Raw genomic sequence first — 1153433 nt, 5'->3', positions numbered from 1 at the left:
GTTTCCCCAGTAAAAGAAACAAAGTAAGAGGGGGATGTTGATGGCTCATCGATGATAGATCAGAGCATGGGATTAAGGCATTCGGAGCAGCAATGATAAGGAGTAGGGGTAGTGACGATATATTCGGACTCCACCTATGTGAAATCTACAGTACACTCAGGACTGTCACGGTGGAGAAGGAGGCGCTTCCATCAGGCAGAAGGTACACCAGTACAACATCCACCATTACTAGTAAGGTTACTAGATGCACTGACATATCTCACTTCAGCCACCATGCTGAAGTGTGCAGCTCATACAAGGGGCACAGATTTGGTTTCTCATGGCAACGAGGCAGTAGACCAGAAGCAAAAAAAAGCAGCATATTCTCGAAAAATAGCAGACATAGCAATTGCCCCACACAAAATGATGCTTTACATGGAAGTAAAGGAAGGCAATAATGCGTTATGATTGACACAAATAGTGGAGGTACAGGGATGTGCACCAAAGACAGAGCAGGATCTCTGGATAAAGTTGGGATGCTCATTATCCCCCTCACATCTGGTGTGGTAGCAGAATAGCACAGGGACACCTGTGATGCCACTGGAGTTACTTACAGTAACATTACAATAGCTGCACTACCCAGCACACACAACAAGAGACTTTGGTGCAGCAGATATTTCAGAACACTGGTTTGTCCCAAACCTGAATGAGGATGTTGTTAATTAGTTTTAATAGTACATGATTGGTGTGACCCGCTATGCCCATTTATATTGATGGATCCAAATTACTGCTGGTATATCATAAATGCTACAGATGAAACTTGTCTTCATATATTGTAATGCATTTAATGACTACAAAATAGAATGATGCCAACCGACATGTGTTTCGACAAAAGTCATTTTCAAAGCTCGCAAATTCATCCAAAAATTAAGATATTGTCACAAATGAAAATTTCGATTCATTTAATACAAAACCAGAAACAATTGAAACAAAAATCACAGAAAATGTGCATGTTATAGACAATGCATTATTATCAAATATAGTTGGCATAACAAAATGTTTACATACCTAAAAATAGTTTCAATCTTATGTGGAGCATTAGAGGAGGAAGGAAGAACAAAACAAGAAAACAACAAGACACAATTCCTAGACACATATCTTAGTTACTATCACTTAGTACTTGAGCATTCTATCAACTGGATCAGTGTACAGTAAGAGCACATTGTGATAGCTCAAAGAACATGGGCAACGGCATCCCAGATTTTTCAATCGCATAAACCACACGGTGAGATGTAGAATAGGTCCCAGTTATGATTTGATATGATAAGGCATTTATAACATGCCCATACACAAATGTTTCAAGCCTCAATATCTCATGAAAAAATGTGACAAGGTTCCATGTGCTCCCCATGTGGTCTATTTTTGTTGCATATTAACCTTCTGGCCAGACAAATGAACTCTGTATGAGTTGAAAACAACATTAATCTGCCCAGTGGCTACCGCGTTTGAGTACTTTAATTATTGCTTACCCGATGGTAATGAAAACTTGCAAGGGCTCGATCCCTGTAAGCGTACGTGTGTGAAGAGCGCGAGTGGTGGGAAACAATGATGGATATGGGTAATGGGGTGTGTGTGATGTGATGCACAGCTCTTCCTGCTGCAAGTCATGTCACACACACACACGCGCATGCCTGTGACAGTCCCCATGTCTCTGCATGCACCCAGACTTGCTGACGTGTGGTTGATCACCAGTGCAGAAATGAAAGTGAATGGTGGCAAGAGCCGTACACATATTCTAAACCTTGCGGACCCATTTTTGAACCTTAGATCCATAAAAATATTTTAATCTCCATGGAAGTTGCAGAATTAAATGCACCATGCTGATGTTAAATAATTAATATACACAAATAATTGCAAAGTTCACGTTGCACATACTAATATTAGTTTTGCAAAATTGAAATTCCAAATGGAATAAGAGAACAAAATGTAAATAGTAATGAAAGTCTAAGGGCCTCATTACGACTCAGGCGGTAAGGGGTTTACGGCAGCGTAAACAGCGCCGACCCTTACCGCCTGATTCCGAGGTCCCTTAGCGCCATGGCGGATTTAACAATTGCTTTTAGCAGGTGTTAAAATCCATGGCGCTAAGGGACCATGTTGTTAATTACGCCACCGTAATTTACGGTGGCGTAATTAACGCCTTCCCCACTCCCATTATGCCCTATGGGGCAAAAATGGGAATGGGGAAGGGTAAATGGGGATTGGGGACTTACCGCCCCGCCGACCTCGGAATGGGGCGATAAATCCACCTACCACCATGGCGTAAACGTAGTTTACGCCATGGTGGTAAAGGAACGACCCAGGCGGTAACTTACCGCCTGGGTCGTAATGAGGCCCTAAATGCACTTGAGTGCCGGTACGAGCAAATTGTACATTACAATGAGTAGATAAATCCTGAAAACTAAAACACTATTCATTGCCATCTGCCGGTTTGCAAGTCATTACCGGTGCCCATGAAGAGTGTATTAATCATACTGGAGGTATGTGCCTGGCCAGGTTAGTGCGATGGTGAGCCATTCAATTGATTACAATGCTAATGGGTGAAGGGATATGAGCAGGAAAGCCCATATAGATCAATGGTACCGCGGATGCCATATGGGTATCCACACTCAATGGGTATCAATCTCCGCAACTCAATGTACACTGTGCAATTATTACTCTCTACAATACTGCCAATTACACAACAAACAATGATGGCCAATCCTATTTTACATGATATTTAAATGTTCACATTGTCCCGAGTATGTTGTACACATTTCAGTTATATCTATTCACAGAATAATTCATAGAAAGACATACTTCTCATGGTCGGTGTTCAGACCAACCTTTGTACAACACAGATAGCAAATAGCAAATACATTTGGCTTCCATTTGCCTAAATCTGAGTTGGGTGTTGCCACCCCTTTTACCCTTCTTCACTGTCATCAAACCTATAAAGCGTAAATCAGCGTTGTCAGCTATCTGGTGTGTACGCTGCCATTGTACTGCAAGCAGGAGTTTAGGATCTTGACTAGTTAAACTGGAAATGTGTTCTCTGACCCTAACACGAAGTTGTCTAATCGTAGAACTGACATATATCTTGCCACATACACATATTATGGCATACACAACAAACGTGGTGCGACAATTAATGAAATCTTTTTATCCAAATTTTAAGTCCATTCTGGTCCATGAACTCAGTGCTGTCCTTGTATGCAAACCTGCACATAGAACAGTTATCACATCTGTGAAAACCAATCACTGGACTAAGCCATGTAGTCCCTTTTCCTTGTTTCTCATTCAGAGGCTCCAAAAATGATGTACTCACTTTGTCCCTGATTGTTTGTGCATGAGTGAAAACAAATTTTGGTTTATCCGCAATAAAAACTGTTATATCCTTGTCTAAAAGCAAAATGTTCCAATGCCTTTCAAGGAGTTTGTATAACCAGTGTGAATCCCGTGAAAATTTGTTAATGATATCTGTAGTTTTAACATGCTTAGTTGCTTTGTTAGATGGACGTGACGTGGTGGTTCTAACAACCGTTTTGTATCTAAGCAAACTGCTCTTGATATTGTCTCTGGTGTATCCTCTTTGGCTAAATCTTTCAGCCAGTAGATCACATTCCATAGCAAAATCTTGATCTGTACTACAATTTCGGCGGGCTCTGAAAAATTCCCCATCTGATATTTTGTGTATGGTTGATTTGCAATGGCAACTTGTAGCGTGTAGGGTTGAGTTATCTTCTGTGGATTTGTGGTAAGTCTTAGTGTTAATGTTACCATCTAATATATATGATATGATAGGATGTGATAATCTATTTATATAGCGCCTATACACAATGTGTTTCAAAGCGCTACAAGGCAAGGGAGGGAACAAGGGAAAATACAATGACATTCTTACAGGCCATGAACAGTATGGATGTGAAATTAACTATCGTACTGGGCCTGACGACATTTCAGATAGTGCAAGAGCCAAGACATTGATAAGGAAGGGAGGGGGAGAGTGGAAAGGAAATGGATATAGACAGGTGACTTCTGTACTAGGCCTGATGACATTTCTGGTAGAGCCGGAGAAAAAAAAAGGTGAGGGAGAGGGGTGCAGAAAGGGAGGGGGGAACAAAACAAGTGACTATCGTACTAGGCCTGATGACTTTTCAGATAGTGCTGGAGTTGGGCGGGACAATTAAGGGGAGGAGGGAGGAGGCAAGGCGAGGCTGCTATCATACTAGGTCTAGGGACAATTCTGATAGAGTAAGTGCATAGAAGACATAAGGGGAGGAGGGGAGGAGATAGGAAAAGGGAGAAAGGGAGAGGAGGAGAGAACAGAGGGTAAGCAGTCAAAAAGATTGGAGAAGTAAGAGGGGAGAGCTAAAACAATTGCAGAAGTCAGTAGTAACACATAATGTTGCAAGCCAGGATACAGGGCCACCAAGAGTACAGGATGCAGAAATAGGCTGGAGGAGGAGGGTAGGAGGGGGGCAGGGTGGAAAAATCAAGCAAAACAGACATCACCTGTGTGCGAGATGGGAGGGGGCAAAAGGGAACATCACAGGGGGAGGAGAGGGGGTGGGGATGGCCTGTGGGGACAGAGGGAGTGTACACATGTTGGTGCATGATTACCTGCTGTCTGAGCAGGCGGCCGGGCCTTGGGTCCTCCTGGTCCGAACAGGTCCAAACAGAAATTGCCCTTCACTTCGGATGCCTGGGCGAGAGACACCCTTGATCTAAGAGTTAAGAGCATGAAGGAAGAGGCAGGGCTAAGAAGTTGGGTGGTGTTTAGGGTAGGTGGCCTAGATCCACTTGCACCTGCTCCCCATCTGCAAAGGAAAAGAGGCTGTAGGGCTCCTTAAGTAGGGCAAAAGCGCGGCAACCAGGAAGGCACCAGGTGGCGGGGCTTGCTAAGCAGGGAAAAAGAGCGTCAACCTGGAAGTCACCACGTGGACGGGGCTTGCTAAGTGGGGAAAAAGAGCATCAACCTGCAAGGCACCAGGTGGGTGGGGTTTAGGCCAGGTGACCTAGATCCACTTGCACCTGCTCCCCATCTGCCCACATATTAAGCTCTAGCAAATCTATGTGTTTGTCATCACAGTATTTATTTATTTATTTATTACATTTATTGTGCACCCAAACCCTGAGGTATCATAGCGTAGTTACAGACATCTTGTTCATAATTTCTCTCTCTCTTTTTACTTTTCTATTCTCTTTTATGATGTAATATGTGTAAAGTTTGTACGTTTGTACTAAACTATATCACATTAATAAATTATAATTGGGTAGCATTCACAGTACATTCTTTTGCAAAGATAATTATACAAGAAATTACATATTTAAAAAGCATTAGTTATAGTTACATCACACATGATTAAATATTTACATATTCGGGTACAGGTCATCATATCATTGGTGTCTTTCTAGGGAGGAGGATGACCGACAGGTATTAGCTAGGTAGCAGCTAGCTAGAATTGGTTGAATAGCCAGGTCTTTAGTGCCTTTTGAAGCACTGGAAAGATACTTCATTTTTGATGGTGGTAGGGAGTGTGTTCCCAGTGTTTTGGGGCAATGACTGGGAATCTGCTTCCGCCTGCTTTGGAACATTTGTAGCTCGGACCACGAGGAGAGAGTTTTTGTTAGATTTAAGTGTTCTGTTAGATTCTTTTTTTGGCTATTGAGTTGTTGATATATATGGATGCTTTATTGGTGAGACATTTGTGGGTAACACATAGTGTTTTGAAGATGATTCTGGCTTTAATGGGTAGCCAGTGGGTCTCCCTCCTGATGTTGGACATGTGGTCTGATTTTTTTAGACCCTATGCTGCTTGTAATGCTTTATTTTGCATTAGTTGTAGTTTGGGCAGGTTGGTGTTAGAAGTGCCTAGCAGGAGTACATTGCAGTAGTCCAGCTCGCACAATATCAGAGCCCTGGCTAGGGTAGTGCAATTATTAGGTGTGAGGAACTTACGATTTAAGGCAATTCATTTGGAGGTGTAGGAGGTAGCTGAGGATAAGGCGCTTTCATGTTTAGTCATTGTTAGGTTTCCATCTAAGTGGACACCTAATGTTTTTACCTGTTTAAGTACTGGAATAGGGGTACCATCAATGCTGATTGATGTATAATCCGAGTGGCGAGCATCGATTTTGGTTGGGGAGCCCACAATGAGAATCTCTGATTTCTCTTTGTTGAGACAAAAGCTGTTAAGAGCCATCCAGTTTTGTATTATTGCGTACATTTTGTTGATGATTATAGTGTCCTGGTCGTAGTTCCCTGTGATCGGGATGAGGATCTGGGTGTCATCAGCGAAGTTGGTGTAGATGACACACATGGCATCCAATGTCGCAAATAGGAGCTTAGTGTACGCATTTTAAAGGGTGGGCGATACACATGATCCTTGTGGTAACCCTATGGGTACTGGGATGGGATCTGCTGCCTCTTTACCAATGGAGACTGTGGAAATACGATCAGCAGGAAAAGTTTTCATCCAGAGGGTGGACTCCCTTGAAAATCTGAAATCGTTGGCTATTGTGGCGCAGAGTTTGTCATGGTCCACTAGATCGAAAGCGGCAGACAAGTCTAGCAGCAAGGGAATGCATAGTTTGACTGCATCTCTTATGGCGTCCATCTGGATTTCAGGTCAAGAAGTGCTGTTTCAGTGCTGTGATTGGGCTGAAATCCAAATTGTCTAGCTCTAAGAGCTGGTTTTGTTCGAAATGGGATTGAATTTGGTTGTAAACTATTTTATTTTATAGATTATCTTCAGCAGGAACGGTACCATGGTTATTGGTTGGTAGTTTGTGAGAACTGTCGAGTCCGGGGTCACCCATGTTTCTTTTATATTGGCTGGGACCGTATTCATGTTGAACAAGGCGTTAAAGTTGGTAATGATGGGGGTGAGTGTGGGGGCACATAGTTTGACTAAGTGGGCTGGGAAATGATCCCCTTTGCAATTAGAGGCTTTTAGTTTAGATATAGTGTCTAACACTAGATCTTGTTTAACAGGAGTGAAATGGATTAGCACATTGACATTGCCATTGGTTATAAAAAGCTAGCAAAGTTTGTCCCCACAGGTAATGATCTTAGGGTGATGCAGTGTATAAATTACCTACACTCCCAACGTTTTGTCTGAACGTAAAAAGCACAAAAATTAGAGATCAGGGATCACTCCTCTCTGGATGTACTAATCAATGTTAACAGAAAGTGTCCTAATATTCTCTATATGTTCAAGATAACATCACATATACATAGAGGCCCAAAATGTAGAAAATTATCTGAGCCATTTTGGTCAGTTTTATCACTTCACTAAACATGAGGTCTAAAAACCTCAATAGTACTTTTCATTATTTATTACAAAACATATATCAATTCTTTGTACAAAAACTGACAAGCATTTTACAAAACATATAACAGTATTGTTTTAAAATAAACTTGATTTAAAATATTTTACAAAATGCAAACAAGAAAAAATCATCTGGATTAAACAAAAGCAGAAGTGTCAATAATAATTGGATATCAACAAGCAAAGCAGAAAAAGAAAAAAACAAAGAAAAAGAAAAAAGGAGCTTTCCAATAAGCAGGAAATTTTGCTAAATAGCACAAAGAATTTTTTGATGCATATCCTATCATACAAAGTGCTGTAAAATAACTATGTTTCAACTTAACTACAATTTTGAGAGTCAAAACAAATGCCCACAATATCAAACAAATAGTTCAATTGTTTTAGTTGTAGAACTTGGATTCTAGCTGGTAGAGATTGGTTCATATATGAACACTATCCCACTCTTTCTTACAGTTCTGCTATAGGTGGTTATGTCAACAGTAAGGGAGGTGTATTATTTTTGTCCTGAAGCTTTCCTTTTGTGGTGATTTTATTTTGTAGTAATTGAATTTTAGGGGCTAGCGCGTTCTGAATGGTGGTACACCAAGCTTTGCTAGGGTTAACCGGTGTGGTAGCTGGGATCTGTTTTTCCAATTCTCTGATGTTTGTGAACAGCTCTTTGGAGTTCAAGGCGGCATTGCTAATGCGAGTATTAAATGCATTAGCTCAATGAGTTATAATTGCTGCTTTGTATATTTTATTGGCTGCTAGGAATGCATTGGCCGAGTCTGTTGTAAGAGTTTTTTTGTGGCGGTGTTCTAATGATCTTTTTGTGCGCCTGAGTGATACTAGTTCATCATTGAACCAGAAACTTGAACATTACGTCTGCCCATCGTGTTTTGGTTGTAATGGGTGCAAGTGTGTCAATGGTAGTTGTAAGGCACTTGCGGTAAATGTCTGCAAGGTAACTAGGGTTGTCACTCGTTAAGGTGTTAGTTGAGGCTGCTTTTAGGATCGGGGAGAAGTTGTCTGCTGTTAGCTTCCAGATGTTTGTTGCGTCACAAGTGTCTACTATCTTGGGAGTGGGAAGGCATTTCTGATTATTGATTAGTGTAAAATTGATAATGTGGTGATCAGTCCAATCGAGAGGTACAATAGAGTCGATTGATATCTGGGAGTTTAGAGTGAGTATCCAATAAAGGGGGTAATTCATAGAATTCAGCGCACAAGTGGCGCACGCGGCTGGCGCACAGTGTGCGCGTGCGAATCCCTGCGCCAGCCGCGTGCGCCAAAATACATTTCCGCGCGCAGCGTATTCATGGATTCCAGCCACCAAAACCAGCCGTGGCGCACAGTGGCGCAGCGACTCTGCAGCAGCGCCAGTTACGCCCCCAAGAACGCCCCTTGCGCGGGGAAAAGCCATCAAAATCCCCAATCCAGCGCAAAGGGCTGCGCTAACCCTGTACCAGCACGGCAAGCGGGGTACGTGTATCACTGGGGTGCGCGGGAAGTTCCTCACGTTATTTCAGCTGGGTACGTGTATTTCAGGGGTGCGCGGGAAGTTCCACACGCAATTTCAGCTGGGTACGTGTATATCAAGGGTGCGCTGGAAGTTGCACACGCGAATGTCCTGGGTATGTGTATTTCGGTGTGCGGGGGAAGTTACACACGTGAATTCAGCAGGGTACGTGTATTTCAGGGGTGCACGGGAAGTTCCACATGCGAATGTCCTGGGTACGTGTATTTCGGGGTGCGCGGAAAGTTACACATGTGAATTCAGCATGCTACGTGTATTACTGGGGTGCGCGGAAAGTTCTACATGCGATTCCATCAGGGTACGTGTATATAAGGGGTGCGCTGGAAGTTCCACACGCGAATATCCTGGGTACGTATATTTCGGGGTGCACGGAAAGTTACACACGTGAATTCAGCAGGGTACGTGTATTACTGGGGTGCGCGGGAAGTTTCACACGCGATTGGCCCTGTGCGAGCGTGGTACGTGTATTACTGGGGTGCGCTGGAAGTTTTACACGCGAATTCAGCAGGGTACGTGTATTTCAGGGGTGCACGGGAAGTTTCACACGCGATTTCAGCTGAGTACATGTATATCAGGGGTGCGCTGGAAGTTCCACACGCGAATGTCCTGGGTACGTGTATTTCGGGGTGCGCGGAAATTCACACACATGAATTCAGCAGGGTACGTGTATTTCAGGGGTGCGCAGAAAGTTCTACACGCGATTCCATCAGGGTATGTGTATATCAGGGGTGCGCTGGAAGTTACACACGTGAATTCAGCAGGGTATGTGTATTTCAGGGGTGCGCTGGAAGTTCCACACGCGAATGTCCTGGATACGTGTATTTTGGGGTGTGCGGGAAGTTTCACACGTGATATCAGCAGGGTACGTGTATTTCAGGGGTTCCGTGGAGTACTACACGTGAATTGGCCGTGTGGGTCCTCCCAGGTGTTCGCTCCACATCCTCCACGGCCCCTGCAGGCAGCCCACACCACGGGGGACTACCCTGCACCCCCACTCATGTCCCCCAGCAACCCCACCCCCCAGCACTGTGGGGCACCTGCCAGCAGGCCCCCACTCATGTCCAACTCATGTCCCCCTGCACCCCCACCCCCCAGCACTGTGGGGCACCCTCCACCAGGCCCCCAACTCATGTCCCCCTGCCCCCCCACCCCCCAGCACTGTGGGGCACCCTCCACCAGGCCCCCACACATGTCCCCCTGCACCCGCACCCCCCAGCACTGTGGTGCACCTGCCAGCAGGCCCCCACTCATGTCCAACTCACGTCCCCCTGCACCCCCACGCCCCGGCACTGTGGGGCACCCTCCACCAGGCCCTGAACTCATGTCCCCCCTGCACCCCCACCCCCCAGCACTGTGGGGCACCCTCCACCAGGCCCCCACACATGTCCCCCAGCCAACATGTCATCACAATCTAGATCCCTGGCCCTTATGGTCAGCCTCCAAATGCCAAACACCCACCCGAGTATTGCATCCACCCACTTAGAAATGGCAATAACATGATAAAACCCCAATTGCAAGTTTGGAAATGAACACATGTCCCTCACATACACCCAATGGGTGTCAGTGAATCTCAAAACCCATATCATGATATGCATGAAACCAATGAGATGATACTACACATTGAAGTTTGAACAAAAAATATGTATTAAAAGAAACATAAATTGAATCAAAAATAAACAAACAAAAATGGGAATTTAAAAAAATAAAAACCAGCATGTCCGTGAAATAATGCAAAACCACAAATCATAATCCAAAGGAAAGGTGTCCAAAGTCACAGTCCACAAAAGTAAAGCCAATGGAAAATTAAAATTGAAAACCATTGCTCCATGGGTAAATCGTAAAAAAAAATCAAAATCCAACAGTCAGCTATATACAGATAAACAATCCAGGGTCCATGATCCCAACAGAAGAAATGAAACCTATCTAATAACACTACCTAATAAAAAAAAACTATATACAAAAATGTGGCCCATTGTCCAAAAGATCCAAAAAAAAATGCAAAACCAAAGGAAACCTAACACTAACTATAGAACTATTTACAAGGGCAGCGGGCTAGTCCGCCGACTCACTTTTGGATGTCCCGGGCCAGGACATCATCGAACTCCTGCTCAATGTCCCGGAGGCGGTCCTCCTCCATGGCCCCGAGGGTCCGCAGGGCCGTCGACGTGTCCACCTCCAACCCCCTGCGGATTGCCTCGAGGCACTCAGCCCGCCTCAGGGCCCTCCGCATGGACTTCTCCGCCCTGACCATCGTGAGCCGTGCCTCTTCCGCCCGCTGCCGCTCCGCATCTATGGCGTGGCCCAACCGCTGCCACACGGAAGACACTTCCCGTCCTGGGTTCTCCTGCCCTCCGGTCGATGCCTGCCCCTCCGATGTCGAAGGCCCCGAGTCATCATGGCTCCCACCACGTTGCTGCTGCTGCTGTGCCTCTGCCCATGCACTGCCTTCTGCTGCCTGCACATCCTCCGCTGGCTGGGGTGCAGTCGTTGATGTGGCCACCCCTGCTGGACGTCCGACTCCCGACTGTGGCAGGGATGCCTCCTCCACCAGCCTTGCCGCACCGTCAGAGGCAGCTCCACAGGGCACCCAGGTGACTGATGGGTGAGAAGATGAAACAGAGGACGACTGGCGCATAGGGGGTTCAGTTCAGGAGGGGGTCATAGCAAGCCCTATCAAACAGAGGAATGCGGCCTGGGTGACCTGTCCCAGTAGGCCGACGCGGTCAACGAGCCATTCGAGATGACGTGCAGTCTCCTCATGAAAAGACTGCAGGTCACCTCGCATGGCCCGTTGACGCAACACCACACCAGTCAGGACAGGCTCAACCTGGACCAGGATAGCCACGTCCGAAGGCAGAGGAAGGCCAGTTGTCGTGAGCTCATCCCCTGCCTGAAAACGGGTCTGGACGTAGGCATCCCTGCTGGTGCAAGATGATGCAGGGACAGGATCAGGGACAGGATTGCACACAGGCACCTCTGCGGCGGCCTGTGCTGCCTCCTGTCCCTAGTCCTGCACTGCACCACTAGCACCAGTGGAATCCCCACCTCTAGACCCCGTCTCTGTTGCTTGCATGGACTCCTCCTCCATCAAACCCCCCACCAACCTGGATGACTCCGTGCTATCTTCCCCCATTGGGCCTGTGGGGTCCCAGCTGCCCCTTCTGATGCCGAGGAGTCCAACTCCAACCTCCGCCTCTTGGACCTCCCCCCGGCAGCTGCAGCCTGGGACGCGGCACTGGACTCCTCACTCCCCGACGAGCTCACAACCTGGGAGGGGAGCCGGGCCTTGCGTCTCCGGCTGGTGGTTGGATCCCCGCCGCTGTGCTCCACAGCACCTTCTCCGCCCTCTTCATCAGTTGACGCTGCAGACAGGGAGAAATAAAACACAGGCATCAGGGCACTGTACAATGGACACATACACACATGACAGTTGTACATGAGTGGCATTGGCAAACCTCAGACATGCCATCACAATCCCCAACACACATGTCATTTCAACTCGCACACATGAGCCATACCACAGCCATTTCGCAACTGCCAGCACCATCCATACACATACAACAGCATGAGCAGGCAATGGTGAGCCAGACATCACATGCAACACAGGGAGTGCACTACACATGTACACACACCACCACACTTGCATGCATGTGTACACCTCTGCCAACTGTCGCAGTGTTCAGATTGGCATCCATGTCACATCTGCCAATCAGGCTTCCACATCCCGCTGTCACATGCATCCATTTTGCGTCACTGTTGCACCCTTGTCAAATACACACACATGCACATGTACACAGTGCTGATACATGCAGCTGAAAACAACATACATGCGTGACATCACGAACATTCCTACTTACATACACATTCATCCAAACATGTGTGCCCACACAACTGCATTTGGCATGCAAGCCTACACACACAAGCACCATCCATGTCTCACACATGACAGCCCTCGCATGTGTTAGCCTCACGGCCCTGTACACCCCCACCCATACTCGACTCCATACAAACAGATGTGCAACCTGCACACTACTGAAACATCACCACACGCACAGCTTACAATCAGGATGCATGTACACTTACCACTCGACTCCAGACGGGTCTGCCTCTCAAGGACCTGGACGTGGAGCGCTGGGGATATGCGTTCCAGGACCCTCATCTGATCCTCTGACAAGTGGCCCCGGCACCCCTTAGCATCCGCTGCCTTCAAGAGGCGCCGGGCCTTGTTGAGGGTCCTGGACCTGAATTCCTCCCAGCGCTTCTTGACATGTTGGAAGTCGCGGACTGCCACCCCCTCTGCGTTGATGACAGTCACGATGTCTGTCCAGATCCGAGTCCGTCCTTCCTTGTCGGTGCAGGAACTTCCGAAGAGGGCATCATACTGCCCCAGGACTTGCTCCACCAGGACACCAACTTCCCTGGCACTGAAGCTGGTGCCCCTCTGCCTCTCTGGCCGGGGGTTGTCAGTGGTGCCAGATGTTGCAGTGCCCGACATGACAACCCCAGAGGCAGGAGTGGGTGGGCAACTGGGTCCTGGGGCTGGGCTGTGGAGCGATGGAATCCCAGTCGGGAGTCTTCGGTTCCAGCAGGGGTCGTCACAGCAACAGCACCCCTGGCTGATGTGCAGGCAGCAAATGGCAGGGCATGTGGGCAGCAGGCAGTCAGGCAGCAGCAGATGGCAGGTGGGAGCATGCTCGGGGCTCTGGGGGGCAGTAATTTGGCATTCTGGGCAGGAGTGTGGTCTTCCGTGTGCTTACGCGGGGCCAGCTTGATACGGAGTGATTTGGCACGTGAAAATTCTGCACGTCAGCGTGTAATTCGAGGAAAGGCCCTTAGCGCGTAAGCACGTCTGCACGCATACGCAATTTCATTGGACAGAAGGCCCTTCAAGCGCAAGCGCCCCTGTGACGTGACGCCCGCAGGCGTGCATGGGCGTTTCAGCGTGCGTGAAAAACTGCACATCCGCGTGTAATCCGAGGAAAGGGCCCATGCGCGTAAGTGACGTGACGCGCGCGAGCGTTTCCCTCAGCACGGGTTAAAGGTGAGCGGGGCCAGCAGTTCGGTGTACGTGCCTTTCGTGGAGACCGACGTGTGTTGCTGCTTCCTGTTGTTTCGCGCGCCATCACAACTTCACAGCTATCAAGGACGTATCTCTTCTTTTGGCAGGGGTATTGGCTACGCGTGTTTTTCTGCATCGCGCTAGTCAGACGGTGAGTCGCACACGCTCTTTTTCCCACTGCGGGTGCCCCTGTGTATTGCACCCATTTTCGATGTCATAGTAGCCTGCGTGTCCCACGCGTACATGTTATTCGTGTTACTGGGTTCCACCGCGTACTGCGGGAGGTTGAATCCACGCACATAGGCTGCAGGGTTGCGTGCATGGTTTTACTGCAGTTTTGGGGTTCCTGAGCGTTGCGTGACCCGTCACTACATCACCGGGGTCACATACAGCCTTGCAGGTGCAGGGGGGCTGTTAACATCTTGCTTCCCACCCCCTTCACCCCAATTGCCCAGGTCAATTGTGGTATACACCTCCCATTGGCACTACTCCATCTGTGCCGGCACTACTACATCTGTGCCATGGTTGGGAGGACACCAAAGGTGAGGGGCGCCTCAGCTGGGCGTACTCCTCGTGGCGGGCGTGGTCGGGGACGTGGCCGTGGTGACCAGGGAGTAGGGGGACTCCAGGGTGTCCAGGGTGGCCACAGAGGAGGAAGAGGCAGGGGTGCGCCACTTGAGCACAATGTTGTGCCATGTGTCGGTGCAGTCATGCCACCACCCCCTGTGGTTCCGGGGGATGCAGCTTCTGCATCTGGCACTGGCGCCTGTGTGACCCGGCAGTCCGTTCCATCGACTGCCACGGGCCCAAGGGTAGTGGTAGCTGCAGTTGCAGCTGTGGACACAGCCATCCAGGCTCAGGGTCTGCCAGCGCAGGCTGCGTTGGCACTTGAGGAGCCCTTGGTAGATTTCCAACAGGCCAGGAGGGAAACCATAGGGGCAGGCCGGGCTGCTCAGACCAAGACACGTGTCCCTGGGGCAGTTATGTCATCTGCTGCCCCGAACAGCTGGGTTTTGGCAAGTGCAGGGGCAGATGCGCCCAACAACAGCCCGGTTGTAAGTCTGCCAACCAGGACCGTTGTGGTCAATGTCCCTGCCACAGCTGATGTTGCTGCGCAGGGTCCATTAGAGGGCACCCAGCTGCCACTGACACAAGTCAGGCCTTTGGTCGTCCCTCCACCTGCCACTCCCTTGGCTCAATCCACCAAACCCACTGGCCATACTGGTCAGGGCGGCATTAGCCAGCCAGGGTCTGCGCCACAGTCCAAGAGGAGGAAGGTTGCACCTGCAGCACAGGCTGGGACCCCACACACAGCCACGACCTCCTGCACATCGAGGAAGAAGCCTTTCTGCAAGCAGGAACTGGACTTCCTCGTGGGCTACGTGTGGGGCCACAGCCGTGACATGCTAGTGGGTGCCAATAGTCAGACTACGGCTGCCCAACGTGACACCCACTGGAAGCATGTTGCGGAACATGTCAGTTCATTCGGCCATGAGGTGCGCACGGCACAAGAATGCAAAAAGCGTTGGAATGACATCAAACGCAGCACTAAGGCTAAGTGTGCCTCTAATTACAACTTGACTCTGGTGACTGGCGGTGGGCCTGCACCAGAGGAGGAAGAGCTCACTCCACATGAGGCACTCGTTGCGGAGTTCATACCACCTGAATTGGTCTAAGGAGTGGGAGAGATGCTGGACTTTCATGCCCAGTCCAGTGAGTGTTGATGCGTGTTTGTTGAGGACGTGGGTGTTTCACTTGTGGGATGTGTTGTGCATGATTGCCACTACATGTGAAGTGTGCATGGTTCTGATGTGTAAGTAATGCAATGCTTCTGTGATGCATGTCTCCTCTGCCTGCATGCGGCGACTCCATGTAGGCATGCTCCCTTGCCCCTCCTCCGCCACTCTGCACCCCAGTTCCACCTTTGCACTGGTCTGCTTCAATCTTGCCAATGTGTACTTTCCTGTTCATGCGTCCTGTGTAGATGCTAACTTCCAGCGTAGAATCTGCCAGAAATATGCCGTGTGGTACAGCCTAAGTACTTGATGCAGGGTATCTCACTTGTACTGTGCATAGGTCAGATGTCCCGCAGGGACATGAGTGCCCATTCATGCTCCATGTGCATTGCACGCATGCCCCTATGTGTCCTTGACTGGATGATCACTGTAATACAAGTCCTTGGTTACATACATTGCATGGCATCTCATCAGCCTTCCCATGTCAACTGTGGCTCAGTACTGCGTTGCACACATGTTTAGGGTCTGACAATCTGTGTGGCTCACAGGCCTCAGCCTGTTCAATGGCCAATGACTCTGTCCAACTGTTGTTGTGTCTTCTTCACACGTGGGCGGCCTCCAGAGTTTTCATCATGTGTCCTGCTTACTGTCCCATCATCATTTGCAGTGTTGTCACTTGAATCACATTAAGCTGTTGATGCCAGTCAACACTGCCTGTCAATACACAGGTGTATGGTCAGCCTTTTGATACCATGCTAGGCATCCCTGCTTTGGTACTGGGGTGGAAGGGTGCTTGGCTTCTAAATATGGTACACATTGAATGCACAATGCACGTGATGCCTGAATTTGACCTTGCACTGCCTTCACACTTCCTGGCACACACCATGGAGTCCTTGTACATGTAGGTAGTGAGTGACGTACACATTTTCTGCACTGCATAGACCCACTTCCATGGAAACTGCCACCTTTCAACAGGTCTGATCACAGAAGCAATTCAAAGTTGACCCAGCATGCATGCCAGGTTATATGTTGTGTGTCACATGTCTGCCTGATGCGTTTGTTGTCGGTGTGTGTGTGTGTTGTGTGCTTCTGACATGTGTGGTGACCTTTTGTCTCTCTATTTTTCAGGTGATGACGCAATGGAGGCGGAGGATGGTGTTGTCATACCAGACACAGGGTTGTTACCACTACATCAACCCGGCACAAGTGGGGGTCGTGGGGTGGTAGGCCACGAAAACCCCCAAGTGCTACAGTCCATCTTGTCTCTGGCTGCCTATGAGTCCAGCCTTGATGACGACTCTGACGTCCATGTTGAGTTGGATGAGCATCAAGTCCATGTGTCAGGGGTGAGTGATTCTGATGTGGACACTCCTCTGTCTGCGACACCTGCACTGAGGGATCAGACAGTCTTGGTTCCTCCGCCCGTGGTGGATCGGGACGCAGGGTCACCCTCCACACCAGTCACTGATGTGCCTGGGACATCATGTCGACGGGGGCATGTAGTCGTGCAGCCGCGGGCGGTGCCAACACAGCGAGGACACCTGGTCCTTGGGTCCCGCAGGGGTCAAGCCCGGCAACGCGGTCGCCGCGCGCAACCGCAGTATACTGAGTGGGAGCAAGACATAACTGCCAATTCAGAACGGCAGGGGGCAGCAATGGAGAACATCGCTGAGAGCATGGAGCGTGTGGCCCGATCTGTGCTCCCCCCTGCTAGGCAGGCCCTTCTCCAGCAGCAGGCGGCACGGTCCATGGCCCGCTCGCTCAGGCTGGGCATGGCGGCCTCAGACAGGGCACGCCAGGCTGAAATGTCGTCTCTGCGTCAAGCAATTGCTGCTCACGCAGAGGCGCACATGGATGCCCTGAGGGAGGACCATGCTTCCCTCAAATCCACTCTGGGTGTCCTTATGATGTCCCAGAGGCAGCGGGCAGAGGAGAGGTTTGCACAGCTTGAGTGTACCATCTTGGCTGAGCTACAGGCTTGCCGGGAGGTGCAGCGGTTGTCCAGCCAGGCCTTGCAGGAGGAACTCCGTGTTACATGTGCTACCTTGCAAGAGGAAGCAGGTGTATCACGTGAGGTTCTGCATGCAGACCTGCGTCACATCGCCACACAGAACCAGGCTCACCCATCCGGCAGACTTGCTGCCGACGAGGGGCAAGCTGCGGCTAGGCATGGCCAGGCTACTGTGTCACGTCCTCCTTTCCAGGATGAGCCAGACTCGGACGACCATCTATCTCCCACATAGGTCGGGCTGTGCAGGCGTTGAGCCCATGGAGTTTTTTTTTTGGTTCAGCATCATCGCATGTGGGTGTTGACCAGCACCCTGTATCTCCCCCCTCCTGGGTGCCTCCCATCCCCCCCGAGTCGTATGTGGCCATTTTTGATTTTTCTTTTAGTTTAGTTAGTTAAGTTTCTGTTTGATAGTCAGTTTAATTAGGTAATGTAGGTTTTCCATAGTTAGTGTAATTAGTTAATATAGTTTAAAATTGCTTGTCTATTGTGCTTTCATGTGACGGTGCGGTGCTTTGTGGCTTTTGAAGGCATCCACTGTCTGTTCCAGCTGGGCCCTTCAGGCTTGTCTTGTGCATGTGTTTGCTGCTTGGGGTCCTTGACTCACATATGCCACTCCTGCCTCCCTTATCCATGGGCTCGCAAGGATGGTTCGGTGTGACAACCTATTACACAAGGGCTTTGGACTGTCATATCTGTGGCATGTCTGGTGCTGTGTGACTTGTGTTGACACCCCTAGTGGGGATGATTGCAGTGTTATTGTCCACTGTTCAGCTTTTGCTAGATGGGGTGTTTCATGATTAATGTGTACATTCATTGCTATGCATTGTGTAGTATGTTTCTTATCTTTACTGTACACGTGCTTGTTGCAATTCATGCCGTAGATAGTGTGTTCCACACTTTGGATGTGAAAGACGGACTGATGGTGTGATTTCTGATGTAAGTCTCTGACATGGTCAAGTAATGAGATGCCTGAAGAGACACACACAGATGGCTTTAAAGCATTAATCATGTGTTTCATGCCCTTTCTGCAGGGGGATGAGCCTCCAGAGCACCTTTGCCAGCAGACATGGCCCATTGGACGTCTGAATTCTGGACACGTTTGTTGGTGCCCACATGCACATGTGTGCACAAGCAGAGGCACAGGGATTGCAGACCTACATCCTAGAACTGCTGAAGTGTTCCAAGGAACTCCAGGCAAGATGAGCAGCACAGGGGGGCCACAACACAGCAAAGCTTGCACCAGGCGTGTTGCACATGCAGGCTTAGTCACAGCACTGAGGGTGAGCTTGGACAAATATTGGTGTTGAAGCACACAATGCAGCTCAGATGTGTTGGTGGACTGATGGCTGTTGATTGTAAGGTTGTCTGGGACACCTGCAGGGGCAGTGGCACATACCCTCCGGTACACCAAGGTCCATTGAGGCACTTGTACCAACCATGTAGCCTTCCGAGACATGGAAAGGGGCAGCTCACAGGGACTTACAGCAAGGGACATACTCGGGTGCAGTGCATTTCATTTCCATGTACATTTTGATACATGCACTGCCAACTTTGTTTCGGTCATGGCGGAACACAACTTGTTCTGAAGTCATGCCTTGCTATATGGGTCTGTCTGCTTACCCAGGGAACATTGCATGTTGTGTGAATTGTGACACATTGGTGTTCCATTTGCCACGCACCCACCGGCGGCTGACTTACTGCATTGACTGTGTATGACCCATCACAGGGGTAATGTTATATATGGGTACGAAGCATCTACACCAGATTGTCTGTTTGTAGAGTAGTTTGTTGCTATGGGGAATGTTTGGTGGTGTGTTTTTGTGTAATGGGCACGTACAGGTTATTGACTGTGGCTCTCATTGCAGTGCTCCTGTAACCGGACCTGAGAGTGCGCAGGCAGGAGGCCAGCACTCAAAACCAGAGCTAAGTGTCTTGTTGTTTTTCTTTCAAACTGCTCTGCATAGGCTTGCTGGGGGGTGCACTAATGCATGGATGAATGTGTAATTCAATTTTGTATGTTTTTTTTCCCCTAATCACCCGGAGTCCTATCCAATTTTAAACCCTGTACCCTCTACCCGGTGTTCCTGCTTCCCGTACCTATCCAAGCAACTTTCCCTAACCCTCTTTCCCCGCTGGGGTTGCGGATGCCTGTGTAAGCCCCAAACTTGCAGGCGCCAAAACCCTAGAGGGGGTGGTTGGTTTGTGCCGCTCCTAAGCCTGGACTACAGAAGGCCATGACAATGATGTCCAAGTTTGTTTGGATTGTGCATGTGTTCATGCAGGTAGTACATTTTCGTGCATTCCCTACTTTCATGTGTCATTCCTCCTCCCCTCTCCTGCCACTCATTCCAGTTATCAGGTGTGCCAACACCTGTCCCGACTGCATATCCCTGACCCTCCTTCCCCACCAGGGTCTCAGAGGCCTGTGTGAGTTTGACCTTGCAGGCACCCGGGACACGGTGGGGGTGGTTGTTTCGTGACACTCCCGCGCCTGTACACGGGACCTGTGACAGTACACATCCGTTCATGGTGCATCATTCTATGTTATGTACCACACATGGTTCACATCCTGTTGTGACATTGTTTTACTGTGCTACCTTGGTTGTTACATCATTGTGGTAGTACTTGGCCTTTGTGAGGTACTGCTACGTCAAGTCATTTACTGGAGGGTGTTCTGGTTCGTTTTTCTGGCTTGGATTTTTTGATTTTGCAAATGAGGGTGGACTCTGAGGGTGCAGGCACCTTTTTACACACAAGGTGGGAGATGGTGACGAAGGGAATGGTGATCCTGTGGCCAGGTGAAATTGAGGCTTCAAGGCTCCATGACCCAGGTGCAGTTGTTCAGTGGGTCATGGTCATTTGTGAGGGAGGGGGGGGTTGTTGTTGATAGTTGCCTTGCCCTGCAGTGTGATGGGAACCCTGACATTGTAATGGTGGTATCCTATGTACATGTTGTGTTCTGCTGATCAATGCCTGTTCATGTGTTGTGTTTACCTTTCAGGTATGAGGGGATAGTTGTGGTTTGACATGCTGGGGTGTACACATGGTGAATGTTCACATGTGATGTGTAGAGGGCACTGATGGTCACTTGATTGCACATGCATATGTTGAGTGCATGTCCTTACTGACCCACACACTTGCACTCTGATGCACTACATGTACAACCACCCTTGCATATCCACGTGTACACTGTTTGCCTTCTGGTGCCCACTGTGTCCCTGCAGCACATGATCTGTGACCAATTATGGATCCTGTACATGCCTAATTTTCTTTTTGATGTGGTCTGTCGCTTAGATGTGATGCTCAGGGTGTGCATCATACACAATGGCTGTTCACTGTGCTGTGCACTGAGCAGTGTGTTGCAGGAGTTGGACACAGCACACAGAAGCTGCAGTGTTGATTTTGCAATGCACAATGTGCATGTAGACAGGCATTCATTGTTATGTTACGTCTACAACTCTTGTAATGCATTTGGAAATGACTTATTTTGGGTGGGATGTTGTTGGTCAGTCATTTCATCTGATTCCATGTCAGGCATCATTGTCTGATGCCACTGTACATTTTTGACATGGCAATGTGTACCTTATTGTTACTGTGTTGGTGTATGGGTATTGCTTGCCATGTCATGTTGTGGTTTGGGAGGGTTTGAGTGACATAACAGTGATGGCCATGGACTGTTTTGCAGGTGTGTGTGATTCACACCTTGCATGTCAGGGTCATCCGCTTCTCAAAGCAACTAGCTGGGGGTAGATCTCTCTCCGCGGCAGGGGCCTCCCTCTTGAACAGCCTTCCTGCCTCACTGGAACTTGAGGAGAACCATCTCCGGTTCCGGAAGCACCTCAAGACCTTCCTCTTTGCTTCTGCTTTCTCTCTGCCTCTCCCTTGCAAAATTCTTCACTGGAACTGCACTGGATCTGCAACTGGGCCACTCTCACCGACCTCGGTCCCTGGCTCAGCCACTCTCCACTTGCACTGCCTCCTTGGCAACCCCTGCACTGCGGGGTTGTCTCTCTATCCCTACAGCCCCCCCTTCCCAGCACTTGTCTGCACTTTCCTTTGCAGTTGCCACCAGCTGGCCTATTTATTTGTTTTTTAGTCTACTTAACCTGTACTGCACTCCCCCCTCCCCGTCCCCTTGCACTTTTCCCTTCCCCCTACCCCTGCACTTGACCTATCTAAATGACACCTGGCCTAGTAGTATCGTTGTCTGTCTTCCCTTGTTCCCCCCCTCCCTGCCTCATCGCACCTTGAAATACTTGTGTATAGGCCATATCATGTCATGTCATATGTGTGCCTTTTGGTCACACAGGATAGCTTGTGTTTAAGTAGCTAGGGATACAGACAATGTGGCACTTCCATGGCAACTATCTCAGGGTGGTAGGGTTGTGACAGTTGACTGTCTCTTTGTCATCATCGATTGTCACCTGGTATGTGCCAGGCATGTGTGCACTCCGCAGGGGTGGGGGTTTAGGTGAAAAATGTGGCCACAAGCTGGTTCCGGGCTTCCTCGCCACGTGCCCTGTCCCCTCCCATGGGCAGCGCCTGTGCCTGTGGTTGGGGATGTGGGGGCACCACCATGTCCACCGGTACGCCCTGCCGTGTTGCAACATTGTGCAGGACACATGCTGCACAATGATCCTACACACTACTGGGGATGCATAGAGTAGCTACCCGCCAGAGCGGTCAAGGGAGCGGAAACGTGACTTGAGCACTCCGAATGTGCGCTCCACTATGGCTCTGGTTGCAATATGGGCGGCATTGTATCTTACCTGGGGTGGTGTGGTGGGGTTCCGGATTGGCGTCATCATGTGGTTGCTCAGAGGGTAGCCACTGTCCCCTGGGGAGATGTAAATGGTTGTGATTATTGGGGTTTGTGTATTTGTGTGTGTGTGTGTGACATGCATGCATGTGCAAGGGCATTTGTACTCACCTAGGAGCCAGGTGTCGCCATGCTGCCCAGCTTCCAGGGCCCGGCTCAGGGCGGACATTCTGTATATGAAACTGTCATGGGTGGAGCCAGGGTAGTTTGCATAGACAGAGGTGATGATTCCCTTTGCATCACATACCTCCTGTACATTGATGGAATGCCAGTGCTTGCGGTTTCGGTAGATGTGCTCAGTGGCCCTAGGTGGACGTAGGGCCACATGGGTGCAATCTATGGCACCGAACACTTTGGGGAAGTGTGCCACCCTGAAAAAATCCAGGACAACGGCCTGCCTTTCTGCGGGTGTTCTGGGCATGTATATGTGCCTGCGGACTGAGGGGCGCGTGTCATGATTGCCAGTACCTGGTGTAGGCAGCGTGACTGCGTGGCCTGTGAGACCCCCCCCCACTATGGCAGTAGTCCGCTGAAATGACCCAGTGGGCAAAAAATGCAGGACATTGAGCACCTTCTCCAAGTGGCTCAATGCTTGGGAGCAAAGGGTGGGGGATGTAAGGTCATCTTCTCACTCCCTGACCAGGTCTAGGATGATATGGGGTGGAAACCTATACCTGCCGTAGACCTGGTCGTCAGGCATCCCAAAAAGGCTTGTCCGTGGTGTGAAAATGCGTGCCCTGGCTATTCTCCTCCTGCGGTGTCCCACGATCAGTGCTGCGACAAATGGGGCATTCATCGTAGCTGTATATACGTGTTTGTTGTTTGCGTGCACTTTTATACTGTGCGCGGGGACGCTTCCGCCTGCCTTCGTGTGGCGGACGCATTGACGCCTGTGTGCGTCTTTTGCCGTGCGCGGGTTTCCCGTATTCGAATCCATGAATACGGGTTGTTGGCGTGCGTGTGGGCGTTCCGTGTAGTTCCCTGCAGTACTTCCCCAGTTAGGCCTTCTTTTTCACGCGTTATTCCCCATTCCGCATGTTACGCCCACTGTTCCGCACACTTTGGTTGTGTGCGCAGCGCTATGTGCACTTTTGCTGTGCGCGTAGGGCACGCCGTGTGTGCCCGCGTGCGCCATGGGAGGATTGGGCGCACGGACAGCGTGAAACACGCGCAGCGTCTTCCTTGAATCGCACTCGTGCTCGTGCGCTGCGTTTCTCACGCTTGCGCCACCTTGCGCCTGCTTGCGCTGGGATTTTCGGCGCACGTTTGCTTCATGAATCGTCCCCTGAGTATTCTGCCCTTGTTGTGGGTAGGAGCATTAACTGGTTGTGAGAAGTTCATGTCTTTGAGGGCAGAATGAAGGCATCTGCTTTGTGATCTTGCTCATCATTACATCCTAAATTGATGTCATCAAGGATGATGCATCTGGTATTGGGTTTAATGTAAGGAGTTAGGAGAAGAGGCATATCTAAATCCGGGAGGGTATTGTTATTGGGTGATCTGTAGATAACCAGAATGTTGGTTGTTGTTTTTGGGTTGGATGTAATTTTTCCCAGGCGAAGTTTGTATCCTTCTATTGTTTCGAGGGTTCAGGGCCTAATTTGTATGTTGGTTTTGGCTATTATGACACACCACCTCCTTGTGTATTGGGTCTATTGGGCCTAAGAATGTTTATTCTTGGTGGGATGGCCAAAGCCGGTAGGGGGCCCGATGCTTGGTGCTGCCAGGTTTCTATGACAACTAAAAGCTCCAGTTGTTGATCAATGATGAGATCATGGCTCTCGATGGCATGGGCTCCGAGTGAGTGAGCATTAACGAGAGTGCCTTTGATGCTAATAGGGGATTCTGGTGGAGGCGGGGGAGGGGGGGGCTGTAGTCAGGGCCTGTGTTACTTTAGTACCAAGATGTTGTTTGGCTGCAGCCTTAGGTGATGTCTTATGTTGTTGAGGCTTGTGGAGAGGGTTGGATTTATAAAGCTTTTGGCTGGTCATAGGCGGTTTAAAGCTAAAATGGAGATATGTTGTGCGTGACCTTAATCTTCTCAGCCTAGTGCTGCCCTGAGTGGAGTATGTGGGGTTGGGGTTATGCAAGATTGGGCTAGAGCCTGGTAATATGGCAGGAGTGTCCATATTATTGGGTGTATAAGCTCGGGTCATCTTGGGGGTGGTGGTGGTTGGGCCTCGGTTGTCAGTGATAAAGGTGCTTTGAGTACTTTTTTGATTCTGGGTAGGCAGGAAGGGTGGGCTGGTAGGTAGAAAGGGTGTGCGGCATGGGATGTGTTGGCGACGGTAAAAGCCAATTGTAGTGAGGCTTTTTCCCTGGGTAATGAAGGCGCCTCTGGTGCAAGGTAGGGAGTCCTTGATTATACAGCAGGGGTGCATGGTTGCAAATAAAAAGCCTAGCATGAATATGTACTAGGTGGGGGTGGAACTGAGTCAAAGCTGTGACACCCACAGGTCAGTAGAGGCACCTAGTTGTAGGACACGTTGCGCTTGAACAATGTGTACCCACCAGATGAAATCCTACATACTATTCTAGGGGTCTATACTAGACTAAGATTTGCGCTATGCGGGAAAGGCTAGAGAACTGCTAAGAGCGAGTCCTAATGACTTTTGATTACTTTGAGTAACGTGATAAGATCTATCAAAGCAGGAACAGTTATGTAGTAGGGTGAGCGTTATTTAGATTAGGCAGTTGCAACGACAGCCAATATGCTAGTAGGGAGCCACATATATTATGACAATGCAGATACAGCGGGCAGTGCCCTGAAAATGATATACCAAAAGAATTTTCATTGATAAGGGTCACAAATCTTTCAAAATCCTCCTTAGTTCCAGACCAGATCATCAAAACATCGTCAATGAAGCGTTTTCAAAGGATAATGTTATTGGAAAAGTCCTTGTTATTAGTGATATGGGTCACTTCAAACTGAGCCATGAACAAGTTGCCAAGCGATGGGGCATACATAGCACCTACAGCCACACCCTTGCTCTGGGCATAGTACACTTCATTAAATAGAAAGACATTGTTGTTAAGAGTGAATTTGAGGAACATCTTCAACATTTCAATATGTGTGCCATGTGATGCTGATTCATTATGATGAGTAAAGTCCACTGTAGCAATTGCAAGATCATGATTGATACTAGTATAAAGTGCTGTCACATCTAAAGACACTAGCAAGAAATGTTCCTGCCATTGTATGTTTGATAGAATCTGCAAAACATGCATGGTGTCTCCAATATACGATGGCATCATTAGTACATATCTCTTGAAAGCATTGTGCAGATAATGTGAGATTCCCTCTGTTGCCCAACCAATCCCACTTATTTTGGGTCGTACTTCTGTAAGAGTATCAAAGGCCTTGTGGATTTTGGGCAAGAAGTACATTGTGGGAGTGGTTGGCTCAGTGATTCACAAATATGTATTTTCTTCATTTGTCAGCTAACCCAAATTGTGCCATTCATTAATCATTGCCAACAAATCTCTGACAATGTTCTTGGTGGGATTGGACTGTAGGACTCTATAGCAATTGGGAGTAGCTAAATGTTTAGTACCCATGTTGATGTAGTCCTGTTTGTTGAGGATGACTATATTGCCTCCTTTGTCCGCTTCTTTGATGACGATGGTATTGTCATTGGCTAGTCGATTGCGGAAGATTTGTTCCTCCTTATTCAAATGAGAGGATTGCCTGTTTCTCTTGACAGTATTCTTGTCCATATGTGCATGAATATCTTGTATTACTGCCTGATGAAAGGTCTCAATTACATTAACTCTGCCCAAATAAGGAATACATTTTGATTTGGATTTAAGTTCATCTAGTTTCAACATCCTCTCATGAACACCTAGATCTTTGCATATTGTTAACTGGTCTGCAGGGGTGTCCACGTCAAGGGACAATAAAACACGAGTATCCTCAATATCCTGCATAGTGAGAGAGGTTAAGGAATTCAAAGGTGGTTTCGGAATATAGCTCTTGACTTGTGTCACAAATATTATTTTTATTTTAATTACCTAAAATATTTAAATAAGTCTATCTGGAAATCAACAAAGTTGGTGTTGGAGCTGGGTGCATAAGAGAGTCGTTTGTTAAAAACTGATAACTCTGATGTAGTCTTAACTACTAAATTGGTACTAGTTATCTCCCTGTTGTTTCTTGGAGTTCAATCGGGTCAGAATTCCTCTGTGTCCGATGTCTTCATCTTAGCTTCTGCCCCCCCTCCAGCTCCTGGTGTGGTGGATGGTGTTTTGATGATCTGGTCTGGAACTAGGGAGGATTTTGAGAGATTTGTGATGCAGGTCAATGAAAATTATTTTGGTGTAGCTTTTTCAGGGCACTGTGATGACAAACACATAGATTTCTGGATCATAATATTTATATATGAGTTGGTAACATTAACACTAAGACTTACCGCAAACCCACAGAAGCTAACTCAACTGCTACAAGTTGCCATCACAATTCAACCATACACAACATACCGGTTAGGGAATTTTTCAGGGCCTGCCAAAATTGTAGTAGAAATCTAGATTTTGCTACAGAATGTGATCTACAGGCTGAAAGATTCAGCCAAAGAGGATACACCAGAGACAATATCAAGAGCAGTATGCTCAGATACCTCAGATGAAAAACAATGGATAGAACCACCATGTTACTTCCATCTAACAAAGCAACTAAGCATGTCAAAACTACAGATATCATTACCACATTTTCACAGTATTCACACTGGATATACAAACTCCTTCAAAGGCATTGGAATATTTTGCTTTTAGACAAGGATATAACACCTTTTATTGCGGACAAACAAAAATTTGTTTTCACAAAAGCAAAAACAATCAGGCACAAGGTGAGTCCGTCATTTTTGGAGCCTGTGAATGAGAAACCAGGAAAAGGGACTAGATGGCTTAGTCCACCTATTGGTTTTCACAAATGTGGTAACTGTTCTATATGCAGGTTTGCACACAAGGACTGCACTGAATTCATGGACCAGAATGGACTTACAATCCAATAAAAAGATTTCATTAATTGTCGCACCACGTTTGTTGTGTATGACATAATATGTGCATGTGGCATGGTAAATGTCGGTTCTACGATTAGACAACTTTGTGTTAGGATCAGAGAACACATTTCCAGTTTAAATAGTCAAAATCCTAAACTCCCGCTTGCAGTACATTGAGAATGTACACACCAATTAGCTGACAAAGCTGATTTATGCTTTATAGGTTTGATGAGAGTGAAGAAGGATAAAAGGGGTGGCAACACCCAACTCAGATTAAGGCAAATGGAAGCCAAATGCATTTGCTATCTGTGTTGTACAAAGGTTGGCCTGAACACTGACCATGATATGTATGTCTTTCTATGAAATATTCTGTGAATAGATTGGTATAGCTAAAATGTTTACAACATACTGGTGACAATGTGAACATTTAAATATCATTTGAAATAGGATTGTCCATCTTTGTTCTTTTTGTAATTGGCAGTATTGTAGAGAGTAATAACTCTACAATACTGCATGTTGTCTACACACACATCTAATATTTGAAATTTGTATTGCACAGTGTACCTTGAGTTGCGCAGATTGATGCCCATTGAGCGTGGATACCCATCTGGCATCCGCGGTACCATTGATCTATATGAGCTTTCCTGCTCATATCCCTTCACCCATTAGCATCGTAATCAAGTGAATGGCTCACCATCACACTGACCTGGCAGGCACATACCTCCAGTATGAGTAATGCACCCTTCATGGGCACCGGTAATGACTTGCAAACTGGCAGATGACAATGAGTAGTGTTTTAGTTTTCAGGATTTATCTACGCATTGTAACGTGCAAAATGCTCGTACCGGCAATCCAATGTGTTTAGACTTTCATTACTATTTACATTTTGTTCTCTAATTCAATTTGGAATTTCAGTTTTGCAAAACTAATATTAGTATGTGCAATGTGAACTGTGCATTTATTTTTGTATATGAATTATTTAACATCGGCATGCAACCTCCATAGAGATTAAAATACTTTAATGGATGCTAGGTCCAATAATGGGTCAGCGAGGTTTAGAATATGTGCACGGCTCTTGCCGGCATTCACTTTTATTTTCGATTTGATCAACAACACGTCGGCGACTCTGGGTGCATGCGGAGACATGGGGACTGTCACTGGCATGTGCGTGTGTGTGACGTGACTAGCAGCAGGAAGAGCAACACATCACGTTACACGCACCCCATCACCCATATCCATCATTGTTTCTCACCTCTTCACACACGCACGCCTACAGGGATCGAGACCTTGCAAGTTTTCATAACTATTGGGTAAGCAATAATGAAAGTACTCGAACGCGGGAGCTATTAGGCAGATTAGTGTTGCTTTCCACTCATACTGAGTTCATTTGTCTGGCCAGCAGGTTAATATGCAATGAATACCTATCCGTCTATCTGGATTTTACTAACGAGAAGAAATCAAAGGAATAAATACCTCAACATCAGTGAGGGTGTTCACATTTAGAGGAATGGTGAGTCTTTGGATACTATCCCTCTGTACTCACCGATCTAGTATTTAATTTCTGCGTTTAAGAACTGTGCAAACTTTATTTACTATACACTTACAGAACCTCCTTAATATTGGAATAAACCATATGCAACATCATTGTCTCGATCATTTAACTAGGAAATAATTTGTATGTGAACGAACAAGCCTACCAATGCATATTGTACAGAGCTGGATGATTGGTGAGGTACCATACGCATGTGCCACACCTACTTATATAACTCCATTGCGGCACTTCCCCAGCCATGCTCTTTAGACAACTTGGGGTTCACATGTAACCTTGTCACTTTTTTTCATGAGAGATTAAGGCTAACTTGGATTTATTCTACATCTCACCCGGTGGTTTATGTGATTGAAAAATGTGGTATTCTGTTGGCCACGTTCTTTGGGCTATCACATTGTGCTCTTACTGTACACTGATCCAGTTTGATAGAATGCTCAAGTACTTAGTGACAGTAACTAACTTGTCTTTTTCTTTTCTTGTTTTGTTCTTCCTGCCTCCTCTAAGGCTCCACCTACGATTGAACAATTTTTGGGTATGTAAACGTTTTGTTATGCCAACTATATTTGATAATAATGCATTGTATATAATATGGACATTTTCTGAGATTTTGTTTGCAATTCTTTCTTGTTTTTGTATTATATGAATCATAATTTTCATGTGTGACAATATCTTAACTTTTGGATGAATTTGCCAGCCTTGATAACAACTTTTGTCGAAATATGTGTCGGTTGACATCCTTCTATTTTGAAGACATTGAATTAATTACAATATATGAAGACATGTTGCATCTGATATACCAGCAGTAATTTTTATCCATCAATATAATTGGGCAGAGCGCGTCATGCCAATCATGTACTGTTGAAACTGTATAACTTGTAGGTGCTTATGGGTGCACTCCATTCCTGATTTTGGCAACGCAGCCGGCCACAAACTAAGGTTCAATGGTCACAGCGCACACTTTAGGGACCATTACCTATACCTACACATTTACATGTTGTTAATTACATTGTTAACTGTGCCACGTGTCAGCAATATACTGCTCAACATACTCTGAGAAGGATTAGAGGAGCAATACTCCACCCTACAGCCCCATTTTGGCATTTGCACATCAACTATGTTGATATGATCCAACGTTATAATGGATACCAATATTTGATAGTGGTGGTGGGTCCTTTTTAATGCTCGATAGAAGCAGGAACATGTACCCATGAAGATCCCAAATCAGCTGCCAAATTCCTGATACGTGAGGTGTTTCCCCAATGGGGAGTGTACAAAGTGCTGTGGTCAAATAATGGACCACAATTTGTAAATGAGCTATTTTCTGAAGTGACATCCCTACTTGGCATTAAGCACAAGCTTTGTTCTGCCTGCCACCCACAGGCCAACTGCATTGTGGTATGCCTCAATGGCCTCTTAAAGGAACGTATTGCAAAATTGAAAGACATGTTGTACAAAAATGGATTGAATTGCCTTCCCCTCGCTCTTTTTTCCCTATGCAATCAGCCAGGCTCAGACCACCACCTCACACCCCATGACATTGTGATGAGAAGATGGATGCACATCCCCATGTCTCCTCCCAAGTATGCTCAATTGGATGCAGAGTTTGCTGCTACAGTGCTAGGTGATGAGATGCATGATTATTTAACTGCCCTGACTAAATACCTTAAATGAATTTCTCGACAGATAAAGGTACGGCTGGGGGGCAAGGAAGCAACCCATGATCACAGAGAGGGAATAGTGGATGTGAATGCTGTAATACCCTTGTCATTGTTCCCAGGAGACTTGATTTATGTGAAAATCGTTATCCGAAAGTGGCACAAAGACATGATTGACGGTTCCTTTACTGTCCAGTAGGCAACCCCCTCCGCAGTAAAGGTGCATGGCAAATATCATGGGTGTATAAAGGTGATGTTAAAAATTTGTAGGCATGGCCCCACTGTCTGATGAAGAGGAGCCAGACGAAGGAGAAGAAGAGGTGAGCCAACCCCAGGTGAGGGTGAGAATGAGGGCTGGCCAGCAATGTGAGATGTGACACTACACTACCAAGGATGCATTTCTCAAGAGCCAAAGACTCGATTTCCTTGATATCTCAGTATGTGAAGAGGAGATGTCTGGAAAAGGTTGACTACATTGCCATTATAATTGGTGCTTTTTTCTTTTCTTTTTGCTGTTTTTGGGTTGCTTATGAATTGGCAGCAATATTTTTGGTGATGACGGAAAAATCTGATGAGAATTGCTTACAACCACTAGAGATGTGATTTACTAGAAAGGCAGGAACCCATCCTGGTGGCCATCTTGAATTGAAAAGGGTATATGTTGAAGCCCACAGGCCCATCAAACCCATATAGGAAAAACCTGCCTCAACAAAGAGGTGTAACAACTAGATATGCATGTAGCCCTAGATTCACCTGAAAGATAACATAGCTTAAGAAATCAATCACCAGTGCTCAAAATGGCTGAGACCATGTCTAAACAAAAGTCTCAAAGTCGCTCCACAGGCATTGCTCATCTTGGGAGTAGTAGAGACCAGTTTAATTGCTTTTCTAGGCCTATATTGTGTGTGTCCAATCTGTGGATCCAGTGTTGTTCTCATCTGTAAAGTCTGTTAGGAACAGAAAAATTGTTTATGTCCATGCAAATGGTTTCGATGTTGAACCACTGTAGATCATTTTCCATGTGTGCACATTCTGCGAAGTGTTTGACCAGGGGTGCTTGCATGTGTGAGTTTCGTATCTTGGACTTATGCACAGCAATGCGTGTGGAAGTACTGCATCTGATCATGCCTATATACCAACTATCACAAGGACAGATAATGGGGTAGATCGTATTTTTGGTCTGGCACGTGGTGATGCTTTCCCATGTCCACTGGACCTGACTGTGTGTGAATTCTGTAATCTTTTTTGTAAAAGGAAATGACATGCAATGGCTGCATGAAAATGGCCCTTTGGTGCAGTGGTGCTGCAGACCAGTGCCCCAAGAATGTTAGGAGTTGGATAATTCTGATGTGCTACTTTCACTAGTTTATCTTTGAGGTTGCATCCTCGTTTCAGTGAGAAGAGCAGCTGAGACTCAGGTAATTTAGAAATATCCAGGGCAATCCAATACTTTCATGCAAGTTTTTTCAAATTCGAAAATCGAGAAAAGGTTGTCACACAGGCACATATATAGCTATTGCTGGTGGTTTTAGTGGAGTTTAAGGGTGTCTTTATTAGTGTCCCATAGCCTCTTAGCGGATCTTTTCAGCAGGTGCAAAGGGTACCCTCTCTCCTAGAATGTGTTAATCATATCGCTGGCTTGTTCCTGATAGTCTTGTTTATTAGAACAGTTGTGACAAATTAGCAAAAACTGACTATATGAGCACTTATCCCATAAATACTTTGTATGTTGATGAGAGTAATCCAAAAGAGTGTTTCTATCTGTTGGTTTCCTGAACAAGGTTGTGTATTAGACATCATTGAAGTGTTGGATTTTGAGATCAAGGAAAGACATTTGCTCATTACTCTAGTTGAATGTGAAGTTGAGATTAGGGGTAAGCACATTGAGCCATGTGAGACATGGATGCAAGATTTCATTGCTGCCATGCCAGATAAAGAGAAGTCAGCAAAAAAACAATCACCAGTGGCGGATATGTTGGCTATAGTTATGTGGCGCAAATATATATTTCTCCTCAAAAGCTGCCATATAAAGGTTGGCAATGCATGGGGCAAACACTGCTCTCATCACAGTGCCCTTCATGTGAAGATAATGCTTACTGCCAAACATGAAGAATTTGCAATTGAGATCAATGTTTAACAGCTGGATCAGAAAATCGATTGGAACTTGTGCGGCATGTCCTACGTGTTCAAAGATGACTCAGCTACTTCCAAGGCTTCATCTTGTGGAATATGTAGAGTAACCAACAGGTCGGTTGTGCTTGAAATTCACAATTCTCAATAAGCTTGATGGCCTCTCTAGTATTTTTAAGATACGTATGTACAAGTTTGGTAAGTTAATGGCTTAAGAAAAAAATTGACGTATTGACCCATAGGTTGTAAAATGGACCACACAGTGAGACTATTGGCTGCCCCGCTGGATGACTAACACTTTTGTGCACCTTGGAAAGTGCTTAAAAGCGTGGGGCTCTTACATCACAAGGTGTCAAAAATCTAACCTCTTTTTCAGACAAAAATTCCAATGCAATAGCTTATTTGCAGGAGCAACCCTTCTTTGGTGTACTCTGATTTAATGAAGTAATGCATATGCTGCACATGACAGTGTTTGCCTGTCCCCGCACTTTCTTAACCTCCAGCAAGCTGAAGTTCTTTCAGGCCCATGTTGGGGTGTGTACTGTCCGAGCTCGAGATGCCACCTACCTAGCCCCTTTGCAAGAGTATTCGAAGTTGCAGAGGCATCAGTCTCTTCCTCCTCTTGACACCTTTGCTGGAAGACTGCTGCTGTAACCTCCTCATCCTGCTCTTTTGTCTCCTACTGCACTACCACCCACACCCTCTCTCTCCTTCTCTTGCTGCACGGAGCCTATCACCCCTGCTTCACCCTCTACTTGCATTATCACCATCTTATTTCAACTCTAAATCTGGTTAAGGCATTGTCCAGCAACATCTTTTGTGTGTCTGCAACTACATTGCCTTGTTCTTGCATTAAGTCAAGCATTGCCTGTCACTCTTTTTCAAACATATCAAACACATAGTGCAGCCCTCCCCTAAGGCAATGCAAAATCATGCATCAGCCCTGTCTGTCTCCTCTTCGTGCAACACCTGCTCTTGCTGTGGGTGTTTGACACCTACATGGCCACAACAACAATAGGCACAGCTTGATGACATCCTCATCCCATGAGAAGTGAACCTTTTCTCACTCTCCCAAATCGCTACCTGGCTTCGTGGTTTAAATTGTCTTTTTCTATGGATGCACAGGAGTAGTGAGGACATAGAAAAGAAAGTGACTAACGTAGGAAGCAATGTAAAGTCTACACATAATTAGGAATAATGTTTAGTGTTCAAAAGAAGAGGAAATACTAAAGGGGACGGATCTGCATTGTTTCTTTTTTCTTTTTGGGGTTAAAGTCAATGAAAGGGAAAGAAATGGGATAGGTCGCACATGGCCAAGTAGGATGAACATACCAACAGTGGGGAATGGGGAATAGAAGGTGTTTTTTTCTAGCTTTTCTAAACTTTTTGAGGTGACTCAATGGGGAAAATGAACAGGAAAAAGAACAGGAAATATCTGTACCTCATAAAAGCACCAGTTGTGTTGTTTTATTTTATGAGGGAAAGCATTTAAATGGTAAAAATGAATTATGAACATGGAGGTTCTGAAAGCACATTAGCAAAACCAGGGGTGAAATGAGACCAAAAAGCACTCAAATCTAATGCCCTGGCAGGAAACATCCCCAAACTCCTTCCACATCGGCCAAAAACTCAGCTAAAACCCACACATTTTGGGCTTGTCCTGTGAATTGGTGCTCCTACAGCTTAACAAAACCCATGAAAGGAAAGTAGGAGTGATCTAGTTCTTTCATCTGGCCTCTGAACCTCACACAGCTGTGAGATATTTTTACCCATGCCGATGTGCCCCACTGCACCCCTTTACAAATGGAGAAAGAAACAGCCAAAAATGGATGCGCTAACCCCTGTGCGCGAAAAAAATCTGTAAAACTGTGCATGGGTCACAATCAGAAATGGCTGCACACCCCTGCCACACACAGTCAAAGTGGGGGGGGACAGAACTCACTGCAGGAGCATGCCAGTGGATCCTGTTACATTTAACATGAAGCAAGGCCACAGAATCGGCCTAAACAATGAAAATGCCTTTTAAAATGCAGCTTTTGCAACCTTCAAAGTGCTGTTTTGGTGCTAGATCCATTCATTTTTCAGTGAATCATTGAGAGTAAAAGAATTGCAAATCATCCAGTGTGGCCAGAGAAGCTGGGCCTCAATGACTGACAGCAGCTAAGAAATGTATCTCATGAAAAAGGCAGCCCAGCAACATTTCTTTCAGTTCCACAGGAAAAATGCGGCTAAAAATGGCAAAACATGTAACAGTTTCAGCTGTGCAGAGAAAACTCCAAGCAAAGGCTGGATACTTACTCCCAGACTGCAAACAAATCTCAGTACTTAAGAGAAGAAAAGGTGCTGAATAAAAAGTGTGTGCTGCAGAGGAAACCCTGATGTAAAGGATTCAGTTTAAATGTGCTTTTTCCATCAAGAAGTACAAAATAATCGCCTGTTTAAAAGCATGTTTTTGTGAAAGGCCTAATTCTCTAAATTTCAAAATCCCCTATAAATTGTGTTCATTTTTATATATTTTAAATGAAAAAATGTAGGTGAATCTTAAAGTCAAAACCCAATTTGGAGTTAAAATTTGTATTCTGAGTTGACAGTGCCCAGCCTCGGAAAGATTTATACTTCAGGTTGACACTCCACTGCTAGCAGGAAGGCTTAATTGTTGCTGGAGGTTATTGCATATTTAGAATAAAGAACTCATTAGACATTCGTCTGGGGCTCAGCAAGGACAATGGCAGGCTGAACACTGATACCTTCAGGGGAGGGGCAGGAAACTTCCCTCTGGACTCCCATCCTGATCTAAGGAATTTGACAGCTGTTGCCAGTTGAAAGGAAAGAAAAAAAACTGCTAAAAGACATTTGCTGTTTAAAATGCCTATTTGTGATTAAGTTTTGAAAATGTTTAACTTTGCCTCATGAAGGAGGACAAATCTAAAAAATGGTAGTTGTAAATCTAATGTTGTGCTCTTTCTGTGAAGTCGTGAGTGAACCCTGTACTACATAAAGAACAAAAGTTACACAAAAAGAATAATTGTGGCAAAGCTATTGAAGCTGTAAATATAATATTGTATACCCGTGGGCTAGGAGTAATTGCACAGATAACAGATATGTACTGAATTAGGAATTGTTAGGCCAAACCGTTATGATTAAAATTGACAAAATTCCACAGAACGACAAAGCCAGCTCTCACTGAGATGGGAGTTAAATGTCAGGATATCCCACAAAATATGAAATGTATGTGTCCGATTTTATTAGATGGCATAGTTATAGAAATGTGCATTTGTGCAAAAGTTAAATTGTGGTTCAAATCAATGTGGGAGTTCCCAGATCACATCATAAAATATGACAGCTCTTTCTGACTTCCAACCAGAAAAAGGCAAGTGCCTTTGACCTATCACAGCCGAGTGGGTGTGGTTTGAAATTCTGACCCTACCATAAACTTAGTGATGCCATTTGGTATGATAAATATAGGAACTTCACCACACACACACACTGATTCCTGACTACATCCTGATTTATGTGTGACACCCTGGTCCTAACTTCTTCATCTTGTTCCAGAATTCTTCATCTTTTCTTGTTCCAGATTTCTTTACCAAGCCAAGGCCTCAGCATTGGCTGAACTCTCTTCAGTTAGGCCCAAATCCTGAAACCATCCCAAAAAACTTCAGGGAAATAATTCTGATCCAGTCTGGCTTGCTACCATTCTGCTTGCCTGCTGAAACTCGCCATGCCACTAATCTACAGTGTCCAGTGACCAGGAGGGCCAATCCAATCCAATCCAGACTGAGTTGCAGTCCAATTGACCAGAACCGCCTAGCTGATCCAATTCCGCCAGAGGTGCCCTGCTGCCTGTAGACCTGATCCGTGATGACCAGATCTTGACTGTGAAAACAGAAAAAGAATATCGAGGCTGAGTACCCCAAAAGGAAATACACCAAACACGGGTTACAAAGGAACATACAAAGTACTTTATTTTATACTGAATCCAGTTACAAAATAGAGCAAAATCAGATAGCTATCGGCCCTCAGTACAACACAACGAACTCCAGCATGGTTCAGTGTGTTCAGTGAGAGACGCTGTACATTAGAATGCATTCGCTTTTTATCCATTTAGTGGGCGAGATGTCCAGCCCCACTTCGGGTTAATATTCCTTTTAATACATCACTGATCTAGGGTTCGTGCCAAGTCTCAAATAACTGCATATAACTGGTTTGCCTTTAATACATGTATCAACAAGCGTATGCAATAACTGTGTATTCTAAAGTTTTCCATGCAGGCCTTCTTAAACATTAATACAATGTAGTTTAAACAGATGTTCTTCGTTCAGTATTTGAATACATTCTCAACATATGCTCGTGGATTAGTGTCATTGCACGAGTAATCCTTCTACACGTAGGTCAATGAAGGACAAGGTCTCAGTTCATGACCTCAACAAGTGGCCTGCAGGCAAATTACACATTAGCTATGTACAGAGGTCAAGACGGCCATGTTGTATTCTGGAATGACATCGTCCACCATTTTATCTCACAGGGTGACTTTTACACAACAAATCCTAAAATGGCGGTTTGACCTAAAATGGCGGCTTACATGGATTTAAGGTCAGGACCTTGCAACACAGATTTTTTTTCGCAAGCGACTTTCGAGCAGCTTGGCGTAGGCCAATATTAATATATTTTTTACAATAGGAGGCACGATATACTTTCTATTTCGACATGACGGTACAATCTTAAATTACGAGTGCACTGTAAGTATCAACAGGAATCATAGTCACCATAGTATATTTGCCTTGTCCTATCCCAAACTCAACCTATCCCACCTTTAATTTAAGAACCTCTAATATTGTCAGATCCATTCTTGCAACCCTGTTTGTAATCCCTAGTGTTAGCGCTGATTTTCTTTCATTTGTTTTACAAGCCCATAAGCCATTAGTGATTTTGATTAAATAAAGTAATCCCATAAATGAAAAACAGAGTATCTGCCACGTGAAGGGTTACAATCCGCTGTGCGCAACTGTGGAGATTCACGTGTGGCATTCTCTTTTTCTTAGTCATTAATGTAGGTTAAATAAAACTAATCTGTCATTTTAAAACCAAATTTCTGCTTTTCTCTGTTCTATTTTTTCAAAACGCCTCTCATTCAAACTTGCATATCTTCTTCAATTTTATAGCTAGAGACTTAATTTCAACTCTCAGTTAAACCTAAGACCTGTAGCTATACCCACAACCAAAAACCGCATTGCGAAACAGTGTATTTGACCAATTTTTATTAAAAATTGCATAGTGAAATTTAGGCGCAAATTTGCATTTTTGCAAAAGTTTTACACTGTCTTTTCCCCTTCAAAGTGTTTCTTAACTCCCATTCTGATTTAACGTGTGTTCTGTTGCTCATCTTGTAGCTCATGTTGGTTAGAATCTGTTCAGTGTTGCTCGCATAGGAATTTACATCAATTTCAGGATTTCACACATTTTTTATTGTTTCACAAAGCCATTTTGAACTGTCATTTAAAAGTGTAAAATTTCACAAAACGCGTTTCTCTCTTGTTTGGGGAGCGAAGATTGCATTCAAACTCTATGCACTGTTCCTTTATTCCTGAATACCTTCTGCTTACTTACATCTGTGTAGAGTTGCTCATTTGTGAATTGAGAACATTACAGGGGGAATCTTAACTGAAACGCTATCTTTCACCAACCAAAACTGTTCTTTTTCCTGTGTCTTATCTTCTGTATTGCTATAAGTGAATTCAATTGCTTTACTTACTTTCCGAATTGTTTTGTCACCACATTGGTGATTGCTGTCCTATATATATATATATATATATATATATATATATATATATATATATATATATATTAAAATGTGTGTTTGATTTGAATTTTAAATAAATAGATACATATTTACCTTTACCAACCAGCCTGATTCCTGGTCCACTGTGACCTGGGGGGTATTTTGAGAAGGGTGTGATATGAGTGGTATATCACTCAGAATATTGAACCTATAGACACGCTAAATAAGTATTTCATCTGTGCATTACGTTAGGTGAGACCCGGGTGTATTGCCTGATTGAAATCCTTAACACAGAACACCAAAACTCACTGGGAGATTCAGTGACTCCAATTGCCCACCATGTGGGACAGGTTTGGGATCTAGTGGATGCTGCAGGATCCCAAAGGAACACTGATTCCTGAGGGGTATATTCAGTTCAAGCCATGGGAATGGCTGGGTGGAATTTTGCACGGCCTTCTCGGTAAGGCCTTCTCCTGATGTTGATTAAGTGAGTAGCATCGACTTGCGTTTCAGTAATACCTGTGGTGCACAGTGAAGAGGGGATGCAAGGCCGTAGTCACCAACAAGTAACCAGTGGCGTCACTAGGGGGTCTGGGTGAGCCTGGGCCCCTCCTCTGAAATCCTGGGCCTCCCTACCTCAGTTGGGCTACTGTCTCTGCACTGTCTGCAGTGCTGTCTCCCCCAGCACACACACAGGGCCGCAATCAATGCTGCCGCACATCAATGAAGAGCTGTTAAATCACCCTGCAGCCAAGAGCATCCCCTCCAATCAGAATGTAGCGTTCGCAACCGCTAATGGTGGGTTATTAGTGACTTAATGGTTTATTGCCTACATTCTGATGGGAGGGGAGGTGCTTCAAAGGGGTGTGGTAGTTGGTGTGCACAAAAGATTCTCAGCAGGAATGCTCTGACGTCACACATTGCCCTTTTATAGCTGTCACCCCTACTTTTGTCTGTGCCCCCCTCTGTGCCCCTCCTAAATTTGATTCCTGGGGACGCCACTGCAAGCAACATACCCATTCAATAACTGGATGTTTCCAAATGGTGCTGAGTCCATCATTAGCTTCCATAGACTGCCAAATGTTATAGCGCCGAGTGTCAAAATGTCCATCACGACGTTACTAATAATTATATATTTGTAAAGGTATTTATTACTTCGCGTTTCGTTGCACAACAAATTAATTTACTGTGTGAGACATGTCGGTACTCAGCAGGCTCCTTAGGTAGAACACACCCTGCACCTGTTTATCAATTCTAATTGGCACAGGAGTGACATAAGAAGAGAGTTTGGAAACCTCCTCAACTTCAAACACTTAAACATCAAATGATTTAATGATTAGATGCCATGCAGCAGTAATATGCTAACAAATGAAATAAATAAAATGCCATTTGTTTGTTAGGTATTCTGAGGTATGTGCTGTACCCAAGGCTGGTTACTGCTCACTGCCTATAACAAATGCAAACTGAAGGTCACAGATTGCAGACTGAGCAGCAGTCAGCAGTATGCTTCTGTGTGCAGAAAGCATCTCGGAAATAGCCCTGAACGGTAGTCTGAGCTGGTCAAAACGCCCCACCCAGTGCTCACAGGAATGTACTGCGGTTGTGCATACACATCTCACGCTGTGCACAAAAACAACCACCGCAGAAGTAAAATGAAGAAGACTTCAACTTTTCATGCTGGTGGCCTGTAAGGGAGGCACCGTGTTAAACGAAAATAAAGAGGACATTGCATGTTGTAATCGTCTATCGGGTTCAGTTATCTTAATACCTATATCTTCATTAAAACATTTTCCTGTATGATTGAAAAAATAAGTGGATGTATTAACACAATACAAGGGAACGTACTGGAACTCAATTCACATTCGTTTCTGCTCACTTCGACTTCTTGGCAGGAGGGCTAAACTGTGAAGCAAAAAAAACCTGGGAAAACATCTGATGTCAAAACAAGCTAAGGCGTGAGCATGCGCGGGTTTTGTCTTTTAATGACTAGCATTTTTTGTAAATTTTTAGGCCAAATGCATTTGAAAGCACACCTAATTTACATGTCAGCTTACAAAGGCACACAGTTAACTGGCAGTTCAATACTGGAACTAATTAAATAATGAGCATCTGCCACCATACCCATATGCAATGCTTCCATATAGCAAAACATCAGGTATGTGCATGACATCAGGTATGTGCACGACATCAGGTATATGCATGTAAGGGAATTGTGTGCCATATGTAAAAAGTGAATGCACTTAATTAAATAACAATCGTGTCGCCTGATAACTAACAGCAGTTTGACATGCTGTCCCAGAACCTGTTTATTTGCAGGGTTCTTCATTCAGAAGTTTCGTGAAGTGCCTCCAGCACGCCCCTCTCCATGCGATCCCTTTGGAGTTTTACATTAGTCATTGGAACATTGCATGTGGGATCTTACAATCCAACCCGTTGTGACCTGTGACCTCCTTTGTGGCATTCCTCATCCTTTGACCTCCTTAAAGTCTGTCCTCAGTCAGAAACCAGCGGAAAACCTCTGTTTAAAACTCAGACGCTGGGGTTCTGCTCGCAGTTCAGTAAATTCCAGAGTCTAAGGCACTAGAGTCCCCGGGAATTGCTTGCAAAGCGGCGTTCTTTTAACATCTGTTGGGGGATGAGAATGGGTTGGCCATGCCATCCGAGGCGGGTTGTGGAGGGGAATCTGTGGGGCTCATTGCGGATCCGGCGGTAGCCATGCCGGTAAAACTGGCAGGTTGCCGCCAGACCCGGAATGAATTACCAGGCACCTGACTTCCCGGTAACACCGGGGTATTACCACCCCAGCGGCCGGGAAGTCAGGCGCTGGTAATTTTGGAAGTCCCCATTCCCATGGAGTCCCATAGGACTCCAACGGCACCCGCCCGCATAGTCGTACTGTGCCGGTCTGTAACAAAGGTGCCAGTAGGCATACTGGCACCGTTGTTACTGGACCGCCACAGTTGTAATGAGGCCCAGTGTCTGCACATATATCCTGGGTCATTGCCCCAGTTCCAGGTCGTACAGTACCTTGAACTGAATTCTACACTCCACCAGGAGCCAATGGATGGATGTTAAGGATGTATATGATAGCTGCGCACTCCGAAATGCAGGATAGGAAAATACTGAATTTGAAAATGGAGGCGTGCAGTGATCAAATAGATCACTCTTTCCCGCTTCCCCCATCTCAGCCCCCTTTAATCATACTTGTCTGCTTCTTACATACCTCCTTTTCCACACCTCGACTTTCCTCTTTCTTTTCCCCACGTCAGTTCTGTAACCCTAAAGTGGGCGGGAACTTCCTCTGCTGCGTCCTTTTTCTTGTTATATTTTTAACTTTATTATCTCCCGCAATCCATTAAAGCAGAAGTCTTCAAACTGTGGGGCGCACACACCTAGAGGGTGCGGGGAATGAGAGCTCAGCATGAAATGAAAAAAAAAAAGATTTTTATTTTTTTAGATTGGAGGAAATGGGCAGGGGCGTCTCACATGGTCGGACTGGAGCATAAAACTGTCTCAGGCACCAATGAAAAGTGGCCCGCAGTTGCAAATGGATAGTCATTCCTTTTGTCAGAGACTGTTTGAATAGTACCCAAGGGGGTATTTTTTGTTAAAATGTAAGCAAATATTTATTCAGCAACAATGGTCAAAACGACTAGCTGCATAGTGAAGTAACTCATCAAACTGGCCCACATTGGTAAAAAAAATGGCCATTTTGACTGGCCTACATGAGCATTTTGCATTTTTGGTACTGGCATTGCCCTACTGCCCACATAGGCCAGTCCATGGCTCATCCGTAATGGGTGAGGGGGCATCCACCTAGTGGCACCCTCATCCATCAAAGTGGAGCAAAGGAGCCAGCCCAGTGAAACACTGAGCACTCCCTCAGCTGCTTTTTCCAGCTGAGGGAGTGCTCCTGGGCTGAACTGTCAAAGGGAAACAATGTTTCCCTTTGACAGTTCTGTTCAGTTCCCCAGCCCCACTGAGCCATGCAAGGCTGGGAGTGTTTTATTTCGCCAGCCTTGCATAGCTCATTGGCAATGCTGGTTAGGGCACTGCATGTCTGTATGTGTAAGGGGGAGTTCCTGCACCTACTTGCACATACAGACAGATCATCCTGGAGTGGCGTGTTTCAGCACCCACGCGCAGGCCCCTGCAAAAGTTACATTTATGTTCATTTATTTTCTTATTTAAATATGTGTATGGATGCGTGTTTGCTTGTGTTATGAGTGAGTGTATGGTGATGGGTGCTCGTGTGAATGATAGAGTGATTGGTGTGTGAATGTGTGTGTGTGTGTGTGTTTGGTCCATTGAGCTAATTTTGGCGAGTGGGGGGCAGAGGGAGGATGGAGGGTTGTACAACAAAGACATTTAAAAATGCCTTTCTTGCACAATCCCCCTACCCACCTGCCAAAATTAGATCTCCTTCCAAAGCACTGTGGAACCCAGGGGACAGGGATGGTATTTCTTAACTGGGCATCTATCATAGATGGCCAGTCAAAAATACCATTCTTTACCCTTGGCCCCAGATTAAGTGCCAGATTAAACCCTGTGGAGTCCCCTAGGCAGTCAAAATGTCGGGCCCCCCTTGCAAATTATCTCCTAATACTTTTTAAATTTTCTGCACCATTTATTTGTATCCGTTGTCGCGGGGCTCCTAAGAGAAGTGGGGTCTATAGGCTGGTGCCTACTTGGCTTTATGGATAATCTGTCACTGGACCTGATTACTGAACTCCTCCCTGCAGAGGTCGAAGTGGGAGGGAAGTAAATGGTACAACGTTCCTCTATTTTTCTGTAGAATCAGCCATCGTTTTTTAACTTATTTTCTACTCCAAGAAGATGGGAGAAAGACAGTTATTTTGTTTAATCCCCCTACCACACAGGGATGCAAACTAGTTTGAGGTGACCTACTAGTCTTATAACTCGCTGAGCCATCTTGCCGAACCAGCCAGTGCTCCACTGCATTGTCCTTCCCTTTTTGGACATGCTGCAACTCCCATCCCTGAGCGCCACACACGGGATTCATAGTCACCAGATGTCCCCAGGCTGTAAGATGAACTTCTCAGTTCAGAAGGTTATGACAATTGCTAAAAGATGGATGACCCATGGAGCTGCATGTGTTCTTTTGCATGCCTCTCAAGAGGTGACGATTGTGGGTGATTGGAAAGGGGAGGGATCAATAACACTCAATAATGATGTGGGAACAATGACTGAAAGGAATGGGGCTCTCAAGATGCATTTTCTTACAGTGTTAGTTGTAAACAGGTGTTAGGGGTGTGAATTAAGTCAAGGAGCAGAAGGATGTTATGTAGGAGGAAGCCGGTGGTTGGGCAATTGAGGTATGTTGGGATGGAGTTCAAGAGGGGCATAGTTCCACTACTTTGTTTGTACACTTCGAACACAGGATGTCTGTAACCGGCACCTCTGCCGCCTCTGTTTTCACCCCCCAAGAAACTGGAAGATTTGCAGGTGATCCAGCATGGCCTTGCCTGCCTTCCTTTGCGGTTGTCCATGAAATAACCGAAAATAAAAAAAAAAACAAAAGGAGACATTACTGCTTTTTTTTGATCGAAAAACAAATTTGCCTTTTGCAAGTTTTTTTTGGCTGATAATGCAGGGGAGACTCCTCGCACCACCCCTTCACCGCCTTCCCTCCCTTCCCTTAACTAATACCCTTACCCCACCCCCACCTATTATTTACTACTTAAAATATCTAATAATCCTAACGAAATTCGATTAAAACAAACTAATTTCTATGGATACCTTCCTTTACCACCATGCCAGCCCCCACATGAGTCTCTACTGCCTTAAGCAACCAGTGGAGAGGTGTTTGCTGCTGGCACTGCCTACTTTGCCTCCTCCAGGTGTCTACAAATCAGAGGAAGGTGAGGAAATGTGTCTGCTGCCACACCACTTCCCCCTCATTCCATGCTGTGCGAACCAACTGATATGTGGCGTCACGGACAGCACCACTTAACGTAAATCTTTTTTGCGTAGTGATAAAAAAAGCTGCTTATAAAATGTAAGAAATGTGGCTTACATGTTTAGGTAAGGCCATATAGGTTCAAGCTAGGTGTATAGCTAATGAGGGCTTGTTTCAATGTTTGATATATGTTATTGCATAACCGTCCTTGCCCTTACACACCTTACATTTCTCAGATAATGTTTGAAAAGCACAAGGCAGTGGCTGTTAAAACGGCCCTCGATGTAGCATTCTCACCGTATCTGACCTTTTCCCCTATGTATGTTTTGGGACATTTTCAAAATTCGCTTGCGAAATCCTGTTTCGAAATGAAGGAGTTTTTCTTCCTTTTCATAACAATGTATAAAGAATACTCGTTTCTGAATCGGCTCCAAGTGGCGCTCTACAGAACACGGATAATAAACACATAGTAAAAACGTGTCATATTTTCATTGCAATGGCTGCACACACACACATACATGGTAAGTGTAGAGAAAGATTACGAGCGAGTCTTGGCTGCCCATGCATTTGGATGAACTCTGAGAAAAATGTAATTGCTTTATATGCAACGTTCCCAGTAAAACATGATCTTGGTTTTAATCTTCCATTACAAGCCTATCAAGTACACCTGTCGGCGAACAATGGCATTCATAAGAAGTCCCGCTGCTGTTGGAGATATGTGCTATTTTTTTCTTTTTACATGTTGTGCTATTGATACCGCCCCAACCGCGAACAATCAAAGACACCGTTTCGGGAAGGTATCTTTCCCGCGTTTCTGAAGGAATAAATCTTCAAGGCCGTACGCACTTTCCCACGCTCTCCTTTCACAAATGAATAGATGCGTGGGCGGACGGCGGTTTCGATCGGCACACAGCAACCGCCGACATTGCTGGCATTCCTCAGAGCCAGGGGCGCGCTCCACAGGGCAAAGAGCGCGGCGGGCCTGCTCTGCGAACCCGGCCCTCTGCCTACAGAGGCCTTCCCTTCCAGGTCACAGGTTAGACCTATTTACTGCTCTAAAGCCCCTAGACCCGAGGGAGAAATGCGGCCCCCTCCCCCAAGAATTCCAAGGCGTGAGCTGTTGCAGGAATGTCCTCCGCAGTCTTGTGCAGTGGGTGGCCCCCTGCTCTCATGAGGTAACCGGAGGCCTGGATATCCGATCCCGCTTACTGAACAACACGAAGGTGCGGAAGGGTGCCTCGCCGGATTACTGAAGAAATGTCAACACTGTCCCGCAATTACAGAACAGCTACACCGCGATGTTCAGAATATGCCACTGTGAACAGAACCAAATGGGAGCTTTAAAGCATCGAAATGAAAAGTAGGTATGTACTGAAACAATTATAGGGAGCAGGCTGTCACGTTTCAGAGAAAGCAAGACGAGGGTGCAATAAAGCGGAGCAGGGAGATAATTGTTTGCTTTGTTGAAAATATATTGGGCCTGGTTTACAAAGTGTTTTTTCATTGAATTTCCCATTAAAAAACACGTTGTAAATCAAGCATATTGACTCTCTTTTAATATCTACATCATTTGCTTTCAGAATGTTTAAAAGACAAGTAATCACCATTACTTACAATCCACTCCTGCGACTCACAAGTCCTCGTCCCAGTACCCGGGCAAAAATGCGGCCCGCCCCCTAACTCAAAACGGAACCTCATTCCCCTAACTCAATGCAGAACCATGGTCCCCCTAACTCAAATTAGCACCGTGGCGAAACTGCGGCCTGTTACCCCCTAATTCAAAGCAGCACCCTCCCATAACTCAAAGCAGCAGCCACAGCGCCTCGTCACCCCAAACTCAAAGCAGCACCCTAGCAAACCTGCACCTCGTCCCCACAACTCAAAGCAGCATCCTGGTGAAACTGTCCCTCAAATCCTTTAACTCCAAGCAGCACCCCAGCTAAACTACAGCTCGTACCCCATAACTCAAAGTAAAAGCCTGGCAAAATGGTGCCTCATCCCCCTAACTCAAAGCAGAACCCAGGGGAAACTGCTGCCCCTACCGGCTAACTGAAAACACCACCCACAAACTGCAAACCTACGCATTAGCCCCTACACTAAAGCAGAACCCTCAAGTCCGCCCTCCTCCCAGTACCCCCACTGACCTCCACCCCAACCCCAGGCAGCACCCTTAAGTCTGTCCTCCTAGCACTACCCTGACTGCCACAACCCTCAACCTCTGGCAGCAAACTCAAGTCTGGTCCCCTCAGAGTACCCGCACTGACATCTGCCCCAACCCCAGTCAGCACCCTCAAGTCCGCTCCCCTCCCAGTACCCCCACTGACCTCCAACCCCAGGCAGCACACTGAAGTCTGCCCTCCTCCCACTACCCCCACTGCCCCAACCCCTCAACCACAGGCAGCACCCTCAAGTCTGCCCTTCTCCCACTACCCCCACTGCTTCAACTCCCGGCAGCACCCTCAATTCCACTCCCCTCCCAGTACCCCCACTGACCTCGGCTCTAACCCCAGGCAGCACCCTCATGGCCGCTCCACTCCCAGTACCCCCACTGACATCCGCCCCAACCCCAGACAGCACCCTCATGTCCACCTTTTTCCCATTACCCCCAATGCCCCAACCCGAGGCAGCACCCTCAAAACTGCTCCCCTCGCAATACCCCCACTAACCTTCACCTCAACCTGAGGCAGCACCCAAAGGACTGCTCCCCTCCCAGTACCCCTACTGAGCTCTGCCCCAACCCCAGGCAGCACCCTCATCTCCACCTTTTTCCCACTAACCCCACTGCCCCAACCCGAGGCAGCATACTCAAATTCGCTCTCCTCCCAATACCCCCACTGACCTTCGCCTCAACCTGAGGCAGCATCCAAAGGTCCGCTCCCCTCCCAGTACCTCCACTGACATCCTCCATAACCCCAGGCAGCACCCTCACGTCTGCCCTTCTTCCACTACCCCCACTGCTTCAACTCCCGGCAGCACCCTCAAGTCCACGCCCCTCCCAGTACCCCCACTGACCTCCACTTCAACCCCAATCAGCACCCTCAAGTCTGCTGCCCTCCCAGTACCACCACTGACCTCGGCTCTAACCCCAAGCAGCACCCTCATGTCCGCTCCCCTCCCAGTCCCCCCACAGACCTCCGCCCCAACCCCAGACAGCACCCTCATGTCCACCTTTTTCCCATTACCCCCAATGCCCCAACCCAAGGCGGCACCCGCAAATCCGCTCCCCTCGCAATACCCCCACTAACCTTCACCTCAACCTGAGGCAGCACCCAAAGGTCTGCTCCCCTCCCAGTACCCCTACTGACCTCTGCCCCAACCCCAGGCAGCACCATCAAGTCTGCTCTTCTCCTACTACCCCCACTGACCTCTGCCCCAACCCCAGGCAGCACCCTAATGTCCACCCTTTTCCCACTACCCCCACTGCCCCAACCCAAGGCAGCACCCTCAAATTGGCTCTCCTCCCAATACCCCTACTGACCTTCGCCTCAACCTGAGGCAGCATCCAAATGTCCGCTCCCCTCCCAGTACCTCCACTGACATCCTCCATAACCCCAGGCAGCAGCCTCAAGTCTGCCCTTCTACCACTACCCCCAATGACCTCCACCCCAACCTCAGGCAGCACCCTCAAGTCCACCCTTCTCCCGCTAGTCCAACTTCCCCAGGCAGTACCTGCTAGTCTGAAACTATACCAGTCCAATGTGGAGCAACAACCTACGTTAACTCCTCTGGCCTGCCTTCACCATAAAGTACGCCTGCCATATATCCTCCTCCAACATGAACATCTGGGAGCACTGCCATTGAATCCAGGATGGTAGCTTCTTCCATGGCTCCCTGGTAGACCACACAGCTGCACATCAGCAGGACACCATACTGTTGCACCAGCTACACTTTGACCACTCCATGTACATGTGACATAGTAATACAATGTGAAATTTGCATAGACCTTTGTGCCATTGCTATGGCCTCAAAGTGCTGTATGTAAATTCCCTTGGATGACACCGAAGTCTGAGGAATCAGAGATTGGTATGAGTGATTTAGAATGGTGTGTGCATTTTAGCATCTACAAAGGTAGGTAGTAGTGGCTGAGTCCTTGCTAAGTTACTTAAGTAGTACAGGCTTGTGGTTGGGTGATGTGAAGGCTGTCAGAGTGTGTGTGAGTCAAGGAGACTGATAATGTGTCCATCTAGACTGAATTATTAATCATGGGGCTCAGCTGCATTCCGGTGGCAGAGGTGATGCACGATATGAGAGCACGCAGTGGGTGATTGTAGATGTGTGTGGGTGAGCGTACCTTGGGAGGGATACAACAATCTACCATCAAGTGCACAAGGGATAGTAAGGCCACATCCCACCCCAACACCCACAACACCCACAATGCTAAATACCCATACCAGTGAATGAAGTGTATGCACATTCATATTAGCAAGCAAGTAACAAAGCAACACCTAAATGTCAGTGGACCAGAAAGGAACTCAGCGGACAATAAACTCAACCTCCAATAGCAAATGGGAAGAGATGAATGAGCTGATACAACATGTGGCACATGTGGCAACACACATGAACAACTGTAATTGTAATTGGTTATTTATAACGCGCTTAATACCCAGAGGTTTCTAAGCGCAGACCCGGAGATCGAACCTGTGTTGCTCTGTGTCATCTTGCTTCCAAGGCGAGCATGCTGCCCCCAAGCTATCCTCCCAAGACCCACAATACCCACTAAGATCAGAATAATATTTTTGATCCTACCATAAAGGCCTCAAAACATGGCTCTTTACTCAATAACTTTAATCCACCACAATTATACATCACAGCACTATGATCTATTATGTATGTAAAGCCTTCATGTATTTAAGTAATAGTATTGTCTGTACCATTGTATTACTGTAACCATAACCCAAATGCCCTCGGCTTCTTGGTGCGCTCTACAAATGACTTAATAAATAAATAAACAAGCGAGTACCCCTCCTCAATGAGAGACCCCAAACACCATTATGAAACATCTCACACATCACCACAACCAGACCTGTATGAACACCATTACACACACACCAAACAAGTGACACAAACAGCACTAACACAACAACACCAAACACGCAACCCATGCACAAGAAATGGAATCAGAAGAATAGCCCTTGCCACCTCCAGCCGTCTGAGGGTCCCCTCCTACATGTGAAACACACGTGTGCATGCCCAGGTCAATCAAAAGAATGCCATATAAAGCACTAACAACACAGAACATCACCAAACACACATGAACATATTCACCAATGAAGTACAAAGTCAACCACAGCATACAAGTCGCACACACACACATCCACACCATGTACACAATTGAACAACATGCCTGTATTGCAAAGCACACAAGTAGGCACGAACAGATGGGCATGACAAAGCTGTCAAAAACGTTAATCCCAAAGCATGTCGCCACCCCACATCTACAAGAGACCACCCATGTTTATTGAGCATGGATGCAACATCCATCACACATATGAAGCATGCACACATATCCCCCAACAAACATCACAGTAACAACATGACACACACAGTGATGCCCCAACCCATGTGACATGCATAGGACATATGCACTTGGAGAACCCGGGAAAAGTAATGAACATTTGTATTAAACAATGATACTTACACAAAAATAAGGGGAATGGTAGAAATGTCCATGGAGAAAACTAACAAAAAGTCCAAAATGGAACCTAATACTATAAAGCTATTTACAATGGCAGTCGGCCACTCTGTTGGGATGTCGGCTAGGGCTTCAACCATGGGCGATTCACACCTCCACCTCCTCACCCTGTAGGCGGGCCTCTGTTGCCTGCAGGGCTTGCAGGATGTCCATCAAATGCAAGTTTGCCTCCACCGCCGGCCTACAAGACTACACAGGATGCCAGTCCTCCCCTTCGTGAACCTCTCCTCCAACTTGGCCCTGTCCCTTAAAATAGCTGCATCTCCACCTCCTCCTGCCTGGCATAGTGTACCCTAGACGACAGCAGAGCATGTAGCCTCTAGCATGCCCCCTGCCTCATCTGTGTCACGTGTTGTCCACTTTGCCTTCTCCAGGTGGCTAAGCCCTGTAGTATTGGCCTCCTCACAGCCAACATCTGCTGCTGCCTGGTAGTGTGTGCCTATGAATGGACTCCTTCCGACTAGATGACACTCGTTGACAGGGAAGTACAGCACCTGCACTGTCCTCAAGTGCCTGATGTCCCTCCACTGCCTGGTTATGTGTGCATATCTTGGCATATTTTGAACTCTTTCATGAACGTCCCACTGTTCCAACACTCAGTCTAGAATAAATGATCATTGGTTTGCTTACATTCATGGAATTTTCAGGAGTGCGTTTATGCACATGTTAAAATAACGAGGTGCATGAGCTGATACCAAAGTACAGCTCAAGGTGTATGTAAGGATAAGCAGTTTTGGGGTGTATTTTGTTCTGTTTTATCTTATGTGTAGCAATACATTGATTATGGGTAATGCACAATTGGTGAGGGGCACGTTGGTTGTTTTTGTTTGTATTTTACCATATCCTGGTTCACACGGGCAACATCTATGTAAAAATAAAACTTGTTTTGTGCTTTTTTTTGGTATCTTTTAATCGTTTTTTGTACTTTCAGATGATGTCTAGTACTTACAGGGGCAGGAAGAGATTATATTTAGTGGTAGCAGCTCAGTGCACAATCTTCTTGTTCTGATACAAAGTATTAGTAGTGACTAGAAAATGTCTAAGAAATGTTTGGGGGAAGGGTATGATTATATTTCAAGACAGTAGCTCAGTTTGCCATCTTTTTTGTGATGAGACAAAATAGCTCTGTTTGAATACAGAGATCTGAGAAAAATGCCCGAGGTACTAGTACTGTTTCACTTGTTAAAAGGTGCATTACTGTGGATGTGAAATAGGGTGGGCAGTCATAATGTCGACAGTCAAAATGTCGACAGTCAAAATTTCGAAAAATAAATGTCGAAAAAAATAATGTCGACAAACAATAATGTCGACATTTTTTCGAAATTTTGTATTTATTGTATGAATAAATAAATACATATATATAACTAAGATGTATTGAGTATGAGGGGTGAGGGGTGTGGGGGGTGTCAGGGGGTCTTGGGTGAGAGGGGTTGGGGGGGACATCCCCATAGTGAATGATACTCTTTTTATTTATTTAATTATTGAATAAATAAATAAATAAATATATAATTACTATGTGTTGAGAATGAGGGTGAGAGGGTGGTTGGGGGGGGGTGTGGGGGGGGTGGCAGGGGGTTGTTGGGTGAGGGGGGGTTGGGGGGGACCCCCCCATAGTAAATTAAACTCTTTTTGGTTATTTATTTATTGAAAAAATAAATAAATAAATATATAATTAGAATGTGTTGAGTATGAGGGGTGAGAGGGTGGTTGGGGGGTGTGGGGGGGTGGCAGGGGGGTGTTGGGTGAGGGGGGGTTGGGGGGACCCCCCCCAATAGTAAGTGATACTCTTTTTGGTTATTTATTTATTGAAAAAATAAATAAATAAATATATAATTAGAATGTGTTGAGTATGAGGGGTGGGAGGGTGGTGGTGGGGGGTGTTTGGCAGGGGGGTGTTGGGTGAGGTGTTGATAGTTCTAAGTGACATTTTTTTGTCGACATTTTTTTTTCTAAAAAATGACTTTTTACATTATAAGTATAGGATGTCGACATTATTGTTTTCGAAAAAAAATTTTCGACATTTTTGTTTGTCGACATTTTTTTTTGACATTATGACTATAAACCGTGAAATAGAAGGGGAAGAACTCAAAACCAGAACAGTAATAGCACAAAAGCTAATAGCATCTCATAATGTTACAGTTGGTCAACACTGAGACTCAATCACTAGAGATGTGACACAACAGCAATATTTTCTGACGTGACAATAGGCTCTGATATAGTTACCAGCTACACATGAGGGGACTTCAGTAGAGGTCTTCCTGGGTCATCCCAGACCTGTGCATGGTGTCACATCATATGACACCACAAAGATGTGGACGTTTCTTGAGACCCATTTTTCTTGCACTGAGTGAAGATGCTGATATGCTGTCATCCTTGGTCCTGTATGAGGAATTTCCACATTTTGCATTTTCCTTTTGGGCCTTGAAGCCATGTTATGCTATGCTCAACTGGGAGCCCCTTTGCTTCTCACACAATTTGTAACCTTGGAAAACGTGAATACGGTAATGTTTTCTGAGTAACACTTTCAGATATTACTCGGCCTGCCTTCTCTTCTTGCTTCCAGTCCCATCGGCTAGATGATCAATTCCCAGACCAATGATCTAGAACATATGACTCAAAAAAAGAAAAAACTGGTGAGGACAGAATCTCATGGGCAGTTAATGTTAGAATATTTAAAAGCAGGTGTTATTCCTGAGGGACTGCAGGTACGTAACATAGCGAGGGTCTTTAATGGCAATCCTAAATTCAAGCCAATTTTAGCAGAGTAGGAAACAAATGCTGAAGAGACTGGGTAATATTGATCATCGAGACCGCTGAAGAAGAACAAAGAATCAAAAGGATGAATTAGACATCTTAGAAAAAAAGATGGAACAGGATAACATGATACAAGATTTCAAAATAAAACTAGAAAAAATCAATGAAGAAACTGGAAAATTCAAATAATTGACATTGGTTACGAACATTTGGAAACTCAAAATAGACATTGATAGTTACAAAGAAGAAACAACATATCCTTATCTTGTTGAAAATTATTAAGATGAACAAAACAAAATGTCTTTTAACAGAAATAGGTGTAACAATATGTCATATACCAAGAGGATGTTTGTGACTTTTCCACATACCGCCAATAGTTTGGTGGGTAGTGATTCTGATACAAACAGTGCAGGAGCTTCAACTTCAACGGTAGCCCCAACTGTACGCCAACCCCTTTTTTTTGTGGGATGAGGGAGATGAAGCAGAAACAGACAGCAGGGAGAATCGAGAATGCAGACTCGACAATAGAACAGCAGACAAAAACCAGAGTGGTGATACCCGTCTTTAACTTAACCAACCATGTTTTGACAGTACACAAAACAAATGTCCTTAGTAAAGGACATAGTTTCATCCCCACCACCAGGGAAGACACCTTGCAGACTGAAGGAGAGATAACACGTTTTTTCAGACTATTGCATCTTAAAAATATTTTCGCTGATCCTACCTCGGAAAGTCCTAGAGAAAGCAGTGCAACAGGGTTCAAACCACCCTCCACTTTCTTTCCCCTCAACCAATATGGTGAGCCCTGAAATGTTGGCTTTTGGAAATAAAATACTAGCAGAGACAAATGCATTATTTCTTTAAAAAAATAACCATCGAGACAATCTATGTAAGGAAGAAAGAACTGCTCTTAAGAACCAACAAGGCACCTCTACATTTATAGTCAAACCATCCGACAAAGGGGGCGGGGTTGTCTTATGGCCCCGGAAGACGTATAGAGAAGAGGTGTTTAAACACCTAAACAACACCTCATTTGATAGGAAATTAGAGAGGGATCCTACGCAGAGACTAAAGGAAGAAATCACCAGTTTGATTGGCCATGCCTTTTTAGAAGGGTGGATCAATCCTGATGAGCAAACTATTGCTACTAGGACTAATCCCACTATTCTGGCATTTTACATATTGCTGAAGATACACAAAAACAGCACTAGTCCTCCCGGCAGACCTATTATATCTGCAATAGGATCCATTCTGAGCTCCTGTCCATATATTCAGACTTATTTCTGAGATATTTTGTGAGGTAACATCGTAGCCGAAATGAACATTGATCAAGACGATTTACTTTTGTCCCAAGACGTGTCACAACCCGTATTTGGCAGCACCTCATCTGGAATAGATGCAGAAGGATTTGCTCGATCTTCCAGTCTCCTCCCAAGATGGTGCCTGGTGTTCAAAGTAATCGTCTAGTCTTCAGGCACCTTTGTGACTCCTTCCTGTTTCCTCCCATGACTGATACCGGCGGGGATTTATGCAGCTGCAGTCTGGACATCAGCGCGTCCCTACTCTCCTTTTTAGATGCTCTGTGAGTTCTTTTGCCTATTTCAAGTGCTAAACTCTATGGGCCTCATTACACGGAAGGCGGTAAGGGTTAACGGTCACCGGTAATGGTACCGGTGACCGTTAACCCTTACCGCCTTACTACGAGGTCCCTTTGCGGGTTGGTACTTTAACGCCTGCTTTTTAGAAGGCGTTAAAAACCAACCCGCAAAGGGACCAGGGTTCTATATTACGGTACCGCAATTTGCGGTACCGTAATTAGCACCTTCCCCATTCCCATTATGCCCTATGGGGCAAAAATGGGAATGGGGAAGGGCAATGGGGAAGGGGGAATTACTGCACCGCCAACCTTGGAATAGGGCGGTAATTCCCCTTTCCTCCAAGGCCGTGCCGGTATTTTACCGCATGGACCAAGGTGCTATTAGCTATTAGCACCTTGGTCCACCGCCTACCGTGTAATGAGGCCCTATGTCTTTTCTTCCACTCTAGCTTACACTGTCTATACTATCTCTATCAGATTGCAACGAAAAAGCCCCAGACTTGGCGTACATAAGGCCAACCCACTTTCGCTTCTCAATAAGGAGAATTCCTCACTGGTATGTAGTACTCCTGTACTCTTACCGATAGACACAGTTATGCGCATACCAGCCATTTTTAACCTTTCTCTTGTTACAAAGCAAGTTTTAGAAGGAAGTGATCAAACTTTATCTGTTAGTCCTGCCTCCTTTTCTGTTCCCGAGCCTTCCCCCACTAACTCTCCCAGCTCAGGCAATGCCTGTTGTGGTTGTGGGCATCTGATGCTCGCCCCCACAACATACAGAGACACATCATTTTCCTCTAAACCCTCCACGAGTTAATCAACTTACTCTTCTGTAAGTTAAACTCCTCTTTCCCCTTCACATCTACCTCCAAATACAATGCCGAACCCAAATGATCATTTGAACACCATTCCTAGTAAGGAAAAAACACTAGACAAAGACAAAAAAGCCAGTGACTAACTGGGGCAACCAAATGTATCCATACAAGATTCGCACAGACAATTGGAAAGGGTTTTTAGACACAAAAAGGCATGTGCCGAGAACAAAAGAAAGATTCTATAGTTTACACACAAATAGGAAGGTTTTTTAGGATTTACACAAATAATCAGGAATACAAAATGCAACAGTTTGTATTCCACGTGACCACGAGGAGTATGCAGGCATTGTGGTAAATCTGTCCTCCTACATACCCACACAGATCGAAATGAGACTACTTGAAAGGGGGATGGGTTTTGTGCATACAAATTTACACAATCCACTCAAATTCCGACTTCAATTTCATCAATTGATGAGAAAGATCCATTTACATCAATTCTTTCAGAATAATACCTGTAAAACAGAACCCTCTGAGTCAGGCCTCCAGAATAGATCTAATTTTTGTGCCCCCAGTTCCACACATAGTCCAGAGGCTAGAGTCTTTGAACATAGGGTCCTTAAAGACCTTGAGCAATTGGAACAAACCTATAAGAAAACTACGTTCCATAACATAAGCATGGCTGAGACTCGAGCAATGAATGATCGATTGAACAATCGAGGGATGGTTATCCGCAAAGCAGACAAGGGCGGTGCAATAGTCCTCCTAAATCGGGAGGACTATATACTGGAATGCAATCGACAGTTATTGGATCTCACATGTTATCAACCCCTTGAAGAAGATCCAACATCAAAATTGGCTAAGACCATCACGGACAAAATCATAAAAGCTGAAGAAAGAGGGTGGATAACCAGGAAAGAAGCAGATTTCCTGGTGAAAGATAAACCAATAATCCCCCAATTTTATGTGCTTCCTAAGATCCATAAATTCTTAATTCGACCTCCAGGAAGACCCATTGTGTCCGGTGTGAATTGAGTCTTAGAACCCCTGTCTCGCTTTGCAGATACATTTTTACAACCTCTAGTGAAGAACATGACCTCTAATGTTCAGGATACTACACAGATTATTGTGGAAGTAGAGGGTATGCCCTTTGATTCACAAATGGAACTTTTATTGAGTTTAGATGTGACAGCACTGTATACGAGTATACCACAACAGGCCTCACTTGAAATGTTGGAGGACAAATAGTTGAAGGACCACGTTACCGTTAAGACACCCATATCTTTCATTTTATGGTGCACCGAAATGGCCCTGACAGAGAATTATTTCCATTTCAACAGAAACTTCTTTAAACAAATACAGGGGACAGCAATGGGGGCCACACTAGCACCGAGTGTAGCTAATCTGTATATGGAGTTCTTCGAGACTGGAACGATCATGACAAACACCAATCCCTATCAGGATAATATTAGGCTTTGGCGACGTTACATTGACGACATCTTTGTTGTTTGGAGAGGTACGACAGCACAATTGGATGAGTTTCTGAACTGGCTGAATCTACAGAATGTGTTCTTAAAATTTACATCTTCATATAGTAATCAGGCGGTTGATTTTTTGGGCATTACCATCATATCTGATAACACCTTACAAAATCTTTTTGTAAAACCATTTACCAAACCAACTGATAAGAACTCTGTTCTGCATTATGATAGTTTTCATCCCAAGCACATACGGGACAACCTTCCTCTGGGACAATTCCTGAGATTAAAGAGGAACAGTTCAAGAAGAGGTGATTATAAAACAGAAGCCAACAACATGCAGACACGCCCCTTGAAGCGAGGCTATGCAAATAACATTGTGAATGCCGCTGGGAAGAGAGCCGAAAATAATAATAGAGAATCCCTTCTCCAATATAAAGAGCAGAGGAGCGATAAGATCAAAGATGACCGTCTAGTGTTTATTAATACATATAGCCACATGTCTAACACCATCAGACGTCTCATTTGCAAACATTGGGAGCTGTTGGAAAAGGGCTCCAATCTGATCGCTAGACCGATCATTGCCTTAAAGCGGAGTCGTAACATCAAAGAAGCAATAACCCGAAACGACATCAGACTGAGATCAACAACTCCCCCCACGTTAGCACAGCTTTGGGGTCTTCAGGCACCAAAGGGCCATCTTCCATGCAGATCTTGCACGTGTTGCACTTTCACGAAAAAAAAGTACATCTATAGATATTGGCCTTAAAACCCCCTGGTTACAGAAGACTTTAACGAACTGTAATACCAGTTGGGTAATTTACGTGATATGGTGCCTGTGCAACAAAATATATGTAGGGAAGACGGAGAGAAAAGTTAAGTTGTGCATAGGCGAACATCGAAGTTGCCTGAAAAACCGGAACAAAAATGCTCCATTGGTAGATCACTGGGTAGAGAGTATTCACCAGACACAGGATTTGTCATGGTCAGTGATCTACAAATTAAAACCCACTAATGATGTCAACCGGGACAGAATTGCATTGTCACAAAAAGAACGCAAATTCATTTACTTAACTAAAAATATGACGCACGGCCTCAATGAGAAATTTGATTGGGTAGCATAGACCGAGTGACAATCGTCGGGGAGCCACAATAAAAGAACTATGGGTCTAACGTCTTGTCTCCATCTACACACGTATTAACACCAATACATAAGTACCCAGACATATTTTTTATTAATCGGGGGTTCCGATTTGTTTTTACTCTCTGTGGCCGACATACGATTCTCGTTCAGCACGCACATCCTGGTTTTTTCATTTAGCATGCACACCTCGACTTTTTCTCCCACCTGATTTCGGATTGAGGACGCACTGTTTGAACCGATTCGGAATGCGGTGTGTGAACACGGTGCGGCGGCGATGTGGTTCTTTAAGAATGCTCATGTTAAATGATGCGGTCACGTGATCCTTTCGAGTCACGTATCATTAACAGGAACGCCAAAGGGCCGTTTTTAATTGGCCTTCACAACGGTACACGGAAGCATTTAAATGTGCTCCAGCACACGGCCAACATAGAGGCTGTCTCCGCATTCGGTGGAGACCGAAGTCTGATGTAACGCTACCTGCAGCACAGCAGTCCGGGATACAGATTCTGTCACAGATTTAATTGAAGGTAAGTGAAGCTCTCGCCATCGGGTTCAAGAGCTGCACAGAGTAGTTCACTCTGTGCATGAGCTCATGGGGTAGTCCAGTGTGAATCAAGGACATGTAGAAGATGCCGGTTTTTGGGAAGCTACTGCTAACGTGGGACGATTTTGTTGTAGTTGCCCGACTCCGTGTATACCTTAAAATACACACATATGAATGGACAGAATATACTTTTTAGGTCTCATTTGAATGACATCTAGGAACGGTACGTTTGTGTAATACTGTACTTTCTCCCCTTATAGCTTTGCATATGAAGGCACCCGGATGAGACGCGAGTAAGCTCGTGACAGCGTGAGCTTCACTCCATATTGGCGCACAAAATATTGCCGGACAAAACACGAGACAAAAGATTGCGGTCAACTTAAGGGATTTCTTTCTTACATGGTTGTGGGTAAGCTTTAACGCTTTACCATTTTCTCCAAACCGCGAGGCAGAGTTGTCATTTCACATTGTATTTGACTAATTAGAGCTCCTGACCGTAGAATTTTTGATTCATTGTTTTTAGAATTGAAATGTGCGGCCGAACAGATGCTCTATTCGAGTGAAAGGCGCTCCCGTATTTTGACCTGACCTTTTTTTGGAGCCACATGCAGAGAGTCGGAGAGTAAACCATTTAAAAGGTGTGCCCTTGACCACATTGGAATGTGAACTTTCCACCTGATTCTCTGGTGAGCCCATAAGAAGTGATATGAAAAATTGAAATTTTAAGATCTCACCCCCTTTGTGAAATAGTGGTTTTTCCCTAAATATTCTGATCTCGAGTCATCACAATTAGAATCCAGTGCAATATAGGCTGGACTATTAATTATAAGACTATTAATTTTCTAATCTTGATTTTCGGTTTCCTTTCCGATTTCTTTCCCTTGTTGTTCTTTTTTTTCCCTCTCTCTCTTTTGACTATGATTCTCACTTGTTGTTGATTCACTGTCTCCGTTTGGGCCCCTCCTACATTACTGCAATTTGGGGTCCAGTGACTGATTCTTCGATCTGTCTGTTTGACAATGAACTCCAAGGGTGCTAGAACCAGCCAATTCTCTGGCACTGTGAGATCTAGTGGGATGGGAACCTGAGCTATACGTGTCACTTTTTGAAACTGTTGTAAACAGAGCTAATTATAAGCTTTGTTATATCGGGCACAATAATTGTGATTTGCCCTTGATTCAAATGTATGATACATTATTATGAACAGAAATTGATATACTGTTCTCCTGTACCGCTTTCTTGTAGGAGAAGAGTTTGCTTGAAGTCCTCTATCTGGATTTTCCAGAAAACAAAGAATTGAAAATCCATCATACAAAGCATTTAAACTTTGAAGTGAAAAACCTAAACTGTGGCAACACAAGACTCTGGTCACTGCTATGATGCAATGATTCCACCTTTTTCGCCCCTTATGAATTTCTATGGAATTACCCGCTAAAAGGAAAGAAACATGTTGGGCTTGTTTTTATGATTGTCGGAATTTACTGATTGTGTATGAATGAATAATGATTCATGCATGAGCGTGTATGGTATGAATGAGGATGAGGGGGGTTAGGAAGTAAATGAATTTAATCATGGATTATCACTGTGTATAAGCTACTTAACCATCCAGGTCCCCATCTTTGGGACTTAAATGTGGAATTGTGTTGCAATGGTAGTGCACTTTAATGCTCTGTGTTCTATTTCTCATTGCTAACTCATAACATGCTAGTGTAGTTTATGAAAGGTTATCTACACCAATTTTTGTATTTAACATATCTATTGTATTTGTATTGAAGAATAGTTAAAGTATGCATTTTTTATATCTTTTGACCTCCTTTGTCTTCTATTACTGATGAGCATGGTGCTTATTGAGGACATGCACTAACTTTCTCTGACTCTCCAAGAAAGCGGTAGTTTTTGAGTCACAAGCTTTTTTGTTGTTGCCAAGGGTTCCACCCTTAATGTGAGGGTTTGCCTGTGATTCCAATTTTTTTTTGTGGTAAGGGCATTGCAGCCATGCCGCAAAAGGCCCCAAAAAGGCCCTTAACGGCATCATGTATAGCGCAGATTGCACTACCGGCACGAACCAATGCGGCATTAGCGGTCACCGCTATTAGCGGTGACCGCTAATAACGGTCACCGTAAATAAGCGGAATCGGAACTAGCGTCATCGCACAGGAACGGGAAGGAGCACGGCGGCCATCTTTAAAAACACAATCCATTGTCATACTCAGCAGCCAAGACCTGTATGATACTGCTGTTGGTGACATATCATACTCTACCATACAACAATGCCAAAGGCTGTTAAGAAGGGCTCCTCCCATCAGTGCAAGGAGTGCTTCAATGAAGATGAGCTGGCCATGCTAGCTGAGACCCTGCAGGAACATGCTGACATCGTCTTTGCCCAGAGGATGAAGAGGGAGGCCATTATCCGCAAGAAAGAGATGTGGGCACTTGTGGTGCAGAAAGTAAGTGCAGTCGGGAACACCCCACGCACTATAAAAGACTGCAGGAAGCGGTGGGACGACTTGCGGCTGCGAGTACGCAACATACTCTCTGCCAACAGGAGCCAGGCAATGGCAACTGGCGGAGGAGCTAGCTCCCCCATAAAGCTGGCCCAATGGGAGGACATCTGTGCTAGCCTGATTGGCATGGAGGGCATAGAAGGTGTCGGAGACATGGAGTGTGGCGCCACAACATCGGTGGATGGAGGCGAGTGTCCTAATAAAAAACTGTAATGCAGAGTCTGATGAAAGTCCACCAATATGTCTGTCCAAAGAGGCAAGTCATGGCCCAACACACACACATTCCCAGCAAATTTGTCGGACGCAGCACAGACACCAGCAGTTGCCTGCAGCAAGGCAATGCCGTACATGACACATACCACACAAAGATGCAAATGACATAAGTCACACTGCATGCAGGCCCCAACAAATATGCATGTCACATTACCATATGTGTGCCCCAACATGAGTGACCCCGACATATGCTTGCATCCCCCACCCATGTAGCAAGCAACGTGATCATCCAAACCCAAATGCCTATTTCCCTTGATTGTGTAGATGTTCAGTTGTGCAAATGTATGCATGATGCCTATCAAACCATCACTCGTGCCGTCCCTCTCTTCGACCCCCACAGGCTCAGACCATGACAGCGATGAGCAGGACTCACCCCCACAGCAAACCACACCCCAGAAGAGGGCCCGAGATGAGGCCAACAGGCCTTCCACCTCAAAGGGCTAATCGAAGGCCCACGGTGCACCACCAATCAAGCCACCTCAAGTTGCCAGGGCACCGGTGCTGCCAACGGCCGTTGAGAGTGAAGCGCCAAAACCTGTCGCACTGCCACACAAGACAGTTGAGGCTCCACACTCGGCAGAGTCCAGTTTGGTTGGGGAGGTGGCAGCCACAGAACCCCTGGCTGAGAAATAGGAACAGGAAGATGTGTGGGTGCCTGTGGAGGACAAATCCTCGGAACACCACTGCACTGCATGTTGCTGGATGGCGTTACGGAGGGTGAGGTCCACTGATGAGTGGTGCACGTGTTGTGGGATGTGGGGTGGTTTACTGATAGTCATGTAGTGATAGGTGTCGACCTTACTTCATTCCTATGGAACCTGGGTGTCATGTACCATTTGTGATGCTTTGGGGCACAGTGTTCGGTGATGTGCACATTGTGCAGTCACATCAACATTGACAACATGGTGGTGTGTGCATCTCTCCCCCCATTTCAATGCCATGTGCCAGTCATGCAACTTACCAAGCAGCCAGGCACGCCGTCCAGCATGTCGCTCCATGAAGCGTGGTAGCGTGGGGTTCCACAGGACCATAGAGCCATGAGTTGATCCGGATATTGGGCACAACAATATGTGATGATCTTGCTGGCGTTGCATACCATCTGCACATTGATGGAGTGGTATTGTTTGCAGTTGCGGTACACCACTTCCATGGCATGCGTGACCACCAACTCCACGTGGGTGCAGTTGAGGGCACCTACACAATTTGGCATGCCTGCCAGTGCATGGAAGCCACATTTTGCATCAAAAATCTCCTGGGGAGTCCATGGTAGGGATATGTAGTCCCTTGTGTGCTTGAGGAGGGCATCCAACACTTGGTTCAGAATGCAAGAAAATAAGGGTTGTGATATGCCATGCATGTGCCCCACTGTGTGCTGGTAGGTGCCTGTGGCAAGGAAGTGGAGCACAGACACTACCTTCAGTAGAGGGGGGATGGTGGTGCGTATTTCAATGAGGCTGACAATGTCGTCTTGTATCATGTCCACGATGGTGGTGATGGTGTCCCTGTCCAGACGGTACAGGGTGTGGATCTGCTCAGGGATTAGGTTGAAAAGACTGGCTCTGGTGCGAGGGATTGGGGGCTGCCTGCGTGGTAACGCTGGCTGCACTGGTGGGGCATGCTGGGCCTATCTCCCCCTCCTTCTCCTCCTGCGTCTCCTCTGTGGTGCCGGCTGTTGTTATTGTTGTTGCTGGTGTGGCAATGCAAGCATGGCCTCCAGCTCCAGTATTGCTACAACTATTGGAATCGTTGTGGTGTGGGAGTGGGTGTGGTGTGTGGGTGTGCTCCTTTTGTACTGGGCCAGACTCCATTCCCTCCACCTGTGCTGATTGTGTGCACCTGTGGCAGTTGGGAACACTGCACATAGCATTTTACGGTTGGTTTTCGATGCCGGTATTACCGGCATGCCGGTATCACCTATTAGCACCTTCATGATGCCAGTATTTGCTTGTCAGCCTACCTTGTGATTTGCTCGAATTTACGTCATGCCGGTTTTGCGGTATGATGGGCCGCGTGCCCGCGCCCATGCCGCTATTAGAGGTACCATTAATTACGGTACTGGTAATATCGGTGTACCAGGTCAGAATAGGCCGGAGGCGTGTGCGGTGCTGGTAATCCTTTACCAGCATCGTTTTTCCATTACCTCCAATGTCGGAATGACCCCCAAGGTCAAGAAAACAGATGGAATAAGCCACACACAACTTAGTCTGCCAAACTCACAGGTAAATGGGATTAGGAATAATAAAAGAAAACCTTTTTTTGTTGCTCTTGGAATGACATTAAGGGAAATATGAGTAAGGGAGAGGAAAAGGAACGATTCTTTGAGTTTGATTTTTATCAGGAGATTTCATGACTCTGGTTTGCCTACCGAAGGAAAACTCATACCAGCAAACTCCCTGAGGATTTGGGCATGGCTTTATGAGGCCACAAGTACCACAAGATTTAGTGGGTCAAACGAATCCCCGACCACATTTGGCTTTGCCCACCGGATAGACTGGGCTGAGGTTCTCCCAATCTTATTCTAGGCAATGAAAGTCCTTCCACATTGTTTAGGCCTGTTCTGTCATATCCATTGGAACAGTCTGTGGCCCTTTTAATCCAATATCATTCAGCGTACAGTCACAGTGGTTAGCTAGTTGCTTGGTCCTTTCCTTAAACATTTAGCACTCGAGATTGCTGTCGCAGAGGCCTGGAGGCTGAAAGCTGGAGTATGTGTGAGCTAGTCCTGAGAGAACAAAATCCCCACCTTAGGTACGGGGGGTTGCCAAAGACATCGGGCTACTTGGCAGGCTGGGGAAGGGGCTCTCCAGTTGCAGAGACCCATGGAACTACGATAGTGCCCTCTTCATTACGGTTATGGCCAGTGTTCTTGCGACTGTTCTTAGGGTATGCAGTTGAAATAGGCTAATATGTTGTCCCTCGCTTTCATTGTTGCTAAGGTTATTGGGTGCTGGAAGGAGCTGAACTGAGCTGCTTAATAAATGAATAAACAGCAGCTGCACATAGTGGTGCTGACTGCTGAGCTAGGCCCTTTGAGCCGACCACTCTTCAAAAGCTCATAATTTTAAACAGAAACTGCTACTCTTGGTTTCTGTCTCTTGCACACTACTGGTGAAGCTCCGACCTCTCACCGATGACAATGCTTATAATTTGAGAGCTCACAGAGTGTGTAAATTCGGAGAGCGCAAATAGGGCTGTTAGTTGTTCGCTGCTCGTTGCGAAGCACAAAGCACACTAGGAAAGGTACAGTGCTCTCTTTTTTGTGGATACTCTTTTGGGCACCTGACTTTACATTCTTAGCACTGAAACATCAAGTAGGACTTGCCGCTATGTGATCTAATTTTGTGGATATTTAGTAATTGTGCTCTAAATATTAAAAACCGTTGTAATTCTTTTGCTGTCTTCTGCTTGCTTGATTGGCACGGCAGCTTTGAGGCTCACCGCTACATTTTTGTTGCTGCATAGTGAAATTGACAACTACTACGACCATTGCACCCACCATGCCTAAAATAAAGGCTAAATCTAAATGGTATACTTTACGCGAGGGGAAGCCAATACTAGTGCAAAAAGAGCCCCCCTGGTACAGGATACAGAAGCTACTGATGCCCCTTATGCACCCGAGGGCAGCAACTCTAGGGGGCAAATGACTGCCTTTTTTCACACTGAACCGGATGAGCAGAGTCAGGAGGTGCAGTTGATACAAGGTTAGACACATTCTGGCAAGGCTGCTTCTTCTGTTGCAATGACCGAAGAACATGAGCACTCTAACTATATGGATGTTGATAACAACTCGTTACTGGAGTTATGCTATTCATTGCATTGCAACAAAGTGTAGCAGCCGCCGCTAAAGTGCCTGTTTGATCGTGCTCTGTCAATACTAATAATGCAGGTGAGTTCATTGGTGTCATAATAATAGATGATCTGACTCCTGTGAAGGCATCATGAAGTAAACACAGACAACAGAAATGAAGTTTGGGATACAAACTTCTATTCACCGTAAAAAGGATTGGAAAATACCTATCTTTCCCTACCTAACTGAAACTAAGGATAGTGTGTATCAGGAGGTCCAAAGTAAATGTTTGTCTGTGTCCAAAAACCAATACTTGCCCTTGCATCTACTTGTACATAAAATGTAGGGATGTCAGCGTCAAAATGAAAAGTGTTTACCTCCAAATTCAGAGCTTCTTCCAGCTCTGGGTTGGAAAAGGTATTCTCCCTTCCCCGAGATTCAAGACAGTCACAAAGCAAAAAGGGGTTCCCTTTCCCATGCTTCAAGGTCTCTCAATGTCGTCAATATTCAATTACCTGGGATACTTCCCAGTTCCTCTGGTTACTGTTCTTAAGGTTCACAAAATAAAAGTTATTTTCACTTGAAAAACAAAACTTCCAATATCTTTGATTGTCAGTTTCTTGTAACACAAAACTCCTTTTATATTCAATAGACACGTGTCCTCAGTCTAGGCGCAGTTGTTGGACCTCACGGTGCCCCCATTACAGGTCACAGAACAAATACACATTATTTGGTGCTCTTCATCAGTTTCTTTAAGAACATGATACCACTGCTTCCAGTCTACAGTGGAGTCTGGTTCACTCGCCTGCCAGGTTAAAGGATTTCTCCTATCCCAATTCCTCATGTAGTTTCTCCATAGGTGATTGGCCACCTTTCATCTGTTAAGGTTTTACTTTACCCACCATATTTGTATCAATGTTCATTTTCAACTTTCTCTCAATCTGGTCACTGTTTTGCGGTACGATTCATGTGTTGCTTTGGACCATATTTAGTCTTAAAGTTCAATGTCTTTCAAACACATTTGTCACATCAACTTTGTTCCTTGTCGAATTATCAATGTTTCAGGCTGGTATTAAAAAATTACTTAAAGTTCAACAATTCATATGGGCTCAACCACCCCCTCACCATGCCTGAGCCTCCTTCTCTAGGTGGACTCATCAGATTATGCGTGTGGCGGTTCTGCAAGTCTTCTGCCACAGCTCAACTTCTCTGTGCAGCGTCTCACATCTGTGGTGTGCTAGCGTTCGGTGGCTTTGCTTCTTCCACAAGCAGGCTGTCAGCGGGACAGGCAATTCCTCGTGGGTCCTCTGGCTATCTTCTGCTGTACTCCAGCAGTTCACCCTGGACCGTTGCCATGCACTGCATCCTCCTTCCGCTGCCTCAGCTCTGCTCTCCCCAGTACTCCTGCGAACCTCTCGCCTCTGCGCATGCCATTGGTTGTGGCTCTTGCTTTCCCAGCTGTTTTCAGCCACTCCGAATCCTTCTTTATGGTACCTGGGGATTTTAAAGTCCCTGCCAGACTGAATGGTCTTCTCACAACTAGATCGCTCACTGTCTTTGCTGAAGTCCCTTTTCCATGTTGTTGTTCCATTGTCTTCTTCCTCGTCCTAGTACCAAAGAGGTGTTTGGTACTCTTCTTTGCCCCATTATCAAAATGGTGCGTGTGTGAGTAAATGTCAATGGGAAATAGGTACAGGATTGGTAACACCTTATAAAGGCCTGGGAGATATATGATTCCTTATGAAAGGGCGATGTGGGATACCGCGTCTCATCCAAGGGTGCCTCCTCCCCACTCCCTAAGTCTCCACCACCCATGCAATTCTCCCTCACATATCCACCTCTAGGATCAGGATCCAAAAGCAATGGCTTTCCCTGGCCCCCTGGGAGGAGGATATATTGGGGAAGAGGTGAGGATGCCCTCACATTTCTCATACTCCCCTAATCTCTTTTCACAGTCTGTTTCTGTGGATAATCTGATAATTTGCAGGAGAACTATGAGTCCTTGGTAGAGTTACAGTCCTTCATGGTAACTATGCAATTTGCCATGAAAATCCTCCTAAAATTGTGTGGGAGGATACATGAAAGTGTTAAGGGTGGAGTGGCCTCGGCTCAGACCTTGTCCTCTAATATTGATTGTGATAACAAATCTTCCAATAAGGATCGCTCCAAAGCTAATAGCTTGCCACCAGCAAATGCTACAGCCAAAGTGACCAATACTTTGAATGTCAATTCACATGCTTTGGCTCAGCCTGAGGAAATTGACCCGTTGTCGCCTGTCTCTTCAGAGATTTATTTATCACGCAAGCAGAAACGATTGGCTCAGTGTCAGCTTTCACGTCACAATTTAGGGAAACAAAATCAAGTTGCTTTGGACAGAGTCAGTGGAGAAACATCATTATTCACATCTGAGAAAACATATAAAAAAGTAAGAAAGAGGGAGAATTAAAATAAAGAAAAAACTAAGAATTCCAGCACTTTGACAAGCTAGCTGATCAATGGAGAAAATCTGAGTCTAGTATTGTCCATGAAGAGGATTTAGTCAACCTTGCAAACGCAGAGGGTGACTTGGAAGGAAATGAACTCACTGGAGTGATAAACATCATGGCTGAGACCCACACCGTAGGTCATCCTATTGACATCCCTGTAAACAAAGAAGCCAACTTTAGGGTCAACAGTAAATCATTCACAATGAAATGGTTAAACCAAAGAAAGAGAGATAAGAGAGTTAATCGCTCTGATTTGCTACATGCATTAAAACAAATTCCCTTACTACGAGTCTTAAAGTCTGATGATTTTGATTTTATAGAACCATTAGATTGTATCAATCCCAACGTAACTCGTATCCATTGTTATAACTTTGAAACAGCTCCTATGATCTGTGATCATCATGAAAAGCTGTTAAGAATGCTTTACGAGTTAGACATTGACAAGGATTTACCCGATCTGAATCATGTTGAAACTGGTGAAACCTTCAAATCGGCAATAATGTCAATGGTAATACAATTTTTTGAGGAGCTTCACTTAACAATGCACAATATGTACGAAAGTGATTTATAGACTCACTTCTTGCTCCCTCGGCCAAGGGGCCTTAATGCCACTCGGTTCTGTCTTGGAATACCTGTGGCTATAGTCATCTCTTAGGCTCAAGTGATTCTTTTAATATATTGCTTGGGAATCAGATATTTTTACTTCAGGAGTGTTGGCTTTGCACTAGAGTACACATTGAAGGTTATCAGATCTTTCAAACTTTTGCAAAGAAAGGTGACTCTGGAAGACATTTTGGGGGCTTAGTAGTAGGTGTGAAACACTCTCTTTCTTCGTTTAGGGATGGTTGATGCCAAATTGATGATAATATACTGGCTGTTGAAATGGGTGCGGTAGGCCCCGGTGGTGGAAACAGAATGCTGCTAATTAACATCTCTGACTCCCTGGAGGTGCTGTTACTGATGTGAGTTTTGACACTATCTCTGAATTAATGGCTGGATGGATTAAGGGTGAAAATGGCAATCTAGTGCTCTGGGAGGCAACTTAAACACCCATTGTGTGTTCACTTAAGTGATTGTGGAGACTAAGAGTGTTCAGAGCAAAAGCAGTATGATGCACAAAGCTGCCAATAGACAAGGACGATTACGGTCTAGCTTCCCAAATAAATGGGACTTGTTTATGCTAAATGGCCCTACAGTTGGTGATTGTCCCAGCAATTGTACCTGGAAGCAGGGTAATAAGAGTGTTTTGTTTGACTATGCTTTTGTGAGTCCGGAGTTATTTCCATCAATTCAAGGTTTATCTATATGTTCCAACAGCTTTATTGATCATGCTGCTCTCTCCATCCTTCTTGCCTCCTATCCTGTAAGGTCTGGATTGGAGGGCATCAGTGATGTGAATGTTAATCATACTGGGAATTGCATCGCTTGGTCTAGTAGGAACATGGTACAAAATGGTATCAGTGCTAAAAGCGTGCAATACCACAGGTATATGGCAATTGCTTGGGGAAGCTAATGGACACAAGAATAAGCAGTTGATTAATCCCATCAATGAGGCTAAATGGCGGAGACAGATTGAGAAGAACTTGCAATATGAAGATTCTGTGAAGTCTATCCGTCATGTGGCTTCCAAATATAAACCTGTATTGAGGATGGATAGCAAAAATTGGTAAGCTAAAGCCATCTAAGGCACCTGAAACAAATGGCCTTGCTAGCGTGGTATTGAAAAAAGATGTAGAGTCCTGGGCTAGCATTTTAGAAATCCTGTTCAAGAAGGTTCTGAAACTTGGGGTTTTTCCCGAGTCATGGGGAAGAGCTATTTTAATTCCAATTTTTAAGAAGGGTGGGCATTGTGAGCCAAGAAATTATAGATTATTGTCCATGTTGGACATCACTTGGAAAGTTTTTGCTATGTTTTTAATAGATGAACATAGCAATGCTGTCTGAAGCCATGCAAATGCTTGATAATTTCAAAATGGGTTTTAGAGCTAGTTCTTCTACCACTCATAACTTGAGAATGGGGGCATGTTGACAGAAAGATCCAAAAATGCTCCTGTGTTATAGACTCTTTTTGTGGACTTCCAAGCCACATTTGATTCGGTCTGTATGGAGAGACTCAGAAACAAACTTGAGGCATATGGTTTTCCAAGGCACATTTTACATGTTTTGAGGTTTCTCAACAAGCGTGTAGATCAGGCTTGATAGTGGTGGAGCTTTAACTGACTCTGTCTGTACTTTTAGGAGGGTAAAGCAGGGGTGCAATTTTACACCCCTACTTTTTAATATATATCTAGATGATCTGCCCCCTTATCTGAGAAGGATTTCTAACTGTCTCCCCAAGGTTGACTCTGTACATGTTGCTTGTTTTTTGTATGCAGATAACTTAGTGGTTCTCGATCATACTTTCTCTGGTCTTGCGAGGCCAGCTAGAGAAATGTGGAAGTATGCTGAAGAGAACCACCTTTTCATCAATAGGAGTAAAACGCAGATCATGCTTTTTTCTCATGGAGCTATACATAAGCCTAAACGTGTGCTTCCCGCCGGAGCTATCGAATACACTAACTTCTGCAAATACCTGGGTGTTGAAATCAATGTTCGACATGGACACGATGATTGTATCACTTCACGGAAACGAAAGGCAGTCCGATTAATAATTTTTATTTGTAAATTTACAGAACGGATGGGAAGCTTTAGTTTGGAAGGCACCATCCAGTTGTATAAACAATGTTTTGGTCCAGCAATCCTATATAGCCTTGAGAGCCTGACTATGCGTGATCTTACTTGGCTACAGGCTATAGAGGGTCACTTTTGGAGGAGAGTTTTGGGATTACCTCAATGTGTTCCAACAGCGATCTTGAGATTAGAACTGGGTCTCCTCTCCTTTGAAGCTAGTGTATTGTTGAAGCTTGGGCTTCTCTATATTAAGACATTAAGTGCTCTGAGATGCCCATTGCTGTCCTCTTTAGGTGTGGAAATTAGGTCTCATGGGAGTGATGCTCATGCTGAATCTGTTGTAATGTTTTTTTAAGATGGTCGCCTTGCTCCCTTATTGGGACGTTGGTTTTTATGAATTAAAGAGATAACTTGTATTTAAAACAAACAGCAAAATGGGACTGGTGTCGGAATTTCGATCAGCTAGCTAAATTGAAACAATACACCCATGTTCCTCACATGCTTTATAACTATAAAAAGGCTCAACCCTATCTTTTATTATGTATTTTTACTGCACACTAATCGTCTCATTATTTGGTCCAGCACTCGATCTACCATCAGACAGGAGAGCCTGTCGCATTTGTAAAGTGAATAACATTATGGAGATGGCTGAACATGTGCTGACTGAATGCAATCAACTGAGCACCACTTACATGTGCCATCTGGGACCCTTTGTTCATAATATGGACTCCATTAAAGAACCAGTCTTCTGGTATTATTGCCTCAACTCTAAAAGCATTGCTGTGCACCTTGTGCCCAAATGCTGCCATAGTTAAAGAAACAATTAATTGATTTCAGTGAATTCTGAATGTTTTGCATTGTATATTATGTTGTATTTGCATTGTAATTGTATGTTATTTTTTATTTTATTTATTTATTTTGAATTTGTAAAGCGCACTACAGCCCGTGGGCATCGAGGCGCTGTTGCAGCAAATGACTTAGATACAGTTTCATGACGGTTCGCTCATAGGTTACAGAGAGCAGAACCTGGTCAAAATTGAGCATGAGACAGGTATTTTTATACAAGATAATACAGTGAGAAGCAAATTTTGTAGATGTTTTAACTTATTTATTGTAATTTGAGTTTTAATACGTGGAAAGTTGTTTGAACTATATCACATTAAATGTAATAAATAATAACAGTGACAAAGAAAACATGCTGTAGGAATGTATCCTGCGTTATCAAAAAATACTGACAATAAAACATTCTGTACAGTTAAAATGAATATGACGGAGGTAAGTACCATACACTTGGCAATAACAACAGTGATTGGATGCAGGAGCGAACCGCCATAAAGTGATATGTAAGAACGGGATATTATTATAATTATTTTGCAAATACATTGTACATTATGAAACAAGTCTCTTATTTCGGAAAACCTTTAGTTAAACATTAATTCTTGAACTTGAATCGTAAACCTGATTCATAATGTTCCTCACAAGATTGCAGACCGGTCAGTGAATTATGGCGCAGTAAATGGGTGTAAAACTTAACAGAGTGTGCTCTGACCTTTACACTACTGATTTGATCCTGCTGAAGTTTATGAATGGCTTTGATGTTTAATAGCACGCTGCTGTAAAGCAGAAAGAAGGACGCATCCATTGGTCAGAAACCAATTGCGTGGGGTGCATTTTCTTTGGCACCTCTCTCCTCCCACGCGCACGTAGACAGGCACAATCAGAAATACGGAACAGAGGAAAAATCCTGCTCCCAAACACGCACGTCTACAAAAGACGCGGCATCAACACATGAGTAAAAGGCATGCGATTCAAAAATGGTGACTCTGTCAATGCTTAAGATAATTGTATTGCCCCAGTAGCACATTTACTGCACAAGCCATTGACTCTCAGCCACTGTTTAAAAATACCACTAGCAGGCCAACGTTTGATATTGCTGCTTGATAGAGCTAGCACAAAGAGGGGCAGGCAGTAATGGCCATAGGGAATGGAAGGGCCATGGGCAGTCAAGGGGTGGGAAAATAAGCAAACAATAGCCACAAACCGTGTGTGCCTTTTGGCATGTCATCTCCGTGGCGCATAAGCATGAGCACCAATACTTGTGAGAGGAAACCCTCAGGGAAAATTCAGAGCATGGAGTAGTAATGTACTAAGACTAGCACTAGAAGCAGACTTTCACATACAAAAAAAACGAATGGCAATCGAGAATTACACATGACAGAAAGCACTCAGATTCATTCAACAAGGGTCATGCTACACAACCCAGGAAAGGTACCAGCTCTGCCAGCTCTGCCAGATATACCTAGCGCAGTACACGTAGCACTGCTCCAAAAATAAGAAAAGGCTTAGCAGCCAACTGGCAAAACGGGGAGACTCTCAGCACCCCACTTCACAGGCTTACCTAATGTGAGGTTGCTTTTACTTATCATATGATAACCGAGGTCACCTCTTGTATAGGCTTTGGGCCTGATTCATGGAATATTTGCCCGGTTCAAAGTGAATTTGCACTGCTGAAAGGTGACTTTGCACTGCCGACACAACCTCTGATTCATGGAACTGTGCAAAGTGTAATTTTGCAGTGGAACGTTTTTTGCACTGCAAAAATTACTATGCGCTGACTGCACAGACTTTGCACGTCAAAAATAGACTTTGCACTGTTCCATGAATCGGGCTCTGTGTGTTTGTTGATGCAACGCAGTGGAGGTGGTATAGTCCACTGCAGATTGGTTTAAATCCATTAGTGACCACATCCTTTTGGCATGGACACAGATTTTGTCGGAACCTTAGTGGTGTGATCGCTCTAGCATCCCCCTGGAGGTAAGCACCTGGGGTAATCGTAGAGTGTGGACCGACGCTAACATCAAGAAGATCACACTGTTGATTTGTGCGGGTTTATATGCACATGTAACAATGTTAACAACAAATAAGTGGGACATCAAAAACATAATGAAAGACTTTCTTGATGCGCTGAGGACTCACCAGACACAGTTCTGTCACCCCAAGGCCAACCCGAGGTTGTTTGATGAAGCAAAACATCAAAGGGAAAAGGAATATCGGAGTGCAGTTGCAGATGTAAAGAGATCTTGCAGGTCGACGAGAGTGGACAGGGACTCTGAAATAGCCCTAATCATCACTAACTATAAGAATTGGATAACACACACAAAGGTTTGGTGTACACTGCCAACTGGAAGCTCCTGTTCTGCCTGCTAAAGGGCAGCAACAGTAGAAACAAATGGCATGGATACAGGAGATGTCTAGCAGGGAATGCATCTATGGAATGCAATCCCATTTTTGGAGTCTGCCTAGATCAGTCATTTTAGTGAGCTTTATCATGATCCAACTATAGGTAGTACTGCTTTACACAACATTGATTTAACTGTGAATCCTATTGAGGGCTTAGAAGTTGAGGACGTTTTGGAGGTTATACACAAGCTTACGGCCTCCCGTGCACCAGACCCGGACACATTACCCAATTTCATTATAAAAGCCCACCCCCACCTCTAGGCTGCCCTGTTAAAACAGTGGTTTGACAGGATTTTCTTGCTGGAAGCCATTCTGCCTTGCGGGTCCCGGTACATTAAAAGGGAGACAGGATGGAACCCTCCATCTATCGGCTACTGGCCATGCTGGACTCCGGTGCTAAGATATTCTCCTCCCTCATAATAAGAAAGCTGAACAAAGGGGTGGAGGATAAGAATCTATTAAAAAAGTATGAAACAGGCTTTAGGCGTGGATACAGCACAGCACTCACCATATGTGCATTACACTGTGTAATGCAGGACATCCTATGACCGCCGAAGCACAAGCTCTACCTGTTCTTTATTGACTACTCTTTGACTGTGTCTCACAACCCACCTGGTGGAGCAAACATGTGGGGTCTAGAAGCTTGTTTGTTTCATATCATTAAGTTATTGCATACAAAGACTACAGTCGCCGTGCGGATGAGCGAAGAAGGTGCCATTGGTCAGCCCATAAAAACAAATCAGGGGTTTAAGCAGGGGTGCATATTGGCACCCCTGCTGTTTAACATATATGACTCTGATATGAAGGAAGTGATGTGATCTTGCCATGACATCACGCCCAAGCTTTGAAGGGACCTTATACCGTGGTGGGCATTGGCCGACGACACAGTATTACTTTACCTTGCCCCATAGGGCTGCAACATTCTATTAACACCCTAAATGACTTTGCTACTGCAAATTGTATGAAGATCAAGAAGTAAAATCCCTTTCACGTGGAAACTGGCAAACGCTTCCCTGGACATAGTAAACTGCGATGTATATCTTGGTCACCACATTACATTGCAACTGGCGATCCCCTATTATGGTGAATACATCACTCCCCTAGTCATATGGAAATAGCTCGTGATAAAGGCTTCCTTACTGTATACAAAAAGAGTACTCTTCCCGACCCTTTATATGGGCTGGAGGCTCTGCCAACCACAAATGCCACCTGGCTGGAAATGACAGAGGGCAAGTTGCTGAGATCCATTTAGGGTGCCCCCAACCCAGTGCCCATCGAGACTTTAAGGCTTGAGCTTGGTGTATCATCTGTTAGATCCTTATGGCTGCTACAGCATAGGCAGTTTTATTTAACTCTGTCTTTCACACCCCACCCAGGCTCCTTGCTGGGATTGATAGCTAAATATATATCAGCCGTGATCCAGAATGGGTTGGTTTTAAATCTGCAAAATGTAGTGTTGACTCACTTAAACGATATTGGTTTGTCCCTAGAGGAAGCCCTTACATAGCCCAGAGCCCATGTAGTCATAAGAAACAAAACCATGGACTGGGATCGCTTTGGCAACTTAATTAAACTCCACACCAATAAGATAAATGCAGAATATTGATCACAGGGTGTCGCATTGTACTCTCCATGCTCCTATGTGACGAAACGGTGTACTCCACAGTTACAGAGATGTATTTCTTATCTACGCTTTAACATACTCGCTACCTACGGGTATTTTGGGGCGGGAGACGGTGTAAACTCTGCCATATGGAAATTGAAATTAGTCACCATATCTTAACATCATGTCAAGTGCTTAGGGCGAAATATTTGAAGGATTATTTTCACTTTTTATCTCAAGAGGATAGTATCTTGTCTGACCAATTGTGGAGTACGATAATAGGGGCACATTCTTTGGTTATTACAGCTGCAGCCTTTCATATTTGGAAAGAGGTGCTAGCACCCCTCGAGGCTGCACCTTAGGTACAGGTGGGTAACTAAAGCTTCTTTTTGCTAACTGGGGCAATTGACCTACTGTCCGGATCTGTGCGGGTCCTTACACAAAAGTTAAATACCATACGAAGATTTGGGTATGTTTCTGCTGAACGGTTGCAGAATTAACTTCATTACTTTGCATGTGTAATAATCATGATGCATATTTGCATGTGTATTTTGGTGTTCTTTTATTATGTATTGGATGCACTGGATGTTTTGCTGTATTGTGCAAAAGGTTTATCTATTAACTAAACGCACGTAAATAAAAATAAAAAAACATGATCAGCAGTATTCGCAAAGCACAATGTTTTCTATTGCAATGGCTTGTTTCTGTGACAGAGAAGAGGGGTTGTTTCTTCAGGAGTAGGTTGGCCCGATGGAAGATTGCCTTTGGGGTTGAGGGCAGTTGTGCTAAATGCAAGACAACTCAGACCAGAGGCGTTGCTATGGGGGGGCTGAGGGGGCTATATCCCCAGATCATTTGGTGGTAGCCCCAGATAGAAGCTCAGGAGCTACAACCAAAAGGCTAGCTAACCCCCACTCCAGACAGCCTGGACATTAGCCTAGCCCCATATCTTTTCCAGACCTAGCAACACCCCTGACTCAGACTATGATGTCAGTAAATATTGGGATCAGGCGTGGCCCACAATGGAGGCTTTCAATGACATCTGGGTGTCAGTGTGTGTGTGTGTATTTGTGTGTGTGTGTTGAAACAATGCATTGTGGTGTCCTGCCTTAGGGAAACAATGCTGGCTGGGCTGCAAAGCATTGCTGGGTTTGCAGCAATTCTGTGCTGGAGGCTGCTTCAAATGAATGGGTGATTTGTGTTACTTCGTGTTGCTATAAGGCTGACAATTGTGTGTGTGTATATTTGCGGTATCCTGTAGGTTCGTGGGTAGTGTTATAAGTCACTCACTAGCTGTGCTGCTGCAAGATTGGGTGTATTGGATTTGTGTGTCAGTTGATGGGTGTTTATTGCGCAGCATTTGTTTGGCCGAAGGAAATTGACTAATTTGACAATGCAATGGAGGATCAACATAGGGATTTAACTGTACAGTTTTGTGTGTGTCTTATAAGATCATTCTATGTAATGCAAATAAAGGTGTCGGTTGAAGGTGCCATTATACAATTAAGTACACTTTATTAAATAGTGTGTCATTATTTATTTAATTCATTATTTTGTTTTGCCCTATTTATAGCTTTATGGATGACTCCAAATGATTACTCTCCTATTGTACAGTGTCATTTGGAATTCTAAGTCTTTGCTGCCTATCTCGTCTCATTGCCTGCTCTGCTGATGCCTGATGTCAGAAGGATTTTGAAGGAAAGTGAGTTAGCAGTGTTTCTTGATTAATGGGACCTGTCCTTTCTGCCGTGGCTGGGTTACAAGCTATGCTTTAGTTCGTCTGCCTGCAAACCTAGAAGAACTTGGACATAGGACCAGTGACAGTCCAAGCAAAAAGGGCAATATGGGTCCACTCCTTACCTCACCATGTGTTGCCCGGAGCTTGATGGCAGCTTATTTGTGAGGAAAAGGGCTGCTCTTGGCTCTAGAAAATGCCCAAGAGAAAGTAGAGTAAAATTCTATAATACTCAACCTCTGGGGCAGCCAAGAACTGTCAGGCTTTACTGGCAGGAAAAAAGGACTGGAGTACAGGCAAGTACAAATGAGAGGGGTCTTTGAATAGTGACTCCCCTCCGAGAAATCTCTTCAGCGAATGATTCCCATGGAAATATTTTCTATTTTTCTCTTACCTTTTCTTAATTTTATGCATACAAATGATATTTATACTAAAGGCTTTATTTCAGGTTTGGCGGAATTCTGGTGGTAAATCCTCCAGAATACCGGCAAATGGATTTACCGTTACTGCCACTTAGTCTGGCAGTATTCTGGCCGGCTCACAAGTGGTGGTATGGTGGTGTTAGTCCCCATTTATGGAGTCCATAACGGATTTCGGCAGAATTACTGCTGGTGGTAGTTCTGCTGATTTTTGGTGGTAAGCAGTGGATTTACGCCTATCTTTTTGCTGGAGGTGTTTCTTCTACGTCACCACCAAACCTATAGTACAGCTGTGCAGCAATACAGCGTTAAAGGAGTTACATCTCTTTTACCATCATTTGTTTACCGCACTGCCATACTTGTAATGAGGCCCTATATCCTTTATACCACCAACACAATGTGCCAAGGAAACTTTGATGAATTTGTAGGTTTCGTCCGCTGTTCATTGGGGGAGCCACCTCCTTTGAGACTAGGGAGGTGAACCCACTAAGCAAAACCCTCCGAAGGCGTTTGGGAAAGCGGGTCCTTACTGGGAGCGACTCCCCACCCAGGGTTCGGGATTCCCATACCAGTAAAGAACTCCCTACACCCTGTGGAGGGTTTTGACCCATGTGGAATCATTAGACGGGGTAAATGTGGGGATTAAGCTGTCGCTGCCCATCATTTTACCCCAGAACAAAAATAAATCATTGGAGTGGGTAAAGATGGGGATGCGCTGTCGCCGCCCATCATTTCATCCCAGAATCCCGGAGAGCTGCGCAGGTGTGCGCACACCAAAATGGGTTGCCAAAGGAAAAACAGTAGCGCCGGTTAGCTCAAAACAGCGCTTCAAAAACCACCCTGGTTTCCCTGAATGCAAGCTTCAAATGCCCATTTTAAACATTGCACATATGCAAAATGTTCACTGAACACCAGCAGACATTTGGCAGAAGGAATTTTGTGTGCATACTAAATCTGGGAAGATGAAGAGCCCAAAACAATGTTTATAACAAGACTGGCTGAGCTGTGGATTTCAGCAGTTTAAGTAAATGTGGACTGAAAGACACTAAAAATCTAAATGTTTAAAAGAAATGAGTGACCTATTTCTGAGTGTCACATAGGTTGCAATTGTTTAAATGTCATAGTTTTAAACTTAGAATCAGCATTCTAGCTGCATATGTAAAATTGTTAGTTGTATTTGAATGCAGAAAACTGGGGAACAGAAATGACATGTAGCTAAAAACTGGCTTAAAGAGATTCCAATTTTGCCTGGCAACTACCCCCCATCAGGAGTGAAACTTGAGTCACAGCTGTGTTCCCAGGCCTATCTGCCTTTTGCTGGCTACACTAAGGATACGCCATCTCTCTGATAATTGAATTAAGGGGAGCCCCCACAGAATACAGGAGCTCTGAACAAAGCCCTGTCCTGACTCAGGCAAATGTTTTATTGGCGGGAGTCGTAAATGGAGCTTCCTCCTGGAAGGACAGGGGAGGGGCACTGACTGTGAGAGCAAGCTGGCTTGGCAGAACTGGAAAAACCAGAAATTCAACCTTGTGCTGGGGGGAAACCACACCCCTTTGGGGCCAGAACATAACTCTAAAAAGATGGATCATTCATAGAGCGGACTTGTGAAAATTTTATAAATGATACCATAATTCCACCATAATAAGTTTTTAGAACCGGTGGCATGTTCAGGGGGGTTTGAGCGGAAAAGAGGATATTACTCAAAATGTGTGCATGTGAAAAATCTGACACTTCATCAACTAATGTCCATACTCCTTGCGCACATGTGTATAAATTTGGGGTAATGTCCGATATTGCGAAACCAGTTAAAAAGTGAAATATGTGCCATTTTTGAACCCAAGCCCCCAGGAAGAGCAGAGTTTGAACAGGGGATACCTCCTGTGATATGTGAGGGGTGCATGTAATTTTAAACAAATGTGTATCTGTGCAAATATGTTTTTTTTTATCAAATATAGATTATGTGCAATTTGACAAGGGAGTGTCCTCTCTGCAAGCCATAAAATGACATCGCTCTGACTCACAGTTCCTTCCCCAATCATGGGAGAGGGGAGAATTGGGCCAATGGCAAGTGGAGAGGGGTAGGGTCTAGTGATGCTGCACACACACCCATTTTAAAAACAGATAAAAGCAGACAGACCGGACAGATAGGGACATTCAATTCCATTTGCTGCAACGCGCTCTGCCGGACCATACCACATCCAGAGATCCAGACTTCAAATCCATCAATCTCCAGAATCCAGAGAGGCTAGAGAGAGAGCAGAGCTGACCCAGACCACTGTTAGCAGAACCAGAGAGCTGACCCAGATCACTGTGAAGTGCAGAGACCAGAGTCCAGTCTAAAACCTGACCAGATCCGTGGCGAGGCCCATTCTATTTCTAAATATATTGTGAGTACATAGTAGAACTGTGCAGAACCAATCTCTTAGTTAAAGTAATATAATTCAATCTATTTTAATCTAACCAGAACTGTCTCCTAGAAGTTGTACCTTGTCATTTTGCAAAACTGTCACTTGTCACTTTGAACTTTAAAATTTCAAATCTGAAAAACGACCTTTACAAAATCGCTCATATCTCGGCGACCGTTTGTCTTAGAGACTTGCAGTAACTTTCATCTGGAAGCTGAGATCCTAGGCCGTCCTAGGACCCCAAAACGATAGTGATAGTCCTTGTAGTTCCACTGTAATCGTGCCCGGCGCACTCGCGAATTTTACCGCGATTTGCCAATTTCTCCACGTGTAAAAATCTGCTGCTGCTTGCCTTCCGTTGCAAAAATTCGTTTGCAACCTGACAACCATTATAGAGCATTGCTAAGCTGATCCTGAACGTATTCAAAGCATATACCACTCACCCTAAACCTCTAGAGGGAATTAAAAGCATTTTAGCATATTTTTCACTTCATTGCCAGCACATATAAAAGCATTTTGGGCCTGTGTTTTAAACTTCTGTAGTCTAAGCTTGCTGGGGTGAACTGAATTACATTTGATTGCATTTCTGAGAACTGTGTGCTTTCCTTCCATTTCCTTGCATTGCATAAAGGGGGGAGGGGATTGCCAGAGAAAAGTGATTACATTGTTTTGTTGAACGCATATTGAGTATTTTCTGTATTGCATTTTCATTCAACATTGCATCCATTTGAACTCTATAAAGCATTCTCTACCACATTATTCTTCTGTCCCTATTTACCAGTGTGCTACCTTATCCATTTCATGTCAACTCCTTAGTGATTATAAAGAAGTGTGCTAGTGCCAGATTCTCTGTTGTTAATCTTTATCATATCAGATTAAGTGTGATATCCAATTATTAATTTATTATAAAGTGTGATATATATCTATATTGTTTAAATTCTCAAATAAACCTTTTAACTTGCAAAACAGAAATACTTCTTGGCTCAGTGGGGTCAGGGGGATTCCAAAAGAGGGGTGTTATATAGGGGTAGTCATCCAGAACGCATGAACTGGACATAAAGATATATCAATAAGGGTTTCCATTCAGTATCCCAGACTAGGCATTGACTTAGCTGTAGTGTTGAATTGAATCCTCTTACAAATTGGGGGCTCGTGCCGGACGTTTGGATTAGATCTATCACTTGTGCAGATTAATACAGCGTGCCAGCTGACCAGATACACATATCCGGTCGGAGCACACGCTGTGTTACGCTGTAAAGCACTCCTCAAAGGAACGCTCTAAGAAAAAGGTCTGTTTTGCAAAAATAAAATACTAATTTCTGTAAGTCAGGACAGAGACCAATCTCTAGAATGACGACCTTGGTAGATATGAAAATAGCCAGAGAGCACTTCTTACATAAGTTATTTGTGAGAGGTGAGTGGACTCACCAGGACCGCATGGTCTGGTTGCAGGCCATCACGCAACAGGTCACGGAAACAGGGTCAGATACATGGAGAGATCAGGGTCCCTTACATGTGGCCCTGAGTGAACTATACATGGCTCCTAAAGCTAAGGATGAACAAGACAAGATGGTTAGGATAGCGGCATACTTGTACCTATATATGGGAGACATGCAGGATAAATGTACTGAAAGCCAAGATCTGGCGAATAAGCGACAGATGGCGTTAGAGAAGGTCCAATCTGACCTGGTCTCTTCTGAGCAGAGGCTGCAGGGGAGCCAGGAGTCAGAAAATGAGAGTAGACAGCACATCATTAAAATAAAGAGGGACATGGACATCCTGCAACAGGAAAAGGCTGACCAGGATACCAGATTTCTGGCCTTGCAGAAGGAGTACCAAGAAGGTTTGGACTCCCTACTGCAGAGCCAGAAAAAGCTGGAGCAACAGTTAGACTTCAATAGGGCATGTGCTGAGCAGGTAGTCACCCTGCAAAGCCACCTAGATAGGGAGAAGGCAGAGAGCAATAAACTGATTTTGAAAGACCTGGATACTCAGGCAGAATTTGACCAGGAGCGCCAGAAAGCTGGTGCCTTCCAAAGGCAAAGGGACGACCTGGCGGCACAGATGCAGGCTCTTAGTCAGGAAAGGGATACCTTAGGCCAGGAAGTCTGCCACTTAAAAAGGAAAATGGAAGAAAATCACCTGGCCCTCCAGGGACTGGGTGACGTCCAAAAAGAACACCATAACTTGTTAGAGCACACCAGGAAGGTGGAGGATGCTCTGGCAAGAAAGGAGCAGGCCAAAAGGGACACAGCTCAGGAGGTAACCCTCCTGCAGCAAAGACTAGCCCAGTGCTCCAGGACCAATCAGGAAACGCAGAGAGAGAATGAGGCTCTCTGCCAGCACAATGATAGGCTCCAACAACAGGTAGCGATGCAAGGGAGACTGATAGAGTCTAGTAAGGCCTTAACTGAGGAATTGAAGGCACAGGCTCTTGCATTGCAACAGGGAGCAGGGGCGGATAGAGATGAGGTTCGCTGGGAAAGAGAAACTCCTGAGCATAACCCCAGGAACCCTAGTACCAGAGGCCTTTATTTCTCTCAGTCCCTGGACTCTGCCACCCCCATGTCCCCTGGCGCACATGAGCACAGGGCCACAGGGATGGCAGATTACTATCCAGCCAGAAGCATGGGACTCATAGGCCAGTACCACCCAGGAATGGATGGGCGGGCATCCGGGTATGGGCACCCAAGCACAGTGCAATTTGATGGGGAACCCCAGGTGAGTAGGCCCATTAAGGGCATCCTGAAAACCTCTGCCCAGTTAGGTCAGTGGGGGGGGGTGCCCATCAAATCCTGGCAGCAAGGAGGGATCTGAAGACTCCTCTGAGTGGTACAGGACACAGGAGACCAGGTCCCCACATTCTGCCAGCCATTCCCAGGCTCGCAGAATCCGGGAAAACCTGGAAGAACAGACGGGAACCTCTGGGAGCAGTGCCTCTGAGTCAGAAGATGAATGGACCAGGGTTACCCGAACCAAAAAGGCCAATAAGGCAAAAAGGGCCTTGCTTAAGGACCCATTGAAGCAAATAAAGGCAATAAGGAGTGTCATCACGCCTTATCACAAGAACGCCAAGTACTCTGTTTGGGAACACTTGGAGCTCTATGAGCAAATGATGGAGACTTTTCATTTGAAGGACAGCCAAAGCTGTATCCAATATGTAAAGTGGACATTCTCCCCAGAGTACTCCAGTTTCTTTGCAGGGCTGGAGGACCAAAATCATTCCAGGTGGTCCACCTATAGGGCGGCCATATTAAAACATTTTTCTGTTCACAGAAATCCCCAAGAGGCTCGCAAGGCAGCCTACGATTTACAATGTGGGGAGGATCAGGCCCCACAAGAGTTCGTGCAAGAGTTAAAGCGTGCTTTTGCACAGACCACAAGAAGGGTGTGCACCGACAGCAGAGAATTTATTAATACGTTTTTCGATGCCTTGCCCAAATACATAATGACCCAGCTCGTGAGGGATTTTCACGAGAAAAGATCTTTAGACTGGGTCATTGAACAGGCGACCCAGATCTATGAGGTGCAGAAACCGGTAGATAGCAAAAGTAATGCCCAGAAAAACCCCAAAGCCAACAGCACCCCTGCTGCTGCCAAGGTGGCAGAGGTAAAGGTCACCCCCGTTTTGGATTTGGAGATGGGGGGGCCTAAAAACCTACCTGCACCTAATAATCCTAAGCCCAGAAATCCCTCGGGCCAGTCACAGACCGGGGGCCAGGGAGGCAGCCCCACAAATGGGGTCCCTCGCTCTACTGATTATGTAAGCCCCCGGTACAAGGGAAACAGACCCATCCTGGGTTATGTGTGGACTCCTCCAGCTCAAGGGGGGGGATCCAGCCAAGCACCTAACCCAGAGAACTTCCCTCCCAACTTCTCACAGGAGGGCAGAAACTCACCAAACCCTGGGCAGAACTTCTTCCCCAGGTATCCACCCAACTTCCAGCTCCAAAATCATCCACCCTTCTTTCCCCAATTCCCTGAGCCCAGACAACCTAATCCGGGAGAGGGGAGACCAAGGGTGGAGGGGTATCCAAATCTTCCCAACCAGGGGTACTACCAAAGAAGGGATAGCTACCCGTCCCGGGATCAGCCCAGGGGAGAAAACAGGGCCCCATATCAGCCTGAGCGGGTTTCCCAGTTAGAGCGCCAGGTTCAAAACATGGCGCGGGATCTGGGTCACATACTGAGGGCTCAGCAGAACCCTCAGATGGGCATGCCGGCGCAGAACGCACCCAACTCTGGACCTGGTGCCCCAGAACAATGACGGGGGCAGCACCCCGATAACTCACCGGTTCCCAGGGAGGAGGCACAAAGGGAAGGGGGGTGTAAAGCCTTGGAGGAAGCTTCCTTCCTCACTTGTAAACAGCCCCTGGAAACCCAGGAACCGGAAACAAAATCTCTTGCCCCTGAAAGTCTGCCTCCTAAGGAGCAGAGGGGGGGTAGGAGAAACAAAAGACCCAAACAGACTCAGTTTGAGGAGGAGGTACAGATATTCCAATTTGAGGGAGAGGGATCCTCAGAGGATCCTGGGAAAAGGATCTTCTCCTTCAGAGAGGGGGGGACTCCTCCCAAAGAAAAATGGGTCCCTAGGGATGCAAATCCAGACTGGGGAGATGTGGAGACTGAGCTACCGCCGCCCACCATCTCATCCCAGAACCAACCGCAAGAAAATCCCCTGGTTCAAATCCATCCTGGTGACTGCCTCCAAAAAGGGGGGGGCAGCCCGGAACCGGAGCCAGGGGAACCCACAATGGCTCTGATCTCCAGTTGCCAACTTTTTCTTTCAGATTCCCAAGGCTCTCCACAGAAGTCTGCCCAAATTTCTTCTCTTGAAATGTCCAAGACCAGAAAGTTAGCCCACCAGTTGTCCAAAAATGTGCATTATCTGTGCCCCCTTGAGGAGAAGGAGGGAAGATACTATGCCCCGGTACAAGTACAGGGGCAGGGTACAATTTTAGCGCTGGTGGACATGGGATCTCAAGCTACCCTTCTGTCCAGAAGGGCGTTTGATGAACTGAATGCAGGAAGGGGAGAGAATTACCAAATTCCTCTCACCTCTCTTCCTGGACAACTGCAGAACTTTGACGGGAAGGAAATTCCCGTCGAGGGGAAGGCAGACTTGGACATTAAAATTGTGCGACACAAGTTGAAACACCCAGTCATAGTTGTGACTCCAGAGGGCACCCCTTGTTTACTGGGGAATGACCTCCTGAGAAGGTTATCACCCCTAATAGATTGTGTAAACAAGGTCCTCTGGACCCAGACTAGCTGACCTATAAAATTAAAACAGAGTGTCAACCATGTTAGTTTAAACGGCACCTGCCACATGGTTGAACATAAACCTGACCAAGTAGAATTTCACTTCCAGAATAGCCAAATTCCAGACGTGACAGTAATAGCAGTAGGACAACAGACTGGTGATGGAGGGTCCTCTCTATTTCTGAAAATCAACCTTCCTTCCAGTTTAAGGTGGTATTCCACGCTGGAAGGAAATACTCTGAACTTCTTTACTAATCCACAATCAGAAACTCCCACTCCTATAGTCCAGAAAGATGTGAAATCAGCTCAGAGCCTGGCTGATATTCAGCAAATTGGAGAGCAGTTGTTCATCCCTGTCCAATTAAATGATGGGAAGGACTCTGTTCTCGCTCGAGTGTGTGTGAACAATGGTAAGAGCTTCATCAGCGAAGCCATGTTCCGCCAACTCCCAAAAGATCCAGCCATTCCCACATTCAAACTGATAGACAAATGGGAAATGGACCTGGAAGCACCTAATTCCAAACATCTCCTGCCAAGCAGGTGTATGCTCAAAATCTCCATTGGCAACAAGAGCATAGTCCACAATTGTTGGGTCGTGCGAGACGTCCCTGCCGCCTTTTACTTAGGCAGTGACATTCTCAATCGCTTTGCCATTAGTTTGGACCTAATAAACTTCAAAGCTTGGTCCCGATTAGCGGATAATCCCATGGGCTTTGATGATCCAGAAAAAGCATTTAGGTCAGCTCAATTGATACCTTATGCAGTTGAAATTCAGATCAAAGAGGAAGTCACCATCCCAGAAAGGACCCGACAATTCTCCCTGGAAGTGAAAGTTAAAAGAGGACAATATTTGCAAAACCCTGATGCTTACATACATCTAAATGCTTCTCTCCAACAGCAAGGGTTAGGGGTAAACCCAACTCCATTAGTCAACATAGAACACGACACCATTCCAATAGAGGTGGATAACAGCGACTTAAAGAGTATTACTCTAACCGCAGGCACCATTATTGGAATGGCGGTTGATGACCGACATTTTTCCATAGATTTAGGTAATGAACTGTTAGGGCCAATCCCCAAGGACTGCTTTGACAGTGACAGTGATGACAATACAACACCAGACAGGATTTTTACCCGGCATGGGGGGAACTTCCTGGTGTACACTTCCTGCCCCTATGGTAAGGAAGATGTGACTTGTGACTTCAGGAGGGATGAGGTGATTTTTCAGGTCCATGAGGGCTGCCTGTCCCACCTGAAGCCTCCGGTCCAAATCAGCACTCTGACCAGGGACTTCTCCACCCAGCTGGAGGAGGCCGCGGAGATAGCCAAACCAGAAGTCTTTCCAGGCTTCAGGCAGATGTTGGAAGAGAGAGTCAACCTAGCTGATGCCTGTGTGACTCTGGAACAAAAGCAAAAGTTGAAACAAGTTTTCTTGGATTTCCAAGATCTCTTTGCGGTAGACTCATATGACTGCGGTCGCACTGACATCCACACAACAACAATCCCCACGGACCCTGGCATGACTCCAGTGTTTGTGAAGCAATATCGTTTGCCTCTCGCATCAATGGAGTCCCTTACTGAAATAATTAAGAACCTTGAGTCCCGGGGAATAATCCGTCCAGTCCACAGCACCTTCAATAATCCGGTGCTGGGAATATTGAAGCCAAACGGCCAGTGGAGACTCTGCGCTGACCTCAGGGAGCTCAACAAACGGTCCATACTTCCCGATGGCCTCTGCCCTACATTGACCAAGGGCTGGCCCAGATCCAGGGGTCACAGGTATTCACTGCAATAGACCTGACCAATGGATACTGGACCGTGCCTGTCAGCAGGGAGGACCAATACAAACTGGCTTTTACCTTTGGGGGCCAGCAATACACATGGACCCGGACTCCCTTCGGATACCTCAACTCCGGTAATGAGTTCAATATTTTCCTACATAAGGCCATGCCCGACCTGGGTGCGAGGGGTAACCTGGCTTATGTAGATGATGTCCTCATCAAAAGTTCATCTGTGGAGGAACACATAGCGGAGATCGGTTATGTTCTGACGCAGTTGAGGGCCGCCGGAGCAAAACTTTCCTTTCAGAAAGCACAGTGGTGTAGAACCCGTGTTAATTTCTTGGGGCATGAGATTACTCCCCAGGGTCTCTGTCCCCAGGAAAAGAAAGTGGAAGCACTTCAGAAACTGAAAGACCCCACAACTCTGCGGGAACTAAGGAGCCTCCTTGGACTGACTAATTACAGCAGAAAGTTCATTGAGGGCTACGCAGAGATCACCAGACCCCTGATTCATCTCCTGAAGGGGGGGGTCAAGTGGGAATGGGGTCCAGAACAAGCCGAGGCTGTAAGACAACTCAAAAGGAGCCTCTCACAAGCGCCCTGCCTAGCTTACCCTGTCAGAAACAAGGAGTTCTTCCTGGAGACGGGGTTCTCTAATACGTGCTTGACGGCAGTATTATACCAAAAGCATGACATGGTCAATAAAGTAATCTCCTATGCGAGCAAAACGTTATCCTCTGTGGAGGAAAAATTCAACGATTGTGAGAAGGCACTCCTGGCAACGGTGTGGGCATTGAAGAATTACCGCCCGTTTATCCAGGGGGAACACATCATAGTGGAGACTCCACACCAGCCTCTGCAATATCTCCAAAGTGACAGAATCCGGGCCGAAAATGTGAGTAATTCCCGAATTACTTCCTGGATTCTGTCAATGCAAGGCTTTCCTGTGGAGGTCAGATATGGCCAAAACAAGAAGAGTCCCCTCGCGCAAGGTCTGGCTGACTTGCATGATTGTGCCAGAGAAAACGGTCTCGAGGACGAAAGTCTGAAAATCAAGGACAACATGGAGGCATACCTTAATTCCCCCCACAAAGTCTTTGAAGAGGACAAGTGTGAGGGAATGCCCACTGTCTATGTGGATGGATGCTCGTACCATGTTGACAACAACGGGGAGAAAGAACTGGTGGCCGCCGTAGGGAATGCATGGGTGAATGAGTCCCCAGAACCCTCCGCTGGATACAAAATTGGTCCCCGAAGTAGTCAGGTGGCAGAATTGATGGCTGTGCATCAGGCCATCCTCACTGCTGTCCAGCATCAACTCCACGAACTGATCATAATCACAGATTCGGATTATGTACGGAACGGGTTCGTGGAGCACCTGGTTAATTGGAAAACCAGAGGCATGTTATGTGCTAACAACAAACCCTTGAAACATGGGAAGTTGATCCAAAACATTGATGATCTGGTCACCTCGAATGGGATGACCATCTACTGGAAAAAGATCAAGGGTCATTCCAAAGTCGAGGGACCAGACAAAACAGGAAATGACTTAGCTGATCAGCTGGCCAAAACCGGGGCCATCCAAGGGGATCTAATTGAGATTGAGTCCCTGTTGGGGGAAATCCAGGTCACTGCTATCCCTAGGTCCCAGACAAATGCTCACCATGATCTGTCAACTGCCCAATGGAGCAAGGAGACCCCTGATGCTGATTTAATTACAGCTCAGAAGGGGGATCCAATAATTGGTAAATTTTACCAGCACCTTGAGGACCCTGAGAACTTTCCCCTGACGGATACCGAAAACATTGGGAAAGAGGACCTAAGAGTGTTGATGAAATGTCCAAAAATGTTCTGAATCCAAGACGGTTTGTTGGTAAGGAAATCCAAAGCTGGCCATGACCAGTGGGTGGTTCCTACCTCATTCCAAAGCCTGATGTTAAGTCACGCCCATGATGCGGCCACCGCCGGTCATAGGGGGTTTCACACAACACTGGAAATCTTAAGAGAGGTTGCATACTGGCCACACATGGGGCAGGACCTCGACCAATATTTGAAGGGGTGTCTTGTGTGTGCACAATTTCAGCCATCATCCCTCACGCACCGTGCGCCTCTCCAAAAGAGGGGGATGACACTGCCATGGTCAGATTTACAAATCGACTTTGTAGGCCCCGTGATTCGCTCTGCTAGGAGGAATAAGTACATGTTGACTGTGACAGGCTTGTTTACCAAGTGGGTGGAATGTCTCCCAGCCCCAAATTGCAAGGCAGAAACTGCAGCTGCCCTGATGATTAACCACATCTTTTCCCGTTTCGGTCTACCTCAAAGGATTGAGTCAGACAGGGGTAGCCACTTCACCAGTGAAGTAATGACAAAGATGTGGGAGATACTGGGGGTTAAAAGGAAGTTGCATATTGCTTATAGACCAGCTTCTTCTGGGGCAGTAGAGAGATATAACCGAACCATTGTGAGCATATTAAAGAAGTTTGTGGCAGATTCTGGGCCAAATTGGGATATCCGATTACCTCTGGTCCTAATGGCCATCAGATCTACCCCTTCATCTGCAACCAAAATGTCACCATTCGAGTTGATGACTGGACGCAAGATGGTGCTTCCTCAGCATTTGCTCTACAGGACCCAAGAGCAGACACTGATAAATGCCTCCACAACTCATGAGTATGTGGAGAATTTAAGGAAACACCTTCAACATGATTTTGCTTATGCTCAGCGGAATCTAGAAAGATCGGCTGATAGCATGAAGACCCATTATGACCTGAAAACTTCCAGGAAGGAATATCAGGTGGGAGACCGGTCTATCTATACAACTTCCAAAGGAACCAGGCCAAGCAGCGCAAATTTTTGCCTACATGGAAGGGACCCTTTGAGATCATCGACAAGATCTCCCCTGTGGCCTACAAAATCCACATCCCCAAAGGTCCTTGGGCAGAGGGGGAAGACAAGTGGGTCCACATAAACCAGTTGAAATGTTGCCATCCCAGGCACACTCTGCAACAACTGGAGGAATCCTCTGGAATCCTAGCGGGTACTGTCTCAGACTAATTCAGTTCCAACCATACAACATACCACATCTAGTCTCTAAAATATTGTGATTTGCATGAAACTGTCTCTTAGTTATACTGTTTTTTTTTTCAAAATAAGAATGTAATGTTTCGTTATGATGAAATGCATATGCTGCCCCACTATGTCAACAGTGGTGGAAAAATGTCTATGAATAGGTATTGCCCCTCTTCCTTTGTCGTCCTAGGAGAAAGAAAACCTGGAGACCGGCCAAGGAGGATGATCCGGAGACTGGGAGGATGACGCAAGGGGGCCCAGGGTACCGCCCAATATTCCCATCAGGACCGGCGAGGAGAACCGATCGATCCGACCGGATGGAGAGGAAGATGCTGAACTGTGCCATCTACAGAATTGGAAGAAGATAATGTGGACATACCAGCGCCAGGGTTCAAAACCTCCCTTGCAACCGACTTCCCCTCGACTCAAGTCAAAGCGCAGTCGGGCGGGGGGGTTTGTGGAGGGTTTTGACCCATGTGGAATCATTAGACGGGGTAAATGTGGGGATTAAGCTGTCGCTGCCCATCATTTTACCCCAGAACAAAAATAAATCATTGGAGTGGGTAAAGATGGGGATGCGCTGTCGCCGCCCATCATTTCATCCCAGAATCCAGGAGAGCTGCGCAGTTGTGCTCACACCAAAATGGGTTGCCAAAGGAAAAACAGTAGCGCCGGTTAGCTCAAAACAGCGCTTCAAAAACCACCCTGGTTTCCCTGAATGCAAGCTTCAAATGCCCATTTTAAACATTGCACATATGCAAAATGTTCACTGAACACCAGCAGACATTTGGCAGAAGGAAATTTTGTGTGCATACTAAATCTGGGAAGATGAAGAGCCCAAAACAATGTTTATAACAAGACTGGCTGAGCTGTGGATTTCAGCAGTTTAAGTAAATGTGGACTGAAAGACACTAAAAATCTAAATGTTTAAAAGAAATGAGTGACCTATTTCTGAGTGTCACATAGGTTGCAATTGTTTAAATGTCATAGTTTTAAACTTAGAATCAGCATTCTAGCTGCATATGTAAAATTGTTAGTTGTATTTGAATGCAGAAAACTGGGGAACAGAAATGACATGTAGCTAAAAACTGGCTTAAAGAGATTCCAATTTTGCCTGGCAACTACCCCCCATCAGGAGTGAAACTTGAGTCACAGCTGTGTTCCCAGGCCTATCTGCCTTTTGCTGGCTACACTAAGGATATGCCATCTCTCTGATAATTGAATTAAGGGGAGCCCCCACAGGATACAGGAGCTCTGAACAAAGCCCTGTCCTGACTCAGGCAAATGTTTTATTGGCGGGAGTCGTAAATGGAGCTTCCTCCTGGAAGGACAGGGGAGGGGCACTGCCTGTGAGAGCAAGCTGGCTTGGCAGAACTGGAAAAACCAGAAATTCAACCTTGTGCTGGGGGGAAACCACACCCCTTTGGGGCCAGAACATAACTCTAAAAAGATGGATCATTCATAGAGCGGACTTGTGAAAATTTTATAAATGATACCATAATTCTTGTGATTTTTCTGCCCACATTTTAAGAGGTTTTTAGAACCGGTGGCATGTTCAGGGGGGTTTTAGCGGAAAAGAGGATATTACTCAAAATGTGTGCATGTGAAAAATCTGACACTTCATCAACTAATGTCCATACTCCTTGCGCACATGTGTATAAATTTGGGGTAATGTCCGATATTGCGAAACCAGTTAAAAAGTGAAATATGTGCCATTTTTGAACCCAAGCCCCCAGGAAGAGCAGAGTTTGAACAGGGAATACCTCCTGTGATATGTGAGGGGTGCATGTAATTTTAAACAAATGTGTATCTGTGCAAATATGTTTTTTTTTATCAAATATAGATTATGTGCAATTTGACAAGGGAGTGTCCTCTCTGCAAGCCATAAAATGACATCGCTCTGACTCACAGTTCCTTCCCCAATCATGGGAGAGGGGAGAATTGGGCCAATGGCAAGTGGAGAGGGGTAGGGTCTAGTGATGCTGCACACACACCCATTTTAAAAACAGATAAAAGCAGACAGACCGGACAGATAGGGACATTCAATTCCATTTGCTGCAACGCGCTCTGCCGGACCATACCACATCCAGAGATCCAGACTTCAAATCCATCAATCTCCAGAATCCAGAGAGGCTAGAGAGAGAGCAGAGCTGACCCAGACCACTGTTAGCAGAACCAGAGAGCTGACCCAGATCACTGTGAAGTGCAGAGACCAGAGTCCAGTCTAAAACCTGACCAGATCCGTGGCGAGGCCCATTCTATTTCTAAATATATTGTGAGTACATAGTAGAACTGTGCAGAACCAATCTCTTAGTTAAAGTAATATAATTCAATCTATTTTAATCTAACCAGAACTGTCTCCTAGAAGTTGTACCTTGTCATTTTGCAAAACTGTCACTTGTCACTTTGAACTTTAAAATTTCAAATCTGAAAAACGACCTTTACAAAATCGCTCATATCTCCGCGACCGTTTGTCTTAGAGACTTGCAGTAACTTTCATCTGGAAGCTGAGATCCTAGGCTGTCCTAGGACTCCAAAACGATAGTGATAGTCCTTGTAGTTCCTCTGTAATCGCGCCCGGCGCACTCGCGAATTTTACCGCGATTTGCCAATTTCTCCACGTGTAAAAATCTGCTGCTGCTTGCCTTCCGTTGCAAAAATTCGTTTGCAACCTGACAACCATTATAGAGCATTGCTAAGGTGATCCTGAACTTATTCAAAGCATATACCACTCACCCTAAACCTCTAGAGGGAATTAAAAGCATTTTAGCATAGTTTTCACTTCATTGCCAGCACATATAAAAGCATTTTGGGCCTGTGTTTTAAACTTCTGTAGTCTAAGCTTGCTGGGTTGAACTGAATTACATTTGATTGCATTTCTGAGAACTGTGTGCTTTCCTTCCATTTCCTTGCATTGCATAAAGGGGGGAGGGGATTGCCAGAGAAAAGTGATTACATTGTTGTGTTGAACGCATATTGAGTATTTTCTGTACTGCATTTTCATTCAACATTGCATCCATTTGAACTCTATAAAGCATTCTCTACCACATTATTCTTCTGTCCCTATTTACCAGTGTGCTACCTTATCCATTTCATGTCAACTCCTTAGTGATTATAAAGAAGTGTGCTAGTGCCAGATTCTCCATTGTTAATCTTGATCATATCAGATTAAGTGTAATATCCAATTATTAATTTATTATAAAGTGTGATATATATCTATATTGTTTAAATTCTCAAATAAACCTTTTAACTTGCAAAACAGAACTACTTCTTGGCTCAGTGGGGTCAGGGGGATTCCAAAAGAGGGGTGTTATATAGGGGTAGTCATCCAGAACGCATGAACTGGACATAAAGATATATCAATAAGGGTTTCCATTCAGTATCCCAGACTAGGCATTTACTTAGCTGTAGTGTTGAATTGAATCCTCTTACAACCCGAGGCATTGTTCGCAAATATGGGAATACCAGAGGTGGAACTAACTATCAGCAGTGGAAATCCACACAAGAGACTTGAACAGTTGGCTCAAGGCAATGCTGACCTTTCAATGGGCTTGGCACTTAAAAACTCCCCTTTCGATTCTGGTAGCAAGAATAAAAGGACTTTCTCCCTTGAACTGAGAAGTGATATGCAGAGGCGAGCCTCCAACGCACCACCGTCTTTGAGAGGCAGAGTCTCACTGCCAAGTGGAGCCATCTGTGGCACGCAGAATGACTCAGAAGGAGGTCCACAGAGAGACCCAGAGGGAAACTGGGAAAGACTCCAGAGAGAAGGGAAAACATGGCTGACAAGGCACAGGGATGTCCAGAGTTGGCGAGGACATGCAGAGCCAACCAAGAAGGATGGCATGACCACACGGATGATGTGGTGGCCCTGGAGCTCAACAAACAATGCCGGACCCGATGAGCGAGAGAGAAAAGAGTCCCCCATTTGTACTACATAGAACTGGAGAAAGAGCAATGCAGCAGTGAGCGAAGAAACCTTCCTGCTTGCATTCAGGAGAGGAGACTTGGAGCTGGAGCGTATGCCAGGGTCACCGGGTCGAAGCCACCTTACTGGAGCAGGACCTGCCACGAAGAAGGTATACGGGTTGCTCACGGTAGAGGGGAGCATAGAGACCAGACACTGAGAAAGGGAGAAAGAATAAAGAGATTAGATCCCAATGAGGCACAACCAGGCCCAGAGAGGGAGATGGACATTAATAATAAGAATGGTTATGGGAGCCATGAAAGCCCAAACCTTGGAACCAGCGAAACAGTTCAAAGACACCCTGAAAAAATAAGAGGAAAATATTCTGAGGAGATAGGCATACCCCTATGAATTAAGTTATAAAATGGGAATAAGAGAGCCACGGGAACCAGGAGAGCCTTTATAAAGCAAGTAAGGAATCATTCCAAGGAATGTAGAAACTAAATCCCTATGAGGGTTAGCCATGCCCAGAGAGGGAGGCAGACATAAATAACAAGAGTGGTTACAGAAGTCCTGAAAACCCAACCCTTGAGACCAACCAAAGTGTTCAAATCTACACTGAAAAATCAAGAGAAAGACATATTAAGAGGGGATACACAGATCCTTAAAAGTCAAGTGAGACTTATAGTAACAAGCGAATCAAGGGAGCCTAGAGAGCCTTACATAGCCAGTAAGAAATCATCACAAGGGGAACCTAGATTTAAACAAAACTGGAACCACATAGTTGGTGGAGTAAGGTTAAACAAATATTTGTGTATCTACAAGCTTGAGAGAGTTTACTTTTTGGGGAAATTTGAGAGTTTGACCTGAGGAGAACCTTTTCTTTATTTGGAATTTCAACAAGATGAACACAAACTGATAAGGCCATGGGACACGTATCCTATTGAATAAACTAAGAACTGACAGTAGGAGAGATTCCTGGAGATATTGAGACACTGCAAATTAATGAAAACGAATAGCAACCTGTATTGCCCTTTTCCCTTTTAAGTTGTTTTTCTAAGTGGAAGGGCAAGTTTAGAAGTTAGGATTTAATATTGACGAGCACCCTAAGTTTTAGTTTATTAGGGTGGCAACTTCTCTCAGAGAGGCATTTTCTTTAAGTTAAAAAAAGTCCTGTGGTACAAGTGTGTCCTCTGGTGCGAATCATTCTTCTAGTGTGCCATATATGGTGTCAGTCGTGGGATAGGAGTGACCCAATACAGAGTCAGACTCTCACCCAGGTTATATGGCCAACCCCATGGACCATCTTCCACCAATAGGACACTGGGGTATAAAGCCATCCTTGTGAGCAACCCCCAACCAACCCACATTAGAGAAACAAGGGCCTACACCCCTTTCCAGCCACCTTCAACTGATTCAGAGGACGAAGAAGAGCTTGAGTCCCCTCCCTCAGAAAAGTTTTCCGACAGAGCAATCCCTAAAAAAGGAATCAAAATGACATCGCTCGAGACAGTCCTGGACAGGATTATTGAAAATCAAGCCAGGGCCAACCAATGTCACCAGGAGAACCTTGATCTGATAGGGGTAGGCCAAAGTAATCGATTCCTCCCACACGGGGCCCTACAACCATACCACTAGTGAAAATACCTAGGTGCCTTTTTTACAAACTTTGAAACGCCAGCCACCCAGTTCCAGTGGGACAAGCGCCTTAAAGCTTGTTATGCTTAATGTTCTTATTTATATACGCATAGCCACATTGGCTTTGTATATACAAGGCACACAAGTAGACTTAATTACAAATGCATACAACAGCAAATGTATCTATGGTATAATTTTCAGTCTAAGCCAACAATTTCATCAACATTTCACCTCTCTGTATTACATACAAAATACATTTCCGCTCTCTGAACTAGAGGTGCAAGATTACACCAGTTAAAACACATCTTTAGAAGTCAAAAATTTAAATCATGATACATTCGAGGCCTAGAATATTCCAACAGATAATTCACACATAATCTCATTCCATTTCCAGTAAAATCTAGCCATATGAAAGGTAACATTTAGATAATTTCTATCAAGGAACATTTGCCACAGAATTTGCTTTTCCACACTGTGTATGGCATTGTTGTAAGCTTTAATGTGTTGACCCCTTAGCTGTTCTAAACTCTCACACTCGACCATGATGTGTTCTACAAACTCTATGTCATCACTGCCACATAGATGACATAAGCGGTTTTCTAGGGGTATTCTGGTGAGAGAGCCTTAAGTTTCAAGTACTTGACTAGCATTACATTTTAGCAGCAGATACTACAGTATCACACAACTATTTGGATAGGCCAAGATGTATTTAGGCACTCTTGTCCGTGTCATACGATAGCGAATATATTGTTTGCTCTTATTTATTATAGATAGTTGTATTAGATCAGTTTCATAGCTAAAATCTACCATTTTACGTTTTAGCCAGCTTTTAAATCTCGTCAGCGTCAAGCCATTTCGTCTTCTTTCAAAACCTTGTAACCATTTTGTGTGCAGCAACATAATCTTACCCAATATACCTACATCCATGGGTCGAGTTAGGCAAACTATTTGTTTTACATAATTGACCATAATGGTCTCATTATCGAGATGAATTACTCGTTCAAACCACAATACAACTTTACAAATTCAGCCCATATGCTTTAAAGGTCAAATTCTAATCTAATACCTTCTATCAATAGCATTTTAGGTATGCAAAACAGAAGTCGGCAGATTTTTGCTTCAAATTTGGACAACTCTGTTTTAAAATGATGTCCCCACACTTCCACTCCGTATGCCATCACCGTTATAATCTTAGCTGAATACAATAATACGATAGTTTTCACGGCGCATCCACCATTTGTCCCAATAAAGAAACTTATGGTATGCAACATCTTCATGCATTTGCTCTTAGTTAACTCCCAGTGTGCATTCCAATTTAATTTCTCATTAATTGTAATCCCCAAATACTTATAGTTCTTTACGCATTCAATGGATGCGCCATCGTATTTCCACACAGCACACATTCTATTTTCTTCCCATTGCCAGTGAATGCCATGATCTTTGTTTTGCTAATATTAACCTTAAGGCCATTCAAGGTTACATAGATGGAGAGAACATCTAGCATACTTTGGAGTACTCTGGGTGCATGGTCTAACAATAGTAAGTCATCCACATAGCCAAGTCAACTCATTTTCATTGTGCCTACTTTTACTGGATAATGATCCAAGCAATTGAAGGCAGCTCCCAAATCACTAAGATATAAGTTAAATAGCGTTGCTGCCACTATACATCCCTGTTTAAAACCTCTGTATGTGGGGATTGGTTCAGATAACCTTCTCCAATCATCCAGGCGTACCCTGAGGCTTGCTTTCTTGAAGAAGCAACATAATCATTTGAAACAGGCAGGCCACGAGGGGTATTCAAAGCAATGAGTTTGCTCCATAATCTGTTTCTCATTACAGTGTCGAAAGCTGTGCTAAAATCGATATAGGTCCAATACACATATGTTTGGCATCTCAAGCGGCCATATTCGACAGCAGATATCAAAATCACCAGGTTATGTGTCATCTTAGAGTTTGCACGAATCCCAATCTGATTAGGGGGTGAGATTTTATTATCGTCAATCCATTTAGTCAATTCGCAAAGCAAGATCTTTGTGAATATTTTACCAGGGATGTCTAGCATAGCTAGCATTCTGTAGTTTCAGGGAGTTGCCCAACAGCCCTTCTTGTGGATGGGGAGTATGTGGCTCTCACTCCACGATGAAAAGCTTGTTATTTGGACCACCCCTATTGAGGGGAGGATTACAGTTGTCATACCAAAACATCAACCCACAGGGGGCTACCTGCTTCCTAGAGATAAATACTGCCCTGTTAGAAAAGGTGGGACAAACTGAAACCTTCTACGGACTAAAATTTCAGAATACCTAACTACTTCCCAATGAAAGGCTGATGGAGTTAGCTGGACAGATAAAACATGTCCTTAGCCAATGGTTGGTGGAGAAAACAGCAGGAATATTGGAGGGTAGCTCACTGGAACAATGTATTAATGCCCTACCTCCGTCTCTCCAGAGGGCAGTACTCCAGCAACCCTAACCTTCCATGGACACAGCTATTCAGATAACCCAGGCTCACTCAGAGGCGTTGACATATTTAAGAGATGTAGGGAGATCAAGAGAACTAAGAAGAGAACCTAAAACATCCAACATAGCCCCTTCTGTAGAAGCCTATAGAAGATCCGAAAAGCCTTTCCCTATCAGACCAAACCCAAAGGAGGAAATTACCCAGAGACCATTGTCTCTCCCAGTGATAAAACAAAAGGGAACTCGAGGGGAAGACGTTGAAAGGGGTACATGTCTTCTATCCACCATGCCCACGTGTTTCTACTGTGGAGGAAAGGTTCATTTCGCCCAAACCTGTTCCAAAAATTGAGGAACCAATGGAGATAGGATGGGTAAAGGCAGAGGAATAGTCAAGAGAGGGAGAAGAAATGGAAGAATGTCCAGAAGAGGCAGAGATTTGTTACTGCACCACACAGCCCTTCCAAACTCACGCAACCATCCAAATTAATGACATCTGGGTGAGAGCTCTAATTGACTCAGGAAGCAAACAAACCGCCATACGATCAGACATAGTCTACCCTGAGGATTTCAAAAAGGAGGGGGCCATAAAAATAACCTGTGTGCATGGTGATGTAGATACCTATCTCAAAATTCCCCTTACCCTAGAAGTTAGAGGTTGTAGCACCAGCATAAGAGTGGCAGTGGTACTAGGCCTCCCGGAGGAAGTCAACATAGGTGCTGTCTTCCCTACCATTGCAGATTTCATAACCCATCCTCCCCAGGACACAACAAAGAAACACTCTCTCTTACCATCCTAGGAAACCTTTGTGGAAAAGGAGGACCAATCTGTTTGCGACTGGGAAAATGATGAACTCATAGGAAGAGCAGCCTCTCAAGAGGGGATCCCCCATTTAATTGGAGGGGTATGTGATGATTCTGGAGGTTTCATCCCTTCTGCCTGGGGAGAGCCACCCCCTTTGATGCTATGGAGGTGAGCCACCTAACCAAACCCCTCTTAAGGGTTCGGGAAATTGGGACATCACTGGGAGTGATTCCCCTACAACTGAGGCATTGTTCACATATATGGGAATACCAGAAGTGGATCTAACTGTCAGCGGCGGAACTCCAAACAATGTAGACAATACATTTGAACAGTTGGCTCAAGGCAATGCTGGCCTCTCAATGTGCTTGCCAGATAATTACACCCTTTTTGTATCTGGTAGCAAGAATCAAATGACTTCCCCCCTTGAATGGAGGAGATGTGATATGCAGAGACGAGCCTCAATGTAGCGCCATGATCGAGAGGCAGAACTGTGCGGCCTAGAGAAGCTGTCCTTGGCGGCAGAGAAGGACACGGAAGGAGGTTTGGAGAAAGAAAGCCTGAGAGAAGGAGAAACATGACTGACGAGACACTGGGTTGTGTGGAGTCGTAAAGGCCAAGCGAGGCTAGCCCAGAGTGAAGTCGTGACCACACGAAGGACGTGGTGGTCCTGCACCCCAAGAAACAATGGCAAACTAGACGAGCGAGAGAGGAACGAGTTCCCTGCTTTTGCTATGCAGAAACAGAGAGAAAGCACGTAGCGGCGAGCAAAGAAACCTTCCCCTTTGTATTCAGTAGACAATGCCAAGGAGCTGGAGGGAATGACAGTGTCACCGGGTCGAAGCCACCTCACTGGAGCAGGAACTGTCACAGTGAAAATACATAGGTGGCTAACAGTATAGGGGGGTAGAGACCAGACCATGAGAATGGCAGAAAGAACAAAGAGAATAGACCCCAATTTGGCTCAACCAGGCCCAGATAGGGAGGCAGGCATTAATAATAAGACTGGTTACAGGAGCCCTGAAAACCTGTACCTTGGAACCAGCAAAATGATTCAAAGCCACACTGAAAAACCAAGAAGAAAATATATTAATATAACCCTACGAATTAAGTGAGAAAGTGGGGGCAATAGAGCCTAGGAAACCAGGACGGCTCTATCCTATAAAGCAAATAAGGAATCATTCCACGGAAGGAAGAAACTAAACCCCTAGGAGGGGCAGCCAGGACCAGAGGAAGAGGAAGACATACATAATAAGAGTGGTTATGGGAACTCTCAAAACCCAAAACTTGGCAGAATTGGAAATTCACAGAACATTACAGAAACATTTTAGGATTCATCATGGGGCTAATGTGTTTACTGGGAACCAAAAAGCTTGATGTGTCTAGGAAATACATGCATTTCATTCTATGTGGCATGCACAAGATAAGAGATCACTTAAGCAACACATTTATCTGTTAGCTTTGTCCAGGTTGCTACACTGGTTTTCAAAACAATCTCCTTGATTTTCTTCACTGTGGTTACTTTTTCAGCATTGTTATTGCATTGAACATAACACATGGCTATCACTATTTTTAAAACATACACAGCAAAGCGCACAAGAAGCATACACACTATTTTAAGCAAGCACTGACATAATTATCTGTTAGAATGTGATTGGCTAACAGGGAAACAGTAATGTGACTTTACCTTTAAAAACAAACTGCAGCCTGAAGTAGTTCCTAAGATTTCTCTGAAGGCTGCACCATGCTGGACCACGAAGGAGCAGGGCCTAGAGGACACAGCAAGCCCACAAGATCTTTAACTGCCTGGGTAATAAAAACAAGTATATTTAATACGTAAGCCTACACTGGGCCTAAAACGTGCACTTTTACATTTTTCCCAAATTCTTATTTGTAATGCTTGCTTCAATAATTTGGATGAAAAACTAATTTACAAAGCTCAACTGCCTTACAAAGAAGCAACTTGTAGATGACTTTTCCTCGAGGCTGTTAATATGGCAAATAATTGTCACTTTACAAATCTTTCAAAATTCAATTTTTTGTACTGATCTAATATTTTGGTGTCTGGAATACGCCCCTTTTACCCATTTGTTCAACTTATATTTTTCTTTTGCATGATTGCACAATTAAGAGACACAATGATGTAATTTGTTAGGTTGGCCTTTCATCTTTCCCTGTACTGGTGAAACACTGAACTTAGCATGGTACGGGTTTTGGTACAGCATGCATATATAGCCTGTGTTTCCACTCATATGTCTTTGGCCAGGATAAAGGACACAAAACACAGAGGAAAGGAGAAGTGAATCCTTTGCAGGGGGGTTGAAATGATGTGTCTGTAAGAGTTTGTGACCATGGCTCTAGATCACTTTTAGGCTGTTCTTAGGTAACAACCCATAGAAGCCATGGACATTTTGACAGTTTTTAACCCTTTCCACCAAATGGGTTATTCAGGGGTTGGTCTGTATAACCTGACCTGTCTCCCGGCTTGCCAATCCACAGCATCAAAATAGATTTTAGGTTTTACTGGGCCACAATGGCTACAGACACATCTGTAATTGGTAGTAGTCTGTTGTTATCATTTTAAAAGAGTAAGATGCTGGGTATCTACTCCACTATTTTATTGCTAATATTTGGAACTGTATATTGCTTTACTAGTCTATTTGTAATGCTCATATATTAGCTCTACATGAGAATAAATGTACATAAATGCTAAGCAAGAGAGTGAGAGCATTTTTAATGTGTTTCTTTTTTTAATAAGACACTATATTGCAAGTGCAATCACTTGTGGGTTCAGTGATAAAACTGTGCAGGGAAGATATTGATAACATCTAAAATTGATGATATGTGCACAAGGGTAATAAGCATTGATACATATAGTCACCAAGAAGGTGGACACACACAAATATTGCTATCAAATAGTAAGCATGGCTGGCGCTAAGGGGTGATATTTTCTCTTGCACTAAAGCACAGAGACTCAACTTTCTCTAGAGCCTTGCTTCAGGTACAGCAACATTCTTTGCTGGAAAACCTGCCACAACCCCAGTTGGGCATTTACACTGCCTTTGGGGTGAAGATTAGACTCTGGAAAGCAGGGTATGTTGAAAATAATGACAAATCGCTTCAGCAGCCACTGTTAGGTGTATCCCTAACTGATTCTCCATTTGATCTGTAAATCACAGATCTGCATCAGTGATTCTCCTTATGCACCTACAAACTCTCAGAAAGAGAGTAAAAGGTCCTTTCCCGATGCTTACTCATGAACGCAGAATGCCTGTTTTGTCTCCATTCTGGATACATACCGCATGGTGGAGTAAACAAGGTCAATAGCTTTGTGTTCCTGTTCCTCTGCTGACAGGAATTTCAGTATCCTAACAGGGTCAGACAAATGGTTTTCTAGGGGGGCAGTTCCAGAAATGAGCTCTTACCAGTTGTCCACGGGAAGACTGCACTATCAGGATAACTCTACTGTCATCAGCATCTTAATGACTGTCTGGTTTTTGGGTCCGTCTGCCATGTGTCGAGATGTCTGTGAAGATACTCGGCAGGTAGTCCCAGACACAGACGATAATCAGTGGATATCGTGTGAAAAGTACACACATGTTTCACTGCGTTTAAGGCATGCCTTTGTACTACAGTTTGCAATGGTGATGTGTGTGCAGTCAATGAATGCTGTCCGTTTTGTGTAGAAAGCAATGTGGCAAAGCTCACAAATGAAAATATTGAACTCATAAGCAGCATAAAAAAACTCAATGTTATTTGTTCATCTGCTGTGACAATATCCTTTACATGCTATATAGCTAAAACACCAAAGTATCTCTGACGATTTTGGTGTATCCGGTGAGTCTTTGAAGAGATTTGGTTGTGTATTATTTAATGGCAAACATCAGTTTGAATTTCATGATTATGGCTTCTATTATTTCCCCTTGAACTGATACTTAATTCTCTAATTCCCTGTATTTGAAGGATGGTGTATTTGTATGCATTTCTGGTCATTTTGTGGTCTGGAATTGGGAATAGAGCAGTCTTGGATCATTAGAGTGCTGGGGGGTTCCTTCCACGCAATGCAGTTCATTTGTGACATTGCACACAACCTGGGTAGCAGTACACGTCTCTGGTACCAATGTATGTAGGTGCGTAACTGTCAGCAGCATGGAACATGCAGTAGACGACTACGCTGTGTCAGCAATTAATAGCGTGGCAACCGTACATTTAGTTTTGTGCAAGCACAGTGCATATTTCCATTGCGTTTTGGAAACCTGTCTTGGAGACCTCTGGGATGGGCATTTCTGCATGCTCCATTTTGCAACGTTATTTAGAAACGGCGTCGTGTGAAATATGCAGCTCTAAATAGGCAGCGCCTTATGGGAAGAACATAGATCAGTAGATGTGCCCCTAAGGACATCCAGAGAATGTAGAATGTTTACATTTCTGCAAATAAAGTATGGCAGCCTTTGAAGTAGCGCTTGGAATTCAAATTGAGTCACCTTATACATGGGGCAGCAGGCCCTTATGTCATGTCACAGAAGCAGGTACAGCAATGTTGCATGAAGAAAGAGCACATTTCTCGATGCAGGATACACCTTCTCAATGTATCACATGAGCAAGAAGTGAATATGTACCATTTTGACAGTGCAACCCTACTCTCATTGGTAGACTGTATCAGACAGTATTTGGAGCCCTCACGAAATATGTGCCATGCAATCTCCCCTCTTGGGAAACTACTATTGGTTGTGCACTTTGTTCAACAGGCTCTTTTCAATGAATAGTAGCGATGGCAGCTGGGCTATCCCAGCTATCATTTTTTTCAAGATTTTGAAGCAGTTTATGGATGCCATGTTTGAGCAAAATAGTTGCTATTTAAAGTTCCCTGAGAGTGAACCAGATCTCAGTGAGGCCAATGTTTCTTTTTACACACTATCATCCTTCCCCAAAGTTGTAGATGCTTTAGACTGCATACATGCGTGCATTGCCCCAGAGAGAGAGTGTGAAGAATTATTTTATGATCAAAACATTACTTACTGTATCAATGTGCTGGTGATCTATACATCTGATTTCACCACCACACGTGGTTGTGCAACTTGTCCAGGCTCAACACATGACAATATGATATTATGCTGCATTACCTTTCCAGCATTGATGACAACTTTACCTCATGAGGGAGGATGCCTTTTAGGTAGGTACTGTATGTGTAAATGTATTTAGGACACATACTAGCACACTTAATTTCTCTAAACGTCTGGAGTAATGTTTGTAAGGTTTTAGTTGTGTTCATCCCCTTTAAAATCCTATCTATTGACTCCTATACCGCTCCCGCATACAGCTGCATGCACAGTTGCAGAAGAAAGGTCCAACAAGGCACATATAAAACAAGAAATATCACTGAGCAAGACTTTGGCTTGCAGAAAAGTAGGTTTAGATGCCTACATGTATCCGGTTATGATTTAATGCACCCACCTGCTAAATATGTGTCGAAATGCATACTGAGGTGAATGTGGACAGTGCAGCAGGAAATGAAGGACATGCCACACTAAATGATCTTGTGAGCAATGTGTTTATTAATGGAAGCAGAACTGTTATGGGGGAGCCCGAGAGCCCCAAAGTGAAAGCTGCTGTAGGCAGAAACACAACGCGGTTGTGTTTACATGGCGCAGTGTTTAGAAATACAACGTTTTTGTATTTGTAAATGCTGCAGTATTTACAAATCTAAAAACGTTGTTATTCTGAATGTGGCAGCTTTCGCTTGGAGTCTCCTGGACTCCCTCAGGGTTGGGGGAGCCCAGGAGACTCCACGCGAAAGCTGCCGCTGTCAGAATAACAATGTTGTTGTATTTGTAATTGCTGTGGTTTTCCAACCACGGCAATCACAAATACAATGTTATATTTTAAATGGTGCGCATCAGCGCTTATTGCCTTCGTTTTACGTTTTCTGTGCTTCCCTGGGCTTGGGGAGCACAGAAAACGTAAAATTAAAGTGAAGGCAGCCTTCTCAGCTCTGCTCAGGCTGCAGTAAGCAAAAGCTCCCAGTAGGGGGCTTTTGCTGCTTGTTTACTGCCGCAAAGGCAGAGCCGAGGAGGCTGCCTGAAATCACAAAATGGATGCCCCCTAGTGCTTCCAATTTTAAAGTTTGAGCTTCATTTGCTCCAAACTTTCCATAGGGACTAAAAAAAATATATATTTTAGATATTTGTTTTATTATTGGCCATCTTTTCGGCCAATAATATTTCTGACCGAACCATTCCTTTAACATAACAATAAACAATTGCTTATTTCTCATAACTTTGTATTGTGACCACGGACAAGAGAGTCATTAAGATGCTTTATTTTCATTAATTCAACTTGGAAATGACCTCTACAAGATAGGCACATGTTTGTTTTGAATCAATAAGTTATTCTGCTTGTTGTGAAGTGGTCAGAAGTGGCCTGTCGGGCTGGAGAGAGAGAGTTTTTCCTCACTGTCTACCATTGCTGGATGTGCTGCTTGCACAGGAGGAAGCCCTGAGGACGTAAATTACTGAATTGTGTGCGAGACGTGGACGTGAAGTGGACAGAAGTGGTCTGTCAGGCTGCAGAGAGAGAGTCTTTCCTCACTTTCTACTGTTGCTGAGCACATAAATTACTGAATTGTCCGCGGACGTAAAGTGGACAGAAGTGGTCTGTCGGGCTGGAGAGAGAGAGTCTTTCGTCACTGTCTACCATTGCTGGATGTGGTGGTTGCACAGGAGGAAGCCCTGAGCACATCAATTACTGAATTGTGTGCAGAGGTTAAGTGGACAGAAGTGGTCTGTTGTGGTCCACTGTGGGTGGCGAGTAGCATTGCCTCTACCTGATCATCTTTAAGGTACAAACTGTGCCCTGCCTCGTGTTCCTTTTACCATCATGTGTTTGAACAATTGCTTCCACCTCATGTTGTAGGCATTTAGTAAGCCTAGTGTAATAAACATGCCCGGGAAATGCTCCTGTTGTTATACACATTTCTAATAATGGCTCTGATCCCTTACCACCACAGCAGCATATACCGATACAGGTGACTCAGAACATACTCAAAGGATGTCTGTAATACCTAGCCTGTATCCTGACTCTGAGGGGAGACAATGTGATGCTCTGTGCATTCCAATGTAAGCAAGGTATCGAATTTTATGAGTGGCAGCATAAATCTTAGTATTGTTGTGATGCAATTTGCTGTTAAGATATTATTAAAGCTGTGTGGCAGAATCCATGAGGATTTATAGATTTAGAGCGAGTGAGTATCACGGTTGGTGAAACTTGCTGAGCGTGAAATGGACTTGGAAACAGGAAATGGGGGCACAAATGGAGCCTGTGAGGCCCCTTCAGAACTAGCTCTTGAGGGAGTGTTAGCTGTGGGTTGTCAACGTGTGGAGCTGATAGCCTCCAAAGAAAATTCATTTTTGATAGAAAATGTCCAAATGCGCAAAAACAAAGACGTCTGCTTAAACACCAACAGCGACTCCTGAAAGCAACCACAGCTATGCAATCTGCTGCAAAGGCACCTTTAAATTCTACTGTTGTGTCCTCCACTAGGTCTAACTCTAAAAAATGAAGGAAACAAGAGACGCATCATAAAAAAGGATTCCAAAAACCACTGGAGCATTAACTAGTTGGCTATTGAAAAAAAATGAAGAGGACCACAGTGACCCCAGAGAAGACGTGGCTTTAAACTCCCCAACTTCTTTATTAAATTTGCAGACTCCTTCTGACCCCTATAAACAATCACAGAGACAAAGTTGTAAGGGGGATGGATTAAAAGCTCCTGAGGTTAATCGAAAGATGAGAGGGATGTCAATATACATTCTAAGCTTCCTTCATTTGATCCTAAGATTTTCTTGATTGGGGATCAATACTATGGATAATTTGAAGGGTCGAATCAACCACTAAGACTAATTGTCTCTACTCCAAATGGTCCCTACCTTGACAGTTTTAAATTCCAATGACTTTGACTTTGTGGAACCATTGGATTGCAATGGCGGGAAACTCTTGCATATCCATTGCTTCCTATCGGACACAGCATCTTTCATTTGTTCCCATAAATCTACTTTGGCTAAACTGGGTTACAATTTGGATCTGAATCCGAGTGCTATTGCCATTTCAGGTGTTAGGCAGAATCCTCTGTGGTACCCTTAGGGAACACTACAGGTGATTAAGTCTACAAGTGGCAGTAAAATGTCACCTTTGGTACAAGCCTGTATGACACACTTATAGTGGTAGCAGTAGCGGAGCAGCCAGACTCATCTCAAGATCAAATGAGCAGTAATAGGGATTACGCAAAGGACTACAATTACTGTGACTCAAGCAAACAATGACTCAAGGTTTCTGGTTAAAATATATAAGTACATTTATTATTAAACCATCTGCTCACAAAACACTTCACTTCTATTAAATAAAACAACACTCTAATTATACTATACACAACCAATTCCTTTGGTTTAGGACAATTCAAGGTAACTACACCAGGATTTGACAGACCGGTGTTGTGAAACAAAAGACGTTACTGTGGGTTTAAGCAGCGCTCACTTTTTGACAAAATGACAGTTTGGTCTCACGAAAGAAAAGCGTACTCGCGGGGAGAATTGTAACAGTAGTCAAACACACTTAGCACATTGAATAGAAACCAAGGCAAAGGGGATACAAATCATAGGCAATACTTTTGTCAAGGCACTAGCATCAGAGGACATGTTCTAAAATACAGATAAAGTCAATAGGCCTGAGCCAGTGTCAAATGGAGCAGGGCTCGGTTGCCCAGGATCACACGATAGAACTATTTAAGATCAACGTTGCCAGGAGTACTTAGATATTGTCAAAGGGAGGCAACATTTATAAGCGGGAAGTGTATGGGAGGATTTGTCCAAGAGACCCCCCTCCCCTGCTTCCCCTCCCCTTTGTGAAGTCCATGGCTCGTCGGGGGTTCCCCCTGCCACCAGGGCCCAGGTGGTGGGTGGACCACTGGATGAAGACATTGACCAAACATACTGTATTTAGCTAGGTCCTGTACACCATTTTGTGAAATCAAAATGGCTTGAGCCCTGTGCACCACAGCGCGGCCCCCGCCCCTGGAGAGTCTCACTTGTCCCTGTGGCCACAGCTCCCTGGCAGATCCGCTGAGAGCCCGTTCCCACGAACAGACGGACATGAGCTAGTGTTAGATGCCAACACTGTAACATTTTACCTTCCGCAGTGTATCGCTGTTCCCAGTATGACCCGGCCAGCAGGGCCGGGGTGGAAAAGAACTGTAAAATGGTCCCCTGACAAAAGCAGAGCCCCCAAAAACTAATGAGCAAACTACTTGTGATGAAACCCTTCTCTCCATGACCTTTCTGACTAAAAACCTGTAACTTCCATGAAGATGGCAGAATATGTGCTTATATGACATTCGGGGTGAAGTACCCACATCCCTGTAGCTATGCGCAAATGGTAAAAGTGTCCCGGGGTTTTCATGTTATATGTTTCGCCGAGAGGACTGCACCCCAAGGTCCCATGCCATAACTGAACTAATGCTGCTAGAGTGCAAAGGAAGACAAATACAGCCCTATTGGGAGCTCATGTAAGTGGTGCACGAAAATGCACAATATGTATGTCCAAGCTCACCATGTGTCACTGCCATGAGTCTTATTAGCGGGTTGTTCCTGCGTGCTCCACCAACCTTACTACTACCTCGCTTACCGCACATGTATAGAAATGTAACAAAATGTTGTGGTTGTTAAATACTTAGAATATAAGCTTGGCCATGTAAAAGGCACTAACAATGTCAAAAATATAAGCTTTGAAAAGACTCAATGAGTATTGTATATTATATAAATGTTTATGCCTCTTCCACTTAAATCCGCAACACACGAGGAAAATACCTTTGTGAGCATATGCAAGGCCATCCCCCCTCCCTCCCCATTGAAGCCTGCCAGACGAAAAAGCAGAGGCCTGTGTTGCTCTGCTCCACCTCCCCCAATTCGGCTGGAGCCGCTTCAAACATTCACATTCCCCCCCCCCCGCAGCACCCAAGGCCACGGCCTGCCACCTGAATTATTTACAACCCAGCAGTAAACCCTGGCCTTAAACACAGATCCGAAGGCGCCCTTTCTTAGGCTCCACGACCCACCGGCTCACCTTAGGTTAATGGCCCCTGTAAAATTAGGACACCCAATATTATAGCAACACTACAGGAACACATTCATAATGACTTCTAACGAGACATGATAACTCGGACAGCCCGTCCCTTGCCCTGAGACCCAACCTCACGACCTATGATACCCGGTCAACAGGACAATGGTAACCATGTATTGATGTATCACCAAAAGACCCCACTCTAGGTGCATTCCTCCTGTGTTGCATTAACCTGTAGAATAACCTATTGGAAGATTTATCGGGGAAGATAATATTGCAATGTTGAATGACTGCGGTGTGTGTGGCCTTAGGGCAGAAAGCCAGGGAAGACGTTCATCACTGACACTGGTCACGGCTGGCACATCAACACCATCCGGATGAACCCAGCTGACCTGCCGGGCCCAGCCCAACCTACGAGGGTAAACAGTGACGTCCACCGACCACGGCAAACCACATCGCAGCAGCACCTATAGTTAGTCGTCGCCACCCAATCCCCACGAACTTGTGCCCCCTATAGCATGTAGGTTCTTAGGACGTTTTTTCTAAATATATACGCCTGTCTTTGCTATTGTAAGACAGAGCGCTCTTAGAGTTTGCACAGTCCTTTGCATGCCCTATTCTGATTGATAAACTCCCATTTAAGCTCACCCGCACTTTGTCTTAGCCTTATTCCCATCTTGGGAGAGTCCATTATTGTCTCTCATTATGGGGAGGATCGTGCTATCTAGGGGATGCTCGCCTTCAGTGGTGACCCCGACAGCGTGATGATTATTTTCTCTTAATATATATATATAACCCTACCGTCTCCTTTGGCACGAAAATCACCGGTCCAAAAGGGATACGCACGGTGCGCCGGCTCCGGAAGGCTGCCCGCCAATGGCGACCAGTACGCTCAGAAGTGCGCACTCAACAGAGAGAGGGTACGGGATCCCGGTTGAAAAATCCCCTTTTAGTACCGCCCGCCGGAGCCAGGGCTGACCGTTGAGCATACGGCAACACTGCCTGGATGGACCCAGTTTCGGAGACTCTCGGTTCAAGACGGGCACGTGAGTATTAAGTGCGAGTGACCATAAAGGGAGTAGGGGAGGAAAAATAGGACAGGGAACGAGGTTGGTTGAAAGGGGACACTTTGGGACTACTAAGAACCACTCTAGACTTTCTTTACTTTTTCTTTGCATATGGCCATTAGGATCAAGAGGTGAAAAGAGATAAAGAGACGGGAAACTAGCTCCGCGAGGGGGTAGAAGGCGGCGCCGCATAGTGCTATCTTGACTAGTACTGGGAATATATGAAGAAGTGGAAAATGAGATAAAGGTGTCTGGTAAAGGAAGACACGGTGAATACATTAGTCACTGCTATTCTTTCTATTCTTCTCTCTGGGTTTACGGGAAAAAAAAAACAGGGTTAGTACAAAAAAAAAAAAAGATAATCTAAGTAGAAAGACGAGTTTATATCAAAACTACAAGAAAAATTCATATCAGATTAAGACGGAAAGGGACAGCTAGCAAGGGAGGAAAGGGATTACAAATTGGGCTGTGAATAGAGTGTTGCCTATGGGTGTGTAAGCATCATATGTGCCAGGACATATTTGTAAAAGTGGTCATAAGTGCATAATTATGGTGTGGTTATGGTAAGTGTGACCAGAAGAAATTTTACAAGGAATAGCGCAATGCAGTAAAGTGACTGTTTCTTTTTGATTTTTTGGGTACATTTGCTGAAGATATTGATGGTGTACAAAGGGTGGTTTGCTTTTGTATGTGCCCCCTAAAGTATACAGAATAGAGGCTGTGCGTGGCCATTCTTGTATTGTACAGGTGGCGGAAACACACGCAGGTCCCCATGCGCAGTGATACACAAATACTTAGATATATCTGGTGATACATCTATATAAAGATATATATAAGTATACATCAGTATCGAGCAACCACGAACTATGGGGGCAGAAACACCATTATCACATATTTGTAAGAATCTACCTGGGTACGCTGAACGCATTAAGAAATATCACGATCAGTGGATCACAGAGCTGAAGGGGGAAGGATTACCCCAAATATGGCCCGAAGGGGGATCATTTGACAAGAGTGTCCTAGATATGGTAGCTACATGCATTTGTTTGAAATACAATGGGAAGCAGCTACATAATAGGAGAGAAATATTAGACCTATGGAGATTGTTTGAAGAAGTACCCCCACCTAAGAAAAGGGAATTGGGTACTGATCTGCTATCTACCACTGACAATCCATTACTGATACCAAAAGACGACAAGGTGTTGCCAGAAGGGGAGCCACCGTTATAGATAACTAGGTTGTACCCAATACTAAATAAGCCAGTGCCCGCAGAAGGATACAGTGACCCAGCATATGTACCCCCAACAACCGTCACTACGACTCAAGGGCCAACAGCACCCCCACCATATGAGAGTCATAGAGAGCGAGACCAGGTAAGTACACCAATAGTGAACATAGAGAAACTAACAGAAGACCTAGAGTCCAGGCTCTCTATAGCAAAAGATGAGCTCTCGAGGATAAAAAGTATATGTGAACAGACTGCGATTAATACTGCTAGGTCAGAGCCCACATCAAGGGCGCAGAGTGAGAATAAAACCATTGAGGAGGGGTGGAAGAAGGGGGAAATATTGTTTAGGATACAAGAAGAACCGGCCCGAATAATTGAACTAGAGGTGAGGGAGGAGCGCACTGACGATGAGACAAGGACTACAGGAGGTAGAGAAGAGCTATTGTGTGATATAGGAGAAGACTTAGAGGAAAGTGAAAGACTAAGCATGGCAATGGGAGGCGGAAGTGAGGGGTTGGATGGTGCATGTTCAGGGAGAACCATGGAAGAAGAATGGGCAGGACGACTAAGGAATAGGTTGGGGAAAATGGCACCACTAGGAAAAAACGGAATGAAGGTGAGTGTAGACAAGACAACAAAGCGGATGTTACAACTCCCACTAATACACAGGGGAGGAGGGAGGCCAAATTACATACCTTGGGCTCAGATGGATAAGGCCAATTTGTTAAAGTTATTGCCCCCGCTATCAGGAGGGGCAAGCAAGTGGATATATGCATTCGAGAAACACACAGCCGGGGTACCTCTAGCAATAGGCGATGTGAAGAGTCTGCTAGTATCAGCAGTCGGGGATCAAGCTGACAGAGTATGGGTAAAGGCTGGCTTCCCGGGAGTAACTTTAGACTGCGATCGCCATGATGGCGCCTCTTTTAACACAGTACGTGCCAGGGTGTGGGAAGCCTTAAGAGAGATGTTCCCAGACACCCCAGATTTGCAGTCAGTAATGCAATGTACAATGAATGATGGGGAAGATGCTATGGATTACATTTTCCGGGTCCAGGAGATGTGGAGAGCAGAAACGGGCACGCCCTGGTATCAATCAACATCATTATTCTACTTCATAATAAAGAGGGGGCTCCCTAAAGAAGTACAAAAAGCACTTGACAAAATCGCAGGTATTGAAGCAAAAGGATGGCCTGAAATACAGAGCATAATAGTCCACCACTGTAAACGAATAAAAGAGAGGGAAAAGGAGATAGCGCAGAAAAGATTGGCAGATGAGGCAAAATTAGTACAAACGAAGCTGGTGAAGGTCGCTGCAGCAGTAGCCGCGCTCCCACACAACAGGGAGGGAGAAGAGGAGGAGGAGGGGCTGGTAGCAATATAGGGGAGGATGGCAACGAATTGGGCAGGAGCAGGGCAACGACAGTGGAACAAGCAGGAGCAGAGTGGAGGTCCGCAGTGGCAAGAGTGGGCCCCTCGAGGGGGGCGAGGTGGGTACAGGGGTCGAAGAGGGGGTGGACAAGGGTATGGGGGAATGGGAGGAAATAGATGGCAAGGTCCCAGAGGTGTGCAGGGAAGCTGTTGGAACTGCGGGAGGTGGGGGCACTTTTCCAGAGGGTGCAGGAGTAGAACAAACAACAGATTTCCAGAGATAGAACACTATGGCAACCCTCACCCGGGAAGCCGATATGGTCTCCCAATGGGGCAACAACAAAGGGAACAAGGGCAGGGGTACCCAGAGCAAAGGCAAGTGCATCACTACAGAACACAGAATCACCCACAAAACAACAACACTATGCACTACACCCCAGGCAACCCTTTTGCAACTAATGCAAATGGAGCCCCAGCACCAGCCCCCTATAGTGGTGTGTCAGTAGTTTCAGGAAGTGTGTTCAACCAGCATAGGACAGCCCACAGAGAACACTTGCGTGTCCTGTTCTATCTACAACCTATGATGCAGCGGAGGAACCATTGGTAGGGGCGCAGATAGGAGACAAGCAGTTCATATTCATGGTGGATTCGGGAGCGGAGAAATCATGTATTCGGGAGGGCCGGTTTCCGTTATCTAACCAGAAGTTAGAGACGCAGGGGTTCTCTGGGGCTGTAATTGAAGTTCCTTACACAGAAGATTTGGATGTGACAGTGGGGGGTAAAACGGTAAAGACACCCTTACTGTATTATGAACAATCGCCAATAAACCTGCTCGGAAGGGACCTTCTTAGCAAGCTTAACATGACAATGGGCCTCATTACACGTTGTGCGGTAATGGAATACCGTGACCGGTAATGATTTACCGGTACCGTTAATTCCCTAAGCAAATCACGACCCGGACCCACCGCTATCTGCGCACCCGTTAATTACGGTGCCACTAATAGCGGCAAGGCCGCGGGCGCGCGACCCACATGCCGGAATTAGCGCCATGGCGCTAATACCAGGCCATCACAAGCCATGCGGACATGGTATTAGCGGCATGTAAAACACCCAAAAACCCCTTACCGGCATGGCGCTAATAACGGCATCGAAAAGCACCCGTTAAGAGACCTGAGCAATGTACCCATCAACTACAGGTGGACACAATCAGCACAGGTGCATGCTATGGGGACAGGCAGCACAAAAGAGCACACCACACCCCTACCCACACCCCTTCCCACACCAAGATGGTCCCAATAGCAGCAGCATGACATGACAGCCTTGACTACATGATAGCAGTGCAGCACCTACAACAACAGCCAGCACCAGAGGTGAGCCGTAACAGGCACCCATTACCCACACCATACAGGCGAAGACAGCCATCCACTGAGGAGGTGGCTCCTAACCCCTGTACGGAACCCACAGAACCATCAGGAAGAGGACAACAATATTGTACATCCTTCCAATGACAATGCTCCGCTGCCTAAGCGGCCTGGGTGTGGCACTCCTGTACGGCCGTGTCAGAGTGGCAAAGACAACCATGGCATGTGTAGAGCATCACAAAATGTGCATATGATGGAATGTGCCTATGCCACTTGAAATTGACATGCAACCACCAGAAGAGTATGATGTGGCTGGGGATGAGTGCGGGTGGAATGCCCCAGCAGGACATGAAACAGGCAGTGCCAAGGAGGCACACGATGTACATCAGCATCTGATTCTGTAATCTCATCATGCACCAAGGTGAGATAGCATGGACGTAGATGGGAATTGTTGCCCTGGTGCATGTTTCGAGGCCCACAAAGGACCCTGTCCACAATGAATGACACATACACAATAATGGAGACCACGCTTGGGTTTCAAACTCTGAACAGTGTATATTGAACATATCGTGGTACTAAAGTGCATAACCCAAACTCCCAAAATACACCCTTACCCCCTCTCCCCTCAACACACCCAAATACACCCTTACCCCCTCCCCCCTCAACACACCCAAATACACCCTTACCCCCTCCCCCTCAACACACCCAAATACACCCTTACCCCCCGCAACACACCCAAACACACCCTTACCCCCCTCCCCCCTCAACACACCCAAACACACCCTTACCCCCCTCCCCCCTCAACACTCCCATGTGAGTCTCATGACGTGAATGTGTCCATTGCCACATGTGGCACACGAATCCTGGTGGCCCTATTTGCCAGTGCCTGCATCGTCATCTGGTGGCTGTGAAGCCGTGCGCCGCAGGTTCCGCATAGACCGGCGCAGGGGACTAGTCTGGCGTGAACTCCCAGACAAGGAGGGGCATGGTTCTTCCTGGGCCGGGAGTGGGCACCGACGCTCAATAGGTTCATGGCCTGCCGCAGTTGGGCCATTTCACTGCACATTCGGCTGGTGCATGCCTCCATGCCCTCCCTTGTCTGCTGTGCAAGTGTAGCAATGTCCTCCCTCAGACGGGCTGTCTCTGCCACATGTTGACCTACTAGGCCACTCATCTCGGTCTGCCTCTGGTAGATGGACGAGAGGTCATGTCGCATGGTGGGTGCTGGTGGGATGGCTGATGCACCTGGTCCCATTGCACTTGCATCAGGAGAGGATATCTGGGGGCTCCATATCCCTTCAGGGGTGGGTGAATCTCCATGACTACCCGGACCTGAGGAGTACCTCGGGCTTGCCAGTAAGGGGCTTGTTGGTCTGGGGCTCTGGCTATCAGCATCAATGGCAGGTGTGTCCTCCTCATCTGAAGGAGGGGCCGTGGCTGCTGCTTCACCCGTTGAGCTGGTGGCAGCAGAGTGCATCCCCTCGATGCTGCCCTCGCCTACTGGGAGACACACTTCCGTGGGTGCCACGACGGGAGCAGCCATGGCCTGTGGATGCGTGCAACTGGTGTTCCGGCTGCTTTTGTCCCTGTGGTCATGGACACTCGTCCTGGCTGCCCTTGTGGATGTGGCGGTGTCCCCTGTTGCATCCCTCCTTGCTTTTTTGCTGGATGTGAGAGCAGGTGTGGAAGTGCGTGCCTCCTCAGTGTCAGTGTGTGAACCTGCAAGGGTGAGAAATGTTGACAACCATCAGTAATGGGTCGACCTGCCTTGAGCAAAATGAATACCTCATGCCGTTCTATGCATTCCGGGCTCTTTAGTGTGGATGCAGGTAATGGGGATGTTGGGTGGGTCATGCATGAATGGGTCTGTGTTGTACCGGCATGTGGTGATGCATGCATGTCTGTTTGTGGCTGGAGCCACGGCATTCATATGGACACATGATTGGGGGGAACATCACACTTCACTGTGCATTGTTTGATGCATACACTCACCTCCATCGGACGAAACGGCCACGCCATGCTCCATTTGTCCAACTCCCTCAATGCATTCCACCCCGATGGTTGATGCACATGTCTCCTCCCACTCAGTGAGCTTGATTGGCGATTCACTGCCTCCTCCTGTGCCCGTAGCCATGTTGCGGTTCACGGATAGAATGTTCCGCACACGGAGCCGGAGGTCATCCCACCTCTTTCGGCAGTCTTTGACTGTGCGGGTTGTGGTGCCTACCGCGCTGACCTTGTGGGCTACCTCTTCCCAGATGGCCTTCTTCTTCACAATGGTCTCCCGACGCATGTCGTTGTTGAAGACAACATGAGCATTGTCTGCTAGTGTCTGCGTTAGCATGAGGAGCTCCTCCTTGCAATATTTCTCCTTGCGTTGCCGCTCAGACGATTTCTTAACGGCCTTGGGCATCTTCACGGTGTCCTTGGTGTTTTTCCCAACGTGGTTCCTGGTAAGGTGTCCTGGATAAGGAGGATGGCAATGGATTGTGTTTTTAAAGATGGCCGCCGTGCTCTTTCCCGTTCCGGTGCGATGACGCTATTTCCGGTTCCGCAATATTACGGAAACCGCTATTAGCGGTGACCGCTAATGGTGGTCACCGCTATTTGCGGGAACCGCTATTTGCATGTGGCGGCAGGTCGGAAGTGCTAACAGCGCTTTCGAGGATGCCGTTAAGGGACTTTTTGGGGAGTTTAGCGGCATGGCGGTAGGCTCATTACCGGCATGGCGGTAGGTTCGTGCCCGCGATCTCGTAATGGCATGCAATTTGCGGCCTCTTGCGAGGGCGGACACGCTAATTACGCCATGCCGGTAATTGCCGATTTTTACTGCCTACCGTGTAATGAGGCCCAATATCATTTACAGAAAGAGGGATAGTGTGCTCAACACCAGTAATATGCCCATTGCGCGTAATGCTGGTAGTGCAGGCTCGGACAACGGCACCGGAAATACGTGGCATGCCAGTGGACGAGAGAATGTTCATTGCAGGCTTAAAAACGCTGGCCCAAGTAGTCCCAGAGCTAAAAAAGTTGGAGTGGAAAATACCAGCAGAATTCATCTTCCGCCCAATAGTGCGCCCAGACATAGCACCAGGGTCAGTGGTATCCTTAGACCTGCATGCTGTCCAGGTGTCAGCAAAAAGGATTGCAGTGATTGGGATGGACAAAGATGGGTGTGAATGGCGCACTGTACTGTGCATCAACGCTAATATTGCCCTACGGGACTTATCTGATGAGGATCTCTTTTCTGATGCGGAAAATGATGGCGAGATAATAATGGAAATAGCAATGCCCTGTGACATTTTGATTCAGACTAGACAAATTCCCGTCCAGTTGATGGCAGTGGTGGGAATGCCACCGTCCTTTTTTGACGATGACATGCGACTGGTGCCAAACAATTTGTGGACAACAGGCCCCCATGATGTAGGTTTGTTGCATGGAGTGACACCAGTGGTAATAAAGCTCAAACAAGGGGCAATTGTGCCCCGAGTGAAACAATATCCATTGTCCCGTGAAGCTGAAGAAGGGATAAAAGAGACAATAAATGCATTGTTAGCACAGGGGATAATAGTGCCTTCAAACTCCCCATGTAACACCTGTATCTACCCGATCAAAAAAGCAAAGGGAGGGGCTTGGAGGATGATCCAGGATTTGCGCCCCCTAATGACGTCATACAGAAAGAGTTCCCCTTAGTCCCGAACCCTGCTTCAATATTATGCAGCATCCCAAAAACGGCATCACATTTCACAGTGGTTGATTTGAAAAATGCATTCTTCTCCATCCCCTTGGCAGAAGAAAGCAGATACCTGACAGCATTCACATTGGGGGAAAGAGATACAAGCATTGCAGATTACCTCAGGGATACTGTGAAAGTCCAAGCATATTCAACCGCATACTACACGAAGACCTGGGTAATTTGTCAGTTGAAAGCACGATCATTCAGTACGTGGACGATCTGCTCGTCTACGCACAGAGTGAAGAGACGTGTAGGAAAGACTCAGTAATACTTTTGACGCTGCTGGCGAATAAAGGGTACAAGGTGGACAAGGGAAAGCTACAATACTGTCAGACGGAGGTGCTGTACCTGGGACAGCTGATATCAAGAGACGGGAAAAGAATAATCCCTGCAGAGTGGAAGCAATAAGGTCAGTGAGAGAACCCACAACAGTGAAGGAGATGCAGAAATTCTTGGGAATGTGTAACTATTGTAGAGCATGGATATTAGATTATGCAGCCTACACCAGGCCATGACTGCAAGCACTCAAGGAGGCCCAGCAAGAGAACAGGAAAATAGAGTGGTCAGAAGAGATGAGTGACTCGTTTAAGTCACTAAAAGAGCTGATTTCGAGTGCTCCAGTACTCGCCAATCCTGATTATGAGCGCAAATTTTACTTGTTCTCACATTGTAAGGGAACCCTTATGACAGCTGTACTGACACAAAAGACTTCCCTAGGACACAAACCATTGGCTTACTATAGTGGCACATTGGATGTGGTGATGCAAGGCCACTTCGCGTGCGAGTAATCTCTCGCCGCCGCCGCGCTCGCGATTGAGAAAAGTGCCACAATAGTAATGGGGTGCCCTGTCACGTTGTTCGTGGAACACTCATTATTTGCGAACTTGAAAGATCAAAAAGTACACTGACCACACAGCGAGCAACTGCCTATGAAATAATATTGCCCACCGCCAATATTCACGTGGTACGGTGCAGGACAGTAAACCCGGCAACATTCGTCACAGAACCATGCACACTAGAGGACATGCAAGAACACAATTGTGCAACTTACACAGGAGAAACAGGGGAGTGCACGGTGGTATGCGAAAATGCCCTGAGCGAGGGGGAGGTGTACATTGTGGATGGGTCAGCGTCGATTGACATGGACACAGGAGAGAAACATGTGGGATTGGCAGTAGTGAGGCTAGAAGAAGGTGAGTATGAAGTACTAGTACAGTATCGCCTTCCATCACATTTCTCAGCACAAGCAGCAGAACTTATTGCCCTAATAGAAGCATTACATGCAGCTAAAGGATGTGCAGTAACAATATATACAGATTCAGCCTACATGACGACAACAGAACACGGAGGTCTAGCCCGATGGGGGCAGAGGGGGTTTCGTAGGGCAGATGGGACCCCAGTGCAACATGCAGAACTACTGAAAGAATTGATTGAGGCCCTAAAAGATCCAACAGTGGTAGCAATAGTGAAGTGCCAAGCACATACGTCCAACACAGACGTTGTATCTTTGGGGAACGCGGCAGCAGACGCTGCTGCCAAGGAAGCTTCATATTTTGAAAGACATGGAGCAGGTGAGTACCTATTACAGCACAAGACGAGCGAAGAGCTTCCAGAAGGATACAATGCCATGCCCATATCACAAATACTAGAGCTGCAGGAAGGGGCCAGTTGTGATGAAAAGATGGTGTGGGAAAAAAGAGGGAGCAGCCAATCGGCAACAGACTTACTATGGCGACAAAATAACTCAGGAAAAGTAGTAATGCCCATCAAACTGTTAGAGATAGCATTTCAACAATTACACTTTCCAGCGCACAACACTAAGCAACACATTGCAGCAGAGATACAAGAAGACTGGTTTGTGCCATGTCTCCAGGAGCACATATCTAGATTGACAATGGAGTGCACAATGTGCCAAATATATAACTCTGGAATGACGCTACGAACACTTAGGGGAACAATTCCAAAACATATAGGGCCCTTCAGAGAACTGCACATTGATTATGCAGACATGGGGGAAAGGTGTAATGGGGCACGCTACATGATAGTGGTTGTATGTCCATTTTCGAGGTGGGTGGAAGCAGGCCCATGTGCACGACCTGATGCTAAAAGCGCTGCAAAGTTCCTAGTAAGGGAAGTGTTCCCGCGTTGGGGAATTTGCGACGTAATTCGCTCAGACAACGGCACTCATTTTGTGAACAAGCTCTTCAACGAAGTGACCACGTTATTGGGAATAAAACATAAATTGTGCTCGATTTATCATCCTCAAAGTAATGGCGTTGTCGAAAAGATGAACTGACTATTAAATTGTGTTTCTCGCTGAAGAAAAACTGGATCTACTGCTTACCCCTTGCACTGTTTGAGCTGAGGAATCAGCCGAGCAAGGACCACCATCTGTCCCCGCACGAAATTGTGACAGGGAGACGAATGCACACTGCACATTCCCCACTACGCCAACATTCAGATGCACACAGAAGCGCCACGATATTGGGAGATGAGTTCACAGAATACCTGAAGAATCTAACTAGGGCAGCGCGTGCAATCTCAAAGCAGCTCTCACCACCATTCACAAGGGAAGAAGGAAACACGACGGTGTCCCATGCAGAACATGAAGTACAGGCACAATTAATGCCAGGAGAGTTCATTTATGTCCGGAGCTTTGTGCGCCGGTGGAATGCCCCAAGGTTCCATGGTCCGTATGAAGTGGTATTTTGTACCCCTACAGCTGTAAAAGTAAAGGGGCTCAAATATTGGATACATTTGACAGATGTGCGAAAGGCATATAATAGTGTACAGGAAGAGGTGGATGGGGAGGCACAGACAACAGCAAACAAAAGTAATGAAAATGATGAGTGAACATGAACAAGTGAATGGAGGAGTGTAAATGACAGACAAAAAAGTTAACGAAAGAAATTATGTTACAGGTTATCGATCGAGATAAATGATTCAAAAATAAACGTTCAAGTGTAAATAACGATGTGAAAAATATGTATATTGTCTGCTCCCTTCTCTGTACATTTCCCCCCTTCTCCCCTCCCCTACCCAACCCATCTCCCTTCCATGACCTCCTGGCACAAACAGTGCCAACAAAAATGTTTACATGCACGCACTTAATGCACTTTTATATCTCAAACAGGAACTACCATGGCAACTAACGGGCAGCCTGCAACGGATAGATTTGTTAGATATAGAGAAGTTTTAGCTGAAAGATGTAGATATTCGTATGAGTGTGGATTGTCTGTATGCATTACATTATTTTTTACAATTTTACAATACTGTTTGGCTTGGTTATGTATTGGTTTATAGCGTTCATCTCGATAGAGATGAACGAGGGGGGAGGGAGCAATGGGATTAATGCGACAAATGAATCAACAACTGCAAATACTAAAGAAGGTGATTGTTTGGTGTGGGACGGATCTAAACTTGTTTGGGGATATTACACGACACCGCCCAATGTTGGTATCTCGCCAAATGAAAGACTGCAGGAAAAAACGCAAAACAGCACAACTTCTCCACCAAAAGCATCTAATTACAATGCCCACAGTTTAAATGATCGCAACCCCTCTGTTATATCATGGTTATACAACACCCCCACCAGCGTGTCCACTCCCACAATAGAAAACACACTGCTAGATAGTATGAAGTAAGAGAATGAAAAGATGGCGGTGAGATACGAAGCATTATACAATGAATGGGGAAAGGGGGGCAAAGGGGAGAAAGGGGGGCCTACACTGTTCCTCACCCACAGAGCTGGGAGATATCGTAGAAATAACAGGAGGAAAAGGGAGGCGGGAAGGAGAAAATACGACGAGTATTACGGGTTGGGACTGGACAAAATGGAAGACCCACGACACCCCCACCAGACAAATAAATGGTATGCGGACATGAGTGCAACAGCTAAGCAAACAACAAATGAAAGCTGTTATGTCTGCTCGCTCATTCCCTATGCTTCAGGTACACCCAAAGTACAGCTGCCTAAAGAGTTGCCTATTGTCGATGCCCAATGTCTCCTTCATCTCACGTTGTGCAGAATTAAGAACACCTTCCAGGCACATGAGGTAACTTTTCAAATGCTGCAGAATGAGAAGACATGTTATCCGAAAGTGGAAGGAGTGATATGTTTGGAAGAACCATTCTTTATAATACAAGGGACACTATTTTCAGAAAATAAGTGGAAAGATGAAGAGATAATGTGCAAAGCTGAAGCGCTGCGAGATGTGGCACCAGAGAAACTGCAATGGATAGAAAAAACTTGCACACCAGTCTGGAAGGAGCACATCTCAAAATTGACCTGGGTAACGGCCATTGAAAAGCCCTTCAAGCTACAGAAAGAAATAAACTATGAACTGTGTTTCAAGAGAGACGGGTGAGTCTTCATGGGGGTAAACAAAAATTGCAACAAGACCCTCACCATCCCAGATATGAGGAAGGGGACAGCGGCCCTCATGGACACTTATTGGGTATGTGGCAACCAGCCATACGTGCACCTCCCACAATCCTGGGGTGGCAACTGCTCATTGGCCACCCTACACACCGCACTAATGGTGATACCGGAAAGCCACATTGATGGGAGCAATAAAATGCGAGAAAGACCTCAGCAGAATGAGGCCCAGCCAACTGCAGAGTCACAAGTATATGTCCTGTCTTCCGGTAACAAGAAGGAGGTGCTGTCACGAAACAAACGATCATCGAACTACATATCAAAAGCATCATCAGAGCTACTGGCACAGATCCGGGATAGATATCGATTATTCAGCTCTGCAGAAACTTTCTTTGCCTCACTCATCCCTAGCATCCAGGCACGGGCAAATGCTAAATGGCTCCAAATTACACGCTGGGAGTTGATCCAGCTGGCGAATGACACTGAAGAAGGATTCAACGTAATAAAGGTGGAACTGCAAGCACTGCGGCTAATGACCAGGCAAAATAGGTATGTCTTGGACCTGTTGACAGCAATGGATGGAGGTGTTTGCCGAAAAATTGGAAGTGCCTGCTGCACTTTCGTGCCTTCCGAAGATGCGGATAATGGTTCCTTGTCCCATGTGATCGAAGCCTTACATAACCTAGGAGAAAGAATGAAAATGGAAGGTGGAGCAGAAGAGAGCACATGGTTCGACAACATCTTCTCCTGGGTCTCATTATGGCTGGGAATGACTGTTAAATTTTTGATGCCGGCAGTAGTGTTCCTCCTTTTTATTTTTTGTATGTGCCAGCTGGGGTCTTCGATGTTGTGCTAACGCCGTACCAAATGGTGCAATGATGATGGTGACAATGGGCAACGCCCGAGTACGATACAAAACATGCAGGAAGTACAGGTACAAACAGGAAAAGATAACACGCCAAGATTCCAGATGGTGCCCATATACCACAGCGGGGATGTAGTAGATAGGCTATGGCACACTACAATTAAAGAGCCCCATGAACTTGAATGGTATGAGGAGGTGTGGGTGGACTTAGAAGGGGACAGTGGTTGTATATATCTGACCTGCACCCCGGACGAATATGCTAGAAGAGGAGAAAGCCTGCGAGGAGTGTGTAGGGCATGGATGCCCATAAAAGGCACCCCTGCATGGGATGAGGCTGTAGTTGAAGAGGAAGAATGCAAGAGGTTGGAGGATTGAAAGTATTCGTTGCTTAAGTAACGAAAGGGGGGAAGTGTATGGGAGGATTGGTCCAAGAGACCCCCCTCCCCTGCAGCCCTTCCCGCTTGTGAAGTCCATGGCTCGTCGGGGTTTCCCCCTGCCACCAGAGCCCAGGTGGTGGGTGGACCACTGGCTGAAGACATCGACCAAACATGCTGTATTTAGCTAGGCCCTGGAAACCATTTTGTGAAATCAAAATGGTTTGAGCCCTGTGCACCACAGCGTGGCCCCCAGCCCTGGAGAGTCTCACCTGTCCCTGTGGCCACAGCTCCCTGGAAGATCCGCTGAGAGCCCGTTCCCACGAACAGACGGACATGAGCTAGTGTTAGATGCCAACACTGTAACATTTTACCTTCCGCAGTGTATCGCTGTTCCCAGTATGACCCGGCCAGCAGGGCCGGGGTGGAAAAGAACTGTAAAATGGTCCCCTGACAAAAGCAGAGCCCCCAAAAACTAATGAGCAAACTATTTGTGATGAAACCCTTCTCTCCATGACCTTTCTGACTAAAAACCTGTAACCTACATGAAGATGGCAGAATATGTGCTTATATGACATTCGGGGTGAAGTACCCACATCCCCGTAGCTATGCGCAAATGGTAAAAGTGTCCCGGGGTTTTCATGTTATATGTTTCGCCGAGAAGACTGCACCCCAAGGTCCCATGCCATAACGGAACTAATGCTGCCAGAGTGCAAAGGAAGACAAATACAGCCCTATTAGGAGCTCATGTAAGTGGTGCACGAAAATGCACAATATGTATGTCCAAGCTCACCATGTGTCACTGCCATGAGTCTTATTAGCGGGTTGTTCCTACGTGTTACACCAACCTTACTACTACCTCGCTTACCGCACATGTATAGAAATGTAACAAAATGTTGTGGTTGTTAAATACTTAGAATATAAGCTTACGCAATTTGAAATGGCCATGTAAAAGGCACTAACAATGTCAAAAAATATAAGCTTTGAAAAGACTCAATGAGTATTGTATATTATATAAATGTTTATGCCTCTTCCACTTAAATCCGCAACACACGAGGAAAATACCTTTGTGAGCATATGCAAGGCTATCCCCCCTCACTCCCCATTGAAGCCTGCCGGACGAAAAAGCAGAGGCCTGTGTTGCTCTGCTCCACCTCCCCCAATTCGGCTGGAGCCGCTTCAAACATTCACTTTCCCCCCCGCAGCACCCAAGGCCACGGCCTGCCACCTGAATTATTTACAACCCAGCAGTAAACCCCGGCCTTAAACACAGATCCCAAGGCGCCCTTTCTTAGGCTCCACGACCCACCGGCTCACCTTAGGTTAATGGCCCCTGTAAAATTAGGACACCCAATATTATAGCAACACTACAGGAACACATTCATAATGACTTTTAACGAGACATGATAACTCGGACAGCCCGTCCCTTGCCCTGAGACCCAACCTCGCGACCTATGATACCCGGTCAACAGGACGATGGTAACCATGTATTGATGTATCACCAAAAGACCCCACTCTAGGTGCATTCCTCCTGTGTTGCAATAACCTGTAGAATAACGTATTGGAAGATTTATCGGGGAAGATAATATTGCAATGTTGAATGACTGCGGTGTGCGTTGCCTTAGGGCAGAAAGCCAGGGAAGACGTTCATCACTGACACTGGTCATGTCTGGCACAACAACACCGTCCGGATGAACCCAGCTGACCTGCCCGGCCCAGCCCAGCCCACGAGGGTAACCAGTGACGTCCACCAACCACGGCAAACCACATCGCAGCAGCACCTATAGTTAGTCATCGCCACCCAATCCCTACGAGCTTGTGCCCCCTATAGCATGTAGGTTCTTATGACGTTTTTTGTAAATATATATACGCCTGTCTTTGCTATTGTCAGACAGAGTGCTCTCGGAGTTTGCAGAGTCCTTTGCATGCCCTATTCTGATAGATAAACTCCCATTTAAGCTCACCCGCACTTTATCTTAGCCTTATTCCCATCTTGGTAGAGTCCATTATTGTCTCATATTATGGGGAGGATCGTGCTATCTGGGGGACGCTCGCCTTCAGAAGGAAGAAAGGACAAGCCTTCGGTAAGGAAAAAGGGTTCACTGCGATTCCTCAAGGTCGGATGTAGAGAACGACCAAAGGTGCACAGTACCTTATTCGAATGAAGGAAGCTGGTGCCACGGCAGTTGTTCCTGGTAGTTCCTCCAGACTCACGATTTCTGAAGCTTCAGTCATGGGGACAAGAAGGAGGACGTCTGGAGCAATCTGCACTACCCAGGGCTGAGGCCAGCAGCAGCAAAGCAACAGTGAATAAAAGGTGCGCTCCTTTAAAACAAGAGAGGGCTCTTATGATGGCTATCCAGACCACTACAGCTTTGTGCAGCGATTTCGACCCAGGAGAGGATTCTCTGGCTGTAGAAAGGTGAGTTGGTTGATACCACCAGGCTCAAGGGAAGAAGACTCCGGACTGGATCTTCTCTGTCGTCGAAGGGTAGATAGCTCAGGACTGCAGCATGGCTTCATTGGCACTCGTGGTTACAGCAGCCGTCTTCTTCTCCGCTTCTCTTCGGTTCTTGTAGTTCCAGTGGCAACTCTGACTTCCAGCCCAAGAGTCCTGCCTTTTATGCGAAAATCCCCCATTCACACAGCCTGGCTGTCAATCACACAGCAGGGGGCTTGTCCAGCCTGGACAACCACTCCAGCCAATGGACACAAAGTGCGACTTGGGTCTCCAAGGAGACCCTTTGCAGGGGGTTACTAAACCCCTCCTTCACGTTCAGCCCACCTAGGCAACCAGACACCAAAGGAGGGCTTCTTCGTAGAAACCCGCCAAAGGTCAGCGAACAAAGTTTGCCACGCAAAGTAAAACACAAGAAGGGTTTTAACAAAAACAAATGGCAATTAAACCCGATCGGTGCCAAAAGAAAAAGTATTTGGTCAAGCAGGTTTATGTTCGAGGCTAATACAATACCCTAAAACAGTACCATGTTTATATAGTATAATCGCGATAGAAAAGTTAGGGTAGATACCACTGCCACCAGCCAAGTCTAAATGTTAAGAGAGCAAACCAAAGCTCCAAGAGGCACAGACAAAAAGGGGTAGGAATTAACCCTTTCCAATACTCCTTGTAAGGTGGGGTGTACTGGATCTGTAGTTTAAAGTAACTATATAAAGTTAATGGCAACTTTACATGTTTCTGGGGGACAGTAGTCAGCCCCAGAAAATGGAGTCAGTGGGAAGTCTCAAAGACAACCCTGTGTCACTGCACTGAAGGTGCTGTGTAAAACACACAAGAAGTTGGGCTCATCGAGTGGTGTGGCTCCAGAGCCCAAGATCACACAAAAAGTAGAAATACACATGGCAAAACACATGTAAGAGTGGGAAAAAGGTTCACACTCTTACCAGGTGGACAAAAGAAACCCCTGAAATCCAGCAAAGCTGCTGAGGGACTCACTAGGTGAGGGAAATTAGCCATAAATGAGAATTCTCCCTAACACTAGGCTGTTGTGTTAAATGTTTAGGTTAACTAAAGCCTTCTTTAGAGAATGATAAGAAGACCGTACCTAGTAGTGCTGCTAGTTCTGGTAATTGGCAGGGCTGGAAGTGGTTGCTTGGTTATTTACCTGTGACACCTCCTATTAACCAATGATTATGTATATTAGGTTGCTGGAACACTCATGGATACTTACATTTTACTGTAAAAGAGGGAACCTTGGAGATGATATCGGGCCATGATTTCTTTTTTCTTCAAGACGCTTGGCAAACGACAGCTATACACATTGATGGATATCATTTATATCAAGCCAATGCAAATAAAGGACCTAGAGGCCGCCCTTATAATGGTCTGATAATTGGGGTGAAAAATGATCTGAAGAGTACTGATATCCTTCCTAAAGATAAGAAGGGCAATAAATGTGTTGGCTGTCAAAATTACGTTTAACTTGGGGAGAGAAGAAACATGTTTTCTATTGTTTAATATAAATGACCCGCCGTGTGCCACTCAGACTGAGGAGACCTTTGAATATATTGATCTGATTCTCACAGAGTGGTGTGAACCTTCTAAACATGAGATGATAGTACTAGGTGGGACCTAAATGCTCAATGCAAAGATAATGGGCCTCATTAGGAGGCTGGCAGTATGGGTTTAAAGGCGCCAGTAAAGGTGCCGGCGCTGTTAAACCCATACCGCCCTATTACGAGGTCCCCTTGCGAGACCCGCTCTGGACGTCTGGTCCTGCATGCTAACAATGGGCCCGTCATTAACAGGCCCGTTGTTAGCATGCTCCCCATTACCATTGAGCCCTATGGGTGCTCAAATGGGAATGGGGATGGTGTGGGTCCCTGTTCCCTGAATGGTGAAATACCAGGCCCTCCAAGTTTGGAATGGCCCGGTATTTCCCCATTCAAGGACCACGGACCCGGACCCGAGTTTGGAGGCAGCCATGCCCTTGTTAAGGGCATGGCTGCCTCCAAACTCCTAATGAGGTCCAATGACTCTTGTGCTATATTTGAGAATATTAGGGTGCATAGTGTTTTACCCCATTAAGGGGCAAATCAGCAGGGTACATTGTGGCTTGATTATATGAAGGAGTGGGAAATGGTACTATTAAATGGACGTACTAATGGTGATTGCCCTGAAAACTGGACTTGGGGAAATGGTTTGCGCCGGGCAGCGTTGAAATGTTTGTCAGTAATGTTTTACTGGAGCATTTTACAGAGCTTAACATTAATTTTAATGAGTACAGGGATCATTCAGTTCTATTGTTGAGTCTATCGATTGATGATGATAGAATGTTAAAAATGTGAAGCTGTTGTACAAACCATGCAGGTAATGGCCTAAAAGCGTCCCCTATGGCCATCACTAATGAAATGAATGCACAGCCCTATGATAGAGGGTTAAGAGACGCAAAGCGAGAAATGCGAAGAGAAGTCAGACATATCAAAAAGACATATCAGTCTCGGAGCAGTATGATTATATGTATTAAGAAAGTTACCAATAAATACTATAATTAGACAAGACTTTGGAAGTTTTCCGTCCATAATGCACAGTGGCAGCAGATGATAGCCCTGCTGAAGACTAGAAATACAAGATCAATTTTGGCAATTATTGACTATAGTGAAGGGTCCAAAAACAAATCCATTTCTTTATCCAGTAAGTGAGGAGGCATGTCTAAGGTACTAATAAGAGTTCATCCTTGTTGATTTTAATATCTCCATTTGCCCATATAGAGCATTGGCCAATTGATGTTTCACAAGAAAGAATTATGGAGGCCATTAGAAAACTAAACGATTCTACTGCTCCCGAACTGAATGGACTAGCACATGTGGTCCTCTAAGAAGATCCTGAGGGGTGGGCCAAGATACTTGAACTTTTATATGAAAAGGCTTGTTTGGAGGGTAAGATTCTGGTTTCATGGTAGCAGTCTAAATTAATACCAATTTATAAAAAGGGCATGAACATTTCTCGAGCCAATTATAGATTGCTGTCCATGATTGATGTGACCAGGATACTTTTCTCCTCATTTGTCTTAAAGGACCTTTGTAGCTGGGCTGAAACCAATCATATATTGATCCTTTTCAGATTGGGTTTCACTTTGATTCATCAGCAGTGCATAGCATAAGATTGTTTGACCGATTGATGAATGGAGCACGTTGTACAGGTGCTCCAGCTCCATATGTAACTTATATAGACTTCCGGGAAGCGTTTGACTGGGTAAACCGTACCTTGCTGTGGCAAAAAGTGGAACGGATAGGCTGCCCGGGAGGTCTGTTTCAGATTCTGAGGGCCGTACACTGTTAAACTAAGGCCCAGGTCTGACTGAATAATGAGGTGCTTTTATCCGTTCTGATACCTATTGATAGGGGGTCAGACAGGGCTGTGTGCTGGCTCCCCTGTTGTTTAATCTTCACCTAGCGGATTGGACAGCAGGCTGCGTGATGTAGCAACTTGCCCTCCTAAATTCGTAAATGGATGGATTGTCTGCATATTATATGCAGACGACCTCACGATTTTGGACCACACCTATGGGGTGATGAAACGGATGATAAGTGCATTGTGGAAATATATGGTCAAAAATGACATGTCAATAAATGTGTACAAAACTAAAGTAATGCTAGTAATGAGTAGGAAGATAAATAGACCCACAATGACCACCCCAGTAGGTAAGATTGCATATATTAATAATTATCCATACTTACGCTTGGATGTGAGTGTGCAAGTGGGCTGTGCTTAGATATTTACTACAAAAAGCAATAAAGCTGACAACTCTCACTCCTGTTTCAAAAGTGCAGGGCTATAGATGTTTCCACAGTTACTCATAAATATAAGGAAACGCAGTCATATCTAATTCAATGCACGAAACCTGCGGTGCGCAAACTGATTTCACCATTACGTATCAATCAACGTACACTCCTTATGGGCGCAACCAGACCTGGACTCCGTGCTCACTGTGCCCAGAGAGGCACAGCATCACCTCACTGATGAGGCCCGACAAGGCTGAAACACGTGTATGGGGTTGCTGTTGGTACTCTTGTTCAGAGAGGTATGGAAATAGCATTTTGGTGCTGGACTGCCCATGTGGGCATGACAAAGACTGATATGCAAATGGATATTTCCCATCTGTGAAAGGTACAGTGAGCAAAAAGCGTGTGCTGCAAACTCTCATCTCAGAATACGATATCATGCCATGTTCTTTCTGGAGAGGAGCCCCTGCCACCTTTTTTGAAATATTTGCAAGGAACTTGGGGTTGGTCACCCAGAGTTACCTGGGGGCAACCAGACGTGGACTCCTTGCTCACTGTGCCCACAGAGGCACAGCTTCACCTCACTGATGAGGCCCAAAAAGGCTGAAACACATGTATGGGGTTGCTGTTGGTACACTTGTTAAGAGAGGAATTGCCATGGCATTTCGGTGCTGGACTGCCCATGTGGGTAGGACAAAGACTGATATGCACATGGATATTTCCCATCTGTGAAAGGTACAGTGAGCAAAAAGCGTGTGCCACAAACTCTCATCTCAGATGCCATGTTCTTTCTGGAGAGGAGCGCCTGCTACCTTTTTTGAAATATGTCCACTCCTTATGGTTTGTGGCCCTCAATGAAATATACCTTCAGAGTTAAGGTTTTGTCAAATTTGTAGGTTTAGACACAAGATGGAGATGGCCAAGCATATTTTCACAGAGTGTAAGCAGCTTGGCTCCCTATAAATGTGTAATTTAGAACCTTTTGTTCAAAATTATGACATCATTGAGTATTGTGCATTTTGGAAGTACTGTCTTAACTGTGAAGCTACCTCATTGCATATTCCACTTTATCGAATCTGTTTGCACGTTAGTAAATTGCTGAATACATCTATTTTAATAGTGTTTTAAAAGAATATGTTTGTATTCATTGAATTATAAATGCGTATGATCAGTTGTATATATTTGATGTTGATGTATTAATGATAAATCTTTTGTATTTGTGAAAAGTTCGCAAGAACTCAGCACAATAAATAAATAAATATAAATAAATATTCTTCTTGTATGCAAACAGGATTTGAAGGTGTGGAAACAGTTGACAGTGACACTTGTAATACTATCAATGCACACAGTTTCCAGAACATAGCTTCAAGATTCAAATGTAACAAGCCAACATCTTAGGCAAGAATGGAAATAGGTCAAAACCATTTTAGACTGTCATACATGTTAGGCATCTTTATTATAACATATTAAGGTAGAGTGGTTCTGTGAGCACCCCAACACCCCCACCCCACTCCAATCATCGGGTCTTCTCATACTTATACCACAACAGTATTCATATACAGTATTCCATTTGCATATTCCAACTTCTCGGTTGAATGCCCCCTCTCCATAACATCACCCCATCTTTTCCTATCCCACACATGGATCCTCACATGTTCAATTCCAGTTGTGCAGATTATTCATCCGGGGTCTGCACCACCATTTCCGATTATCTAATTAAGAATTGTTTTTACAGATCACATATATCTTTAGGTCTAGCACATGGGTGAGGAACCCTCCCATATTCAGTTTCCATCTCATTACAATAAAGAATGATTTCTTTTCATTTTTCCTTCGTAGGACATTCTGCTCTCCCCCATACCATTGCAACCCTTCTTTTTGCCAGCAACTTTAACAACCCTGTAAACCAATTCACTGGACCTGTTATTCCTTTGGTATATCCCAATAGACCCACCAACGGTGTGGGATCTACTCGCTCCCCAATGGCATCAATTAATACCCGAAACACCTCCTCCCAGAAGTGAAGAATAGGGGAATGTCTCCATGCCACGCGAAGAAAGTCTGCTGGTCTGGCCGTACACCGAAAACATTAATCTGGGGTATCAGGGTAATAATGGTGTAGAATCGTAGGAGTATAGACAAATTTATGCAGAAACTTAAAATGTACCAGTTTAAACCTACTATTGAGAGCTATTGTCCCAGTTTGTGCACAGCAATACTGCCATACTTCATCAGGGAAAACCTCCCACAGTGCCTTCTCCCACTTTTCCCTGGACAATGCTGCCCACTCTTCCCGATTTTGCAATAAAGTTTGGACACCATCCTGCTATTGTCTACTAATCGTATCACTTCATCCAAGGTAGTGGCTGTCTCTGGCTCGGCCGGGAAAGCCAGAAACAAACCTTTCAAAAGTATAACAGATCAAGAGATTTGACATTCACCCTGCCCTTCCAGCCTTCTAGAGTCAAAAATGTCTCCTTCGGGAAAAGGTCTCAGAAACATGAAAAGCCCAGCTGTCCCATACAACATGCCTATACCCATTCCCAGGTCAGTGGTAAGCCTGGTATGTAAGTTACTGGTAATTTGGGAGAGTACAGAACCCCCCTTCCCTTTTCCCTTCAATATTAACCCACGCTCTACATGTCCACTCCACCATGTTCTTTGGCTTAGATGATCTAACAGGAGCTGTTAATATAATTGTTCACAATAGGGACTGTGCTGCAAGGGCCCTCTCTATCTCAACATGTCTCCTGTCAACAGCCTCTCCGTACCAACATAATAAAAACCCAGCTTGGGCAGCATCATAATATGCCTCTACATCAGGTAAGGCCAACCTACCTCTCTCCAATGGCGCAACTGATTTTTGCCAAGCTATACATGCTTGTTTGCCTGCCCAAATGAACTCTGATATCTCTGATTGCACCTCCCAAAAATAGGACTTCAGTACTGCCAGCGGTACATTTAGAAGCGCATACAAAAACCAGGGCAGTAAGCCCATTTCTACCAGTGAGATCCTCCCAAAAAGGTTGAGAAGGGGCCCCATCCACCTCCTCAAAACCATTTTAAGGTGTTCCAGCACCCTTCCATAATTGCGTCGATATAGAGTCTCGGGAGATCGAGCCACTGAATTCCCAAATATGTAGTATATTCCATTTGCCATTGAGTAAACTGCTCAGTGATTTCCGTGAGTGGGAAGAGCACCCACTCATAGGGTTTATTTTCAATCAAGAGAATACACCAAACTCCAGCGCATCTGCCATAATTGGTGACAAATGATCCTGTGGGTTCTTAACACAAATCACCATATAATTGGCATGAAGAGACACCACCACCTTGTGATTGTACAACTGTATTGCTCAGTGTACGTGACTGTCCCTCAGTAATTCAGCAAGTGGTTCTATCACCAGGGCAAACAACAAGGGTGAAAGAGGGCATCGCTGCCTCGTGCTGCCCTCCAGCAATACATTTGATGTAAGTTGTTCATTCACTCTAATCTTAGCAGACTATAGAGCAATGAGACCATGGATATAAACCCCTCTCCAAACCCCATTCTTCTCAAAACCGCAAATAGGAAGGGCCTTTCCACCGAGTCAAATGCCTTCGCGGTATCCAAAAATGTTGCTACCACGGAATCAGCCGGGCTCACCCTGACATCAAGCCATACATGCGATGCAGTCCACAGGAGGTAGAGCGTCCCTGAATAAAACCAGACTGATCCACTTTAAAACATTTTAGCATCAGGGCCGCTAACCTTGTAGCCAGCAGCATTCCCAAAATCTTGTTATCTAAGTTAATCAATGATATTAGGGTACAACGTCCTTTCATCGCGGGACGTTTTTATGCAGGTTCTTTTACCGCAAATTTTTTATCGAAAAAACCCACAGAATATTTTTTGGGAGGGTTAAAAAATTATATATATGAGATATGGGTTTTTGGTAACAGATATAAACTGAATGGGAATGGGGGTGGGGGAATTGAGGGTGAGGGAACCCCCAGAAAAAGACATTTAAAAAAATGTAGATGGGTTTTTTTCGATAAAAAATTCATGTTAAAAAAACCTGCGAAAAAACATCCCGCGATGAAATGACATGGAACCTGATATTAGGTGGTAGGACGAACAGTCATCTGCTGATTTCTCCAGCTTCAGTAATACTGTGACCACCACCTCCCTCATGGTAACCGGCAGAGCCCATCCCGCAATGCCTACTGATAGACCCCTACCAGGTGAGGGGCCAGCCACGATGCAAAAATCTTATAAAACTCAGCAGTAAAGCCATCTGGTCCAGAAGCTTTACCAGATGGCAGTGCCTTAATTGCTTGGAGAATATCCTATTACATAATGGGCCTCCCTAACCATTCTCTCTCCTCCTCCTCCCCACAACAGAGGCATAGACAGGGAAGGGCCTGCAAGGCCCACCCAAAATCTGTAAGTGCCCACTCATCAGTGCTGTGTGTTCATTTACTGATGTGAATGTCACTGCAGTGGCTCCAACTACATTACCTCCACGCCACACTTTTTAGACAATCATGGCTATGCCTCTGTCCCACACCAATAGATTGCTACCGGATCGATATATGCACTTAACTCTGATTGTGGTGTTTGAGTTCATGAAGAGTATAGCCTGGAACAGAAAGCATCAAACTCGTGAACAATTTTCCTATCTGCATAATGCAGAGTTCCCTGCCCATCCTTGATAGACATGATATGTGACCTGGGGTTGTCACCTCTAGACACCCACGTGAGCAGCTTTCCAGGGTGTTGACCTTCCCCATATTATCTGACAGCCAGTGGTCAAAGTGGGCGTGAGCAGTACTCCTATACTTTACAAAAAAGCTTTACTGTTCCTATCATTTTCCTTTACAAAAGAAACCCTTCCAGAATTGTTTACTTTTAAAATACTGAACTGCACTGAACATTCCTTTAAACAGAAGGCATGTTTGGAGTTTTGGATTGCACGTGGGAGGGGGCATGGTAATGGGGTTTGTGGGGAGAAGGCGAGCAGGGAACATAGTTCCACTACTACATTTCATACACTTCGAACAATGCTGACAGCTGCTTTCACTTGCAGGAACTTCACTTCCCTCTGAGCTGCTGCTCTAAATCTCTCCAATTCCTCTTGAACCGCGTTCTGTTTAGCGATATTGCTCTCAGAGCCCACCTCTGCTTGCAACTGCTGGATACATGCCTCACTGTCCGCCATTTCTCTTCGTAGTAGCTTCAATATCCCAGATTCACACAAAATGCACTCCCCCCTCACCACACACTTGAAGGCTTCCCAAAACACCGAATATGAAGCGACATGGCCCAGCTTCTCCATAAATAATTTGTCATTCACCTGTGTAATCTCCTTTGAAAATACTGCATCAGACAATCAGTGACTTTTAAACACCCAGGGCGTGCCAGAATACGAATCTCCTCTACCCATCCCACAACCTTATCAGATATCAAAAAGTAATCCACTTGTGATGCCGACTGGTGAACCATGGAGCAGTATGGATAGCCCCTGTCATCCCTGTGTCTAGTTTTCCAGATATAAGTTACTTCCAACTCGCAGCATAGGTCTCTTAGCATATTAGTCGACATTAGGGGAGGTCTCTGAATCCCCAGGTCTATCCCCCTCAGATTCCAACACTGTATTGAAATCTTCTGCCCACACAATCACACCAGGGGAATCCTGGTCTAAGTGCTGAGCTATCCATTCTAATGTTCTCACGTCATCCTTATTAGTAGTTAAGTAACATAATATCCTGCCCATGTATAACTCCCATAACTAACAGCGCCCTTCCCTCCTGATTTTTCGTCATGCGAAAACTAGCTGAGTTGTGTATCAAGATGCAAACCCCTCTAGTGTTGGATGAGTAAGAAGAGAAATAGCGATGACATCCCCAGTTCTGCCCGAATCGTGATTCCCCTGCTGGGGTCAAATACGTCTCCTGCAGAAATGCCCATCAACATGGTGGCGCTTCATATACAACAACATTTTACATGCCTTAGACGGACTATTCAAGGCCCTAATATTCCAACTCATACATTTGAACTCCCCCAACCGGACCAAGCAACCTTTCCATCCAGAGCCCCCATGTCTTCGGTGTACCCTATTGCAGAAACCTCACCATATAATTTACCCCCATCCCACCCTGACCCGCCTGTCATCACCTGTTGCACAGCCAAGAACTCTGGGTAGGGAACACCCAAGTATCAATGAGGGATGACTCCCCAAACCACTGCCCCTTCCAAAAAACAACCCAATCTCATTACTTCCTCTGTGTCTAGGCATTCTCGGGGGTGTCTCAACAAGAAAGGTGTTAGCTTCTTCAAGGTTTTGAAAAACATCAACCCTCCATCGTGTTCCACTGTGAGTTTAGCATAGTGTATCTCATGTCCCTCTCCCTGAGCCATTTCTTGACATCAACATATGTCCTCCTGGATGCTTGCACTTTATCTGAGAAATCCGGAAAGAGCCTGCTAGTGTCTCCTTTGTATATCAGAGTCCCTTTGTCCCTGGCTTTCCAGAGAGCAATGTCTCTATCCTATGATTGGACGGGCTGGTGCACCAGGAATCGATTTCCTGCCACTAGGTATTCTATGTACCCTCTCCACAATGAATACCACTACCACTACAAAAGCTTAACCTCACAGGGCTTCAATTAAAATCGATTCAACCAAGGCTTCCATGGCACGCTGATCTACTGATTCTGGAACGACCATATTCAAATGTAGAGACTGCCCCTCAACCTCATCCAGCCTCTATACATGCTTGTCCAAGCGGACCTGCATGTGCTACACCTTACAGGTCAGAGTATCCATTGGCCCGTCCAGCGATTGCATACTGGCTTGCATGTGATTAAACATTGTTTTGATATCATTAAACACTTCACTGGCGATGTAGGTTGTGGGCTCACTGCCACAGCTTCCTACATGTTTGTGTGACTTTTAACCTGTGTTGGCATCTCAAAATGTAGTTTGATTGTTGTTTTCCAGTCGTCCCAAATCTAGACATTGTGTTGTCAATCTGAGTTCCGCTTTCCAAGATGCCTACAGTACCTCTGGTGGTATGCAGTAATACTTGGCTGAGGCAAAACACAGCGCTCACAGCAGCTTATACAGTGTCGTCCCACGTCACCAGGGAGCTTCCCTCTGTTGATGAAACTACTCTCAACCAACAGAAGGGAGAGCAGATCCAAAGATCACAGTCCGGCAGCCCTGGCCATCCCCAGGTCCGACCACCGCACCTCAGGTTATTTGAAGCCATATTAAGCATGCTCATTGAATTTGTGCAATCTTTCTAGCAGTTTTGAGTATGTGTAATTAGGATTTAATGATTCATGTACTGTTTTTTGATTAATAGCAAGTGTTGTGAATTGGAATTGTACTGTTTTTTTGTGTTTTGCTAGGTGGATTGAGTTTAAATATCACAAGTGTGCAAATCCACCTAACAATCAATTGCAAATTCTGATTAGTGTTTGTCATGTGGTTTCTTAAACATTTGATTTCTTAAATATGACTTTTAAATAAAATGTACACTATTTTATATTAAGGTGGGTAAATCTAATTCCTTTCCCCTCTAGATGTGCTCTACTCATGATTCTCTGTAGTTCAAACTTACCTTAGGATCCGGTCCTTGTGTTAAGCTTTTTTGAAGTTAGAACCAGGGTTGACCAGTTTGCTACTTTCCCTGGAGTTCCCCATTTGTGTATTGCAACCACCACACCCCCATGCAGCACGTCCGGCAACTGCCACAGAGCATATCTCTTAACCAAGAAATGTAGGCGCTGAATACCCAGAAGGCACATAATCCAAAGCAAGCACCAAGTCACCTTCAGGATAGATTCACAAGGCACAGTCACAGAGGATAGTAACCTTTTGGAACACCCCACCCGCAGGGCAGCATTCATAGTTTCTCTGCGCTCCTAGTTAGCTGTCATACAAAAGAAGGTCTGATCACCCTGGGCACAGCTGTCCACACCCATACAGAATCACCACAGGTTGTTAGGAAGACCCTGGTGATCTGTGTGCTGTGTGGTCCCAGTCAGAGGCAACAAGCAATCTTGCCAATGCAGAGTACTACTACCTAGCACAGCTCAGGCCATCCCAGTATTTTCCAGATCCGAACAGTTTAACCCCTGAACCACTCAACAGAGAAGCCCAAGGGATCCACAAGCACCCAATTTAGCTGCAAATCTCACCCAACCTGCTGGCAGGACATGCCCAGTGACTTCCCCTGTTATCCACAAGCTTTGTCTCTTCAGCAAGTACCGACAATTCCAGCGTACATCCTCTTTTGAAATAACCACCTCGAACAGCCCAGCCACTGCATATCCGGTGATGTCTCCTCAGATGTTCCACTGTACCAAGCTCCTGGGCTCACGCCCTCCGAGTCCTCTCCCAGAATCACATCCACCACTGCAGAGCGCATCACAGTGAGGAGCACACTTCAGTCTCGGTGGGCAAGCCCACATTCCAATCAGGGCCCCGCTCTCCTCTTAGATCCTACGCACTGTGGTGCTCCAAGGTTCCCGATGTCCGGATCCATTCCCAACAACACCCCGTTGATGGGTGTGTGCAACGCCTACAGCCTCCAAACAGAGCCTTCTCTCACCTTCCACTATGGGCTCATACACACTTGTGGGAGCGACTGTAGTCCATAGAGCCCCCTCCCTGCAGCAGCATACAGCAGAGTTCTTCAATGCTGTCTGCGCCGGCCCTGCCTCCTCTCCACCACGCCGTCAGGATGCAGATCCTGCTCACGGTTGCCACAGATAATTCAGCCACGCTGCAGGTTGAAGACTCCGACCCTTAAACATGTCAGTGACAGAGTGCATGCAAATGCTTTCAGTTTTTTAACCAACCAGAACATGTGCTGCCTAAACTGAAAATGTTTGACTTGTCAATCCTGCTTTGTGTAGATCACTTTGTTAAGTTATGTTATGTTAAGCATGATTGTTTAGCGCAGGTCACTCACCAGAGGCATCTTGGCACTGAGGATACAACAGAAGAAGCTCAAAGCAGAAAGCCTAAAAGAGATTGGAGAATCCGGAAGAACTTAATGAGAATTAGTTTAAATGTGGCCCACACTGGGGAAATTCTGTGTAAAAGGAGCTTGGGGGGTCGGCCATTGCCCTGTGTAGAGTCTGCACGAACCCAGCCAACCAATCCCTCAAACATCTGGTGTTGGACTGTGAAGCCACCTGGCCTACCAGACGTTTATTATTTGGCAGGTTCGGGGTGGGTAATGAGAAACATCAGGAGGACATGTTCTGGGATAGACTTGTGGCGGGCCATCAAGTAGCTCTGACGATCGCAGTGGTTCAAGTTCTGGAGAAAATAAACATCGTAATCTAGGACTCCAATTGTTATGCATGGCGTCAAGAAGCAGCGTGCCCATTGGACATGGTAGAAAGCTCCTTAAAGGGGATTCCGAAAGTGTAACGTTTGTTGTATTTACAGCATTGTCACTTTATTCATTTCTCTTTTTTTATTCATTTGGACTAAGTTTTCTTTTTTGTATAACAGTGGGTTAGTTTCAGTAAAGAGATAAGTTCATTAAAGAGGTAAGTAGCTGAATTTTTAAGGGGGTGTCACATTGGTTTATGGGAAGAAGATTCCCAAACACCCCCCCTTTTTATTTTCTCTTCTGTTTTATTTTTCTTTTTTTGTTGTTTTTGTGACATATTTGTTAAAGTGTCTTTTTGGGCCTACCCCTTTGTGTATCATCATATTTAATTGTGTTCATGGTTTTTTTAGGTTGTACTTCTATTTAATTGTACAGGAACTAAGTTTGTGTGATTGTGGATTGTAAAAGGTTTTTTAACCATATACAATAAAAAAAAGATTGTTCTTCAGAGAACATCTGAACTGAAGATGATTTTCAGTAGCCCGAAGGAAAAGTGGTAAGGAGTTCCAGAGTTTTTCTGATGCGACAGAGAAAGACTGACCTCCCATCCTGGTTAACTGAAACCGAGGAACAGAACGCAAGCAAGCATCCTGGGAGCATAGTGAGCGCCCCGGGAGGTAAGGTAAACACTTAGCCATGTCTAGCTGGTTTTCAAGCTTTAGTATAATACACGCACTGATCTGACAGCTTGATCAGTGGTCTTTAGAGGGCCACGGACAGAACAGTTTATTGGAGGCAGGAGGTGGGCATGTTGCATCTAGTCAAGCACACGGGGAAACAGTAATAGTTTATATAAAAGTAGAATATCATACATTTTTGTCTTTCCCAATTCCACTAGGGCAGCGTCCAGCTCTAGCTCTTTTATTCTAGCAGCATACTGTATATTAAATGCACCCCACCGACCAGGCCAGTGCCATATAAGCATTTGAGAATGGCCAAACAGATCACTGATCATATGACAAAATGCCCCTGCTCAATGGCAAACTGGCAGTAACGTTTTGAGTCCCGTTATCATAATTCTTTGCTAAAAACCCTGGTTTTATGGGGTTTATAGGAATGGTCATTTACTGTTGGGACATTTTAATTCATCTTAACTTTCCGCTAAGGCCATACTAGAGTTTCACAACCAGGTTTATTTTGCACTGTGGACGGCATTAGACAATTTTGGGGCAAAGTAGTCTACCAGACAATGGCTGTGTGGATCAGCGGACAACCCAATGACTACATGGCCATCATTTCACATTGAGTAGCCATACTCCTTCAACCGGGAAAGAGGTGTCCTGGAGCTATCAAGAGCTACAGTAGGAGCAAATTGTTAGCCACTATGACAACCTTTGCATGCACGATTTGCACAGAAAATGTTCTATCAGAGCTTACCTACAGGGGAAGCTGGAAGAGGTGTTGGCACATTAGCAAAGCCCCCAAAAGTTACAACTGGGCTTTCTGAAAGCTAACAATGACTCTAATGTTCTTGCTGCTGTAATGATTGGACTAAGCATGTCACTTTCTTTACTCATGTCCTCCAGTTTTTATATCAGCATGATTGCCATGGCAACGATGACTGTCTTGCATGTCTGACTGGCTTACTCTGAAAGAAATGTGTTGCACAAAGTGAGGGTCTGACACATGTTTCCACAACACCAGCTGACATCAACAGGGCTGACCTACAGGAATTTCACACTGCACAAGCTGAAGTACGCAAGTTAGCAGTACAATTAGGTCAGTGACTCCTGCAACAGTCACTGCAGAACAAAGGATAAGCATTCTTCACACCACACTAGTCGAACATGCGGCCTAAAATCTGTTCTTTGCTACAAGCATTTGAGGTCTGAATGCATTGTCCCTCAGAGAGAGCAATGCCTGTTGTGCATTAGAAAGTGGGGATAGCACAGGGGCAATGCGTTTGTCTTGGAAGCAAGACTGCACAAAGCAGCACAGGTTCGAATCCTGGTTCTCTGTATTAAGTGTGTAATAAAAGATTAATTAATACATTTACTGTATTAAGTGTGTAATAAAAGATTAATTAATACATTTACTCCTCCCCACCCTTAACAATGTAGACAATATTACAGACCCGACCATACTTGTGGAAACCTATAATAGCACCATGACCAAGGCACTAGATCTGATCGTCCCCACCAAAATCCGTAAAGGCAAACAACTCTCCCACCTGAATAACTGGTTCACACCTCAACTGAAAGACCTTAGAACTCAAAAAAAGAAAACTGCGATCAATATGGCGACACTCGCCTACTGAGGAGAACAAAATCAAGTTAGCCACCCATGCCAAACGATATAAAAAGGAAATTATTAGCACAAAAAAACACTTACAACGACAGAATAGCTAAAGCCAAATCTGACACTAAGGAATTATTCTCCATCCTGCGTGAAATGGAATCACCCATACCGCAAACTGATAATACTCCCAAAAATAAGCTCTGGTACACTAATATACAAAATGCCCTTGCAGGAAAAATTTGCTCTCTTCAAACCAAAATTGCAATTAAAAAAGCTGCCTTGCTATTGCCAGCAGAGCTTACTCTCAAGGTACAGCCCTCCCTAAACCAGTCCAATAACACACCTCACCCCTTTAGCTTCAAACAAATAACCATAATAGAGACAGGAAAAATTATACTCTCCGTAAAGCCTTCTAATTGTAAAGGAGATAATTGCCCTCCTCAAATTATAAAAGATGCAGTGAGTGACCTAGCTCCCTTCATCTCTAAACTGATCAACGCCTCCTTTAAGACTAACCTAGTGCCCAATAACCTTAAACAGTCTTGGGTCCTACCTCTGCTAAAAACAAAAAAACTCTCGACCCTTCCATCCCGACAAATTACAGACCCATCACTACCGTCCCATTCCTACTCAAAATTATCGACAGGGTAGCCTACCTGCAAATCCAGGATTACCTTGAAACTAATAACCATCTAGGCTCACGACAATACGGCTTCCACCCCCTTGAAACAGCCCTGATTGATCTTAAGACTCAAATTGACGAGTTGAAGGATAATGGAAAGTCAGCTATGCTACTCCTCCTTGACCTTTCGGCAGCCTTTGACCTGGTAGATCATGCAATCACCTTGGCTCCCCGGCCCATTTTTCAAGCGATGCCATAACCTAGGTTCAATCCTTCCTTGCTAACCAGACTATGAGAGTCTTCTCCCCCCTAGAAGCTGCTGATCCCATACAAGTCTCCTGCGGTATCCCCCAGGGATCATGTGTATCTCCTACTATGTACAACATCTTTACCAAACCTTTGTTTGACAAGTTGGATAGACTAGGTGTCATCTAACTATGCAGATGACACTCAGATCCTCATCCCCCTTTCAGGTAACTTCTTGGAAGACTCAGCCTTGGTAAATAAGATATATCTCCTCATTCAGGCATGGATGGCATCCCATGGCCTCTGTCTGAATGACGACAAAACGGAGATACTAATCCTCGGCACAGAGACAGCGATTAAAAAACTTGACCCTAACTATGCCTCGTTTAACATTGACAACAATGTCATCAAAGTGATGCCTGCATTCAAAACCCTTGGGGTCTATCTGGACTCAGCACTCACTTTTAAGAAACAAATTAACTCCCTAGCTTCCTCCACAGCCTATACTTGTAAACTGATCCGAGCATGTAGACCATTCCTAATAGAGGCTAGCTGTATTACCTTAGCTAATGCACTTATCACATCCAGATTGGACTATTGCAATGCCCTATATGCAGGATCTAACAAGTATATCCTTAACAAAATCCAAACACTCCAAAATAACGCTCTTAGAGTAGCCTTAAACATTCCTAACAGAGCCCATGTCTCTACCGCCAGAAGGAATATCCACCGGCAAAAAATTAAAGACAGGATCACCCACAAAACTCTCTCGCTCACATTCAAATGCCCCAACAATATAGCTCCTCCCTATCTAGCAAACAATCAACAAGAGAATCTCAAACTGCCCCACAAGAATGATTAACGCTTATACCTTGATGGTGCCTAGATACAAAAAGAGTACAGCTGGAGGTGCTAGCTTTCCATTCATAGCTGCCCAAACCTGGAACAAACTCCCCTTAGAACTTAGAAAGGACCAACCTTACCTAAGTTTCAGGCGCAAGGTTCTTTTATGTATACGATCTAAATACATCTAATGTGATCACCCTCTTTTACTAGAACCTCTCGTCCTGAGTGACACCTCCCGACTATGCCCCTTGTTAACCTGTCCCCCCATAGGGACCTCCGACTACCACTGCTAGTATCTAGAAACTTCACTGGATCCTACTGGGACTACAAAACTGTGCTTGATTGTTACTTAGCTCTTTCTGCTTCCGACACCTGTTATTAACTGTATAAGTATATTCAGACTGTAATGTTGTTGAACTGTCCTAGTGCCTATTTCTTTATGCTTCCGACACCTGGCATTAACTGTATAAGTATATTCAGACTGTAATGTTGTTGAACTGTCCTACTGCCTATTTTGTGTGTGTCACTGTAGCTAAGTTCTCAAGTATCCTTGTAATGTTTGTGCCGGCTACCTGCAGGTTTGGTATTGCGCTATATTAAATAAACAAACAAACAAACAAACAAACATTGCTGTAATTGAACCGTAAAACATGGTGAGGTAACATGATTTGGCTTGGAGGTTAGGTACTGCAGAGCTGGTGAGAAACCCTCTCCCAACTTTTCATAGTCATGCATTATTGCAATGAAAGATAATGTACAATACCTCCTGGCATTGTTTCTCGACTCACCGTTCATGGAAAACAAAGCTATTTTTTAAAGCTGCATATTATGCACAACCTATCACCATGGAGAATGTTTTATTGAATGTTTTATTGTGTATGATCATTTGAGGTGTATGATTATTTCTTTATGTTGTTTCACCCTGTATTAAATTGGTTGATGTATTTTTAAGTGAATCAAGGGTCTGTTATTTTATAGGACTCTAGAGATTACCTGAAGTCCCAAAGGGGATGCATTGGAGACACACATTGTGATACCTTCCTTTCTGGTCATAGGAATGTTGTGATCTGACATTGCCTGCCTTTCCTCATCAACCAAGTAACGTTCAGTGACAACAAGCAGTTTAGCGCAGTGAGACACACCTCTCCAAAAATCAAGGTTTTATTACTGTGTCTGAGCCTACAACATACATTGTGCCAATGGCTGCAGAGATGATGGATTAGTGTCTGTTTGACTAAATACTGCTGGAAAGCTTTGACATTCCAGACAAAATTGGGTCCCTTAACGGTCCATGTGAACAACAACAGCCAATGACACCAAAGCTTCTAGTGCTGACAGGTCTTTTATTTAAGACCAAATGAGAAACCTCACTTTGCTTCCTGTTAAACAACTGGCATTTAATACCAATAAATGGATGGGCTCTACATTGTGGCAAACTATGGAAAGACACACCCACATCAGCCGTGAAAGAAGAGTAGTAGTCGTAACTCCAGCTCAATGGATGGTTACCGGTTTGTCCAGCAGGAGTAGGCTGCAGACAAGTGGAGTAGGTTGGAGGTGTGGTGGTAGTGAAATTGATAGCTGTAGCTTTGATGGTGGAGGATGACTGGTAATGAAGCATAAAAGCTGATGTTGACTTTACAATCACTTATATTGAGTTACACTACTATTACAAGAAAATAACCCCATTAACAGTTGTTATGACTCTCCTTCAAAGGAGAGTGACTGCCTGAAAAAGGGTGATTACTCACCTCTACAGGAATGGTCGATCCCTGGAAAATTGTTTTAGCTGTGCCTCACAAGATGGACACTCCCTAAAACTTGGTAATGGCTTTCAATCAGAAGAGAGTTGCTCGCAAAAAAATGCTATAACTCTCCCTCACCAGAAAGCTACTCTGTGTATCATTATTATGGTTTCCTACACAGGAAAGCTTCTCCCTGCACATGTCTTATCATTTTCCTTCAATGCAGACCCGGACCCTGAATTTAAAAGTTAGGACTCCCTTACAGGCAAGTTCAACCATGAATAATTATTATAGCTCTCACTCACAGAAAAGCTATTCCATGGGAAATTGCTATGGCTGTCGCTCAAAGGAGAGCTGTTTTCCCGCATTGTTTTATGACCCTTTCTCAAAGGACAACCATTCCTTCAAAAATGTGATGATGATGACATAGGAAAGTGCCACAGTGGAACATGCGTATTTCCCTTCCTCACCCTGACGACAGGCCGACACATCCAAAAGAACTTCAGCTGAATTCCTATTCTTCTGCAGCACATTAACACATTAACCTCTTGCCCCATATATGGGCAGAATTCCTTTTTGAGGCCTCTGCTGTCCCATTGTTTGGGCCACTAGACTTTACTGCTTTGTCCTGTTGGTTCTCCTGGTTCTTTGACCTTATGGTTGTCGTCAGAGAGCATTCTACTGAAGCTGCCCTATTACTCCAATCCCTTTTTAATGTCCTGCCCTATACTCTCCCATATGGTCCTATCACAGGCCCCCTATTTTAGCACTTAGGTGGTTATATCACCCTACACTAATGTTGTGGTGTAGGCTGGGGTCAGCTGAACTTCATTTCTGGCTCATCAGGGGTGTAGCCCAATGTAACAGTTTGGTAGTACTAAGGTACTTGTCTAAGTTCTGCCCCCCCTGCCATTTTGTTTCTGGGTTTTTCCCTTTTCTTGACAAACCATGAGACAGGCCTAGCAATACTGCTGTGCTCCCATATGCTGTGTCTGGTCCAGCAAAACCAGGAGTGATTCGGACTGGTTTAGACTGGTCACTAGTCCCATGCCAATACACACGTATATGGGCTGCCCTGGTTGTTTGGATTTTTTCAGGCAAACTTTATAGGCTGGCCACCAAAATCTTTGTTTCAGTGCTATTTTGTGTGATTGGAGGGCTGGCTCAGGCCAGCTTCTGAGTGAAAGGGTATTTCTAGTGGAGACCCTGTACATTCCTCAAGTAAATGTTGCTTGGGATTTCTGCAGATTTACCTGCATGCTGAAAGATGTTGCCACTTAGCTGCTGCAATTTTAGGACCAGGTCTGCCCATGCCAGTTGGGTCCCCAGTCCTCCCTCATAGCTCTGGTTTCTTGTCTTGGTTGTTGGAAATCTTTCATGGGCTGCCTTCATTCTACCCAGGGTCCACCTCACTGGATAGGCTGAAATCTCTGTGCTGGAACCGTGCCTGGGCTGTTTTCCCGATGTTTCCCCAAATTATTGCACTCAACATCCACCTTATGATAGGAAGCTGCTGTCATCCTGAAGGGTGGTGGGATGTTATTACCCACCTCTGCTGTTGAAATTGGCCATCCTGGGTTGCCTCTACCATTGCCTCCATCATGGCATCGTTTTCTGCTGGCTGCCCCATTTTACCACACCAAACTGGCCAAAAACACATTGTATGGATCCCTATACATTTGGGGTGTTGGGGTGGCATATCCAACACTGATTCTGCTCCTGACAGCATCAGCCGTATGGGTGCCATCACTCTCCTAGCAACATATCAGGCACAAAGAAACAACAGACAGGTATAGCATCCTTGTACATTTCAGTAGGCAGGAGTGGAATACATTGATTTGAAAGCCACAAGAACATCAGGAATACAAGCAAAACTGCTAGTACTTGGTAGTAAACTCCAGGAACGCTATCCATCTCCAAACTGTGACAAAGTGCCTAGGATAGGTCGGAGGGTAGGAGATTGGGCGCCCAACGGAGCTGGACCACAACAAGCTAAGTGATGTAGGAACTAGTGGGTGGGCTATCGGGAGGATCCCTTGGTCTATCACACCCTTTACCAGGTGCATGGCAGAGACTTGTAACTTCATAACATCAATGAGATCAGTCCCTTTCAGGGACCTGCCGATATGCAGTCAGACTCTGGCACAGCAGAGGGACATCAGAGAAACTGCTGCAGAGTGGTCTGTCTTGAGAGGAGAAGACAGGCAATGAAATGCTTGCAATGCCATTTTTCATGACCCTCATTTGCAGGAAACTATCTTTACGGGCACCAGCACTCGTGAACTCAAAGCTCACAAACCTGGTACTCGGCATGAATACAAAATCCACAATGGTGCTGGCTCCAGATATTGACTTCATTCATGGAGCCATGTAACCAAGGTGAGGAATCCACAATGCAAGAAAAGCCCCACCCATAAACTAAAAACAACCAGTGGAGAGACTAAGCCCCAATAAAACAGGCTGGGTTTTGCAGAACAGTGTGGTATAACAGAGAGAGGAGAGGTACAGAAAAGTAACTGTTTGAAGGAGAGAGGAGCAGATATAAAGTGATTAGGGGTAGAGAGGAGAAGGTGGTAAGGGGGTAGAGGATGAGGAAGACGTTTAAACAGCAGGTAAAAGAGGAGGTGGAGAAAATGAGCCGAAGTTGTTGACGTATCAAAAGGTGGTGGTGAAAGCACAGGAGCGGGTGGTGAGACAACAGGAGAAGATGAAGGAAAGCAATTCAGAGGGCCAGGCGAGAGAGAGCAGGAGAAAGTAGTGATACTACAGGAGACGAAGAAGGAAAGTTATCAAGGGTATGTGATAAACAACAGGCAGAGGATGTATGACAACAGGAGAAGGAGAAGAACATATATCCAGAGGCATTGGGGAGAGAACATGAGAAGATTTGAGAATACAGGAAGCAGAGAGGGAAGGATATTATGAAGAGGTGTAACAACAAAAAGAGGATTCAAGAACTGGAAACATTTGTGAGACAATATGGGGGATGGAGGAAAGATACCAGGAAGAGGTAATGGGAAAAACAGGTGCCAGTTGCAAGAGAAATATAGAAGGTGTTGTGACAATAGAACATGGTGGTCAGAGTAACGGAGATGATGGAAAGAGAACAGGCGGCGGTGATGACATTTTTACAAATGGAGTGTTAATACCACAGTGGAAAGAGGTAGTAAGATATCGAGAGAAGTAGGAACATGTGGTAGAGAGTAATCAGGAAGAGGAGGTAGAGGCATTGGTGGATCATGAGGACAGGAGGTACCGCCTGAGCAGGCTATGACAGAGAGGGAAGGTACCCCATGTATGAAAAACACTCAGTGGACCAGAGTGTTGACAGGAGGAGGTACAAGCCCACAGTGAGTTGATGAGGAAGTACACATATTTTAAACTGCAGAAACATAAAATATTGAACTAGAAGGGTAAACACGGGGTCCCCAAGGAATGAGCCAACATGAGATGTACAAGGAGAGTTGCCAAAGGGGGGACCGGGTATCAGCAAGACATTCCCTTGACCCGGTCTTCAAAAATAAATCTACCTTTAACCCAACCAAACAACCAAAGACTAGTAGGAGGCCTTGGGGATAGGGTAGGTGACCCCTAGGTTACTTCCAGTGGTTGTCCAGATCTGGATGGTGACAGCATGCAACCCCTGAAACAGTATCGCATGAGGAGGTTCAAAGGGGGAAGATAATAGCTAATTGTAAGGTTATTTAGCACTACTGCACAGGATCAATGTGTAGCATGTTTTTTTTTTGTTATGCAGTACCACTGCATGGGTTTGGTGCATTGCTATGATGCAATTGTTTCAAGCTATGTGTTGCCAGTGCAACATAGACATATAAGTGAGGGCAGGTTATTCAGTCAAAAACGATTTTACATATAAAATGCAAATCATATTTTTTTTCACAGTTAAAAGCACACATGTGTACATTCAAAATGCGCACTATTTTTCACCTGAAATGCCTATGTTGCAAGAGACACATTTGAAAATTAATAAACTAACATCATTAACAACTAACCTGATCATAACCCACTAATAGTAATGTGTTCTTCAGTGCGACATGGATGGAAAATGACAGGCTCTGAAAGTCATTATTTAAATGCACATTCATTTTTTTTTTCTCTCTTCCTTTTGCTCTGCTTTTCTGTCCACAGTAACTGCAGGAAGCAAAGACCTCGAATAAGCAGGAAATCAGTTTGGTTACAGTTGCAACTGTATAAGCCAAGCCATTGTGTGCAGAGGGTGGTTAGGGCATGATAGAATTTTATTGGTTAGGATCCTTTGGTAGGAGGGAACCAGAGTTTTTTGTTTAATCTCGAGGAAGGAGCAGAGGAGGGACATCTTGAGACAGCTCGAAGAAGGACTGGGTTGATAGCTGGGGATGCCTGATTACTAAAGCATATTCAACTTGGTTGCAGAGACTGAGATTTCCAGTCAACAAGTCCCAGTTTGAGTGACAGCAGATGCTTGTCCTTGCTGGGTGAACCCCTCCATAAGGCGAACAGCCAAAGAAGTTACATGCTGAATAAGCCTGGTAATTATCTCGCTGAGGTGTGGGGGCTGAGTGTGTACGAGAATATTCAGTCAGTGTAGGAAAGGAGATTCCTGTGCCTTACCCACGTGTTTAATGTTGAAAATTGAATTCTTGTCTCCGCCACTCTCTTTTCAGTGTATCACAAATAATGCTGTTACTGTGCTATTTCATTTATTTCTGTAAAGAGTGAGATCGTGTTTAAATGCAACTTTTATAATACACAAAAATATCTGAAAGCAGACGGGTGGTGTGTTTATTTTCTCTTTCATTTGTGCATTTATCAATACAGTGCTGATGATGTGGGGAGATGTTTAGACAGTGCAATTGTCATTTTTATGGTAGCTAAAAATAAGATTTGGCTGCAGCTGTGTGCACAATGTCATTCAGTATGAGCAATTATAACTAACTGTGTGTGTTGTAGTCTGCCGGAGGTCTATGAGTCGGCAGAAAGGGAGGCCCGGGACATAGTTCACTACCGTATATAAGTTAGTGAAAAATACCACATGATAGCTCGCTGCCGTAGATAAGACAGCGAGAAATTGCCCATGGTGGCACACTAAAAATGAAAATGTGGTGTTCCTGAAATGCAAGCTTAAGGTCTCTCTAGTGATTACACGAACAACCTAAACAAAAATAAGGGGTTCTGGATATTGGGGCCACAAATAAAACAAAGGAATTATGCTCACCAAAATACCACCAATCACGCATACCAACCACGCATACCAACCACGCATGTCTGTGTGCTGAAATAATGCATGTCCACTGTATTATTGTTGTACATGGCTCAATCTGAATACAAGGAGTGATTGTTGCTAAATTATTTTTCAGCGGTAAGAAAATACCACCAGGCCCCAAATCTACACAAAATACCCAACATATTTATGGTGCGTTGCAGGCCGGGAAAGTGATCATAGAGTACCTACTGGGCGGGGCAAGCGTGTCTCACACTGCCATTTGCACATTAAAGGGAACCCATTTTATAATAGCAGTGTGCCACTAAAAACGAATTTCAGAATGTCTCAAATGGAAGCCACATTCCCAGAGCTAGTGCAATATCTAGAGGCAAAGTTATTTGCACATGGGACGTGGTCGTCGAACAATGCCACAGAATGGCATGACCGCATTCATGGTGAAGTGCAGAAAGAAAAACTAGACAGTATTTTTGCAGCAGGCAGCATAATTCAGTTTTGCCTTTTGAGATTATTAAATGCAACTGACAAACATGCAGAGGAAGATTGTCTGGTATGACTTTGTGCCAAGATCTGGTTTATTTTGAATAGGTCCCTGCGAATGCAAGAAAATGACACGCAGCTAATTAACAGATTAAAGCCTGACCTAGATGGGGCAAATAAGAAAGAGGAAATCCTAAGAGCAGAATTGGATGTATGCCGAAAAGACATGCAGTTAAAATGCAGGGATTTTGATTCTCAATTGTGCAAAAGCAAGAAACAGTTTGAAGACAGTGAGCAATAATTGGTACATTTAAAAGCCTTAGTGGGCCACATTAGGCAAGATAAAGATGAGGTTGTTTCATAAATGCAGATTTTACAGAAAGAACATTGTGAAAAAGAATGTGATCTCAAGAGTGCAGAACAAGAAATGATTAAAATGACTCAAGAAAGAGACAAGAGAAATAAAGAGTTCAATGAATGCCAAATGCAAATGTGCGACATGCAGGAGGTGATTAATAAGATGAGTGATGAAAACAACTATTTGCAAAATGAAGCAAACAGACTCCTTAAAAAGTGTAAGGACTTATAACAGCAAATGTGCATTCCCAGGTCCCAGGATAAGTGGCAAGGCACCACCTTTAATGGAGTTGAGGTGAATTCTATTTCTACCCAAAGAGTTGGTGCCCCAGTGACTGGGCCGGTGAGTGGGCTTGGCTGCAGCACCCTTGGGGGATTTGATACACCCAGTGGGGGCAGCCACCAATCCCATATACCTGAAACCAGGATTGAATCACAAAGTGGTGCAATTCCTTGCATTACAATAAGTAGCCCCATAAAGATAATGACATCTATTAAAACTCTGATCAAACCATTTAAAAAGGGAGGGGAATGCTGCATTGAGGACCATTTAGAAGCGGTGCATGACATTTTTAAAGCACTCCAGATACCTAAGGAACAGTACAGGCAGTATTTTCATTTAACTTTAGATGCCCCGACGGCCAGTATCATAAGAGGATTGAATGAACAGCAGAGTATGGCATGGGCAGAGTTTGAAAAAGAAATCAGGCGTTATTTTTCTCCTTTCCAGTCATTGCAGGAGGCAAAGAAAGTTGCTTACACAATCACTGCTGGGCCTAATACATCCCCTCGCTAATTTTTACAGGACTTAAAAAGAGCATTTTCTGCTTTGATGTATCTTTTGACCCCAATTCTAATGAGCTTAAAACTGCATACTTCTATGGGCTGCAGAAAGACATCATATCACAATTGGTCCGTGAATTTGACCGTGATAAGTCCCTTGAATGGATTGTACATCAAAGCACAAAACTATATGAGGTACTCTATTGTCAGGGTAGAGAAGGTGATAAAATGAAAGATACTAGACCTAAATCTAAAGAACCCTCAGCCACAGTGATGGAAATCAGGTCAGCCAAAAAATGTCCCTTCAGTCTGCCCAAAGTCCAGGCAAAAATAATGTGACATCTGAACAAAGGGGTAATCAACAAAGATCGCCCTTTCCTGTCCCAATGTTCCAATCACATGATCCTAGCAATAGGGAGAGCTACATCAGCCCTAGGTATTTAGGGGATAGACCACGGGCAGGATATCGGCCTGATATGTCAGGTATGAATAATAACCAGAGACAAAACCAAGATCAAAGAAATGATGGTCCCTACCAGACATTGGGGAAACAGAGCAGATTTGATCCCAACACTATGATGTATGGTAATCAGGATAGACCCCGATATGTGGATCGGTTTACTGATAATGGGAATCAACATAGGGGCCAGTACTCACAATCTGAGAGACAGTACATGAGGCAGAACATGAACTACAATCCACGTCAGTACAATGATTCTCCACCAGGGGACTATAACCAAAGGATGGGCGCGCCCCGCTCCCCTCCACAAATGAATCAAGAGTTCAGGAACCATCCCAATAGTTTATAGGATGCCTCGAGGCCCCAGGGTGCCTCGAGGCCCAAGTGAAAATGTTAGCTGAGCAAATAGGAAAGCTATATACAGCGCAAAAACAGCCATCCAATGAGGAGGCTGATGGCCATAGCAATGACCGGGTGGCTTCTGAGAAGTGACTAAGTACCTATGATACCTGCAGTGCCAAAAAGACAGATTGCTCTGATGTAATTTTACATAATGACTCTGAGATGCCTAATGATTTAAAAGTGAAAGCACCAATAAATGAACATGTAACAGAAAATGCAAATACTTCTAAAAAAGAGGTACGGTTTAACCTGGAGCTAAATCAAACAGTGAAGATTTGTACAAATGAAAAATAAACATCAGGAATTCCAAAAGAACAAAGGGACAGATTTAAGAAAATGGCTCATGCATGGGGAATATCAGTGAACAGCGAGTAAGTGGGGATACTATAGCTCCTTCCCTGGGCAAGCAAAACAATGACCAAACACAGGCAGAAAAAGGAAATACTCAAAAGGAGGGTACAGGTCAATCACCTGAAGAATTCTTTAAACCACATATTTTTGAAGAGGCTGAAAGGGCTGGTTCCACACTAAATGATCACAAATGCACAGAATTAAACAATGACACATTGCTGGATGATGTTGTTACACATGTTCAGTTGTGGTCTCTGATGATACCTGGATGGATGGGCGAACAGTGGCCACACTCCAAAAAACCTCTAAAAATGGAGAAATGGATAAGGTATCTCGCACAGAAACGGGCAAAAAATGAGGAAAAAATGTCTTTTCATTTACCAATATGCTTAGCCAAAAGTGAAAAAGGCCTGAGAAAGGTGAGCCCTGAAATAAGTAATAATTCGCATTTCTTATGTGTGTTAGAGGAAGTTGAGGACAGGTATTATGCTCCCATCACTGTAGAAGAAAAATGCCAAACATTTGCAATGATTGACACTGGCGCACAGGCCACAATTATATCTAAAGAATTGGTAAAGAGTATCAATGAAGGGAGATCCCCACAGAAACAGGTCACAGTGAGGGAAAATCAAGGTCCAGTGCATAACTTTAATGGGGAGGAGGTGCCCATTGTAGGTGTCACTGAGTTTACATAAAAATAGGAAAGCACAGAATGAAACAAGAGGTATTGATCACATCTATTTGTGAAATTCCATTTTTGATGGGGACAGATTGCCTGAAAAGATTGTCTCCTCTCATAGATGGGGTAAATGGAGTACTGTGGTCTTTAACAAAAAAACCATTGAGGCCTAAGAAATTAAAATCTCAAAACAGCAACATAAATGAATCTCACACCGTTGCCAAAACAAATGATGCAGTGGAGGTATATCTCCAGAATAGTTGTATGCCTAGTGTCACTGTTATATTGATGTGTCAAGACAAAATGCAGAGCGACAATGAAAAACTACCTGTACAAATATACTTGGACCCAAGGAAAAATTGGCAGACTGCCATAGATGAGCACCCATTACGTTTTTATTTGAAAGAGAAAACATGCAAACAGAATATTGCTCCTAAAACAGATTCAGAAAAACACATTACCACTCTTACTGAAATACACATGGAGCATGAGCAACCATGGGTTCATATTGGTATAAATGACTGTTTGAAAACAATAAAAGCCACTTTAACGCTTGAACAGGAAAGGAGTTTCATTAATGAGAAATTATTGCAAAAAATGATGGAGAGGGAGGAGATCCCGAAATTTAGAATTAAGTACCAATATGTCTCTGGTTTGGACAGTCCAGACTTTGAAAACCGAATTGCAGGCAGATGCATGCTGAAAATTAACATTGGACAAAAAATAATTCACCATAATGTGTGGATAGTGAGCGGAGCACAAAATGACTTTTACATGGGCAACGACATCATGCATAGGATGTGCATGGTGTTAGATTTCCTTAATCAAAAGATCTGGTCACGCCTAGGTGGGCCTGCACCTGAATTTGAAGACAAAAGAAGAGCTTTTCATTGCGCGCAGCTGGTCCCATATGCAGTTGAATTACAGATGAGGTAGGATACTATTATTCCTGCATTCACCAAACAGGTTGCAATAACACTGAAGTGCAGAAATGGACAGCAGATGAAAGATTCTGATGCATTTGTGTGCCTGAATGAATCCATAATACAGCAGGGCCTGGATTATGAATACACTCCATTGGTAGATATTGGTGAAGGGTCTGTAAAAATTCTGTTGAATAACAAAGGTTGTCAAGACATTCTTTTAGAGGAAAACTCCCCATTAGGAATGGCTATACAAAAATCACATTATGCTGCAGATCTAAATAACATGGTGATTGGAAATATACCTGAAAGGTATGTAGATGCTAAGGGTGAGTTGCCAGAATACCTGAATTCTGAGCCCAAAGGAATATTTAAAATTCATTCTGTGTACCCTTATGATTCAAATGAGACAGTGTGCTGCCATCAAGAGGATTGCATAACATTTAATTTAAATGAAAATGAAACAAAATCAGCCCATTGAAGTGGAAGCTGATGTGCCAAAATATTTAAAAGTGGCAGCTTTACAAAAAGACACAGCCACACAGTTAGAGGAAAGCACCGAGATTCCCTTACCAGAAGATTTTCCAGAATTTTCCAAAATGGTAGAAGAGCAGATCTCCTTAGCGGATGCGTGTGACAGCGATGAGGATAGAAACAATCTGAGGGAGATATTTATGGAGTTTAAGGATGTATTTGCAAAAGATGCTTATGATTGTGTTTAACTGATTTACATGTGGCCACACTACCTGAAGGGTGTAGCAGAAGTCCAGTATTTGTACGTCAGTATAGACTACCGCTGGCATGTTTAGAATCATTAGCAGAGATTATAAAGAATTTAGAAGCTCGGGGAATCATCAGGCCCATTCATAGCACATCCAATACACCTATCTTAGGTGTGTTAAAGCCAAATGGTCAATGGCGGCTTTGTGCAGACTTGAGGGAGTTAAATAAAAGAGTGCCAGTATCCAGATGGCCACTACCTTTCATTGATCAGGGCTTAGCTCAGGTACATGGTTCAAAAGTGTTTACCACATTAGATCTCACCTCTGGATATTGGTGCGTGCCATTGGCAGAGGAGATACAGAATTTATTTTCCTTTACATTTGACAGGACTCAATACGCCTGGTTTAGAGCTCCGTTCGTGTACATCAATAGTGGGAGTGCATTTGGCATATTTTTGAGAAAGGCCATGCCAGATGCAGCGGAAAGAGGAACAATAGTTTATGTGGATGATGTCCTGATAAAAAATGAAAGCCTGAAAAGCCATTTTGATTAAATAAGACACGTGCTTGGCCAATTGCAGAAAGCAGGCGCCAAAGTGTCTTTACAAAAAGCACAATGGTGCAAGAAAAAATTGAACTTTGTAGGCCATGAAGTGACTTAACATGGGCTAAATCCACAAAAGAAAAAAATAGAGGCCATAAAAAAACTAAAGGACCCTAAAAATGTGAAAGAGGTAAAAAGTTTATTAGGGATGACAGGCTATAGCAGAAAGTTCATTGAAAATTATGCTGAAATTACTCAACCATTGACTAAACTGCTTAAACTGAATACACCCTGGATATGGGAAAAAGAGCAATCTGAGGCAGTAGCTAAATTGAAGGAATGTCTTGTAAAGGCACCATGTTTAGCATATCCCATAAAGGGTAGGGATTTCTTTGTAGAAATAGGGTTCTCTGAACATTGTATGTCAGCAGTGTTATCACAAAAACATGATGTGAATCACAAAACTATTGCATATGCAAGTAAAGCATTTTCCCAAGTTGAAATGAAATTCAATGAATGTGACAAGGCCCTATTAACCACTGTGTGGGCGCTACAACATTTCCTCCCCATTGTTCAGGGAGAAAAGGTGATTATTGAAACAGATCATCAACCTTTGCAGTTTTTAGAGAGTAAAAGAATTAGGTCAGGTAATCTAGCGCAGTCCAGAATCACTTCATGGACGCTGGCATTACAAGGTTTTCCTGTAGAAGTGAGATATGGACAAAATAAAAAGAGCCCAATTGCTCAAGGTTAGCTGACATACATGACCATGCAGCTGAACAACTATCAAACGAAATGGAAGTGGAACCTAGTTTGCAGGAATTTGAACAATCACCACACAAAGCTTTTGATGAAAAAACATGCAAGGATCTGCCAACTGTATATGTGGATGGTTGTGCTTTTCACATCGAAAATGACAGTAATAAACAATTAGTGTCAGGAATAGGGAATGTCTGGTTGAAATGTGAAGGCGTCCCCAGTGTAGGGATGAGGATTGGAGCTAGAAGCAGTCAAGTGGCGGAATTGGCGGCCATTTATAAAGCACTTGCTACTGCAGTTGATAATAAATTCAGTGAATTTGTCCTGGTGACTGATTCTGACTATGCACGAAATAGCTTTGTGGAGTATTTACCTGGCTGGAAAGCGAGAGGCATGGTTACATACAGCAAAAAGCCACTTAAACATGGAAAAATTATACAAGCTATAGACAAATTGGTGTCAGAAAATGATTTGACAATATACTGGAGAAAGATTCGTGGACATTTAAAAACACCAGGAGAGGATAAGGAGGGAAATGATAAGGCAGACCACCTGGCTAAAATTGGGGCTGTGATGGGAGAATTGCTACCTATTGATGATTTACTGGGTGAAATACAAATTGATGCAGTAACACGTTCTAAAGCACCAAAGGAGGTAGATCAACCAGTGGTGCAATGGGGCCATGACCCGCCAGACCAAGATTTGATTGAGGCACAAAAGAATGATCGAATTTTGGGAATCTATTATAATCATTTGATAGATCCTGAACAAAACCTTTTAACAGAAAATGATTGTATGGGAAAAGAAGAGTTGAGGGTACTATTAAAGAATAAAAAACGAATTAGATTACAAGATGGACTCATGATTAGAGAGTCCATAACAGGACAGATACAGTGGGTGGTACCCATTTCATTCAGAGGGCTAAGGCTACAACATGCACATGATGCAATAACTGCAGGCCACAGAGGTTCACAAAAAACATTGGAAATACTAAAAGATTATGCTCACTGGCCACATATGTCCCAAGATGTGGAAGTATATACTAGAGGGTGTCTAGTATGTGCCCAATTTAAACCTGCTTCACCAATGCATAGAGCCCCATTGATGAAAAGAGGCCTAACTCTCCCATGGTCAGATTTGCAAATAGACTATGTAGGCCCTTTAAAAAGGTCGAGCAGAGGACACTGTTACATTTTAAGTGTGATATGTTTGATGTCGAAGTGGATTGAATGTGTTCCTGCACCAGATTGTAGTGCGCAAACAGCAGCCACATTGCTGGTGAACCATGTGTTCTCAAGGTTTGGGTTGCCACAAAGAATTGAGTCAGACAGAGGAAGTCATTTCACAAGTACTCTAATGAGTAAGGTATGGCAAATACTGGGTGTGAAAAGGAAACTACATATCGCATATCGGGCAGCCTCTTCAGGTGTAGTTGAATGGAGCAATAGGTCTGTTGTGGATATTTTAAAGACATTCGTGGCAGAAGCAGGTTCCAGCTGGGATTTACGTTTACCGTTGGTTTTGATGACAATCAGATCAACTCCTGCCAAAGCAACAGGTGTTAGCCCCCATGAGGTCTTGACAGGTAGGAAAATGGTGTTACCACAACACCTACTATACAGAACACATGAGCAGACACTTGTGAGTGCATCCACAGTTCATGAGTACATTTGCTTTTGTGCAGAGAAATCTGGAAAGGGCTGATGACAGTGCTAAGACATACTATGATAAAAGAACATCAGTGAGAGAATACAGTGTAGGGGATCAGGTGTACAAGTTTCATTTTGGAAAAAGTAAACAGAAGAATTCTAAATTTCTAGCAGCCTGGCAGGGGCCATTTCGAATTATAGATAAGATCTCTCCTGTAGTGTATAAAATTTTGAAGAATGAAGGTGAAACAGCGATAGAGCAGTTTGTCCATGTAAATCAGATCAAGCCATGCCATCCCAGACACGAGATCAGGCGGCTTGAGCATGTAGTGTAAGAGGATTCAATTCAACACTACAGCTAAGTCAATGCCTAGTCTGGGATACTGAATGGAAACCCTTATTGATATATCTTTATGTCCAGTTCATGAGTTCTGGATGACTACCCCTATATAACACCCCTCTCTTAGAATCCCCCTGATCCCACTGAGCCAAGAAGTAGTTCTGTTTTGCAACTTTAAAAGGTTTATTTGCGAAATAAAACAAAATATAGATACCACGCTTTTTTAATAAATTAATAATCAATATCGCCCTTATAAATATAATGTTAATCAACAATGGGTAATCTGACACTAGCACACTTCTTCATAATCAATGAGGGGTTGGTGTAGGATGGATAAGGCAGCAAAAATAATTTTATGATTTCAAGGGAAAAGCAATGAGGAATAAAATGCAGTACAGAAATACTTGATATGATTTTAGCAAAAGATAAGATAATCACTTTTTCTCTGGCAATTCACCCCCTCCCCTATGCAATGTAAGAAATGGAAGGAGATGGAAAGAGGAGCACACAGTTCTCAGGAATGCAATCAAAGACAATACGAAATTCAATTCCCACCCCAGCAAGCTTAGAGAAAACAGGTATGAGTTTTAAAACACAGGCCCAAGTGCTTTGAATGTGGTGGCAATGAAGTGAGAAATATGCTGAAAATGCTTTTAATTCCCTTTAGGAGGTTCAGGGTGAGTGAGAGATACTTGGAATGAGCTCAGGGTCACTTTTGTAATGCTCTATGAGTTATTACCAAGTTGCAAATGGATTTTAACAAAAGAAAGAATGGAGCTGCTATTTTGACAAGTGGAGAAATTAAGCCAAAATCGCAAATCGTGGTAAATTTTGCGAGTGCGTGTCTCGCGATTGCGGAAAAAGTATAGGGATTAGGAAGTCGGTTCTAGGTTCGTTGCAAAGCCTAGATTCTAAGCTTTCAGATGAAAATTTCCTAGCCCAAACGGTTCCAGAGATACGGACGATTAAATAAAGGTAGTTTTTCGGATTTAAAGTAAACGAAAAATGACAGGTGACAGCTTGCAGCTGCAGAATTGACAGGTGACAGTTCTGCAGCTTTAAAAATGACAGATGACACAATTTCTAGGAGGCTGTTTACTTAGGTTAAAATAGTTTGGATTAGATTATTTTAACTAAGAGATTGGTTCTGCACAGTTCTGCTTGGTACTCACAGTATACATTTGAAATAGGCCTCGCCACGGATCTGGTCAGGTTTTGGACTGGACTCCGGTTCTGGTCTTGGCACTTCACAGTGATCTGGGTCAGCTCTCTGGTTCTGCTCACAGTGGTCTGGGTCACTCTGGATCTCTGCTCTGGTCTCTGGCAATTGTTCTTGGCAAAAGAATTCAAACAGCTCGCCCGGCTGTGGAAGAGTTTGCAAATGATTTTAAGGTTGCTGAGGCCTGCTGAGAAGAGTTCTCAGTTTGTGGGTTTAGGCCCTTGCTTTAAGTTCTGAAGTAAAGTTCTGGTCTTTGGAGATTGATGGATTTGAAGTCTGGATCTCTGGATGTGAAGTCGTCGGTCAGCATGCTCCGCAGCAAATGGAATTGAATGTCTCTACCTGTCCCAGCAGTCTCTTTTTATGTGTTTTGAAAATGGGTGTGTGCCTGGGCCTAGCTAAGCCTGCCCCTCTCTACTTGTCATTGGCCCAATTCTCCCCTCTCCCATGATTGGGGGAAGGAAATGGATTGTCAGCATGATGAAGTCTGTTTATGGGTCAGAGGATCCTCCCCTGGTCAGTTTGCCCACAAATCTATATTTGATTCAAATACATCCTTCCCAGATATACAATTTGTTGAATTTACATGTGCACATTATATATTCCTTATGGTCCATGCTTGTCCGTCTCTGATCTTCCTGGGGGCTTGCATTCAAAAATGACAACATTTTGCTCTTTTTAACTGGTTTTGCAATATCGGACATTTACCCAAAATTACACACATGTGCGCAAGGAGTATGGACATTAATTGATGAAGTGTCAGATTTTTAACATGCAGACATTTGGAGTGAGACCCTATTTTCCGCTAGCAACCCCCCAGAATACACCACAGGGTCCTAACGCCTCTCAAAATGTTCACAGAAAAATCACAAAAATAATGATATTACTTATATAATTCTGACAAGTCCGCACTATGAGTTATCTATCTTTTTATTAAGCCCTTGTCAAAAAGGGGTGTGGCTTCCCACATCACAGGGTGGAATAACTGGTTTATCCACTTCCCTCAAGCTCAGCTGCTAGCAGAGACACTGCCCCTCCCAGTTTCCCCTAAGAGGAAGCCACTTTACGGCCCCCCAATATAACATTTGACTGCGTCCAGGACAGGCCTTTGTTCAACTCCCTGTAGTCCCCAGCTGCTCCACCCTTAATCCAATCAGAGAGGTGACAACTCCTTTTGGCAAGGGGAGTGGCTGAACAGGTTTCAACTCCTGTCGGGGGTAGTTGTCAGGCAGAATCCAGTTTCATTAAGCCAGGTTTGAGCTAAATGTCACTTTTTGTTCCCAGTTTTCTACATTCAAATCAAACTGACAATTTTTACATATACATTAAATAATTACTTCCTTCAAGTCATTTCAGAATATAGTTTTACATTGTATCCTCCTCTTAGCAAGTCTTTCCTTGGTCTGGTTTTGTTTCATTTGTTCAGTTTTACACAAAAACCTGGTGGTTTTAAAACGCCGGCTTTCTGATAGTGGTGAGTACTGGTAATGCAACCATTTTTGGGATTAAGAAAATGAATTACCCACAGTTCTGAGTTACTTTTTTTTTGCAATCAGCATTGCCATTCCCAATGGTTTCAGGCTACTGTGTGTGTAGCCCACTGGTGGTTTTAGGCAGTGCCCTCCTGTGCTCACAACATAGGCAGAAATGGGTGGCAGCCTATTCTTCATGTTTTCCCTGTGCACTCTCTGGGGAGTTCTGGCCATCATGATGTTTTCCATGCCAGTACTGCACAGTTTTACTGTAGGGCTTGGATGCATGGGTAAAAACATCCCACAAGCCCCCCTCTTGCGATGGCCATTCTGCCCTTTCACTGATGGAACTCGCAAGATCTGGGATGTTCGCCTCCTCTTCTTCCAATTCCATAGGTGGCACAGTTCAGCATCTTTTCCTCCCTCCAGTCGATCAATCAGTTCTCCTTGCTGGTCCTGATGGGAGGATTGGGCGGTACCCCGGGCCCCTTGGGTCTCTGCTCCCGGTCTCCGGATCGTCCTCCTTGGCCAGTCTCCAGGTTTTCTTTCTCCTAGGACGACAAAGGAAAAGCGGCAATACCTATTCGTAGACATTTTTCCATCACTACTAATGGTGTGGCAGACATATACATTTTATACTTTAACATACCTAACATTTTACTTTTGAGATACAAGTTATCATTCAAAGACAGTGGCTTACAAGAGTACAATATTTTAGAGACTATATGTGGGATATTTTAGGGTTGGAACTGAATTAATCTGTAGCGGTCCCCTCTGGTATTGCAGAGGACACCTCCAGTTGCTGCAAAGTGTGCCTGGGATGGCAACACTTTAGCTGGTTAATATGGACCCACTTGTCTTCCCCTTCCACCAGACTGCCTTTGGGGATTCAGATCTTATAGGCAACAGGGGAGATCTTGTCTATAATTTCAAACGGTCCCTTCCATGTAGGCAAGAATTTTTGCTGTTTGGCCTGGTTCCTTTGGAAATTGTATAGATAGACCCGATCATCCACCTTATATTCCTTTCGGGTAGTTTTTAAATCATAGTGGGTCTTCATGCTCTCGGCTGATCTTTCTAGATTCCGCTGAGCATAGGCAAAAGCATGCTGAAGGTGTTTCCTTAAATTCTCCACATACTCATGAGTTGTGGAGGCATTTATCAACGTTTGCTCTTGGGTTCTGTAGAGCAAATGCTGGGGAAGCACCATCTTGCGTCCAGTCATCAACTCAAATGTCGACATTTTGGTTGCAGATGAAGGGGTATATCTGATGGCCATTAGGACCATAGGTAATCGGATATCCCAACTTGGCCCAGAATCTGCCACAAACGTTTTTAAGATGCTCACAATGGTTTGGTTATATCTCTCCACTGCTCCAGAAGAAGCTGGCCGGTAAGCAATATGTAGCTTTCTTTTGACCCCCAGTATCTCCCACATCTTTGTCATTACTTCACTGGTGAAGTGGCTACCCCTGTCTGACTCAATCCTTTGAGGTAGACCAAAACGGGAAAAGATGTGGTTAATCATCAGGGCAGCTGCTGTTTCTGCCTTGCAATTTGGGGCTGGGAGACATTCCACCCACTTGGTAAACAAGCATGTAACGGTCAATATGTACTTGTTTCCTCTAGACGAGCGAATCACAGGGCCTACAAAGTCGATTTGCAAATCTGACCATGGCAGTGTCATCCCCCTCTTTTGGAGAGGCACACGGTGTGTGAGGGATTATGGCTGAAATTGTGCACACACAAGACACCCCTTCAAGTATTGGTCGAGGTCCTGCCCCATGAGTGGCCAGTAAGCAAACTCTCTTAAGATTTCCAGTGTTGTGTGAAACCCCCTATGACCGGCGGTGGCCGCATCATGGGCGTGACTTAACATCAGGCTTCGGAATGAGGTAGGAACCACCCACTGATCATGGCCAGCTTGGGATTTCCTTACCAACAAACCATCTTGGATTCGGAACATTTTTGGACATTTCATCAACACTCTTAGGTCCTCTTTCCCAATGTAATCGGTATCCGTCAGGAGAAAGTTCTCAGGGTCCTCAAGGTGTTGGTAAAACTTACCAATAATTGTATCCCCCTTCTGAGCTGTAATTAAATCAGCATCAGGGGTCTCCTTACTCCATTGTGCAGTTGAAAGATCATTGTGAGCATTTGTCTGGGACCTAGTGATAGCGGTCACCTGGATTTCCCCCAACAGGGACTCTATTTCGATTAGATCCCCTTGGAGGGCCCCGATTTTGGCCAGCTGATCAGCTAAGTCATTTCCAGTTTTGTCTGGTCCCTCTACTTTGGAATGACCCTTGATCTTCTTGCAGTAGATGGTCATCCCATTCGAGGTGACCAGATCATCAATGTTTTGCATTAACTTCCCATGTTTCAGGGGTTTGTTATTAGCGCATAACATGCTTCTGGTTTTCCAGTTGACCAGGTGCTCCACGAACCCGTTCCGTACATAATCCGAATCTGTGATTATGACCAGTTCGTGGAGTTGATGCTGGACAGCAGTGAGGATGGCCTGATGCACAGCCATCAATTCTGCCACCTGACTACTTCGGGGACCAATTTTGTATCCAGCGGAGGGTTCTGGGAACTCCTTCACCCATGCATTCCCTACACCAGCCACCAGTTCTTTCTCCCCGTCGTTGTCAACATGGGAAGAGCATCCATCCACATAGACAGTGGGCATTCCCTCACACTTGTCTTCTTCAAAGACTTTGTGTGGGGAATTAAGGTATGCCTCCATGTTGTCCTTGATTTTTAGACTTTCGTCCTCGAGACAGTTTTCTCTGGCACAATCATGCAAGTCAGCCAGACCTTGTGCGAGGGGACTCTTCTTGTTTTGGCCATATCTGACCTCCACAGGAAAGCCTTGCATTGACAGAATCCAGGAAGTAATTTGGGAATTACTCACATTTCTGGCCCGGATTCTGTCACTTTGGAGATATTGCAGAGGCTGGTGTGGAGTCTCCACTATGATGTGTTCCCCATAGATAAACGGGCGGTAATTCTTCAGTGCCCACACCGTTGCCAGGAGTGCCTTCTCACGATCGTTGAATTTTTCCTCCACAGAGGATAAAGTTTTGCTCGCATAGGAGATTACTTTATTGACCTTGTCATGCTTTTGGTATAATACTGCCGTCAAGCACGTATTAGAGAACCCCATGTCCAGGAAGAACTCCTTGTTTCTGACAGGGTAAGCTAGGCAAGGCGCTTGTGAGAGGCTTCTTTTGAGTTGTCTTACCACCTCGGATTGTTCTGGACCCCATTCCCACTTGACCCCCCCCTTCAAGAGATGAATCAGGGGTCTAGTGATCTCTGCGTAGCCTTCAATGAACTTTCTGCTGTAATTAGTCAGTCCAAGGAGGCTCCTTAGTTCCCGTAGAGTTGTGGGGTCTTTCAGTTTCTGGAGTGCTTCCACTTTCTTTTCTTGGGGACAGAGACCCTGAGGAGTAATCTCATGCCCCAAGAAATTAACACAGGTTCTACACCACTGTGCTTCCTGAAAGGAAAGTTTTGCTCCGGCCGCCCTCAACTGTGTCAGAACATAACGGATCTCCGCTATGTGTTCCTCCACAGATGAACTTTTGATGAGGAAATCATCTACATAAGCCAGGTTACCCCTCGCACCCAGGTCGGGCATGGCCTTATGTAAGATAATGTTGAATTAATTGCCGGAGTTGAGGTATCCAAAGGGAGTCCGGGTCCATGTGTACTGCTGTCCCCCAAAGATAAAAGCCAGTTTGTATTGGTCCTCCCTACTGACAGGCACGGTCCAGTATCCATTGGTCAGGTCTATTGCTGTGAATACCTGTGACCCCTGAATCTGGGCCAGCCCTTGATCAATGTAGGGCAGAGGCCATCGGGAAGTATGGACCCGTTTGTTGAGCTCCCTAAGGTCGGCGCAGAGTCTCCACTGGCCGTTTGACTTCAATATTCCCAGCACCGGATCATTGAAAGTGCTGTGGACTGGATGGATTATTCCCCGAGACTCAAGGTTCTTAATTATTTCAGTAAGGGACTCCCTGGATGCGAGAGGCAAACGATATTGCTTCACAAACACTGGAGTCATTCCAGGGTCCGTGGGAATTGTTGTGGTGTGGATGTCGGTGCGACCACAGTCATATGAGTCTACCGCAAAGAGATCTTGGAAATCCAAGAAAACCTGTTTCAACTTTTGCTTCTGTTCCAGAGTCACACAGGCATCAGCTAGGTTGACTCTCTCTTCCGCCATCTGCCTGAAGCCTGGAAAGACTTCTGGTTTGGCTATCTCAGCGGCCTCCTCCAGCTGGGTGGAGAAGTCCCTGGTCAGAGTGCTGATTTGGACTGGAGGCTTCCGGTGGGAAAGGCAGCCCTCATGGACCTGGAAAATCACCTCATCCCTCCTGAAGTCACAAGTCACATCTTCCTTACCGTAAGGGCAAGAAGTGTACACAGGAAGTTCCCCCCATGCCGGGTGAAGATCCTGTCTGGTGTTGTTTTGTAATCACTGTCACTGTCAAAACAGTCCTTGGGGATTGGTCCTAACAGTTAATTTCCTAGATCAATGGAGAAATGTCGGTCATCAACCGCCATTCCAATAATGGTGCCTGCGGTTAGAGTAATACTCTTAAAGTCGCTGTTATCCACCTCTATTGGAATGGTGTCATGTTCTATGTTGACTAATGGATTTGGGTTTATCCCCAACCCTTGCTGTTGGAGAGAAGCATTTAGATGTATATAAGCATCAGGGTTTTGCAATTTTTGTCCTCTTTAAACTTTCACTTCCAGGGAGAATTGTCGGGTCCTTTCTGGGATGGTGACTTCCTCTTTGATCTGAATTTGAACTGCATAAGGTAGCAATTGAGCTGACCTAAATGCTTTTTCTGGATCATCAAAGCCAATGGGATTATCCGCTAATCGGGACCAAGCTTTGAAGTTTATTAGGTCCAAACTAATGGCAAAGCGATTGAGAATGTCACTGCCTAAGTAAAAGTCTCCAGTGACGTCTCGCACGACCCAACAATTATGGACTATGCTCTTGTTGCCAATGGAGATTTTGAGCATACACCTGCTTGGCAGGAGATGTTTGGAATTAGGTGCTTCCAGTTCCATTTCCCATTTGTCTATCAGTTTGAATGTGGGAATGGCTGGATCTTTTGGGAGTTGGCGGAACATGGCTTCGCTGATGAACCTCTTACCGTTGTTCACACACACTCGAGCGAGAACAGAGTCCTTCCCATCATTTAACTGGACAGGGATGACCAACTGCCCTCCAATTTGCTGAATATCAGCCAGGCTCTGAGCTAATTTCACATCTTTCTGGACTATAGGAGTGGGAGTTTCTGATTGTGGATTAGTAAAGAATTTCAGGGTGTTTCCTTCCAGTGTGGAATACCACCTTAAACTGGAAGGAAGGTTGATTTTCAGAACTCGAGAGGACCCCCCATCACCAGTCTGTTGTCCTACTGCTATTACTGTCACGTTTGGAATTTGGTTGTTCTGGAAGTGAAATTCTACTTGGTCAGATTTTTGTTCAACCATGTGGCAGGTGCCATTTAAACTAACATGGTTGACACTCTGTTTTAATTTTATTGGTCGGCTAGTCTGGGTCCAGAGGACCTTGTTTACGTAATCTATTAGGGGTGACAACCTTCTCAGGAGGTCATTCCCTAGTAAACAAGGGGTGCCCTCTGGAGTCACTACTATGACCGGGTGTTTCACCTTGTGTCGTCCAATTTTAATGTCCAAGTCTGCAGTCCCCTCAACGGGAATTTCCTTCCCGTCAAAGTTCTGCAGTTGTCCAGGAAGAGAGGTGAGAGGAATTCGGTAATTCTCCCCCCTTCCTGCATTTAGTTCCTCAAAGGCCCTTTTGGACAGAAGGGTAGCTTGGGATCCAGTGTCCACCAGTGCCAAAATTGTATCCTGCCCCTGTACTTGTACCGGGGCATAGTATCTTCCCTCCTTCTCCTCAAGGGGGCACAGATAATGCACATTTTTGGACAACTGGTGGGCTAACTTTCTGGTTTTGGACATTGCTAGCGAAGAGATTTGGGCAGAATTCTGTGGAGAGCCTGGGGAATCTGAAAGAAAAAGTTGGCAATTGGAAATGGTTTCGGGTTCAGGGCCACCCCTCCCTTTTTGGAGGCAGCCCTCAGGATGGGTTTGACCCACAGGATTTTGGTATTGTCGGTTCTGGGATGAGATGATGGGCAGCGATAGCTCAGTCTCCACATCTCCCCAGTCTGAATTGGCATCGCTTGGGACCCATTTTTCCTTGGGAGGTGTTCCCCCATCTCTGAAGGAGAAGATCCTTTTCCCAGGATCTTCTGAGGATCCCTCTCCCTCAAATTGGAAAACCTGTACCTCCTCCACAAAGTGGGTCTGTTTGGGTCCTTTGTTTCTCCTACCTCCTCTCTGCTCCTTGTGTGGCAGACTTTCAGGGGTAGGAGATTTTGTTTCCGGTTCCTGGTTTTCCAGGGGCTGTTTACAAGTTGGGAAGTAAGCTTCCTCCAAGGCTTTACACCCCCCTTCCCCTTGTGCCTCCTCCCTGGGAACCGGTGTGTTATCGGGGTGCTGCCCCTGTCATTGTTCTGGAGCACCAGGTCCAGTGTTTGGGGCATTCTGCAGTGGCATGCTCATCTGAGGGTTCTGTTGAGCCCTCAGTATGTGACCCAGATCCCGTGCCATATTTTGGACCTGGCGCTCTAACTGGGAAACCCGCTCAGTCTGATACGGGGCTCTATTTTCTCCCCTGGGCTGATCCCGGGAAGGGTAGCTATCCCTTCTCTGGTAGTACCCCTGGTTAGGAAGATTTTGGTACCCCTCCAACCTTGGCCTCCCCTCTCCCGGATTAGGTTGTCTGGGCTCAGGGAATTGGGGAAAGAAGGATGGATGATTTTGGGGCGGGAAATTTGGTGGATACCTGGGGAAAAGTTCTGCCCAGGATTTGGAGAATTTCTGCCCTCCTGTGGGAAGTTGGGAGGGAAGTTCCCTGGGTTAGGTGCTTGGCTGGATCCCCCCCCTTGGGCTGGAGGAGTCCACACATAACCCAGGATTGGTCGGTTTCCCTTATAGCGGGGACTTACATAGTCAGGGGAGTGGGGGACCCCATTTGTGGGACTACCTCCTCGACTCCCTGTCTGAAACTGGCCCGAGGGCCTTATAAGCTGTGAATTATTTGGTGCAGGCAGGTTTTTAGGCCCCCCATCTCCAAATCTGAAACAGGGGCAACCTTTACCTCTGCCATCTTGGCAGCAGCAGGGGTGCTGTTGATTTTGGGGTTTTTCGGCGCGTTATTTTTATTTTCGATAGGCTTCTGCACCTCATAGATCCGGGTAGCCTGTTCAATGACCCAGTCTAAAGATCTTTTCTCATGAAAATCTCTCACGAGCTGGGTCATTATGTATTTGGGTAAGGCATGGAAAAACATATTGATAAATTCTCTGCCATCCGTGCGTACCCTTCTGGTGGTCTGCGCAAAAGCACGCTTTAATTCTTGCACAAACTCTTGTGGGGCCTGATCCTCCCCACATTGCAAATTGTAGGCTGCCTTGCGAGCCTCTTGAGGATTTCTGTGCACAGAAAAATGTTTCAAGATGGCCGCCCTGTATGTGGACCACCTTGAATGGTTTTGATCCTCCAGCCCCGCAAAGAAACTGGAGTATTCTGGTGAGAAGGTCCACTTTACATATTGAATACAGCTTTGGCTGTCCTTCAAATGGAAAGTCTCCATCATTTACTCATAGAGCTCCAAGTGTTCCCAAACAGAATACTTGGTGTTCTTTTGATAAGGCGTGATGACACTCCTTATTGCCTTTATTTGTTTCAATGGGTCCTTAAGCAAGGCCCTTTTTGCCTTATTGGCCTTTTTGGTTCGAATAACCCTGGTCCATTCATCCTCCGACTCAGAAGCGCTGCTCCCTAAAGTGCCCGTCTGATCTTCCAGGTTTTCCCGGATTCTGCGAGCCTGGGAATGGCTGGCAGAATGTGGGGACCTGGTCTCCTGTGTCCTGTAATGCTCAGAGGAGTCTTCAGATCCCTCCTTGCTGCCAGGATTTGATGGGTACCCCCCCACTGACCTAACTGGGCAGAGGTTTTCAGGATGCCCTTAATGGGCCTACTCTCCTGGGGTTCCCCACTAAATTGCACTGTGCTTGGGTGCCCATACCCGGATGCCCGCCTATCCATTCCTGGGAGGTACTGGCCTATGAGCCCCTTACTTCTAGCTGGATAGTAATCTGCCATCTCCGTGGCCCTGGGCTCATGTGCACAAGGGGACATGGGGGTGGCAGAGTCCAGGGACTGGGAGAGATGAAGGCCTCTGGTACCAGGGCTCCTGAGGTTATGCTCAGGCGTTTCCCTTTCCCAGCGCACCTCGTCTCTATCAGCCCCTGCTCCCTGTTGCAATGCAAGAGCTTGCACTTTCAGTTCCTCAGTTAAGGCCTTACTAGACTCTATCAGTCTCTCCTGCATCGCTACCTGTTGCTGGAGCCTATCATTGTGCTGACAGAGAGCCTCATTTTCTCTCTGTGCTTCCTGATTGGTCCTGGAGTACTGGGCCAGTCTCTGCTGCAGGAGGGTTACCTCCTCAGTCCCATCCCTACTGGCCTGCTCCTTTCTTGCCAGAGCATCATCCACCCTCCTGGTGTGCTCTAACAAGTTCTGGTGTTCTTTTTGGAGGTCACCCAGTGTCTGGAGGGCCAGGTGATTTTCTTCCATTTTTCTTTTTAAGTGGCAGACTTCCTGACCTAAGGTATCCCTTTCCTGACTAAGAGCCTGCATCTGTGCCGCCAGGTCGTCCCTTTGCCTTTTGAAGGCACCAGCTTTCTGGCGCTCCTGGTCAAACTCTGCCTGAGTATCCAGGTCTTTCAAAATCAGTTTATTGCTCTCTGCCTTCTCCCTATCTAGGTGTCTTTGCAGGGTGACTACCTGCTCGGCACATCCCCTATTGAAATCTAATTGTTGCTCCAGCTTTTTCTGGCTCTGCAGTAGGGAGTCCAAACCTTCTTGGTACTCCTTCTGCAAGGCCAGAAATCTGGTATCCTGGTCCGCCTTTTCCTGTTGCAGCACATCCATATCCTCCTTTATTTTAGTGATGTACTGTCTGCTGTCCTTTTCTGACTCCTGGCTCCTGAGCAGCCTCTGCACAGAAGAGTCCAGATCAGATTGGGCCTTCTCTAACGCCATCTGTTGCCTCAATGCCAGATCTTGGCCTTCAGCACATTTGTCCTGCATGGATCCCATATATAGATACAAATATGCCGCTATCCTGGCAATCTTATTATGTTCATCTTTGGCTTCAGGGGCCATATATAGTTCACTCAGGGCCACATGTAGGGGACTCTGATCTCCCCATATATCTGACCCTGTTTCAGTGACCTGTTGCGCGATTGCCTGCAACCAGACCGTTTGGTCCTGATGAGTCCACTCACCTCTCACAAATAGCTTATGTAAGAAGTGCTCTCTGGCTATTTTCATATCTACCAAGGTCGTCATTCTGGAATTTGAGTTCCTTCCTGACTTACAGAAGTTTGTATTTTATTTTGCAAAAGAGACCGTTTCCTTAGAGCGTTCCTTTGAGGGGTGCTTTCACAGTGTAAAACAGCGTGGTGCTCTAACCGGATATGTGTATCTGGTCAGTTGGCACACTGTATTAATCTGCACAAATGGTAAATCTAACCCAGAATATCCCGGCTCGAGCCCCCACTTTGTAAGAGGATTCAATTCAACACTACAGCTAAGTCAATGCCTAGTCTGGGATACTGAATGGAAACCCTTATTGATATATCTTTATGTCCAGTTCATGAGTTCTGGATGACTACCCCTATACAACATCCCTCTCTTAGAATCCCCCTGACCCCACTGAGCCAAGAAGTAGTTCTGTTTTGCAAGTTTAAAAGGTTTATTTGCGAAATAAAACAAAATATAGATACCACGCTTTTATATTAAATTAATAATCGATATCGCCCTTATAAATATAATGTTAATCAACAATTGGTAATCTGACGCTAGCACACTTCTTTATAATCAATGAGGAGTTGGTGTAGGATGGATAAGGCAGCGAAAATACTTTTATGATTTCAAGGGAAAAGCAATGAGGAATAAAATGCAGTATAGAAATACTTGATATGATTTTAGCAAAAGATAAGATAATCACTTTTTCTCTGGCAATTCACCCCCTCCCCTATGCAATGTAAGAAATGGAAGGAGATGGAAAGAGGAGCACACAGTTCTCAGGAATGCAATCAAAGACAATACGAAATTCAATTCCCACCCCAGCAAGCTTAGAGAAAACAGGTATGAGTTTTAAAACACAGGTCCAAGTGCTTTGAATCTGGTGGCAATGAAGTGAGAAATATGCTGAAAATGCTTTTAATTCCCTTTAGGAGGTTCAGGGTGAGTGAGAAATACTTGGGATGAGCTCAGGCTCACTTCAGCAATGCTCTATGAGTTATTACCAAGTTGCAAACGGATTTTAACAAAAGCAAGAATGGATCTGCTATTTTGACAAGTGGAGAAATTGAGCCAAAATCGCAAATCGCTGTAAATTTCGCGAGTGCGTGTCTTGCGATTGTGGAAAAAGTATAGGTTTGTTGCAAAGCCTAGATTCCAAGCTTTCAGATGAAAGTTACATTTCGTTCCTAGCCCAAACGGTTCCAGAGATACGGACGATTAAATAAAGGTAGTTTTTCGGATATAAAGTAAACTCAAAATGACAGGTGACAGCTTGCAGCTGCAGAATTGACAGGTGACAGCCGTGCAGCTTTAAAAATGACAGATGACACGATTTCTAGGAAGCTGTTCTACTTAGGTTAAAATAGTTTGGATTAGATTATTTTAACTAAGAGATTGGTTCTGCACAGTTCTGCAAGATACTCACAATATAAATTTGAAATAGGCATCGCCACGGATCTGGTCAGGTTTTGGACTGGACTCCGGTTCTGGTCTTGGCACTTCACAGTGATCTGGGTCAGCTCTCTGGTTCTGCTCACAGCGGTCGGGGTCACTCTGGATCTCTGGTCTGGTCTCTGGCAATTGTTCTTGGCAAAAGAATTCAAACAGCTCGCCCGGCTGTGGAAGAGTTTGCAAATGATTTTAAGGTTGCTGAGGCCTGTTGAGAAGAGTTCTCAGTTTGTGGGTTTAGGCCCTTGCTTTAAGTTCTGAAGTAAAGTTCTGGTCTTTGGAGATTGATGGATTTGAAGTCTGGATCTCTGGATGTGAAGTCGTCGGTCAGCATGCTCTGCAGCAAATGGAATTGACTGTGTCTACCTGTCCCAGCAGTCTCTTTTTATGTGTTTTGGAAATGGGTGTGTGCCTGGGCCTAGCTAAGCCTGCCCCTCTCTACTTGTCATTGGCCCAATTCTCCCCTCTCCCATGATGGGGGGAAGGAAATGGATTGTCATCATGATGAGGTCTGTTTATGGGTCAGAAGATCCTCCCCTGGTCAGTTTGCCCACAAATCTATATTTGATTCAAATACATCTTTCCCAGATATACAATTTGTTGAAATTACATGTGCACATTATATATTCCTTATGGTCCATGTTTGTCCGCCTCTGATCTTCCTGGGGGCTTGCATTCAAAAATGACAACATTTTGCTCTTTTTAACTGGTTTTGCAATATCGGACATTTACCCAAAATTACACACATGTGCGCAAGGAGTATGGACATTAATTGATGAAGTGTCAGATTTTTAACATGCAGACATTTGGAGTGAGACCCTATTTTCCGCTAGCAACCCCCCAGAATACACCACAAGGTCCTAACGCCTCTCAAAATGTTCACAGAAAAATCACAAAAATAATGATATTACTTATATAATTCTGACAAGTCTGCACTATGAGTTATCTATTTAAAATTATGCCCTGGTCAAAAAGGGGTGTGGCTTCCCACATCACAGGGTGGAATAACTGGTTTATCCACTTCCCCCAAGCTCAGCTGCTAGCAGAGGCACTGCCCCTCCCAGTTTCCCCTAAGAGGAAGCCATTTTACGGCCCCCCAATATAACATTTGCCTGCGTCCAGGACAGGCCTTTGTTCAACTCCCTGTAGTCCCCAGCTGCTCCACCCCTAATCTAATCAGAGAGGTGACAACTCCTTTTGGCAAGGGGAGTGGCTGAACAGGTTTCAACTCCTTTCGGGGGTAGTTGTCAGGCAGAATCCAGTTTCATTAAGCCAGGTTTCAGCTAAATGTCACTTTTTGTTCCCAGTTTTCTACATTCAAATCAAACTGACACTTTTTACATATACATTAAATAATTACTTTCTTCAAGTCATTTCAGAATATAGTTTTACATTGTATCCACCTCTTAGCAAGTCTTTCCTTGGTCTGGTTTTGTTTCATTTGTTCAGTTTTACACAAATTCTGGTGGTTTTAAAACACCGGCTTTCTGATAGTGGTGAGTACTGGTAATGCAGCCATTTTTGGGATTAAGAAAATGAATTCCCCACAGCTCTGAGTTTCTTTTTTTTGCAATCAGCATTGCCATTCCCAATGGTTTCAGGCTACTGTGTGTGTAGCCCACTGGTGGTTTTAGGCAGTGCCCTCCTGTGCTCACAACATAGGGAAAAATGGGTGGCAGCCTATTCTTCATGTTTTCCCTGTGCACTCTCTGGGGAGTTCTGGCCATCATGATGTTTTCCATGCCAGTACTGCACAGTTTTATTGTAGGGCTTGGATGCATGGGTAAAAACATCCCACAGTAGAAACAGAAAGCCCTGGGGCTACTGCCCACTGATGCACACAATACAACAGAAAGTCCCTTGAACACAAAAAGATAAAATAAATTGGTACAGTCAGGAGGCAGTGACAGAGAAGTTAAAAAGTTGATTATTATAATGGCACATAAACACTATAATATATGTAAATAAATAAATAATATAAAAAGTAAAAAGAAAAATATATATAATGGAAGCTCATGGTCGGTGTACAGAATGAAAATGCATTGAATTTAAAATGTTGTTTCATGTATGCTTATTTTCTTTTTAACCTGTGTTTAATTTCAGAAAAAAAAATGTTTTATTTTTGGCAAAAGGGTGAAGTTAGTATTGTGCTATATACTTAATCTGTTTCTTTTCTATTTTGGTTTAGAACATTAACTATTTATACCAGAGGTCACGGGAGACGATGGAGTCCTGAAGCCCACGTGGACGGATTCCGGGAAAGCCCCGAGGGGGGGCAAAGACCAAGGCTGCAAAGCGATCAGCATTGAAGATGACACCAACAATATGTTTAATGATGATGATATTTGGAGGGATCTTCAAGAATTCAGAAGCACAGGTTGTCATTGAACCTGGACCAGCATCTGGTATCGCGGTGGAAGAGGCACCAGGATTCATCATGAGTGATAGAAGAATGATTTTCCAAAATATCTACATACCATTGAATCCTGAGATTTTGATTGAAAAACGTTTGAACAATACCGACATTAAAATTGAACAGACTAAAGAGTGGCTGGAAATAAGAAAAGAGGACGCTAAGCAGTCGATAAGAGATATATTGATGCAATTGGAGAAAACATTTGTCAATTCAGCAGACATTAAGAAGAGGAGAGGAAAGAGAGGTGCGGTGATGCTCGCGATATCATTGGTAATGTCAATAGTTGGAGCCATAATAGGTACCACAATATCAACAGCTAATGCTATTTCGGTAGGAACGCTGAGTACTAAAGCGCAACAATTGAGTATTGACCTAGAAATAATACAAAAAACATTAGATGGGATTAGAGGGGGACTGGATGAACAAGTAAGATTCATAAATGAAACTGCAATCATTCTAAATGAACAAGCGGATGTGAAGCAACGGGCAACAAAGCTAATTATTAAGCATGACAGAACTTTAAATGAAATATTAAACATAATGAGTCCTGTTGATAGACTATTAACGAATTATATGAAAGAAGTTCAAACTGCAGTTTCACAATTGATTCAAGGACATATCCCCTTGTATTTTGTTTTGCAGGATATTGTTCATCAAATGATAGAAAGAATGACCAGGAAGGAAATCGATGTTGTACAGGTAAAAATTGCATTTGAAATGGGTAATGCAATGCCATTATATGTGGACCTGGAAAGGTTGGAAATTGGATTTCTACTATGCATACCATATGTAGCTCCTGAACTTATTTATCAAACGAAGTGGGTACACAACGTAGGATTTTGGCAAGAGTACAAATTTATTAAGATTAAGACTCCAGAAGTGGTGGCATTTCAGTCACGGGAGCCTGAAGTTTATTTTATACCAAATTTGGAAACATGTGTCAAATTTAAAGAACAAAATGATATGTGTCCAGGTAAACCGTTTGTTCCTGATGCCACAGATGCTATTTGTGGTTTGAAATCTGACCCAAGTATATCAGAAGGATGTGAGGATTATTAGAAATATGGGGAGTGAAAAACTGGCACAGGCTAAAATGGTCAGAGGTAAATGGTTGTTCAGCACCTGCTTAAAGAACATGACAGTAGTACATTTGAACCATGGAACATACGTGGTTAAACAGGTGAAATATAATGTTTTTTATTTACAGGTTCCAAAGGATACAATTGTGTCAATTGGAGGGTTAACATTGTTTCATGTAACGAACGATATTTGGGAAAGCCAAGTGGAAAATATCGATTTTTTTCAAAGGGACACTTTTCCAATAGATCCGGATGTGGAGTTTTTATTGAATCACAAAGAAAAACATGTTATAAAAATGTATCTGAGAAAAAACAATATTATAGTCAGTAATCTGGGGATAATAGAAGTGGAAAGATTTAATTGGGGAACCTGGGGGGAATGCTCAATAGTGGGTTTGGCTGTGTTGGGTGTCCTGACCCACGTTTGAGCTATCATGCTGCAACATTTGGTGCTGTGGGCTTAGAAAATCCAAGATGGCCAAAAAGCCCACATGTGCGCCCGAATCTAGGAGAACCACGCAGTTTGCGCACACCAAAATGGTTGCCTAACCTGCCACCCACCAGTGCGAGCATGAGTGGAATGGGTGCCAAAGGAAAAACACCAGTGCCATGTGTTGAACCTGGAGAATATACTACCATGTAAGAACCATTCCTGTTTGGAATGCATTAATCCAAGAAAGATCCCAAAAATCGATGCAGTACCAACAAAATCCTCAAGGCGGCGCTAGCGGTCTAAACTCTGACAGGAGAACTGAGTGCAGTTGCTGACAAAGGAATTTGACTCAGCTGACTTCAAAGGCTGCATTTTAATCAAAAATTAGCCACCTGCTGTTCCCAGAGGCCAGAAGCCTGGAAAACCCTCTCACCTCAAGAGATTCACACCACAGCCCAGGATATCACATGGTCATAATAACCAAATGCAAAGTGACCCCCTGGTCTGCTGACCTTAGCCTCCTGGAGACCACACAATAGGCTCTTGCACTTGAATAGAATATGTTGATTTTGACTGTTTCCTGTCAACAAAGGCCTGCCTGCCAGCAGAGGCATGGTTTCTGACCCACCCAAGTCTTGGAGGCGGACTCCAACATTCTGAGAACTGAATTGAAAGCAAAAAATACAGTTTATAAAAATACTGATAACTCTTTGTAATCAAATGACAGGAATGTATAACTTTGAGAGCCTTAATTTAAAAAATGTACCTTCGATTCAAGCCCAAACTCCAATTTGTGTGATGTTCTGGGGCAAAACCCCGCTATTTATTGACACCACATACTCTGTGTTTAAGCTAGAGATATGGGAATTTACTGGAGTAGGTATGGACAGCCTGTGTATATGTGTATAACTTTTAATGAAGAACCAAGGTTGCATAACCCACTAAAATCGAAAATAAGTTGCCATTTTTGAATGCAAGCCCTCAGGAAGAGCAGATTTGGGACAGAGACTACCTCATGTGATAGGTAATATGTACATGCAATGACAAACCACTATGTATTTGAGAAATGTGTATTTTGATCAAATATAAATTTGTGTGCAATTTGACAGGGGAGTGTCCTTTCTGCAGGCCATATAATGACATCGCTCTGACACTCCACTTCTTTCCCCCAATCAAGAGAGAAAGGAAAGCTTAACCAATGATAAATGGAGAGAGGGGCTGGCTTAGTGATGCTGCGCACACACCCACTTTCAAAACACATAAAAGGAGACTGCTGGGACAGGTAGAGAATTCAAATCCAGTTGCTGCAACGCGCTCTGCCGGACCACACAACATCCAGAAGATACCAGATCCAACACTTAGACTTTAAAACTCCAAAGAACTTGATTCAGAACTCAAATCAGAGGCCTAAACCCACAAACTGAGGACTCTTCTCAGCAGGCCTCAGCATACAGCAAACCTAACAGCGGTAGCAGCATCCAGGAGCCGTGCAGATCAGCGCTGTGTCCAGAGAAAGCTGTGCAGAAAGATCCAGGAGCTGTGCAGAGACGCTGTACCCAGAGACCAGACTGTGCCGGAACTGGTGCCGGACAGAACCAGAGACCAGATTGCTGTGAAGTGCTGTGCGCAGAGACCGTCCGGGGCGAAACCAGAACCAAAGCCATCTTGACCCGATCCGTGAGACCTAGACCTTCCAAAACACATTGTGAGTACAGCTAGGACGCGGAGACACCAAATCTCTTAGTCTAATATAATATAATTCAATCTATTTAACCTAAGTAGAACTGTTACCTGTCATTTGTAAAGCTGCACCACTGTCATTTGTCAATTCTGCAGCTGCAAAGCTGTAACCTGTCGCTTTGAACTTTTAAAATTTCAAATCCGAAAAACAGCCTTCACAAAATCGTTCATAACTCCGTAACCGATTGTGCTAGGAACTTGATTTAACTTTCCTCTGAAAGCTTAGGATCCCAGCTTTTCGGGAAGCTTAGAACCTACCTGCTACCCCTTATACATTTCCCATAATAACGATTCACGCACTCGCAAAGTTTTGCCGCGATTTGCGATTTGGCCCGATTTCTTTACTGTAAAAATCAGCAGCTTTTGCCTGAACTGCTAAAATTTCGTTTGCCTCTTAAGAACCATCCCTTAATCATTGCTAGAGTGAGCCTGAACTCATATTAACTAGATACCACTCACCCTGAACTTCCTGAAGGGAATTAAAAGCATTTTCAGCATATTTCTCACTGCATTGTCACCATATTCAAAGCATTTTGCCTGTGTTTCAAAACTCCTATCTGTTGTATAAGCTGCTGATGGGGAATTGAACTGAATTCTATTTGATTACATTCCTGAGAACCGTGTGCTCTCATCTTCATCTCCTTACATTGCATAAAGGGGGGGGGGTGAATTGTCCAAGAAAGTGATTACATTGTCTTTTGCTGAAATCCTATCAAGTTATTTTCTGTACTGCATTTTCATTCCACATTGCATCTATTTGAAACCATAAAAGTATTGTTGCTATCTTATCCATCCTATACCCACTCATCATTGATTATAAAGAAGTGTGCTAGTGCCAGACTATCCATTATTGATTACTGCTCAGATTAAGTGTGATATTCAATTATTAATTCATTATAAAAGTGTGATATATATATATACTGTTTAATTAAATTCTCAAATAAACCTTTTAAACTTGCAAAACAGAACTACTTCTTGGCTCAGTGTGGTCAGGGGGATTCTAAGAGAGTGGTGTTATATAGGGGTAGTCATCCAGAACTCATGAACTGGACATAAAGATATATCAATAAGGGTTTCCATTCAGTATCCCAGACTAGGCATTGACTTAGCTGTAGTGTTGAATTGAATCCTCTTACAAATTGGGGGCTCGTCCGGAACGTCTGGGTTAGATCTATCACTTGTGCCGATGAATACAGTGTGCCAGCTGACCAGATACACATATCCAGTCGGATCACCACGCTGAGTTACGCTGTAAAGCACTCCTTAAAGGAACGCTCTAAGGAAAAGGTCTGTTTTGCAAAAATAAAATACAAACTTCTGTAAGTCAGGAAGGAACTCAAATTCCAGAATGACGACCTTGGTAGATATGAAAATAGCCAGAGAGCACTTCTTACATAAGCTATTTGTGAGAGGTGAGTGGACTCATCAGGACCAGACGGTCTGGTTGCAGGCAATCGCACCCCAGATCACTGAAACAGGGTCAGATAAATGGAGAGACCAGGGTCCCTTACATGTGGCCCTGAGTGAACTATATATGGCCCCTAAGGCCAAGGATGAGCACAACAAGATTGCCAGGGTAACGGCATATTTATATTTACATATGGGAGCCATGCAGGACAAATGTGCTGAAGGCCAAGATCTGGCGAGTAGGCAACTGCTGGCATTACAGAAGGTCCAATCTGATCTGGACTCTTCCGAGCAGAGGCTGCAGAGGAGCCAGGAGTCAGAAAATGATAGTAGGCAGTATATCATTAAAAAAAAGAGGACATGGATATACTGCAACAGGAAAAGACAGACCAGGATACCAGAATTCTGGCTTTGCAGAAGGAGCACCAAGACAGTTTGTACTCCTTGCTTCAGAGCAGGAAAAAACTGGAGCAACAGATCAATTTCAACAGGGCATGTACAGAGCAGGTAGCCACCCTGCAAATCCAACTAGACAGAGAGAAAGAGTAAAGCAACAAATTGATTTTGAAAGACCTGGATACCCAGGCAGAGTTTGATGAAGAACGCCAGAAAGCTAGTGCCTTTCAAAGGCAGAGGGACGACCTGGCGTCACAAATGCAGGCTCTTGGTCAGGAAAGGGATACCTTAGGCCAGGAAGTCTGCCACTTAAAAAGGAAAATGGAAGAAAATCACCTGGCCCTCCAGGGACTGGGTGACCTCCAAAAAGAACACAAGAACTTGTTAGAGCACACCAGGAGGGTGGAGGAGGCTCTGGCAAGACAGGAGCAGGCCAATAGGGAAACAGCTCAGGAGGTAACCCTCCTGCAGCAAAGACTGGCCCAGTGCTCCAGGACCAATCAGGAAACGCAGAGAGAGAATGAGGCTCTCTGCCAGCACAACGATAGGCTCCAACAACAGGTAGCGATGCAGGAGAGACTGATAGAGTCTAGTAAGGCCTTAACTGAGGAACTGAAGGCGCAGGCTCTTGCATTGCAACAGGGAGCAGGGGCAGATAGAGACCAGGTTCGCTGGCAAAGGGAAACTCCTGAGCATAACCTCAGGAGCCCTAATACCAGAGGCCTTTATCTCTCTCAGTCCCTGGACTCTGCCACCCCCATGTCCCCTGGCGCACATGAGCACTGGGCCACAGGGATGGCAGATTACCATCCAGCCAAAAGCATGGGGCTCATAGGCCAGTACCACCCAGGTATGGAGGGGCGGGAATCTGGGTATGGGCACCCAAGCACAGTGCAATTTAGTGGGGAATTTTAAGGGCATCCTGAAAACCTCTGCCCAGTTAGGTCAGTGGGGGGGTACCCATCAAATGCTGGCAGCGAGGAGGGATCTGAAGACTCCTCTGAGTGGTACAGGACACAGGAGACCAGGTCCCCACATTCTGCCAGCCACTCCCAGGCTCGCAGAATCCAGAAAAACCTGGAAGATCAGACAGGAACCTCTGGGAGCAGTACCTCTGAGTCAGAGGATGAATGGACCAGGGTTACCCAAACCAAAAAGGCCAATAAGGCAAAAAGGGCCTTGCTTAAGGACCCATTGAAACAGATTAAGGCAATCAGGAGTGTCATCACGCCTTATCATAAGAACGCAAGTATTCTGTTTGGGAACACTTGGAGCTCTATGAGCAAATGATGGAGACCTTTCATTTGAAGGACAGCCAAAGCTGTATTCAGTATGTAAAGTGGACATTCTCCCCAGAGTACACCAGTTTTTTTGCGGGGCTGGAGGACCAAAATCATTCAAGGTGGTCCACCTATAGGTCGGCCATCTTGAAACATTTTTCTGTGCACAGAAATCCCCAAGAGGCTCGTAAGGCAGCCTACAATTTGCAATGTTGGGAGGATCAGGCCCCACAAGAATTCGTGCAAGAACTGAAACGTGCCTTTGCGCAGACCACCAGAAGGGTGCGCACAGACAGCAGAGAATTTGTCAAAACATTTTTCCATGCCTTGCCCAAATACATAATGACCCAGCTCGTGAGAGATTTTCATGAGAAAAGATGTTTAGACTGGGTCATTGAACAGGCTACCCGGATCTGTGAGGTGCAGAAGCCTATCGAAAATAAAAATAACGCGCCAAAAAACCCCAAAACCAACAGCACCCCTGCTGCTGCCAAGATGGGAGAGGTAAAGGTCGCCCCGTTTTAGATTTGGAGATGGGGGGGCCTAAAAACCTGCCTGCACCAAATAATTCACAGCCCAGAAGGCCCTCGGGCCAGTCACAGACAGGGAGTCGAGGAGGTAGTCCCACAAATGGGGTCCCCCGCTCCCCTGACTATGTAAGTCCCCGCTACAAGGGAAACTGTCCAATCCTGGGTTATGTGTGGTCTCCTCCAGCCCAAGGGTGGGGATCCAGCCAAGCACCTGACCTGGGGAACTTCCCTACTTCCCTCCTAACTTGGTGGTTGATGACCGACATTTTTCCATTGATCTAGGAAATGAACTGTTAGGACCAATCACAAGGACTGTTTTGACAGTGACAGTGATGACGATACAACACCAGACAGGATTTTTACCCGGCATGGGGGGAACTTCCTGGTGTACACTTCCTGCCCTTATGGTAAGGAAGATGTGACTTGTGACTTCTGGAGGGATGAGGTGATTTTCCAGGTCCATGAGGGTTGCCTTTCCCATCTGAGGCCTCCAGTCCAAATCAGCACTCTGACCAGGGACTTCTCCACCCAGCTGGAGGAGGCCGCTGAGATAGCCAAAGCAGAAGTCTTTCCAAGTCTTTCCAGGCTTCAGGCAGATGGTGGAAGAGAGAGTCAACCTAGCTCATGCCTGTGTGACTCTGGAACAGAAGCAAAAGTTGAAACAAGTTTTCTTGGATTTCCAAGATCTCTTTGCGGTAGACTCATATGACTGTGGTCGCACCAACATCGACACCACCACAATTCCCACAGACCCTGGAATAACTCCAGTGTTTGTGAAGCAATATTGCTTGCCTCTCGCATCCATGGAGTCCCTTACTGAAATAATTAAGAACCTGGGAATAATCCGTCCAATACACAGCACCTTCAATAATCCGGTGCTGGGAATATTGAAGCCAAACGGCCAGTGGAGACTCTGCGCCGACCTCAGGGAGCTCAACAAACGGGTCCATACTTCCCGATGGCCTCTGCCCTACATTGACCAAGGGCTGGCCCAGATCCAGGGGTCACAGGGATTCACGGCAATAGACCTGACAAATGGATACTGGACTGTGCCTGTCAGTAGGGAGGACCAATACAAGCTGGGTTTTACCTTTGGGGGCCAGCAGTACACATGGACCCGGACTCCCTTCGGATACCTCAACTCCGGCAATTAATTCAACATTTTCCTACACAAGGCCATGCCCGACCTAGGTGCAAGGGGTAACCTGGCTTATGTAGATGATGTCCTCATCAAAAGTTCATCTGTGGAGGAACACATAGCGGAGATCCGTTATGTTCTGACCCAGTCGAGGGCCGCCGGAGCAAAACTTTCCTTTCAGAAAGCACAGTGGTGTAGAACCTGTGTTAATTTCTTGGGGCATGAGATTACTACTCAGGGCCTCTGTCCCCAAGAAAAGAAAGGGGAAGCACTTCAAAAGCTGAAAGACCCCACAACTCTGCGGGAACTAAGGAGCCTCCTTGGACTGACTAATTACAGCAGAAAGTTCATTGAGGGCTACGCAGAGATCACCAGACCCCTGATTCATCTCCTGAAGGGGGGGTCAAGTGGGAATGGGGTCCAGAACAAGCCAAGGCGGTAAAACAACTCAAAAGAAGCCTCTCACAAGCGCCTTGCCTAGCTTACCCTGACAGAAACAAGGAGTTCTTCCTGGAGACGGGGTTCTCTAATACGTGCTTGACGGCAGTATTATACCAAAAGCATGACAAGGTCAATAAAGTAATCTCCTATGCGAGCAAAAGTTTATCCTCTGTGGAGGAAAAATTCAACGATTGTGAGAAGGCACTCCTGGCAACGGTGTGGGCATTGAAGAATTACCGCCCGTTTATCCATGGGGAACACATCATAGTGGAGACTCCACACCAGCCTCTGCAATATCTCCAAAGTGACAGAATCCGGGCCGGAAATGTGAGTAATTCCCAAATTATTTCCTGGATTCTGTCAATGCAAGGCTTTCCTGTGGAGGTCAGATATGGCCAAAACAAGAAGAGTCCCTTTGCGCAAGGTCTGGCTGACTTGCATGATTGTGCCAGAGAAAACTGTCTCGAGGACGAAAGTCTAAAAATCAAGGACAACACGGAGGCATACCTTAATGCCCCACACAAAGTATTTGAAGAGGACAAGTGTGAGGGAATGCCCACTGTCTATGTGGATGGATGCTCTTACCATGTTGACAACGACGGGGAGAAAGAACTGGTGGCTGGCGTAGGGAATGCATGGGTGAAGGAGTTTCCAGAACCCTCCGCTGGATACAAAATTGGTCCCCGAAGTAGTCAGGTGGCAGAATTGTTGGCTGTGCATCAGGCCATCCTCACTGCTGTCCAGCATCAACTCCACGAACTGGTCATAAGCACAGATTTGGATTATGTACGGAACGGGTTCGTGGAGCACCTGGTTAATTGGAAAACCAGAGGCATGTTATGTGCTAATAACAAACCCTTGAAACATGGGAAGTTAATCCAAAACATTGATGATCTGGTCACATCGAATGGGATGACCATCTACTGGAAAAAGATCAAGGGTCATTCCAAAGTAGAGGGACCAGACAAAACTGGAAATGACTTAGCTGATCAGCTGGCCAAAACCGGGGCCATCCAAGGGGATCTAATCGAAATAGAGTCCCTGTTGGGGGAAATCCAGGTCACTGCTATCACTAGGTCCCAGACAAATGCTCACAATGATCTTTCAACTGCACAATGGAGTAAGGAGACCCCTGATGCTGATTTAATTACAGCTCAGAAAGGGGATCCAATTATTGGTAAGTTTTACCAACACCTTGAGGACCCTGAGAACTTTCCCCTGACGGATACCGATTACACTGGGAAAGAGGACCTAAGAGTGTTGATGAAATGTCCAAAAATGTTCCGAATCCAAGACGGTTTGCTGGTAAGGAAATCCAAAGCTGGCCACGATCAGTGGGTGGTTCCTACCTCATTCCGAAGCCTGATGTTAAGTCACGCCCATGATGCGGCCACCGCCGGTCATATGGGGTTTCACACAACACTGGAAATCTTAAGAGAGTTTGCATACTGGCCACACTTGGGGCAGGACCTCGACCAATACTTGAAGGGGTGTCTTGTGTGTGCACAATTTAAGCCATCATCTCTCACACACCGGGCATCTCTCCAAAAGAGGGGAATGACACTGCCATGGTCAGATTTGCAAATCGACTTTGAAGGCCCTGTGATTCGCTCCGCTAGGGGGAAGAAGTACATGTTGACTGTGACATGCTTGTTTACCAAGTGGGTGGAATATCTCCCAGCCCCAAATTGCAAGGCAGAAACTGCAGCTGCCCTGATGATTAACCACATCTTTTCCCGTTTTGGTCTACCTCAAAGGATTGAGTCAGACAGAGGTAGCCACTTCACCAGTGAAGTGATGACAAAGATGTGGGAGATACTGGGGGTCAAAAGAAAGCTACATATTGCTTACAGGCCAGCTTCTTCTGGAGCAGTAGAACGCTACAACCGGACAATTGTGAGCATCTTTAAAAAGTTTGTGGCAGATTCTGGGCCAAGTTGGGATATCCGATTACCTCTGGTCCTAATGGCCATCAGATCTACCCCTTCATCTGCAACCAAAATGTCACCATTTGAGTTGATGACTGGACGCAAGATGGTGCTTCCTCAGCATTTGATCTACAGAACCCAAGAGCAAATGTTGATAAATGCCTCCACAACTCATGAGTATGTGGAGAATTTAAGGAAACACCTTCAGCATGCTTTTGCCTATGCTCAGCGGAATCTAAAAAGATCAGCCGAGAGTATGAAGACCCACTATGACCTGAAAACTTCCAGGAAGGAATATCAGGTGGGGGACCGGGTCTATTTATACAACTTCCAAAGAAACCAGGCAAAGCAGCGAAAAGTTTTGCCTACATGGAAGGGACCCTATGAGATTATAGACAATATCTCCCTTGTGGCCTACAAGATCCACATCCCTAAAGGTCCTTTGGCAGAGGGGGAATACAAGTGGGTCCACATTAACCAGTTGAAGTGTTGCCATCCCAGGCACACTCTGCAACAACTGGAGGAATCCTCTGGAATCCTAGAGGGTACTGTCTCAGATTAATTCAGTTCTAACTTAAAATATCCTACATATCGCCTATCAAATTCTGAGTTTCTCAATGTGGGTGTTTTTGTTTTTGAATGCAAAAAGAAATGTGCATGTTCATGTGTTTTGACTATAAATTTATATGCCACCCCACTATATCAATGGTGGGGGAAAAATGTCTATGAATAGGTATTGCCACTCTTCCTTTGTCGCTCTAGGAGAAAGAAAACCTTGAGACTGGCCAGGGAGGACGATCCGGAGACCGGGAGCAAAGACCCAAGGGGCCCGGGGCACCGCCCAATATTCCCATCAGGACCGGCGAGGAGAACCGATCGATCAGTACCGGATGGAGGAAAAGATGCTGAACTGTGGCATTTGCAGAATTCGAAGAAGATTATGCGGACATACCAGTGCGTGGGTCATCACCTTCTGTGCACCCGACTCCCCATCGACTCAAATTCAAAGTGCAGTCGCGTGGGGTTGCTTTGTTGGGTGTCCTGACCCACGTTTGAGCTATCATGCTGCAACATTTGGTGCTGTGGGCTTAGAAAATCCAAGATGGCCAAAAAGCCCACATGTGCGCCCGAATCCAGGAGAACCACGCAGCTTGCGCACAACAAAATGGTTGCCTAACCTGCCACCCACCAGTGCGAGCATGAGTGGAATGGGTGCCAAAGGAAAAACACCAGTGCCATGTGTTGAACCTGGAGAATATACTACCATGTAAGAACCATTCATGTTTGGAATGCATTAATCCAAGAAAGATCCCAAAAATGGATGCAGTACCAACAAAATCCTCAAGGCGGCGCTAGCGGTCTAAACTCTGACAGGAGAACTGAGTGCAGTTGCTGACAAAGGAATTTGACTCAGCTGACTTCAAAGGCTGCATTTTAATCACAAATTAGCCACCTGCTGTTCCCAGAGGCCAGAAGCCTGGGAAACCCTCTCACCTCAAGAGATTCACACCACAGCCCAGGATATCACATGGTCATAATAACCAAATGCAAAGTGACCCCCTGGTCTGCTGACCTCAGCCTCCTGGAGACCACACAATAATCTCTTGCACTTGAATAGAATATGTTGATTTTGACTGTTTCCTGTCAACAAAGGCCTGCCTGCCAGCAGAGGCATGGTTTCTGACCCACCCAAGTCTTGGAGGCGGACTCCAACATTCTGAGAACTGAATTGAAAGCAAAAAATACAGTTTATAAAAATACTGATAACTCTTTGTAATCAAATTACAGGAATGTATAACTTTGAGAGCCTTAATTTAAAAAATGTACCTTCGATTCAAGCCCAAACTCCAATTTGTGTGATGTTCTGGGGCAAAACCCCGCTATTTATTGACACCACATACTCTGTGTTTAAGCTAGAGATATGGGAATTTACTGGAGTAGGTATGGACAGCTTGTGTATATGTGTATAACTTTTAATGAAGAACCAAAGTTGCATAACCCACTAAAATCGAAAATAAGTTGCCATTTTTGAATGCAAGCCCTCAGGAAGAGCAGATTTGGGACAGAGACTACCTCATGTGATAGGTAATATGTACATGCAATGACAAACCACTATGTATTTGAGAAATGTGTATTTTGATCAAATATAGATTTGTGTGCAATTTGACAGGTGAGTGTCCTTTCTGCAGGCCATATAATGACATCGCTCTGACACTCCACTTCGTTCCCCCAATCAAGAGAGAAAGGAAAGCTTGACCAATGATAAATGGAGAGAGGGGCTGGCTTAGTGATGCTGCGCACACACCCACTTTCAAAACACATAAAAAGAGACTGCTGGGACAGGTAGAGACATTCAAAACCAGTTGCTGCAACGCGCTCTGCCGGACCACACAACATCCAGAAGATACCAGATCCAACACTTAGACTTTAAAACTCCAAAGAACTTGATTCAGAACTCAAATCCGAGGCCTAAACCCACAAACTAAGGACTCTTCTCAGCCGGCCTCAGCATGCAGCAAACCTAACAGCGGTAGCAGCATCCAGGAGCCGTGCAGATCAGCGCTGTGTCCAGAGAAAGCTGTGCAGAAAGATCCAGGAGCTGTGCAGAGACGCTGTACCCAGAGACCAGACTGTGCCAGAACCGGTGCCGGACAGAACCAGAGACCAGATCGCTGTGAAGTGCTGTGCACAGAGACCGTCCGTGGCGAAACCACAACCGAAGCCATCTTGACCCAATCCGTGAGACCTAGACCTTCCAAAACACATTGTGAGTACAGCTAGGACGGGGTGAAACCAAATCTCTTAGTCTAATATAATATAATTCAATCTATTTAACCTAAGTAGAACTGTTACCTGTCATTTGTAAAGCTGCACGACTGTCATTTGTCAATTCTGCAGCTGCAAAGCTGTAACCTGTCGCTTTGAACTTTAAAAATTTCAAATCCGAAAAACAACCTTCACAAAATCGTTCATAACACCGTAATCGATTGTGCTAGGAACTTGATTTAACTTTCCTCAGAAATCTTAGAATCTCAGCTTTTCAACAAGCTTAGAACCGATTCAAGCACTCGCGAATTTTTGCGGCGATTTGCGATTTGGCTCGATTTCTTTACTGTAAAAATCAGCAGCTTTTGCCTGAACTGCTAAAATTTCCTTTGCCTCTTAAGAACCATCCCTGAATCATTGCTAGAGTGAACCTGAACTCATATTATCTAGATACCACTCACCCTGAACCTCCTGAAGGGAATTAAAAGCATTTTCAGCATATTTCTCACTGCATTGTCACCATATTCAAAGCATTTTGCCTGTGTTTCAAAACTCCTATCTGTTGTATAAGCTGCTGAGGGGGAATTGAACTGAATTCTATTTGATTACATTCCTAAGAACTGTGTGCTCTCATCTTCATCTCCTTACATTGCATAAAGGGGGGGGGGGTGAATTGTCCAAGAAAGTGATTACATTGTCTTTTGCTGAAATCCTATCAAGTTATTTTCTGTACTGCATTTTCATTCCACATTGCATCTATTTGAACCCATAAAAGTATTGTTGCTATCTTATCCATCCTATACCCACTCATCATTGATTATAAAGAAGTGTGCTAGTGCCAGACTATCCATTATTGATTACTGCGTTAATTAAGTGTGATATTCAATTATTAATTCATTATAAAAGTGTGATATATATATATACTGTTTAATTAAATTCTCAAATAAACCTTTTAAACTTGCAAAACAGAACTACTTCTTGGCTCAGTGGGGACAGGGGGATTCTAAGAGAGGGGTGTTATATAGGGGTAGTCATCCAGAACTCATGAACTGGACATAAAGATATATCAATAAGGGTTTCCATTCAGTATCCCAGACTAGGCATTGACTTAGCTGTAGTGTTGAATTGAATCCTCTTACAGCTGTCCTGGTGCTAATCATGGGTGGTTGGTTGATTGCGCTATCAGTAAAAATGAAAATGTTGCTGATTTTGGTAGCTACGTCAGGAAGAGAAAGATATCCCAATACACATGCATTTTAAAAGAAGGATGGGGAGCAAACTTGTTTTTTTTTTAAAATTGGCTTGGATCGTAGCAAAGTTCTTAAAAAAAGGAGGGTATGTAAGGGTATTTAGCGTGGTGCAACACAGAGTACAGCACTACTGCACAGGATCAATGTGTAGCATGTTTTTTTTTTTATGCAGTACCATTGCATGGGTTTGGTGCATTGCTATGATGCAATTGTTTCAAGCTATGTGTTGCCAGTGTAACATAGACATATAAGTGAGGGCAGGTTATTCAGTCAAAAACGTTTTTACATATAAAATGCAAATCATATTTTTTTTCACAGTTAAAGGAACACATGTGTACATTCAAAATGCGCACTATTTTTCACCTGAAATGCCTATGTTGCAAGAGACACATTTGAAAATTAATAAACTAACATCATTAACAACTAACCTGATCATAACCCACTAATAGTAATGTGTTCTTCAGTGCGACATGGATGGAAAATGACAGGCTCTGAAAGTCATTATTTAAATGCACATTCAGTTTTTTTTTCTCTTCCTTTTGCTCTGCTTTTCTGTCCACAGTAACTGCAGGAAGCAAAGACCTCGAATAAGCAGGAAATCAGTTTGGTTACAGGTGCAACTGTATAAGCCAAGCCATTGTGTGCAGAGGGTGGTTAGGGCATGATAGAATTTTATTGGTTAGGATCCTTTGGTAGGAGGGAACCAGAGTTTTTTGTTTAATCTCGAGGAAGGAGCTGAGGAGGGACATCTTGAGACAGCTCGAAGAAGGACTGGGTTGATAGCTGGGGATGCCTGATTCCTAAAGCAGATTCAACTTGGTTGCAGAGACTGAGATTTCCAGTCAACAAGTCCCAGTTTGAGTGACAGCAGATGCTTGTCCTTGCTGGGTGAACCCCTCCAGAAGGCGAACAGCCAAAGAAGTTACATGCTGAATAAGCCTGGTAATTATCTCGCTGAGGTGTGGGGGCTGAGAGTGTACGGGAATATTCAGTCAGTGTAGGAAAGGAGATTCCTGTGCCTTACCCACGTGTTTAACGTTGCAAATTGAATTCTTGTCTCCGCCACTCTCTTTTCAGTGTATCACAAATAATGCTGTTACTGTGCTATTTCATTTATTTCTGTAAAGAGTGAGATCGTGTTTAAATGCAACTTTTATAATACACAAAAATATCTGAAAGCAGACGGGTGGTGTGTTTATTTTCTCTTTCATTTGTGCATTTATCAATACAGTGCTGATGATGTGGGGAGATGTTTAGACAGTGCAATTGTCATTTTTAAGGTAGCTAAAAATAAGATTTGGCTGCAGCTGTGTGCACAATGTCATTCAGTATGAGCAATTATAACTAACTGTGTGTGTTGTAGTCTGCCGGAGGTCTATGAGTCGGCAGAAAGGGAGGCCCGGGACATAGTTCACTACCGTATATAAGTTAGTGAAAAATACCACATGATAGCTCGCTGCCGTAGATAAGACAGCGAGAAATTGCCCATGGTGGCACACTAAAAATGAAAATGTGGTGTTCCTGAAATGCAAGCCTGAGGACTCTCTAGTGATTACATGAAAAATCTAAACAAAAATAAGGAGTTCTGGATATTGGGGCCACAAATAAAACAAAGGAATTATGCTCACCAAAATACCACCAATCACGCATACCAACCACGTATACCAACCATGCATGTCTGTGTGCTGAAATAATGCATGTCCACTGTATTATTGTTGTACATGGCCCAATCTGAATACAAGGAGTGATTGTTGCTAAATTATTTTTCGGCAGTAAGAAAATACCACCAGGCCCCAAATCTACACAAAAATCCCAACATAATACACACCTGGAGAGAAGCACAGGGGCCACTTACACAGCTCAGGCTGTAAGTGGATGAAAATATTGCAAGTATTTCTGACAGCATGCCTATACTTTTGACGATCAGACACTTATAAGTAGTTTACTTTGTGGTGGTTACTCAAGAAGGAACTGTGTTTTGGGTTTGCTTATGCTGGAATTTGTGAGAAGTCATCCTTGTATTTTCTACTCCTGGAGTCCTTTTGAAGAAACTCTGTGAAAGGAGCTGTCTCAGAGGTAGAGCTTTTCTGAGTAGTCTTTATGTTTACCTTCCTCCTTCATTTATTATTTCTGCCCCATTGCTTGTAAAATTGTTTAAAAAAACAACCAACTGAGAACTGAAATCATACTGAGCTGTGCCTAGCTGATCCATAGCTTCTTGATACAACTTCCCCAAACACAAGTAAAATACAGACAATCGAAGGACAAATTCAAAAAAGTGATGGGATAGCTAATTGTAAGATAAAGGTTAGTGAATGGGAAAACCTAAGGGTGACGAATTGAAATACAATTAAAGGGGAATCAAAAAAGTAAGGATGCATGCAAAAATGTCAGAAAGAGATAGTGAAATATAATTAATCACCACTAACAAATCTCTTAAATATTTATTTTAAAGTTTGCATGGGACAACTGGTGAATCCAGTTTATGAAAGGAATATATTGGGAATAAAGCAAAACTGTGGAATACAAATGATGTGTGACACAAACTCATTAGTAAAGCATTATCAGGCATGGGAAGATTTTGGAAGTAGATCAAGAACTAAACAACATCTCATTTTCTTTAGGTGAACAAGCTGAAAGGGCTCCCTCTTTTCTTCATTTTTACTAATTTTCCAGAATACAATGTCCCTTCACTTCCCATTAGGAAGTGTTGATGATTTTCGAATTGGAATGTATGTATTCTATTATATGAGATTAATGCCCTCCTCTATGGTTCATGGATTCCACCCATAGTGCTGGTTGCATTTAATAGTGGGTGCCACATGAACGTGGATGTCTTGCATCAAACCCTTTTATATCTTTAGCACTTGTGCAGTTGGGGTCATGTCATTTGATAACATTTCACAGACGAAAAACTGCAAAGCTGTATGATGATGTTATTAGGCCTGCTGGGAGGCCTTCTTTACCAATTCTGTGCCGACACTGGCACATTACTTATGCCAATGCCCACTCACATGGCATTTATATTCCTGCTAGAGACAGTGGCTGGCCCTCCTTCTGGGACCCAGACCTTCTATGCAGGGTGGCCGCCCTGTTCTGCGACCGCAGCAATGGGGCTATGCTATTCCAACTGTCATCACAATGGAGGGACCAGTACTGGCTTTCCGCACAAGTGCGGAGCCCGCCCTCTATGCGTCCCCCTTAGCAACAGGGATGCCGGAAGTCAGCACTAAAAGCGACCAGCGTTCAATGCTCTGAGCTTTTCAACGCTCCAAGTGTGGTTGATCTGTGCCCTTGCCATTGCCTTCTCTGTGCTTTTCCCCCATCCTGCTTCTCTGATTCTTCCTGCTCCGCGTGTGGTCTTGCCTTCTCTGTTCTTGTCCCTGCTCAGTTGAAGTTCCATCAATCTCAGTCTGTGCTCCCTTGGACTCTGCCTTTTTTTTGTCCTTGCCTTGGGACCTCCTCCTTGTTCTACCCGCGGGTCCAACTTCCTGTTTTACCCTCCTTGACCTCTCTTAATTATGGGCCCTGCTTCTCCTCTGCCATCCTCTTCCTTCTCTGCTTGCCATTCTCTCACTCCAGATTCCACAGCGCCCATCTCCATCTGACATCGGAACCAGAATTTTGTGCCAGCTGCATCTTCTTACTGTGCCAGAATCATCATCCAGTGCCCCTCTCCAGTGCTTGCACTGTACTTGCACCATGAAAATAGAGGGGTACTGTAAACCGTGGTTCAGGAAGACTACTCCCACTTCGGGGTGGACCTTCCCTTGTCCAAGCCATTGAGGGGGTGATTACCTGTATCATACAGTACATAAAGGGGAGTATCTGTGGAAAGATTATCGCGGACAACCGTAGTGAATCAGGTATGTGGTGGAAGGGAGATGAGCTCCTTGACACAGACATCATGCCAACTTGTGTCAAAGTTGTAAATGAAAGAGCTCAATTTGGTCAGCACCTCTGTCTGCAGAAAGGAACGCTTTGTGCTCCTTCCACACTTTAGTATTGTAAATAGCAGTAAATGGGTGAGACAGTACCTTCCTTACCTCAGGAGACTCCTTGTGGGAGCATCTCCCAACTTGTGCATATGCTAATCTCTGATGGCCTCTCCCTACCCTTGGAAGAACAGCCCTTAAAACCTGGATGAATAAAGCATGGCCATTTTTGCCCTCGCTCCATCATTTACCTTGGCGCAAATCTTTGCACAGACATCGGCCAAAGACCCTTACCTAGCAAGTAGCCTTAAAGACTGCAAGCTTGAGATTTCAGTGTTTTTCAACTGTCCATTCTACCCATCCTTTCCAAATCCTCCTTTCTGTCTCCGCCAGCATGTTGCTCTTCACCTTCCTGTAGCTGCCGAACTCCCTGTAAACCAAGGCACTGACCGCTTGACGACTCAGTACTCTACCTTCTATCTCTTTGTTTCATTGTGAAGATCCCCCTGTAGGGTTGCAGCATCAGTCTGATAACGAAGTACTCCAAGTTTCTCCACAAAAACCATAGAACGCAGACCGGCACACAGAAACTGGGTACGTCCGACCTGCACCTATCAACACCACAGGTTTCACATAGGCCTCTTTCACTCTCCCACTAATGCTCCTTTTTTTCTAACAGAGCCAAACGCATTGACGTCACCAATTGAGGCAGACGGGGGCTGTACAAGACCACTTGCATCAAAATACTATACATTAACATTGTATCAGTGTAGTTCTAGGTGAATCTCACTATGACTCAAGCTCAAACATGCTTTCATGTGTAATTTCTAATGATTCTCCTGCTCCTAACCTGAAAGCAATTTATGAATACACTTGTCCTATGCATGTGAGTAATATATATATGGGCCTGGTTTCCAATTGCACCTTGCCCTGTGCATTAATGGAAAGGGAAAATACTGTAGATTGTTCTTCAGGAAATCAATGTACTGAACCTTTTTAGGACAGAGCCTAGGATGTGCGTAGACACAATATATTCAACCGTGCAGTACATTCACTCACACTGGTTGGAGGACAGCTCACCCTCATAGAGCTGTTTTAACGATCCAGGTCAGATCTGCTTTTTTTTCTCTACTGTACTCAAAAATACACGTCAGAGGTATTGGTAATGCTCCTAATATACACTAGCTGTTTACAGTCTCCTGTACAGAGAGATGCCCTGACATACCTGCAGTGCCCTCTTTAGGGGCCATGTGTAGCTTGTCCAAATAGTTTGTGTTAACAGGTGGTGTGTGTTGCTTCTGCTGTGCAATAATACTTAATAGCAGCATTCCAAATGTATCCTAGTATTCCAAGAGCACCTGGGGCCTTTATCAGAAGTAAAGGACTAGCTACTAGTCCGTCGGCCACAATCCACAGTGGGTGCAACCAAACCTTCAATTTTGTCAATTACTGAAAACACAAGTATGGCTGGCACTTGGGCAGTTCCATCAATTAGAAGGAAAGTTCAGAAGTTTTGCAAGATGATAATGTTCAGACTTTAAAATCTGTCTCTTTTGCTATAGCTGCAGCATGCGCTCAGCAAGGGGCATGCAAGATACCTCACCTTTGATATGAAGGCATGTTTGTGTCTTGGAATATTGCAAGCGCTAGTGCTTGCCTCTGTGTGGGATTCTTGATGGAAGATGTGCTTCAACATCCACCACTGTGATCAATTAAGGATAGAACTGTCTGCGAATACAGGCCACATTTTGCTTCCCAGCACGTCCTTCTTTTGCACTTGAAACCTGAGGAGAACCATCTCTGGTTCCGGAAGCACCTCAAGACCTTCCTCTTCACTTCCGCCTTGGCCCCTCGTCTCCCCTGCTGGCCTGTTTTCTCTCTTGGCACTGTGCACCTGAGCACCCTCTGTCCTTTGGGCCCAAGTGTCTGCTCACCCTGCCTCCCTCCTGCACTGCCTCTGGGCCTCCCATTGCACTAGGTTCTGTATCTGTACCCATACAGTCCCCCACTCTTCTTCTGCACTTATCAGATATACACTATTTGACTAATCTTGCACTTGTCACTTGTTGGCTGCACTACCACCTTTTCATTGCCTGTACTTATTTATTTATTTATTTATTTATTTAACTTATTCTTTATTCTTTTCTTTCCTCTGTTCTGCACTTTCCACTTCTCCCCTTCCATGCACTTTCCCCCTTCTCCATGCACTTGCACGTTCTTAATTTCACTGCGCCTAGTAAGATTGTTGTTTTTATTTTTTGTTCTCCCTTGTTCCCCTCCCTTTGCTTGGTCGCGCTCTGTAGCACTTGTGTACGAGCGCGATATAAATAAAATATCATATCATATCATATCATATCTTGTGAATGTTTTAGGCCTCTATCCAGTCCAATTTGTATCGCTCAGAACTATTCTGTTCACATAAGACATCATTCCAATGATGTCCAAGCATAATTTACTGGGGACATTCTTGTGTGCTCTAAATACACTGGTAGATCTGACTGAAATAGTTCCCATTTATTTGTCAAAAGGTATAGAGTTAATCTGTCACCCATAAAAGATGAATCTCATACAAAACCTGCCCGGCACCATAGTAATATATTCATTTTTTTCAGCACAAGCAGTTCATTCTCATAGTGTTATGTTGTCAATCCCTTTCCCCTCAATTTCCAGTAATGTAATGAAGCAATAACTAACTGTATTTCATTTAATATACTACAATTTTCGATTTCAGATTCATCTGTATTCACACAAAGAATCTTTCCATTAACGTACAGTACATTTATTAAAAAAAGAATTGAACTAAAACGTTACCATATTTTTCACTATTACAATCATTTTACATTTCAATGCAACATATAATTTCTGTACCCTTAAACATATTTCTCATGATGTGATATGTATTTTCTGCCTCATGTTCATGGTGCTAGATAGGTAACAGGCAATTTCATAGCAAGTCAAGGAATCGTGAGCCAGAAGAATCAAATGCATTGCGCTCTGCATTGGCAGACGTCATATTTCTTAAATATAGGATTTAAGCATGTCTTCCTAATGTCATATAACTGAATGAGTTCCAAAATGAGGGTGAATACAGTTTCTCAGGGAAACCAGATTGTGTTAAACACATATAAGTGATCTCCTGGGCTAATCTAAAAAATGCAACGGGTTGATATAGTCTATTCTCAAACGGTCCAACAGTTTCAGGGTTTTCTTATAAAGTTGACAAGTTTCAGAACATTTCCCTGCCACTCATACTCTCATGCTACTCTCTCCGGACTTCTACTTGCTTGGCTTTGGTGGTTGGTGGGATACAACTTCCTCCCATCTGTCCTGTAGTGCCTGTAGCCGATGCTGCGATTCTGGCATGAGCTTCCAGATTGAGGCAGAGCCAACTGGAGTTGCTCCCCCAAGTTTCCACTGTCAGTCTCATGGGGGCTTCGTCACCTCCCTCCACTAGTGCCATGACTTCCTTCTTCACTACCGCTCTACACCTGCTTTGGTTCTGCCCCTCCTCTATGCCATGTAACATGTTCCTTTTTCCTCCTTCACATTGGGTCTCTTCTATACTCACCACTGTAAAGGATGAGCTAAGCCCCTCTACTGGAAAAGTCCCTCCCCATATTGCCTATATGTTGGATACCGGAAAATGGGACATGCACAACACTAATAATGGTCCCTATACCGTGAATAGTCCTTGAAATTTTGCCATAAAAGTAATGTTTTTTATGAAATGCATTGAGACTTATGCTGTGGACCGTCCATTGACACCCGTTGTACTCCCTGTTTTAGACAATTGCAATTAAAAACAGTTAGGTTTTGCCAACTTCCTGAGTCTGTCTTATTATTGGTGTAAGAGTAAGATCTGCATCCTCATTCATCCCATAGAGTGCCACCTCACTTAAAGGGCATATGGGTTCACAACCTTGGACTAAGTGTGCCCTACCATAACTTCCTTATCTTGCTAGCTATACCCTGGCTAGCCTCCGGTTGTCCTCCTACAATCTTCTCGTAATATCTCAAGCCACCCTTCTCCTGATGTTTCCAACCAATCTCCTCCTCCTCTGTTCAACCACCCCGTCCGACGTATGTCAATCCAACCTCCTTCTGATGTTTTCAACCAAACATCCCATGCTCCCTTGAACCATCCATCCTCCTCCAGATATCTGGACCCAAACCTCTCCTGACTTTTCTCTCCCCTTATCTACATACTTGCCCTCTCTCCAATCCCTTTCCTAACTCGTTAACATGTTCCAATCACTGTCATGAGCATATACCCCAAACACCCAAATCCCTTAATTGAGATTCTGACCTAATGTCTCCCTGTATCCCCACATCTGAGTTTGGCCTTCCTGTGAGGGCTTGTACCTGTGAATCTGAATGAGCGAGGAACTGTGATTGGATATATTTAATTACTTCTGCTGTGCCTGTTGTGGTTCTTACAGCCTGAACCATGATTTTATAAGGTTCTTCCACCATCTTCCAATTTATTGGTTGTGAAAATGTAACTTCCCTTGGCAGCACTAAGGGTCCCTTTCACTTATCGGGAGCCCAAAGCCTCTTTTCCTGCTACCGGGAAGAACTGATTTCTGCTAAATAATGAAAAAACATATTTGAATGTGACACAGTTTCCCTGTATGAGCTCTCTGTGCTCTTGCCTCTGAGAAATGAGTGTGACATTTGTTTGTGGAGCGGGCATTTCATTTGATTGTTTTAGGAGTGCACATTGTGTCTCTGATGTCACGGTGTGCTCGCCAATTGAACCCCATAAGAAAACGAAATCTGCTTCTGAAGTAGGCTTGCAGAGCGAGCACAGCAATAAAACAAAATGTGCATCCGAGGTCTACGAATGCTTGCAAAACGAGCGCCATAAGCAAGTGTAATGTGTTCCCGTTGTCAGAGCAGGTAACTACGAGTAATATCACTGGAAATTAAAGGATAGTTCCGGGCCTTTTTTTTATTGTCCCTACGGTTCGGCCATGTGTTTTTAAGCATAAAACGGTAGATCGTAGAAAACTTTCCTATGGACCTTACCCGACCTTTCGTCCGTTAACGCACTCGAAATCAGCCGCCATTTTCTGATAATCCTATCATTTCCCCCCATCGCCCTGGCTCACCTGCTTTTGCGGCACTAAATCAAATCCCCCGCCCCTCAGCCTGACATCAGCAGACGTGTACCGCCCATTTCCCAACGCCAAAGCACGTTTCGTGTCAACAATCGCTGCGCCTCAGCTAATGAAGTGTCGCCATGCAAATGGCAGGACGCCTCTTTCCTCAATAAGTATAAACACACCGTTTCACAACACACAGCAGCAGATTTTCGATTCCATTACTCTCTCTGTGTTACTTTGAGTATTCTGTGACTCGTTTCTGTGCTCTGGTCAGCTACCTTCGCCGCTTCTAGTCCTTGTGAACACCTGTACCATCTCTGTAAATTATTTTACTTTCTTTACCACACAATGGCTACAATAATGCCATATATGTACGAGCCCGACTACGCCGAGGAAGAACTACTGGAAACGCAAGCACGCGAAAACGATGGGGATTCGGACGGCAGTTGGGAGGACCAGTCAACGGATGAAGAGCCTGGACCATGTCGCATGGACGGCGTCTCCACCTGGTGCACGTGCAATCGGTGCGAGCTAATGCCAACTGAGGAGGAGAACTGCTGCTGCCGTGAATATTCCGGGTGCTTGGCCTACATTTCGGAAGGCGAGCCAAGTCCGCAATGCATCACCGAGCTGCCAGAGTTCAGGGAAGCCTGCCTCTCACGGACTGTGTTGAGGATGATGATGGTGCTTATGCACGAACTTCACGGCACTGTTCGTCCGCGTAATCCGAGTAACGAGTAAGTATACTCTGGTTGTGATGTCAGTGATGCCACTACTATTTCATGGTCGTCTCCCACATATAAAATTACATCTACATATCATTCGAATGCATGTAAATTGGTTCCATATTGTGCATTTTCTAGATAGAATTTTTTTCAAAGCAGAATGACATTTTTTACCTGAATCGACAGTGATAAGAAAGTTTTGTCATTTTAATACAGTTTGCATCTTTCTTTTTCACAGGTGGTACAGGCTGGTGGCCTATCGTTGCTTCACTTGGTGGCTTCACGGGAGGCTCGGACACCGCGTTCGGAGAGTAATACCTGCCTGTGCGGTACTTGCCATTAGACAACATTTCCCCAGCGACAGTGGACAATACCGCGGATTTTCCCTGGATGTGCTGCAACCGGAACTTTACAATGTGTAATGTTTATTATTTATGTTCAATTGAAATTAAGATCTAAAATAAAACCCAACATATATTTTAACAATGGTTGTTTTGATTTTTTAAATGAATCTAGTGTGTCTCCATTGAATAGTCTTCCTGTGCCTTGTCTTGTCACACCACATGTCTCCGGCCAGCATCCTCCCTCACGCTGGCCGCCCCCCTGCAAACCGCATAATGCCACAACATATACACGTCATTCATTCACAAACACACCCCTGTTTCGAATTCTTTATAACCCACTTCATATTTCTAATGAGAACTTCTTTGTGCTTTGCTAGTCAACCCGTGAAAGTGCTGGTTATCTGCTCTTCGTCTCTGTGAACTTCCGTGACCACTTCGAGGAAACTCGTCAGTTTGCAACCTGTGAACTGCTCCCTGTTCTACGACAAGAAACTACTCTGATCCCTGCATCTAACTGTTTGTTCGTCAAGGTAAGGCCATGTACCATAATCATTTTGCGTCCAATTTCTTTTCGTTCAAGACAGTACATGCAAGGAACTAGTCACATGTTCTGAGTTTAGTGAAATTATTTTTCTATTTTTTTAAAGTTATTCAAATACTTATCCGCATGTGAATAACGTGTATAGTTCCAAGAACCAAAACGAACCTTGCATTGAACCTTTTATGTGTCATTTAATTTTTTAACACATTGGTATTCATAGAGAATTGTTGATCTTTACTTTTCAGAACTTTCCACAATGCCCGCCTGTTCCATTGGCGGTTGCCCTTCGAAGACTCATAGTAAATCTGAAGGTACTATAATGCATGTTTTCCCTAAGACAATAGATCAGGTAAGAGAATGGGTCCGATATTGCGGATATCCACCATCTGAGCTTGAAAGTAGAGTCCTAGAAGTCTTTGCGGACAAGAGGGGTGATCGATACCGCATCTGCAGCAGGCACTTTACCTCTGACATGTACTCCGCATCATTGCTAATAAAGAAGAACACACCGCGAGCGAAGCGAAAATTGCTCTCAACCGCTATTCCCACTCTATTCGTCCACATCCCTCCACTGGTGAGTCAAGTTTACGTATTTATCTCTCGGCCTTGCGGTAGTGTGTAGCATTAGCTAACAATAATTTCCACATTTATGTATCCACTCAATATGAAGGCGGAAGATTCTCCATCCGTGTCGTTATTGCAGTCATCAGCCACTTCAAGCGCCTATCGGGTAATCTTACTTAGCTATTCTGCCACTGACTTGTTTTAGGCATGTAAATCAATAGTTTTAATTTATCGTGTGATTATTTTACCTAATGGTACACCCTTGTACTCGTCCTCTAGTCTTTGTTTTCAGTTATAATTATTGTTATCCAAAATAATGCAATTACTGTCTTTCAGGGAGATGCTGAGGAGTCCAACGCATTGACGACAACCGTTGATGTCACTCAGATGCTCGAGGTACGTTTCCGGACAGTTCCATCGATGGAGATCATCAGATCTTGCATTCTTGTAGCATGATTGTTACACACAATGTTTCTTTCGTTTTTAGCCATTGATATGTCCTTCTGTCGTCGCCCTCCTATGTGTCTTCTTTTTTCAATATTGTGTTCATTACTAATGAAAGTCCTATGTTTCAGGGAGTCGATGGAGCATTAGTCCAAGAAGAAGGGGGAGCATGCAGTTACTGGTCGGCGCAACAGCTTGCAGAAGTGTGCACCGCAGTTACATCGTCCCTTGATGTTCTTATGCATTTCGAGGTATGGATACTGACAGTTCGATCAAGCGGAATCATATGACGTGATTACATCCGCTATACTTCCTTCTTTATTAACGCAAGTACTATGTTTCAGGGAGATGACGGAGCTTCTTCTACAAGAACATCACCCCTAGTAGTTGATGCAGATCTCTGGGTGGTGACACTTCCAATGATCGAGCAAATCGAATCATATTTAGATATTCATTATTTATTTTAGACAACTGATCATTTGTGCATGTCTATTTAGATGAGCCGTTGACGCCTGCACAAAGTGTATGTTCTTTTTAACAAAATAGAAAACCATACTAATGCAATTACTGTGTTTCAGGGAGTTACTGAAGCATCATCTTCAATAATATCATCAATGGAAGTCTATGAGGAGCCCGAGGTATGGATCTTGACAGTTCCATCTAACTAGATCAACAATGCGTGAATAATTGTCGTTTGAATGTTCTACACAAAGCGTTCATTCGTGTTTTGCTATTGAGATGTACGTGGGTATTGGTCCCCAAGTACATTTTGTGTTTTCAATATTATTATACATACTAATGAAAGTTCTATGTTTCAGCGAGTCGATGGAGCGTCAGTGCGTGATGGATGTGCTTATCATGAAAATATAGTCGTTGCAGCGCAAGAGGAAGTGGAGACATGCACACACGAGTCGGAGCAACAGCGTCCCGATGTTGAAGTTCGAGGCAAGAAAGTTTCAAAGAAAAGAAAACAAAAGAAGGTTAGTGTCCTGGTCACTATATTATGTTGTTTTTCACTGTTAATAGTTCAATACTGTAAGTTGTGTTTAAACTGAACATCCCTTTTCCAATCTGTCCTCTAGTTGCGAGTGGGTGTACGAACTAGATCTACACAGACAGTGAAGCGAACGAGAGATGTTGCTTGTCAAACCTTTTGGCAGGGACTTGAGACTGGAGATGCATCATGCCAATGGGAAGAATATGAAGTGATTGACAACAGAGCTTTACCACATCCAGCCATTGATAGTGAATGTCCTCCTGGTAGTTCGGATGCAGTCGGAGATCAATTCACAGAATCCACACCCGCAAAAACTAAGACCGCGAGCAAGTTGAAGAAATTGTTTTATTCACCCATCGCCGGAGAAGGAACAGATGTTGCAATGGAAGAGAATGAAGTGGACGACAATGAAACACCATCAATATCACTGAACATAGCGGAAGACGATATCAGAGATTCTACCTTTCATGTGAGTGACATGTCCTCAACGTTACAGGCCGAACCAGCTGGGATGCAGAGTGACAGTATAAGGAAAGAGGCCAAATTCATTGTATTCGATAGTTGTTTGATTGATATTATTATTCGGATGAAATGTGGGCATTCGGTTGGTGGGGAAGTATGTGGGGAGCCATTGATTAATGTGACTCGTGCAATTCGAGGCACTAACCTTAAAATACATGCCACCTGTACAAAATATCATCCTTTCTCATGGTCTGCACAACCCATGCTGGGGCAACTGCCAGCAGGCAATCTACTTTGTGCAGCGGCTGCACTCTTTAGTGGTTCAAGTTTTAAAAAGTTAGAGTCTTTCTTTCAGTTTGTGGGAATCCATTTCATTGCGAAAACTCAGTTCTACAAATACCAAACCGATTATCTATTTCCAGCCATTAGCGAAGCTTGGAGAATGGAAAAAATGTCTATTGATAGTACATTCGCGGGCAAACGGTTCAGGCTAGCCGGTGATGGACAGTGCGACAGCCCAGGATTTTCAGCCAAGTACTGCACCTACCACTTTCAGGACATGGAAAGTAAGAAAATTGTGAGTTCGGTGGTCGTGCAGGTGTCACAAAGAACATCCTCAGTGGCCATGGAGAAAGTTGGCTTTGTAGCATCATTGCAAGAACTACAATCGCGGGGAATGGTGATCGACCTGATAGCCACGGACAGACATGTTTCAATTGCCAAGACAATGAGAGAAGAGTACAAAAATATAAATCACCAATTTGACGTTTGGCATCTTGCAAAAACAATCAATAAAAAAATGTCGGCTGCAGGTAAAAAAAAAGATATGCAAGGTATTTCACAGTGGTCCAAGTCAATCAGCAACCATCTTTGGTGGAGCTCAAAAACATGTGGAGGGTCGTTGGAAATTCTACAGGAAAAATGGCGGTCAGTAATGCTACACTGTAGCAACGATCACCGCTGGACCACAAACCAACATTTCCACAATTGTGAACATGGCCATTTGTCCACAGAGGAGGCACGGAAGAAGAAGTGGTTGATTCCTTCATCACCCACTCACAAAGCCATTGAAAAGATTGTATTTGATAAAACTATAACAAGAGATTTGAGGGGACTCACGGAATTCTGCCACACAGGAGATTTGGAGGTGTTCCACAATATGTGCCTAAAGTACAGGCCAAAACGATTGCATTTTGGCATGGAGGGCATGATAAATCGGACTCTTCTAGCGGTCTTGGCACACAACCATAATGTTGGCCGTCAACAAAGTAGGACGACCAGAACTTTAGGGATGCTTCGCTACAATAAGGCCTTCACTAAAAGAAGTAAACAATGGGTTATCAAACCAGTGTTTGAGGATATGGAATATGACTTTATTGAGAGACTTATTGTTGATGTCCTAGATAAGCACATACATGGAGTTGTGAACGAACCTGTGCAGGGGACAACTGCATTACCACCCAACATTGCCTCTGTTCCATGTCCACCTAAAGAAGAGCTCATTGAGAAATACACATCACGGTTTAAATGATTGTAATTTGATTGTCTGTTCTCTCGAGTCGAGTCTCCTCATGTCGCAGGCCCATTGAATATGTGTAGCTATGTATTGTGTAAATAAAAGTGATTTCTCTGTGAGTCCTGTGAGATGGCCTTACACTGAATGTAGCTAACTAGGAATGTGTGCACGTTCAAAGTGAAGGTCAGCTGCTTTGATTTTTTTCTCGGGTGCCGGAATGGCCCACGGCTCAGTATAAGGTTCTATTGTTATTTGACCTTGACAGGCCGGGACCATCCCGAAAGACTTCTTTTTGGGGGTGTGGGGCAATAACGTAAGAAACGATAATAAATATAATTTCAGAAACGAAAGCCATTTAATGTTCGTTCATTAGAAGAAATAACGTCGGCATAGAAGGAGTGGTATTTCAGGGCTGCCCTACGCACAGACACAATGGAAAATGCAAATATAATGTAAGTAACTCTTTAGATGAGTTTATACCGCAATTTAATTACTATACAGTAGCTTTAAAGGCAGGTTAAGTTGTACTTGTTCGTTATATGTGGCATATTGTTTTGTACCGCGCACTATCTTGAGGAGAACCATCTCCTTTTATGGAAGCACCTCAAAACCTTCCTCTTTGCTTCTGCTTTCTCTCTCCCTCTCCCCTGCTACAACTGGTCCACTGTCTGCGACCTCGGTCCTGGGCCCTTCCACTCTCCACCTGCACTGCCTCCCTGTCAACCCCTGCACTGGGGGACTGTCTCAGTATCCTACAGCCCCCCCTTGACGTATAATACCCAGTTGCACTGTCCTAGCTATGAAATAATTTCCCGACCGAATATATAAAATGAATAATTTTAATCAAGATCTGATGGTGAGACTAATTTCATTTTTTATGTTTTTAAAACAGGTACATCCTTCATTATTGTATGTGTCACGAGTACCAGACACCGGCGGATGGCTTTTATAACCGCCAGTTGCTTCTCCGCGTGAACAACTTTACCACCCTGACCATTTTATGGGACGATCGCCAAGTACAAGTATGCCCTTACGCGGTACTAACGGCTAGATGCAACATACAGACCTTTGTGGTGGCCTAGTGCCTCGTTGTTGGAACAGCCATGCGATTATCAGTGCGACCGAAGAGCTTATGTTATCGTAAACCAACACCCTGTGTACTGCACACGAACATCGCTTGCCTCAAGACGAACTATTTTGGATCAAGAGCAAAGAAAAATGCAAATCGCAGAATATTCTCTAAACATTTGATGTCCAATAAATGTACTTTGCCAAATGGACAATCTTGCCGTTTGCTTTTAAACCACAGTTTCATATTCCGAATTCTGGCGCTGTATTGTGAGATGATCTAAGACCCTGTCTACAGCAAAGGAACATTGCGTGCCTCAAAACGAACTTTTTGGAACGTGAGCAAATAAAAATGCAAATCGCTGAATATTCTCTAAACATTTGATGTCAAATAAATGTACTTTACCAAATTTACAATCTTGCGGTTTGATTTAAAAGTACAGTTTCATATTCCGAATTGTGGCGCGCTGTGTTGTGAGCTAATCTGTGTTGGTTTCCGGGTTCTGTGTGGAGTCGCGTAGAAGACGCCTGGGCGTGTTTGCCTACGCAGCACAGTCACGTCACGGATAGAGGCGGGGAATATGAATGTTTTGATAAAGTCTGTTTCAGGGGCGGGGGATTTGATTTAGTGCCGCAAAAGCAGGTGAGCCAGGGCGATGGGGGGAAATGATAGGATTATCAGAAAATGGCGGCTGATTTCGAGTGCGTTAATGGACGAAAAGTCGGGTAAGGTCCATACGAAAGTTTTCTACGATCTACCGATTTATGCTTAAAAACACATGGCCGAACCGTAGGGACAATAAAAAAAAAGTCCCGGAACTATCCTTTAACTCTGTCTCTAAATGGTTTCGGTTAAGTTTATTCTTCAACTCTCTGAAAAGAGCAGTGTTTACAAATTCCTCTGTCGTGGAATAAGCAAAATGCTGTTTTGGAGAAACAAAGAAAGCATGGCCTAAAGGATCCCATTTTGTTTCAGATTCCCAAGTGAAGGGTTTTTCATCCCTTAAATGGCCGGTGCTGGCCACATGTGTTGTGCCCTGCCCTAGGGTGTCTACTAAGTGTATGTGACCAGGGGGTAATAACCCCACATGTCCCATCATTCACCAGTGCAGTGAAGAACCCAGCCCCCTTGGTCATCCTACTGGAAGACCACAGAGTCAGGCAGAGGTTTCAGGCACACTACCAACAGAATAAAATGACCAAACAACACTAAAGGCACCGTTGTGTCATGGTCCCCTATACTTTGAGCATTCGCCTCACATCTCTTATTGGCCTTATTTCATAATAACAGAGGAATATATAGTCTGAAATGACATTGAAGCTCTGGTTAAGAACATATAGCTACATCTTCTCAGCAAGACTGTTCCCTATCCTTGACCTTTTTCAATTAATTAGACAAAAGTACTTCTTGACCTGCTTGTGTGGGGTTTCACATTATAATTATAATTCTTTTTTTATAACGCAGTTAATACTGAAGAGGTCTCTAAGCACGGACCTGGGATTCGAACCTGTGTTGCAGTGCGTTGTATTCCTTCCAAGATGAACGCGTTGCCATTGAGCTATACTACTACAGCTGACTGAAAGCTACTCTAAACGTATGTGTTAAGATATGTGATGAATATGAAGACGACATCAACCGAATGTAGCCTGAACATAGAGGTACACTATTTGTATTTAACACAGGAGTGGTAAAACTTGTCATGTGGTTTTTGCCTCTAGTTGAGGCTTTTGGAGCATCATACATGTTCTGCTCGTCAATGTCTTTCTGAATCTTAGGTTTCCAGTCCAGTCGTCCATTGTTAGGCTGGCACTTTGAATCAATTAATTATTCCAGCATGTACCATTTATCTAGGCATTTTAGGCAGTTTGTTAGGAGTTTATATTCCATGTTGCAGCAGGCAAGACTTCTGTTTCTGTTTCATTTGCCTGTAGGAACTCTTCAGCTAAGTTCCAGCATATATCGATCCTCTGTGTGGATTGTGTGGATTCTGACCTCATGTGCCAGCATGCAAGGTTCCTACTTGTACTCAGTCTCTCAATAAGCTCTTGGAACTCTGTGACCTCATGCTCCAGTAAGTAGCATTCCCCCAGTCTGTTAATGTGCTGTGGTAATTCTGGTCTAAAGGTCAAACATGCAGTGGTTATCTGTGTATTCTGTCTCTCAGTGCACCCCAGGTACACAATGTTCTGCATGCAGAGGATCTCAGTGTACTCATTCTTTGAATCTGCACTTGGAACTCTGACCGCATGTTTCATGACCTCATGTTTCAGCGCGTAAGGATTCAACTGGTATTTAGCCTCTCAACAACTCCTAGAATTATGACCTCAAATTCCATTATGAAGCATGTCTCCAGCTAGGCAGTCTCTCAATGTGCTCTAGTAACTCCAACCTCATGTTCAAGCTTGCAGTCTTTCTCTGTGGTATCAGTCTCTCAATGTGCTCAAGGAACTATGTTCTCAAGTTCGAACATACAGCATTTCCCAAACTAGTCACCCTGTCAGTTCCCTCTAAGAGCTTTCACTTCAAGTACAAGCATGCTGCAGTTCTTTCTGTGGTCACTCTCTAAATGTGGTCTAGGAATTCTGAGCTCAATATCTTACTGTAGGTTCTATTCAAGCACACAGCTTTACTCCTTGTATTCCCTTTCTCAATGTACTCTAGGAACTCTGACTTCAAGTTTCAGCATACAGCTTTACTAGTCCTATTCAGTCTTTCAAAGTGTTCTAGGAACTATGACCCAAAGTTCCTTTTCTCAAGGAGTTCTATGATCGCTGACTTTCTCCAGGTGATTGAGGTGAACTAGGAACTGTGACTGAAATTTCCAGCATGCAGCGTAGCTCACCGACTTCACTTTCGCAACAACTTCCTCTCATCTGGATCTGAACTGGAATACTTCATTCCATGGGATTGCTCTCTATTGTCTGTTGGTGAGTCATGAAGCTTCACTCTGTAGGGCCTCGTTATGAGTTTGGTGGTATGTCATCAGTACATCTGCCGAGATACCACCAAACAGTAATACTGTTATGCCACTTGGTCCAGTGGTATTATCGCCGGTTTACAAGTGGTGGTGGGGGTGTTTGTCCCCATTTATTTGGAGTCCATAAGACATTTTGCAGGAATTACCATAGTGGTCATTTCACCAGTGGTAATTCTGCCAAAATCAGGTAGAAAGTTGGAGGATACACCTCCTATAGCTGGAGGTGAATCCTCCAACTTTACACTCAAGTCATAGTTGGGTGGTGCAGTAATACTGAGGTATACGATGATACCGCTGCATTTAACCTGCACTGCCCGACTTGTGATGAGGCCCAATTTCTCTCAAGTTCAACTTGATGTGTTGCTGCCGGGTCCCCAGGGTCTGGAATCACTTCTTTGCCTCTTCATGCATTGTACTAGGCTAACAGATCGTGGTGGGGCGTCTGGCTGGTTGTTTTTAATGTTTTATTTTATATCATGCTTCTCTGCATTGTCTTGTTTTCAAGACAAGCGTGTTGCCCCTGAGCTATCCTCCTAGCCTCCTCACTACTTAGTGATTCTGTGACTGATATGGGCTACTTTTTCTCACTTGGCTGGCTGCCTGTATGCCCCATAGCTTCCTCGGGACCTTTAGCACCACTAGTCAATCGTTTGCCCTCTGTTTTTGATCCATTAGATGTTTCTACTGGCTGTGGTGCTGCAGCATATGACCTGACTATAGTTAAGGAAGAATGACTTGCAAAATCTGTATTTCACCCAATGGAATGGAGTGTACTTAAAGACAGATACCAATCAGCTAAAATTCCATCCAGTTCATAGGTTCATGCGAATTTTAATGACTCATTGATTAGTTAGGCCCACAGGGTTTATTTTATTTTCATCCTCCTGTCCTTAGAATAGGTATAGAAAATGATGGTTGTCCAAGGTATGACTCTTGTCTATGAGGGAACACCAAAGTATGTATGTATGTATTTATCCTAAATAAAAAGATGAGTGCTGCCCAACCAGACTCTATGAACCAAACAGCAAGCCATACATATTATCCTGCTCACCAATGAAAGTCAGTGTATAGGCCACAGGGCCAGCGTGATATGGTCTTTACGTCAAAGCTTACAAAGAAATTGAACTGCCTCATTCTTGAGCTTCTGGAGATCATTGATCAGAACTTTAGAAAGGCACAGATTAATGGAGTTGGAATACCTCGTGGGGGTATGGGAGTTACACAGGCTATCATAACCTGGAACCTATTAGGACAATAGAGGAAAGGGAAGATTCATCTCAGCAACTGCAGAGTGAAAAAAGCCCCTTTTCACAGTGCCATTGATTTGTGGTTCTATGGTCAGTTCGGAGTAATGTAGGCCCATTATATTCTTCACCACAGTGGTAGATTGTGAGCATGGACACAGCTGAGCCACCAGATGTTACACTTCCAAAAATAAAGTGGGTTCCATGTCTTTATACCGACATCTTTTATAAAGAATGAACATATATTGAATATTTTATAATGAAACATTTTATAGTGAATGTACTTTTTGTTTTTTGGGGGTGTCCCTCCATAGAAAACCCTGTTCACCACCATTCAAAAACCCATCCCGTTTCAAAAAAATATTTAACCCTTTACTCTTGTTAAGGATTTCAATCAGGCGATACACCCTGGTCTCAGCCTTGTATGCAGCACATAACTGAAATGCTTATTTTGTTATATATAGGTTCAATATTTGAGAAATACACCACTCATATCACACCCTTTATTCAAATACCCGGGTTACGATGGACCAGGAACCAGGCTGGTTGGTAAAGGCAATATTTATTTATTTATTTAGACATTCAAGAAAATCATACACTTTTTAATATGGGGCAGCAATCACCAATGGGGTGACAATAACAAATAGGAATGTGAACAATGCACTTAAATTAATCCTTTGGCAACACAGATAGAAAACACCAGAGAATAGAGAAACTTTTGAATTTCTGGAAAGATAGCACTCAAGTTAGGATTTCCGTCTGCAATATTCCTCAACCCACAAATAATCAATTCAAAATAAATAGAAGCAGCAGGTAATCAGGAATGAGGAATAAGAAATAAAATCCAAATCCAACCTTTCCTCCCCAAACAAGAGAGAAAAACGGATCTGAAACCCTGTTAAAATGACACTCGGAAATGGCTGAATGAAACAATTAATGGGTGAAAATAATCCTTAAATCAGTACACATCTTTATGGGAGCAACACTGGAAAGTTACAAGCAGTCATAAGCAATAGATTGAGCAAAAGCATTCAATTTGAAAATGAATGGCAGATTTAAAACAGTTTGCACTCATAAAGATAAGTTGGAAATTTAGCAAACTTTGCAATTCCCGCCTGAAATTAACCAAAGAGCTTTTAATAAAAATGGGTGTAATTCACTGATTTGGAGTGCGGTTCCTTAGTTGAGGTGTATCGATAGATCTTAGGTACAATCTGGAAGTGAAATGAAGTCTCCATCTATTAAACTGAGTGAGATATGCAAGGTAGTATGAGGTGTGTTTTTAGAAAAATTGGGTAGTAAAACAGAAAAGAAAATCAGTTTGGACAAGAACAGTTTTACTCTATACTAGAGCATTCAGGCTTGAATATCAAATATGGACACAGTAAGCTCCGGGGATGATTCATGAGTTCAACCCTAGTTCCCCAGCACCCGCCCTGGCGGAACTGGTCCGATCACTCGAAATTCTTGCTACAGAAATAAGGGTTCCATATCATTTCATCGCGGGATGTTTTTTTGCAGGGTTTTTTACCGCAATTTTTTTTTCTAAAAAAAAAAATCTAATTTTTTTTTTAGATGGGGGGTTCCACTCCAACCCCCCAATTTTCTAAAAAATTGGATGGGTTTTTTTCCAAAAAAATTCACGTTAAAAAACCCCACGAAACAAAATCCCACAATGAAAGGACATCGTCTCAGAAATAAGACTCTTTAAAGTTTCTTCATAATATAGTCTCTGGCTCCAAAAGGCAGTGCCTTTGTTACTTGATCCTGTTTTTTTTCCTACCTTCAACTGCAAGCAGCTGTCATTTCCTCCCAGGAAAGGGGATTTTCAGGCATAATTGAAGGTTTTTTTGCCCTTTCATACTTGACAGGTGAGTGTCCCAGGACTGCTATTGTACCAGCCTGGAGCACAGACGAATGTCTGATGAGCTTGTGAACTCTCATCGTCCTGTCCCATACAAAGTTTTTCAAGCTGGCACTTCGCACCTACTTGTCCTGGAAGTTTATGGTATACCTCCTTTCCTTCCCTTCCTATGGGAAGTTACAGGGTTAGCAACTGGCAGAACAGGTTTTTTAGAGCTTGCCAATTCAACCCAATTGAATTAAAAGTCTTTATTTCCTGATTTCTGAGTCTTGATTTAACAAACCTATGGAATACAAATATTCTATGTGTATATTGTCACCAGCCACATAATCCTTTTACATTGCTAAGTAAACAGGCTTTCATTAACAATTTACTTTTAAATAGGCAATTTTTTCTTCAGTCAGCAAAACCCATTTGACCACATGTGTTAAAAACTGTTAACATTTCTTTCATTCATTTCGATTTGGCAGCCCCATCTGCCTTTGCAATACTGCCTTGCAGCCAAAGTCATTTTCCTGGAAGCATGAGTTTTATCTGAACTATGATACCTAAAACTGACCAGGTTCAGATAGTTTAAGTTCTTTTGAAGGCAGCTAATGTTTCTTGCATTGTGGAGAAATACGAGCGCTTTCCTGTGCAAGTGAAAGCAGAGTCTTTGGTTAAGTTACTTTTGACAGGGGCTGTCATTCAGGAACTAGGCCCGGTTCTGCTGCCACATAATGGATGATCCTGGGCATTGCAGGGCCCCTTTTATCCCAGTGGTTTCATAAGGACTGGATGAGATTAGCGTCAAGCAGCACTTTTAAAGGTGGACATTTTTTTGCCCGACTCCCCCACGACTGGAAGTCCAGAAGAAGTCGGGGGGAATGTGTTGGATATATTGACCCACTCAGCAGTGATTTACCATGCTACATTTGCACACGAAACAGCAATATGGCTGGGCTGGCTCCTATGCATGCCAGGATCTCCAAATTGTGTTTTACAACCACCAAAATTTACTCCAAAAGATATTGTTCTAATTCCTTTTCCTGGGTGTATCAGACATTTTGGAGTACATCCCACTTGTTCTACCAGTTTTAGTGGAATATTATGATCTTTTACCACCTTCGCCAGGACAGAGGGTGCCTAATTATTATGAACTCCCTCTGAATTTGGGGACACGTTACCAACTTCATGCCACGTAGCACTATCAATGCAGATAATAACTTTTGCCTGCAAGGGATGCAATGGCGATGCTGGACTATTTTTGAGTATGCAGCTCCCAGGGTGAGCCCCATATTTTTTTTATTATGACACGTGCACTGTTGTTGTGATATTTGTTCATATATTGTTCTCAGATGCTCATAGCTCAAGCGTTCCACACCTGAAGGGACCGTTTTCATGAAGCTGCCCATTCCAAAATCTCATAGTTATGCTGACCACATCTCTACAACCAACTTACATGCCACATGTCCCCATACTAGCACCAGTGGGAGACAAAGTATCCTTCATGGACACAAACACCACTTTTCTCATTACACTAATCACTGAGAAAAGAATCCACATGCAGAGGATAAGGTATTTCTGGTCTACACATGCCAACACAAGAGCACAGCAATCTGTCATGTTCCCCCTCTCCTCACTAACTTAATCCACCCCCCTCTTGTCAGATTCACCAGAGCAACTGAAGATCATGAACATGGCAGTGATGCATGGTATAAATTCTGCTAGTATAACAGAACAGAACAGAACAGAACATCATTTTCTTTTTGGTTCTCTTGATGTTAATTCACAAGAATTTCAATCTTGGCAGTCCTACAAAGTTTCTCAATGATTTTATGAATATATTTCCATGACATTATCATTTTCAAAAGTGACTACATCTATGAGGTACATATTACATTTCCACATCTGTATTTATGTCAATTGCTTGTCAATACTAAATATTTTGGAAATCAGAGTGAAGCTAGTTAACATTCAGGATTGTTTCCTGGTTTGTATTCATTCCCATGTTTTAAAAGAACATTTATTATTCAACAATGTTGATTGAGCGCAAACTGCTTTTTCCACACTACCTGATGTTGAATTGATGACATTTACATTTCCCTTGTCAAATGTGTTTACATCTTTATGAATATTTTCCAATTGTTTACTATGGTTAGATAGAATTGTTCTGACTTGGCGAACATGGTGCTCAATTGAGTAAAAATCATTGTGGTTCAAAAAGAATTGGTTAACTGTGGCTTACCTAGCAATTTTAATAAAAGACGGATCAATATATTGATTGTTAGATTTGTTTGTACACACTCGTTTGTTATTGGCATTAAGCTCACCAAAGTTGCTACGGTCAATTGCAGATTACCATGAACATGCTTGTTGAAAAATATACTTTGAAATGTACCTATGAAGCAGCTTCCATTTCCTTTTCATCACTCATGATAGGGTAATTTCTTGCTTAATCTACAGGATCATTTTCTAGGCAACACAGGTTCATTTTACTAATCAACCTTTCAATGAAATGCATTGCTTTTCTTATTGAATTGGTAAATTAACACTGGTTTTACCATGGGTGAGAAAAAATTAATGTATTATTCAGTTCCTTATTAGGCATTATACAATAATAAACACATAACAAATTAGCACAGTACCTCCCTCCCCCAATTCAGAACCCTCCCAAACCCCACCCTATATTTCAATGTAAGGCCAGTATTACAAACAAGTCACATACATTTTGATTTTCTTCTGTTGACTAAAGATCACTCTTTCACTCAGAGACATATTAACCAGCTCTTGGGACCAATCATTTATCGTAGGAGCTTTATCAGATTTCTGTACTATCAAAGTAAGTTTCTTGGGTACCTGCACAGACCTAAAGGGCCAGCATTTTTGAGGATATTCAAGTTCCTCCACCAGGGCACCATCCCCCATAATAATGGTTTTGAAATCAAAATCCAATTGCAAATTCAAATCTGCATGAATATCCCTGATCACAGCATCCCGAAAAGGTCTGATCTTGCTGTATTCCCACATCATGTGTCCTAAAGATCCTGCATCCCTAACATGCCTCTCAATCTGTCATACTCCACTTATGAAGCCTCTACGCAGTCCAACATACTCTATTCAGAATCTTTGTCTTAACCTCTCACCCAAGTTCAGGAAATTTAGGGCAATGTTCCTGCACATAACACCCCATCTAGCTACTGTAGAATCAGAATGACCTGAGTCCAGGTTATATGACCATGCCATCAGTGACTCTACATTTGGACTTTGCATTATGCTAATGTCTTCTATATATTTGAGGCCATGTGACCCTGTGCATTGTATTCAAGTAACTGATGTCCCAGATCCAAACTTGGGAATCCACCAACTTCTTCAGCAAACAATACTCCCCAACAGTACAATCATGCAGGTCCCAGGCTTCTTGAAGGTTTTTGAAGGAGACCTATTTATTGTCCTCTATTACATCCTCAATTCATTTTATACCACCAGTGAACCAGTTAAGCCAAAAAACGATCTTCTTCCCTTGTTTAATCCTCGGGTTCAACCAGATCAAAGAGCATTCATTGTGGAGTGCATCATGGCTCAACAAGCCAGACAACTGAATCCAGCAATGCTGCATAAATTCTGTAGGCACATATGGTTTCTTGCTCTTTGGATTTCTGGATATCAAGAGTGCCAGAGGCGGCTCCAATATAGAATTCAGACTTGTTCTGCTATACTCCAATCATCTGGAAAATCTCTAAGGAATGGAATGAGGTGTTTAGACATGAAAGAACCAATGTTACGCTTTGAAGTCAGGCACCTCAAATCCACCTTTTTCACATGGGAGCTGTAGCTTCCACAATTTCACCTTCAGTGGTTTGTGATCCTACATGAACTCCTGCAAAGGTCTGTCAAATTTCTCCATTGTACCCTTGTCAGTGGAAAGTGAGATCATATTTAAGACATTGTTCACCCGTGGTGCCACATTAATTTTAAGAGGGTTACCCTTCCCCCATAAGGACAACTTCATAAATGACCAGCGAACCAGGTCCAACTGAAACATCGAGAGCAATTATGTCATGTTCTCCTTCATCATCTACGATACATCCCTTGTCAACCATATTCCAAAGTACCTCATCCTCTTCGGCAACACCAGAAGTCTAGGTTTGATAGATCACTATGCTTAGTATTATGCGATACTGGGACAGATTTCTGTCAATTGATCTTGTAACCTGATACTTTATTAAATTTGTCGATTATCCTCCATCAAGGCTGATACAGACATCTTAAAGTCCTGCAATACAAGAAACAAATTGTCTGCATAAAGCCAGTGCTTTTATTTGCATCCTCCATACTTGACTCCACGTATACTTTCTTCTGATCTAATGGTGAATGCCAAAGGCTCCATGGTGATCACAAAGAGCAAAGGAGATAAAGGACAGCCTTGCCTCATCCCTCTTCCTAACGTGAATGTTTCTGAGCTAAATCCATTCATTGACACTAGAGCCGTATGGCTAGTATACAGCAGTTTGACCCATTTCTGAAAGTTCAAGCCTATTCCCATTCTCTCCGAGGTCATGTACAAGAGCTGCCATTCAATTGGATCAAATGCCTTTTCATCCCCATGAGACAAAGCAGCTACCATATCTATTAGACTGTCTCTCACAAATAGGGTCAAAGAAGCTTTCTCAGATTAAACACTGCATATCTTCCCTTAACAAAACCACTCTGATTCTCGTTAATCACTTTTGGCAGCAACACCTCTTGGCACTTAGCTAATATTTTATTATCGCAGTTGATCAAACCAGTTCGTCTGTAGCTACTTATAAGGGTTTCAGGTCTGTACTGCTTCAGCACCAAAATAAATGCATGTTGCATGGAGTGAGGCAAGAGGCTATTTTGCAAAGAGGAATTAAACACATCCGCCAAAAGCTCAAAAACTCAGTCAGGTAGAACCTTGTAGAACTCTACAGTGAAACCATCTGATCCAGGACACTTTCAAGAATTTAAGCGCATCAGCGCTCTTCTCATCTGAAGATATTTTGCTTTCCAAGTTACCCAATTCAGCTGCTGATAAGTCAGGCAAATGCATATCTACAGAATAATCACCCAGAGAGCATTCTCTGAGGTATATAGCTTGGAATATAAAGCCTTAAATTCCTTATTGAACTTTACTGACTTAAAGGTCAGCTGACCAGTACCTCAATTTCATAAATAGCTTTCCCATTTTCCTGGACTTTCACTCGATGAGCCAGCAGATGATTGCACTTTTCACAAACCTTCATAGTACTGACAATGGGCCTCATTACACGGTAGGCGGTAAACCATGGCGCTATTAGCGCCATGGTTCATGCCGGTAATTTACCAGTACTGCCTTGGAGGAAAAGGGAATTACCGCCCTATTCCAAGGTTGGTGGGGCGGTAATTCCCCCTTCCCCCATTGCCCTTCCCCATTCCCATTTTTGCCCCATAGGGCATAATGGGAATGGGGAAGGCGCTAATTATGGTACCGCAAATTGCGGTACCGTAATTAGCACCCTGGTCCCTTTGCGGGTTGGATTTTTAACGCCTGCAAAAAGCAGTACCGGTAAACCGTTACCGTGAAATGAGGCCCAATGTGTCCTAAATAGGGCCTTCTCTGCTCTTTCTGACATTAGTTTAATATAGTCATATTTGTGTTGAATGAATATTCTCCACTTATCCTCTGAGGTTTTCAACATCAACTCTCTCTCTAACATAATGATTGTCTCTTCTAATGCATTAGACTCCTTCTGCCTTGCCTTTTTCTTTCTGAAGCCCAGGGCAATCAAAATTGCCCTTATGTAAGATTTGAAAGCGTTCCATATTGTACATACTTTGATTTCACCATCTATTTTAGTTTCAATAATAGTTCTGCTTCCTTAAAAATTGTTCCCACCTATTCATTATCTTGTAATAAGGAAGTGTTCATTCTCCACGGGCTAGACTAAGACGTAATAGTGAAATTTCCAATGATATCGGGTCATGATCCGATATACTAATACTCCCCATTTCATCTGCATGAAAGGAGTTTGTCACCTGCCCCGCCATCAGTATCATGTCAATTCTGCAATATGTGTCATATGTACCACAGTGAAAGACATATTCCCTAGTGACCGGATGTTCCAGCCTCCAAAATTCCATCAACTTAAACTTGTGCACAAGGTCGAGGAGGGTATTGCGGTTACTATCACTCCTGCTTTTCCATCTATCCTTGCTTCTATCCAGAACTGGATGCATGACCTCATTGAAATCCCCTCCTACAGGATATTAAATTGATCTATGTTTTGCAGGGCCTGTGCAACGTCTCAGAAAAAATGAACCAGAGCCGCATGTATTGGCATAAATATTGCAGAAATTGATTTTGCATTCTGTATTTTACAATTGGTGCAAATCATCCGGCCCTCTTTGTCCACACTGTGCGACAGTATAGAAAAAGGCAAACTTGCATAAAACAGTATACATACCCCTCTAGAACTAGAACTGTAGGATGAGCCCACAACGTTCCCATGCCGTCGCCTGCACAACATGTCTGTCTCAGCCTTTGTCAGGTGCGTCTTTTCCTGCAATAACACTTAATCAGCTTTAGAACTCTTAAGATGTTTTAAGATCTTCTTCCTTTTCACTAAATTGTTGATGCCATTTACATTCCAAGAAACTATTTTCAGAACGTGTTTCATGTGGCCAACCATGTCTGAGCAATATATCACAGCATGAGAAGGGAATAAATGACTGCGCATAAATAACAGGTAAAGGGTTATTGAGATTAAAAAAGACACAAAAAACAACATATACAAATATACACTCCTAGCTGTCTCACCAAAGAGCAGAGCCCCACAAATACAAATACAATTGTGATTGATCCCAATTGACCAAATCCCCTCTTACCCCAATACATAACCCACCCTAGCAAATACAGCACCCCAAGCAAAGGATCAACACCTCATGACTATCTTAGATAGCACTATCAAAATGTCAAAATGTCAACAACCAACACAATAGCCCCATCAGAGTATCTTCACAAGCAATGGGAAGCCCCATCTTCTAAACACAGGATCCCTATAGCACAACAATCAAAACCAAATCCACATAACCTATGACCCAAGGAACTAGCTATTGGAGCACAGCCATCATAGAACCCCAACCCAGCAGACCCCAGAAACCAAAGTAAGAAAGTAAAGGCGAGTCTAGGAAAGTGAATGATTGCAACCCGACCCCAAGCACTCCACATCCATAAATATTAGCGTGAAAGTCTAGTTACATACAACATGCACAACCTCCCATACGGATGTGAACAGTAAACTGTGGACAAACTACCATGTGGCGAAAACTCTAAAAATAAAAGAAGTGGGCAATCCGGAGCACCCATAGTAAGCCCAGATTCCTAAACAACCTACCACACCAATGGAAGCCAGCCAAACACAGCAGCACGTCGTTCCGAAACCACACTGTGGGTAACTTGGTCTGGGTCAATTGGCATAGCGAACCATATGGGCATGTGTTGCACTGAAGCCACTATTAGAAGTGTGAGGAATGTTCATTAACTCCCATCTGACTGCAGAACTTACTCCATCATTATCTGGACTAAAAGCGTGAGCGATACTAGATAATCTACAAGAGAGAAGAAGCGTAGCAAATCACAGAGCAGAACTGCTGCTGTTTAAACAATACAATGCTCAGCCTTTATATTCTATTTTAACTCAAAAGGAAATCCCTGAATTCCGCCATCGTACGAAGTATTAAATCATATTGGTTTTCTCATTCAAAGGCAGAGTGATTCAGAAAACACCCATTACTTAGAGTAGTTAGTGAACCCCATGTACATCCTCAAGTGAGAACATCACTCTACTGAGTCAAGTGAGCATAACACCCCAATCCCATCCCCACGCCACCAAACTGAAATTGATATTCGTAATCAGGATACTTCTCAGCAAACTCAATGGGAAATTCCAGTTCTTCCAAGAGCTTTGGGTCATACGCCCTCTTGGGCCACTTAGCCCTTAAGTCACAATAGCTTGGCCAACATGAAAATCATGTTCACGACTTGGTGCTTCTCCTGCCCATTTGGGCATGGGGGTGCCGGAATTTGTGCGTACAGAAGACCGGTAAAATCTCATCTGAGTAGTTTTCTGGAATTGATAACTTATCAGTGTGTTTCTCCCATTATTCAGATATTATTAGGCTGTTTAGGTCGAGGCTACAACAAAAAAACAGAACTCCCACTCTTCTGCCTGTCTGCCTCTCTCATGCCTCATGGCTACTCTTGCAGATAACCATGCCAGCGAACTTGCAGCAAGAGTATGAAGCTGTTGGTTGGTTGTGAGATGGCCAGCTGTGAGGAAAGAATAAAAACGGTTACTGATGTTTTGTTTACATTTATTTGCCATTATAATTCAGCATGTTATGTTTTTGAACCTGGTTGTTGTTGAAGCATCTAATGGGGTGGCTTCTTTGTTTATTTTAGTTTTATTTAACTGGTAATGCGTTTCATGTTCTGTTCTGTGTCTTTCATTGTTTGTGGCACTTGATTTTAATATATTATACGGGGAGAAGATGGAGCTGGGATTTCTAGTCAGTTTAACAGTCTTTTATTCTGGTGCTGGGTTCTTTCATCTAATGACACATGCACTGGCGTCATGGAGCCTGCCTCATACGGACTTCCGGTGGATGGTGTCATGGAGGTGGAGATAAGTGACAATGTTGGTGGCTGCTTGGTGGGCTGCAGGTCCTCCTGTGCTTGGGTTCACTTACTCTTGCTTGGGCAGAGTGCAGTTTATTTTCAGTGTTCCGTCTGGGTATGGGGTGGAGGCAGGCGTGGAGGCCCCCTCGCCAGTGATGGTGGGGGCAGGACTGGGAAAATAATTCCTTTCTGATGGCAAATGTTTTTTTATTCAACAGGCACTTCTCTTTCTTGTGTTACATGTAAAAAAAAATCTAAATCTAGCTCCAGCCCAATAGCAATAGCTACAAACCGTTCTAATAGTGGTATATGTCACACCTCTGTAGTTAGATGATGCAGTTATAGTGGGATCTGATTGCTGACAAACTTTGATTACAAGACTAACTTTGATTGTTTTTACCCCATTGAATGTTTGTGCTAAGTGTTATTCTGAAATTACAGATAACGCTTGACCTGTGCAAGTAGCCTTTTTAAATTCAATTGGTTTATTTTTATAATAGGAAAAATACTTTAAAATCTATCAGTGTCAATTACTATGTTATTAATTTTTAATGGCTGTTAACTTGTAGCTCGTTTAAAACACATAGCGCGTCGCCTGCTGGTTTGATTTCCCAACAGAATCTGAGATGTCTGCTATATTAAATTCTCATTTCATTTTCATAAAACTTGTATGATGAAACAATGTATCTGAAAATTATTAATACAGTGTAGGTAGTCAATTGAAACTACACATCAAAACAATCTTTACATATTCAAAGTGTCGAGAAACTCAAACAATCGTTTCATTAAAATAGCAACAGAATATATTATCTTGCAGAGAAACTTGCAACTTGCATGTGTATGTGTTTATACATAAAATCACTGATAAGTCAATGGCACACACTTACACATGCCTGCCTCCTGCTCCGTTCCATCTCAGCCGGATCAGCAAGTGACTCTGTCAAAAATCATCATGACTATTGGTGCTGCACGACCTGTCCAGCAAGATGACAATTTTGTTTCTAGGTAAAAATATAAAGGCTTTACTTTACACAAGAAATGTGAAAATTCTGCTTTCTGCTGCTTTGTCTTTGTTGTTGTTTCTTAATGTTGCTTCTCTTCACTATTTTGCTATATCTTTCATGAAGGTCTTGCAGTTTTCCTGATTTTTCTCCTTTTCCCTAATCATTCTTCCTAATAAACAAGGTGATCAGAACAACCTTGCCCGGTGTCAACCTCATTCACAACTGTATGTTTCTGTCCGGGATAGACAAACCTAAAAACACGCATTGGCAAATGCAGTAAGTTTGGCTTTGTAAATGTAGAGGGTAAGATTTTGAGGGGTTTACAAAAAAATCTAGCACTTGAAAAGCTAGCCTGATTTGCTTTGTCAATGATGTGTATATTGCAACCATGATGGATTGAGAAAAACGCGTGTCCTGTGCCATTCCTTCATCTACAAGGGGTCGACAGGTCAACCCCAAATGCTTGCCCACTTCAACTCCTCACCACCTGCTTTTTCCTTTAAGCAGTTCCATGTTGGTTGGCACATGATGGTTGGCATATGCAACTGCTCTACATCAATCCCAATGTACAACCTCTGCACTGCCTTTCTTCTACCCCTCCACCTGGAATCCCCCATCTAGTGCCCCTGTTTTACACCACCCTGTCTCACCCTGACCCGCCTCACCCTGTTAGTTAACCTCTACCCCTCCTACCCTACCCTCTCCCCTTCCCTCAAATACTCAAATCTCTTCTAGACAGGGGAGTCTCCCCCATACCACCTTCTTAACCCCTTCATCCCTGGCTCGCCATATGTACCACCACCCCCATCACTCTTGCTCCCTCCTCACCTTACATGCATTCTCTCACCTTGCATTCCCTAACCTTCTCCCTCCTCAGCCCCCTCCTTACCTTAGATGTTTGTATCCCTGAGTGTCACTCAATGATCAATCAGTTTGACAGATCAAGCATTTTAAAGGATATAACACTAGCCTGGAAACCAGCTAATGACAAAAACGTCTCCCAGCTATCAGTTTAGAGTCGAGCTATAGACCCAGTGCGACATTATAAAGGTCTATACGAGCTTTCCAATCCATCTTGGCTCCCAATCCATTGTGGCAGCCATAGCATTTGTAATAATAAAAATGATTATAAAAATAACACATTCAATGTAATGTATTTTGAGAACACATCAACGTACCAGGCAGAATTTAAACAGAACCATCAAAAACTCACTTCCCCCAACTTAAACTGTTCAAGTTGCTTATACAAAATGGCTGCCACTAAAACAGAGATTTCACTCTGATGCACTTGCACTGCATCATGAAGTAACTGATAGACACCAGAGTCTTTCTCATAAGTATTTTCAAGAGCTCTAGCAGAGGGCTAAATCTATTTCTAATCTGACCTAAAACACACCAGGTGCACCTTGGTGTTTATCAACTGTTCCATCATGTGGAACAACTGCATTAAAGTGAAATCTCTTTATGCACATCGCCACTTAATCAACAGATCGGGCTGCTCTCTTATGCTGCTTCTCACACACCCAGTCACCACATGAGAATATAGGGAAACAGACCACTCCAACCAAACACTTGAAATCCCTGTGTAGCTAATGTTTATTTTGCATTTGTTTATTTAACAATTTCTGGTATTAGCTGTACTACTAGTATGTATGGGATGATGGACAACAGTCTTCCAAAATCACAGAAATCCAGATCCAGCCAGCACTTTAATACAAAAAGCATTTACACACGCCACAAACGCTTTATAGCCTCACACTGAGGGCAGGAAGATGTTATTGAAACGGGTGCTACACAAGCTGTATAATGGGTTGCTTCATGTTCCACTATCCACAATGATTGACAACTCAATTGTAGTGCCCTGAAACCTGGGCAGCTTCACGCCATGACCCCTGCTGCCTTGCAAGCGTTACAGCTTTCTCAACGCTATGTCTCTCCCTTCATTCATTTTGACTTCTCCCTGTTAAAAGGCGGCATGATTCCTCTGCTGAGCCTTTCTCTTCCTGTATCGCATCCCGGCTCCACTGCCTTCCCACTCACTCCTCGAAATGACAGCTTCAGGAAGAAAGAAGCAGCAGGGCAGCTTCATTTCGAAATCGAATAACAAATCCATCTGTACGCCAATATGGAAATTCACAGACTAATTGCCTTCAAAGTTATTACTGTGGCAGCAGAACGAAGAGCCCTTCCCAGGCCATCTGAATCGTGTAGTTTTCCATCATGTCCGCTTAGCTGTTCAATTCCAATGGGGCTTCATGCCATTGCGTTTTCACCTTTTACATATGTCCCACTCATCAATAAACCAAACAGGCAGGGCAGGACCCTTTAAACCCTATATATGATTTGCTTCTACAATTGCAGCAAGATTGTCCAAGTGGAAATACATAGTGGAAGTGTTATCTACATTAACCATCGAATGACAATATATTGTTTCCATTTACATTGCAAATGGAGGTCTCCCCCTGCCCAACCCACCCAATAGTTCGCTCATGCAATCCAACCTATGTGTGGGCCAAGCAGGTGTGGCTGGGTCATGCTTAATTATTAAACTGATACTGCATCCCACTTTATTATACTCATTTGATTTACGACATGTGGACAGCTGACAGAAAGTCGTGTGCTGCTACAGTGGCTTGTTTGTGTCATTACTGCTTATGCAGAATGGCATCAGACCACGCAAGGAAGAGTTAATTCACTGTCATTCTTTCTTATGCCAAGTACTTCTTGCCTTCGGCTACGTGCAGCAGTGTGGGAGATGTGGCTTGTTGGTTTGCCTTCAGCTGCGTGCAGCAGTGTGGGAGATGTGGCTTGTTGGTTTGCCTTCAGTTGCGTGCAGCACTGTGGGAGATGTGGCTTGTTGGTTTGCCTTCAGCTGCGTGGAGCACTGTGGGAGATGTGGCTTGTTGGTTTGTCTTCGGCTACATGCAGCAGTGTGGGAGATGTGGCTTGTTGGTTTGCCTTCGGCTACGTGCAGCACTGTGGGAGATGTGGCTTGTTGGTTTGCCTTCAGCTGCGTGGAGCACTGTGGGAGATGTATCTTGTTGGTTTGCCTTCGGCTACGTGCAGCAGTGTGGGAGATGTGGCTTGTTGGTTTGCCTTCAGCTACGTGGAGCACTGTGGGAGATGTGGCTTGTTGGTTTGCCTTCGGCTACATGCAGCAGTGTGGGAGATGTGGCTTGTTGGTTTGCCTTCAGCTGCGTGGAGCACTGTGGGAGATGTGGCTTGTTGGTTTGCCTTCAGCTGCGTGGAGCACTGTGGGAGATGTGGCTTGTTGGTTTGCCTTCGGCTACATGCAGCAGTGTGGGACATGTGGCTTGTTGGTTTGCCTTCAGCTGCGTGGAGCACTGTGGGAGATGTGGCTTGTTGGTTTGCCTTCAGCTGCGTGGAGCACTGTGGGAGATGTGGCTTGTTGGTTTGCCTTCGGCTACGTGCAGCAGTGTGGGAGATGTGGCTTGTTGGTTTGCCTTCAGCTGCGTGGAGCACTGTGGGAGATGTGGCTTGTTGGTTCATACCCAGTGTGGGGAGGATGCGTGATCCTCAAATGGAACACAGACACATGTATCGTTCATGAGTAGAGGCAGTGCTTAATGTGTAAATGATTAGGGCCATGTTCTAAATGTTGTGTTAGGAGGCTGTTTGGCATCTCACAACGTGGCACCCACGCTGTTCTGTAGGTCTGTGGGGCAACACTTGAAATTATGTTCATAGCCCATAGTATGTAGTCCACTCTGTCCCTCAAACGCCCGAATATATTTGTATGTACATGCTTCCAGCTCCCTCGTCGTCGTTCCCTCGAAAGGGCTTGACATAGAACTTTCACTGACTCCTTCTTTCAATTCATCTGCCCCCCTCCAACCTCCTCAGAGCGTCTAACCCTGACTTTCTCTCGGATCTCACTAATTCTCTTTCTCCGCATCAACCAATTTCAATATGTTAAATTTGAATTTGTTGGCCTCCAGCCTTACAACTTTTTGAAACTCAAATTAAGCATTTTATAAGTGGTTACGATTGTGGAAATCCTTTTTTTTAAAAAAGACTTATTTTGGAGGAACACTATTTGCATAAATAAATCATGATTCTGTGGGTACACGTTAAAAAATGTACGACAGCAAGTCTGATGTTAAGTTTAATAAATGTTTTGTTTATGCACCGCTAAACTGCTTGTGGAGTTATGTTGGATATAGGCAGTGTAGTTTCTCTGGCTGGAGTAAAAATGCAGGAGATCATCTTTGGAGCACCAATTTCATTACACGGCCTGCGGCAGCGGCCGTGTAGTTATGGTTAAGTTGTTCAACTCATAGGAAGAGCACTTTTTGGGCGGCTTATAACTTCTCTCCCCCTGGACGCATCATTACCAAACTTTGCAAAAAAAGTATATGGCCCGCTCTGAATTTCGTGGGCAAGTGTGGTGAGGTTTCGTCAAGGGAGGGTGGGGCAAAGTTATAAGGGGTGTCCCAATTTATTTTTCCTTAGACGCAATGGAAAACACATTTTGCTTGCGCGTACTGTCGAAACCACTGAACGGATTTTCACCAAATTTGCAGCAGGAGCGGCGGCTTGGGTTGCATGTTTTTAGATTTTTGTGCATGTGAGACTGTAGAGAAAAAGAGAAGAAAACATTGCAAGTGTTTTACAATGGTGAAATCCCATAGGAAAACGTTCCATGAATCAGGCCTGTTAATAGGATGTTTTCTACTGTAGTTTCAGACACCACATATATAGTAGTTTACTCTGTGTATTGTTTCTCATGCTATCAAATTTTGTGCATATTCGTTTTTTTTGCCCAGTTTATTGTCATGTATTATCTTTAGCTTTTCTTTGTATTATTTTTGGCAGATTTCTTTAACTTTAGGTATCATACATTACTGCTTGAGCTGTGTTGTAGTGTACTGATGTTTAAAGTTTTGTTGTAGTTTTAAATCTGAGGTGAGTCCCTCTCTTCACAAGCAAAGTTTTCTAATCGTGGGTATGATACAAGTCGATTAACTGTAGCCACAGGTATGAGAACAAATATATTTTGCATATTTTAATGCATTTGTGTATTCATATATCATAAGAAGTCCTTAAAAGGACTGTTTTGGGGTACACTGAGCGTAGTATTTTAGCACATCTGGAGTATTACTTTGATGTTATCAAGGAATACCGCAATTTCCTTCATCAGTTAGGTTTACTCGGTCATGTCTATAGAAATTAGCCATGTAGGACTGTATGTTGTTGTTTGATATCCATAATTGGTTGTGGTCTCTCATGAATACTGAAACTGATTTGCTAACATTTCTTCAGGATTTCTCCATTTTACCATTACATTAGGTGTTCAATCTTCAATTTGTGCCTCTAAGTCAAATTGGAAAAGATAAAGATGGTGTCAGGAAATAGTTCCATTAGTTTTCACATGTCTTGTTGCATCATTAAAGTAAGGTACACACCCGTACATTCCCTAAATCATTGCCCCACAATGAATTAGCATGATGTTTGGTTAGCCTGTACTTCCTAGACTTAACAATTTTGGAAAAACCTGGAACCAATGCATTCGCCGCAATCCAAACCATTTATTGTAAAATTAAATCTAGGTCCATGTTAATATTTAGAGCCTAATTCACAGCAGCGTTTAATATCGTCCCGGGAGGATAGCCAAGCGGCAACGTGTTCACCTTGGAAGCAAGACGACACGAAGCAACACAGGTTCGATCCCCGGGTCCACGCTTAGAAACCTCTCGGTATTTAAGCGCGTTATAAATACACAACTAAGACCAAAAAAATAACAATAACGCAACTAAAAAAAAACAATTCCTGTAACATTACCCTGATGCATGTGGGCTGCGTGTGCGCTTTAAAAATGCAAATAAATAAATAATGGCAAAGACTCCATTGGAAAATGCTCTGTGAAAAAGGGCATTCGTTTCTCACGAAAGGCCAGTAACCAAAACAGCCAACTGTCTCCTATGAGCCACACAGTTTTGAAACCAGCCATGCTATCTGCAGTCTTTCTCTGTTTTCATAAAAAGTATTCCTAGCTTGAATTTACTAGGAGTTTGTATGAGCAGGGTGTATTTGATGTATGTGTTTTGAGGTTTTTGACTGGTTTATGATACTGTTGTGGTTATCTGTGGCAATGCAGCAGCAACTTGGTATTCACTGTTGTCAACCGTGGGTATACGTGCCCCTGTTTTGTAGCAGCGGTTATTTGAGGACAAATGTCACATTGTGTGTTTGTGGATGTGTTGTAACCGCATCAACACTTTCATCAATTAATTGGTTGTGAACATAGGTACGGTTACATTTGTAGCTGCCTCTATACATATACATTTTCTGTGCAATAAAATGGTTATGCGGGTGATACAGCACAGTATTTTATTTGTGTGAGTTATTTGATGTGCTTAGGTGTTCTCTTCTTTTAATTTAAGTTTTGTGGGCCAGTTTAGTTTGATTTTTAGGGTGCATAAAAATTTACGTCTAGCCGTAAATACAAACTAGGGTCTGTAGCCGCATCGAATAGCCACGTCTATGAAAGATGCTAGGTGGGGAAATAAAAGGTTTCTGTCAGTTTCATTGTTTTTTTATTGGTTATTTTTACTTTCCTTTTTTGTGGACCTGACTGTGATAGGTTGTGGGGATAATGTGTCATCCATTTTAGTCGTTGTATTGTTATATAGGCCTACATTGCGAGTTTGGCGGTAAGTGGTAAAGTTGGCAGTAACTCCACTGCCAACTTTACCACAATGCGAAATTACAGGTTTGGGCATTGAGAAGAGGATTTGCCTCCATTAACTTACTTCAGAAAAATTGGAAAAATTACCGCAGCAGAATTACCGCAGCAGTAATTCCACTGCAAAACTTCCACCAAAAAAGCCTCATGGATCCTATGGACTTGTAAAAAATGGTAATTCCACCAGACCAAGTGGCAGTATCAGTAATTCAGTTTGGTGGTATCTGGGCAGATTTACCACCCAGATACCACCAAACTTGCAATGAGGCCCATAGTCTTCTTTTTTGGGTATTCATTTTGGAAAGTATAAAAGCCACCATTTTCTGCAGTTTCATCCTTGATTACAGAACTCTGCCTGTGTACATGGTAGTAGTGTGGGTGATGTGAAAGTAGGCAGTTATTTTTTTAAAACCTTTATTTATTTGACTTGACAACACACAGGCAGACAGAGATAGCCATAGAGCGACATCAGTATACACTTTGTACAATATATACTCTACAGTACAATGTTAGGATTCTGTACAGAGAACAGGGGCTAGGTTCTAGGTGATGTATTGGAATCTGGATCAAAGGAGACACAGTTCACAGGGCGACAATGCTGAAGGGATCGGGGGGGGAGGATTCAGAATCTGAGGTTAAGGTAAGATGGACATGTAATCGCAGAACTTTCGCCAGATATCTCTTGGCCTCCAATGTGGATGCTGCAATATACTCCAGGCCTCTTCGGTATCATACGCCCAAGTGACTGTCAAAGTAAGCGTTATTAAATGTTTACATGTTTTAAGGTTTATTTGCAGTGTTGTGTGTGTTAGTTATAGCAGTTACTGCTAGCAGGTGCAGTTTATTAACATGTGTTTCATCTGCTCTGATTGTGTGGCAAGTATATTTTTATATATTTTTGAACTTTCACTAACATGGACCGACAACATTAGATTTGTCAATTAGTGGGATTTATATGTAGGCATTTAGATTTTGTATTCATGTTAGTGAGCTTTAAGGTTTATTTGATTGTATTTGTTGTAATTTTAATGCAGTTTCAACTATGCAGTACTCTTAGCTGTTTTGAGTTTTCTGTGAGGTAATACAATTGTTGGTGTTTGGTAAATACATTTTTGTCATTTTTTTTATTTTTTGTTTTGTTGTAGCAGTATCGTTCTCATCATCCCAGTGGATTTGCACCAGCTATTGGACAGTTACCTTCCGTGAAAGGTCAACCTATATTCAAAACATAATGCTACTGCTGGAAATGGGAGCAGCACATTTGTAGACAGTTTTTGAAAGGCCTTCTTTTTGAACCTCTCTGGCATTTCAGATGATTGTTGAAATGGAATGCTGCGGGTGTTTCTATTCTCACTGTGGAGATGGCAGAAGTGTGGCTTATGTGCTGATTTTTCTGTACCTAATGTTGAGCCCCATGCATTTTTATTTTGTGGTGGTTGTATGCTTTTTTATAGGCATCATGCACATCTTTGTAGTTGATTTGCAGCAGATGGTTTGACATTTCTCAAATGTGGCTCCTCTCTTGACTACCCATTTGTGGTATCGTCTACACATGACTTGCATCAGGGAAAGATTGGGAGTCAGTAAAAGAGGACTGTGTGTAATTGACATTGTTGCTGAAGTTGAGGCTTTATTTGCAGTTGGTGATGTTGCACTGGTGGATGGAGGTTGTGCACGTGGCGCTGATCAATGTGTATGCAAGGAATGGGCCCCATGCATTTTTCTATTATGATGTTTGTGTGCTTTTCGATAGTTATCATCCAACTCACCCCAATGGAATGGCATAGGATGGTATATTATTATAGAGGTTCCTAGACTTTGCCTTTGAACATCAGAAGGATCACGACATAGAGTTCTGTTGCAGAATGTGCAAAGTATGTCCTCTGCATCTTTTCTGGAACAGTGTTCTTTGGCTTTAAAGAAGCGCCAACTGTGAGCAGTGGGTTTCAGTCTGGATGTCAATGGATTCGGAACCTAAATGATGACATTATCACTACTGCTACTTTTGTGGCTGAATATATTGGAATTTCCCACTGGGGAAGAATATGAAAATGGCAACTCTAAAAAGAGAATGCCTCAATATTGCCAAGTATCTGTGTGGTGTTAATTACTTTTTTTTAAAGTGTGTTTTCTATCCCTTGTTCTCCATGTTTTCTTATCCTACCCTATTCTGTCTTGTTCTCAAAGTTTTCTTAACCTTCTCCATCCATTGTCCTGCAAACCCCAGTATAACGTTCTTTGTTTATTTACACTCAGTTTATATATCCTTGTTCTCCAAGTTTGCTCAACATTCTGCACCCTTTGTGCTGCAACTAGCTAGTATAATGTTCTTTGGTTATTTTCACCCAGTTTATATATCCCTGTCTATTACCTTTTTACATTGTTGTATGTTTTTTTTAAATCCAAGCTGGATTTATTTTCTCCAATGACCTAATGATTAGAATGTGGAAAAGCGAACAACAATGTTGCATGCTCAAATGTTGGATCTCACATAGTGCATGTGATGCACTGTATACAAAATATGAGGGTCATAAAAACGTGTATATGATATTGCGTTTATCAAAGTGTGTGTTGTTGAACTGATCATGTTTTCTTTTATTTCAGATAGGAATATATTATTTTTTAAACATATATGAATAGCCGCAGCTAAGCTATTGTCCCATAGGTTGTTGGACGTTGGAGACGCGGGTAACCGCTGCAACGACTGGGGGGGGGTCCTAGCCACGAATTTGAGTACTTCTACCCGCGGCAGCAGGTGCAATGTGGAAAAAGTACTCTCTTTTTATGTACCTTTTTTAATGTCTCTTTTGTTTTTAATATTTTATACTCGGTTTACCAAAAGAAATACAGACACTCATGTAGCAGCGGCTTTGAAACATGGGGAGACGTTGGGTTGTTGGTAGCCGCTGCTTAGAAAGTGTTTGAAAAAATAATTGAATGTGGAACTTCATTGATGTGTATTCAGTGTGGTGTTTGTTAACAGTTATTGTAACATTTAAAACACTTTTTATACATTTATAATATATATAAGTGCATATATTTGGAAAGCTAAAAAAATATGGTAACAAAGTTTATTCATAAAAGATTTATTTTGGTGGGAATGTGGTTGTGGGTTTACTTTTACTTTTAGGTTGAACATATGAAACATCTTCTGGTGCCCAATTATTATAATTTTTACTGTCCATGATTTGTCTTAAATTTTGAATATCCTTTTTCATACATTTTATTTCTTGTTGAATATTAATTAATAGTTATTTTACTTCTTTCAAGGAATCCATCATTTTATTTGTGGATACTTGTTGTGTTGGTTGCTGTTGGAATCTTATTGAGACTTGAATAACTTCTTCATCTGTTTGAAAATATTTGAAATATGTTTAAACAATTGAATATATGATACACTTTAAAATTATTTGTGTTTATTCTAAAAATCTTTGGTAGTTTAATAGTAAGTAGATACATTATATGTGTTTGGAGATTATAAGAGTTTGGACAGTCATATTTGTTCCTTTAAATATAATTGTTGGTCTTATTTTGAATAAATATATAGAATGTACCTACAAAATCTTGATTGTGCTGCATTTCCTTCTAGTGAATTGTGTTCAGCATCTTCTTTTTTTTTCCCTCTATCGGATAATTGTCCTCCAGTCATTGCATGTAATTTTCCATTTTGGTGTGGTAAAAAGAAATACTAGAATTAACAATGGATGTAGAGTACACGAAGAGAGAATGTGTAATGTTTATATTTACTTTTTGATTGGTTGTTCATTGTCTGTGTGGTGGGTGTTTGCCAATAGGATGTTAAGCACATCAGTTGCTGTTGAATTGTTGAACCTATCAGAGAATGTATTCTTTGATTGATGTTCTTATATGTCAATGAAATTGTAGATTATATTGCGTCATTGCATTAAGAGTTTTTGTACATTTTTGTTGCTTGTGAGTGAGACGTGGTTGAAGTAGATTGTGCTATTTTAAGTGTTACATTCATTATGTATTGGATATTTTAAATATGGAGCCCATTTCAGAAGGAGAACATTTTGATTGTTCAGAAGACTGTGGCGAATATGAGAATGGGGTTCACAGTGATGTTGAGTATATCGGTGAGCTATTGTAAAAGCATTGGGTACCAAAGATTTTTGGTTCTATAATATTATTTTAGATGGAGTGTTTGAAATTAGAGGTTTATGCTGCAATTTTGGAGAAATCCTTTTGACAGGGAGCACAGGTTTTGTTTTTTTTGTTTGGGAAAATAAAATAAATTAATCATCTCAAGAGATAGCATAGAGACATGTTTGAAATTTTGTGGAATTGTTATAGAGGTGAAGGGTATTTTTCTGATTGAAAATATATGTTTTGGTTATATATTGGTTATAGCGCCCAAAGGCTACAAAAGCAACCAATCAAACATTGTGCCCAGTTAGGTGGATTGCAGCCACGGTTATCATACATAGCCCCGAATAATAGTCACAGGTAGCAGAAAGGCAATAGGATGTTCGGTATTTTTGACGGGTGTAGCCGCATCTACCATTGAAAATATTTGTTTTGCTTCTACATTGGTTACAGCACCCAAAGACATGTTTAAGAGCGAGGCAGAGAAAATTTTAAGTACATTGAAAAAATAAATACCTTTTATGTATTCTTCTTTTTAGTCGTGTTTAGAACAGTGACCAATGAGTGGTTTATAGTTTGTTTAGTCGCAGGTAACATATTTCATGTGCGGGTATAGCCGTGGGTACTAGCAAGCCAATGGGATGTCACGGATTTTGGCAGGAGTAGCCGTGGCCATATTTTTTGGTCATGTGTAGCTGTGTCTATGATTGAGCCGCGATGGCGATTTCAGTTTCTGTGCAGTGATTATGGTGTTCCCTTGTTTTTACATTACACAAATTCACATGTGTTTCTGATTTCATGCCCTTATATGTACTATTATGTTGTTTGAATTGTTACACCTTGTTATTATGTCTTTTTGAACGTGTAAAGCATTTTTCGGTAGTCACAGCTACTGACGGTTGAACCGATCCCCAGCTATGAACGCCGCAATTGTACGTCGAACTTTGTGGTGGGCTTTGGTAGCTACGGCTATATACCCATTAGCTGTACCTGCGGTTTTAACCGTTTGTGTATATTATGGATGTATTAGCACAGATTTCTACATGTGTATCTGTATGGATGTTCTCACATGATGGCATGTGTGAATTACATTTGAAACCTTTGTGATATGTCTCGGGAGGATAGCTCAGAGGCAATGTGCTCACCTTGGAAGCAAGATGACACGGAGCAACACAGGTTCGATCCCCGGGTCCGCGCTTAGAAACCTCTGGGTATTAAGCGTGTTATCAATAACATATATAGCATGTGTTTTTTTGGCATATTTGAAAAATGTACATGTAGCCACGTCTATAGGTGAGTTTTTGTCCTGTAACCAGGGTTATAGCCGTGGTTATAGTATTTGACATATTTAAAAAACAAAAAGGTGTATAAATGTTCTTCAAGGTTTTCTTCTGAAGGATTTGTTGGGGTTTATTGATTGCTATATGTTTTAATAAAGATGTTTTGGGCATGTACTTGTTTGCTTTGTGCAGTCCCCTTTTTGTGCTAGTGATTTCTGAAAGCTATTTGTGAAATTTTGTGAACTTTTGACATTCTGGTCCCAGAGCTCAGAGTGTGCAGATGGTCTGTGTTGGGATATTGTGTAGATTTCTCCATTCATTCGAGCAGCTGAAGGTGAGTATTTGTGTGTTTTCTATATTTTATGTACATTATGAATTGTAGGATTTCTAGGTTAAATTAAGTATGTTTAGGTGTCTGTTTTAGTTAAGTGAATAAGCATTGTTTGGAAAGTAGGGTTTTCACTATTTTACTTCACTGTTTTTAGGAGAGTGATGAAGCAGTATGACATGTTATGCTATAGTTATGTTACAACAAAAGCTAGTCTCTCACTGACTTTGAAAGATGGGATATGAATCTGAGTCATTAAGAATCCCTAGTGTGAACTAAGCAATATGACTCTAGCTTTGTCAAATATAGGATTTGTGTGTGTTTGTGCTTTGTTTTTGGACATTAAGCTGTTTTTCTGTGACTCCATATTGGCGATTTTGTAGTGTTAGAATTGTGGAATTTAAGTTGAATTGGTAAGTTTGCAGTGAAGCTTTCTTCTGTTGAGAAGTGGTTTGGGAGTTGTATTGTAAAATTGACATGTGTTTCTTTTAATATGTGTATCCTTTATCATGCATTGTTAGGTTATGTAAAACATGGGTACTGTGGTGTATAAGATTAGCAGTGACATAGAGAGATGTAAAATGAATAGTGGTGCATAGAGGGATGGTGAAATAGTATTATTGATATGGTTTGCTAAGGTAGCTGTATGGGGTGCTTATGGCACTTGGCCATTAAAATCCTAGCGAGATTGAGGATGGCAGTGGAGGGAGAACATACATACTATTATTTTTGTTGAGTAGCAATAATAGTGATTAGTTTGTCAGTGAAAAACAGGATAGTGGGTTAGGCCATTGGCTTATTATGTTTAATAGGTGGTAATAGGTGAGGTTGTTCATTTTGTATGTTTTTTGATAAGAGTGGCTAAGGAGGACTGATTAAATGGTTGGTGGGAGAAGCAACAGTGTGGCACGATGTAGTTGTGTGAACAGGAGCATAGTTATAGGTGTGTGTGTGTGTGGAAATGGTGTAAAGTTGATAAGTAGAGGCTTTTAAGGAGTGACAACTGCAGCTGGATGGAGCAAGTAAGTGTCAGTGAGTTTTTTTTGCGGCTCTGTTCTATTATTACCTTACTTATTAATTGATGATACACCACAGATGCATGAATGGTAAGCTAGTACATGAAAGTAAAGATGTGTAACAGATTATCCTGGAACACTGTCATGGCTGTGTAATAAGAAATGATGGTATTTTATACCATGTTTATGTGTTAAGGCTTAAGGTGCTAACTTTTCTCCTATAGTTTGTAGTGATCAATCAATGTAGAGAGAGACCAGCTTGTGTCAGTCTTTCATATTTTGGTAAAGGAATATTTTTTGGCCTATATGCTGATATTTCTCATAGATTCGTGTTACATGATTGGAAGAAGCCCGTGAAGGATTGCATGTAGAGTAAATAAGATGTGCAAAGTAGACTTTCAATGTACGGAAACTGAGTTTTTCAGTTTGTTATGCATTTGGGGTTGGAACAGTATGTTTTTAAGATGGTAAGATTGAATACAATTTTAGATCATTACGCACTTGTCGGTGATGATTTGTTTACAGTCTCAGTAGGAAAGTTATAAAAGAAGGGTAATGAGTAATGTTAACATCCTATTTTATTTTTACACAGATATTTTCTAAGATGCCAACAAGAAAACAAAAACCACATGTCATTAGGAAGAATCATCTGCAGGGAAGTAGTAGTGTTGTTATATCTGTAGATACAAATAGTGTACTTTTAAAAATCAGCAATTTGAAATAGATGTGCCAACTGAACTTTTTGATGGATCCAAGAATGTTTTTATTGATAGTAAGAAAAGAAAAAGTGTATAAAATGTGTTGGTAGTTGGTAAAACAAGAAAGATTTTTAGAAGACAAGGAAAAAAAATGTGATATAAATTTGAAACAGAGGAATAAAGATATACATAGGAAAATGTATCACTCTCGAGTTTTTACAAATCCTTGGAGAAGTGTGAAACCAAAATCTAGATATGTGCTAAAGTGTTTTTTACAGAAGAAAAAGATACAAGTAATCATTCAAAAATAATTTTATATTAAAGGAAAATTATTCATTTTTGTACTGACTAAACATAAGAAATTACTTAAGGCTGCTACACCTTTCTGTACAAGTATAGAAAGAGTTAATGTACTTGATATGATATGGCATTTATAACGCACCTATACCCAAGTGTTACACGTGACAACTTTTGTGACGTGTTTGGTGGAGAGTGGAAACACAGTTCTCATACAGAAAGATGTTTTAATGAGGAGAGTTACATTCAAGGAAAGAATGTTCTCTTAGATACTGATGAGAGTGATCATAGTAATGAATTACAAAATGTTGTGATTTCTAAAAAAGAAGAAATCCTAAGGTCTGACAATACAGAAATGGAAACTTAAGGTCAATCTAGAATAAAACAAAACAAGCATTGTGAGGTATGGACGTGCAACTTTCTGTGTAATATTGACACGTTTCATTGTAAAGTCTTGAGGAGATTTTTGCAAGTTTTGCACAAAATGATAATGTTCAAAGATAGCTCAAGAGGCTACAAATAATATATGACTATGAAGTTTGTGAGATAACAGGACTTCTTGGACACTCTCTAGCTAAAAGTAGATATAAGAGTCAGTTTTATCATATAAGGATGCTGGCTGCACAATATACTAAAATTAGATACCTTCTAGTTAAACTGTATGAGTGTAAAACACCAAGTATGTCTATTACAGTTTTAAATCAAACACTTTTGACTGGAACTGTAAACATTTTAGTTTCTACAGTGGAAATGATAAATGACATGCATTTAAAAGAATATATGTATGTAAATGAAATACTTACATGAAGTGGAAATGATGACCCTATGCTTTAAAAGGATCAGATTTTGTAACAGTATAAAAGAAGTGATTAAATATTTGAGTTGATTTCTATTGAAAGACCGGACATTGCTTTTGTATCTCTCAGTCTCAAGTGAAACTAGTGTATTTGTATGTAGAAGAACGATTTAACACAAGAGAGGCACTTTATGTCTGTAGACACTGTTTAGGGTTTTATAATCAAAGAAGTATTCCCACAAGAAGTGTTTTGAAAAACATGGTAGTGTCGGATATTTTTTTATTTTTTTTATTTGGATTAGCTGATAAAATCAACCTTTCAAATATAAATACAATCAAATCGACATTATTATACATTTAAGAGAGAAAATAAGCATTTAAATCCACATACATTTCATTTCTTGCATTCATCATTTACATCTTTCATTAAATTAATCCAAAAATAAAGCAATTCATCCATACAAATAATGAATTCCCCAGCACAACAACTGTGTGGATCACAGATTCAATCAATCATTTTTTATTTCATGAATTACTTTGGTATAAAAGGAAAAAAGAAATGTATTGAAAAACATGGTAGTGTCTGTTATCCCTTCTCTTCTTCAGCAATTGAATATGTTTGAAGTTATTGTGTTTCAAACTGTTTGTCCTTTCCAAGTAATTGTTAGATTGCAAACAAAGATGTCAACTCTGCCCAAAAAGCCATTAGTGTAAGGTGTGAGAGGCAAAGTTGTGTATTTACCATTTTGGAAGAAAATGTGAACACTCTAGGAGTGAAGTATGATTTGTTTGTTTTAGTAAATGATGTTGCCACTAAAGGTGAGAGAATTTGGCAACAGCTTATAGATGTTGCAAAAGTGAAAAACGCATTAGCGTTTCTATTGGAGCACAATGATGTATACAAAGGCACTACCAGACTTGTCTATGCTTGAAGTTGAGTCAACAAACAGTCAAGGTGAATTCCAACGTCTATCTGTTGCAGAAGGGAATAGTTTGTATAAACAAAACACATCCTCTATAGTCACGTGAAGTGATGAGCGACAGTTTAGAATTGTATCAAATGAAAGCAATGAAAGGTGCATCAATCAGTGTTTGGAAAAAGATGTTGGAAGCTCGTTGTTTCCCTGTGATTTTTCCTGCTTCTGCAGGAGGAAGATTGGATGATCTGAAGGTGTGAATCTCTGAATCAGAATATCTTTTCAGACGAATGTATTCTGAAGATTCCTGATTCAACACCAATGATGAATACATTTTTTCATTTTATTGTATGAAAGTGAATTTTCAACATTATGTTATGCTGTTGCTCATACATTAAAGACACTAGAGACTGGAACTAGATTTCAAAATATTTTTGCATGTGAGATGCTGCAACAGGTAAAAGAAAAAAATAAAGTTTTAGAGGGTAAGCTTACCAATGTGCTTGCTACAATGAGAGGAAACAAGGAATATTGGTATAGGAGACACACTGAGGGTAAATGCATGATCAGAAACCTGGGCCAGCAAACTTGGTTTGCAACTTTAAGTTGTGTTGATTATGGTTGGGATGATCTTGCAGAGTGGATTTGTTTGTATTTTTTTATTTTTTTTATTTGTATAGCGATCCAAGCCCAAAGGCACCTGGGCACATTTGTTACATAAAAAGGTTACAGTCTGTACAGTGACACAAAGCAAGTTAGCAAAGTTACGGAAGCAAGATTTACACATTTACAAATGTACATTTCTTACATATATTAAGGCAAAGTTGTGCTGATATATAAATGTGTGGTCTGCCGCTTGCTGTAACGGGGGATCTAAGCTTCTTGGGCGAGGAGCCATGTTTTAGCATTTTTTCTTAATGGGTAGAAGGCACGTTCGGATCTTAGGGGTAAAGGTAAGGTGTTCCATAATTTGGAGGCTAGGACTGGAAAGCTGCTGCCTCCTGCATTTTGCAGCTTGTAACAAGGGATTTTAAGGCAGTGTGCTTGGGCAGATCTGCTCAGGCAAACTGAAGTATTGCGAGAGTATTTGTTGGTCAGGTAACTAGGTGCAAGATTTGCGAGACACTTATGAGTAAATGACAGGGATTTCAAAGCAATCCTTTGCTTGACCGAAAGCCAATTTAGGTTGAGTCTTGACTCGGATATATGTTGGGATCTGTGGATATTAAAGGCTGACCTGATTTTATTATTTTGAAGAACTTGCAGCTTTTTGAGGTTCTGTTTGCTGGTTCCAAGGTAGAGTGCATTGCAATAGTCTAGTTTAGAGAGTACTAGAGCTCTGGCTATGGATATGCAATTAGGTGTAGTGAGGAATGGCCTGCAGGCTGTAATTAACTTGCAGGTGTATGCTGTTGAGGAGGCCGTCGCATTGACTTGCCTTGATAGAGTTAGGGATAAGTCGATGTAAATGCCAAGGGTTTTCACATCCTCGAGGCCCTGATAGAGTTACCGTCTATGGTAAAGGAGTCAAATTGTTTGTCAAGTCTGTTGAGTTTTAGTTTGGAGGGTAAGAGTAGAAGCTCCATATTCTCGTCATTGAGACAGAGTCCGTGCTTTCCCATTCAGGCCTGTATGATGCTGTAGATATCATTAAGTACCTTAGCGTCCGTGTCATAGTCTCCGGTGATAGCTATGAGTATCTGAGTGTCATCTGCATAATTTGTGTAGGTGACACCCAGACAATCAATGTCATCAAACAGAGGCTTCGTGAATACATTGTTTTTTTTTTTTTTATTTGGTTTTTTACAAACGTTTAAAAAGAAGACAGATTTACAGAACTTTCAATACCAAAAAAAAGGAAAAGAAAAACACAACCCACATCTCTTAGAATCTTAGTACATGTGTTTGGTCCCCGCACACGTCAACAGGACCAAACCTCAAGCCGTCTTGCCTGTCTGAGCAGCCAACGTGGCATGTAGACGATCTTTAACTGCCCGAAGAAAGGAGACCAAAGCATACAACACAGGTCTGTTTGACCCGTCAAACAGGGCTTTCCACCAATCGTCTCGGGTTAAGAATTGAAAGTTCTTTGTGACTGTGCCGAAAATGCTATTTCTTTCTTGCTCTAGACCGGAACATGACATCGTCAGATGTTTGAGCGTTTCGTTTGAGGTGTTACAAAAGCGACACATAAGGTCCGACTCAGATGATTGGGACCAATAGCAGAGCCGTTCCTTAGTCGGCAGAACATTTAGCCTAAACTGCAAGTATAATGAACGCATCCACTGGTCCGGGAAGCAAGACAAGTATGCCTGAACGCAGCCATAGGCTCTCGCCTCTCCAGGGGCTTCTTGCGTAGTTCTTGATGTTGCTCTTTGGTTACAGGTGTTAATCCAATCGTTTCTCCAGAGCTTCAATTTAGCAGCATCAGGATTTTCGAGCAACATTTGTGTTGTGATGTCGTATGAGGTGAGAACCTCATGACATAGCTCATTCCATTGATACAGGATTGTAGGCGCTTTCTCGGTCTCTGGATTATGGAGAATTGCAATTTGGGGCGTCGGATTTGTTAGTTTTAGTTTCCTAAAGAGATTTAGAAGATTCCAGGCAACCCTCGTTTGCATAGAAATGTACCCAAGCTCATATCTAACATAGGCCGTTGAAGTACCTTTGGGAAGGTGTAGGACTTTAGACCAGAAGATGTTTTCGAGCGAGTTCCACACTTCATTCCCGCAACCAAAAGCATTTTCACCGGCGTAGATCAGTGAGGGAACCACCTTCTGCTGGAAAAAAATTAGCGTCGGTTTTAGGGAAAATTTTCCAAATTTTTTGTTAATTAGAGACGCTTGACATGCCAGTTGTCGGCATTTTCTTTTTACTGCTTCAACCCATGGTGCGTCATTTCGGCTCTCACTTATTCGCATCCCTAAGTAGCAGGTGTTTAGCACACGCCCAATGGGTTGTTTATCCAGGTACCATTTGAATTTCTGCCTATTTGTTTTCGGGCCTTGCAGTTTTTCAAAGACGATGATTTCGCATTTCCCCCTTGTTGATATTCAGGCCGTTCTCTGTAAGATATTTTTCAACGGCAATTAGTTTATGTTGTAGACCTATAGGTGTTGAGTCTAACAGAATGATGTCATCCGCGTAAACTAGATAGTCAACATGAGAACCATGAATTTTGGGTGGAAACGTGCGTAAGCCATCAAAGACGTCTTTGATATCTGATATAAACAGATTGAAAATACTTGCTGCTAGAGGGCAGCCTTGTTTTACGCCTCTAGAGGTGTCAATAGGAGCTGATAAGTTGCCCTTTTGGTCCAGTCGAACTCTGATTGAGGTGTTTGTGTGAAGTTCGCGCATGGCAGCCAACAGGCTAGATGGACAGTTCCTTTTGGACATTTTTCCCCATAGTAGCTCTCTGTTTATACTATCAAACGCCTGGGATAAGTCTACCAGCGCAAGATAGATCTTAGAGTTTGATCGAAGGGCTTCCATCTTCATTAGGTTTAACAAAAGGAGATTAACGCAGCAGCCCACACCCTTAACAAAACCTGTCTGTCTGGGACCTACCCGATGGCTATTTGTAGACCACTCCAGCAGTTTTTGTTGGAGAAGGGTGGCATACACCTTTCCCAGCACATCAAGGAGTGCGATTGGTCTGTAGTTCTTAGGGTTTCTGTGATTTCCTTTTTTAAATATTGGAATAATCACTGCGGATTTCCATGAGTTAGGGGTCTTACAGCACTCAATAATCCTGTTAAACAGCAATTCACAGAAGGTGGCCCATTCTTCTGGCTGGTGCTTCCTCGTAAAGTTTGTTAGCCCATCTGGGCCTGGAGCTCTAGAGTCATGCACGTTCTTAATGACTCTCAGGATGTCCTCATATTCAAATGCGAGATCCCAGTGTGATAGGTTTGGAGGTTCCCAGTCGTAAGTGTGGTTATCCTTATGAAAGAGATCAGCATAAAAGGCTATCCACTCGGACTCAAGCACCAGATTGCTCTGAAGGGCGTGCTGTGGAGCAAGATTATCATTTATGAGTCTCCAATAATCAGCTGACTTAGAGGACTCCATTTTTGACAGCATAAGCTCTGCATTGTTTTACATCATAATTGCCTTGTGAGACTTGAGCCAGTTCTTATAGCCCTGTTTGAACTTTCGTGCTTGAATGCTGTCATCTATGGGGGATTGTTTTCATGCCATTCTCAGCTGCCAGCGTAGAAGGCGTTTTCGTTGTTGCACCTCTAGATCGAATTTGTGTTTAGGTATGAATTGGTTATTTCTTAAATTGTTCTTCTGTTCTTGGTATTGCGTCAGAAGATGAACATACTCCAGAGATTCGGAGGACTGAAAGCCGGTCAAGATGTGACTCACCTCATTTGAATCAAGATTTAGATGAATCCGGCCAGTTCCTGTTCTAACGGAATAGGCCCATCGATCCTGGGAAGGTCGAATGTTTGAAGCAAATTTTAGAACCACCATGTCGTGATCGCTGTGGTTCATTTTTGTAACAGCGAAACTGTTGGTTCTCATGTGGATCTTTCCAGATACAAGAATGTAGTCAAGTGTGGAACTTTGTTCCCCTCTTCTCCAGGTCGGAGCCGCCGGAATATCTCCCGGAGTTTGGCCATTTAACATCGTCAGCTCACGTAACTCCATTTCCAGGCACCACTGAGTTGTCAGTTGATGTTCCAGATTGTTGACTCTTTTCTTATTGCCAGGTAAGTTTAAATGGCTAATACAGTCGATGTTAAGGTCGCCACAGATGATCAGGTCATGTTGCAGGCCGGATTCCATGAGGTCATCAAGCGCCGTTGTAACTTCATCTATGAAGTATTTAGCTTCGGTGGCCCCATGGTTCCAGTAAAGGTTAAAGATGCAAAGATTTAAAGCCCAGCCATCGACTGCCCCTCCAATACCAACCTTTACCACTTGGATAAAGGGGGAGATGTTGGCAGAACTCAAAATCCGGAGGCCTGAGTCGATCTTGACTGCCACCAGGAGACCAGCCATAGGTCTGCCCTTGGTTTGTTTAATTGCAGGGTTATGGGCAGTTTCAAAGCCCTCCAGAATTGGTCTTTCACACAGCCACGTCTCCTGTAGGCAAACAAGATCCAATTCAGCAGTCCAGGCAGTATTGCACAGGTGACTGAAACCCCTGGTGTTCCAGGATCCTAGAGTGTAATTTTTGCATGAGGTAGGGGCCTGGCGTTAGCATGACTGACCGTTGTTTAAAGCTGCAGCAACCCAGGACCAGTCATTTTCATTCGCTGTTTGCAGCAAGCAATGGTCGATCGACTCTGCTTTGGAGGGTGCTGGATTTGCTCCTTGGATTGTTATCCTCATACGATTATTACTAGTTGGCTCAAACGGTGTCTTCCAGTTGTTAAATGCAAGACATTGTGAGTTTGCGAGGGAAGTTGGTTTAGCAAATTCGCTCGTCCTTAACTTGTAAGCTTGGTTGTTTTACAATCGTCTGCCATATTGTGCACTTCTTTCATTACACTAGTTGAAGCACAATAAGGTGCTAGGGAGATGTCAAAACCCAGCGACAATAGCACTGGACCAGCTTGAAGAAGTGTATCAACTATGAGTTTGGACTGAACATGTAAAATGACTGCATCGTTTTTGGTGTCGTTGAAGAATTCCATGATTTTTAAGTCTCCAGATTCAATTGCTCTGAGGCTTGGTACAAGATGGCATAGCCACAAGACGTTGTGGCGGTTCATGATTAGATCGTCTGCAGAGTCAATACATTCCAAAAGCACTTGGTGGAGCGACAATTCATTTTTTTTGGAGTGACTGATGTTGTTCGAGTCGTTTGGTGGATTCTTTCTATTTGTCGGTCTTGTTGGTAGACTCCCATTTGACTTGGGTTGCAAGGACGTGGGCACTAGGGGGTCCCTTGAGTGTTTGTTTGAGGAGTCCAACATGGCAGACCCAAACAGTGGCAGCTTTCCACGACAGTCCAACACTGTCTAAGACCCGGGCTCATCAAGTTGGCAAGTCAAGTTGTTGGATAGTGTTGACATCTTGCAACGTTTTTCATCCAACGTCATGAACATCTTCTTTTGACAATCTGAGCCGTCTGATGAGGCTGTTGTGGGCTGCTTGACTTCGCACAATGTTACCACTCTGTTTGATAGCTGAGGTGGTGCGTAAGAGTGAGGCATGTTTGGGCATGGGGGTTTTGCAACAGGAACAACGTTGCCGTCTGCGTTTGGACAAGCTGGTGCCAGGGGAACAGAGATGTTGTCAAACAGCTCGGCCACTTTAGCGGGACTGCCATGCAGGGGGTTTGTTTCTCCTACCCCGCCCAGGTCTTCAGCCACTACGTCCTCATATACTGATATATTCAGCAGGTCTTCAGGTATGTCGCATGAGTTGGTTTTCGATCCGGTCGATTGGTCCAGCTCGATGACAACTTCCTGGAGTTCCGACTCACCACTTATTTCTTTCATAAAAGTTGTGTTGACAGTTACATTAACTGTTTTTAGGTTTCTATGGAAATTCCTTGAATCTTTGCCTCATTTCGTTTTTTTCAAGGGCATATTTTTTTATTTTTTGGGCGCGTTTCCTCTACAATTTTTTGCTCTGGGTCGAGCTGTTGGAACGTTCTTAGAAGATTTAAAAATGTCGAAGACTGCTGAGGCAGCACTGATCACCTCTTTGTGTGCAGGTTCGAGCTCCTCACCAACCAAATCTGGATTTTGAATCTGGGCCGAGGAGGAAGCCGTTTGAGGATCTAAGAGAGACAGGTTTCCTGCAGATTGACTTGCCGAGAGAATATCATGGAAATGTGTGGGATTGCTTTTGTTTAATCCGGCCGACATTGGAGGATCATCGGTTATTTGGGCTCCAGATTGACTGACAACATTGTCAGACGCCGAGGAGGGCAGATCTTGAAGGCGTGAAGAGGAAGCTTTTTCAGCTGTGACCGGCAAAACATCATTGTTACTGTGTGCAGTTGCAGTGGCCGCCAAAGGCAGAGCGCAAGAGGCCTCAGGCAAGCATTTTTGGGGACCAGATATCGACTGATGTAGGTCATAAGAGACCCCGTTTCCTCTAACATCCAGGGCACCATTGCAAGGGCAATTTACTGGCTTTTGTTGAAAAAGGTTAAGCGCTTGTTTCGCCAGCTCTGCCAATAATTTCCTGTCCAAGTTGGCGTTTTTGTTACAGTCCTTTAGAGACCGCATTGCAGCTCAGCCTTGTTATTGGTATTCAGTATTGTGTACATGTGGGTCATATGCGTGTTATCAAGAGCCACAATCTGTGCATTCAAGCCGGAAACTACGGCTGTCAGATCTTTTAGGCTTTCATTCAAGTGTTCGTACATTTTAAGAAAGGGTGCCAATGACATTTTCGTTGAGGACATGATGATAGTCTGGAGGTCTTTCATATTTGGGATTTGGCGTGCATTGGAATTAGACTCTGTTATGAGTCCCACTTGGTGCTTTCTGCCCAAAGGGAGGCGTCTGATTTTTGGAAAAGGTCGCTCCATTAAGGATGAGTCCGAGGATGAAGAGTCAGTCGTGGATTCAGAACACACGTCATCAACTGAGAGCCCAACCTCATCCTGATGTAAGGCATTCAATAGGCAGTTTTTCGGTTGAGTTGAAACCACCAAACCTGTTTTAGATAGCTTCCTCTGTGAGCATTGAACGCTCGGTGATATACTCGAGTGAACTATTCTTCTTCTCACCAAGTTATCTTTGAGGGGGCTCTGTGGTTGACCTTGACTTGCCAGTGCATGTGGGTTTGTGCTGGCCAGGGGTTCAAGTACATCCTCCATTGGTTCCGAGGCTCCCATCAATGTGTCCTTTGTAGTTGAATTAGTAAGTCTGCCTTTGTTTATCTCCTTGAGATCTATTAGCAGCTTATTAACAACATCCAGAGAGTTTCTACGATTAGTGACACATTTGTCTTTCAGTTTCTTCGATGTTTCCCATACTACTCTTGCAGATAAGGGACAGTTAAAGGTCTCTAAGCAAGGATCAAGGCCAGGCTCCACAACATCCCTGCAAGTGAAAGCAGCACTATAAGAGTCTGCAGCCTGAGACGTATTAGGGGATATCACAGGCGAAGGTAACAGTTTGTCATACGCGCTATAGAATCTTGGTCGGGGCGACCCCATGCTTGTTTCTTCATATGATATAGTGCGTGTTGTGTCTAGCACACATGTGCTTGTGTTGGGGACTTGGTCGCCAATGGTTAAACAAGTGGACACTGGCGTCAGGTCATTCCCAGCTCGCGGTTCACACTGGTCGCTTGATGAAATATGGGCAGGAGACTTAATGGGGCCATGACCTGTAGCCGTGTTTATAGTACTTTCACGGGCTTCTTTTTGGGTAGCATTTCCATTTAGCAGAGAGGCAGATGGAACCTCTTGCGTAGCACAGCTTTTAGGAGAGCATGTTTGAACAGGTAGAACAAGAGCAGCGTTTGTTGTACTTCGCAGGACAAAAGCAGATGGATCTACCGCAAACTCACGGCTCGAGCCCCCAGACGAGTCCCCCATCGGCACAGTACAGTCAAGCATTACTGAAGCTAGTGTAGATGGTGTAGGCGCACAAACACTTACTTTGGTGTTGTTCGCGGGTGTCCATTTCGATGCCAGCTGCGTCAGTCGTTCCACTTTCGAGACGGGACCACACTCGGCTGGGAATGGAGCCGGAACAGGCTCACGTGATTCCTCGGGGGCCGCCCACCGGGGAGCTTCAGGAGCTTCAGGAGATTCCGCCGAGAGCCAAGAGCGTTCCGAGTCAGGGCACGGTGAGTCTCGCACTCGCTTCTTTTGGGCGCGTGTCTTCATAGACGTACTCGCTGTCTTTCCTTTGGCAACAGCGACAACGACGTTTACTCGCATCGTTGTGGCAGAGCGCGGTAAGCTGAATTGGAAGGCAGAAGAGTCCAGAGAGGAGTCCGGGATTCCACAGACTTCCTCGGACTCCTCAGACTCTGCCAGACTCCGCGCCTGCTCCACGGGGATAAACAGTTTTTAAAGGCACTCCAAAAGGCACTCCCACAATGGAAATAGTAGAGTTACTGGCAGTCACTGGTAACTCCTCAGACTCTGCCAGACTCCGTGCCCGCTCCGCGGGGATAAACAGTTTTTAAAGGCACTCCAAAAGGCACTCCCACAATGGAAATAGTAGAGTTACTGGCAGTCACTGGTAACACCTCATACTCTGCCAGACTCCTTATACATTGTATAAGGTTGGAGACACGCAGGAACCTTGGGTTACACCGCATGTGATTGGAGCAGGCTCGGCAGAGGCAGGGGGAGAGAAGACTCTCATTGATCTGTTATCCAGAAGCTCTTTAGGGCTTGATTTAGTGTGTGCTGCTGATGTTAGGTGCTTGCAGAGGACTTTATGGTCTACTAAGTTGAATGCGGCCACCAGGTCTGAAAAAAGGAGCGAGGCAAGTTTGCCTTTGTCTTTTAACTCTTCAGTTTGGGTTTTGAGGTCAATCAGGGCCGTTTCAGTGCCATGCCTTTGTATGAAGCCTGATTGTCTGAGGCCGAGGAGGTTATTTATTTCAAGGTGTTCTTGAATTTGCAGGTAGGCTGCTCTGTCTGTCAATGATTTTCAATAAAAAAGGAACCATGGTGATGAGTCTATTATTAGTGGGGATATTAGGGTCTGAGTTGGCTTCTTTAGAAGAGGGAGGACCCAAGAGTCTTTTAGGTTGTTAGGGACTATGCTTGATTCAAATGAGGCATTCATTATGGACGTGATGAAGGGAGCCAGTTCCTTGCTGCCTCTTTGATGATGGGAGCGGGGAAGATGTCTCCCTGGCACCTTGACGGTTTTAACTTGGTGATTATGTCCTCTGCCTTTTTGGTTGTGAGTTTTAGGGGAGGGAGTAGATGACTGAATGTTGGTGCACCATGTGGTGTCTTTGATACTGGTGACTGGCCGTGATGCAGGAGATTCCAACTCTTTAAGTATGTTGAAGAGTTCTTTAGGGCTTGATTTAGCTTGAATGATACAATTATTGTAGGTTTCTTTTTTGGTTTGTAGAATTGCCTCTTTGGAGTTAAGGGAAGCTATTAGGAACTTGTCTTTGTTGGGGACTACTGTGAGACTCTTCCAAAGTGCTTCTGCATTTCTTTTGGATTTGTGCAGTGATGTGAGGTGTGAGGTAAACCACAAGTTTAAATGCGCAAGCGTTTTGGCTTTGCACAGTTTAAGGGGACTAATCGTGTTTATGGCATGAGTACTGTATGGTTAAATAAGTCAACTAGGACTATAGGGTCTGAGTGTTTAGTGATGGTGGCATTAATGATTGGTTGAAGAAGGGGTAGCAACTTTTCCACTGTTATATTATGATTATTTCTCATGTGGGTGGGAGGGGTGAGGTTATGATGGTTGCACTGATTGCCTTCTTCCTTTATAATGAATGATATATGGTGATGTCAGACCAAGCGCACTGTGTGTTGGAAAGGATATTGATGTTACAGTTCAGGTCGACTAGCCAGTTTAAAGTCCTGCCTTTGTTATGGGTGGGTTCCAAAATACGATGCAGAAAGCCTGTAATCGTATTGGCGAGGGCTGCTGCCTTGGTGTCCATCGTTTCCTGATATCCGAGGTTCAAGTCCCCTAATAGGATCATTTGTGATTCTGGCTTAGAGTTGTTTGAGAGGAGGAGAGTAATGTATTCTTTGAAGGTGGATGTGGGCCCCGGCGGTCGGTCTGTATACTAGGTGGATGGTGATAGTTTAGGAGGCAGAGATGGGTAGCTTGACGGACAGACGTTCTGCTGATGGGAGTGATTAATTAGATACAGGCTTGGGGCCTACGACCATTTTCGAGATGACAGCCACACCCCCACCTTTGGCCTGATTGGATTCTCTATCAAGTCGGATGATAGAGTACTCATCTGGGATGGCAAATGAGAGAGAACGACCTGCCGCAGCATGGAGCCAAGTCTCTGTGATGGCTAGAAAGTCAAGGTCATGTGATGTTATCGAGTCTGCAATATCTGGGGCATGTGCTGGTAAGGATATGGCATTGATTAGAGCACCCTTGATTAAGGTAGTGGGGTATATTTTGTCTGTTCAGTGTTTCCCCTAGACAAGGCGATGTGGTTCGCTACGTTCTTAGTGGTGTTGACTATATTTATTCTAGTAGGGTCTGTGCTGGTCATTGAGGTTTTGCATTAGGAAGGTATGAGGTGGTCAGGAGAAGCATGAGCATGGCTTAGTCCAAGGAAAGTGGAAGTAGGGTCTAACGTGCTGATGGCAAATACACGTGCAGGCTTACTAAGAGGCTATTGCTGATTAGGATTAGGTGAGGCTGTGGTTGAGCTGCATTAGGTAACACTCTGCAATTAAAGCTGTTGGGCAAGGAGCAGTATTCAAAATTGTCCGTGTATAACGATCACAGTTATCACACGATGCAGTATGCAGTAAGCAAGTTATTACAATTAGGCAAAATGCAGGATTCTGAGTTGTATAAACATAAGCAGAGTGCAGCAGCCAGCGTTAATATAGAGATAGCAGGTTACAGCATTTGATGTTGTCTTAAAGATGGGCAGGATGCAGTACTTAAAGGTTATCACAGAGTATACAAGGTTGATACGTGAGTTGCACTAGACTGCGATGGCAGGGGAACATGTTTCAATTGGTAACACATGTCAGACCATTTTTCAATTGGTAATACAGTGAATATACAAACAGAGTGCTAGTCAGACCATCACAGAGTATACAAGGTTGATACGTGCGTTGCACTAGGCTGAGATGGGAGGGGACAATTTTTCAATTGGTAATAAATGTCAGACTCTTTTCAATAGGTAATACAGTAAATATACAAGCAGGTGCTAGTCAGATAGGGGTGGGTGGTTATAAGTGATGTGTGATAGTAATATCACAGAGGTGGTAGCTAATGGTTGGCATATTAGCATAAGCGACAGTATGTACCATAGGCGCATATGCAGCAAAATCTCAGCAGTGATTACATGGGCGGAAGTTCGAGCGCAACATTAGATCAAAAATTATTACAGCAAGGTGGTTTGAGTACGATATTCGATCAAATGTCATTGCATAGCCAGTCGTTCAGGCACATTGAAACATCGCAGTTCGTATGTCTGTGCGCTGTGGTTAGGTAGAGTGGCCAGGTATGTGCTTTGGCAAAGTTAGTAGCTCGTACGGTTGGGAGATAATTGTTCAGGACCATAATGCACACGTTTGAGTGTGAGGTTGCGGCTGGACCTCGCTAGGTAAATGTCAGAAGATGTGCAATAAAAGGGCTAGCAGAGGGTATGGCAATGTAGGAGGCTCTACAGGAACGGCATTGCAAAGATGTAACAGACAGTGATTTTGGATTTTGGCAACTGACCAGTGAATCTTACTAACTGTATTGTTTGCACAGGCTGATAGTATAATTATTTTTTCTAATGTGCTAGGGATGAAAGAGTGTGGCTTGGAAAGAGAGCTTACCTAAAGCTGGGCATCTGCAGGCACTGTAGCAGAGATTATGTACGGGCAGCGTAATACGCCCCGCGGCACTGATGCGGCCCTGACAGGCACGGACAGGCTCTGGCCTTATATAGCGGTTCTTCTGGATGTGTGCAAATAATGCACAGTAAGAAGATATGGAACATATGACACCAGGAGAATTGCATTCTATGGACCCTGTTAGTGTATTGCGGTTCTTTTATCACAGATATTTAGCATGTTACACTTTATATGTAATAAAGAAAATGGTCCATTGGGCAGTGTGGAACATTTCTTTTAGAGGAAAGAGTGCCAGGCATGTGCGGCTCCACATATTCATATGCTGTTGTAGATTAAAGATGCTCCTCAGTTTGGTAGCTGAAGCAGTACCTGATAGTACAGAGATTCTGCAAACCAACTTGATTGATGCATATTATCTAAATCAATCTGAAGTGTTGGAGGATCTTTGTTTATATGAAGTAGCACAATGCTAAGCATATACAAATATTGAAGGAAATAGTGACAGAGGATGGTTTAATGTACATGGATGTACTGGTTGTCTAGTGAGACATGAGAAGGCAAGTTTCATTAACCACATGAAACTGTCTTGCCAAACTGCAGAGGAAAAGGAATGCTTTTATTATTTTATTTTTCAGTTCTTTCCATGGCATGCAGAGAGCAATTTGCTTGGAAGTTTTGAAACTTTTGAAGAATTATATTTTGCTAAAAGAAAAGCGTAATTACATATACAAAATGTGACCAGTACTTAGAGTTACTGGAGAAAGAACTACGTCAAGAAGAACTTTTGGCAGCTTAATTGGGGAAGTCAAGATTCTGCAGCAGGAAGTCAAAGGGCCTCATTAGGACTCCGGCGCTAAACCATGGTGCTATTAGCACCATGGTCCATGCAGGAGTCCGCCATGGCGGAATGCGGAATTACCACCCCATTCCGAGGTTGGTGGGCCGATAATTCCCCATGCCGCCATGGCCCTTCCCCATTCCCATTTCTGCCCCATAGGGCTCAATGGGAATGGGGAAGGTGCTAATTACGGTACCGCAAATTGCAGTACCGTAATTAGCATCAAGGTCCCTGTGCAGGTCCCTGCTTTAACGGCTGGTAAAACCAGCCATTAAGGTCGGGTCCCGCAAAGGGACCTCGTAATTAGGAGCTAAGTGTTTAACGGCGCTGCAGCCTTTTACGGCGCCGTTAAACACTTAGTGCCTGGGTCATAATGAGGCCCAAAATGTGCTTGGTGAGCCAATTATTCAAACTGATGTTGAGCTTGTCATGGAGGAAGTAGTAAGTGCAATGGAACAAAGTAAAGTTGCAGATGCGAACTTCTGATTAATGTAGAGCAAAAACAAATGTATTATTTACAGCATGACAAGCGTAAATGCTCTTGTGTGCAATACAAATCTGTATTGTTGTATTTTAGTGGCCAAGCAGGTACAGAAAAATCTTTTTTAATTCATGCAATAGGAGGTATGATCCAAAATGTTACAGATTCTTCTTTCTCATGTATTATAACTGATTCAACAGGTTTAGTTACATTTAATGTAAGAGGTATTACTTTATATCACCTGTTGATTTTTACATTGGAGCATGACAACAAACTAGAGTATCGAAAACTTGTATCAAGTGCAGCACAAGAAGTAAGAAAAGTTCTTAGAAAATTGAATACCTTGCTTTTAGATGAATTAAGTATGGTGTCTAACTTGATGATAGCTTTCATTCACTTGTGAATGCAAGAGGTTTTGGAAACTGACTACAACGTTTTGTTTGGAGGTAAACATGCACTTGTTTTATGAGACGTGTTACAATTAACCTAAAGATAGTCAAAAGATAGTAAAAAAAGTATAGGAAGTATTGGTCATGTTAACCTTTGGAATTGTTTTGAATTCCAGGAACTTACCATTAATATGAGGCAATCTGCAGACTTGGAGTATGCAGAAATGCTTAATGAGAATTGTATAGGTGTTCTTGAGGAAAATGTGAAAGCAGTCTTAAAGAGAAGACTGATTTCTAACATGTTTCATGCAGATTGCAGTCCTTCTGATGTCATGTTTCTTGTGTTGCTTTGACGTGCAGACTTGCAGAGTGTAATCAGTTTAACTCTACAATGCTACTGTCAGAGAGGCGAAATATCATGGAGATAAAATTATGTGATTTTTAGATGGTCACGTTGTGCATTTAGAGTTGGATAAGAGAGCAAAAGCTCTATTAGGTCAACTAGAAAATGACATTTCTAAAACCGCAGGTCTGGAAGGAGTTTTAAAACTGTGCATCAATGCACAAGTAATGTTGAAGAGGAACTTGAATGTAGGAAGTGGTCTAGTCAATGGAGTGATGGGAAGATTGATTGCATTTCACACTTTTTCTCATAGTACAAACATTGAACATGTTGAAGTTAAGGTAGATTGTGTAGAAGGAACTCATTTGATTTCCAGAACCTGTGCATAGTTCATGCTTTTTAAGGATACCTTTGTGAAAAGAGAACAGTTTGCATTTTCAAATGAAACCAGTCCTTTTAAGGCTACAAACCTACAGAATTTAACAACGTTGGAGAGCTGTTCAATCATAACATACTGCCATTGCAGATTTAGTAATTAAACTGAAGTTGAATGTTATTGTAATGCAGCTTTGTGTATGTTGTTTCAAATGACTCCATTGATGCAAGAAATAGCTTCCACAGCAGATAAGCAGCTACGTGTGGAACCTTCATTTCTTAAAATATCTATAGATGAAAAATCACACAGTTTACATTCGGCAATGTCAATCCAAAATGTAGTAGCTGTTACGAGTGGAAATCAACAATTTTCTCAAAACACACATGAAGATTGTCAAGAATATTTGATGACTGTCTTTGATTTTTTAGTGAAGGAAACTGTTATTGTAGAATAGTTATGTAGGAATTAGTTACAAGTGGTATCATATGTGTCCACAATGTAAGAAAGGTGTTTCTACTCCAGATCTTTGTGAAAGATTTGTGTATGTGCCTAGTCCTGAACAGAAAAGTGTTAATGTTTCTGATCTTGTAACTAAAGCATTCCATGACATGCAATGCAGTGACTGTGGTTGTGATTTACAATCAACACTGCAAAATCTAGTTTTTAAAAAGTATGTTTTGATTATGTTTCAAAAGTACAGTGTAGATGGTAGGAATAATAACACAGCAATATTGAATTTGGACACGTTTCTGTTATAAAAAACATTTAAAATGTGTGCCATTACTTTTCATGAAGAGACATCTGTTGAATGTGGGCATTCCATGACATGGGTGTGTGCAGAAGTTGATTGGCTTGTTTTTAATGACTCTCTAGTCACACACGATTGCCAAAGGGTTTAAAGAATGCTTACTTAACGTTGGTAGAACCAAAGTTTTAAAATATATGTGTAATATTCTTTGTGAATATAAACTTGTAAAATAAAAGTGTAAAATGGAAGAATCAGCGAATAAGTGTTTTATATAAAGTAGGAAATGGATTGTTACTCGGATGGATTTTAAAAACAGTGTGAAATAAATGCAAAGGTAATATTCTGAAGAGTATATGCATTAGAAGAGAAAACAGCATTTTGCAATATTCTACCTCTGTTTTATTGTGTAAAACACTGTTTATATAATATACAAGTGTTCCCTATAACTGCGAGTTACATAAATGGTCCAATGTACCTTATTTTGAGTGTGGGGGAGTGTAGAAAGCCATTACTGTTTACATATGAAACAAGTAAACAGTAAGTTGTACATTCAAAAACCATATAGTGCAAATCCTTGAAAAATAAATATGATGTAACTACTAATACGAGTTTTAGGGAACCATTTAGATATACTGTGTTAATTTATTATGTGTATAGGTGGTGAAAATAAGTATGCATAGAACATTTTTTTAAAGTATTATAATTGAAATAAAAACTGAAAATACCTTAGTGAATGGGTTAGTTTGCTAAATGTATAAATATCTTCTGTATGCAGTGTGAAGTTTTTAGAAATGTTGTCCAATCTATTCAGTCATTAAATTGCACATGTTTTTCAATTTTGTTTGGTAGGTTTATGAAAATATTAGCTTCTGTGTAGGTCAACAGAAAAAGGATGCACATCAAATTATGAAAGACATTATCAAATGGCAATCTAGATGCACATTCTTTAATTTAGAATGTATATGCATATTGTTAAAAAAGTATTGCACACTGCCAATAGAAGCTTAAATAACAATTCTTAGTTTTTAAAACATTTAAATATGATGTGTATATTATAGAATTACATTACAAACTTTGTATGTGTGTAGGTGGCCAAACAAAGGACGCACACAGATTTTATAAGAAGTATGGAAATTGCATTTGTTAGGTTATTAGTGTAGTTTTCGCTAAGTATTAATATATTTACACACACAAAGTTTTATTGTCTATCTATTATCTGAAATATAGGTATGACTATACTTTAAAGAGATTAATACTCAAAATAATGTTACACTGTTGACATGTCTTTGTTTATTTATTTGTAAAACTGAAGACATAGTTAGGTCATATGTATTGGCTTCCTGGTTAAGTTTGACTACATTAATCTGTGAATTTGTTATCATTCAATATTAAATAATGTTTGTACAGTATTTTTACATATTTTCATTGTAGTGAAATGTCTTTATTGGTGTACGAACTGTTGATTTTGTGGGCAGTTCTTTTTAGAATTTGCTGATGCAAAACCAAGCTCATAATTACCTAAATTGATAGTATATTTGAAGTGATAATACATTTTTCCCTATACTTCACTGTAGAAGCTCTTAGTTTTTAAAAGTGTTATTTTGGGAAGGGTGTTTTTTGATGCAATGTTTATTTTATAAAATAGTTTACATTTGTATTTTACATGTTATTATATCCATGTACTTCTAGAAAGTGAGATAGTGTATGATTTTTACATGTATATATACTTATTGTAAAATAGTTAAAATAACTGAATCGAGGTCTTTTATCTCTCCAGCGAGAAGTTTTTTCCTCTATAGTATGATTAATGAATACAACCTGTTAATAGTTGTGTACTATAATCAGTATTCACTTAAAACAGTTATGAAAAAAAACAAATAATGTAGTTTTATTTTATTATGAAATACATTTTATTTTGTTTCAGAGTTGATATGGAAGAAAAAAGAAAACATGTATCAAGCTATTTGGTAATTCATTTGACTAATATGATATGTGTAAAGCATGTATGTACAAATACAGAGCTGTATATTTTGTTTTATATTTTTATTTGTAGCAGCGGCTACATCATCAGCCAATAAATTGCGAGATTTAGCTTGCGCAGTTCATGCAATGCTTTTGCGGGTCAGGCGATCAACGACTGGGGTGCTTTTATTCATGGATAAACTGCTTTTCCTGTTAATAGTATAAACTGAGCTATAAATAAATAATTGGGGGATTTTCTTACTGAAACTCCATGCCCTCCATGGCCTTTTACAAACAGAAAATTGTCCCCTTTCTCACATACAGCGGCAAAACTAGATCATGGCGCACTGAAATCTTTTGGTTAAGAATGGTAGGACGCTTCTGGAGATCAGTTCTTAACTTGCCTCACAGCCAATCAATGTGCACTATTAGACATGAATTGGGGCTAGAATCATTAAATACCCAATACAACTTGCTAATGCACGTAATCTCTATGTACATGGCTACTACGACTCACAAAAAAATGAAAAAATGGAGACAGAAAGTCCAAGAATCCATTAAACCTATGGGTGTGTCAGAGTCTTTATTAACTGAAAATCCATCTAGGACGAAGACCAAATTTTGGTTGCATGATTGGATTTCAACAAATTGAGACTATTCAGAGAGCACAAGTTTCTGCCAAAGAAACTAAATTCTATAGAGCCATATTTGATTAAATTTCCAGCACAAAAACTGAGAAATCAGTTTATGCGATTCAGGCTGAACCTCTCGCACACCAATGATGTGCTACATAGGCGTCGTATAGCCGGGAACAAAGGTGAATAGTTGTAGATTCTGCTTGGAAACTGACCAACCTGAGACTATCAGGCTACTACCAATTGTGCGTCCTCAATTGTCTGATGCAAGGAGGAAACATTTTTACCACCTGTTTTCCGAATATCATATAGCAACCACTGAGACTCTCTGGGATGCTCTCTTTGTTCAATGAACATCGACCAATCTAGCCATTGTGAATTATCAAGAATTGCTTAAACTTACATAGTCTATTTTAGGGACAGCAGTGAGATCTTGATGTCTAAAAAGTCGGATTCGAGTTTTGCCACGACACTGAGGCAGTGTTAGGCTGTGCCAACTGCTAAAAATATGATCAAGAGAAAGAGAGCTTTTACTTGTTTATGCTGTACAATATGATTATTTGAACTTCCATTATTATCAGCTCATCATACAGAAAGATTTGATAAACTCTTTCCCTTTTACTAGAACTCTTTTGCATGCAGTGAGCCTCTTGGGAATGTGGACGTCTCATTATTGGTCTCCATTTTCATCTTTTTATAATTTTGGTTGCATCTCTACTACTCTAATAATTCATGAGAGCTCTCAATTTTTATTTCTATCTTTAAAATTGGTTTTGTGATAACTTAAATGTATTTCTTCCGGCATACTTGTCTTTTAACTATCTGTTTTGACACTATGTATATTATAGCTCAGACAGTGGACTTGCGTCAGAACTATTAAAAGATGTATGTATTACATGAGAAGTTATTATTTTTCCCTTGTTGTTTAAACTACTTCTGTGATACTTCAAAAACATTCCTTTTGTATACATGTTTTTTAACTATTTGATGATATTATGTATATTTCAGCTCTGAGAGTTGGCCTCTATTAGAAATATTTAAAATTCTATGCATCTTAAATGTGTAAGAAAATAAATAAATGGAATGGTTGATTCTATCAACTAAATCAATAAGAAAATAATAAAATTGTAATATATTTTTGCATTTGTCTTCAATTTTATCTATATTTATAACTTAAAAGGTTGCCCTTAAAAGGGCCGTTCTGGAGGATTAAAGAAGGTTGTGGAATAGGAGAGGAAAACACATATGGGTGAAACATATAACAAGGGAATTAAATTAAAAAGCAACATATATTTATTTTGTATTTTTAAAAAACAATTTAGAAAAAGGGGGAGAAAATAAATTGCCACTTGAAAAAAGAAAGCACGACAGGTAATCTGATGTCCAGTGATTTTCTTCTGCCATTGCTCAAGTGTGGCATCTCTCTTGACAACCCATTTGAGGCATTTTTTACACATGACATGTATCATGGAAAGATCGGGAGATGGTAAAGCAAGAGTCTGTGCAGTTGATACTGCTGTTGAAGTTGATGCTTCATTTCCGGTTGCTGATGTTGTTGCACTGATGTTTTTGCACAGGTGGATGAAGGTGTTACAAGTGATGCTGATGACCGCCAGCGCAAGGAATGGGATGCATGCATTTTTCTTTTATGATGTTTGTGTGCTTTTCGATAGTCATCAACAACATCATCCCAGTGGACTCGCCCTAGATGATTTACAACAATAGATGATCCGAGGCTTTGAGATGGAACATTGGAAAGCCCACAGCGCAGAGCTTTGTTGCAGATTGTGCAAAGTACCTCCTCTGCCTCTTTTCAGGAACAGTGTTTTTTGACTTGAAAGAAACGCCAACTATCTGCGGTGGTTTTCATTCCAGTTGCCTTTTTCCTCTGTGTTGATGGATTTGGAACCCAAATGAAAATGACATCATCATCATTGCTGCTTCTCTCGTAGTCGGACTTGTTGGAATGTCCATCCAGGGAGAAATATGTAAAATAACAAAAATGACAACACAAAAAAGACAATGGACCTCATTCTGAGTGCGATGGTAAGGGGTTTAACGGCGCCGGTAAGGATTCCGGTGCCCGTAACCCGTTACCGCTGCATTCCGAGGTCCTTTAGCCGGTCCCACAAAGGGAGGCTGGTAAAGCCGGTTGCTCTTAGCGGGAGCCGCTAAAGGACCAGGGAGCTAATAACGGGCCTGTTATTAGCTCCCTCCCCATTCCCATTGAGCCCTATGGGGGCTGGAATGGGAATGGGGATGGCTTCCCTGAATGGGGAAATACTGGGTCCTCCAAGGTTGGAATGACCCGGTAAATCCCCATTTAGGGAACCCGGACCCGAGTTTGGAGGAAGCCATGCCGCAAATAGCGGCATGGCTACCTCCAAACTCGTAATGAGGCCCAATGCCTTTAAAAATGAAAACTTTTTTTTAAAAAAAGAACACAAAAGTAAAACAAAAAATAGACAAAATAAACAAATCACAAGACAAAGGGAAATAGGATTATGGGAAAACTGGGTAAAAAGGATGAATAATGTAAGGGGTAAAGTGCCAGAAAAGGTTCAGTTACTCAGAAACCCGTTCACTAGCAAGTACAGAAAGCAATGATAAATGTAAACTTCTTTTTTGTGGGTGTGGGTATTATTCGCAGCTACAGACTGCCGCTCCCGCTGATTGGATGGTATTGTATGTGTGGATGTCGTGATACAGTGTGGGAGTATTCAATGCATCTGCAATTTTATGGTGTTGGGCATGGCTAACAAAGATGCATAGTCGCAAAGCCACAACACGTAATATGATTGGCTGCACGGTGACTGACATGGATACGTAGCCACGTCAATGTAATTCGACATTCTGTTGGTTGATTTTGCACATGTGGATGTCACGTGACGGCGTGGACATAGTCACATCAATGCTTCTCTGTGTGCCATTGGCTCATTTGTTGACGTGAGTACGCAACATAGGATTTTGCATGTGCGAATGTCACGCAATGGCATGGGCATAGTCACATCAATGCTTCTCGGTGTGCCATTGGCTTGTTTGTTGATGTGGCTATGCAACATAAGAGCTTGCAATGCGATTGGCCTGTACAAAGAGGTGAGATGCCGCATAGCTACGTTAGTGGAGCTTTTCAGCCGTTTGGGCCTTCTATTGATGCACCTGCTGTCATATCATGGGTAAACCACCTATGTAGATGTGGCTACAAAACAATTAAAAAAATATAAATAACATATGTACATATGTATGTGGACAGTTTGTTGTAATATTTTATTTAATTTATATCGAGTGTACTCTTTGTACACAGTTAGTGTAAAACTTTGATATGTTTCTTTTTGTAAAAAACAGTACATATAATTCCAAACACTTTTAACAGTTAAATTAATATGTAAATAAACATTTTTGACAATCGAGTTAGTCGACGGTATATGGGTGCACAATTGCTTTTTATTTTACTTTGTTCACATCATACATCGTTTTCATTGGCCCAATTGTCTGTATTATTATTGTCAATTATCTATGGAATAACAAAAGCCATGACATTCAAGGAAAAAACATCAGTTGCAGGGACGTTAAGGTGAGCAATATATTGTAACAATACCCTTGAAATTGAAGGAAAAAACATTATTTGCAGGTACGTTAAGGTGAGAATTTAACACAACAAAACCGCTGAAATACAGCTGAAGCCATCTTGACTTCATGCCCAGTGTGGCGCATCCTATGACAACAATGATGATATCACAGATCACATCATTGATGACATTACTAATTACATTACAACAGTAACTGATATGATATGATGTGATATGACATTTGTAACACGCCTATACACAAGTGTTTCAAGGCACGACGAGGCAAGGAAGGGGGAACAGAACACTGCGGCATTTCAGGACAGAAAAAAAAAAACAACCAAGAAAATGGCTGCGGGAAAGGGAAAACGGAGACCATTTTCCCTTTTCATGGCGGCCCTCGGGAGCGTATGCTCTGGAAACAGAAGTGTTCACAGCACGTCAGCTCCCGAAAGAAAGGAGCAGAAGGTAAGTGGGGTGGGAGGGAGGGAAAGAAAAAAAAATGCATCTCCGGCGGGGGACGATGGAAGCCTCCAGCCGTGTGGAGGCACGGAGCGGGAATGGCCCCTCTCCGAGTCTCCACATGGCTGGAAGCTGCCATCGTCCCCCACCGAGGACGAAGGAGCAAGAAGGTAAGTGGGGTGGGAGGGGAGGGAGGAGAGAGGAAAGGAAAAAAAAAGGAAAAAAAAGCCTTACCCGAGTCCCCGGAAGGGAGTGAAGGAAGCCTTCACCCCCTGCCGGGGACTCGGGTAAGGCTTTTTTTTCCTTTTTTTGGGGGGGTGGGGGGTGGCTCGGAGCGTGGATGGTCGAGGAGCTGCCACGCCCCCCGCCAAGGACAAGCAGGCTGGAATCCTGGCTGAGAATCGAAGGATTCTCGGCCGGGTAACGACCCGGCAGGAGCCAATCGGAATGCATGTTGCATTCTGCTTGACTCTCGCCAGGTACTAATATTGTTTACCCTCTTACAGATTTCCATTTGCAGATTCAATAAAATCTATGTTTTTACCAATTTTTTTCTATGCATATTACTTTTCAGAAAAAAAGAAAAACATGTAAAGAAATCAATGAACACATGGGTTTGGGGAAATAGGGTCTTTTCAGTCTGAGGGCCTCATTACGACCCAGGCGGTAAGTTACCGCCTGGGCCGTGACTTTACCACCATGGCGTAAACTACGTTTACGCCATGGTGGTTGGCGGACTTACCGCCCCATTCCGAGTTTGGCGGGGCGGTAAGTCCCCAATCCCCATTTACCCTTCCCCATTCCCATTTTTGCCCCATAGGGCATAATGGGAGTGGGGAAGGCGTTAATTACGCCACCGTAAATTACGGTGGTGTAATTAACTCCATGGTCCCTTAGCGCCATGGATTTTAACACCTGCTAAAAGCAGGTGTTAAATCCGCCATGGCGCTAAGGGACCTCGTACTCAGGCGGTAAGGGTCGGCGCTGTTTACGGCGCCGTAAACCCCTTACCGCCTGAGTTGTAATGAGGCCCAGAGTGTGCAATTTGGTTGGGCCTGTAACTATGTCAATTAATTATGTATCAACTTCCACCAATTAAAGGTGCTGCCAGCAAGAGCCAGAGGGCCTCCGTATGAGTTTGCCAGTCCAGAAATAAAGGTGCTGGTAGCAACATACCAGTACCCTTTCCAGACCACCAAACTAAGAGTTTGCCGGTAGGGGCACTGACTTCCCGGCAGGCCTGATCTGCCAGGAGTTCAGACCCCTAATTGAACTGTTTTCACTGAAGCACCTGCACCGTTAGCAATGGTGTCAATGCTTCAGTGATTCCATTCCACTGGAACTCCAGTGAAATGGGGATTTTCCATTTACTCCACCTGCCATAATATCCCAGTGGCACCAGTAAGTAAGGCGGTGGAAACAGTGAGAAGCACCACAAAATTAAAATGCATGGGGCTCATGTATTAGGTGCATGGAAATTGGCGCCACGTCCAGCATCTGATTCCACCAGTGCAACGCCACTGACACTGAATGAAGCAGTGTCACATGTTCCAATTTTACACATGGGTTTGGGGAATAAGGGTCTTTTCAGTCGAAGTGTGTAATATATTGCACATCTGTGTTGCATAACATTATTATTTAACAATAAGCCCTGTGCCGGAGGGGCATTACCACATCAGGCAATGCACCATTTGTGATGTAATCTTTTGTGTACTGGGTGTTTGTTTTAGCAGTGGACGGTGGTGGCGCGAGTTATGGTTGCTTAGCTTACCATTACTGGTTAATTTCTGGGGTTTTCCAGTTTTACTTGTAACCATAACGTTCCTTTAACAACGTTTTTTCATTGAATTTCATAGGTTTTTGTTAGTACAGCTTAACCATAATGTCTCTTTAACAAAGTTTTTAAATTGACTCTCATGGATTTTTACCAGTGCACCCTAATTTGCTACAACTTACTAATATCAAACCTACCCCAACATAGCAACATTCTTCTCCAATTTACAAAGTTTCACCTTAAAACTCTGCCATTCTCCACCTTCTAACATATTTTTTTAACACTTCTATAAACATTTTGCAACTTTTTCCACTGTTTTTATGTTCACCACTGTTTTTGTGTTCACTGCGTTCGCGAATGTCTGACGTCTTCGCAGACTTTCCGGACAGTGTCACGTGACCACACGCGCGCCATGGTGACATGTTTGCAAACGTGTCCACACTTTGCAAACGGGACCGTGTTTCACGAACAGTTCGGAACTACATTTTTCAGCTCATCTAGGAACTTTGAATCTCAAAATGTACCCTTGCACAGCTCCTACACCTTATTTTTACTCATTACCCATTAACAATCTTGCACACAGCACATTACTTGGAAGAATATTAGGAAAACTGCTATTTATTTTAAAAATGGCATCAGCTATTGCCATCCCTCCTCCCCCAAAGCCACCACCACCACCAGCTGGAGGACCTACACAACGAAAAAAGCGCAATACTTCAAAAGACAATCAAGAAGACCAGGAAGATGAGGTAGTAGTAGTGCCTACCTCTAACACCCAGAGAGAATCATGGGTCTGGCATATATTTAACACTGTTGGAAATGTACCAAAGGCTAAAGCTACTAAACTGAAATGCACTGATTGCAAAGTTGTACTCAGTCACGGACAACCTGGACAATACTCCAACGGGATCACCTCCATGCACCGCCATATCAAATCCAAACACTGCAATGCTCATAGAAAGGCTGTTCCTTTCTAAGGAAGTAGTAGGCTGTCTTCCTCTACCTAATTTTCCTCAACCAGTGCTGTAACCACATAGCCTACTTCTGTGGGGCACATACTCCCACCAGCAACCTTGCAAGCAATAAAAGAGGCCGCTGATACATATCTTTCAAAAACAACAGTACTCTGTAGATACTGGAACACACACCTCTGCAGGGGTGATCAATTTTGAAGTGCTTTTGAAGTTGTAATCAAAGAGCATGATAAACACTGCCCTCTACCTTAGATTTAACACACATGCAAAATCTTCCCCTGTCCACCTACCCCTCCATATGTGTGGTTGGCCCCCTTCCCTCATTTCCCCCCCACCTTACTTTCTGCCCTCTTCTGAAAAAAAAACATTAAAATAGGTTCCTTTAGGAACCACCTTTCAGTTAAAAATTTGAAAAAAAGAAATAAGCTTATAGACTCCCTCTACTTCAATACGATTCTCCAACATTACCATTAGCATTTTCTCCTATGCTTTTGGAAATAATGGACAATTGTACACCAGAGAAAAACAAATTTCTGTCCAAAATTCTTCTCTCTTGTATAAAATAAACACCATAATCCATTGCCGTTTATAACTATCCACAGTCTCTGCATTCCCCTATCTATCCCATCTTATTAGAAAACCTGGATTGCACATGCACACCATCACACAAAACAGCCCTCTTCACTGTTATTTTTGTTATGTTATGTTTTTAATACTCCCTCATTGGCTGCTTTAAACCATTCACACATATATCCACATATATCCACCAATCACTTTAAAAAAACTCTCCATATAGGCTATGAACATATTAAACTTCCGCCAACCAACTGCCACTTAACTATGTTCTACAAATCTTTTGCATCTACATTTCCCATACTTATACTAAAGAATTAGACATAGTGCTCCTATAAATGCACATATGCATTGTACAGTGACAGAAGTGCATAAATAAAAGGGACAGTATGGATGGACAAGTCTTCATGGGAGTCCAGGACGGAAGTGCCAAGGGATGCACAGGTGGGAGGCCACTAGCTAACTGCTGGGGCAGAGAAGTGCATCTTAACCGTAACGTCCCTTTAAAAACATTTTTTAATCAAAATAATACGTTTTCATAAGTGACAATGTCTCATAATGTTACATCACTGTACATACGTTATTAATAATTCCTCTTTTAACATATATGAAACAACTACAAACCTCCTTAAACAAAAACATTTTTTTCAACACATACTTATGTGAGTCATTATCAGCAGCGCATAGACCAATAGGCCAATCATAGTGGAAATGTGTCCTTGCAGAATGGCATGCCCTCTTCCCCTGGCACAAAAGTTATATCGCTATTTTGTGTGCTTACGTTTCGACAATTTCAAAAAAGTAAAACACATGACAGATTCCAAAAGCAGCCTTTCAGGTCCTTGCTGATGCTCCTCGCACAACTTTGCTGCAATCCCATCCAGCACTTCGGGCTGCAACCGTAAGCAGAATGTTTTCCCCATTTCAACCTAAACCTTCGACATGTCCCAATAAGTAACTCAGAATAGGCATTCAGCCTTGCCGAGGACCAGGCCCATTTTCCATGCACCAAACGTATTATCACTATTTTTTGTGCTTACATTTGGACATTGAAAAATAAAACACAAAACAGATTTGCAAAACCATGCTTTCAGGTCCTTGCTGATGCTCCTCACACAGGTTTATTGTAATTCAGTAGAGCACTTCAGGCTGTAGCCCACCAGCAGAATATGTCTTCCCATTCAAACCTAGGGTTCAGCCATGCTGCATGCCCCAATAATCAAATCGGAGTAAACGATTATCAAGTAATTGCAGGGCGGTAGAATGAGTAGATTTCTGTGCTTCATCTAGTACTTTAAACAGATTATCCTGCTGCTGGTGATGGGGTTCTTTTGAGTAGGTGCCCTTCCTTTTTCAAGTGTTAGGTTTCAAATAGGCAAGTGGGCCCTGCTCACCTTAGAACTTGGTTGTTCAATAAGTAACTGTTGTCGTAATGAAGCAGTCTTCAAAAGCATGCTTGTTGCTATATTTATTGTTAGAAGTCAGCCGACACGTAATTTGACTCTTTAGAGTCTTTCTCAAGTCATGTGCATTGTCGGCCAGTCATTCCTGCGAGGTTGTGGAAATGAGTCTGGCATCCAATTCCAATATCTTGTCCCACTATGGTCGCAAATAAGGCAGGGTAATGATTTCAAAGGGTGGCCTTGTGTCCAAGTGGGCACCTGGTTCGGCGTGCTTGGTTATTATCTGCTGATTAGCATTGTCTCAGAGTGTATGCAGCAATAGTCACTGTGATCTATTGATGTAATCCTGTGCAGCACTTCAGGCTTTAGCCACAGACAGAATTTTAGCCATGTCCAGAATTTATTTTTGCATTCAAACCTATCCCGATTTTGAAAAACTTCACCACGTAGCTAGTCCCTGGTGACAATGCCGACTTTAACCCCATTTCCAGTCATTCGTGGTCCTGGGCAGTAGCCAGATTATCCGGGTGATGGCCTTTGGCTATGACTCAGACAATCTGGGCACTGCCCATGGCCATTGGCCATGACTCAGACAATCTGGCCACTGCCCATGGCCACCGACTATACCTCAGTCACCAAAGGTATATCACTATTTTTTGTACCTACATTATGACACTATTAAAAAAATAAAACATGGACCATTTGCAAAACCATGCTTTTAGGTCCTTGCTAATACTCCTTGCACAACTTTTAAATCCATGCATGCTTTACTTTTTTTAAAAGTGTAAAAATGTATGTACATAAAATAGTCACATAACTTAGCCCCCAGTTAACAAAGTCCATTCAGACATTGCAGAAAAATTCCAGGTTGGGTCTATAATCTTTATAAAAATGTTTTGCACATTTGTTTAACTGCAACAAAGTTATAAGCCATCTAAAAATGTTGAAACCTCCCTCTAATTTTGCAACCTCTTCACAAAATTTCACCAAACTTTGCAAAAACATGGCGTGTTAAATCTTTTTGCAAAGTTGTGTGCAGGTTTGTGAAATGGCACCACATTTACAAGCCTTTAAAATATTTTGGGACCCCCCTCTAATTTTGTTCCCATTTGGCAAAACAGCATCAAACTTTGTAGAACCATTCAAGTCACGTCTAGAATGATATCACAAATACAAAAACTGCTTTTCACCAACCCTGTAATGCAAAAATATTTATGGATTCCCCCAAACATCTGAGATGGTTGCAAAGATCACTGGGCTCTCCGAACTGTTCGTGGACTTCAGAGATGTAAAAACGCCTGTTTTTTGGTTTTATATGGCCATATCCCATCCCATCCTCATTACCCATCACCTCCCCTCAGATTGTTTCATTAGTTTGACAAGTGCAATATTGTTTTTTTAATATGATTTTCCCGCGTCCATGAACTACGGGGTGCTGTTCGTGAATCCAATATGGGGACTGTTTCAAATGTTTTGATGCAGCACACATTTTTTACCATCCAATCAGCGGGCGTATCGGATATCCGCGGACATCATGCCGCCCTCCGGACCAATCGGAGGCACGTCAGGGAAGTGAGTCCACGGACCGAACCCATATATCAAAAATGTATTTTTACCTACTTTTTGGCCGTTTTAAAAAAATGACTGAGCGGATGTATACCAAATTTAAAAAAGCACACTTTCGGGACTAAGCTGCCGCTCCTGGCACACATTTGGTGAAAATCTGTCCAATGGTTTGGCCTGTAGGCATGAGCAAATCTTTTTTCCAATGCGTCTATGGGAATGATTCATCCATGGTGGAGGGGCGAAGTTATAAGCCGCTCAAAAAGTGCTCTTCTTATGGGTTCGAGCAACTTAACCATAACTACAAGCCGCTACCGCAGGTCCTGTAATATATACATCTATATACATATGTGTATGTGAAAAAGAGGAAACCGCTGAAGCAGCGTGCGCCGCACTCCGGGTCACAAGATACCAAAAAACTAAAATGCGAAACTCAGGGTCAAATGGCACAAATATGTATTGAAACATGCAGCAGAGGCAGGACACTGCAGGGACAGGTCCTGCATGACGCTTTTTGCGCTTCACATAACGCTTGTTCACATGCAAGGAGCAATGCAATGTGGGCTAAGGAAATACAAAGGTAGTCCTTTCTCTGTGTTGGCAGTCGATATCAGCATCCTGAAGTCAAAATGAAAAGCAATAAGGCATCTTAGAATGGAAAAACAAATACACAATACATGCTAGATGTGAATGAGTATGCAACATTAAATATAACTGAAAACAAGGAAAGTTAGTATAGATAATAACTAAATCAAAGGACACTAGGCCCTAACTGTTGAATGCAATGCGGATATGCTGACAGGATGAAAAGGGTGAAGCAAGGGGGGGGGGGGTGTTCCAATAGGAAAAATAGTACTGGTGGGCCCACCCAACCCAAGTGGATGGAAATTAACTAGGATAGTGAAACTACTGTGATGCATGAATGTTGACGGCCCGCTAAGTGTACAAATGGGAAACGGCCATAAGGCAAGCAAAGGCAATTGATGTGGTGTACTAGGAACCTCCCTCAAGGTTAATGGTCAGCAACCGCAGTGCAGTCAACAAATGCACACTACCTGGGTAAAGCGGTCAGATGCTAAAATAAAGGGCAAGTGCTAAAAGATTCAGTCAATGTCAAATTCAATAGAAAATGTAACTAAAGTGCTAGTGCCTAATTCTGTAGCGTCAAGCACAATCAATATTTTTTTTATAGTTGATTTGTAGTTGATTACAACTTTTCCAACAAAGCTAAAATATTCCACAATTTGTTATTATTGTTTTTAATTTTCATATAACATTTAGACATTAACAATAACATTTAACATCACACATAATTTATAGCATACTTCTTAGAGACATTTATGTGTTAGTATGTGTTACTAACACATTGATAATTTGATCATAACACAATTTAAAGCAACATTTTCTATGATTTGGGTAACGTTTCATGCACCTATACATATTGCTTTCGGTGACTTAAATCAAACATGTAAGTCTTTAAAGATTTATACGATATAAGTCAAACATATGTTAGACTTTGATTTTAAGGTGCGAATGATGAGCATTTTATTACTTAACCAATGAAATCATACTAGCGTGTTTACACATAATATACCTTGTATCACATGCATATTATACAATATTTATGATTTTTAGAGATTCTTCAATCTTAAAAAGGTTAGTTAAAGCTAAAACTAAACCACAATTGTTTCCTCACATGCAACGCTCCCAAAACATTTGTCTAGAATACAGATTACACTCAGTATAAAAAATACTGAGTGTTTTCACTCTGTTCTGTTCAAAGTGTACACAAAATAACACTAGGTGTTTCAGTGTATCCAACTGATACTGATACAGGCAAAAGCGACAGAATCCATGCTCGTCGGCCCCTGTTGATTTAGACCAATGTTTTATGCGTTCCATCATAGAAAATTGATTCAACTTGAAGCGTACATATATGCGTCAAGCTCTTTCACATGGAAACAATTTAATATACGCTGAGCTATTTTCTATTTTCCTTAGAAATAAGCCATATTCCGTGTAGATCTTATATGTGCTATTTAGCTCGATGAAAGTTGACCAATCAAGTTTGTATAATTATCTATTAACATTAGGAAAGCCTAACTTGAGGTCATAAATGGAGGCAAAAATATTTGCTAATAGTTGGTTCATATTAGACTTCAAGTGATTAATAGACGGCACTTTACAGTTGTCTAAGAGTATATTAAATTCCTTGTATAAAGAATTACGTTGAGAGACCAACATTTTACAATAAATTGCAAGCATACGCCACTGAAACCTGGGTGTGAGACAGACAAGACCCAAATCGTGGCGTAATATGGAATTGGGAACAGCCATGTGTGGGATGTTTCAACCCACTAGTTCAAGCCCTGCAACATTACCGTGCACGTCTGGGCATACCCTCTCTCACAAGGAGAAACAAACTGACCACAAAAGTGATGGGTGGAAGGTTTTGAATGAATCTAAACCACTGGCAATTGCTCTGGGCAACCTTCCACACCACCGTTTTTTAGCCCGTCTGCACCATTTCAAAACGGGACCAGCCATGTGCAAATCAGTAAGCAGCTGCCACCACCGAAGGCAGCAGCCCAGCCCGAACTGCTAGGTCAGGTCCCCTCTGCACAGCAAACCAAGCAACCCCAGACATGTTTCGGCCTTGTTGGACCTCCTCAGTGAGGTACAGCCTGGTTCCCTGTGACGCAGCGAGCAAGGGACCCACGTCTGGGCATACCCTCTCTCACAAGGAGAAACAAACTGACCACAAAAGTGATGGGTGGAAGGTTTCGAATGAATCTAAACCACTGGCAATTGCTCTGGGCAACCTTCCACACCACCGTTTTTTAGCCCGTCTGCGCCATTGCAAAAGGGGACCAGCCATGTGCAAATCAATCAGCAGCTGCCGCCACCGAAGGTAGCAGCCCAGCCCGAACTGCTAGGCCAGGTCCCCTCTGCACAGAAAACCAAGCAACCCGAGACATGTTTCGGCCTTGTTGGACCTCCTCAGTGAGGTGCAGCCTGGTTCCCTGTGGTGCAGCGAGTAAGGGACCCACGTCTGGGCATACACTCTCTCACTGGAGAAACAAACTGACCACAAAAGTGATGGGTGGAAGGTTTGAAATGAATCTAAACCACTGGCAATTGCTCTGAGCAACCTTCCACACCACTGTTTTACAGCCCGTCTGTGCCATTGCAAAAGGGGACCAGCCATGTGCAAATCAGTCAGCTGCTGCCGCCACCAAAGGTAGCAGCCCAGCCCGAACTGCTAGGCCAGGTCCCCTCTGCACAGAAAACCAAGCAACACCAGACATGTTTCGGCCTTGTTGGACCTCCTCAGTGAGGAGCAGCCTGGTTCCCTGAGGCGCAGCGAGCAAGGGACCCACGTCTGGGCATACCCTCTCTCACAAGGAGAAACAAACTGACCACAAAAGTGATGGGTGGAAGGTTTTCAATGAATCTAAACCACTGGCAATTGCTCTGGGCAACCTTCCACACCACCGGTTTTTAGCCCGTCTGCACCATTGCAAAACGGGACCAGCCATGTGCAAATCAGTAAGCAGCTGCCACCACCGAAGGCAGCAGCCCAGCCCGAACTGCTAGGCCAGGTCCCCTCTGCACAGCAAACCAAGCAACCCCAGACATGTTTTAGCCTTGTTGGACCTCCTCAGTGAGGTGCAGCCTGGTTCCCTGTGGCGCAGCGAGCAAGGGACCCACGTCTGGGCATACCCTCTCTCACAAGGAGAAACAAACTGACCACAAAAGTCATGGGTGGAAGGTTTCGAATGAATCTAAACCACTGGCAATTGCTCTGGGCAACCTTCCACACCACCGTTTTTTAGCCCGTCTGCACCATTGCAAAAGGGGACCAGCCATGTGCAAATCAATCAGCAGCTGCCGCCACCGAAGGTAGCAGCCCAGCCCGAACTGCTAGGCCAGGTCCCCTCTGCACAGAAAACCAAGCAACCCCAGACATGTTTCGGCCTTGTTGGACCTCCTCAGTGAGGTGCAGCCTGGTTCCCTGTGGTGCAGCGAGTAAGGGACCCCCGTCTGGGCATACACTCTCTCACTGGAGAAACAAACTGACCACAAAAGTGATGGGTGGAAGGTTTGGGATGAATCTAAACCACTGGCAATTGCTCTGAGCAACCTTCCACACCACTGTTTTACAGCCCGTCTGTGCCATTGCAAAAGGGGACCAGCCATGTGCAAATCAGTCAGCTGCTGCCGCCACCAAAGGTAGCATCCCAGCCCGAACTGCTAGGCCAGGTCCCCTCTGCACAGAAAACCAAGCAACACCAGACATGTTTCGGCCTTGTTGGACCTCCTCAGTGAGGTGCAGCCTGGTTCCCTGAGGCGCAGCGAGCAAGGGACCCACGTCTGGGCATACCCTCTCTCACAAGGAGAAACAAACTGACCACAAAAGTGATGGGTGGAAGGTTTTGAATGAATCTAAACCACTGGAAATTGCTCTGGGCAACCTTCCACACCACCGTTTTTTAGCCCGTCTGAGCCATTGTAAAAGGGGACCAGCCATGTGCAAATCAGTCAGCAGCTGCCGCCACCGAAGGTAGCAGCCCAGCCCGAACTGCTAGGCCAGGTCCCCTCTGCACACAAAACCAAGCAACCCCAGACATGTTTCGGCCTTGTTGGACCTCCTCAGTGAGGTGCAGCCTGGTTCCCTGTGGCGCAGCAAGCAAGGGACCCACGTCTGGACATACCCTCTCTCACAAGGAGAAAGAAACTGACCACAAAAGTGATGGGTAGAAGGTTTCGAATGAATTTAAACCACTGGCAATTGCTCTGGGCAACCTTCCACAACACCGTTTTTTAGCCCGTCTACGCCATTGCAAAAGGGGACCAGCCATGTGCAAATCAGTCAGCAGCTGCCACCACCAAAGGTAGCAGCCCAGCCCGAACTGCTAGGCCACGTCCCCTCTGCACAGAAAACCAAGCAACCCCAGACATGTTTCGGCCTTGTTGGACCTCCTCAGTGAGGTGCAGCCTGGTTACCTTTGGTGCAGCGAGCAAGGGACCCACGTCTGGCATACCCTCTCTCACAAGGAGAAACAAACTGGAGATCTCTAAATCTGATAGGAGAAACTTGTGTTTTCAAAGCTAAACATGTCAAAGAAGGGATTTCCATCAAAATGCCATATAGAGTGGCACACAATTGATTTTCATGTTGAAAAAGAGTGGAATTAAAGATATGTTTGCTTATTTCAAATTTATAAATACAATTTTCTCACAAGGAACTATGTTACAATTGACCAAAAGGTAACCTGATTTAGCTAAAACTCCCAAGAGGCTTTCTTTCCCTGAGAATCTCACACCTTGTTCATTCCCAGGAAGGGAGAGGATTTTGCATTGGCATGTTAATCAGAAGGGGAGGAGATTTCCTCGATCTGCCATGAGCAAGAAACAATGGGTTCCTTGAACTGAATAGGAATGCTAATTCTGGAGTGACTGACAACAACTACTCTGGCAGGAAGACAAGCCATGTTACCCTCTGACTCAGCCCAGCTTTGGAGGCGGGCAAGACTGAAAATGTGGATTTGACATTGGATTAAATATATGTTTAAGGAAAATACTTCTAAAATATTGTACCAAACTGACAAAAATATGAAACGTAGAGATTATTAAAATGAAAAATGTGCTCACAGTTTAAAACTAATCTGGAATCTGTGCGATGTTCTGAGACTGAACCACAAATGTTTTTAATATTGTAGCTAGTGTGGTTGTGCTAGGAACATGAATAATTACAGAAGTATGACCAGATGATATGTGCATGTATATGTAAAAAATTGTACAGATCCGAAAATGTGTAACCCTCCAAAAGTGCAAAAAAGTTGTCATTTATGAACTGAAGCTCGCAGGAAAATGAGAGTTGAACAGAAATGTACCTTAAGCAATCTGCCATGTAATTATGTATTATTAACAAGTTGTGCATCTTGGAAATATGTTTTTGGGGGAAATAGATTTCCTAAGTAAAAGCAAAGGGGAGGTTCTTCCCTAGGGTGTAAATGGCAGCATCACTATGACACATGATGACACACTGTTCCCTTCTCAAATCCGGGGACAGGGAATTCTCTGACCTATCAGATCCTTAGAAGGTTGGGCATAGACAATCAGCCTCCCCACCCACTTTGGAAAATGGATAAATAGGGACTGTTGAGGACCCAGAAACACGGACACACTTTCCACTCATCAACTGATTCCTTGGCGAAGCACCCTGCAGGAAGATCCAGGCTCCAGACATAGATCCAGAACCCAGACTTTAGAACCAGACCCAGAGAGGCCCAATCCAAAAAGCTGAACTCTTCTCAGCTGGCCTTCAGAATCTTAAGCAACCTTATTCTAACCCCTAAACTTCCAAGGGGCACCAAAATCCAACAGCCTGGCTGAGCTGTTTTGCTGTTCTAGCTAAAAACCCTGTGCTAGAACTAAGATCCAGACCCGTAGAGCAGAGCTGTAACCCAGAACCCGCTAGATGCAGTCCAAGAGGCTGCGCAGACCAGAGGGCCTTGCTGAGAGCAGAACCCAGTGCTTGAGACCTGTCCGGTGGCGAGAGAATCCCAGCCAAACCCTTGACCAGATCTTTGAAGGGCCCATTCCATTCCAAAGCCATAGGAGTGAGTATTTAGTCTAGAGCTGTCCATAGTCATCTCTTAGTTTAAAGTAATCCTATTCAATTCATTTCAACCTGTCCAGAACCGCATTATAGAATCTTGTGTCCATCCTAAATTCTTCTCATTATATAGTCTGTGATAATTGTAGTGATAATCATCTGTGTGCTGATATTTTCTGAAGAAAGTCAAGTGTCCTGGTGCACAACAATCAGAATGGAAGGTGCCCTGTTCTGGTGGTTGTCCCATTGGGTATGTTTTACTTTCATAGCCCCTTAGTATAAGTCCATATTGGTTCCGAATCTTTAAAGCGCAATCTTTCATTTTGAAATCTTGACTCTGTTTAAGAAAAATCTACCTTCACAAAAACCTCTGTAACTTTTGAACCGTATGTCGAACGAAATTTAAATGCCTTTTTGAAGCTAACATCCTCAGCTTTCTACTGTGCCCAACACATTCCAATTCCTTATAGTTTTTCCTTAATCGCGTTTCCCGCACGCGGAAAAGTTGCCGCGATTGGCAATTTGGCTCAATTTCATTCTATATAAAATAACTATTTCTTGCTTTCAACTTTTGAATTTTGTTTTCCATCTGCTAATCATTCTATAACCATTGCTAGTGTTGACCTGAACCTATCCCAAGCCACTCTCACTAGTTCTGAATCTCATTTAGCAAATTTAAATCATTTTTAACATTTTTCCCATTCAATTGCAAATCACATTCAAAAGCAATTGACCTGTTTAAAATCATACCTGTTCTCTCTAAACTTGCTGGAGGAATTGGGATTGAACTGCATTATTGATTGTCATTCCGGATACCTGTGTGCCCTCATTCCATATCTTCACATTGCATGTTGGGGGGAGTGAGTAGTAACAGGGGAAAGAGTGATCATGTTGTCTTTTGATTGAAGTCATATCAAGTTTTATTTCTGTGTTGCATTTCTTCCTATCACTGCATTTCATTGAACGCATACAAAGTATTCTCTGCTGGATTATTCTTCCTATTCCTACTCCTAATTGATTAAAGAGATTGTTGATATTGTAATATTACCCATTGCTGATCATTGTTCATATTCATAAGTGTGATATTCAGATATTATTCATATTCATAAAAGTGTAATCTACATGTTGTTAAATTCTTCAAATAAATCTTTTAATTTGCAAAACAAACCTATTTCTTGATTCAGTGAGACCGGGGGAATTCACAGAGAGGGGCATTATATAAGGGTACATCATCCAGAATTAAAAGAACTTTGAAATAAAATATATAAATAAGGGTTTCCATTGGGCATCCCATACTAGGCATTGACTTAGTTTGAGTGCCGGATTGAAATCACTTACACATGGCAAGTCCTAAAGTTTCTTTCCATATTCTGCCTTGGATTTTACTCAACAGAAAAGTGGACATCTAACAAACAGGTGTCCGATATAAATAATAAAGTTGGCTCAACTTGTAAGATAGAAAAATCAATTAAAGGAAGCAGTGAAAATGTACAATATTTTTGGGAAATAATATTAATTTGCGGAATAAGTGGTCTCGCTTTGATGTTGAGTCGAAAACAGTATTGAAGAGATGTCAATTAAAGTATAGCCCAAGTGTCATGCGCCTTGCTCCTTGGCGCATGTGGCCCAGGTTTAGATTAAGGGTGCCATTAAATGTGCCGCCACGTTTACACGCTGCCGGAGACTGCGGTTTAGTCTTTCGCTGCTTCTGGCATATCGGCTCATAAGCCACGCCTCCTTCATGGCCGATGCGTTGCAACCTTCACGGTCAGCTTTCTCGCCGTTGCCTTTGGTTCCCAACGCTAGTTTTCCTCATTTTGCCCGTGCTCCGCCTCTCTCCCTGTCTCCCCTCTGACCCACTCCTTTGCGGGTCCTTTTTCCTCTTCTCTGCTTCCCAGTGCTTTCTTCGCCTTCATGGGGTATTCCGGAGCTCTGCCTTGCTCGCAGCACCGTTTCCTTGATTGCTGTTAGTCCTGCCCGACTATCTTTTCCCTCCCTGTCTCCCCTCTGACCCACTCCTTTGCGGGTCCTTTTTCCTCTTCTCTGCTTCCCTGTGCTTTCTTTGCCTTCATGGGGTATTCCGGAGCTCTGCCTTGCTCGCAGCACCGTTGCCTTGATTGCTGTTAGTCCTGCCCGACTATCTTTTCCCCTCTCTCCCTCTTTTTCCCACTTTAGGATCTCTTTTCTCTGTTTCTTTGTGTCTCTTTTCTCTCAGCCCACAGCTACCCTCTTTTACTGTGGGTTTCTTTCACGCTCGCAAGGTACCCAGTGTTCTTCCTATTAGCGGACTAACCTACTGCAGGGTATTCTCACATCCCTTTGCCACCGGAGCCCATCTTCCATCGGTCCTTGTGGAGGAGGTCATCTTTCGCTACAATTACCATTGCTGGGGTTTTTTGTGCCTGCCAGCAGCTTTTTCCCCAATCAGTCCCTCCCGGGAAAGGGGTCCCAGGAGGTCCTGCTCGGCCAGATCTCACTGTGCCTTCTTCTCGAGGGAGACAATTCCTTCATAAAAAAAAGAAGAAGGATTACAGATAGCGCCAGCCTTTGCTACACTCCAGCTCTGAAACCAGTCTCTCAGGTGAGAAGGAGGAGGAGGAGAGTCAGGGTTCCGGGACAGTGCAGCCCAAGAGGGCTGACAGTTTGCAACGCCAAAACTACAAAATGACTACAGCATAGCTGTTACAGGAGCTGGTAGCTGCTGTACAGAATCTGTCAGTTGAAGTACAAAATCTCAAGACAGAAAACAATATGCTGAGGCAGATGACACTTAATTGGGACCCCCCGACATGCAGACTTGCCACCCATGCCTTTGCCTTTGGGTAAGTTTGACGGAACCCCGAAACGTCTGAAAGAGTCTCTTCGGGCAAATATGTTCACCACTGATCATGCATGAGTTGGTTTTGTCATATCTAATATGTCCGGAAACGCTCTGGCATGGGCTACCCCTCTGGTTACCGGATCCAATCCAGTATTGCAAGATTATGGAGCATTTATTGCCCAGCTGAAGGGTGCTTTTGAAAGACCCGAGACCTTGTTTTCCGCCTGTGGAGACCTCTTGGACGTCAGACAAGGGCAGTCAGACGTTCTTACCTACATCTCAAATTTCAAGCGGTTCCACGGAGACTGGATGGCTGGAGCAGTCCCACTTTGTTATTGTCGAACATGGCCTTAGAGAAGACATTAAGTACGAGCTGGCTAGGTTTCCACGACCTGCTTCTCTCGTCGATTTGCTATCAGCCGCTCTCCAGATAGAGTTCAGAATACAAGAAAGACGACATGAAAGGCGATGTTTCCGAACCCCTGTTTTACCCCCAGAATCTCCTCTACAGAAGCCTTCTCCCTCACCCAGAACAGAAGAGCCTATTCAGATAGGCACGGTCAGACCATCTCTGACTCCTGAAGAAAGAAGAAGACGCAGAGAAAGGGGGCTGTGTGCCTATTCTGGTTCAGACCAACACCTAATTAAGGACTGGACAGAAATTCCCCTAAAACGATCAGGAAATGTGAACCCTCAGTCCTAGAAGGGACAGGACACCGAGGGAACACAGTCACTCCCTATGTATCACTTGCCATCAACCCAACCAATACTCCAGAAGTTTCCCATCTCGTGGTTCTCCAAGTACTGCTCACTGTGGATCAGTGCCAGATTGAAGTCTTGGCTCTATTAGACTGTGGGCAGCAGGACATTTCGTGGACACTGTATGGGCCACAAAGGTGGGTCTGCGCCGAGTAGACCGCAAGGAGGACCAAAAGGTTGAAGGAGTGGATGGGAACCCCCTGAGTTCAGGACCGATCACACAAACTACAGAGTCGCTAGGAGTAACGATACACCAACAAACAGAAACTATCCAGTTTGACATCATCCGTGCAGCTCATTTTCCGGTAATCTTAGGGATCACCTAGTTGCACAAACATAACCCCCGGATTGACAGGTCTACTAACCAGTTGGGGTTTGATTCTCTCTTCTGCACAAAACATTGTCTAAAGGGGGCTTCCTATCAGGAGGTACATACACTCCCTTTGGACGCGGTTATGACCGTAGGGGTGTATTCTCTACCATTTGATCTTTCAGCTTTTGATGCGGTCTTAGCAGAAAAAAAAAACCCTTGGAGCTACCGCCCCACAGACCAGAGGATTGTTCTAATGAGTTAATACCAAAGGCATTGGTGCCTTTTGGCAGAATGTTTTCACTATCCCAGGTGGAAAGGAAGCCCCTCCGGGTATACCTCGACGAGAACATGCACAATGGGTTAATCCGGCCTTTGAGGTCACCTGCGGGCACCCCGCTTTTCTTCATCCCAAAGATGGACACATCAGATCTTTGACCCTGAATAGACTTCAAGGCCTATATAAGGTAACCGCCTGAGATCGCTACCCGATGCCTCTCATCACGGACATTCTGGAGGCAGTACAGGGGGCTAAAATATTCTCCAAACTGGACCTTCGCAGTGCCTATAATCTGGTGAGAATCTGCTCAGGTGATGAGTGGAAGACAGTGTTTAGAACTCCATTTGAACTATTTGAATACTGTGTGATGCCGTTCGGGCTAGTCAACGCCCCGGCCATATGTCAACGGTTTATGGACCGTATATTTTCAGATCTAATGTTTATCTCAGTAATCATCTACCTCGACTATTTTTGGTATTTTCACGATCGGAACAAGAGCACCGATACCACCTTACTGAGGTCCTGCAATGTCTGATGTCACATCGCCTATTGGCCAAGAAAGAAAAGTGTGTTTTTGGAGCAAGCACAGTACTTTATCTGGGGTACGTACTATCACAGAACGGCACACAGATGGACACCAAGAAGACTGAAGCTATCCTTAACTGGGACGCTCCCACCTTAGTCAAAGGTGCGCAAAGGTTCTTTATTATATTATTTTTATAGGCGTTTCATCCCAAACTTCTCCCAGGTGGTTGTGCCCATCACTCAATTGTTGAAGAAGTCTTCTGTGCCATTCCAGTGGAGTCCCCAGGCAAAGACAGTTTTCGACATCTGAAGGAATTGTTTTGCTGTGCTCCCATACTTCGGCACCTAGATCAAAGCAAGCCATCTATCCTCAAAACGGATGCCTTGGCGTCAGCAATAGGTGCTGTACTAATCCAAGGTCAAGACCAGGAGGAGCATCCTATCCCTTATCTGTCACGCACACTTAGAGAAAGCCAACGTAACTACTCAGTGATCGAGAAAGAACTCCTCACCATGAAATACGCATGTGAAGAGTGGAGGCAACTGTTGCAAGGGGGCCAACATCCATTCACCATATGGACGAACCATAAAAACCTTCAGGTGTTACAGGCCATGGACTGTATAAATTCACATCAGGCCAGATGGTCTCACTTCTTTGCCCAATACGACTTTCAGGTTGCATACATTCCAGGCACTCAGAATACCCTGGTGAACGCCTTGTCCCACAAGACATAGACTGTATCATCAAGCTTTCCTCAACCTGAAAGGTTGTTTCCTAGGAACAGGATTATCTCACAAGTCTCCTCTTTCTTGCAGCAGGTCAAAGAAGCCATAATTACAGAAGGGACACCGATGGCCAAGACATCCCTAGTCCCTCGGGAGGGTCTGTTGTTTCATGCCGACCGGCTGTACATACCGACAGAAGAACTACGGCACAAAGTACTGTCATGGTGCCATGACTACAAGACGGCAGGCCTCAGAGGCCAAACCGGAACTTTGGACTTACTCCAAGGGTCCTTCTATTGGCCTGGTATCAAGACCGATGTTAAAAGATATGTTCAATCTTGTAGGGTGTGCACAAGGAGTAAACACAGCACAGCCAAACCCATGGGTCTCTTAGAACAAGGACAGGTACCCACGCACCCTTGGGGGCACATATCAACCGACTTCATAGTTGACCTCCCCAAATCCTAGAATTGTACTTGCATAATGGTAATGGTGGACAACCTATCCAAACTTGCTCATTTCTCTCCACTGCCAGGTCTCCCCACTGCTTCAGGAATGGCAGAAGTCTTACTCAAAGAGATATTCCGTCTCCATGGATTGCCAGATAAAATCACCTCAGACCGAGGCAGCCAATACATCTCCCGGTTCTGGAAATCTCTGTGTGCCAACCTAGGGAATGAACGGGCATTGTCCTCAGGGTTCCATCCACAGACAAATGGGCAGATGGAGAGATTGAATGGCACCTTGGAACAGTACCTCCAAAGCTACAGAAATCAAGAGCAAGATAATTGGGTAGGATTGCTGCCCACAGCAGAGTTTGGTTATAATAACAGTTGTCATTCTGCCTCGGGATTGTCACCATTCTTTTGTACTTACGGTCATCATCCTTGCTTAGTACTACCCCTACCTTCGATTCAGTCTAATCTGCTAGCTATAGAAGAGACCCTATTGAGACTGTCCAATGCTCACAATACTGCTAAACGGTTTCTAGCAGACAGTCAACAGGCATACACGATCCAAGCAGATCGACACCGCCGGAAGTTTCCCGACTGGAAGGTGAGCACCAGAGTGTGGCTTTCGGCCAAATATCTCCTGTGCTGGGCTCGTCCATCGAAACCTTCACCACTGTACATTGGTCCCTATCCCATCTTGGCTAGAATCAACCTGCACTTTGGCCTGTGTACATGGGCCTGTACACTAATATATACATAATTCCCTCAGGATGTTTGCCTATTTGGGCAATTAGCATGATCATACCCATCCTTATCCTGTGACCTGGCTAAAAGTCTTCATGGGGGAAAGGAAACATAATATCTGTACTTCCATTCCACCCTAATGAAGTGACTAATATTGCAGACAATGTGTTCATGCATTCTAATCCTGATACTGTCCCAACGAACACATATGCTTGCATTTTACAAGCACTTTAATTGTAGGGTGTGTGTTGTGAAAAAAGAAGAGAGCACAATGTCCATTGTGCAATATACTCTTAGTAATTCAAGAATGCAACCCTAATATCATAGACATAGTTGTCAAATACACAGATGTGTGGTCATTCTTATTTTCCCATAATGTTCTTTGACTTTAGGTAAAGCAGGTACGTATCCCCATTGGTGGTATTTCTCTCCTTATTATTTTTCACAGATATATTTCATAAGAGGACAATAGGACTGTACCTGACAGTCCATCATCAGATTGCAACTATATATCAGAAAGTCATTTTTATGGTTATTACAGGTTTTGATTAACTTTGCTGTCCAAGAGAAAGGTAACATTTTTATAATGACAAAAATATATACTGGTGGTGATCATTATAAATGAAAATCTAAAAAGAGGCTGTTTACAATGTTAGGGCATTTGAATTAATTCATTGTATTGTGTTTTACCCACATTTAAAGAGACAGAGAGAAAGGGGGTGCAGTATGAGAGAGAGGGAGCGAGAGAGAGAGAGAGAGAGAATGTTAGCACAATCAAATACTTTCCTTTCTCTTAATAGCTATGTTTGCAAATAAACCAGTGCCCCTCCTCAATATACCTGTTTTTGTTCTCTGGTTGTGGAGCGGTCAGCAAAGTTGGGGATGGTTCTAGCAAATGTGCACCTTACTATGTCACTCTCACTCACATAGAAAAAAACAAAGACCCAGAATGAGACGTAGACAGGATAGAGAGTTAGAGTGAGGGACAGAGAAAGGGAGATAGGAGAGAATGAGAGAGAGGAAAAAACAGACAGAAAGACAGAGAGCTAGAGAGGACTAAATCAGTTTATGATATTCCAGGTACAGCTAGCAGATTGTATTGCTATAATATGCCATTACAATTATACATGTTTGTCAAGACCCTTTAAATGGCTTGCTGTTGAAAAATGACATTCTTGTTTTCTACTTAAAACATGTTATAGGCATAATGTTTGTATTTCTAGGAGGTTCTTTTCTAAAGGAATCTGTAAAATATTATCTTATTTAATGTAATACTCTACATTCATTAAATAATTCAAACTCAGAAGGCTATTTCCTCAGGAAATATAATGTAATTAATTTTAAACATAACGAAACAAAATAAGCAGAGAAAATATGTTATGTTGTAGGATTTACTGAAAATAAAATAAGATTAACAGCTGCTGTATTTATGCTGCCATGTGAAAGGGAACATACAGAACTGCACAATCCTAACTTTAGTGCTCAACAAAGCAATGATAAACACAGAAATAGCATTACAAATCACTTTAAAGATCAAGTATATGTATAAACAAAAAAGCACAATGTTAGCTATTATAAGTACAATGGTTTAAAGAACTAGTATTTCTGTTACATGGGACAGAATAGATCTCAGGTAGCTTTGACATTCTGCAAGCCCGAGCTGTGAACTGCAGTTCAAGTGACACCATGTGTCACTGCAGAAGTCTGCTCTTTTGAAAGCAGGAATTTTCAGACCTCATCACATTCACTTTTATCAACACATATAATATGTAATGCCCAATCTATATGTACCTGTGAAAAGGCCCTGTTTCAAAATTAAGAGAAAATATCTCAAAATGTGAGCTTTATATTGGGAATTTGGGCATAACATGGGCTGTATTTTAAATTAATAGCACATGCCCAGGGCATGTCATCAACCACTAACCTGGCAGAGAATTAGGCTCAATGAAGAATGGGTTTAGCAGAATATCTTTAACAGCAGATGCAATGCTTATACAATGGGTCAAGCTACACACACATGTAAATTAAGCTACATTTTACAATACATGTGCACTATAGAAGATGCATTTGAGTTTAGCATGGAAAATACATGTTTAATTGTAAATATGGAAAAGAGAGAGTTTTGGTGAAGCAAATAAGCAACCCAGCCTGTCAAACAGTAGATAATCAGATTGGGATAGCTGATGTTAAATCTCTTTAAGAAGGCCTTTTCATGTGGTACTGAATACAGAGTACTTTCGCAAGGCAGAACCATATTACCGGGGGGATTTTAGGAGCTGGTGGACACACTGAAAGTAAGAATGTACCTGGTGGGACTACCTGAAACCGGATGGTGACCCTACCTGTCCTGGACCTTTAAAAGACAAACCAATAGTGTGCACAATGATCCCAGAGTATTTATACATATGTGCCAAGAATAAATTAAATTCCAGATAGCAAGTAGATGTATTTTGGGGTAACCCTGTTTATGAGATACGTCACTGAAAGCGACAATAGAGTACAAAGCTTATGCGCTTTGTGAATTACAATACAAATTGAAACCTTAGGTAGCCTCACCATTCTACTGAAATTTGTGATCTCTTGAGGCCTTATGCATCCTGAATTGAAATGTGAAATGATACATCTTTTGACTAGTGCCTTCCAATAAAGTAATTGAAATCTATTATTAAATGAACACAAGGAACTGGGGTGTTCTGAGCGTGAACCTGATTCCTAGAGAATAATGAATGAGTTAGGTGCTGCTGCCTCTGTAATCCAGACAGAAACATAATTCTTGAACCAGAACCTTTGAAATTGTTGGAAATGCTGACTAATTCATTACCTTACATAAGAATGTACACAAATTGCCTATTAACAGAAAACACATCTTATTAGGAAGGAGCAAATGGCATAGGGTAAATGTTGGGGATAGCTGTGTACATTTCTGCATGCACATCTAGCATGGGCATACATTTCAGGTAGTCAACTTGTGTTTAAAAGAACAGGGTAGCTGATTAAAATTGAATGCTCGACTGGGATGTGAGGATATTAAATATATATTTCCAACCCTAAAATCAACCAACATAACATTTTCTGCTTATACATGAACATTAAAAGTCACAAAGACAGTTTGATAGACCTATGTTCATGAAATATTACAGCAATCATCCTTAACCTAACCATGACAATTTACTCTTTGGTCCGTTCTTACATTTACATAAAAAGAAAATAATTAACGATGCTTACTGCACATGGCTTTGTCTGCATGTTGGCGAACTATAAGTTAGAACACTGGCCTGTGAAGTCCTTCTCTGTGTCAGTCCAGATTTTTGCAAGCAGCACCCACTTCTCCTTGCTCATGTCACATGTCATCGGTGAGAGCCTATGACATCCAAAAAAGCACACTGTTATAATACTGTATATAAACACTGCACAAAATGTGCATTGACTATTTTCCAAACTCATGTTGGGACCTCCACAGTGCACCTCTCCTATGTATGGTTTATTTAATTTTGCTTTCTTTATCCTGGAAAATAATCTAAAGGCAGAACGAAAATGACCTTCAGCACTGCAATGAACACAGCATGCAGTCCAACAGTTGACAACACTTAAGAGAGATATTAAGCAACAGGAAAAGAGGTGTATATTCCTATGACAGTAAAGGCTGCCTTATGTTGTTTAAATGTATTGATCTATAAAAAGTGCCACCAGGTTTCAATCTACTCTTAGGCGTGTGGTGCTTCTGTGTGATTTATTCATCTTGAGCTACAGATCACACGCTAGGTGTCTGCTAAAACCAGGTTTCACCTCCATCAGTGGTTTGAAAAAGGATTACTTTCTGGACTTGCCACATTGAGAAAAACATTGTTTTATACATTTCTCTCATTCATATGCGGTGACAGCTTTTCCATAAATATCACGAGTGTACCAGAGCCATTTAGGGTTTTCATGCCTACAACTGTCCTGCTTCCCACCCCCACGGATACAGGATGTTTCCAGTTGAAGAATTGTTTGCTGCCTATCATACTGCTAAAATGTGGATGGACGTTCATGACCTACACGGTTTGCGTGCTACAATTTAGAGTTGCCCAGAACAGCAATTACTTTTACTTCTCCTTGCAGCTGTGTCAGCTATGTCATCTACTGCCAAGTGGAAGCACGCTACTATGTCAGCTGCATATGCTTTTTATGAGTTTTATGAGTTTTATTTCTTTAGTTGAAACACTTTTTGAAGTTAGTAATGGTTAACGGTCACCGTTAATGGTAACGGTGACTGTTAACCATTACCGCCTAACTACGACGTCCCTTAGCGGGTTGGTGCTTTAACGCCTGCTTTTTGCAGGCGTTAAAAACCAACCCGCTAAGGGACCTTGGTGCTAATTACGGCACCGCAAAATTGCGGTGCCGTAATGAGCACCTTCCCCATTCCCATTATGCCCTATGGGGCAAAAATTGGAATGGGGAAGGGCAGTGGTGGAAGGGGGAATTACTGCCCCGCCAACCTTGGAATGGGGCGATAATTCCCCTTTCCACCAAGGCGGTGCCGGTATTTTACCGGCATGGACCTTGGTCCTCCGCCTTCCGTGTAATGAGGCCCACAGTATTCTGCCTGTCTGTGCCCTATTCTTTTCTCTTCTCCCCTTTAGAGTAACCATGAAGATTTGATGATGGTCATTCTTTTCCAGGGTAATGGGAATTTTCATTGTCCCTTCAAATGTGTTCCAACATACTATAAGGCTGTACATTCATGATTTATACAAGACACACATCATCTCACATTTTGAATAAGAGATGCTCCAACATCATAATTGTTTTGCATTATATTTATTTGCTTTTAATTATTTATAAATGTTATTGAGGTATTGTATTTGGTTATTTATATAGCACTCTTTCCCCACTTGTGTGGCCTCAATGTGCTTTTTCCTCGGTTAAACACCCTCGGTGACCTTAGTCGATGTCGTTGGAAATTCTAGGCAGTTTAGTTTAGGAGATTAATGTGTGCATTTTGACGTTCTAGGACGTGGGTGGCTGGCAAGGCTCGACTAAGCAGCCCAAAATAGGTCAGACACATGGGTGAGTGCTGTTGAGGGTTAGAGATAGATTGCTATTGTTGAGAGAGCCTATGTGAGGCCAGCTATACAGGATTCCTTTCGGCCGGTGGTCGCTGTATAGTAGTTGCAGAGGTGTTGAGGTACTTCAGGTGTTTCAGTCTGGATGGCTCTGTGTGCACTAAACCGGATGTGCTCGGCCATAGCTGTATTCTATCATGCATGGATGCTTGGCCGTGCCTGCGGCCTATGTCCACACTAGTGGTATGAAGATATACGTACTGTAGGCTCTGAGACTGCTCGGGCAATATATATCCAGGTCTAGAATTGAGAGTCCTATGCCAATGGGCCTAGCTTTCATACTGTAGCAGTTATCCTCATATATTAAACAGAGATGAAGGCTACACCTAGATTTGAGGGTTCTGTATTTATTGTGGGAGGAAGGCCTATGTTTCAAAGGGCAGAAGGTTTAGGCATATGGTTTGTGATGCATTAGGTCTCCTGCCAAGACCGGTAGGACCTCTGTTGTTGTAATCAGATTTATATCCAAGTTGCCTTATGAATATATGTTGAAAAGTCACTTTGAAATAGGAACTTGGACATCATCACTAATACAAGCCCTCCTGTTGACATATCAGTTTACCATATTTGTAACAAAATGACATGTATTGTTTATTGTGTGTTGTTTTGTTCTCCTTTCTTACTGTTGCCCTTTGATTAAGTAGTGCCATATTAGTGCATTGAGTGATTGAGTTTAAGTATGAATGCGGCATGTGTCGAGCATTTAAAAGTGGCATAATCCTAATGAGGATTACATATATCAAATTAGTGTTCTTATTGAAATGATGGTTTGATTTATCGTAATGTTGTTATAACAATATAAACATTCTGTTACTAATTATACTCCCCATGAAGATATAGTTGTTTCTTCTCAAGAGAAATGAATGGGTCTGTAGAGGGTTTGAGTAATTATGCACCAAATGACATGAAGCCATAGGGCCTTTCCTTCTGTATGCCCACCATGTCCAAGTTTCTGACTTCAATCCTGTGAATTGAGGAGAGCAGCAATTGCATCTGCAGAACAATTCTTTCATCATCCTTCTCAAAGAGTGAGGCAATCATTTCTAAAAAAAAAACAGTAATGGAAAATGAAAGAAATGATAGTGTTCAGAACCATGCAAGACTTTTCATTTCTCACATGTAGCACAGTAAACCCTACCCAACACCTACAGAACACCCTACAGCACGTCTCCATCTTGATGCTTAATTATCCTTTTTTTGTGCGTGCTGCCCTGCTAGGGTAGCAGATAGCAGACCAGAAGAAGGAAATTCCTATAGTCAAGAGGCATTGATGGATTTGCATAAATCTCCCTAATCTTGGCGCACCTCTTTGACTCAATTATTAAACCGATTGTTTTTACAGTACCAGTAAACTGGAGAGTACTGTGTTGTTAAGCAGCTCATGAGTTGCAATACACAACGAGATCCTAACTTTTATTTAAAGGTCTGATGAGGCAAGAACATGGGGGACTCAAGGTCCTCTAAAGTCGAGAGTTTACTTCATTGAGTACATAGCTGAGCAAAGCAAACAAGGCATGGGGCCTCAATAATCAGGTGAATTAGACAAGAACAGCCATCTGAAAGGTCTATATACACTCTTTAGTAGAATCCAGAGGCCAAACAAACTCTATGCAGTGGCATGCAGGTTAGAGGAATTTAACCCATGATTCAATAACAGGGAGCGTACCAGCCAGTATTACAACCTTGCTGCAAGGTCACCTACTCCTGAGATAGCATATCACACTCAAAGATCATTCGTGACATGGGGCCAAGCCTTATGAAAACAAAAAGTGAGCTGCTGCCGGGGTGGGTTGGGGGGGAGGGGTTGCTTGAAACCAGCTCCCGTAGCTTCTCCCTTTCAACACTTACCTGTAATGGACCCCCTACTTTATATCTTAGGTTTTAAATGTAGTTCATATTAGATCATAAACGTTTCCATTGAAGAAAATGATAAAACATAAAAAGAAGAGAACACGTAGAGAAGTTCAAACCCAGTTGTCATAGCTGCCCCCTTCTAGTGCTTCTCTTTAATCACCCCTTATTTCATGTCGTGGACAAACAGTTTAAAAAACAACATAACACCTTTCAATCACAGAAAAGAGTTTTACAAGCCCTAAATTGCGCTTTTCCCAAAAGAATCCTAGAGATAGTCAGTCTTGAATTTCTATGTATGTTTCATTTTGCAAACTTAGATTGCAAGTTTAAATTATGGGCATGCAATGCTTAAATCAAAAGGAAGAAAACATAGATTACATGATCTTAGATTGCAGTTTCTTCACTGTGTTCTTTGAAATTCCAATTTGAATGCACAAATCAAAAACAAGCATCAATTTGCAGGGATTAGTTGTAACACCTTGGCCTTAAAATGTAATGCAATTAGCTATTGCTACAAATAGTGCCTTGGTTCCAAATATCGGTCTGTTGTACTGTTAATTTGTGGCAATTGTGGCCTTTTGAGATGAGTGGCAAATAGTGCCTCTTGACGTGTTGTTTACTATGAGTTAGAATCCTGCTAGCTAAAAGCAGAGCTGGTGCCTCTGAATGCCTCTGCCTCAACACCTGTTTCCCCACCCCAGTATGGGGTGGTTCTTCAGGAGGCGTAACAATGTTTCTGTAAGTTAGAGTTCCTTTCTTTGGTTACTAATAGGATGATGTCTAGTATTGAAGGATTCAAGAAATGAGGATATGGGAACCCAGCCAATGTTTCTAGGGCACACAGTGGTATGTCCTGAGCATTTTGTTTGGAGATTCCGTTGCTAAGGATGGTGAGGTTTCCACACTGTTTTTTAATTGTAAACATTTTAGGTCATAGAATGTTACATTTGCAAAAATGTAAATAGTACAAATAAAAAAGACAGACATATAAACCCATCTCACAAGGCCAATACATTTTTCATGCTGCCAGGTGCGATCATGAGGATTCCACAACTAAACTACACCGCAGAGTGCTGCAGGACAGTACTAAATATAATTCAACATAATTCAACATGTTGGGTCTGGCTAAACCTCATGTTTGGGGAGTGATGTTTACCTCTATTGACAATCTGGGGGAAGAGTGCAGAGGTGCAGTTAGTTTTCTTTAACATGTATCAAGAATGGGGAATTGATAAAAAAAAATGTGTGGGAGTTAATTTGCTGAGATGCAGGTATCATATCACAGCAAACATACTGAAGTGTTGGCCAATATTATAAATGTCAATTACAAGTATAATACATGTTATGTTCGTCATTTCACATCCCTTGACACACACGTATATTTGCACTCTACTTCTTTAAAACGCCTAACTCCTCCCAACACTATGCAAACTTCCCTTTCACAAATGTTACTTTCTAATTTGCAGTATTTTGAACATGTCTTTCCCTTTCATTCTTTTGAGGTTTCCAATCTCACCCTAACCACTATGGTACGTTACAATCCCTCTGTGACTGATTTACAACAAACATGATTTGATAGTTTGGTTTTTGAGATTTTTGTCTATAAATCTGTACATATGTATCTGTTTGCATTATCAATTTGTTAATATGCAATATTAGGTTTTGTTGGTCAGGTCTCCGGTGGAGATGTTTTGTTTGTATTATCGAGTACACCAAAAGCATGTGTTTTATCTGCAAAAAATATTTCCATAGAGGTAAACAGGGTAATTCATAGAAGCTCGCAGAAAAGTGTCGCAAGCGGCTGGCGCAGAGTGTCCGCGTGCGATTGTCTGCGCCAGGCACGTGCGCTAAAACCGATTTCCGCGCACAGCGTATTCATGGATTTTAAGCTCCCAAACCAGCCGTGGCGCAGAGTATCGCAGCGACCCTGCAGCAGCACCAGTAACGCCCCCAAGAACGCCCTCGCGCAAGTAAAAGCCATCAAAATCGCTAAATCATCGCAAAGGGCTGCGCTAACCCTGGACCAGTTTACAGGGCTGCCAAACAAGGAACGCAAAGCGGGTAACGTGCATATCAGGGGTACGCGTGAAGTTATACACGCGATTAGCCAGGGTACGTGTATTACAGGGGTGCGCGGGAACTTTTACACGCGATTTCAGCAGGGTACGTGTATTTCAGGGGTGCGCGGGAAGTTCCACACGCGAATAGCCTGGGCGCGTGTATTTCAGGGGTGCGCGGGAAGTTCCACACGCGAATAGCCTGGGCGCGTGTATTTCAGGGGTGCGTGGGAAGTTCCACACGCGAATAGCCTGGGCGCGTGTATTTCAGGGGCGGCGGGAAGTTCCACACGCGAATAGCCTGGGTGCGTGTATTTCAGGGGCGCGCGGGAAGTTCCACACGCGAATAGCCTGGGCGCGTGTATTTCAGGGGCACGCGGGAAGTTCCACACGCGAATAGCCTGGGCGCGTGTATTTCAGGGGCGCGCGGGAAGTTCCACACGCGAATAGCCTGGGCGCGTGTATTTCAGGGGCGCGCGGGAAGTTCCACACGCGAATAGCCTGGGCGCGTGTATTTCAGGGGTACGCGGGAATTATCACACGCGATTTGGCTGGGTACGTGTATTACAGGGGTACACGGGAAGTTATACACGCGATTCGGCTGGGTACGTGTATTACAGGGGTGCGCGGGAATTCTCACATGCGATTTGGCCAGGTACGTGTATTACAGGGGTGCGTGGGAATTATCACACGCGATTTGGCTTGGTACGTGTATTTCAGGGGTGCACGGGAAGTTCCACACGCGAAAAGCCTGGGCGCGTGTATTTCAGGGGTGCGCGGGAAGTTCCACACGCGAATAGCCTGGGCGCGTGTATTTCAGGGGCGCGCGGGAAGTTCCACACGCGAATAGCCTGGGCGCGTGTATTTCAGGGGTGCGCGGGAAGTTCCACACGCGAATAGCCTGGGCACGTGTATTTCAGGGGTGCGCGGGAAGTTCCACACGCGAATAGCCTGGGCGCGTGTATTTCAGGGGTGCGCGGGAAGTTTTACACGCGATTTCAGCAGGGTACGTGTATTACAGGGGTGCGCGGGAAGTTCCACACGTGAATAGCCTGGGCGCGTGTATTTCAGGGGTGCGCGGGAAGTTCCACACGCGAATAGCCTGGGTGCGTGTATTTCAGGGGTGCGCGGGAAGTTCCACACGCGAATAGCCTGGGCGCATGTATTTCAGGGGTGCGCGGGAAGTTCCACACGCGATTAGGCTGGGTGGGTCCTCACAGGTGTTCCCTGTACACCCTCGACGGCCCCTGCAGGCAGCCCACAAAACAGGGGACTACCCTGCACACCTGCTCATGTCCCCCTGCACCCCCACCCCCCAGCAGTGCAGGGGCAGCCTCCACCAGGCCCCTACCCATGTCTCCCACCACCCCCACCCCCCAGCCACCAGGGGCACCCTCCACCAGGCCCCCACTCATGTCTACCACCACCCCCACCCCCCAGCAGCGCAGGGGCACCCTCCACCAGGCCCCCACTCATGTCTCCCACCACCCCCACCCCCCAGCAGCGCAGGGGCACCCTCCACCAGGCCCCCACTCATGTCTCCCACCACCCCCACCCCCCAGCAGTGCAGGGGCAGCAGGCAGTCAGGCAGCAGCAGATGGCAGGTGGGAGCGTGCTTGGGGCTCTGGGGGGCAGTAGTTCGGCCTTCCGGGCAGGAGCGTGGTATTCCGTGTGCTTACGCGTGGCCAGCTTGGTACGGAGTGATTTGGCACGTGAAAATCCTGCACGTCAGCGTGAAAACCGAGGAAAGGCCCTTAGCGCATACGCGATTCTATTGGACCAAAGGCCCTCAGCGCGTAAGCGCGTCTGTGACGTGACCCGCACGGGTGTTTCCCACACAGCACGTGATGACAGAGCACACGTGGAAAGACTGCACGTCAGAGTGTAATCGCGTGTGATTGGTGGAAATGGCCCTACACGCAGAAGTGACAAAGCGTGTAATTGGTGGAAATGGCCCTAGCGCATACACACCGCGTAAGTGACGCTGGACGTGTGGGCCTGTATAAAAGGTACGTGTAGAACACCATTTCCTTGTACGTGCTTTTCGTGGAGAGCGAGTGGGTGAATTCTGTACTTCTTGTCGTTTCACACGCGATTTACTTCACGGCGTTTCAAGTTCGTATTCCCTGTTACCTCTGACAGCTTTTTCTCTTTTTTCTCTTTTACTGGTTTACCTGGGCCTGTTCCCTCAAACAGTGTTCCCTTCTACTGTTGTCCTGTCTCCTCAGACAGCGTACAAATCTTCTTTTGGCGGGGGTGTTGCCAACCAAACGCGCTCCTTTTTCACGCTCTTTTACCTGGCAGACGGTGAGTCACGCACGTATCTAACATCTGTGCTTGCCCCGTGTGTAGCCTACCCCTTCAGAGGTCATTCTAGGCTGCGTGTGACACGCATACGTTCATTCTTGTGTTACTGGGTGCCACAGCGTAGTGCAGGTTTTTCTTTCTGCACACGTGGTCTAGGAGGGGTTGCGTGCACGTCATCTCCCTTTTTTGGGGCTCCTGTGCGTAGCGTGACCCGTCATCTTTCCCCAGGGGTTACAATCAGCCTTGCAAGAGCACTAGGGTAAAATTACCATCTGGTACCCAACCCCTTTGACCCTCAATTGCCCAGGACAATATTTTACACCCACTCCCATACGCACATTAACATCAGTGCCATGGCTGGGAGGCGAGGATTCCGTAAGGGTGGCAAAGGTGGAAGAGCCACAAGTGGTGGCCGTGGTGGATCCGGTAGGGGACGTGGTCATTACTTGCAGGGTGAACCTGTCCCCCCATGTGTGGAGGACCAGTCAAGGGCACCCATAATCCCCCCCCCCTGTTGAGGCTGATGTGGCTGACACCATCCATGCTCAGCCCTTGTTGGACCAGCCCATTGTGGCACCAGACCTGGCTGACTCCATGGCTGACTTCCAGGTCAGCAGGCCTATGACACGTGCGCTGGTGCACGTTGATGTCACCATGCCACGTGCATCTGGGGCAGCAAGGTCATCTGCTGCACCAAGTAGGCAGGGCGGAGAGGCTGCAGGGGCAGCTGCGGCTCCATCCACCCCAGCCCTCACACACCCAGCCCGGACAGTGTCGGTCCTAGTCCATGCTGCTGACATTCCCCCTGACACCATCACACTAGAGCCAATGCCTGCACCAACTCCCATGCTGAGTGTGCAATCCCACACTCCTGATACAGAGTCCACCAGGGCTCCTGCCCCTAGTGTCCAGAGCGGCGCAGGACACTCACGATCACCACCACCTTCCAAGCGGAAGAGGAAGAGTGCTCGTCCGGCACAGGCTGATGCCCCAGACACGGCTACACAGTCCGGCCCATCCAGGAAGCCCAGCTTCACGGATGACGAACTGAATGCACTTGTCGAGTATGTGTCCGCACATGACAACGAGATGGTCATTGTTGCAGGATCCAAGACCACACCTGCACAACGCCAGGCACACTGGCAGACCGTTGTGGACATCGTAAGTGCCCTTGGAATCGTGAGGCGCACAGCCAATGATTGCTATAAGCGCTGGAATGACCTAAAGCGCAGGGCAAAGACTAAGCTGGGCTCAAGTCATGCCGCAACTCTAGTGACTGGAGGTGGGTCTCCAGTAGTAGACATGGAACTCACTCCACATGAGTCAGTCGCTGGGACCTACGTCACGGAGGAACAGATCCAAGGCGTGGGAGATCTGGCTGATTACGAGGCATTGTCCGGTGAGTGCACATGCATGTGTGTGTCATCCATGTGCATGGTGTGTGTGAGGGCTTCTGTTTGTGTGACAGGTGAGAGTGTGTGCGCCTGAGTCGTATGGGTCAGCCATGTGCTTCATGCAATACATCCTGCGCAGCTGCATTTGGCCATAGCAGTATCCCTTCTGCCAACAGTAGACATCTAGCCCAACTGCATGCCAGTTGCCCTTGAAGTGTCACCTTGCCACAACATTGTTGCTTCATTTTTCACTGTTCATTTAGTCAGATTGTTTGCATTCCACCACTATTACTAGGCATGTCGCAGTCCTCTAGTCACATATCTGACATGGCTATGGTAAAGTGGAGTGACTTTGTTACCTGGATATCATTTGTACAAACATGTCCCTGTGCAATTGCACCATTTCGGACTGGCAGCTCCAGGTGAAGAATCTGACCTGTTTGAATTAGAAACGCTATTACATGCGGGAACTGGACTGAATGAATAGGTGCTGCCCTCCTCTCCATCTTCACTCAATAGCAATGGTACATGCCATCTGTGTGATGGCATGTGTGTTTCACCTGCCAATCACAGGCCAATGTGTGATGCCACTGCCAGGCAGCATGCAGAAAATGTGTTCATCTTCCATCTTGGTGTCATCAGTGTGTGCCATTTGCCTGCCCTTCATACGCAGTGAGGGTGCATGCATGGGAGGGTTTTAGTCATGTGGGACATGTGTCAAGCAAGTACTGGTTCTCTTGCTTCTCAGCCCTCATTGTGTGCCATGGTGCTAATGCCTGTTTCCATTTCTTTGTTTTAATGTCTTTGCAGGGGAAGACGCACCTGATACTGCTGGGGTTGTGGAGATGGTGCAGACCCAGGAGGGGTCCGAGGGCCGACCAACCACCAGTGAGGGATGTGGTGTGGTGGTGGGTGAGAACCCACAAGTGCTGCAGGTCCTGCTCTCAAGGGGTGTCTCTGGCTGCACCTCCCCCGAGCTGTACTCAGGTGTTGATTCGGATGAGACCTACGTGCCGTCGCAGGTGAGTGTTCCAGGGAGGGATTCTGTTCTGTCTCACCCACCTGCACCAGGGTCAGAACCCTCAATGGGGATGTCAGTGTTGGCAGCTACGCCTTTGGTGGTTACGGATGCAGGGTCACACTCCGCGACATCTGATCCTGTTCCTGGGCCAGCAGATCAGAGGGGGAATGCAGTCCTGCAGCCTCAGGCAGTGCCGGCACAGCAAGGCGCAGTTCGCCTTGCCCCAGACAGGTGTGGTGCCCGCCGACGTGGTGGCCGTACGCCACCTGGCAATACCGCATGGGAGCAATCCATTTACGGTATGGAAACCCAACAGGCAGCATCATCCGAGATGATGGCTCAGGCCATGGATAGGGTGGCCACTTCCATTGTCCCCCCTGAAAGGCTGATGGAGCGACTAGAGCAGGCAACCAACTCCATCTGCCAGTCACACAGGGAGGACATGTTGGGGTCCAACAGGGACAGGCGGGCGGCACTGGCGACTCTGCAGGAGGCCATCTCCATTGAGTCCCAGGGCCACAGGGAAGCCCTGAGGCAGGAGCTCCTTCACCTCAGGACGACTCTTGTTGAGCTTGAGGCTTCAACACACCAAAGGACAGAACAGCAGCTGGAGCGTCTCACCCGTACGCTCTCAGCTGAGATGCAGGCAACGAGGGTGGAGGTCCGGGCATCCCGTGAGTTGTTGCATGGGGACCTCCGCACACTCATCCTCCAGAACCAGACCTACCACACCCGCATGCTTGCAGCCATGGAGGAGCAGACTAGGGCCTTGCGTGGGCTGCCTCCCATAGTGCAACCACCTCCGGATGCAGCTGCACAGGGTGATAATAGCGACAGCAGTGATACTCCCACAATAGGGTAGCCGTGTGGGCCATGAGCCCATGGAGGTGTTTTTTTTTCCCAGGATCCACGCAGGTGGGTTCTGGTGTGCATCCTGTCCTCGGACCTCCTGGGTGGCCTCCCCAACCCCCCGGGCCCTTCAATGGCCATTTTTTATTTTTTTTTATTTTTATTTTTATTTTTATTTATTTTATTCCCTATTTTTTTGGGACGATTTGTTGGCTTCCGTGGTTCCTGTGGGCATACGCTGCATTGTGGCTGGGCACATGCAGGCTTGTAATGTATTTGGTTCAGATGCTTGGGTTTGAGTCACACACACCCCTCCTGCTTCTCGTTTCCATGGGCTTGCAAAGGGTGTGCCCAAGTGACAGTGAATTACACAGTGACGTTGGACTCCCATGAGCTGTGTGGGCAGTCTGTAGTCAATACTGTGTATACATTCCTAGTGCATATTGCTGTTGTGTTGCACACTGCATGTTGCATTGATGTGTAACTCATCTTCTGTGTCTACCTCCCAATTTGCAGGTCCCTTCCTCATGTCTACACAAGGACCTCTAGTCTGGAGATGTGTTCCATGTTGGCAGCAGTGCACCTACAACTCTACATGGCGCCAACACTGCACAGTTGGTAGTGGTGGGAGTGCAGGCATTTCCAGGTGGTGAGACTACTAATATTTAACATTAGTGATGTCATGTTAATGGTAGTACGTGCTCAAGTTTGTTGTTGGTCCGGCATTACAGTGAGCATTTCAGGTGTTGCAAGTATCTAATAGGGACACTGTACATTGTGACACTAGTGTCATGTTGTGTGGATTACTTTGTTTACCTGCAAATAGCATGACATGGCACAGTGTGTGGTGTGGCGGTGCTGGGGTTGGGTTGGCTGACATGGCACTGTCCTCTTGTTGCATTTTGCAAGTGGGCATTCATTTTAGCTGCTTGAATGTGCAACTTCACAAAACTGCATTGGTGGTGTCTGTGTGGGTAGGGATGCACACATTGTGACACTTCCATGTGAACAATCTCAGGCTGATATTGTTTTCACAGTTCTTTCTCCAGACATTCAGGGTCAGTGTCAGGTTGAGTCATCATTGATTGTCAGATGGAATGTGGCAGGGCAGTGTGCACTCCACAGGGGTGTGATTTCTATGTGAAGTAATTAGCCACTAGCTGTGTACGGGCTGCCTCCCCCCATGCCCTTTCCCCTCCCATGCGCAGCGGCTGTGCATGTGGTTGGGGATGGGGGGGCACCACCATGTCCACGGCCAGGCCCCGGCGTGTTGCAACGTTGTGCAGGACACATGCTGCCACTATGATCCTGCACACTACTGGGGGAGCGTACAACAGCTGCCCGCCAGAACGGTCAAGGGAGCAAAAGCGTGACTTCAGCACTCCGAATGTGCGCTCCACTATGCCCCGGGTTGTAATGTGGCCTGCGTTATATCTTACCTGGGGTGGCGTGGTGGGGTTCCGAATTGGCGTCGTCATGTGGGGGCTGAGAGGGTAGACACTGTCCCCTGTGGAGGTGGTGATTGGTATCATTGGTGGGGTTGTGACCTTGCTCAGTATCTGACATGCATGCATGTGCAGTGGCATTCATACTCACCAAGCAGCCATGTATCGCCATGCCGCCCAGCTTCTAGGTCCCCGATTAGGGTGGACATTCGGTAAATGTAGCTGTCGTGGGTGGACCGGGGATAGTTGGCATATACTGAGGTGATGATTCCCTTGGCATTACATACTACCTGCACGTTGATGGAATGCCAGTGCTTGCGGTTCCTATAGATGTGCTCAGATGCCCTGGGGGGACGTAGAGCCACTTGGGTGCAGTCGATGGCACCTAGCACTTTGGGGAATCGTGCCACAGCGTAGAAATCCAGGGCGGCAGCATGCCTTTCTGCAGGGGTTCTGGGCAGGTATATGTGCCTGCGGACTGATGGGCGTGCAGTGATGATGTTCAAGACCTGGTGTGGGCAGCGTGACTGGGTGGCCTGTGATACACCACCCACAATGGCACTTGTCCGCTGAAATGATCCAGTGGCTAAGAAGTGCAGTACATTGAGGACCTTCTCCAGGGGGCTGAGTGCTTGGGAGCACAGGGTGGGTGATGTGAGGTCATCCTCCCACTCACTCACCAGGTCCAGTATGATGTGTGGTGGAAACCTGTACCTCCCATGCACCTGGTCATCAGGCATCCCGAAAAGGCTGGTTCTGGGTGTGAATATTCTGGCCCTGACTATCCTCCTCCTCCTCCTCCTTTGGTAGGCCACGCCCACTGCTGCTAGGAACGGTATGTTCATCCTGGGTCTGAGCTTGTTATTTTTTTAGCGCGCAAATTAATGCGTTGCGCGTGTTGTAGGCGAGCGTGTGACCCGCGCACCCCTGAAATCCAGTACCCAGTCCAATAGCGTGTGGAAATTCCCGCGCACACCGGGATACAGGTGCACTGACGTACTTGCGTGTGTAAGTGTCCGCGCACACCTGATATACACGTACATAGGCCAATCGCGTGTACGCGCACTTTTGTCCAATTACACGCGATGACACCCTGACGTGCTGTCCAATTACACGCAATGAGACTCTGCCGTGCTGTCCAATTACACGCGATGACACTCTGACGTGCAGTCTTTCCACGTGTGCTCTGTCATCACGTGCTGTGTGGGAAACACCCGTGCGGGTCACGTCACAGACGCGCTTACGCGCTGAGGGCCTTTGGTCCAATAGATTTGCGTATGCGTGCTGACGCACTTACACGCTAAGGGCCTTTCCTCGGTTTTCACGCTGACGTGCAGGATTTTCACGTGCCAAATCACTCCGTACCAAGCTGGCCACGCGTAAGCACACGGAAGACCACGCTCCTGCCCAGAAGGCCGGACTACTGCCCCCCAGAGCCCCGAGCACGCTCCCACCTGCCATCTGCTGCTGGCTGACTGCCTGCTGCCCACGTGCACTGCCATTTGCTGCCTGCACATCAGCCAGGGGTGCTGTTGCTGTGACCACCCCTGCTGGAACCGAAGACTCCCGACTGTAATTCCATCGCTCCACAGCCCAGCCCCAGGACCCAGTTGCCCACCCACTCCTGCCTCTGGGGTTGTCATGTCGGGGCAAACACCATCTGTGACCACTGACAACCCCCGGCCAGAGAGGCAGAGGGGCACCAGCTTCAGTGCCACCGAAGTTGGTGTCCTGGTGGAGCAAGTCCTGGGGCAGTATGATGCCCTCTTCGGAAGTTCCCGCGGCGACAAGGAAGGACGGACTCGGATCTGGACTGACATCGTGACTGCCATCAACGCGGAGGGGGTGGCAGTCCGGGACTTACAACATGTCAGGAAGCGCTGGGAGGACTTCAGGTCCAGGACCCTGAACAAGGCCCGGCGCCTCTTCAAGGCAGCGGATGCCAAGGGGCGCCGGGGCCACTTGTCGGAAGAACAGATGGGGGTCCTGGAACGCATATCCCCAGCGCTCCACGTCCAGGTCCTAGAGAAGCAGACCCGTCTGGAGTCGAGCGGTGAGTGTACATGCATCCTGATTGTGAGCAGTGCGTGTGGTGATTATTCGGCATTGTGCCGGTTGCACATCTGTTTGTATGGGGTCAAGTATGGGTGGGGGTGTACAGGGCCGTGGGTCTGACACATGCGAGGGCTGTAATGTGTGAGACATGGATGGTGCTTGTGTGTGTGGGCTTGCATGGCAAATGCAGTTGTGCGTGCACACATGTTTGGATGAATGTGTATGTAAGTAGACATGTCCGTGATGTCAGGCATGTATGTTGTTTTCGGCTGCATGTATGAGCACTGTGTACATGTGCATGTGTGTGTATTTGTCAAGGGTGCAACAGTGATGCAACATGGATGCATGTGACAGCGGTATGTGGAAGCCTGATTGGCAGATGTGACATGGATGCCCGTCTGAACAGTGCAACACTTGGCAGAGGTGTAGACATGCATGCAAGTGTGGTGCTGTGTGTACATGTGTGGTGCACTTCCTGTGTTGCATGTGATGTCTGGCTCCCCTTTGGCTGCTGATGCTGTTGTATGTGTAGGGATGGTGGTGGCAGTTGCGATATGGCTGTGGTATGGCTCATGTGTGTGAGTTGCAATGACATGTGTGTTGGGGATTGTGATGACATGTCTGAGGTTTGCCAATGTCACTCATGTGCAACTGTCATGCGTGTATGTATCCATTGTACAGTGCCCTGATGCCTGTGTTTTGTTTCTCCCTGTCTGCAGCGTCAACTGATGAAGAGGGCGGAGAAGGTGCTGTGGAGCACAGCGCCAGGGATCCGACCGCCAGCCGGAGACGCAAGGCCCGGCTCCCCTCCCGTGTTGACATCTCGTCGGGGAGTGAGGAGTCCGGTGCCACGTCCCAGGCCGCAGCTGCCGGGAGGAGGTCCAAGAGGCGGAGGTTGCAGTTGGACTCCTCGGCAGCAGAAGGGGCAGCTGGGACCCCACAGGGCCCAACAGGGGAAGATGGCACGGAGTCATCCAGGTTGGTGGGGGGTTTGGTGGAGGAGGGGGCCGTGCAAGCACCAGAGACGGGGTCTGGAGGTGGGGATCCCACTGGTGCTAGTGGTGCAGTGCAGGACCAGGGACAGGAGGCAGCACAGGCGGCCGCAGAGGTGCCTGTGTGCAATCCTGTCCCCGATCCTGTCCCTGCATCATCTTGCACCAGCAGGGATGCCTACGTCCAGACCCGTTTTCAGGCAGGGGATGAGCTGACGTCAACTGGCCTTCCTCTGCCTGCGAATGTGGCCATCCAGGTCCGGGTTGAGCCTGTCCTGGCTGGTGTGGCGTTGCGTCAACGGGCCATGCGAGGTGACCTGCAGTCTTTTCATGGAGAGACTGCACGTCATCTCGAATGGCTCATTGACCACGTCAGCCTGCTGGGACAGGTCACCCAGGCCGGATTCCTCCATCTGATGGGGCTTGCTCCGACCCCCTCCTCAACTGGACCCCCTACGCGCCAGTCGTCCTCTGTGCCATCTTCCCACCCATCAGTCACCTGGGTGCCCTGTGGAGCTGCCTCTGACGGTGCGGCCAGGCTGGTGGAGGAGGCATCCCTGCCACAGTCGGGAGTCGGAGGTCCAGCAGGGGTGGCCACATCAACAACTGCACCCCAGCCGGCGGAGAATGTGCAGGCAGCAGGAGGCAGTGCACGGGCAGAGGCAGAGCAGCAGCAGCAGCAACATGGTGGGAGACATGAAGGCTCGGGGCTTTCGACATCGGAGGGGCAGGCATCGGCTGGAGGGCAGGGGGACCCAGGACAGAGAGTGTCTTCCGTGTGGCAGCGGTTGGGCCACGCCTTAGGTGTGGAGCGGCGGCGGGCGGAAGAGGCGCGGCTCACAATGGTCAGGGCGGAGAACTCCATGCGGAGGGCCCTGAGGCGGGCCGAGTGCCTCGAGGCAATCCGCAGGGGGTTTGAGGAGGACACGGCGTCGTCCCTGCGGACCCTCGGGGCCATGGAACTGGACCGCCTCCGGGACATCGAACAGGAGTTCGATGATGCCCTGGCCCGGGACACCACGGAGTGAGCCGCTGGACTTGCCCGCCGCCTTTGTATATAGTTCTTTAGTTTTAGGTTTCCTTTCTTTCTTATTATGATTTGGAGTCGACGGACACTGCTCCACTTTTTGTATATAGTTGATTTTTAGGTAGGTTTTTTAGTAGGTTTCCTTTGTTCAGTTGGGCTCATGGACCCTTGGTAGTTTTTTACATAGTTCTTTATTGCATGGAGATTTTTTAACTTTTGACTTTGGGCAAATATTTTTTGCATTCTGATTTGCAGTTTTGTGTTTTTATACGGACATGCAGCTTTTTTTTCTCATTCACATTGTAGTTTGTTTTCTTTCTTTAGCATTCTTTATTTTTTTCAATACAATTTTGTTTCCATACTTCACTGTGTGGTATCATCTCATTGGTTTCATGCATGTCATGTTGTGTGTTTTCCCATTCAATTGCAACCATTGTGTGTGACGGACATAGGTTCATTAGCTTAATGAACATTGGGGGTGTAACATGTGATTTCCATTTCCATGTGGGTGAATGGGTTACTTGGTAGGGCTTTTTGGCTGTGGAGGCTGTCCATTACGCACATGATTGGGGATTGTGAGGACCTGGTGGGGGCTGCCCATGGTGGCTGGGGGGTGGGGGTGGTGGTAGACATGGGTGGGGGCCTGGCGGAGGGTGCCCATGGTGGCTGGGGGGTGGGGGTGGTGGGAGACATGAGTGGGGGCCTGGTGGGGGCTGCCCCTGCACTGCTGGGGGGTGGGGGTGGTGGGAGACATGAGTGGGGGCCTGGTGGAGGGTGCCCCTGGTGGCTGGGGGGTGGGGGTGGTGGGAGACATGGGTGGGGGCCTGGTGGAGGCTGCCCCTGCACTGCTGGGGGGTGGGGGTGGTGGGAGACATGGGTGGGGGCCTGGTGGAGGGTGCCCATGGTGGCTGGGGGGTGGGGGTGGTGGGAGACATGATTTGGGGCCTGGTGGAGGGTGCCCCTGGTGACTGGGGGGGTGGGGGTGGTGGGAGACATGGGTGGGGGCTGCCCCTGCACTGCTGGGGGGTGGGGGTGGTGGGAGACATGAGTGGGGGCCTGGTGGAGGCTGCCCCTGCACTGCTGGGGGTGGGGTTGGTGGGACACATGGATGGGGGCCTGGTGGAGGGTGCCCCTGGTGACTGGGGGGGTGGGGGTGGTGGGAGACATGGGTGGGGGCCTGGTGGAGGCTGCCCCTGGTGGCGGGGGGGTGGGGGTGATAGGGGACATGAGTGGGGGCCTGGTGGAGGCTGCCCCTGCACTGCTGGGGGGTGGGGGTGGTGGGAGACATGGGTGGGGGCCTGGTGGAGGGTGCCCATGGTGGCTGGGGGGTGGGAGTGGTGGGAGACATGAGTGGGGGCCTGGTGGGGGCTGCCCCTGCACTGCTGGGGGGTGGGGGTGGTGGGAGACATGAGTGGGGGCCTGGTGGGGGCTGCCCCTGCACTGCTGGGGGGTGGGGGTGGTGGGAGACATGGGTGGGGGCCTGGTGGAGGCTGCCCCTGGTGGCGGGGGGGTGGGGGTGATAGGGGACATGAGTGGGGGCCTGGTGGAGGCTGCCCCTGCACTGCTGGGGGGTGGGGGTGGTGGGAGACATGGGTGGGGGCCTGGTGGAGGGTGCCCCTGGTGACTGGGGGGGTGGGGGTGGTGGGAGACATGGGTGGGGGCCTGGTGGAGGCTGCCCCTGGTGGCGGGGGGGTGGGGGTGATAGGGGACATGAGTGGGGGCCTGGTGGAGGCTGCCCCTGCACTGCTGGGGGGTGGGGGTGGTGGGAGACATGGGTGGGGGCCTGGTGGAGGGTGCCCATGGTGGCTGGGGGGTGGGAGTGGTGGGAGACATGAGTGGGGGCCTGGTGGGGGCTGCCCCTGCACTGCTGGGGGGTGGGGGTGGTGGGAGACATGAGTGGGGGCCTGGTGGGGGCTGCCCCTGCACTGCTGGGGGGTGGGGGTGGTGGGAGACATGGGTGGGGGCCTGGTGGAGGCTGCCCCTGGTGGCGGGGGGGTGGGGGTGATAGGGGACATGAGTGGGGGCCTGGTGGAGTCTGCCCCTGCACTGCTGGGGGGTGGGGGTGGTGGGAGACATGGGTGGGGGCCTGGTGGAGGGTGCCCATGGTGGCTGGGGGGTGGGGGTGGTGGGAGACATGAGTGGGGGCCTGGTGGGGGCTGCCCCTGCACTGCTGGGGGGGTGGGGGTGGTGGGACACCTGGATGGGGGCCTGGTGGAGGGTGCCCCTGGTGACTGGGGGGGTGGGGGTGATGGGAGACATGGGTGGGGGCCTGGTGGAGGCTGCCCCTGGTGGCGGGGGGTGGGGGTGATAGGGGACATGTGTGGGGGCCTGGTGGAGGCTGCCCCTGCACTGCTGGGGGGTGGGGCTGGTGGGAGACATGGGTGGGGGCCTGGTGGAGGGTGCCCATGGTGGCTGGGGGGTGGGGGTGGTGGGAGACATGAGTGGGGGCCTGGTGGGGGCTGCCCCTGGACTGCTGGGGGGTGGGGGTGGTGGGAGACATGAGTGGGGGCCTGGTGGAGGGTGCCCCTGGACTGCTGGGGGGTGGGGGTGGTGGGAGACATGGGTGGGGGCCTGGTGGAGGGTGCCCCTGCACTGCTGGGGGGTGGGGGTGGTGGGACACATGGATGGGGGCCTGGTGGAGGGTGCCCCTGGTGGCGGGGGGTGGGGGTGATAGGGGACATGAGTGGGGGCCTGGTGGAGGGTGCCCCTGGATGGTGGGGGGTGGGGGTGGTGGGAGACATGGGTGGGGGCCTGGTGGAGGGTGCCCATGGTGGCTGGGGGGTGGGGGTGGTGGGAGACATGAGTGGGGGCCTGGTGGAGGGTGCCCCTGGTGACTGGGGGGGTGGGGGTGGTGGGAGACATGGGTGGGGGCGGCCCCTGGTGGCTGGGGGGTGGGGGTGGTGGGAGACATGAGTGGGGGCCTGGTGGGGGCTGCCCCTGCACTGCTGGGGGGTGGGGGTGGTGGGAGACATGAGTGGGGGCCTGGTGGGGGCTGCCCCTGCACTGCTGGGGGGGTGGGGGTGGTGGGACACCTGGATGGGGGCCTGGTGGAGGGTGCCCCTGGTGACTGGGGGGGTGGGGGTGATGGGAGACATGGGTGGGGGCCTGGTGGAGGCTGCCCCTGGTGGCGGGGGGGTGGGGGTGATAGGGGACATGTGTGGGGGCCTGGTGGAGGCTGCCCCTGCACTGCTGGGGGGTGGGGCTGGTGGGAGACATGGGTGGGGGCCTGGTGGAGGGTGCCCATGGTGGCTGGGGGGTGGGGGTGGTGGGAGACATGAGTGGGGGCCTGGTGGGGGCTGCCCCTGGACTGCTGGGGGGTGGGGGTGGTGGGAGACATGAGTGGGGGCCTGGTGGAGGGTGCCCCTGGACTGCTGGGGGGTGGGGGTGGTGGGAGACATGGGTGGGGGCCTGGTGGAGGGTGCCCCTGCACTGCTGGGGGGTGGGGGTGGTGGGACACATGGATGGGGGCCTGGTGGAGGGTGCCCCTGGTGGCGGGGGGTGGGGGTGATAGGGGACATGAGTGGGGGCCTGGTGGAGGGTGCCCCTGGATGGTGGGGGGTGGGGGTGGTGGGAGACATGGGTGGGGGCCTGGTGGAGGGTGCCCATGGTGGCTGGGGGGTGGGGGTGGTGGGAGACATGAGTGGGGGCCTGGTGGAGGGTGCCCCTGGTGACTGGGGAGGTGGGGGTGGTGGGAGACATGGGTGGGGGCGGCCCCTGGTGGCTGGGGGGTGGGGGTGGTGGGAGACATGAGTGGGGGCCTGGTGGGGGCTGCCCCTGCACTGCTGGGGGGTGGGGGTGGTGGGAGACATGAGTGGGGGCCTGGTGGAGGGTGCCCCTGGATGGTGGGGGGTGGGGGTGGTGGGAGACATGGGTGGGGGCCTGGTGGAGGCTGCCCCTGGTGGCTGGGGGGTGGGGGTGGTGGGAGACATGAGTGGGGGCCTGGTGGGGGCTGCCCCTGAACTGCTGGGGGGTGGGGGTGGTGGGAGACATGAGTGGGGGCCTGGTGGAGGGTGCCCCTGGATGGTGGGGGGTGGGGGTGGTGGGAGACATGAGTGGGGGCCTGGTGGAGGCTGCCCCTGCACTGCTGGGGGGTGGGGGTGGTGGGAGACATGGGTGGGGGCCTGGTGGAGGGTGCCCCTGGTGGCTGGGGGGTGGGGGTGGTGGGAGACATGAGTGGGGGCCTGGTGGGGGCTGCCCCTGAACTGCTGGGGGGTGGGGGTGGTGGGAGACATGAGTGGGGGCCTGGTGGAGGGTGCCCCTGGATGGTGGGGGGTGGGGGTGGTGGGAGACATGAGTGGGGGCCTGGTGGAGGCTGCCCCTGCACTGCTGGGGGGTGGGGGTGGTGGGAGACATGGGTGGGGGCCTGGTGGAGGGTGCCCCTGGTGGCTGGGGGGTGGGGGTGGTGGGAGACATGCATTGTTGATCAGTAGTGCAAGGTGACATGTGGGTTGGCTGGGGGGCATGCCCATGGTGGATGGGCTGCCTGCGGGACATGAGCATGGGTGCAGGGTAGTCCCCCGTGGTGTGGGCTGCCTGCAGGGTCCGTGGAGGTTGTGGAGCGTACACCTGGGAGGGCCCACATGGCCAATTCACGTGTGGTACTCCCCAGAACCCCTGAAATACACGTACCCTGATGAAATCGCGTGTGGAACTTCCCGCGCACCCCTGAAATACACGTACCCTGCTGAAATCGCGTGTGGAACTTCCCGCGCACCCCTGAAATACACGTAACCTGCTGAAATCGCGTGTGGAACTTCCCGCGCACCCCTGATATACACGTACCCTGCTGAAATTGCGTGTGGAAATTCCCACGCACCCCTGAAATACACGTACCCTGCTCGCACTGGGCCAATCGCGTGTGGAACTTCCCGCGCACCCCTGAAATACACGTACCCTGATGAAATCGCGTGTGGAACTTCCCGCGCACCCCTGAAATACACGTACCCTGCTGAAATCGCGTGTGGAAATTCCCGCGCACCCCTGAAATACACGTACCCTGCTCGCACTGGGCCAATCGCGTGTGGAACTTCCCGCGCACCCCTGAAATACACGTACCCTGATGAAATCGCGTGTGGAACTTCCCGCCCACCCCTGAAATACACGTACCCTGCTGAAATCGCGTGTGGAAATTCCCGCGCACCCCTGAAATACACGTACCCTGCTCGCACTGGGCCAATCGCGTGTGTAACTTCCCGCGCACCCCTGAAATACATGTACCCTGATGAAATCGCGTGTGGAACTTCCCGCGCACCCCTGAAATACATGTACCCTGCTGAAATCGTGTGTGGAAATTCCCACGCACCCCTGAAATACACGTACCCTGCTCGCACTGGGCCAATCGCGTGTGGAACTTCCCGCGCACCCCTGAAATACACGTACCCTGATGAAATCGCGTGTGGAACTTCCCGCGCACCCCTGAAATACACGTACCCTGCTGAAATCGCGTGTGGAAATTCCCGCGCACCCCTGAAATACACGTACCCTGCTCGCACTGGGCCAATCGCGTGTGGAACTTCCCGCGCACCCCTGAAATACACGTACCCTGCTGAAATCGCGTGTGGAACTTCCCGCGCACCCCTGAAATCCACGTACCCGGCCAAATCGCGTGTGAGACTTCCCGCGCACCCCGGTATACACGCACACGTATTTTTTGTCAGCGGGTGTCCGTGTTTGTGGGTACCCCTTTGCAGGTCATTTGTCCTGGAGGGCCACAGTATAGGTCATTCATCATGGCAGTATATAGGTGCTATTTGTTGGCGCACCTTTTGGCGCACATTTCTTACAACCGCAGAGACGCTACCGCCTGCTTTCTTGTGGCGGTCGTGTTTGTGCCTGTGCGCTGGTTTGAGCGTGCGCTTTTTTGCCCTATTCTATTCCATGAATACGTGTTGTAGGCGAGCGTGTGGGCGTTCCGCGCACTTGTGCCCTGTACTTCCCCCGTGACGCCCACGTTTTGGCAAGTTGTTCCCCATTCCGAGTGTTACGCCCGTGTTCCGCCTACTTTTGTTGCGTGCGCCGCGCTATGTGCGAATTTCGCTGTGGCCTGTGCGATTTTCGCTGTGACCTGGCGCACGCTGTTAGATGGCCTGTGCGCCAACGTGCGCTGCGCACTTTTTTATCGCACATACGCTGGTTTTCCCGTGCACGGACTTCCATGAATCGACGTGCGCTGCTTTTCGTGCGATTTTCGCACTTGCACTGCGATTTTCGCTATTCCACTGCGATTCGCACATTTTTGCCCACTTGCGCCGCGCTAATTATTCCATGAATCGGCCTGTAAGTGTTTTGAAACTTGTTTTATATGTGTGCTTTATTGTAGGACCTTAAGGCCTACCAAATAAATAATTCAATTGTTTTATTAATGTGTGTTCCATCTTATGGATCTAGTATAAATGTATTCAGATAAACCGAGGCCTCATTAGGGCTAGGCCACATTAAATCATAAAAATAGAGTGGCCCATCCAGGGGACTCCCCTTTGTGTATTAGCTGTGCTGCTCATTTGTCCCTTGATGCTTTTGAGCTTTTCCCCCTTTTGTGACAATCAATGAATCTCTGGGGCTGGCATTTGTGTTGTTGATTCACTTCAAATCACTGAAAACTTCAGACAGGGCTATGGATGCAAAACCTACACTAAATTTAACTCTCTGAATGGGCTCCTAGTCACTCTTAACCTCCACCTGCCCATCTTTCTACTACTCTGAACACACTCCCATGTTTTAATCCTTCAATAAATATCCAACGGCTGCATCCAGCAACGAGCTCATGCCTCTCTGAGACCTTCCAGAGACTAAATTGAAGAACCAGCCACATTAGATTAGAGGTTGAGGAACCAATGGGAATGAAAACCACCTGCTTGTGAGCGGAATAAAATGGCAGAAATTATTGGGGTGGCATTACTAGCGATAATACTGGCACTCCCCAATGAAGTACAGAGGGACTTCAGAATGGGTAGCAACCATACCGTTCAATAATACTAGTATCCACTTATGCTGCCTGTGGAATACTAATTGAGTTTGTCAGTATTGTGGTGATGGACATCAAACAAATATTGCCTGGACCGAGTTCCGCACAAAGGGCCATGCCCAGGTCACTGTGTAACTAATGCTGCTGTTTAGAGACAAAAGTGAATGCCTTATGAGTCACAAGAGAAATGTGCCCATTCAAGTATGCCTGAAGCAGGCTCTTCTATGCTGATTTGCCCCAGAGGCAGGAAAAGGCAGGAAGAGATCTGGTAAGATAGAGAATCATTTCACGGGGGGTGGGGGGGACTTTGAGGCCTGATTCCCATAGATTTGAGCAAGTAACTTAAGCACAGAGGATGGACTTGTATTACTTCTGTGAGTCTAAGAACTGTGCATGTCACAGTATTCACAAATGTGGCAGGCATTTTTTGGCTCTGTGAGGCAATGCAAATACTTTAGTGTTGAGAATGAGGACCCGAGGACCCGACATTGATGTATGATTGGTTCCCAGCAAGAAACGGGTGATCCTCCTCTGCATTGTACAGCCACATGCACCTGCCAAAAACATGTAAAGAGGTATGTTTCAGCTAATTACACATTTCACGGCAAACTATGTTTAAAAACATGGGGCAGCTCGGCTCCTGAATTGTGCAAAACTGACCCCTCCTGCTTTATGGAAGTGATCATGAGGAGGGGGTGGGGCACATTTCAAGATGTCTATTTCAGGCATACTTAGAGGGTCTTTTTGAAGAGACAACAGATTGTTCTTACGAATGTGAAGAGGATTGCGCCAAGCATTATAAGCAAAATGCAAGTGGATTTTCAATCAACCTAACGTTGACAATGAATGAAATGAAGCAGGAGCTATGTCTGTTAATATAGAAGTTGACAATGAATGAGGGCTAGTGAGGGTAGCGTTGGCAACCACCTGCCACGCAGCTGCACAGCAGCAAAATAGGAACCCTGCAATAAAGGGTTAATCAAATAAGTAAGAGCGGTACAACGCCCCACCTTTTTTCTGGTCGCATGCAATCATTTAAGTATTAGGTAGAAAAATTCACATTTAAATGAAAGCAAAGCCTTCGTTTTGCAGTCTGGGGATAAACCAGGTTCTCTGTGGCACATCAGATGTAACCCAGTTTCTAGAGTAACATTATAATGTTCATGACAAATGACTCAGTCAGGGCTGGACTGGCCTACAGGGAACTCCCAGTGCCCCTCAGCACCCTGGGCCTCTTTCCTCTGCACCCTGGGCCTCTTTTGTGTGATTACCTCTTTTATTTTAACATTTTGTGATCGGAAAATGCTAAAAATGTGTATTAGTACTCGCAAGAGACAATCAGATTGTTACACGCAATCTCATTGGCTCTCGCTGGAGCTTTACCCGACACAGAATCCTTCGAAGCTTAAGCTTCCTTCACATCCCCGGCAGAGCCTCCTCAGCCAATGAGGAGGCTCAGGACAGGGTAATCCCTGCTCCGAGCAACCACACGGCTGAAGGCTGCCATCCTCCCCCGCCGGGGATTCAGGTAAGTCTTTTCTTTTTGGTCTGTTTTCGAGAGCAAACGCACTGGGAACATTTCTGTCCCCAGCGCGTCCGCTCCCGATGGCCACCATGGAAAGGGAAAACGGACTCTGTTTTCCCTTCCCTGGCGGCCATTTAAAAAAAAATGTTTTGTTCTGTTCCGAAACGCTGCAGCGTTTCAGAACAGAAAAAGAATACTATAAGTACCCTGGTCTTGTGGGCTGGGGTACTAATAGCAATAAGCCCTGAGCCGCAGGGGCATTACCAAGTCAGGTAACACCCTGGGGCCTTCGTTAAGGCCCTCGCTTCGCTCATGCCTGTAACTATGGGCCCTGGGGCATTACCTGACTCGGTAATGCTCCCGCAGCTCTGGGCTTATTGCTTAAATAGGGGGCCACTTTGAAAATGATTTCCAGGGCGTATTTTGGTTCCCAGTCCACCCAAGGTCAGAGTACTGGCCCAGTCTGTCCCTCTCAAAACATACGTTCCTTTAACATCAATGCATAAATGTTCCTCAAATACTGCAAACAGGTGAAGAAACTGCAATTAATATGGACTTAATGCCGCTCAAAATTACATTGATAGGTTGGAAAGCAACGCTTGGTGTGCGTTAAAACTATATAACGCTCAGACAAAGCACAGCAAGTGTAGGGGATCGCAAAGCTGTGAGATATTTTAGTTTGTTTTTGGAAAAAAATAACACTGCATTTTAAAGAGCATAACAGCACTTGGATCATTGAAATGCGCGAGCCTCTCACCAGGCAGGACACCAAGGGAGACCTGCAGTGGTCAGGATTAGACAAACATTCTGCTGTTTTAATACCTCATTACATGCTGTCCTCTCTGGCTATTAGCGCCTTATCGCAGTCTATAATGGCCCTTGAGTTTGCTAATAATTTTGATCCTTCTGCAACGCGGGCTGCATACATTTAATGAAACTGTCATTGATTTTCTTAAGGTGAGACAGAGAACAAAGTTGCTGCTACTTTCTTGGTGTTTTAATTAGAAAAGCATCAGCCCATTTGTAATTAAGTGAAATCATTTAAACGGGATGTTGCATTTCCTTAATTAGAGTCGTGTTTAGCATTTGTAAAAAATATTGGGAGAACAGAACATACTCACGAAATCAACAAACAAAAAAACGTGATCAACACTCTCCTCCGAAATTGCATAGGTGGCAGGCTCCTGATCGAATTGGTAGAGATCTGCAGCGGTGCAGCAACCATGTTCCTGGAGGAACAGGGGTGCATACCCCTAGACCCATTGTGGTGGAGAGCAAAGCACACACTGCCACACCTGATGGCCGCCTTCAGGACCGCTGGCGGTGCAGGCAGAGAACGGTGCAATCTTTACTAGGTTTCACTCGTTTACTGAGAGTGCAAAAATACAGACTGCAAAAATACCAACTACAAAAATGGCACGCTTTTTTTTCGATTTTAGAAGCAATTATATGTGGGGTGTGGGTCAAGGTAGTTAGTGTGGCGCGGTGGAGGGAGTCTGCCCCCTCATATAAATGCTCCAATAGAGAAAAATAATAGGTATTTTTGTAGTCAGTATTCTTTTCTCATAGTAATCTCATGAATTCGGCCAAAATCAGAGACTGGGCTGCAGAGGAGGTACGGTTTAAAACAAAAATTAGCAAAGCCAACAGTTGGGGCTTTTTTTGTAGGCACACCAGTTCAGAGGTCCAACACATAGCACTGAGATGGGCAGGCTTCCCCCCTCCCTGCCCTCTGGGGATGCCTCCTGCCCGCCTCCCAAATCGGGCTCACCTTACCTGCATCCCCTCGACCTAGCGGACTCAGCAGAATGGCCAGGCCACTGTCCTCGTCCTGTATCTCGACACAGGGCCTCATCATGAGTGGAGGGGCAATGCCGGTGCTATTACTGCCGGCGCTATTAGCCCTACCGCCAAACCCCCGGCGCTATTACGCCAGATAACGGGTTTGGCGTAACGGTTAGTGCCCATTCCCCATTGGGCCCATTCGGGAATTCCTCATTTCGCATTGGGCCCAATGGGGAAAATTCGCACTATTACCGCCGGCGGATTTCCCGCCTGCGCTAATAGCGCCGAAAATCGGCAAATTTGCCACAGATTTCCCCCCAGCTAGGAGCTGGGGGGAAATCCGCCATGGCCATGATCTGGCGGACCCTTAAATGCGGCGGTAATAGCGCTACCGCCACATTTAAGGGTTACCGCCAGACTCGTGATGAGGCCCACAGTCTCTTCGCCGGGTCGCCTCCAGCCTAGTCTCTCCCACCTGCTTGAAAAAACTGGCATTTCAGGTGACAGTAGCAGTTCCATTTGACGCAGTTACCATAGAGCCACGCACCACTACCGCGTCCATGGGACTAGGTTATAACTCAGTGACAGTTTGCCTTGTGGATGCCGGTTCTTCACTAGCACTTCATCACTGGGAATCAGCTGATGACGTCGGAGTCCTCTTCTGATGTTCTCTCCTTCTGTTCTCAGTCTCCTTTCTCGCTCCACCTGAGCATCATCAATCACAGCTGGTTCTTGCTCCCTCACTTCATGTATTAACCCTTTTGACACCATTGAAACAATGCTTCTGCTGGTGCCACTCTAGTCGACGTATGAGGGGTGGTCCTATACTCCCTCAGAAACTGGCATAGCAGTGGCCCTGGCCATGGCAATGTGGAACACCTTCTTAAGGGTACTCGTGAACCTCTCGGCCTCACCATTGGCACGGGGCCAGACTGGTGCAATTTTCCGGTTTTATGCCATACTCTTCCATCAACTGAGCAAAGCTGTACCCTTGGAATGGCGATTCATTATCGGAGCACAGGTTCTGGGGCAACCCATGAGTTGTACAGATATGTTCCAGGGCAACGGCCACCTTATCAAACAACACTGATTTGATGAATTCGACCTCGGGGTACCGTGACCACTCATCCACCACCACTAAGAAGTGAGTGTCTTTGCCAGTGGACCCAAAGTCTGCATGCACATTCTCCCAGGGCCTTGTTCCTCGGGGCATCCTCTCAATTAGGGGCTCTCGCTGTGCTGGGGCAGCCGCCTGACACCACACACAGGCCTACACAAACTCTTCCACCCGTTGCTCAAGGACAGGGAACCATACTTTCTGGCATAACCTTGCTTTCTTCTTCGCCGTTCCCTGATCACCCTAGTGCGCCAGTTCAATGACCTGTGAGATTTTACACATCGGTACCACTATGCAGTCTCCCCTGCGTAAGAGTCCTGACCCGACAAATGTCAGCTCCTCCTTCACACTCCACAGCTGCTCCAGTGCCAACTGCGCCTCCTGGGTCCTTTGTGCCAGGGTATCCACTACTGACTTCCACAAATCTTGCTGGAGGGCCAACTTCAGTATCAAGAAACACTCATCCTCTGACGCCGCCTTTCCGAGTTCTTGGAGTGGCACTGAGTTTGTGGTTGCCGATTCCACAATTAGCTGTACATGCTCGTTGGCCTCCTCACCACTGATGTCTTCAAGGTCTTCCACCCCGCCTCTGGGATGCCTTGAGAGATAATTAGTGGCATTGTTATTGCCCGGCCGATACACCAGCGAGACCCCATACTCCAGGACGTGAGCATCCACCTTTCAATCCAGGCCAGGAGCTTTGATGACAAGCCGGCCATAATCGGCAGCAATGGCATGTGGTCAGTCACCACTTTCAATGACCGTCCAAGCATGTACAGTCAAAAATGACGACACCCCCACAAGACCGCCAGGACCTCCCACTCCATCTGTGAGTAGCGATGCTCTGTTTCTGACAGTGTCTTGCTCGCATAGGCGATCGGTTTGACCTTTAGTTTGTAAAATCAACGAAAGGGAGGAATCACGTTGGACACAACCATGATGGACTGTACTACAATGAACAGTTCAGTGACCCCAGGATATGCTTATGGCAGGAGACTTATGTTCACCATGTGGGCCTTCTGACAGAGAAGTTGGAGAACCTCCAACTAAGAAGGCAAGACTAGATCCAGCTCTATCATGGGGGTGAGGGGATAGTGGGAACTAACATGTTAATGGGTGACAGAGGTCCAACAATCTTAATTGGAATCCCTAATAATATGCCAGTTGTGACAGATGATGATAACTCAGTGTCTTGGACTACTTGTGGGAGCTCGTGTTCAACCCCTTGGACCTGGCACATCTAAATATGTCTGAATGGTTCACCCTTACCCATGCAGAGGGTTTCACCTACTTCTTTCTGAATATATCCTGATGAAATGAAATGAAGGCAGAGTGTTGCGGTTTATTATGCGGTAACACTCAAATCATGGAGCTCCATTCCCCCAATCAAGGTGGTGCACAACAAATCACTGTGATTTTGATTCAGGTTCTGCTTGGTAAGGCCTCCAACCCATCTCGCACCCAACCCCAACAAATACCTGGTGCCACATTGGACTAGGAACCAGACCGTGTGTAGTGAGAATATATATTAATTAAACCAAATTTGACAAACAGACTAACATCAGCAACCAATGCCGTGGCAACGCAAGAACAAAACTGACTTCGGTAATAGCACCAATACAGAGATAATACGGAGATATGCAGTCCCAATTTCCCGCAGCTTTCTTTTCAAATCACCCACCAATACAGAATACAGAAAAAGAACAATTGAAGACACACAGTGACACACAGTGATTCCTGATATAGTTACAATACTTTTCTTCCAGCAACCCCCACCCTCCAAACATCAATTAGATTACGCCCCTCTGAATTGAAGGCCAGTGGCAGAGAGTTGGAAAACAATGGGAAAATCATTTTGGGGTTCTGATAAAAAATGCACTCTTTGGATAAGGCATTCAAGCGGAAAAATCATTTTATTTTTTACTTAGTACCACAGATGCAATATGAGAGAAAGAAAATTAGTGGAAAAATGTGTGTTGCCACACCTAAAAATAACAGGCAGAGCTTTGTTATAAGGGTCAGAGCACAATGGGAACAAAGGGGCAATTTCGTTTTTCCTACCACACATGCAAAGGAAATACAAGGCTTCACACTTCTGATTTACAATGAAGGAGACCAATGGGGAATTTCATTTTGCACCTTGCACACTCACTTGGAAACTGGGTTTTGGGATTAATTCTTTTGGCAAAGCTTTATGTCTATACCGGCTCAAAACACACTGGAAAGGGTTTGTTAGTTTTGAATGCTAACAAAACACATCCTGTGATTTCTATAGGGGAATTCATTGATTTACTTTCATTAAATATGCTGAGGATCTACACAGACAAACAGGATATTTTGCTATGAGAAAATACTAGAACAATACCTGAGAAAAATGCAGGGCCTTCAGAATCTATGGCTTTGGGATCGTTTTACTTACAGGAGAGGCCTTGTAATGGCCACCAGGGAACAGCAGGGCACCTCAGTGACAGCAAGAGTGTCAGTCAAGGATTGTCCCCTCTGGCTCCGCCAAGGGCTCTTAGTCAGTTTCTTTGTCTCCTGGTCACGGTCTCCAATGCAAGATTTGGGCCTCTCTGCTTTGGTGTTTCTCGCAAGAGTTCAGCAGCAGGTTATCTCCTGGAATAAGTGAAAAAGCCCAGTTCTGATGCAAACTGGTTTATTTATAGGGCAAATGGTATTACAAGCTTGTCTCCTACAAAAGGGATTGGTTGGTTTTCCCTACCCACCTCCCACCTGTGTGCTAATAGGACAAGGAGATGAGGGGTGTAAGGAAAGCTATGAGAGGAGAAAGCTTTGTCATCCCAAACTAATATGTGGGCTTGGCATGTTCAAACTCTGAAAATCTATCAACATGGCAAGTACCCTTATTTTTCGAATCTTTACATGTATGGACATATTTTTAAGACCTACATTTTAAGGCCAATCATATGATGCTAATCTGCAGTCGGCACGCCCTTCCTATGCAGAGGTATCTTTTTTATTTGCATACTGAGGAGCCGTATCAGTGAAAAAAATGTCACTTCGTAGTTCCCATGTTAATTTCATCCTTCACCCTCACACTAACTTTTAAATCTCTTGGAATCAAGGGAAGGTGCAAATCAAATTTTCATTAATAACTTCTGTTATGTTTATCACACAACAATCGTTTTGGCATGGTTCAAAGGAGGTTACTGTCACCTTTAATAAAAGTCTCTAATCACTGTTGTGGCATATACGCTGCCCTTTTTATGAAATAATATGTATTTTTCTATTAACTCAACTCCAACCTCACCTTTGTTCTCTTAAGTTGCATTTCCCCTTAAGCATGTGATTAGCCAGAGGTTTGCTCATGTTTATCTTCGCCTATCCCCTTGTGACCTTGTAAGGGCCTTGGCTGCAACTCCAATGTACATTTTATGGGAGTTGTGACCTCAAGGTCACTTCTGCTGAAAGAATAGGCATGGCTTTATCTATTTCCACCATAGTTTAAATATAGGCAGTGTGTTTCTTTATATTTTTTAAGCAATTGACCTGATTGATGGTTGACAACCAGACCTCCCTCTTCAGGACCAGCAGAGGAAAGGTCTTGGAGGTTAAGTTTAATTATCAGTAGAAATGCCCAGCTGCATGAACTATTCTGCAAGTAATGGCTTTTAAACCCACACACATTGATTTTACATAAAATTTTATAAGGCACCTGGGCCTTAGATCCATGTGTAATGTACTTCTTCAATCTCACAGTTGCAAAAGACATGAGTATCACTTCTGGATTGTCCATATGTATAGGGCACTTATATGAGAAAACCATGTTCAAACTCTGAAAGTCTAGTAGGCACTTCTCTCTGCTTACTGTCATTTGGATGAGGAAAAAGGAAGTTCTTTTATTTCTTATACTTGCAATAAGCTTGGTTTCACTTGAGATTGCTGGAGTAGAATCTGGTATTACATTGAAGATAATGTACACACAGCTATCTGTCTCTGTAAGCAAAAAGTGTAGCTTTCCATGGATTTAGTAAAACAGCATTGTCAGCCACATGTCTTTCCTTTCCTTGCTGAAATGCACTGTGCATATCTTTGCACTTTTGAACTTCCCAGCATATGTCTCCTTCAATGAGATTTAGGCCTGCCTTTAGTTCAATAAGCCTCATGTCCAACAGGACCAATTCTGTGCTGGCTTTAGACTTCAATGGGAATTTACAAATCACTCTAGCCTCTTTATTTCTGGCATTCAGGGGCTATATTGTACCCCACAGGAGTGTCCAAGACTTGCTCTGAGTGGGAAGAATAGTCTACCTCTGGTGATTGATCAAGAACTGAAAATGTTTTTTTCATGGTATGAAAATGATATATCAAAGGGAGTGGACAGGGTTTCACCCATATAAAGACTAGAAAAGGCAGAAACGACCAGAGCAAATGAGAAGCAATTGAATCTGGTGTTGATTTGATGGTTGGGCCCAGAGGGCTTTATGGTTAATTTTGGACATCAATATACATCAATATTATTCATCAGAGAAAGAATGGTGTCCTCTTGAAGATCATTCCTACATTGGTGAGACTGGTAGTGTCACAATTATTTGAGGCATCCACTGTTATGTTATTTGGGAACAGTTGTATTGAAGAAGATAGGCAAGTTAGTTTCCAAGATGGGGACACACTTGATATTCTTCATGTAAACAGTAATTTCGGACAAGGGTCCTTCTAGTACTTCAAGAGTAAGGGGACGTTCGACCAGCTAGAAACATGTTCAGTGCAGATTTGGAAATTCAGGTCATTATGACCAGAAAAACAGATTCATTAGACCTATGCATGTGCTAAGCCATTTACCTCCTTGCACCAAGAGGTCAGGGGTAACTTGGTAGATGTCTCAAATGAGAAAATCTCATGGCGTATCATCTTTTATCATAATCAATGTTAAAAGTAAAAGCTTGTAATTACATTCCACTATATTTACGATCACATCCTAATAGAATAGTTAGAAATATCTTTGTGAGATTTAAATTTAATTCAATTTTAACTGATGCAGTCAAGGGTGCTCAGCTCAACATTCCAAGAATTCAACGCTATCTTAATGTGGAGACTTTGAAATATTGGTATGGCCAATGTGAAGCTTTGTCCTCTAAATGAAATGACTATTTTATTTTGTGCATAACAAACTTGGTCTATATACCAAGCATTTTTGTGATAGAATTTAGAAATCAAATATCCTAATTTAATTGTGGTGCTAATCCTTTTAAAATGTATTCTGAATGTATATAATTGTTGATCGTATATGAATTGTGATACTGCTTGTTAATGATGAATTTTTCAATTTTATTAACTGTAGACGAATTGTTCATGTATCTTAATTTTCCTAATTCTGTGAAATGTTTTGTGTATAAACTAATCCACAAATAAATAAAAATGAATAGCAGAATGAAACATATCAAGGGCAGAGTCAATACTGTTTATAAAGGGAAGAGGTGAGTCCAAGAAGTGGGTCGAGATAGAATCTATCAATGCAGAGTGATTAACATTGTGAAAACCCCTTTGCAAGAAACAAGAGGTAGATGGGTAAATGCAGAAGAGACAAGGGGAGGACGTATGAAAGAGTTAGAAAACAGAAAATGCCCAGCAGTGAAAGGATATTAGGTTGAATGTGATCAATAATGTTACAATCTGCAGAGAAAAAGACCAGGTCAAGGACTCTGCCTTTAATGTGAGCAGAAGAAGAAGGAAGCAAAGGGAGTTTATCAGAAAGAGAAGAGAGCATCAGGGGAAGGTGGATGTTAAAGTCATCAGGGACAATAAGAGACGAGTCAGGGATAGAAACTAGGGAGACAGGGATTCAAATTCATCTTAGAAAGACCCAAGAGGGTCTGGTGGACAATAGATCATGAGCAGAATGATAGAAAAAGGGGAGGAAAAGGAGATGGCATGACATTCAAAGGATAGAAATGATGTAGGGGAGAAGGTGAGTGGAGAAGGAGACCAGAGAGGGAGAAAGATCAGACTGTTCCCAGCGCTGGTGCAGACAGGTCTAGGGAAGTGAGAAAAGGGGGAATAAAGAGGAATAGGCGGAGGTTAGACCTGTTTGAGCATTGGAGGCAAGCAGCTGAATCCAAGATTCGGTAATACATAGGAAATCAAAGTTGAATGAAAAGAATAGGCCCAGAACAATATGGAGTTTAGTCACAATGGAGTGATCTTTCCATGGGATTAGACTAATAGATTTAGCGAGGAAGTTCTGGAGATTAGGATAGATGAGATTTGAATGAGATGCTGGATGAAAGGCCTGCCTAGGTCTAGAGTTGAAAATGTAAGCTGGAATGTTCAAAGTGAAAAGAAAGGATAAGGAGCACACAGGAAGACAGGTGAACTAATGCAGTGTGAGGATTATACCAGGTTTTGCATAACAAGTCAAATGGAAAACATAGGCAGGCAGCTTGATGAACCTGTGCGAACAGGGGCAAAAAGGGAGAGAGGTTGCCCTTAGGAAGGATCTTTTTCAATTGTGTTCTTGTCTTTGGGTCATCAGCTCTCCGTACTTTATGAAGTTGTTAAGGGTTGCTGTTGGATTTATATGAAAAGATCAAAATGAATAAGGTTATGGGCGATGTTCGAATGATAACCCAGAACATGAAAATGGTGGAATATGGAAATGAATGTACTTAACAATCTCGCTTTTCTGATAAATTTGCAGAAATAGGAAAATGATAACCTCACAGAAAATGCAATTTCTAGGGTAAGTTGCAAGAATTAAATTCTTCAATGTCACACACAATGATTCTTGCTATTACAAAATGAGATCTCTCATGTACTGAAAGCAAAGGCTGTATCACTGGGACAAGTAGCCAGAGTGGCCGGCCTTTTAACAACGTATATCAAGGTGATTTTTCCAGCTCCTTTTTATTACTGAACACAGGAGAGGTCATAAATCCAGCAGCTACACATAGGTTCTGATTATTCAGACTCAGTCCAAATTTCCTCTGAGGTAAAGAGAAGATTGCAATGGTGGTTAGAGCACAAGCAGGGGTGGAACAGAAGAAGAATCTTCAGTTCATTTCTTGGTCTTCACTTAGAGCCCAATGTCAGGCACAAAGCGTGGAAAGCTCTGTGAGGCCAGACTTTAACTGAAGGGATATAGTCTTAAAGCATATCTTTGTGGCTTTTATTTGTTACATGCAGGGTTCTTTGCAAAAAAACAAGTCACTCAGTTATATCAACAATCAAAAGAGACAGCTCCCGCTCTCGAATAGCTCTGATGGATGGGATGGCAGTTAGAGATAGGACCTCATTGTTAAAGCCAAAAACTCAATAGTCACAGGTCGGGATGGGCTCCCAAACGTTGTTGTGAAGAGCTCTCTTGAGCTGTGGGCTGCAATTCTTACAAGTCTTTTTAAACAAATCACATATAATCAAGATTTCCTCAGTGCTGGTTGGAGGTCATAATTGTTTTGTATTTAAAAAGGGTGATTCTACCTCCCCATTAACTATTGATCAACAGCTCTATGAATGTTTCCAGCAGGATTTTACATCAATCTTCCTGGGGAAATTACTTAACTGGACAAACGTTCCACAGAGATCTGTTCCACAACAATCAAAGTTAAAACAAAGTGGGTTGCCAACTAAATGGCTATATGGTTGTGTGCTTACAGAAACAAGCATGGATCAGGGGCAAATCTGACATTTACACACCCAGTATTGAACTAAAGGCAGCATGTGATTATGTGAATATATCCTGTTTTTGGTCTAATATGGATGCTTTGGGGCTGGATCCTGCTTTTTTAAAATAATCATTAGACTTCACTCGGCTACTAATGTTCAAATCAAACTGTCCAAGCAAGGGGGTGTTTCCAGTCTAATTATGACTCATGGGGCCTTGAGGAAGGGCTGTTTATTGGATATCTGCCTCTTTAACAAATACCTATTAGATCTGGCTACAGCACTAGCAGATCATAATCTAAATCCTCCTTGCATTGGCATGTCAAATAAACAATACCTTGCCTATCAGGAGAATGTTCTTCTATTCGATCTTACACCTATAGGACTGCAAAGGGCTCTTTCCTCCCTCAATCTATATCTCAAAGAAAATGAACTGGAACTTAACACATTAAAGACAAAGATCATTTGCTTTTCAAGGAGTCTTAAAGAAATGCATACATTTAACTGGAACTTAGATGGCTTTAAGCTAGAGACACGCACAAAACAAAAGAGGTGATGGTTGGAAGGTTTGAAGTAAATCCTAACCTCTGGCATTGCTCTCGGCAACCCTATCATTATTCACCTGTCAAGCAACTACACAAGGGGAAAGACCATATGCAAATCAGGCTTGGTCCCATCCCAAAAGGGGCAGTCCAGCCCGAAAATGCTTGGTCACATCCCTTCTGCATGAGATCACAAGCATCCCCAAACATTTTATGGGCTTGTTGGGCCTCATGAGTGAGGAGTAGCTTGAGTCTCTAAGCCCAGCAGGCACGGGACCCGGGTCTGGGCAGACCCGTCCGACTCGGGGTGACATATGCAAAACAAAAGAGGTGAAGGCTGGAAGGTTTGGAATAAATCCTAACCTCTGTCATTGCTCTGTGCAACCCTGCAGACCATTGTTCCTTGCCTGCCAATCCACTAGAAAGGGGAAACACCATATGCAAATCAGGCTTGGTCTGACCCCAAAAGGGGCCGAACGCCCCAAAATGTTTGGTCACATTCCTTCTGCACATTCAGAAGGGATTTCACCAAGCAATTTGGGCTGCACTACCCCTTTTGGGGTGGGGCCAAGACTGATTTGCATATGGTCTTTAACCGTTTTGTAATTGTTGGAAAGTGTGCAGATCAGGAAAATGGGAACTTTGTCCATAGGTGAAAAAGCATAGTTTGGACAGCCATAGAGAATAATGGCACAGTAGTTAGATTAGAAAGGACTAAGGAGGAGATTAGCTGTTTAGCAGTATTGAAAGGAAGACAAATGTGAAGGGGAAGATTTCCCTCAAGCTACAAAGCTATGTGAGGTTGACTGTTTAAAATGGTATGAATTGCTTACAACAGACTTGAGAAGCTCTAATTCCCCATTGTTTATTTCTTTCCTTACGAATATGCTCTGTTTTCATCCCTTACTTTGGCCTGCTACATTAAATATACTCATAAGCACTGCCATTTTCTCACTTATGGCGCATTTGGAGCGCACATTGCTAACTGCACTACATTTCCTCCTCTATTCTCCCAGCCCTCTCCCAGACCTGTCTCCCCACTCCCCAGCCCGCCCATATCCCTCGGAATCGGTTGCTGACTGGGTGCCCTATTTCAGGAGCTACCCCAGGGCAGCTTTGCCAGGGCAGCCGGCAAATGGCGGAAGACAAAGGGCATCTCCCTAGTGTAGCTCCCATCCCCTGTTTGCCCTGTTTACACTGGACCCCTGACAGAACACTCTACAGCTACATCCAGGTAAGGTGGTACAGGTGGGGAGCACAGCCATCACTGTGCTATGGAAAACCCTGGCATTCCTACATTACTACCTCTTGCTCTTATCACTGTATTGGATTCCATTGTGACCTTTAGGTTGCCACTGTGCTGAACCCCGCTGCGCTGTATAGCTTCCCATCACCATTCTCTCCACACTATAGTCTGTCACTGCTTATTTCTCTCTGCACTCAAAGTCATACATTGTGGCAGCTTTAAAATTTGCTATGCTGTAAGGTCTAGTGGTTGCTGATTCATGCCACTGTTTATATTTCGTGGGGCTCAGAGGTCAAACATTGTGACTGCTTTTAAATATCACAGCAATCAGAGGTTTAGCTGCTGTTGATGCTTACCACTTTTATAAAGCTGACTCTAACTCTCAGGGTTTGTTACTGTATTGACCCCTGTCACTACTTAAATCATGCTGTGCTCAGCAGTTAAGCCACTGTTGATTTCTGCATCTGTTCAAATCTTGCTGTATTCAAAGGTTACACATTGAGTCTGCTTTAAATCTTGCTGTGCTCAAAGCCTTTAGTTGCTGTTGATTCCTGCCACTACTTGAATCTTGCTGCGTTCAAAAGTTACACATTGAATCTGCCTTAAACCTTGTGCTCAAAGGTTTTAGTTGCTATTGATTTTTGCCACTGTTCAAATCTTGCTGCATTCAAAAGTTACACATTGAGTCTGCCTTAAATCTTGCTGTGCTCCAAGGTTGGAGTTGCTATTAATTGCTGCCAGTGTTTGAAGATTGCTGAATTCAGAGGTTACAGACTGTGACAGCTTTAAATTCTGCTGCACTCAGAGGTTAAGTTGGTGTTAATCTCTTACTGCAGCCAGAGCTTTGTTACTGTGTTCACCTCTGCCACCGACCAAATCCTGCTGCGCTCAGAGGTTTAGCTACTGTTGACTCCTACAACTTTGTACCTCTAGCAGCTCTCAGAAGTTCAGGTTGCTGTTGATTCTTGCCACTATTTAAATCTTGCTGCATTCAAAGATTCACATTGAGTCTTCTCTAAATCTTGCTGTGCGCAGTAGCTTAAGCCTCTGTTGATTCCTGCCAATGTTTGAAGCTTGCTGAATTCAGAGGTTACAGTGACATCTTTAAATTCTGCTGCGTTCAGAGTTTTAATTTTCAGTTTATATCCTGCAGCAGCGGCCAGAGGTTTTATTACTGCGTTGACCCCTGCCGCACCCAAATCCTGTTGCACTCAAAGGTTTAGATGCTGTTGACTCCTACCACTGTCTAAAGCTCATGGCGCTCAGAGGTTTAAGTTGCTATTGTTTCCGGTCACTATTCAAATCTTGTTGCTTTCAAGTTACACATTGGCACTGCTTCAAATCTTGCAGTGCTGAGAGGTTTTATTACTGTTGGTTCCAGCCACTGTTTAAATCTTGCGGCACCCAGAAGATAGTTACTGGTGATATCTACCACTGCTTAAATCATATGGTACCCAGAGATTTTGTTACATCATTAACCACTGCCACTACCTAGTGTGTTGACTCCAGCCACTTTTTGAATCCTGCCGCTCTCAGAGATTTCATTTGCTGTTGATTCCTGCCATTATTTTTAAACCTTGCCGCACACTCAGAGGTTACACACTGTGATTGCTTTAATCTTTGGGACTGGTATAAATCTTGCTGTGCTCAGAGGTTTAGCTACTGTTGACTCCTGTCCCCAAAGAATAATTACTTTTAATCCCTACAGCGTTTTAATCTTACTGCGCCAAGCGACTCAGCTACTGTGCTGATTCCAGCCACTGTTGAAATCTTGCTGCACTCAAAGGTTCAGCTACTCTGTTGAATCCGCCAATGTTTAAATCCTTCTGCACCCATAGGTTAACTACCTTGATTCCTGCTACTGCTCAAATCTTTCTGCACCCAGAGGACAATTACATTACTTCCAGCCACTGTTTACATCCTGCCACGCCCAGAGGTTTAGCTATTGTTGACTCCTGCCATTGCAAAGGGCTCTTTCCTCCCTCAATGTATATCTCCAAGAAAATGAACTGGGACTTAACACATCAAAGACAAAGATCATTTGCTTCCCAAGGAGTTTTAAAAACATGCATACATTTAACTAGAACTTAGATTGCTTTAAGCTAGAGACACGTGCAAAACAAAAGAGGTGGTGGCTGGGATTGCTCTGGACAACCCTCCAGACCATCGTTCTTCGTCCTTCCAAGCCACTACAAAAGGGGAAAGATTATATGCAAATCAGGCTTAATCCCACCCCAAAAGGGGCAGTCCAGCCCAAACTGCTTTGACACTGCTATAACTATTGCTGTGCTCAGAGGTTTAGCTACTGTTGACTCCTGCCATTGTCTGAATCATCTTGCTGCGCTCAGATGTTAATTACTGTTGATCCCTAGCACAAGAGACTCAGCTACTGTGCTGATTCCAGCCACTGTTCAAATCTTGCTGTATTCAAAGGTTCAGCTACTCTGTCGAATCTGCCAATGTTTAAATCCTGCTGTGCCCAGAGGTTAACTACCTTGATTCCTACCGCTGTTCAAAGCTTGCTGGCCCCAGAGGTTTAGATATTGTAAACTCCTGCTACTGTCAAATCTTGCTGCACCCAGAGAGTGTGCTTCTTCCACACCATCATCCTTGCAAAAGCACAGAAGTAACTGCCTGCAGCAACACAAGGGTAAAGCTCCCTTGCCACATAGGTAAGGTTACACTTAAAGTCTTGATAACACTGCGCTCCCCCGCAGCTCACTCCCCAACTCACAACAACCATAACACCGGACCGAGATTTTATCTGTCTCTTTTACGCTCAATTACATCGCAGTGTACATCTCCCTACAGGGCAACTCTGACAGAAGCCTGCCGACACCTTACTCCCTTGCTCTCTGTGGCATAGGGAACCAAGCTGCACCTCAATGAGGATGCCCAACATCATGTCCGGGTTGCTTGTGTTTCCGTGCAGAGGGGACATGTCCTAACAGTTCGGGCTGGGCTGGTCCCATTGGTGGCAGTACCCGGCTAAAAAATAGTTGTGTGGAAGGATGCCCAGAGCAGTGCCAGTGGTTCAGATTTATTCAAAACCTTCCACCCATCACTTTTCTGGTTACACCTAACTACCATACAACCCTAGTAATGGACCAACACAAAACAGTCGTCATATCTGTGTACCCAAGAATAGCACAACACCCAGAGGCCTTCACCACTGAAATTAAGTATTGGGGGACCACTGGGGGTTGTATTGGGTTCACCAGTGTGAACCCAATACAACCAACCGCAAATCCAACCTCAGCTTAGAGGCCGTCACCACAGTCAATCAGTATTGGGCGCCCTCAGGGGGGCTTTGGCCACTGAGAACCTGATACCAGCTCAAAATGCAGCCACCACACAGAGGCCTTTGCTACTCGGAAGCAATACTGGGCCATCACAGGGAGCCTTTTGACTGTGAACCTGACTCCACCACAAACTCAAACCACTGTAGAGAGACTTTCTCCGCTGGGAAGCAGAGATCTACACAGTGCTGCAGGTCGGACCACACCAACTTATAAGAAAACTGGGAAAGCATGGAAAAATAACTGGAGATCAGCAAACAACCAACCAACCACCGGCCCCTACAGACTAGAATACATCTCAATCCAAACCCGAAACAGAGGCCATCACCTATGAACACAACGAGGCCGACATCTCTGCAGAAGGTCCTGTCTTTTATTCCAAAAAGCTAACATCCAGGAGATCACACGCCCTTGGAATACATCTCAAACACAGCACATCAACAATACACACATACTGTCAACATGTTTGGATACAAGAAAAACAAAGGAACAAGAAAGGAAAACAGGAAGCAAACCTCAACCCAACAGAACAGAAACTACCCACCAATATTCACGACACCCAGGAACCCTGTGGGGACACCACTAAATGGACACTAATAGGGACCAAGAAAAGATCGATCACAGAATATATCTCACACTACCTCTCCACAACTCCAACTCATTGGAAAGCAAACAACCAACAAACAACTCACAAGCAAGAGCACAAAAAAACCTGTATTAGAGCATGATGCCAAACCTAGCATACCAAAACGCAAAACACAGCAACTCAGAAGACACTGTGGGCAAGACCCCTAAAACAATCCGGGGCAAACTTGAATCCATAACCATCAACACCCCCTACATAACCAAAGACTGGAAAAAAGCCCATGCATACAAACCAACAAGCAACCACAAAACTTTGCAGTCAACTTTATTAAACTCCTCAATGAAGAGACTGTGTGCCCAACCACAACCTCAACAAACAGCATCACCCAAGAGAGAACTACAAGCAATGAAAATCTGACAACCACCACCCCGGCTGGGACTCACGAAAGGATAGATAAGAACCCACAGTGGGAAATAGACACACTGCACTGAAGCTTACTCAATGTAAGATCCATGACGAAAAACAAAACAGAAATACATGACCTTCTAAGTGAGGTTTGGCACGGATGCACTTTTCCACAAAGCAAAATGGCTTTCAGAAGACAACTGCAGACAATCACCCACAAAGTGTACCAGACAATTTCAAACTAATACACACCAACAGAGAAAACCAAACAGAAACGGAATCCCAATGGCACACCAAGACCACATCTGCGCCATGCCAATCCCCTCACCATAGTGTTCCTTCTAATCTACAGACCACCATCTTACAACCACTTTGCAATGATGCTCACAGACACATCACCAACCTTTCAACCTAATCTTCCTAAGAGATTTGAACATCTAGTTTGAAAGAGAGAACAAAACCACAGCAAGCTCACTCTGCACCCTCCGAGAAACCTTCCGCTTCAAGCAAATAGTTCACTTTAAACAATGATATGGAGTTACCACCAACTGATACCATTCTCCATAAAACTTCTGACTCACATCCTACCCGGAAACACAATACTGCACACTACAAAGAATCATGATTCAGTGGAAAAAATTCTCTATGCCTGGATTACTGAGACCCTATACCAATTAGTACCAGCAAATCCTATCAAAGCCACTGCATAAAAATGGCAGCAAGGTAGTTCGCAGAAGAGCTGAGAGAAATCAGCAAAATAGACCACAAACTGGAAGAACTATGGAGAAACCACTGCAATCAGTGTGACAAAATAGAGTACCAAAGACAACCCAGAATATACAAATCAGCAGTCCTCAAAACAAAACAAAAATGTGGTGGCAGGAGAATCAAAGCAGCAACAAACCCACCAAAAGAACTCTTCAAAATCATCAAAGAAATCAAAAACCCTACATCATGAAGCAAAGGCATCATCCCATCACAAGCACTATGTGACAAATTCACCAACAGACCATTGAAGCAAACTGCACAAGTATAAACACAAATACAACCACAGAACCACCAACAACTGGCAATCCACCAAACGCAGCAATACTCGATTTAAACCCATAGACGAAGAAATGTTCTCCACACTAATAAAGTACACCCACCTCGCCAGATCACCAAAAAAAGCCATGCCCGCCAGGCATTTACAAAGAAATCCTCAACCACAGTACACCTGCTTCTTACTACCGGCTACTGATGAATCTATCCCTTATCACAGGAATAGTACCAAACTCTTTCAAATCCACATACATCAAGTCACTCCTACAAAATGAAATGGGAAGCATGGAAAAATCCACCAACTACAGACCTATATCTAATCTAATCTACCCTACCCTGTGAAATTACCGGAGAACCACATAAACAAATTCCTTCTCAACCACGTAGAAACTAATGGAATACTCAACCATTCAGCTTCAAACCCATGAGAGGAACAGAATCAGCACACCTATCCTTATGGGATGACCTGAAAATAAATGCAGACAACAGAACACAATCTGCCCTCATACTATTGGACATATCAGCCGCGCTTGACACAATCAGACAATCAACACTAATTGAGAGACTGGAGGAGTGAGTTGTAGAAGACTCTGCTCTACAATGGCTAAAATCTTTCCTACCGACCGAACCGGAAGACCATAGGTAATGCCATTTACCTGCAACACCAGAAACATCTCCTGTGGTGTGCCAAAATGAACTTGCCTCTCCCCACTCCTCTTCAACATCTACATGTCCCCCTTAATGAAAATCATCCAAAACCACAGACTGACCACCTACAACTATGCAGATGAAACCCAACTCTTCGTCAAGATAACCACAACCCAACACCCAGGCAACACCCTCAAAAATTGCCTCAACGACATGAACAGCTGGATGGCAACCACCAACCTCAAACTAAACTTGATCAAAACAGAAATAATGATCTCATCTCCAGAGGACAAGACAACAGACACAATTGAACTGGAGGCCTGGCATGGGAACCCAACCGGAAGCATCGGCCCTGGCAAAATAAATCTGGGAATACTCATAAACAACAGACTTTCACTGGAACCAGAGGTCAACGCTATACCAACGAAACATTTGTACTTCCTAAGACTACTCAGATGGATCCTCCCTTATGTCTCCTACCTAACAGAACCACAAGTTGAAAAACTGGTTCGGGAAGATATCTCGCGCTCACACCTGTACTTTAACAAAATTCCTCAACAATTTTAGTCAAAACAACATCAATTTAAGTCCATCAGTACAATGATTCCCAAGGGGAGGGGGGGGATGCAGTACAGGGACAACACAAACTCCAGAACAACAGTAAAACTAAATCAAAACACCAACTACTAACCCTCCGCTCTCCTGACTCCTCTCCTGCATACCCCACACTTACCTCTCACAATCTAATGGATCATCCTAATTACACAAAAATACACAATCCACACATACACCACGAAACTAAGTGCAGCAAACAAACATCCAAATCACTGCACATTGCCCTTCCAGATCCAATAACCCCAGTGTGCACAATCCAAAAACACGTATAAAGCAGACTTGCAGAAGACACCAGTTCCTCCTGGTTGTACAAGCAGCAACAGAAAAGCACAACCTCTATCCTACTACCTCTTCCCTCACTAATCTACCCAACCCACTTTCTTGCAGAACCACGTGAGCTCCGGAGACAACGACAATGGTAACTGTGTGTGGTATAAAACCACTTAACATTACATAACATGAAGGATGCTGGGGTGGGTGTATGTTGTAATTAAGGGCAGATTCTTTCATTGTTTTATTGCAGCTTTGAAGTTGTGCCATGTAATGCCACTGAATACTTACTGGTCCCAGTAAGTATGACGGACAGTCTGGTTTCTGTTGACAGTAGATGTGAGTATTATCCCGCTTTATCTGTGCCCAATTTTGCTGATATTTTCTGTTTATTTATTTATTTTAAATCTCAGAACCAATCATGGTTCGGTCACAGATATTATTCTGACTGGGCAGGTTTCGGATTTAAGATTGTTAACATTTACCTTTAGTCTGAATGTGTGTTTGTGAACTAATGGCAGAGCTTTTTCATTTGTTTAATTTATCTATACCATGCCTGGAAGCTGCAGGCATCAGGGCGCCAACACAAACACAAGGAGGACATTAGGAAACAGGCCACACCCATTCAGTTCAGGTCAACCAACTGCTTCATACCAGTTCAAACCCTACATTATTTGAAAAGCAATGTTTTCAGATGAGCCCGAAAGATGGTAAAATATTTTTCCAGATGAAGCGAGCTTGAGACCAAATTCCACATATGAGCTGCTCTCATGGGGAACGCTCCACCCTGCCCCTAACCCTTTTAAACCTGAGGGAGCAGAGAATTCCCAAATTAGGTGACCTCAGGGCACGCTTCAGACTATATAGAGAAATGCTAGACTTCAGGTATATTGGGGCTGTTCCGGGGATGCACTTATGCTCTAGGGTGGCTGTTTTGAAATGAATACGGGCAACTATGGGTAACCAATGCAGGATGCCCTTGATGATCGAACTTCATCGTTTTTGAGCGCTTGCAATTGTTGTAAGCACTTTTCTGTTGGCCCCAGAAGTAATGAGTTACAGTAGTCAATTTGAGAAAGCATAATGGCTCGGCCGATAGAAGCACAATTCATCTTTGAGATGAATGTCTTAATATTCCTCAAAAGTCCTAGATAGTAGTTGCAACTTCTTGATAAGTAGTTGGCCTGTGTCTCTGAGCTACGAGAGCCATTAAAAAATACCCCCAAGGGTATGACTATACTAAACTATGGAAATGCATTGTTGTTGGGAGCAACAAAAAAAGACATTGCCAGATGTCAAGTTATGGAAAATGACGCGGTTCGTCTAGTGAAGAAACTAAAAAACCAGAGAGCACACAACAGAGGCAAGGAAATCATTACATTGGCTAAGAGTTGAAGAAAGAGTGAACTTCAAGTCAATGACAATCATTCACAGGTGTATCTTTGGAGGGGCCCCGCTATACTTCAAGAAACGATTTACAAGATATAGCCCCTCGAGAAAACTACGCTCAGTGGATAAAGGACTGCTAAACGTGCCAAGATACAAGCTCAAAGCAGGCATGGCAGATCCTTCACTGTTTGCGTGGCGCAACAGTGGGACAAACTACCTCCTAAATTACGGTTAGAAAAGAACTATCAAACGTTTACGAAGACCTTGAAGACTTGCCTCTTCAAATAAACTTTAATGCTTAGCAAAATAAGAACCCGGTGAGACAGACATTAATTCCAAATGTGACCATTACATGTTGTTTGTTATTAGCGCCCTGATTCCTGCGGGCTGCCAACGCTTTATAAGCACCCAAAAAAAAGGTGTTGACTTTTTCAGCAACTATAATGGGGCAATCTTTAACACAAAAATATCGATATTCATTCCCTAATTTTGCTTTTGCCCCTGTGCTGCCAAACAGCGTTTTTTTCTCCATTTAGACAGAACAAAGTGTCTGTCATCAACTATTCAATAATCCTGTATATTGCATTCAGATTCCTGGTGTCTGTGTCGTGGTCCCCACTGATTTCCAGAATCAGCTGTGTGTCATCTGCGTAATTGGTAAACATGACTCCACAGGATTCTAGCAAACTGCAAAGAGATCTAATATACAGGTTGAAGAGTGTTGGTGAAATGCAGGCTCCCTGTGAAACTCCATAAAGAATCAGAGCTGAGTTGGAGGAGGCATTATCCCAGGAAATTGAGGATTGTCTACCCAACAGAAAGGGTTTAATCCAGCTCGTCGCCTGAGGGGCACAATTCTCTGTTTCTGATAGTGTGTCAAGCAGGCGATCATGGTCCAGCAGATGAAAGGCAGCGGACAAGTGGAAAAGGACCAAGAGCCCATTTCTTCTTTGGTCTGCCATCTCCAACATATTACTCTGTAAATCGAGTAGAGCTGTCTCAGTACTGTGATTAGCTCTAAACTCAGATTGTCTGCTATGGAATATCGATGACAGCTCAAGGTGGGCTTATAGTTGTTTTGTTGCCACCTTATTTGAGATATTCAGCATAAAATGTGTGTTGGTAATGAGCTTTAAAGTTTTAGCATATTTAGGGTCCAAGCCAGCTTTTTTCAACAGTGGGGTGATAGTGGCGATCTTTATTTTTCCTGGAACTGAAATATGGTCAAAACAAGAGTTGACCAATCTAGAGAGAAAGGAGAAAAATCCCTTCCCATCTTCAAGATAAATTTCACTGGGATGATATTCTCATGGCAAGAAGTAGGGTGCATGGAGGACAGCGTTCACTCCATCCTGAGAATGGTTACATGTTTGAAAACAAATAGGGGATGTACAGGCTGGTGTTTGGGGACGGCGGCTGACTGGGCCTGCTTGCCTAGTTCTTCCCCTAAATCTTTTTTCAATTTTTCTGCGGGCTGTATCAATCTTATTTGCGAGGCCCAGCTGAACATCCTCACAGCCTTGATCTGAAGGCTGGATCGGTTGCACTAATGCCTTTGGTTTCTCTAGAAGCTTCAAGATCTCAAAGAGCTTCTTTGAGTTATTCTTTGTTCCCGTAATTTCTTAATTGAAGAGGTTCTTACTTGCTAAAATGACTTTAGCGTTGTAAGCTGCCTGAAGTACTTTCCATTTCTCCCTATTTGGGGCTATGGGAGGTTTTAGCCAAGCATGTTCTGCACTTCTCTTTTGCTTTTTCAGGTTTTAGAGTTCCTGGGTAAACCATCTTTTATGATTTCCATTTTCGTTCACTAGTTTCCTTGTCATTGGTGCTACTTTGTCCAGCATTTTAGTCAGGACGTTATTATGTTTCCACAAGCGTCTCTGGAAAATCGGTCATCAGTGGAGAGCATGATTTCATGCAGGCAACTCTAGTGGGACTTCACCTTCTTATAGTTGCGATTGTATGCCGCTATGGTTGGATTTGGGACTGTTTTTGGTATATTTTTTAGGTTGATGGTGAAATCAATTATATAATGGTCTTACCAGATGCATGGAGTTGTACTCTTCACAACCACTTAAAGAGTTCTAGAGATCACCTATTCTAAAATATTTCCGGGTATGGTAGTGGGTTTGTTATTCTCCACTTTACAACCCATATCTAAGAGTTGTTCTTCTAAAGCTATAACTTCTTTATCTATAACTTCTTTATCTCTCGGATTGTGAAGTCATCGATTTCGATAACTCACTACCAACGGGAAACAGTTTGGACCATTAATGGTTTTGAAAATTTTGAGTAAATCCTCATTAAAATGGGCCATTTCCTGGTGGGGTTGATACAGTAGGATATGAATAAGGCTACCGCACAGGGATGGGGTGAGTTTTAGGTGCAATACCTCAAAATTATGGCAAACGCTTGTGCTTTCAAAAAACTGAAAGTGTTTTTGCAGTAACTGCCATGCACACCCATGTCCCGAGTTTCGATTTTGGCAGATGATAAGATATCCATCTGGAATTGCCATGTCAAGGGTAGAACCACTAGCATCAGTTAACCAGGTTTCAGTTAAATATAAAATATCAAGGTCATGGGAAATAAGGTATTCATGAATATATAATGCATGTTTGTTTCATGATCTCATGTTTAACAGCAATTTTTACATCCTGCCCACCCGCCAGATTCAGAGCACAGCCTGAGACCGAGGAATTACTCAACAGAGTCCCAGATTGGCAGATTGACAGCTTTCAGGAATATTTTGAGCCTCTGCTGCTCCTTTTTTCTGAGGCTCCAGGGTTACTTTAACCACCAACGTTGGGTTATTAAAAATATTGTAGTGTAGTTTAATTGCCACCACTGCAGTCATGGGTACATCTTGAGAGCACAAGTTCGTATTAGGTCCTGCCGTAGCCCGGCAGATGCTAGCGGGAGGTGGAGGTATTTCTAATTTCAGATCAATATATTTATCGACAATTGCAAGTCTGTCTCCTAGCTTTTTGAGCTGCCAGAAGCAGGTTGAGGTTGGAATAGTAGCCCATAGCTAAGGCGTGGCTCCTCTAGTATCGTGATAGGTAACAAAATATGCTTACTTCTGTGGAGGCTCTTGAGTCTCCTGACAATCAAACAACTCCAGATGATGACCGGTGCACCTGGAAATTGACTAAATATGCTCGGGCTGCTGGGATCTGTAGTTTCCAAAACCGTGCGTTCAAAGGCACTCAATGTTACGATTACCCGAAATCGAATGGAATCAAAGGTTGGTAAAGCAAAATCCTGTATTCAGCAGTATAAACACTGCATGATTCTTTTTATCTTATTTAGCAATGAAGATGGAAATGAAATGCGCAATTAAATTCAAATCTATTATGAGCTTTATTAACAGTTTCATACAAGCAGACCACATAGTACTTCAATAAATGCGAATTCTCCCTAAAATGACTAAATGCAGTGAGATATTACTTCTGCAAAGAAGATGTTTGCTCTATTAAAAGAGAATGTGCTGTTCCCAAAATGGAATATGTACTGCAAGATGGTGCATCATTTTTAGAGGAAATTATTGGAATCAGAACATTGAGAAAAGGGTGTATGTGAGCTGTAATGTTTTCAAATATTTAATTTATGGATGTCAAAACATTATTAACAGAAGTGAAAGTGCATTACACGCTCTCTGGCATTGTACTGTTACTTGCATGACATATCTGGCAAAACTGTATTTAATGTTTGATGTCCATCTATCACATGTATGCTCGATCAAGTGTGCTTTACATTTTTTCTGTCTCTTCTCCGCATATTTTACCACATAGGGGTTTCAGCTGGTAGACAACAAAAATGATTGAACAAGAGCATAATGTTATAATTGAAGTTTATTGACCGGTGCTGGATGGAGTACTGTGTCTCTTTAATGGCACTTTAATGACGCTAGTCACGGTGGGATGGGAGAGTAGCAATTGCTGCATTCCATGCAACTCCCTGACCTTCGTGACTGTTCCATTCTCCCTCTTCCACACACGCATCCCCCTTGCTTCCTCTGCCTTGCCCATCCGCCTTTCTCCCTTCCCCATGTTTGCTCACATCGTACCCAGGTCCCACTGCCCCCGCCTACACACCTGTCCCCTTTTCCTTTCGCGTTCCTTCACAATTTAGGACTTGCTCCCCCTTCTAGCGTGCCATGTGCATTCCCTCACAACTTAGGTACAGCTCCCCCCATACTCACACCGCGTGTGTTGCCACGCAACTTAGCCCCAGCCACCCCGTCTTTGTGCCACGTGTGCTCCCTCGCAACTCAGGCCCAGCTCCCTCCTGCCTCATGCCACCTGGGTTCACGTGCTGCCTGTCCCTCTCCCATGACCTAGCAATCCCTTCTCTTGTGTTGGTCACCACGCAACTGCCCCCGCTCCACTAGGCTAGCACTTCTCTCTCTGTGTTGTGCCCCACCTAGCTTGTCCGTGCTCTTCTGGCTTAGCACTTCCCTATCTCCATGGCAACCCATGCAACTTGTCTTCACCCCAAGCATGCTCCCTCGCAGCTAAGGCCCAGCTCCCCTGTCTTCGTGCTGCTTGAGTTCACACGCTACATGTCTCTCTCCCCTGACCTAGTGATCCCTTCTGTGCGTTGCCCCATGCATCAGCCACTGCTCCCCTGGCCTAGCACTTGCCTCTCTGAATTGCACCTCATGCAACTTGTCCCTGCTCCCCTGGCCTAGCACTTCCCCCTCTGAATTGCACCCCGCACAACTTGTCACTGCTCCCCCGACCTGGCACATCCCTTCTCTGCGTTGCTCCCCACGCAACTTGTCCCTGCTCCCCAGGCCTTGCGCATCCTCCTCAGTGTTTCTCCCATGCAACACAGTCCTCTTCCCTCTTCTCCTTCCTCTTCAGGCTCCCTTGAGCCGATACTAGTGTATTGTTCCCTGTTTGTGTCTCTGCATTCCAAGCTCATTCATACTATGACCATTGTATTGTCATTCCACTGCATCACTTGCATTTTTTGCTTTTACTTCCAGGTCTCCTTGATTACTAGTCTTTTCATATTTTGTTTGTAGTGTCCCATTGTATATTTATGTTCTGCATTGTGTGCATTTCTCTTCTACCCCTCTAGGTCCCCTAGGATTACCAGCTGTGTTTTGGTTTTGTACTTACATTCTCATGCCCTTGAAGTGGCATTGTAGTGTCCATTTGTTGCTTGCACTGTTTTCCTCCACTCAAACTAGGGCCCCGCAAGGTTCCACTCTTCTCATTCTGTGGTATACTTACCATTTCCCCCTCTAGTGTGTGTGACCCCTCCCCCTTCTGCTTGGGCTGACCCACACTGTTACTCTCCACCCATGCCCTCTATGGTGCCCTCTGTCTCCCCTATCTTCTCTAACTGCTATTCTATCGACTCTCCTATCCCTTTCACTAAGACTGGTAGGAAGAAGTGCAAAAGGGACATCATGGTCTCCAACCTAGGCCTCCCTATCGCTGATACCTACATCAGTGCTTCCTCCAGACAGACCCTCACCGACATCCTGTTTGTCTTTCCCTCTCCAGGCCAATGGACTGCACATATGGTCTCTGTTCTCTCCCATTAATGGTGGCACCTGGACGGAGGCCCTCCTTGCGCCCTTACACTCCTATAAGACCATTATTAATGTCTACTCAAATGGCACCATCTTGGTCCAGGGCCCTCAGGCCAATCTCCTCCTTTTTGATAATTGCTTCCTGCGTCTTAACAACTTCATTCCTTCTCCTGCTACTCCTACCTACCGCCCGCTCGCTGGCTCCTCTGCTGCCTCCGTCACCCTGCCATATCTCTGGCACCCTCATCTGCTTCGTTGGCCTCTCTGCGGCCTGCTTCCTCTGCCACCCTCCTCTGCTTCTCTGGCCGCTCTGCCTTCTCCTTCCTCTGCCACCTCACTGGCACCCTCTTCTTCCTCTCTGCCATCTCCTCCTTCCTCCTCTGCCCATTCTCAGGCCTCTCTAGCACTTCCACATGGCATATCTCATGCCTGTACCCCTCCACGGAAGTCCTGCAAAGGTGGCAATCTGCTCCACATTGCTACTCTTAACTCTTGCTCCGCTGTCAAACACTCCTCGGATAACTGCCGTCTCCTCAAAGAGCTTGATCTGGATGCACTCGGTCTCACCCAGACTTGGTTCATGGCCAGCTCTGTCACGAGTTTTGACACTCTCCTCCCTGATGGTTACAAGATGCTCTAGGAAACCAAAACAGAACCGTCCTGGAGGGGGAGTAGCCCTCATTTTCCCAGAGTGGATCAATGCTTCTGTCATTCCTACGCAGGCCTACTCCTCCTTTGAATGCCTGGTCTACAGGCTATCTATCTCTCCTTACCTCTCTCTCACTGTGGCCACCATCTACAGGCTGCCTGGCCAGGTTGCCCTCTTCATCTCTGAGTGGACTGATCCCTCCTCCCTCCTTGCTTCTACCTCTCAACTTCTCCCCGGAGACCTCAACATCCACTTGGATGCTTCTAGCCCCTCCTGTGTGCTCATTCACAACCTCTGTGACTCTCTCTGTCTCTCTCTATTCTTCCCTCTGGCCCCACTCACTCTGCTGGGCACACACTGGATGTTCTGATCTCATCAGACCTCCCCCTCTCAAACCCCCTCACCACTCCTCTCTCTTGGACGGACCACTTTCTTCTCTCCTCTCACCTGTTGCTCTCTTCCCCTCAAGCTAAACTGACCCCAGCACTGCCACCCACCTTCTTGGTCATCCTGCCCATGAAGCATATTTCAGTAGAGGCTTTTGCCTCTACTTTCTCTCCTCCTCCCAAACCTTTGGCTGACTCACACTCTGACACATCCCAACCTTCATCTCTCAATCTCTAACACGCTGGATATCCGTGCCCCTGTCATGAGGATCCGTTTGATGCCTGCATCCAAGTGCAACCCTTGGTACGATTCCGACCTCGACACCCTTAAGTGCAATTGTAGTGTGGCTGAGAGGAAGTGGAGGACATCAGGCTCATCCTCTGACAAACTGGTCTGCCACCTACTCCAAGGGCAATACAGACTCTCTGCCCTTTCTAAGAAGAGAGCCTATATCCAAGCCTGCGTCTTGGCGGCCTCTAACAACTCAGCCAAACTTACCAAAATCTCAAAGGAGCTGGCCAATTATGCTGCAGTTTCCACCTCTCCTTTTCCCTCCCAGGCCCTTTGCGCAGCTCTGGCATCTCATTTCACCACTAAAACTCAGGACATCCTGTTAACTTTCTTCTCTTCCTCTGCCTCCTCTCCCTGTCTCTCTACCATTCCGGCCCCTCTCCGGCCGTATCTCCTCTTCCTTTCTCCTCCTTCTCCCTGTTCACTCCTGACGAGGTTTCTATACAAGTCCGATCTATGAAAATCTTGTCAAAGCAGGTGCTCCCCTGCTCCTCCAGAACCATCAATGACCACATCGACACGCTTGGCTGATTTCTGAAATCCCTCTTCTGCCACTGGAACATTCCCCTCCCCACTTAAGCACTCCGTTGTGTGCCCCCTCCACAAAAAGTACTCTGCCGATGCTTCCTCTCTGGCAAACTACTGCAAGATCTACATCACTCCTTTCCTGAGCAAACACCTGGAAAAGCTGGCCATATCCCAGCTTAATCTAAATACTGAATCTGTTGGTGGTTTCCATGACCACAAGTCTGGCTTTAGAGCAGCCAGAAGCATGGAAACTGCTCTCCTGAACACCCGTGAAGACTTGCTCTCTAATCTAGACTCTAACCTTCCTTCTGTCCTCATTCTTCTTGATCTATCCTCTGCTTTCGACACGGTCAACCACGCCATCCTGCACAATCATCTCTGTGACAACCTGGGCATCTCTGGTCAGGCCCTAGCCTGGTTGATGTCAATTCTCTCAAATCGACCCTCCCAGGCCCAATTTGGGTCTTTTCTATCTTCTATATCCTCTCTCTCTCTACATGTGGTGTCCCCCAGGGGTCTAATCTCTCTCCCTGCCTCTTTAACCACTACCTGGCACCTCTGGCCCACTGCATCTCTACCTTCTGTTCTAACTTTCAGTGTTATTCAGATGGCACTCCTTCAGGCTCCCCACTGCCTCCTCTGCTCCTTCTCTCATACGTGACTGTCCGCAATTCTGGAATGGTGTGCTACCAGCGATATCTGCATAAGTGCCAGTAAGACTGAGATCCTCCTCATTGGGACTCCTGCTCCCACCTTCCCTCTCTCACTCTGACCACCCACCCTGTGCCCTCTACCTGCACCTTCTTGTGAGGCTACGAACCTTGGTGTCATCTTGGACTCCACTCTCTCATTCTCTCCACACATCTCTGACGTCTCTAAGAAGTCACACTATCAACTGCACCTTCTCAGAGGTATTCTTCCTTTTCTCACTTTCCCACAGAAGCTCACTGTCTCCAGAGCCCTGCCCTGCAACAGCTTCTTTCTAAATTTGCCTGCCTCTAAACTTCGCCCTCTTCAGCTAGTTCAAAACAGGACTGCGAGACCTTTGCCTCAAGCACAGGGATCGTATTTCTCCAGCCCTGAAATCTCTCCACTGGCTCCCTGTGGATGTAAGGATCAAGTTCAAGACCCTGCATTGTCCACAAGGCTTTCTGGTGCAGTATCCAGTCATTTTTTCGAAAACATAGTTTTGAATGACAAAAGTTTCGAAAAAAATGCATCGAAAAAATGCATTTTTTTGTAGGTAAAGTTTTTATTTTTTACTAAAATGGGTGTTAAGGGGTAAAAAAAAACAGGGGTTGGGGGAACCACCCAGGGCAGACCCCCCATAAAAAAATGCATTTTTTCGACGCATTTTTATTTGAAAATATCACTATAAACCTTCTGGGGCCAGGGACCACACTACATCCAACTTTCTCTTCCTAAGCATCTTCCTTCTTGAGCCCATCCACCTCTAACTCTCTTAGGGTCAGACGCTTCTCCAGGCAGAGAGTGGGGGCTAGATCTCTGTCCTCGGCTGGGGACTCCCTCTGAAAGAGCCTCAGTGCCTCTCTCAAACGTGTGCCTGACGCCTAATGTTCAGGAAGCAACTCAGACCTTCTTTTTTGCTTCGGGTTTCTCTCTCCCTCATCCTTGCTGTTGTCCCTGTCTGCTGCGCATTCTGGTTAGCTAGCCACCTACTGAACTGACAGGACCAGGCTCCTGCATGACCAGTTGCCCTTGCACTGCTTCCAGCCCTCCCAATCACTTAGCGACTGTATCTGCAACCCTACAGTCCCCTGACTATCTACACCTATGAGCCATCTCCCTGGCAGCCCTTATGAATTCATTTGCACTCTCCCCTCCTGGCACTTCTCCCCCTCCCCCACCCACACTTGCGTGATATGAATGACACAAGGCCTAGTAAGATTGTAGTTTTGTCTTCTTTTTGTCTTCCCTCCCTTGTCTTGTCGCGCCTAGAAACACTTGTGTACAGGTGCGTTAGAAATTACTTATATCATATCATGTTGCTACAAGAAGATCCTTGCAGACAGAGGAATTTCCCCTTGTTTTTAGCGATGTGTGTCCTGCTTTGTTAACGGGTCACCTTGAATACACATATTTGCTAAGTGTTGTAGCCTTAGGTAAGTGAATCTCAATTGGCTATTGGTCAATATTTTACATGCAGGGTTCATTTTCAAAATGTGTCCTAATGCTTTGTTCAATCTTTGGGGACGTCAAACCTAGTGTGAAAGTATAGTTCATTGTGTTGGTGGCCCTTTGTTTAACCTTTGTTATACCAACCAGGGCATGCAAACAGCTACATTTTGGGCTGTGATGTATATAAATGATCTGGCACATCATCTCCCAGCTGTTTAGGTGTGGCTCCATTATCCCTTTAAGGGACAGGGGGACTTTGGCTGACACACAATGAGAAATCGTCACTTGTGCAGCACTCTGTCAGTATTCACCTGTCCCAGCAGAAGACAGCTTCATTACCATGGATTATGAACCTGCCATATTTAAACATTTCAAACTCTAGATTCTGGGAGGAAGCCCGAGTGGAGTAGAGTAGAGTAGAGAAGCATGCTGTGGCATGGCCTCCAGCATGGAGAACTGTGCAGCCTGACTAGGCACTCATTAATTGACAGGGCTCTGCAGAGGAGAGGTGTCCGTATGGGGGTTGCAGTCTAGTCTGTGGCTCACTGTACTGATCTGTTGAACTGCAGGACTGGAAGGGCTGTGGGACCTGCAGCTAGTTGTGCTGCACGTATTGTTATTGAGGCTGCAACTCAATTATCACAGTTCTGGTTGACTTCCTAGTAGAACCCTCCCTTGCCTCATGTCCCCTTCATACTTAAAGAAGGAATTCACCCTGTATGAGTCACGTCGCACCATCAGATCTGGAAACTAAGGGCTTCTGGAAGTTAGCCTGCCTAAAAGAGCCAAGGGGCTAGGCAAAGCTTTCTCTTACAAAGCAATCACCAGATGGAACGAGTTGCCTGGCCACCTGAGAGTAGATTCTAACTACATAAGTTTCAGAAAGAAACTCAGAACCTCCCTTTTCAAATACAATGTACAGACTACTTGATTCATACCTTGTTCCTACACTACTCTGACACTATAGCCTCACCGTGTTTGTTGTCCTGTCACCGGATGTCATTGTGTACGTATAAAGCGCCCTGAAGCCTGCAGGCGCCGGCGCTATATAAAAATATAAAATACATGAAAAATAAATAATAAATGTTTCCTGTCCTCTGCCTCCACCGTACACCCATGGCTGGTGCTATGATATAGCTCACTTACTAAAATATTGTCATCCTTCAGCAGCCTAGCACCACTGTTGCCAATAATGCCCGATGACGCCCAAGGTGCTTGGAGGCCACCTTTCTGGTGGAACCCTCATTTTCTGAACATTATACTATTAAGATATCAGACCACTTTCCACCTGCATAATTGACTCTGCAAGTATGTTTCTTTATTTTTAATTTTATTGTGAGAAATATTTTGCATACATGCTGTACTCGGTATATTATACGCAGACCTGACATTTTTTGTCTTAACCTCTCTCTCTTTCCCATTGCTCGCTCTCTCTCTCTCTCTCCCTCATTTTCTCTCTATCTCTCTCCCTATTTCTCTCTCTCTCTAGTTAGCAGTCTTCCTCTCTGTCTCACTCTTTGTCGCAGACTCTCACTGTGGGCAAGAGTCACATTGGCTGGTGCACTTTCTCTGTTCTGTCTCTATGTCAATGCAGTCCCAACTAATCAGCAGTCACATTTACAAATGTCCCTGCTGCTCAATGAAGAAACAGATCATCGGTTGTTAGTCTGAGTGCCACACTTTCTAAGGAGGATGGACATTATGGAAGACAGAATGGTGTGTATTCTCGGCCAAAGAAGCTATTAAAAAAGTGCATTATTTTACTGTACTAGACATTTTACAATTTTCATTTCTAATGATCACTTCCAGTCAATCTTGTAGTCATGGTAACAAAGTTGTATTTGCCTTACTGAGTAAAGCCCATTGTATAGATCAGGTGGGAGTTACAAAGTTGGGCATGGATAAATAATGTCAGGTAAAAATATATCCTACTTTTGTAAAACCTAAACTATGTTTCCTAGTGTAGGTAAGGGTTGGTATTCTTATCTATTATTTTATACAATTTTAGTGATCCGGAACAAAGAGTATATGACATTTTTTCTAAAAAGATAGCAATCGATGCGTTTGCTTCTGAAGGTACAAATCGCTGCACGATAAATATGTTAATAATCAGGGAACGTGAAATAGATTTTGACTAGAAGAAAAGAACAATGTTAACCTGCATTTCTTGAGATTGCTGATGCAGCGAATGTATCAACAAGTCAGGTCGCAGTGATCTTCTTTTAGAAACGAATGCGCTGGACTTTTCCAGGACTTGCGTGGAGTTTACGCAGGCTTGGCACTCCTCTGTGAGCCACCGAGCGCCTTGTGTGAGACAACATGCAGAGCGTGGGCGTGACTTGCACAGAGGGCTGGGAAGGGCAGCGGAACACAGAAAATGGAGAAGAACGTGAAAAAGTGGCAGTTATGAAGGACGGCTTGCGGGCTGTACCTCGCATTCCCACAATTGCGCCAAATGACACGTATTCATGAAATCACACACGCAGCCTATCAGCAGAAATGGCCATGCAAATCCCTCAATCTGTAAGCCAGCCGAAGGCAGGCGTAATGACACTTGCGCATAGGAATCGTAACGCAGAGGTGGGTTTGCATGTCAGATTTAGGGTTGGGTGTACGCAACTGGGGTTCCGAATCTAATTTAGGGGTATGCATGTACAGTGTAGCAAGGTGCAGGAACGGTTTACGGAGGTTTGCCCGCAAATTGTCAGTGTTTAACCAGAGTTACTAATTATCATACGCATGTTGTCACGGGGCCGGCAACAGTTACTGCTGACCCTGTACAGGGTCTCCGTGATGCAGGCCTGCTTGCGGGGGACCCCACGCACTGTGTGAAGGGTGTGTGTATTCACACCCAGGGGAGCACGCAAAGGTGCCTGTTCCGGCTGTTTATGCTTTGCGTGAGGGCGTGTTAGGGGCATCCTGAGCAAGACTTGCTAATATGGTTACTTTGTGCAGTAAATTCCCAAAATATGCAGGGGTGATTTTTTTGTTCTGCGCACATGCTCGCGCATGGTGGTTCTCGACGCGCAAATACTGCAGGGGAAATGCAGACTTTTCTATGAATCGCGCTCTTAATCTGTTTACCTTTCATTACAATTAAGAGATTCACAGGAAATGGATGCTTTGAGCTGAACATTATAGAAAAAGATTGATTAAGAATGAGGTCGTATACATATGGGACAGGTGTACATAAAATCTCCATCTGAAATGTTACAAAATATGCTGAATTCACCCCATAGGTTCAAAGGGAATGCTGGGCAGTATCCAGCATGATGGAGAAGGAAGAGAGTAGCAACCTCCCAATTCTAAACCATGAGGGTTGATTTCTGTGTTTTCATTTTTATATGGCGAAGAGACCATGTCAATGTTTGTCTACATTTGCTATCCTCCTATTTGTTCTGCAACTATTCACAGCAGAGGTTACACTTTTTATATTGTAGGTATGTCCACCTTTGGATGTGAACTAAGGGAGTTGTTCTTCCTGTTTGCTAATAACAATAATAGTTTGGTTATATGTAGCACTTCACGCTAGCTTATTTCAGTTACTAAATATTGTCGTTATAGGTTCCACCATTATTATCTACTCACGGTACTCAATATATCGACATAAGAAGGCTGAAGGGCTGATTCAGCGCAACCATGGTGTCAAGGGAAATGTACCAAAATGTTGACACGATTGTGGCAACATTACAAATACTGCGCCCTTGCGCAGAACAAAAATACTGACCCTCATTACACCCATTAAGTAGAGCGCGGCTTGCGGGGGTTTCCCTCGCTCCTCTCAGTTGGTGTAATGGGGATCATGGGTCACGGGGAGTCCCCTGTTTCCATTAGATGGTAGTAGGGGACAATAAAGAAAACAAAGTCCACAAAAAAAATTAACTGGACCCTGCAGCGTCAATGCTGATCGACGTTAGTGGGAGAGAAATGACGCTGCAGCGATAGACGGGAGACAATGATCTATGTGATCACTGCGCCTCGCCGTAATGGAAGTCGGCATTTTGAAAGTTGACATTATGAGCGGAACAGGGATCACATAGATCCGTATCTAGCCCATGTTGCATGGCATTGTCCTGTTTCCAAAGTGAGCGCATTGGGTTGAGAAACCCACCCTGATTGTGTGTCAGTTTTGCAATCACTATATGCCTGGGTTCTAGCTCATAGTGGTTAAACCTCTGACTGCCTTTCTTAGGATCACTTATGTCTCATGGGTGATCACATGTATCCCAGGTTTGGTTTGGGTTCTGCTGGCCTTCAAGGCCACTGCAGGGTGCAGCTTACAGGCTACCTCTCAAGGCACCTGCAGGGTGGCCCTAAAGGAACTAGTACCTCTCAGCTAAAGAAAAGTATGCATGTACAGAAGGAGGCAATGGATATAATGAATGTTTAATGATATGCTCAAATGCAACCCAACAAAAGCCTGTGTAAAATGGCAATTCAAAGGAACTGTTTATTTAGTGTAGTGCAGCAGAAAAGCCCTGGCCTTACTCCCTTGCTGTGCGAGAGGCCTCTCACTTAAAGAAGCAGTACATTCAGGTGCAGTCACAATATTAAAACACTTTGTTAGTAGCAATGTCTGAAATGTCAACCAAGTTAGCAACAACTCCCTTATAATAAGACTTTTGTGTGCCACGGTATATCTGTGACATCTGAAAGGTGTAAGGGACAAAAAGTAGCTTTAACTGAAAAACAGAACGTATTTCCTACAAAATATAAGAAGGTACTTTAAACCACTGGTGAATGCAGGTCTAATTTACATACAAGCCGTACACCAAATGAGCCATTGCATAACATTGTAATGAAATAGTTCAAAAATACATGGAGTTGAATAGGTGCAATGATTGTCAATGAGGGTTAATGGTAAAGTTGATGCTGAACCAAATCCAGAGGTGACAGTATTTCATTGTGATTAGAGGAGGCTGCTCACTCACCAAGGGGTGGTTTATCTGATGAGCATGACTCTTCCATGGATAGCCTGAGGTTTTGTGATGACATTTCCTATAAGTGAGATGAAAGAGTCGTTTGAGCTGGACCTAGCCAGCCAGAGAGCTGGATGTAGGTAACATGGTGGAGGATGGTGTGTAGAAATGTATTTCAAGATACTGTGCACCATAGTAGCTGCACGAATATGCAATGATTTGTTGGAACACAATGCTGGAACGGTGGTACACATGGATTTCTGATGCATCAAATGGAATCAAAAGTCTTTGCCTCATCACTCCATGGTGTACCTCAGGGTTCAGGCAGGAATGTAGACGAGCTCTCTTTGATGGGGAGTCAAACCTCACACCAGTCTACACGATAAAGGGTCACAGTCAAGGCCTCCTTCATTCAGGGAGCGCTGCTACCTGGCCCCTGGGAGATTTACAGGGGGGTTTGCAGATGGATGTCATTTTAGGGATTCGGGAGGAAGGGGGTGGGGGTCACAGCTGCCTCCCCATTAGCAAGGGCCTCTCCACCACTTGACATAGGTTTTTAAGCTGAAACGGCATAGTGCTCAGAGGCAGTTGCCAGAACTAAGGAAGGTGTTTCTGCCTCTTTAAAGGGGGAAACATGCAGTATGGCACGGTGTCACTGCAGAATATGTCCTTATCAAAGTAGATCAGGAATCACAACGGGCTCAATAGGCCTGTCCACGACCTGTTGACTCAGAGCCACCATGACCAGAGTCCAGTTCAGGAAAACATTAAGCTTAAATGTGGGGTTGAAATATTGCCGGTCATAAAGGTCCTTGACAGTGTTACTTTGCCCCAATTTAATTGCCTTTCATTGAGAAAGAACGGAAGTATAAATAAATGCCTGTAGTGCCTCCAGTATGTGCCTCATACAGGCCACAAACCATATCAACAACATACAACATTTTAGGTAAAGCAATATGAGCATGGATAACCATGTAGTACAGTTAGCTTGTAGAGCTGTACTGAGTAATTTGGGGTAATCCTCGAATGCACCAACCAGCTTTGTGTGGTGTTCTTGGGGTCTTGTTCAGGTGAGTCAATATTCATTAAAGTGCTGACAAGAATTCAGTTTCCAATTTTTAAATATTCAATAATGTGCTGACAAGAGTTCAGTTTCCAAATAATAACACTGGATTTTATTTTTAAATTGTGTAGGTTTTTTTGTTGAAGGTGTACCTTCACACCATTTGTCAAGGGATAATTCATTTACGGGTTCATTTCTCTGATTTCCACACTTTTAAAGGTCTCACTTTGCAGAAAGTTGTTCCTTCACACCTATTGTGAAGACATAATTCATTCAAATGTTCATTACTCTGATTACTACAACACTTTTAAAGGTCTCTCAACACAGGTTTCCCCTTTTTTGTTTTCAATGGTTCATCAGGAGAGATTTCTTTGTTAGAGTGTTCCAAATTTCACAATTCCAATTCTGTTATTTCTTTAGTTTGTAATATATCCAAAGTAATAGCAATGGTTCTTTGTTAGGTAATTCCTTACATTGGGTCTCATCACGAGTTTGGCTGTAACCCTTAAATCCGGCGGTAGCACTGTTACCGCTGGATTTAAGGGTCTGCCAAATCAGGGCTTCAGCGGATTTCTCCCCAGCTCTGAGCTGGGGGGAAATCCGCTAAAAATTCACGCTCATACGCGGGCGGGATATCCGTCGGCGGTATGAGCGCGAAATTTCCCCATTGAGCCCAATGGGGAATGGCGCATTCCCTAATGGGCTCAATTGGAATGGAGAATTCCAAATCCGCCAAACCCGTGATCCGGCACTAATAGCGCCGGTGGGTTTGGTGGTAGGGCAGATAGCACCAGCGCTATTAGCGCCGGCGTTACCGCCCAACTCGTGATGAGGCCCATTGTCTTGTATGTCAAAGATGTAACTTCGCCATGGTAAGCCATCTGCTGTCCCCTTGTTTCCAGTAGGAGACACCTTATAGAGCTGGGTGGCATCTAAAGAGGGATTGTAAAGGGGGAGTATCCCCATTTATACCAAACAATATGGCCAATGAATCTGTCTCTTACAGGTCACTGTACGTTCTTATCTCAAAGATATAAAGCAGCAAAGTTACAAAAAGCTAGGAATGTGTGACCTTATTTCCTATGCCTGTTTTCAAGGACAAAGATTGGGATCAGAGGGAACACAATGTAACTTCCCATACACCAATTCTTTGATGAAATGACAAAATAAACTGGCTAGTCTAGATTTCAGAAACAACTTCTCCAGAGTATAGGTCTTCACAATTCTAACCAACATTGTTCCCCACACAGCTCCTCAAGGAGCTGCACTAGCTACCCCCTGAAACATTTATGATGCTTAAGACGTGTAATATACAATGAGCAAAATAACCTCTTTTTGTTGCCCGGGGGCTTGTGAGTTGAGGGAGACAAAGGAGTGCAGACAGGGGAAGTCAACACATGCTACCCCCCCCTTCCATACACACATACAGAGGTAAACCAGGCACTTAGGTCACAATCCTGCGGATCATTGCTCAGCAGGTACCAAAGGTCAGGATATCTTAAAAACAATTTATTCGAAACAAAACATGTCATAAAACAACACAAAAGAAACCATAGCGGCAGTGTCACTATTAGTGTCAACGCATCATGTGTTTCTGGCTGGGCAGGGTGAACAGTGTCTACAACATCTGTTTGTTGGATGGTTACACCCTTCGAGCCGTCTTCAGGACACATTGGTAGAAGCGGTACATGAAAACCAATGTTCTCGTTAGGGGGAATCATCTCCCATCGAGTACTGTAAATGAGATGTGACAAAATACAACATTTTAAAAACTGACCTCTAAAAAAAATACAACAGTCTAATTGGCTTATAAAACCACACGGCTGTTTACCCACCTATCATTTCTTCTATGTGTGTAGGGCTGATTAATGGTCAACACATCGATTCCTCTTTTAGTGTTTCATTAAAGGTTGCTGAAAAAATACAAAGGGGCAAAAATGTGTCCTCTTTATATCCAAATTGCATCTTTTATCCCAATTATGCAGTTATTGTGACACGTAAATTTGTTTTGGCGATTACTTTCATTAATCTGTAATTAATCCTTCTTTCGGTTGCCGGGTGTGATATTTTAGAAGTGTCTTCAGTTGCAGCCAGAGTATGTCGCTGGTGCAAGTGTTCGTCAATTCAGAATCAGATAGTCATCCTATTGAGGTGAAAACAGGTGAAACACAACAGAATATCTATTAAGTTCACAAATAACTAGTTGTACGCTTCTAAAACACTGTTTTGTGTGCTGCTCCTAATTGTGGTGTCACGTGCAGGTGAGTAGCCGGTCACGTGACACGAGGAACCGGGAAGTGAAAAATAAAGGTACCACCGGAACTGGCGTCCGGGTTTTTGCACAACAGCAATCAGTCGTGCCCCCATTTTCTCCTGCGCAGCGACGCACTTCGTCATACAAGTTGGGTCCTTGGTGCGTGTAGCGGTAAGCCCTAATTGATATTATCCTAAATATCACATTGGTGACGAGGGTTTATAAGAAGCCACGTGAGTACAAACAATGCGAACGGCAACTTTTAGCAGGAAAGGGAGCGGGAGAATGAGAGGCTTTCTAACTGCCGGCAGAACCGCATATCACGTGCCCCCAACGTTCTGTTTATACAGCTCACAGAAATTTAAAGTAACGGAACCTCGATTCTGTAAACCTGATGCTCTAAATCATCAAAGAAAACAAGGAAAACTTAAATGAACGCTCTCAAGCCAGATTTATTTTTTTATTAGAAAGTGCAAGCACAGCCACAACAGTCAACAAAGCCCCAAACATTACTGACCACCAAAACAGAAGTGATATTGTTACAGGACATTGCAAATAAAAAAAGCAACAATCCTGGACATTGGGGAGTGAAATCAAGCCAGCCTGGGCCCATATGTAAAGAAATAAATTTAAAAAGACAAATATTTTTTTATTTCAAAGTAAAGACTCTATTTGCAAAACACTGCAGAGCTAACCATGTCCAGCACTGAGACAAGCCCTGCAAGGACTGGTGCGAGCCCATCAGAAGGAAGAAATGCCAACCCTGATCACCCTGACCCAGCACTAACCACTCTCATGCCACTTTTTGGTCCATTCACCATGGGTGCAGCCATTAGGTGGGAGATCTGGTTACAGACATTTGTAATGCACTTGGATGCAAGAGAAATCACTTTAGCTAAGAAGAAACAAACATTTCTTCTACTCAACATTGGAGCTGCAGCACTCCGCCTGTTCATTGCAATCCCAGACCGCGGAGATGCAGACAACTATGACACTGCAAAGAACGCCTTCACCAACATGTTCAAGCCCGAACTTAATCCAGACTATGAACGTTTTCATTTCTGCATGGCAAGACAACGTGAAAAAGAGATTGTGGACAAATTCCATGCACGCTTACGTGAAATGGCGGTTGAGTTTGCAATCCATCTGCAGATCATAAATGGCATTTCGTCCGAAAAATTGAGGAGGGCATCCTGTCAGAGAGGAATATAAGCATATCACAAATTTTAGAAATGGCGCGTCTGCGCGAACTAACGGAAGACCAAGTGGCAGTAATCAAGGTGGCAATCCAAAGACTCCCGCTCGACAACCCAAATCCAACGGAAGATGTTGCAGCAATATCAAAACACCAAAACACATGAGAACAGAATGAGCGAAGAGGAAACACCACCAGAACCCAAACATTACAAGGGAGAGACAAGACATGCAAATGGTGTGGGGGTCCATGGCACAGAGGAGAGTACTGCCCTGCGTGGGGATCGACATGCCGCAAGTGTAATCACCTCAACCACTATGTAGCTGTCTGCCTAAATCCACCGAATAGAAGTGATTGTGAACAAACACCGTGGCAAACACATGAACGGCGAAAGAAATTTGCACCCTGAGAAACAACTCGCCAAACGGGCAAGAAAGGAAGGGTGAGAGCAGTGGATCACTCCCAAAGATCACCAGACACAAGTGAAAGCAAAGACAGTGAGGACAGGGCATCCCCCGATAGAAGGGAACACGACAAATGGAGAAAACCCAGCAAACGAGTGCACCGCGTACACATCATCTCGGCTGTAGAGCCGCACCGGTCCACACAACAGAAGAGGCCATGATGCACTGTCATCCCTGATCGAGAACCACTGCGTGTGGTTATAGACACTGGTGCAACCGTCAATGTAATGCCAGTATCAGCATTTAACAAACTCTGCCAAAAGCCCAAGCTCCAAGAAAAGAAGGTCAGACTATATGCATACGGCTGCAAGAAACCTTTGCCGGTACAAGGGTCGTTCAAATCTGATTTTATCCACAACAGCGCCATGTGCCGAGCACGAGTCTATGTCATTGATGCTGGCTGCGAAACACTGCTAAGTTGTAGAACGGCTGAGAAGCTGAAATTAATCCACTTTGCTTTCAACATCCAGTGCAGAGAGATTGACAACTTATTAAAACAACATCATAAAGTATTACAGGGTATTGGGTGCCTAGGGGGCAGATCCATCAAACTCCACATTGACCCCACCATTGAACCAAAAGCAGTACGCCATCACCGAGTACCATTCCATATGAGGGAATCTGTAAGAAAAGAACTAGATAAACTAGAAGTTTCAGGCATTATAGAGAAAACATCAGGGCCAACCCGTGGGTATCCCCCATGGTAGTTGCGAAAAAACCTGAACAACCCAATGCAGTCCGAATCTGCATTGACATGCGGCTCCCTAATGCAGCCATCGGGAGGGAACGTCATATTACACCGATCATAGATGAACTTATTGTTGACCTAACAGGGGCAACAATTTTCAGCACGCTTGACCTCAGGTCCGGATACCATCAACTTAAATTAGCCAAGGAGTCGAGATACATCACTACGTTCTCCTCCCACCTCGCTACATTTTGGAATATCGTCAGCAGCTGAGGTATTCCAGCATAAAATTTGGAAAGTCCTCACCGGCCTGGAAGGGACGACGAACATCAGCGACGACATCATTGCATATGCATCCAATGAAAGTGAACACCTCAACCGCCTTGCAGCAGTTCTATGCAGGCTTGAGGAATCCGGACTGACTCTGAATGCTGAAAAGTGCAAATTCGGAAAAGAAGAACTACATTTTTTGGTCACATTTTCAACGCAAAAGGGGTGTTGCCAGATCCCGCTAAAGTCAATGACATCAAAAGCACCAGGCCTCCAACATCAGTCATGGAAGTAAGGAGTTTTATGGGAATGGTGAAATACTGTGCGAGATTCATTCCAGGTCTCGCCACCATAGCAAGTCCCCTCTGTGAACTAACCAGGAAGGACCAAAAGTGGGAATGGTTGCCTGCCCACCAACAAGCGTTCCAGCAGCTCAAGGACACCCTATCTGTGTCTACAACAATGGCTTTCTTCGATATCAAGAGACATACAGAACTTCTGGTCGATGCCAGTCCAGTCACCCTAGGGGCTGTACTCACACAGACTGACAATGATGGAAATATCTACCCAATTGCTTTTGCCAGTCGTGCACTAACCAAAACTGAACAAAATTACGCACACATAGAGAAGAAGGCCCTCACTATTTTATGGGGATGCAGGCATTTCAAAATATACCTGCTGCTTAAGCAGGCAAAAATACTCACAGATCACAAACCACTGATTCCCATTTTCAGAGGATTGGCACCTCATCCACCAGCACACATCGAAAAGTGGATGCTCCAACTCCAGCCCTACAACATAGATGTGGAGTACCGACCAAGGACAGACAACCCAGCAGATTATCTGTCTCGCCACCCATGACCAGCCATGGATGAAGAAGAACACCACGCGAGGGGGACGGAGGAACATGTATGCCATGTGTTAGCCTGCACCCGAACACGAGCTTTGATCTTGCAAGAGATAGCTAACGAGACTGAGAAGGACACCATCCTAAATCACACTATAACTGCCATTCAATCAGGGAACTGGAAGAACTTCCTTGCTACCATGGCTCAGCGCACCGCAGCAGCCCAGATCAAACTTCAATCCCTCTTCGGAATCCGTCATGAACTTACTGTAGCACCCGAAGGGGTAATACTCAAAGGCCATCGCATTGTATTACCCACTTCTTTAGAAGAACGAGCCCTCAGACTAGCCCACAGTGGGCACCAAGGTATTGTGAAAACAACAGCATACTTGAAATCCAGGATGTGGATGGCCAACATGCAACAGAGAGTGATGGAGCTGGTGGGGTCCTGCGCAGCCTGCCAGGCTACCCGGAGAGAGCTGAGAACCCAGAACCTATCATCAGCGCCCCAAGAAGCACCAAAAGGTGGGAAGCTGTCAGCATCGATTACTGTACCATTGCTGGAGAGGGATACCTACGTGTCCTAATCGATGAATTCAGCAGATATCCTGAAGTCGAATACGTATCATCCACCGATGCCGAGACCATGACTCTCACATTGGAGAAGATATTTGCAATACATAGGATCCCATCAGAAATCAAAAGTGACAATGGGCCGCCTTTCACCAGCCAAGAACTACGCCAGTTCTTTCAGGATCTAAATATAAGGCACAGACGGATCACCCCAGGATGGCCACAGGGGAACGCAGGTGCTGAAAGATTTATGGGGTTACTCAACAAAGTTATCCGTATTGCCAAAGAAAAAGGATGTTCATGGGTGAAAGCAGTGTATCGATTTCTGAGGACACACAGGCAGACACCGCACTCCTCAACAGGGATCAGCCCAGCTGCCCTCACATTTGGAGTACCCATACAGGCAGAACTCCCTATACACCATCAGTGGACAGCGCCTGAACCAGATTTTCCAACCATAGAAGCCAAAAGAGCAAAACGAAATGAACAAGAGAGCATTTCTCGACGAGCCAGCCACAGGGAGGTAATACCGAGAGACACAGTTATTGTCAAGAACCGAGCCACTCCTAAGAAGATGCCCCTCAATTTTGAATACCAGCCCTGGACAGTCAGTGCCGCGAATCACAGTATGATCATAGCCACCCGAGGAAGTGAGACTGTGACGAGGAATATATCACACTTCCGGAAAGTACTGCCTGAATTGTGGGAAGAAAGCCAGGAAGCTGCTAGGGAAGGATCCGGATCGTCCTACCAGCCACCAAATCAATCGCTCTACCGGCCGCCAAGACAATAGACACCTGGACTCTATGAGACACCAAGAGAACTGAAGACTCCCATTCAGCAAGAAGAGGAAGTCCAGCCTGAGAACCCCCCGGCGACTGATCCAGAGAGATGCAATCCCCGATACCACCTGACGGAAAGGCCAAAACCATCGTCCCGCCTACAAGGATATGTAGTGGACAGGATCAACCAGCAGGTGAGCCTGCCCAGAAAACCCGAGAGACTAGAATAGACTACACTACACCTGTTTGTATTAGTTATTGTTAGTTTTGTTAAAACATTCCAAAGTTGGGAAGGAATGTGTTGTCGCGTGCCGGTGAGTAGCCGGTCACGTGACACGAGGAACCAGGAAGTGAAAAATAAAGGTACCACCGGAACTGGCGTCATAACGCCAGTCCAGGTTTATGCACCACAGCAATCAGTCGTGTCTCCAATTTCTCCTGCACAGCGACACGCTGCGTCATACAAGTTGGGCCCTTGGTGTGTGTAGCGGTAAGCCCTAATTGATATTATCCTAAATATCACACTAATGTAGAGTTGGCAAAATCCCTCTGCTTAGTGGGTGTGATTAAGTCTACGGCTGAACGTCGATGTATTTTGCCTAATATGTAAATCGTGCTGGAGTAACGTGTACTCCATCAATAAAGTAGATCCAGAATGGTACCTTACCTTAACAGCGAGGGAGAAAACAATCAAACACTCACGTTGTGACTCCAGGACTCAGGCTTGGAGTGATATTATCTGATCGCGCATGTGTGAGCATGCCTTGACATGCTGCCGCCATCTTGGATGTTTAAGATGGTCTGGATCACCTGCAAAAAGGTTAGAACCAAAAAACACTCTACATGGCCCAGAAACTCACTGTATATGGAAGCCAGAGCATCCCCAGAACCCAAACCATCGACAGACTGTAAACAAAGAAATACGAGAGGGTGAAAACTAAAAGCAGGCATTCCCCTACTATGCCTCTTTGCTCTGAAACAAGTCACTAAGGCAAATCGGACTGGCCACCTTTATCCTACTCTGAAGGATGGACCTGAAGAGTGTACTCTTCAAAGAGCTTCTGGCTAATATACTCTGTTCAACCATATCATTTTAATTATAATTGTTCTTTTACAACACGCTTAAGACCAGAGACCAGAGACCAGTTTCTAAGTGCAAGCCAGGAATTTGAACCTGTGTTGCTTTGCATTTTGTTTCCAAGCTATTCTCCCAGCCTCAATATATTTCCCCGTGATCTAATTTCCCATTCAAACTACTTCTGCTAACCCTGCACCCCTGGGTGTGTTGAATGTACACTGCTCGTTTGCTTCCCAGGTAGATTTGCCCTTTATAAATGCCATACATACATCCATTCAAACTGACAAAATGTGAAACAATTGTGAATTAAGAGGGATGAGGTAAATGCATTTATTTGTTTTTGACCTCAGTTAAAACTGGGCCCAAAATAGCATTAATAATAATATTAATAATGCAAATGATAATAATGATAATGTTAATAACACTAATAATAATAATAAGAATAATAAGAATAATAATTATGCTGCTATCTGGATAATCTGTGTTTGAGTTACTAAACTGGAGTTTTTCCCGACGGAAAAATATAGCATATGTGACCAGAATCCCATCATGTAGGTTCACGTTGCAAGGTTTTTTAATTTTGTTTTATTTTGTGTTTTAGCAAAATGTATTGATTTTACAAAATGTGTATTCTGTTGGTTGTTGTTGTTCTTCTTGCTTCTCATTGGTTATTTCTTTACAATGTAGAGTTTTCTATTTTCAAACACTCCGCTAGGACTGCTTCCAGAATTTTTGTGGCTGCTATTGTCCAACGAGTTTTCCTTCGACTTAGTAGGCGGCACCACCAGACGTCTTCTTCTCTCAGTACATATGATTCGAAGAAAGGTGCTAAGTATGCTTTCCTTAGGGTGGCTGTTTCTGGGCACTTCATCAGAAGATGTCTTACTGATTCAATTTCAGAGCCGTTCTTGCATAGTTGGCAGAGGTTAGATGTGGATAGGCTTCTTAAAGCTCTGATTTCATTAGTGTGTAGAAGGTTGAGCCTGGCCCTTAGGAAGGTTTGTCTTCTGCGTTTGACAGGAAAGCAGATACCACTTGGTCAATTTCATTAAGTTTTTTTAATTGAGTTGGGAGGTGGGCCAGAAGTTTGTTTGCAGCAGCTTTGTCTAATGTTTCTATCCAGTCGAGTTTGTTTAGTTTTTTCTTGACTCGTGTTGGGTTTTGGATAAGGTCCTCCTCGTTGCAGCCAGTTTGCACCAGTTGGGTTTTCTTCTTTAGAGCCCAAGTTGAGAGCATTTTGCATTTATCGCCAGTTGTTTCTTGTTTTATCATTTTGTATTGCGGGGCTGTGTCTGTCATGATCACTTTTCTAAAAAGAGCCATTTTGTTCCAGTCCACTGATTCTTTTAGCGAGATTAGGCCCAGTTCTCTCCTGATTGCTGGTGGAGATGGTGATCTTGGCAGTCGGAGCAGTTCTCGCCAGAAGTGGGCTTTGAGTTTAGGCCAGAGAGATGAAGGAATTGTCGGCATGCCTTCTCCTCTATATGTCAGGGACGGGACAACTTTCCCTTTGTAGTATTTTATCACCGGCTTCAGAGAGAAGCGACCATATTTCCTATCCAAAGCCTTTGCCTGAGCAGTGAGTTTCCAGGTTTTTTCCCAGAGGTTTGTCTGCATACTTGTCTCATTGCCAGAACTGTCGATCATGACCCCTAAGTAATTGAATTCTTTTACTTGGTCGATTTTGGTGGATTCTATCACCCATTGATTCAGTTTACTTTTTGTTTTTGTAGATTTTTCAAGCACCAAAATGTTAGTTTTTTCTTTGTTCATCTCTAAATTGTTTTCCTTTATGTAAGTGTCCAGGTTCTGAAGTTGCCGTTGGAGTCCAATTGGCGTCCTGTCAATAAAGATGATGTCATCTGCGTATAAGAGTCTTGGGATTTCCGTCCCTCCTATTTTTGGAGGAAATGTTCTTAGGGTTTCGCCGGAATCTTTAAAGTCACAAAGGAAAGCTGTAAAGAGCGCCGGTGCCAGAGGGCAGCCCTACTTCACTCCTCTGTTTGTCGGGATTTCTTCAGACAGGGTACCTTTCTGATTAAACTTTACTCTAATCGATGTTTTTGAGTGTAAAACAATGATGGGTTCCAGGGTCTGCTCTGGGCATTGCCAAGCACTCAGCTTCGACCATAGAAGGGCTCGGTCAATTATGTCGAATGCGTGTGTCAAGTCTACAAAGGCCAGATATACCTTGTTTCCTTGTTCTCTTGCAATGTTTTTTATTATTCTCAAAAGCATGATGTTCTTGGTGGTCCCAACATTCTTAGTCAAGCCCGCTTGCAGTGGGTCGTTGCACGGAGAGTGTTTGGCCCAGCGTTGGAAGCTATCGAGGAGACAAGAGCCGTAGATTTTTCCTATTGTGTCTAGCAGGGCTATGGGGCGGTAATTTGACGGGTCAGATCTTTCCCCCTTCTTGAAGATTGCCACAACTGTTGCTGAGGACCAGGAACTGGGAATTGTCTTTGAGAGACTGATCTCTTTGAACACGATGCTGATGAATGATGCCCATGAGTCTTGATGGTTTTTCAGGTCGATTTTCGTTATGCAGTCAGGGCCTGGCGCTCTCGAAGATTTTAGGTTCTGGATTGCTCTTTCTATTTCTGCTTTGTTGGAGTAATCTTCCCATGGTGTTATGCCCCGTAGATAGTTTGGGTCAGGCTTGTTGGATGGCTTCTGGAACAGAGTATTAAAGTGTTTTGACCAGCTTTCCTCACTCACGGCGTTAGTTGTAGAGGGACTTGTAGATTTTCCTGCCCCTTTTACGAGGTCCCAGAATTTGCAGGAGTTTTTGCTGTTGACCTTTCTTAACATCATCTCTGAGTCTTGTTGGTAGAGAGTAGCTCGGTAGAACTTTAGCCAACCAGTATATCTCTTTACCTCCTCTTGGTAATGTTTCTTGATTACTGACGAATTTGATTTGTTTGCTTGCCGTTTCAGTTTCCTGATGCTGCAGCGTTTCTCTACAAGAAGTTTATTGTAGTGATGCTTACCTTGTGGGGCTGATCCAGGTTTTTTGGAAGCATCTGCTTGGTATGAATCAGAAGTGGTTGATAGTCGATTGGGTGGGAGCTTGTGGAGTTGTCCGTGGAGTTCAGTTTTTGTTTGTAGTGCCTGGACAATTCCAGGATTCTTTAATTTGTTAGCCGCAGACGGTTTCCTTGGTTGTTTGCTTCCACAGTTTCATTCATTGTAGACTTTGGTGGACTGTGTGACCGCCATGTGATTTCCATGATGTTGTGGTCGCTTGCTTTGGCTCGTATGACATCGAAAGATGTTAGAAGTTTTAGCATAGCTTCTGAGGCGAAGATATAGTCTATAGTAGCGATTTATTTTATATATTCATTTATTGAGTATTATAATGCGCCCACATAGCAAAAGGCATTTGAAGACCCAACAAGACAAAAGAGGGGCGGGGGGCGGCAGTTGGGATGAAAAACAAAAAACAGTCCCACTAGGTCTAGTGTAATTCGGATCGTGCAAGTGCAGTAACAAGAATTGTGGGGGAGACGAAAGGGGGAAGTGCTGGTCAGGGCGGAAGGACAAATGGGTTATGCGAGTGATAAGGGAGGCCAGGTGGACAAGTGCCAGGGGAATGCAGAGAGTGCAGGGGAGGAAGGTCCACATGCAAAGTGAGAGGGACGGACTGGAAGGGCTCAAAGGGGGCAGACCCAGCCAGGCTAGTGCAGGGGGAGGGGGATCGGAAGGGAAAGTGCATGTTGGGGGTGGGAGGGCCAGGGGAGACCAAGTGCAGGGGTAGAGTGGTTGAGAAGGGCCTGGTGCCCTGAAGAAATCTGTAGGAACCAGGCAGCCAGTGAAAAGGAGGCAGAGGGAACATTAGCAGGGTATTGGAAGATGGAAGAAAAAGGAGGGTCTTGAGAAGCTTCCGGAACTTAAGGAGATCCGGCTCAAGTCTGAGAGGGGCAGTGAAGCCATTCCAGGGGGAGGCATCTGCGGAGGAGAGACATCTACCCCAAAATCTCTGCTTGGAAAAGTGTCTAATCTGTAGATAGTTGGAGCTAGAAGACCGCAGGGCTGTAGAAGTGAGGTATTTAGGGAGAGAGAGTTGGATATAAGGGGGTCCCAGGCCCCAGAAAGCCTTGTGGGTGATGCTGAGGGTCTTGCACTTGATCCTCACAGCAATCAGGAGCCAGTGGAGAGATTTTAGGGCTGGAGAGATGCCGCCCCTGGGTTTGAGGACAAGGATAAGTCTGGTAGTCCTATTCTGGATTAGTTGAAGGGGGCATAGGGAGGAGTTAGGCAGATTAAGGAAGAGACGGTTACAGTAGTCCAGTCTGAAGAGGACCAGAGCTCTGGAGACATTGAGTTTCTGGAGGAAGGTGAAGAAAGGGAGAATGCCTCTGAGGAGGTTTAGCTGAAAGTGGGCCTTCTTGGCAAGGTCTATGATGTGAGGAGATAAGGAGAGATTGGAGTCAAAGATGACACCAAGGTTTTTTGCCTCAGAGGAGGGTGAGGGGAAGGATGGAGCTGGGGTCCCAATGAGAAGGATCTCCATCTTACTGGCATTAAGGCAGAGGTCCTAAGCAGGGCATCATACCTGAATAGCAGACAGACAGTCATGAATGAGAGAAGAAGAAGAGGAGGCAGTGGAGGGAAGCATGAAGGAGAACTGCGTGTTGTCTGCATTACAGTGGAAGTTAGGAGGGAAGGCAGAGATCAAATGGCCTAGAGGGGCAAGGTAGATGCTGAAAAGCCATAGCAAGAGGATATAGCCCTGAAGGACACCACAGGTGGAGAGTGAGATGGACGGGAGAAAAGGGCACAGTTGAACCTGGGAATGATGGTCAGAGAGTAAGGAGGTCAACCAGTCCAGAGCCAGGTCCATGAGGTCCAGGATATCACAGAGCCGATTTATAAGGGTGGCATTATTGACTGTATCAAAGGCAGAGGAAAGGTCAAGAAGGATGAGAACGAAAGAAGAGTTGGATTCGAGATTAGTTTTCAGGGGTGTCCAGAAGAGGGTGTGTGGCTCTCTTGCATATGGTGTAATTAAAAATAGATGCCTTACTCAGAGTTAGTGCAAGCAACCAAAATCCCACCACCCAAATCAAAATGACAAATTAAAGTGCTGCCACAAATAAACAAACTTGCGAGGTGGGCTTCGTATCAATCAATATTCTTGTAGCAATGGTGCAGCACACATTTTCAACAGAATAGCTGCTGCTGTATTAATGACATGTTTGCATTGTGATCTGTTTTTTTAAAGTATCCTTTTATATGAGGCATTTGAACACTGTGGCCCAGGTCCGATGGCCCTAATCTGCGTTGTCATTGGCAACTGTTGATCAAAGAACACTAATTCACAGTCCTGGGAAAATCACCTAAAAGATACTGGTACACAGCAGAGGAGAAGCACAACAACATCACTGCGTGTGTGGGGGCTTCTAGCCAGGGCTGCTCTGTATGTGCAGTGGAACTGTGCCCGTTACAGGATGGGGGACAGCCTACAGAGAGTCCTGAACATGTACGGAATGTTGGGGACATACTGCAGATGCCTGGGTGCAGGAGGCAGGACATGCTGCAGGGTTTTATTTGTGGGTGCACACAGCAGGGATCTGGGCGTGTGAGGGGCAATTGTGCATGAATAGGAGGCTCTGTGTGTAGGGAAGGCGATGGGCAGAGTATTTTGTTAGAGGGTACATTTGAGCATACTTTGCATCGGGTCTCAGAGACATGATGAACACTGTACCCTGCCCCGTACACCCGCCGTCCTGGTGATGTTATATGCCAGGCATGCCCTTGCCAAAGGAGCAATGTGAAACGGGGCGCAAATGTCTGGTCCCTGGAACACAGCACTGCTCCCAGAGAGCCCTAAAATCAGGGCCTTTGGATGTGTGCGTGCAAGGTGCAGTGATCAAGTGTCACTGCATGCCAAAATATCGATACATAAGAAACGGGACCCCGTAAAGTTCTCAATTTGTTCACCTACAGCATCCAACCGAATTAACAAGCAGGAGCTAATCGTGCAGCTCGCAAATGCAAAAGGATAATGCTTCATACTAATGCGAAGAAACACGGGGCCATGGCATTTGGAATAAAATTAACATCTGCTGTGTCTCAGAAGTCAAATTCTTTACCCCCAAGTTCTTGAAAACGTCACTTCAATCTGCTCAAACAATCGTTCTAATTTTGACAGTGATCGAGCAATTTTGATGAAAAGATCTCGCCATGTGTCCCACAGTGCCCTGACACAGAGGAGTTTACATGAAGTGTGAAGTACAATGGCGCTATTCAGATGCCATTCAAAGAACAAATTAATGGACTGCCTTCGAACCCACCAGAAATGCAAATTTGACACTTAGTTAACTGTGAAATGTAGCAAACTTTCGGAATAAAATAATAGAGAGTCTGCACGATCCCATATGAAAACATACAGATCTGCTTTCCGGCTGGCCCATTACTTAGTGCCTGTCTCTGGCGAAGAAGAGCTGATGGCAAAATAAAGCATCTCAGAACGATTCCTCTGCATCAGCACACATTCGCATCTTTCGGCGAAAGTCAAAAGAATGATCCTCACACATTGGAAGATAGATCATGGAGAAAGTTCATCTCAATTGTCAAAACCCATATTTACATCTAAGCCTTGCAATAACCTGAGGAATAAACGAGTTCACACACATTTAAAACTAACACAAGAGCCGAGCATCTCCATCATTACAGAATAGCAGCCCCAGAGGACGCCATTTTAGTGGCAATGTCGTTGCTTGTCATCAAACCGAAACCCCTTTTCAGAACAACATTGGACTTCCAAAGCCATGGAAACAAATGAAATTCACTAATTGCAACAGCAGTCTTGTGATATACATCATCACGTGTCCTTCGTGTGATATACATCATTACATGTCCTTGTGACAAGCATTACATAGGCATGAGCAAGGTCAACCTGAGAATAGGAGAAAACTTCATCTGTATCAGGAATGACAACATGTCTTCCCCTTTAACTTCCCACTTTTTGGAGCATAACCACAAGGGAAATGATATTGCATGGTCAGTACTATTGTCAATTTAATGAGAGTGGCAATACAGAATGGAAGCTGTTCACCTTGGAAAAGCATTTAATTGCTCATGAGATAGGGTTGAATGAAAACCTATTTATTTTTCTGAATTCTGTATATGTATCTTTCATAGATACATTTGTACCAGTAGAGACAGATGCAATACGTTTAGAAATACATTTAATCTGGCCCACTGTAGCAACAAAAATATCCAAGTATTTTAGTACTTAGTCCCTGTTGGGATTTGATTGCGGAATACGATCCTATTCACTTTGCGGTTGCATTCAATTTGCAATATTAAAGGAATTGAATTTCATAGGTCTTTGCCTATTCTGTAGCCAACCTATTTAAATCAAAAAGTCTACCTTTTAGTGGCATGTTATCGTCTTATTATTCTACATCCAACATGGCCTCCAACATTCTCAATATCCGCAGTTACACAGCACGTTCTAGTGTGCCACTAGAACAAATGCGGTTCATACCAGAGCCCCGCGTTTACATGATGCAGTGTTTGCTGTCGTCTTGGACCTCCAGTGCCGACTAGAAGTGAGCCCTCGTGTGCACATGGGAGTCTTCGCAGATACAGAGTTATTTGATTTCTATCAACACTAAGAGCAACAATACTCGAACACACAAACTGACGGGGTGTCCATCTTAACATGTCTAGCACCATTTTATTAGCCCTCTACATAATGTTGATCTCTGTATTGATCATCCATTCTGCTAATAATTTTGGAGATTCTTTTGGCGCAACCAGTCCTGTTCCCACTGACCCGCGAAACTCAGAGACACAGCTTGGCAAATGTTGCCTCAGATTTTGGGTTTAGGTGGTATATGACAAAATATTTCATGATGTACATGGCATGCATCTTTACATGTTCTCTGTCCCTTTTCAGGTCCCAGTCTTTTACTAACAGAATATAGAGAACAATTTCACTACACAATCTACAATTTCTTTTCATTATAAAATCGATATTGATCTCACACCAGAGGTGAATGAAAGATTATTTTATAATTACTCAAATAATAGTGTTCCGAGAGCCACATATGACCATACTCCGTGTCTGTAGTCTTAGCAAGAATTTAGTCAAGATACCTGATGTTATCCTCACATCAGAAGTCATTGATCATCACACACTACAAACCTTTAATTCAGCCAATCAGGAAGATGCTATAGCAAGGTCACATGATCTAAACAGGTCGTGCGGTAATGGTTTTGTTGAAACCGCAGAGAATACGGACACACTAGATTGTTCCCAACTAATGTACCGACTGTTCTCACTAGTGTGTCATTAATTGTTACATGCATGAGGTTTTTGATTACTATATGTACTTTTGTGTTTTTGAATTAACTGATTGTGATATTTTTCGTTAGAATGAATTGATCATAACTTGTCTTTTTGTTTACACATGATAATTGATCATTTTTGATTTTTGGAATTTTGGGTACCATGTATTTTCTTGTAACCAATACAAGAGTATCATCACATCAATATGTTACATCATTTTGCTGGCAGGCTTCTCTCTTTTGACTAGCACTGACCAGGCTTGCTTATATATTGAATGCAAAATGTGCACCAGATCATCGCCTACTGGCAAGTAGTCCCGTGCTGCTCTTGGGCTCTAAGGAAAGATGACATGCACTACTTTTCTAAAATGCTCAAAAATGGGATGAATACGTATTCAGATACATAACTATTTGTTGAAAAAACATGAAGTTGAAGGAGTGTTATAGTTGCAAAACAAAATCTAAAAAGCACACAATGTCACAAGTTATGGTTACTAAATGAACCATGCCCTGCACTGCAAAGCTCATGGTGTCCCACACTCAGACAGTTCACATGCACAATACCCTTCTAAAAATACTCTTTTCACTTGTCCCACAAAACAAAAGTAACATTCATCAAGTATTCTGGCGAGAGTGCTACTGTTTATCTTTTGCTGTTTTCTTCCTCTTGCCACATGGGAACAGTGGGTACATGTATGTTATCTGTTATTTAATGTGTGTCATCTGTTCTTTCAGGTGTATCATCGTAAGCACTATATTGTGGGGGCCACGTTGAAGTTATGGCTACTCGATTAACAATTTTTAGGTTTTCTGTTGCATCCTTATGGCCCCTTCCAATTTAGTTTTTCAGTGAATTGTTAAGGTTTTTATCACAGGTTAGCCATAACTGTACTTAACAAAGTTTCTTCAGTGATTGTTTTAATGCTGTAAACTAACATAGCCACTGTTCATGCAGACAGCACCATAAACAAGCCATCGGCCATGGGCCATACATCATAAACATTGTTTTGAGTTGTTTTACCGACAACCGTTGTTTCAAAGTAATTTTCAATGAAGAAAATAGAATCTAAATATATCAGGAGTAAAGGGTTAAAAGTGGTGGGAATGGGGTCGAAATAGTTATAATAGTATTAGGGAAGGGGTGGCTTGGTGGGGCCCCAAAATTGAAAAACAATTGTTGAGTTTTTTCAAAGAGGTTTCTTCGTAGATTTTTTTTTTTTTTTAAAAAAAAGGGTATTGGCAAGGGAACATGAAACCCATAAACATATGAAAATTGCACTCTGGGCATGATCTGTGGTCATGGAAAATAGGCACTGAGCCCAGGTATGGCGTTTGACTTGACCAGGCCCTGTGACCTGCAACACACCCTCTGAGCTGGCCAGGCATACTGTCTCACCCTGCCAAATGAAGACTGCGCATTTGCCTAAGGAATGACATTCAGGCCTTCTATAGGGACCCTAAACACATGCTCACTTGGCCTTCAGCCAGGCCCTGAGCGCCACAATCATACCTTACTCTGTGCCCAGGGGAAACCGTCCCTAGTGCATAACCTTTGGCTATGCCTAGGCAAGCAACTGAGACACACCCAAAGTGCCCAATGATTATGGCCTAAGACCATGAGAATTAGATTCTGTGTCTGGCACATGCTTTTTGTAGGAGTGACTTTTGACTATGCACCTTATACCTCAGTGAACCCACTAGGTTTGCCGGCATTGTGCCTCCCACATTTTAAATGCCAATTACACACATCTGCAGAGCTTTAACACAAGTTTCACAACCTTAAATTGAGTCTGTGGATCCTGTAGCTCAGATTGAGTATATGTATTGTTTGCTGCATTTTGAAATGGAGTTTTAGCTGTCTTGGGCACGTCAAATACACAATTATACTTATTGTTTTTGCGATATGGGCGCACAAAGGCACACTCTTTGATTTAAATATTTTGCTTAAGAACAATGTCCGTGAGGTGTAAAATATAGAGGTGAAAAGGTTATGCACAATAAATCATATTTAGTGAATGCATGCTTCAGTTATGTTAAATAACCTAAAAGCCCTTTTTGACACATTGTTTCTGGGTTTTAATAAAACATATATAACCGATTACCATCAGAATTAGTGTAGATTTTGAATTGGGCAAGATCAGAGCTTCTCCTGACAATGTCTGGGGTAAATCTGTTCAGCTGTGTTTTCTCTAAGTGAGAACAAACATTCCCTTATAGAGGTGACTTAGGAAATGCAACATTTGGAACCCCCACTGTAACGTTTCCCTCTGGGTGAAAATTCACAAACCTTTCCATAGAAATTCAGTGATGGATGTGTGTTTGGTTTCACAAAGGACAGGGCCCAGGATTTTGAGGAGCCAGATTGGCACTGCCAAGGATTATGCCTATCAACTCAAAAGAAAACAAAAACATTTCTAATTCACGTTTTCAAATGTATTCTTTATTAATTACCACATTAATATGGATCAGGTGTTTGAAAACCGAGGCAAAAAGTAAAAATAACATGTTTTGTTTCCCTGACTATTCCTCTCTGCCAGCTTTGTAAATTAATATATATATTCGACCATTACTGATTTCTTCTCAAAATTCAATTTGGCTACCACTCTTACACAGGCGATACACAGATTTATGTTAGGATACATATTTCATTAGATTCAATACAAAGGATATGCGACTGTGCCCTGGAAATCAAAAGCTTAATGCTGGCCAACAAACTTCAACTCAATCCCTCTAAACCAGATGTTATCCTGCTTGGCCCTAAACATCTTTTGCAAGACTCACAACATCTTTCATCTTGTCCATCTCTATGTGACACACCCACAGTTTTCCTACATAAAGTTAAAAATCTTGGCTGCATATGCGATTGCAATCTGACCTTAAATATGGGCTACGGCGTGTCATCCTTCCAAAATTAATAAATGAGTAGCAACTTCAGATGGGTGATAATTGTATGAATATATGTTCTTTGTACAGCGCTTTGACGAAAGCAATATATAAATAACAAATCATTGTCATCTTCCTTATTCACATATTTAGATAGAGTTATCCAAATGAGCACCTTTGAATGATTGATACTGCACATTTTCTAGAAATATGGATCACACTTACATATACCTTTGTCCTGTGGGTCTCCTCTTTCGCATCATAAAGCTTAGTCATCTTAATTAAACCTGAACATCTGATATATTAATATCTTTCTAGCACATTTAATGCAATCACGCCAAATATTACAGTCAATGAATCTCCGTACATCTTCATCAAACAAGCAGTAGCTCTTGATAGATTAAGCCTTTATTCCACCTTTTCAATTTAAATAGACCTGAGTTACCTATGCTTCTTGCTTTCCACTTATTACCACATGCCTGAACACACGTACACACTGCATGTATTGTCATGCCAATTATTCCAGTTAACTAAATGTCGTTCACTCATCACTCATGGCAGTATTCCAAACTGACTTTTGAAGAAAGAAGTCAAGTTCCATCACCCGCATCTGGACCTCATAGTGTGGAGGCAGTGGGAACAAAGCCATGACTCACAAAGAATGTGCGCAATTTGCGCTTGTGTCTGGACGCATACTGCAGGCCCAAGGTGATTCAAAAGAATCCTGTTCAAACATTGTTCTGGTAAAGTAGCGTAATGTAATATTGCATTTGGATAATGCCTTTTCCTATTGGTATGGCCTCAAAGCGCTGTAGGTGAATTCCCTTGGAGGGCCGAAGTCTAAGGTATGAGAGATTGGTCAGATAAATGTACAATGCGTGTGTGCATTGCAGCCAGTAATCAGATAGGTAGGGGTGGCCAAGTCTCTTCTAGCGACCCATGTAGAGCTGGGTTGTGGATGGGTGCTGTGCAGGCTGTTGGGCGAGTATGAGAGTCACAGAGACTGATTATGTGTCCAGCTAGACCAAACTGTATCGTGGGACTTAGCTGCATTTTAGTGGCAGAGGTGTTGTGCCATGTGTCATCATATGGAGTATGATTGCAGATGCAAGCAGGTGGGTGGCTCTGCCTGTGGCTATTTTCCATCGACGTGGAGTGTGATACGTACCTGTGAGTAAAAACACAGCTAGAAACTGTGCTAAATTTGAAAAGCACAGCTAGATTCAAAACAGTGGCTACATTCTAAAAGTGCAGCTAAATTTAACTACCGTGTCTACGCTCAAAGTGCAAGGGGGTTGAACACAGTGGTAAACATTCAAGGTGCAGCTACATATAAAAACAGTGGCTACACTCAAAATGCAGCTAGATTCAACACAGTGTTGAAATTCAGGCACAATTGGATTAAAACAGTGTCTGTTTTAATCCAATTGTACTCACGATGCAACTTGATTCAAGACTGAGGAAATATTCAAGGGACAGCTAGATTTAAAACAGTGGCAATATTCAAAGCGCAGCTAGATTTAAAACAGTGTCTATACTCAAAATATAAATAGATTCAACTCAAGGCAATATTCAAGGGTCAGCTAGATTTAAAACAGTGGCACAATTCGGGAGCAGCTAGATTTAATCCAGTGGCTACACTCAGAATGCAACTAGATGCAACACAGAGGCAACATTCAAAGTGCAGCTAGATTTAAAACAGTGTCTATACTCAAAAGGCAACTTAGTTCAACACAGAGGCAATATTCAAGGGGCTCTAATGGAGTAGCATTGGGTTACATATGTGAACAATTGAGAGGTCATGTTTTGATAGGCCCAAAATAAACATAAAAAAGAGATATATTTCAAAAGCCACAGCATAGCTAATAACGCAGATGAATATGTCACTACAACCTACTGAAGCCAGTCATTCTGTCCTTACCTCCCACTGTTGCTTCAGGGGTAAGAAACAATACAAGGTAAAAGCAAGACAGATTCACTAAGGTGAATGTTGTAACCATCCATATGTATCCACTAGACATGAAGCAAATGTGCACTCACCATGAAGAAGATGCACTAGGTCAAATATTTATTTATACCTGAGGAACTAACATAGAACTCATTGGACATAAAGAAACATCATGATCAAGCAGCCATCTTCTTCATACCACGGAATTACTTAGAATTAGGATTTCCGACTGGCCATGCCGCCAGCACGCTCCAGAATGCCTTGACTTACTCAAGGAGCAGGGCTGTCACATTGCTGACTCCCCCACATGTGCCACACCGATTGTCAGGACTGCAGCAGTAGTGAGATCCTGTCACATGTTAACTGAGGATCAGGTCCGCAATATTGCAATACCCACAGCGTGCAGTGTGTTGCGGCTGAAGGCGTTATTGGCAGCAGGGCACCACTGATGCTGCACAGGATCTTGTTGTGAATGTATGCCATCTGTTCAGCTCAATTCATTTTGTGGAAGAGACTGCCCAGCATTTCAGAATGTCCCTTTGTCCCCTGATGAAGGCCTGGTGAAACTATACCTATATGTCAAAACCGGTCGGTCTTGATACAGTCTTGGAATTGTGATTGTGTCCCATTCGATAACAACTTAGATCCTCTCCAAGACAGAAAAAAGAAAAAAGAAAATACACGCATGTTGTTCAATACTGTAATTTATTGGTGTTGAGATGAAATTATCTGTAATTTTAATCAGTGTTTTGTATATTTATGAATGTTGAATTGTCGATGAATGATTGCATTAGGATAGATTTCCTGATTGATGGGTGTGAATGAGCTGTTGTTACCCCTTTTGTGTTTTTTTACAGTTGTGATTGTACCTGCATTGAATTGTTGCTCCTTTTGATTCATTCATGATTTATTCTTTTAACACTTTAAATAAATCATTTTTGATACTTTTCTTATAAATTACATCCTCTGGATCTTCTTATCAGTATATCTATACATCAGAATTAGCAAGGCCTTCCAGGCCTTAGGAAACTCAACAAAGCTGAATTCACGAAAATACATTCAAATTAGAAGGGCTTGCTGAGCACAAAAGATAGTTTAACACTGGCCCTCAAGTTTGAAATGTGAGGCAAGAATGTTCCCAGAAGGGGCATGGGGGGGTGGGAGGGGCTGGCCAGAAAGCCTGGCAGTAAAATGTCATGCAAAATAAGAAATCGCACTAGTGCCTCACAGGTTTTTTTTATAACTAGCCTTGGCATGAAGTAAGGGAAAGGATATGGAGGGACAAAGAGAACCAGAGAGCAGTGGGATGATGGTCTAGTCTGTTTGGCCTTGGGTGCAGGATGTGCCTCGTGTTATCTTCAAGCCAAAAAGAATCTGGTTAAAACTTGTATTTTTTCAGCTATTCTGCTGGTCAGCACATGATGATATCAATAAATGGGAGGAGGATTTTAGGGTGTGATGTCAGAAATGGGTGGTGTGGGTTTTAGTTTCACAAAATATATAAGCCAATGAAATCACACCAATGTATGGGGACTATAGGATTTGTACCAATTAGCTTGTTTGACCTGCTCAAAATGTAGTCAAAGTTTTGTTATATAAAAAGTATTTAAGAAGTGGACAGGGCTGAGAACCTTTTCAACCAGTTCAGAGCTGGAGTGTTTTTGAATTACTTCTCCCAGCTATGTCTTTTTTAATGAATATATCTGTTTCCTGCATGGTGCCTACTTTTCCATGGAGCATTTGTATCAGGTTATATCAGCAAAATGAGTCCTCCTTTACATGGCAGCTAGATTTAAAACAGTGGCAAAATTCAAAGCCTGTCTGGATTTAGAATAGTGCTAAAATGTAACTGGAGTCAAAACAGAGGCAATATTCAAGGGGTAGCTGGATTTAAAACAGTGGCAAAATTCAAAGCAGAGCTAAATTTAAAGCAGTGGCTACATTCAAAATGCAACTAGATTTAACGAAGAGGCAATATTCAAGGGGCAGCTAGATTTAAACAGTGGCAATATTCAAAGCGAAGCCTGATTTAAAACGATGGCAAAATTCAAAGCACAGCTAAATAGAGGCCACATTCAAGGAGCAGCTACATTGAAAACATTGACAAAATTCACAGTGGAGATAAATTTAAAGTAGTGTCTATAATCAGAATGCAACTATATTCATCACAGAGGACTGATTTCAGAAAGATAGCACTGGCTGTGCACTCAACTCATCATCCCTTACCTGATATTTGGGGAATAGGCTTGGCAGGGCACACAGGGCAAACAGGCATAGAGGTGATGGAGGTGCCAAAGGAGGTGCACTTTGCCTGGGCCTTTAGCCTGCTGCTCGAGCAAAGGCTGCCCTAGGGGAACACCTGATAAGATGGGAGACTGGTCAGCTGACCCGGTGGGCAGCCATTGAGACAACGGGAGTGGGAGGGGTAGTGTAGGAAGTAGGGCGAACCGGGGAAGGAGGAAGAAGGCACGGGCACAAGGGAGATAATGTGGCGAAAGACCCTCTCAGGTGCAGGTGAAATGGAGAAGCCCACATACCGATGGAGATGGTAGTGAGAAAATCTGTCACAAATTGCAATGTCATTCATAAAAATAACTAACATGCTGAGGAGCAATTGCCTAGCATGAAACGTGCTTGCAGGAAAATGAAAGTTAAAGAGTACAAATTCAATATAACCTGTGCCAATTAGTAGGGAAAGTGAACCACTTGCAGGTACAATTATATACAAATTAGAACTTGTCAGAGAGATTTGCCCAAGTCCCAAATTTAACCTGGGACAAACGTGGCAAGAAAGTATCACTTTCTGTGATTCATTATGGTCTCATTTGCATTGCAGTCCTTGGCCACTTCCCCAAACATATACTTTTTCATTTGCAAACCTTACTGCACAGGTTGCTGCACAAAAAGCAGCTGGGGTCAGCTCAACTGACATCCTTTTGAGGATCACAAGAATATCTTTCGCAAGTTCAGAGATTCAACACTGGGGGCCTCATTACGACCCATGCGGTAAGGGGTTAACGGCACCGTAAAAGGTGGCAGCGCCGTTAACCCCTTACCGCCTAATTACGAGGTCCCTTTGCGGGTCCCTACCTTAACGGCTGGTTTTACCAGCCATGAAGGAAGGAACCTGCAAAGGGACTTTAGAGGCAATTATGGTACTGCAATTTGCGGTACCGTAATTACAACATTCCCCATTCCCATTGAGCCCTATGGGGACAAAAAAGTGAATGGGGAAGAGCCAATGGTGAATGGGGAATTACCGCCCCGCCAACCTTGGAATGGGGTGGTAATTCTGCCATCCACCATGGCGCAATTGGTAAAATACCGGCACGCCATTGTTAACGCCTGGGTCATAATGAGGCCCTGGCTCCTGTTTCATGACAGAATTACCTGTATGGTCAGTTTTTCAAACAATAAATGTGTGCATGATCTCTCTAGAGACTATCTATAGACAACAGTTCCTTTACTGTCCAAAAACATTTGGGCACTGCAAACTTCAGCCTATTAACTCCTCCTAAAAAGGTGTCCCAATCCAAAGGAGCAAAAGATTCACTGATCTGTGTGACAAGGTGTAAAACGCTTAGCCAAAGTTATTTCCTTAAAAAAATCAAACTAAATTTCAGTCAATTTTCTTCCATTCAGTGGCCCTCATTACAACACTGGCGGTAACCAATGGCACTATTAGCACCATGGTTGCTGCCGGTATTGTAACGAGTCCGCCAATGTTAAATGGGGAAATACCGCCCCATTCCAAGGTTGGCGGGGCGGTAATTCCCCATTTAACATTGCCCCTTCCCCATTCCCATTTTTGCCCATAGGGCTCAATGGGACTGGGGAAGGCGGTAATTACGGTACTGCAAATTGCGGTACCGTAATTACCTCGTAAGTCCCTTTGCGGGTCACTACTTTAACGGCTTGTCCAGACCAGCTGTTAAGGCCGGGACCCGCAAAGGGACCTCGTAATTAGGCGCTAAGGGGTTAACTGCGCCGCAGCCTTTTACAGCGCTGTTAACCCCTTAGCGCCAGGGTCGTAATGACCCCCACTGACTGTTATTTCCAGTTAGTTACAGTACACAAAATAACACGCCAACATAAGCCACAGTTTAACCACAGAGGAATTACTTAGAGTACCAAACACACAATTACTAAATATTGCACACCTTCAACACTTTACGGCATGGACTAACCTCATCCAAGTCAGAGAGATTGCAAAGTTAGATCCCCGAGAGAGCTTTTTCTACTTTTTACCTAAGCAGACATGCTCTTAGCGTTGGACTTTAAGCACAAAGGAAAACCTCCATGCTCAGATAAGATATTGATAGATTTTGATGAACATGATATTAAATTCATAGCCAGGGAAGGGCACTCAGTCAATCACGTGGCTGGAAAACATGAAAGAGAACACACAGTGTACCTCCCGTGTTTTCCCAACCACCAAGGGCCTCATTACGACCCAGGCGGTAAGTTACCGCCTGGGCCGTGACTTTACCACCATGGCGTAAACTATGTTTACGCCATGGTGGTTGGCGGACTTACCGCCCCATTCCGACCTTGGCGGGGCGGTAAGTCCCCAATCCCCATTTACCCTTCCCCATTCCCATTTTTGCCCCATAGGGCATAATGGGAGTGGGGAAAGCGTTAATTACGCCACCGTAAATTACGGTGGCGTAATTAACTCCATGGTCCCTTAGCGCCATGGATTTTAACACCTGCTAAAAGCAGGTGTTAAAAGCGCCATGGCGCTAAGGGACCTCGTAATTGGCGGTAAGGGGTCGGCGCAGAGGCATAAAGCCCTTACCGCCAGGGTCGTAATGAGGCCCCAAAGGTCCTTCCCTGGGTGTCACAATCTTGATTGTGAGATGCCCCACTCCCTTCACCCACTTACCTCCTTTCCACCCCATTTACCTGCTAGACCAAAGCTTTCTGCTCTGGTTGTGGGACCCCCCTCCCATCCTCGGCACCAACCATAGAAATAGAAAAGGGACTAATCACCTTTTCTATTTACTATGTCGAGGGGCATCTTTTTTTCACAGGAGATTGGTCTCACGCAGTGTACACAGAGCCCACCTATCATAAAAGACATTTTAAAAGATGTGCACCCCATCCTGAGGAGTGAATAGCAACCACACCCTTGTCAGGGGTGCGTAAATGGCCAGTAACACCCCTAAGCACTCGCTGAGGCCCTCTCTTCACTCGAGCCTGCCTAGGATCGGGCTGGCGGGCCATTACCGCATGTACGTTCCCGCCCACATGGGGGTGTTTGCTGCAATCTGAGCGCCAGTATTATTAAAGGTTGTTAATGCTATTACACAATATGGGAAGGTTCCTTATTCCTGGTTGAGTGCCGAGATAGTCCCATTTTTCAAAAAAGGCAAAAGACTTTTTCCTGCTTATTACTACCCTCTTTCTTTCTTGACTTATCTGCTTACATTTATGGGAAACCATAATTGAATAGAGTAAATACCTGAATTTAGAAGCATACCTGCCTATCTCCAGATCATGCTAGATGTAGAAAAGAGATGTGCAAAAAGGAACAATGTTTGTGGCTTTTTGCGTTACTTGAAAAATATTTGGTCACACGGAAATCTTCACTACATGCTGTCTTTGTAGATCTTATGGGAGCATTTGATGGCAATTGACCGATTACAATTATGGCAGCCTTTTCTTATAGCAGCTGCTGCAGAGGCAATTATTAGGAAAATTCAGCACCTGCTTACTGGAAATTATGCTCAGATTAGTTGTGGTAAATGGGGACAGTGCATTCCTGTGTTGGGTTCACCTGAGACTTGTGATTAATCAACTTTAACAAGTCTCAGGTGAACCCAACACAGGAGCTGGAATTGTGGGTGTGGTTTTACAATCATGAAAGATCAGATCACTTTCCCCCTGGATCTGCCTTACCTAACAGATTTGCAGTGCCTGCAGGTTCAGGAGGCGATGGCCTCCTGTTTCCCATCAGTGCCACAGGCCAGCTTATTTTGAAGCCAGTAGTGAGGCATCATCTTCAAAATATTAAGTCAGAACGACAAGAACTATGAGACACCTGTCCCCATGAAGCAGGAGATTGCTACATTCCTCCATTGATGGTCGGTGGAAGCGAACATCTTCAAGACAATGGATTGTATTGTTTATTTATTTATAGAGCGCACCGGGCCGTTAGGCAACTGGGCGCTTGTCAACATCTTAAGTTACAGTTACATGAATATCTTACATTTCTTATGTTACAGTTGCAGGACATTGTTGCATAAATATCTTACATTTCTTATGTTACAGTTGCAGGAATATCTTACAATTATGAATATCTTACATTTCTTATGTTACAATTGCAGGCTTATCTATACAGTTGCAAACAGGCATATTAGGATGTATTTGCAGTTGACAGAGGTAAAAGGGGGTAGGGGGATGGCATAGGGAGAAGGGAGAAGTGTCTAGGAGATCTGTCATTAAGAGGAAAGGTGTCAGCAGTCGTTGGTTTTTAACCAGAGTTTGACATTAGTTTTGAACATGTGAACGGAAGGAATGGCTCAGGAATGGAATTCCATAGATTAGCAGCCAGTACTGGGAAGCTTGAGCCTCCAGTTCTTTTCAGATTGAAATTTGGGATTCTGATACTATTTGTTTGAGCCTTTCTAATGGGGCGATCTGATGTATACCTGGTAAATTTCTCAGTGAGGTATGCAGGCGCTTTGTTATTAAGACAGTTGTGTGTGATGTTTAGGGTTTTAAGTTTGATACGGTCATTGATGGACAGCCAGTTGATAGTTCTTCTTTGTTCGGATATGTGGATGACCATTGGGAATGCCTAGTGCTGTTCTGAGGGCATTATTTTGCAAGGTTTGAAGTTTATGGGTTTTGTATTTGCTGGTGCCCAGATAGAGTGTGTTACAATAGTCTAGTTTTGATAGGATAAGGGCTCGTGCTATGGTGATGCAGCTGTCCGTAGACAGAAAAGGTTTACATGTGTGAATTAACTTGCAGGTGTAGCTAGTTGCTGAAGCTGTGGCATTAACTTGCTTGTTAATGTTGAGAGCTGAGTCTAGGTAGAATCCTAACGTTTTGACTTCATTGGCTACATTGATTTTGATACAATCAATAGTAATGGATTTGTATAGGTGGGAGAGTTTGTTTACTTTGCTAGTGGATCCAATGGTTATTAGCTCGGTTTTATCGTCATTAAAACATAAGCCGTGTGTGGGCATCCAAGTTTGAATAATTTGGTAGATTTTGTTTATGTGGGAGGTGTCTTTGTCGTAGTCTCCTTGGATTGGGATGAGGATCTGGGTGTCGTCAGCATAGTTAGTATATGAGACACCCAGTTTATCCAAGATATCAAAGCGGGGCTTTGTAAGAATATTATACAAAGTAGGGGAGACACATGACCCCTAAGGAACACCACAAGTGATGGGAACTGGGTCAGCGGCTGAGATGGGTGAGAAGACTCTTATAGTTCTATTGTCCAAAAATGAATTTATCCATGCCGTGGCCTTGGTAGAGAAGTTGGCAGCTGATTTAAGGTGGTTACAAAGTACTTTGTGATCTACCAAGTCGAGTGCCCAGTAAGTTATTGATCTCCAGGTAGGATTGGATCTGTAGATAGGCAGCTTTATCTAAGATTTTACGGAGGAATGGAACTGTCCTTATGGGTCTGTAGTTTGTAGGGAGGTTAGACTCTAGGTATCTTTTTTTAGGAGGGGTAATAGCCAGGCATCTTTGAGGTTGGTGGGCACAGAACACGCTTTGAATGATGAGCTAATAAATGAGGTGACGAAAGGGGCTAGTTCTTGAGCAGCTTCCTTGACAGTGGCTGAACAGGAGTCGCCAAGACAGCAAGAAGGTTTAAGAGATGTAATGATATTCTTAGCTTCTTCAATGGAGATAGCTCTGAAGTTAAATCGGTTGTGAGGTTTAGTTTGGTTGACAGCGAGTTCCTGTAGGATGGCTTCTTGAGTGGAGAGCGCAATGTTGTGGAGGGAGGATCATTTGACAGAAATGTTGTCTTGTAGCATGGTGATTTTATTGCATAAGGCATTTTGAATGTTAGTACACCATATTTTATCTTTGATGCAGGAGTCTATGGGTGTGATAGGGGGTTGTAATTCTCTGAGGATAGTGAAGATTTCCCTAGTGTTAGAATTTGCTTTTTTAATTCTGTCGTTTAAGGTCTCTATTTTAGCCTGAATTATTTGTTGCTTGTAACTATTGGTGAGGGTGGTGAGCAGATTTTTGTTATGAGCGGAGGTTTTTTTTTTCCAGTGGGCTTCTGCTTGACTTTTTTCTTTGCGCAGTGATTTTAAACTTGGGGTAAACCAAGTGTTAAGATAGGCAAGAGGTTTAGATTTACTTAGTTTAAGTGGTGCAATGGCGTCTATAGCTGAGTTGATAGTGTTATTGTACAGGTCAACCAGATCATTAGGGTTGTTGATAAGATTAGCGTGATTGGTGATAGCCTGAATTAGAGGGAGGAGATTTGTGACTGTTATGTTTTTTTTACAGCGTGTAAGGGCTGGAGGTGCTGGTAGTTTAGATGTTTTAGATTGAGGTAAGTCTGAGATGGTCAGCAAGATCAGATGATGGTCGGTCCTTACGCATGGTTCAATAGCTGTTATGATGGAGGTACAGTTGATATCTGTCACCCAGTCCAGAGTGCAGCCCTTGATGTGTGCAGGGGCGATATTTCGGATGGTGAGATTCCAATATTGAGTTGGCTAGGATTGAGGCATTAGAATCTTTAGGGTCATTATATCCTAGGTTGAAGTCACCACGTAGGATGATTTGTGTCCCCGGTTTAGTATTGGTGTTAAGAAGGGTGGTTATGTCTTCTTCAAAAGAGTCTAATAGGCCTGGGGGTCTATAGATAAGGTGCAAAGTGATAGTACGTGAAGCAGAGCTACCTAGTTTGAGGGAGAGTAGTTCTGCTGAAGTCATGGACATATGATCTATTTCTTTGATAGTAAGGTTGGCTCTGCAAATGAAGGCTATGCCGCCTCCTTTGGAGGTTTCTCTGTCTTTTCTGAAGATGGTGAAGTTAGGAGGAATGGCGAGCATTAGAGCTGGACCAGCCGCTTTATGCAGCCATGTTTCAGTCACTGCTAGGAAATCAAGCTGGTTACAGGTGATGATGTCTGCAATTTCAGAGGCATGGGCTATGAGGGACCCAACGTTGATGAGGCCTCCCTTAAGGTTATGTGTTCCTTTCGTAGTGGCGCTAGTAAGGTCAGTGTTGCTCCGGGACTCAGATGATTTAGTATAGAGTTTCTGAGTATGGATAGGTTTTCTTTTAGACGGGTCATGCGGTACTCTTGTTGGTTCTGTCTTGGGGTGACCTTGAAAAGGGTAGGCTCGTGGTGGTTTAGGCGTTCTAGATCCTAGTCTAAGGTTTCTTAGGGTAGTAGGGCAGAACTGACTCTGATAAATCTGGGAGATGGGCTCAGATGCAGCTTGGGTGGGAGGCAGGGTATACGTCTTGTTAGACGGTTCCCATGCTGCCAGGAGTCTATAGTGGATAGCTGCCATTGTAGATAGGGCAGTAAATGTGGTAAGGATGACTTTGGATCCCGTGGGCAGATTGAGTATGGATGATGTCATAACAAGGCTGGAATGGGAGGTTGCCTGTAGACGACAAGTGTTAGGTATAGGAGTAACTAGTTCAGGATGGTGGCACACAATATGGGGTCTGGCTATTGCTAGGTAGCAGCAGGAAACATAGGGACCAGGCTAGTACAGTGCAGCATCAAAACGCATCGGCCAGGCTAGTACAGTAGGGCACATCAAAAAGCATAGGGCCAGGCTAGTACAGTAGGGCACATCAAGCAATGTAGGCCAGACTAGTACAGTACAGCATAGGGCCAGGCTAGTACAGTAGGGTACATCAAAAGCATAGGGCCAGGCTAGTACAGTAGGCACATCAAGCAGCGTAGGGCCAGACTAGTACAGTGCAGCATAGGGTCAGGCTAGTACAGTAGGCATATCAAGCAGCGTAGGGCCAGACTAGTACAGTGCAGCATAGGGGATACCAGAAAGATGGGCCCATGAGGCTACAATGGAAAACTGAACAGTACAGGCTCTCTCTTGGAGTCCCAGAAATCATCCATTGGAGAGAGCTGTCTGCCATATTTCTAGCCCTACATATCTTCTGAAGGGAACTATAGAAAAATCCTTTCTATTACTGACTGACAATTTAGTATTCAAGTGAAACATCAATCAGTAAGCAGGAACATAAAGCGCTACCTTGGCAAATCTGGCACACAAGCTGTGCACCGGGGCAGAGTCGCATCTCCACCTAAACATCACTAATACCCCGGCAACAAATATGTAAAATCTCAAACTTTCACCTTGAACTTTCAATGATCCCAGTTTCTGTCACTTGCTATCTTCAGAAATATGCTCAAGGATGGGGACTTGGTATCTGTACTTGATGGAATCAGCAGTAGAGCCCATCTTCCCCAGTAAAGCTCCATGTCAACGGTACTAAATGCCTGGTGTAGGGATGCCTAGTTTCTGCACAGGTCAGGAATTCCATCTCTACATCTTTCCTCCAATAGCCCTCATTAAAGGAGTGCTGGCAAACGTTTGAAAGGAAGGAGAATGTTATTCTACCTGAAAAAGAAACATTGTTTTCTAGTTCTACTGCAGATGGCAGTTCAGGAGGCATGGATTTTTAAACATCCCTGAGCCCACTTAGGTGGCAGTTGTTAGGTGCAGCAACACTTCAGAGACTCGGATCATCAACCTAATTGTTGAAAGGGAAGGAGTGATGGAGATATCCATGTCAGTAGAAGTAGCCTGGATGAATGGCATTCTATGCATCCTTGTGCACTCAAAGGTTAAAGCAGACATTGAGTTTCATTCTATTCTTGGTACACAAAATGTGGTTTCTTTCCCCTATTTTGTGGCCTCTTTAAGATTATGGAATTTCTTCAAGATGCTTTTCCCATGAGGGTGCAACTCTCTGCTTTAAGATTGTTCAGAGAGCCCACAGTCAACATTGAGAAGATTGAACCTTATGCCTAGACTATTGAGGCCAGTCCTTTCCTCTTGTCATCCTCTAAGGTAGGTTCTTCCCTCCAGGTTCCTTCTTGCGGCCTTGCATGCACTATGTACAGCTCCATTTATCCCCATGAAGGATTTCCCTCTAAATTTCCTAAGCATTAATGTTCCATTTTTGGTAACCATATCTTCTGCCAGGTGGTTGTACAAGGTAAGGGCTCTAGTCTGTGCTTCCCCACACCTTCAGTTTTCGAAAGAGGAATTCTGCCTATGATTACCCCCTCTTTGACTCTTAAGTATGCAACACCTGTTTATAGGGCACAGGAGTTCATGCTTGAATCTTTTTTCTCCAAAGATAAATACATACATGGTTTACTGCTTACAGAATAACAAACATACCTCCCTTGCCCCTCAGCTTTTCCAAAGTTTAACTTGAAACATTTGGACCTGGCCATCAGTGTCTTAAACCAGGTACTGCTACCACAAGTAGATGGATTAAGCAGTTGATCACAAAGGCATACGAGCTTGCTCATGTGCCTGCTCGGGTGGGTTTAAAGGGATGGTCAACACTGGGTGCTGCGGCCACATGGGCAGAGCTAGCTCCATTTACATTTACCTGCTGTTCAAAGTTCAAGCGCAAATATGTTCTTCTGGGTCTTTCATTTCTGGAGTACTAAGCGTAGCCACTGAATAAAGTGACTTCAAATTGAATACATTTATTTGCTCTACAAACATGAGTGATGTGGTTTGTGGTTCAAAGTCCACTGCTTGCCATATTCTCATCTTGTTGGGACTAGGATGGGGAAGTTTGGATGATGAGGTATGCCCCGATTACTTATCAGTGATTTTCGTTACTTGAAGTCTGTACCTTCCTTGTCACAGTGCCTTTCCCACCTTCCATCCTGTGCCTTGCTCAGACATTGAACCTTGTTCTTAGCTTGAGACAGTAAAGATGAGTTGGAGGCAGAGTCTATCTCTATACCCTATCTGAGAAGGGGGAGGAGCAAACCTTTTTCTGTTACCGATTGTCAGCAGAGGTCGGTCAAAGGAGGATCATACCTCATTTTGTTGGAACTGACATATGTAGTTAGAGCAATGAAGATTATGGGAATGTAATTGGGGCATACAAAAACCTTGCTCTCTGATAATCGCTGAAAACTATTTCATTAAATGATACCCACTCCACCCCAGTTACTTTGGTACTTACAGAAACTGGGTCCATATTAGGGATTTCCAGATCAGGTCTATTCCATAGTCCAAATGGCTAATGCATATTTTAATAATATATGCCAAAATAAATGTGTCTCAATGGTGGGAGCCCTCAATGTAACACACAAATTAGCACTGTGTTTAATGTAAGAGGTATAAGCAGCATGACCTTTTAAGACTATGGGCCTCATTACGACCCAGGCGGTAAGTTACCGCCTGGGCCGTGACTTTACCACCATGGCGTAAACTATGTTTACGCCATGGTGGTAGGCGGACTTACCGCCTCATTCCAACCTTGGCGGGGCGGTAAATCCCCATTTTCCCATTTTCCCTTCCCCATTCCCATTTTGCCCCATAGGGCATAATGGGAGTGGGGAAGGCGTTAATTACGCCACCGTAAATTACGGTGGCGTAATTAACTCCATGGTCCCTTAGCGCCATGGATTTTAACACCTGCTAAAAGCAGGTGTTAAATCCGCCATGGCGCTAAGGGACCTCGTACTCAGGCGGTAAGGGTCGCCGCTGTTTACGCTGCCGTAAAACCCTTACCGCCTGAGTCGTAATGAGGCCCTATATAATTAAAATGAGATTGGAGTTTTTTGGTTGAACAATATTTCATTAAAAAACACATTGAGGTCAAATATCCCTATTGAGATTTTCAGCTACTTCACATGGAAACATGGCAATTACCCACAGAATAAAAATGGTTGCCATATTAATTCAATACATTTCTTTGTGCTGATGTAACTTTTGAAACAGTAGTACATGTTATGTTACTTTGTTCTGTTATTACTCTATGAAAATATGTTGTAATATTTTAGTCACAGATGTTAAAGGATCCATTGCTCTATATTGAAAGCAGAAGCAACATCTGTGATTTATCATTAAATTTCAAATTTTCGAAAATCTGCATACAGGTCAAGGCAATAATGTAGGTGCATATTGTAACAAACTGATATTTCATGAATGTAAGCACTTTTATGAATGTTATGTTATGTTAATGGGAATTTGTATAGCGCCTTTCACCATTGAACGCCCTCAAGGACCGCAGTCCAGGTAAGTGTAAATGGTCAGAGAAATAAATAGTGCGTGTGTGCACTAGATATGTGTGCAACTATGAATGTATATACATATTTTATTCTAAAGAAATATTATTAGTACATGCATGCAGAAAGGCCTCTTGAAACATTTAACCCATGCAGACTCCCAATCATTTTACCTGTTATAGCCTGCTTGATGTGTGCTAAGTAGCACTCCGACTTGGCTGCTGTTGATTCCCATAAGAATCAAAACTTGGCTGCCATATTTTAGGTTATTCGCACCTGGGGAAGGGTGCTTAAACTATCAGGTGGCTGGAAAATTGGGCGAGAATACACATTCTCTGTCTGCTGCTTCCAGCCACCGAAGGCCCTGGCCCGGGTGGTGCCATTTGTTTATTTTTTTAATGTGGAGAGGCAACTGAGAGCCTCTTCCTGTTGTCTCCCCACCTCCCCCTCTCCAAAAACAATCCTTACCCCCTCCCCACCCCCTCCCACCCTCCCCACTTACCTGATGGACCAGAGCTTTGTACTAAGGTCTCAGTGATCCTCTCTTCTCCCGGCCACCACCATAGAAATGGAAAAGGGACTAGGTCAGTTTTCCCTATGGCAGTGGCCATCTTTGTTTTTTTTTTTTCCTCTGGAGATTGGCTGAACAAGTGACACCAATCTGCTGAAGGAAGAGAAAAACATTCACACCCCGGAAAACCCCCACAGTGTGAATGGCTTTCCCACACCCTGTGGGGATCAGACATGGCCTTAAAAAGTCCACAGCCCTCGCTGAGGCCCTCGTATGCCTGGGTTCGGGCTGGCTGGCCATTAAAGGCCATGGGCCTCATTACGACCCAGGCGGTAAGTTACCGCCTGGGCCGTGACTTTACCACCATGGCGTAAACTACGTTTACGCCATGGTGGTTGGCGGACTTACCGCCCCATTCCGACCTTGGCGGGGCGGTAAGTCCCCAATCCCCATTTACCCTTCCCCATTCCCATTTTTGACCCATAGGGCATAATGGGAGTGGGGAAGGCGTTAATTACGCCACCGTAAATTACGCTGGCGTAATTAACTCCATGGTCCCTTAGCGCCATGGATTTTAACACCTGCTAAAAGCAGGTGTTAAAAGCACCATGGCGCTAGGGGACCTCGTAATCAGGCGGTAAGGGTCGGCGCTGTTAACGCTGCCGTAAACCCCTTACCGCCTGGGTCGTAATGAGGCCCCATGTCTGCCAACAACAGCTGAGGTGAAAACCATATAATGCTCAGGCAGGAGAAGTCTCCCCAGCATTCAGGAAGCAGCAACAGATGTGTTTAGACTTCTGGCACCATGGTTTTCCAAACAAAGCCCACTATTTTAGCCTGCAGCAGTTAGAGCATCTGTATTGACACATGCTTTAGGAGTGCCTTGAAGTGGTATTTTAATCAGTGGACAATGTTCTCATTCACCCAGCCAATAGATAAGCAGATGGTGTTAAAGAGCTAAGTAGTGCTGTACTATGAGCAAGGGCTATTAGTACAAAGTACTTCCAGATATTTCATTAATTTCCATGCCAAGAGGAAGTCATCTCAATTTGAAGTCTGGTCCCCTCATCAAGTGAGAGACTGAATTTCAGATGTGTGGTTATGTTAGTTTTGACATCAGATATGTTTGTGAAGGCTTCCAGTTGGTGAACTATTTTTAGGGAGCTTGTGAACATCCATGCCCATTTCAATACCCATGTATTCTGGGAAATTCCTCATGTGGTTTGCAAAATGTTCCATTACCAGCAAAGGTTTGAGAGGTGACAGGGAGTATCTTTGCAAGTGCCTGTGGCAAGTTATATTTTGTTTCTAACTTGCAGCATTTGCCCAAAAATATGATTTAAAAAGCCACACAATTTTCCACAACCATCCCAATAAATGCATATTCATTCCTAACAACTGTATGAAATGTTTTAAAAATGTCTATTCTATTTTATCAAATGCCTTTTTGCATCAAAATACAAGACTGATTTCATTTTAGTCCTTAAGGCTTTGCCTTGAAGGTGACCAATTCACCTGATATTATCAAACTTTGTCCTCCCCTGAATATTGTTTGGAACTCACATTTGCACATTTTGGATAGTCTGTGTGAGCAATGTAATACCATCACAGCTTACTGGCAGTTGCTAGGTCTGATCCTTTCTAAAAGAAAATCTTTTAAAGCAGCCATCATGTGGTTTATTGTCACAATGCATCATCTAGTGAGGTTCTGACTCTGGTCTACCTGCTTGAGCTGAACATGACCTACATGGAGCCCATTTCTTGGCAGGTGATGCTGATGTGGTACGGCTGATGAGGGGCCTTCTTTCAATCTGGCATGGTGATCCACAGGTAGCGGATTTAAAGGTAACTCTGGGTACCTACTGTGATAAAGGAAATGGTATCCTCACTCCTACCCCCTGGATCCTCTTCTCAGATGGCCAGGGAAAGGCCATCGCTTTTGGATCCTGACCCTGGGGGTGGAGAAGTGAGGGAGGATCAGTTGGGTGGAGGGTCCTTGTGCATTGGGAGTGGGTTACCCACAGGAGAGACATGGTATCTCCCTTTCTCTATTGAAGACCAACCTAAGCTTCCCCTGCCCCTTTATAGGCTATTGTAAAACCTCTCCCCTCTTTTCCCTACATTTTACCTCTGACAGTATGGGGATGAGGAAGAGACAACCAGGAGTGATGAACACTAAAACCTAATTTCACCACTCTAGTACTGGGATGAGGAAGATGCCTGTAGAGTCCTTTAAAGATCAGGCATGTCCCTTTAACTACAGTCAGCCAAGCCCAATTGAGAATCCACACCTGCAGCCTGTCAAGTGGTTGCATGTGTATAAAGAGAGACCAAATGAGCAGCAAGGAGAAAGAACGATCTTAAGGCAGGGCTGTATACAGAACTTGCAAGTGCGGGAGGGCAGGTGAGGGGCAGGGGACGAAGTGCACCCAGTCATTAGAGACTGGTGAAGTGTGGAGAGAGAATCTCTCAAGGTTTTGTCACAAGTGCAGTGAGGTGTAGGGCCTTGCAGCAAGTGCTGAAGGACTGGCAGGGACGCGGGGACCTGTGAGACTCTGAGGTACACCAGGCGGCCAATCAATAAGCTGTATGGAAGGAGAGAGAGAGAAGGAAGAGCAGAGAGCTAGGTTAGCAGGGTAGGGTGAGAGAGAAGGAAGAAGAGAAGGGGAAGGTCTTGAGGGGTTTCCGGAACCTGAGAATTTCAGGCTCAAGACGGAGAGTGGCAGGGAGGCTGTTCCAGAGGGAGGCACCTGCTGAGGAAAGGGATCTCCCTCCAAATCTCTGCTTGGAGAACTGGCTCACTCGCAGAAATTTGGAGGTAGAAGAGCGGAGGGCTTGAGAGGGACAGTATTTAGGAAGGCAACGTTGAAAGTAAGTAGGTCCCAGGCCCCAGAAAGCCTTGTGGAAAATGCAGAGGGTCTTAAATTTGATCCTTGCAGCCGCGGGGAGCCAGTGAAGAGATTTCAGCATAGGAGATTTGCAGTCCCTGGGCTTGAGACCAAGGATAAGTCTTGCAGTTCTGTTCTGGATGAGTTGAAGAGGGTGCAGGGCGCATGTTGTCCTTGATGGTTTTGGAGGGGCAGGGTTCAACTTGCTTGGATGAGGCCTTCATATACCGACTTGTCTGGTGACCTCATCAGGTGTGATGGTAGAGAGAGAGGAGAGTGGAAGTGGAGGTCGGGCCAAGGGAGGCACAGGTGCTGGTGTGTGATGTAGTGTGGGGGGGAAGGGAGGAGAAGACAGGACGTTGGCAGATGTCCCAGAAATCCTGTGGAGCCCAGAGCGAGTCAGGCCATTTGGCTGCCACAGGTTTGACATCCTGTGTGGTCAAGGGAAAGCAGCTGGAGCTGCGAGCAATAGAGAAGGAGCAGAGGATGATGTCAGCGTCCATGGAGCAGAAGCGGAGCTGCCGGCGTGTGTGAGCGGAAGCACCCGGAGAGCGAGCAGAGCTCGCAGAGACCAGCCTGCCAGCCTGTGAAGCCTACTGGAAGCAGAGTAGCTAAACCCTGAGTACCGGTGAGTGCAAGGGAAGGGCACTCAGAGCTGGGGCATTCACAAAGGGATATGCATGAGCAACAAAGTGCCGTATGAATTATATTGAATCCTGAATTGAATGCACCTTGAAACAAAGTTAAAACTCACATATTGAATTCCGAACTGAATGAAAACTTGAAGTAAGGATAAATCACATACATTGAATGCTGAACGGAGTGAAAACTTGAAAGGGTATTTCTCCCCAGTGCCAGGGCCTTTTTTGGTGATTTTGGTATGTGGCCATTCAATGGCTTGTAACTTTTTTGTTACATGAGATATCTCGGCCAAATTTGGCTCCTTTTTTTCCCACATGTAGGCGGTCGTAACGCCACCCAGGAATCCCAGGTTGCTGTAGGGGGGTGAGAGAAAATAAGGAAAAAGGATGAAAATTTTGGGTTTTTTCAAAAAATGCCAATATAATGATGTACAAAGAAGCCTGTGGTTTTTTCCTTGTAAGAGCTAGGAACAAATGGTTTGCTGTGCTGAGTTCCCCAATTTCATGGCTTTCAGGAACAGGTTGAGTGGAAATCGAAAAAAAATATTTTGATGTAGTTATCAACCGTTTTGTGAGAGGTAGGCGATTTTTGCCATTTTTGCCAATTGGACATGCATGGACGGAATGGAAGAAAAGGGCAGGAAAGCCAAATTAGAGGACAGAAAGGCATATATTTCTGAAAAGTAGACAAAATTCCAAGTTTAGGAAGGGGTGATTTGCATAGGTCAGGCAACAACTAGGTAGGGGAAACTGCCATCGAATGGGGGAAAAGCGGGTAAATGACTGAACAAAAAGGTATGTGTTGGACATGGTTGGCTTGGTACGGCAATGGCTTCTAGGAATTTTGAGAAAAGCAATGCTCCGCTACATTCCCCCGACTCTTGCAGTTAGGAGAGCATACAATTTTTGTAGTGTTTTTACAAAACAAGCAATACCACACGCCAAACACTGAGCCATGGTACACAGGAGTTTTACGCTCACGGCCTGACCAGACGCACTTAGCATGTGTAAATTGGGAAAACCAATGTGGTGAGGAACGGCAGCCATACATTTTTTGAAAGAGCACAGGCAGACCTTTTCAAGGGTAGGTGACTTGTGCAGGTTACAAAAGTGTATGGTGGGTAAAGCAGCGACTAAATGTAGGTCACATTTGGGAAAAGAAAGGGTTGTGAGACAAGGGCACGAGCAAATGGGTATAAACGTTATGAAAACCACACAAACACAGCACATGGCCTACCTTCCCGTGTTCCCACAGGTGTCCCGATGAAAACGGTACCCCACATGTGTGGGTGCACCTACCTGGCCGCCAAGGGGAAAGCCTAAAACACAAGTAACCCCAAGTCTGTTTTCAGAGTGAAATCTCAGACATTCTGCCGACCGGCACAACGTACAGATATGGACCTCGGGTGTCCAAGCCACCGAGGAAAACAGGGAACCCCATGCATTTCCAAAAAGAGGACACCCGTGGGAATAAGCAGAGGTATGATTTGCGCACATCGCCCCAGATTTTATTACCCAGACAGCCCCGCAAAGTCCGAAATGTGGGGAAAAAAACGCTTTTTCCGCACATTTCACTCGACGCACCCATCGAAACACGCCCCCAACAACACATGGCCTACCGTCACGTGTTCCCACAGGTGTCCCGATGAAAATGGCACCTCACATGTGTGGGTGAACCTACCGGGCGGTCAATGGGAAAGTCTAAAACACAAGTAACCCCAAGTCTGTTTTCAGAGGGAAATCTCAGATATTCTGCCGACCGGCACAATGTACAGATATGGGCCTCGGGTGTCCAAACTACCGAGGAAAAGGGGGAACCCGATGCATTTCCGAAAAGAGGACACCCCTGGGAATCCGCAGAGGTATGATTTGCGCACATCGCCCCAGATTGTATTACCCAGACAACCCCGCAATGTACGAAATGTTGGGAAAAAAACGCTTTTTCCTCACATTTCGCTGACGCACCCATCGAAACACGCCCCCAACAACACATGGCCTACCGTAACACGTTCCCACAGGTGTCCCGATGAAAACGGTACCTCACATGTGTGGGTGCACCTACCTGGCCGCCAAGGGGAAAGCCTAAAACACAAGTAACCCCAAGTCTGTTTTCAGAGCGAAATCTCAGACATTCTGCCGACCGGCACAATGTACAGATATGGCCCTTGGGTGTCCAAGCCACTGAGGAAAACGGGGAACCCCATGCATTTCCGAAAAGAGGACACCCGTGGGAATCCGCAGAGGTATGATTTGCGCACATCGCCCCAGAATTTATTACCCAGACGGCCCTGCAAAGTCCGAAATGTGGGGAAAAAAACCCTTTTTCCGAACATTTCGCTCGACGCACCCATCGAAACACCCCCCAACAGCACATGGCCTACCGTCACGCATTCCCACAGGTGTCCCGATGAAAACGGTACCTCACATGTGTGGGTGCACCTACCTGGCCGCCAAGGGGAAAGCCTAAAACACAAGTAACCCCAAGTCTGTTTTCAGAGCGAAATCTCAGACATTCTGCCGACCGGCACAACGTACAGATATGGGCCTCGGGTGTCCAAGCCAGCGAGGAAAACAGGGAACCCCATGCATTTCCGAAAGGAGGACACCCGTGGGAATCCGCAGAGGTATGATTTGCGCACATCGCCCCAGAATTTATTACCCAGACAGCCCTGCAAAGTCCGAAATGTGGGGAAAAAAACGCTTTTTCTGCACATTTCGCTCGACGCACCCATCGAAACAAGCACCCAACAACACATGGCTTACCGTCACGCGTTCCCACAGGTGTCCCGATGAAAAAGGTACCTCACATGTGTGGGTGCACCTACCTGGCCGCCAAGAGGAAAGCCTAAAACACAAGTAACCCCAAATCTGTTTTCAGAACGAAATCTCAGACATTCTGCCGACCGGCACAACGTACAGATATGGCCCTTGGGTGTCCAAGCCACCGAGGAAAACAGGGAACCCCATGCATTTCCGAAAAGAGGACACCAGTGGGAATACGCAGAGGTATGATTTGCGCACATCGCCCCAAATTTTATTACCCAGACAGCCCCACAAAGTCCAAAATGTTGGGAAAAAATGCCTTTTCCGCACATTTTGCTCGACGCACCCATCGAAACACGCCCCCAATAACACATGGCCTACCGTCACGCGTTCCCACAGGTGTCCCAATGAAAACGGTACCTCACATGTGTGGGTGCACCTACCTGGCCGCCAAGGGGAAAGCCTAAAACACAAGTAACCCCAAGTCTGTTTTCAGAGCGAAATCTCAGACATTCTGCCGACCGGCACAACGTACAGATATGGGCCTCGGGTGTCCAAGCCAGCGAGGAAAACAGGGAACCCCATGCATTTCCGAAAGGAGGACACCCGTGGGAATCTGCAGAGGTATGATTTGTGCACATCGCCCCAGAATTTATTACCCAGACAGCCCTGCAAAGTCCGAAATGTGGGGAAAAAAACGCCTTTTCTGCACATTTCGCTCGACGCACCCATCGAAACAAGCCCCCAACAACACATGGCTTACCGTCACACGTTCCCACAGGTGTCCCGATGAAAACGGTACCTCACATGTGTGGGTGCACCTACCTGGCCGCCAAGAGGAAAGCCTAAAACACAAGTAACCCCAAATCTGTTTTCAGAGCGAAATCTCAGACATTCTGCCGACCGGCACAACGTACAGATATGGCCCTCGGGTGTCCAAGCCACCGAGGAAAACAGGAAACCCCATGCATTTCCGAAAAGAGGACACCGGTGGGAATACGCAGAGGTATGATTTGCGCACATCGCCCCAAATTTTATTACCCAGACAGCCCCACAAAGTCCAAAATGTTGGGAAAAAAATGCCTTTTCCGCACATTTTGCTCGACGCACCCATCGAAACACGCCCCCAATAACACATGGCCTACCGTCACGCGTTCCCACAGGTGTCCCAATGAAAACGGTACCTCACATGTGTGGGTGCACCTACCTGGCCGCCAAGGGGAAAGCCTAAAACACAAGTAACCCCAAGTCTGTTTTCAGAGGGAAATCTCAGACATTCTGCCGACCGGCACAATGTACAGATATGGGCCTCGGGTGTCCAAGCCACCAAGGAAAACAGGGAACCCTATGCATTTCCAAAAAGAGGACACCCGTGGGAATCCGCAGAGGTATGATTTGCGCACATCGCCCCAGAATTTATTACCCAGACAGACCTGCAAAGTCCGAAATGTGGGGAAAAAATGCTTTTTCCACACATTTCGCTCGACGCACCCATCGAAACACGCCCCCAACAACACATGGCCTCCCATCACGTGTTCCCACAGGTGTCCCAATGAAAACGGTACCTCACATATGTGGGTGCACCTACCTGGCCGCCAAGGGGAAAGCCTAAAACACAAGTAACCCCAAGTCTGTTTTCAGAGCGAAATCTCAGACATTCTGCCGACTGGCACAACGTACAGATATGCGCCTCGGGTGTCCAAGCCACCAAGGAAAATGGGGAACCCCATGCATTTCTGAAAAGAGGACACCCGTGGGAATCCGCAGAGATATGATTTGCGCACATCGCCCCAGATTTTATTACCCAGACAGCCCCGCAAAGCCCGAAAAGTAGGGAAAAAAATGCTTTTTTCCGCACATTTCGCTCGACGCACCCATCGAAACACGCCCCCAACAACAGATGGCCTACCATCCCGCGCTCCCACAGGTGTCCCGATTAAAACGGTACCTCACATGCGTGGGTGCACCTACCTGAATGGCAAGGGGCAAGCCGAAAACGCAAGCAACCCCCAGTCTGTTTGCAGAGGGGAATCTCAGCCATTCTGCCGACCGGCACAAAATACAGATATGGGCCTCGGGTGTCCAAGCCACCAAGGAAAACAGGGAACCCCATACATTTCCGAAAAGAGGACACCCGTGGGAATCCGCAGAGGTATGATTTGCGCACATCGCCCCAGAATTTATTACCCAGACACCCCCGCAAAGTCCGAAATGTGGAAAAAAAAATGCATTTTCCGCACATTTCGCTCGACGCACCCATCGAAACACGCCCCCAACAACACATGGCCTACCATCACGCATTCCCACAGGTGTGCCGATGAAAATGGTATCTCACATGTGTGGGTGCACCTACCTGGCCACCAAGGGGAAAGCCTAAAACACTGCTATTCCCCCCAAAGGGTTTGGGGAGGCAACCGACAGATTTAAGCCTGGGGTGCTTCAGCCACCAAGAAAAACAGGAACCCCCATGCATTTCCGAAAAGAGGACACCCGTGGGAATCCGCAGAGGTATGATTTGCGCACATCGGCCTAGAATTTATTACCCAGACAGCCCTGCAAAGTCTAAAATGTTGGGAAAAAACGCTTTTTCCGCACATTTCGCTCGACGCACCCATGGAAACACACCCCCAACAACACATGGCCTACCGTAACGCGTTCCCACATGTGTCCCGATGAAAACGGTACCTCACATGTGTGGGTGCACCTACCTTGCCGCCAAGGGGAAAGCCTAAAACACAAGTAACCCCAAGTCTGTTTTCAGAGGGAAATCTCAGACATTCTGCCGACCGGCACAACATACAGATATGGGCCTCGGGTGTCCAAGCCACCAAGGAAAACAGGGAACCCCATGCATTTCCGAAAAGAGGACACCCGTGGGAATCCGCAGAGGTATGATTTGCGCACATCGCCCCAGATTTTATTACCCAGACAGCCCCGCAAAGTCCGAAAAGTCGGGAAAAAAATGCTTTTTTCTGAACATTTCACTCGACGCACCCATCGAAACACACCCCCAACAACACATGGCCTACCATCCTGCGTTCCCACAGGTGTCCCAATAAAAACGGTACCTCACATGCGTGGGTGCACCTACCTGGCTGGCAAGGGGCAAGCCGAAAACGCAAGCAACCCCCAGTCTGTTTGCAGAGGGGAATCTCAGCCATTCTGCCGACCGGCACAACATACAGATATGGGCCTCGGGTGTCCAAGCCACCAAGGAAAACAGGGAACCCCATGCATTTCCGAAAAGAGGACACCCGTGGGAATCTGCAGAGGTATGATTTGTGCACATCGCCCCAGAATTTATTACCCAGACACCCCCGCAAAATCCGAAATGTGGGGAAAAAAACGCATTTTCCGCACATTTCGCTCGACGCACCCATCGAAACACGCCCCCAACAACACAAGGCCTACCATCACGCATTTCCACAGGTGTCCCGATGAAAACGGTACCTCACATGTGTGGGTTCACCTACCTGGCCGCCAAAGGGAAAGCCTAAAACACTGCTATCCCCCCAAAGGGTTTGGGGTGGCAACCCACAGATTTAAGCCTGTGGTCCTTCAGCCACCAAGAAAAACAGGAACCCCCATGCATTTCCGAAAAGAGGACACCCGTGGGAATCTGCAGAGGTATGATTTGCACACATCGGCCTAGAATTTATTACCCAGACAGCCCTGCAAAGTCTGAAATGTTGGGAAAAAACGCTTTTTCCGCACATTTCGCTCGACGCACCCATGGAAACATGCCCCCAACAACACATGGCCTACCGTAACGCGTTCCCACAGGTGTCCCGATGAAAACGGTACCTCACATGTGTGGATGCACCTGCCTGGCCGCCAAGGGGAAAGCCTAAAACACAAGTAACCCCAAGTCTGTTTTCAGAGGGAAATCTCAGACATTCTGCCGACCGGCACAACGTACAAATATGGGCCTCGGGTGTCCAAGCCACAGAGGAAAACAGGGAACCCCATGCATTTCCGAAAAGAGGACACACGTGGGAATCCTCAGAGGTATGATTTGCGCACATCGCACCAGAATTTATTACCCAGACAGCCCCGCAAATTCCGAAAAGTCGGGAAAAAAACGCTTTGTCCGCACATTTCGCTCGACGCACCCTTCGAAACACGCCCCCAACAACACATGGCCTACCGTCCCGCGTTCCCACAGGTGTCCCGATGAAAACGGTACCTCACATGCGTGGGTGCACCTGCCTGGCTGGCAAGGGGCAAGCCGAAAACGCAAGCAACCCCCATTCTGTTTGCAGAGGGGAATCTCAGCCATTCTGCCGACCGGCACAACATACAGATATGGGCCTCGGGTGTCCAAGCCACCAAGGAAAACAGGGAACCCCATGCATTTCCGAAAAGAGGACACCCGTGGGAATCCGCAGAGGTATGATTTGCGCACATCGCCCCAGAATTTATTACCCAGACACCCCTGCAAAGTCCGAAATGTGGGGGAAAAAACGCTTTTTCCGCACATTTCGCTCGACGCACCCATCGAAACACGCCCCCAACAACAGATGGCCTACCGTCACGCGTTCCCACAGGTGTCCCGATGAAAACGGTACCTCACATGTGTGGGTGCACCTACCTGGCCGCCAAGTGGAAAGCTTAAAACACAAGTAACCCCAAGTCTGTTTTCAGAGCGAAATCTCAGACATTCTGCCGACTGGCACAACGTACAGATATGGCCCTCGGGTGTCCAAGCCACCGAGGAAAACAGGGAACCCCATGCATTTCCGAAAAGAGGACACCGGTGGGAATACTCAGAGGTATGATTTGCGTACATCGCCCCAGATTTTATTACCCAGACAGTCCCGCAAAGTCCGAAATGTCAGGAAAAAAATGCCTTTTCCGCACATTTTACTCGACGCACCCATCGAAACACGCCCCCAACAACACATGGCCTACTGTCACGCGTTCCCAGAGGTGTCCCGATAAAAACGGTACCTCACATGTGTGGGTGCACCTACCTGGCCGCCAAGGGGAAAGCCTAAAACACAAGTAACCCCAAGTCTGTTTTCAGAGGGAAATCTCAGACATTCTGCCGACCGGCACAACGTACAGATATGGGCCTCGGGTGTCCAAGCCACCGAGTAAAACAGGGAACCCCATGCATTTCCGAAAAGAGGACACCCGTGGGAATCCGCAGAGGTATGATTTGCGCACATCGACCCAGAATTTATTACCCAGACAGACCTGCAAAGTCCGAAATGTGGGGAAAAAAATGCTTTTTCCGCACATTTCGCTCGACGCACCCATCGAAACACGCCCCCAACAACACATGGCCTACCGTGTTCCCACAGGTGTCCCGATGAAAACGGCACCTCACATGTGTGGGTGCACCTACCGGGCCGCCAAGGGGAAAGCCTAAAACACAAGTAACCCCAAGTCTGTTTTCAGAGCGAAAAATCAGACATTCTGCCGACCGGCACAACATACAGATATGGGCCTCGGATGTCCAAGCCACCAAGGAAAACGGGGAACCCCATGCATTTCCGAAAAGAGGACACCGGTGGGAATACTCAGAGGTATGATTTGCGTACATCGCCCCAGATTTTATTACCCAGACAGTCCCGCAAAGTCCGAAATGTCAGGAAAAAAATGCCTTTTCCGCACATTTTACTCGACGCACCCATCGAAACACGCCCCCAACAACACATGGCCTACCGTCACGCGTTCCCACAGGTGTCCCGATGAAAACGGTACCTCACATGTGTGGGTGCACCTACCTGGCCGCCAAGTGGAAAGCTTAAAACACAAGTAACCCCAAGTCTGTTTTCAGAGCGAAATCTCAGACATTCTGCCGACTGGCACAACGTACAGATATGGCCCTCGGGTGTCCAAGCCACCGAGGAAAACAGGGAACCCCATGCATTTCCGAAAAGAGGACACCGGTGGGAATACTCAGAGGTATGATTTGCGTACATCGCCCCAGATTTTATTACCCAGACAGTCCCGCAAAGTCCGAAATGTCAGGAAAAAAATGCCTTTTCCGCACATTTTACTCGACGCACCCATCGAAACACGCCCCCAACAACACATGGCCTACTGTCACGCGTTCCCAGAGGTGTCCCGATAAAAACGGTACCTCACATGTGTGGGTGCACCTACCTGGCCGCCAAGGGGAAAGCCTAAAACACAAGTAACCCCAAGTCTGTTTTCAGAGGGAAATCTCAGACATTCTGCCGACCGGCACAACGTACAGATATGGGCCTCGGGTGTCCAAGCCACCGAGTAAAACAGGGAACCCCATGCATTTCCGAAAAGAGGACACCCGTGGGAATCCGCAGAGGTATGATTTGCGCACATCGACCCAGAATTTATTACCCAGACAGACCTGCAAAGTCCGAAATGTGGGGAAAAAAATGCTTTTTCCGCACATTTCGCTCGACGCACCCATCGAAACACGCCCCCAACAACACATGGCCTACCGTGTTCCCACAGGTGTCCCGATGAAAACGGCACCTCACATGTGTGGGTGCACCTACCGGGCCGCCAAGGGGAAAGCCTAAAACACAAGTAACCCCAAGTCTGTTTTCAGAGCGAAAAATCAGACATTCTGCCGACCGGCACAACATACAGATATGGGCCTCGGATGTCCAAGCCACCAAGGAAAACGGGGAACCCCATGCATTTCCAAAAAGAGGACACCTGTGGGAATCCGCAGAGGTATGATTTGCGCACATCGCCCCAGATTTTATTGCCCAGACAGCCCCGCAAAGTCCGAAAAGTCAGGAAAAAAATGCTTTTTTCCGCACATTTTGCTCGACGCACCCATCGAAACACGCCCCCAACAACACATGGCCTACTGTCACGCGTTCCCACAGGTGTCCCGATAAAAACGGTACCTCATATGTGTGGGTGCACCTACCTGGCCGCCAAACGGAAAGCCTAAAACACAAGTAACCCCAAGTCTGTTTTCAGAGGGAAATCTCAGACATTCTGCCGACCGGCACAACGTTCAGATATGGGCCTCGGGTGTCCAAGCCACCGAGTAAAACAGGGAACCCCATGCATTTCCGAAAAGAGGACACCTGTGGGAATCCGCAGAGGTATGATTTGCGCACATCGCCCCAGAATTTATTACCCAGACAGACCTGCAAAGTCCGAAATGTGGGGAAAAAAATGCTTTTTTCTGCACATTTCACTCGACGCACCCATCGAAACACGCCCCCAACAACACATGGCCTACCATCCCGCGTTCCCACAGGTGTCCCGATGAAAACGGTACCTCACATGCGTGGGTGTACCTACCTGGCTGGCAAGGGGCAAGCCGAAAACGCAAGCAACCCCCAGTCTGTTTGCAGAGGGGAATCTCAGCCATTCTGACGACCGGCACAACATACAGATATGGGCCTCGGGTGTCCAAGCCACCAAGGAAAAAAGGGAACCCCATGCATTTCCGAAAAGAGGACACCCGTGGGAATCCACAGAGGTATGATTTGCGCACATCGCCCCAGAATTTATTACCCAGACACCCCCGCAAAGTCCAAAATGTGGGGAAAAAAATGCATTTTCCGCACATTTCACTCGACGCACCCATCGAAACACACCCCCAACAACACATGGCCTACCGTCACGCATTCCCACAGGTGTCCCGATGAAAACGGTACCTCACATGTGTGGGTGCACCTACCTGGCCGGCAAGGGGAAAGCCTAAAACACTGCTATCACCCCCAAAGGGTTTGGGGAGGCAACCGACAGATTTAAGCCTGGGGTGCTTCAGCCACCAAGAAAAACAGGAACCCCCATGCATTTCCGAAAAGAGGACACCCGTGGGAATCCGTAGAGGTATGATTTGTGCACATCGGCCTAGAATTTATTACCCAGACAGCCCTGCAAAGTCCGAAATGTGGGGAAAAAACGCTTTTTCCGCACATTTCGCTCGACGCATCCATGGAAAAACGCCCCCAACAACACATGGCCTACCGTCCCGCGTTCCCACAGGTGTCCCGATGAAAACGGTACCTCACATGTGTGGGTGCACCTACCTGGCTGCCAAGGGGAAAGCCTAAAACACAAGTAACCCCAAGTCTGTTTTCAGAGGGAACTCTCAGACATTCTGCCGACCGGCACAACGTACAGATATGGGCCTCGGGTGTCCAAGCCACCGAGGAAAACAGGAAACCCCATGCATTTCCAAAAAGAGGACACACGTGGGAATCCGCAGAGGTATGATTTGGGCACATCGCCCCAGAATTTATTACCCAGACAGCCCCGCAAAGTCCGAAAAGTCGGGAATAAAACAGTTTTTACGCACATTTCGCTCGACGCACCCATCGAAACACGCCCCCAACAACACATGGCCTACTGTCACGCATTCCCACAGGTGTCCCGATGAAAACGGTATCTCACATGCGTGGGTGCACCTACCTGGCTGGCAAAGGGCAAGCCGAAAACGCAAGCAACCCGCATTCTGTTTGCAGAGGGAAATCTCAGGCATTCTGCCGACCGGCACAACATACAGATATGGGCCTCGGGTGTCCAAGCCACCAAGGAAAACAGGGAACCCCATGCATTTCCGAAAAGAGGACACCTGTGGGAATCCGCAGAGGTATGATTTGCGCACATCGCCCCAGAATGTATTACCCAGACACCCCTGCAAAGTCCGAAATGTGGGGGAAAAAATGCATTTTCCGCACATTTCGCTCGACGCACCCATAGAAACACACCCCCAACAACACATGGCCTACTGTCACGCATTCCCACAGGTGTCCCGATGAAAACGGTACCTCACATGTGTGGGTGCACCTACCTGGCCGCCAAGGGGAAAGCCTAAAACACTGCTATCCCCCCAAGGGCTTTGGGGAGGCAACTGACAGATTTAGGCCTGTGGTGCTTCAGCCACCAAGAAAAAAAGGAACCCCCATGAATTTCCAAAAAGAGGACACCCGTGGGAATCCGCAGAGGTATGATTTGCGCACATCGGCCCAGAATTTATTACCCAAACAGCCCTGCAAAGTCCGAAATATGGGGAAAAAACGCTTTTTCTGCACATTTCGCTCGACGCACCCATGGAAACGCGCCTCCAACAACACATGGGCTACCGTCACACGTTCCCACAGGTGTCCCGATGAAAACGGTACCTAACATGTGTGGGTGCACTTACCTGGCCACCAGGGGGAAAGCCTAAAACACAAGTAACCCCAAGTCTGTTTTCAGAGGGAAATCTCAGACATTATGCCGACCGGCACAACGTACAGATATGGGCCTCGGGTGTCCAAGCCACCGAGGAAAACAGGGAACCCCATGCATTTCCGAAAAGAGGACACCCGTGGGAATCCGCAGAGGTATGATTTGCGCACATCGCCCCAGAATTTATTACCCAGACAGCCCTGCAAAGTCCGAAATGTGGGGAAAAAAATGCTTTTTCCGCTCATTTCGCTCGACGCACCCTTCAAAACACGTCCCCAGCAACACATGGCCTACCGTCCCACGTTCCCAAAGGTGTCCCGATGAAAACCCTACCTCACATGCGTGGGTGCACCTACCTGGCTGGCAAGGGGCAAGCCGAAAACGCAAGCAACCCCCAGTCTGTTTGCAGAGGGGAATCTCAGCCATTCTGCCGACCGGCACAACATACAGATATGGGCCTCGGGTGTCCAAGCTACCAAGGAAAACAGGGAACCCCATGCATTTCTGACAAGAGGACACCTGTGGGAATCCACAGAGGTATGATTTGCGCACATCGCCCCTGAATTTATTACCCAGACACCCCCGCAAAGTCTGAAATGTGGGGAAAAAACGCATTTTCCGCACATTTCGCTCGGCGCACCCATCGAAATACGCCCCCAACAACACATGGACTACCGTCACGCGTTCCAACAGGTGTCCCGATGAAAACGGTACCTCACATGTGTGGGTGCACCTACCTGGCTGGCAAGCGGCAAGCCAAAAACGCAAGCAACCCCCAGTCTGTTTGCAGAGGGGAATCTCAGCCATTCTGCCAACCGGCACAACATACCGATATGGGCCTCGGGTGTCCAAGCCACCAAGGAAAACAGGGAACCCCATGCATTTCTGAAAAGAGGACACCCGTGGGAATCCACAGAGGTATGATTTGCGCACATCGCCCCTGAATTTATTACCCAGACACCCCCGCAAAGTCCGAAATGTGGGGAAAAAACGCATTTTCCGCACATTTCGCTCGACGCACCCATCGAAACACGCCCCCAACAACAAATGGCCAACCGTCACGCATTCCCACAGGTGTCTCGATGAAAACGGTACCTCACATGTGTGGGTGCACCTACCTGGCCGCCAAGGGGAAAGCCTAAAACAGGAGGCAACCAACAGATTTAGGCCTGGGGTGCTTCAGCCACCAAGAAAAACAGGAACATCGCCCCTGAATTTATTACCCAGACACCCCCGCAAAGTCCGAAATGTGGGGAAAAAACGCATTTTCCGCACATTTCGCTCGACGCACCCATCGAAACACGCCCCCAACAACAAATGGCCTACTGTCACGCGTTCCCAGAGGTGTCCCGATAAAAACGGTACCTCACATGTGTGGGTGCACCTACCTGGCCGCCAAGGGGAAAGCCTAAAACACAAGTAACCCCAAGTCTGTTTTCAGAGGGAAATCTCAGACATTCTGCCGACCGGCACAACGTACAGATATGGGCCTCGGGTGTCCAAGCCACCGAGTAAAACAGGGAACCCCATGCATTTCCGAAAAGAGGACACCCGTGGGAATCCGCAGAGGTATGATTTGCGCACATCGCCCCAGAATTTATTACCCAGACAGACCTGCAAAGTCCGAAATGTGGGGAAAAAAATGCTTTTTCCGCACATTTCGCTCGACGCACCCATCGAAACACGCCCCCAACAACACATGGCCTACCGTGTTCCCACAGGTGTCCCGATGAAAACGGCACCTCACATGTGTGGGTGCACCTACCGGGCCGCCAAGGGGAAAGCCTAAAACACAAGTAACCCCAAGTCTGTTTTCAGAGCGAAAAATCAGACATTCTGCCGACCGGCACAACATACAGATATGGGCCTCGGATGTCCAAGCCACCAAGGAAAACGGGGAACCCCATGCATTTCCAAAAAGAGGACACCCGTGGGAATCTGCAGAGGTATGATTTGCGCACATCGCCCCAGATTTTATTGCCCAGACAGCCCCGCAAAGTCCGAAAAGTCGGGAAAAAAATGCTTTTTTCCGCACATTTTGCTCGACGCACCCATCGAAACACGCCCCCAACAACACATGGCCTACCGTCACGCGTTCCCACAGGTGTCCCGATAAAAACGGTACCTCATATGTGTGGGTGCACCTACCTGGCCGCCAAACGGAAAGCCTAAAACACAAGTAACCCCAAGTCTGTTTTCAGAGGGAAATCTCAGACATTCTGCCGACCGGCACAACGTTCAGATATGGGCCTCGGGTGTCCAAGCCACCGAGTAAAACAGGGAACCCCATGCATTTCCGAAAAGAGGACACCTGTGGGAATCCGCAGAGGTATGATTTGCGCACATCGCCCCAGAATTTATTACCCAGACAGACCTGCAAAGTCCGAAATGTGGGGAAAAAAATGCTTTTTTCTGCACATTTCACTCGACGCACCCATCGAAACACGCCCCCAACAACACATGGCCTACCATCCCGCGTTCCCACAGGTGTCCCGATGAAAACGGTACCTCACATGCGTGGGTGTACCTACCTGGCTGGCAAGGGGCAAGCCGAAAACGCAAGCAACCCCCAGTCTGTTTGCAGAGGGGAATCTCAGCCATTCTGACGACCGGCACAACATACAGATATGGGCCTCGGGTGTCCAAGCCACCAAGGAAAAAAGGGAACCCCATGCATTTCCGAAAAGAGGACACCCGTGGGAATCCACAGAGGTATGATTTGCGCACATCGCCCCAGAATTTATTACCCAGACACCCCCGCAAAGTCCAAAATGTGGGGAAAAAAATGCATTTTCCGCACATTTCACTCGACGCACCCATCGAAACACACCCCCAACAACACATGGCCTACCGTCACGCATTCCCACAGGTGTCCCGATGAAAACGGTACCTCACATGTGTGGGTGCACCTACCTGGCCGGCAAGGGGAAAGCCTAAAACACTGCTATCACCCCCAAAGGGTTTGGGGAGGCAACCGACAGATTTAAGCCTGGGGTGCTTCAGCCACCAAGAAAAACAGGAACCCCCATGCATTTCCGAAAAGAGGACACCCGTGGGAATCCGTAGAGGTATGATTTGTGCACATCGGCCTAGAATTTATTACCCAGACAGCCCTGCAAAGTCCGAAATGTGGGGAAAAAACGCTTTTTCCGCACATTTCGCTCGACGCATCCATGGAAAAACGCCCCCAACAACACATGGCCTACCGTCCCGCGTTCCCACAGGTGTCCCGATGAAAACGGTACCTCACATGTGTGGGTGCACCTACCTGGCTGCCAAGGGGAAAGCCTAAAACACAAGTAACCCCAAGTCTGTTTTCAGAGGGAAATCTCAGACATTCTGCCGACCGGCACAACGTACAGATATGGGCCTCGGGTGTCCAAGCCACCGAGGAAAACAGGAAACCCCATGCATTTCCAAAAAGAGGACACACGTGGGAATCCGCAGAGGTATGATTTGGGCACATCGCCCCAGAATTTATTACCCAGACAGCCCCGCAAAGTCCGAAAAGTCGGGAATAAAACAGTTTTTACGCACATTTCGCTCGACGCACCCATCGAAACACGCCCCCAACAACACATGGCCTACTGTCACGCATTCCCACAGGTGTCCCGATGAAAACGGTATCTCACATGCGTGGGTGCACCTACCTGGCTGGCAAAGGGCAAGCCGAAAACGCAAGCAACCCGCATTCTGTTTGCAGAGGGAAATCTCAGGCATTCTGCCGACCGGCACAACATACAGATATGGGCCTCGGGTGTCCAAGCCACCAAGGAAAACAGGGAACCCCATGCATTTCCGAAAAGAGGACACCTGTGGGAATCCGCAGAGGTATGATTTGCGCACATCGCCCCAGAATGTATTACCCAGACACCCCTGCAAAGTCCGAAATGTGGGGGAAAAAATGCATTTTCCGCACATTTCGCTCGACGCACCCATAGAAACACAACCCCAACAACACATGGCCTACTGTCACGCATTCCCACAGGTGTCCCGATGAAAACGGTACCTCACATGTGTGGGTGCACCTACCTGGCCGCCAAGGGGAAAGCCTAAAACACTGCTATCCCCCCAAGGGCTTTGGGGAGGCAACTGACAGATTTAGGCCTGTGGTGCTTCAGCCACCAAGAAAAAAAGGAACCCCCATGAATTTCCAAAAAGAGGACACCCGTGGGAATCCGCAGAGGTATGATTTGCGCACATCGGCCCAGAATTTATTACCCAAACAGCCCTGCAAAGTCCGAAATATGGGGAAAAAACGCTTTTTCTGCACATTTCGCTCGACGCACCCATGGAAACGCGCCTCCAACAACACATGGGCTACCGTCACACGTTCCCACAGGTGTCCCGATGAAAACGGTACCTAACATGTGTGGGTGCACTTACCTGGCCACCAGGGGGAAAGCCTAAAACACTAGTAACCCCAAGTCTGTTTTCTGAGGGAAATCTCAGACATTATGCCGACCGGCACAACGTACAGATATGGGCCTCGGGTGTCCAAGCCACCGAGGAAAACAGGGAACCCCATGCATTTCCGAAAAGAGGACACCCGTGGGAATCCGCAGAGGTATGATTTGCGCACATCGCCCCAGAATTTATTACCCAGACAGCCCTGCAAAGTCCGAAATGTGGGGAAAAAAATGCTTTTTCCGCTCATTTCGCTCGACGCACCCTTCAAAACACGTCCCCAGCAACACATGGCCTACCGTCCCACGTTCCCAAAGGTGTCCCGATGAAAACCCTACCTCACATGCGTGGGTGCACCTACCTGGCTGGCAAGGGGCAAGCCGAAAACGCAAGCAACCCCCAGTCTGTTTGCAGAGGGGAATCTCAGCCATTCTGCCGACCGGCACAACATACAGATATGGGCCTCGGGTGTCCAAGCTACCAAGGAAAACAGGGAACCCCATGCATTTCTGACAAGAGGACACCTGTGGGAATCCACAGAGGTATGATTTGCGCACATCGCCCCTGAATTTATTACCCAGACACCCCCGCAAAGTCTGAAATGTGGGGAAAAAACGCATTTTCCGCACATTTCGCTCGGCGCACCCATCGAAATACGCCCCCAACAACACATGGACTACCGTCACGCGTTCCAACAGGTGTCCCGATGAAAACGGTACCTCACATGTGTGGGTGCACCTACCTGGCTGGCAAGCGGCAAGCCAAAAACGCAAGCAACCCCCAGTCTGTTTGCAGAGGGGAATCTCAGCCATTCTGCCAACCGGCACAACATACCGATATGGGCATCGGGTGTCCAAGCCACCAAGGAAAACAGGGAACCCCATGCATTTCTGAAAAGAGGACACCCGTGGGAATCCACAGAGGTATGATTTGCGCACATCGCCCCTGAATTTATTACCCAGACACCCCCGCAAAGTCCGAAATGTGGGGAAAAAACGCATTTTCCGCACATTTCGCTCGACGCACCCATCGAAACACGCCCCCAACAACAAATGGCCAACCGTCACGCATTCCCACAGGTGTCTCGATGAAAACGGTACCTCACATGTGTGGGTGCACCTACCTGGCCGCCAAGGGGAAAGCCTAAAACAGGAGGCAACCAACAGATTTAGGCCTGGGGTGCTTCAGCCACCAAGAAAAACAGGAACCCCCATGCATTTCCGAAAAGAGGACACCCGTGGGAATCCGCAGAGGTATGATTTGCGCACATCGACCAAGAATTTATTACCCAGACAGCCCTGCAAAGTCCGAAATGTGGGGGAAAAAATGCTTTTTCCGCACATTTCGCTCGACGCACCCATCGAAACACGCCCCCAACAACACATGGCCTACCGTCACGCGTTCCCACCGGTGTCCCGATGAAAACGGTACCTCACATGTGTGGATTGCACCTACCTGGCCGCCAAGGGCAAAGCCTAAAACACAAGTAACCCCAAGTCTGTTTTCAGAGCGAAATCTCAGACATTCTGCCGACCGGCACAACGTACAGATATGGGCCTCGGGTGTCCAAGCCACCAAGGAAAACGGGTAACCCCATGCATTTCTGAAAAGAGGACACCCGTGGGAATCCACAGAGGTATGATTTGCGCACATCGCCCCTGAATTTATTACCCAGACAGCCCCGCAAAGTCTGAAATGTGGGGAAAAAAACGCATTTTCCGCACATTTCGCTCGACGCACCCATCGAAACACGCCCCCAACAACAAATGGCCAACCGTCACGCATTCCCACAGGTGTCTCGATGAAAACGGTACCTAACATGTGTGGGTGCACCTACCTGGCCGCCAGGGGGAAAGCCTAAAACACAAGTAACCCCAAGTCTGTTTTCAGAGGGAAATCTCAGACATTATGCCGACCGGCACAACGTACAGATATGGGCCTCTGGTGTCCAAGCCACCGAGGAAAACAGGGAACCCCATGCATTTCCGAAAAGAGGACACCCGTGGGAATCCGCAGAGGTATGATTTGCGCACATCGCCCCAGAATTTATTACCCAGACAGCCCTGCAAAGTCCAAAATGTGGGGGAAAAAATGCTTTTTCAGCACATTTCGCTCGACGCACCCATCAAAACACGCCCCCAACAACACATGGACTACCGTCACGCGTTCCCACAGGTGTCCCGATGAAAACGGTACCTCACATGTGTGGGTGCACCTACCTGGCTGGCAAGCGGCAAGCCAAAAACGCAAGCAACCCCCAGTCTGTTTGCAGAGGGGAATCTCAGCCATTCTGCCAACCGGCACAACATACAGATATGGGCCTCGGGTGTCCAAGCCACCAAGGAAAACAGGGAACCCCATGCATTTCTGAAAAGCAGACACCCGTGGGAATCCACAGAGGTATGATTTGCGCACATCGCCCCTGAATTTATTACCCAGACACCCCCGCAAAGTCCGAAATGTGGGGAAAAAACGCATTTTCCGCACATTTCGCTCGACGCACCCATCGAAACACGCCCCCAACAACAAATGGCCAACTGTCACGCATTCCCACAGGTGTCTCGATGAAAACGGTACCTCACATGTGTGGGTGCACCTACCTGGCCGCCAAGGGGAAAGCCTAAAACACTGCTATCCCCCCCAAAGGGTTTGGGGAGGCAACCGACAGATTTAGGCCTGGGGTGCTTCAGCCACCAAGAAAAACAGGAACCCCCATGCATTTCCGAAAAGAGGACACCCGTGGCAATCCGCAGAGGTATGATTTGCGCACATCGCCCCTGAATTTATTACCCAGACACCCCCGCAAAGTCCGAAATGTGGGGAAAAAACGCATTTCCCGCACATTTCGCTTGACGCACCCATCGAAACACGCCCCCAACAACAAATGGCCAACTGTCACGCATTCCCACAGGTGTCCCGATGAAAACGGTACCTCACATGTGTGGATTGCACCTACCTGGCCACCAAGGGGAAAGCCTAAAACACTGCTGTCCCCCCCAAAGGGTTTGGGGAGGCAACCGACAGATTTAGGCCTGGGGTGCTTCAGCCACCAAGAAAAACAGGAACCCCCATGAATTTCCAAAAAGAGGACACCCGTGGGAATCCGCAGAGGTATGATTTGCGCACATCGGCCCAGAATTTATTACCCAAACAGCCCTGCAAAGTCCGAAATATGGGGAAAAAACGCTTTTTCTGCACATTTCGCTCGACGCACCCATGGAAACGCGCCTCCAACAACACATGGGCTACCGTCACACGTTCCCACAGGTGTCCCGATGAAAACGGTACCTAACATGTGTGGGTGCACTTACCTGGCCGCCAGGGGGAAAGCCTAAAACACAAGTAACCCCAAGTCTGTTTTCAGAGGGAAATCTCAGACATTATGCCGACCGGCACAACGTACAGATATGGGCCTCGGGTGTCCAAGCCACCGAGGAAAACAGGGAACCCCATGCATTTCCGAAAAGAGGACACCCGTGGGAATCCGCAGAGGTATGATTTGCGCACATCGCCCCAGAATTTATTACCCAGACAACCCTGCAAAGTCCGAAATGTGGGGAAATAAATGCTTTTTCCGCTCATTTCGCTCGACGCACCCATCAAAACACGTCCCCAACAACACATGGCCTACCGTCCCACGTTCCCACAGGTGTCCCGATGAAAACCATACCTCACATGCGTGGGTGCACCTACCTGGCTGGCAAGGGGCAAGCCGAAAACGCAAGCAACCCCCAGTCTGTTTGCAGAGGGGAATCTCAGCCATTCTGCCGACCGGCACAACATACAGATATGGGCCTCGGGTGTCCAAGCTACCAAGGAAAACAGGGAACCCCATGCATTTCTGACAAGAGGACACCTGTGGGAATCCACAGAGGTATGATTTGCGCACATCGCCCCTGAATTTATTACCCAGACACCCTCGCAAAGTCTGAAATGTGGGGAAAAAACGCATTTTCCGCACATTTCGCTCGGCGCACCCATCGAAATACGCCCCCAACAACACATGGACTACCGTCACGCGTTCCAACAGGTGTCCCGATGAAAACGGTACCTCACATGTGTGGGTGCACCTACCTGGCTGGCAAGCGGCAAGCCAAAAACGCAAGCAACCCCCAGTCTGTTTGCAGAGGGGAATCTCAGCCATTCTGCCAACCGGCACAACATACAGATATGGGCCTCGGGTGTCCAAGCCACCAAGGAAAACAGGGAACCCCATGCATTTCTGAAAAGAGGACACCCGTGGGAATCCACAGAGGTATGATTTGCGCACATTGCCCCTGAATTTATTACCCAGACACCCCCGCAAAGTCCGAAATGTGGGGAAAAAACGCATTTTCCGCACATTTCGCTCGACGCACCCATCGAAACACGCCCCCAACAACAAATGGCCAACCGTCACGCATTCCCACAGGTGTCTCGATGAAAACGGTACCTCACATGTGTGGGTGCACCTACCTGGCCGCCAAGGGGAAAGCCTAAAACAGGAGGCAACCGACAGATTTAGGCCTGGGGTGCTTCAGCCACCAAGAAAAACAGGAACCCCCATGCATTTCCGAAAAGAGGACACCCGTGGGAATCCGCAAAGGTATGATTTGCGCACATCGACCCAGAATTTATTACCCAGACAGCCCTGCAAAGTCCGAAATGTGGGGGAAAAAACGCTTTTTCCGCACATTTCGCTCGACGCACCCATCGAAACACGCCCCCAACAACACATGGCCTACCGTCACGCGTTCCCACCGGTGTCCCGATGAAAACGGTACCTCACATGTGTGGATTGCACCTACCTGGCCGCCAAGGGCAAAGCCTAAAACACAAGTAACTCCAAGTCTGTTTTCAGAGCGAAATCTCAGACATTCTGCTGACCGGCACAACGTACAGATATGGGCCTCGGGTGTCCAAGCCACCAAGGAAAACGGGTAACCCCATGCATTTCTGAAAAGAGGACACCCGTGGGAATCCGCAGAGGTATGATTTGCGCACATCACCCCAGAATTTATTACCCAGACACCCCCGCAAATCCGAAATGTGGGGAAAAAACCACATTTTCCGCACATTTCGCTCGGCGCACCCATCGAAACACGCCCCCAACAACACATGGCCTACCGTCACGCGTTCCCACAGGTGTCCCGATGAAAACAATACCTCATATGTGTGGGTGCACCTACCTGGCTGGCAAGGGGCAAGCCGAAAAACGCAAGCAACCCCCAGTCTGTTTGCAGAGGGGAATCTCAGCCATTCTGCCAACCGGCACAACATACAGATAAGGGCCTCGGGTGTCCAAGCCACCAAGGAAAACAGGGAACCCCATGCATTTCTGAAAAGAGGACACCCGTGGGAATCCACAGAGGTATGATTTGCGCACATCGCCCCTGAATTTATTACCCAGACACCCCCGCAAAGTCTGAAATGTGGGGAAAAAAACGCATTTTCCGCACATTTCGCTCAACGCACCCATCGAAACACACCCCCAACAACAAATGGCCAACCGTCACGCATTCCCACAGGTGTCTCGATGAAAACGGTACCTAACATGTGTGGGTGCACCTACCTGGCCGCCAGGGGGAAAGCCTAAAACACAAGTAACCCCAAGTCTGTTTTCAGAGGGAAATCTCAGACATTATGCCGACCGGCACAACGTACAGATATGGGCCTCGGGTGTCCAAGCCACCGAGGAAAACAGGGAACCCCATGCATTTCCGAAAAGAGGACACCCGTGGGAATCCGCAGAGGTATGATTTGCGCACATCGCCCCAGAAGTTATTACCCAGACAGCCCTGCAAAGTCCGAAATGTGGGGAAAAAAATGCTTTTTCAGCACATTTCGCTCGACGCACCCATCAAAACACGCCCCCAACAACACATGGACTACCGTCACGCGTTCCCACAGGTGTCCCGATGAAAACGGTACCTCACATGTGTGGGTGCACCTACCTGGCTGGCAAGCGGCAAGCCAAAAACGCAAGCAACCCCCAGTCTGTTTGCAGAGGGGAATCTCAGCCATTCTGCCAACCGGCACAACATACAGATATGGGCCTCGGGTGTCCAAGCCACCAAGGAAAACAGGGAACCCCATGCATTTCTGAAAAGAGGACACCCGTGGGAATCCACAGAGGTATGATTTGCGCACATCGCCCCTGAATTTATTACCCAGACACCCCCGCAAAGTCCGAAATGTGGGGAAAAAACTTATTTTCCGCACATTTCGCTCGACGCACCCATCGAAACACGCCCCCAACAACAAATGGCCAACCGTCATGCATTCCCACAGGTGTCTCGATGAAAACGGTACCTCACATGTGTGGGTGCACCTACCTGGCCGCCAAGGGGAAAGCCTAAAACACTGCTATCCCCCCCAAAGGGTTTGGGGAGGCAACCGACAGATTTAGGCCTGGGGTGCTTCAGCCACCAAGAAAAACAGGAACCCCCATGCATTTCCGAAAAGAGGACACCCGTGGGAATCCGCAGAGGTATGATTTGCGCACATCAGCCCAGAATTTATTACCCAGACAGCCCTGCAAAGTCCGAAATGTGGGGGAAAAAATGCTTTTTCCGAACATTTCGCTCGACGCACCCATCGAAACACGCCCCCAACAACACATGGCCTACTGTCACGCGTTCCCGCAGGTGTCCCGATGAAAACGGTACCTCACATGTGTGGTTTGCACCTACCTGGCCGCCAAGGGCAAAGCCTAAAACACAAGTAACCCCAAGTCTGTTTTCAGAGCGAAATCTCAGACATTCTGCCGACCGGCACAACGTACAGATATGGGCCTCGGGTGTCCAAGCCACCAAGAAAAACGGGTAACCCCATGCATTTCTGAAAAGAGGACACCCGTGGGAATCCGCAGAGGTATGATTTGCGCACATCACCCCAGAATTTATTACCCAGACACCTCCGCAAAGTCCGAAATGTAGGGAAAAAACCACATTTTCCGCACATTTCGCTCGGGGCACCCATCGAAACACGTCCCCAACAACACATGGCCTACTGTCACACGTTCCCACAGGTGTCCTGATGAAAACGATACCTCACATGTGTGGGTGCACCTACCTGGCTGGCAAGGGGCAAGCCGAAAACGCAAGCAACCCCCAGTCTGTTTGCAGAGGGGAATCTCAGCCATTCTGCCAACCGGCACAACATACAGATAAGGGCCTCGGGTGTCCAAGCCACCAAGGAAAACAGGGAACCCCATGCATTTCTGAAAAGAGGACACCCGTGGGAATCCATAGAGGTATGATTTGCGCACATCGCCCCTGAATTTATTACCCAGACACCCCCGCAAAGTCTGAAATGTGGGGAAATAAACGCATTTTCCGCACATTTCACTCGACGCACCCATCGAAACACGCCCCCAACAACAAATGGCCTACCGTCATGCATTCCCACAGGTGTCTTGATGAAAACGGTACCTCACATGTGTGGGTGCACCTACCTGGCCTCCAAGGGGAAAGCCTAAAACACTGCTATCCCCCCCAAAGGGTTTGGGGAGGCAACCGACAGATTTAGGCCTGGGGTGCTTCAGCCACCAAGAAAAACAGGAACCCCCATGCATTTCCGAAAAGAGGACACCCGTGGGAATCCGCAGAGGTATGATTTGCGCACATCGGCCCAGAATTTATTACCCAGACAGCCCTGCAAGTCCGAAATGTGGGGAAAAAACGCTTTTTCCGCACATTTCGCTCGACGCACCCATGGAAACACGCCCCCAACAACACATGGCCTACCGTCACACGTTCCCACAGGTGTCCCGATGAAAACGGTACCTCACATGTGTGAATTGCACCTACCTGGCTGCCAAGGGGAAAGCCTAAAACACAAGTAACTCCAAGTCTGTTTTCAGAGCGAAATCTCAGACATTCTGCCGACCGGCACAACTACAGATATGGGCCTCGGGTGTCCAAGCCACCAAGGAAAACGGGGAACCCCATGCATTTCCGAAAAGAGGACACCCGTGGGAATCCGCAGAGGTATGATTTGCGCACATCGGCCCAGAATTTATTACCCAGACAGCCCTGCAAAGTCCGAATTGTGGGGGAAAAAACGCTTTTTCCGCACATTTCGCTCGACGCACCCATCAAAACACGCCCCCAACAACACATGGCCTACTGTCATGCGTTCCCACAGGTGTCCCGATGAAAACGGTACCTCACATGTGTGGATTGCACCTACCTGGCCGCCAAGGGGAAAGCCTAAAACACTGCTATCCCCCCCAAAGGGTTTGGGGAGGCAACCGACAGATTTAGGCCTGGGGTGCTTCAGCCACCAAGAAAAACAGGAACCCCCATGAATTTCCAAAAAGAGGACACCCGTGGGAATCCGCAGACGTATGATTTGCGCACATCGGCCCAGAATTTATTACCCAAACAGCCCTGCAAAGTCCGAAATATGGGTAAAAAACGCTTTTTCTGCACATTTCGCTCGACGCACCCATGGAAACGCGCCTCCAACAACACATGGGCTACCGTCACACGTTCCCACAGGTGTCCTGATGAAAACGGTACCTAACATGTGTGGGTGCACTTACCTGGCCGCCAGGGGGAAAGCCTAAAACACAAGTAACCCCAAGTCTGTTTTCAGAGGGAAATCTCAGACATTATGCCGACCGGCACAACGTACAGATATGGGCCTCGGGTGTCCAAGCCACCGAGGAAAACAGGGAACCCCATGCATTTCCGAAAAGAGGACACCCGTGGGAATCCGCAGAGGTATGATTTGCGCACATCGCCCCAGAATTTATTACCCAGACAGCCCTGCAAAGTCCGAAATGTGGGGAAAAAAATGCTTTTTCCGCTCATTTCGCTCGACGCACCCATCAAAACACGTCCCCAACAACACATGGCCTACCGTCCCACGTTCCCACAGGTGTCCCGATGAAAACCATACCTCACATGCGTGGGTGCACCTACCTGGCTGGCAAGCGGCAAGCCAAAAACGCAAGCAACCCTCAGTCTGTTTGCAGAGGGGAATCTCAGCCATTCTGCCAACCGGCGCAACATACAGATATGGGCCTCGGGTGTCCAAGCCACCAAGGAAAACAGGGAACCCCATGCATTTCTGAAAAGAGGACACCCGTGGGAATCCACAGAGGTATGATTTGCGTACATCGCCCCTGAATTTATTACCCAGACACCCCGCAAAGTACGAAATGTGGGGAAAAAATGCATTTTCCGCACATTTCGCTCGACACACCCATCGAAACACGCCCCCAACAAGAAATGGCCAACCGTCACGCATTCCCACAGGTGTCTCGATGAAAACGGTACCTCACATGTGTGGGTGCACCTACCTGGCCGCCAAGGGGAAAGCCTAAAACAGGAGGCAACCGACAGATTTAGGCCTGGGGTGCTTCAGCCACCAAGAAAAACAGGAACCCCCATGCATTTCCGAAAAGAGGACACCCGTGGGAATCCGCAGAGGTATGATTTGCGCACATCGACCCAGAATTTATTACCCAGACAGCCCTGCAAAGTCCGAAATGTGGGGGAAAAAACGCTTTTTCCGCACATTTCGCTCGACGCACCCATCGAAACACGCCCCCAACAACACATGGCCTACCGTCACGCGTTCCCACCGGTGTCCCGATGAAAACGGTACCTCACATGTGTGGATTGCACCTACCTGGCCACCAAGGGCAAAGCCTAAAACACAAGTAACCCCAAGTCTGTTTTCAGAGCGAAATCTCAGACATTCTGCCGACCGGCACAACGTACAGATATGGGCCTCCGGTGTCCAAGCCACCAAGGAAAACGGGTAACCCCATGCATTTCTGAAAAGAGGACACCCGTGGGAATCCGCAGAGGTATGATTTGCGCACATCACCCCAGAATTTATTACCCAGACACCCCCGCAAATCCGAAATGTGGGGAAAAAACCACATTTTCCGCACATTTCGCTCGGCGCACCCATCGAAACACGCCCCCAACAACACATGGCCTACCGTCACGCGTTCCCACAGGTGTCCCGATGAAAACGATACCTCACATGTGTGGGTGCACCTACCTGGCTGGCAAGGGGCAAGCCGAAAAACGCAAGCAACCCCCAGTCTGTTTGCAGAGGGGAATCTCAGCCATTCTGCCAACCGGCACAACATACAGATAAGGGCCTCGGGTGTCCAAGCCACCAAGGAAAACAGGGAACCCCATGCATTTCTGAAAAGAGGACACCCCTGGGAATCCACAGAGGTATAATTTGCGCACATCGCCCCTGAATTTATTACCCAGACACCCCCGCAAAGTCTGAAATGTGGGGAAAAAAACGCATTTTCCGCACATTTCGCTCGACGCACCCATCGAAACACGCCCCCAACAACAAATGGCCAACCGTCACGCATTCCCACAGGTGTCTCGATGAAAACGGTACCTAACATGTGTGGGTGCACCTACCTGGCCGCCAGGGGGAAAGCCTAAAACACAAGTAACCCCAAGTCTGTTTTCAGAGGGAAATCTCAGACATTATGCCGACCGGCACAACGTACAGATATGGGCCTCGGGTGTCCAAGCCACCAAGGAAAACAGGGAACCCCATGCATTTCTGAAAAGAGGACACCCCTGGGAATCCACAGAGGTATAATTTGCGCACATCGCCCCTGAATTTATTACCCAGACACCCCCGCAAAGTCTGAAATGTGGGGAAAAAAACGCATTTTCCGCACATTTCGCTCGACGCACCCATCGAAACACGCCCCCAACAACACATGGACTACTGTCACGCGTTCCCACAGGTGTCCCGATGAAAACGGTACCTCACATGTGTGGGTGCACCTACCTGGCTGGCAAGCGGCAAGCCAAAAACGCAAGCAACCCCCAGTCTGTTTGCAGAGGGGAATCTCAGCCATTCTGCCAACCGGCACAACATACAGATATGGGCCTCGGGTGTCCAAGCCACCAAGGAAAACAGGGAACCCCATGCATTTCTGAAAAGAGGACACCCGTGGGAATCCACAGAGGTATGATTTGCGCACATCGCCCCTGAATTTATTACCCAGACACCCCCGCAAAGTCCGAAATGTGGGGAAAAAACGCATTTTCCGCACATTTCGCTCGACGCACCCATCGAAACACGCCCCCAACAACACATGGCCTACTGTCACGCGTTCCCACAGGTGTCCCGATGAAAACGGTACCTCACATGTGTGGTTTGCACCTACCTGGCCGCCAAGGGCAAAGCCTAAAACACAAGTAACCCCAAGTCTGTTTTCAGAGCGAAATCTCAGACATTCTGCCGACCGGCACAACGTACAGATATGGGCCTCGGGTGTCCAAGCCACCAAGAAAAACGGGTAACCCCATGCATTTCTGAAAAGAGGACACCCGTGGGAATCCGCAGAGGTATGATTTGCGCACATCACCCCAGAATTTATTACCCAGACACCTCCGCAAAGTCCGAAATGTAGGGAAAAAACCACATTTTCCGCACATTTCGCTCGGGGCACCCATCGAAACACGTCCCCAACAACACATGGCCTACTGTCACACGTTCCCACAGGTGTCCTGATGAAAACGATACCTCACATGTGTGGGTGCACCTACCTGGCTGGCAAGGGGCAAGCCGAAAACGCAAGCAACCCCCAGTCTGTTTGCAGAGGGGAATCTCAGCCATTCTGCCAACCGGCACAACATACAGATAAGGGCCTCGGGTGTCCAAGCCACCAAGGAAAACAGGGAACCCCATGCATTTCTGAAAAGAGGACACCCGTGGGAATCCATAGAGGTATGATTTGCGCACATCGCCCCTGAATTTATTACCCAGACACCCCCGCAAAGTCTGAAATGTGGGGAAATAAACGCATTTTCCGCACATTTCACTCGACGCACCCATGGAAACACGCCCCCAACAACACATGGCCTACCGTCACACGTTCCCACAGGTGTCCCGATGAAAACGGTACCTCACATGTGTGGGTGCACCTACCTGGCCTCCAAGGGGAAAGCCTAAAACACTGCTATCCCCCCCAAAGGGTTTGGGGAGGCAACCGACAGATTTAGGCCTGGGGTGCTTCAGCCACCAAGAAAAACAGGAACCCCCATGCATTTCCGAAAAGAGGACACCCGTGGGAATCCGCAGAGGTATGATTTGCGCACATCGGCCCAGAATTTATTACCCAGACAGCCCTGCAAGTCCGAAATGTGGGGAAAAAACGCTTTTTCCGCACATTTCGCTCGACGCACCCATGGAAACACGCCCCCAACAACACATGGCCTACCGTCACACGTTCCCACAGGTGTCCCGATGAAAACGGTACCTCACATGTGTGAATTGCACCTACCTGGCTGCCAAGGGGAAAGCCTAAAACACAAGTAACTCCAAGTCTGTTTTCAGAGCGAAATCTCAGACATTCTGCCGACCGGCACAACTACAGATATGGGCCTCGGGTGTCCAAGCCACCAAGGAAAACGGGGAACCCCATGCATTTCCGAAAAGAGGACACCCGTGGGAATCCGCAGAGGTATGATTTGCGCACATCGGCCCAGAATTTATTACCCAGACAGCCCTGCAAAGTCCGAATTGTGGGGGAAAAAACGCTTTTTCCGCACATTTCGCTCGACGCACCCATCAAAACACGCCCCCAACAACACATGGCCTACTGTCATGCGTTCCCACAGGTGTCCCGATGAAAACGGTACCTCACATGTGTGGATTGCACCTACCTGGCCGCCAAGGGGAAAGCCTAAAACACTGCTATCCCCCCCAAAGGGTTTGGGGAGGCAACCGACAGATTTAGGCCTGGGGTGCTTCAGCCACCAAGAAAAACAGGAACCCCCATGAATTTCCAAAAAGAGGACACCCGTGGGAATCCGCAGACGTATGATTTGCGCACATCGGCCCAGAATTTATTACCCAAACAGCCCTGCAAAGTCCGAAATATGGGTAAAAAACGCTTTTTCTGCACATTTCGCTCGACGCACCCATGGAAACGCGCCTCCAACAACACATGGGCTACCGTCACACGTTCCCACAGGTGTCCTGATGAAAACGGTACCTAACATGTGTGGGTGCACTTACCTGGCCGCCAGGGGGAAAGCCTAAAACACAAGTAACCCCAAGTCTGTTTTCAGAGGGAAATCTCAGACATTATGCCGACCGGCACAACGTACAGATATGGGCCTCGGGTGTCCAAGGCACCGAGGAAAACAGGGAACCCCATGCATTTCCGAAAAGAGGACACCCGTGGGAATCCGCAGAGGTATGATTTGCGCACATCGCCCCAGAATTTATTACCCAGACAGCCCTGCAAAGTCCGAAATGTGGGGAAAAAAATGCTTTTTCCGCTCATTTCGCTCGACGCACCCATCAAAACACGTCCCCAACAACACATGGCCTACCGTCCCACGTTCCCACAGGTGTCCCGATGAAAACCATACCTCACATGCGTGGGTGCACCTACCTGGCTGGCAAGCGGCAAGCCAAAAACGCAAGCAACCCTCAGTCTGTTTGCAGAGGGGAATCTCAGCCATTCTGCCAACCGGCGCAACATACAGATATGGGCCTCGGGTGTCCAAGCCACCAAGGAAAACAGGGAACCCCATGCATTTCTGAAAAGAGGACACCCGTGGGAATCCACAGAGGTATGATTTGCGCACATCGCCCCTGAATTTATTACCCAGACACCCCGCAAAGTACGAAATGTGGGGAAAAAATGCATTTTCCGCACATTTCGCTCGACACACCCATCGAAACACGCCCCCAACAACAAATGGCCAACCGTCACGCATTCCCACAGGTGTCTCGATGAAAACGGTACCTCACATGTGTGGGTGCACCTACCTGGCCGCCAAGGGGAAAGCCTAAAACAGGAGGCAACCGACAGATTTAGGCCTGGGGTGCTTCAGCCACCAAGAAAAACAGGAACCCCCATGCATTTCCGAAAAGAGGACACCCGTGGGAATCCGCAGAGGTATGATTTGCGCACATTGACCCAGAATTTATTACCCAGACAGCCCTGCAAAGTCCGAAATGTGGGGGAAAAAACGCTTTTTCCGCACATTTCGCTCGACGCACCCATCGAAACACGCCCCCAACAACACATGGCCTACCGTCACGCGTTCCCACCGGTGTCCCGATGAAAACGGTACCTCACATGTGTGGATTGCACCTACCTGGCCGCCAAGGGCAAAGCCTAAAACACAAGTAACCCCAAGTCTGTTTTCAGAGCGAAATCTCAGACATTCTGCCGACCGGCACAACGTACAGATATGGGCCTCCGGTGTCCAAGCCACCAAGGAAAATGGGTAACCCCATGCATTTCTGAAAAGAGGACACCCGTGGGAATCCGCAGAGGTATGATTTGCGCACATCACCCCAGAATTTATTACCCAGACACCCCCGCAAATCCGAAATGTGGGGAAAAAACCACATTTTCCGCACATTTCGCTCGGCGCACCCATCGAAACACGCCCCCAACAACACATGGCCTACCGTCACGCGTTCCCACAGGTGTCCCGATGAAAATGATACCTCACATGTGTGGGTGCACCTACCTGGCTGGCAAGGGGCAAGCCGAAAAACGCAAGCAACCCCCAGTCTGTTTGCAGAGGGGAATCTCAGCCATTCTGCCAACCGGCACAACATACAGATAAGGGCCTCGGGTGTCCAAGCCACCAAGGAAAACAGGGAACCCCATGCATTTCTGAAAAGAGGACACCCCTGGGAATCCACAGAGGTATAATTTGCGCACATCGCCCCTGAATTTATTACCCAGACACCCCCGCAAAGTCTGAAATGTGGGGAAAAAAACGCATTTTCCGCACATTTCGCTCGACGCACCCATCGAAACACGCCCCCAACAACAAATGGCCAACCGTCACGCATTCCCACAGGTGTCTCGATGAAAACGGTACCTAACATGTGTGGGTGCACCTACCTGGCCGCCAGGGGGAAAGCCTAAAACACAAGTAACCCCAAGTCTGTTTTCAGAGGGAAATCTCAGACATTATGCCGACCGGCACAACGTACAGATATGGGCCTCGGGTGTCCAAGCCACCAAGGAAAACAGGGAACCCCATGCATTTCTGAAAAGAGGACACCCCTGGGAATCCACAGAGGTATAATTTGCGCACATCGCCCCTGAATTTATTACCCAGACACCCCCGCAAAGTCTGAAATGTGGGGAAAAAAACGCATTTTCCGCACATTTCGCTCGACGCACCCATCGAAACACGCCCCCAACAACACATGGACTACTGTCACGCGTTCCCACAGGTGTCCCGATGAAAACGGTACCTCACATGTGTGGGTGCACCTACCTGGCTGGCAAGCGGCAAGCCAAAAACGCAAGCAACCCCCAGTCTGTTTGCAGAGGGGAATCTCAGCCATTCTGCCAACCGGCACAACATACAGATATGGGCCTCGGGTGTCCAAGCCACCAAGGAAAACAGGGAACCCCATGCATTTCTGAAAAGAGGACACCCGTGGGAATCCACAGAGGTATGATTTGCGCACATCGCCCCTGAATTTATTACCCAGACACCCCCGCAAAGTCCGAAATGTGGGGAAAAAACGCATTTTCCGCACATTTCGCTCGACGCACCCATCGAAACACGCCCCCAACAACAAATGGCCAACCGTCACGCATTCCCACAGGTGTCTCGATGAAAACGGTACCTCACATGTGTTGGTGCACCTACCTGGCCGCCAAGGGGAAAGCCTAAAACACTGCTATCCCCCCCAAAGGGTTTGGGGAGGCAACCGACAGATTTAGGCCTGGGGTGCTTCAGCCACCAAGAAAAACAGGAACCCCCATGCATTTCCGAAAAGAGGACACCCGTGGGAATCCGCAGAGGTATGATTTGCGCACATCAGCCCAGAATTTATTACCCAGACAGCCCTGCAAAGTCCGAAATGTGGGGGAAAAAATGCTTTTTCCGCACATTTCGCTCGACGCACCCATCGAAACACGCCCCCAACAACACATGGCCTACTGTCACGCGTTCCCACAGGTGTCCCGATGAAAACGGTACCTCACATGTGTGGTTTGCACCTACCTGGCCGCCAAGGGCAAAGCCTAAAACACAAGTAACCCCAAGTCTGTTTTCAGAGCGAAATCTCAGACATTCTGCCGACCGGCACAACGTACAGATATGGGCCTCGGGTGTCCAAGCCACCAAGAAAAACGGGTAACCCCATGCATTTCTGAAAAGAGGACACCCGTGGGAATCCGCAGAGGTATGATTTGCGCACATCACCCCAGAATTTATTACCCAGACACCCCCGCAAAGTCCGAAATGTGGGGAAAAAACCACATTTTCCGCACATTTCGCTCGGGGCACCCATCGAAACACGCCCCCAACAACACATGGCCTACCGTCACACGTTCCCACAGGTGTCCCGATGAAAACGATACCTCACATGTGTGGGTGCACCTACCTGGCTGGCAAGGGGCAAGCCGAAAACGCAAGCAACCCCCAGTCTGTTTGCAGAGGGGAATCTCAGCCATTCTGCCAACCGGCACAACATACAGATAAGGGCCTCGGGTGTCCAAGCCACCAAGGAAAACACGGAACCCCATGCATTTCTGAAAAGAGGACACCCGTGGGAATCCATAGAGGTATGATTTGCGCACATCGCCCCTGAATTTATTACCCAGACACCCCCGCAAAGTCTGAAATGTGGGGAAAAAAACGCATTTTCCGCACATTTCGCTCGACGCACCCATCGAAACACGCCCCCAACAACAAATGGCCTACCGTCACGCATTCCCACAGGTGTCTTGATGAAAACAGTACCTCGCATGTGTGGGTGCACCTACCTGGCCTCCAAGGGGAAAGCCTAAAACACTGCTATCCCCCCCAAAGAGTTTGGGGAGGCAACCGACAGATTTAGGCCTGGGGTGCTTCAGCCACCAAGAAAAACAGGAACCCCCATGCATTTCCGAAAATAGCACACCCGTGGGAATCCGCAGAGGTATGATTTGCGCACATCGGCCCAGAATTTATTACCCAGACAGCCCTGCAAAGTCCGAAATGTGGGGAAAAAACGCTTTTTCCGCACATTTCGCTCGACGCACCCATGGAAACACGCCCCCAACAACACAGGGCCTACCGTCACACGTTCCCACAGGTGTCCCGATGAAAACGGTACCTCACATGTGTGAATTGCACCTACCTGGCCGCCAAGGGGAAAGCCTAAAACACAAGTAACTCCAAGTCTGTTTTCAGAGCGAAATCTCAGACATTCTGCCGACCGGCACAACGTACAGATATGGGCCTCGGGTGTCCAAGCCACCAAGGAAAACGGGGAACCCCATGCATTTCCGAAAAGAGGACACCCGTGGGAATCCGCAGAGGTATGATTTGCGCACATCGCCCCAGATTTTATTACCCAGACAGCCCCGCAAAGTCTGAAAAGTCGGGAAAAAAATGCTTTTTCCGCACATTTCGCTCGACGCACCCATCGAAACACGCCCCCAACAACACATGGCGTACCGTCCCGCGTTCCCACAGGTGTCCCGATGAAAACCCTACCTCACATGCGTGGGTGCACCTACCTGGCTGGCAAGGGGCAAGCCAAAAACGCAAGCAACCCCCAGTCTGTTTGCAGAGGGGAATCTCAGCCATTCTGCCGACCGGCACAACATACAGATATGGGCCTCGGGTGTCCAAGCCACCAAGGAAAAAAGGGAACCCCATGCATTTCCGAAAAGAGGACACCCGTGGGAATCCGCAGAGGTATGATTTGCGCACATCGCCCCAGAATTTATTACCCAGACACCCCCGCAAAGTCCGAAATGTGGGGAAAAAAACACATTTTCCCGCACATTTCGCTCGGCGCACCCATCGAAACACGCCCCCAACAACACATGGCCTACCGTCACGCGTTCCCACAGGTGTCCCAATGAAAACGATACCTCACATGTGTGGGTGCACCTACCTGGCTGGCAAGGGGCAAGCCGAAAACGCAAGCAACCCCCAGTCTGTTTGCAGAGGGGAATCTCAGCCATTCTGCCAACCGGCACAACATACAGATATGGGCCTCGGGTGTCCAAGCCACAAAGGAAAACAGGGAACCCCATGCATTTCTGAAAAGAGGACATCCCTGGGAATCCACAGAGGTATGATTTGCGCACATCGCCCCTGAATTTATTACCCAGACACCCCCGCAAAGTCCAAAATGTGGGGAAAAACACCCATTTTCCGCACATTTCTCTCGACGCACCCATCGAAACACGCCCCCAACAACAAATGGCCTACTGTCACGAATTCCCACAGGTGTCTTGATGAAAACGGTACCTCACATGTGTGGGTGCACCTACCTGGCCGCCAAGGGGAAAGCCTAAAACACTGTTATCCCCCCCAAAGGGTTTGGGGAGGCAACCGACAGATTTAGGCCTGGGGTGCTTCAGCCTCCAAGAAAAACAGGAACCCCCATGCATTTCCGAAAAGAGGACACCCGTGGGAATCCGCAGAGGTATGATTTGCGCACATCGGCCCAGAATTTATTACCCAGACAGCCCTGCAAAGTCTGAAATGTGGGGAAAAAACGCTTTTTTCGCACATTTCGCTCGACGTACCCATTGAAACACCCCCAACAACACATGGCCTACCGTCTCGCGTTCCCACAGGTGTCCCGATGAAAACGGTACCTCACATGTGTGGGTGCACCTACCTGGCCGCCAAGGGAAAAGCCTAAAACACAAGTAACCCCAAGTCTGTTTTCAGAGGGAAATCTCAGACATTCTGCCGACCGGCACAACATACAGATATGGGCCACGGGTGTCCAGGCCACCAAGGAAAACAGGGAACCCCATGCATTTCCGAAAAGAGGACACCTGTGGGAATCCACAGAGGTAGATTTGCGCACATCGCCCCAGAATTTATTACCCACACAGCCCTGCAAAGTCTGAAATGTGGGGAAAAAAATGCTTTTTCCGCACATTTCGCTCAACGCACCCATGGAAACACGCCCCCAACAACACATGGCCTACCGTCACGCGTTCCCACAGGTGTCCCAATGAAAATGGTACCTCACATGTGTGGGTGCACCTACCTGGCCGCCAAGGGAAAAGCCTAAAACACAAGTAACCCCAAGTCTGTTTTCAGAGGGAAATCTCAGACATTCTGCCGACCGGCACAACATACAGATATGGGCCTCGGGTGTCCAGGCCACCAAGGAAAACAGGGAACCCCATGCATTTCCAAAAAGAGGACACCTGTGGGAATCCACAGAGGTAGATTTGCGCACATCGCCCCAGAATTTATTACCCACACAGCCCTGCAAAGTCTGAAATGTGGGGAAAAAAATGCTTTTTCCGCACATTTCGCTCAACGCACCCATGGAAACACGCCCCCAACAACACATGGCCTACCGTCACGCGTTCCCACAGGTGTCCCAATGAAAATGGTACCTCACATGTGTGGGTGCACCTACCTGGCCGCCAAGGGGAAAGCCTAAAACACAAGTAACCCCAAGTCTGTTTTCAGAGCGAAATCTCAGACATTCTGCCGACCGGCACAACGTACAGATATGGGCCTCGGGTGTCCAAGCCACCAAGGAAAACGGGGAACCCTATGCATTTCCGAAAAGAGGACACCCGTGGGAATCCGCAGAGGTATGATTGGCGCACATCGCCCCAGATTTTATTACCCAGACAGCCCCGCAAAGTCCGAAAAGTCGGTAAAAAAATGCTTTTTCCGCACATTTCGTGCGACTCACCCATCGAAACACACCCCCAACAACACATGGCCTACTGTCCCACGTTCCCACAGGTGTCCCGATGAAAACGGTACCTCACATGCGTGGGTGCACCTACCTGGCTGGCAAGGGGAAAGCCGAAAACGCAAGCAACCCCCAGTCTGTTTGCAGAGGGGAATCTCCGCCATTCTGCCGACCGGCACAACATACAGATATGGGCCTCGGGTGTCCAAGCCACCAAGGAAAACGGGGAACCCTATGCATTTCAGAAAAGAGGACACCCGTGGGAATCCGCAGAGGTATGATTGGCGCACATCGCCCCAGATTTTATTACCCAGACAGCCCCGCAAAGTCCGAAAAGTCGGTAAAAAAATGCTTTTTCCGCACATTTCGTGCGACTCACCCATCGAAACACACCCCCAACAACACATGGCCTACGGTCCCGCGTTCCCACAGTTGTCCCGATGAAAACGGTACCTCACATGCGTGGGTGCACCTACCTGGCTGGCAAGGGGTAAGCTGAAAATGCAAGCAACCCCCAGTCTGTTTGCAGAGGGGAATCTCAGCCATTCTGCCGACTGGCACAACATACAGATAAGGGCCACGGGTGTCCAAGCCACCAAGGAAAACAGGAAACCCCATGCATTTCCGAAAAGAGGTCACCCGTGGGAATCCGCAAAGGTATGATTTGCACACATCGCCCCAGAATTTATTACCCAGACACCCCCGCAAAGTCCGGAATGTGGGGAAAAAAACGCATTTTCCGCACATTTCGCTCGGCGCACCCATCGAAACACGACCCCAACAACACATGGCCTACCGTCCCGCGTTCCCACAGGTGTCCTGATGAAAACGGTACCTCACATGCGTGGGTGCACCTACCTGGCTGGCAAGGGGCAAGCCGAAAACGCAAGCAACTCCCAGTCTGTTTGCAGAGGGGAATCTCAGCCATTCTGCCAACCGGAACAACATACAGATATGGGCCTCGGGTGTCCAAGCCACCGAGGAAAACAGGGAACCCCATGCATTTCCGAAAAGAGGATACCCGTGGGAATCCACAGAGGTATGATTTGCGCACATCGCCCCAGAATTTATTACCCAGACAGCCCTGCAAAGTCCGAAATGTGGGGAAAAAAATGCTTTTCCCGCACATTTCGCTCAACGCACCCATCGAAACACGACCCCAACAACACATGGCCTACCGTCCCGCGTTCCCACAGGTGTCCCGATGAAAACGGTACCTCACATGTGTGGGTGCACCTACCTGGCCGCCAAGGGGAAAGCCTAAAACACAAGTAACCCCAAGTCTGTTTTCAGAGCGAAATCTCAGACATTCTGCCGACCGGCACAACGTACAGATATGGGCCTCGGGTGTCCAAGCCACCAAGAAAAACGGGGAACCCCATGCATTTCCGAAAAGAGGACACCCGTGGGAATCCGCAGAGGTATGATTGGTGCACATCGCCCTAGATTTTATTACCCAGACAGCCCCGCAAAGTCAGAAAAGTCGGGAAAAAAATGCTTTTTCCGCACATTTCGCTCGACGCACCCATCGAAACACGCCGCCAACAACACATGGCCTACTGTCCCACGTTCCCACAGGTGTCCCGATGAAAACGGTACCTCACATGCGTGGGTGCACCTACCTGGCTGGCAAGGGGAAAGCCGAAAACGCAAGCAACCCCCAGTCTGTTTGCAGAGGGGAATCTCCGCCATTCTGCCGACCGGCACAACATACCGATATGGGCCTCGGGTGTCCAAGCCACCAAGGAAAACAGGCAACCCCATGCATTTCCGAAAAGAGGACACCCGTGGGAATCCGCAGAGGTATGATTTGCGCACATCGCCCCAGCATTTATTACCCAGACACCCCCGCAAAGTCCGAAATGTGGGGAAAAAATGCATTTTCCGCACATTTCGCTCGGCGCACCCCTCGAAACACGCCCCCAACAACACATGGCCTACCGTCACGCGTTCCCACAGGTGTCCCAATGAAAATGGTACCTCACATGTGTGGGTGCACCTACCTGGCTGGCAAGGGGCAAGCCGAAAACGCAAGCAACCCCCAGTCTGTTTGCAGAGGGGAATCTCAGCCATTCTGCCGACCGGCACAACATACAGATATGGGCCTCTGGTGTCCAAGCCACCAAGGAAAATAGGGAACCCCATGCATTTCCGAAAAGACGACACCCGTGGGAATCCGCAGAGGTATGATTTGCGCACATCGCCCCAGAATTTATTACCCAGACACCCCCTCAAAGTCTGAAATGTGGGGAAAAAAACGCATTTTCCGCACATTTCGCTCGACACACCCATCGAAACACGCCCCAACAACACATGGCCTCCCATCACGCATTCCCACAGGTGTCCCGATGAAAACGGTACCTCACATGTGTGGGTGCACCTACCTGGCCGCCAAGGGGAAAGCCTAAAACACTGCTATCCCCCCCAAAGTGTTTGGGGAGGCAACCGACAGATTTAGGCCTGGGGTGCTTCAGCCACCAAGAAAAACAGGAACCCCCATGCATTTCTGTGAAGAAAGACTCGTGTGGGGTGTCTGTACTTCTGCTCTCTATATGGTAGAAGAGAGGCACAGAAGACCCCAGCCAAGATTCTCTAGTACGGTAGCAATGGACGAGCAATCAAGGCCTAGCTTCTCAGGAGGTGATGCAGGCTGGTTCTTAAGTACAGTGTAGTCCCCAAGCCCCCACAAAGGAATGTCCACACACTGTATTGGTTAGAACACAGTCTTTATATAATCAATCTTCAAGGTTATGTACACTTATCATAATCACTCACTTTGTACTCAGGAAAATCAACAATGGCAAATATATACAATTCTAAAGTGGTACCACCCTTTGTATTAGATCTCATTAAAGTGCATCAACAATACTGTAAAAATGTCACACAGATCAATAGAGTGAAACCAGCAATAGAGAGAGGAGAGAAAATAAGATGGTTGAGCAATAGGCAGAATACTGGCCCCTACCACTAGACACAGTTCTGTGTGGAGATCCCCCCACCTGGGCAACCTGTAAAATAAAGATATAGCACAAGCCCAGTCCATATATTGTTCTGCAAGTCTTATTCCCTCCTATAATGTTTTTACCCCCCCCAATGTACCTGGTGGAGTCGAGTTCTTCGAAGAGGCGTCGACAGATCCTTCTTGAGCGACCCCCTTTCAAGCGGGAGTCACGGATCGTCGAGAGGCGTCGAGAAGCGTCGAGGAACTCGGTATTCGGCGACGGGGAATCGACGGCCCTTCTTGAATGCCTTCCCTTTCAAGCGGGAGACACAGGGCGTCGAACGTCCGTCGACAAACAAGGTAGCACGGCGTCGATGAGGCGGCAGCTTCGTCCGAGCGGTGCTCATCGGCGTCGGAGCGTCGGCGTCCTGCAAGGCAGAGGCGTGCGGGGCACCTCGGTGACAATAGTTCTGGACCGCAAAGATTGTGGAGACGGAGGCCCAGCAAGGGCGTCGAGTCGTTCGGGTCTTTGTGGTCTTCGGGTGGCGGGAAACCCACCTGCAGGTTTCTCCTCGGCGTGTTGGTCGTCCTCGACTTTCTCCGGCAGGATAAAGCGGTCGACGGTGCGGACGAGGGAGTCCTTCGATTCGAATGTTCTTAGGCAAAGGAGCGGACGGCTCCGGTCGTCGGCGGCACGGCGTCAAGTGGTTCCCACGGCTGGGCAACACAACTTCGACGGGCCTCCAGCGGTTACACAAACCTGCGAACCCTGGTCGACGGCAATGGACTTCGACGGCGTCGATGTCCGGGTGCTTCACTTCGATCTCCTCGGTGGTCCCGTCTCTGGTCGGCAGCCTTTTGAGGGTCTGTCTTCCAGGGCGCTTCGGCGAAGATGGAGCGGTGCTCGATGGTCCCTCGGAGCACGGGAAGAGGGCGCCTTACCAGGTCCTCTCTCGGGTCAGTCTTCAACGATTTCGGCAGCCTTCGGATCGGTCGAAGCAAATGCAACAGCAAGTCTTCTTCTTCCAGCTGGACGTCGAGGATCAGCAGTTCCAGTTACTCTTAGAGTGAAGACTCTGCTTCTGAACGCTTCTGAACGCTTCTGATGCGTCTGAACAATTACCAGTGGTGAGAGGTCCCCAGATATATTATTCTGTCTCTCATCCACACTGCTGGCACACACTCAGCAGCCAATCATACAGAAGGGCATTCATGCAGTCAGTCAGCCAATCAGGCACACAGTGCATTCAGGCCACACTCCTCCCTTTCAGACACTCACAACAAGTAATGTGGATTGGGACAAGTACCCAGCCATTCAACACTACACACTGCATTCAGGCCAGTTTCGGGCAGGGCTGTCTCAGTCTTTGTCTCTCATGCCAGAAACCAGACAACCACAACAAGGAGTGTATATTGGTCACACACTCCATTCACCCAGGTCCCACCCACAGGAGGTACCCACAACATACAGTCACTGGGAAGGCTCCAGTCAGTCTAGCTGGGCCTTCACAACAACACCATATATGGAACTTCCACCCAACAGCCAGTCAGGGGGAAGGGACAGAGTCAGGGCTTCCCAGGACTTTGGGAAAACAAGGTAACAGGCAATAGAAAGCAAGAGGCCACAGGGGCCATCTTGTTTCCTATCAAGAATCAACTGATCCCAATGGCAGGGCCTGGGTATCCCAAAATGGAGGACACCCAGAGCACCTGTCAAATTCAGCATGGAGCTGCCACCAGCCCATACCCTGCTCTGTGGGCCACCCACAGGTGCCCAAAAACATACACTAGGGGCACAGGGTTGTACCCCTACCCATGGGTGCCATAAGGGTATCCCATGGGTCTGTTCACCAAACCAAAAGAGAGAGCTGCACTGCCAGGAGTCCCACATGGACTCCTGGGCAGAAAACATGACAGAACACACGATAAAAAGCAGTAAAGGACAAGGATTCAGAGGCCCTGTCCCTCTGATGCATTTCCAGCATCACAGTCGCCCCCCCCAGACTGAGGTGGAGGGTGTCTAATCTCCCTCGGGATAGACACCCTCATCCAGACGGTCAACATACCTTCTGGAAAGGCCATCTGCATTATCGTGACTCTTCCCTGGTCTGTGCTCTATGGTGAAGTCTAGCCCTTGCAGGCTAATGGACCACCTGAGCAATTTCGGATTCTCACCCTTCATCTGCATAAGCCACTTCAGGGGCTTATGATCTGTTTGGACCTTGAAGGTAGACCCCGTAAGGTAGGGCCTAAAACGCCTAAGGCTCCAAACTATGCTAAAACACTCCTTTTCAACAGTAGCCCACCTAAGCTCTCTACCCTTGAGTTGTCTACTGATGAATATGATAGGATGTTCTCTCCCTTTGTCATCTAACTGGGACAAGACAGCTCCAATTCCGGTGTCGCAGGCATCCGTCTGGACGATAAAGGGTCGGCTGTAGTCAGGCGCACACAACACAGGTGCCCTACACAGACTTTCTTTCAAGCCATCAAAGGCCCTCTCACAGTCTTCGGTCCAATTAACCTTCCTAGGCTGTTTGGGTGAAGTTAGAGCTGTCAAGGGTGCAGCTATGGTTCCATAGTCTGCCATGAAATTGCGATAGTACCCAGTGAGGCCCAAAAAGTCTCTCACGAGGGTTTGAGTAGTGGGAGTCTCCCAGTTCTGTACATCCTATACTTTACTGGAGAGAGGTTGGATTTGACCCCCTCCTACCTCATGACCAAGATAGGTAACTTTCCCCTGAGCTATCTGGCACTTGGTGGCCTTGATAGTGAGGCTATCCCTTTTCAAGGCCTGCAACACCTTATCCAGATGTGTCAAATGCTCTTCCCAGGTGGAACTGTAGACGGCAATGTCGTCTAAGTAAGCCACACAAAAGGCTTCCAGCCCACTGAGCGCATGGTTGACAAATCTCTGGAAGGTGGCAGGGGCATTCTTCAACCCAAAAGGCATGACCCTAAACTGGTAGAGTCCCTCAGGTGTTGAGAAGGCCGTCTTTTCCTTGGCATGGTCCGTCAGAGCTATTTGCCAATAGCCTGAGGTAAGGTCAAAGGTGCTCACAAATTTGGCAGCACCTATGGTGTCCACGAGCTCATCAGCCCTGGGCAATGGGTGCGCGTCAGTTTTGGTGAGGGCATTGACTCCCCGGTAGTCCACACAGAACCTCCAATCCTTGGTACCCGCCTGGGAACTTGCCTTGGGGACAAGGACCACTGGACTGGACCAGGGACTGGTTGAGGGTTCAATAACACCCAGATCCAACATCTTGGCGACCTCAGCCTGGATGTGGTTCTTGACGGTATCTGACATACGGTAGCACCTGCTTTTAACAGGCACACTGTCACCAGTGTCAATTTCATGCCTACACCACGGTGTAAGGCCTGGCGTCAGTGAAAACAGAGAGGCATACTGTTGGAGTAAAGCCCTGCAGGCCCTCTGTTTCTCTGTTGTCAAATCCGGAGAGAGATGTACTCCCTCCACTGAGCCATCCTGAGGGTTGCTATGCAGCAAATCAGGAAGGGGCTCACTCTCATCCTCTTCTTGCCCTGAAGCTAGCAAGAGACATGAGACTTCTGCTCGCCGGTGGAAAGGCTTGAGCCTGTTGACATGGAATATCTGAGGGGCTACCCCAGAGGCTCCCATGTCAACCAGATAATTGACTTCGCCCATCTTGGAGATGATCCTGAAGGGTCCAGTCCACTTGTCTGCCAGAGCTCTAAGCTTGGTAGGCTCCATCACAAGGATTTCCTGTCCCGGAGTCCAATCCACTTGCGAGGCTTTAAGGTCATGCCAGTACTTATTCAATTCCTGGCTGACCTTGAGATTTGCTGTTGCCTGACCCATCATCTGTGTCATCCTCCGTCTGAGGCCTAACACATAGTCCCCCACTTGCTTGGCGGGACCTGGAGGGGTGGCTTCCAATCCTTCTCTGATCAAGGCGAGGGGCCCCCTCACGGGATGTCCAAAGAATAACTCAAAGGGGCTGAAACCAACACCCTCTTGAGGTACCTCTCTGTAAGCAAACAGCAGGCATGGCAGGAGGAGATCCCATTTCCTCCTTAGGGGTTCTTCCAAAGCCCCTAGCATGCCCTTGAGAGTTTTATTAAATCTCTCAACCAGACCATTGGTCTGGGGGTGGTAAGAGGTGGAGAACTTGTAGGTTACCCCGCACTCTTTCCGCATGGTTTTCATGTAACTAGACATGAAGTTGGATCCTCTGTCAGAGACAACCTCCTTGGGGAATCCAACACGGGTGAAAATGCCCAGGAGAGCCCTGGCAACCACCTTGGCAGTAACAGTCCGAAGGGGTATTGCCTCAGGGTACCTGGTGGCATGATCTACCAAGACCAGGATGAACCGATGTCCACCTGAAGTGGGAGGGTCAAGGGGACCGACGATGTCGATGCCCACCCTCTCAAATGGTGTGCCAACCACTGGCAATGGCTGCAGTGGGGCAATGACACTACCACCAGTCTTGCCAGACAACTGACAAGTTGGGCAGGTCCTGCAGTGGGACTCCACCTCTACTCCCATCCGTGGCCAGTAGAAATGGACAGAGAGCCTCTGCTTAGTCTTCTTGGTCCCAAGATGACCAGCCAAGGGCACCTCATGCGCCAACTGCAGTAGGAAGGGCCTGTAAACCTGAGGTACCACCAACCTCTTGAGGGCACCAGGTTCAGGCTTAGTGGGCTCACTAACAAGGAGCTCACCCTCCCAATAAATCCGGAATGTCCTAGGCACTTCTCCTTGTGCCTGGGACAGGGCCTGTTTCCTCAGTCCCTTGAGAGAGTGGCACTCTCTCTGTCCCTTACAGAAGTCTGCCCGGGAGGTTCCCCCTTCAGCTAACAAGCATTGAAGGTCGGGATGATCCTCCGGGTTGAGAACCTCTCCCACAGGAGAGTCTTCTGTCTCTTCTCCCACAGGAGTTGAGTTTGGGTTTTCCACTGGACCCAGCCCGTCCGGAGCATGGATCCCAATGGGTGCTGTCGGAACAGCAGGAAGAGAAGGTGTTCCCTCCACAGAGGTGGCCTTCTTGGTCTTCCTTCTTCCTGACTTCGGCCTCGCCTTTGGCTCGGGTACCTGACCCACAGCCAGACCCGGTGTCACCTGTGACCTAGTGACTGCAGCAGCAGTCATGGGAAGACCATCCGGGATCAACCCCAACTCTACTAGATCATTTCCTAACAGAATGTTAGCAGGGACATTGTCCTGAACCAGGACAGGAAACTTTGCTGTCTTGTCTCCAATCATGAGTGTGACTAAGGCTACAAGTGATAATTTGGGAGGCCCACAAGCTAACCTGGTGGTTCGCAGAGGAGCACCTACATAGTCCTCTGGCTTGAGCAGGGTCCTGTCCACCACTGTCATGCTTGCCCCAGTGTCTCTCAAACCAGTAGAAGGCTGGCCATTCAAGAGGACACTTCTCAAAAACCTACGGGTGTTCTGTGGGATAGTCGCCAGTACTTCTGCATACTGGTCCCAGGCCCCAAGGGACACTAAGGAAATCTCTACCGGAGCACCAAATGTGATCCCGGTAGAGGAGGGGAGGACAATGGCCTCCACCTCAGACACGGGGTAAGGGTAGGTCAGGCTGACAGCCTGTACTCCAAGTGCCTTACCTTTACACTTGGAGCCACCCCTTTTGTGATCCAGAGCCCCACAGTCCCAACAAGCGCCGGGAGTGCGGGGTACGGTACTGGAACCACCGGGAGCCTGCTTTGCAGCAGGTGGACCACTACTCTTATTCCCACCCACAGATGACTTATCCCCACTAGATTTCTGGGTCTTGGGAGAGGAATGTTTAGGTTTACCCGACTGTGACTGCTTGTGGGACTCCTCAGCTTTCTGAGAGGCCCCCTTTTCTTTGTCCTTGTCCTTCCCACTGGAGTCCTTAGGGGACACCCGGTGGGAGACCCACTTGTCAGCCAACCTAGCCAGCTTAAAGGGGTCCAAAATGTTCTGGTCAGCCACATACTGACGCAGCTCTGGTGAACAGGCTTCAGAAAAATGCTCAAAAAACAAGAGGTGGGACAATTCAACAAAAGTCTTAACCTTGTATCCATCGATCCACCCCATCATGTTCATGTGCGCAGCACTCACCCAGTCAACCCAAGACACATTCTCTCTTTTCTTAAAATCCCTGAACCTTCTAAGGTATTGGGTAGGTGTCTTGCCAAACTTGCCAATCAAAGCAGACTTCATACACACATACTGACCCCTTTCTTCCACACTCAGCTTCAGAATACAGTCATATCCAGTTCGAGGCACTCTGCTTAACAAACACTTAGCCCAATCTCTTTTATCAACATCATGAATCGCACAAGCCATTTCAAACGCTTCAATCCATTGGAGGATATCTGAACCTTCCACAAATACACCAACCAAATCTTTCATAAACTTGGTGGCTGGGGACCTGACACTCTCACTGGTCTTAACTGAAGTCTCCACTCTAGCTTTCTCTAGCTGGATTCTCTGACATTCAGTGTCCTGGCTATTGAGTTCAAGGTCCTTATACTTGAGTTCAAGATCCCTATTCTTGAGCTCCACTTGTTGAGCCAACTCCTCTTTCTTACGTTCAGCATCTATTTCCAACTTGCGGTATTCAAAGGCCAATTTCATCCTTAATAACTCAAGCTCCAAGGAATTGCTGGGGTTTGGAACAGAGGCAGCAGGAATGGCGGCATTCCCAGAAACAGATTCAGCAGAAACCCCAGGGGCAGAGTCCTCATTGGTTGCATTCCCCCCCTCATCAAGAGTTTCACCATCAGTCTGGTAGTCCACCAGGGCAGCTATCAGCTCAGCCCTAGACTTATCCACAAAGTCTAACTCCCTGGCTTCACAAGCACTCTGGAGAGCCTCCAAGCTCATCCGAGTCAATTTGCCATTTGCAATAGACTCCATTGTTTGTAATGCAGTTATCTTGTACACAACTAAACCTTAATTTAATAAAGTGCGGATATCTTTTGTAAGTGGCACGGTTATACACTGATTCTTAAAACCATAAGCATCCCACCGCTGCCACCAGTGTGAAAAAGACCGGTGGGGGGTGTCTGTACTTTTGCTCTCTATATGGTAGAAGAGAGGCACAGAAGACCCCAGCCAAGATTCTCTAGTACGGTAGCAATGGACGAGCAATCAAGGCCTAGCTTCTCAGGAGGTGATGCAGGCTGGTTCTTAAGTACAGTGTAGTCCCCAAGCCCCCACAAAGGAATGTCCACACACTGTATTGGTTAGAACACAGTCTTTATATAATCAATGTTCAAGGTTATGTACACTTATCATAATAACTCACTTTGTACTTAGGAAAATCAACAATGGCAAATATATACAATTCTAAAGTGGTACCACCCTTTGTATTAGATCTCATTAAAGTGCATCAACAATACTGTAACAATGTCACACAGATCAATAGAGTGAAACCAGCAATAGAGAGAGGAGAGAAAATAAGATGGTTGAGCAATAGGCAGAATACTGGCCCCTACCACTAGACACAGTTCTGTGTGGAGATCCCCCCACCTGGGCAACCTGTAAAATAAAGATATAGCACAAGCCCAGTCCATATATTGTTCTGCAAGTCTTATTTCCTCCTATAATGTTTTTACCCCCCCAATGTACCTGGTGGAGTCGAGTTCTTCGAAGAGGCGTCGACAGATCCTTCTTGAGCGACCCCCTTTCAAGCGGGAGTCACGGATCGTCGAGAGGCGTCGAGAAGCGTCGAGGAACTCGGTGTTCGGCGACGGGGAATCGACGGCCCTTCTTGAATGCCTTCCCTTTCAAGCGGGAGACACGGGGCGTCGAACGTCCGTCGACAAACAAGGTAGAACGGTCTCGATGAGGCGGCAGCTTCGTCCGAGCGGTGCTCGTCGGCGTCGGAGCGTCGGCATCCTGCAAGGCAGAGGCATGCGGGGCACCTCGGTGACAATAGTTCTGGACCGCAAAGATTGTGGAGACGGAGGCCCAGCAAGGGCGTCGAGTCGTTCGGGTCTTTGTGGTCTTCGGGTGGGCGAAACCCACCGGCAGGTTTCTCCTCGGCGCCTTGGTCGTCCTCGACTTTCTCCGGCAGGATAAAGCGGTCACGGTGCGGACGAGGGAGTCCTTCGATTCGAATGTTCTTAGGCAAAGGAGCGGACGGCTCCGGTCGTCGGCGGCACGGCGTCAAGTGGTTCTCACGGCTGGGCAACACAACTTCGACGGGCCTCCAGCGGTTACACAAACCTGCGAACCCTGGTCGACGGCAATGGACTTCGACGGTGTCAATTTCCGGGTGCTTCACTTCGATCTCCTCGGCGGTCCCGTCTCGGGTCGGCAGCCTTTCGAGGGTCTGTCTTCCAGGGCGCTTCGGCGAAGATGGAGCAGTGCTCGATGGTCCCTCGGAGCACGGGAAGAGGGCGCCTTACCAGGTCCTCTCTCGGGTCAGTCTTCGACGATTTCGGCAGCCTTCGGATTGGTCGAAGCAAATGCAACAGCAAGTCTTCTTCTTCCAGCTGGACGTCGAGGATCAGCAGTTCCAGTTACTCTTAGAGTGGAGACTCAGCTCCAGAACGCTTCTGAACGCTTCTGAACGTTCCCCCAACCCATTTACCAGTGGTGAGAGGTCCCCAGATATACTATTCTGTCTCTCATCCACACTGCTGGCACACACTCAGCAGCCAATCATACAGAAGGGCATTCATGCAGTCAGTCAGCCAATCAGGCACACAGTACATTCAGGCCACACTCCTCCCTTTCAGACACTCACAACAAGGAATGTGGATTGGGACAAGTACCCAGCCATTCAACACTACACACTGCATTCAGGCCAGTTTCGGGCAGGGCTGTCTCAGTCTTTGTCTCTCATGCCAGAAACCCGACAACCACAACAAGGAGTGTATATTGGTCACACACTCCATTCACCCAGGTCCCACCCACAGGAGGTACCCACGACATACAGTCACTGGGAAGGCTCCAGTCAGTCTAGCTGGGCCTTCACAACAACACCATATATGGAACTTCCACCCAACAGCCAGTCAGGGGGAAGGGACAGAGTCAGGGCTTCCCAGGACTTTGGGAAAACAAGGTAACAGGCAATAGAAAGCAAGAGGCCACAGGGGGCATCTTGTTTCCTATCAGGAATCAACTGATCCCAATGGAAGGGCCTGGGTATCCCAAAATGGAGGACACACAGAGCACCTGTCAAATTCAGCATGGAGCTGCCACCAGCCCATACCCTGCTCTGTGGGCCACCCACAGGTGCCCAAAAACATACACTAGGGGCACAGGGTTGTACCCCTACCCATGGGTGCCATAAGGGTATCCCATGGGTCTGTTCACCAAAACAAAAGAGAGAGCTGCACTGCCAGGAGTCCCACATGGACTCCTGGGCAGAAAACATGACAGATCACACGATAAAAAGCAGTAAAGGACAAGGATTCAGAGGCCCTGTCCCTCTGATGCATTTCCAGCATCACATGCACCTGCCTGGCCGCCAAGGGGAAAGCCTAAAACACAAGTAACCCCAAGTCTGTTTTCAGAGCGAAATCTCAGACATTCTGCCGACCGGCACAACGTACAGATATGAGCCTCGGGTGTCCAAGCCACCAAGGAAAACGGGGAACCCCATGCATTTCCGAAAAGAGGACACCAGTGGGAATCCGCAGAGGTATGATTGGTGCACATCCATCGCCCCAGATTTTATTACCCAGACAGCCCCGCAAAGTCCAAAAAGTCAGGAAAAAAAACACTTTTTCCGCACATTTCTCTCGACGCACCCATCGAAACACGCTGCCAACAACACATGGCCTACCGTCCCGCGTTCCCACAGGTGTCCCGATGAAAACGGTACCTCACATGCGTGGGTGCACCTACCTGGCTGGCAAGGGGCAAGCCGAAAACGCAAGCAACCCCCAGTCTGTTTGCAGAGGGGAATCTAAGCCATTCTGCCGACCGGCACAACATACCGATATGGGCCTCGGGTGTCCAAGCTACCAAGGAAAACAGGGAACCCCATGCATTTCCGAAAAGAGGACACCCGTGGGAATCCGCAGAGGTATGATTTGCGCACATCGCCCCAGAATTTATTACCCAGACACCCCTGCAAAGTCCGAAATGTGGGGAAAGAAACGCATTTTCCGCACATTTCGCTCGGCGCACCCATTGAAACACGCCCCCAACAACACATGGCCTACCGTCCCGCGTTCCCACAGGTGTCCCGATGAAAACGGTACCTCACATGTGTGGGTGCACCTACCTGGCTGGCAAGGGGCAAGCCGAAAACGCAAGCAACCCCCAGTCTGTTTGCAGAGGGGAATCTCAGCCATTCTGCCGACCGGCACAACATACCGATATGGGCCTCGGGTGTCCAAGCCACCAAGGAAAACAGGGAACCCCATGCATTTCCGAAAAGAGGACACCTGTGGGAATCCGCAGAGGTATGATTTGCGCACATCGCCCCAGAATTTATTACCCAGACACCTCTGCAAAGTCCGAAATGTGGGGAAAAAAATGCTTTTTCCGCACATTTCGCTCGACGCACCCATCGAAACATGCCCCCAACAACACATGGCCTACCGTCACGTGTTCCCACAGGTGTCCCGATGAAAACGGTACCTCACATGTGTGGGTGCACCTACCTGGCGGCCAAGGGGAAAGCCTAAAACACAAGTAACCCCAAGTCTGTTTTCAGAGCGAAATCTCAGACATTCTGCCGACCGGCACAACGTACAGATATGGGCCTCGGGTGTCCAAGCCACCAAGGAAAACGGGGAACCCCATGCATTTCCGAAAAGAGGACACCCGTGGGAATCCGCAGAGGTATGATTGGTGCACATCGCCCCAGATTTTATTACCCAGACAGCCCCGCAAAGTCAGAAAAGTCGGGAAAAAAACACTTTTTCCGCACATTTCTCTCGACGCACCCATCGAAACACGCCGCCAACAACACATGGCCTACCGTCCCGCGTTCCCACAGGTGTCCAGATGAAAACGGTACCTCACATACGTGGGTGCACCTACCTGGCTGGCAAGGGGCAAGCCGAAAACGCGAGCAACCCCCAGTCCGTTTGCAGAGTCGAATCTAAGCCATTCTGCCGACCGGCACAACATACCGATATGGGCCTCGGGTGTCCAAGCCACCAAGGAAAACAGGGAACCCCATGCATTTCCGCAAAGAGGACACCCGTGGGAATCCGCAGAGGTATGATTTGCGCTCATCGCCCCAGAATTTATTACCCAGACACCCCCGCAAATTCCGAAATGTAGGGAAAAAAACGCATTTTCCGCACATTTCGCTCGGCGCACCCATCGAAACACGCCCCCAACAACACATGGCCTACTGTCACACGTTCCCACAGGTGTCCCAATGAAAACGGTACCTCACATGTGTGGGTGCACCTACCTGGCTGGCAAGGGGCAAGCCGAAAACGCAAGCAACCCCCAGTCTGTTTGCAGAGGGGAATCTCAGCCATTCTGCCGACCGGCACAACATACAGATATGGGCCTCAAGTGTCCAAGCCACCAAGGAAAACAGGGAACCCCATGCATTTCCGAAAAGAGGACACCCGTGGGAATCCGCAGAGGTATGATTTGCGCACATCGCCCCAGAATTGATTACCCAGACACCCCTGCAAAGTCTGAAATGTGGGGAAAAAAACACATTTTCCGCACATTTCGCTCGACGCACCCATCGAAACACGCCCCCAACAACACATGGCCTACCATCACGCATTCCCACAGGTGTCCCGATGAAAACGGTACCTCACATGTGTGGGTGCCCCTACCTGGCCACCAAGGGGAAAGCCTAAAACACTGCTATCCCCCCTGAAGGGTTTGGGGAGGCAACCGACAGATTTAGGCCTGGGGTGCTTCAGCCACCAAGAAAAACAGGAACCCCCATGCATTTCCAAAAAGAGGACACCCGTGGGAATCCGCAGAGGTATGATTTGCGCACATCGCCCCAGAATTTATTACCCAGACAGCCCTGCAAATCCGAAATGTGGGGAAAAAACGCTTTTTCCGCACATTTTGCTCGACGCACCCATGGAAACACGCCCCCAACAACACATGGCCTACCGTCACGCGTTCCCACAGGTGTCCCGATGAAAACGGTACCTCACATGTGTGGGTGCACCTACCTGGCCGCCAAGGGGAAAGCCTAAAACACAAGTAACCCCAAGTCTGTTTTCAGAGGGAAATCTCAGACATTCTGCCGACCGACACAACGTACAGATATGGGCCTCGCGTGTCCAAGCCACTGAGGAAAACAGTGAACCCCATGTATTTCCAAAAAGAGGACACCCGTGGGAATCCGCAGAGGTATGATTTGTGCACATCGCCCCAGAATTTATTACCCAGACAGCCCTGCAAAGTCAGAAAAGTGGGGAAAAAAACACTTTTTCCGCACATTTTGCTCGGCGCACCCATCGAAACACGCCCCCAACAACACATGGCCTACTGTCACACGTTCCCACAGGTGTCCCAATGAAAACGGTACCTCACATGTGTGGGTGCACCTACCTGGCTGGCAAGGGGCAAGCCGAAAACGCAAGCAACCCCCAGTCTGTTTGCAGAGGGGAATCTCAGCCATTCTGCCGACCGGCACAACATACAGATATGGGCCTCAAGTGTCCAAGCCACCAAGGAAAACAGGGAACCCCATGCATTTCCGAAAAGAGGACACCCGTGGGAATCCGCAGAGGTATGATTTGCGCACATCGCCCCAGAATTGATTACCCAGACACCCCTGCAAAGTCTGAAATGTGGGGAAAAAAACACATTTTCCGCACATTTCGCTCGACGCACCCATCGAAACACGCCCCCAACAACACATGGCCTACCATCACGCATTCCCACAGGTGTCCCGATGAAAACGGTACCTCACATGTGTGGGTGCCCCTACCTGGCCGCCAAGGGGAAAGCCTAAAACACTGCTATCCCTCCTGAAGGGTTTGGGGAGGCAACCGACAGATTTAGGCCTGGGGTGCTTCAGCCACCAAGAAAAACAGGAACCCCCATGCATTTCCAAAAAGAGGACACCCGTGGGAATCCGCAGAGGTATGATTTGCGCACATCGCCCCAGAATTTATTACCCAGACAGCCCTGCAAATCCGAAATGTGGGGAAAAAACGCTTTTTCCGCACATTTTGCTCGACGCACCCATGGAAACACGCCCCCAACAACACATGGCCTACCGTCACGCGTTCCCACAGGTGTCCCGATGAAAACGGTACCTCACATGTGTGGGTGCACCTACCTGGCCGCCAAGGGGAAAGCCTAAAACACAAGTAACCCCAAGTCTGTTTTCAGAGGGAAATCTCAGACATTCTGCCGACCGGCACAACATACAGATATGGGCCTCGCGTGTCCAAGCCACTGAGGAAAACAGTGAACCCCATGTATTTCCAAAAAGAGGACACCCGTGGGAATCCGCAGAGGTATGATTTGTGCACATCGCCCCAGAATTTATTACCCAGACAGCCCTGCAAAGTCAGAAAAGTGGGAAAAAAAACATTTTTTCCGCACATTTTGCTCGACGCACCCATCGAAACACACCCCCAACAACACATGGCCTACCGTCACGCGTTCCCACAGGTGTCCCGATGAAAACGGTACCTCACATGTGTGGGTACACCTACCTGGCTGCCAAGGGGAAAGCCTAAAAAACAAGTAACCCCAAGTCTGTTTTCACACCTGAAATGTCACACTCTCACATCATACAGATACGGGCCTCGGATGTCCAAGCCACCAAGGAAAACAGGGAACCCCATGCATTTCCGAAAAGAGGACACCCGTGGGAATCCGCAGAGGTATGATTTACGCACATCGCCCCAGAATTTATTACCCAGACACCGCCGCAAAGTCTGAAATGTGGGGAAAAAAATGCATTTTCCGCACATTTCGCTCGACGCACCCATCGAAACACGCCCCCAACAACACATGGCCTACTATCACGCATTCCCACAGGTGTCCTGATGAAAAAGGTACCTCACATGTGTGGGTGCCCCTACCTGGCCGCCAAGGGGAAAGCCTAAAACACTGCTATCCCCCCAAAGGGTTTGGGGAGGCAACCGACAGATTTAGGCCTGTGGTGCTTCAGCCACCAAGAAAAACAGGAACCCCCATGCATTTCCGAAAAGAGGACACCCGTGGGAATCCGCAGAGGTATGATTTGCGCACATCGACCCAGAATTTATTACCCAGACAGCCCTGCAAAGTCCAAAATGTGGGGAAAAAACACTTTTTCTGCACATTTCGCTCGACGCACCCATGGAAACACGCCCCCAAGAACACCTGGCCTACCGTCACGCGTTCCCACAGGTGTCCCGATGAAAACGGTACCTCACATGTGTGGGTACACCTACCTGGCTGCCAAGGGGAAAGCCTAAAAAACAAGTAACCCCAAGTCTGTTTTCACACCTGAAATGTCACACTCTCACATCATACAGATACGGGCCTCGGATGTCCAAGCCACCAAGGAAAACAGGGAACCCCATGCATTTCCGAAAAGAGGACACCCGTGGGAATCCGCAGAGGTATGATTTACGCACATCGCCCCAGAATTTATTACCCAGACACCGCCGCAAAGTCTGAAATGTGGGGAAAAAAATGCATTTTCCGCACATTTCGCTCGACGCACCCATCGAAACACGCCCCCAACAACACATGGCCTACTATCACGCATTCCCACAGGTGTCCTGATGAAAAAGGTACCTCACATGTGTGGGTGCCCCTACCTGGCCGCCAAGGGGAAAGCCTAAAACACTGCTATCCCCCCAAAGGGTTTGGGGAGGCAACCGACAGATTTAGGCCTGTGGTGCTTCAGCCACCAAGAAAAACAGGAACCCCCATGCATTTCCGAAAAGAGGACACCCGTGGGAATCCGCAGAGGTATGATTTGCGCACATCGACCCAGAATTTATTACCCAGACAGCCCTGCAAAGTCCAAAATGTGGGGAAAAAACACTTTTTCTGCACATTTCGCTCGACGCACCCATGGAAACACGCCCCCAAGAACACCTGGCCTACCGTCACGCGTTCCCACAGGTGTCCCGATGAAAACGGTACCTCACATGTGTGGGTGCACCTACCTGGCCGCCAAGGGGAAAGCCTAAAACACAAGAAACCCCAAGTCTGTTTTCAGAGGGAAATCTCAGACATTCTGCCGACCGGCACAACGTACAGATATGGGCCTCGCATGTCCAAACCACTGAGGAAAACGGGGAACCCCATGCATTTCCGAAAAGAGGACACCCGTGGGAATCCGCAGAGGTATGATTTGTGCACATCGCCCCAGAATTTATTACCCAGACAGCCCTGCAAAGTCAGAAATGTGCGGAAAAAAACACTTTTTCCGCACATTTTGCTCGACGCACCCATCGAAACACACCCCCAACAACACATGGCCTACCGTCACGCGTTCCCACAGGTGTCCCGATGAAAATGGTACCTCACATGTGTGGGTGCACCTACCTGGCTGCCAAGCGGAAAGCCTAAAACACAAGTAACCCCAAGTCCGTTTTCACACCTGAAATGTCACACTCTCACATCATACAGATACGGGCCTCGGATGTCCAAGCCACCAAGGAAAACAGGGAACCCCATGCATTTCCGAAAAGAGGACACCCGTGGGAATCCGCAGAGGTATGATTTGCGCACATCGCCCCAGAATTTATTACCCAGACACCCCCGCAAAGTCCGAAATGTGGGGAAAAAAACGCATTTTCCGCACATTTCGCTCGGCACACCCATCGAAACACGCCCCCAACAACACATGGCCTACCGTTCCGCGTTCCCACAGGTGTCCCGATGAAAACGGTACCTCACATGCGTGGGTGCACCTACCTGGCTGGCAAGGGGCAAGCCGAAAACGCAAGCAACCCCCAGCCTGTTTGCAGAGGGGAATCTCAGCCATTCTGCCGACCGGCACTACATACAGATATGGGCATCGGGTGTCCAAGCCTCCAAGGAAAACAGGGAACCCCATGCATTTCCGAAAAAAGGACACCCGTGGGAATCCGCAGAGGTATGATTTGCGCACATCGCCCCAGAATTTATTACCCAGACACCCCCGCAAAGTCTGGGGCACATTTCACATGTGAGGTACCGTTTTCATCGGGACACCTGTGGGAACGCGGGACGGTAGGCCAAGTGTTGTTGGGGGCGTGTTTCGATGGGTGCGCCGAGCTAAATGTGCGGAAAATGCGTTTTTTTCCCCACATTTCGGAATTTGCGGGGGTGTCTAGGTAATAAATTCTGGGGCGATGTGCGCAAATCATACCTCTGCGGATTCCCACAGGTGTCCTCTTTTCGGAAATGCATGGGGTTCCCTGTTTTCCTTGGTGGCTTGGACACCCGAGGCCCATATCTGTATGTTGTGCCGGTCGGCAGAATGGCTGAGTTTCCCCTCTGCAAACAGACTGGGGGTTGCTTGCGTTTTTCGGCTTGCCCCTTGCCAGCCAGGTAGGTGCACCCACGCATGTGAGGTACCGTTTTCATTGGGACACCTGTGGGAACGCGGGACGGTAGGCCATGTGTTGTTGGGGGCGTGTTTCGATGGGTGCACCAAGCTAAATGTGCGGAAAATGCGTTTTTTTCCCCACATTTTGGACTTTGCGGGGGTGTCTGGGTAATAAATTCTGGGGCGATGTGCGCAAATCATACCTCTGCGGATTCCCACGTGTGTCTTCTTTTCGGAAATGCATGGGGCTCCCTGTTTTCCTTGGTGGCTTGGACACCTGAGGCCCATATCTGTATGTTGTGCCGGTCGGCAGAATGGCTGAGATTCCCCTCTGCAAACAGACTGGGGGTTGCTTGCGTTTTCGGCTTGCCCCTTGCCAGCCAGGTAGGTGCACCCACGCATGTGAGGTACCGTTTTCATCGGGACACCTGTGGGAATGCGGGACGGTAGGCCATGTGTTGTTGGGGGCATGTTTCGATGGGTGTGCCGAGCTAAATGTGCGGAAAATGCGTTTTTTCCCCCACATTTCGGACTTTGCGGGGGTGTCTGGGTAATAAATTCTGGGGCGATGTGCGCAAATCATGCCTCTGCGGATTCCCACGGGTGTCCTCTTTTCGGAAATGCATGGAGTTCCCTGTTTTCCTTGGTGGCTTGGACACCCGAGGCCCATATCTGTATGGTGTGCCGGTCGGCAGAATGGCTGAGTTTCCCCTCTGCAAACAGACTGGGGGTTGCTTGCGTTTTCAGCTTGCCCCTTGCCAGCCAGGTAGGTGCACCCACGCATGTGAGGTACCGTTTTCATCGGGACACCTGTGGGAACGCGGGACGTTAGGCCATGTGTTGTTGGGGGCGTGTTTCGATGGGTGCGCCGAGCTAAATGTGCGGAAAATGCGTTTTTTTCCACATTTCGGACTTTGCGGGGGTGTCTGGGTAATAAATTCTGGGGCGATGTGCGCAAATCACACCTCTGCGGATTCCCACGGGTGTCCTCTTTTCGGAAATGCATGGGGCTCCCTGTTTTCCTTGGTGGCTTGGACACCTGAGGCCCATATCTGTATGTTGTGCCGGTCGGCAGAATGGCTGAGATTCCCCTCTGCAAACAGACTGGGGGTTGCTTGCGTTTTCGGCTTGCCCCTTGCCAGCCAGGTAGGTGCACCCATGCATGTGAGGTACCGTTTTCATCGGGACACCTGTGGGAATGCGGGACGGTAGGCCATGTGTTGTTGGGGGCATGTTTCGATGGGTGTGTCGAGCTAAATGTGCGGAAAATGCGTTTTTTCCCCCACATTTCGGACTTTGCGGGGGTGTCTGGGTAATAAATTCTGGGGCGATGTGCGCAAATCATGCCTCTGCGGATTCCCACGGGTGTCCTCTTTTCGGAAATGCATAGAGTTCCCTGTTTTCCTTGGTGGCTTGGACAACCGAGGCCCATATTTGTATGGTGTGCCGGTCGGCAGAATGGCTGAGTTTCCCCTCTGCAAACAAACTGGGGGTTGCTTGCGTTTTCGGCTTGCCCCTTGCCAGCCAGGTAGGTGCACCCACGCATGTGAGGTACCGTTTTCATCGGGACACCTGTGGGAACGCGGGACGTTAGGCCATGTGTTGTTGGGGGCGTGCTTCGATGGGTGCGCCGAGCTAAATGTGCGGAAAATGCGTTTTTTCCCCACATTTCGGACTTTGCGGGGGTGTCTGGGTAATAAATTCTGGGGCGATGTGCGCAAATCACACCTCTGCGGATTCCCACGGGTGTCCTCTTTTCGGAAATGCATGGGGCTCCCTGTTTTCCTTGGTGGCTTGGACACCCGAGGCCCATATCTGTATTTTGTGCCGGTCGGCAGAATGGCTGAGATTCCCCTCTGCAAACAGACTGGGGGTGCTTGCGTTTTCGGCTTGCCCCTTGCCAGCCAGGTAGGTGCACCCATGCATGTGAGGTACCGTTTTCATCGGGACACCTGTGGGAACGCGGGACGCTAGGCCATGTGTTGTTGGGGGCGTGTTTCGATGGGTCCTCCGAGCTAAATGTGCGGAAAATGCGTTTTTTTCCCCACATTTCGGAATTTGCGGGGGTGTCTGGGTAATAAATTCTGGGGCGATGTGCGCAAATCATACCTCTGCGGATTCCCACGTGTGTCCTCTTTTCGGAAATGCATGGGGCTCCCTGTTTTCCTTGGTGGCTTGGACACCTGAGGCCCATATCTGTATGTTGTGCCGGTCGACAGAATGGCTGAGATTCCCCTCTGCAAACAGACTGGGGGTTGCTTGCGTTTTCGGCTTGCCCCTTGCCAGCCAGGTAGGTGCACCCACGCATGTGAGGTACCATTTTCATCGGGACACCTGTGGGAACGCGGGACGGTAGGCCATGTGTTGTTGGGGGCATGTTTCGATGGGTGTGCCGAGCTAAATGTGCGGAAAATGCGTTTTTTCCCCCACATTTCGGACTTTGCGGGCTTGTCTGGGTAATAAATTCTGGGGCGATGTGCGCAAATCATGCCTCTGCGGATTCCCACGGGTGTCCTCTTTTCGGAAATGCATGGAGTTCCCTGTTTTCCTTGGTGGCTTGGACACCCGAGGCCCATATCTGTATGTTGTGCCGGTCGGCAGAATGGCTGAGTTTCCCCTCTGCAAACAGACTGGGGGTTGCTTGCGTTTTCGGCTTGCCCCTTGCCAGCCAGGTAGGTGCACCCACGCATGTGAGGTACCGTTTTCATTGGGACACCTGTGGGAACGCGGGACGGTAGGCCATGTGTTGTTGGGGGCGTATTTCGATGGGTTCGCCGAGCTAAATGTGCGGAAAATGCGTTTTTTCCCCACATTTCGGACTTTGCGGGGGTGTCTGGGTAATAAATTCTGGGGCGATGTGCGCAAATCACACCTCTGCGGATTCCCACGGGTGTCCTCTTTTCGGAAATGCATGGGGCTCCCTGTTTTCCTTGGTGGCTTGGACACCCGAGGCCCATATCTGTATTTTGTGCCGGTCGGCAGAATGGCTGAGATTCCCCTCTGCAAACAGACTGGGGGTTGCTTGCGTTTTCGGCTTGCCCCTTGCCAGCCAGGTAGGTGCACCCATGCATGTGAGGTACCGTTTTCATCGGGACACCTGTGGGAACGCGGGACGCTAGGCCATGTGTTGTTGGGGGCGTGTTTCGATGGGTCCGCCGAGCTAAATGTGCGGAAAATGCGTTTTTTTCCCCACATTTCGGAATTTGCGGGGGTGTCTGGGTAATAAATTCTGGGGCGATGTGCGCAAATCATACCTCTGCGGATTCCCACGTGTGTCCTCTTTTCGGAAATGCATGGGGCTCCCTGTTTTCCTTGGTGGCTTGGACACCTGAGGCCCATATCTGTATGTTGTGCCGGTCGACAGAATGGCTGAGATTCCCCTCTGCAAACAGACTGGGGGTTGCTTGCGTTTTCGGCTTGCCCCTTGCCAGCCAGGTAGGTGCACCCACGCATGTGAGGTACCATTTTCATCGGGACACCTGTGGGAACGCGGGACGGTAGGCCATGTGTTGTTGGGGGCATGTTTCGATGGGTGTGCCGAGCTAAATGTGCGGAAAATGCGTTTTTTCCCCCACATTTCGGACTTTGCGGGGGTGTCTGGGTAATAAATTCTGGGGCGATGTGCGCAAATCATGCCTCTGCGGATTCCCACGGGTGTCCTCTTTTCGGAAATGCATGGAGTTCCCTGTTTTCCTTGGTGGCTTGGACACCCGAGGCCCATATCTGTATGTTGTGCCGGTCGGCAGAATGGCTGAGTTTCCCCTCTGCAAACAGACTGGGGGTTGCTTGCGTTTTCGGCTTGCCCCTTGCCAGCCAGGTAGGTGCACCCACGCATGTGAGGTACCGTTTTCATTGGGACACCTGTGGGAACGCGGGACGGTAGGTCATGTGTTGTTGGGGGCGTATTTCGATGGGTTCGCCGAGCTAAATGTGCGGAAAATGCGTTTTTTCCCCACATTTCGGACTTTGCGGGGGTGTCTGGGTAATAAATTCTGGGGCGATGTGCGCAAATCACACCTCTGCGGATTCCCACGGGTGTCCTCTTTTCGGAAATGCATGGGGCTCCCTGTTTTCCTTGGTGGCTTGGACACCCGAGGCCCATATCTGTATTTTGTGCCGATCGGCAGAATGGCTGAGATTCCCCTCTGCAAACAGACTGGGGGTTGCTTGCGTTTTCGGCTTGCCCCTTGCCAGCCAGGTAGGTGCACCTAGGCATGTGAGGTACCGTTTTCATCGGGACACCTTTGGGAACGCGGGACAGTAGGCCATGTGTTGTTGGGGGCGTGTTTCGATGGGTCCGCCGAGCTAAATGTGCGGAAAATGCGTTTTTTTCCCCACATTTCGGAATTTGCGGGGGTATCTGGGTAATAAATTCTGGGGCGATGTGCGCAAATCATACCTCTGCGGATTCCCACATGTGTCCTCTTCTCTGAAATGCATGGGGTTCCCTGTTTTCCTTGGTAGCTTGGACACCCGAGGCCCATATCTGTATGTTGTGCCGGTCGGCAGAATGGCTGAGTTTCCCCTCTGCAAACAGACTGGGGGTTGCTTGCGTTTTCGGCTTGCCCCTTGCCAGCCAGGTAGGTGCACCCACGCATGTGAGGTACCGTTTTCATCGGGACACCTGTGGGAACGCGGGACGTTAGGCCATGTGTTGTTGGAGGCGTGTTTCGATGGGTGCGCCGAGCTAAATGTGCGGAAAATGCGTTTTTTCCCCACATTTCGGACTTTGCGGGGGTGTCTGGGTAATAAATTCTGGGGCGATGTGCGCAAATCACACCTCTGCGGATTCCCACGGGTGTCCTCTTTTCGGAAATGCATGGGGCTCCCTGTTTTCCTTGGTGGCTTGGACACCTGAGGCCCATATCTGTATGTTGTGCCGGTCGGCAGAATGGCTGAGATTCCCCTCTGCAAACAGACTGGGGGTTGCTTGCGTTTTCGGCTTGCCCCTTGCCAGCCAGGTAGGTGCACCCACGCATGTGAGGTACCGTTTTCATCGGGACACCTGTGGGAACGCGGGACGTTAGGCCATGTGTTGTTGGGGGCGTGTTTCGATGGGTGCGCCGAGGTAATTTGTGCGGAAAATGCGTTTTTTCCCAACATTTCGGACTTTGCGGGGGTGTCTGGGTAATAAATTCTGGGGCGATGTGCGCAAATCACACCTCTGCGGATTCCCACGGGTGTCCTCTTTTCGGAAATGCATGGGGCTCCCTGTTTTCCTTGGTGGCTTGGACACCTGAGGCCCATATCTGTATGTTGTGCCGGTCGGCAGAATGGCTGAGATTCCCCTCTGCAAACAGACTGGGGGTTGCTTGCGTTTTCGGCTTGCCCCTTGCCAGCCAGGTAGGTGCACCCACGCATGTGAGGTACCGTTTTCATTGGGACACCTGTGGGAACGCGGGACGGTAGGCCATGTGTTGTTGGGGGCGTATTTCGATGGGTTCGCCGAGCTAAATGTGCGGAAAATGCGTTTTTTCCCCACATTTCGGACTTTGCGGGGGTGTCTGGGTAATAAATTCTGGGGCGATGTGCGCAAATCACACCTCTGCGGATTCCCACGGGTGTCCTCTTTTCGGAAATGCATGGGGCTCCCTGTTTTCCTTGGTGGCTTGGACACCCGAGGCCCATATCTGTATTTTGTGCCGATCGGCAGAATGGCTGAGATTCCCCTCTGCAAACAGACTGGGGGTTGCTTGCGTTTTCGGCTTGCCCCTTGCCAGCCAGGTAGGTGCACCCACGCATGTGAGGTACCGTTTTCATCGGGACACCTGTGGAAATGCGGGACGGTAGGCCATGTGTTGTTGGGGGCATGTTTCGATGGGTGTGCCGAGCTAAATGTGCGGAAAATGCGTTTTTTCCCCCACATTTCAGACTTTGCGGGGGTGTCTGGGTAATAAATTCTGGGGCGATGTGCGCAAATCATGCCTCTGCGGATTCCCACGGGTGTCCTCTTTTCGGAAATGCATAGAGTTACCTGTTTTCCTTGGTGGCTTGGACACCCGAGGCCCATATCTGTATGGTGTGCCGGTCGGCAGAATGGCTGAGTTTCCCCTCTGCAAACAGACTGGGGGTTGCTTGCGTTTTCGGCTTGCCCCTTGCCAGCCAGGTAGGTGCACCCACGCATGTGAGGTACCGTTTTCATCGGGACACCTGTGGGAACGCGGGACGTTAGGCCATGTGTTGTTGGGGGCGTGTTTCGATGGGTGCGCCGAGCTAAATGTGCGGAAAATGCGTTTTTTCCCCACATTTCGGACTTTGCGGGGGTGTCTGGGTAATAAATTCTGGGGCGATGTGCGCAAATCACACCTCTGCGGATTCCCACGGGTGTCCTCTTTTCGGAAATGCATGGGGCTCCCTGTTTTCCTTGGTGGCTTGGACACCCGAGGCCCATATCTGTATTTTGTGCCGGTCGGCAGAATGGCTGAGATTCCCCTCTGCAAACAGACTGGGGGTTGCTTGCGTTTTCGGCTTGCCCCTTGCCAGCCAGGTAGGTGCACCCACGCATGTGAGGTACCATTTTCATCGGGACACCTGTGGGAACGCGGGACGGTAGGCCATGTGTTGTTGGGGGCGTGTTTCGATGGGTCCGCCGAGCTAAATGTGCGGAAAATGCGTTTTTTTCCCCACATTTCGGAATTTGCGGGGGTGTCTGGGTAATAAATTCTGGGGCGATGTGCGCAAATCATACCTCTGCGGATTCCCACGTGTGTCCTCTTTTCGGAAATGCATGGGGCTCCCTGTTTTCCTTGGTGGCTTGGACACCTGAGGCCCATATCTGTATGTTGTGCCGGTCGACAGAATGGCTGAGATTCCCCTCTGCAAACAGACTGGGGGTTGCTTGCGTTTTCGGCTTGCCCCTTGCCAGCCAGGTAGGTGCACCCACGCATGTGAGGTACCATTTTCATCGGGACACCTGTGGGAACGCGGGACGGTAGGCCATGTGTTGTTGGGGGCATGTTTCGATGGGTGTGCCGAGCTAAATGTGCGGAAAATGCATTTTTTCCCCCACATTTCGGACTTTGCGGGGGTGTCTGGGTAATAAATTCTGGGGCGATGTGCGCAAATCATGCCTCTGCGGATTCCCACGGGTGTCCTCTTTTCGGAAATGCATGGAGTTCCCTGTTTTCCTTGGTGGCTTGGACACCCGAGGCCCATATCTGTATGTTGTGCCGGTCGGCAGAATGGCTGAGTTTCCCCTCTGCAAACAGACTGGGGGTTGCTTGCGTTTTCGGCTTGCCCCTTGCCAGCCAGGTAGGTGCACCCACGCATGTGAGGTACCGTTTTCATTGGGACACCTGTGGGAACGCGGGACGGTAGGCCATGTGTTGTTGGGGGCGTATTTCGATGGGTTCGCCGAGCTAAATGTGCGGAAAATGCGTTTTTTCCCCACATTTCGGACTTTGCGGGGGTGTCTGGGTAATAAATTCTGGGGTGATGTGCGCAAATCACACCTCTGCGGATTCCCACAGGTGTCCTCTTTTCGGAAATGCATGGGGCTCCCTGTTTTCCTTGGTGGCTTGGACACCCGAGGCCCATATCTGTATTTTGTGCCGATCGGCAGAATGGCTGAGATTCCCCTCTGCAAACAGACTGGGGGTTGCTTGCGTTTTCGGCTTGCCCCTTGCCAGCCAGGTAGGTGCACCTAGGCATGTGAGGTACCGTTTTCATCGGGACACCTTTGGGAACGCGGGACAGTAGGCCATGTGTTGTTGGGGGCGTGTTTCGATGGGTCCGCCGAGCTAAATGTGCGGAAAATGTGTTTTTTTCCCCACATTTCGGAATTTGCGGGGGTATCTGGGTAATAAATTCTGGGGCGATGTGCGCAAATCATACCTCTGCGGATTCCCACATGTGTCCTCTTCTCTGAAATGCATGGGGTTCCCTGTTTTCCTTGGTAGCTTGGACATCCGAGGCCCATATCTGTATGTTGTGCCGGTCGGCAGAATGGCTGAGTTTCCCCTCTGCAAACAGACTGGGGGTTGCTTGCGTTTTCGGCTTGCCCCTTGCCAGCCAGGTAGGTGCACCCACGCATGTGAGGTACCATTTTCATCGGGACACCTGTGGGAACGCGGGACGGTAGGCCATGTGTTGTTGGGGGCGTGTTTCGATGGGTGCGCCGAGCTAAATGTGCGGAAAATGCATTTTTTTCCCCACATTTCGGACTTTGCAGGGGTGTCTGGGTAATAAATTCTGGGGCGATGTGCGCAAATCATACCTCTGCGGATTCCCACGGGTGTCCTCTTTTCGGAAATGCATGGGGCTCCCTGTTTTCCTTGGTGGCAAGGACACCCGAGGCCCATATCTGTATGTTGTGCCGGTCGGCAGAATGGCTGAGATTCCCCTCTGCAAACAGACTGGGGGTTGCTTGCATTTTCGGCTTGCCCCTTGCCAGCCAGGTAGGTGCACCCACACATGCGAGGTACCTTTTTCGTCTGGACACCTGTGGGAACACGAGAAGGTATGACATCTGCTGTTGGCGACGTGTTTCGGTGAGTGGACACAGGGAAATGTCTCTGAAATTGGCCGGAAATAAAGACAATTCTCAGACATTTCGCTCTGGCCACCCACCGAAACACACCGCCAACAACACATGGCCTACCTTCCCGCGTCCCCACATGTGTCCCGATGAAAACGGTACCTCATATGTGTGGGTGCACCTACCGGGGGCGCAAAAGGAAAAGGGTAACCGACTGGGAACCCTAAGCCATTCGCCACTGCCCATTTTGTTCATGTGGGCAACCTACAGATTTGGGCCTAGGGTGTCAAAGCCAGCAAGGGAAACAGGGAACCCCATGCATTTCCCAAAAGAGGACACCCGTGGGAATCCACAGAGGTCTGCCTTGCTCAAATTGCCCCAGTTTTTATTAGCCACAATCCCCGACAAAGTGTGATATTTGGTGGGGAAAAAACACAATGTTCACTTTGTATGGGGTTCTGGGTAAAAACTTCTGGGCCGCTTCGCGCAAGTCAGACCTCTGTGCATTCCCACGGGTGTCCTCTTTTGGGAAATGCATGGGGTTCCCTTTTTTCCTTGCTGGCTTCGACACCTTAGGCCCAAATCTGTAGGTTGCCCACATGAACAAATTGTGCTGAGGCGAAAGGCTTGGGGTTACCAGCGGGTTACCCTTTTCCTTTTGCGCCCCCGGTAGGTGCACCCACACATGCGAGGTACCTTTTTCGTCAGGACACCTGTGGGAACACGAGAAGGTATGACATCTGCTGTTGGCGACATGTTTCGGTGAGTGGACACAGGGAAATCTCTGAAATTGGCCGGAAATTAAGACAATTCTCTGACATTTCGCTCTGGCCACCCACCGAAACACACCGCCAACAACACGTGGGCTACCTTCCTGCGTCCCCACATGTGTCCCGATGAAAACGTACCTCACATGTGTGGGTGCACCTACCGGGGGCACAAAAGGAAAAGGGTAACCGACTGGGAACCCCAAGCCATTCGCCACTGCCCATTTTGTTCATGTGGGCAACCTACAGATTTGGGCCTAGGGTGTCAAAGCCAGCAAGGGAAACAGGGAACCCCATGCATTTCCCAAAAGAGGACACCCGTGGGAATCCACAGAGGTCTGCCTTGCTCAAATTGCCCCAGTTTTTATTAGCCACAATCCCCGACAAAGTGTGATATTTGGTGGGGAAAAAACACAATGTTCACTTTGTATGGGGTTCTGGGTAAAAACTTCTGGGCCGCTTCGCGCAAGTCAGACCTCTGTGCATTCCCACGGGTGTCCTCTTTTGGGAAATGCATGGGGTTCCCTTTTTTCCTTGCTGGCTTCGACACCTTAGGCCCAAATCTGTAGGTTGCCCACATGAACAAATTGTGCTGAGGCGAAAGGCTTGGGGTTACCAGCGGGTTACCCTTTTCCTTTTGCGCCCCCGGTAGGTGCACCCACACATGCGAGGTACCTTTTTCGTCAGGACACCTATGGGAACACGAGAAGGTATGACATCTGCTGTTGGCGACATGTTTCGGTGAGTGGACACAGGGAAATCTCTGAAATTGGCCGGAAATTAAGACAATTCTCAGACATTTCGCTCTGGCCACCCACCGAAACACACCGCCAACAACACGTGGGCTACCTTCCTGCGTCCCCACATGTGTCCCGATGAAAACGTACCTCACATGTGTGGGTGCACCTACCGGGGGCGCAAAAGGAAAAGGGTAACCGACTGGGAACCCCAAGCCATTCGCCACTGCCCATTTTGTTCATGTGGGCAACCTACAGATTTGGGCCTAGGGTGTCGAAGCCAGCAAGGGAAACAGGGAACCCCATGCATTTCCCAAAAGAGGACACCCATGGGAATCCACAGAGGTCTGCCTTGCGCAAATTGCCCCAGTTTTTATTAGCCACAATCCCCGACAAAGTGTGATATTTGGTGGGGAAAAAACACAATGTTCACTTTGTCTGGGGTTCTGGGTAATAAATTCTGGGCCGCTTCGCGCAAGTCAGACCTCTGTGCATTCCCACGGGTGTCCTCTTTTGGGAAATGCATGGGGTTCCCTGTTTTCCTTGCTGGCTTCGACACCCTAGGCCCAAATCTGTAGGTTGCCCACATGAACAAATTGTGCTGTGGCGAAAGGCTTGGGGTTACCAGCGGGTTACCTTTTCCTTTTGCGCCCCCGGTAGGTGCACCCACACATGCGAGGTACCTTTTTCGTCGGGACACCTGTGTGAACACGAGAAGGTATGACATCTGTTGTTGGCGACGTGTTTCGGTGAGTGGACACAGGGAAATGTCTCTGAAATTGGCCGGAAATGAAGACAATTCTCAGACATTTTGCTCTGGCCACCCACCGAAACACACTGCCAACAACACGTGGCCTACCTTCCCACGTCCCCACACGTGTCCCGATGAAAACAGTACCTCACATGTGTGGGTGCACCTACCGGGGGCGCAAAAGGAAAAGGGTAACCGACTGGGAACCCCAAGCCATTCGCCACTGCCCATTTTGTTCATGTGGGCAACCTACAGATTTGGGCATAGGGTGTCGAAGCCAGCAAGGGAAACAGGGAACCCCATGCATTTCCCAAAAGAGGACACCCGTGGGAATCCACAGAGGTCTGCCTTGCACAAATTGCCCCATTTTTTATTAGCCGCAATCCCAGACAAAGTGTGATATTTGGTGGGGAAAAAACACAATGTTGACTTTGTCTGGGGTTCTGGGTAATAAATTCTGGGCCGCTTCACGCAAATCAGACCTCTGTGCATTCCCACGGGTGTCCTCTTTTGGGAAATGCATGGGGTTCCCTGTTTTCCTTGCTGGCTTCGACACCCTAGGCCCAAATCTGTAGGTTGCCCACATGAACAAATTGTGCTGTGGCGAAAGGCTTGGGGTTACCAGCGAGTTACCCTTTTCCTTTTGCGCCCTCGGTAGGTGCATCCACACATGCGAGGTACCTTTTTTGTCGGGACACCTGTGGGAACACGAGAAGGTATGACATCTGCTGTTGGCGACGTGTTTCGGTGAGTGGACACAGGGAAATGTCTCTGAAATTGGCCGGAAATGAAGACAATTCTCAGACATTTCGCTCTGGCCACCCACCGAAACACACAGCCAACAACACGTGGCTTACCTTCCCGCGTCCCCACATGTGTCTCGATGAAAACGGTACCTCACATGTGTGGCTGCACCTACCGGGGTGCAAAAGGAAAAGGGTAACCCACTGGGAACCCCAAGCCTTTCGCCACTGCCAATTTTGTTCATGTGGGCAACCTACAGATTTGGGCCTAGGGTGTCGAAGCCAGTAAGGAAAACAGGGAACCCCATGCATTTCCCAAAAGAGGACACCCGTGGGAATCCACAGAGGTCTGACTTACGCAAATCGGCCCAGAATAATACCCAGAACCACCAGCAAAGACCCACATGGGAGAAGGGTGCCCAAGGCCAGGGATATTACCGCCGACTTTGCTGGAGCCCTGGCTGCCCTGCGTTACAGCTTCTCCCCACCAAGGAGACTCGGCAGTGTGCCAATACCTCCCCGAAGGGAAAAGCTGTAATGCAGCCCAGCCGCAACTCCAGGACAGTTGGAGGTGATCTGCCCAGACGGGCCATTCCCACCCACACCACCAACAATCCAGCCCCAGTCTCACCCACCCCACTGACAGTGGGCCCTAACCATAGAATAATAAAAAACAGTACTCACATAACGTTGCAGCTGCTCGGGTAGAAAAAGCTGTAAACAAAACAAAGAACATGTGTTACCTACGGTCACACCAGCAAAATGTAGCCCTCCCCGGGGGCAGATAAGGGGGGGGGGCTGTCCTACACTCCTCCCTGGTCTCAGGCGTCCATTCCTAGGAGCAGATATCTGGTCCCAGGGAGGGCTGCATGACTTGGCACCCACTCCATTGCGGGTGGGGGGGGGGGGGGTCAACGCCCCATCCCGTTAGAAAATTCCCTGACCCTTTGGGCTGCCCCACCGCCCCCCCCTAAAAAGCGTTCCACAATTTTCATTTTTTTCCTTTGGTAACCCAACTCCCCTTGGTGAAGAGGGTCACATTGGTGTGCCAATCTGGCGCCGGGGTGCCCAAAACTTACTGCCCCACCCACTGGGGGGGCCTGTCCCACCATTTTTGGGGGTCCTCTCCCCCCTCACCCCAAATGGCTGGCGGGGGCACCTCATGCAGGCCTCCCCGGGCCTCCTACAAACAGCTGCGTGAGGTACACCCCACCTCCATTTGGGGTGGGGGGGGAGAGGGCCACCACAAAAGGTGGGGCAGGACCCCCAATAGATGGGGCAGTAGGGTTTGGGCACCCTGGGGGCAGATTGCCACACTAATGTGGCCATCTGCACCAAGCGAAGTTGGGTAAACAAAAAAAATAATACAAATTCATAGGCTGCTTTTTAGGGGGGGCTGAGGGGCACCCTAAATTGGCAGCGAATGATGTACTTCAATTGGGGGTGGCCCTCAGCCCCCCCACCCCAAATGGAGGGCCCCACCTCATGCAACCCTCCCTGGGGGCTGATATCTGCTCCTAGGAAGGGGCATCTGATCCCAGGGAGGGATCCAAGAGGTGGGGCCCCCCTATCTGCCGCCAGGAAGGGTTGCATGAGGTGGGGCCCTCCATTTGGGGTGGGGGGGCTGAGGGCCACCCCCAGTTGCAGTACATCATTCTCTGCCAATTTAGGGTGCCCCTCGGCCCCCCTAAAAAGCAGCCTATGAATTTGTATTATTTTTGTTGTTTACCCAACTTCGCTTGGTGCAGATGGCCACATTAGTGTGGCAATCTGCCCCCAGGGTGCACAAACCCTACTGCCCCATCTATTGGGGGTCCTGCCCCACCTTTTGTGGTGGCCCTCCCCTCCCCACCCCAAATGGGTGGCAGGGACACCTCATGCAGGCCTCCCTGGGCCTCCTACAAACGGCTGCGTGAGGTACACCCCACCTCCATTTGGGGTGGGGGGGAGAGGGCCACCACAAAAGGTGGGGCAGGACCCCCAATAGATGGCGCAGTAGGGTTTGGGCACCCTGGGGGCAGATTGCCACACTAATGTGGCCATCTGCACCAAGCGAAGTTGGGTAAACAAAAAAAATAATACAAATTCATAGGCTGCTTTTTAGGGGGGGCTGAGGGGCACCCTAAATTGGCAGCGAATGATGTACTGCAACGGAGGGTGGCTCTCAGCCCCCCCACCCCAAATGGAGGGCCCCACCTCATGCAACCCTCCCTGGGGGCTGATATCTGCTCCTAGGAAGGGGCATCTGACCCCAGGGAGGGATCCAAGAGGTGGGCCCCCCCTATCTGCCGCCAGGAAGGGTTGCATGAGGTGGGGCCCTCCATTTGGGGTGGGGGGGGCTGAGGGCCACCCCCGTTTGAGTACATCATTCTCTGCCAATTTAGGGTGCCCCTCAGCCCCCCCTAAAAAGCAGCCTATGAATTTGTATTATTTTTTTTGTTTACCCAACTTCGCTTGGTGCAGATGGCCACATTAGTGTGGCAATCTGCCCCCAGGGTGCACAAACCCTACTGCCCCATCTATTGGGGGTCCTGCCCCACCTTTTGTGGTGGCCCTCTCCCCCCCTACCCCAAATGGGTGGCAGGGACACCTCATGCAGGCTTCCACGGGCCTCCTACAAACGGCTGCGTGAGGTACATCTTGGATCCCTCCCTGGGGAATTGCTGAGGTTTGGAACAGAGGCAGCAGGAATGGCAGCATTCCCAGAAACAGATTTAGCAGAAACCCCAGGGGCAGAGTCCTCATTGGTTGCATTCCCCCCCTCATCAAGAGTTTCACCATCAGTCTGGCAGTCCACCAGGGCAGCTATCAGCTCCGCCCTAGACTTATCCACAAAGTCTAACTCACTGGCTTCACAAGCACTCTGGAGAGCCTCCAAGCTCATCCGAGTCAATTTGCCATTTGCAATAGACTCCATTGTTTGTAATGCAGTTATCTTGTACACAACTAAACCTTAATTTAATAAAGTGCGGATATCCTTTGTAAGTGGCACGGTTATACACTGATTCTTAAAACCATAAGCATCCCACCGCTGCCACCAGCTGTAAAGAAAGACCGGTGGGGGGTGTCTGTACTTCTGCTCTCTATATGGGAGAAGAGAGGCACAGAAGACCCCAGCCAAGATTCTCTAGTACGGTAGCAATGGACGAGCAATCAAGGCCTAGCTTCTCAGGAGGTGATGCAGGCTGGTTCTTAAGTACAGTGTAGTCCCCAAGCCCCCACAAAGGAATGTCCACACACTGTATTGGTTAGAACAGTCTTTATATAATCAATGTTCAAGGTTATGTACACTTATCATAATAACTCACTTTGTACTCAGGAAAATCAACAATGGCAAATATATACAATTCTAAAGTGGTACCACCCTTTGTATTAGATCTCATTAAAGTGCATCAACAATACTGTAACAATGTCACACAGATCAATAGAGTGAAACCAGCAATAGAGAGAGGAGAGAAAATAAGATGGTTGAGCAATAGGCAGAATACTGGCCCCTACCACTAGACACAGTTCTGTGTGGAGATCCCCCCACCTGGGCAACCTGTAAAATAAAGATATAGCACAAGCCCAGTCCATATATTGTTCTGCAAGTCTTATTTCCTCCTATAATGTTTTTACCCCCCCCAATGTACCTGGTGGAGTCGATTTCTTCGAAGAGGCGTCGACAGATCCTTCTTGAGCGACCCCCTTTCAAGCGGGAGTCACGGATCGTCGAGAGGCGTAGAGAAGCGTCGAGGAACTCGGTGTTCGGTGACGGGGAATCGACGGCCCTTCTTGAATGTCTTCCCTTTCAAGCGGGAGACACTGTGCGTCTAACGTCCGTCTTCAAACAGGGTAGAACGGCGTTGATGAGGCGGCAGCTTCGTCCGAGCGGTGCTCGTCGGCGTCGGAGCGTCGGCGTCCTGCAAGGCATTGGCGTGCGGGGCACCTCGGTGACAATAGTTCTGGACCGAAAAGATTGTGGAGACGGAAGCCCAACAAGGGCGTCGAGTCGTTCGGGTCTTTGTGGTCTTCGGGTGGCGTGAAACCCACCGGCAGGTTTCTCCTCGGCGCGTTGGTCGCCCTCGACTTTCTCTGGCAGGATAAAGCGGTCGACGGTGCGGACGAGGGAGTCCTTCGATTCGAATGTTCTTAGGCAAAGGAGCGGACGGCTCCGGTCGTCGGCGGCACTGCGTCAAGTGGTTCCCACGGCTGGGCAACACAACTTCGACGGGCCTCCAGCGGTTATGCAAACCTGCGAACCCTGGTCGATGGCAATGGACTTCGACGGCGGCGATGTCCGGGTGCTTCACTTCGATCTCCTCGGCGGTCCCGTCTCGGGTCGGCAGCCTTTCGAGGGTCTGTCTTGTAGGGCGCTTCGGCAAAGAAGGAGCGGTGCTCGATGGTCCCTCGGAGCACGGGAAGAGGGCGCCTTACCAGGTCCTCTCTCGGGTCAGTCTTCGACGATTTTGGCAGCCTTCGGATCGGTCGAAGCAAATGCAACAGCAAGTCTTCTTCTTCCAGCTGGACGTCGAGGATCAGCAGTTCCAGTTACTCTTAGAGTGGAGACTCAGCCCCAGAACGCTTCTGAACGCTTCTGAACGTTCCCTGAACGTTCCCTGAACCCCTCTACCAGTGGTGAGAGGTCCCCAGATATACTATTCTGTCTCTCATCCATACTGCTGGCACACACTCAGCAGCCAATCATACAGAAGGGCATTCATGCAGTCAGTCAGCCAATCAGGCACACAGTGCATTCAGGCCACACTCCTCCCTTTCAGACACTCACAACAAGGAATGTGGATTGGGACAAGTACCCAGCCATTCAACACTACACACTGCATTCAGGCCAGTTTCGGGCAGGGCTGTCTCAGTCTTTGTCTCTCATGCCAGAAACCAGACAACCACAACAAGGAGTGTATATTGGTCACACACTCCATTCACCCAGGTCCACCCACAGGAGGTACCCACAACATACAGTCACTGGGAAGGCTCCAGTCAGTCTAGCTGGGCCTTCACAACAACACCGTATATGGAACTTCCACCCAACAGCCAGTCAGGGGGAAGGGACAGAGTCAGGGCTTCCCAGGACTTTGGGAAAACAAGGTAACAGGCAATAGAAAGCAAGAGGCCACAGGGGCCATCTTGTTTCCTATCAGGAATCAACTGATCCCCATGGCAGGGCCTGGGTATCCCAAAATGGAGGACACCCAGAGCAACCTGTCAAATCCAGCATGGAGCTGCCACCAGCCCATACCCTGCTCTGTGGGCCACCCACAGGTGCCCAAAAACATACACTAGGGGCACAGGGTTGTACCCCTACCCATGGGTGCCATAAGGGTATCCCATGGGTCTGTTCACCAAACCAAAAGAGAGAGCTGCACTGCCAGGAGTCCCACATGGACTCCTGGGCAGAAAACATGACAGATCACACGATAAAAAACAGTAAAGGACAAGGATTCAGAGGCCCTTTCCCTCTGATGCATTTCCAGCATCACAGTCGCCCCCCCCAGACTGAGGTGGAGGGTGTCTAATCTCCCACGGGATAGACACCCTCATCCAGACGGTCAACATACCTTCTGGAAAGGCCATCTGCATTATTGTGACTCTTCCCTGGTCTGTGCTCTATGGTGAAGTCTAGCCCTTGCAGGCTAATGGACCACCTGAGCAATTTCGGATTCTCACCCTTCATTTGCATAAGCCACTTCAGGGGCTTATGATCTGTTTGGACCTTGAAGGTAGACCCCGTAAGGTAGGGCCTAAAACGCCTAAGGCTCCAAACTATGCTAAAACACTCCTTTTCAACAGTAGCCCACCTAAGCTCTCTACCCTTGAGTTGTCTACTGATGAATATGATAGGATGTTCTCTCCCTTTGTCATCTAACTGGGACAAGACAGCTCCAATTCCGGTGTCGCAGGCATCCGTCTGGACGATAAAGGGTCGGCTGTAGTCAGGCGCACACAACACAGGTGCCCTACACAGACTTTCTTTCAAGCCATCAAAGGCCCTCTGACAGTCTTCGGTCCAATTAACCTTCCTAGGCTGTTTGGGTGAAGTTAGAGCTGTCAAGGGTGCAGCTATGGTTCCATAGTCTGCCATGAAATTGCGATAGTACCCAGTGAGGCCCAAAAAGTCTCTCACGAGGGTTTGAGTAGTGGGAGTCTCCCAGTTCTGTACATCCTATACTTTACTGGAGAGAGGTTGGATTTGACCCCCTCCTACCTCATGACCAAGATAGGTAACTTTCCCCTGAGCTATCTGGCACTTGGTGGCCTTGATAGTGAGGCTATCCCTTTTCAAGGCCTGCAACACCTTATCCAGATGTGTCAAATGCTCTTCCCAGGTGGAACTGTAGACGGCAATGTCGTCTAAGTAAGCCACACAAAAGGCTTCCAGCCCACTGAGCGCATGGTTGACCAATCTCTGGAAGGTGGCAGGGGCATTCTTCAACCCAAAAGGCATGACCCTAAACTGGTAGAGTCCCTCAGGTGTTGAGAAGGCCGTCTTTTCCTTGGCATGGTCCGTCAGAGCTATTTGCCAATAGCCTGAGGTAAAGTCAAAGGTGCTCACAAATTTGGCAGCACCTATGGTGTCCACGAGCTCATCAGCCCTGGGCAATGGGTGCGCGTCAGTTTTGGTGACGGCATTGACTCCTCGGTAGTCCACACAGAACCTCCAATCCTTGGTACCCGCCTGGGAACTTGCCTTGGGGACAAGGACCACTGGACTGGACCAGGGACTGGTTGAGGGTTCAATAACACCCAGATCCAACATCTTGGCGACCTCATCCTGGATGTGGTTCTTGACGGTATCTGACATACGGTAGCACCTGCTTTTGACAGGCACACTGTCACCAGTGTCAATTTCATGCCTATACCACGGTGTAAGGCCTGGCGTCAGTGAAAACAGAGAGGCATACTGTTGGAGCAAAGCCCTGCAGGCCCTCTGTTGCTCTGTTGTCAAATCCGGAGAGAGATGTACTCCCTCCACTGAGCCATCCTGAGGGTTGCTATGCAGCAAATCAGGAAGGGGCTCACTCTCATCCTCTTCTTGCCCTGAAGCTCGCAAGAGACATGAGACTTCTGCTCGCCGGTGGAAAGGCTTGAGCCTGTTGACATGGAATATCTGAGGGGCTACCCCAGAGGCTCCCATGTCAACCAGATAATTGACTTCGCCCATCTTGGAGATGATCCTGAAGGGTCCAGTCCACTTGTCTGCCAGAGCTCTAGGCTTGGTAGGCTCCATCACAAGGATTTCCTGTCCCGGAGTCCAATCCACTTGCGAGGCTTTAAGGTCATGCCAGTACTTATTCAATTCCTGGCTGGCCTTGAGATTTGCTGTTGCCTGACCCATCATCTGTGTCATCCTCCGTCTGAGGCCTAACACATAGTCCCCCACTTGCTTGGCGGGACCTGGAGGGGTGGCTTCCAAGCCTTCTCTGATCAAGGCGAGGGGCCCCCTCACGGGATGTCCAAAGAGTAACTCAAAGGGGCTGAAACCAACACCCTCTTGAGGTACCTCTCTGTAAGCAAACAGCAGGCATGGCAGGAGGAGATCCCATTTCCTCTTTAGGGGTTCTTCCAAAGCCCCTAGCATGCCCTTGAGAGTTTTATTAAATCTCTCAACCAGACCATTGGTCTGGGGGTGGTAAGAGGTGGAGAACTTGTAGGTTACCCCGCACTCTTTCCACATGGTTTTCATGTAACTAGACATGAAGTTGGATCCTCTGTCAGAGACAACCTCCTTGGGGAATCCAACACGGGTGAAAATGCCCAGGAGAGCCCTGGCAACCACCTTGGCAGTAACAGTCCGAAGGGGTATTGCCTCAGGGTACCTGGTGGCATGATCTACCAAGACCAGGATGAACCGATGTCCACCTGAAGTGGGAGGGTCAAGGGGACCGACGATGTCGATGCCCACCCTCTCAAATGGTGTGCTAACCACTGGCAATGGCTGCAGTGGGGCAATGACCCTGCCTCCAGTCTTGCCAGACAACTGACAAGTTGGGCAGGTCCTGCAGTGGGACTCCACCTCTACTCCCATCCGTGGCCAGTAGAAATGGGCAGAGAGCCTCTGCTTAGTCTTCTTGGTCCCAAGATGACCAGCCAAGGGCACCTCATGTGCCAACTGCAGTAGGAAGGGCCTGTAAACCTGGGGTACCACCAACCTCTTGAGGGCACCAGGTTCAGGCTTAGTGGGCTCACTAACAAGGAGCTCACCCTCCCAATAAATCCGGAATGTCCTAGGCACTTCTCCTTGTGCCTGGGACAGGGCCTGTTTCCTCAGTCCCTCGAGAGAGTGGCACTCTCTCTGTCCCTTACAGAAGTCTGCCTGGGAGGGTCCCCCTTCAGCTAACAAGCATTGAAGGTCGGGATGATCCTCCGAGTTGAGAACCTCTCCCACAGGAGAGTCTTCTGTCTCTTCTCAAACAGGAGTTGAGTTTGGGTTTTTCACTGGACCCAGCCCGTCCGGAGCATGGATCCCAATGGGTGCTGTCGGAACAGCAGGAAGAGAAGGTGTTCCCTCCACAGAGGTGGCCTTCTTGGTCTTCCTTCTTCTTGACTTCGGCCTCGCCTTTGGCTCGGGTACCTGACCCACAGCCAGATCCGGTGTCACCTGTGACCTAGTGACTGCAGCAGCAGTCATGGGAAGACCATCCGAGATCAACCCAAACTCTACTAGATCATTTCCTAACAGAATGTTAGCAGGGACATTGTCCTGAACCAGGACAGGAAGCTTTGCTGTCTTGTCTCCAATCATGAGTGTGACTAAGGCTACAGGTGATAATTTGGGAGGCCCACCAGCTAACCTGGTGGTTTGCAGAGGAGCACCTACATAGTCCTCTGGCTTGAGCAGGGTCCTGTCCACCACTGTCATGCTTACCCCAGTGTCTCTCAAACCAATAGAAGGCTGGCCATTCAAGAGGACACTTCTCAAAAACCTATGGGTGTTCTGTGGGATAGTCGCCAGTACTTCTGCATACTGGTCCCAGGCCCCAAGGGACACTAAGGAAATCTCTACCGGAGCACCAAATGTGATCCCGGTAGAGGAGGGGAGGACAGTGGCCTCCACCTCAGACACGGGGAAAGGGTAGGTCAGGCTGACAACCTGTACTCCAAGTGCCTTACCTTTACACTTGGAGTCACCCCTTTTGTGATCCAGAGCCCCACAGTCCCAACAAGCGCCAGGAGTGCGGGGTACGGTACTGGAACCACCGGGAGCCTGCTTTGCAGCAGGTGGACCACTACTCTTATTCCCATCCACAGATGACTTATCCCCACTAGATTTTTGGGTCTTGGGAGAGGAAGGTTTAGGTTTACCCGACTGTGACTGCTTGTGGGACTCCTCAGCTTTCTGAGAGGCCCCCTTTTCTTTGTCCTTGTCCTTCCCACTGGAGTCCTTAGGGGACACCCGGTGGGAGACCCACTTGTCAGCCAACCTAGCCAGCTTAAAGGGGTCCAAAATGTTCTGGTCAGCCACATACTGACGCAGCTCTGGTGAACAGGCTTCAGAAAAATGCTCAAAAAACAAGAGGTGGGACAATTCTACAAAAGTCTTAACCTTGTATCCATCGATCCACCCCATCATGTTCATGTGCGCAGCACTCACCCAGTCAACCCAAGACACATTCTCTCTTTTCTTAAAATCCCTGAACCTTCTAAGGTATTGGGTAGGTGTCTTGCCAAACTTGGCAATCAAAGCAGACTTCATACACTCATACTGACCCCTTTCTTCCACACTCAGCTTCAGAATACAGTCATATCCAGTTTGAGGCACTCTGCTTAACAAACACTTAGCCCAATCTCTTTTATCAACATCATGAATCGCACAAGCCATTTCAAACGCTTCAATCCATTGGAGGATATCTGAACCCTCCACAAATACACCAACCAAATCTTTCATAAACTTGGTGGCTGGGGACCTGACACTCTCACTGGTTTTAACTGAAGTCTCCACTCTAGCTTTCTCTAGTTGGATTCTCTGACATTCAGTGTCCTGGCTCTTGAGTTCAAGGTCCTTATTCTTGAGTTCAAGATCCCTATTCTTGAGCTCCACTTGTTGAGCCAACTCCTCTTTCTTAAGTTCAGCATCTATTTCCAACTTGCGGTATTCAAAGGCCAATTTCATCCTTAATAACTCAAGCTCCAAGGAATTGCTGAGGTTTGGAATGGCGGCATTCCCAGAAACAGATTCAGCAGAAACCCCAGGGGCAGAGTCCTCATTGGTTGCATTCCCCCCCTCATCAAGAGTTTCACCATCAGTCTGGTAGTCCACCAGGGCAGCTATCAGCTCCGCCCTTGACTTATCCACAAAGTCTAACTCCCTGGCTTCACAAGCACTCTGGAGAGCCTCCAAGCTCATCCGAGTCAATTTGCCATTTGCAATAGACTCCATTGTTTGTAAAGCAGTTATCTTGTACACAACTAAACCTTAATTTAATAAAGTGCGGATATCCTTTGTAAGTGGCACGGTTATACAGTGATTCTTAAAACCAAAAGCATCCCACCGCTGCCACCAGCTGTAAAGAAAGACCGGTGGGGGGTGTCTGTACTTCTGCTCTCTATATGGTAGAAGAGAGGCACAGAAGACCCCAGCCAAGATTCTCTAGTACGGTAGCAATGGACAAGCAATCAAGGCCTAGCTTCTCAGGAGGTGATGCAGGCTGCTTCTTAAGTACAGTGTAGTCCCCAAGCCCCCACAAAGGAATGTCCACACACTGTATTGGTTAGAACACAGTCTTTATATAATCAATGTTCAAGGTTATGTACATTTATCATAATAACTCACTTTGTACTCAAGAAAATCAACAATGGCAAATATATCCAATTCTAAAGTGGTACCACCCTTTGTATTAGATCTCATTAAAGTGCATCAACAATACTGTAACAATGTCACACAGATCAATAGAGTGAAACCAGCAATAGAGAGAGGAGAGAAAATAAGATGGTTGAGCAATAGGCAGAATACTGGCCCCTACCACTAGACACAGTTCTGTGTGGAGATCCCCCCACCTGGGCAACCTGTAAAATAAAGATATAGCACAAGCCCAGTCCATATATTGTTCTGCAAGTCTTATTTCCTCCTATAATGTTTTTACCCCCCAATGTACCTGGTGGAGTCGAGTTCTTTGAAGAGGCGTCGACAGATCCTTCTTGAGCAACCCCCTTTCAAGCGGGAGTCACGGATCGTCGAGAGGCGTCGAGAAGCGTCGAGGAACTCGGTGTTCGGCGACGGGGAATCGACGGCCCTTCTTGAATGCCTTCCCTTTCAAGCGGGAGACACGGGCGTCGAACGTCGGTCGACAAACAGGGTAGAACGGCGTCGATGAGGCGGCAGCTTCGTCCGAGCGGTGCTCGTCGGCGTCGGAGCGTCGGCGTCCTGCAAGGCAGAGGCGTGCGGGGCACCTCGGTGACAATAGTTCTGGACCGCAAAGATTGTGGAGACGGATTGTGGCCCTCTCCCCCCCCACCCCAAATGGGTAGCAGGGACACCTCATGCAGGCCTCCCTGGGCCTCCTACAAATGGCTGCGTGAGGTACATCCCACCTCCATTTGGGGTGGGGGGGGAGAGGGCCACCACAAAAGGTGGGGCAGGACCCCCAATAGATGGGGCAGTAGGGTTTGGGCACCCTGGGGGCAGATTGCCACACTAATGTGGCCATCTGCACCAAGCGAAGTTGGGTAAACAAAAAAAATAATACAAATTCATAGGCTGCTTTTTAGGGGGGGCTGAGGGGCACCCTAAATTGGCAGCGAATGATGTACTGCAACGGAGGGTGGCTCTCAGCCCCTCCCCACCCCAAATGTAGGGCCCACCTCATGCAACCCTCCCTGGTGGCTGATATCTGCTCCTAGGATGGGGCATCTGACCCCAGGGAGGGATCCAAGAGGTGGGGCCCCCCCTATCTGCCGCCAGATAAAATGAACCTCGGTTCATCGTGCAAGAGAGTGTGTTGGGATTTTTATGTGGCATGTATGACTGGAAAAATGTTTGCTGAAGTAGTGATGGAAAGGCTGTGGCCAGTTGATGACTTGTTGTCATTTTCTATCATGTGAGTCATGATAAATTGTACTATTGTCTCATAATCACTGGCACCATTGGCCAAATGTTCTCCAACAAGGGCCACATTTAAAATGTCTCAGGTTCTCTTACGTGGTGCAGCCACCACTTAAGTTCTTGGGCACCCTCACAGGGCACAATCCCTCATTAAAGTTCTCCCACAAGATGCTGTCAGTGCCATCTGCTAAAATTCACAAGCTGTCTCAGAGAATGTTGCTTTTGCAGTCTGCTGCCACCCTCACTCTAAGACCAGTCTCTCCCTAAGGCCAACATCTCCCTCATGATTACATAATTCCTTCCACAGTGCACAGCAACTGAAAGAAGGAAAGAATGGTGAAGCCTCATGCTGACAACGACCACCATGAACCTGCCACTAACCACAGTTGCTGTCTGTGCCAATGGCACCAGTTGTGCAGGCTGTTTGGGTGCATGCATTTTGACATGGCATGTCCAGTGTCACTGCAATGCTGTACCATGTCCCGGAATTGTACTGGTACCAGATTCCTTGTCATCAGCTTTGGAGGTTTTAGTGGGGGAAACCAGGTCAGTAGTGAGCTCAACAGAAACAGATGACTTGTTTCACTAGTAAATTGTTTGTGCTACAGGCAAATGTGGTTCCTCATAGTAGGTACCCACATGGTGCAGCCCATAACTTTTACTTTCTGACCACGCTTTACCATTACCTTACAGCCTGTCACTGTGCAGAAGACCTCAGACTCCTCCATCATGTCAGTCTTCCCCAGTCTTCCCCAGTGGCAGGGAAAATACACCTACACCAATGACCCTGTGGGCCATGTGGAGAAAGGACAGTGCTCCCTCTGGCTCATCATGTGCCTAGCTTGTCTCCTCTGCAGCAGTTGATGCAAGGCAAAGATCTGCCTCCAACACCTTCTCATCCTGCTCCCTAATCTTTCCCACCTCCTCCACAGGTGGGTCCACCACCTGCTGATGCATCTCCACATGCTGGTCCTCCCCACAAGGCTCTCCCTGATGGAACTCCCCTTCCTTCTTGACATGATCACCCTGCTTGTTGTAGACCACATCTTCTTAATGCAAGCAAGGACTGAGGTGGTTGAAATCCAGGCTGCACACCCTGCCCGCCATGGTGGGTCTTGGGGAGGAGGGTGTCTTCCGTGCAAGGACACATCTTAGGATTCGGCCCGGCTCTGGTTCGGTGAAACCTGGATGCATTCAGATATGTGGATACTTTAACATCTCGATAGGTTCTTGCATGATAGGTTTGTTTTGTATGGTTTGTTGCACAATCCGGACAGCTAGTGAGCCAGTGTGCTGCCTGCCTCCCCCACTCATCCTTAGGTAATGAAATTGGATGGTGGCAAGTGAGTGGTATGCAGTAGTTCGTGGGGAGCATGAGGGAGACAGAAGTTTCAACTGTTTGGTACTCCAAGCTATTACTAACTGATGCCTGTACAAGTGCCTGCTTGGATTTGGTTGATGAGCCAACTGAACTGTGTATACGGTACGTCTATGTCATCCTCGCGTGCCCCTAATTGCAACTTAAGAAATACAGCTTCCACTGTCACTATGTCTGAGTGTTCAAATATAATGTGTTCTTCTTCATCTCCATCGATTGCTCATCCTTCCTTGGTTAACCCTGCGGTGGATGAAGTTCAAATGTTGAACTTGTTCCAGTGATATTGGCGGTTAAACAGAAACAAGAGAAAATAACTGAATTCTGCAAATCCAAAGTACAAAATGAACCATTAGCCACTTTCTCCTAACCTTTAAGTTTTAAACGCTCTGTATGTGACTTCATCAAACTCTGTAGTGCTGGAAGAATCTGTCCTAAGAATGTGCCAAGAAATGTGTGATGACTCTCTGGGAAGGGGTTCTAATGCAAGAGCTTAAAATGCAGTTCTGAGGAGTATTAGATCAGCCAAAGGAACTTCTAGTAACTGGGCACAATAGGAGAATAATACACAAGTAGGCTTCATGACTCTAAAGCATTCACAGCAGGGAATGCGGATGAATGTATTGCCTAACCTTGAGAAGCTTGACCCATCTTCTAATGCAGCCGTCATCTGTTATTGGAATAGATATACGCCTATATGACAACATTAAAGATTCAGTCTCCCAAAATACAGTACTTATAAGTACAATTAAGGAGAAAATCGATAGCGAGAAAGTGCTTAAGGCGAGAAGGCATAATTGCAACTCACCAACAAGAGCTTTGATTCTTGGCATGTGGACACGAGAGGTCCTTGAAGTGGGTGCATTTAAACTCCTGCCACCTTTGTCCCCGAGTACAATCAGATTAAGTTCTTCACCTGACTTGTTTCAAACTCAAGGTGATAGGGTAGCTTCTGATTTGGATGATCCTGACATTGTTAAACTGGCTACTTTGGAGCAAGGCATTATTTCACCCCCCTCAAGTGAGAAGGAGAAAAGGTATACAAGTCCATCGGAAAAAGAAAACAAAAAATTTACCTTATGTGAATGGTAGTAGAAAATCGTCCAGAATATGTCTTCGCTCCTTGCAGATGGATCAAAAAATAATGGATCTAAATACTCAGTCAGAGGAGATAATAAGGTTGGAATACCCTATAAACAGACCTTTACATTGGAAAACAAAAGCAAAAAAGAACAAAAAGAATACCAAGAAGGCCTCACAGGAATAGATAACTAAATTCTTGACCATACGTGAAGATGATGAAGCAGGGGAAAGACCTTATTCTGATGGATACTAATGTATGCTTAGCAGAAAAACAAGTTACTATTGTTACAATAAATACTAATGGTTCAGAAAGGTTTAACTTAGAATGTGTTAACCCAAAAACTACAAACGTAATTTTACATTGTTCCTATAGAGGAGGGGCCTATTTCTAGTCAATCGATCAATACTTCATCGGTAAGGGTTCCATTTGGGAGCAGTAGCTTTGATAACCTGGTTGTTGTTTTTGAAAATCTACTTCAGATTAACGGCTCTCTTCACTTGAACTGGTCAAGACTTTTGCAGATCTTTGCTAAGATCCCGGCACTCCGCCTCCTTCATTCAGGAGATATACATTCGGTTGAAATTTCTGACCAAGGAAGGCAATAAGCTAGCGGCCTATTTCCATTCACATCTAGTAGCTAGACTTGTTTGGGAAATGTCTGATGTTTTTGGAACCATGTGTTTAGATGTTTTAGGGTTCAAAGATCCAAATCATATTTCATCTTTTCTGGTGAGCGTTGAAGGCTGGCATGATACTAAACAACTTGAGTTGGCAGCCTTCCTCCTGAATATGGACTCTCTGACAGTACTCATATCTAACATCTCTAGGGAAGAGCAAACTAATAAAACCTACTCTGATGCCCATTGGTCTTGGTTAGTTGATGCAATCTGTAAAAGCACAATTTCCAAAGGTTGACAAAGTTGTCTTTAACAACAAAACTATTACGTTTTTGTCATGGAACAGCTGTGGCTTCTAGAATATTGCAAAGATGGCTAACTATAACTTTCTATTTTTTTATACGATATATATTGTTAATACAAGAGACTATGTCAACATTCTCGGTGTAGTCATAGATGGATACCACACATTTACACAGGAAGCCTTTAAAGGCATATCTGGTAGACCCGGTGGAGGAATGGCCATTGCCATAGATTTAAAACTAAATGTACGGTCCTCTTCATTTGTGTCCTCCAAAGATATAATTCTTGCCATAGGTCTATAACTAAATGAGAGAGATCTGGATTTATTACTATTTAATATATACTAGAATCCATGGAAGAACCAACTTTGCAACATTCAGATAGCCTTAGAGAATACGATGAAGGCCTGGTTAGGTATAAGATATGACAAAAATATAGTGATTTGTGGGGATTTTAACTCTGCCTGCGCAGATGACCAAGTTTGTAAATCAGAATCTCTAGTTCTAATTAGAAAAAGCAATAGTGGGGTGTACAAAGGTCAAATTTGGAGGGCTTTCATAGAAACCTGGAACTTTTCCTTTGTTGCTCATAGAGGGGTGGAATCCATGTCTAATGGAATTCATGGAATTGAGGTTCGCTGTGTTTTCATGGATATATCATGTGTTTGTTTCTGATTAAATGATGCCAATGTTTTCCAATTGGACAATGAAAGTGGTGGATATTAGTGATCATGTGCCAATTATGTCTAACATTTTTCTAAATATACAGAGACATGACTAGTTACCTTTGTTAGCATTTTTAGAACCGAATAAGTGGGGTACAAACGTTAAATGGAATCCTGCTTTATCAACTAAGTTTACAAAGGCTGTGTATGGGTTATTTTGTTGTGGCTATCACTATGGATTGTTTACGATCGTTTTAATTAATGACACTTGGGTGAATGTCTACAGGAACTGTCCAATAACGGTCATGCACCCACAATTACAACTCATTCCTATGAGAGTAGGATAGCCAACGTCAAGAAGGTGAAGAGGAACTAGAAAAACTTGAGAGGCCAATTCATAGATATGTGTAAATATACTGTAGCTTAAAAAAACGAATCTGTGAGTATTATCAAAACTAGCCAAAAGGCTAAAGAGACAACTTTCCATAAACGATAGCCAGAGGTATATTACCTATTTGAGCAAGGTGAACTCCTCCCAATTTTGGGAACTAACTAATTTAGTCGTCAGGAACAACATCCAGGCTGACCTTTTTGTAATTGAAGGGAAGGTGTGGGCGAAGTATGACACAAAAACCTATGCCAAATTTCCTGATAATATGAATGTTAATCTCCTAGTCAATGTCCCAAAGGCTTTAACACTCAATCCATTAGATGTTGAAGATATACCACATCTTATTTGTAGAGGCAAACAATCTAGGAGACCTGCCGTAACTATTTAGCTGCAATTAGCATAACGAATGACCCAGGTCTTTGGTCAAAAATTCTCTTCAGTGTATATCACGAAATCCTTCATCCCAGCAGGCTCCGTTCTAGTTGGAACCTATCTTATATTAATCCATTTTTTTTTAAAAAAAGCTGATTGGTCGAATCCTGCTAATTATTGAACGATTGCCATTTTGGATGCCTTAAGCAAGATTTTTGCTATGGTTATACTGAAGGAGCTAGAGAGCTGGGTGCACAAACTCAACATCTTGAGTAAACATCAAGTGGGATTTTGAAAACGAGTGGGCACTTCCCTAAATGGTACCATACTGTCACACATAAGATCATCTGTCATTGTCATGAATGGCACTACGGGACTGTCTATATGGCATCCATGGACATGTCCAGGGCTTTTGATCGAGTGAATAGACAAAGGTTTGGTCTAAGATGCTAATCTGGGGACTGACCGGTCCTTTGGTTAAGCTGGTTTCCTTGTTGTATCAAAATACCTATGTAAAATTCAGGCTAACACTGGAAGAGGTTTTGTCGAGGCCCATACAAACCTTTGTGGAGCTCAACAGGGATGCATTTTTGCCACTTTACTTTTTAATGTGTACATTTCTCCCATGGACACCATTTTGAATTCTGTGAATGCCTTGCCTATATAATTAGGGACTATGAAACTACACTGGCTGGCATTCGCAGATGATTTGATGATCTTCGATTTAACTAACTCTGATTGGTCTACAAAAAAAATATAGCAAGGTACTTAAGCTTTGAGTATGATAATGACTTACTAGTAAATGGGAGCAAATCGAATATCATCATATTCACAACCAAAAGGAAGCCCAAAATGATGTCCTGGTCAGTGGGAAATGCTCAGTTGGAATGTGCACATTCAATTAAATATCTGGACTTCAATATTTCTAACACCGATCCCCAATCTGCTATCGTGGAACAATTGAGCCTTAAAACCCAGCCCCTGACTGCCCAATTAAAAGGGGTATATACAAAGCTGAGTTTGTTTTTACTTATACCAGTTCGGAAACGTTATCTTGCTAAAATAGTAACAAAAATAGTCTATAGCGTGGATATTATTCTGGCAGTTTTGTGTCAGGATTTGAATTCCCTGAAAGGGACTATCTAGATGCAAGTGTTAGGACTTCCACCTTTGATACCCAACTGCGTCATAAGGCATGAGTTTGGACTAACTTCTTTAGCCACTAAATTTCTTGGGGAAAAATGTCCTTGCATCTTAAGATTTTAACATCTCCTGAAAAATCTTTGTTTTTGGACCTGAATGTAGCACTCATAAATACATCTATTATCCCTGTTAATTTTAGCACAAGTATCTTCTTGATTCTGGCCAGAATAGGGTCCGACCAGAATGAGCTGATTAATAACCCGTCTAAGGTAATCAGACTGCTGCCATACGGTGGACCAACTGGGTTCTTATTGTCCATATGGGGAATATCGGCAGTTCATTAGAAAGAGTACAGATCTGCCAAAATACATCTATCTGTTTCCATGTAATAGGGCCTGCAACATTTATGTCAGGTTTAAGGTGAATCAGCTGCCAACAGTGGAATGTGTGGGACCTAGAGCTGGTGTCCCACGATTGGAGAGAACATGTAGGTTGATAATGGCAATATATTTCTTTCACTCTGGGACTTAAAATGTGCTCTTTGCAGCACTCACCTTGCAAGCTGTGTTAGCTGAAGCCCTCCTGGCTGTGACTTCCCTTGGGTTAGACAGACGGGTTAACACCTGTTTGCCTTTTAACCCTGACAAAGAAGCTGACAAAGAAGGATTTATAGCTTCCCCGTGGTCATTTAGTGTTTCAGATCCCTCTGGTTGTCTCGCAATAATCTGCGGCCATGAACTTCCTGCTGTGTTTTTTGTCTCCATTATAATGTATGTGCATCAGACTGATTTCCTCTGGAAGCAAGGATGGTCCCAACCATTGTGCTGAAATGGGCCGCCACATGGGCTCATATCTCAGCAGGATGATGTCAGCCCTGGTGAAGCGGTCCACACACTCTCACTAACTCCATGTGCTGTCACTCTCTGTGTGTGCTGTTGCTCTCTCCCTCTCTCTGCATCCTCTGTCGCTCTCTCTCCACTGCGCACGCTGTCACTCTCTCTCTCCCTGCGCATGCTGTCACTCTCTCTCCCTCCACACACGCTGTCACTCTCTCTCTCCCCTTTGTGCATGCTGTGCCTCTCTCTCCCCCCACACACACTCTCACTCTCTCTCTCCCAATGCGTATGCTGTCACTCTCACCCCCGCACACGCTTTCACTCTCTCTCTCCCCCTGCTCATGCTGCCCCCCTCGCTCTCTCCCCACGCACGCTCTCACTCTCTCTCTCCCACGCGCATGCTCTCATTCTCTCTCTCCCCCCTGAGCACAGTGTCTCACTCTCTCTCCCCTATGGCACACTGTTGCTATCTCTCTGGCACTCTCAAAGAGATCCATTTATTCCCTCTTCTCCAACTCTGACCTTTGCTCTCAGCTTTTACTTTTTCTCTTATCCTTCCTCTCACACTCACTTTTTCTCTTGCTCTCTTAGCCTTTATCGGTCATCTTTCCTCTTACTCATCATCGGCACCCCTATCAACGGCTTCCTCCGTTACACTATTCCCCATACGATTCCATTGCACACATGCACCCCTTATCACATCCTCCTTTAAACATGTGCACTCTCCTCCTTGCACCCTGGTGCCTGTAAATGCAAAATACAAAAAACAGTAAACGCCAACACTATTGGCAATGCCAATGGTTGTTTGTGAAGAGACTGTAAAAATCAAGCACAAGAACTTTAGTTTTTTTTTTCATCAGTATTATTCTGAAAATGCAAATGAACTATTAGGGTCTAGTTTGATGGCGGCGAATAGTGTAACTCGTTCATTAGACCGTTATAGATTTCTAATGAGTGTGTGTTGCAGATATCAATTTAAATTAATAATTAATTTTATATGGTGATGGTCGCAGACTAAGGATTTGCACTAGGGCCATTATGAACTATCAACCCTTGATGGAATTTGTTGTATAATTTAATAAATATTTTAATATTTCAGTTACGAGTGATGAACTAAGGGTTACAACTTTCTTTTATGTTTGTGATTGTTGTGAAAAGGACCAAATCTCAAAATTAAACTAGCAACACATTAACAACACATTCAACAATTACTAACACAAAAAGGGACAATAATGGGCAACAAAAGGACACCAGAGACCAAATAAACTAGACAGAAATAACACATAGCTCCTACATCTCAACAAAACTCCCTGTGCTCAAAGCACAGAAAACGCCCACCACCCATCCTCCAATTGTGAGCCTGCCCTTTGTACAGCTTCCCTTACAGCCAAGCAAATCCCACAAAGCAGCAGTAAGTGAGCTGGGCCCTTAACAGGGTTAAACATCCTTTAAGAGATTTGAGGGCTCTGATTGGCTGAACAAACTCAAGTTAGCCCAAGACGGCTGTGATTGTTGAAGGAAGGTGACGATTCGACTCGAGATCTGATGCTGCCCATTTGGCGAATAAATCGTCACAAGAGGACCAAAATGATTGGAGAGGACTGGGGGGCTATTTATATTACGTACATATATACTTACCAGTGGTGCTCTCTCGCTGTCTGTGCTTATTGGCCAAGCTACTTCCATTGCTCTCTCTCTGCTCCTTTCTCGAGCTCTCTTTCCCTCCGTCTCTCTCTCTCTCTCTCTCTCTCTCTCTCTCTCTCTCTCTCTCTCTCTCTCTAATATGCATGCCAGCTTGCTTCTGCAACATCATGCCCTTGATACTGCTCTGGAGGGATCTTGAAAATGTAAAAAGTACAAAAGAGCCATAAAATGAGTAGAAATGAGTTTACAAAATATACAAGATTTACATTATTTTTTAAAACATTAAATATGAAACTATTGAAAACGATTTTAAAGAGTTAAAAGTTGAAAAGCATAAACAGTTTAAAACACATTTTTAAAAAATCTACATATGTTTAAAAGATTGAATTAAAAAGTTACAGCACGAGGGTTAAATAAAGTAGTAAAAGCATTGGAAGAAGTATTTCAAAAGTTAAAAAGAACAAAAGAGTTGAAAACAGTTAACAAAAGTTAAGTTATTTGGGTATCAGATTTCACAATACACTTGCCAATTTTACTTACCACTCCGTTATGCTGCTGCTGATTTCAGCTCGATTTGGCTTGATTGGGGTACGTGTAGCATAGAGACGCAGCTGTGCATAGCAAAATGTATGGCCTCTAGGCGCACACATAAGTGTGAAACAAACATGTTCAAAACAGTGACCAACGAAAGGTTTGATCAGGTTTCCTGAAAGCAGGAAAATTTGGCAACAGAGGGGCGTTGGTAGGAGTGGCTTTCCTGATGGTTGAAGCCTGAACCAAAAAACATCTACCCCTCTAGTCTTGAACCTGGCTGGGGGTCCTAAGAGGTTAAGCGTCAGTGGAGCAAAGACTTCTACAGGGGATTGTACAAATGCCATAAAGCAAAAAGGGACCAGATCATGTAGACATTTAAAGAATACACAGTAGATATTTAAAAAAAAGGTTTGTTTGCTGAACAATACCATCGAGCCTACTCCTCCCAGAGTTGGCTCTAACTTGGGTTTTCTTTTTCACAGTTTGATGCATGGGGATTAATATGGCTCCACGAACAACTATTTTGGAATATCTACTTATTATTTCTATCCCTCTGATAGAAATAAAATTGTTAAACAGGTACATTTCTAAGTATTAAAATAACAAACCCATATGGATGGGAAGTTCTGAGACACAGAACTAAAATATTAGGACTGCGGTTTTTTTGCACAACTATGAGTGGTCTTATGTATGTATGGGGATGAAAGAGTATGTAAGCAATGGTATGTGATGATGTGTGCTTTTTTCTGTTGATGTGATTAAATATGTGTTCTTGAATTTTTTATAGATGTGATATTAATGTATTTGATTTGTTCTTTTGAAAAAGCTTTTTTACAATTTAAAATGAATAAATAAATCTTAAAAAATTAGTTCTGACACGCTGTATTATGTCCAAAGTACACGCTCTTTAAATTGGGCTGTTTGTATTGGAAGGGATTATGCAGCGTTTTCACACTTAAATTGATAAGAATTAATCATAGGAGGTTGTGCAATTCTCACATTGGAGAATTGTATGTTTTTGTTTGGTTGTTTGCTGAACAGGCAACCAATGAAGTTGCCACCAAAAAGGAGAGATGGACTTAGCTTTTTCTGAGTGCAAGATAGGGCAAGCTGCTAGATTCTACATGGACTCAAGATAAAGGGTTTTGCTGGCCGTGACCCATCATGGATGGAATTGACCTCACCCATCAGAGAGTCTATAAGGGAGCTCACCATCACATGATGCAAATCATTTGGGATGAAAGGGGGAACTCACTTAAATTGGCAGATTGGAGGAAGCATTTATGTGATAGCAGATAATGCTCCTGTTCAATACCAGTGTGTTCAAATTTTGGTTGTGGTTGGCAAATGGAAGATCTGTGCGTGCGTACTAGCCTTCCTCCAACACTAGAGAAGCAAAGATTGTAGAGTATAGGCTTACACATTGGTCTTTGCACAAAAAACTTGTTTTTCATTTATTTTAAAATCGCATTTTAAAACAAAATATGCCTAACATGCATATAAGCGATGTATGCACTTTTTCTAGCCTTGAATGATGTTTGAACATAAGCATGCATGGACAAAATGAAGATTGGAGTATAGAGTTGGTATGGCTTTCAGCCTGACCAGTACATACTGAACCTTACAAGCGGCAGTTCATTAGTGGGCAATGCAGATATCTTTACATGTGGTGAGAACACGTTTGGAACTATTTCACCCTGCATTTATTGGGATTTTAGCTAGTATTAATGCAAATGTTATGATTCCTTTTACCACAAGGGACACTCTTGGGTTAGTCTTCATGGAGTCTTTTGGCTTCTTGTTGTCCTGCGCCTGGCTTACAATGGTCAGCTGTGCTCTTTTATTCTTTTAATTAGACTGGGCGTATTCTTTTTGCGTTGGGAATTACTATCTTGTGTATTCTCTGTAACGTTCGGACCCTCCCTAATTTCTCAGTAACCTTGGCTCTGGTTGCCTGCTGCTGTCGAACCTCTGCAAAGATCTGTATTTCTCTAATTTCCGTATGGTGAGTTTGTGTGAAGCCTTGAGGCCTTTTATTTACTGCAAAGCATGCTGCAACTTCCATTTTGGAAAAGATGGCTGATCATTACTCTCTCGTTTCTATGATAATGAGCTATAGTCACGTATCATTGATGTTGCATTCAGCTTCAACATTGCATATGTTTGTATTGTTCATGCCTTCATGGATGCCCTGTTAATATTCTTCATGTATAAATGCATATATTACCTAATGTTTGTGTCCTTTGTGTTGATTGCACATTTGCTTTGTGTCTAATGCATGAGCATGTATTGTTTAATTGTCGGTTTGTTTATTCTTGTCATCTTTAACATAGATCATGTCCATCTGCTGTTGTACCTGCCTGGGCTATGGGCGTTATGGTTGCCTTAGTGAGTAACGCTCTTCACCTATAGAGTATTGGACCGCGGGAGGGGCAGTAGCTATTGATGACGTAGCCATCTGCCTCCCACCATCTAGAAAGAGTCAGAGGTTTGACACCGGTTCGACTTAGACTTTATGGGTTTCAAAGGCATTTCAAATTAGTACAATGGTGTGTTTGACAACAGCATTACCAAAGACAGTGCCTGTGGGTATTTTTACCAGTCATTTCTGCCAAAATGATAAACTCTCACTCTCTTCTCAGTCAAGGAAAGTATTCCAAAGCTACTTGCAATGGGGTGGCCACGTTCCAGGGCAGAGGTTCCTAGGTACCGGCAGTCTTTACTAGCACACAGGCTTTTTTTCATCCAGCAATCACCTCTCTGGTCCCTCAGAGTTGCTTAATGGGGGAGTCTTGCATTCACCTAGAAATCTTGTCTTCACCTTATGTAAATGATTTTAGGCAGCTTTTTCTCCAAAAATGTTCCTTGCTTCATCTCCATCTGTTCCGAAGATGATTCCCCAGAATGAGCGAATTCTCTCCATATATATATTAGTCACCAGGAAGTTAGGGGCAGTTGAAAGGAAGCGATGTGCAATTCAAGATATTCAAGAACAACTCAAGATTCACAAACCCTGCTCTGCAATATTCCTGACCTTCTGGCTACTATAAACCTCTTCTCAATCCTGTCTGCCAAAGATCAAAAGGTCCTCCTTTTACTTACCAGCTTTCAACTGTTCCCTCTCTGCCCTGCAAGCTTACTTTGAAACGGCCTGTTCCCAGCTCCACCGCAAGGGAAGCCAGCCTCACCACCCCTGAGATACAATAAGGCTCCTGGGGTGCTGCACCCTTGTGCTGTTGGAAGAGCTACAAAGGCAGGGGTCTGCAGCAGATGTTTCTTTTATATGTGGTCAGAGTGGTAGGCCAAGTAAGGGAAATACAATAGCTCAGTAAATTCGCTTTTTGTGAATTATAATAATACCCTCATGAACCAATATATCTATATTTTGGATAAGATATACCTTGTATTTTGTTTAGCTCAGTCTCTAATTCACGATGGGTTGTAGCTCTGCCACCAGGTGTATGGTTTTAGCTGTTATCTGAAGCACCTGTATGTTTACTCTCAAAATGGATGTTTGATATTATTTTGCAGTGCAAATAAACAGTTTGGTGCCATGTTAGTACAGTTTCAAAATCACACAAAATGCAGAATTTGATACCTTGTATTGTCTAACATTGGATCCAAGCTAGAAAACCTTTGCAGCGACCCCACAATATCCTAACACTAAATAGAGGCTGCAAAACACCATTTTCGACTCTTTGTGAGAACATTCAATGATGATCCTGCTTTCCAATTTTGTGTTTTTAACCTATTTACTTCAAAAGGTCTTTTAAAACATCATCAGTCGTTTTCAGGGAAGGAATGGGGCTCATCCTGCCTCTGCCTAACTTTGAAAAGATATTATATTCAATGGCTGCATTCCTAGATTTGAGTTCCTAAAATAGGAATCTCAGCTGGAATTGAGGACTGTTTTCAAACCTTTATAGTGTTTACCGCTTCCAGGAGTGTATATGGTCTATTAGATAAGACATCAATTTCACCACCTGCATTCCATGCTTGCAGTGCTTTTGGCCAAAGAAGTCTAAAATGCTGTTTTCTTACTTCGCTTTGAGAATGCACTACCTGTTGCATTTTTCTTTTACCATTCATTTCACTCTGCATCATCTGATTAAGAAGCCTGTGTGGGGCCTGGAAAGCTCATCGAATGCTCCTTCCATGGATAGTATTTTCATTTAGTACAATAATGAATACCGAAACCTGCATTTTGTGTGATTGTACTAAGTGGAACTATTATGGAACAATAGAACAATGTATTCACATTTGAAGTCCCATATACTTCTTCACCCGATGGTGCAGAGTGGCATGATTTGAAAAGAAAGATCCACTGTCAATTCATTCTCAAAGAAAAGGACAAAAAAGAGCAGTTTCAGTTTAACTTCCATTGGGTGAAAGGATAGATTGCATGGAATGCAGACCAGGAATGGTTGCCCTATCTAAAGGATCACAAAACAGCAGGAAGCCCAGAACACCCAAATGTTTTCAGTAAAAACAGTCCATCCTTCCAACTGATAGTTGCATTTTAAGAAAACAACCGTATTCAAATGCAACTCTTGAGCTTGATATGTTATACATTTTTAGGCGCATGCAGTCTTAAAGTGAGCTCGGTAATTTCCCAAAATGATTTATGTTCTTTTAATAATATATTGAAGTGAAAGCTGTAAAGCAGGGAAGGGTTTGGAATTTTCCTCACGGGCTATACGTTTGTTTATCAGCATCTGTGAAATGGCAGGACCATGTACTTATAATGAATTACACACATTAGGCTGCTAGGACATTTCGATCAGTTAAGCCAACCAAAGATGGTTTTCAGTTGTAAGTAAACAAATTAGCCAGGATCTTTTTAAACGGTGTGTCCAATTACTGCTAAAAATGAATTTAATTTTAGCAGACTTTTTGCTGATCCATACTATACTTTCTCTTACCTCATAATACTTGAGGAATAAGGTAAAGGACATCCAAAGCCAGGTTAATGATATAAAAGTTTTCCTAATGACAAATGGGCCTTTTAAAAGGAAGCCCACATGCAGAGCTGATAGACTGCTGTAGATGGTACTTTTGTGTCTGAATGTTTGCCCAACACACACTTCAGCTGCTCAGGCATCTGCAGACCTGGGGTCTCCAAACAGTCGATGGAGAGTGACTGATATCTTGCCAGAGACATCCCAGATCCGTGACTGTTCCAGACACCAGAGTCTATGTGCTACGGGGCCAAGGCGTTTCCTGATGTATCACAGTGCCACCGGTGTTCATGGCAGTCACAACAAATGATAACATTCTGAGAGAGCATGTCATGAACTGAAAACTGAACCCCATGATTCCAATGCTTTCAGCGCTGATGCAGATGAGATTTTCTTACATGTTTTGCCCCCGGTAGGCGCGCAGGGTGGAGGGGGGGTAGGGGGGTTGGGTTCCTGCTTGCACTTTCCTCTTACCAGCCCCTGTTTTGACTCCCCAGGCAAGCGTTCCCATCCTCTACTATACTTCCTCCCACTTGCTGCCCTATCCTACCCCGGCTCCCCCCATCCCACTGAGCATCAGAAGCGAAGTGGAGATGAGAGACAAGGTCGGGGACGAATTAACATAATCGGGTAAGTGCGTGTGCGTGTGTGTGTGTCTGTTAGGGTGACCAGACATCCCGGTTTTGCCGGGACTCTGTGGTAATTAGGCCTTCTGTCCCCTTTTTTTTATTTAAAAAACCTTGTTCAGGGTTATTTAAAAGGGAGGGTGACCATTGGCAGAAACATATGTGTGACTGTCCTGAAGTCTCATTTTCCGAATATTTCTAAATGTAATTGAATCAAATTAGCATTATTATAGTTTTGCAATTTTGCATTGAGCTGTCCAATGGTTGTACTCGAACCCTCACCCTTTCTGTTGACAGCAAAGAGCATTCACTGATTGTGACACAGAGACTGCTTGCGTATGGTCTTTATAGCAAAACGGGAGACAGCAAAGGAAGCAGAAGTTACTTTGTTTTGAACCTGCTTAGGGAAATGACTGGAACTAGCCCCCACCTGTGCCACCTGGACTCACTGTTCCACTACTGACGTGTAGTCATGGCAGTCACTGTGAAAATGAAGTCCTACTTTTATGTCAATGGTCTGTTCCTTTTTTTATTTTTGATATCTGGTCACGCTAGCGTGTGTGTGAGAGAGTGAGAGAGAGAGAGAGAGAGAGAGAGAGAGAGAGAGAGAGAACTTGTGGATGGCTGTGATTTGTGTGAGACAGTGATTGCTGTGGTGTTGAAGAGGTAGGACAAATAATTTGTCTGTAATCAGTGAAGACAGTATTGGGCCATGAAAGACATGGGGGCCGGGGGGGCGGGGGGGGGGGAGGGAGAGAATGTGCCTGTTAATGTTCAGTGGGCAGCTTGGTAGCAGCCCTACACATCAGCCTGGCCTTGTTTTTGCAATGTCGTGACAATATGTGCAACGTCTTCATGATGATGATTACTTGGGGAAACTGAAATATTTTGACGCAGCCAGCATGGCCATGTTTTTGCAATGTCATGACAATATATGGGCAATGTCTTCATGATGATGATTACTTGCGGAAACTGAGATATGTTGACGCAGCCAGCATGGCCATGTTTTTGTAATGTCAAGACAATAAGGGCAAGGTCTTCATGATGATGATTGTTGGGGAAACTGACATATTTTGATGCAGCCAGACAATATATGGGCAATGTTTTCATGATGATGATTACTTGGGGGACTGAGATATTTTGACGCAGCCAGCATGGCCATGTTTTTGCAATGTCAAGACAATAAGGGCAAGGTCTTCATGATGATTATCAATTCGGGAAACTGCCATATCTTGACACAGCCAGCATGGCCATGTTTTTGCAATGTCGTGACAATAATGAAGATGATTACTTGGGGAAACTACGATATTTCGAGGCAGCCAGCATGGCCATGTTTTGCAATGTCATGACAATATATGGCCAGTGTCTTCATGATGATGATTACTTGGGGAAGCTGCAATATTTTGACGCAGCCAGCATGGCCAAGTTTTGCAATGTCATGACAATAAGGGCAAGGTCTTAATGATGATTATCACTTGAGGTATCTGCCATATCTTGATGCATACAGCATGGCCATGTTTTCTTACAGTGGTAAGGCATTTTTACTGGCATTATGGGCAAAGCCAATGGGAGTGTTGTTCCGTGTGGGTAATGCCCTATATTTGCACAGCCAGCACGGTCATTGTTTATTACAGTGGCTTGGTGTTATTGGCAAAACTACTTTAAGTATTCTTGCGGGTATTACAGGCATATATTGTCACATCACCATGGACATTTTCTCTTGCAGTGGCATGGCATTAAAACTGGCCTAATGAGCATAGCCAACATAAGTGCTCTTAGGTAGCGATGATCCTAGCCTTTATTAGTACAGCCAACAGAGATAATGGGTGTTAGACTGGTATGGTATTATTGCTGGCATTATGTGCAAAAGCAGCATGAGTTATCTCTTTTGTCAGATATAATTTGCAAGGTTTGAGGATAAACGTTTCCCCTTTAACCTTCGCCGTTTGTTTTCTTTGTAAAATGGTTGCCGCTTGATTGTCGCTTGGCACAGTCTCTGCCTTGATTGAAAAGGTGCTGCTGGAATGTGTTGTTTCTCGAAGCTTCAGTTTTTCAATTAAGTTTACTTTTCAACTAAATCAAAGCACCGCTCTTTGAATGCTTTTCTTCTGGCATTCAATTTGTTGTTTTTGTAGCTGTTTGACATGACTTGTAATAGAAAGGTTCAAAGTGAACCAAATGCATTTCAAATAAACAAAACAAATGTTTTGCGCAGCATTTATCATACCGACGGGGGTTTTTATGTGAGAGATTCTTATGATAGCTCTTTGCTGCTCTCTTGTGGTCGTAGTTTAGTAGGAGCAGGAAGTCCAACATGAAACTAGCTGTAAAGATACTGTGATAATGCTTATACCCATAAACTAATAACATATACGCATGAAGGTGTACCGACGCATACCCTACTCAGGATTACATTTTATTTAAATGTCTTATTTCACAAAAAGGAATTAAAATCGTCAAGAACAAGGGCTATATAATGAACAATTGAAACATTCGAGAGAGGCAAGCAGACAACGATTGCCTTTGTTTAGCTTTGACTGAGCTGCACTGGCCTTTGCCAAACATATCACGTTTAAACCACATGTGTGCAGATCAAACCAGAAAAAACTGTTACCAGCATCAGCTTCTGGATGTCATCTCTATCTTCCACTTCAGCCTCTAGGTCTGAGGTCTTCTTTTTAGCCAGAAAGTGAGTGCGAGTAGATTTAAGTTTCTCGCATAGGCAGTTGCATTGCAAGAAGAGCGCTTGCTTTGACATCTGTGCAGAGCCTGCTGATGCAGGTTCGAATCCCGGCATGGCCAACCTTATCCTTCCGAGGTCAATAAATGAGCACCACACAATGTGGGAAATAGGCAGCGCTCAGAAACCTGAGGGTTCGTGGCACTATATAAATGCACAAAAAACAAAATAACAAAAAAAATACTCTCTGGCTCATTTTGAACATGGTGGCAAAGGTTGAAAACGTGTGTGCCAGATTCACTAACTCTTCTTTTTTGGGCACAAGTAACGACTGGACCATGTTACGACCAAGAGACTAATTCATGGAACGTTTAGCATGGAGCAAAGTGACTTTGCACTGCCAACAAACACGTTCCACCAGGTCTAATTCACAGAGCGGTGCAAAGTGTATTTCCAGGTGGAATACACACTCGGAGTAAATTCGGGCGTAAGTCACGTCTGATTCACTAACAAAATATACTTACAGCTCATGTCCAGCAAAAAATATGGCTCATACTGTAATGTTACTTATGCCAACCTGGACAGCAGTCTTTACAGCCTCCAAACCACACACAGAAGACTCATCTCACAAAAGTATACACTCTGCATACACCCCTACACCCATTTCATCTGTCCCATGCACATCCAACCACATAGTTTTGCTTTCACACTCTTCATGCCAGGCTTACACCATCAACTGCCAGATGTAACTTCAGATACATCAGCACCAGCCAGCTTCAGCGACTATCACCAATGTTTAAGATGGCGGGTGAGGGGTGTCTTCCATGTGTAAACTCACACCTCCTGATACAAACTGAAAAATCTCCTAATACGTCGACAGATATGAGGCTTAAAGTTCCTGACACAACCACGAAAAGCAAAGTACAAGGACCCACCCACCAAAACACCTACTCCATGCGAGCGACAGCACCGCTAACGCCGCTCAAGGCACACCAGACAAGGCAAATATTTGCAACACTGACATAATTGAGTACATCTCAAAGACCATGGCAGAAGAAAATCCCAAAATTCCCAAACACTTGTTCAAATCGTTGCCACCCCAATGATTAACCATCTGTGGCACAAGGTACCACTGATTTCGCAAAACCTGCATGGTGCATGGAACAACAATCCATCATTGAACCCAATCACAGGCATGAACCAACACCTGCTGGACATTTACAGCTGCACTAAATTAGGCACCCAGATCCACAATGCTGCTTTCTCTGTGATCAGAAGAGGGCCAGCCATCCCGGAGGGAACACAGGCTCTCCCAGAGAGAATGCAACCACACAGAGGCTAGGACAGATATCCTGGTACCTGAGCCACTTCACCACACTAACATCATAGCCAGTCCAGTGCTGATCTGAAATCCTTCAGACAAGTCAATCCGCAGATATCCGCACACGGCTGCGGCTTCAGAAGCGTCCAAGAGCCGGCAGAATCGAAGATCTCTCTAGGCAACCTCACAGATAAGGCAACCAGAATAACATACTTAGGAGTCAATAGGTTTAGAAAGTGTAAGCCGCTTACCCTAAGAGCAAGATGCTAACTAGCACAATCTCTGTGGGCATCACAGGTGCTTGCCACGTTGCAGAAAATATGTTATCCATTTCTGTCCTACCAGGCAGCAGGCAATCTAATGAATATAAGAGTAAGATGGCGAAATATGATTTCTTTCCCCCATTTTTCCTTGGCACAAAGAAAAGATAACTTTATATACACAAAACTGAGGACAAAACTATATTCATATTTTGTTCACTAGGTCCTTTGATGAAGGCACACGGATATGCTTGAAGACACGCTCAGTGGATTCAATGGGAGCCCTGTTTGGTTAATTCTTTCTCCCTAAAATACTCGTTTTGAAAAACAAATGTAAATGTAACTAATTTGTGTAATTGATTTGAGACACAAGAAGTTAATGGCGAGCCTCGGATAAAGTGGTGTTTGCCATTTATGTGCACATTTCAGTTACTTTTTAAAATAAACACCAATATATTTCCCAAACATCAGCCTGTTTCTTGGCTCATTGTTAGCTCAGGGGAGAGGGACCTTCAATAAACCAGCACAAATTGGGGGCTTGTGACCAGGATTTAGCTGCCTATTGCTGACCCATGACAAGTACATTGTGACAGAGTATTCATTTTGATGCAATTGCATTAAGGTGGATGGAAAGTCATCTTTGGTTTGTTAAAGTGCTGCAAGGACTTGACACCTGAGTTCCAGGGAGGTGTACAGGTGAAAAATTAAGAGTGTGTAAGAATGTGTTTATGTGAGGAAATCAAGCAGAAACAGGGTGATTTCTGTCCCTGCATAAAGAAAGTTTTACTAAGGTGCAAAATAACAATTGTCGAAATGACTACTGTACAAATTGTTGAAGCCAGAAGCATCTCCTTGCTAAATTATTTCTTAACGGAGAATGGGTTGAGGATGATGCAAGAAATTGGCAAACCAGAATTGTGCGGGAGGTTACCTCAGTAAGCAATGATATTTGGTTTGAAGGTGGAATATTGCACAACAAACCACGTGAGGCATTTTATATGACCACAACCTCTTGTGATGAACAGATACAAATGGCTCAGCTAACTGCTCAGTTATATTTTCATTTGCTGTTAGTAGAAGAGTGTTGCCAAAACAGTGAGGCTAGTGGGATGAATCAGGATGGAGACCTGTCACAGGCCTAGTATCCTGTTCAACTACTCAAAGGTGAATTAAAAACAGTGCAGCAATAGAGTCCAGAGCGTGAAACACAGTTTCCTGCACTGAACAATGCACATAAATAGTGTGTAGAAAATCTGAGCACACTGCAACTCAGGCTAAATGACCTGGCTGCTCATAATAGAGTCATTTTGAAAGACATTATGGCATTTCAATTGCAGATAAAGCAGTTGAAAAATGAAAACAGTTAATTATCAAAGGGGATGATTCCCAAAATAACTTTGATCAGATACATCACCAGGTACATACTATGAAACAACAGAGGACACAGCCAATTCAGAAAAAATACCTCTTGAATGAGGATAATAGCGTCCTATTAGAGAGAATAAATCAATTGGAAATGGGGGTTGAAAAGGAACAGTCAGATTCTCAGGAACTGACCAGAATTAGATAAGAAAGGAATGAGCTAATAGAGCGAGTGAGGCAAATAGAAGCTGAACTATTAGAGACAACAAAATGTAGGGATGAACAAGAGAAAGAGATTATTCTCCTGAAGAAAAAAAGCCTTGAATATGCACGCAGCATACAAGGCTTACAGAGGGAAAATGAATCACTTCAGCACGAGGTGCAGCAAACAAAGGATCGGTTGGTAACTCAGAGCAAGGTGCATGAGATTAATCTAGCCTTAGTGTCACAATTAAAATGCCAGCTCTCTGACTACCAACAGCAAATAAATAAAGAGAGACAAAGGTGTGAGAGCCTCACCAAGGAAATTGAAAATTATAAACAGGACATAAGCACCTTGACCAATCAGGATATGGGACAAGGCCCACAGATGAAGGTGAGGTGCCCTTCCCAACAGGGGCCTCATGCCAGTCATTTACAACCTCTCATGCACAATGGGAACCGACCTCATGCATACCACCCATCAAGAAAAGGGTGGCATGATGCAGTTAGACTTACCCACGCCCAGCCCAACTGATCAAGAAGGCCAGTCCCTCTCTGATATTGTTTAGTATTCATCTCTTCCACACAGAAGGGAAAGTGGCCGGACCAGTGTGTCCTGGGAAGTAAGGAATAATAATGTAAGTACTTCATACCATGAAAAATCTTATGAGGAGAAAGTCACGCAGTTAGATTGGCTGAAGATGCAACTACAAAAAGACCACCTTGCCCGCTTCGCTGGAGGAGAAAAGACAGACCCTCAGCCTAGGACAGGCATTCTAAAAACCTCTGTATATTCAGGGGAAGGGGGAATTCCCCAGACTCCCTGGAAGGAGGGATCAGGAAACTGGGTTCTACCCTGGACCTGAAAGGAACTCCAGGGAGAGTGACACTGAGGATTCACTTTGGTCCAGGCCCAGTGGTTCTGAGAGATATTCTCATTCTCATAGAGATAGGGAGCACCTAGAAGACAGAGAAGGGAGTACGAGTAGCAGCACTGAGTCAGAAGGTGAATGGACTCAGGTGCAGAAAAAGAAAAAGACAGCAAAGCTGATCAAGAGTTTTGTGCAAGAGCCAATAAGACAAATCAAGGCCATAAAGAGCTTACTGACCCCATACCACAAGAATGCCAAATATTCAGAATGGAAAAACCTGCAACTTTATGAGAAGATTATGGCATCATTCTATATCAGGAATGATGTGAATTTTATAGCATTTGCTAAATGAAAGTTCTCAACTGAGTACTCCAGTTTATTAGCAGGATTGGAGGACCAGGATCATCACAAATGGTCCACTTATGAGGCAGGCATATTAAAAAAATCCACCCATAGGAACCCACAAGAGGCCTGTAAGGATGCATATAACTTGCAGTGTGGGGAAGACCGGGCGCCTATTTTTTGTATTTATTTGTATTTATTTGTATTTTTAAAGCGCTCGCACAGCCTGCGGGTATCGTGGCGCTGGTACAGGAATTGTTTTTTATTTTCTTGTTTTTTAGTTGCGTAATTGTTCTTTTGTTTATTTGTCTTAGTTGCGTATTTATAATGCGCTTAAATACCCAGAGGTTTCTAAGCGCGGACCACCTAGGGATTTTGTGTAGGTGTTAAGCAGGCATTTGCTCAGACTTCCCGGTGGGTGGACACCAATAGGAGGGTGTTCATAACTACATATGTCCATGCGCTCCCCAAATACATAATGATTCAGTTGGTGCATGCCTTTCATGAGCATAGGACCCTGGATTGGGAGATTGAACAGACCACCGGGATTTATGAGGTCCAAAAGCCTGCTGAGAGTAAAAATACACACCAAAACCCCCAAACAATCTAACACCCCTGCTGCTACAAAGGTGGCAGAGGTAAACATGACCCCTCCATTGGATCTGGAGACAGGGGGGCCTAAAGGTAACCCTCCTGCCAACAAGCAAAATGGAAAGCAGAACGGTCCCCCCAACCCGGCCGAATCGAATGGTAGTCAGCAGGGGCCCAGGACAATGATTCCTCTGACCCTGCCATCTATATAAGTCCCAGGTACAAGGGTACCAAACCATTCCTGGGGTATGTATACACTCCCCCGGTCAAAGGGGGGTACTAATCAGGTAAGTTCTGCCCTGGGAAATTTCCCTCAGGGGAGAAGTATCACTCCACCTCCCAATCTGAACCTTTTCCCCAGATAACCCCCGAATCAGAACTTCCAAAACAATCCCCCCCCCCAGCTCCAGGACAATAGATCCCTGATCCCGGGAGAAGGGAAATTCAGAATGGAAAATGATGGGGGAAATTTCCAGTACTCGAGCTACTCCGGCAGAAGGGACAATTTCCCTTTTCAGGAGCAGCAGAGGTATGACTGGAGACCTCCCTACCACCCAGACAAAGACTTGCAACTGAAGCGACAGGTCCAGAACTAACCAATGATCTGGAGAGCATGCTGAGGGCTCCCTCCAACTCTCAACCTAAACCTGCTTTACAGAATTCCCCAACACCCAGGTCCGATGCCCCAGTGGGGAAATGATAGGAGGAAACCTGGCAAACCACAGGTTCCTGAGGTGGGGGCCCGGGTGGAGGGGAAATGGCAAGTCCTAGAGGAAGCTTCCATTGTCACACAAACAGAACCCTTAAAAACCTCTCAATCTGAAAGAGTCTCTTCTACCCCTGAAATGTTAGAACCCAGAGAGCAAAGGGTAAGTAGGAGAGGCCAAAGAAGAACCCACTTTGTGGAGGAACTCCGGATTATCCTCTTTGAAAGAGAAGAATCCCTGGAGAATTCAGGTAAGCAGACCTTGTCTTTCAAAAACAGGGGGATCCCTCCCAAAGAAACATGTTTCCAAGAGACCCTGAGTGGGACAAGGTAAGAATGGAGACAGACTCAGAACCAGAAACTATTCAACCCTAAACAGGTGAGCCAGACAGAATGGAAATGGACGGGGTGTCCTTTCTCCATACAGGTTCTGAGTACTGTTACCAGGTAATAGGGGACAGCTAAGGAGCCGGGGAAAATAAGGATTCCCCAACATATCCCATTGCAAGTTGCAAAGCTTTTTTACAGATTCCCAAACTCTGACAAGGAAAACTGACCAGGCTTGCACAGTGTCAGAGTTCAATAGTAAGGAAATAACCACTAGGCTGTCAAATAACTCACACTTTCTTTGCAGCTTGGAGGAGAAAGAAGGCTGATTTTATGCACCGGTCAAGGTTCAGCGTCAGTGTGAATTAGCAGCTCAGGTGGAAACTGTTTTCAAAGCCACCCTCCTGTCAAAAAGGGCATTTGACCAACTAAACTCCGGACGAGGGGTTGGCCACAAAATTCCACCCACACCACTTCCCAGACAACTCTAAAATTTCGACGGGAATTATATTTCCGTCAAAGGGAATGCAGATGTGGAGTTTATCGAGGTTTCTTTGGCTGGTCCCTACTTAAAGGGCATTACAATAATCAATTTTGGACATGATGAGGGTCCTGGCTAGGATCAGGCAGTTGTCCATTGTTAGGAAGGGGCGGCACGCTGTGATGAGTTTACACGTGTACGATGATGCTGAGACTACTTAGCTGGTTTGACTATTGAGAGAGAGAGTGGAATCTAGGTAAATTCCAAGTGTTTTCATGACGTTGGTGACTTTAATATTTCCATCAATAATGAAGGAGTTATATTTGGGGTCAAGTTTCATAAGTTTGGTCTGAGAGCCTAGGATGAGTAACTCAGTTTTCTCATCGTTAAGACAGAGCCCGTGGTGTGCCATCCAGGCCTGGATGACTGAGTAGACTGAGTTGAGTGCGTTGACATCGGTTACATAGTCGCCAGTGATGAGTATCTGGGTGTCGTCCGGATAATTTGTGTACGAGACACCCAGATAGTCAAGAATATCAAAGAGCGGTTTAGTAAACACGTTGTACAGCGTGGGCGATACGCAAAGGCCTTGTGGAACTCCGCAAGGGACATGCGCTGGGTCAGCCGCAGCTGAGGACGAGAAGACCCTCATAGATCTATTTGCCAGGAAGGAGCTGATGCAGGAAGTAGCTGCGTCGGAGAAGTGACCGGCTATCTTAAGGTGATGGAAGAGGATTTGGTGATCGACCAAATCGAATGCAGCAGAGAGGTCGAGGAGGAGCAAAAGAGCTGGTTTGCCCTTGTCTTTCAGGTCCTCGATTTGGGTTTTCAAGTCAATCAGGGCAGTCTCAGTACCGTGTCTTGGACGGAAGCCAGATTGTCTAAGCCCTAATAGGTTGTTGGTATCAAAGTAGTCCTGGATTTGAAGATAGGCTGCACGATCCAGGATTTTGAGTAGGTAAGGTACGTGGTGATGGGCCTGTAGTTGGTGGGATTGCTGGGGTCGAGGTTAGGTTTTTTAATTAGGGGGATGACCCATGCATCTTTGAGGTTATCGGGTACTATACCCGATATGAATGAGGAATTGATAAAGGAAGTAATGAATGGTGCGAGGTCATGAGCCGCTTCCTTTACGACTGGCGCAGGACAGGCGTCACCTTGGCAGTTGGAAGGCTTAAGCTTCATGATGATGTTTTCAACTTCCTTGGTGGTAAAGGGTGAGAAGCTGAAAGGTTTGAATGCATGCTTCGGAGCGGGGGTATTGTAAGACTGGGGGTTGCACGTTGAATCCGAGAGGTGACTTTTTTGCTGTTAATTTTGGCTTGGAGCAAGGCGATTTTGTTTAGTAGAGCTTTTCGAATATTGGAACACCATTCAGCATCCAGGGTGCATGTATCCAATGGAGCGACTGGGGATTCTAGTTCCTTAAGGATTTTAAAGAGTTCCTTGGTGTTAGATTGCGCTTGTGTGATCCTGATGTTGTACACTTCTTTTTTCGCCGCTAGGATAGCTTCTGTGTAAGTGAGGGAGGCGATTGTAAGGTTATTTCTATTGACAAGTGTAGGTGAACTTTTCCAATGTGACTCAGCTTTTCTTTTTGCTTTACGCAATTCGCGTAGGTGAGGGGTGAACCATGAGTTGAGATGATTGCAGCATTTTTGTTTGCGTAGTTTGAGTGGGGCAATAGTGTTGAGAGCTTTTAGCATGACACGGTTGTAAGTGTCAACTAAGGCAGTGGGGTCCCAGCAGGTGGAGGAGGCTGAATTCAGTAACGGGAGTATAAGGGGGATTAGTTTCTCGACCGTAATATCCTTCTTGTTTCAAGTATAGGTTGGCAGGGCAATGTTAGGTTTGTCTGTGGGTGGGCTAGAATTGATGGAAAATATTATTTTATGGTGATCAGACCACGCACATGGTGTCACAGAAGTTACCTTTAGTGCACAGTTCATGTCTGAAACCCAGTCAAGGGTGCAACCCTTGATATGGGTGGGTACATTAACATGTTGGGTAAGGCCGAAGTCAGCCAGAACACTGGGTGTGTCATTGGCTTTGGCATCATTTATGTCCTTGTAGCCCAAGTTGAGGTCACCAAGTATGATGATTTGTGATTTAGGCTTAATGCTAGAGGCTAAAATGGATGACATGTCCTCAGAGAATGTGGAGGTAGGACCGGGTGGCCTATATATGAGATGCAGTGAGGCTGTGTGGTTGGGAGAAATTGGTAATTTAATCGAAAGTATTTCAGCTGATGGCAGCTGCATGGTGAGCATTGCTCAGAAGAAATTCCAGTTCACCCGGGAAAGGGGATGGACTAAAGCTTCATTGCCACTATTCCAAGGAGTCAGCCACAGCATTCCAGCCACTATTTCTGGTGTCCTGTCCACAGCAATACTGCCACAAATGCACACTATATAGCTGCATGGAGCCATAAGGCGAGTGCCAGGCGGGAGCCCCTGGCTGACACACTTCAAAGAAGGTATTCAGCCAGGATGTTTGCTCTGTGAGCCATCCAGACGTACAGCGCCTTACCAGTAGTACAATACAGATGGGGCGCCTTGCTACAGCAATCTGGCATGGAAAACATTTCTACTGGGCCCACCTGCAAGCCCACGAGGTCTCTGCTGGGAGGAATTACAGCATCAGAAAACAGGCAGAGGCCGCACAGGAGTGCACATCTTCCTCTCCAGGCATATAAATCATGGGTTACCATCCAGCAGCCGTCAGTGAGCTGCATTTCACCACATCCTCCAGCAAAACTACTCACAGGGCCACAGAGTAAAGAGATGAGGCATCTTGCATTTGGGGGGCACATCTGGTTCTAGGCCAAGACCACACAAGAGAACAACACCTATGACAGCGCATCAGTGCCGGTCACATTCCGTGCCTTTGCCCGCGAGGAACCAGATCTGAGGGAATTGGAGCTAATATGGGCCAAGATAAGGGTACAGTATGAATTACTCAGAGGGTGCCACTCTGGAGCATAAGCCACCAGAGTGCCCTCCAGGAAGATCTAGGAGTCCAAGGAACAGGACCCTGCACTGGAAAGCATGAGTGTCCGGATTTCAAAAATGGCATTGGAAGTCCTCATGAAGCTAGAGCTTGAGGCATGACCTGTGGTCGTGTGCTTTGACCAACAAACACAAGTGTCTTGTGAGTTCCCACACAAGCCCCTAATATTGGAAAGTCTTATCAGTGCGCCTGGTGCCTGAGCAAGTTTGCCCTACAGCTTCCTTTGTAGTGTAGCATGCGATATCCTCATGCTATATGTTAATAAGGACAGAAGAGTGAATGTGCTGTCATTATATGGAAATTAATCATGTACATTAGTCACTGCCTCCTGTTTGTACGGTTGGGGTATGGAGGGAAGCGCGAGTGACTGAAAATGCATCCAACAAAGAGTGGTTGGGAAGGGTCACGTGCTCATCCTCCAGACACTGCCCAACAGAGGAACAGGTACTGCAAGGCCTGCGAGCACACTGCATCTGCTTGGCACTCCCCACTGATGTGTATAAGCACATGGTCATCACCGTGGCTGCTGTGTCACATATGGAATTCCAGGAGATATTTTGGTGCAGAGTGGCAGGCATATGTTATTGTGGTGACATTTTTTCTCCAGGTGGAAACTGAAGTTGCTTTGAGAGTGTGCTGCAATGTTATCTTTGTAATATCATTGCAGCAATGGTGGGGAAAATGATAAAGGGCACAGCATGCTGGGGCAGCCTGCATAGGTAAAGCCTTGGTCATCAAAGGATTTGGACTATTGTGCACGTGGGGTGTGCATAATTCCAGAAGGGCTGCTGTGTCTGTCCCCTGTGGCTGATGACCCGTAGCACATGACATCTGTCCTGCTTTCAGGGGAGATGGCGCCTGTACAGGCGCGCAAAGAGTATGAATTTGCTGAGCAGTTCCCCTCACGCTGGATTCTTACATGACATTGTGAGACGGTGAGTTGCTCTGTCCTGGGTTGATTGTCTTACTTTCCATCATGTCTGAAGGCTAGAATGTTGGTGAAAGGTATGTGCATGAAAGGCTATGGGAATGTTGAGTGAGTGGATTTGAATGAGAATTCTATGTGAGAGTCAGTTGGGAGCTGAACATGAATGGGTGTGGTGACCGTTGGTGTCTCCTATCACTATATGTAGCTCACAGCCTACTTGAATTGACTATGTTTAGGAATAAAGCCTTTGAACCTAAACATTTCTGCTTCTTGAGCCGTCCTTGGAAATAAACACTGCTAACACGCTTTACACCAGACCCTGCTTGCTGACAGTGAAGCAAGTGTGTACAAGAGACTCAGACGCTGCTTGAAGAAATACGAGGCACCCACCGAGCCTCTAGTGTCCCCTCCCCCCACGTGACCTGTGCTGTAAGCACATCTAGATAAATAAGCTCAGCTGGGGAAGCAAACAAAAATAAGAAAGGCTCATACTGAAAGGCTGCAGGAGTCGCGTTCCATGCAGCGTGGGTAAAGAGGGCTTGCCAGAGCTCGTGCAGAGGCAGCAACTCTAAATGTGGACTGTGTGAACAGGGAAATAGAACCCGGTGTGAGCTGCGTTATTATTTCTGATGAAAATTGCCTCGGTATTGGCTCTGCTTAATGAAGGCACCCCCATCAACAAATGAAATGTATGTAAACCACCGCCCCTTAATTAAAGTTCACAAATGCATGTGTTGGTATCAAAAGACAGCTTGTGCTAGTGGTTACCAAATTATATTGAAAAAAACTCCCTTTGAACACTGTGAATGTGATGAATTGCCATCTGCCAAGGGTGTAAAAGCCACAGCTTTTTTAATTTGTATTAAATAATAAAATGATGCAGGTAATTCCATCTCTGAAAGCGCAATCTGTTAATCAGATTCCCCTTTCATAAACCGCATGCAAAAGCATAGTGTACGCGTGTTACCTGCTGCATCAGTATCCTGTTCTACAGCGCCTGCTTTACCAGTTGCACAGAGCCGGTTCAGAGGTCAGCTATGCACTCCTGTGCAAAAGGTAAGTTGTTCATAAGTAGTTCATGCTGGTGGCAAGGTAAACTCTAGATATAAGCTATGCCTGGGTTAAGGCATTGTTCATGGCACTACTCATGATCATTGAAGCCACATCCAATTTGATATCTCACATGTGTCAGCCACTGTGAGCCAGATTAGCTGTGGAAGGTGCTGTGTATTCTGGTCAGGCAGGCTGATCCTGCCAACCGACAGGATAGGAGCCTGAATGGCCATGCCTCTACTTTGATCTCTGTGTGAGGGTAGGTTCCACCATCCTCCAGAGACAGCAACACAACATGCCGCTGCTGTGGGCCCAGGCACCAAAGGAGCACTCCAATTCAGACTCAGTAGCCTAACACGGGGGTGCTGCATTTCTAAAGGCCTTTGATCATAGTGAGAAGGGGAGGGGTGGGGTTAATGTAGAGATGGTATATCTGTACACTAGGGGAAGATGTCCGCCATCTTGTTTCTCTCTGCCTCCCTCTTGTCCCCTCCACTTCTTCTAGAGCAAAGTGGGACTCACAGCAATCTGCCAGAGCAAGACATGCCTCTCTGCCAGCTCCAGCAGTACTCAGGACCTCACAGTGTTGAAGGACCCCTGCAGTTGTGTGCCAGCTTCCCCTGTGTTTGAGAGCACGAGAAAAGGATTAATCTTGTCCCTGAGCCCCTGGATTGGGACTCACAGCACCCGCAAAGCTAAGACAGCCAGACTCCTAGTGCTTTTCTCTGTGAAACTCTTTGAAGCCCTTTTTCAAGAACCTTTTGACACATTTGAACCACTAGGGCCCTTCTGTGCTGCCATTTGCACTGTCCGAATGTTCGCATTCTTTGCACAGTGCCAAGAAGTATGATTCGGCGTTGCCGGAACCACCAAGAACTGCAAAAAGGTACAATGGACTGCTAACTGTCCCATTTGTGGGCCCTAGAGACTGGTTAGGTCAGTTTTATCCCTTCTGTGCCCAAGAACATGTCCTTTTTTGACATTGTGGTCTTTAATTGCTTTGTCTCTCCCTGTCTCATTACCGATAGTTTTGTGGCAGCTATCTTTGCATATTCTGTGTTCTTTGTACAGGGGTGGGGCTTTTGTAGTGTTTTCCTTCCAGTTAGCTAAAGGGATACTGCGCTCAAAAGGTTTATTGTCCTGATCGTTCAGGCATGTATTTTTCAGCGTACTGTGATCAATCGTAAAAAAAATTCCTATGCATTTTACCTTAGTTTTCCTCACTTTTACACATACGAAAACAAGGGGTTGAGGTGGCCATCTTGTGCTAATCTTATCCATTGCTGCATCGCCTTAAGGTCGAGTGCCCCTGAAGAAGACACACCTCCCCTATGCTCTACGGAGCTGCATGACTTCGGGGCAGCCTGCCTCACAAGGTCCGTGTTGAGGATTAAGATGGAGCTTATGCACGAACTTGCAACAGTTCACCCACGCAGTCCAAGTAACGAGTAAGTGTCCTCTAGGTGTGATGTCATTTTGACCACTGAGATGAATATTATTACATGTTTGTCTCCTACATTGTACTAACTTTGATCGATCACTGATGAATGAATTTAGTCTTCAAATTGGATATATTTCTCTCGCTTTTTGCAAAACCAGATGTGTTTAATTTTGAACTAAGAAACAATACTTCTGTGTGGCCCAAAACATTATGGATTGAATGGGAGTTCACTTTTGTAATGTGTCTAGACTTCAAAGCCCAAGTTCATTTATCAATGAAGTAGCGTTTGTAAGGGCAACAATGCTATCAAATTCAGGATGCATTTTCAAGTAATGGTGGTACACTTATATGGTTTATTCAATTAGAGTATGTATGTTTCTGCTCTACAGGTGGTACAGGCTGGTGGCCTGCAATTCGTTTACATGGTGACTTCATGGGAGGCTTGGATTCCGCGTTCAACGAATAATACCTGCCTGTGTCATTGGAGCCATTCACGCAAAATTCCCCAGTGACAGCGGACAGTACAGAGAATTTTCACACACTGTGCTGCAACCTCAAGTATACAATGTGTAGATTGTTTGTGCAATACACATCACCAAACTAAATAAAATCAAATGAGCATATATGAATAGTTGTTTCAATTATTCAGTGAATCAAGAACACGGTTAATAGATTATGAGGGACATAGAAGAATGGTTGGTGGCCTTTTACGTGCACCTCATCCACAACAAATCATCCCCCCTCCATTTTACCCCACTCTGGTATTGGGTGGGTGGGAACTGCCAAGGTGCCAAACACCATGTACACTTAAAAAGGTTTCTTCTGCACAGTGACCATTCTTCTCATGGCCTACACAGACACACTCTTTGCAGGCTCCACTCTGCAAGACACCGCAACAAACACGTCACACATTCACATACACACCCATCTTTTCTAATCCTTTATAAACACCTTGAAATTTAACAGGAGAACATCTCTGTGCTCAGTAAGGTATCTGTTTCTCATGCAAATTGTTCCCCAGATAGTTGCTCCTCTGCATGCTGAATCACCTTGTTTGTTCATCCAGGTAAGGGTGGTAGGTCACCGATTTACTTCTCTATATTCATCGATTGCTGATCTCTATTTTCTTTTCTATTTCCACCAATTGTACCGAGCATTGTAATGTTCATTTAGCCCAATGACTTCACCATTGTCTAATATTTCAAGTATTTTGATCCTGAAAAATAGCACATTGCATCAATGTCCATTGTAATAGAATTGAATCTTTCATGGTCCTTGTCGGTTTGCATGTTCCCTCTGTTCCCTTTTGATGCTTGAAAGAACATTCAATGGACGAGTAACACGTTACGATTTGCGATATACCAATCATTTCTGTAAGACAGTTATCGCTGTGTTCATTCGACAATGTTACACATGTTTTCCTTCTTTGACTAAAACAAATATTGCATAGAGATCTCTAATATAATTACATCATTCACATGCATGCAGTATTTTTTTTAAATGATGAATATATTTTTATACAGATTTTACAGACGTTTCAAGAATGCCTGCTTGTATGGTTCTCGGTTGCCCGTCTATGAGCCATGCAAAAAGTCTGGTCCTGCATACATTCCCGAAAGATATTGATTTGATAAGAAAATGGGTTAAATATTGTAGTTTTCTGGTGGACGAGATTGAAAGTAGAGCCCAGGATGTCTTGAAGGACGTGAGGGCCAATCGATTGCACATATGCAGCCGGCACTTTACGACGATATGTACGAACGATCCAAGTACACACAAAATCGTTGACTCCGAATTCTTCGTGAATTGCTTCCAAATGCATTTCCAACCGAATGTATGGACACGCTGCCTCTGGTGAGTTCTGCATGATAAATTAGCTGTGTTTAATGTTATGTAGGACAACAGGCTGCATAAATAAGTACTATATATGACCTCTCAAACTAAATCTGGTAGGGTACTGAAATGGTAACTTCATGAATGGATTTGAGCTTTCGGTGTATATTTACTTCAAAAGTGTCTTACTAAAGTTTCCATAGCTACCAGATTTAATTGAATTTTTTTTATACTATATTTCCATATACTACATCAGTCCCCACTTTCTTGATTCTCTAATAAATCAAGCAATTATGACCATTATAAAATAATGCCGCTGTGCCATTGAAAAGTCACATTATGTTTTCGTAATCGGTTGCTTGACATGTCCCTTTTTTTGCCTATTGCACAGTGATGGAAGCACAGACCCTCTCAAGTGACGAAACCACTGACACGTCCAGTGTCCCAATGGTGAGTCCTACCGACATGCACAAAGTGAGATTCTCGAGCGGTGGATCTGCCCTCATATCTAATCCAACTTACATTTTCCCTTGTACCACTTTATGACAATGCACGGAAAATGAAGGTGCAAGATTCTGCATCAATTTCTTTTCCGGAGTCAACATCAAGTTCACTCGCCTATCAAGTAATTTTATTGTACTTGTCCTTTTACTAGAATGTGTTATGCTTGCAATTTCAAATGAAATTAAAATGTTTTTGTGTGCTATCAGTTAGTAACACTAAGTAGCATGATGGGTTTCACTCTATATGTACCATCGTCTGCATCTGTTTGTCTCAGTTCCATTTTGCTGTTTTCAGCCATACTAAAACAAGTACTGTGTTACAGGGGGATGCTGGAACTTCGACTACAATCACTTCCTCCATTGCAACCGGTCCAGAGTATGAGGTATGCCTACTTACAGTTCCCTTGCAGGAATCAAAGTAAATCCTGCAAAGGATATTATTGGAAAGTGAAATGCATTTTACTGTGCACTGTTTGAAACTTTTATGATTTTGGTTCTAACGTTACACTTCCTCCCTAATGCAGAATATATTATAAAAAAAGTTTGAGGGCAACATTAGTCAGTATGTTTTCCACAGTGATCTTTGATCAAGTGCATGTGACATCTCGGAAAGTTATCATGTGAAATCTGAAATGTATATTATGACTAAATAACGTACACTGTTTTCAAGGCTATGGGCCTCATTACGAGTGTTGCGGTAAGGCAACAATGCCGCCGGTAGTGCTACCGGCGCCGTTGTTACTTCGCCGCAACATTACGAGTTAGCTTGCGGGTGCCGCTCTGGATGCCTGGTCAGACCAGACGTCCAGAGCGGCACCCGCGAGCAGACCAGGATGGTAGCAGCGGTACCGCTACTAACGGTACCGCTGCTACCATCCTCCCCATTCCCATTGAGCCCTATGGGGGCTCAAATGGGAATGGGGACATACCAGCTCTGGGTCCCGCGAAAGGGAAATTACCAGGCCCTCCAAGGTCGGAATGGCCCCGTAATTCCCATTTTTCAGGACCCGGACACGAGTTTGGGGGTAGCAATGCCGGTAAGAACGGCATGGCTACCTCCAAACTCATAATGAGGCCCAATATGTGTAAGTGCTCTGTGCGAAGAAAGATTTTAATTTCCAGTATGCCAGACATTTTTTTTAATGAATATTGGATTCAAGGAATGTACACAAGCTGTTGAATTAGAAGATTAGGCACATGGACCTGAGTACCACGGTTTCAAAGAAAAGCAGGAAAACAAGGGTAATGAACAAACAAGTTTGTGTTGTAGAAGTTTTTAGACTGCCCTTTTATTTATATGTTTTTGTTTTTAAAGTGGTATGTGCTATTTGTGTGCTATACATTGAGCATGTTTTTAAGCACAGCTCTCACATTCCCAGAAGGAAGAGAAGTATAAAGACACAGACAACAAATGAAACCAAAGATGTTGCTTGCCAAACAGATTTCACAATGGAGCAGCTAATATTTGAGGCACAGAGTAGTCCAGTCAATAAGCAGACTTGTTATGCTTATGTGAAGTATGAATAACCCGGAAAGAGACTGCGCCAGATATTTACAGAAAACATTTATTACTCAAAAATGCCCTTAAAAAAGATGACACGTGTTTTGGTCCTCCAAGGACCTCTTTCAAATCAGGGCTAATGGTCTGTCGTAGCACCATATAATCATAAAGCAAATGAAAACACACCAAGATAATCACATTAATAAACATGTGTATGTATCAAAATTCAGGTGACAAGAAAAGGTTAATTGTGCATTCAAAGGTAAAGTACAAATACATGAAACAAAATATATCGAATAAAAACCAATACCATAAAAATAAAAATGAAAAACCAGACAAAAATAGGACGGGGAAAGGGGGTGGAGAAAACAAGGGGTGATAATTAGAGAGAGGTAGATACAAAACACTTATTAGTTTAGATACGATATACTATGATTGGACATTTTTGAATTAATTTGTAAAGGTTCATGTCAAAAAATATAAAGTTGTTTACCTTGAAATCATCTAAATGCCCCTGTCACATAATGTGAAAATAAGACCTCCATATATTGAATGGGTTATATCCCTGTAAGTGTGAGGTAATATTCAGCAGCCCCGTCGTCGAAGGAGAGGGCAGGAGCCCCCCTTCCATGACCGTCGCGGATCACACAGGAAAGAAGAGCATTTCCTGAGGGAGAAGTAAGTTGAATGCTGAGAGCAACTTACCACACTCCATCACTCCTAATAATCAGCATTCTGCCTATTGAGGCAATCTTTTGCAGTTCCCGAGCATATGCACAGCCCACAGTGTGTTTTTGAGCTGTAGCACCACTACTTGTTATTGGGTGAAGCGTGGTCAATGGCCGCCGTCTTCTCAACAAGGCCGGTGCCTGCCTGACGCCCGACTTCCTGCCTGACCATTGCCCAGCCACGGATTGGCTGAGTTCACCTTTATCCCCACCCATCCAGCACTGATAGGCGGAAGCCGCCGAGAGGAAGCGCTCGCAGAAGGGCGAGCAAAAGGGCCTGTCTCTGCCTGTCTACGCCGGGCGAGCGCGAGGCGCGTCCCTCTGCCCAACCAACTTCCCAAAAACTGCTTGTCATCCAAGGCACCCAAAGGACCTTAACAGCTAGAACATGTGGTAAGATCTACCTATGCTTAGCCACCCTCAGTATATCATGCATTAGCATGCCTCATTACAGTTTGTATCCTTATCCATCCTTTACCTAAACATTTATGTTGTGCCCAAATCGGAAGCCGCCGGTAGCACTTGGTCTGCCTCCTACCTACCCACCGGCCTATACTCCCGTAGTATTCAGAGCGCCTCCACCAAGCATGCCCCATCTATAAAGCGCTGTCTCTCTTATTCACTGCTGTACAATCCTCACATGCGCAGCCGGGTTAGCCTATGCTCGGAACCAGTATATTGATCTAACTACCCATGCCAATCCTATTTGCTGCCCATTGTATGCCTAGCCTGTGTAGCCTGTGTTGAAATTTGCTTCCTGACCAAACTGTCCATGCAAATCCTATTTGATGCCCATTGTATGCCTAGCCTGTGTGGAATCTAGCTTCTTGTGCAGCCTGTGTTGAAATTTGCTTCCTGACAAAACTGTCCATGCAAATCCTATTTGATGCCCATTGTATGCCTAGCCTGTGTAGAATCTAGCTTCTTGTGCAGCTTGCGTTGAAACTTGCACATTCCTTAACTGCCCACCCTAGCCATCCGCTATGTCCTCCTTCCATAGGGCCACGCTAGCGCTTGCCTCTCTCCTTCCCCTAGTCCATCCAGGGACACCAGCACTCCCCAACCGCTCCCACGCTACCCTACCCTTTCCCAAACCCCACTCCCCTTCACCATCAATCCCACAGTCCATGTCGCCCCACTCAGCCCATCTGAATGGATACAACGCTACGCCACACGTCCCACACCTCTTGTCCCACCCCCACTCCACATACATAACCAAAGACTTGGCACCTGGCTTACTAAACCCCAAGCCTCTGCCAAGCCCAAAATCATACCCAGCCCCTCCCCTCACCATCCTCCCCACAGGAACACTAAAATCAGTAATCCCCCGCTAGTAACTCCTAACATCAAAGGAGCCCTTATCAACGCTTGGTCCCTTGTGGCACACGCCCCAGAGATCTCGGACATTATCACCCTCAACAGTTTGGACTTCCTAGCAGTAACCGAAACCTGGCTCCACCAGGCAGCAGGCCCTGCTCTCTCATTATCCCTACCAGAAGGCTATACCATCATCAGAGCCGACAGAACTTCCTATAAAGGCGGAGGAGTAGCCTTCATCGCCAAATCCCACCTAGCACTTAGAGCCATACCCCAAATAAACTTCCACTCCGCAGAACTCTTATCTGTGAAACTCTCATTGACGTCAACCACCACAATACTCATGCACCTTGTCTACCGGCCCCCCCGGCCTATCATCCACTTTCGAGACCGACATTCTTGACCTCCTCTCAACACACACCAAACTCGCATCAAAGACTATCCTCCTAGGTGACCTAAACCTCGGCCTCCATGAACCCAACGACCCACATGCCCTATCCTCGGCCAACTCCATATCCAACCTCAGTTTTGCACACAGAATTTCCACGCCAACCCACTCCAAAGGCAGGACCCTGGACTGGATCGCTGACCTTAACTGTGCCATCACCATTACCCAAAATGAGCCTGTTGCATGGTCCGACCACCACCTCATCCAGTTTGCCATCCCGGGACCACCCCCTACTAAAACCAACATCGAACCTTCTTCACTAGCCAGAAACTGTCGAAACATCTCCATAGAAAGCCTCCAACCTCTCATTAAAAATATTCTTTGCAAACCAAAAGTTAACAACCTCGACCCAACATACCTAGTGGACCTCTACAACAACACCCTCAAGTCAGCCTTAGACACGGTCGCACCTCTCAAACTCAGGAAACCTAAGCCCCAAGCACACCTCAACAAATGGTTTACCCCCGAGTTGAAAAACCTTAGAACCTTAAAAGAGCCGCCGAAACCACCTGGCAGAAAACACCCTCTATCTCCAATAGAACAGCGTTTACGCTAGCATCCACAACTTACAAAACAGCCATCTTATCAGCCAAAAAACATACCTACGATACTAGAATCCAAAACGCCAATTCCAGAACAAAAGAATTATTTAGCATCCTAAAAGAGCTAGAGTCCCCAGCACCCCCTACCCAAGACTGTATCAAAAATGTAGATTGGTGCACCAAAATACAGCAAGCCCTAGTAGACAAAATAACCCTCCTCCAAAACAAAATCAAAGCTAAAAAGGCTACCCTTCAAAAGGACCGCCAAGCTGCTAACCTCCACCTCGACAGAACCCCCACCTGTCCACCTTTCACCTTCTCCCAAGTAACACCTAAGGAAGTCGAAAACATTATTACAAGCCTAAAACCCTCGCACTGCCAAGGCGATGTCTGCCTAGCCACCATCATTAAGGATGAAGCTAAATTCCTAGCCCCCTTCATAACCACTGTGATCAACTCCTCTTTCGCCTCCAATCAGGTACCCCAAAATCTCAAGGAAGCCTGGGTCATGCTACTACTAAAGAAAGCCAACCTGGACCCGAACATCCCCACCAACTACAGGCCTATCACCACAGTCCCCTTTCTCCTAAAGATCCTGGTCCGTGTGGCATATTTGCAAATCCAGAAACACTTAGATGTGACCAACCTCCTCGGCCTTAGACAATCCGGATTTAGACCCAGACATGGGACTGAGACTGCTCTCCTAGACCTAAAGATTCAAATGGATGAGGCAAAGGATAAAGGCAAACTTGCAGTCCTCCTATTACTAGACCTATCTGCAGCCTTTGACCGTGTCGACCACCAAATCCTGGCCAAACACCTCTCCACTGCCGCAGCTTTCTCCTCTAATGCATCTGATTGGATCAAATCCTTCCTAGCGGACCGCACTACCAGAGTATTTTCACCCTCAGCCTCCACAGACCCAACTCCAATTCTGTGTGGCGTCCCGCAAGGCTCGTGTGTGTCACCCACCTTATACAACATCTTTACGAAGCTCCTCTTCGACCGACTTGACAACCTGGGTGTCGTCTATACCAACTACGCTGATGACACCCAAGTCCTCATCCACCTCACTGGCTGTTACGACCATGACTCTAAATTACTCAACAGCATCTATCTCGAAATCCAAGCCTGGATGGCTGACAACGGTCTTTGGCTCAATGACGACAAGATAGAGCTGATGATCGTAGGCTCTCAGGCACGCCTGAACAAACTCGACCGCAGCTACTCGTCTTTCGTCATTGACAACAACACAATTAGCGTCTCCAAAGAGATAAAAACCCTGGGGGTCTACCTCGATTCAACCCTCTCCCTCAGAAAACAGGTCAACAGCATTGCATCCTCCACAGCCTACACAAACAAACTTATATATAGTTGCAAACCCTTCCTATCTACAAGTAGCTGCTTAACACTAGCCAGATCACTCGCTCTCTCCAAATTGATTATTGTAACACACTATACCTCGGCACTTCGGAACATAACCTCAGCAAACTTCAGGTGCTCCAGAATAACTCATTAAGAGCAGCTCTCAGCCTCCCAAGATCCTGCCACATCACCACACACAGACAAAACGCCAACTGGTTGCCCATCCGCGAAAGAATTACCCTTCGCACCGTGGTCATCACGCACAAATGCCTCACCAATTCTGCACCGAAATATCTCGCAGATAAACTCTGCCCCCACCAACGCACCCGCATCACTAGATCCTCCAACTCCTCAAATCTAATGATCCCAAGATATAACCTCAAATCAGCAGGCGGCGCCAGCTTCCCAGTTCAAGCAGCCAAACGCTGGAACGCCATCCCCATCACCCTCAAACAGGAACCCTCCTTCTTCTCCTTCAGAGCCAGCATAAAAACGTGGCTAAACAACAACCCTTCTCAGTAAGGGACCAGCCACCTCAGTTACAGATCCCAATGTAACCAGCGTACACCGTTGCCTTACTATCTGTGTATCTTGTAAATCGACCCAACTGTAACCAGGGTCACTGTAACTCGCTTTCGACCCAACTGTAACCAGGGTCACTCCTTCTGTTATTTACTGGTATAACCTGCATACCTATTGCAACCTGTAACCTACATTCCCAAGTGCCCAGTTACCCCTGGGTTCGGCGCGCGATACAAATAATACACAAATACAAATAATCAGACTACTGTCATACATGGTCTTAGATTTCCGAAAGTCGGGTTGTATGAAATACACATATTACTGGGTTACAGAGTTAAATAATTAGAAGCGCACGTTCGTGTGTGCGAAATTACACGTATTATAGAATTTCAAGGTCAAATGAATGCAAGCGCACGTTTGCGTGCGCGAAATTACACGTATTATAGATTTACAAAGTCAAGTGAGTGAAAGTGCACGTTCGCGTGTGCAAAATTACACGTATTATTGAGTTTCCAAGTCAAGTAAGTGAAAGCGCACGTTCGCGTGCGTGAAATTACATGTATTACTAGGTGCGGGAGGCCGCATAAAGCCAGGCGAAACATACACGTTTTGATAAATTGCAGACTGAAGTCATACTTAGTCCGAGATTGTCAATATAAGAGATCACACAAATTACTGAATAACAGAGTCAGATAAATATAAAGGCGCACATTTGCGTGCGCGAAGTTACACATATTATTGAGTTACAAAGTCAAGTGAGTGACAACGCACGTTTGCGTGCGCGAAACTACACGTATTACTGGGTGCGGCGGGCCGTGAGAAGCCTGATGAAAATATACGTATATTGAGTTCCAAAGTCAAGTGGATAAAGGCGCACATTCGCGTGCACGAAGATTACACGTAAAACTGGATGCGGCGGGCCATGAAATGACAGACGGTCTCTTACCTGCTGTTTCCAATACAAGCGTCTGATCGCAAGTTGCTAAGAATCCTGAGGGGGCGCCATTAGGCGTCCTCTCTGTGATTATATCTGTTGTTATGGTGAAGAGTACCCTGGTCAGTCCTTCCTCCATGTCTAGTCACATGCTACACAGGTGGCCATAGTTAAAGGGAGTCTAGTTACATTAGGAAGTGTAGTAAAAAGCAGTAAATTAAATATTGAAGATGGCCAGACACAGATCAGGTATCAATTTACGCGCAAAAAGTGCATAGGAATATAAAGGAAAATAAAGTAATCTATCTAGGGTAGGCATGTCGAGTAATGTCGTTCTACTTCTCATACTACTAATGGAAAGGGATAGGTCCCTATTGCATAATATTAATGAGATGGTAAACAAATACGGAATCACATTAAACACAGCATAATTATTAGTCAAGTTCTTATAAGAATGACACCATTTCATTGTCTGTGTTGAGGCCAAGTACTATAGAATTAAATGTACAAATTATTTTCGCCTCTGTTTGTCTAAGTTTCTTTTCTCTGTCTCTGTCGGTTGCTGAAATACTGATGGGCAAATGGATATTTGTCATCAATCAATGGGCCATTGAGACTTGGTATCTGTCAAACCCTACTTCTAGACCCAAACCACATCCACATATACAGTGCTTGGCACTGGCATTGAATGCCTATGGTGGGTAAAATTTTGATAGCAATGATCAATCGACTGACCTGTGTCAACCCTATAACTTCCAGAACCTTCTGCCTTAGCAGTATTTTATTGTTCAAACACCTTGGCGAGTGGGCACCTTCTTACTCACTCCGAGATTATTTCAGTCTTTTGATGTGTGTGTTTTTTGTGTTCTCCATAGCTCTACATAGCACACCATTACGTCCAAAATATCATTTTCTAATGTATCCTCTTTGTCAGCATTTTGGCAATAAGTGCCTGTTGTTTCTAGGTTTCCAACCAGTGTGACTCTGTGTTTTGCTTTGCTTGCTCCCCTCCCTGTGTCCTTCCCTTGTGTTTTTCCAAGCCCCCTCCAACATCATTCCTCTTCTTCCATCTGCCTACCAACTCCATGGTGCTCTCTGTCTCTCCTATCTTTTGTAACTGTTTCTCTATCGACTACCCTGCTCTCCTCACTAAATCTGTTAGGACGAAGTTTACGAAGGACATCCGGGTCTCCAACCCAGGCCTCCCTATCGCTGATGCCTATACTGTGCTACCTCCAGGCAAACCCTCACTGACATCCTCTTAGCCATTCCCTCACCACACCTATGGACTCTACATATGGTCTCTGTGCTCTCTCCTTTCTCTTCTTTTCCAATTAATGGTGGCACCCAGTGGGAGGCCCTCTTGGCCTCCTTCCACTCTGTCCAAGGTCATCATCAATGTTTACTTAATGCCTCTTCTTGGAGACTTTAACATCCAACCGGATGCTTTGTGTACTTCCTCCTGACTCACAGAAAAGAGCTCTCCTGAACATCCCTGAGGACGTGCTCTCCAACTTGATTCCTTGACCCCCTGTGTTCTCATCTTACTCAATCGCTACTCTGCCTTTGACATGGTCAACCCTACCATTCTGCTCAACCATCTCTGTGATAACCGTGGTATCACTGATAATGCCCTGGCTTGGGTGACTTCTTTCCTCTCCGATCGACCCTCCCTGTTCCAACTTGGGTCCTTCCTCTCCTCTATCTCCATCTGCTTTTTCTCCTCCTATCCCCTGCTGATCTGCTGACAAACTGAAACTGTGCTGATTGCCAGGATATCGTCTGATATAGCTACGCTTTGATCTCGGGCACAGGTCCCCTCCCCACCAGTTTCCCACCTGCACTGCCCCCCTGGCAACACTTGCACTCAGGGACTGTTTCTGTATCCCTACTGCCCCTAACAGCAATTGACACCTGGTGTCTGCACTTACCCTTGCACTTTCCACCTGCTGGCCACGCTTCTTATTTATTGTCTTCCTTTATGTATTTCGACAGTTTATCCTATGCACTCCATTGCACCCTTCCCCTTTCCCCCGGCACTTTTACCCTTCCCCCCTTCCTTTTTCACTTTCGCGATATCAATGTCACCTGGCCTAGTAAGATCTTTGTTTCTGTCTTCCCTCTTTCTCCCCTCCCTTGCCTCGTCACACCTTGAAGCACTTGTGCATATGTGCGTTATAAATGCCATATCATAACATCATATGATATTGTGGTCTGTTTTGGACAGACACAAAAGGAATCCTAGGTTACACAAGGCTTTCAGTGCCTTGTAGTATCGGTTTTACTTCCTTCAGTGTAACTGTGGTCAAAAACTAATTTGAAGTCATGGCTTCCCATGCTCTGTGAACCGAAAAGAAACTGTCATTGAATATTACACCCCAAGATCCAACTCTCCCCGAATCACAGTTATACAGAATACAATTCATAGTTTTATACCATGCCTATTATAGACTATGTGATTTCTTGCGGAGATTCACGGTAAAACAGATATAGTCTAACAAAGGAATTCTATGTTGGCTGGGTTGGCCTGCACTCAGCGGCTGTTTTCAGATGTCAAAGACAAATCTGTCGCAAAGGGCACACCCTACTGGAACAGTGGGAACCAATTCTTCATCGCCTCAGGCCCCTTCCTGACTTGCTGCAGCCTTCATAAGAAGATACACTTTTCGCTTGATCGTCGTGATTGCGTGACTTCCGCGCACTACTGCAATGTTGTGCACAAGGCTACAGTTTTCCCAGATCCGCATTTGAAAATCAGGGAATGAATCAGAAAAATTGTCTAACGCTCATCTGCGCTTACCCTATGCAGACGCACAGCCGATTGCCACAAGGCCTAATCGGATCATGAATACAACTAACCTGGTCTGGGCAAGCAATGTGACCTGTCTCGCTTGCAGTTAGACAAGGCTGCCTTAGGTGGAGCTAGTGTGAACGGCTGTACCATGTTACGCTCACAACATAATGAACACAAATCTCTTGTGAAAAAAGCAAAGAGATAGGTTGCAGGGTTTAACAAGGTTAACGTTATTCCGAAATAAAAAAAATAATCATCAAAGGTAGCTGCTTTTCGTGTAGGTTGAGACTCCAGATTTAGAGGCTAATTCATAGAATCCAGCGCACAAGTAGCGCACGCGGCTGGCGCACAGCGTGCGCCTGCGATAGTCTGCGCCAGGCACGTGCGCTAAAACAGATTTCCGCGCACAGCGTATTCATGGATTTCAAGCTCCCAAACCAGCCGTGGCGCAGAGAATCGCAGCGAGCCTGCAGCAGCGCCAGTAACGCCCCCAAGAACGCCCTCGCGCAAGGAAAAGCCATCAAAATCGCTAAATCATCGCTAAGGGCTGCGCTAACCCTGGACCACTTCACAGGGCAGGCAAACAAGGAAAGAAAAGCGGGCAATCTTCAAATCAGGAGTACGCGGGAAGTACTACACGCGACTAGGCAGGGAACGTGAATTACAGGGGTACGCGGGAATCATCACACGCGAACAGCCAGGGTGCGTGTATTACAGGGGTAGCGGGAAGTTCAACACGCGATTGGCCAGGGTACGTGTATTACAGGGGTACGCGTGAAGTAGAACACGCGATAGGCCAGGGAACGTGTATTACAGGGGTACGCGGGAATTATCACACGCGAACAGCCAGGGTGCGTGTATTACAGGGGTAGCGGGAAGTTCAACACGCGATTGGCCAGGGAACGTGTATTACAGGGGGACGCGTGAAGTAGAACACGCGATAGGCCAGGGAACGTGTATCACAGGGGTACGCGGGAATTATCACACGCGAACAGCCAGGGTGCGTGTATTACAGGGGTAGCGGGAAGTTCAACACGCGATTGGCCAGGGAACGTGTATTACAGGGGGACGCGTGAAGTAGAACACGCGATAGGCCAGGGAACGTGTATCACAGGGGTACGCGGGAATTATCACACGCGAACAGCCAGGGTGCGTGTATTACAGGGGTAGCGGGAAGTTCAACACGCGATTGGCCAGGGTACGTGTATCACAGGGGTGCGTGGGAATTATCACATGCGAATAGGCTGGGTGGGCCCTCACAGGTGTACCCTGTACACCCTCCACGGCCCCTGCAGGCAGCCTACAAAACAGTGGACTACCCTGCACACCTGCTCATGTCCCCCTGCACCCCCATCCACCAGGGGCACCCTCCACCAGGCCCCCACCCATGTCTCCCACCACCCCCACCCCCCAGCACTGCAGGGGCACCTGCCATCAGGCCCCCATCCATGTCTCCCACCACCCCCACCCCCCATCCACCAGGGGCACCCTCCACCAGGCCCCCACCCATGTCTCCCACCACCCCCACCCACCAGCACTGTGGGGCACGTGGCCAGCAGGCAGTCAGGAAGCAGCCGATGGCAGGTGGGAGCGTGCTCAGGGCTCTGGGGGACATAAATTTGGCCTCCTGGCCAGGAGCCTGGTCTTTCGTGTTTGAACGTGTGGCCAGCCTGATAGGGAGTGATTTTGCACGTGAAAACCCCACACTCAGCGAATCGCGCGAAAACCCGTCACCAGCATATGTGCGTCAATAGTTACCTGCACGTGCAGTGTCAAAGCGTGTGATTGGTGAAAATGGATCTACACGCAGGAGTGACAAAGCGTGTGATTGGTGAAAAGTGAGCTACACGCAGGAGTGTCAAAGCGTGTGATTGGTGAAAAAGGATCCACACGCAGGAGTGACAAAGCGTGTGATTGGTGAACATGGGCCAAGCACGTACACGCCGTAAGTGACGCTGTACGTGTGGGCCTGTATAAAAGGTAGTGTTGAACACCATTTCCTTGTACGTGCTTTTCGTGGAGAGCGAGTGGGTGAATTCTGTACTTCTTGTCGTTTCACACGCGATTTACTTCACGGCGTTTCCAGTTCGTACTCCCTGTTACCTCTGACAGCTTTTTCTCTTTTTCCTCTTGTACTGGTTTACCTGGGCCTGTTCCCTCAAACAGTGTCCCCTTCTACTGTTGTCCTGTCTCCTCAGACAGCGTACACATCTTCTTTTGGCGGGGGTGTTGCCAACCAAAAGCGCTCATTTTTCACGCTCTTTTACCTGGCAGACGGTGAGTCACGCACGTATCTAACATCTGTGCTTGCCCCGTGTGTAGCCTACCCCTTCAGAGGTCAATCTAGGCTGCGTGTGACACGCATACGTTCATTGTGTTACTGGATGCCACAGCGTAGGGCAGGGTTTTCCATCAGCACACGTGGTCTAGGAGGGGTATTGTGCACGTTCCTTAACTTTTTTGGGGTGCCTGTGCGTTGCGTGACCCGTCATCTTTCCCCAGGGGTGTCATATAGCCTTGCCACTGCACTAGGGTACGAATACCATCTGGTACCCAACCCCTTTGACACCCAATTGCCCAGGACAATTGTGCACACCGACTCCCATACGCACAATACCATCAGTGCCATGGTTGGGAGGCGTGCAAGCCGTAAGGGTGGCAAAGGTGGCCGAGCCACACGTGGTGGCCGTGGAGGATCCACTAGGGGACGTGGTTGTGACTTGCAGGGTGCCCCTGTCCCCCCCAGTCTGGAGGACCAGTCAGGGACACCCATGCCCCCCCCCCCCCAGTTGAGAGTCATGTGGCTGATACCAACCCTGATCAGCCCTTGTCGGACCAGGCCATTGTGGCACCAGACCTGTCCGAGGGTGATCCCATCGCTGACATCCAGGTCAGCAGGTCCACTGCACGTGCACCGGTGCACATTGGTGTCATCAGGGCACGCGCATCTATGCCAGATAGGTCATCTGCTGGCCCCCGTAGCCAGGGTGTGGCTCCATCCACCCCACCTCTCATACACCCTGCCAAGACTGTGTCGGTCCTAGTTCATGCACCTCAGATCAGGCCTGACCCCATCCCACTACACCCAATGCCTGCACCTACTCCCATGCTGAGTGGGCAATCCCACACACCCAGTACTGAGTCCACCACAGCTCCTGCCCCTAGTGTCCACAGCGGCGTAGGACACTCTGGATCCCCACCCCCTTCCAAGCGCAAGAGGAAGAGTGCACGTCCGGCACAGGCTGATGCCCCAGGCACGGCTGCACAGTCCGGCTCATCAAGGAAGCCAAGCTTCACAGACGCCGAACTGAATGCACTTGTTCAGTATGTGTCAGATCATGATAGGGAAATGGTCATCGTTGCAGGGTCCAAGACCACACATGCCAGACGCCAGGCACACTGGCAGACCATTGCTGACAGAATAAGTGCCCTTGGAGTAGTGAGGCGCACAGCTAGTGATTGCCAGAAGCGCTGGAATGACCTTAAGCGCAGGGCAAAGGATAAGCTGGCCTCAAGTCATGCCGCAACCTTGGTGACTGGAGGTGGGTCCCCAGCACAGGATATAGAACTCACACCACACGAGTCTGTAGCTGGATCCTACGTCACCGAGGGACAACTCCAAGGTGTGGGAGACCTCCCTGATTACGAGGCATCATCCGGTGAGTGCACATGCATGTGTGTATTATCCATGTGCATGGTGTGTGTGTGAAGCATTCATGTTGGGTGCCTGTCAAGGGGGGGTGTGGCAGAGTTGATAGTGGCACCCATGTGCCTCATCCAGTATGTTCAGTGCAACACCATCTGGCCACAGCACTATCCCTACTGGCAACAGTGCACATATGGGCCAACACCATGGAAGTTGCCCTTGAATTGTCATTTTGTCACTACATTGTTGCTCATACTCCCCTGTCTATTCATCTGATGTCTCACATACCATTCCTATCCTTTCCCCCAGCCATTAAAGTTTCATCTTCACATGCCTGACATGCAATGATACCACATGCTAATGCGTCCTCTGTATATAAATGCCAACCAACATGCTGTCATACTGTGGATGTTGCCTTGACATCCACCTCCTACCTGTGGGCTTTGGTACCGTCTGGTTTCGAGCCCCATTCCCTCACACTCCATGCTGCTCTTCATGGTCTATCTTCCATGACTCCTACAGTTCAGACCATCGTGCCCTACTCACGACACCTGCTTGCCAAAAGTCAAATGAGGGCACCCTGCCCTCCAATGCGACCCACCCTATTGCTGACCAGTGCATCTGAGCCTACTCTAAGCTAACTCTCACTGACATCTGCTCATACATGCCTTTGCCTGTCCCATAGACCCTTCACATGGTCCCTGTCCTCTCTCCTTGCTCCTCTTCCACCATCATTGGTGGGACCCGTTGGGGTGTACTCCTGGCCTCCTTCCAATCCTCAGAGGCCACTATTGATGTGCATGGTAATGGGAGCGTCTCAGTCCAAGGCCCTTAGGCCAACCTCAATCTCCTTGAGAAATGCTACCCACATCTCATCAACTTCCTTACCTCTCCTGCTGTCCCCCCTCCTCTCTCCTCATCAATCCTGCACTGCCTCCCTGCACCCTCCCATGAACCTTCTCCGCCTCCCACTCCAACTCCTACACATGCTGCACCTCTGATCTCTAGCACTCCCCGTAAGTCCTACAAGGCTGTCAACCTCCTCCACAATTACACTCCTTTCACTGCGGCTGCATCAGGCATTCCTCCGATATCTGTCACTTACATGAGGTTATGCACCTTGACATCCTTGGTCTCATGGAAACATGTCTGACGGCCAGCTCTGTCTGCATCCTTGACCCTCTCCTTGGCCCGCCACTACTGTGCAGGGGGGGTGTGCCCTTGGCTTCCCTGAGGGTATTCCTGCCACTGTCACTCCTACTTAGACCTACTCCACTCTGGAATGGCTTGTGTGAGGTCTCTCTCCACCACACCTTGACATTCTCAAACAGTGCGTACTGTGTCTGGGAAAACTGGTCAAATGTACTACTTCCTTTCTGAGTGTCCTCACCTCTCCTCCTCACTCATGTCCCCAGACACAGAAATCCTCATCCTTGGTGCTGTACGCATCCACCTGCATGCTTGTTGACGCCCCCACGTCACCTTTCTGTGACCTCAGCAACTCCCTCTCACCCTCTAGACTCCCGTCTGTCCCTACTCATTCTGCAGGGCACACTCTTGATGCTCTGATCTCATCTGACTTTCCCCTCTCCGTCCATCTCTGCACTCCTCTCTCCTGGAGTGATCACATTCTCCTCTCCTCCCAGCTCACCCTCACCACCCCACAGGCAAAGCCACCCTCACCACTGTCACACACCTTCTTGGTATTCCGACCCATGAAGTGTGTGTCAGTCGAGGCTCATGCAGCCAAAATCTCCCCCCCATCCAGCTCCCCCTTAGGCTCACTCCCATCCTGACAGGGCCCACTCCATGCTCCACTCCATGTCAGGTACACTGGATGTCTTTGCCACGGTCATGACCACCTGTCTGAAGCCCCATGCCAATGCAGAGTCCTGGCATGACTCGGATCTTGTGAACCCAAACCACAGGTGCCGGGTGGCAGAGAGGGAATGTCCTGCATCATGGCCATCCTCTGGCAAACTGGCCTGCCACATGCTCCAAAGGCAATAGCGCCTCACCCTTTTCACCAAGATGAGATCCCCAATCCAAGGGCACATATCTGCGGCATGTGACAACTCTGCAGGACACATAGAAATCTGAAAGGACCTTGCCGAGCCAGAAGCAGTGTGTACCTCCCCTGTCCCCTCCGAGCCCACAGCACTGCATGATTGTCTCTGTACCCCTATAGGCCACCCCCCCAGCACTTGTCTGCGCCTAACACCATCTGCCCTTGACGTCAAGTCCTACTTACCTTGTACAGCACTTCCAGCCGCCACTTCCCCTTGCACTTCATTGTGCCACCCACCCCTGCACTTGCGTGACATGAATGACACCAGCACCAGTAGGATTGTTGACTGGCATCCCCTTCTGCCCCACCACCCCTCAGTGCTCCGCTGTACCTTCATACATTACTTGACCGGTGCTTCACGAATGCAATATGAATCCTTTACAGGTGATGGGAAGGTGGAATCACATTGTTTACTGCATTTTGTTGATGTAGACAAGGCACTGTGCATCGTTGCCAATTTGGACTAGCAGATCCATGTACAACATGTATACTTATGGATGTGACGATGCAATGTCAGGACCAGAGTGGTTGAAATCCAAAAAAGTAGCCCTCCTCTCCCTCTTCACTTGGTGGCTATGTCACATGCCATGTGTGTGATGGCATGTGCCTTTGACATGGCAATCACCGGCCAATGTGTGATGGCAGTGCTAGGCAGCAAGGTGAGCAGGCGTTGCTCTCCAATCTGTACATTGTATGCCCTGAGCCTCCCCTACAGACCCAGTGATGGTGAATGCATAGGAGGTCTCCCAGTCATGTTGGACATGTGTCGTAGAACTACTGCCTCTGTTGTTCATCAGCCCTTGGTGCATGCCATGGTGCTAATGCCTGTTTCCATTTTTCTCTTTCATGTCTTTGCAGGGGACGAAGCACTTGTTGATGCTGGGGATGTGGTGGTGGAGACGTCCCAGGAGGGCAACCCGGGCCGACCTACCACAAGTGAGGGACGTGGTGTGTTTGTGGGTGAAAACCCACAAGTGCTGCAGGCCGTGCTGTCGAGGGGTGTCTCTGGGGGTTCCTCCCCCGAGCAGTATTCAGGTGTAGACTCGGAGGATGACACCTATGTGCAGTCGCAGGTGAGTGTTCTTGGGAGAGAATCTCCTCTGTCCGACCCACCTGCAGCCGGGCCATTGCCCTCAATGGGGATGTCAGTGTCGGCAGATCAGCCTCCGGTGGTTACGGATGCAGGGCCACACCACCCAATCTCTGATCCTGTTCCTGGGGCTGCAGATCAGAGAGGGAATGCAGTCCTGCAGCCTGAGGCCTTGCCGGCACAGCAAGGCGCAGTCCGCCTTGCCCCAGGCAGGTGTGGTGCCCGTCAACGTGGTGGCCGTATGCCACCTGGCAATACCGTTTGGGAGCAATCCATCTACGGTATGGCCACCCAACAGGCAGCATCATCCGAGATGATTGCACAGGCCATGGATAGGGTGGCCACTTCCATTGTCCCCCCAGAAAGGCTGATGGAGCGACTGGAGCAGGCTACAGAGTCCATCTGCCAGGCACACAGGGAGGATATGTTGGCGTCCAACATGGACAGGCGGGCGGCACTGGCGACTCTGCGGGAATCACTTTCCATGGAGTCCCAGCGCCACAGGGAAGGCCTGAGGGAAGAACTCCGTCACCTCAGGTCGACCCTGTTAGAGCTTGAGGCTTCATCCCATAGAAGGACAGAGGAGCAGCTGGAGCGTCTGACACGGACGCTCTCGGCCGAGATGCAGGCAACTCGTGCGGAGGTCAGGTCATCCCGGGAGTTACTGCATGGGGACCTCCGCATGATTATAACCCAGAACCAGAACTACCAGACCCGCCTGCTTGCAGCCATGGAGGAGCAAACTCGTGCTTTGCGTGGGCTGCCTCCCATTGTCACACCATCTTCTGAGGCAGCTCCCCCACCTCCAGAGTCAGCTGCAGGGTCTGGCCAGAGCCATAGCGACTCATCTCCCACAACAGAGTAGCCGTGTGGGCCACGAGCCTATGGGGTGTTTTCCTTTCCCATGATCCACACAGGTGGATTGTGGCGTGCATCCTGTCCTCGGACCTCATAGGTGGCCCCCCCCCCCGCCGGCCCTTTCATGGCCATTTTTTCTCATTTTTATTTTTATTTTGCAAGAGTGTTGCCTTGTGTGGGTACCTGGGCATACACTGTATTGTGGCTGGGCACATGCAGGCTTGTCCTGAGTTTGGTTTCGATGCTTGGGTAGCAGACATCCACACCCCTCCTGCTTCCGTTTCCATGGGCTTGCAAAGGGTGTGCCCAAGTGACAGCAAATTACACGGTGACATTGGACTCCCATGAGCTGTTGGCCAGTCCATAGTCAATACTGTGTAGACATTCATAGTGTTCATTGTTGTTGCACCTAACTATGCATGATGGTTTGATATGTGCCTCTACTTACATATGTTGCTCATGTTTTGCAGGTATTTCACACAGATCTTCACAAGGGCATACTCTCTGGAGTCAGACTACATGTCGGTAGATGTGCACTGACACTTTTGCATGGCGCCATCACTGTACATCTGGACGGTGAGGACATACCAGCAGAATCAGGTAATGAGACTACCATTGATTACATGCAATGTGTCTTGTTTGGGTGGGCTTCAGGGTGGGTTGGTGTGTAATTTGATTGAAAATACTCTTACACAGGTGTGTAGTAGTGGCTCCAGGGCGGTTAGCTGCTCAAGTGCGGCTATGTTCCATTTGGGGCACTGCTATTTGTGACACTGGTGTCATGTTGTGATGGCCAGTTTGTTTGCTGTCACATACCATGACATGGTGTCCTCAGTGGCGGGACTGTGAAGGGAATGGTTGACATGGCAATGTTGTCATGTAGTGAATCGCCTGTGGCAATGCATATTAGATTGATGGAGTTGTGTCTTTGCATTGTGATGCATTGCTGGTGTATGTGTAGCTAGGGGTGCACACATATTGACACTTCCATGTTAACAATCTCAGGCTGATGTGTATCTGACTGTTTATTGTCAAGTAATTTTCAGACATTGTCAGGTAGTGTCATCATTGATTGTCAGATGGTATGTGCCAGAGCAGTGTGCACTAGCCAGCACTGTGATTCCTAGGTGAAGAAGTTGGCCACCAGTTGCGTACGGGCTGCCTCCCCCCGTGCCCTTTCCCCTCCCATGCGCAGCGGGCGTGCATGTGGTTGTGGATGTGGGGGCACCACCATGTCCACGGGCAGGCCCCGGCGTGTTGCAACGTTGTGCAGGACACATGCTGCCACTATGATCCTGCACACTATTCGGGGAGCATATAACAGCTGCCCGCCAGAACGGTCAAGGGAGCGGAAGCGTGACTTCAGCACTCCGAATGTGCGCTCCACTATGCCCCGTGTTGCAATGTGGGCTGTGTTGTACCTTACCTGGGGTGGCGTGGTGGGGTTCCGGATTGGGGTCATCATGTGGGGGCTGATAGGGTAGGCACTGTCCCCTGCGGAGGTGGTGATGGGTATCATTAGTGGTGTTGTGTCATGACCCAGTTTCTGACATGCATGCATGTGCAGTGGCATTCATGCTCACCAAGCAGCCATGTATCTCCATGCTGGCCTGCCTCTAGGTCCCGGCATAGGGTAGACATTCTGTAGATGAAGCTGTCGTGGGTGCACCCTGGATAGTTGGCATATACTGATGTGATTATTCCCTTGGCATTGCATACAACTTGCACGTTGATGGAATGCCAGTGCTTGCGGTTTCTATAGATGTGCTCTGTTGCCCTGGGTGGACGTAGAGCCACATGTGTGCAGTCAATTGCACCAAGCACTTTGGGGAATTGAGCCACACCATAGAATTCCTGGATGCACGTCCGCCTTTCTGCATGAGTCCTGGGGAGATATATGTGCCTGCGGACTGATGGCCGTGCAGTGATGATGTTCAAGACCTGGTGTAGGCAGCGTGACTGCGTGGCCTGTGACACACCACCCACTATGGCACTTGTCCGCTGAAAGGATCCAGTGGCCAAGAAGTGCAGTACATTCAGGACCTTCTGCAGGGGGCTGAGTGCTTGGGAGCACAGGGTGGGTGATGTGAGGTCATCCTCCCACTCACTGACCAGGTCCAGTATGATGTGTGCTGGAAACCTGTACCTCCCATACACCTGGTCATCAGGCATCCCGAATAGGCTGGTTCTGGGTGTGAATATTCTGGCCCTGACTCTCCTCCTCCTCCTCCTTTGGTAGCCCACTGCCACTGCTGCTAGGAACGGTATGTTCATCCTGGCATCTGGCTTGTTTATTGAAAAGTGCGCAAATTAATGCCTTGCGCGTGTTGTAGGCGAGCGTGTGAGCCTCGCACCCCTGGAATCGAGTTCCCACTCCAATCGCGTGTGGAAATTCCCACGCAGCAGGCATACAGGTGCGCTGACGTACTTGCTTGTGTAAGTGGCCGCGCGCCCCTGAAATACACGTACTTAGGCCAATGGCGTGTACGCGCACTTTTGGCCAATTACACGCGATGAAATACACGCACATAGGCCAATGGCGTGTACGCGCACTTTTGGCCAATTACACGCAATGAAATACACGCACATAGGCCAATGGCGTGTACGCGCACTTTTGGCCAATTACACGCGATGAAATACACGCACATAGGCCAATGGCGTGTACGCGCACTTTTGGCCAATTACACGCGATGAAATACACGCACATAGGCCAATGGCGTGTACGCGCACTTTTGGCCAATTACACGCGATGACACTCTGACGTGCAGTATTTCCACGTGTGCTCCGTCTTCACGTGCTGAGTGGGGAACGCCCGTGCGGATCACGTCAGACGCGCTTACGCGATGAGGGACTCTGGTCCAATAGAATCGCGTATGCATGCTGACGCACTTACGCGCTAAGGGCCTTTCCTCGGATTTCACGCTGACGTGCAGGAATTTCACGTGCCAATTCACTCCGTATCAAGCTGGCCACCCGAAAACACACGGAACACCACGCTCCTGCCCCGAAGGCCGAGTTACTGCCCCCCCAGTGCCCTGAGCAGCCTCCCACGTGCTATCTGCTGCTGCCTGCCTGCCTGCCTGCCTGCTGCCACCGTGCCCTGCCATTTGGTGCCTGCACATCAGCCATTTGCAGGGGTCCACTTGCTGTGTCCACCCCTGCTGGAACTGAAGACTCCCAACTGGGATTACATCGCTCCACAGCCCAGCCCCAGGACCCAGTTGCCCACCCACACCTGCCTCTGGGGTTGCCATGTCGGGCACTTCTACATCTGGCACCAGTGGCAACCCCAGGCCAGAGGGGCAGAGGGGCACCAGCTTCACTGCCACCGAAGTTGGTGTCCTGGTGGAGCATGTCCTGGGGCAGTATGATGCCCTCTTTGGATCGTCCCGCGCCAGCAAGGAAGGACGGGAGAGGATCTGGGCCGACTGTGTGGTTGCCATCAACGCGGAGGGGGTGGCAACCCGCAACGTCTTGAAGATCAAGAAGCGCTGGGAGGACTTGAGGTCCAGGACCCTTGTGAAGGCCCGGCGCCTCGTGGAGGGGGGCCGGGGCCACATGAGTTCCATCCAGAAGAGGGTCCTGGAACGCGTACGCCCAGCGCTCCACGCCCAGATCCTTGAGAGGGAGACCCATCTGGAGTTGAGCGGTAAGTGTCCAAGCATCACTGTGTGAGACAGGGCATGTTGCGGTGTGCTGGTTCTATGATACTTGCCTGTATGTGTTTCATGGGCCATGTATGCATGTATGTGTGCTGGGACATCATGGTAATGCATGTGCGACCAGTGATGTGTGACCCACATGGTTGTTGCATGTGTTGAAATGCGGCATGGGGAGCACTATGCAGATTTGGGACATGAGAGCATGCCAGTCTCTGTACCTGGACATGGATGGGGGTGAAGGATGGGTGCTGATGCCAGGTACATATATGGTAGCCATGTCTGTGTGCCTGACCTGCATGTCTGTGACTTGTGCATGCCATGGATGCATGACTCATGTGTGTGACAATGCACAGATTCAGTGACGCACCCAACTTACCCTTGTTTTGCCTGTGTTCGGTGTGATTGGGGCCAGATGGATGTGACTGAGGTGAAGTGTGTGCATGTGATATGCATGAGCCATGATGCATGTGAGTTACATATCATTGAATGTTTCAAGAGTCAATTGGACATGCATGGAAATGTGCATGGCATGCACCATGCCTGTTACTGTGTGTGTTTTGCCTGGACTGACCCATGTGTTGTGGAGGGACATGATGGAAGTGTACTTTGACAGGGGTGCTCATCTGCTATTGCTTCCTGTCTAGGGGACCATTGTACAGTAGCCTGATGCTTGTGTCCTTTGTCTCCCTCTACGCAGCGGCTAGTGAAGAAGAGGGCGGAGACGGCGCTGTGGAGCAAGGCGGTGGGGATGCCCCCACGGCTGCAGCGGAAGGGGTGGGTGAGCCCCCACAGGGGCCTGCTACGGCGGGAGACGGTGAGGAGCCATCCATGTTGGTGGTTTGCACAGAGGAGGAGGAGGCCGACACTGGTGCACACATGGGGCCTGGTGGGAGCATCCCTGCTGGTGCAAGTGGTGCAGTCCAGGGCCAGGGGCAGGAGGCAGCACAGGTCACCGTGGAGGTGCCTGTGCATGTCGCTGTCCCTGACCCTGTGAGTGCACCACCATGCACCAGCAGGGATGCCCCGTCCCAGGCCCGTCCGCAGGTAGAGGGGATGTCCATGTCAACTGACTCCCCTCCACCTGCGGCCGTGGGAACCCCTGGCCGCGTGGAGCAGGTCCTGATTGGGGTCGCGATGCGCACGGCTGTGATTCGTGATGCCGTGCGTGCTTCCCGGGAGGAGCACGCACGTCATCACGAAGTGCACCGTGCCGACGTGGCCCAATTGGGATCGGCCATGTTCGGGGGGTTCCTGCATGTGTTGGCCAATCTGACGGCCCTCTCCTCCTCTGTGCAGGCTATCCACCGGTCGTTCTCCTTGCCGTCTTCCGGCCCAGATGCCACCATGGCCCCCTGTGGACCTGCCCCGAGCAATGCAGCGAGCTCGGTGGGGATCCCATCCCTGCCGCAGTTGGGAGTCGGAGGTCCAGCAGGGGTGGACGACACAGCAAGTGGACCCCAGCAGATGGAAGATGTGCCGGCATCATCGGGCAGGGCACGTGCACGACGGCGTCGGTGGTTACCATCAGCCTGGATGCCGTCGTGCTGGCAGAGGCAGTGGCGTCGGAGGCAGCAGCGGGCTCGACGTGGGAGGCATCATGGCTCAGGGCCATCAAGATCGGAGGGGCAGGCATCGGCCGGAGGGCAGGGCAACCCTGGCATGGCAGTGTGTTCCGTGTGGGAGGAGTTTGGCCAGCGGATAGGTGCGGAGCGGCAGCGGGCGGAAGAGGAGCGGCTCGCCATGGCCAGGGCGGAGATCTCCATGCATCAGGCATTGAGGCGGGCTGAGTGCCTCGAGGAGGCTCGCAGGGAATTTGGTGAGCACATGGGGTTGTCCCTGCGAGACCTCGGGGCCAGGACTGAGTCCCGCCTCCAGGACATTGACATGGAGTTCGAGGATGCCCTGGCCAGCATCACCAAGTGAGCCGCAGGACTAGCCCGCTGCCTTTGTATATAGTTTTTTAGTTAGTTAGTGCTAGGTTTCCTTTATTTCTTTTTATTATTTTGGACCGCTTGGACAATGGCCACTTCTTTGTACATATTTTTTTAATTAGTTAGTATTAGGTTTCATTAGTGGTGTTGGGCTCATGGACCCTTGAACAATCCTGTATATATTGTTATTTTTTGGGAGGTACATTTTTTTTCTTTCATATTGTTTACACCATGTCGTAATGGTTTTTCTTTCATTTCATACTACATGTGTTTACTTTGGACAAATTCTATTGATTTTTCTATCCTTTGTTTTTTGGTTTCTCATTTTTGTTCCCGGACATGGACCTTTTATTTGCTTTGCCAGATAGTTGTATTAGTTTACTTGATATTTTTTGTAATACATTTTTATATTATCTTACACTTGTGTCATTTTTTCTTTGGTTTCTTACATGTCATGATATGGGTTTTGACATTCACTTGCACCCGTTGTGTATGTGTGTGTGGCGGACATGTGTTCTTTTGCATACTTGCCTTTGGGGTTGTGTCATGTGATTGCATTCACTATGTGGGTGCATGCAATCCTTGCCTGGGTGTTTGTGCTGGGTATGCTGGCCATTACTGCCATTATTGTGTATCGTCAGGACCAGGGGCCAGGGGGACATGGGTGGGGGCCTGGTGGAGGGTGTCCCTGGTGGATGGGGGGTGGGGGGTGGTGGGAGACATGGGTTGGACATGGGTGGGGGCCTGCTGGCAGGTTCCCCACAGTGCTGGGGGTGGGGGTGGTGGGAGACATGGGTGGGGGCCTGGTGGAGGGTGTCCCTGGTGGATGGGGGGTGGGGGGTGGTGGGAGACATGGGTGGGGGCCTGGTGGAGGGTGTCCCTGGTGGATGGGGGGTGGGGGATGGTGGGAGACATGGGTTGGACATGGGTGGGGGCCTGCTGGCAGGTTCCCCACAGTGCTGGGGGTGGGGGTGGTGGGAGACATGGGTGGGGGCCTGGTGGAGGGTGTCCCTGGTGGATGGGGGGTGGGGGGTGGTGGGAGACATGGGTGGGGGCCTGGTGGTGGGTGTCCCTGGTGGATGGGGGGTGGGGGTGGTGGGAGACATGGGTTGGACATGGGTGGGGGCCTGCTGGCAGGTTCCCCACAGTGCTGGGGGTGGGGGTGGTGGGAGACATGGGTGGGGGCCTGGTGGAGGGTGTCCCTGGTGGATGGGGGGTGGGGGGTGGTGGGAGACATGGGTGGGGGCCTGGTGGTGGGTGTCCCTGGTGGATGGGGGGTGGGGGTGGTGGGAGACATGGGTTGGACATGGGTGGGGGCCTGCTGGCAGGTTCCCCACAGTGCTGGGGGTGGGGGTGGTGGGAGACATGGGTGGGGGCCTGGTGGAGGGTGTCCCTGGTGGATGGGGGGTGGGGGTGGTGGGAGACATGAGCAGGTGTGCAGTGTAGTTCCCTGTGGTGTGTGCTGCCTGCAGGGGCCGTGGAGGGTGTACAGGTAATGCCTGGGAGCACACAGCCATTTCGCGTGTGCAACTTCCCGCGCACCCCTGCAATCCACGTACCCGGCCATATCGCGTGTGGAACTTCCCGCGCACCCCTGGAATCCACGTACCCTGCCATATCGCGTGTGGAACTTCCCGCGCACCCCTGGAATCCACGTAGCCGGCCTTTTCGCGTGTGGAACTTCCCGCGCACCCCTGCAATCCACGTACCCTGCCATATCGCGTGTGGAACTTCCCGCGCACCCCTGCAATCCACGTACCCTGCCATATCGCGTGTGGAACTTCCCGCGCACCCCTGGAATCCACGTAGCCGGACATATCGCGTGTGGAACTTCCCGCGCACCCCTGTAATCCACGTAGCCGGCCATATCGCGTGTGGAACTTCCCGCGCACCCCTGTAATCCACGTAGCCGGCCATATCGCGTGTGCAACTTCCCGCGCACCCCTGAAATCCACGTAGCCGGCCTTTTCGCGTGTGCTACTTCCCTCGCACCCCTGAAATCCACGTAGCCGGCCATTTCGCGTGTTGAACTTCCCGTACACCCCTTGGATCCACGTAGCCTGCCATATCGCGTGTGGAACTTCCCGCGCACCCCTGCAATCCACGTACCCTGCCATATCGCGTGTGGAACTTCCCGCGCACCCCTGCAATCCACGTAGCCGGACATATCGCGTGTGGAACTTCCCGCGCACCCCTGAAATCCACGTAGCCGGACATATCGCGTGTGGAACTTCCCGCGCACCCCTGGAATCCACGTAGCCGGACATATCGCGTGTGGAACTTCCCGCGCACCCCTGCAATCCACGTACCCTGCCATATCGCGTGTGGAACTTCCCGCGCACCCCTGGAATCCACGTAGCCGGCCTTTTCGCGTGTGGAACTTCCCGCGCACCCCTGGAATCCACGTAGCCGGACATATCGCGTGTGGAACTTCCCGCGCACCCCTGAAATCCACGTAGCCGGCCATATCGCGTGTGGAACTTCCCGCGCACCCCTGAAATCCACGTAGCCGGCCTTTTCGCGTGTGGAACTTCCCGCGCACCCCTGCAATCCACGTACCCTGCCATATCGCGTGTGGAACTTCCCGCGCACCCCTGGAATCCACGTACCCTGCCATATCGCGTGTGGAACTTCCCGCGCACCCCTGGAATCCACGTAGCCGGCCTTTTCGCGTGTGGAACTTCCCGCGCACCCCTGCAATCCACGTACCCTGCCATATCGCGTGTGGAACTTCCCGCGCACCCCTGCAATCCACGTACCCTGCCATATCGCGTGTGGAACTTCACGCGCACCCCTGGAATCCACGTAGCCGGACATATCGCGTGTGCTACTTCCCTCGCACCCCTGTAATCCACGTACCCTGCCATATCGCGTGTGGAACTTCCCGCGCACCCCTGTAATCCACGTAGCCGGCCATATCGCGTGTGGAACTTCCCGCGCACCCCTGTAATCCACGTAGCCGGCCATATCGCGTGTGCAACTTCCCGCGCACCCCTGAAATCCACGTAGCCGGCCTTTTCGCGTGTGCTACTTCCCTCGCACCCCTGTAATCCACGTACCCTGCCATATCGCGTGTGGAACTTCCCGCGCACCCCTGTAATCCACGTAGCCGGCCATATCGCGTGTGGAACTTCCCGCGCACCCCTGAAATCCACGTACCCGGCCATATCGCGTGTGCAACTTACCGCGCACCCCGGTATGCACGCACATGTTTATTTTTTCTCTCTGCGCGTGTGTGTGTTTGTGGGTACCCCTTTGTACGTCTTTTGTCCTGGAGGGCCACAGTATTGGACATTGGTCATGTCTGTATATAGGTGCTATTTCTTGGCGCAGCTTTTAGCGCACATTTCTTGCAGGCGCAGAGACGCTACCGCCTGCTTTCTTGTGGCGGTCGTGTTTGTGCCTGTTTGTGCCTGTGCGCTGCTTTGAGCGTGCGCTTTTTTGCCCTATTCTATTCCATGAATACGTGTTGTATGCGAGCGTGTGGGCGTTCCGCGCACTTGCCTCCTAAACTTTCCCCGTGCCGCCCACATTCTTCCCCATTCCGAGTGTTGTGCCCCATTTTATTCCCCATTCCGAGTGTCCCGCCCTGTGTCCCGCCTACTTTAGAGCTGTGCGCTGCGCTCGGAGTGATGGCGCAGTGGCCGTGGCGCACGACGTTGGTTGACCTGTGCGCCGGCCTGCGCCGCGCGTTTTTTCCGCGCACGTCCTCTGCTTTTCTTGCGCAGGGACTTCCATGAATCGACGTGCGCTGGTTTCCCTGCGCTTTGCGCTGATTTTCGGCGCAGCGCACGTAATGGCCCCTCTGCGCCGGGATTTTCGGCGCACATTTATTCCATGAATCGGCCTGAGAATGCTTTTGCCCATGGAAAGGCCACAGCGTCATGAATGACATCACATATAGGTTCATAACCCACACTAGTGATGGGTGAGACAGTATTCAAGATTGCACAGCATTGGTGGGTGCCAGCCAACAATTTGTTTATTTTTCTTCGGTTTTTCGAATGCCACGTGGGCCAGCTGTGCTCATTGCTCCATGGAGTGAAGGGCACTTTGTGGGATGATGCTTGTGGGGATAGAAGATATTAATCAGTTCACACTGTGGCATCTTGTCCGATATGATTTAATATTGTGGCATTCTTTCACAAAAACTAAACCTACCAAACATACACGCTGAAAACAAGCTTCAATTGTTATGTGACCTTGGACCAAAGGGAGCAATCGCCAGGCTAGAAGGACAGAAGATGCGGAATACCTGCAAAAATGATAACATTTAATGTGTTGAGAGTGGACATTGGAACATTTAGTTTCGATTTATGCGGACACTGCACATTACACCAAGAGAATGGAACTAATGAACATAATGTAAGTTGAACTATACATAATATTTTTGTGATTAAAAATAAGGGAAATTGTTCTGTTTGCATATGGAAGAATTCAGCGACGCTCAAAAATGCCATTTGACGTAAATAGTGGACAGAATACGTTGTTCCGTATACCACATCATTTTTAAAAACCGAGTGCGTAACGCCCGGTTTCTTATAAGTCTACTAATAATTGTTATTTGTGTTAAGTTTAAGTATGAACGAGTAAAGGTTTGGATTTTTGGCCTGTAATGATTACTGACATTGTTATGGGTTATTCGTTGGAGCATACTGTGACGATTACTCATAGACAACCCAAAACCATAACCTGAATGTAGGCTAGTGATATCTAAACCACTTTGTCCCATGGAATATCAGGGTGTGCAATCAAAGTTGCATTATTGAAAGGGCCGGGGTCAGAACTTTTTCCAAGGGTACATGGTTCGCTTTTCGATAGATAATATTCCCAGTTCCGTTACAATGCCATCTGTTTGTTGTCCCATTTCTAAGTCAGTTTATCCATACCTTTCAGAGCTATACCGACTTCTCAGCGCTAACCTTTCATGCAAAACATAGTCTAAAATAGCCCCCCACATGGTATGTGTGTGTTCACTGTTTGTGGTTTGTGTTCATTATTCGGTTTCATCTGGTGCAGAATTACAGGATGAATTTGAATAAAGAACGGATACTAAAATAGATTTTTATTCTGCTATCTACAAAGACATATTGTACCGTTCTGTGAATGCCATCGTTTTCAGCTTCCATGGGATGGCTTCTTCAATCACCAATGGCAGATATGTCTAAATGCCTCGATTTGCATTATCTTCATGTGGGGCGATCGACCAGGACCGTTATGCCCTTTGGCCGTACCAGCGACAAGGAGCAACCTGTCATCGTTTATGGTGTAGCAAGAAGCTGATGCGTTGAATCCACATCTTCACCCGAGAGGAACACCATATGCGTCATTTTAAACTTTTGCCACTGGAGCCTAAGGACAGCCAACTATTGGTCGTTCATCGCAATCAGTGGATCTTCATGATTTGGTTTTTGGATCGTTCTTTGATAAATAAAAGCACTTGCGAAATTGCAGATAAATGATGTTTGCTTTAAAATGTCATGGCTGGGTGTGCAGTCATCTCAGACGGGGTCATTGAGGAACTGCCCCTCTCCAAGCTCCTTGAAACAGTGATGGTGCATGTGGAAATCTCAGATTCCACCAATGATTTCCTTTTTACGCTGTAGTCATGGTGCGATCCAGAAGAAATTCCCTGTAGTGTTTGGATACAGTGGAATTTGCCAGAGGATTCCGTTGTCAAGGAAAGATTTTCTCTTCAAACTGTGACGATGTTGTTTAGAGCATTTTCTGTAGGCAACTCAGACTTCTGATAGCAAAGGTTATGCATGGGCACAAACCTGGTCATGCAAGCAGGGGTCCTTGGTTGGGACAGTTTACATGCATCCATTAACAAGGTCCCACAAGGCTGTTTATGTCGTCATGATATGGGGCACTTCTTCATTGAATATCTCTTGGAGTTAGCCACTTCTACTTGTGATGATTTTAACATTTTGAACACATTATTTTACTAGATCTAGTTACTAGAATTACATTGACCAGGTTTGTTTCATCGCCAGGTCTTATTTTAATGTGTGTTGCTGACTATTATACACTCTTTAAACTGTACGTTACAGTAAGTGTTGCTGTGTGGTATTTCTTTTATGGTTAGGACACCCAGTGGCCAGTGGAGTTTCCGGTTTATGTTGTGTTCTATGTTTACATTTTATAGAAACAGAAATTTACTTATTATGGTAATATGTTATGAATTGGGTAATTCCTGACTCTGTAATACTTAAGGATAGGGTATTGGGCCTCATCACACGGTCGGCGGTAAGGGTTTACCGGTACTGGTATTTTACCGCCTTACTACGAGGTCCCTTTGCGGGTTGGGGAATTTAACGACTGCTTTTTGCAGGCGTTAAAAACCAACCTGCAAAGGGACCAGGGAGCTAATTACGGTACCGCAATTTGCGGTGCCGTAATTAGCACCTTCCTCATTCCCATTATGCCCTATGGGGCAAAAATGGGAATGGGGAAGGGTAATTGGGGAAGGTGGAATTACCGCCCCACCAACCTTGGAATAGGGCGGTAATTCCCCTTTCCACCAAGGCGGTGCCGGTATTTTACCGGCATGGACCAAGGTGCTAATAGCACCTTGGTCCACCGCCATCCTCTTAAATTTCCAAGTAGCTCTCAATGTAATATCTGTCACATATGTCAAGCCCTCCGGCACCAACATATGTTGTGGTGTGTTTTTAAGGAACGCCGACATACTGATTTCACATAGTATGATAACTGTGACCAGTATAAAGATTTGCTAACCTCAGTAATTTTTCATGTGTTGGATGAACCCTACCTAGGGCCTGTGCTGGTAGAAAGGAAGAGCTGGTATTTGCCAAAGTGAAAACTGGCACAGCACTTTTATTCCTAGTCTTCTTATATTACATTCTCATGCCCATGTGAGGCAAGTGATTTGCATTGATAGTTAAGGGAATGTTTTATGCAGGTGTCACCTGAACACATTATGAAACATGTAATAATGTAAGTCTACTTGACTACACTACTGGGAAAACTTCTTGATTTAAGTGCATATTACTATTTAAGATTTTTCTTTTTTTGCCTGGATAGATTTTACGTTGATACAGTTCACATGTAAGGATAATTTGTCTACTATTGCCTTGAAGAGTGAACATCGCTTTCCTATGACTCAATCACTATCTATTAATTATGCTTTGCTAAACAGGCAGCAGGTCATGTATTATCTTATGTGGGTCTGTCATGTGAAATATGTATATTCAGTTACATGTGATTCCTGCCTTACATAACGTATGCAATGAACTGGAGATCCCGCGTGTCCTTATGTTATTCCTCCTCCTCCTTATGAGGTTGGAACAGCTTCTGAAAATTACGAAAATATGCGTTACTCATGTCTTTAGGATGGAGATAGCTCTGTGCGAGCGAGGTGGTTCTCTCATTGGTTATCTAAGTAGAGAAGAGTGGGTTTTTGGAGGCGCATTATCTGTTAGCAGTGTCGCTGTAGAAATGTCCTTTTTGTGTCTGTGGTGCGGCAAGCCTAGGCACGAGACTTTCTTAGCTTCCAGGTGAGTCTGACCACAGATCATTAGTTGTAGAAATTGGCCTGGATGTGGCAGACCCAACATTGGTCTTGAAGCTGCCTTACTGTTTGAGTGAATGTTGGTGACTCTGCTACAGTTTGGATTATGTGCGCCCTCCCTTCAAGCACCTTTCCCCCCATGATAGAATTGCTGACTTTGGTTAAACGTCCCCAGGTGCTAAACATCAACCTCTCGTCACTATATTTTCATTCCACTGAATATCAGGGCTTGAGATGGAAGATGTTCTGAGAAAGTTACAACGTTGTCCTGGCAAAATTAATTCTGGACAGTATTAAAATATTCTCCCCATTTTTCTCAAGATTTGTTAACTCATCATTCTTATATACAAGTATGCCTGACAACATCAAGGAAGTCACAGTGACTCCTTTAGTTAAGAAACCCGGACTTAGTCCAAGGGAATTGTTAAGCCATAGGCCTTTCACCAGTTCACACTTTCTACTTAAGGTAATCAACAAATGTGCCTACATACAGCTTCCAAAACATCTAGAGGAGGCCACTCCACGCATCTGGTTTACCTGGCCACCCTCTGAACTTGGGACCAGGTCCCTGCCTGTCCAGTTGCACCTTGCACTGCCTCTTGGCTCCCCTAGCATTTGTGGTTTGTATCTGTAACCCTACAGTCCACCCACTCTCTGCACTTAATTTCCACCCTCAGGCTGCACCCCCGGATTACTGGCATTTAGCCACCCCTTGGCTGCACTCTGTTACCTGCACTTCTCCCTACCTCTCTCTTGCACTTCTTCCCTTCCTCATCCCTGCTCTTGATTGATCTGAATGACACAAGGCCTAGTAAGATCGTTGTTTTGTCCACCCATTGTTTCCCTCTGCTTGTCTTGTCGCGCCTAGAAACACTTGTGTACAGGCGTGTTATAAATGCTATATCATATCATACCATATCATACTCTTACATCCTAAGCAGTCTGGCTTCCACCCATATCACAGGACAGAGAGTGCACTGCTAGATCTACAATCCAACATGCTTAACATCATGGAGACAGAGAAAGCAGGATTACTGTTTTGTTGGACCTCTCTGCGGCTTGTGACCTCCTGGATCATGGCTGCCTTTTAATCACCTTATCCACCTTGGGTCATTGCTCAGAGAATGCCATCTGCTGGGTCCAGTCATTTCTGGGCAACAGGAAATCAGCCGTACAATGGGTAGATGTTTCCTTCACCTCTGCTCCTATAGCCTATGGCATCCCCAGGGTGAAGGTTTCTCACTAGTATCATTTAATACCAATACTAAACCACTTTGTGTCACAGTGGCCGACATGGGTGTGCTTTTTATGAACTATAACAATGACATTCAGCTACTGTTTGAGGTGGAAGGCACACACAAAATAGACACGGATAATCTACAGTCCAGTTACGGCATCATTGATGAGTGAATGTTGAATATTTGTATGGGCCCCAATAGCAATAAAACAGAGTTATTAATATTTGACTCTCATCAATCTTGGTCAATACTCCCTGTAAACTACTTCAGTTTTTTGATTGAAGACTGTGTAATTTCACTTCTCAATAAAGTAAAAATATTGGGTGTCTACTTAGAAGCATCATTGGGTTCTGATGCTCAAGTAAATCACATCTCCAAAAATCCTCATTACTATCTTAAGTTGCTGAGACAAACAAAGCCTTTCCTCTCAGAAAAAAAAACTGAATTTCCCTTGATAAAGCTATTATTCTTCCCAGAAATGATTACTGTAACGCTCTGTTGGGAGGCACAAGCAAGAGTAGCATTCAGAAACTGCAAGTCATACTAAACGATGCTATTTGCATCGCAAAATGCCAAACATGTACCTTGTAACACATCTCTGAAATAAGGAAAGAACTGCACTGGCTACCTTTGGCAGCTCGTGTATAGTTCAAGTTGCTCACTAGCGCCCACAAATTGCATTCACGGTATTGCACTCTCCTGCCGGTCGGAAAGACTGGCCAGATACAAACCAAATAGAACTTTAAGATCGTCAGGTACCTGGCTTCTCGTTTGCACTAAAGCAAGACGCGCCTTGTGCATAGGGAAGATCCCATGCCACTCTGGCCCCGAAAGCATGCAACACCCTGCCTCTGAACCTTCGGCAAGAATTAAATTCATGACAATTTCGCAAACGTTTTTATTTGCATAAACAGCCTGACCTATGCCACCTGCCCCTGCTTTGTCCTGTGTTTTATGTTTGTCTATAGCCGTTGTGTGCACCCTGATGCCTGCAGGCTTCAACGCATTACAAATTAAAAGATGACAAAATAAATGATACATGCCTTCCATATAAGCAGTATTATTGTATGGCCACAAACTCCCATAAATCCAGTGGTTCTTCCTACTGGATACATACATTCTAGATAATCAGTATTTTTGTATGGCTATAAACTCCCATACATATAGTTGTTCTTTTTATAGGATGCATGCCTTCTGGATAATCAGTATGTTTATATGGCTACAAACTCCAATCCATTGGTTCTTTTTAAAGAATGTATGCCTTCTGGATACTTTATATTATTTTATTGCTGCAAACTCCTATAAATCCAGTTTTTTTTCTATAGTATACATGCCACCTTGATAATCAGTATTATGTTATGGCTGCAAACTCCCTTAAAACCAATAAATCCAGTGGTTCCTTTTCTAGAATGCATGCATTCTAGAGAATTGATATTATATTATAGCTGCAAACTCCCTTAAATCCCATAAATCCAGTGGTTCTTTCCATAGAATGAATACTTTCCGGATAGTTTTTATTATGCTATGGTTGCAAACTCCCTCAAATCCCAAACATGCTGTGTTTCCTTCTATAGGATGCATGATTTCCCGATAATATTTTGTATCCTACTTAGAATCCATTGGTTTTATGATAGTTTGCAGCCATACAGAATAATACGCAAATTGTCACTTTCTCAATATAATTAGGGACTAGCCAGTACTCCCATATGAACCAGCAATTGCTGCATATGCTGATTACAACAAAACATGCCTTCCTTGTATCAGATAATGGCCATTCCGAATGCAATCCTTGAGGAGATCAGAATGTCTCGCCAGTGATACAGAACAAACATCTGTATCATTAATTTTCTTGATAGCTATTAATGATGTTAACATTCGATTCTTTGTTTACATTGTTTTTTGAAATTAGAAAGCACAGAGAAAGTGACCTTGGTCGCCAAGCCTTGTACAAATGTATATGCAACAGTACAGATTCAGAAACTGTTCATATGCCCATATATGAATGCCAAACCATTCTGTTAAGTAGAAGCCAGTAGCCTGTTTAGTATTGAAATATTAGGGCCTTATGAACTCAGCCACTCAGATCAGAAAGCATAGCGTGGTGAAGCTTGTTTTGATATATATTTCCAGGGATAACGATCTCACTTCTTCATATCTTTTTCAACTATCAATCTCACCATTTGCCAGATCTGGAAAAATAGAAAGGAATTGCTTCTGGTTAATTGTTTCTTGAAAGACTATGAGCATGTCTGAGAAATCAGATGATAGTACACATGGGCTGTTATCACTTACGTGGCCACCTAAATCTATAACATTGCTCAATTTTAGCCGGGTATTAGGTAATAGGACTGACCAGAAATTCCCTGAGTAATGAGATTACCAAACCTTGTAGGTCACTCATTTTCCTTTCAAATGTTCCTTTAACCTCAAAGCGACAGGTTCTGTTATCTCGGTGCCACCTCACCAGTGGAGGCTGGAAGAGGAAGTTTGAATTTTGAATTTTAAGTAAATTGTAATCACAATAGATATCATGAAATTCGGTATCCTAGCGTGCATTTTGCTAGAGTCAATCTTTAGGTACATCGGGCCAAACATGATTTCCAGCATCATCAGGCAGTCTTCAGCATTCCCCATTTCCTGCATACACTTTTTCTGTGTATCAGATAGGGTACTGCAGTTGAGGCGATTCTGCTATGCATTCGCTGGTGACACAGGAGAACACGGTGGGGCCTTCACCCAATCTATTCTATAAAGACTTTCATTGACCTTTTCTTGTTTCATTTTTGCGTGCGAAACCACTCTTCTGGACAAGAAATTGACTCACAGATACCAGAAGGATACGGCTTCTTCTCCATCCGTCACCCTCCTTGAGAAGAAGGATGATATTGATCTGTCTATTATGCCATAGAAATCCACCACTCCCTCCTAATACTTCAACTGCTAAATGTAAGGTGAGATTTGTACAATCTTATGTACATGTTCTGCTGTGGTCTCTGTGGCCTTGTCTTGTTTTATTGGTTGCTTCCCACCTCCTCCAACGGATTCTGGAGAGCTGTTTTCAACAGCACATGTCCTCTGCATCCCTAGCCAAAATACTGCAGTTGAGAATTGTAACCTATGACATGTGGACAGGTCGGCCCTCTTTACTTCACCCAAGTTAATAAATGTCTTGCTCTTTGCATTTTGGGTTTAGTTTTGAGCCCCACTCACATAGCTGTTACCGGCCAATACTCTAAGGGGAGGAACCAAAAGGGTTGGAAAACTGATTACCCCTCTCTATCCCCAGACGTCTGCAATTGGTGACACCTTCATAAAACCTGAATATATACCAATTGATTGCTAGAACAGTTGGATTTTTTAAATGTTTACATTTTTGAACTCTTTACCAAACTCTCTCTCCACCACGAGACACAAGCTATTTAAAAACATGCAGTTTATTGATTTTGGTTTATATCTTTAAGTATAACTTCAATTCTAAAAATTGCAAACACAAATCCATACGAAGAATTCATACAAATGAAACACAGTGGGGGTAGCAGGTGACACATATACTGTTATTGCACAGTGAAATGATAGTCCAATCGGATTGTCACACAGGACCTACTAATAGCAGAGATGTTATATAATGCAGCACAGGAATTTGCATGTCATTTTCTAACTTCAAAATTTACAAAACTGTGAATATCAAATATTAGTCACCACAATCTACAATGAACTCGGACTGACAACTAAATGATGGTCTCCGAGAAAGACAAAAAAGACGAACTGCTTGTAGTCTCTATGATAGTCGCCATGTTTCGGTCGTGGTGTTAATTAAGCGCTATCTCTAGTGCTATTTATCCAAACATATTGCGTGGCCTTCTTCAGGATGAAAAACCTTTCTTTTTTATGGAGAATCAATCTCATTTACCCCTTTGTTTTCCAAACGATGATTTCACTGTAGGATAATCACAAAACTTAACATAAAATAGTAAATCTTAGCTCGTGGGGGAGAGGCAGAATATAGAAAAATACAAAAAGCATGGGGTGAACTTTATGTTGCACCTTTACTACTTAAAAGAAATTGTGTTATCAATATCATACTTACATAAGACCAAATGGGTGTGAGCAGGGCAATTATTTGATGTTTTATTTAAAGGTGACATCTTCTACCTTTTCTTCTTTTATCCCTATAGTGAGAGGGACGATGAGGTGCTTTAAAATTCTCCTCATTCTATTGCCTCTTCAATTTCCTATCAATTCAGAAACTTCTGACAATAGTTCTAAACAAATTCTTTCCTGGTACGTCTTTTCTCTCACTGGCTTCCTGTCTGGGCAGAGACATGAAAGACAACAGGCAAACCTTTAAGACTCTTGTCTCTAAAGTCACTTATTTTACTTATTTGAGAACAACTTATAGGGGTTTCCTTACATTTATATCCCTTGAATCATGAGATTTGAAAAAGACTTGTTTCTAAATGGCATATCTGAATACCACTGCATGTTTGAGAAACCTCAATCTTATTTATTGGTGAATGTACGTTGCATTATCTGTCCATTATTATGATTATACAAATATACATTACAACCTCCTTCTCACAAGTTGTTCTTTCATGTAACCGGGCAGTTGAAAAACCGCGTTATGTCGCAGAGCTCTGCGTTTGGTCTGGGTACTTTCGTTTCCCTGGATGTGTCAATGCAGTTTCGCTGCCGGTGCCTGCCGTAAAAAACATAGGTCACCTTTATATATTTCTTGTCAAGTTCGATAGTTCAACCGTTTATAACTTAATTGTAAACTCTACATTTACCTCCATTCACGTGCGTTTTACTAAAAGTCAATTGAAAGCTCTAATTCAGCTTGTGCTACTACTATCAACCGTATTGCTTAAAGCCACATGGTGCCTTATCCACTTAATTTCTGAAACAGGAAAAAGGAGTGCTACCGAGGACAACGTCTCATCGGACAGGACCTCTGCTGCACTCACGTCTGGTTATTTTTTTCTTCTAAGGTCGCTCGCTGTACTGCCGTGTTTTTAACTTCTTCCTGGCTTGTCATGTGACGCAGTGTGTTTGGTCATGTGATGTCTCTTATTCTCGGTGCAATAGCCACAATGTGTTGGGTAGATGTCCAGCGCCCTATGATGTTGTAAATACTTTGGTGCATTCATTATTTTAGTATAGAAAAAATATCTATTAAACATTGAGGCACAATATGCTTGAGCTTCTTTTCTCCATGGTTTTATCTATGAGCTGACTCCAGACTACATTTGGAACAAACAATTTTCAAAAAGCGGTTACTGCTTAATTTCCAATTCACAAAAAAAAGGTATAGCTTGATATGCTTTGTGCCTATTTATGCAAGTTCTCTCTATAATAGGTTAGCACCCTTTACATTAGGAGATTCCACTCTACCGCAGAATTAAGGCCATTCTTTACTGTGTCTAGGGTATAAATTAACTGTTGTTCGCATTTAGACAGGGAGGTGTCACGGTTGCCACCTCTAGGGTGTGCATTTACTGTTTGAATTATAAACCCTAACATTTCACTGTATTTGTGTTGGTACTTTGCAAAATGTGCCACCAAAGGTATATTTTCAACTTGACTTTTTATGCATGACCCGTGTTTACAAATACTTTGTCGTATTTGGCATTTGGTTTTGCCTAAGTATAATAAATTGCACTGACATTTAATGCCGCACACTGCCCATTCTGTCAGGCAATTTGTGAAACTATTTAGTTTCCCATCTTTTCCCCTTAGTTCTATTTATTTAATATCTCTCTTGTGAGGGAACACACTGAGCATCGCCCACATTTATAGTGTCCCACTGCTGGGGGAAGACCACAAAATGTTGTTTGTCTTGAACGACCATCATGTTGTGTCAGCTATGTATGAACTAGGGACTCCTTTAGGTTAATTTGCCTTTTAAAGGCAAATCTTGGTGGAATAGGGTTGAACTCAGCCGTTCGGACAAAATGCCAGTTTTTAAAAATGATTTTCCTTAACTCACTACTGATCGGGATAAAGGCACTCATGCATGTTATTTTGTCAAGAGATGTTCTTTTTTGGGGATGGAAAACCTTTCTGTATTTGCGTGTTGCACTCGCTTATATGCATTCTGAACGGTCTTTTTTGGGTACCCTCAATCTTTGAGGCATGTCTTTAAAGCTTTTCCTTGTTGGACAAAGTCACTCGTATTGAAAAAGTTTCTACAAAGCCTTAGAAATTGTCCTATAGGTAAACTTTCTCTCAAATTGAGAGGATGAAAACTGTTATACTGTAAAAGGGTGTTTTTATCAGTTGGCTTTCTATAGATTGTGGTTTCTATCAGGCCTGATGGTGTCTTTATAGTTAGTAATTCAAGGAAAGGTATTTTGTTATCATCCTAGGCCATAGCAAACTTAATATGTTTGTTTTTGCCATTGAGCCAAATCAGTTATAATGTGGTATGTGTTCCTGTCCAGATCATGAAAACATCATCGATATAGCGGAGCCAAGTGGTAAGGTTCTCCTTGTAGCAGTTCTCAGGGGAATACAATGACTGCTGTTCTAGATCGTCCATGAAAATATTGTCCACCTCGGGGGCAAAGGTAGCCCCCATACTTGTCCCGTGTTTCTGATTATAAAAAATGCCTTCAAAAAGAAAGCCATTTTCCATAAGTGCTAACCTAATACACTCCAGGATAAAGGCAGTAGGGACCGCCTCGAGTGTAATGGTCCATTTATTTAGATGTAATAGGTCTGAATTCAAATAGTTTGTGAGGGATTGGAGGGGATAGATGTGGGTAGGTTTATTTGGTAGGGATAATAATTGTTAAAGGATACAAATAAATTAGGCTTTCCTACAACTTTGAGGCAATTTTATTGTGAAAATGGGTGTGGAGCACAAATATTAAACATGGGTTGCTTTGCAAGCCCTGTTCGCTTTCTGTCCTCATGCCATCCCCAGTTACCACTGATCCAAGGTTGCGGGTCCAATGCCAGAGAACAAAAGGAGAAACCAGTGTTACTGTATAACACTACTTATTGCAACTGCATTACCTATCTACACTGTAAATTACTGTACAGCACTGTAACCAAGCTGAGAATAACCTTGCTGCTCCTGCGCCCTCATACCTTCGGGTCTGGTGCGCAATATAAATGAATAAACAAACAAACCATCTGATACCCCTGGCACTCCCAGGTATCAAGCATAGAACGGCTGTTACCATTAGTCCTATCTTTATATGGAAATCCTGATATGCTGGTCCTCTGAGAAAGCAGATTATTTGATACCCATTTTGACATTAGTATATTCCAGATGTATCAGCACATCTTTCACACCCCATAATTCCAAAAGTACCTCTAGGGTCTGTTCATCATTTCCAGTTATTGCATTACACATATTATGCATTCATATACAGTAAAAAAAAACAATCAAAGATGGTGCTCTGCTTTTCGAAACAAAATCGAGCGCTCTAGCTCAAATGTGACACATGCACATGTGTCAGTTGCCATGATAACCGATCCACTCACTGTACAAGGAAGATGCTATGGTACCCACCGCAGCAGGCGCTTGCGGGCACAAACAGATTCTAGCAAGAAAGTCCTTGATTATACATTTAACCTGCCAGCCAATGGACAGGTTGCCATTACCGGCAGCTATAAGACTATGCTTACCCCATGCCGCTTTTGTCCTACAGGATATGCAAACCCAGGAAATCACCCCATCTTGATCGCACCCACTATATTGTTGGATCCTACCTGCTCTTATAGTTGAGTATGAATATTTGAACAAGATAATGCTCTCGTGACTTTGCTGATTTCAATGGCTATGGCGTGGGACCCAGCGCTTAATGATAGCAACTGGTCCCATACCTGCCCATTCATTTACATTTTGCCCATTGAAAACAACCATATTTATTTCATTTTCAGTATCTACTGCACTGGCAGAGAAGTCATATGTTCTTGATGACAATTTACATTGAATACCAAAACCTTCCAATTAGGAATACAACGTGAATACACAGGTCAGTCACTGCAGACTATCTGACACAAAGATTGGCTAATTTACCCCTAAGGAACAGTATCCCTAACATACTATTGTCCATATTTTTTTTTACAGAGAATCATCTATATCTCATAGCTGACAAAGGGCATGAATGCACGAAACGAGTTGTCTTGAAACAAGGAGAAGTACTGAGCATAAAACATCAATTTCAGGAATTGGCCACCAGGGGGCGCAGAGACAACAATGCTCTCTGCGTGAGCTCCGTTCCGAGGCCCTCGAAAAGTGGATTGAGCCCCCACTTGTTGGACCCCCCCCACGGCTACAAAAGAAACGCAGAATGTCGGAACATCCCTCTGCCAAGTGGGCGAAAATTTGGAGGAAAACGGCAAAGGAATCGCTGATAAATCGAAGTACCACCAATTAGCCCTAAAAAGCTGACGAACGTGAAAGTGAAAACAGCGAGGCATATAAGGACTAAAGCGTGGCACACACCAAAGATACACCCTCCAGGAGCCCCCCAGGCATGGAGACACACTGCCCTCACATACAGGGAGAGGAGGAATAACAGCAGAGACTCCGGCATCCCAACGAAACTAAGAGGTGGGTGCCCGAGACCACGCACTGCTTGCTCCGCCTGAGGCATCCGATGCGGGCTGTGTACTCCCGCTCCCTAGAGCAACTCGCTCCGAGGCCTGGACATGGGAGCGGTGGAGGAAGCGGCCCGAGGCCCCCCACCTCAGTGACACTCCAGCCAGACCTGGGTGACATCTGCTCTGCCCCCAGACACCCCGGGCCCAGTGCGATGGCAGCGGGCTGTGGGGACTGGCCCACGCGCACGCGGATCACAGATGGAGCCTTCCGCTCCACGTGGAGCAAACGCGTGCACCCTCCTGAACAGTGGGCCCCATCGCCACCACGATATGTGTGCAAAGCATCCCTCAGTGACTTAACCATAAGAGGCCACGGACCACAATATTTTGTTAACCCCACGCAGAGGAGCAAGACATTAACTAAAAAGGGGCGAGCGACCCCCCCACAGAAGATGGACTAACCCCACAGGACACACTAATACCCACTGACCGGCACTCAGCCCAGCGGAATAACTTTGAGTGAGGAATGCAACACTGAGAGGAGCGGGCGACGGGCCAGGGGCCACGGCCTCCAAGGACCCCAAATACTCGGCCCCTATCACAGAACTCAGACCAGCATCATACGCCACGAGAGGTCCCCCGAGGTGAATCGCCAAAAAGAAAGGGGCCAACAGCTGCTGGGTCTCCAGTCCTGCACAGTACAACACAAGGTGAGCGACTCGAGGCGTTTGTACCCCCTCCCCTCAGCCTACAAAGAGTGGGTCTACTCTTGGCTCACGAAGATTGGGTCTCCCCTCATCTCCTAAGGACTGGACTTGGAATAGATTAAACAGTTTTACACTACACCCTCTGGCCTGACCCAACTAACAGCAAAGTAGGAATCCCGACTCACCATAGCCCATATCTTGGGGAATCTCTGGATCTTGCTTCGTGGAAGTCACAATAGAGCAAACCACGAACCCAGATACCTGACCATACAACAGCGTACTCCCCCAGCAAACCCTGCAGGGCGCACAGAAAAGCTGAACCAGAAAATCAACCTGGTAAGCCGCCCCCCATGTAATCGCTGCAACGCTGACCCAACCTCGAATGCACATCGCCTCTGAGATTCCCCGGACCTCATGAGCATAAAAGAGAAACTAGCTCCATTCGCCCACGCCTCTTCGCCCTCTGGAACCAGCGATCTTAGCATGGCAAATACAGAAACAATGGCAAGTAAATTAGCGGCCACCAAAGGCGACATTGCTGCCCTACTAGCATTGGATGTAAAATAAACAAAATTACGAATCGCCTATACAGTATGGAGGAAAGGCTGGAAGGGGTTGAAAACAATCAAGCCTCTATAGACACTCTAGAAGCGCAGCTCGACCAGAGGATGACGGAGCTAGAACAGCGGGAAGAAGACTTCAAATTAAAGCTCAATGACCTGGAAAACCGGGAAAGATGGAACAACATACGTATTTTTGGAATCCCCGAACGAGAGGGGAAACGGAGAGCGACCTGCGAAATATTTTGCATGACATCATCAAACTCCTAGTCGCAGATGATGCAATTGATGAACCCAAAACCGAAAGAATACATAGAGCTGGAGGCCCCCCAGGTGGACCACAATCAGTACTAGCCCGATTCCATCGCTTCCAAGACAAGGCCAGAGTCCTAGAAAAGGCAAGGAACACCACTCCAATCACACTTGGAGGTGCCCAAATATATATATATATATATATATAAAGACTTGTCATCCATGACACTGGCACTCCGACGGATGTGCGTACCCCTTACGACCTCCATTATTTCATATCTGATTGACAATAAGGTCCAGATTATAACATGAGGTGGGGACATTGGGGGCTCAAGTGAAATTGAGAAGTTATATTAAGCAAGGGGGCCGTGAAGTAACGGACCTCATCGGTGGTTCGATGCAGAGCAAGAGTAACCATCTAGGTTCAATCGAACGCCATCAACTCAGGGAGGGATGGGGGAGGGACTGGGGGACAGACATTCTGAAGAGGTTGTAGCAACATCTAAGGTTATCAGAAATATTAAAGACGCTGTGGGACTTGGTGATCAAAGAATTTTGTGGTTGTGGAACATAAATGAATCCCCGATGAAGAGCGACAGTGGCATCACCTGAAGAGCTGAAGGGGAGAGACTCTCTCAGGGTAGGGACAATCACCAACCAAGAGATCACTGGTAGCTAGGGAATTCTAGAGATCCAAAATTGACATTCTCCTTCTGCAAGAGACAAAGTTTGCAAAAGGTGAAAAACAAGGTATTCTTGGGCAGCGGGGAGGACTGGAATTCTGGGGCTCTGGGCCACTCAGGAGGGGAGGTGTCGGAATCCTACTGAAGAAAGGAATTAACTTCGAGGTAGATAAATCTTGTGGAAGGACGTGCCCTGCTGATAACAGGGAAAATTGCAAAAGTAAAGGTAACAATTGCTACGGTATACTCCCCCAACACTGGACAAGCCAAATTTCTTGAGGAAACAATTCCCAAAATAATGTTGGAAGCCTCAGGCCATATTATCCTGGGAGGTGACTTTAACCAGTGGGCAGACCCAACCAAAGACTGGAAACGAGGTAACCCCGAAATGAGAAATCACACCAAAAACGACCGCACTGAACTTTTAGAAATCATGGACATGTATGAAATGAAAGATGTATGGAGAATCCTACACCCCAACGATAGAGGATACACCTTCTACTCGAGCCCACTCAACACATTCACCCACATTGATTATGTATTCCTCACTAGAGACCTCCTTCACACCACAACATACTCAGAAATCATTCCAATTACATGGTCAGATCACGACATGGTCTTGGCAGACATTAACTGGATAGATTTACTTGTTATGGGGGGGCAATGGCGGTGCAATGAGAGCCTTTGGAAAGACGCAGGACCTCATTACGAGGTATGCCGGTAAGTGAAAAATGATGCCCGTATGTAAATACCGGCATCATTTAACGTACCGTAGCATTTTGTCCCACAAACCCGGTATTTACGGCAACATTATTTACTGTGCCGCTAATAGTGGCATGGGCTCGTACACGCGCCTCTCCAGGCAGTAAATACCGGCATGCCGGTAATAGGGGGCAATCACAACCCACGCAAACATGCAAATATCAGCATCGCGAACCCCGTAATAATGGGCTGCATGATGCCGGCAAAACAAGCATTGCGGACCACCCGCAACCAGCAAGCAAGATACAAGGCAGCTGCCACAGGTGTACACAATCCCCACAGGTGGAGCCAATGGAGGCTGTGCCAGTATACACTGAGCACACCCACACACCACAACCCCCCCACAGGTGTAGGCATTGTAGAGTGGCCCAGTACAAAAGGAGCACACCCACACACCACACCCCTTCCTACACCAAAATGCTACCACTAGCATTTGCAATCATGGCGCAGGAGGACATCCCTATACTGCTACAACTACAGCAACAACAGCAACAACAACAACAACAACAGCAGCAAGAACAGGCAGCACAGAGGAGACGCAGGAGGAGAAGGAGGGTGAGACAGGCCCAGCAATTACCACCAGCGCAGCCACCAGTGCCTCGTAGGCAGCCACCAATCCCTCGCACCAGACTCAGCCCATTCAACCTAACCCCTGAGCAGATCCACACCCTGTACCGGTTGGACCGTGACACCATCACCACCACAGTGGACATGATACAGAACGACATTGCCAGCCACATACAAATACGCACTGCCATCCCCCCACTACAAAAGGTGGTGTCTGTGCTACACTTCCTGGCCACAGGCACCTACCAACACACAGTGGGACAGCTGCATGGCATTTCACAACCACTATTCTCACGCATGCTGAACCAAGTGCTGGATGGCCTCCTGAAGCATGCAAGCACCCATATATCCCTACCACGGACTGGCCAGGAGATAACCGAAACCAAAGTAGGCTTCCATGCACTGGCAGTCATGCCCAATTGTGTCAGTGCCATCGACTGCACCCATGTGGAATTGGTAGTCCCCCATGCCATAGAGGCGGTGTACCGCAATCGCAAGCAATACCACTCCATCAATGTGCAAATGGTATGTGACTCCAGCAAGATCATCACCCATTGCTGCGCCCGATTTCCTGGATCCACACATGATGCCATGGTATTGCGCAACTCCACGCTACCCCGTCACATGAAGCGACATGCTGGACCACGTGCCTGGCTGCTCGATGAGATGCACAACAGGGCCATGGGCATGCCGTGGGGTACGCATGTGTGCAGATGCAGAAGGGGTGGTCTACTGCACCCGTGTGGGAAAGGGGGGGGATAGATCAGCAGGGAAGGAAAGGGGGGAATAGTGCAGCTGGGTGGCAATAGCCAGTGAGTGGATGATGAATGCAGAGCTAAACAATCCTTGCCTGAACCAGCCAAACGGAACATGACACATCACTGGTCCACATCTCACAAATAATGCATATGGATGTTAACAAGTAAGAGGCACAACCGGGGCAACATGGTGATGGCAAGCAATGCATGACTGAATAGGGTGGCAACTGTGGCAATGTGGCTAATGTGGCCATGCATAGTAAAGAGTATACAGCATGAATTGGAGGGTAAACATTTGCGCAATACCACAGCACATCTGCCTCAGCATGCATGATTACACCCTGCATCGTCTATTCAACCCCATCCAGTGTACCACACCTCTCTACAGCATACATTGCATATAGGTGACTACTTTGTACACGTACAGGGACATGTGCATGGCCACACCAAATAGCTGCTGCCATGACCATGCACCCTGAAGGTGGCAGTTCAGAGTGACACACACCTATTTGTATCTGCTTGCGGGTGATGGTGGATATCCCTTGAGGCCGTGGCTACTTACCCCTGTGCGGAACCCGCAGAACAGCCATGAAGAGGAGTACAATCGTGTGCACACACTTTTACCGGCATACCTCGTAATGAGTCCCGCAGTGTTTAAAACAGATATGGAGAATGAAATTAACGAATATTTTAAACTAAATGATGATGGGGAGGTATCGAAACAAACAAGCTGGAAAGCTGGGAAAGCCAAATGGAGAGGCATCCTAATACGTGAAGGGTCCTCTAAGAAGAGAGAGCGAAAGATCATAGAACACAGACTCAGAGCTCAAATAGGCCACTTAGAAAGAGATATAAGAAAAAACCCTGAAGTAGACCCCGATAAAATGAACACAGCACAACAAAAAAGGGAGGAACTACGATTGCTAGAACATGAGCAAGTAGTGTGCATATTACGATTTCTTAAACAAACATTTTACGAAAAAAGGGGACAAAGCCGACGCACTACTAGCCGCCAGACTTAGAGAACAAAGGGCTGATCGCAAGGTGCAAGAAATAATAGAGGACAATCCCTCTCCTAACCAAACCCCTCCCACCATCCCAGAGTGCTTTGCCAAGTTCTTTGAGACCCTATATACCTCGGAAGTAACTCCTGACCAATTAGACACAGACCCCTACTTATCCTCTATCCAAATGCCCAAAATAACATATCCGGAAGCTGAATTACTTGACTCCCCAATAGTTGAACAAGAAGTCCAAGATGCAATAAAGAGACTAACCTTGGGCAAATCCCCAGGATAGGACGGCTATACGGCCGGCTTCTATAAAACCTTCAGCAAACAACTAACACCATTTAAGGCAAGCATATTTAACGAGATACTAGAGACAGGAGAAGCCCCAGACTCCTTCAAAAAGGCACTGATAACGGTGATTCCCAAAGAAGGGAGAGACCCTTAACACTGCGGATCTTACCGCCCCATCTCCCTACTCAATCTTGATGCCAAAATCTATACAAGAGTATTGGCTGCAAGACTGGAGATACTAATGCCTCAGATAATACACTGTGATCAGGTCGGGTTTATATTGGGAAGACAAGGAGCGGATACTATACGCAAAACGCTCCACCTGGTTCACGCCTCGCATACCCTGTCTGATAACCCTGCCATCCTGTCGATAGACGCAGAGAATGCTGTCGACAGAGTGTAATGGGAATTCCTGAGAGTGGTCTTGAGGAAGTTGGGCATAGGACCGAATTTCAGAAAAGAGATACAAGCAGTGTACACATCCCCCAAAGCATCGGTATTCGTAAACGGGGAATACTCCAGATGGTTCGAATTGAAACGCGGAACCCGACAGGGCTGCCCCCTCTCTGCAATCCTCTTTGCGCTCTCCCTAGAACCCCTGGCCCAAAAAATGGAATCGTCCCCATGGTAAAGGGTATGCGACTGGGCACAACGGAATGTAAGGTGGCACTCTATGCAGACGATATACTATTGCACATAACTAACCCGTCCGTATCCACTCCCCGCATCCTACACCTATTGTAAGAAGATGGACGACTCTCAGGGTTCAAGGTGAATAGGACCAAATCGATACTATTCCCTCTGCAAGGATACAAAGAAGAAAATGAAACCAGATTCCTCCCGCTAGGATCATGCCCAAAAAAGGGCATGATCTTTTGAACAGTCAGGCATCTGGATACCTCAAATCCTGTATTATATGCCGCAACACCATACAGAACTGTGCCACAAGATGACATTTCCATAATCCCACAATCGAATGATCTTTTTGAAGATATACAAGAAAAACTCCATTGTGTCTGTATAAAATTTGAAGAATTGATGAAATACAAAAAATTATTTTGGAGAAGTGCGGTTATTTGTTTTGCTTAATAAATTGTTAAAAATTGTTGATTGCTCCTGAAGAAGAGAGGCCTCCTCTCGAAAAGCGTAGAGCTCATGATTATTATAAAGTGATATTCTTTGAATGTTTTGAAAGAATTGAATTCTTATCTTTATTTTCAATTATATGGATGAGATTAAAATATTTTGAATTAAATGCTTTCTTGAATACTTGCAAATAATTGCTTTAGTAGTAACTACTCATACTGAAATATGCTTGGAAAGAACTACACAAGTTGTTAAAATATTCTTTGGAATTTTTATTTCCAATACCAAATGGTGTGCAGGGGACGCGAGTTTCTATTGTTAATAGGAACTTTACTTTTTTCTGTGTTATACATGACTTTTGATACCAGGTCATTTTTTTCTCCCCGGCACCCTGGAAGATTGTTAAACTGTGTGAGCTACCTTAGCTCTAAACCCTATAAACTTAACTAAATTTACTCTTACCAAACAAACATATGGTGTGCATGTTCTAAGCTGAAAAAACATAGTCATAACGACATTTTCTGGGTCATTTTACAGACTGTCAACAATCCTTTCCGCGGAGGTGATCGCGATCTGGCACTCCGCAAACCTGAACAGAAGTGGATATACCGCCTTGACTCTGTCAAAGGCGGCCTCAACATATCCATCGAGTGGAACCTATTCTTCAACAAGTGACTCATGATTTTCACCCCTGGGCCATATACACAGTGACCCCTTAACACCACCAGGTGCCTTTCCCAATTGTACACTTCCAACCTGAGGCTTCTGGATTTTTAGATCCATGCCCATCCAGGTTGAAACCATCTTCAGATTAACATACTATCCTTGATTAGCATAATTGTCTGTTCATTCATGTTTTCTTGAAACATTTATTGTGTTCTATCTTTAGAGACCGTACTCACTGTGAACCAGCAAATGTATGCACATGCAGGCCCCCTTGGACCATTGTTAGACATGTTCCCTGTACGTCACAAGTCATATGCAACTTCATGTTTGAAGCATCAATAGAGTCAGCAGATTTGCCTGTTCATTCATGTTTGTTTTTGTTTTAAAAATATTTAAGTATTTAGCATGTTTTTTCTCAGAAACCTCATTCATTATGAACCAAGAAATGTATGTACTTGCAGTCCTCTTTGTACTATCATTTAACTTATCTTGACACTGTCCGTCATGGACCACCACTACACATTATTTTGCCCCGTCTTTGGATGCTTTCGAGCGTTGCCAGCTCTCCCCCTGCAACGAGCATGAACAGGTACAGTAACACTACCCGCTCCACACATGCGCCATACAACCACGCTCCCTGAACAAATCGATGTATATACGCATGCGCATGCATCAGACAGCACCGTCAGTCACCGACACAGCTCGATTGCAGAGGTAAGCTTCGCTATGGACCGCTCCCTTTTCTTAACAACTTTTGGGAACCACCAGCCACAATAGTTTTGTAAAGCTGATCGCCACCACTCAGTGCATTTATATCATGGTAACCCCAACCATCACAGGACCCCAGCTCGTTCCTTTTTTCCACAACCGTAACTTTCACCTACACGGGCATTGGCCCCTTTCCTTTGAATCCCTAGTTTTACATTCAGGCCGCAATTAAAGATAACGATCTCAGTCACACAAACTTGTTGACCACAGGCACTCGATATTGGTTGTAAAACTGGGCACCAGCACCACGATACTTGATGTCTGCACCAATATGCCTTACAATCACCTTTTACCTCTGCAACCAGCTGCTTAACATTAATAAGGTAATTCCCCTCCTTTTGTCTACAACAGACCGCAGCTTTACTCCACGCCCTAGATAGAGACATCTTCCCATCTAGCACCACCTGGATCCGATATTTTTGACCAGACCAGGTAACTCTTTCTATACTACCGTTACCTTTCATTGCACAGTGTAATCCATTGCATCCAAACCAACTCGGGTTTTCTACTTGTTTCAGAGACCCTGGGTCCACTTCACGGGCCAATCCATTCACCAGCAATTCACCCAGTATCTGGCTCCTACCAAACCATGCTAGCCATGACACTCCAACTACCCTAAGTAGGCTACTTTTTCGCAGTGTCTCCCTATGAACACTCCTTGCTTTTAAATTTTCACCTTATAACACTCCATTCCTTGTTTCACAATTTTCAGGTGCTTGGCACTTAACAAGTACTCCTGTGCTCAAAGGTTCCCCTAGTCCTGAAGACAGCCTGTGCTTCACCAGCAGGTTCCACACTCTCAACCGCTGGCCACTCTATCTACTCACCGCACTAGACACACCTGAACTCTGTGTGTGTCGACAATCCTTACGTACTGCCTCAATATTAGCAGTACATGTAATTACAGTGACCGTTGATGTACTAACCCACCAATATGCACAATCATTGCATATTTTGTGTATAAAATGTTTTTCTGTGGCAAGGATGGCATATGTCGTTGTTTTAAAAAAATATCTACTCCTGAAAATGTAATAAATCACAACTTTTTATGTTTGAAAAGAATCTAATCTTCTTGTGTTCATGTTAAGAGCTAATTGATATGTGCTACATTAGCTCCACTGTTTTCTAAAAGGAATCCTACCAGAGTGTCAATGACAAGGGTAGCTGTTGACTCCACTACTTTCTCAAAACGTTTGCATTACCCTCTGGAGTCAAGCCCCGTTCAAAAAAAGAGGGTTCCTTGCCTTATCTCATACATCTTTAAATACATCAAAGTCTTGACTTTGTGCATGCCAAGAGGGAAACCTGTGACACTGATTGGAGATGGCCCTCCTGCACACTCATCAACTCTGTTTCCCGCCCATGTAGTTGAATATGCTGCTCGTCATGTTTTCAGGAATTGGTATTTATCTACTGGAGACATCTACTGGCACTTAAATAGAAACATAAAGTAAGAAACTGATAGCTTCAAATCCATCTTAATAAATGGCAAACAATATAGGCAATTTGTCTTTGATTCATATTTTAGCTCATCTGCCCATGCAGAATGGGAAAAGCCATATTCAATCAGTCTTTATCCAACATAAAAGGAAATATGTGTAGAAAATTGCTGGAGTGTAGTGCTTCTGCAGTGGAACACAAACAAAACCAAACTTGTTTTGGCCTCATTGGGCATCATTACTAAGATGCAGATTGGCGGTCAGTTTAGGAGCTGACAGGTGAAAATCAAGATTGATTTGTAAATTGGGTATGTGAACAAGCATATATAGAAATACCTGTCCAAAGTATGTTACCCCAATGTTATAGATTAGTATATCTTAGCCATTTAAGTCTTACAGATGACGTTACGGTCATTAACACTTGATAATGACCCTGAACCAAGTTATTGCCAGAGTGGAAGCTGAGGGCTAGGAGATGAGGGAGTTTCATCATCCCAAGCGATGAGGACCCTTTCTGAGGTCTATAAGGCTATGGAGTTGTGCAACTAAAAAGTACATTATTTTAACAGTGGGGAAAAATGAGCACAGAAAAGTAGCTTCTAAAGTTAATTAGTGTGTCAAGTCCATTATTAGACCTCCTCTCAGACAAGCAAAAAGTTTGAATTCAGTCTATAATCTCTGATTTAGACTTCATTCCAAACATTCTGACTTGAGCAGTAGCCAGTCAAGCAGTGCATATCGGCACGATCACAGTGAGGGTGCTTAGTGAGGTTTATGGGCTCATAGTGCCCAGTACGGTCTGAGGGAGGGGCTTATGATTCTATTAAAACCCCACTCACTCTCTTCATTAGAAAGGAAAAAGGTCAAAATGAAGTCAATAGTGGATGCTATTATTGTCTTTATATTCCTATATTACAGGCAGGTTAGTGTTCTTTTTTCAAATTATTATTTTCTTTTCTTGTGTTTATTCAAATTTGACTTTTCACATAAATACATTAAGAAAATACATTTTAAGGCATAACTAACATACTTTAACAAAAACATTTCATCATTTTTTCCCATTCTTATCAATCACAATATTATCACATTTTAAAAGATATTTAATTTACAATTAAATCTAATTCTAATTCAACCAAGGCATATCAGATTTTTATGAGTCCCAATTCTTTCAAGAATCGCAACAGTCAGAAATGTCTCATGTCCAGCAAATATTCTCATCCAAAAATCATGTCCAGCAGATATTTTCATCCAAAAATGTTTTGTATCCAGCCAAATCGTATTTCCCACAAAACGAGAAAAGTATTTTAATCTCAAAGATTTTGGGCCTCATTCTGAATAGGGTGGTAAGGGATACCGGGCACCAGTAAGGAGACTGGTAATCCTTTACTGCCCTACTACGGGTTCCCTTAGCGGGTCCCTCCTTTAACACCTGGTCTTACCAGGCATTATGGACGGGACCCGTTAAGGGAATTCAGAGCGAATAACGGTACTGCAATTTGCAGTACCATTATTAGCTCCTTCCCCATTCCCATTGAGCCCTATGGGGGCTAAAATGGGAATGGGGAATGGCTTTTTCAATGGTGATTTACCAATCCGCAAAGGTCGTACTACACCGGTAAGTTAGCGTTCTCCACTTCCTTGAGGTAATATAAACTACGCATTTGTAATTTACATTAAAACAGGTATTTACAGTCCTGTTTCTAATGATACATTTGCCTGGGTCATCGCAGGGTGTTGGCAGTATACAAATCTGCCTGGGCTGTCATGAGGAATATATAAGTAATACATTAAAAGCACTTAAATAATATCCATAAAGTTGTATTTACTGTACCATCGACATTCGAAAAGATTCTCCTTCTGTCTTGTACTTTCCAGGTTGGAGGATAAGAGAAGCTATATTTTTCATTTTAATTTATATCATAATTATGTAATTTAACAACACTCTATGGGAAACTATTACCAATAGTTGAATTAAACATTATCCCAAGGGAGTGAAGGTACATAGTCAATAATTGATTCCCTATCCATTATAGCTAATATTGTCCAAAATGATTATTCTAAGCTGCAACAAGAGCTAAGGAACGAGGAAAATCATTGAGAAACATGGTACGACAAGGAATGCAGACTATGTAAACAGAAATTATTGATGTTGGTTAAGAATAATGAAATAAATTATATAAATGCGGTTGTACAGGCACGGTCAGAATATAAAGATTTGATATCCAAGAAAAAAAGAGCTATGCTGAAGCGTACTGAAAAAAAACCTAAAGATAACAATAGCAAATAATAATGCAAAATGCTTTTGTAAATTTTTAAATGGTGGGCTAAATGGAATATAAACAGCTGTACAGGATTGTATACATAAATCAGCCTGGTACGACTTCTTCTCTAACTTGTATTAAGAAGATAGAGAATCCTTTCAGAAAAGCTTGGTACCAAGTGAGAATCTAAAGGGAAAACTATGGGCCTCATTACAAGTCTGGCGTTCTGGAAATAAGGGTGCCTGTAGAAATGTACTGGCACCCTTACCAGACCACCAGACTAGGAGAATGCCTGCAGGGACTGATGCTACCAGCAGGTATGACCCGACAGGAGCACCGGCCCATGCAGGCATGTTTTCCACAGAAGCACCGGCATCGTTAGCAATGGTGCTGGTGCTTCTGTGTTTCATTCCCATACGACTCCACGGGAATGAGGACTTACAGTTCCTGCTGCCTGACATCCCGGGCCGCCGGGACTTGTAATATCCTGGTGGAACCTGGATATCAGGTGGTGGAAGGTCGGCGGCAATGCACCAGTAGCATCAGTGGGTTACTACCGACTTTGTAATGAGGCCCATACCTTCTTTATAGTGAAGGATTAAAAGGGCAATAATGAGCTGAAAATTGGGGAAAGCACCTGGACCTGATGGAATACCTATTGATTGTTGAGAATTAATGTATGATCTGGGATCTTTATTTCATGAAGATCTTTAATGAAATCATTACCACCAACAATATTCCAGTCTCATGGAGCGATGTGGAATTAATCCCCCTTTACAGAAAGGGTGATAGGGAAGATCCTGGAAAATACTGGCCTTCTGGATACGGCAGGAAAGATATTTTGGAAAGTTGTCTCCAACTGGCTCGAGGAACAGATTGAGGTGAATAATATAATGTCACCCACACAAGCTGGTTTCAGAAGGGGCAGACACGGTAGACCAGACATTTAAGGTAATCCTGCTTATTGCTAAATTTGTTATGCATAAATAAAATGAATCTCTATTATTGTTTCATAGATCTGAAAACACTTTTTAACTCTATCTCAAAAATAAAATGTGGTATTGTTTAGAAAAACACAATGTACCATCAAATAGTTTAAGAGCTGTAATGTTACTTTACTCAGAAAGTGAGGCCACAATTTTCTATGGATCAGGAGGGGGAAAAACAAAAGAATTCCCAATTGAAAAAGGTGTGAGACAGTGGTGTGTTCTAACCCCTGTTAATTGATAATATTGCTGTTGAAATATCAAAACTGGTGGCTGATGCCCACTCCCGAAATGGCCAACCAATGGATAAATTCCTCTTTGCTGAGGATGCAATTTTAATTTCAAAACTAAAATGGATCTCAGCAACCAAATAGAGCTTTATTTCGATCTATCTATTGTAAGTGATTTCAATCCAGCACTCCAAATAAGTCAATGCCTAGTCTGGGATGCCCAATGGAAGCCCTTATTTATATATTGTTATGTCAAAGTTTTTTAAATCTGGATGATGAACCCTTATATAACGCCCCTCTCTTTGAATCTCACCGACCTCACTGAGCCAAGAAGTAGGTTTGTTTTGCAAATTAAAAGGTTTATTTGAAGAATTGAACAATGTATATATCACACTTTTATGAATAAAATAATATCTGGATAGCAGACTTATGAATATGGACGGTAATCAACAATAGGTAATATTACAAAATCAACAATCTCTTTAATCAGTAAGGAGTAGGAATAGGAAGGATAAGGTAGCAGAGAATACTTTATATGGTTCAAGGAAAGGCAATAATAGGAAAGAATGCAACACAGAAATAACTTGATATGATTTCAATCAAAAGATAATATGATCACTTTTTCCCTTGAAACTACTCACTCCCCCCAGTATGCAATATGAAGAGGTGGAAATGAGGGCACACGGGTTTCAGGAATATTAATCAACAATGCAATTCAATCCCAGTTCCCCCAGCAAGCTTAGAGTATGATTTTAAAACACAGGTCAAAAATGCTTTTGAATGTGATTGCAATGGATGGGAAAATCTGCTAAAATTATTTTAATTCACTAAAGGATATTCAGCACTAGAGAGAATTACTTTGGATTGGTGCAGGTCAATACTAGCAATGTTTCATGAATGGTTATCAGATTGAAAACGAATCTCAGCAGTTGCAAACAAGAAACATCTATTTTGGCATGTGTTGAAATGGAGCTAAATGGCAATTTGCAGCAACTTTTCCGCGTGCATGAATCGCGATTACGGAAAAACTATAAGGAATTGGAATGTCGTTTGGGTTTGCGGTTCAAAAGTTACAGAGGTTTTTGTGAAGGTAGATTTCTCAGAAATAAAGTCAAGATTTCAAAAATGACAGATCGTGCTTTAAAGAGTAAGAATCAATATGGACTAATACTAAGGAGCTATGAAGAAGCAAAACACTCAATGGGCAGCCACCAGAACCGCGGCGCCACCGCTCTGATCTCTGTCCGTCAAAACACCTGTCCCTCTTCAGAAAATATCAGCGCAAAGATGATTATTGCCACAATTATCAAGAATTATGTGGAGGAGAGAAGAATTTAGGATAGACAAAAGAGGTTCTGTAATGCAGTTCTAGACAGGTGAAATGGATTGAATAAGATAACTTTAAAATAAGAGATGACTATATACAGTTCTAGACTAAATGCTCACTCCTAGGCATTGGGATGGAATGGAATGGGCCCATCACAGATCTGGTCAAAGGTTTGGACTCGCCACCGGACAGGTCTCAGGCACTCTGGGTTCTGCTCTCAGCACTGCACTGCGGTATGGACGGCCTCTTGGACTGGATCTGACGGGTTCTGAATACAGCGCTGCTTTCTGGGTCTGGATCTTGGTTCTAGCACAGGGCTCTTAGCTAGAAGCAACACAGCTCAGCCAGGCTGTTGAATGTTTGGTTAGGCCCCGTGGAAGTTTAGGGGTTAGAATCAGGTTTGCAAAAGATTCTGAAGCCTGCTGAAAAGGGTTCAGCTTGTGGGTTAGGCCTCTCTGCTTCAAGATTCTAGAGTTTGGGTTCTAGAGTTTAGTTCTGGATCTATCTGGAGCCTGGAGTCTAAGTTCTGGAGTCTGGAGTCCTGCAGGGTGCTTTACCAAGAAATCGGATGATGAATGGAAAATAAATGTGTCTCTCTGGGTCTCAGCAGTCCCTATTTATGTGTTTCCAAAGTGAGTGGGGGAGAATGACTCTCTATGCATAATCCTCTAAGGATCCTGATAGGTCAAAGAATTTCCTGTCCCCTGATTTGAGACAGGAGCAGTGTGTCATATGTGTCAGAGTGATGCTGCGTTTTATGGCTTAACTGAAATCCCTCCCCTTTTCTTTTACAAAGAAAATCTATTTTTCCCAAAAAACATATTTCCCAGATACACAAGTTGTTCATAATACATATACATATCACAGATTAATTAAGGCATCTCTGTGTTCAAGTCCCATGTTCCTACGAGCTTGGGTTCAGAAATGACCACTTATTCATGCTTTTGGTGGGTTTCCCAATATTGTTTCTGCACCAAATTTTACACAGGCATACACACTGCATCTGAGCACATCTATGTAATTTTTCTTGTCCCTAGCATAAACATAGCAGCTACAAGATGAATAAATTCCGGGATTTAGTCTTTGAACATCGCACGGATTCCAGCTTAGTCTTAACTTGTGAGTGAATTTTTCATTTTAAGAACCTCAAAGTTTCCCATTTTTGCCAGCTTGGTACAATTTGTTATAAGCATTTTTATAAAACATACATTTGCTTTCAATTCAATTCACATCTCAGTTTGGTCCGCCCCTAAAGCTGGGCTGAGTCAGATGGTCACATGGCCTGCCTTCCTGCCAAAACTGTTGTTGACCAGTCACACCCAAATTAGCATCTCTATTCAGCTGAAATACTCTATTGTCTCTTTCTCCAGCCAGCATAGGAATCTTCTCCCCATCTGATTAACATGTCCATGCGACATCCTCCCTTTTGGTAGGAAGGCCCAAGGTGTGAAGGGTTCTCAGGGAAAGAAAGCCTCTTCAAAGTTTTAAATAAATCAGATTACCTTCTGGTCAATTGCAACATAGTTCCTTGTATAAAAAAAAATACATTTATACATTTAAAATAAGCAACATATCTTTAAATCCAGTCTTTTTCCACATTAAATCAATGTGCGGAACTCTATATGGCATTTTGATGGAATTCTCTTCTTTTGGCATAGTTTGGGTTCAAGTGTTCCACTTTACACAAATTGTTTTAAAACGCCGGCTTTCTGGTAGAGGTGAGCAACGGTATTATACCCATTTTTGATAGCTGTCTTTCCATCAAGTATCTTTAATTAGGATTTTGTTCTGAGAACATATGATTCTTGCTGACATTGTATTGATATGGATTCTTGCAGTAATGATGTGGAACAACCAACAAAGAGGTTGGATCATTTAGGTGATTTGTGAGCCATGATTTTAGCAATTTTTGACAATCAAGAAAACGGATTTTCATACAGCTCTGTATTTCTTTTTTTCAATCCGCATTGCTATTTCCAAGTGGTTTCAGGCTACTTTGTGGGTATCCCAATGGTGGTTTTTGGCAGTGATCTCCTATGCTCACTAAGATAGGCAAAAGTTTATGGTGGCCTATTTTTCAGGTTTTCACTGGGCAATTTCTGGTGATTTCTGGCGAGCATCATGCTTTCCAGTCGCCATTATGATGTTTCTGTTGCCAGCAATGCACAGTGATGCTGCAGGGCTTGGATGAGTGGGTTGATACATCCCACAAGCCCCCCTCTTGTGATGGCCATTGAACTTCCATCAATGGAACTTCGCAAGACTGGGATGTAAGCCATATCTCTCCGGATTCCACAAATGGCAAAGTTCATCGTCTTTTCCTCCATCTTGGGTGGATCGATCGACCAGTCCTGATGGGAGTATTGAGCGATACCCCGGGCCCCTCGGATCTTTGCTCCCAGTCCCAGGGTCGTCCTCCTTGGTCAGTCTACATGGTTTATCTCTCTCTCTTTCTCTCCTAGGATGACAAAGCAAAAACATATTTGTAGACTTTTCCCCACCACTATTAATGTAGTGTATTAATAGTATTAATACTATTAATATTAATATTATTAATTATTATTATTAATTATTATATTTATTATTAAGTATTATAATTAATTATATTAATATTAATATTATTAATTAATAGTATTAATGTAGTGTAGTACAGTAAACTATCATATACATTTGATAAATCAGGAGACATTTGCATTATTATATTTTATAGACTATATATGGAATATTTTAGGGTTGATTTTTTTATGGATCTGGAGTGGCCCCCTCTGGGGTTACAGAAGACTCCTCCAGTTGCTGCAGAGTGTGCCCAGGATGGCAACACTTCAGCTGATTAATATGGACCCACTTATGTTCCCCTTCCGCCAAACTGCCTTTGGGGATGCAGATCTTGTAGGCGACTGGTGAGATCTTGTCTACAATTTCAAAAGGTCCCTTCCAGGTAGACAGAAATTTCCGCTGTTTGGCCTAGTTCCTTTGGAAATTGTATAAGTAGACCCGGTCTCCCACATTGTGTTCTTTTCTAGTAGTCTTCAAGTCGTAGTGGGTCTTCATGCTGTCGGCTGATCTTTCTAGATTTCGCTGAGCATAGGCAAAAGCATGTTGAAGGTGTTTTCTTAAATTTTCAACATACCCATGTGTTGTGGAGGCATTGATCAATGTCTGCTCTTGGGTCCTGTAAATCAGATGTTGGGGAAGCACCATCCTGCATCCAGTCATCAGCTCAAACAGTGACATTTCAGTTGCAGATGAAGGGGTAGATCTGATGGCCTTTACGACAAGAGGTAATCGGATATCCCAACTTGGCCCAGAATCTGCCACAAACTTTTTTAATATGCTCACAATGTTTTTGTTGTAACATTCTACTACACCACTAGAGGCTGCCGGTAAGCAATATATAGCTTATTTTTAACCCCAAGTATCTACCACATCTTTGACATTACTTTGCTGGTGAAATGGCTACCTCTGTCTGACTCGATCCTTTGGGGTAGTCCAAAACGCGAAAAGATGAGGTTGATCATCAGGGCAGCTGCTGTTTCTGCCTCGCAGTTTGGGGCCGGGAGACATTCCACCCATTTAGTAAATAAACATGTCACGGTCAACATGTACTTATTTCCCCTAGAGGAGCGAATCAGGGGCCCGATGAAATCTACTTGCAAATCTGACCATGGAAGTGTCATCCCCCTCTTTTGGAGAGGCGCACGGTGTGTGAGGGATGTTGGCTGAAATTGTGAACACACAAGACACACCTTCAAGGATTGGTCGAGGTCCTGCCCCATGTGTGGCCAGTATGCAACCTCTCTTAAGATTTCAAGTGTTGTATGAAACCCCCTTTGACCGGTGGTGCACGCATCATGGGCGTGACTTAACATCAGGCTTCGGAATGAGGTAGGAACCACCCACTGATCATGGCCAGCTCGGGATTTCCTCACCAACAAACCGTCTTGGATTTGGAACATTTTTGGACATTCCATCAACACACTGAGGTCCTCTTTCACTATGTAATCGGGATCCGTCAGGGGAAAGTTCTCAGGGTCCTCAATGTGTTGATAAAACTTACCAATTATTGGATCCGCTTTTTGAGCCGTAATCAAATCAGCATCTGGGGTCTTCTTACTCCATTGTTCAGTTGAAAGATCATTGTGAGCATTTGTCTGGGACCTAGTGATAGCAGTGACCTGGATTTCCCCCAACAGGGACTCTATCTCTATTATATCCCCTTGGATGGCCCCGGTTTTGGCCAGCTGATCAGCTAAGTCATTTCCAGATTTGTCTGGTCCCTCTACTTTGGAATGACCCTTGATCTTTTGCCAGTAGATGGTCATCCTATTCGAGGTAACAAGGTCATCAATATTTTGGATTAACTTCCCATGTTTCAAGGGTTTGTTATTAACACATAGCATGCTTCTGGTTTTCCAATCAACCAGGTGCTCCTTGAACCCATTCCGTACATAATCCGAATCTGTGATTATGACCAGGTCGTGGAGTTGATGTTGGACAGCAGTGAGGATGGCTTGATGCACAGCTATCAACTCTGCCACTTGACTACTTCGGGGACCAATCTTGTACCCAGCGGGGGGTTCTGGGATCTCATTCACCCATGCATTCCCTACGCCGGCCACAAGTTCTTTTTCCCCGTTGTTGTCAACATTAAGAGCATCCATCCACATAGACAGTGGGCATTCCCTCACACTTGTCTTCTTCAAATACTTTGTGTGGGGAATTGAGGTAGGCCTCCATGTTGGCCTTGATTTTTAGACTTTCGTCCTCGAGACAGTTTTCTCTGGCACAATCATGAAAGTCAGCCAGACCTTGCGCGAGGGGACTCTTCTTGTTTTGGCCATATCTGACTTCCACAGGAAAGCCTTGCATTGACAGAATCCAGGAAGTAATTCGGGAATTACTCACATTTCCGGCCCGGATTCTGTCACTTTGGAGATATTGCAGAGGCTGGTGTGGAGTCTCTACTATGATGTGTTCCTCCTGGATAAATGGGCGGTAATTCTACAATGCCCACACCGTTGCCAGGAGAGCCTTCTTACAATCGTTGAATTTTTCCTCCACAGATGATAAAGTTTTACTTGCATAGGAGATTACTTTATTTACCTTGTCATGCTTTTGGTATAATACTGCAGTCAAGCATTTATTAGAGAGCCCTGTCTCCAAGAAGAACTCTTTGATTCTGACAGGGTAAGCTAGGCAAGGCGCTTGTGAGAGGCTTCTTTTGAGCTATCTTACTGCCGTGGGTTGTTCTGGACATCATTCCCACTTGACGCCCTTTCAAAAGATGAATCAGGGGTCTGGTGATCCCTGCGTAGCCCTCAAAGAACTTTCTGCTGTAATTAGTCAGTCCAAGGAGGCTCCTTAGTTCCTGCAGAGTTGTGGGGTCTTTCAATTTCTGGAGTGCTTCTACTATCTTTTCCTGGGGACAGAGACCCTGAGGAGTAATCTCATGCCCCAAGAAATGAATATGGGTTCTACACCACTGTGCTTTCTCAAAGGAAAGTTTTGCTCCGGTGGCCCTCAATTGTGTCAGAACATAACAGATCTCCGCTATGTGTTCCTCCACAGTTGAGTTTTTGATGAGGACATCATCTACATAAGCCAGGTTACCCCTCTCACCCAGTTCGGGCATGGCCTTATGTAGTAAAATGTTGAACTCATTGCCGGAGTTGCGGTTTCCGAAGGGAGTCTGGGTCGATGTGTACTGCTGGCCCCCAAAGGTAAAAGCCAGCTTGTATTGGTCCTCCCTACTGACATGTACAGTCCAGTATCCATTGGTCAGGTCTATTGCAAGGAATGCCTGTGACCCCTGGATCTGGGCCAGCCCTTGGTCAATGTAGGGAAGAGGCCATCGGGAAGTATGGACCCGTTTTTTGAGCTCCCAAAGGTCGGCGCAGAGTCTCCACTGGCCGTTTGGCTTCAATATCCCCAGCACCGGATTATTGAAGGTGCTGTGGAATGGACTCGACGGATTATCCCACGGGACTCAAGGTTCTTAATGATCTCAGTAAGGGACTCCATTGATGCGAGAGGCAAGCGATATTGCTTCACAAACAACTGGAGTCATACCAGGGTCCATGGGAATTGTTGCTGTGTGGATGTCGGTGCGACCACAGTCATTTGAGTCCACCGCAAAGAGATCTTGAAAATCCAAGAAAACTTGATTCAACTTTTGCTTCTGCTCCAGAGTCTCACAGGTATCCGCTAGGTTGACTCTCTCTGCAACCATCTGTCTGAAGCCTGGAAAGACTTCTGGTTTTGCTATCTCAGCGGCCTCCTCCAGCTGGGTGGAGAAGTCCCTGGTCAAAGTGCTGATTTGGACTGGTGGCTTCAGGTGGAAAAGGCAGCCCTCATGAACCTGGAAAACCACCGCCTGAAGTCACAAGTCACATCTTCCTTGCCATAAGAGCAGGAAGTGTACACCAGGAAGTTCCCCCCATGCCGGGTAAAGATCTTGTCTGGTGTTGTATTGTCATCACTGTCACTGTCAAAACAGTCCTTGGGGATTGGTCCTAACAGTTCATTCACTAAATCAATGGAAAAATGTCGGTCATCCACCACCATTCCAATAATGGTGCCTGCGGCTAGAGTGATACTCTTTAAGTCGCTGTTATCCACCTCTATTGGAATGGTGTCATGTTCTACATTGACTAATGGTGTTGGGTTTACCCCCAACCCTTGCTGTTGAAGAGAAGCATTCAGATGAATATAAGCATCAGGGATTTTCAATTTTTGTCCTCTTTTAACTTTCACTTCCAGGGAGAATTGTCGGGTCCTTTCTGGGATGGTGACTTCCTCCCCAATCTGAATTTCAACTGCATAAGGTAGCAATTGAGCTGGCCTAAATGCTTTCTCTGGATCATCAAAGCCCATGGGATTGTCCGCTAATCGGGACCAAGCTTTGAAGTTTATTAGGTCCGAACTAATGGCAAAGCGATTGAGAATGTCACTGCCTAAGTAAAAGGCGGCAGTGACGTCTCGCACGACCCAACAATTATGGACTATGCTTTTGTCGCCAATGGAGATTTTGAGCATACACCTGCTTGGCAGGAGATGTTTGGAATTGGGTGCTTCCAGATCCATTTCCCTTTTGTCTCTGAGTCTAAATGTGGGAATGGCTGGATCTTATGGGAGTTTGCGGAACGTGGCTTTGCTGATGAAGCTCTTACCGTTGTTCACACACACTCGGGCGAGAACAGAGTCCTTCCATTCATTTAACTGAATTGGGATGAACAACTGCTCTCCAACTTGCTGAACATCAGCCAGGCTCTGAGCTGATTTCACATCTTTCTGGACTATAGCAGTGGGAATGTCTGGTTGTGGATTGGTAAAGAATTTCAGAGTGTTTCCTTCCAGTGGGGAATACCACCTTGGACTGGAAGGAAGGTTGATTTTCAGAAATAGAGAGGACCCCATCACCAGTCTGTTGTCCGACTGCTATTACTGTCACGTCTGGAATATGGTTGTTTTGGAAGTGAAATTCTACTTGGTCAGATTTTTGTTCAACCATGTGGCATGTGCCGTTTAAACTAACATGGTTGACATTCTGTTTTAATTTTATTGGTCAGCTAGTCTGGGTCCAGAGGACGTTGTTTAAACAATCTATTAGGGGTGAGAACCTTCGCAGGAGGTCATATCCTAGTAAACAAGTGATACCCTCTGGAGTCACTACTATGACCGGGTGTTTCACCTTGTGTCGCCCAATTTTAAAGTCCAAATCCACAGTCCCCTCAACGGGAATTTCCTTCCCATCAAAGTTCTGAAGTTGTCCCGGAAGAGAGTTGAGGGGAATTTGGTAATCCTCCCCCCTTCCTGAATTTAGTTCATCAAAGGTTTTTTTGGACAGAAGAGTAGCTTGGGGTCCATGTCCACCAGTGCCAAAACTGTACCCTGCCGCTGTACTTGAACCAGGGCATAGTATCTTCCTTCCTTCTCTGCAAGGGGGCACAGATAATTAACATTTTTGGACAACTGGTGGGTTAATTTTCTGGTTTTGGACATGGAACGAGGAGATTTGGGCAGAATTCTGTGGAGAGTCTTGGGAATCTGAAAGAAAAAGTTGGGATCTAGCGATAGGAGAAGTTTTGAGTTTCCCTGGTTCCGGTTCTGGGCCGGCCCCCTCCTTTTTGGAGGCTGTCACAATGATGGGTTTGAACCAGGGGATTTTGATGTTGTTGGTTCTGGGATGGGATGATGGGTGGCGCTAGCTCAGTCCCCACATCTACCCAGTCTGGATGTGAATCCTTTGGGACCCATTTTTCTTTGGAAGGAGTTCCCCCATCTCTGAAGGTGAAGATCCTTTTCCCAGGATCCTCTGAAGATCCCTCTCCTTCAAATTGGAAGATCTGTACCTCCTCCTCAAAGTGGGTCTGTTTGGGTCCTTTGTTTCTCCTACCCCCCTCTGCTTCTTGGGTGGCAGACTTTCAGGGGCAGGAGATTTTGTTTCCGGTTCCTGGGTTTCCAGGAGCTGTTTACAAGTGGGGAAGGAAGCTTCCTCCAAGGCTTTACACCCACCTTCCCCTGTGCCGCTTCCCTGGGAACCGGTGAGTTATCGGGGTGCTGCCCCATCATTGTTCTGGAACACCAGGTCCAGAGTTTGGGGGCATTCTGTGCCGGCATGCTCATCTGAGGGTTCAGCTGAGCCCTCAGCATGCGACCCAAATCCTGTGCCATATTTTGGACCTGGCGCCCAAGCTGTGAAACCCGCTCAGGCTGATACGGGGTTCTGTTTTCTCCCTTGGGCTGATCCCGGGAAGGGTAACTATCCCTTCTCTGGTAGTACCCCAGGTTGGAAAGATTGGGGTACCCCTCCACCCTTGGCCTCCCCTCTCCCGGATTATGGTTGTCTGGGCTCAGGGAAGTGGGGAAAGAAGGATTAATGATTTTGGGATTGGAAGTTCTATGGGTACCTGGGGAAAAAGTTCAGCCCAGGATTTGCGGAATTTCTACCCTCCTGGGGGAAGTTAGGACGGAACTTCCCTGTGTGAGGTGCCTGGCTCGATCCCCCAGCCCTTGGGCTGGAGGAGTCCACACATAACCCCGGATGGGTCGGATTCCCTTGTTGCGGGGACTGACATAGTCAGGGGAGTGACGGACCCCATTGGTGGGACTACCTCCTTGACTCCCTGTCTGTGACTAGCCCGAGGACCTTCTGGGCTTGGAATTATTCTGTGCAGGCAGGTTTTTAGGCCCCCCATCTCCAAATCTAAAATGGGGGCAACCTTTACCTCTGCCACCTCAGCAGCAGCAGGGGTGCTGGTTGGTTTGCGGCTTTTCTGAGCATTATTTTTATTTTTGATGGGCTTCTGCACCTCATAGATTCGGGTGGCCTGTTCAATGACCAAGTCTAGTGACCTTTTCTCATGAAAATCTCTCACTAGCTGGGTCATGATGTATTTGGGCAAGGCATGGAAAAACGTATTAACACATTCTTTGCTATCCGTGCGCACTCTTCTGGTAGTCTGCGAAAGGCACGCTTCAACTCCTGCACAAATTCTTGTGGGGCCTGATCCACCCCACATTGTAAATTGTAAGCTGCCTTGCAAGCCTCTTGGGGATTTCTGTGAATAGAAAAAGGCTTTAAGATGGCCACCCTATATGTGGACCATCTTGAATGATTATGGCCCTCCAGCCCTGCAAAGAAACTGGAGTATTCTGGGGAGAATGTCCATTTTACGTACTGAATGCAGCTACTGCCATCTTTCAAATGGAAAGTCTCCATCATTTGCTGAAAGAGCTTTAAGTGTTCCCACACAGAATACTTGGTGTTCTTGTGATAAGGCGTGATGACACTCCTTATTACCTTAATCTGTTTTAAGGGGTCCTTAAGCAAGGCCCTTTTTGCCTTATTGGCCTTCTTGGTTCGGGTAACCTGGGTACATCCATCTTCTGACTCAGAGGCACTGCTCCCAGAGGTGCCCGTCTGATCTGCCAGGTTTTCCCAGATTCTAGAAGCCTGGGAATGGCTGGCAGAATATGGGGGACCTTGTCTCCTGTGTCCTGGGACGATCAGAGGAGTCTTCTGATTCCTCCTTGCTCCCAGGATTTGATGGGTACCCCCCCACTGACCTAACTGGGCAGAGGTTTTCAGGATGCCCTTAGTGGGTCTACTCTCCTGGGGTTCCACACTAAACTTCACAGTACTTGGGTGCCCATACCCAGATGCCCTCCCATCCATGCCTGGGAGGTAAAGTCCATGAGTCGCATATTTCTGACTGGATAGTAATCTGCCATCCCCGTGGCCCTGGGCTCATGTGCGCCAGGGGACATGGGGGTGGCAGAGTCCAGGGACTGGGAGAGATGAAGCCCTCTGGTACTAGGGCTCCTGAGGTTATGCTCAGGTGTTTCCCTTTCCCAGCTAACCTCATCTCTATCAGTCCCTGCTCCCTGTTGCCATGCAAGAGCTTGAACTTTCAGTTCCTCAATCAAGGCCTTAGTAGACTCTATCAGTCTCTCTTGCATGGCTACCTGTTGCTGGAGCCTATCATTGTACTGGCAGAGAGCCTCATTCTCTCTCTGTGTTTCCTGGTTTGTCCTGGAGTACTGGGCCAGTCTTTGCTGCAGGAGGGTTACCTCCTGAGTCCCATCCCTACTGGTCTGCTCCTGTTTTGCCAGAGCATCTTCCACCCTCCTGGCGTGCTCCAACAAGTTTTGATGCTCTTTTTGGAGATCACCGCTCCCTGGAGGGCCAGGTGATTTTCCTCCAGCTTTCCTTGTAAGTGGCAGACTTCCTGGCCTAAGGTGTCCCTTTCCTGAGCAAGAGCCTGCCTCTGTGCCACCAGGTCGTCCCTCTGCCTTTGAAGGGCACCAGCTTTCTAGCACTCTTCCTCAAATTCTGCCTGGGTGTCCAGGTCTTTCAAAATCAATGTATTGCTCTCTGCCTTCACTCTATCTAGGTGGATTTGCAGGGTGGCTACCTGCTCTGTGCATGCCCTGTTGAAGTCCAGTTGTTGCTCCAGCTTTTTCTGGTTCTGCAGTAGGGAGTCCAAACCTTCTTGATACTCCTTCTGCAAGGCCAGAATTCCGGTATCCAGGTCTGACCTTTCTCGTTGCAGGATACCCATATCCTCTTTTATTTTAATTATATACTGCCTACTTTCGTTTTCTGACTCCTGGCTCCTCTGCAGCCTCTGCTCAGAAGAGTCCAGATCAGATTGGGCCTGCTCTATTGCCAACAGTTGCCCACGTGCCAGATCTTGGCCTTCAGCACATTTGTCCTATATGGCTCCCATAGATAAATATAGGTATGCCGCTACCCTGGCAATCTTGTTGTGCTCATCCTTGGCCTTAGGAGCCATATATAGTTCACTCAGGGCCACATGTAAGGGACCCTGATCTCTCCAGATATCTAACCCAGTTGCAGTGACCTGTTGTGTGATCGCCTGCAACCACACATTCTGGTCCTGCTCAGTCCATTTACCTCTCACAAACAATTTATACAAAAGGTGCTCTCTAGCTATCTTGATGTCTACCAATGTCGCCATTCTGGAAATTGATTTCCTTCCTGATTTACAGAAGTTTTTTTTATTTTATTTTGCAAAACAGACCGTTTCCTCAGAGCGTTCCCTTTTGAGGGGTGCTTTTACAGTGTAACACAGCGAAGTAGCCCAACAAGATTTATGTATCCTGTCAGTTAGCACACTGTATTAAGCTGCACAAGTGGTAGATCTAATCCAGAAGTCCTAGCTACAAAGCCCCCAATCTGTAAATGGCTTCAATCCAGCACTCCAACTAAATCAATGCCTAGTCTGGGATGCCCAATGGAAGCCCTTATTTACATATTTTTATGTCAAAGTTCTTTAAATCTGGATGATGAACCCTTATATAACGCCCCTCTCTTTGACTCTCCCTGACCTCACTGAGCCAAGAAGTAGGTTTGTTTTGCAAATGAAAAGGTTTATTTGAAGTATTGAACAATATATATATCACACTTTTATGAATAAACTAATATCTGGATAGCACACTTATGATGAAAATGGACGGTAAACAACAATAACAATAGGAATAGGAAGGATAAGGTAGCAGAGAACACTATATATGGTTCAAGGAAAGGCAATAATAGGAAAGAATGCAACACAGAAATAACTTGATATGATTTCAATCAAAAGATAATATGATCACTTTTTCCCTTGAAACTACTCACTCCCCCAGAATGCAACATGAAGAGGTCGAAATGAGGGCACACAGGTTTCAGGAATATAAATCAACAATGCAATTCTATCCCAGTTCCCCCAGCAAGCTTAGAGAGAACAGGTATGGTTTTAAAACACAGGTCAAAAATGCTCTTGAATGTGATTGCAATGTATGGGAAAATCTGCTAAAATGATTTTAATTCACTAAAGGATATTCAGCACTAAAGATCATTACTTTGGATTGGTACAGGTCAACACTAGCAATGATTCATGAATGATTATCAGATTGAAAACGAATCTCAGCAGTTGCAAACAAGAAATAGCTATTTTGTCATGTGTTGAAATGGAGCTAAATGGCAATTCGTGGCAACTTTTCCGCCTGCGTGAATCGCGATTACGGAAAAACTATAAGAAAGTGGAATGTTGGTGTGGGTTTGTTAAAAGGCTTAGGATCTTAGTTTCAAAATGACAGTTACATTTCGGTTCTAGGACATGCGGTTCAAAAGTTACAGAGGTTTTTGTGAAGGTAGAATTTTCAGAAATAAAGTCAAGATTTCAAAAATGACAGCTCGCGCTTTAAAGAGTAAGAATTAATATGGACTTATACTAAGGAGCTATGAAGAAGCAAGACACTCAACAGGCAGCCACCAGAACCGCAGCGCCACCGCTCTGATCTCTGTCCATCAAAACACCTGTCCCTTTTCAGAAATTATCAGCGCAAATATGATTATTGCTACAATTATCAAGAATTATGTGGAGGCGAGAAGAATTTAGGATAGACAAAAGAGGTTCTGTAATGCAGTTCTGGACAGGTGAAATGGATTGAATAAGATTACTTTAAACTAAGAGATGACTCTGTACAGTTCTATACTAAATACTCACTCCTAGGCTTTGGGATGGAATGGAATGGGCACGTCACAGATCTGGTCAAAGGTTTGGACTCGCCACCAGACAGGTCTCAGGCACTCTGGGTTCTGCTCTCAGCACTGCACTGCGGTCTGGACAGCCTCTTGGACTGGTTCTGACTGGTTCTGGATACAGCACTGCTTTCTGGGTCTGGATCTTGGTTCTAGCACAGGGTTCTTAGCTAGAAGCAACACAGCTCAGCCAGGCTGTTGAATGGTTTGGTTAGGCCCTGTGGAAGTTTAGGGGTTAGAATCAGGTTTGCAGAAGATTCTATAGCCTGCTGAAAAGGGTTCAGCTTGTGGGCTAGGGCTCTCTGCTTCAAGGTTCTAGAGTTTAGTTCTGGATCTATCTGGAGTCTGGAGTCTAAGTTCTGGAGTCTGCAGTCCTGCAGGGTGCTTCGCCAAGAAATCGGATGATGAGTGGAAACAAAATGTGTCTCTCTGGGTCTCAGCAGTCCCTATTTATGTGTTTCCAAAGTGGGTGGGGAGGCTGACTCTCTATGCCCAACCCTTTAAGGATCCTGATAGGTCAAAGAATTTCCTGTCCCCTGATTTGAGACAGGAGCAGTGTGTCATATGTGTCAGAAAGATGCTGTGCTTTATGGCTTAACTGAAATCCCTCCCCTTTGCTTTTACATAGAAAATATATTTTTCCCAAAAATCATATTTCCCAGATACACAAGTTGTTCATAATACATATACATATCACAGATGAATTAAGGTATGTCTCTGTTCAAGTCCCATGTTCCTACGAGCTTGGGTTCAGAAATGACCACTTATTCGTGCTTTTGGTGGGTTTCCCAATATTGGTTCTGCACCAAAATTTGCACAGGCATACACACTCCATCTGAGCACAGCTCTGTAATTTTTCTTGTCCCTAGCAAAAACATAGCAGCTACATGATGAATAAATTCCGGGTATTAGTCTTTGAACATCGCACGGATTCCAGCTTAGTCTTAACTTGTGAGTGAATTTTTCATTTTAAGAACCTCAAAGTTTCCCATTTTTGGCAGTTTGGTACAATTTGTTATAAACATTTTTATAAAACATACATTTGCTTTCAATTCAATTCACAACTCAGTCTGGTCCGCCCCTAGAGCTGGGCTGAGTCAGATGGTCACATGGCCTGCCTTCCTGCCAGAGCAGTTGTTGACCAGTCACACCCAAATTAGCATCTCTATTCAGCTGAAAGACTCTATTGTCTCTTTCTCCTGCCAGCAGAGGAATCTCCTCCCCATCTGATTAACATGTCCATGCGACATCCTCCCTTTTGGTGGGAAGGCCCAAGGTGTGAAGGGTTCTCAGGGAAAGAAAGCCTCTTGAAAGTTTTAACTAAATCAGATTACCTTCTGGTCAATTGCAACATAGTTCCTTGTAATAAAAAATACATTTATACATTTAAAATAAGCAACATATCTTTAAATCCAGTCTTTTTCCACATTAAATCAATATGTGGCATTCTATATGGCAATTTGATGGAATTCTCTTCTTTTGGCATAGTTTGGGTTCAATTGTTCAACTTTACACAAATGGTTTTAAAACGCCGGCTTTCTGGTAGAGGTACACAAATAGTTTTAAAACGCCGGCTTTCTGGTAGAGGTGAGCAACGCTACTACACCCATTTTTGACAGCTGTCTTTCCATCAAGTATCTTAAAAATAGGATTTTGTTCTGAGAACATGATTCTTCCTGACATTTTATTGATGTGGATTCTTGCAGTAATGATGTGAAACACCCAACAAAGAGGATGGATCGTTTAGGTGATTTGTGAGCCATGATTTTAGTAATTTTTGACAATCAAGAAAAGGGATTTTCATACAGCTCTGTATTTCTTTTTTTCAATCAGCATTGCTATTTCCAAGTGGTTTTGGGCTACTTTGTGGGTAGCACAATGGTGGTTTTTGGCAGTGATCTCCTATTCTCACTAAAATAGGCAAAAGTGGATGGTGGCCTATTTTACAGGTTTTCACTGCGCAATTTCTTGTGATTTCTGGCGAGCAGCATGCTTTCCAGTGGCCATTATGACGTTACTGCTGCCAGCAATGCACAGTGATGTTGCAGGGCTTGGATAAGTGGGTTGATACATCCCACAATCCCCCCTCTTGTGATGGCCATTGTACTTCCATCAATGGAACTTCGCAAGACTGGGATGTAAGCCTCATCTCTCCGGATTCCACAAATGGCAAAGTTCATCGTCTTTTCCTCCATCAGGGGTGGAACAATCGGTTCTCCTCACCAGTACTGATGGGAGTATTGAGCGATACCCCAGGCCCCTCGGATCTTTGCTCCCGGTCCCCGGGTCGTCCTCCTTGGACAGTCTCCATGGTTTATCTCTCTGTCTTTCTCTCCTAGGATGACAAAGCAAAAACATATTTGTAGACATTTCCCCACCACTATTAATGTAGTGGGGTGGACATATACATTTGATAAATCAGGAGACATTTTCATTATTATATTTTATAGACTGTAAGTGGAATATTTTAGGGTTGATTTTTCTATAGATCTGGAGTGGCCCTCTTTGGGGTTACAGAAGACTCCTCCAGTTGCTGCAGAGTGTGCCCAGGATGGCAACACTTCAGCTGATTAATATGGACCCACTTATCTTCCCCTTCCACCAAACTGCCTTTGGGGATGCGGATCTTGTAGGCGACTGGTGAGATCTTGTCTACAATTCCAAAAGGTCCCTTCCGGGTAGGCAGAAATTTCCGCTGTTTGGCCTGGTTCCTTTGGAAATTGTATAAGTAGACCCGGTCTCCCACATTGTATTCTTTTCTAGTAGTCTTCAAGTCGTAGTGGGTCTTCATGCTGTCGGCTGATCTTTCTAGATTTCGCTGAGCATAGGCAAAAGCATGTTGAAGGTGTTTTCTTTAATTTTCAACATACTCTTGTGTTGTGGAGGCATTGATCAATGTCTGCACTTGGGTCCTGTAAAGCAGATGCTGGGGATGCACCATCCTGCATCCAGTCATCAGCTCAAACGGTGACATTTTAGTTGCAGATGAAGGGGTAGATCTGATGGCCATTAGGACAAGAGGTAATCGGATATCCCAACTTGGCCCAGAATCTGCCACAAACTTTTTTAATATGCTCATAATGGTTTTGTTGTAACGTTCTACTGAGCCACTAGAGGCTAGCCGGTAAGAAATATGTAGCTTCCTTTTAACCCCAAGTATCTCCCACATCTTTGTCATTACTTCGCTGGTGAAATGGCTACCTCTGTCTGACTCGATCCTTTGGGGTAGTCCAAAATGTAAAAAGATGTGGTTGATCATCAGGGCAGCTGCTGTTTCTGCCTTGCAGTGTGGGGCCGGGAGACATTCCACCCATTTAGTAAATAAGCATGTCACGGTCAACATGTACTTATTTCCCCTAGAGGAGCGAATCACGGGCCCGATGAAATCTACTTTCAAATCTGACCATGGTAGTGTCATCCCCCTCTTTTGGAGAGGTGCACAGTGTGTGAGGGATGTTGACTGAAATTGTGCACACACAAGACACCCCTTCAAGTATTGGTCAAGGTCCTGCCCCATGTGTGGCTAGTATGCAACCTCTCTTAAGATTTCAAGTGTTGTATGAAACCTTATACGACCGGCGGTGGCCGCATCATGGGCGTGACTTAACATCAGGCTTCGGAATGAGGTAGGAACCAGCCACTGATCATGGCCAGCTCGGGATCTACTCACCAACAAACCGTCCTGGATTCAGAACATTTTTGGACATTTGATCAACACTCTGAGGTCCTCTTTCCCTATGTAATCGGTATCCATCAGGGGAAAGTTCTCAGGGTCCTCAATGTGTTGATAAAACTTACCAATTATTGGATCCCCTTTTTGAGCCATAATCAAATCAGCATCTGGGGTCTCCTTACTCCATTGTGCAGTTGAAAGATCATTGCGAGCATTTGTCTGGGACCTAGTGATAGCAGTGACCTGGATTTCCCCCAACAGGGAGTCTATCTCTATTATATCCCCTTGTATGGCCCTGGTTTTGGCCAGCTGGTCAGCTAAGTAATTTCCAGTTTTGTCTGGTCCCTCTACTTTGGAATGACCCTTGATCTTTTTCCAGTAGATGGTCATCCTATTTGAGGTGACCAGGTCATCAATATTTTGGATTAACTTCCCAAGTTTCAAGGGTTTGTTATTAGCACATAGCATGCCTCTGGTTTTCCAATTAACCAGGTGCTCCACAAACCCGTTCCTTACATAATCTGAATCTGTGATTATGACCAGTTCGTGGAGTTGATGTTGGACAGCAGTGAGGATGGCTTGATGCACAGCCATCAACTCTGCCACTTGACTACTTCGGGGACCAATCTTGTACCGAGCAGAGGATTCTGGGATCGCATTCACCCATGCATTCCTTACGCCGCCACAAGTTCTTTTTCCCCGTTGTTGTCAACATGGTAAGAATATTCATCCACATAGACAGTGGGCATTCCCTCACACTTGTCTTCTTAAAAAAATACTTTGCATGGGGAATTGAGGTATGCCTCCATGTTGTCCTTGATTTTTAGACTTTCGTCCTCAAGACAGTTTTCTCTGGCACAATCATGCAAGTCAGCCAGACCTTGCGCGAGGGGACTCTTCTTGTTTTGGCCATATCTGACCTCCACAGGAAAGCCTTGCATTGACAGAATCCAGGAAGTAATTCAGGAATTACTCACATTTCAGGTCCGGATTCTGTCACTTTGGAGATATTGCAGAGGCTGATGTGGAGTCTCCTCTATAATGTGTTCCCCCTGGATAAACGGGTGGTAGTGGTAATTCTTCAGTGCCCACACCGTTGCCAGGAGTGCCTTCTCACAATCATTGAATATTTCCTCCACAGAGTATAAAGTTTTACTCGCTTAGGAGATTACTTTTTTGACCTTGTCATGCTTTTGGTATAATACTGCAGTCAAGCATGTATTAGAGAACCCTGTCTCCAAGAAGAACTCCTTGTTTCTGACATGGTAAGCTAAGCAAGGCTCTTGTGAGAGGTGTCTTTTGAGCTGTTTTACTGCCTTGGATTGTTCTGGACCCCATTCCCCCTCGACACCCCCTTCAAAAGATGAATCAGGGGTCTGGTGATCTCTGCGTAGCCCTCAATGAACTTTCTGCTGTAATTAGTCAGTCCAAGGAGGCTCCTTAGTTCCCGCAGAGTTGTGGGGTCCTTCAGTTTCTGGAGTGCTTCCACTTTCTTTTCCTGGGGACAGAGACCGTGAGGAGTAATCTCATGCCCCAAGAAATGAACACGGTTCTACACCACTGTGCTTTCTGAAAGGAAAGTTTTTCTCCGACGGCCCTCAACTGTGTCAGAACATAACGGATCTCTGCTATGTGTTCCTCCACAGTTGAGCTTTTGATGAGGACATCATCTACATAAACCAGGTTACCCCTCTCACCCAGTTCGGGCAAGGCCTTAGTAGAAAAATGTTGAACTCATTGCCAGAGTTGAGGTATCCGAAGGGAGTCCGGGTCCATGTGTACTGCTGGCCCCCAAAGGTAAAAGCCAGCTTGTATTGGTCCTCCCTGCTGACCGGTACAGTCCAGTATCCATTGGTCAGGTCTATTGCAGTGAATACCTGTGACCCCTGGATCTGGGCCAGCCCTTGGTCAATGTAGGGAAGAGGCCATCGGGAAGTATGGACCCGTTTATTGAGCTCCCTAAGGTCGGCGTAGAGTCTCCACTGGCCGTTTGGCTTCAATATCCCCAGCACCGGATTATTGAAGGTGCTGTGGACTGGACGGATTATCCCAGGGGACTCAAGGTTCTTAATGATTTCAGTAAGGGACTCCATTGATGCGAGAGGCAAGCGATATTGCTTCACAAACACTGGAGTCATACCTGGGTCCGTGGGAATTGTTGTTGTTTGGATGTCGGTGCGACCACAGTCATATGAGTCCACCGCAAAGATATCTTGAAAATCCAAGCAAACTTGTTTCAACTTTTGCTTCTGCTCCACAGTCTCACAGGCATCCGCTAGGTTGACTCTCTCTTTAACCATCTGTCTGAAGCCTGGAAATACTTCTGGTTTTGCTATCTCAGCGGCCTCCTCCAGCTGGGTGGAGAAGTCCCTGGTCAAAGTGCTGATTTGGACTGGTGGCTTCAGGTGGAAAAGGCAGCCCTCATGGACCTGGAAAATCACCTCATCCCTCCTGAAGTCACAAGTCACATCTTCCTTGCCATAAGGGCAGGAAGTGTACACCAGGAAGTTCCCCCCATGCCGGGTAAAGATCCTGTCTGGTGTTCTATTGTCATCACTGTCACTGTCAAAACAGTCCTTGGGGATTGGCCCTAAAAGTTCATTCCCTAAATCAATGGAAAAATGTCGGTCATCCACAGCCATTCTAATAATGGTGCCTGCGGCTAGAGTGATACTCTTTAAGTCGCTGTTATCCACCTCTATTGGAATGGTGTCATGTTCTACATTGACTAATGGTGTTGGGTTTACCCCCAACCCTTGCTGTTGAAGAGAAGCATTCAGATCAATATAAGCATCAGGGATTTTCAATTTTTGTCCTCTTTTAACTTTCTCTTCCAGGGAGAATTGTCGGGTCCTTTCTGGGATGGTGACTTCCTCTCCAATCTGAATTTCAACTGCATAAGTTAGCAATTGAGCTGACCAAAATGCTTTCTCTGGATCATCAAATCCGATGGGATTGTCCGCTAATCGGGACCAAGCTTTGAAGTTTATTAGGTCCAAACTAATGGCAAAGCGATTGAGAATGTCACTGCCTAAGTGAAAGGCGGCAGTGACGTCTCGCACGACCCAACAATTATGGACTTGTTTTGTTGCCAATGGAGATTTTGAGCATACACCTGCTTGGCAGGAGATGTTCGGAATTGGGTGCTTCCAGATCCATTTCCCATTTGTCTATGAGTCTAAATGTGGGATTGGCTGGATCTTTGGGAGTTGGCGGAACATGACTTCGCTGATGAAGCTCTTACCGTTGTTTACACACACTCGGGCGAGAACAGAGTCCTTCCCTTCATTTAACTGAATTGGCATGTACAACTACTCTCCAGCTTGTTGAACATCAGCCAGGCTCTGAGCTGATTTGACATCTTTCTGGCCTATTGGAGGGGGAATGTCTGATTGTGGATTGGTAAAGAATTTCAGAGTGTTTCCTTCCAGTGTGGAATACCACCTGAGACTGGAAGGAAGGTTGATTTTCAGAAATAGAGAGGACCTCCCATCACCAGTCTGTTGTCATACTGCTATTACTGTCACGTCTGGAATTTGGATGTTCTTGAAGTGAAATTCTACTTGGTCAGATTTTTGTTCAACCATGTGGCATGTGCCGTTTAAACTAACATGATTGACACTCTTTTTTAATTTTATTGGTCAGCTAGTCTGTGTCCAGAGGACCTTGTTTACACAATCTATTAGGGGTGACAACCTTCGCAGGAGGTCATTCCCTAGTATACAAAGGGTGCCCTCTGGAGTCACTACTATGACCGGGTGCCCTCAATAGGAATTTCCTTCCCATCAAAGTTCTGAAGTTGTCCAGGAAGAGAGGCAAGGGGAATTTGGTAATTCTCCCCTCTTCCTGAATTTAGTTAATTAAAGGCCTTTTTGGACAGAAGGGTAGCTTGGGATCCAGTGTCCACCAGTGCCAAAATTGTACCCTGCCCCTGTACTTGAACCAGGCATAGTATCTTACCTCCTTCTCCGCAAGGGGTCACAGAAAATGCATATTTTTGGACAACTGGTGGGCTAATTTTCTGGTTTTGGACATGGAGAGAGAAGAGATTTGGGCAGAATTCTGCAGAGAGAATCGGGAATCTGAAATAAAAAGTTGGCAACTAGAGATAGGAGAAGTTTTGAGTTCCCCTGGTTCCGGTTCTGGGCCCCCCCCCCCCCTGTTTGGAGGCAGTCACCATGATGGGTTTGAACCAGGGGATTTTGATGTTGTTGGTTCTGGGATGGGATGATGGGAGGTGCTAGCTCAGTCCCCACATCTACCCAGTCTGGATGTGAATCCCTTGGGACCCATTTTTCTTTGGGAGGAGTTCCCCCATCTCTGAAGGAGAAGATCATTTTCCGAGGATCCTCTGAGGATCCCTGTCCTTCAAATTGGAAGATCTGTACCTCCTCCTCAAAGTGGGTCTGTTTGGGTCCTTTGTTTCTCCTACCCCCCCCTCTGCTCCTTGGGTGGCAGACTTTCAGGGTCAGGAGATTTTGTTTCCGGTTCCTGGGTTTCCAAGGGCTGTTTACAAGTGGGGAAGGAATTTTCCTCCAAGGCTTTACACCCCCCTTCCCCTTGTGCCTCCTCCCTGGGAACCGGTGAGTTATCGGGGTGCTGCCCCCATCATTGTTCTGGAGCACCAGGTTTTGAGTTTGGGGCATTCTGTACCAGCATGCTCATCTGAGGGTTCAGCTGAGCCCTCAGCATGCGACCCAAATCCTGTGCCATATTTGGACCTGGCGTTCAAGCTGTGAAACCCACTCAGGCTGATACGGGGTTCTGTTTTCTCCCCTGGGCTGATCCCGGGAAGGGTAACTATCCCTTCTCTGGTAGTACCCCTGGTTGGGAAGATTTGGGCACCCCTCCACCCTTGGCCTCCCCTCTCCCTGATTAGGTTGTCTGGGCTCAGGGAAGTGGGGAAAGAAGGATGGATGATTTTGGGGTTGGAAGTTCTGTGGGTACCTGGGGAAAAAGTTCTGCCCAGGATTTGGGGAATTTCTGCCCTCCTGGGGGAAGTTCAGAGGGAAGTTGCCTGGGTTAGGTGCTTGGCTGGATCCCCCCACCCCTTGGGCCGGAAGAGTCCACACATAACCCCGGATGGGTCGGATTCCCTTTTAGCGGGGACTGACATAGTCAGGGGAGTGAGGGACCCCATGGTGGGACTACCTCCTTGACTCCCTGTCTGTGACTGGCCCGAGGGCCTTCTGGGCTTGGAATTATTCTGTGCAGGCAGGTTTTTGGGCCCCCCATCTCCAAATCTAAAATGGGGGCAACCTTTACCTCTGCCACCTTAGCAGCAGCAGGGGTGCTGTTTGGTTTGGGGCTTTTCTGAGCATTATTATACGTGTGGCCTGTTCAATGACCCACTCTAGTGACCTTTTCTCATGAAAATCTCTCACTAGCTGGGTCATGATGTATTTAGGCGAGGCATGGAAAAACATATTAACAAATTCTTTGCTATCCGTGCGCACCCTTCTGGTAGTCTCTGCAAAGGCACGCTTCAACTCCTGCACAAATTCTTGTGGGGCCTGATCCTCCCCCCAATGTAAATTTTAGGCTGCCTTGCGAGCCTCTTGGGGATTTCTGAGAACAGAAAAATGCTTTAAGATGGCCACCCTATATGTGGACCATCTTGAATGATTTTGGCCCTCCAGCCCTGCAAAGAAACTGGAGTATTCTGGGGACAATGTCCATTTTACGTACTGAATGCAGCTACTGCTGTCTTTCAAATTGAAAGTCTCCATCATTTGCTCAAAGAGCTCTAAGTGTTCCCACACAGAATACTTGGCGTTCTTGTGATAAGGCGTGATGAAACTCCTTATTCAGTGGTGTAACACAAAATGTGGGGGCCCCCCTGTGAGCCATTCGGAGGGGGCCCCCCCAACTCAGCCACAAATCACGGTTCGTGCTACACACTGGGCAGGCCTAGATTATCACGCTTGCACAATATGCATGAACGTGCTGCTGAAGGGGTATGCCGCACCCTGTACTAGGAGAAAGATATAAATATGTGTTTTAATGCAATATACAGCACACTTTGAGAATAATTGGCTAAAAAGCCAGAGGGTTTGCAATTGTTTTGTAGGGTAGCACCAATCCAATACACGCTAGTCACCAACAATGCACAGGAACATGAATGCTTTGCTATTAAAAATGTCATGCCACATTGAAAACAGGTCCCACTGGCTGCACAATATAGACCAGTGTAGACACGTCCTAACACTACAGTAAAGCATGCCAGGCCACATTTAGACATACCTAGACTGGTTGCACAAAAAGGCCAGTCGAAGCAATAACACTCATCGAGAAGAGAGCACACACTGAAGCCCGGATCTCTGCTGCTTCTAACAACACAGCCAAACTCTTTAAAATCTGCATGGAACTGGTCAATCCTGTTGCGGTCTTCATCTCTCCTGTTCTCTCCCAGGCCCTCTGCATGGCTATGGCCTCTCACTTCTGTGCTAAAACTCAGGACATCCTGTCAACTATCTCCTCTTCCTCTCCCTCTTCCTCTCTCGACCTCCCTTTGGCCATCTCTACTTCTCCTCCTCCTTTCTCCTCTTTCTCTCTGACAACACCTGACAAGGTTTCTAGACAAGTCTGATCCATGAAAGTGTCATCCAAACAGCTGCTCCCCTGCTCCTCCAGAACCATCAAGGACCATATTGACACCCTTGAAGCACCTTGGCCGATTTCTCTAATCAGTCTTTCATCACTGGAACGTTCCCCTCTCCGATTAAGCACTCCCTTGTGCACCCACTCCTCAAGAAGCCATCTGCCGGTCCTACCTGTCCGGCAAACTATCACCCAATCTCCATCACCCCTTTCCTGGGCAAACTCTTGGAAAAAAGCTGGCCATCTCCCAGCTTACTCTCCACATTGAATCTGTTGGTTGTCTCCATGACCATCAGTCTAGCTTCAGAGCTGCCAGAGGCACCGACACTTCTCTCCTGAACACCCGTGAATATCTGCTCTCTAACCTTGATTACAGCCTTCCTTCTGTCCTAATCCTCCTTGATCTTCCTTCTACTTTCGACACACTCAACCACGCCATCCTGATCAATTTACCATGTAAGAACCTGGATATCAAGGATCAGGCCCTGGAGTTGCTGACCCCCTTCCTCTTGGACTGCCCCTCCCAGGTCCAACTTGGTCCCTTTCTCTCTGCCACCTCTCTCTCTACCTGTGGCATTCCCCAGGGCTCTATCCTCTCACCCTGGCTTTTCAACCTCTACTTGGCCCCTTTGGCCCACCTGATCTCTACCTTCTCCTCTAACTTTCTGTGTTAAGCGGATGGCACTCAGCTTTCCTTCAGGCTCCTTTCATCTATTGGTCATTCCTGACTGTCTATCCGTGATTCAGGATCGGTGCACCTCCAACAATTTCTACCTTAGTGCCATTAAGATGGCGATCTTTCTTTTTTTTTTCTTTTTTTTTCTTTACTTGATTTTAACCAAAATAATTGATTTTTACAAGGTATAAAAAATTAAGAGTAGCTGCGATCTTTCTCATTGGGTCCCCTGCCCCTGCGTTCCCTCTCTCATTCTGGCCGCCCACCTTGGGCCCTCTTCCTTCGCCATCCTGCAAGGCAAAAAACCTTTTGTCATCATCGACTCCACTCTCTCTTTCTCTCCTCGCATTTTGGACGTCGCCAAGAAGTCTCACTACCTACCAGCTGCTTCTCCTCAAAGGGACTCTTCCCTTTCTCACTTTCCCCCCAGAAGCTCACTGTCTCCAGAGCCCTGTTTCTCTCTAGGCTGGACTACTGCAACAGCCTCTTTCTCAAGCTGCCTTCCTCTACTCTCCGCCCTCTGCAACTAATCCAGAACAGGACAGCAAGACTTATCCTTGGCCACAAGCACAGGGATCATATGTCTACAGCCCTGAAATCTCTCCACTGGCTCCCAGAGGTTGCAAGAATCAAGTTCAAGACCCTTTGCATTATCCACAAGGCTTTCTGGGGTCGGGCCCACACTACATCCAACACTCTCTTCCAAAATACCATTTTTTTCTAGCCCTTCCCCGGCTACCTCCAACTCTCTAAGGGCTAGATGCTTTTTTAGGTAGAGAGTGGGGGTAGATTTCTCTCCTCTGCAAATGCGTCCCTCTGGAATGGCCTCTCTGCCCCTCTCAAACATTAGCGAAACACCTGATGTTCCAGAAGCAGCTCAAAACTTTCCTCTTCTCGTCTGCTTTCACTCTCTCCCTCCCCCGCTGACCTTCCTGTCTGCTGTACTGACTGGTTGCTTGGCAAGTCTCACTGAGTCCAGGCTCTTTCTTGATCAGTCACACTTGCCCTGCCTCCAGCCTACCACGCACTTAGGGACTGTAACTGTAACCCTAGAGTCCCTTGTTATCCTTGCATTACCCAGAGCCGCACTGCCCTGGCTGCACTTACTAGTAACCTTGCAGCCCTGTTTTCCCCTCCCTTCTTCCTTGCACTTCCCCCCTCCCTTTCCCCTTGCATTTCTCATTCTCACACTTGCACGATTTGAATGACACAAGACCTAGTAAGATCATTTGTCTTTTCCACCCTCTATCTTCACCCCATTGCTTGTCGCGCCAAGAAACACTTGTGTACAGGCGTGTTATAATAGACTTATATCATATCATTTTATCACAGACGCTCCAAAAAATATACAATGTTGCAGTAAGAAATGGCTAGACTGGCAGCACCCAAATGCCAATCTAGCCAGGTAATTACACTTAGCAGGACTGTGCAGTAAAAAGAAAAGTCATACCAAACTGAGGAATAACTAGACTGGCTGCACCAAAATGCATCTCTAGCCACTAATACCACATATCATGCCTGCTTAGCCTGGACGTGGACAACCATTATGATTTATCGCACAATCCCACCGGCCACAGATCCCCTCTCCCTCTTATGCCCTACCCCAACCTCCAAAATCAGCTGATTGGCCCAGAATTACCTTCATGTCCCTCTTCCCTGTCCCAGAATTTACATTTGAGGCTCCTTGCCTCATAGGTAAGTACTGGGATGAGGAAGCGTGGCATAAGAGTAATGAAGATACAGGTAGCTAAGTCAGGGATTACCTCCATGTAACTCTACCTCATCCCAGTGCTTGTGTATGCCTCATATCCAAGTACTGCCTCATACACAAGTACAGGGACAAGGAAGAATAGGGCTAGGAGTAATGACGATTACCAATAAATAATTAAGGCATTAAACACAAGTAGCGGCTTAACAATATTCAGTTGACTGGGCTGCAGCACTCACCCCCAGAAATGTTGGGCTATGCTGACTCAACCTGGCTGACTTTCAGAGAAGTTGCCAGACAGAACAGGAGACAGATGTTAAACGGCACCTTTGTTTTGCTGTTAACAAGGGACCATCAGTTACTAACGTAAAGCATTTCACTGTTAGTACCTGCATTCAAATGCCAAATGTTTTAGGCAGTTGAAATTGTGATGTGGGCTTAGTACTTTCATGCCAGGGAAGTGTAGAAAGGGAAAAAGGGGACGTTCATTCTCACAACAGCCCATAAGAAGGTGCTTTCACACTTAAAGTAGAGAATTAACTGCTTGTAACCTTGAAGCTGCACTAAAATAGTCTCATTAAAATGCGTAAAGAAGTTAGATGCCCCCACACAAATAAGTTTGTCTCCCCCACCACCCGTGAAGTTGGTGCCTCTCCCAACATTTGAAGGATCAGCCCCCCCAAAATGTAGGTTTTGTTGCACCCCTGAACACAAGCACAAACACCATTCACCATATACACGCATGCACACCCAGCCATCCTTACATTTAAGTGTGCACTCTTTCACCATACAGGCACACCCAGACAGCCACCCATACATTTAAGTGTGCACCCTTTCACTGTACACGCACACATGCACACCCAGTTACCCATACGTTTGTGTGCACCGTTTCACCATACACTCACACAGGCAGCCACCTCCATATTTAAGTGTTCACTCTTTCCCAATATACTCACACACGCACACGTCATGGGGTTGAGGGGAGCCCTATTACTTCAAAAAGAAATTGGGCCTCAGTGTAAGTTTGTCGGTACGGTAACAACACTACCGGTAAGCTTGCCGGTACCGTTGTTACCAGACCGGAAAACTACGAGTTCTGCTCGTGGGTGCCTTCCCACCCGCCAGGTCTGACTTGGGGGGCGTACCGGCACCCGCGAGTCGAGCATGTTGGATAAACCGGCAGCATTCCGAATGGTGCTGGTGCATCCAAGCTCCCCATTCCCATTGGAATAGGGGGATCAAATGGGAATGGGGAGCATTTTTTCCTGGCGCCTGTGAATGGGCGATAACCAGGTCCGGTGGAGCCATAATGACCCAGTAATTGCCCATTCGCGGGTGCTGGAAAAAAGCGCAAGTTGGGCGGCAGCCTGCCGGTTTTACCAGCAATGCTACGGCCAAACTTGTAATCAGGCGGATTGTTTCTTTTGAAATCACTCTGACTTCATAAAGAAATGATTTCTGTTAAGGACCGAACCATAACTGAAATCATTTCTTTATGAAGGCTGAGTGACTTCAAAAATAAACTATTTCTTTTTGTAGTCATAGGGCTCCCCCACCCAATGACATGGAGGCCTCCAGCCTGGGATCTTCCATGTCATGGGGTAGGGGGAGCCCTCGGACTTCAAAAAGAACGTTTCTTTTTGTAGTTACTCTGTCTTCATAAAGACATTATTTCTGTTACAGAAATAATTTCTTTATGCAGGCAAAGTGATTTCAAAAAGAAATTTAAAAAAAAAAGATTTTGAAAAAAAAATGTTTGCATTTTTTTTCCAAGTGGGGCCCCCTCCCAGGGCATGTGCTAGCGGGGTCCCCCGCACTGCAGGGGCTGCGGGGGCCCCTGTTACGCCAGTGTCCTTATTGCCTTTATCTGTTTTAAGGAGTCCTTAAGCAAGACCCTTTTTGCCTTATTGGCCTTCTTGGTTCGGGTAACCCGGGTCCATTCATCCTCTGACTCAGAGGCACTGCTCCCAAAGGTTCCCGTCTGATCTTCCAGGTTTTCCCGGATTCTGCGAGCCTGGGAATGGCTGGCAGAATGTGGGCACCTAGTCTCTTGTGTCCTGGGACGCTCAGAGGAGTCTTCCGATTCCTCCTTGCTCCCAGGATTTGATGGGTACCCCCCCCCCACTGACCTAACTGGGCAGAGGTTTTCAGGATGCTCTTCACAGTACTTGGGTGCCCATACCCAGATGCCAGCCCATCCATGCCTGGGAGGTCCTGGTCCATGAGTCCCATATTTCTGACTGGATAGTAATCTGCCATCCCCGTGGCCCTGGGCTCATGTGCGCCAGGGGACATGGGGGTGGCAGAGTCCAGGGACGGGGAGAGTACTAGGGCTCCTGAAGTTATGCTCAGGTGTTTCCCTTTCCCAGCGAACCTCATCCCTATCAGTCCCTGCTCCCTGTTGCCATGCAAGAGCCTGAGCTTTCAGTTCCTCAATCAAGGCCTTACTAGACTCTATCAGACGCTCTTGCATGGCTACCTGTTGCTGGAGCCTATCATTGTGCTGGCGGAGAGCCTCATTCTCTCTCTGTGCTTCCTGGTTTGTCCTGGAGTACTGGGCCAGTCTTTGCTGCAGGAGGGTTACCTCCTGAGTCCCATCCCTACTGGCCCGCTCCTTTTTTGCCAGAGCATCTTCCACCCTCCTGGTGTGCTCCAACAAGTTTTGATGCTCTTTTTGGAGATCACCGCTCACTGGAGGGCCAGGTGATTTTCCTCCAGCTTCCCTTTTAAGTGGCAGACTTCCTGGCCTAAGGTGTGCCTTTCCTGAGCAAGAGCCTGCCTCTGTGCCACCAGGTCGTCCCTCTGCCTTTGAAGGGCACCAGCTTTCTAGCACTCTTCCTCAAATTCTGCCTGGGTGTCCAGGTCTTTCAAAATCAATGTATTGCTCTCTGCCTTCACTCTATCTAGGTGGCTTTGCAGGGTGGCTACCTGCTCTGTGCATGCCCTGTTGAAGTCCAGTTGTTGCTCCAGCTTTTTCTGGCTCTGCAGTAGGGAGTCCAAACCTTCTTGATACTCCTTCTGCAAGGCCAGAATTCCGGTATCCAGGTCTGCCCTTTTTCGTTGCAGGATACCCATATCCTCTTTTATTTTAATTATATACTGCCTACTTTCGTTTTCTGTCTCCTGGCTCCTCTGCAGCCTCTGCTCAGAAGAGTCCAGATCAGATTGGGCCTTCTCTAATGCCAACAGTTGCCTACTTGCCAGATCTTGGCCTTCAGCACATTTGTCCTGTATGGCTCCCATAGATAAATATAGGTATGCCGCTACCCTGGCAATCTTGTTGTGCTCATCCTTGGCCTTAGGGGCCATATATAGTTCACTCAGGGCCACATGTAATGGACCCTGATCTCTCCGGATATCTAACCCAGTTGCAGTGACTTGTTGTGTGATTGCCTGCAACCACATATTCTGGTCCTGCTCAGTCCATTCACCTCTCACAAACAACTTATGCAAAAGGTGCTCTCTAGCTATCTTGATGTCTACCAATGTCGCCATTCTGGAAATTGATTTCCTTCCTGACTTACAGAAGTTTTTTTATTTTATTTTGCAAAACAGACTGTTTCCTTAGAGTGTTCCCTTTTGAGGGGTGCTTTTACAGTGTAACACAGCGTAGTAGCCCAACAGGATTTATGTATCCTGTCAGTTAACACACTGTATTAAGCTGCACAAGTGGTAGATCTAATCCAGAAGTCCCGGCTACCGAGCCCCCAATCTGTAAGTGACTTCAAACCAGCACTCAAACTAATTCAATGCCTAGTCTGGGATGCCCAATGGAAGCCCTGATATATATATTATTATGTCTAAGTTCCTTAAATGTGGATGTTGTACCCTTATATAACGCCCCTCTCTTTGAATCTCCCCAACCTCACTGAGCCAAGAAGTAGGTTTGTTTTGCACTATACTATACTAAACTATAAGGAATTGGAATGTCGTTGTGGGTTTGTTACCATGCTTATGATCCTAACTTTCCAAATGACAGTTATATTTCAGTTCTTGGACATGCGGTTCAAAAGTTACAGAGGTTTTTGTGAAGGTAGATTTTTCAGAAATAAAGTCAATATTTCAAAAATGACAGATCATGCTTTAAAGAGTAAGAATCAATATGGACTTATACTAAGGAGCTCTGTCCGTCAAAACACCTGTCCCTCTTCAGAAAATATCAGCGCAAAGATGATTATTGCTACAATTATCAAAAATTATGTGGAGGCGAGAATAATTTAGGATAGACAAAAGAGGTTCTGTAATGCAGTTCTGGACAGGTGAAATGGATTGAATAAGATTACTTTAAACTAAGAGATGATTATGTACAGTTCTAGACTCAATACTCACTCCTAGGCTTTGGGATGGAATGGAATGGGCCCGTCACAAATCTAGTCAAACGTTTGGACTCACCACAGGACAGGTCTCAGGCACTCTGGGTTCTGCTCTCAGCACTGCACTGCGGTCTGGATGGCCTCTTGGACTGGATCTGATGGGTTCTGGATACAGTGCTGCTTTCTGGGTCTGGATCTTGGTTCTAGCACAGGGTTCTTAGCTAGAAGCAACACAGCTCAGCCAGGCTTTTGAATGGTTTGGTTAGGCCCCGTGGAAGTTTAGGGGTTAGAATAGGTTTGCAAAAGATTCGGAAGCCTGCTGAAAAGGGTTCATTTTGTGGGTTAGGCCTCTCTGCTTCAAGGTTCTAGAGTTTGGGTTCTAGAGTTTAGTTCTGGATCTATCTGGAGTCTGGAGTCTAAGTTCTGGAGTCTGGAGTCCTGCAGGGTGCTTCGCCAAGAAATTGGATGATGAGTGAAAAAAAAATGTGTCTCTCTGGGTCTCAGCAGTCACTATTTATGTGTTTCCAAAGTGGGTGGGGAGGCTGACTCTCTATGCCCATCCCTCTAAGGATCCTGATAGGTCAGAGAATTTCCTGTCCCCTGATTTGAAACAGGAGCAGTATGTCATATGTACGGTACGGTACAACTTTATTCGGCCAAGAAAAGACCATCAAAGTACATCCTACAAAAACACTTCTAAAAATGAGGGTACAATTCTGATACAGAAATACAAAGAATGAAGAACGTAGAAAGCAACTGGGCAGTGCAAACAATCCACCCCCTCCCTTGAAAACCCTAAACATATCTTTGGACCAATAATCCGGTCCCACCATCCTCTTGCCTCCGCCAATACCCATGGCGCCTCGGGCTCTAGGTAGTCAGATTAGCCCCTGAGAGGGGGTTATTGCTGGAACAGACCCTAGTATTTGCTATGGCAGATCTAAAGGGGACAACAGAGCTGAAAAAAGGGGGCGTACTGATTGAGATCCCACTCTTCGATGGCTGGCCTGCCCGTCCACAACCTCCCAAAACCCTGAGCGCTGTACTACGATCTCAGAAGATCAGTTTAATGCTGTCCAGGGTGTTCTTGACCATACTAGTAATTCTGCTGCACCCCGCCAAAGCCTCTCTGCATACATACGGGCAACCCCCTGAGGTTTTCAGCCAATATAAACATTTTTTAAGTGGAGCGTCCCTTGGCTCCTTCTTGTCTGCTGCCAGTTTGGGCACCCCTGAAGAAAGACTATAGAGTGTTTGGGCTTTCCTTGTTCAGGAGACTTGAGCTGACCCCCCGACTTCCACAAACCCTGAACTTTGGGTTCAGTGCATTCAGGGCCCACGGAGGCAGAGGCCAGAGCAGGGTTTTGGTGAACAGTAGTCCCTTTGAGGGTGGCCAGTACCAGAGGGACCTGTGCAAGTAGATATTCCAGGGGACTTTCCTGGAGTGGCAGTTTATGCCCTTCAGCTGCTGAGGTGGTGATCATTGGCTCCTCCTCCTGGACAATTCCACCTCCCTTACTTCGGGCCTCAACCAGGGTTTGTAGCAGATCCTTAATGATGGCCAGTTCCTCCAGAACTTGGGTGCACCCTCACCCCCTATAGGGGGGCACCTCCTCAGTGAATCGGTCAGAGGACAAAATGGGCTCATGATTACTGTCAGCAGTTATTCGGTTAATGTCCTCGACCATCTGTAGAGGGGTCACACAGAGGGGGGGGTTGCCCTGAACTTGTAGACGAGAGTATATCACTCCATGAGCTGTTGTGGGAGCTGTTAAGGGAGCTTGATGAGGGATTGCCCCTTTGAGCAGATTGTATCAGACTGTCCCTTGCAGCCAAGCGGGATGACACAAGGGATGAGGGGGTACCATGAGTAATGAGATCGATGGTAGTGGCCGGGACTACAACCATATTTTGGATCGAAGATAGACTTAATTCTGGATTGCCGCCAGAAAATGCCCTGACTTGCAAGGGTGGTTCTGACCGTAAACCCTGGGCCGTTCCTTGGGGCAGATTATGTATCACTACTGCGGTGCCAGGGGTAGACAAGGGCTGATTGAAGATAGACTTAGTGACAGACAAACCTTCAGATGGCCCACTGGCCCCCGTGATTATGCCTGTTGCGGTGGTTGGGGGTCCCCCCTGAGGGCGCTGTCTCCTTAATATCACAGTTTTGCACTGAGATTTCAGCATGGGGGTTTCGTGACTAGTGGGTGGAGGGCAGAATAAGAGCGGGGGAAACAGGGATAAAGAGTCAGTAGACTTTTCCAGGGGCCCACCATTCGCCTCCATCGCGGACCTCCTCCCGCGCTCACCTCCGTGTTCTGAGTCCCATGTCCTGTGTCCCGTGTCCAGTTCTGGTTCCTCGAGGCTTCACACTCCCGCTGCGCTGAACACCATGCAGCGCTAAACAACACGCCCTTGCCCCGCCGCGGGCTTCACCGCTGCAGGGCTGGGAAGGCGCTGGTAAGCCCAGGGGGGGCGTGAGCAAACCAGGAAGCGAGGATTCCCTCTGGGGAACGTGCTAAACACAGCACCCCTACCCCCGCCACGGGCTTCACCGCGGCGGGGCAGTGAAGGTGCTGGTAAGCCCAGGGGGGGCGTGGTCAAACCAGGAAGCGAGGATTCCCTCTGGGGAACACGCTAAACACTGCGCCCTTGCCCCGCCGCGGGCTCCTGTATGTGTGTGTCATATGGGTCAGAGTGATGCTGTGTTTTATGGCTTAACTGAAATCCCTCCCCTTTGCTTTTATATAGAAAATCTATTTTTCCCAAAAACATATTTCCCAGATACACATGTTGTTCATAATACATATACACATCACAGATTAATTAAGGCATGTCCCTGTTCAAGTCCCATGTTCCTACAAGCTTGGGTTCAGAAATGACCACTTATTCGTGCTTTTGGTGGTTTCCCAAAATTGGTTCTGCTCCAAATTTTACACAGGCATACACACTGCATCTGAGCACATCTCTGTAATTTTTCTTGTCCCTAGCATAAACATAGCAGCTACAAGATGAATAAATTCCGGGGTTTAGTATTTCAACATCGCACTGATTCCATCTTAGTCTTAACTTGTGAGTGAATTTTTCATTTTAAGAACTTCAAAGTGTCCCTATTTTGTCAGCTTGGCACAATTTTTTATAACCATATTTATAAAACATACATTTGCTTTCAATTCAATTCACATCTCATTCTGGTCCGCCCCTAGAGCTGGGCTGAGTCAGATGGTCACATGGCCTGCCTTCCTGCCAGAGCAGTTGTTGACCAGTCACACCCAAATTAGCATCTCTATTCAGCTGAAAAACTCTATTGTCTCTTTCTCCTGCCAGCAGAGGAATCTCTTCCCCATCTGATTAACATGTCCATGCGACATCCTCCCTTTTGGTGGGGAGGCCCAAGGTGTGAAGGGTTCTCAGGGAAAGAAAGCCTCTTGAAAGTTTTAACTAAATTAGATATTACCTTCTGGTCAATTGCAACATAGTTCCTTGTAAAAAAAAATACATTTATACATTTAAAATAAGCAACATATCTTTAAATCCAGTCTTTTTCCACATTAAATCAATGTGTGGCACTCTATATGGCATTTTGATGGAATTATCTTCTTTTGGCATAGTTTGGGTTCAATTGTTCAACTTTCCACAAATGGTTTTAAAACGCCGACTTTCTGGTAGAGGTGAGCAACGGTATTACACCCTTTTTTGACAGCTGTCTTTCCATCAGGTATCTTTAAAATAGGATTTTGTTCTGAGAACATATGATTCTTGCTGACATTGTATTGATGTGGATTCTTGCAGTAATGATGTGGAACACCCAACAAAGAGGTTGGATCTTTTAGGGTATTTGTGAGCCATGATTTTAGCAATTTTTGACAATCAAGAAAACGGATTTTCAAACAGCTCTGTATTTCTTTTTTTCAATCAGCATTGCTATTTCCAAGTGGTTTCAGGATACTTTGTGGGGAGCCCAATGGTGGTTTTTGGCAGTGATCTCCTATGCTCACTAAGATAGGCAAAAGTGGATGGTGGCGTATTTTTCAGGTTTTCACTGCGCAATTTCTGGTGATTTCTGGCGAGCAGCATGCTTTCCAGAGGCCATTATGATGTTTCTGGTGCCAGCAATGCACAGTGATGTTTCAGGGCTTGGATGAGTGGTTTGATACATCCCACACTATGTTCTGCTCTGGGGCCAGGAGAAAATTCAAGCCTCATAATTTACGCAGTAAATGATTGATGAAGTCAAGAGGAATGGAACATGGCATAACCAAAATAAAACAATTAATATAATGTTGCCTGAAAATGTAGGAGCAGTGCTGAAATTTATATGTGAAAAGGGTGGTAGGCTGATTCAACCAGGCCTAACTGGATACAAAGAAAACCTAGGCAGGCTTGCATTCATGGATCTGAAATATGATCCTACTTTAACCAGAAGTCGGATGAAAATAAATTCCTAAAACAATTATTAGGACTACCCATGTATGCGTCCAACATGGCTGAATATTATGGCTTAGTTTGGTTACCAATCGAAACACTAATTTCTATGAGGTCAGATTTATATTGACTAAAGCTGCACTCTGACCCGGAAATATCAGTCTTCAGAGATGCACCAATGGATCTTCCTAACCAAAGTGCAATATTAAATATGCCATGGTTTAAACATGTGAAGACCAGCCTCTCTGAAACTGGTGAAAGATTGATGTAGGATAACCCTGAGAGCATAAATAAAAACTCTATACTCATGGTGAAACAGAAACGTATCGATTGGCATCATGTGAAGCTTCTAGGCAACTGTCCCAACATCAACTAGTTTCTAAGATACTCGTCTATAAAGAAAATGCTGCCTGCTACAAACAGTACTGTGTTTATGCACATGGCTACTGTATCAGAGGCCTTCTAACAAAATTAAGATTGGATATCCTACCAGTAGCAGAAGCACAGAAGAAATGGAACTCTGGGTGCTGAAATCTATGGTAAATATGAAACCAAGGCTTTGAAAACACCCAACATTTTATTCTCTTCTGCCCGGTATACTCAGATATCCGAAAGAGATATCTGAAACCCTGGCTGAGGAACAAAGGTATACGTACACTTTCTGTTGCCTTGTGCCACTGCAAGTCATTATCAACTATGGAATGCATTTCAATCAAGAAGAGTAAAGCTCCTAAAATATCCTGTATCTGTGCCATATCTAAGATGCTGTACTTGATCAGGTGCTGTGCAGAAAGACTTTGTTATTTATATTCTCAATGATAACATTTCTTGATTTTTTAAATATTTTAAGAATGTCAATGTTTTTTCAAGTACATTTTTTGATAATTATTGTTGATGTATGATGAATTGCAATGTTTTTTATTTGTGCTTTGATGATAAATTTTGACTTTGAATTATATAATTTTGACAAATCTGCTTTATGAAATTATTGATTATTGAAATTTATTAGAGAATGTCTACAAGTGTTTTCAAGAAATACTTTATAAGCTTCTAAACATTTGAAAAAATACATTACTGTACATCTCATGTTTATACACAATATAATTTTTTATCATTTCAAAAGTTTTCTTTCTGAATTGTGTGCCATTTTTCAAAATAAGCAGCATATATATGCATTTGTAAAAAAATGTTGTAGAAAAAGTTGATAACCAAATAAGAGAACAAGCTAAAACCTCAATGTCAAGAACCAGTCCATATTCTTCAAGTACCGGGAATTATCATAGTCTTAGAATGTGGAATCCTATGACAATAAAATCCGACCAATACATTTGAATGTTTTAGAAGAATTAAAATTATCACATAAGGACAACAAACAACTACAAGAGGCAAGAGCTCATCCTAAGGGAAGTGGAAGAGGAGATATCAAAGGCTTACAGGGTGTGCAAGATGAAAACAAAGATCAAACACCTTTGAATCGAAACGCACACTGCGGGAGGGGCCAGAGATCAAGGAGTGGAACCTGAGGAGATAACACTGCACATGTTCAACATTTTACATAGGGGTTTAACATGAGCAGAATGATCAGTACTGGAATTGGGTCTTGCATTTTCACTGACATAGATTTGTTTAAGCAGTAATAACTAATGGTGATTAAAGATAAGAAGAGTAGACATTCTGATTCATGCACAGACAAATGAATTAAATAATTTGCAAACAGACTAATTTAATTATTACAAACAGGGATTAGGGAGCTGGTGTGTGTTTTTTGGGAAAGATCATTATATATGGAAGAGGCATTAAGATAATTAAAAGATGTTACTTGTTATGAGTTTTTATCTGGAAATCCCATTGGAATCACTTAACAAGAATACTATACAATGTTAGATTAATGGAAAGATAAAGGATTGTTAGATTAAGAGGACATTTTATTCCTTAAATGTGAAAATCCTAATATTCCTGTGATCTATTTTCTTCCCAAAGCTCACAAGAATATCTCCAGCCTTCAGGTAGATCAATCATTTACTTGATTGGCTCCCTTTTATAAGGAACTTTGTAATTTACATATAAGTGTCTCCAACCAAATGTTCTTGCCCTGAATTCATTCACAGAAAATAATATGAACCTATTGCACAAGTTACAGGACTTTGCTTGGGATGCGTCATTCATACTAGTATCAATGGATGTGACTTCTCTAAATACAAGCATTATGCATGAGTAGTATATGAACATGTCAACCTTATTTAGCTAGACGATCTGTCAGTCACATGCAAGAGAATGAGATGCTTTTATCTAGGTTATTTATGTTGGAAGGTATACATTGTAGAGAATTAAGAGGCAACGTAATATGCTTGACAGTTCCTATTCATATGCAAATCTCTATATGGGATGCTGGGAAGAATAATTGGGTTGGACTCAATCTTATACGCAATATTTTAAACATATAGTACATTGATCAAGATTTATAGATGTTCTATTTAGTACACAAAATCACTCAGAGTCAGAATTAAGTACATGTATTTATCTTCTTAACTGTAATGATTTAAAGTTGCATCTCACTTTCAATGCAAACAAGAATATGTTTGATTTTTAGATGTAAAATATATGATAATAGATCATAATTAATATAGCATATTAGATGGAAAACCAACATTGTCAAATGCAGTACTCCATGCAAAGAGTCAGCATCCGATTTCTTTGAAAAATATTATTCCTCATCGGAAGTTGTTGAGGATTAGGAAGAGTGCAGCACATGAGGGAGATTATAAAGTAGTATCTTAAAAGGCAGCTAAGAGTTTCATAGGTAGTGGTTATTCTCATAATGTCACTGAAAAAGCATATAAGAACGTACAACAAGATTAGTCACAGTTTTTACATGCAAATCTCAATGAGAAATGAGAAGACGTAAGGAAGAATCTAGTCCTTTTAGGTTCATTACGAAATGAGTATTGTGAAAAAACTAAAATGATTTTGTGTAAGCATTACTGATTGTCAAAGTGATATTGATATTGCGCATGTAATGGATGAGTACTTATCAATAACATTTACAAAAGCACCATTGCTTAAGGATATTATATCTCCAAGGATGTTACCATCAGTAGAGGCTCCAATGAATTGGTTAGCACAGAATCATTGGTGCGTAAGGTTTAACAAATATGATAAAACATGGTTTGTATACTAGCTACTTGCTAGAAATCTTTCCCATATGATGCCTCTAAAAACATTGGTAAATCACTAATTCAAATACTTTGGCATCATATGTAGTTAATGCAACATTATTGGCCTCATTCCGAGTTGGGCGGTAAGGGTTAATGGTCACCAGTACGGAGACCGGTGCCGTTAAACCCTTACTGCCTAATTTCGAGGTCCCTTAGCTGGACCCGCAAAGGGTATGTGGTCTGACCACACATCCTTTGCGGGTCCAGCTAAGGGACGAGGGCGCTAATAACGGGCCCGTAATTTACAGGCCCGTAATTAGCACCTTCCCCATTCCCACTGAGCCCTATGTGGGCTCAAATGGGAATGGGAAATGGTTGGTTGAATGGGGATTTCCCGGGTCCGCACAGGTCGGAATGTCCCGGTAAATCCCCATTCACCCAGACCGGAAATGGACCCGGGTTTGGAGGCAGCCATGGCGCAAATAGCACCATGGCTACCTCCAAACTTGGAATGAAGCCCCATGTCTGTGTAATTTAATGTATGTAGGATCAACAATATGCCCCCTTGAGATTTGAAATTTACAACAATTTTTTGCAATAAAGAACAAGGACACAAGTTATCCCTTGGCATTATATATTGAACGTTAACGGTCGCCTTGACTGCCCATCTCGTGCTTCTTTGTGCACCCATCTGCCGTGTGTTTACACATGTAGATGCCTTAAAATGGCCACCACCAAATAGTGCGCATCCCCCCAGTTGCCCAGCAACGGCCCGAGAAGCCACTGGCAATCCGATTGGCTGCCTGATTCCATTTCATGCCGCCAGAGGAACCGGAAGGCGATAGCCGGCCCTCCACTTCAAAGGCCCTCCTTAAAAGGCTCTGGCCTGTCTGTGCCTGTCGAGGCCGTCACGGCCACAGGGCGCTCTACTCTGCCCAACTACCACCTCTTTCACTGCAATGAAGCCTGCTCACTCAGCGGATCCCTCCCATGGACACCTTCACCATATGGACTGCCTGTACTTCCGATCGGCAGTTGCGGTTACCAGGTTAAGCACACCCCGCTGCCATCTGTCTTCCCTTCCGAACCCTTGATCGCACAATGTCTGCATGCATGTATACTGCCTACCATCACACTATATTTGATCATACCTATGTGTAATCCCCTTGGCATATACTTCATTACTGTGACCCACATCAGGACCTTCTCAGTGTTTGTCAGCCGAGCTCTGCCCTTATTATGATGTACCCTACTGCCATGCACTTATCTGCACTATGTTACTCATGTCCCTACCAGCTAAGGCTATGTATATGACGCTATGCTCACTGCACAGCTGTGACCTGCACTAGGCCCATATCATTGTATTAGCCTACCAACCAGGCTCAACATATTGCTGTGTTTCGCATTACTCCTATTACTACACTAATCCCAACTGCTATGTCTAATTGTACTACGGTGATCAGCCTCAGCCCTATACCACTGTTTTCGGAAGTCATGATCGCTGTGCTATTGTGACTTGCACCGGGCTAGCTAATATTTCAAGGTGCTATCCTTGATGTCTGCATTACACTATTGTGCATTCTGACGCTCTGATATTGTGATTTTTTTCATGCTAGCCAATATTTATTTAGCTAGCTATTAATTGCATATGCTATTGTTACGCTATTGTAAATCCTGACCCCCTTATATTGTGATTTGTTTCATGCTAGCCAATATTTATCTTTCTAGCTATTAATTGCATTTGCTATTCTTACCCTATTGTGCATTATGGCCCCCTGATATTGTGATGTGTTTCATGCTAGCCAATATTTACCTTGCTAGCTATTAATTGCTTTTGCTATTCTTACTGTCTGCAGTACGCTACTGTGTACCCTGACTCGCACCTTATACCAGAGCACACTAAGGACCCTAGGTAGGACTTCCCCAGTTACCCACTCCATGGCCGCTTTTCACATAGTCCTTTTCACTATGGCTACTATTCTCCCCTTAGTCCAAGCCATCTCACCCGCCCCCTTCATCCCCCCGCTCCAGACCTTAGAAAACCATACACCAATAGTCAACACCTACCACAATGATACCTATACTAAGCAACGAAGCACAGCAGAGTGGATCCAATGGTTCGCCACACCTCCTACTACGTTAATACCCTGCCCCACTAACATCAGAAACAAGAGACTAGGCTCCCGACTCCCCTCCCACTCAACGCCCACAATATGGCCTTCCCAAATGCCATCCAAACCTACCAAACTCATGCCCAACTCTCCCCTAACTGGCCATACAGTAAAACCTATCCTGTCACTGCACGCCAACCAGCTGAAGACATCCTGTCATACTGCTTTTACAAAACCACTTTGCACTACCCCTGCAACATTACCAGCTATCAAAGGTGCTTTGATCAATGCACGATCACTAGTTGCCCATGCTCTGAACATTGCAGACATCATCTCTGAAAACAGCTTCGACTTCCTGGCTGTTACAGAGACTTTGCTGCACCAGGCAGCAGGTCCCACACTTTCCTTAGCCTTGCCAGAAGGCTACACTATCACTAGATCTGACAGAAACACAGGAAGAGGAGGAGGACTAGTCTTCATTGCCAAAATGAATTTAGGCCTTAGAGACACTACCCTAGCAAGTCTACCTTCAGCTGAACTCCTATCGGATAAATTCCCGCTAACCACTACCAAAACCATACTACTGCATCTCGTCTACCATCCCCCAGACCTCATCTCCTTCTTTGAGGAAGACATTACAAGCCTAATAACAGTCAATGTAAAACCAGGCTCCGAAATCATACTACTTAGAGATATGAACCTTGCGTTCCAGGACAATAACGACCCCAATGCCCTCTCCCTTGAAAGCTCTATCTCCAAACTCGGATTCAAACATCGCATCACAGAGCCGACACATGTTAAGGGTCGGACCCTTGATTGGTTATCCGATCTCAACTGCTCCATTAAAATACTCCAGAATACACCCATTGCTTGGACAGATCACCACTATATAGCCTTCGATATCCAGGGAATCACATCATTACCCCTTGGCCTGGCCCCCCCCTACCCTATCTAGGAATGCCCGGAACATAACTTTGCCCAACCTGTGCCCACTGATCAACAACATCATGGACAGCTCCACTTACAAGAATCTAGATACCACTAACCTAGTTGACCTCTACAACAACACCTTCGATACTGCCTTGAACAAGATTGAACCACTCAAACTAAAAAAGGCTAAACCGATTGCCCACCTCAACAATTGGTTCACCCAAGAACTCAATATCTTGAGAAACAATAAAAGATTGTCAGAATCCAACTGGCGTAATTCGCCCACCCCTGACAATAAAGCTCTATACAACAAAGCATCAGCCACATACAAAGCTTCCATCCTCACCACCAAAAAAGAAACCTACAATAACAGAATTCTCAATGATCAATCAAAGTCTAAGGAGCTATCTAACATTTTAAGAGAGTTGGAGTCCCAGCCCCTCCCTCAGAGGTCTGCAAAAAGGATGCAGCCTGGGGTGCTAGAATACAAAAAGCCCTTTCCGACAAAATTACCTCCCTCCAAATGAAAATTGAAGCAAAAAAAACTAGTCTCTCTAGTAACATTCCTCCTAAGCACTCACCCAATCAGCAAGCCCCAAAATAACCACTGTTTGCATTCTCCTCAGTCACAGCCAACGAAGTTGATGATATCATTAGAGGCTTAAAACCCTCACGATGCCAAGGAGACGTTTGCCCAGCACCCATTATCAAGGAAGCAGCCAAGGAATTCTCCTCATTTAAAGCCACATTAATAAACACTTCCTTCAACACCAGCCAGGTCCCCAACAACCTCAACGAGGCTTGGGTCATGTCCCTCCTAAGAAAACCTTCTCTAGATCCTAATATACCAACCAACTTCAGACCTATAACTACTGTCCCCTTCCTTCTAATGATTCTGGATAGAGTTGCATATCTGCAAATCCAGAAACACCTAGAAGATAATAACCTGCTTGGCCTTCGCCAATCTGCCTTTCGGCCTAGATACAGGACTGAGACTGCCATTCCGGATCTGAAAATACAGATGGACGAGGCCAAAGACAAAGGCAAACTAGCTATCCTACTCCTGTTAGACCTCTCAGCTGCCTTTGATCTGGTTGATAACCAGATCCTTACTGAACACTTGCCCACAGCAGCAGCATTTTCCACCAATGCATCCAATTGGATTAAATCCTTCCTGACCAACCGTACCACTAGAGACTCCTCTGCCTCAGCCTCAGCAGACCAGATTCCCATCCTCTGTGGGGTACCCCAAGGCTTGTGTGTTTCACCAACGCTATACAACATTTTCACAAAGCTCCTCTTCAACCGTCTCGACAACCTGGGTGTCATCTACACAAACTATGCAGATGACACACAGGTTTTCATCACGCTGTCAGGATGCTATGAATAACTCTCTAAGCCAATCAATGACTTATACCTCGAAATCCAGGCATGGATGGCGGCCCAAAACCTCTGTCTAAATGATGAAAAAACGGAGCTCTTGATTGTCGGCATGCAAGCCTGCTTATCCAAACTCGACCTACAATACACATCGTTCAATATAGATGGTAACCTAATTAAAGTCGTGAAGGAAATAAAAACACTTGGAGCCTACCTGGACTCTACATTATCACTAAAAGACATGTCAGCTCTATTGCATCATCCACAGCCTACACCAATACGCTGATTAACGCGTGTAAATCTTACCTCTCTCCGACCAGTTGTATGACATTAGCAAGAGCTCTAGCGCTCGCTAAAATGGACTACTGTAACAAGCTATTCCTAGGATCCTCAAAGCTCAATCTCAATAGACTCCAGGTCCTACAGAATAATTCACTAAGGTCTGCATTAAGCATTCCTAGGTCCAGCCACATCTCGAGCCTAAGACAGAACTCAAACTGGTTGTCTGTGCGCGACAGAATAGCTCTCCACACTCTAGCAATCACCCACAAATGCCTGTCTAACTCTGCTCCCAATTATTTGGTCAACAAGTTCTCCAAACACCAACCGGCCCATCCTACTAGATCTACACATTCCGAACTCCTCACAGTCCCGAGGTTTAACTTAAAAACCGCATGTGGCGCTAGCTTCCCAGTTCAAGCTTCCAAACTCTGGAACTCTCTAACCCCTACCATTAAAATGCAACCTTCCTTCGGGATGTTCAGAACAAAAGTAAAAAGCTGGCTCTCAGAGAAATACAACATCTGAGGCCCATCAGGCACTCCTACTTAGACGTGTCTATCTGGCTTTCATATTCATGCCGTCTTTAGTTATGATCATATGTTATTTTTTGTCATGCCGTCACCTAATTTCTTTTTTATTGCACCAGACCTACCTGTAACCTTGGTCGTCCCAACTGTGATTACCTATGTATGTACTTCTTGTAACATGTTAAGCCTTTGCAGCACCCAGTTACCTCAGGGTTAGTTGCGCATTATAAATATTAAACAAATAAACAAATAAACATCAGCTTGAATCTGAAATGATAGTTTGTTTAGGCACAATAAATCCATTGGAACACAATTTGGATGAGGAATTATTTGTATTTCTGAAAAAGTGATCTCAATCATGTAATTTATTAAGATTTATTGTTGCTCACATGTGTTTGAAATTTGTATGAAATGTTGATTTATTCTTTAAATATTAGATGTGAAACATGTTCAGGATTTCTGAATTCACCAACTTTTTTGTTTTTACTGGAATAAGATCAAAATGTGTTCATTTTTTGAATGTTTAAAGAAATGTTGCTCTTATGCTATGTTGAGCGATCGCCACATCTAAATGAGTTCACCATGTAAAATGTTGCTGAACTGTTGCAACTATGCCTTTTTGGGCAGTTACTAAATGTAAATAATACTAAGACATACTTGATTACAGGATTGCCACTGAACTGGCCCAGTGTGAGATGGGATGACACTCGATGTTTATAAATCTGAGACATGTACAGCAGAATGAAGCAACAGGGAAAATAATTGCACACAATGAAAACACCACACCTATTTATAGTATGGAAACAGGGCACATGCCCACATGAATGCTGCAATTATAGATCAGTTTCATTAATCAACTTGGTCTATAGAATCCTGACTGGATTTGTGGCATCAAAGCTCAGGGAGTACAACATGTGTGGATGTTGACAAAGCTTTCAGCATGGTATCATAGAATGATTTATGTGAAGTGCTTAATCAAATGAATGTTGACTTTAGAAACAATAGCCACAGCAATAAGATGAGATGAAAACATCAAGGTTACGAAGATAAACTTTGGGAAATGCAAATTGTTTTTGCTTTTGTTTGCTTGGGCATGTTTCTAACCAAGGATACTTTGATTAATTGTATGATTCCCTCACTAAACCCCTGCCTAAGGTCTCCTCTCAGGCGGCCAGGGAAATGCAGATGCTTCCTGGTTCTGATTTTGGGGGTTGTGTTCTGTGGGAGGATCACATGGGATGAGAAAATGCCCAGGGAAGTGAGAGGAATTGATGGGGTGAGCATGGTATCTGCCTTCCTCTAGGGAAGAAATGTCACAAATGCCAAAGTATCTACTGGCTTGTTGTCATCATTATTTGTATATTCCACAAGGTGAACACCTTAATATGGGTAAAAATAGTCCACAACCCTTTGGCATGAAGAGAAATAAAAACCCTTCTCAGACCAAAGGAACTCATACAACTAAAGTCTCCACTAACTCCCAAATGTATAGTTATAGGAATTGTGGGAATAATAATGGTCTACATTTAAAAGAACTGTATTCCTCTTACCAGTCAAACCCAATGACTAAACCATCAGCCTGATTCATGGAATTATTTGCGCGGAAAACAGGGATTTGTGTGCCATTCTGCCCGCAAATCCCCATTTGTTAAACAGGGATTTGCGGGCAGAATGGCGCACAAATCCCGTTTTTTTCGGCACAAATAATCCATGAATTGGATTGCATATTAGACATCTCTAGAAAATGATGTCAATAACAGAAAAACTAACTTTGTTACAAGGGACTTCAAGTCCAATAATTCCCTAAGTATTGGGATGAGGAAGAGGGCTGAAGAGGAACAATGCAGGAGTGGTCAACTAATTGATGTAAATGACCCACACCTGAGGGAGACTGAGAGGCTTGAAAGTCCCTCTTAGAAGCAGGCTATAGAGAGAAGAGAAGCAGACACTGAGGCCGAAGTAGAAGGAGAAGGAGGAGAGCAGTGCGAGCAGAAGGAGCAGTGCAGATCTTGTATGCAGCCGAGGTTGGGACTGGTGAAGGAAGACACTGAGACCATTGGGAAGCCAAAGACTGTATCTGGTCCAGAGAGGGTCTATGTCTCCAGAGGTCCCAGATGCAGAGGCTGTGCAGCGGGAAGCGTACCAAGGTAATGCTGGCCCTTTGAAGGCTCATTCTGTACAGGCTGTGCACTGGAAAGTGAAAGTAGTGAGGGAAGTTTTCCCTCTCGAGAGGTCTCTGATGGCTGGCGTGCATCAGGATCTCTCAGGAGCCAGGAAGGCTCCAGCAACAAGTGGCACAGGCAAAGGCGGAGCAAGAGAGACTGTTTGCCGGGTCACACAGAGCCACAGCAGCAGAAGACCAGCAACCGCAGAGAGGATTGGAACCTAGCCAGTGAATTTACAGCGTGCAAGTGACTTGCCTTGAGTGTACTCACATGTGAGCGAAAGAAGAATTAATAATACTTTTGAATACCAAACTATCAAAAAACAGGGAAAGTGGTATTTTAAGAAACAAAGTAACTATAAAATCAAGCATGTGAGTTTATGGAAGATCCAACAACCCGGTGAGGCAACATGGTTAAAAGATAATTCCTACAACCATTACCCAAGCCAAGAGATTTGGAAACCTAAGCAATATAAGTTCAACAGATATTGCCAAAGGCGAAAGAGGAGTCATGGAAAACTCAAGAGTTCTGAAGTTAGTTATTCATGTGTGATGAAATATATAACAACAGCTAATACAAACACACATTGCCAAATACAAGAAACAAGCAGAACAAACCTGTGTCCTTGTCAATATTTGGTTACTGGTGCTGTGTGGAAACAAAAGTGGCCAAAGGCTGTCCTTCTGGAAAAAGTGACTCCGAGAGAGAGGAGCATAATTTGCAGAGGAATCCTAAAGAGCACACAAGTGAATCTTGTTTCCTTGAAAGGTTGGTAAAGGTTCAATGCTGCTAAAACAAAGAACATTGTGAAGGTGTTGTTACCAATGAAGTATGTTCTGTTTTTTGAAGAGTTGTTCAGGCAGGAAAGTATACCCGGATGGCAAACCTTTGAAGTAGTAGGCCTGGCATGGGAGAAGAGCAGGTAACAGGTGACAAAGTTCTGAAATGTGGTGCTGACACAGATTGCTATATCATCTCTGGTGTTAAAGGAAAAACTGTACAATCCTGCTGTGGAGGAGCAACATTTTTTTGAAAGCATTCAATTGTGGCATAACATCCTGACAAAGAAGATTTTAGTTTCTTGTGGAGAAGATAATTTTGAGGTTTATTCTTACTCAACAAAGAGAAAGAACTCTCTGTCTTAGTATATCCTTGAAGTGTTGGAACTTTCTATTGTCCAGCGGAAGGTACAAAGAACTGTGTTTGAACTTTGTTACCAACCAGGACTTTCTTATTTTTCTTTTGAACTGTGAAGCAAGAACCCTAGTTGAATCAGGGGAAGGGGAATTCACCCAGATCATAAACCAGGACTGTAGTCATATTACAGGTTCAGTTGTGATATTATTTTGTGGTATTGAACTGCCATGCATTTCCTTATTGATTTGTTGAATGCATAAGCATGAGGGACAGATATACTTTGTTAGAGTGTTTCCACTACTTACTTTAGGAAGGGAAATCCTTGTTAGGGTAGGGATAGTGAGGCGTTCATCCAAACTTTTTGATTAAATAAAATGGCGAACTTTGAAAACTCTTCACAACGTTATCAGCCTCCCATTTCTGACCCCTCAAACTATGAAGATAAGCTTTGAGAAATGCACATTGCTTTTGCTTTTGTTTGCTTGTGTCATGTTTCTAACCATTGAGTAGTAGTTTATGAATGCAGCTATGATTCTAAATACTAAAAAAACAAGAGCAAGTCAAACATAAAACTGATTGAAGGTGTCCACCAAGCACTATACCCATTGGCCATTGAGATAAGGAGGAATCATTGAAATACATAAACATTGTTATACTATGGTTTGGCCTAACCACACTACTAAGAGATCTTGAACCAGTATTGTGAACTATAGAGCAAGACATAGACATGATGCATAAAGCTAAGATAGTTCTCGGGTAAAACCAAACGCCACTAAAATGAACACAGTACTTACATGTTTTATGTAATGAACGCAAAATAATAATTTGGGGTCTTACATTACACTTGATTGCAGATTCCTAACACTTCTAAGTACTAAGATAGTGGGTATTACTCCATTTCATTAAACCGCAGAAGATTACAAGGCGGACTCCGCAGGGCCATAGGATTACAACATGTGAAGTGCAGTCTAGTCCAAAGTAAAAAAACAACCCCTTAATTTGTGAATTATCCACCCAGGTAACATATCCAGCTATGATAAAATGCAGCCAATCTTAAAAATATTCCTTTGTGAACCTCACATTAAATCATAATATCAGAAGGAAAGCTGAAAGTTGTCAAGAGGGAAGGAGAATTTTGATTTCTGTGCCTTACAAATTACTGCCAGGCATTTCTTTTGAACCAAATTAAAAGGCAGTTAAAGCACAACAACTCAGAAATGTCAAAATGGGTGATAAAGGACAATGCTGAGATGCAAAACATTCCAATGAAAATATACTTGCTTGGAAGAAGACCTACATAGGTGTGGCAAGTGTCAAAACCATCTAGTGAAAACAATTAAGCTGTGAAAAGAATGCAGATAAAAAGCAATGTACTGTCACCTTCCCCCATTTGGGATGATCCGTCAATCAGATTGATTGTTGGATGTCTATGGTGTGACTCATGAACCCCCGAAGGTTAAACAAGTTAGGCCACATAATCAAAGGCAACCAAGGGGATGGCTTCACAAATATCTCATGACAGTTTGGTTTGCCCCATCTGGAATTTTAAAACTTCCTGACTCTGCACAGAACTGGAGACCTGGTATTAGGGGTGATGCCGAAAAATACAATTGAAATGTTCACATTAAAACTTCTTAACACAAATGTTATGTTATGGAGCTTGTCTACTGAATGGAGAGCTGAATGTCAAATCCTTTCTCATGTTAATGTACCTCACTCAGTATAATATGCAACACTTCATAAAGCCCAAAAACGACTGGGAAAAATAAATGAATCTGACAATTAAGGGCAAAAACTGAGAAAACAGCCTTGAAGATTACAACCACATCAAGCCAAAAATACAAACAGTTCATATTAGTTAATGTTGCTGAAAATGTACTGTGCACCATGTGATGCTGGAGGGACAGGGCCTCCTTGTCCATGTCCTACCACTTCTCTGTATGTGTTTTCTGTATGTGCAGCTCTTCATTTTTACTTTTTGATGAACAATATCCATGGGATACCCCTTTGGCACCCATGAAACACTTGTGCACAGGCGCTTTATAAATGATTTATCATATCCTATCATATCATATCATGAGTAGGGGTACACCCTTACACCCCAAGTGGGTGTTTTCGGCACCTGTGTATTGGCCACAGAGCTCAAAATGGACTTGTGGCAGCTACATGCTGACTTTGCAGTGGCTTTGGGTTTCCTCCACTTTTGGGATACCCATGCCCTGCCATATGAATCAATGGATTCCGACAAAAAGGCAAGATGTCCACTGTAGCCTCTTGGTTTCTCTTGCCTTTACCCTTTGTTTCTCAAAGTCATGAGGAGCTCTGGCTACAATTCCTTGCCCTGAATGGGTGTTGGGTGGAGGGACCATATATGGCTCTGGGGGCTGCCAATGCCATACTGGCTGGATCCTTCAAAGGGACTGCTTGTTGTGGGTACACTCAAGGGGCGGGACCTTAATGAATGGACAGAGGTGTCAAATCACATCCTGTGTTGGTGGTGTCTGGTTTTAGTTGCATGACACAATGCCTGTGTTCTTCCTTGACTGAAACTGGAATTAAGGCAGTTTGCGCTCTGATAGGCTGTGAGTTTCCTCCGATACACATTTACTACCTTGGGCATCTAGTTTTGGGTGAATGGCTTGAATGCCTTTGGGTCTGATTGGAAGCATTTCCAGGAACACTCCAAGCTTCTGACTTCAGGTTCCAGCTTCTGACTTCTCACACAGAGGTAAGTGAGGGTGTCTTGTTATGAAAAAAGCTCCCCATTCACTCAGCTCAGTCAGACCAAGCACACTCGGGTGCATTCATGCAAGCAGCATCAAATCAGGTTCCAATCCTCTCTGCGGTTGCTGGTCTTCTGCTGCTTTGGCTCTGTGTGACCCGGCGAATTGTCTCCCTTGCTTCGCATTTGCCCATGCCGCTTGTTGCTGGAGCCTTTGTGGTGCACGCCAGCCACTGGAGACCTCTCGAGAGGGAAAGCTTCCCTTGCTGCTTTCACTTTCCACTGCACAGCCGCTACAGAATGAGCCTTCAAAGGGCCAGCATTCCATTGGTATGCTTCCTGCAGAACGACCTCTGCATCTGGGACTTCTGGAGATATAGACCCTCTCTGGACCAGCCACATGTTGTATTGTGCCTGTCTGAGGTGAGGTAGCTTGAGATGTCATGTGGAATGTTTATGTGTGGATGATGGAATATTCTGAGTGAGTGTTCTGTGCAGAGGCGGTTACAGCTGGCTGGCCCTGGGTGATGGGAGCCGGTGTTGTCACAGCTTATGTCCTGTATGTCTTCATGTGGATATGTAACTAAGAACTTGGAAATAAACTTACCTGAAGAAATCTTAAAGAGCCTGGAACCTGCTTTTTAACAATGGCGACGAGTCGGTCTTTGGTAACCTACGTGCCACAAGCTGATGGACTGAGGACCCTGCTGCGGGGGGTGCAGGAAGGACAAGCTTCTGGAGAAGGACAACACCACCCCCAAAAACTGTAAGTCCCATCACCCAGGGTGCAGGGGGAGCCGGAGGATTAAAGCCCCATCTTTGGTGGGACCTGCGCACATAAGTAGTGGGCAAGCTGGGCCCCACGGAGTCTTCAGGGAGAAGCCCTGACATGGCTCCCCAGAGCGCAGGGGCAGGAACAGGAATTGGGCCCCTTTGCAGAGGGATCAGCTCCAGGAGCAGGAAGGAGGACTGTGTCCCAGGGTTCAGGGGAACTCCAAGAAAGAGGCCCCTTTTTGCATGGGCAGCTCCTAAGTAGGAGGCAGAGCTCTGCCCTGGGGGCTGGAGATGGCGCTGGACTAGCAGGTGAAAGATAATGCTGGCAATAATGGGAAATTGTTGTTGAAAGCAAAAGCTGTACCCTTGTCCTCCGTGAGATGTAGTGAAGAGCTAGCCCAGTGGGAGGAATGTGATGGATGCTACTCTACGTTTCTTTTAAAGTTAGAATGGCAATAGAAAAAAAGAGACGCTGCTCTGAGTTTGGGAAATGGATGTGAATTTGACATGAACAAGGAGGACTCTTTGCCTGACTACACATCACTCCCATGTCATGTTCACTCATAGCAATGGGGAGCTGTTGTTTTAAACGCTGTCCTTCTCACAAGATAATTGCAGGCTTTGAAGTTATGGGAGCCTGGCAGCACCGTACTGTGCTTATCGTGCACATCATGTTTTTGGCTGTATGAAACTCTGGTGATTTATGAGCCTTTCGTGGCGAGGTCTCCTGGGAAGTGAACAACCGTTGGCCTATGAAGCTCTGCAAAGCCCTGCTGAGCAGTAGTGACTGATGATGTCACACATGCAGCAGGGGGAGATGGTGAAGCATAGAATGTTCTTTGGAATGTACTATTGTTAGAGCTTTGTATTATAAGTGCTGTTTGCCCTGAGGATGTAAAAGGGAAAGTACTTTAAGGAATCTGACGTTTGGCAAGACATGTGTCTTAGAAGGAAGGAAGCAAAATATGTGTGCAGCTATATTAAGGCAGGAATGAACAATGCTTAGAACATGGGAACCCTATGATACAAATCGGATCCAAGAGACATGGTTTGTTTAGGTGCCAAATGCTGTGGTCTCTGCTTGGCAAAAGAGACATTTTCAGCAGATTGTGATGCTGGCATGCCACTCCATCTCAGTTAGTGAGGCCACAGGTAGCGGCCAACAAATAAGGTGACATTTTTAGGTCATGACAGTATGGTGGGGTATAGGCTTGTGCAGAGAGTAACAGCCATAATGTTGGGTAGTTTGGAACCTTTATATACCTATTTAAAACTGACGGAGCATTTTGCATGTACGGGATGGTGAGTGCCTTTGTGCGCTGTGAATCTGTAGAATGGGGGCACTGCGAGGATGCAAATGAGTTTGTGTTTATAGAAGATATACATGCATATTAAACGGCGCTCTTCTGTTATGTAAATGGGTAAGTGAAATGGTGACAATATAGTGTGGTAATATGTTGTATTGTAGGGTATTTAGCATAATTCTTTTGAGGAATTGCAGGTTTTCGAATGCCAAGCACCATGGCACATGGACACTAATGTGCATAAATCGTTGCTGTTAGTTTAAAATGGGTGGTATGTGTATGAGTGTGATAGCTTTAATCATTTTGAGGATTTTGGGCTATATTGCACATGTCAGTAGAGTCTGTGTAAATGGCTATGGACTCATAGGTTCGCTTAAGAGCCTGCAAATGGCTATGGACGTTTTAGTTCATAAAAGTGTTAGTTTTGGGGATTTTACTTACTATGAGCAACATGGTTTTGTATTCAAATGTGCACAACGCAAATGTTTTCAATGCGGTTTATGTATTGTTGACAGCATATGGTTGCAGCATACTATGACTTTGGAATGCATGTTATGATGAATCTGACTCAGATAGGTTGGAGAGAGTCAGTGAGTGTTGGGTATGAACTCACATTCAGCATGGAAGTGTTGCAGTGTGAAATGCATGGTTTGAATTGTTTGGGTAATGTCAGTGGGGGATATAGTTTTCCTTACATTGTTTTGGTTTGGTTTGGGTAGTTACCTATCGTGGGAAAAGTTGAACACCCATGCAATTGTTCTAGAGACGGGTAGCGCCTCGACTCTTTCAATTATGGATGTTAGGACTTTTTAATTTCATGTGTGGGGATTGGTCTGGTTATAGGGGTTACCTGATTCCGGTAAAGGTTGAACAGCGATGATGTTGTTCTGTGAGGGAGGTAGCCCCTCCTCTAGGGTTTTTTTATCCTTCTCATCACATTGGACAGTAGGTAGCTGGTGGTAAAGGAGTAGCTGGGGACACCTGGTAATGACCCGTCGGTGTTGAGTGTGGTAAGTCCTGAGATGATGAGCAAATTGTTTTCTATGTTACTTGTGGTATTTATTGTGGATTTCGTTGTATCCATAGGTTCAACAGCTTGTTTTGGGTTAGGATGTTTTCCTTGCTATAAGACCGTTTAGTTTTTACCAGTCATTGATGTTGGCATTGGGAGTGCATGGCCACCGCTCCCAATGTGTTTGGAAGGGTTGTACAATCTGGTCTGGTGTAATGAGTATGGTATTAAGACCATGGGTGTTTGTGATCTCAGTGATGTTGTATGTTTCCACTTTGTGAATCCCTTTTGGAGTGAGGTTGTGATTTTCTTTTTGGAGGCTTTGAGGTCTCAGTTCTCTAGAGTGGCAGTCTAGAGGCCTGCTGGGGTTCCAGGGTGGCAGCCTGGACACCCCCGTTGTTGTAGGTGGGGGCAGGTGGTAGGAGGTGTAGCAGTCTTGTGGTTGTTCAGCAATGTAGGTGAAGTAGCCCAGTTTCAGGGTTGGCCAGGTCCTGGGGTGAGAGCCCAGTTGCTTGTTTGTGGCAGGAAAAGGCAGATGGATGACAGTATTTTTGTTATTGGTACATGGAATGTAGTTTGTCAGGGTGTGATGTTTTGATGGTTGGGTTTGGCCGTGGAAGTGTCTGTCTGCCCGTTGAGTGTTACGTGTGCATATATCTTGGTAGGTGGTAGTTGTGTTGTTCTGGTATGTGACTTGTTCTGTGCATGTATGGTTTAGTAAAGGAGGGAGGTGTGTTGTATTGTGCCTGTCTGAGGTGAGGTAGCTTGAGATGTCATGTGGAATGTGTATGTGTGGATGATGGAATATTCTGAGTGAGTGTTCTGTGTAGAGGCGGTTACAGCTGGCTGGCCCTGGGTGATGAGAGCCGGTGTTGTCACAGCTTATGTCCTTTATGTCTTCATGTGGATATGTAACTAAGAACTTGGAAATAAACTTACCTGAAGAAATCTTAAAGAGCCTGGAACCTGCTTTTTAACACCACAGTCTTTGGTTCCCAATGGTTTTAGTGTCTTTCTCATGAGTCAAACATGGAATCGCTCACGCCAGACATTCTAGCACTGCTAGTTTCCCAAGTCTAAGCTAGGCAGACACACACACACACACACTCACACACACATCCTTGGCAATACAGGTCATTAAGGTGCTCAGGTTGTAAACGCCTTTCTTTTATCACTGCACTGGCAGAGCCTTTCATATGGGTGAACATTTCCAACTGAAAGAGCTCACAAAGCATCAGTTACCTTGCAAATATGTGCTAGTTAAAGTGAGCAACACAAAGTGCCCATTTGAAGATTTGCTATATCCATATCTACTGTCTTGATATGCAAAACAATAAAGTTGCTTAAAGTCATTAATCAAATGTTTTCAACATCACGAATAACCAGTAGCTGGAAGTTTGTGACATCTAATCTGCACATCTATCTTGGTTTATTACACAACTTCATTTATCGCATATCTTAAATCACTGAAAGTGCAGTGAGGTTAACTAGATTTTTCAGGTTGGCGCTGTAGTACATTATGGGACTTATATTTTACCATTCACGATGTAAAAATTAAAACCACAATAATATCCTTTTTGCTTAACATGTTGCTATACGTATTTATATGTTGTCATTATTACTGTAGACTTGAAATCCAACTATTTACACCAAAGTTTATGATCCTGGTTAAAACCCCTCATCCCCACCCCCACCACATACCCTGACGGGTCTATGGAAGGTGGCAATGACTCCTCCTCCCTTTGCAGGAGAGCCTGCATATGTCACTACCTCCATCAGTGGGAGGGGTTGCTAAAGCTCTACCATTGTCATCACATGGAGACACTAATATTTTCTTTCCATAAGTTGTTAGCATTGTGGCTTTTCTAGGCACTAATCGGTTATTTTCCATTACAAACACATTTGCTTTTCAGAATTGCTTACACACATTTTTTGTTTAATATGAGGGGCTGCTGATTAGACATGCGATGAATTCATAATACATACCAAAAAATATACACATTTTTAACAAAATTCAAGTTTTCAGTGTATTTTTTTGTGTGATAAAATGTAGCTAGAACATTAGATGCCATTAAGCCTTAATTCCAGTCTGGAGATGCTGACCAGCCCTGGCTTTCCATTCTGGGATTTGAAGTTCTGGGTTTACAGTGGAGGAATTCTGGACTGCAAGTTCCAGAATGCAAAGTTAAAAGCAGGATTTGACAAGCATCTCCCGAATGGAATGGGCCATGTTGGCATGTATGTCTGCCACCTTACCAGTCACTGTCTTCACACAGACAGATGTGCCAAGGACTGCCCTGTTAGGGTGCATACATGCAAATGCAGGCCCAAAGAGCAACCCCAGGTGGCGCACTGGGTTGAGTAAAGATACCTTTATGCAGAAAATGAAGATCACAGGAGTGGACCCTACCATTGCCTTTTACCTGTACAGCGTCCACTGATTTGGCTAGTGGTAAAATACAAGGTTTATTTAAGCACTATGAGACATTGCCATTTGTAACCCTAATGTGATAGTCTGCTGCAAATTTACAGAAAATCCATCCTCCAGAGCATTGCAGTGGGGGGACTAAGGGGAGGAAGCGCAGGAGCAGCTACAGGGGGGACACAGGTCAGGCACCAGCCACAGTATCACCACTAGTTTCTTTCTTCCAATTCCCACCCACCCCTGGATTAGGGCACTCAGTCCCCTTCCCTTGCACCATTGTAACACGAGGGCCGAGTCGCAATATGAATTTTGCTGTCTTCCATGAGATAACTGTCTGGATTATTTTTGCAAGCAGGTGGAGATGCTGGGATGTGGTCCAGCTTCCAGGAGGTGATGATGCCTTCATGCACCTGCCTCACCCACCGAGAACACCCCGCAGCACACGCGGCTGCTTGGATGCAAGCTGAAAAGGCTCAGGTTGTGCAGGTTCTGGTGGGAACCTGACAGCCTGCCCCTTTGCCCATAACCTGAAGGGAGATCCAGGAGGTGGAGGAGGAGGTGCCAGGGCCTCAGCCACACAGATGAGGAGAAGGACCTACCTACAGTCACTTCAGAAGTCCCTGAGTAGAAACACACATAACCACTTGCATTGCAAATGGAAAGCAGGAAATGCCAGGCAAGAAAGGCTCATTCCATGCAGCACACAACCTCTAGCTGTGTTGCCTGGGCACCAGGTGTGATATTGGTTCTCACGGGCACCTGTAGCCAAGTCTCAGAGGTCAAACTCCCGACAGGGTCCCTATTGAGTGCTACTTAAAATGTATTCTCAGGTTTCGTATTGTGAAGCAGATAGTGTATGTATGTATATATATGTATGTATGTATATATTTTTATAAAGCGCCGGTAGCCCGAGGGCATCAGGGCGCTTGAACATTACAACATAGAAGAGAAGAAAGCAGGCATAAAGAGACGCGAAACAGTTGGCATGGAAGACCTGACAGCCACTAGCGTTAGAGATCTTATCTGAAGAGGAGTGTCTTCATCCGTTTCCTAAATACAAGGTGGTTTGCTTCTGACCTCAGTGAATCGGGAAGGCTGTTCCACAATTTAGGTGCCAGTACCAGAAAAGATCTACCCAACCCCGATTTCAGCTTGAAATTGGGTACGACCATGAGGCACTTTCCTTCCGATCGTAGTCTTCTCCTGGGTGTGTAGAGGACTAGGCTGTTTTTCAAATACTCTGGTGCTTTACCATAGAGGCACTTGTGGACCAAAGAAAGAGCCTTAAACTTTATACGTTCCTCTACTCTTAGCCAATGAAGGGAAATCCTATCGGGGGTGACATGATCTTTCTTCTTCAGATTTTTTACTAGCCTAACCGCACTGTTCTGGATCACCTGACATCTCGCTAAGTCCTTAGACGAGGCCCCTAACAGCAGTGCATTGCCATAGTCGAGCCGTGATAAAATAATAGCTCTGGCAATGGTCGCCAGGTTACATTCATTTAGGAAGGGCTTGATATATCTCATTAGCCTGAGATAATAAGCCGTGTTTTTTTGGAGATAGCTGGTCTGGGCATGAGAATCTACCGCAGAGTTAACCATCATGCCCAAGGTTTTCACTTTAGGGGCCACCGAGATGATGGCTTCCTTAATTTGGAAGGATTTGTACTCTGCCCCTAGATTAGCCAACTGACGACTGGAACCAAACAGCATCAGTTCGGTTTTTGAATCATTCAGGCACATCCAGTTAGCCTGCATCCAATCGTCTATTGTCTTATAAACCCTTGCAATCACTTCGCTGTCAGCGGCGTGCTGGCTGCCCCCCAGTTCCAAAATAAGTTGAGTGTCATCTGCGTAATTCGTAAACGACACGCCTGCATTCACCAGTATGCTGCACAAAGTGCGCATGTAGATGTTGAACAGCATTGGTGACAAACTGGCCCCTTGTGGCACTCCGAAGAGGATATCGCAGGGATCAGAAAAGTTGCTGCCCCAGTGGACTCTGGCTTGGCGGTTCGATAGAAATGACAATAACCAGTCAATAGCTCCTTCGGAGCAGCCCACGTTCTCAATGAGTGCCTTGATGAGGAGTTGATGATCTACCAGATCGAAGGCAGCGCTTAAATCAAGAAGCATCAGCATCCCTAACTTATTTTTGTCAAGCAAGCTCAACATCTGATTCTGTAGGTCCAGCATGGCTGTTTCAGTGCTATGAGATGCTCTGAAGCCAGATTGTTGCTGGTGCAAGGCTTCCTGATTCTCTACAAATTTCTGTAGTTGCTGCGTTGCGACCTTGTCCAGTAATTTAAGAACAAAGTTGGAATTTGTAATTGGGCGCAGGTTAGCAGGGTCCTTTGGATCCAGGCCGGCTTTTTTGACAAGAGGGGTGATGGTGACCTTCTTAAGTTCCTTTGGCACTACACCCTCCTGGAACGAGGCATTCACTATTCTCAGGAGAATGGGGGCAAAAATGTCTTTATGTTGCAGAATAATGCTAGGTGGTAGAATATTTTCTGCACAGGTGGTGGGTTTCATATTGTTCAGTACCTCTAACAAATCTGCTACAGTGATGGGGTCAAATTTGAAAATCTGTTCTCTTGTGGTTATCTCTGCTTCTATAGATTGTATCTCCTGGTTCACAGAGGTTCTAGCCTTGATAATGTTTTGTCGTGCTTTATCAGTTTTAGCTTGAAAAGCCTTAGAGACAATATTACAATCCTCCTCTGTGGGCGTAAACGGGGGTGTGAGACTAGCAGGTTTTTCAATGCTCTTTAGTATGTCGAAAAGTTTACTAGTCTTGTTGTCAGCAAGTTCAATCTCTGAATTAAAGAAGTTAGCCTTAGCTGACTTTATTTTGTCTCTATATTCCTTGTCCTTTGTTTTCCAATTATTTTTACTATCCACTGATTTTTCTAGGATCCATTTCCTCTCCAGTGTACGTTTTTCCTTTTTTAAAGTGTGGAGCTCCTTAGTAAACCATTTTTGGCAGTTGTTGTTTTTTCTGGCTAATTTAGATTTGAGAGGGGCCTCTGCCTCCACCAGCTCAAGAACGTGCTTATTGTATTTGTCTAAGAGGATTGCGCATGAGTCGAGATCCTGAAAGGAACACAGTATTTCATCAGCGCATGACTTAATCTGTGCCCTGTTTAGATTTTTGAAGTTTCTATTAACTACTTGGATATGGGGATTGTGCTGATGTACGTAAATAGGCAGTTTTAGATTGGCAGATACCAGATAGTGGTCGCTCCAAATGCAGGGCGTGGTTCTGCAGTCTTGCAGGGATACATTGTATCCACATAACCAGTACAACTGGTTACCCTGAGGGGTGGTGGGAGCCTCATTGAAAACTTTAAAGTCCAGGTTGTTCAGCGCTTTTTCCAGAGCCATGGCTCCTTTATCCTTCTTATTCCCTCGCCAGAGGTTAAAGTCACCCATAGCAACAGTGGACACATTAACGGATCTTAGGGAGTTTAAGTGAGAGCAGAGTTCCGTTGAGAAATCCGAAACCAGAGCCGGAGGTCTGTAGATGACCACCAAATTAAGGGAGTTGTTGGGGGAGAACACCAATTTGAGGTGCAGTGCTTCACACCCGCTACAGCTTAGAGTCACCTTAAAGAGTTTAAGGCTGTCCTTTGCGATGATTGCCACCCCACCTCCTCGACCCTGCTGCCTATTCTCCATGTAGATGGTGTAACCTTCTGGTACAGCCTGCTCACAAGTAGGCCCCACTGGGTCTGAAAGCCAGGTTTCTGTTAGGCAAAGAATGTCGAAGTCATTAGAGGTAATCATGTCTTTGACATTGTGTGCATGTTTTGTCAAAGAACGTGTATTAAGAAGACCAATATTTAGATGCAAATACTTCTGTGGTAGATCAATTGTAGAGTTACCCTCTAAGACGTTATTTTCAGTTCCCCCCTGTAATTCCACTCACCTTGCAGCATCTGATGTACACATATTTCTAGGTCAGGCTTACCCAAGGCTCCAAGAACCCGGCGGCACAAGAGACCGAAAATAAAAGGGGGGTGGTGAAGCTGAAGCTCACCGAAGTGAACCGGAGTAAACCGGCTTCGACGCGCCGGCGCTGGACGCGCCTGACTTCGTGTTAAGTAGCACAAAGAACTACAAGAGTTCTGGGAGTTGTAGTTCAGAGTAACTAGCACTCCTGCAGCAAGTGAGGCACACAAAACGGCTCACTAACACCACGGATTCACATACACTGTTTAATTCACATTCACATTCACATACACTGTCCTAAACTAGTAACAATCGAATTTAGCAGAGATTTAGTATTAAAATGAATTAAAACCATTCAGTATTAAACAATTCTGCAAGTAAAATAACTAATACAACGTATAAAAAGTCTAAAAGCAGGCGGACAGATAAAAATCACAACTTCCGCTTTACTGATGGAATTCTTATGTCTTTACCTGGCAGGATTTTAAAAAGCAATCAATGATAGTAATAGTTCACACATTATAGAGGTGGCTTGGCACCAACTGAACATTCCATACCTTCTGCACAGTGTAAAGCTGGATTCACTCATGTTATCATGCAGCACATGTGGCTTCAATTACTACATAAAAGCTGCAATATTTCATGGTGTAAAACATTGGGGCAGACCTGAATTCCTCTCTCTCCATCATCATCACCCAATGGAAAATCTGACTATCATAGGGTTATTGCTAATGCAACAGGCCACCCACACCACACTCCCCCTCACCCTCACCCCACTGCAAACTACACTATGTTCAAGTGAATTTCTGGTAAAATGCACGACCCATGTGGTGCCAAGTATATGCCATGCAAAGTGGTGCTCAGCTCGAGAAACTGTTTCCAGCATTGCATAAGTAAATGGTTTGAAGAGGGTAGCTGAGATAATGGTGCACTCAGTGTACCATCCAGGGGAGTAAGGAGTCGTACCTTCAAATAACTTCCTAATGCATCCTGAGGCTGAGCCGCAGCAAAGGAGGGGGAGTCCTATCAAAGTGCTAGTAAGGCGGAAACTAAGGTAATACAGCGTGCAAGAAGGGATCAAATATCCCATCTTGAAAAGAAAAAGATATAGTTTGCAGCATCTTAAGGCCAAATGGAAATATGCATATGCCAATCCATATCATCTATGCCATTCTCGAGAGGACAGGGTGAATTGGTGGTGTATTACCTCCTGGCACTGAGACCCTCAACCACACGCCACACCTATAATGGGGAAGTGCGCCCTGAGATGATATGACCACCCGGCCCAGCCCCTTGTTTTGTTATTTATTTTATTTTACTTACTTCTGTTCTGTGTGTGACTTCACTGAGCACAACAGCCCGTGTCCACCACCACCACTAGTCCTCTCCTCAGCTGGGCCTGCAGTGACACGTCCTTTTCCTTTAGTCAGCTAGCCTTCTCTGTCTTGTCCACAATCAATCTGCTCCTGGGGGCCTCTTCCCCCAAAGCAAACTTCTACTGAACACAAGCAAAAACACGAGCCGAGTGAGTGGCATGAGCTCAGCCTCTCAGGCTCAGCCCTCTCTCAGCTCACATGACCGATGCCCACCCGCTCAACCCCCCAGAACTATTTGTTGTTTTAAATGTAATGTGTTATGAATCACAACAATAGGAGAAGCTGTCTTGGCCTCCTGCCAGACGGCATGCGAGTGGATGGCTGGGGCACTGGCCTAGCAATGTGATGCATTCATCTAAGCAAAGATAGTACTTAGGTGTTAACTTTCTTTGATGAATGCATCTGCTGTGTGAGGCAAGTTGGTGCCTGGAGGTGCCCGGTGCCCGAAGGGCCGCAGCCTTCAGACAATCAAAGTAACCTACTCTGTGCCAAAAACATATTGTAAACATTAAATAAACGGCCCCAGGGTAGTTTATGAAACCAGCCCCAATGCCTCCAGCTGTTTGGCCCATGGCCAAATGACCGAGAGCTCAGTCCAACCCTGGGTGAGGGGAGGAGGATAGTCTGTCAGGATGTGCCACTGAAAACGTATGATTATGTGACTGAGTAGATGGGGGCACGTCCAGCTGGGTTACAAAAGTAGATGTGTGAGCGGGATTAGGGACACCTGGATAGAGGGGTGGTGCACCTGAAGGGGGTACCTCAGTAGACAGTAAAACCCAGTAGCACCTGGATTTGGGACATCTGGATGGCGGGAGAAACACCCAAATTGGGATACAACCTAGACAGTAAAATGCAGTAGAACGTAGATTTGGGACACCTGGATAGAGGGAGAGATGTTTGAATGGGGATAAAGCAATATATAGTCAAATGAAATAGTGCCTACATTTGGGACACCTGGATAGAGGGGGAGACCTAAATGGGGATACAGCAGAAGACAGTAAAATGTAGTAGCACCGAGATTTGTGAAACCGGGTATAGGGAGAAACGCTTAGATGGGGTTATTACAGGAATGGAAACAGAGAGGTGGCGTCCTGCCACATATATTTTGTAGCTTTACATGTACATTTACTGTAAAGATTTAACCATTTGGCATGCTTAGTATATGCAGTGCTGTATTATTGAGCTGACTCTCCTATAGAAACGGTGAGCAAAAACACCTGTAAAATGCACTTTAGTTTTTATTTAGCTGGTGTTTAAGGATGCAGAATTATGTTTGCGTGCCCCTGCATCAAGGATAAAAAACAATTTCTGCATTTCACTTGTATTCAATTTATGTAGAAAAAAAGAAAAAAGGGGGAAACATGAATATCATCAACAAATACATAGGTAAACAAGAGACAAGTGAACAAAAGGATCGGTGAACATCGATCCCGGATTCAATGCTGTGTACATACAGCGCCATTGGTACCACACACCATCTTGAGTACCAACACAGTGCAGACAATATTCACTGGTGGGTCGCGGACACAGTCCTCAACACTACTAATGCCACCAATGCCTTAAACCACAAAGAATCATAGTGGATCTTCAAATTAAAATCAACCACCAAAGGCCTTAATGAAGCCATGCCCACTAGCTATACATGAAATTGTCCGCTCCCTGCCCCTTGCTCCTGTCTGCTCCATACTATACTCTTATGTATGTGACTGTTCCTTCCTGATCACCCGCACTTACAGTGCCACTCCTCACCTTTTGTGGCACTACTACTACTTCATGGCATGTTTAGTTAGCCAGCCCCTCCCAGGTCCCTCGCTTACGATAGCCTTGCAGTACCAACCCATACTGCTCCACCAATTTCCCTTGCAGAGCAGAATGGACATTTTCAGCCTTTTCCTGCCAAAAAAGGGCTATCAACATCATATAGGTTATTCATGTGTATACAACTGCGTTATAATATAGCATACCTTGTTGTTACCAATGAACATTTTAGATTACTTTGGGGATTTCTCAAACAATGTATTCAGGCCGGTTCCATGTAATGATGTCACCACAATAATCTCGCCATGCAAAAATATTGCCGAAAAATGGCCGTTTTTTGTGGCGACATTATTGCATGGAACATGCGGGGTACACCCCCGCAACCCCCAAACTTTTTTTTTCTTTTTTTCTCTCTTTTTTTTGTGCCCCTGTCCCCATATATATGGTCACCCAAATAATATCACCACGACATTTTCCCGGCGATATTATTTACGGCGACCATATATATGGGGATATTATTACCTGATACCTTCAGGCCTGAGTATTTACTTATTCATAGCAGTTGGTTTATATTCCAAGAGATAGTCCTTTATTTACATGAACAATTTCCAGATGATTTTGGGGTTCAGATTGAATGAGTGCATCTTTTGTTTTGTGTAAAGACTGGAGGGGGTATCTGTACTACTACTCACTATATGGTTGGAGTGGAGGCATAAAGGCACCCCAGCCAAGGCTCTCAATTGGTAGCAATGGATGAGCAGCCAAGGCTGAGAGTCAAAGGAGGTGGTGCAGTTCTTAGGTACAGTGAATCCCCAAGACCCCACAAAGGAATTTCTACACACAATGTCATGTGCTAACAGAGTTCTTTTATTAAGGGATAAAAAGTTATGTGGATATATAAAAATAAATGAGACCCACTTTGTACTCAGAGATCTCATCAAATAGTTAACTCAATATATGCAGTTCTATGTGGTACCAGAGTTACCCTTAGATTCAGTTATAATGCCCTAACTGCTGACAGCTATTAAAAAGCCTTGCAAATATTAGGCAATTTTTGACATCAGGATGGACCCCCTCTGGAAGAAGGAGTCACTGGGACATCAGTGATGAGCAGGAGAAGGGTACAAATCAGTGTCGGAAAGGCTGCAATGAAGGTCTGTTGTGGTAGTCTCCTTGTTTGGATTGCTACACTGGCTGTGGATGTCCCACAAAGCTGCAACATGCTGTGGATCTTAACAAGGCTTGGGAGGTGAAGATACATTCTTTGGTTACTCTGGATGACCTTCAGTGATGGTGGGTTGCAGTGGCAGAAGTAGGTGTTGGGTTCATTCAGGTCACAGGCTTGTCGTTTTTCGGTTCTTCGGTGCTACAGCTGCAGCACGAATGACACTAGGGCTTCTGGCGAGGCGAGCTCATAGTGTCCTGACACTCCTCTTAAGAACTCACAAAGATACCTCTGCAGGATGGCAGGCACACAAGACTGGCTTCCAGGACACTTGGAGTGATGAGCAGCCGTTGCCCGATGCCCCCTCATAGCTACGGGAAGAGGTCTCCTGTCCAGGTCCTCTCTGGTTCAGTCCTTAAATCAGCATCACAGCCTCTGGCTTTCTTGAAGAGTTGCAGCAGAAGAACTTCTTCCTCCAGCTGGATTCAGGGTGAAGGCATCCTGGAGCACCTCCGGCCCTCGTGTTACAATGGTGCAAGGGAAGAGGAATGAGTGTCCTACTCCAGGGGTGGGTGGGAAGTGGAAGAAAAAAACTAGTGGTGGTACTCTGGCTGGCGCCTGACCTATGCCCCCGTGGCTGCTCCTGTGCTTCCTCCCCTTAGTCCCCCCCCCACTGCAATGCTCTGGAGGATGGATTTTCTGTAAAAATGCACCAGACTCTCATACTAGGGTTGCAAATGGCAATTTCTCATAGTGCTTAAATAAACCTTGTATTTTACCACTAGCCAAATCAGTGGACACTGTACAGTTAAAAGGCAATGGTAGGGTCCACTCCTGTGATCTTCATTTTCTGCATAAAGCTGTCTCTACTCGTCCCAGTGCGCCACCTGGGTTTGCTCCTTGGAGCTGCATTTGCATGTATACACCCTAACAGGGCAGTCCTTGGCACATCTGTCTGTGTGAAGACGGTGACTGGTAAGGTGGCAGACATACATGCCAACATGGCCCATTTCATTCGGGAGAGGCTTGTCAAATCCTGCTTTTAACTTTGCATTCTGGAACTTGGCAGTCCAGAATTCCTCCATTGTAAACCCAGAACTGCAAATCCCAGAATGGAAAGCCAGGGGTGGTCAGCATCTCCAGACTGGAATTAAGGCTTAATGGCATCTAATGTTCTAGCTACGTTTTATCACACAAAAAAATACACTGAAAACTTGAATTTTGTCAAAAATGTGTATATTTTTTGGTATGTATTATGAATTCATCGCCTGTCTAATCAGCTGCCCCTCATTTTAAACAAAAAATTATTGTAAGCAATACTGAAAAGCAAATGTGTTTGTAATGAAAATTAACCAATTAGTGCCTAGAAAAGCCGCAATGCTAACCTTTTATGGAAAGAAAATATTAGTGTCTCCATGTGATGACAATGGTAGAGCTTTAGCAACCCCTCCCACTGATGGAGGTAGTGACATATGCATGCTCTCCTGCAAAGGGAGGAGGAGTCATTGCCACCTTCCATAGACCCCATCAGGGTACAGGGTGGGGGTTGGGGTGAGGGAGATTAACCAGGATCACAAACTTTGGTGTAAATAGTTGGATTTCAAGTCTACAGTAATAATGTCTTAGAGTGTACTTACAAGTTACAAAAACACAAATTGCATGTTAAAGCCACATGACAAAATGTAAATACTTACAGCAACATGTTAAGCCAAAAAGATATTATTGTGGCTTTAATTTTCACATCGTGAATGGTAAACTATAAGTCCTAGAATGTACGATAATGGCAACTTGAAAAATATAGTTAACCCCACTGCACTTTCAGTGATTTAAGACATGCAATAAATGAAGTTGTGTAATAAACATAGATGTGCAGATTAGATGTCAAAAACTTCCAGCTCGTTGTTATTCTTGATGTTGAAAACATTTGATTAGTGACTTAAAGCAACTTTATTGTTTCGCATATCAAGACAGTAGATATGGATATAGCAAATCTTCAAATGGGCACTTTGTGTTGCTCACTTTAACTAGTACATATTTGCAAGGTAACTGGTGCTTTGCGAGCTCTTTCAGTTGGAAATGTTCACGCATATGAAAGGCTCTGCCAGTGCAGTGATAAAAGAAAGGTGTTTACAACCTGAGCACCTTAATGACCTGTATAGCCAAGGATGCTATGTGTGTGTGTGTGTGTGTGTGTGCCTGAATCTGAGTCTTAGGAAACTGGCAGTGCTTGAATGTCCAGCCTGTGCCAATTCCATATTTGGCTCAGGAGAAAGACAAAGCATCAAAGATGTGTTTCTTGAGCCTTTGAACTAAAGGAACGCTCTTTACAAATTAAAAGAACCAGTACGGTGTACCAATGATTGATATTACACTTCCATCTCTGCCAACTCCGTCCTCTCTCTCAGGGGCTTGACTAGATGTAGCCATTGCTGACTCTTCCTTGATTTTGCACAATGAGCATCCAGAAACCTCTGGCAGACGAGCTACTTGGGTCCACTCCCGTCCTTGCTCTATTGGGTGCCCGCAGTAATAGCCCCTGTAAAAGTAATTCATTAGATATACGTTTGCATGGTCACTTCAAAAACGCCTGGGAAAACATGTTTTGTGCCTATGGATGAAGAAGTACAGAGACCAACCAATGGTGTTCGGTTGGTTCTGTGTGCCCAGAATTGGTATGAAGTAATTAATTAGTTATAAGCCTGCATGGTCTCCATTTGGGTGTCCGGTCAAAGTTTTGACTCAAAAGGGTCGAATGACAAAAGGGTCGAGTTAATTCAACCGAAAACGAAAGGATTGAATTTTTTTTTTTTAATGTATATTTGTTTTGCTTTAATATAGGTAAAAAAAAACTAAAAAAATATCGAACCTTTTTTCGGTCGAATTGACTCGACCCTTTTGTCATTCGACTCTTTTCAGTTGAAACTTTGACCTATAACCCTCCAATTGCCCACAGCACTGATGTGCTGCTCCTTTGGCCACATGGGTTAGCAGAGACTGGCAGCGAACCTCCATATGAGCGAAAGAGGGCATATGAAAAAGGGGTGCATAGAAGGGGATGAGTGCGTAGAGGGGCTGAGTGCGTAGAGGGGCCGAATGCGTAGAGGAGACGAGTGCATTGAGGGGGCGAGTACATAGAGCCGATGAGTGAGCAAAACACGTGAATACATAGTGCGTGTGAAGGCATAATATGGACGAGTGCCTGGAGCGAACGAGTGCCTAGAGCAAACGAGTGCCCAGAGTGCAAATTACCTGTTACTAGAGCAGACGAGTTGCGTAGAGATACTGAAGGCGTAGAGTGGATGGATCGAGGGAAGTGGAGTGCGTGGGGCTGACAAGAGTGCATGCATGGAGCAGACAAGAGTGCATTTGTGGGGCAGAATAGAAAGCCCAGGGCGGACTGGAGCATGAGGGGCAGACTGGAGCACGCGGAGCGGACTGGAACTCATGAGTGCGTCGAGCAAACCGGAGTGTGTGGAGGAGATTGGGATGCATGGAGAAGATAGGATTGCATGGAACGGACTGGAGCGCATAGAACTGCGTGACGTATATAGTATGGTCTTGAATGCAGAGAACGCTTTGAAAGAGCATATAACACATCAAATCACACCACCACGCTTACTCTCCCCTCTACACCACCACTCAATTAGAACACAGAGATACTATGACACCATTCGGTATAACTGTTCCCATATTAACATCTGCCGCATACTCCACAGCATTCTAAGTAAAGCACTGCTGGTTACACACCCCCCAACCAGGTGTTCTCCTCAGGCCTAACGCAGCCACACTCGGTCTGGATAAATCCTGCCAGAACTAACACATACTCCTGATCTCTCAACCACCACACCTACCGCTAAGAAGCAGCTATTACACGAATACCGCACCAGCTGCACACATAGCCGGTGCTCACACGCACCTTTGACTCTCTACTCTCTCTACTGATCTGAACTTCGTTTCCCAAGGGCGTTCAACCTACCAGCGCCTTCAGACCATACCAATGGTATATAAGGCGCTTTATAAATGCAAAATAACATAACATAACTTAACATAACAATGAACTGGTCTTCAAAGCATAGGGATGCTCTCCCTACTCTTTTGTGGGCCACAGGGTTTTGGGGGAGTATAGGATGGTAGGAGTTTTGGCAAAGAATGGGGGCTAGCTAGGGCTGACCTGACCCAGTCACTTCTGAAATGCCTGGGAAAACATGTTTGTGCCTATGGATGAACGAGTGTAGATCCCAGCCTTATGGTGCTCAGTTAGTTCAGGTGCCCAGAATTGGTATGCACATGGTTGAGTGTGCACATAGTATGGTTGTGCAGATCATGCATGGGTGCCTGCCATAAGTAGCATTTTCTGTAAAGTCATGAATTGACGTGATTCACGGATGAGGGCCACTTTTTTTAGGTTAGAGGTGGGCCACTTTTTTGAGGTGAGGGGCAGCCCACTTTTTTTAGATGCCCGGGTCGCAGTCCGACCCTGCCCTCACCCCCCCATGCCCCTTGGGCCCCTCTCCCACTGCTCAGACCTTTGTTCCAGGGAGACCAAGAATAGCAAGACTAAACAATCGCATTGGACCAATAAAAAGAACATCGTAATTAAACTCCATCCCAGCGCACGGTACATATATCTTACACCATGGGGCACAGGCACGGCTAGCCATCCATGCACCCTAGGATGCAGCTATGGCTATGCAGTTCCGGTCTAGCAGCTCACATAGCTGTCCACACTGAAACCCATGACTTACCTCAACACCTCTGCCATTAGTATACATCGACAACCTACAAAAATACATTTGGTCTAGCTGGGCACACACACATTGAAACTTCAGCACTAGCACTCTATCCTAAAACAACAACAGCAACCACCCACGTGCCTGACCTCTGGGTTTTTTACTGGAGCCTAGCCAGCCCACCCGAGTCCTAACATGGAAAAATGAACACATGCATTTCTAATTTAAACTCTTAGAACCTCCTAGACATGAACTGGAGTCACTGAGGGTGTTCTTACTACAAAGCGTATTGAGGCCATAGAAAAGGGAAAAGGTGCTTTATATTATTGGCGAACACAATACAATACTGCTGCCTTCCTACAATTGAGGACAGCTGCAAAATGAGCTGGAATGAAAAATGAAAGCATAACAAGTATTTTACGGGCAAGGATGGTAATTAGCATTATATAGGTAAATTGTGTTTTTATTGCATTGATTGCATATTTATAAGGCGCCTACACACAAAGTGTTTCCAAGCACCATAGGATAAAAAAATGGGGCAGACAAGGGGATTAAAAACAGTAACAGTCATACTAGGTCATGTGACATTCGGATCGTGCAAATGCAGCAGCAAGAAGTGCAAGGGGCGGGAGGCTGAGGGAGTAGGAGGCAGAGGCAGAGGGTCCAGGGTTCATGAAGTGTTATTGGGAGCCCAGGAGGGCAAGTGCCAGTGGATGACGGGGATCATCATCTAGTGCAGGGAGGGCGGTGGACTGGACTCAAGGGGGGGTGGCAACCCTCTGGATGGGCAGGGAGGGGGCCCAGAAGGGCAGTTATAGGTAGGGCGGGTGCTGAGGAAGACTCAACGAGGTGGGCCTGGTATCCTGTAAGACTCATAAGGGACCAGGGCACCAGTCACAGCAGACAGACAGGGGGGATTAGCATGGGACGGCGAGAGCGAAGGAGGAAGAGAAAAGCAGGATCTTGAGTCTCTTCCAGAACTTAAGGAGATCCGGCTCAGGTCTGAGAGAGGCAGAGAGGCCATTACATTGGAAAGCTCCTGCTGTAGATAGAGATATACCCCCACCCCCACTCTCTGCTTTGAGAAACAAAGGATTTACAGAGAGTTGGAGCTAGAGGACCAAAGTGCTCTAGCCATGAGGTTTTTAGGGAGCAAAGAGTTGGATGTAGTGGGTTCCCAAGCTCCAGAAAGCTACGTAGATGATGCAGAGGGTCTTCAATTTGATAATTGCACCCACTGAAAGCCAGTGGAAATATATCAGGGCTGGAAAGATGCGGTCGCTGGGCTTGAGGCCAAGGATAAGCCTTGCAGTCCTATTCTGGATTAGTTGGAAGGGGCAAAGAGAGGAAAGAGGCAGATTGAGGAAAAGGCAGTTGCAGTAGTCCAGCCTAGAGAGGAGCTCTGGAGACATTGAGCTTCTGGGGTAAGGTGAGGAAAGGGAGAATGCCTCTGATGAGGTGGAGCTAAAGGTTGCCCTTCTTGGCAAGGACCGTGATTTGAGGGGAGAAGGAGAGAGAAGAGTCAAAGATGAAACCAAGAATTTTAGCCTTACAGAAAGGTGAGGGGAAGGGAGGATCCCAGTCTTACTGGCATTAAAGCAGAGATCATTAGCTGTGCACCATGCCTGAATAGCAGTCAGGCAGTCAGGTATGAGAGAGGAAGAAGGGGAGGAAGAGGAGAGAAGCTTGAAGGAGAGCTGTGTGTCATCAACATAACACTGGAAGTGAGGGGAGAAGGTGGAGATCAAGTGGGCCAAAGGGTCAAGGTAAATGTTGAAGAGCCACGGTGATAGAATAGAGCCCTGAGGAACACCACAAGTCGAGGGTGAGGTGGTAGGGATGAAAGGGCCCAGTTGCACCTGGGAAGGTCGGTTTGATAGGAAGGAGGCCAGCCAAGCCAGCGCCTGGTCTGTAATGCCGAGGGTATGACAGAGATAATTTATGATTGACTGTGTCAAAGGTAGAAGAAAGATCGAGGAGGATGAAAGCAGAGTTGTATTACAAGATTTGAGAGCAGGTTTTCACATATGTTCAGAAGAGCAGTTTCCATGCCTATGGATACTTTGAAGCCAGACGGGTGGTCGTGGAGATAGCCAACAGATTCAGTGTGGTGGATCAGTTGGGGGATGACCAACTTCTGCAGGAGTTTGCCCAGGAAAGGGCTGATGGAGATAGGGCAATAGTTAGCTGGGCAGGAAGGGTCAGCAGATGGCTTTTTTGGAGCGGGTGCACAGGGGAGTGCTTGAGGGGTAGTGGGAAAGAGCCAGTGTCAAAATAGTTCTTACAGAAGTCAGCCAAGGCAGGGGCGAGCGAGGAGATTTTGTCCTTGATAGTTCTTGAAGAGCAGGGGAGTACCTGTTTGGAGGAGACTTTCATGGAGCGGACTACTCTGGAAACCTCATCCGGTGCTATGGAAGAGAAAGAGAAGAGTATGGGGGACAGAGAGAGTGGGACCATGCGAGGCATAAGAGGAGGGGTGTGGGGCAGGGAGTAACTTAGAGTGTCCTGGGTTTCGGTAGTGAAGTGGGAGGCCAGTGCGGTGCTAAGGGCCTGGGAGGGCGGGAGAGACGTGGAAACAGAAATAGGATTAGCTAGTTCCTTACAGATTTTGAAACATTCAGCTGTGGTATTGGTGGCCCCACAGATGCTGGCTTGGACATGGCCCCTCTTCTTAGAGCGAATGGAGAGTCGGTATTGCCTTTGAAGCAAGTGGCAGACCAGTTTATCAGAGGATGTGCTAGAGGCCTGCCACTTCCGCTCAGCAACTCTGCCCTTGCGTTTCATAACATTAATTAAGTGTGGCGGTCCCTAATCCGTACACTATTGAATTCCTATAAAAATCTGTTAATGCTCATCACGGAAACCTGAATGGAGCACCAGTAAGTCAATTGTTATTTAATCCTCCTGTTAAATAAATAGCTCAAACAACTTATGTCTTTGGAACAGGGAGCTACATTTGAAAACGCGATGGTTAAGGAGTTAATCTGAGCACTAGACAAAGGCGAGACAAAAAAACTTTCAAAAAACTAGTTAAAAGCTTTGCATTACAAAAAGAGACACATCACATTCCATTCAACCGAACATGCGGGAAGACGAATACCCTTCCTTTTAAACCACAGCAATTGAATAAAGGTGCCTTGAAGAAACTGCGCATCCGCTCCGTACGTTGTTTGTCCATGCCAAACCATTTTCACGGTATTTGGGTTTTTGTCTAGTTGTGAAACCTTGGAAATGCCAGTGCTTTCAACTGAGGGTTGGCATCATTGAACTCACAGCGGTTCAGTAGTACGATTTGCTTCCCATTGTTGTGTTTGTTGCTGCCTTCCGGGCCTTCTTTTTGATGTGCTGCGATAGAATTTATATAAAAACGTTGGCGATCAGATGTGGCAAGGGAGAAAAATGAAAACGCTTCAAAGCTTCACAAGGCATTAAAGCAGTTGCTTCTGGAACGAGCTGTTCATTGGCCATGCCAGGCGCCTCAGGCGCGCTGTTCCAAGGCGGCACGCGCTTTACTGAACTCCAGTGTGTGATCAGAAGCCACAAATGGAGCGGGATGCACTTTGGAAGTGTCGCCCAAACCGGCAGGCGCGTGTGAGCTATGTTCATGGACATCTCCCTTTGTTCTTGAGACTTCCGTGGGGTAATCCCAACCGAATGATTCCTGTCTGTGGTTTCTATTTACTCCTGCCAGTGTAGTTGTTTCATATGGTGAAGTCTTGGATGCTAATGGTTTAGCTAAAAACGACTGCAAAATATTTCTAAAGGTGTCCCGGTACCACATGGTTGAATGGGTTTGGCACAGACCAGGGGTTTATGGTCTCATCCTTAATGTGTCATATTCAAATACAGATTAAAAGGTAGCCATCGATAGCACGGCCGACATGCCCCCAATCACTAGGCATGCTTGTTGCAGTCTCCTTATGCCAGATGCAAGAGAAGCCTCAGGGGCTTAGCCACCATATGCCAAGGCTCATCTGTCCATGCCCTAAAATCTTAGGGCAAGCTTCAGCAATTGCCCCACCCACAACAGCAGCCCACGCTCAGGCCACAGAACAGAAACGTGTCTCCCAGTTACTTCCAGAGGTGGCGGGCTTGCTCTGACCTGCCTGGGTGCCCATATGTGAACTTCACAGAATGTATTGTCTCCTGACAGTGGTGGCCTCAGTCCTTCTCAGTAGGGGAGGACTTTCCAAAAGAATAGGTCATGTCCTTGTTGCTGGTGTGGTGAGCAGATGTTTAATATCTGGAGGGAATGTGCCTGAGAACACATGCTCTTTCAATCCTGGGCATCGAGTATATTCGTTGTAGAGGTTCATATCCCCCAAGACCACAGGGGGTGGTGTCATTGCACTTTTTGTATTAATTCCATTACTTAGTTGTTGGCAGAGACTTTCTGACCACTGGCATGGGGGTGTTTCTTCTGTGCCGTGTGGGAAACGGAAGCTATGTGGCGTTCTGTTCCAGCAGAGCAGCTCAACCTTTACACACAAAAATGAAACATGTCATCATTTGTATATATGGCTCATAGTCTGTTTACTAACAGGGCGAATATTGCAATAACTAAAATGAGCACCATGCCCCGTTTGGTTTCGGTGCTCAAAATAGTTGCATGTTTGCATCATTATTGCAGACGTGTTATATATAAAAATCTGCGGCAACTGTTATGTTCCCAAAATGCTCTATGGTGTTTTGCAAAGCAGAGAGGATCAATTTGACTATGTATTCCCATACGCTTTCCCATAGGTGATGTATACTCAGAATGAGGGAGATTTTATCACTGATGGAATTGTTTATATGTTGAGCAAGTGAATACTTTACTTAGAAACAACAATTTATTTACAAACTGAGCCAGAGAAGTGCATTTACAATATCCCGAGTGGATGGAAACAAGTCCGCCCAATACTATGGGGAGTGATCCAAAATACATGGTTGCAGTATCTCATGATTTACTGTTCAAGAGATGTGTGTTTAGGCGGGGTGTGCTCAATGTGTGCATGTATTTGGTTTAAGAGGGCTGAATCGTGAAAGTTATTGATAGTGATAATGGTGGGTTATGTTGCTTGTGGCGCGTCATCCAATGTGCTTTATGAGGATTCTGGCATAGATGTTGGCTGCAGCTTCCTGTAAATGACTTACACTCAGCATACTAACATTGATTGTGGAGACAACTTTGTGAAAGTGATTTACAGTAATCCTACTGTCATGGATTGTGGGCACAGCTTCATGATTTGCAGTGAGCACTCCAGCATACCCCCTCCCATGCTTCCCTTATCCAGCCCAGCTCCCCTGATGCCTATGCATCCTACGTGTAACCCCTCAGTTAGTCCCCTTTGTACAGCGCGCAATTGCTTCCCAGCTAGGTGTGCGCTTTATGAATGCCATACATACATACAACATTTGGGTACAAAATGTACATCTTTCACCTGGTGGAGTCCAGCCCATCCTGCTGCTGCATGACCATCATAAGCATTATACGTGCATGCTTTCTTAAAATGAATCACTCAAAGTTATAATTACAATGACGTTTAAAGACGTTTGCAAAATGGCCATGTACCCAGTGCCCCACCAGACCCAACCAACGGGCGCCAGGCCAGGAGCGGCACGCTGGCTGGGGCGTAGAGACTGCAGCAATGTGTTTCACAATGACATGACCAGCGTTCATTCTTTGTTGTGGAAGCAGCCTGTTTCATATTACATGTATATACCTTTATTTATTTTGCATGTGCTCAGATTAGTTTTTGGTGTCAGGTCCTGTTCTCGCAGTGAGTATCTTTTAACACGTGTTTGCCCATTTGAAATGTTATTCAAAACTCTCTGCCAGACGATCAAAAACTAAACTACCAATGGCTACTCCAACCTCATTACAGAATAGCTAAACAGAAAACTACAGATTCACCAGCATCGCTACAACAAGGCGCTTGCTGATAGAAAAAGAACAATGAGAAACGCAGTCCGCCAACTGTCAAAAAACAAAGATAAGGACTCAATTGTCAAAATAAAAGCAGCCAAACAAAGATACAGGAACTGGATAAAAAAATCATAAGATGATGCTATTACAATCAGACGCAGAAGCAATCCTGGAAACATATAAAAAACACAATCTTCGAGATCTATGGAACCTCTTGAACAATAACGCTGCTCAACAACAAAAACTAACAGGAAATGTGGCGGAACATCAATGGATTGCCCACTACACAGAAATATACAAAGCCCGATCTGACGGCGAAAGTAATCCACAACCACAGAACGACAAATGGACAGTAATTTGCAGTCACCAAGATATTTTCGAAATTATTCAAAAACTCAATATATGACGTGCCCCAGGTCCTGACGGGACATCAAATGCAATGCTAAAGGAAAATCTGCATGCATGGGCTAACCTCATGGAAAACATCTTAACACTCATAAACAAGCTCAATCAGATACCTAAGTCATGGAAAACGGCAACCATTGTTCCCATCCACAAGCAAGATCCAAAGGATGACCCGATCAACTTCCGCCCAATAGCATTACTGGACCCACTGGGAAAGTTGTTCACTTCGATCCTCCTGAAAAAACTGAATCTATGGGCAATCCAAACAAAGCGCTTCGCTACAAGACAAACTGGCTTCGCCCCAAATGTTGGGACTAACATCAACCTACTTTTACTAAACTTTATAAAACACGAAGCCATTAACAGCAAAACAAAAATGTATGTGGCGTTCATAGATCTCCATATGGCCTTTGATGGGATCTTTCGACAAAAACTTTGGACCAAACTTGAAAAATGGGAATGCCCAAATGACATACTGGGCCTGATTAAACAACTCTTCACAAATACCTCCATTACAATAAGACTCACAAGAGAAGGTCATACATCATCTAAAATAAACGCTGCAAATGGACTAAAACAAGGATGCCCCTTGGCTGCAAAACTGTACAATCTCTATACTGCAGATATTGAGACTCATCTTCAACCTGATGTGCTGAATCCTCCGAAGATTAACTCAACTCCGGTGAAAATAATGACATTTGCAGATGATATAATTCTACTGGACAAGACACCATCAGGGTTACAACACAGTCTGAATCAACTACGCTCTTAAATGCTTCTTAATGAACTCACTATTAACACAAAAAAAAAAAATCATGCAACTGACAAGACTGCCAAACACCAATGGGAAACAACTGAAAATTTACCTCAATAGCAAACAACTGGAAGAAGTAACAACTTTTAAATACTTAGGTATCTTCATAAATCAATCCAAATGTGAAAAGGAGTGGACAACGAAATTGGAACAACGAACTCAATCTTTAGCGAGACAAGGATGTTTGATACAGCGTAAATTTGGGAAGTACTCTCTCAAACCGATCACTTCATTTTACAAACAAGAAGTTATCCCGACTATAGTCTATGGAACAGAGGCAATGACACATGCAACAGATCATATCTGGACAAAACTAGAGGCCCTTTTCTGGCGTAAGATCTTGCAACTTCCATCTACCTTTCCTATGCCCAGAATTAGGCATGAAATAGCCTTACAATCCATCAACTCAATAGTTTTATGGAAACAACTAGATCTGTATCGAAAGCTTCTCACTGACGAAAAAACACCAGCAATCGAAATCCTGAGGCTCCATGAAGGAGCAATGAACAACACAATCCTCATGAAGTGGAAAGCCAACCTAGAACAACTAATGCAATCAGAAGAAATTGAAATTTCACATGAAATGCTTATGCTCCGCCCCCAGCATGCAAAAAAGAAAATAATGGAAAACGACTGGATAAAAACACTTGAAGAAAAAAAAAATACTCCCTCAATCTACAATGCGTGACAGACCTTAGATCCATCAATGAACTACCGAAATATCTGACCATCTTCCCTGATCCTAAAATTTGCGCAGTATATCTGAGGCTCAGTATGAACATAATTCCAACCCGCTACTACTTAGCAAAAACCAGGCAAATCGCGCCATCAAACAATTTTGCTCAGACACCGAAAAACCTGCAACACTTATTCACCTAGTAATGGAATGTAAGGACTTATCTGAGCAAAGCACAAAATTCGGCAGCTATTGCAAGATACAGAAACAAATAATGGAGACAGAGGAAAGATGGACGGAGTTACTCAATGGCAGATCGCAAAAACTTATCCTGACAATATGTCATTTTCTTCAAGAAATTCTCAACCTGGCTGAACCTTTTATGAGTTAAAAAACTTTCTTTATTTTTAATTTGGCCGAGAAATGAAAAGTTTAAAAAATAAACTACAACATTAAAAAATAAAAAAAAAAGAAATGTGCTTGAAAAGCAGAGTTGTTCTGCAGGACTGCCTCAATTTCAATGTGCTAGAAATTAGGTGTGTGCATACATTTCATTCTTGCGTGTGATATTGCAAAGTTCCAAACTACCCAGCTACATGAAGTTACATGCATAGTTTGCCCTTTTCCCCCCACGTACGCCACTTGCACCCTTTCTTTGCATGCACCATTTGTTTAGCGATCAACATTTCCTGCCAATTCTCTTTGCAGCTAAAAATCATCGTGCACAAGAAGTAGACTGCACAAATGCAGTTGTGCTAAAGAACTGAGACTCATAACCCTATTTGCAAAACATATTATTTGCTATGGTGCATTCAGCAGAGCATAACAAACATGCAAAACCACAATTGCTTAATTAATGGCCATATTACATATCGTGGAAAACAAAGACTGCATATAAACATCTGCATAACTTTATTCACACACAGAGCGCATGACAAGCAGAAAACTCACCTTAAACTCTAAACTCTTTAATAACTTAAACATCTGCACTCCAAACTTATTTTAAACTTTAAACCATGGTACACACTAAACGTTATTCAATTCTACACTATGCTAAATACTATATATCTGTTCCATTTTTTAAATGGATATCAGCAGAAGCCAAAGTCAGGATCTTCCATTGGCAGATGGTAGACACTGTGAAAAGGACATTTGTACTTTTGTATTTGTATTTTATTTTATGTAGCGCATTACGCCAAAACTCTGTACATAGAATTAAAAACAGTACAAAAAGTGAAATCAAAGAGTTTTTCAAAATTTCAAAAGGACCTTGCTAACCAAATGAAAGAAAATGAGAGCGTAGAGAAGCCCAGAAGGAGGAATAAATAGTAATAGATCGTAGAGAGAGAGGAAGATTATTCCAATTTAAAGGTGCAAGACGAGATAAAGACTGGAAACGAGATTGGGCACAGGGTGGAGAAAGGAATACAAGACGGAAATGGGAGGCTGACCGAAGAGGACACGAAGGAAGATAAAAGCAGACACGCGAAGCAAGATAGGGAGAGGCAAGACCATAAAGTGCTTTAAACACCAAACATAAAAAAATTTACTTTAGACGTTTATGAAAAGAAATCCATCCAAGTTGAGCCAGAGAGGAAGGGATAGAATAATGAGGAGCCACTTGACCAAGAACACGAATAGAAGCATGAAATACAGATTTAAGTGGAGCCAAGCGGGAGATTGGAAGTCCAAAAAGTGCAGAGGAGCAGTAAAAAAGTTGTGAGAAAATTAGAGCAGACACCAATAACTTTGTTGCTTTGAAAGTCATCAACAAACAGGCTTTCCAGATGTTATAGAGATGGAAACGACAGGAGCGAGCAGTGAGTGAAATGTGGTCGGTGAAAGAGAGATCTGAATGAAGAAAACTACCAAGATTACGCACTACTGATGAGATAGGTAGCTAAGCCGGGGGAAATGAAATAAGAGAAGGCAAGGAAGCCACAGCAGTCAAGTTAGAAGGAAAGAAAATAACCTCTGTTTTTGCACCATTAGGGACCAGAAAGTGATCAGACATCCATGATTGGATAGCCAGTAAGCAAGCACTACGATTGTGATGGATATCATCAGAGAAATGTGGAAATGAAAGAAAGCGCTGTGTATCATCAGCATAGTAATGATGCAAGAACCCAAAAGAAGAGATAACCCCAGCAAGCGAAAAAGTGTAGAGGGAAAAAATAAAGAACCGAGGACTGAGCCTTGAGGAACACCACAAGTGAGTGAGAGTATTTTATTTATTTTTTATTACATGTTATGGTTCAAACAAAAAAGTATAAACCTTTCAGTGTATACAAAAATCAATCAACAATAAAAGAATTTTAAGAAGTGAAAAATTAAAGTCAACATTTCTCAATCAAAGAATAAAATAAATCTTCTTAAATTGAATTTCATGAAAACAACACATCACTGACAAGGTGGTAACTACTGAGTGTCCACCTTCATACATAAGTTATTTTTTCAATATCAAAGCAAGGAAGCCAGTTAGAGCCAATATCTGAGTCTGCCCCGGCAACACATCAAACTAGACCATAGCAGTTCATTAGCAGTTTCCATTCCCAAATTATTTCCCCTTTCTTTTTGCAGGGTGGGGTAATCAGTTACCAGGTGTTTAATAGTTTCTTTACTCGCTAAGTTCTTACAAAGTCTGCAGATCTGATTGCTCGATCACTGCCCCCACTTGCTCACATTGCGAAAAGTCGGGAATTGATTAAGCCTATATCGTAGCTAAGATAACCTATGTTTTGGGCGGGGGAATATGTAGACATACTTAGGGTGCTCCTCTCTTTTTATGGGGAATTTGCTATATGCAGCAGACATACTGTAGGTCCCCAGCTGTTCTGAGGAGATCACCCAGTAATACTTATGTAACTTGTTCTTGGCAGTGGCCGGGTTGTAGGAAAGCTCTTCTCTAGATGACATTATCAAGGTAAGTGTTCCATTCATCTGTTCCTTAAATTCCATGATAGAGGCACCAGAAGCTGTCGTTTGCTCCGCCCCCCAAATGTGACATAGAGACATAGCTGGCGGTTTTAGCAACTTTGCATATTCAGTCAGTTTCCTCCATTTAGCTCTAGACCCCAAAGAGATCAATCCAAACTCTTGTTTTATCACAGCATTTGGGACGGCGGTGGACAGCCCCATAGTTTTCTTGAATAACATTCTTTGAATGGTGTTAAGAAAGTCCCCCAACTCAAACCGACAGAGATCTAGGCTGTAGAGCAAGGTGGGTTACACAGTGGAAAGATAATATTGGAGGAGAGGGTTCAGGGAGAAATGACACAGTTGCCTGTATACCTTCTTCTTGTTTGCCAGCAAAGGCAGGCTCTTATCCCTGGTCAGAAGTTTCCAACTCTCCTTGGAGTGTGTGTTGGTGACATGGTAACCAAGGTACTTGATGGATTCCACTCTTTCAGGGGGATTTCCACCCACCCTCCATGTCATGGTTTTCGGGCCTCACTTGTTCATAAAGAGAATAACCTTCGACTTCTGGCCATTAACTCTGAGATTATTCTTGACTGCATATTCAAAAAACAGTGTCAATTTCCTCTGGAGCCCTATCGGCATCAGGTCAAACAAGACCACATTGTCAGCAAAGATAATGCAGTCTAGTGACACAAGCCCAGCTTTGCAGGATTTGTAGCGCCCCCGTATCAGACACAAGGTAAATCCACAAGATAGAGGTTTAAGAGGTTGGGAACCACCATGCATCCCTGCCGCAAACCAACATGTGTAGCAATAGGGTCCGTCATGGCTCCCTCCCCCATCAACCTCACTCTGACAGTAGTGTTTGTGTGCAACAAGGCCAGCAACTGCACCAGCGCTAAGGGGAGATTCACACCCAGAGGTTTCTTCCAAAGCCTCGCTCTGCATACAGTATCGAAGGCAATGGGCAAGTCTATTGATGCCACATAGACAGTGCCTACCTTATTTTTTTAACTGCTGCTAAAAGATGCAACATGACAAAGGCATTCGGGGAAGTTCCCATGCCGGTACTAAACCCAATCTGAAAGTGTGAATGTAGCCCATTCGATGTTATGCGTTCCTTAAGCTCTCTTAACAGCAGAGTTCCAAATATCTTGCTAGAAGAATCCAGCAGGGCTATTGGTCTGAAGTTCTTAGGTGACCCCCTGTCTCCCTGTTTATGTACAGGGATAATTAGGGATTCTTGCCATGTTTCTGGGACTACAAGGGTTATACTGACATAGTTAACCAGGTCTCTCAGACGGGCCGGCTTCAATTCCTGGATTTGATTTCTTTAGTGCTGGCGGATGTTGTCTGTGACTGGGGCCCTTGATGGATTAGTCCTGTCAATTGCCCATAAGATGTCTTCGGTCTGCCCCTTTTACCGGGTTGGTCATACTCGGGTTAAGTAAAAGCTCCTCATCAGGGGATCAGGGGCCTAGCATATTTCTTAGTAATATGCCCCACCCATTTCTGGCAGTGATGTTACACTCCAGGGAATTACACCCCTCAGGATTGTCCAGAAAGTGGCAGTGTTTTTCTGGATAGGAGTCTTAATTACCTTTTGGTTTTGGTTGATCAACCTTTCCCGGGTTATCAGTCTTAAAGTTATATTATTGTGGGCCACTATTCTTTTCTTAGCTACCCTAATGATGGTGTTATCAGGGCCTGTTTTAAGTAAATTTCTTAAGCCTGCCTTTGCCTTTTTACCTTGACGTCAAAGGGATGATTATGTTGTCTCCCTCCAGTGATTTGACCTCCATTAGTGAGTGACTTTAGGCAATTCAAATAGGTAAAACTGTAATTAGAAACCGTTAGTCTATCTCCTCCCAGCTCCATTTTTGAAGTCTCCTTATCCCAGAAAGTACTGAAGAGCCTATAGGCTGAGGCATTCCATTTTACCATCTACCCCCCTCTTTCTGGCAAAATGAATGTTGTTTCGTGTTTTATGTGGTTGGTTGAGTGTATTTCAGAAGGGACTCCAGCCGAAGAAACTAAAAAAGTTCTCTGAGAAAGATAAGATTCGAACCAAGATAGAGTGGAACCAGAAAAGCCACAAGAAGAGAGAGCAGACAACGAAAGTGTATGATCAACAGTATCGAATGCGGCAGAAAGGTCAAGAAGTATGAGCAGGGAATACTGTTTAGTATGACGTGCAGATTGTAATGAGTCAAGAACAGAAAGGAGAGCAGTTTCAGAAGAGTAACCTGGCCGAAACCCAGATTGGAAACAAGGGAGAATAGAATTTTGAGAGACAATAGCAGAGTGTTGAGTGTAAACTACACATTCAAGGATTTTAGAGAGGTATGGAAGGAGTGAGATAGGACGGAAATTAGAAGCAGAAGAAACATCAGCGGAAGTTTTTTCAAAATAGGAATAATAGTGGCATGCTTAAATAACAAGGGAAAAGTAGATGAAATAAGAGAAGAATTAAATTAAATTGTATGATAAGAGAAGAGTGAAGGATAGGTTTTAGATATAAGTACAGATGGCATAGGATCCAAAGGAGAGGAGGTAGGTTAGGCACGAGGGAGAAGACAGAGTATCTTCATTGGTGATAGTAGTGAAACCAGAGAAAGTCACCTTTGGAGATTCAACAAAAGATACAGAGGACACAGAGTTATCCTGAGCGTGAGAAGACTCAATAGTAGATTGAAATGAGCAGAGTTTAGTAGTAAAGTAAAGTGCAAGAGCTGTAGCAGTAAGAGTAGAATTAATTGACGGATCTAGAATAGGAGATGAAGCAGTCGAGAAAGAGTTTGAAAAAGGCATCTAGGATGAGAAGATTGTGAATGAAGAAGATCAGAGAAATAAGAATGTTTAGCGGATAGAAGACATTTATCATATAAAGTGGGATAAGAAACATAAGAAGTATAGTTTTCTGGCGTCTTCAGTTTTAACCAACATCTTTCTAAGCGCCGAAGAACGCGGTTCATAGCACGAGGATGGGAGGACAACCAGGGCTGAGGTGTTTTATGTGATGGACGAAAAGGACAAGAGAGATGTAGTGAATGAAGAGACAGAGCAAGTGAAGAAGAAATAGTAGAAGCAGCTTCATCTGCTTATAAGTTAGAGAATGAAGCTTGAGATCCCATGTTATAAGTGCCTGTGGCCGTGAAAAAGCTTTTGTTAAATTTACATTTATCACAACGTAAAAAAGTAGGAGATGAAGAGGAAGATTAATGCAAGGAGAAACAGCAAAAGAAATTGAGAACAAGAGAAGATGATCGTCCGATAAATAGACCAGAAGAGAGGACACAGGAGATGCAACTATAGATAATATAAATATAAACAAGAGCCTGATATATGGGAAGGAGGTGTGGATAGAGGAGTAAGGAAATAAGAGTCAAGATGGAGAGAAATGGAAGAGTTGAGTGAGTTGATAAAAGATGGAGATTAAAGGTACCCAGAATTATAAATTTGCATGGGCGTTGCAATAGTACATCAAGAAGAGACATCAGCCTGCAATGACCCCTGCCCAACAGGTACCAGCACCAACCTGCCGAGACTACTGCCTCCCGGGACCTTGGAAGAAGATAATTCGGAATTTACCAGGAACCATATGGACCATTTGGAGGCCATTATTGGCTGATTTGAGGATGGTTATGTATTTGTGACTGGGCAGTAGTTTTTTTTTTCTTTTGCTTTTACTTTTGTGTTTCTGTGATGCTACACACTTTTATATTGAAAATATGTTTGCACTGCCTTGAGACATTTGAAATGTTATGTTATGTGGTTCAGCTCACTTGAGCCTTTGGGCCATTGTTACACTTTCCAGGTGAGAGGTGGCAGGAAGAATGGGTGACGGCAGGCATAGGTCACTTGGGCTGCTGGGCTCTAACAGCGGTGTGTGTTGGTCTTTTATTCTTCAGAAATTCAAATGTGGACATGGAAGACCCCCAGGTTTGTAAGATCATTGTCTATTGCTGACATTGTTGTAGTTGGAATATTTGTCCCAATCTGAATCATTTCTATTCTTGGGGAAATAAATCAGTGTTGGGTGCTTCTGTTACTATTGATTGCACATCAGTACTGCTTTCATTGTCATCCCTCCAATGCATTGGTACATCTTGCATCTCCCTTTTACCAGGGCCAGCAGGGGTCCAAACATGGTCATTGGCATCATGATCGATGGTGAGGAGTGGCTGCCCTTAGACTTTTTCACGCTTTCACCACCATTCCCACCTTCTTCTGAAAAAATTGCGTTGTATGCAACCACAGATGGAACCTCTTGATTTTTCTAGTGCTTGCACCTACTTCTTTCACTATAGCTCACCACTAATGTTTGTCTCGTGCATTTCAGTGCCAGTCACCTTCTTTCCACCATAAATTAAATCGGATGATGTCTCCGGCTCAGTAACACGGTGTTGCTTGGTATTAGTGATTGCACCAGGAAATGGGATGGTTTGATCCAATAATGAGACATGCTGTTGGTTTTCTGGGCAGCGTACACTTCCTTTCTTGCTCCGGCTTGCTTCTTTGAAGCCATTTTGCAATTTGGCTTCTGAGGAAATGTAACCTTGATTAACTGGTGTACCGGCATGGAAGAGAAGAATATATGAGCATTCGCAAAGCGATTAAAACCATACTCTTCAACTAAACCTTATCCAAACCTTACTCTCTCTGTACCCGCTATTGGATTATCTGTAACCTGCCTACATTACACGTATGTGACCTTTATGAAACTAAGTATGCCACTATGTAACAGTATGTACCCGCTATTGCATTGGGCCTCATTAGGACCCAGCGGTAAGGGGTTTACGGCGGCGTAAACAGCGCCGACCCTTACCGCCTGATTCCGAGGTCCCTTAGCGCCATGGAGGTTTTAACACCTGCTTTTAGCAGGTGTTAAAATCCATGGCGCTAAGGGACCTTGTTGTTAATTACGCCACCGTAATTTACGGTGGCGTAATTAACGCCTTCCCCACTCCCATTATGCCCTATGGGGCAAAAATGGGAATGGGGAAGGGTAAATGGGGATTGGGGACTTACCGCCCCGCCAACCTCGGAATGGGGCGGTAAGTCCGCCAACCACCATGGCGTAAACGTAGTTTACGCCATGGTGGTAAAGGTACGACCCAGGCGGTAACTTACCGCCTGGGTCGTAATGAGGCCCATTATCTGTAACCTGTCTACATTACATGTATGTAACCTTTATGAAACTAAGTATGCCACAAGTAACAGTGCCATAATGCCTTTGGGCTGTATGTGCGCTATCCAAATGTACAAAATAAATAAAAATAAATAAATTAATATGCATTATGCATGCTCTGGTGGAGTGCCTTCACAGTATCCATCATGTGTTTGTTTGTTTTGTTTGTTTTATTTATTTCTATAGCACACCTTAACCTGTAGGTATCTGGGCGCATTTGACAGTTACAAGTGTCACAGGTATACAGAGGACATGTAATACAGAATTGCAGAAGTATGACAATCATAGAATACAGAATTACAGAAATATACAGTAATAAAGACATTGGGCCTCATTACACGGACGGCGGTAAGGGTTAACGGTCACCGTTAATGGCAACGGTGACCGTTAACCCTTACCGCCTTACTACGAGGTCCCTTTGCGGGTTGGAGGATTTAACGCCTGCTTCTTGCAGGTGTTAAAATCCAACCCGCTAAGGGACCTCGGAGCTAATTACGGCACCGCAAAATTGCGGTGCCGTAATTAGCGCCTTCCCCAGTCCCATAGAGCCCTATGGGGCAGAAATGGGAATGGGGAAGGGCAATGGCGGAAAGGGGATTTACCGCCCCTCCAACCTTGGAATGGGGCGGTAAATCCCCTTTCCGCCAAGGCGGTGCCGGTATTTTACCGGCATGAGCCATGGCGCTAATAGCGCCATGGCTCACCGCCTACCGTGTAATGAGGCCCATTAAGTTACAAAAGATGTAAAGTCCTAGGTTCGAGGTAGGAAGTTCAGAGATGGAGTGGTATAAAGAGTAATTTGAGTGTGACTTCGAGGTTTTCAAGGAAAGAGGGAGCGAGATCCAGAGCTGAGCAGCCATGATTGGGAAGCTAATCCCCCCTGAGTTTTGTAATTTATATCTAGGGACTATCAAGCCGAAGGTGTTGGATGACCTGATGACTCGAGTGGATGATTTGAGGTTGAACTTTTCTGTTAAGTATAGGGGGACCGCATGGTTCAATGCTTTATATGTGGGGGACATAGTTTTAAATTGGATCGTGTCCTTGATCGACAGCCATTTATATTGTCTACTTGTTTCAGATATGTGTGCTCTCCTTGAAATGCTCAGAGTGGACTTAAGAGCATTGTTTTGCAAGGTCTGTAGTTTATTGAGAACATAATTACTAGCTCCCAAGTAAAGCCTGTTGCAATAATTCAGCTTGGACAGTATTAATGCTCTGGCAAGGATAATGCAGCTCTCCTTCGAGAGCAGAGGTTTGCATGCCCTGATCAGTTTCGCCATATAGACAGTAGCCGAAGCTGTAGTGTTCACTTGTTTATGTAGATTCAATGTGGCATCGAGATAAAAACCTAGAGTTTTTACCTCTTTGCCCACTGGGATCTTGTTTCCATCGATATTGAAGGAGGTGTAGTCTGATTTCAGTTTTTACAGGTTAGCTGTGGATCCCACAATCAGCAATTCAGTTTTATCATCATTCACGCAGAGGCCATGTGTGGCCATCCATGCCTGAATGATGAGATACATTTTATTCACTAGTGCTAATAGATACCCATTAGAGGAAGGAGGATCTGGGTGGCATCTGCATAATTAGTGTAGGTGACACCCAGATGGTCCAGTTTATCAAACAAAGGCTTTGTGAAGATGTTGTACATAGTAGGTGATACACAAGAGCCTTGGGGGACTCCACATGTGATGGGAATAGGGTCAGCTTCTGCTGAGGGAGAGAAGACTCTCATAGTCCTGTTATTTAGAAAAGATTGTATCCAGGTAATAGCTTTCTGGGAGAAATGGGCTGCTGAAGCGAGGTGATTGCATAGTACGTTATGGTCAACCAGATCGAACGCTGCCGATAGGTCCAAGAATAGTAGTAGGGGCATTTTCCCATTGTACTTAAGTTCATCAATCTGTGCTTTTAAGTCAATCAGTGACGTTTCGGTCCCATGTTGAGTTCTAAATCCGGATTGGCGGGTCCCTAGGAGGTGGTTAATCTCTAGATATTCTTGGATCTGTAGATAAGCTACCCTGTCCAGTATTTCTAATATGAATGGGACTGTTGTAATTGTCCTATAGTTTGTAGGGATAGTCGGGGCCAGAGATTGTTTTTTAAGGAGGGGTAGAACCCACAATTCCTTTAGGTTACTAGGTACTATTCTGGAATTTGTCTATCGTGGATGGACAAATTTAGAAATGCACATTAAACATACGTATGAGCCTCCCAGGGGTAGCTGTGCAATATGATTTGGGTATAGTCTCTCTAAAATCACGAGCATACTGGAGAATACTATTGCTCTTGCGTAAGATCTTATCTCTGGTAGAGGACCCTTTATTTGTAGATTTTAAGTCCTTCTACACTAAACAGTTTTGTCCCAGAATGAGAGCTTTAAAAGACTTGAAATGTTATGTTATGTGGTTCAGCTCACTTGAGCCTTTGGGCCATTGTTACACTTTCCAGGTGAGAGGTGGCAGGAAGAATGGGTGACGGCAGGCATAGGTCACTTGGGCTGCTGGGCTCTAACAGCGGTGTGTGTTGGTCTTTTATTCTTCAGAAATTCAAATGTGGACATGGAAGACCCCCAGGTTTGTAAGATCATTGTCTATTGCTGACATTGTTGTAGTTGGAATATTTGTCCCAATCTGAATCATTTCTATTCTTGGGGAAATAAATCAGTGTTGGGTGCTTCTGTTACTATTGATTGCACATCAGTACTGCTTTCATTGTCATCCCTCCAATGCATTGGTACATCTTGCATCTCCCTTTTACCAGGGCCAGCAGGGGTCCAAACATGGTCATTGGCATCATGATCGATGGTGAGGAGTGGCTGCCCTTAGACTTTTTCACGCTTTCACCACCATTCCCACCTTCTTCTGAAAAAATTGCGTTGTATGCAACCACAGATGGAACCTCTTGATTTTTCTAGTGCTTGCACCTACTTCTTTCACTATAGCTCACCACTAATGTTTGTCTCGTGCATTTCAGTGCCAGTCACCTTCTTTCCACCATAAATTAAATCGGATGATGTCTCCGGCTCAGTAACACGGTGTTGCTTGGTATTAGTGATTGCACCAGGAAATGGGATGGTTTGATCCAATAATGAGACATGCTGTTGGTTTTCTGGGCAGCGTACACTTCCTTTCTTGCTCCGGCTTGCTTCTTTGAAGCCATTTTGCAATTTGGCTTCTGAGGAAATGTAACCTTGATTAACTGGTGTACCGGCATGGAAGAGAAGAATATATGAGCATTCGCAAAGCGATTAAAACCATACTCTTCAACTAAACCTTATCCAAACCTTACTCTCTCTGTACCCGCTATTGGATTATCTGTAACCTGCCTACATTACACGTATGTGACCTTTATGAAACTAAGTATGCCACTATGTAACAGTATGTACCCGCTATTGCATTGGGCCTCATTAGGACCCAGCGGTAAGGGGTTTACGGCGGCGTAAACAGCGCCGACCCTTACCGCCTGATTCCGAGGTCCCTTAGCGCCATGGAGGTTTTAACACCTGCTTTTAGCAGGTGTTAAAATCCATGGCGCTAAGGGACCTTGTTGTTAATTACGCCACCGTAATTTACGGTGGCGTAATTAACGCCTTCCCCACTCCCATTATGCCCTATGGGGCAAAAATGGGAATGGGGAAGGGTAAATGGGGATTGGGGACTTACCGCCCCGCCAACCTCGGAATGGGGCGGTAAGTCCGCCAACCACCATGGCGTAAACGTGGTTTACGCCATGGTGGTAAAGGTACGACCCAGGCGGTAACTTACCGCCTGGGTCGTAATGAGGCCCATTATCTGTAACCTGTCTACATTACATGTATGTAACCTTTATGAAACTAAGTATGCCACAAGTAACAGTGCCATAATGCCTTTGGGCTGTATGTGCGCTATCCAAATGTACAAAATAAATAAAAATAAATAAATTAATATGCATTATGCATGCTCTGGTGGAGTGCCTTCACAGTATCCATCATGTGTTTGTTTGTTTTGTTTGTTTTATTTATTTCTATAGCACACCTTAACCTGTAGGTATCTGGGCGCATTTGACAGTTACAAGTGTCACAGGTATACAGAGGACATGTAATACAGAATTGCAGAAGTATGACAATCATAGAATACAGAATTACAGAAATATACAGTAATAAAGACATTGGGCCTCATTACACGGACGGCGGTAAGGGTTAACGGTCACCGTTAATGGCAACGGTGACCGTTAACCCTTACCGCCTTACTACGAGGTCCCTTTGCGGGTTGGAGGATTTAACGCCTGCTTCTTGCAGGTGTTAAAATCCAACCCGCTAAGGGACCTCGGAGCTAATTACGGCACCGCAAAATTGCGGTGCCGTAATTAGCGCCTTCCCCAGTCCCATAGAGCCCTATGGGGCAGAAATGGGAATGGGGAAGGGCAATGGCGGAAAGGGGATTTACCGCCCCTCCAACCTTGGAATGGGGCGGTAAATCCCCTTTCCGCCAAGGCGGTGCCGGTATTTTACCGGCATGAGCCATGGCGCTAATAGCGCCATGGCTCACCGCCTACCGTGTAATGAGGCCCATTAAGTTACAAAAGATGTAAAGTCCTAGGTTCGAGGTAGGAAGTTCAGAGATGGAGTGGTATAAAGAGTAATTTGAGTGTGACTTCGAGGTTTTCAAGGAAAGAGGGAGCGAGATCCAGAGCTGAGCAGCCATGATTGGGAAGCTAATCCCCCCTGAGTTTTGTAATTTATATCTAGGGACTATCAAGCCGAAGGTGTTGGATGACCTGATGACTCGAGTGGATGATTTGAGGTTGAACTTTTCTGTTAAGTATAGGGGGACCGCATGGTTCAATGCTTTATATGTGGGGGACATAGTTTTAAATTGGATCGTGTCCTTGATCGACAGCCATTTATATTGTCTACTTGTTTCAGATATGTGTGCTCTCCTTGAAATGCTCAGAGTGGACTTAAGAGCATTGTTTTGCAAGGTCTGTAGTTTATTGAGAACATAATTACTAGCTCCCAAGTAAAGCCTGTTGCAATAATTCAGCTTGGACAGTATTAATGCTCTGGCAAGGATAATGCAGCTCTCCTTCGAGAGCAGAGGTTTGCATGCCCTGATCAGTTTCGCCATATAGACAGTAGCCGAAGCTGTAGTGTTCACTTGTTTATGTAGATTCAATGTGGCATCGAGATAAAAACCTAGAGTTTTTACCTCTTTGCCCACTGGGATCTTGTTTCCATCGATATTGAAGGAGGTGTAGTCTGATTTCAGTTTTTACAGGTTAGCTGTGGATCCCACAATCAGCAATTCAGTTTTATCATCATTCACGCAGAGGCCATGTGTGGCCATCCATGCCTGAATGATGAGATACATTTTATTCACTAGTGCTAATAGATACCCATTAGAGGAAGGAGGATCTGGGTGGCATCTGCATAATTAGTGTAGGTGACACCCAGATGGTCCAGTTTATCAAACAAAGGCTTTGTGAAGATGTTGTACATAGTAGGTGATACACAAGAGCCTTGGGGGACTCCACATGTGATGGGAATAGGGTCAGCTTCTGCTGAGGGAGAGAAGACTCTCATAGTCCTGTTATTTAGAAAAGATTGTATCCAGGTAATAGCTTTCTGGGAGAAATGGGCTGCTGAAGCGAGGTGATTGCATAGTACGTTATGGTCAACCAGATCGAACGCTGCCGATAGGTCCAAGAATAGTAGTAGGGGCATTTTCCCATTGTACTTAAGTTCATCAATCTGTGCTTTTAAGTCAATCAGTGACGTTTCGGTCCCATGTTGAGTTCTAAATCCGGATTGGCGGGTCCCTAGGAGGTGGTTAATCTCTAGATATTCTTGGATCTGTAGATAAGCTACCCTGTCCAGTATTTCTAATATGAATGGGACTGTTGTAATTGTCCTATAGTTTGTAGGGATAGTCGGGGCCAGAGATTGTTTTTTAAGGAGGGGTAGAACCCACAATTCCTTTAGGTTACTAGGTACTATTCTGGAACACCTGTCTATCGTGGATGGACAAATTTAGAAATGCACATTAAACATACCTATGAGCCTCCCAGGGGTAGCTGTGCAATATGATTTGGGTATAGTCTCTCTAAAATCACGAGCATACTGGAGAATACTATTGCTCTTGCGTAAGATCTTATCTCTGGTAGAGGACCCTTTATTTGTAGATTTTAAGTCCTTCTCCACTAAACAGTTTTGTCCCAGAATGAGAGCTTTAAAAGACTTATATAGTTCGATAAGGCATAAGATAAGCTGTTCCACACAGGACCTGATAGAACATCCAAGCAGGCTCAAACTACTGTTATGCCAACAGGATCAGACGATGACTATGGAAGATTTCCATTCTTAGACATCCTTGTTACATCTGAGGGAAGACTACAAAAGGAGCAACGTGTTAGCTCCTTTCTTGAGCATATACTCATAAAGTGACACGTGCAGTCTTTAACTGTTTTCACTGGAACTTGCTTAATTCCAAACAAAATATGATAAGACATAACAAGACTCCAGCGAATCTAGGTTCATGGAGATTCTGTAAAAAAACAGGTATGGTAGAAACAACCAAACCCTGGGTAATGGGATGCCCTGCGCTGAGTAATTCGTTCATCGTTTATCTGGGTAAGCTATCTCCCTTGTCTCCAAAAGTTGATTTGAATGGCTTTTGGCATAGATGTTTGGTGGGTAGGACTACCTCCTCAGTAATAGAAATTACCTGCTTCATCAGAGCATTGAACTCCAAAGAGTTTTAGTATGTGTGATACTGTCCACATATATCAATGTTAATGTATTTATTTGATTTGCACTTGATGAGAAATGTAATTTGTATGTTATGACTTGTAGCACTGGTTTTAACGTTTGTTAAATTGAAATATGTTTTTTCTTGCAGTATTTTAATGTAATGTATTCAAATGTTTTATTAAAGGTTGAGCTCTCTCAGCCATAAAATAGAAAAAATCAAAGTGTACCCCGAGAAGCAGGTAGCAGTATGAACAGAATGAGCTACAGGATAATAGTGAAGATCCATGACTGTGGGGGTCATTATGGCCCTGGCGGTAGGGGGTTAATGGAACCGGTAAGGATGCCGGTGCCGTTTACCCCCTACCGCCCTATTCCGAGGTCCCTTTATCGGGTTCCACCAGGACCGGCTGGTTTTACCAGCCTGTCTTAGCGGGACCTGTTAAGGGACAATGGGCCTCATTACGACCCAGGCGTTAAGGGTTAACGCCGTCGTTAACCCTTAACGCCTATTCTGATTTTAACGGCTGCTTTTAGCAGCCATTAAAATCCATGGTGCTAACCTGCCATGATGCTAATTACGCCACCGTAATTTACGGTGGCGTAATTAGCGCCTTCCCCACTCCCATTATGCCCTATGGGGCAAAAATGGGAATGGGGAAGGGAAAATGGGAAATGGGGATTTACCCACCCACTCACCTTGGAATGGGGCGGTAAATCCGCCATCCACCATGGTGTAAACATAGTTTACACCATGGTGGTAAAGTTGGCGCAATTAGCGCCTGGGTTGTAATGACCCCCATTGGAGCTAATAACGGGCCTGCCATTTGCGGGCCCGTTATTAGCTCCTTCCCCATTCCCATTGAGCCCTATTGGGGCTCGAATGGGAATGGGGAATGGTTTACTGAATGGGGACTTACCGGGTCCTGCAAGGTTGGAATGACCCGGTAAATCCCCATTCAGTGAACCCGGACACGGGTTTGGAGGCAGCCATGATGCTATTTGCACCATGGCTACCTCCAAACTCGTAATGACACCCTGTGAGTTGAAAAATATGAACACTGAAAGCCAGCTGACTCCAGTGGGATTATTTAGTCAGACAGTGTACTATATAAAGGGAAACTCCCCAAGAAGACCCACTGTTCAACTGATCTCAAATGGTGTAGTACAGTGGGTTTCAGGAGGGCAGTAAAACAATACTTGAAGAGGATCTAAAATTTTCCCATACTTGACGCAAAAGGTTAAGATCAGAATCCACTTTAACTTAGAGGCAAGTGATATTAAGCTAGTAGGTGGAACATCAGCAGCATCTGAGAGATATGACTCTCCCCAGCCACCATGTGTTGCTCTAGCCACTGAGCACATATTTCTACACATAAACAATTGTCCCCATGCAGTGCTCACTGTCACAGGGTGAGCCCTGGGTCGTTGAAGCTTGTAGGAACCAGACAGCAGATCATTCCAGACGAGCACGCAGACTTTGTAGAAGAGGTGGTCATCACTGGAGACCATTCCAACAATAAAGGGCAGTTTCAGCAATGGGTCTGACTTGGGAGAAAATTCAGGGCCCTGCTACACTCCAGGTAGAGAGCCCTCAAAAATTAAATATGGCTCAGTAAAAACTGCACATCACACCAGTGACCCACCATCACCATAGAAATCCAGGAAAGCAAGCCATGCCTGTAACTGACCTTACCCAGATGGTCAGATAAGTAGGGATGGCCAGGGTCACCTCACTGGGGATGCACAAAAATCAGCTAGATCCACTTGTAATGAGATATGTTTATGGAATTAATTTACTTTTCTAGAGATTCCTTTTATGGAAGAATGGCGGTAATTTAAGATTCCCCCAATGCAACAATCTTACCCCACAATATGAGACAGGAAACAGGCTGTTTTAAATTGGTAATTCTTTTATGTAATATAAAATTGAAAAATTAAAGGCGTTCCCTGAATTTAAAGATTGTTTACAGAAATTAAAATGCAACCTCGCGGCTGTTATCTCTCTAATGTCACATTCCAATTCACACTAACATCTCTACACACATATAACCCATTATGAATGACTATTCTAGACAGAATAGATGCCCGATGCACCTTACATTGGTTGCCTATTGAGGCAAGCTTTAAATTTAGACTATTAACTTTAGTCTTTAAATGTAGACTCGGCACACTGCCCAAATACCTGCTAGATCACATCCATGATAATGTCAACTTTAGGGGTCTCAGGTGAAGCAACCAGAATTTGATCGTTCTCCCGCGCTGTAAACTCAAGAAGGTCGAGAATGGGGCCTTTCACATTGCGGCACATTGCGGCACCTAAACTCTGGAATTCTCTTCCACAGACTCTCAGACAGCACCCCTATATCACCTTGTTCAAGAAGGCCCTAAAGACCTGGCTCTTTTACTGATTTCGCACTCTCATGCAGATCTCCACCTCGGTCTGGTTCTCTTATTCCTGATGATCTGATTACTTTATGTTTTTTTGTTTGTTTGTCATGTATGCGCCTTCACGCCTCAGGGTTCAAGGCTGCACGTTAGAAATTGATTAAAGTAAAAAAAAGTTTTTAACAGACGGTGTATATTCTTCATAATGTTGACACACAGATTGACATTGTTTTTCAAACATTCTGCAATCGCACAAGATGAATCAGTTACAGTTACAGTTACAGTTACAATGTTTAAAACAAAATGATATACTTAGATTTGTCTGAAACTATTATTGACATCAGAGGAAAATATTTGCTATAACATATGCTTTTCTGATTCTTGGGCTATATCCAATCTAGAATGTTGAACACTATTTGTGATAAACTAGTGATTCCTAGCTTGGGTACAGATGCCATTTGACACATGCTGTGGCATATTATGGTTGTAAATGATTGTAAAGGCTTGGATTCTTCAGGATTTCAGTTGCCAGTGGAATCCTGGCACAGCAACACCCAGTTATGTCCCTATTCCCAAGAATCAGGTTCAGCCTTGCAAACACTCCAGTTCCATGCATCCATTAAGGAATCAATTTCAGTTATGTTATTGACAATGGCAGCCACCATTTGGAAGTACTTGTAATTCCATATTTGAATAAGATGTATCTAAGGCCTCCAGAGATCTCAAATTGCAAGAGAAAATGTGTCTAATGGTGATGCTACCTATGATTTTGATTTCATTTATAAATCAGATACACCTTCCACCTTTCAGTGACATAGCTTGTAAACTGGTTTACTCTGAAATACCTTTAATTGCTATCTAGGATTTCATTAATTAAATAAATAAAATGTTAATCATGATTTGGGATCACTTTACTAATGTTTGGTTGGTTTTTCAAAGGCTCAACAGTAGGTACATGAACCTGTCTCAGACAGCACTGCCAGGTAAGGTTTTCCTTTTAGTCTCCGAGCTGCTTCCAAAATCCCATTCCGGTATTCTGTTTCTGTCTTGGCAAAGGACTTAGCATTCACTCCCATCTGGAAAAGGCCCTGTTTTTCTCCTGATGCACAGGCTCTCTTGCTTTTTTGCTTCTCCAAATATTTCCTTCTTCCTATGTATTTGAATTGAAATACTCTGCAAACACCACCCATTTAGCATCAGTTTACACTGCATTATTGGATTAGACTGTGCATGTGAAGGGATTCCTTAATATTCTCATGCCTACTAGATTCCCTCTGCTGGCTTCTATTGAACCAATGCATTTTGCTGTCAAAAGGGGATGTACCATTTATGGGTTAGGGTAGAGAGAAAATTGGGCTCTAGATATGAACACTCCTGCGTTGAGCTCTGTTCATTAGTTTTATTATCTGGATATGCCTGTGTAAGTTCACAGGTTGGTAGAGGTGAACCCACACCTCTAGTAAGGTATAGGTAGACAGTCCTGGTTACCTTGTAGATTTTGGTTTTTAGTTAATCTTATGCATAAATTGATTCACATGCTAAATCTGGTATTTCTCAGTGAGATTTTTATTTTTTGCAATGTAGACACATGGTCTAGTGATGTTCAGCCGACACATGTTTTGACTCCGAGGGGTCCTTATCAAGGCAGGGAAGAATTGCAGGATTGGGGATGTTGCCCCAGGATGAACCCTCTTAGTGTATGAATGTGGAAATGTCGCTCCCAGACTTGGGTCTAACGTTGTCCGTTGCAGTTACTCTTGGTCGCAGTGTTTCGAAAAGTGAAGTGAGGGATCTACATTTATGCGTTAGTCCTCCCCTCAGGAGAGAGGAATCAAGATTTTACTGTATTATTCATTTTTTTGTAATAATTCTCTGTTGGCCAAATGATATTGATGAAAATTATATATCCAGAGTCGTAAGGATATTCTGAAACCAGAGATGTCACTTACATTTCTGTAAACACTTGCATAACAGAGTTTTTAAAAATATGTGTATTTTAAAAATAAATTGTACTTTGTAATGTATCATTTTACACGCATGTGTTCCACGTTTTTCTGCTGAATTCAGATCTTCCTTTGTTTTCCAAATCTGACAAATGATTTGGAAATTATAAATAAAAACGCTTTTTCCATTAGTCCTCTATGAATACAAATGTTTAAATCAGCATTTGTGCTATATCCTCATCTTCCCTCTGAGTAGCACACAGGCTATTGCAGAATGGAACTTATGACATTGTCGAACTTTCACCTGCTTCCATAGGAGAGTTTCATGATGAATAGATGAGACAGACGCAGACTACACTAAGGATGGATGACTGGTGACTGATGATAATTGATGACCATGGATATGTTTGCTGTACTTAATAATCAGCCTTACATGGAAAACATCACTGTGTGCAATCATTGAACATATCAGTTTGTTATGTACATTAACTGACTTGCATTTCAATTGTCTCTGGTCTGCCAACGGAGACCATATTCTGAGAAAGACATTCTGTTGAGCAAAATAATAATTTTAATAGCTTACTTTGTCAGACACCTTCTTCATGGTTCCTAATGCTTACCTGAGGTTAAAGGTTGATGACCTGCCTTAAGCATCTATTTGGAGTCTCAAATAATGATCACCCAGACAGTGACATTCTTGACTTTCAGATAAGCTTAAAAATGACCCATGGATTTGGCCTGAATCCCCAATATAGAGATATATTTTTGTAATTTCGGAATAGATCCTTGTCTTAAGGACACTCAGATGGGTCCATTAAATCTTCCAACATGGAACAAAGTGATTAATAATGGATCTGGACATTCATACTTTACAAAAGAACTGACATAAATATAAACAGACCTCTTGAGTTCAAGCTACTTTGACATGTTCTATGTTACAGGTCAAAAGGGAATGCTCTTGTTGTGTCATTTCTTCTGTTTAATGCAATCTAATAAAGTATAGGCATGTCAACATTTATCTCAATCTATCAGGTGATTTGTAAAATATATTGTGTCTATTATTGCTTTAATGTATTCAATATTTTATTCATTGTAATTAGTCAAAATGACGTTTTACGGTTCATTAACACATAACACACAAGCAACAACTTCTTTTAAATATACACAAATTACAAAACATAATTACAAATTACAAATCGAATCATAAAATCATAAAACATCCTCATGACCAATTTAAAAGCTTGCCTAAAAATATAAAATAGTATTACTCCACAGAATAATTGAACTCCTAAACAAAGGAAAAGAAAAGCAATAAAGCATCAAAAATACTTGTTAACAGACTGTCCTTAGCATTACTAAAACACCTCCCCCATCTACACGGTGGACAAATAGATGCAGTAAAGTGCAGTTTTGGTGAATCAGCATATGTGCAAAGGATGCATTGTGCAAATGAATACTAAACATACAAACTATAAAATATATTGCCCTAAACCAAACTGTACACTCTCCGCACTATACCAAAGGTGCTCTAATATTGTGTGCAAAATATGCAGGTGGCTAAATAAGGTGTAGTCTGGGATATCAGTACGCAATCAATTAAGTTTGCACACAATGGGCCATGTACACATACTCCATTTTCATCTATTATACAGTGTAAACAATTAGCAGACTTTTAAACACCATTAGCATTCTTATCCAAATAGGTTTGGTCCAAGGTTCATTAACTTTGCTATATGCTTCCAAACCGTAAAGAGGGCAAGTTGTACATAAACCGAGGGGGGAATTCAGATAATAGTTCCAAAAGTCATCCGATGTTATAGTGTCAAAGTCATTAACAAGATTCTCATGGGCACACATATAGAAGGTACTCAAACTTGTACACTCTGTAAACAGGTGTTTTGATGTTTCCAAAAAGCTGTGACATTTACAGATGCAACAATTTCTTTCTTCCAATAATAACTTCATTTGACAACCCAAAACTGACAACAATGGAAGTTCTAATTCATAGGCATTAATTTAGAACAATTGGAACTGGCCTGCATACGTTTAGTAAGATCTGAGATGTACAAATTAAACAGCTTTAAAGAAATGCTAAACTTCAAATTACACTATTTACATGATCCCCTTTCACATCAGAGCAAACAGGGAAGTAACGCATTTGCATTATATTATCTTGTTTTTCATTATTTATTTAATTTAATTTTTACATTTGTAAAGCGCCTAGACCCGAAGGCATCAGGCTGCTGTTAAGGAAAGCAGTTAAACACGTAGACATAGGAACGAGAGCGGGGAGTGCAGGACAGGAAGCTCACCACACAAGGAAATTTACAGGGTAATTCATAGAATTTCGCAGAAAAGTGTCGCAAGCGGCTGGCGCAGAGTGTCCGCGTGCGATTGTCTGCGCCAGGCACGTGCGCTAAAACCGATTTCCGCGCACAGCGTATTCATGGATTTTAGGCTCCCAAACCAGCCGTGGCGCAGAGTATTGCAGCGACCCTGCAGCAGCGCCAGTAACGCCCCCAAGAATGCCCTCGCGCAAGGAAAAGCCATCAAAATCGCTAAATCATCGCAAAGGGCTGCGCTAACCCTGGACCAGTCTACAGGGCTGCCAAACAAGGAACGCAAAGCAGGTAACGTGCATATCAGGGGTACGCGTGAAGTTATACACGCGATTAGCCATGGTACGTGTATTACAGGGGTACGCGTGAAGTTTAACACGCGATTAGCCAGGGCACGTGTATCACAGGGGTACGCAGGAATTATCACACACGATTTGGCTGGGTACGTGTATTACAGGGGTACACGGGAAGTTCTACACGCGATTCGGCTGGGTACGTGTATTACAGGGGTGCGCGGGAATTCTCACATGCGATTTGGCCAGGTACGTGTATTACAGGGGTGCGCGGGAATTATCACACGCGATTTGGCTTGGTACGTGTATTACAGGGGTGCGTGGGAAGTTCTACATGCGATTGGCCAGGGTACGTGTATTACAGGGGTACGTGGGAATTATCACACGCGATTCGGCTGGGTACGTGTATTACAGGGGTGTGCGAGAATTATCACACGCAATTAGGCTGGGTGGGTCCTCACAGGTGTTCCCTGTACACCCTCCACGGCCCCTGCAGGCAGCCCACAAAACAGGGGACTACCCTGCACACCTGCTCATGTCCCCCTGCACCCCCACCCCCCAGCAGTGCAGGGGCAGCCTCCACCACGCCCCCACTCATGTCCCCTATCACCCCCACCCCCCCGCCACCAGGGGCACCCTCCACCAGGCCCCCATCCATGTCTCCCACCACCCCCACCCCCCAGCAGTGCAGGGGCACCCTCCACCAGGCCCCCACTCATGTCCCCTATCACCCCCACCCCCCCGCCACCAGGGGCACCCTCCACCAGGCCCCCATCCATGTCTCCCACCACCCCCACCCCCCCGCCACCAGGGGCACCCTCCACCAGGCCCCCATCCATGTCTCCCACCACCCCCACCCCCCAGCAGTGCAGGGGCACCCTCCACCAGGCCCCCACTCATGTCCCCTATCGACCCCACCCCCCCCGCCACCAGGGGCACCCTCCACCAGGCCCCCATCCATGTCTCCCACCACCCCCACCCCCTCAGCAGTGCAGGGGCACCCTCCACCAGGACACCAACTTCCCTGGCACTGAAGCTGGTGCCCCTCTGCCTCCTTGGCCGGGGGTTGCCACTGGTGCCAGATGTTGTAGTGCCCGACATGGCAACCCCAGAGGCAGGAGTGGGTGGGCAACTGGGTCCTGGGGCTGGACTGTGGGGCGACGGAAAAGCAGTCGGGAGCCTTTGGTTCCAGCAGGGGTGGTCACAGCAACAGCACCCCTGGCTGATGTGCAGGCAGCAAATGGCAGGGCACGTGGGCAGCAGGCAGTCAGGCAGCAGCAGATGGCAGGTGGGAGCGTGCTCAGGGCTCTGGGGGGCAGTAATTTGGCCTCCTGGGCAGGAGCGTGGTCTTTCGTGTGTGAACGCGTGGACAGCTTGATACGTAGTGAGTGATTTTGCACGTGAAAATCCCACACGTCTGCGTGTAAATCGATGAAAGGCCCTTAGCGCGTAAATGCGTATGCGCGTCTATGAAGTCACGTGCACGCGTAGGAAAAAGTTGCGTGACACGTCCGAGTGTCAAAGCGTGTTATTGGTGGAAATAGCCCTACACGCAGAAGTGTCAAAGCGTGTAATTGGTGCAAATGGACCTACACGCAGAAGTGTCAAAGCGTGTAATTGGTGCAAATGGACATACACGCAGAAATGACAAAGCGTGTAATTGGTGCAAATGGACCTACACGCAGAAGTGACAAAGCGTGTAATTGGTGGGAATGGGCCTAGCACGTACACGCCGCGTAAGTGACGCTGTACGTGTGGGCCTGCATATAAGGTACGTGTAGAACACCAATTCCCTTTACTGCTTTTCGTGGAGAGCAAGTGGGTGAATTCTGTATTTCTTGTCGTTTCACACGCGATTTACTTCACGGCGTTTCAAGTTCGTACTCCCTGTTACCTCTGACAGCTTTTTCTATTTTTTCTCTTGTACTGGTTTACCTGGGCCTGTTCCCTCAAACAGTGTTCCCTTCTACTGTTGTCCTGTCTCCTCAGACAGCGTACATATCTTCTTTTGGCGGGGTTGTTGCCAACCAAACGCGCTCATTTTTCACGCTCTTTTACCTGGCAGACGGTGAGTCACGCACGTATCTAACATCTGTGCTTGCCCCGTGTGTAGCCTACCCCTTCAGAGGTCATTCTAGGCTGCGTGTGACACGCATACGTTCATTCTTGTGTTACTGGGTGCCACAGCGTAGTGCAGGTTTTTCTTTCTGCACACGTGGTCTAGGAGGGGTTGCGTGCACGTCATCTCCCTTTTTTGGGCCTCCTGTGCGTTGCGTGACCCGTCATCTTTCCCCAGGGGTTACATTCAGCCTTGCTAGAGCACTAGGGTACAATTACCATCTGGTACCCAACCCCTTTGACCTCCAATTGCCCAGGACAATAGTCTACATCCACTCCCATACGCACATTAACATCAGTGCCATGGCTGGGAGGCGAGGATTCCGTAAGGGTGGCAAAGGTGGAAGAGCCACAAGTGGTGGCCGTGGTGGATCCGGTAGGGGACGTGGTCATAACTTGCAGGGTGAGCCTGTCCCCCCATGTGTGGAGGACCAGTCACGGGCACCCATAATCCCCCCCTCCCCCCTCCCGTTGAGGCTGATGTGGCTGACACCATCCATGCTCAGCCCTTGTTGGACCAGCCCATTGTGGCACCAGACCTGGCTGACTCCATGGCTGACTTCCAGGTCAGCAGGGCTACGACACGTGCGCTGGTGCACGTTGATGCCATCATGCCACGTGGATCTGGGGCAGCAAGGTCATCTGCTGCACCAAGGAGGCAGGGTGGAGAGGCTGCAGGGGCAGCTGCGGCTCCATCCACCCCAGCCCTCACACACCCAGCCAGGACAGTGTCGGTCCTAGTCCATGCTGCTGACATTCCCCCTGACACCATCACACTAGAGCCAATGCCTGCACCAACTCCCATGTGCAATCCCAGACTCCTGATACAGAGTCCACCAGGGCTCCTGCCCCTAGTGTCCAGAGCGGCGCAGGACACTCAGGATCACCACCACCTTCCAAGCGGAAGAGGAAGAGTGCTCGTCCGGCACAGGCTGATGCCCCAGACACGGCTACACAGTCCGGCCCGTCCAGGAAGCCCAGCTTCACGGATGACGAACTGAATGCACTTGTCGAGTATGTGTCCGGACATGACAACGAGATGGTCATTGTTGCAGGATCCAAGACCACACCTGCACAACGCCAGGCACACTGGCAGACCGTTGCAGACATCGTAAGTGCCCTTGGAATCGTGAGGCGCACAGCCAATGATTGCTATAAGCGCTGGAATGACCTAAAGCGCAGGGCAAAGAGTAAGCTGGCCTCAAGTCATGCCGCAACTCTAGTGACTGGAGGTGGGTCTCCAGTAGTAGACATGGAACTCACTCCACATGAGTCAGTCGCTGGGACCTACGTCACGGAGGAACAGATCCAAGGCGTGGGAGATCTGGCTGATTACGAGGCATTGTCCGGTGAGTGCACATGCATGTGTGTGTCATCCATGTGCATGGTGTGTGTGTGAGGGCTTCTGTTTGTGTGCCAGGTGAGAGTGTGTGCGCCTGAGTCGTATGGGTCAGCCATGTGCTTCATGCAATACTTCCTGCGCAGCTGCATTTGGCCATAGCAGTATCCCTTCTGCCAACAATAGACATCTAGCCCAACTGCACGCCAGTTGCCCTTGAAGTGTCACCTTGCCACAACATAGTTGCTTATTTTTCACTGTTCATTCAGTCAGATTGTTTGCATTCCCCCACTTTTACTAGCCATGTCGCTGTCCACTAGTCACATGTCTGACATGGCTATGGTAAAGTGGAGTGACTTTGTTACCTGGATATCATTTGTACACACATGTCCCTGTGCAATTGGACCATTTCAGACTGGCAGCTCCAGGTGAAAAATCTGACCTTTTAGAATTAGAAAAGCAATTACATGCGGGAACTGGACTGAATGAATAGGTGCTGCCCTCCTCTCCATCTTCACTCAATAGCAATGGTACATGCCATCTGTGTGATGGCATGTGTGTTTCACCTGGCAATCACAGACCAATGTGTGATGCCACTGCCAGGCAGCATGCAGAAAATGTGTTCATCTTCCATCTTGGTGTCATCAGTGTGTGCCATTTGCCTGCACTTCATACGCAGTGAGGGTGCATGCATGGGAGGGTTTTAGTCATGTGGGACATGTGTCAATCAAGTACTGGTTCTCTTGCTTCTCAGCCCTCATTGTGTGCCATGGTGCTAATGCCTGTTTCCATTTCTTTGTTTTCATGTCTTTGCAGGGGAAGACGCACCTGATACTGCTGGGGTTGTGGAGATGGTGCAGACCCAGGAGGGGTCCGAGGGCCGACCAACCACCAGTGAGGGACGTGGTGTGGTGGTGGGGGAGAAGCCACAAGTGCTGCAGGTCGTGCTCTCAAGGGGTGTCTCTGGCTGCACCTCCCCCGAGCTCTACTCAGGTGTTGATTCGGATGAGACCTACGTGCCGTCGCAGGTGAGTGTTCCAGGGAGGGATTCTGTTCTGTCTCACCCACCTGCACCAGGGTCAGAACCCTCCATGGGGATGTCAGTGTTGGCAGCTACGCCTTTGGTGGTTACGGATGCAGGGTCACACTCCGCGACATCTGATCCTGTTCCTGGGCCAGCAGATCAGAGGGGGAATGCAGTCCTGCAGCCCCAGGCAGTGCCGGCACAGCAAGGCGCTTTTCGCCTTGCCCCAGACAGGTGTGGTGCCCGCCGACGTGGTGGCCGTACGCCACCTGGCAATACCGCATGGGAGCAATCCATTTACGGTATGGCAACCCAACAGGCTGCATCATCCGAGATGATGGCTCAGGCCATGGATAGGGTGGCCACTTCCATTGTCCCCCCAGAAAGGCTGATGGAGCGACTAGAGCAGGCAACCGACTCCATCTGCCAGTCACACAGGGAGGACATGTTGGGGTCCAACAGGGACAGGCGGGCGGCACTGGCAACTCTGCAGGAGGCCATCTCCATTGAGTCCCAGGGCCACAGGGAAGCCCTGAGGCAGGAGCTCCTTCACCTCAGGACGACTCTTGTTGAGCTTGAGGCTTCAACACACCAAAGGACAGAACAGCAGCTGGAGCGTCTCACCCGTACGCTCTCAGCTGAGATGCAGGCAACGAGGGCGGAGGTCCGGGCATCCCGTGAGTTGTTGCATGGGGACATCCGCACACTCATCCTCCAGAACCAGACCTACCACACCCGCATGCTTGCAGCCATGGAGGAGCAGACTAGGGCCTTGCGTGGGCTGCCTCCCATAGTGCAACCACCTCCGGATGCAGCTGCACCGGGTGATAATAGCGACAGCAGTGATACTCCCACAATAGGGTAGCCGTGTGGGCCATGAGCCCATGGAGGTGTTTTATTTTCCCAGGATCCACGCAGGTGGGTTCTGGTGTGCATCCTGTCCTCGGACCTCCTGGGTGGCCTCCCCAACCCCCCCGGGCCCTTCAATGGCCATTTTTGATTGTTTCTTATTTTTATTTTTATTTTTATTTATTTTATTCCCTATTTTTTTGGGACGATTTGTTGGCTTCCGTGGTTCCTGTGGGCATACGCTGCATTGTGGCTGGGCACATGCAGGCTTGTAATGTATTTGGTTCAGATGCTTGGGTTTGAGTCACACACACCCCTCCTGCTTCCCGTTTCCATGGGCTTGCAAAGGGTGTGCCCAAGTGACAGTGAATTACACAGTGACGTTGGACTCCCATGAGCTGTGTGGGCAGTCTGTAGTCAATACTGTGTATACATTCCTAGTGCATATTGCTGTTGTGTTGTACACTGCATGTTGCATTGATGTGTAACTCATCTTCTGTGTCTACCTCCCAATTTGCAGGTCCCTTCCTCATGTCTACACAAGGACCTCTAGTCTGGAGATGGGGTCCATGTTGGCAGCAGTGCACCTACAACTCAACATGGCGCCAACACTGCACAGTTGGTAGTGGTGGGAGTGCAGGCATTTCCAGGTGGTGAGACTACTAATATGTAACATTTGTGATGTCATGTTAATGGTAGTACGTGCTCGAGTATGTTGTTGGTCCGGCATTGCTGTGAGCATTTCAGGTGTTGCAGGTTTCTAATAGGGACACTGTCCATAGTGACACTAGTGTCATGTTGTGGGGATTACTTTGTTTACCTGCAAATAGCATGACATGGCACGGTGTGTCGTGTGGCGGTGCTGGGGTTGGGTTGGCTGACATGGCACTGTCCTCTTGTTGCATTTTGCAAGTGGGTATTCTTTTTAGCTGCTTGAATGTGTAACTCCACAAAACTGCATTGGTGGTGTCTGTGTGGGTAGGGATGCACACATTGTGACACTTCCAGGTGAACAATCTCAGGCTGATATGGTATTCACGGTTCATTCTCCAGACATTCAGGATCAGTGTCAGGTTGAGTCATCATTGATTGTCAGATGGAATGTGCCAGGGCAGTGTGCACTCCACAGGGGTGTGATTTCTATGTGAAGTAATTAGCCACTAGCTGTGTACGGGCTGCCTCCCCCCGTGCCCTTTCCCCTCCCATGCGCAGCGGCTGTGCATGTGGTTGGGGATGTGGGGCCACCACCATGTCCACGGCCAGGCCCCGGCGTGTTGCAACGTTGTGCAGGACACATGCTGCCACTATGATCCTGCACACTACTGGGGGAGCATATAACAGCTGGCCGCCAGAACGGTCAAGGGAGCGAAAGCGTGACTTTAGCACTCCGAATGTGCGCTCCACTATGCCCCGGGTCGTAATGTGGGCTGTGTTATATCTTACCTCTGGTGGCGTGGTGGGGTTCCGAATTGGCGTCATCATGTGGGGGCTGAGAGGGTAGGCACTGTCCCCTGTGGAGGTGGTGATTGGTATCATTGGTGGGGTTGTGACCTTGCTCAGTATCCAACATGCATGCATGTGCAGTGGCATACATACTCACCAAGCAGCCATGTATCGCCATGCCGCCCAGCTTCTAGGTCCCGGCTTAGGGTGGACATTCGGTAAATGAAGCTGTCGTGGGTGGACCCGGGATAGTTGGCATATACTGAGGTGATGATTCCGTTGGCATTACATGCTACCTGCACGTTGATGGAATGCCAGTGCTTGCGGTTCCTATAGATGTGCTCAGATGCCCTGGGGGGACGTAGAGCCACATGGGTGCAGTCGATGGCACCTAGCACTTTGGGGAATCGTGCCACACCGTAAAAATCCAGGGCGGCAGCATGCCTTTCTGCAGGTGTTCTGGGCAGGTATATGTGCCTGCGGACTGATGGGCGTGCAGTGATGATGTTCAAGACCTGGTGTAGGCAGCGTGACTGGGTGGCCTGTGACACCCCACCCACTATGGCACTTGTCCGCTGAAATGATCCAGTGGCTAAGAAGTGCAGTACATTGAGGACCTTCTCCAGGGGGCTGAGTGCTTGGGAGCACAGGGTGGGTGATGTGAGGTCATCCTCCCACTCACTCACCAGGTCCAGTATTATGTGTGGTGGAAACCTGTACCTCCCATACACCTGGTCATCAGGCATCCCGAAAAGGCTGGTTCTGGGTGTGAATATTCTGGCCCTGACTATCCTCCTCCTCCTCCTTTGGTAGCCCACTGCCACTGCTGCTAGGAACGGTATGTTCATCCTGGCGTCTGAGCTTGTTATTGTTAAAGTGCGCAATTTATGCTTTGCGCGTGTTCTAGGCGAGCGTGTGACCCGCGCACCCCTGGAATCCAGTTCCCAGTCCAATAGCGTGTGGAAATTCCCACGCACCACGGGATACAGGTGCGCTGACGTACTTGCGTGTGTAAGTGCCCGCGCACCCATGAAATACACGTACAGAGGCCAATCGCGTGTACGCGCACTTTTGTCCAATTACACGCTGACGTGCAGTATTTCCACGTGTGCTCCGTCATCACGTGCTGAGTGGGGAACACCCGTGCGGGTCACGTCACAGACGCGCTTACGCGCTGAGGGACTCTGCTCCAATAGAATCGCGTATGCGTGCTGACGCGCTTACGCGCTAAGGGCCTTTCCTCGGATTTCACGCTGACGTGCAGGATTTTCACGTGCCAAATCACTCCGTATCAAGCTGGCCACGCGAAAACACACGGAAGACCACGCTCCTGCCCAGAAGGCCGAGTTACTGCCCCCCAGTGCCCCGAGCAGCCTCCCACGTGCCATCTGGTGCTGCCTGCCTGCCTGCCTGCCTGCTGCCACCGTGCCCTGCCATTTGGTGCCTGCACATCAGCCATCTGCAGGGGTCCAGTTGCTGTGTCCACCCCTGCTCGAACTGAGGACTCCCGACTGGGATTACATCGCTCCACAGCCCAGCCCCAGGACCCAGTTGCCCACCCACACCTGCCTCTGGGGTTGCCATGTCCACATCTGGCACCAGTGGCAACCCCAGGCCAGAGGGGCAGAGGGGCACCAGCTTCACTGCCACCAAAGTTGGTGTCCTGGTGGAGCATGTCTTGGGGCAGTATGATGCCCTCTTTGGATCGTCCCGCGCCAGCAAGGAAGGACGGGAGAGGATCTGGGCCGACTGTGTGGTTGCCATCAACGCGGAGGGGGTGGCAACCCGCAACGTCCTGAAGATCAAGAAGCGCTGGGAGGACTTGAGGTCCAGGACCCTTGTGAAGGCCCGGCGCCTCGTGGAGGGGGGCCGGGGCCGCATGAGTTCCATCCAGATGAGGGTCCTGGAACGCGTACGCCCAGCGCTCCACGCCCAGATCCTTGAGAAGGAGGCCCGCCTGGAGTTGAGCGGTAAGTGTCCAAGCATTACTGTGTGAGACAGGGCATGTTGCGGTGTGCTGGTTCTATGATACTTGCCTGTATGTGTGCCATAGGCCATGTATGCATGTATGTGTGCAGGGACATCATAGTAATGCATGTGCGACCAGTGATGTGTGACCCACATGGTTGTTGCATGTGTTCAAATGCCGCATGGGGAGCCCTATGCAGATTTTGAACATGAGAGCATGCCAGTCTCTGTACCTGGACATGGGTGGGGGTGAGGGATGGGTGCTGATGCCAGGTACATATATGGTAGCCATGTCTGTGTGCCTGACCTGCGTGTCTGTGACTTGTGCATGCCATGGATGCATGACACATGTGTGTGACAATGCACAGATTCAGTGAAGCAGCCAAATTACCCTTGTATCCGCTGTGTTTGGTGTGTTTGGGGCCAGATGGATGTGACTGAGGTGAAGTGTGTGCATGTGATAGGCATGAGCCATGATGCATGTGAGTTACATATCATTGAATGTTTCAAGAGTCCATTGGACATGCATGGAAATGTCCATGGCATGCACCATGCCTGTTACTGTGTGTGTTTTGCCTGGACTGACCCATGTGTTGTGGAGGGACATGATGGAAGTGTACTTTGACAGTGGTGCTCATCTGCTATTGCTTCCTGTCTAGGGGACCATTGTACAGTACCCTGATGCTTGTGTTCTTTGTCTCCCTCTACGCAGCGGCTAGTGAAGAAGAGGGCGGAGACGGCGCTGTGGAGCAAGGCGGCGGGGATGCCCCCACGGCTGCAGCGGAAGGGGTGGGTGAGCCCCCACAGGGGCCTGCTACGGTGGGAGACAGTGAGGAGCCATCCAGGTTGGTGGTTTGCACAGAGGAGGAGGAAGCCGCCACTGGGGCACACATGGGGCCTGGTGGGGGCATCCCTGCTGGTGCAAGTGGTGCAGTCCAGGGCCAGGGGCAGGAGGCAGCACAGGTCACCGTGGAGGGGCCTGTGCATGTCGCTGTCCCTGACCCTGTGAGTGCACCACCATGCACCAGCAGGGATGCCCCGTCCCAGGCCCGTCCGCAGGTAGAGGGGATGTCCATGTCACTTGACTCCCCTCCACCTGCGGACGTGGGAACCCCTGGCCGTGTGGAGAAGGTCCTGATTGGGGTCGCGATGCGCACGGCTGTGATTCGTGATGCCGTGCATGCTTCCCGGGAGGAGCACGCACGTCATCACGAAGTGCACCGTGCCGACGTGGCCCAATTGGGATCGGCCATGTTCGGGGGTTTGCTGCATGTGTTGGCCAATCTGGCGGCCCTCTCCTCCTCTGTGCAGGCTATACACCAGTCGTTCTCCTTGCCGTCTTCCGGCCCAGATGCCACCAGGGCCCCCTGTGGACCTGCCCCGACCAATGCAGCCAGCTCGGTGGGGATCCCATCCCTGCCACAGTTGGGAGTCGGAGGTCCAGCAGGGGTGGACAACACAGCAACTGGACCCCAGCAGATGGAAGATGTGACAGCATCATCGGGCAGGGCACATGCACGACGGCGTCGGTGGTTTCCATCAGCCTGGATGCCGTCGTGCTGGCAGAGGCAGTGGCGTCGGAGGCAGCAGCAGGCTCGACGTAGGAGGCATCATGGCTCGGGGCCATCAAGATCAGAGGGGCAGGCATCGGCCGGAGGGCAGGGCAACCCTGGGATGGTGGTGTCTTCCGTGTGGGAGCAGTTGGTCCAGCGGATAGGTGCGGAGCGGCAGCGGGCGGAAGAGGAGCGGCTCACCATGGTCAGGGCGGAGTTCTCCATGCGTCGGGCGTTGAGGCGGGCTGAGTGCCTCGAGGAAGCTCGCAGGGAGTTTGAGCTGGACATGGGGTTATCCCTGCGAGACCTCAGGGCCAGGACAGAGTCCCGCCTCCAGGACATCGACATGGAGTTCGATGATGCCCTGGCTAGCAACATCACCGAGTGAGCCGCAGGACTTGCCCGCTGCCTTTGTATATAGTTATTTAGTTAGTTAGTGTTATGTTTCCTTTATTCATTTTTATTTTTTTGGACCGCTCGGACAATGGCCACTTTTTTGTAGATATTTTTTTCATTAGGTAGTAGTAGGTATCATTTATGGTGTTGGGCTCATGGACCCTGGAATATTCGTGTAAATAGTTTGCTTTTTGAAGAAACATTTTTTTTATTGATTATTGTGTTCACCATGAGGAAATGGTTTTTCATTATTTTCCTTCCACATGACATTGCTTTGGACAACATTTGTTTTTGGATTACTTTGTTTTTTTTATTTTTACATTTGTTCTCGGACATGGACCATTTATTTTGTTATCCCCATTGTTGTATGTTTGATTTGTTTACTTATTTTTCATCTTTAATACATGTTTTTTTAACTTTCACTTGTGGTATTTTCTCATTGGTTTCATACATCTCATGATATGGGTTTTGACATTCACTTGCACCCGTTGTGTATGTGTGTGTGACGGACATGTGTTCATTTACATACTTGCCATTGGGGTTGTATCATGTAATTGCATTCACTATGTGGGTGGATGCAATCCTTGCCTGGGTGTTTGTGCTGGGTATACTGCCCATTACTGCCATGATTGAGTATCGTCAGGACCTGGGGGCAGGGGGACATGTGTGGGTGCCTGGTGGAGGATGCCCCTGCACTGCTGGGGGGTGGGGGTGGTGGGAGACATGGGTGGGGGCCTGGTGGAGGGTGCCCCTGGTGGCGGGGGGGTGGGGGTGGTGGGAGACATGAGTGGGGGCCTGGTGGAGGGTGCCCATGGTGGCAGGGGGGTGGGGGTGGTGGGAGACATGAGTGGGGGCCTGGTGGAGGGTGCCCCTGGATGGTGGGGGGTGGGGGTGGTGGGAGACATGAGTGGGGGCCTGGTGGAGGGTGCCCCTGGTGGCGGGGGGGTGGGGGTGATAGGGGACATGAGTGGGGGCCTGGTGGGGGCTGCCCCTGCACTGCTGGGGGGTGGGGGTGGTGGGAGACATGGGTGGGGGCCTGGTGGAGGCTGCCCCTGCACTGCTGGGGGGTGGGGGTGGTGGGAGACATGAGTGGGGGCCTGGTGGAGGCTGCCCCTGGTGACTGGGGGGGTGGGGGTGGCGGGAGACATGAGTGGGGGCCTGGTGGAGGGTGCCCCTGGTGGCGGGGGGGTGGGGGTGATAGGGGACATGAGTGGGTTCCTGGTGGAGGCTGCCCCTGCACTGCTGGGGGGTGGGGGTGGTGGGAGACATGAGTGGGGGCCTGGTGGAGGCTGCCCCTGGTGACTGGGGGGGTGGGGGTGGTGGGAGACATGAGTGGGTGCCTGGTGGAGGGTGCCCCTGGATGGTGGGGGGTGGGGGTGGTGGGAGACATGAGTGGGGGCCTGGTGGAGGGTGCCCCTGGTGACTGGGGGGGTGGGGGTGGTGGGAGACATGAGTGGGGGCCTGGTGGAGGGTGCCCCTGGTGGCGGGGGGGTGGGGGTGATAGGGGACATGAGTGGGTGCCTGGTGGAGGCTGCCCCTGCACTGCTGGGGGGTGGGGGTGGTTGGAGACATGAGTGGGGGCCTGGTGGAGGGTGCCCCTGGATGGTGGTGGGTGGTGGGAGACATGAGCAGGTGTGCAGGGTAGTCCCCTGTTTTGTGGGCTGCCTGCAGGGGCCGTCGAGGGTGTACAGGGAACACCTGTGAGGACCCACCCAGCCTAATCGCGTGTGTAACTTCCCACGCACCCCTGTAATACACGCGCCCAGGCTATTCGCGTGTGGAAATTCCCGCGCACCCCTGAAATACACGTACCCTGCTGTAATCGCGTGTGGGACTTCCCGCGCACCCCTGAAATACACGCGCCCAGGCTATTCGCGTGTGGAAATTCCCGCGCACCCCTGAAATACACGTACCCTGCTGTAATCGCGTGTGGGACTTCCCGCGCACCCCTGAAATACACGCGCCCAGGCTATTCGCGTGTGGAACTTCCCGCGCACCCCTGAAATACATGTACCCTGCTGTAATCGCGTGTGGGACTTCCCGCGCACCCCTGAAATACACGCGCCCAGGCTATTCGCGTGTGGAACTTCCCGCGCACCCCTGAAATACACGCGCCCAGGCTATTCGTGTGTGGAACTTCCAGCGCACCCCTGAAATACACGCGCCCAGGCTATTCGCGTGTGGAACTTCCCGCGCACCCCTGAAATACACGTACCCTGCTGTAATCGCGTGTGGGACTTCCCGCGCACCCCTGAAATACACGTACCCTGATGGAATCGTGTGTGGAACTTCCCGCGCACCCCTGAAATACACCTACCCTGATGGAATCGCGTGTGGAACTTCCCGCGCACCCCTGAAATCCACGTACCCGGCCAAATCGCGTGTGAGACTTCCTGCGCACCCCGGTATATACGCACACGTATTTTTTGTCAGCGTGTCCGTGTTTGTGGGTACCCCTTTGCACGTCATTTGTCCTGGAGGGCCACAGTATAGGACATTCATCATGGCAGTATATGGGTGCTATTTGTTGGCGCACCTTTTGGCGCACATTTCTTACAGCCGCAGAGACGCTACCGCCTGCTTTCTTGTGGCGGTCGTGTTTGTGCCTGTGCGCTGGTTTTAGCGTGCACTTTTTTGCCCTATTCTATTCCATGAATACGTGTTGTAGGCGAGCGTGTGGGCGTTCCGCGCACTTGTGCCCTGTACTTCCCCCGTGACGCCCACTTTTTTGCAAGTTGTTCCCCATTCCGAGTGTTACGCCCGTGTTCCGCCTACTTTTGTTGCGTGCGCCGCGCTATGTGCGAATTTCGCTGTGGCCTGTGCGATTTTCGCTGTGACCTGGTGCATGCTGTTAGATGGCCTGTGCGCCAACGTGCGCGGCGCACTTTTTATCGCACATCCGCTGGTTTTCTCGCGCACGGACTTCCATGAATCGACGTGCGCTGCTTTTCGTGCGATTTTCGCACTTGCACTGCGATTTTCGCTATTCCACTGCGATTCGCACGTTTTTGCCCACTTGCGCCGCGCTAATTATTCCATGAATCGGCCTGTTAATTGGATGTCATAGATAACCAACCAAAGTCATTTCAGCAAAAAGCCAACAGTTTAGGGCCTTTTGTAAAGGCCAGTAAGATTTCTCTGCCCTTAGGGAAGGTGGGTAGAGCATTGTAATGTTTCACTGCCACTGTAGGGAGGCTGGAGTGCTCTCCTCTAACTTTTTTGAAGTATGGAGGAACAAGGCAGTGGGCGTTGATGGGCCTGACCGGTCTGGTGGAAAGGGGTCTCACAATTTTCTGCAACAGGTATTCGATTTGTGCGTGACGGAGAGTTTCTTGAATATGATTCTTTCTTGGATTGAGAGCAAATAGGCCTCCTTTCTAGCTGCTGAGTGATCTTTCTTCGGGATGTTGAGTGATGCGTGAAGTGCATTGTTTAGGATTATGCTCATTTGTTGATGTTTTGTTTCAATCTCCCTGCAAAGAGAACGTTGCAGTTGTCAATTCTCACTCCTGTGATTTCTCTGGCAGCTGGTCAGCGTGAGGTCGGTGTGAGGAATTTTCTGGCTGCAGTTATGAGTTTTGCTGTGCATGCCGCTGAGGAGAAGGCTGAGAATTGAGCGTTATATTTTTTCAGCATGGCTGGTGATCCCACCAGTAGGAACTCCATCTTGTCATCATTACGGCATGGGTAGTTCATAGCCATACAGGCTTGGATAGTTGAGTATATTCTGTTGATGGTGAGGGAGTCTGTGTCATAGATGCCTGACAGTGGGAGGAGGATTTGGGTGTCATCAGCATAGTTGATGTAGGCTCTGCCGATGGAGTACAGAAGGTCGAAGAGGGGTTTGGTAAAAATGTTATAGAAGGAGGGGGAGACGCATGAATCATGGGGCACTTCACACATGATGGGGATGGGAGGGACACTGGCAGTCTCTGAGTCGACTCTCATGGATCCGCCTTTCAGGAAGGATGCTATCCAAGTCGTGGCTTTGCAGGAGAAGTTGTCGGAGACCATGAGATGGTTGCAGCGTGTTTGTGGTCCACCAAGTCAAACGCAGCAGAGAGATCGAGGAAAAGTAGTAGGGATGTCTTGCCTGGATGATCAAGCAGTTTTTTAGGTCCAATAATGCCAATTCTGTCCCATGATCTGGTCAAAAGCCTGATTGGTGTATCCCCAGGATGTGGTTGGATTCTAGGAAGATTTGTATTTGCTAGTGTATCTGTTTATCATCAATTACTTGATGTGTTAGTGCAAAGCATCACATTCAGTCAATGTTTTACAAGTTCACCCTGCGCCTATGCTTCTGGAGGGAAAACATTAGGAACACTTAAATCCCAGAGATATCTGTTTTTTGAGAATCCCTGTTGAACTGGGGATAAGAATTGTTTGTTATTTTCTCAATCAAATTTCTTTTTTTTAATATTCCCTGGTTGAAGCGATGGTGCAGACTTCCTTCTGGGCAGAGTTTCTTCTGCCTACGTTGTCTTTATTTCCTCTTCTTATTTTGATGTTTTTCTAACTAGCCCATGTAGCACTATGGGATTGTAGGTATTCCCTTTAGTTCGGTAATGGGTTTCCTTTTAGTGAACGATTCACCTGTACGGTAGGCCCAAATCCCGAGTTGTATTAAAAGTAATCCAATGAGCCAATAAAAGTACACAAGAAGCAAGAAAATGAAAAGTTTATTACATGCAACCTCAGCAGGGAACAATTCACGAATCATTTACCATTACATCATTAAATGGTGGTTCATATAGTGGGGAGTGGAGTTGATTTTCACACATTGTTGCAAGATGCATGTAAATTCATATGCACTGCTTGGACCGTCTTGGCTGTGATAGAGGTGAATTTATACAATACCTACCCCCGTTGGCCTATCCTATCCCTCCTGACTATGCTAATGACTTCCTATTGACAATGATGTAATGATGAGGTAATCTAGTTTCTCACAGTTTTGATTGGACAGTAGTAGTCAGGTTAAAATGCTGCAACAAATGAATTGGTTGGTCATTGGTTTTCTCCATCTCGAGTATTCCTAGGTGGGTTGCTTCCACCTCAATTGACCAATTCCTTTGTGAGATGTGAATAGTGTGGCAACAAAAAAGAATACTTCCCATCCTTTCTCATGAGACCCAAAGGTTGATACCACATTACCGTTCTCATCCATGTGACTGTTCAACTAACAGTTAATGTTGTGACTTATCATTGGAAACATGTTGCCGTTTTCAACCCTTCCCCTTCCTTTCCTATGATGTGGCTGCATGACTTCATGGGGCGTGCTTCTTGGCCTCCTGCTTTGGGACCTTGTGCACATCTAAATTGTGTATTTGTGTGTGGGTGGGCATGAGCAGTCCGACCATATATGAGTTCATATAATTTAATAGGTGTCAGGAATCTTATGTATTCCTGATTATGTTCCTTATAATACTTTATTTGTTGGAAATATGTGTGGAGCCTATACACAGGTGTTTCTATGCACGACAAGATAAGATGGGGACGTTGGGACATGAGAATCACAAAAGTAGAGTTTCCTGCATCAACACGTGACTTGCATCACGTGATGCTCGACGGCCACTCCCCCTGAACAGAACAGTTAAAACCACAGCAGCGCGACCCTTGGGGCGTGAAGCCCACGTGGAGATAAGGGTGCGTGCTGTTTACTGCTGTTTGCAGCTGGAGTCGGCAGAATTGAGCGGTAAGTGCTGATAGGGAAATTTAAAAAAACAAGATAGTGAATTAAAATTACTAATTACTAATTGTTTGTACAAATTTGTGCAAATTCCACTATAAACATTCCCAAAATGGAAACTTCTAAACCTTGTACTAGATTACAAGAGAAATTAGAAGAATCTGTAGCCTTGGTTAATCGAATTACAAGTCAAACCGAATTAAACACGAAACCTCAGACAAACATTAAACCCAGAGTTGAGAGGACTGGATCTCATAAAAAGAACAAGAGTCCCATTCAGAAACAAGAGATAGAAGACAGATTGGGTGAACACAGAACCAAGGGAGCCTTGTCAATGGACTGTAATATGACAGACCAAGTCCCTTCTACAGCTAGAAAATCAGTAGAACTGATAAATGAGCTACCAACTGAAATTGTACCCCAAACTACTAAAAGGGAGAATAGTATGAACCCATTTCCGACACAGGCTTCTAACAAACTTTCTAAAACCATCAGTCTGATAATTCCGACATCAACTAAAGGGAAAGCACAGCAGGACAGATTAACAGGCGATCATTTCACACCAGTTACACTGATTCCAGATCAAGGTAAAACCACAAATAAAAAACTACGGAAAGCAACATCTGAAGATATTTGTTTTACACCATCATTGCAAGAGAGAGCCAAGACAGCCAAACTACATTGGCAGTCAACATATTATCCTACGGACTCCATTAATGAAGACCATGCGAAATCACTGGACATCACAGAGATAGATGCAATAATGGACTCCCAAGAAAAAAGATCTGAAGTGTTTAATGGAGCCCTCACACCAGCACAAAGTAAACATATCAATACTTTGACGCCGATCGTACCTAAAGGAAATCACATACCATCAAAAAATCCTTTGGAAACACTCCATAACCTCCCAAAGAATAAAACAACAGAGGAATATGATTCGCAATCTCCATCATGAAATCTGAACCTCTGAGGAACTCCTCTAAATCTCCTTATAGACTGCCTACCACGATGTTAGACCTACAAAACACATTGGTAGCGGTATTATCAAATGCAATGATTCCATTTCTACAAATCCAGGAATCCATGGTCTATGCAACAAAAGACCAAACGACTCTCCTGGCGATGATCATGACTAAACAAACTCAGCTGAGACATGAAGCTGAAACGTCCAGGATGTGGCAAACACGTTTAGCGGATATGGCAAGAGTAGATCGCATAGACAAACAGAATTTAATGGAAACAGTGTCGACAATAACAAAAAAATTGATAGATGAAAAAGCTAAGAAACAACCAAATATGCTTTTGCAACAGCAATTAACCACGAAAGAAACACAAACTGAGGAAAAAATGTATACTAAGGCCAGCAACACTGATCAAACAACACAATATGAAATGCAAAAGTTCACTACTGAAGTACTTAACCATCCAATCCCAACAATTCCAGGGACTAATGAACCGCCGATGTGCACACCTTTTGACATCTTTGACTTAGCCAAACGAGGAACGGTAGGGCAAGATTCCTTGAACAAAGCAATCCATAAAAAAGCACTTAAGAAGACGCAAACAGGATCAAGAGCATTCCTTAGAAAAATGCAAACAGTACAAAAATCATTAGGTGAAAAAACTCAGCCCACTAAGCAAAGAACTGCTACGAAGAACATAGCGCAACAGGGATTGAATTCAGACGCAGCAATAACAAACAGAACAATAACTATACCTCAAAAAGTAAATCAAGCAGTGCTTCAACCATTGGACGAATTAATAGTAGAAATTAACCAGGATTCAACAAACATGCAAGCAAAACATTCTTCAACCCAAGAGATATTGATAACTGACAAATCGACGGAAGGCAATGCAATTTCTGTAAACTCACAAGATGAGGCACTAATAATTATAGATGAATGCTACGATACATCCATGGACAGTTCGATAAACATGCAATGTTCTGACGAACAAGCAAACAACATCTCGCTCTCATACTCATCGGTATCGAAGGAGGAAACATGGTTATCCTCAGAAATGCAAGACAGAGGAAAAAAAGACAAAAGATCTGCGTCTTGTGGAAACCCACCTATTTATTATGAGACCAAGGTTTCAGAATCCACTGAGTACTACGCACACCTATAGAATAGCATTGTTTCAAACGACGCCAAGTTCAGAAGAAACAGTAATGCTCAACAGATCTAACACATTGCGTTTATTCAAAGCGATACCTCAACTGAAGTCAATTGGAACGGATGATATTGAAGTCATTATTTTCCCAAACAAAAGTCACATGGAAGAATTCCATATAGATTTCTATACTGAAGAGACCATGCAGCGTGTTCTAGCGACAAATTACCAACTAGGAAAACTAGGATTCAAAACAGAAGAAATCTTTGTAACTAGAAATATGGCTGAAAAAAAAATCTAAGAACATAGCGCTATTGGACCAAAATAAAACGAACAAAAAAGGGGACGAGACAAATAGAAGTAAAAATTGGCAAGAATCCACACATACTCCAAAACCAAGAGCTGAATTCAAACAAGTAAACCAAAACCAAGGGAGTAAGAAAACATACCTATAACAACCAAAGAAAAAAGAAGTCCAGCCAAATGAAATATCCTTAACTTCATGGAACACGAGGGGACATAAACATCTTCTAGAAGATTCGTCACTAACCCTTGCAGAATCGGAAATAATCTGTCTTCAAGAAACTTGGTTGGCCGAAGAAGTTCTATGTGAAGGGTATATAACTTGGATGAATCCTGCAACAACTTCGACTTTAGGTAGACCTGCATCGGGAATGATGATCTTAATGAAAATCTTGCCCACATGGTCAATAACAGCAAGAAAAAACATCCATCCATGGGCTCAATATATCACCATTCTGATGACTACTTCCAACACCAACAGTGTAACCCAGTGTGTGGACCCCTGTTATATAACGATTTTCAACATCTATTGGAATCCCGCTGCCATTTGTGATAACAAACTAATAGATTCGATATGTGACGAAATTGACATGATCGCTCTTTCTAACAGCGGAACATCATTGCAGGAGATTTCAATATACATCTATTCAACAAAGAAGGAACGAAATGAAATACTCAAGAAATGTCGAGTCGAGCGAGAAAGTGGATCAAAGAATTGAGAATTCGTAATATCATTTTAAGCGAACAACCGACGAATGATAAAGGCTTACCACACCGACTTGGACAAGTGAAAACTCCACTCCACTTCAATCATTGATTATATATTCATCTCAGAATGTCTGCAGAAATCACTAATTTCAACCAATAATATACCACATTGTACAAGTGATCACCACCAAATATCAATTGTATGGATCGCTAAAAGAACAAAAGCGGATCGTCTGAATTTACCAGAACTCGAGGTGACAAATGGGCTGAACAAACTTCAAATCCAACAACATCAAGTATCCGAAATCCTTTCCTCTATGGAAGTGGCGCCTCTTAAAGATCATTCAAAATTGAACTACGGATGGATCCTAGAAAAATACAAATACGCAAAATTAAGAACTAACTACACAACAAAACATAGAAAGCATAGCCACACCCATCAATACAATATAGAAATTAAACAAAAGAAACAGCAACACCAAAAACAATTACGACAATTGAAAAAAAAGAAAGAACCCGATTTCAAAAATCAAATGAAAAAAGAAAAACAAAAATACTCTAATTTTCTAAAAACAAATAAGGCTATGATGAAAGAAAAGGACGCTGAAGCAATCCTTGCGGCACTACAAAAGAAAAACACAAGATAATTATGGTCTATGATGAATGACGTTTCAAAACAACAAACAATGATCCAAGAAGTGGAGTCTCACAAATGGGTCAAGCATTTTTCAGGATTGTATGAGAACAACATGCAGAATTCAAGCAAAGACAATGGAAATGACGTGTCCCCCTGGAACATCAAATGGGACGTAGATGACATAATAAACACCATTAAGGCCCTAAATCCATCCCGAGCACCAGGCCCGGACGGCCTGTCAAATGCAATTCTCAAAGAAGCTCCGGAAGATTGGGCAACATTTTTTCTTTATCTGCTTCAACTCATGGAAAAGACAAAGGAGATTCCACACACCTAGACAGTGGCTATTTTGATTCCAATCTTCAAGGCAGGAGATCGAAATAATCTGGGTAACTATAGACCTACTGCTCTCTTAGATCCCCTGGGAAAGCTATTTGCTGGCTACCTACAAAAAAAACTTAACTACTGGGCAACAAGTACTGGAAAACAAGCAAAAAGACAAACAGGCTTTGTCACCAAGATTGGAACTAATGTAAACCTTTTGTTATTGAACATCTTAAAATCAGAAGCAATTACCAGTAACCAACAAGTCTATGCCCTTTTCGTAGATCTAAAGATGGCGTTTGATTCCGTGTACAGGCATAAACTTTGGATCAAACTAACTTCATGGGGTTGTCCCTCTTGTATTCTAAATCCAATAAAACAACTGTATTTGAATACATCTGTTTGAGTGCGCTTAACAAATGATGGTATGGTCACAGAATCCATTCGTACTTGGAATGGGTTGAAACAAGGATGCCCTTTAGCTGCTTGCTTATACAATCTGTATACCAATGATTTTGAAGAAAAAATACAAAACACTAAAGCAAATCCACCTAAGATTAACAGCGAGCCAATTCAAAAGCTAATTTATGCTGATGATATCATCATACTTGATAAAACTGTGAAAGGCTTACAAGAAACACTGGACAAAGCCCAAGAATACATGTTGGAAAATGATTTGCAAATTAACACCTGCAAAACAAAAGTTATGAAACTCTTTACGCACAAGAGTAAAATTCAACACACCACAAATATTCTGCTAGAAAGCCAAAGAATTACTACAATAAAGACAATAAAATATTTGGGTGCTCTGATTAACCCCTCAAAGAACAAAAAAGAATGGAATTAACACATTGAAGGGAAAGGGCGGTTTTTCATTTAAAATACGGAACATACTCGGCAAAAGCCACAACCCTGTTATATAAGCAAAAGGTAATTCTGATACTAACCTAATCCAGCGAAACCTTAGTCAATCAGAAGGCAATCAACTTGTCCTACCTCAAAGGAATATATTGGCGGAAGACGCTGGCTCTTCCAAAATCATTTCCTATAGCAAGAATTCGATTTGATCTGGGACTACAGTCCATACAATCCATAGTTTTATGGAAACAGATGGATCTTCACAGAAAAATTATTTCGGATGATAAGATACCGTCACTGGAAGTATTAAGAGAACAGGCCTTGCAAATTTCAGCTCTTTCGAAATGGACGACTGAGATTAAAAGAAAAATGCAAATCGAAGAAATCACAGACAAAATATTGATAAAAAGATCACAGCAGGCTAAGCGAAAACTTAAAACTAATGACTGGCTAAAAACGATAGATCTCCAAACAAGCTATAAATGCTACCTTAAATGTGAGAATCAGGTAAGAGCCTGTAATGAATTACCTCAATATCTAATTCAATTTCCGGATAGCAAGATCTGTGATCTTTTCCTGCGTTTTCGATTCAACATCTTACTAACACGTGAATATCTATCAATGATAGTCAAAACTGCCAATGTATCCCCAGTTTGTCGATTTTGTGAAGAACCGAAAGCAATAGAAACCTTATTTCATCTGATCATGGTTTGACCAGCGCTGAGGGAAAAAAGAGAATTGCATAGAGATTTCTTCAAGATTTCGAAAAAACTAATGGCGACAGAAGAAAGATGGGCAAATTTGCTACAAGGAAAAGATCAATTGCTCATTATTACAGTAATTAAATTCTGGATGGAGATTACAAAAGAGACTTAATTGGACAAAAGAAAGAAACGACCAAAAATAAATAATTCTTTCTTGTTTTTAACATACTTTCGGTGTACGCATTTGACAGAAAATCATAAATGAAAAGTTTGTAAAACCAAACAAAACATTTTAATTAAAAAAACAATAAAACAAAAGTAGAACAAAAAAACGGTTATATTGGCCTTGTGACAATCCTACCGTGCAAATGCATGACAAGGTGATAAGTATAAAGGGGTTAGAGGGAGAAGTGCAGGAGTGGGATGTTCCCACGGATGGGGGCGGGCTAGTGCTAGGTGGGCCAAGGTGGCAAGTGCCAGGGGAAAAGGGGAGGGTAGAATGAGTGCGGGGAACAGGGAGGACCAAGTTGCGCTAGGCCGGCAAAGGGAGCCAGATGGCAAGTGCTGGCAAAGGATTCTGGGAGACTGGTAGGGTGTGGTCTGGTCCCTGTATGACTCTGAAGGGACCAGGCTGCAGTCGCAGTCACAGATGGAGAGTTTAGCATGGGAGATGAGGGGCTGTTCCAGAGGGAGGAGCCAGACGAGCAAAGGGATCTACCTCCCACTCTTTTCTTGGAGAAATGTTTGACCTGCAGAGTGTTAGAGCCAGAAGCCCAAAGGACTCTATCTGGGTGATATTTCGGGAGCGAAAGATGGGTGTAAAGAGGTGTCACGCTCACCTGGTCTCCACGGGGGCGGCGCACGAAGCTGCACGAATAATGTCTGTACTGGCGTTACATGAGGCTTGCATGCGACTTCTCCCTCACTGTCACTTCCCAGGAAGCATTTGCCTAAAATGTCGAAATAAGATATTAGCCAGTCGTACGAAGCGGGTTTGGTTCCCACCTCCCGTAACCTCCTAATGCCCCCTCTCTGCTTCAGCCTCACCTTGGGTTTTTTAATGGTGGACTCTCCGTCCTGCGATCTCTAGCAGGGGTGCAATATGTTCAGTCTTTCCCTGGATCGAGTTCCTTCACTGATCCTGCGGGGCTGTAGCGGAGTCTTGAATAGCTTGACTCAGCAGGTAAGTCTCTATGCCAATAGATGCTTCGTATAGTTGCTTAATATCTTTATTGCCCACGTTTTGACTTTTGTTTCTCTTTTCTTTCAGGCGCGGACTTGGGCGGCTTTCAGATGAAGATTTGCCTCTTCCTACAACGCTGAGCAGATATCCTGCGGGTGAGTATAGCGTGAGTGCGTGGCGCTAAATGTCTTTAATAATGGTTCCTTTCCCGTGCGCGACTAACCTGCTGTTTTCTTTCCTTTTTCTGCAATGCAGATGCAGCGCGGCTCCGGAGCGGCGACCGGACGGACCGCCTAAAAGAAACTCCAGAAGAAAGCAGTCTTGGGGGAGTATTGGCTATTCTTGCAGATGCTTTCTTTTCTGCAGGTGTGAAAATCTGGAGAACAGCTGAAGCCGCGGCATTTCGGATGGAGTGCTTCAGGTAAGGCCTCAGTAACTGTACTAATTCCCGTTCCTTTCTTTCTCTTCTTCTCGGGTGCCGATGGATCGTGATTCCAGAACAGGCGTGGCTGTTAAAGTTCAGGTACTGGAGCTAAGCAGACACAGTGAGCGTTACACTGCAGGAGTGTTCTGTCAGTAGGGTGTGGTTTAAATAGCCTTACAAGTAGTTCCAGGTAAAATAATCCCTCCAGCCTCATCCTTCAATCTCAGGTAAAGTAGTCCCTCAGCCACACCCAGGGTAGGCTGGATGGCTTAGCCCATTAGGCTGGGCTGTATGTAGTCCCATGCAGTTTATCACCAGATGGAATATTATGAGCCTGGCGCCAACGCCGCCTGGACTGAGTCCAGGAAGTCCCAAGACAACCATTTGAGGCTTTATAAGCCCTTATGGGTGCCAGTGACTGGGGTAGGCCCGCCAGCTCCAGATGTTTGGGAGCATGCACCATGACAAGAGGCCCCAGGCCCGAAACAGCCTTGTGGGTGATGCAACGGGTCTTGAATTTGATCCTTGCAGTCACTGCGAGCCAGTGGAGAGATTTTAGTGCTCAAGAGATGTGGTCCCTGGGCTTAGGGCCAAGATTAAGTCTTGCAGTCTTCTTCTGGATTAGTTAAAGGGTGCAAGGGGAGGAAAGAGGCAGGTTGAGGAAGAGGCTATTGCAGTAGTCAAGCCCAGAGAGAAACAGGGCTCTGAAGATGTTGAGCTTCTGGGATAAGGTGAGTAAAGGTAGAATGCCCCTGAGGAGATGAAGCTGAAAATTGGATTTCTTGTAAAGGTCCATGATGTGTGAAGAGAAAGAGAGAGAGGAGTCAAAGATGATCCCAAGGTGTTTTACCTCACAGTTGGGTGAGGGGAGAGGACCTATGAAGACAGTTTAATGGTTTATGAGGATGGAGTGGTTGGCTGTGTCAAAAGCAGAAGAAAGACCAAGGGGGATCAGAACAGAGGGAGTGTTAGAATCCAGGTTAGAGAATAGGTCTTAATAGGTGTTCAGGGGAGCCGTTTCCATGCCTTTCCATGTGGAGGGTCAGTTGGGGGATGACCAGCTTCTCCACTAGTTTGCCCAAAAAAGGAGTGATAGAGATAGGGTGATAGTTAGCCGGGAAAGAAGGGTCAGCAGACAGCTTTTTTAGGAGAGGCTACACAAGAGAGTGCTAAAGGGGTTGCGGGAAGGAGCTGGGGGCAAAGGAGTGGTTGCAGAGGTAGGCCAAGGCTGGGGACGAGAGTGGCAATGTTCTCCTTGATGGTTCTGGTGGAGCAGGGGAGCACCTGGTTAGAGGAGATCTCATCTGGTGCAATGGGAGAGAGGGAGGCGAATATGAGAGGGGAGAGGAGGGCCAAAGGAGGCGAGAGAAGGTGGGGGTCAGGAGGGAGCAGATGACAGAGAGGACAGGATGTCAAGGGTTTTGAGGGAAAGTGTCCGGCTACTGTAGAGCAGAGGCCCTGGGAGGGAGGAGGAGAGGAGGAGACTGTGGTAGGAATGGCAAGTTCCTTTCACATTTTAAAGAGTTCAGCCATGTTATTGGTGGCTCCAGAGATGCAGGCTTGGATGTGAGCCCTCTACTAGGAGCAGAGGGAGATTCGATATTGACTTTGGAGTAGGCAGCATGCCACTTTTTCAGGGGAGGAGCTAGATGTCTGCCACTTCCCATCTGCAGCTTTGCCCATGATTTTCAAAGGGGCTAAGTCAGAGTCATACTAAGAGTTACATTTGGAGGCAGGCTTCATGCAGATCCTCATGACAGGGGCAAGGATATCCAGGGTTTTAGAGATAGCTGGAGGTTAGTTAGAACAGAGTCAGGAGGATAGTCCAATGAAGGGGGCGGAGGAGGGATAAAGGAGGAAGCAAATGCAGCGACTGACAAATGCTTCATTGATCGCATGATGGAGAAGGAGGCTGGCAGTGCAGGGGGATGAGTCTGGGAGCAAGGGAGGTCAAGGAGGTTAAGAGAGGAGAGAGTGGTCAGAGCAGAAGAGAGGGGTAGTGAGAGGATTGGCGAGAGGGATGTCTGTTGAGATGACAGTATTCAGAGGTGTTCGGCAGAGTGGGTTAGGTCAGAGGTAAGGATAGTGAGGGGGAGAGTGTTGCAGAGGTCACGGAAGAAAACAGTGTCCTCATCAGGGGAATCAAGATGGATGTTGAAGTCCCCAAGGAAGATAGGTTTGGGGGAGGAGGCAAGAAGAGAGGAGGACAAGTCAGCCTATTCTGAGAGGAAGAGGGAGGTAGGCACGCAGGTGTTGTAGATGTTATCGAGAGTAGCAGAGAAAGTAGATCAGGCAGACAGCCTGCAGACTAGGCTTTCTAAGGAAGAGTAGGTTTGAGTAGGGATGATGGAAGCAGGAACCTACTCAGGGAGGATTAGAGCCACTCCACCACCAGACCGGGAGGGTCTGGGGTTGGTCAGGATCGTGTAGCACTCAAGAAGAACAGTGTCAAAAGCAGTGATGGAACTGGCCTTGAACCATGTCTCAATGAAGGCAAGGACGTCATGGTCAAGGTCTTAAAGGAAGTGACAGATGTCAGAGGAGTGTTTAACAGCAGAGCAAGAATTCAGGGTAGCTCAATAAAGCTGGTGGCCCCCTTTGTGAGGGGAGTACAGGGGTGGGGTGCCACCACTGGAGGTGAGGTGAGAGGGGGAATAAGAGAAGGAGGGGTGGAAGGAGAGGGTGGGAAGTTGATGAGAGAAGGAAGATGCCTGCCAAGAAGGAGGAGGTTGGGCTGAGAGCCCTGGGCCATGATAGTGCCTGTTTGATAGACATTAACGGTGCATTTGGAAGATGCGAAGTGAGACAAGAGCATTTACAATCTGGTGCCGCCAGTAATGGGTGTGGAGGAGAAAGGGGAGAGGACACAGACCATATGAAGGTCCATAGTTTTAGACAAGGGAACAGCTAAAAGAATGTCAGTGATAGTTTGTTTGGAGGAAGCATTGATGTAGATGTCTGTGATGAGTAGACCAGGGTCAGATCTCAGGAGTGCCTTTTTTGTTTTCTTCCTTCCAGCACTATGGGGGAAGAAACAAGAGGGGTGGTCAGAGGATATCAAGGGAGAGGGTCAAAAGCACTATGCAACAATAGAATGCCGGCCAAGCAGACAGAAATCAGTGGGTATGCTGGAAATGCCCAAATTTACAGATCATTCACAAATCTGTAAACACACCTAAATTCAAATTTAGTAGAAAGCACCCAAAATCAGTACAAAGAGATGGGTGCTCACTTGGGAAGTACACCTAAATTTGAGTTCAGCAGAAAGCACTGAAAAGCAGTACAGAAAGATGGGTGCACAGTTGGAAGCACACCTAAATTCGAGTTTAGCAGAAAGCAGTCAAAGGCAGTACAAAGGGTTGGGTACAAAATTGTAAGCACTCCTAAACACTCTTTGCTTTTATGATCATGAGGACCTGTATTTTTATTTACTTGGTTGGAGTGCTCATGTTGCTCAGTGTTCGTGATTTCACTCCTAGGTAGATGTTTTCCTACAGGGGGCAGTATGTGTCTCTCCGCTGATAGACTTTGTCTTGTGCATCCTTCTGCTCATTACCTCTTTCTCACCGGGCTTGCTGCCCATGTCTTGTTAGTTTCTAAAGCAATGGGTAGGAACATTGTTTGTGATATGTTTCACTTGTTCTATTCATGGGAAGGTGCTGCCCCTCCCACTCTGAGCCAATCGGTGTGGCGCTCTTACATATTCCCTCATGGGGTTTGCTTAGTGTTGCAACATTTGATTGAGTCCCTGCTTCCTGTTCAAAGCCTGGGAGTGAGCTGCGCCTCTGTGTTCTGACCAATTACAGTACAGCTTTAAAACCTCAAGGCCACTGACATTGTATGTGTGTGTGTGTGTGTCTCTAAGATGAGCCAAACTGGGTGCCTGTTACTGTGTTGAATAATCCATGTATTTCTGAAGCCTATTAATTCTGAAAAGCCTATGAAGCTGCTTTTGTCTTGAGGCATGCTCTATGTGTTATACAACTAATACACGTCAGATGTGCTTTTGTTATATTTTTGTGATTACTGCCTCTTTGCTCTCTGTGCCTCTTTAGGTGCGCACTGTGTCTTCTATCCTGGTTACTTGTGTGTGTGCAGGCCTAATTCTCCATTGCATGTTATTTGTCTCTGCCATTATTCTACGTGAGCTGATATATTCTAAGAGCGTGTGTGTGTGTTTGTGTGCTGTGCATTGCTGTCTACATTTCTTCATCAGAGATTCTCAGAAATGTATCTATCCCTGTTGGCCTCGCCTAAGGCCTGTGCATTGTGCATATTGTCTAAGTATCTGTCCTTCTGTCCGGTTTCTGTTTCGTGTTATAAGAACTACATTAACTTGTATTTTCTCTCGCATTTGGGACGTTAGACATTCATCCCAACAAACCCATTCCTCTGGTTTTGGTTTTCCATGTGGAAACAATTTCTGGTTATTTAACTAAAAGAGCGGGGTAGAAAGACAGGTTTAGAAAAGGGCCTGCATACAGAGGAAATATTTGTTTCCTATTCTCCATTTCACTTATTTATTATTTTATACAATTAACACTATCATTTTATTAATACAACCCAGGTATTCATACTTGCATCTAAACTTCATCCCTCTAATGCAGATGCCAGTTTGGTGCTCCATCTAGTCGTATTATTATTTAGTGGCCACCTCACGTATGTCTTCAGATAATTCCTCTGCTCAAGAATTGAATGGGGATGACAGGTGTAAAGCTGATTAATATGTATCCAGAATTCTTCTGTCTGATTTGCTTTCAGTAATTTTATTTTGCACGCAACCAGAGATATTTTGGGCCTCATCAAGAGGTGGGCGATAAGGGGTTAACGGCGCCGATCAGGGTGCTGGCGCTGTTAACCCCTTACCGCCCTATTATGAGTTTGCTCGCGGGACCTGCAAAGGGCACCTGGTAAAACCATGTGCCATTAGCGGGTCCCGCTAGCAGACCAGCGAGCTAACAACGGGCCCGTTATTAACGGGCCCGTTGTTAGCTCCCTCCCCATTCCCATTGAGCCCTATGGGGGCTTGAATGGGAATGGGGATGGGTTCCCTGAATGGGGAAATACCGGGTCCTCCAAGGTTGGAATGGCCCGGTATTTCCCCATTCAGGGAACCCGGACCCGGTATGCGGTATGGGGGTGCAAATAGCACCATAGCTACCTCCATACTCGTAATGACCTCCTTTGTCTTTAATTTCAATAGCTCCTTCCAAAGAAGACAAAAACCTTTGCTCCTTAAATTGGTTTCTTTGAAAGTTATAGAGGAAGACTCACCTATTTCATGTACCCATTTGCAGGCCTTAAGGTCACAGTATGTCTTCATACTAACCACATATTTGTCCTGGTTCTCTGAGCATAGGCAAATTACTGTTTCAAATATTTATTAAGATTTTTAACATATTCATAAGTGGTATAGGTATCAATAAATAACTGTTCCTTTGTTTGCAATAACAGATTGCTATCAGTCATGAGTTCAAAAAGAGATTAATTTGGTGGCTCATGTAGGGGTATAGCTCAGACTCATCACAACCAGAGGTAATCATAAGTCCCAACTGAGTCCTGAATCCATCACAGACGTTGTTAGAATTCCCACAATTGTCTTGTATCATTCTACCCCCTGCTCAATGCTGGTCAGTAGGTGAAATGTTAGTTTCTCTAGTTGCCTAGAAACATGTGTGTACACGTTTGTATTAATAAATGCCATATCATATACTCTTATAGTTTTTCACATGCTAGTCATCACATCACTGATAAAGTGATTATCCTGAGCAGACCTTGAGAAAGACCAACATGAGTAATGAAGCAACTGAGTAGTAAATTGGCAGCAGTCTCTGTCTTAAAATTAGGGCCCTTGGAGACATCCAATCCCTTTGTTAAATAAGCAAATACAAATTAGCATGTACTTGTTTCTGCAGGCAGAATGAATCTCCAATCCAATGAAATCGAACTGTAGGTCAGACCACAGTAATGTAATTGCTCTTTTCTGTAGAGGGACCCAATGAGTGGAATAACTCAGTTGGAACTAAACACACACCAGACACCGCATCAAATATATGTTTAGATATCAACAGATCTAGACAGTAAGCAACCTCACTTAGGTCATCCATCATCTTTTGAAATCACTTATGACCAGTTGTAGTTGCAGCATGGGCATGATTTAACATTGGACTTCACAATGAGGAGTTACGTGACCACCAATCCATCCTACATTCCTCATGTCATCTGGAGTTTCATTAATACATTCAAATCATACTGTCCTGGGTAATCTTGTTTAGATAAGGGAATGTTTTCTGGATACGATAGACATTGATAACATTTTCCAATGATTTGATCTTCTTTTTGAGGAGTAATTATATCATGATCTGGTGCATCTCTACTCCATTGAAGAGTTGAAAGTTCACTTTCAGCACAAGATTATGATTGAGTCCTTGTTATTATTTGTATTTTTCTACAAGAAGGTGTTCAATTAAGATTGCATTTCATATTCAGCCCTGTGGAGAGGAAACCGGTATAGGCACTACTGTCTATCCAAACTCTACCTGAATAGTGTGACTGAACAGCAAGGTTTAGAATTAGAAAGTGGGAGAGTTGTGAAGGGTCCAGTCAAGCGCACACATAGCACTAATCAAGTTAAGCAAAATGTACGTAAATTCAATTATTTAGTCAGGCTTTAGACAGTTTCTTAGCAATGAAAAAACACAGGTAAGTAACACACTGAAACATGAACTACTATTATAGAAACATTCACTTTGGTGGACTCTTCTATGAGCACATACACGTCACTTTTAGAATACACTTAGATCAGTTTCAGAATACTGTGGGATATCAAAGCAAGTTAATAAAAGAGCCAGATAAGTAAACAAAGAACTAATATCTGTATAATAAATGAGTTAGAAACACCATACCAATTCTTAAAACATAGTATACTACACCTTAAAAAATCCTTCCTTAGCTAGAAAAGAGGGGCCTAGTGAGTCTGAACCAGAGTTGGAAAAGCAAAACTGCAGTTTGTAAAGGTTTCAAAGTTAGAAAACAATTGAAGAAAAATTCCCTCTCCTAATCCAACCATCTTTCGGGGAGCTTATGGGAGAATCTTTCCATCGATCATGGTCAGGCAAGGGAGGGTTTGGCCAGGGACTTTACACCTGTTAAAACCTATGCAGGTGGGGGGATGAGACCAGGTATGTTTACTCACCCACTGTCCTCCCATTCACTCGGGGGCCAACGTAGATGTTTCAGGAATTGCAGGCCCCTTTTTTCTGGTGTCTTGGTTCTGATGGGGGAAGTGGTCACTCTTGGCATCAGGTTTTCGGTCCGGCTAGTGGGTGACTCTGGGCTTCGATGGATTGGTTCCGAACACTGAACTGTTGGACTGATGAAAGGACCATCATTCTGGAAACAACCCCAGAGGGCTCCCAGAACATGATGCAGGTGGCGATCAGCAATGGGCACTCTGAAGAAATGGCCGAATCTACCCGCATTGTGGAAACAAAGACATTGGGCCTCATTATGAGTATGGAGGTAGCCATGCCACTTTTAGCGGCATGGCTACCCCCATACCAGGTACCGGGTCCGGGTTCCTTGAATGAGGAAATACCGGGCCATTCCGACCTTGGAGGGCCTGGTGTTTCCCCATTCAAGGAACCCAGACCCGGTACATCCCCATTCCGATTTGAGCTGCCATAGGCCTCAAATGGGAATGGGGAGGATACTAACAATAAGGCCCGTTAATGACGGGCCCGTTGTTAGCATCCTGTTCTGCTCCCGGGACCCTCTAAGGACACCTGGCTTTACCAGACGTCCTTAACGGTCCCACGAGCAGACCTCGTAATGAGGCAGTAGAGGGTTAACGGGGCTGGCAGCTCTACTGGCGCTGTTAACCGTCTACCGCCAGGGTCGTAATGAGGCCCATTGACCCTGCCAATTAATTAATCTTGTATAACACATTTAATAACGTAGACCAATCTCTAAGTGCAGCACTGGAATTCAAACCTGTGTTGCTCTGTATTGTCTTGCATCCAAGACAAACACGTTGCCCTTGAACTATACTCCCAACCCTCTACATGTTGGAGAGCAAAAACTGCAAGGAGAGGCTTCTAGTTTTGTAAGTCGAGGATCTGTGATGTCTGAAGGCTCAACTCGGGATGGGGACTGATGCAGTGAGGTAGCCCAGTAAGAAGACAGCCCACATGATTGTTCTTTGATGCTTCCGAAGGCTTAAATGCGTTTGTACTCAAGCAAGGTTTGAGACTGGTTATACCCACCTGTCCAGAGGTTGAAGCACCAATGAAGGCCTTCTGTAGATCAGCAAAGGAGTAGGACTCTGTTGGGATGTATGAAGAAATAAATGCTGTCTTGTTTCCAATGACAACCTCAGGGTCTACAGTGGGATGCTCATCATCACAGGAATCTTGGCTTCAATGACAATGGCCCTCATTACGACCCTGGCGGAAAGTGACTGACCGGACCGCAACAGCGTAAATAGCGTTTCCGCCATTGCACGAAGGAGCAAAGTGCGGCTAATCACGACCCATCGGGCACGAGCATTACGCCATGGCGGAATCGGAAAGGCTGCGATGGCGGAAATGACCCCAAAACGGCCCTTACCGCCGCCGTACGCTGCACCAGGTGCAATACCGCCACCCATCTTAGCGGTCACCGTAATGAGCGGTCACCGTAACGAGCGGGCACCGCAAATTACGGCCACCGTAAATATACGGAAACGGAAGTAAAAGCATGTGGCCGGAACGGGAAACAGCACGCCGCACAACTATAAAAACCGAATCCCAACACAACCATTAAAAATCCGACCCTGACACACATCCCAACCCGTTAGCAACCCCAGTTAAAAAAATAAATATGGGAAAGGTAGCCAAGAAAGCGTGTGACCGCAAGCGGCAGGTACACTTCTCCCGAGAGGAACTGACCGTGCTCACCGAGACCCTCCAGGAAAATGCCGCCGTCGTCTTCTCCAGTCAAATGACCAGGACGGCCCTTGCCAACAAGAAGGCCATATGGGCCCTGGTGGCACAGCGCGTAAGTGCGGTGGGGACAACACCCCGCACGCCACAGCAATGTCGCAAGCGGTGGGACGACCTGCGGATCCGCGTACGCAGCATACTTTCTGCGAACAGGAACATCGCCACAGCTACCGGGGGGGGATCAGAGTCGCCCATCAAGTTGACCCCCTGGGAGGATATCTGCGCCTCCACCATAGGAATGGAGAGCATAGAGGGAGTCGGAGGGATGGAGAAAGGAGTGCCGACATCCGGAGAATCAGGTAGGTTGGCCAAGAGAAACAATGCGAAATCCACAAACCACGAACATGTGCAGTACCATGTGACCCCATAGTGCAATACATACTTTGCCCTGACAGCGCCCTCTAAAAGTCAGAATGAATAAACAAATCAATCAAGATGCCATAAACAACCCCTACATGTGCAGCATGCACCCCTTAACTGCAGGCAGCCAAATGAATGCATCCTCAATCCACACGAAAATGAGACCACCTCCAAGGCCCAGTCCCAAATCAGCCTCATGTACCACCCCAATGCATTTGATACGTTGCCATTCCAAATCCGACAGACCCATAACTAACGCTCGCCCCTCTTTACTCCACCACAGGGTCCGATACCAACGACGAGCTGCAGGACACCCCTACCAGCACGCCTGCAAAGAGGGCCAGGACCAACGTCCCAAGAGCCTCCACCTCAGGTGCAAGGATCAAGACACGGCAGCAGCAGGAATCAAGTGGCAGCACACTGGAGGGGACTGCAACAGGCACCCCAGCAGCCAGCAAGTCCACAACCCCAGCACCACAGGTCCCCCCAAAGAACGTATCTGATGGCACTGCCTCTGGTGGTAGCAGCACCATAGGTGACACAGCTGTCATGCCAGCATGCTCCGACACGGAAAACAGTGCTGGCGACGTAGATACCATCCATGACCTTTCCCAATCCCCCTGCATGTCCCATCCCCTACACCATGACGAAACCACGCAGGGGCACCCTGAAGACGACGACTGGCCAACCCCCACAAGTCCTGTGCCAAGGCAACATGTGTTGAGCAGCCCCCCTGTCACACCACCGCAAATGTCCATGGCCCAGCAGAGGCAACAGTCCCTCGACCTGCTGATCGAGCAACAGCAGGAAGTGTCCACGCTACTCAAGGACCATGCAAATGAATGCGGGGGTTCCAGGGCAGCCATGGAAACATCCACCGAGACACTCAGGGCACAAATAGAGAAAAGTAGTGAGAGCCTCAGGGGAGAAATGGAGAGAAGCACCGAGAGCCTGAGAGCACAAATGGAGAAAAGCACCGAGAGCCTGAGAGCACAAATGGAGAAAAGCACCGAGAGCCTGAGGGGGGAACTGCATGCGACGTCCAAAGACGTTTGTGCTGAACTTGCTGCTGTGCGCCGTGTGCTCTCGGAGCTCTCACAAACCCTCAGAGACATGCATGGACGCGAGCAGGCAGAGACATCATCCGTGGCAAGTTCCGTCCAGGGCAGCCCCCAACGCAGATCTGGCAGGAACCTGCGCTCCACGGGCAGGGGTGCCCCTGATACCCATAGAGGGGGCTTGCAATAGCGTCCAACCACGGACAGCATGCATATTTGGACACTGGTGTTGGGGGGGGAGGTAGTAGGGTGGAGGGGGTGTGTTGGGCTTCACTGGGTGGCGGGTCCATAGGGTGTATAAATCAAATCACATTAACAATACAGCATCTCATAATCATCCAATGACATGTGTGGACATTGATATTTGCGTACGAGGCCTTCATAGGCGTACAGTCCACAATGTGCCTGTACTACACACACACAGTGCCACAGGTCCCCTTTCCGTGTAATGGGCACCATGCGTGGTTGCTAGAAGCATGCATCTATGATGCTCTGTCGGATTGCACGTGCATCCTGTGCCTCATGGACTCCTTGAGGTGCCTCCACATCCCCACCCTCATCATCATCATCATCTTCAGGTGCATGCAGTACAGCGTCAGGGGGCATGGGCACATTCCTACGTATGCACATGTTGTGCAGCATGACACATGCCATGACCATCTTAGAAACCTTCTCATGGCTGTACATGAGTGCCCCGCCAGACCTGCTGAGGCTGCGGAAACGAGCCTTCAGTAGGCCGAATGCTTGTTCAATGACCACACGGGTACGTGAGTGGGCATGGTTGTAGTCCTCCTCATGCTCGTTCTGTGGGTTCCGGATTGGTGTAAGGAGCCATCTCTTCAGTGGATACCCGGCATCACCTGTATGAGACGAATAAAGGGTGTCAGTGGAATGATAGTGCTAAGTAGCCCCCCCCCCTCCTGCAAGGTCATTGACGCATCAAATGGGCCACGATGTCATGCATGGAATGAGACTCACCGAGTAGCCAGGATCTGTGCCCTGCGTGTCGCTCCATGTAGCGTGGTATTCTTGTGTTCCTCAGGACCATAGAATCATGGGTAGATCCTGGAAATCTGGCACAACAATGCGTAAATATCTTGTTGGAGTCACACACCATTTGCACATTGATTGAATGAAATTGTTTCTGGTTGCGGTACTGGACCTCCATGGCATGTGGGACAACCAATTCAACATGGGTGCAGTCGATGGCACCAATGCAACCCGGGATGCCGCCAAGTGCATGGAATCCCACTTTTGCGTTGGTAATCTCCTGGTACGTGCGTGGTAGTGTGATGTGGTCGTCGGCGTGCTTCAGGAGGGCATCGTGCACTTGGAAGAGTGTCCGTGAGAACAGTGGCTGTGAAATGCCATGCAACTGTCCCACTGTGTGCTGGTAGGTGCCTGTGGCCAGGAAGTGGAGTGCAGACACCACCTTCAGTAGGGGTGGGATGGCGGTTGGGCTATCTATCATGCTCACGAGGTCAGCATGTGTCATGTCCACAATGGCGATTATGGTGTCCCGGTCCAAACGGTAGAGGGTGTGGATCTGCTCAGCAGTGAGGTTGAACGGATCGGCTCGGAGGCGTGGGATTGCGGGCCGCCTGCGTGGTGGTAGTGGCAGTGCTTGTGGGGCTTGCTGACCCTGCCTTGCCCTCCTCCTCCTCCTTCTCCTCCGTCTCCCCTGTGCGCCCGGTTGTTGTACCTGTTGTTGTTCGTCGTCTTCTTGTAGTTGTAGCACTTGCAGTGCTATCTGGTCCCCCAGGCCCAACATCGCTAGTCCTGCCGGTAGCATTTTGGAGTGGGAGTGGTTGTGGGAGGGGTTTGGGTCTGCAATATATGTGCTGTCGGCCTGTATGGCCTCCACCTGTGCTGATTGAATGAATCTGTGGCAGATGCTATCCCTTCTGGCCGAGCACGTCCCGCACGTAAGGCTGCATTTGGCCGCATGGCATCTTGGGATTGGAATCATGTATCAAATCCCGATGGCAGTGTGATGTACTTTGACTGATTTTCATGCTATGCTCCCATTGTTACACATGCTATGATTGCAGCCGCTTACATACCTGTGAAGAGTCAGTGGTATGTAGGGCTCGATCGATGGCCGACCCTCATGCAGCACAGTAACGTACTTCACCGACGGGCGTGGCGTCCCATTTGTGATTGCAGCCAGTTAGCATTATGACACACAGCCGCACTACATTGATGTAATTGTGAATGCAAGCGTTCACAGAAGCCTTTTCGACGTAATGTTGCAAGTGAGGAATTCGAAGGCCAGCATTTTTGGTTTTGAAGTAGCGGCGAGGATACGCCCACAGGTCTGGCTGGAAATGTAACGTTCTATTGTAGAATGTCCTTGGGACATGGCCCATAACGAGCAGGCAATGAATGATATGAATTGAATGGGATGCGCAATAGCGTAGTGGACGATAAGGCAGGACATTCCCAAATCCATCTTGCTTCACAACACTACAGATCCGGCCAGGGGCACAGTGGTTTTTGCGGACTGCATTACGCACAGACGCGATGGAAGTTTCACATATAATGTGAGTGAATATTCATGCGTTTTCATTGCGGGATGAGGGAATGATGAATGGATGCATGGACTGATGATTCCGTTTAGGGTCTGCCATGTACATGGGTTTTTTGAATCACTCCCCTTCCCCTGCGCTATGTGATGCAAGGCTGCCATAGTGGGACATACGTCTATCTGCCCTTGTCGGATCCTCCCTGTCTCGACGCGCCTTCATACACTTGTGTCTAGGCACGTTACTAATCCCATGTCATGGGTTCTATCTTGACGGACGCATGCACAGTAACCGACGTTGCCAATGGTGTATTTAGCTCGATTGATTTCGTTATGATTCGATACTGATTTAGGGTTGTGTATATTCCTTTGGAGTGGGCTAGCATGCATATGGGTGTGGATTTGGTGTGTTGAATGAAGATTGTAATGCATCATGAGTCCCGTAATGCAATCGGTTAATTTGTGTTTCTTTTGGGTGACAGGTATCTCCTGCCCTATTGCAGATGCCATCTCTACGCCACTCCTCCAGATGGTTTTTACTCTCGACTCCTGCAGCTTCGGGTGAATCAGTGGAGCACCATTTCGATCTTATGGGACGATCGCCAATGGGCCACATGCCCTTACGCTGTACTGGTGGCTAGGTGCAACATTTCGGCCTTTCAGCTCGACTAGTGCCTGCCTCATGGGACGGACCTGCGGTTCTTGCCGCTTCCATGTTGCCTTTTGGAACGTTGATGTAGGCCCTGTGTGCCATGATGGTACAGGGCGTCACACAAGTGGAAGCTGGTCAATTATTGCAGATGCAGCCCTCGGTGATGATGGTTGTTTTGGTGTTATTTTGCAAATTGCTGTGGGGCCTTTGTCATTTGGATGTGCATTTAAATTGTATTCCGATATTTGTCGTGTTGCGTTGTTCTTTGCAGGTGATGTGGCGATTTTCGCTTTGTGGCGGTATGTATTGCGAGATGATCTGCATTGTGTTCCGCCTTCTGAGTTGAGTTGTGTGGTACAGTACTGGCCGCGTTTGCCTACGTAGCACAGTATGGTCACGGATAGGGGCTGCCATTGTGACTGTTTACATGATGTGCTGTTCAGGGGCGGGGGATTGGCTTTTGGCCGACTGGTGCCTGTCAGCCAGGTCGATTGGTGGAATGATGGGATGTTCAGAATGTGGCTGGTCACAGGTGACTGTGTTTGCGTGCGTTTGTTGGAGGGGGACTGGGGTCATGTCCATTGGAATAGCTTCTGTATTGATGCCATCTGTGCCCTGCAGCTCCCATCGGCCCCTCTTGGGATGAGCCTGGCTGCTCAGTCACTCTGCCAACTTGTGTGGTACATGCTTCTGCTGATGGTTGGTTTGTTTACTGGCAAGAGTACAGGGCTGGTGCAATCCCCCTCAGGATGCTGTTTTGGATGTTGCCTTGCGCTGGTGGCAAGCGATGGGGGACTACTGTTGTTTTGTGTCATGTGTTCTTGATTTTCATTTTGATGTATTGTACCTTCACATGCCTGTGCTGCGTCAGTACGGCTATGGTGACATGCCGTACATGGATGCCCACTCACGGGGCGCTTTGAGCCCCTGCATGCTTTTCTACGTTGGCATGCATGGGTGATTTGTAGATTTCACTGGTTGCATAGTGTGGGTACATTGCGCCTGCCAGGAGTTGTGCAATGTGGCCAGGGAGTGGAGTACAGGCACTCAGTGGGCCATTTACGGTTGGTTCACGATGCCGTATTTCTCGCCATGGCGGAATGGTACTTTACGACGTGCTTGATGGCGTTCAGTACATGTCCGCTAGGGTCAGAATTCGCGTACCGTTGCGCCATGGCGGTGATTCCGGTTTTGCAAGGCGCGCGTGCGCGTACTTGGTGCAGTTAGCGTTGCCGTTCACTGCGGTGTCGCTAATGGCATCGTACTTTACGGTGACGGGTCATGATCGCAACGAGCGGTGTTCGATGGCGGTATTGCATTTCCGCCATCATTTTTCCATTTCCGCAAGGGTCGTAATGAGGCCCAATATGTTGAATGGTTGCATGAGTCCAATAGTATCCAGGATACAAGCTGGAGTCACACCCAAGTCCACCAATGATAAGGATCTGCAAAATTCAAACTGACAGAGGATTCCAATCCTGGACAGTCTCTAGAAACCACATTATGCCATCAGCACAGACACTTTGTCATGGATGTAGACTGGCAACAGCCTGTCTCAGCCTCCACATCCGACTACAGACACATATTACCATTTTGTCTTGAAAGCGGGAGCTTTTCCCCATGAAACGATTTAACCAATGTGCAAATCCAGCCTTGAGAGGGTATGAAAAAGGTAAAAATACAAGCTGGTCTGGCAACAATCTTGAGGCACAGCATTTTAGCGTGTATGGCACTATTTTTAGCATTAGCAGCAAAATTCAAAATTGCATGAGGCAATAAAACACAAATCATAGAAGAGTATCCGCTGCCACCAACCCATCCTGGACATATAATGTAGCTAACAAAAAAGTTACAAAGTTATAGGGACACAAAGGGCCTCATTACACGGTAGGAGGTTACCATGGCACAATTAGCGCCATGGCTACCCCCTACCGCCTTCTGGGTCCGGGTATGCGGTATGGGGACTTACCAAGTCATTCCAACCCTGGAGGACCCGGTAAATCCCCATGCCAATTACCATTCCCCATTCCCATTGAGCCCCCTTTCCCATTGAGCCCCCATTCCCATTGAGCCCCCATAGGGCCCCCATAGGGCTCAATGGGAATGGGGAAGGAGCAAATAACGTTACCGCTAATAGCGATACCGTTATTAGCTCTGAAGTCCCTCAGTGGGTCCCGTCCTTAAAATGTGGTCTGACCACACGTTAAGGACGGGACCCGCTGAGGGACCTCGTAGTAGGGCGGTAAGGGATTACCGAAGCCCTTACCGGTGCCGGTAATCCCTTACCGCCTACCGTGTAATGAGGCCCAAAGTGTCTCTACCACACTTCATAGTAAGGTGATGTGTGCAGGGAAAATAAAGAGAGAATTTTATACTGGAGAAGATTTCTCCTGCACTGATAGTTATAGACACTGCTCACTGCCCCTGAAACAGACGAGTTTAGCAAGACAAGTGAAGTAAAAAGGCTTGACTTGCCTCCGAATGCCAGAACAGGATATTGACTGTAGCAAACATATGGCATTTTCCATTGATGTCTATGTTGTGAAAGCAGCAGAAATAAAAAAGAATCTGTAATACATATCAATGGATTCCCCCAGTAAAACTCTAGTTTTTACTATTTGATCTGCGGCATAATTTCCTGTTTTTTCAAACCTTCCTATCTTAGACTGACCTTTAATCTGTTTCCAATGTATTGTCATATTGTTTAACATCCCCAAATCATCTATGGTTTGGAAAGGCATTCCTGTTTCAAAGATTTGTTCTTAGCAAACAGCATACCCCAGCCTTCCCAACTCATCAAGTGTTCAGAAAATCAATCTCAGGCATGATCAGCTTCAATTCATGAAGCTGATGGGTTGTATCAGTAAGGACAGCTTGATATATGGCCATTAGCTTTGCACCTGACTACTGGAGTGCCAGTTTTATAATGGGCTGAGGGTTCCAGGATATCATTCACTCAAGCATGTCCTGCTCATTAATTTCTGTGATATGGTAAGAACATCCATCCACATAAACTATGAACATTGCCTGAAAGCTGGTTTGTTCATACGCCTTCTGAGGAGAAGCTAGAAATGCCTCTATACTGTCAGCTGTTTCAGAATCTTAATTCTCTAAAAAGGTATCCTCGACACAGTCATGTAGACCTGTTAAGCCTTGAGCCATCAGACTGTTTTAATTTTTTCATATATGATATCTACAGGGTAGCCTTGCATAGAAAGAATCTAAGGAATAAATCTTGAATTAGAGTATCTAATTTCCAGTATCTTTTCGATCGCGCTGCAAATATTCCAAAGACTTGTGGGAGGTCTCAACTGTGATATGTTACCCATCGATCAGCAGAGAGTAGTTCTTAAATGCCCACACCATTGCCAGGAGGGATTTTTTTAATTAATTAAACCAGTGACAATGGGCCTCATTACAACCTAGGAGGAGGACAATAGTGCTATTAGCACCATGGTCCATGCCGGTGTCCGCCATGGCGGAATGGGGAATTACCACCCCATTCCAAGGTTGGCGGGCGGTAATTCCCCATGTCGCCATGGCCCTTCCCCATTCCCATTTTTGCCCCATGGGGCTCAATGGGAATGGGGAAGGCGCTAAGTACAGTGCCGCAAATTGCGGCACCGTACTTAGCACCAAGGTCCCTTTGCGGGTCCCTACTTTAACAGCTGGTAAAACCAGCCGTTAAGGTCGGGTCCCGCAAAGGGACCTCGTAATTAGGCGCTAATAGGTTAACGGCGCCGCAGCCTTTTACGGCGCCGTTAACCCATTAGCGCCTGGGTCGTAATGAGGCCCAATGTCTTAATTGCATATGTAATTACCTTATTAACCTGGTTGTGCTTCTAATACACACCACAGATAAGCAGGTGCAGGAAAGTCTGGTTTCCAGGAAAACATTCCTTGTTGTTAATAGGTTAAGCCAAGCATGGAACTTAGGAAAGGAAAGACATCTTTTCAGTTGTTTCACAGCCTTTCTTTGTGAGTATCTGCACTCCGACTTTACACAGGCCTTCAGCAGATGGACTAAAGGCTGGGTGTCTAAGAGTAATTCTCTGTGCATTGTGGGTATCCTCACTCCTCAACCCCTTGGATCCTCTACTTGGGTGGCAGGGGAAAGGCCATTGCTATTGGATCCCAGTCTGGGGCGGACAAGCGATGGAGGTATCACCTGGGTGGAGAGTCCTTGGGGACTGGGAATGTGATGCCCTTGGGTGAGACATGGTACCCCTTCTTCCCTATTGACAGCCAACCCAACCCTTCCCCAGCCTTTATGGGCTTTTAGAAACCATCTCCCTTCATTTATCCACAACTGACAGTTGACAGTACTGGGACTAAAAAGAGGCACCTAAGAACAATGAAGACTATGCTCTTTTACCACTCTAGTACTGGGATGAGGAAGATGCCTGCTAAGAGCAGTGAAGGTCAGGCATGTCCCTTTAATTGTGGTCAGACAAGGCTGATTAATCATCCACACCTGCAGCATGTCAAGGGACTGTAGGTGTATAAATGGAGCCCTGCCCAACGGAGAAGGACCAGGAGGCTAGTGCATGCAGCAGAGAATCCTACAGCATGTCATGCGAGTTGGGACTTTCTGGAGCAGATTGAAGAAGGTGAAGGGAGCCATACGGGAAGGCTGCCTCTTTCTTTTCTGCTTGAAGTACTTGTTTTCCTGTGGTGGAGGGCCACCACAGGAGTGTCTGAGGGCATGAACTGGAGCCCTGACACTAGAAGCAGAAGGCTGTGTGATCCTCGCTGCAGCACAAACTCTTAAAGCTTCTGGTGAGTTTCCGGTGAATGAGAACCCCAGTGCACGTGTGTGTGAACTCTTTATTTCCTGAATACTTGGGATCGGAATGGTCACATGGTTCAGATTAGCACGTTTTCGATAGTCTCCAATCCCTTCATTGTCATTTATAACGCAGATGTGAATACTTTGTATCGGAGTGGTAGCGTGTGACAAGAAACACATTTTCAAAGGTCTTCGAACGTCGAACCATTCAATTAAAGTGAAATGAACAAATATTAAACTACAGATGAAGTGAAAATTAACCATGCACAAGATGTATACTTATTGAATAATGAACTGAATTAAAACATTGCTACCAAAGAGAATTAAAACCTTTGAAACCCAAAAAGAGGAAAGAAACTTACGCGTTTGGAGGCAGCCATGGAGCAATTAGCTATTAGCTCCATGGCTGCCTCCAAACCGGGCTCCTTTTCCAGGTTCCTGCAATGGGGACTTACCGGGTCATTCCGACATAGGAGGACCCGGTAAGTCCTCCTTGCAGGAACCATTCCCCATTCCCATTTGAGCCCCCATAGGGCTCAATGGCAATGGGGATGGGGGTAAAAACGGGCACATTATAAGTGTCCTGTTGTTACCTCCCTCTTCCCCTCGCAGGACCCGGAAAGGATGCCTGGTTTTACCGGCGTCTGATCCGGGTCCCACGATGGGAAGCTCGTAATCAGCCCTGACGGAATGAAGGTCCGTCAGCGCAAGCCTCGTAATGAAGCCCTATATGTTGAAGAGTTACATGAATATTACAAGAAAACCATTTTATATTGAAATGGCAAACAAACCACATTATGCTGAAATCTAATGTGACTTAAAAAAATATAAAAACAAAAAGACATTGAAGCCTGATTAACAGTTACTTTTCTACCTTGAGTGAAAGCTGCAAAAGATGTGAAAAATATTTCAAAATAACATTAACTGAACTATGGAGACAAGGATATTTTGTATTTCTTTTTTAACTCTGTATCTTGAAACTTGGGGACGGGAACACTGAATCCCGACCAGGAACATTTCATTTCAAGGTTGTTTGAATTATGTGACTTGGAACTTGGGGAAGGGAACCCTGAGTCCTGACTTGGGGAAAGGAACCCTAAGACCCGAATAAGAATCTTGCATCCTTAATCCAAGAAAGGGAATTTTGAGACTTTTCTTTGTGGAACTGTTTTGTTCTTGGGGAATTAGCGGAAAGAAAGCTGCAAGCTTGAAGAAGCTCAGAACTTTATTTTGAACACTGTTTCTTTTGGTTGCTGACATCCCAACCCATTGTATAGATTAGTTGTGAAAGAAAGCATGGGTTTTGGACAGAGACAGATTCCTAAAGTGAACTATTTTACTCAGACTTTCCTTAGTTGTATTTAGGTAAGGAAATCCCACCTTAGCATTGGGCAAGTTATGCCTTTTTCCATCCCGACATTTAAGTTAATAAAATGTATTGTTTTGAATTTGGAATCTGTTGTCTGTGTCCTTCTTCATGATGCCTTAACAGTATTTACAACTGCATTTGGTCAAACCTAAGAAACTTTGCAACTCATATGGATTTATTGGTTATTCAATTTCAGTAAAGCCTCAACCTTTTTCTTCAGATTAAGGCAATTGGCTGTTAACTCATGGCCTCGAGAGTTTACTTTGAATTTGCACCATTGCACTTTCTGAAGAGATAACTTTGCACCTGTGTTCCTTAATTGTGGCAGCATGCGGCAGATCTCCACAAAGTATTCTTCCAGAGTTTTATTTTTTATTAGTTGATAATCTACATAGGTGAACGAGAGATGCCACAACAAGCTACCCTTTCGATGTTGCACTATAGGTTGGAGACATGACCTAACGGCAGGCACAATTTTGAAATCATCTTTATCACCATATATTAAAGACGAAATGGTCGGGCTAACCAAAATATATCAACATTTATTCAATAAAAAGCATTCTAAAAATCAGACCACTTGGTCACATTTACAAATCAAAACAACATAAAATATGCTTTCCACCACAGAACATAATCTGGTTATTCAATAATGGTATCCTTTTAACTATGTTGGTCTGTACAACTGTACACAAAAATACGGTGATGTTAGTAACCTGTAGGTGAGTTTTTACAGAACAATTCATTTTCATATCTTGAAAAAATCCCCCAATCTGTTGTGTCAACAGACTTAGGGCCTCATTACACGGTAGGCGGTAACCATGGCGCTATTAGCACCATGGTTGCCGCCGGTATTTTACTGTGTCCGCCTTGGTGGATGGCGGAATTACCGCCCTACTCCAAGGTAAACGGGGGCGGTAATTCCCCATTCACCAAGGCACTTCCCCATTCCCATTTTCGCCCCAATAGGGCATAATGGGAATGGGGAAGGCACAAATTATGGTACTGCAAATTGCGGTACCGTAATTAGCAGCAAGGTCCCTTTGCGGCACCCTACTTTAACGGCTGGTAAAACCAGCCGTTAAGGTCCGGTCCCGCAAAGGGAACTCGTAGTAAGGCAGTAAGGGTTTACCGATACCGGTGCCCTTACCGGTACTGGTAAACCCTTACCGCCTACTGTGTAATGAGGCCCTTAGTCTGTTTCCAGCCTTATTATTGAACACACGTTGGCCTTTATCAGTTGTTGAACAAACGTTTGGTCACCCGTGTAAGGCTTTCTTCAGGACACAAAGCCCCTAATTCGGGGTGTGAGATGTTGTATCTAGAGTCTTATTTCATGCTGTACCAACGTATATACAGGTGCTTGACCCCGAAACTTCGAGAACTACTTTATTAGGCCTTCTGGCATGCTATTCCTGCCTGCCTACCACCTAAAACACTATCCCTCATTGTTACAAAACAGTGGTCCATTATTTTTGTTCATGGTGAGAGATGCCACATTCCGGGTAAAGATGACTGCTCACTCCCACTTCCGGTCTTGTTCTCTTCAAGCGAGGGGTGTAGGGCTCTGCCCCAATGGCAGCTTCCGGTATTGGGGAGAGGTCTGAACCAGTGACATGGTATGTTATGTTATGTTATGTTATGTTATGTTATGTTATGTTATGTTATGTTATGTTATGTTATGTTATGTTAAAGAATGTACAAAGTGCAACTAACACCCAAGGGTGTCCCGAAACTAGGAAAGAAAAGGCCCCAGGAAGGGAGAGAGGACCTAGGCAACTTGCAACAAGAAAAACAAGAACACAGGGAAAAAAGCAAACAATCAGAAGTTGAACAAAAACATTTTTGAAGATTTTCTGAAACACAGATGATCTTCAATACTCATAAGACACAGAGGGAAGTAGTTCCATAAAGAGTGAGCAGCAACCGAAAAGGCTCTGCCACCAACCATAGATATAGGGAAGTGGGGGACATGGAGCAGATAATGATTTGTGGAGCAAATGTTCCAAGAGGGGAAATACCTACTGAGTTTCTGACAGAGATAAGTTGCTCCACAACCATGAAAAGCACGGTGGGACATGCAAAGAGTTTTGAACTTAATACAACTATCAATCGGGAGCCAGCGCAGCATCCGAAGCACGGCAGAAGTCTGGGCAAATTTAGGAAGCCCCAAATCCAAGAATGCTTCTGAATTTTGTAATCCCTGCAACCGATGAAGAAGTATTTTTGGTTGTTCGAGCACAGTGGCATTACAATAATCTAAACTCCCCATTACAGAGGTAGAAACCACCAGCCCACGCGACTCACAAAAGGAAGAATTTTCTTAAGAATGTTAAGTTTGTGGTAAGTCAGCATTGCGCCTGGCCTTAACCTGGGGCACAGCCTAAAGAGATACAGACATTGTTATGCCTGTATTTTTAACAATAGGGACTGGGATGGGGATCAAACCCAGGGTAGGAGGCCAGAGGTCACCCAACCAGAGTGAACACTCCAATGAGTAAGCACCCAGTCCCATGGCCTCTCTCTTGTCGGCGTTCAGTTTAAGCGAGTTGTGTTTCACCCAGTCTCCTATGTCGGACAGGCAATTTTTTAGATGAACGCTGCATGCACTTGATCATGACCGATACACAACATCAGTTCCGTATCATCGACATAGGAGAAAAATCTGCAACCATGTGTGTGGATACGTTTGGCCAGAGAGAGCAGGTAGATATTAAACAGTAAAGGAGAGATTGCCGAACCACGAGGGACACCACAAGTAAGGGGAGAAGGAGCACCAGAACACCGGGGAGATAAAGCGACTGAGTTCTCTCAGTCAGAAAAGACTGGAACCAGTCAAGAGCCACTCCACTGATTCCAATCTCCACCAGGGGTTGACACAGAATAGCATGATCAATGGTGTCAAATGCCACAGAGAGGTCCAATAAAGTAAGGGGATCTACTCCGCCATGATCTAATATCAGGGAGAGATCATCGATGATGGTGACTAAAACAGATTCTGTGCCCATTAAGGGTTGAAAGACCAACTGAAATGGCTAGAGAATGGCATGTGACTGTAGATTGGGCCTCATTACACGGATGGCGGAGAACCATGGCGCTATTAGCACCATGGTTCATGCCGGTAAAATACCGGCACCGCCTTGGCGGAAAAGGGAATTACCGCCCCATTCCAAGGTTGGCGGGGCGGTAATTCCCCCTTCCACCATTGCCCTTCTCCATTCCCATATTTGCCCCATAGGGCTCAATGGGAATGGGGAAGGCACTAATTATGGTACTGCAAATTGCGGTACCGTAATTAGCTCCCTGGGTCCCTTTGCGGGTTGGTTTTTAACGCCTGCAAAAAGCAGGCGTTAAATCCCCCAAATCCCCCAACCCGCAAAGGTACCTCGTAGTAAGGCGGTAAGGATTTACCGGTACCGGTATTTTACCGGTACCGGTAAATCCTTACCGCCATCCGTGTAATGAGGCCCAATGTCTCTTCTGAGGCGTTACAATTTCTTCAAGAATCTTTATCAGAAACAGCAACAGCGAGATTGGTTGAAAATTAGTCAAAATAGTGGGGTTCAGAGTAGGCTTTTTCAGCAAAGGAGAGACCACAGCATGTTTTCAAACGGCAGAAGTAAAACCAGTCTGCAGAGAGTGATTCACCACGCCAGTAAGAAGCAGAGCCAGCTCTAATCCAATCAGCTTCAAAACAGAAGAGGAATCGATCCTTGGCTTTAGTTCAACGGCCTTGCCCCAGTAACCTGGGTAGTCCACAAAGTCTATAGTCAGCAGTTTAGGAGCACATGCGCAGTCCAGTTCATAGTAGGCAAGCATTGCCTCTGGAAAATGGGGGCAAAGGGATGGCCTAATCAAAGTCCACTCAAACCTAAAAGGAAAATAACAAAACACTATGGTTAGGGACACGGGATGACATTATCAAGTGGTTAAAAAAATCTTATAACCTGCAAAGAAAGACTTCCAGCCCCCTTTTTTATTTGATTGTTTTCCCATCCCTCTGATCAGTACATGATTTATTATTCATTTTATTTCATTGACTAGTGGTACGCTCTTTGAGAGAACAATGAATATCCTATAAAATGCCCCCAATGTCGAGAATAGAACGTCGCTGTTCTGATACCATCAGTATTGCAACAACAATTTTCAGGTATTGGACCAATGACAGGACTTTTTTGAGTCTATTGAACAATGTTTGGAATCAATCACCATTCAAATGTAGGTTTATTGAGATGAAATTACACTTTAGGAATCATTACTCTCTACCAAGATGCAAATGGTATCATCTTTAGAATCTACTGATGGAGTTGGACGGAGAAAAAGTCCATGTTGCTAGAGAATATTATTTAAATCAATACAATATTCTTCACTAAACAAGGGTTCTCCTTTTCTAATCTGTATCAGCAAAGCTCAGTGTCGCGTATTTCCAGGATTAATAATTTCTTCTTTTACTTGGACTTCAGCAGCATAGGGTAGCAACTGAGCTGAATGTAATGCTTGCTAAAGATCATTGAAATCCATTGTGTTTCCACCCTCTTCTGGACCAGACTTTTTTGTTAATAACATCCAAATTGATTGTGAATCCATGTAGTATTTCATTACTGATATAGCATTCAGTCTCATTTGGAAAAGTCCCTCTCAAAGCGATTTTCCATCCGTTTCTTCCAGTTGGAGTCCCTGCCTGCTCTTCTACTGTCAATAGTCTCTCTTGTTTTTCTGCTTTTCTGACATTATCCCTTCTAACTACATATTTGAGTTAAAAAACCAACAAATTCCACCCATGCAGCAACCTATGATTCAGCATTTTTTGATTGGATGTCTGATGTTAATCCCACTGAGCTTCATGACAGTATGCTGTTGTTTCCAAACAGATTGGTCAAATGCAAACTACAACACAGATTTCAAATGAAGGGTTGGTTACAGGGAGGGTTTAAAATGGCCTAGCAGAAATGACCACCAATAATCTAAAATTAACATTGGGAGCTGTGTCAATCCACTCCACCAGCCCCCTCCTTAATTTTTCATGGGCCAGATATGTCTAAAGCTTGAGCATGTAAAGTACAGTAAATGCAATTTAAGTGATAGCTCTGCCATCTAAAGCCTCTAGCTACATTGTGTAATGCCTGACCATGTAAGGTGCAGTATATGCAATTTAGGGTTAGCTTTGCTGATGAAAGCATTTTGTAGTATGTGATGTAAGGTAACGTAAGTCAATTGTTTTAGATCACTTCATGTGCTATGAGTAAGTATTCTACTACCCGGTGAGGGTATATAACATATTTGTGAAACACAGAATAAAGATGAATTTTGACCGAAAAGGCTGTGACACGAGACTGTGTTACAAAAGGACTGCCTCCTTTGGCAGGGTCTGATTTACAGAAGTGCACTGATTTTGATTTTATTTTTTGTATTTATAATGTGCCCACGACGTACTCAACCGTATAGTACACCGCGATCTCTGGGAGCCCCTCACCTTGACCTGGCCCAGTTCCCCCTCCAATTGGTTGCACTTGGCCTCATTAGCCAATAGCAGCAACCAGGAGGTGGGAGCCGGCTCATTTAACCAAGGCCCACAACGAGGCCCCTGTCAGCTTCCTGTCCACTACAGGTATGCCTTGGTCACCTGTGATGCTGTGTGTCCCCCACGCCCCCCATGGTTGTTTGTGATGCTGTGTGTGCCCCCACCCCCATGGTCGCCTGTGATGCTGTGTGTGCCCCTCACCCCCCCATGGTCACCTGTGATACTGTGTGTGTCCCCCAGACTCCCATGTTCACCTGTGATGCTGTGTGTGCCCCCACACCCCCCATGGTCACCTGTGATGCTGTGTGTGTCCCCCACCCCTCTATGGTCACCTGAGATGCTGCGTGTGCCGCCTACTCCCCCCATGGTCACCTGTGATGCTCGGTGTACCCCCACCCTCCTTCTCATTGTCCTCCCCCTCCCTTTTCCACTCTCCTTCAAGCCAAGCCCGCCTAAAACAGACTTTTACATTTTCTACATTTGTATGCTACTGCCGCGCTGCAACATAGGGATAACCAACATGTTTGTGCCACCTAAAATGACTTTCTGCATTTGTATGCTGCTGCCGCCATGCATCATAGGGTTGGGCAACATGATATGATATGATATGGCATTTGTAACGCGCCTATTCACAAGTGTTTCAAGGCGCGACGAGGCAGAGGGGGGGAAACAAGGGGAGACAGACAACGATCCTACTAGGCCAAGTGTCATTCAGATCGCGCAAGTGCAATGGTAGAGGGGAAAGGGAGAAGTGCAAGGGGAAGGAAGAGGGGAAGTGCAGTACAGGGTTAATAGCATACAGGAAAATAACAAGGGCCAGCTCGTGGCAAGTGCGAGTAAGTGCAGACAAGTGATGGGAAGGGCGGCTGTAGGGATACAGACACAGTCCCGTAGTGCAGGGGGTGCCAGGGAGGCAGTGCAGGGGAGAGTGGCTGGGCCAAGGACCGGGAACGGTGAGTGGCCCAGTTGCAGATTCAGTGCAGTTTCAGTAACTTTAGCAGGGGAGAGGGGGAGAGAAAGCGGAGGCGAAGAGGAAGGTTTTGAGGTGCTTGCGGAATCGGAGATGGTTCTCCTCAAGTTTCAGAGAGGCAGGAAGGCTGTTCCAGAGGGAGGCCCCTGCAGCGGAGAGAGATCTCCCACCAACTCGTTGCTTGGAGCAACGGCTGACCCAGAGAGAGTTGGAGGAGGATGAGCGAAGAGCTCGAGAAGGAAGATATTTAGGAAGAGAGAGTTGAAGGTATTTTGGCCCAAGGCCCAACATGTTTGTGCAACCTAAACTGACTTTCTGCATTTGTATGCTGCTGCTGCCACCCTACAACATGGGGTTGGGCAACATGTTTGTGCCACCTAAACTGACTTTCTGCATTTGTATGCTCTTGCCGCCCTGCAACATGGGGTTAGGCAACATGTATGTTTTTGCTAGCACCTATGTAACTAAGTATGCCGTCACCCTGCAACATTGGGTTAGGCAACATGTATCTTTTTTCAAGCACTTATGTAACTAAGTAAGCCGTCCTGCAACATGGGGTTAGGCAACATGTATGTTTTTGCAAGCACTTATGCAACTAGGTAAGCCTTCTGTAACAGCGCCACGATGCCCAAGGGCTGTTGTGTGCTTTATAACTGAAAATAAATAAATAAATAAAAAATAGGGGCGCAGTTGGGATCACATACATACCACTGTGGATCAAAGATACAGAGAAGTCACTAGCTAGTAGATTCATTACTGTGTCACTAAAAGTCGTCATATGGCTATATTGTGATTATTTAAATAGAAAGGTTTTCAGATCCTTCCGGAACTGGACAAGTGTCCGGCACTCTATGATCTTTTGCACTATACTATTCCAGAGTTTCGGACCAAAGACCGGACCTCTCTTGAAAACATGTTTAGGGAGTACTTACATGACTTAAATATGCAGGTGCTCTCCTGTGCATTCTTCCCAGTGTCAACTAAAACAGATTGAGAGGAGGATGAAATTGAGTAAGGTATGGAAAGTCACCTACGCACCTTCTGACTGTATGTTTTCACTTTTCTGTTTTCCTCTCCTACTGTAAAATATTTTTAATAAGCTGTCTCTGTCACCTTTCTGATTGCTAGTGCTGTTTTTCCCCCTTAGCTTCTTTTTGGGATGGGGCGAGAGCCAGGATATTAAACAGGAAAACACAGGACTCGGCTATCTGTGCTTTCATATTTCTAGATGATTTCCCATGTTTTCTCTGGTATCAGCGAAGTGCAGCACTGATTAGAATGCCTTACACTGCGGGCACTAGTCTTCACTCCTCTAACATGAAGGACTGCATCAATGGCCTTTCCCTGACATGCCCAACAGCAGAGGAATGTGCCTCACTGAATAAATGAATAGTGCACCGTTAGACCTTCCTTATCATTCAGTCCAGTGGTGCTTTGACTTCTCCTGATTTCTCCGGTCCAGTCCAGCAGTCTGACAAGAAGCCCTCCTCTCTTGTGCTGCCCCATGAGACCACCTGTTCAGGCCCTGCTCCAAATCCAGCGATCCTACGTACTTACCCGGGGTATCTGAGGGAACTGTGACGAATTGAGGGAACTCATCACTTCTACCCAAGGGGGTGGCCCCCATTAGGCTAGGGAGGTGAGCACACTCTGCAACACCTAGGGGTTGAGTCAAATGGGACCTCACCGGAAGAGGCTCCCCCTTTGGAGACAAGGACTCCTGTTCCCGTGAGGAACTCTCTGAGGCCCTCCACATGATGGCTTATATGGACTTGTATAATACATCAGAGTGCTATCAGTTTCATCAAGATAAAGTGAACTGATATCGTCAGCAACAAGAAACTGAAGCTATCCCTTTAAATCAGACTCCCCAATGGATTGGGCTGAGGAAGCTGATAAGGGATGATATGCCAGAGAACCAGAGTAAGAGGGTAGAGAGTTGAGAGAGAACTGAATGATGAGAAAACCAGGGGAATCCCCATAAGAGAACGGAAGACGGTGGGGCCATCATAGAATGCGGAGTCCGCGCAAGTCAGTGAAGCTCCAATGTGGAGCTAGAAATGCTGGGAGACCGGCGTGTCAGAGCAAAGGAAATCTAAGTCCAGTGGAAGAAAAGGTTTGGCGGTGGCATGACCATGAAGCAGTCATAGTGGGCAGTCTGACCGTGAACAGCGCTGATAACCCTCATCCCGAGGAAGTCACGCCCGACCAGTGGCATTTAGAAGATGAGCACACGGCACAGACAAACGAGATGCCACAGAAAGTTGTATAGAAAGAGCCAAGTACCCCACTTCAACCATAATGCCTATATGTTGGGAACCAGAGAATCCTGGAAGCAAGGTTCCCATTGAGAAAACCATACCTGCATATGAGACAGTATGATGGCCATTTGAATAAAATTCCAGAAGAAACAGAGCAAATGTCTGGAAGAGCAGAATGGTGACATCACACAAAGCCAAACTGACATACATAGAAGAGATGCAGAGACAAGAGAATGAAGATATTCTATAAGGCATCAAGAAAGTGTGAAAGATAAGTGACATCTTGGGCTCAAGATGAAGAGGTTTATGCTATAGAAGCAATGAAGATATCAAACCATTTTACATGTGTACATATGCAAAATAACGCAAGCAGATGAAGTATTCTTGAGGCTAGCTATGTAGTGAATAGATTTCGGCATGCACCAATGTATACATATATAGGAGCAAGTAAAGAATGGATTATTCCACTGCATGTTATAGAAGTGCCTTAGACCCAATCACATTTGCCAATGTGTTTTTGTAGTTTGCCACGTAGGATGATGTTAGCAAATACTTAGGTCAACGTCATCAATGACGGGTTTTACTATAAGTATGATGTTTTTTTATGAAAATCATTGAGACTATGCTGTGAGACGTCCGTTGATGTCTGTTGTACTCCCTGTTTTAGATAATTGACATTAAAACAGTCAACCTTTTTGCCAACTACCTGAGTCATTTCGATTATTGTTGTTTGAGTAACTTCTACATCCCCATTCATCTCTAAGTATTGTTACCTCATCTTAAAGGGCAGGGTTTGTCCCAGTTCAAAGTGAACAGGGGAGCTACAAAGCAAGAAGACAAAAGAGAATCTGATGTCTACCAGGTACTGGCACCATTGCTCCTGAACACAGAATACGAGGAATGGGAATAGTGTAAAGGTAAGGAGGAAATAAAGGTAAACCCATACCTGTATTGGTTTGAAGGGAATTGGAAATTAAGTAAGAAGCCATAACCGTGTTCATGAAATAGAAAGAAACATAAATACTACAAAGTGGGAGGGAAGGAAAGTTGGAAATTTCTCATGTTGGGAAAAGGGAAAAGACAATCCATATCCTAAAGGTAAAAATGAGAATATAAAAGGAAAGGAAACTTGGGGAATACTGTCTTCTGGCGGCAGAAGATAAACCTCATACATGAAACAGCACTCTGGAAAAGGGTGAATTATAATTGGAAATCGAGTGTTTAGAGTATACGAATGGAGAACAATATACATGGTCACTCAGAACTCTACACGAGAGAGAGAACGAACTTGAATTTAACTAATATAATTGGAGAGAAAGAGAAAAGGGAAACTGGCCAGGCCCCTAACGGTGCTACAGAACTTAACTAAAAAGAAAACAAAAGACTATTTGCATTTGGAATACTGAGTGGAACAGAAGAATCAAGATAGATTCCTTATGAAGAACACAGTAACCGGAAGAAGGGAGTCATTCTCCTGGTCTTAGTTGGTTACATTAGTGGTAGGGACAGATAGGTTATATTTGGACAGTGGAGAGACTTGTTTTCAACATTTACACTGACTGATGAGTACCTTAGTAAAATAGGTCATAGGGAAAGATAGGGCTTATTTTACTTTCAATAAACCTCACATTACAAATATCGTTATCGCGTCTGCGTCCTTCTTCTGATCCACAACAGGAGCTACAACCATGACCCAAACCCAGAAGAGGCGAAGGGACGTCCGATTCCTGACTAATGTTAAAGATGCAAGCTCAACAACCGCCCATCGGAAAAATGGTGTGTCCGGGTGGACAGAAAACAAAACAGGACCTGAAGCTGTGGGTGGGGACTGTTATGACCAAATGGATACGAAAACAAGAAAAAAGATTGAGAGAAACTGGTGGGAAGACTGCGCATCTTCAGATTTGTAAGCACTGGGATAAAGAAGAGGGGTGGGCAGATATTTGGAAGAATATATGACTTGGGCTAATTCCTTCTGCAACAACATTCAAGTTCCATCTTGAGTTTTGTGTGCACAGATAACCCATCATACCTAGGCAATGAGAGGCTATCTGGATATCAGGATTCGGACTGTGTCTCGGAAGGAACAGCCAGCAATGGCATCAAGCTAGGAGGCCTGGGCATGTCTCTAAACAAAGATTTCACTGAAAATTAGGCAAGCAGGAGGGTTAGGACATACTGCGATTGGAAAACATAATATGCCATTGGTCACTGTTTTGGCAAATGAGCACCAAGAATAGTGCGGCACAAAAACAGTATTCTTCAAACTGTGCAGGACGCCCACCTGGTGTGTTAGGCAGAATCCTGTGCAGTGCCCTTAGGGACCACTACACACAATTAAGACTACAAGTGGTAATACAAGTTCACCTTTGGTACACGCCTTTTCTACACTGTTAAAGTGGTAGCAGTAGCGGAGCAGCCAGACTTATCTCAAGAGCAAATTAGCAGTAGTAGAGATTACACAAAGGACTACAATTACTGTGACTCAAGCACACACTGACTCAAGGTTTTTGGTTAAAAAATATAAGTATATTTATTTTTAAACCATCTGTTGACAAAACACTTCACTTCTATTAAATTAAAACCACACTTCAAATACACTACACACAACCAATTCCCCTTGTGCAGAACAACTCAAGGTAAGAACCTTAGGATTTGACAGACCGGTGTTATGAAACATAAGACGTTAACAAAAAACGTTATCAGGAATACAAATGCAATCACTTTTTGACAGTAATGACATTTCGGTCTTACTAAAGATACGCGCACCCACGGGAAGAAATGTTACCGGAGTTAAAACACACTTAGCACCTGAGTTAACACAAGAGAGTTGGGGATAAAAATCATAGGCAATACTTTTGTCAAGGCAGACATAATCAGAGAACACTTTTTAACATGAAGATAAAAGTCAATAGGCCTGCTCAAGTGTCAAGTGGAACAGGGTTCCTGTTGTCGAGGATCACACAGTCAGACAGTTCACGATTCACGGTTGCCAGGAGTACTTCGATATTGTCAAAAGAGGAAGCACAAGTTATAAGAGAGAAGGAAGAAAAGGACAAGAAAAGAAAAGGGTTCACCCTAGTTCCTCGAAGTTGGACACAGTACCTTAATCTTTGAAGAAGCTGGTGCCACAGCAGTTGTTCCTGGTAGTTTCCGGCAGACTCACAGTTCCTGGAGCTTCAGTCGTGGGGACAAGAAGGAGGATGTCTGGAATGATCTGCACTACCCAGGGATGAGGCCAGCAGCAGCGACGTTGAATAAAAGGGGCGCTCCTTTAAAACCGGAGAGGCTGTTCAGATGACTATCCGGACCACTACCGCAGTGTGCAGCGATTTCGACCACGAAGAGGATCCTCTGGCTGTGGAAGATGAGCTGGTTGACCCCACCAGGCTCAAGGGAAGAAGACTCCAAACTGGATCTTCTCTGGTCGTTGAAGGGTAGATAGCTCAGGACTGCAGCAGGGCTTCACCGGGACTCGGGTTTGCAGCAGCCATCTTCTTCTCCGCTTCTCTTCGGCTCCTTGCAGTTCCAGTGGCGACTCTGACATCCAGCCCAAGAGTCCTGCCTTTTATGCAAAATCCCCCATTCACACAGCCTGGCTGTCAATCACACAGCAGGGGGGATTGTCCGGCCCGGACAACCACCCCAGCCAATCACGACAAAGTGCGACCAAGGATACCCTGCGCAGGGGGTGACTACACCCCTCCCTCACATTCAGCCCACCTAGACACCCAGGCACCAAGAGGAGGGCTTCTTGGGAGAAGCCCGCCAAAAGACGGTGAACAAAGAAGGCAAACCTGGTTTGCCGCGCAAAGTAAAACACAAGAAGGACTTTAACAAAAAGAAATGGCGAATAAACCCGACCGGAGCCAAAAGAAAGAGTATTTGGTCAAGCGGGTTTATGTTCGAGGCTAATATAATAACCTGGAACAGTACCACGTTTATATAATATAATCGCGGTAGAAAAGTTAGGATAGATACCACTGCCACCAGCCAAGTCTAAATGTTAAAAGAGCAAAACAAAGCTCACAGAGGCACAGACAAAAAGGGATATAAGAATTAACCCTTTCCAGTACTCCATGTAAGATGAGGTGTACTGGGTCTGTAGTTTTAATTGACTACATAAAGTAAATGGCAACTTTACCTGTTTCTGTGGGACAGTAGTCAGCCCCAGAAAAAATGGAGTCAGTGGGAAGTCTCAAAGACAACCCTGTGTCACTGCACTGATGGTGCTGTGTAACGCACACAAAAAGTGGGGGTTTATGGAGTGGTGTGCTCCAGAGTCCAAGATCACACAGACAGTCATAATACACATGGCAAAACACATGTAAGAGTGGGAAAAAGGCTCACGCTCTTACCAAGTGGAAAGAATAAACTCCAGGAATCGTAAGCGGGGGGGGGCGAATCCCTCAGCTTGAAGAATAATTGACAGCAGATTAGTGTTTATCAGCAGTGAAACACTGCCTTTCTGTCAAGGCACTGCTTTCAATTAACAAACATCCAACAGAAAGGCAAAAAGCAAAGGTAGGGCTTGCCGTAAACAGCCAACAGACGCGGATCGGCTGTTAACAGGCACTCCTACAGCAAGTACTGCCTTTGCATCCTTCCTTTTAGTCAGTTGCCCGCCTCCCTCTCAGAAGGGCTGCAGATAAAGAAAGTAAACACAACGTGGAAGAGTCCAAGCTGCGTTTACTTTCTTTATCTGCAGCACTCTTTTGAAAGGGAGGCAGGCGCTGTAACCTCTTCCCTCTCCCCGCAACATGTTTAAAAAAGACTGCTGTGGGTTGAGTATGTAAAAAGCTTGAAAATTAACTGGTATGACACAAAATTGGGTAACGTAGAAGAGGAAGAGACCATGGCCATGACAAGAGACTATGAGGTTAGGTGGAAAGAGGCCCAGAATGAGGCTAAGGGTAGAGAAAATTAGAAGTAAATGAAGGGTGCGAGAGAATAGTGCCAGGGAGAGAAAGGGGTGTTCTAGAACAGGGGAGAGACACCCACAAAATGGGGCAGGACAGTGAATACACTGACATAATGGTTTAGAGAGGCTGAGCTGAAACAGGAAAAGAAGAAGAGACAGAGTGCGGGGGCAGAATAAGAGACCGAACAGGAGGCACAGAGTGAGACTTAATAGGAGGGTGAGTGTTGGATAGAATAGGAGAGAGGGGGACAGAATAGGAGGGAAGGCAGCAAGACAGAATAGGAGGATAAGGAGTGAGACGGGATAGCAGGGGAAGCTAAAACAGAACAAGAGGAGAGGGGGTGAGACAGAATAGGAGGGAGATGAAGTTAAAAAGAATAGGAGGGAGTTGGAGTGAGAAACCCACCAGAACGGGAAAGGAAAGAGCACAGATGAGAGAGGAAACTATGTGAGATTGGAAGAAACAGATAGAGAGGGGAGGAGGATGGACAGAGAACTTAAAGAGGTGATAAGGACAGAAGTAGAGCGACAAAGTAAGGATTAATAGACAAGATTCTCCCTCAGCCCTCCCACCACATAACCAAATTTCTCAATTCTCTTATTTGGAGACTCCAGAGTTTAAGAGGCGAGTGTGGGCATTTAGTTTCTGGGCATACTCCCGGCTCAGAGCTATGTCTGTCTGGTAGTTGGTCTCTGGAAAACTTTGTCACCTCTCAACCACCAAACTCAATGACCCAAGGGGGCCGACTTCAAAACTTTTCCTCAAGGGGGCTTGATATAAAAAAGTTTGAAGACCACTGCATTAGAGTATTTGGTGGAGCAGAACATCTATGCAACTGTACTTGATAAACAGATTCCAAAGGAGAATCCAAGCTTATGGTCATATTAGTACCCGGCGAGGAGGGGTGGCGACCTCCCATCCAATGAGGAGACTCGGAATACGGGCATTACCAGACGGTAATCCTGCCACCAGGAGCCTCCTCAGGGCAGGAGACCGCCATCTTCCCCACCAAGTATCAAGGTAAGGGCCCTGCCCACCTCCTCCCTCTCTCCTCTTTTCCACAGGTTTCCCTCCCCCTCCTACCCCACTTACCTTCTACTTTTTCGAGAGCGGATGCGACGGGTAAACTTCTGTACCTGGCGCAACCGATCCTGATCTGCGACATCCCACCATGTTAAGGGAGAAGGGACTACGTGTAGTGCCATCTCCCCTTTCGATGGCAGCCATCTTATTTGTTGACTTATTTTTTACTCTTTTCAATATCCACCATGGAAAGGGAGAATGGACTTTGTTTTTCATTCCACAGCGGCCATTATATTCTGGGTCTTTTTTCAGTTGAAAAATGCTGGAGCATTCCGCAACTGAGGAAAGAAGCTTTCAGTACCCTGCTGCAACGGGCCGGGGTACTGATAGCAATAAGCCCCTTGCCCAGGAGTGCATTACTGCATCCGGTAATGCCCCATGGTCTTCGTTAACTATGGGCCCCAGGGCATTATCTGATACAGTAATGTCCCCACCGGCTCTGGGCTTATTGCTTAATTTAAATCTCACTCTCCGTCTTACTCATGCTTGTGTGCTCTAGATGGGAGAAAGAGATAAACAAAAGGAAAATGGTCAATTATGCTGGTTGCTGGCATAATATTGAAAATCTGTTTTCAACAATGACCACTGAGAAATAAGTGTTCCCATAGTGGTGTGGGAAATGGCCTTCACAGAGATGGTGGACTATTTTCATAGGGATGAGACTTGAACGAACATGGATAAACCATGTCTTGTTGATTAATCCTACATGACTGTATGCCTTAGAGCAATAAATTATGGATGTGTGAGAGGATAGGCTGATCATTATGTTGATTTTAGGAAAGGACTGGCCGATGAACATAGTGAGTGTCTGTGAAAGGATTGAGTACTTTCAGTGTCATTATATAAAGCTTTAGATTCACTGTTCAAGCACTGGTCCTATCCCACCTGGATTGGGGTGATGCACTCCTCAAAGTCCTCTCATCATCCTCCCTTGTGCACCTGAGAAGTGTCCTACATGCGGCTGCATGCCTCATCAAGGGTCTTTGCAGATATGACCACATCACCCCGGCCCGCATTTACCTTCACTGGCTCCCACTGCACGCACAAATCACCTTCAAGTCCTGCTGCATCATCTATAAGACAGTCGCTCTCAAGTCACCCAGCTACCTCACGGAGAAACTCTGCATCTGCGGCGGACAGCACACCACCTTAAGCCAGTACACGTGCAGACTTGAAATCCACTGCTGTAAAAAGTAAAGGACCAGAAAACAAGCCTTCTCTGCCTACGCCCCAAGACTATGGAACCTCCTCCCCGTTGGCATCACGCTCACCCCACCCTCCTACAATTCAGAAAAGAACTCAAGACCCACCTGCTCAAGGAGTCTATCCTCCTCAACACCTAGGCCATCACATTACCCCTTGCACCACCTGACCCGCTAGACACCGCCCACCCCTCTCCTCCCTGCCACCCAGTACAGCTCTACCCATCCTCTGTCCTCCTCTGTATCCTAGCCCCTGCTGTATATCTGTTTTGTTGTTACTACTGAAAAGCGCTCCGTTATGCAGCTGTGATGTTGTACACCTGTGTGAAGTGCTCTGTTTACTTTACTTTATTCATTTATATCGCGCACCACTGAGCCGGAGGCTTAAGGGCACCAATAGAAGACAAAGACAAGACAATAACATATACACAAGACAGCGATCCAAAGGCACAGAGGTCCACAATCACAAGGAGAACATGGGCAAGTTAAAGGTGGGCGATCTAGCTAAATAAGTATGTCTTTAATTTCTTCCTGAAGACAGATGTGGAGGTCTCCTCTCTAAGATTCACAGGAATTGTGTTCCACACAGACGGGACAACCTCAAAATAAACTCCTTTTTTTGCTTTGGACAGTCTACAGACTGGGATTTTTAGTTGGATAGTGTTATTGGATCTTGGGTTGTGTGAATTGGATTTTATTTCCAGATCTTCTTTCAGATATGCTGGTGCTGTACTTTTGAGGCATTTATGGGTGATTAGAAGGGGATGAAAAGTGATTCTGACTTTCATAGGGAGCCAATGGAGACTCCTCCTGGCATCAGATACGTGGCCCTTCTTGTCAAGATCCATTATAATTCTAACAGTGTTATTCTGCACAACTTGAAGCTGATTAGCTTGTGTTTTAGGCAGACCAACTAACAGGCTGCTACAGTAGTCAAGTCTGGATTCCATTAAAGTTCTGGCAAGTACCTCTCTGTTTTCTCTGGAGATAAATGGACGTGCATGTGTCAATAATTTAATGCAATATGAGGCTGAGGAGACCAGGCTACTGACCTGTGCCTTAATGTTAAGATTATGGTCAAAGTAAACGCCAAGGGTCTTTACTTTATGTTTTGTTTCGATCTCACAGCCGTCAATTTGAAACTGTGCATATTCCATCTCATTCTTACGAGTTTTGGCTTCTGTACCCACCAGCATCAACTCCGTTTTGCCGGTGTTAAACTCAAGCCCATTACTGCACATCTAGCATTGCATCAATCCATATAGCCTGTTAATCATGATCTCATCCTCCACAAAATTGCCAGAAAGGGGACCGACACATCGGCATAATTTGTGAACTCAATTTTGTTTTCTTCCATAAAATAAAAAAATGGGATGGTACAAATATTATAAAATACTTGGGAGAGACAGGCCCCTTGTACGAGTTCAATAGGTTTGGCATCCGTCACTGCGCTGCTCACACGGTACTGACGTTTGCTAAGGAAAGATTCAACCCATCATGCTGCAGACCTTGAGAATCCTGCAACCTCCTCCATCGTGGTGACCAGCAGTGCATCGTCCACCAGGTCGAAGCCGTCAGAAAGGTCGAGAAGCATGAGCATAACTGTCTGTCCATTGTCCATGTAATCCAACAACCTAGACATAAGATTCAGCAATGCCGTCTCCGTACTGTGGTTTTCTCTGAACCCCGACTGCCATTTGTTCAGAATATTGTTGGATCTAAGATAGGTTAGAACCTGTGTATATGTGGCTCGATCCAAGATCTTGAGCAGAAATTGAGAGTTGGATATAGGACGATAGTTAAATGGGTTCAACGGGCAAAGTCCAGTCTTTTTCAGTAGGGGTGTAATCCACATGTTCTTAATAATATTGGAAACACACCCTTCTCTGAATGATGCATTAACAAATTTACAAAGTGCGGGGATAAGTATCGGAAAGCATGCTTTAATGGCCAGGGTGGGACATAAATCCCCTTTACAGTTGGTAGGTTTCAATTTTTCTAGTATCAGTGTCAGATCAGATTCACTCACAGGTTTAAATGGGAACAGTTCCTCTGGCTTCCATATTCTTCGAGTGGAGCTCAAAGTTTCAATGTCAATAGGAGTTATCGCATATTTAGTGATTTCAATCTTATCTTTAATGGTGTTTAGTTTATTAAACATAGCATCTTGGATTGAAGTACAACATTTAGCATCTTTAATGACATTGTTTGTGTTATCTTGACTTGGATGTTATGTATCTGTATTGTTGTATACCTCTGTAAAGTACTCCATTGCTTCCCGAAGCTAGGACCATGCTCAATAAATATAATAATAATAATAATAATAATAATAATAATAATAATAATAATAATAATAATAATAATAATAATAATAACAACAGTGAATGTAATGGTAGGATCAGAGTAGGTGTTTTATGCTGTGCAGGGTGTCTTTTTAGATGGAGCTGTTATGAACACATTTTTTGAAGTCCATTTTTAAGAGGAATTTGTTTTTTTTTAAGTAGGTTGGTCCTTAGGAATGATTCTTCCAATCATTTGCAAAAGCAATACATATGTTTATGCTTTAATTTGAATGGCATTTATCTCTCTTTTCTGATATATTTTATAATAAAACCATGTCTGGGGTTGCTTATGATCTCATGCAGGGATGTGACCAAGCATGCCGGAGGTTAAGAAGAATTTGGAACCTTCTGGCTCGCATCTCTTTAGATTTGCAGTGGTGCCCTGTGCAGCAAACTATAAATGCCTCATTGTATCACAAGTCCAGCCTGTGTTCTCCACCCTTGAGTAAAGGGACTTCTGATTGGCCTCTGTGGTCTTAGAAGACCTTGATTGGGAGCACTGCAGGAAGGAGAAGCATCCACTCCAAAAATGAATACCCAACAAAAGACACTGTACCCCTATGCTGACAAGAGGTGTACTTGCCCACCATCTTCATCTGTTCAGTCCACATCAAGAACTGTCAATGCTCAGAATACTAACTAGTAATCTTCACTACTCCAGTTCTTAGTGTTCCTCGTGACGTCCTTGCAAAACGACAGTACCTGCTCTAAAAACAGGCACTTGCCGCCACACAATAATCAATAGAGAAGAAGGACCCACTTTTTTTTTACTGATTTCAATGCGGCTTTAGTTGCTGTTGTAGGCTTTTCACTTCCTGTATGAAGAGAAAGCAGTCAATAGCATGAGGCAACAGGGCCCTATTTAACCCAAGCTATTCATGACAACTATTCTATCCTCAGAGCTGATAGACCTAATGCTCGTGGAGGAGGTGTAGCTATCATCTTTAAGTCCTCTCTAGACCTCAGGTCAATCACCTCCGCTCCACTAAAATCTTGCAAACATCTTACAATCAAGCTGCAAACTTCTCCAAAAAGCACAATCTGCATTCACATAATATATAGACCCCCAGGTCATCCTGGAGCCGTTGAAGAAGCTATCACTTCTCTAATAGCGGAGAACACTAAGCCATCAGCACAAACTATCATCCTCAGAGATTTCAACCTCGGGTACAATGACGCTAATGACTCTCCAGCCTCCTCCCTAGCCAACGTCTAGCTGAGCATGGCTTCACACAACTGAGCTCCCAACCCACTCATCAGAAATGTAGAATTATCGATTGGGTAGCTGTTCTCAATTGCAATATTACTTGCAAGGCTCCCCAACCTCTCGCATGGACTGACCACCATCTCATCCCACTAGATATTAACATCACTAACATAGAACCTAAAAATGCCATACTTCACCAGCCTGTACTACCAGGAATAAGCGTAACATTACTGTCGAAGCCCCTATACCCCTGGTACTTCCCACTCTCAACGCACTTCTGGCCACAGCCGACCTTAACCTATTGATCAACACCTATAACGACTCCATGGCCAATGCCATCGACATTATCGCCCCATTGAAATTGCGCAAAGGAAAACTTAGCGCACACTTGAACTCTTGGTACCGCCCCGAACTCAAACTACTGAGAAAAAAGAAAGCTAAGATAGAGACACTGTGGAAAACGGCACCATCTATTGAAAACAAAACCAATCTTACGGATATCTCTTCCTTATACAAAAGTGAGATAATACGTACCAAGAAAGAAGCCTACAACGTTAGGTTAAATCAGGCAGGATCTTGCACTAGAGAACTATTCAATATTCTGAAGGAACTAGAAAACCTGAATCCTCCAGTAGATGCGTGCACGAAAGACAAACCTTGGTGCACTAGCATCCACAATGCCCTTGCCAACAAAATCACAAGGTTCCAAACCAAGATTGAGGACAAACGACAACAACTCACCTGTAGTAAGTCCACCAGCCCAAGCACACCACCTCCCATTGACACTAAGTTAGGCTTCACATTCAATAAGGTAACTATACTGAAGAACAAAAAAATTATAGCCTCTCTAAAACCGTCCATCTGTAAAGGGGACAGCTGCCCCGCCCAGATTATAAAAGACGCATCCAGAGATCTATCCCCCTTCATCACTAAACTAATAAATCTATCATTTTCCACTAACTCAGTCCCCAGTCATTTGAAACAATCATGGGTTCTCCCTCATCTAAAAAAACAATCTCTAGACCCGGCTATACCCACCAATTACAGACCCATCACTACGGTCCCATTCCTGCTAAAAATCATAGACAGAGTTGCTTATCTGCAAATTCAAGATTATCTAGAGACAAACAAACTATTAGGAATACGTCAAACTGGCTTTAGACCTCCACATGGAACAGAAACGGCCCTTGTCGACCTCAAAAGCCAGATTGATGAACTCAAAGATAAAGGCAACGCCGCCATCTTACTCCTCTTAGCCCTCTCAGCAGCCTTCGACTTTGTCAATCACAAAATCCTCTGCAACCACCTATCATCAGCAGCTCATTTCTCCTCCTCTGCTGTCATGTGGATACAATCCTTCCTGGCTAATACAACCATGAGGGTCTTCTCACTAGTAGCGGCAGCTGACCCCATCCCTATCACATGTGGTGTCGCACAAGGCTCATGTGTTTTGCCCACTTATTTACAAAGCCAATCTTCGACAAACTGGACCATCTGGGTGTCACCTACACCAACTATGCAGATGATACCCAGATACTCCTCACCCTCTCAGGTAACATTAACACGAACATCATCCGGATCAACGAAATCTTCACCATCATTCAGACATGGATGGCCACACATGGCTGCTGCCTGAATGACGAGAAAACTGAACTTCTGCTTGTTGGCTCACCCAATAACCTGTTGAAACTTAGCCCCAACTATAACAGCATCATCATTGATGGAAGTACCATCCCCATTGTTAAAAGCGTGAAAACCCTTGGCTTTTATCTTGATGCTAACACCAACCTTTCAAAACAAATTAACATGACTACCTCAGACACTGCCTTTTGAGGTAAGCTGATTAGGGCCTGCTGACCTTTCCTGTCCTCTAATAGCTGACTCACACTGGCCAGGGCTCTTATACAATTCAAATTGGATTACTGTAATAGTCTATACCTAGGCGCAAACCAATCCATAATTAATAAACTACAGGTACTCCAAAATAAGGCTCTACGAACGTCATTAAACATTCCCAGGCGAGAGCACATCTCTACCACTAGAAAATCGTGCAAATGGCTCTCCATACAACAAAAAATCGATCTAAAAACCATCTGTCTCGCATACAAAGCCCTGAACCACCTAGCCCCTCTGTATCTCACTAACAAATTTACCTTGAAATCTGCTGCCAGAATCACTAGATCTGCTAACACCTTACGCCTAACGGTGCCCAGATTCACCTTCAAAAGAGCTGGAGGATCTAGTTTCACGGTCCTCGCCTCCCAACTTTGGAACACTTTACCATTGAACATCAAATCCATCGATACCTTTCTATCATTCAGAAAACATGTCATTAGATGGCTACTAAATAAAATGATATTGCCTTATACCTTAAATGTGCTTATTACATACAAACTGTATAAATGTATAACTTGTAAAATGTATATAATGTATCCTGTAACCACTTCCTTTGCACCCTTTTACCTCTGGGTCTGGAGCGCTTTATAAATAAATAAAACAAACAAACAAACAAACCCTCATTCAGTAGTATGCACACCACATCAAAACATGACTTTGACGGGGAAGATTACGGATTAATGACGATTATCAGTAAAAAAAATGCAGACGTTACCTCCTCATCCGACTCGTCATCACACGCCTTGTAAAATGAGAAAGTTCAATGCCAAGTCACATATGAAGTACAATACAGCGAAAGAAATGACGTCAGACACAGTGTGTGTGTAGGAATTCACATTGATACCATGGTCCCAGATGAATGAATACATGAACATATCCCTTTTTACATCTACTGAGTGACAGCCAACTGCAAAAATGGGATCTGAAAACACAATATCTTGTAGCTTGTCCAATGTAGAGGTCAACTTGGGTTTGGAAGAAAGCCAGACCTGAGTACCACACACTTTGGTAAAATGTGTAAATGGGGAACGTGATCCAGGAGAACATCAACTTCACCTAACCTCCCCCCTTATGTGATAGCCACCAGCAAGCTGACTTTAAGGGCAAACAGAGAGCGTGGGGACCTATCTGCTCTCAAAGAGAGCCAAAAACGTCCAAATGATTTGGAAGATTCCAAGGAGAACTGGGAGCATCGGATACAGGTCTGCTGTTCTTTCAATTATGCTCACACCAAGTCGAAATTTCTGAATGGCTCACATTTTTTAATATTGGCACTGGATTTTTAAATACAAAACCCATACATACTTTGGGAAATCCAGAATAATTGTTGGCTCGGGGCAAAGTCGCTACTAATTAGGCAGAATTATATGCAGTACCCTTTGGGAACACCACACACAATTAAGACTACAAGTGACAGTACAAATTCACCTTTGGTACAAGCATGTACTACACAGTAAAGTGGTAGCGATGGATGAGCAACCAGACTTATCTCTAGAGTAAGTGAGCAGTATGAAATAGTTACGCAAAGCACAGCAATTACTATGATTCAGGCAAACACTGACTCAAGGTTTTCAAGTAAAAGAATATACATGTATTTCACTCTTCAGTTGTATAACATTACACTATTATAAGCATTTTAAAAATCACCCTCTTAATACACCAAACCACTTCCCTTAAATTCCAGACAAGTTAAGCTCAAAAAATGAAGTGGGAGCAAAATGGCATTCCAGCAATTTAAAAGGGAGGGAAAGACAAAGTTAATAGAAATTGAACCACACCAACAGCTAAGTACTCAGAGCAATAGAGCAAGAGGAACTACAGTGATAGAATCAGGTAGAAAAGGCTTAGGGCCAAAGTCAATAGGACAAAATGCTTTTGCTCAAGATCACACGGTTCAGGGTAGTTCGCGGTAAAGTTCGTGCCACGGATTTCGGACGAGGCTGGTTGGTAGAAAAGTTAGTTCAAAGAGAAGAGAAGGACAAGCCCTCGGATTGGAGAAAGATTTCACACCCATGCCCCGCGGCTGAACGAAACGAGCAACCGGGTTTGCAGAGTACCTTAAAACGGAGAGAAAGCTGTAGCTGAGGTGGATGTTCCTGGTAGCTCCAGCAGGCTCATGGTTCCTGAAGCGACTGTCGGACTGACACGAAGTAGGAAGACTGGAGAGTCCTGCACTACCCAGGGAACAAACCAGCAGCAGAGCAAAGCAACGAATAAAAGGTGCGCTCCTTAAAACCCAAGCAGGGTCCAACCTTCCTGGCTATCCGGCCCACTGTAGCTCTATACAGCAAATTCGACCAGAGGAGGGATCCTGGCTTGCAGTTTGGGCAAATTCGTGGGTTCCACCAGCTCAAGGGACGAAGTTTCCTGGAGGATCTTCTCTGTCGGCGGAGTCTGCAAATTTGGACATGCAGCAGGGCTTCACCGGGTGGTTCAGTCATGGTAGGGGTCCTCTTCCATCAGCTCCTCATTGGTTCTTTCATTCCAGTGGCGACTCTGCCTTTCCAGTCCCAGAGACCTGCTTTTTATGCAGTTTTCCCCCATTCATTCAGCCTGGCTGTCAATCACACAGTAGGGGGGCTGTCCTGGCAAGGACAGTCACTCCGCCAATCAAACAGGAGTGTGACTTGGGTTATCAAGGGAACCCATGGCAGGGGTCCTAAGACCCCTCCCTCACATCCTGCCTACCCAGACTTTCAGGTGGCTTAAGGAAGGCTTCCGTGCAGAAGCCCCCGAAAAGATGGCGAACAAAGGAACCAACCCCGGTTTGCCGCGCAGAGACGAACACGAGAAAGACTTTAACAAAAAGAAATGGCGAATAAACCCAGCTGGAGCCAAAATAAAATGTATTTGGTCAAGTGGGTTTATGTTCGAGGCTAATCTAATAGCCTAAAACACTACCATGGTTATATAAGATAACTGCGGTAGAAAGGTTAGGGTAGTTACCATTGCCACCAGCCAAGTTTTGATAGAAAGGGAGCGAAACAGTGCTCCAAGAGACACAGACAAAATGGGATAGGAATTAACCCTTTCCAATACTCCATGTAAGATGGTGTGTCCTGGGTATGTGCTTTAAAGAGACTACATAAAGTTAATGGCAACTTTACATGTTTCTGGGAGACAGTAGTCAGTCCCACAGAAATTAAGTCAGGGGGAAGTCCAAAAGACAACCCTGTGTCGCTGCACTGAAGGTGCTGTGTAACACACAAAAACATGATGCTCATGGAGTAGGTGAGGCTCCAGAGCCCAAGATCACACAAATGGTAAAAAAAACACACATCAAAACACATGTTAGAATGGGAAAAAGGCTCAAACTCTTACCAGGTGAAAGAAAGAAATCCTAGAAATCCAGCAAAGCTGCAGAGGGACTCATTAGGTACGGGAAATTAGCCATTTATAAGAATTGTCCCTAACACTACTGAGAGCACCACATTGAGAGCCTTTGCCAGAGGCAGAGTTATACACCTACTGAGTCGCTGGTTTGTGGGACTTAATGTAAAGTATGTTACTGGGCGAGCATCCCTGTTTTTGAAAAATCAACCTTTCAATTTCCAAACCACCAATTAAAGCTTGGACAGATTACTCAAGCAGAAAAGAAGGAGAATTAGGGAAGTGGAACTAATGGATCCACCTATGTTCGCCTACCACCAGAATGTGAAGTAGTGGAAACCAAGGTTCAGCACGGTGAAAATGTCACTACTAATATGGCCCTGTCCTTTTGGCTCTTTAATTATACCTTGATCAATAATAGGGTTGGGGTGCCAGGCGTATTGAAATACGGACATGGAGAACGACAGTGCATCTGGTTTGCAAATGCTTGGGGGCCATGTCCCCCAGCAAAAGATCTAAGCAGGGCATGCAGTTGATTTGCATACTGGTTTATCAATGGCGTCCCAGAATGATCTGCTATCTGGTAAAAGGACCAATGGCTCTGGGAGCAAAGAACTGGGGATGGGAAAATACTGCTTGACTGATCTGTATGCCCAATCGCCCTCCCGTGGCGACACTCTGTAGAGAATGAGAGAAGGTTCCCTCACACCAGACCCATGTTTTAAGAGTAATTGAATCAATGTGGTGTATCTGCAGCTCACATTGACAGGACAGATATCATTATACCATTTGGTTGTCCTTCTGCAGAAGGACAGCATGAAGCCACAGCAAAGGGGCAAACATCTAAGGCTTGTAGTTTCTGCCAATTCTAGGATCATGAACTTCCTTCGATTTACTATTTCATCAGAATAGTATACTCCGGTAGTGGTCCCCCCCCCCACTCTACATGGCAGGCATCTGTGGTCTGAATCCGTTTTTGTGGATGAAGCAATGTTATTTATTTATTTTTTTTTATTTTTTATTTTTTACATTTGTAGAGCGCACTTAGCCCTTAGGCATCTAGGGGCTTGAATTAAGGTTATGGTTACAGAATTAGGTGAGGTTGCTTAGTTACAATTCGAGTTACACTTGAGGTTGTTGTTACAATGTTGCCCCTCATTTTAAATTGGACACCTCCAACCACGAAATCAGGTGCTGTCGTAACCCTGGGGAGTCCATACCAAGTACTCATACTGTGTTGTCGGGCACCAGTTTAGGCGCAGATGATAGTACATGCTTCAAATGCAGTCATTCCCAAAACAACCTGTGCTAAAACTGCCATATCACCCTGACTTCGGAGCAATTCTCGGACTCTCTTATGTTGATCGAAGTGTCTTGTGGTAAAACAATCCGACTTTCTGCGAATGCAAAAAAGTGCTCTGACGCATTGAAGCCTAAATGGAACTTTTCATAGTTAATCAAGCATCCTAGCCATTGGAGAACCCTGCATACATTGGCGACATTGGACTTTGCCTTTGAAAATGCATAGCACAAACGAGCAAATCATCGAGACACGGAACACCTCTATTCCCATTGTAGCTAAATGATATGATATGATGGGTTATTTACAACACGCTTAATACCCAGAGGTTTCTAATCGCGGACCCGGGAATTGAATCTGTGGTGCTCCATGCAGTCTTGCTTCCAAGGCGAGCACGTTGCCCCTGAGCTATCCTCCGAAGCATGCACCACCAGGGGAGCCATACCGTAATGAGAATCCATGGAGCGGATGCAAGTCTGAAAGGAAGAAAGAAAAGTCATTTAGAAATTACCTCTGTTCCAATCAAAACTCTGAAAGTTCTATGATGTCATGTGAATTGGAACATGGAGGCATGCATCTTACAATTCCAGCAACACTAAGAATCCCCTTTGTAGATGAATAGAACAACAGCTTGTTGCGTCACCATTTTGAAAGTTACATTGACCATAACTTTGTTAAGAGATTTCACGTCCGTCAGAGGTCTACGCAAGCGATAGGACTTTAAGACCAAACAAGGAATCAATAGAACCCTTGTTCTTCTTCTGAATAATGGATTGGTGCAATTGTGCCCCTCTGTAGCAGCTATTTGATACCCGGGCAGAGGACCTCCTTGTCAGTGGAGATTGAGGGATGGCACCCCATGTGTCGGAGGAGTAAGAGGAGGGTATTACACTCTAAGCACCACCGGAACCTCATGGTTCAGGACCTGGATTGCAATTGTCTGTAGTTCAGGATAAATGTGCAGACAGCCCGCCACAGACTGATAAGGATGCAGAGGGCTGGCCCAAACCATATTGTTATGAATGTGAGTGCATACACTGTGAGATCCATCAGGACTGAGGATTAAAGCCAGCATGTATTGAGCTAGACAGTTCCCCGACCATCACCTCTACTTTGAAAGGGATGCTGTCAGTGCGAAATTGAAGAAGGCACTGCCATAACAGGCTGGTACAAAGATTGTTTCTTGTTAGAAGTAAGTAGCAGGATGATGTGTATGTTTCCCTTGCATTTCTTGACTAAGCCCTTTATTTTGGGAACACACTCCTGTGGACCCTTGAATGGCAAATCTCAGAGACGCCTTGAAACTCAGCTAAATCATAATACAAGTGTCTTGCTAGACTGGGGGTGGCATTACAAACCTCTCATGGTGAGACAAACAAAAAAAGAAGGCGGGCAGTCATTAGTTCCTATTTATATAGGAAGTTAACTAAAAGAACTGAAGCAGGAATAATGTGTGTATGTAACACTTGTGCACAGGCGCGTTATAAATGCCACATCATATCATATGTATGAGACTTATAAAGCATGACGCTTGCTTGGAAGCAACAGAGAGCTGTACACATTTGATTACCCAGGGGATTGCTGGGAGGGTGTGGGGTTTGCAGAGGTTCCTGAGGTGTGTAGGTGGAGTGGGGAGCGAGGGGACCTTCACAGGGGTTGATTGGATCAATCAGCCTTGGTGAGATGTTCTTTGAAGAGTAAGGTCTTCAGGCATGTCCTGACGCGTTGGATGGAGGGGCCCGGTGTGTGTTGGTACCGTGTTCCACAGATAGGATGTTGCGGCCTGTTTTATTATGTTATCCCTCTTGCAGTATTTTGTTTTCAGTCTAGTGATGTGCGGGATTCTGAGGGTGTGTCGACCCGCAGAGATGGGGAATTTCCCGGCATGAGATAAGTGGTACTTTGGCTGTGACTCTTCCGCAGGTGATACAGGCTGTCTTAAACTTGATGAGTGTGTGGAACTCCACGGGGGTGAATAGATGTGCCTGTGATAAGGAATGCTACAGCCTGCTGGACGGGAAATAACCAGGGCTGTGCTGAAACTCTGGCGGTTTGGAAAGGTGTCACTGATATCATAATCAGGGACATCATTTGGGGGTCACCAGAGGTCGCAAGTGCAACCTCTGAGGTCTCCCTTGCGACCTCTAAAAAAAAAAAAAAAATATATATATATATATATATATATATATATATATATATATATATACATATATATATAACAAGTGCACGCCGAAAAATAAATCACTGCACTGCCAAAAGTTTGTTTTTAAAAAGTTATAAATTTTAATTCAAAAAAATAGTATGCAGTAGAAAAACAGCTTCCCAGTAGCAAAGGGAAGGCTACCTGACGCGTTTCGCCACACTCCTGTGGCTTGTTCACAGTAGCTCCACCCTGTTGTGGGAGCTCTTTTAACCCATGGCATACCACATGAACATAGAAAAGGTGACTAACAAAGATGACGTTTTTACATTCGGCCATCTTGTAAAATGCAAAATGCAATTCGAAAACCAAGTCTGCATGTAGACAATGTTACTCAAAACCTGAAAAATTAAGGATTTTTCCAGATGGTCCCTGTATAAATATACATTCCATCTTAATTTTAAAAATAATTCGGAAAATCTTATCAAGGTTTGGTACACCTAGTCAGATTCGAGCACTCAACATTAAATAAGCATCATAGTGACGTTGTTAATAAAACACATACAGGTATGGTATAGTGTTTCAAGCTCTTTTACAAAAAGCTACATAACAGAAAAATTTGTTATACAGAATAATGGTGTGGCATTATGTAGGTTCATATGCATAAAAGACAATTTATAATTAAAGTGCAAGTGCATGGCAGCTTTTTAGTATTAAAGTGCTAGTGCATAGTGCAATCTTTTAGCAGCATACTTCGATGACCAGACATTGTCTTGTAACCATCAATTAAAGTGCAGGTGCTTTACTTAAAATCAATACTCCTACATAGCACAACATACTCTTAATTCATAAATGCTCGAAAGACCTTGTATGCCTGGAATTTAATCTATTTAACAGTCATGTATGAGCAGGTATTGTGTATCACAAAAAGATGCACCTCTATTTGATATTTCATTATAAACTATGTTCATGGGCGACATGTGAAAAAACATTAATAAAATATAAGTTAAAAAATCTACCCACAAAAAACCTAAGGGGAAGAGAGGCATCTGAACGCAAAAAAGGCATAGGAACATGGTCAGGAAACTAAAGCATGAATACAATATTCAAGAGGAGGAAACCGTTTTAGCGCTGACCGAGAGAAATACACAAAATAAAAACAAATAGTCCATGGCCTGTTAGAGTTAGGCTACTTGAACAATATTGTGTACAACTAAAAAGTGAAAGACTAATTAGCACATTTCAGGTTCCCAAGAAAGTGTACAGTTCTTCATCCACATTGTGACCCATCGGGGTTTTGCTCTCGAAGTCTATAATATGTCTGGTCTCCTCTTGTCGTAGCAGTTTCTCATTATCGCCCCCTCTTGGACCACAAGTAACTTTATAGACACCAAAAAACCTCAGAGTGCTTGGATCTCCATTGTGGCACTCTGTAAAATGTTTGGCCATGGGATAAGTGTGATCTTTATTGACAATAGCTCGGATATGTTGCAAAATACGTATTTTTAATTTGCACTTAGTGCTGCCAACATACCATTTGGAGCATGGACATTTCATAACATATACTACCAGTTCCGACTCACAGGTGATTCTACTGGCTATTTGTATTTCAGTCCGGAGGATTGGATGAGTATAGCTTCTACAATTGAACGCATATTTACATGCTTTGCATTTGCTGCACTTAGAGAAGCCTTTTTGTCCCCCTGTGAGCCAATTAGTTCCTGAGGATACATCTTCGGAGGCCATATAACTTTGAACCACCAGATCTTTAATGACCAGACTTTTCTGGAAAGCAATATCTGGCGTGCATTTAGCATACTTCCTAGATCTTTATCCACCTTAAGGACTTTCTAATACTTGGTGATTATATTTCTTATGATAGTAGAGTGGCTCCCGAAGGTCAGTATTAACCTGGTAGTATCTTTGTTTGTAGAGGTCCGAAGATCAGTTTGTGATGTTGTCAAGAGGGTTTGTCGATTCATATCTCTGACCTTTAGGTAAGATCTTTCAATTACCTGTTTGGGATATCGCTGTTTGAGGAAATTATGAGCTGTAATTTTACTTGCTGTATCATTATCTTTCACATCACTGCAGTTTCTTCTAATTCGAATGAACTCTCCATATGGGATGCTCCATAAAAGACTTTTAGGGTGTGCGCTGTTTGCATGCAATGGAATATTAGCTCCAGTTGTCTTCCGATGCAATTCACACCCAATTTTATGATCCTTAATTTTTACCTTCACATCCAAAAAGACGATAGATTGTTCACTATGTTGTTCAGTAAACTGTAGATTCATTTCATTGACATTGAGGAATTCAACAAATGCTTTCCAAGTTTGAGCTGTACCATCCCATACAATGAATAAGTCGTCTATGTAGCATAGCCACAAAATGATTTTATTGGTGAAGTGCTCATTTCCTTCAGCCCATACCACAGTTTTCTCCCATTTCCCCATCAAAAGATTTGCATAAGGTGGTGCGAAGGTGGTGCCCATTGCGGTTCCTTGAATTTGACGAAATAGTTAATCATTGAAGAGAAAAATGTTATTTTCTAAGCAAAGTCTTATCATTTCTAGGATCATTGTAGAATGGTCGAGGTAATTGAGAGAACGAGTTTTCAAAAAAGTTTCACATGCTTTAATGCCATCTTCATGTTTTATGGATGTGTACAAAGATACCACATCCATAGTGGCTAGCAGATATGTTGGATCCCACGGCAAGTCATCAATTTTGCAAAGGAAATCAGTAGTGTCCTTTATATACGAGGGCAGAGTTGAAACAAATGGACACAGCGTCTCATCCACAAATTTGGACATGTTTTCAAGCAGCGAGCCGCATAATGTAACTATTGGCCTGCCGGGTGGTTTAGTAGGATTTTTATGAATTTTAGGCAAAAAGTATATCGTGGGGGTGATGGAGTGTTGGGTGAACAAAAATGTCACCATGTCCTCATCCAAAATACCAGCATTCTCCCATTTTGCTAGGAATTCCAAGACTGTTGTTTCCATCTGTTTGATGGGGTTTTTCCCAAGTTTTTCATAGCATCTGGAATTATTGAGCTGTCTGTAAGCCTCTTTGATGTAGTCCACCCTGTTCATCAGGACGATGTTGCACCCTTTATCCGCAGGTTTAACTATACATCCATCCATCTTGCATATGTTTGACAGGGCATTCCGTTGTTTCCAGGACAAATTACTTTTGATATGTTTATTATTTGTTCTTCTTTCTAATTTGAGATCATCTATCACTACATTAGAAAAGGCTTCAATGTGTAAATTTTGTGCACTCAAAGGATTAAACCTGGATTTACATTTCAATTTACTCTTTGATGGCCAGTCAGTGCTGATACCTTGTTGTTCCATGACCGATCTGTCCAGATTAGCAGAGTTTGTGATAGGTATCTGTTCGCTTTCACTTTGAAGAGTAGCCAATGTAGCGAGAGTATCCATATCAAAGATAGTTAAATCTGTTCGTCCTTCCAATGGTGGTTTCGGTTTCTTTGTATATGTGCTGGAAGCGAAAAACCTTTTTAGTCGCAACTTGCGAACAAAGCTATCCAGATCTAACCTTGTTTGCACATAATCAAAACCTGCCAGAGGACAGAAGTTAAGTCCCAGTTTAAATAGTTTGTTTTCCTCTATTGTGAAAACATGATTAGACAAATTGATAATCTGTTGCTGGGGTGGGCTTTGCTCATCATCTTGGTTTAGTTTCCAGAGCGTAGTGATCTTGGAGGAAGATTGCTGTTTGTGTTTGTTGCCCCTCTGCCCCCTCCTCGTGGCTTTCTGCCTCCTCTGCCTCTTCTTTTTTGGCCAGTCCCGCTTCCATGTGTTTTTTTGTTGTTGCTGGTGTTTGCCCGGCCATCTTGGCATAGTAGCCTCATTTCCTCTAAAGAATTGAGGCGTACTATATGTTCTTCATCTTCATTCTCAGTCACATCAGACTCGGAATTGGATGCTGCAGATTCTAAATTGAATTCATTTGTAGATCCTGCAGGGGCTACAATTGCTTTCACCTTTTGCCTCATTTGGTCGAAACGGTGTGCAAAAGTGTATACTCTGCCCTGTTCGTAATCTCATTTGTCACGTAGGAATATCCTCTTCATATGTTTTTAATCCATTCTCAACATTAGTTTTGAGTTTCTTCCCTTCCTCACTTTCTTTTGTGCTTTTAAGTTTTTCTTCAAGCTCTTTTATTTGTACCAATGTTTTAGTTCGGTCATTTCCAGCATATTTAACTAATATGCGCAGAAAGGTCTTGGAACAGTGGTCAGAAGCATCACCCCATTCTCTAAGCATCACGGGGTCCTGTTCCTTAAAGGAAGGTATGGTCAAAATTCTAAGTCCTCGGGGAATTCGACCTACATCCAAATAATTTTGGAGGGTGTGTTCTTCCCACCATTTGCCTATTTACTTTTTCTTTAGCTTTTCTAAATCTTTCAACAATGTAATCTCCATGTTGTCCTTTATTTTTTCCATTCTCGCCATATCCCTCCCCATGGCTGCGGGAAGAGTTTAATTAAACAGGCTAGCTGCCTGTTCTTTTCTTGTAGCCTCAATGCTGGCCTGGGAAGCCATGAATGTCTTTTGGTCGTGGCACTGTTGTAAATCCTAAGCACTCTTAGTGCGCAAAATTCCGACTGGATTTCGTAAAAAAATATATCATACACGTGCATATAAAGGTCATTTTGCACTTAAACGCATGTTTGTGCTATGAGGTTTAAGGAACGATGAAAACAATGCACACCACACTGCCAGACTTATATAAGTCTGAAACACTCAGCCAAGTGAAAAGCACTTACCCCCGCAGTGTTCACCGGCCGCGCCCTCTGACACTTTCAGATTCCACAGCGTCGAGCGTCAGGCTTTCACTAACAAGGCACGAGTGTTGGGTGAGGTTCAAGGAAATCCTCCAAAGCACGTTTCTCCGCCGCTTTCAAGAAGTCTTTGTTAACACACCGAGGTGTCATGGACATCAAAAATGCTGCCGAGCGCGGAAAGTTCCAATTTGTCACCGGTGCAGCTAAGCGCTGTGATGTCCCCAGCGTGAAAAAAATGAAATTGAAAGGTAAACACAGACCGCGAGGTCGAGTTCCTTTAGAAGTTGCACTCCCTTTAGTAAACGAAATCCATCAATGTTCAGCAACAAGTGCACGCCGAAAAATAAATCACTGCACTGCCAAAAGTTTGTTTTTTAAAAAGTTATAAATTTTAATTAAAAAAATGGTATGCAGTAGAAAAACGGCTTCCCAGTAGCAAAGGGAAGGCTACCTGACGCGTTTCGCCACACTCCTGTGGCTTGTTCACAGTAGCTCCACCCTGTTGTGTGAGCTCTTTTAATATATATATATATATATATATATATATATATATACATTTTTTTAATTTTTGTAATGCAACCTCCTGGGCTGTGGCCAACACCATGTGGCTCTTTACTTCTGGAGTGGCTGGCTTTCTTGTTCAGGCCCCTTAAAAAAGAAGAAAAATAAAAACATGAGAGCCACAAGTCTAACACTTTCAACACTGAACCTAAATAAGAAAGAATAGGAATGCCAAAAAATGTGGAATTCTATACAATAATTGCCAGACTCATTAAAGTTTTATTTCAGGCACACTTCAGGAGGTGAGTCACTGATTTAGTCTGTTCTCAAACGCCTCAACTCAGCGTTTCATCCTTCTGAGGTCAATAATTGGGTACCAACACAGGTTGGGTGATATTGGGTATATATTTCTTCTATGGAAAGCGCTTTAGCTTAAGTGCTATATAATAATACATCATTATCATTGGGTCATGGACGTCTGCTTGCAATCACAGTAATTTGGTAATATGGGCCTATACACACTGATCTTAACGATACATATGGCCGATCCATTCAGGTATGACATTTACATCACATTATAGTGATATTGTAACCATATTTTTCGTAGTGTACAATGCTATGTGATGCCAATTCCTGTTTTGTCAATGGGTGAAAGGTCGTGTTCCATCACTTCCCGCGATATCACTTTGGGGTGGGGTCAAATGACATAACTTCCTGTGATGTCATCAGGGGGTCAAGGGTCGTGTGATGTCACTTCCGCTACCCCTGGCATTTTGGTGAAATGGCGTCCCTGATCATAATAATTTTATGTTAGTCCTTCTTTTAATGTCTATTATCGGTTTGATAATAGGGGCCCATGCTAAGAGAAGACCTCTAATATTCCAAGGACTTGGAAGAGCTAGATGGACAAGGAAGTAATAGAAGCACAGCTCTGTTTCTGCCCCACTCTTGTTTCTCAGCCTAGAAATATCAAGACTCAGTATTGTCAGGGACATCTCAGCTACAAAGGGGGTTCTCCTATTGTCCACAATCACCCCATCTTGCTTCTCTGCATAACCGCCAGAGTTACATCCAGGTCCGGCACCCGCGAATGGGCAATTACCGGGTCCTGCAGAGTTAGGCGGACCTGATCATTGCCCTTTCACGGGTGCCGGTACCGGTAGAGCCCCATTCCCATTTGAGCCCCATAGGGCTCAATGGGAAGGGGAACTTGGATGCACCGGCACCGTTAATAACGGTGCCGGTGCATCCGACGAGCTGTGCTCGCAGTTGGCGCACGGCCTGCCAGGTCAGACCTGGGGGGCTGACAGGCACCCGCAAGCAGAACTCTTACTATGGCGGTACGGTAGCAACGGTGCTAATCAGTCCCAGTCTGTGACTAAAGGAATGAATATGCCCATTGCCCCCTGCCCATTTCTTCCAATCTAAAAAATTCTTTTTTTTTCATTTTAATTTTCTAAAATATTTTATGCTGAGCTCTCTTCTGAGCTGAGCTCAGCTGAGCTGAGTTCTAACTAGAAGAAGATCAAAGAATCCTCGCACATGCGCTGTCCTCATCAGTCCTGGTTTACTCTGGTCAAAACTGCGGCATCGAAGTTAAGCTCTCACATTCTGAGGTTAGTCGTGCTTCAGGTATATTGATTACTGTTGCTTTAGCACCATCTAGTGTTTATTTTTTTTATGTGTATTCTGATATGCAAAGAACATGCTTTGCAGAACCCTCCACCATTTTAATTAATGACTCAATGGTGTGTGACACTAAACCCGTCAACTTTAGGTTTTCTTATTAACTTTTTTCACAAACAAGCACACGTACTAGACGTAGTACAGGGAAAGCACCGGTTTCTGCGTGCTACGCCCGAACGTGTTTGATTTGATTTGATGCTATGGTTTGTAATAAACACTTCACAGAGGCAGAGACTGCATCTGGGCGCAGGAATTAAAATCGAAAGAACGAAAGCTGATTAATGAAGTATAGCCATTATTGAAAGAGGAAGGTTTTTAACCTCTTCTTAAACTGCAGAAGGCAATCCATTTCACGAATATCAGTTGGTCAAAGGCAGTGGTGTTGCAGTGAATCAAATTTAGGAGGGGCACAGATGAAACTGGGGGCCGCCTATAAAAGGGCAATGTTTGAAGTCATAAGCACTCCTGAAGAGAATCTTTTGTGCACACAAATTACCACACCCCACTGCACCTCCCCTCCCTTCGGAATGTAAGCACTAAACCATTAAGTCACTAATGACCGATCATTAGCGGTTTCCTCATGGATGCAGGGGGAACTTAACAGCGCTTCATTGATGTGGCAGCATTGATTGTGGCCCTGTGTGTGTGCTGTGCTGACGGACACACCACTGCAGAGAAAGTAGCCCAGCTGAAATAGGGGGCACAAGGGGGGGCAGGATTTCAAAAGAGGGGCCCGGGCACCCCTCAGACCCCCCCCCTCTACCGACACCACTGGTCACAGGTTTCAAGCTCGCAGGCCCGAGGCTGGAAAAACATCTGTCACCATATGAACAAATTTCGATGGAGGAACCACCAGGAGATTTCAGCCTGTAGACCAACGAGAGTGGTTTGGTCGATAGCAATTTTGGGCAAAACATAGCGAGGAGCCAGGGCCCAGGTTGAGCGGTCACTTAAGAGTTTTAAAAAGGACCCTTTGCTGTACTGGCAGCCATTGAAGGCTCCTACGAATCTGAGAGCTAGGTGTGACCCTGTCAAGGGACAAAAGAAGCCGAACAGCTGCATTCTGGCTGGCCCACCGCCTATACACCATTAGCACCCGTGTAGTTCACTACACGGGTGTATTGGTGTTTTTTTTCTTTGAAAATAAAAAGAAACAGCCCTTTGTTGTGCGGATCGGCACTGCACAGTGCTGCTGTCAGTGAAGTCCGTTTTCCATGTTGATAACTGTGACGGGCCACGCAACAACTGTACATTTGTTTATTTTTTGTTTGAAAAAACCCCACAACATTAGCACCCATGTGTTTCTACACGGGTGCTAATTGGGGAAGGGGGAGCAGAGAAAGGAAGGGAATGTGGTGCTGGATATCCAGGCAGCTCGGAACACGGGCTTGTACCATATAGTATAGCCCGAGTTCCGTGCCTCCTGATTAGCCAGCTCCCACTCTCAGGGTGACAATGAGGAAAGGGCCTTAAAACCAATCTTGCATCTATGTGTTTACCCTTAGGGAAGGGAAATTAGAGTGGTGGAATGATGGGCTATCAGTATTCAGCAAACTTCCAGCAGTGATTGGTCTATTTTAAAGCCCTTTGCTAGGATCCAATCATGAACATTTTATTTAAAGAAGTGTTCCTCATTTACTGCAGTATGGAGATGTCTAAATCCTAAGGAAGTAATTTGGGATCGTGGAAAGGATGTAGGGAATTAATCCAAGAGGACTGGATGCTTTCAACCTTTGCCACTTGGTCCCTGACTTCCTACTACACCCCCATAACCCATCTCTTGGATTCTGAAGATCACAGTCATTGCCAGTGATTGGTTTACTTTTTCCAGCCCACACCCTGGTAGCAGAGTTCTTTTCAGAAGTACATGGTTCAGGCATACCTTTAGAAGTCAGTCCCCACACATGTCAGAGAAATGCTATGTTCTCACTTTAAAAGGTGGCTGGGAGGAGATGTGTGATGTGCATATCACTCTGACAAGAGGGAAATGCATTCAGCGCACTACTGTAATCTAAACAGCCAGCACATTGTAGGCAAAATGTTCAGATAACTTTAAATACAGTAAAGTCAGGATTAGCAATAACTTGAACTGTCTCAAAAGCACAATACTCTCCTTTGGTAGGAAGGGGGAGTGTTCTCCTGGCTATCTTGCTTTGGTGGTTCATAGAAAAGGTTCTAACACAGTGGTTATTGCGATAGTTTCGCTTTTATTTGTGCTAGTGAAGGGTTATTCTACATTCCGTTGGTATGCATCTAGTACATTTGGGGCAATTTGTCCCCTGGTTGTCAGCCAACACGTGTTTCGACCTGTGGGTCTTTATCAAGGCTGATAAGAATTCAAAATCATGTGAGGTGCACAGTTTGTGACATGATTGTGACATACATTATTATTTTGGTGCACAGTGAGTGGTGTTGGGTGAGGTGGAGTGTTGGCAAGTAATGCAACATAATTTAGGCTCATACATTGAATGTAATAAAAGTCATTTGAAACAGAGGGAGAGAGGAGAAAGGGCAGATGAAAGGTTAGCAAAAAGTCTTGGTTAGTTCATAGTTGGTAGATTTGGAGGGTGGATGCCTCTTACCTATTGTATACAGTCTGATGCCCCCTGTGGGGTCCTGGTTAGTGGTGGTGGGTGGTTGTCCTGTTGGGACAGTGGCTCCTGTTGGGCCCTGTAAGGTAAGTGAGGTAATATTAGATGAGGCGTGGCGTCAGATGCCATGAGCAATAGTATTGAATGTCCCCCGTGGGGACTCCTGTTGAGGTCTGGACTTCTGGTGGTGTCCTGGCATGTTGTGGCATGCTGGGATGTGAGGAAAAGGTCCCAGTGCTTGGGGAGGTCTGCCCTGGGTGAGAGGTGGCTGGTGTGCCAAGGTGCTGGGGCCAATTCCGGGGATGAGGCCAGTTGCATGGGGGAGTTTGGCCTGGCGAAGTAATGGGGGGCGCCGTGAAGCGCCGTAGGAATTGTGCCGTGTGAAGTTGCCTGAAGACCCAGAGGGGTGGTGGCAATGTGGGCAGGGGGCCTGGGCTGCACGCTCTGTGCTGTGAGAGTGGGCAAAGTGCACCCATAGGCTGGGCTGGAGGGATACATTTCCTGGTGGGGAAGGGCGTCAACGTTGTGGAGGCTGCCCGGGAAGAGTTGGCAGGTGCCGTGATGCACCGGGAGAGTGATCCGACTACCCTCATGAAGGTGCTTAGGCAGTGCGGATTGGGTTTGCCGGGCCGCCGAGCTTCTGGCTTGGAAGCAGAGCCTCGAGGGAGCTGTGGGCTGGGCTTATGTGGAACGGACCGTTCCTGGTAGGCGGAGGGCTGCGTGCCGGCCCGGCCGTGTGGTGGTTGACACATTTTGGCTTAGTCCGGGTGCCGCCGCGGAATGAGGTTGCATTGCTGGGAGCAGAGCGGGCTGCATCTTACCTGTGTGCTGGTCCGTTCGGCTAGTCCGTAGTGGCTCCTGTTCAAGGTGCCTGGAAGGTGGACCCCCTCTTATGGTACTGCGCTTGCTGGTTGCCGAGTCACATATGGTGATCACAGCGCATGTGCAGGGGAGCAGTGTCCGTGCGCATGTTGGTACGCATGTCTGTGAGCAGCAGGCAGCGGTTCTCCCTTGCGCAAATGCAATGGGGCATCTGTCCTGTTGAAGGAGAATGGTCCTGGTGGACTGTGGAAGGGCCAGTAGAGGCCCGGGATGGGGGGGGGGTGCGATGGGTGTTACTTTTGTTGCAATAAAATATGTGTTGCCATGGTTGGGCATATCCCGGTGGACATTGGGAATGATTGCATTACTGAAGAATTTGTGGGGCTATGGGGGAATCCTGACCGGATGGGGTCCTGGCAGGAGGAAGGGTGGAGGTTGCCAGCTCTTGGGGGGACAGTGGGGTTGGAATTGAGCTGGTGACCGGTGGTCCGGCAGGCCAGGGATGGCTGCTGATTGAGGTATGTCCACAGGTGGTGGAAACTCTTCAGTGAGCTGCAATTGTAGCTCCACCAGTGGGTGGTGTGTTTGTTCTAGGTCCCTCCTGGAGAGTGTAGGGCCCAAAGGTCCTGATGTCTTGGGATTCGCTCCCAGAGGGTGAGGTTTGGGGGTGCTGTGGTCCATTTGATCTGGCAGTCTGGGGTGTCCTGGTCAGGGCTGAATGTCCCCATGAGTGTGATGGGGAGGCTGCAGAGAGTGGTCCGGCAGGCCGGATGTCTCAAGTGGAGGGGGAGTTGCCCCTACTGCTTGTTCCATTTGTCCGCTAGTGTCACTTGGCTATTTGGAAAAATTGGGATAGCCGTGGTAGTCCAGGAGTGTGGCGGGGGCCATCCGGTGGGTCTGAGAGAGCATGGTGGTTGGTGTGTCAATTTACAAAAACACATTGAAATCATGATCACTATTTAGGCCATTTTTGACACATCTGAAGCGGCAGATCAGTCTAGCTTCTTCCTGTCTCAGTCTTCGTATTCTGTCTCCTCCTCTGGGTCCCAACCTCACTGTTTTTAGTCCAATGTATCTTATTAGGCTTTTGTCTTCCATCTGATGGTTCTTCTGCCAGTGGTTGGCCAAAGGCAGGTTCGGGTCCTGTGACTGGATGCTGTTCATGTGTTCCCTTATCCGAGTTCATACTTCCCGGATGGTGCTCCCTATGTAAATCTTGTCACATACGCAAATCAGTGCATAGATTAAATATTTGCTTTTACAATTAAGGTGCTCCATGATTTTGAATGGTGGGCAGCCTGTACATTTAGCACATTTGGTTTGGGTGGAATATTTACACATAGAGCAGATTCCACATTTGGTGAAGCCAATTGGTGTTTGTCTGATTAACCAGTCCTGAGCCGAGATGTTTTTCTCGGATAGAAAGGATGGACTGAGTAAGCTTCTTAGTGTTGGTGCTCTGCTGAAAGACATACTTGGGTATGCTTTTAGACTGGGTTTGATGTGCTCATCCATGAGCAGCAAGTCTGAGTGTTTGGCTAGGATTTTTTTAATTGTATTACTGTCCTTATTGTATCTGGTTACAAATCTGATTGTAGATTCTGTGTCTTTCTTTTTTCGTTTGGGCGAGAGTAGTGTTTCCCTTTTGATGGTTGTGGCTTGATTCCTGGCTTCTGTGAGGTTTTTGTCAGAGTAGCCTCGGCATTTGAATCTTTGGTCCAGCCGATCACATTCATCTGTGAAGAGTTTCTGAGTGTTGCAATTTCTTTTGGCTCGAATATATTCTCATTGTGGGATAGTCTGAATGACGCTTCTCCTGTGACAGCTTTTTGCATGTAGTGTTGAGTTTACCTAAGTCGGTTTGCGAAAAGTTTTGGTTGTTATTTTGTTGTCCTCAATTGAAATCCTTAGGTCCAGAAAGTCCATTTGTTCTGTACTGATGTGGCTGGTTAGCTCAATACCATAGTTGTTTTGGTTCAGGTAGTCCACATATTGGTTTAGTTCTTCTTGGGTTCCTCTCCATATGAGGATGACATTGTCTATGTAGCGTGCCCAGTTGACAACGAGGGTGGTGAACTTGGTTTCTCGCATGGCGTGTTCCTGTTCATATGAGTGCATGAAGCAGTTGGCTAGAGCTGGAGCATAGCTGGCTCCCATCGCGATCCCCTTTGTTTGTAGTATTCTCTGTTGAAAATAAATGTATTGTTGGTCAATGAGAAATTTGAGAAATGCTTTGGTCATCTCCACTTGTTCAAGATGTGATGCTGATTCATGTTTCAGAAGGTAACCCAGGCTGGTTATAGCCAGTTAATGATTGATGATGTGTACAGGGCCTTCACATCTAGTGTGGCCATTATGAAGTTGGGTTGCCACTCTATCTGTGAGAGTATTGCTAAGGTGTGCATGGTGTCTCTGAGATACATTGGTATCTTGGTGACTAGCAGTTGTATCACATTGTTGATATATCTGGCTAGTCTCAGTTATTCCTCCTATTCCGCTCATGATCGGTCTGCCTTCTGGAATTTTGTCAAAGGTTTTATGAATCTTTAGCAGGAAGTAGAGAGTTGGCATGATCGGGTGATCTGTTCTGAGGTACTCATATTCATCATCTGTTATGAGCCCTGCTGTTTGGTAGTGCTTGAGGAGTTCTTGATGTTCTTTGAGGATTCTCGCTTGTGGATTTATGTCCAATTTTTCATAGTTGCCTGGTGTTTGGAGATGGTTATCCGCCATTGTTAGTATGTCTTGTCCATTATTACAATGTTGCCACCTTTGTCAGCCTCTTTGATTATGATATTCTTCTCTTCCCGTAGGTTCTTGAGTATGGTTTATTCTTCTTTCGAGAGATTGTCTTTCTTGCTTTTTTCTGATTCCGTTGGTCCTCCAATCTGTGTAGGTCGTTGGTGACCGCTTGTTGGAATGTATCTATATAGTTCTCTGCGAACAGTTGTGGAGTAAATCTAGATTTGCTTCTGAGCTCCGGGATACTCATGGCTACATTCTGGATCCCGAGTTCTTGCATGCATTCTTGTTTGCTTTTGAGGTCTTCTTCTAGTGTACTGAGGAGATGGATGTCCTCTAGATCCCATATAGTGAGTGCACTGGGTTCCGGTGCTACTTCTCGAGATTTGTAAACTGTGGTTTTGGTAGCAAAGAATTTGGTCAGTTTGAGACGTCGTGTGAATTTGAAAAGGTCAATTTGAATGTCCACAAAGTTGTTGTTGCTTTACGGTGAAAAGGAGAGTCCTTTGTTGAGTACCTCCGTTTCTACGGATGTGAGTTCCTTGCGTGACAGGGACATGATTAGAGTTTGTCGTTCTTCTGTCCCATTGTTTTCTGGGATTGTGACCTTGTTTGTCTTTGCTCTATTTCCTCTTCCAATTCTCTTGCGTCTTTTGTCTGGTTTTCCTCCTCTCTCTCTTCTTGTTGGGTTCTTGTATTTGTTAATGGTACTGCGAATGACACAGTTTTTTTGGTTTGTGGTTTGAGACGGCTTGCTTTCTTGTGTCGCTTTATTTGCTCTAAAAAAGATAGTTTAGTTGGTTGTTTGTCTGTTGCGTGTTCCTGTGGTTCCGTTGTTTCCTCTGGTTCACTGTCTACTTCAGAGCTGGCCGGTGAACTGTTAGGTGTGCTTTCTTTAGACTTGGGTTTGCCTTGGTCAAATTTAGTTTGGTAGGTAAATACTCTATCTTCTCTGTAATCTTTGTCTTCTCTGAAAAATCTATGTAGTTTCCTCATTTTGACTTCATCCTGATGGGTTTTAAGGATTCTGTACATTGTTTTGTAATTTTTCTCTTTTGTGGATTTCGGGGCATCATAGTCTTCTATTTCTTTCTTTAATTCTTCAAGAAGAATAACAGTTCTTGCATGTTTCCTTTTTGCGTGTTCAATCAGTAGTAGTATCATTGTTGCTGAACCTTGTATCAGGTTCTGCTCCCATTTGTCAGCTAGATAAGAGTCTAGTGGATCATCAAAGTCTGGGAAGATGAGTATTCTCAGGCCTCTTGGTATTTTCTTTTGTTCTGCGTATTCTTGCATTGTCGTTTTCTCCCAAAATGTGTTTATTTCTTTTCTGGATAGTTTTTCTAGTCTCATAAACTTTTGTTTGAGGTCTTCTTGTGGGTTGGAATCCCTAAAGGCAATATCTGTGGATCCCCTTGGTGCAAAGAGTTCCTGATGTCCTCATTTCTTGACATCATGTATTCTGCCATTTTCTTTTGGGTTTGTTCGATTTGATGTAACACCCATCGCACGCCCCCCACCCGGGCCTCTACCGGCCCTTCCACACTCCACCAGAACCATTCTCCTTCAACAGGACAGATTCCCCATTGCATTTGCACAAGGGAGAACCGCTGCCTGTTGCTCACAGACATGCGCACCAAAATGCGCACGGACACTGCTCCCCTGCACATGCGCTGTGATAACCATATGTGACTCGGCAACCAGCATGCGCAGTACCATAAGAGGAGGTCCACCTTCCAGGCACCTTGAACAGGAGCCACTACGGACTAGCCGAACGGACCAGCACACAGGTAAGATGCAGCCCCCACCCTGCTCCCAGCAATGCAACCTCATTCCGCGGCGGCGCTCGGACTCAGCCGACATGTGTCAACCACACATGGCCGGGCCGGCGTAAAGCCCTCCGCCTACCAGGAACGGTCCGTTCCAAACGAGCCCAGCCCACAGCTCCCTCGAGACTCTGCTTCCAAGCCAGAAGCTCGGTGGCCCGGCAAACCCAATCCGCACTGCCTTAGCACCCTCACAAGGGTAGTCGTGTCACTCTCCCGGCGCATCACGACACCACCAGAAGTCCAGACCTCAACAGGAGTCCCCACGGGGGGACATTCAATACTATTGCTCATGGCATCTGATGCCATGCCTCATCTAATATCACCTCACTTACCTTACAGGGCCCACCAGGCCCTGTAAGGTAAGTGAGGAGCCACTCCTGTTGGGAGTCACTGTACCCAATAGGAAAACCACCCACCACCACGAACCAGGACCTCACGGGGGGCTACAGACTGTATACAATAGGTAAGAGGCATCCACCCTCCGAATCTACCAACTATGAACTAACCAAGACTTTTTGCTAACCTTTCATCTGCCCTTTCTCCTCTCTCCCTCTGTTTCAAATGACGTTTATTGCATTCAATGTATGTGCCCAAATTATGTTGCATTACTTGCCAACACTCCACCTCACCCAACACCACTCACTGTGCACCAAAATAATAATGTATGTCACAATAATGTCACAAACTGTGCACCTCACATGATTTTGAATTCTTATCAGCCTTGATAAAGACCCACGGGTCGAAACACGTGTCGGCTGACAACCAGGGGACAAATTGCCCCAAATGTACTAGATGCATACCAACGGAATGTAGAATAACCCTTCACTAGCAGAAACAAAAGTGAAAATATCGCAACAACCACTGTGTTAGAACCTTTTCTTGGAACCACTAAAGCAAGATAGCCAGGAGAACACTCTCTCTTCCTACTCAACAATTGGGGTGCTGGCTAAACCCCTACATCTCCTGTAATCTTGCGACTTAGGGATCCTACTAGTATGCTCAAGAGACAATAGAGCTTAGCACGGTTGCTTCCACACCTAGAGCTCTCCTTTGTTATACTTTACTTTGGTAGAATTCTGCCACCAGGCATGAGAGCCAATTGTAACAAACAATGTGAGTTAACCATCATCTCCTCAAGGAGAAGCGGACCCCGTTCCCACCCCTAGCGCCACAGTCTCTTGGAGACATTCAAATATACAGACTGAAAACTGATTGAAATGAGACCAGCAAACATCTACCTTTGATTCCAGCCACCTAATACCATTTTGGTATTCTGAACTGACAGTGGAAGGTGTCAGTTAACTTTGCATGGGGTCGTCCTGAAGCAAACTCATACTTCAGGTGGGAGTATTTATCCATCACTGGTGGGTATTACATAATGGTAACTTCTATTGCCCGGTGATAACCAAGCCCACCACCAGGCAATCGGGAGTTTACTCTACAGACTGCAATAAGCCCAATTAGGTTTATGTGATACTTTCTTCAATTAATTAATCAATCACATTTATTTTATGTGTGCAATAGTCAAGAATAACCTTACACAAAATCACATAATTAGAACACGACATGTTTGACACATTATTAACAATATATTTTTAAAAAGAAAAAAGATCAAAATAAATATCACCTGAGAATTAATCAAGAATAGCAATATCTGTATCGGATCACACCAGTGCCTTAATCCCAAAAGAAACACATTTACCAAAATATTTGTCGCTTAACTCTGCCTACAATCAAAATAGAAATAACAAAAGCAATCTATGCAAGCATCCCCAGATCCTGCCCCCGTAAATGAATAGGTGGGCAATATATTTCATCTGAATCATTAAAAGATTGATTTCGCCAATTCCCATTCTGAATTAGATTAAATATTGAGCCAAGATCCAAAGCAGTATATAATGTAAAACTGATTCCCAAAACCTTTCCCACTCGGACTCCCACAACTTATTTTTGACTAACTCCTGGTTAATAATGAGAATGTGTGAGGCAACTATTGGGAAATTCACAGAATTCTTGGCAACTTCCTGCTGAATGTGCAAAATCCAAAACCTTGGTGGATCTAACAAATGTAGTCATATCTGCAATAGTCGCCATTCTACACAAGCAAACCAAGTTAATACTCCTAATTCATATCTAATAATTGAAACAGGGACGCAGTTACCGAGGGAGAGTACACATTTCCATAACAATCCCCGTTGTTTGTTCACAATGTGACCATCGCCGAGCACTGTGATCCCCAAACTATAAACAGTCATAGGGATCATATTGGCCTTATACTATTTGCTTATTAGCAACAATGAGAAACAACTACATTTTATATTGATCTTCAATTGTGCTGGAACCATCATAACTTTAGGCCTCAAGCTGGTACATTCCAATTGGTTTGTTGAACTTCACGTAAGCCAAATAATTCTCCACTTGGGCATGCTTGTTGGGGTTTCCTAAGAGAATGAATTCAGGCTTTGTCAGTTTGAGCTTCAGGGAAGTGCTTGACATCCAGGCTTGTTGTTACAGGACAGGCAGTGCTTCAGTAGATGAATGCCATTGGTGAAGTTGATCTTTAGGTACAGCAGTGTATCTCTTGTGTTTTGGTGAATATCGATGTCAGAGTTGACGACAAGATCCCTCAGCTTTATATATAGAGGTTGACAGGAGAGAGGATAGTGCCTTGTGGAACTTTGCAGGCTACTGGGTGGTGCTCCGAAAGTGCTCGTCTGAACAGGGTGGTCTAAGTAATGCAATGACCATGTATGTCTCCAAATACCAGGCCAGACCCCAACTCACGGGATGCCTCTGTTGTGGCTGCTCTCATTCTGATTGTGTCCTTAACACAGTACCCCTTTCAACCCTTACATTTTTTTTTTGTTTTTCTTTGGTCGCACTGCTGTCAGTAACAGCTCAGGTGGTTCTAGCAAATGCGCATCTGACAACCCGGGCTCCACCCACAGAGGGAGTGAGAGAGACAGAGACATACAATGAGGCAGAAACTGACCGAAAGAGAGAGAGAGACAGAGAGAACAAGTTAGCAAAGGGAGCATAGAGAAAGAGAAAGACAAAGAGAGAGGCATAGGAGCTCATGATCAATAGATCCGTAACGTTAATGAAAGGAGAAAAAGCCTTGTGTAAGTCTTTTACTCCTTCCTTTAACATCACATCTCATTTTCAAGCATGCGTATGACGGAGAGGGGGGGGTGCAATGCAACTTGCATTTATGCCACCTCCCTTCCTCTCCACCATCCAAATGCTACAGCATTTGTGCCGCCATGGATTGTCATGCCGGTGCGAAGGCTGGAAATCCCTATACGGTCTGTCAGCTTTATGCATCATAAAGTAGTGCAAATGATAAAAATCTGGTGGTGTGGACCTGGCTACGCCTCAGTTCAAACGTACCAGGTCCCCACCGTCAAATTACTTCAAGGAGCAACATGCACTCCATAGTGTTAGACTGGTGTCTGATCTGTCTGGTACAGCCACTATACCATATTACACCATACCAAACCATACCATGCCACACTATAGCAAGCCAAAGTACACCATGCAACATCATTACAGTATATACTGTAATGCCCTATAGCAAATTCTACAAAACCATATAATTCCATACCATACTAAGGCGCATCACGCCTTACCATACCATTACTTACCTTACTGTACCATATTACACCAAACCATATGTTTATATTACATACCGAATACCACACTAGACAGCTCCCTACCACTTTGTTCTTTATAATAACACACCATACCATACTATAGCATCCTAAACCAAACCATACATACCATTGTACAACACACCAATACATACAAATGTACCCAACCTACCTTTTTATACCATACCATACTATACCATACTGTAAGGCATCGCACCATTCTAAAACCATTCCAAACCATGCAGAAATGTACCAAACTATGTCATGCCTACCATACTATGGTCATATGTGACCTTCACAAACGGATTATATTTTACAACTCCCAGTGTGCCAGGTCTTTTGCACAATAGGTGTTATAAAATGAATCCTTCAAACCGCTCTGCTGTCCCACCACCCACTTACATGTCCCTTTCCTTTTTATCCGGGGCACCCCTGGACATCCTACACCTTAACCCCCACTGACTCACTGCACTTTTAATATGGAGGAGACACCCTTAACCCCCACTTCCACTGCCCACTCTGTCAACCCTCCCCCTTAACTCCCAGTTTTCCTGCCCCCTAACCCTATCCCATTGATCTCACCTCCACCCCACCTTTGCACTCACATCCTGCTTCCCCTTTGCTCAGCATGCGTGCATACATTACATTTCCCACTAAACTATGTGCAATGTCCTTTTTCCGCAATGCGCACCGGAGGCGCTACAGCATAACATACCATAGCGTACAAACCATTCCTTTCCATATTACACTGTTTCATACCATTCCTTTTCTATATTATGTCATACCATGCTATAGAATGTTATATTATACTTACATTAATATTCCATGCCATACCTACCATACCACACCATTCCATACCATTTATTGCCATACCACTCATACTATATCTTTCCAGACCAAACAATAGCATACTATACCATGCCTAAAACACCACTCTGTGCCATAGTACACCACACAATGCCTACAATGTCATACCATCAAGTATAGTTCTTCACTATATGATTCATACCAGAAAATACCCTAGCATACATACAGTACCATTCCATCTGATAGCCTACGATATCATACCATTGCTTTACATACCATACAATTAATCTAATTCTTTACCATGCTTTACCATACCAATCATACCATTCCAGGCAACCACATACCATATCTGATTGTACCAATCTATAAATGTCCATACCAGACTGCAAATTACCACAGAGTGCAATACCATACTGGAACACTCTGAGCAATTCTGAACCATTCCATAACATACCATTCCACACCTATAATACCATGCTGTACCACACCTACCATATTACGCAATGAAATAGCATCTTATACTGTACCATCCAACACCATATCATTCCATACTATTCCCCGTATCTCTAACCAATCCTTTCCAATAAATGATACTACATCAGAATGATACTTTGCGCTGGCAAAAACAATTAATTAATGTTAAACAGAAAAAAACAATCAAAGTAACATTGAAATTCAGCAATCATTTTTCTCTGTGTACAGTGGCCACAGCCGATGAATAGAAAGATAATGACTATATTATTTGACTTCTATACATGTAAGCAAAGAAAAGATTGTCTTTTTTAGTGATTCTGTATCTTGCACATTTATTTTAATGTGCATGGGTTTGTGTATGCTGACAATACATATTAGAACCTCCACTACAGCTTTTGTGGGATGCACGGCCAAGAATGAAGTTTGCATTTCATTAAAAAAGCAGTTTAATGTAAGTGGTCTTTTCTTCCCAGAGCAGTGCCCCATGGATTGAGAAAACTCTGACAAAGGGGGTTCAGTTCAAAATAAACAGATCTGTTAAGGCTAAACTGCTGGAGAGTCTTCTGCAATGCACATGGGGCAATATGAATTGAACAGGCCATTTCCTAAGCAAAAGCAGACACCCACAACTAGAGCTGAGGTCTCATGCTTTTAAACATGCAATTTCAATTAAAAAATTGCAGTTTTTTTCCTTCAATATGTAACTTTATTGCATTTATTGATTATGTTGGTAAAAGCTGACCAAACACAATCTATTGTGTTCTGTTGACTGTCAGTGTAATAGGCCCTGAAGTTTAAAGGCAATCCATACGTGCAAAGGCTTTTCAGACCAAGCTCCAAAAACTCAGATGACCCTAGGTTACATAAAAGCCAGGAATTATGGAATGATTTCAGAAGGATTGAAACGTAATCCCAGCTTGTTGTGCTGACAAAAAATATTAAAGGTGAAGTTAAATCTGCTTTAAATGCAGAACACGTCACATAGAATATCTACTCATAATTTCCCATGGTAAAAACAGCACTTCAAGATTATTCTGTGTTTATGCAGTATCCATACATTTGAAATTATTACCATTAAGTGATGTTTTGAAATTAAAATATGAAAATCACAATTTTTCAACTGTGCATTCTAGAGATGTGGAACACATTGGTTCTCAATTTACCCAGTAAAGCCCATGAAAACATTATTTTATAAACTGTGGTAAACACATAGTCTATATTTACAAAATGGTGACATTATTCTGCCTAAAATCTGCAATTTAGTGATGTCAAGTGTTAGGTGGAGGGTGGAGACATTCCAATATCCAACCTTCTTATGTGCTGCAGCCAATAGAAAGGACATATACATAATATGACTAATAGGAGCCTGTCAGGGTTTTTGGGGAAATAGACCGGCAATAGAGCCCATTCAACAAGACAGAAGTAGACTTGGATTCTCATTGAAAAGGCATTGTCCACATTGGAGTGAATGCAGAGGTGTTTCCCAAGGCTGGACCAGATTACCTGAGAGGTATTTTGGGAGCAGATGAATACACTGAAAAGAAGAGCTTACCTACCAGAGCTGCATAAGGCCAGTCAATGGCCGTACTTGTCCTGCGCCTTTGAAATAGAAACAAAAAGTGAGCACCATGATCCATGATTATGTAGACAAATGTCCCAAAAATTATTAAAATCCCAGATAGCATTTCAATTATTTTGAGGAACCCTGTTTAAAAGATGTATTACTGAAAGAAGGAATGCAGTGCAAGGCTTTTCTGCAGCAATTTGGGGTTTCTGGTGGCCTTAGATATCTCAAACGGAAGTGTGGAATTGCAAGTCTTTTCATTGTTTTCTGCAAGTCAGGTAATTGTAATTTATCTTGTAATTAAGACGTTCACATTTTTTTTTAGATTGAACATGACACCTTGAACTCGAAGCCTGTACAATTATTTATTATTTATTTATCATAGAAAATACAGTCAGCTATAGATTGTTTGGTTTTATCTTTACGATGCCATATCAAATGTTAACATGTGTTTCATACTCTAGAGTGAAGCCAAACATTTGCTTTGGTCCATATTGAGGTTCGAGAGTAGTGCAATTGTAAATAAAGTGGGGGATCACCTGTCACATTATTTGGATTCTATTTTATTTACTAAAAGTAATTATTATTGCAAACTAGCTGATTTCTTGTCTCAAAGTGTGAGGGAGGGATGCTACTTCCTACATTATAATGCTGAGGTTAGTCTGAGAACGGAAAGTGAAATTGAGCATAGATAAAAGTGTGTGTATCCTGTTTGTGGTTGGTTTTTAAGTGTCCTCAAGTGAGGTGTTGACCATTTGATATATGCAAATAATCAGACTATACCATACCCTAACATTCAACAATGATATGATATACCATACCATACTTTGGTATACTATCCCATCTATTGCCATTATGTGACAAATGTTACCTTACCATACAATGCCATACCATACTATTTCACCTGATTCTACCAAACTGTATGTTCTCTACCAAAATAAACCATACCATATCCTACCACACCTACAATGCCTACTATAACAATGCACTCTATATCATGCATACCAGAACCTACTATATCATACCAATCCATTTTATACCTACCATACTACATTGTACCACCCCATCACATATCATGCCATATCATTGCATTGCTTTTCATAGCATGACTTACCAAAGAGGCACATACCATAGATACCAAAGTGCATGACATATTACATTAAAAATAACTTTACATAAGAAAGGATTAATGAGAAAGGATTCCTGACCCAAATATTGCGGACATGTCTCCTATCAGTTGGGATAGTGGGTTGGTACAGGGCATAAGCGGATTCATATAATTGACAGACTACCCTCACCTGCTCCCAAGTGAACATCCAGATCAAAATATGTGGCGATAGTAGGGCCTATCACAAATCTCATACCTAATAGGAAAACAGACCCACAAATCATAGCACTAATTGGAGAAAGTAGTCGTAGAGTACATGTATAAAAAGAGGCACACACCAGTGACATACCTAACTGGTCAACTATGTAGTAGGAGACTTAACCAGAGTTAGTCAATCCAAGAGGGCCACACACTAAAACAAGCCAATTAAATGCATTAGCTACTTTCAAGAGCCCGCTGAGACTTTTATCCCAAAGGCTGCCAGGAGCAGGGCATTTGGTAGAGAAGCCAGAGAACGTCCAGTTAGGGGGACTAACCCAGGTCCTGATGAAACCTGTTGGGCCACCTGCCCAGCTACAAAGGTTTCATCCTGTTTAGCTCCCCCTTGGAGGAATAAAATCTGAGCTAGAAATACCAGGGTCAGTGGCAGACTTCCTATCCACAAAGAACTATGAACCCATAAGAAAAGAGGAATCTGATATTGTTGTGGTCCCTTCCACACACACCAAAGGTGAATCAATAATGTGTTCTTGGTGGGTGTTTGCGCACCATTTTAAGAGACTCTGTAAGAATTTGCAGTGAGCTGGGTTATACTTGTATTACTGGTTTGTTTCCTGTGTCTTGCCACATGTGATACTATGCTGTAAGAATCTCACAACAATTACTATTTTTCCACATTTTACTAGAAGAGAGAAAGGGATTTGCCAATCAATTGGGGTTACAGTTTATGGGTGGTCTTTGTAGCTTACCTCAAATTCCAAGTGGGCTTCCACCTCCCTATCGCAGACTTCCCAGTTACCCATAATGATTCCCAAAAATTGGTAAACTAGCACCAGGTGACCCCTGTCTGAATCTATTCTTTACCCTGGAGAGTGAGGGAGGGGCTCCTAAAGGCTATCACCTTATCTAAATCTCTTGCTACAGTCCCATCCCAAGAGACCTAATGGGTTTCCTTGGTTGATCTGTCTTGTTTCTTTCAATGGTTGCCCCCCTATCTCTCACCCCCCACACACACTTTGTCCCCTGTTCTTTCCACATTTTCTATGTTGGCCCTCTCCTTTCTCTGTCTACCAACTCCATCCCTATCCAACACACCCCAATCTCAAACAACTACAGTTGCAACTACTCTCTGCTATGCCCCTGACGCTCACTTCCCTCTGTCTTTCATACGCATATACAAACACACCCATCCCCAACCCAAACAGGCTGTCTCACATCTTCTCCCCCACTTTTCTCTATCTTTCCTCCAGTTTAACTCTCACTCACAAACATCCTAATTAGAATCATGTTCTCAGACTCAACATATAACCTTCACTCTCTCTATACTCCAACAGTCTCATCTACTCCCTTTAGCAATTCTTACACCTCCCTTGTTGTTCTCTTGATCCGGTCCACTTCCTTCTCAACCACCCACATTTCAATCTCCATACTTGTGCAGGCAGCATTGCGCTCAAGCTGTAGGTTTTTCTGGGCTTCTCTCTGGTGAGTATTGCTTACAATCAGAGTTAGGGAGGATTCCTGGATCTCCTTTGTTATGGTGCAGTCTCTTTCCATTCTCAGTCCTTTGGCTGGTCTCCCCACATTCCCATGGGGTCTATCTGGGGTTGGTGGCTTGGGTTTTGGGTGACTGGTTGCTTTTGGGAAGGGAAAACTCCAGTCCATTCCAAATCTCATCACAATTCCATTTCCCTGATTCAGGTCCAGGTTTCCCCAGTTGAGCTCAGGGGCATTCTGAGGGAGGCAGTTCCTGTCTCCTGCTACTTTGTCTTCTTTACTTGGATCTGGGATTTTTATTAGGCTTCACCGGGGTTAGGCGCTCACAGGTCCATGTGTGTTCTGAAAAAGAAGAAAAGGAAATAAGATCAGCCAGAGCTGATAGGTATTAAGGCAGGAACGGCAGCACCACTGTCTTCGCACATATCCAAGTGCCCTGGGGAGCGAGAGACTGGGATGCCTCCCAATTCCCCCACACATCCCAACTCACCCATGCCATCCTTGGACTAGGCCCTTCTCTGGCTGTACCATTATAGGCTGCCACCTCTGAGAGGGTTCCCTACGCCCCATGACTGTGTCATGTCCATGATCCTGTCACACAAGGTAAAATGTGTGTTTAATCAGGCTCAGCCTGATCATCTAGAGTCTATTAGTGGTTGGGAATATGCCTTTCATATAGATTACATACCTTCTTAAGGATTTTAATGTTTGATTTAATGTTCTAAAAAGCAATGCATATAGTAATACATATTTACAGAGGATATCAAGTTTTATGCCATTTATATTTATAATTGCATATTTTAGAATTAACTAATATTTGATAAAGCTTTTCATTTCTCTTGCTTCATGATTAAATCTGTTACTTATTCATCAGATTCAACAGTCGCCTCTCATGTTAGCTATTAACCTTCATTTAATAATCTTTTGTCTGATGTAGTTTAGTGCCAGCAAATTGTGGTACAATATCACTTACCTCACACAATGCTTAACCACTTCACTGAGATTTGTGCTCAGTTAATTCTCTAAATCCAGTTTGTTCCATGCACCATGGATTGAGAAAAAGTATTAATAACAGTATTGATCAACCGGAATCTGGTCTTATTTGTCTCTAATCTCTAATTTCTTTATAACTGACTCCCATCCATGCAGAAACCGGAACCAACCCTTAGCTTCAAAGTGAGGAAGGAGCCAGCCCCCTGAGACCATGTTGCCTAATAAATGAGCACAAGTTACAAGACCACTTACAGCAACATAGCCTGAGGGGGGCAGCCCTTCCTTGCTTTGCAGTTACACAGGGTCTGTCCTGGTTACTGCATGGATGCGGGACAATCCACAGTCCCAGAGGCTGTGTGTTTTCTTAATTTTAAGTTTAAGTTGCGGCCTACTTCCCATTCATTTGCTCATAGGCAAACAAGGTGAATTGTTGCCCGACCGCACAGCCCAAACCGCTGGACAGATTTGGACCAGGTCCGAAACAACTTGGGCATGAAGCGTTTATTGGTGGCATTTTTGTGGTTTTGGGTTATTCCGTGCAGTCGTTTTTATAAATAAGTGATGGAGGAGGGGGTGTCCCTGTCTCAAAAATAGATAGCAATATCCTGGGTTAATTGCCAAAACTGGGGCTTTTAGAAATGAAATGGCTGCCATCTTTCTTTTCGCAGTGTGAGAGATCGCCACGGCTATAGTTGAGGATATCGGAAAATGAAAAGCAAGAGAAAAGCCATTTGCAGGTCAAAATACATTGAAATTGTAGCTTGGCTAAAGGACACTGAGTGAAATATGGGAGTTGGAGGGGGTTTAGGGACTGAGTTTGCAACACAAAGCTTTCTGTAGCCTCGGTTGTAGCCGTGAGTAGCTGACATTTGAAATTAAACTGCATCATGGAAACAGCATGTGTTATAGTGGAATGGGAGAATGAGGGGGAGGTGAGGAAGCCATCAATGTTGTGTGGGGAGCCAGCAGTGAGTTGAAGGACACTTGCTGAGGGCTTGGGGGGAACGTAGGCATTTTGTTTGCTCAATTGTTTTTCCCAATAACCACCGTTATAAAAGACTACAGATAGCTGAGGGTATGTGTAGTTCCGTATTTGTGGCTACAGGGTTTTTTTTTGTGGAAGATATGTTTACAGCTATAGTGACTTTGGTGGTGAAAAATCACTGTTGATGGCCTTAAACGGTAGGCATTTGGTACTGACTCTGCCTAGTTGTGAGGATGCTGCTGGCTCCTTTAGGATATGTTGTCTAATAAATTAGCACCAATTACTTTAGAGCTAGGCTTTGTATAACAGCATTTATATTTAAGTATTTACCTTTTTGTACACAGGTGACTGAGGATAAAGTTTTATTTGTTTACACTAGTTTTAAACTTTTAGTGCAACTTTTCGATGGAGCATGTCCACTTAAAGGGGTCAAGAAAATTATATAGTTGTATAGAAGTGTAATTAATTCTGAATTATAAAGTATATTGTCTGGTGCTACGTGATTTTTCCGTTGCTGAATAGTCTGCGACGGAAAAGTTTGCATGTGAAATATACGAACCACAAAAGGTTTGTACATTTCCCATGCAAACACACATTTAAAACCCCTACACACCCACACCCCCACAACACACCCACAACACACCCACAACGCACCCCCACCCACACCCCCACCCACACCCCCAACATAACCCAACCCTATTTTCCTTTGAAGACGCGCTGTGCCCCTGCAGCGCCAGTTCCCTTTCACTTCCGTGATCGAGAACCGCAGCCGGAGGGTCCTTTTCTTTTTTTCTTTTTCTTTTTTTTTCAGAAGCTGCAGGGGTGTAAAGTATTGTGAGCGGGCGAGTGTTTTTTTGTTTTTTCTCAGGTGTGCTGCGGGGGATTGTCCCCCACAACACCCCGCTCACTATACTGTAAAGTTAAGGGGGACAACCCTGCAGCCCCCTGTTTTTTTTTTCTTTTTCCTGGGTGTGCTGCGGGGGTGTTCACCACAATGCCCCGCTTAATATGCTGTAAAGTATAGTGAGCAGGGTATTGTGGGGACACCCCAGCAGCCCCCCCAGCTTTTTTTCTTTTCATTTGGCGTGTTTGTCCCCCGCATATAATTAGCTAGACAATGTGGTATAGGACGAATTGACCGAATTTAAAAGTCCGACCCCACCGAAACACCTAAACTCACACCATGAAAAGTTTGGACTTTTGGTAGTCCAAACTTTTCGTGGTGTTTGTTTTAGGTTTTTTGGTGGGATCGGACTTTTAAATTCGGTCAATTCGTTCTATACCATATTGTCTAGCTAATTATATTTCCTTTTTTTGCAGACTGAAGAGTGTATATTATAACATATTTACTATGCACACATTACTGTGGACATGGCTAGTGTCTGTAGCTCTGCATATATTACTGTGGGCGTGGCTAGTGTTTTTATCCCTGTGCATATACTTTTTGTACATTCTTCTAATGTCCCCTCATACTTAGTACCTGAACCACGCACTATATTTACTGTCTCTTTATTCTCTCTATTGTTACCTAACTGTGATTTTCCCCATGTACTCACCCTATTTACAGCTTTAGTATTACTATTATGCCCATACTATGTCTGTGTGTATTATACACTCTATCCACATTATCTGTACTCTTATGTAGCCTACCCCCACCATTTTGGCAACTTTACACCCACTCTTCCGCTACAAAATGTATTCATGTTTTTTTTACTGTTCTGGTATTTCCTCTTGTACTGTATACATCTGAAAATACAAAATACAAGGAGTAATACATGATTACATGTGTACATATGTAAATATATATTTTTTGTCTTTAAACATTAATCCATAACTGCGGTTACTACTTCCAGTCAATGTCATGGCGAGGTTTGACGTGTGGGTAATTGTAACAACGACTAGAGACCGTAACCTTGGCTATGACAGGTTGGATGAGCATGGTTGTCCCCAAAGTCTGAGATTGGATGTTGGATGGCTCCCAGTGTAGTTTCATCAGACACAGCTTGCATTGTACATTTACATTTTCATTTTCTATAAGAGAGTGGTGGTCCTGTACTGCTGTGCACCATACTCTCACTCTTTATATCTAACCCATCCTATATTTCCTCTTTTTGAACCTCAGCCACACTAAACTAATTTCAGTTCTCCCACGCTTGGTATTTCCAGTCTCTATACTCCCATCCACCCTAATGCCTTCTTTGTACCCGTACCTATTCAGTGTATCTCCAACAACAATACTCCCACCCATTTACCTTATTGATTTGTTAGTGTATGTTTTTTTAATCCACCTTGGATTTTTTCCCAATGAACTAATGATTACTGTATGTGAAGAGAACAACAGTGTACTACTCACAAATGTATCGAACATAGTGCGTATGATGCACTACATATGAGGGTCAAATAAATAAATGTGTGTGTACATCTGTAACTAATTGTATTTTATGAAGTATGTTCTTTAACTAATCATGCTTTCTTTTTTTTTTAGACAGAAGACTGGAAATTAAACCTGTTTCATCACATGTATTAAGTGTCCATACATAATATGAAATCCTCTCATTTTACCTAGGCCTGAGTACTCCCACTCACTCAGCTCGTTTACAATCTACATACATTTCATACATTCTATGTACATCTTCTATATTTCTATGCAGGTTACCTCCACCCTGTTGAACTCTAGTCATCCTGTTGCCACAGAATATATTAATGGCACTGCACTGTTCTACCATCATCTGTTACGGTCTATATATTTTAAAATGTAATTTAGAGGGGGTACTTAAAATATACATATATACCTATGTAAATGTATCCTTTTAAAAAAAAACACATTAATCCATAAAAGCGGCTGCAAAACCGGACAATTATATGGCAGCGTTGGCGGCACAGTAATTTCAGCAACAGCTGGCATGTGTATCCATGGCTACGGCAGTAGCTATCATTGCACGGCACACATACTCATGGCTATATTGGCTACCCTGTGTTACCGAGCCTAAATATACGCCAATGCCGTGGCGTATGTTTCCCCTTGTTGCATAGCCGTGGCTGCCTGCCATTTTGATTGAAACTGCATCACAGAAACAAGTGTTATAGGGGCAATGTGAGAGGGATGGGGAGGTGAGGAGGACATTAGAGGATTGGGGGGAGTTGGCAGAGATGTTGGGGGCACTTGGTGAGGGCTTGGCAGTGCAAGAAATAATTTTTTTCCATTGTTTTACCAAATAGCCTCAGCTATAAATAAAACGGCACCAAGAGGTTTTTCAATATCCACGGGTATACAGCATGTGGGCAGTCACCTGCAGGCGTGCTAATGTGTCTCGTCAGTTGATTGGCTGCTGTTCTACATATGGCTATATGAATAACCACGTGTATCGAGCCATACATTTTCTGTGCAATAATCATATTATTATGTGGATATTAGACCATACCATTTTATCTGTGTTTCTGATTTTATGTCCTGAGGTATACCCTTTTCTTACTTTTAAAGGTTGGCAAGGTTTGTTTTTGAGCTAATGAAAAATGTGTGTAAATCCACGGCTAAAGACAATTGGCCTCATTCCAAGTTTGCCGGTACAGTGACAACAGTACCGGTAAGCTTGCCGGTACCATTGTTACCGTACCGGCAAACTACGAGTTCTGCTTGCGGGTGCCTTTGTACCTGCCAGGTCTGACCTAGCAGGTGTACAGGCACCTGCGAGCAGACCATGCCGGATGCACCGGCACCATTTTAAATGGTGCCGGTGCATCCGGCCTCCCCATTGCCATTTAAAAAAATGTGTTGCATATGTTAGACAAGACAAAGACAAGCACCATTTGTTTATGACATGATTAGTATCTATTATTTTTTTATTGTTTCTTTTTAGCTGAGTACAATTCAAGTCTATTGAGAGATTATCCCTCCTGAAGATCTGTCAACAAAACAATGACAGTGAAACACGTGAAGAGGGTCTATTATTTTTGAATATGAAAACAAAATAATTTTAAAACAAAGGTCTAACAATAAAGACACTGCAAACTTACAAAAGGTGTCTTATCTAATTTCTAAATGAGACAGGTCATTTTGGATCACTAATTACAACTAAGTACAAACCTATCTAAACAAACAGAGCGCACGTAGAAGGGTTCCACTGCTCCTTTTTTGTACACCATTCCCATTGAGCCCTATGGGGCTCGAATGGGAATAGGGAGCATTTTTTTACCGCGACCAGGAATGGGCAATTTACGTGTCTGGCAGGGTTGTAATGACCCGGTAGTTGCCCATTCTTGGGCACCAGAAAAAAAATGATACCAGCATGGCTACCGCTGGTATTGTATTGAGGCCCAATGTTTCTATCCGTGTTTGAATAGACACGACTATCAAATATGGTTGGGGGAAAAAAGTAGTTTTCTATGTGTTTCGGTGTTTGTAATTGGTTGGTGTTACTGTTGTACTTGTGTACTTGTCAGTGATAGGTTGCAAGGGAAATGTGTCGGTCATTTTAGTACTTTGCTTATTATATAGTCCTCTTTCTGTGGTATTGATTTTGAAAAGTATAAAAGTCACCATTTTGTGCATTTTTCTCATTTTGATTGCAGAACTCACACTGTACACATGTTGAGTGTGTGGCTGATTTGAACATAAGTGTCAGTAAATATTTACATATTTAAAGGTTTCTTTGCAGTGTTGTGTGTGTCAGCTACATTAACCGCTGCTATCAGATGGCATATATTGCCACTATTTCCCACCTGCTCAGATTAAGTTGCAGTCCTTGTACCATGAAAGTGGTTAGAAACTGCATTCTTTTTAATGTTATGGCATTAGAAAAATGTTAGTGCTGCTCATGCACTTATGCATTATCAGTGTTTTACTGATATGCTATTAAATATAACCATCTTGGTTGATACAGCTATGCATTGTTTTTGTATTTTAATGCTCCTATAAATAGCTATCGCTAAAATATAGCATTGTTTTTCTATATATAAAGCTGCACTATTTTATAAGGACTGCTGTCAGATTGCATGTAGTGCTAACATAGTATAGCTCTTCTTATCAAGTATCACTTAGCAGTATTGTAGAAATGTTTTGCTATTGCTTTGTCCTTATTTCTAAATAAGGTACAAATGGGGAAGCTCCTAATTCTTGATGTATTTTCTTAACTTTCACTAACATGGTGCTTAAAAAATAGATTTTTAAGTCAACTGCATTGATATGCAATATTTACCCTTTTCCATGTCCGTTTCTGAGTGTAAATGTTTATTTGATTGCATTTGCCCTAAACCTTCACTGCACCTCCAGCATGAAGTACCTCCAACTGTCTACAGTTATCTCTGAGATGGGACTTTTGATGGCCCCAGGTGTAGTTTCTTGCAAGTCCATTCAAGTAACATTTATATTCTTGTGAGCTATCCCCCATTGAATGGGAACATTCAAATAATCCAGCTCATTGGACATGCTTCAGATAAATATATTTTAAAAGCAATGGGGAAAGGTTAAGCAGTTGGGTGACAAACTTTATTGGTTTTTTTTCAATCTACCATGGTTTTTCCCCCAATAACCGAATGGTTCTCAGAAGTGAAGACAAGAACAGTTGAGCACCGGTGGTTGTATTTTGTATTGCTCATGAGCCCTTCTGTACTTGTCATCAACAGCATCCCAATGTACCCTTATCAGCTGTTGGATGAGCACGGATATCCCCAAACTCTGAGATGGAACGTTGCATGGCTCCTGGTGTAGTCTTTTCTGAACACCTTGCATTGTACGTTTTCACTTTCTTTAAGAGAGTGGTGGTCTTGTACCATGAAATATCTCTTACACTCTATATATTTTAAAATGCAACTTACAAGGAGTACTGAATGCATACATATATATGTAAATATATATTACACGACCCGCAGTAGTGGCCGTGTAGTTGTGGTTAAGGTGCTAAACTCATAGGAAGAGCACTTTTTCGGCGGCTTATAACTTCGCTCCCCCTGGACGAATCCTGACCAAACTTTGCAAAAAAAGTTTATGGGCGGTTCTGAATTTTCTCTCCAAGTTGGGCGAGGTTTTGTGTCGGGGAGAATTATAGGGGGTTCCCAACATTTCTTTTCCCCATAGACTGAATGGGGAAAAACTTTGTGCACGGCTACAGGTTGAACAGCTGGATGTATTTTCACCAAATTTGCGCCCGGACGGGGGATGCGGACCCATTTTGCTGTTCTTTCCGCAGACAGAAGTGTCATTGGATCTCAGTACAGCGTGGTGTGGGAGAAGTTTGGACGTGGCCGGTGGTTGGATGGAGGGAAGTGTGCTGTGCGTCAACATTTTTGGGGAAAGTCGCCAATCAGAGGACAGTGCAGCGGCGGAAGGGTCTGGAAAATGTACTGTACGCATTGTGTTGGCGGCAATAAGGGAGGGAATGGCTGGGGGAGTGGGAAGTACTTTATATGTGACATATGTAGGCTACTATTTTCTGTGGTGATTGGAGGCAGCTGTCGTAATGGTCCCTTAGCTTCTGCCGCGACCTGTTTGCAGTGAACTCTTTTCGTGGTGAGTGGTGTCGGGTCATTTGCAGATAGGGAGTGAATTGCACATGACATAGGTTGGGGGGAGCGCAGGTGGCTGTGTACTGTGGATGGAATGCGGTAGTTGGGCACATGGAGGCATGCATGGGTGAATGAAGGTGCAGTGGGTCTGTGGAAGGATTACACTATTGGGTGCATGGCCGAATCCCATAGCCGTAGGCTGTAGGGCATGCACTGAGGAGCTTAGGGCTGCAGCATACACACCGCAGGATGGCATGTTTGAGTCTACATCCGGAACAGGGTGGTGCTTGCATAGTGCAGTCTGTGCAGATTGGTTGCAGTAGCGTTAGTACTGCAAACTGAATGTGGGTAGGTTGGCAGTGACACAGTACTTTGTGAATTGGGGTGGGTACGCCTATAGTATGTGAATGAAAGTGTATAGGGGTGCAGGAGAGAGTGTTTCCTTTCCACATTGTGTTAATTGTTGCAATTTGTTGCTGCATAGCTACATGGTGGTGCGCAAGTTGGGTAGAACTTTTGGTGGCAGTAGTGTGTATGTCAATGGTCGTAGTTAGTGAAATGATGAAATGCATGGTGGCATTACGTTGCTGTAGGTGTGTTCAAGGCCTATGCTGTGTGCAGAATTGTTGAAGTAGGCCGAATGTTGTGAAAATGTTGTACTTAGTGACACAATACTTTGTGAATGGCTGTGGTTAGAGGTGTTGGAGGATGTGGTATGTTTGTGCATGCTGGTAAGTGCGACCTGTGTTCGTGATTGGGCGTTCTATGGTAAGGGGGAGTTAGGGTGAAGTGCTACTAACTACATGTGGCACGTTTGTGCAAAATGGTAGCTGCCCACATGGCCATTATGTTAACTGTTGCCATTTGTTGCTGCTTAGTGCCATGGCGGTGTACAGGTTGGGTAGGAGTGTTGGTGGCAGTGGTGTCTATGTGGATTGTCACAGTTGCTAATATGGAGACATGCACGGTGGCATTATGTTGCCTTGAGTGTGTTCAAGGCCTAGACTATTGGATGCATGGCCGTAGGCCATGCATTCAAGAGCCTAGGCCTTGAGGACACGTACGGCAGTAATGCATTTTTCAATGTGCATGAGTTAGAGGGTGGTGACAATTAAGGAATGGGTGTGGAGCACATTTAAGCCATTACAGGCCACTGCTGCAAACAGATTGTGGGTAAGTTGGCAGTGGCAAAATCCTTTGTGAATGGTAGTGGGTACGCCCATAGTATGTGATTGAAAGAGCACAGGGATGCAGGAGAGAGTGTCTTGTTTGTACATTATGGTAACTGTTGCAATTTGTTACTGCATAGCTCCATTGGTTGTAGATGCAGCAGTGAAAAGTCACGCTGTGTGGGCACTGGGCGCAATGCTTGCATACTGTCAGTATGTTACAGGGTATGGTTGAAGGGCAACTTATATGTGCTTGGATAGTGTGCTGTGTGCACAATGCTTACAGTATGGGCAATGTTGTAAACATGAGAACAAAAAGTGGTTGTTCCTAGAGATGTAGGAACTCCCGTCCCCTGCACACTATCTAGTATCTGTGGAGCAGATCAGTAATTCAGTGTTATTTATATATAATTTCACATTAACAATTTGATGCATTAAATGCAGTCCATAGTTCAGTTGGTGGGGCAGTAGGAGTAAATACCCAGCTCACAAGATTTCATGTAAAAAACAATTCATAAATGTATTTATACAGTGTTTTTAGGCCCAACGCGTTTTGAGTATAAACTCTTCTTCAGGGGCAGAATCATATTTCCCAAAATTCTAGAAAAAGATAGAAAAAAGTGCATCTTAGTATAGCTGCATATGTAGTGTGCATTACAATTTCATTACGATCATTATTTATTCAATACAAAACAACAGCTAATTAAATGTCAGATGTATTCAACAAGTATGGTAACGCTAGTGAGATATAGTCAGCTATTTCTAACTGCAGTAGGATTAGATAATCCTGCTAAAAGGATTTTAGACATGGCTTCTAACCAATCTAGTCTGCAAAAAAGAGGGGTCCTAGGAAGGCAGAAAGAGCAATTTGACAAAATGGAGGAAAGATTGAACAATGTAATTTACCAACTATGGTGGTCACATAATTGAAAAGAAGTATCCAATGGAACATAAAGTGGAAGCTCTGGAATGATCTTTCGTCTCAACGCTAAAGAAATGAAACATGTGTAAACCCTAAGTAGTGAGAGGAGTAACGCTAAGGAGAGAGAAGAGAAGCAAAGTCTCTACTTACAACAAGTTCAGAAAAAGTCCTGACGGACAGATCGATGCAAGATAAAGAGGGATCTTTCAAAAGATAACACTCAGTAGACGGTACTTCAAATGAGTAAAGTCATCTAAAAGGGGAGAGAATGATAAGCAAAGCTTATTAAGATGAAGAGAATGTACTGGTAAGACTGACAGGATCAGTCATTGCACTTACTTGATACTGTTCAGAGAGTCTGTGCAAGCGATCATGGTGCGCCGCGTCCCACCGGAGGAGGATGCGGTACACTCAATGAGCGCCTTCTTAAATACCTAATACTTGAATGACGTATGCACAAAACATGCGCGTAGGGAACGCATGCGTAACACCAAGACTAAATGATTGGGCCACATCATGGATCTGACGACACGAAAAAGTCGGTGTCAGAATTCCATGACAACAAAATAACCACGCATGCGCGGGATGGAGAATAGACTGAATTTGGAGTAAGGAAAATGTAAAGACGTATTTTTAACAATGGGAGAAGAAGCGTGTAAATCAGCATAAAAATATGAGTAAAAATAGAGATACGTCATGAATCTGACGACACGGAAAGGCTGTTGTCTGAATTAATGTATACAAAATCACCGCTCATGCGCGGAATATGAGAGAAAAGTAGAGGAGAGAATCAGTAACCCATACTCATATGGATGTGAAGAAAGTTGGCATGAGAGGAGATATGGTGAAGTCTAGTCCGTAGAAACTACCAGTCCTCTAGGTGTACATTGGCTTTAGAGTAACAGACGTCTGTTTGCATAATTAACACTTATCTAACATGCAAAAAACAAATGACAACTTGTTCACATATATATTCCACCGTATGTGGTAACATTTTTAAACATTTCCAAATCAGATATAGCATATCTCCACAAGGTAACCTTAATGTTAACAATTTTTGTCAAAACAATAATAACCTCCACCATCTTAGGTGTAATTTGTAAAACAAATGCAAGTGCATAGTACACAGGGATTTGGTCATAGCAAAGGGAATGCAATCCTAAACAACATCATCCACTAAATGAGGTGTATTTTGTAAAACATACGCAGGTGAGTTTAACACTGAAATTTCACCATAGCAGAGGGTAATGTAATCCTAATGAGTGATCATGGGAACTTGTGGTAAAATGGAATATTCATCACAGGTAGGGTCCTAGATAGTAGTCCTCATTCATACCAAGGGGAGTGAGTGAGTCTAGGCAATGTATCCAAAAAGGTTCTCTCCGTGAAAGCAGTCTTTGTAGATCTCCTCCTCTGGGAAGTGGGTTTACTACTTCTAGTATCACCATCCTCATTTGAGCCACTGTATGTTGGTGGTCTCTAAAATGTCTATAAACTGGGGATTTGATGTTTTTGGTGTGAATATTAGACTTGTGCTCAGTCCATCGTTCCTTGGCCTTTCTGGTAGACTTCCCTACGTAGTATTTCCCACAGGGACAGCGCAGAGCATAAATTACATTTTTGGAATCACAAGTTGCAAATTGTTTAAAATGGATTTTCTTCCCAGTATTGCCATGTCGAATATGATCTCCTTTTATTACATTAGAGCAAAGTTGGCAATTGAGACAAGGGTAAGTACCATTTTTGGGTTTGGACATGAGTGGTTGGTTATTTGGTTTCCGTTTTTCTGCTTTGATCAGTTTGTCACGAAAGTTTTTTCCTCGTTTGTATGCTAGCATCAGGGTTCCGGGAAGAGGCGATTCAATTGTGGGTCTGTTTTGATTAAATCCCGGTTTTTGTGTATAATCCGCTTGATCTGAAAACTCTGACTAGAGTACTTCAGTGAATGAATTAAGGTGGTTCTTTCATTTTTGATCTTTGGCTCTAATAAGTCTTTGCGGCTTTGTGCTTCCGTTCTTAGTATGGCTTTGTTGATCAGAGCCTCTGGAAAACTCCTATCTTTGAATCTGGACTTCATAGTGGTGTACTCATCCTGTAGTGGTCTACTTCTGATGTGATTCTTTTGACCCTGAGTAGTTGGCTGTATGGTAGGTTTTCTTTTACATTTTTTGGGTGGAAACTTTGAAAATGAAGGGTGCTGTTCACATCAGTTGGTTTCCTATAGATTTGAGTTTTAAGTCCTGTGCTGGTTATTTCAATTGTAACATCAAGGAAATTCACGCTCGGTTTGCCAATGTCCTGTGAAAAATTCTTTCTGAGTCGAAGTGGGTAAGACAATAGTACGTGAATGAAAGGGATTAGGGGTGCCGGAGACAGTGTAATGTTTATACATTATGGTAACAGTTGTATGTAATGATGTGCATGTGCATTGCAGTGTCGAGGTTGGTTAGGAGTGCTGGTGCCAGTGGTGCATATGTGCATAGTGGTAGTTGGTGATATGCTGACATGTATTGTTGAATTACAGTGGGGGAATGTGTGCAAGGAACAGACCCACTGGACAAATGCAGGTTTGGCAGTGTATGAGGCACAGGGTGGTGATCTTTGGAGAATGCGTGTCGAGCACATTGTCGATGTGCTACAGCAGCACAAGTGAGTTGCGAAATGTTTATTGTGCATTCTATGATTGTGGTGATAGTTGGAACATGCTACAGTATTTAGTGTGCGGCAGGAGATGGTGCAGTGAGAAGTTGGGTGGTGTGGCCACAGGGTGCCGTGCATACATAATGTGAGTATGGAAGTGGGTATGGTTGATGGGCAGCTTATATGTGGTTGGTTACTCTGCTGTGTGCAGATTTATTGAAGTAGGCCCAATGTTGTGAAGGTGGTGTGCATAGGTTGGCAGTGATACAATAGAGTGTGAATGGTAGTGCGTAGGTGTGGTGCAGGCTGAGCTATGTTTGTGGCTTCTGCTAAGTGTGACATGTTTTTGTGAATAGATGTTTTATGGTTTGGGGAATATGGGTAGAACTGCTGCTACGTATGTAACGTTTGTGCATAATATTAGGTGCCCACATGGTCGATTGCTTGGATATGTAGTGTTGTGGTGGGTGTGGAAAGGGTTGCAATGTTGTGTGCATAGCTAAAGGTGTGCTGGGGGTGTGTTAGGATGTTTGTGGATGCTGCGATAGTGCCTACTTTAGCAGAAATTTCTGGTGGAGTGGCTTTGCAAACAAACGGAACGTGTACTGAGAGTATTTAACGGTAAATAAGGAGTGGTGTATAGAAATGACAGTGTGCAATGCAGAGGTTTTGTATGTGATTGGTGCATGTGTGTATTCAAATGTGACAGCAACCAATTTGGGGAGTGCTACAAAAAGTGACTGTGCAATGGGAAGAAGTATTGTCAGAGCTTTACTGGGCCGTGGCCCTCACTCCAGATGGGAAAGCGCACATGCACATCCTCAGATTATGAGCAGGGCAGAAATGTAAATGGAATTGTGGGAAATAGGCCCTTAGGAGTTTAGGGCGTTGTTCATGGAAAGGGGCGGTACCATTTCATAACAATACTGTGTCGTGAGGGTGGTCGACATGGAGAGACCCACAGTGCTTATCGTTGGTGTTACCTTTGTGCGCCATCTGCACAGGTTTTGCGTGCAAAGAGGCGCTGCTGGTAATTTCTGGTTGGAAGGAGTTGACGCTTTCTGGGCCTGTCAGGGTGACTGCAGTTTCGGCGGGATGGTTCGCCTTTGCAGATATGTGGTGTCCGTCACGAACGTGGACTGTGTAGTGGTGCACTATGGAAGTGCACATTTGGATTAAATGTCATGTGGACGATTAATCCATCTACTGATGAGGTTGCTGACCGCAGTGATGTGTATTTTCCTACTGCCAATGTGGTTTTCTCATGCATAACACCAAGAGCAGTGTGGGTCCATGACGGTGTAATTTGTCCCTAGCCAGCAGTCAGAAGGTGTGTTATAAACAGAATTAAGCGTCAGTTTATGCAGACTGCTGGCATGTTCTCCACCCACTATGAGATCACGAGGTCGCAAAATATGCAGGGGTTCCGTAGAAATGGCATTTATTTGAGCGCCATTGGCAATGGCGTTTTCTTTCACACTGTGCAAGAAGCATTGACCAGAATGTTGTAAAAATATGAGGACAGGCAAACAGAAACGCGTAGAAAGAGGAAATACAAAAAAAATTGCTCACACACACGTAGAAAAGAAAGAAAAAACACTTTATACATGTACGCTAAGACTGAATCCCCTGCCCAGTTCCATGTTGTTTACCACCCATCCCCCCCACCTTCACTATCACGAAAAGGTAGTGGATTACGCAGTACTTTCAGGATGGCACATGCCACATCCTGGGTGGCTAAGTGGATGTATGCGGATGGAGAAATCGTGCATACTTTCATTGAACTTTGTAGTGGACGTGCTTTGGAATGGCACGACATTTGTACTGCAAACGTGTAACGATACATTTCAAGTGTTGTACAGCAATGACAGTGTTCGATGATGGTGGCTTTAATGTGATTGGTGGATGCGTGTGTGCCTCTTTACCAGTAACCTAATGAAGTAGAGCTGCAGAGAAGATAGTGCAAAGGGGAAAAAGACTGTTCCAGTTTTACAGAGGTGCGCCCCACGTGCTACTTTGGGAGGCGCACGTGCCAAAATGTGCCCTTTAGACCACCTTGCCCAATTGCCATGGCAGTGTGGGGATTAGCCAATCAGGTAGTGTGGGTGTGGTTAACAGGAAGGGGAGGGGAAATGGTTGCCCATTATAGGAGTGGACGCATTGTGGAACACTGTGTATGTGTGCAATTTCGTCAATATGCATGCACTTTGCAATGACCTCACAAGGTTTCCAGTAGTAAATGTTATCGTAATTCATTATGGCGGCATGCATATGGGTTACCTGCCTTGCTTACATTTGTTCCGTAGACTGAGGAGGTTGCTGGATGTCGTGAGGATGCTTTTTCCCACCACCAAGGTGCTTTTCTCATCTATAATACCGCAAAGAGTATGGCCTACTGCTCATGGATGTTGTTCCGAGGCAGATGAAGGTAGGTGTCTCATCAACAGATGCATGTACACTTTTTTGTCCGCTCGTGGAATGTTCTTCTGTAACAATGACCTTATTACTTGTGGAAATGTAGAGTTTTTCCAAGAAAATTGCATTTTCTTGTCATCCATTGGCAATGCAGTTTTGTTTGCTCGACTACAGGATGCGGTGAACAGTGTACTGAACTAATGTGCGTAGAAGAAAACACAAAAGCTACTAAAAACAGACAAAAAAGTTGTTTTTGTAGAAGGATCTACAAAAAAAACAGACTATTTTAAGAGTCGCCCCTTACTACATATTGTAATGAGGCCCAATGTTTCTATCCGTGTTTGAATAGACGCGACTATCAAATATGGTTGGGGGAAAAAAGTTGTTTTCTATGTGTTTCGGTGTTTGTAATTGGTTGGTGTTACTGTTGTACTTGTGTACTTTTCAGTGATAGGTTGCAATGGAAATGTGTCGGTCATTTCAGTACTTTGCTTATTATATAGTCCTCTTTCTGTGGTATTGATTTTGAAAAGTATAAAAGTTACCATTTTGTGCACTTCTCTCATTTTGATTGCAGAACTCACACTGTACACATGTTGAGTGTGTGGCTGATTTGAACATAAGTGTCAGTAAATATTTACATATTTAAAGGTTTCTTTGCAGTGTTGTGTGTGTCAGCTACATTAACCGCTGCTATCAGATGGCATATATTGCCACTATTTCCCACCTGCTCAGATTAAGTTGCAGTCCTTGTACCATAAAAGTGGTTAGAAACTGCATTCTTTTTAATGTAATGGCATTAGAAAAATGTTAGTGCTGCTCATGCACTTATGCATTATCAGTGTTTTACTGATATGCTATTAAATATAACCATCTTGGTTGGTACAGCTATGCATTGTTTTTGTATTTTAATGCTCCTATAAATAGCTATCGCTAAAATATAGCATTGTTTTTCTATATATAAAGCTGCACTATTTTATAAGGACTGCTGTCAGATTGCATGTAGTGCTAACATAGTATAGCTCCTCTTATCAAGTATCACTTAGCAGTATTGTAGAAATGTTTTGCTATTGCTTTGTCCTTATTTCTAAATAAGGTACAAATGGGGAGGCTCCTAATTCTTGATGTATTTTCTTAACTTTCACTAACATGGTGCTTAAAAAATACATTTTTAAGTCAACAGCATTGATATGCAATATTTACCCTTTTCCATGTAAGTTTCTGAGTGTAAATGTTTATTTGATTGCATTTGCCCTAAACTTTCACTGCACCTCCAGCATGAAGTACCTCCAACTGTCTACAGTTATCTCTGAGATGGGACTTTTGATGGCCCCAGGTGTAGTTTCTTGCAAGTCCATTCAAGTAACATTTATATTCTTGTGAGCTATCCCCCATTGAATGGGAACATTCAAATAATCCAGCGCATTAGACATGCATCAGATAAATATATTTTAAAAGCAATGGGGAAAGGTTAAGCAGTTGGGTGACAAACTTTATTGTTTTTTTTTCAATCTACCATGGTTTTTCCCCCAATAACCGAATGGTTCTCAGAAGTGAAGACAAGAACAGTTGAGCACCGGTGGTTGTATTTTGTATTGCTCATGAGCCCTTCTGTACTTGTCATCAACAGCATCCCAATGTACCCTTATCAGCTGTTGGATGAGCACGGATATCCCCAAACTCTGAGATGGAATGTTGCATGGCTCCTGGTGTAGTCTTTTCCGACACACCTTGCATTGTACGTTTTCACTTTCTTTAAGAGAGTGGTGGTCTTGTACCATGAAATATCTCTTACACTCTATGGGCCTCATTACGACCCTGGCGGTAAGTACCGAACATTACCGCCATGGCGTAATTAACGTTTACGCCATGGCCGGATGCTGTAAAATGCGGCTCATTCCGACCCATCGCGCACGAGCATTACACCATGGCGGTAATGTCAAGAACGCGATGGCGTAAAAGACCCCAAAACGGCCCCTACCGGCATCGTACGCTGCGCAAGGTGCACTACCGCCACCCATCTTAGCGGTCACCACAATTAGTAACCCGCAACCCACAGCAGTGCAGGAAGCGGTGGGATGACCTGAGGCTCCGCGTCAGAAGCATCATCTCCGCCAATCGCAACCTGGCCCAGGCTACCGGGGGAGGATCTGACTCCCCAATAAAACTACAACCATGGCAGGAAATATGTGCCAGCACAATAGGCATGGAAAGCATCGAAGGTGTAGGAGGGATGGAAAGAGGAGTGCCGACATCAGGCGATGAAGGTAGGTGCCCCAAATCAAGACATGCTATAGTCACTGACGTCCATTAATGTGTAGCACAATGTTGCCCTAGAGTGTAAATGCAACACATCAGCTGGACACTGCCCACAGCCACATGCGACCTCCACCCTGTTCACATGTAGCATGCACATCCTAACTGCAGACACCCACATACCTCCATCCGTCATCCACACAGAAAGGAGACAACCTGCATGCCCCTGCCTCAAATGTGCTTCATCTAGTAACCAAAATCTGGTGAATCATTGCCATCCCAATGTCCGCAGACCCATCAATAACGCTATCCCTCCTTTGCCCCACCACAGGCTCCGAATCCAACCACGAGGATGAGGACACCCCTGCCACAAAAGCAGCCAAGAGGGCCAGGACCACCATGCATAGACCCTCCACCTCAGCTGCAGTGAGGAAGACATCGCAGCCGGCAGAATCATCTGCCAGCACAGAGGACGGGCCACCGACAGGCACCCCAGCAGGCAGCATGCCAGCACCTGCAGCACCACACGTCCCCACAATCTTGGCCACTGAAGGCACCGTTTCTGCAGGGAGCAGCAGCATAGGGGAAACTGCTGCCATAGCAGCATGCTCAGACACTGACACTGACAGGGGCACATTTTGTCTGACGCACATATTGTGTAGCATGACACATGCCATGACCATCTTTGCCACCTTCTCATGGCGGTACAGGAGTGCACCACCAGACCTGCTGAGGCAGCGAAACCGTGCCTTCAATAGGCCGAATGCCTGCTCAATGACCACACGGGTACGTGTATGTGCACGGTTGAAGTCCTCCTCGTGCTGGTTCTGTGGGTTCCGGACTGGTGTAAGGAGCCACCTCTTCAGGGGATAGCCTGCATCACCTGTATGTGGGCGAGAATGTATGTGTCAGTCATGACGTCTAATTCAGAACATGATGTGCCACCATGGCTTGCATCCAAATATTACTTTGAACCACTTCTAAATGCACTAATTGATTCACACTATGCGACCCGTATATGCTCATGGCTCTCATGGCCTGTTTTGCACGCCATCAACCAATGTATGCAGAAGGCTCGAGTGCTTTGTGAGTGCCCATCCATTGTGTTCGTTCATGCCGTTTGTTTTGGTGGCCTGGCACGTGTCCTGTGATGTCAATGCTCACATCATTGCAACATTGCTGTCGGCCTTATCATGACCCCAGTGAGCAATACTGATGTTGATAGGGACATTTTGGGCGCCCTGCTGTCTGTGTAATGGTGTGTTGATGTTTCTGTCTGTCATGTGCCTCCTTCGTGCGCAGTTATGGGGGACAGGCCTTTCGGTTGATGGTGTTTGTTGTCGTGCATGTAGGTGCATTTTGTTGAAGTCAATGTGGTCTGAATTGGTACAATGCACTTGTTTGGGACATGTGTCATGGTTGGGACACAACCTCATTCACATGGTAGGGCTGCATACATCAGGTATTGGGTTTACTGGTCTTGGGTGTAGTTTGGGTTGCTTTAGGGTATGATCTGGCTCCGTTGTCTCTGCTACTCACAGCCAGGTGGAGTATGCATCATCCCCCCCCCTTTCAGCCAGGTGGAGTATGCATCATTCCCCCCCCTTTCAGCCAGGTGGAGTATGCATCACCCCCCCCTCCTTTCAGCCAGGTGGAGTATGCATCATTCCCCCCCCTTTCAGCCAGGTGGAGTATGCATCATTCCCCCCCCCTTTCAGCCAGGTGGAGTATGCATCATTCCCCCGCCCTTTCAGCCAGGTGGAGTATGCATCATTCCCCCCCCTTTCAGCCAGGTGGAGTATGCATCATCCCCCCCCCCTTTCAGCCAGGTGGAGTATGCATCATTCCCCCCTCCCCTTTCAGCCAGGTGGAGTATGCATTGGTACTTCGTTCACCTACCCACTTCACATTTCCATGGTCATGACATTAGACTCACCGAGTAGCCAGGATCGTGGGCCTGCATGTTGCTCCATGTAGCGTGGTATTGTGGAGTTCCTCAGGACCATTGAATCATGGGTTGATCCGGGGAATCGGGCACAACAATGTGTGATGATCTTGTTGGAGTCACAGACCATTTGCACGTTGATTGAGTGGAATTGTTTCTGGTTGCGGTACGGTACCTCCATGGCACGTGGAGCCACCAATTCAACATGGGTGCAATCGATGGCACCAATGCAACCAGGTATGCCGGCTAGTGCATGGAAACCCACTTTGGTGTTTGCAATCTCCTGGGCAGTCCGTGGTAATGAGATGTGGTCGTCTGTGTGCTTGAGGAGGGCATCGAGCACTTGGATAAGCATACGTGAGAATTATGGTTGTGAAATGCCATGCAAGTGCCCCACTGTGTGCTGGTAGGTGCCTGTGGCCAGGAAGTGGAGTACAGACACTACCTTCAGTAGGGGTGGGATGGCGGTTGGTGTTTCTATCATGGTGACGTAGTCGTTGTGTGTCATGTCTACTATGGCGGTGATGGTGTCCCGGTCCAAACGGTACAGGGTGTGGATCTGCTCAGCAGTGAGGTTGAATGGACTGGCTCTGATGCGTGGGATTGGGGGCTGCCTGCGTGGTGGCACTGGCTGTGCTTGTGGGGCTTGCTGGCCCTGCCTTGCCCTCCTTCTCCTCCTGTGGCTCCTCTGTGCTGCCTGTTGTTGTTGTTGTTGTTGTTGTTGTAACACTTGCATTGCTATCAGGTCCTCCAGCCCCAACATTGCTAGTCCTATTGGTATCTGTAACGCTCACCTGATTCCCGTAGAGGCGCCGGTCTTGACTGGGCATATACTGTATCTTCAAAGGTGATGTGTAACACACGGCTGGCTCTTTGGGCTGGACCTCTGTGCACTGTATGTCTGACTCGAAGGGTAAGATGTCTGCAGATAGAAAATATGGGATTAAGGAACTGGGTTATTGAATGTCTCTCTCTTCTTCCCTTTCTCTTCTCCTGTAGAACCCCAAAGGTTAACGCTCTCACCTTAGGTAAGTGAACGCCGTGCTCTCCATCTGCCTCGGGGCAGGGTGCTGTAACCAGTTTCTTCACTGGATAAGGGGAGCAGGCCTCTTGACTTCAGAGGACTGCTGTCCGTCGTTTACTGCACGAACGGTAAGTTTCGAGTAATTCTAATGTCTTTAAAGTCTTTAGTAATGATGTTTCTTGTTTTTATAGGTGTTGCTGAAGACTGGATTCAGGATGGTAAGCCTTTTTCCTTATGCCCAGGATCAGATGCAGAAGACACGATGAGCGTTCTGCTGCAGAGGATGCAGAATAACGCAAAGCAAGATTCATCCATCGGGTGTGGTTTAAATAGCCTCCTGTAGTGCTTAGGTCCCTCCTTCCACAGCCACGCCTAGGTAAGAAAAGAGTTCCTGCTTTCCAGAAGAGTTCCAGTGTTCTGAATCTAGGGAGTGGCTCCTGCCCCACCCAACAGGAAAAGTAGTTCCAAACAGAAGAGGATCAGAGGCTCAACTGGCAGGCAAGTAAGCAGCATGGTCTGCTGCAGGTAAGTCCACCCAAGCATTATGAGCCCGGCGCTTCCAGCGCTGGGACTGGGCATATTTATGAGCCTGGTGCCACTGGCGCCAGGACTGGGTCCAAAAGGTCCCAATTGGGACTGGTTGGCACTCGGAACCTGGGTTATGGATCTGCTTCCACGGGAGTTGGGAAAACCCTGACCTTTTGGAAGCAGAGATCATGACAGTCTCATTGTGGAGTGTGACTAGGTGTGGGAAGGGGTGGGGTGTGCTCTTTTTGTACTTCCTGAGTCTGTATTGCCTCCACCTGTGCTGTTCCTGTGCACCTGTGGAAGCTGGATTCACTTTACATGGCCATTTACGGTTGGTTCGCGATGGCGTAATTAGCACCATGGCGGTAAGGAACTTAATGGGCTGGGTGATGGCGTTAGGTGCATGTCCGCCTGATGAAATGCATGGTGGCATTCCGTTGCTGTAGGTGTGTTCAAGGCCTATGCTGTGTGCAGAATTGCTGAAGTAGGCCGAATGTTGTGAAAATGTTGTACTTAGTGACACAATACTTTGTGAATGGCTTTGGTTAGAGGTGGTGGAGGATGTGGTATGTTTGTGCATTCTGGTAAGTGCGACCTGTGTTCGTGATTGGGCGTTCTATGGTGTGGGGGAGTTATGTTGCCGTGAGTGTGTTCAAGGCCTAGACTATTGGATGCATGGCCGTAGGCCTTGAGGACACGTACGGCAGTAATGCATTTTTCAATGTGCATGAGTTAGAGGGTGGTGACAATTAAGGAATGGGTGTGGAGCACATTTAAGCCATTACAGACCACTGCTGCAAACAGATTGTGGGTAGGTTGGCAGTGGCAAAATCCTTTGTGAATGGTAGTGGGTACGCCCATAGTATGTGATTGAAAGAGCACAGGGATGCAGGAGAGAGTGTCTTGTTTGTACATTATGGTAACTGTTGCAATTTGTTACTGCATAGCTCCATTGCGGTGCTCTGTGGTTGGAGATGCTGCAGTGAAAAGTCACGCTGTGTGGGCACTGGGCTCAATGCTTGCATACTGTCAGTATGTTACAGGGTATGGTTGAAGGGCAACTTATATGTGCTTGGATAGTGTGCTCTGTGCACAATGCTTACAGTATGGGCAATGTTGTAAACATGAGAACACAAAGTGGTTGTTCCTAGAGATGTAGGAACTCCCGTCCCCTGCACACTATCTAGTATCTGTGGAGCAGATCAGTAATTCAGTGTTATTTATATATAATTTCACATTAACAATTTGATGCATTAAATGCAGTCCATAGTTCAGTTGGTGGGGCAGTAGGAGTAAATACCCAGCTCACAAGATTTCATGTAAAAAAACAATTCATAAATGTATTTATACAGTGTTTTTAGGCCCAACGCGTTTCGAGTATAAACTGTGCATCTTAGTATAGCTGCATATGTAGTGTGCATTACAATTTCATTACGATCATTGTTTATTCAATACAAAACAACAACTAATTAAATGTCAGATGTATTCAACAAGTATGGTAAAGCTAGTGAGATATAGTCAGCTATTTCTAACTGCAGTAAGATTAGATAATCCTGCTAAAAGGATTTTAGACATGGCTTCTAACCAATCTAGTCTGTAAAAAAGAGGGGTCCTAGGAAGGCAGAAAGAGCAATTTGACAAAATGGAGGAAAGATTGAACAATGTAACTTACCAACTATGGTGGTCACATAATTGAAAAGAAGTATCCAATGGAACATAAAGTGGAAGCTCTGGAATGATCTTTCGTCTCAACGCTAAAGAAATTAAACATTTGTAAACCCTAAGTAGTGAGAGGAGTAACGCTAAGGAGAGAGAAGAGAAGCAAAGTCTCTACTTACAACAAGTTCAGAAAAAGTCCTGACGGACAGATCGATGCAAGATAAAGAGGGATCTTTCAAAAGATAACACTCAGTAGACGGTACTTCAAATGAGTAAAGTCATCTAAAAGGGGAGAGAAGGATAAGCAAAGCTTATTAAGATGAAGAGAACGTACTGGTAAGACTGACAGAATCAGTCATTGCACTTACTTGATACTGTTCAGAGAGTCTGTGCAAGCGATCATGGTGCGCCGCGTACCACCGGAGGCGGATGCGGTACACTCAATGAGCGCCTTCTTAAATACCTAATACTTGAATGACGTATGCACAAAACAAGCGCATAGGGAATGCATGCGTAACACCAAGACTAAATGATTGGGCCACATCATGGATCTGATGACACGGAAAAGTCGGTGTCAGAATTCCATGACAACAAAATAACCACGCATGCGCGGGATGGAGAATAGACTGAATTTGGAGTAAGGAAAATGTAAAGACGTATTTTTAACAATGGGAGAAGATGTGTGTAAATCAGCATAAAAATATGAGTAAAAATAGAGATACATCATGAATCTGACGACACGGAAAGGCTGTTGTCTGAATTTATGTATACAAAATCACCGCTCATGCGCGGAATATGAGAGAAAAGTAGAGGAGAGAATAAGTAACCCATACTCATATGGATGTGAAGAAAGTTGGCGTGAGAGGAGATATGGTGGAGTCTAGTCCGTAGAAACTACCAGTCCTCTAGGTGTACATTGGCTTTAGAGTAACAGACGTCTGTTTGCATAATTAACACTTATCTAACATGCAAAAAACAAATGACAACTTGTTCACATATATATTCCACCGTATGTGGTAACATTTTTAAACATTTCCAAATCAGATATAGCATATCTCCACAAGGTAACCTTAATGTTAACTATTTTTGTCAAAACAATAATAACCTCCACCATCTTAGGTGTAATTTGTAAAACAAATGCAAGTGCATATTACACAGGGATTTGGTCATAGCAAAGGGAATGCAATCCTAAACAATATCATCCACTAAATGAGGTGTATTTTGTAAAGCATATGCAGGTGAGTTTAACACTGAAATTTCACCATAGCAGAGGGTAATGTAATCCTAATGAGTGATCATGGGAACTTGTGGTAAAATGGAATATTCATCACAGGTAGGGTCCTAGATAGTAGTCCTCATTCGTACCAAGGGGAGTGAGTGAGTCTAGGCAATGGGCCTCATTCCGAGTATGGCGGTAAGGGATAGCGGCCACCGGTAACGAGACCGGTGGCGGTAATCCCTTACCGCCATACTCCGAGTTTCCTTTGCGCCCTCGCCCTTAACGCCTGCTTTGAGCAGGTGTTAAAGTCGAGGGCGCAAAGGGGCCTCCAAGCCAATAACGGTGACCGTAATGAACGGTCACCGTTATTTGCATCTTCCCCATTCCCATTGAGCCCTATGGGGGCTCATTTGGGAATGGGGAAGAGCCTTGGTGAATGGGGAATTACCGCCCCGCCAACCTTGGAATGGGGTGGTAATTCCGCCATCCACCAAGGCGCTGCCGGTCCGAGTACGGCGTCAACCAAGGCCATTGGTTAGCGCCGTACTCGGAATGAGGCCCAATGTATCCAAAAAAGTTCTCTCCGTGAAAGCAGTCTTTGTAGATCTCCTCCTCTGGGAAGTGGGTTTACTACTTCTAGTATCACCATCCTCATTTGAGCCACTGCATGTTGGTGGTCTCTAAAATGTCTATACACTGGGGATTTGATGTTTTTGGTGCGAATATTAGACTTGTGCTCAGTCCATCGTTCCTTGGCCTTTCTGGTAGACTTCCCTACGTAGTATTTCCCACAGGGACAGCGCAGAGCATAAATTACATTTTTGGAATCACAAGTTGCAAATTGTTTAAAATGGATTTTCTTCCCAGTATTGCCATGTCGAATATGATCTCCTTTTATTACATTAGAGCAAAGTTGGCAATTGAGACAAGGGTAAGTACCATTTTTGGGTTTGGACATGAGTGGTTGGTTATTTGGTTTCCATTTTTCTGCTTTGATCATTTTGTCACGAAAGTTTTTTCTTCGTTTGTATGCTAGCATCGGGGTTCAGGGAAGAGGCAATTCAATTGTGGGTCTGTTTTGATTATATCCCAGTTTTTGTGTATAATCCGCTTGATCTGAAAACTCTGACTAGAGTACTTCAGTGAATGAATTAAGGTGGTTCTTTCATTTTTGATCTTTGGCTCTAATAGGTCTTTGCGGCTTTGTGCTTTCGTTCTTAGTATGGCTTTGTTGATCAGAGCCTCTGGAAAACTCCTATCTTTGAATCTGGACTTCATAGTGGTGTACTCATCCTGTAGTCGTCTACTTCTGATGTGATTCTTTTGACCCTGAGTAGTTGGCTGTATGGTAGGTTTTCTTTTAAATGTTTTGGGTGGAAACTTTGAAAATGAAGGGTGCTGTTCACATCAGTTGGTTTCCTATAGATTTGAGTTTTAAGTCCTGTGCTGGTTATTTCAATTGTGACATTAAGGAAATTCAGGCTCGGTTTGCCAATATCCTGTGAAAAATTCTTTCTGAGTCGAAGTGGGTAAGACAATAGTACGTGAATGAAAGGGATAAGGGGTGCCGGAGACAGTGGGCCTCATTACGACCCAGGCGGTAAGTTACCGCTTGGGCCGTGACTTTACCACCATGGCGTAAACTACGTTTACGCCATGGTGGTTGGCGGACTTACCGCCCCATTCCGACCTTGGCGGGGCGGTAAGTCCCCAATCCCCATTTACCCTTCCCCATTCCCATTTTTGCCCCATAGGGCATAATGGGAGTGGGGAAGGCGTTAATTACGCCACCGTAAATTACGGTGGCGTAATTAACTCCATGGTCCCTTAGCGCCATGGATTTTAACACCTGCTAAAAGCAGGTGTTAAAAGCGCCATGGCGCTAAGGGACCTCGTACTCAGGCGGTAAGGGTCGGCGCTGTTAACGCTGCCGTTAACCCCTTACCGCCTGGGTCGTAATGAGGCCCAGTGTAATGTTTATACATTATGGTAACAGTTGTATGTAATGATGTGCATGTGCATTGCAGTGTCGAGGTTGGTTAGGAGTGCTGGTGCCAGTGGTGCATATGTGCATAGTGGTAGTTGGTGATATGTTGACATGTATTGTTGAATTACAGTGCAGGAATGTGTGCAAGGAACAGACCCACTGGAGAAATGCAGGTTTGGCAGTGTATGAGGCACAGGGTGGTGATCTTTGGAGAATGCGTGTGGAGCACATTGATGATGTGCTACAGCAGCACAAGCGAGTTGCGAAATGTTTATTGTGCATTCTATGATTGTGGTGATAGTTGGAACATGATGCAGTATTTAGTGTGCGGCAGGAGATGGTGCAGTGAGAAGTTGGGTGGTGTGGCCACAGCATGCCTTGCATACATAATGTGAGTATGGAAGTGGGTATGGTTGATGGGCAGCTTATATGTGGTTGGTTACTCTGCTGTGTGCAGATTTATTGAAGTAGGCCCAATGTTGTGAAGGTGGTGTGCATAGGTTGGCAGTGATACAATAGAGTGTGAATGGTAGTGCGTAGGTGTGGTGCAGGCTGAGCTATGTTTGTGGCTTCTGCTAAGTGTGACATGTTTTTGTGAATGGATGTTTTATGGTTTGGGGAATATGGGTAGAACTGCTGCTACGTATGTAACGTTTGTGCATAATATTAGGTGCCCACATGGTCGCTTGCTTGGATATGTAGTGTTGTGGTGGGTGTGGAAAGGGTTGCAATGTTGTGTGCATAGCTAAAGGTGTGCTAGGGGCGTGTTAGGATGTTTGTGGATGCTGCGATAGTGCCTACTTTAGCAGAAATTTCTGGTGGAGTGGCTTTGCAAACAAACGGAACGTGTACTGAGAGTATTTAACGGTAAATAAGGAGTGGTGTATAGAAATGACAGTGTGCAATGCAGAGGTTTTGTATGTGATTGGTGCATGTGTGTATTGAAATGTGACAGCAACCAATTTGGGGAGTGCTACAAAAAGTGACCGTGCAATGGGAAGAAGTATTGTCAGAGCTTTACTGGGCTGTGGCCCTCACTCCAGATGGAAAGCGCACATGCACATCCTCAGATTATGAGCAGGGCGGAAATGGAAATGGAATTGTGGGAAATAGGCCCTTAGGAGTTTAGGGCGTTGTTCATGGAAAGGGGCGGTACCATTTCATAACAATACTGTGGGCCTCATTACGAGTCAGGTGTTAAGGGGTTAACGGCGCTGTAAACGGCGCCGACCCTTAACGCCTGATTACAAGGTCCCTTAGCGCCATGGTGATTTTAACGCCTGGTTTTTGCAGGCGTTAAAATCCATGGCGCTAAGGGACCATGGTGCTAATTATGCCACCGTAATTTACGGTGGCGTAATTAGCGCCTTCCCCACTTCCATTACGCCCTATGGGGCAAAAATGGGAATGGGGAAGGGTAAAATGGGAAATGGGATTTACCGCCCCACTCACCTTGGAATGGGGCAGTAAATCCGCCATCCACCATGGTATAAACATAGTTTACACCATGGTGGTAAGGGTACGACCCAGGCGGTAACTTACCGCCTGGGTCGTAATGAGGCCCTGTGTCATGAGGGTGGTCGACATGGAGAGACCCACAGTGCTTATCGTTGGTGTTACCTTTGTGCGCCATCTGCACAGGTGTTGCGTGCAAAGAGGCGCTGCTGGTAATTTCGGGTTGGAAGGAGTGGACGCTTTCTGGGCCTGTCAGGGGGACTGCAGTTTTGGCGGGATGGTTCGCCTTTGCAGATATGTGGTGTCCGTCACGAACGTGGACTGTGTAGTGGTGCACTATGGAAGTGCACATTTGGATTAAATGTCATGTGGACGATTAATCCATCTACTGATGAGGTTGCTGACCGCAGTGATGTGTATTTTCCTACTGCCAATGTGGTTTTCTCATGCATAACACCAAGAGCAGTGTGGGTCCATGACGGTGTAATTTGTCCCCAGCCAGCAGTCAGAAGGTGTGTTATAAACAGAATTAAGCGTCAGTTTATGCAGACTGCTGGCATGTTCTCCACCCACTATGAGATCACGAGGTCGCAAAATATGCAGTGGTTCCGTAGAAATGGCATTTATTTGAGCGCCATTGGCAATGGCGTTTTCTTTCACACTGTGCAAGAAGCATTGACCAGAATGTTGTAAAAATATGAGGACAGGCAAACAGAAATGCGTAGAAAGAGGAAATACAAAATAAAATGCTCACACGCACGTAAAAAAGAAAGAAAAAACACTTTATACATGTACGCTGGAAGACTGAATCCCCTGCCCAGTTGCATATTGTTTACCACCCATCCCCCCCACCTTCACTATCACGAAAAGGTAGTGGGTTACGAAGTACTTTCAGGATGGCACATGCCACATCCTGGGTGGCTAAGTGGATATATGCGGATGGAGAAATCGGGCATACTTTCATTGAACTTTGTAGTGGACGTGCTTTGGAATGGCACGACATTTGTACTGTAAATTTGTAACAATACATTTCAAGTGTTGTACAGCAATGACAGTGTTCGATGATGGTGGCTTTAATGTGATTGGTGGATGCGTGTGTGCCTCTTTACCAGTAACCTAATGAAGTAGAGCTGCAGAGAAGATAGTGCAAAGGGGAAAAAGACTGTTCCAGTTTTACAGAGGTGCGCCCCACGTGCTACTTTGGGAGGCGCACGTGCCAAAAAGTGCCCTTTAGACCACCTTGCCCAATTGCCATGGCAGTGTGGGGATTAGCCAATCAGGTAGTGTGGGTGTGGTTAACAGGAAGGGGAGGGGAAATGGTTGCCCATTATAGGAGTGGACGCATTGTGGAACACTGTGTATGTGTGCGATTTTGTCAATATGCATGCACTTTGCAATGACCTCACAAAGTTTCCAGTGGTAAATGTTATCGTAATTCATTATGGCGGCATGCATATGGGTTACCTGCCTTGCTTACATTTGTTCCGTAGACTGAGGAGGTTGCTGGATGTCGTGAGGATGCTTTTTCCCACCACCAAGGTGCTTTTCTCATCTATAATACCGCAAAGAGTATGGCCTACTGCTCATGGATGTTGTTCCGAGACAGATGAAGGTAGGTGTCTCATCAACAGATGCATGTACACTTTTTTGTCCGCTCGTGGAATGTTCTTCTGTAACAATGACCTTATTACTTGTGGAAATGCAGAGTTTTTCCAAGAAAATGGCATTTTCTTGTCATCCATTGGCAATGCAGTTTTGTTTGCTCGACTACAGGATACGGTGAACAGTGTACTGAACTAATGTGCGTAGAAGAAAACACAAAAGCTACTAAAAACAGACAAAAAAGTTGTTTTTGTAGAAGGATCTACAAAAAAAACAGACTATTTTAAGAGTCGCTCCTTACTACAAACTCACCCTGCCCTGGTTGCAAGTTATTCCGCAATGACCGCACGCAGCACGAAAGTCACATGCAGGGATTTTGCAGGTTGCGGCCACGAAAATTGAATTATGGGGATTGTCCAATGAGTTGTTTAGGTTGTGCGGCAATAGGAAGAGGGACTCCTGCTGCACTGGGGACCGGCCCTTGACGTACTTGGGGACCTGCACGTGGCACATTCGATGCTCCTCACCATGCTGACCTATGGAAATTGGACTGTGGTGATTGTCCTATCATATGCTGCTCAGGGTGTGCATCAGAGGAAAGTGCGCCAATAGGAAGAAGAACTCCTCTGGCTTTACTAGGGCGCGGCCCTGGCAGTACTTGGAGAAAGGCCCGTGCCACATTCTGCGTTTGTGAGCATGCTGGCCAATAGACATGGGACTATGCCCTTTGGCCAATCAGGTGGTCAGGGTGTATGTTACAGAAATGAGCACCAATAGGGAGAAGGAGTCCTCCTGCTTCACCGGGGCACCTCCCTTGCAGTGATTGGGGAAAGGCACATGCCACATTTTGCCCTTCTCACCATGTTGGCATATGGAAATGGGACTATGGCCTTTGGCCAATCAGGTGCTCTGGGTGTGCATCACAGGAAAGAGAGGCATTCTCTTTTCCATACCTTTGTGTACTGCTGCTGGCAAACATGGCAAAACACACAATTTTCATTGTGGGTGATTACTTTGTGGAAGATCTGTACGTTTATGCCCTCCATGAAGACTTGTCCAGTAGTTTAGGTTTGGAGGGAGTGGACGTTTTGAGGAGTGGTATGGAATCATGCTGTTTCGGCAGACTGCTTCTAGAATGTCGACACGTGGCCTCTTCAGAAACTGTACATGTTGTGATCGTGCACTTTGGAGGCTTCTTTTTGGGTTACATGCCTTGTTCCCATGTGTTCAATCAACTGAAGATTTTGATGAAAGCAGTGCAGCGCATTTTTCCCACTGCCAACGTGCTTTTCTCATGTATCCTGCTGAGAATCGCATGGCATTATTCCAATGCTTCCTGTCGCCGGCCAGGGGTCAGAAGGGGTCTCATCAACAGAAGCATGTGTGACTTCTTGAGTGCTGCTGGGATGTTCTCCTGTGAGAATGAGAACATTGGTTCCCGATACATACACCTTTTCAAGGCATATGGCATGTCTTTGTCGGCCAGTGGAAATTAAACGTTCATTCACAATCTAAAGACTGCACTGAAGACCCTACTGTAAGAATGTGAGCTGAAGTTGAAAACACATATTCACATATGAAAACCCCCAAAAAAGTGTTTCTAGGGCAGCACCTTTAAAAAAAAAAAGGCTGCGAATATTGCGATAGTTGCAGGGAGGCACGTGGTACATATGCCCTTTTTTGCAGATAACACCCATAGAAATGGGTCTGCAGAGGCTACGGGATTGGGCAATAAAGTTTGTGGGTGTGGTGTGTATGGACAGACAGTGCTACATTGTGCATTTGTTCACATAAATGCAGAGGGTGCCGTTATGGCTGTGTGTTTTACGAAGCAAAAACAAAGAGGTGATGGCTGGAAGGTTTAGAATGAATCTTAACCACTGGCATTGCTCTGGGCAAACCTCCAGACCATCGTTCTTTGCCTGCCAATCCATTACAGAAGGGAAAAGACCATATGCAAACCAGGCTTGGTCCCACCCCAAAAGGGGCAGTCCAGCCCGAACTGTTAGATCACATCCCTTCTGCACGAGACCACAAGCATCCCCAAACATGTTTCGGCCTTGTTGGGTGTCATCAGTAAGGTGTAGCTTGGGTCTCTTGGCCCAGCAGGCACGGGACCCACGTCTGGGCATGCCCGTCCCACTTAGGGTGACAAAGCAAAAACAAAGAGGTGATGGCTGGAAGGTTTAGAATGAATCTTAACCACTGGCATTGCTCTGGGCAACCCTCCAGATCATCGTTCTTCGCCTGCCAAGCCATTACAGAAGGGGAAAGACCATATGCAAACCAGGCTAAAGGGGCAGTCCAGTCCAAACTGTTAGGTCACATCCCTTCTGCACGAGACCACAAGCATCCCCAAACATGTTTCGGCCTTGTTGGGCGTCATCAGTGAGGAGTAGCTTGGGTCTCTTGGCCCAGCAGGCACAGGACCCACGTCTGGGCATACCCATCCCACTCGGGGTGGCAAAGCAAAACAAAGAGGTGATGGCTGGAAGGTTTAAAATGAATCTTAACCACTGGCATTGCTCTGGGCAACCCTCCAGACCATCGTTCTTCGTCTGCCCAGAGACCCAAGGTACTCCTCACTGATGAGGCCCAACAAGGCCGAAACATGTTTGGGGATGCTTGTGGTCTCATGCAGAATGGATGTGACCTAACAATTCAGGCTGGACTGCCCCTTTTGGGGTGGGGCTAAGCCTGATTTGCATATGGTCTTTCTCCTTCTGTAATGGCTTGGCAGGCGAAGAACGATGGTCTGGAGGGTTTCCCAGAGCAATGCCAGTGGTTAAGATTCATTCTAAACCTTCCAGCCATCACCTCTTTGTTTTTGTTCTGTGTGTTTTACGAGACACAGCATGCAGATTTTAGGGAATGCCGACATAAATTCAGTGAAAGGGAATGCAAAACACTGTGCACTCGCTACTCATTTACTAATCTATGATGTGCATGTGTAGTGCTATGGACTAGGTACAATGAAGTGCCTGATCTTGGTTTGTGTGTGTGATACACAATCATGACAATATTATTGTTGTTCATTGTGAAGGGAACATTGCACAGCATGTTACACAAGTTTCAGTGCCATTTGCAATGAAGGAGGTACTTGCCCAGTTCATGCGTTTCTATCCGATCTCTTGCATAACTTTCTAGCACAGTATGCAGCTACCGATGTGGCAGCGTCATTTTCTATTTGGTCCGTCAATGGAGACAGCGCGGCACATTGCAAAGAAGTGTATTTGGGCATTTCTTTGTCATGTGCCAATGGCATACTTCGACCATGGCATTATGACGTTTCACAGCACAAATACTTTTCCCTAGCTACAATGTCCATTTTACTGTGCCGGCTATCTCGATTTCTGCACACTCCATCTAAATTGCCTTCATGCCTTTCTTGCAAGTGGTGATATTTTCTTGTAGTAAGTGTTGCGCTGTGACTCTCTTGAAAACGCTCTGCAACACGTAAAGAAATCTCTTTGTACAGCGCACTCCTTTCTAACCGACTGAACTGCAGTGTTCTCTACCATACCACGCCTCCCGCCCTGCATGCGTGCATTGGCAATTCTGTTGTTCATCTGTGAAAGGTGCTTTCTTTTTTTTAACTTTTTTCGTTCCCCAGTGCATCTTTATTTATTATCGTGTTCTCACACATGCCACAGAAGAAAAGCCAGGAAAGGTCCGGTACAGAGGGGGCAGCACCTGCCTAGATACTATAGGGGACGTGCCGGGAGACAGAATTATTGGGTGGCCCTCACCTATATAGGCGGCAGTCATTGTAATGCTCCTGTAATGACCATTGCAATGAACTTCCAAGTACCTTCCCTGTGTACAGTAGCGCATTGCACTATATGTACAATACAATGCCCTTTGCCGGATAAGGGTCTATAGCGCAGCATATGCTTTGGAAAGGTTGTTTTACAGCTCCGCTGCCCTACAGGAGTGCCCCTCTTGTTGCCCGCAGAAGATGTGTCAAATGCTGTACATGAAAGTACCCAACGTCATTCTTCGAAAGGCAGTAGCCGGCCCACTGCTCCTTTTTTCTTTAATTTGAGTTGTTGTCACATGCAGTACAAACATTTTATGCTACGCCATTACTGTTAGCGGTACCATTCACGGATATACATACATGTGTAATACAAGACTTTTTGCAACAACGCCAACCACAGCTTCTTTATGTATACCACAAAGCCATTTATTCTGTGCAACCCATGCACATACAGCGCTTTTCTAACCACCAGTAAGATTGTTTGTACTCTGCAAATTCTGCTGTTACCTTACTTGCCTTTACATGCACTAGTATGTGCGTGAGGAAGGTGCACCAGCTTTGCAATTTTGCAGCCGTCCTACAAACTGTCCCACTTGCATTTCCATGTTTTCTTCAACTGTATAACCAGCACGCGACCTGTTCATACTTTCTGTCACACTGCTGAGTGCACACACAATGTATCAGTTTCACGGGTCATGGAAAGGGAAGCAGCAGATAAATCAAAGTAATGCCACATTTAACACGCCCATGTCACAGTGCAGGTTGCTGTTCTTTGTTTACCAGTGGCCGTTATACAGTTAGGAGTACTTTAGCCACAAACTGCTAAGTTTGCAGAGCCACCCAGGAAGTGGACAGCAATACTTTAAATGCGGTAGCCTACTGCATGAATACGTAGGGCGACAGAGGCGTTGTTATCAGCATACAGTGCATGACCTATGCATGGGTCTAGGTGTGGAACGTAAACACGCGTGCTTCCACAACTACTTAAAAGTGCATCTGAAGATGCGGACAGCGGTCACTAATGGAGTCCTATGGATACTTGCTGTGTAATTGCACATAGGCCAACCAGGTGAAGTCTATATATGTTACCAAAAACCTTTTCCATTTACTGAAAAAACTAACCTAAAGCAATGTTTTTAAAAAAATATATTTTTATTAATTTTCAACAAACACATAAACAGTGCACCTAACATGGTACACAAAACAATCACGCCAACAATCCCCCCCCTGCCCTACGCGCCCCCCAAGAGTCTCGCCCTCTATTGTCCTACTTGGCTCTCTCCCGTTTTATCTCCATTGTCTTCCTGTGAGATTTCTGAATATAGTTCTGCAAACTCCGGGCACGATAAGGAGGCAGTCCACTGAACCCAGTCCGTCAATGTACCTTCCTCTCCCCCCCTCTCCAAGCCTCTCCTCTCCAGGTGGCTGTTTCAGCATCCGCCCATTTCAATAGATCCCTCCACCACGCCTCAACATTTGGCTTTGCCTGCGCTTTCCATCCCATGGCTATTCTGCGCTTCGATAAAATATATGCCCGGTCCTTGAGCTTGCTGACACGCTTAAACTTGTGGGCTCTCGGGAACACTCCCACCATGCACGCCCAGAGGGAATCCACCTTCAGCTTAATACCTTTGCTACCCAACCGGTCTGCTATCTTTTCCCAATATCTGACTATTTCAGGGCAGGCCCAGAACATATGCACCATCCCCACATTCTCCTCTCAACATTTTGGGCAAGATTGTGTGGCTGTTTTTGTAAATTTTACAATTTTCATGGGGGTCAGGTACGTCATGTGGGTAATATATAACGGGACTTGCGGCAGTCTAACATTCCTTGAAACTTTTTTATGATATCTTAGCATCGTTTCCAATAATCGATCGCTAATGGCCTCTCCACTTTCCTCCTCCAAGTACCGTCTCAGGTGAGCTGGCTCCTTCCCCACCTTAGACATCAGTATCTCGTATATTCCAGAAATCTCAGGGCCTCTTTCCGAGACTGTATGGAACATTTCTATAGCTTCCTCTGGCTGTTGGGCTAGGTCTATCTCGGACCATGTCTTCTCCACTAGTTTCCGCACCTGCACGTACGTAATACATTGGCCTTGAGGTAGGACCCTCTCTTCCATCAGCGTTTCAAGCTCTATCCTGCCCCCGTCCCTCCACACGTCCCCCAGAGTTGCCACCCCCACATGTTCTCAGTGTTCTCTGATCACCCTCCTCAGCTGGTCATTCATCCCTTTCAGGGTCACCAATGGGACTTGCCGGGAGCATGGCAACCGGCACCCCATCAATCTGCATGCTCTCTGCCAAATCTGCCTGCCTAGGACCAGCAGAGCTGGCTTCCTCGCTTTAGGAGGATCAGTTACCCATATCCACTCATTTAAAAAGTAGGGCCTGCAGTCCATCCTCAATAGCCTAGTTTCCGGTATGGTTTCCTCCGAAAGCAATCTTGCTACATATTGAAGTTGGGCTGCTAAGTAATACACTTCAAAGTTAGGTAGCTTAATTCCCACCCGATCATATTGATTCTGCAATTTCCATAGGGCCACTCTATTTCTCACACTATGCCAAATAAACCCCCTGCATATGCTATGTTACCTGGAGGAGAAGCTTTTAGGTATATCATATGGGACATTTGCGAAGTTATGCAACAGCCTCGGGAGTGCCACCATCTTGAGCAGCGCCACCCTCCCCATCATAGTCAGGGGCAGCTGTGCCCAGAAAGCCATACTCCGCTCAAGCCCTCTAACTGCCTCCTCTGTGTTTTCCTTGTGTTCTGCCTTCACCTCGTGGTATATTCTGACTCCAAGGTAACGGAACGTATCCACCGCCCACCCGATCTGCAACACCAGTAACTCCTCCATAGGCACCCCTTTGTATCTGCCTAGAGGAAATATAATGGATTTCTTGGGGTTAACCATTATACCAGATAGCGTTGCGTAGAGCTCTAGTACCTCGAGAATGTATTGTAAATTTTCCTCTGGGTATTGCAGATATAGCAGCATGTTGTCCGCATATAGCGAGATCAAATGCCTCCCCCCGCCTGTCTCAATACCCACCTCCCCATATTGGTGTCTGAGATATGCAGCTAACTGTTCCAACGCCAGGATGAACAACATTGGAGACCATGGGCAACCTTGTCTGGTACCTCTATTGAGCATCCAGCTGTCTGAGATGATAGCTCCAGTCCGGACTCTGGCCTTAGGTTCGCTGTATAATAGCGTAATCCATCTCAGGTATCCAGGCCCATTCCATAATTTTCCAGGACCCCAAGCAGCCATGGCCACCTGACAGTCAAATGCTTTGACCGCATCCAGTGACACCACTGCTATTTACTGCAAACTCTCAGCCGTTTGGTCAATGATGTGGTGTAGTCTGCGAAGGTTGTCGGAGATGTGCCTCCCAGGAACATACCCAGTTTGATCCTGATGTATCAGGGTGTTAATTGATGGCTTCAGCCTATTTGATTTGATTTAGCATAGAGAGCGGCCTGTAGGACCCAGACTCTGTGTCCGGTTTACCGGATTTAAGGAGTGGGACTATAATTGCCTCCCTTAGGGATTCTGGGAGCTTGCCAATTTCAAACGCTTCATTGAGCATTGCTAACATCGGGGGGAGTATCTCGGCCATATATGTCTTGTAGAATTCGCTTGGCAACCCGTCTGCGCCTGGAGCTTTATTTGTGGGAAGGGCAGGGATAGACTGAAAACTAAAAGAGGTCCTGGAAATAATTACAGGGCACCAAAACAGGCCCTGGAAATAATGTTCAACGTGGCCCCATATGACACATTTTCAGCAAGCCCAATGCTTTTCCTATGAGAAAATTTGGAAATACCACACAAATGAGGCCCCGGGTGCAGAGGCCCACCGGGAAATCTCCAGAGTACCCTTTAGGCCAGTCCACCCCTGGGGAAGGGACCGGATGACATGTTCCAGTTCGTCAAGCGTAAGCGGTGCATCTAACCTCTCCATGTCTGACACATCTAGTTTAGGCAGGGAAATCTCATCTAGCGTATCCCTTATGTCTATCTCCTCGACACCTGGCTTGTCCGAGTATAACTCCTGGTAAACCTAAAGCAACGTGATGCTTAAAGTGCCCTACTAAAAACTAAAGGGACATTATGGTTAAGTTGCACTAGCAAAAACCTATGAAATTCGATGAAAAAACTTTGTTACACGGACGTTATGGTTACAGGTAAAACCGAGAAAAAAAAAGAAATTCGACAGATATGGTAAGCTAAGCAACCATAACTCTTGCCACTAGTGTGCACTACAAGGACTAACACCGATGACATCAAAAATGCCATCACAAATCTCATTCATGACATCACATCACATGCGCATTTAGTTTTAATAGGAAGCCTCCACAAGTGATTGCTATTGTAATGGTGGGAGAAAACTATCAAAGAATATTGGAAGAACTATCATGAGAGGAGTAGGTTATGGAGGAATGCATTGCTATACACACCATTGTATTACACACTTCTACACTGTAGATGAAGGAAATCATGTGCAAACGTAGCCATTGTCTGCACCATGCCTCATGGAAGTGTAACCTTCAAAATCTTTACTGTGAAATATGTAAGAGGTAGCTACCATTGCCTTTATAACTACATAATTGCACTACTGCACAGAAACCATAAAGACACCACTATGCATACAAACATTACCATATACAAGGGAATTAAAGTAAGCTAAAAAGGAGCAGTATTACCAGAAACTGTTCATAACATAACTGATTATCTTCATGCCCAGAAACCAGTGCTATGTTTTATGCTTTCCTCTTCCCCTATATGTATCATATGTTATGAGTGAACCATTAGGAAAGTAGTGTAATAACATATGAGAAGGGTGCTGTACACAAATATAGAACCTTTTGAATTGTTTGTTCCCGACTGTTAGTGAAGAAAAGCACCTGCGCTACTTACGGTAGTGAACAAAACAGAGGGAGACACACATTTGATGTCATCAGTGATGTCATGAATGAGATTTGTGATGGCATCTTTGATGTCATGGGTGTTAGTCCTTGCAGTGCACACTGGTGGCACGAGTTATGGTTGCTTAGCTTACCATAACTGTCGAATTTCGTTTTTTTCTCGGTTTTACCTGTAACCATTACGTCCCTGTAACAAATTTCTTCCATCGAATTTCATAGGTTTTTGCTAGTGCAACTTAACCATAACGTCCCTTTAACAATGTTTTTTGTTAGTGAATATATATATATATTTATTTATAAATATAAATATGTTTTTTAAACATGAATCCATAACTGCGGCTACTGCACCAGCCAAATATGTGATTTTTCTTCATTCTGCATAATTGTTTGCGGCTGCAGGGAATGGATGTTTATGTATCACAGAGCGCGGGATGAGACCCAGCATGTCTAGATATTTTTGACACTGTTGTCAATGAATGATGCGTAGACATGCTCAGAAGGGGCATGCTCTTACTTATACACAAAAGTACGCGGTACCGATTTTGAATCAGGCGTAACAGATGGTGCACCACAGGCACCTATTTTACATCAAGGACCAGCTTTTCCAGCTTTCATACCTGATGATGGATATGTTGTCTAAAATGTATTGGCATAATAGCATTTTGGCACAAGCTGCTGAAAGTGGTCATTTCTTTACGCAATACAGCTTGGTCGTGTTTGAACAAAAAGATTGGATATCAGTTTTTGCAAGCAGCGACACACTGGCTAACACGGCAGAGACAGTCTAAACAATATGTTTTTGTAGCTTAGTAGCTAAGCCATGGGTCTGCAACCCTTACCGTGGATATTTAGCCTAGGTCCACTTCACTGCTTTGTTCATCCTCCCACCCCCCATCACTCCCTGGAACCTTACCCATGCATTGTACCCTCACCTTCTGTACTGCTGTGCACTATACTCTCACTCTTTATATCATATCCCCTCTTCCTATCCCCTCTTTTTGAACCTGAGCCACCTTACCCTAGTTTCAGTACCCCACCCCCTTTGTATTTCCAGCCTCTGTACTCTCACCCACCCTACTGCATTTTGTGTACCCGTACCTATTCAGTGTTTCTCCAATCACTATACTCCCACCTATTTACCTTATTGATTTGTTAGTGTATGGTTTTATTTAATCCACCTTGGATTTTGGGATTTTTTCCCAAAGTTTACTATATGTGAAGAGAACAAAAGTGTCTAGGCACAAATGTTGTATCAAGGGGAAAAAATGTAAACCTTTCTGTACAAATTGTAACTAATTGTATTTCATAAAGTATGTTCTTCAACTAATTATGTTTCCTTTCTTTTTTTACAGACAGATATTACTGTGGCCATGGCTATGGCTGGGACAATCCAATCGTGGTATATAGTGCATAGGATTTGCATCACTGTAATATAGTGACACGTTTTCTACCTTTATTGTACCCATACCATCTGTTCCCTTATCCTTATACCATATCCACACCCTGTATACCCCATCTAGTTTATCCCTATCTGCCCAAGTTTATATTCCTGTAGGCCTCTTATGCAGCAGGGATGGATTTAGAACTGAAAGTACATTGTCCTCAAACCACTTCTGTCAGAGATGAAACATCGGGGGCTGGTGGAATGGCAGCAGGTGGATTTGAGGTACAACTAGGAGAAGTTGTGGCTTTGATGTTGGTTGAAGGTGTTGCAATGCTGGACGGAGGTGTTGATGGAGGAGGTGCAGATTCTCATCGATGTGATGAACAACAGCCATGCATCCTCAGCTTGTGGTGCTCATGCGCGTTCCTGTATGCATTTTCAACATTATGCTAGTGGACCTGCACTGTGATGGAACAACTAAATGGCCAGTTATTTGCACTGCAAATTATGTCATAATCACTGTGTTCCTATTACTGTGGCCATGGTTAGTGTTTCTACCTGTGCAAATGTTTTGTATCCCACCTTCTCTACATTTAACCTACCCCATCCTCCCTACTGCAACCACCTACCATACTCCCCCTGTTTATCATCACCCTACCCTAGTTTCAGTTCTCCCACCAACTGTATTTCCAGTCTCTGTACTCTCACCCTCCCTACTGCATCCTATGTTCCCATACCCATTCAGTGTATCCCCACCCACTATATACCCACCCATTTACCTTATTAACTTGATAGTGTGTGTTTATTTTAATCCACCTCGGATTTTTTCCCAATGACCCAATGATTACTATATGTGAAGAAAACAACAGTGCACTACGATGTACTACTTACGAGGGTCAACAGAATTAAACGTATGTGTACAAGTGTAACTAATTGTCTTTCATAACGTTTATTCTGTAACTGATTAAATGTATATATTTTATAGACAGAAAATTGCAAATTATGACCTAATTACTGTGGACATATTATTGTGGTCATTGCTTAAGTGTCTAAGTGTGTGCACGTATTGTATTCCACTTTCTGTACATTCACTCAACCTACCCTGTCTGCTCTACTGCAAGCACCCACCATACACTCACCTGTTTATCCTCATCCAGCTTATCTAGCCCTGACTACCCTCACCCACTCATTTTACTGACACCGTTTCTACTGTCATTGTTCCCCTATCATGTCTTCCGTTATCAATATACCATATTCACACCCTCTAGACCACCCTTCCATTCCCACCCTTTCCACCCCTATCCACCCATTCTGAAGTTACAGAATGTATTCATGCGTCTGTACCCTATTTGCACTTTCTGTTACACTGTATATATTGTAAAATAAAACTGACAAGTACTACAGAAGACACACATATATTTATTTATTTATTTTATTTCATATATTGTGCCTCATGCCCATGGGCCTCAGTGCGCACATTCAATGATAAACAAGACAAATCAACAAGGGTCAAAGAGAAATAGCAGTTGGGGCAGGGACAAGGGAGCCTAACACAGGGCCTCCATTGGTTAATCTAAGGTCAAGTTGAACAAATATGTCTTGACCGCTCTTTTGAATACTGACAAGGAGTTAGAGGCTCTGATAGATAATGCAAGGGCATTCCATTCTTTAGGAGTCTGTACCGAGAAGCTGGCACCTCCAAACTTGGGCAGCTTGTAGCGGGAATTTGTAGTTGTCACTAGAGCGAAGATATCACAATTGTTGATCGACCGTAACCTGTTCTCAGAGATAGTCGGGGCAATCGAGGTCCGGCACTTGTAGAACAATGCCAGGATATTGTGCTTAATGGGCAGCCAGTGCAGTTCCCTCCTAGAATCAGAAATATGATCCTGTTTATGGGGACCAAAGACTGCTTGCACAGCATTATTCTGTGCAGTCTGCAGAGCTACTAGGTTAGTTTGTTTAGTTCCATTCAGAAGACTATTACAATAGAACAGTCATTATTTCCCACAAGTTCGAATACCACCTGGGTGTCATCAGTATATTTGGTATATCGGACACCCAGGTGGTCCAGTAGGTCAAATAGTGGCCTCATGTAGATATTGAACAGAGGACGAGCTACAGGATCCCTGTGGGACTCCAGCATTAATGACATCTGGAGATGATTGAACACTGTCAACTTACACTTTTGATACCTGAGGGCCGAGGAAGGAGGAGATCCAATCTGACACCTTGTTTGAACAGCCCGTTAGGTCCTTCAACCGATCGATAAGAGTGGAATGATCGACCAGGTTGAAGGCTGTGGAAAGATCCAGCAGCATCAGTAACGCTGGACTCCCTTTTTCAATTATACCAGTCCAGGTTGTTTTGAGATCTAGAAGGGCCGTTTCTGTCCTGTGCATAGCTCTAAATCTGGACTGATGCACTCCTAATATGTTGTTTTTCTCAAGAAAATCCTGAAACTGAAGGTAGGCTACATTGTCCAGGATTTTTAGCAGAAAGGGCACGTTAGTTATGGTATGATAGATCTTTGCTGGGAAGGGATCCAGGGAGCTTTTCTGACCCACACCTTCTTAAGTGAAGCTGTAACTATGCCCTCACTAAACAAACGAGAGATTGACCATTCCAGTGACCCAAGGTGTCAAAAGAGGGAGAGACTCCTTAAAGATAATAGCTGGACATATGTCTCCCGTAGATCAAGTGGGTTTAAGGTTGGCGACTATTTTAAAGATTTCTGCTTCAGTACATTGTTTGATACTGAATTCAAAAGTCTTGGAGCTGTTTTTGATGTTATTAGGGATAGGCCTATCATCTGATGTGGTGTTCAGCTTCAGTTGTTGAATTTTGTCTTGATGACCAAGAATTCTGTTTGAGAATTCGTCCTGTATCATTTGGCAACAAGCTGTGTCTCGTTCAACAACTTGTGTTTACATTTTTCCCCTCAATTTCCTTAAGAAGTCTAAATAGCTCATTAGAGCTAGATTTGACATTGCTTCTGCTAGAGTTGTAGTATTTAGATGTTGTTTCAATGATAGTTGTTTTAAAATTCTTAATAGCAACTTTGTAGATTGCAAGGGTCTCAGTAGATGGATTTTTCTGCCATTCTCTTTCTAGTTCCCTTTTCTTCGTTCTTGGCTGGAGCACATTCCTATTAAACTAAGTATTCTTTAGAGTTCCAGGTTTGATTAGTTTGCTCATTTCTGGGGCTAAGGTTTCTATAGCAGAAGATATGGCTGATGATAAATGGATAGCCAAAGCAGCGACATTTCCAAATGATTCATTGGGAAGGAACTTCATTTCAAGCACCAAATTAAATTTAGATTGAGTCACATTCTTAAAGTTGTGGCTCATTTTGTAACTTCTTGGCAATTTGTCCAAGCAAACAGGTGCTTCAGGCAGGTGCACTGTAAATATGACCAGGAAATGTTCAGACCATGGGCATTTAGAGGAAGTGGGGTTTAGGACATTCAGCTGGTGCATCATAACCCAGTCAATAGTATGCCCATCCCTATTAGTGGGTTCTTTAATCCATTCGATGTAATTAACAGTGTTCAATGCTGAGAGTAGTGAGTTGGCTGGTTTGTCCAATTCAACCTCTTCCCAATAATTAAAGTCTCCTAAAAGAATGATTGGTGACTTGATTAAACTGTTGATGAGGGCAAGAAATTGCTCCTCAAAAAATATGGTGGTCTATAAATGGTTAGGATAGTGATAGACACATTAGGGTTTATTTTTAGTTTAACAAGCAGACTTTCACAATCATCTATACCAGTATGTTCTACCTCATGATAATTCCATTGCTTTTTGATCAATAATGCCACTTCGCCTCCTATCTTCTCAGTCCAGTCAGTCCTGAAGATGTTATAATCCTTTGGAACTGCGGATGCAGCAGCGGAATTAGTGACATCGTTCAGCCATGTCTCAGTGAGACTTAGTATGTCAATAGTAAATGTGGCAACATAGTCTTCTACTTCTGCTCCATGTTGGGCTAAGGAGAGTTTATTGAGTAGTGCCATGTTGAGAACTGATGGTGAGGGAGATACTGATGTTGTGTCGGGAAGAGTCAGTTCTAGGGGAGCAGTTACAAAGTTGTTGCTAAGCAGATTAGTAGTGGCAGCCTGCAACACTTCAGTACTGGACTGAACGCTAGAGATATCCAAGTTATTATCACTACAAATAGCCAGATGGTGTGCTGGCATAGTTTGATGGTCTTCATGATAGTGGTCGTTGTTACAGAGTGTAGCAAGTACATGTTTCAAATGGGTCATGATAAGAATGGGTGAGAAACACGCTTACTTGTTTGAAATGAGGAGAAGTTGAGGCAGAGTTTTCTTCCCCACACTTCCCAGACATAAACCGGTACATACCAGCACCTCCCCAATGCGCCAGTGCTGCCACATCGCTGAGGGTCTTATGAACCCTGGCCAATGCTGGGAGAGTTAGTTCCCAGAGACTACGGTGCACACTAGTTACAGCGTGACTGCTTGTAGCTAGTAGGCTGACAGTGCGCAGCATATAACGCTCTCTCTGTTGTCGACACACCTAGCATGACGATGGGCAGAGGTGGCTCGCTCGCAAATACCAAGTAGTGCGAGTATTACTGAGGCTTCATAGATCAAGTATCAACAGAATGTAATTGCAATAATTCTATATGTTCTAACAATAAATTGTAAAAATAAGTAAAGTTTGGCAAAATCGAATCTGAATGTTCAAACAAATGTATTTAAGTATTGAAAAATAGAATCTAGATGAAATGACAAAAAAAAGCAGAGGCAAACTGTTTACACCCATGCACAACTGCTCAGGCCAGTCTGACTATGGTCTGGCGGTAAGTAAGCAGTAAAGCTAGCAAAGTTGAATGATTTCTGCTTTCAGACAAAACATTCATACAGGCACCGGCAAGCAGGTACCTAACAAAGGGGCAGCAGAGCAGGGTCCTCTTAATAAGCCAGCACAAACCTCGGCCTCCCCAACAAGCCGGTGCTGACATGCCGCTGATGGTTTTATGAACCCTGGGTGATGCTGGGAGGGATAATTCCCAGAGACTACGACACACACTAGTTACAGCATGACTGCTTGTAGCTAGTAGGCTAACAGTGCGCAAAGAGCGTATAACGCTCGCTCTGTTGTCAAACTACTTTCGTGCCTGATGGACCGAGGCTTGCTCGCAAATACCAAGTTGTACAAGTAGTGCGAGTATTACTGAGGGTTCATAGATCAAGAATCAACAGAATGTATTGGAAGCAATTCTAGATGTTGTAGCAATAAATTGTAAAAATATATACACATATGTAATTTTTTTAAAATATCATTTATAACCGCGTCTAGCACAGCAGCCAATGAGATGCCGAACTTTGGAGGCGTGTATAATAGCAGCAACGACTACGGATATGGGAGCACCATTCGCAGCACAGTATAGCCGTGGCAACAAGGGAACATTTTGAAAAATATATTTAGATTACAAAAGTCATTTTTGCAGTCTGTGTTTTATTTCATCTATTTTTATAACTTAAATGGTGGCCCTTAAAAAGGCTGTTTTGGAGGATGGAAAGAGGGGAGTGGAACAGGGAAGGAAAAAACATTAGGATAAAACATGTAACAAATCGAATTTATAATTATTTTTTATATTTTTGTAAATTTTTGATTTATTACAAACCTTTTTGCAATTTTATTCAATCATCAGTTAACAAAATTAATAATCCCATTGAGTTTTCATCATTAACACAAGTTTCAAATTCTGAAATACAAAATACAGAACAAAGGTAATTAAAACAGAAAGGAACATATATAATTTTGGGGTATTTGGTTTTTTTGTCATTTTGTTATTTTCTAAAAAAAGAGGGAACAAGATTGCAACTTTAAAAAATAAAATAAGGATGGCAATGAATCTCATGTTGAGAGACGCTCTTTTGCCAATCTTGTACTGTAGCACCTCCCTTAGCAAAACTCATTTGTGGCATAAAGTGCACATGATTGTCATAACAGATACATTGGGTCCCAGTAGAATGGCAGCAGATGGATGTGATCTCAGTGGGTGAAGATGTGGCTTCGATATTGGTTGGAGGTGTTGCTATGGTGGATACGACTGCTGATGAATGAGGTGCAGTTACTGACGTAATGAACGAGATCCATGCATCTGTATCTTGTGATGCTGATGAGCCTTCCAGTGTGTATCATCATCCCAGTGGACCCGTACTAGATGGTTGATAAGCCCTGATGTCCCCAAGCTTTGTGATGGTAGTCTCATCTGACACAAGGTGCATTGCAGCTCCTGAGCCTCTTTCTGCAACAGTGTGCCTTTACACAGAAGTACCTCCAACTATCTGATGTAGTCTTCATTCCTGTAGCCCTCTTACGTGGTGACGACTGATTCGGAAACCCAGACTACATCGTCCTTACTGCTGCCAGTTAGGTATGCAGTCCACCTCGATGCAAAGAGTTCAGTGCTGCGAAGAAGACTCAGTGAGGAACGTAGGCCCCGTATAGCTTTGGCGATTAGGACTCAACCACGAGCCAGACTTTGGATCTTTACTCCGTCAGATACTTTGTTGGCTTCGGGTGGCAGGAAACCCACTAGCAGACTTTCCTCGCTCGTCAATGACCTTGACGTTATCCAGCGGGACAAAGCAGTCGACGGTGATGGCAAGACAGAGACCTTTGTTCAATGTTCTTAGGCATGGTGGAGTGTTGCGGCTCCAGTCATCGAACAGCACGGTATCAAGCTGTCCCCCCCTTCTGGGCAACATGCTTTGACTGGCTTCCAGCGGTTACGGAAATCCTCTGAACCCCGGTCAATGGCAATGGACTTTGAGGGCCTTGACGTCTGGGTGCTTTACTTCAAGATTCTCAGCAAACACTTTCTCTGGTCGACAGCCTTTTGGGACGGGTGTCCAGGGTGTCTCGATGAAGATCAGCTTCTGCACGATGTTCCCTTGTAGCTCAGGAGAGTTCTCCTAGTCAGGTCCTCTCTTGTATCAGTCCTCGACAGACTCAACAGTTTTTAGATTGGGTTGAAGGAAAGCAACAGAAATTCTTCTTCTTCCAGCTGGGCTTCAAGGATAAGTAGCTTCAAGTTTCAACTTCAGCTTCAGAACAAATTGGGAAGTGAGAGTTCCCCAGATATACACATATGTCCCTCAGTCACTCTGCTAAGCCAAGCTCAGTCAGCCAATCAGACAGAAGGGCATTCAAGCAGGCTGGAGGCCAGTCAGGCTCACAGGCATTCAGGCTATTCACTTCCAGCCAGACACCCATAACAAGGAATGTGAATTGGGGCAAGCACCCAGCCTTTCAGCACACCACACTGCATTCATGTCAGTTTCGAGCAGGGCTGTCTCATTCATTGTGTAACACACACATAAACCAGACACCCATAACATAGAATGCATATTGGTCACACACTCTATTCACACAGGTCCCACCCCAATGTGGTACCCACAGCATACAGTCACTGAGAAGGCTCCAGCCAGTCTGGCGTGAACTTCCTCACAATGCCATATATGGTTCTTCCACCCAACAGCCAGTCAGGGGAAGGGACATAGTCAGGGCTTCTTAGGACTTTGGAAAAACAAGGTAGCAGGCAATAGAATCCAAGAGGCCACAGGCTATCTTGCCTTCTATCAGGAATCCACTGATTCCTATGAGAGGGCCTAGGTATCCCAAAATGGAGAATTCTCAGAGGACCTGTCAAATTCAGCATGGAGCTGCTTCAGCCCATACCCTGCTCTTTGGGCCACACACAGGTGCCCATTACATACACTAGGGGTAGAGGGTTCAACCCCCACCCATGGGTGCCATAAGGGTATCCCAAGGGTCTTTGTTCACCATGACCAAAAAGAGGAAGAGCTGCACTGCTAGTAGTCCCAACTGGACTTGTGTGCAGAAAACAACACAGAACACACAATAAGGGAGTACAGGACAAGGACATGGAGGCCCCGTCCCTCCAATGCATTTCCAGCATCACGCCAGACATTCTGTTAAAAGTCTGACTGGGGGGCGGGGAGACAACTCAAAAAGGACAATGCCACAAAAAATGTAAAATGTTTTTTAAAAAAAGAAACAAAACTAAAACAAATATAGTAAAACAGAACAAATAACAAGACAAGGGAAAAGAGGATTATGTATAAAGTGGCTAAAAAAGATGGAGAAGTAAGGTATGAGTAGCCAAACGTTCTTGCGGTTACTGAGGAAGCCTGTTCACTAGCAAGGACTGAAAGCAATGACAAACATTAAGTGAAGTGAATATCTGCGGTTACAGAATCTCAACATTCTGATTGGTCAATTTTGCACACATGTATTCTGTCAAATGGCGTGGGCACAGCCACGTGTAAACATCCTGTGCTGTCATTGGCTGATTTGTTGACGCTACTATATATCATATGTACCCACACAGACACAGCGCTTTTTCTCATTGGTCAATTTTACATGCACGGATTTCATCATATGGCGTGGGTGTAGACGCATTTACGCATCTCGTGCTGTCATCGGCTGATTTGTTGACACGGATATATGTCATGTGTACATGTGCATCTACAGCGTGCGTTCTCTTTGATCAATTTTGCACCCACAGATGTTGTTATACAGCGTGTGCGTAGATTCATTTACGCATCCCTTGCTCTTTTTGGCTGATTTCTTGTTGTGGATCTATGTCATGTGTACCCACGCAGCCGCACAGTGCGTGTTCTCATTGGTCCCTTTTATATGTGCGTATTTATTCATACGGCATGGGCATAGCGATGTCTACACATACCGTGCTGTCTTTGCTTATTTGTTGACGCGGATATATATCATGTGCACCTGAGCGGCTGCAGCACACATTCTGATTGGTCAATGCTCTGAGCGAGAATTTGTAATAACCTCTGCTACGCAATGCGCAATGTGGTTGGTTTGTGGGCATAGCTGTGGATCATCTGTATATGTTACAAGAATCCCCTTTATTTTTTCCCCATTGCTTTTAGGATCTTGGTTCATAACACTTCTGTGTAATCCTTCAAGAACTGTCCATAATTTATTTTCCAATCCTTTTTTGCCCTCCCTTACTTCTAAACCTCTTTCCTTTGTGTTGTGTTTTGTGGTTTGAGACATTTTTGTTATTTTAATTTATTGTCTTTTTTGTATCTGTCATTTTAAGTGGCAAACTCTTTTTGTGGTGTCTTTTTTTCATTATTTCATTCCCTACCTGTTCGACATATTGTCTAAACACATAAGTGATCAGGAGGTGGTTTGAGTGTCCACTGCTTTACCTCCCCACAAGAAGCAGTGTGGGATGAAGACAACAGCGGATAGCTGGAAATATTTTATGGTGCAACAACATTGTAGCATGAAGGAGGTAGATGATGTCTTATGCACTTTGAGTACACTGCACAGGGGTCCAGGTTGGCACTGTCCCAAAGTCTGGAGACTTCAGCACTGATTCAGCACCTTGTGAGAGTTCACTGGGATGATGTTGATTAGCCATACGGGGTAGTTCATTTTAAACATAAACTAAAGGCGCTTTGACCCCAGTCGGTACAGCGGTATCTAGGAAACATGTTCGCCTTTGTTGCTACAACTTCCTTTGTCCTTCCACCTTCATTACCACCAGAATCAAGTACATCATAAGTTTGTACACCAAGGACTACTAGAGAAACGTATCCACTGCTCCCAGCCCAAATCTGATGTAGTACAAAGTTATGTGTTGCAATTGGGTTGTGGCGGGATATGCAACTCTACCTGGATGGGTAAGAATCATTTGTGAACACCAGGTTCACTGCCAACAATAGGCATTTTTGTTTAAGTGTTTAACCCCTTTAAAAAAAAAAGATCATTGCAAAACAAAAAAATGTCTAAGAACAATACATTTTCGTTTTTTTACCCATTGTTATATGTCTGAATCCCAATGTTTTTCCCTTCCTAGTTTCTCCCTCTCCCACAAAACTGTCCTTTATAGAGCCAAATTTTCAGTTATAAAAGTAGACAATAAAAAACACAAACTGTATAAATGGATCAATTAATACAGTGTGTGTTAACACAAAACACTTTTGTTTATGTTTTATTATAGCCGCGGCTATACTTCTTGGCAACCGCAGATACGACACCATGAGTCTTTGCTGCAATTAACCGCGCATGCAGTTTAAGCAATCGCATCATCGTCTCTCATAGCTGCGGCTATGAAAAAACATTTTTATTTTAAATTACATATGTAGATAAATGTGTGGTAGGTAGTCCTGTAAAGTTCTATATTAAGATATATTGAGGGTAGTGTTTGTGCAAGGTTACTGTAACACTTTAATTACTTTTTCTTCATCAAATTAGAATAATGTGTTGATATATATATATATATATATATATATATATATATATATATATATATATATATATATATATATATATATATATAAAATATTCATGGACAATACTTTAGTTACAGGGCCATTAAGGTGAGAAATACATTGTAACAAAACCTTTGAAATTCAAGGAAAAAACTTAAGTTGCAGGGACATTAAGGTGAGACCTTAACACAACAAAACCCCTGAAATTCAGTTAAAGCCACATTAACTGCACACCCCATTGCTCAGCTTTTGACCACAATGATGACATCAAAGATGACACCACCGATGACATCACTTATTACATTACAACAGTAACCAGCACTAAGAATGCCCTTCAACAATAGTCAGTGTGCATGACCAAATATATTTTAGCACATTAATGGGCCAGTAGTCATGGTTATCAGTCATGGACACTGGCCACAGCCTTCAGCCATACTCACTGGATATTTTAAAACACTAATAGGCCACCAACAATATCCTTTGACTTACACCAGTAGCTACAGCCTTCAGCCATGTCCATTGTATATTATATACACTAACCAGCCACTAACTATGGCGATCAGCGCAATACTGGCCAGTGGCCACGGCCTGCGGATTTGCCCACTGTATATTTTAACATGTAAATGGGCCACTAGCCATAGCTTTTGATCATGGCTAGTGGATACATCATTTGGCTATGCCCAATGTATATTTTAAAATACTGATGTGCGACTAGCTATGGCCTTTGTCTGTACCTACTGTACATTTTACAACACCAACCAGTCATAAATAATGGCCTTTGGCAATGCCAACTGTATATTCTAACATATTAATGAGCACTAGCCATGGCCTTTAGCTTTGGCCAGTGGTTACAGTTTACATTGTACATTTTACTGTGCATTTTAAAACAGTAACGGCCACTACCTATGGCACTTGGTGATGGCCAGTGACCACAGCCTTGGTCATGGCCAAGTCCACGGCCTACATTTTTATTAAGATAATCAAAGTTTGTATGAACTAACGTACTAATGAAGTTATGTCTAATGCCATTACTGAAGTAATCTGTCATATATGATGTAATTAGTGTTGTCAGCAGTGATGTCATCAGTGATGTCATTTGCAATCTCTTCATTGTAGTCATAGGCTGCGCAACTGTGGGCACAAAGTTAAGGTTACTTATGGGGTTTTTGTTGCGTTACATTTTCACCTTAACGTCCCTGAAACTAACATTTTCTTTGAATTAAAGGGCCTGTGGTAGCGGCCCTGTAGTTATGGTGAAGTTGCTAAACTCATAGAAAGAGCACTTTTTGGGTGGCTTATAACTTTCCCAACTGGATGAATCCTCATGAAACTTTGCAAAAAAAAAGTGTATGGTCCACTAGGAATGATTCTGCAAAGTTTGATGTGGTTTCGTCAAGGGGGGCAAAGTTATAGCAGGGTGCCACAATTTGTGGAAATCCTCATAGATCCAATGGAAAACATGTTTTGCTTTTGTAAATTTGGTCTAAATCCGTCTCCATAGTTTTTTTTAAACTGCCAAAAAGTAAGTAAAAATAAATTAGTGATGGTCCAGTCTGTGGAATCACTTCCCTATTTGGTCTGCGGACACCCACCTGGACCAATCAGGGTGCAGCATGATGTTTGCAGACATCGGATACACCCTCTAATTGGACGGTGAAGAGTGTGAGGTGCGTCATATTTTTGGGAACTGTCACCATGTCCGATTTGCAGACAGCAAAGGAGAGGAGAGGAATAGAGATGACATGGAGCTGTTTTATGGATGAAAAAAAGGGTTTGCTCCTTGATGTCTCCTCTGCCTTTCTAATTTCCAGTGTTATGTTAATAACACACAATCTCTGTCTCAAACTACTCTCACCATCCTGTGAGACCAAAAACCTTGGGGTCATCTTTAAGTCCTTTCTTTCCTTTACTACTTACATTTACATATTGTGGTCCTTCCAATTAGCAGGAGCCAATGTACACAATGTGGGGCTGCAGCGATACGATCCCTGGGCTTTAGGCCAAGGTTAAGCCTTGTAGCCCTATTCTAAATTAGTTGAAAAGGGCATAGACAACAAAGGGGGAAGTTAAGGAAGAGGCTATTGCAGTAGTCGAGCCTACATGGGACCAGGGCTCTACATATGTTAAGCTTCTGGGGGGAGATGAGGAACGGTAAAATGCCTGTAGGGAAAGCAAGCTGAAAGCATGGGCTTTTTTTTTACAAGTTTTTACAAGATCCAAAATGTAAGTAGTAAAGGAAAGAAAGGACTTAAAGATGACCCCAAGGTTTTTGGTCTCACAGGATGGTGAGAGTAGAGGGCCCAAAGACAGCGGTCAGAGGATAGGAGAAAAACAGGCCACAGGTATCACTATAAGAAATAGTTCTGTCTTAGTGGCTTTGAGACAGAGATTGTTAGTCGCACAAAATGCCTTGATGGTGATCATACAATCAGGGATAAAAAAATGAGAATAACAAATTAGTTCAGAAAAGTTTAAGGAAATCTGTGTGTTATTAACATAACACTGGAAATTAGAAAGGCAGAGGAGACATCAAGGAGCACTATCCTCAATTGTATTACAATCATAAATACCATGTACACTTCAATTATACCATTCCACCATATTACAAATACTGTATCCTCCCCCTACAGTACCTATAATTACTACACACATATTACTATAGTGTGTGTGGCCAGTGCCTAGATTCTTGGGGCATGGCCTTCAAATAACAGAACTCTCCCTTAACAGCCGGCAATTGAAATAAGGTCAGAGGGCACTAAAATTGACTGCAGACTCTTCGGTATCTGCAAACCCTTTTTTTCATCCATAAAACAGCTCCATGTCATCTCTATTCCACTCCTCTACCCTTTCCATGCCCTCTTTCAGCCATCAAATAACCCCAAATGTGTTTTCCAAACTGTTCATTCACAGCGCTGTGCCCGGACTACCGCGTACCTGCACGCCCTCTTTCACCTATAAAAACAACCCCATATTATCTTTATTACACCTCCCACCCTTACCAGCCCCTCTTTTGACCACTAAATAACCCCAAATGTGTTTTCCAGACTTTTTCCCCAACGCACTATCCGTGGACAAATGCTGCTGTCTGCAAATCGGACATGGTGACAGTTCCCAAAAATATGACGCACCTCACACTCTTCACCGTCCAATTAGAGGGTGTATCCGATGTCTGCAAACATCATGCTGCACCCTGATTGGTCCAGGTGGGTGTCCGCAGACCAAATAGGGAAGTGATTCCACAGACTGGACCATCACTAATTTATTTTTACTTACTTTTTGACTTACTTGTCCTCTCATAATTTCCCCTCCTCACCCTCATGTCTGGCTTTCAACAATACTCTTCTTTATAAAGGTAACTTTAAAAGTACACATTCCATAACATCACTCAAATATATAAATCCCTATTGAACTGTGTTAGGCAAAACGTTTACATTTGTGCCATTATTCTCCCCCCTCTCGATAGGCAGACTACAAATACCAGAATTAAATTCAGTAAAAGGCAAAAATAATTTCTCTGAGTGCAATACTTTAAAGGACTGAAAGAAGCATGGTTTAAAAAGAAAAGCAGATGTCATGTGTTTTCTTAGTGTGTTATGAGATATTTAAAACAAAGAAAACACATGGCACCAGACTGTGGACTAACTCCCATCCATTCTGTAACTAGAACAAACCCTGCTTAGCCTCAAAGTGAGGAAGGGGCTGGCCCCCTCATGCTATGTTGCTCTAAGTGGTCTTGTAACTTTTCCTCACTAATTAGGCATTACGGACTGAGTGGGCTGGCCTTTTCCTTGCTTTGAAGCTAAGCAGCGTGAGTCTTGGTTACTGCATGGATGGGAGAGCTGGGTCACCAGTGGTTTTTCACCCCTGATGTCACCGTAGCTGTACACATATCTATTGTTTTATTGTCTATAAAATATTGCAGGCTCTGAGAACTCACAATGTTTCAGTTAATGCCCTGTGCGATTACATTATTTGCTGAGGATCACACACTTTGGTTAAAGAGCGTGCAACAAGACCCTTGTTTTATGACTATGACCATTCTCTTGGTGACTGTTGTGATGCATTACACAACACCAACTAACTGCCTTTAAGCAGCACATAAAAGGGAAAGAAATTGACCAGCGGCAAAAATAACGGTATTACATCCTTTCATTGCTGAATGTTTTTTCGGGGGGTGGAATAATATATTTAGGGGGGTGGAATAATATATTTAGGGGGGTGGAATAATATATTTTTGGGTGGTGGGTGGTTCGGGATCATATAAAAAATAAAAGTGGATGAGGGGCTTGGGGGAGGAAACCCCCCACAAATAAAAAATAAAACATTCAATGAGTTTTTTCGTTGAAAAATCTGCTGTAAAAAACCCAGCAAAAAAACACCCCGCAATGAAATGACATAGAACCAAAATAACATATGCCAGGTACTTTTGCCCTATAGCGAAAATCAAAAGCTGGCACCCATGAACATATGCACAGTAAGTGAACATATATCTTAAAGTGAAATATACAAATGTAGTTCAATAGACCTACTCCTTAAACAAAAGTGAGCAAGACAAAATAGCACTGCACTATTAAAAAAAGTAATGAACACCAGAAAAATAACCTGAAAGAGGACATGTTCCAATAAATATGCTGTCAAAATATACAAGGTGTTCACCTGTTAAACCCAGCAAACCGTTGTGAATTATTCCCTGGAAAATTAAATCCCAATACGAAACAAGTGCTTGTGGTCTTGCGAGTAAGCGTCTGCACAGGGAACATGATAACCTGAGTACAATCCTGGTAGCCCAACACTTGAGCAAGGTTGCCAACCTAAAAAAAAGCAAGGGTTTCCGTCCACCCTCTGAAGAAATGTTTTGCTGTCCACCCACATGTTTCCTTTACTTGTGCCCTGAAAAGCAGCCACAATTAGGAGAAAATAACTGCACCACCGTCGAGGATTTCAAACTCGCTTGTCACATCGTGGGAAAATAATCATGACTTTCTTGCCCTCTCATCATTTACCCTCCTCACCCCCATGTCTGACTTTCAACAATACTCTGCTTTATAAACATAACTTGGAAATGACACATAGCACAGTGTCACTCAAATATATAAATCGTATAGAACTATGTTAGGGAAAAAGAGTACAATTGTAGCATTATTACCCCCATCTTGATTGGGAGACTACAAATACCAGAATGCAATTCAGCTAAAGACAAAAAAATGGTCCCTGAGTGCAAAACCTTCAAGAACTGACAGTAGCATGGTTTTAAAAAAGTAATGCTGATACCATATGTTATGAGATATTTAAAACCAGGAAAACACACAGATTTTGGTACTGTGGACTGTATCCCATCCATGCAGTATCTGGGACTGGGACTGACCCTGCTTAGCTTAGAAGAGAGGATGCATCTGGCCCACTCAGGCAATGCTGCTCTAAGTGGTCGTGTAAGGCAGGGTCATTTGTTAGGCAACATGGCCTGAGGGGGCTGGCCCCTTCCTCACTTTGAAGCTAAGCAGAGTCCGTACCAGTTACTGCATGGAAGGAAAACCCACTGTAGCTAAAACATGTTTTTTTTATTATGTATAAAAGATTACAGGCTTTGAGAACTCACAATGGTTTTAGTCAATGCGCAGTGAGATTAGAGGATTTGCCGAGGATCACACACTTTGGTTAAGCAGCGTGCTACAAGCCCCTTGTTTTATGGCTGGTCTCTTGTTGACTGTTGTGATACATCGCACAGTCCCAACTAACCGCATTTAAGCAGCACAGAAAAGGGACAAAAATAAACAGCTGCAAGAATAACGTATGCCCAGGTACATTCGCCCCGATAGCGAAAATCAAAAGCAGGCAACCATGATTATATGCACAGTAAGAGACCATATATTATAAAGTGAAATATACAAATGCAGTTCTATTGACCATCTGCTTAGAAGAAAATGCTCAATACAAAATAGAATTGGACTTTTAAAAAAAAGTAATGAACACCAGAAAAATAACCTGAGAGAGGAAACCTTCCAATAAATATGCGGCCAAAGTATAAAAGGTGCTCACCTTTTAAAACCAGCAATCTGTAGTGAAATATTCCATGGAAAACAAAATCCCAATAAAAAACGTGTGCTTGTGGTCTTGTGGGTAAGCGCCTGCACTGGAAACATGAGAACCTGGGTAAAATCCTGGTAGCCAAAAACTTGAGCAAGCTTGCCAACCTCAAAAAACCCAAGGGGTTACACCCAGCCTCCGAGGAAAAGTTACGGTGTCCACCCATATGTGTCCATTACTGGTGCCCTGAAAAGCAGCCACAATAAGGGGAAAGTAACTGCACCAGTGTACAGGAATGCAAACTCTCTTGCCACATCATGGGCAAATACTCATGACTTACTTGCCCTCTCATAATTTCCCCTCCTCACCCCCATGTCTGGCTTTCAACAATACTCTGCTTTTTAACAATAACTTGAAAAGTACACATACCATTGTGTCACTTAAATATATAAATCCTTATAGAACTATGTTAGGCAAAAAGTGTGCACTTGTGACATTATTCCCCCCATCTTGACTGGGAGACTACAAAAACAAAAATGCAATTCAACAACAGGCAAAAGAATTGTCTCTGGGTGCAAAACATTCAAGGACTGACAGTAGCGCGGTTTGGAAAAATAACAATGCGGATACCGTGTGTTATGAGATATTTAAATCTAAGAAAACAGACGCCATTTGGCACTGTCTCGCATCCATACAGTAACCAGGACACACGCTGCTTAGTTTCAAAGGGAGAAAGGATCCAGAATCCTTAGGCCATGTTTCTCTCTGTGGTCTTTAAGGTGGGCTCATTTATAAGGCAACATTGCCTTAGGGGGCTGACACCTTCTTGCTCTGAAGCTAAGCAGGGTTCTTCCCAATCACTGTGGGGATGGGAAACACTCTCTTTCTGTAAAAATATCTTTTAAAAAAATAATATTGACTGGTAGACTACAAATGCCAGAATGCAATTCAGCAAAAGGCAAAAAATGGTCTCTGAGTATAAAGCTTTCACGGACTGACAGTTGCACAGTTTAAAAATAATAATAATTTGGATGCCCATTCGGCCTCCCATCCATGCAGAAACTGGGAATTACCCTGAATTAGCTTCAAAGCGGGACGGACCCAGCTTAGCTTCAAATCTAGGAAAGGGCCAGCCTGTTTGTCTTACTGGTCTTGTAACTGTTTCTCTAAGTGCTCTTGTAGATTTGGCTCATTTATTGGCCAATGTGGCCTGAGGAAGCTGGCCCTTTCCTCAAACTGAAACTAAGCAGGATCTGTCCTGGTTTCTGCATGGATGGGAGACCTGGATGGCAATTGTGTCACTGGCCATGGGGGTTTTCACCCCTAATGGCACTATATAAATGTTTAAAAAATTTTAAACGGTGACTGCTGGTACTGACCTACACATACCCTTGGCTATCTGTCGTCCTTTATAGCTGTGAATATCGGAAGAATGGCTGAAATTAAATACGTTCCTGCCCTCGCCAAGTGCCCCCCCTCATCTGTCCCAGCTACCCCCACTCCCCAGATGGCCTCCTTACCTCACCTCCCTTTTCTCCCACAAGACACTGTTTCTGTGACGCAGTTTGCTTTGAGATGTTGGCTATTTGTGACTACAGCAGAGGCTACAGAAAGCTTAGTGTTGCAGTCTTTAGAACCCCTCCAACTCCCACATTTCACTTGGTTCCTTCTAGTCACACCCCCACCCCACTCTAGCCTGATGGCATTTGCATGTGCTTTTACCTGCAAATGGATGTTTCCTGTGTTTCATTTTCCCATATCCTCGGATATAACCTCAAATAACTCTCACATCAAGAGAAAAACAAGATGGCAGCTGTTTCATTTCACTTTTGGGTAAATCCCCAAGCAATAGCTATCTATTTTTGAGAAGGGGGCACCCCCTTCTCTATCAAATATTTCAATAACTCCTGCACGGAATAACCTCAAACCAAGCGTGGATCGCGAGTTAACACTTCATGCCCACGTTGTTTCAGACACGGTCCAAATCCATCCAGCAGTTTGGGCTTTGCACTTTGGTGAAAATTGACATTCTTTGTCTATGGGAAAATTAATGTTCTGCAACTTTGGATTTATGTTTTCTTCTTAAAAATGTTCTTATTTTTTAACTTATCTTTATTAAACTTTGCAGTCTTGGGGAGCAGCGGGAGGAGCACTATTCCCTAATCGCTTCCGAAATTTCGGTCAAATCTGTTACTTGAATCAAAAGTTATTAAGAATCGTATTTTAAGGAGTTCCTATTGGAGTCCGACTCACCTTTACTATAGGGCGGCTATCGTCTCCCTATAATATATATTACGTTTGAGCCTTCTGCAGCTGGGACCCAGAGTAGAGCCCCTGCCACCCCTCTTGTTTTGTTTGCATATCTACTTGGAGACTGGGGCTCCAGAGGGGCTGCACCTGGGCTACTCTTACCTAACGTTGGAGTGCCATACTGATGGTTACTTCCTCCCCATCTCCACAGAGGGCTAACATTGAAAAAGGGGGAGAGTTGGATCCTGGCTTTCTCTACACTACAGTTACCAGAATTCCCTGCTGCCACTGCCTGGTACATACCAGAGGGATTCAACCCAGCACACCTGCATCCAATCAGCCTCACTGAAGATTGCGGAGGCATGAAAGCGCACTAGGAAGAGAACATCTTTGGCCTGTTTGAGCTTTCTGCAGTTGGGACCCAGAGTAGCGCCCATGCACCCCTCTTGTTTTGTTTGCATACACATAACATACATTTGACAGGTATCTGAAAGGTCAGGAGTTCCTGCAATTCACTTTGGACATACCATTCATAATAATCCAGCACAGCTTCTCTTTCCAATGATTTTCATCCTGGCATGAAAATAAGAACATCATTTCTTCTACTGCACATCGGAGGAAGGATATGGTGTTCTTGGATATAAGCCCAGCTCTTCTCTCCATTTTAATCTCTGTGAGCCAGCAGCACGAGTCAAAGGATAAATCAGGTTGTTCTCCGGGAGGAGCAGCTATGCAAAGAGCTGGAATTCTCCTTTACAGCTCTGCTAGAGAAACCACTTCTCTGAATGATTTTCTTGCCTCGATTCCCAGCGGGTGGGTGCTTCCATGAGGTTGGAATGTAAATGTTCCTTGTTTTTCTTTTTGGCAATCAAATGTAATCGGTCAGTAGTGCTTTTGGCCAATCAGGCTCAAGTCTCATTACTTCAAGCTTACAGGTTGAATTTTGCATCAGGTTTTGGTTATCTTTTTATCTGTGGTAGATTTTCACAGTTCAATTGTTTCACAGTGTGATAGGCTGCGAGTAGAATTTCGTTTAGCTGGGGCAAGCAGAGACAGGGCAAAGTCAGGGGGCTTGCCAAAGTATTAGAAGAACCATCAAAGATATGCTATGTGAGACAAGCAACATGATATTTTTTTACTCAAAGTGGTATAATACAAGTTAGTGCAGCCCCAAATAATTAATTGTCATTTTTAGTTTTTGTTATTAGGTGGCACGAATATTTGCATAGTAGCACAGAGAGGAGTGAGATTGGATGCGAGGAGGGACCCACAGATTTTGGGTCTCGTGGGTGTTATCCGGCTACGAGCACACAATTGCACGCCCACTTAAATACTCAGACCTGTATACATCCAATCCCCATCATCGCCTACCTGCCCAAGCAACACCTACTGGGGCCTACTTACTTGCAATAGGTCAAATCTTCATTCAGCTTTGGCTTCTTTAAAGAGAATATCGGGGATTGATAAGGAAATGGCAACAATTCCACATCCATCAGTCATGTTAGCATGGGCTATTTCAGAGGCAAACCAGCACAGTAATCATCAGCAGCGGCTGTCTATGACTGTCCATATCACTCTTCTACATGGCTATTCTCTCAGCTCATCTATCTTTTCACTGGTTTGTGTACCTGGAGAGTAGATGGAAATCCTCAGCTGATGCAGGTACCTTGGCATATGATGCCAGAACCTGCCAAAAGGTCCGAGTACATTGGGGATATGATAGTAAAGCATTAAGCATGCTTATACTGGGCCTTTACAAAAGCCCAAACTAGTGTATTTGCCAATGCTTGTAATAACATACTGTTTGCCAAAGAATGGAATGTTAGGCTACTCACGTTCACGATGTTTTGAGAAGCCTTCTATAAACCCCTCCCTGTTACTTCTATTTGAAGAGTGTAGTGTCTGTTTAATATGTTTAAGCTGATAGGTGTTCCAATCCTTCCTACTGAAACAGCTGTTATATCCCCGGAACAATGTCCTGCCATACCCAGGAACGATTGAACTTCAACATCTGTTGGAAGGGTCCACTGGCAGATTGCATCGACCTTCATTGGGTGAGGGATCATCCCATCTTTGGAAAAGATGTGGCCATAGAATTGAAGGTTACTTTTAATAATCTCACACTTGTTAATGTTAATTCTAAGTCCAGCAGCCAGAAGCATCTGATATACTTCCATGAGTGTCTGGCCATGTTCCTCTTGGGTGTGACCAAAGATCAAAATACCATTGCTGTAGTTAAAAGCCAGCAAATAACGTAAGAAGTAATCACCCAATTGTTTCATGAAATTATTTTCCAAGGGGGATATTCCACAGTTTAGAAGCTTGCATCTAAAAATACCTCTATGTGTTGAAAATGTCATAATGGCCAAGCATATTGCATGCAGGAGCACCTTATGGTAGCCCAGGTTGAGGTGTAATTTATAAAATGCAGTGGCTTTATTGACACGTATTATCATGTCCTCGATTTTAGGGCCTATGTGTCATTCATGCACAATTTAATGTGGATGTTGGGGACATGCACATCAATGCGAAGTCGTATTTGTCCATTGTCCTTAGGCATGGTCAATGATATCAGCTGCCAGAATCCTGTCGAGTTAATCAAATGCTTTTTGCTGTGGGTGGAAACCTATTCTTCTCAGGTGTTGCTGCACTGGTCTCACCTTTTCATTTATGTGTAAGCGTATGGGAGATTGTTGAGCTTGCCAACAACCGGGACTAATCAAGGGAGACGTTCTTGAATTTGAGAGGATGAGCGGGCACTAGTTTTGAATAAAATAAAGTTCTTACTGATTCGGGTAAGGAATTCTTGGTATTGACTAATGAACATAATGGATTATAATTGATTGACTAAGTAATAGATTTAAGTCCAAAGATATTAACTGCTGTCCCGGTTAAGTGTCTAAGCCTTGGATGGAGAGAATCACTTTGTGAGTTTTGAGTTTCCTCCTGCCCTTCATCTGTTTTTATAAATCTGACAGCTTGGCGCATCGATTCCTCTATTGCCAGGTGCATATGGGGAATATTTTCCCTTTCCAGCAGGTGGTGGGAAATGATTTTGCATGCCACATTTGCTGCAGCTTTGACCCAGTGCAGGGCATCAAACTGTATGAGGGAAGGAAAACCCACACATGTATGACCATTGCGGTTGAGTAGATTATTTTGTCTGTGTCATATCCTCCACCGGACGTGGTGGTCTCATTCAAACAGTTCCAGCTGTAATTTGTTCTGCCTTCTTTGGAGATGTAATGGCTGTTGCTTGCACCTCGACCCTTTCAAGCATGCAGGCCAGATCTAGAACTTCTTTTAAGGGTAGTAGTTCTTAAGATGTTTTCTAAACATGGATGAGGTGCACCCTTTGATGATGCCTAGTTGTATTGCTTCTTCACCTGAGAAGACGTTGAACTGACAGTAGGTAATATTGTTCTGGAGGTGCACAACACTTTCGGCAATAGTTTCCTGTGGTCTTTGGAAACATTGATGGAAAGTGCATCTTTCATAATCACTGTTTGATTGGATGACAAATATGGTATTGAGCTCAGTAATGAGTGTCGCATATGACTGTTCAAATCTGGAAGTGTTTTGATGAAGGTCTTAAATTCTCATCCCAAAAGATGTTGGCCATGTCTGCAGCATCATTGTCACAGACAGCAACTATGAAGTCTTCAAAATCTTCGACCCGTTTAGTCCATCTCGGGCCTCTGTAAGCCTGTCGCGCTGCTTCAAAGGGAGAAGGTTTGAGTAGAAACGCTGCCCTCTGTGAGCGCATTCTGTGTTGAGGTGCGAAAGCCTCATCTTGCATGGTGAGTGTATTAGGAGGTCCATGTATCAATCTTCAGTTGGGGTGGGACGGAATATGGGTGTCACCGGATGGCAGGTAATTACGTCTACAGTATCTTCCTTCCTTGCATGTACCAGTGCATGTATGTGAATAGTGCACGTGTTTATCTTCCCCCGGTTCCTCTCCATGTAATTATTCTTTCATTTATTTAGTGAAAAGTTGTCAGGAAGCCTACATTCTAACGGCTTCATTTCAAACGCTTGTATGTGCTAGTTGCATGTTCCCTTCAGGTGTGTGGGCCTGGTTTCCAGGAGAGCATGGAGGGAGCTACCGGCTCAAAGCAGGAGTATAATGGCGCCGGGGCTTGAGAAGGTCAGCAGGAGGTGAGTGTATGCAGAAGCGGCTTACCAGGAGGACACGGAGTGCGGGGGCTGGCGGCCTCCAAACGTGCAGGTGAGCTCAGGCAGTTTTGGAAAGGATATCAGGAACCTCCAAATGTTGCAGAGTGCAGCAAGGATGACAGCAACCTTGGAAGGCTGCAGCAGAGGAAGTGGCACCAAGTGCAGCAGGGATAATGGCACCGGCAGTTGAGTCAGTGTAGGGACCGGAGCATGGAAGCCTATGGGTATCAGTGGAAGTGGGCAGGCCACCAGGGATGAGTCCCAATGGGCAGCAGCTGCTGCGGACGGAGTGAGGTTTGTTTCCCCTCGTCACCACTTTGTTCAACCTTTGGTAAATTCAGAAGACACGTTACACTAAAAGAAGACAGCAGACATGCCGACTTGGCAACCTTCTTCTTTATTTTATTTTCCGTAACTCCCCACGCTGTTCCTGCTCCACCACTCCCTTCGCATTCCTCCTCCCTTTCCTCCTACCCCTCGTGTCCTCCATGTCAATTCAATAGAGTAAGGATTTACCTAGCAGAAAGGTGTTACACCACCAACGACCCCCACTTACCTCGGCCACCAACCCCAGGCTGCCCCTCAAGTGCTCGCACATCCCACCACCCCCACTCACCTTGACACACTACACCAGGCTTCCCCTGCTAATCCACCTTCCATATATCACAATTCACTATTTGAAAGAAATAGTTCATCCATTGTCTGATATATTGCTTGGTATGTGCTCTGTTCTGTTGTCAGGTCTGGGATAATAAACGGGATATGAGGTCAGGATACCCATCTTATTAGAATACCATTTTGATTATGAAGAAATTGTATAGAAAAACATAATGGTGGAGCACTTGTTTGCTATCTACACCCTCCACCCACCACCCCCACTCACCTCCGCCCACCACCCAAGGTTGCCCCTGCAGGTTTGCAACCCTACTAGTCCAATGTTGAACACCAACTTACCTCAACTCCTCTGGCCTGCATTCAACATGAAGTACATCTGCCAAATCAAATGTCCTACTCCAACATGAACATCTGGGAGCACTGCTGTTGAATCCACGTAGGTAGTTCCTTACAGGACTCCCTAGTACATCAAACTCAGTTGCACATCTACATGACAGCAGCATACTGTAGCACCAGCTACACTTTGACCACTCCATGTGACATAGTGATGCAATTAAATGCAATTGTATGTCTAATTGTGCACATGTGCCATTGCAATGGCCTCAAAGCACTGTAGGTGAATGCCCTTGGAGGATCGAAGTACGAGATATCAGAGATTGTTGAGAGTCATTTTGAATGCATGTGTGAATTGTAGCCTGCTGAAAGGAAGGAAGGTAGGTAGGTAGCAGTGGCAAAGTCCCTGCAAGTAACGTTAGTAGAACAGGCCAGTGGTTGCGTGAAGGGAAGGCTGGCAGAGAGTATGCGAGTCAAGGAGATGGATAATGCATACAGCCAGACAGATTAATTGTGAATATGTAGCATTTGAGTGGCAGATGTGTAGGACGATATGAATGCAGGTAGTGAGTGATTGCAGATGTGTGCTGGTGGCCAGCCATTCTTTGGGGAGGGATAAAGCTACCAAATATTGAGTGCACAAGTGTTGAGCGTAGCCCTTCACATCCACAGTGAGGCCCCAACCCACGCGACAGTCATAAAAGAAATGCATATAGATAACATGGAAAATATGATTTTGCACGTGAACAAAGAAACTGCAAGACTGGTGTGTAGATTCATAAACTTGTAATATAAATATGTACACTACAATAATACATTATGGGGAAGGGTAAACATTTCCAGGAATGAAAATAAATTAATAATGAAACCTAACACAAATCAACTATATGCAAAGCAGCAGGCTTGAATGTCTTGCAATGCCCCCACCAGGCCCGGGTCACTCTCTTCATCCTCTGCCTGTAGGTGGGCTACTGTTCTTGCCTGGAGGGCATGTAGGCCCTCAACCATACACTTCTCCTCCCACTCTTTATCCCTGAAGCAACCTCCAGGATTACTGCCTGCCTCTATGTCTGCCTCTCTGCCACCTCAACCGATGTCCTCGCAATGGTTTCCCCCCTCGCCCGCAGCCTCTCCACCATTAGCTGCCTTTCATATTCTGCTTGGATGCACACCATCTCCCTCAGCCACCTCCTTTCCTCCTGCCGGATGTTTGCAATTTCTCACTTTATTTGCCTCAGGGTGGAATGGCCCTGCATCAACTGCCTCCTCACACTCCTCATCTGCTGCTGCCTGCCTGGCAGAGTGTTACCTGCGTAGGGGACCCCCTCTGACTGGATGACACTTGTCAGGGGGGCACAGCACCCACACTGCCCTCAAGTGCCAGCTCTCCCTTCACTGCATGTTCCAGTGTCGGTGCCTGGGCAGGCACAGTGATCACCTCATGTGGCATTCTTGGGACTTTCACCACAGGCAAGGACGTAGGCATAATCAGACTGGGTGGTGTGGGTGGGAATTGTGCACAGGAGGCCGTTGTGGTATGTGGCATGGAAGGCTCCCTCAAGGACAACGGGAGCACAGAGGAGGAAGTGGAGGAGGGGTAATTGCATGTGCCAGGACACAGAGACCACCCGAGAGCAGTGCTGTTGCCAGTTGGCCCAGGAAGTGGCTCATATGCTTGTGATGCGGAACCAGCTCCTGGCGAGAAGCTGAAACAGAAACACGGAGAGATCAGCCAGCAGGGGCTGCATTACATCTCGGATGGCCAACTTGGTCTCAAGGAGGGCTTCAGTCTGGGTGGTGGCATCCACAAAGGTGGTCACTGATGCAGCAGATGGCCCAGGGTCAGGAAGGTTGTGCAGAACCCTCCACAGGGGACAGCACATCCTCATGTTTCTGGGCCAGGGGTGCAGCCTGAACACCCTCCTGGATGCCCCACCTGACCCCGTGGGCTGGCCTGCAATTGCCTCCTCTTCCGCCTCCACCTCGATCAACCCTGATGACTCCAGAGAGTCTTCTGCCCACAATGGCACCTGTGTGTTAGCACCCTGTCCCACAGCCACTGAGGTGTCCCCCACCACAATCCCCTCCTGGGACTTACCCTCAGCATCCTCGCCTGATGGTAGTGGCACTCTCCCACCCACCCTGCTCGCAGAGGAGGAGCTGCAACAGTGAGTTGCTGGTATTTGTGCCTGGGTCTGGAGGACTTTTCCCTTCTTCTCTGTTTCATAGCACAGCTTCCTCCCTCAATTGCAGCTGCAGCAACTGTGCAAAAGTGGACGAAGAGCATCGACATTAGTCAGCAGTGGCAATGCATGTGTGGCATGCACAACATTAACAGTACCGTTAAGTCAGCATGGATCAACCAGCAACTGCCCCACACACACACACCCATGCAATCAGCATGAATACTGACACATAAGTGTATGGACAACGATGACTGACAGTCATGGCACACACACATGTCAAACCTGCACATTGTTGTGTGGCCACAAACAAATTGCAAGAAATCATGACATGGCACAATACCAATACCAAAGTGACCCAAGTATAACCCGCAGCCAGGGCCATGGGAAGTGCACCTGGGCACATGTCTCACCAACTCACATTTCATGCGCATGAGTGCACCAACCCACCAAGAACTGACAGTGCACATGCCTATGGTTGTCTACTTCACACAAATCTGGAGCCTGGAGTCACTGGTCCATTCAGTGGGAAGCCCCACCAGCATCCCACCACCGTCGGCCCTGCACACGTGGTGGATGTGTGCATGACGAGCAGTCAAAGTGGGAGCATCAGATGCTGCATGCAGCATCCGACAAGGTAAGATCATGCGGGAGGTGGCCCAGGACATCCATTGCCTGGCTGAGAACTTCTCCTACCAGCTGGCGGGAGCATAGCATCGGGTCTTTCAGAACCATCAGCAGTGGTTGATGGACAGCTTGACGAGAACACTGCATGATGAGATGAATTCCTCAAGCCTCTCCCACAAACTGCATGGAGGCCAACATGAAACGTCAGGAGGCTGATCTGATAGGGATTCCCTGCATCAAGATGTGGTCGTGCAGAGAAAAGGCCTACAACTGAAGACGTTGGCCTCTCGAATCTCCCATTGCCATGAGATGGCGAGCTTGATGGCTTTACTGCATGATGAACGTTTGGCTACAAGATCCCACCTCGACCAGGAGATGGACGCCTTGATGCAGATACTCTCCCTGCACTCTGATGTGTCACAAGTGGGCGCACATGCAGACTCTGTGGCCTCTCCGCAATTGGGTTACTCAAACATGCATATGTGTCACGAGTGGCCCTAACCAATGAAGACCAGGCTTTGACATTGTGTGTACAGGATGCACCAACACCACTGTCACCACCACAGGATGGCAGTTTCAGACCACCCACGCCACCTTTCCCCCTGTGCCCTGATATCCATGAGGCCATGGAGGGGGTAGGATTTTTTTGATTTTCTGTGGACTCTTTTCAGTTCACTTATGTGGACACCCCCTCCACCCCCAATCCCCCGGGTCGATATATAATTTGTTCTCCCCTGTCCAAGATGAACACTTTTTCTTTAATATTTTTCTTCACCTTGAGTGATGTGCCATTGCCCTCTCGAGGCCTCACTAAGGGGAAGCCTGCACATGCAGCCATGTACAGTGGAGTCGAATGGCATGCTTATCTTGACTGCAACAGCCTCATGCATACAGGTGCAGATTACACTTTACATTGATGTGCACATGTGCAGTCTACATCACTTACTCCTTTAACTGGTCCAATCCCATGTCCTATGTTGTTACATGGATACTGCCTCATCCAGTGCCTGTACTCCCCGAGAGGTCCACCCAGCACCCTTTTCCACCCTAGTCCCCATGCCCTCTACTGGACACTGACCCTCCATTCCCCAATGCAGATGCACAATGTTAGGTGGAGGTAGTGAGGGAATCACAGCAGAACAGCTCTGCCAGCAGTTAAGGTTGTACATTGTCAATCATCTTCATGGCTAGTGACGCTTGCATCCCAATATTGGCACGCAGTGGCACACATAGTGTTTGTATGGATCATGTGATTTTTTTATGGTGGCTGTCACTGAAGCTGTGAGTTGTGCCACATGTCTGTGTGTGTGTGTGCATTTTCCCTTGATCATCCATGCATGTGCTTTGGGTTTCAGGTTGCACTTCCACAAAGGATAGCAGACTCAGACGGATGTGCTGCACTTATCATCTAAGACCCATCGGCAGCCTTTGACACTATCAACAACATCATCCTCATCAACAGGCTCCCCTCTCTATTCATCCTGGACTCTGCATTTAGAATGTTCACCTCTTACCTGGCTGACCGTTCACCAATCTTTTTCCTACCACCCCTCGCCTCTCCCCCCTCACCTTGTCTCCAACGATTGCACTGCAGTTGAACTCCCCATCCACCCTACTCTTCAACCTGAGCCTGAAACCCTTCCCCACCCTTATCCACTTATATGAACTGTCCTGCTGCAACTACACAGATTACACCCACATCCTTTCCAAGATCCCGAAGAACTCGGCTGCTCTCCATCGTGACCTCAGCTTGGGCAGCACAGATTTAAAAAAACTGCTGAGAGATAACCACCTTCTCCTAAATCCTGGTAGTAGCAGAATCCTGCAGTAATACAGTGCACTTCCACCAATACACCCCCTGGCTGTGCTCCGTAGACCACACCCCCACAGCATCCATCTCAGTGAATAACCTGGTATGCACCATGGATTATTACAGAACACCACATGAGCGCTGCTCTTTGATCCTGTCATCTACACCGCTGCATCAATCCTTCCCTTGCCTATACTACCCTCACTGAGTCACTGCAATGTTGGTAACATGCTCTCCAAACTAGACTTCTCTTGTTCCATTCATGTGGTCACCCATGCCTATCAGCACAGAAAGCTACAACAGATGCAATACAATGCACCCTGCCTCGTCCTTGCACTCACCCCCAGGGAGCACATGACTCCTGCACTCCGGGTGCTCTACTGGTTTCCCATTGTCTAATGCACCACCTTCAGGGCCATTTGCATCACTAACTGTGAACTCCATGAGATGTGCCTCGACTTCCTCCAACAGTGGCTCACAGGCTACCAACACTACAGAAACCTCACAACAGGCTTTGCTCTACTCCTTGTGAACCCTTCCCTCAATTCCACTAGAATTTGAGGTACCACTTTCGCTGCCAAGGCTCCCACACTCTGAAACTCCCCCCCACTCAGCATCCAGGAAGTGGTGGGCCACTTGTCCTTCCATAACTCACTCAAAACCTGGCTCTTTCCTTTCCCAAGCCAGACAAAGGTCACAACCCATGCAATGTCCCATCCCAGATTGTCCTGCGAGGGCACCCTGGCGGGCCATTCCAGTGGTGTAATGCATGTCAGGACTGTGTTGGTTTTCAGGAATACAGCTTCTTTTGGCCAGCAGGGTAACTGGCCCAAAGGTGTACATCAGCTCACTTGCACAAAGATGCCTGGGCAGCCTGCCTGTATGTCTCCCTACACTCCACAGGATCAATTTAGCACACTTAGACCATCAAGATTTGTAGTGCTTGGCACTTTTGGCCCTTGCCAGCCTTTAACTGTGTTTCACATACAAGTCACTTGTTGTTTACTGTTGGTTTTCGGTATGTTCTCTCATCTTCAATGTATTGCATGACTTTTCTTTTCAAAATTGTTGTTCAAATCTTGCACTATGAGTGACTGCACTCTATGTGACTGTATATTGTGGGCACATACACGGGAACCATCATCCCCTCCCCAAAGATTCTGTTCATCTATTGTCCCTGAAAGTGTTTGCACTACACCATATGATTCCTGCCTCCTTCCTAGGAACGACCCATCCGAGGTGTGGGCTCTGATAGCGACAGCTGGGGAGTGATGACCTGTCCATGAACTATTGTGTCCAACATGGGGGGTAGGTGGGTGGGCCAGAGTCTGAAATGGGGTGCCACAGCTTTATATACGTGGGGATTGAGCAAATGTGTCTCTTACTGGGTTGCATGCTGTGGTGTGTTGACGATGTGGGTTGCGGGGTTGAGAATCTGAGGAGTCCCCTCTAGCAGGTGGCCTTTCATTCTCAGTCTGTCATTCACCCTCTCCCCCTATTGTCCTTCTTCACCCCCAACCTGTACTTTTTTCCATCAGTGTGCATCCCGGCCCTTCTGCCCCTGCTTCCTTCTTTTCCCCTCCTTCTGTCTCTGTCTTCCTCTCTTCCCCCTTCTCTCAGCCCTCAACCACCTTAGCAGCCCCCTTCTATCCGTCATCTCCCCACCAGCAGAACTCTTCCTTTTTCCCCACTACCACTCTCTCTCTCTACTCCCCAGCTGCACATTCTTCACTCTTCCCAGTCCATCTTGCCCTTTTTAATCCTTCCCAACAGCTCCCCCACTTGTACTTCCACTCCCCACTCCTCCCACTCATCCCTTGTTGTCCCTTTTCCTCCCCCGCATCCAAGCTTACCCCACAGGCCCTCGGCAACCTGACAGTGGGTGTGCTGAACTTGTATGCCTGCCAGCAATGCCCAGCCTTGTACCCACATCCCAGGGAGGACTAAACCCTCTGTCCAGAGTACATAATGGACATGGTGGCAATTTGTTTACTTCACTGCCAATGAGTACTCAGTTTCTGAATTCTGAATTTGGTGTATTCATTGGTGCTCACACTCTTTGATGTGACCTTCCGATTGTTGCCAGAGGGGGTACCAAGTCCATATGTGCATGCAATGCACTCTCATTGTGTTGGTTGATCCCTAGTCTTGAACTGTAGCTGTGTCTGTGGGCACCCACACAACCGTCCCCATTCTGGCGTGCCTCCCACATTCATGGCAGCTTTTTTAAGAAATTGATTCCATCCACCTTGCGACTTTCTTAAGGATATTCCCCCATGGGTGTACCCCCTTACATGGGTGTCTTTCGTTTACACGAAGCACAGAGGCTGAGCATCCTGCAAGCTCACAGGTGGCCAGTTCATCGTGGACAGGGTTGGATGTTGGTAGCCCCAGTGCGGGCCTTCTCGGCCATGCTGCAGGTCAGAGTGACCATTCTGTGGGGCAACAACCCCCGATTTCACCACACTGGTGGTGGTGCATGTTGTGACCCCTGTCATTTTCATTTGTGCCTGAGGCCAGTTTTCCCCTTTCCATCACCACCCACGGTACAGGCTGTGGTTGACCTGTCCACCCCCCAGGTTTTGAGGCTTTGCATGCTCTATTGCTTCTGTCCCATAGAAGTCCCCAAGGGTGCACAGATCAGCCTGAGGCGGGTGCAAGACACCCACATTGCTACGCTCACGTAGGTGCAGCTACTTTTAGTATCCAGCCAGTGGCATTTGCTTGTCTCATAGAGTGAGCCATACACTGTTTGTACACATGGCTAGTATGTTGACAGTGCAAATGGCTCATTAAGTTAGTGATGTCCCATTTGATGGCTGTCTCAGTTATGTTGATTTCCATGGTGCATGTGCTGCTAATACATGCCCGCAGATGCTGAATCCCTGGGATGCATGTATTAATCTGACCTAGACAAATATGGCATATCATGGCCGCTTCAGTGACTGTAGCTACACTTTTTCAGTTTGCACCTCCCCATGACGGCAAACATACATAGTGATGTCTGGCCAGTCAAATTCCTGTGCCTACCATGGTGCTCACAGGTAAGGGTGAATCATGTTTCAGTTCAAGTAAGTGAACTTGATAAACTGCCACCACATCGAAAGAAGGCAGCAGGCATGTTAATTGGCCAATCCCAATTTTGGGAGGCAGTGACTTGAATCGATGTCACAGTATTCTTTAGATTCCCTGTGAATGGAATGTGTTCAGTTCACCTCTTTTAACAGGGAATCATTGGGGGGCAAGTCTGGTGGCTGCAACCATGGTGAGTCCAGATCCACATGCATATGTTGGAGTTGGTGCACTTATAATTAGCCCTAGTTGTATCTTATGGTAGGGCTGGTGGCCTTGCACAAGGCACATACATGCCTGTCCCAGCCATGTCCTTTGTCACCATGTGAATCGCTGTCATGCTACCACAAAGACCAGTAAGCAGACTTAAAGGTCAGTCCACCGGAAACACACTTGTTGTGTTCCACGATAGTCTTAGACTCCCAAGTGTGGGTGCTGAATAGGGCATGGGTCCAGCTCACCATGAGGGCGGGATGGCTGGAGCTGCCTCCCCAGCTACTCCTGTACCAGCAGGTTCTGGCCGACATCTGGATGGATGTAACTTATCTATGAATCTTGTTGGTGGATCAATCAGCTCACGCATCAATGAAAAGATGCAACTAGTTGTATGTAGGATCTGTATAACACATTGATCATTGTCACTTCAATCTCACCTTGCAGCTCTGTGTTCCTCCCGGGGCTACGCTGTTCTGAGTATCACTTTGACATCAATTGTCCCAATCCACTCCCCAGGGTGCAACTGTGCTTGTCACAGGGTCCCTATTGCCGTTGTCCCCCTAAGCGTAGACCCATATCAGCACTGTCACTGGATCCATGGACCTGGTGCAGTTACTTGTTTCTGGGAACTCCTGGTCTCACAGTTTCACTCCTCGTGGGGTCAGGGATGCACACCCACAGCATGCATCTTGTGGTGGTTGTGGGCTGAACCCCCAAATGCTCATTCCCCTACCCAAGTTCAGTTGCTTGTGACACATGTGGCTGTCTATGGTGTCCCACAGCTGCCAGAATGGGACAGGTGTGGAGCACAGGCCTTGCAACCACATCCATCAGGCAAGCACTCTCCAATTGGTGTTTGTTGTAGATCAGGGCAGCATACACTTGACAACATAAGAGGTACCATGCTGGGACAACACCCTAACAGAACCGGGATGAAGTCCAGCCACCCGAGTTTCTGCTCACCCAGTATGGCCTCACAACATATGTGGGTAGACGCAGAATGTGACCATCTCACTAAGCGGGATGAAGTAATTGGCCAGGATTATCTCAGTAACAGCAAATGGGGAGGGAAGAGCCCAGCAGTGCATAAACATCCAGCGGAGCGTGCAGAGAATGTGGTGTACAGAAGACCGACTCCATAGCATCATGCTGGGGGCCCAAGTCCTTCTGTTCAGAGCACACCACATGGATGGAAGTGTCCACCAGCAATGTGTTTTCACCTCAAAGAACAGGTGGGGAAAAAGAACAAAGTGAGACACAGACAGGTCCCTTGCACACTGTGTAGAGTAATGCAGAGGAAGGTGTGTGATCGTCCTTGTATCATGTGTACCCTGGGAGACCGAGGGGGAGTTCTGTGGCAATGAGCGTCCTGCCTCATTCGGCACCCACATTGAATTTGAATTTTTCAAATGACAGCCATCTGGACTTCCAGAGAAGGCCTGCCATCTGGTAGTGCAATGCATTCCAATGGCCCTGGGCAGGAAGGTCCATGTGGCCTCCTGGCCAAAGGACAGCAGGGCCACAGCAGACCCATATGCAATCCTGGCGCACAAGAATCAGGGGTGAGGAGGTGTGGTAGTGGTTCTCTGGCCAGGGCATATTTGTGTTTTACCTACAGGGAAGGACAGGGACCCCAGCAGCATGCCCCAGGTCCACTGCTGGCCAGGCAAACGGTTGATCCACATTCGAGGCAGGTTCTCTGAGCAGGGGGCGCACACTCAGCCATCATGGAGCTCAGGCTAGGGCACAAGATAGCTCTTCCAATGAGCCAGATAAGCAGGCACAGCCCCTGGCCTTCTGGAACAGAACAAACCCCTCTTTGTGGCCCCAGCAGTGAATGCCCCAGGTGGTTTTATGGTGCAGGGGGTGGCTGCGGGTACATTGGCAGGGAGGAAACTGCTAAACACTTTGGAGCTTTGCAGGGCCGGGGCACACCCGAGGCACGCAGAGGGCACTGTTAACCATGGTTGTCAAGTTTCACGGTTCCATGCAGGATTAATTGACAAAGTCCTTATTTTATTCCACAATGCATGCCTAGGTGAGCAGGCAAGGAGGTTTGACAGGTCATGTCAGGCCTCTCCAGGCGGCATGGGTCAGAGGGGTCCCAGCCATTGCCCTGGCCATCCAGGGGTGCTAAACCAGACATTGTGCACCTGCCTCTGATGCAGTGTGCCACTAATGTTATTCGGCCGAGTTCTTCGCAGGGGGCCCAACCCACTCTGCAGAACAAAGCTCAAAGGCATTGAGGGCTTGGCCCTGGATGACCGGGGGTGCTAACCTACCCTTTGGTGCTACTGGTTGGACCATAGCTGTCAAGTTACCTTGTTCCATACGGGACAACTCAAAGCTGTCCAGTTGGTTTACTTTCATGCACTGTATGTCCATGCAACCTGACAAGGTGATTTAGGGTGAAATGCCGTGGATGGGAGCCAGGTGTGTATCTTGAGCAGGTTCGTTCATGGCACTCAGGGGAGCACAGGGTATGGTGATATTGGTGGCCGGGATGTGTTCACTGTGTTGGGAGTATTTATGTGCTTTAGCTTGAGGTGAGCAGCTCCAGTTGCATTTGTGTGGAGGGAGACAGGGAGATGGCACTGAGGGGAACACACAGTGGAGGAGTTGTGGGTGGGAATGCTGTCACTGTGTAAGGTGTTTTTCAGTGCATTGGCCTGAAGTGAGCAGGTCCAGCTGCATGGTTGCAGAGGGGGGCATGGAGATGGGAGGCTGCTAAGTCATTGCTTCCAGTTGTTGCATGACACCAAGGGGGGCACAGAGTACAGTGTAATTGGGTGCAGGGATGTGGTGCCTGCTCTGACCTTGTGTTTTACTTTCTTCTGAGGTATTCTGCTGGGGAGATGGTTGCTGCTATGCAAGGACACTGGAATGCCTGCACGCCACACCTCGGCAGTGTAGGCTGGTTTGAACACCTACAGAGAAGTGCATTGCTACATTTTCTTATTTTCTATTTTATTGAACATTTGTTTGGCACTTATTCAGCAGGATTGTGTTTCAGAGCACCACAAGCTAAATGGGAAGGGAACACAGGAGAGCAAAAACATTGTCAAAACAGTAAATAAACAGTTGTGGTCCCACTAGGCCTTGTGGTATTCGGACAGGCAAGTCTAATGAAGAGAGGTGCAGGCAGTAGGGATGGGTGGGGGGCAAGGAATGGACACATGCTAGTGGGGGCCTGGAGGGAAGTGCCAAGGGGAACCAAGGAGGAGGCCTCCGAACAGTGCTAGTGTGGCCGACTCCCCAGGGTGGGATGTAGAGCCGCCAAGCAGTGGCCTGCAGGGGCAGTGCAGTGAGGGGAGGTGCTCATATAAACTGGGTAGAAGGGCCTGCTATCCTGTATGATTCATGAGGACCAGCCCACCAGTCTCAGCGGCAGTGGGGTGATTAGCAGGTAAGGGAAAGAGGTACATAACTGGGGACAGCTAGAGCAGACTCTCAAGGGAAAAGAGCTGATGTGAGATGGGCATCTTTCTTGAACTGAAAGTGCACTTTTCTCAGTCTGTATGACTAGTTATATGTAGATGTGTTTTATGAGCTGTATTGTTGTCAGTGAATGGAGTAGCCCCTCCACCTGTATATTGTGGTGAGACACGCCTAGGGTGGCCAGAGTAGTCCTCACAAGTGGCTGCTATTCAGGTGAAGTAGGTTTGCACAACCTGATTGCATCCATCCTGTCCCTGTGTCCTTTGGCCTGCCAAGGGTATGGGTAGTGCCTGTGGCTGAGGGCTATGTCCCACCTGCAGCTCCACTGGAATGCCACGCCATGTGGCAGCATTGTGCAGGACACAAGATGCCACGATGATCTTGCATACTACTGGTGAGGCACATAGAAACACACGGCCAGAGTGGTCAAGGGAGTGGAAGCGTGACTTGAGCACCCCAAATGTGTGCTCCACTATGCACCTAGTGTCTATGTGGGCTCTGTTACACCTTACCTCAGCTGGGGTGGCAGGAATCCTGAATGGCGTGAGCAGGAACGGTGAGAGTAGATAAGCACTGTCTCCTGCAAATGTGGAAATGGTTGTTGTTAGCATTTATTGTCATGGTCTGTTATTCTGTGTGTCATGTGACTGCTTGCATGTGCGTGATAGTTGATACTCACAGATGAGCCAGCTGTTGCCAAATGTTCCCGATGCCAAGGCCTGGTATGGTGGTGAATGGCGCTAAATGAAGCTATTACGTGTGCTTCCGGGGAAATTTGCATTCACTTGCATGATAATTCCCTCTGCATCGCAGATGGCCTGTGCATTGATTGAATGCCAATGATTCTGGATGCGGTACATATGCTCGGTTGCTCGGGGGAGGGGCGTTGTAGCTAACATGCATGCAATCAACAGTTCCCAGTATCCGTGGAAAGATTATTATGGGATAAAACTCCCAACACACTCTCTGCCTTGCCTGCAGTGTGAATGGCATTTATATGTGCCGTTGCACATGTGATGCAATGCTGCACAATACCTGGTGTAGGCACTGGGATTGCGTGGCATGCAATATGCCCCAAACAATGGCAAAAGTGTGCTAAAATGAGCCGGTAGCCAAACAAAGTATGGCTGTCAGCACCTTCTCCAGTGCTGTGAGTGCACGGGAGCAGATGGTGGGTGATGTAAAGTCTTCCACCCACTTCGTGACCTGGTCTAGGATGGCATGGAGAGGGAATCTGTCCCTTTCATGCACCTCGTCATATCGCATCCCAAAAAGCATTGGGCGAGGATGGAAAATCCTGCCCCTCACCATCCTCCTCCTCCTTCTTCCATGAACATGTGCGATAGCAGCCACTACAGCAAGATTCATCCTAGAAGTGAAACCTTGAAATGGTGTGCATTGCACGCTTATATATGTATCCTTTGCACTTTGTACGTTGCATCGTGTAACGTGGCGGGGAGATCATGACGTTTGTTTGTGCCTTTTTGCTCCAGGAAGTTGTGGTTAGTAATCCATGAATTGGGTTATGTTTGCGCTTGAATGGGTGTGTTATTTTTTAACTTGGCATGTCCCTCAATAAGCCCATGGTTTTCCTTTTTCTGCCTCATTTTGCACAAGGAATGGGGAATATGTATGTTCCGGCCCCTGTTTGTTTCTTTGTGCTGGCCCTTGCCACACTTTGCCGAATGTGTTGCGCAAAGTGTTCAGCACCACACAAAGTAGGAAAGGACCAGCGCAAAGTGAGTGAAGACCCACGCAAAGTCCAATCCATGAATCAGTCAAATTAGTTTTTCATGCAGCAAAGTGCACTTTTTCAGTGCAAAGTGCCTTTGCGCCACGCACACATTTCTATGAATTAGGCACTATATATGTTACATGAAGGGACTAATTTTGAACGGAACTTTAGGAAATGGACCGTTCTTTTCTTTGCATGCAGGAGTTCCCCATTTAAGTGAAGGAACCAAAGTGAGTGCTGCTGCAAAGGATTTATAATAAAATTGCCTGCAGCAAAATGAAAAGCACAGCTCATGAATGATTTATAAGTGATGAAAGAGTCCTCTGCGTGCTTGGGCAGGCATCTACACTCTGATATCACACCCTGGAAGCAGACCGGCCTTTCCCTTCTAAATCTATTGCCAAAGGATCCCTTTGGCAGGATACCCAAACTTTTATTTTTGCCGTGCAGTTTTTGTATCTTAAACTATTAAGCAGAGTATTTGTAATGAAAGCCTTTTTTGGTCTGATAGCTTGACCGAAAGAATGACTTTCAGATGCAGTCCTATGGTGAGTAATAGACTCCATATGCAGGATTGCCAGCGCCCACACTGCTGATCTCAGGCTGCAGGCAGGAAACAGTTACGCATAGACAAATGTGAATGGCAGTGTTCAGATCCCAATGGCGAGCACAGGCCTTCATTGCAAGAGTTGAAACCACATCAGAGAATACTAAGAGCCCGAAGAATGTGAGAAGCCGAGAGCTCCAGGCTGTGGGCTCTCACCATATGTCTCGAACGAACATTTCGGGTTCAGCTTTTTGGGTGGTTCGACGAATAAATGCATGATTTCTTTCAACTGTTCTTCACAATTTGATCTGATTGTTTATGAAGGGCATTGCCGTGGCGGAATGCTGAAACAAAGGCCCTGCTGTTCCAACCTAAGCCCACTGATAAAAATCAACAATTAACAAGACATGTACATGTTTTAGTAGCTCACACTTGTCATGCTTCAAAATGATTTTTGTTTTGCTTCATTTAATGATCATACCACACATACCTCAGTGAGCCGGCCTCCAGAATCCTCATGGCTCGGTGCCTAAACAAATTGAAGGCTTTTCATTTTCCTTAATATTTCTCACAGAACGATTCCGCTTTTGTACTGGTGAATTCTAGAATTTGCTAAATCTTCTGCGTTATTTATCTGGTTTGAGCTTTGTCAGAGCCGTAGGTCCAAGGCATATCCTGCTTTGGGCCTTTACTGTTATTTAGGCACAGCAGAGGGCGTATCCTGGAAATGCAGGAAATGTATCCCCACCTTCTCAAAGCAAGTGCATACCTTTCCAAGCTGCCATTTTGCAAACCACTATCATCGCAGTGCTGCCATTTTGAAGCCTTGTAAATCCACAGTAAAACAACAACGGCTTTCTTAGTAAATGATTCAAATGTCGCCTGGAGGGAATGAGCACAGGAGAAAGACGGTGAGATGGTCATAACACGGGGAGGGATATAAGGCAGATGGGTAGTTGGGCATTTCACTTAAGTGTCAGCGAGTTACACATAGATCTGCGTCATGCTACTCTACTGTACATTTACTCAAATCTTTCCTAAACATCTCCTCTAAAGTCTTACAAATTACGACAGAGACACACGATTGTCTATTAGTGCAGCCAAGAGATATAAAATGCAAGCTCGTCCTTTGTGGTGGCATTTGCTGTGAAGGCAATTAGGTGTGGCATGGCCATGCATACCTGTTAAGTTGACAGGCCAATAACTAAGTTTCAAGATAACTTTGTTCTGGCTCAAGAAATGTTTTGGCTGTTTTAGGAAACCTTTGGCTCAACAGATGTTTTGAACTACAAATTCCATCAGCCCTAGTCAGCATAGTCAATGGTGTGGGATCATGGGACATGTAGTCAAAAATATATAGAGAGCCCCAGTTTGCAGACACCTGCTCTAGGAGCACCCATCTTGGGTGAAGTGTCAGCAGTATCGCTTGTACTATTTTGGACTGAATTGGCCATCGACTGGCAGTCATGTTTAACTGTATTTTTGAACAGCTCACAGAAAAACCCAAGGCAATTTCAGACTTGGTGAATAGATATGTACCAGTGGCGCGAAAGGAAGAAAGCATTTACACTGTGCCGATGAAAGGTAATTGGCACATTATTGAGGATGATTCCTTGAGTCAAACATCCATTAGCCCTGAAGAGATAGTACTCTATTGCAGGAAAAAAATGTGTTTATGATTTGATATAAAGCATGGGCCCTCATTAGGACCCTGGCGTTAAGGGGTTAACGGCGCCCTAAAAGGTGTCTGCGCCGTTAAACCCTTAACGCCTTACTACGAGGTCCATTTGCGGGACCCGACCTTAACGGCTGGTCTAGACCAGCCGTTAAAGTAGGGGCCCGCAAACGGACTCTCGAGGTAAGTACGGTACCGCAATTTGCAGTACCGTACTTACCGCCTTCCCCATTCCCATTATGTCCTATGGGGCAAAAATGGTAATGGGAAAGGGCCATGGTGGCATGGGGAATTACCGCCCCGCCAACCTTGGAATGGGGTGGTAATTCCCCATTCCGCCATGGTGGACTCCGGCATCGACCATGGTGCTAATAGCACTATGGTTGTCTGAGTCCTAATGAGGGCCATTGTCTAGAAATATGTGCCTGCTGGTGACAGTGGGGGGCCCAGGCATCTGCAGGTCATCTGACAAAAGCTCATTGCAAATAATAATAATAGTAGAGTAAATGTCTCATTTGGCTCAATGTGTATGACAGATTTGGGGAGCGAGGCAGACAAAACGTGTCTGCCTCCATTTCTCATCACTCCATAGTAATGCAGGTGCATTAATGCCAACCTGGATTTTCAGGTGGGCGGTAATGCAATAGATTCCGATGGAATCTGCCTGAAGATACCACCTGGAACAAGCAGGCGGATTCCAAAGGAATCCATTGTAAATGATGCTGGGTAAGCATGCAATCGAGGGGGTATTTAACCGACCGACTTACTAACCCATCTCCCTTTCCTGCTCCTCCAATGCCACTACACTAGACAATGATGGGCCAACCACACTACACATAAACACACCAAGAATCAAACGTATGTTCAGACCGTACAACTTCACTCAGATTCTGGAAGCACAACTAGAGGGAACCCCCCTGATGCATAGTTTATAAATCCATCAATACACAATTACACACCAACAAAATAGAAGGTCGTGCACCAACAAGCCATTCACGATTCTGGACCCTTATGGATACAACTAACCAGTGTGCATAACCACAATCCACCCAACATCACACGACCCACACACCAACACAAACACTAGCACACAACCGAGGCAAAGTGTCTTGCCGATACAGTTACATCACACAGGCCTCCCGAACCATCTCCCACTTGCAAAACAATGCTCATAGACGCCACTTCCTCCTGGTTCTGGTTCTGAACCTATCCTTTCATCCTATCCCCACTAACACTCCCAGCCCCCCTCACTTGAAGAGTCACGTGAGCGCTTGGAGACAACCGTTGAGTGATACCGGTGTGTGGCATAAATCAACATAACATTTACATTTTTACACCACGGTAGGGCTGAAATCACCTTTGGTTACTACTCACTTTCATAGTACATGGTGGCAAGGAGGACAATTGCATGGAGGGGTCCTTTTGCACAAAGGTTCAAATGGAGGCGATTCCTGCAGTGCAGTTAATGTCGGCACAAAAAATGACCCACAGTGACTTGTCAGAAAATCTCTGGGGTTGAAGCGTTCTTGACACATTACAATGACGTGTGTAATGTCTCTAATATGGTGGAAGACAATGCTGGCACAATAGTTGTGCCCGGCAGAGCACACACTGATCTAGTGCTATCTCTGACTCTCTGTCTCTCTCGCATCCTGACTAGGTTGAATCCTGTGGCTGTGAGTCCTCCGGCTGTTAGCCTCTGGGCTAACTTCATTCTTTTTTATTTTCGCAGCACTTCCAGCACTGCCGCTCTGGTTGCAAGGCTCTAGTCTTGTTAATTTATGTTGTCTCTGCGCTCCTCAGTGCTGCATCACTGCCTGGCTCCCCTTCCCCCATGCCTGATCGCTTCCCGACTTCCTGTTCTCCTCCCTCCCTCTCGCCCACAGTGCTCTCATTGGTGAACAGGGCTCTTATCTTTCAGCGTTCTAGGCAGCCTCTGCCTGGCAGGCTCCTTGGCGAAGGACCCCAGGCTAAGTACAGCTCCGGTGTAAGTGCTTCAGCTGGTGTCTGCCGGTGTCCGCCGGGTGAAGCAAATAGCCTGTAGCTGTCAGCTTGATGCAACCAATCAGGTAGGTGGTCAGAGGAGCTGCAGTCACTGCACCCCACTAAACTGAGCCACCCCCGAACCATTCCAGTAAAGGTAGTGTTTAGCTTCCATTTTGATCTCTCCATGAAAGTCACATTCTTGCATTGCTGATGTGTTTAAAAAATGAGGCTTTTTCCCTTTCTTTAGCAAGTTGAATCTGGTTTTTGCTCTGGAGTAACAGTAGTACTGTCAAATCCCACTCAGACCTACTCCTCTTTTGAATGCTTTGTCTGTAGGCTCTCTCTCTATCGCCTACCCATTTTTTTTACTGTGGCTACCATCTACCGGACTCCTGGTCAAATCACGTCATTTCTCTTGCAGTGTGCAAACCTCTCTGACCTCTACCACTCAACTCGTCCTCCTCGGTGACCTCAATATACATTTATACTCTCCTTGTTCCTCCTCTGTACTCTTCCGTGACCTCTGTGACTCTGTCTCCATGTCCATCCTCCCCTCTGACCCGACACACTCTGCAGGGCACACACTCGATGTCTTGATCTCCTCTGACCTCCCCCTCTCCATCCCTCTGACCACTCCTCTCTCCTGGAGCGATCACTCCCTCCTCTCCTCTCATCGCTGCCTCTCTTCCCCCAAGCCAAGCCTACCCCAACACTGCCACCTACCTTCTCGGACATCCGGCCCATGAAGCGTGTGTCAGTTGAGGCTTTTGTCGCCACTTTCTCCCCCCACTCCACCTCTGGCTGTCTCACATCCTGACACAGCCCTGGTTCTGCTCTACTCTTCAATTTCTGATACTCTTAATGCTCTTGCCCCTGTGTAGAGGAGGTGCCAAGCGCGATTCACACTACAATCACCCATTTTGAAGTACCAGGAACATTTACGCTGAAATATGTGACGTATGATGAACAAATGAACCAGCAGAGAGCCGCAGTGGGACTCTGTCCAGTACCTATCAGAATAACATGACCTATTGAAGTACAGACACCTAAGAAAACCTGGACAGTAAGGTACCCATTCAGAAGACCATATCGACAAATGGGACAGAATGATGATGTCATGGTGCATGCTCCCAAAACCCTGAAACTGGTGAGCCCATCCCTGACTTTGGCTTCCTTGGGGACTTCCCAGGCCCCAGCTAGACTCACCTGGACTCAGTCCTGGCACCCCTGGCGCCAGGCTCATGGTAAGTGCTAAATACATGGGCCATATACTTGGCTTTGAGAGGCTGAGCCATTCAGTACAGGGTGTGGCTTGGGACTACTTTACCTGGAGACAGGATACGGTTAAAGGGGACTATTTTCCTGGGACTACTTGCAAGGCTATTTAAACCGCACCCTGCAAACTGAACACGCTTCGCGTTATTCTGCACTCCTGCAGCGTAACGTTCACCGTGTCAGCTCAGCTCTTGCTTCCCTTCTGCCACGCCCGTCCAGAGTCTTCTTTCCATCGGCACCTGAGAAAAGAGAAGAACAGGAGTTAGAAACGCATTGAAGGCCTTACCTGCAGAACATCCTGATCTCGTATCTGCTTACCCATGGACCGCCGCATCTGTAGAAGAGCAGAACTGAAGGTACCCTCTCGGGTAGCTACTCACCTGAAATCGGCCACCTCTAGGAACTCCATCGAGCAGTTCTTCATCATTCCAGCATCGCGCCGCAACTCAACCCGTCAAGCCGCTCTTCCATCTTCTTCCTGGAACTACGCCGCACCTGCCGAACCGAACAGACAAAGCGGGTTAGTCGCACACAGAAAGGAAAGCTAAATACAGCGAACAATTAGCGCGCCCCGCACAGCACTATACTTACCAGCTGGAATCCTGCTCATCACTGTCAGGAGAGTCATCCATCATCCGAAAGCCGCTTAAAGCCGCACCTGAAAAACAAGAACAAACATTAGATATCTCGATCAGAAAGACTTAAGGCAGCTATTTCAAGGAGTTATTGGAATAGAGATTTACCTGCTTACTCCGGCCTTTCCACTTCAGCAATCTCCATCGGATCAGTGAAGTAACTAGATCCTGGAAAGACTGTGAAACCGCGCCCCTGCCACAGTGTGCAGGACGGAGAGCTTGCCCATTAAAAAACCAAGGTGAGACAGAGGAAGAGAAGGGAAAATCAGAAGGAGGGGAAAACCAAAACGAACTCCATTCAATTGGCTAATATCTTGTTTCGACTGGCAGACAAACATCTCCTGAGGCAAGAACGAAGGGAAGATGCGTGCTAGCACCCTCAGTTAAGCAGAGCAACACCAGTGCCGACATCATCCTTCGAACATGAGCACGCCCCCGTGGAGACCAGGTGAGCGTGACAGACGATCACCAGAATGTAATACCCGAAGAAGCTAAGAAGATGCTGAAGGAAGACGAATGATGACATCATAAGAGCCCAGACTGACTCACATATAGAAGATATGATGACCTATGAATGATGAAAAGAGACGAAAGACCATGGATGTGACTTCTTAAACCGAAAGTGAAACAATTGATGTCAAGATGTCAGAAATAATGCCATATGCACGATGAAGATATTCAGTTAGTTTAAACGTGTACATATGCAAAGTAACCGCAAGAAGCACATAAATCGTGAGGCTTGCCTATGCTTAGTAGTAAGATAGATTGCAGCAAGCACCACCCATACATATATCTACCTCAAGGAGCACTTTATATAAGTATACTTCCACTATGCACAAGAGCAGAATCAACCAAAGGTTACTAAAGGTCTCAAGAGGAGAGTTTTGCAGCAAACAAATCGAGAATTAAAGACAAAGAGAAACTCAGATGAGGGTAATCATGCCAAGAAGCCAATGTCGTATCGAGTGAAATAGACCAACAGTGGATACAATTAATGAGAAGAAGAACAGAGTACCCTGTGCAGAAAGGTTAAGATAAACCACAGATGGCAGACGACTGGCAGAATTAAATCAAATACACAAAATTGCATGAAGAATAATGTGTGTCGGAATTACGTGACCAAGCAATCAGAAGGGATGACACTTTGGAATTTGGCCATGCACAGGTGCCTTAACTTTCCCAGACAAAGAAGCAGATTCGAGGCCAACCACAAAGAAATAATTGACGCATGACCACTGAAGTGATGATTGATTGTAGCAATAATTGGAGGGAAGCTGGGGGTGCAGACAAACTCCCTGCACCTGGCTGGCTATTCTGCACGCTGCTAAGCAAGTGGAAAAGAATGAGTGGGGTTGATACCAACCCAATCATAGTGGACCATGTCATCTTGGGTCCTATAGTTAGTAGAACCAATGAGACTTCGTACTTTTAGTGATGTTAACAGTAGCCATTTTGAAGGAAGGGCTTAGTTGCCCCACCTGACATCGTTTATCCAGTTTCCTCTCTCCGTTACCATATACAGATATAGTGCCTATATTAAAGTTATCTTCCTAGAACCAATCAAGTTGCATGCTAGGTTTTGAAAGTAACACATCAGTGGTGATGAGTTTTTGGTATAAATACTATGTTTTTTTTTAAAATTAATTGGAGTTGAAGCGAGAAGGAAGATCGAGCGATTGATGATATTCATGAACTCCCCGTCTTTTGTACTTGTCATTAAACGGACTCCAAACTATTGAGTTGTCTTTATTGATTTGATGCAAGAGTATTAATCTGCATCCCCATCCATCTCAAGGGTGCTGCTTCTCATCTTAAAGTACTGTTGGAAAACCCCCAGTCCTATCGGCCGGCTGGGGTCCCTACTGCACACCTGTCATGAGGATCCATTTGAAGTCCAAAGCCAAGTGCAATTCCTGGTATGACTCTGACCTAGCTACACATAAACAGAAGTGTAGGGCGGCTGAGAGGAAATGGAGGGCTTCTTGTTCATCCTCTGACAAACTGGCCTTTCGCCTGCTACAAAGGCAATACCAACTCTCTGTCCTCACTAAGAAAGTCCACATTCAAGCTCATGTCTCTGCAGCATCTAACAACTCGGCCGAACTCTTTAAAATCTGCAAGGAGCTGGCCAACCCTGCTGCAGTCACTACCCCTCCTGTTGCCTCCCAGGCTCTTTGCAATGCACTTGCCTCTCACTTTATCTGAAAAACCGAGGACATCCTGTCCAGCCTCTCTACCCCCACCCTCCTCTCCCCTCTCCATCTGTGCTTGCTGACCCTCCTTTAGCCACCCCCCCACCATCCTTCTCATCCTTTCCTCTTTTCTCCCATGACAAGGCCGCTAGACAAGTCTGATCTATGAAGGCCTTGTCAAAACAGGTTCATCCCTGTTCCTCTAAAACCATCAAGGACCACATTGACACCCTCGCTCTGGCCCTTGCTGATTTTTGCAACCACTCCTTTGCCTCAGGATCCTTTTCTTCCCGTCTGAAGCACTCCCTCGTGCATCCTTTTCTCAAGAAACCCACAGTTGATCCTTCTTGTCCAGTTATAACCCAATTTCCATTACTCCCTTTCTGGGCAAACTCCTGGAAAAGTTGCCCCATCTCTCAACTTAACCTTCATTCCAATTCTGTTGGCTGTCTCCATGACCACCAGTCTGGGTTCAGAGCTGCCACAAGCATTGAAACTGCTCTCCTGAACATCTGTGAAAATCTGCTCTCCAACCTTGAATCTAACATTCCCTCTGTCCTCATCCTCCTCAAGCTCTCTTCTGCCTTCGACACGGTCAACCATACCATCCTGCTCAACTGTCTCAGTGATAACCTGGGTATCACTGATCAGGCTCTGGCCTGGCTGACCTCTTTCCTCTCTGATCGACCCTCCCAGGTCCAACTTGGGTCCTTCCTATCATCTATATTCCTCTCTACCTGTGGTGTTCCTCAGGGGTCTAACCTCTCCCCCTGGCTTTTCAACCGATACCTGGCAACTCTCGCCCACTGCATTGCCATTTTCTGCTCAAATTTCCAGTGCTACGCTGATGATACTCATCTCATTTTCAGGCTGCCCTCGGCCACCTCATCTCCCTCTCTCATCTCTGCCTAACTGCCATGGAAGATTGGTGTGCCGCCAATGATCTTTGTCTGAATGCCAGCAAGACGGAGATCCTCGTCCTCTGCACACCTTCACCATCCTTTCCCCTCACTCTCTGGCCGGCCTCCCTTGGCCCTCCTCGTACCCCCACCTGCGAGGCTAAGAACCTCGGGTCATCTTTGACTCCACACTTTCCTTCTCCGCTCACATCTCTGAGGTCTCTAAAAAAAGTCAAACTTCCTACTGTATCTCCTCAGAGGTAATCTCCCTTTCCTCTCCTTCCCCCATAAGCTCATGGTCTCCTAAACTCTGGTTCTCTCTAGGCTGGACAGCCTCTTTCTAAATCTACCTGCCTCTACTCTCCGCCCTCGGCAACTAATCCAGAACAGGACTGCAAGACTTGTCCTTGGCATCAAGCCCTGGGATCGTATCTCTCCAGCTCGGAAATCCTTCCATTGGCTCCCAGCGGATGCAAGGATTAAATTCAAAACCCTCTGCATTGTCCACAAGGCTTTCTGGGGCCTGGGTCCAAAATACCTTCAGCTATCCCTCCGGCAATTCCTCTCTTCGGTCCTCTAGCTCTAACTCCCTCAGGGTCAGTCGTTTTTCAAAGAAACAAGCTGGGGGTAGATCTCTGTCTTTGGCTGGGGCCTACCACTCTAAAACTTGAGTCAAACCATCTCTGGTTCTGGAAGCACCTCAAGACCTTCCTCTTTTCTTTTGCCTTTGCTCCCGCTCTCCCCTGCTGATCTGTTATCTCTTGGCACCATGCACCTGGCCACCCTCTGTCCTCTTGGCCCAGGTACCTGCTCACCCTGCCACCCTCCTGCACTGCCTCTGGGCCACCCCTTGCACTGGGGTCTGTATCTGTACCCATACATCCCCCTTTTTTTCTTCCTGCACTTATCAGACCTACCCTGTCTGCTGCCTTAAACCTAGCACTTGCCAATTGCTGGCTGCACTACCACTGTTTGTTGCCTTTATTATTTATTTATTTATTATTATTTATCTGTTTCTCCTTTGCTTCGCACTTTGTACTTCTCCCCCCTTCCATGCACTTTTCCCCTCCCCTCTCCCATGCACTTGCACGTTCTCAATGTCACTGGGCCTAGTAAGATCGTTGTTTTGTTCTCCCCTGTTCCCCTCCCTTGCCTTGTCGCGCTCTGAAACACTTGTGTATGAGTGCGATAGAAATAAAATATCAATATAAAAAATGTGTCTCATCAGGCTTCCCACTCTCTAAGTCCCAACCCCGCTGGGAGTACATTTGTACTGTTGTGTGTTCCTGTCTTGCTTCTACTGTGTTTTCCCTACTGTGTGATTCCTCGTGTATCTGTGCTGTGCGTCCCTCCTCTCTCTCTTGCTCCCTCCCCCTTATATTTTACCTTGCACCCTCAATGGTGCTTTCCGTTTTCCCCATCTTCTGTAACTGCTACTCTAGCTCCTATTCTATACCTCTCACTAAGTCAGGAAGGAAGAAGTTCAAGAGGGACATCCTGGTCTCCATCCCAGGCCTCCTTATCGCTGACACCTACATCAGTTCTTCCTCCAGACAGACTCTCACCGACATCCTCTTTGTCATTCCCTCTCCTGACCTATGGACCTGTTATATGGTCTATGTACTCTCTCCTTTCTTCTATTCGCCTATTAACAGTGGCACACAGTGGGAGGTCCTTTTGGCCTCCTTCCACTCATCCAAGACCATTATTAAAGTCTATCTGAATGGCACTGCCTTGATCCAGGGCCCTCAGCCCAATATCCTTCTCTGTCTGCTGTGTCATATCAACTTCCTTCCTTCTCCTGTTATTCCTACTTGCACCTCACTGGCTCCTATGCCACCTTCTTCCTCTGCCGCCTCTCTGGCACCTTCCTCCTCCTCTCTGACTACTAGGGCTGCCTCCTGCTATCACCTTTACCCACTCTCAGGACCCTCTACCACTTCCGCTGGATGTACCTGAAGCCTGTACCCTACCACGAAAGTCTTTAAAATGTGGCAACCTGCTCCATGTCACTACTCTTAATTCTCGCTCTGTTGTCAAACACTCCTCTGACATCTGCCACCTCCTCAAAGAACTTGATCTGGATTTTCTCGGCTCTCACTGAGACATAGTTCACGGCCAGCTCTGTCACATGTTTTTACACTCTCCTCACTGATGGCTACAAGATCCTCTCCGAGCCCAGAACCAACCAACCCAGAGGTGGAGTAGCTCTTGTCTTTCTGGAGTGGGTCCCTGCCTCTGTCATTCCTACACAGGCTTATTCCTTGTTTGAATGCCTGGTATGCTCTGACTTTGGCCACCAGCTACAGGCCACCTGGTCAGGTTGCCCTATTCCTGTCAGAGTGGGATCACCTCTCCTCTTCTCTCCTTGCATCTAGCTCTCATCTTCTCCTCCTCGGAGACCTCAACATCCTCCTGGATGGCTCTAATCCCTCCTCTGGGCTCTTCCGCAAACTCTGCGACACTCTCTCTCTCAACATTCTGCCGGACGGACCTTGGATGTTCTCATCTCCTCAGACATCCCCCTCTCTAACCCTCTTGCCACTCTTCTCTCTTGGACTGGCCACTTTCTGCTTTCCTCTCACCTGAACCTCTCTGTCTCTCAGGCAAAGCCCACACCAGCACTGCCACCTACCTTCCTGGTCATTCGGCCCATCAAGTGTGTGCCAGTGAATGCCTTTCCCATTACTTTCTTTGCTCCTCCTACCCCCACAGCTGACTCACACTCTGAATAGCTGTCATGATCTCTGCTTCCAAAAGATCAGGACTTGCCCGACTCCCTTGGAAGCAGACCCATAACCCCGGTTCCGAGTGCCATCCAGTCCCAATTGGGACCTTTTGGACCCTGTCCTGGCGCCAGTGGCACCAGGCTCATAAAGATGCCCAGTCCCCGCGCTGGAAGCGCCGGGCTCATAATGCTTGGGTGGACTTACCTGTAGCAGACCATGCTGCTTACTTACCTGCCAGTTGAGCCCCTGATCCTCTTCTGCTTGGGACTACTTTTCCTGTTGGGTGGGGCAGGAGCCACTCCCTAGGTTCAGAACACTGGAACTCTTCTGGAAAGCAGGAACTCTTTTCTTACCTAGGCGAGGCTGTGGAAGGAGTCACCTAAGCACTACAGGAGGCTATTTAAACCACACCCGATGGATGAATCTTGCTTTGCGTTATTCTGCATTCTCTGCAGCAGAACGCTCATCGTGTCTTCTGCTTCTGATCCTGGGCCTAAGGGAACAAAGGCTTACCATCTTGGAATCCAGTCTTCAGCAGCACCTGTAAAGACAAAGAAAGAACAGGTTAGCACTACGGTCTTCAGTGGCAGCGCATCTCTTACCTGGTCCATCGGCTGTCACCAACGCCTCGCGCTGCATTCCGGCATCTGAAAGACAAAGGCTTACCTACTCTTCGCATGCTCCGGAGGTCTTCGCACTGCATTCCGGCATCTGAAAGACAAAAGCTTACCAGCTCTTCGCACGCTCCGGAGGCCTTCGGCGCTGCATCCCGCATCTGAAAGACAAAAGAAGGTGCGTTTAAAGACATTGGACAACTTTATTACTCACGTGCCATTACTACTTCCCACGCCGAATCCAGTGGGTATTCCAGCACCCTTCAGCTTCTCTAAAGCTCCGAACTTGTACCTGCAAGATAAAAGGGACAGTTAGTGCTCATTGTGAAGCAGGCTACAAGCGCTTACTTACGTGCTTCCAGGCGCTTCTATTCCTCACGCGGGTTCGATCCTCAACTCTCATCAGCCCGCCATCCGCCATCGCCGGAACCCTGCAAAACAAGAGATATCATTACAAAAGACTTTTAAGACATTTGAAGTGCCCAGAACTTACCGTTCGTGCAGTTAACGACGGACAGCAGTCCTCTGAGGTCAAGAGGCCTGCACCCTTATCCAGTGAAGAAACTGGTTACGGCACCCTGCCCCGAGGCAGATGGAGAGCTCGGCGTTCACTTACCTAAGGTGAGGGCGTTAACCTTTGGGGTTCTACAGGAGAAGAGAAAGGGAAGAGAGAGGAGAGAGGCACCCAATAACCCCAGTTCATTAATCCCATATTTTCTATCTGCAGACATCTTACTCTTCGAGTCAGACATACAGTGCACAGAGGTCCAGCCCAAAGAGCCAACCGTGTGTTACACATCACCTTTGAAGATACGGCATTCACCCAGTCAAGACCGGCGCCTCTGCGGGAATCAGGTGAGCGTTACAGAACGCAAAGCCAACCGCAAAACTCCCACCCAGGCGCGATGGAAACCTCGGATACCGACCAGCTAGCCCAGTTACTTGGGGAACTAAGAGCAGAAGTGCATGCAGCCCGTCAGGAAACGAATGCTCTAAGAAGGGAACTGATTATTTCCAAGGAGCGAACAGACGATCTCGCTAGACAATTGCTACAGTCACAAGCCGGACAAACTCTGTTACCCGCATCAGGGGCAAATCTTCCTTCAACATCCTCTACGAACCCAGTGTAGATCAACCTACCTGGGAATGTACCTCTGGCTCCGCCCGAACGATTTTCTGGTGACCCAAAGAGGTTTGCAGTATTTATTAATCAGTGCCGGTTGCACTTCTTATGCCGGCCAGCAGCCTTTCCAACTGATCAAGCTAAGGTAGCTTTCGTGCTTTCGTACCTTAGTGGCAATGCGGCAGACTGGTCGATCCCTCTAGTTAATCAAGATGATCCGGTTCTCCATGATTTTCAAGCTTTTCAGCTCAGTATGGAAAAACTGTTTGCAAGACATTCACAGGGGCAGGCCTTGCACAATGAGCTCCTTTCATTGCGACAGGGTAATCAAGACCTTTTGGCTTATATTGCGTCTTTCAACAGACTGATAGTGGAAACTCGATGGCCTGAGGACAAAAGGATTACGCTGTTTTATAGAGGTCTACGTGGAGAGCTCAAAGATGTGTTAGCCCAAGTAGTGAATCCCCCGCAAGACTGTTCGGACTATATTGACTTAGTCGTTCAAATTGACCACAGACTGCAGAACAGGAAGGCCGATCGTTCCAAGTTTGATGCTCGAGTATTTTCCAAACCACCAACTCCTACCAAAGGAGTAGACTCCGGGGAACCCATGCAAATAGGGGGCCTGAAAGGACCACTAACACAAAAGGAGCGGGAAAGGAGAAAACAGCTGCAATTATGCCTCTATTGCGGAAACTCGGGGCACTTTCTTCGAGACTGTCCGGTGAAACCAGCCAAGAAGGCAGTAGGAGCTGCAGTTACCAGGGTCACAAACTCTGAGCAGGGAAACGACCTCGCCCGACAAGAATAGAGGTCCTCTTGCCGAGCGTTAAAACCAGTTCCGTGACCTCGCATTTCGTGATACCTATGGTCCTCATTAGCCCTGAACATCCGGATTGATTACATGCGATGAAGCTTACGTCGACAGCGGTGCCATCGGCAATTATGTGGATCATGAAATGGTTTTGAGGATGAATCTGACTCTTTGTCCAAAGGCTGTAAAGGATGTCATTACTACGGTGGATGGTACGGAGATAGCCTCCGGACCAGTAACGCATACCACCCAAGAAGTGACGCTAGTAAGTCAAGATGGACACCATGAGAAGATCGTGTTCGATGTGATCAAGGCCCCTCAGTTCCAGATTATTCTAGGAATTCCTTGGTTAGAGAAGCACAATCCTCAGATCGATTGGCGAGCAAGAACGGTTCAGTTTCCAGAATGTGTCTCTACTTGTCACCATCGACCTGGTGTTGCACTGGCAGCAATTTCCTCGGAGGCTCCCCAGTTACCTCCTGAATACCTAGAATTCCAAGATGTTTTCCGGAAGGATCAGGCTAACTCTCTACCTCCTCATAGGTCTTATGACTGCCAGATAGACCTGATACCTGGATCTACTCCTCCTTGTAGTAGAATTTATGCCCTCACCGAGCCTGAGAATCTTCACCTCCGACAATACCTGGATCAATACCTAGCGAATGGGTTTATTCGTCCTTCCAAGTCCCCTGCTTCCTCAGCTTTGTTCTTTGTTCCAAAAAAAGAAGGGGACCTTAGAACTTGTATAGATTATCGCGCCCTGAACCAGATCACCGTTAAGAATAGATATCCGTTACCTTTGATCCCTGAACTCCTGGACCAAGTCAGAAAAGCATGCATATATACAAAGCTGGATCTTAGAGGAGCCTACCACTTGGTACGAGTAAAAGAGGGCGATGAATGGAAGACGGCCTTCCGCACCAAGTATGGGCTATTTGAATATCAGGTCATGCCCTTCGGACTTTGCAATGCCCCGGCCGCCTTTCAATATTTTATGAACGATGTCCTCCGAGAGCTCATAGATGTGTGTGTTGTTGTTTACATTGACGACATCCTCGTTTATTCTTCATCGGAAACTGAACATCGGAAACATGTGAAAATGGTCCTCGAGAGATTGCGTCAACACAAACTTTTCGCGAAGTTGGAAAAATGTGTTTTCAACGTGACTGAAGTTGAATTCTTGGGATTCTTATTATCACCTAGCGGAGTGCGTATGGATTCAAAGAAGGTCGATGCAATTCTGAAATGGCCATCGCCATCCTCCGTAAAAGGTGTTCAAAGCATGTTAGGCTTCGCTAACTTTTACCGCAGGTTTATCCCCGAATTCTCTCGAATAGTCCAGCCCATCACCGCCTTGTTAAAGAAAAACAAACGTTTTGAATGGTCTACCGAGGCGGAATAAGCTTTCCAGAATTTGAAGACTAGATTTATCTCTGCACCGATCTTAAAACATCCTCGCCCAGAACTCCCCTACATCGTTGAAACTGATGCTTCGAGCCTTGCCATGGGGGCAGTTCTATCACAAAAGGACCCATTAACCAATCAGTTGCATCCCGTGGCATTTTGGTCCCGCAAATTCTCGCCTCCTGAAATCAATTACACTATTACTGATAAGGAACTTCTAGCTATCAAGTCCGCCTTTAAGGCTTGGTGGCATTATCTTCTGGGGGCCCGACACACCGTTACTGTGATTACAGATCACCGAAACCTGCAATATTTGAAAACCGCAAAAGCTCAATCCTCTAGGCAACTCCGTTGGGCACTATTCTTTGCCGAGTTTGACGTCATAATTACCCATCGACCTGGTACAAAAAACGGTAAAGCTGATGCCCTTTCTCGGATGGGAGTGGAAGAACATTTGATCAATCCTAAACCTTTACCTATCATTCCCGAACAAAGAATTCTAGGTGTAATCGCCACACAATCCATAGAGGAAGTTAAGGATAAAGCCAGGCTACTGGTAACTCCAGCAGACATACAGAATTGGCATCTGCAGGGAAAGGACTTTACAGTGAAGGACAACCTATTATATTTCCAAGAACGGTTATACCTACCCAGCCCAGATTTACAGAAAAAGGTAATCTCTTGTTATCACGATTCTTTAATGGAAGGACATCCCGGTATGACCAAGACCTCGGAAAAGATCAAGCGCTACTTCTGGTGGCCATCTTGGAAAAAAGATATCAGAGACTTTATAATGTCCTGTGGAGTATGCGCCCAAAACAAGAGTCAAAAGGAAAAACCAGCCGGCCTCTTACGCCCTATTGACATCCCACCTCGCCCTTGGCATACGCTTTCTATGGACTTCATCACCGATCTACCTCCATGCTCCGGATACAATACGATCCTAGTAATCGTGGACCTATTCTCCAAGATGGCGCATTTCATTCCACTCAAAGGCTTACCAACAGCAGCAACTCTGGCCCGAGAATTTCTCGAAAACATCGTCCGACTGCACGGTTTTCCTTCAGTTCTCATTTCGGATCGAGGTAGTCAATTTATTTCTGATTTTTGGCGAAGTTGCTGTCGATCGGCTCAAATTGATGTGAGACTTTCGACCAGCCACCACCCTCAAACCGATGGACAAACCGAGAGGACCAATCAAACTCTGGAACAGTATTTGCGCTGCATGCTACAACAAACTGAAAAAACTTGGAAAGATATCCTTTGGATAGACGAATATGCCTACAATAACTCTGTCCACTCGGGAACTGGGAAGACCCCGTTTTTTCTTCTATACGGTAGTCACCCTCGAACCTCGGAGTTGGATCCACTCCAAGATCTTGGAACACCAGCAGTAGACCACCTGCATTCTACAATCACCCAAGCCTTTAAGGAAGCCGTTTCTCACCTTCAAAGGGCTAAAGAACAATACAAGAAAGGAGCAGACCAACATCGGAAGGAAGCCCCCCAATATCAAGTAGGAGATCAAGTCTGGTTATCCACCAAATATCTACCTCTAAAAGCACCACGCACATTCAACCCAAGATACCTTGGTCCCTATTCCATTACTACCATAGTAAATCCAGTAGCGGTCAAGTTGGACTTGCCCCCTCACATGAAGATACATCCGGTCTTCCACGTCTCTTTATTAAAACCCGTGCAACCTCAAACCCGACTAACTAAATCTCCAAAACCTATTCTAGTTGATGGAGAACTCGAGTTTGAAGTCAAAAGCATCCTGGACTCCAAGATCTCCAAATCTAAACTATTTTACCTGATTGACTGGAAAGGCTACGGTCCCCAAGAAAGATCCTGGGAACCTGCAGAATATGTCCACGCCCCTCGTCTAATCAAAAGATTTAATCGAACATTTCCTAACAAGCCCAAACCCCCGGAGAAGCCCGGTTTGGGAGGGGCCTTGAGGGGGGGTGCTGTAATGATCTCTGCTTCCAAAAGATCAGGACTTGCCCGACTCCCTTGGAAGCAGACCCATAACCCCGGTTCCGAGTGCCAGCCAGTCCCAATTGGGACCTTTTGGACCCTGTCCTGGCGCCAGTGGCACCAGGCTCATAAAGATGCCCAGTCCCAGCGCTGGAAGCGCCGGGCTCATAATGCTTGGGTGGACTTACCTGCAGCAGACCATGCTGCTTACTTACCTGCCAGTTGAGCCCCTGATCCTCTTCTGTTTGGGACTACTTTTCCTGTTGGGTGGGGCAGGAGCCACTCCCTAGGTTCAGAACACTGGAACTCTTCTGGAAAGCAGGAACTCTTTTCTTACCTAGGCGAGGCTGTGGAAGGAGACACCTAAGCACTACAGGAGGCTATTTAAACCACACCCGATGGATGAATCTTGCTTTGCGTTATTCTGCATTCTCTGCAGCAGAACGCTCATCGTGTCTTCTGCTTCTGATTCTGGGCCTAAGGGAACAAAGGCTTACCATCCTGGAATCCAGTCTTCAGCAGCACCTGTAAAGACAAAGAAAGAACAGGTTAGCACTACGGTCTTCAGTGGCAGCGCATCTCTTACCTGGTCCATCGGCTATCACCAACGCCTCGCGCTGCATTCCGGCATCTGAAAGACAAAGGCTTACCTACTCTTCGCATGCTCCGGAGGTCTTCGCACTGCATTCCGGCATCTGAAAGACAAAAGCTTACCAGCTCTTCGCACGCTCCGGAGGCCTTCGGCGCTGCATCCCGCATCTGAAAGACAAAAGAAGGTGCATTTAAAGACATTGGGCAACTTTATTACTCACGTGCCATTACTACTTCCCACGCCGAATCCAGTGGGTATTCCAGCACCCTTCAGCTTCTCTAAAGCTCCGAACTTGTACCTGCAAGATAAAAGGGACAGTTAGTGCTCATTGTGAAGCAGGCTACAAGCGCTTACTTACGTGCTTCCAGGCGCTTCTATTCCTCACGCGTGTTCGATCCTCAACTCTCATCAGCCCGCCATCCGCCATCGCCGGAACCCTGCAAAACAAGAGATATCATTACAAAAGACTTTTAAGACATTTGAAGTGCCCAGAACTTACCGTTCGTGCAGTTAACGACGGACAGCAGTCCTCTGAGGTCAAGAGGCCTGCACCCTTATCCAGTGAAGAAACTGGTTACGGCACCCTGCCCCGAGGCAGATGGAGAGCTCGGCGTTCACTTACCTAAGGTGAGGGCGTTAACCTTTGGGGTTCTACAGGAGAAGAGAAAGGGAAGAGGAGAGAGGCACCCAATAACCCCAGTTCATTAATCCCATATTTTCTATCTGCAGACATCTTACTCTTCGAGTCAGACATACAGTGCACAGAGGTCCAGACCAAAGAGCCAACCGTGTGTTACACATCACCTTTGAAGATACGGCATTCACCCAGTCAAGACCGGCGCCTCTGCGGGAATCAGGTGAGCGTTACAATAGCCCTCTCTAACCTGCATCTCTTTATCTCCAACACTCTGGACATCCTGGCCCCTGTCATGAGAATCCACCTGAAGCCTACCTCCATGTGCAACTCTTGGTATGACTCTGACCTTGCCGCCCTGAAACGCAAGTGCAGGGTGGCTGAGAGGAAGTGGAGGGCTTCAGGTGCCTCCTCTGACAAACAGCCTGTTGCCTGGTTCAAAGGCAATACAGACTCTCGTCCTGTCCAAAAAGAGAGCCCACATCCAAGCCTGCATCTCTGCGGCCTCTAATAACACGGCCGAACTCTTTAAAATCAGCAAGGAGCTGACCAACCATTCTGTAGCCTCCACCTCTCCTGTTCCCTCACAGGCCCTGTGTATGGCTCTGGCTTCTCACTTCACCACTCAAACTCAGGACAACCTGTCCTTGCTCTCCTCTTCCTCTCCCTCTACCTCTCTCTTGGTCACCACCTCGTCACCCCCTGGCCACCTCTCACTCTCCTTTCTCCTCTTTCTCTCTGACAACACCCACCTGATGATATTTCTAGACAAGTACAATATATGAAAGTGTCATCCAACAGGTGATCACTTGCTCCTCCAGAACCATCAAGGACCACATTGACACCCTCACTCCAGCCTTGGCAGATTTCTGCAATCACTTGTTCGCCACTGGATTGTTCCTCTCCTCAAGCACTCCCTTGTGCTCCCCCTCCTTAAAAAGCCTTCTGCTGATCCTACCTATCTGGCAAACTATCTCCCAATATCTATCACTCCATCTCCCAGTTTACTCTCCACACTGAATCTGTTGGTTGTCTCTGTAACCATCAGTCTGAGTTCAGATCAGCCAGAAGCATGGAAGCTGCTCTCCAACACATGTGAAGATCTGCTCTCTAATCTTGACTCCAGCCTTCCTTCTGTCCTCATCCTCCTTGACCTTTCCTTTGATTTTGGCACAGTCAATCATGCCATCCTGATCAATCGACTCTGTGAGAACCTGGGCATCACGGATCAGGCCCTGGAGTGGTTTCCACCTTCCTCATGGACCGACCCTCCCAGTTCCAACTTGGATCATTTCTCGCCACCACCTCTCTCTCTCCACATGTGGTGTTCCCCGGGGCTCTCACCCTGGCTTTTCAATGTGTACATGGCCACTTTAGACCACCTTCTCCTCCAACTTCCAGTGTTATGCGGATGAAACTCAGTTCTCTTTCAGGATCCCCTCAGCCTCCTCTCCTTTCTTGCCCATTCCTGACTGTCTATCCATTTTTCAGGATTGTTGCGCCTCCAATGATCTCTGCCTTAATGGCAATAAGATGGAAATCCTTCTCATTGAGACCCCTGCTCAGGCTTTCCCTCTCTCACTCTGGCCGCCCTCCTTGCGTCCTCTTCCTTCGCCTTCCGGTGAGGCAAAAAACATGGGTGTCATCTTCGACTCCACTCTATACTTCCCTCCTCACATCATGGACTGTGGCAAGAAGGCCCACTACTAGCTGCACCTGCTCAGCGGTATTCTTCCATTTCTCACTTTACCCCAGAACCTCACTGTCTCCAGAGCCCTGGTTCTCATTAGGCTGGACTACTGCAACAGCTTCTTTCTCAATCTGCCTTCCTTGATGTTCCACCCTCTGTAACAAATCCAGAACAGGACTGCAAGACTTATCCTTGGCCTCAAACCCAGGGACCGTATTTCTCCAGCCCTGAAATCTCTCCACTGGCTCCCAGTGGCAGCAAGGATCAAGTTCAAGACCCTCTGCATCGTGCACAAGACTTTCTGGGGCCTGGGTTTGCACTACATCCATCTCTCTCTTCCTAAATAGCTTCCTTCTCGAGCCATTTGCTCAGCTACCTCCAATGCTCTGAGGGTCAGACGCTTCTCTAGGCAGAGAGTGGGGGCAGATCTCTCTCCTCTGCAGGTGCCTCCCTCTGGAATGACCTCCCTGGCCCTCTCAAATGTGAGCCAGACCATGTGAGGTTCCAGAAGCAGCTGAAGACCTTCCTTTTCTCCTCTGCTTTCTCTCTCTCTCTCCCCTGTTGACATTCCTGCCTGCTGCGCTGACTGGTTGCTTGGCTACCCTCAGAGTTGCGCTGAGTGCCAGGCTCCTCCATGATCAGTACCCCCTGCACTGCCTCCGGGCCTGCCGTACATTTAGGGGCTGTAACTGTAACCTCTACAGCCCCCCTGCCTCCATGCACTTACCCAGAGCCAGGCTGCCCTGGCTGCAATTACTCAGAGCAATGCTGCCCTGATTGCACTCCCTCTTCCCTCTCCCTAGGACTTACTCCTCTCCCTTCCCCCTGCACTTGGCGTTGTTGCACTTGCATGAACTGAATGACACAAGGCCTAGTAAGATCATTTTGTCTTGTCCTCCCTCTGTTTCCCTCCCTTGTCTTGTTACTGCTAGAAACATTTGTGTACAGGCGCGTTATAAATAACATATCATATCATATCATCTCTCTAAATTTCTCTCTATCTCTCTTTCATGCTCTCTTTCTCTTTCTCGCCATTGCTCTGTCCTTCACTCTCTCTCTCTCACTCTCTCCCTCTCAGACTCTCCATCTCTCTCTTTCCATTTCTGTCTCCGTCTTCCTCTCTCACTTTCTCTTTTTCTTCTCAATCTGTATGCACTGTCTTTCTCTGTCTCTGTCTCTCTCCCTTTCTCTCTCAGTGTCTCTCTCTATGTCTCAATCTCTATGTGGGTAAGATTTCAGGATTGCATTTGCTAGAGCCATCCCTACTTTTGCTGACAGCTGCAGGACAAGAGAGGGACAAAACATATCCTGCAGACGGTGTCTGTGTTTGTTTTTCAAAATCAGCTAAAAAAGAACATCATTTAATTGCACTAACATTGTAAACTAGCTGTTTTTAAAATGTTACAGTGCTCAGTTCTAATTATCACATCCAGTATATATTTTAGTCACTCTAAGAACATTACACTTGTCTTACTGAGCAAGTCACATAATGATTTTCTTGTAGAGGGTTATCATTCCAAGAAGGACAGTCTGGTTCACTCTTACTGTACTCTTTCAGAAATACCCCCATGAGAAATGGGAAGTGGACAAATAACACCAATGAGTGTTCAATCCTGCTTTGCCTAAAATCAACATGCACTTTGGGAACATACAAATGACCATATATCCTTATATTTGGCAAATATGTCTGTGGAAAAGGGGTTGTTGGTTTGAATGACTAAGTACATTATGCCCACGGGCTCAGTGTTCATTTAATGTATAACTTCCTGTGCCATTGGGCACGGGGGGGGGTACCATTGTGGTAGCTGGTTAGTGGGATGATACCCTTTTCGAGGGTCCTAACTTAAATGATTACAGGCCACCACCATATAATCCAATAGCAGAGGGAACCAGAAATCATTCCTCTAAACAGAGGTGGCCAGCAACGAGAAAATGCTCAAATGTAAATAGTGCAATCTCTCCACGATCTGGGAGGAGACATTTGCTGAAGTAATCCGCATATCCATTTGTTGTGATATCCCTTTAATCTCTCTGATTGGATAAGGCCACTGGGAGAGGGAGGAGGAGAATCTCTGATGCGACCAAAGACAGCTAAGTAGAATTTCAGAAGTAAAGGACCTTGTTGTTTTTTCCCTTCATCAAGGACAGTGCAGAGATTGAACAGTGCCCATCACCGGAGGGCTGGAGAGAGGGACTGATTTCTCATTTACAAGAGATGTGCCCAGTACAGTCATTGTTCCCTTCAGGAGGAAGGCTGCCGTCCTGCAGTGCCCACAGGAGACCTATCCAGGGGTTCCTATTCCAGACACCCATGTATGCAGCTACCTGCTGGAGCCTGTATGATGGTTATTTTTGAGTTAGACAATCACCCTAGAGAAAGGGAATCTAGGGGCCAGCGGGGTAGAACAGACTTTGTTCATTCCCTTCTCAAAGAGTGGATGTTTCTTGGGTAAACGGAGAATAGATGCTTAACCATTACTGCATATAAAAGCCACCCAAAGACAAGGCACTGTCCAGCTAGCAAACTACTGGCCCAATACCCTCATTCCAGATCTTGGCAGATTACCCAAATGGTTTGCACTCTGACCAGGGACCTGCACCATGTTGGGTGCTTTCACACTAGTTACATCTGAAAGCTACAGCTGAGTGAGAACCTAGACACTAGACACTTTAACCATTCCTTCTTCAAAAGCAACATTCTGTTTGCCTTCAATTCTGGCTCTGGGTTGTCAGGCAACGCCAACATCTGAGGAACGGGAATCACTGTGCAACTTCTTTCTCTTCTATGACATCCTCTTGAAATTGAACCTCTTTGAAGGCTATAATCAGTTGGAGCTGTAGCCAGAATTCAGATATATGACACCTGTTGCCAGCCATTGTTTCATGTTCTTATCCAAGACTTTGTGGTTGTGTCTCTCTTCAGATCTATTTCATGATGAAATGTGCAAGACCTTTGGGCACATTCCCAGCTGTCTGAAATACAGCAAGGACCTGCTGGTGCCAGAGCCGCTCAAAATCTCGTGATGAACATGTCATGGGATTTGGTCAATTTTGCTGTGTAGATAATTTTGTTTTGTTTGTTCTTACTATATATTTGACTCTCACTTGATTCTTGTTGCTTGTTATTGCTCATTGCTATGTATTTCATTATGAGGAATATTTACTGATATGCGCTTATGGGAAGGTTTACAGCTGATTTTGTTGTTCTTCTTATATTGTTATCCTTCCTTGTTTGAATTTGTTTGAAAATTGATTACAACAAATCTCGTGATGATGATGCATTAATAAGGGGACGCATGCCTTGGAGGGTGAGCAGTTACCTTTAAGTTGTTAGAAAGGCGAGTTTAACAAGTCATCACTGACTATGAGTTGGCATTTGACTTATTCTAAGGAAGATGCATACCCTAATCCGTCAGCTCCTGCTCCTGAAAACATATTTCCAATGCATTTCTTCCTGGGCCTGGCAAGATACAGAGCCCGGGATATTTAGGGTTGTGCATGAGTCAGGGCACCTCCTGGTCTTTCTGCATAGCTGGTAAAGGAACTCCACTGTTCTTCTTAAGGCCAAAGTGTTTTGAAAAACCTGAACAGAAGATCCCAAGGACTGAATGCATGTATTACTTGGATTTGGCTGCTGGTACCTTTCTGACTCAAGATAAGCCAGGGATTCCCAGTCCAAAGAGAATAACCTTGTGGAAGAAGATTTTCTGGGACACCTGGGGCCATACTACAAACACTTTGCAGCTTTGGAAGTGCAGTTTTGCATGAAATTAGCACTGTACAAAAATTGCTGCAGTGCATCTTTCAATAAATGTTTGCAGCAGGGCAACGTTGCCCCTCCTGTTAATGGTGCATGGTATTAGCACTAGTGCAAATTGTGTCCTGGTGACAAAAATGCACTGTAACAATACTTCTTAGGCACATAGCAATTTTTGTCCTCAGTCTAAAATAATGCATTATTGCCCTTCCGCAGGTGCAAAGTTTCTGCAATATGGTCCAACGAAGTTCTATTCGCAGGCAAAACAAAGAAAGCTTGCCAGAGGGCCAGTCGTGTGAGGATGTCCATGTATTATTTCACAGCAAGGAAGTCAGCCACTGATGGCCAGGGGCTACTCACCATTTACCAATGTCCAAGGACTTAGATTCCTCAGCCATTGATTTTCGGGGTCTAAGTTGGCAGATTAGAAGTTCAGGTTCATTGACAAACCTCCCAAAGAGTGTGATCCTGCCAATTATTTTTCCGGGCACCCCCTCCCCTACCCTCCTAGAAGTGAGTGTGAAGCATCTGTAGCAGAGAAGTACATTAGCATGCAGTGGACAAACCATGCCCATTTCTGTCCATCAGGAAGCATAGTGTGACTCATCATGATCAGGCCATTGACGCCTGTGCACACGCATGCTGCATATATCTCCTGCAAAACTGAAGGGACGAAAGTGAGCAAAATGCTGAAGACCTTACACAAGATTCAAAGAGATTTTAACCCACCAAAAAAGAAATCATGAGGCCCTCTGTCGTTGAACTTATACACAAACACATACACAACACACACTTGGGTTTTATTGGAATTTAGCAACAAAGCGGTTCCTGAGGCAGAAGGTGGTGTTCTCCACTGTATACAAAATGGTTGAAACAAGTTTGGCGGAACTACAAGCCCAGAACCTCTATCCTCGACTTCTCTTCCAGAATGCCTTTAGGTTGATCCTGCACTTGATTTAGGTACACAGCGTTTTCGGGGCGTTATAATTTGGCAGCCATGGATGGATGCTAAACATACATGCTGGGCTATCCTCTGAGGAGGATAGCTCAGGGGCAGCGTGCTGCGCTTGGAAGCATCATGACACGAAGCAACACAGGTTCGATCCCCGGTCTGCGCTTAGAAACCTCTGTGTTTTATGTACGTTATACATAACCTATCATACCATGAGATGCCCATGGGTGTCTCCACTGTGGCTGAGGCTGTGATTGCAGCTCTTTACAAAATATTCCCAGCTTATAAAAACACAGTGGTAGCAAAGACAGAAGAGCTTTTCATTGGGAGAGATTTCCAAATATCTCTGTTTTCATGATTTTTAGGTGACACGCTTGTTTCTTTAAGCTAAATTCCTAAATTAGCCCTTTGTAGGTAACCGCATGGAAACTACTCAAATCTGTTCTCTCACCCCATGATCAATGGCTCCTTTTTTAAATTATTGAGAGATTAGAGAAGCGCTCCCCATGGAGTTGTGAGCCGGCGATGTCCCTCAGAGCTAATGTTTGCTGAATTGCTTGAACACACATCTCCCACACGGAGAAGGCGACTCATTCAAATTCCATTGAATTCTGAAGCATTAACGAGAAAGAGCCACAAAACAGAAATATAAGATTGCTATGGTTATACGCCATTTCTTTTCTGCTTTTGGCAACAAAGCCTTAGCCACAGATTCCCACTTCACCACCAATATAGGGGGATCACAGGATGGTGCAATGGTGGGGTGGGGAAACAGGGCTTAGAGATGCAGGCAAGATACCAGATTTTCTGCTTCTAGATTTTCCTGTTAGTCCATAATTCCCATGTTAAGCCAGTACTCTTTGAGCCGACTGTTTCATGGATGGTTGTCTCGGGGACCCACCCCCATAATATGCCTGAGTCCCTTACCAGCTCCTTCACAGGAAACATGTGAATATGGCCGGCATCTGAGCGGCTACTGTGGCCCAGCTGCCTCCTTTGGAGTCTGATATTGAAACTGGCCCTGTGGTCACAAGAAACTTGTTAAACGCTGTGGCTACTAGTTAGTAGGAAGGTTATATGTATGTTGCTTTTGCCCTCAGAAGTTAAGCCCCTTAGTCATTCAGCACAAAGGGAAGTACCTAAGCATGGCAATAACTCTGCTCTTTCTGTGCAAATGGTTTCACTCTTCCATATCTCCCAACCCTTGCAGGCATATCAAGCACATGCAAACTCCCACCTCACCAATCTCTTCGTAGCATCATCAAGGCCCGCCTTCTAAGGCCCTGTTTGTTTTCCCTGTGTGCCCACTCTACTTCCTACTCTCACTGAGCCTGCATCTCCCCCTCCTCTGGGGACCCGGACACTCTCTCGAGGCTGCGCTCGAGATGGGGAACTACTGCTGATTTATGGACCCTGCATACATGCGTGAGAGCATGCTGCACCACCAACAACAATCGAAGTTCGTTTTTTCTGCAGTGTGCACATTCCGTGAGAACACAGGCTGAAAACATCCTGCCTGGTGAGTGCACCTCCCGGATCACCGTGACTTTTGCCTTTGTTGGGTTTCAGCCATACTCTGGCTGATGCTAGTTACCACCTTCCAAGATGGCGGTCGAAACAAACTTTCCCTTTGTCTCTGCCTGCCCAGCTCTTGCCTAGTACGATTGGTCCCTGGCCTGTACTTATGTGCCAATCCCACGCCGGCAGGTGGACACTGGCCCTCCTCCCCAAGGCCCGCCTTCTAAGGCCCTGTTTGTTTTCCCTGTTCGTTTTCCCTGTGAGTCCCTCCCTTTTCATTTTCCTGCTCCGTATTTCCTCCCCTGCCCCCCCTCTTTGCTCCTTCGTTTCTCTGTGTTAGTACCCTGTCCCCCCACACCTCCCTCCATGCTCCATGTTGCTCCCCGTCCCCCCACCCCCTCTCCATGCTCCGTGTTGCTTCCCTGTCTCCCCACGCCCCTCCATGCTCCGTGTTGCTCCCCTATCTCCCCACCCCCCCTCCATGCTCCGTGTTGCTCCCCTGTCCCCCCACCCCACCTGAATTGTCCCCTTGCCCCCTTTCTCCCTTTTCTTCTCCTACCCCTCCATATCCCATGCCCTCCCCTGTTATTTGTCTTACGACCCTGTTGCCCTCTCTCCCCTGTTCTCCTTTGGTGTGGTCTCTCTCCCTCTCTGCACTCTGCTACCTCATATCCTTGCTTAGACATGCTTGATGGCTGCATGTCTTGCCCACCCCTCTATCACCCCTCTCTCCTCTTCCCCCCTTTTTCTGTCCCTCATGCCATTGGCACTTACTCCTATCATGTGTCCCTTGACCTTTGATAGCAGCCTGTCTGTCCATCCTCCCCTCCCTCTTGTTTTTCACTTGCACTACATCAATTGTCATCATGCATTAATGTTACTGCTTGTTTGTTCTCTTGTTCTTTCCCTCCCCCTCCCCTCCATAAATGTTTCAGCACTTGCACTATCAGAAATGTCGCCAGGCCTAGTACGATAGTTATTTTCACATTCTGAATTGTTTCAAGGACTTGTAAGAATGTAATTTTGTTTCTCCCATGTTCCCTCCCTCCTTGAAGCGCTTTGAAACACATTGTGTATAGGCGCTATACAAATAAACAATCAATCAATCAATCAACATGGGTCGATGCACTGTTCAGATACTGAACACCACCATTGGCAAAATCTCGAAACATACCTTAAAATGATTCTAGCCTTGAACACCAGATCCTCGGAGGAGCATGCCCCAATATTACACAATCAAATCAAGAAACACTTGTGTACAGGTGCGTTATAAATGCCATATCACATCATATCATAGACCAGGGGTGTGCAACCTGAGGATCGTAAGGTGTTTTTGACTAGGACTCTCGTGATCTCCCACCATAAATAATGCTGATGGGAATTGTAGTCCAGCACATTTAGAAAGCCAAAGGTTGCACACCTCTGAAATAGACCATGCTCTGGTAGTAGCCACACTATCCAAATCATGTTTGTATGACTACTTGGTTCTTAATTTTGACCTTGTTACCCCAAAAGGCTATAAAATCACCACTTATCCTAGACTTGAAAAACAAGGTCCGGGTCTGGTATTTATTTATCATGCCTCAAACACATCTTCTACAATTGACTGACCATCCCAAAAATACTTAGAATCCTTTATTGTCAGTTTCCCTTGTCCTAACTCCCCATCACTATGGCGTTATTAACCTGTTCCACGGGCTATGAGGGGGGTAATGGCCCAGCAGCCTGCGTTAACGGCGGAGCAAAGAGAGGGCGGTCAACGAGGATGTTACCACGAAAATTAACAAAGCAGTAGCGCGGGTGCTAAAAAAAAGTATTTTCATTTATTGAATGGCACGTGCCGTTCAATGACTGAAAATACTTTGCCAAGGTGGCCGCCATGGTTGTAGAAGGTGGGGCTCCATACAGAGCCTCTCTTCCATTACCATGGCGGCCAGAAAAAAAAAGAGATGCAGTGAAGCTGCTGCGGCGACGGTGGGCGTTGCCGCCACCACAATCAGGTAATTTGGGTTATGGAGGCGGAAACCCTACGACTTGTCCGTAGAACACGTCGAAAAAACATTAGACCTCATCAACATCACAGAGGAAAATGATCAGTTCACCATGGAACAATTTCTATAAGAACAAAACATTGCAACAGGACTAGCCATCCACACCAAGCTCAAAGACAAATCCAAGTTCATACCAACCTTACCAACTGAGAATGCAATTGACACTTTCTTTAAAGTAGTCCAAAAAGAACTTAGGGACATCTACATCAATAACAATACCAGTCATAACAAGCTCAAACATCGGAACAATCTCACAATAGCTCAAACCAAAGCATTGCGAGACCTTAAACATAATCAGGAAATCACTATAAAATCATCCGATAAAGGAGGCAACATTGTGTTACTAAAAACCAACGATTACATCAACATGGCTGCAGTACACCTGAGAGATCACAAATGCTATGAACACATCAGTGACAACCCGTTTATCGAAATAGGAGAAAGATGGAAAACAATGAGTAACTATTGGAAGGACCAATCACTCCTAGCAGAAGAAGAACATCAGTACATGACCATCACACACCCCATCACTCCGACCATCTATTTTCTACCCAAAATCCACAAGAAATTTGTTAATCTACCATCAAGTAGGCCCATCATGAATGGCATTGGATCAATCACCGAACACGTCTCAGAATACAAAGATTACCAACTTCAACCACTGGCAAGATCACTCGCTTCATACATCAGAGACACCACTCACATCATTCAACTAACCGACAATATACCATGGAATAAGGACTACTGGATGATAACCATGGATGTCACATCACTATACACCAGTATTCTTCATGAGAAAGGACTCACCACTACAGAATATTTCTTAAAAACACGTTCCGTTTCCTTTCATGACCAAAGCAACATGATTCTCGAGATGTTACAATTCCCACTTCAAAACTATATTTTCACCTTCAACAAATCCCTCTACCATCAAATACAAGGCACAGCCATGGGTGCTAAATATGCAACCTATATGCAAATTTGTACATGGGTCACTATGAATTAGAATTTGTGTGGCAACAATCATCATTTACTCACCTCAACAATATTGTGTTTTGTTCCAGATATCGATGACATTTTCCTCACTTGGAATGGATCAATACAAGCATTTCAGGACTACTTTAACTATCTCAAACACAATACCTACAACCTCAAACTTACTACAGAATATAGCCAAACCAACATAAACTTTCTGGACATCACCTTCTACATTGACAACAACACCATCTGTACCACTCTCTACACTAAACCAACTGCTGTCAACAGTGTACTCCATGCATCCAGTAGTCACCCACAGCATGTTATCTGCAACATACCTTTTGGAGAAATTTCGAGAGTTAGAAGGAACTGTACCAAGGAAGACGATTTTGCAAATCAGGCCACAAAAACAATGTACACATTTATGGAAAGAGGATACCCACCAACACTTGTCAATAAAAGTTGCCAGAAATCACTCACAAGGACCAGACAATCATTGCTACAAATAAAAATGAAACAAACCCAACTACAGATGACAGAGACAGGAAAATTAACTTCATCACAAATTATAGCTCCAACAACCTTACTATCCGGAAAATCCTTACCAAATATTGGAACATTCTCAGATCAGATCCGGATTTCTCTACCATATTGGAAACAAGACCCACCCTAACCTTCAAAAAAGCAAGAAACTTAAAAGACGAACTAAACCCTTCACACTTTATGTGCAACTCAATCCCTAATAATCCTGACACACACACCATGTGGCTAGAGAAACCACTAAAAGGGAACTACAAATGTGGCCAATGCACGTATGCAAATTTTCTGACAACGCAAAAACTACTGTTACCAAACCAATTGGAACGATCTACAACATTTGAAAACTCATCAATTGCAACAGCAAATTCGTTATTTATAACATCACGTGTCCCTGCAATAAATCATACATAGGAAGCACCATGAGAAAATGGAAAACAAGAATCAGTGAACACATTCAAGCAATTACTAATCAAGACACAAGATCCCCAATAGCCAATCATTTTTTGGAAGCACATCAACCAGCACAGATCAGTGAACTCAAATTCTATGGCATCGTTAAACTCAAGCCCCTCCCAAGAGGAGGCAACACTGAACTACGTCTGAGACAACAGGAAGCACGCTGGATTTGCTTAATGGACACCTGCAACACCGGCCTCAACACAGGCCAAGAGCCTTGCCATTTCCTATAAATCCTCTTAACCAGTACAAATATCCCAACATCTACATTTCCTACCGCCTCCTTTTTCCATTGTTATCATTCAGACATTCCTGCCCAAATGCCTTCGCCACAATCTCAATTCCAATTCACCACACCACCATATATGGTACTTCGGCCACTAGCACATCACCACAACAGAGAGCGTGCACTAAACCTCTCTCCTCTTCCTATCAGCTGCGGCATTGCCACACCAGTTATTAACACATTCTTCATACTAGAGAGCAAGATATGCATCATTCTTTTTCTGTCGATTTTGACTCTATTTTTACCTAGACTACCCACATTTTAATGTTAGTTCGATTCATTCGTAATGTGTTTGTCAACAAGAACTCACTCTTTTGCAACTTTGTTATTTTTGTGTAGCATCACGATTCTGCAAATTAGAATCTTAAAATAGCATCACAATTCCTTAAAATAGAACAGTCGTATATATCTGTTCTTACTTCTACGACCAAACGAGTTAGGATCTGACCACCATCATGCTCACATTTTTCTTGCCAGCTATATGTAAATCCTGCAGAAAACCAGACACGTTCCTTTTATTTTTTACCCATTCTAAAATTGTAGATCCTAAATCGACGCAAACTCGGCAACACGCACCAACGCGATGACATCATCACGTACCAACATGATCACGCATGCCGTCATCGCGCGTACTTTAATTCGCAGCGTCATGCCATTTATCTAGTTCGCTGCATGAATCGCTTCACGAACGCTACATCGAATCGAACGAGAAGGACCTTTCTTAGCTCAACAGCGGTAAGCCTACTTGTAAAACCTTTAGTCTGACCATTTTTTATGGCTGCATTTAGCCTCCATACCAGGAGGCCATACCTTTACTCAAGCTCACAAACTTTTCTTCCAGTACGTACTACACTGTTAACTGCACACTGGCAATTTAGCTGTTTAACATGCCCGATTGCATTCCTTGTTCCCTACAAACCCCCCCGCTTTTTTCTCAAGTGACTTGCACAATATCTTTCTCTCTCGCAATACGCCTGATACGTTTACCAATAGTGTATAAAAATCATTTACAAATCAAACTTTAAACAACAGCACGTTATCAAATTGTTTCAGATCATCACTATGGAATGACAGATGACCTTTTCATGAAATCCACTAGTGTCCCTGCACCGTTTGAACATCATTCTTCCAATATAAGTTCAGAACTTGTAAGTATTAACTAGCAGTGCTCCATAACACAGTGAAAATCTTCTTTACCATATGAACTAGAGGGTTAATTAGTGCACGCTCTATAAACCATTTTTCTCTTCTTTTCTCTTCTTCCTCTCAGCAAATCATTATCAGTGTTTACATTGAATATTTTGACAAACAATTAAAAAAAACGGAACCAATTCCTTGTCAACACTCCATAATCCTGAAGAACCACCACGACCACGCGGTGGGGAAACACGTATCGAGGATTTTCTTTATACCCTCAAACTGCCCTCAATAGGGCATTTTTTCAACCACAGAGCCAACTGCTCTGGCGCTAAACACCAGCAACCTCGTAGATCAAGTGATCAAGGAGACCAAGCGAAAGAAATCAAGTACCAACCAACCTGTGTTCATTTAAAAGACTTTGATCCACTACAAATACTTGGACCATATTTGGACATCTGGCAAGAAGCCGTATTTCAATTTGTAAACGCAAGGAGATTAATTGAATTAAGGAGACTAAGTGAAAATAACGTATGTCCACACAAGAACTTCTTCTCAATATAGAGCCAATTGCTCCTCAGCCTTCAACTTCAACAACATTCAAGGAAACTAAGTGAAAGAAACTTAGTACAAACCAACTTGTGTCATTTAAAAGATTTTGTCACAAACATTTGCACCATATTTGGACATCTAGTATCAAGTCCTATTTCAACTTGTGAACTCAAGGAGACTAAGTGAATCAAGAAGATTCAGCGAAAGTAACTTAGTACAAACTAATTTTCTTTTTGTGAGCTCAACAATTTGTGTTGTATTTTAAGGTGCGGCAAAATGATTTCTAGATCAAAATATGTGTGCTCTTGCCTAAAGAATTAAATCCTTTTTCTGCCAACTAAACTCCAATCTACTTACTTTTTTCCAACATCTAGAAATATCGAGAAGCGCGACAACGGGACGTTTCTTTTCTTTATGGAGGTGGGTTGGGATTATAAAAAAGAAATAAAGGGAAATTGTGGGTGTCTAGAAGTTGGCATGGAGGCAGAGCAGCCAACGGTTTCCATGGAACGTGAACAGAGCTCAGGAGTATCAGCCCACAAAACAAGGAACCTGATTGGGTGCCCCCCATCCCCCGGGTGCTAATGGTCTTTGTTCATATCAACCACCATCTTGGTAAAGAACTTAACTTCATACAAGCCTTTCTGTGATTTGAATCATTCCTACAATTTAAATTCAATTGTATTCTTATTAGTGGATCTCTAAACATAAACATGACTACACATTTAATCAATTTTCTGAATCCATCAGGAATGTCCTTCGTGCTCTTCACCATCACCAATATGTGAACAGCCCAACTCATTCTGCCAAACAAACCCTCAACCCTCTCATCTGTTCCACTTATTCTCTCCCCCTCCTTCTCTCCTATAAATTAGTCCTTCCACTTAGTCATCTCTTGACCTAAACAAAACGTGTTATCCTTAAAACCCAAAGTGAAACCCTGAGCTCTTCGACAGAGCTTTCCTATCCACAGTGCTCAACATTCTTTAGGCTACGTGGGATCCTGCAGCACCAGGACCAGTACCCCATTTAGTCAATCAGAAGCCTGTCTTTCTCTGTAATCATTTTATGGGAGAGACTGAATCCCAATTGAGGTTATAAAAGTCCTAATGTAACTCAGGGGGAAAACGATGTGAAATGTACCACCCTATCACCCGCATTGAAGTTCGATACTATGTTTGACCGCACCAAGTAGGGTCAAGATCTAAGAGTACTCATAGGGACTTTGCCACTCTGAGTAGCCTACCACTACATGGCAACAGCACCTTATTTACCTTTTACGTGATATAAAGCATATTTTTGAATACCTCTGTCTGGATTATTTTATTCAAAGAAATACTATGCTGGTCAGTTTGTTTGTCTGGCCCCCTCCTCTACTAAGGTTTTGCTTCCACTTCTCAACCACATTTATCACTATGTGAGCCAGGGAAAGAATGGCTACTGGATGTTTTCCTTGATCTGGTTGGGCACTCGCACACCTCTCGCATACAGTTGGAATATTCATCCAAACAATCCCTTATCCAAGAACCAAGCACTTACCAGCATGATCGCAAACCCAGGCCTGCCAATTGGCCTCTACCCAGATTCTTGAACAATCACTGCTCCCTGACCCTAGGAACACACCCACATTACCAACAATCCAGCCCACCTTCACCTGATCACAGAGTCTACTCATCTGCTCTTTCCCCATATCATATTACTAACTATGCACCAGCTGACTATTCAGACAGTGTATCTCCTCCAACCATAGCACTTACCCTGTACTGTTGAATCCCAGGGCTCAAGCACTCTGTCGTCTTTCCAGTATATTCCACTAACTATAATTATCTGCCCTACCAACCCCAATGACTCACGTGCCCTAGGCCATAGCACACGCCCTCATGTCACATTGATCCCAGAACTCTGATTCTCTGCAGCACAGACCCCAGGAAAAAAACCTTGTGTCCCCCTAATCCTGAATACTCTTCGACAACTGATCCTTGATTTCATCACTCATTCACCTAAACATCCAACCTTCAGACCTCTTGCTCTCAGACTGCTGTATAACCCTGCAAGGTGAGGGTGCGCTGATTGTGCTGGTAGTGGGCCGCATGCCTTGAGTCTGGCCTTGCAATGTTCCAGCTTTATCAAAAGTGTGCCGTAGGAAGGAACTTGTGTGGGCGACAAGGGCACAGGTTAGGATGGTCTGTCAACAAACCGGTTTGCATGACAAAATATAGAGCTCCAGCCATGGCGGTGTGTATGGGATAAATGGAAGTTTTGGCAGTAATCTTATACTGCTGAGAAGAGCTAGCTATGCTGAATAAATCCTGAAGGAAGTTGATCAGGATGGGTAAACACCTACTTAAAACCAGGCATTTGGAGGAGGAGGATTCCTCTTCTTTCACATCTCCTGTAACGTGCAGGAAGGGCGCTAAGAAGCCAGAGGACCTCTCTGAAAAATGATTGCTGGAGATTTTTAAAAAGGCTGTTAAGGAGGACTGCTCCAAAAGGAAAAGCAGGAAAGCTCCTTCTCCCTCTTCAGACTAATATAGCATGTTGTCCTCTTCCTCCTCCGAGTGTTCCCAGGAATCCTTGTCCTCTTTGGAAGCTGAGAAAAGGGGAAGTATTAGGATAAAGTGGCAGTTGCCTCCGTTTTTATTCAGGTGGCACGTTATACGGGTTCTCGGATCCTTCTCCCTCTCTATCCACAGATAAAGCAACCTGAGCCCCCTTCTTCAGCCTAAACGAACCATGAAGACAGGGTTGCGACTGCTGCAGGAGGTGAAAGAAGAAATCCTCAGGGAATGGAGAACCTGAGAAAGTGGTGGTTCCCGGAATCATGAGCAAACTTTATCTTCTGGTGAGGAAAAGAAAGTTAAACCACAAACCCACCCTGCAAGTGGACTCTATCTTGCCTAGTCTGGTGGGGAGGCAACCAATGGGACCTGAGGAATTCATCAGGGACACCATGGACAACAAGTGAACAGGGCCATGAATAGGGTCTATCAGGAAGCCCAGTTGCCACTCTGTGCAGTGACCTACTCCTACTATTTGCCAGAAACTGCCTTGTTAGGATTAAACAAGGTTTTAAAAAAACTCTACATGAAGGATCTGACCCCACTGCCAGGACATTAGAAGACAGAGTTCATGTGGGATACCTATGATGGTGCCAGAGCTTCTGCCATGGTGATGAGATCAGTTGTAGCAGGCCACAGGCTTATGTACATTAAAGATTTGCAAACAAATTCCTATCAGAAAGCTACAGCCATGTGGACTTCCTTTGAAGGCAACATGCTGTTTGCCGACACCTCAGAAGAAAAGGTTAATGCGTGTTTAAGGCAGATAAACAGGCTGGGAAGTTGAGAAAGAAGACGGGGAAAAATCGTACAAAACCTTATCCCACCAAAATAATTTATAAAACACAACTTTTTAAACAAATGCAGCACTCTGATGCTAAGCCAGTTGGAAGACATCTGCAGCCACAAGGTCTGGTCAAGGATCTCCTTGGATGCCTGAATGAACAAACTAATCCAACCAGGATATTGACTGGACTTTTTCTGCCCTCCTCCCCACTCAGAAATCATTCCTACCCCAATGCCCATGGGTCACCCGAGGAGGAGAGCCAGGCTTCAGGCCAACTTAGAACTTTGCCAGAAAGCAACCATTTAGAAGGTTCTTAGGAGCCAGGTCAGCCAAGGGTTTTACTCCATTGTGGTCATGGTGCCTAAGCTGAATGGGAAAGTCAGGATTAGATTATTCTGAACTGAAAGAGGCTGAATTGCTTCATCATCACAAAAACTTTCAAGGTGGAATGTCTTCAGAAGCTAATTCCACTCATTCAGGAAAGCGATTGCCTGGCATCGGGAGGATAGCTCAGGGGCAACGTGCTCACCTTGGAAGCAAGATGACACAGAGCACCACAGGATCGATCCCCGGGTCCGTGCTTAGAAACCTCTGGGTATTAAGCGCATTATAAATCACCTATAATATCATATCATGTCTATAGACCTGAGGGATACCTACTTCCATATTCAAAACCTGGAAATCTGGAAAGGATCATTTGGAGTTCTTTTGAAGTCAGATCCATGGGTGTTCACCAAGGTTCCAGAACTGATTGTAGCTTGGATTCATAAGCAAGGCATTCATGTGTCCCCTTAGCTGGATGTCCGGCTCCTTAAGACATTGAGCCTCATTCCAAGATTGGAGGTAGTCATGGTGCTATTTGAGCCATGACTGCCTCCAATAACGGGTCCGAGTCCGGTGTTGTTCGATTGGAGCTTACTGGTGTAGTCCGACCCTGGCGGGACCGGTAAGTCCCATTGAACAAACAATTCCCCATTCCCATTTGAGCCCCCATAGGGCTCAATGGGAATGGGGAAGGCGCTATTTACGGCACTGCTAATAGCAGGCCTGTAATTAGTGGCCTGGTCCCCTAACGGGACCCGTAAGGGACGTGTGGTCCGACCACAGGTCCCTTGCGGTTCCCGTTAGGGGACCTCGGAATCAGGTGGTAGGGGATTACCGGCACCGGTCTCCTTACCGGTGCCGGGTATCCCCTAGCCCCCGACTCGTAATGACCCCCATTGTCTCAGGAGCTCCTGATCAACTGGAACAATTCTCACCTTCTACCATCAGGAGGGGAAAGTACTTCTCTCAGAGAGCAGAACTCAAAATCTACATTCGACTATCAGTGCCTTGCCAGTCCTGCATCAGGCCCTGGCTAGGGACTTTCTACAGACTCGGGGACACAAGGCTTCCTGTATTTTCTGGTGCCATGGGCATGCCAACACTGTAGGCCTCCATCATACCACCTGCACGAGAATTGAAAGGAGGACTCCCCGAACAAAAGGACAGTTATTCCAGTCTCAGAATCCCGGAGGATGAGTCTGGAATGGTGGCACAATGACAACAATCTGTTCAAGAGATTTCCCCTGAAGCGGCCCTTGATGACCATTGTTACTAAAGACACCAGCGAGGTTGGTTGGGAAGAGGTGGTAAAGATGTCATCAAGAAAGATGGGCAGCCCAGGAAGTTCAACATTCTTCCAGCTGGAGAGAACTTCTGGCAGCCCTGAGTGCCCTAATGTTTTTTGCTCCAACTCTCTTCCCGGGGAGGCAGTCACTCGGCAAACAGACAATACTACGGTTCTGGTTTATGAGAAAAAAAACAGGGGGAATCTCATTCCAGACCCCTGCAGCAGCTTGCCACAGAGTTGGGAACTTGGGCCAAGCAGAATCTGCTAGAAATTGGTGCTGTTCACATACAAGTAGAAGACCATCTGTATGCAGACTTTCTGTGCCTTGTCCATCTGCTTCCTGGGAGCTCCTCCCAAAGGTATTTGTCCGATCTCTGTAAGTAGTTTGGGACTCCTGAACTGGACCTCTTTGCCTCCCCAGAAAAAGCCAACATTTCTAAATATTGTTCTCACTTCCCTGCACAGGAGGCTTGGGAAGAAGATGCATTGGCCATAGAATGGCCAAAGGGGCTTCTGTATACCTTCCCCTCCACTTCCAATGCTCAATGTGGTCATTCCCAAAATCCGGGAATCTGCAGTGGATCCTGGCTCCCCCTGATTCTGGATATAGCTGTATATCCACAGGTTCCTTTTCTGAGCCCCTTTATCCTGTTCTGGAGTCGTGGGTGAAGGTGTGGGCTTGGGTTTGCAGAGACCAATATAGGAGGGCCTAGAAATTGAGGCAGAAGCTTCAAGAAATAGAATTATCAGAAGATAAACTGACAAACTGCACTCTAAACATATAAAAACAGTCAGCAGGAACTTTACAAAAATGACTCCCGAGGTGTTGGATAAATGCCTGAGGGAAATCATGGAGGCTGCCCAGGATTCAGACTCACTGGAAGTGCTAGCGGACTACTATAACACTCATCTGAATTACCTCATGGATAAGGCGGCCCCCCTCAGACAGAAAACTGTAAGGGACACTCTTAATAAACAGCCTTGGTTCACCCACCTGTTGGTCCAAACCAAACAGGAAAAGCGAAGACTAGAAAGAACTTGGGTAAAAGATCCATCTGAGGAAAATAAAAAGGCCTGGATACACGCCCGTGCTTCTTACAACCAATTAATTTGCGATACAAAAAAAGACTTCTTTAATGAAGAAATTGAGATGGCCAAAAACCAACACAAGAGGCTGTTTGTAATCTATCGCTGCCTAGACAAAGCCATGGTCCATCCGACCAATTTGTTCCCTCTAATGAAGACTGCAGTAAGGTTCAGCAAACATTCGCTGACAAAATATCACTGGCTCGCAGAAAGATTGCTGCTTCTATGAAATCACATACATCGTTTCGAACTCCATCCATCAATAGGGAGATACAGCACAATTGGAAATTTGCTTTCTCGCCCATAACCACAACAGACATTCTCAACATCTTGAAAACTTTACGGCTGACCTCCTTCACAGGTGATATCCTACCCTCCAGATTTGTGACTTTTTTTTTGCTTGCTTCGTCAAGTCTTTGTTCAGAGATGGCACTATACAAGACAGCCTTAAGCATGTGGTCGTCCAACCCTTGCCAAAGAAAACCAGCCTACACTTAAGTAACCCGAGCAATCTAAGGCCCATAACTAAAATGCTCTTCCTGCTCAAGGTGATTGATAAGGTCGCCACCAGCCAATTCCAAAATCATATGGACCTCAAGAACATCCTTCACCCATATCAATCAGGCTTCCGGCCTGTTCAAGGGATGGAGACAGCGTTGGTGGACATCCAGACCGAAATGCGAAGCTTAGTTGAATAGGGCAAGACAGGCATGCTGATACTTTTAGACGAATCGGCTTCCTTCGACTTGTTAGATCACTCCTGCCTCTTGAACTGGTTGTTGTGCCCAGGCCAATGCTCCAAGAGCGCCATCAAATGGATCTCATCCTGTCTTGGTAATAGGAATTTACGCATGTGCTGGGAAGGGCCTCCTCGGGACCTGAACCTATTAAGGAGGAGGTCCCCCAAGGCGCATGCTTATCCCAGCACTGTTCAACGTATTCATGTGACTTGTTACCATCACTCAATGGGTATTTTTCCAACTATGCAGATGACACTCAACTCATTCTTGAGTTGAGTGTAGAGCACATTCTTCATACTATCACCGACTGGATGCAACTCGAGTCTATGTGCCTTAACCCATCTAAAACTGAACTGTTCGTTTTCGGCCCAGTGCACGCTAGAGGTAAACTCTCAGATGAGTATGCTTGCATGCTCATCAACAAACACGCTATCCCTATCCGGAAAAAAGTGAAAACTCTTGGTGTCTTTATGAACGCGGACGTAAACTCCACAGCTCATGTGGATGGAATTACTCACGGCACACAATACCACCTTAAAGTGCTAAGATATGCCAAACCCCTTCTAACCACGCGTTGACTATTGCACCTCGCTGCTGTTGGGGGCCTCGTTGTTGCATCGATCAGCTACAGATTGCACAGAACAATGCTGTTCGTTTCGTGTATGATCTATCAAAAAGAGAACATGTATCCAGCACTTGCACGGAGCTACACTGACTTCCCGTTTCTGCAAGGATATGTTTCAAGGCCATGATCATGATTCATAAATGCATATTTGACCAACCCATTGAGGCCCCTTCCGCTCCAGTACCAGGAGCTTCCAGTGGTACCCAGAGTAAAAAAAAGCAGGGGATTGGGAATATCCTTCCTGGTCCAGGCCACTGAACTTTGGAACGCCATTCCCCTTGGATTAGGGAAAAAATTTCACCTGCCATGAAAACCGACCTCTTCACTTATTTTCCTGAACTGCTTCTCGGACCTTTTGTTATGTACCGTTGTTTCCACTGTCCTGTGTGTTTTTGTGGTGCCCAGGGCTTAATAAATAAATAAATAAATATCTGCTGCAGCCCAGAATGATACCTCTTCTTCCACATTAAAGAGTTTTGACAGACTTTGGAAAATGTTCCAGAAATGGTGTACTGGGAAGAAGGTTCTGGTCAGCAAATGTGGGATTCCGGATGTGCTCCACTTTTTGCAGAAAGGGTTTACATTAGATCTGGAAGTCTCCACCTTGAGGGAACAGTGGGTGGGCATTAGATCTTTCAAGTCCTTTTCAGAGGCCCTGGCGGATGTGACTTTGGTGGTTCACCTCCTGAAGAGTTTTGCTATCTCCAGACCTATGGAGAGAGCAAGGGTCCCCCTTGTTATCTTCCCTTAGTCCTGAAAACTCTGCAGGTGGCACTTTTTGAGTCACAAAGATATTTCTTTAAAGATCTGTCTCTCAAAAAGGTGTTCTTGGTGGAGATCACCTCTACCAGGAGGATGAGGGAGATTGGGGCTTTGGTATGTAAGGCTCCCTATCTGGTGGCTCAGGAGGACACTCTGTTCTTCAGTTTTGATATTTTCTTCCTAAAGAAATTTTGAGATTTCATGTATCCCTTTGTTTATCCAAAATCCCGTTACTTCAGACAAGTGGCATGGAATCATTTGGATGTAAGGCAGGCTGCTCTTACCTACTTTGACAGACCTATGGGTATACGCCATTTTGACAGTCTTTTTCTGGCCTTTTGGGGTGGTTGTCCTGGCAGGAAGGCTACTGTGCAGACCATAGCAGGGGCATATGAGACACTTTCCATGGCCTATTCCTTGGATGGGACAACTTCTCCACCAAAGATCCAGGGACGATCAACTAGGGCTCTGGCCGCTTATTAGGCCAAGACTAAGGAGGTTTCCATCCAGGACATTTGCAGGGGAGCCAAATGGGTGGACCTGAAAACTTTGATTAAGCACTAGAGATTAAACTCCCAGGGTTTTGGAGGACTTGGTGTGGGGGTGATGAGTGCTGGTCTACGTTGAGCTTCGGCTGGAAATCGGTCACACTAAAATGGTGTTGGTTGATGTGCAGGACATCTGGTTATATAGCATGGTTATTCTTGATGCCCCATTCCTATGGAATTGATATTTCTCATACTTAAGTACTTGGATAGTAAGATGGACGTAGAGGTAAAGTGCAAATCTTACGTTCACGCCACTCCCACCTGGCATACATCAAATGGGCCATTGGAGTGATCCAGTAACTAAGGCATGCCGGGATTTTAGGGTTATTGTACTCTCAAAGTAGGGGTGGGCATGCAGGACACAAATAACAAAAATGGAAAAAGGGTTCCAGTGAAAGAGGTGGGTCACCTTATACATATGTACTGTGGCGAGAAAGAGCAGGATTAAGAGTAATGAAGAGTAAAGCTAAGTAATCTGAGCATTAACTTGCGTGGCAGGACGTGATCTTCCTGCTGATGTTTTTGGGGCAAACTGCATTGTTGTTTTCGATTTTCTGTTGATGCTGCACAGGCTCTTCTGCAGCTTGTATGGTTGTCAGCTCAGCAGGGAGGGGTAGTTTTATCCATAACCAAATGTACAATATGTTGTGGGGGGCCATCGAGGCCACTTGAGCCGGCCCCGTTGGTGCTGGGAACAGGCCTGGTTGAGAGGCAAGGCGAACCCTGCCTAGCCTGTGCGGACCCTGGCCACCATGCCCGTCACCGGGCCCCATGGCACCGTGCTCACACAGTGTGGGCCTGCAGGCCTGAAATGAGACACGGGGCCTCATTACGAGTATGGAGGTAGCCATGCCCTTAGTAAGGGCATGGCTGCCTTCATACCGGGTTCCAGTACCGGGTTCCTTCAATAAGGAATAACCGGGTCATTCCAACCTTGGAGGACCCGGTAATTCCTCATTGAAAAAACCCATTCCCATTTGAGCCCCCATAGGGCTCAATGGGAATGGGGATGGAGCTAATAACGGCCCGTTCTTATCTCCTTGGTCCCCTCGCGGGACCCGGAAAAGACAGTCTGTTCCGGGTCCCCCTGTCGAACCTTGTAATGAGACATCCCGTAATGAACGGTGCTGGTCCCGTACCAGCACCCTTCATTACGGGAGCGCCATGGCCGTAATGAGGCCCAAGGACTCAAATCATTCCATTTTGGAGGCTGCAGCCGGTCTGTTGCACGTGCCTACAGGGGCTCCTTTTATTAGCTTAGGCCATGGCACAGTCATGGCCCATCTTAAAAGGGCAATACACATGGGAGGGACCCATCCCCTTAAAAGGGTTATACACGTGGGAGGGTCACAGCACAATAGGATATTGGCGTTGAGCAGTGTGACTGATCACTTCATTTCATATTTTTGTCAGGCAAAAATATCCGATTTGCATCTTCTAGGGAACCATCAATAACCGTCAAATAAACTGTAACTTTAGTACGAGTGTGACTGAGTAAGGGCCTGCTTTACCTGGAAATACAGTTGACAATTGTTACAAATGACCACTAGGTGGCAAGATTGCGTTGTTGCTGTGACCCACCATTCCGATTATTGTTGGTAGACAGATTTAGGAAGGCGCAGACCCTTCAGACTCCTAGAGACCTTGTGCGCTTGTCATAAGATACTGAATGATAGGCAGTGTATGACATCAATCGCAATATTCTTTCAGTGATTTACGCCCCTGTTGCCAGCTTGTTACTGATACAACTGCTCGTCTTAAAACATGAAAGTATTAACGCAGACTGTGTTCGTTCAGTAGTTCACGTCTAAATTCAGTTTTCTTTTATCTTGATTTACAATACATGATGTCCTTAGAGAATAGTATAGGATGCAGAGCCAGATGTTTAGAATGCACCTAGGAAGCGGGAAGACTGTGCAATCCATCCACTAATGATTGTATCAAAAAGCAATCCATCGACACCTCGTTAATTCACAAGTCATTACAATGAAAACACCCATAAAGACAGCCACTATGCAGAATTCTGATTGTGCAGCGAGACTGGAAGCGTGACAGACTGGGGTAATGGCCCAAAATGTCGGCCTCATAATTCCGACAGGCGGAATTCCCCCTTTTTCTTTTAGACCCCCCTTACACCACATATATATGTGGGGGGGTATATTAGGCTACAATAGTAATATGGGGTGCTGCCGCGGTCTTCATCCCTCCATCCGCATATGTATGTGAGGTAAAGGGGTTTGACAAAAAAGTTGCCATTTTCGGCCGTAGCAATTATGGGGGTCGCAGTCATCACATAGATCCCATCACACTTTGGGAGCAGCACGATGCACGGCGCCGCTACCCTCGCGTAAAACAGACTAGACCGAATAGCCCTAAGCCACCTACCTTGCAAAGAACTAAAGGCTCCTGGAGCCAAGTGACCAGTGCAAATCACACACCATGGGGGGTTACATGCTGGAATCCGAGAAGTCTCTGCATTCAAGACTCTGTGCTCTGCCCTGGAGGAGCCTGGGTGCTTCTCGTGAAGCAATATTATTAGCAGGGGTGGACTGGCCTATAGGGAACTCTGGAGATTTCCCGGTGGGCCTCTGCACCCTGGGCTTCTTTTCTGTGGTATTTCCAAATTTTCTCATAGGAAAAGCATTGGGCTTGCTGAAAAGGTGTCATACAGGGCCACTTTGAACTTTATTTCCAGGGCCTTTTTTGGTCCCCAGTAATTATTTCCAGGGCCTCTTTTAGTTCCCAGTCCAGCCCTGATTATTAGTGTTGTTTCCTGCGCAATTACATAGTTCAGCCGCATTCGGCACAACTCAATGGGCTAATGAATTCACTCCCGTGCTCAAGGTGCTTTGCCCCTCCTTCACCCTCCGCGCATCCCACGCCTCTGCCAGTGGTCCCCCAGAATGGCAGAAAGGCCGGTGTCCTACCTGGCTGGTTGTGCTCAGCAGCCACTGCGATGCATGTCTAAATTTCCAGATATTAAAAAAAGCTGGATCACAGAAAACCTCACATTCTGCGCCATCTAAAACGTAAAATGGAGCCTGAATGCTGAAGATACCGGCTCAGAATATCCAGCCCATGAAAGGTGTTTTCTTTCATTATTCCCACTCTAACTGAGCTCCATGCTTTGGACAGGGGTGGGGTGGGATTCTAAACTCACATTTTGTGAATTCTTCATTCACTCGCTTCCAGCCACCTTCAACATACAATACACCCGCTGGCAACCGTCCTCCTAGAAAGGAAAACCTTCACATCACGAACTCTCACAAAAACAACACCCTCTCCAAAAATGTCTTAATGGCAAACCTATTTGGCTGCCTTGATCCTGAAAAAGCTCTTTGGCGCACTGTCCATTGCTGGAATCAGTGATGGCTCCCTACCAATTCCCAGGATCGGTGCAACTAAAGGAGCAGATTAGACAGCTAGTCCTCACCGGGCTAACACTCCATGCAGTATCTGAAAAGCTGAACCCCAAGAGGTAGGGTAGGTCCTTCACTAGTGCAAATGTCATTAATCCATACTGTTGAAGGGCACAGATTGGCACTGGGACCCCATAGTGCCTGTGGGTCTTGCTGGACCGTGGTTGCTTTCATGGTTTGTCAATGGCTCTAATGATGGTGAACATCTTCAAAGAGACACCAGAGACCATGCAGATTGCAGAAGTGGGGACAGTGCGTCCACAGATGCATGGGGCTGTCTACTAATTGGCCAGAAGGTATGGACTAAAGTTGACAGGCGAGAATAGCAGGGCCTGATATAGGCCAAGTCAGTATCAAGCAGACAGCTAATCATCCAGTCGGGGGCACCATTGCCCATTTAATAATCTGTGGCTGGCACTTTTCTCCAGCAAAAGGGGTGGAGTTGGCAAAACGCCACTTCATTTAGCACACCCTAAATCTATGCAATGGCGATGTAAAGGAGAATCGTGTGGAAATAAACGGGCCCCATGCTAACAGAATTTCAAACATTAGCAAGGAATGAGATGCACTGCAATGCAATACACAAACCAGGAGCACAGCCACTTGTAAAGTTCAGGCAGCAACCTCACCTTCACCTCCAAATCACATCACACGCTTTTATAGGATGACTTGAGCTGATGGATGAACTTCTTATCACTATGAGCTAATATGCCCATGATGGGTCTTCCAGTCCTGAGAGGAGGCTTTCGACCGCTTTGGGAGCAACTTCCACTTAGTACATTCTCACTTTTCCAGCTAGTCCATCTTCTCCTTCCGGTGCATCTGCTGTACTCTGTCTTTTTCCGGCTAGTCCATCGTCTCCTTCCAGTGCATCTGGTGTACTCAGTCTTTTCCGGCTAGTCCATCGTCTCCTTCCAGTGCATCTGGTGTACTCAGTCTTTTCCGGCTAGTCCATCTTCTCCTTCCGGTGCATCTGCTGTACTCAGTCTTTTCAGGCTAGTCCATCTTCTCCTTCCGGTGCATCTACTGTACTCAGTCTTTTCAGGCTAGTCCATCTTCTCCTTCTGGTGCATCTGGTGTACTCAGTCTTTTCAGGCTAGTCCATCTTCTCCTTATGTTGCATCTGGTGTACTCAGTCTTTTCCGGCTAGTCCATCTTCTCCTTCCGGTGCATCTGCTGTACTCTGTCTTTTTCCGGCTAGTCCATCGTCTCCTTCCAGTGCATCTGGTGTACTCAGTCTTTTCCGGCTAGTCCATCGTCTCCTTCCAGTGCATCTGGTGTACTCAGTCTTTTCCGGCTAGTCCATCTTCTCCTTCCGGTGCATCTGCTGTACTCAGTCTTTTCAGGCTAGTCCATCTTCTCCTTCCGGTGCATCTACTGTACTCAGTCTTTTCAGGCTAGTCCATCTTCTCCTTCTGGTGCATCTGGTGTACTCAGTCTTTTCAGGCTAGTCCATCTTCTCCTTCTGGTGCATCTACTGTACTCAGTCTTTTCAGGCTAGTCCATCTTCTCCTTATGTTGCATCTGGTGTACTCAGTCTTTTCAGGCTAGTCCATCTTCTCCTTCTGGTGCATCTGGTGTACTCAGTCTTTTCAGGCTAGTCCATCTTCTCCTTCCGGTGCATCTGCTGTACTTTGTCTTTTTCCGGCTAGTCCATCTTCTCCTTCCAGTGCATCTGGTGTACTCAGTCTTTTCCGGCTAGTCCATCGTCTCCTTCCAGTGCATCTGGTGTACTCAGTCTTTTCCGGCTAGTCCATCTTCTCCTTCTGGTGCATCTACTGTACTCAGTCTTTTCAGGCTAGTCCATCTTCTCCTTCTGGTGCATCTGGTGTACTCAGTCTTTTCAGGCTAGTCCATCTTCTCCTTATGGTGCATCTGGTGTACTCAGTCTTTTCCGGCTAGTCCATCTTCTCCTTCCGGTGCATCTGCTGTACTCCGTCTTTTCAGGCTAGTCCATCTTCTCTTTCTGGTGCATCTTCTGTACTCCGTCTTTTCAGGCTAGTCCATCTTCTCCTTCCGGTGCATCTGCTGTACTCGGTCTTTTCAGACTAGTCCATCTTCTCCTTCCGGTGCATCTTCTGCACTCTGTCTTTTCAGGCTAGTCCATCTTCTCCTTCCGGTGCATCTGCTGTACTCAGTCTTTTCCGGCTAGTCCAACTTCTCCTTCCGGTGCATCTGCTACACTCAGTCTTTTTCTGGCTAGTCCATCTTCTCCTTCCGGTGCATCTGCTGTACTCAGTCTTTTCAGGCTAGTCCATCTTCTCCTGCTGGTGCATCTGCTACACTCAGTCTTTTTCCAGCTAGTCCATCTTCTCCTTCCGGTGCATCTGCTGTACTCAGTCTTTTCAGGCTAGTCCATCTTCTCCTTCCGGTGCATCTTCTGTACTCGGTCTTTTCAGGCTAGTCCACCTTCTCCTTCAGGTGCATCTGCTGTACTCTGTCTTTTCAGACTAGTCCATCTTCTCCTTCCGGTGCATCTTCTGTACTCGATCATTTCAGGCTAGTCCATCTTCTCCTTCCAGTGCATCTTCTGTACTCTGTATTTTCCGGCTAGTCCATCTTCTCCTTCCGGTGCATCTGCTGTACCCAGTCACTTAATGGAAGCCTTCTCGAAATGTCAGGACTGAGCAGTAACCTGGAGGGTTACAGCCGCCTTCCTCCCCTGCTTAGGCATCCTGTACTTTTCCATCAGTCTAGTGTTTTACACAAATCCACTGTAATGGTTCTGTGCTGTTTGCAAGAGCCAAGCCTCTGAGGTAATGGCAGCACTTTCACTGTCTCTGAATCTTCTGGAGTGCAGACTTGAGTCCTTTCTAGATATAGGGGATGAGTGTTGGGGGTCCCGTTTGGAGGCTCGTGACCCATCTTTTCCACTCTCTGGGACCCTCTCGCTGTGGCAGTGGGAGGCATTCTTGCGATCAACAAGTTCACCCACAGACAGTGAAAGCATGCAGCCGGCGTTAAACGCTCCGATCAAGTTACACAGGTCCGTTTTTTACACCTCAGGGGTATTTCACACTATTATCAGAATATCAGAGTTTAAACACCAGTAGCACTTGGCAATTAAGTTATAAAAAGCACGACTCAGCGCGTAAACCACACACTTCACACAGTAGCGGGAGATGGTCGCACAGGTGAATTGATAGCATGAAGCTCATACGCTAATAGTGTAGAAGTTTAGTGATATCTCGAATTGAAGATGATGCCTAGTCTAAGAAAGAAACAACTATTGTGTTTATGTTTTCTTTTCATGTTTTTCTCATACATGCTTTTGCGTTGAACGTACGTTTATGTCATGGCCATTTAACAACTCTCAATGTATTGGGATTATTGTATCCATAACCATTTTGTTTCTAATGTGAACGACATGTATATACAATAATCCATTCATGTATACTCTGCATGACGTACACGGTATGTATTGGTTTATGGTATTGTTACTGGATGGTGCACATGACATTGATGGTTTCATGAACTTTTTCTGTATGGGCATATCAACACTGTTTTAAAATTGATTGCATGATCAGGCGAGCAAAAAAGGCCCTGAGGAAGGACGTTAAGTCCGAAATGCATAGGCCAAGGTTCACATTTGCATCAAAACCTATATTTGAAAAATAAAAAACACACAAAAACCTGACAGCTTGGATTAACTGTTTATTGGCAAGAGATACAAGATCAAACTAGACTTGGTTTGACTTGCTAACCTGAACTAAGTAAACCCCCAGAGGGTAATGGGGTGTGCGGCCCACACCAAAGGCTAATTACCCAAGGTCTTTCTTCATCTCCTGCATTATTTCCTGCTCATCAGGCATCATGATCTGGTGATCGTCAGAGGTGTTCCGGGTGATTTGTTGTGACACCGGCTGTTGTTGGGAATAGGTTCCTTCTTCTACTCCTTGTTTAAATCTCTTGAATGGAATTGGTTTTGGGTCACTGTAGATTAGCTTCTTTGGGCAGTGGCCATGGCCCCTCCTTGGACCACCACTGTAAGAGGTACTTTTTCAAAAGGCATGCTAAGCTTGTTTGTGATCTTCCTGTTCTTCACTTGCACTTTATCAGGTTTAGGTCTAATTGATGGAAAAAAAATTGACCTTTTCCAAATTGACCTAATTCTTTTGTGTGTTAGTTTTGTTGCTCAGAAATGCATGGGGAGAATGCCCCCTCCACACTTCCCCCCTACCACAACCTATTCCCTTACCCCACCCCCACATCTATATTTAATTAAAATTGACCAAAAATCCTAAAAGAATTTACAAAGAAATTCGGTCAATTTGGAAAAGGTCAATTGGGCCACGATCAAGTATGCTGATACCCTTTATCACGTAATGTAATAACAGTGTCCCTCACTGCTCACCAGAAGTTCTCTCTGACATTGTTTTGGATCATGAATATGCATGGCCAGTGCTTACTGGGAGGAGTGTGTGAGGATCGTGGTTCTTGGGCGGCCGGGGGGGCCCATCGAGATCTATCACTATGGATGTTTGCAGTGCCGACAGTTACTCCATCTAATAAAGGTATATGATGAACTTTCTAGGCCAGCAGACTTTTCAAGAGCAATTCCAGTATGTACTTTCGGGTCTCCTTAAATCCCTCTCTGTCACCTGTGCTTGCGGCCAACATGGAGTGATGCAACTGTCTGATCTCTATGTCCATTAGGAATATCCTGATCTCAAAACGTTGAAGGAGAGGCCCATCATCTGTTTTCAACACTGCTGGTAGTTGATACACGACGAACATCTTCTCTGGCTTTGGGAGGACAGCAGTGGCTGTGGTGGAACTAACGATTGACACCAGGATACTGAGATAAATCACCAACAACTACCAGCAACAGTTGTCAAGTGAGAACCAGAAATCCACAGGCAGGCACTGCCAGGGTTTGGTGTCCTGATCCACCAATTGAATGTGTCTGGTCTGTCAGATTCTCTGGATGGCTGACAGAGAAAAGCAACTTTCTAATAGTTTTTCAATGGGTGCCTTTAAGGCTAGCGAACCATAGACTTTCCTTCAGCCTTTCTTCAGGCTTATCAATTCCTTGAGGTCTGATACATGCCAGATGGACCACTGTTTGGACCAGTGTCCGTGAAATCACTATGTGAGAGTCACATTACCAGTAAACTATGCTAAGTGGCGGCCAGTGAATCTCGTGCCCTAAACATGCCTTTGATACTTTTGCGTGCTTCTTCCATGCAATGACGGTGGTTGTCCTTGAGTCCTACCTATTTGCCTTGATGCATGATAGGCACTCCTCTGCTTCTATAGCTGCCATTGTTTCCTCCACTGACAATAATTTGGGAGCCACATGTTCAACTATTGAGCAGACATGTACTTCAGTAATGTGGGCTGTTTGTTCCTCCTTTTTTGGGGGCGTGTCTTGACAGGAATTCTGCTGGATTTCAGATCTGGGGCAATAGAGGAGGTTGAATCCATATTGCTGGAGCTGTAGAACCAATTTGTCAGTACACGCTAATGGGCATGAAGTTGTACCATGAAAAATGGGAAGTAGGAGTTGGTGGTCAGTTACCCCGTTTTATGGATTGCCAAAAATGTGTGCATTTCCATATTTACATATGGGGTCTGTGGAATAAATTTCCTGCGCCTCCCACAAAAAAGGCAGCATATGGCCACTGAAGCCCACCAACACAGAAGCAGAGGGTGCAGAGGGCCAAGCGGGTCCAGCAGATGGAAGAGGAGGCCTCAGGGGGAAAGAACAGATAAGCAGGTCAGAGGAGTTAGGGGGGCGGGAGGCTGGGGAGTGGGGATAACAGAAAGTGGGTTGGGGTTGGATGGGTGCGGGGGTTCGGGGTTAACCCATGAATGAAGTGTTTGTGTGGGTGGGTCAGGTGAGTCCAGTGCACAAGGAGGAGACGTGTGGTGGGGAAGTGATGAGGGCTAAGGGGTACAAGTTGCATGGTATGGGGCTTCAGTGGGTCAAACCCCCCCATAGGGGGAAAAAGGTTCTATAAATATATGTGGCTTGTTTGAGGAACTGAGAAAATGGCTTTTTTCAGGGCAGCCTCAAACAGGTGACACATACATATAGCAACAATGTCTGCACCTCCCAAAGTAGGGCTATGGCTTCCTTTGACTCTGCAAACTCTGGGTCTCAAGTGTTGTCAGTGCACTCCTGGCATGTTGGCTCCAGTCCCCATGTGCCGACCTCACCCATTAGTTCTGTCTTCCATGTGCAATCATAGAATGCCATTGTGGTATCGGATGTTAGGGCGCCTTCCGTATTTTAAGATGCCCGCTTAGGCTGGGCGCCTCATGCGCACGGTTCTGTCACGTGTGTGTGGTTCCTCAGGGGTTCCGTGACTGTTGCCAAATTCGGAGTGAGTCTGCCACAATAATTGCCTACCCCCAGAAAACTACAGACAGTCATTGGTGTTTGAGTAGGGGCGGATGATTTACTTTCAATTCCTACTTATTTTGATTTATAGATTATTTTGACTTATTATTTTACTTGTACCTATTTTTACTTATTCTGCTTATTGTACTTATTAAAGAGGTAGCCAAAGGTCATTGGAGAACTGTAAGGCTTGTTACAGATGTTCAGCCATGTGTGAAGATTAGAATGACATCACTGCCATTGTATGCACTGGGAATGCCAGCTGGAACACCCAATTGTATTCTAAAACACATCGGCCACTGGGAAGACTCAAACGCTGAACGTTTTAGTTTAGTGGAGACTATTGCAAAGTGGGAACTATTGGGAATATTGTTAAGTGCCTGGACTCAAAGTGTAATGGGATCTGATGGTAGACAGCATTTAAGTCCAATTTCGTGTTGTGCTGTGCCCCTTGTAGATCACCAGTCATGACACCAATGGTGGGCTTTGGGTGACATTCTCTTTTGAGTTTCTTATTAGGCAAGCCTACGTCTACACAGGTGCAGACTTGGCCAGGTTGCTTCAGTTTGCTTGCCACCACGATTGATGCTGATTATGGTGTAGGTTTTTGAACCCTCTCAATTTGGGCTTCCTCCCGCTTGCGAAGCCCTCACACTACTTTTGGCCAATGAAGAAATGGGATACCACTGTGCTTTAGGGCAACAGGCGGCACTGTTTCATTCATATTCAATCGGATCTCATGTCCTCTGGGGCAAACAGTGCCCTGAAGTAGCTTCTTGCATTCTTGTAAAATGTCTTCAAGTTCATCTTCACAAACCCCATAGAAATGAAATGGATCAGCTCAAGATCTTCTCCCGCATCACAGCAGAGTAGGGTAGTAGTTCTGGAGGTTGTGGCATAGAAGCTGCAGTCTATGCATTGCACCTCATAGTTAATTCCCTCCCTCCTGAAACAAGCCTTTTAGTAACAGTGGTGAATTCTTTCCATATGCATATATCCTGACAATCGTAAAATGAAGACTTTCATAGAGTTAATTTGCATGAACTACGTCCCATAAGATTTACTGAAGTGCTGATATCTATTATGGCCATCATCGTCACTCCCTAAATCTTGACTCTGCATTTGGGTTGATGGCGGTCTCACGTTCACCTTATTTAGTGAGACCAGTGTTATGGCATCTGTCAAGGGCTATCATGTTAGGAAGCAGATCTGCAGATTTCTGCATAATTATTCAGTCTGCTACACTTGGAACACTCTGCCGCTTTCCCTTGATCTTGTGCGACAATGTGCCTCCACTGTATCCACACATAGAGGAAACCTCAACCTCCCTTGAGGTTCTGTCACTTCCAGCCACAAGATGCTATCATGTTGATCTGGTAGGGTTTGCAGATTTGCACCCTTCTTGAACATTGGTAATCTCAAGCTTGTGCAGCACTGCTTCCATTTTCTCAGCCCTAGATGTACAAAGTTCACAGGCCTGTCCTGCCTCCAGTGTCTGTTGGAGCGAGCGTTCAGTTGTCTGAAGTATCTGTCTGCAGAGCAAAGCAGTGAATCAGCCCTGGATTAATTGCCCCTTTACTTGATCAGTCCTCGCAACCAAAGTACTATTTATTTATTTATTTATTTATTTATTTATTTATTTATGTTTACATTTGTAAAGCACCTATGCCTGTGGGCATCAAGGCGCTGTTTCATGACCAGTTTACACACAGTGAGGAAACATAGAGGTGGTACATTTCTCATGCTTAGACTTCATGCATTTTTCACACATTTAGGATACAACAAGTTAATGACTTGATGATGTCAGGACATCAGCGTTTAGGCAAACAGACAAGTTTTCAGTGCTTTTCGGAAGGCCCAATATAGGAAGCAATATAGTTCACTTGTCGTGTGAGGGTGGCATCCAAATGAATGCTGAGCATTTTCATTGAGGCAGAGACAGGGATCTGTATTCCATCAATATTGAAGGAAGTATATTGGTTGTTGAGCTTCTTCAGCACTGCTGGGGTGCCCACCAGCAAGATCTCCATCTTGTCGTCGGTTAGGCATAGATGGTTTGTAGCCATCCATGCCTGGATTGTCAGGTAGATTTTGTTAAAGGTGAGAGAGTCATCATCATAGGTGCCCGTCAAGGGGAGGAGGATTTGGGTATCATCGGAATAGTTAGTGTACGATATGCCAATGGAGTCCAGGGTAAGGAAAACCCAGGATCCTTGTGGGGCGCTGCATGAACTGTGAGCTGGAGGGGCGCTGGATGTTTCTGAGAAGACTCTTGTGGATCTTCCTTCAAGAAATGAATCAACACAGGTTGTGGCTTCCTGGGAAAAGTTGGCAGAAGGAGTGAGGTGGTGACACAATATTTGATGTTCCACCAAGTCAAAGGCAGCCAACAGATCAAGGAGGAGGAGAAGGCCTGGTTTTCCCTCATCCCTGAATTTATCAAGCTGATTTATCAAATCGAGCAGGGCGGATTCTGTGCCATGCCCTGTCAGGAATCCAGATCAGCGCTTTCCTAGAATATGATTAGTTTCCAGGAAGTGCTGAATTTGGTTGTAGGTAGCACTATACTGGATTTCTAGTAGAAATGGGACTGTTGTTATTGGGCTGTAGTTGTTGGGTGCTGCCGGGTCCAGTGTTTTTTTTTTTAGTAGGGGTAGGACGCAAGATTCTTTGAGACTAGAGTGGACACGACTCGAGGTAATACAGACATTAATGAACCTAGTGATGAAAAGGGACTACCGCTTCTAAGCAGTCTTTGATGATAGTGGCTGGGTTAGACGTTTGAGGTTATTCGAGGATTCTAATTCAGTGATCTCTCTAAAGTGGAAAATCAGAGCATCATGACAAGAGGTAGAAGGTAGCAAGGGGTGTGGCCTAGAGGGTAATTTGATTGACACTTGTTTCTACACGATCTTCTGCTGTAAGGACATTCTTTTCATCTGCATAGCGTTTTGTATGATCCTGCACCACATCTCATCCTTAGTAACGTGGCTGGGGGGATACCAGGGTTTCTAGCTCGCTAGGAAAGAGACAGGCGACAAAGGTGCATGTGGAAGGCGTCTATGGATTCATTTGCATCTTGCTGAATCTGAAGCAGATGGAAATGCTCATAATTGGCACTGACTTATGGGCCAATTTAAAAGAGGTGAGACAATCCTTTGACTTAATCATCCTTAATGACAGAAAAGTGAATTTGATGCAAGGGGCCGACCCTGGAGCCAAAGCTGAGGGGGCACCACCCGTATCAAACTCCCGCATTCAGGCAGAGGGGGCCACAAATCCTAATGTGCATGAGAGCAATCTGGGCAACAGAGGATTGACCACCTGTTTCTCACCATTTTGTATTTATTTGTATTTATTAAGTTATAAAGTGTTTTCGCCAAAGCCCTATAGAGAGAATATGGTACAAAATCAAGAATAAACAATAAATGACCAAACGTTTGAGTGAAGTTGGAGAGTTAAATGGACGATAGATAAAGTAGGTGATGAACAAATAGTAAGAGGTAAGCAGTTCCAGCTCTTGAGAGCAAGTAAGGAAAAGCAGCAGCAACTTGTTTGCCCGCACATCAGTTTAGGGACTGTCAGGAGAAAGATTGAGATTGTAGAGAACGAGTAGAAAAATAGAAAGAGACAAGAGAAGAAAGCTAAAGAGGGGCCAGGCAATGTATACATTTGATGACAATGCAGAGGAAGTGAAAGAGAAGCCATCATTCATAAGTAAACCAGGAAATAGTTTGGAGAGAATCAAAGATAGAGTACAAGCTGAAAGGGTAAATAAATGTACAATAGGGGAGTAGAACAAGGCGAGCTTTAAGAATATTTCAGAGTTGTAAGCATGAGCGAGTGGTTTCGGTTCGGGAATGTGTAGAAAACAAAAGTGTGGAGTCGAAGGTGGCACAAAGGTCCCAAGCAGATCATGAAAAGGGAAGAGAGAGTGGGTATTAAATATCTCAGTGGGTGGCAAAGAGGAGAGAGTAGATGAAAGAATTAACGTCATTTCAGTTTTAACAGGTTTGAGGTGCAGACACCGATTGTACATCCAGGATTGGATAGAAAGTAGGCAAGCCTTGATCGCCAAGTGAAAAGGTTAAAAAACAAGCAGGAAAATATAGAAAATCTGAGAGTAATAGGTATTGAAGAGGAAAGAAAGGCCAAAGGTGTTCATCATTTCAGAAAGATGTTTATGGAGAGAACAGAGGAGGGCCAAGAACGGTCTTGAGGAACACGATGTTGCAGAGGAAACGTGTCTAATTTTTACCAGCCCAGGAAATAGAAAATGAGCGATCAGAGGGGTGGGATCGAAACCATCTCAGTACAGTGCCAGAGACCCAAAGATGCAAGAGAAGATAGGAGTCCATTCTGATCGAAGGTGTCCAAGGCAGTCGACAGATGTAATAGAATCCGGATAGAAGATTGTTTAGAGTGAGGGGCGGAGTGCAGTGAATTAGCAACACTAAGAAGAGCTGTTTCGGTAGAATGGAAAAGACCAAACCCACATTTTGTATGGAGAAAACAAAGAGTGATGATCAGGATAGGTGGACACGTCAGTGTCAATAATACGTTGAAGAATTATAGAGCGGTAGGGGAGAAGAGAGATTTGATGGAAATTAGCAGGAATGGATGAATCAAAAGAGGGTTTTTATGGGATAGGAAGAACCATTGATGGCCATCATTCATCGCTAATTGTTAAGTGCTTTCTATTATGATGCTGGAAAGGCTTGCTGGCAGCCTGAGACCTGCTGACTGTCTCTGTAATTGAAATGGTACACAAATCCAAGACATGCACAACTCATAGCATGATCCTGTATCACCGCACATGTGCAGACTGCTCTGGCCTTTGCTATCTGGATGGGTCACCTACATCATTCCATTCTTGATTGTGTGCATGGGGGGTTGTGTGGGTCTCAATGTCCCACAGGACATCACCACCTAGTAGTGGCGTTCAACTCTCTATGTAGCTTGGGTTGCAGTCTCTTAACTCCAAAGCCCATACCCTCACTACAACACCAGTTAAACATTGTAAATTATTACTCTGACTTTCGCAATTAGAGTAGGATGTGATAAAAGCAGGTTTTATGTCGTTTTTCAGATATTTGAAAATAGAGAATATTAAACCTGGTAGCAAATGCTTCCGTGAACAGCTGCATAGTTGGAGCAAGTAAACCCCTGTTCTTTCTGAATGAGTCATTTCACAACATTACTTGAATCTAGAAATCACATCTACTGCGGTTTCCTGCTGAAAAAAATATTTCTATGAAGCTTTGTTGGCCTGCTCTCTTGACCCTAATAACTGCATTTGTTGACTTAGAAATGTTGACATTGCATTTTCTAAAACTAAATAGTTTACTGTAAGGGAGAACATAAAAGTATAGTGCAGATCACATAAACACTATAAAAATAAAGATTATAGAGAGAACGAGGCTGTGTAAACCAACTCTCCCACTCAGTCAGCCAATCAGTACTTCAAAATGTGCCATTAGATGTATGTGTGCAGTCACAATGTGGAAAGAAGGTGCACATGTATTGTATACAAAATCAAAGATGGGGTAAGCACAGGATAGGGTTCTCAAGGAAGCCGACTTGGACCTCAGTCTTGATGGCGTTGTGGCTTTGCTTCAATTTACCTCATATACATTTGTTTTTTTTTTATGGCACTTTAAGAGAGTGCACTTTGTTCGCGCACTTTTGCTCGAATTCGTACAATTACATACACATTTTTATGTATATGGTAATGTGTATGTGAGCTAGAGTGACGGGTCGGGGAACCTCATTTAACAAATTCTGTCCAAAACATATTGAGTAAAAATGCGCGAATAAACTGCATGATTAAACTGACCACGAAAAACAAACGTAACACCCATTTAACCTAGCCGATATAGAACCATTTTTAGGGATAATTTCTTTGCTGTTGCTGAGAGGGATCAAATGCATTTGCAACTGCAAAAATGCTCACATTTCCAGGTGAAATTGTGGTAAGTGAAAATTGTGTGTGCTGCATATGTGATTGTGTGTGACTCGCCACGTGCGCGCAATTCAGTTCCTTGTGGCATCTCTATGCTATGGTTAGGAGTTTACAGTGTTCTTCAACCCCATGAAATACCTTTAAATCTTCACCTGGAGGATTGCATAGCTTTAAGACAACCATGAAATGGTCAACAAGGCTGTGCTCATTGCCCTAACCTGTAGCCGTGTGGGCATTCCTATAATGGTTAATACACACATGGCAAAGGGGATCCAATCATTTGCATCAGACATCCTTCTCAGTGTCTAACATAAACACTGTCACTGTTGTAAATTGTTTTACATCAAGATTGTTCTGTATGAAACAGATCGTCTGATCCCAGAATGTCACTTGGCACTTTGTTATTCGTATGCCTGTCTAGTTCAAAATGTATGGACTGAAATGTCACTCCATGATGTATGGCCATTGTACTTGCACCACTGTTTGTCCTGTTGAAAAGTGTCCTATTACGAATGTACGGATTTGAAAAACTTGGTTAAAACTAAAATTGATTTGTTTAACCAAAAAAATGACTTTTATTCCATGACTCAATGAACATTAGAGGGTGTTAGTTTTGTTTGGTCACCCTGATCAATTTGTTGTTTCTACGATTGGACCTTCCTGGGTAGATCAGGGTTCAGCCAGGAGCCCTATCAATTATTGGTATTAGTACAGCCCGTGGCTGTGGGCATATTTTGTTCATCTAACCCATTTTATTTCGACAACAGTAGTTACATCACTGTAGTACCACCAAGGAGAATGTTAATATTGTGTCATATACAGATGACAACTACAAGAAATTACTGGCCACCGCATCCACACTAAATCCAGACGAGTGAGTTCTAGCTCAGGGTCTCTTGAAAGACGAATTGGAGACCATGAACCAAAAAAAGAAAAAGTAAATAAGGACTGAAATGCATTGGAAGATGAAAGCAGGGATTATCCCCGAAGGTTTACAGGTCAAAAATATTCTGCGAGTTTTCACAGATAATCCGAAATTTAAGACGAATTTCAGCGGTGTAGGAAATAAATGCAGCCCCGATTGGTTGATTCTGGTGATTGATACAGCAGATGAGGAGTGCAAGAAGCAGGGGGATGAATTTATGGAAATAGAGAAATGTTTTCTGGAGAACGTGACCGTCCAAGAAGTGAAAAAGAAGCTAGAAATACTAGAGGAAGAAATCGCCAAATTCAAAGTTATAACCATCGAAAGGAAAGTTCAAAAATGTAAAAAAAGATCTACAAAAATTCCTGTGAAGAAAAAACTTACCCATACCTTCAAGAAACATTCTATACAGACCAACAGTAGGGTGGCCTAAATAGGCAAAATCCATCTGTTACCTTCTCTGGCACCTCAGTCTCCCTCAGCAACCAGAGCACCTTGGGCAGCAATACTCCTGGCCCACAACAAAATCCTTTATTTCAGAGGGGAGCACAGCGGGGGCATCCGAAAAGAAGATCACAACCATCAGGCCAACAAATTAGAACACAGCAATGGTACTCAAACCAGTGAACGATGACAGCATCCCGATTTGTAATCTGTCAAAACACCCCATTGCACTAACAGAACGAATACTGTTAGGCAAAGGTCTGTCTTTTGTACCCTCAAAGGATGTAAGGCTAAAATATTTTTTGGAGTATACCTACCTGAACACCGGACCTCAACATCACTAGAAGACAACTCAGCCATCAGTCCCTGTGTGAACAAGACAGGTTTAAGGTTTTTTAGCCCCCACCTCAAACTATACCATCTAAGTTTGACGTTTTTGAGAGATTAGTCACAAAAATAGTTATGGGTGGGCTAAGGAGTAAGAATTACTATTAAGACAACCTCACCAAAGAGGAAAGAGCAGACATTATTTCCCTGAATAATGACAAAAAAATTACAATCACAACAGCGGACAAAGGGAGCAGCATAGTGCTCCAGGACACTGTGGACTATGAGAACGAATGTCTACATTTACTGTCGGACACCAAGGCTTATCTCAAGCTTAACCACAACCCAACAGAACGACTGCAAGAAGAAATAAAAATTTTCACGAGCCACGCTGAAAACGAGGGTTGAATCTGCGAAGAAGAAAGAGTATTTTTTAAATAAACTACATTCAAGTACACCTGTATTTTACATCCTTCCATAAGTACATAAAAACTTGAACAATCCACCCAGACAACCGATAGTTTCCGCATGTGACTCTATATGAGAACTCCTGTCCCAGTACACAGATTTTTTTCTAAAACCCTTTGTCAGTAAGATGGAATCATACTTCAAAGATTCCAACGATAGATACATTGAATATTTTGAGCAAGATCAGCCTACAGGACAACTGCAGTTTAGCCATACTTGACGTGGAAGCTATGTACATCAATCCCACAAAAAGAAGGCCTAGACGCACTCAAGATCCTTCTAAACAAAAGACCAGAGAACCTAACGATCCCTACCTGTTTCATATTAGAATGCATCAGGTTAGCCATGTCAGAGAATTTCTTCTTATTTAAAGACAAAAAACAAAATAAGGGAGTAAGTATGGGGGCCACTTTTGCTCCAGACATTGCCAACTTATATATGACTCAATACGAACAAGACCACATCTACTCCGATTGCAACCCCAACAGGGACAATATATTAATATGGCGTTGCAACATTGACGACCTTCTCTTGGTTTGGATAGGTACGCAGACAGATCTAAGCCTATTTCACAAGGTGTAATAGACACATTAAGTTCACCATACAATGGGATTTTCACACAATTGACTTCTTGGATATACATATATATATATATATAGACAAGGCAGTACCTTGAAAACTGAGCTATTCCGGAAAGCAACTGATTGTAACAGCTTGTTTCACTTTTCCAGTTACCATCCAGCGGGACTGAAATATAATCTCCCCTACGGGCAGTTTCTAAGGATAAGAAAGATCTGATCGGAAAAATCCAAATTTGACACGCATGCTGAGAATCTGCAGAATAGGCTCAAGGACAGGGCATATCCCAAGAAAACCATGGAAGATGCAAAGAAAAGAGCAGCGAACACTGACAGAGAAACTTGCCTGACTCCCAAAGTAAACAAGCCACTAGACAGATTGGTCTACGTGACAACCTACAGCTCCCTCAGTAACGTGATTAAAAGCACTGTAAGTAAACATTGGCATATCATCAAGAATGTAGGAAGTCTAGCGAATAAAATAATCTTTGCTTTTAAGAAGAACCACAATCTGAAGGAAAATTCTGTACATATATACATTGAGCCCCCCAAAACACTGACGACATTGTGGGGTTTACAACCAATAAAGGGGCATTATAAATGTGGCCACTCTGTGGCATGTAACTTCGAAGACACCAAAAAGACATTACAAATGTGGCCACTGTGTGGCATGTAACTTGGAAGACACCAAAAAGACATTTGACTACAACAATGTGCACTGGGAGCTTGTTGAACACACTAACGCAATAGCAAGCTTGTTATCTACATCATTGAATGCCCCTGTGGCCTGCTCTACATAGGGAAAACCATTAGAGCAGTCAAACAACATATCTCAGAGCCTCAATCCTGCATAAAAAATTGGGTTGCGAACAAGCCCCTAGTGGAACACTAAATTGCAAAAAAACATACCAACCTGGACTTGAAATGGTTTGTTCTGCAAAACATGGCTCCACAAAAAAGAGGGGATGAAGTTAACAAAGCTCTTACTGGATTAGCGCAGAGATGGATACATCGCTAAGACACGGTAAAAACGGCCTCAATATTACTGTGGAATGGAAACATGTTATGGGGTCATAGTCAAACCACATCCATCATGAAGACAAAACCTTTGTGAATGCACAACCAATGGAACTCCGTGCATACTACACAACTCCGTCAACCCAGGACTGTAATCCCCATGCTTAAGTCTCATTCATGGCTGTGGGTGGGTTCCTTGAGCCGGGTCTGATGTAATTATGTACATACCTGCCTGATACTTCTTTTCTGTTTGATGTAATAATGTTCTAAGTTGATGTCGTAAAAAGTGTGACCCAATAGAGGCATTCTAGACCTCACGCAGACAAAATCACTGCTTTATGGGGATGGTCTTGCATTTTAACTGGATGCATGATAATATGTATACGCCTGTCCTGTAAATTGCTTGTTACACCCTTATAAGGGAGTCTTACACAGGACACTATTTTAGTGATTAGGAAATCTCACACAGCACACCACTTTATTGCTAGACTGTACCACACACAGACATTTTGGTGAGGGGTGCAGCCTAAACAGCGTATTTTGGCAATGAATTGTAGGGGACACTTTTGAATATCAACAATGTCTATATTGAATTATTCCAGGTTATTAGGCCACATGAGCACATATACCCAGTTTCGGGAGATCATGCTATATACAATTGCCTACATAGGATCCACGCTACAATAAGGATTAGACAACAATTATTTTTCTATAAACCTATTTTTCTTTAAACTTTATTACCATCACTCAAGGCATTCTGACCAGTCTACAATGCAAGTCTTACTTTAAGCACCAGTTAGTATACATTGCCGCGGCAACCAAGGTTTTGCATCTTTACAGTGAATAGTGCAGTTGCAGCGCTTTCACCTACACGTAGAGTTTCTTCGCCGGTGACGGATGGTGTACTTCGATCGAAATAAGGTAAGATCTCTCCCTTGATCGTTTCTCTGATTATCATGGACCTATGAGTTAGATCGTCAACTGAGCACCTATTTTGTATCTGTCTTGGATCTGGCACGGCATGCACCAGCAGTGATCCACAGTCATCGGGCATCCATTATTGTTAACGATCATGCTTACTACACCTTCGCAATACTCATCGCAATAGAAGAAGGTTTCACTTGCACTGCACTAAGCACCAACCATCACAAGATAAAAAAATGCAAGCAGATGCGTCTTTGTTGGAAAAAACTCAATTTTTCCTCGCACCGCATAGAGACCATCAGCACACCCGGGTGTGTCCAAGTGAAAACATGCTCTGCTTTTATTGGCACTGTATTCATCATGGGATAATCTTATTGTTATTACGCACAGGATTTAGCATGACATCTATTTTGTGAGACCAGCAATATGGCCTCAGCCCGACCCGTAAGACGTCTTCTACTTTATTACAGTGAACTACAACAACGGGAGATCTCACCCCAGCAGTTGCTTATCACTGGAACCAACCACATGGTCTCTCGAAGTCTGGGACATATGGTAAGAATTTAGAAACACCCATTACCAGTGGGGTAAAAAAGACAATAAGAAGAAGTAAACATTCACAGACGACCTGACTATCTCAGCTCGTCAGTGATTATATTCTGTAGATGAATAATTCATGCACAGACAAAATGCTCTCCAGTCCTGAATTATTGTGGACTAGAGACACAGCTGTTATTTCTCTTCCATTAGGAAGCCATGCACCCTAAATTACTTTCACCATCCCTCCTTAGAGACTCAGGAGTAAGAAGATCAAACCACACAGCCTCTCATACACCAGTCATTACAAAGTTAATTTTTTGACAAACACCGTGTGAAATCATGTAAACACAGTAAGAAAAATTACCCCTCGACACGGAGGGGTTTTTCTCTCATTTATGAGCAATAAGCATTGAATGCCCTGTTGAATTAATGAATCACTATTCGAATGAACATACACACTCTCACACATACCTTTTATTCATTTTTTAGCAGAGAGAAACAGGACTCTAACTCCAAAAGTCTTCCTTCTGTCCTGATGAAGGCTGTAAGATATTTAATCTTATTGGGGTAAATTTGGGATTTTGCAGTATTTTCTTACTGCAAAAATATTGGCGGTAATTTGGTGGTACATTTTGTCTTTCATTTAGATTGGGTTTGGCCTCATATTATTTTAGTGACCATACCTTGTTAGCTTATATTGGTGGTAATTTAGTGGTGTTTTGTTTTGCGGTATTTAGTGGTGAGCATGGTTTTCTTCCTTATACTATAACTCCATCATAAAACAAACTTTCCTTTCTATTAGAATACCTCCTAGTTGTCTGTAGAGAGCTCAAGACAGATGCATTTGATAGAAACCCAATGATTTTATTTAGAGCGCCACCTATAGGTTATGGTTGGTATCACTGGCTTATATACATCCAGTAATCTATGTCATAAAGGGGCCGATTCATGGAACAAATGTGCCCCGAAAATCTTGGCGCAAGCCGGCGCAAACGTGAAAAAGCAAGTGCATGCTGTGATTCATGGAAGCTCAAAACAAAAACGTGTCCTGACAGGTTCACTAAACATATATATAAATTTAATTTGTAATAAACTTCTCAATACCAGAAATATGGCACAAGCTATCTAAAGTATTTCCTAGGTATGTGTTTTACATTTTTCTGTGTCCACCTAAGTTTTCATTGGGATACATTTTACAAAAATCACCATTTCGTATTTCTGTTTAAACATTATACAGAAGTAACTTTTTATTATTTCAGTTATTACTCATAAGCAAGGTCTGTCAATTACCAAGCACTATTAGCTCAACATAAATTCCAAATCAAGCACAATATATACAAAAAAGAACCAATAAATATCCATGTTCATGTACACAGTATTTCATACAATGCAAAAGACAGTTATATACACACATTAGAAAAGAACATTTGAAAAAACTTTTTCTCAGAGTAGTTCACACTATATAAATTTTGAAGTTGATAGGCCCCCACTCAGAGGTAGAAACCATATGTCTCTGAATTATACATTTTCAGTTCCATTGGGGGCATTTTCAATTGGTTAGCTAAACTCAGGGTCTACTAGCTAAACTCGGGGTCTACGTGTGACACCAGGATGAATCTAGAAGGTGTCATACTCGCACACGAATAAAACAGAAAGTGCGAGTAAACTACGTTTCGGCGGAGTGGGCCATTCCGCCTTCCTCAGGACCAGTAGAAGTCATGACCCCTGAGGTGCAGAAAAAAAAATAAAAAGGAGAAAAAGAAAAGAAACATAGTCTCACTAGGAACCACAGGATCACAATCAAGATACCTCAAAATAATGTGTCCCGTGACTCTTAGGGCATGCAACAACAAGGTCCACAATGCATTGGGCTCATGAGTCTGTGAAAACAGAGTGATGTGAATGAAACCAATCCTCCTATAGAGGGAGCCTGTGGGAAATATTCACCTCTTGTGCAAAAAACAAAGAAACATTATTTTAAAAGAACCGAATAAAAACCAATGTAAAACCATTAGTAATGTGTCATGAAGCAGACATATGTATAAAGCTTTCAGAGAGCATAGCCACTAAGCCATGGAGCGAGGTTAATCAAAAACCATGAGTTACAGTTAAAAAGTAGTGCAGTGCAATCCAGTTTTGAAATATTAGCACCTTATATGTATCTGCACTAATAAGAAAAAGTGCACCAAAAAGTGTAAAACACCAAATGTGCGCACTCACGTGTTTGGGGCTCAAGATCAGATTCGTTCCTTCACGTTTACAAATTGACGTTACTATTTCAAAGGTGAAATCAACATATGGAATTAGTATAGGCGAACCGGCATTTGCATAGTAATCCAAAGGTTGTAAACAAAATACATGTTGGCAACAACCAGTCGCTAACTCTACCTTTAAATTGGAGAAGCTGTGCAATAGTCGCTTGGCGTCTCTCTATAGATGCAGGGCACTAGGATGTTATTTAGGAAGCCATGCACAATTCGAAAGTGTGCCCGGCATGGACTGGAGCCTCCCGCTCCATTATGTTTGAAATCTGCAACAGAATGGCATGGTCAAAAGTTGCCGCTTGTCCACAAAGATTAAAGGGCAATGTGGAGGCTCAAGCAAGGCTGCCTAGATTTGTTACCTTTGTGCTGGAACCGTAATGTGCAGGTTGTGTCTCTCTCTCTCAGCGCTAGAAACGAGTGTGTCAGAGAGTCTTGCAGGCAAGACCATAGTGCACCTAACTAGCATGCGAGCCTCGGCAGGGAAAGACCTCGCCTTGCAGCAGCGCCACAGGAGCAGTGTGGTAAAAAGTGGAATAGCAACCAAATGCTTCTAAAAACGAAAGAGGCACAAATACACGATGATATTCATTAGTCTGCAACCCCTCGTTTTCATGCACCAACAATTGGATCAAATAGGCTGAAAGAAAAACAAAATAGAGTCAGCTGTGTGCAGAAGCACATCATCTAGATGTAAAGAGTGGCAGAAATATCCTGCAGATGTACCTCAGTGTAAATCCCCACAAAAGGATACACATATCTCCACTCATGCCTACTGCAGATGATCCCTTACGGCATGTGTTATTTAAGGCGTTGCTATATCCACCTAAAAGTAGACTCCTCATTTAAACCTTTAGTTTTATTCATGGAGTCAAGCCTATAAATCCATCTCGCCTCCTTGTATAGTAAGGTTTTTTGTGTGTTCATGCTGTTTTTCACAACATCAATCACCCACCATTTGAGGTCATCTGGAGAGTGTTGCAATTCCAAAAAGTGTGATACCATTGGGGCTGCATGGTTACGACATCTAATTCTCGAACAGTGTTCACCGATCCTTATGGAGATGGCACGAGTGGTCTGGCCTACATACCTCAAGCCACAAGGGCATTCAATGCAATAAATCACATTGCATGATTTACAATTGGACATGAATCTAATGTCCCATTATTTTGCACCAATCTGAAATTTTAAAGTTTTACTCGTAAATTTGCACGCCCTGCAATTCCCACAGGGAAAGTGTCCCACAATGGGACGTAAAACTCGTTGACTAATGTTAGTTCTGTGATCAGATTTTGCATGCACCAATTGATCTCGAAAGTTCTTTGATCTTTTAAAGGCGAACAGAGGCTTTCCTAGATTGGGTAAACAGGTAGAAATCATAGGCCAATATTTCATTAGGGCCTTTTTCACTGCAAAGGATTCAGTACTGTACGTAGTGACACAGGCAACCATCTCTTGTGTAGGGGTTTGAATTTTGGGTGTCAATAGGCTCTCTCTTGTTGTGAACCTAGCCCTTTTAAGGGCTTTCTTTACTAGTTTTTTAGGATATCCGCGTTCTCTTAAGTCTCCAGCTAGTTGGTCCGCATGTTTATAATAATCTGAGACTGTAGTGCAGTTCCGTCGGAGTCTAAGGAACTGACTGTATGGCAAATTTTCTTTCAGTGCCCTCGGATGAAAACTGGAGAAATGTAGAGTGGTGTTGCGATCTGTAGTTTTTTTATAGAGAGAGCAAGATAGATAGCCCATATTGGCAGTAATTTGTAGGTCCAGAAAGTTGATTGTATGGTGATCATACTCCATGGTGAAAGTAATAGTATCATGTAGTCCGTTGAGATATGTTAAGAATTGTCCAAGTAGTTCTTTGTTCCCTTCCCAGATGAAAATAATATCATCTATATATCTGTACCATTTGGAAATGTGTGAGATAAAGGGATTATTGTCACTTAGTACAAATCTGTCTTCAAAGTTAGCCATAAACAATATCGCCAAACTCGGGGCAAATGCTGCACCCATCGCCGTACCTCCAATTTGGAGGTAGAACTGGTCTGCATACTTGAAGAAATTGTTCTGTAAGGCAATGGCCATAAGTTCTACAATGAATGCTGCTGGTACTCTTTGTTGGGTGGCGTTATGAATAAGTTGCTGATGTATAATATCTATTGCTTCTTCCTGTGGTATATTAGTATAAAGTGCCTGGATATCCATTGTCACTAATAGCTGCTGCTCGTTGTCAAAACGGATTCCTTCAAAGATGTTAATGGTTGCAGTAGTGTCTTTATGATATGTTCTGGTCTGCTGACTGATCGGTTGTAAAAATAGATCAACAAATTTGCATAGTGGTTCCAACAGGGAGCCACAACCTGACACAATTGGTCTCCCTGGTGGTCTAGAGGAGTGCTTGTGTATTTTGGGGAGGGCATAGAAGGAGGGGGTCCTTTTTTACGAATTATTAAGATATTCTAATTCTTCTTGGGATATCCACCCTCTTTCTGCTCCAAGTTGTGTAGCCTCTCGGATGAGCTCCTGAATGTTTATTGATGGATCCTTACGTAGTGGTTGATAACTCTGTCTATCTTCAAGGAGGTCCAAAACCATCCTGTTGTATGTTGTCTGGGAGAAGACTACTATGCCCCCTCCCTTGTCCGCTGGTTTAATCACCAGCCTTTGGTCTGCCATTAGTTCTGTCAATGCTTTTCTTTCTTCATTAGAAAGGTTATTCCTGTTGTTTGTTGCTTTACCTTTGAGTCTTTGAAGATCGCCCAGAACGCATTTTTCAAATAATATAATTTCATTCGCCACTTGGTTGTCCATCGGCATAAAGGTCGAAGGGATCCGAAGACCCGTGTCTTGTATATTTTGTCCTTCATCTTTATCTTGGAAATAGTGTCTCAAACAGAGTTTTCTAAAGAAAGTTTTTATCTCCATTTCTGTAGTAAACCAATCCGTATGGTTCGTCGGGACAAATGAGAGCCCCATGCCCAATATTTTCATCTGGATCGAAGATAACTCAATCCCAGAGAGATTGAAAATGGGGATATCTGATGGTTGCCTTATGTCAACTCCGGGGCAAGTCGATGGCCTATCTGTAGGGTCTATTGGGAGAAGCCCCTCCTCCACTGGCGTTGCCGTCTCCTGCCTGGCCAAGGTTCCCATCCTTGGTTGTAAAGTGTTCCTTGGGATCCGTAAAATTGACCTCTCCCTAAAAAAGGCCTTTGTCCTCTTAGTCTATATATTTGCTGTTGCTGTCCTGTTTGATACGGAATGTCACCAGAGGAGTCACTACTTGTATCGGAGAAGGTTACCCATCTTCGGCGTCCCCTTCTATTATTTGTTGGATGCTGTTGTCTCGGCTGATTCTTTTGTTGTAAATACTCAGCAGTTAAATATGGGTAAATAGTTTCAACTCTAAACTCTTGTATATCTTTGCTTAATTTCTTTGTTTTTTTAGTTAAAGTTGCAGTCTTAAATTCCTCAAAGATTTTTTCTATTTCCCGAATGTTCTCGTTGGCATTAATATTAAGCTGGTTCGTAGTGAATTTGAGTTCTTCTGCTTCCACTTCCCTCTGTGCCGTAATTGCTAATCTTTGTGCAGTAGAGATCGTTAAAACCATAAGATCTCTACTGCACTTAGTTGCAATTTGGCTAAAGCCTGTTTTATACAACTCGTCTTCTAGAAACAACCCTGGCTCATTCCGTACTACAAGGCCGGCTGGGATGATACTTGCTCTGAGGTATTCCCTCAAAAAATGACCGTGGAGTTCGGTCCTAAAGCCCTTTTTCTTAAGTTTTAATAATTCATCAGCATTGTTACTCACAAACACGGGGCCAGCACCATTGTTGGAATCAAAAAGGGATGGGCCTTGAATAATGTTAGTGATTTGTTCTTCACTGTAACTCAAAGTGGCACTCTCTGCCATAGTCTAGTATCATATGTAAACAAAACAGAACTGAAGAATAAAAATAAAAAAATACTTAAAAAAAAAAAAAAAAAAATTAAGGAAACCGGGGGACAAACAAGGCAGCACTAACACGCTACTGAAACCAGAAAGTGCAAACATGTGTGTGTTCCAAAAATAAAACTAGTAGAATGTATACTAGAGAAGAAGAAAGAGAAAAAAAGAACAAAAAATGAGCAATGGAAGAAAACCCTAAAGACAGCCCTGGCTGTCAAAAAGATAATGCACTGGAGGGTATATCCCTACTCTGTCAAGGACTGGGAAATCACTAAACCACAAAACAAAAAAGTGTCCTGACAGGTTCACTAAACATATATATAAATCTAATTTGTAATAAACTTCTCAATACCAGAAATATGGCACAAGCTATCTAAAGTATTTCCTAGGTATGTGTTTTACATTTTTCTGTGTCCACCTAAGTTTTCATTGGGATACATTTTACAAAAATCACCATTTCGTACTTCTGTTTAAACATTATACAGAAGTAACTTTTTATTATTTCAGTTATTACTCATAAGCAAGGTCTGTCAATTACCAAGCACTATTAGCTCAACATAAATTCCAAATCAAGCACAATATATACAAAAAAGAACCAATAAATATCCATGTTCTTGTACACAGTATTTCATACAATGCAAAAGACAGTTATATACACACATTAGAAAAGAACATTTGAAAAAACTTTTTCTCAGAGTAGTTCACACTATATAAATTTTGAAGTTGATAGGCCCCCACTCAGAGGTTGAAACCATATGTCTCTGAATTATACATTTTCAGTTCCATTGGGGGCATTTTCAATTGGTTAGCTAAACTCAGGGTCTACTAGCTAAACTCGGGGTCTACGTGTGACACCAGGATGAATCTAGAAGGTGTCATACTCGCACACGAATACAACAGAAAGTGCGAGTAAACTACGTTTCGGCGGAGTGGGCCATTCCGCCTTCCTCAGGACCAGTAGAAGTCATGACCCCTGAGGTGCAGAAAAAATAATAAAAAGGAGAAAAAGAAAAGAAACATAGTCTCACTAGGAACCACAGGATCACAATCAAGATACCTCAAAATAATGTGTCCCGTGACTCTTAGGGCATGCAACAACAAGGTCCACAATGTATTGGGCTCATGAGTCTGTGAAAACAGAGTGATGTGAATGAAACCAATCCTCCTATAGAGGGAGCCTGTGGGAAATATTCACCTCTTGTGCAAAAAACAAAGAAACATTATTTTAAAAGAACCGAATAAAAACCAATGTAAAACCATTAGTAATGTGTCATGAAGCAGACATATGTATAAAGCTTTCATAGAGCATAGCCACTAAGCCATGGAGCGAGGTTAATCAAAAACCACGAGTTACAGTTAAAAAGTAGTGCAGTGCAATCCAGTTTTGAAATATTAGCACCTTATATGTATCTGCACTAATAAGAAAAAGTGCACCAAAAAGTGTAAAACACCAAATGTGCGCACTCATGTGTTTGGGGCTCAAGATCAGATTCGTTCCTTCACGTTTACAAATTGACGTTACTATTTCAAAGGTGAAATCAACATATGGAATTAGTATAGGCGAACCGGCATTTGCATAGTAATCCAAAGGTTGTAAACAAAATATATGTTGGCAACAACCAGTCGCTAACTCTACCTTTAAATTGGAGAAGCTGTGCAATAGTCGCTTGGCGTCTCTCTATAGATGCAGGGCACTAGGATGTTATTTAGGAAGCCATGCACAATTCGAAAGTGTGCCCGGCATGGACTGGAGCCTCCCGCTCCATTATGTTTGAAATCTGCAACAGAATGGCATGGTCAAAAGTTGCCGCTTGTCCACATAGAATAAAGGGCAATGTGGAGGCTCAAGCAAGGCTGCCTAGATTTGTTACCTTTGTGCTGGAACCGTAATGTGCAGGTTGTGTCTCTCTCTCTCAGCGCTAGAAACGAGTGTGTCAGAGAGTCTTGCAGGCAAGACCATAGTGCACCTAACTAGCATGCGAGCCTCGGCAGGGAAAGACCTCGCCTTGCAGCAGCGCCACAGGAGCAGTGTGGTAAAAAGTGGAATAGCAACCAAATGCTTCTAAAAACGAAAGAGGCACAAATACACGATGATATTCATTAGTCTGCAACCCCTCGTTTTCATGCACCAACAATTGGATCAAATAGGCTGAAAGGAAAAACAAAATAGAGTCAGCTGTGTGCAGAAGCACATCATCTAGATGTAAAGAGTGGCAGAAATATCCTGCAGATGTACCTCAGTGTAAATCCCCACAAAAGGATACACATATCTCCACTCATGCCTACTGCAGATGATCCCTTACGGCATGTGTTATTAAAGGCGTTGCTATATCCACCTAAAAGTAGACTCCTCATTTAAACCTTTAGTTTTATTCATGGAGTCAAGCCTATAAATCCATCTCGCCTCCTTGTATAGTAAGGTTTTTTGTGTGTTCATGCTGTTTTTCACAACATCAATCACCCACCATTTGAGGTCATCTGGAGAGTGTTGCAATTCCAAAAAGTGTGATACCATTGGGGCTGCATGGTTACGTCATCTAATTCTCGAATGGTGTTCACCGATCCTTATGGAGATGGCACGAGTGGTCTGGCCTACATACCTCAAGCCACAAGGGCATTCAATGCAATAAATCACATTGCATGATTTACAATTGGACATGAATCTAATGTCCCATTGTTTTGCACCAATCTGAAATTTTAAAGTTTTACTCGTAAATTTGCACGCCCTGCAATTCCCACAGGGAAAGTGTCCCACAATGGGACGTAAAACTCGTTGACTAATGTTAGTTCTGTGATCAGATTTTGCATGCACCAATTGATCTCGAAAGTTCTTTGATCTTTTAAAGGCGAACAGAGGCTTTCCTAGATTGGGTAAACAGGTAGAAATCATAGGCCAATATTTCATTAGGGCCTTTTTCACTGCAAAGGATTCAGTACTGTACGTAGTGACACAGGCAACCCTCTCTTTTAAGGGCTTTCTTTACTAGTTTTTTAGGATATCCGCGTTCTCTTAAGTCTCCAGCTAGTTGGTCTGCATGTTTATAATAATCTGAGACTGTAGTGCAGTTCCGTCGGAGTCTAAGGAACTGACTGTATGGCAAATTTTCTTTCAGTGCCCTCGGATGAAAACTGGAGAAATGTAGAGTGGTGTTGCGATCTGTAGTTTTTTTATAGAGAAAGCAAGATAGATAGCCCATATTGGCAGTAATTTATAGGTCCAGAAAGTTGATTGTATGGTGATCATACTCCATGGTGAAAGTAATAGTATCATGTAGTCCGTTGAGATATGTTAAGAATTGTCCAAGTAGTTCTTTGTTCCCTTCCCAGATGAAAATAATATCATCTATATATCTGTACCATTTGGAAATGTGTGAGATAAAGGGATTATTGTCACTTAGTACAAATCTGTCTTCAAAGTTAGCCATAAACAATATCGCCAAACTCGGGGCAAATGCTGCACCCATCGCCGTACCTCCAATTTGGAGGTAGAACTGGTCTGCATACTTGAAGACATTTTTCTGTAAGGCAATGGCCATAAATTCTACAATGAATGCTGCTGGTACTCTTTGTTGGGTGGCGTTATGAATAAGTTGCTGATGTATAATATCTATTGCTTCTTCCTGTGGTATATTAGTATAAAGTGCCTGGATGTCCATTGTCACTAATAGCTGCTGCTCGTTGTCAAAACTGATTCCTTCAAAGATGTTAATGGTTGCAGTAGTGTCTTTAAGATATGTTCTGGTCTGCTGACTGATCGGTTGTAAAAATAGATCAACAAATTTGCATAGTGGTTCCAACAGGGAGCCACAACCTGACACAATTGGTCTCCCTGGTGGTCTAGAGGAGTGCTTGTGTATTTTGGGGAGGGCATAGAAGGAGGGGGTCCTTTTTTCCGAATTATTAAGATATTCTAATTCTTCTTGGGATATCCACCCTCTTTCTGCTCCAAGTTGTGTAGCCTCTCGGATGAGCTCCTGAATGTTTATTGATGGATCCTTACGTAGTGGTTGATAACTCTGTCTATCTTCAAGGAGGTCCAAAACCATCCTGTTGTATGTTGTCTGGGAGAAGACTACTATGCCCCCTCCCTTGTCCGCTGGTTTAATCACCAGCCTTTGGTCTGCCATTAGTTCTGTCAATGCTTTTCTTTCTTCATTAGAAAGGTTATTCCTGTTGTTTGTTGCTTTACCTTTGAGTCTTTGAAGATCGCCCAGAACGCATTTTTCAAATAATATAATTTCATTCGCCACTTGGTTGTCCATCGGCGTAAAGGTCGAAGGGATCCGAAGACCCGTGTCTTGTATATTTTGTCCTTCATCTTTATCTTGGAAATAGTGTCTCAAACGGAGTTTTCTAAAGAAAGTTTTTATCTCCATTTCTGTAGTAAACCAATCCGTATGGTTCGTCGGGACAAATGAGAGCCCCATGCCCAATATTTTCATCTGGATCGAAGATAACTCAATCCCAGAGAGATTGAAAATGGGGATATCTGATGGTTGCCTTATGTCAACTCCGGTGCAAGTCGATGGCCTATCTGTAGGGTCTATTGCGAGAAGCCCCTCCTCCACTGGTGTTGCCGTCTCCTGCCTGGCCAATGTTCCCATCCTTGGTTGTAAAGTGTTCCTTGGGATCCGTAAAATTGACCTCTCCCTAAAAAAGGCCTTGGAAGGGCCTGTGCGTGTTTACTGCGGGATGTGCGCCAAATCCGAGCGCAAACGTCACCGCAACATCCCAAACACCGTGCGCGACATGCACAGCGAAAGCGCACAACGTCGGCACATACACCAAAAAGGGGACGGGACACGGGGCATAGCACGCGGAATGGGGAATAACGCGTGAAAAAGAAGGTGTAACTGGGGAAGTACTGCAGGGAAATACACAGAACGCCCACACGCACGCGAACAACACGTATTCATGGAATTGAATATGGGAAACCCTCGCACGCTAAAAGATGCGCACAGGCGTCAACACGTCCGTCACACAAAGGCAGATGGAAACGTCCCTGTGCGCACTATAAAAGTGCGCTCAAAGAACAAACACGTATATACAGCTACGATGAATGCCCCATTTGTCGCAGCACTGATCGTGGGACACCGCAGGAGGAGAATAGCCAGGCCCCGCATTTTTTTGCCCCAGACCAGACTTTTTGGGATGCCTGACTACCAGGTCTATGGCAGGTATAGGTTTCCACTTCGTATCATCCTAGACCTGGTCAGGGAGTGGGAAGATGACCTTACATCCCCCACCCTCTGCTCCCAAGCATTGAGCCCCTTGGAGAAGGTGCTCAATGACCTGCAATTTTTGGCCACTGGGTCATTTCAGTGGACAACTGCATAGTGGGGGGGTCTCACAGGCCAAGCAGTCGCGCTGCCTACACCAGGTGTTGGCAATCATGACTGCACACCCCTCAGTCCGCAGGCACATATACATACCCAGAACACCCACAGAAAGGCAGGCCGTGATCCAGGACTTTTACAGGGTGGCACACTTCTCCAAAGTGCTCGGTGCCATACATTGCACCCATGTGGCCCTACGTCCACTTAGGGCCACTGAGCACATCTATCGAAACCGCAAGCACTGGCATTCCATCAATGTGCAGGTTGTATGCGATGCCAAGGGAATCATCACCTCTGTCTATGCAAACTACCCTGGCTCTACCCATGACAGTTACATATACAGAATGTCTGCCCTGAGCCGGGCCCTGGAAGCTGGGAAGCATGGCGACACATGGCTCCTAGGTGAGTACAAATGCCTGTGCACATGCATGCATGTCACACACAGACAAATACATAAACCCAACTAATCACAACCATTATCACCTCCCCAGGGGACAGTGCCTACCCTCTGAGCAACCACATGATGACGCCAATCCAGAACCCCACCACACCACCCCAGGTAAGATACAACGCTGCCCATATTGCAACTAGGGGCATAGTGGAGCGCACATTCGGAGTGCTCAAGTCATGCTTCCGCTCCCTTGACCGCTTTGGGGGCCAGCTACTATATGCACCCCCAGTAGTGTGCAGGATTATTGTGGCAGACTGTGTCCTGCACAATAATGCCACACAGCGGGACGTACCGGTGGACATGGTGGTGCCCCCACATCCCCAACCACATGCACAGGCGCTGCCCATGGGAGGGGAAAGGGCACATGGCGAGGCAGCCCGGTGTCATGATCTCTGCTTCCAAAAGGTCAGGATTTTCCCAACTCCCTTGGAAGCAGATCCATAACCCAGGTTCCGAGTGCCAACCAGTCCCAATTGGGACCTTTTGGACCCAGTCCTGGTGCCACTGGCACCAGGCTCATAAATATGCCCAGTCCCAGCGCTGGAAGCGCCGGGCTCATAATGCTTGGGTGGACTTACCTGCAGCAGACCATGCTGTTACTTGCCTGCCAGTTGAGCCTCTGATCCTCTTCTGTTTGGAACTACTTTTCCTGTTGGGTGGGGCAGGAGCCACTCCCTAGGTTCAGAACACTGGAACTCTTCTGGAAAGCAGGAACTCTTTTCTTACCTAGGCGTGGCTGTGGAAGGAGACACCTAAGCATTACAGGAGGCTATTTAAACCACACCCGATGGATGAATCTTGCTTTGCGTTATTCTGCATCCTCTGCAGCAGAACGCTCATCGTGTCTTCTGCATCTGATCCTGGGCCTAAGGAAAAAGGCTTACCATCCTGAATCCAGTCTTCAGCAACACCTATAAAGACAAGAAAGAACAGGTTAGCATTACGGTCTTCAGTGACAGCGCTTGACTTACCTGGTCCATCGGCTGTCACCAACGCCTCGCGCTGCATTCCGGCATCTGAAAGACAAAGGCTTACCTACTCTTCGTGCGCTCCGGAGGTCTTCGCACTGCATTCCGGCATCTGAAAGACAAAAGCTTACCAACTCTTCACACGCTCCGGAGGCCTTCGGCGCTGCATCCCGCATCTGAAAGACAAAACAAGGTGCGTTTAAAGACATTGGGGAACTTTAATACTCACGTGCCATTACTCCTTTCCACATCTAACCCAGTGGGTATTCCGGCACCCTGCAGCCGCTCCGAACTTGTACCTGCAAAATAAAAAGACAGTTAGAGCGCATCGTGAAGCAGGCAACAAGCGCTTACTTACGTGCTTCCAGGCGCTTCTATTCATCACACGGGCTCCATCTTCAACTCACTTCAGCCCGTCATCCGCCATCGCCGGAACCCTGCAAAACAAGAGACATCATTACTAAAGACTTTTAAAGACATTAGAATTACTCGAAACTTACCGTTCGTGCAGTAAACGACGGACAGCAGTCCTCTGAAGTCAAGAGGCCTGCTCCCCTTATCCAGTGAAGAAACTGGTTACAGCACCCTGCCCCGAGGCAGATGGAGAGCACAGAGTTCACTTACCTAAGGCGAGAGCGTTAACCTTTGGGGTTCTACAGGAGAAGAGAAAGGGAAGAAGAGAGAGACATTCAATAACCCAGTTCATTAATCCCATATTTTCTATCTGCAGACATCTTACCCTTCGAGTCAGACATACAGTGCACAGAGGTCCAGCCCAAAGAGCCAGCCGTGTGTTACACATCACCTTTGAAGATACGGTATATGCCCAGTCAAGACCGGCGCCTCTACGGGAATCAGGTGAGCGTTACAGAACGCAAAGCCTACCGCAAAACTCCCGTCCAGGCGCTATGGAAACCTCGGATACCGACCAGCTAGCCCAGTTACTTGGGGAACTAAGGGCAGAAGTGCATGCAGCCCGTCAGGAAACGAACGCTCTAAGAAGGGAACTGATTATTTCCAAGGAGCGAACAGATGATCTCGCTAGACAATTGCTACAGTCACAAGCCGGACGCATCTGGGGGAAATCTTCCTTCTACATCCTCTATGAATCCAGTGCAGATCAACCTACCTGGGAATGTACCTCTGGCTCCGCCCGAACGATTTTCTGGTGACCCAAAGAGGTTTGCAGTATTTATCAATCAGTGCCGGTTGCATTTCTTATGCCGGCCAGCAGCCTTTCCAACTGATCAAGCTAAAGTAGCTTTCGTGCTTTCGTACCTTAGTGGCAATGCGGCAGACTGGTCGATCCCTCTAGTAAATCAAGATGATCCGGTCCTCCATGATTTTCAAGCTTTTCAGCTCAGTATGGAAAAACTGTTCGCAAGACATTCACAGGGGCAGGCCTTGGACAATGAGCTTCTTTCGTTGCGACAAGGTAATCAAGACCTTTTGGCTTATATTGCGTCTTTCAACAGACTGATAGTGGAAACTCAATGGCCTGAGGACAAAAGGATTACGCTGTTTTACAGAGGTCTACGTGGAGAGCTCAAAGATGTGTTAGCCCAAGTAGTGAATCCCCCACAAGATTGTTCGGACTATATAGACTTAGTCGTTCAAATAGATCACAGACTGCAGAACAGGAAGGCCGATCGTTCCAAGTTTGATGCTCGAGTATTTTCCAAACCGCCAACTCCTTCCAAAGGAGTAGACTCCGGGGAACCCATGCAAATAGGGGGCCTGAAAGGTCCTCTAACACAAAAGGAGCGGGAAAGGAGAAAACAGTTGCAATTATGCCTCTATTGCGGAAACTCAGGGCACTTTCTTCGAGACTGTCTGGTGAAACCTGCCAAGAAGGCAGTAGGAGCTGCAGTTACCAAAGTTACAAACTCTGAGCAGGGAAACGACCTCGCCCGACAAGAATAGAGGTCCTCTTGCCGAGCGTGAAAACCAGTTCCGTGACCTCGCATTTCTTGATACCTATGGTCCTCATTAGCCCTGATAATCCGGATCGATTAAATGCAATTGAAGCTTACGTCGACAGCGGTGCCATCGGCAATTATGTGGATCATGAAATGGTTTTGAGGATGAATCTAACTCTTTGTCCCAAGGCTGTAAAGGACGTCATTACTACGGTGGATGGAACGGAGATAGCCTCCGGACCAGTAACGCATACCACTCAAGAAGTGACGCTAGTAAGTCAAGATGGACACCATGAGAAGATCGTGTTCGATGTGATCAAGGCTCCTCAGTTTCAGATTATTCTAGGAATACCTTGGTTAGAGAAACACAATCCTCTGATCGATTGGCGAGCAAGAACGGTCCAGTTTCCAGAATGTGTCTCTACTTGTCACCCTCCACCTGGTGTTGCACTGGCAGCAATTTCTTCAGAGACTCCCCAGTTACCTCCCGAATACCTTGAATACCAAGATGTTTTCCGGCAGGATCAGGCTAACTCTCTACCTCCTCATAGGTCTTATGACTGCCAGATAGACCTGATACCTGGATCTACTCCTCCTTGTAGTAGAATTTATGCCCTCACCGAGCCTGAGAACCTTCACCTTCGACAATACCTGGGTCAATACCTGGCAAATGGGTTTATTCGTCCTTCCAAGTCCCCTGCTTCTTCAGCTTTGTTCTTCGTTCCAAAAAAGGAAGGAGACCTTAGAACTTGTATAGATTATCGCTCCCTGAACCAGAGCACCGTCAAGAATAGATATCCGTTACCTTTGATCCCTGAACTCCTGGACCAAGTCAGAAAAGCATGCATATATACAAAGCTGGATCTTAGAGGAGCCTACCACTTGGTACGAGTAAAAGAGGGCGATGAATGGAAGACGGCCTTCCGCACCAAATATGGGCTATTTGAATATCAGGTCATGCCCTTCGGACTTTGCAATGCCCCGGCCGCCTTTCAATATTTTATGAACAATGTCCTCAGAGAGCTCATAGATGTGTGTGTTGTTGTTTACATTGACGACATCCTCGTTTATTCTTCATCGGAATCTGAACATCGGAAACACGTGAAAATGGTCCTCGAAAGATTGCGTCAACACAAACTTTTCGCTAAGTTGGAAAAATGTGTTTTCAACGTGACTGAAGTTGAATTCTTGGGATTCATATTATCACCTAGCGGAGTGCGTATGGATTCAAAGAAGGTCGATGCAGTTCTCAAATGGCCATCACCATCCTCCGTAAAAGGTGTGCAAAGCATGTTAGGCTTCGCTAACTTTTACCGCAGGTTTATCCCCGAATTTTCTCGAATAGTCCAGCCCATCACTGCCTTGTTAAAGAAAAACAAACGTTTTGAATGGTCTACCGAGGTGGAACAAGCTTTCCAGGATTTGAAGACTAAATTTATCTCTGCACCAATCTTAAAACACCCTCGCCCCGAACTCCCCTACATCGTGGAAACTGATGCTTCAAGCCTTGCCATGGGGGCAGTCTTATCACAAAAGGACCCGGTAACCAATCAGTTGCATCCCGTGGCATTTTGGTCCGGCAAATTCTCGCCTCCTGAAATCAATTACACGATTACTGACAAGGAACTTCTGGCTATCAAGTCTGCCTTTAAGGCTTGGCTGCATTATCTGCTGGGGGCCCGACACACCGTTACTGTGATTACGGATCACCGAAACCTGCAATATTTGAAAACCGCAAAAGCCCAATCCTCTAGACAACTCCGTTGGGCATTATTCTTTGCCGAGTTTGACTTCATAATTACCTATCGACCTGGTACAAAAAACGGTAAAGCTGATGCCCTTTCTCGGATTGGAGTGGAAGAACACTTGATCAACCCTAAACCTGTACCAATCATTCCTGAACAAAGAATTCTGGGTGTAATCGCCACACAATCCATAGAGGAAGTTAAGGATAAAGCCAGGCAACTTGTAACTCCAGCAGACATACAGAATTGGCATCTGCAGGGAAAGGACTTTGCAGTAAAGGACAACTTATTGTATTTCCAAGAACGATTATACCTGCCCAGCACAGATTTACAGAAAAAAGTAATCTCTTGTTATCACGATTCTTTAATGGAAGGACATCCCGGTATGGCCAAGACCTCAGAAAAGATCAAGCGCTACTTCTGGTGGCCGTCTTGGAAAAAAGATATCAGAGACTTTATAATGTCCTGTGGAGTATGCGCCCAAAACAAGAGTCAAAAGGAAAGACCAGCAGGCCTCTTACGCCCTATTGACATCCCACCTCGCCCTTGGCATACGCTTTCTATGGACTTCATCACCGATCTACCTCCATGCTCCGGATACAATACGATTCTAGTAATCGTGGACTTATTCTCCAAGATGGCGCATTTCATTCCGCTCAAAGGCTTGCCAACAGCAGCAACTCTGGCCCGAGAATTCCTCGAAAACATCGTCCGACTGCACGGTTTTCCTTCGGTTCTAATTTCGGATCGAAGTAGTCAATTTATTTCTCATTTTTGGCGAAGTTGCTGTCGGTCGGCTCATTTTGATGTGAGACTATCGACCAGTCACCACCCTCAGACCGAAGGACAAACCGAGAGGACCAATCAAACTCTGGAACAGTATTTACGCTGCATGCTGCAACAAACTGAAAAAACTTGGAAAGACATCCTTTGGATAGCCGAATATGCCTACAATAACTCTGTCCATTCGGGAACTGGGAAAACCCTGTTTTTTCTTTTATACGGCAGTCACCCTCGAACCTCGGAGTTGGATCCCCTCCAAGATCTTGAAACACCTGCAGTAGACTACCTGCATTGTACAATCACCCAAGCCTTTAAGGAAGCTGTTTCTCACCTTCAAAGGGCTAAAGAACAATACAAGAAAGGAGCAGATCAACATCGGAAGGAAGCCCCTCAATATCAAGTAGTGGATCAAGTCTGGTTATCCACCAAATATCTGCCTCTAAAAGGGCCACGCACATTCAACCCAAGATACCTTGGTCCCTATTCCATCACTACCATAGTAAACCCAATAGCGGTCAAGTTGGACTTGCCCCCGCACATGAAGATACATCCGGTCTTCCACGTCTCTCTATTAAAACCCGTGCAACCTCAAACCCGACTAACTAAATCTCCAAAACCCATCCTAGTTGATGGAGAACTCGAGTTTGAAGTCAAAAGCATTCTGGACTCCAAGATCTCCAAATCTAAACTATTTTACCTAATTGACTGGAAAGGCTACGGCCCCCAAGAGAGATCCTGGGAACCTGCTGAATATGTCCACGCTCCTCGCCTAATCAAAAGATTTCACCGAACATTTCCTGACAAGCCAAAACCCCCGGAGAAGCCTGGTTTGGGAGGGGCCTTGAGGGGGGGTACTGTCATGATCTCTGCTTCCAAAAGGTCAGGGTTTTCCCAACTCCCTTGGAAGCAGATCCATAACCCAGGTTCCGAGTGCCAACCAGTCCCAATTGGGACCTTTTGGACCCAGTCCTGGTGCCAGTGGCACCAGGCTCATAAATATGCCCAGTCCCAGCGCTGGAAGCGCCGGGCTCATAATGCTTGGGTGGACTTACCTGCAGCAGACCATGCTGCTTACTTGCCTGCCAGTTGAGCCTCTGATCCTCTTCTGTTTGGAACTACTTTTCCTGTTGGGTGGGGCAGGAGCCACTCCCTAGGTTCAGAACACTGGAACTCTTCTGGAAAGCAGGAACTCTTTTCTTACCTAGGCGTGGCTGTGGAAGGAGACACCTAAGCACTACAGGAGGCTATTTAAACCACACCCGATGGATGAATCTTGCTTTGCGTTATTCTGCATCCTCTGCAGCAGAACGCTCATCGTGTCTTCTGCATCTGATCCTGGGCCTAAGGAAAAAGGCTTACCATCCTGAATCCAGTCTTCAGCAACACCTATAAAGACAAGAAAGAACAGGTTAGCATTACGGTCTTCAGTGACAGCGCTTCACTTACCTGGTCCATCGGCTGTCACCAACGCCTCGCGCTGCATTCCGGCATCTGAAAGACAAAGGCTTACCTACTCTTCGTGCGCTCCGGAGGTCTTCGCACTGCATTCCGGCATCTGAAAGACAAAAGCTTACCAACTCTTCGCACGCTCCGGAGGCCTTCGCCGCTGCATCCCGCATCTGAAAGACAAAACAAGGTGCGTTTAAAGACATTGGGGAACTTTAATACTCACGTGCCATTACTCCTTTCCACATCTAACCCAGTGGGTATTCCGGCACCCTGCAGCCGCTCCGAACTTGTACCTGCAAAATAAAAAGACAGTTAGAGCGCATCGTGAAGCAGGCAACAAGCGCTTACTTACGTGCTTCCAGGCGCTTCTATTCATCACACGGGCTCCATCTTCAACTCACTTCAGCCCGTCATCCGCCATCGCCGGAACCCTGCAAAACAAGAGACATCATTACTAAAGACTTTTAAAGACATTAGAATTACTCGAAACTTACCGTTCGTGCAGTAAACGATGGACAGCAGTCCTCTGAAGTCAAGAGGCCTGCTCCCCTTATCCAGTGAAGAAACTGGTTACAGCACCCTGCCCCGAGGCAGATGGAGAGCACGGCGTTCACTTACCTAAGGTGAGAGCGTTAACCTTTGGGGTTCTACAGGAGAAGAGAAAGGGAAGAAGAGAGAGACATTCAATAACCCAGTTCAATAATCCCATATTTTCTATCTGCAGACATCTTACCCTTCGAGTCAGACATACAGTGCACAGAGGTCCAGCCCAAAGAGCCAGCCGTGTGTTACACATCACCTTTGAAGATACGGTATACGCCCAGTCAAGACCGGCGCCTCTACGGGAATCAGGTGAGCGTTACACCCGGACCCAGCTTGTGGCCACATTTTTCACCTAAACTCCTACCCCTGCGGAGTGCACACAGGCCTGGCACATACCAGGTGACAATCGATGATGACAAAGAGACAGTCAACTGTCACAATCTTACCACCCTGAGAATGTTACCACAGAAGTGCTACATTGTGTGCATCCCTAGCTACTTAAACATAACCAATCCTGTGTGACCAAAGGAACACATGCAAGGTGTGTATCACACCACCCCCTGCAAAACAGGACATGGCAATCACTGGTATGTACCCCAAACCCTCCCAACCCACATCACCCTTGTCTGCCACACCATGACATGGCATGCAAAAGCAAAAGCCAAACACATGACCAATAAGATACGAAGTGACATGTGATAAATGGAAAGTGGCCCGAGACAATGACGCCTGACATGGAATCAAATGAAATGACTGACCAACAACCTCCGACACATATCAAGTCATACACAAATTATTTCCACCAGTGGTAGCATGAACAAAAGACTGAATGCCTGTTCACATGCACATTGGGCAAGCCAAAATCGCTACTCCCTAACCCGTGTGCTGTGTGTGTCTCCTGCAACATACTGCTCAGCACAGAGCACAGTGAGCAGCCATTGTGTTGGGGATACATCTTGAGCATCACATCAAAAGGACAAACAAAATAAACAACCTACTGACGCATGTACACGATCCCCAAATGGCAATTGATCATGCGCTGCAGGGACACAGCGTGACCGATAAGGCAATCTGTGTGCACCTGTGGGCATGGAAGGGTGGTTGTACGTGTGGTGGAGCATTGTGTAACTGTGTGTGTCAGTAGGGACATGCACTCAATATATGCATGTGAAATCAAGTGAACCTCAGTGTCCTGTACACATCACATGCAAACATTGCCCATGTGTACACCCCAGCACCTCAAACCACAACAATCACCTGACACCTGAAAAGTAAATACAACACAGGAACAGCCATTGACCAGCAGAACACATCATGTACATAGTACCCCACAATGACAATGTCAGAGAGTGCCCAAACACAGTAGCCCAAGCTTACTGCCCAACAACAAAAGGCCCTCCCTCATTTACACATCACCATGACCTTCTGAACAACTGTGTCTGTGTATGTAGCCTTCTTCCTTCTAGTCTACCTGGCTACAGATCACCCTACCCCTTGGTCTTCATGTTCCACCTTGTGTGTAAATAGGTTCCAGCCCCCTCAGAGGCCACCTTGACTGGTAAAAATACCAAATCGCAGAGAACTCCAAGGAGCCAAACCAGGGAAAAAGCCTCTAAGAACAAAAAAGCCTGTGGAAGAGTCTCCAGTAGATGACTTGAAGTTGCAAAAAGTGTCCAAGCACATGTACAAGCAGAATGCTAGAACAACCAGGGTAGCACAGTTCAACAATGGTTCAACAGGATGGGTATCATTTTCAGGATACAATATACAATGAGGATGCAACAACTGATGGGTAGTGTCACAGCTCCGGTCTCCAGGCGCAGGAGTGGCACGAACCATCCACCCCCTCCGTGGTCTGGGCGCCTGCAATGTAAAATGTACACAAGCCTCTGAGACCCCGGCCGGGAAAGAGGGTCAGGGATCCGTTGTTTGGAAAGGCATTGGTATTCAGGATAACCGGAAAGAGGGGCAGGAGAGGGGAGTTGGATTGGCAAGGGAAAGTAGGCAAAATACAAAATACAACTATTGACAATAACACATACTCAATCAGAGAAACGATGTTCTTCATGCACATTGTACTAAATGAGTCAAATGCAAGCCAAAGAGAGACTTATCTCTGGGATGAGTGCTGGGCTCCTGCCTGCACACTCTCAGGTCCGGTAACAGGAGCAGTTCAATGCTGCAAAGATAGCGTGAGTTACTAATCTGTTTGTGTTTACAACACACACACAACACCATTCATGCCCCCAAACTAAGTGACTTCTCCAAAAACAAACACTCTTGTCTGCTGCTTTGTACGTATACATTAGCTTGCCCCCGTGATGGTTCATACACTGTCAATGCAGTAAGGCAGGCGCACGTGGGCGCGCAGTAAATGGAAGACCAATGTGTCAAGAATCACACATGATAGAATTGTCCCTGGGTGAGCTGCTAGACATGTATAGCGAGGTGCGACTTCAGTGCAAGTCGTGTTCTGGAAGCCGCGGATTTCAATAGGTAGTGCACGTGGCAATTTGCACATGAAAATGATATGCACTACACTCGAGTCTGTGCCTCGCTGGGTGTCCCTGTGCGCTGTATTAGTGTCTGGGTAGGAACGCTACTGTGCTAATAACTCAGCTTCTATGGAGCAGGGGGGGCTCGAGGATATGTGCGACGGCCCCTGCGTGTGCCCCTGACAACTTGTAAAGCTACTTGGCATTTGTTCCTCAATGCATCGTAGCTGTACTGTGCGCTTCTACAACAATGCCTGGCCAAGCTCCCCAGCACTGGCGCTGCTTAGCATGCATGTGCAAGTGGCCCGGTGCAAGGTTGGCTGCGGTGTGGCCCCTTGTGCTGCTCACCTTGCTTGGAGCTCCTGGAAACACGTCTGCTTCTGTCGGATATCTGATCACAAGCCCTGTGCTTCTGCTTGTGCACACATGCGCACATGTGCACCACCGAACGTGGCCAGGTTTCAGTAGTACTTGGCCCCGTGTCTGCTGGGAAAGATAGTCTGGAGGCTCATTTTCCTGCAGAAAGGGCATGCAAGATATTAAAAAAGGCTGAAAATGTCCCTGTGTGTGTGTGTGTCTTCATGCTGGTTGTCACTGGGCCATGTTTGAGACCTAAATCCGAACTCCTCCCACCATCAGTGTGACTTTAACAGCCAAAGGGTACAGTCTACTGTCTACAGAATGAAGTGCATCAAGCACATATACAGGCAAGAAAAGAACATACATCACAATCCACATCAATTAATGGAGATATCAATCATGTACTCACCCAAATTGATTGCAGACATGCCGTGGAGAAAACCCACTTAATCCCCACTAGGGGTGTTAACACAAGTAGTACAGCAGCAGACAGGCCACAGATATGACGAAAGTCCAATGCCCTTGTGTAAATGGTTGTTACACCGAACCATCCTTGCGAGCCCATGGATAAGGGAAGCAGGAGTGGCCTATGTGAGTCAGGACCCCAAGCTGCAAACACATACACGAGACAAGCTTGAAGGGCCGAGCTGGAACAGACAGTGGATGCTTTCAAAAGCCACAAAGCACCACACTGTCACATGAATGCACAATAGACAAGCAATTTTAAACTATATTAACTAATTAAACTAACTATAAAAATCCTATATTACCTAATTAAACTAACAATAAAAATCAAAATTGGCCACATACGGACCCAGGTGCGGGGAGGGGTGGGGGGAAGGGACCCAGGAGGGGGAGAGGTACAGGGTACACATCAACACCCACATGCGATGATGTTGAGACAAAAAAAAACCTCCATGGGCTCAACGCCTGCACAGCCCGACCTGTGTGGGAGATAACTCGTCGTCCTCATCACCCTCTGACTGAAAAGGTTGATGTGGCACAGTACCCTAACCACACCTATGCGCAGCTTGCCCCTCGTCGGCAGCAAGTCTGCGGGATGGGTGAGCCTGGTTCTGTGCGGCGATGACACGTAGGCCAGCATGTAGAACCTGACGTGCTTACTCTTGCAAGGTAACATGTGTAACACAGAGTTCTTCCTGCATGGCCTGGCTGGACACCTGGTACACCTCCTGGCAAGCATGTGGCTCAGCCGAGATGGTATTCTCTAGCTGCTCCAACCTCTCTTCTGACCGCTTCCTCTGGGACATCAGGAGCACAACCAGAGTAAATCTGAGGAATTCATAGTCAACCCTCACGGCCTCCATGTGAGCAATTGCTTGATGCAAAGACATCATTTCAGCCCGGCGTGCCTTGTCTGAGGCCACCATGCCCAGCCTGAGCGAGTGGCCCGTGGACTGTGCCGCCCTCTGCTGGAGTTCCACCTGCCTAGCAGGGGGAAGCAAGGATTGGGCCACACGTTTCATGCTCTCAGTGATGTTATCAATCACTGCCCCCTGGTGTTCTGAATTGGCAACCATGGCTTGCTCCCACTCAGTATACCCCAGTGGTGCGTGGCCACCGCGTTGCTGGGCTTGACACCTGCAGGGCCCAAGGAGCCGAAGTCCTTGTTGGGTTGGCACAGCCCGCGGCTGCAGGACTACATTCCTCCATTGACATGATCCCCCAGGCACATCAGCAACTGGTGTGGAGGGTGACCCTGTGTCCCGATCCACCACAGGTAGAGGTCCCACTACCGTCTGGCCCCTCAGTGCAGGTGTCGCGGACAGAGGAGCATCCACATCAGAATCACTCACCCCTGATGAATGGACCTGATGCACATCCAACTCGACATTGTCGTCAGAGTGATCATCCGGGCTAGACTCATTGCCAGCCCTAGACGCGATGGTCGGGAACACAAGTGGGTTCTCATGGTCTACCACCCCACGACCCCCACTTGTGCTGGGTTGCTGGTGTGATAGCAACCCTGTGCCTGGCATGACAACACCATCCTCTGGCTCCATTGTGTCATCATCTGAAAAGTGGAGAAAAATAAACATTAGTACACATGTCAGAAGCACATAAGACACACACACACATAGACATAACATTGACAGCCAACACATGAAGCAGACATGTCACACACAAATGAGAACCTGGCATGCAAACACATCCCAAAAGCAGAAATGGATGAGTCTAAATAGCAAAGCCTACACAAGTACAAAATGTAGTATATGAGCTCCATCAGACACCACCTCTGTCAGGCACATGTCACAGGCAGAAAAGACAGATGGCAACTAAGAGATGCAACACACCAAAAGCATTTCTGAACTGCAAATTGACCACTGCTCCAAGTGAATCCGAACACACAATGACACAGGTAACATGCATGTATACATGTATCACTAAAGCATCATCAGCAATATAGCTCCATCCATCTGCAGCTCGGCCTTGAGTGGCATGGGCCATGTAGATATAGTGAATGTCCCAAGCAAAGCAAGGGCCTGCAACCCGGCATGAGGGACCATAACGCCCAGTACTGTCCGAGCTGCAGGACATGAGGCCTCCACAACACCCCTCAAGGCCTGATTGAGCACATTGGGCTATGAATGTGCCCTAATCCATCATTCCTTGTGTAAAATCTCCACGCCCAGGACCCACCATATTAGCTAAGGGGGCCTGGGCATACACATACTGCACAACAGTGAACATTCAGGATCATGCCAGTTCCACATAACGTGTGCAATGCAGAAATCTTAGCAGCATAAACGTCAATCAAGTACATATTAGTCATTCAACAAAAAAGCTGCGGAAGACACATGTGTAAATGAACACTTTCACAAGCACATAAGTGAGTACTCCCAATGTTGCACTACACAACATTGAAGCTGCTTGCATATGTACCTGTGAAAGGGTTCAAAAACACCCATTTCCCCATACACCTGTATTGTGAACATGAACAGCATCCAAAGCACCAAAGCAAGCAGCTACAGCGCTGCTTGCTTTGATGTATGTGGAAGTGCACACATACACACGTGAAGGAAGCTGCACAGTCATTACAACGCGATTGGCAGGCTACATTCAATTAGCGCCCTATGGCAGTTGGGATAGGCCACAGATTGACCAATCAACTCATCTAAACTACCACTAGGGAGTTCCAATTCTGAGTACATGTGTCACAGGATGGACCTGCGCCCGTCACATTCATGAAAGAGAAGGGATGAAAAACTGACCATACATGCCAGGTCACTTTGACGTAGCATCAGTGAGTAGGCATGTAGAACGGTGTAACACGGCTCAGAAGTGGATTGATGCAGTGCAGAACATGTGTACGTTACCTACTATCTACATGAACAAGTACATTATGATGTCTATCAATCGATTGATTGATTGATTATTTTATTTCATCGCGTCTATTTTATTTAAATAAATGTGAAGGCAGTGCAAGGGCATGTTCAGGCATCACGTGCAATGTGCATGCAATAGGTTGCATGGCTACAAGCAAACCCCCCACGCCACCCTAAGTGAAAATGCAGGGCAGCATTGCATGGCAGCGAAAGGGTGACCAGAGACCTGTGTATTGGTAGACAGTGTTGACTAGCGTCAATTGCATCTTCTGAGTCAACTGACAACACAGCAGATGATAATGGGACAGTAAGCAGGACACATGATTAACCCCCAGTAGTACACCCATGTGTGCAGAAGCCACTACACCAGTTGAACAGAGTCAGTGGGCCTGAAACAGGGGGAGGTCTGTGCCCCACACACACTGTGACACCCACTCTAAACATGTGTGTGATTCAGGACTGAGCCAGAGTGGGCATGGAATGGATGATCAAATGCCATGAAATGTAGGTCATCCTGGACACATACTACAATGATCATCCAGTCAAGGACACATAGGGGCATGCATGGAATGCACATGGAGCATGAATGGGCACTCATGTCCCTGTGGAGCATCTGCCATCTGCACAGTCCAAGTGAGACACCCTGCATGAAGGACAGAGGATGTACACCACTGTATGTGTCTGGCAGGTTGGCTGGTGGATGTTTGCATGTACGCAGGAACCTTGAACAGGCCATTGCAGTATGCCAACATGATGCACACCAGTGCCATGGTGAAATTGGGGTGCAGGGGGGTGGAGGGGCAAGGGAGCATGCCTATGTGGAGTACCCGCATGCAGGCAGAAGACACATGCACGTCAATCATGCAATGGCATAGTCCCAGTGCTGAGAGGAAAGACACTCCAGGCTACATGCAGAAGGGCCAGTGAGCTGGAACATGGACCGGAGGGGCAGCCGGGTGACTAGCATGTGAGTAGGGTGCAAGTGTGGTGATGAGGACAGTCCCCGTCTGCTCTACATGTCCAGCATCCTGCACAGCAGGCACGCATCAGTGAAGCATTGCATGACTTGCACTTGAGAACCGTGTACACATGACATGTAGTAGAAGTCAAGCACAACACATCACACAAGCAAACCACACATGGCCTTGACAAACACGCGTCAACACTCACTGGACGGGACATCAAAGTCCAGCATCTCTCTCACTCCTTCGACCATTCCTGCCGGTATGAACCCTGCAACGACTGACTTGTGCGCACCTCATGGCCGAATGTACTCACACAATTCGCAACTTGCTTCCAGTGGCACATACGATGGGCAGCCGTAGTGTGACAATTTGGCCCCACTAGTATATCACGGTTGTGGTCCCGCACACAGTCCACAAGGAAGTCCAGTTCCTGCACGCAGAAAGGCTTCTTCCTCGACATGCCAGATGCCAGAGCTGTGTCTCGGGTCCCAGCCTCTACTGCAGGTGCAACCTTCCTCCTCTTGGACATTGGACCAGACCGTGACTGGCAAATGCTGCCGTGATCAGTATGGGCAGTGGCGGTGGTGGATTGAACCAAGGGAGTGGCAGGTGGAACAAGGACGGAAGCCCTGACTTGGGCCAGTGGCTGCTGGGTGCCCTGGAATGGACCCTGCGCAACAACATCTGCTGTGCCAGAGTCATTGACCTGGACTGTCCTCCTGGATGGTAGACTCACAACCGGGCTGGTGTCAGCTGCATCTGCCCATGCACTTACCAACACCCGGCTGCTCGGGGCAGCAGATGACAATACTGCCCCAGGGACACGTGCCTCGGTCAGGGCAGTCCTGTGTGCACTTACGGCGTGCCTCCTGACCTCCTGGATATCTTCCTGAGACTTTTCAGGTGCCAACGCAGCCTGCACTGGCAGACCCTGAGCCTGGGTGGTGTTGTCCACAGCTGTACCTGCAGCTACCACTACCCTTGGGCCCATGGTAGCCGATGAAATGGACTGCCGGGTCACATGGGCGCCAGTGCCAGAAGCAAGAACTGCACCTCCCGGAGCCGCAGTGGGTGGTGGCATGACTGCACCAACACGTGGCACAACATTGTGCCGAACTGGCACACCCCTGCTTCTTCCCACTCTGCAGCCACTCTGGACACCCTGGAGTCCCCCTACTCCCTGGTCACCCCGGCCATGTCCCTGACCACGCCCGCCAGGTGGAGTACGCCCAGCTGAGGCACCCCTCACCTTTCATGGCCTCCCAGCCATGGCACAGATGTTGTAGTGCCGGCAGAGATGGAGTAGTGCCAATGGGAGGTATACACGACAATTGTCCTGGGCAATTGGGGTGAAGGTGGTGGGATATAAGATGTTAACAGCACCCCTGTGCACCTGCAAGGCTGTATATGACCCCGGTGATAAAGAGACGGGTCACGCAATGCTCAGGCACCCCAAAACTGCAGTAAAACCGTGCACACAACCCCTGGTAGCCCATGTGTGTGGAATTAACCTCCCACAGTACGTGGTGGCACCCAGGGACACGAAAAACACATACGCATGGGACGCACAGGCTACTATGACCTCGAAAACACGATACACAGATGCACCCGCAGTGGGAAAAATAGCGTGTGCGACTCACCAACAGACTAGCTTGATAATGAAAAACATGCGTAGCCAATACCCCTGCCAAAAGAAGAGATACGTCCTTGATCTGCTGTGAAGTTGTGATGGCGCGCAAAACAACACGAAGTAGCAACACACATGTCGGTCTCCACGAATGGCACATACAGCGAACTGCTGGCCCCGCTCACCTTTAACCCGTGCTGAGGGAAACACCCACACGCATCACTTCACTTACGGCCTTAGGGCCTTTCCTCGAATTACACGCATTGACACGCGGACATGTTTTTTTCACATGCTGATTCACTATGCACCCGTCACGAGGGAAACGCCCACACGTGTTACGTCACAGACGCACTTATGCGCTAAGGGCCTTTCCTCGAATTACATGCTGACGTGCTATTTTTCCGTATCAAGCTGGCCACACGCAACACACGGAAGACCACGCTCCTGCCCAGAAGGCCATTTATCTGCCCCCCAGAGCCCTGAGCCCGCTCCCACCTGTCAACTGCTGCTGCCTGCCTGCTGGCCATGTGCCCTGCTATTTGGTGCCTGCACGTCAGCCATCTGCAGGGGTCCAGTTGCTGTGACCACCCCTGCTGGAACAGAAGACTCCCAACTGGAGTTCCATTGCTCCACAGCCCAGCCCCAGGATTCAGTTGCCCACCCACACCTGCCTCGGGGGTTGCCATGTCCAACACAACACCATCTGGCACCAGTGGCAACCCCCCAGCAGAGAGGCAGAGGGCTACCAGCTTCACTGCCAATAAAGTTGGCATCCTGATGGAGCAAGTCCTGGGGCATTATGATGCCCTCTTTGGAAGTTCACGCACCGTCAATGAAGGACTGAAGAGGATCTGGAAGGACATCGTGGCTGCCATCAACGTGGAGGGGGTGGCAGCCCGCGACATGCAACACGTCTGGAAGCGTTGGGAGTTCTTCAGGTCCAGGACCCTCAGCAAGGCCCGGCGCCTCTTGAAGGCAGAGCATGCAGAGGGGTGCCGGGTCTGCCTTACCAACATCCAAATGAAGGTCCTGGAACGCATAAACCCAGCGCTCCACCTCCAGGTCCATCAGAGGCAGACCCGTCCGAAGTCGAGCGGTAATTGTCCATGCGTACTGATTGGACGCAGTGCATGTTGAGGTGTGCCAGGAGTGTGCATGTTGGACATATGTCTTGAAAGGCCATGTATGGATGTGTATGTACAGGGACATGAGCCTGCCGCATGTGAGTCCAGTCATGTGTCAAGCACATCAATGGTGTATGTGTTCAAATGCATGATGGCCAAATGCATGTGTAGGTGCATACATGTATACATTTCTGTGTATGTACTGTGGCATGTTTGTAGTGTGATACATGGATGCTGGTTCCACCTTCAAGTATGTGCACAATGAACATGTGCATGTGTGTGTATTTGACATGTGTTGGACTGTGATACACCATGGATGCATGTGACACCGACATGTAGGAGGCTGATTGGCAGATGTGACATGGATGCCGATGATTTCACTGTGACAGGTGGTGGAGATGTACAGATGCATGCATGTCTGGTGGCATGTGTGCATGTGTTCAGCACTCCCCGTGTTGCATGTGACATCAGACTAAGCTTCGGATGCTCATGCTGTTGTTTGTGTATGGATGGGGATGCCTGTTGCAGCATTCCTGTTAATTTGCGCATGTGTGGCGGTTCAAATGAAATGTGTGTTGGGGAGCGTGATGCCATGTGTGAAGTTTGACACTGCCACTCATGTGCAACTGTCATGTGTGTATCAGACCATTGTACAGTGCCCTGATGCCTGTGTTCTGTCTCTCCCTGTCTGCAGCGTCAACTGATGAAGAGGGCCGAGACGGTGCTGTGGAGCACAGCGGCAGGGATCCCACCGCCAGCCGGAGACGCAAGGCCCAGCTCCACTCCCATGTTGTCATCTCGTCGGGGAGAGAGGAGTCTGGTGCCGCGTCCATGGCAACAGCTGCCGAGGGTAGGTCCAAGAGGCAGAGGTCGGAGGTGGACTCCTCAGCAGCAGAAGGGGCAGCTGAGACCCCACAGAGGCCTATGGAGGAAGATGACACAGAGTCATCCAGGTTGGTGGGGGTTTTGGTTGAGAAGGAGGCCATGGAAGGCCCATGCACGGGGTCTGGAGGGGGGATTCCACTGGTGCTAGTGGTGCAGTCCAGGGACAGGCACAGGAGGCAGCACAGGCAGCCACGGAGGTGCCTGTGTGTAATCCTGTTCCCGATCCTGTCACTGCACCATCCGGCACCAGCAGGGATGCCTTCATCGAGACCCGTTTTCAGGGAGGGGATGGGCACACAACAACTGGCCTTCCTCCCCCTGCAGACGTGGCAATCCGGGACCGTGTTGAGCCTGTCCTGGGTAGGGTGGTGTCACGTCAACATGGCATTCGGGAGGACGTGCAGGGTTCTGGTGAGGACACTGCACGTAATTCCGGATGCCTCATTGACTGCGTCGACCAACTAGGACGGGTCACCAGTGCTGGGTTCCCCCGTGTGCTGGACCGTCTACCGACCCCCTCCTCAACTGAACCCCCTATGCGCCAGTCATCCACCGTGCCATCTTCCTGCCCAAGTAACAACTCGGCACCCTGTGGAGATGCCCCTGACCCAGCGGCCAGGCTGGTGGAGGACACATCCCTGCTACAGTCGGGAGTCGGAGGTCCAGCAGGGGTGGCCACCACAACAATGGACCCCAGCAGGAGGAGGACATGCAGGCATCAACAGGCAGGGCACATGACGACAGCAGCAGGCTCAAGGTGGGAGCGATGATGGCTCGGGCCATCAACTTCAGAGGGGCAGGCATCGACCAGGGGGCAGGAGGACCCTGGATTGGGAGTGTCTTCTGTGTGGCAGCGGTTGGGCCGGCAAATAGATGCGGAGCAGCAGCAGGCGGAAGAGGCACGGCTCACTATGGTCAGGGCGGAGAACTCCATGCGCAGGATGTTGAGGCGGGCCGAGTGCCTTGAGGCAACTCGCAGGGAGTTGGAGGAGGCCATGGCTGCATCCCTACGAGACCTTGTGGCTAGGGAACGGGCCCGCCTCCGGGACATTGAACAGGAGTTCGATGATGCCCTGGCCCGGAACATCAACAAGTGAGCCGCTGGACTTGCCTGCCGCCTTTGTAAATAGTTCTGTAGGTGTAAGTTTGCTTTCTATTTTTTTTTTCTTTGGGGCGCATGGACTATTCCCCGCCTTTTTGTATATAGGTATTTACTAGGTAGGGTTTAGGTTAGGTTTCCTTTGGATTGTTGGGTTCATGGACCCTTGGATGTTCATTTGTAAATTGTTTTGGACCTGGATTTCATTTGGACCCATGGTGGAATACTTCTCTTTTTGGACGGACTAATTGGAGCCATTTTACTTTGGATTTTATTGATTTTATTGGTTGCAGCATTCATTTTTTTTTCCTTTTTTGGACTTCCGGACTTGGAATATATATTATTTTATTATTTTCTGCTTTTGTTTTATTCATTTGGTTTATTCTTCAATACAATTTTTTTCTATACTTTACTTGTGTGGTCTTCTCTCATGTGTTTTGTGCATGTCACAATGTGGTTTTTCACAGTCATATGTCGCCATTGTGTGGGTCAGAAGGACATGTATTCATGGGCATGCTGGTTATTTATTTTCTATCATGACATTGGGAATTCAATGTGGAGTGGATGGAATGCTTGGTTGGGTGTTCGGACTGGAGTGGCGTGGGTTGGGATTTGGGTGGCCATAAGGGCCATGGGTCTGGAGTGTGATGACGTGTCAGGTGTGGGGACATGAGTCGGGGCCTGCTGGCAGGTGCCCGTCACTGCTGGGTGGGTGGGGGTCTAGGGGGACATGAGTCAGGGCCTGCTGGCAGGTGCACGTCACTGCTGGGTGGGTGGGGGTCCAGGGGGACATGAGTCGGGGCCTGCTGGGAGGTGCCCGTCAAGGGTGGGTGGGTGGTTTAATTGGGGGACATGAGTCGGGGCCTGCTGGCAGGTGCCCATCATTGGGGGACATGAGTCGGGGCCTGCTGGCAGGTGCCTGTCACTGCTGGGTGAGTGCACACCTCGGAATACGTGTACCCCACCCGCATTAGGTAAAATGCATGGAAAAAGTCCCCTCTGTGGTTTGGGCTCCCTGTGGGACATGAGGAGGGTGGATGGGCTGCCTGTGGGGCATGGGGAGGGAGGATGGGCTGCCTGTGGGGCATGGGGAGGGAGGATGGGCTGCCTGCGCATATTCCGAGGGGTGCGCATGGATTTCTACATGCATTTTACTAGATGCAAGCGGGGTACGTGTATTCCGTGGGGTGCGAGTGGACTTTTACACGTGCATTTTTTTTTTTTTTTTTTTTATTAAAACAAACATTTTGTTTTTGATGCATACGCAACTTTACAAAATTTACATCGAGATTCAATACACCTCTTAAACAAACATATAAGCACATAGATATAAATACAGAAAAGGCATAATTGAAATATGTACGAAGGAAAAATAGTTAAGTTTATAAAACTCTAATTACTTAGCAAAATCATTCGTATACACAATATACATACTATAAAATAAATCTCATTACTTGGCAAAGTTAAGTCTAAACTACATGCGATTCAAGAGCTGCATCTATAATTTTCACTAAACAGACAGTCGCAAGAATTATCGAGTTACATGACCCCCACATACATCTGGTCCAAATTAACTCTCTACTGCTTAGAGTATTGGTGGGACTAAAAGAGGAAATGATTTTTAAACGTTCCATTTCAAAAGTTGGACAAAACAGAAAAAGATGTTTTAAGGTCTCATTGATTTCAGGCATTTTATAAAATCTGCATCTAGTATCCACAGCAGTAGTCTCTTTATTTGCCCAATGTTTCATTCTCATCTTGGTGTGCAGCAGATCTAAACGAAAGCGCATATATATTACACGAGTTTCTTCACTCAGTGATAGTAATAAATATTGTAGGCGAGGTGTTTGAGCGTGTCTATAATGTGCATATTCAGTAAATGAAGAATACTGTGTTAATTGTTCGCACGTTTCGGCCCAATCATTCCAGAATAAACGCTTATGAGCTGTGCAAAACCTCCTTTGTAAGTCGTCTGCTGCTATGTTGATGTTGTTTAGAATAAGCTGTATACGCTGCTGGAAACATGCAATGGACCTAGGCTTGGATTCCCTCAGCATAATGAAAAAATCTTCATATAAAGAGTTTTCTTCTGGAAAACTCATATTAAGATAAGTTTTCAACAAACGCCAATTATATCGAGAAGCCAAAGAATTCAATCCTAGCTCATGTCGTACAATTGCTTTGGGAAGGGATGCAGGAAGGCGTAAGGTTGCTTTCCACAACCCAGCTTGTACTTTATTCAAAAATGAAGAAAGATCTATTAAATTCAGGTCCAAACCATATAAGATGATGGCCTCTACCTTTTTTAAGTAAAATTCAAATAAGGGTACTAGGGAAAATTTGCAATATTTGTGTAAAATTAATCTCATTTGATTTTGTAGAGGGAGAACTTTTTCTTCAATTGTCTGTTGCCAAAACATTGCAGAAGAATTGTTTGCCAGGTTGTACCCTAAGTAAGTTGTCTGAGCAACAATGTTAATATAGTTTGAATCCAAATTCCATCGAAACTTTCGTAGCTTTTTTTTAGAAGATAGTATGAGAATGCTCGATTTCAATGAGTTTATGGTAAGGTTGTTTCGTTTACAATATAACTCAAATGTTTCTAATTTGTTCTGAAGTCCAGAATGAGTACTGTCAAAAAGTAACACATCGTCTGCATATGCAAGCCAAGACAGACGAAGCTTACCTAACTTGACTGTAAAGGAGTGAAGGGGATCCCAGATCCCTTCGATATCCGAAAGATATAAGTTGAACAGGACTGCTGCAAGATTGCAGCCCTGTTTAACGCCAATAGCAGTCGGAATAGAATGTGTTAGGTGGCCTTTGCTAGTAATACGAACTCTGATTGTGGTGTTATGATGTAGAAGCGCTATTAGTGCCACCAGACCCGGAGGAAACTTAAGATCCAACATTTTAGTCCATAGCCTGCTTCGAATAACACAATCAAAGGCAGATGATAGATCCAATGAAGCAATAAAAATTGGTCCATTAGTAGAGGTGTGAGCTTCAGCAATTAAATGTGCTAGAATACTTGCATTCAATTGAGTTCCCATTTTTTTTCTAAATCCTGTTTGGACTTTGTTAATACTGTTGTTTGTTTTAATGTGTTGCCTCACCTCATTGAGTAGCAGAAGCGCAAAGATCTTGGCAGTGACGTCAATCAGAGCTATTGGTCTAAAATTGAATGGATTATCCATGGGACCTTTTTTGTGGAGAGGAATAATAATGGATTTAACCCAAGATATTGGCAGAGTTTTACTTTTATAAATGGATTGAAACATCTTCAAAAATACGTTAGCCCAGAAAATGGGATCGTCTTTTATAACGCATGGCGGAAGCCCATCCGGGCCTGCACACTTTGAGGATTTAAGCTTTGTGATTGCTAACAAGACATCTTGGACATCCCATGGACAAGTCATTGGAATAAATTTTACTAAATCAAGAATATTTACTTGATTGAATCTCTCCGGTAGATGATATTTTTGTTCAAAGAATGTATACCATGAGTTGCCATCTATAGCCGACTCCATGGAGGAGGGAACAGAGTACTTGGATGCTCTAAGAAGTTTCCAGATGTCCCGAATATTGTGCTTACAAATGAGACGCACCGTATTCTGATTCCCCGTCAAATGAAATGCAATTCGGGCCGATTTTAACTTGTTTTTGAAGTGTCTCAAAACCATTTTTTTAGCTTTAGACAAGTTGTACCAATTTGTCCTACCATATTCATTCCTTATTGCACGCAATGCAGAGTTTTTCTCCTTTTTTAATTTCGCAATGGTTCTTTCTAAGATACTGCAAGGTCGTGCAGTATTCAGATTATTCTCGGCAGAGTCAGCCAACGCTCTCAGGTGATGTTGTATCATCTGACTATTCCACTGAGAGATAGCCTGAGAGGAGATATCGTCTGATGAGTTATCAGGCCACCAGTCGCGATTAACTAAAAAAGTCAGTCGACGACATGTGGACATGTTCCAACTGATAGAGATGTACGGTCTATCATACTGAACTAAGCCTAGCGAATGTACCCTATCAAAGGGTTCAATGTTTACCGCTAATGAGCATTCTAAAATGGCATGATCTCCATAAGGGGGAAAATGGGACTTGATCGAAGATAGTAGGCCCGAAAGGTGATTTGAGCTGACTATGTAGTCGATGGTGGAGAAAGCATTCCCCCTATGCCATGTAAATGAAGCTTTAAGGCAAGCAGCTTTAATTATACATAGGTCCCAGCAAGAGAAAAAATTGGCCCATCTTAAGCCATTCGCACAGGAAGTTTTAACGTGGTGTGCCAATTCAAACAGACGGGAATCGTTAGGATATGTGTATAAATAGGAATTAAAGTCGCCACCAATTAATATCTCAGCTGTTGGGGCGATATGACAAATGTCCATTAGAGCATCGTTTAACATGGTTATAGCATCAACAAGCAGTATGGAGATCGGGTTCCAATAAAGGGAAATCAACATTACTCTACGTGGTATGTCCATATTAATAGTCACATCTACCAATAGAAACAGTTGGGTAGAGACTCTATGATTTATTACAAAGTGGAGATCATTATTTAATAGAATGGACAAACCACCTACCGGGCGACCGACTGGGGGTTGAATAGCTAACTGATTGACGGCCGTAAATCCGTCTAGTTGAAGGTCATGAACACACATAGTTTCTTGTAGCAATAAAATAGAAGGCAAGATTTTAATGGCCTTGTCATGGAACCGTGTTAAAAGGTTATTAAAACCACAACAATTCCATGAATGAATAATGGGGTTTATGCATTACGAATTTGCCTCAGCAATAGGCAGAGAAGACCCTAAAAGTGATGAGGCATTGGGAGTGGGCAGAATCCCCACTAAACCATTTAGGGCCAAGGTCAAAGAAGCCAATTGTGCCAAGATCTTTGCATTTTCCGATTGCTCTGATGGCATTTCCTTTTTACTGTTGTCTTGTTTCACCACCAAAGGCGTGAATTCTAAGAATTGCATGGCCTTTTCCAAATATGGAAAGGCTTGCAATTCCAATCCCAAAGATATCAAGTCAGTTTTGTGTTCCCAAATGAGTTTAGCGATGATGGGCGATACTACTTTGCACAACATTCGATTGTTGTTAATCAGAGGCAACCTAATTCATTCTACACCTTGAGAGACTAAGTTGCGTAATGAAGGAATTTTATACAGAGTATTCAACAAAAAAGTGCGGTTAATGGGTACCTTACCATTAATCTGAGGATTGCTAGACCATCCAATTAAGGTCTGGTTTTGCTCAGAAATCTCATTCAGAGACATAGGATCTATATTGGTGGATGTTATTGACGGTAAAGGCAACCTCATGTTAACGGATTGAAGAACTTGCTTCAACCCATCCTGCTTTTCTACCAGAGACGAAGTCCCCAACGCTGCTCCAGCACATGTGGATACTGGGCTGCGCACGGCCTGGTCAACAGATATTTCATGTTCCACTTTAGACATAGTGAGTAAGGGTTTAGCCGAATCAACCGAGACAGCATGTTTTTCTTGGCTCGGCATCAAGCTCTGCGTTTGACGCTCATGGAGTTTAAGCACTGGTGTGGCATAAGAAGGTTGATAAATCGTTGTCGGAACTGAGGCCACATTCGACGCCTCTGAAACAATTATGTCATTCTCAGAGGTGCTTGAAGCCACATGGCAGACTGTTTTTTTATTCTCAATCGGAAGAAAAAACCTATTCAAATTTACTTGATTAGTAGCTGCCTGTGGTAAGTTGCCCACAACACCAGAAAGGCTAGGGGAATCACTCCGAGTTTCAACAGATCCTTCCGATCTTGGGTGGAGATCAGAAGTGAGAGAGCATTTCTTTTTACCTTTCCGTGTGTTTTTGGGGGCCTGCCATTGAAGTGCAATCCGACTCTCCTCATTTAATTGACTAGAGTCAAAAAGCACTTCTGCATCTTCAGTGTCCGCCAACTTCACAACAGCATCAGTTGTAACACCATTGGTTGCCGAGTTTTGCAAGGAGGAGGCTGCAATGCTATTATTGCCTGAGCAATTCGTGGTTTTTTTCGTCTTATTTTTGCGTTTTACCGCTCTCTGATAAGCTTTTTTCATTTTGCGTGAGGCATGATACATATGATTAGGCCCCTCCGAATCACAAATTTTCTCGTGAGAAACAGACTGGTCCATTAACGCTATAAGAGCGGACGGACTGTCGGGAGTAGATTCAGCCACAGTAGTGGTCGGAGGAATATTTCTAAATTCGCACATTTCCACATTGAAAAGTTTGGAGTTATACATGGTTTGCTCAATTTGTAGGATTCTATCGTGCTGCAGTTTGGCTACTTCAGCCCACTCTGTAGAATGGGATATAGAGATTGTTGAAGCCTCTGCAGATTCTTTAACCACTGCTTTTGCAAATGAAGTGGGCAGACCATGAAGAAGTAGTGGTGACTCAATCGTTTGCGTGCTTTGGGAAATTGAGGCATGCGTGAAAGAGGTCATCGGCATACTCCTCCTTACAATATCGACCATTCGTTCAGGGCAAGATGCGTGAAATTTGTGGCAGGCCTCTTGGGCCATAATGTATCCCTCAATCCTAGCCAACTGTAAAGAATTGGCACTAATTGAGTCCTTCATATCTTTCAGAACTGCATGAGTAAATTCATGTCCTTTGTCTAAGAGATTAAGGATGCGAGTAAACACTGGAAATGAATGGATTTCCTGTGCTAATAAATTGGGGGAGTTCCTGTCATTCGCAAAAGGAGAACTTGAAGTTTGAGGAAAAACAGACTCAGAGGGAAACCCAGAAGGAGGCGGTTTAAATGGGGATTCATGATTCGATTGTTTTTCGCAGTGTGCCTTGTTGTGGAATAAAGGTGCATTGGGTAATGAAATGCTCGTATCACTTTCAACCAAGTGCGCTTGATTGTTGACTGAGAGACATCTATAGTAGGCAGCAGGCTAGAATGAAAATGAACCTGTTCATGTAGGCCACGTGAGGCTGCAGCTGGAGTAGAAGGGCCCAGCGAAAGACTAATACGTCTTTCTAGTGCCTCAATTACGCCGGGAGCCAACATGGAGGTATCAGAAATCACGAGAGGAGATTTACACATTTCTCCTAAAAATACTACTGCATTGTGATCTTCATCATTGGCTGTTTTTAACGAAAAGGGCGTATATATATTTTGCTCAAGTAACGGCTCAATCAGATGAGTGCCTTTTACAAAATGCTCACCACATTCCAGTGAGGCTTTTGGAGCGACAACCTGCGAGGGGCTGTCAGGGGAAGTAATATGTGAACTTTCTGTATTTAGGGGAGCCAAAGACAGCTTCATCTTGGCTGGAATCTTACCCGTATCCATCAAACATTTACCGTTCCTTAAAGTAGTAAATGAACACTCCATTTTTCTGAGTAGCTGCACTCTGTCAACTTAACAAGACTAGAACGCTAACCAGGTTGAAGGGCAAGAAAAAAACAATACTATGCACTCTCACTGAGCCTCAGATACAGTTGGATCACAATACCTCACAAAACCCAAAATTGCTCGGTGAAACTCTCAGCTCGCCAAACGCCACGCGCCGCGCACCGCGAACAGCAAACAGCCCTTTGTGGTCCTTCGCGGTGCGCAGCGCGGATGCGCTGGAGGGCGGTGATTAAGTACAGCAGGCCAGGGACAAGGGGGCGGAGAAAACGGCCCACAGATCACCTATACGAGCAGAAAGAAAAAAGACTATATAAGTATAATACTTATAAATTATATTAATCAATTTACACACAGTCCAGAAAGTCTGTGCTTTGGAGTCTTTACTTTCAAATGGGGAACAGGAACAGGAGGCACAAAGAGTCACCTGATTCATGCGAGTCAGGCAGAGTGGGTGTCCCACAGAAAGACTTCCTCCCAACGTTGGCTACGGCGAAGAGCACCGCGGATACACCAAGCGCTGGAAGTAGGAGAGCAAAATCCGATGCTCAGAGTTCAACACAGCACAACGCGGCGCGGCACAGCAAACAGCCCTTTGCGGTCCTTCGCGGTGTGCAGCGCGGATGCGCTGGAGGGCGGTGATTAAGTACAGCAGGCCAGGGACAAGGGGGCGGAGAAAACGGCCCACAGATCACCTGATTCATGCGAGTCAGGCAGAGTGGGTGTCCCACAGAAAGACTTCCTCCCAAAGTTGGCTACGGTGAAGAGCAGCGCGGATACACCAAGCGCTGGAAGTAGGAGAGCAAAATCCGATGCTCAGAGTTCAACACAGCACACCGCGGCGCGGCACAGCAAACAGCCCTTTTCGGTCCTTTACACGTGCATTGCCAGTGTGGGCCCTCGGGTGTGCCCTTAACCCATTCCCCATGCCCTGCAGGCAGCCCAAACCACAGGGGACTACCCTACACCCCTGACCATGCCCCGCAGGCAGCCCACATGGCACCATGCAATTGTGAGCCCCAACACATGTACCCCACCCACCATTGACAGCCAGCAGGCCCCGACACATGGCCCACCAAAAACATGTCCTGACTAAACAGACCCATGTCCCTAATGCCAACCCTCTTCCCCCTTACTCCCCAGTACAAGCATGCAACCATCCACAGAACCCACTCCCAAATTACCCATGCCATCACAGTCTTAAATGGAACACCATGCCCATGCAGGAATGCACAACGGAGCCACACAGTGGCAACACATGACTGAGGCAATGTTCATTGAGACATGCACAAAACCAATGATAGAACACAACACCAATCTTGAAGTTGTATTACAACATTATGAACTGACATTGAAGAAATAAAACTTGAAAAACAATGTTCAATGAGAGAAATTAAAAAAGGGAAAATGTAGATCCAATGAAGAAAAATTAAATATGTCATGTTGGATAAAAAAGTGGTCCATTGCCAATGTCGATTAGAAAAACATAATCCAAAGTAAAGAAAACCATTGATCCATGGGAACATTTAAAATAAAGTATGTACAAGTCTGTAACTATATACAATGGAAGTCCAAATAGTCCATGATCCACAACAAAAGGAAACCTACAAAAAAGTCCTATGATTAATGAACTGTGTACATGAAGTGGAGCAATGTCCATGAACTCCAAAATAAAGGAAAAACAAAGGAAACCTAACACTAATGAACTATGTACAATGGCGACGGGCAAGTCCAACGGCTCACTTGTTGATGTTCGGGGCCAGGGCATCATCGAACTCCACGTCGATGTCCCAGAGGCGGGCCTCTTCCCTGGCCTCGAGGTCTCGCAGGGATGCAGTCATGGCCTGTTCCAACTCCCTGCGAGTTGCCTCAAGGCACTCAGCCCGCCTCAATGCCCTGCGCATAGAGTTCTCCACCCTGGCCTTAGTGAGCCGTGCTACCTCTGCCCGCCGCCGCTCCACATCTATCCACTGGCCCAACTGCTACCACACAGAAGACACTCCCAATCCAGGGTCCTCCTGCCCTCCAGCCGATGCCTGCCCCTCTGATGTTGATGGCCCTGAGCCATGATGCCTCCCACTCTGAGCCTGCCGCTGCCTCCGACGCAACTGCCTCGGCCAGCACAACGACATCCGGGATGATGGATTCCACCAGCACCGTCGTGCATGTTCCCTGCCTGATGATGCCGGCACATCCTCCATCCGCTGGGGTCCAGTTGATGGGGTGTCCACCCCTGCTGGACCTCCAACTCCCGACTGTGGCAGGGATGGGATCTCCACCAGGCTGGCTGCGTTGGTTGGGGCAGATCCACAGGGGACCCTGGTGGCATCTGGGCCGGAAGACGGCACGGAGAACGACTGGCGTATGGTGTGCACAGAGGAGGAGAGGGCTGCAAGTGTGGCCGACACATCGAGGAAACCCCTGAACATGGACCCTCCCAACTGGGACACGTTGGCACACAGCTCTTCGTGATGGCGTGCTTGGTCCACCCGGGAACCACGCACGTCATCACGATTGTCACGTGTGCACAACGCAACACCAATCAGGACGGACTCCATCTGGTCACAGGTCCTCTCGTCCACAGGTAGAGAAGTGCCAGATGACATGGACCTCCCCCCTTCCTGCAGACGGGCCTGGGACGGGGCATCCCTGCTGGTGCATGGTGATGCAGTCACAGTGTCAGGGACAGAGACATGCACAGGCACCTCCGTGGCAACCTGTGCTGTCTCCTGCCCCTGGCCCTGGACTGCACCACTTGCACCAGTAGTACCACCCCCACCAGGCAACATGTGCGGCTCTGTAGCAGCCTCCTCCTCCTCTATGCCCACCACCAACCTGGATGACTCTGCACTGTCTTCCGCCGTTACAGGCCCTGTGGGGTCTCATCCGCCCCTTCCACTGCAGCCGTAGTGGCAGACGCGGCACCAGTCCCCTCGCTCCTGGATGATGGTATTTCCTGGGAGGGTTACTGGGCCTTGTGTCGCCGGCCGGTGGAGGCATCCCTGCTGCTTTCCTCCACACCGCCGTCTCCACCCTCTTCTTCACTTGCCGCTGGCTAAAGGGAGGCATTGAACACAAGCATCAGGGTACTGAACTATAGTCCCCTAGACACAAAGCAATGGCACATGAGTGGCACTGTCAAACGTCACTTCCATCATGTCCCTCCACAACACATGGGTCAGTGCAAGAAACACACATGCTGGAACAGGCATGGCACATGCAACATACATTGGCATCCATATCCAAGGCACCGTAGTTGCATCCCATGGTGGTCCGATTCTCACATGCACCATGGGACATGCAGGTCACTTGCACACACATCACTGGAGGATCATGCTATTGGCCTGGTATATCCCCAGACACAGTGGATACAGGGATGACTAGGCTGTATCAGTGAATCAACACATCGTCACCAACATGTGTCATGCATCCATGGCGCACACACTACTCAATCACACGGACATGTACTTCATGCATGTCCATGACAACAGCACACATCTCTCACACCCCAAACATGTCAAATTACAGACACAGGCATGCATACATGTGTGCATTCCGCAGGCTGCTCCGCATGATGCATTGTTACACATGCACCATCCATGTGGGTCACACCTGACTGGACTCACATGTGGCACCATCATGTCCCTGCACACACACATCAAAACATGACCCCTTTCACACATGCAGCCAAGTAGCTAACTACCAGCACACTGCAACATGCCCTTCTTTAAACATAAGTGCATGGCCACTTACCGCTTGACTCCAGACGGGCCTGCATCCTGAGGATCTGGTGGTGAAGCACTGGGCGAATGCGCTCCAGGACCCTCATCTGCTGGTTGGTAAGCTGGCCCCGGCACCCCACTGCATTCTCTGCTTCCAAGAGGCGCCGGGCCTTCTTGAGGGTCCTCTCAGCGCTTCTGGACATGTTTGATGTCGCAGGGTGCCACCCCCTCTGCTTTCATGGCACCCACTATGTCCTTCCAGATCCTCCCTTGTCAGCGCACGATGGTGTGAAGAGGGCATCATAATGCCCCAGAACATGCTCCACCAGGATACCAACTTACTTTTTACTGAAGCTTGTAGCCCTCTCCCTCTCTGGCTGGGGGTTGCCACTTGTGCCGGAAGGTGTTGTGTCAGACATGGCAACCCCCAAGGCAGGTGTGGGTGGGCAACTGGGTCCTGGGCTGTGGAGTGATGGTACTTCAGTCGGGAGTGTTCTGTTCCAGCAGGGGTGGTCACTGCAACTGGACCCCTGGAGATGGCAGATGTCCAGGCACCAAATGGCAGGGCACGGTGGCAGCAGGAAGGCAGGCAGCAGCAGATGGCTTGTGGGAGGCTCCTCGGGGCTCTGGGGGGCATTAATTTGGCCTTCTGGGCAGGAGCGTGGTCTTCCGTGTGTTGTCGTATGGCCAGCTTGATGCAGAGTGATTTGGCACGTGAAAAAACAGCACGTCAGCGTGTAATTCGAGGAAAGGCCCTTAGCGCGTAAGCGCGCCCGTGACATGACATGCGTGGGCGTTTCTCTCACCACGGGTTGAGGGTCACACGTGGGTTTCCATCGCTCTGTACGTGCTCTTCATGGGATGCTGTACGTTAATTCCGAGGGACTTTTACACGCATTTTGGCTGGCGCAAGCAAGGTATGTGTATTCCAAGGGGTGCGCAGGGAGTTTTCCACGTGTTTTTGATAGCGCGGGAGGGGTATGTGTATTCCGAGGGGTGCGCGTGGACTTTTACACACATTTTCGATAGTGCGGGCGGGGTACGTGTATTCCGAGGGTTGTGCGTGGACTTTTCCACGCATTTTCGATAGCACGAGCGGGTAGGTGTATTCTGACGAGTGTGCATGGAAGTTTTCCATGTGTTTTCGATAGTGCGAGAGCGGTATGTGTATTCCGAGGGGTGCGCATGGACTTTTACACACATTTTCATGCTTTAATAAGGTTAGTCAATTATGTATATTCTAATGTAGTTTCCATGCATGAGGCATCCAAAAAAAATGGTGCACTTCAATATTTTGGCCTAGCAGCACTAAGCTTTTCTATTTGTGCATTTCATTCTCTGCAGTTTCAAGTTGGGCTTGGCTGTGTTGTAAAACCTGTATCTCACATGCCACCAACAACATATTTACATGTTAAAAATATATATATATATATAAATATATGTGCCATATCACTGCTGGCAACAAAATGCACTACATTTTGCAATAAAATATATATATGGCCTTATAAGGCCATCCTTCACTGCTTCATTATATGCATGCATGAAATTTTCACGCAAGCATAAAACAAATGGATTCTGATAGATTTCACCTCCATTTAGCACCTGCTAAAAGCTGAAAGCAGGAGTGCACCTCTGGAATACAAAAGAAAGCAAAACAGAACAAGCAGTTCTATTTGAAACGTGGATTAATGTTCCCACATTCTGAAATTGAAAAAAATAACATGCAGTGATGTTCTAACCTTTCTACACTATATAAATTGTCCAAACATACGACGTTCAAACGATCCTCACTTGGCACAAATCTTAGCAAGATTAGCACTTCTTTGAAGTTCTCAGCACAACCTTGCTCCACTCGCAAATGCAGGCCCAGTCAGTGCAAAATGCTTCTGTAAATCTTGTGTGGGGAGCACAGATGTGGTGGTTTCCTGATGCCTCTTTCCCTCTGCTCTCCACAAGCTAACACAGACGCAAGAAAAAAAAAAAGTGCCAGTGTGCATTTAAAAAACGAATTACAGCAGTGCCACCAAAACATGTATTTTCACCTCATTTTGCATAAAATACTGTATTTTAGTGTTAGAAAAGTTTTTTTTTTAAACAATTTTCTTTATTTTCATTTAACAACAAACAAACAGAAAACAAATAAACAACAACTCTCAACATTTGCTCTGGCACTTTCGGGTTTAAGTTCATAATGTACGTTATCCTCTCGGGTCACGGCTACGCATCCCCCTCCTCCGTCGTGTCGTCCTCGTTCCTGTCTGCGTGCTGCGCAGGGGTGCGGGCAGGTCAAGTCTCCTCTCCTCCTGGCTCACTCGAGTCATGTTGCGCTGTTTTCCTCATAGCTCCCAAATAAGTCTTGTAACAAGGTATTCCACGCTAGTATTCTGGCCCCACTGTTCTCTTCTCCCCTCTGCGAGGATCTGGTCCAGACCGTAGTTTCTGCTATTGCCCACTTTTGTAGGTCCGCCCACCAGCCTTCTATCAATGGTCCTGTGCTTGCTTTCCATGCCATTGCGATGCAGCGTTTCGCCAGAATTGTCATCAGGTATATCATCATAGCTATATGGATCCTTTGCTTGTCGCCCCTCGGGAACAGGCCCAGTATGTAGGACGCTGGCGACCAAGCTCGCATATGGATTCCTGCCTTCAACGCCCTTTCCTGTATCGTATTCCAGAAGGCTGTCACACCCGGGCATGCCCAAAACATGTGCACCATATCTGCCTGTTCTTCCTGGCAGCGTGGACAACTCCGTATTTTACTGTCCCCCATGTTTGACATTCTTTTAGGCGTTAAATATGCCCTGTGCACTATGTAGAACTGCAGCTGTCTGGACCTTGCGTTTCTGGAAACTTTCTTTGCGTATTGAAGGGCTCTGTTCCATTCTTCATCCCTGAGGGGTCGCTGAAGTCCCTCCTCCCATTTTGTCCGGCTGTTCAGTGTCCTAGAATTGATGGTGCCCAGCAATTGTTCGTAAAGTCTGGACACGGTGTGTCCCCCCTCAGATATAACAAACCAGGCGTCCAGCAGCCCATCCATGTCTTCCTCTTCCGGCAGGGTCTCCCATCTCTTCCTTATTCCTCGGACCATGCTATTATACAGTATGAATTGGCCACTGTGTATGTCCTGCTCCTCCGCCAGGGTCTGAAAGTCTACCCAATGCCCTTCTTGCCACAGGTCATCTACTTGGGCCACTCCTTTGTCTTCCCACTGTGTTCTGAACGTTGCCATGCTTGCTATATGGGTGTCTAGCATTCCTGCCAGGGGAATGTGCCTTGAACAGGGGTCTCTTATGTTCTGCACTTTCCATGCTCTCTTCCACAGTGTTCGGCCTCGTTGGACTATTCTGGGAAGGGTTTTTGCTTGGGTCTCGTTTATCCACAGTAGTTCTTTCAAATAGTATTGCTGGAGCGATGGTCGATACAGTATTGCATCTATGGAGGTGTCTTCCCCCAGCCATCGGACCACGAATTGAAGTTGTGCGGCCAAGTAGTAACGCTCAAAGTCCAGTAGCTTGATCCCTCCCGATTCGTAGCCCCTTTGTAATGTGCTCAGTGCTACCCTGTTCCTCCCTCCCCGCATAGAAGGGTCAGTGTTATGGAGTGTAATCGTCTGAAAAAGGATCTGGGGATGTTATAGGGGATATTGGTGAAATAATATAGGAGTCGGGGTAAACTATCATCTTCATTAGGGCCGCCCGGCCTACCATCCCCAGCGGTAGTGTTTTCCAGAACTGCATGGCGTTCTCTATTTTGTCCAGGGCTGCCTGCATGTTGGCCATGTGTGTTTCCGCAGTGTTGTGATATATGTCCACCCCTAAATATCTAAAGGTGATTGGGGTCCATGTCAGGCCCAGATGTGGCAGCTGGTCTGACGTCGTTGCCCTCAGGCGCGCCAGGGGTAACAGTGAGGACTTCCCCTTGTTGATGAAGATTTCTGATAGCCTGCCAAATGCTCCCAGTGCCTCCAATAGGTCTGGTAAGTGGGTTCATGGGTCCTGGACGTAAAGCAGCATGTCATCTGCATATATTGAAATCTGGTGTGTTTCCCCATCTATCACTATGCCGGTGTCTCCGTACTCTGCCCTTAGGAAGGCCGCAAACGGTTCCAGCGCCAATATATATAGCATCAGGGACAGCGGACACCCCTGTTTCGTACCTCAACCTATGCTCCACTCCCCAGAGACATGCCTCCCCATCTTAACTCTGGCCCTCGTGTCATTGTACAGCAGCTTTATCCAACGTAGGAACCCCCCGCCTATCCCGAAGTGGGCGAGCGTGCCCAGTAACCAGTCCCAGTTCACTGAATCGAACGCTTTAATTGCATCTAATGATGTCACTGCGTATTCTCCCTTCTCTTGGTTCGTCCTGTCAATGACGTGATGGAGTCTCCGGAGATTCTATGCCGTGCTGCGTTCTGGTACATACCCCGTCTGGTCTGTGTGTACCAGTGTGGGTATCACCCTTTTTAGCCGATTGGCCAATGCCACTGTCAGTATCTTGGAATCCTGATTTATCAGCAAGATTGGCCTGTAGGACCCACACTCGAGGGGCGGCTTCCCCGCTTTAAGTATCGGGACTATTACAGATTCTGACATACTGCTTGGCAGTCGTCCGCACTCTTACGCCTCCTACAGTGTATCTAGTAATCTCAGAGCCAAGCTATCTTTGTATCTTTTATATAATTCCCCTGGCAACTCGTCGGGCCCGAGGACTTCCCTGTCGGCAACTGGGCAATAACCTCTGTCAGTTCCTCCACAGTAGGGGGGGCGTCCAACATCTGGGCCTGCTCTTCTGACAGTTGTGGGAGTTTGATTTCCGCAAATGCGTCCTCAAGGTCTCCCTCTTCTGCTTCCTGTACTCTGGTATATAGTTCCTCATAGAATTGCGAGAACACCGTATTTATACCCTCCATGGACCTTTCAATCGCCCCCTGACTATTTCAAATTGCGTTTATCGGTTCTCGCTTGGTCTCCTGTTTGGTCAGACAGGCGAGAAGTCTACCAGGTTTATCCCCTTCTGAGTGCAGCCTTTGTATGTACTTCCCATAGTCAAACGCCCTAATCTCTCCCAGGCCGCCATACACTGTTGTCTCAGATTGGTGAGGTCACCCGTTTCCCCCCCTCTCGGCCTGCCTGTGCTTCCGCCCTCACTATCTTCGCTTCTATCTCATCCAATTCAGCCAGGGTTTCTCCCATAAGGCCACCCGTTTTCTCAATTGCCTCCCCCTGATCACCACCTTAAAGGCCTCCCATGTCATACCCGCACTGTCTACACTACCCGTGTTGTGCTCGAAGTAGTCGTCTATTGAAGTTTGGATATGGTCTTGGAAATCCCCCTCTAGGAGTGCTTCCGCCCTAAGTCTCCACGTGGGTATGGGGGCTTTCCTGTATGTATGTGCCCATGTTGCTTCCAGTGGGGCGTAGTCAGATAGGCTTCGTGCGTGAATGTGTGCCCCAGTGAAATCGCCTAGTGTCTCTCTGCCTGTGAATAAATAGTCGATGTGGGTAAATGTCCCGTGTGATGCGCTATAGTGCGTGTATCCTCTTTGACCCCCATGTACCTTCCTCCAGATGTCCTCTAGCTCGAGCTGGTCCAGTGTCTTCTGCAACACCCGCGCTGGTGGTGCGGCCCTTTTGTGTTTGTTGTCCGACCAGTCCAGCCTGGGCTCCAGTGTGCAGTTCAGATCTCCGGCCCAGATGGTCGTGGCGTTCCTATACGGGGCCAGCCGGGGTCTGAGTGGTTTAAAGAAATCTGTTGCATCGTGGTTTGGGGGGTAGGTGTTCACCAGACACACTTCCCGGTTCTCCAGCATTCCGTGTACAATGAGGACCCTGCCTTCGGCGTCTCTCTCCTGTTTGATGAGTTGGAATGGGATACCCGGGGCAATCCAGATCACTACCCCTCTCGCGTAGTTAGAGGATGTGGAGCTGTATGTCTGGCCCCCCAATTTCTTGGCCATCTTGGCTTGTTTTTCCGTCGTCAGGTGGGTCTCCTGCAGCATTGCGATGTGGACTTTCGCTTTGTTCAGCCATGCGCAGACCCTCAGTCTCTTCACGTAGGCGTTTCGCCCCCTGACTTTCCAAGTCACCACTTTTAGTTCATCTCGGTTCCTGTATCTAACAGTTTCCTGCGGCCCGCTCGTTCCCATCGGCCTGTTTAGTTTTCCTTTTCTGGCCTGCTGGCCTGGGAGGTCCGTCCTTCATCTTCTCCCAATTATTCCCCTGTTAGCTTGTGGGTCCTAATCTCTACTTCCCCTGTCCTGGCGGACCACCCTGCCACCCGTGTCCGCTTCTCTCCACCTCCAGTCTTTGGCGTTCCGTGCCGGATTCCGGCATTTGAGTGCAGCCTCACTTGCGCCCTTGCGTTGTCTTTGCCGTGTCCGTGACCTCTTTGTTCATTATGTTTGCCTCCTCTCGTGCCTTCTTTTAACAAACTTAACCACACTACTACAACTACTACAAACCAACGCCCAGCCTCCCTCCCCCTGCTTGGGCCCCGCCGCATTCCAGGTGCCGCCCTCGATCTGTGGGCGCACTCGTCGCGGCGTAGTGCCTTAAAAACTGACACTGCTAACTTGTCGCTACTTGGGGTCCCCTCTGTGGGTCTTGGCGGTCCAGTGCCGGAGGCCTTGAGCTCCCGGGTTGATCCATTAGCGTATGCATTTTGGTTCTCATTCTTGCCGTATCTCGATTCGGCATGGTGTACTCAGTGTTTTGTCCGCACCCTCATTCCCTTCCTCACCGGGATGCCTCACGATTCATCTCGGCCCCCTCTCTTAGTTGTGAGATCCCCTGCTGGTCCATCCACTCCTGGCCGTCTGCCGTGGTCTCAAAGATCTGTGTCCTCCCATTGTGCAGGATCTTGAGCTTGGACGGGTAAAGTAACATGAATTTCACCCCCGCTGCCCGAAGGAGCTCTTTGGACGGCCAGAACTGGGCCCGCTGTCTTTGCACAAGTGCCGTATAGTCAGGGTAGATGGTTATCCTGGCTCCGTTGCGCGTTATCTCCCCGCCTTCCCTCGAGAATGTCAGGATTTTCTCCCTGTCTTTAAAGTTCAAGATCTTCACGATCATGGGTCTCAGTGGCGCGCCGGGCGGGGTTTCCTGGTTAGTGCTCTGTGCGCACTTTCCACCATAGACCCCTGGGACAGGGTCCCTGCACCTACTTCCTGGAGCAGTAAATTCTCTACGTAGTCTGTGGGGTCTCTGCCTTCCACCCCCTCCGGCAGCCCTACAATTTGCACATTGTTGCACCTGGCACGGCCTTCCGCATCTTCGGCCTTGCGTTCTAGTGTTTTAATCTGCTCCAGTGCATCCAACATTTGTGACTGAGAGGTGGTCACGTTTGCTGTATTGCTCTGCACCTGTTGTACCACCATTGTCACTCTCTCTGCTAGGTTCCTCGTGTTCTGCCTGAGGAGCCCCACGTCCATGATCACTTCATCCAGCTTGCCCTCTATTGATGCCTTGAGCCCCTCTATGGCCTCTAGGATACTGCCTTCCACTTGTTTGAGCTCCCCTTGCGTAGCGTATGATGTGGCTGTGTCCGCCGCCGTCCCAGGTTGTGAAACCTCGCTCTTGTGGGCAAATGTCTCCATGCTTGTTTGCGTACCTCTGCTGTCTTTTTGATTCTCAGGCATGCTGATGTTTGTGGCCTTGTGAGTCTGTGCTTGGATGGGGGTGTTGTGCCCCTCGGCGGCCTCCACTTTGTAGTCGGTGTTCTCCCTTCCCTGCGGGTTATCCGAAGCGTGGGCCCTGCCGCTCCCCAGCACCTCCCTGGGCCCAGTGCTCAGGAGCTAAAGTCTCTTTGTGGCCACTCTGTCCAGCTGCAGCCCGCTTGCCTTCTGCTGTCGAGGGCCGGAACAGGGTCAGGGTCTCCCCCTCCGGGCTGCCGCTGTGTGGGCACACTCCGGTAGGACTTCTGTGCGTTGGGGGGCACCCTGTCGGTGTCTCGGCCCTTTGCTCTCCTCTGCCACTATCCTCGGTTGCCTGCTCCCCCTTCACGCGGCATGGTGGTGTGCGCCTCGTTCCCCATCCCTGTTAGGGAGGGCGGTCAGGTTTGGCGCCTCTCTCGATCTTCCACGGGTGGTGTGTGGGTATCCGGTAGGCAGCCTTCCGCGCCCCCGCGCCCAGCCGTCTGCATACTCAGCTGCCACTGCCCTTCGGAGCACAGGCGGGTCCTCGGTGGGCTGTGGCAGCCATTTTGTGTGGTGGCCCCGCACCTCCGCTTCACCTTGTTTCTGGTCTTTCCGACCTCCGATTTTGTTCGGGCTTTCGCCCGTGCGTGCCCTGGACACTCCGGGTACCGTTCCTTCGATTTGTTCAGGGTCTCCTGCTGTTTTTCAGCCGTTTATAAGGATCGTGTAGCGGATCACCCGGGAGCTCTCGGTGACTCACTCACTCTTGCATGGCTGCCAAACCACGCCCTCTAGTTTTAGAAAAGTTAGAGTTAGTATTTTAGTAATATTAAATGAGATTAGTCAGTTATGCATATTCTAATGTAGTTTCCATGCATGAGGCATCCCAAAAAAATGGTGCACTTCAATATTTTTGCCTAGCAGCACTAAGCTTTTCTATTTGTGCATTTAATTCTCTGCAGTTTCAAGTTGGGCTTGGCTGTGTTGTAAAACCTGTAGCTTGCATGCCACCAACAAGATATTTACATGTTATACTGGCAAACAAATTGTTTTTATATATAAATATATATATATAAATATATATATATATAAATATATATATATATATATATATATATGTGCCATATCACTGCTGGCACAAAATGCCACTACATTTTGTAATAAAATATATATATGCCCTTACAAGGCCATCCTTCAGTGCTTCATTATATGCATGCATGACATTTTCATGCAAGCATAGAACAAATGGATTCCGATGGATTTCACCTCCATTTAGCACCTACTAAAAGCTGAAAGCAGGAGTGCGCCGTACAAATACATTGTAAATGATGTTTGCAAAGCATCATTTGAATGACATTTTTATATTTTTTACAAAAAAAGCATACAACAATGAGAGGTTTGATCCTGCAATTAGAAATTCCTTGCTCTAAACATTGAGCAACTGGGTCTCCATTTAGACAACATAGATGTTTTCATTATGACACGGCTGTTAAAGGTTGATGGATGAAAATGCATATTGGAACTCGCAAAGTGACTTGATAAACACATATCTGCTTCACTCTCTGAGACATTTTTAATGAAAATAAAGATAGATCAATATTTTGATACTAGTAAAAAAACATTCATACCTAAATCTGTGACCTATTTCCCCCTTATGGTCAGCTCAAGAATGTTCTCGAGAGTGAGGGGCTAAAACCTGAAACCTTGATATTCATAAACCCATGCTCTAACCACTGAGATACTGGTTTGGCTTTTTTAAAGAATAGCCCTTTTTAGTTAGGACATGTCTGTCAAAGAAGTAATGTATGAATGTATGAACATATATCTGGAAACTAGCAATGCCCATTGACATAAATATACCTGCTCTTCACTCTTTAAATCATTTGTAATGAAATTAAAGATTAAACAGCATCAAAAATGAACAGATTTGACCTATTGCCTCCCACGGGACCAATCACCCTTCAATGCGCTAACAACTGAGATCCTGGGCCTCCCTCTAGAAAACATACCTCTTTTTATTATAAAATGGATGAAGATGCATATGGGAACTAGAAAAGCCAAATGGGATAAATATAGACACTACTTTCTTTAAGAGTCATTTGTGAAGAAAATACAGATTTTAATGTTTTAATAAAAGAGAATGGGCCTCATTACGACCCAGGCGGTAAGTTACGGTAAGTTAAAGGTGCTTTACCACCATGGCGTAAATTACGTTTACGCCATGGTGGTTGGCGGACTTACCGCCCCATTCCGAGGTTGGCAGGGCGGTAAGTCCCCAATCCCCATTTACCCTTCCCCATTCCCATTTTTGCCCCATAGGGCATAATGGGAGTGGGGAAGGCGTTAATTACGCCACCGTAAATTACGGTGGCGTAATTAACAACAAGGTCCCTTAGTGCCATGGATTTTAACACCTGCTAAAAGCAGGTGTTAAAACCTCCATGGCGCTAAGGGATCTCGGAATCAGGCGGTAAGGGTCGGCGCTGTTTACGCCGCCGTAAACCCCTTACCGCCCGAGTCGTAATGAGGCCCAATGCATTAACAACTAAAAATTGACCTATTCCCTACCAACATAAAGGACAATCTACCGGGCTCAGCGTTTCCTAGCTGATGGGAACATTGTAAACCTATGCTCTAACAAATAAACTACTGGGTCTCTGTTTAGAGGATATAGATAGAACAATACACGTCTATCAAAGGTGTTGTGGATGAAGATGCATCTGGGAACTGGGAATGCCACTTGGGATACACAAAGCTGCTGCTCTCTGTCTAAGTCATTTGTAATGAAAGTAAATATAACATAATATATTTATAACAACAAAAGCATTAAAAATGATATGTTGACATATTTTATTCAAATGTTCAGCATTCTCTAGGAAACAAGGGACTTGAACCTGCAACCTTGCTATTATGAAGCCCATGTTCGAGTCACTGATATACTGGATTTTCCTTTAGTGAGTGTAGATTTTTGCATTATAACATGCCTGTCAAAGGTGTAATGGATGACGATGCATCTGGGAATTTAGCAATGCCAGTTGGGATAAACATGTTTGCTTCTCTCTCAATGAGTCCTTCAAAATGAAAAGAAATGTAAGTTTTTAGCAGCACTAAAAACGAAAAGGTTCACATATTTTCTCCCCAGTGAAGTAATAGCTTAATCTATTGGCTTGAACATGTTCAGGCTAATGAGGAGCTTGAACCTGCAGCCCCGCTATTAGTGAATCCTATGAGCTACCCGCAGAGCCTAAGGGTCTCCATTTAGAAAACCTGCATGGCATTTTCCATTATGGAATGGCTTTTAAAGGCTTGATGGATGTAGATGCATATTGGATCTGGCAATACCAGTTGGAATAACATACCTGCTTCTCTCTCACAGTCATCTGTAATGAAAAAATAAAGATAAAACAATGTATTTATAATATCAAAAAGCATTACAAAAAAAAAATTGACATATTTTCTCCCACAGGACAGTTCAACCTACTTGTTGGAGCATTGTCTAGCAAATGAGGGGCTAGAAGCTGCACTCTTACTGTTATTAAATGCATGGTCCAACCAATAAGCGACTGAATGTGGCTTTAGATGAAGTAGCTTTTTTCACAGTGACAAGTCTGTCAAAGGTGTAATGGGTGAAGATAGATATGGGAACTAGCAATCCCAGTTGAGATAGAAATAGCTGCTACTCTTTCTCTAAGCCATTTGTAATAGTATGTTATATGGGATCTGTAAAGCGCCTCATGCCATTGGTAGGGCCTCAAAGCACTATGGGTGAACGCTCTTGGAGGACTGAAGTCCGAGGTCTGAGAAGTGAGAAGAGAATTTAGAATGTGTCTATGCATTTTAGCCAGTGCAAAGGTAGGTAGCTGCAGCTAAGTCCCTGCCAGCGGTCCATGGATATCTGGCTAGTAGATGGGTGCAGTGATAGGCTGTCGGGAGAGTAGGCGAGTCCATTTGTAATGGAAAAAAACGAAATAATACATTATAACAGCAAAACGTATTCAAAACTAAAACAATGTATCCACCTTCTTAGGAGTAGCAGCTTAATGAACCTGCTTACGTATTTTCTGACCAATTAGAGGATTGGACATATCTTTCTATTGGTAAGCATGTATTCTAACCACTACAACACACATTGGGCCTCATTACAACCCTGGCGTAGGACCATGGTGCTATTAGCACCATGGTCCATGCCGGATTCCGCCATGGTGGATGGCGGATTTACCGCCCCATTCCAAGGTTGGCGGGCGGTAAATCCCCATTCACCATTGCCCCTGGGGATGGGGAAGGCGCTAATTACGGCACCGTAAATTACGGTGCCGTAATTAGCACCAAGGTCGTTTAGCGCTTTGGACTTTAACGCCTGCAAAAAGCAGGCGTTAAAGTGGGAATCTGGCGTTAAGGGTTTAACGGCGCCACAGCCTTTTATGGCGCCGTTAACCCCTTAACGCCAGCGTTGTAACGAGGCCCATTCTCTCTTTGGCAAACAGCATTTTTCTTGATGACATGTATGTCCGATATCTAATAGATGAAGATGCATCTTGGAACTAGCAATGCCAGATATGATAAACATAACTGTTGCTCTATCACTAAGACATTTGTAATGAAACTTAATATAACACTGTGTATTTATAACAGCAGAAAGCATTAAAAACAAAATATGGTGACCTATTTTCCCCCAAAGGATAATTCAATTTACTAGCTTGAATATTTGCAAACCAATACGTAGACAGGCTACATGCTGGCTACCTTGAATGTATCAGCATTATAGACCTCAATTGAACATGAGCTTGCAATTAAACCAATTGATCACACATTTTGTGACTTCTCTGCTTCTCACATATAGCATGTAGAAATGATTAAGGAATTTTTACCATTTACACTCACCAACAATATTTTTCTATTTCAAGACACCTACTATCTTCAAACCAAAAGTGTCACAATGGGGGCTAAATTTGCACCACCTCTGGCCAACTTGTTCATGTCACACTATGAAAATATATACACACACTTTATAACAAAGAATTTGAGAACAATATTGTTGTTTGGAAATGATTCATCGATGACATTGTGATTATATGGAAGGGAATGCAAGAGCGATTCGCAAGTTACCTAGAACAAAAATGACTTTGGTCTAACTTTCATTGGGCATTGGGACCCTAATAACATTAACTTCCTAGACCTACACATTTATATTAAGGACAACATTATTGAAACTGCAACATATTGCAAACGCACAGAAGTCAACTCGACACTATATGCCAATAGTTGTCACAGAAAATCTACATTGGCAAATATCCCAACAGGAGAGATCTACAAGGCCCACAGGAACTGTAGTAAGGATAGAGACTTTGAGAAAGAGTGTGCATTTTTGTCTGAGAGATTCAAGAAGAGAGGATACTCTACTGCCTTAATCATTAAGGCACAAGACAAGATCATGAAGATTAGTAGGTCAGACATGATAATCTGCGCACCCAAGCTTAAGGAACAAAAATCATGAAGGGATAGAGACTGTATCAATATTGTTCCACAATACTCGTAGGAGTCTCATACACTGTTCAAAATCATGCAAAAACATTGGCACTTATTGCATATGGATAAGGATTTAACACCCTACATTGAGAGCAAACCACAATTTCCATACAGAAGATACCTTACTTTAAGAAACAAATAGTGTCCATCATTTTTAGAGACAAGTACGGCAGAGACAGGGGCAGATTGGCTAAAACCCAAAGGATTCCACAAATGTGGAACATGTAGGATGTGCAAGCAAGCACAGAAAAACTGTATATATTTCCAATATAAATCAGATGCAAAGATTGAGATAAAAGACTTTATTAATTGCAAAACTGTGCATGTAGTCTATGCAATTACCTGCATTTGCAATAAATTATACATAGGGAGTACAATCAGGCAGCTCCGTACACGTATCAGAAAACATCTCTCGAATCTTGGCAGCCAAGGTCCAAAGCTGTCACTGGCACTACAATGGCAAGAGTGCCATCAACCTCACAATACAAAGGATTTAAAATGAATTGGTTTGATGAAAGCCAAATGTAACAAACGTGGGGCGACCTTACACTGAAATTACATCAAATGGAAGCCAGGTGCATCTGTTTGCTAAGGTGTACAACAGACGGTCTTAACAAGGACCACAAAATGAATTTGTTCCTATAAACTAATTTTCACCCATCAATTGCAAAAATACATGTACTACAGAGGTTACAGTCCAGTCTCACAACAGGATGCTAACGTATTTGGATAGTCTAATGCATTGCTAGACTTTAGTGACCTTATTGGTGATGCGCAGACTTCATGTTAGTTCTACTGCTAATATGGTTGACCACCAACTCTGAACATGCAACACGTATTGGTTTGAGGAATTATCAAGCCGCTGATGATCACCAGAATTAACGTCTAATGTGACACATGCACTATAATTATTGGAAAATAGGAACTGAATGCATGTAATCATATGAGATCATGGCTGAACACAATAGAACATTATTGCATTGTTGCCTAATGTTACCTATACCAATCAAGGATGGGACTATTCGAAATGATAAACAATTGATGCTACATGCTTATTAATGAACTGAAACTTATAGTTCAACAAAATGTAACACTGTGCAATGGGCAATATTGTGCACCCGCATTACAGATTATAGATTAAAGACAGGTATTTTAACTGTCAGATGTACCAAACTACATTTCCCAACAAGTAGTGCGAAGGGCCAGCACGTGAGGTCATCGCGTATTTCGCACACATCATCCTGCGAATATAAGGAAAACGAAGATGCGGGCGCAATGTGAACAGCATGCGGACCGCTTAGGTGATTCCTCACTCCAGTGATACCTCCTTGGATGCCACACGGGCAATACTGAGTAGTTAATCTGGAGGGGACAGCCTTTTGGGGACACATGGGGCCTCATTACGACCCAGGCAGAAAACCATGGTGCTAATAACACCATGGTCCATGCCGGTAACTTACTGGCTCCGCCATGGAGAAAGGGGGAATTACCACCCTATTACAAGGATGGCAGGGCCGTAATTCCCCCTTTCTCCATGGCTCTTCCCCATTCCCATTTTTGCCCCATAGGGCTCAATGGGAATGGGGCAGGCGCTAAGTGCGGTACCACAAATTGCGGTACCGTACTTAGCACCAAGGTCCCTTTGCGGGTCCCTACTGTAACCGCTGGTGTAGACCAGCCGTTAAGGTCGGGTCCCGCAAAGGGACCTCGTAATCAGGCGCTAATGGGTTAACGGCGCCGCAGCCTTTTACGGCGCCGTTAACCCATTAGCGCCAGCGTCGTAATGAGGCCCATGGACCTTATGTGGAAGCTCATTCAGTAGATCCACTCACATATATTTTTAACTTAATAAGTGGCTTTTATACGACAGGTGCCAGAAGAAATGTGGGTACAACAATCCTGCAATTTGGTGGAACCGACCAGATGTTAGCCTAATACTGCAGAATACCACACGTGCATCAATGAGGATACATTTTGGAGGGGCTATGTTTTTTGGGGGCACTGGGACCTTGACAGTTATATTAAGAGTTTCTCCCACAGATAAGTTTATCTAACAACTGACTTTTAATAACTGCAGGAGCCGGAAACATTTTGATTCCAGAAAATCTGCAATTTGAGGCTTTTGACCAGAAGTTACATTTACAATTCAGGAGAATATCCGCCATTCATTTATAACACGGGATGCCCTGTATACATTTTCAATTACTGGTCTAAGTGACAGCACACCCATACGTCATGCAGAGGACTAATGGTACATGATCTGATTATTGCAGATCACGATGAAAGGAGAGCCTAGGTGAGCAATTGCACGAGGTTATTAATCCATGCATGTTCACACAAAAAAAGGGGTGTTGGGTATCATTCACCAAAGCATGCATCCCCTACACAACACAAAGGTGACCATTGAAGCATTATAAGTTAACTACTGTGAGTGCACAAATACCCTGCCCACAACGGTTTAATAATGGGATAAAATCTGACAATTTAAAGTTTTAACCTATATATATTTATTTGTACTCAACATGTGTGCTAAAGAAATAGCATTTGCAAGAATGTAAGAGCACTCCTGGATTAGATATTGCATGTGAGGCTACACATTAATATTATATAACAATATGAACTTACTGTATGTGACAATGAGTTAATTTGATATGTTTACTTTGGTTCCTCTGCATTCCCCCCACGCCCGACTCCCATCAATGGTATGTACTTTTGCTTTCAATTGTACTGGCATGACAATTAGTACCATGTATTTATAATTACACTTTTCTTTCTGTTTGGGTTTTTCTACATTTATGTATGGGAATGGAATGGATTTACGAATTATCTCATCTGTAAACAGCCTTGAGAAAGACATTTCTGTCGAAACACGTGTTGGCTTTGCAACCAGGACTATTAGGGATTAAATTTATGAATGAAGAATGTCATGCATTTATTTATGAGTAGCTTTAATATCAATATCATAGATTTTATCTAGAATGTCTCAATCATTTTTGGGGATAGCGTGAAGTGCTGGTGGTAAAAAATATCCCATCTCTAAGTCATCTGCAAAGAATGTAAACACAAAATAGTGAATTTATATCCTCAAAAGTAATTATAAACTACAAATGTGACCTACTTTCTCCAAGCGGACATCTCAATTTAACAGCCTGAGTAATTTCTATCCAATAAGGGCCTTAAACACGCTACCTTGCTATAGTAAACCCCAGTTTTAACTACTGAGATACTGTCAAGGGTGTAATGGATAAAGATACATTTGGAAATAGCAATACCTGTAGGGATAAGCGTATCTGATTCTCTCTCACTATGTCATTTGTGACTACAATAAAGATAAACAATGTAATTTAAACAGCGAAAAGCAGCAAAAACAAAACATGTGACTGATTTGCTCATAATAGACAGCTGAACCTACTGGCTTGAGGTGTTTCTTGTCAATGAGAGATTTTACCTGTAACCAAGCTATTATTAAACCCATGCTCTAAACACTTAGCATTTAAGTCTCTCATTCTAAAATATCTTTTTCATTATAACAGCTTTGTCAAAGGTGTAATGGAAGAAGAAGTATCTGGGAACTACTCATGCCAGTGAGGATACATGTGCCTACTTATCTTTCACTGAGTCATTTGGAATGATAATAAAGATAAAACAATGCATTTATAACACCAAAAAGCATTAACAAGAAGCATGTGTACTATTTTCAAGGTTTGGCAGCTCAATATAACAGCTTGAACTGCTTCAAGCCAATACGGGGTTGAACCTGGGACTTTGCTATTAGTTAACTAATACCACTGAGCAACTGGATCGCCTTTTAAAAAAATCTAGCTTTTTACATTTCTTCTTCCACTGAGTCATTCGTAATGAAAATAAAGAAAAACCGGGGGGAGAAGGGGGGGCGTACTGTTGAGCAGCCAGTCATAATGGCCGCCTAAAAGAGGATCTCCGTACCCATCATTAATCCTTCACCAAATTAATCTTCGCTGAATATCAACTTCTGACTTTAAAGAGCGGTCAGAGCGCAGGGGACGCTTGTGCAATCCCCCAAAAATAGGACGAAACCGTGAGCAGTGGCGGTAAACATGGCTATCATAAAGTAGAACTGGTGCCGATGCTGAGACAGCACGCCGGAATCATAGACGAGGGAGGAGCCGGCTTCCAACAGGCCTAACAAGCAATCGAGGGGGATAGTGTGAATCCACGAATGCAAACAAGCGTCTTCCTTGAGCTAATCCGACACTGAAGGGTGACACAGTAGCAGCTTCAACACATACAGAGCCACACGTTGCCGGACTGGGCCCCTGCTGCCTCGTGAGCAACAGCAACATTTTAACTTGGACTACAAAGGTTTTCGGAGTGGCCACATCCGCAATGGCCTCAACAGACTGACAGACACCTGTGAGTCGAGATTGGGAGCATAGCCGACCCCCGATCCAGGGTTGTGGGGGTTTGGCTGAAATCAGAGGAGTGGTGAGAAAGGAAATCGTAGCATGACTCGCATGGTCCACCCTGGGCACATTATTAACCAGGTCCCGCCGAGCAGTGGAGTACGGGTACCACTGCCATCCGGCCCAAGCGGACATTACGAAGAGGCACATCGGACACTACACACCACTTCCATAAGTGGTGAAACGCTGAGAACGCGCACTCCGCTATCGCCCACCAAGTATGTGTAAGCAACATAATCCTGATCGTGACCTAGTCGAGAATCCTACCTGGTAGTGTGTGCTATAGGGAACAAACAACAGCAAGCAGTAGTAACACAGCACTGACAACATATTCCCTACTACAGAGCGCATACTCCCAGAACAGACCTCATAACCACCCCAGGCCAGTGAGCGAGGCTAGTCGTGGTAACGCATACCAAGAGGAGATCCACATCCCGAGAGGCGCGCTTCGGACGTCACAGAAAACCGATCACTGGCACTGAAACAGACCGGAGCCCCAGCACATGGTGAAACCTTATATTACCAGCTGACATAGCACATTACTTACTGGAACTGGCCTACAGCCAACCCGACAACCATACCATAAGAAACGTAAGACGTGGTATAATACGCAAGACTGGACCCCACGACACGCTTGTGCACACAAGTGAAGTTACCAACCCAATGCAGAGAGGAGAGCGCAGAGGATATGAAACAACCCCTGCCAAGCTAAGATACTGTGCATAGGCAGAAGAGGGGACATAATAATTACTGGCATTTCACCCGTGATGAAATTTCGGAACACGGATAAGATCTACCAGCCTTACACCCACATCATGGAGGCAATGGGGAGACCAAATCTGATAATCACACACAGGTAAACCTTACTTGCCACCAGAATAATGGGTGGTCACCCCGTTACGAATTCTGATCCAAAGAGCACCCCGAGGAATGCATACTTCCCCAGTGGGCAACCTACAATAATAACAGAGCTGTCCGAACTTCATTGAGTTACAATTATCACCAACGGCACAACAACATAGAGACAACGTACTCTAACTGCAGCAAAAGAAGGTGAAGGGAAGTGAAGACATTATTAGACTAGAACCACAGTGTGCCCAAGTGTAACATTTTAGAGAGTGTCTGTGTCCTATTGCTCAACCTACACGACTGGAGAGGGTGGTAACTGGCCCTACCATTCACAGATGGAGCACCGGATTTAGGTAGAGTAACAATACTAACACCACAGCTTAGGGTGCGACTGGCACTGAAGATCTAACCACAGAGGTGGGACTGTCCTTGAACCCAGCAAAGACATCACTATCACAAAAGGGGCCAACAAAAAGAAGGACCAATGGATTCTTCCATGGGCCCAATGCCTTTAACAACTGCTACTCCGCCGCCTCCAAGTGCAGCAATGATGGAATGTGGAGAGGACAACTCTAGAGACCATAATTTACTACAAATGATGCAAAATTGCTTCCTGGTTATCAATGTCAAACTGGATGACATTGTGGGTACAATTGAATCTCTGAAGGCGAAGATAGAAAAAGAAAGCGGACGTATCACAGAAGCAGAAAGAAGTATAAGCACAAACAAAGATACGATACAGCACCATGACCGAACACGGAATGCCATCCAAACTGAATTGAAGAAAATGTCTAATAATTGCGAGGACTTGGAATCAAGATCGAGGCACAACAACATTCGAGTGGTGGGGATTCTGGAAGCTGCATGTAAGGGTTCCATGGAACTTTTTGTTGAAAAACTCCTGAAAACTATGTTTGATCCTTCCAAACTATCCTTGCAGTTTCTGGTTGAGAGGGCACACCGGACACTCTCCCCCCCCCATGCCCAGGAGCTCCACCAAGAACAATAATTGCCCATCTGTTAAACTACAGAGACAGAGACATGGTCCTTTGGCAGGCAAGAGAAAAAGGATCTTTACAATTTGAATCCAACACCGTACACATATACCTGGACTTTGCAGCTGGCGTCCAAACACAAAGAAGATCATACAATGCTGTGAAATGACTACTCCAGGCCCGGAATGTACCATACTCCCTTATGTTCCCTGTCAGATTGAGGATACAGCATGGGGGTAGAAGCCATTTCTTTGACAACCCGCACAGACACTGTCCTATGTGGAAGCATCGATACCAATGCCCCTGCGACGACCATGCCTAGAACCCAATGCACCGCAAAACAATGAAGAAGATCAGAGAGATGACAATGATTGAAAGAACTATGTGCTTTATTGCCGTAATCGGTCATCCTTAGCTCCCTGTAGCAGCGGCGACGATCAGAACTGAAGATTTAGGGTACGTTGAGCCAGACAGACTGTGAAGGCTATCAACATGGCAACCCAGGGTTTATCCAAAAGTTCACAATGGTCACATCATTGAGTTGGGGATGATGGTGAGGGTGGGGGGGAGGGTGTGACAGCGGGAGAAGCAGAGTTATGATGTTGTTTAACGTTCAAACACACTGGGTTGGTTCTGGCCTGGTAGTTTTGGAGGGGAAATTTGGAAAACCAATGGTAAATGGTATCCAAGTAAGGGTCTATTTGTTGTTGTCGGGACAATGGAACAATGGCTAACTCTAAGATGATGGAGAACATAGCACGACATGGCAGTGCACATTAAAATTATCTCATGGATTGGCCTAAATAACCTGATAAAATTAAGAAAGATCTGGGCATATTTATAACGTCATACACATAACATTATAATGCTGCAGGAAACTCATGCACTGGAGGCCACACACAAACAAATGGCACAGAAATGGGGGAGGAATAGATTTTTCACAAACTACTCATCGCAGGCGAGGGGAGTGATAACATTGATATAATATGATTGGTTATTTATAACATGCTTAATATCCACAGGTTTGTAAGCACGGACCCGGGGATCGAACCTGTGTTGCTCCGTGTCATCTTGTTTCCAAGGTGAGCATGTTGCTGCTGACCTATCCTCCCAACATTAATACACAAAAACAGACTTCAGAGCCGGGTTGGTTCACAACGACCTGGAGGGCAGATACGTGGTGGTATTGGTCACGATCAACAATAGAGCATTAATCCTTGTCAACACTTACGGTCCTAACACAGATGACCCTGCATTTTATATCAAAGTGTCCACTTTAATAGGCCAGTACCACGATACCCCAATACTGTGGGGTGGGGATTTTAACACAACTCTCAACTTATCCATGGACAAATCTAGTTCTAAACACAGAAACAAGACCGGAGCCTCCCTCGCTATAAAGCGGATTATGTCCATATATAGATTAATAGATATCTGGAGAAAAGAACACCCGACATCTATACTTACGCTCCTAACACAGAGGACCCTGCATTTTATATCAAAGTGGCAACTTTAATAGGCCAGTACCACGATACCCCAATACTGTGGGGTGGGGATTTTAACACAACTCTCAACTTATCCATGAACAAATCTAGTACTAAACACAGAAACAAGACCGGAGCCTCCCTTGCTATAAAGCAGATTATGTCCCAATATGGATTAATAGATATCTGGAGAATAGAACACCCGACATCTATTGAATACACTTACTACTCCACAGTACATGATGCCTATTCTAGAATAGACCTCTGGCTCATATCTGAGGACTGGGCGGGTGATGCAAGTGGATCCATGATATTACCACGCACATATGGCATGCACTCCTACCCACACAAACACGAATATAGAGAATGGCCCTAGCAGCCCTATTGGAGAACTCCTTAGTAGAGACACTCAGAATAGACATTGAATCATTCTTCACAGGAAAATGAGAGATCAGTGGATAACTTTTCCATGGTGTGGGAGTCTTTCAAGGTGTGGCTCCGGGAGGTGATGATTGCATCAACAGCAGGCATACTGAAAACCACCAGAAAGGAACTATGGGAGACAGAGAAGGCTATTAGACACTTAGAAAATGAGTGTGCAAGAACACATGACAGAGCCCTACTGGGGCTAATCAAAGGAAACAGACTGAAGTTCTGCAACCTGGCAGATTGAGAAACTGGGTTTATGACCAAACAGGTACAGGCACAATGATATTGCGAGAACGACCGGCCTGGCCGGCTGCTGGCAGGGATGATTTGAAGTGAACGGGAAGTGCAACATATCAACGGGATCACTAAACCTGATGGTCTGACTACAGTCAAACCTATCAAAATAAACGACATGTTCACGGAATATTATCAAGAACTATATTCGAACAGCTACATGGTATCGGAAGAGGAAGTAAGGGGATACCTTGCTAATACTAAGCTACCCTAATTAAATAGAGAATCCAGCGAGAAACTAAGCAGCCCAATAACAGAGGAGGAAATTGCGGAAGCTATGGCCTCCTTACCGTCCAGTAAGGCCCCTGCACCGGATGACATTAGTATTGAACTATACAAAGTTTATAAAGATATACTAGCCCCCAAACTGCTCACGGTATGAGAGGAAGCCTGCAACACTGGCGCATTACTACCTTCCCTCGCCGAGGTGATCATAACGGTCCTTGCAAAATTAGAGAGACCCCCAAATGAAATGTCCTCATACCGCCCACTCTCTTTAATAAACTCAGATGCAAAAATCTTTGCAAAAACGCTGGCCAATAGACTGCTACCCCACATGCCTGAACTGGTGTACCCAGACCAGTCAGGATTTATACCGGGAAGATCCACAGCCCTAAATCTGAGAAGACTATTCGGCACTATGGCACAGATAAACCCAGACATTCCCGCAGCCGCGATGGTTCTTGATGCTGAAAAGGCTTATGATTCTGTATCATGGAACTTCCTCTTTGGAGTCCTTAACCACGTGGGAGTAAAGGGAGGGATTTAGTACATTTGCAAAGCTACTTTATAGCGGTCCCAAAGCTATTGGATCTCTTCAAGGGAAATAAGAATACCCAGAGGCATCGGCCAGGGTTGTCCATTCTCCCCCCTGCTTTTTGCATTAATTATAGAACCCTTTGCTAGCAGGATCCGGGAATTTCACGGATCCTGCTAGGGGAATACACATACGAGGACCACCGCGAATAATATCGCTATACATGGATGATACCCTAATATACATAAAACACCCTGAAACAAACATAGAACCGATCCTCTCCGAAGTCAACAGTTTCACCTCTTACTCAGGGTATAAGATTAATACATTAAAATCTGAATAGTTCCCACTTAATGATAAAACTACTAAACCAGTGCAACTACACGGAATGAAATGGGCTGAGGAAGCCATGAAATACCTGGAGGTCAGGCTGGCACGATCACATAAAACTTTATACGAAAAAAATCCATGCAGACTACCTTAACACACTAGAGAACAAACTTAACCTATGGGATAGATTCCCACTATCATTGCTCGGTTGGATTGCTGTCTTGAAAATGATAGTGGCTCCAAAACTCCTATACTACTTTAACACCATTCCGAGTTGGCCGGTACGACAATTATTTAATACACTAAGAAAACTTGCGGTGGGTTTTGTTTGGGGCGGGAGAGCTGCCCATGCAAAATGGGAATCCCTCACTGAACCACACAATAGAGGGGGGCTAGCTGCCCCCGATTTTGAATTATACTACCTTATGGCTCAAGCCCAATACGCAGGCCTATGGTATGGCCTGGACAACAAATACTCAAACACTGACCTCGAAAAACAATATGCCGCACCACATGACATAAAGACTACCCTGATTTGCGAATACAAAGGGGACCACTGCCTGTTCGACCCACTACGCACCACACTAGATGTATGGAGGCATATAATGGCAAAACTACAAATCACAAACCCATTTAATAAATACATCCCGCTGTGGTACGCCCCGGACCCCCCCCCCGCCCATTATGGACATGGATAACCAAAATGCTTGGGACCCAGACAGGACAATGATACTGGGAGACCTCTTCCCCAAAGGCAGATTCGTCACCCTGAGAGCATTCAAAGACAAACTGGCAATAACCCTGTGAAAACACTACGATACTATTGAAAGAGAGCAGCCATCAAACGAAAACGGCCATCATACCCTGAGGAACCAGACTCCAACGAATATATGGAAATGATCGTTCAAAAGGACAATAAGAGGAAACTGTTGGCGAGGCGAGGCTGCACTCTACGATACAGCAGGGTACGCCCTTATCTAACACACTAAGGGAAAAGTGGGAGGGAGACACAGGGTCTGCTATCGACAAACATAAATGACAGCATATGTGCAGCCTGACCAGGGAGGTTTCACTTAATGCACGTTTGTGTCTGATACAATATAAAGTGTTAAATAGACTTCATTACACCCCCATGTATATCACCAGATGCAACCCACAAAAGAGACAGCTCTGCCCGAAATGTAACTCTGACAAAGCAGACACTATACACATGCTCTGGAATTGCCCCCGGATTGCGGAATATTGGCACCATGTAGCACGTACGCTACATGAAATGGTTGGTTTACCCCCGGCACCCCTACCTCTGAAATACCTCCTGAGGGACATAGGGAAGGCAGAAATTAAGACCTGCAGACTCTTCACTCTTGGCTCCATAGTCGCCAAAAAATGTATTCTATTGAGATGGAAGGCGAAAGAGGCGCCAACATTGAACCAATGGTTTACTGAAATGGCCTGTGTGAATGATAGAGAAGAGAGCGATGTACAGACTGGGGTAGCAGCCTCGCGACCGAAAGATATATGGGCCCCTTAACGAACTTACATGGAAAAAACACCTGGAACGTAAGACCTAGAATGGCATAATGTAAATGTAAAGCACCGGAACTGTATGTAATAAAAATTAGATATGAATGTTTAGACAGACTATCACCATGTACAACGGAAATATTATGTATGTATTGCAAAATTGATGAACCCCTTCTATGCAATTGCCATTTGAAAAAATAAAGTTTTTAAAAGAAAATAAAGATAAAACAATGCACTTATAACAGAAAAAAAGCCATCTCTGGCCTATATTCTCCAAACGGAAAGTTCAACATTCCATCTTATGCATTTCACAGCTGAAAATGGGCTTGAACCTGTAACCTTGCTATTAGTAATCTTATGCTCTAACCACTGAGCTACTGGGTCTCAATCTAGGCAGTGCAGCGTTTCTCATGGCATGTCTGCCAAAGGTGACTGGCTCAAAGTGCATATTTGAACTTCCAATGCCAGTTTGGATTGACATCTCCACTTCTCTCTCACTGACTCATTTGTAATGAAAAGAAAGAAAAAAACGTATAGTTATACACGCTAATCTCTGACCAATATTTTTCATTTCAATAGTTCAATACACCAGCTTGAGGAATTGCTAGCTGAAGAGGGCATTGAATCTGCACACTTCCTATCACTTACTGATGCTCTACCCACTAAGATACTGGGTCTCCATTTAAAAAATGCAAATGTGTTTTTTATGACATGGCTGTCAAAGTTGTGATCAATGAAGATGCATATTGGAACTCAGATTGCCTGTTGGGATACACATATCTGATTCTCTTTCACTGGGTTATATGTAATGAATGAAAATAAAGCTAAAACAATGTATTTATAACAGCAAAATGCATTAAAAAGTAAAAATGTGACCTATTCTCTCAAAATGGCAGCTCACAATAAGCAGCTTGAGGATTGTTTAGCTAATGAAGGGATTGAATTTTGCAACCTTCGTATTGATAGACCCATGCTCTAACCACTGAATTACTGTTTCTCCCTTTCAAATGTAAATATTGTATAGCTTCTGCTCTCACTCTATGCCATTTGTAATAGAAAATAAGCATAACATATGTATGTATAAAAACAAAACTCCTACCGATTTTCTCTAGACGTATATCTCAACAAACCAGTTTGCACAGTTCATATCTGATGAGGGGCTTAAACCTTCAAAGGTGTTATTAATAAACATGTGTTCTAACCACTGAGCCACTGGGTCTTTGTTTAGAAAACATAGCTTTTTTCATTATAACATGTCTATCAAAGTAGTGATTGATGAAGATGCATAGTGGTACTCGCAGTTCCTTTTGGGATAAACATACTTGCTTCTCTGTCACCGAGCCATACGTTATGAAAATAAAAATAACAGCAAACAGCATTACAAACTACAACATTTGACATGCTCTCCTCAAATTGCCAACTCAAACTGGCAAGTTTGTGCATTGCCCACCCAATGATTGGAACATTACATTTAAGAAACCCATGCTCTTACCACCGAACTACTGTGCAGCCCCTCATAAAAGCATAGCTTTTTCATTATACCATGTCTATCGAAGGTGTAAAAATGAAGTTGCATCTGAGAACTAGCAATGCCAAGTGGTTTAGAATTATCTGCCGAATAGGCAGCGTGCTTTTCAACATGACAAAACTACGGCCAGGTCAATGCAAGCTAAATAAAGTGTTGTATTCTTCATATACATTGACTTGGCTGTGACTAAATATAATTTTAAAGTTTAATGTCTGATACCCAAGTCATTCCCATAAACCCATTTGCACAGGGCAGAAAACAGTATTGAAATCCAGCCAGTCCAGCCAGTCTAGTAGACTACCTAGCAAACTTTTCCCAAAACGTTTAAGGGAGTTTGCTAATAATTACATTGTTCGGAGGTTATTTGATTTCATTCTATTCCTCGCCTTAAACATTTGACAAATTATTTCTGTATTCCATTACTGCAGGTATATCATAGGAACAAATTATAAAAGGAAACAAATACATTTGCCAGCAGGGGAGCGCACGTTTCTAGATAACATCTAAATAATCAGAGGGAATACTATCAGGATTGTGGCATTAATTAGCTTTAAGTGAGACACTAGATCTGGATTCGTCCTGTACTTCTAAATTATCAGAATTTCGTGAAATAGAGTCATCTATGTTTCCACCGCAATTCAGATCACACACATCTACTTTTCCACTTTTTAACATTTCAATATAAGTTTGTAAAGTTGGAGATCCAATCCACCACTAATACATAGGACTCCCTTTTCATTACACTTTCATCTCTGTCGTCAGATGATACCAATTGCCAAAATAAACTGCAACTAGCATCATCAGCTGCACTTCTAAGGTCCTCCAAAGCATCTTCTGTCAGCATCCTTGTCCTTTCTTTTAATGTAAACTTGTATTGTGTCCTCAAAGTGGCACAGGAAGCACCATCCACAGTTTTGATTTTAACAATTTCTAAAAGCTCTTTCTTTGCCAACTGGCAGATAGAATCAAACCACGGTGCTGATGAATTTCATAATTAGTTTCCCTTTCTTTAGTTTATAAAACACATTCTCCATAATGCTTGTTAAGTGATCAAACGTCAACAGTGTTTGTTCATTCTCTAAGCCTGTATTCAAACAATCTTCAATCACATCTATATTCCTACAAATACATTCCTTATCCTTGGTATCACAACTTCTATATCATAGTATAATCTATTTACAGCGTGCTCACCATCTTTAATGCTATTTCTTTTATATAGAGGATTGTTAAGGATTTTAAAGAGGCGTCACACTCCAGACCAGGACTCTTTGCACTGGCCAGGGATGCAGCGCACAATAAAAAAAGCTTTTAAATTTATGAATTTGGATTCAGCTTTGAGAAGGCAGCAACCTGTCTCACACCCCCCTTAGCGTACACCCCGCGTCACAATGGACCATGAACCAGGCGGGTGTGTAATAATAGAATATTTATTTTTAATTTTGAATAAAAATCAAACACATTCAATAGAGGGCAGCAATCACCAGTGGGGTGATAATTACACTGTGAAATGATAGAGTACACATAGTGTTGACCTTTTAACATAAGATACACAATGCACAATTGAAAGAAAGCAAGATTACTTTTCAGGTAGTATTTTCATAAAGCACGACAGTTAGTATTTCCCCCTGCAACACTCCTTCAAACATATGTTAACAAAATTGTGTGTGGGTAGAGAGGAGTAGATAGGAGTCGGGTATACTATGCAAAAAATAGGATTGAAAATCCGACCTACCACCCCTGAATGGGAGGCAAAAATCGTATAGAGCTCCCTTGAAAACTGAGCAAAATGGCACTCGGAATTACTAAACAGTTGTTTTACATGTGCGGTTGAATGAATAAGGCAAGTATGTGTATGGTAGTATCAAAGAATCAAGAAAACTCGCAAACTACAAGGCAATGTGCTAGACAACAGGCATACAGTTTAGAAAATCAACTTTAGAAGGAAACACAGTGCAGTAAAATTGCACATGGCAGGATTGCAATTTCTTGACTTTTACGGGTTTAAAATAGCAAAATGGCTTGGAAATGGAGCTAAACAAACAAAATGAGATTGTGGTTTTAATGCTAAGGTATAAAGGCACATCACAGGTATGATATGAAAGTGAAAGAGTAACTCTGGATGGAGGACAGTATGGGATTTTTTAAAGGAAAGGGAAAATTGGCCTTTTAAAATGAAAGTTGTTGCACAAGGAACATTGGTTTTAAAAGAAAAATGACAAGTTTTAGTGGCTAGAAAAGTGGAATGCCGCCCCGACAAAGGTTAATTTGCATTTTTAACCCCTGCACGCTGTGTGTCTCTTTGTATGGGAATTCATTCATTTATTCCAAATAGTACTAAGGACTTATACAATGGACAGAAATGATTTGGAAAAAATGGCGCTAACACATGGAAATGGCTATGGATTTTCCTAAGGACAGGATATACAGAGGATTATGACAATTTAAGGATTTTCCTAGGGCAGTTATAGGATTTCTATGGGATTGGACATAATACAAGGTAACAAAGCAAGAGATGCAGTTTTTGGTTACTGGGGAAGGGTGATACATAGAACAAGCACTTGAATGGGGTAGTTTGGACAGCGAACCAGGTTTCTGGGCAGCGAGGCAAGATCTGGTCACTGCATAGGAGCGTCTCTCCTGGAAGAGGACAGCTGGGCCTAGTCTGGTCACTGGATAGCGAGGTGAATCAGCTGGGCTCTCCTTGTATTAGCGGGATTTTGTAGGGTTTTAATTCTGGATCATTGGTTCAGCCTGGGTAAGAGGTTCTGCCTGGACCTGCTATGAGCTACCCCTGGCCAGGCACTGTAATCTGTAATCTTGCAGGGTGAATGTGGAATGCCTGAATCTCTGGATGTTGATTTATGAAAGCTGAATTTTCTTGAATCTCTGTCTGTCCTGAGCTTTGAATGTCTCCACCTTTATAGGCCGGATGACCTCAGAGGATTTTTACTATGTGGGCAGAACTAAGCTAGACATACTTCTAAATCTGATAGGTCAGCCTCTGAAAGTCACTGCCTCCCTGTAAGCAGATTGGACTGAAGGGAGTGACTCAGTTTTATTTTGGGTATTTTCTACAATGTTCTATTTTCTACCAAAGTTACTTTTGGCAAAATCAGTTATGGAACAAAACACTCATATTTACAAATGTCATAATCAGGAAAATTATACAAGCAGATTCCATATTTTAAAGAAACCTCAAAACCGAACTTGGGAACCCATTGAACACGTCCATGCTCTGTGTTTAATCAGACAGTTCCATCGCAATAATCCCACCAAACCAGGACCGGTGCAATGCTGTTTAGTCATTCTGGAAATCTTTCACAATTTACACCAAACATATTTTATCAAACATCCTGCAAATGGATATACATAAGCCTAACAGTATCGGACACATTTGCATTTATGTCCCAAAACTGTACCATGTACGCTTTTCCCAGAAATTACATTTTACTGGCGTTTGCGTCCCCACCATGTCAGAGAAACCTACAATGGGCCTGATTATAAGTTTGCCGGTCTGGGAACGTGGTACCGGTAAGTTTGCCGGTACCGCAGTTCCCGCACCAGCAAACTGTGAGTTGTGCTTGCGGGTGACTGTTACACTCGCCTGGTCTCTGCGGAGGCGTTGGGGCATGGTTGAAGCCGTCCCAGAACTAGAATCACCCCCTTTAGGCCTCTCCCTCAGTAGAAAAGCTGTGAACAGCGGTACGTGGTGACACTGCTCTTGTGAATTATGGAAGATAAGCTCTCCGTCCTGCTACTTCTGGCAGGGGCGCGTCGAATGGGATCTAGTTCCTTCACTGATCCCTGATAAGGATTAGTCCAGTCCAGCTGCGACTATGCTTCTCCTTATGATTGGTAAGTCTTTCTTGAGCTCTTGTGATGCTGTTCGTTCTGTTTAAAGTCTTTATATGTTGCTCTTATTTATGCACGCAATAATGTCTCTCTTCTGTTTTCATCCCTTAGATGGAAATGCGGCCTCAATGCAGCTGTGAGACGTGGCCGGATGGAAGATGGATGCTACCACAATGTTCGACAGCAGGTAATTGATGGTTTAAGGAAAAGCGCAAAGTATGGCAAAGCGCAACCTTAAACTGACTGTTTTTTCGATGTCTAACCTTGTCTTCTGTTTTTCTTTGTAGGCGCTGCTGTTGACAATGGAGTGTGCCATGCTACGGTGCCAAGATGAAGATTTCGGCATTCTGGAAAATGTAAAGAAGAATACTTGGTTCGCCGGAGAGATGTACAGGTAAGAACAGCTTCCCCCAGTTGGTAAGTATGCTGGCAGGAAGCAGGATGTCCAGGAAGCAGGATCTTCAAAGGTAAATCTGACCTCGGGCGATGGTGAGCGTTACGCTGCTTGCAAGGGCAGAATAACGTGAAGTGTCTGTCTTGAGGATCGGGGCAGCTTATATAGCTGAGATCGTGGGCACGCCCATTAGGGTCGGCTTACCAGCCACACCCTGCCACTCCTAGAGAGTGAGCACATGCGAAGGCAATCCATTAGCAGCCACACCCAAGAATACACTTGGGGCTGCTTAATGGATGGAATGTTCAAGGTTAATGCATCCTGCTTAATGGATGGAATGTTCAAGGTTAATGTATCTGAAGTGCTATGTACATAATAAAAGCCTGTTGGTGTTAAATGGATGTTCTTGTTTACTTTTGTTGATGAGCCTGGCGCCAAAGGCGCCATGACAGTGTCCACCCAGGTCTCCTGTGCATGCGACCCCTGCATGCATGTGCCCCTGACTTCATTATCATGACAGCACTCCTCCTCAATCACTCTCTCAAGGGTGGTTCTCCTCCCGGTCCTGGTTTGGTGGGATTATTGCGAACGAACTGTCTGATTAAACGCAGAGCATGGCCATGTTCCCTGGGTTCCCAAGTTTGGTCTTGAGGTCCGTAACCTTTCCAGTCAATTAGGTGATACAATTTTGATCGAACCACCTTGGAGTCCAGGATGGATTTGACTTCACATTCTGGTTCTCCATCTATTACTTCGGGCTCTGGCGGAGAACTAAGCCGTGTATTGGACTTCATTGGTTTGAGGAGAGAGACATGAAATACGGGGTGAATTTTCATGTGAGATGGTAACTCCAATTTCATGATGACAGGATTGATTATGGACTTTATACTATAGGGGCCCAGGTATTTTGGGCAGAAAGCTCTTGGCCCCTTCAGGGGAATATATTTGAATGCTAACCACACCTTTTCTCCAATCTGGTAGGTGGGAGCTTCCTTCCGATGTCGATCAGCAAACAGTTTTTGTCTTTCCTTTGCCTTGGTCAGATGCTCTGTTGCCTCCTTAAAAACCTGAGTGATGGTTTTATGCTAGTATTTTATGGCTCACATTTCCATGGTATCGGGTGGATCAAATACTGTTGTCCTCGGTTGGCTCCCGTGCACAGTGTAGAATGGAGTTTTTCCTGTGCTTGTGTGAACTGAGTTGTTGTATGCATACTCAGCTATCCAGAGTATATTTTTCTAAGAATTCTCGGACTGTTGCAACATACACCTCACATATTGCTCTAAAGTTTGGTTGGTTTGTTCAGTTTGCCCATCAGTTTGAGGGTGATGTCTTATGGACAGCCGGAGATCAATTTTGGCAATGATACAACACTTTCTCCAAAACGCAGAAACAAATTGCGTTCTGCGATCAGATACTAATATTGATGGAAATCCATGCAATCAAACAATTTGCTCTAGGAACACAGAAGCGAGAGTTGATGCAGTTGGGAGTCCCTTCAGAGGGATGAAATGGGCCATTTTGGAGAATAAATCCACAATGACTAATATGGTGTTGTATCCATTACAGGGTGGAAGATCCGTGATGAAGTCCATCAACAGGGTATGCCAAGGTGCTAGCGGTACTGTTAGGGGATGGAGTAAGCCAGCGGGGCTCTGTTTCTAAAGAGTTGTGTTGTGCACAGACACCGGAGGGTTCAATAAAGTGGGCAATGTCTTTTCGCCAGGTTGGCCACCAGTAGTATTGTTTTACCTTAGCCTTAGTTTTGGCTATTCCTGGGTGTCCTTCCACTAATGAATCATGGTAATTTGTGATGATTTGCTTTTGCAGTTCTTGGTCTTGGACATATAATCGTCCTTGGAAATATGGTAGATCGTCTTTGATGGTGTACTGGTCACCTTTTAACAACCATTCCTGTTGTGTTGATTGATCCATGGGGGATTGCAAACTGGTTCTTTGGTCATCCATACACGTGGTGGCAACTATTCGGGTTTGAATCCTTTCCTCGAGAATTATGGCCATGGGGTTGGATGCTGTAAAATACTCTTTTATTTCACTCATGCGTGATAGAGCGTCTGCTTTCCCATTATGTACTCCAGGTATATAAGTGCTAATAAAATTGTATTCCGTGAAAAAGAGAGCCCAAAGAAGTTAACGCGAGGATTGTGCTTTGCCGGTTTTCAAGAATTTCAAGTTACGGTGTTCCGTGATGACAGCGACAGTATGTCTCACCCCAAAAAGGTAATGTCTCCAGGCCTTGAATGCTGCTTTAATCGCCAGTAATTCCTTATCTGTGATTAAGTAGTTCAACTCGGGGGTTGAAAATTTGCAGGACCAGAATGCGACGGGGTGTGTTTGTCCTGTTTCAGGATCTCGTTGTGACAATACTGCTCCCATGGCTATTTTTGAAGCAACTGTCTCAACTATGTAAGCTCCGTCTGGCCGTGGGTATCGAAGGACTGGTGCTGTATTGAATGCTAGTTTCAACTTCTGGAAGGCTTCTTCAGCTTCTTTTGACCAATGGAACTTTTGTTTTGTCTTTAACAAGGAGGTATTTGGATGTACAATTTGTGAAAACCCATGTATAAACCGACGGTAAAAGTTGCCGAATCTGAGCACGCTTTGCACTCCTTTTGTGGATGTTGATGAGGGCCATTGGAGGATTGCATCCACCTTTCGTGTATCCATATGTACGCCTTGTGGTCTGAGCATGAAACCGAGAAACTTGACCTCGGTTACATGGAAATGTTTTTTTTCCAACTTGGCATAAAATTGGTGTTGTCGAAGCTTCTCTAAGACTGTCCGGACATGGCCTACATGTTCTTCCATGGAATTTGAGTAGATAAGAATGTCGTCAATGTAAACAAGAGTGCAAACTTCCAGTATTTCACGGAGTACATCATTCATAAAGAATTGGAATGCCGCAACAGCATTGCATGGCCCGAAGGGCATGACCTGGTATTCAAAGAGGCCGTACTTCGTGCCGAAGGCCGTTTTCCACTCGTCTCCATCTTTTACTCTTACAAGATGGTATGCTCCTCTTAAATCCAGTTTTGTGTAAATTTGAGTGTGTTTCTCTTGATCTAGGAGCTCTGGTATAAATGGTAAAGTAGATCGATATTTTACTGTGATTTGATTGATGGCTCTATAGTCGATGCACGTTCTTAAATCCCCCTCATTTTTAGGCACGAAGAGTAAGGGTGTGGAGGCAGGTGACTTGGATGGGCAAATGAAACCGTTTGCCAGGTACTGATCCAGGTAAATTCTAAGATGCTCAATGTCCTGTTCTGTCAGAGCGTAAATTTGGCTGAAAGGGATCTGGGCTCCGGGTACAAGATCTATTTGACAATCGTAGGGTCTGTGTGGGGGCAGAACGTTGGCTTGCTCTTTTTTGAAGACATCCTGGTAATCTTGGTATTCAAGCGGTAAGGAGCTGATGAGGCCCAACACGATTCCTTTCTTAGGTTTCAGATTGGTGTCATATTTTTTGTAACATGTGTCAGCACAATCATGAGGAAATGTCAGAACTCGTTTCGCCAATCGATCCTAGGATTGTGAGTCTCCAGCCAGGGCATTCCCAATATCATCTGCAACTGAGGAGCAACGATGAGATCGAAAGTAATGTCCTCTTGATGCCCATCCTGACACAGAAGCTTGACTTTCTCGGTGTATTGTGTCACCGGGCCGGATGATAGCTGAGAACCATCCACAGCAGTGACGTTTTCTAATTTCTGCTTCTGTGGAGAGGGAGGCCTTTTCAGAGAGCCACATCTTGGTCAATGTAGTTACCCACAGCTCCACAATAAATATATGCCTCTAAGGCATGTATTTTTGATGGTTGCTTGTGATTCACCAAAAGCACTGGAAGGACTAGATGTGAGGTCTGTACGGATTCCTTTCTCATGCTCGACAAGCGGACCCCTACACTTGCCGGGCACTGGCATTTTCCGAGTTCTGTTCTTCTTCATCAGTTTTGTCTGTTACCCCAACCGTTTTCTTAGGTGGTTTTACTGGGTAGTCACGGAGGAAGTGATCTGCTTGTCCACAATATAAGCAAAGCTGTTGTTGTCTTCTTTTTTCTCTTTCTGCTTTGGTAAGGGGACTTCGTAATCCACCAATTTGCATTGGCTCAGACTGTTCATGTGGTTTAGTCTGATTCTCACGAGGTCGTACGTAAACTGACTGTCCCTCTGATCTAGCTCAATCCATTTTCCTATTGTGCAACCCATGAACGAGTTGCACCGTCAAGTCTATGTAGTCTGCACACCTCTCAGGGGGATTCACAACTTGTGCCAACACATCCTTAAGTTCTCCACGTAACTCTCCGTAAACGAGTGTAGTCCTCTTCTCTTCTGGCCAGTTGGTCTGGGCTATGAGACAATTGAAGGTTGCAATATAGGTTAATAGATCTTGACTCCCTTGTCTGAGTGACAACAACTTGTTGTCCAGAGCTTGTCCTTGAGTATGACGGGCAAACAATTTCTCCATCTCATGTTGGAAAATTCCCAAAGTTCCGGAGTAAAGGGTCATCTCGATTTACCAAAGGTATAGACCAGTCCAAGGCACTACCTCCTAAATACGAGAGTACAAACGCCACTTTGGCTTGGTCATTAGGAAAGGCTCCTGGTCTGCACAAGAATGAAGGCGACATTGGTTCATAAATACAGCAAACTTGTTTGGGTCGCCGATGAAGCGTTCAGGAGGGGCTAGAGGCACTGCTCCTGGAAGAACCACCTGAACCAGTGTTGATTGTTCATTACGCTCACCTGGTCTCTGCAGAGGCATTGGGGCACAGTTGCAGCACTCACTGAACTTGAATCACCCCCTTCAGGCCTCTCCCTCAGTAGAAAAGCTGTGAGCGGTGTTACGTGGTGATACTGCTTCTGTGAATTATGGAAGATAAGCTCTCCGTCCTGGTACTTCTGGCAGGGGCGCATTGAATGGGATCTAGTTCCTTCACTGATCCCTGATAAGGATTAGTCCAGTCCAGCTGCGACTATGCTTCTCCTTATGATTGGTAAGTCTTTCTTGAGCTCTTGTGATGCTGTTTCTTCTGTTTAATGTCTTTATATGTTGCTCCTATTTATGCCCGCAATAATGTCTCTCTTCTGTTTTCTTCCTTTAGATGGAAATGCAGCCTCAATGTAGCTATGAGACACGGCCGGATGGAAGATGGATGCTACCACAATGTTCAACAGCGGGTAAGTGATTGTTTAAGGAAAAGCGTGAAGTATGGTGAAGGGAAACCTTAAACTGACTGTTTTTCGATGTATAACCTTGTCTTCTGTTTTTCCTTGCAGGCGCTGCTGTCGATAATGGACCGTGTCGTGCTGCAGTGCCAAGATGAAGATATGGGCATTCCGGAAAGTATAAAGATGAATACTTGGATCACCAAAGAGATGTACAGGTAAGAACAGCTACCACCAGTTAAGTATTCTGGCAGGAAGCAGGATCTTCAAAGGTTAATTCATCCTGCTTAATGGATGGAATGTTCAAGGTTAATGCATCTGAAGTGCTATGTCCCAAGAATAACAGTACATTACTGCAATAAAAAATTGATTTCTTTAAACTTATGGGAAAACTAAAGCTTAAAGTTTTCTTCAACTCTTTGGATGAGGACAATACGGGGAAGGAACCGCATACATTTTTGGAGCCTAGTCCTAAAAGCACTTTTAATCCTCCAGTACAGAACCAAATATTGTCGACCTTTGAGAAGACAGTCTTGCAGGACTTTAAAAAGATACACTTTAAAATGGATGCTCAAGGTAATTTCTCGAAAATAGAGCGACAGACACTTAAAAGCCTCTTAGACAACCAGGATATTATCTTTAAACCAGCAGACAAGGGAGGAGCCCTTGTACTGATGAACAAACAGGATTATCTCGAGGAAATTTAACGTCAACTGATGGATGATGAAACCGACCTTGAAGTCCCTATGAATCCTACTGAAACAGTACGAGCACTGATCAAAAGAGTCCTTGACGAAGCTGAAGAGAATGTCATTTCAGAAAAAACATGACATTTCCTTGAAAACCAACATCCCATCATGCCGGTGATGTACATTTTACCTAAAATCCACAAGAGATTGTTAAAATCTCCAGGACTCCCAATTATAGCAGCGACAAACAGCATTCTTGAACCCCTGGCACAATATCTGGACAAAATCCTTCAAACGCTGGTCCAAGAAACTCCAACATATGTTAAAGATACAATGCATTTCTTGCAACAAACGATCAACATGAAAGAGACACATTATTCACCGTGTATGTCACGTAACTTTATACAAACATAGCCCACAAAGCCGGGCTAGAAGCAATTGAATGGCTCATACTAAGATCTGATAAATGTCAAGGAGACAGATTGTTTGTCCTTACTCTTTTGAAATTGGTACTTAGCAATAATTTCTCTAAATTTCAGGACCGATTCTTCATCCAGACATCAGGCACTAGCATGGGTGCAGCTATGGCACCATGCTATGCCAATGCATTTATGTATTACCTAGAGCACGAACATGTCCTAACGTCACCAAGATGGATCAGACATATATCACTGTACGTAAGGTATATTGATGACGTTTTTGGGATATGGACAGGCCCCCAGGGTGAATTGGAAAACTTCTTCACAATGATGAATGAGATGAATCCTCGCATTAAATTTACAACAGAGACAAGCATGACAACTATTAATTTCCTGAATGTGGAGGTTTATGTAGCTGAAGCTAGACTGGAGACTAGGATCTACACCAAACAAACCGACAGGAACATCCTAAAACTATGGGTTTTCACCCCAAACAAACTATTGATAGTGTACCACTAAGCCAGTTCCTACGCTATAGAAGGAACATTTCAGAGAAATCTGAATACAAACGCCAAGTAACTACATTGGAAACCAAATTCACAGCAAGAGGCTATGACCCAACATTGATCACCAATGTAGTAGGAAAGGTAAAAAATATATACTGAGACACATTATTGGTACCCAAACCAACGAAACCCGGGGAACCCCTGGTGTATGTCACCATTTATTCGGTACAGAGCATGAGAATCAAGAGAGCCATAAAAAAGAACTGCCCATGTTGCAATTGGACCCACAGCTACAACATCTGTTTCCTGACCCCCATACATTCACTTACAGAAATAGTAAATCACTACGTAAGAGCCTGGTGAAAGCCGAGATTCCATCTCCTAGCACCTCAATCCAACATAAAGGAACAATTCCGTGCTACAACTGCCAGCACTGTGGCAATATCATGAAGGGCAATTACATTACACATCCACACTCGGGGAAACAAATACAGTTAAGACACTCTTGCACCTGTGATGCCCAAAATGTAATATATGCACTTAAATGCCCATGTGGACTCTACTATGTAGGAATGACTACTAGGAAAGCAAAAACAAGATGGACCGAGCATAAGTCCAATATCCGCACCAAGAGCCAGAAATCACCGTTTGAAGTTCACTTTGTAGAGGCACGCCATACCGTGGCACAGTTAAAATGTGTCATCCTAGAACAAGTGACATCAGGCAGCAGAGGGGGATGTACAATGAAAATTGGCCCAACGTGAAATTTTATGGATTGAACTTCTGGACTCATTGAGCCCTTGAGGTATGAATACCAAATGGGACCTAATGTGCTTTCTGTGAAATCGCATCAAATAACCACAGAATCTTGTATTCACATGCAGCATTAGCCTTTTCATGTGTATCAGTTTTTCTACGTCGTTAAAGATATGGTCCATTGGAACGTTTTGTAACATCACGTAACTTTTGAGTTGACCGTGTTTGGTATCTCATTGAATTTTAACTGATTTGTTTGAATTGTCTTCTGGTTTTGTAACACTGTTTAATATGGAACATACATATATGTGGTTGTTACATTGATGCTGTACCTCAGTTGGAATTTTCGTCTTTGTGTATCATTTGATCTACAATGCCAGACCCTGTATCACTTTAAATAGCAGCACTAGTACAGTCCCACCGAAGCCCCTAATTTGATAATCTTCAAAATGGATGCGAAATGGGGACACCCCGCGGATTCATTTGAGCCGCGGTTGTGCCCCCATTTGCATCACTTACGACTGCCTTGAGCCCTTACCTTAGTGGGCCTGGGGACCCGGATTCCCAATTGGGACCCAGAAGCCCGATGGCTTCTAATGAAGACAAATGCTAAATAAATGCTAAACAGAACAAAGAAGCATGTCGACACGAATAGCTTCTTGTATCTCCTTGACAACGACGCTTCGGTCGAGCACCCACACCAAGATTGCCGACTCCCGATGGCCACTTGCGCATGCGCAGGGTTGCTGGGACAACATATAATGCCAATCTCAGTCGCGCCGCGCTCACTGCAGCGGTCGGCACATACTGAGAAGCTCTGACATTAGGTGAGTGTGCAGACTATGCGAGATAGTGGGTCACGTAGCGGGCTTCATGTTAGTCACTGGACGTGTCTCTTACACCCTGGTGTGACACACGTACTACTAGAATGAAACAATAACACTCGGTGGGCTACCGGCCTATTTACAACTAATGACTGGCCTTAAACCTTTTTCTTGACAACTCATGATATCCTTACCATGTGGAAATGAGTGAATCAAACTCAATCTTAATTAGTACATTCACTTTATTTAGGGTTATGCCGACTGTGCCTTGCTGTTTCCCAGTCTCCAGTGATCTTCATGTGAAGACTGGGTGAGTGTATGGGTCTGGTTTATATTATGCAACTTAATTGGGAGCGGCTTGCTCTTGGAGTAGAAGATACTTATTTGAGTGATTTTCTTGCCTCCTTTTATTAGGTCAAAACTTGGAATCCACCATTCCCCCGGGAGAGGTTAGTGGAATTAGCCTCTCTTTGATTTCCCATCTTTTCAACTTAGCCTAATTAATTAATACGACTATAACACTTGTCCTTTTCATAGGAAAAGAATGAAGGAGATTACCCATTTTAAATAACTCATCGTATATAGGAACAGTGAAGCCCCCACCCTGAAGATGGATCATTAGATCCTAAACGCGTTGGTCATTTATAAAATCCACAAAGGGCTTCCCTGGAGGGAGTTGATTGTTTGTAAAACCCGTAAAGGGCCTCCCTAGAGGGAGCTGATCACCCCATGAGACTGTTGTCTCAAATGTTTATTACAAACATTGTAACAATTGCATGATCATTGTTAAGCCTATGTTATGTTTTATGTTGTTTGACTAGACGATCTTGTTAGAAATTTAACTTTGGAAAAACGTTGGTCTATACATTTGGTCTATTGAAATACACGTTTTTCATTGAATGTACGGCTGAAAACTGTATAGAATAATTCTTACAAATTCAGAAAAAGACTTTTCGAAGTTATCTGCATTAATCCAAACCCCTATGGGCAATAATCTATTTATGTGGCAAGAATTGAACATTTGAATTTAGGTTCCATTAGGCGTGCATTTTGGCTTACTGCATAGCAATTCGCAGTTCAGGTTTTGACCTATAATTATCCCCAGGAAACTAAGAGGTCCTAAAATAACAAAGCAAACTTGTTGAAGCTTCCATCTTGTATCTTATATGGTAATATCCCATGTTGGGCATTGTCTGTTTGGTTATCCAAACCCATACATATTTTATTTCCGACCTTAGAGTTAAAATTCCCATCCAATATAATTGTTGTAGTGCAATCAACTTCTATGTCATATATAAATGTGATAGTAGTATTTAAAATAAATACAATCTTTTGTCTTTTACTCTTTACAACAGAATTATAACAACTATTCACCCAAGTTGTTTTGTTGCCAAAATCAATCAATTTCGCCACTTGCAATACATCCAAATTTAGAATTGGTTCAATTTACTAAAACATGGTCACAAATATAAGCACTATGCATCCCAAATTGCGCCCTCTGAAATTTCTATTAGCTGTGTTATGTACACTTGAGAACATCTGATAATATATTGACGTGAGAGGCTATAGCATATTGTGAAATAACTTAAGCAAGATTTTATTTTTATTTCTGTCTTCTAGGCCTGCACACGGCCAAGACTAAACTTTTAACATATTCTTCTTAGTAATTATCTTTATTATCAGAGAATTGCCATCCTTATTAGCTTGTGTAGTAGAAACAATTCCTTCAGGAGCATAAAGATATAACATTGCAGTGATTCAATTCACTCCATCCATTCATTTTAAGACTATTTGCTGTAGGAATAGTAAACACGTTTTCATCCCTGTTAGAATGCAGTCAGTCTACTTCTTCTAATGATCCTAATGAACAATTTACGTTAGAGATTCACAGAATCCATAGAGGTCATAGAATTATGAGCTTGTTTCTTTAGATTTTGGCCAGTTAAAAAATCCTTCAGATAAACAATAATGTAGTTGAAACAAACAAGTTTGATTCTTAGATGCTCCTACTAAATTTCAGTTTAACAAATCACATACTGCAGATGTGTGTGTAAATGGTACTACCACACATGTGTTAAAAGCTAGTCTGTCTGCTAGCCAGTAAAACTATGGGGCATTAATGGGTTGGCCAGGTAGTTTAAAATGTACCTATTTTATATGCTTATCCATAAGAAAAAACATCCTTTTTAATTGCATGTTTTAGTCGTGGAACTCAGACAATTTCTGCTACTAGCAGGGCTGCACAATGTATCAGATCTAAGTGCATTTACAAAGCCTGCTCAGATTGGTGCATTCACGGTTATTTTCGGGAGAATTGGGTTTGTTAAATTTTGAACAACTTGTATTTGCAAAGAGATCTCTCTCAGTTGGATGACCATTACTTGTGTTCCTCTTTACTAAATGTGATACTGCCTGGGACTTCTGTTTTCTCATAAGGCAATTGATTTCCTATTTTTGATTGACTCTCATCCTTGTATGCTGAGATTTGATTCTGTGTGAACTTTTATCACAATAAAACTACTCAAGGCCTTTTATGGCCCTTTTTTTGCATTCCTTTATACTCATTGTGCACTTGATTTTGATTTTGAAGCATTTCTATAGCGCACCCAACAAACTGAATTGAATCCTGGCGCAGATGTAACATTTAGCTAGCACAAGTAGGGGATCAGTCGGTTGCTTATAACCAACTGCAAAAATTGCCAATAAAAAAAACAAGGATGGGCATGGACCTATTTAAATAAATAGGTCTTTAGACCTGTTTTGAAGGTCAGTAATGAGTAAACCTTTCTTAATTTTAAGGGCAGACTTTTCCATAGTCTAGGGCCAGCAACTGAGAAACTGCAATCACCTTTGTAACACAGTTCGACCTCGGAACAGTGAGCAGGTGCTGATCTTCTGATCTTAAAGCCCGGGTAGGGTTATACCTCTTTAGTTTATTTGCCAGATAGATTGGTGCCAATCGATTTAGACATTTAAACACCAACCACCCAATCTTGAATTTAACGCAGTCCTCCACTGCTAGCCAGTGTAAAGAGTGATGCAGGCCTGAAGTTGGAGTGTTTTTAGATACCCCAAATATTTTGCGTTTTTTGGAGTGATGAATCTGCTTGGCCTGAGCTCTGGCCAAAAGTCCATTACAATAATCTAATTTGGAATTCACCAGAGCTCCGACCACCAAGGCACGATCTGTATCTGGTATATATGGAAGTGCCTTGCAAAGAAGATGGATTTATAAAAAAAACAGACTGTACAGTCGCTGACACCTGGCCACTACAGCCCATGTCGCTCTGCCATGCACAGCCAAGGTTCTTGACCGTGGTAGTGTATTTAAGGTTCAAGTAGATGTTTTGGTCCTAGCAAAATAATCTCAGTTTTATTTGGATTAAGTGGCAACCAGTTTTGCACCATCCAAGATCCTACTTCCTCCAAGCACCTAGCCACCGTAGCAAGGGCATCCTGAACATCATCAAGTCTGATATACAATTGAGTGTCGTCGGCGTAAGAATGGAATCAAAGATGATGTTTCTCAAGAATGTTCATTTATAACCGAAGATAAATATTAAATAAAAGAGGGGAGCTACTGATCCCTGATGTACGCCAGAGCACTGATATAGAATATCAGACAGAAAGCCTCCCACCTGTACACACTGTTTGCGCCCTGTGAGGAAAGATGTAAACCAATCTAAAGCACAAGGATCTGCTGAATTTGCAGCACTGGCAGCTGAATTTGATTTAACGTGACTTTCCCTGTCAAAAATTCCATTAACATAAGCTGCAACCTTTCTATCTTCTTCACAAGTGCCGAGAGCAGTGACAATAAAAGACCAATGATTTGATGATTCTCGAATCTAATTTTAGGTTGTCTCTAAAACTATTTGTCTGCTTTTCAATAGTATCACACATTTCTTGAGCTTTCATATCCTTTACCAGGAAGGAGTTTAACTTAGTATTTTTCAACGAGCTCCCTGAGTATCGGGTAATTTGGTTTGATTCATTTTACAAGTCTTACTATTGGAATTGGTATTTGTGCGGAGTGCCACCTGCAAGGGTGTGAAATCCATGGTGTTTCTATTTTTGTTAATAGAAGATATTGTGGTTAATTCTGTTTCAAGAGAAGGAGGTCTGCTAATCAGACAGCACTTTCATGAATGGTCCATGACAAAATCACAATGCAAACATGTGCCTTTGCCCTCAGCCCCACATCAATGGTGGCACAATGCCAGTTTCAAGAACACATGTGTATTCTTGACTGGTGCTGAAATACAAAGTTCCTGCCAACATAGGTGGCGTTTTAATCTTCTGCACCTCTGATCAATATTTATAACATTGCATGCTTTAGTCCATCTAGTGGAACCTAAATCTGTAAATATGAGCTATGCCTTGGCTGGCATGGCACTGCAAATGGAACACAAGTATATGTCCACAGCAATTTGATATTGCTCTGCTCTCAGCTCTGTGAGCATGTCCCAGCTATGACAGGAGTGATGTATATTGATGTCTGATTTGACTGTCTCCACCGCTGTTCTGTAGGACAATAGCCAGGATGTTGCCTATTTGATTTCCCAGCAGGAAGGGTGACACCTATCTCTAGGGCATAGGAACTGTGCCCAGGAGTCCTCCAGATTGTATCACTGAGATAACAAAAGCCCCTCTCACACCATGGTGCTAGACACTGGAGTACCTTTGAAGTCAGCACACATAGGCTGATTTAGAGTAGCCAGAGAGCATAGAGGGGAGGTGGGCTGAGGAAAGGGTCCAACTATGCCGATTTATGTTAGGAATCTCTTACAGTTCATGTCCCTTCTATTTCCTGCAGGCAAGGTACTCTTGGAATGATGCCATATGGCAAAGGGTACTAGTTACAAAAACATGGTTTGGACCCCCTACAACAAGCTAGCTTTGGGCCAATCACCTGTTACATTTTGCCTTTATTTCATCTTTGGACTCTTGAAGCACTAGAGGAATTTACTGGTTCTCTGTTGGGAGTGTAGACCATTCCAAACTCCTCCACCAGTGAGATGAACACAGAAGGTAGAGGTGAGTCCTGTACCCTAAGCTTCCCCAGGGAAGGAACAGTGGGAGTGAACAGCTGTCGACCAGGGCCTGCTTCTCAGCTGGTTATGGTACTGGAACCAGGAGCCTGCACTGGGAGATGAAGACTCCATGTAACTGCCAAATTCCTAGAGTGTAAGCGTAGAACTGAAGGACTCACCTTGCCCTTGTAGAACCTGGTTTGAACCTCCCCAGCAACCAAGAAGTCAAGGAACAGGTCTTTGCCTCGATTCTGCATCCAACTGCTTGTGAGTTACACTGACCTGGACATTGCCTGCCTGTCCCAAGCTTCTTTGTGTCACATGCCATTTCTGCTTGTGAACCGCAGCATGTGTTGGAATCAATGGCCCAGTTCCCCAAGTCACCAACTCAGAAAGAGCCTAGAAGCCTGTGCTGATGCTGTTGAGTTGCAAGAGCAAGAGAAAAATGTATTTGAAGAGGCCCTGTCAACCTCGTCAATTTATCAGGACCATGGTGAATTTGAAACCCCTCTGCCTTGTTATTCAAAGAAATGTCCTTGAACAGTGACGTTTTTCCGCTTATGCGAGGCATTTGGATGACATTTTCAAGCATTTGTAGTCATTTACAAGACTAACATCCAGAATAATAACCCATATAATGTTGCAGTGCAAGTTATAATGTTGGTAAGTGGTGCTACCCACAACATCGGTTTAACCTTAGCAAAATTGCTTTGCCAAAAGGCTACCGCAAAAGATATGTGTATAAAAGAACTATAAGGATACGTACAAAGGTGCAAAGTCTACTCCAAGGACAATGGCCCATGGTTGTTACACTGACTAACGAAACATGGTGTTGTTATGTTAATTAATTGTAATAATAACATGCCAACAGCATGTGTAGCCTGCAATTCAAAACACTGGCTGAAAAAACCTTGTATCAATTAATTATTTTCAATTATAACACACCAAGTACACTCCAAGGCCTGCGCTTCGTGGTTCTTACAAATGCTTAACAATTAATGTACTACATGTGTAACCAGGGGTTTAAGTGGGCCCGGACAAGGCAGGACTCAGTGACCAAATATTGCCCTTGAGCCAGGGCTCTTGCCTGGGCTCCCCAACTCATTTACCTGGCTGGATTTTCCATAATGTAAATTACACGGTAAGTGTGAGAACTGCTCTTAGTTAGTAGATGTCACTATCATCCATGTTTAGACACAAAATAGTAGTTAAAGACATTACAAATGAGGCTGTTTTGTAACAGGAAGGGACATTATCATATAGAGAACACATTGTTTGATATTAACACATTATATCAAGGTTTTGTCATTGCACTGCTTTCATTAAATCCATACATAAAAAGTTTGGATTTCTTTCAATATAACTGGCAATGCATGGTGCACTTACCTATTTTGATTTGATTTTCGATTTTCGTTTTCATTGTATATCTTTATTTTAGTCAATTAATTTACTGTATATTAATTATATTTTAACACACCATTTTAAAATAGATTGTACTACCTTTAATTATATGGGCCTAAATCTTTTAAGGTTGTTGGGTACTTTGAATTTGAGGCTGCACAACACACTTCAGGCCTGTCCTAGAATGCTGCTTTGCAATGGTCTCGAGGCCCCCATTCAATTTATTATCCCACTTAAAGCACCGGGTGTGGCACACTGAATGCACTCCAAGTTCCCATATTTGGTACACTGGCTCAGCTGCCACAATTCACCAGTGTTAAGGGCTACATATATACTATTATAAAACACCAAATGCGCTTTGAGAACAACAGTCCCCCCTCCGCCCCGGTGGTTGCATTGGCTAAATAAATTGTGTTAGGTAATTATAGTTTTCATTTCGATTGTGTTTGCAGTTATAGTTGCAAAAGAGGCAGCATCTCATGTCCAATAGAAACAATCAGTCTTCATAAAAGATCACTGTTCCATCCACATTTTCTTAAAGTACAGTCACAACCAATATCAAATACCAGAAGCAACGTATTATTCATTTTTAATTTATAGTTAGTGTGGAAAAGTGAGAGGGGAGAAAGATAAAAAAAGGTTTTAAGCAGCATCCTGGCATTCTCAAAGTTAATTACTCAATTTTAGTTAAACTCCTCCTCACCTCCAAAACCACCTCCTAGTATGGCCACTCCCTGCCACTGAGCCTTTGATCCACAAGGTCCTCAGTGCTCAAATGGGGGTCTCAACTAACACGGTTCTCTCCATGCCCTCAGTTTCTTCTTCATCCAGATGTGATTGCTCCGGACATCCTCTTACATTGCTGCTCTGCTGGGCTTTACTGTTTCATGCCAGTTCCTCCCCCAGCTTCAACCTCACGGAGGTTTAGCCAGAATCTACCAGACTGTCTCTTCCTCTTTGATCCACTTCATTTGAACCCACTACCCCTCCTCCCCCTGTTTTAATATTGTTATGCCCATAATTCAAACTTGCAGTTCCTCCCCCGGCTTCAATCTACCAGCACTGCCTCATTTGCTGACTCTTTGCTCAGATGCACGCCTGCAGAATAAATAAACTGGCTTCACTGCAGTTAAACAGTGCAGCAGGGATGACCCTCCCTGCCCCACCCCCCCTCACCCCCATGTCCTTAGCAATGTTGGACTTTATGAACTCAGGAAGAGAAGGAAAGTATTCTTTAACACCTCCGCGTGGACATCACATTTTAGATTAGATAATAGAAATACTCTTTTTAATAGCTATTCATGGGGACTCAAATCAGGCCCACAGGGCAACTGGTAAGAGACTTGTCTGGCCTTTTGTAAAATCCCAATCAGGAGAGTATCTTCGCCAGATCTTACAGATCACGAGTGCAGAGGTCATTCATGAAGTCTGCTTCCTTATCTGGGATTGATCCTTTTAGGTTATCATGGTTCATCTTAGTATTGTGAATGCCTATTGTTCACATGAAATGCTCACAATCCGTGAGGAATTCAGATATGGGCATCCTTGGGAAGCCTAATGCAATAGAGATTGTACACCACTAATAAACTTGATGTGATCTTGTGAATTTCTGCCTTTGGTCATTATATTGTTCATTTTCTTTAACGCCACTGAATGTGTTTCAATATCTGAGTCAATTGATGACTGTTTGCGAACATGCCTATGTTTATTGCAATCGCTATAAGAGATGAGAGACCAATGCCTGCGCGTTCTGGAATTGTGGAAGGGTGGCTTTCATCTATTTTGATGAGAAGACTTTGATCTCTTTCACTGTTACTTTCTTCTTCAACACTTGAACTAATTGTTCAGTTTGTGTCATGATACCTCTGCTTACTGTGTTAATGTTAATGTTAAATGTTAATGTTAAAGGATAGGAATACCACGCACTATCACCACCTGAGTGGTCACCTGGCACTCTGGTGGATCTGAAAAGGACAGAGGGTGGAATGGGTTAGTAAGGCTGTGCAGAAAAAGGAGCAAGTGAGCAGTGATGTGCTGTTGACAGCCTCTGTTCGGTTAGCACTATTTGCAGAGTTTATGTGTGCTGTTCGGTTTGTAGCCGTCATGTGTGGTATGTTTTGTTGTTGCAATGTAGTGAAGTGTGTACGGTTGGTACTGCTTTGGAGGTATGGTTGTGTTTGTGTAGAGTGTGAGAGGTGTATGCAGAGGGTGAGATTATTTAGTGGGGTTGGTTAGTGGCATTGCTATTTACAAGTGACGCATGCTAATCTTCGCAATCCTGTATACATGTGGCACGATGCTAATCTTCACAATTCTGTCTAGGTGTGACAGAGGCTAATCTTCACAATCCTATCTAGATGTGATAGAGGCTAATCTTCACAATTCTGTCTAGATGTGGTGCAATGCTAATCTTCACAATTTTGTCTAGATCCGGTGCAATGCTAATCTTCACAAACTGTCTAGATGTGATGGAGGCTAATCTTCACAATTTTGTCTAGATGTGGCGCAATGCTAAACTTCACAATTTCATCTAGATCCAGCGCAATGCTAATCTTCACAGTTCTATCTAGGTGTGACAGAGGCTAATCTTCACAATTCTGTCTAGATGTGGCGCAATGCTAATCTTCACAATTCTGTCTAGATATGACGAAGTCTAATCTTCACAATTCTGCCAAGATGTGACAAAGGCTAATCTTCACAATTCTGTCTAGATGTGGTGCAATGCTAATCTTCACAATGCTGTCTAGATGTGGGGCAATGCTAATTTTCACAATTCTGTCTAGGTGTGATGGAGGCTAATCTTCACAATTCTGTCAAGGTTTGATGGAGGCTAATCTTCACCTGGACAGCGTGTGAACTCCTTAATAGGAGGCACAACAGTAAGTTTTAAAAAATCTAGATTTGAGGTATGTGGATATTAGGAGAATGCCTACGTATGGCACACAACAGTAAATCACACTACTGAATGGTTGGTACACAGCAATGACAGAGTACTCTGGCTAATTTTGGAACGTTATGTTATGCAGGTAAGAAGAGAGGCAGGGCTTTTGGAATGCAGTCATTGCTGTACTCCCCACCCAGACCACACCTATCTTGTCAGCCGCTGCTGGTTAACGGCTGGCTACTGGCTTCTCTGGTGAACCCAGGCAAACAGTCTGGTGCTGCTTCTTTGGGAGCTTCCCTTTGCCTTGGGGCCCGTAGCTGAAGGGGCTGCATGGGCAGTGGGCTGTCCTAAGGGGTGTGCTTAAGAGCCTACCTTCTGCAGGACAACAGCAGCCAATCACAGAGCCCACAGAGAGGGTGCAGGGAGGGGGCAGTGGAGAGGTCACACAGGTGCACCAGAAAAATTGAAACAAGTCTGGAAAATATTGGGTTAAAATCATGCATTTTCAAACACGCTTCCTGTGAAAAATTGGGCAAAATGCCACAGTTCGTAATATGTTTTGTAGGGTAACACATGGAAACATTCAATAGGTGCAAGTCAACAATATTGCACTGGAGCATGTTTAACTCATTTTCATGATGCCTGCTCCTTTGCACACAATATATGCCAGTATAAAAAACATTTTCATGTTTGTGCCCATACATGTTCATGGGGGCTGCACCAATATGATATATGCTAGTATTACAATATATAAACATAGTTCTGTCTTTACCAGTACCTAATATCACACTACAGTAAGACAATAGGTTCAGACTGGGCTAGTACCATGTAGGATCACTCATGCTGCCTGCACCCTTGATGCCTAGTAAGTACCATGCTACAGTAAAGAAACATGTCCATACTGGCCCCATCAATGTTGGCCAATACCACATAGGAGTGCTCATGCAGCCTTCACCCTTGATGTCCGGTAACAAAAAAATGCAAACAGTGGTGAAAATGTATCCAAACTGGACACACCCCTTCAACAATAAGTGCTCATGGTGCCTTCACCCCTAATGCCCAATACAAAATAACATGCCACAGTAAAGACACATGTCCAGACTGGACCCACCAATGTGGGTCAGTACCATTAGGACCTCTAATGATGCTGGCTTCCCCTTTGTTGCCCAGACAAAATAAATGGCATGCAGTGGTGAAAATATGACCAAACTGGATGCACCAATAAAAAAAGTGCTCCTGGTTGCCGTCCCACCTTCCACCACATGCCCAGCTGATTCACATGCATCCATCAGTGATCAACCGTATATAAAAGGGAAACCCCCTTATTTGGTACTTTGTATATTTAGGGGTATATCAAGGATAAATTATAGAGAACAACAAAGTAAACGTCCCCACTCATACAAGCAAACCCATGCCACTAGACAGAACTCCAAGAAATGTATCAAAATTTTATTCAATATCATAAAAGTTATCTAAAAGGTAAGAACATATTTGTTGAAAAAACAAATTTGTTAAAAAAACAAGAACAAAGTGCACATGACAGTAATCGATTTTACCAGATTCATTGACAATTATTCAAACGCCGATGTCAAAATGACTTCGGGCAACAACACCTGAAAAATTACAATGACATATACAGGTGAGACAATAATCCCTCGCCGGGTTTCAAAAACAATAAAGAAAACACATATAGCTAGTACTGTTCATTACTAGTCTTTTGCCTCAACATGTTTCAGTTCTACAGGTTTAGTAAAGAACTTTCTTCAGGAGGAACACAATTTTACATGTCACTTCGACCTTGACAAAACTTCTAAGAACACTAAAAGAAGATGATCTTGATCCTGATTTTCACAGGTGGGTATGCTGGTAGTGGGGAGATAAAAAACAAACAGGGAGAAAAATTAGCCCATTGTCTAGGTTTACAATCGTCTACCTGGAGGCACAAAAATTTATAATTTACCTCAAGGCTATGTGGTTTAGTCCTCAAACATGTACTGGAATTTCAAAGTATGCCAGTCCCAACACGTCCCGAAATTTATCAGGGAGGGTAATCTGTAATAATGCAGAAATTGTGTATCAGACTTAAAGGAGAGCCCTGAAAACCCACAGAGCAACTGTGAGCACCTAAATTGCTCTAATTTCATTAAGAAACTCAGAAAAAAGGGGGGAAGGAAGAACTGACCTAGAAAAACTACCAGATACTACAAATGCATAGATGGTTGGCCTAATAACACAGTTCACCAACCCATACGCGGGTCCCACTTTATTTCCATGCAGGAACACTAGTTATTAAGCAGAAACTGTAGGCCTAGGGATCTCATCACTATAGGTTGAAAAGTGGCCCCAAAGAGCTACTATTGTGCATAAAATATTCACTCCAATGACTACCCAATCCTAGTTCCTATGTAGTGCTCACGGCACCCTCGCTTACCTTCAAACCACTAGCTGCAAGCTCCTTGTGTCTTTTAGATTTCTTCCTAACACGGATGAAAACCGGAGGGGCACAGAGCCTCTTACGGGCAAACTTGTAATGTTACCCTAGAAAACTGAACAGGCAAGAAAAAAAGCTGTTAGTTGCCGGCGTGGATTTGACTTCCCTGAAAATTGCATTCCACCCGATAGTCGTTCGCATCGTGGTATTCGGCGCCAAAAACAAGTTTCAATGGCAATGCTTACCATGAGCAGGGTTTTCATCTAGATTCACCCTCAAAGAATGGGCGCAGTGTATTACTCTCAGCCCATTTACAACTCCAATACGAGTTCAATTCGCGGCTCTGTGTAACTGCGAGCTCGTATTGTCCTCTTATGCCTTTTTAGCTGATCATGACTCTCTTCTTTCTCATCTTCTTCCTCTCTCCTCCCCTTTCATTTTGGTTTGTGACTTTAACCACCTTCTCTCTACGGATGCTTCTTTGCCTCTACTTCCTCTTCTTAGTTATTTTCATTTAGCTCTGCTTCCTATATGTTCAGCTCATCAGTTGATTTAATTACACTTCTTTTTCCCTAGTCACGTCTGTGGATGCTCAGCCTACTTATCTATCTGAATATTTTCTACTTTCATTTTGTCCTCTTCTTCCAGATTCTCATTCATATTCTTTGCCTTCTATACCTCTTTCACGTTGTGATTTTCATTCCTTTAATTCTGTTACATTTTCATCTTCTGTGTCTTCTATACTTCCCCATCTTAGTCAATTCCCTTCTCTTTCTACTGATTCTGCTTCTTCTCACTTTGACTCAGCTCCACGCTCTTCACTTGATAGTTTTCACAGTTTTGGTCGATTTTCTCCCTCTAAAAACCCTCTCATCCTTAGCTTTCTCCTGCACTTTGTTCTCTTTGCTCAGCCTTGCGTAAGGATTAACGTTGCTGGTATAAATCTTGTGCTCCTGAAGACTTACTCACCTTATCTTCTCTTCATTCGTATTATGATTCTTTTCTTTTAACTGTTAAGAAAAAAGTATTTTTTGTCTCATACGCATTCTCAACATCTTTTTCAATTACTACGTTGGATTCTTTCTCCTCGTCCTCCAGACTCCTCTTTTCTTTTCTCTTGGCTACTGATGTTGGAGATTTCTTCACTTCTAAAGTAACTTCTCTCCGTTAATCCTTTCAATCTTCTTGCTCTACTGAAAGACTGAAAAATAAGCCTTACTACAAAGAAATGGAAATAGCCAGTCACAAGGTCAAAGAACAATGTTTATTACAGTCATGACTGGGTCTCAGCACCCCACGATGCATGAGTACAGATACTGTGGCGGGAGAGAGCCCTGAGTCACCAGAGACAGGTTCATATATACATTTAGGAATAACATACAATAAGCTTGTCCAGCCCCCTCGTGTGATAGGGACCACAGGGTTCATGACCTTTCCACCTAGATGGTATTATATGGTATTAGATGGTATTACCAAGACAACGTACTTGCATTTTTCCCTGTCCTCCTACAGACAATTTACTCTCTGGGAGCAGGGCAAAGGAGTGCATGGGGGCATATCGTGTTCTCTGGTACAAGGTAACATTCGCTGTGCAGCTTATCTATGTTGCTCCTAGAGCCTAAGATCAGTCTGCTCTAAAGCTTGGGAATAGGGTTTCTCTAGAGGAGCATGGTTCAGATGCACATTATTACAATGAATGGTTCAGCAGAGAAAACATGGTCGAAACAGGAGGGCACCTAAGTTGTAGATTAGCTACGCTTCTGCAAGGACTTCAAGGTTCGATAGAGTAAGAGAAACACCATGCTCAGCAGAATGTGCATTCCTGTCTCGTAAATGTCGGAAAGTTCATACTGCAGTCTTCTACCGCATTCAGAGCGAAAAAACGCAGAATGAGCAGGGAAATTAACATTGCATCCAAGATGGCGAATAAAACAAAATGGCAATGTGACCATCATTATTGCAGCAATACAATTGTGGTGTGATGCGAATGTGCTTAGGCCAATATGCATACCTTGTGGGACACTAAACTGAATATATTTTCACACTATCTCTTCTCCTATTTCCTCTCCTTCTGTCATTTCTCCCCTACTCTCTCCTTTTTCTTGTCTCTTTGACTCTCACACTTCTCTGTCCCTGACTAGGGCACAACGATGTCGTCCACATTGGATCCTATTCCCTCTGCTTTAATTCTTTCTACCTACCCACTTTTATTCTATATCTTTCTGCTCTGATCAATTGTTCACTTGAATATGCTACTTTTCATTATTCTTTTAAACATGATGTAATTATTCCTATTCTTAGGAAGCCTTCATTGGACGCTTCTCGTTCTTCAAATGTCCATCCAATTATTTTGCTTCCTTTTCTATCTAAACCTCCTGAGCGACTTGTATATACTCAAGTCTTCATTTTCATTCTCTTCTTCCTCCTCTGCAGTCTGGTTTTCACTCTACCCACTCTGCTGAATCAGCTCTACTACGCGTCTCTAACTAGCTACTTTCTGCTAGACATAATAAGCAATCTTCTAGTCTTATTATGCTTGATCTTTCTGCAGCTTTTGACACTGTTGATAATACTATTTTACTTTCTTCTCTGTCAATGTTTGGTTTCTCTGGGTCTGTTCTCAGTTGGTTTAATTCCTTTCGCTCTGACCGCGCATGTTCTGTTTCTTGGGCTGTTCAGTTCTCCTCTTCCTGTCTGCTTTTTTATGGTGTACCACAAGATTCTGTCTTAGGTCTTCTTCTGTTCCCCTTATATACCATTTATTTATCTAATCTTATCTCCTCATTCAATCTTTCCTGTCATTTCTATGCAGATGATGCACAAATCCTTTTCTCTTTTCCTTCCTTTTCCGCCTCCCTTCACAACACTGTTTCTTCTTGTCTGCTTGCGGTTAAGTCCTGGATGGCATCTCAATTTCTTAATCTTAATCCATCTAAAACAGATGTTGTTTTCTATCCTTCTTCATCTATGGGACAACTTGCTTGAATGCAGTGTGCCTTGTCTGGCAACTCCTTCTCAACCCAAGTAATGGAAGTTTGCGGTGTGCATGTACTGGAAATGGAGTGGCTTGAAGGCGCTCTGCCTTTGCTTAATTTTTGGGATGTCTTTGGTCGCCTCCTGCCATTGCCTCCATCGTGTCCGTTTCTGCTCCCCTCGCTGAGCTTGATCCTTGGTCAGGATTTAGTTTGAATCGAGGCACAAAACGGATGCATGTCTGGTTAAATTGCACCTACATCAGAAGTTAATATGTTTTCAAAATGTCATGAATCTGCCCTGTGCTTCTGATTTGGATTTTCTGTTGGAGGATGGGGTCCCTGGCTGTGCGTTCTTTTAATGGGTAATGAGAACACTTTCCTGTGTATCTGATAGAAACTTGCAGAGAGATTTTAGCTGTATTCCCAGAGGCTCTTCCCCTTTCTGAGTTTAGTTGACGGGCATTTGGGCTGTACATTTTGAGCGCATCATTTCTCTAGGCCAGTATTTATTTCAGGATTTAAAATAACCCCTTTTTGTAACTCGCTTTGAACAAATTTTACCGCCTCGTTCAAGTGCATTTGATGTGCAGACTCATTCATCTGACTAGTACGTTTATCAATTCTAGATTCAAGACTCCGACTGTAGCCCCTGGCCCATCTGGAAAGGCTGCATTACTTGTGCCTTGAGGGAAAATACATAAATAAAGAATATAGACACCAATATGTGGGAGTATTGTCTTTGAGGGTGTATGTGTTTGTGTTGCTTTATTCATAACTTACTTGTTCTTTACTGCAGAGTAAACCATCCAGCCCAACAGGGGGTTGGATGGAGCATTGTTGAAAGACAGGTCAATGAACTGGTCTACTCTGCCCCTTACATTTCTGGGCATAGGCAAACCAGCACTGGAGGAACTAAGGGAAAAAAGAACTGTTAGTTAACAACGCATTTTATTGATCGGTGAGCATGCTTGATGAAATATGGGCTCCCTGGGGGCATGGCTTTGAGCGGCCCCCCAGTTGTTAACCAAACTTTAGAAACCAGGTTGCATATCCCAGAGCTGGACACAGCTAAACCGCGAGGCCCAGGCTGCATGCCCACTGGAACCCAGGCACACATGGGGACTGACACCTAGGGCCCGGGGCACCACTTGAGGATACAAAGATGCAAAGAGCACAGGGCTCTCAGGTGGCCCGGTAACAACTAAAGGGCAGTGGGTGTGGGTGACTGCAGCATCCAGACCCTTATATATTAAACGGCCTGCTGCAGCCGTATAGTTATGGTTAAGTTGCTTATGGGACGAGCATTGTTTGAGTGGCTTATAACTTTGCCTCCACCCCCGGAAGAATCCTCACCAGACTTTGCAAATTAAGTATATGCCCCCCTTGATTGATTCTGCAAAGTTTGGTGAGGGTTTGTCCAGGAGGGGCAAAGTTATAAGGGGGACCCAAATTGTGTGGTTTTCCTCATAGACGCAATGGGAAACATAATTTGCTCACGCCGACAGCCCAATCAGCTGGATGGATTTTCAGCAAATTTGGGCCAGGAGTGGCAGCGTGTTCCCGAAAGTGTGCTTTTGTAAATTTGGTGTAAATCCATCCAGTAGTTTTTTTTTTTTTAAAACAGCCAAAATGTAGGTTAAAAATATTTTGTGATATCTGGGTTCGGTCCACGGACTCACTTCCCTATTTGGTCATCGGACGCCCCGCTAATTGGTCAATTAAAAACATGAGAGTCCTCATTTGTTTTTAAACAGGCGCCATATTGGATCTGCGGACAGCTACCGTTGTCCACGGACATCGCAGTAAAAACATATTAAAAAACACAACATTGCACTTGTCAAACTAATGAAACAATCGCTGGGGAGTTGAGGGGTGATGAGGATGGGATGGGATATGACCATAAAAAGCCAAAAGAATTGTGTTTTTTCTTCTACAACCTCTTCGACCATGACCCCAGCCCCACCAAACCACCCCTGCTATCCACTGCACCTACCCTGCATCCTAGTTCAGTGTCCACTATACCCTCATAATGTGACCAATGATCAGTGCTCATTGCTTGCATGGCCAGACTCCACAATCCATGGGGCATGGGCTTCGGCCATGCCACATTCCCCAACAGTCAAATCAGAGTAGACATTTGTCCTTGCCAAGGGCCAGGCCCACTACCCAGGTAGCAACGTTATATCACTATATTGGGCCTCATTGCACGGATGGCGGTAAGGATTTACCGGTACCGGTAAAATACCGGTACCGGTAAATCCTTACCGCCTTACTACGAGGTCCCTTTGCGGGTTGGGGGATTTAACGCCTGCTTTTTGCAGGCGTTAAAAACCAACCCGCAAAGGGACCCAGGGAGCTAATTACGGTACCCTATGGGCCAAAAATGGGAATGGGGAAGGGCAATGGTGGAAGGGGGAATTACCGCCCCGCCAACCTTGGAATGGGGCGGTAATTCCCCTTTCCGCCAAGGCGGTGCCGGTATTTTACCGGCATGAACCATGGCGCTAATAGCGCCATGGTTCTCCGCCATCCGTGTAATGAGGCCCATTGTGTACTTACTTTTTGACACTTTCCAAAAAGTAAAACACAGGACAGATTTGCAAAAGCATGCTTTCAGGTCCTTGCTGAGGCTCCATGCAAATGTTTGCTGCTATCCCGTCCAGCACTCCGGGCTTCAGCCGCAAGCAAAATTTGTTTACTCATTTAAACCTAGAGCTTCGGCCATGCCGCATGCCCCGATAAGTGAATAAGAGTAGGCATTCGTCCTTTCTGAGGGCTAGGCCCACACTCCATGAAACAAAGTTATATCTCTATTTTTTGTATTTACATTTGGACACTTTGGAAAAATAAAACACAAGATAGATTTGCAAAAGCATGCTTTCGTGTCCTTGCTGATGCTCCATGTGCAGTTTTTTGTAATCCAGTCCAGCACTTCAGGCTGTAGCCGCAAGCAGAATATTTGTTCCTATACAAACCTAGGTCTTCCAGCCATGTTGCATGCCCAAATAAGCAAATCATTTTTCCCATTCAAACCTATCGCTATTTCGAAACTCTTTACCACATAGCCATTCCCTGGTGACTATTCCCATTTTAACCCCATTGCCGGTGCCTCATGGTCATGGCCAGTAGCCAGATTGTTCAGAACATGGCCTTTGGCTATAACTCAGACAATCTGGCCACTCCCCATTGACACATGCTAGATCTCAGTCACCAAAGGTATATAACTATTTCTATGACACTTTTCAAAAAATAAAATAAAAAACACAGACACATTTGCAAAACCATGCTTTCCGGTCATTGCCAATGGTCCCTGTGCAGGTTTTGTTGTAATCCAGTCCAGCACTTTAGGCTGTAGCAGCAAGCAGAATTTGTATTCCCATTCAAACCTAGTGCTTCGGCCATGCTGCATGCCCCAATAAGCAAATCAGAGTACACGATTATGAAGTAATAGCAGGGCAGTAGAACGGGTAGATCACTGCACTTGATATAGTACTTTAATCGGATTACTCTGCTGCTGGTGATGGAGACCTTTTGTGATGGTGCCCTTCCTTCTTCAAGTGTAAGGCTTCGAATAAGAGTGAGCCATGCTCACCCGAGCGCTGGGTTATTCAATAAGTAACTGTTGTCGTAATAAAGCAGTCTTGAAAACCATTGTTGGTGCAATATGTATTGGTAGAAGTCAATTGACATGTGTTTTCACCCTCTAGGGTCTTTCTCAAGGATTGTGTATTGTAGGCCAGTCGTTGCTGCGAGGTTGTGGAAATGAGTCCGGGATGCAATCCCAATATCTTGTCCCGGTATGGTCGCAAATAAGGGTGGTTGATGATTCAGAGGGGTGGCCTGGTGACCACGTGGGCTCCCGGTTCGGCGTGCTCTGATAATTATCTGCTGATTAGCATTGTCGCAGAGCCCATTGGGGAATGCAGTGCTTGCAGTGGTTGTCACAGCGATCTGTTGATGCAATCCTGTCCAGCAGTTCAGGCTGTAGCCATTGGCAAAATTATTTTTCCCATTCAAACCTATCCTGATTTTGAAAAACGTTACCACATAGCCGGTCCCTTGTGTCCATGCCTACTTTAACAGCATTGCCAGGACATTGTGGCCACTGCCCATGGCCACAGGCTATACCGCAGTCACCAAAGGTCTATCACTGTTTTTTGTACCTACATTATGACACTTTTCAAAAAATAAAACACAGACACATATGCAAGACCATGCTTTCAGGTCCTTGCCAATGCTCCTTGCATGAGTTTGCTGCAAATCCGTCCTCGTTTTATTTTTTTTAAAGTGTCAAAATGTACATACATGAAATGATCATATAACTTAGCCCCCACTTGAAAAAATCCATTTAGACTTTGCACACACATTCAAGGTTGGGTCGAAAATCTTTTGTGCACATTCCTCAAAGGGCAAAAAAGTTATAAGCCACCTACAAATGTTGAGACCCCCCTCTAATTTTGCCCCCTCTTGACAAAATCCCAGCAAACATTTGCAAAAACATTCAAATCTGGGTCTGAAATATTATTGCCAACATTTGTGCAGATTCGGCAAACGGCATCAAATATATAAGCATTTCAAATATTTTGGGACACCCTCACTAATTTAGCTCCCTCTTGAAGAAACAGTGCCAACCATTGCAGAACCATTCAAGAGCAGGTCCACCATGATATTGCAACATTTCATGCAGTTTCATTTTGTGGTGTCAAAGTTATAAGCCATCCAAAAACTGCTTTTCACCAACCCTGAAATGCAGAAATATGACATCACAAATGTCGTTGATGACATCACTGATAACATCACATGGCTGGATCCTTTTTTTGTTCACTGACATATGTAGGGCAGGGGGTTTTCTTCACTGACAGTCAGGAACCAAAAATTCAAAAGGTACTGTATTTGTAGACCGTACCCTTCTCATATGTTCTTACACTACTTTCCTAAGGGTTCAGTCACATTATATGATACATATAAATAGGGGAAGAAGCAGGCCTGAAACACAGCAATCATTTATGTGCATGAAGATAATTAGTTAGGTTATGAACACTTTCTGGTAATACTACTGTTTTGTTGCTTACTTTACTTTCCCTGTAGCTGGGCAGACTTGTGTGCTTTGTGGTATCTTCATGTTTTGTGTGTAATAGTACAAATATGTAGTAATTGAGGCGTTAGTAGCTTCTTATTACATGTGCAGTTTTTTGTAATCCAGTCCAGCACTTCAGGCTGTAGCCGCAAACAGAATATTTTTTCCTATACAAAATTAGGGCTACGGCCATGTCGCATGCCCCATTAAGCAAATCAGAGTACACATTTTTCCCATTCAAATCTATCGCTATTTCGAAACTCTTTACCACATTCCCATTCCCTGGTGACCATTCCCACTTTAACCCCATTGAAGGTCCCTCATGGTCATGGCCAGTAGCCAGATTGTTCAGGACATGGCCTTTGGCTATAACTCGGACAATATGGCCACTGCCCATTGACACATGCTATAGCTCAGTCCCCAAAGGTATATAACTATTTTTATGACACTTTTCAAAAAATAAAACACAGACACATTTGCAAAACCATGCTTTCCGGTCATTGCCAATGCTCCTTGTGCAGGTTTTGTTGTAATCCAGTCCAGCACTTTAGGCTGTAGCAGCAAGCAGAATATTTATTCCCATTCAAACCTTGCACTTCGGCCATGCTGCATGCCCCAATAAGCAAATCAGAGTACACGATTATGAAGTAATAGCAGGACGGTAGAACGGGTAGATCACTGCGCTTGATCTAGTACTTTAATCGGATTACTCTGCTGCTGGTGATGGGGACCTTTTGTGAAGGTGCCCTTCCTTCTTCAAGTGTAAGGCTTCGAATAGGAGTGAGCTCTGCTCATCCGAGCACTGGGTTATTCAATAAGTAACTGTTGCCGTAATAAAGCAGTCTTGAAAACCATTGTTGGTGCAATATGTATTGGTAGAAGTCAATTGACACGTGTTTTGACCCTTGAGGGTCTTTCTCAAGGCGTGTTTATTGTAGGCCAGTCGTTGCTGCGAGGTTGTGGAAATGAGTCAGGGATGCAATCCCAATATCTTGTCCCGGTATGGTCACAAATAAGGGTGGTTGATGATTCAGAAGGTTGTCACAGCGATCTTTTGATGCAATCCTGTCCAGCAGTTCAGGCTGTAGCCATGGGCAGAATTATTTTTCCCATTCAAACCTATCCCGATTTTGAAAAATGTTACCACATAGCCGGTCCCTTGTGTCCATGCCTACTTTAACAGCATTGCCAGGACAATCTGGCCACTGCCTATGGCCACAGTCTATACCGCAGTCACCAAAGGTCTATCACTGTTTTTTGTACCTTCATTACAGGTATATAACTATTGTTATGACACTTTTCAAAAAATAAAACACTGACACATATGCAAAACCATGCTTTCAGGTCCTTGCCAATGCTCCTTGCACGAGTTTGCTGCAAATCCGTTTTCCTTTTTTATTTTTTTTAAAGTGTCAAAATGTACATACATGAAATGGTCACATAACTTAGCCCCCACTTGAAAAAATCCATTTAGACTTTGCACAAACATTCAAGGTTGGGTTGAAAATCTTTCTAAAATCTTTTGTGCACATTCCTCAAAGGGCAAAAAAGTTATAAGCCACCTACAAATGTTGAGACCCCCCTCTAATTTTGCCCCCTCTTGACAAAATCCCAGCAAACATTTGCAAAAACATTAAAACCTGGGTCTGAAATATTATTGCCAACATATGTGCAGATTCGTCAAACGGCATCAAATATATAAGCATTTCAAATATTTTGGGACACCCTCACTAATTTAGCTCCCTCTTGAAGAAACAGTGCCAACCATTGCAGAACCATTCAAGGGCAGGTCCACCATGATATTGCAACATTTCATGCAGTTTCATTTTGTGGTGTCAAAGTTATAAGCCATCCAAAAACTGCTTTTCACCAACCCTGAAATGCAGAAATATGACATCACAAATGTCATTGATGACATCACTGATGACATCACATGGCTGGCTCCTTTGTTTGTTCACTGACATATGTAGGGCAGGTGGTTTTCTTCTCTGACAGTCAGGAACCAAAAATTCAAAAGGTACTGTATTTGTAGACCGTACCCTTCTCATATGTTCTTACACTACTTTCCTAAGAGTTCAGTCACATTATAAGATACATATACATAGGGGAAGAAGCAGGCCTGAAACCTTCTGTCCATGAAGATAATCAGTTAGGTTATGAACACTTTCTGGTAATACTACTGTTTTGTTGCTTACTTTACTTTCCCTGTAGCTGGGCAGTCTTGTGTGTTGTGGTATCTTTATGTTTTGTGTGTAATAGTACAAATATGTAGTAATTGAGGCGTTAGTAGCTTCTTATTACATGTTTCACAGTATGCAAAACTCTGACACTAAAGCATTCATCATTTTGCTATACAACGTGGCCAAAATGTTAATATTGCACCTCTATGGTGCATGCTGCAGACAATGCCTACGTTTCTTCATGAGTTGCTTCCTATATTGGAAAGAACTGTGTACTGCAATGGTATTTATAGGAATGCATTGTGTAATGAATTATATATCTCATGATAGTTCTCCCAATGACCTCTGATAGTTTTCTGCCAACAGTATATTGACAATCCCTTGTGGAGGCTTTTCATGAAAATTAAATGCACATGTGATGGCATCAGTGATGTCATCAATGATGTGTGATGTCATCTTTGATGTCATGGATCTTAGCAGTGCACAGTAGTGGTGCGAGTAAAGGTTGTTTTGCTTACCATATCTAGCAAATTTCAGGGGTTTTCGGTTTTACTTGTAACCATAGTGTGGATAGGGTGTTGTTAGTGCAAAGTAACTGTAACGTCCCTGTAACAAAAGTTTTTGCACTGAATTTGCTAGGTTGCTCATAGGGCATAAGGTCTGTTTACCAAGTTTTTTCACTGCATTTGATAGGCTTTTAGTAGGACACTGTAACCAGAACCTTCCTTTAGCATAGTTTTTTGAGTAAAGGGATAGGTTTTTAGTAGCACAACTTAACCATATCGTCCCTTTAACAATGTTTTTTGTTAGTGAATTTCATAGGTTTTTATTAGGGCACTGTAACTGGAACGTTGCTTTAGCATGGTGTTGTCAGTAAAGGTGATAGGTTTTTAATAGCGCAACTTACCCATAACGTCCCTTAACAATGTTTTTTGTTAGTGAATTTCATAGGTTTTTAGTAGGGCACTGTAACCGTAACGTTGCTTTAGCATAGTGTTTTCTGTGAAGGTGGTACTGCAACTGAACCATAACGTCCCGTCAACAATGTTTTGTCACGGATTACTTGGCTGCCCTCATGACGAACTTGGTGAAAGCCCAAATTCTCCTGTGTATGTATCCATTGATCTACCCCTTCCCTTTCCTGATAGTGTCGGTGTATCTTAGAAATTGACGGTGTAGATGTGAAGTGTTGGTGAGTGTGTGAGTGGTTTCTCTTTTTGTGGTAACAATGCATGGTAAGGCTGTGCCACACATTACTGTCCGAGATGACTGCAGGTAAGCAATATGGTGGTTTCCTACAGAGACTGAACCTGACCGACGTATGTGCAATCACAATGCAGGTAACCGTAGGACTACAGTACTGGCCGCATGGTCGCATCTTCTAATGTGCTTTTAATTAGTTGTGGGAGTGCACGTCTTTCCATTGCACAGCTGTGCGCATGCGTAGGGAATCCTCTGTGTGCTTGTAACACCGGCCCTGTCGCCAGCCGCACGGATTCATACAGTAGGCTACCTCATTTGAAGTAGTCCTGGCGAATACGTGAGTTGCTGTGCAAACCTACCAATTTATGGCTGCAGCACGCCAGGCTATATTAGGCCAACTGGAAAAAAAGGAACAGCAACCTCCACTGTACGGTGCGTGTGTTAAATGTTGCATTGATTTGATTGATCTACTGCTAGCCTTTCCATGACCCGTGAAACAGACACACCGTCTCTGCACTGAGCAATGTGACAGAAAGTGGCAAGGGTTCGCTTGCGGGTCGTAGAGTTGGAGAAAACATTTAACTCCAGGCTTGACAGTTTGTAGTGAGTCTGCAAAACAGCAAAGCTGGTGCGGCTTGGTCATTCACATATTAGTGGATGTAAAGATAAGTAAGCAAATAGCAGAATCTTTGGGGCGCAAAGAATATCAGTGGTGGTTAGAAAAGTACTGTAGCCGCATGGGTCTCGCTGAATAATTATCTTCCTGCTCCATGTAATGAAGCTGCGTTTCTCGTTGTTGGAAGCATTCTCGTATTTCAAATTTTATTAATCTCTGTGATTGCTGGTCCTATGGCTAATGGCGTACCATGAAGTGTCCGTTCTACATGTGACGAGAAAAGAAATCAAAGCACAAGGGACCAGTGGGCATGGGTAGTGCCCGTACAACAATGCACTATGGTAATTTCATGTTCAGCAATCTCCACATCTGTTGCAGCCAACAACAGGGACACTCCTATAGGGCAGTAGAGCTTTAAAACATCCTTGCAGACCATATGCTGCACTACAGACCCTAACCTGGCAAAGGGCATTATATTGTGCATGTACTGTGACACGCTACTTTACAGAGGGAAGCTACTTGGAAGTGCTTGGGAAGGGTCCGTGTGGGAGCATGACAATGACTGGTGCCTATTTAAGTGAGGGCCACCCGACATTTCCCTCTCTCTGCACATCCCCTATGTTATCCCTGTAGGTTCTGCCCCTTCTGTACCGGCCCTTGCCTTCTGTTCCTTCTGTGTCGTGTGTTACAAGACCAAAATAAATTGAAATGAACTGGAAAAGGAGAAAAGTTAAGTAAAGAAAGTTCCTTTCAGTGGTCACCAATGGAATTGCCAATGGATGGACGCAGGGTGCCGCGCACCGGATACGCTTCACAGAAGGTGCGCTAAATAAAGGGATGCGGGGCACTGTGCAAAACACTGTAGCGGAATCCGGTAGAAAGGGCTCGCTGTAAAAAGAGGTGTTTTTACGTGTTGCAGTGCATTTTGAAGAGTTTAAGTGCGCAAGGCCTAGTACAAAAAATCTTTGTGCACTTCCAAGAAGAGCAGCTAGGCATTTTGGATACTGCATTAAGAAATCGGAAGGGCTGGAATAGTAAGTGAAATGCTATTTCTGGGAAAAACTCTTCGTGCTGTGAAACGTCATACTCCCAATTTGTGAAGTACGACATTGGCACATGTCGTAAAAAGGCAGAAATAGACTTCTTTGAATGTACCGCGCTTTCTGCAGTTCTGGAGCAGATGAAAAATAACACAGCCACATCTGTCTCTACATAATGCGATAAACAATTATGCAGGAGATCGGAAACAGGCGCATGACTTGGGCAAGTTCCTCCTTCATTGCAAATGTCGACAGAAATGCAGAAAGGTGCTGTTATTCAGAATGGTGCCGGTGCATCCGACGTGCTGTGCTCGCGGGTGCTCCTCTACCTGATAGGCACCCACGAGCACAGCTTGTAGTATGGCAGTCCGGGAACTACGGTCCCGGCATGCTTACTGGTAACGTAGTTCCCGGACCGCCATGCTTATAATGAGACCCACTGTCTTTTTTTTTTCAATCCCCTACCATCAAGTGGCACTTCAGTGGTATGTGCTTGCAACATTTTCATTTACCCATATCATACATTGTAATATCGAAACAGGAACTCTCTGTTTTCCTTCCAACAATGCTACAAAATGTTTTCCCCACTAACTCAACACCTACATAAATCGTTAAGATATGTCACCAAAAGGAGCACTGCATGTATTTTATCAGCCTAAAGCAAGTTTCCAAAAGGTCACTGCCTGCATAAATGTGCTTCTGTCTAGGCTGCACAAAAGGCACTTTTTAATACTGCACGCTTCTACTCTCTGCTCTCTGAAACACATCGAGAAGAGGACTGCGCGACTTGAGATGGTATCTCCTCTGCACTGAAATGTCTGCAATAGCTCCCAGTGGCTGCAAGAAGTATCGTGAAAACCCTCTGCATTATGCACAAGGCCTTCTGGGCCCAGGGACCTTAATACCTTCAACGCTCACTTCCTATATATCTCTGTGCTCGAGCTCTTCCCTCATCCGCCTCCAACTCCCTCAGGGTCAATCGTCTCTGCAAGCAACCAGTTAGTGGTTGATGTTTTTTTCGGCTGGGGCCTCCCTCTGCAACAGCCTCCTGCCTCCCTGAAACTTGAGGAGAACCATCGCCGGTTCCGGAACCACCTCAAAGCCTTCGTCTTTGTGTCTGCTTTTTCCCCTCCTCTCCTCGGCTGACTGCCTGGGGTAAACTGATTCTACACTGGTTACCTGGCGACTCTGTGATGTCGGGCCCATGCCACCTCCCCCACCAGGTGAACCCCTGCACTGCCTTTCTAGTAAGCCCTGCATTTGAGGACTGTTTTCTGCATCCCTAACAGTTCCTGCACCACCTGATGTGTGGACTTATCCTTACACTTGGCACAATCGGCCCGTATTTTGACTTATTGTCATTTCTTCTTCTACCCATGTACTGCACCTTCTCCTGCCCCCAACCATGCACTTGGGCGATGTAAGTCACACCTGGCCTAGTAAGTTCATTGTCTCTGTCTCCCCTCTATTCGCCCATCCTTTGCCTCATTGCGCTTTGCTAAAAGTGCCTATAGGCGCATTACACATGCCATAGCATACAATTGTACATCATATGATATCATATACAGAATGCATTCATAACAGTAGGATGCCTGCCAATTACCTTGTACTCTACACAGGATATTTTTTTCTCGCAGTACCCCACTTACTGCACACTTTTCAAAAATGATTTCTCACAAACAGCACTGCTTTCATGTTAAGAACTTCAAATAAGTACACACAGTTCATGCATACACCCCGGATGCCCGGCCATTACCTTGCACACTTCCACCATAGCCTACTGCACTTCTTTGTACAAAGAGACATTCGGCCACACTTTTTGCATACACACCACAAACCACAAACCTTTTTGAGGAGTGTATTTCGCTCCACATTCCCATTTGCATGGCTCCCATCCTGAAAATGGCTGGATGTACCACGTGTAATCCTGAAACTACAGTGTAATTCACAGATTTTTCATGCTAGGAAGGGGGGGTAGGAAACAGGTAGGCGATCAGGTCTTTAGTGGTCCCTATGCAAAAGTTTTAGTTTTTCTTTGTTTTTGTGTCCTTTGTGTGTGTTTTTTACGTGCTTGCAAACCACCTTTTTTGTTTTTTCTCTTTGTATGACTTTCTGTTTTCTTCTTCTCCTTCATTTTTTACTGAATTACGGGAACGCTTCATGCACAGTGTACAAGAAAATGGTATTGCCAATGGCGTTCAAAGAAATGCCATTTGCATGAAAGCAGTGTATGTTTTGGAAATTCATGCTCTCATAGAGGGTGGACAATATTCCATCAGTGCACATGCTTCTGTTCATAAGACACCTTCCGAGCTGTGGCTGGGGACAAATTACACCGGCATGGTCCGATACTCCTCTTGGGGGAATTGGTGAGAAATGGTCCTTGGCAGTGGGAAAAATCTGCATCACTGCAGTCATAAACTTCTTCAGGTGACGGGGCAAACGTCCATATGACATGTAACCCGAATGGAGACCTGAGTAATGCACCACGACAACTTCACCAGTAACGATAGAGGCCACATATCTCCAGAGGTGAACCATCCCACCGAAACTGCATGCATCGAGACTGGCCCACAAAGCGTCCACTCCTTCCAACCCAAAATTAGCAGCAACGCCTCTTTGCATGGCATACCTGTACAGATCTTGCACACGTGTATCACCCACAATCAGCACTGTGTGGCTTTCCATGTCTACCAACCTCATTACACAGACAGCATAGGTGGAAAGTAGTACCGCCCCTTCCTGTGAACCACACCTTCCACATACAATTCCATAATTCCCACAGTTCCGTTCGCATGCCCACCATGCTGAGAATGGCCGGATGTGGCGCCTGCGCTTTCCCAGGTACAGTGAGGGCTACCCCCCAGTAAAGCAGGGACAGTCCTTCTCCCCTCTCCACTATTCTTCGCCCAGCACTCCCTCATTGAGGATTGTGAAATATTCATGCATGCATGCACCGATCACTGCCAAGAAGTCTGCATTCAACACTATCATTTCTGTACAGCACTCCATGTTTACTATTCAACACTCTGAGTACACATCGTGTGTGCTTCCAAAGCACCTTCCATACAAAGATGTGGAAAAAAAACATGATGCCAGCATCCAAAATCGTCCAGAGTGGCACCCATCACACCTTTTACCATGCACAGAAGAGTCTACGGCTTGCCGACACCCATCACAACATAATGGAGCCCTGCATGAGAACATGTGGCATAAATCACAATCCACAGACGTAACATAGCCAGCAGCACTTCTACCCAAACCCAGCATCATAACACAGCAATGCATGGAAACATGTAACAGTTAGCAGATTCCACAAACATACCACTGCCGCCACCACCCCAACCCACTATCACGGACAAAGTATTATGTCACTGGCAACCAAACTGCTCAATCTTCACAACATTGGGCCTACTCCCAGGGAGGTACACAAACCAGAATGCCCAAACACATAGAAGATTCACTTCAACCCTTCCTTCTTCCATACCGAACACTGCATCCAGTGGTCACACTAAAGATTTTTCACTGCACAATCTCCAGCCATACACCAAAAACCGTAGGATGTTCCAACAATGACTGCACCCATGGAAACAACAATGTATGCATGTCAGCGCACTTCTGGTGCTATATGAAGAGGAAAATGTGCTTCACAACCATTCTGTGAAGGTGACCACCCTCTGAGAGATGCAGTCAAAACTGCATTGCTGCAGTGGGTGTGGTGAAGGCCTTGGCTTTTGGGTGCATGGCCTACGGCCTAGGGCCTTTGTCCATGCACCCAATAGTCTAGGCCTTGGGCACACCCACCACAAAGTAATCCAGCCATGCATGGCAACATGTCGCCAAGTACCACAATCCACACACATACCACAGCCACCCGCACTCCTACCCAAACTCTGCACCGTTATACGCCAATGTATAGAAAGAATCACCTTCTACCAGAATCTACAAACTTAACACAGCTTCCGCCACCCCTACCCACTTTCATTCACATACGATGGTGTTACTGCCAACCCAATCAACCAACCGTAATTCCATAACAGGTGACTTTTGGTGCTCTATTAAGTCTCCAATTGGCTCCACAAACATTCTGTAAAGGTGAGGAGTCTGTGACAGATGCACTGTAAACTGCATATCTGCGGTGGGTGTGGGCAAGGCCTAGACTATTGGGTGCATGGCCAAAGGCCATGGACACCCAATAGTCTAGGCCTTTCCCACACCCACCGCAACATAATGCAGCCATGCATCGCATCATGTGCTCACGTACCACAATACAGACATGTACCACAGCCACCACCACTACTACTCAACCTCCACACCGTAATACAGCTATTCATGGACACATAACACAGCCCCCAGCATCCATACCCACTTTCATTTACACAGTATGTCTCTCAGCTCTCTTTTCAGTACAGAAAAGCAATACGTCATACTGCAGTACAGAAGTCACCACTCCGCACAATGTAGACTACACAATCCAACGCGATATGCAGTTTAGCCCATCTCCACTTCTATGCACACACTATTGAATCATTGTGCCCACTTCACACACTGCAACATCCATGCACATAGAAGATGCATTTCATCCCTACCCTCTTCGATACTGTCAGTATTGCAACACTGCACTCAGTGGACTCTCTGCACAACTGTTCACTGCAGTAGCTGCAGCCATGGATTAAACACTGCAGGATGTGCTAAGATGCATCGCACCCATGCAATGAACCATCTATGCAATGCTGACGTACCACACACAGAAGGGAACAATGTGAAACCTAATTCCAACCACGGCACATAGTTGTCGCAGTAAGGCCTCCCTCCATGCAACACACCGAAGTACACACTGTCTCATAATGTGCATGTCATGTGCAATGCACTCCCCTTCTGCAAATGAGCTCCCACCAGTCACCATGGAAATAGGTCTCTGCACCAGCTATCGTGCCGTAACGAAGCCTACCTGCATGCAGCACACATGGGAGACAGCTGTGCAGAGACGCGCAAATTGGCGATGTAAACAAGGACACTGCAGGCACATCAATGTCTTCGTCCACCTATTGACATCTCAGATGATTCATTTCTCACCCCCCACGCTTTCCATCCATTCTTCCAACCACCGCCAGGTGTAATATATGTTTTGCAATGCTCTCCCCGTCTGCTATTCAGGAGCCACCAGTCAGCATAGTAAGAGGTCACGGCACAAGCTATTGTGCCATAACGAAGGCTGCCTGCATTCACCACACATGGTAGTCACCTGTGCAGGGACCAGCGAATTGGCGCAGTACGCACGGATACTGCAGGCACACCACCGTCTTCGGCCACGTAATAATCACATATCTCAGATGAACCACTTCTCTCTCCCCCACCCTTTCCATCCCCTCTTCCCACCACCACATGCTGTACATTATGTTTGTCAGTCCCTTTCGCCACCGCACTGGCCTCCGATACACCAAGGTGGTTTTTCCCCAAAAACTTTGACGCACAGCAAGGTTCCCTCCAGCCAACCACCGGCCGCATCCAGTGTTCGCCGACATCACGGCGTACTATCCTCAGAGCGAACAGGGAAATGGGTCCGCGGAGCGGACCCAGATATCACAAATATTTTGCAACGTACATTTCAGTTCTTTGCTACAAAAGTAATGGTGGGATTTCCACCAAACACACAAAAGCACGCTTTCTGACCCAAGCCCCTGCTGCAAATTTGATGAAAATCCGTCCAGCTGTTTGGCCTGTAGCCGTGCGCAAAGCTTTTCCCCAGTCAGTCTATGGAAAAAAACCTTTTTTTTGGGACCCCCCTATAACTTTGCCCCCCCCTGCACGAAACCTCACCAAACTTGTTGAGGATTCCTCCAGGGACAGCAAAGTTATAACTTAAATTAACCATAACTGCACGGTCACATAAATTAATGTTGGTATTACATGCTCCTACCTACCTAGTGTATTTCTTAGTTTATATCATCTATGCTATCATGCATATATGTGCTTTGGTTAGGCCCTACCGTCTGTCCCTATGTTACTCTGTCATCACTACTACTTGCAATGCTTTATCTATCTATCTGTGAGTGTGTTCTCCTCTATATATGTTCAGTTACTTAGTGCTTAACCTTTTCGTGTGACGTTGTGAACTATCCCTGCTGCTAGCATATAATGGTCATGGACTAGATCTATCCTAGCATGCTTGTCTATTAAATGGCTGCACTCTATCATGCTTCTCGTCGTGTGTGTGTGTGTGTGTGTGTGTGTGTGTGTGTGTGTGTGTGTGTGTGTGTGTGTGTGTGTGTGTGTGTGTGTGTGTGTGTGTGTGTGTGTGTGTGTGTGTGTGTGTGTGTGTGTGTGTGTGTGTGTGTGTGTGTGTGTGTGTGTGTGTGTGTGTGTGTGTGTGTGTGTGTGTGTGTGTGTGTGTGTGTGTGTGTGTGTGTGTGTGTGTGTGTGTGTGTGTGTGTGTGTGTGTGTGTGTGTGTGTGTGTGTGTGTGTGTGTGTGAGAGAGAGAGAAGGGATATGGTGGGAATGGCAAGATGATCTGCTTGCGACCTATGCCTTTGGTTTTTGATGTATGTCATGGCTTGTGCTTCATGGGCTTTCTTAGTTTATACTTCCTCTCACGGGTGGGATGCAGGACATTCATCCCAGCAAACGCCTACCTTATGTAATAGGGATATTACAGATCACTGAGGAGTTGTGTGGCCAAATAGATCAGCCAAATTCCTTGCAAAGGTGTTAGATGTCCAAGGTGACATGCAATATTCTTTTTTTAGCAATGGTAGGAGATATTTTATTCCTTATAATGCATGACCACACTGCCATCGTCTTTAGTTCTTGGTCTCTTGTTTACTCTAATGCAAGACATTTTCCAATTGTGAATACATATATTCAGTATAGGATCTGGTCAGAGGAAAAAAGGAACAAATGCATAGGTTTTACTGTGTCACAAAAAATATTTTAAGCAGTTTAATACAATTCATTTAAAAGACGTCTTGTGATAAAAATTATTGATAGCATACATTCGTGCTCTCTTAAACTCCAGCAGTGCAAAAAATAAACACACTACCATAAAGACTTCTTTATCTATTAATGACTGTAAAGTTTCCAACAAAGGTGTTTCAGAAGAAAGGAATCTGAAAAGTGAGTGGCACCCGGCAATGGGGAACCAACCAATCAGGTGGCTAGAAAAGCGGACTGACACCTACAATCTCAACCCACATTCCAAGCAACCTGACGCCTGGTTCCTCCCTCTGCCATCTTCCCCCACCCTCCGTCGCCTTATTTATTTATCTACCATTACCAAACCCCCATCCCCAACCCGAATCACCTGTTTGATGCTTCCCATCTTCTCGGGTCACTATGGAAAGGGAAGAGGGGCTCTGTATGGAGCCTCGCCTTCCCTTTCCATGGCAGCCATCTTAGCACAGTATTTTCAGTCATTGAACAGGATGCCTCATGCGTATGACTGAAAATACTTATTTTGTTAGCACCCTGTGTTACTGCTTTGGTAACCCAGGATGCTAATGGCATTAAGCCCCCGTTCCTAGGGCTGGAATGGGGTAACGGCCCGGAGCCCTCGATAACAGGCCAAGCGAATCGAGGGCCATTAACATGGGCTGCCGGGCCGTTACCCCTGTTCCAGCTTTTGGAACTCTGGGCTTAACGTCACATTCACAGCTATAAGAAGTGCTCAAGTAGCAACTGGAATTCTCCTCTGTGCTGGCTCAAGAAGCAGGCATTATGATGACACAACCAGGTGCAATAGGTTATTACAGTCTGAGCAGTGATGTTATTTTCTTATTGCGGGTAAGTAGGGATGTCACTGCCTTAATAAGGACATTAGTTACATTCTTTTATAATGATATTCTAGCCTGCCACGTATATACAAGATATATACAAGATGCATAGGGAATAACTGACCTTTTGAACAAATAGCACTTGCAATAAGAGAGGAAATACAGAACAGATTTCCATTAACATGCACTTTACAATCGGGGAGAGACGTCTTGTGAGTAGAACGGTATTGGTGGGTACAATACGGCACTAACCCACGGACAATTATAGATCAAATACGCAAGTAAATGGAAAGGAACACAACTATTGAAAGATGTACCAGGATTAGCTCAACTTCACTGTATTTCCGTTGTACTGAAAGTGAAAATATGTGCACATATCTCAAGCAGTTGGTTCACAATTATTGCATTTTCCTAGGGATTAACTGGATGGCAATTTTAACAGTTTTTTATTTTTTGCACCTAAGTAACTGTTTGATGTTTTAATAATGTCCTCAGGAAACATGTTTCTCGTGTGCCTAGCTAAATAGCTCTACATTGTTTGCATATTTTAGGCGTTTTTGCCATTGAACTTTGAGGTGTGCATTTTTAACTGTAAGCATAATTTTTAATTAAAGGTAGCTATTCCGAAAATTAAACTGTTTTGCCCTCAGCAGAATAAAGGTAGTCCTGTTTGCGAAGACTATTTCCGTTTAATTTTCTTTTGTTGGCTAACATTTTTATTATGTCATGTACCAAAAATAAACAGCAGTAATATTGACAAAAGTTATAAAGTTAAAACATAAAAAGTAAAAGACCTGCTCGCGAACAATAGAACACGTTATAGCAAGTAGGACACATATGACGTTTATTTACAAAAGACATAGAGAAAGTCCAGCACTTAATTAACGGTATTTCTAAGATTGGCTCATCAAGGCAATTTCATCAAAATAGTGAGAAACAGATAAACACCATGAATCAAAAGTACCGTTTTTTTCCCAAGCTAGTTTTCCAGACTGCAATGTGTACACATTAAACGCAAAAGAAGGCACACTGTAGTAAAATGCTTGTAATGAAGACAGGAGTCTCCGAGCTTGTAAACGTTGTATTTATTCTATCATTGGTTTCATGCAGGATGCACACAACATGTGTGCCTCAATAACAGAGGCCAACGGGCCTAATGTGGCTGGGAGGCAGCTGCCTTATGTCTGTGTCCAAGATTCAAAAGGAGCGGGCCCCGTATGAGGAGGGCTCAGCAGGACGCGCCTTATCGCGTCCTCCGCTCGTCCCGTAGGATGCGCAAAGCGCGCGGGGGCGGAGCTTTGGTCCGCGACGAGATCTCGCAAGAGCGTGCGCTCTCGCGATATCTCTACACATCTCCCTTTTTCAATGCACAGCGGAATCACTGTAAAACATAGTCATTATATCTCACCGGTCTTCTGTGTTCTCTTCTGGGCCGATCATCAGTTCTGGTGCAATTCTCCTGTTGCTCCTGATCGGGATCTGTACCCAGTGCTTCCGGTTCGACCTCAGTTTCCACCCTCTCTCTGTCGTCTCCTTCTGGTTCTCGTTCTTCACCTGCTGCGTAGTCTCTTTCGGTTTCCGTTCGTGATCTCTCTGGGGTCTTCGCTCTTCCCCGAGTCTTCTAGTATAGTGCCACTCTTTCAAGATTCAACGCTCGCCCGTCTTCCGTACGAACATGATTTGTTCCTTTGTGAATCACTTTGATGGGTCGGCTAAACCGAGACCCTGTGACCTGATCTTTCTTCGGCAACTGGATTTTTACCAAGTCTCCTTTTCCTATGTCGGACGCTTGCTTGGTTCTTCTTCTCCTATCACTCCATAATTTCATGCGTGACTTGTTGCTTTCGATTCTCCAGACTACCTCTGCCATGTCCACCACTTCATCTTCTCGTATTTTCGACAACCATGGTGGAATCAGCGTGGATGCCGCACTCCTCCCTCTCAACATTTTGAACGGTGATATTTCGGTGATCCCATTTGGAGTGAGTCTGTGGGCCGCTCTGGCCTCCTTGGTGGTTTTGAGCGGGTCCATGCCCGAAGCCGTTGCTAATTGGATGGCGCCTTTTATGAACCTGTTGGCCCTCTCTACAAGCCCATTGGCTTGGGGGTGATATAGGGCCGCTTTCCTTTGTTTTATGTGATTTCTTTTTAAGAATTCCTCCATGTCTTTTGAGACTAGTTGCACCCCGTTGTCTGTAACCACTTCCTTGGGGAGGCCTTCCCTCTGAAAAATTTCTGTGAGTACTTCTATAACGGTTGCCGTGGTTATGTTCGGGACGAACGCGGCCTCCACCCACTTGGATAGATAATCAACCAGTACTATGCCATACCGGTGTTCAGGTGCCATTGCTTCCAAAGGCACTATGAAGTCAATGCCAAGCTTTGACCACACGGCTTCTGGAATTTCCGTGGGTATTAGGGGTGCTTGGCGAACCTTAAGTCTCTTGTCGCTGTTGAGACATTCATGGCAACGTTCTATCATGGATCGAATCTCCTGGTCCATGGATGGCCACCAGTAAGCCTCTCTCACTCTGCGACGGGTCATGGTGTTTCCCAAGTGGCCTGCGTGGGCTCTACATAGGATGATCCTTCTCATTCCTGTGGGAGGAATAATCTGATCTGATTTCATAATTATCCCCTCCGTTTCAGACAGTTCGTCCGACACCTTCCAGTAGGGTCTCATGCCCTCGGGCAACGCCTTTTCAGTTGGCCAACCATCCTTGGTCCATTTGCGAATCATGGCCATGGTGGGGTCTTTCCCATCTTCCTCTTCCCAGTGTCTCTCACTGAGTTCCAGGTAATCTGGCGCTCTCAAGTCCATGATGGATGCAACTATGCATTCTCCATGAAGGAACGTGGTGGCTTTATCCTTACCCTCCGGCAGTCTCGACATGCAGTCAGCTTGTGAATTTTTCCAACCTGAGATATGCTGGATCTCAAACGTGTACTCTTGCAGCTTGGCTGCAATGCGTGCCAATCTGGGTGTGGATACTTTTGTGCCACCCGGGCTGAGCATATGGATGAGGGGCTTATGATCAGTTACTAACTTGAATTTGGTGCCCCATACATACATCCTGAAGTGTTCCACCGCCCATGCGCAGGCCAACATTTCTTTTTCAATGGTGGAATAGTTCTGTTCCGCTTCCGATAATGCCTTCGATGCAAAGGCCACCACATGTTCAGTGTCACCTTTCTTTTGTGTTAGCACTGCTCCCAGTCCATAAGCACTGGCGTCGTTGGTTACGACTGTTACCCACGCCGGATTAAACGGTTGAAGGCACGGGGCATCTATGATGTGCTGTTTTATATTCACCATCGCCGTCCTTTGGGGTTCTTGCCATACAAATTCCGAGCCCTTTTTGAGTACGTCGCGAAGGGGTGCCGTGGTCTCGGAAAACTTCGGTATGAACTTCGCATAGTATTCAGCCAGCCCCAGAAATGACCTTACTTCCTCTTTGCTGTTTGGTTCCGGTGCTTTAATGATTGCTTGCATGAGATTCTGTTTGGGACTGATACCTTTTTCTGAAATCTTGTACCCTAAGTATTCAACTTCTTTCACCCTGAACAAGCATTTTTCATACCGTAACCGCACCCCTGCTTCTTGTAGCTTGTTTAGGACAATTCTTAACGTGGCGTCGTGCGTCTGCTCATCCTCCGCATACACGAGGATGTCATCCTGGAAGTACACCACGTTTTTAACTTTCCTTAGCAAGACATCCATCATGCGTTGGAAAGCCGATGCTGCTGATGACAACCCGAATGGCATCTTGGTGAATTGGTAGGTGCCAAATGGAGTGATGAATGCCGTGAGGGGTTTCAACTCTTCATGTAGCTGTATTGGTGGTATGCATTCCTCATGTCCAGTTTTGAAAATATTCTGGCTTCTTTCATTAACAGAATGAGTTTATTTATGCTTGGAAGAGGGTAGTTATCTGTGATGACTTCCAAGTTTAAACTGCGTAGATCTATGCATACTCTGAGTTCCTGTGATTGGGGTTTCTTTATAAGCAGAACAGGGCTCAGCCATTCAGATGCTTCGATTTCTTCGATGACACTCTCCATCTTCATCTTTTCCAACTGACTTCTGAGGATGTCCCTTGCCGTGGCTGGTACTGGCCTCACTCGGTGCTTTACAGGGACCGCATTCCTTTTGAGCACTATTTTGTGCAGAAAACCCTTAATGTGCCCCGGCTCCTCTGAGAAAAGTGTTGGGTAGTCGCTTTTGACGACAGATCCGCTCGTCACCCTGACCGACAGGACCTGATCTTCGGTGCTGGGATCCAGTCTGATTTTTAGCTTGTCTTGGTCGTCCCACCCTAGCACTGCTGGGCCTTCGTGACTGAAGTAGACCCTGGTTGTGGTTTCCCTTCCTTTGAACTCTACTTTGGCTTTGATGTATCCTAACAGTTCGACTGACGCCCCTCCAAAAACCGTGGGTTTGTGCCTCGTCATAAGCACTTGCAGCTTTTCTTTTCCCACCATGTCCTTATACGTGCGAAGGGGAATGATCGTTAAATCCGAACCTGAATCTGCCATGACCCTTGTTTCCATGCCATCAATCTTGATCATGCAGTGAGGTTTCTTTCTCCTTGCTCTTGTGCTGTTCATCATGATGACTGTGGGTCTTCCTTCATCTTCTGAGGATGATTCTTTCTCTGTATTGCGATCTGCATTAAGGCTGGAGACTTTCTTGTTCCTCGATCGACACACAATGGAGAAATGGCCAATGCGTTTACAAATGGAGCACTCCTTGTCTCTGGCTGGGCACTCCCTGTCAAACGCCAGGTGTTTCGTGCTGGTGCACCTGTGACACTTTAGTGGTTCTTTCCTGTTCCCTCTCCCTTCTCTCGTGTCGGTTGTCGGCCTTTCTCTTCTTGCATGGAAACCCACAGCTTGTATTTCAGCGGAACTCTGGGCCCCAGTAAGCTCCTTTCGTCTTCCCGCCATTTCCTCGACTGCTCTGGCGATCTCAATCGCTTTCTCCAACTGCAGTTCCTTTTCCACAATAAACTTATCTTGGACCTTCCGACTGTTAGTGTGGACGACCAACATGTCACATATGAGGCTCTCCGCATTGTTGCCAAAATTACACAGCGCTGCTAATTCCCTCAGCTTGGTGACGTAATCGTCAACTGGTTCAGACATTTCTTGCCTTCGCGTGTAAAACCGTATCCTGTGGAGCACTGTGTTCTCTTTACTGGCAAACCTTTTTATGATTCTCCTGACTGCCTCCTTGAAAACATTGTCATTGTCGCCAGCCACCGGTATCGGGTGAGACTCTCGAATATTCTTTGACCTTCCACTCCCAGGGCATTTAGTAACATGGCCCGCAGCCTCGCCGCTGAGAACCCTGCCCCACCTAGGGCCTCCACATATGTCGTGAATAGGGGCTGCCATTGTGGCCATGGGATGGCAGGCCTACCTGGAGTTTGGAGAAAGGGTGGCGGTGGCGTTGCTCCTTGCATGCTCTTCCATGAGTTCTGGTGGTGATCCTCGTCGCCAATTTATGTAGTAAAATGCTTGTAATGAAGACAGGAGTCTCCGAGCTTGTAAACATTGTATTTATTCTATCATTGGTTTCATGCAGGATGCACACAACATGTGTGCCTCAATAACAGAGGCCAACGGGCCTAATGTGGCTGGGAGGCAGCTGCCTTATGTCTGTGTCCAAGATTCAAAAGGAGCGGGCCCCGTATGAGGAGGGCTCAGCAGGACGCACCTTATCGCGTCCTCCGCTCGTCCCGTAGTGCGCGCGAAGCGCGTGGGGGCGGAGCTTTGGTCCGCGACGAGATCTCGCGAGAGCGCGCGCTCTCGCGATATCTCTACACACACGCCATCCGACAGTACTCAGGTATAACCTTTCTTTGACTTCATCTTGCACAAAATAATTTATCATTTTCACATTTTGATCAGAACAATTGTAGTAGAACACTGCACAGGTCACTGACTTCTCTAGAAACATGTCTGATCAGTGCAAGGACCATTCATCGCTATGTTGTATTCTACCCACAAGTAATGTAATTTTGTGTAATGCACAATGGTCTTGTACATCGCCCTCCTATCATTTTGTTGACTTTACTTAGGGGTGAACTGGCCCATAGGGAACTCTGGAGATTTCCCGGTGGGCCTCTGCACACCGGGCCTCTTTTGTGTGGTATTTTCACATTTTCCCATAGGAAAAGGGTTGGTCTTGCTACAAATGTGTAACATGGGGCCACTTTGAAATTTATTTCCAGAGCCTCTTTTGCTTCCCAGTCCACTCCTGACCTTGCTCCGTGTGATCCATGTTAGAATGGATTGCTAAACTCTGGCCTTGTAAACAGATGTTTAAGAGGCCACCCTTGTTACATGAACAGAGGAAAACTTCTAGGAAGATATAGACCCATTCACAGTAGCTTGGAGAGCAGTCAAGACTAAATCTCAGGAGGAGGGGGGAGTGATCAGGGGTGTCCGATGAGAACACAAAGTGTAACACCAAGAATTACAATCAGACAGTAGTATTTGAAAATATACTGTTTATTAAAGGCAAAATAACAACACAAATGAGTCGTGAAATGCAACACCACACAAGCAACACACTATGTAATATGTGAACAGTCAGTGGAGTCAATACGAGAAAGTTAATAACTCCACCAATACCTGCAAAGCAAAAGGGTGCATAACTTTTATAGCACCGACAGTCTTCAGAGATGGCAACCCTAACTTTATAAGTCCAGCCATAAAATGAATGGAGCCTTGTGCTCAATGTTTAATACATGCGTAAAAGTGCGCAGACGTGCGTAAAGTTCTCAAAGAACTTCTTAGGACGGAGGAAAAAGTTAGGTGAAGAATTCTGAAGGGGCGAAACGGGTTTCAAGAGTCAGGACAGAATTTGCTATGATGAACAAAAAATCCTGACTTTTGGAGGGCTTTAGGAAGCAAATACTACCAAAGCCAACAGGCAGGCCGAAAAGAACCTTTGGATGAACAAAGGGCAACCGCTAAGTGACTTCACTACTCACTGCCCTTAGCTTGGTTTTGATCCAGACTTGGCAGGTCTAGAGGTCTAGAGGTGATTGTCAGAGGTACAATTTGTGCCCTCATTTCGGTTTACAGATGCACAGGCGCTGCGGATGTGAACACAGGGCCGGGATTGATTCAAATAAAGAACGAAGAGAACACCAATGCAGCAGGCGTCAGAGCACTAAAAGGAACATGCAAAAACTGCCTTCAGTGACCGTCACTGTCGCACAGAGACGCAGGGAAGCCAATATCTTGTGGTTTGACGTACCCTCCTATCTCGTGGTTCAAAGGTGCTGGGACAATGAAATTCAGCAGAAAGGTTATTTGATGGATAAGCTGGGATTGCCCAAAGGTTCGGGTTGAAACTCAAAAGGGCGGTGCTGCTCCGTGGTGTCCAAGGATTGAGCTGGACAGCTCACTAGATGGCCTAGCGACACTTCATAATAGGTTTGCTTGCAGGGTTTCCAGGAGACATCGAGAGTGATTGGTCCCACCATTCCAAGGGTTTGAAGCACCTTCACAGGTCTTCTGAGATCAGGCGCAAAACAGGGCTCGACCGGGACAACAGCGGGATTCGGGTGCCAGCCATTTTCAAGTGCATCTCAGGATAGTCCTTTACTCTGCTCGGCTCCTCAGGATGCATGAAGAACCCCTACTCTTATCCAAAGTCAAGTGAGTGCTTGAACTCAGCCCATCAATGATAAGATCTGCACCTTGCATGCACACCAGCAGTGGTCCAATCAAAGACCACTGCTGTTCTCATGCTCTTGTGAAGACCAGACAGTCCAGACCACTTCCTAGGTACCCACACACATGACCTGCAGGGACCCGCAAAAGAAGTGGTGTTCATGGGTAACTTCATGGCCAAATAAGGAAATCCTGGCCTTGGAAAGCCAGCAGGAAGGTCAAGGACAAAATGTCCAAAGGAACAGATAAAAGTCCTCGTGGCATGGCCATGTTAGACACTAGCCACGGTCATGAGCGAAATGCAGTAAACGCGGTATGGCTTGCTACAAAGTTACCAACACTCAAGAAAAAGTTCATGCTGCCTCCGGTCTGTTCCAAGGCACATTGCACAATTAGCAAAAATTCCTTAGAGGGTGTCTAGGGCCACTAAACACAATGACCCCATTGCCCGGTAATTTGATAAAAAGTTACCAAGTGGCAATAAAGTAAAAAGACTAAGAGAAACAACATTTCTCAGTACTGACAGCCTGAAGGATGTGTCAGTTTCCGTGTAACAATGAGTTGAAGCCCAGTGGAGTGCATCTGAAGGCTGTGCTCGACTGTAATTTTCAAAATAGGACACAGAAACAAGTGCAAAAAGTTTAGGCATCCATGGACAATGGAGGAAAGGTTGCTTCAAGTGAAACCTTTCCTAATACTTGCCCCCCAGACCAGGGACAGGCAGAACTTATCCATCCCAGGATGGGTCTTATGTTCAGGTTGGTTAACCATCAGGACAACCCATCAGCATTGCAATGCTGGGTACCTGGCCTGTGCTCAATAGTGAAGCCAAAGCCTTGCAGGCTAATGGACCACCTGATTAATTTAGTATTCTCACCCTTCATATTCATCAACCACTTCAAACGTCTATGGTCAGTCTGCCCCATGTAGTGAGACCCATAGAGGTAGGGCCTCAGCTTCTGAAGCACCCACACTATGGAAAAACATTTCCCTTCCACAGTAGACCACCTGAGTTCTCTGTCCTTAAGCTGGCAGCTGATAAAACTGATATGATGTTCCCTGCCTTTCTCATCTAGCTATGATAGAACTGCACCTTAATCAGTGTCAAAAGCATCCATCTGCACAATACAAGGTTTCTGATAGTCAGGTTCCCTGAGGACAGAGGCCTGGCCCAAGGAGTCTTCTAAGTCTTGGAAGGCCTTCTCACACTCCTCAGTCCAAGTGATCCTCTTGGATTTCTTTGGAGTAGTGAGGGCAGTAGGAGGAGCAGCTATGGTGACATAGACTGCTATAAAAGTTCCTGTTATTACAGGCCCAGGAACGCTCTCACTTGGGTTTAGGTTGTGGCGGTAATCCAGTCTTGTACTGTTTGTACCTTAGTGGGAAGAGGCTGAATCTTGCCTCCACCAACTTCATGCTGAAGGTAGATGACTGAACCCTGACCAATATGACTTTTGCTGGCCTTTATGGTCAGGTGGGTTTTCTGAAGGGCCTGAAACACTATCCCTAGTTGTCTTACAGGTTCCTCCCAAGTGCGGATGAAGATTGCTATATCATCCACATATGAAATGCTAAATTCATCCAACCCATTCAGAAAATGGTTGGCTAGCTTTTGGTCCAAATAAAGCCCTTCTGGTGTTGAGAATGCAGGCTTCTCCTTGTTATTTTCTGTCAGAGCAATTTGCCAATACCCTGGAGTGAGATTAAAGGTGCTGAGATACTTGGAAGCACCCAGCAGGCCTACCCATTTGTCTGTTTGTGATAGTGGGTGAGCATCTGTCTTGGTGACAGCATTCAGAGCCCTGTAATATGCATAGAACCTCACCTCAGAGAAACCTGCCTTTGGCACCAAAACCACTGGCCTGGACCATGGACTACTGGAGGGTTCAATCACCCCTAGATCCAACATCATGTTGACCTCAGACTTCATGTGGGATCTTACCTTGTCTGACATCCTATAACTTCTACTTATGGTAGGCACACTATCTCCAGTGTCAATTTCATGTTTGCACCAAGTTGTCACATCTGGAATAAGTGGAATAAGTGAAAACAAGGGGGAGAATTGCCTCAACAAAGTTCTCACCTTGTTGCTTAGGAGTCAGTTGAAGAGCCATTTTGACACCCTCAGTGGAGCCATCTGAAGGACTGCCTTGGAACAGATAAGGGAGGAGTTCAGATTCCTCTTCCTCCCTGTCTGAAGCCAAGAGCAGAGCAGCCATATCAATCCTAGGGATGAATGCCTTCAGTCTATTTATTTGGAATACCTTGAGAGATTGACCCGGCCTCCCAAGATCCACTAAATAGTTGACCTCATCAAACTACGCCACTACTTTGTAAGGGCCTGACCACTTATCCCGTAGAGCTCTGGGTCTTATGGGATTCATAATCAGGACTTCCTGGCCTGGTGAAAAATGCACAAGTGAAGGTTTCTGGTGATACCAATATTTAATCAAAGCCTGACCATCCTTCAAGTAGTCACTGGCCTGAGCCATCAGAAAGGCCATCCTCTTACTCAAATGTAGCACATATGCCACCCTGTTAGTAGCGACAGGAGGAATGGGGAGCTCCCATCCTTCATTGACTATAGCTAGTGGTCCCCTCACAGGGTGACCAAGGAGAAGCTCAAAGGGACTGTAGCCAATCCCTTCTTGAGGGACCTCTATGTTGGCAAAGAGTACGCATGGTTAAATTAGATGTCACATCCTCCTCTGGGGCTCTTCAAGAGCTCCAATCAATTATACTTGTGAGAGTTCTTTTGAATCTCTAAACTAAGCCATGTGTCTGTGGATGATAAGCAGATGAAAACGTATAGGAGACCCCACACTCCTTCCACATGGCGTGCATGAACTTAGACATAATGTTGCTGTGTCTGTCAGACACAACTTCTTTAGGGAAGCCAACCCTAGCGAATAAGCCAAATAATGCTTTAGCAACTGTCCTGGCAGTTACTGTTTTGGTTGGATGGATTCAGGATACCTGGTGACATGGTTAACCAACACCAGAATAACCCTGCTGCCAGAGGATATTGAAGGGTCAAGGGGACCAATAATGTCAACCCCTACCCTCTCAAATGGTACACCCACTACAGGGAGCGGTACCAGTGGAACCTGAATTGTTGTACCACTCTTATCAGAGATCTGACAAGTGGCACAACTCCTGCAGGGGCCTTCTATCTGGGCCCCCATTTTAGGTCAGTAGAACCACATGAATAACCTCTCCTTAGTCTTTTTGATCGCAAGATGACCTCCAAGGGGGGCTTCATGCATCAGCTGCAGGAGGAAGGGTCCCACCTGAAGAGGAACCACCGCATTCCTATGGTCTCTTTCAGTGGACTCGATGGGCTCACTATATAGGAGCCCACCTTCCCAATAAACACTATGTTTCCCAGTGGTTAACCCTCAAGCTGGGAACAGGCCTGTCTCCTGAGGCCTTCCAAAGATGGGCACTCACGTTGGAACTTACTAACTCTTCCCTATCAGGACACCCTTCTGCAAGTAAACTCGGCAATTCAGGTTGGTCATGTGGGTTGAGAATTTCAGGCAGCCCCTCTTTCTCATCAGGTTCAGGGGCTTGGCCAACTGTCTCAACCTCAGTGGTAGGTGATTTAGGGGGAATGTTTTCTTTCCATATCTTTTGCTTTTTGACTCCCTTAGCCTTGCGTTCTCCCTTTGGCTTCGGCACAGGGCAGCCTTGGTCTGCTGTATCCCCCACAAGACTTAAGTCATCTCTGAGGTCATTTCCCGGCAGAACTTTACTCCACCATTCACAGCTAAAGTTACAGGCTGTGTAACTTGACAGGGGGTCCATCAGCTAACTTGGTGGGCATCAGAGGAACTCTTGCCAGTTCCTCTGGGTTTACCAACGTGGAATCCACCACAGTTCAGCTGGCCCTAGTGTACCTAATGGCAGGGGTGTCTACACCATCTACCAGTGCACTATAAGTAATGCTTTGTATTATCAAGGATGGAGGCACGTGCCACAGCTACTATAGGTTCCCAGGATCCCAGGAAAACTAAGACTACTTCAGATCCTATCCCAATGGGGAAGGAGTCTGAAGACAAGGATGACACTGTGTGTATCTCTTCCTCATCATGAGGCAAGGCCAGTTTCTCGGAGTGGACACCCAAGGTTCTGACATCACACCTGGGGTCTCCCTTCACATGGTCACTTTCTGCACAAGCCATACAAGATTCACTGGGTCTTGAGACATAGGGAGGCTTAGAGTAACCCGAGTTGTGCTTGGGGTGGTTAGTCCCACTATCCTGTACATGTTCTTGTGACTTACCCTTCTGGAACATTTTGTGGCCCTTCTTGGAAGAGAATTTTTCAGATGTCACAGCCTCTTTCCCTTTCTCTTTCTGCTTCATCCCCTCCTCCTGCTTACTAGAAGCATGTTTGTGCTTATGGGACACCCTGTAGGATACCTGCAAGTCAGCTCCAATGGATAACGTTTTAGGATCAAACCCCTTAGAGTCAGCCAAGTGCTGCGCAAGCTCGGGGGAACATGAGGCAAACATGTGTTCAAGTATAACCAAATTAATCACAGTCTCAAAGGAACCTTCCACCCAACCATTCAAGTTTCTTTTCAAGGATTCAGATACATATGTGACCCAAGTACTATATTCTTTCTTTTTTTACTCTCCAAATCTCTTCAGGTATTGGGCAAGAGTCTTCCCAAACTTTAAGATGCAAATTTGCTTTAATTTTTCAAAGTATTGCTTGTCAGCCTTTGACATTTCCAGAATAGCACTGCAGCCAGAGTGGGGTAGCCGACTGAGCAACCATGAAATCTTATCAGCATCCACTACTTCTTGTACTTCACAAGCATACTCAAACACAGTCAGCCAGTCCATTATGAGTCTAAGCTTTTGTTTCATGAGCTCTACCATGGCTTCTGCTTCAGAGGAGACAGATGAAAACATTGGACATGACATAATCATCCTCCTCCTCTCTCTCAATGATGGCAGCAACAGTGACACCTTTACTGTTACTGGGAGCAGCTCCAGCACCTTCTTCACATTCACTAGAGGGAAGAGGTACAATCCTACTTTCTTGACAAACTATAACCTTTTGGATTAACTAGGCATTGGTCATAGAGGTAGATATACCTCTTTCCCGTACAGCTTTCTTACCTTTTCAGTGATGGAAGCATTTAAAACAGTGGCAGTGATTGTTTACATATTATTATTCAACAAAGGTAACAGGCGCCCCTCTCTCGGAAGAACAAGGCATGATAACCTGTTCAGTGGTTGTTAACCACATTGAGAGTTCGCAGCCATCTGCTTTTTGCTCACTGTACCTTTCACAGATGGGAAATATCCATTTGCATATCAGTCTTTGTCCTGCCCACATGAGCAGTCCAGCACCAAAATGTTATGGCAATTCCTCTCTGAACAAGAGTAGCAACAGCAACCCCATACACGTGTTTCAGCCTTGTTGGGCATCATCGGTGAGGTGAAGCTGAGCCTCTCTAAGCACAGTGAGCAGGGAGTCCACGTCTGGTTGCCCTCAGGTAACATAGGGTGACCAACCCCAAGTTCCTTCAAAAGAATTCAACAAAGGTAGCAGGCCCCCTCTCTCGGAAGAACAAGCATGATAACCTGTTCAGTGGTTGTTAACCAAACTGAGAGTTCGCAGCCATCTGCTTTTTGCTCAATGTACCTTTCACAGATGGGAAATATCCATTTGCATGTCAGTTTTTGTCCTACCCACATGGGTAGTCCAGCCGCGAAATGATATGGCAATTCCTCTATGAACAAGAGTACCAACAGCAACCCCATACACGTGTTTCAGCCTTGTTGGGCATCATCAGTAAGGTGAAGCTGAGCCTCTCTAAGCACAGTGAGCAGGGAGTCCACGTCTGGTTGCCCCCAGGTAACCTAGGGTGACAAACCCCAAGTTCCTTCAAAGAATTCAACAAAGGTAGCAGGCGCCCCTCTCTCGGAAGAACAAGGCATGATAACATGTTCAGTGGTTGTTAACCACATTGAGAGATCGCAGCCATCTGCTTTTTGCTCACTGTACCTTTCACAGATGGGAAATATCCATTTGCATATCAGTTTTTGTCCTACCCACAAGAGGTACAATCCTACTTTCTTGACAAACTATAACCTTTTGGAATAACTAGGCATTGGTACCAGAGGTAGATATACCGCTTTCCCGTACAGCTTTCTTACCTTTTCAGTGATGGAAGCATTTAAAACAGTGGCAGTGATTGTTTACAAATTATTAGTTTAGCAGGTGATTTATAATTAATAAGTTATTCAAAATCACAGAGTTTCTGTGAACTTATAATTCAGGCACTACACCAGTGTGCAACACTGGAGTACCTCAGATCTTATCCTCTATTTGTTAGAATGGATTTCTAAACTCTGGCCTGGTGGACAGATGTTTAGGAGGCCACCCTTGTTAGATGAACAGGGGAACACTTCTGTGAAGATAGCCAGACCAATTCATTGTAACTTGGAGAGCTCTCAAGGCTAAATCTCAGGAGGAGTCAGGGTGATCAGGGGTCTCCAAAGAGCACACACAGTGAAACACCAAGAATTACAATTAGACAGTACTATATTAAAATATACTATTTATTATAGTCCCAATAACAACACAAATGAGTCATAAAATGCAACAGTAACACACAACACTAGCAACACACTATGTAATATATGTACAGTCTCTGGAGTCAGTGTGAGAAAGTTAATAACGTTGCCAATACCTGCACAGGAAAAGGGTGAATAACTTTTATAGCACAAACAGTATTCAGAGATGGCAACCCTAAATGTATAGGTCCAGCCCTAAAATAAATGGAGCCTTGTGCTCAATGTTCAATGCATGTGTAAAAGCATGCAGTCGTGCATAAAGTTAACAAAGTACTTCTTAGGAGGTAGGAAAAAGTTAGGGGAAATATTCTGAAGGGGTGAAACGGGTTCCAAGAGTCAGGAGAGAATCTGCTACGATGTGACTTTCGGAGGGCTTTATGTAGCAAATACTACCCAAGCCAAAAGGAAGGCCCAAATGAACCTTGTATGCGTAAATACGTTTGGATGAATAAAGGGCCACTGGTAAGTGACTTCACTACTCACCGCCCTTAGCTTGCTTTTGGTCCAGATATGGCAGATATAGAGGTGGTTGTCAGAGGTACAATTTCACGCCCTTGGTACAGTTTCCAGATGCACAGGTGCTGCAGGTGTGAACTCTGGTCCGGGATGGGACAGGAGCTGCTACTCTTAATTGGAATGAAGAATGAAGAAAACACTGATGCAGCAGTCCTCAGGACACCAAAAGGAACGCAGGAAAACTGCCCTCAGCAACTGTTGCTTTCATACAGTGACACAGGGGAGCCCAACTCTTTTTGTTTGACGCACCCTCCTATCTCGTGGCCAAAGGTGCTGTGACTATGAAATTTGGCAGAAGGGTGCTTTGTTGGATAAGCAAGCTGGGATTCATGAAAGCTTTGGGTCGAAACTCCAAACAGCAGTGCTCCTACGCGGCAACCAAGGATTGAGCTGGATGGCCTAGGGACACTGCTGAATAGTCTCACTTGCATGGTTGCCAGCAGAAGTGGAGAGTGATTGGTCCCACCACTCTAAGGGTTTAGTGCACCTTCAAAGGTCTTCTGAGATCAGGCGCAAAGCAGAGTTGGACCGGGAACAACAGCAGGATTCCGGTGCCCCCCCTCTTCAAGTGCATCTCAGGATCATCCTTTGTTCTGCTCAGCTCCTCAGGATGCTGGTTCCTTCTGCAGGTCAGTGCGGACCTGTTCCTGATCTGCTGGAATGAATTCAGGACCCCTCTTCTTATCCTCTGTCTGGTGAGCGCTCGCACTTAGCCCACCAATGGCAAGATCTGCCCCATGCATGCACACCAGCAGTGGTCCAATCAGGAACGACTCAGGTTCTCATGCACACCAAACACCCTGGCACCAGTAATGTGGCCCAGACAGTTGCAGCCCACTTCCTGGGTACCCAGACAAGTGAACTGCAGTGCCCTGCGAAAGAAGCGGCTTTCACAGGCAACTGCATGCCCAAATAAGGAAATCCCAGCCTTAGAAGGGCAGGAGGAAGGCCAAGGGACAAAATGACCAAAGGAACAGACTAAAGACCTTGCGGCACGGCCATGTTAGACACTAGCCACAGTCATGAGTGAAACGCGGTAAACGCAGTAGGGCTCAGTAAACAGTTACCAACACACAAAGAAAAGCGACTGCTGCCACCAGTCTGTTCCAAGGCACAATTTACAATAACCAAAGTTCCTTAGAGGGTGTCTAGGGCATTAAACACAATGACCCCATTGCACGGTAATGTAAGGTATCTTGCGCAATGATAAACAGTTACCATCAAGTGGCAATAAAGTTGGAAGACTAAGAAAAACAATGTTTCTCAGTGCTGTCAGCCTGAAGGATATGTCAGTTTCCCCATAACAATGAGCTAAAGCCCAGTGGAGTGCAGCTGAACGCTGTGCTCCATTGTAAAATGTCAAGTTAGGAGATAGAAACAAATGCAAAATATTTGGTGCTCCATGGACTATGGAGGAAAAGTTGCTTCAAGAGAAATCTTTTCAAACGGTCGCTACAAAAGGAAGGAACCTGTGCAATGGAGGGTGAGGTTGCTAATGTGATAGATGGAGAGGTAGATGCAAAACTACGAGTTTGATGGGTGCATATTGGAAGTAGCTAGTTCCTGAGTGCTGCTCTGATTCCATGTGATTAGTCGTAACACTCAAGTGTGTATATCCAGAGGGCAGAGCCACAATATGATGGATTACAGTGCTCTGAGTATGGGTTAGCCAATAGCCACTGATGTGAGGGGAGTGGGGAAGGCAGAGCTAAAGAGGAGAACATTCTCATAGCTCAATTAATGTTGATGCAGTAACTGATAGACCTGAGGTAGCAATTTGGGAGTGTTTGGTTATGCAATCTAAGGTGGCAGGAGATTTTAGAAGGGTTTAGGTTAATCAAGAAGAAGGAGGGTTAGACAAAGAAGGGGTAAATGTAGTGGTAGAGCGCATACGGTACTATCCGGCAGAGAGGTAATTGATACCATCCAAGGAGCTGATTACTCTGGTTGGTAATCGTTATGGATAGTTTAATCCACAGGCGTTACCCTCTGCAGAAGACCAGTTCATAAACAACAGAAGATGAGAAATATATTTCCAATTCATAAGTTAAACTACAGCATCATATCTCAATTCCTTAGAAGGAATTGGGGAAATCACTTGTGTGGACATGATAATTACACAAAAAACACACCGAAAAATATTAAGGAGCATGTGCAACATGTCGTTATGGCAAGAAACACAAGTAGACACATAGGAAAGAGACGACAATGAGCGCTTTGGATTAAGGCGCTACATAAATAACACATCATTATTAATAATAAGACCTGTTATTACAGCGCTTAGAAGCTCGAGGAGTCTGGAGTGATGTGCTATATAAGAACATCACTGTCAGTTAATGCAAAACACCCTAAAAATAGCTTACTAACATCCCAACCATTGCGCCATCACCAAAACTATTAGGTTTCCCTAAAATCCAGTCAACATCGCTACTAACAATAAACTGTAAATAACATCACTCTCATTTTCCTTTTTGAAATATCACATACTTTCCTTCCACCTTCCCCTTCCTCCAGTTCCACTGGCCAACTAACTGGATACTTGACCACTCTTTCCACTTTTCATCGGTGGCCTTCCTCCACAACAACGGAACTTAATTCTACTCAAACCACTCTACATGGTTTGTAATACTTGGTAACCTCACCTGATAATCCCACTGCAGGAAACTGAACCAATTCACATCACCAAGTCAAAACTCACTTTTCTTAATATGCTGACCTCAGCAGGTTGTATGGTTGTGTGCCACCCCAACTTTGTCCTGAAAATACTACTTCTTTGGAGACCTTTCTTGGTTGTGTAACTGCCTGAGATCCACTCTAGTTCACACTTTGCATCTCCTAATCAACTGAAATTGAGCTACTGCCATTCTTCCATTTGATAGTTCATAGACATCACACTGGCACATTCTTCCAAAGGAAAATCATCACATACATTCATTAAAATAAATGGATTATTTATGAACCCTGTTAAATATAACTACACACCCATGCTTTTGGGTGATAATCAAACATCTAATTCCTATACACAAGCCATAATTGTTGGCTATGTCAATGCTTGTTTTAACAGGACCTTGTTGTAATGTGTATCTTGGGTGAGGTGATGACATCACTGTACATGCAATGTGGTGATGTCAGAGTGAGTTGAGTGTTGGGATGTTTTGCTCTGAAGCTGGGGTTCTATGTTTTACAGTTGAGAGATATGCTGGCTTGAGGGGACATGCCAATGTTGTTCCTGGCAACTATACTATAATAAACCTACTTGTAACTTACCTGCTGGTCTGGGTGTTGCTTCAGGTACCTAGTTTCTACACTGGCGATGAGGATGGGATCCTGTCGTGGAGGGGACAGTCCAGAACCAGGAAACATTGCCCTCCATTTGGTCCATGTCCCGTGAAGAAGCTGTCAGCAGGTTTAAGGCCCAGAGTTGTTTACTGGCCTGTGTATCCTTATCAGCAGGCCGGTAGGTGCTGATTTGAAGAGCCCAGCCGGCACACAGGTCGGTGTGCGGTGCAGGTTGGCTCAGCAGTTTTTAGGGAGCCGTCAGACCCAGTGGCCGGGTGGCACTGTGGGTAGTTTATTCGGCACTCAGTCCGTTGTGGCAAGGTAGGTAGCTGTTCAATCAGGGCTGTGTTCCCTGGGCCGAGTGCGTTTACTCAGCAGACCGGGTGGTGCTGAATCCAATCCAAGGACTGTTACACATACGTCTGTGTGAAGTGCAGGTCGAGCCCTTGCTTTAAGGGCTGCCATACCAGTTACCAGTGGTGCGTGGGTAAGTCTTCGGTATGCAGGTCGGTGTGCGGAGTGTCCGGGAAGTGATTGCTTTCATCCTTTAGCTGTTAAGGCCCAGTTCTGGGAAGCACTGCAGACAGGCTCCATTTCGTAGCGGGTCCAGGGTTACGTTCCACATGTTGGAGCAGGCGTCCAAGTAAAGTGCCGTGGGTCTAAGGCTGGAGTGAAGTCTTGTTGCGGTGCGGAAGGAGGATTGTGCTGATAATGCACATCGCTGCCAGAGCCCAGCTGATCGCTCGCCCGGGAGGGCATTGTGGTCCACGATGTGTGTCCAGGGGGAGGGTGTCCGGGAAGAAGTGCCCCGGTGCCATGGACTGCACAAGACCCGCGACCTTCCATGCGCGGCAGAGATGTTGTCTTGCCTGCTGTTCAAGCAAAATGGTGACGTTGCTTTCTACTGCGCATGCATTCCAGCACGAGATGCTGTAACTCAGATGTGTGGTTGACTGGAGCGCTGAACGCTCACCAAGGGTGACGTTGCCATGGTCTGTGCGTGCGTTCCAGCGTGGGCGGCTGGAACGCAAGGAAGTATTTTGTTGCGTTGAGTAAACACGGTGTGGGAAAAGTACTTCCGTTATACCTGATGTTGCCGTAAGAAGTGCACATCGTTGGGAAAACGGCAACAATGAGGATTTGTTATGGAGAGGGTGCGTGCGGACACCCGTGTGGACTTTACTGGGAGTTGTAAAGTCGTGTCGGAGGGACGCAGTGATGTGGATCCATTGCACTGCAGTTCTATCAGGTTGGGCGCAAGGAAGGATTCGCCTGCAGCCTGCGACCAGAGTTGTGCTGTGTGGGCCTTGGAGGAATTAGGTCCGATACCACAGCAGTTTGATGCGGTGAAGAGGACGTTCCTTTTGATGGAGAACTTACTTGACTAGTGAGATTTCATTGTATTACCGGTTGTGTTTAGGTTACAGTGTGTGCGTGTTGCATGAGCCCGTGTGAGTGAGAGTGGATGCGCGCACTGAATGTTGTGTATGAGTGTAAGTGGTTGTGCATGTAGGGTTGTGGTTATTAAATGCAATTTTCAGTGCGACTGAGATTTTGTTTACTGTGTCTGCATTAATATGCCTAAAATTGCACTGTCTTTTCATGTGTCGTTTTTTGCAGGTGGGACTGAACTTTTGGGAACTTGGACTTGTGGGTGGGGGTACTCACATGTGATGATCTGTGGTGATGACTTTGCTTTATTTGTTAAATGATTTATTTGATGTCTAACAATATTTTCTACAGGTTGGGTTCCACTGTTGGGTTTCAATGGACTCATGGCATGGCGCTCGCTGGTGATTATGATTTATTAATGGCAGTGTTATCCTCTGTCTTAAAGGGCAGTGATTCAAACCAATGGTGCGTTAATACATGTCATCTGTTATTTGACCAGTTATGTTAATGTTCTGTGCATATCTGCACGTGTAATCCAAGGTTTCTGTTATGTGCAAGGTTTCCATTGTGTGCCCTGTGAGTTTAGCAGAGGTGCATATGGTGTGTGGCGGAACCTCTATCTTCAGTGTGTGTGTGTGAGGCTTGTGTGCTATTGTTGTAGTGTGCCTCTAATCGGTGTTCCAACAACAATCTATTAGTTAGGGCCATAGAGTGGCGTCCTATGGTGGTGCAGGTGAAGGGCACTGGTGGTGTAGTGTCCTGCTGTTTTGCACTTGGCTGGACTTGGGGTCCATTGTGTGAGTGGTTGTGCTGCGGTGGTGCAGTTGGCTGGACCAGGGTTCCGTGGTGTGTGTGAGTATGCTGCAGTTGTGCAGTTGGCTGGACCAGGGGTCCATGGTGGTAGTGAGTGTGCTGCGGTGGTGCAGTTGGCTGGACCTAGGGTCCATGGTGTATGTGTGTGAGGGTGCTGCGGTTGTGAAGTTGGCTGGACCAGGGGTCTGTGGTAGTGTGTGTACTGCGGTTGTGCAGTTGGCTGGACCAGGGGTCCGTGTGTAGTGGTTGTGCTGCGGTTGTGCAGTTGGCTGGACTAGGGGTCCTAGGTTGAGGTATAGTGGTGTTGTGTTAGTTTAGGGTGGTCATTTTTCCAAAGTGTTCTTGTGGTGTTGGGGTGCCCTGTGGGGGTGCTGTTGTGGACTGATCTAGGAAGGTGTGCTTTTTGTTGCTCTTGTTGCGCTGGGTTCATGCCCGGGGGTGGCAGCCCTGGTGTCCTAGGGGGCAGACTAGGGCGGAAGGTTGTTTGTGCACAGAGTGTTTGGCACATTAGGTAGTTTTTCTGGTATGAACGCTGGGCCGTGGCAGGTCCTAGGTTCCTAGGGGCAGCTTGGAACAGGTGGAAGTGCTTAGTTTATTGTTTTTGTTTCTCGAGGGTATTTCCACTTCTGTTTATGGGAGGAGTTAGCCCTTATTAGATTGCGTTGGGTTCCTCACTGTTGTGTTATGGAGTGGAATTGGAGTTGGATTTGGGGTCTTGTTTTGACACGGGTTGTTATGTTGTCCAATTTGTTGGGGTGCCATGTAGGTATTGTTTGTCCCATGGTTTCATGGTCAAGCACAATTCCCTAGTGTCTTAAATCTTGGAGTGTTGAGGGTTATAGGTCAGCTCGGGGTGGCAGTTGTCTTGTTGCCAGTGGAGTGTGGTAAGTTGGTGCATTACGTGCTGGCCACACGTGTATGTAGGGGTTTGTCTGGTGGTGGTTTTTTAGGAATTTCACCTTGTTCAAGAAAGGAAAGGAGGGAGAAATGTTGTAATGTGGTATCTTGGGTGAGGTGATGACATCACTGTACATGGAATGTGGTGATGTCAGAGTGAGTGGAGTGTTGGGATGTTTTGCTCTGAAGCTGGGGTTCTATGTTTTACAATTGAGAGATATGCTGGCTTGAGGGAACATGCCAATGTTGTTCCTGGCAACTATACTACAATAGACCTACTTGTAACTTACCTACTGGTCCGGGTGTTGCTTCAGGTACCTAGTTACTACAGACCTCCCTGCAAGGAACAAATATAAATCAAGTTGCTGAAGGCACACTTGGTTAAGACATACTTTTGAGACCAGCATTGCATTTCCAACTTCAATTAAACCATTAATTCTCATTAGACTTCTTCGAAATAACACAGGTAGGCCAAAGTTTGATAATACAGCTTGATAGAGCCAACGCAACAAGATCCCACGAGGATATGTTTTCGGGGAGGAGGGCAGGTAGGGGGTAGGAATGGCCTGAGGGACTAGCATGTTCATGAACAGTCAATGGGGGTAAATAAACAAACAACACCCAAAAGCAGTGTGTGCCTCCCCACATGTCACCTCCCTCCATGCTGTACTCCAATGCAACAGTTTTGGCGCATAGGTGGCGAAGGTGAGTGGTGTTGAATTTAAGGAAAAAGTCCCTGTGTCATTCAATATTTTGGGAAAAAGTGCAAAGAAAACCTCTTGAAATCTAGGTGGTGTCAACAGATACATATAACAATGTGCTTCTGACAGTTAGAGTGACCTGAAAGACTCACTGCAGTCCTGTTAAAAACGTTAGCTGGGAAAGGTGCAACCCCCTCCACCCCCCACACAAGTGTGTGTTACAGCAGGGATTCCAGCCTCAGAAGTAAAAAAAAAAAGACATCACATTTCCAAAGTGGCCGAACAGAAGCAGGGTTAATCCCTGTTCAATTCCGAGCCAACAAGGTTTATAACAAATTACCTTTTGTCCCAGAATTAGTGGCAAGTGATAGTGTCATGTAATTTAGTGCACCAGAATATAAAGCAGTAGGAGGCCCTGTACTTGGCTAAACTTGCTTTGAATTTAGATTCTAAGCATCAAATAACCTGGGAAACCCCACAAAGAAAATGTAGATGATTAAGCCAGAGAAGACTAATGTAAACTGACATGTTTCGAAGGGTAACCTTGCCCCTCAGACTCAGACTTCATTAAAGAGCACATGCATCATTGCTGTTGAGAATGCATTTAAGTGAGAGGTGAGCTGCTAGTCATTAATCACGACCTTTAAATTGAACTATTTTTTCCATGTCTGGTGGTTCTCCAATATCCCTCAATGTAATAATCTCCAGAGTACTTGGTAAGTACATTAATATGTTTGTTTCTCTCTCTCTCTGTCTCTCTCTCTGTCTCTCTCTCTCTCTCTCTGTCTCTCTCTCTTTCTCTGTCTCTCTCTCTTTCTCTTTCTCTTTCTCTCTCTCTCGTTCTCTCTGTCTCTCTCTGTCTCTCTCTGTCTCTCTCTGTCTCTCTGTCTCTTTCTCTTCGTGTCTCTGTCTCTTTCTCTTCGTGTCTCTGTCTCTTTCCCGCTCTTTCTCTGTCTCCCCAAGAAGTATCCAAGACACCAAACCACTCATACATTTTGTTCTATTAACTCTCAACTGGAAATCTCTTATTTCACTATTTGTCTATTTGTCTATTTTAGTTGATATATTGAAAATGGTTAGAAATGATCTGGCAGATTATTTTAGCGGGCTCCCTCCAGCATTGATACCACAAGGAAGGGTGTTAATAATACTGAGAAAATACAAAGGAGGCTGTACATATTAAAAGTGTTGTTATAGGAGGCATATTTGAAGTGGTCAGTGCTCACTGACATTGAGAATTATTGGATCTCTAAAGGGCTGTTAGCCCAAAGAAAACTTCAACTCTACCATGGTCGAACCTTTGAGTTCCTGTGATGAGCAGTTAGATTTCTGCTTGCTTTGTTGTTTTGATTTTTGTATGGATAGGACTAGGTTAGGGGAGTTTTCCTAAAGCCCACTTGCGGTAAGACTTCATAAAACTATCCCTTGTTAGCTGTAGGTAAGTCCACTGAACCCAGTAAATACAATAGTCTAAAGAAACACTTAAACTTTAAATGTTTTATTAAAAATATACATTAATTATTAATTTACACAAGTAAGGTAGATAAATACTTAATTCACTAGCCAACACACATGGAATTCTGAATAATACTTTTGAAAGGTGATTACTACAATGGTAGTTGCTTGCGGTTACAATTGTTACAGAGTTTGACACTAATGACAGTTCTGTATTATCAGTACTACCGCACACTCTCGTTACTTCACAGATATACAGTAATTGTATTTAGTTAGCAAAACCACAATGATAAAGTCTTTAGAAAGGAAAAAGGTTTGTTTTACACACAGCGTCAGAGCGTAAGGTTCCAGAGACACTTATCCTAGCTTTTGAAGTCCAATCCCTAACTATACAAATAAGTCAGTGTAGGAGTGGAGCCAAAGTCTTACGAAGTAGCAGAATAGCAAATGTTCCACCGGATACTTTCGGTCCCTAGGATAAGATAACTTGACTATATCACAATTTAGCAGGACCCTGCGAAAGGACTCCCTAAAGGGACACAAGGTGGCAAGCCTGGGTCAGAGGTAGAGTGGACTTCCTGCACACTTCTTCACCCTTTCCAGTCACTCTAGAGTGACTTCTTGATTCAAGGTAAGTTATACCTTTCACCCAACAGTACCTTAGGTTAGAAGAAATAAACGTAGCTGGATTCTCCTCTGTGCAGCAGCAATTGACCTGGTCTCCTGATTCTTCGGTCTGGTAACGAAAGGATGGACTCTGAATCGGGTTTCTCAGCAGCAGTCTCGAGAGATGTTCCTCTGCATGGATTTCTTCCATTTCTTTGGTCGGTCTGCGGTTTTGGCACCTTTTTCTCAGGGCCAACAAAGGATGGTATTCCCCCTGTTGATCTTCTACCCTTCCTAAATCCTGCACTCTGGTGAGGGGACTTAGATGAGTCAGAACATGCCTCTGGAGGTCCAACTGGAGGTCAGCAAAGTTCTGGATGGATTCGACCTCGTAAAGATGTTGCACTGCAAATGGGCCCAAGGTCTTCTGGTATTCACAGTCTGCAGCTTTGGAAAGGCACAGCACCTCGGGAGATGACTCAATTTGTAGTTCCTCTCAGAACATCACCTTCTATTCTGTTTTCCCACACACTCCTCTGTAAACTAATTCAGCATTTTACAAAAAGTGGAGGGTGGCTGTCCAGTCAGGACAGCCAGCTCCCCAGTGGGAACTGGTTCCATTCAGGCACTCTGGCAGACAATGGGCTGTAAAAACAAGGAAATATTGAGGCTGAGTACCACAAAAGGAAATACAACAATCACGGGCTAAAATGATTCACAGATCTTTATTCTGCACAGTTACAAAGAAATATAGATACATATAGCTATCTGGCTCTCAACACCCCACAATGAGTACCAGCCCGTCAGAGAGAGGAGAGAGAGTGCTGGACATCTAAACATTCGTGCTTTTATACATTTCTGCATAATATTGTCCAGCCCCTCTTCGCATTAATAATCTGCGGTCTAGAGTTCGTGCCTAGTTCACATACAGCTTATACAATAATATGCAGGAGGATTACATGAGTTTGCATTTCCATCAAGTTACAATGGTGATGTATATTCTCGGATCCCGCGGTAAGCCTTAGTCTATATCCCTTCACAATGTAGTTCGGCCTGTATCCACGCTTGGCGTTTGCACTTCATTGTCCCAACGTTTACACAGGGATGACTCTTATGTCAGCAGACAATATGTGGGATGTTTTTACCCATGCATCCGAGCCCTACCAGAAAAACTGTGCATTACTGGCATTGAAAACATCATGATGGCCAGAGCTTCCCAGAAAATGCACAGGGAAATGCATGAAGAATAGGCTGCCACCCATTTTTGCCGATGTTATGGGCACAGAAGGGCACTGCCTAAAACCACCATTGGGCTACACACAGTAGCCTGAACCCATTGCAAAAGGGGCAATGCTGATTGCCAAAAGCAACCCACAACTATTGGGAATTCATTCCTTCAACGGGCACAACATTATTTTACTGCAGAACCACACCAGTGCCATGTGCTGAACCTGGATAATATACTTCCATGTAAAATCTCTTGTTTGGAATGCATTCATTCAAGACTGATCCAAAAAATGGACGCAGTACCGATAAATACCTCAAGGCGGCGCTAGCGGTCTAAACTCTGACAGGGAAACTGCATGTCAGGAGTTGCAGGAGAGGCCTTTACATCAAAGGCTGGGAGTTAATTAAAATCTTAACCACATGCTGTTCCCAGAAGACAATCTGATTTAATTAACAGGCCAAAAGGCTGGGAAACCTCTCACCTCCAGAGATTCACACCAGGAGTTAGAATCTCACATGACCTCTTGATTGATAGAAGGCAGACTGGCTGGCAGCCTCCTGGAGACCACACAATAGGCTCTTGCACTTGAATAGAATATGTTGATTTTGACTGTTTCCTGTCAACAAAGACCTGCCGGCCAGGAGACACATGTGATCACTGACCCACCCAAGGCTTGGAGGCGGACCCCAACACTCTGAGAACTGAATTGAAAGCAAAATATATATTTTACAGAAACACTGATAACTCTTGGTAACCGGATGACAGAAATGTGAAATGTGGGGAACCTTAAAATGGAAACTTTGCCTACAATTCAAGCCCAAACTCCAATTTGTGTGATGTTCTGGGGCAAAACCCCGCTATTTATTGACACCACAGACACTGTATTTAAGCTAGACAAATGGAAAGTTACTGAGATATGTGTAGTAGGAGGGTGTACATTTGTATAAATTTTAATGAAAAACCAATATTGCAAAACCAGTTAAAAAGCGCAAAATGTTGCCATTTCTGAATGCAAGCCCCCAGGAAGAGCATAGTTTGATCAGAGTATACCTCATGTGATATGTGATGGGTGCATGTAATTTCAAACAACTGCGCATCTGTGCAATATGTATTTGGGTCAAATATAGATTTGTGTGGAAACTGACCAGGGGAGGATCCTCTGACCCATAAAACCTACAGCATCACTCTGACTCACATTTCCTTCCTCCAATCATGGGAGAGGGGAGAATTGGGCCAATGACAAGTAGAGAGGGGCAGGCTTAGCTAGGCCCAGGCACACACCCATTTTCAAAACACATAAAAAGAGACTGCTGGGACAGGTAGAGGGATTCAAATCCAGTTGCTGCGGAGCGTTTTGCCAGACCACACAACATCCAGAAGATACCAGTTCCAGACTGACTCCAGCTACATACTCCAGAACCTAGAACTTATACTTTAGAACCTAAATCAGAGGCCTAAAACCACAAGCTGAGTTTTCTGCAGCAGGCCTCAAATCATTGCAAGCTACTCACAGCCGGGCGAGCTGCTTGAATCCCTTGCCAAGAACTTTTGCCAGGACCAGTGCAGAGATCCAGGAGCCGTGCAGAGACCGCTGTATCCGGACAGACCAGACCAGAGATCCAGAGTGACCCAGACCGTTGTGAGCAGAACCAGAGAGCTGACCCAGATCACTGTGAAGTGCCGAGACCAGAACCGGAGTTCAGTCCAAAACCTGACCAGATCTGTGGCGAGGCCTATTTCAAAAATATATTGTGAGTACCTAGCAGAACTGTGCAGAACCAATCTCTTAGTCAAAATAGTCTAATCCAAACTATTTTAATCTAACCAGAACTGCCTCCTAGAAGTTGTCACCTGTCATTTTGAGTTTACTTAAAATCCGAAAAACTACCTTTATTTAATCGTCCGTATCTCTGGAACCGTTTGGGCTATGAACTTGGTTTAACTTTCCTTAGAATCTAAGCTTTCCAACAAGCCTAGAACCGACTTCCTACTCCTTATACTTTTTCCGCAATCACGATTCACGCACTCGCGAATTTTGCCGCGATTTGGCCCGATTTCTTTACTTGTAAAAAGATAGCTGCTTTTGCCTGAACTGCTAAAATTCGTTTGCATCTTAAGAACCATCCCTGAATCATTGCTAAAGTGAGCCTGAACTCATCCCAAGTAGCTACCACTCCCCCTGAACCTCCTAAAGGGAATTAAAAGCATTTTCAGCATATTTTTCATCCATTGCCATCACATTTAAAAAGCACTTGGGCCTGTGTTTTAAAACTCATACCTGTTTTCTCTAAGCTTGCTGGTGGGGGAACTGAATTTCGTATTGTCTTTGATTGCATTCCTGAGAACTGTGTGCTCCTCTTTCCATCTCCTTCCATTTCTTACATTGCATAGGGGAGGGGGGTGAATTGCCAGAGAAAAAGTTATTATTTTATCTTTTGCTAAAATCATATCAAGTATTTCTGTACTGCATTCTATTCCTCATTGCTTTTCCCTTGAAATCATAAAAGTAGTTTTGCTACTTTATCCATCCTATACTAACTCCTCATTGATTGTAAAGAAGTGTGCTAGTGCCAGATTACCCATTGTTGATCAACATCATATGTCTAAGTGTACTATCAGATATTAATTTATTATAAAGTGTGATATATATATATATATTGTTTAAATTCTCAAATAAACCTTTTAAACTTGTAAAACAGAACTACTTCTTGGCTCAGTGGGGTCAGGGGGATTCTAAGAGAGGGGTGTTATATAGGGGTAGTCATCCAGAACTCATGAACTGGACATAAAGATATATCAATAAGGGTTTCCATTCAGCATCCCAGACTAGGCATTGACTTAGCTGTAGTGTTGAATTGAATCCTCTTACAAAGACTCAGATGGCAGTTCATATGGAGCGCAAGGTCTCTTTACCCAGTATAAACAGTCAGCTCTTGGACAGCCTAAACATTAACAGAACTCAAGGGTCAGGAGGCTTGGTTGCAAGCTGAAAACACAGTCCACCATTTTAGAACAGAGAATATGTGAACAGAAATCAAAATGGCGAAGTCGATCCAAAATCAGAACTTTGCAACTGGGTTTTCTTCATGGAGCGACTAGGCTTAGGCCAATATAAATCAAAAGGAGGCACAATATGATTTCCGTTTAACAAACCCTCCTTTTGGCCTAAGCCAAGTGCTAAACAAAAAACTAGTCGCTTCACGAGTAACTCCACGTTTCAATGTCCATACATCCTGAATCACATTCATCAGATATATCGATTGCCATAAGATCTGCAGCGGAAATTTCCTTCATCACAAATTTGTTGGTCCTTCTTTCCAGTGCGTGTACCTTTGGTCCTAATGTTCCCATAGTCTGTGCACAACATCCCCCAAACATTGAAAATATGGCAGGAAGCCATTGTATACAGCAACAGCAGAACAACAGAATACCCAGAATTATCAATAAGACCGAGAGAAGCTTCAATCCCCAAGATCGTAAGAAGTCCCAGAACCAAGTAATAAGATCCTAGTTTCCTTCAGGAACATGTACTTCTGAACTCAAGACCTGTAGGTTTTGTATTGCCTTAAAGATGGTTAGTGAGGAATCTGGTACGAAAACACAGCAAGCGGACCCCACTAATTTGCATACTCCAAGATGACGTCTAATACCATCCGGTTTTGTAGCACCAGTAATCTGATTGCCTTTTGCTCTAGAGTCATGTTATAGAGTATGTCAGTGGTCCGATTGATGGTTTTCTCCAGTACTCTTGCTAGTCTCCTGATATCCTCGGAATTCATAATCTGCCCCCAAAAAGGTACAAAGGATTTTGCTACATCGCCCAGAACTTGTGATGGAGTATCGCCATTCTCGTCCCACCTCGGATGAGCCCTAGAGATTTCAGTGGTACTGGCTACATATACCCCAGATAGCAAAATTCCCAAATAGCAAGTTCCCTGCCAATCCTTAGGTAGCCATGGATAAGCTTCATTACCGCAAACGAAGTAGACAGGTTCGCCTACATACAAAGGTCTGTCCTCACTGGTCAAGTTTGCAACACTATTGCAACCCTTGAAACTGCCCATTGACTGAGTACTGTTCCTTTGTATGCAGAAAGAAACTGAGTTGGGGCTATGGTTAACAGTGTAGGAAGGTGGCGTGGCATCCCTATTGCCTATAGGAGCCATCTTAAAAGAAATCAGAGATTGAAAAGGTTGGCGCAGTCTATCAGAAGGCCTAATAGAAGCGATATTAAGCTTGCTCCTATTTGCGAAGAGTGAGCATCCCAGAGGCGTTAGGACTCACCTTTTAAATTCATTCAAATTCGTACCATCAAAATTCCCTGAGATGCTATCATTCCATCGTCCAAAGAATAGTGCCCGTAGAGAAGCATAACATTCAGTAGCTAAAGGCAAAGTATGAATGTACCAGCCCAACCCTTTTTCCCCATGTTGCGGTAAATGGGAGCAGATCCAGCAGCTTGTCCTATTCAAAATAGCATGAGTTGCATTCATTATAAGCAGTAATGTATTATTATGATAGCTCTGTCTATGTTGAGAGTCTCTAGGAGACAGAGTGTGCAGGTGCACGAAAGGTGTAGATACAGTAGGAACATTCTCAGTAGGCAAGAATGTTTCGAGTGGGCGTACTTCTTCCATATACCCAAATCCTAAGGCAGCTAATACTATGAAACTGGTCATCACAATTACAAGAAGACAATACAGCTTGGAAGACCATGTATTTGATCGTCCATTGTCATTGTTGGCCACACACGCGATTGTCTGTATCGCACAAGTAAGGTTGATAATAGGCATTGTTCCTTGAAGCTTTTCTCCGATAAGTTTCTGCGAAAATCTACGTAGTCTGTTTGCTGGTGATCTGATCACGCGTTTTCTTAGTCTTTCCCAATCCCCAGCCACCTACTTTCTTTGAGTGCAGAAAGTGACAAAGGGCAAGCGCCGTAGTTTTTCCCCTGTGGGCACAGTCGTATCCATGCAGTGTGACTAGTGCCGCGGACGCAGATTGTACCTTGTGACTCCTGGTATCGTGTGATCTGCGAACAGTGTGTTGTTGCTTCCTGATGGAAGTGATGAATTTGCAGCAGAATCAGATAAAGGTGCAAAAGGATCTGCAGAAAAGTGTGGAGACAAAGCAGCAGTTTCCCCAGGCCCTGCGGGCTCATGGAGTGTCTCCAAAGGACTCTCAGTGCTTCTCAATGCTGAATGATCGCTGGGAACAGAGCAAGTAAGTTTCTCCTTATCTTCTTCGTCGTGTGGCAAAGGGAAAGGTATCCTCTTGACATGCAAAGCGTGGATCCAGTGACGCTTCCCTGCTACTCGTACTGCAGTCTGTGTGGCCAATTGGACCTGATGGGGCCCTCTCCACCGCGGTGCGAGACAGGATGCTCTCTCAAATGACTTGGTCAGCACCCAGTCACCAGGTCGGATGCTGTGACCTGGCCCCTCGTATTTGGCTGGGAGGGCTTCTCGCACCTGTTGATGAATCAAATACAAATTTTGAGTTAACCGTTCACAATATTCAGAAAGAAGTATGTGCTCTATATCCCTCAAAGCCCTAGGGTTAGGAAGATTCCAAATGTTAGCTGGCCTTCCCATCACCACCTCATACTGGGAGAGCCCAGTCCTAGTCTGCGGAGTTGTACGTATGGAGAGTAACACTATCGGTAAGGCGTCCGGCCATTTCAAATTGGTGCCGGCACACGTCTTAGCGAGTTTGTTCTTCAAGATTCCATTGTGCCGTTCTACCAATCCAGCACTCTGAGCATGTCTAGCCAAATGGAACCGTTGATCGATCTGTAATCTCGCACATATTTGTAGAATTACAGCAGCGATAAAATGTGGACCATTGTCCGACCAGATGACCCTCGGCAAACCAAACCTAGGAAAATATTTCTTAAGCATGGTTTTCGCCGTCGTCATTGCTGTGGCATCTTTTACAGGAAAGGCTTCAACCCATTTACTAAAAGCACAAATAACAACCAAAAAATATTTCAGATTATTACAACGCTCCATTTCAATAAAGTCAAAGTGAATTACCTCAAAAAGGACAGAAGGTGGACCAAAACTACCCCTTGGCGTTGATGTACCCTTCCCCATATTGTGTGTAGACAGACCATACAACTCTGGACAAAACGCTCAGCAGTTTTTGGGATGTTAACATTTACCCAGACAGTTTCTAACATTTTGCAAATTTTCCTAGCGCATATGTGTGTGGGACCATGAGCCATTGAAACCATCATAGTGATGTACGCATCTGGCAGCATCCATTTTCCCTCGAGGTTATCCACCCAACACCCATCATCATCCAACCTCGCCAAGCCCTCAGCCCATTGATTAGTTTCCTCTAGAGTGGCATCGGCTTGGATATTCTTTACGGACTCAATTCCTTTGTCTATAGTACAGACATTTGTGGCTTCCCTTGTTGTGTACATATCTGAATAGAGATCATTAGCAGTCTGTTTGGCTATCTGGTCAGCAAACGCTGAGTGGGAAGTGCAAGCGCTGAGAGTAGCTGAACTATCAAGGTGCCATATTGGATCTTTGTTCCATCTGAGGTCAAGAAACCTTGTTCTGCCCAAAGTCTACTGAAGTTGTGAATTACCCCAAAAGCATACTGACTATCAGCACATATGTTTGCTCTAAGCCCTTCGGAAAGTTCACAAGCTCGAGTTAATTCAACAATCTCTGCGGCCTGTGCGGAGTTATGCGAAATTCTTTTGGTTTCCACAATCGTGCTTAGTGTAGTGACGGCATGACAAGCAGTGGATGTATCATCCGGATGTTTGAACAGGAGCCATCGCAAAACAGCTCCCCTTGTGGATCGTTCAAAGGTGTGTCTTTCAAATCAATCCTGCCTTTAGTTTCTTGTTCTGTGGTATAAAGGCAGTCATGTGACATTTCGTCCCTGCAAGCAATATCTTGCGGAAGAGGTAATAATTAAGCCGGATTCAGTACACAACATCTCTTAATTTTGATATGCGGTGCAAACAAGATCAATTCCTATCTCGTTGATCGTGCGGAAGTCAGATGTTGTGTTTGCGTTCTATTTAATAGAACGTCTACAGAGTGAGGTACCAACAAGGTTAAAGCATGGCCTAGGACCATACCCATGCTCTGTTTTACAGATGCAGCAGCAGCAGCTCTCAGACATCTCAGGAAAGCGCATGCAACAGGATCAAGGGTGGAGGAAAAGGAACCGCATGGCCTATTCTTCCCCCATGTTCCTGCGTTAACACAGCCAAAGCACATCCATCACGTTCATGCACATACACCTCAAAAGCCTTTTCGTAATTTGGTGTGCCCAAAACCGGTGCTGAACACAGTGCGGTCTTGAGAAAATCAAAAGCTTTCTGGTGTTCCAAGTTCCACATCATTGGCAAAGAAATACCCTTCTTTGTCAAAGCCAACATTGGTTTGATCACTAGTGAAAAGTTTGGGATCCACTACCTACAGTAAGAAGCCATTCCTATCAAAGCTCTGACTTCCTTCTGTGTATTTGGGACAGACATGCTAGGAATGATTTTAATTTGTTCATGTGTCAATCTTCTTCCCTGCTTTGACAGGAGATAGCCGAAATAGGCGACCTCCTGTCGACAATATTGAAACTTTTACAATGAAGCTTTATGTCCATGCTTGGTAAATAAGTAACAACACAGTGCCCTCCTTGCAAGCACTTTCTGATTCTGCCGCTAAAAGAAGGTCGTCGACATATTGAAGCAATGTACAAGTAGCAGGCAACTCAAGTGTATCAAGCTGCTCTTTCAAAGCACTACTGTAAATGCTCAGACTTTCCGTGTACCCCTGTGGTGCACGAGTGAATGTAAACGAGCGTCCCTCTATGGTGAACGCGAACAAGTATCTGCTATCTTTGTGTATGGGAATGCTAAAGAAGGCATTCTTAAGATCTGCGACACTAAAATGAGTAGCAGAAGCTGGAATCATTGTTAATATCATTGTTACATCAGGCACAATAGGAAATTGTGGAGCAACAATCTTTTTGATAGCACGTAAATCAATAATAAAACGAAAAGGAATGGCATTATCTCCTTTCTTATACACCGGTAAAATCGGACTATTGCACAAACTACCTGCAATTTCTTCAATTACCCCACGGTGTACAAAATCGGAAACAATACACTTCAAAGCTTGCTCACCATCAACTGAAATCTTATACTGTGGAATACGTGGTAACATTACTCTTCAAAATTATTTTAACAGCTCAATCTGCAAAACTCCAACATCATTGTCATCAATCGCCTATAAATACTCCGGAACGTCACTAAATTCCGGCGGCAAAGATCTAGTCAAAAACAGTGAGGCAGAAAATTGCTGTGGTGCAATCGTCAAACACACTCCATCCGAAGAACAAATAATTACCGCGTTTAATTCCTTCAACAGATTGAACCCCAACAAATTCTCACCACAGTGTGATGTCAAAAGAAACAGACAGTGATCCGTGAATGGACCCAGTGAAATGAGTACCGGCAAAGAAACCGAACCAACCACTGGCGTACCAGAAAACCCTGCTGAAACATTAGTTTGCCCTGCCAGTGGAATGTCTGGAACCCGTGAATGCTCAATGGAACACTTCTGTGCTCTTGTATCTATCAAGAATAGATGTTTCCTATTTCCCACTATCATTTCAACGTAGGGGCCTTTCTGATTAAAGGGAATTGGCGTTGGTTCCAAACCCTGCTTCGGGCAATCCTAGCAAAATAATATATCATCAAAGTGAAGGTCTTCTCAGAGAGATAAGCAGTAGAAGGATGATCGAAAATGTTTCTATTATCCATACTCGATTGTTATTGTTATTGTTATTGTTATTTTGCATTTATATAGCGCCTTATATACCATTGGTATGGTCTGAAGGCGCAATGGCTGATTGTCTTGCGAAAAGGACTGAGGATTCTGAGAAAATTGGCTTCTACCAGGACCCCCTGTCCCAGGGTGGCCTCTGGATTGTCTACCCATGATACCATATGTGTTATTCGACTTCTGCTGGAGGATCGGGCATTGTGCTCACCAATGATCCTCTTGTCTGCAATAAGCACATTGATTCACGTGCACAGGACCCAACGACACATTACCTTGTGGAACATACTGTCCCCTAAACTGTGTACCACCCCCTCTAGGACCTCTAACAATCTGTTGCAACAACATCTTAGTTTTCAAGTCTCACTTTTTCTTTTCAATCCTTTCCTTCTCATTATTGACTCGGTTTTCATAATACTGAGCCATATGCAACACTTCAGACTGAGACTTAGCTTGCCAAGCGCTCTCAGAAGTCATCATTTGTGACTGGATGTCAGGTAACAATCCATGCACAAATGTGTCCAAAAATAATCGTTTTCCAGACTCTGTGCTTAAATATTGTCCACTAAAATCTGAAAATACTTGTTCAAACAGATTAAAGAATTTGGTAGCACCCTCAGATTTTCCTTGGACACAAGCAGTAAGTTTGTCCCAAACAATCCTTCTCTCGGGAATTAAGGCTTTCAGTTTTGTCACTATTCTATCAGGCAAAGTCAGTATCATCTGTGGTGGTCTTTCACCAGCTTTCCTTTCTCTATCTTGCCTAGTCAAATTATCCCATGTGTGTAATGCATCGCCCGTGGAAGATCTGGAGTCGCTGGAGACGTGCCTAGTCTGGCGGCTGGGAACGTCTTTAGTGATCTATGCTTCTCCCAATATGGCTGCCGGCACGTATTTACGTGGGACACACCAAGGCTTCGGTGCGTTGTATCTGTTTACCTTGTTTACGCTCAACGCTAGTTTTCCGAGCCTTCGTGCTATTCTTTATCACTATCAGTTTTCCTGTATTTCCATACAGTTGTTCTTTGCTCACCACGGTTCCCATTTTAGGGGGTTTATATTCTTGTGGTTTGTCTCTGGTTAAGTGCACCGAGAGGTAAGCCTTACACCTCTGTCTATTTCCTCTCCGTTTCTCTCCTTGTCCTGGCTCTTCCTGTCTTCAGCTCTCCTTTCCTTCCTATCTCTCCCTCCCTCTCTTAATCTCTCGCGTATCCTTTATCTTACCTTCGTGCTCTTCTGTCCGGCCATTGGACGCCTTCGAGTGCTCTTCTGTCCGCCCATCGGACGCCTGCGAGTGCTTCTGTCCGGCCCGGACGCCTGCAAGCTCCACAGTCAAGTTGCATTTCCTTTTGGACTGCCGTTTCCTCTCATCTCTGTTCCTTACCTTCACCACCGGTAATAGGAGCAGGACTTCTAAAGGACTCCTTTCCCGGATACTGGGAACAGTGTGTTCAGTTTTCTTGAACTATTTATGCTACAGATTCACTGCCTGAAACCTACGGAAGGACTCCGTCTCAACAGGGTTTTTTTTCTAGCCCAACTGCTTTTTTCCCTGACATTGGGGACTGACTCCCGGGGGGCTCTTGGGGCTTGGTTTCTCATCTGGTCACAGTGGCCTCTGGGGAGTCATATCTGTATCTGCATTAAAAGAAGAGCAAGGAACCCAGAAAGCCTAGACGGAAGGACTCCACCGGAGATTCAGGTGAGGAAGAGTTGGAAAAGAGGGGCTCCAAAGGTTCAAAGTCTCACAATGTGTCCCCTAACCCTAGTACATCGTCTACTGTCCTAATCTGTTTCCACAGATCAGCAGGTAGGAGCACAGGAAATAGCAAATCTATATCACCCAAAGTGAATACCGACGACTGCAAGACAGATTCCATTTCTTTATAAAACCCTGTCGGATTTTTCATAATATCTGGGATAGATTGTCTAATGGTATTCATCTCCTGTCTTGAGAACAGGACGTGAACAAACTGTGATACATAATGTGCATCAATGTCATAGGCGGCTGCACCCATTGCGGCATTAGCCGGAACCTCAACTTTAGGGACAAATGTTGGAGGAACTTTTCTCATAGGCAGCTGAGAAGTAGCCAACTCCGAACGCTTACTGAGCAACAGAGCTAAATCGAGCATTAAAGCAACATAAGAAGTGTCAGACGAAAAAGCTCTCTTGTAGATATTCAATAATTCTGCGGGACAACAAATCTTTCTTTTTATACATTCACCTTGCAGGTATTCTACCATAACCTGTATCACTTTCCTTTGTATTTCTGGCGTATACTGACTATACGTGTCATATACTTCTACGGGAGGTATCGACATGTCTGAAATCCATCTAAGTGCATCTCTTGTGCAAATTCGCGTTTCTTCACTCATCGATTTACAAAGAGAAAGGAACCATTTATGTACAAACATAGCGCCCAAACTATAACCATCTATTTCATCATTCCGTAACCTTTCTAACTCCCTTCTGTACTCAAAAACCCTCTCGATGTGCTCACATACTTTCTCCGCAGTATCTCTTGAATATGCTAAAACATTCAGATCCCTCAACCCTTGTGGGAGATCTACATCATTCAGTCTGTTCCACATTACGGATAAATGAATTCCTAGCCCTTCAAAAAAAACATTTTTCTCAGGAAAACCTTCTAGATTAGAGAATATAGCAAAAACATCAGATTGTTCACCTTTTTCCATGCACTGTCTAGCCCATGCATTCAGATCTCGCTTTCTTTCTTTTGAAACTGTATTACGAGTTACAATTTTCGATTCCTTTCCCTTATCAACTACAAGCAGAGCAGAACTACTTGGAAGAGAAAGAGTAGACACATCTTGTACACTGGGTAACAAAGGTGCTATCACTGGTGTAAAAGACAACTCTACCAAACCCATGTCAGCAGGCAAAGGTGGAGGTACAGGTGGAGGAGCAACAATAGGAAGAGGAGCAATAGGTAGTGGCGGAGGAGCAATAAGAGGTGTAATAAGAGGTGCAGGAATTACTATGGGAGGAGGAACAACAGCAGGAAGAGGTAAAGCAACAGGAATAGGTACATAAGGAGGTGGCACAGTGGCACCAGGCCTTTGTTAATTTAAAAGCTTGTCAATCAGTTCATCTGATGCATGAAAATCTTTAGACAGGTATATTTTCTGGATACCAAGTTGAAAAGCCCCATCCATGTTTCTAACTGACTCTGACTGTTTTTGTTGATCAAACAATAACGCTTTCTCGGCGTTCGACATATGTCGGAACGCATGTTTCTCTCTACTTTTAAGCTGCTGCATAGCTTCTTTTTTCCAATTTTGTAATACATCAAATGCTGCAGGTCTAGCTTTTTTCTTTAACAATATAGATTCTAAATATTCTATGCAAGAAATCTCAAGCTACCATTAATTGGCCACTGAAGTTCGGAAGCATGTCTAGTTTGTCTGAGCCAAATATAATTAAACACTACTACCAATACAGTACTTACAGTACATAGTACATGCCAGCGACCCCTCCTGTGGTGCCGGACGGCCAAATTCCAAAGATTGTCTGTCTCTGCAGAATAATGCCCTGAAACAGGCAGACAGTTTCTCAGGCATATCAGATTACTGGTGTTACCTGGCAGTAATTGTACTCGCGAGGACAATGCGCCAAATCAAATATCAGGATACTTAGGAATTGGGGAACGACTCACCTGATCAAAGAACTAAGGGAGGTCCGATCGGATTACTAAGGACAACAAAGAACCCTTGTGGTTGGTGATTTCGGCAAAACTGCCCACCTCGATTTATGGACCCTGGTCAAGATGCTGTCTCGGACCGCATGCTCACTTTCCAGGGATCGAGTCATGCAGTACTGTTGAGGTGTCCCATCTCATCCAAGAAGGGGCTCCCTTTCTCACCATCCGATCCCAGTCCGATAGCCGCATCAATGAGATGGCATCATTCTTGAGGGTCCCTATTCGGGCGCTATCTGTAAAAACAAGGAAATATCTAGGCTGAGTACCACAAAAGGAAATACACCAATCACGGCTAGAAAGATTCACAGATCTTTATTCTGCACAGTTACAAAGAAACATAGATACAGGTAGCTATCTGGCTCTCAACACCCCGCAATGAGTACCAGCCGTCAAAGAGGAGAGAGAGTGCTGGACATCTAAACATTCGTACTTTTATACATTTCTGCATAATTTTGTCCAGCCCCTCTTCGCGTTAATAATCTGCGGTCTAGAGTTTGTGCCTAGTTCACATGCAGCTTATACAATAATATGCAGAAGGATTACATGAGTTTGCATTTCCATCAAGTTACAATGGTGATGTATATTCTCGGATCCCGCGGTAAGCCTTAGTCTATATCCCTTCACAATGTAGTTCGGCCTGTGTCCACGCTTGGCATTTGCACTTCATTGTCCCAACATTTACACAGGGATGACTCTTATGTGCGCACACAATACTCAGATGGCAGTTCATATGGAGCACACAGTCTCTTTATCCAGTCTAAGCAGTCGGCTCTTGGACAGCCTAAACATTAACAGAACTCAAAGGTCAGGAGGCTTGGTTGCAAGATGAAAACACAGTCCACCATTTTAGAACAGAGAATATACGAACAGAAATCAAAATGGCGGATGCTTCTAAAAATGGCGGCGAAGTCGATCCAAAATCAGAACTTTGCAACGCGGTTTTCTTCATGGAGCGACTAGGCTCTGGCCAATATAATCAAAAGGCGGTACAATATGATTTCCGTTTAACAGGGCAGGGGAGTGAATAACTCCTCTCTCATTTCCTGCCTGCCCAGACACACTGAAGCCTAGGCAGGGACACCCAAGGGTTCCTGCCAAAGGAAAAACACACACACAGACCTCCCCTTTCCAAAATGGTAGAAGAAGGACTAACAAAGAATAACCACAATAGAAATGGCAAAATAAAAAAGGAGCCCCCATGTAACCCTATTGTGCACAACTGAGACTGTGAATACAGTCTGTAGTAATAAATAGCACAATAGTTGGTAGAACATGTCCACTGCCAACATGCCATAACTATAGGGTTGTCTATGTGACTAAAATGTCACAGGAGCATAGAGAAAGGGATACTAGTTATCCCCTTATCACTCTAAATAATGCGGCGTATCCTAATCTCTCATAGTATTAAGATTTAGGAAGGATATAAAGTATCCCTCTATCCTTAAGAACTGTAGTTTGCAAGAATAAAGAAAGAATCTCAAAGGGTTCCCAGCAACACTGCACATAAGGAGATGTGTGCTGCAAAGGTTAAACACAGATGCCTTTAAAGAGATATGGAGGAAAGCAGACTCCATAGCAAAGATAAAACACAGAGAACTTGCTTCCAAAAGTCAGAGCAAATAAGAAAGAATGAGGTGGAAAAAGGCTCCCCCTATTCAGGATAGAAATAAAAAGGTCAAAAATTCTAGCAAAAAAGTCAAACATAAACACGATAAAACTCCCTACGACTGATGAATGTTGGTAGAAGGTATGGGGCACTGCTATTTTGAATCCCAACACTAGTTTTCCCCATGTGACTTTAGACCGTCAACACTTTAAGTGTGGATGGTGCACCTTTTCTAGGATGTGAATGGAGCTACACCTTTTCACAACATATTTGAGTAATAATGTTTTAGGAAATTGACACCCAACTCAAAACTATGAGCATAACTACTGAGTCTGCTTCATATAATTTATGAAGACTATTATTGTGTAGCCACTTAAACACAATACTACCAGATCCCTGAGGAGTTATTCAGCCTTGCGAAATGGTTCTCTGCTTTCTCTACACTCTCATACTAACATTGGGGCAGTATAGATCATATTACCCACATCCATTCCCTAGCATCACGGTCTGATAACCTGTGTCAATAATTTAGCAATGTCATCGTAGTCAGTAGGAATGGGGTTTGTATGTATAGAAGATAGTCAACTTTAGACTTTAGCTTACTTCCAAAATGAGGATGTCTGTCTACTTTGTTGTCTGAAAGGGTCACTTTGGGTGTATCTGTTAGAAACGTATTGCCACGTTGGGTTTTTCCCTGGTTTTGCATTAGGTGTGGCATACAGTACAATGGTTGATGTGTTATGCAGGTTTCCAGCTTCAATTCCCCACTTTGTCTCATGGTGCAAGAGTTTTCAGTGTGGAGTTTCACATGCATGCGGGAAGAGTAGTACGTGGTTGTTAGTCTCTGGTTAATCTCTGGGTATTGGCATATCTGACTAGTTCTTGCATGCCTGTGCAAGAGTATGGCGAATTCAAACAAATACATGCAGGTAAGACGCTATATTTCTCAGCCCCATTTTGAATCCTTAATATATATGCAACTGGCTAGTATCAAAGCATTAAACTAAAAACACCATTCTATTTACCCATAGAGACCAACTAATTACGGAAGAATTTGAAAAACGTTAAACATACAGAATATTAGGATTAATTTTACACAATCAGCAGGAACCAAACCTGGGGCATCTGTTACAAGTTATACAAATTATAACACGGAAGAACGCAAGAACAATAATTTCTCTTGTCTTCCATGACTAAGGTGAGAAATCACTAAATATTAATGCAATTACTAATGTGAATATATTTGAGTCATTTACATGGACAAATGCCACAAATAAGGTTCATGTGCCATCACAAGCACATGCAGCAGCACGAAATGAATTAAATGCCTTGTTCTCTATTGACTTGCACTTTATTGCTTTTGTGCTTTTTGATTTATAAACATTGTTTTTCTACTGCTTTTTGCACACCATATATCATTGTTTAAAATGTGTTTTTTAGGGATGTATCATTAACAAATTGTACTGAAGAAATATTTTGAATGTCATTGTTTGACACCCTCCTGATGAACCATTAACACTGGAGAAACACGTGTCGAGGGAAAAAGGGATATTTGTGAAAAGGAAATTCACAATAAATAAATACTAGTACTTCTAATGTTGTTCAATATTTTGATACATTCAGCAGTCTGAATGTCACTAGTCATCTCTATTGCAGCACCAGTCACAAAGTCAAATAATCAACAATCCTTTCTAAAAAACCAGCTAGCCATCAACTGTACTATAGACTTCAAATATTAATATTCTTCATGATTATGGAGTAGTGTACTTATAAGGGCCTATAGGAGGCTGCTATGTTGTGAGCCTCTGCATGCATCTAGGTGATTACAGAGGTTATATGTTTTACAATGTTGGGGGAAAATCAAAGACAATTGGAGGATGGTGTGTTGTTTCATTTATCACAAAAAGGGTGTACCTGCGAGATGCAGGTAGTTACTTGCATTCTTAAGTGACAGCACTCCTCAAATGGCAAAGAGTTTCACACATACCAGGATCACCCATGTGAACTGGCCCACAGGCTGGGGACTTGGACAATTTAAAATTGACAGCAGGAAATGCTGAAAGCTAAGACCTTACAAATCCTTGAACCGCATATCAGAAATGTGAAAAGGCCCAACTGTATCAGAAATGTGATTAAGCAAGCAATATAACTCGACATTTTAAAGTGATAAAAGTCAAGTGAATTAGACTAATTTTACAGGGCCTGGCCATGTTTTCAGAAGAAGCACTTTTCTGCTGCACATGAAGAAATGACTCAAATGCTGAAACTAAACTTTGTACCATAGGGAATATGCTTAAAAGATGGCATTGTATTTAAACTGCCAATTGTGGATGTATTAAAGACTACACAAATATTATTGTTGAATTTACATAGGAAAATGTTTTCCAGTCTGACCCCACCATTTGTTTTTTTCTCAGCCTTGTAAAGTGACAATTTATTTTACGTAAAGTAAAAAAACAGTATATTCCTTTCCAAAGACAGTCATTTTTTAAATTATAGCCATGTGCTAGTTTTCATACAGGAATCCATTATTGTTTTAAATCTATGTGGTTCAATTGGGGTTTCCATGTGACTGTGGCATTGTTCAATTCCTGTATATCTTCCAATTACCAGAGCAGCAAGTTTAAACTTTTGATAAACTCAGGATGAGCATAAAAGTCTGGCTTTGTCATTTGTCATCCCTGCCTTTTGGGTGAGAAATTATTTATCACATCAGAAAAACCCATCAAAACCCACAAACGAAGAACCATCTGGAATAGGCCCCACCAATAGGAGCCTTGTTTAAGTGCAAATACTTGAAAATGCACTTAATTGTATTTTAGTAAGCCTAAATCAATGCTGTTCTGGCTGATAACAATCTGAACTGAAGTCACATGATAATAGATTGTGAGCCTTAAAGGAAAATCATTACACTTAAATTGTCACCTTTGAACTCTGCCTCCACATAAGCTCAGCCAAATGGCCAGCTAACAGAAGGACACAAAAAAACCTGTCATATTACTCAAATTAATCATTGACTGAAGGCATTATGGAGAAGTGTTTATGTAATTCATGTCCTCAACACAAGATCCTATGTCCACAGTACAGATGGGAGGCATTATTTAAATGTAGCACCCTGGTAGGGGAGCCAGTCAATCAGGTTGCTCAGATTATAGGCTGAATCCCATGATCCAAGCCTGCATTCCAAGCACCTGATGGTTGCTCCCCTACCCCACTAACTTACCCCACCGTCCCCTTCTCTGTGAGCCCACCGTATCGGGCGTTATTGCTATAGTAGTATTATGTCGTGCCATACACAAATTATTTGTAAGATCACTTCACAAAGACATGACTTAAAAACATACAACAAAATGTGGTGCGATCCCGACGACCTCTTCTATCAAACAACTGCAAACATGATTTTTGTAGGATTATTAAAAATGTATGTAATGATAAATATTATTCACTGTATAAAATATTATGTTGTACATTTGGTTCACATATTCAGATATCTGCCCACGCTGAGGAATCCTGCAAATCCACATTTCCATGATGTGACATGTTGTTGCAATGAAATATAGAATAAAAATTATGTTTTGCATTCAAAAGTATTAAGATCAGATAAGCCCCTACATTTATTTTTCGCATGTATAGATGATTATAAATAATCTATGAATATTGGGGACATGTATTCCATTGCAGTGTTTCATTTTGAAGCAAGCCAATGGAAAGAGTGGACAAAGCAACAGATATGATGTAATCATGACAAAGCCTGGGAATCTCACCAATGATAAAAAGGGACACACACAGAGGATACTGAACCTGGACATTAACTGGAGTATTGACTCTACCCATGAGTAGAAAAATACCTGGAGCAGACTTGCTTTCCAAGAAGGGGGAGTGGCTGACTGAGAGTTATTTGAAAACTCATGTGGGCAAATTCTGACTCAGCACCATAAAGAATATTTCAAAGTGAGTATAAGGATTCCCCAAATACAATTTAAAACGTTCCCCCTGAATCACTGCCCTGCTTAGACTCTGGAGTGGGAGGGTTTCTGTAGGTTGTTTTGACTGAGGAGCACTCATTCACAATAGATAATTTAGCTTTTTTGTGTGAAATGCAACAGTGCTCCTTGTAAAAAGAAGTTGGATGAACTCATCCAGCTAAGTCTGTGCTCTCCGTTACAGCTCTTTTGGAGCTCAGTAGTCAGATTATCTATGTTTCAATATCAAGCATAAATAGAGTTCTTCTCTTGTAAATGTCCAGGAAAGCATTTAAAGCAGCTTGTAAAAGATTTTCAAAAGAATGATTCTGAATCTCTGGAGCATCAACAGCTAGGTATTATGTTAAACAAGAAACAGACTTGTTTCATTTTGTGTATGGTTACTTTAATGCCAATGCATTTCGGAGCAAATCTCCTACTTCAGGGCGTTAACCACACTACGTATCGTAAATTCTTTCATTGGTATAATATAAGAATAAATCAAAAATGTTTCAACACACACCATGTGTAAGTTTCAAGTCAAAACAAGATCACAATACCAATCAACAGTTCGAGAGTAGATAACAAACATTACCATGGTTCACCATAATTAAATACATAAATTAACAAATATATAATACGTAAATGAAAAGCATACATACCCAATAAAGGTAATTCATTAAAGGTGGAAGATTGGGTTGTGAGGGGGAAACAACAATGACATAGAACCCTTGTTAGGTAAATATAGGTATATGTTTGTGCACATTTACTTGCAAATCCAAAATAAATCCCATACATGACTGAGATGTTTTCAAATTACCTTTGTGGTTTCCTGTGGTGCCTATCACCTTTCTGGAATGAACAACTCTCTACATACAACACTCCAGCCGTCTGTAATCTAAATAAAAAAAATATGATAATAGCAATGATATATATTTTAACCATCGCTCTATGCGCTTTCAAACATTATGCCGAGTTCCTCTTAAATGTGGGGCCCGGACTCACTCGTGCTCTGCCTGTGTAGCGTGTAAGCTGGTCCACGGGGAGCCATGTTCCATGCGAAAATGGTAAAAAAGCTTCCAAGTAGTTGCTAAGGTAACCGCGTTCAATGTGCGTGGTCACATGACTTCTAATCTGTATTGCGTCATCACGCGTCCCGTGTCCCTATGGGAACCGGGAAGTCGGACGATTAGTGTGTAGGAAAATGCAAGTACACACCCCGCAACTGCAAGGTATTTAAATATCAGCTACTGTGTATGAATACTCACAAGGAGTTAGGATGTATTGATGATGCTTTTAAATCAGGATTCATATAAATACCCCGTTGAGCGTTCGCTCACGCCTGGCTGGTAGCCTGCGTAGCGACGTCTTGCGTCCCGTGTCCCCATGGAAACTGGGAGACGGGATGGTCAGGGTTTTTTTGTTCATCTGTAAGATTGCATGTACACTTGCTATTGCGTGTGATCACTTTTCTACCGTTGGCGTTCAATAGACCACAGAAGTGCTGAATGTCATTATAGCATGTGGTTACACATTCATTATGAGCATGTTTCACTGAGCGTAAACTAAATATCGATCCATACATGCAAAATTAAAAGAAAAAATTAGATAATAAATGACTGATATTGTGAACTATCAGTAACACTTATACCCAAAAACGTCATTTGTGTTTCTATATATGTATAATTTGCAACGATAATAGTGACTCGTTCATACTCGTTCAGGCATGCACATTGCACTTCGTGCAGCAACTATTTGGCTTGATCTTGCTGTCGGACCCATATCCCCTAAGTTCCATCTTCACTGTGTTTCCTTATTGTGTATCCTCAACTATTACTTTACCACAATGGATATGTTCATGTTGGTATTCCCCTCACATCCTTTTTCGCAATCACTAGTATGCTTATAAGAAACATGCCCAGTTGATCTCTTCGTTCATTCCTCTCGAGGTGAGACACCCCAAGGTTTCAATCCAATAACATTCCCTTCTGTCTAATTTGTTTTGTATGTTCTCATGAGGATCATTACTCCAAAATACCTCCAGCACCATAAAGCGGATCTGTGTCAATTTGTGTCTCTCTTTAATCCAGTGTGTTGCGACCGCAGAATTTAAATTCTTATTCCGTATACACGAGCGATGCTCGTTCCATCGAAGTTTGGCTTTTCTTTGGGACTGTCCCACATAAAAATGTCCACAGGGACACTTAATACCGTAGATAATGTTAGTAGTGTCGCAAGTTGCAAATGATTTCAACATGATTTTTCTTCCTGTGTGTGGATGGTTAATGCTTGATCCGTTTAGCACATAGCTACAGTTACTGCATTGTAGACACAGAAAAGTTCCAACACGTTTTGTCTCAGGTCGTTTATTGCGTTGTCTCGTCTCTACCAAACTGTCACGAAAGTTCCTGCTCCGTTGGTAAGCAAATACAGGTGGTTCTTTGAAAAGATCCTCAAATTTCTAATTGCAAGATAATACTTGCCAATGCTTCTTTATAATTGATTTGATGTGGCCCCTTTGCATTGAAAACCGCGTGACAAATACCAGTGATGGTTCTGTTTTCACTTTCCTTGCAGCTGTAAGCAATTCATTTCTGTTTTTTTGCTCCACCTTGTGTTTGGCTTCTGTTATCTCCTCCTCCTTGTATCCACGTTTCAAAAACTTCTCACCCATTTCGTGAAGTTCCTTGTCATAGTCTCTTGGATCACTGATAATACGTTTTACTCTGAGCATCTGGCTGTAAGGTAAGTTCCTGATTAAACTGGGTTCGTGAAAACTTAATCTGTGCAGCAAGTTGTTGCAATCCGTTGTCTTCGTATATATATTGGTTTTGTATTCGTGTTCCATAGATTCCACATTCACATCAAGGAAATGAATATTTTTTTTTGGAAAACTCATAGGTGAACTGAATTTCACTGATTGTGTTGAGGTATGTGAAAAATTCCATTAAATCTGTCTCCGTACCTGTCCAGATTCCAAATATGTCGTCTATGAAACAAACCCAAATAGCCAAATGTGGCTTCCATCTTTGCTGACTTAGTATGTGATCTGACTCAAATTTGTGCATAAATGTGTTGGCATATGCGGGGGCCATCATGGCTCCCATAGCAGTTCCTGTTATTTGCATGTAAAATTGGTTTCTGTATTTGAAGTAGGAATTTGTTGATATAAATCGTAGTAGAATAATGATGAATTCCTTATTTGCTTTGATTTCTCCTGTGTGTAAGAGTAACCATTCAATTGCTTCAATTCCTAAGTCATGTGGAATAGACGTGTATAAATTCTTTACGTAAACAGTGAACAAGATATGTGACGATGAGTGTGGTACTGTTGCTAGCAATTGCAGAAAATGGGTTGTGTCCTTAATATACGTTGTAGTCCTCTGAATGAGGGGTTGTAAGAAGTAATCAATATACTTTTCAATTTGCTGTAATACACTGTTAACCCCGGCCACTATGGGTCTTCCGGGAGGGTTAATGAGATCTTTGTGTATTTTAGGCAACCTGTATAGGTTAGGGATACGAGGGTTCCTGCAACAGTGCTTTCTCACTTTATTTAAAGCTAAATGACAGTTGATTAATCCCTGAAAAACAGCATTTTTCTGTGGACGTAGCACAATTTTATTTGATAGACTGAGAATGGAGTATTGTAGTTTGCTATTGTGAGTTATATCCTACTTTCATTGTACTAGAGCTGAGGGAGATGTGAAAAACCTGAATGTGTCTCCCTGGCTAAACTCCAGGGATCCGTCATCCAGATGGCCAGGACACAGCCATCGCTATTGGATCCAGTTCCTGGGGGTGGACCAGTCAGGGAGGATCACCTGGATGGGGGGTCCTCAGGGAGTTGGAGGGAGGGGGACACTGACTGGTGAGACGCAGTGTCCCCCTTCTTTCAACCCCTTTTCCCCATCCTACCATGTAGAACATTCAAAACCACTGCCCCCCTCCTTTTCCGACACAAACACTTTCGCACAACACACAAGAGAACAGACTAACACCAGAGCTGTTTACCTGACATATCCCAATACAAGGGTCAGCAAACATCAGGCAATTGATCAGAATCATTCACACCTGGCAGCCCTTTCCCTTCTCCACAGGGATGAATGGTGGAGGGAGATACAGTAGTAAAGCCATCCCCCAAAGTCCATTAAGAGAAGGAATTGTTATTTTGAGATACGATTTGTGAAGGGTCAGCGCCCAGAAGAGGGGGACCGAGGGGTGCATCCATCCCCTACAAAGAATACAGAGAAAAGGGACTTTGTGTTTGTTTGTTATTTTACTGACCCTTCAAGGCAAGATACTTTTGTTGAAAAGAGACTTTGTTGTCACTGCTTCTGAGAAGTTGAAACCGGACTGTCATCTCGTGCTGAGGAAAGCTTGAGACTGTGCTGTGCTCCACCTTACCCCGTGCTCAAAACGTGGGGAAGGGAGAACCAAGCTACTGCATCCTGACATATTATTTGAGAACACTTATTTCCTTTCTTGAGAACTATGCCACACCCTTTTTGTATTAGTTGTAAGGTTTGGCAAAAGGTTTTTTAGTATAGGCCCTTTATATTTGACACAATGCCACTAGGAATGCCTTATTTTCATTTCCAACCTGCATACAGTTTCATAAAGACCCTGGAACCGTGATCACTTGTGTCTGTCTTTAATGTTGCCACCATGAGTTCCTTACAGAGATTACATTTCAGCAAGAATACAAATGTGCTTTCTGGGCCATGTGTGCTGTGTAAAACAGGGAGCTTTGAAAATGATTGCTAAAATAAACTGAATCCTGCAGTATTCATATGTATAGTCTAAATTAAATGTTGGTCTATGAAATGGTGGCCACACTCCCCTGGCCTATATACAGAAATGGTTGATAATTGGAGACCTGTGAAATTTATAGATATGTAAAAAGTGAATGAAGTGAAAAGGAGTTTAGCCATCTTAATCATATTCCAAGGAACAATTATACCAATATATATACATCCTCGTCTCCCTCTTGTCATTGCACAGTCGGGAAAGTGCTCTGCACCTGTGGGATCTGACTTGTGAAGTGAAGTGGGAGGGGTACGCATCCTTGTTTTAAGAGATCATAAAACCCCATTCCTATATTAGCTGTGTGAACCAAGATCCTGTGTGTTCTAAATTGATAACATTGTTTTTCTAACCTAACCTGCAGAATCAGATGAAACGTGCTTAGAAAACAATAATACCACATTCACACGGTGGTGCAGGGGTTTATTGATGTAAATATATTTATGTAAATGTAATTTTAATATGCATCCTTTCTCTAATACCAATATTTTGATTTTGGAGAAAATATAAGTTTTAATCTGCTATTTATCAATGGAAACTAGTTTTATATAAATGTTAACTGAAGAGGGTTTTAATACATTGGCCGACAAGCTGCAATGTCGTCATAGAATGAAATATTGCTTAGAGGCATTCTTGTATTATTTAGGATTAGAAATGTTAGAAATGTATTTACTAGACATTACGGAGATTGAATTTGGGTGTGATACCTCATAGTGAGATTGTCATAGTCATACTAATTCTAATTATGTATATACATTTTCGATTGTGCTGACTTCCTTTGCTTAAAGTAAGGGTTCAACCTTTGTTATGTTATGTATTTTATGTTATGTTAAGTTATGTCAAAGAATATTTACATCTTGCACTATGATCACCGGAGTGTTCCTCTGGTGCTCTGGCAGATCTGAAAAGCAAGAGGGTAGGGTAAGTTACTAAGACTGAGTGGGAAAAAGCACAAGAGATCTGTGATGTTCTGTTGGCAGCTTCAGTTCGGTTTACATTGGCCAAGCGTTGGTGTGATTTTCCAGTAATCGTCATGTGCTGTTGTGCGAGGCTAGGTCTGGTTTGGTTCATTGTTGCGGTGAAGTGAAGTGCAAGCGGTTTGTTGTGCTGTATAGGTATGGTTGTGTTTTGTTTAGAGTTTGAGAGGTGGAAGCAGAGGGATGAGTTTTTTAGTGGGTTTGTGAGCGGTGGCGCCCCATCTGACCCCCTCTGCTTTGGCCACCATGATACACGATCCTGCCAGTGTTGTACATTGTAGTGTGATGGGGGGTCTCCCTACTATATTCTGTGCAGAGTTGTGGGTTGTCTGCAATGCTATTTAGTGGTGATGTCTCCCCCACAACCCGTGACTAATGGATGTTATGTTATGTTATTAGTACTTGTTGAGCGCTCAGTCACCCAAGGATTCTTGGCACTATGGGAGGGGGCAGCAACCATGAAGCACAGATATTCCTAAAATAAGTAGGTTTTAACGGCATTTATAAAGGCTAAATAGTTCGATGTTTTCTTTATGGGTAGCGGGAGGTTGTTCCATAGAGCCGCCGCAGCTATGGAAAAGGCTGACCCGAGCCCGTTTATACATCGGAACCACCAGACAATCAGCTGAGGCCGAGTGAAGATTGTGGCTAGGGTGGTAACGGGTAAACTTAGCTTGAAGGAATTTCGCACACTGACCATGGAGGGCGCGATGGACTATACACAGTGCCTTGAATTCAATCCGTTGGGTCACCAGGAGCCAGTGGAGGGCTCGAAGCACAGGAGTTATATGTGCGCCAAAAGGAGTGCCAGTGGCCACACAAGCCACTCGATTCTGCAAACGTTGCAGTCATTGAATCAGGCCCTTAGGTTGGGCCAGATACAAGGAGTTGCAGTAATATAGTCGTGATAACACCATGGCGGCCACCACTGGCTCCCGGTGTCTACACCGCTTTGGCACAGACATATCCTAGTGTGCAGCTGCTATTGCCTCCCTGGACATCTTGGGAGGGTGAGGGGGGCAGGACCTTGAGCTCCCCGAGCCCTGAGGTTTATTTGTTCGGTCACCACTCTTTCCCCTTCAACTCTAATGCCCTTTGTCTGTGGTTCAACCTAGGATGCTCCCATATCTCTCCCTTGTCTCTGGTAGGGCCCTCCATGGGATTGGGTGCACCCGGACTCCCTCCCACTCGGACTTCTCTCCACCTCCCTGCAGTTTGTCATGCTATGGTCTAGTCCTCCATCTTGCCACATGCATGTTCATTCCGAGGAGTGTGGGTGTTGCTCATTCGTTTTCGTCCGGTTCTCCGTTGAAGAGCCAAGTTTTTAGGAGTTTTCTGAATTGTAGATGGTCGTTCATGTTTCGTATTTTGCTCGGCGGCATTCCACATTTTTGCGACTAGGCAATCGAATGCTGATGTACCAAGTTTTTTCCTTGTGTATGCTATAGGTACCAGGCAGATGTCATTGATGGATATGAGCGTTCTGGTCGGCTGGTAAATGGTGATTTTCTTTTGTAAGAATTCTGCTCCTTGGCCGTGGATTGCTCTGTGCGTTATGCATGTTGTTTTGAATGTGATTCGTTTTTTGACTGGCAACCAATGTAGCATCTTTAGTGCAGGAGTTATGTGGTCCCTTCATGAGAGTTTGAGGAGAAGTCTGGCCACTGCGTTCTGTGCTGATTGCAGTTTCTTCAGTAGATAATCTGGCATTACAAGGTATAGGCTGTTGGCGTAGTCTATCCTGAACATGGTGAGGGAGATGATGGCTAGTGTTTTGTGTGTGAAGGAGAGGAATGGTAGAATCTTTTTGTTGGTGCGTAGGTGGAATAAGCATTTCTTTACTATTGTGTTTACTTGCAGTTCTAGGGTTAGCTTGTTGTCCATTAGGATTCCAGGGTTTTTTACTATTTTTGATGGCGTGGGCGCTGTTGCTAGTTCTGTAGGCTGTGGGATTTATTAGCCCACTTATGCTCTGCTCTGCGGCATCACTGGGTGCTGATGGTGCCAGAATGATCAAAATGGCTGCAAAACCACTGTGCGCGCCAAAACCTATGAAAATTGCGCTCTACAAAGCACAAAAAGATAGCTGCCAAATCTACCATGCATGTTGTCAGTGGTGGAACGGAGACCTCACTGCTGAAACATGTCACTGGGCTGCACAACAAGTAAAATGGAGCACAGAGGGAAAAGCAGTGCTTGCTGAAAGAAAACCAGAATCTTGTTTTCAAATCTTTTTCTTGGTTGCTGAAACGGCAGAATGCCGGTCCAAAACACCATAAAACATCCAATATTCTTGCTGGGTGTTACTAGTCACTTCATTCAAGAAATCATTATGAACATACAATGTCATGAAAAGCGGAATATATCATCAAAACATTCATAGCAAAAATGTTCCTGCCTGTGAAATCTGTCAAAATCTGGGCGCAGTACTCTCAGCCGCCTCAATGACTGTTTTCAAAAGCCTGCATTAAAACTGTAAACTTGTACCACTGAAATCTAATGTATGAAATCTGAGTGACCTGTCATTGAGAGAAACCTAGGTTGTAACTATTCAAATCCCATGGTTTAGAAGCTGGAATAAGTGTTCTACCTGCTTGTTTTGAAATTGCAAGTTTATTTTAAACCAAGAAAAAAATGTAACAAAATGACATTTGAATTTAAGCTTGACTCAAAGGCAAACCAGTATAACAACTTCCCCCAAGAAGCCAGGCCTCTCTCTCTCTCTGCCTGGAACTCACACCCATGTGATGATTAAGGGGCGGGAGGAGAATTTGGGCTGCTGTGGGAAGGGGACAATGGACTTCCTCCAACTCAAGGAGATGCTAATTAGGAAGGATCGTAAATGGCCTCTGCCTGAAGGAACTCGGAGGAGATTGCTCCTGAGCTGCAAAAAGAGGAAGGAGGCGGGGACAGACAACCATTTGTTGATTCACAAGGACAAAAAGCACATTTTTAAAAAGATTGATAATTTACTGTGTAAATTTGTAAAAAAAATATGTAAACAACAGATTTGTGAATCCAATTTTTGGCTGCACGTTTTAAGAGGCGCCAGAACTCTGTGCTATGTTCTGGGAAGTAACAGTGGAAATTATGGTTTTTCACCAATTGTATTTATGTCAAAAGCATGAAACTTCACACGATTATGCCCACATACAATGCGCACATTTGTGGAAATTTGCTCTGAAATTGGACCATGTGTTCCGGCCAAAAAGGGCAGAATTCTGTCAAAAGCCGACACAAAAGCGGACACAAGATCCTACAAAGATGGGATTGGAAGAGTATCTGCTCCACAAAATATGTGATTTATATATTTATTGTTATAAAGATTGTACACATGTACACATGTACACATGTACATATGTATGGTACCAAAAGTGGATTTTCTGTTCAAGGGGTGGGGGGATTCTGACTCATAAACCCACATCATCATGGTGTCACCCTGTTTTCTCCTCCAATCAAGTGAAAGAGGAGACTCTAACTTATAGCCTGCCTAGGGAGCGCGCTTAGGACAATTCAGCACACACACCCCTTTACCATATGCATAAATAGAGAAAGCAGAGGACTAAGAAGGACACACAGATTCACCCACTATCCCGATCCTGGTGAAGCACCCTGCGAGAGGACCAGCCATCTTCCTTGCTCCACACTCCAGAAACTTGGCAAAGCAGAAAGGCCCGTTCTATAGCTGAACCATTCTCAGCTAGGCCTTAAACTTCTAGAACCAGAATCCCACAAACTTAAAGGGGAAACCAAAGAAACAGCCAGGCCGTGCTGTAACTGCTTTCCTGCTAAATAATTATCTTCAGATCCGAGAAGGGTAGATTAAACCCAATCCTGTGCCGTGCAGTGCCGTGCTGTGCCAATCCTGTCCAGTCCTGTTGTGCGGTGACCGGAGCGCCTTGCTGAATGCAGACCCAGTCCAGTCCAGTGTGCCCAGCAGTCTGTCCCAGAACCAGAATTCCTGACCAGAAATCCATGACCAGAATCCCTGACGGGTCAGTTTGAAACCCAGATAGTGAGTATCTATAGATAGGACTGTGTCACTAGCATATGTACTGTCCATAGTAATACCTGTTTTCTAGCCATCCTCTCTTATATTCAGAACTGCATTGTTAGAAATATTTTTGAATTCCCTGAACTCTCTATATTATCCCTACTATCTCCTTCGGTACTAGTATTGTTAAATATCTTTGCGCTCATATATTTCATCTGAAGATGGAAAGCTCCTCAACAGGCAGTCACCCTGATTCAGTGGCGCCCTGATCTAGTGGCTGTGCTTCTGTGTGGCATTTGCTTCTTCATAGTCATCCCCTAGTGTAAAGAAATCCAGTGTGTCTTTTGAAAGCGCATCCCTGTTTTCCCATTCTTGCGCCTATCTCAGAAAACCGAACTCCACTAAAACGTCCATAACTTCCTCAAATGTTATGCTAGAAGCAAACAACTTCTGCTTGTAGCTAACATCCACAGCTTTCCATAGAACCAAAAACCGCATCTCAAATCCATATAGTTTTCCCGCAATCGCGATTACCGCACACGGAAAAGTTTGCCGCAAATTTTGTTTTAGGTAAAATTCTGTCACGTGTAACCAGCTTTCAACTGCACCCGACCTCAGTTTTAAGTTTTCACATTGCTTCTTACTATCAAATCATTGCTAGTGTTTGTCTGCAACTATCTAAAGCGGCTCCGATTAGAATGTAAACAATTTCAGCAATTTATACCATATTTAGTGTGTTTGCACAATCCATTCCCAAGATAACTTTAAAACAGTTTTGACAGTTTGCCAATCATTTCTGTTTCTCTCTTGTGTTTGCTGGGGATAAATTGGGATTGACATATTGCATTCCTGAAACCTGTTCTCTCTCCTCCTATCTCTTTTTACATTGCCTATTGGGGTGATTGAAGGGTGTGCAGGGGGAAATAGTAACCAGCTTGCTGTTTGATTTGAACACACACCCACAAAAGTATTATTGCTGTGCTGAATTGTTTTTGCTCATTATTACTCTTTGTGGTTAAAGAGATTGCTTAGTGTTACATCACCCCATTGGTGATTATTGTATACCCATTGAACATAATGTGATTATATTGTGAATACATAAATAAATATTTTAACTTTGCAAACCAGCCTGATTCCTGGTTCAGTGTGACCAGGGGGGTTCCAAGCGAGGGGCGTGATATGAGTGGTACATCGTTCAGAATAAAAGAACTTTTAGACACAAATAAATAAGGATTTCAGTTGTACATTACACGCTAGGCATTGACTTAGGTGAAGTGCCGGATTGAAATCACTTACAAGGTCATGGGATTTATTGGTTGCTTCCCTGGTTTTTGTATATAATCATGATTTCTGTCTTGCATGGGATGAGTTTGAGGCTGTTTGTGTTCATCCATTCATAGAGTTATTTCAGACATGGTACTAGCGTTGTGTTCTCCGCTGGTACATCTTCGATTTTATAGATAATTTGGGTGTCCTCTGCGTAGTTGTAGGAAATTAGGCGATGCCTTTTGATGAGGTTGATTAGTGGAGTCAAGTAGATGTTGAAGAGGAGTGGGGACAGGGAGGTTCCTTGTGGTACTCCACAGGTGGTGTCCCGCAGTGTGGTTTTGAACGGTTTCATCCATACTGTTTCTGTTCTTTCAGATAGGAAAGATTTAATCCAGAGCAGAGCTGTGTCAGTGATCCCTATTTCTTCCATTCTCTTGATGAGGATGTTGTGGCTGACTGTGTCAAATGCTGCAGAGAGATCAAGTAGTATCAGGGCTGAGTTTGTGTTGGAATCTGCATTGGTCGTTAGGTCATCCCAGATAGAAAGAAGTGCCATCTCTGTCTCTTTCGTGGGTCTGAAGCCGACTTTTGCCTGGTCCAATAGTTGGTGTTTTTCTACTGTGAGAAACCTGAGGGCATCCTCACACCTACTCACCTTGGATCCTCTTCTCTGGTGGCCAGGGATAGGTCATTGCATTTGGATCCTGACCTTGCAGGTGGAGATGCGTGGGAGGATCACCTGGGTGGAGGGTCCTTGGCAATTGGGGAGAGGATGTCCACAGGCAAGACATAGTATCCCCCTTTTCCCTGTGATAATCAACCTTACCCTCTCCCTGCCTTTGCAGGTTGTTACCAATCTCTTCCTTTAATTCCCCCTCATTCATACCACTATAATACTGGGACGAGGAAGGTTTCTAAAAACTGTTATGAGGGTCAGGCATGTCCCGACAACACCAGTAACTATGGTCAGGTAAATGCACTTGAGGACTCACACCTGCAATCTGTTAAGTAGTTGCAGGTGCATAAAAGGTGGAGCCGACAATCAGGAAAGGGAGATCAGCAGGAGAAAAGCCGGGCTGTGTTTTGGGGCTCCAAGTAGAGAATTCCTGTCATGAAGGATGCTGGTGAGCATCTGATGCTGGCAAACATCCAGGAGAGACTGCGATGCCGAGGCCCGAGTGGACCGTGAGAGGGTCACAAAGGTTGGAGCCTTAATGGTCGGGCCCCCAGAGCTGGAACTGTGGGGCGCAGAAAAGACCCCAGCGATGCAAGCTATAAGCAGTGTCCGCGAGTGGCGAGCGGAGCTGCAGGCAACCCACAGAGAGAATTCCGTAGTGCGAGCACAGCTTGCAGCATTATGGAGACGTGTATGCAGAGCGGAGAGCAAGGAACGAAGATGCCAGGAGGAGCCACCAGGGAAAGGACGTGCATCAAAAGGGGCCACTCGTACCGGGGAGCTCCAGGGGCTACTACAGGGCAAATGAAATTGCTGGATGAAAAAAAAATATGTGTGCAAGCTAAAGTGAACCCAAATTGAGGGGTTGTTTTGAACAATACAAGAAAGTTGAGCTGTGAGTGCATTAAGAATTATTGAATGCGGTACTAAAGGAAAGCTTTGATAAACCTAAGAATGTAAAACAAGCCTATGTGAAGCACACGCGATATATACAGAACGGCAAAGAACGCATTTTATGAAATAAAGTTAAAGCAGGTAATGAACATTACTGAAGAGTGTGAAAGTAATGTGATGAAGGAAAGTGAGCACAACAGAGTGAATTATATGAGAAAAACACATTGTGGCAAAGCCAAGAGACTGGCAAGGAGAAACCTAAGTGAATGTGAACCAGCACACAGGCGCAGTGACAGAAAAACCTGTGTTGGCAAGAAAGCCTAGTGTCATCGGTTGCATGACCTGTGATGGGTGGGCCATGTGGTCCACCAACTGCGCCTAAACTGAGGAGACCCCATCTGTGAAAGCCAAGGGAACCTACAGAACTGGTTTTGAGGATGAACAGACTATAACTAAGTGTAAGTTGGCAAGCTGGACAAACTGATGTCTTGGGGAAGGAAACCCTAAGACTGTGTGAACTGTGTTGTTGCCTTGGGGAAGTGAACCACGAGGTCCCTTTGCAACTGTGTTGTTTTCTTGGGAAAGGGAAACACAAGACTTGGTGGAACTGCCTTGAACTTGAGGAAGTGGAGCTGGAAAGTAAACAAAGAGCTGGAAGAAGCGCAGAACTTTATTTTGGAACACTACTTAGTTTGTTGTTCATATCCCTACATATTCTTTAGCTTTAGTTGTGAGGGCAAGTATAGGTTTTGGACACAGACAGACTTTTAAGTGGAACTTATCGACTCAGACGATCCTTAGTTTCTTTAGGTAGGGAAATCACACCTTAGCAAAGGACAAGTTAGGCCTTTCACCATCCTGACATTTAAGTTAATAAAAGTATTTTTTCTAAACTTTGAATTTGTTGTCTGTGTCTTGCTTCATAATGCCTTCACACTACATGTTACAGTGTGTGTTTGTATACATAGGTTTCTAGCTGTTTTGCCAGATATGGAATGTTTGTATGGGTCTGTAGTTAGAGAGGTCTATCATATCACCTGTAGTATCATTTTGGAGTGGTTTGATGCATGCAGATTTGACAGACTGGGGTACTCTCCCCATTGAGAGTGATTGGTTGAAGAGGTTTCTCTGGCATTCCAGTGGCATGCCCTGTGTAAGGATTGATTTAGAGATGTCTGGGGGGAAAGGGTCTATTGAGGAGCCTGCTTTATTGCTATGTTTCACCAGCTTGGTGAATCTCTCTGCTGATATTTGCTTGAAGCTTCTGTGGTTCCAAGTTATGTGGAGCACGGTGCATGGTCTGGTTCATTGGTCAGCTTTGTATGATCTGATGTATGTAGGTGATTTTATTTTTGGAGTGGTCTGCAAGGTCATCGCACAGGTTTTGTGAAGGTACCGTTGTGTGTTGTTGCATCCAGGGGGGTTTCTCATCTCATTTATGGTGTTGAATCGGTTTTTTTGGGTGTTGGTGGCTACTGTGATTCGGTTGTTGTAGTATTTCTTTCTGGCTTTGAGAATTTTCTTTTTGTATGCTCGGATTTGTTTGTTTATGATAGTTAATTTTCTTTACAAAAACAGAAAGAAGCAGGGAAACTCTATACCCTGGACCAGAGTATTATTGTACCACAGAAATCCGGAAAAAATGTCCAGGGATCAAAACTATGTTGCTTACAAATTATATCAGTTTTTATTTAATCATGATACAGAAATTTGAAAAATAGTCAATTAATGACACAACACTTTAAAGAACAAATTATTACATATCACAACAGCAAGGGTAAACATTACACATGGCTAAAATTAGTCCATCATCAAAACCATTCATTGTGCAGCATTCAAACCATACAACATTGAAAGTGACATTCATCCAAACAGCAATAGCTATAAATGACAAAATTGATTCATAATCGGGAGTGAGCACAATCCTCGCATCCCGACTGATTATTTTGATGTTTTATTTTTTAGAAGTAGAAAAAACATACAATTGAAATGATTTAAACAATCTATCATAAGGGCGGATCTAAGAGTGAAAATGTTGTGTAGATCACATCCCTGGGGAACAAAGCTCAAATTAATTTTCTTTGCCTGGTCGTAGTTTTTCCTCCATTCTAGTTCAAGTTTTTGTTTTGTTTTGTTTTTTTCATTAAATTGAGGTGGGGTGTAAACCATCTTGCCACAGCTTTCTTTTGTGAAGGGATGAAGGGTTTTTCCGGGGAGATGCTGTCTATTGTTTCGGCAATCCATTTCTGGATTAGGTGTGCTTTTTCGTCTAGGTCGGTTCTGTCCAGGTTTGTGGTCGATGGTTTCAATTTTTCCAGTTGTTCTTTTAAGTTACTACTTTTGATGGTATTCTCGTTTATTTTCAAGATCGCTGGGAGCTTTTGTGGGTGAGTGGGTGCTTTGGCTGGTAGTTGGATCACGAATGCTATGATGACGTGGTCGCTCCATAGTATTTGTATTATGGTGCAGTTGAGATCAGTTTTTGTTGGCAAAGATTGCGTTGAGAGTGTGTCCAGCTGTGTGTGTGTCGCTCCTTTAACCATCTGCCATAGCTTCATTGTCTCGAGTTGCTTGATTAGTGATTTTTGTTAGTTGGCGTTCTCTTCTTCAAACCATATGTTGAAGACCCCAAGGATTATCAGGTGATCATGTTTGATGGCTAGGTTCGTAATGGCTTCTATAAAGGTGTCTACGAAGGTTGAGTCGTAGGTCGGTGGTTTTTAGATGCGTATGAATGTGAGGTTTGTTTTTGAGTTTGCTGTCAGGTGAAGGGTGAGGGATTCACAGTTTCTGATGTTGAACGAGTCTTCTGTTTTTATTTTCAGGTGTTCTTTGCAGTCTATTGCAAGTTCTCCTCCCCTTTTTCCAGTTCTGTTTACATGTGTGCATTTGAAGTTGTTGGGTAGACTGTGTAGACTGGCTACACAGAGGAAGCAACAGCTCCACCGATACACCAAAACATGAGGCCCACTTAGGACATAGCTGTGAACACACAAGACCTGCACAGACCACAAACGGGACCCCACCCGGGGCCAGACATGCCAATTAACCTCTAGCCTTGATAAAGACCCACAAGGTCGAAACACATGTCCGCTGACCACTACCAGGACTACGAGTCCACACTTAACTATTAAATAAACCTGCACTGTTTAAACCGCAAAGATCATGGATAATCTGATTTTCCAAAAATCAGAAATTGCAAGTTAGCCAGGTCCCTTTTTCCTAGCCATACAAAGAGGTGTGGGCTTCACCTCAACAAAAACATGTGACCTTACATCAATATCTTTAGCAACACAAAATTACCAGAGCTTAGCGCACAAGTGTTCCAACTCTAGGGCCCAGGCTCTTCTCTCAGTTTTTTTAACAGTGCTCTATTTTGTTCTTGGTTTCGTGTTATGGTGGTCTTGTTGGTGGGTTTCCTTGTTGCTCTCAGGATGCTCAGTAGGGTCTGTTTTATCATTGAGTAGATCATCTAGGTTTCGTATTGGGTTCTTGGCTTCTTCTGGTTCCTCTTCTGTATCTCGTTGCAGTTGCTGTAGATGCCCCACAGTTTTGGTGATATATGGAGTGAGGGTGTTGTTTTCCCACTTATTCCTTCCTGATGTTACAGGTCTTTTCCTGGGCGGTCCTCGTATCTTGCTGGAGCGTCTAGTATCATTGGTGGTTGTGAAATATTCTGGTGGCTGGTCCCTCGCGAGGTATGGTGTTAGGTATAAAGATGTTCCCCTTCTTTTGGAGTTTGTTCTATTTTCTGCCATGCTTATTGGTTTGTGTTCCATTGGCATGTCTGTGTTTGTTGGTGAGGTGCCATGGTGTGGTTCCATTTGATTTATTCTTTCTCCTAGTTTTCTCTTGCATCATCCCGTTCTGTGTCATAGCATATTGTGGTCTTTTGGAGTCTACTAGTTTAATGAGTTTGCGTTATTGTTTTTAGGTTGCAGGGGCCCTTGCCTGCTGGCAACAATTTCCTGAGTTTTATTTGCGTTGTAGTGTTCCTTCTGCATCTTTGTGGTTTTTGGTGGCCTGTGGGTGTGGATGAGGGGGCGTCTTACGGTCGGATAGCTAGTATATTGGGTAGAGTGGGGATTTTAGAGGCGGAGGAGATTGTGCATCCTGAACGAGTGCCTTAGGTGTCCTTATCCTTTGGGTTAACTATCCCTAGCTATCCCTAGATTCTGAGTATTGTGGAGTGGTGGAGCATCTAGGGTTGTAGTCCCTTACTATGTGGAGAAATTAGTTCTGCTGTTGTTTCGCTCGGAGCAAAGCTGTAACGCTAGAGTGCAGCTTGGGCTGGGCCAAGTAATGGTGGTGGGGTACCTAGAGTTGGGGCATGGTGTTGGATGGAGGGGAGGGTGTCTAGATTTCTGGATAGAGGGAAGGATGCCCACATTTCAACTGAACAGCAAATACAAAACAGTCTGATTCGTGCTTCCCGAGGTGAGGGAAAAGGCAGAATTTTCAAGACACAGCAGCAGATGCGAAAAACCTAGAATTGAGTTTCCTGGATAGATGGAAAAAGCCTAAATTTCAAAACATAGCAGCAAATCCAAAACACCCAGATTTGAATTTATTGGGTAATGGGAAAAAGCCTACATTTCAAAACACAGCAGTAAATGCAAAACACCCAGATTTGAGTTTCCTGGATAGGGGGAGAAAAGCCTAAATTTCAAAACACAGCAGGAAATGAAAAACACCCAAATTTGAATTTCCTGGATAGAAGGAGAAAAGCTCAAGTTTCAGACAAAACAGCAAATGCAAAAAAAAAACAGACTTGAGTTTCCTGGATAGAGGCCTAAATGCCAGATATGGCGAACAAATACAATTGGCCGAACTGCAGATGTGGCTACCAAACACAATTGGCGTAAATGCCAGATATGGCTAACTAGCACAATTGTCCTAAATTTTAATATGGATAACTAACACAATTCACCCAAATGCAAGATTTGGCTAACGAACACAATTGGCCTAAATGCCAGCTATGGCTAACTAACACAATTGACCTACATGGCAGGTATGGTTAACATAAAGCTGTGGGTGATGTCCAGCAGACTACAATTTTATTTTTGTAGTAGGAGTAATAAGAGAGTAATAAAGAAATAAGAGAGGAGGAACAGTTTAATAGGGAGCAGTAATGGCTGTTCCCCCTGCCTGCACGTTTCTTACCTTGTTGGTCGCTGCTGGGCGGCTGCGCTACATGCTCCACTGGGGGAACACTGGCAAACACAATCTGAAGCTGCTTCTGCAGGAGCTGCCCTTGGCCTTGGGGCCCTCAGCCGATGGGGTTGTATGGGCAGAGGGGCTGCCCTAGGAGGTGTTCTTAGAAGGAAAGAGTGGGCCAATCACAGGGCGGTGGGAGGACAGGGTGAGGTCCGGAGGGTTGAACAAGGAAACAGCTAAAACAGGGCCGGCTGAGGAGGCAAGCTGGTGCCAGAGTGAGCAGAAAGTCTAGATTTAAATAAATATGCACAAAAGCTTTGGCATGTGCACAAGAAACGGGGGGAAACACACTGGAACTGAGAGCTAAACAAAGTGCACAGGTCAGTGTAGGGGGGTCTGGAGCTTCGCTCTAATGAGCTCTGATACAATAGCCAATCAGAGCATGGTGGGAGGACTGGGGCGAGATCCGGAGGGGGGACAAGGAAACAGCTAACACAGGGCCTGCCAAGGAGGCGAGATGACACCAGAGTCCAAAAAAACCTCAATTTAAACAAATATGCACGAAAACTATGGCCTGCACACACGAAATGGTGGAAAAAATTTACCCTGACAATGACAGCTGTCAAGGGTTTTGACCCATGTTGAATCAATAGACTGGGTAGATGTGGGGATGAGCTGTCGCCGCCCATTATTCTATCCCAGAACAAACGAAATCAATAGACTGGGTAGATGTGGGGATGAGCAGTCGCCGCCCACATTCACGCCAGAATCCAGGAGAACTGCGCAGTTTGCGCACACCAAAATGGTCACCTAATCTGCCACCCACCAGTGCAAAGAAAGGTGGTTCTATTCAAAATCTGTTTTTTTATGTCAAAAAGTTGCTAAAATCATGGGCACAAGACCACTCTAAAGATACAACCTTCTTGTGGGGGGTTCCACATCACCACTCTACTGTAAGGATGCATCAAAACAATGTTAAGCAAGGGTCCTATACTATCAAGCAAAAGACCACTCTATTGAAATGCAGTAATTCAAGACAGATCCCAAAAATGGGTTCAGTACCAGCTTTGTCCACAAACCGGCGCTAGCGGTCTAAACTCTGATGGGGAAACTGTATTTAGGAGTTGCAAGAGGGGCAGGGACTTCAAAGCCTGTTGGTTAATTAAAAATCTTAGCCACCTGCTATTCTCAGAGGCCAAGAGGCTGAGAACTCTTAACACCCTAGAGACTCACAACAGGAGGCAGGATATCACATGGCCCTTCTGAGTGAGAGGGAGGGGGTTTCCCCTTCAGCCTGGAGGAGAGAGACAATAGCCCCTTTCAGTTGAATGGTGCATGTTAATTTTGAATGTTGACTGTAAAAAGAGCTCTGCCTGGGAGCAGAGACATGTGATCCCTGACCCACCCAGCTTCAAGGGGCGGGCCAGACTTGAATGTGGATTCCTATTGCAGCAAATATATATTTTATAGAAACATTGATAACTTATTGTAACCAAATGACAGGAATGTACAACTTTGAGATTCTTAGTATGAAAAATGCCCTCACGATTTGAGTCCAAACTCCAATTTCTACGGTGTTCTAGGTCCAAACCCCGCTATTTATTGATATTACAGACACGGGGTTTATGCTAGAAACCTAGTAAATAGCTGGAATGTGTGTAGAAGGAGGGTGTACATTGGTGTAATTTTTGATACAGATTTAACATTGGTAAACCAATTAAAAACAAAATTAAGTTGTCATTTTTTAATGCAAGCCCCCAGGAAGATCAGAGTCGGAAAAGCATGGACCATAAGGAATCTGTAATATGTACATGTAATTTCAACAAATTGTGTATCTAGGAAATATGTATTTGGGTCAGAAATAGATTTGTGTGCAATTTGACAAGGGGAGGTTCCTCTGACCATAGAACCTACAGCATCACTCTGACACTCCATTTCTTCCCCCCAATCAAGGGAGAGAGGAAAGCTTGGCCAATGACAAGTGAGAGGGGCAGGCTTAGCTAGGCCCAGGCACACACCCATTTTCAAAACACATTAAAGGAACATTGAAACCCAGGTAGAGACATTCACTTTCCACTTTCTTGCGAGACGCTTTGCCGGGAGACTTCAGACTTCACATCCAGAGATCCAGACTTCAAATCCATCAATCTCCAGAGACCACAAATTAACTCCAGAATTTGTAGCAGAGAGGCCTGAATCCACAAGTTGAATCCTCTTCAGCAGGCCTCAAAACCAACCAAACTATTCAACAGCCGGGCGAGCTGTTTGAATTCTTTGCCAAGAACTTTTGCAAGAACCAATAGCCGACCCAGAAAGCAGTGCTGTATCCAGAGAAAGCAGAACCAGGCAGAGACCATCCGTGGCAAGGGAACCGCAGTCCAAACCTGACCAGATCCGTGACGAAGTCGCATTCCTGTCCAAAAGATAGTGTGAGTACTCTAGGACTGTGCCAGACTCATCTCTTAGTTTAAAATAATCTAATTAAAACTATTTTATCCTATTTAGAACTACCTCATAGGAATTGTGTGTGTCATTCTGTCCTTTTTAAAGCTGAAAACTGTCACCTGTCATTTTGAACTTTTAAATTTCAAATCCGAAAAACTACCTTCACAAAATCGTCTGTATCTCTGGAACCGTTTGTCCTAGAATCTAAGCTTTCCAACGAACATAGACTTCCTACTCCTTATAGTGCCTCCGTAATTACGCTCGACGTGCGCAACTAATTTGCCGCGATTTGGCATTTGCAATCATTCCAGCCACGTGTGAAAATATTTGCCTTTGCTTTCATCCTTGAAATTCATTTTTAACCTGCTAATTACTCATAGAGCATTGCTAAAGTGAGCCTGAACTAATACCAACTAGCTATCACTCACCCTGAACCTCTACAGGGAATTAAAATCAATTTTAGCATCATTTCACTTCATTGCCACCACATTCAAAGCATTTTGGGCCTGTGTTTTAAAATCATACCTGTTTTTCTCTAAGCTTGCTAGGGGGGACTGAATTTCGTATTGTATTTGATTGCATTCCTGAGAACTGTGTGCTCTTCTTTCCATCTCCTTATATTGCATAAAGGGGGGAGTGAATTGTCAAGGAAAAGTGATTACATTGTCTTTTGTTGAAGCCATATCAAGTTATTTTGTGATATATATATATATATATATATATATATATATATATATATATATATATATATATATATATATATTGTTTAATTTTTCAAATAAACCTTTTACATTTGCAAAACAAGCCTACGTCTTGGCTCAGTGGGGTCAAGGGGGATTCTAAGAGAGGGGTGTTATACAAGGGTTCATCATCCAGATTATAACTTGCCATAAAAATACATAAATAAGGGCTTCCCTTGGGCATCCCAGACAAGGCACTGACTTAGTGGGATTGCTTGATCGGAGTCACTTACACAGCTAAAGAAAGTGCAAAGGTCGGTGTAGAGGGGCCTGGAGCTTTGCTCTATCTAGCTCCGATCCAATGAACAATCACAGGGTGGTGGGAGGGCTGAGGAAGCGAGATGGCACTGGAGTGCGGAGAAAGTCTCAATTCACAGGGTGGTGGGAGGGCTGGGGGGAGGTCCGGATGGGGGAACAAGGAAACAGCTAACACAAGGCCGGCCGAGGAGGCGAGGAGGCGAGATGATGTCGGAGGACGCATAAAGTCTCAATTTAAACAAATATGCCCAAAAACAATGGCTTGCACACAAGAAATGGGAAACACCCTGACAATGACAGCTAAATAAAGTGCACAGGTCGGTGTAAAGGGGGCATGGAGCTTCGCTCTAACTAGCTCCAATGCAACAGCCAATCACAAGGCGGTGGGAGTGCTGGAGGAAAGTCTGTAGGGAGGAACAAGGAAACAGCTAACACAGGACCTGCCAAGGAAGTGAGATGGCGCTGGAGTGCGCAGAAAGTCTCAATTTAACAATTTGAACACATATGCATGAAAACGATTGCCTGCAAACAAGAAACAGGGGAAAACACTTACCCTGGCACTGAGAGCTAAAGAAAGTGCATAGGTTGGTGTAGAGGGGCCCGGAGCTTCGCTCTAACTAGCTCCAATGCAATTGCCCATCACAGGGCGGGGGAACAAGGAAACAGCTAACAGAGGGCCTTTGATTATTTATGTTTAAATATATTCATGTTTTGATCACTAATAGCCTGCTTATTGTCCCAGAATTGTGTTGCGTGATGAGAAGCCAGGGTGTGGTAGATCAGGACCTGGAACTTAGTGAAAAGATCAAGAAATGATATAAATTAGAAAATATGATTTGTCTCCAGAAAAAAACCTTCACTAAAACGCTATCAATTCTGTTACCTTATATTATATAGATTACTGTGAAGGAATTAGAAGAAAATTAGAAACAATGAATACTTGATAAAGCACTTTTTTGCTCCTGAAGAAGGGAATTAGAGTCGCGAAACACGTTGAGCTGTACAGAACATATGGACATATATGTAATGGACAATATGCATTGAATATTGCACAAATCTTTTATTTGGAACTGGACATTTGAAGAATTAGTTTTTTGTTTGTTGATTTGCGAATGAGATTGATTTATATGAATAAATCCCTTGTATAAAGAAAGTTTTGACAAGTATAGATGAGATAACAAATTAAACACCAGGTCTAAAGATAACTCACTTAGACCTAAGGAACATAAGCGGAGTGTTCGCTTACTAAGCTACTTTTTATTCTAAAGTATATGGGCCGTACACCCTGAAAGACAACTGCTGATTATTTGTCCTTTGACAATACTTTTGAGTGTGCAGGGAACGCGAGTGTTCCACAGCCCGTGGACACCGTTTTTCTCATTCTCTTGACATTCACAACCTAGTGTCAGGGTTGTGTTTCTCTCCTCTGCACCTCACTATTTTTCTTGACTTCATAGTAAGATATCCATATAATCATAGGTGTGCACCAGTGTCACCGTTCTCTTTTTATACTTAGTGAAAAGATCAACATATTAACAAATATCTTAACACACATATCTGTAGAATTTGTAGTGTTGCATGTCACTAGATGCTTGTCAGCATTTGTAGTGATTGTGTATTTCAGCATGCCTTATGGAGTTTGTGCTGGTTGCATGTTTCAGTATGCCTGTAAGAGGTTTCGTTTTTATGTTTCCCATATGCCCATTGGATGTTGCTGTCACAGATTGCCTCAAGAACATACCTGTGAGGAATCGCCATCTGGTACGGGTGTAAAAACCCTCCCTTTTATTTTTATTTAAAATAAAATTAGTGCACATAATTCCATCTCAGAAAGAGTGGTCTGCTAATCAGACCCTGCTTTCATTAAGCCTGGGGAAGCTCTGCTCCCTATGCATCCCAGGCCACATTGTGGGTGAACTACAGCTAGCGCTAGACCTGCCTGCTGCCAACTACACTGGTACCCAGGACTTCACTTGGGATGATTGATTCCTGCAAGTGTTAGCCTCCCCCGGGTTGGGAGTGAACAGAACATGGACTAATCTTGTCCCTGAGCCTCTGAATTGGGACTCACACTGCTAGAAGAATTAAGGAAACTGGTCTCCTGCATTCTACCATGTCCATCCTCCATCAAACCATTAATGACCACATTCAAATACATCTGAATAAACAGGACCTGATGTGCTACCTTGTTACTTCTTGAACCTCTTTTAACTGCTGCTCCTGGAACCAGTTTTCCACTGCACCATGCCAGGGGAGCCTGCCACTTGCTCCAGCCCGATCAAGAAGCTTGCTGCCACATCTTAAACAAAGCCTCAAACCACCAGCATCTTCTTCATCGACCAAAACTTTGACCGTCATACCAACCCTGGTTTGGCTCCATGGACCCACATCCTTTAAACACTGCATAGAACCACAGTGAGCTTCATCTCAAATCCAGCACTCTGCCTGCTCCCCATCTGAAACACTGCGACTCACTGTATCCGAACCTGGTTTGACCCACTCACACAATATTAAGAATCCTGATTTGATACAGTTGAACTGCCAAGAACTGACAATGGTACTGTTGGAAAGCCCCAGCTCGCCTGCTATATTTGTTTGGACCCTAGAGATTGGTTAAGTCCCATGTTGCACCCTTTTTCCTATAGACATATCGTTTTTGAAATTATAGTGATTATTTGCCTTTTCCTTCATGTTTATTACATTCTGCATTTCTTTGTATTCCTATTCAGGGGTGGGTTCTTGTTAGTGGTTTATAGTACAGTTTGTATTGCTTATTGCTGTCTTTGATTAAAGTATATATATTTTTATAGAAACTTGATTGAACGTTTCTTTATCTTGAACTATTGCACTATTGTAGTTTGGGTTGCACATTCGTACCCACTTAAGAGTGTGTCCTGCCCTAGGCCCATGTTCCAAAAAATCTGAAGGCGGTATATCTCTTGACTGTGCCTGTTTCATCTTCATGATTGGGATCACTGTTGATTTATGTAAGTGTGAGGCCTGACTAGGCAGCTTAACCCCTACTCGTTGTCAATGTAAATGGAACCCAATATTGTTTCCCTATAGAAAACTGATGCAGAAAAACTGCTAACTGTGCTGCTTCTTTCTAGTGTGAGGCAGATGGCACAGTGTACAGACAACCAACGACCAATGAAAACTATTTCAAGTTTAAGAGAGTGAGCCGCCATAAAAATGCATCATATAAGTTATGATTTCTGCCTCTTGCTCAGTAATAAAACACAGGTGCATCTGTGGGATGTAGGTAATCACCTGTGCACCTGAGAGATAACACTCAGCACATTGAACCTTTGAGTGCATTCCACCCATAAACTGGGTTTTTACCAATGTAAACGAAAACAGGAGATGCAGAATGCATTATTTTTAAATGGAAGTTCATTTCTAAAAGTGTGAATATGTCAAATCTGTCAAAAATATAATTCTGTTAACCAGAAAACACAGACTATTTTACAGACATTTTAAAATGATGAAATAACAGTGGAAGGATGTTGCCAAGTGTTCTGAATGGCATGCTCGTGCATTTCCTTCTGTGCACCAAATGAAGGAAAGGAATTGTCATTCATTCAGAGTCTTTTAATTTAATGTTGTATTTCTCCAATATCGGGAGAGAAATTAATTCTGTGTGGAATATAAATAGGGGATATTAGATTGGGGTTGCCCACCTGATGTAATATAGATCCATTGACCAAAATATATCTTACATTGTCCTTGTACTCCTCTGCACCAGAAGTCATTTTGTCACTACAGCAACTCCCAGGTGAGGTTAAAATATTTTAGCAACGTGTGTAGTGGCTGTCCCCCTCTCTCTAACGTAGAGATTGGCAGGCTTCACTCAACCACAGACAGGTACTAGTGTTTGGCAACCCTTACCATTTAAACCACATCTGTCTATAGGTGATGGCCTGAAGGCAAATGCTTTTTCTATCTACGCATTTTCTAGGAACAATCTATGTGACACCTGTAAGGAACCACGGTTGGATAGTGCCTTCCAATCACCTGGTCTTCCACTCCTTTCTACTCTTTTCTGTGGCTAATCGCAGTAATCCATCACTTCTCCCCCCCTCCCCACTCTCAGACTAGGGGGGTAGCCTGCTCTGCAACATCCTCCCTAGGAGAAGAGGCAAGCAGAACCTCAACGGGAGAGCCTCTCCCTGTGGGGACAAGAACTCCGGTTCCTGTGAGGAACTCCCTAAAGATTCTCCCAACATTACCTATTCAAGTATATCATTTAAGAATGTACATGAAATAGAAACAAGTATTTGTTATTGTAGACCAGAAATTGTGAACATCCCTTTATAGGTAAAACTACATTTAACTGAGATGAGGAAGATGAAGGATATATAGGAGAGGCCGCAGGAGGCCAGAAGAGAGAGATACAGAGGAGCGCTGGGGAAGTCTATGGCTTTGTTGCATCTGAAAGGGACAGAGACTGGGAAGCTTAAGAAGCCCATGAGATATGAATCTACTGCCAAGTCGAAACCAGAGAGCTGGATGCACAGTCGCCTGAAAGCTGGAGAGAGAGAGAGAAGCAGCAATTGGTGGCGTGACCACGAAGATTCTGTGGTGGAAAGGAGGTCCTTGCAATGAAACTGACACCACTAAATGGTTGAAACCACGTAGCGTCCCAATACAGGGATATCGAAAAGCAAACCTGAAGGAAGAGAAGGTGTACGAGATAGCAAACAAAGCAAGAAAGTCAGACGACCGAAGCAGCGAGCCAAACCCAAACAAAGAGAAACCCCAGTGACGTCATCCCCAAGAGTGTCAGATAACAGGGAAAATGGGATACCCTGGAGGGGGACATAGAATCGTTGTAGAACTGTTCATATTTGTCCTAGTCAAGATAACGAGGAGATAACCTTGAAAAAAAGAGAGGTGTATGATAATCATTATACGGCTAGTCTTAGACTCAAAGCAAGAAAGTGAATGAGAATCATTATAGGACTAGTCTTACTATTACCAGTTAAGATAACAAGGAGATAAGACTGAAAGCAAGAAAAGTGAACGGGAATCCATATAAGACTAATCATACTTGGCCCAGTCAAGATAAGGAGCTCATAACATTGAAATTCAGAGAAGTTATTGAGAACCCTGATAATACTATTCCCTATGTCGAAAAGAAGCAAAAGCAAAGTGAAGTACTAAAAGAACTGTATGAATTAGTCAAAGTGGTTGCACTAGACTATTTGAAAATCAACTGCTGAATCGAAGTTTGCAATAATCAAAACTCCGGTAGAAGGGAGTCATTCTCCTTTCTTTAGTTGATAGGATAGTGGTAGGGTCAGTTAATGTCAGTTTGGATAGTGGACAGATTCTGTTAAGACATTCACTGATGACTGACAAGCACTTTTGTTGGTTTGTTAGGTAGGGAACACCCCATAGAAATAGGAAGAGATAGGCATTATCCTTTTTTTAAAAAAAAAAAATTAAGATAAAACTTGAACTGTCTTACAAGAGTCTGCGTCCTTCTTCTGACCTGCAACATTTCCCTGAATTTTACTGCCTCTTTTCCTTTCGCCTTCTATGCTCACTTACCCCATTCCTACTGCACCCACCATCTTCCCTCTCTCTTCCTACCTCTTCCTATTCTATCCATCTAAACACCCACCATCTTCCCTCTCTCTTCCTACCTCTTCCTATTCTATCCATCTAAATATATGTTAATCTATTATCATCCACCACACTCCTTACTACTTCCTCTCTCCTCTCTACTGGCTCTACACACTGCCCCGCCTCTCTCTCAACCACTACTCCTGCTTATGTAAGCTTACTCCTACCAACCTCCATGCTACTATTTTCTCTCCTCTACACCCTTAATGCTCCCAACTCTACTCTACTACTCATCCTACCTTCACACCTCCACTACTCCACCCCACCTTGTCTGAATCAACCTCTTTTTACTACCCCAGTCACCCTTCATTCCCTCCCTTCTCTACTACTACCACTTCCACTCACACACCTTACACACACACACTAATAACACAGACAAACTCTCAATACTCTTGGCCAGCAGCAAACACACTATACCCACATACCCACCAACTGGGGTTTGGAATATTATAAACAAATGATTGAAGATCCAGGAAGGTGGCCAGGCTCAGTGTTTAAATGGCTCAAAATTAAACATTTATGTGGATTCAAGTATACAAAACAAGTGTTTCTATAATAGCAGGAATTTATTCCATGTTGTGTACAGCCAACATGTGTTTCGACCACCTGGTCGTTCGCAAGGCTGTGAATAATCATGGGCAAAACATTAGGTATGGAACAAAACCAAAACAATAATTGAGCATCCAATGTGGGCATTGGAACAATACAAAATCATAAATGTACAAATGGAGATGCAAAACAAAATTATAAAACAAATCCAACATGCCACATTTCAGAGAGGAAGAGGGTGGACTGGCCCGGCGGCCCATAGAAGGTGGCCAGCGTAAGAGTGGAGACAGGAGAAAGAAAGAGCCTGCAGACCAGACATTCAAAGGATGAGTAGACCTGAGTGTGAATGATGGAAACAGAGATGCACTCGGGAAAGATCAGGGCTGCTCCCCCTCCTTACCTGTTAGGCCTGGGTACAGAGAGGATCTTGTAGCCTTCAGAGAGAAGTGTGTCAAAACTTGTGACAGAGCTATCCTTGAAACATGTCTCAGTAAAGGCTAGGACATCAAGATCCAGGAGTTCAAGGAGGTGGCAGATATCAGAGGAGTGCTTGACAGCAGAGCGAGAGTTAAGCATGGCAATGTGGAGCAGATTGCTGTTTTTGAAAGACTTACAAGGGGGGTACGGAGGATAGTGGTCCACCCAGTAGGTGGGAGTGCCTGAGAGATAGAGGTAGGCAGGGGCAGCAGAACTGAGGCTGACAAGGATGTCAGTGAGAAGAGTGTAGGCAAGGGAGCCAGGACAGTAGTAGATGGCAAGGGAGCCAGTTTAGGAATTCCCACAGGGGGAAGGGGGGCCCAAATGCAGCAGCAGTGGGTGGCAAGGGCTCCAGGGTTCTGGAGGCTGACAAGGTTGTCAGAGCAGTGCATGTAGGCAAGAGAGCCTGTACAGTTACAAGCAGCAAAGGAGCAGTCGTGAGGGAGGTGTTGAGATTAGTAGGAGGCAAGGTAGCCAAGGTGGGCATAGCTGGCAAGTGAGTCCGGGTGGCCATGCAAACAGATGGCAATGGAGCTTGTGAGGAGGAAAGTGGAAAGTTGATAAGGCGAGGAAGAAGCCTATCAAAAAGTAAGAGGTTGGGTTTAGGCCATTGTACCAGGATGGTACCATTTCAATAGACATTTATGATGACCCTGGAGGTGGAGAAGGAGGCAAGAAGGACCTCCCAGAGGGTGCCACCATTGATGTGTGAGGAATAGTAAGGAGAGAGCAAAGCAACCATATGAAGAGTCCATAGGTCAGGAAAAGGAACGGTAACGAGGATGTTGGTGAGAGTCTCTCTGGCGGAAGCACTGACGTAGGTGTCAGCGATAGGCAGGCCTGGGTTGGAACCCAGTGTGTCCCTCTTGAGTTTCTTCCTGCTAATACTTAGTGATAGGAGAAGGATAGGAAATAGAGAAGCAGTTAGAGAAGATATGAGAGATAGAAAGCGCCATAGTGAGGGCAGAGTGTGGTACACTTAAACCAGGCAGAGCAGCTGAGGTACGTGGGAGTAAGTAGGCAAGGAGGGAGCAGGCGCCCAAGGAGATACAACAGGACGGGGAAGAAACAGTGGTATTTGAAAAGGGTGACGGAACAGAAAACAGACCAGAACATAGAGCAAAGGGAGTAACCAGTCAGAGCAGTGTCAAGAAACTAGCAGAAAACAATGCAGGGTGAGCACACACCTAAATTCAATGTGTTAACTAGCAGCAAAACAATGCAGGCGGAGCACACACCTAAATTCGATTTTTATCTAGCAGCAAAACAATGCAGGATGAGCACACAAAATCAGATTTAGAATATTTGTTTTCTTTTTCTGGGTCAACAGGTATTGCAGCACCAGCAGTACAAAGGTGTAGGCTGTGGAAATGTGAGCACAGGAAGGTAGACACATTTAGTGTTTATGACCATGCGGTAATTGGAAGAAATGCCATCTGAGATAGATTAGAGAGAATAACAGGAGTGGCACAGATTCAGGAGAGATGTGGTAGGCAAACAAAGCAACAGTCAACACTCACGTGATAGCCAAGGGGGCGATCCCATAGCCCCAGAGCGCATGGATGAGGTACCCATCAATGTGCCAGCTAAAGCCTTCCGGCTGCCTGATAGGGCAAAATCAAAGCACATAAAGGTAGTCTAAGCCCTGCCCTTTTCTCTCATGTTGGATCACCACAAGTCATCTATGATGGCCTGCTAATATCAGTGTTCCAGTTCATATTAGAGTTCAATCCATGAGCATAACCGTCTTTGTGAATGAGAGTGTCCACGGCTATGTTACTGCTAAGTAGCTGCTTTGACTTAAGCGGTGGACAGACTGTAGGTATTACACAATCGCTCTGTGGCTCTGATGTATGTGAGCACGGTTGTTGCACATAGCAGATGGCAGCATCCTGTACATTCAGTGGCACTTGCTTTTGGTATGTTCTTTCTGATCGTGCAGCAGTTCCATGTTTCTTTGCTGCCGGTTGTGTTGCATTGACATTGGGTACCCCTGGAGAGGAACTTGTGGGCTGTTGTCTCTACGGTACATTGCTGGTATCGGTAGTTCCTTAGAGAAACTGCCAAGCATTAGGAAATGGACATATGGGTTATAAAAAATTGTACTATTTTCTATCATACATTGGTCGAAGTGCTTTCTACGTTATAAAACTGAATCTCAAAAACTTGTATTGCAAAATTACAAAGCCCACTTGTTTGTATTTTGTAATTCGAACTTTTGGGATTTAGTTCCCCCCTCCACTGGCCATGTAAAGTATGTTGGGGGACATCCCCACAACCCCGTGGCCCATAATACCAAACTAGTGCAGTGGGGGACACACCTGCAACGCCCGCTCCCCGTGTTAGGTATTATGGGCTTCGATTTTTTATAGCAGGTTGAATGCACAGTAAACGTGCATTCAATCTTTTTTTTTTAATGTTTGGGGTAAACCCGTCGAAGTGTATGAAACGAAGTAGTGGAATTATGTTCCCTGCTGGGCTGCTCCGCCCCCCACAAACCCCATTGCCACACCCCCACACACACACAATACAAACCCCTGAACAAATGTCCCTGGTGTTTAAGGGAACGTTCAGTGCAGAGCACTGAAGTGCAAGTTTCAACAGCTTCCTAGACTTTTCTTTTAAAACAAAACTATTCCAGAATGTTTTATTTATTTTATTTATTGGTCATTTATAATGTGCCTATACACAAGTCTTTCGAGGCGCAACAAGGCAAGGGGAAGGGGGAAACAGGGAGGACAAAAAAGGTAGCAATCTTACTAGGCCTTGTGACATTCAGATTGTGCAAGTGCAGTAATGGGAAATGCAGAGGGGAGGGAAAGGGGGAAGTAAAGGAACAAGGCAGAAGGGCCCTGTGAGAAGGAGAGTGCCATGGGAGGCCAGGTAGACAGTGCCAGGTGAAACAGAGAATGCAGGGGAAGGAGGGTCCACAAGCTAAGTGCGAGGTAAGAGGCTGCAATGGTTCCATGGGTAAAGGCCAGCCAGATAAGTGCAGGTGGTGGGCCCGTAAGGGCAAGTGCATGATGTGAGGGTCAGGGGGTGATGGGTCAGGGGAGACCAAGTGCAAGGGTAGAGTGGGCAAAGGGGGGCCTGGTGCCCTGCATGACTCTTGAAGGATCAAGGCTGCCAGTCGAGGGCAGAGGGGGAAGAGGGAAGGAAGAAGAGAAGAGGAAGGTCTCGAGGAGCTCCCGGAAATTAAGGAGATCCAACTTAAGTCTGAGAGGGTCAGGGAGGCAATTACAGATGGAGGCACTTGTGGAGGAGAGAGATCTACCCCCCCCCAATCTCTGCTTGGCAAAGCGTCTGATCTGCAGAGAGTTGGAGCTAGTAGAGCGAAGGGCTGTAGCAGAGAGGTATTTAGGGAGAAAGAGTTGGATGTAGCGGGGTCCCAAGCACCAGAAAGCCTTGTGGATGATGCAGAGGGTCTTGAACTTGATCCTTGCAGCAACTGGGAGCCAGTGGAGAAATGTTAGGGCTGGAGAGATGCAGTCCCTGGGCTTGATGCCAAGGATAAGTCTTGCCGTCTTATTCTGGATTAGTTGAAGGGGGTGAAGGGAGAAGATAGGCAACTTGAGGAAGAGGCTGTTTCAGTAGTCCATCCTGGAAAGAACCAGAGCTCCGGAGAGAATGAGTTTCTTGGGGAAGGTGATGAAAGGGATAATGCCTCTGAGGAGATGCAGCTGAAAGTGGGCCTTCTTGGATAGGTTTGTGATGTGATGAGGGAAGGAGAGCGAGGAGTCGAAGATGACACCAAGGATTTCTGCTACACAGGAGGGTGAGGGAAGGGGGGAGTGTGGGAGAGATAGAGCGAGCTGGGGTCCCGACGAGAAGTATCTCTGTTTTACTGGCATTAAGGCAGAGATCATTAGCAGTGCACCATGCCTGAATAGGGGATAGGCAGTCAGGAATGAGAGAGGAAGAGAAGACAGAGGAGGGTAGCTTGAAGGAGAGCTGCGTGTCATCTGTAGAAAACTGGAAGTTAGGAGAGAAGGTGATATCAAATGGGCTACAGGGGCTAGGGCGATATTGAAAAGCCAGGGCGAAAGGATAGAGCCCTGACGGACGCCACAAGTGGAAAGTTAGATGTTGGAGAGAAAAAAGCCCAGTTGCACCTGGGAAGGTCGGTCTTGGCTGCCCCTGTCAGCCCCTGTCAGCTTCCCTGTCTGCTTACCGGGGCGCTTCATGATACTACTTCAACAGCCAGACCCTCCCTGGGGCTGCCAAACCCACTCTGTCATGGAACTGGACTATCAAGACTCTCTTACTTCCCTCCTCATGGGCTAGTTCCCGCCTTCTGCTTACCCTCTCATTTTCCCTTCTCTGTCCCTCACTCTCCCCTCTGCCAGCTCCAACTTTTCTCCCTTACACTACCTATCACTTCTCATTGCAGTACTCTCCTCTAACTCTTACCTCATTCCCTTACCTTTGGTCCCTAAGCATTCGCTTCTTGTATTGAAATTTGGGTGTGTTGGAAAGTCTAATTTGGGTTTTTTGAAAAGTCAAATTTGGGTGTGCTTTGAAAAGTCAAATTTGGGTGTGTTTAGGAAAGTCAAATTTGGGTGTGTTTTGAAAAGTCTACTTTGGATGTGATTAGGAAAGTCAAATGTGGGTGTGTTTTGAAAAGTCAAATTTGGGTGTGTTGAAAAGGCTAATTTGGATGTGATTTGAAAAGTCTAATTTGGGTGTGTTTAGGAAAGTCTAATTTGGGTGTGTTTTGTAAAGTCAAATTTGGGTGTGTTTTGGAAAGTCTAATTTGGGTGTGTTTCACTCAACTTTGGGCCAATATTGTATCCTGCAAGCCCAGTGTCTGTTCCATACCGCTGTACTTGCTTACTTCTCCCACTGCCTCCTCTCTCTATCTGCCCATGGCGTTATATGATTCTCCTATCTACTCCAACTGCTTCTCTATCAACTATCCTACCCTTTTCACTAAGTCTGGTAAAAAGAAATTTAAAAGGGATATCTTGGCCTCAACACAGGTCTCGCCATCGCCGAGACCTCTTCCAGCATCTCTGCCAGACAAACCCTCACTGACTTCCTCGTTGTGGTTCCTTCACCATATCTCTGGACCCCTCACATGATCTCTGTGCTCTGTCCTGTCTCCTCCTCTCCCATTAATGGTGGAACCCACTCGGAAGTCCTAATGGATTTCTTTGTCTCCTTCAAAGTCATCATTAATGTCTACCTAAATGGCACTGTCATTGTGCAAGGCGCACAGGCTAATCTCCTCCTCTTTGATAGGTGGTTCCCTCGCCTTAACAACTTCCTCTCATCTCCAGCTGTCCCATACTCTCCTCCCACCTTGCCCTCTTTTCCTTTCTCCTCTGCCCCTTCCACACCTCCGCAGGGCGTACCTCTGATATGTACCCCTCCCCAGAAGGTTTTTAAGGCTGGCAACCTTCTTCATCTTGCCACTCTCAACACTCGCTCTGCTGTCAAACACTCTTCTGACATCGGTCTCCTCTTGGAAGAACTTGACCTTGATGCCCTTGGTCTTACCGAAATATGGTTTACAGCCAGCTTTCTCATATGTTTTGACACTCTCCTCCTTGAAGGCTACAAAAGCCTCTCGGCCCCAGATCCACCCAGCCCGGAGTGGGTGTAGTCCTGATCTTCCCTGAGTGGCTTCCTGCATGTATCATCCCTACTCAGACTTACTCCTCTTTCAAATGCCTTGTCTGCAGGCTCTTTCTCTCCTCTAGCCACTCTCTCACTGTTGCTACTCTCTACCGGCCCCCTGGTCCAATCACCTCTTTTCTCTCTGAGTGGGCTGACCTCTCCTCCTACCTCCTGGCCGCAACCACTCAACTCCTCCTCCTTGGGACCTCAATATCCATCTGGATTCTCCCTGCTCCTCATCTGTGCTCTTTTGCGACCTCTGTGATTCACTCTCCCTCTCTATCCTTCCCTCTGGACCGACTCACTCTGCTGATCATACACTGGATGTCTTGATCTCCTCTAGCCTCCCCATCTCTACTCCCCTTACCACTTCTCTCTCCTGGAGTGATCATTGCCTCCTCTCCTCTGATCTTTTGATCTCCTCCCCTCAAGACAAGCCTTTACCAAGATTGCAACCCACCTTCTCGAACATCCGTCCCATGAAGCGTGTGTCAGTCGAGGCTTTCGCTGCCACCTTCTCCTCCCCTCCTCCACCACAGGCTGACTCACAGCCCTCTCTCTGCTCTACTCCTCTATTTCTGCTACTCTTGATGCTCTTGCCCCTGTCATGAGGATCCGCTTGAAGTCCAAAGCCAAGTGCAATTCTTGGTATGCCTCCGACCTAGCTAAACTTAAACACGTAAGGGTAGGGCGGCCGAGAGGAAATGGAGGGGTTTGTGCTCATCCTCTGCTAAACTGGCCGGCTGCCTGCTCCAAAGGCAATACCGACTCTCTGTCCACACCAAGAAGAGAGCCCACATTCAAGCTCGCGTCTCTGCGGCAACTAATAACTCAGCTGAACTCTTTAAAATCTGCAAGGAGCTGGGCAACCCTGCTGCAGCCTCCACCCATCCTCTCGCCTCCCAAGCTCTTTGTAATGACCTTGCCTCTCACTTTATTTCTAATATCCAGGAAATCTTGTCTACCCTTTCCTCCGCTCCCCCTCCTTTCCCATCTCCTTCTCTGCTTAACGACCCTCCTTCTGCTATCCCACCTACCTCTTTCTCCTCCTTTACTCTTTTCTCCCCTGATGAGGTCGCTGGACAAGTCTGATCTGTGAGAACTTCATAAAAGCAGGTCCATCCCTGTTACTCAAAAACCATTAAGGACCACATCGATACCCTTGCTACTAGCCCTTGCCAATTTATGCAACCTCTCCTTTGCCACTGGATCTTTCCCCTCCCCTCTGAAGCACTCCCTTGTGCATCCTCTCCTCAAGAAACCCACAGCTGATCCTTCTTGCCCGGCTAACAATTGCCTGATTTCCATTACTCCCTTTTTCGGTAAACTCTTGGAAAAGCTGGCCATCTCTCAGCTTAACCTTCACTCGGATTCTGTTGGCTCTCTCCATGACCACCAATCTGGCTTCAGAGCTGCCAGAAGCACGGAAACTGCTCTCCTGAACATCCGTGAAGACCTGCTCTCCAACCTCGACTCTAACATTCCCTCTGTCCTCATCTTACTTGATCTCTCCTCTGCCTTTGACACGGTCAGCCATGCCACCCTGCTCAATTGTCTCTGTGACAACTTGGGGATCACTGACCAGGCTCTGGCCTGGCTGATCTCTTTCCTCTCTGATCATTCCTCCCAGGTACATCTTGGGTCTGTCCTATAATCTATTTCCCTCTCTACATGTGGTGTTCCCCTGGGGTCTAACCTCTCGCCTCGGCTTTTCGACCAATACCTGGCAATCCACGCGTTCTGCTTTTCCGTTTTCCGCAAACATTTCCAGTGTTACGTTGATGCCACTCAACTCATTTTCAGGCTTCTTTCTGCCACCTCCCCTCCCTCATCTCTGATTGCCTAATCGCCATTCAAGATTGGTGTGCCACAAACAACCTTTGTCTAAATGCCAACAAGACTGAGATCCTCCTCATTGGTACACCCTCACCATCCTTTCCCCTCACTCTCTGGCCGGCCTCCCTTGGTCCTCCTCCTACCCCTACCTGAGAGTCTAAGAACCTCAGGGTTATCGTTGACTCCACACTTTCCTTCTCCACACCCATTTCCGATGTCTCTAAAAAGTCAAACTTCTTACTACATCTCCTTAGAGGTACTCTGCCTTTCCTCTCCTTCCCCCAGAAGTGCACTGTATCTCAAGCTCTGGTTCTCTCTAGGTTGGACTACTGTAACAGCCTCTTTCTAAATCTACCTAATGTACCTGCCTCCACTCTCTGCTCTTTACAACTAATCCAGAACAGGACTGCGAGACTTGTCCTTGGCTTCAAGCCCTGGGATCGTATCTCTCCAGCCCTGAGATCCCTTCATTGGCTCCGAGTGGATGCGAGGATTACATTTAAAACCCTCTGCATTGTCCACAAGGCTTTCTGGGGCCTGGGTCCAAAATACCTTCAACTATCCCTCTGTAAATACCTCCCCACTCGAGCCCTTCGCTCCTCTTCTTCTAATTCCCTCAGGGTCAGTCGTTTTTCTAAGAAACGAGCTGGGGGTAGATCTTTGTCTTTGGATGGCGCCTCCCTTTGAAACAGCCTTCCTGTCACCTTGAAACTTGAGGAGAACCATCTCCGGTTCCGGAAGCAGTTCAAGACATTCCTCTTCGCTTCTGCCTTCTCCCCATTTCTCCCCTGCTTTCTCTCTCGGCACCGTGCAGCTGGCCACCCTCTGTTCTCCGGGCCCAGGTACCTGCTCACTCTTCTCCCTCCTGCACTGCCTGTGGGCCACCCCCTGTACTGGCGCCTGTACCTGTACCCATGCAGTCCCCCACTCTTTTCTTCTGCACTTATCAGATACATTCTATCTGACCAACCCTGCACTTTGCCACTTGCTGGCTGCACTGCCATTGTTTATCACCATATCTACCTATTTATTTTTACTTATTATTATTTATTCTATTCTCTCCAGTGTTCGCACTTTCCACTTCTCCCCCTTTCCATGCACTTTCTCCCCTTTTTCCCTCCCTCATCCACTTCCACGCTCTTAATGTCACTGGGCCTAGTAAGATCGCTGTTTATTTTTTTTGTTCTCCTCTGTTCCCCTCCCTTTGCCTGGTCGCACTCTGAAACACTTGTGTATGAGCGCGATATAAATGAAATATCAATCAATCAATCAATCAGTCAATTCAGAGCAAGGTGTGTGATGCCAAGGGTGTCACAGAGCCACTTTATCAGGGTGGCATGATTGACCATATCGAAGGCAGATGAAAGGTCAAGAAGCATGAGAACGGATGGAGAGCTGGAATCGAGATTAGAGAGCAAGTCTACACGGGTGGTCAGGAGAGCAGTTTCCATGCCTCTGGCAGCTCTGAAGCCAGATAGTTGGTCGTGGAGGCAACCAACAGATTATAGTTGTGGATAAGCTTGGGGATGGCCAGCTTCTCCAAGAGTTTGCCCAGGAAGGGGGTAATGGAGATAGGGCCGTAATTAGCCGGACAGAAAGGGTCGTCAGAAGGCTTTTTTAGGATAGGGTGCACAAGGCAGTGCTTGACGAGTGAGGGGAAGGATCCAGTGGCAAAGTATCAATTGCAGAAGTCGGCCAAGACTGGAGCATGGGAGCGCCTGTTTTGATGAGACTTTCATAGAGCGGACGTATCTATAAACCTCATCAGGTGTTATGGGAGAAAAGGAGGGGAGTAGGCAGGGAGGGAAGAGGAAGGCCAAAGGAGGTCAGAGAGAAGGTGAGGGAGACGGGTGTGAAGTAGAGGAGAGTGAGGAGAGGATGTCCTGAGCTTTGGAAATGAAGTGAGAGGCCAGAGAAGTACAGAGGGCTAGGGAGGGCAGGGAAGAAATGGAGACTGCAGTAGGATTGGTGAGTTGAAAAGTTCTGCCATGTTGTTAGTGGCCGCAGGGATTCAGGCTTATAGATAGGACCTCTTCTTTGAGCAGATGGGGAGTCTGTATTGCCTTTGGAGCAAGCAGGCAGCAGCCTAGTTTGTCAGAAGACGTGCTCTAAGCCTGCCACTTCGCTCAGCTGCTCTACATTTGCACTTCAGAGTGGCCAGGTCGGAGTCATACCAAAAGTTGCACTTGGAGGCAGGTTTCATGCAGATCCTCATGGCAGGGGAAAGGATGTCCAGAGTGTTGGAAATGGAGAGTTGAAGTTTAGTGAGGGCTGTGTCAGGGTGAGAGTCCTTGGCAGGAGAAGAAGGTGGAGGGAAGGCAGCTGCAAAAGCCGCAACTAATACTCGCTTTGTCGGTCAAATGACAGAGAAGGAGGCTTGCAGTGCGGGTGGAGGCTTATCCGGGGGCTCAAGGAGGTCCAGGTGAGAGGACAGGAGGAGAGCCTGATCAGAGCAGGATAGAGGAGCAATGAGCGGGTTGAAGATGGGGAGGTCTGAGGAGATGAGAGCATCCAAGATGTGTCTTGCAGAGTGCGTCGGACTGGAGGGAAGAATGGAGAAGGACAGAGTCACAGAGGTTGTGGAAGAGCCCAGTGGCTGTATCAGGGGAGTCGAGGTGAATATTCAAGTTTCCAAAGAGGAGAAGCTTAGACAAGGAGGTCAGGAGAGAAGAGGTGTGGTTAGCCCATTCAGAGAGGAAGTGGGAGACCTGGCCAGAGGGCCTGTAGATGGTGGTCAAAGTCAGAGAGAGGCCAGGAGAGACACCAAGCCTGCAGACAAGGCATTCTGAAAGAGGAGTAGGCCTGAGTGGGTATGATAATAAAAGGAACCCACTCACGGAAGATCAGGGCCACTCCGCCTGTGCCGGTTAAGCCTGGGCTTAGAGAGGATCTTGGAACCCTCAGGGAGAAGTGTGTCAAAACCTGTGACAGAGCTGGCATGAACCCTGTCTCGGTAAGAGCGAGGACATCTAGGCCGAGGTCCTCAAGGAGGTAGCAGATGTCAGAGAAGTGTTTGACAGCAGAGCAAGTGTTGAGAGTAGAGCAGGTTACCACTTTTGAAGGTCTTCTGAGGAGGGATACAGGAGTGTGGTACATCCGTCGGAAGTGGAAGAGGAGCCAGGGGGAAGACAGAAGGAGGAGTGGCAGGAGAGGGGAGGAAGTTGAGAGACGGGAGACACCTGTGAAGACGGAGGAGTTTGGGCTAAGAGCCTTGGGCCATGGCATTGCTATTTATGGAGACATTAATGATGACCCTAGAGGACAGGGAGGATGCCAAGAGTCTATCCCAGTGGGTGCCACCATTAATGGGAGAGGAGGAGAAAGGGGAGAGTGCAGAGACCGTGTGGGGAATCCAAAGGTCCGGAGAGGGAACGACAAAGAGGATGTTGGTGACATTCTGTCTAGAAGAAGCATTGACATAGGTATCAGACATTAATGATGACCCTAGAGGACAGGGAGGATGCCAAGAGTCTATCCCAGTGGGTGCCACCATTAATGGGAGAGGAGGAGAAAGGGGAGAGTGCAGAGACCATGTGGGGAATCCAAAGGTCCGGAGAGGGAACGACAAAGAGGATGTCGGTGACAGTCTGTCTAGAAGAAGCATTGACATAGGTATCAGAAATGGGGAGACCTGGGTTAGAGACTAGGAGAACCTTCTTGAACTTGCTCCTTCCAAACTTAGACAGAAGAATAGGATAGGTGATAGAATAGCAGTTAGAAAAGATAAGGGGGATTGAGAGCACCATTAAGGAGAATGCAGAGAGAAGGAAGGAGGGAGAGAGAGAGGGAGGTACTGCAGAGTATGACACAACTAGCACACATCAATGCCCGATCAAGCCAGAGTGAAAGGAAGTGGCCTAGGTTACATCATACAGCAGAAGAAACGACAACTAGAATCGAGTAACAAGGACAGAGAACAAGAAAGAGGGAAAAAAAGAGGGAGGCAAAAAACTAAAAGACTAAACACAGCCAGCAATTGCAAAACGAGCAGATTTGGATTTCCTAGAGAGGAGGGTAAAGAACAGCTGTTAAGCACAGCAGCAATTGTAAAACAAGCAGATTTAAATTTCAGAGGGAAGAGGGAAAAGCGTAATTCAAACACAGCGAGCAATTACAAAACAAGCAGATTTGGCTTTCCTAGAGAAGAGGGAAAAGGCCAACTTTTAAGCACAGCAGTAATTGCAAAATACACAGAGATTGAAGATATGTTGGAATCACTAAAAGGTTACAGCCGATATGAGGAAGGTGAGAGGCGATTGAGGCGTGCAGGCAGAAAAATCAGAGATTAGACTAGAGGCCACAGTACGTGCAAAGTCAGTACAACAATGGAAGCCAGTAAAGTATGGTCCGTGAGAACAAACGGTGAGGCACGAAGTCAGTCAGTTATAGCCAGCCAAATGCAGTGGGGAGCGAGTTAGGCATACAGAGATGTGGAAACATGTAGCTCCAGGTGAACACAGAGGGGAGTAAAGGAGGGAGAGACATGGCAACTCAATGCAGTGAAAAGACAATGAAGTAGGGGGGAGTTGGAGGCAATGTCAGAGACTCTGCGGCAGCGTGGAGGCATGAGAGGCCTCATCCTGGGGAGAGCGCTTTGCAGGGGAAATCAGGGAGCACCAAAGGGGGCCCAGTGCAGCGCTCACAAGTGACAGGAATGGGTAAGGAGGAAAGGGGGGGGACTTACCAGCTCTGAGGGGCGTGCTCTAGATGGCCATAAAATTGTTGGGATCGGAGAGCAGAAAGGGTGAAGCCCCGCCAGAGCCCAGATAGGCCCAAACAGGGTCAAACCACAACCCTTGAAGGTGGGCCTTTGAGGGGGCCGGCGTCGTCTGCCATCTCGCGGGCCAAGTTGTGGTTAAACACGGCGTCAGACAATCAGGCTGTCTTCAGGGTCCGCTGAGGTGTACAGTGCAGGGTGAGGAAACTCGGTGGCTATGTTGGAAAGGCCAAGCCGAGAACAAACAGCAGGGCAGCTCCATGCGGGCAAGGTCTCACTGGCAGGATGTTGATAGCCCAGGAGCTGGATGGAAATGGGCCCAGACAAGGTTAAACCACCGCCTTTGAAGGTATAGGAAGAGTATAACTGAATTAAAAAATGTAGAGGAGCTACTCTCCCAACCACTCCCGCCCATTTCGACCACTGCTGTCATACTGGCACATAGAGAAAGGACAGGGACAGGGGCCTCCCAAATGCCACCTTCACCTTCCAGGGTAGGGCCGGCTTTAGCTTCCACCCGGTAGGTATCCCACCTCAGGCTAAGAGGGTTCTCCCCATCCCATCTTGACAGGGTCAGGGCACTGACACTGTTACGTTGCGTATTTTAGCTGTTTGTGTTTGTCTGCTGGGACTGTGCATAGTGGTTGCTCGTTGCTGATAGCTGCATGGGGGTTTGCATTGCTCTGGGGTAGTGATTTAGTCGATATCAGTCCATTCATGGGTCCATAAATGAATGTTGGTGGTAGTATGTTTAAGTATGTCTTGTCCGTTTTTGTGTAAGGAAGGGAAATGGGTCGTATCTTGTTGTGCTGGCTGAGTATATCTCTGTAGAATGTTCAATGAATCCAGGAGTGAATGATCATGTGACTCGAATGTTGGGTGCATGTATGCATTTTCCATGTATGTCAATGGAACATGGGATGAGAGGGATGCGAGGGATCAGGATAGTTGATGGGTGCCTCCATGTGAAAAACCTGGAACGTTACTGGAACGTGTACATGAGTGTCGTTTTCCTACATCTGGGTCTTGTCTGGTCCATGTGAGGGCCACCACATAAACATTCCGGGGGAGACAGTTAAGAGTCCAAAGTGTGACTCTGCTCCATCACATAGTTACTCCTGACCCCTGTCGTGGAAATTATCCAACACAACGTAGCGTTCCCAAGCCATTTTTGGAAATAACTAACATCATTGACGTCAAGCTACAGAAGTTAGATGACAGGTGGGTGGCTTTGAGGATGTTGAGAGAGGTAGAGCAAAGGTTTAATCACACAGAAGGTGTTACCAAACGAGAGTGGCCTTACAGCAGCAAGTCAGAGCTTGTGCAAGCACTAGCCAAACTTGTCAGTTGCCTAGGTGGCTGGCGACACTAGGGGAGAGGGGGGGCGGGTGTCACGTCCCGGTTAAATTGGAGACTACCATGGCGTTTGTCCGAGCGCTACCCAACACACAGAGCCCTTTGAGACCACAATTCCCACAACTCCCACTACTTGTAGTCACGTGACACACACGCACTACGTTGTTGTGTTTCCTTCATTGTGGACCGTATTTAAATGCCGGCTATTCGGAGATCGGGTGCTCCTAAACTGTTGTTAGTTACGAGCTTCTGTTTCCAGACTCCTGTTTAATTATTGACTACCCGGCGCCCGAACCAAGTCTTTGTCTCTGCCTTGCCCTTGTCTGCCTCCCGACGCCTGCCTCCCTCGATTGCCCCCCTTGGATTATACGAACCCGGCTTACTCATTATTGACCTCCCATTTCTGAATCCTTAGGTTTTGGTGACCTGATAACCCGAACATTTCTGTAAGGGAACTAGCGTGAGGTGAACGCTCGCTTCCCTGGTCATTTCATTTCTTTTTTTTGTCCGCTACTTTTACTTGGCCAAACACTTTGAACACTTTTTGGAACGCTTTGCTGCTTTACTTTGAACACTCTTTGGAACACTTTGCTGCCTTACTTTGAACACTTTTTGGAACGCGTTCCTGCTTTACTTTGAACACTTTTTGGAACGCTTTGCTGCTTTAACACCGGATTGCTTTGAACACTTTTTGGGACGCTCTGCTGCTTTGACTCTGGGTTGCTTTGAACACCTTTTGGGACGCTTTGCTGTTTGAACATTGGATTACTCCTGGGCACCTTATGGACGCTTTGCTGCTTTAACATCAGTGTTCCTGGAATACTGGCACACCCTTCCTTCACCATACACCCTCCTTGTTTCTGCATTCGATACTAGTAGGTTACTGGTATATTGTCTCTAAGGAGCAGGTAAGAGTGGGTAATTGTGGGCGGTGTTGGCTGTTTGTTTTTCGGCACTACTTGGCTGCATTTCCTGAACAATTGTTTTGTTCTTTGTCCCTCTAGCTCTGACGATTCTGCTCCTGCCTTTTCACTCAAGCCCCCGGCCTGCCAGGTGTATTGATTCCTGTAGGCTGAGCTCTTGGGGGGGGGGAGTCTTTGGGACATCAACATTATGATTTCATATTCCCTGAGTGAAGGTAACTTCCCCAAAAGAGTGGGGAGGTATTATCTGCAACGACTAGAAAGCAATCTCTGAGTTGTGACAGCGGGAGGGATACCAAACATCACATTTTCCCCTCCCTTATAAATTACATAAGAGATGTACCCAACTCCAAGCTGAAGTGGCTGCATGATGCCATCCTGCAATTAAGGGGCCCTCTGCTGCAAAACATAGTGATAACATGTCGAGGTGCCACACACTTGACAACGGAATCAGTTCTATTGTCTATTTAGCACCACTAGCATAGCTCAGTGGCAACATGCTTGTCTTGGAAGCAAGAAAATGCAAAGCAACACAGGTTCGAATCCCAGATCTGCGCTTAGAGACCCCTTCGGTATTAAGTGTGTTATAAAAACCCAATTCTAATTATTGACAGAAGTTTTTTTGGGGTGCACAGGACATGATAGTCTTGAAACCTTGAAACACTTGCGCATAGGCGCGCTATAAATAAAATATCATATCATATCATGTCATGATCTGTCTCAAGTAAAAGCATAGATGCCTAACTTCTGGAGGCATAGCATATGCCACCCAATGCAGACTCCTCAGCGGTATGAGTTGGGAGGAGATGAGGAAGGCAAAGGGGATTCATGCAAGTTCAGTAACAAGGAGTTGAAGGACCGTTTCCATACAATCTCAGAATGGGTCAAAGTTCACTGTGCTTGCAGCAGATTTTCTCTTAAACGTTTTCATTAGCATGAACAGCCTGACAGATATAACCTTTTAAGCAAGGCTAGAAGGGCTGCCTCAGAGATCCCACTATTGATTTATTGCAGCATGTGCTCTCAAGCAGAGGTTTATTTATTCATGCAACTTTAAAACTTCTCCATGACTAAATGGACTTTATTTTGGACACAGACTGTTCTCGCAAGTTGCAGTTGTTTGTATCTGGGTGAATTCATTGCTGCAAGCATTATCTAGCCTTTCTTGGAAAGGTAACAAAGAAAAGCTACCCAACTGATCTGCACTTTTCTGGGTTAACCTTCAAAGCAATGCGGAGCCACACGTGTCAGGAATGGCCCCTAAATGCCAGTGTATGTTTATCCAGTTCCAGTTATAAATACCAAGCCAAGCATTCTGGCTGAGAATAAGTGCAGTGCATGTTCAGGCTAAATTGTCTGTCAGTTGTCAACATTACAATTACAGTGAAATGCCTTCATGTAATTGAAAACCTTTGTAGGTGATTGAAAAATACTGCTAAATTGATGATGAAAATAGGCCTGACCGTTCAAATTGAGATCACTTAAAAGCAGGTGACATTGACAATAGGGGATGCTGATGGCACTTTACCTGTAAGGCTCCAAAGGGCTGCCACGTATGCTCCAGCCAAACTGCCCTTGGGTCGTAGGAGCCCACTTCTAGGACAGTTTGATATTGGCTAGGAGGCATACAGGGACCGACTTTGAGAGGAGCCTTTTCACGTTGTGAAATGGCCACGCCCCCTTTAGCCAGTGACAATGTTAGAAAAACCACATGTGAGTGTGTGTGTGGGTGTGTGTGCGCTTACCGCCACATCTTCTTCATGCCCTTCCACTGTCCCACATGAATTAACACCGGCAGCATCATAGTGTCGTGACAGAGTGCAGAACGCAGGCAGGTTTGCACAATGCACCCACCCGCTGTACCTTCCCACTCCACACCAGCGCATGATCACTGGTGAGAGCTGCTGATTGGGTCAGAGGATCAAGTTAAAGCAAAAGTGTCTGCATGTATGGGAGCTGCAGGGTACACCGAGCCAGCATCATGCTGTATCTGTTATTTGCAAATGTGACTTGCGCTGACTGGCATCGTTCATGCAATGCAAGTTGTGTCTGTAGCCGGCACTTGCCTTGGCTCTGACTATGCTGTAGCTGTACCAGTTTAAGACCAACACCTTCCGTGGCCTTTGATATGCTGAACCTATACCAGTGTGTGAGGAAAACTTGCATTTGTCCTGTTTGTGCCATACATGTACCCATTTATGAGATAAGTTTGCACAGGCCCTGGGAAACAGTTGATGTGTCAAGCTGTACTTGTGTACATTTATAAGGGAAAGTTACATGAGCCCCAACATTCTATCTGTCTGTATACCTATTGTGGTCCTACTCATCAGGGGTGCCTAGTATGCGGGTGCACCCCCCTTAACCCCCGCCCCCCGGAAATGCTATTTTCATGAAAGTCCCTATTCTTAGAATTGGCTTTTTTTTCTCGCCAAAACCCCGGCTCCAACCAGGAAAACCAAAGTTTGACGTACCTGCTACTCATGTTGTACCTGTTTGTGAGCAAGGTTTGCACTGACCCTTCCTATGTTACACATGTATCCATTTTTGAGGGAAGTTTATCTTGGCCCTACTCATGTTGTCCACCTCCAAATAAAGAGGTGCTGCTGTAAAGCCAGCTGGGTGGGCAGAGGGCAGGGATACGCCCCCTCCAACAACCTTTCAATAGATGCCAACAGCATGCCATTAAAGTCGCCCACAATGCCCCATTAAATGGGCTCAGACAGACATGTGTTGTATGTGAGGATGGGGGTGCGTGTTAGATGGGCATGACCCATGGTCACCATTTCTAATTCAATCTAATATTTTAGATGTTTCTAATCCTGCCTGGTATTTTATTTCTAATCTTGCCTGATTTGGTCCTTTTTTTAGTCCTGCTTGTGTTACAAATTATGTGTGTAAGAGAGGGTGACCTGGCAGCTTGTGAATGCGGTGGGCAAGATATGCATGTGAAGAGGTGAGGGCGCATCAGGCGTGAGGGGATTGCAAATATGGGGTTGGTAGTGGTGGGGCGGTAAAATGCTCTTTCGCCTACAGGGGTAAAAATCCTTTCAAGGGCCCTGACTGTACATTGGATGGCTCCATTTGTAAATAGCCAAAGTTCCATGACAATAAATGAGCATCGCCATTATGTAGCTCTACATACATAATGACCTACCTGAAGCAAGATGTAGAGAGTGGATATACCTCGTTTGTAAACATGTGTTTATTCAAAGTGCTAAAGTTTTGCCCTGTAGTCTTGGCCACGTGCAACTACTCAGTCTTGACTGCTCATCCTCTTATACTAATGTGAGTTCCAATGAACACTGATAGATCCCCTGTCCTGCCTCTATCTGAAAAGATCTTGACGCCATTGCTAGGTTTGCAAGAAAAGCTTCTAACATTAACCAAAAGAAAGTTTGAGTTGCTTATCATAAAAGGGAAAATAATATGGAAGAGCTTCAGCGTGTATCTGTTTGACTGGACAAACTCAATCTCAATCTCCCCTCCATATATATTTCCATACAAGCACCACCAAAGACCTACACAGCAACCAATAATAAAACATGCGCGTGCACTGATTCAGATGCAGCATTCTTCAGTCTCTTGGGGTTCCAGAAAACAAAACAGAGGGGGAAATCCAGAAAGAGTTCATGATTGAACTACTTAAGAAAGCAATGCTTCAGTAGTAATTTTGAACAGAAACGGAATGCTGAAATACAAAGGACTCACCGTGAACCCTTTATTTTTAGATTTAAAATAATCATCCCCAGAGATAAATGTTCTTACTTACACATCTTGGTAAGTAATATGTGTCCGCGCACACAAAGCAGTGGCGGGATATTCATTCTTCTGACATCTGCAACCTCAGAAGATGGGAGCTGGGGAAAAACTCATTAACCCATTAATAGATTGGATGAACCTCAGTTCAAGACAAGCATGTATCAAAAGAAGGTGAGCCTTATAGTGGTCAAGGAAATACAAGATGTTTTATCACAGAGCACGCAAGAAAATTAAGCAGAGGAGAAAGAGGAGATACAATAACTTACAATTTACATATGGGAAATTGATCATTGGGTTTTTAATATACAGGTGAAAACATCAGGTTTACCAGGAGATATAACCCCACTCACATACAATCGGGGTCATTTTACCCAAAAAAAATAAACTGAATGCTAATGGCATGCAGGGGGCCGCCAATGTAAGCACTTACGTGCTCCCCATGCGGTTTTCAACTTTTGTACAATGGAGGGCAAAGGTAAAGAATAAAAACAGGCAACATTTCTTTTACTCAAAGAATGCATTGCAGATGGCATTAACCATCAATTCCTTTGGAATCTGCGTGCTTAAAGCAGGTGCAAAATGCAGACGGGATCCATTGGAATTCAACCATTGTATTGTTTCATGAAAATCTCATGCAGCCGCACAACAAAGAGGTTTAGTGGGTGGAGCGGGATGGATGAGGAGTAAACTGATTCCTTGTCCTGTCTTCCACGCCACCTACAAAATATTTTCAAAATGTCCCAGAGTGGTAAATCAAGGTGTAAACCTCTTTACGCCTTGGTTTACCTTTCTGGGCCACTGAAAATTAGCCATAACCTCACATAAAGTATTTCCTGCACAAAGGAAATGTTATCACAAAAGTAGGATTTCCCACGTTTATTGCATTGGATGACATACCAAAAAAGGAAAAACAATTGAAGACAAAACAAACATGGCGCAGAATACAATTAATAAAAATTCATGCTGTACATGGCATACATTAAAGCCTGTTATACACTACATTGTAAACAAAATCTCATAACTGCTTGTTCTGAAGTCTCTCAGTGAAATATGGAAGTCATATTTCACTATAATGACATCACACATCTGCACGCCGCATATTTACCTTACTTGTTGCTGTTCGGGTTCCCTCCTTATGCCTCTCCCTTCTGTCTCTTCCCAGCAGCCTAGGCCACAACGAAAAAAGGAAATGGCTGCCGGTTTGGAGGAAAGGACCCTACCTTTCTTTTAAGACTGCAGAAATAGGTTGAAAGACAACCAGATTAATATAAAATTGTATATGGGTGGCTATCAGCAATGGGATATAGTCCAGCTCAGGGTTCAGAGTCATATATTAGACAACTTGAAGGTTTGCTCTTATCTAGTTCTAGCAGGTACACGTATAATGTATTTCTTATATGGCGCTACACATCCATAGGTCTCAGAGCACTCAAATAACACAAGACATTATTATCCCACAGAGTGGTACACATTTTATCGATTTTGGAAGGATGAAAGGCTGAGTTGACTATCAGGATTTAAACCTGCCACAGCAAGCTGCACACAGATATCAGGGATGCGCGCTTAGCTTGCTTTGCTATCTGACTGGTTGAACCCCACAACGGAATATTTCTGCATAGTTGATAGACAACCATGTACAATCAATATATACTTTCTATCTTGGAATATCAATTGGAAAATAGGTAACCTGTGAAAACATTACATCTATAAAACTCACTCAATGTTCGTTGTCCTCCTTTGGTGACCCTCCATCGAACATGTTTGCCAAATATTCTAGGGCTGGTGTTAGATTGGCAAAAAATACCAGTCTGAGGATATGACGAACGAGCAATTGTTTGGGCAACAGGAGAATATGGGATATAACTATTGAATACATCAAGCTGAAGAAAGTACCTGATTTCTGTTGGAAACAATTTTAACATTAAAGAGATTGCGGGCTGAATGAGGCCTGGGTGGCTTAGAGAGTCATGTTATTCCACTGAAAAATAATGCAAATGAGAAGGGAAGAAGCAAAATTAGTCAATGAAAAATGGCATTAATCACACCAAACATACCCATTCTGGTAATCAGTCTATATTTTCTGCAGGGCACAGAGACTTTCCCCAGAAAAACAGAACTGCCTTGCCTGTGAACTGTGCACTGTGCGTTGTATGCTCCACGGTACAGACAACCACAGTACGTATAACGGCCACCCACACACATGACAGTGACTCTCCACGCAGGGAGGGATTTAGATTTCAAGATCCACAAAATCAGCGTGGTTTGTTTTTCTGTGGCATCGCAAACTAGCAACAGTCCATGCAATGTCATTGTGGAGGGTGACTGCCACATAGCATCTGACATTGCGGTTCAGTACTTAGTGCATGCATTTAATCATGGCAGTGGGCTTTTGTCACCCAAAACTTGATTTTAAAAAACTGCTAAAACACAGAAAAATGGCCCACTCTGGTGGACTGTGGTAAAACCTGAAGATGTGTTCCTACCACAATCAGACAGCAAAAACGGTGGTAATTGTGTGTCCACATGTTTTACTACATTCTACCAACTCTACAAGAGTTGCAAAGTGTCCAAACCTGCTTTCATCATTAAACTTTGAAAAAATTGGGAATTAGCACCCCGACGGGGCAGAGGGGGTCAGATGCCCCAGCCATTTAGGAAGCTCGGAGCAGGTTTTTATTCCTCATGGTAAAATATGCGTTCCGAGTATCCCCAGAAGCGGGAGGCTGCCATCTTTCCTGCTGGGACAGTAGTTAAGTGCTCCCTGCGCTCCAATGCATTAATTGACCGCACCCGCATCACCCAATTTTCACATCCCTCACCCACCCCTGCCCCACTTACCTGCCACATCCTTGTACATCACTGGCGCCAGGAACACTTGCTTTGTCATCTCTCTAATGGCTGCCGTGGAGGGAGAGGAGGGATTATGTGTAGTCCCCTTCTCCCTTGTCCATGGTGGCCATCTTGTTTTGTGTTTTTTTTAAGTTGAGAAAAGGCAAACACATTGTTTCTCCTTTAAAAAACTATTATCATCCCAGTAAAACATGCCAGGATGCTAATAGCAATAAACCCCTCTGGGCGGGCTCATGAACAGATCCAGTAATGCCCACGGGCTAATTTTAAGGCCCTTAAAACTAAAAAGAGTAAATAAAGAGGCTTATAAATAGTAGATGGTAATTTTAATAAGTAAAGAATAGTAACTAATGACATGAGTTCAATTGAAATATAATAATATATTCGATAATAAATCACTTGAATTGCAATTCCTCTGTGACATGTTATTAGTGGAATCTGTAAGAGCTCATTCCAAGTCTGGCAGTGTAGTAAAAAGTGGCACTAAAGTGACAGTAATTCCGTTATTTCCACTTTCCTACCGCTTTTCCATTCCACCAAATAATGAGTTTAGTAGTTAAGTGGCGGCCTTTTAATGGAGGTCTCTACGACTTGCTACCTACAAAAATTGGAGGAATTTCTGTGGGTGGAATTACCTCCCACGTTAATTCCTTCAAAAACCCCCTTGCAGTCTTCTGGGCTCTGTGAATGGGGATTTATATCACTCTTACCCTACTCATAATCTGCAAGCAAATCTGCCAGACCCGCTGGTGGTAACAGCTAGCAAGTTTGGGGTAATTCCTCAGGAATTACTGCTCAACTCGAAGTCAGGCCCAATGATAACAAGGTCAGCGGTTCTGAAAAAAGTGGCCGTAATCCGGTTAGCAACACTTTTTGGGGCAGTAACGGAATTACCATTGTTTTTACTGTACCGCTGAATTTCGAGTTTGGAGGAAAGTGGCGGATTTATGTCCACTTGTTCTCCAAAAAATTGCAGAATTACCAAAGTGGAATTACTGCACAAGGTAATTATGCCAAAATCCCCATGGAGAATTATGGAGCCCAAACATTGGTATTTATACTGTCCTACCACCACTTGTAATCCTGTGGGAAATCCAAGGACCAATTGGTGGTAATGGCAATCGAGTTCAGTGGTATTTCTGCTGATTTACTAATACCGCCAAACTCATAATGAGGCCCATATTATGTTGGTGTGTTATAAGAATATAAACAGATCGATCAGTGAAGAACAGGTAAAGGCGTGGGAGAGCTATGTAACTGTCAAGCACATCATGAAGATGTCACCTCCGGGTTAGAGAGTTGGAGTTTACAGGGATTCCTAAAATAGCTCTGGATGCGAAGTCCATCTCCTGTGTGTCCTTAACAGGTAACGCCAAAACCCCGAATGAAAAAAACATGAATACGCACGTCTATGACATTTCAAAAGAACTTCCACTCACAGCCGCAGCATGTGTTTTTCAGACTGGAATTTTTAATGCATTCAAAAGTTTGGTTAAGGTAAACCTTTACGAATTGTGGCACTGCTATGGCACCTGACAACCACGATTGCCAAGTGTGACTGTTAAGTGAATGCAATCAGTCAGAAAGTATTGTTTGCTACTTCTTTTTTTCTGAAGTGAATACTAGGATACTTTTTTACACTCATTGTCAAGATTTTTACCACTGCATTAGTGCCCCCTTCTTTCTCTGTTGCATTTTTATTGATTTCCATTTCTTTGACTATTTTAATTTCCTTCAGAATATAAGTTTTGCTCGGTAAGATCTTTTTGTTTGTGGCAACATATTGGTGGAAATAATGGGTCAGGTTTTTTGCAATTGGGAGTACGTTTAATCAGGTTATGATCTTGAGTTGGACTCGGATATCACAATAGCATCTAACTCATCACCTTGACTTGTTTGTTCATGCATCTCAGTTGTGCATGGATTTCCCTGTGTGCAGATAATGCTGCTGCATGAAATACACACTGAACACCCAATGCGGAAACTCTACCCCTTTAGCGGTAGTGTTTTATGGCAAGAGTTAGAGAATAGTTTGATTTTACTTTATTTTTCAGACTGTGTGGACACTTATGTCAGAGGCCAGGACCAGTCTTTGTCCGTGGTAAACCCAGTGTACCAAGGAAGCCAGCTTTTGGGGGTGTTGCAAGTGACACAAAGAGGGGCCCTCACCCTTTCTAGGCCCCTGCTTGTTCCCCATTGAACTGAATGTCTGTGAGGGGCTAGGCACAGTGGTGCAACACAAGAACAATGATAATATCGCATTTACATATACTGCTTCATGCCAAATTCTTTCAACTTCTTTGTGCTTTATCAACATGTTATCAGAGCATTAAATGGTGCTCAGTTTATGAAGATCAGAAGAACATTGGTACCTCACAAAAATTGTCCAGAGTTTAAATACGTGGCTCTGTGAAATGGCTTCAAAGATTGCATCTAATGCACTGGTAACTAACATTATGGATTTGAAAGCAGGCGCATTGGAGAAGGCACTAACAAGATCCTCCCAGTTACCGCACTCGGTCCAGGCCAGAACCCCTATTTATAAAACTGCAGACACCCGCGTTAATCAAAGGTTTAAATCTCCCTGACTCCTGTGGTCGCTATCTTTCGGTAGTCTTCTGGAATATTGCATCACATTTGTTTTTTGTTTGTTAGGGTGTGATATTACTTTGTTCCAGGAGACTTGGTTAATCTTATCTGTATCTGTGGACGACTTCTGCAGCTTCTTCTCTCTTGCGAAAAAGCGTAGAAGATATAATGAAGGGGGGGGTAGCCATTTTTGTGGCAAACTGGCTTTGTAATAATTGTACCCCGTTGTGTTCTTCTGATACACTAATGGCTGATTCTCTAATGCTGGCCAGTGGTGGTGGCGTACTAATTTTTAATGTTTACAATGCCCATCAAGGCTATGGTTTGGATCATGATGTTATGATGTTATGAACCTTTTTGATATGGTTGCTAGTTACTCCAAATACTTGAAAACCGAGGTTCTTAACCAGAGGTCTTTAATAGAATCAAATCTACCTGTGCTGTGCGCTTGGGCAATCTTCAGTCTATGTCAAGACCAGAGGCGAGCTTTATGTTTGTTCAAAGCTCTCTACAACAGCTGTGGCAATGTCAGAAACCGGCTTTCAGTAGAACGTTCTGAACACAAAATCACTAGATCAATCAGCCACAGTCCTGCAGCAGAAACCCAGCAGCAAGCCTTGGAAGCCATAGCGCCTCTGGCTGGATGCGCCCCAAACAAAGAAGCCATTACTTCCTTTACCCATCTTGCTATAAAGGCTGAAGCCATTGCGTGATATGGTTTCCTGCGCGCTATCGGTAATTGCTTAACGTTCTGAGGCCTTATTGGCGCTGTTGCTGCTTCATAACTTTTTATGCATTGTGCCATGCATAACTTGCTATTAGGAAAGTATGGATATGAAATCACAGAGCAGGCCATCTTTGTACGGTGCGCAACATTAAATGCCACTCCTTCAGGATGAAAAATTCTTTCTATCTATCTCCAACGCCTTTACATCTGAAACTCTCCTACAGGCCACGAGACAAAGTAACATGGCTAGCTTCGCTGATAGCTGCTTCCCTGACAGGAGATTGTTCTCTGGCCATCGTTCCAATACATTTTGTACCCTGTTCACATCCCACTAGGCAGAATATCTCGGCTGCAAGGGTCTACTCACCTTAACTCCTTTTAACAATGTGGCTACTGCCAGATGCTCACCCACTGGCTCTCCGTCTATAAAGTCATGACCAGCCAAGATGGTGGACCTATATACTCCTATGGTTCGGAAAGCACTTCCTTGATATGTAGGCTAGCTAGGAAATTTATCACCTGTACTATACGGGCTGAAATGGGAGAAAAACCCCTCCCCTGGCACCATAGCTCCCAGGCTTGCGAAACGGAATTATAGCTCCGAATGGTGGAACATTCCCAAGATACTTTGATGAGTTCTGTAGCTTCCTCTGAAAGCTTTGGCAAACACCATCTATGCCTGAAATTCTGTATGCCAATAACGTTAGTGTCTGATCCTGCACTAGGGGGTGCTGAGCTCCCGACGGATCTTTCAGGAGATCCGCTCTCCGCGGGATCCTCCAAGGGAAATCTGAAGAAAGTTCCATCAGAACAGGAAACCAGGCTTGTGATTTCCATTCTGGTATCACTATCACTAATTCTACTTTGTCCCGGTGCACCTTTGCTAGTACGCTCGCCAGCAACCCAAAAGGGGGAAATGCATAATGGATCTGACCCTTCAACAGTGCATGAAGGCATCCGCCCCCAGGGCGTCCGGGTCCAGCCTTCAACTAAAGTATCTCGTCAGATGGGTGTTGAGTCTCGAAGCGAAGAGGTCCGTATGAAACAGACCCCACCTTTGTTGAAGGCTCTTGTAAACAGATCTGTGAAGCTTCCAGTCCCTCGAGGCTAGGGAATATCGTGAGCTCCAGTCTGCAACTGTGTTTTGAACTCGCAGATACTCCCCTGTGACTGAGACTTTCTTCTATAGGCAGAAATGCCAGAAGTCTTTTCCTAGTTCTGCTAACATTTTCGATTTTGTTCTTCCTAGCTTGTTTATATACCTTACTGCTGAGATGTTGTCCAACCGCAGACGTATAGCACACTGCGCTTTGCCTTTGGTAAAAGTTTTCACTGCAAAAGAGCATGCCAGAAGCTCCAGGCAGTTGATATGAAGCTCAAGTTCCTCCTGCAACCATTTCCCTCCTGGCTCTGTGTGACCACACCTGGCACCCCAGCCTGACCTGCTGGCGTCGGACTCTATTATGAGCTCTGGCTCGTCCCCAAAAAATGGCCCTGCCGTTCCACACTTCCATATTGTGAAGCCAACAGCGTAGTTCTACCTTGCTGTCCTCGTCTAGCGGTACCAACTGATGATATCGCCAGCCCTTCTGAAAATATCTGATCTTCAGCCTCTGAAGGGCTCATTAGTGAAAAGGACCAGGAAAAATAGCTTGGATAGATGCCGCAAGTAGGCCCACTACTCTGGCTAGATTTCGAAGCGATGTAACCGGATTCTTGGGGGCTACTCTGAATTCCTTCTTTTTCACTCTCATCTTGGGAGCGGGTAGTTCTAAGATCGCCTTTCGGGTGCCTATCATGAAACCTAGAAATTCTGTTCTCCTGCTTGGCGCTAGAGTGGATTGTTCTTCATTTATCAGGAAACCTAGCTCTGCTATCCTCGACATTGGCCACTTCACTTGCCTGGTGAGCCTCTCTCTGTCGCTTGCCATAAAAAGGATGTCGTCTAAAAAGATGATCATCCGGATACCTGTTTTTGAAAAGATGCTGCTATTGGCCTGATCAGTTGGGTAAGGCCAAGGGAGCTGAGGCGAGCCCGAATGGGAGACTCTTGAACTGCCAAGTCTGTCTCCTCCAAAGGAACCTCAAAAAATGACGGTGCTCTGTCACTATGGGTATTGTAAGATACTCATCTTTGAAATCTAGACATGCCAACCAGTCGTCTTTACTGCGCATGTGCCCTAACAGATGGATCCCCTCCATCCTGAAGTGTCTGTACACTAGCCAGCTATTCAGTTATTTCAAATTTATCACTGGGCGCACCTTGGCTTTGTGGTGAACCAAGAACATGACGCTGAGGAAAAGCTTAAAGCGTGTGTCCGCCCTTTCTATGGCCTCTTTTTCTACTAGAAGTTGAATCTCTGGGTTGAATAGAAAGCTCTCTGCTCTCGAGATCTGCCAGCGCTGGGGAGGACGGGATTGTTTGTGTACCTCCAGAAAGTCTAGTCAGAACCTCTCTATAACTTGCAAGACCCATACGTCAGGTGGGTAGAGTGATCAGTCTAAATCAAAGGTGGTTGGAGGCAGACAACCATGCTTTAGCTTGCCTTTTGAACGCAGGGAAGGATGGTTCCGCTCTGAGGGGGTTTGGTAGAGGATTCCAAAGTTTTGCTGCCATAACAAGGAAGCCGGTCCCCACTGATCGCTGCAGGTTAAAATGGGGTATAGATAGGCAATTGGACTGGGCACTTCTGAGGGGTATGTTCGGGGTATGGATAGTGAATCTCTTGGTGAGGTAGCAAGGTGCTTGGTTGGCAATACATTTGTGCGTAAGAGAAAGGGGTTTTAGAGATACTCGTTGTGTGACTGATAACCAGCGGAGACTTTTTCTAGTGTCAGAGATGTGATGATTCCTGGGGATATTTAGTGCAGCTCTGATGGCATTGTTCTGAATAATCTGTAACTTATTGAGGTTCCCTTGGTTAGTGCCAAGATAGAGGGCATTGCAATAATCAATTTGAGACATTAGCAAGATCCTGGCTAATGTAGTACAGTTGGCTGCAGTTAAGAATGGGTGGCAGGCTGTAATAAGCTTGCATGTGTAGGCTGCTGTAGACGATACTGCAATCGTTTGCCTACAGAGAGAGAGGGCGGAGTCAATGTAAATGCCTAGGGTTTTGATGTCCTTTGTAACTTTGATGATGTTGCCATCAATGACGAAGGAGTTGAACGAAGAATCAAGTTTGTTGAGTCTTTGCTGGGTGCCTAAAATGAGAATCTCTGTCTTTTCGTCATTCAGACGGAGTTCATGTTTCGCCATCCATGCTTGGATGACTTGGTAAATGGAGGTAACAGCGAGTGTGTCAGCTGTGTGATCGCAGGTGATGGGTATGAGTATCTGGGTGTCATCCGCATAGTTAGTGTAGATGACACCAAGAGAATCCAGAATATCGAAAAGTGGCTTCGTAAACACATTGTAAAGTGTGGGTGAAACGCACAATCCTTGAGGTACTCCGCATGTGACAGGAGCCGGTTCGGTAGATCCAGACGGGGAGAAGGCCCTCATGGACCTGTTGTCCAGAAAGGAGCTAATCCAGGCAGTCGCTCTATCCGAGAAATGGGCTGTTGATTTGAGGTGTTGGCAGAGGATTTGGTGATTGACTAGGATAAACGCTGCGGAGGTCTTTAAGATCCTCAATCTGTGTCTTAAGAACAATTAAGGCAGCTTCAGTTCCATTACGCCGGCGGAACCCAGATTGTCTAAGTCCCAAGAGTTTGTTGGTTTCTAATTAGTCTTGGATCTGCAGATAGGCCGCTCGATCAAGAATTTTTAGCAAGAATGGCACTGTAGTGATAGGCCTGTAGTTCGTAGGTATGTTAGCGTCCAAAGATGGTTTTTCTAGAAGTGGGATGACCCAGGCGTCCTTAAGGTTATCTGGGACAATCCCAGAGCTGAATGAGGAGTTTATGAATGCAGTGATGAAAGGAGCTAGGTTATGAGAAGCCTCCTTAATAATAGTGGCAGGACAGGAGTTGCCTTGGCAATTTGAAGGTTTAAGGTTTTTGATTATGTTTTCAACTTCAGAGATAGTAAGAGGTGCGAAGTTAAATGGTTTCTGGTTTTGGTGGTTGATGTTTGTTCTGAACTGGTGAAAATTATTTTGTGGGTCGATCATCAGGCTGATTTTTTTGTTGTTAATTTTAGTTTGGAGAGTGGCTATTTTACCAAGGAGTGCCTTTTGTATATTGGCACACCAGGTACTGTCTTTGCACAGGTGTCAGGAGGGGAGCCCGGGGATTCCAGTTCTTTTAGTATTAGGAATAACTCTTTGGTGTTAGATTTAGCTTGTTCAATGCGCTTATCATAAGTATCTTTTTTTGCCTGGATATAGCGTCTTTGTAGTTCAAGGTGGCTAGTGCTAAACTCGCTTTGTTCATTTCAGTTGGGTTGCTTTTCCAGCGTGCTTCTAGATTACATTTATCTTTGCGTAGGACTCTCAACTGAGGTGTAAACCAGGAGTTGAGGTGGGCCCAAGGTTTAGGTTTCCTTAGTTTGATAGGTGGGATTTGGTCTTGTGCTTTTAGTAGAGTCTGGTTAAACAAATCTACCATGACAGTTGGATCAGTCCAGATAGAGGCATGTTGATTGAGGATAGGGAGGATAAGTGGGAGCAGTTTCTTGCATGTTATGTCTCTCTTGTTTCTAGTAGACATAGCAGGTGCAATGTCAGGGTCAGTACGGGTAATTTTGGCAGAGATACTAAATGTGATTAGATTGTGGTCTGTCCAGACACATGGTTGGTTCAAATCCACATTCATTTTGCAGTTTAAACCAGATATCCAGTCGATGTTTCTGCCCTTGGAATGTGTTGGCTCATTAATATATTGCGTAAAACCTATGCTGGTAAGCAAGTTGTTGATGTCGTGTGCTGCGGAATTATTGGGGTCTTGTAGCCCCAGATTGAAATCACCTAGTACGATGATTTGCAAACTGGATTTCGTGTTAGAAGCAAGAGTGTGGGATAGGTCTCCGGCAAATGTGGAGATAGATCCAGGGGCCTGTAGATTAGATGGAGTGTGATGGTCTGGCTAGGGGTGAGTGTTACTTTGACTGAGAGTATTTCTGCTGATGAGATTTGCTGTGTGTTAGCTATGCGGATATTAATAGTACTTTTGTGAATGAATGTAGTACCACCTCCTTTGGTTTGATTAGTGTTGCGATCATTTCTAATGATGGTGTATCCTGTTGGGATAGCTAACGAATGGAGCGGTCCTGAGGCCGCATGTAGCCAAGTTTCTGCGATGGCGATAAAGTCGAGGTCGAGTTTAAGGATAAGATCAGCTATGTCAAATGCATGTGCTGTAAGTGACCTGGCATTGATCAAAGCCCCCTTGATCAAGGTCAAAGAGGTATGAGGTGGGCTTGTGTCATGGTGGGTGTTCCTATCTGGTGAGGGGGGTGAGGTTGCATAGGCTGTAGCATTAGGTGGATGCCTGTTAGAGTGTCTGGTAATAGTGGCGTGATGATAAGAGGCATGGAGAAGTCTAGAGCCAAGTCTGTAGTTCCTTAACGGAGTAGCGCTAGATTGGTTAGGTGTAGATTTCGTGGCAAAGTGTTCAATCCAGAGGGAGAGCCAATTGTGGTAGGAGTTGGTGGCAGGTGTTGGGGGAACCAGAGTAGGGAAATGGTATTGCTGTATGGTGTTGTGCGAGGCGGGCCTGGAGCTTTGTCCAAGTGGGCTGGGAGGCATGGTGAATCTAGGTTGTGCGCAGAGTAGCAGAGAATATGTGCGAGGCCTAAGAGGTGGAGAATCTGCTAGTGTGACTCTCTTGTAGTGGGAGAATACCACTGTGAGAACAGTTAATTCAAGGAGGAGGCATAGTGTAGAGTGTTTAGCAACAGCAAATGTGTACAGACAATACATAGTGTTTATAGGGGTAGGTATGACCAGAGTTAAAGTAGGGCAGTGCGCAATGTGCAAGTTATAGAAATCGGTAACTAAGCAAGGCACATAGGGAAATCCACATGGGGAAAGCCGAATGTTGGAAGGAGGGACTACGGCTATAATGGGTACCAGTCGTGAGGATCGTGAGAGAGGAGAGGCAATCACTGACGTACTAAGCTCTAAGTACATTGTAGAACACAAGCGGGATACATATTGGTAGGTGGGCGAGGCACATCAGAGCATTATAACGACGGGCACTGAGTAGCCAGTATGGAGTAGCCAAATTATAAATGCTGTCTGGTAATGGCAGGGCGTTAACACAGGAATGCAGGGCAGCGTGTATTGCAACACAGTAAAGTGACAATAATCAGAGAGCAATCAGGCAGAATACAGATGCATAGATCAAATTTAAAGAACAATCAGGCAAAATATAGATGCAGTGCAACATAGTGGGACAAGGAAGGAGCTTGCTGAGAATAACAGTAATGCATAGTGTGTCGCGGGTTAGGCCCGACTGATTATGAATGCACATCCATACAGTTAGGGTGAGTACTCGAGCAGAGCGACAGATACAGTCAATTGTGAAAGGCAAGCAGTCACCATGTGGTACTGCAGCACGTGTAATGCAGATGAATGTAAGGGGGGGGCGAGGTAAAGTAGAGTATGCTGATGAGGATACGGGTAAATATAAGGTCTTACTCTGTAGTGGGCGGAGGACGGCGGCCCTCAGGTGTGGCGGGAACTGGGCGCATAGTCAGATGAATAGAATACTGGGATGGTAGTTTGCAGGGTGCACACAACATGTGGTTGGACAGGGATTTCAGGCAATAGGCAACGGAGGCTGCGCAGGCTGAAGACAGGAGTCAGCCTTCGTGTTCTGGCCTTGGTGCTTCTGGGCCGGCTGATTGCCTGCCGGCTGCGGATTGGCCCACAAGAGGAGGGCAGCAGCCAATGGGGAACATGTTAGGGTGGTGTTCAGGCAAGACCAAGCACAACAGAGACGAAGTCAGCCATCTTAGGGTGTGCAATGTGCCTCATGGCAGGCAATGGAGAAAGCACAGGCTGATGTTAGCATCCAACCAAACGAAGATTACAAGATCCACAATAAGGCTTCTGTGAGGCATCAATAAGTATGCCAGCAATAGTGGAGCAATAAGTCGCAATGCCGGCATCAGGGAAATAAAGCAGCCTATTTTTCGGCAGCAGATTGTAATAAGCCAGCAGGCTTACCTCTTGAGGCAACAAACGCACCAGACAGGCGGATTAGATGGGGCACTGCTCCTGCAGTGCTAAAGGGGAGCTCCAGATCCTCCTAGATGGCTGTGCAGGCTGAAGACAGGAGTCAACCTTCGTGTTCTGGCCTTGGTGCTTCTGGGCCGCCTGATCGCCTGCCGGCTGTGGATTGGCCCACAAAAGGAGGGCAGCAACCAATGGGGAACGTGGTAGGGTGGTGTTCAGGCAAGACCAAACACAACAGAGATGAAGTCGGACATTTTAGGGTGTGCAATGTGCCTCATGGCAGGCAATGGAGAAAGCACAGGCTGATGTTAGCATCCAACCAAACGAAGATTACAGGATCCACAATAAGGCGTCTGTGAGGCATCAATAAGTATGCCAGCCATAGTGGAGCAATAAGTCGCAATGCCGGCGTCGGGGAAATAAAGCGGCTGATTTTCAGCAGCAGATTGTAATAAATCAGCAGGCTTACCTCTTGATGCAAAGAACGCTCCAGACAAGTGGATTAGATGGGGCACTGCTTTTGTAGTGCTACAGGGGAGCTCCAGCTCCTCCTAGACGGCTGTGCAGGCCCTGCAAAAACTCTCCCGGGAAAAGCCTTCTCAGATAGAGGCTTGCGCTTTCTCCAATGCTATGAAGATCCCCACAAATGTGTTAATTTCTTTTACTAAGGCTGCCCCAAATCCCCAGTAATCCCTGGGATCCTTCTCCCGCCTCATCTGAGGCTAGATCCCCCAATGTATTATCTATCTTCAGGAGCATGGTGCCACTCTCGGAGGATAGTGCGCAGCTGGAATTTCCTAGCAAACAAACTGCTCGCTGCGCCCAACCTGCTAGGACTTGTGGATCGACTGGTTCACCTGGATCATTCGCCCTTTCAGCTAGATCCATAATCTTTGCTATTGGTCCAGCTAGATCCAGGAGTTTATATTGGCAAGATCTCCAAGCTTGATCCATGCCTTTTCTGGCATCCTTACCCGCTTTGCTCACAAACGTAAGCATTTTCTGGTCCAGCTGGGTGTGTCTGTAACCTTTCCTGTAAGCTCTGGTCTTGGACATTTCACTTGAATAGAGGGTCCTGACTCCCTCTTTTGGTCTTGGCACCCTGGGATCAGGAAAAGGAGGCTGAAGCACAGCAAGACACTCAAGCTGGTTTTCAAGAGACATCAGTTTATTCTTTTAAGCGGACCAGGACACAGCATAGAGCATACTTAAGAGCAATCTGCAACTCCCAACTTCCCTCGGCTCTCAGCCTCTTATGTACAATATTAGACAGTGAGGTAATCCAATGATCAATGTACAACCCCTTTTCCTGTCTGTTATTAGTTGGCCTACCTGCCACTCAGAACTAGTTTGAACAGGTCTCATCTGACTCATTCTACACCAGTGGACTCTTCATGAACTTCTATGAAAAAAGTTATCCACTGACCTCAGCATGACTAGCAGAAATCCACCATCTTAGAAATTGCCTGACCATGCCTGGCTTATCACAAAATGGCTGATCAACCTATTCTTAATCAGAACTTGGTACCTGCTCCAATTTGAATCTAGATTTTTTGTAATTTATGATAAGCATGTAGTACTTAATATACTTTCTATTGCACAAGACATTATGACCGCAAACTATATGTCACCCTAAAAATGTGTTTTCTTGCCCTTTTAAGCCCCACAAATCTGATTTTTGCACACTCGGGACTGTTGATCATTCTGATAAGCCATCTATATTCAGTTTGAGGGGGTGGAGTCTATCTCCCATACATTCAGTTTGAGGGGGAGGGGAGTGTTGTCCCTGTACATGCTTTTAAGCCAAATCTGGTTTCTCTGATAGAGTCAGGTTTGAACATGTCAGACATGTCATCCTCCTCTTGAGGTACTTCCACCATCCTGCTTTCTGGGTCATAGATCAGTTTGCTCTGCCTGTTAATGCTCATGTCATCATCTTCTTCATCTTCGAATTGATCGAACTCATCTGCGGATGACTGAGCTTCCCCTGTATTTTGTACCCCTAGGATAGGGGGTGAGAGTCTGGACATGACTGATTTTGATAGACATGCATTCTTAAGCCTATTAAAGACGTCAGCTGCCTCCTGGTGCTTCCTTTTTATCCCCATAAATGTGCCCAGGGGAGTAGAAGAGGCTTTTCTTTTCTGGCCAGTTTTGCTCCCTTTCTCGCTCTCTCTCCGGGGCTGCTTTTTGGAGGTTCCCTCACCTGGATCTTCTAGGTCACCAGCTCTCTTGCACAACATATCTTCCAGGACCTGAAGTCTGTTCTGTAGGGGCTTCACACCCTAGGTGACTGCTGTGACCAATGAGTCCCTTAACACTTGCTTGAAGGTCTGGGAGAGGGCTGCCACCTCCTCCCCCATGTCCTGCTCACTCTCTTCACTCCAGGTGTAATCCTCTGTATCACATGCCATATTTAATTCCCTGGCAATGTATTGCAGGCTCTGACCAATAAAGGAGACACTTTCCCTTAAGTTATCCCTGCTTATACACTGTACCAAAAAAGCGGGGTAGAATTCTTTCATTTTCTCGCTTTCTTTTTTTTTTTCAGTGACTTGTCTCCAAAGGCCTGCGTCTCCACTGAATGAGCGAGTTATCAGCTTAAAGAAAGCATTTGTCAAGCGGGAGAACGCAGCAAAGCATTTGTGTCTCCCCGTCTTTCGAAAGCAAAGAGCACTCATGCGTACTGGGAGCCTAGCACGTCATGCATAAATTGCGCGAGTGAAAAGGCTGGCATGTGGCCGTCTTCCAGACCACAACAATAGTAAGATGGGAGGGGAAAGGCAGCGCTATTAGAATACATAAACAAGACGCCGGATCGCAAACAAGATTCAGGGTCTCATTACAAGATTGGTGGTAGTCATGGCGCTATTTGCACCATGACTGCCATCAATAACGTGTTTGGCACCCGTCTCGTTCAATGGGGAGTTACCTTTGTCCGACCTTTGCGGGACCGTTAAGTCCCCATTGAAAAAGCCATTCCCCATTCCCATTTCGGCCCCCACAGGCTCAGAACTATAATTCAGGGAAGATTCATGAGATGTGTGTTTTTCTCTCCTCTACTGTTTGTTTACACACCGTATTTTCTTTTTTCACAGCTTTATGGTGATGTAAAAAAAAAGCTCTGGGAAGCAGTATTAAAGAAGTTAAAGCATAATGCTCGCCTCCAGTCTTGACGTAGAATTGATTATTTTTTAATCAGTGTGTCTAACTGTCATCTTTTCTACGATTTTAATTGACAGTCGCCCTGAGAAGTGACAATGATCCATTAATCTTGACACAAAACGATTCTGAGGGGTCAGCATACTTAAAGAATAGTAGCAAGAGTACCCGTTCAGCTAATATTATTCTTTCAACTGGAAAGCACTAGACAAAGTACTAGTATCAAATAGTTTTGTTCCTACTACATTACCAATTATTGAAGTATGTCTTTCTAACTCTGTTCAAGAAAGTGACGTGGGACAAGATCCGAGAGGATACATTGTGTCACAGAGGGTGATGAAGGTGAAGGGGGAGTGAGCTCCAGAGGGTGATGGAGGTAAAATGGTAGGAAGTTCCATAGAGTGAAGGGTTACAGCATCCCAAGGGTGCAGCATCGTTGAGAACAAAGGGGGGTGAGCTCCACAGAGTGGAACCTTGTAAATGCAGTGGTTTCCATCTGTTCAGCTTTTAATTGGCAAATTGGCTGGCCAGTCTTTCAGGCAAGTTCGTGAGGCGTCACACTCTCCCTTATATACGTGCTGACCAATAATCAATCTTGTGTCAATGGGGCGCCAGCTGTAGGAATTGCTTCGAAAACAGAGCCTACTAATGTCAATGTATTGGCAAGAAAAATCTCTTTTTGTCCACAATAAGTGATTTGTTCTGTGGGGATGCTCCATTTGATTACCTGCACAGTACTGACATGACATGTTAAGCATTGGACACACAGGGATGGGGTTCAAAAGAGCTTTGCTTCTTCACCCGAAATGCAGTGCTAATGGGGAACTTGGCATTCCTTGAAATAAGTCGAACAGGGGATACAGCTCAAAGAATGCATACGTTGTTCCAGGGAGGATAGCTCAGGGGCAACACATTCGCCTTGAAAGCAAGACTACCCTGAGCAACACAGGATCGATCCCCAGGTGTGCGCTTAGAAACTTCTGGGTATTAAGTGCATTATAAATAACCAATTACAATGCAATTCATTACAATGCACAGAGATAGAACAAGCTCCAGACACACTTGCAGAAGGTAGAGTTCGGTGTGGACAAGCCACCCTCTCGCATATACAGGTACGAGTGCACGTTTCTCGCAGGCAGGCTCACACTTGCCACATATGCACACAGCATTTCTCAGAGACACATAACATACAGCTGCACTCCCTCATGCACTACTAAGCACAGTCCAACAATTTGTTAATCACGCAGCAACAGTCTAGGGTAGATCAATGATTGAAACGCATGCCTTCCTCAAATAAATTTGCAGGTTGAAGTGCCATTGAGCCAGACCTATCAGTCTTCTGATGAAGTAGTGTGCAAAATTATTTCGATGAGTGAAACCACCTTAAAAAGCAGAACAGAAATACAAAATTGGATAATAACAAACAATTAATATAAAACAATTAACTTGCATTTCCCATATTAAGTACAATGCCTTTTTCATATGACAATAAACCTTGTAAGTGATATTCTTCTCAGGAAGGGAGAGAAAGCACTTTTTATCAATAATAACGGTCTTAAAATTACATGCCCTTAATTTTCGTATGAAATATTTTCTTCTTAGACTTTAGGAATTCAGCAAAAAAGGTAAAAATATGTCAACTCATCGACTGTAGAAAAATCAGATACACAGGTCGGGGAAGACTAAAATCTCTATTAAAATCCCCACTAGAAGCTACGGAAGACGATTCGCCCTCGGGTTAAACAGAACGGCCATCTACCAAGGCTAATGGACCCATTTACTGTAATTATCCATATGATGGAACAGCTCATAAAGAAAATAATGTTCTACGGCCCGTTTAGCACACTCTTGATTATATTGATCGTTAGCACCCTGGGAAGTGCCGTAAACCAATAAAAATGCTTGGAACGTGTGCTGTATTCACTAAGAAAAGCCAGCGATCCGAGCAGTTTCAGAAGCTTCCTTTCCACTCCCGCTCCCCCTTCACCTTAGCACCCCTACACGGGAGCTAATGATGCCTTCTCTTTTGTTTTCGGAACACAAGAAAGAAAACGTACCTTTATCCCACTGCATAGTGCTGTCAGCCGGGCAGTTCCTCTTCAATGTTGATGATATCATCAACATTGTAAATGGACTTCCCGGCTGACAGTGATGTGTGGTGTCACGTCACAGAATACATGTACGTTTTATTTCTCTTTATAATAAAAAACATGACCACCCCTGTACGGATCTTCATGGGATGGGGGCTAATGGCTATAGGCCCCTCGGTGGTGGGCCGACCCTGTAGGTAACAGCCCGCCACCTCATTAAGGGTCCCTAGGTGCACTCGAGCCCTTAACTTGAGTGGCAGGCCATTGCATACAGGGTCGACCTGCCACATCAGAGCATGGTGGACCTCCTCCACCACCCCCCCTCCCGACCTTTACCAGCCCACTGATTGATTTATGAACTGTAACACCTATTCCTAGCCCACCCCTCTTCCCCCACTCACCCTCACGTATCCCCCTATCCAATATACAGACACAATCATATACATTTATCCAGCTGGAACTGTAATTGATGATGTATTCACTCTGTCTTTCTACTAAGTTGACCTGCATTTGTAGCTGTTAAGTAACTGCTGAGGTAACATATTCTGTAACTTACTAAGCTCCTATGTATCCTACACTGTGATATCTATGGGTCTGGGTGTATAACAAATGTTATAAATAAATAAATACAAAATAAAATATTGCCTCATGAGAATTGACAACAGTGAATTGAGAACAAAGCATCTTCACATTGACTAAAGTTGCCAGAGAAGGTGTTAAAAATAAATCTCTCAGTCCCAGTATGCCGAATTCATGCCTCAGATATTGCAGCCACGGACTACAATATACAACATCGGAGACAATAGATCACGTACTATGGAAGGAGTCAGATGCGGATCACTAGCACTCCAGAGTATAACTCAGAGTTTCAATGGGTTAAGACTTAAATCTGCAATAAAACCCAAGCCAGCATCCATTTGCAATAAATAAGTAGATACACCTTTTGAAAACGCAAATAAGCATCGCAGAAAATGATTTTCCCTATGTTGGATTGTGGCCAATGTCATATAGCCCCAACATTCTGCACCATAACTAGCCAGTAAGACAGATGCATTTATTTTTTTATTTAGTCATTTGTATCGCACATCAAGCCCGGGGGTATTTTGCTAGATAGTTAGGAAGAACTGAATTCAAATTGAGAGGAAAGACGGGGGGGAGACCCAAGAAAGCAAACAACCTCAGAAAATGTCAACAGAAGATTTACCAGAGCCAGCGTAAAGGAAACCAATTAGAACAAGTAACAACAGATCTAGTTTTAAACCTATCAAAAAGAGTGCTTACGGAAGATAAAAATAAATTACTCAAGAAAGGACTATCTTTTGCTCCTACTGCAACATGAAATTATACAGACATACACATTGACTTGTACAAATTTGTTCGTAAATTAAAACTAAAAACTAAAAGTTATTTGTAACTCAAGCATCTACACTCTATGTCAGACAGGATAAAGTGAAACAAAGTGAAACAACAATACAAGAAATAGAAGACATTCATCTTCTCAGATCTTTAGGAGAACCCAAAACCTTTAATGTGAGCAATGTGTTGCAGGAACTGAACATCCAACCAGATCAACTACCTATGAAGAAATTGAAACCTAGATCATATTTGTACCTCAACTACCACCGGAAAACATTATTGACACCTTCCACAAGGTTGTAACAGAGGATTTTTACAGGTTATCAGAAAATTAATGTAAACAACCTCAAAGATTTAACCTAACGTTCATGGAATACAAAGCACTACAGAATTTGACAGAGGATACATCCGTGGTAATTGAGGAAGCCGACAAAGGAGGCAATATATTGACAATGGAGAGAACTGATCATCTGCAAATGGCTAAAAATCACCTCGAAAGTCCAAGATGTTATACAAAAATATCAACCAACCCAAAGAAAAATATTGTACAAGAGTTAGAGAAAAACATCACTAAATGGCATAAAGATGGACTCTGAACTGATGATGAAAAGGATTAAGGAACCAGTAACACCGATTATGTACTTTCTGGCAAAAGTACATAAACCGTTTGACAGTATAACAGAAGGCCGGCCCATCCTAAATGGCATAGGTTGGGCTACGGAGAATATTTCAGAATACTTGGACAATGTGTTGAGACCTAGAGCAAGTAAACTCAAGTCATATATCAAGGATACCACAGATGTAATTCTTCAACTTAAAAACATTGAATGGAATGAAGAATTTAAACTAGTTAGTCTGGATGTGAAAGCACTATATACGTCTATTCATCACCAGTGGGCATTGAAAACAGTTGAATACTCATTTAAGGAGGAATCGGCACCCATGTACGCGCTCTGAAACACCTGTGTATAAGCGCGATATAAATAAACTATCATATCATAACAAATACAGATGATAAAGGATATGCTGCAACTAACACTGGACTTGAACATCTTTAACTTCGACAATTGCTTCTATAAACAATTGAAAGGGGTAGCAATGGGTACTAAGTATGCCCCAGCACTTGCTAACCTGTTTATGGGTCTCTTTGAGGACAAAGTCATTTATGAAGATGTAGCCTATCCGAACCAATTGGTTCAATGGATGAGATTTATTGACGACGTTTTGATTATCTGGAAAGGATCGGATGAACAGTTTCAGGATTTCACTAATAGAATAAATATCAACCAATTTGGCATTCAATTTACAGGAGCATGTGATTCAAGATCGATACATTTTCTTGATCTGACAATATATGTGGAAAACAACAGTTTGAAAATGCTGACCTTTAGGAAGGATACGGAAGTGAAATCCACATTGCACGCTAACAGCTGGCACCAAAAATCAATGATATTCAATATCCCTATTGGAGAATTTGTAAGGGCAAGAAGGAACTGCTGTGCATAAAGTACCTTTGATGAAGAATGCACTCTTCTCGAGTCCAGATTCCTTGAACGTGGCTATACACAGAAGTGGGTAAAACAAGCATATAATAGTACAAAACATTGGAGCCAGGACCAAACATTAGCTCCAAGTAGTAGTAAAAAGAAGGACTCTGACATACAACAGCAAGTGGGCTTTGTGACAAAATTCAGCAACAAATATCAAAAGATCAATAAGATATTGAACAAACACTGGCACCTCTTGAAACTTGATGAACATATTAGAGACCATGTGGGAGATAAACCGAAAGTTATTTTTAAAAAAGCAGGAACACTGAAAAATAAACTAAGTCCACAACTTCTACTGGATGAGAAAGATCTAAAAAAGATGGCATGGTCCTTACCGCAAAGCAAAGGTTTCCGAAAATGTGGCAATTGCACTGTGTTTAAGTTTGCTAATGAACTGACTGACTCTTATAAGGACCAAAATGGTAAAGAGATTCAAATCAAACAAGTAATTAACTACCAGACAAAGTATGTAGTGTATGGTCTCCTATGTGTATGCAATAAGATATACATAGGTAGCACTATTCGAGAATTGCGAATTTGAGTAAGGGAACATTTGGCTGAGATAGGGAGCCAGGACCCACCATTGCCCCACACTGGCAGAAAACACACCAAATGGAGAAGAAGTCTGAACTCAAATTTATTGGACTGCAACATGTAAAATTAGGAAAAAAAGGTGGCAACAGAGAAAAGGCGCTTCGCCAGGGAGAAGCAAGAATCATTTGTAAACTCAACAGTACAGTGACAGGTTTAAACTTGGACAATGAGATGGTGTCCTTTCTCTAAATTATCTATTCCTATTGCTTTGACTATTAATGATGTATTATGTATCTAAACATGTTAATACTGAGATTCATGCATGTTTTATTAGTGCTAATTCCAAATTAACTGATCAGCCTACAAGCTTGTAATAGAGAGCAAAAAGAGATGTCCCTAATAATCCTTATATCTATTACAGCTAATATACACATTGCTTATTATTGTAATATGAGATGCACATGTAAAGGTCATATTTTATATATGTACACAGAGGTATAATTTTATAACTATACATTTGCTATACAGACTTCTCCATATAATATTGGGAACGTTTGTATAGACATACATAGGAACATGGGCATTAACTACGCAAAAGATGGCGACTACAAATGCATGTTAAAATACGTGCAAAGTTTGAGTAACATTTGACAATCAAGCACGATGCTGCAATCGAATCTAGATAGTCTAAATATAATTACTTGAATGTACGCGCTATGTGGTTACTTCAAAGTATTAACACGCTAGCGAAGGAAAGGATGGCATTGGTTTCCATATGAACATGGTACAACTGAATACTTTAAACTAGACAACAAAACTTCAAGCATATTTAAGAAATTAACACTTTGATAAGGTGCAACATTTTTAACATTACAAGTAAGACTAACAATGAAAACATACAAAATGGCTGTGGAATTATTTGAATAGAGCGGAAGACCACTAAATATATGAATGAATATAATTCAGTTACTTGTAACACCAAGGATAATTTTAAATATTGGCTTGGAGATACAGTAAGTTGTCCTTGGAGAACATTGCCAAGTGAGAACATTTTGCAAAAGATTCAAAACAATGATAGTAGGGTGCATGACAACATCTGAAATGTAATCTAAATGGAATATTATGACATTATTCACAGGGATTGAACCCTTTAAATTCAATAATCATCTAACAAGATTGACAAAGCAACCATGCTATAAAAGTGATTCAAAATAGATGATCAAGGTTTATCAACACGAATTGAATATGGTATTGATATATTATTCGGTCCTTTTTATTTTATTTTATTTTTCTCTTTCTCCTATGTTTCTCCTCTCACATTTACCTCATAATCCTCATAATCCTCCCCTTCTCCAACCCCTAATCTCTGTGTGTTTTGATATTATTTTATATATATATTTATATGCATATATTGCTGTGTCATTATATACAAATGTGTCATTAGGCCTGATTTGAGAAAGGCGTTTACTCCCTCCTAAATGCTTTCTAAATTGCAAGATTACTTCATTAACCTGAGCCATTTTTGTAGCACAGTTATATACGCGGGAGGGCCCATTTCAATTTTTTTTTCTTAGAATAATATCCAGACAAGGGAATTTATCAACCTATTCCAATTCCCTACCCGCTGATACAATTGGAGGCAGTCTACAGCATCCAACGCAATATTACGACACACTGGTACTTTTGGATTTCAAAGTGGGTGTCGGGCAAGATAAGGGGTCCTTGTGATGCTTCCGGCATAGTGTGCTATTAGGTTTAAGATAGGCCATGTCAGAGGTCATCTTCTTTCAGGCGAAGAGTGCACATACAATCTCTCATCAGTGAGAGCCTGTCTTCTTTTAAAATGTTTAGGAACATTGTGAGTATTGCAACTGCACTGATTCAAATGCCTCTGTTCTAAAGGGTCTCGTGCAAGTCTGTCGTTCATCTTATATTTTATGGCCAAGTGAAAGATAGCCCCTGCATAATCTGCGCTCCCTTATTGGCCGGTTCGTTTCTGCTAACTTACTTTTGCTTCTCTGAGCTTGCAAGGATTAATTGAGGGCAATTAATCCAGGCTTCTGTCTGCCTCAGTCGACTCCCCAATGTGTGCATTAGCTCCTGAGGTACAGTAGAGCTCCTCACACATTGGAGCAGGTTTACTAGACGCATCGCTCCTATGCCGGCATGGTCACACGAATCTAGCAGCAAAACCTAATGTTTGGGGCATCGCCAAACGTCAACAGCATGATCCAAGTTTTTGAAATGAGACACTGTTTAAAACTTTTTTTTTAGCATTGCGTGAGAAAGGCAGGTACTACTGAAACAAGACACACAGACTTCATGCCGGTTAAAAACAGCACATGCCCCTTCATTGAAAATGACCACTCTCACGGCTGGCGGGACACCATGTTTTGACATAATTTTTCCGGTTGATTGCTTGCTGTGCTTTATTCAATTTGTCTATTTTGCAGGCTCAGCCTGCTTTGGATTAAAACAGACACGATCCCCAAATAAATAAACCAAGGCTGCCTCAATGAAGCTACTTATATCAAACTAGACACGCCGCGAAAATGTGTTGACCAATTTTTAAATAACTCTACTTTGCTTGAGTAAACTCTTCACTGTAGGGACTTTTGTTCCCACCAGACTGCCAAAAAATACAGAAGAATGAAGGAGTCACAGTGAAAAGCTGGCGTTTTACTGTATTCCAGTCAAAGGCCCATAGTAAAACAGGACAGCTGACTTAATGACGCAGTGGGAATGTCAGGATGAAACTCATTGATATCTAAAAAACCCAGGGACCAGACAGAATACGAGCATCAAAGCGCTCCTGGCACCTACTCAGGCATCAGGTACACTCCTTTCTGAAGGAGACTTGAGTCCAGGAGGAGGGAAAGGGTGCGAGGGAGGACGAAGGCCCTGCGTGCACATTGACAGCGACAGGTCATAAAGGACCTGTCACCGGAAAAGCCATTATTTACATTTCCACCCCTGCTACAAATGAGAATTGATGAAAAAGGAATTCCTGATGGAGGCCATAAGATCCAGTAAAACTCTGGAATAGAAAAATTCAGCCACGACTTGAGCATTAGGTTCTATGTGATATTTCTGCCTTTTAAAGGCCGAAATGGAAAAAGACAGATTTTTTGGGCTGTTTTTATGTGGCCTTTAAAAAAATAGCGCATACTGCCCCTACCTCTCTGAAGGCGATCCCGTCCCGTCCCCACCCTCTCCCGTTAGTGTTCCTGTAAATCAGGGGGAGGGGGGGAGTTAACCCCCGTACCTCCATTTCCTCATCCACCACCCCCTTCCCAGCCCAACACGCTTACGCCAAACACACACGCACAACACATTAAACATACTTACCTCGCTCGATGCACCTTTCCTCTCCTGCTCACGCTTGTTAGCCCCTGTGCGGACTTGTGTGCGGCAGGGGCATGACAGTTTGATTTAGAAGACCGCGCTGTGCTGTCTTTTTAAATCAATTTTGTTTTAGATTTTAAAAAACGACTTTTTCACTTGATACCGAGCATTAAGTGTCCAAGAGGTGTGTTTAATGAGGCCCATTGTCTTGCAAGGTAATGAACAGCTGTTAGGAACTGACGATTGTAGCCTAACTGAGCCGCAAGACCCCTTACCTTTATAGGCCACTGTTCCCCAGGAAAATTCAAAACCGTACAACTTTTTAAACCATCACTAGTCCTCCTGGCACCCTTATCCCCTCCCCAATACAATTAATCCTTTCATCAATCCTTATTCCAGTTACCACATCATTTGATGACATCCTCTCCAGCGAGTTGGTTTACTGCACTACCTTGGTAGTTGCGTTGGACATTTTTGCATCATGCAGGCAAAAGGAGTGACCAATCTTTGCTTTATGCAGATTTGCACAACATTTCTTTGTAGTTGTGTTGTCTTTATGTTTCGTTGTCTAGTTTGTCTTATTTCTTTCATTTTCTGCCTTTTCCTTCTTTTCTTTCAGGAGAGCAGGTGGTGTTACATGTTTTTTTGTGTTTGGTTTTTCAGTTTGAATGGCTTTGATGGTTGGTTGTTCAGCTTGCTGGTGTTTCAGGTTATTTGATGGATTGGCTTAGAGGTTGTATATTGTGTGACTCGACAGGCTGTTGAACGTCAGTGTGGATGCCCCTTATCGCAGAGTAGAGTCTCTGTGGAGGGATGAGAGTGTGCATAGGACTGGAAGTCCCATGGCTTGGGGTTGGTAGGCTCAGGTGGAAGGAGTTAAGTTTTATTTTAGAGGGTTGCGGACATTAGATGTTGGTTTTGTCCTTTTGTGGACAGACTGCCCCTTTATGGTCAGAGTGTTCTCAGGTGTGGCAGGCCTTAGGCCTCTACGTGGACGATCTTGGCAAAAGGAGTTTTGCTTCTCGATATGTTTATTTCCTGTCCAGTTTGGTATGGTGTTTATTTTGGAGTGAGCCTTTTCGAGTATGTAGTATTTCTGTTGTTTCCTGTTAGGAAGGGAGGTGTGTTGTGACTTGGACTCTGTGTGTGTGTGTGTGTACCTGGAGGCACCTGAGGGTTCCAGGGATGTCGGTTAGGGGCTGCAGAATGGAAGCCCTGATCCGAAAGATGTACCTACCTGTTTCTCCTGTCTTATCTTTCTAACTGTAACCTGCAACATTAAAGAAGCCTTCTGTTTTTACCTGCTTGGTTCCAGAGTTTTACCTGAGTGATTCCTGCCTTCCTCTCAGTACAAGATAGATCACTTCCACTCGTTAATGGGAAACCCATTGTCCTCACCAGGTTCGACTGGTTTAGGTAATCACAAGGGAGCCAATGACCTCATCACCAGTTCTTGCAGAACAGCAATTTTTAGTTCTTTATAGTCTGTATGCTCAGAAAGGTCCATAGAAAGAGCAAACAGTGGCAAAGCCAATAGAATCAGGGAATGCCGGAGAGTGCACTAAAAAAGAAAGCTTCAAGGGCTCAGGGCGTTCATGTCATAGGAGGTGTGTCATCTTATCATCCTTATTGTTCATCACAGCTCGTGTTCACTTTTTCTTTGGATGTAAATCAATGTGCTACTAGTACTAGAGAGGTTAGAATCCTAATGGCTGTGATAACTAAGCTGGTCAACTTTTTTGTGATAAAGGAAAAAATGTGTTGCTTGCAAAGAAAACAATCTTACAATTCCTTGGAGACAGCAGTACATTATATGCAATGGCTATAAATCAGAGTACCATATGTTTTGTAACAAAAGACAATACTTGTTGCTTTTAGAGAAAATGTTCTAGAATTCTACGAAGAAAGGGTGAGAATATATTTAGTGGCTGTGAATCACTGTGCAATATTTTGTTTGCAAATAACAAGTCTTATAATTCTATAAGGTCCGGGGTAGATTACATTTAATGGTTGTAAATCAATGTGCCATCTTTTTTGTAATGATAGAAAACACGTGTTGCTTGCAAAGAGATAGTCTTGAGAATTCTATGGCGGCAAGAGAAGATTATATTCAGTGGCTATGATAACTGAGTGTGTCATCGCTTCATAACAATAGAACATGTTTGTTGCAGAAAAAAGCCTTGGAATACTTTGAAGCCAGGATTATATTATATTCAGTGGCTGAAAATAAGGCCACTGTCTTTTTTGTACCAAGAGACATTTTTTCGGGTTTGAAGGAAAATTCCTACACAACGGGTGATTATATTCAGAAGTTGAGTACATCATCTTTTTGTGGTATGAAAATCTTTTTGTGATAAGAGAAAATACCTTTTTCACAGTCTTAGAATTATTTAGAAGAAGGAGTAGATTATATTAATTAGCTGCAAATTAGTGTGCCATCATTTTGTGATAAGAGAAAATGCTTGTTGCTTGCAAAGAAACGGTTTTACAATGTGTATGAGTATAAATTACATTATTCTCAGTGGCTGTTAATCAGTGCCGCATCCTTTTTGTGGCAAGAGAAAATAATTGTGGCTTGCAAATAAAATGGCTGGGAATTCCTTCAGGGAAGGAGGCTAGTATGTTCACATGCTGCAAATCAATGTAGAACACATATGCCATCATCTATTGGCTACTAGTACTAAGAAGTATAGACTCCTTGGAAACCCCTCAGCCCTTGCATGACAAAAACAAAGCAAACATGTTGTGTGAGGAAAAATCATCTCAGAATTCTTTGACGGCAAGAGTAGATCTTATTAATTGGCTGTTAGTCAGCGTTCCATTTTGTTTTACCAGACAAAATACATGTTGCTTGTGAAGAATATATGTTAAATTCCTTTGGAGACAGGAATGGATCACATTCAGTGAGTATAATTCAGTAAACCAATTTTTATGACAAAAGAAATTTATTATTTCCTGCAAAGAAAAACACAGACTTATTTGAAGGTCAAAACATCTTATATTCAGTGGCTGTGATAATTGAGTGTGACACCATTTTGTGATGAGAGAAATGCTTATTGCAGAGAAAAATTCTTAGAATTCTTATATGTCAGCAATAGAGATTACATTGTGGAGGTTTAAATCAGTGCGTCACCTTTTCAGTGAATGAGGCCTTTTGTAACATCACACAAAGCAGCTGCTGTGTGTACCTGTGAGGCCAGGATTGTGCTTGTTGAATTGAAGGCATTACTATTGCATTTAGCATTTCTAATTGTGTTTAGAGGAGGAAGCTTCTCACTGACTATGGGGCATACGGTTTAGAGGTGCCGATTGCCTCAACTGATGGGCAGTGAGAAAGGACACACAGTGTAGAGGGGCATGATAAGCCAAAGGAAACAACACAAGATGTATAGGAGCAGGATATGGGGACATTGCTGGTCTCCAGCATCACCCACATTCAGTGAATCTGAGAATAAAGAGGATGATGAATCAGATAAAGATTATGATAAAGATTATGAACCACCAGTTCATATAGACACAGCACATGATAATGAAAATTACTGGTACAAAGGAAGAGGAGGAAAATGTAACAGGTGCAGAGATCGGAGTGAAAGGCAAAGCTATTCTTTCTCCAGTGAGCAGTGCCTTTCAAACACAGCCTGTAAAATGTGAAAGTGTGAACCATCAGCATGTTGCAATTAGACCACCAATGCCACCACTACCACCACCAGTGTAACTCTCACATGAGCACAGTAGGCCACCTGTGTAGGCCACCATGAACATTGAAAGTGTGGAATTTGTTCAATAAGGCCAAATGTCAACATTAATTTTCTACTTACTCTCTGTACGAGAATTATTTGTGTTTGACACAGTCAACTTGCATGCAACGTCTGTTCAGTCTCATTTGATGCAGCACCATTGATGGGCTGGGAAATACACAGGACCTCAACTGCAGGAGGTCTCGCCCCTGCAACCTATCACCATTCCATCCAGTCAATACTGTCAGTCCAGAACACAATTGTTGCTGTGCCAATGTTGTTCCAGATGCTCAGCACCAGCTCAGCTTCTCGTGTGATCCTACTCCTGAGAAGCAAATCAATGTGATGGAGGTTTTCGAGCATGGCAGAAAATATCACAGGCCACAAGACAGAGTGTGCTTGCTCACTGCTAACCCGGAGGTGTTGTGGTCTATGGAACTCTTTCTCTATTATTTTTTTGGTCAAAAACCCTAGTGTTTTTCAGTTCATGAGTAAAGTCAAACAGAGCCAGGAATTTTCCTATTGACTTTACTTTTTACAAAGATGTATGCGTGCTGTATGACAAGGTCACCTTTGCAATGGGGCACATACTAGATTGGTCCAAGAGCCAGAAAGCCCCCTTTACCTTGGGCATGTGAACAAGTGGGTGACCTATTCACCTACCATCAGAGGGTTTCCGGTCCATAAGTAATCCTAGAGTGAAGCAAGTGTATGCAGTTTGGTGCCAGGCCACTTTGTGTATGCAAGGAAAAGAAGGCAGAGAGAACTATAGACCTCATTACGGGTCCGGTGGTAACCCTGCCGGTGCTACTGGCGGTTTGCCACCGGACCCGTAATATTATACTGGTGCCTGACTTCCCGGTGCCACTGGGAGATTACAACTCTGGCTGCCCGGGAAGTCAGGAGCTGGTAAAATGTAAGTCCCCATTCCCATAGAGTCCCAGAGGACTCTATGGGAGTGGGGACACGGAAGCACCTGCACCGTTGCTAACGGTGCCGGTGCTACCGTGACCGGTCTGCCTACCATGGCCACTGCGCCCGGCAGGGTCAGATCTGTCGTCCACAGCGGCCAAGGCAGGCAGACTCAGAGTTTGCCAATCCGGAAACAAGGGAGCCGGTGAGCTTTAGATTAAGCATTCTTTATGCCAAGGCAGTACCAGCTGCTGGCCAATGTTGTTGCATGATTTGGCTGTATGAGGATGTCACCTAACATGTTAGACACCACACTACATCACTCAATAAGGTACTGTCATTGGTATACCAACTAGAAGTCAGCCTATCCATTCTTCCATCCTATCCAACCTATCCTTCTCACAAAGAGCTTTACAAAGGGCTTAATTCTGGTGTGGAAGGAGAAAAGCTGAGAAAAAGAGTTACAAACATCAACAACTGATTCCCAACGGGGGGATTCAGACGTTAAGAAAACTGCAAAAAAGCACAAGATACAATGTTGCTGAGAGTATTGGCGATTCGTATTGGCCCACTAAATTTGGGCATGCATGCCAAAACTCACGTTCATATTTTAGTGTTTTATTTTGCTCTGCTGCGGGATGGTCTTGTGGAGTTTCATGTCAATCAGCTCTGGCCTTGAAACAACATGTTGCTTTGTGTTTTAACACTGTGGGTTTTTTATTGTTTATATAAAGATGGTAAATAATTTGACATATCCGTGAGAGAAAAAGTAGCAGAAATAGTTATTTCCAATACAAAAGAAAAATCTGTTGGTTTACTTCTCTTGCTTTTCTGACTGGAATGACTTGTGTGATGGACTGGCAATAATGTGTAATTGAAGGAAAGTGGGCTGCAGGTTTTAAGGGCTGGCTTAAAGTCAATTTGTGAAACTATGTTCCCTACTCGCCTGCCCCCCTCCCCACAAACCCCATTGACACGCCCCCTCACACGCACAATACAAACCCCAAAAGACATGTGACTGCTGTTTATGTTTAAGGGAACGGTCAGTGCACTGAAAGTGCAAGTTTCAACTTCTTCCTACACTTTTATTTTAAAACGAAACCATTCTGGAACGGTTATTTTTTAAAATAAAAGTATAGGAACAGTAACACCTAATTAGAAAAGGTAGAGGAGCACCGCTCCCAACCGCTCCCGCCCACTTCGACCACTGATTTAGCCCCTAAGCGTGGTCAAAACTATAAATCTGTGTATACTGATTCACAAAAAGACCCACTTCCACATGTAGTACATGTCTCCATTGTAGCATACCCAATGTCCGAAAGGAAAATAATTCAAATATTTATAAATGTTGCTCTCTTAATCCAAAATATTGTTATACCATACATCACATACCTAACTTACAAATCCCTTCTTACTTCACACATCCCACACATTTACTTGAATTTACTTTCACGTGTCACATCCAACACACCTAGAATGTTTAGGTATAAAGTTTTACTTTTGTGGAGTCTTCCACTTTCCAATTCAGATATCTCCTTGACACACCCACAAATCCATAATGTGATTTATATTATTATTCAATGAAAATAAAAAAAAATTAATTCACATAAAGACTCATGAATGAGTCACAAAGATACCACTATCAGCAAAATAGGGTGTTCCAATTAGTGTGTTATGGAGTTGTGTGTGTGTCAAGGAGAATTCTGAATTGGGAAGGGGTAATGTTTAATGCCTCACTGCAGTTAAAACAGGAGGATTTGGAGAATAGATCCAGGAGGAATAATATCCATGTGAGAGAGGTCCCGACGCAGATTCTGGATGCTGACTTAAAGCCCTACATTCTCAACCTATTTCAATCTCTTCTACACTGGCCTGATGACACGATTTAGAGCTCAATCTTACCCACCGGTTATACTCTTCTACTCAGCCCTGAAATAGTTGGGTTCCTGATGTATTGACAAGGGTGCACCACTATCACCTCAAGGAGGACATAATGTCCGCCTCCAGAGCCGCTCCTGATCTGCATCTGCAGGATATGGTCCAGTCCAAATGGCCAAGAGCAGTGGCCTTTGGGATTTCACCCCACGGTTACATGACAAGATTCTGAGGTATCTTTGGGGTTTCGCGTGTGTTGTTGTCTGTTTCCTTGATGGTGAGCGTAAAATGATTACTACAATGCAGGAAGCCAAGGCAGTCATGGAGATGTTATCTCACTCAGCCTTGCGCTCTCAAGTGTCTCAGGTGGAGGAGCAAGAGGGTTGAAGACTGCTTAAATTGACTGCTTGGTCCAAGGTCACCTGCTCCAGGGGCTGTCCTACTCCATGGTCTCCTGCAGGGTCCTTTGCATGCTGGTGTATAGAATATTTGGACCCTACTGATGGGTGGCCCTTGCTGAGGCCTTTCTGCAATGAGACTTTTCCAGTCAAGCAGTTTTTGATGTTGCCGTAGAGGACCCCTGTAATCTGTTCCTAATTTGCTGTGCTTGCAATTGGGTTACCTTTGGATTGGGGAGCAACCCAGAGAGGGACTGCACCAGGGCTGACTCAGAGCCCAGCAGGAGGTACTTTGGGCTTTTCTGGTTCGGGGTTATGTTTGGGGGGGTTTCTTTGGGTTGGTTTCAGTTGGGTTTGGGTTTTATTTGTTTGTGTTTTTTGGTTTTGTGACATGGAGTACTTGCGGTACTAGGGAGAGAATGGTTTATATTTGTTGATTTTCTGTTTGCTTGCCCAGGGCTGGATTCTCAGTTTTCTCCCTCTTTGGCTGGTTTGACTAATCATGGTTGAAAGATTTAAAATAGTGCCCCTCAATGTGCGGGGTCTGATCTCTCTGATCAAGAAGAGGTTCATGTTGAGTAGGCTCCAGACATCCGAGATCCACAAGGTTATGCTTCAGGACACTCAACTGCTGCATCAGAACGAAAGTAGGCTACGTAGCACCTCATTTCCAAGGAAATATTATGCTTCAACCGTGGTTAAGAGGAGGGGGGTGGAGATATTACTCACAAGAGACATTCCATTTGTTGGTGGCAGGGTCCTGAGAGATCCAGAGGGTCCGTTTATTTTCCTGAAGGGCACCCTACTTGGCCACCTTGTGAATATGGTTTCCTTGCACCTCCCCAATGAGAATCAGCATGAGATTTTACATTCCCAGCTACCCACACGTACGTCCTTCGATGAGGGAGAACTGGTGTTCAGAAGGGATTTTAATCTGATTCCAGACCCCCACTGGATAGGGCTCTCACCCCTCCACAGCAGACTATAGGAACAGCTTGGCCTTGATGAGGGTCTTGGTGGTTGTCTGAAGGCTCCTCCATGGGCAAGGCAATGAATATTCATTGTATTCACATGTACATAGATAGGGGCTTCTCTTTCATCGGCCTTCTCCTGTTCTCTTATTTCTCGGACTCCGAGATCAGTACTAGGCTGTTTTTGGACCACTAATGAAAAGTGAAGGAGAGTGAAGGTGGAGCCTGTAGAGAAACGCTACCAGTAGAGAAAGTATATGATGGTTCAGACACAAAGAGCCCATATAAAGAAGTACCGAAGATGCTGAGCAAGATATTTGCAACAAAAACAACTAAGTACTATGCAGGTTGCATTATTATTAGAGGAAACAAGGACAAAGTGACTCAGTACAGGACTAACTCACAGCAGTAAGATAACTGGCCTAGAACCTGCCAATCTGGGGAAACATTAGACATCATGCTGAGAGACTCATTAGGGGCGGGCTGTCGGAGTGCCAAAACGCAAGAGAAAATGTTACATTGCAAGAAGTCCACACTGAAAGAACTGCTAATGACAGCATAGGGTGTAGGTGAAAGTGCTCTACATAAAGAGTGTGAGCTGAAGCAAATCATTGAAATAATGAGGTGACTGAAGCAAAATGGTAACCAGCAGGAGAGAAGGAATACATAAAAGGAAGGAAGACGAACATACAAGAGTCCTTCATAGTTGGGATGCAAAACCACATGCCCGGCACTAGGAAGAAAGTGTGCCAAATGTCAAAGAAAGGGCCAGTTTGCAAAGATGTGTAGAACAAGTAAAAATAGAAGATAGCAGCAGCAGTTCAGAAGAAGGTGCAAGAAGGCCCATGAGGATACTGCATTAGGTCAGATTTAGGATCAGGTCTAATGCTTGTATCTAAAGAACTATAGAAGGAGCTTTGGCAAGAAGGAGAAAACAAACACTCATATGGAGGCAAAGAAATAGAGCTGAATGAATACCTACAACAAATATATCAATTTCACATTACATATTGGCAAACCTGAGAGAATGGATAGGCCGGTTACTGACGGCCTGTTCAGCCTAAATCACAGCACTGCCCAAGTTGTAAATCACAGTAGAAGGCGTAATACCTTCAAAAATTAAATATTGTTTTTTCAGAAGTCATCAGGTATTTAATATTGTTTTGCTCCCATAGTTCCCAGAGTTGAGTTTCATAAAACAATGTGTGCCTCACTTTCATCTTACGTATGCTGATTCCATAGACTGATTTACGGTTGACTGGGAGCATCTAGCTACATTGGCACTATGTTTGACCACGCTTGTGTTACATTTTAGCACCTGTGCTCCCCAGTACCCTTTTGCATTAAAACGTAAGCCTAAGTAATTATAACAAATTACCTCCTCAAGAGCATATTTATAATTTCTCTGCAGTCTTCTTCTCCCATGACATATCACAAACTTGGTTTTGTTATAATTGATCTTCAGCCCATTATCTTTAAACTTGACGACAAAAAAACGTAAGGGTTCTTGGATATCAAGACGTCTTCATCAGCAAATAAAAGGATACCAGTTTTGTTGCCATTCAAAAAAAACCCAGCCTCAGCAATTAATTCAATAGCGCCAGCAATCTGATTTATATACAACAACAAATGGGTGGATGCAAGAACTCACCCTTGTCCGACTCCTTTATCTACGTTAAAACTGCTAGTGCATTCTCCATCCAATCCCCATCAGATCTTTGATGAAGTATCTGTTTACATTACAACAAAAGTGCTGCAGGAATGCCCATTTATGCCATAGGCTAGTAGGAGGGACTACATCAAAAGCAGCCTTTAGATTAAAAAAACAACAAATACAGACACATTTTTCAATAGAAAGTATTTTTTATCATATAATCTGAAACTCTAATAAATAGAGCTGAGGGCCCGTTTAATCCCAGCTTGCAAAGAGAATACATTTCTCAATGTCCACTCCTCAAGAAGTGCATACATCACTCTATAGTAGATTATACAAGAGGAGTCATTAAGAGAAATCGAACAGTAGGTACACGGTAACTCTCTACCACCCTTTTTATAGATCAGAAGTATAATTGTCCTGACCCAAGAGCTAAAACCTTCCAAAATTGTACAGGACAGTACAAATGTAGACAATATGACAATGTCCTTTCTAAAGATCTCAGCTGGTATACAGAGAGAGCCAAAGGGTTTTTGTGGGATGTTTCCAGTATTATGGCGGTTATTACTTCTGTGAGCGAGAGGACCAAATGTAAAACTTTTTCAAAGTCCCTGAGACATACTGGAAGGGGTGTTATTTTCATTGGGCTCAGTAGACACACTATTGCAATATAGTGATTGGAATGTTCAAAGCAATACTTCAGTAGAATACATGCTTCCAAGGGGCTTCTCTCGCGGCTTGACTCATTTGCTACAATTTTCCAAACATTTCATGTCTTTTTGGATCTAACTGCAGTTACAAGATCCCCCCATTTTTGCTCTTCAAATACCTTTTCTTGATGCGATTAGGGGCATGTAGTCGCAGTGTGCATTCGCTATTTCAACTGTTTGGGCTCTCCTCTCCTCTAATAATCTTAACAGTTTTGTTTTGTAAGATCGCACTCTTTATCAGACGACTCTTGTTTCTTACATACTAGATTTTCTAATGCTTTCTTTTCTTTTGTCACAAAAGCTTTAATCCTGTCTATGATGTGCTGGAATGACTCCCAAATGACTAAATCCTTGATGTCGGGTGTATGCAGAACTTCATTTAAGAATGTAAGATGAGCTCATTAGAGCCTGGGGAAATGGCCTCCAAATAGATACATTCCCACTTTAAACACTGGACTTACCAATCAGGACACATGAAATACCTTTATCTAGTACTGGCCTCATTGCCATCTCAACTGACTAAAACAACCAAATAGGTTTATAATCTCTTTCTACCATTTCTGTTATGTCAAGGGAACGAGTGGGTAGTAATTTAGGGAGAACATATCTTATCGTAAAAACGGATTATTCGTATGAAAGATTCACTAGGTTTCGGCTTGGAATACTACCGGTTGGCATGATCCTGAAAGCTTTGTATAACTCTTCACCAGAACTGTGTCCAATATGGTATATTATTAAAGGGTGCATCAAACATTTAATGTTTCTATGCTGTCAGAGATGGCCTCAAGAACACACCAGCTCTCAGAGATAACTCAAGGCTTTTTATTTTGCTTTGAAAAAAGGTGTCTAACACCTGCCCTCTCTGTTTCATCTCAAAATGGACAGTTCCTTCCTATTTCAGGGGTTGCTTGTGTTTCCATGTAGAGGGGGTCTGGCCTAGCAGTTTGGGCTGGACTGCTCCCATTGGTGGCAGTACCTGACTGATTTGCATATTGCTGGATCCCTGGCACAGATGGGATAAAAACGGTGGTGGGGAGGGTTGCCCAGAGCAGGGCTAGTGGTTGAGATTCATTCATAATTTTCCACCCATTACTTTTTGGGTTAGAGTCAGTACCTCCCTAGCTCAGGCACCCCTACAACCGAGGCTGGTCCTTATAGATCAGGGTTGTTCAACTCCAGCCTCGAAGGCCGTCAAATATCATATTTTAAGGATATCCCTCAATAATATTCATTAGCTAAATGTATGCACATTTCTTCTCATGAATGTTCATGATGGTAATCCTGAAAACCCATCAGGATTCCAGCCTTCGAGTCCTGGAGTTGGGCGACCCTGCTATAGATTAGTAACCCCTATTGTCTAAATGCTGTATATCTCAATCCACTACTGCTCCCAACTCCACACTACTACTTCTCTTTCCAGACTACCACTGCTCCTCAACACCGTCTTCTCAGTCACCCTTCTGTTGCTCCCTCAGTCACCCTTTCACTCAATCCCTACTTTCCCACTTTTTTTGCAATCTCATTCACACAACTTGTATGCGCCCTCAACACACGGTACCACTTTCTCGCACCAACCTATACCTCATCTTTTCTATAGATCAACTCTACCCATCCTTCCTCCTTCAGGTCTCTTGGTCTGCTGCCTCCTCAGGCTTCACCCGAACAACCCACACCTTCCTTATTCCTGTGGTCCCTTGTATCCTCCCCCTCCTTCCTCCGTTGGTTCTCCTCTGCTCATTCCTCTGCCCAGCATTCCCTATCTTCCACTCCAGTGAGGTGTTAAAACATCAAAATACACATTTTAAGCCTCACACCCTTCTCATGTGCGAGTCCACCACGGTCCAACAAGGTTGGCCCACTATAGTACCCATTCCAATTCTTGTAAGGATTCACAATGTCAGTTGGATTACAGTCTTTCCCGTTGAGCCACTCTGGTTCTTATTCCTGGAGCTGCCGACCGGGGTGTGCTGGAACAATGTCCCTACCTGTGGGCTGTGCTCTTGCTGCTTCACTGCTCTCTGCTGGTAGTTGTAGCATTCTAAAGAAAGCAGAGAGAAACTCAGGTCTGAGGTGATCAAGAGTTGTACTATTAGCAGAACACTCCCAACTACCACCTCCCGTTCTTGGGTCTATTGACCCTGTTTTTAAAATGGAATAGATTAGTGCCCCTGTGTACATTATGACATAGAAGATAGGTATAAGGGAGAGAAAATACTGAATAGACAAGGCCCAGGATACCTCCTCGAGGTAGAAGAGCTCCAGAGGGATACAAGTTCTGTGCTTTGGACTACTTTCATTTTGGTTGTTATAAAGGGGGATAATGTAGTGACATCATGCTTCATTCACATACGTGCAACATGACAGTTGCCATGGAGGAGATGGGAGTAGGAAGGAAAAGGCACACTTGATGCGCATGGAAGGGAAAGGACTGAAACGAGGAACACAGAGGTCTTAGTTCCCTCGTGGGAATACATATATAAATATATATATATATATATATATATATATATATATATATATATATATATATATATATATATATATATATATATAAAACCTAGTTAAAGGGACGTTATGGTTAAGTTGCGCTACTAAAAACCTATGTATGAAATTCAGTAAAAAAAACTTTGTTAAAGGGACGTTACGGTTCCAACTAAAACCGGAAAACCCCTGAAATTCGCCAGTTATGGTAAGCTAAGCAAGCATAACTTGCGCCACCACTGTGCACTTGTAAGACTAACACCCAGGACATCAAAGATGACATCACAAATGTCATTTATGACATCACATGTCTGGCTCCCCCTTTTTTCCTTTACTGACATATCTAGGCCACATAGTTTTCTTCAGTAACAGTCAGGAAGTAAAAATTGAAAACGTACTATATTTGTAAACTTATCCTTCAAGTATGTTCTTACAGTAATTCCCTTAGGGTCCAGTCATATCATATGAAACATATAGATAGGGGAAGACACAAGCATGAAAGACAGCAATCCTTTCTGTGCATGAAGATAATCAGTAGAGTTATCAGCACTTTCTGATAGTTCTGTTGTTTTTTTATTACTGTATTTTCCCTCTATATGCTCATATTTGTATACATTGTACTCACACTACTTTCCTTAGGGTCCAGTCACATCATGTGATACATATACATAGGTTAAATAGCAGCTTTGAAACAGAGCAATAATTTCTCTGCACAAAGATAATCAGTTAGATTATGAACTGTTTCTGATACTACTTCTGCTTTTTTGCTTACTTCACTTTCCCTGTATATACCCATTTTTGTATGTGTTCTTGTCTCTTTGTGTTTTGTCTGTAATAATGCATTATGTAATACGTGGGTTTTATTAGCTACTTATTACACATTTTACAGTACGCAAAACTCTAATAAGAAAGCAGTTATCATTTCATTATTCAACATGTCAACATTAAGAATATTTCATCTTCATTATGTGTGCTGCACACAATGCCTATGTTTCTGCATGAGTAGCTTAGTATACTGGATAGAACTTCATAATAGAATGCTATTTATATCAATGCATTGTTTAATGCACCAATTAGCTCGTGATATTTATTCCAATGTTCCTTGACACTTTTTTGTCAACATTATAATAAGAATCCCTTGTACAGACTTTTCATGAAAGGTAAATGCACACGTGATGTCATCAGTGATGTTATCAATGACATTTGTGATGTCATCTTTGATGTCCTGGGTGTTAGCCTTACAAGTGCACAGTGGTGGAGCAAGTTATGGTTGCTTAGCTTACCATACCTGGCGAATTTCACAGGTTTTTCGGTTTTAGTTGGAACCATAACGTCCCTTTAACAACGTTTTTTTACTGAATTTCATAGGTTTTTAGTAGCGCAACTTAACCATAATGTCCCTTTAACAAAGTTGTTTTACTGAATTTCATAGGTTTTTAGTAGCGCAACTTAACCATAACGTCCCTTTAACAAAGTTTTTTTTACTGAATATACATTTTCATAGTGTGAATTTGATAGATGTTTACTAGGATTCCCTTACTTTATATATATGATATATGATATTTTATTTATATCGCGCCCATACACGTGTTTCAGAGCGCGACCAGGCAAACGGAGGGGGAACAAGGGAGAAAACAAAAACAAACGATCTTACTAGGCCCAGTGACATTGAGAACCTGCAAGTGCATGGGAAAGGGAAAGGGGGAAATGCAACAGAAAAAGGGAGGGGGCATAGGATAAATAATAAGTTAGTGGATAAATAAGTGAATAAATAAGGTGATAAGAGCAGTGATTAGTGCAGCCAGTGAAGGGTGCAGTGCAGGGCAAGTCAGATAGGGTAACATCTGATAAGTGCAGGAGAGGACTGGGGGGACCTGTGAGGGTACAGATAACAGGCCACGGTGCATGGGTGGCCGGGTGGCAGTGCCGAAGGATGTCCAGGAGGGCAGGTAACTGAGCCAAGGGGGCCCCGTTGGCAGGTGAGGCAGTGCTGAGAAGAGAAGGCAGATCAACAGGGGAGGAGAGTGGCAAAAGCAGATGTGAAGAGGAATGTCTTAAGGAGCTTCCGGAATCAGAGATGGTTTTCCTCCAGTTTCAGGGTGGCAGGCAGGCCGTTCCAAAGGAAGGCTTCGGCCGAGGACAGAGATCTGCCCCCTGCACGTTTCTTAGAAAAGCGGCTGACCCTGAGGGAGTTTGAAGTAGAGGAGCAAAGGGCTCGAGAAGGGCGGTATTTACGGAGGGATAGTTGAAGGTATACATGTAACATAGTACATACTGAACCCCCCGCTAATTATTTTGATGCCAGCGGACTGTGCGTATGTCCGCAGATGGTCGCAGACGACATCAACACTACCCAAACACTCAGGGGGTATCTGAAATTGTACTATCATAACATATAAATACTGCACAAGTTCAAAAAGCAGCACATAAACACATTAAATGTAATATGTAATAATAAACAAGCAGTGGAACCTACATATCTAACACATCAACCATCCATTTAAATACCATATGTAATAAAATGGAATATACCAAAACAAAAAAGGTATACCTCCAACATAATTACCTGTGGGAGAGCAAATCCCTCCAGCTGCTTCACAGGCCATTCTCGATGCTGTTGACCCTTACCTTTCGAGGGTCACAATTTTGTGTATGTACTGCAATGCAGTACTCTGCAGGGGGGAGAGTCTTTGAAGTGCTTTCAGGACTATGGTCACGGAGCACCAGAAGACCTGCTACCTACCTAAGTAAGGCCCACCCTACATCTTCCTCTCTCCACCTGCCCTTTCTTATCCCCGTGGTTGGTGTCCCTTCCTTACCCTCCTTTCCCCTCCTCTCCTAGTGTGTCGTGTGTGAAAAACAAAAAAAATATAAAACAACAAAAATCCAAAAAAAAGGCTCTTTTCAAAGCCGCCTTTTAAAGTTTAAAAATAGAAGTGGCAAATAAACAGTGCAGGGCCCTGTGCATTTTTCGAAAAGTCTGCGGACAGTCCTAGGGCATGTACAATTTTAGGGTGCTGCCCTAGCAAAACCAATGCACTTTTCTCTGGGAGCAAGTGGTTCTGAAAAGAGCCTTTTGGTGTGCTTTTGTGTGTTTGAAAAACTTGACATTGTCAACATCTACTGCAAAATAGGTGACTCTAATTCCAAAAAAGATCGCAATGCATTTTGTACATTTCTCAGAAAAATCTGATTGCCAGCATAAGCAAGGTGGACTCCATCTCTGAGAAAAATGTATGTGTTACGAAACATAATATTTTCATTGTTAAAAAAGAGGACATGCCAACATTTCTTAGAAAGGCACAAACAGCCTTATTGACATTGCGCCTCGCTTTTTCCATTTGTGGACCAAACAAAGAAGAACGCAGCCACATTTGTCTTTGCGCAATACGAGAAAAAATTACTTGGGAATTTGGAAACATGTCCATGACCTTCTCACGACCTTCTTTCATTGCAAATTGCAAAGAAATTCCAGACACATGTCCTAAACTGTTCCCTCCACAATGAATTATAATTATGTCTGGATGATGCTCTGTCTCCAAAGTAGCACAGAGAGGTACCAAGTCCAGCCACTTCATTCCACGCACTCCATACCAGTGCACTGCCGCATGAGGGAATCCAAGATCTGCAGCTACTCCACAATGTTCTGTATGCACCCCCAACCAATGTATCCATGCGTCTCCCAAAATCCAGATAATCTGTTTTTGAAAAACACACAGCCATAGCTATCTGTTCTTCTCTCAGGAAAAAGATGCTCTGACAAAATCTCTCCTTACACAACACACCCAATAAAATTTACTGACCAATCCCAAGCTCCACTCATTCTCATTTGCATGCCTCTCCACCCCAGAATCCCTGTATGTAATATGCGCTGTCCACAGACTACCACCATGTCCGCGGACAAATCGAAAATCTGAGCGTGGTGAATGTACATTTAAATAGTGTGCCCCATTTCCCCTTTGAGGTTGGCTCTGAAAAGAGCTGTTTTTTGGGGGGGTTTTGCAGATGCCTGACAGACACCTGTTATTTTGTATTTGTTTTGGATTTCTTTCTTCTTACTTTACAACTAAAATCTTCACATAACCTTCTCCAAAGCAACCCTTACATTCCAAAACATCATGACATTTCCCAAAAAAGATAAAGAAATGCCATCTTCTTCAAAATAAACAGCATTACTCGAATCAATATTCTCACTATTACAGAAAAACATGCCCACTCTAAGCATGAAAGCACACATGCCTCGATTGATTGCACACCTAGCAATGTTTTGCTGAGGACAAAAAACAGAACTGTTGTCCCATATTGCCCTTGGTAGTAATCCTGAAAAAATGACTTTCGCATTTGGAAGGATGTTCATTACTGCTTGAACCAACTGTTCCAAATCTGCCAACAAAGTAGGGGCACTGACGTAGCCCAGATGGAAAGCCCATAGTGCAAAACTACCAGATGGGGACTGTTCGTCCTACGCATATCTTCACAAACTTGTAGAATTCCCTCTACATTGCAATCAGACACAGCGCTCCACACCACCTCCACTTCTTTAACATCGAAATTGTTTGCCACATGCCTGCATTGAGCATACTGCTGTAAACCATGGACAAATATATCTCCGAGCACCAACACCCTGACTTTCTCCACCTCTGCCATCTTCACTACACACACTTTCTTTCTACACAAATCCACAACGTCAACATTTGATTGGCTGATCCCTACAGTCCCCTTTCTATACTGGATTTGCTGGAAAACCCCAGATGTGGCACGCCCTATCCGCGGACAGCTGTGGTGTCTGCGCGGCATGTAACTTTTAGCCAGCCATTCTACGCTTTTCACATCACTCTCGGTGCCATTTCCTCATTGGATACAGCTAAGCAGTCACTCAACCATCCACCAATCACATCCAAGACCTCTACATCTAACTCCATCAACAGAGTTCCGCACTTCAAATGTACTGTTGATCACTCCGAGTACAAGTCTCATATGGTTGGAAAGCACCTACTAAAAAAACGACTGTACAAGTCTCCAAGATTTCTACTTACAGCTCCATGCATTTCCACATGCATGAATACAAACTCCAGGTATGCATATTTTATTCAGAGTACATGTACAACTCTTATGAATGCATATAGACAGAGTAATGCCACTAAAACTGTATAGCCTATACATACATGCCAACCCTCCCGATTTAATTGCGAGACTCCCGATTTTTCATTGAAAAATCGCACTATTTTTTACTGTCTCCCGCATAACCTATATATACATGCCAACCCGCCCGACATAGGCGCGACACTCCTGATTTTTCATTGCAAAATCACACTATTTTTTACTGTCTCCCGCCTAAATTAATGCTAATCCCAATACAAGCCTATGGGAAAAATAAATGTTCCCGATTGCTGTTACGAAATCTCCCTCTCATGGACTCACGATTGTTGGTATGTCTACCTATAAAATGAATTTATTGACATTTTTCCCATCTACTACAATAAACTGTCACTTCCAAACCTGTCTGCTATCTACAACACACCTTTAAAAAACCAAGTGAATTTCATGCACTTAAAATTTTACTCAGTTGCAAAGCATGTTGAACTAACATATTGTAAATAAAATATAAAGGCTGCACATAGTCAAATGAAATGCATGCATACACTATGTTCAGATATCAAACAAGAATACTACCACAAAAACATAAAAATAAATGTCTACATTAACATCAGTGCTATAAACACACAAAATTACTAGCTTATTTCTTTTCCAATTGCAGTGAAGACCACTCTCCTGAAAATCAGCAGCATTTGAACTAAAATCAATATACCCGAAGAAACCTGCTCATTCCATAAAAGAAGAGTAAGTACAATATTACCTTCATATTCTTACTGTTCCTCAAACACACTGCGTGGTTCATTCATGTAATTTGTGCACCAAATAAAACAGCGATTTCTGAACCATTCTGCCCACAAATCCCCATTTATTAAACAGAAATTCACAGGCAGAATGGCACACAAATCCCTGTTTTTTTGGAACACAAATAACATACTCAACCCTTAGAATGTTAGTACTACAAAACAAAGAACTGTTTTAATTTTATAATTTAACATTTACTATTAATTCTTCTCCAAACCACTAGTTCACTTTCTCCTCTCATCTGAACTGCAGTTTAGTAACACACAAAAAGAAGAGTAGCCTTCCCAACTTATTGTAACTGCCCAATGCACAATCACACACCACCACACACATCTTTTCCATCATACTCAGACACTCATGCACACAACACACATACTTTGCAGAACAGCCCAACCCATACCTTCTTTTTTTTTAACAGAGCCCAAAGAATGCCTACCAAAAAGCAAGTCCGTAGAAAGCAAAGCAGAAATAGAGCAAATGAAAATAAAAGTGTCCAAATAAGCATCCATCTCTACCAGAGTTTGTATAAAACATTCAAACAAAACAGCTAATACAGTCATTTAGCAAAACAAAACAAACTTCTAATACAGAACCTTTGCCTCCTCTAGCAAAATGTAAAACGAAACAAAAAATGCTTAACAAGAATTCGGATACCACTACTGCTAAAACTGCTCCTATAAATCTTGATATACAAGCAAGTAACCATACCAAAAAAAGTATTTTAGCAAAAATGTTCCGCGACAGAGTCCTTCAGAATCTTATAAAAACAGAAGATAAATCATGCACAACTCTTCAAACCTACCGTAGAAAATGAATCTTAGAATCTTTAGTAGACAATGCAATACTTCTCAAAAGAAAGTTATTCATTTTAGTGTTAAACAGAATGAAATCACTAACAAAACTAACTACTAAATTACAAAAAAAACTTCTCAATAAACGGAATGTCAACACAAATAACTTCTTAAATATCTGTGGAGGTGAATGGAGTCACGCCACACGCACAGAACCATATTTTAATGAAGAAGCATACAAACAAAACCAAACAAACACAATTGCCATCCATAGCAGTGGACGAGGTTATGACAAAATTAATAATACCATAATGGAACAAGAAATACTGCTTACAAAAATATCCCCAGAAAACTCAGAATTACCTCTCCATTCAACTGAACCAGAACGTCCAGTATACAAATGGCCATGCATGTCAATGTGTAACATTCCCAAAAAAGCTTTCAAATCTTTACGCCAGTTCCTCAATCAGTATGTGAAAGGCAAAGACAAAATCAAAATGAAAGTGCTGCAAAATATGGATACCTTTACAGTGCGCAAATACACAGGACTACAAGGACATTCATTAGCCTGCATTTCAGGACCTATTTGCAAAAGCCCCTTCCATCATATCAAAATAATATCAACACATCATTCAACTACAAGAAATCTAGTATATAAACTGTACTATGCTAAAAGTCCTGCTCTAGAACTAGCCAATTTAAATAACACTCTTCTACATGATACACCCACAGACCTACTAGAAGAAATCGACCATATCCAGAGAAAATATTTTGGAAGTGAAAGCCACTTACAAAACGCAATAGCTTTCGAACAGACTAGCAACAATTCTGCACATGACAACCTTCTGCTACACACATACAAAAAACAAATACTAAAATTTAAAAATACATCCGCTGAAGTACCAAACCATGTGTGTGTGTGTTGCCGCAGAACATTTTATAAAAGTAACACAAAAACTATAGACATAACATACAAAATAGAAGACAATGAAGATTCCAAATGGTTTGAATTAGCTCTCTTCCTTATAGCAGAAAACAAATACGAAATAACTGACCCCTTAATACTTTGCAGTTACTGCACTACAAAACTTGACAACAACCAAACTCCTTCACGTGCTATCACAAATAATTAGAATTATTCTCACTACCAAAACCACTGCAACAACTCAATTTATGTGAGAGCATCATAATTCAAACAGTGCACCAATTTCAAGCAATAATACACCTTCAACCAAAAACAGTAGAATTACCTCCCTCTGAATTGGTGAAAGGCATTTGTGGCAAAGTAGTTTATTTACCATCGGATCTGAAAGAAAATGTGCACACTCTGGGAGCGCAACGTCCAATAGAGCAATCTTTAATTGTGTTAGTAAATGGTGTACCAACAAAAGACAAAACAATTTGGCAACAACTCGTGGACTTAAAGTTAGACAAGCCTTGCAATATCTAAAAGACAGTAATGAATATTACAAAGAAATAAATATTGAAGAAAACTTAAGGGAAACAACTGACATAATTCAAGAGTCACCAGAAACTGGTCAATTTGAACTTCTAGATCCTGGTACAGTATCCGATATTTTAGACCATTATACAATTCATCCATTACACTCTAATGACACCATAGAAGATGCACTAGAAATGTACCATTTTGCGACAAACCAAAGGATCACCAATGAGCATATGGGAAAAAAGTATAGAAGCACATGCTTTTCCTCTACTCTTTCCTACTGGCAAAGGAGGAAGGTACGATGATAGACCCGCTCAGATAACAGCATCAGAATAACGCTCGTTACGAATGTATTCTGAAGATCCCAGATTTAGACAAAATGTGGAATACATATTCCACCTACTCTTTGAAAGTGAACTAGCAATTCTATGTTATGGAGTTGCACGCATATTGAAATCAGGAACTCACTTTCAAAATATGTCAGCTAAGCAATTAATACAAAAAGTGGAAGAAAAAGATGAGGTTTTGCAATCAAGCATTACAAATCTGTTTACAAACATGCGTGGTACAAAAGAGTTCTGGTTCCGACGTCACGGAGATGTACGTTGTATGATACGAAACCTTGGCCCACCCGCTTGGTTTGTTACATTAAGTTGTGCAGAATATGCATGGGAAGATTTACATGATTTCCTACGCATATCAAACAAAAACAAAACAAACATAGATATACTAACACCTGGACAACTTTGCTCTCTAGATCCTGTTAATGCTTCAAGATATTTCCATCTTTGTTTCATTGCTATGCTACACTTCATTTGTAATAAAACTGTTCTTCCCCTCAGAGAAGTGCAACACTTCTTTTGGAGAAAAGAATACCAAGCCAGAGGAGCACCGCATATCCACATGCTTTTATGGATTAAAGATGCTCCTAAATTTGGTCAAGACAGTGATGCCACTGTTTAACAGTTTATCGAAAAATATGTCACTTGTGAAATTCCATCAAAAGCAACAAATACTGATCTTCATGCACAAATTGTACAATTTCAAAGACACAAATGTGGCAAATATTGTCGTCACAAATACAAAAACAAAGGGAAATACTACACCAAATGCTGCTTTGGTTTCCCTGGAACAGTTTCAGAAACAGGTGAAGTGAGCAACTTCATGTCTTCAGTTAGATATAGTGTTAAAGGTAAATCACCTAAGAAGACATATTACATAAAAAAGAACAAAAGAATCAAAATATATCAATGATTACAATAGAATCGTTGCCTTCTTATGGAATGCAAACATAGATGTGCAGTACATTGCAGACAATTCCACTGCAGTTGCACGATATGTTAGAGCCTACTTAACAAAAGCAGAAAAAACAGAGCTTCAAGACCTCTGGAATGACCTATCATCAGACAAAACACTATCTCAGAAATTGTGCAGCTTAGGCATAAAAATGCTCTCTCATAGAGAATGTGGCTTCTATGAAGATGCAGATCGTTTAACCGGTACTGCTTTGTATGGAAAATCTGTAAATATAGTATGGCTAAGTCTTGGTCCTGCTAAATCTAGAAAAAGAGTTCTCAAATCATATGAGGACATAGAAACCATAGCCAAAAATTATTCCAACGGCCAAGACATTTTCAAAAACTATTTACTAGACACATACTACCCAAACAGGAGTACCACTTTGGAAACCATGTGTCTATACCACATAGCCCAAAACTTCACATACAAAAATAATATAAAACCTGATGAAAAAAAAGGTAGATATAGAGTGACAGATTGTGAAGGCAGCTTAGTGAAACTTACCAAACGAAGCTTAATTAATCATATCAAACTGTCATTAAAAACTCCTCAACAGAAAAAACTATGTTACATGTCCCTACTACAACTTTTTAAACCATGGAGAAAAGAAGAAGAGATACTAGAAAACTATGACTCCTATGAAGATGCTTTCAAACCAAATGAAAGCACTATCACTGATTGTGAGGGATCACTCCGACAAGGCAGCTTGATGTAACAGAAATGAGTCTTTATTGACTTTTGAACAACTTCAAAAATATGGCAGGAAGACTATAATAAAAATAAAGAAATTAATCTTCCTAGTCAGGCTTCCAGGTACTCCTTCTTAGTACCTGGGATATAGTCCTTGTAGGCTTCCTTGTGGAATATGGACTAAATCTGGGCTTAGTCCTCATAAGCCCACCGGTAAGAGGCTCCTGCTGCTTCGCTTCCCAGGTAGTTCTGCAAAGAAGTGGAAAATTCACCATTAGTCCTACAACTCTCTCTGGGTTATATAGGGGCTGATCACTTCTGGTCCAATCAGAGACTTCTACCCAGCTATGTCTTGATAAACCCCCCAAGCTCCGCCCCCTTCCTTCCTTGAGGCCGGTCACCATGATGCCCTCCACCGCGTGCCGTGAGGTAAGGACTTTGGCGTGTACTTTCGTTTTCCTTGTTTGTGGGTTTTTTATATGTGCGGGCTAATCGTCGTTCTTGCGGCAACTCATAGGGTTTCTCTGCCCTTCCCTGAGCCGTGGCTGTGTGTCGGCGAGCCGTCCGAACAGCCCCCAGATGTTCTTTCCCTTTCCGCGTATAGAGCAGCTGTTGGCCGCATTCCTCATGGAGGCTGTGGCGTGCCGTCTGCATATACGCCGGCCGTTCTTGCTGCGGTGCACAGGGAATGGTCAGGCCGTTTCCTTCATTGCTTGGCTGTGTCCGAGTCACGGCCGCGGGTTTTCCTCTCCTCCCCTCCTCTCGGGTTGAGCAATTACTCGCAGTCGTCTGTTTCTAGTTGCGGAATGTGCAAGTTGCTCGCGTTAGGGTTTAGTGAAGCAGTGTCATTATCCGAGCTTAAGTCGGCACCCCACCACGTGTGTTCTCCTTTTTCCTTGATCTCCTCCTCACTCTTCACTCCCTCCGTCCCCACGGCGCCCTTCTCAGGGTTCAAGCCGTCACACTGATATAAACTTTACACAGTACAAAACAATGTTGCACAATGAACATCAACACGAAGAACAACTCCAGGCCCAACTAGATAAGGACACTCCCGACAGTAGTCAACCTTCTGTAACAGGAAGTCAAGAACCACTGGGACAGCCACTAATACCAAATGAGGCAGAATTAGCTTTGACAGAAGTAGAGAACACCATGTGTCACTATGAAGAAGATACAGAAGACCTAACTGTACTACAATCAAAACTGAACAAAGAGCAGTGCACTATTTTTCAAGAAGTAACGAAAATAAAATTGCACATGGTGTACAACATGAAAATAAAGAATGTACCTGCCAAAATTACAAACCCATACTTCTGTACGTAAGTGGTGAAGCTGTTTCAGGCAAAACATTCTTAATCAAAATCATCAGCAAGTTCCTTCAACAATTGACAAACAACAACCTGTCAGCTGTTGTAACTGCCCCCACAGGTTTAGCTACCTACAAGATAGGCGGTGTCACTTTACACCGATTACTACTCCTTCCAGTTGAACAGCAAAACAAATTAGAATATTACAAACTTTCTACAGAAGCTGCAATCGAACTACGCAGAGTGTTAAAACAAATGAAAATGCTTCTAATAGATGAAGTGAGCATGGTCTCCAGCCTAATGTTGGCTTTGATTCACCTCAGATTGCAAGAAGTACTCAAAACAAACTACAAAGAGCTCTTTTGAGGAAAACACATTATTGTTTTCGGAGATATTCTTCAATTGACACCAGTGAAAAGTGAACCTATTTTTAAAACCTTAGGACACAAACTCTGCTGTAAAACTGTTGGCAGCACAGGAAATGTCAACCTTTGGCAACATTTCCAATACAGAGAATTAACACAAAACATGCGCCAATCTGCAGACCTTACTTACGCCAACATTTTAAAAAGTATTAGAGTTGGTGTTCTATCTCAAGAATCACAAGCAATATTAAAAACCTGGCACATCCATGCACTTTATGGCCATAACCCATGTGCTACTGATGTTATGGAACAATTAGCACACACAAATGTCAATTTTATGTCCTTAATGCCAACTCTTGCAAGCTGTTCCAAATTCAATGATACAATGTTGAAAAAAGAAACGTAGGACGTACATGGTATGACAGTACCCATGTCTCAACAAGCTACAACAAGACTAAATACCTTAGAAAATTCTATCTCCAACACAGCTGGTTTGGGGAAAATATTAAAATGATCCTTAAACTGTAGAGTAATACTTAAACGTAACCTTGACATGGAGCGAGGACTAGTTAATGGAGCACTGGGTACAGTTGTTGGCTTTCAAACATACCCACGTGACAACAACATTCAGTTTGTCAATGTTCTCTTTGACAAACTTTCAGAAGTAAAAAGTATACAGCGCTCAACAGCTCGATTCCTTCTCTTCAAAGACATGTATGCCACCAATTGTGGAAAACATTTACTTACAGAGTACAGACCAATTGTATTTGCAATTGTTAGTCCTTCATAGAAACGCAACAAACAATCCTGACAACACATATAGTGTTCATGGAATAAGACAAGAATTGGATTACTCTGCTGGAATGGTGAAATTCACTATAAACTCACAAGAAGATCCACAAGAATTTCTAATGTACTTACTACAAGTACTGGAAAACAAAAACATACCTATAAATGAAATCTTCCAGATTTCATACATGTGGAAACATACATGCACTCTCTGCAACAATGTGGCACAGGAACAAATCCCTAATGAGTGCTTCATGTATGTATCCATATCTAATTCTGAATCCGTTCTGTTTCGGCAACTTGTACAAAATGCAAACCATGGTAGATTATGTACTACCTGCAATTCAGATAATCGCTCCACCTTACTAATACAAACACATAGTAAATACGTAATACTAATGTTTCTACGTTACAATGCAGATGTTACCAAAACAACTGCAAGCTGACTGGATTCCCACATGGTCAAGTATCATTTGGTAAGAATACCTTCACAACAATAGGTATAATCTACCACGCAGGAGCCACAACCAATGCAGGTCACTACACTGCGTATATAAAAAAGAAATGTGGATGGTTTGAATGTAATGATAGTACCATTACTCGAAAGCAGAGATTACCAGCAAAACTTACAAACGCTTACTTAATCTTCTTAATTCCAAAATTTAATAACTAATCTGTACTTAAACATTAACAAAACTTCGATTAAAAAACTATAAACAGTTGGAATCCGCCAACAGGTATCTAACTGCCCCAAGATTCTATAACAACCAAACAGATAAATGAATACCACTAAATTATAACAAGAAATAAACAGTTAGAATACAGCAACAGGTATCTAACTTCTCCAAAAATCTGCAACAAGCCAACAGATAGAACATTAGCCAGAAACAACAAGTAAACACTGAAAACAAACAAACAGATAGAGTGTAGCATAACAAAAGAGGTTTTTTAAATCCGACATGGATTTTTTTTCCCACCTACCCAATGATTTGAAAAACAAACACAGAAACTGAGCAAATTACACAGTACACTGGTTTGTAAACTACTAAATATGAGGGTCGAAAAACAGCTCAAATGTCTATTATGCAATGTAATAAGTCTTTTATCACAGAAATTGAAAAAGAATATGTACTCCAGTTACCAAACTCATGAAAAAAATATATCTCAAAAAATCAAACAGTAAGTATATTCTAATACAACGCATAAATACTGCTGCATCACAGAACCATTGAAGCAAACATCTAACCATACACCACAATACAAAATGTTCACTTCCATGGATATGTTACACTACAGTGCTTGTTACCAAACTCTGCAATCTTAATGACATGATGTAGCCAAAACTTCACATACAAACTATACAAATCAAACAGTACAGAAAATGTATATTTCAAACATTTGATAGATATTCGATTCTATGGGTGTCATCTATGGATGTGATATGCTGCGGTGGTTGTGGCCAGGGCCTAGAGTCTTGGGTGTATGGCGTACGGCCTATGGCCATGCACCCAAGACTCTATGCCCTGGCCACAACTACCACAGCATATCACACCCATAGATCACACCCATAGAATCAAACATTTTAACTGTCTATATGGGCCCATCCATATCACACTTTCTGCAAAGTTTGGTAAGAATTCATCCAGGGAGAGCACAGTTTGAAACTGTACATTTCAAACATTTGATAGATATTCAATTCTATGGGTATGATCTATGCGTGTGATATGCTGAGTGGTTGTGGCCAGGGCCTAGAGTCTTGGGTGTATGGCCTACAGCCTACGGCCTGCGGTCATGCACCCAAGACTCTAGGCCCTGGCCACAACCACTGCAGCATATCACACCCATTGTGCCTTATAACTTCAGTACTGATAACTTCAGTCTTGGGTGCATGGCCTGACTCTACACCCTGGACCTAGAGTCGTAGGTGTATGCCCTACGGCATACAGCCTGCAGCCATGCACCCAAGACTCTAGGGCCTGGCCACAACCACCGCAGCATATCACACCGACAACCACTGTAGCATAACACATCCATGCTGGCTTATAACTTCAGTACTTATAACTTCTGTCTTGCGTGCATGGCCTGCCCACAACCACCGCAGCATATCACACCCATGGTGGTTTATAACTTCAGTGCTTATAACTTCAGTCTGCACCCAAGACTCTAGTCCCTGCCCACAACCACTGCAGCATATCACACCCATGGTGGCTTATAACTCCAGTACTTATAACTTCGGCCATGCACCCAAGACTCTACGCCCTGGCCACAACCACCACAGCATATCACACCCATAGAATCAAGCATTTTAACTGCGGCATATGGTCAATTCTTATGTCCGTGGACATCGCGCGTGTCCTTAGAACAGTTTCAACTTGCCTGCGGACAGCACAGACGGGAATACTATCCTTAGCACACCCCTCATTTTCACTAATTACGAACATCCCGGACAGCGCGAGCATGGCGAATACATCTGTAGCACCTGCCACAGTATTTCACCCATCTCTTACTCCCCAAACCTCCCCAAACACTCTTGCACACCAAAACACTCCCCAAAACTGCATTTCGCCTCTGTTAGCCGATGCGCTGCCGGCGGATCCAAGATGGCGGCCGCATCGGAAGAATCTGATGCACATCACGCCTCACTCCAGCCAATCGACAAACACGTCGCGTGTCCGTGGATATGACGCGAGCCAATTAGCCAATCGGTGTCCTGCCCGCGGAGTGAACAGGGAAGTGTCTCCACGGAGCATACATAGATATCACACATTTTTTTAGACCTACTTTTTGATCGTTTTTAAAAAAACTACTGGACTGATTTTCACCAAATTTACAAAAGCACGCTTTCGTGACCAAGCCGCTGCTCCTGCCACAAATTTGATGAAAATCCGTTTAGTGGTTTGGGCTGTAGGCGTGCGCAAAGTTTTTACCCCATTCAGTCTATGGGAAAAAAAGAAATGTTGGGACCTCCCCCCGATAACTTTGCCCGCCTGCACCAAACCTCACCAACAGCGCGTCTGAGCGGTCTGAGCAGCTATGTGTTTTCTACAGTGCGTGTGCATGTTCGGATGAGGCGCATGTGAGCTCGGATTCATCGCATTTCTGCGTGTTTTTCTTCAACGCTTGTGCGTGTTCAGATAAGGCAGGTGTGAGCTCGGATTCATCTGTTAAGAGCGCACGTGCAAGTTTGAAAAAGATACACTGCTACGTGCTTCCTTCAATGCATGTGCGTGGTCTTCTCAGCTACGTGTTATCTACAATGCGTGTGCGTGGTCTTCACAGCTACGTGTTATCTACATCACGTGTGTGCAGTCTTCGCAGCTACGTGTTTTGTACAACGCGTGTGCATGGTCTTTGCAGCTACGTGTTATCTACAGCACATGTGTGCAGTCTTCGCAGCTATGTGTTTTGTACAGCGCGTGTGCGTGGTCTTCACTGCTATGTATTTTCCATTAACTCCTGTGCACGGTCATCATTTCTGCGTGTTTTCTTCAACGCGTGTCCCTGTTTGGATGAGGCACGCATGCACTGCGCGCTTTGACTGCTGCGGTATATGGCAAGAGCAGGTGAAGTAGTTGTGCGCGTGCGCTTTACTGCATGAGCATGGTCTACACCACTACGTGCTTTCTTCGTGTTCAGATGTTTTTTAGTTAACACGTTTTTTGGCTTCTTGCAGCCATATTCCATCCCATCCTCATCACCCCTCACCTCCCCAAACATTATTTGATAAGTGCAACGTTGTGTTTTTTATATGTTTTACCGCGATGTCTGCGGACACCGGACGATAATCCAAGATGGCGGGAGTCTCCAAAAATCTGACGCACTTCACGCTTCACCCCAGCCAATCAGAGAGCACGTCACATGTCCGCAGACATGACGCAAGCCGCTTGGCCAATCTGTGTCCTGTCCACGGAGCGAACAGGGAAGTGTGTCTGCGGAGCGGACATACATATCACTAATTTCTGCCTTACGTTTTGATCATTTTAAAAAAACTACTGGATGGAATTAACAAAAGCACGTTTTCGGGACCAAGCCGCTGCTCCTGTTGCAAATTTGGTGAAAATCTGTCCACCGGTTTGGGCTGTAGGCGTGAGCAAAATCTTTTCCCATTATGTCTATGAAAAAAAACTGAAGTTTTGGGACCCCCCCATACCTTTGCCAACCCTAGACCAAACCTCACCAAACTTTGCAAATAAATTCAGGATGGGCCATATACTTCTTTTGCAAAGTTTTGTGAGGATTCGTCCAGGGAGAGCGAAGTTATAAGCCGCCCAAAAAGTGCTCTTCCTGTGGAAACAGCAACTTAACCATAACTACCGTGGCCGTGTAATATATACCAGAAACCTGTGCACTTTACTAAAAAAAATTTAAAATATGCCATTATGGTTCAAAGTAAAACCTAAAAACCCCTGAAATTCGCCAGTTATGGTAGGCTAAGCAACCGTACCTGCCATCACCACTGTGCACTGCTAACACTAACACCCAGGACATGAAAGATGGGTGTTAGTGTTAGCAGTGCACACTGGTGATGGCAGGTATGGTTGCTTAGCCTACCATAACTGGCGAATTTCAGGGGTTTTTCGGTTTTACTTTGAACCAAAATGGCACGTTTGAAAAGTTTTTTTAGTGAAGTGCACAGGTTTTTGGTAGGGCAACTTAACCATAACGTCCCCTTAACAAAGTTTTTTTTTACTGAATTTCACAGGTTCTTTGAAGGGGAACTTAATCATACCATTGCGTTAATAACGTTTTTTTGCTGAATAAACACTATCATCATGTGATCTTGGGAGATATGTAGTATAATTTATTTGCTTTATATACATGTAACATAGAACATACAGAACCCTCTCGCTATTGTTATTTGAAAGGCACGGATTAAGCGCCTGTTTGCGGACGGGCGCGGATGAGGTCAACAGTACCCAAACAGTCAGGGGGTATCTGAAATTGTACTATTGTTTTACACAAAAAATGCTCAACTTTGAAAAAGGACACATAAAGACATTATACGTAATAATAAATAAATAGGGAAACCTAAAGGTTTGAAATAAAAACCATGCATTTAATGACCATGTAGAATGAAATGGATTATACCATAACAAAAAAAAGTATGCCTCCAACGTAATTAACTCACAGAAACTCTGCAGCCAGGACCGACAGTAGACGCACGCAGTACAGCGAAGGCAAATTACAACAAAATAGTAAGTGAACTTCATTTTTCTTATATGTGTGTGTACTTTTTTTGGTATGTGGGGCAGAAAAAATTATTTCTTTCTGTTGTTTTGACACAGAAATGTGCAGTACTTTGGAGTGGCTAAAGGAGAATTTTCTGCATGGGAAATGTCCAAAGGTAGTGATAATAATGGTACACACTGCTCTGCATAAGCAAAATAATGGTCAGTATTTTATGGGCATTTAACATATATATATATTTATTTTTAACAGACCATGAAAAAAAAGAAGAAAGGCCAACAAACGACAAAGAGGAAGACAGGATGAAAAGGATAGAACTGAAAATGGACAGACTAAATGACAATTTTAACAGTTTAAGGCAATTTGTGGAGGAATTTGTGAGAGGAAAAATATGTTATCACTGTCCCACCTGTACCTGCGCCCCTTCTCCATTCCCTAGTGAACCATCCCCAAACCTTCAAGAAGAAAATAGATGTTTTGATGAAACATCCATCCCTTCTTCCCCTCACAAATCATCCCCTCACAACCAGCCCGTGTTCAATCCTAATTCCTCTATATTCGTTTCGGTATCTGCTTCCCCCTGTATTTCTGTTCATTGAAGTGTGTGTGTGTTTTTAGAAAGTTTTTGTATATTAGTTGTAGTTGAAGAGTTTAAGGATTTTTTTTTTTAAAAGACTTAAAATGTCCGCGAACAGCGCACCTGTTCGAGCTATCCCTAAGCAATAGAATATGGATGTTCTAATGGCAATACACCTACCCGTACCAATGCCAACCAAGATGGAATTGATCTTAGAACGCACCATCTGTGCAAGTTGTGCGTAAATAAACAGAATGGGGCATCCTAAGGACATTATACCTCTCCGTACCGCTCACAAACGAGATAAAACATGTTCTTACAACACACCAGGTGTCCGGGATGTCTGTAAATGAGCAAAATGGGAGTGTTTTAAGGACACTATACCTGTCCGTATCGTCCGCAGCCAAGATGGACCCGTCCGTAGAACAGGCGCGGTGGCCGGCATGTTCGTAGTCAAACAAAATGGAGGTGTCCTAAGGACAGTGGACCTGTCCGTACAGTCATCAGATCATGTATGCACATGCGCAGTACACCCATAAGTACAGCGAACATTGCGCCTGTCCCTAATTGTCCGTCTCACTTGTGTCGCACTTTATTTAGTTTCAGGACCCGAACACTGACTGTAGGACACCTGCGCGCATGCGCACGTTTGTTAGTCTACATTTGCTATCCAGCAGGCACCCATTTCCCTCGCGGATGTGTGCAGGATGTCATCATGTGACCGCACTCACACTGAGCGTGTGGACTAATTTGCGCAGTTTGTGTGCTTCCGCAACATTCCAAAAGAACGTATACACACAAGGGAAATTATTTCACAGTACAAAATCACCATTTCACATGTCCCATACAATAGCTGTACCTGTGAACGTATTGTTTAAAATGTTTGGAATGCTTTTGAGTGATCAAGATGGTCATGAGCCGCACCCCTCCACCCCTATAAATGGCCACACCCCCAAGCTCATCTTCATTGTGCTTCTGGCGATAGCAGATTGAGTTGTGCTGCCTTTACTGCTGCAGCGACCAATAGGAAAGTAATCGTTATGGCATCCATGGCTACTGTTGCTTCATTAGCCTCAGCACAACCCCCAAACCCTCCACCGCCACCACCTCCCCAAGGGCCCGCAGAGGGATATACGGGTGAGGATGTAGAGATCGAGGAAGAAGAGGAAGAAGAGAATGAGGTGGATGAACTCCACACTACAAGCACTCGCAGTGAGTCGTGGGTGTGGTGTTTGTTTTCCGTTTTTGGGAACGTACCAAAAGCATGTACGAACCTGGTCAGGTGTAACAGTGGCAGTTGGTGCTGAGTCGCAGGAGACCTGGTGCGTACAGCTTTGGTATGACAACCATGAAGCGACACCTAACTTCATTCCACAGTGCGGACATTTGCAAGGTGGTGCCGTGTGAAGAACATAATAGATTGAGTTCCTCCACAGCATCCTCCGTGTCCGATCCTCTCACCACAAGAGACACTCCTGTGGGAGAGCGCATCCCTCCCACTGCCTCACAAGCCATTTGCGATGCTGATGACCCTTACCTTTCGAAAGTGAAAATATTGTGTCTGTATTGCGACGCAGTACTCTGCAGGGGGTAGAATTTTCGAAGTGCTTTTGAGGCTACGGTCACGGAGCACCAGAAGAACTGCCTCCTACCTAAGTAAAGCGCACCCTATATGTTTCTCTCTCCACCTGCCCCTTCTTATCCCCGTGGTTGGTGTCCCTTCCTTACCCTCCTTTGCCCTCCTGTCCTAGTGTGTCGTGTGCTCAAAAGCAGTAAAGTGGAAAACAACAAAAATTACAAAAAAGGCACTTTTCAGAGTCACCTTTCTCAGTATAAAAATAGAACCACCAAGTGACCATTGTAGGCCTCTGTGCATTTTTGAAAAAGTCTGCGGACAGTCACAGTGCACACAAAAATGGAGGGTGCAAGCGGAGCAAAACCAATCAATTTTACGCTGGGAGTAAGTGGTGGCTCTGAAAAGCGCCTTTCGGTGGTGTTTTGTGTGCTTCAAAAACTGTAGATTGGAAAAAACGGATTGTCAATTAGGTTACTATGAATCCAAAAATGGTTGCAATGCATTTTGTACTTTGCGAAGAAAAATCTGATCGCCAGCATATGTGAGATGGACTCCATCTCTGCGAAAAATGAAAGAGCTGCAAAACAAAATGTTTTCATTGTGGAATGAGGACATACCAACATCTCTTAGAAAGGCACAACAGCCTTATTCATATTGCGCCTCGCTTTCTCCATTTATGGACCAAATGCAGAAGAACGCCGCCATATTTCTCTTTGTGCAGTACGGGAAAAAACTATTTGGCAATTTGGAAACATGTCCATGACCTTCGCAAGTCCTTCCTTCATTGCAAATTGCAAAGAAATTCCAGAGACATGGCCTAAACTGTTTCCTCCGCAATGAATGATAAGTATATCAGGATGACGCTTTGTCTGTAAAGTAGCACAGAGAGGTACCAAGTTCAGCCACCTCATTCCATGCACGCCATGCCAGTACACTTCCACATGAGGAAATCCAAGATCTGCACATAGACCGCAACTTTCTGCATGCACCTTCAACCAATGTATCCATGAGGCTCCCAAAATCCAGATAATCTGTTTTCGAGCACACAGAGCCATGGCTGTCTGGTCTCCTGTCAGGAAGAAGGCGGTCTCACTAAATCTCTCCATTTAGAACACACCCACTAAACTTTACTGACCAATCCCTAGCTCCGCTCATTCTCATTTGCATGCATCTCCACCCCAGAATCCCTGTTGGTAATATGCGCTGCCTGCAAACTACCGCCATGTCCGCGGACACGTACAGGATCAGAGCATTACGACTGTACATTTAAATATTATTCCCCTTTTCCCCTTTAAGGTGGGCTCTGAAAAGAGCTGTTTTTCTTTTGTTTTTGAGCAGATGCCTTACAGACACCTGTTATTTTGTTTTTTTAAAATATGTTTTGTTCTTACTTTACTCCTATAACCATTACAGAACCTTCTCTAAAGCAAGCCTTACATTCCAAGAGAACATGGCATTTCCCAAAGAAGATAACGCAACACCATCTGCTTCAAAATAATCTGCATTACTGGGAACAATGTTATTGTGGCTGCAGAAAAACATACCAGCTCGTAACATGAAAGCATGCATGCCGGGATTGATGTTACACCTCCCAATACTTTGATCAGGACAGAAAACAGAACTGTTGTCCCCTTTTCCTCTAGGGAGTAACCCAGAAAAAATTACTTTCGCAGTTGGAAAGTTGTTCATGACTGCTTGAACCAACTGTTCCAAATCTTCCAACAAAGTACGTGAAGTCACGTAGCCCAAATGGCAAGCACTGTAGTGCAAAAGCACCACATGAGGAGTGGTCATCGTACGCATGTCACTGCAAACTTGGAGAATTGCCGCAACATTGCGATCACTCTCAGCGCTCCACACCACCTCCACTCCTCTCACATCGAAATGGTGTGCCACATGCCTATTCTCGGCATAGTGCTGTAAACCATGGACAAAAATATCTCAAAGTACCAAAACCCTGACGCTCTCCACCTCTGCCATCTTCAGTATACGCACCGTCTTTCGACACAAAAGAGCAATGTGAACATCTGATTGGCTGATGCCTACATTCCCGTTTCCATGCTGGATTTGCTGTAAAAATGCATATGTGACACACCCTACCCGCGAACAAGCGTTGTCTATGTGCGGCACATAACTCTTAACCAGTTCTTCTACCCTTTCCACATCACTCGTAAATCCATTCCCTCATTGGACACAACTAAGCAGTCACACAACCATCCACCAATCACATTCAACATCGCTAATTCTAACTCTGCTCTGTCATCAAAATTTCGCACTTCAGTGTACCATCGATGACTCTGAATGGATGTCGCATATCATTGCAAAGCACCTACTTTAAAAACTGATGTGCAAGTGTCGCGGATTTCTATGTACAGCTCCATGCATGCGCACATGCATGAGTATAAAGTACAGGTATGCATATTTTAATCAGAGAACATGTGCAACCCTTATGATTTCATTTAAACAAATTAATGCCACTAAATCTGCATAGCCAATACATACCAGCGCTCCCCTTTTGAGTGCAAGATGCCCGATTTTTCTTTGACAAACTGCACTAGTTCTGACTGTCTCCCGCATAACCTATACATACGTTACAACCATCCCTATTTAGCGCGAAACTCGATTTTCCATTAGAAAATGTCTGAATTTTGTACTGTGTACTGCCTACATTAATACTACTTGCAATGCGATAGTATGAAAAAAATAAACGCTCCCGATTGCTGTGGTGACATCTCCCTCTGAGGGTCTCCCGATTTTTCGGAATCGTACTTATAATATGAAAGTACAGAAATGTTTCCCATCTACTATAATGACCTATCGCTTACAAACCTCTCTCCTATAGATAATACAGCTTTAAAAAAACAAGGTATTTTCATAACCTAAAAATTGCACTCATTTCTGAAGCACGTGCAACTAACATACTGCAAATAGCATACAAAGGCAGCACATAGTGAAATGAAATGCACACATGCACTGTGTTGAAATATCAAAGGAGAATACACCGACGAAAGATGCAAAATTAACGTGTACAGTAACATCACTGCTTTAAACACACAAAGTTACTAACTTCTTTTTTTTACAATCGCAGTTAAGACTACTCTCCTGAAAATCAACAGTATCTACGCTGCAAACGACATATCCGAAGAAACCTGGTCATTTCGCAAAAAAAGTAAGTACAGTACTACCTTTATATTCTAACTATTCCTCAAAGAGACTGTGTGGGTTATTTATTTAATTTGCGCACCAAAGCAAACACTGATTTCTGAACCACTCTACCCACAAATCCCTGTGTGAATAACAGGCATGATGGCTCACAAAACCCTGTGTGTTTGGAACTCAAATAACATACAGAATCCTTAGAATGTTAGTACTAGAAAACAAATAGCTGTTTCAAGTTTATGCCATTACGTTTACTATTAATGCTTCTCCTCACCACTAGCCCACTTTGTACTCTCATCTGAAGCACATTGTAGTAGAATACAAACAGAAAAATAGCCTTCCCAAATCATTGTAATAGGCCAATGCACATTCACACACCACCACAAAGAGCTTCCCCATCAAACTCATGCACTCATGCACATAGTACACATACATTGTACAACAGACCAAACCATGCCTTTATTTTTTCAACAGACCCCAAAGAATGCCTACCAAAAAGCAAGTCTGTAGAAAGGAACGCAGAAGTAGAGCAAATAAAAATAAAAGTGTCCAACCTAAGAATCCATCTGTAGGAGAGTTTGTAGAGAACGTTGGAAGAAAACAGCTAATACAGTCGTTTAGCGAAACAAAGGAAGCTTCAACTACCGAAACATTACCTCCTCCATCAAAATGTGGCACGAAACACAAAACTCTTCACAAAAAATCTGCTACCAGTACTGCTAACAATGCGCCTATTAATCCTGATATAGTAACAAGAACACATAGTAAATAAATTATTTTATCAAAAATGTTTTGCCACAGAGTCCTTCAGAACCTAATAAGAAGTGGACCGAAATCATCCTCAACCCTTAAAACCTACCTTAGAAAATTAATCCTACAAGCTCTCGTGGACAGTGCAATTCTCCTCAAAAGGAAGTTGTTTATATTAGTGTTAAATAGGATGAAACCACTAACAAAACTAAGTACCAAACTACAAAAGAAACTTATCAATAAACGGAATGTGAACATAAATAACTTCTTACATATTTGTGGAGGTGAATGGAGTCACACGACAACCACAGAACCATATTTTAATGAAGAAGCATACAAACAAAATCAAACAAATATAATTGCCATACATAGCAGTGGACGAGGGTAAGAAAAAATCGATAATACCATCATGGAACAAGAAACACTGCTTAGAAAAGTATCCCCTGAAAACTCAGAATTACCTCTCGATTCGACTGAAGAAGACCGTCCAGTATACAAATGGCCGTTCACATCTATGTGTGCCATTCGTAACAAAGCTTTCAAATCTTTACGTCAGTTCCTCAATCAGTATGTAAAAGGTAAAGACAAAATTAAAATTAAAGTGCTGCAAAATATGGATATCTGTCCAGTGCGTAAATACACAGGACTACAAGGACCTTCATTAGCCTGCATTTCTGGACCCATTTGCAAAAGCACCTTCCATGATATCAAAAGGATATCAATACATCATTCAAATGTAAGAAATCTAGTGTATAAAATATACTATGCTAAAGGTCCAGCTTCAGAATTAGCCAATTTAAATAAACTCTTCTGCATGTTACACCAAAATACCTACACGAAGAAATTAACCGTATCCAGAGAAAATATTTTGGAAGTGAAAGCGACTTGCAAAATGCAATAGTTTTAGAACAGAGTAGCAACAATTCTGCACATAGCAACCTTCTATTACACACATACAAAAAAGAAATAATAAAATTTAAAAGTGCATCGGCTTAAGTACCAAACCATGTGTGTGTGTGTTGCTGCAGAACGTTTTACAAAAGGAACACAAAAAATATAGACATAGCATACAAAATAGAAGACAATGAAGATTCCAAATGGTTTGAATTAGCTCTCTACCTTTTAGCAGAAAACAAATATCAAATAGTGAACTCCTAATATGTTGCAGTCACTGCACTACAAAACTAGACAACAACCAAACTCCTTCAAGTACTATCACAAATAATTTGGAATTGTTCCAACTACCAAAAACCCTGCAACAACTCAATTTCTATGAGAGCATCATAATTCAAACAGTTCACCCATTTCAAGCTATTACACGCCTTCACCCAAAAACAGCAAAATTACCTCCCTCTGAATTGGTGAAAGGCATTTGTGACAAAGTAGTTTATTTGCCATTAGATCTAACCGAAAATGTACACACTCTAGGAGTGCAACGTTTAATAGAGCATTCTTTAATTGTCTTGGTAAATGGTGTACCAACAAAACACAAACAAATTTTGCAACAACTGGTGGACTTACATATAATTAGACAAGCCTTGCAATATCTAAAAGACAATAACGAGTACTACCAGGAAAATAATATTGAAGAAAGCTTAAGGGAAACAACTGAAATAATTCAAGAGTCATCAGAAACTGGACAATTCGAATTCTGGATCCTGCTGCAGTATCCACTCTTTTGGACCAGTACACAATTCATCCATTGCATTGCAATGAAAGGGTAGATGATGCACTAGAAACTTACCAAATGCGACAAACCAAAGGTTCACAAATGAGTATATGGGAAAAAAGTATAGAAGCATGTGCTTTTCCACTGGTATTCCCTACTGGCAAAGGTGGAAGATGCGATAATAGACCCACTCAGATTACACCATCAGAATACCGCTCATTACGAATGTATTCGCAAGATCCCAGATTTAGACAAAATGTGGAATACATATTCCACCTACTCTTTGAAAGTGAACTAACAACGCTATGTTACGGAGTTGCACACATTTTGAAATCCGGAACCCACTTTCAAAATATGTCAGCTACGCAATTAATACAAAAAGTACAGGAAATAGATTAGGTTTTACAAACAAGTATAACAAATTTGTTTGCAAACATGCGTGGTACAAAAGAATACTGGTTCCGACGGCACGGAGACGTACGTTGTATGATCAGAAACCTTGGACCACTGAGTTGGTTTGTTACACTAAGTTGTGCAGAATATGCATGGGAAGATTTACATGAGTTCCTATGCATATCAAACAACAACAAAACCAACATAGATATATTAACACCTGGAGAACTTTGCTCTCTAGATCCAGTTAATGTGTCAAGATATTTCCATCATCGTTTCATTGCTATGCTACACTTTATTTGCAATAAAACTGTTCCTCCCCTCGGAGAAGTGCAACACTTCTTTTGGTGTAAAGAATATCAAGCGAGAGGAGCACCACATGTTCACGTGCTTTTATGGATCAAAGGTGCACCTAAATTTGGTCACGACACTGATGCCACTGTTTTGCAGTTCATCCAAAAATATGTCACTTGTGAAATCCCTGCACAGCGGACACATAGTGACCTGCATGGGCAGATTTTATAATTTCAAAGACACAAATGCGGCAAATATTGTTGTCGCAAATACAAAAACAAAGGTGAATACTACACCAAATGCTGCTTTGGTTTCCCTAGACCAGTTACAGGAACAGGTGAAGTGAACAACTTCATGTCTTAAGTTTGACATAGTGTTAAAGGTAAATCACCTAAGAACACGTAATACATAAAAAGAACAGAAGAATCAAAATATATCAATTATTACAATGCAATCATTGCCCTCTTATGGAATGCAAACATAGATGTGCAGTACATTGCAGACAATTCTACTGCTGTTGCACGATATGTTACAGCCTACTTAACAAAAGCAGAAAAAACAGAGCTTCAAGACCTCTGGGATGACCTAGCATCAGACAAAACACTATCACAGAAATTTTACAGCCTAGGCATAAAAATGCTCTGTCATAGAGATTGTGGCGCCTATGAAGCAGCAGATCATTTAACCGGTACTGCTTTGTATGGAAAATCAGACAACATAGTATGGCTAAGTCTTGGTCCTGCTAAATCTAGAAAAAGAGTTCTGAAATCATATGAGGACATAGAAACAATTGGCAGAAATGATCCCAACAGCCAAGACATTTTAAAAAACAATTTATGGACACATACTATCCGAACAGGAGTAGCACTTTGGCAAGCATGTGTCTATACCACATAGCTCAAAACTTTGCATACAAAAATAATATAAAACCTGATGAAAGCAAAGGTAGATATAGAGTGACCAATTGTAAAGGCAGCTTAGTGAAACTTACCAAACGAAGCTTAATTATTCATGTTAAATTGTCATTAAAAACTCCTCAACAGAAAGAACTATATTACATGTCTCTGCTACAACTTTTTAAACCATGGAGAAAAGAGGAAGAGATACTAGATAACTATGACTGCTATGAAGATGCTTTCAAAGCAAATGAAAGCGCTACACCGATGTGAACTTTACGCAGTACAAAACAATGTTACACAATGAGCAGCAACACGAAGAAGAACTTCAGGCCCAACTAGATACGGACTCTTCCGACAGTAGTCAACCTTCTGTAACAGGAAGCCAAAAACGACTAGGACAGCCAATAATAGCAAAAGAGGCAGAATTAGCTATGACAGATGTGGAAAACACCATGTATCACTATCAAGAAGATATAGAAGACTTAACTGTACAACAAACAAAACTTAACAAAGATCAGTGCACCATTTTTGAAGAGGTAACAAAACAAATTGTACATGGTGTACAACACGAAAATAAAGAATGTACCTGCCAAAATTACAAACCTATACTGCTGTACGTCAGTGGTGAAGCTGGGTCAGGAAAAACAATCTTAATCAAAATCATCAGCAAGTTCCTTCAACAATTGACAAACAACAAACTGTCAGCTGTTGTAACTGCCCCCACAGGTTTAGCTGCCTACAAGATCGGCGGTGTCACTTTACACCGATTACTACTCCTTCCAGTAGAGCACCAAAACAAATTAGACTATTACAAACTTTCTGCTGAAGCTGCAATGGAACTAGGCAGAGTATTAAAACAAATGGAAATGCTACTAATAGATGAAGTGGGCATGGTCTCCAACCTAATGTTGGCTTTGATGCACCTCAGATTGCAAGAACTACTTAAAACAAACTACGAAGAACTCTTTGCAGGGAAACACATTATCCTTTTCGGAGATCTTCTTCAATTGACACCAGTGAAAGGTGAACCTATTTTTAAAACCTTAGGACACAAACTCTGCCATAAAACTGTTGGCAGCATAGGAAATGTCAACCTTTGGCAACATTTCCAATACAGAGAATTAACAGAAAACATGCAGTAAACTGCAGATCTCACTTATGCCAACATCTTAAAAAGTATTAGAGTTGGTGTACTATCTCAAGAAGCACAAGCAATATTTAAAAACGGGCACATTCATGCACTTTATGGCGATAATGCATGTACTACTGATGTTATGGAACAATTTGCGCACAAAAATGTCAATTGTATGGCCTTAATGCCAACACTTGCAAGCTGTTTCAAATTCAATGAAACAATGTTAAATAAAGAAATGCAACCAATAATGGAAATTAGCGCCGCCGACAAACTAGATCTACATGGTATGACAGTACCCATGTGTGAGCAAGCCACAACAATACTAAATAGCTTAGAAAATTCAATCTCCAACACAGCTGGGTTGGAAAAAATATAAAAATTATACTTAAATTGTAATGCTTAAACGTAACCTTGACATGGAGCCAGGGCTAGTTAATGGGGCACTGGGTACAGTTGTTGGCTTTCAATCATACCCACGTGACAACAACATTCCGTTTGTCAATATTTGCTTTGACAAACTTGCAGAAGTGAAAAGGATAGGGCGCCCAACTGCTTCCTGATTCCTTCTCTTCAAAGACATGTATGTATGTAGAGAGCAATTTTCTCTAACTCTTGCATATGCAGTCACCATGCATAAATCCCAAGGTCTTAACCTAGACAAAGCATTGATAGATATGGGAAACACAGTCTTTAAAGAAGGCATGAGCTATGTAGCACTATCACGCTTACGTACACTTGACGGTCTATTTCTAATTAACTTTGATGCAACTAATGTAAACGCTGATATTCCTTGCATTTTAGAATACAATAGACTGTGTTCACTGTACACCCCCCATCTGAAACAATATCCTGTTCCAGAAAAAGTAAAACGTGGTAAAAGAAAACTAATTCAAACAGAAATGCAACATAATCTGACAGAAAATCCTTCAAAGAAAACAAAAGAAGCTAAAGCTTCATCAATTACCACAAGCAATGAACCTATTAGGGAAAGTAAACCAGGTACTTCTTTAAAGAAGGAACAGAAACTCAATAAAATGCACTCAGATACAGAACTAGCTGGTCCATTCAAATTTTCAAATGAAACTGGTGTAAGTTGCTATGCAAATGTATCAATGAATAGTCTATTTCAATTGCCACCAATTGTTAACAATATTTACTTACACAGTACAGACCAATTGTGTTTGCAAATGTTAGTCCTTCATAGAAATGATGCAAACAATCCTGACAACATGTACCGTGTTCACGGAATAAGACAAGAATTGGACTACTGTGCTTGAATGGTGAGATTCACTATAAACTCACAAGAAGATCCACAAGAATTTCTAATGTACTTACTACAAGTACTGGAAAACAAAAGCATACCTATAAATGAAATCCTCCAGATTTTATACATGTGGAAACATACATGCACTCTCTGTAGCAAAGTGATACAGGAACAAATCCCAAATGAGCGATTTGTGTATGTATCGTACCAAATTGTAAATCCATTCCATTTCAGCAACTTGTACAGAATGCAAACCATGGCAGATTATGTACTATGTTCAATTCAGACTAATGCTCCACCTTACTGATACAAACACATAGTAACTACATAATACTTATGCTTCTACGTTATAATACAGATGGTACCAAAAACAACTGCAAGCTGACTGGATTCACACACGGTCAAGTGTCACTGGGAAAGAAACCTTTACAACAATAGGTATAATCTACCATGCAGGAGCTACAACCAATGTAGGTCACTACAGTGCATACATTAAAAAGAAATGTGGAGGGTTGGAATGTAATGATAGCACCATTACTCTAAAGCAGAAATTGCCAGCTAATCTTACAAATGCTTATTTAATCTTCTTAAAGCCAACATTTAATAACTAATGTGTACTTCAACATTGCCAAAAAATTAAGTGAAAGACTATAAACAGTTAGAATACGCCAACAGGTATCTAACTGTCCAAGAGTGTATAACAACCACACAGATAAATGAATACCACAGATCGTAACAACAAATGCACAGTTAGAATACGCCAACAGTTATCTAACTGTTGTTAAAAATCAGCAGCAAGGCAACAAACATAACATTAATCAGAAGAAGAAGGAAACAATAAAAAAAAACAAAGAAATAGTGTTTAACATAGCAAATATTTTTTTTTTTAATCCAACAAGGATTTTATTCCCCCAGACACAAGGATTTGAAAAACAAACACAGAAACTGAGCAAGATGCACAGTACACTGGTTTGTAAACTAAATATGAGGGTAAAAAAAAGAAAGCTAAACTGTCCATTATACAATGTAATGCGTCTTCATAAAATGCAAACACCAACATGCTTTTTTCTTTTATCACAGAAATTAAAAAAGGATAGTTCCGCCAAGTACTAAAGTCATGTGTAATGCTCAGCTGACTCCCACGGGGGCGCTGGCCTGGTTCGCGCTGCTGTGACCTCGTCTAAGGTGATGCGCAGGGTTCAGAAGACGGACTGGAACGGGCCGCAGATCTGGCTTGTCTGACTCGCCAAAGTATCCTTCTGTAGGTGAGAATAGGGGGTTAACTGTCTGCGGGGTAATGCAATCGGCCTCCCACTTACCCCTCTCACCCTACTCAAAACCCTTCTGTGCTTCCCCGTAGCGTCTCACCTTAGGGTCTGGAAGGACGAGCTCTCCAACCTGCTTCTGATGCAGGAGCGCGTTGGTATCCAGTTACGTCACTGGATTTTCGGATGGGTGAGAACTAAACTTGCTTGGCTTCCAGGTAAGTTTTTTCTATAAGTGGTTCCCCTTGTGTCCATGCATTAATGTTCTAATGCTAGTGTCTTTTTCCCCATAGGGGCCGGGGTACGGAATGCCGGGGAACAGGCACCGACCCGAGGTGAGCGGTGAAATCCTTGTGGAAATCAGGTAAGTCTTTAATGAGTGTTTTGGTAATGTCTTTTCATTCACTCATTAACGCTGATGTCTTTTTCCCCTTAGGGGCCGGGGTCCGAAAATTCCTGGATGCGGCGCGGACCCGAAATGAAAAGGGAATGACCCAACAGGTAAGTCTTGACATGGAGTTTTAGCTTCCCTTTTCCCTTCTTTCTCTCACCTTTGTTCTTGTCTTTTTCTCCCTAGGCGCGGGGGCGCGACTGCGAATCCGGATGGTCGCTGCTGAACATGGAGGCGCCCTGTAAAGGTGAGTAGAATGCGGCGCTGCAGCGATCGATGCGATGTGCTTTTAAAAATAAATGTCTTCCTTTTCAGGATTGTCGGCGAAATGTCTCTGGGATGCAGATTTAGCAGGTGAGGCCTTTTCCTTCTTCTGTTCTCTTGTTCCCTTCCTTTGCAGGTGATTCAGGATGCTGGCAGGTGTGGCAGAAGTCAAGATGCAGGAGCAGACACGGTGAGCGTCCAGCTGCTAGATGCAGAACAACGCGAAGCGCGTGTGGCTGATCGGGTGTGGTTTAAATAGCCTTGGAAGAAGTTCCTAGAATGTGTTCTTCCTCCAATCAGGTATGTATCCTTCCCCGACCACGCCCGGGTGGTAAATGAGTTCCACAGGTAAAGTAGTTCCTTTCAGGCCTCAAGGAGGCCGGGGTTCTGCAGCATGTTCTGCATCAGGTAAGTGCACCCAAACACTTTCATAATGAGCCTGGCACCTATGGCGCCAGGACTGACGTTTTCTATGAGCCTGGCGCCATTGGCGCCAGGACGCTGTCCAAAGGGCCCCTATAAGGGGTTGCTGGGACTTTCCCCGGGGACTTGATGTCCGCTTTCGGGGACGCAGGGCCTGAGCCGGCTCCCCGGGTGCGGGCATCGTGACCGCACTCCCCCCCAAGGCCCCTCCCAAGGTTGTTCCCTCCGGGGGTTTTGGTTTGTTTGGGAAGAGTCGGTGGAATTTCCTGACTAATCGAGGTGCATGCACATGGTCACTGGGTTCCCACGACCTCTCCTGAGGTCCGTACCCCTTCCAATCAATTAGGTAGAAAAGCTTTCACCTAAACATTTTTGAATCTAAAATGTTCTTTACTTCGAATTCGGGTTCCCCATCTATTTGAATAGGTTCTGGAGGTTTGAGTAGTCGGGTTCCGGGGAACACTGGTTTCAGAAGTGACACATGAAAAACAGGGTGAATTCGCATATTAGCTGGTAAATCAAGTTTAACCGCTACTGGGTTAATTATTGCCGTAATAGAATAAGGTCCCAGATATTTTGGGTTAAAAGTTCGAGGCCCTTTGAGCGGTAAATGTCTGGTAGCTTACCCCACTTGATCCCCAATCTGATACGGAGGTGCTTCACTCCGATGTAGGTCAGCATTCTCCTTGTATTTTCTCTTGGCTTGTTGTAAATGCGTGGTTGCCTCTTTGAAGGCTTTTGGAATGGTAGAATGCAGATGTTCTACTGCGGGTACTCCGAGGTTCTGAGGTGAGTCGAGGTTTGAGGTTCGAGGGTGATGTCCAAACAAGGTATAAAAAGGACTATGGCCAGTTCCAGAGTGTACCGAATTATTATATGCGTATTCGGCTATCCAAAGAATGTCTTTCCAGTTGCTTTCAGATTGCTGTAACATACACCGTAAGTACTGCTCAAGGGTCTGATTTGTCCTCTCGGTCTGACCATCGGTCTGAGGGTGGTGACTGGTCGATAATCTTACGTCAATTTGTGCCATTTGACAACATTTGCGTCAGAAGTGGGAAATGAATTGGCTTCCCCGGTCAGAGATTAGTATAGATGGGAATCCATGTAGCCGAACAATATTTTCGAGGAATTCTTTGGCTAGGACAGAAGCTGAAGGTAAACCTTTCAAAGGAATGAAGTGGGCCATTTTGGAAAACAAATCCACAATTACCAGAATGGTATTGTATCCAGAACAAGGAGGCAAGTCCTTAATAAATCCATTGATAGGGTGTGCCAGGGTGCTGGCGGTATGTCTAGAGGTTGAAGGAGACCGGCTGGTATTTTCTTCTGACCTTTATTTTGGGCGCAAACACCACAGGACATCACAAAAGATTTAACATCTTTTCGCCAAGAGGGCCACCAGAATTGTCGTTTCACCTTTTCCATTGTCTTGGCAATACCGGAGTGTCCCTCTATTAATGTATCATGATAACCTGAAATAACTAGTTCGTGTAAATCCTTGTGCGGCAGGAATAAGCGTCCTTGGTAATAAGGTAAACCATTATCAATGGTAAAGTCTGATCCCTTTTGT

This window comes from Ambystoma mexicanum, chromosome 7p (genome assembly GCF_040938575.1).
Source record: "Ambystoma mexicanum isolate Mex_15411 chromosome 7p, UKY_AmexF1_1, whole genome shotgun sequence".
Taxonomy (NCBI): Eukaryota; Metazoa; Chordata; class Amphibia; order Caudata; family Ambystomatidae; genus Ambystoma; species Ambystoma mexicanum.
This window is presented reverse-complemented; position numbering follows the sequence as displayed.